Source organism: Puma concolor, chromosome A2 (genome assembly GCF_028749965.1).
Source record: "Puma concolor isolate L17-30 chromosome A2, mPumCon1.1.hap2, whole genome shotgun sequence".
Classification (NCBI taxonomy): Eukaryota; Metazoa; Chordata; class Mammalia; order Carnivora; family Felidae; genus Puma; species Puma concolor.
The window spans coordinates 164934079-166021361 of record NC_141668.1 but is presented as its reverse complement, the minus strand read 5'-3'; the positions used below and the strand labels follow the sequence as shown (position 1 = coordinate 166021361).

The following is a 1087283-nucleotide window of genomic DNA, read 5'->3' as shown; positions in this document are numbered from 1 at the left end:
GACATCTATAGCATGGCAGCCTTGGGGTAGTTGGACTTATTACATGATGCCCCAAGCCTCTGAAAGTGAATCTTCCAGCAAACAAGGGAGAAGCTTGCATGGTTTTTAATGACATAGCATTGGAAGTCATAGTATTGCTTTTGATATACCTATTGGTTGAAGAAGTCCAACCACACTCAGATTCAAGGTGACCTCTTCTCTTGATTGTCTAAGTATTCTCTTGGTTAAAGTATTTTCAGTTATGTTTTAAAACTTCACTGGTGGGGCACCTGGTTGGCTCAGTCAGTTGAGCGTCTGACTTCTGCTCAGGTCATGATCTCACAGTTTGTGGGTTCAAGCCCCGCATCGGGCTCTGTGCTGACAGCTCAGAGCCTGGAGCCTGCTTCAAGTTCTGTGTCTCCCGCTCTGTCTGCTCCTTCCCCATTCATGCTCTATCTCTCTCTGTCTCTCAAAAATAAATAAAAGTTAAAAAAAAAAAAACTTCACTGGCTAAGTAAACAAACTTAGCTAACCTACAGATGTGTGAATGAGCCCTGCTATGCTCAGCAGAACTTTCCATCTGAGCCTGACCCAAATTTCTGAACCACACAATGTGAAACAAATAGTTTTTATTTTGAACTATTGATTTGGGGGGTGGTTTGTTAGGCAGCAATAGCTAACTGACACATCTTGGCAGGTATATCACACTCATCAAGCCTAATATCAGCTGATCACTTCCTGGAGCCCTACAAGGTGATGCAGGTGAGCAGACCCATGGCTTCTGTAGGCCAGTGGCTCCTCCCTGTCTGTGTTCACCCTACAGTCTGCCACCCCTGGTTTAACTGCTATAAAAGTTCCATCCATCCCACTGTTCTTTGATTCATTTCAATATCCTTTGAACAGAACCCCTGAACATAATAAACGACACGTTGAACTGAACAATCCCTAACTATTCTACTCTTGATCCATACAGCTTACTCCATTCAGTATTTCGTTTTACAAATATTAAAGGAGCATCTACAACAGGCCATTCACCCTTCAAAATACTGGAGAAGTGATAGTTAACATGAAAAAAGTGTTGCTTCTGTAATAGAATTTGTATTCTGATGGGGTATGGTAAGCAATTTCTAAAATTGTTCCCAGAGGTCTCCACCTCCTGGTATTCATGGCCTTGTGTAATCTTCTTCCAAGGAGTGATTTGCTTCTCACTGATATAATACCTCATCATTGAAAGAAATGTCATTTTTGTGACTAGGTTACAAAAGATTCTGACTTCTATCTCTCTGGCACATTTTCTCCCTTGTTGGCTTTCATGAAGCAAGTTGCCATGTTGGAACAATTCATGTGGCAAAAAAAAAAAAAAAACCTGAAGGCATCCTTTGGCCAACAGTCAGCTAGGAGCTGAGGCCCTTAGTGCAACAAGAACTGAATGCAACCAAAAACCATGTGAGTGAGCTTGGAAATAAATCATTCCCCAGGTGAGCCTTCTGATCAGATCCTAATCTTGGCCATTCCCTTGATCTCAGCCTCATGAAACACCCCAGGCAAAGGATCCACAAAGTCATGTCTAGATTCCCGACCCACAAAAACCTGGGATGATAAATGTGTGTTGTTTTAATCCATTTGGTTTGTAGCAATCTCTTTTACAGTAATGGACAATGTGAGGGGAGTTGGGATAAATAAATGAACAATTCAGAAATAAATCACAGAGTGATACAAGCTATCCAAAGGATACAAGAATGGGGTGCCTGGGTGGCCCAGTCAGGTGAACATCTGGCTCTTGGTTTCAGTTCAGGTCATGATCTCGTGTTTCGTGAGTCCGAGCCCTGCCTTGGGCTCTGCACTGACAGAGCCTGCTTGGGACTCTCTCTCTCTCTCCCTCTCTTTTTGCCCCTCCTGCTCTCTCTCTCTCTCTCTCTCTCTCTCTCAAAATAAATCAATAAACTTAAAAACAAAACAAAGGACCCAAGAAGTGGGGAAACCTGAACAGACTAAACATCACAGGAAACATTGGAAAGGAAGGTAATTGAAGATTTCATATGTGAAATAGCACTGGGCCAAGGTGGTTCTATAGCCTCACCCTGGTCTCCCTATACCCTAGCTTGACCATTTGATTCCTATGACCAGTTTGCACTTTCATTCTCAACCTGTTGGATCTTGGAGAGTTTCTCCTTCAGTAATGGCCTTGGTGCCTCCCTGTGACTTTGCTGTTTCTGTAGACCCAGGCTGACTTCAGTCTAGAGAAACTGGAGTTTCTGGAAACCGGACCAGTTTCTGGCTGCCTTTTGTCCTCAACCTCCCAACAGCAGAAGGGGATTTGGAGAGCAAAGACTCATGAATGCCAGGCGCATTTCAAGGTCAGGCAGAAGAAGAGGAGCCTGTGAAGGGGATGGAGGAGGGGCTGGAGAGATTGAGGAGACCCCAGAGAGGACGTGACCAGGGAGGGAAGTCCTGGGAGAGTGGAGTTTCAAGCAGGAAGGAAGAAGCTCTTCTTAGGGGGTGGGACCACGACAACAATGGGTCTGTTGGTTTTCCCAAGGCAAAAGTAGATACTGTCATTGGTCGTGTTCACGGAGTGGGGGGAGGCAGCAGTGAGGAAAACCCTTTTCCAAGAAGTTTGGTGACACCTAGAGGACTAAAGGTGATGAGAGAAGCCAGGCCTATGTTCCTGCAAGTCTCTCTGTTCCAAGACGTGAGGCACAGATCATCCGCATCCCCAGGAATGGAGTTTTCAAGACAGAAGCAAGAGTGGACCCAGGCGTTGGCTTCCCTGCAGGGCAGAGCTCTGCGGTGGGGCCACGCCCTTCTTCCTGGTGCTGTCACGGGCAGCAGTGCCCAGGAAGGACTAACGCTCATGGAAAATGAGCAGACCCAGAGGACTGTGACGTCACTATCAAGAACTTGCAAACATAGGAGACGCGGAGGAAGCAGGGGTCCCAGCCAGTGCGAAGGCAAGGAGGCAGGAACGCGTGGCATGCCTTCTGTAAACCAGCGCTGAAGCCGCCTTGGGCGCTGGGTGGCACTGTCCAGCCTGGTGAGACACCCAGCGGGCTGCCCATTTCTTGATTCCTGACCACAGCCCTCGGTGGTCTCCTTCTGGTCTGTGGCTGTTAGCTGAGGTTCGCGGAATTCTCCTGCTGGCAAGTTCCTGCCAGCCCCAGCCTGGCCAACATTTCAAAGAAGGAGAGAATGACATCTCTAAAAGCACAGGTGTCACTTGTCTGAGCCATGAGAGGTAAGTGGGCTCTGGCCTGGGGTAGATCTTCGGGGGAAGATTTTGTATCAAGTCAAAGCTTACAGAGTGTGTCAGAGTCCGTGCAGCCCAGTTAGTTTGGGAATGGGCTGCAAGTAGGTAAGGAAGGAAGACTTCCTGGAAGAGGTGGAATTGAAAGGTGATGAGATTCGTTAGTGGAAGAGCGGTGAGAATGTGGGTGGGGATGTAGGACTGAGCAGCCACGTGAGGTGTTGAAGTTGAACTGGGCAGGGGAGAGAGCCAATGTTTGCTCATTCAGTTTGACATTTACAGAACACCTCTTCTGAGCCAGCTTCTCCACAGGGAACTCGGTCTGCAGGGGGGAGGCAGATCTGAAAGACAGATCCAGGAAGAGCCTGGAGGACGCACCTGCCCCAGCCTGGTGGGCATCTAAGATGGCTTCTCCGATAGAAGAAGAAATATAGTTAGTCTTTGTGTTTGGCTCCTGGCAGAAAACTCCTAAGACCTTTGTAATTCTCTGAGTGATAAAAGGATCATGTGTTATTTATAAGGCGCCCCTTTGCATCATACCTGAGTTTATGTTAACGAGATGACTCAGCAGAGGGCCTGGATGGGCCTGGTCCCCATGAAGGTCAAGGGATTTGAAGGTTGGAGCTTCTCGGGGCTGGAGGTTGAGCTCTACAACAATCCTTGAACAACAAGACTTGGTTAGCTTCCTGGTTAGTGAGGTGTCCGCATGTGGGAGGCTGTGCAGCTCAGTTCCATGGGGACCCTCTGGACTCATTCTGGGCACCCCTTCATTTGCCTGCTCATCTGTGTCCTCTATAACATGCTTTATAATAAACCAGGAAGTATATGCAAGTTTCCCCCTAAGTTTTATGAGTCGTTCTGGCAAGTTATTTGAAGAGTCCTGAGGAGGGGGGTCATAGGAACCCCTGATTTATAGCCACTGGCTCAGAGGTATGGGTGGCCTGGGCTTACAATTGGTGTCTGAAGTTGGGGACAGTCCGGTGGCACTGAGCCCTTAACCCGTGGGATCTGTTAAAAACAAGGCAACAGGCCCCACACATGCCAAACCCCACGGCATGGGACGGAAGCTTAACTTAATCACTGTTTTGCTCTCTCAGAAGTGGAAAACTTTTTAATGTTAATTTTATTTTTGAGAGAGACAGAGAGAGAGAGAGAGAGAGAGAGACATCCACCAGGGGAGGGGCGGAGAGAGAGAGAGAGAGATTGAGAGCGAGAAGCCCAAGAAAGCTGCACACTGACAGCAGTGAGTCCGAAGCGGTACTCAAACTTACGACCCGTGAGACCATGACCTGAGCGGAAGTCAGACGCCCAACTAACTGAGCCACCCAGGCGCCCCATCTCAGAAGTGGAATCTTAACCAGCCAGTCCGGAATCACCTGATCAGCACTAGTTAGGTGACCTGCTTCATGGACCCCTGCTGTCCCCTACACGGCAAGGAAACTTGCAGCAACCAACCTACTTTTTTGTTGTTGTTGTTTTAAGTGGATTTATTTATTTTGAGAGAGAGAGAGAGTGTGCGAGGGAGGGGCAGAGAGAGAGGGAGAGAGAAGCTCAAGCGGGCTCTGGACTGTCAATACCCAGCACCCAATGCGGGGCTCGAACCCATGAGCTGTGAGATCATGCCCTGAGCTGAAATCAAGAGTCGGATGCTTAACCGACTGAGCCACCCAGCTGCCCCTAGTCAACCTGCTTTTTGGCCTGGCACAATTTCCTTGTTCTTTCCCTTTTCTGCCTATAAAGTCTCTTGCCCTTTAAGCTCCTCAAAACTCCTTTCTATCCGCCATATTAGATGCTGCTCAATTCATGAATAATTGGATAAAGGCAATAAGGTCTTCAGTTGAATTTTTTTTTTTTTTTAATCAGATCTGATGCTACCTCAAGGTTGATAATGTCATCACGGAGTGAAATTTGTGGGACGTCCAGTTGGTGTCGGCTGAGACTTAGAACAGTTTGGTGACGCTGGAGCACACGCAGAACTTCCAGAAAGAAGGCGGTTGTGCTTTGGGGGAAAGGCTACACTCTGAAGGGCGAACTGCTTGCGCAGAGACGGAATGGGGAGGCAGGAGGAGGAGTGTCGTCGGGGCGACTGGCACATGCAAAGATCAGGAAGTGAGGCAGAATGTGACTTCCCAGGGGAACTGAAAGTCTTTCAGCAGGACTCCAAGTCCCAGGAGGGAAAACTGGATGGCTAGTCTGGGATCCATCACGAGGTGTTCAGCCGCAGACAGAAGGGTTTATCACAAAGGTGGTAGGACTTGGCCCGCCCAAGAGAGTATCTTGTCTGGCGTTCGGACGAGGGGTTGATGTCACGGCTCCGCTCGTGTGTCTGCAGATGGGAAGTCAGCGACTCCTCTGAAAGTCCAGCTGGGCACCAAGAGGATGCTAACCGAGGCAGACTTGGACCCCAGCCCTGCCTCTCCTGCTGTGCAGCCACGGGCAGGTCTCCTCCACTCTCTGAGCCTCCGGCCGTCCCCATGTGTGAAATGTACAAGCGATAATAATTCATTTAGGCAGACCTTTAACAGCCACGGATGGAATGAGAGTTCTTGACCCTGGGGACAGAGTAGTGAAGAAAACAGACTCAGTCTCCTCCCCCTGAACAGCCAGCCCCCCGCTGTTGTTATAAATCCTTTGGCGAAAGACAGCCCCCTCTCCGTTCGCTGACATATTGTCAGCGGGGCCTCCACGTCATAGCGGCAGAGCTGAGCGGTTGTGGCAGAGACCGTATGCCTTGCAAAGCCAGCAAGTATTTACGAGGTGCCCCCTTGGTCTAGAAAGTTCCGTTCTGGGGGAGACAGGTAGTTGACAGATACACAAGTTTGGAGCCTGAATCTGCCGCCTCCCTTCCTCCTGCCTTCCTCCTTCCCTCAGACTTCCTGAGTCTGAGAGCGCTATCAAATCCCCCCTCCTGCTTTTTTCAGCTGGTCGGAGTTTGGGGCACAGAGCCGAATGAAGAGGAGGTCTGTCCCGCAGTTCCAGCATTCATGGTCAGGTGACACAGTCCTCTTTTCACTCCCAGGTAAAGTGGGAACAACAGTGGCTGCGTAATGGGAATTGACGGAGATCACGTCCAAAAAAGCATTTAGCACTAAGTGCCCAAGGAATGCTGGTAGGATTTTCACTTCTGGTTGCAATGCAGAAGGACCAGGGCCGCCTGGGTGGCTCCGTCAGTTGAGCGTCCGACTTCGGCTCAGGTCATGATCTCGCGGTTTGGGAGTTCGAGCCCCGCGTGGGGCTCTGTGCTGACAGCTCGGAGCCCAGAGCCTGCTTTGGATTCTGTGTCTCCCTCTCTCTCTGCCCACCCCCCACTTGTGCTCTCTCTCTCTCCCAAAAATAAATAAAAACACTAAAATAATAAAATTTTTTTAAAAATTTAAAAAATGTAGAACAACCCAGAAGACCCTCACTATCATGGCGACAACTAGAAAAACCCATTCTTTCCGATGGAGCTAGTTCAGAGTGGTGGATGAAAGGGAGTTTTGATGAGCTGGTTTTCAGAGATAAAATGAGCCCTTTGTAGGTGAGTCAAGAGCAGTGGCATCTTCTATACCCAGGGGCAGGCGGACGCCAGTTCTGGGTATGGGAAGGCTTGCAGAGATAAGGACATGTTTCAGGGACAGAGGAAATCAGCCAGTTACTGGAAGACGAGAGTTAATGTTTCAAGTGGCGGCCACTAGAGTGTTGGAGTCCAAACCTGGTGAGGGGGACATCCACATGGAGGGTTGTACTGGTATGGGGGGGTCAGAACCCAGGCGGGGTAAGGGCAACACGGTGGTCAGTCTGCCTGGTGGGAGGAGTCAATGTCCAAGCAAAGTAAGGAAGACATCCATACAGGTAGAGGAATGGTGTCAGAAAGGGAGACTGATTATATAGCGGGGCATTCATTCATTCAGGATAATGGGAATCAGGTTTCCCAATATCAGATATCAGCACCCGATATCAGGGTGCTGCCAAGTTGAACAGAAAGAAAACTAGAATGAACCCTATTGTACTTAATTGGAGGTGTTGGTATAAAATCATGGCTTTCAAAATATTTAGAGAAGTGCGTGCGTGCGTGCGTGTGTGTGTTCCCATTTTTCTACTGAGAGGTCTTGGGACCAGTGATACTTCAAAGAAATGAGCACACTTAACACCCAGGTCCTGGTTTCTGAAATGCCATTCTCCGCTTAAAAGCAACCCAGCCTCTTTGGGAAATGGCTGACTCCAGAGTTGGGACAGGGAAAGCCTGGAACATCCAGTTAGAATAGAAAGGAAGTGTTGGAGTAGGTTACCAGGAGGACCGCTGGTTGACCTGTGAGCTGGACCTGGGCACTCAGAGGCTCCTCTCCCATTCCTAAATCCTTGGAATGTGGGTTCCACTTGCCTTTCCTATTCCCAGAGGCTGCCCCAAGGACATAGCCTTGAGATAGCGATGTGGTGCTGAGATATACCATCTGGATGGTATATATGAATGTCCCCTTAAAAAAATTTTTTTTAATGTTTATTTATTTTTGACAGAGAGAGAGAGAGACAGAGCATGAGCAGGGGAAGGACAGAGAGAGAGGGAGACACAGAATCCGAAGCAGGCTCTGGGCTCTGAGCTGTCAGCACAGAGCCCGACGTGGGGCTCGAACTCACAGACTGCGAGATCATGACCTGAGCCGAAGTCGGACGCTCAACCGACTGAGCCACCCAGGAGCCCCGAATGGGTCCCATTAAGGTCTCTACATAAATTTTTAAGATTCTGGTGGGCAGGTGTGGAGATCTACTCATCTTGCAGACACCCAAGACAAGCCTCGAATGTCATTCCTTTGCTTATTAAAACTGCCACCTACCGATCTGGAGTGGCCTTCTTCTTTCTTCCTGCCCTATATGTATGGGGACTAGTTTCAGATTTCACCCAGGGAAAGTCCTGAGGTTGCAGACCAACAGGAAGGAAAACTGATTGGCAAAAAAACGGATAAGCAGATGTCAAGAGGACACAGAAGCCGGTTTGAAAGGCTTCCACTGGCCAAATCAAAGACAATTTAAGCATCAAAAATATGGGAGGAAGAAGCAACATCAGCAAAAATGCCACAGTAAGTTTTGTCCTTCTAGGAAAGTGATGGAATAAACTGCAAAATTTGTCAGAACCAGCATTTTTAGAACTCTGGAAATCAACCAAAATCTCACAATAATTCAGGGAGCATGTAGTCAAGAAAAAGAGCTGAATCTCAGTAAAGAACAGTGAGCTCAGGAGAATCTTAACTTACTCTGGTTCGATTCCCCACCCTCCAACTCAGAAGTAGCCCTGAAAAGTAACAGTCTGGATAGCTGGTTCTGGAGGGAGAAGAACACAGCTGGAGCTCTTAAAAATCCTCACTGCTGAGCTGGAGTCATCATTTGATCTGTCTGATTTCCCTGGAAGCCCACACTTGAAAGGGTAGTCTTCAACTGACCCTGCTTGAACTTGCCCAGTGCTAAAAGCCTCTCTCCAGGGGACACTCCTCAAATGTTTTAACAGGACAGCTGCCTGAGGCAATGAGGCAAATACCAGCCTAATCAAAAGTCTCAAAAGGAAAAGTTAAGGAATGAGAGATGTCCTTGGGGCTTTGAAAAGTTCTGATATATTCTTGGGATCTGAAAGGTCACCTGTACGCACAGGGGTTTGTGCACACCCAGGAAAGATCTGAGAAAGCCCTAAGCTCTCAGTTCTGGCTGGCTTTAAGGCTCTGGGAAAGCAGGAAGTGAAGGCTAAGGCAGAGCTTCAAACTTTCTGGCTGTGTGTTGAAGGTGTGTCTGAACACACAAAGTCCCTCAGCAGAGACTGGGAGACTTTTAGAGGCATTCAAGGAAATCTCTGTCCAGCCATCAGCTAACTTCTAAGCTGAGTAGAGATTTTAGTGGGCTTACATGACAGAGACTTTACAGAATTAGTTCAGAAAAGTCATTAAATAAGCAAAAAAACAACAAACAACAGTGACAGCAAACCTTTAGGAGGAGGAAAACTCTGATTTCCATAGCTGCCGTATTATTTAAAGTGTCCATTTTTCGGGGCGCCTGGGTGGCGCAGTCGGTTGAGCGTCCGACTTCAGCCAGGTCACGATCTCACGGTCCGTGAGTTCGAGCCCCGCATCGGGCTCTGGGCTGATGGCTCAGAGCCTGGAGCCTGTTTCCGATTCTGTGTCTCCCTCTCTCTCTGCCCCTCCCCCGTTCATGCTCTGTCTCTCTCTGTCCCAAAAATAAAATAAACGTTGAAAAAAAAAAATTAAAAAAAAAAATAAATAAATAAAGTGTCCATTTTTCAACAAAAAGATTATGGGACATACGACGAAACAATGAAATATTACCCATACATGGGCAGGGAGGCGGGGGTGGGGCAGAAAAAGTGACTAAAAACTGTTTCTGAGAGAGCACAGATGTTGGAATTACTAGGCAATGATTCTAAATCAGTGATTTTAACTAAATTGGTATTGATCCTACCTAGATTGTGATAAATTAATATGTTAATAGTAATCCCCAGGGCAACCAAAAAATAATTCAAAAATATATAGTAAATGAAACTAATAACCAAGAAAGACCTAAGACATATAAAAAACAAATAGCAAAATGGGAGATGTAACTCCTAAATTACCAGTAATTACATTAAATATAAATGAACTAAACTCTCCAATTAAAATGTAGAGATTGACAAAAAATTAAAAATAGAACTACCCTACAACCCAGCAATTGCACTACTAGGTATTTATCCAAGGGATACAGGTGTGCTGTTTCAAAGGGGCACATGCACCCGAATATTTATAGCAGTACTATCAACAATAACCAAAGTATGGAAAGAGCCCAATGTCCACTGATGGACGAGTCGATAAAGAAGATGTGGTGTGTATATATAGATAATGGAGTATTACTCGGCAATCAAAAAGAACGAAATCTTGCCATTTGCAACAATGTGGATGGAACTAGAGGGTATTATGCTAAGTGAAATTAGTCAGAGAGAGACAAATATCATATGACTTCACTCATATGAGGAATTTAAAATACAAAACAGATGAACATAGGGAAGGGAAACAAAATAATATAAAAACAAGGAGAAGGACAAAACATAAGAGACCCTTAAATATAGAGAACAAACTGAGTGTTGCTGGAGGGGTTGTGGGAATGAAGATGGGCTAAATGGATAAGGGGCATTAAGGAAGACACTTGTTTGGATGAGCACTGAGTGTTTACATAGGGGATGAGTCACTGGAATCTACTCCTGAAATCATTATTGCACTATATACTAACTTAGATGTAAATTAAAAATAAATAAATAAATAAAATGTAGAGATTGACAGAATGGCCTAAAAAAGATGATCCAATTGTATGCTGTCTACAAGAGACTTTGCTTATTTTTAATGTTTGTTTATTTTTGAGAGGAAGAGAGAGAGGGGGAGAGGGAGAGGGAGAGAGAGAGAGAGAGACAAGATCTGAAGCGGGCTTCTTGCTGACAACATCGAGCTTGACTTGGGGCTCTAACTCATGAACATGGAGTTCATGACCAGAGGGGAAGTCAGACGCTTAATTAAAACTAACTGAGCCACCCAGGCACCCCCAAGAGAGTCACTTTAGATTAAAAAAAGAGAGAGAGAGAGAGAGAGAGAGAGTAATGTATAACCAATTGAATCAGGTTGGAAACCAGGAGTCCATACATATGCAAAAGGAGAGTTTGATATACACGTTTCAGAGTGACTCTGCAAAATGCTTCATAATCAAAAAGAGGAAAAGAGTAATTACTTAATAGTTGGTTAATCAAGGGAACGTTAAGTAGTGGTTAAGCAGGGACCCAGAGGCCCACCGGCCAGGGTCCTATTCTGAGTACCGCCACTTACAAGCTGTGTGACCTCAGGCAGTTCCTTTCCCTCTCTGTTTCTCAGTTTCCTCATCTGTAAAGCAATAGAAAAACCGTGTCTTCCTCATAGGGCAAATGTGAGATCTCTCAGGGCGCGCCCCCACCCCCCAGCCAAAGACCACCAGGAACTCACTCGCGGTGGAACAGATCCAGATTTATTGCTTGTTCCACAAGGGGGAACACACACCCTGGGGAACTGCCAGGCACGTGCCAAACGCTATTGCTACTGAGCACCTATTATTAGAATAGGCGATGTATATACCCAGCACTAGCACCCCGTGGTAAACCTCACAGAAACAGTTCGAGGCAGGGCGCTTGTCCCGCTTCCCACCTGAGGAAACTGAGACTCCGACCAGGCCGGGCCAGCGCTCGCAGGACTGGATAGGGTTGGAACAGCGCCTTGTGACCCCGGGGTTGACCGTGCGGCTCCTGCCCCCACCCTCCGTGCCTTCTCTCCTACTTGTGTCAGCACTTCATTCCTCCACCCTCTTTTCCGAGAGGAAGCAGTGGAGGTTTTGTGTTCTTCTTCCTGAATCGGGGAGGAATGTTCCTAAGGAGGGGCTGCTGGGGCAGCACGTGGGGTTATAAAAACCACCGCGTGGAGGGGAGCCGGAGAGAAGAGGAGGATGGCGGAGATGTGTGACCCCAAGGAGCCGGATGACCCCGGTGAGGCTGAGCCCCCACCCTGGGGTGACGGCAGGGAGGGCCGGGCTCCCTCCAGGCTCCTGGGGGAGTCAGGTCTGGCCTCCGGCTTGCAGTCCTGACGGCGGGGCTCGGGCAGGCGCGGCTTCAAAGCTCGGCTAAGTGTGTTCTGTCCCGTTCAGAGGTGGAGGTGTTTGGGGACCAGAGACTGGCTAAGAAATACACCGGCCTGCTCAGGAGCTCACGGAGCCTGCCAGGTACCGAGGTGGGCGTGTCCAGAGCGGGCATCTGGGCAAGGGGCAGCCGAGAGGCCCCCGCTCCAGCATGGGGGGTGGGGGGTGGGGCAGTGTCCGTCCCTGCGGACCTCAGCTCTGCCCGTCTGCTGGTCCTTCAGGGTGTCTGACCCAGGCCCACCTGCCTCTGCTGCTGCTTCTCGTCTCTCTGGGCTTCTTCATGCTCCTGGTGACCACTCTGGTTCAAGGTGAGTCGGAGGCTGGGGGCTCGGAGTCTTGGGTCGCTTTAGGTTGTCCCTCTGGGAAGGTCTCGGTGCTATTCCGCATCGCCTTCTGTGTGGCTGGGGGCTGGTTACTACCCCTCTCTGAGCTTGTTTCTTCATCTGTGAAATGTAGCTCGTCTTCCTCCACACGGGACCTAGGCTCCCAGAGACCTTGAAACCAGATTTGACACCAGGTCAGGCCTGAAGCTGGTGCTGATGAAAGGGCAATTCTCGGGGCTCCTGGGTGGTTCAGTTGGTTGAGCGTCCTACTTCGGCTCAGGTCATGATCTCATGGTTCATGAGTTTGAGGCCCACATTGGGCTCCCTGCTGTCGGCACAGAGCCTGCTTTGGATCCTCCGCCCCCCTCTCTTTCTATCCCTCCCCCACTTGCTGTTTCTCTCTCTCTCGCTCAAAAATAAATAAACATTAAAAAAAAAATTGGGGCGCCTGGGTGGCTCAGTCGGTTAAGCATCTGACTTCAGCCGGGGTCATAATCTCTTGGTTGGTGGGTTCGAGCCCCGCGTCGGGCTCTGTACTGACAGCTCAGAGCCTGGAGCCTGCTTCGGATTCTGTGTCTCCCTCTCTCTGCCCCTCCCCTGCTCACACTCTGTCTCTATCTTCCTCTCTCAAAAATAAATATTTAAATTTTTTTTTAAATAAAAAATAAATAAAGGGGAATCCTCTGGTCTGTTGCAGTCTCCAGGATCCACCAATCCCTGCAGAGAGACACAGGGGACCATCGGGAGAGGAACCATCAGGAGAGCCCCGGCCTCGGTGAAGGGCTAGATGCTGGGTTTGGGGCAGGAGAGGGCTCAGAGGCTGTGTGACTTTGGATGAGCCACCGCATACCCCTCTCCCCAGGGGTGAAGGAGGGAGGGTAGAGGTGGGGGAGGAGACTGGATCCCCGGGTGAGACCCTGGGGACGATGTCAGGCAAGTCATTTTCAGAGCCTCAGTTTTGTTGTGTGCACAATGGACTCTTGGGGTCCATTGTGAAATCCACTGATAATGTTGTCACGGGGCCCTCTCCACACCAAGCACACCCTAGGTGCTTAATAATTGAAGTCCTCTTTTCCCAGGGGATGTTTCTCAGGCCCAGAAACAATCATCCCTGGAGGAGATACTCCAGCAGCTGACCTGGATGAATGCCACCCTGGGTAAGCATCAGACGCCAAGGTCGGGAGGGAGTTTGGGGCTCCCAGGTGGGGCTGGAGCCCACCTTCTATGGCTCCTGGCTTCTCCAGGCTGGGGTCCGTGACACGGATTTCCTGGGGACTGAGCCGACAGCTGAACACAGGGGCCCGGCCCTAGGTTCCCAAGATCTGATGCACCTGCTGGGGGCCTGTCTGTCCCAACCCCACTCTCCTCCCCAGCTGGCCTGTGCCGCCACTGCCCCTGGAAATGGGAACTTTTCCAGGGAAGCTGCTACTTCTTCTCCCTGACCCAGAACACCTGGAAAGAGTCCATCGCCGCGTGTCAGAACATGAGGGCCCAGCTGGTGGTCATCAACAGCACTGAGGAGCAGGTGAGCTGAGCAGAGCGCCCGACTGGGGCGGGACCTCGGGAAGGCCGGCGAAAAGCCTTCTGTCCCTCTTCTGCCCTCCCCGAGATGGAGGCCTGGGGCGGGGAGATGGCAGGAAAGGCTTCCTGGAAGAGGTGGCCTTGGGAAGGTCATGTGAGAGAATAACATGCCCAAGAGGAACCCATGTGTGAACAGAAAGGGAACTCAGAGCCCTCTCGAGACTGCAGAATCTCTCCCCAGACATGAAGCCGAGGCTCAAGTAAACGCGTTTCCACATGTGTACGCACATTATCACAGCCACGACACGCGCGCGTGTGAACACATACAACTTGAGTGAGGGCTATCGGCTGGACCACAGGTCTTCCGTTGGGGGGTGGGGGGCAGAGGACCATGGGAATGTGGGCAGACATGGGGAAGGGTGATGTCTCACTGCCCGTCCTCCCCCGCCCCAGAAATTTCTGAAGTCTTGGAATACAAAAAATAGCCAGCGCACATGGATCGGCCTCAGTGACCACCACAATGAGGGTTCTTGGAGATGGGTGGACGACACTCCCCTCCAACTCAGGTGATCTCCCGGAGACAATGGCCTGGGAAGGGTGGGCACTGAAACCCAAACCCGGATGCTCAGACTCTGGAATTGGAAAGCATCATCTGATGGGCTTGCTTGGTGGAGATGCAGAGTCCTGACTCCATCCCAGGGTGGGGGGAGTCTGATTCTATAAATCTAGGTGTGGGCCCAGGAATCTGCATTTGTACTTTGCAAGCGCTGATTCCAGTGGGAGTGGTGTTTGAACCCTCGTTTTGAAAACGCTGCCTCTGAATCCTCGCCACTCTCTGACTGCTACTGGGACTTTTGCCACCAAAGGCCGGGGACCAGCTCTTCCAAGGGTGGGCTGGGGAGTGGGCTCTGGGTGGAGCAGGGGGGCCGATGGCTTTGATGGTGTTCACAGCTTCTGGAAAGAAGGGGAACCCAACAACCACGGGGATGAGGACTGTGTGGAATTGTACAGTGACGGCTGGAATGACAACAGATGTAGTACAGAAAACTTCTGGATCTGTAAGAAGCCCTCGTCCCCCTGCCCGGGCCTCTGAGGGCCAGTGCTCCCCATGCCCCACCCCGTCTCCAGAGATCAGGCAACGAGCTCATGCATGCATGCTGCTCGTGTCTCTCGGGCTGCATTCTTTCTGCTTCTCCTGCTGGTGGACTCCCATCCTTCTCCTGCATGGAGGCCTTTAAGGTCCTGAGAGAGATTCCGAGACCCCCTGCTCCTCTAAGATCTGTCCCTTCGTAGGCTGTAGACGTCTCCCTTCTTCTGTTGATGGTCTCAGCCCCTCTCCAACACCCCCCATGACATCCCCTTAATAAAGTCACACACTGCATTATGTGTTCCCTTGAACTTCTGTCTATTTTTTCGGCCACTGTTTCACTTACTATAGTGTTAAATTATATTTGATATAAACTAGGGTATTGTTTTCTTTCACTCGGTTTCTCTCTACTACTGTGTATTTTATTTCTCAGATACAGTTTTGGATTAATTTGTAATTTGGGTTGGGAATATACACATATACATATAAGTATGTACGTGTCTATGTGTCTGGCTATCTATCTATTTATCTATCTATCATCTATCTATCATTTATCTATCTATTATCTATCTATCTATCTATCATCTATCTATCTATCACCTATCAACCAATGTATCTATCTATCCATCTATCATCTATCAATCAGTGTATCTATCATCTATCTATTATCAATCTATTTTCTATCTATCCATCTATCTATCATCTATCCACCTATTATCTATCTATCATCTATCAATGTATCTATCTATCATCTATCTATCTATCTATCTATCCATCTATCTATCATCTATCCATCTATCTATCCATCTATTATCTATCTATCATCTATCAATGTATCTATCTATCTATCTATCTATCTATCTATCTATCATCTATCTATCTATGTGTTCATTCATTCCTCAACACATCATGTCTTTATACGGCACTTTTAAATGTCCTTCAGTAAAGTTTTGTGACTTTCTTCATAAAAACTTTATTACTAAATGTGTGTGTTAGTGTCCTATTGATGCTGTAACAAATTACCACAAACTTTGTGGCTTAAAACAGCGCAAAGGTACCTCTTACAGCTCCAGACGTTCAGTGTCTTAATTGTCTTCGTGTCCTTAACCTTTTTGATAAGTACTAGTCAATTATTCCTTTTTTTTAAAGTTTATTTTGGGGGCGACTGGGTGGCGCAGTCGGTTAAGCGTCCGACTTCAGCCAGGTCACGATCTCGCGGTCCGTGAGTTCGAGCCCCGCGTCAGGCTCTGGGCTGATGGCTCAGAGCCTGGAGCCTGTTTCTGATTCTGTGTCTCCCTCTCTCTCTGCCCCTCCCCCGTTCATGCTCTGTCTCTCTCTGTCCCAAAAATAAATAAATGTTGAAAAAAATTAAAAAAAATAAATAAAATAAAGTTTATTTTGATTTTCTTTTGAAGGTGGGGGGAAGGGACAGAGAGAGAGGGAGAGAGAGAATCCCAAGCAGGCCCCACACTGTCAGTGCGGAGCCTAACACAGGGCTCGAACTCACAAACCGTGAGATCAAGAGTTAGACACTTAACCAACTGAGCCACCCATGTGCCCCTATTTTTAATTTCTTTAACTTTATTTTTTAATTTTTAATTTTTTAAATGGCATCTGTGCCCTTTATTTCTTTTTCTTAATTTTTTTAATGTTTATTTATTTTTGAGAGAGAGAGAGAGAGAAACAATAAGTGAGGGAGGGACAGAGAGAGAGGGAGACACAGAACCCAAAGCAGGCTCCAGGCTCTGAACTGTCAGCACAGAGCCTGACGTGAGGCTCGAACTCACAAACTATTAGATCATGACCTAAACTGAAGTTGGATGCTCAACCGATTGAGCCACCCAGGTGCCCCGTATTATTTATTTTTTTATAATAGCTATCTCAGTGGATGTGAAGTGCTATCTCATTATGGTTTAGGTATGCTTTTGGTTTGGGGTGTCCAGTGCTCTAGGTCTCCTCAGGAGGCAGAGCTAGGAAATACATGCATGTGTACTAACTGAAACACATACACATAGACTTCTATATTTATTTCTGTATCTATTTGTCTGTGTACATATATTAAAAACTATGAGTTCAGGGATGCTTGGTTGACTCAGTAGAGCATGCGACTCTTGATCTTGGGGTTGTGAGTTCGAGCCCCTGTTGGGTGTAGAGATTACTTAAAAAAAAAAAAGCACAAATTCATACCGATACTCTACTTCCTGTCCAACACTGCAGAGTTCATTCTGGCCTTTCCCCTGTGCTTACTTGTAAATTTTTGTAAAAATTTTTAATGTTTTTATTTATTTTTGGCAGAGAGAGAGCGCATGTGTGCGTGAGCATGGTGGGGGAGGGGCAGAGAGCGAGAGGGAGACACAGAATCTGAAGCAGGCTGCAGGCTCTGAGCTGTCAGCACAGAGCCTGATGTGGGGCTGAAACCCATGAACCTTGAGATCATGACCTGAGCCAAAGTCGGACACTTACCCAACTGAACCACCCAGTCGTCCCTCCCCTGTCCTTATTTGTAACATCTTTCAGCAACAGTGAGAGACCTGGCTCTCATTATTCACAATATATTTGCTAATCATTTGCTCAATCCTAGAATACACAGGAAGTAGTTTCAGAATTTATAATTCATATCTCTGTGAGAAACAATTATCCTGTTGTTGAAGTATATCCTTTCATGGATTCTTCAGCAAAGACTAATGGGTACAGAATTCCTTAACATCTTGTGTGTAATTGAAGGACAGCTGGGCTGGGTATCAAATCTTAGGTTTGTGCTTTTGTTCATTGAGTTTTTGTTTTGTTTTTTAATTTTTTTTTAACGTTTATTTATTTTTTTGGGACAGAGAGAGACAAAGCATGAACGGGGGAGGGGCAGAGAGAGAGGGAGACACAGAATCAGAAACAGGCTCCAGGCTCTGAGCCATCAGCCCAGAGCCCGATGCGGGGCTCGAACTCACAGACCGCGAGATCGTGACCTGGCTGAAGTCGGACGCTTAACCGACTGCGCCACCCAGGCGCCCCTGTTTTGTTTTTTAAAGTTTGGGTTTTTTAAAAAAGAGAAATGGGGAAGGGGCAGAGAAAGAAGGAGAGAGAGAATCTTAAGGGCCCCGATGCAGGGCTTGATCTCACAGATGGTGAGATCATGACCTGAGCTGAAATCAACAGTTGGTTGCTTAACCACCTGAACCCCCCAGGTGCCCAGTTTTGCTGTGTTTTTTAAAATTTCTTTTCAACGTTTATTTATTTTTGGGACAGAGAGAGACAGAGCATGAACGGGGGAGGGGCAGAGAGAGAGGGAGACACAGAATCGGAAACAGGCTCCAGGCTCTGAGCCATCAGCCCAGAGCCTGACGCAGGGCTCGAACTCACGGACCGCAAGATCGTGACCTGGCTGAAGCCGGACGCTTAACTGACTGCGCCACCCAGGCGCCCCTTGCTGTGTTTTTTAAATGACACTCATTGTTGTCTTGTTTTGAATGTTAGTTTTGAGAAGTCTTAAATCAGTAGAATTCTTTTGACTTGGTAAATTGTTTGATCTGGAGGACTTGAAGATTTAATCTTTGAAATTGAATAATTAAAAAATATGTTTCAGAGTCGGCCATTCTGGGTTAATTTTCCTAAGTACCTGCTGAGCCTTTTCAATGTGTAAATTCAGGTGATTTTCTATTTCTGAAAAAAATTTTTTGAGTATGGTTTAAATATTTAGCTCTGTTTTATTTTGTCTTTCTTCTCCAGGGACTCCAAAAATACACACATTATTCTTTCAGTCTGGACTTCCATTTTAATCCATTTCTCTCTGACCCTGTTTGACTTCTTTCTCAAGTCATTATTATTTTTTGTTGTTGTTTTCCTGTCTTTTTTCTACTACGCTTTATCAAATTTTCATTGGAGTCTATTCTCTCTTGAGTACCTTATAATTTATTCTACAGGTCTGAGATAATTTTGCCTTTTCTTCTATTTATTTCCTTCATTTATCCCTGTCCGTGTCAGTATTTTAGTTTTTGAATTTTTGATGTAAGGAGATTTTTTTTTTCATATGGGCAAATGCCCGTTTGACTACACAGTATTGAATTCTGTTTGGAGCACTGACTTACAATTTACTTCTACATCTTGACTCCTTTCTGGGAGTCGTTTTTCCTTTGTTGATTTGTGTGGATTTTCATTTCCTGAATTTTTGCAATTACTCTCTGTGGACTTAACTATGTTCCTTTTGTTCGGGTTTTTGTTACTGGGAACAGTCCATGAGCTATGAGGCTTGATGGCGCCCTCTTCTGTCAACACAGCAAAGGGACTTACTTTAGTATTTTTTGTTCTGCTTTGTTGGTGGCAGGAATAGGTTGAGAGACCTCCAATTCATAGTTTTCTTTCGTCTTGAAGGGCCCTACATTTTCCCCTTCCATTCCTCTTCACCACCAGATTGCCAACCAGCTCCTCTCTCTTCCTTTTTCCCCTTTCTTTCTCCGGAAGCTATGCGTATTGAAGACTGTCCCTTATATTCATTCCTTTTCTAGAATTTGCACTCTCTCTGATCTGCTCAGGCATCACTGCAGTATTTTCAGACGTAGGGTGAGCTTAGTCTATCCAGAGCTAGTTCTAGATCAACCTCAGATTGTTTTGCTAGTTTCCCTTTTTTGTATCCACTGTAGGTTTCCTCCATTGCCTTTGATTCAAGCATGGAGCACAAGGGTGGGGCCCTCATATTTCAATTCCATGATTCTTCACTTTTCCTCATGATGCTTTTACATTCTGTCATTCTTTGTGTTCAAGCTATACCATACCTTGCTTCCCCCTCTTGTTTTCTGTTGCTTTGGGAAGAAATATTTGGGAAACAGATAGATCTCCCCATGGTGGGACCCTCTTGAGATTCTTCATAACTGTTCCGATACTAATGGATAATGTTGTCAACACCAAAAGACATGAGTGGCATTGGTATTGTTTTTCTAGGCTGACAGGGGACTCCCAATTGAGTTGACCTTATTTGCCAGACTGAAGATTGACCACGGCCAAACCACAGCCAAGATGGTGGTCTTCAGTGGAGGGTGGGATGCAGACAACAGAGGTTATGGCATCAGTAAACAGAACTGCTATCACTAGATATATAGGGTACTAAGGAAAGGTCAAGTGAAAGCTAACAGTTCAGCACTATTCACAATAGGCAAAAGGAGGAAACAGCCCAAATGCCCATCAACCGATGAACGGGTAAACAAACTCTAGTATATTCATACAAGGGGATATTATTCAGTCATAAAAAGGAACTAAGTACTGACACCTGCTACAACATAGATGAACTTTGAAAACATTATGCTCAGTGGGAGAAACCAGACACAAAATGTCACATATATGGAATTCCAAAGTAGGCAAATCTTCGTAAAGGCAGAAAGCAGATTCGTGGTTGCCAGGGACTGGGGGAGGGGAGGGGGGAGTAAGTGCTAATTGGTCCAGGATTTCCTCTTTTGGGTGATGAAAAGTTCTGGAACCAGAGAGTGGGGATGGTTGCGCAACATTGTGAATGTGCTCAATGCCTCAGAATTGTACACTTTAAAGTGGTAAAAATGGTCAATTTTACGTTATGTGTATTTTACCCCAATGAAAAGGAAGTTAATGTTTCACTAAATATTCTGTTCTGTCCATTTGAATCTATGAGGGGATTGGATCTGTCACTCAGCATCCCCCAAATGACAGGTTCCTGGCAAATGTGGAAAAGCTGGGAGGTGGTTCTCTTGTCCACCTTCATGGCCACTTGGGCGATCTTGTGGCCAGTGCCATTGCTTCTTGGTTATAGGCCTATGAGACTCTTCTCAAGTTATCAACTATGAATATCATCTACTGGCTTGTTATGTGGAAACATCTCTTCTCTTGACTTCATCCTTTCTTGTCAAAATCAGATGGAAATTTCTAGACTCCCTTTTTTTTGTAGCTGTTTAACTTTATTATTTTTTATTTTTATTTTATTTTATTTTTAATTTTTTTTTTAATTTACATCCAAGTTAGTTAGCGTATAGTGCAACAATGATTTCAGGAGTAGCTTCCTTAATGCCCTTGACCCGTTTAGCCCATGCCCCCTCTGTTTGTTCTCCATATTTAAGAGTCTCTTATGGTTTGTCCCCCTCCCTGTTTTTATATTATTTTTGCTTCCCTTCCCATATGTTCATCTGTTTTGTATCTGACATTCCTCATATGAGTGAAGTCATATGATGTTTGTCTTTCTCTGAGTAACTAATTTTGTTTAGCATAATACCCTCCAGTTCCATCCACGTAGTCGCAAATGGCAATCAGCTTATGTTCTCCTGGTTCATGAGTTCGAGCCCCACGTTGGGCTCTGTGCTGACAGCTCAGAACCTGGAGCCTGCTTCAGATTCTGTGTCTCCCTCTCTCTCTGCCCTTCCCCTGCTCACACTCTGTATCCCTCTCTCTCTTAAAAATAAATAAACATTTTTGAAAAATTAAAAAAGAAGAGGGAGAGACACCAGAGCCCCCTCTCTCCTCCATGAGAGGTACAGTGAGAAGGCAGCCATCTTCCAGCGAGGAAGAGAGCCCTCACCAGGAACCATATCTACAGGCACCTTGACCTTGGACTTCCCGGCTTCCAGACCCCTGTTGCTTATAAGCCACACAGACTATGGTATTTTTAAAATAGCAGCCTGAGCCGAATAAGACACATGCCTCTCACCCCATTCCTAAAAGCACGGATTTAACATGATCTCCCTGTTCAGGGCCCAGGACCGGCTTTGTCCTTTTCAGCTGTAAGGGTGTGCATGGGTTAGGATGTGTGCAGTTGTTAGCAAGAGGCAACAACACAGACAGGTATAAACAAATGAACAAATGACTAACTGGCTCAGGTAACTGAAAGTCCGGTTTCGGAGCGAGCCCAAAGATGCTGCTGAGGACCCCATGCCTGCCCATCTCTACTTCCTATGGTCTCCGTCCCAAGTTGTGGGCTGAACGTGTGGTCAATTGTGATGACAGGCTTGGAGGAAAGGGCCAGGAGAAAACAAGGCTTGCATCGGAAGTGAAATCTAGTTATCACAAAAGACTCCCCACCACCCCGATTTTCCTGGGCCTCACCCCAGACTCACTGAATTGGACTCTCTTGGGTGTGGGTTAAGAATCTGCATTTTTTGGGGCGCCTGGGTGGCGCAGTCGGTTAAGCATCCGACTTCAGCCAGGTCACGATCTTGTGGTCCGTGAGTTCGAGCCCCACGTCAGGCTCTGGGCTGATGGCTCAGAGCCTGGAGCCTGTTTCCGATTCTGTGTCTCCCTCTCTCTCTGCCCCTCCCCCGTTCATGCTCTGTCTCTCTCTGTCCCAAAAATAAATAAACGTTAAAAAAAAAATTTTTTTTTTTAAAAGAATCTGCATTTTTTTTTAAGTTTATTTTGAGAGGTGGGGGAGGGGCAGAGAGAGAGGGAGAGAGAGAGAATCCCAAGCAGGCTCCACACATTGAACGCAGAGCCAGACGAGGGGCTCAATCCCATGAACCACGAAATCATGACCTCAGCAGAAATCAAGAGTCAGCCGCTGAACAGACTGAGCCACCCGGCCACCCCAAGGATCTGCATTTTAATAAGTGCCCCCAGGGAAATGAAACCCACAATGGGATCTCCCTTTACACCCACTAGAACAGCTAGAATAAAAAAGATAATCGCAAATGTTGTCAGGGATGTGCAGAAACTGGAAACTTAGAAGACATTCATAAGAGAGCAAGGGCGCCTGGGGGGCTCAGTCGGTTGAGCGGCTGACTTCGGCTCAGGTGGGTTTGAGCCCCGCGTCTGACTTTGTGCTGACAGCTCAGAGCCTGGAGCCTGCTTCGGATTCTGTGTCTTGCTCTCTCTCTCTCTGCCCCTCCCTGCTTGTGCACTCTCTCTCTCTGTCTCTAAATAAATAAATGTTAAAATTTTTAAAAAAAGAGAGAACAGATCTTCAAAATTCTCATCATGAGGGGAAAAAATGTATAACTGTTAACTATGGAACTAGATTTATTGTGGAGATCACTTTGCAATATATACATCTATTGAATCATTATGCTGCATTCTTGAAACTAATACAATGTTATGTGTCAATTATATTATATATATATTACTATATATATATAATTATATTATATGTGGTGAGTGTCTCGCATATTTTGCAATACGATCGCCTATCAAATGCCTGGCAATGCCAGCCCTACCCAGAGGCCACGGTGAGGCTCCTGACTGTCCAGCCAGTAGCCTTTGAGGATGAGGACACTGACCCCCAGAGAGAGCTGCTGCTGGAGGGCCAGGGGGCAAGGATTCTAAAAGCAGCCTCCCCGTCACCCTGCCTCTGTCCTCCCTCCCCCTTCCCTGCACCAGAGGTGAGAGGGACTGTGGGAGAGGCCACCAGACAGCTGACCAGGGAAACCCAGAGGAGGGAGATGAGTCCTGGCTTGCAGCCCCACCTCCGTCCTGGGCCTGGACCCGAACCCCTCAGGCTATGGCGGTTTGCTCTAATCTGTAACCTGCAGGTGACATTATCTACCCCAACATGGGAAGATTAAATCAACTCGTATATGAAGTAGCTAGAAGAATGCCCAAGGATAGCAGCTATTAAATAAACAAGCAGTTGTGACTCAGCCCGGACTCCCGAAGTCAGTCCCAAAATTGCCATCAATGAGGCCATCAGGAAGCCAAGAGGGCACAGTGGAAGTCAGAGGGAGGTGATGGTTCCAGGGCGAGGGGGGCACGGTCCGAGCTGCCCTCAGTGAAGGAGGCATCACAAGTTAGCCCTACTTTCCACGTTGTCGGATCTCATCCAAAGCATCCCATGGCCTGGCCGTGGCACAGGTGGCCCAGTCCTCCTGGCTGTTGCCCCCAGACCACCCTGCACCACCTCTTGGAATTCCTGGAAGGCCCAGCCCGTCTCATTCCGCATCAGAAGCTCTGCCCTCTCCCTCTGGCCTCTTACAGTGATGTGTCACAGCCCGGTGCCCCGTTCCTTTTCCTGAGCGAAAGTAGGTTTTGGAGGTGAGCACCACGGGGCGAGAAAGAAAAGCCGTGGGTCCCCAGGAGTCCCGGACAAGGCGTTTGGGGACGGTAGGTGGACATGCGCCACTCTAGGGATGGCTCGGCAGCCGGGCACCCTGGGCGAGGCCAGGTTGGGACTCGGATCTTGGGGAGGGCGGCAGGGGCTGGCCCTCTCTGGTCTCGGCTTGGGCAGACTCTGATAGCCTCTCTGCCCATTCAGAGGAGGAAGGGCTGATGACCAGCGGGACCACTTGTCCCCAAAGACTTTGGATTCCGACAATCCGTGGTTTCCAGAACTTCACAGGTACAACAGGGTTAGGGCACGGAGCGCAGGTGACCAACACTGCCAGGCTCTTGGGCCCCGGGAGGTGGGGGCTGGGGGACAGGCTTCCCTGGGGCAGGCGGAGGCAGGAACACAGGTATGCTGGAAGCACCCATCCTCCGCTCCCTCAGGGTGTCTGTTCTTCCCTCTCCTGCTCTTTACTGGGCTGCTGTGGCTGTCCTTGTCCAAGGTCAGCTATAGGCCCCCAGGGCCACGGGCTTCCAAGCCTGGTCTTTGGTGGCAGACATTGCCTGGGCAGGGAGGGGGGCACTTCCCAGAGAGAGATGGGGCTGTTTTCCTGGTCAGCTGCCCTGGTGGCCCACCCAGAGCCTCTCCCCACTCTGGTGCAGGGGCGGGGAGGGAAGGGGTGGAGGAGGCTCCACCCCCGCCCTCCTCGTGCATCTTCAGACGGGATGAACCAAGATCTAGACTGAGAAACAAGCTCCCTGAGGGCCCAGTGTGGGGCGTGCACACAGCAGGCACTACAGTAAGCCGGTCTCTTGTTCTGAGCTCCCTGCTTGTCCCAGTCTGGAAGAGATGGGGGTCGGGACTCCAGAGTTCTCCTGGGCTGGGGGGGCGGGCCGGAAGCAGGGAGGGAAATGGGCCGTTCGGGGTGTAGAATCCAGGACAGACCCCCAACCCTCGAGGGACTGAAGAGTGGGCAGACACAGGGATAGGGGTGTCCTGAGTCCCAGCCCTGTCCCGCCTGCCCCAACAGCCTGCCTGTGCCAGTCCAGCCCCGGGAGTGGACATTCTTCCAGGGAAACGATTATTTCTCCAGTTCCCATCACAACGGACACAATTCTGTCACTGCCTGCCGGGGGCGGGGGAGTTGCCTGGGTGGCTCAGTCGGCTAAGCATCTTGATTTAGGCTCAGGTCAGGATCTCACCGTTTGTGGGTTTGAGCCCTGTGTCGGGCCCTGTGCTGACAGAGCGGAGCCGACTTGGGATCCTCTCTCCCTCTCTTGCTCTCTCTCTGCCCCTCCCCCCCCTTGTGCATGCACTCTCTCTCTCAAAATAAATAAACATTAAAAAAAAAAAAAATGCCGAGGAGCAGGTCTGCCTGTCCAGGGAGCCACCGTGACCCTGGGGCATGCACCTGGCCACAGGATTTTCTGGAAGACAGGCTGTTTGCTCCACTTGGAAAGGTGAGGGAGAGAAGGAAACGAACCAGGCACCCTGCAAGGAGGTGCAACACTTGTGTTTGGGGAACGCCTAAACCGGAAACAAGCCCCAGGCGAACGAACGTTTAACGACCTGCGCTCTGCAGGGGGGACGGGGTGGGGTGGTGAGGGGGGAAGCGAGTCCTGATGCGAAGCGTCCGCCAGTCTCCCTCGTGTACATCCTGCCGCTGTGGCTGATTCCAAGCTGTTAACATGATGCCCCTCCACGCGGAGCTGAACAGAGACCGGCTCTCAGGGACTGGCTCGTTTGCTTCCAGCACGCGAACCCGAGTCGTGAGTAAATTCGCGAGTAGTCCGTCCTTGGCGCCTGGGAGACGCTTGCGCGCGCCTGGTGACCCAGTGTGTGTGATGGGAGAGCTGCTCAGGCCAGAGGGTCAGACTGAAAGAACTTCCTGCCAAGTGCCTAGGGAGACGCTGAGCCCAAGAAGTGGGGGGTCAGAGCCCCCTCCGGACTCCTCTCCAGACACCAGAACTTTCTGCCGCTGCAGACGTTTCAAGAGTAACCGCTTCACCTGCCGAGGGCTCTCAGACGTGGAACAGAAGCCACTGGATGGACAAATCACCCCGTGCTGCCCCAGGCGAGTCTCGGGAGAAGGAAACGCTCTAGTGGGGGTGCGGGTGCGAAACCCTGACATGAGCTTTCCCCGGGGATCCTCCCCGGGCTCCCTGACCCGTAGGCCTAAGAATCTGGGATTTCTACTGAGTCGAGGAAGGTGGTGCTCACATACTCTGGCTCAGATAGGTTGCCGGGTGCCCCAAATTCTACCATCAGAGCTCCAGTCAGGATGAGCTTGCAATCCAGGTGAATGCTTGAAAAAAACTTTTTTAAGTTTATTTGTTTACTTAGAGCAAGCTGGGTAAGGGCAGAGAGAGAGAGAGAGAGAGAGAGAGAGAGAATCCCAAGCAGGCCCCGCACTGTCAGCGCAGAGCCCGATGTGAGGCTCGAACCCACGAACCGTGAGATCGTGACCTGAGCCTAAATCAAGAGTCATACGCTTAACTGACTGAGCCACCCAGGTGCCCCTGAGTGCTGTAAAATATAGCGTATTGGGGCACCTGGGTGGCCCTGTCGGCTAAGCATCCACCTTCGGCTCAGGTCACGATCTCACGGTTTGTGAGTTCAAGCCCCGCGTCAGGGTCTGTGCTGACAGCTCAGAGCCTGGAGCCTGCTTCGGATTCTGTGTCTCCCTCTCTCTCTGCCCCTCCCCCCACTTGTGCTCTGTCTCTCAAAAATAAATAAATGTAAAAAAAAAAAATTTAAAAAACACACAGGTTCACACATGTAAAAATTTTTTTTTTAAGTTTTTATTTATTTTTGAGAGAGAGAGAGAGAGAGAGCTAACAAGGGAGGGGGAGAGAGAGAATCCCAAGCAGAGTCCAGAGTCAGCCCAGAGCCTAATATGGGGCTTAAACCCATGAACCATGAGATCGTGACCTGAGTTGAAATCAAGTTGGACACTTAACCAACTGAGCCACCTGGGCACTCCTGTTTACACATTTTTTAAGAGTGCTTCCTGTGGGAGGAGGGAATTAATTCTCTTCCCCTTGGAGTGGGGCCAGCTTAGGGACTCACCTCATAGGAATAAAGCGGTGTTTATCAACCTTCTTTTAAATTTTGCACACCCCCCCCCCACCACCACCAAATAGCCTTTTAAATATTTTCCCTCCTTGCCCCCTTATATCCGATATTAAGAAGTAAGGGGTGCCTGGGTGGCTCAGTTAAGCGATCAACTTTGCCTCAGGTCATGATCTTGCGGCCCCGTGAGTTCGAGCCCAGCGTCGGGCTCTGTGCTGACAGCTCAGAGCCTGGAATCTGCTTCGGATTGTGCGTCTCCCTGTCTCTCTGCCCCTCCCCCGCTCGTGCTCTGTCTCTCTCACTCTCAAAAATAAAATAAACACACACACAATTTTTTTTTTTTAATAAGGTCATGAGGACGGACCCTAACCCAGTATGACTGGGGTCCTTATCAGAGGAGGTTAGGACACAGACGCGCACAGAGGGATGATCGTGTGAGGACACAGGGAGGAGACGGCGTCTATGCCCCCACAAGAGACGCCTCGGAAGGAACCAGACCAACTTGCCCACGGCTGGATCTCAGACTTCCAGCCTCCAGAGCCGTGAGACAACACATGTCCGGTGTGTTAGCCGCCCTGCGTGTGGTCCTTTGTCGCGGCAGTCCTAGGAGGCTAACGTGGGGTCTGGACTCAATGCCACGTGGGGTCCTGGATTCAATCCTGGAACGGGAAAAGGACACCCGTGGAAAAACGTGAAACACAGACGAAGCCTTTTGTTTCGCTAATGGTATTGCACCAATGTTCCTTTCCTCTTTTTGACAAGTGGCAGTAATTTAAGATGTTAACAGGAGAGGAAGCTGAGTTAAGTGTATACGGAACTTCCTGCACTATCTTTGCAATTAATCTGTAAATCCAAATGGTTGCACAACAGTGTGAATGTGATTGATGCTGCTGAGCTGTGTGCTTAAATATAATTAAGACGAAAAATTCTATGTTGTATGTGTGTCTTTTACCACAATAAAACAACTCTGTCAAAAATCTACTTAGGATGTTTAGGGACGCCCGGGTGGCTCAGTCAGTTGAGCATCCGACTTCGGCTCAGGTCATGGTCTCGAGGTTCATGAGTTCGAGCCCCCCGTCAGGCTCTGTGCTGACAGCTCGGAGCCTGGAGCCTGCTTTGGATTCTGTGTCTCCCTCTCTCTCTGCCCCTCCCCGACGCGTGCTCTGTCTCGTCTCTCTCTCCCAGAAAAAGAGAGAAATATTAAAAAATGTTTTTAAAAATCTACTTGGGATTTTTATTGGGATGTTACTGGATTTATAAATTAATTTGGGAAGAATTAATATTCAAGAGTTTTTCTTATCTTGGGAAAAGGATGTTTTCCCTTCCTCATTCTTTTCCAAAGGCTCATTGCTCAGGCCTAAGAAGGCCACGCCCTTTATAGATCGATCTTGCTTCACCTATAATGAATCCAGATATTACATCCCTAGGACCTTTGAGAAAAGTAAGCAGGGCTGCAAAATACTGTCAACTTTTCAATATGTATAGGTCTTACTTATTTTTATTTTCCTATTGCATTGGCACCTTTATTTTGTTCTTGATTGTTATCAGAAATGGTCCTCAGAATTCACAATTAAGGAAGACACTTCTTTCTTTTTAATTTTTTTTAACGTTTATTTATTTTTGAGACAGAGAGAGACAGAGCATGAACAGGGGAGGGGCAGAGAGAGAGGGAGACACAGAATCGGAAGCAGGCTCCAGGCTCTGAGCTGTCAGCCCAGAGCCCGACGCGGGGCTCGAACTCACGGACCGCGAGATCGTGACCTGAGCCGAAGTCCAACGCTTCACCGACTGAGCCACCCAGGTGCCCCAAGGAAGACACTTCTGAGGCGCCTGGGGGGCTCAGTCAGTGAAGCGTCCAACTTCGGCTCGGGTCACGATCTCATGGTCCGTGAGTTCGAGCCCCGCGTCGGGCTCCATGCTGACAGCTCAGAGCCTGGAGCCTGCTTCGGATTCTGGGTCTCCCTCTCTCCGAAAATAAATAATAAACATTAAAAAAATTTTTTTAAAAAGGAAGACACTGCTGTGGGTTCCTGGAAATTGCTGCTTATCAAATTATGGAAGTTTTATCCTGTCCTTTGTTTACTAAGCACAAATGCTTAGCTTTTTTTTTTTTTTCTTTTTAATGAAGAGTGTTGAAAAGATATATCTTGTAGTGTGGAGGAGGTAAAAGGTAAATTGTGGAAGGGTACAAAACAAGGGCACCACTTACAGAAAGCTTCTGGATGTGTAAAACCACCCAATATATTGTCTAAATGTGCAGTTGAAGTGGGTGTTAACATAGTAAACACCAAGTTTGAGATGGCAGTCGCCCCGGGGGAGAAAAGAGAGAAGGTGCACAGGACTGCCGGTTACCATTTATTTACTATCTGCCCCCACCGCCCCGCTCCCACTGAAAAGTTTTTCCGGGCCTTTTGGATCGAAGCAGGAATTGACGTGTCGGGCAGGGTGGTCCCATCATCCTTCTGCTGGGACCAACGCCATGACCTCCTCTTTGATCGTTCCATGTCTGGCCCTCACACAGAGCGTCCGGACTTTCTCATCCGATGCCGAAGCCCGACCTACTCAGCACCACACAGGCCATACATACCGGTGCTTGGGTCCCCACATCGACACGCTCCTGGATCCCCACACCAAAGTTTCTCGTGCCGGAGAAGTTAGTATTTCTTAACTCATGCTCCCACATCTTTAGAACTTTCTCGGGGATTTCTTCAGCCTTGACCCCACGGACTGTGCAGTGCACGGCCATCTTTTTGTTTCATTTCTCCTGCTGCCAAAGGCTCTGACGGCATATCCAGCTCTGGAGAGCACGGGGGTCTGGCCTGTGCACTGCTCCAGCACCCTGGCCACCCCGGTCCGTCTGTCTCCCCTCTCCCCAACCCCCCCCCGACCCCCCGACCACAGAGGTTGAGGCAAGAACTTGCAGATGAGAAGTTCGCACGTGGGATTCTCCTTTTCACCTTGATCCGCTACGGCGGAGATCAGGAAGAGAGAGCACAATTTATTTCCTTTTAAGAGGATCCGAAATATGTGACCAAGTCAAAACCTGGTGAAGCCGAGTGGAGATCGCGTGGGTTTTTGTGTTTCTACTTTTTCTCTGCATACCTTTGTGTGTGTTCACGTTTTCTCATAATAAAAAGGCAAAGCCAAGACTGACAGCCACAGCCAATGCTTAACACAGCCTTTGCACTCAGCCAGGTTCCCTGGGGAGTGGCGAGCCTCCCTTCTCCGGAGAAAATGGAAGCCACAGAGTGGTCTTAGCCTTGGAGCTGAACCCTGGGACTTCTGCCTTCTTCCCACTTTATTTTTTACGTATTTCTTTTTTTAAGTTTATGTATTCCGAGAGTGTGTGTGTGTGCTCACGTGCGCATGTGAGTGGGGGAGGGGAGAAGCAGGAGAGGGAGAGAATCCCAAGCAGGCTCCACGCTGTCAGCATAGAGCCTGGAACAGGGCTTGATCCCATGAACTGCGAGATCATGACCTGAGCCGAAGTCGGATGCTCAACCGACTGAGCACCCCCTCCCCAGGTGCCCCTGCTTAGTCCAAACCCCTGGTCCCTGCTATTTGAGTCCTTGTGTGGTCCAGCCCCAGACTACTGCCCCTGAGTTAGTCTCAGCCTTTCCAAGAGTCCCACTCCCAAACTCTGCACGTGCTAATATCACAGCAGGGACGCTCCTTCATCCACACATCCCCTCCAGAATAATTCTGGCTCCTCCAGACGTCACCACCTCCTCCAGGAAGCCCTCCCAGATCCTCTAGGCTGAGTCCGATGCCTCCAGTGGTCCTCACGTTCCCTGTGCTTCTGAGACTCATGACATTGTTTTCAAATCCCTGGTCACATGTTCTGCCTCCCCACCCCAACCCAGTGGGTCTCCCTTCCCTCTTCTGGGTCCAGGGCTCTTTTGGGTCTGGGTGGTTAAAGGTCTGTGGCCAGCTTCATGCCAGGAACCTCCCTTTCCTTTTAATTCCCCTTTCAGTGAATTTTGGGCATGGGACAGGGGTGGGTCGCCTTCTGGTTGCCTCGCTGGACTGGACAGCTTCCCCTGGCTCTCCAAGGCAGCTTCAGCCACAGCCACATACAAAAGAGACCCAACTTCCTGCCTCTTGTGCCTTGGCCGTGCCCTCTGCATGACAGACCCTTCCTTTTTCTCTCGCCAGTGGACGTGTCCTCGATGCCCACTTCCAGAAGGCCACCTCTGCTCCTCCAAAGAGCATTCACTGTTTCTCCCTCCGTAAGGGCTGATGAATCAATCCTATCTACCCCCTTTCCCAAGAACCTTATTCGGATGAGGTTGTGCAATCCTTTGCGGCTTTTTTTTTTTTTTTTCCCTGTTTCCTCCCACTGAGCCCACGCCCCTCCTGAGTACTGCTGTCCTGGAGAGCCCCAGAAGGAGGGTGTGCCCTCCCAGAAAGTTCTGCCCCACAGTGAAATCCTGCTGCTAAGTCAGCTGTCGGTGCCTGTTGACGCGGGCCCCGTTTCTGATGAGAAAGGAAGCACGAGCCTTGCATCTCGGAAGAAGGGGACTTCTGAGAAAAGCAGCAAGACCCTCCCGTTTTTTGGGAAAAGACTTCCTCGGTCCTGAACTGTCCTCTGAGCATTGCTGACTTCTGACACCTGACTTCTTCTCCGCTCTGTGTCATGGGCATCTACTCCGAGCTCTGTGATGGTGTGTGACACACGTACTTAAGCATCCGTACGTGGTGTCGTTGTGTGTGACTCACATCGATGTCACAGGACGGCGAGTCTCACGTGCTGCCTGGCGAGACCCTGGGTTACTGATATCCAGAGACTAGGTCTTCTCGTTCGTTTGCTTCAGAGTAGATAGCCACCAAGTCTGACTTAGTGACAAGCACTCAGAGACACCATAAGGAAGATGGAAACACTAGCCATCACCCAGGAGATGATATTCGCATCTCTTATCCGTGATACATACACACCTTCTGTGAACGAAACTTTTTTTTAATGTTTACTTTTGAGAGAGAGGGTGAGTAGGGGGCGGGGCAGAGAGCAGGAGACACAGAACTGGAAGCAGGTCCAGGCTCTGAGCTGGCAGCACAGAGCCCGACGCGGGGCTCGAACTCGCAAACCCGCAGGATCATGACCTGAGCCGAAGTCAGACACTTAACTGACTGAGCCACCCAGGCACCGCCCCCCCCCCCCCCCCCCCGAACTTCTATAAATGAATAAGAAAAAAACAAACCGCTTCCTGGAAACAATGGAGGAAGGATACAAACAATTTACAGGAAAGCGAAACAGAAGAATGTATCAACATCCAGTGGATACTCAAAATCTCGGGAGTTGGGAAACCATCTGAAGCCACAGTGAAATTCAATGAGAAGCAGTAAAAGTAGCTCAAAGTTTAAAGACTTTCTTGAACTAAGGAGCAGAGGGGAGAGAAGGAAGAGGGAGATAGAGAACAAGAGACTGAACATGAAGGAGTTAAGGATTTCACTTGATAAATCAGTTTTTTTTTTAAGTTTATTTTTTGAGAGAGAGAGAGCAGGGGAGGGGCAGAGAGAGAGGGAGAGAGAGAGAGAATCCCAAGCAGTCTCCAGCTCTCAGCACGGAGCCTGATGTGGGGCTTGAACTCACAAACCGTGAGATCGTGACCTGAGCTGAAATCAAGAGCCGGACACTTAACCAACTGAGCCAGCCAGGCGCCCTGATAAATTAGGTTTTTTAAAAAAAATTTTTTTTAAGTTTATTTATTTTTGAGACAGAGAGAGACAGAGCATGAACGGGGGAGGGTCAGAGAGAGAGGGAGACACAGAATCCGAAGCAGGCTCCAGGCTCTGAGCCATCAGCCCAGAGCCTGACGCGGGGCTCGAACTCACGGATCGTGAGATCGTGACCTGAGCTGAAGTCGGACGCTCAACCGACTGAGCCACCCAGGCGCCCCAGTTTTTAAAAACAAACACGAGACAGGGGCGCCTGGCTGGCTCAGTTGGTGGAGCATGTGACTGACAGACTCTTGATCTCAGGGTCATAGGTTCAAGCCCCACACTGGGTGTACAGATTACTTAAAAATAGTATCTTCTATTGGGGTGCCTGGGTGGCTCAATTGGTTAAGCGTCCGACTTCGGCTCAGGTCATGGTCTCGTGGTTCGTGGGTTCGAGCGCCGCGTCGGGCTCTGTGCTGATGGCCTGGAGCCTGCTTCCGATTCTGGGTCTCCCTCACTCTCTGCCCCTCCCCCGCTCGTGCTCTGTCTCTCGTTCTCAAAAATAAATAAAACATAAAAAAGAAAAAAAATTTTTTTAAAAAGAAACGCTTCCTACCTGGATTTCCCCCCAAAGTTTTGCTTTTCAAATATGTAGGTTTAGAGCCATCTGGGCTGGGATTGGCTGCCTTATTCACCATTCCACGGCCAGGACCTTCAACAGGGCATGATACACACTAGCAGTCAAATCTGTTGAATGAATTAACGAGGGGCTGCTGTGTGTGACCTACGAGGACGAGTACCAGGGATGGGGGTGGGGGTAGCAGGCCACTTGCTGATAGAAGGACTGGAATCTTCTTCCTGCAAAGAAACACAGCATTGGCCTGCGGGTATCTGGGCCCAGAAAGGCTGTCTGTATCACTCACTGATCAGACCACGGGAACCAGGCTTCAGTAGCACCACCGTATGTCTTGGAGAGAAACTGTGCAGGAGGGGACAGATAAGCCAATTTCCATTTGAGGGGAAGGGCCATTCTGTTCCCTCTCCTTGGACATTTGGTTTTTCGGGCCCCTACAAATTCTCGGACAACTCAAGAGACAAGAGAGAAAATCTGAGCTGCCTGCTAATAAGTAAGGGAGAAAGCCACTAATTAGAAAAAGAAATGAATTTATGGGACATTTTATTCTAGTAATGTAGTAACTGGAATTCTCGGTTTAATGTCTGACTTCTATGACAGCTAAAATTTTGGCTTCGTATTCTTGACTGTACTCCCAGCTCCCGGGCCCTAGGAGTCGTTAAATGGGTGTGTGTTATGTAAACAAGAGTTAAGTCTGTGGGTTTTTCCTTGCTCACCGCACCCTAGCACGTTCCTGTCGCCACGGGGCTCCCTCTGGCTGGCGTGTGTTTCTTCCAGTATGTTCAGGGCCATTCCCTTACTTCATTTAGATCTCTGCTTCGATGTTTCCCCTTCTTTCCTGGCTTTATTGAAATACGGTTCACATGCCACACAATTCTCCCTTACCATTCAGTGGTTTTTATTATATTCACACGATTCTGTATCCGTCACTACAACCAAAGTAAGAACATTTCATAATCCCCAGGTCCCATGTACCCGTGGGCACCTGGTAGGCTCACTCTTGATTTCAGCTCAGGTCATGGTCCCCAGGTCATGGGATCGAACCCTGACTGCATCAGGCTCTGTGCGGAGCCTGGAGCTTGCTTAAGATTCTCTCTCCCTCTCCCTCTGCCCCTCTCCCCCACTCACACACTCTCTCTAAAATTAAAAAAAAAAAAAATGAATGAATCTATAAAGAATTCATGTACCCTTTAACCATCACTTTTTCTTTTTAAGGTTTTTTAACGTTTATTTATATATTTTTTTGAGAGACAGAGACAGAGCATGGGGGGGCGGGGGGGGCAGAGAGAGAGAGGGAGACACAGACTCTGAAACAGGCTCCAGACTCCGAGCTGTCCGCACAGAGCCTTGACGCCGGGCTGGAGCCACCCAGCGCCCCAACCATCACCTTCTAGTTTCCCCCATCACTCCCAGCCCTAGGCAACCACCAGTTAAGTTTCTGTTTCTATAGGTTTCCCTATTCTGGACACGTCATAAAAATGGAGTCACACAATCTGTGGCCTTTTGTGTCTGGCTTCTTTCATTTTGCATGTTTTCGAGGTTCATCCACTTTATAGCACCTATCGGCGCTTGGTTCCTTTCTAGGGCTGAATAGTCCCCATCGAATGGATACAGCGCACTGTATTTGTCCATTCACCAGTTGATGGACATTCGGCTCAGTTCCGCTTTTTGGTTATTCGGAACCATGCCGCTGTGAACATGCATCCTCAAGGTTTTGTGCGGACGTGTTTTCAATTCTCTTGGGTAGATACCTAGGAGTGGAATTGCTGGGTCCCCGGCGCATATTTGTCCATATGTTTACGGTCTTTCCTTTCCCAAGATTGTGATCTCCACAAAAACCGATATTGTTGCCCATTTTGGACCCTGCTGAATCTCCAGCGCCTAGAAAGGCGTCTGACAGAGAGCAGCTCGCGAGGCACGTGAGCAGGCGTCCCAGAGGCCGCAGGAAGCTGGACGTGGCCACTTCCGTAAACGCACCCCCAGAAATCCACAAGATCCCGGGTTCCGTGAGGAAGCGGTTGGAGCAGGGAAGCCCTGGCACTGGGGGAAGCTGCGGGGCAGAAGCCAGATGGCCGCCCCGGGGCCTGAGCGGGGGCCGAGGTTCTGGAGAGTCATGCTTCCGAGAATGCTGATGCTGGAAGTAAAAAAGCGCTGCCTGTCCCGTGTCTGGAAATGTCCTCTGACACACCCGCCGCCTTCCCGGGACGCCTACGGAGAGGGGCGTCCCTCCCCGCTCACCCCAGACCCCATCGTAACCGCAGCGTCCGCTCGGGGGCCCAAGGGTGCACCCGTCGAGGTCCGTGGCTGCTCCAGTGAGCGGCTGCGGGGCAACCCCCCACCCCCAAATCGGTGGCTCCCAACAACAGCCCTCTGCGAGTGTTCACAATTCCGCGGCGTGGCTGGCGCGGCTCTGTTCCTGGCCTCGCCCGGAATGAGCGGGTTCGTTGGATTCGGAGGACAGAAGAGCTGGAAGGGCCAAGCGGCTGCTGGCCGCTCCTCGCCGCCCCTCAGCCTCCAGGGGCCGAGCCAGGCCCCCTGACGTGGCAGCCGGCGGCGTGAAGGCGGCAAGGCGGAAGCCGCAAGGCATGCTGGGGCCCATCCTGGCCAGTCACGTGCCGCCGCCGCCACCCACCGATTGGTTAAAGAGAGTCACGGGGATGACGCCTGTTCCCGAGGGGCGGAGAATAGACGCCGCCTCCGGTTGGGAGGAGTCACGGTCGCACAAAGGCAGGTGTGCCCAGGTGGGGGGAATTAGTGGCCAGGATTTTTCAAGTAGAGGCCATCTCGTGTTATCGTCGTCTTGCTGGTCATACTTTTCGCTCACCAGCCACCCCCCACCCCCCCAGGGAAACGAGCCACAAATCAACAATTCTTAAATCTTTTCTGGCCGACGCTCTCCCCGAACGTGGATAATTCCATTCACTCGGGGTCCCGCTTGACCTTGGATGGCAACGACGGCGAGCCGATGATAATGGCACCGGCCAGAACAGCTACCTCTGACGCGTCCCCGCCAGGCTGAGTGAGTTACTCCGCGGATCTCAGGACGCAGACCAGGAGTCTTGGGGTCACCCCAGAAGCAGAGTTTAAGAACGTGAAAATGTGTCCTTTCCCTGGGCGGTGATTCTAGAGGCCCCGGGAGGAAAGTAGGGAAATGGGACTGGGATGGGAAAGAGTCGGTGCTGGGTACTGGGGTGGGCGCTGGGGCTGAATCCCACTGGGCATCGCTGGAAGGCAGTTTGGAAGAAGTGGCTCAGAGCTCTCCTCCCAGCCTGCCCTCCACTTGGGTGAGGGGGAAAAAACTCTTCAGGCGAAGAATTCCAGGAGATTACAGCGAGTGAGGTCAAAGCCAAGGGGATGTGGATAGCGTGCTGACAGCCCTTTACTACTTCCGTTTTACCGAGGAGGAATTTGAGGCTTACAATGTCGCCGCCAAGAATCAACCCCAGGTTCCTCTCTCTCCGGAGCCCTGCTCTCTATCGCTCTGCTATACTGTTTTAGACCTCGGGTTGCCTCTAGTTTAACAACGTTTCAAGCTAATACACTCCCCCAATTTTTTTTTCAATTGTAAGACCTTGCACCTGACTCAAAATTAACTCCCAACTGTCTCAAAGACCCAAACGCAAAACCTAACACGGTTAGGAAAAAGCATGGGAGAAGTGTTTGGATTAGGCAAAGATTCCCTAGCTAGAACACCAAAAGCAAGATTCATAAAAGAAAAATGGGTAAGTTGGATTTTGTCAGCATTTAAAACTTTGCTCTTTGAAAGCTGCTGTTAAGGGAATGAAGAGAAAAGCCACAGACTAGGAGAAAAGGTTGGAAAACCTCATATCTGATAAAAGATTTGTTACCAGCATATTCTAACGAACTCTCAAAACAATAAAATAAGCAACCCATTTTTTTTTTTTTTAATTAACGATCATTTCTTTTTTAGAGACAGAGACGGAGCACGAGTAGGGAGGGAGCAGAGAGAGAGAGAGGGAGATGAAGAATCTGAAACAGGCTCCAGGCTCTGAACTGTCAGCACAGAGCCTGACGGGAGCCCGGTGCCCGATGCCCGATGTGGGGCTCGAACTCAGACCGAACGCGCAGACCGTGAGATCATAACCTGAGCCGAAGTCAGAGGCTTAACCGACCGAGCCACCCAGGGGTCCCGGCAACCCAGTTTTAAAAAACACTCCTCACTGAGGTATTTTTATACATGTACAATGAGTGAGCATTAAGGTAGTTATCTTGGATAATCCATTCAAGGAAGCTCACTTAATCCAACTTAGTGAAGCCTGTATCCTTCACTTCATAGTGACGGAGACACTGGCGGGCACATATTGAGCCGTATTTTTGGAGCAGACTGTGCCAGTCTGAGCAGACACAGCAAGAACGAGAACCCTGGCCCAGCTTCTTCGGCTCCAGTAAAGCTGCCGGTGACCATCTTGCTCTCTCAGACGCAACGAGGCAATCCGTTTCTTTCAATGGGCAAAAGATCTGAAGAGACAGGTCACCAAAGGAAATATTCAGGTGGCAAAGGAACACGTGAAAGGATGCCCCACGTCATTATTCATCAAGGGAACGCAAATGAAAATCACACCGCGCACATGACAGAATGGCCCAAATGAAAAAGGCTAACCATGCCATGTCCTGGCAAGAACGCGGAGGAAACGAAACTCTCATTCATTGCCGGTCGGGTTGACACCCGGCACAGCCACTTCGGAAAATCGTCTTGGCAGTTTCTTAAAAACTGAGACGCACACCTCCCATGTAACGCAACCATCCACTCCTGGGTATATACCCAGGAGAAAGGAGAGCGTCCGTGCACGAAAATACTTGCTCCCAGAAGTTCACGGCAGTTTTATTCGTGATCGCCACAACCGGAAACAGCCCAAATGCCCACCAGCAGGTGAGCGTATAATTGAGCTGGCATATTCAGGCAACAAAAGTCTACTCAGCAGTAAGAAGGAAGGAGGTATTAATGCAGCCACATGGATGAATCAAAATAATTATGCTGAGCAAACGAAACCAGTCTCGAGAGGCTGTATGCTGCCATTTCTACAAAATTCCAGAGAAATGCAAGCGAATCTAAAGACAAAAAGCAGATCGGTGGTTGCTGGGGGATGTTGGGGGTGGGGCGGCTGACCAGGGGGTGCAAAGAAACATGGGTGGTGATGGGTGCTTTCACGCTCCAGATTGTGATGGTTTCGTGGGTTTACTCAAAACCCATCAAATTGTACACTTTAAAGGTGGACAGCTTATTGTATGTCAGTGATACCTCAACAAAACTTTGTTTTCAGGCACTTGAGAAAGTTAATCAAAATATTTCAAGTTAAAAATAATCACAACATTTGGGGCGCCTGGGTGGCTCAGCCGGTTAAGCATCTGACTTTGGCTCAGCTCATGAGCTCGTGATGTGTGACTTTGGGCTTGGGATTCTCTCTCTTGCCCTCTCTCTGCCCCTTGCCCATCTGTCTCCTACATGGCCACAGAAACGTAACGAATTGGGTTGACAAAAGCTTTATCACCTGTTGATGGTAACGATGAAGAAATGGGGTACCAAGAGAGTAAGTGCTTTGCCTGAGGTTATCTGGCTCATAGGTGAGATTTTATATCTTACTCTGTACGAGGCCCATTTTCTCCCACTGAAATGATTTCCTCTCGGCTCAGGATTCTTATTTAGAGAGACCAAGCACCAATGACAGACCCCAGGTACCCACCGAAGCCCTCGTCTCACCCTTCACTCAGCCAGATTCTCCATGGTCTCAAAGTTACTGCTTCGGGAAACATGCTAAAAGCACCCCCAAACAGTGAGGACAGCCGTTCATTTAAGGTAAGTCTGCTTTCGAGAAAGCCCTGCCTGGCCACGAAGCTGTCCACTTTGACCCAGTGGTAGAAAATTGCTACCATATTTATGGAAAGTTCAATGGGGACTTGGTCTACACGTCTGTTGGAGAGATTCCGCTCCAAGAATTTGCTGCACATTTCCAGATGTCTGACCCTACTTTTCCTGCTGCATTTATCAAGAGCCCGGCACCTCTGGCTGAATTTTGTGCACCAGACTCTCTTAGATTCCTGTTCCCTTCCTGATTCTCAGTTTTCCTTTGCCTTCTCAAAAAAAAAAAAAAAAAAAAAAAAAATCCTCTGTCTTTTCATCGTTTTTTGTTTAAGTTTATTTACTTTGACAGAGACAGAGACAGTGCGAGCAGGGGAGGGGCAGAGAGAGAGAACCCCAGGCTGGCTCTGTGCTGCCAGTCCGAGCCACCTGTGGGGCTTGAACCCACAAAACTGTGAGATGAGCCGAAACCAAGGGTCTGACGCTCAACCGACTGCGCCACCCAGGCGCCCCTACAATTTTTAAATAACATGCGGATAATGTTTGTTATTTCTGAGGGTTGTTGAGAGGATTTGGGAAGGTGGAGTGTGTTTCTGCATCTACCAGGGGGGCTGGAATGAGGGAAGTACTCGATAAAAAAGATAACATTTGTCCCCCTCAGTGAAGGGCACTTACTGCCCCAGCCCTGGCACCCCGCCCCCCCTCCCCGGCACCCCAAGCCTTTTATCCTGCTTGACTTAATCTTCTTTTTTTCATGGCACTAAGAGCTTGTTTATATATGACATTAGGGTTCTCACCCTCAGCATTATGGACATTGGGAGTCGATGGTTTTTGGTGGGGGGCGGGGGGCGGGGGGGGTGTCCTGTGGGTGTCCTCCACCCTCCACCTACTGTGATAGTCACAAATGTCTCCAGACATGGCCGCGGGTCTCCTGGGAAGCATAATCGCCCCCGGTCAAGAACCACGAGGCTACACAACTTAACTTTTTCGTTATGTTCATTATTTCGTTGTCTGTCCCTCTCTACCCCCACCTGGAATGTTTGCTCTGAGAAGGAAGGAATTTGCTTGTTTGGGTGGGGCACTGATGTGTGCCCGGTTCCTAGATTGATGCCTGGCCCAAGGTAGGTGCCCAATATTTATTGAAAGAATGAACATTTGGTGGGCTTTGTGCTCAGGGGTGGACATGCATAAGCTCACGTCTTTATCTTGGCATCCCTCGGGGGGAGGCCATGTCACTCTCCCTCACTGTCCCCCTTTGCACAGAGGAGAGAAGCTGAGGCTTCCAGAAACTGCACACATACATCCCCACTCACCCAATGCAGAAGCTTAGCTGGCCACCACCCAACAGATGTCTGTGTTCTCCCTTCTGGCCAAGAACGATTGAGTCAAGGTCAAATCGGGGGTCAAATCCAGCCTCCAGGCACCTGCAGGGGAGTTGAGGAAGGAAGCTGAGCTGGCCTGGAGGGCCAGGCCTGAGGAGACTTTCTCAGGGCCACAACTTGGCTGGGTTCAACCTGCTCCTCTTGGGAAGGGGTCTGGCCCCCACACCTATAAGAGATGGGGGTGAGCTCCAAAATGAAGCCCCCGGTATCCTTAGGGAGATGTTGCTGCAGCTACCGGGCCAGGGAGGCTGGAACTGCGTGCGTGCGCACACACGCACACACACACACACACACACACACACACACACACACCACTCCCCACCCCTCTCCACTCCCTCTGGCCCTTCTGCCCCCTCACCTCTAACTCCACTACCCCTCAACACACACGCAAACTTCACACTTATCCCTAAACCAGCCTGGAACAGAGAGGGCCCTGCACTGTGATTGGTCCGTGAGTCCCTGGTACCAGGAACGGAGAGGAAGGAGATGGAAAGGAAGGAAAAGAGTAGGCGGGGCCAGCAGGGGGCTCTACATTTATATCTATGCCCAGGGCCGGGCGCCTGCTCACCATGGACACTGCCGGGTACAGCAAGTGGGACAGCAGGCTCGAGGAAGTCCCTGGAGGTATGAGCAAAAAGACAGCCTCCCCGGCCCCCTGGGGTCTCTCAGGCCAGAGGTTTGGGGTTTGATGGGAGCAGGGAGGGGAACAGCCAAGAGCGGGTCCGTGCAGTGGGTGCAGAAGAGACACCACAGGCGCCAGAACCAGCTGCGCCTGGGTTCAGATTCTAACTCTGCCACTTAGAAGCTGTGTGACCATGAGCAAGTTGCTTCGTCTCTCGGAATCTCGGTTCCCTGGGAGGAACCCAAGCACCCAGGGCTCTGTCCTCGGGGGGGGGCCAGAGATCCAGGGCAGTCCTGGTGCAGGAGGGACCCACGGAGTCCATCTGTGTTATCCCAGGGCACTGGGGACGCTGGGGACGGAGACTCCTCTTCCTGGCCCTGGTGCTGGTGGCAGCCTTAGCCCTGTGGGCCCTCATTTTGAGCATCCTATTTTCTAAGGGTGAGTGACCGTGTAATGAGGCCCCCCGGGGGGGACATAGACCTTCCCTCTGTCTCAGGACGCCCCCAGCTGGGTCCCGGACCCCTGTCCGGGTCGGGGGTGTGAACACGTGTGAACAGAGTTTGTGCATGTCTTTGGGCTGTGTGCACCCACCTGTGTATGCATATGCGTGCATGTCTCTCCTCGGCGTGCGTGTGTGTGTGTGTGTGTGTGTGCACATCACGTGCGCTGTGCGCCTGCCCGTCCCTTCTGTGCGTCCGGAGACGGGAGCTCCTGCACCCCCTGGGCAAGGGGAGAGTTCCGGAGGCCCCGCCCCGCCTGCAGGAGCCTCTCTCCACAGCCTCCACAGAGCGAGGGGCGCTGTTCGGCCACCAGGACCTGCTGAGGACAAACGGTGCGTGCAGAACGGTGACTCGGTGACTCTTAGCGCCTCCCCCCCCCCCCCAGATGTGAGGGCCAGGAGTGTCTAGGACCCTGGAGACAGGGTAGTGGGTGGGTGAGGACCCCTTCGGTCCCAGGGGTTGGCCCCGGAGTGGGGGAGGGTGTCCTGTTTGAGTCCCCGCAGATGACCTGGAGTGTGTGGGGGGCGTGCGGGGGTCATTCCAGCCTCGAAGCAGAAGGCGGCGCTGGGTGTTTTGAACGCGGAGGTCCGAGCCTGCAACAGCTGCTGTAAGACGTGTGTGCTGGGGGCGGGGCTTGGGCCGAGATTGGAGGCAGCGAGCCGGGATGGTCTGTGGCAGGTGGGGGCGGGGCAGGTTGGTCACCGACGTCCCGCGCCTATCCTCCCCCCCCCCCCCCCCCCCCCCCCGTCCTTCCCAGGCTCGGGGACACAGACGCTGCTAGAGAAGGCACGCGCGGAGCTGGGGGAGGCGCAGGCGAAGCTGATCGAGCAGGAGAGTGCCCTCAAAGAACTGAGCGATCGCGGTGAGAGCTGGACATTGCCTCGACCCCTGATCCCTCACCCGGGCTGTCACTCAACCCTTGACTCACATACTAACACCTATCCTGAAGAGGGTTACCGCGACCCTATCCTGTGATCCTGACCTCTGACCGCTGGACTCTGATCTCGACTCCAACTCCTAACCCCAAGCGCAACTTGGCCCCAACCAGCTGTAACAGTCCTTGACGGTGATGTCATTCTTGACCATGACCATGACCCCGGACGTGGATGCTGACTTTTACCTAATCATGACCCTACTCCCGACCCTGACCTGAGCCATAATCTGGACTCCCTTGACCTCGCAGTGACCCAGAGCTTGGCTGAAGCGAGCAGGGACCGCGAGGACATCCGCAGTGAGCTCCTCAGGGCTCTGGAGGCCGCCCGGCTGGGGAACAGTGAGCAAGACAGAGGGGAGAGAGGAGGGGACAAGTGGACCCTACGTGTGGGCCTCGGGATGCGCCCCGTCCTGCCCTTTGACCTTGGCCTGTTCTCTGTGGCTCCGCCCCTAGACCTCGGGGGTCCACCTCCCCCCAATTTTTTCTGTCTGCTCTACCCCGGGGGCAATTCACCTCTTTGACCTTCGCCATCCCACAGGCTCCTGTGAGGAGTGCCCCGCATCGTGGCTGCCCTTCCAGGGCTCCTGCTACCTTTTCTCCATCCTGCGGGCCACGTGGGAGGAGTCGCAGCGCAACTGCGCGGGCTCCGGCGGACATCTGGTGATAGTGGGGGACCTGGAGGAGCAGGTGGGCAGTCCCCCCCCCCCCAGGTCCCAGGAGGGAGGCGGAATTCACCTGAGGGGGCGGGGCCTGGGAGGGGCGGGGCGGGGGCGAGGCGGACCCCGCGGGCTCAGTGTCCTTCCCCGCGCAGGGCTTCCTGAGTCGGAACACGCGCGGCCGCGGTTACTGGCTGGGCCTGAGGGCCGTGCGCCGCGCGCGCCAGATCCAGGGCTACCAGTGGGTAGACGGAGTCCCGCTCAGCTTCAGGTGAGGGAAGGGACTTGGGGAGAGGGACGGGTCAGACCCCAGGGGCAGTGCTGTGGCCAGACCTGTGGGGATGGGCAGGCTGGACCCCAGGACCTGGCGGAGGGTTTAAATTCCTGGAGTTTAGAAAGCTGTCTCCCAGGTGCACGCTCAAGTTAGACCCTCGGAGTGTCTAGGTTGGACCCAAGCAATAAACAGGATAGATCCTCAGGGCTGGACGCCAGGCCCGTCCTCAGACTCCCAGAAACAGCCCCCCGACAAACCTCCGCAGCCACTGGAACCTGGGGGAGCCCAATGACTCTATGGGGCGCGAGGACTGCGTGATGATGCTACGCACTGGGATGTGGAACGATGCACCGTGCGACAACGAGAGGGACAACTGGATTTGTGAGAAGAGGCGCAGCTGTTGACCCCGCCCCGCGCCCCGCCCACCGCCCGGCGGGCGGTCCCCTGAGCGGTTCACCTTCCCGGCGCCGCCCACCGCCATCGATTTCTTCATTTTCCCTCATCCACGGCTACCGAGAGCCATCCCGCCCAGTCCTGTCAAGTACAGGCCCTGGGACCTCTGCTCCAGCCTCACCGCCGGCCCTCAGCTGGTCATAACCGAGCCTCCACCCGACCCAAACCGCGGGCGGCCCACTGTCCCCACCTCCCTCCCCGGCCAAAACCGGGCAACTTGGGACGAGCTGTTTGGTGTTCTTGCATTTTTCCCCCCAGACTGGGAAGCCTTACAGACAGGGGTTTTGTGAGCTGTCTTCACAGCCCTTAGGAAGCATCAATAAATGCTTGAGAAATGAATCTTGGTTCATGGCTTTGGTGAGCTGTTCAACGTTTAATCTCAGAGACCCTGATATTTATCCCTGTGAGTGACCCTGACCTCTGTCAGTGACCTCCCGGTCCTATGGTGCCCCAAAACTCAGGGCGTAACGTGTACTGGGCCAGGACGGCTGTAGGGCACCGGGGACACTGGAATGACTCAGACCGAGCGCTCTGATCTAGGGCACTGGAACAATGCTATGATCAGTGACTCCAAGGAGTGGACAAGGCCCTGAGGCAGGTGGGAGAGGGGCTGCCCGGGCCTGAAGAGCAAGTCCTTTCTGGCTTGGGCACCTAGGTTTGGTGACCACTGTCTGGAGCGATCAGGAAATACATTGCAGAGAACATGGCCTTTCGAGCAACAACGGGAGGACCTGGGAAGGAAGGTCTTTGCAAGCAGGGGGTGTTAAGTATGGCTGAACCCATTCTGGGGGGTGCAGGGTGCACCGAGCCTGGCTTTCGCAGCTGGGGACTTTTGATCTGAATTCACCCTGCACTCCCAAAGTTTCCTGCTCCTGTCCTGGAGACATGGGGGCTCTCCCAGAATTTCCAGTGGAGATAGGTCCAACTGAGGGGAAGGACAGGCTAGTGGCCTTTAGTCCCGGGCAGCTTGGGAGCTCCCAGACCCCCTGGCCAGGGGAGACCTCGCTGAGAACCCCGACACTTCTCTGGGTGCTCTCCTCTACTGGGTGCTCTGCTCGCCCAGAGCGAGGCACTAACCAGGCTCAGGAGCCACCTCTGTCCCCAACAGATAACCTACCTAGGGGACTGCTGGCCAGACTGATGAATTTCCAGGCAGTCAGCTTGGAGGGATATGAGTGTTGTGGCGCTGCTGTAACTAATGACCGCCAGCTTGATGGCTTACTAACAACACCCATCCTCTTCCGGTTCTGGAAATCTGAAGTCCAAAGTTAGTTTTCCTGGACCAAGATCAAGGTGTCACCAGAGCCAGGCTCCCTCTGGAAACTCCAGGGGAGAATCAGCCTCCTTGCCTTTTCTAGTGTCTAGACCTGCACCCCTCACACTCCCTGGCTCCTGGCCCCTTCTTCTGTTTCCAAAATCGGTGGGGTAGTATCTTGCTTCACTGACCACAGTGCCGTCCAAGTCAAATCTCCCTCTGCCTCCCTTCTTACAAAACAGCTTGTGATTGCTGTTTAGGGCCCACCCAGATAATCCAGGAGGATCCCCTGGGATATTGTAAAACTAATCACCCTGACTTAGCTCAGATGCCACCCACAGGTGAAAGGTACAGTTCCTTTTTCTTTCTAAACATTTATTTATTTATTTTTGAGAGAGAGAGAGAGACAGAGAGAGAGAGAGAGAGAATCCCAAGCAGGTAAACACTGTCAGTGCAGAGCCCGACGCGGGGCTTGAACTCACAAAACCGTGAGATCGTGACCTGAGCTGAAATCAAGAGTCGGACGCTCAACCAACTGAGCCACCCAGGCGCCCCCCCCCCCGTCTTTTAAAAATTTTATTTAAGTGATCTCTACACCCAACATGGGGCTCGAACTCATGACCCCGCGATCAAGAGTCGTATGCTCTTCTGACTGAACCAGCAAAGCTGCCCTCACTGCAGACACCAGCTGCAAGTTTGGGGTTGCCTAGGCCACCTGCTCTTTGAACTAACTGATTCTGACTGACTGGTAGAAATTCAGAGGATCTCACAATCCCCCCTCTCCCCGGTTCCATAATTCGCTAGAATGACTCATAGAACTCAGGAGAGTTTGCTACAGTTCTTACAGTTTTATTATAAAGGACACATCCAGACTGGCCCAATGAAGAGACCCATGTGGCGACGGCCAGGAGGGTCCCAAACACAGAGCTTTTGTGTTCAGTCCCCAGGGACTCAGGTCATGTCACTTTCCCGGCACAGTGATGTTTCCACCAACCAGGAGGCTCCTCTGAGAGTTGGTGTCCAGAATTTTTATTGGGACTTCATTTTGAAGGCGTGGTTGATGGAATCACAGGCCACACGATCCCGTCTCTGGAGCTCAGGCGGTCACAGCTGGTCTCTCTGGCATGACCAGCCCCGCCCTGAGCTATCCCCTCCGTATAACTCAGGTGTGGCCCAAGGGGCCCCCACAAATGACAAAGACACTCCTATCACTCGAGAAATCCCAAGGGTGCAGATGATCCCTTCCAGGAACAAGGGACAAAGACCTGCCAAATTCTGAAATATCTACATCTTCCCACCTCTAAATTCTTAGTCACATCTGCAAAATCTCTGTTGCCATGTAAGATGACGGTCAAGGTTCCAGGGATCATGACGTGGATATCTTTAGGGACCACTGTGCAGCCTCGCACCAGACGTGACCAGCTGACAAACAGACTCGCAGGTAGGGCAGCAGCCAGAACACCTGCCTGGTGGCCCAAGTGCTTGGTGAGTGGGGTCAGTGATGGTCTGGAGGACAGATACCCCGCAGCACAGACGGGCAAAGAGGCCCAGGTGTCTCTCCCGGGAATGGAGCTGAATGGGCACCGTGGTTGAGGCAGAAGGGGGTGGCCCCAGAGTTAAGCAGGAGCTGCCCTGGGATCTTTTATTTATTTTTTTAATGTTTGTTTATTTTTGACAGAGAGAGAGAAAGTGGCAGGGAGAGAGAGAGGGAGACACAGAATCTGAAGCAGGCTCCCGGCTCTGAGCTGTCAGCCCAGTTCAAGCTGACACGGGGCTTGAACACACAAACTTCGAGATCGTGACCTGAGCCAAAGTTGGATGCTCAACCGCCTGAGCCACCCAGGCGCCCCTGCCCTGGAATCTTTTAGAGACCCGGCTCCGGCTAGAGCAAGCCCCTCAGCTCAGACATTGGGGTCTGGGGCCTGAGGGCGCCCTGGGTAGGAGCCCAGACAAGGTAACTGGCCTAGAGCCCCCCCTCATGCCCTCTGCCATCTGCCCTGCCCCCTCCCAGTCAGCTCGCAGGCACTGCCTCCCCGCTGCCTGGCTCAAACCTGTCAGCATCCAGTTGGCACACGAAGACCCTGCATGAAAGGGTCAGGGTCAAGTTCCCCAACTTTGGCTTCTTGGTCCCAGGCCGTCCCTCCTCCAAGATTCGACCTCCCTGGGAAGCAAGGCGTCCCTGGAGCCTAACCTAATCCCAGAACAGACCTCGGCCTTTGGTTGGCTTTTGTTTTCCTGGAGAATCAGTCTTGCCGGAAAGACTAAATTCTAAAGCTGATACAGGCGGGGACCTGAATACTGAGAAGCCCTGTGATGTCTCCCCCGCCGAGAGGCTGGCTGGGCCAGGCCAGCAGTCTTAATGATGGACCTCCTTTCCTGGAGACCCCAGAGGCTCTGAGAGCCCCCGTAAGATCCGAAATACACCTGTAATGTGCCTGGGACATAACAGTAATTGCTCAGAACACCTGATAGGCCCGTAGCGGACAGAACAACAGTCCCCCAAAGATGTCCGTGTCCTAATGCCCTGAACCTATGAATATGCCGCCTTATATGGCCACAGGGACTAGGCACGTGTGATTGAATTAAGGGTTTTGCGGTGAGGACATCATCCCGGGTTGTCCAGGTGAGCCCACTGTAATCACAAGGGTCCTCGAAAGTGAAAGGAGGAGGCAGGAGAGCATCGGGGAGGGAGACGTGGCTACGAAATTTTTAATTTAATTTAATTTAATTTTTTTTTCAACGTTTATTTTTGGGACAGAGAGAGACAGAGCATGAACGGGGGAGGAGCAGAGAGAGAGGGAGACACAGAATCGGAAACAGGCTCCAGGCTCTGAGCCATCAGCCCAGAGCCCGACGCGGGGCTCGAACTCCCGGACCGCGAGATCGTGACCCGGCTGAAGTCGGACGCTTAACCGACTGCGCCACCCAGGCGCCCCTAATTTAATTTTTTAAATCCTTATTTTTTTTAATGTTTTTATTTATTTTTGAGACAGAGAGAGACAGAACGTGAGCAGGGGAGGGGCAGAGAGAGAGGGAGACACAGAATCTGAAGCGGGCTCCAGGCTCTGAGCTGACAGCACAGAGCCCGATGTGGGGCTCGAACTCCCAGACAGTGAGATTATGACCTGAGCCGAAGTCGGACGCTTAACGACTGAGCCACCCAGGCGCCCCCAATTTTTTTTTTTAATTTTAAAAATAACGTCTTAACCTCCCACCCACCCCCGAAAGGATAAAAAACCAATTTCCCCCCAGAGCCTCAAGACCAATGCCACTCTGCTGACACCTTGACTTCGGGCCAGTGAGACTGATGTCAGACATCTGCTTTCCAGAACCGTGAGATAATGAGTCTGTGTTGTTTTAAGCCACTAAGTTTGAGGTAATTTATCACCACAGCCACTGGGGACTAAATAGGAGTTTCCCTGAAGGTCACCCATAACTCAGCGGTAACCAGCCCTCTGGGATAATCCTGCAACATACCTTAACATGTCTGTGGGTGCCTATACCCCGCCATAGAAGCATCTTGACTTCACAGAAGCCACTGGAAACACCAGTAACAAACTTTGAACACCCATAACATGGCAGTCACCACTTGAGATCTAACCGTCACCTCCCGTCAGCTGACAATACACATATACCTCCTACTTTGACTAAGGTGGCCACATGTCTCTATTTGTCTCGCGTGGTCCTCGTTTGCACTTGCTCCCCATATAACTATTTTTTTAAAAATAATTTTAGAGGCGACTGGGCGGCTCCGTCGGTTGAGCGACCGACTCTTGATTTTGGATCAGGTCACGATCTCATGGTCACGGGATCGAGCCCCGCCTTGGGCTCCTGCTGAGCGTGGAGTCTGCTTAAGATTCTCTCTCTCCCTCTGCCCCTTTCCCCCACTCCTGGTCTCTCTCTTTCTCTCTAAAAAACAAATTTTTGTAAATTATTTTAAAAATCGACTTTGTTGACGTGCAACTGATACACAATAGAATGTACCAACTTATCACACCCATTCGGACAAGGTCTGTCAAAAAACAGCAACGACAAAACGGCAGGTGCCGGCCAGGATGTGGAGAAACTGGAACCCTCATGTATGGCTGGTGGGAAAGTAAAATGGGGCAGCCACTGTGGAAAACAGTATGCGGACCCCCCCCAAATTAGGAACAGATTACCATTGATCCAGCAATCCCATTCCAACCCAAGCGTCCGCTGCCCGATGAACAGATACACAAAATGCAGTCCATCTATACAATGGAATATGATTCAGCCTTAAAGGAAAGACATTCTGGGGCACCTGGGTGACTCAGTCGGTTAAGCGTCTGCCTCTCGATCTGGGCTCAGGTCATAATCTCACGGTTCATGCGATCGGGCCCCATGTCGGGCTCTATGCTGACGGCGTAGAGCCTGCTTGGGATTCTCTCTCTCTTTTCTCTGCCCCTCCTTCCGTTGGGTCTCTCTCTCTCCTGTCACTCTCTCTCTCTCAAAAAATAAACTTTTTTTTTTTTGAGAGAGAGTGTGCAAATGAGCAAGGGACAGAGGGAGAGAGAGAGAGAGAAGGGGGGCTCACCCGCCGTGGGGCTCAAACTCATGAACCGTAAGATCATGACCTGAGCCAAAGTCAGAGGCTTAATGCCTGAGCCACTCAGGTGCCCCCCAAATAAATATAAACTTAAAAAAAAAGGACATTCTGACACCTGCTACAACACGGATGAAACTTGAGGACACTATGGTCAGTGAAATAAAACCGGTCACAAAAGGACGGATCGTGTACTATTTCACTTACGTGAGGTATCTAGAGTAGTCCAACTTGTAGGAACCGAAAGTCGAATGGTGATGGCCAGTCCCTGGGAGGGAGGGAGAAACTGACAGCCGTTGTTTCATGAGTATAGAGTTTCAGTTTTGCAAAACGAAAAACTTCTAGAGATTGGTTGCCCAACAATGTGAATATACTTAACACTACTGTTAAGTGTATGCACTATACCACACGCTTAAAAATAGCTAAGACACGGGGCGCCTGGGTGGCTCAATGGGTTATGCCTCTGACTCCTGCTTTGGGCTCAGGTCAGGATCTCACAGTTTGTGAGATCGAGCCCCACGCTGGGCTCTGTGTTGACAGCATGGAGCCTGCTTGGGATTCTCTCTCTCCCTCCCTCTCTCTCTCTCAAAATAAATAAACATCTGTTGAAATAGCTAAGATGTGTATTTTGTTATGTGCATTTATGCCACGATCACAATTTTAAAAAGGCAACGCACCCACTTCAAGCTTACAATTCAACAAGGTTCCAGACGGAACATTTCCAACCTCCCCTCACATTCCTTCCTGACCCCCTGCCCCAGGCCACTGCCGCTCTGCCGTCCATCGTGACTCGCTACGCTTGCTTTTTCTGGATGTCGTCTGAATTGAGCCCCACGGTATGGACCCTCTTGTGCCCGGCTTCTCTCTCCAGGCGTGACGTTTTTGAGATTCACCCACGCTCTTGTGTGTATCCAGTCTGTTCCTTTTCGTCTCTGTCTCGTCTGCCATCGCGTGGCTGGACCACAACGTGCGCATCCGTTCACCTGTTGACAGGTGTTTGTGCGGCTGCGATGTTAATTAGTATGAATTAAGCTGCCGCGAACACTCCTGCACAGATCTCTCTACGGATTTCCATGGTCGCTTCTCTCGGGGGAATCTCTAGGCGTGGGTCGGATGGTAGGTGAACGTGACTTCCGGTCTCCCAAAGGGGTTGTGCCATCTTGGGTCCCCACGCTCAGCAATGTCTCGAAGCTCCGGCGGCTCGGGGAGGGTATTTCTGACCCAGGAAAGCCTTCAGCAGTTCTAAATCCAGGTGGAAGAGTTTATCTAGAGAGGCGCAGGAAGGGAGGAAATGCTGCTGGAGGTTGAGGCAGATAAAGGGGGAAAGCAGGAAGCTGGTGGTAACATGTGCCTGATAATCCGTGTTCTCGTGGGAAGATAAGCCTGGGGACCAGGAAGCAGGAGGTGGGGGGGGGGAGGTCTCTGCTATTTGGTATTACAGCCCCTGAACCAAGACCAAGGAGGAGGTTGGTGAGCAAAGCTGGAGAGAAAGAGTCAGATCAACTCTCTTGTGAGCAAGGAGCAATTTCATTCATTCATTCATTCATTCATTCACTCAGTGCAATTATTTCCCTACCCATAAACACTTCTCAGCATTTATGATATGCCAGGCACAGGGATTCCAATGGAGAACAAGAGGTCAGGGTCTCTGGCCACAGAGGAATCCGAAAAAACAGAGCGGAAGCAGCCATTTGTGAAATATTATAGACTTTACGAGCCCATTTATATGAAATTATCGAAACAGGCAAAACTACTCTGGGGTAAAGGAGACGTGAGAACTGTAGTTATGTGGGAGCAGAGGCAGGGGTTGCTTAGGGAGAGCCATGAAAGAACTTTCCGAAGGAATGGATACGTCTTAACAGGGATTTGGGTTCCACAGGCGAATGCATTGGTCAAAGGTCGAAGAAAACGCACTCAGGATTTGCACGTTTTATTGTTTTACTCAAAAGGAAAAAAAGTCAGAATGGCAAATATTGGACTCTAGTTGGTGTTTTGTGGGCTAGAGTTTTAGGGGGAAATGAGCTGATGTCTGCAACTTACTTTGAAAAATGCAGAAAAATTTAAGATGGGGATTGAGGGGCGGAGGGATGCATTGATGTGTAATATACCAATTTTGCAGTCTAGGGGTGGGTTTCTCATTCTTAAACTCATTTTTTCTGTATGCTTGAAAATTGTCATAATGAGGGGCGCCTGGGTGGCTCAGTCGGTTGGGTGGCCGACTTCGGCTCAGGTCATGATCTCTCGGTCCGTGAGTTCGAGCCCCGCATCGGGCTCTGTGCTGACAGCTCAGAGCCTGGAGCCTGTTTCAGATTCTGTGTCTCCCTCTCTCTGACCCTCCCCTGTTCATGCTCTGTCTCTCACTGTCTCAAAAATAAATAAAACGTTAAAAAAATTAAAAAAAAAAAAAGAAAATTGTCATAACGCAATGTTGGGGTTCAGGTTGTGGTTGGTGCCTTTCTGGGGCTCCCAGTCTGGTGGGCAGAGGGGCAGGTGATGAGGAGGGATAGAACATGGTATGCTCCCATGATAAGGTTGCAGGTGGAAGGTTCTGGAAAAGCAACCCCCCATACCCTGCACTTCTAGTCTGAGGGGGGAAGGCAGGGGAGGGAAATGAGGGTCTGTCTCCGAGGGGCCAAGGGGTCTTGTGCTGGGAAGCAGGGAGGAGGGGCAGGGAGGGTACCCCCGGTGCCCTCTGACCCATTCCCAGTGGGTGTCCCCACCAACAGCCCCCTGAGTGACACACGACCACACTTTCTGGGGCTGAGTCAGCAAGTCAGTGGTGACCCTGAAGCCCAGCCAGGTTTCCTGGACAGACCGGCCCCACCCATCACCCCACTTTCCCAGGAAGTGACCTTGTGACAGAATAGACTGTTCTTTCCAAACTCCGACTGCCCTCCCCCCATCCTAGGAAACCCCCTGAGATCCCAAGGCCTCTTACCAGGTTGGCTGAGGTGTCTGGGGAGTCCCCCAAGGTAGGGCAGGACACACTCTCCTCAAGCCCTTGCTAGCCCCTTCCCCATCTGCCTCAAACCCCCACCCCCATCCCATCCCTGGCTCCAGACACAGATGGCTCCGGTGGGTTAGTCTGGCAGATGTCGACAGAAAGCCCAGAGTCCGAACCAAAACCTGTGCTTGCCACTTACACACTGGGTGAGGCTGGGCACGTGACTTTCCTCCTCTGTGCCTCTGGTTTTGCATCCACCAAATGGGATGACAAGAGCAACAGCATTTTCGAGTATTGCGATCAGCTGAATAATGGTTCCCAAAAGGTGTCCCTGTCCCAGTCCCCGGAACCTGTGATGATGTAGCCTTACATGGTGAAAGGGACTTTACAGACGGGATTCGTTAAATCAAGGATCTGGAGGTGGAGGCCGTCCCGGGTTATCCGGGTGGCCCCAATGTCAGCATCACGAGTCCTTATAAGAGGGAGGCAATCAGGGGGCGCCTGGGTGGCTCAGTGGGTTAAGCATCTGGCTCTTGATTTCGGTTCAGGTCATGATCTCACTGTTCGTGAGTTTGAGCCCCGCGTCGGGCTCTGTGCTGAGGGTGCAGAGCCTGCTTGGGATCCTCTCTCTCTCTCTCTCTGCCTCTTTCCTGCTCTCTCTCTCTCTCTCAAAATAAATAAATAAGTTAAAAACCGAAGAGGGAGGCAGGAAGATCAGAGTCTGAGAAGGAGATGTGACAACAGCAGCAGAGTCGGAGAGAGATCAGAAGTTCTCCGCTGCCGACTTCAAAGCTGGAGGAAGGGGCCACAAGCCAAGAGGTGTGGGCCCCTGTAGAAGCGGAAAGAACACCAAGGAAACCGATTCTCCCCTTGACTTTCCAGGAGCACAGCCCTGTGGACGCCTTGATTTTAGCCCAGTGAGGCCTGTGCTGGGACTTCTGACCTCCAGCTCTGTGAGATAATAAACTTACGTTGTTTAAAGCCGCCAAGTCAGCGGCCAGTACTTCCTTAGCGCAGTCCTAGGACGCTCACACGGCTGTGACGCCTCGTGGCGCAGCTACGGCGTGCCGTGTGCCGTGTGCCGAGACCTGGGCTGGGGACGCGGTGACAGTCCTGCCCCTCCCACTCCCGGAGCGCACCTTCCAGCGGGTACCGGTAACAAGCAAACCACACGCGTCCACACACAGGAGGTAGGTCATAGAGACCGTCCCAGGGGTGACTGTCACCTCCCTCAGAGAGCAGACACCTGGAGGACGAAGAAGGGCCACGGAGAGGCCTCGAACCCCAGAGAAGCCTGTGGGTGTGGCTGCAGCAAAGGGGCAACCGTGCAGGAGAAGGCGCCAGCCACACAGGGCCCGGCTGGCTGCGGGGGGCCAGGGCTTCCTTGGAGGGGCCTTCGCGGGGCGGAGTGTAGGGGTTACTCACGGGAGAGACTCCAGCGCTCCCCAGGGGCTTGTCTCCGTTCGGCACCCGTGGAAAGCTTCAGGAGCACGAGGCCCTAGGTAGGAGGATTGTGCTTATTCTCACTTTACAGATGGGGAAACTGAGGCCCGAGAGGATACAGTCAGCCCGCAGGGAAAGGGGGTGGAGCTGGAACGCCACCCGCCCTCTCCGCTGCCCACCCAGTGGGGGGTCGCCCAGTGGGGGGCAGTGACCAGATGTGTCCAGCAGGGGGCACACGCCTCCTGTGCTGGCCCAGCTGGAGAACCTTCGCGCAAAAGGGCCCCACGGAGTAGAAAAAGCACGCGATCTAGACCAAAGTCTTACGGGGCTGGGGGCCTGGGTCTTTGAGGGGCCGGGGACCTGGGGCCTGGATTTCTGAATCCCTGAGGGGCTGGGAGCCATCCTTCAGCCTGGTCCCCACACGGTACCCTGTCCCCTCAAAGAACCGTGGACATTGTTAGAAAGAAATCCCCGAATCTCCCAGTGTGGGCCTGGAATGTTCTCAGGATTCCTGGGATGAGCTGGCTCAGCCCCCCAGTCACTGGGGATGTGCTGGGATCTGGGGGGTGGTGTGGAGGTGTGGGCAGTGGGCCCCGGAAGGCCTTCTGAAGAAAGGATGTGGACAAGCCGACTTCTGGACCCCCTCATCCTGAGCCTCCCTCCAACCTCTCCCTCCATCCCAGCAACACACAGGAACAAAACCAGCTGGGCTCCAGACCCCCAGACTCCAGGAAGATGAAAATGCAAAGCCAGCCTCCTCCTGTCCCACACTGGCCTTCCCTCTTCCTGTTGACAAGGTCACTGCAGGGGTGGGGGTCGGGGAGGGGAGCAAGGAGGGGTGTGAGTGAGTGGGGGGGTGTGTGGTTGGGAGCTGGGGCTAGCCCTCTGGCCCCTCAGCTCCCAGTTCTGGGGAAGGTGCCCATTTAATGTAGGAGCTCAGGGCTGGGGAGAGAGGAGTGCAGAGGGCTGTTGGTGGGGGTGGGGGGGGTGGGCCTCTGAGCCTGTGAGTGAGTGAGGAGTGCGTTCAGGACCAAATGAAGGTCAGGGGAGGGGGCTGGGCAGAAGATGGAGAGTAGGAAATCAGCAGGGGTTGGGGGTGATTGAAGCCGAGGGGGGGTCATGGAGAGGCAGAGAGAAGTCCCTGAGGGGAAACTGAGGCGTGCATGGGGGCGGGGCAAACGGGAGGGTTGTTAGTGGAAGAGAGCTACTTTTTCCCCATCAGCCTCTCCTCTGGGACAGCAAAGGGGACCCTCGTGCGTGTCTGTGTGACCGTGTATGTCTGTGTCTGTCTGCACGTGTCCGTGGGCCTGGAATGTTCTCCGCGTGTCTGTGTGTTTCGTTTCTTTGTATGTTTCCGTGCGTTTATGGGCGGGGGGGGGGGGGGTTGTGTTGGTACGTGAGATTGTGTTACTTGTGTCTCTGTGCACACGGGGTGTGTCTATCTTGTGTGTGTGGGGTGGCCACATTTGGACCTGTGTGTGTGTCCCTACCCCCGCGCCTACCTGTGTGTATCCCTCCTGTGATTCGTCGTGCGTGTGTGTGTCTGCGGTTAAGCCTCGTAGGGACCGTCGGTCTCTCTGTACCTGCGTGCCTCTGCCAATGACGGTGTCACGTCACCCGTGTGTGTGCGTGCCTCTGTGTGCCTGCGTGTTGGGGGCCCCCACCTGTACCCCTCACTCGGCTCTCACGTGAGCCCGACCCCGGCCCTGCAGAATTTCCACTTTCCCAGAGCACTGGGGTCCTTCCTGCAGGAGGTGATAAGGCTTCTGTGCCTGTCAGGGAGGCGCTGGCCAGGACCCAAAGCCCGGTGCCCTCCTCCTTCGGGGAAACTGAGACCCAAAGAGGGCAGAGGCTGTGGAAGCCACGTGGCCAAGCTGGGGGAGGCCGCAGGGCAAGCCCCTCTCTGGGACCTGGGGCCTCTGGGAAAAGAATGAATGGATTTCCCCTGTCTGGGAGGGGGCGGGGCACCACTCAAGGCTTTGAGGTTGCAAAGCCCCGGGAGAGTTCCTCCGGCAGCCAGCGTGAAACAGAAGGAAAATCCAACCTTCCCGAGGGGTCTGCTCAGACCTCACTTCACGTCCCTCAGGTTCAGAACCCTCCAGTCTAAACTAGCCCTTCTCCCCCACCCCCACCCCCACCCCCAGGACCCTAACCCTGCTTTTCCAGCACCTAAGACTGTCCTGCGGATTTGTGAATTTTAAACTTTGTTTTTATGCTGCATTGTGGATGAACCGTGAGGGTGTCATGCTAAGTGAAAGGAACTAAACACCAAAGCACAGACCCTGTAGGATCCCAGTTAGATGCCGTCCCTAGAGGAGTCCCCTCCCCAGAGACAGGAAGTAGATGGAGGGAGCCAGGGGCTGGGCGAGGGCAGGGGGAGTTGGTGTTTGGGGGGGGGGGAACGGAGTCTCAGTTTGGCAAGATGGAAAGTTCTAGAGACTGAGGGTGGGGATGGTGGCGTGGTGTGAGTGTGCTTAACGCCACTGCAAATGATTCAAATAGTAAATTTTGTGTTCTGTATATTTTATCACGATGAAAAACCGAAACCTCCCTCGCAAGAACTGGGCCTTTGTTCTCCGAACCTGGCACCCAGTAGGTGCCCAAATAATGGTCGTTGAGTAAATGAAAGAGGAGAGGTCATCTGTCCCCAGCAGATGGAGGGACAGACAGAGACACAGAGAAAGCGTGTTCAAGCCCGAAGCCAGCACCTTCTCTTTGTCTGTCAATCATGCTTCAAAGCAGTGGTTCTCAACTGGGGGTGATTCTGGCCCTCAGGAGGCATTCGGCGATGTCTGGAGACATTTTTGGCGGTCGTGACTAGGTAGAAGGGGGGACTACTACTGGGAGCCAGAGGCTAGAGGCCAGGGATGTTGCCAAAGACCCTGCAATCTACAGGACAGTCCCCCACCCCAACAACAAGGAATCATCCGGCCCCAGTGCCAACAGAACTGAGAATGAGAAACCCGGTTTTAAAGCCACCTCCTCCTGCAAGCCCTTTGGGATTTGACACACCCACTTCCCTCCCGCCCCACACACCCCCTCCTTCCTTTCTCCCTTTTGCAACACCAGGAGGGACCGATCAGGTGGGGAGAGCCGGGGGCTGGGCCACCAGGGTGGGGTTGGGGTCAGCGTGGATGTTCCTTCATCACATTGGAATTGAACGCGGGGCCCTGTTCTAGGTGCTGAGGTTCTAAATTTAGAGGTTGAGGCTCCTCTCCGCACAGAGCACAGGTGAGAGGGTTGGGCATCCGAACACCCTTGGGGGTGAGTTGGGGTTGAATAGCGTCGGGCCGGGGCCAGGGTGGGGACCCGCCCGGGGATCGTTTGTGGTTGTTGCAGGACTCCTGACTCGTTCCTCCTGCGTCCAGATCCAGGTCTGTGCCGAGCGGGGGCCGGGGCGGGGGGGCTGGGGGGGGGGGTTGCTGCCCCGGGCTCAAGGATCCCAAACGTGAAAGAAGAACTGACACCCTCGATGGGGGCCCACATCCGCACGGTTTCCTGTTTTTCCCTTGAAGTGAACAGAGCCCTGGGTCGATACCACAGAAGGGAAGAGGGAGGGGTCAGTCGCGTGACAGGGTTTACTGCAGCCCCGAGTAGGGGGGTTGAGATGTCACCCCCAAAGCATCCTCTTGTCTAAGTTCAGTCTTGGCAGGGACCCAGCTTCACAGGAGCCGTGGAACCTTCCGGAAGGACACGGTGGAGACGGTGGGCACCAGTGTGGACGGTGGCTGGGCACCTGGGCTGCAGAGCTCTCAGAGGCTCAGGAACACCAAACCGCATCCCCACCCCATCCTCGATTCGACACCTCCTACCCCGTCCTGTGTCTTCACTGCCACCCAGCGAGGCTTCTTCCCAAACTTTCTCCTCTTCCTTCCTGGGTCCTCAGCACTAGGACAGCCCCGCTGTCTACCAGAGGCTGCGACTGAGACCCAGTCAATTGTTACAGCATCTTCCGGGTGCCACCCCCCCCCCCCCATCCTCACCCATCACCAAAGCCCGTCTCTTCTCAAACCCGTCCGGTCATTCCCACAGCCACTGCCCCAGACACCTCCTCTGGTGCCTGGACCTGGTGACAGCTCCCCAGTGTCCCCACCCCCACCTGGCCCCATGATGACACTCAGGGTCCCCCCCCCCGCCGCCAGGGCTCCTGCTGCCTTCTGTCCACCCAGCAGCCCCAGTGACCTCTCTCTGATGCCCACCTGACCACTCTCTTCCCTACAATGACCATCCTCTGTCCCTTGGCAAAACACGCCGTGGGTTCAAGTCCCCGCAAGTAGCCCAGATCGAGTTGAGAGGGACAGTTGGGGCCCTGAATGAACAGCCTCAACCCAACAGTCATTCAGGCAGTACACATGTACTGAGGGCCACCCCTCCATGCTGGAAACACAGTGTGACACATTAGGCAGCTTCGTGCCTGCTGTCCTGGAGTGCAAAGTCCAGGGGACATGTCGGGCCAGGCCCCTCCCCATCTGGTGGTTGGCCCAGATCGGTCCCGGTGGGAAAGTGGGACACAGGGGCCCAAATGGGCATCTTCCAGAGTGAGAGGCAGCGCATCAAGCCTGGAGGATGGAGGCAGCCCTTCCCGGCGTGGGGATTGGCCTGGGGTGTCCCCCAATCAAGAATGGGAAGAGGGTTAAGGATCAGAGGACACAGTTTAGGGAGGAAGGGCAGGGTGTGAGGTGTGAAGAAGTCCCCATAAGGGGCGCCCGAGTGGCTCAGTCGGTCAGGCGTCCGACTTTGGCTCAGGTCATGATCCCACGGTTCGTGGGTTCGAGCCCCACGTCGGGCTCTGTGCTGACAGCTCGGAGCCTGGAGCCTGCTTCCGATTCTGTGTCTCCCTCTCTCTCTGCTCCTCCCCCACTCCTGCTGTCTCTCTCTGTCTCTCAAAAATAAAATAAAAATATAAAAAAAAAAAAAGAAGTCCCCATAAATCCAAGGCTAGGGGCACGGGGGTTAGGGCTGCTGACTTGGGGCCTGTGCTGCCTGGGTTCAAATCCCGGCATTGCCATTTATGAGCTGTGCAACTTTGGACAAGTTACCTAACCTCTCTGCGCTCCACATTCTTCACCAAGAAGGCAGCATGAGGAACAAAAGCATCTACCTCATAACGTGCGAACGTTAAATGTTTCGATGCACCTGGGACACCGGGAACTGTCCCCCCCCCCCCAACTCCCTGGCACACAGTGGTATTAAATTCAACCCTGTAACAAAATTGTTACTATTTGACCAGAATGTTATCTCATGGATCTTTCTGTTTCTTCCCTACCTCCGGGCTCCCTCCTTGCTCATCCCTCTCTCTTTCTCTCTCCTTCCCTTCCCTCTTCCCTGCCACGGTGGTATAATGACTTAGCCACATTAGTTCAGTCCTCGCTCTCCCACTTACTTCCTCCAGCACTCTGGGAATGTGGCTTAGCCTCTCTGGACCTCAGTTTTGCTCACCTGCGTAATGGAGATAATAATAGGACGGACTTTACCCGGTTGTGGGGAGCATCAGGGGAGGCCATGCGTGTAATATGGGTAACCAGGTGGCAAGCCCATAATTAGGCCTGTGAAAATAGAAGCCGTGGGTGGGCCTGCTTTCAGAAGAAAACTGTCTCCCCAGGCCAAGGTCCTCACCACCGCCCGCGGCCCCGCCGGCCCCTCCAACCCGCCCCAGCGGACCAGGACAGCGACGCCGTTCGCGGCGCATGTGAGTGCGAGATACGTGCGAGTGGGTGGGCGTGCGACTGCGTGTCTGCGTGTGAATGTGGGAGCACACGCGTGTGACCCTCTGTGTGCGTGTGCGTGTGTGTTGGGACGTGGGACGTTGAAGGTTCCTTGGAAGGAGCGGCCTCGGGGCTGGGTCTCAAGGGACAGAAGGGCGGTGGGCAGCGGGCAGCGTGGACAGAATCGGCAGGCGCGCGGGGTCCTGGGTCGGGGCAGTTGAAGCCAGCGCCTGGTGTGACCGAGCAGAACAGATGAGCTTGGTGGGTGCACCGGGGGCTGATCGTGCGGACCCCGGAGGGCCGCGGAAAGCCGTCCGCAGGGCTGGGAGCTCCTAAGTCAGAAAGACGGCCCGGCATCAGGACCCTGCCCCCTGGCACTCACTGGCAGACACCCATCAGGAGGCCGTGTCCCCAGGTGGTTGAGCGAATAAGCTCTGATGTCACCTGTCCTGGGTTCAAGTCCCCGTTCTACCATCGTGTGGCATGGACAAATTACTTACCTCCTCGGGGCCTCAGTTTCCCCAGCTCCCCACCAGCAGGTTAACCGAGCGCCTGCTGCGTGCCACGCCCATCGTGCTTCATCCAGTGGGCTTGGCACGGTCACCCCTCGTTGACAGATGAGCAAACTTAAGTCGCTCGTCCTGGGAGAAGCCGGGACTCAGCCCCCAGTCTGTCCAGCTTGGGCTCAGGCACGTTTGGCTGCAGGATGGCCACGCCTCTGGCCTCTTCCATGATGGCAGAAGGTCCAGTGGGAGCTGCCGTTAATCAGAGCCTGGTCACTCCCCACACCCACCTCCCCGGGGCTCAGAGAGGGGAAGCATATTGCCCATAGTCCTACGGCAAGAGAGGCAGCCTGTAACCAAACCCGCCCTCTCTGGCACAAAATAGGTGCTCGAAAGACTTTGGGGCGCCTGGGTGGCTCCCTCGGTTAAGCCTCTGACTCCTGATTTCGGCTCAGGTCATGATCTCACGGTTCATGGGCTCGAGCCCCGCGTCAGGCTCTGCGCTGGCAGTGTGGAGCCTGCTGGGGATTCTCTCTCTCCCTCTCTCCCTCTCTGTCTCTGCCCCTCCCTGCTCACTCCCTCTCTCAAAATAAACAAATAAACTTAAAAAAAATTTTTTTTAAAAAGTCAAGATACTTTAAAGATGCCTTGGGCACATTGCAGAAGAGGAAGCTGAGGTCTGGTGACGGAGTTTCTGCACCGCCCAGCAAGGCCTGACACACAGCAGGTGCCTGATAAGTGTTTAGGATCTGAAGACCCACTGTGCGCGCACGGCATCTTGCCGAGACACTCACCTACGTTGTCATCTCATTTGATCCTACCTCGACCTCGTGAGTTGGGTACGAGCCTCCCTCCCATTCTATAGAGGGGACCCTGACGCTCGGGAAGGTTGAGTCCCAAGCCACGTTGGCAACCGGCTGTGACAGCAGCAAGCTGATGATATTTGTGGGGCGATGGACCAGCCCTTGATCGAAGCACCTGACACATCCGTGAAGGGCACGTCACCACCCTGTGGTGCGGGTGTTATTGGCGTTTTATGGATGAGGCGGTTGGTTTTGAGGTTCGGTCACTCGCTGCATTTATGAGGCACCTGCCGTGTACCCGGCCCGCGTCGGCTCTGGGGCGCCCACCTCTGGTCTCAGGCCTGTGTCTCCCAGTGAAATGCCGCGCTGACTCCTGGTCACGGACGAAACGAAATCAGCCAATGGTCACCGAGCTCCTCGAGTCCCAGACGCTGTCCTGCGCCCGTAACCAGAGCCTGACGTCTAACCTTAATGCTCCTCAGAACCCGGATCCCGGCCAGAGCCGCGACGACACCCGCTAAGTGGGCTGCCTTGGGAGGTGGTGAGCAGCCTGTCACTGGGAGAATCCAAGCAGGGCGGCCATGGAGGAACATGTCTACTCAGGTGAGAGGGCTCTCTGGAGCTGACCCTGGCAAAACCGAGCACCTGGCCTCCTCCCTTCCACCCAGGAGAGGAGAGGGGTTCCTGGGTCTCTCTCTGGGAAGAAGGCCCAGCAAGGGGTGAGGGGGAGGTGAGCCCCGACTGGCCTTCTGGGCACAGAGCCAAGCAGGAGGGGGAAGCCGCAGGCCCCTCCCTGCCCTGACTCAACGCCCTCCAACAAAAAAAATCGGCTCCAGCTCGGGTGCTGGGAGCCCGATAGATTTGGAAGTAGAACGGGGATTCAGAGCAAGTAGAATCCAGCACGATGAATCCTCACGGCCAGGGCGAGGGCAGGGGGCCCGGACCCACGGTGGGGAGTCAAGGTAGAGTCCTGGGGGCCCCAGGGATTGTGGTGAGGCTCCGGGGGGGTCTGACATCCGGGGGGAAAGGCTGGGGAAGGGCTTGGATATGGAGGAAGAACACAGACCCAGCGTCCTGGGTTTAGAGAAGGGGTGCGGGGTGGAGGACAGCCACAGGGTGAGGGCAGGAGGTCCAAGGGGAAGGAGGACCCAGCTTCCCGGGCATGAGGCTGGAGCTCGAGCGGTGGTGCGTGAGGGGGTAAGGGAAGAGGGTCACAGCGAGAGCTGGGTGGCAGTCGGCCACCTGATGGGGGACCACGGAGGGAGGGTCTCAGCTCCCGGCCCCCCACCCCGGGCTGCCTTTCTGGACGGCGTCCTGGCCCCAAGTCAGGCTTGCTGACCACCGGGGTGTGGGCAGAAGGGCTGGACGGGCGGAGGGACAGATTCAGAGATGCACAGACGCAGAAGTGGATGGAGTCGGGGCGGGGGTGGGGCACCGGTGGGGCACGAAGGCGGCATGTGGGGAAGGTGTGCGGAGCAGGCTGGGGGTCCACTGAGACCCACGGCTTTAGTGTGGACTCTGGACAGGCTCCCAGGACTTAGGGGCTGTGGGTGACGGGGGGACAGGCAGAGCCAAGCCCCGTCTCACGCTGCACCCCTTGGCGCTCCCCCCTCAACGCCCGGCAGAGTTCCCAAACCTTCCCGGAAGGCGGCGGTGGTGCTGTCGGCAAGGGACCCAGATGGCACTGTTGGGGCTGGTGACCGTCATGCTGTGGGCCGGGCTGCTGACCCTGCTTCTCTTCTGGCGTGAGGACACCCCCAGCCCCATGCGGCCCCTCTCTTGTGCTCTCTCCCAGAACCCCACTTTCAGATGCTGGGACGTCACGCCCCTCCGAGTCCAATTTCCCCATCGTGCCTCCCACCTTGTCCCCAGCGGTCCCCTCCCGAGGCCCTCTGCCCCCCCACCCACCCGAGAGCTCCCCACCCCGTCCAGCGTCTCTGTCTCCCATCCTTTCTGTGCGTCCCGAGTGGTATATACCCAAGGCCTCCCTCCCCAGCTGACAGGTGGGGGGGGTGTGGTCGGGGGCTCCTGAAAACCCGTCTTCGCCCCTCCTCTTCTCCCCTCCCCAGACTGGGACGCTGTACAGAATCTGAAACAGCTGGAAGAAACCGCTGCCCAGAACGGTAGGGGGGAGGGGTGGGGGGGAGAGGAGGCAGGGAGGGGGGCTCTCGTCCTGCTTCGGCCACTGGCCACTGTGGGACATGGGAGAAGGACTGGGCTCCAGCATCCCCTGCCGGGAAGTGGGGGTCAGCCTGCATTGCCCCCTCCCCTTGGGGTGAAAACCCGGAGCCTCTGGGAGAGACGGGGGGCTCTACGAGGTGTCTGATGGGCTGTTAAGTAATGGCTCCAGGCCTCGGTTTCCTCACCTGTAAAGTGGGCATCATTTCAGGGTATCGAGGCAGAAACGAGCTGAGACTTGGTGAAGCATTTAGACCTGCCTCCAGTGAGCTTTCAGGAAACGCCGGCTGCTTTTACGTTGCGTTCTGGGTGGGGGGGAGGGTGCACGTGTTCATCCTATTCTTGCCTGCGTCTTCCTCGGTACCTTGTCCCCAAAATGAAAATGTGAGGGGACCCTGCACTCGGGGCCAGGGAGGGGAAGGATTTGAGGACGCGCCTTCCTGGTTCCTGAGGACACATCGTCTTTCCTGCGGTCCCAGTCTCTCAGGTTGCCAAGGACTTGGAAAGACACAGGGGGGACGAGATGGCCCAGAAATCCCGGGGTGAGTGATGTCAGCTCAGGTCGAGGAGGAGGAGTGGGGTGGGGGTGGGGGAGCCTGGATTAACACGTGGACAGAGTGCTCTAGGCCACCCGTGAATGGCAAAGTGAGCAGGGGACCCGGAAGACAGAGGCGAGAAGGACAAAGGGGCCAGCGGGGGAGCTGAGGGGGGGGGGCAGGGGCGGCCCCGAGGACCTGCTTACCACTGAGCCCCCTCCCCTGCACCCAGCTGCCCAGGTGTCACAGAACATGGAGGAAATCCAAGCTGAACAGAAAAGAATGAAAGCTCAGGGTGAGAGGCTGGTGGGGACGGGGGTCCTAGAGCTGGGAGGGACCGTGAGGCTGGGGGCCGGGCTTGGGGACTCCCAGCCCTGACCCCAGCCCGGCCCCGTCAGACTCTGAGCTCTCCCGGAACCTGGATGGACTTCGTTCGGACCTGAGCAACCTCAAGTCCCAGAGTGAGCCTTGGGAGGGGACAGGGTAGAGGGTAGAGGTGGAGGGGGGGCGGGGGGCGCGCTCCAAGCTCGTCTCTGACCACCGTCCCCCACCCAATCACCCAAGGCTTGAACGAGAGGCGCACAGCCTTGCACTCGTTGGAAAGGCTCCAGCAGGAGGTGGTAAAGCTGTGGATTGAGCTCCACGTGTCCAACGGTGAGTGTGCTTGTGAGTCTGGGCCTGTGGTGTGCCGGGGCGTGCGAGCGACGGGACGGGTGTGGGGGGGTGTGTGCTAGAGGGCTGCACGTGACAGCGTGGACGGGTGTGGGCTTACGTGTGCGGCAGGGTCCATGGAGGACACGCGGCAGTTTCTCTCTGAGTCCAGCTGCCTCTCTCCACGGAACTGGAGCGGGGAGGGGGGGGCGGGGGGGGGGAGCTCGCACGCTTTTTTCCCTCCTTCAGGTCGAAGCTTCCCTGTGTGTCACCATCTCTGGGTTCGCTTTGCTTCTCCTTCCTCTGCCCCTCGTGGCTCAGAAGAGGGTCATCAGTAGGACGCCCTCAGCCACAGCCCTCCCAGAAGATTGTGTGACCAGCCACGGGGCTCAAGGGGGCGGGTCCCCTCTGCAGAGACAGGGCAATGCTGGTGGTGACGAGGCTTGGGGTGAGGGGTGGCCCCGGCAGGCTTCAGGAAGAGCAGAAGTCCCGTCAGCGTGCCTTCAACCTGGGACAGGAACCCGGGCGCTCCCCACCCCCACCCTTGGTTTTTGACTTTCCACCCCTGGGAAGCCCCTGCTGCCCTAGTTGGCGAAGAGAAGAGGAAGGTTCTGTGCTTGGTGTGGGGTGCAGCCCCCCGGGACATGCCGTGGCTGTGGGAATCCCAGACAGAAACCCGGCAGTGGTCCCTCTGCGGAGGGCTCTGGGCCACGTTCATGTGGATGGATGACCTCCCAGTTCCTACCCGGTCCCTGGGGTGACCTGGGGGCTGAGGCCAGCTCCAGGGCTGTCTCTTGATGGGGACACAGGCAGGGTACCTCCCTCCAGGTTTTCTTCAAGTGCCCAGGGATACCCCCTTCCGGTTTTAATGTTCCCCACCCCCCTGCACCAGTGGCCACATACTGGTTACTGGCCCATGTGTGAGAAACACATCCAGCTTTGATCCCCCAGAGGTTGGGGACCCCAGGTCTCTTTTAAAAATTCCTCCCAAGCTCTGGAGCCCTCTCTGCACATCATTCCAAGAAAAGCTGTTTTCAATCAAGAGTGAGTCAAGCCAGTAACAGTGGGTTTAACCCCCCATCTGGGAGTCCTGGGTGGGAGGTGTGGTGACAGTGCCTAAGAGTTTCTCCGGGATGTGGACAAGAGGAGACAGAGACCAAGGCGGCCCCAGGTCAAGGCCATGCGGACCCAGCCCTCCCTAAGCTCTCCTGCTCGGTCCCTCCAACTAGACAGAAATCGTTGCATTCTCCCCAAATCTGGTCAACAAGGCTGGTTTTGAGGGTGCCGGTAGCAATGGCCACCAGGGTTGTCACTGGAGCTGTTGGTGGGGACAATACAAGGGGACCATGATGCTGGCAACCGTGGCCTCGGCAGGTCGGCCCTGGTGATTAAGCCGTGGCTGGTGTGAAGACGGTGTTGGCCGTGCTGGTGGCACTGGAGAGAGGTTGCTGGCCATCCTGGGTCCCCCCGGTGATGGCGGTGGGACTGAAGGTGCCGCTGAGAGCGGTGGGGTTGGTGGCCATGGTGTTGGAGGTTGACACGCTTCTGACCGTGAACGTGTTTGTGGTGATGCCGTTGGTGGTCGAGGGGCGACGGGCCACAGTGCTGGTGACGTGGTGATGCCGCGGGTCTCTTTGTGGGGCTGATGCTGGCAGAGGCCAAAGAGCTGCTGGCCAAGAGGTGTCTACGATGACGGCGTCGGTGACAGGCATTCTTGGGGGGGAGGGCGGGGAGGGGCGATATTTGTGGCAATGGTGCGGGCAGCCGAGGTGCTCCCGCTGGGCGGCTGGTCTGGCCGGGAAGAGGGGCAACCTGCAAGTTGGTCTGCTTTCAGCCCGGACCCCAAGAGTGACCCCAGGAGAGACGCTGCCACCCACCCTGCCTATTGTCCCCACGGTGCCAGCCACGGCGCCGGCCACAACATCCGCCACCGTGCCGGCCACAGCGCCCGCCACGGCGCCGGCCACAGCGCCGGCCACAACGTCCACCATGGCGCCGGCCACAGCGCCCGCCACGGCGCCGGCCACAGAGCCCGCCACGGCGCCAGCCACAACGTCCGCCACCGCGCTGGCCACAGCGCCGGCCACGGCGCCGGCCACGTCCGCCACGGCGCCGGCCACAGAGCCCGCCACGGCGCCCGCCACGGCGCCCACCACGGCCACACCCCTGAGCCTCTCCTCCGCCCCAGGCTCCACGTGTAACACGTGCCCCGAGAACTGGGTCAACTTCCAGAGGAAGTGCTACTACTTCGGCGAGGGCGCCAAGAAGTGGATCCAGGCCCGGTTTGCCTGCAGCAAACTGCAAGGGCGGCTGGTCAGCATCCACAGCCAAGAGGAGCAGGTGGGCGGGGCTCTGCGGAGGGCGTGGCCAGCAGGGGGCGGGGATCCCACCGCGACCTCTTGTGCGGCGGGGGTGGGGACCCCAGGCACAACCCCGCAGCCCCTGCAGCCCCGTCCTGCCCCCCAGGACTTCCTGGCCAAACGCGCCAACAGGAAGGGCACCTGGATTGGCCTTCGGGACCTGGACATAGAGGGGGAGTTTATCTGGATGGATGAGAACCCCCTGAACTACAGGTGAGGCCCAGACTCCGACGGGGGCGGGCGGGGGGGTGCCTGTCCGCAGTGGTCGGGTTGAGGGGAGGGGATGTGGGCAGCCGGTGTCCTTGGGCTTGCGGGGCTTGGGGAGTGGGGATCCAGGGATGGGGGGAGGGGCCCAGACCCCGAGGGATGCGTCTAGGCCGAAGGCAGTAGGGCTCCTGCCCCCGAGCCCATCCTCTGACCTGAAGTCTTCTGCTCCAGCAACTGGCGGCCGGGGGAACCCAACAACCAGGGCCAGGGCGAGGACTGTGTGATGATGCAGGGCTCCGGGCAGTGGAACGATGCCTTCTGTGGCAGCCGGCTGGACGGCTGGGTGTGTGACCGGCTGGCCACATGCTGACTGCCCCTCCCCCGCCACCTCGGCCCCCTCCCTGGGGTTCCCTGGGAGGTCCTTGGAGACGCAGACCCTCATGGCCCCCTGCCCACCTGCCAGGTGCACCCCTGCGTTGCTCCCCCAGCTCAGACACAGGAGCAGCCGGGCCCACGGCGGGGCCCGCAGCCGCGGCCTGGATGCCTGTTTTGTGGCTAAGACCCCAGCGTCCCTTTCTCCTGCCCAAGAGGAAGAAGGGCTGTTGACCCCTCCCCGGCTCCTGCCAATGCCCCTGAGGGCCTGTCCCTTACTCCTCAGCCCAGCAGGCTGTCACCATGTCCCTGCCTTCCAGGGCTCAGAGTGCCCACCTCGAGAACTTTCCAGAGAGCCTCAGACCCCTGTGAGCTTCCTCTGTCGGGCCGCCCCGCAGTCTGCTGGAGTCAGGACCACACCCCCGCCCCACCCCTGGCCTCCCCAGATGCAGTCCCCGTGTCTTAGCACCCCAGGGAGAGGTCCCCGGCTCAGACAGCCAGCCCCCTTGCCCCCAGCCCATGTCAATAAAATGGGGGCGAAGATGGCCCCATCTCAGAAGCCTCCGGGCGTGGGAGCCGGGAGTTCCAGAACCTGGTGCCTGAGTCCGTCTGAGTATCCAGAACAGCTGAAGCAGCAATTGTATCTCTCCACCGTTTCCCCTCTACTTTATTACAAGAAGCATGTACTAGGCAGGGCTGGAGACAAAGACTCTGGGATCCAATGGAGCAGAGAACACCCTAGACGCCTAAAAGTACCGCAGGGCAGGGCAGTGGGCTGGTCCCCCCCCACCCCCCCACCCCCCCCACCCCCGCCTAGGCTGCTGGCAGGAGGGCACAAGCTCACACATGGGAAGTGCTGAATGGACCTGGTATACAGAAGGCACTCAGTAAATGCTAGCAGGCCCAGGGTGGCCTGGCCACCCAGGTCCAAAGGTGCTGGTGTGACTCTGACACAGGTTTTGAAAGAAACAGGTGGCACCAGCCCTGCACCAGAGGCTGAGGAGGGAGGCGGGCCAGGATCGCAGGACACCCCTCGTTAAACTCCTCGCCTACCCACCCCACCCCCAGCTCCCGGCGTAGGAAGAAAGAACCAGGGGTGCCTGGGTGGCTCACTTGGTGAAGGGTCTGGCTTTGGCTCAGCTCATGACCTCACAGTTCGCAGGTTCAAGCCCCGCATCGGTTTGTGCTGAGGGCGGAGCCTGGAGCCTGCTTCCCATTCTGTCTCTGCCTCTCTCTCTCTGCCCCTCCCCTGCTTGCACTCTCTCTCTTTCTAAAAATAAATCAACATTAAAAAAAGAAAAGGAAGAACCAGATGGCTCACGTGATTCTCAGGCTTCCTGGAGGGGACTCCGTGGGGGGAGGACCACACTGGACCACCTTGGACCTGGGAGTCAGGGGCCCGGGCCTAGGGGGCTGGGGAGAGCCCTACAGTGGCACCCAGGAGACCTGGGGCCGGGAAAGGGCAGGGATAGAGCTCGTCCTAGGTCACCTGTTACCAAGCCATTGTCCCTCCCACCCCCCCCACCCCCACCAATTTCTGCCTCCTCCAGACCCCTCCCAGCCCCCAGGCCAGAGCACAACTACCTACCTGAGCTCCGCAAAGGGGACTCCCAGCCCCACTCTGCAGGTCACCCAGGCCCATGTTGGGATGACAGTCATCACCGGTTTCCCTCACTGAACCCTCCAAATCCTCAGGGAAAGCCATGTGCAGAATCTGTCCACTCCTCACCCCTCCAGCAACCGCCTCGGTATAGCCCCTGCCCTAGCTTGCCTCAATCTCTTCTTCACTGTCCCAGACCTTCCAGAAGTTTCCTTCTGGCTCAGAGGAAAAAAACCCCACAATCTTACAGGGTGCTTTGCAATTGCAGAATCCCTGCAGCATGCCTTGTCTCCCCAGCTTCACCTCCTCTCTGCCCTCCCCCAACCCCAGCACCTACACCAGCCTCCTCACTGGCCCTTACACATATAGGCTTGCTCTTTGCCTCAGGGCCTTTGCACATGCCCCCTCCCCTGCTAGCTCTTCAGTGAGGGCTATCCTGGGCTCCCCGTCCTTCCTGTTTAAAATGACACCCCTGACTCCGGCTCCCTTTTACCTTTGGTCTACTTTCTCACCACAGAACGTTTCCCCTTCCAACCAAACTTGTCACTCACGGATCTGTGTGTGCTCGCCGCCCCCCCCCCCCCACCACGCCCAGGGCTAGCATGTGAGCTTCAGGAGGGCAGGTGCATTGGTCTTGCTCTCAGCTGTGACCTCAGCAGCTGACACAGAGTAGGTGTTCAATAAATAGCTGTTGGATAATCAATGTGTGTCCATGGGCGAATGACCTCTTCTCACAGAACCCACTTTGTGCTCTGTTCAACGAGGGGGAGCCTCATGTCTGACTGGCTCACCGAGGGCTGGTGCTGGGTTCCTCCTCCTCACCCCCCACCCCCGGGCCCCCGCCAACCTGTCTGGGGGCTTCAGGACTTCAGCAGGGACTTTATTTGCAGCTCACAAACCCCCGCCCCGCATCCCGCCCTCGGGGACCAGCCCATCTCTCCCCCCCCCCCCCCCCCCCCGCCCTTTCTCTCTGGCAAACTTCACTGCCAGGCCTCTGGATGCAGCAGGCTGGGCCATCCCTGCCTCCCGCAACCTGCCCCTCACCCAGCAGGCCCTGCAGGCCAAGCTCGCCAGGGTCCCCGGGGGACCTGAGGCTGCTAAGCCCAAAGCCTCCCCCAGCTCCCCCTGAAAATCCAGCTTCCCAGGCACCAGGTGCCCTGCCCACTCCACCCAGACGGGCGGCACCCGCCACTGTGCTGACTCCTGGACTCCAGACCTCCGATCCTCCTTGGCTTCCTAGACATTGACCCCTCGCCCCCGATTCAGACTGCCACTGTGACCCCCCCTTCCCCAGGCAACAGCTATTTCCTGACCATGGCCATCCCTGTGCTATACACGGGAGGCACCCCCAAGTTCCATTTATGGACCACGTATCTTCGAGATGTGCCGACACCCCCCCCCATCACCCTGGTTGGAATTCCCGAAACTGCCCCCTGACCAAACCCGGCACCTCGGCCCCACCCCCATGCCCGCCTCCACCATGCACCCCAAAAACGCAATGGAAAAGCTGCATCCGTCCCGCCCTTAAACCCTCCATCAACAGTGAGGGGACCCAGCCCAGGGCACCGCCAAGTTCTCCTTCACATCAGGCTCATTGAAATCCAGGGGAAGGGGGGAGGGGGAGGGAGGAAGAGACATTTGAAAAGTTTCCCCCCAGAAGTCTGGCAGGATGGACCCTGGGGAGGAGGAGCTCTCAGGAACCCCGCGAGGGTGGTGGGCAGAAGGGAAAGGCGGGGTTGCCTCAGGCGTCAGATTTTACTTTTTAAACAAGGCACACACGGGGCACCTGGCTAGCTCAGTAGGTACGGCACGCAACTCTTGATTCTGATCAGGGTTGTGAGCTCGAGCCCCGTGTTGGGTGTTGACGTTACTTAAAAGTAAAATCGTAAAAAAACACAACAAGGATATGTTCACGTATCATCGACATCAACTTCAAAATACGGTAGGCGCCCCGAGATTTCGGAAGTGAGCCCATCCATTTCCCCAGGTCTCCAGTGGGGGGAATTCTTTTTTTTTTTTTTTTTTTTTTTAATTTTTTTTTCAACGTTTATTTATTTTTGGGACAGAGAGTCCAGGGGGGTAATTCTTAAAATGCGGCCCCCCAGAGCATCAGCCAGTTCCTGGGAACTTCCAGAAATGCAAATCCTCAGCCCACTCAGATCTGCAGAATCGGAAACTCTGGGGGTGGGGCCCGGCCACCCCAGTTGGAACATACTCTGTGCCCTAGAGCACCGCTTCTCAAAATAGGGTACACAGGAATCCGCTGGGGATCTTGCCGAATGACGCGCTGTTAGTGGGCCTTGGGGGGGCCCGAGAGTCCGCATTTCTGACAACCTCCCAGGAGATACGGAGGCTGCCTGTCGTGAACCACACTTTGAGAGGCAAGGCTCTAAAGCAGGGGTCAGCAAAGGATCCCCCTCCGTCTGTTTTCTAGACACACAGCCACACCCAATCCTTGGCATGCTGCTGTCTACACCGCGGAGCAGAGTGGCTGGACAGACACTTCTAGGCATAAACTCCTATCTGGTCCTTTACAGAAGTAGTGTGCCCGCCTGATGGAGCCTCTCTCCGCCTGATCCCTCACCCCCCACCTCTCCGGCCTGGCCTCCAATCGTGATTCCGGAGAGGGTCAGCATCCTCCTGCCTCCAGCCACGCCAGCAGCTCCTTCCGCAGTCTTCTCTCCACACTGCCCCCCCCCCCGCCTTCCCCCCCCCCCCCCGGCCCCGTCTGGAAGCCCACCCCCACCGCAGCCCCACGGCATCCCAAACAGGCTCGGGTCCCGGCCTCCCTCACCAGCCTGAGGCAGGGACCTGGGTCGAGGCGTTGAGCGGATCTCTGAGGCCCCCCCACAAGACACAAGACACACTTGGGAAGGGGGCTCTCTGCATCTTTATCTCCCGCGGGGTCAGCGGCCCTCCAGCGCCCGGTCTCGGGCTATGACGGCCTCCTCAAACTTGATCATGAGCGTGGTGCCCTTGTGCCAGTGCGCCGTGACCTTAGCAGGAAAGCCGCTGTGCGTGAGCACCGCCTCCACGATGCCCGCCGTGAAGCTGGCGCAGTTGAGCGTGCTGTTCTCCTTGGGCACGGAGATGTAGGTGTTGATGAGCGGCTCCCGCTCTATGATGTAGAAGGTTCGCGCGTCGTCGTTGGCCTGCTCCAGCTTGTCGGCCTCCTTGCCGAAGAGCGCCTTCCACACGGCGCCCTTGACGAAGAGCAGGGCGCCCAGCACCTTGGTCTCGCGCCGGGCACCCTTTTCGCGGGCCACCAGGGCGTCCAGAACGCGCGCGCCCACCTGGCGGCCCAGCGCGGCCAGGCGCGCCTGCAGCTCGGCCACGGAGAAGACGCGGCTCTGGCAGTGCTGTACCAGCTCGGAGAAGAGCAGCGCGAAGGCGCTCAGGCTCACCTCGGTGCGCGGCCGCACCAGCGCGCGCTCCAGCAGCGCCGACTTTCCGCGCGTGAAGCGCGCCTCCATCCTGCCGCCGCCCTGCTGGGACACAAGGAAACGCGTGTGGGGCGGGGAGGGGAGTGCGGAGAACGCGCTACCGGGTCTGCGTGCTCCACTGCTGACCTCCCGTGTAGTAAAAGAAGAGGGGGAAAGAAAGGGGGGGCGTCCGCCTGCGCGTAAAGCACGCCCCCTCCATGAAGCCTAAGCCCGTGAAGGAAGACGGGGAAAGAGGCAGGTTTGCACCTTTGGGGTAAGGGGGAAGGTGGGAAGACACAAGAGGGGGAGGGGGAGGGGAAGGCGGCGCTGGAAACCACTCTTAAGTTCCAGGCGATTGCTCCTACGTGGAAAGGACCTCTGTGCCCTACCCCCTCTGCAACCTGTGGGAGCACCTAGAGAACTAGTGTATGGGGGGGGGGGGACAAGGATGGGGGGCCGTGAGAAGACCCGGGTACTGTCCCCTGCAAGCGCTCCAGCAAAAACAGCGCTGACTTCTGCAGATGAAGAGAACATCCCCGCCTCTCCCCTGCGGAAAGCCAGAGAAACGGGAGAAGGCAGTAGGGTGCGTCAAGACCCATGGCGGGAGTGAGGGGGGGAGGGGGGGCTGCGGTTTGGGGGACGAACAGAGGAGATGCGAGGGGCAAGCTAGGAGGAAACGGCTCTGGCAGCGCCCATGTGTCAGGCACGAAGCACGCCTCCTTGAGACGTGGGCGGGCCTGCGTTTGTAAGGAAGACTGCAGGGGGGGCGCAGAGAAGGCGTTGGGAACCCCTCCATCTCCGCGCCCTCCAGAAATGTAGCTGGACAGTGGAGGACAAGGTGGAGGAGGCCGAGGCCGACTGTGAGACCCGAAGTTTGGGGGGCCCAGGAGGGGGCGCTGTGATCCTCCCATCCTAGCGCCCCAAGCCAGTGGTCAGTGGGGGAAGAGACCCGGAAAAGGCTGTTGGAGAAAACCCAGAGGGGGCGCTAAGATCTCCGCGGAGCGGATCTACGGTGGGGGTGTGGGGGACAGGAGCTGCTGGGGGGGATCCCAAGGGCGCGGAGACACCCTCCCTCCCCGTCCCCCGTCCTCGCCCATTCAAGTGTGAAGCCTCTGCCAAGGGTGGGGTCGAGAGGAGGAGCGCAGAACCCCCTTCCCACTACCAGGGAAGGAGCCAGAGGCCGGCGGGGTCTGGGGAGGGTGGGCCTGCCCCAACGAAGTCTGCGTGGCGGCGGGGGGGGGGGGGGGGGTGGGAAGGCTGGCGGGGGAGGGGGTCCAGGGGCTCCAAGACGCCCCCCAGGTGCGCAGCCGACTACAGGAGGGCCCAGAGCGTGAGACGGGGGGGTGGGGTGGGGGGGGGGGTGGGCGTTGAGACCCCTCCACCGGGCTGTGATGGGGGCCAGTAAGCTAAGACCCGGAGAGGCAGGGGCCCCAAGCCCCCCACGCCGGCGTGAACCGGGCAGAGGGCCGGGGAAGGAGCCCACCCTCCTCAAGGACCCCCCCCCCTTGCGTGGGCCGAAGCGGACGGACCGGGGATCGCGGGCGCCGAGACCTTAGCCCGGGATCCCCAGGCCCACCGGGCGCGGGAGGGTCCGAGAACGGGCGAGGCCAGACGCGGGTAGGGGTCGCGGGCGGGCGGGGTCTCACCAGGGTACTGAGGCCTTCGGTTCGGCCGAGCAGCTTTACGGCGCCGTAAAAGGGCTTAAGTGCGCAGGCGCTGCGGCCGACAGGCTCGTGGGCGGGGCGCGCGCGCTCACGGAGATTCCAGAGAGCGGCCGCCTGGGGGCGCGCGTGTCCGGGGCACCCGACGGAGGGGTGTGGCCCTGAGGCCAAGGGCCGGGCTGGCGTGGGGTGCCAAGCGCTCAGGCAAACTGCACGGATGGCTACCGGCTCAAGGGCACACAGTTGACAATGGGCCCATGTCTCGGTCTCAGGGGCACATGTGAGCCCTTGGGCATACGTCTATTTGGCCTGGGAGCACACCTATGCCTTGGGGACACAGTCTCTGGTCTTAGGGACACGTGTATATCCTTGGGCACATGTTCTCTCAGGGACACACGTCTGCCCGTGTGCACATGTCCATTTGTCTTAGGGACAAACGTTTGCCTGTGGACACATGTTCTCTTAGAGGACATACGTCTACGAGCCAGGGGCACTTAGGGGCATGCGCACTCACGAATACATGCTCAGTGGGCATATACACTCAGGAATAGTTACACCCGTGGGGACATGCTTAAGGGTTCAGATGTATCTGTGGGTCCCCCTACACTTAGGGAGACATTGTTAATTTTTTTTTAATGTTTATTTTTGAGAGAGAGAGAGAGAGAGAGAGAGAGAGAGAGAGAGAATGCAAGTGGGGGAGGGGCAGAGAGAGAGGGAGACACAGAATCCGAAGCAGGTTCCAGGCTCCGAGCTGTCAGCACAGAGCCGGACGCGGGGCTCGAACCCACGAACTGGGAAATCATGACCTGAGCCGAAGTCGGATGCTTAACCGACTGAGCCACCCAGGCGCCCCACTTAGGGAAACAGTGTATATCTCCGGCCACAAACCCTACTGGGCACACAGTCTCAGGCACAGAGACTGTTCCTCGCTGGGTACAAGTTCATGGGCACAAAAGGACCCATTCAGGGCATTCATGCTCACACACGCTTGTGCCCCCAGGGATCCTGGTTATCACGTGCGCGTGCTTGCTGTGTGACTTTCCTCATCCCTTAATACTTGCAGACCCTCCGCCACCGGGTCCCCACCCCCACCCCCAGATGCTCCCAGGAACAGATCTGAAAGCCACATTCTTTCCCATTGGCCTTTATCGTCACAAATCACAAAACGTGAGTGCAGAAACAAGGGAACGCACAAATATACCCGCTCTGCACACCCTCGGTGACATAATCAGTCACACACTGACACCCGCCTGTTCACACAACACAGGTAGTGACGGGGTACACACTCAACACCCGCAGTTACAGTGATGTAGCGGGTGCTCCACACACACACACGCACGCGCACACGCACACACACAGCTCCATGACATTCACACACAACATACCACAGGACATTCACACGTGTTCACAGTGCAACACGTGTTACCAACACCCGCGCCCAGGCTGACACACTTCTGCGGTCCTTGCTGACACAGCCGCCCACTGTGTCATGTGTTATCGCTCCCATGATGCCATGAGGCACGCATGCGGCCGTCTTCATGGGGAAGTGCAGCCCCGTCCTCCAAGCTGCAGCCCGGGTGTCAATGTCTTCTCATTTATTGAGCTGTGGGCTCTGAGCAGGATGAAGACCCAAGGTCAGGCAGATCCCTTCCCCCGCCCCCCCCCCCCCCCCCAGAGAGAAACCAGGGCCAGAGATGTGGCTCCCTCCTCATCCACCTCCCTAGCCCAACTTACGTGGCTGCGGCTTCTTCTCTAGTATCTTGGAGATTTCATGTAATTTAGTCTTGATCTGGCTTAAGTCTGGGGGCAGGGGGACAGGAGAAAGCTGGTCTGGGCCTCAGACAAGGCCCTCACCTTTATTGGAAGCCTCTTCCCTGCCCACCCCGCCCCCGCCCCCGCCTGGGTGTTGCAGAGCCCATGTACTTGGCCTTCCCTTTTTAAATATCCCCGCCCAGAGGGTGACATCCATCCATCACCCCCTAAACCCTGAGCACTGGGAGGGCAGACCCCTGCTGTCGCCTCCCCCAATCCCCCAGCGCCCAGCATGAGACCAAGCCCGCCCAGTAAGGGTCTGCAAGGGCACCTGTTGACAGCATCTTCACTTTCTCATTCCCCATGTGGACATTTCTCTTGATCATGTCAATGTCCTGCCTGGCCTCCGTGATGAGCTGCTGGATGCTGCTCCAGCCCTGTTTCTGCTCCTCCTGACACTGTTGTCCCGAGATGGAGACTGAGGCAAGAAACAGACACGTGTGAATCACCGCTGCCCACCCTGACCCCATGGGCCTCCCCCAGGTCCCACCCTTACCATTCTGGAGCTCCCTTTTCACGACCAGCAGCTCCTGGGACACCTCAGAATCTGTTCAGGAGGAGGGGCGGGGGAGGCAGGAACACCCTTGAAGCGCCCCCAGTTGGGCTGTCCTGGGAACAAGGGTGGGGGAAGGGAGAGCAACGAGGGAGAAGGGAGACACGGTGGGAACACGGGGCCTCCCCCACCTCCCGAGGCCCCCCTTTACGCCGCCCCAGCCCCCTCCCCACCCACCAAAGAACGACAAAAAGGAAAGTGAAACCGAAGACCCTACTCACTCTTCACCAGGACCAAGGCCAAGAGAACGATGCAGAACAGGGCAAGGAGGATGTACAGGCTCAGGGTGGCTCTGTGCAGCCAACGAGGGACCTGGGCAGAGTCTGGGGCCGGCCTCGACCAGGCTGGGACTGGAGCAGAGGCAGGACAGGTGACCTCCAGGGCCCAACACTGCCGCTTAGACCGTCGGCACTGACTCTACACTGAGCTCCGACTCAGAGCTGTCTCACCTGCTCCCACTCCTGCTGATACAGCCACTGCGACCACCAGCATGCACCCCGCCCACAGCCACCAGTAGTTGTCCATAACGCTGTCACCATCAGGTCTCCCCCTTGCCATCCCCTTCACCAGCACTCACAACATCAGCAGCAGCTGTCACTGAAGCCCATCCACCTCAGTGCCTGTCGTTATCAGCACTGTCCCCAGCAACAAGTCTCATCAGCTCTTGTCTAGGTGGCTCCTTCCTGATCCACTGCACGATCACCTCACCAACATTACCCACACTGTCACCAACACTCGCAACACCAGCACCACTCGCATCATCATCACCACCTGCGGAGCTACCCCTGCGACTGTGACTCACAAGCCCTGAGGCCACCACGCCCCACACCATTGCCCCAGGCCTCCTCACAGTGCCCTTGTTCCCGTGATGTCCTACCAGGGGCCCCTCCCGAGGCTGTGGGGTGCGGGCTGGCAGGTGGCTGCTTGCCTCGATTCTTGGGTGGTGAATGGCTGCCCCTTGGTTGCTCCTGGTTTCTGAAGGTCAAGGTGATATTCTCATAGTCAGGGTCTGCACCTGTGGGTGGGTCAGTGAGAATGCAAACCTGCCTGGGGCTCTGGGGCTGGGGTGGGGGTCGGAGGGGGGCTCAGAGATCTTGGCTCAACCAAACCCCTGCAGATAACAGATTTCTGGGGATAAAAGAGAAGGAATGGGGAAACAAGATCTGCTTCTTGGTTAGGTGGAGAGGGCGTGTGTGAGTGTTTGGGGGGTACACGTACACACGTGCCTTTTGGGGTAGGGGAGGGAGCCCTGTGACCCAGCTTTCAGCCCCTTACCTCTCCCATCCCCACCTCTCCCTCCTGCCGTCTCCCCTCCCCACCTTGAGGTACCGAACCTTCCTTATGGTCTGGGGCCCTCTGTTTCTTGTCTTTGAAGGCTGTTGCTTGCATCTTGACCTCCTGATTCAAGCAGATTTCCTCAGACCCCATGGTTCCCAGTCTGCCAATTTGCCCACACACACCCCACCCACCGGAAGGCGTCGCGGCAGATGAGGAAATCTCTGGGTTGAGGGTGGGGGGAGGAGAGGTCAGCCTCCTCTTTTCAGTGATCTGGGACCCTCTGACCCTGGGGCATCCTCTCCTCCCCTCCCAGATCCAGAGGGTCTTAGGAGTCCAGAGGTCTCACGGAGGGTCAAGCAGAGAAGCCCATGGCCCCAGAGACAGGACAGAACGGTCAGGAACCCGTGGCAGTCATCCTGTTGCAATATACAAATGTATCATCAGGCTTACACAATGTGACATGTCAATTATGCTCAATGTAAATAAATTCAAAAGAATTTAAAGGATGATCAGGAACTTTACAGGAAGCTGTGTGTGTGTCTCCCCAAATGAACTTTGTCCCCTGCCCCTCTCAGGAGAAAACCTGGGGCACCTGGGATCCCCACCTTTTAGGTTTGAGGCAGCCGGGCTTGGAAGCAGGATTCCTGAGCCTGCCACGTCTTTCTCCCCCCGGCCCCAGTCCCACCCCTCAGCTCCACCCCAAGAATTCTGCTTCTTTAAGGCCCATGGGAGGAAAGGAACGGAATTAAGGCAAGAGGACCAATTACTGGAGCCCCACCCACATCTGGGACTGAAGCCAGACCCACGCCTTGACCTAACCCTGGATGTGGTGTCCCCTGTCCCCGGGTCCCCAGACAGAGACTAACTGGAAACACTCACTCTCATCCACACATCTGCTCATCTACCCACACTCACACACACTCCCAAATACCCTTACGCATCTGCTCACGTATTCACATGGCTTGCTCATTGGCATGCCTCTACATGTGCTTGCCCTAGAGAAATATCCATATTCATGCATTCACAGGGTGGCACTCTGTCTAGATGTCTTAGAGCTCTCTTTGTCTGTGACCTTGAAGACTGGAGATAAAAATGAGACAATGTGTACAGGGAATTTTCTCTTTAACTTTAGAACAGTGCCTTCTGGTAGAAATGTAATGTAAACCACATCTCCAGTTTAAAATTTTCTGGGGGCGCCTGGGTGGCTCAGTCGGTTAAGCGTCCGACTTCAACTCAGGTCACGATCTCGCGGTCCGTGAGTTCGAGCCCCGCGTCGGGCTCTGGGCTGATGGCTCAGAGCCTGGAGCCTGTTTCCGATTCTGTGTCTCCCTCTCTCTCTGCCCCTCCCCCGTTCATGCTCTGTCTCTCTCTGTCCCAAAAATAAATAAACGTTAAAAAAAATTAAAAAAAAATCATCTTAAAATTTTCTAGCAGCCGCATTAAAAAGATAACAAAAAGACAGACAGTTAATTTTAATAATGTATTGTACTTAGCATAGTACAATTATCACTTCAGCATGTAGACGAGACTAAAAAATTATTGAGATGTTTTTGGTTTTTAGACCTTTCGGTTTTGGCTCTGAGACCTTTTTTTGGTACTAAATCCTTGAAAACAAATGTGTCTTGTGTTTACACTTAAGGCACATTTCAAGTATTTGATGGCTGCCCTACTGGACAGCGCTGGTCTAGACTATTGATGAAGTTTTGGGGTGATGGGTCCAGAGCCGACGGCCAAGAAAGAATTCTTTTTTTTTTTTTTTTAATTTTTTTTTCAACGTTTATTTATTTTTGGGACAGAGAGAGACAGAGCATGAACGGGGGAGGGGCAGAGAGAGAGGGAGACACAGAATCAGAAACAGGCTCCGGGCTCTGAGCTGTCAGCACAGAGCCCGACGCGGGGCTGGAACTCACAGACCGCGAGATCGTGACCTGGCTGAAGTCGGACGCTTAACCGACTGCGCCACCCAGGCGCCCCAATAAAGAATTCTTAAAGATGTCTTGGTGCAAAAAAAAAGTGATTTTATTAAAGCATGGGGACAGGACGCCTGCGCAAAAAGAGCTGCGCTGGGGTTGTGACAGGTAACTCAAATATGCCCTCATTTGGGAGGGGATCAGTGATGGAGTAAGTCTCTAAGGAATTTTGGAAGCAAGGGTTCCGGGACCTTGTGGGGGTTGGCTGTTGCTAGGGAAACACCATTTGTTACTGTTTGATAAAACCTCAGTCACGAAACCCTTCAGATGTATATGGGGGAGGGGCCAGAAGCTGGGAGGCTGGTTGCCAGCATATATCTTGGGGAAGTTGAGATAAAGGAAGTTGATTTACAGGATCCTTGAGGTAGGGATCGTGTTAAGCTAAGGTTTTTTTTGCCCCCAGGAAAGTGTCATCCTTGAGGCAGCTGAGCTCCTAGAGGGAGGTCCCTCTGCTGGTTTCAAGGACATATCAACGGGCTGTAGGCAGTAAGCGGATTTGATTTTTCATTTGCCTTAGTTTCCCACATCACCACGGCAAGCACTTAAACCCCTTTCCTTTGTTCTTGGGTAGCTGGGAGTGTCCAAGGAATATCACACAGATCCCACCCGGGTGAGAGGAGGGGGTGGGGGCGTGCTACAGCTTGTGCTCAGCCTGCCTCCTGCTCCCTCATCAGCTATCCTAGTTTCCTCCCTTTGGAACAATAAGTAAAAGAGAATTTAAAAGACTTTTATGTGTGAGAAGTATGTTTTAGCTCTTAAATGTGTGATTAAACTGTTCTCTAAACTATTGCCAACCTTGTCTGCTCAGAGATTGGTTTAGTAGTGATTAGATGGCAGGGGCGCCCGGGTGCCTCAGTCGGTTGGGCCGGCCAACTTCAGCTCAGGTCATGATCTCATGGTTCGTGGGTTCGAGCCCCGCGTCGGGTTCTGTGCTGAGAGCTCGGAGCCTGGAGCCTGCTTCGGAATCTGCGACTCCCCCTCTCTCTCTGTCCCCTTCCCAGCTCATGCTCTGTCTCTCAAAAAATAAATAGACGTTAAAAAAAAAAATTAAAAAAAATAGTGATTAGATGACAGCTCCTCCCTCTGACCTTAGAAAGAAGTCAGCAACTGAGGAATTCAACTCCCTTTCCTGATGTAACAGCCGCGGAGGAGCCGGACCAATGGGCAGCTGGCTCTGCTGTGATGGACAGGTGCAGGGGGTGGGGCCGAAGCACCGCACATTACGGAAGCTCAGTTGAAGCCAAGACCAGACTCCAGCCCTCTGGCAAAATGGTAGCTGTGAGACTGGAGGCCCACAGGCAGTCATGAGAGGGCTCTGTGAGGTTCCCTGACCAGCCCCTGCCATGGAGTAATAGTCTCAGTTTTCTCTTAAGAAAGAATATGCGTCTCAAGTCCAACCGACCGTAAACCAGAGGTTGGTTTAGACTGGGCACATGATCCAGGCCCAGCCAATCAGAGTCTAAGATTTGACACAGGGGTGGGCAAATGAGCCAGAGTCAGCCAATGAAGCTCAGGCCCGGGACTTTTGTTGCATTTACCAGGAAAAAAAGGCATTTCGTCTTTTTTTCTCTCCACTGGGACTCTCAGACACTGGGAAGATGTAAGCCTGGAGCTGTGATGGGGAAGGGCCTGCTGAGAGAGAAGCCAGCACTGAGGAAAGCAGACCGGAAAGGCAGTCGGGTCCTGGAGGCATCATCTGATACCTGGATCCAGCCATACCTGAATCCATTGTTTTACCCTGAGCCTCTCAGTTACATAACCCAGAAATTTCCTTTTACTTTTGCTCACACTAGTTTGAAGTGGCATTTGTGGCACTTGCAACTAGACCAATCTTGGCTGCCTCAGGGGGCTGGGCAGTTGGCAAATGAGGAAATGGAGGCTTAAGAAAGGAGCTTGCCTGTCCAAGTGTGCACTGTGGGACAGAGAATGACTGTGTTGGAAGTGAAGTCTCTGAAGAGTACCTTCTTGGGGTCCAGATACAGGGGGGCAATTGAGTGGGACTTGGAGGTAAAGACGCATTCTGATCAGAATCTGGGGACAAAGGAGGGCACCCCCCTCCACATGAGTGAGGGGGCAGGACAGGCCAGGTACTAGACTCAACTTCTCTCCTCCTCAACACACTTCTGACTCAGTGGTCCCACCTCAACCCCATGGCCGCTGTGGGGTTAGGAGGGAGGACCTAGGAGAGGAACCTCTGGATTGGGGTCTGGGTGGGCTCCAGGGGCAACAGGAGTGTTGTGATGTCAGCTTACGGCCACCAGGAGCAGACAGGAGGCTGTGGCATCGTAGGAGGTGGGTGGCCGTGGAAGGAGAGTCCAAAACATCTTGAAAACCAGGATCCCACCCCATTGCCCGTTCCCAAGTCCCTGGAGCGTGCTGCTGGGGACTGTGACGTTTGAGGCTGGGGTCCCTTTCAAGACCGGGCACCAAGTGTTCTGAAGTCTGAGTCTTTGTCTGTCAAGGGACTGGGTTTTAAGATAATTTAAAACTATCTTAACTAATAGGATTATTATTTGATAATAATAACAATAATAATAATAATAAATTAGGATTAGGAGTCCCAGGGAACTGGACTCTGAATCACCAGATTTGTGCCCCCAGGAAGCTGTGCAGGGGTCACACGTGACTCATCTTCTGGGTCAGAATTCAGACTGAGATCGCGGTCATTCCAGGCTGGGATGGGGACTCTGTCCAGGGCTTAAATATGTCTATGTGTCTATGGCTCCTCTTTCCACGGGCACACCTTTGTGATTCAGGGGTGCCTCCTTGTGCCTACGTGTGTGTGTGTGTGTGTGTGTGTGTGTGTAGGCATGGTGTATCCCTGTGTGACCATAGTAACTGGGTTGTGTACTGTGTGCACATGGCCGTGTGTAACTGTGTCTGGACATGGAGGGTGTGCACCTGCGTGGGGTATCCACGTGCGTATGTGGTTATTTATTTAACAGACATTTCCTGAGTGTCTACTATGTGACATGCTCTCTTTGAAGCGCCAGGGATACACCAAAGAGCGGACAAGTACCCTGCACTCTGTTTTCATATTCAAGTGTCCGTGAGGGTGTATATACCGCGGGTTGTTAACGAACTCCTCGAAACTGCGCCTGCAAGTGTGAAAACGTGAACTCGCGGTTCGTGGCCTCAGGTAAGCGTTCTCAGCCGGCTCCGGTGGGGATTCCTCCCTGTCCACGGCCTGGCTTTGCCTGTGCCTTGAGGGACCCTCAATGAGGTTGGGGAGTGACGGATGGCGGCTCAGGACTCTGGGCTGAGAGGTGATTCAGGGGTCCACCTTGACCCTGGGGCTACTGGGGGCTTGGGGGGCCTGGAGTGTATGAGGGATGGCGGGGCGGGGGTCCCCGTGCCGTCCAGACCTAGACCCCTGATGAAGCCTCGTTGTGGGGGCTGGGGCAGGATGAACCAGCGCCTTCCTGGAAGGCCAGAAACCCGAGGGTGATCGTCAAAGTGGCCTCAAAGGTAACACCCACTTCCCCTCCTGAAGGAGGCCATGCTCCTTGGGTGTGAGTGTCCTTATAGAGGAAGTTGAGGCCCTCTTCTCCGAGGCAGAGGTGGGGGCAAACATGGCAAGAGGGGGATGGCCAGAAGAAAGCCACGGGCGCCGCCCCCCGGCCACCGCCTCCCTCCAGCGTCTACGTGCCCCGCTCTTTTCGGAGACGCCAGCTCTCTCCCCCAAACCTCAGCAAGACAGCGCGGCGCCCAGCCCCTCGCCGTCGTCTTCTCTGGGTTTATTTCCAGCCCCGCCCCTCCGAGGCCTGGCCTCGCCCCATCTGAAGCCCGTCCCCGCCCCTCTGAGGCCTGGCCACGCCCCCCAGCCCGAGCCGTCCTCGGGCGACCTCAGGCGGGGGCCTGCACGCGACAGCAGCGAGCCCCGGTCCAGTCCATGCCCGCGCACTGGCAGTGGCAGGTGGTCTCGGCGCGCACGTCCCACGAGCCGCAGGCGGAGCCACAAGTGCAGGCGGTGACGGCGAAGCCTGCGGGCGACAGGGGAGGGAGCTTGGCCCCGAGCCGGAGGCTACGGGCCTGGGGGTCGGAGGGGGCTGGAGGCTCCAACACCTGGGAATGGGGGCCGCAGTGCTTGCGGCAGGGAGGCCGGCGGCTGGGGGGCCTGGACTCTCCAGTGTCCTAAGGAAATGCGGTCCCGGAGCGGGGGCGCGGGGAGGGCTGGGGCTGCAGACCAGGACTCCAGGGAAGTGGACTCAAGCAACCGAGGCTGGGGGCGCCTGGGGGGGCTCAGCTGGTTAAACCTCGGACTCAGCTCAGGATCCCAGGGTTGTGGGATCGAGCTTCGCGTTGGGCTCCTGCTGAGCCTGGAGCCTGCTTGGGATCCTCTGTCTCCCTCTCTCTCTGCCCCTCCCTTCCTCTGTCTCTCTCAAAATAAAGAAATCTTTAAAGGGAAAGAAATAGAGGCTGGTCTTAGAGGGAGGGGGTACGGGGTACTGGGAATATAACTGAGAGCCTGGACAAAGGACTTCTGTACTCACCTAAGGGGCAGGTGGCCAAGTCACCCCTGGAGGTGACCGTTCGGCAGCTCAGGCCGATGGTCCTTATTGTCTCAAGGACTGTGGGAGAAGAAGGGACCGAATGAGACCAAGCTGCCCCTCCCCCACTCTCATGCTGCCGGGGTGGTTTGGAGACCCGCCCAGGGGGTCTGGAAAGCGCTTTGGAGGAAGGCCCAGGTGGTCGGGGGCCCTGGTGGAGGGGGCCCTGGTGGAGAGCGAGAGCCGTGGGCGGGCAGCTCACCGCCTCCCAGGCTCCCATGAGTGTTGTAGAGGAAGGAGGATTTGGGGCTTCTGCTGAAGGCCGAGCTGCATGGGGGCTGCGGTTGGGTCGGGTCTGGGGGTGAGGTTTGGTTCTAGTTGGGGCTGGCTTCATGGTGGCTCTATGTCAGGAGTTAGAGGGGTTTCTGAGGCCCCTGCTGAGGGTCCTCACTTGAGCGGGTGCTGTCCTGGATCTTCTCATTGATGGCTTCCTCCACTGGACACAGAGACCTGCCACACACCAGCAGCCCCAGGACAGGGAGGAGGAGGAGGGGAAGAGCCTTCATTCCTCAGGCACTGCAAGAAGGAACCAAGATGTCCACAGCTGGGTCCGGGGAGGATGGGGCCTACAGAGCAGGAGGGATATGGAACCCTGGGTCCCTGTGGGGGACGCGGCTGGAGTCCCCGCTTTGCCATGGCCCCCTCGGGCTGGGGCTCTGGGCTGAGCCAGGGCTGGGCTCTGGGCAGCGGTCACTTACCCTCTGGATGGACTCAGCAGGCCAAATCTCGGGCACTGATTTCGTGCCCCTGCCACATGTCCCTCTTTAAAGCTTCTGAATGTGGAGCTTCCTGTCTTGGCAAAGTTTCTTGGCCCCCTGACCCTCCCATCCCACATCCGGGGCCAAGAGGAAGCCCCCAGGCCAGACTCCAGGGGCCTAGGGGTGGGAAGCCCTGCCCCCCTCTCCCCCGCCACGGTTTCCCCATTCAAGAGCCCCCCCCCCCCCCTTGTCACATCCGGGCTGGGGCTGGTCCAGGAGGTAGTGCCTGGGGCATAATTCCAGAAGCCCTGGTTCCAGACGCTGGGAGTTTGCATGCAGGGGTGGGGAGTGCAGGCGTGTCCAAAATAACCTCCCGGTGTGTGAACTGCATAGGAGGTTCATACCCGGATGCCCATCAACAATGGAATGGATACATTCATGGTTTATTTTCCTTCAGTGGAACCATCCGCAACAGATGGTGACAAACGACAGCCCATGGGACAAATCTGGCCCACTGTCTATTTCTGTGCAGCCCAGGAGTTAAGCATGGTTTTACGTTTTTGGGTTTTTTGCATTTTTTTTTTTTAATTATTATTTTTTCAGGGCGAGAGAGACAGAGCGTGAGCGTAGGAGCAAAGAGAGAGAGAGAGAGAGAGACGCAGAATTCGAAGCAGGTTCCAGGCTCTGAGCTGTCAGCACAGAGCCCGACTGGGCGCTCGAACTCACGAACCGTGAGATTATAACCTGAGCTGAAGTCGGACGCTTAACTGATCGGGCCACCCAGGCGCCCCAGAACCTCATTCCTTTTTATGGCTAATATTCCTCTGTATGGACAGGCCACCTTGTGTTTATCCATTCTTCTGTTAGTTGTCGTGTGCATTGTTTCCACCTACTGAGTGTCGGGAATGATGCCTCTGTAATCATTGGTGTATAAACGTCTCTGAATGCCTGCTTTCAGGTTTCTTGGGTATGTACCCCGGAGTGGGATTGCTGGATCATATGGCAATTCTATGTTTAACTCTTTGGGGAGCTGCCAAAGAGTTTTTACATTTTTAAATCGTTGGGGGAAAAAAATGTAATCCTTAGTGACATATGAAACGTATATGAAATTCAAATCCCAGTGCCCATAAATAAAGCATTCTTGGAATGTGGCCATGGCCACTATTTTATAGGTTATCTGAGGCTGCTTTTCCTGGGTCAGTGGCAGAGTTGAGAGGTTGTGACAGAGACTGACTATATGGCCTACAGAGGTGAACCTGGCTATATCGGGCCCTTTACAGGAAAAAAAAGAAAAGAAAAAAATTGCCCACCCCGGTCGATAGAAATGAGTATGAATGAGAGATCACACTGTATCGTTTGCAGCTATATGCAACAGTCTGGAAGATTCTCACCATTATAATTGGGAGCAAAAGAATCTAGGCCAGGGGCGCCTGGGTGGCTCAGCTGGTTAAGCATTCGACTTCGGCTCAGGTCGTGATCTCACAGCCCATGGGTTCGAGCCTTGCTCTGTGCTGACAGCTCAGAGCCTGGAGCCTGTTTCAGATTCTGTGTCTCCCTCTGTCTCTGCCCCTCCCCCGCTCATGTTCTGTCTCTCAAAAATAAACATTAAAAAAAAAGTAAAAAGTAAAAACAATCCAGACCCAAAAAAAGAATATACCACCCAAATTCATATACTAAAAAGGACCAAAAATGGGTGCCTGGGTGGCTTAGTTGGTTGAGTGTCCAACTCTTGGTTTTGGCTCAGGTCAAAATTTCACGGTTCGTGGGTGTAAGCCCCGCGTGGGGCTCTGTGCTAACAGCACGGAGCCTGCTTGGGATTCTCTGTCTCCCTCTCTCTTTGTCCCTCCCCTGTTCACACGATCTCTCTGAAAAATAAATTTGAGGGGTGCCTGGGTGGCTCAGCCAGTTGAGCGAACGACTTCGGCTCAGGTCATGATCTCATTGTTCATGAGTTCGAGCCCCGCGCCGGGCTCTGTGCTGACAGCTCGGAGCCTGGAGCCTGCTTCAGATCCTGTGCCTCCCTCTGTCTCTGCCCCTCCCCCACTCATGTTCTGTCTCTGTCTCAGAAATAAATAAGCATTAAAAAAATTAAAAAAATAAATTTGAAAAATATACATTAAAAAAAACAAAAGGACCAAAAAAAGAAGAAAGGGAAAAAAAAGCACAACGAATCTATGCTGTTGGAGGATGGAAGTTTTCTGGGGAGTCTGATGAGAAAAGGGCAGATGGAGGGTTTCTGGGAACGGAGTGAAAAATTTGAGCTTACGCTCAGATCCGCACCCGTGTCTTTATGTCGTATTTTGGTGAAAGTGATAGGTGTGTGTGAAATCCCTGTGTAAAAACAGCCGTGTACACAAGCCATAGTATAGGCAATGCTTATTGAGCACCTACTATGTGCCAGATGTGACGCTATGCACGTGCGTGTGGCGGGGAGCAAGGGGACACCCCTCCCCCCCCACCCCGCCATGCACTTTGCCCTGTCGGAAGAAGACAGACACCAAGAAAGTGCTCAGTCAGCCTCAACCCCCACCAGTCACTTGTACCCTGAAGGACAGGAACCCGGTTCTGGGAGAACTTCTGACATTAGCATGTCCCACCCAAGGGACGCCTGGGTGGCTCAGCTGGTTGAGCATCTGACTCTTGATTTCGGCTCAGGTCACGATGCCACGGTTCACGGGTTCGAGCCCCGCATCGGACTCGGCGCTGACAATGCAGGACTCGCTCTCTCTCCCTCCCTCTGCCCCTCCTCTCCCCCTTTCAAAATAAATAAACTTAAAAAAAAAAAAAAAGAAGAAGAACATGGCCCCCAGTGGAAGAATCCAGGGAGGGTTTGTGGAGGAAGAGATGGCTAAGAAGAAATCAGAGGATGAGACAAGTTAAGCAAAAGAACCAGTGAGGGAAGGCTCTCCTGGGGAAGGACAGGGTGCACCAGCTTTGAGGAACTGAAAGAAAACTAGGGGGGCAGGAAGACAGAGAGCTTGGCTGGGATGAGCAATGTCACAGGCTCCCTTCCTTGAAGGGACAGACACAGCTTGGGCACAAGGGTGACTCAGGAGGCAGCAAAAGTCATCGTTTGAGAGTTCTGGTTCTTCAAACCCTTCGGTCTCAGAACTTTTCAGGTAAAAGCTTTTGAGGGGCACAGAAGTAGGCAGCTCTGACTTCAGGTTGGGTGAAAAGCAGGGGGAATATGAGGAACCCCTAGGATTCCTCGGGATCTTAATTTGAAAACCCTTAGTTAAGTAACAGGAAAGGGCCACAGGCCTTTTCATTGTCTTTAAAGAAAAATAAAATATTTTCGGGACGCTTGGCTGGCTCAGTGGGAAGAGCATTCGACTTTTGATCTCTGGGCTGTGAGTTCCAGCCCCAGGTGGGGTGTAGAGATTACTAAAAAAAAGGCAAAGTTAAAAAAGAAAAGAAAAAAAAAGGGGCACCTGGGTGACTCGGTGGACTGAGCATCTGACTCTTGGTTTAGGCTCAGGTCGTGATCTCAAGGTTCACGGGATGAGTCCCTCACCAGACTCTATGCTAATAGCACGGAGCCTGCTTGGGATTCACTCTCTCCCTCTGCCCCTCCCCCACTTGTGCGCATTCTCTCTCTCTCTCTCTCTCCCTCTCTCTCCCTCTCAAAATAAATAAATATTAAAAAAGAAAGAAAGAAAGAAAATAGAAGTGCCTGGGTGACTCAGTCGGTTAAGTGTCTGACTTCAGCTCAGGTCATGATCTCTGGGTCTGTGAGTTTGAGCCCCACGTCAGGCTCGCGTCGGGCTCTGGGCTGACAGCTCAGAGCCTGGAGCCTGCTTCAGATTCTGTGTCTCCCTCTCTCTCTGCCCCCCTCCCCCGCCCACACACAAACACACTGTCTCTCTGCCTCTCAAAAATAAACGTTAAAAAAAATCTCAAAAAAAGAGAAAATGTTTTCATTATCCCTGACTTCTTTTTTTTAAGTTTATCTATTTATTTTGATAGGGAGCGACAGAGAGAACTCAAGAGGGGGAGGGGCAGAGAGAGAGGAGGAGAGAGCCCAAATCAAGAGTCAGACACTTAAGCGACCAAGCCACCCCTTTTTACCCACCCCCCAGATTTCTATCAATGAAACTGAGTTCTAGTGGCCTCGATTTTGCATCAAATGCTATCAAATAAAATTCCAGAGCCAGGCCTTTAAAATGTATAGTATGGGGGGCGCCTGGGTGGCGCAGTCGGTTAAGCGTCTGGCTTCAGCCAGGTCACGATCTCGCGGTCCGTGAGTTCGAGCCCCGCGTCAGGCTCTGGGCTGATGGCTCAGAGCCTGGAGCCTGTTTCCGATTCTATGTCTCCCTCTCTCTGCCCCTCCCTTGTTCATGCTCTGTCTCTCTCTGTCCCAAAAATAAATAAACGTTGAAAAAAAAAATTAAAGAAAAAATAAATACATAAAATAAAATAAAATGTATAGTATGGCAATCACACACTTTATTGAGGTATGATTTTCTTTAAATAAACCACATCTATCTTAAGCATTCAGTTGGATGCATTTTGACAAACACATATACCTGCAGGCAGCACGAATGTTTTGTTTTTCCCAAGCATTGTCTCTTTGAAAAATAAGGTGTAATTTACATAAAGTAAAATTCATCCTTTTTACTGAGGTCTATGAGTTTCCACAAACGCATAGAGCTGTGTGATTATCAATACCAAATGCTTTTTTCTTTTAATGTTTATTTATTGTTGAGAGAGAGAGAGAGAGAGAGACAGAGCGTGAGCAGGGGAGGGGCAGAGAGAGGGAGACACAGAATCCGAAGCAGGCTCCGGGCTCCGAGCCGTCAGCCCAGGGCCCGATGCGGGGCTTGAACTCACAAGCCATGAGATCATGACCCGAGCTGAAGTCAAACGCTTAACCGACTAAGCCACCCAGGCGCCCCCAGCACCAAAGTCTTCTAACTTAAATGATGGTTGGAAAAAAAGGAGTTTCCCAACAATCTGAAGGAAACCTGTGTCCTGAAGTCTACTGCAGACAGAGAGGACTTTTGTGCCCCGTACAACTGGTTTTCCTGGGTGGGGCAGCAGATCCTGGAAATATTCACAACTGTTAGCGGCTTGTGCTCGCCTCGGTTACTGTACATGTGCCCTTGAAGGATTGATTGCTTTGCAGGCACGGAGCCTGGGGAACTGACCTCTAGAAGCAACATGAGCTTCCGGTTGGTTGCTCGCCTCCCTGGGCAACAGACAGCTTGCTGTTCTGGTGACAGAGCTGAGCTGACAGGTGGCTGAGCCAAATCAGGAAAGAATCATTGACACTTGCTTCCTGTCCCGCATGAATGACAGGAAAGTAAAAGCCTCGGAAGGCTGCCCGATTTCTTTAAGCGAGAGCTGGCGAGCCTGGCTTCATTTATAAACACTTCTGACCTGGTGGGGGAGGGGTGGGGGGGGCGGGAGACTGCAGGGCAGAAGGGGGAGTCTAAGCAGCGGCCAGCAAACAGCACAGCCAGCAAACAGCACAGGTTTGGAGACGATAAGCTGTGGGCTCTGGCAGGAGCTGACCGGGCCAGGCTGTCCCCTGGGGCAAGGAACAGAGTCTGGAGGCCGGGTGGTAAAGATCCTGGAGCTTTCCAGTGTTAACTCCCTGAGATTTTCCTTTGCAGAGACCTACTCCCGCCTCCCAGCGTCCCTGGCTCGGTTCCTTGGGCCTGTTGCCTCCTTCCGGAATATTTTCCATCGTGGAGGCTCCTCAGGGAGCTCTGAGGTGATCCCATCTACTGTTTGTGGAGAAATTTACACATGTGACCAGCATCCTGTCAGGCAGATGAGGTTATTATCTCGACAAAAGGGGTTGTTGAGGCTCAGAGAGGCTAAGTGATTTGCCTGAGGTCACACAGCAAGTTGTCCCCGCTTTCCTTAAAAAATAAAAAGAAGGGTAAGGGCCCCTGGGCGGCTCAGTCGGTTAAGTGTCTGACTCTTGATTTTGGCTCAGGTCATGATCTCAGGGTCGTGAGATCGAGCCCCGTGTCAGGCTGTGTGCTGAGTGTGGAGCCTGCTTAAGATTCTCTCTCTCCCTCCCACTCCCCCTCTTGCTCGAGCTCTCTCTCTCTCTGTAAAATTTTTTAAAAATAATAACAATTAAAAAAAGAGAATATTCCTACAGCTTTTCTTTTTCTGTTAAAGAAATGACAGAAGGGGCGCCTGGGTGGCTCAGTTGGTTGAGTGTCCGACTTCTGCTTAGGTCATGATCTCACAGCTTGTGAGTTCGAGCCCTACATCTGGCTCTGAGCTGTCAGCACAGCTGAGCCTGCTTTGGATTCTGTTTCTCCCTGTCTTTCTGCCCCTCCCCTGCTCACGCTCTGTCTCTCTCTCTTTCAAAAATAAATAAATGTTAAAAAAATTTAAAAAAAGAAATGACAAATAAAACATCCGTATTTAAAAAGGAATTCAAAGGGGCACCTGGGTGGCTCAGTCGGTTAAGCGTCCAACTTCCGCTCAGGTCATGATCTCGCACTCTGTGAGTTCGAGCCCCTCGTCGGGCTCTGTGCTGACAGCTCAGAGCCCAGAGCCTGCTTCGGATTCTGTGTCTCCCTCTCTCTCTGCCCCACCCCCACTCATGCTCTGTCTCTCCCTGTCTCAAAAATAAAAATTAAAAATTTTTTGGAATTAAAATATTAAAAAAAATAAAAGGAATTCCAAGAATACAGAAGTTTATAAAATAAATGTCCCCCATATTCCTACTCATGCAGAGTAATCAAAAAATGGGGGCGATTACAGAGCAACCTGCACCCCCCCCTTCAGCTGAGGAATATGAATATAAGGGGATAGAGGGGAGGTCTCATCTGGCCGGAGCCTCCACACCCCGCCTCCACCACGGCCCCCCGCGCTCCCTACGACCGCCTTCTCAGTTCTCCAAGCAGCCATGTGAAGTTTTGCAAAACGGGAAAACTCACCTGGGTGAAGTTGATCACTTTCAAAGGGGAGATTTCAGGCTCAGATTTGCCCAATGCCAAAGTCTTCCCTTTTAACTAAGGCATGTTCCCACCCAAACCATGGGGAGTGGGGTACATGGACCAGGGAGGGGGTGCGTGGAGAGCAAAGTCAGGGGGCTAGAAAGAGTTTTGTAGAAACTGCCTCCATCCAGCCTGGCTTTTTTAGATTTCACATACTAATTTTTTTAAATTGTTTTAATATTTATTTATTTTTGAGAGAGAGAGAGACAGAGACAGAGACAGAGCAGGGGACGGGCAGGGAGAGAGGGAGACACAGAATCCGAAGCGGGCTCCAGGCTCTGAGCTGTCAGCACAGAACCTGACATGGGGCTGGAACTCACAGACCGTGAGATCATGACCTGAGCCAAAGTTGGATGCTTAACCAACTGAGCACCCCGGGCGCCCTTCAATCTTTTTTTTTTTTTTTTTTTTTTTTTTTTAGTGCTTATTTATTTTTGACAGAGAGACAGAGACTGAGAGAGAGTGGGGGAGTGGCAGAAAGAGGGAGACAGAGGATCTGAAGCGGGCTCAGTGCTGACAGCTGAGAGCCCAGGGCAGGACTCGAACTCGCAAACCTGTGAGATCATGCCCTGAGCCGCAAACCTGTGACTCGTGGCCTGAGTCAGATGCTTAACCGACTGAGCCACCCACGTGTCCCCCATAAAACAATCTTAAAAAAAAAAAAAAAAAAAAAAAACCTCATAGAAAAAAGAACAGATAGGTGGTTGTCAAGGCGGTTCGGGGGGAAGGGTGAAGGTGAAGGTTGTCAAAAGGTCCAAACTTCCATCTAGAAGATGAATAAATTCTGGGGACTACAGTTAACATTACTGTATTGTATATGTATTCTTTTAAGTTTGTTTATTTTTTCCGAGGGGGGAGGGGTGGAGAGAGGGAGAGAGAGAATCCCAAGCAGGCTCAGTGCTGCAAACTGCCTTATAAGAGAATAGATTGTAAAAGTTCTCACCACACACGCGCACACACGCACACACACATTCACACACGGTAACTATGTGTGGGGTTGGATGTGTTAAGTAACCTATTACAGAAATCATTTTGCAATACATCCATATATCAGATCACTACCTTGTACACCTTACATTTATACAGTGTTATATGTCAATTACATTTCAGTAAAGTTGGAGGGAGAGAGAGTCCACACATGAGGGAAACCATACAGTGTTGTCTTGTTCCTTCTGACTCGCTAAGCGGGGCTTCACATGGATCTGCAGAACCATCCAGAATGGGGCACCACACAGAGTGACGGCTTCGTACGTGTTGCCTTTCCTTACCATTATTCCATTATTTTCCCAGAATATCCCCAGCCGCCGACAGGGATTGAGGCTGTGAGTGGTCTCAAAAAGCACTGTGGTCACTAGAGGCAGGGGGTGGGGGGTGGGGCAGAGCCCCAGCCAGGACCTCCCCGTCCTGTCCTGTCCCCACTGGCACCCCAGCCCTGATGACTCTCTGTCCGTCTCTGGCCCCCGCTGGAGCAGAAACTTCCCACTCACAAGACAATTTCTTCACTCTCGATGCCTTTTCACAATATTCTTGGCAGCTGTTGGTTAACTTGCGTTTTAAGATTTTGAGTAACTTTAGAACAACAGAAAAGGGAAGCTCGCCTCGCCTCCTCGCTGTCTGGGCTCCCGTGGAACAGATATTCTCCTTTGACGTGCCTCCCTGCCTGGAGGTTTCCTTGGCTCACTGAGTCACACTCACTTCCCGTTCCTGCGCTGGGGCCACGGAGCCCCTTCCTACCAAGGAAGGTGAAGGCGTGGGGCATTCCTTCCTCTGCCCCTTCCTCTGCGGGGGTCCTGCCTGTCCCCAAGTGGCCACCACCCCTCCTGCCCAGCTGGCAGCTCCAGCGAGCCCTGGAGCCTCATGTTTGCTGTAAATTGAGCAAGTTCGAGACCACAAACCTTTCCCTTCCTTGTATGACTTGGATGAGGTATTATTCTAGAACAGGCCCCCGGGCACGGCAAGGGTGGAGAACTCCCACTCGGTGCATTCCTGATGCTGAGAACCTTAGTCCTCACTTCGTCTGGGGCGGGCCCTCGGACCCTCCAAAGCGCTGATGTTAGCCTGAGAAATCCTTTTTTGCTCCCTTTGTGGGGCCCTCCTTCTTAGCCTGCCCAGGGCTGGTCCCCATTAGAGTGTTAAATAATAATAATATTGTATCAATAATGTATTATTATGATGATCATCATTAAGGCAGCCAGAGTTTCCTGGATTCTTCCTAGTTGCTTACAATGTGACCGTCCATCACCCTGAGGTCTGTCTCCACCCCAGACCTCCCTGATAAACTCAGATCCTGCTGCCTCCCGGGGATCCTGGGGAGAATACCGAAGACAATGTATCAGGTTGTTACTTTCTGTGGCTTTCTATGTCCAACTAGTTGCGGAGGGAAAGGTCATTTGAGAAGGATCCCAGCTAATTCCAGTGGAAGGATTAATAAGGTTGGAAATAAGCCTCAAGAGGTCATGGGTCCAGGCGTTGAGACTTCATAGCAGCTAACACCTTTATGGGGAGAACTGGTGGGGACAAGGGGGCATTTGCCCCACTCCCCCCAACCCACAGATCAATTGAAGCATCATGACATCATGGATCCCCTGAGAAGGTACAAGTATGCAGCTCCACCAGGGAGAGACGATTCTCACCTACAGCTTAAGCTGATCTAGGCTATCGTGCTAACCACCTGTTGACCGAGGAAACCGCACGGTGGGGATGGTGGGGACAGACGCTAAGGAACAAGTTGCATAGGGTCACGAAGAAGCTGCCAGCCAAATCCAGAATGGGGGCCATTCCCCAGGACAGGAAGACAACCCCAAAATGTCCTAGTTGGGATAAATGTCCTGAGGAGATAAGGCACCGTGACATTTGAGCTAAAACGAGAAGGAGGGAGGGATATGGAGATTGGGGGAAAGAGTATTGTAGGCAAAGAGAACAGCAGGTGCAAAGGCCCTGTGGCTGGAACAGCGTGGTGTGTTTGAGAGACAGCAGCACGTCCAGCCTTGCTGTGGCTGAGGGAGCCAGTGGAGTCACGGAGGGACCTTGTTAAAGCAGAGAGAGGGAGGTTGGATAGTATTCCCATAGGAAGGTTTTGAGAAGTCTGAGCAATGCCTGCAGAGGGCTTGGCATGATGCCTGCGACACGGTCAGGGCCTGACATTGCTGGCTGCTGTGGCCCAGAGGGGTCTGTGAATATTTGTTTGAATCAAAATGTCCTTAAGTGGGAGACGTTACAACATCTCGCAGGTACAGATAAGGGGCAGAGGCCGGTGTAAGCAACAGTTTTGTTGCTGCGGGGAAGCACGGAGTCACCGTTGGCTTACTTCTTGTCGTTTCCTGCCAGGGCCACCCAAACCCCAGGCGCAGACTGGAAAGTGCGAAGAAACCGAAAAATTGGGCCACAGCGCCCCCTGGTGCTCGCAGCGCTCACCTGCTTAAGCGACTTCCCCCCGGAAAACGAGTTTAAATATTAAACTGTGAAACTATCTCCCTCCCACTCCGGCTCGGCCAGTTAAAAGGCTTCCCTGCCGAGGCCTGGCGGGGAGCCGCGTCTCCAGGGCGGGCGTCTCACCGCCACCCCGCACCCCACGCCCTCGACGGACCCTGTGCATCTTCCCGCCCTGGTGGGAGTTTCGTGTAAACCCTAGAAGTAGAATTGTGGGGTCAGAGTGTTCAGCGCTTCTCCAAGGCCCCACCTGCAAAACTGCGTGTGCGATTTTTTTCTGGGGGAAAAAATGTCCTTATTTCCCCGAATTCTCAAAAGGATAGGGGGACTTAAATCAGGGCCACGTCCTCCAGGGCTGGTGAGGAAGCGTCCTGTGCGTTCTGCCTCTGCCCATGCTTCCCGGTCCCAGTCTTGGACGGGCCACATCCCGAGGTGATAGAATGGGAATAAGCAACGCTCCACTGGGGGGGCGCTGTACCCACCCACCCAGACGCCCTCCCCTGGCACCCCTCCCAGCGGAACCTCTTCACCAGCATTAGATGCGTTCCCCACCTGTCCTGGCTCACATCCCTTCTGTAGTTTCCCACTGCACCAGCAGAGGCCAAATCCTCACCCTGGGCCCCCAGAGGCCCCGTGTGGCTCTCAGATTTTATTACCCCTTAATATCTCTTTTGCTCCGTCTCAATCTCTTGCCTTTGTGTCCAGGTGCCCTCCCTCCCTCCCTTCCCCGACTCCTTTTTTTTTTTTATGTTTACTTTTGAGAGTGTGAGTAGGGGAGGGGCAAGGGGGGGGGTGCTGGACAGAGGATCCGAAGCGGGCTCCGCACTGACAGCAGAGAGCCCGATGCGGGGCTCAAACCCACGACCCACGAGATCACAACCTGAGCCGAAGTCAGACGCTGAACTGACTGAGCCACCCAGGTGCTCCTGACTCCTCCTTCCATTCTCAATTCAGACTTCCCCTTCCTCCAGGAAGCCCTTCTTGACTGCCCCCAGACTGGGTGGATTAGGGTATCCTCTGGGCTCCCACAGCCCCCTCTGCTTGCTGTCCACCTGGCTCTGCATCTGTGCCCCAGAGAGAACGGTCACCACGTGTCCTATTCACGCTGTGAGACCCGTTTCTCCTTTCGGCTGAGTGTTACGGGCTGAATTGTATCCGCCCAAACTTCATGTTGAAGTCCTAACCCCCAGAACCTCAGAACGTGACTGCATTTGGAGACAGAGTCTTTTATGGGATAATTAGGTTAAAATGAGGTCATTAGGGTGGGCCTTAATCCAATATGACTGGTGTCCTTATAAGAGATTAGGACACAGACAAGCAGGTGAATAACCATGTGAGGACACAGGGAGAAGATGGCATCTAGGTATCTATTTGTCAAGGTGAGAGGCCTCAGCCGACACCTTGACTTCGGACTTCCAGCGTCCAGAACCGCGAGAGAATACATTTCTGGTGTTTAAGTCACCCAGAATGTGGTACTTGGGTATGGTGGCCCTGTCACACTCGTGTACCCTCTGAACACCCCGGGCGGGGGGAGGACGATGAGCAGAGTTCTAACTCCGGGGTGGGAAGCGGGCACGGTTTGCCGTGTGCCTGTCCTCCCACCGAAGACGACTCTGATCCCAGGAGCTGGAGAAGCCCCCAAGCCTTGTACGGCTCCAGGTCTCAGGAAGACAGTTCCCGGGGGGCGGGGGGTGGGGGGGCAGGATGCAGGGTCCGTTCTGCTTAATAACACTAAGAGTCCCATCAGAGCCGCCAAGATAACTCTAGTGACAGTGGAGGAACAGCAGCTGTCACACTGTTTTGCTATCAGCTTTCTGGCACCGTCCCTTATCTCCTCTGCAAAGCTGCTGCCGTCACTGGGCCCGATTTTTGGATGCACGGAGAAGCCAGCAGGTCGGCCAAGGAGCCAGTGTTCAAACCGAGCCCAATCCTTAACCTTGGCCCCGGCTTAAGATGCCATCTGGCGGGATGAGTCCTGGGTCCTGAGACACAGGTCAGGGAGGCGGGCCCATGGGAGGCTGGCCCAATACGGCTCCCTCGGAAAGAAGGCGAGGTGGGCACTGGCTGGCAGAGAGAAGGGAGGATTTTATTTCTCTGGAAGGGGAGGGGGAGGGGGAGCGGGTCAGGGCAGGGCAATGTCCTCCAGCTTCTGGTCCAGCGTCTTGAGGTCATCCAGGAAGCGGGTTGGAGTGAGGATGTGTGAGGAGCCTGGACAGTAAGGGAGGGTTGGGGTGGGGGGGAGGCACTGTCTCAGGACCCCCAGCTGAGGTCCTTGGGAAAGCAGCCTCTGATTCTGAGGACACAGGGGTCCTTAGAAACACAGGGGTCTGGCCTGCAGGTGACCCCCTCCCTGGGAGGCCCAGCCCCGGCGCCAGCCCCCGGGAAGCTCAGGATACAGGCAGGTTGAAGCCCCGCGTGGGCTCCAGGCTTTGGGGACCCAGCTGGGAGTCCAGCTGTCAGCCCCCCACCTTCCTCCAAGGCACCCAGGAGTCCAGCCCCAGCACCCAGGGACCCCAGTCCCGGCTGCTCACCAATGAGCACCTCCCACTTGCCATCGGTGGCCCTGGTCACCTCATAGGCGGCCCTCATCTCTGACATGGCCACGCCGCCCATGACATAGATGATGAGCCGGGGCCCCGCCCGTGCCTCCAAACCGGCCTTGTTCTTGTGCCAGTGGCCGAAGCGGGCACTGTGCAGGGGGAGGAGGGCAGAGGTCAGTCTCCGGGCAGGAGACTCTCCGCCCGCCCTCACAACCCTCAGCTAACATGGGCGGGGGTGGGGGGGTGTCCCCTGGGGCCCTCACCTGACTGCAGCCTGGGAGCTGGAGGTGGGGGCGGGGTCGGACACAAAGGGCCACAGCTTCCTGTCCAGCCGGTCCTCCACGGCATCCTGGGGGCCACAGAGGGAGCCTCAGGTGATGGGGCCTGGGGTCTGGAGCCCCCCCCCCCCCGCCCCGGGTTTGTTCAGGGGCCAAGATCCTGGCAGACAGGAGCCCCCATCTGTATCTCTAGCCTTTGGGGACCCACAAGTCTGTATCTGCAGTTCCTTGGGGACCCAGGAGTCCGGGCTCCAGAGTCCATAGGGATGGGAGGGGGAGGCCTGCTGGGCCCCTGAGTGGGGAGAGGTACCAGGTTCCAGAGGAAGAGCAGGCAGGAGGCAGGCCCCTTGGCCTGGTCCCTTTTGTTGTTGCTGTTTTGCGCCCCCAGGATGGGCAGGGCCAGGTGGTGGGGAGGGTTAAGGGGGAGCAAGGGGACTTTTGGTGGGGACAGCAGGGGAAGAGAATAGAGGGGGACGCAGGAAGGAGCCAGCGGTTGGACAGGAAATGGGGCTCCCCCACGAGGTGCCCATCTGGTCCCAATTACTTGGATGTCAGCTTGGGACACTCCCCTGGCAGAGCAGATCGGATGCCAGAGGGATGCCCATAATGAGGGATATTCCCTTAAGCCCTGAGGCTTAGCACCATGGCATGAAGAGGACTGAGCCCCCACCTAGTCAAGGGCAGGACTTGGCGGGGGTGGGGGGGCACAGGGGGAGGTCAGGCCCCACCAGTGGTACCTCCATCACGTCCTTGATGACTGGGGTCCAGCGGGATAACTGATAGGTGGGCTCCAGGCGCTCCCTCCGTTCTAGCCGACTTGAGGTCCCAGAGCCCTACAGGTGGTGGTGGGATGGAGGGGGGAGTGGTGGGACAGTGGGAGGATGGGGGAGAAGGAGGCGGGTCACAGATGGGGCTGGGGCTCGTCTGGCTTGGGGGAAGGGCTGGAGAAAAAGATGGAGAAATGGAACAGAGGAGCAGAGAGACAGGGAAGAAAGAGAGAGAAGGAGAGAGAAAGGGGCAGGGAGAGGGAGAAAGAGGGAAGAAAAAGGGAGGGAGGGAGAGGAGAGAAAATGAGAGAGAGAAAGAAGTACGGATGAAATGAGACCAAGCGATGGGGCAGAGAGAAAGACAAGGAGAGGAGGTGGGGATGAGAAAACAGGGGCCCAGGGCGACAGACAGGGGCTGGGAGGGGGATGAGGGACAGGCGAGGGGGACACGAGAGCCTCCCCGGCAGTGGAGGCAGGGTCAGGGAGGTGGGGACACATAGGGCCAGAGGGAGACAGGAGCGGCCGGGCAGGCAGCTGGGCGCAGGAGGCTGCTGAGTGTGTGTTTTGGGTGGGAGGTCGTCCAAGACCTCCAAGAGACCGGGGTCGACCGTGTGCCCTGATCCCAACGCTTGAGACCCTGCTGTCTGCCCACCGGGGCCTCAGGCCACACACCCCACCCCACACCGTCACCGGGGCCAAGGTTCTGACTACACCTCGCTGCCCTGCTTATCATGCGACCCAAGACCGATGACGGCTGTGGGGCCCGCCGGTCCCAGACCTGATCCTGCACAGACCTCTCTGTCCTCCAAGAGCCACACCAAACCCTGTGCCCTGGCCCCGATGGTGTGCCCTCCACCCCCCGGGACCCAGGTTCTGACTCTCACGGGCACCCCCCCCCCCCATACCCACATTTGCCTCCTGCCCAGTCTCTGACCCACAGCCTGCTCCCGGCATACCCCGGGGTTGGTGACCGTGCCCCCCAGCAGCTCTAGGTTCCGGATGAGGCTGCTGTGTGCCTGCACGTTGGCATGCTGGATCAGCTTGGCCAGATTCTCCTCACTCACACCTGGAGGAAGAGGACGGGGGAGGGAGGGGCTCCTGTAGATGGGATTCTCACGAGGGGGGCCGGCTTGGGGAGGGCGGGGGGGACAGAAGGTGGCCATGGGGCTCCTGGGTGGTGGCGGAAGGAGGTCCCCAGACTGTGATGGGGGCATCCTGCATTTGGGGTGGGGTGGGGGGGGGTGGGGGGAGGTGGTCCTCAGGACCGAGGGAGCCACTGGGGCAGGTGCTAGGAGGATCCCAGAATTCTGGATGGAGATCCCAGAGAGGACAGATGGGGGAACCTCTGGATTTAGTTGAGGGGGCTAAGTTCGGAGGAGTCATAGATGTGGGGGTCCCTGTGTCAGTGGAGCCCTCGTGTCAATCAAAGTTCCCCTAGGTTCACGGAGGGGGGTTCCCAGGGTCGAGAGGGGTATCGGCGGGGTCCAGTGTGCTTGGGGAGTGGAGGTGGCCCAAGGTCAAGGAAATTATGGGGTAGAGACAATCCCAGGATCATTACAGACCCCAGTGGACGGGGGTGTCCGGGGGCCCTCCCCCAGCCCACCGTTCCGCAGAAGGATGTAGAGCAACAGGGCCCGGATCTTGTCATAGGCTGGCACCGCCGCGTCCAGCAGCACGGGCACGATCAGCTTCATGGCGTCCTTGATCTTCTCACCCTCTGCATCTGAGCCCATGGCCAAGTCCTGCGGGCCGGGGGCGGGGCCAGGGCTGGGACACCCACAGGGTTCTCGGCAGCACCCTGGGGACCCGCTTCATCCTACTACCGGGTCTCCGAAGATTTCATCCCTGTCCATCAACAAGTCCCGCCCCTCACAAGGCCCTACCTCTCCACAGGCCCCAACCCCGGGTCCTACCTCTCTATGCACCTGCCCACAGGGTCACACCCATGTGCCCGGCCGGCCTCTGCACGGGATCCACCCCTCTCGCAGGCCACAACCCTACAAGGCTCCTCCCCTGCAGACCCGGCCCCCTCACGACAGGCCCGCCTTCCCTAGGCCCCGCCCCCTGCCCCAGGCCCACGCCCACCTGCTCCACAGCGCACAGCTTCTCCACCGAACCCTTGAAGTGCTTCATGCAGTCGTCGGCCAAATGCAGGTGGGTAGAATACTGCGGGGTGGAGGGTGGGGATGTGGGAGTTGGGGGTAACAGGCACTGAGACCCAGCCAGGAGTCTGGCGGCAGAGGGGGAGGGGCCAGGTTCTCCCGCCCCCGCGCTCACCTTGTTCAGCTCCTTCTGGTATTGAGGCATCTTTTTCAGGATGTGGGACAGGTCTTTGATGTTGGCCTGGGGACAGGGAGGCCGTGAGGCCCCGCCCTGCCCACCCCAGATCCCACTCCAGACCCCGCAAACAGATTGGGGCCCCGCCCTTCTCTGTGGGGGCAGGGCACTGTCCTGCCCATCCCGACGCAGGCCTGCCCCTACCTTGTCGGTGGTCAGCCTCTTGCTCTCACAGAACGTCTTCAGGAGCTCCGTGACCCTCCTGGCGGTGACAGCGGGCAGGGATGAGGTTGAGGGCTGGCGCCAAGGCTGTGGTTTGACGGCAGTTGGGGGGGGGGGTCACACAGCCCGGGGGGATGGGAGCCAAGGGACACGCGTCCCTGTACCAGGCCATGTGCCAGCCCACGTTGAGGAGCCCGGTTGAGAGCAGTGGGCTCACCCAGAGCCAAAGGCTACGCACCTGGCCCACGACGGGGAGGAGGGGATGGGAGTGGGGACATGGGAGGGGAGCACAGGACAGAGCGGCCCGCACCCTCGGCGCCCGCTGCGTGCACGCACTTGGACACGTCGGCGATGTGCATGTGCCGAAGCTCTACCCACAGGTCATCGTCCTCGTCCAGCAGGACGGCTTTCTCGCAGGCCTCACTCAGCCCTGTGGTCTCGTACCTGCGGGACACAGAGGGTCAGGGCGGCTCGCTGAGGGCCAGGGACCCAGGTGGTGATGGGCGGACGGTGTTTCTGGGGTCCGCCCACCTGTACGTGTCCTGTTGGATGTCCAGCAGGTCATAGGCCATGGCCTGGAACGTCAGCTCATGCAGCAGAGGGGACACAGGGTCCGCCGCCCGGTCCACGATTAGTAGCTGTGAGCGGGTTTTTTCAGGGCCCTGGGAAGGGGGTTTGGCAGGGATGAGGACACTGACCCCATCGCCCTTGGCTGGGGCTTCACCCCCACCTCCCCAGCACGCCCCCTCACCTCGCCCAGACTGGGAGTGTCCGCCTTGAAGGCATTCAGCTTGGCCAGGACGGCGTGGGCCAGCTGAGCTGTGTCCTCTGGGCCCCTGGGGGTGGGGTGGGCAGACAAGGGGGCTTAGGCTTGGGGAGGGCAGGGCACATGCTGGAGGTCAAGGATGGGCTTAGGGATGGAGGTCGGGTGAGGGTGAGGACCAGAACGGGGGTCAAAAGTGAGGTTCAAGGCTGCACGTGGGATGGGGTCAGGGCCGGGGGTGGCCTCGGGCTGGGGTCCCCACTTGCGGTAGCGGATGGCCGGGTACTCCTGCAGCGTGGCGCACAGTGTGGCGATCTGCTGGGCCAGGGCCTCGATCTGCCGCGCCCGCTCCCCCGCGCGGAAGGGGCAGTAGAGGTTGTAGGTGCTGTGGGGGGCGTCCAGGGAGAACACCTGCGAGGGCACAGGTGCCAGGGCCGCCGCTGTGGGCACACACCTGGCCAGTTCGCAGCCTCCAGCACCCGCCGCCCCCTGCGGCTTCCCTGCTTTCCCTGCTCTGCTCTGCCCTGGTGGGGGTGCGGGGGGCGGGGGACAGGCCTGGGGCAGCTTCCAACCAACAGGAGGCGGAGATATACCCAGCCCCCTCCCCCATGGGCAGCACCCCTCGGAGGTGTGCTCTATGCTGCCCCTTGGGACAGAACTCCAGGCGCCCATGGTGGTAGGAACTCAGTTGCTTTCCTTTGTGACCTGATGTCCCCTTTCCTTGTTTCAGTGTCCGTTTCTGAGGGAACCCAGGACATTTGATCAAGGACTACCCCCCTCCCCACACCCCCAGCCCCGGACTAGCTTGGGCTGTACCTGGGCCTCGTAGGGGAGGAAGGCCAGGTCGATCTCCTTCAGTGTCTTCACCACCTTTGCTAGGCGGGAGCGGCCCAGCTCACTGAACAGGGGCTCCGGGCAGGCTGGGGTGAGCGAGCAGGGGCATCAGGCCAGAGCGGCCTCTACGCCCCGACACCCCCCCCCCCCGGCCCCCAGCCCGCGGCACTCACTGTCAGTGAAGAAGACGTGTGCTGCTTTGTAGGTGAAGGTCGGGGTCCCCCGGAAGTCTGCTATCAGGGCCTGCACTGACTGGGGAAGGCGGGACATTGTCCAAGCCTGGCCCTGCCCCCCCTCCGGACCCCTGCCCCGGCCCCCCAGCCAATGCCTGTCCCCCAACACATGCGCACACACGCACAGAGGCATGTGTACACACACACACACACACTAGCTCGCATAGGCACCTTCTCTGTGGGGCTGAGCAAATAAATGGCCTCCAAACTGGGGACAGGTTCTCGCCGTTTGTTAATGTCTTCGACAACTAGTAGAACAGAGAAAGGGACATTGGCATTGGGGCCAGGGTTCACGGAGCATCTCGGACTCGGGAGAGTTGGACACATGGGCAAGAGGGCTGGATGCTAGGGCAGGGGATGCTGTACTCCCTCCCTAAAGGGGAGGTACCTGCCCGTGGGTCACACAGCTAAGAGTTACTGGGCAGGGTTCTGCACGTCTCAGTTCACGGCCAGGCTCCCAGGGATCCCCCACAGAAAGTTACACGCTCCGAGAGGCTCACACTGAGTTCACCCTGGGGTCCTACACGGGGTTCCACACACAGGGGGTGCAGAGTCAGGGAGGCTGACCCCTTAGGGGTCGCAGCTGAGGAGTCCTGCACGGGAGGTCCGCCTGCCACAGGCTCCCACACAGAGGAGGGGGAAGGGCTGTCTATGCAGGGTGCTGTGCACTTGGGAGTTCTGAACAATTTTCGGGGATCCAATACTTTAGGTCCCATCTGGGCATCATGGGGTGGGGGTGTCCACTCACTAGTAATGCCCTCAGCCAGGATGTCTGACATCTTGCAGCAAGAGGACAGGATACGCATGCTCGGGTGGTCCATGATGAGTACCTGTCCGGACGGATGGACAGACGGACTGATGGACAGAGGAGCGGGCAGGAGAGGCTGCGGTGGGGCTGGGGTAGTGTGAGCAGGGCCGGCGGCTGCACGAGCTGGCTGGATGGGAGGACCCAGGACCCCCCACCCACCCCCACCCTGTCCCAGACCCTCCCCCCACCCCCACCCCAGGGACCAGCAGCCTCCTCCCGCAGTTCTTGTGGGTCCCACAGTCAGGGCCCCCCACAGGGGCCTGGACAAGGCATTCTGCCAACCCCATACCTTCCACTCGCCATCCTTTTTGACACTCCGGATGACTCCGCTCAGAATTTCTGCAGGGGAAGTAGGGTGGGCTCAGAATGCTGGGTTCTCTGGCCCCGACAAGCCCCCGAGCCTTCTGGGCGTCGGGGCTGGGCCTCCACCTCCACTCCTGTTTACTTCTGTCCTCAGTCTTGTGAGGTCACCCCTGGTGTCATCCCCGGTTTACAGGCAGGGAAACACGTTGAGAGAACAAGTGACTAGTCTAAGCACCCGCAGCCCCAAGTGGCTAAGTGGCCACTCGATAAATACACGTCAGATGAACAAATAACTGAGAAGCCAGCGCTCACATACGGTCCACCTCCCTCCAGAGCTGGGATCTCGCCTCCCCATCGACAACCTCGGGTTCTCTGGGTGGGGACGTTGCAGCCAGACCCCCGCCCCACCTCCATCGGTTTCCCTGAAGAACCCCTGGCTCCCTGCTCTGAGACAGGCCTAGCTGTGGTCACCCCATTGCCCGACCTCCAGCCTCAGTTCCCTCATCTGTAAAATGGAACCAGTGGTTTCCCCTCTCCGCATTAACCCCTGTGCGGAAGGCTCCGATTGTTGCTTGGGGTGCTGGGGTTTGAGCCATAGTCGGCCCTGCCTAGCGGGGGGAGGAGGGAGAAGGGACAGGGCGGCCCCGCCTGCCCACAGGGTCATGTCCACTGTTATCAGGACCGACAGGGCGGAAGGAGCAGGAAGGAGGTGCTGAGGCCGGAACTACCCGAGGTGGGGGAGGGGACGACCTCCACCCCTCTCCCAAGATCTCAGACCCACGCGGCCCAGTCGCCCGAGTCCCCACGCCGCATGAGGATCGTGGGGGACCCGGCGTCCCTCACCCCTGGGCCTGGGCATAGGCCTGACCACGTCCCCTGAGCTCTCACACCACCTGGGGTCGTCGACCAGCGCACTCAGCCCGGCCCCAGTCCAAGAGTCCAGCCCCCCGGACTTTGCCAGGCTCAGAGACGCGGCAGTCTGGGCGTCCAGTTGTGCCCTCTCCCTGCCGGCACCCTAGGGGGTCCAGGAGTGCGAGCCCTGGTGCCTGTCTACGGCCACGCCTAGCCCGGTCCCCTTGAGCCCCCGGAGTCCAGCCTCCCAACTTTGTTCCGCTCCGGCACCGGAGAGCGGGGACGCCCCGCAGGACCAAGGTCCCGCCCGCCCCCTCGAGGATCAGGTGCTCGACGCCCAGCCCGGCCGCCAGGTCCCCGCCGCCCGAGTCCCAGGGTTCGTGCGCCCCTGGCCCCCGCTCCCCGGGAGACGCACTCACTTTCCCCCACCACCGCCTTCAGCCCCGAGGGCGCCATCTTCCCCCAGGGGCGCCACGGCCGCTTCCGGGTCTGTCCCAAGGTGGGGGCGTGGCCCCGCGCGTCACCCACGTGGACCCCGCCCTGCTGGGCCGGCCCCGCCCCCCCCTCGGTCCTCGGGGAGGAAGGTGTGTACCTCGCCTAGCCAGCAGGTGTGTCCCCCGCAGACGCGTGTGAAGTCCCTCGAGGGGCACACCCCGACGACGCGCACCGACGTGAGCTCAGACGCACCTTCCCTGCTCGTGTGCGGCGAGAGCGCGGGATCGCCGGGGAGCAACGCTTTAATCCTCCCCAGACACAGCCACCACCCTGCCAGAAGTTTCTCCGTGGTTGACGGATGCTGTGTGCCCAGCCGGCGCCGCGGGGGCCATACGCCTGTGACCCACTTGCCTTCCGTCCCCCAGAGTGCAGCAGCCGGCTGGACAGCATTTGATAAACTCAGGAGGAGGCGTGGAGGGAGGCTTGAGGCTAAGCCAGCACCTACTGTGTGCCAAGGGCCCGTGCCAGAGTCTCACCCAGTCCCCTCAGAAACCCTGACCGGGGGGGGGGGGGGGGGGGGGAGTGCGGTATAGACGGCGAAGCCGCGGCTCAGCAGGGCCCTTGTCCAAGGCCACGTGACGAACAGGCCCGCTGGGATCTGAACCCCAGGACTCTGTCCCGGGAGGACTGCCTGTCACATAGCCTGGCCCTCACCAGGGGCACACACACCCTCATAGGCCGCTCATCGCATTCATCGGCTGATGACTTCGTGGGTTTGGAGGCACGCTCAACCCCTTGCACGCTGACACACACACGCGATTCACATGTGACCTGAAATTTCGCGGCCTGCTCCTGCTGTGCGCCAGCGAAGGGCGGCCACCTTGTCACACAGAGGGCACAGGCAGCAGCACCCGTGCAAAAGAGGTCCCAGACGTCAAGCGTGATGCACGTGTGTGAACGCAGAGTCCAGAACTGGGTCCTTCATTTGGCCGTGTTTCTCGAGGCTTGGTCTGGCACCTGGCCCTTTGCCACTTACACGGGAAAGGTGGCAGTGAATGACTCTCGGGTCTGCCAGGTGGCGCTTAAAGTTGAATGGAAGGTGGAGAGAAAATAACTCTCTCCACCAGAGGGGTACCCTGACAGGGTGGCCTTTAGATTTAACCTGAACGACATCACGAAGCAGCTCTGCAGCGGTCCAGGCAGAGAGAAGCAGGGGGTGTGTCTCGAGGGGCAGAGGGAGGGAGGTGAGCTTGGAGGGACTGCAGAGGGCTCGACTTGTCACTTGTCGTGGGACAAGATAGGACTAAGCCTGTCCGATTTGCCTGGGATTGAGAGGTTCCCCGGACACAGGACTTCCAGCCCTAAAACTGGGACGGTCTCCGGCAAACCGGGATGGCTGGTTACTCTACGTGGGGCTTTGGGGCTTTCTTTCATTTTTTCCTCCCTCTGTTCCTCCCTTCCCTGTTCTCTTTTTCTTTCTTTCAAAGCTTTATTGAGCGATCATTCACCTACCACACACATCAGTCACTGAGACTGGACAATTCAATGCCTTGTAGCAGACGCAGAGATGCGCACCCACCCCCGATTTTAGAACATTCCATTACTCGGAGGTGTTTGAGTTGTCTCCTGAGGACAATGGAGGCCAAGGTTGAGTTCTGAGCAGGGGAAGGAAGGGGTCCCTGCAGCTCCGGAGGGGAAGGATGGATTGCAGGGGCAAAGGGAGTTGTTGGGAGACCGGGAGACCCCCCACCCCAGCCTCTCAGCCTGTCCCCTGGGGGTGAAAGTCTGTAGGGCCTACCACCTCCTACTATACACTGTGAGAGTGACCAGGGTGCCCGGCTGTTTATGGGCTGCATGGTATCCTGTCCACCCTCCGCCACCAAAAAAAGGTTGAAGCCCTAACCTCTAGTTCCTCAGATTGTGACCTTATTTGGAAATGGAGTCGTTGCGCATGCAATTAGTTAAGAGGAGGTCACACTGCAGTAGGGGTGGGCCTTTATGCAATGTGACTGGTGTCCTGTCTTATGACGGCCTTGTGCAGACAAGGACAGAGGAATGTCGTGTGATGACAGAGGCAGACTTTGAAGTCCTGCAGCTCCCAGCCCGGGAACACCAAGGGCTGCCTGCGACCACCAGAACCCGGGGAGAGGAAAGGAAGGACACACACACACACACACACACACACACACACACACACACACGTTCCAGAGCATGGTGCTGCCACACCTCAACTTCAGGCTGTACGACAATGTCTGTTGCTCTCGGCCACCCAGTTTGTGACTTTGTCAAGGCGGCTCCAGAAGACCAGTACATCCGCGGAGGAGCAGGGCATCCTGTTGGCATCGAGGACTTGGGGCTGTGGAGGGGGTGTAGACGTGGGCCCTAGGTGGGGAGGGGGGGCTGCCTGGGGAGGAGGACCAAGCTTCGCGCTTAGGGAGGTGTGGGGACGGTGTGGCCCATTTATTCCAAGAAGAAATCTTAACTGGTTTCCAGAAAGGCATCTTGGGGAGGAGATGGGGTGCCAGTGACACCCTCCCAGTGGCATCCTCTCCCAGGGCACTGAAAGAAAGCCATAGCTGCTTGGGGGAGGGGGCAGGGACTTTCCTCCTTTCCTCCGGTCCCCAGGCACTGAGATGACAGATCACAGGAGACAGCTCAACCTGACACTGGCGACAGGACAGGAAATCCCAGACCTTCTTGTCTCAGGGCCTGTGGTGGGCAGCCGGACCCAGGGCCAGTGACCAGGAGGCGTGGCCTGGAGACACAGAAGGAGCCAGTCTGCCTGGCGGCACCTCAGTGGTCCTGGGGTCCAGCTTCTTCCCCCGGCACCTGCAGATGACAACCGCCCCTCCAGCAGGCTGATGCCATCCTGCACTGCTTCCCACTGGGGGGCTCCACATCCTGCCCGAGCCGCCCTGGTGGCCCGTGCTCTCCCGATGGGGCCAGCCAGTCCCCGCTCCCCACCATGGGGACGCTGCTCTGGCTTGCTGTTGAGCCCCACCTGAGAGGCCCTGCGGCCCAGTGAATCCTGCTGGGCGAGGTCCAAACCCGGGTCCCCCTGCCTCCTACCCCCACAGCAGCACCGGCATCCTTTTGCAAAAACAATGATCTGGATCATCTTTATGGGGCTTAAGCCTGGGTGGGAGCAGATGGGGCGTGAGCTGGGGATTTGGGGCTGGGTATCCGCTCTCCCCACGTCACAATCTTTTAAAAAGCCTTCTCCGGCACAGGGCCGGGTTAGAGGCCAGCAGAGAGGGAGACCCAGGGGAGGGGAGCGGGGACCATGATGGACCAGGAGGAGAAGGTGGACGGGAGCTCAGGCCCCTGCGTCAAGGTAAGCACACCCCCACACACCCCCAACTCAAGGGCCTGTGAATGACAAGACTAATTAGTTTGTAGGGCACCTAATTAGCAGGCAGGTCTCCTGGGACCCCTGACCCAGTTGCCACGGCCCAAGGAAGTGCTGGTGGGCACGAGGGTCCACGTGCCTAGTCCAGCCCCAGGGCAGGGGTCGGGGCTCTCAGTGCCGACCCCTGTGAGGTGGGAGATGCAGATTTGGGGGCAGCCCCTCATATGTTTCCCTGGCCCGCATCCCAGCCCCCAGGCTCCCCTGCCGTCAGGCCCCAATTTAGGACGTCAGGATGCTGGCACCCGCAGCCTCTCCCTTGAGGCGGCACCACGTGAAGTGGCCCCGCTGGCCGGGCCCCTGGGGCGGGGGCCGGGCTCGGGAAGGAGGCTCAGGTCTCATTCTGAGCAGCTCTGCAGAGCAGCACGTCGGCGGGACCATGGTGAGAGCCCGGGAGGGGAGGGGAGGGGTTCCCAGCTGAGAGGCCGGCTGGACTGAGCGTGTCTGTCCCCCAGGCTGGCTCTCCAGACCAGGAGGGCTTCTTCAACCTGCTGACCCACGTGCAGGGCGACCGGATGGAGGAGCAGCGGTGCTCACTGCAGGCGGGGCCGGGCCCGGCCTCCGAGAGCCGTGAGAGCGGGCAGGGGGTGCATGGGAGCGGTGTGATGTCTGGGGGGGCACGAACAGGGCAGGCCGTAGGGGTACGGGGAAGTGGCCGTCTGGGGGGCCCGTGGGCAAGAATCTGCGACAGCACCTGGGAACCCAGGGCAAGGGACGGGGCGGGGAGGGGGGGGGAGAGACGAGCGTGTTTCCTAGAGAGCACGAGTGGGGGTGAAGAGGCAGGTTGGGGGCTTCAGCTGGGCCGCATGCCCTGCAGTCTGTGCATACGTTCATCCCCACATGCCTCTGCTTAACACAGAGAGTGGCCCTGCACCCGAGATGGACAGTCTCATGGACATGCTGGCCAGTACCCAGGGCCGCCGTATGGATGACCAGCGTGTGACAGTCAGCACCCTGCCTGGCTTCCAGCCCATAGGCCCCAAGGTAGGTGACCTCCTGCTGGGGCTGAGCCGAGACCCTGCCTCCCACCCCCAGCCAGGAGGAAATGGGGCCTCACCCTCACCTACCCATGACTTGCCCCCTAGGGATGAGTGCCTGGTAAGACTGCCACCCTATGTCCCTGCCAGTCACAGGACCCTGGTCAATCCAATACCCAGCTTCAGGTGGGATGACAGAGGCTCTCCCCGATGGGGCTGGGTGGGGCCCAAGGTCAGGCCGGGGGCACGTTAATGTCAGAGCCATGGCTGGAACTCGCGACTCCTGCCTCCATGTCTCAGGGTGTCTGAGAGGACAATGAACAGCCCCCCTCCCTGGGGAAGTTCCCTCCAAGGAAGAGGGCACAGGCGCTCATACCAAGGACACACGCATCCATACACTCCTGTGTGTCTATGACACACAAAATCACAGCAGCCTGGGTTCTGATCAAAACCCCAAATACCACCCTAAGTGTTGAGTAACTAAGGTGCCTAGAGGCTGGGAGATGGGGGTGCCTGGTGGTTCAGTCGTTTAAGTCCTCGACTCACTATTTTTTTAAATGTTTATTTATTTTGGAGAGAGACAGAACACGAGCGAGGGAGGGGCAGAGAGAGAGAGGGAGACACAGAATCCCAAGCAGGCTCCAGACTCTGAGCTGTTGGCACAGAGCCTGGTGTGGGGCTGTGACTCACGAACTGTGAGATGATGACCCGAGCCAAGGTCAGATGCTTAGCCGGTCATTTCCCTCTCTCTTGGGATCCCCCCTTTTCAGAGCCTCCATAAGCCCCCGACTCTTGATTTCAGCTCAGGTCATGATCTCACAGTGATGAGATCGAGCCCGTTGGGCTCTGCGCTGGGCATGGGAGCCTGCTTAAGATTCTCCCTCTCCCTCTGCCCCCCTTCGCTGGCATGCACACATGTACACTTTTTTTTAAAGTTAAAAAAAGGGGCGCCTAGGCAGCTCAGTCGGTTAGGCGTCTGACTCTTGATTTTGGCTCCGGTCATCATCTTGCAGTTCATGGGTTCGTGCCCCGAATCGGCCTCTGCGCAGACAGTGTGGAACCTGCTTTAGGATTCTCTCTCTCCCTGACCCCTCTTCTCTGCCCTCCCCAACTTGCACTGTCTGTCTTTCCTGTAAAATAAGTAAGTAAACTTGAAAAGTTCCTCCCTCTCACTGACCCCTCTTCATCTGCAGGACGGAATGCAGAAACGAGCCGGGACGCTCAGCCCCCAACCCCTCCTCACCCCTCAAGATCCGAGTGCTCTCAGCTTCCGTCGGAACAGCAGCCCCCAGCCCCAGACCCAAGCCCCCTGAGGGCCTGACACGTCCTGGGCCCTACTTGGCCCCTAAAAGCAGACAATAAAACACTTCCACGAGAAACAAGGAACCGCGTGTGTGTTATTTCGTGGGTGGAGGGGCTAGGACTCAGGAGCTCTGCTGGGCGGCATGAAGGAGTTTCTCCTCCCGCTGCTTCCGTATCCTCTCTTTGAATTCTTCTAGCTCTCGGCGCTGGGGGTGGAACGGGAAGGAAGGGGGAAGAGGGCACACACCTCAGGGGCCTGGACCCCGATCCCACCACCCGGCCTGCCCCCTACTCCCCTAGGCCACAGCTTCAGAGTTCATCATCTACACTGGAAGCCCTGTGCCAACTACAACCAGGGTCTAAGTGGGATCGGTTTCATCCAGGAAGAGGGCACTAAGGAAACCATATGCCCCTCTGCTCTCAATTCTCCTTCTTCATGACTGGGGGTAAAATTTTCACTCAAACCCATTATGGTCACAGGGACCCAGGCACCCCCATCCCTTCAGGAGGCAGAAGAGTATGTTACTTACCTGGTCCTCCTTCTCAGGTGGCCACAGCTCCCTCTGTGGGGACAAAGTAACAGCTGGAAGCAGGAGCCAGGAGCTTCCGGAGACCCCCCACCCAGGGCAGGGTCGGTTCGTAGAAGGCAAACATTGCTCCCCAGCAGGTTGGTGCCCCACGCTCTCCCCCACCCCCTGGAATGAGCCCGTGAATATTCTCGTCTATGCCCACCTTGCGCTGTATGACATAATCCTCAAACCACTCGGCCTGATTGGCAATCCAGAACATAGCCACAGGGAAGGTGAGGTAGAGTGTCATCTAGAAGGGCAGGGGGTAAATGAACAGAGCCAGGGATTAAACCCCTTCCGCAGTGTGCACAGGCTGCTCAGAGCCTGGAGGACCATCCTCCCGCAGAGCCAGGGACCTCCTCGGGACCCCCAAGGACCCCTGAACTCCCACCAAGGGTACAGAAGCCTCACACCTAAAAGCCTAGGCCCCTAATAATAATAATAATAATAATAGTAATAATTTAAGAGACCTCAAAGCCCCCTCCGAGTCTGGGTTAGGGTTAGGGTTAGACTCCTTCTCAGAGAAAGACACATACACGCACACGCACCCGACTCAGAATACAAAAGTTCGTACTACAATCAAAAGCATCTGCCCGAGGCCTCATTACCCAGCCGTTCGTCGGATCTCTGAAACACCTCCAAACCCAGGAGGCCTCACTATTTACATTTAGTCTATTTCTCTAAACATAGGCGTCTCCCTATCAGAAACACACATGCCACCCAGAGCCCCACGAGCTCCCCAAGCGTCTGGAGTCTTCCTTCTTGGAACCTCTTCCTCAGATCACTCCTCTCAGAGGTCCTTCCTCCCACCAACCCTCCCAGAGCCCCCTAACCCGGCGCCCCCTCCTCTAGGCTTCCGACCCTAAAGACCCCTCTCAAAACTCAGAAGCTGTCTTCTCAGATTTCCCTCTCTCTTGGAATCCCCGCTTTTCAGAGCCTCCTCGTCAGATCCGGGAAGAACCCAGCCGCCCATCTGCTCCGAAGATCACTGACCCGAAACACCTCCAGCTTCACCCCCATCTCGCTTCTCCTAGGCTACAAAGCCGCTTCCGCCCAAGGTCAACCCTCCAGCAAGACAGCAGCTCACTGGGCGTTCGCGGGCTCCACTACTGAAGCTGATTGGTCGAGGAGCTTTCAAGATGACGTCATCTTCGGGAGCCTCTTCTCTGCTTCCGGTCCCTGGAGCCGTCCACGCGAAAGTCAACAAACGTCGTCCGCTCGGTCGGAAAAGGTTCAACCAATAGGAAATAGGTCTGGCCCTGGGGGGCGGGCCTTCAGCGGGAGACGTCATTATAACGCGACTTCTGCCCGTGTCTGGATAGCCAGGAAAATGGTGGTGATGGCGCGTCTTTCGCGGCCGGAGCGGCCGGACCTTGTTTTCGTGAGTCCGCGGCGGGGCCGGGGGTGGCCCGCGTGGGAGAACCTGGGCTTGGATACTTCAGGGGTTCGGGGCCTGGTCGCCTGGGGTGTCTGGGCCAAAGCTCTGTCCGCTCGAGGGCAGGACCTACGGACCAGGGTGTCCAGGAGCAAAAGTGGAGTCCAAGTGGTCTGAGTTAAGAGTTGCAGTCGAGGTTCAGGGCCTGGCGTCCGGACCTTTGGTGGAAATAGGAGCGCGCGGGAGGGTGGGGGAGGGGAATCGCATAGCGAAATCTTGTAGAAGTCCGGAGTCTGGAATTAAGGCATAGTGATCAGGCCGGGGTTCTGGTTTCTGTGGTAAAGCCTTGGTGCTCTGAGTAACGGCCTAGGTCAAGTCCTGAGCGTTGTAGTTTGTGGAACGAAGGTTTGCTGTCTGGATTAGGAGAACTGTGGAGTCAACTGTGGTCAGGCAGTGGCCATTGGGATTCTGAAGAGTCCCAAGACTTGGTATCTGGAGCACAGACATACGACCTTTCATTGCACTTTATAGCTACTGTGGGGTTTTTTCTTCTTTTCTTTCTTTCTTAAACACAAATTGAAGGTTTGTGGCAACACTACATGAAGTAAGTGTGTTGGCACCATTTTCCGGCAGCATTTGCTCACTTCATGTCTCTGTGTCACGTTTTGGTAATCTCACAGTATTTCATACTTTTTCATGACTTTTGGGGCGTCAAGAGCCACACCCATGTAAAACTGGGAAGTTAATAATTGTTGTGTGTTTTGGGATGGCTTCATAGGCTATTCCTTGGGCCGCCCTCCTCCCTCAGACATAACCACTTTGAAATTACTAAGCTTACAGTGGCCTCTAAGTGTTTAAGTGAATGGAAGAGTCACCCGTCTCACCTGAAATCAGAAGCTAGAAATGATTAAGCTTAATGAGGAAGGCACGTTGCAAGCTGAGAGGGGCTGAAAGCTACTAGGCCTTTGGCACCAGTAGCCAAATTGTGAATGCGAACGAAAAGTTCTTGGAGAAGATTAGAAGTGACGGACACGTGAATGATAAAAAAAAAAAAAAAAAGCGCGAAACAGCCCTTTGCTGTTACAAAGAAAGTTTCAGTGGTCTGGATAGAAGATCACACCAGCCACAGCATCCCCTTAAGCCAAAGTCTCATTCAGCCAAAGCCTAACCCTTCGGTTCTGCGAAGGCTGAGAGAAGTAAGGAAGCTGAAGAACACAACTTGGAAGCTAACAGAGGTTGGCTCTTGAGGTGTTTGGAAAGAAGCCGTCTCCATCACAAAGTGCAAATGAAGGAGCGAGTGCTGATGTAGCCATCTGTGGCAAGTCGATCGCAAGATCTCATTAAGATAGTTAATGAAGTGACTGCACAGACCGAACAGACTTTTAACAGAAATGGGAAAGCCTTCTGTTGGGAGAAGAGACCTGCCAGGACTTTCATTGCTGGAGAGGAGGAGTCACTGCCTGGCTTCAGCGTTTCAAAGCACAGGCTGACTCTGTTGTCCGGCTAATGCAGCTGGTGGCTCGAAGTGGAAGCCATTGCTCCTTTAGCATTCTGAAAAGCCTAGGGCCCTTAAGAATTAAGTTAAATCAGGGGCGCCTGGGTGGCTCAGTTGGTTAGGCGACCAACTTCGGCTCAGGTCATGATCTCACAGTTCATGAGTTCGAGCCCTGCATCGGGCTCTGTGCTGACAGCTCAGAGCCTGGAGCCTGCTTCGGATTCTGTGTCTCCCCCTCTCTCTGCCCCTCCCCTGCTCATGCTCTGTGTCTCTCTGTCTCTCAATAATAAATAAACGTTAAAAATTTTAAAAAGAAAAGAATTAAGCTAAATCCGTTTCGTGTTATGTAAGTGGAACAACAAAGCTTGGATGATGGTATGTCTGTTTAGAACACTATTTACTAGATATTTTAAATCCAGTGTTGAGACCTATTGCTCATAAAAAAGATTTCTTTCAAAATGTTGCTGCTCCATGACGATGCACCTGGTCACCCAAGAGCTCTGATGGAGATGTACAATGAGATTAATGTTGTTTTCACGCCTGCTAACATAACATCCTTTCTGTAGCCCATGTATCAGAGGGTAATTTCAATTTTTTAAAAACAATTTTTGCCTAATGTTTATGTATTTTTGAGAGGGAGACCGCATGAGCAGGGGAGGGGCAGAGAGAGAGGGAAACACAGAATCCGAAGCAGGCTCCAGGCTCTTGAGCTGTCAGCACAGAGCCCGACGCAGGGCTCGAACCCATGAGCTGTAAGATCATTACCCGGGTTGAAATCAGACGCTTAACCCACTGAGTCATCCAGGTGCCCCTACCGTTTCAAGTCTTATTATTTAAGAAATACGTTTTGGGGCGCCTGGGTGGCTCAGTCGGTTAAGCATCCGACTTCAGCTCAGGTCATGATCTCACAGCTTGTGAGTTCAAGCCCCACGTTGGGCTCTGTGCTGACAGCTCAGAGCCTGGGGTCTGCTTCGGATTCTGTGTCTCCCCCTCTCTCTGCCCCTCCCCTGCTCATGCTCTGTGTCTCTCTGTCTCTCAATAATAAATTTTTTAAAAACGTAAAAAAAAATGTTTCATTAAAAAAATTTTTTTTAACGTTTATTTATTTTTGAGAGACACACAGACAGAATGTGAGTGGGTTAGGGGCAGAGAGAGAGGGAGACACAGAATCCGAAGCAGGCTCCAGGCTCTGAGCTGTCAGCACAGAGCCTGACATGGGGCTTGAACTCACAAGCTGTGAGATCATGACCTGAGCTGAAGTTGGACGCTCAACCGACTGAGCCACCCAGGCACTCCAAGAAATACGTTTCATAAGGTTACAGTTCTAGATAGTAATTACTCTGATAGATCTGGGAAAAGCAAATTAAAAACCTCCTGGAAAAGATTCACCACTCTAAATGCCGTTAAGAACATTCTGATTCATGAGAAGAGGTAAGGATAACAGCATTAACAAGATCTTGGAAGAAGTTGATTCCAACTCTCCTGTATGACTTTGAGGGGTTCAAGACTTCACTGGAGGAAGTAACGACAGATGTGGCGGAAACATGGAAACAGCAAGAGAACCAGAATTAGAAGTGGAATCTGAAAATAGGACCAAATTGCTGCAATCTCATTATAAAATGAGGATGAGGAGTTGCTTTTTTTTTTTCTTAATGTTTATTTATTTTTGAGAGACAGAGAAAAACAGTGTGTGAGCAGGGGAGGGGCAGAGAGAGAGGGAGACGCAGAATCCGAAACAGGCTCCAGGCTCTGAGCTGTCAGCACAGAGCCCAACGTGGGGCTTGAACTCACAGACTGCGAGATCGTGACCTGAGCCGAAGTCAGACGCCCAACGGACTGAGCCACCCAGGCATCCCAGCCAGGAGTTGCTTCTTATGGATGAGCAAAAAAAAAAAGGGGGTTTCTCAAGATGGAATCTACTGGTTATGATGCTGTGAAGATTGTTGAAATGGCAACAGAGCTTCTAGAATGTGACATAAACGATTTTGTTCTTGTTAGTACAGTATTTATCTTTCCTCTGTCAAACCCTGAGCCAACCACTTTCCCCAGGCTGCCTGGGGAAGTATAGGAAAAGGAACGCACAGGGCAGACGAAACACAGGAGAAAAACTTATGGGAGGTGGAGATGGCTCCTTCACATGGCGATGAGGATACAAAAGGCCGCCATCAGGCAGAAGAGCCTTGTGGCTTCTGGGAGGGCAAAGCCCAGAATGGTGGAGGAGAAGAGCTGTTGCTTCAGAGAGGGCTTCCTGGCATAACTAGTGATGAGGCTCCCAGACACAGTCCCAATTCCAGCCCCAGAGCCAGCCACCCCAACTGTGGCAGCCCTAGTCCCAATGAACTTGGCTGCTGTGTCGATGTCCCTTGAAGCAACACTGGTTTGGAAACTGCGGCTAGGAATAAGTGAGGTCAGGGGACGTGGGGCTGCCCAGCTGCTGAGGCTCTCATCTGTCAGTGTCTCTGGGGGTTTTAATGCCACTGCAGACAGTGATCGGCTCAACAGCTGACAGGTGCTCCTGACCAAGGAGGGGGCGGAGACGAACTTTGCACAGGCGGACATTTTCAGAGGATGAGGGGCTGTGGCCAGAGAGCTGCTCCCAGTGCGGAGAAGACACAGAGGGAATATGACATACACTTAGTTGACAAAGCAGCAGCAGGGTTGGAGAGGATTCCAATTTGGAAAGAAGGCCTGCTGTGGGTAAAATGCTGTCAAACTGATGGGGCACCTGGGTGGTTCCGTTGGGCGCCCAACGTTGGCTCAGGTCGTGATCTTGCAGTTCAGTTCTGAGTTCGAGCCCCGTGTTCGAGCCCCTGTGCTGACAGCCCGGAGCCTGGAGCCTGCTTCGGATTCTGTGTCTCCCTCTCCCTCTGCCCCTCCACCGCTTGTGCTCTGTCTCTCTCACTCTCAGAAATAAAAAAAATTTTTTTCAAGTGCTGTCAAAAACCGAGTCACATACTACAGAGAAGTTGTTCGTGTCGGCAGGATTCAGTTGATGTGGCAGGCTTTATTTTGTTTTATTTTAAGAAATTGCCACAGCCACCCCAACCTTCAGCAGCCACCACCCTGATCAGTCAGCAGCCATCACCCTCCACCCTCCACCAGCAAAAAAGATTACAACTCATTGAAACCTCAAGTAGTGGTTAGCACTTTTTTTGCAAGGAAGTATCTTTTAATCGAGTTATAACACTTTTTAGACATAATGCCAATGCAAATTTAATAGACTGCAGTGTAAACATAACTTTTATGTGTGTCGGGAAACCAGAAAATTCATTTGACTTGCTGTATTGTGATGTGTATCGTGGTGGCCTGGGGCTGAACCAGCAGTATGTGTGAGGTGTGTCTGTAGAGGCCTAGCATCTTCACAGGTGTTTGGTGTTTCGTATTGGGGAGGCTTGGGGTTTGGTCCATACGTCTCCTTCTGATGTAAAGGTCTAGCTTCTGTCGACTTGGAAAATAAAACTGCCAGTGATTTTATCAGCAGAGTGGGTTTATTTAGGAACGACAGAGGAATTTTAATTCAGGATATGCAAGCTATGGCAAAACCGAAGGCAAGTCGGAGAGCAAAGGAGAGGAGCATCACTTTATTTTATTTTAAAACTTGTTTGTTTGTTTTGAGAGAGCACGTGCACGTGCCGAAGGGGCAAAGTGAGGAAAAGAATCCCAAGCAGGCTCTTTGCTGTCAGCACGGAGCCTGATGCAGCATTCCAGCTTACACACCGTGAGATCATGACCTGAGCCGAAGTTGGACGCTTAACGGAGCCACCTGGGTGCCCAAGTAACGTCACTTTATAGAGAAAAAGGAGTAAACTAGGAGGGGCCGGTTTGAAGGAAAATCTGTTAGGTGAAAGTGATAGTTCAGGGTGGTGATGGCTTCTCATTGGCTGGGCTGTGGCGGTTTCTCATTGGCTGGGCTGTTGCTGGGCAAGGAGAAAATCTTGCTGGGGTAGTAAAGTAAGCTTCTTTCTGTTGGGAACGCAAGGTGCCCTTCTTCCTGCGGGGGGGGGGGGGGGGTCTGCAATTGACAAAGAGATGGTAGGCATCGGAGTGCCCCCTTCAGGGCTTCCTGACTTCATGTCAAATAAGGTTTCCGTGTTCACTTTCCGAGTTCTGGGACAGCTGAGTAGTTCTGGATAGCGGGAGCCTGAGATGCTGAAGGCCTGGTGTTTAGGAAGAGGCGTGTTGTGCGGAGTTAAAGCTTGGCGTCCAGGTCCAGAGAGACCTGGCAGTGGACGGGCAGTCTGAGAAATCTGGTGACCTGGGCCAGAGGGTAGGTGGCTTGACTGGGAGGGCCAAAAGAGTGGTGTCTGGATGACAGTCTCAAGTCTGGCCCGGAACCCTGTGGTTGAGGAGTCTGATGACCCGGGTCAGACTGTGGGCAGTAAGATTTCGAGGAGTGAAATCCAAACCTGAGTCCTGGTATGTGGGTGTCTGGTGCCCTGGCTCTGAGCTCAGGTCTCTCTTTTCCCATTCCCTGGCTCCCGCAGGAGGAAGAGGACCTCCCCTACGAGGAGGAAATCATGCGGAACCAGTTCTCCGTCAAATGCTGGCTCCGCTACATTGAGTTCAAGCAGGGTGCCCCGAAGCCGAGGCTCAATCAGCTGTACGAGCGGGCCCTGAAGCTGCTGCCCTGCAGGTGGGAACGGTCCCAGCCGCCCTGCCCGGCCCCCCACCCCACCCCACCTAATCTAGCCGTAACGGAACTGGCCAGTAGGTCCCAGGTGATGGCTGTCGTTCGGGCACTAAGTGTACGTCCCCTGACGGCTCAGCACACCTTCCCTGGTGTCCTGGCCCGTGCCCCCCAATGCTGAGACTTGCCGTCCTTCCCCAGGCCCCTTTGCCCTGCAGTCACTTCCCGGCGCAGGGCAGAGGGTTCCAGGGGTATGTGAGGCTGACCGGTCGTTGTCTGCCCCTCCCGCGTTCCCCAGCTACAAACTCTGGTACCGATACCTGAAGGCGCGCCGGGCACAGGTGAAGCATCGCTGCGTGACCGACCCGGCCTACGAAGATGTCAACAACTGCCACGAGAGGGCCTTTGTGTTCATGCACAAGGTGGGAGTGGGGGGGGGGGGGGGGCGGGGCAGAGGCCGGGCGAGCGCTGAGGGGGAGGTGCAAGTGGACGGGGACCGGGGGATTGGAGTCCTGTTGCCTCGGTGTGTCCGAGATTGAGCTGGATTAGCCCTAGAGGACGGGGTCCCGGGTCTTGCTGCATTTTTGGCCACAGGACACGTGCCGTCTCTGTGGTCGAGCCGTGGCGCCAGCGGTTCAGACCCTGCCCGTCCCCCACGCCTCCAGATGCCACGGCTGTGGCTGGACTATTGCCAGTTCCTCATGGACCAGGGCCGAATCACACACACCCGCCGCACTTTCGACCGCGCTCTCCGGGCACTGCCCATCACGCAGCACTCTCGCATCTGGCCCCTGTACCTGCGCTTCCTGCGCTCACACCCACTACCTGAGACGGCCGTGCGGGGCTACCGGCGCTTCCTCAAGGTACGCCTGTGGGGGTGGGGCGGGACCGAGCGGCGAGAGGCCGCTTCACGAGGTTCCCAGCGCCGGCTTACTGGGACACTGGCCCCTCGAGGGGCGTCACCCGACAGACGGGAGGCGGGGAAGGCTCTTGTTGGCGATTTGTTTTCCCTCCAAATAATTTGCCAGCACCTGCTGCATGTCTCGCATTGAGACAAGTGCTGGGACAGCGTGTGACAAAGACAGTCCCTGCCTGCATGGAGCTTTTGATCTAACTGGATAGACAGGTGCCCACGAGCTGACCACGTCTCCTGGTCACATCTTTAAAAATTTTTTTTTTCACGTTTATTTCTGAGACAATGCAAGAGACAGAGCACAAACAGCAGAGGGGCAGACAGAGGGGGACACGGGATCCAAAGCGGGCTCCGGGCTCCGAGCTGTGAGCCCAGAGCCCGACATGAGGCTCGAACTCACGAACTGAACCGTGAGATCATGACCTGAGTGGAAGTCGGATGCTCAACTGACTGAGCCACCCAAGCATCCCCCTCTTCTGCTTCTTTATTATTTTTAATTTTTTTTAAATGTTTTTATTTTTGAGACAGAGACACAGCATGAGCAGGGGTGGGGCAGAGAGAGGGGGAGCCACAGAATCCGAAGCAGGCTCCAGGCTCTGTGCTAACAGCTCAGACGTGGGGCTCGAACTCACAGACTCTGAGCCGAAGTCGGACGCTCAACCGACTGAGCCACTCAGGCGCCCCTCCTGGTCACATCTTTTAAACCAGTAAAACCACAACCGTGGGAGGGCAGGGAGTGGGAGACAAACGGCTGTGGGAATGTTTCCAGGCGGAAACAGCATGGGGGGGGTGCCGCCCCCTCGCGCTTCTAACAGCTGTCGTACGTTGTGAAACTCGGCACCGCGCTGTCTGGCTGGGGGACTTGGGGTAAAGGCCGGGCCCGGACCGTGCCGGCTGTGCCTTTGTTGTCTAAGCCAGACCGGTCAGGGCTGGGGCTGCACCAGAGGGGCCCAGACCGGATTGGCGGGGCCTCGGCTGGACCGCCGGTCAAGGCTGCCCCCGTGGGGCTGAGGCCGGACTGGTAGGGTCCGGGTGGGACACGTGTGGCTAAGGCTGGGTCGGCAGGGCTGGCGCCGGGTCAGGGCAGCGGTGCGTGGCTGACCCGGAGCTGCCGAGTGGTAGCTGGGGGGACGGCGGGGTGGCTCTGCGGCCCCGCTGACTGCTGGTGGGGCCGCCCGCTGCCCAGCTGAGCCCCGAGAGTGCAGAGGAGTACATCGAGTACCTCAAGTCCAGTGACCGGCTGGATGAAGCCGCGCAGCGCCTGGCCACCGTGGTGAACGACGAGCGCTTTGTGTCCAAGGCTGGCAAGTCCAACTACCAGGTGGGCTTGTGGGGGGATGGGGTTGGGCAGGAAGGCTTGCCCCCCCCCCCCCCCCCCCCCCCCGTGGGGCACAGGGCTGAGACGACTCCTCCTGGGTCCGCAGCTGTGGCACGAGCTCTGTGACCTCATCTCCCAGAACCCAGACAAGGTGCAGTCACTCAATGTGGACGCCATCATCCGCGGGGGCCTCACCCGCTTCACCGACCAGCTGGGCAAGCTCTGGTGCTCGCTGGCTGACTACTACATCCGCAGCGGCCACTTCGAGAAGGTGCGCAGGCACGGGAGGCGACGAGGGGAGAGTGGGCGGGTGCCACGCAGGTGCCGGACACAGCGGTCACTCCCGAGGTGTCAGTGTTCTCGTCCACGTTAGCTTGCTTGTCGTCAGGCAGTGGAATAGGGGGGTGCGTGGGGCGGACGGATCCCCAGAGTTGCTGGCTGGAGTCGTCGGGGCCTCGTGGAAGAGGAGGCGAGAGGAGCTGGAGCAGAGAAGGGGCCGCTGACGGGCTAGGGGAGGGAGCGCCCTGCGGGCTGAGGGGTCGGCCGTGCCCTGCTGAGGGGCGCCGCCAGCCAGGCGTGAGCAGGACGGAGGCAGGACCGGCTGCATGCTTCACAGAAACCCTTCAGGCCACCACAGGCTGAGGCTGGCGGCAGGGGACTGGTCAGGAGGCGGGCGGAGCCAGCGGCCGGGGTGGGGCGGACAGTGGAGCATGACTGGCCAGGAACAGGGGTAGAGGGATGGGGCCCAAGCTTAGGGGCGGGAGTGACCGGGAGAACATGAGCTTCAGAAGTGGGGTGGGGCCCTCCATGGCCAAGTCCGGGGTCCCCGCAGCGGGGACCTGTGGGGGCGTCGGGGTCGGTCACCTCTCGAGTCTTAACCGGGCGTCGGCCACCTCACACGTGTCTCCCTTGAGCTTCGTAGTCACTCTGCACGGGGACCGTCACCATTTACTGGGGAGGGCAGGGGGCGGCTGTGGCTCTGCTGGGTGTCGGTGCTCCGGGCAGTGCGGCCAGGTCCCCTGCGTCCACGCGGGCAGGCCCTCGCGTCCCCCCAGCCAGCACTTTCCTTTTACCCCGCCCGTGCCCACAGGCTCGAGACGTGTACGAGGAGGCCATCCGGACTGTGATGACCGTGCGCGACTTCACCCAGGTGTTCGACAGCTACGCGCAGTTTGAGGAGAGCATGATCGCAGCCAAGATGGAGACGGCCTCAGAACTGGGGCGGGAGGAGGAAGGTGAGGCAGGCCTGGGCCGGTGAGGGGAGAGGGCTGGGCCGGCAGGCAGGGCTCTGAGAGCCCCAAGGGACAGCAACGGGGGAGGTGCGTCTGCACGACAGAGGGAGGCCGGCGTGGGTGGAACTTTGGTGAGTAGCCGGGACTAGCGCTGCATCCCTGGCCGGAGTGGCCAGTGGAGTGAGTCTGCCAGGCCCCGGACAGTCGGGGCCCTGGTGGTGCAGAGGTGGGGGCGGGGCCGCTGTGCTGAGGCCCCGCCCCCATCTCGAGCGCAGATGACGTGGACCTGGAGCTGCGCCTGGCCCGCTTCGAGCAGCTCATTGGCCGGCGGCCCCTGCTCCTCAACAGCGTCTTGCTGCGCCAGAACCCACACCATGTGCACGAGTGGCACAAGCGCGTGGCCCTGCACCAGGGCCGCCCCCGGGAGGTGTGTGACGCCCCGCCCCACCCCAGCCCCCTTCCCCTGCCTGCTGGGCCCCGACCGTCCAGCCTGACTCCATCCTTCCCACCCAGATCATCAACACGTACACGGAGGCCGTGCAGACGGTGGACCCTTTCAAGGCCACAGGCAAGCCCCACACACTGTGGGTCGCGTTTGCCAAGTTTTACGAGGACAATGGGCAGCTGGACGATGTGAGTGCCCTGCGTGTGTGGGTTTGCGCGTGTGTGAGTAGAGGCGTGTGCTCGGCCAGAGGACCCAGGAGGCACAGACACGTGCACTCTCGCGGGGGCGGGCAGGGGCCAGAGAGGCAGGGTCCCAACCTGCCCTCTCCCACCCCTGCAGGCCCGCATCATCCTGGAGAAGGCCACCAAGGTGAGCTTCAAGCAGGTGGACGACCTGGCCAGCGTGTGGTGTGAGTGTGGCGAGCTGGAGCTCCGGCACGAGAACTACGACCAGGCTTTGCGGCTGTTGCGGGTAAACGCGAGCCCATGTTAGGGCGGGGGCGTGGTGTGCTGTGTGGCCGTGTCCGGCTGTCCCCAAGCCCCCGCCCTGCTGCCTGCTCCCTCCAGAAGGCCACCGCGCTGCCTGCCCGCCGAGCCGAGTACTTCGACGGCTCGGAGCCCGTGCAGAACCGCGTGTACAAGTCCCTGAAGGTGTGGTCGATGCTCGCCGACCTGGAGGAGAGCCTGGGCACCTTCCAGGTGAGTCGGGGGGCCGAGGGCCCGTGGCGGCGTGGAGCCGGGGGCAGGGCCACAGTCTCTGCCCCGGACGTGCCCTGACCTGCTGCTGCCCCGCAGTCCACCAAGGCCGTCTACGACCGCATCCTGGATCTGCGTATCGCCACGCCCCAGATTGTCATCAACTACGCCATGTTCTTGGAGGAGCACAAGTACTTCGAGGAGAGCTTCAAGGTGAGGGGGGCTGATCTGGAGGTCCCGGACAGCGGGGTCTCCTGTCCCGGGGCCCCGGCCGCTGTGTCCGTGTGCTCCGGTGGCCCTAACAAGGTGTCGCAGAGCAGGGAACTCAGACAGCAGAGACATACCGTCCTCGTCCTGGGGGCTGGAAATCTCAGACTGTGGTGCTGGCGGGGCTGGTCTCTCCCAAGGCCTCTGTCCTTGGCTAGCGGGCGGCTGTCTTCCCACCGGTGTGTGTATGTGTCTTAATCCCACAGGGACTCCAGTCATCTCGGGTTAGGGCCCACTCTAACGACTCCCCTTCATTTCCCCTTTAAAGGCCTGGTTTCTAAGTCCAGTTACATTCTGAGGTCCTGGGGTTGTGGCTTCAACAGGAATTTGGGGGACACAGTTCACCTCTTAACAGGCACCGAGTCTTGTTTCTGGGCGGCGGGTGTGTGCGGGCTGTCCCTCCTCTGCTTGTGTGACAGCTTGTAGGTACGTGAGGTCCTGCACGTGCACGTGTTGGGAGGCCCTGCCTCTCTGTTGGGAGGTTTCGGTTCTAGGCGGAGACCGCACGTATCCAGATGACATACACGTGTGCCACCCGCCCCCCCCCCCCCCCCCCCGGCCTGAGTGACACCGGCCCTGTCCCTGGCCCGGGCATGGGAACCTCTTCCCAAGGCCGTGGGCTCCAGTGTCCACAGAACTGAGGACCCCCCCGACTCCCCCGCCCATAAGGTTACCTACCGGTGACTTGGTAGGTCCTAGTCCTGGTCCGTTGAGGGAGACGCACAGGCCCCCTTGACGGCGCCGTGATCGTGGGGCAGGGTGGACGGGGAAGGGGCCGCCGTGACCAGCCCGAGGGAGACGTGGGGACTCTCCTGGCAGGCTGGACGCCACGTGTTCTTGCCCTGGGTTCCCACACACGACACCCTCTCCCGGGGCAGGCGTACGAGCGTGGCATCTCGCTGTTCAAGTGGCCCAACGTGTCTGACATCTGGAGCACCTACCTGACCAAATTCATTGCCCGCTACGGGGGCCGCAAGCTGGAGCGGGCGCGGGACCTCTTCGAACAGGCGCTGGATGGCTGCCCTCCCAAATACGCGAAGAGTGAGGCGGGCGGGCGGGCCGGGCCGGGCGGGGGAGGGCTTGTCTGGGGCCGGGCACCAGCCTCTGACCGTGCCCCCCCCCGCCTCGTGTCTCAGCGCTGTACCTGCTGTACGCCCAGCTGGAGGAAGAGTGGGGCCTGGCCCGGCACGCCATGGCAGTGTACGAGCGCGCCACCCGGGCCGTGGAGCCCGCCCAGCAGTACGACATGTTCAACATCTACATCAAGCGTGCGGCCGAGATCTACGGGGTCACCCACACCCGCGGCATCTACCAGAAGGCCATCGAGGTGCCCTGTGGGGCGGGGCGGGGAACGGGGGTGGCCAGAGGCTCTGAGCGTGCCCCCACACGTGGGACCTCCGGGAGCCTTCCGGAGGGCCCGGGGTGCAGGGAGCCCGCTCACGCCCTGCCCCCTCCTCGCCACCGCCACCCAGGTCCTGTCGGACGAACACGCCCGGGAGATGTGCCTGCGGTTCGCGGACATGGAGTGCAAGCTCGGCGAGATCGACCGGGCGCGGGCCATCTACAGCTTCTGCTCCCAGATCTGTGACCCCCGGGTAGGGCGTGGGCCCGGGCGGGCGGGTGGGCAGTGACGGAGGCTGCAGCCGAGCCAGCCGCTCACGCCATGCGCCCCACCCCGCACAGACCACCGGGGCTTTCTGGCAGACGTGGAAGGACTTCGAGGTCCGGCACGGCAACGAGGACACCATCCGGGAGATGCTGCGGATCCGCCGCAGCGTGCAGGCCACGTACAACACGCAGGTCAACTTCATGGCCTCGCAGATGCTCAAGGTGTCGGGCAGCGCCACGGGCACCGGTGAGCAGCTGTGGGCACCCGCAGTAAGGGCCCGGCCCCTGCTCTCTGCCCGCCCTTGACCTCCTGGTCTGAGAGCGTTGAGCGTCCACCTCCCCACCTCCCCACCCCCCCACCTCCCTACCCCCCCACCTCCCTACCCCCTGCCGAACCTGGGAACTCCTTGAGGGCTGGGTCCTCGGACGGATGGGGGTGGGGTGCCCGGTAAGGAGCAGAGCGGCCTGTGGGCTGTGGCAGGGGCCAGCGCGGGTGTGGCCTGGGCAGACTGGTGTGTGACCCCCACGCTCCCCCGCCAGTGTCCGACCTCGCCCCCGGGCAGAGCGGCATGGACGACATGAAGCTGCTGGAGCAGCGGGCAGAGCAGCTGGCGGCCGAGGCCGAGCGGGACCAGCCGCCGCGGGCCCAGAGCAAGATCCTGTTTGTGAGGTGCGGGGGCAGGGGTGGCGGGGAGGCTGAGCGGCACGCGTCCCCCTCCCTCCCCCCTGCCTGCCCCCTCCCTCCCTCCCTCCCCGCCTGCCCTGTCCCTCCTTCCCTCCCTCACCCCTGCCCATCCCCTCCCTCACCCCTGCCCACCCCCAGGAGCGATGCATCCCGGGAGGAGCTGGCCGAGCTGGCCCAGCAAGCCAACCCGGAGGAGATAGAGCTAGGGGGGGACGAGGACGAGGACGAGATGGATCTGGAACCCAACGGTAGGGGGCCAGCCAGGTGGGCAGGACGTTTTGGCGGAGGCATGGGTGGGGGTGGGGGGGGGTTGGGGGTGGGGGGGGTTGGGGGTGGGGGGGGCCCCCCCCTCCCGGAATGACCGTGGGGCCCCCCCCTCCCGGAATGACCGTGGCCTCTCTCCTTTCCCAGAGGTGCGGCTGGAGCAGCAGAGTGTGCCGGCTGCCGTGTTCGGGAGCCTGAAGGAGGACTGACCCCAGCCCTGCATCCCTCATCCCTCCTCCCCCATTCCTCCTGCCCCAATAGAATCTATGTTTGTACACACGGTCTGAGCCTCTTTCCTGCCCACCCTTCCTGCTGCCCAGGTGCCTATGGGGACTGCCAGCTGGGTAGTGCCCTGGCCTTGGGCCCGGCACCCCCCCCCCCGCCCCCAGATTGGCTGATGCGGGAGGTGGGGCAGCTGGGCTTCCAGCCAGGGCACATGCCCCACCCTCCCCCTGCAGAGCCAGTTCTCAGAGGCCCGTCTCTGCCGCCTGAGGCCTCCTTGAGGGCCTTCCCAGCCCATTCCCACATTAGGTAGAGATACACAGCCTGCCTTCTCCAGATTCATTCTGGGCCAGGGCGCTGACCTCCCCTCAGAAGACTGGTCTGAGAGCCTGTCAAGGTACTTCTCACTCTGGATGGCAGCCAGGAGCCAGACCTCAGCCCTGGGTCAGGGCGTGGTCCTTAGGCCTAAGCTCTGGGAAGCCATTAGTGGGCTCTGGACTATTAAGGGATTTTAAGCATCAAGAGACATAATCAGATTTGTGCTCTGAACAGGCCATGTGGGCTGTGGGGGATTGGTTGGTGGTGGGAGGTGATGGGGGGGGGGAGGCCCGGGTTGGTGGCCTGGACTGGGGGCCAGTTATGGGGATGGAGAGAGGCTAGCGAGACAGAAGCGGCCATTAGGTGAACTGTGCAGTGTCGGGTGGGGTTGGGGAAGCCGGTCCTGTGTCTGGGCCACGGAGAGCAGCAGCTCAGGCAGGCTCGAGTTACGGCCTAGGGCCTACATCTGAGCCATCCCCAGCGATGCCAAGGGCACACCTGGACCCTTGGGTGTGGGGCTCGTAGGAGAGAAACATGGGAATCCTTTCCAGAGGCCGAAATGGGGGCAGGCGGCTGGAGGAGAGAAGGTCAAGCTTAGCAGCTGGCCGCAGACCAAGTGCCAGGAGGGGCCAGTAACATCCGCACGGAGGAGGGAAGTGCAGTGAGCGGCGGGTGGGGAGGCCACGGGGAGAGGCTGGTCGAGAGGCAGCCAAGGAGCAGCCACGTGGGGCCTTGGCATGAGCCGCATCAGGGCTCTTGAGGCGGCAGGACATGGCGGGCGAGGCTGGAAAACCCCCTCAGAGAGGTCACTGGACGCCCCAGCCAGCCTCAGGGAGATGCCAGCACTCGAGCTCTTTCTAAATTATTTTATTCAAGAAGGTGGGGAGGACAGACAGGGGACTGAGCTGAGCCCTGAGTCCCTGAACCTCCCAGCTCAGCCCCCACAGCAGGACAGGACAGAAGTTAGGGGGTAGGGACTCCAGCCCTACCCAGACAAGGTTGGGGACAGACGAGACCCAGGAATGCCAACTGATTGTCCTCCAGGCTGTCCTCTGCCCTGGGAACCACCGGGACGAGGCTACTTGGGGGTGCTGCTGCCCTTCTTGGGGGTGGTGGGCTTCTTGCTCTGCCAGAGGTGGCCCTGGATGGTGAAGGCGTCTACACTCATGGACATGGTCTTGGCAGGGATCTGGGTAAAGCGCTTGCGGTCCGAGTTGTACTTGTAGATGCCCTCGACCATGGCGGGCGTGACTGTGCGGGGGCCGTAGCCGGCCAGCCTCGTCAGCTCCTCTGTCTCCCCGGACAGCGTGTAGAGGGCCCGGAACTGGCAGCTCGAGTCGCGGAAGAGGATCAGGAAGTGATTGGCCTTGCTCTTCTCAATTTCCTGGTCGGGTGGTGGAAGCGGTTCACCGGGGGTGGGGGGGTGGGGGGGTGGGCAGCAGGGCCCTGGCCCCAGCCCTCCCGCCCCCACTGCCAGCCCCAGGCTCACCTCCAGAATGCGGTTCTTCTGCGGTTCGTTCACCTTGCCCGCGAGGCAGCAGTGCGACAGGGCGTTGTGGATGATGAACTTGTTGGACTTGGCGCTGGGCTCCTTGTACAGCCGCGGACCTGGGGTGGGCAGGGTGGTCAGTGGGGGTGACGGGGCAGGCAGGGCCTGGCGGGGTGCTCGCGATCCCCAGCCCCACTTACCTGTGTACTCGGGCACCGACGCCGGGGACGAGGCGTTGCTACCGTTCTCCCAGTCGCGTTCCCGGCTACCAGGCAGGCGGCTTGGGGACATGAGGCCGGATGGGGATGGAGCCCTGTGGGGGGACAGGAAGGGATGGGGATGCACTCGGTAGTGGGTGAAGCCTTCCCATGCACAGAGGGACCGGGGAAGGGCCGAGCCCAGAACATGGCACAACAGGAGGCAGGCAGGTGCACCTGCCGGAGCCCTGCTCAAGTGCAGAGGACAGAGCCCCACTCGGCCTCGAATGTGTCCTCTAATCCCTTCGGCGGAAGAGAACACACAGACTCGGGGCACCTGAGACGCGGGCACCTGCCCACCCCGGCCAAACTCACCGAGACGTCGGCCTCTTCACGCCAAGATTATTGGGGGCCTCGTTGGCCACGGTTGACAGTGACAGGGTGGACTGAGAGTAGACTTTGCTGAGCCGGGAGCCTGGGAGAAGATGGCACGGAGTCATCCCCACCCAAAGCCCCTGGTGTCCCCAAATGCGGGGGGGGAGGACCTTACCTAGTAGGCTGTGGAGGGCACGTGGGGTCAGCCCTTCCCAAGACCCTCACCCTGTGCCTTCCAACTGAGACCTCCCCCTACCCACGGGGGCAGGAGCTGTGCCCAGCAGGCTGTGGGGAAACCCCCACTAGAAAGCTGTTGCCCCTGAACGTACCCGAGGGGGCCTCATCCACGAAACCCCGGAGACAACTCTGGGCCAGCTCTGCCCAACACGCCTTACCCCCACTGTAGCCCCCACATCCCTCTGGAAGTCTAAAGGGCATGGGCAAGGCCCCCGTCACCCCACGCACAGTCTTCCCCTCTCCCACATACTCAGGGGTGGGGGGGGGGCGCGGTCTCCACAGCCCTGGAAAAGGGCACTGAGCAGGCACCATCCCTGCGCCCCACCCCTCCCTACGGGCTCCTTACCCAGCAGGCCACGGGCAGGGCTTCGTGCCAAGGCCGAGTCGTCACAGCAACCGGAGCGCGGCCGGGGGCCCCTCCGCCCACCCCGGCCCGGCCCCCCGGTCCCCGCAGCCCGTGGCCGTAGCACTTTGTCAAGGTCGTCCATCAGCTTCAGCTGGGCCCGGCGTTCATACTCGAGCCGGGTGAACTCCCCCCTCCTGGGGCCCACCTCCTCCTCGACGGGGGCCCTGGCGGCAGGGGCCGGGGTCGCTGCAGGGGCTGGGGGGGCTGGGGGGCCCGGGGCCGCCTCCTCCTGGGCCAGCCTGCAGACCGAGAGTTATCAAGCGGTCAGACAGGCCGCGGGTTCGCGGGGGGCCGGGGGCCCGGGCAGCACTCCGCTCACCGGGCAGCCTCTTCCCTCCGCTGCTCCTTCTCGGCCTCCTGCCACTGCTTCCGCCGCCGAGCCTCCTCCGCCCGCCGCTGCTGCCGTTCCAGCAGGCTGGCCCGCTTTTGGGCCATCTCGTCCTCGGGCTTGTCTTCATCCTGGGGGCAGGCTCGGAGTCCGGCTGGCCGTCCCTCCCCTGGTACGTCCATCAACCCAGCCTGGCAACCACTCACCCACCCTTCCGATTTTGTAATTGGGCTGAGGGCGTCCCCTTGGCTCCTGCTTCGTGCAGAGTTCTACGTGCGGCACACGGACCAGAGTGGACCCGGGTGCTGTTCACACAGAGCACTTAACCCAGGGTGGGAGACGACCTGATACATCAGAAGCAGCTACCAGTCTGGGGCACCTGGGAGGCTCAGTGGGTTAAGCATCTGATTCTTGGTTCTGGCTCAGGTCATGATCTCACAGTTCATGAGTTTGAGCCCCCCATCAGGCTTTGCACTGACAGTGGGGAGCCTGCTTGGGATTCTCTCTCTCTCTCTCTCTGCCCCTCCCTCACTCTCCCTTCTCTCTCTCAAAATAAATAAAAAATATTAAGACAAAACAGCTACCAGTCTACAGGGCGGGATCTATCCCAGCCTGGGGGCACTAAGCAAGGCTTCTAGGAGAAGGTGACCAGGGAGAGAGAATGACAAGAAGGCGAGAGGTAAAGAGAGTATCCCAGGCAAGAGGGAACAGCAAATGCAAAAGCCCTGAGGCTAGAACAAGCCTAGCAGTCCTGGAATGGGGAGGCGGTGTGGCTGGGATGGGGGGGGGCGTGGCCTGGGAGGGTCAGAGGTGGGCAGAGCCTAAGGCCACGGAAGGACTTTTATTCTAAGAGCAAGAAGAGCTACCGAAGGGTTTAAACGGGATTGACAAGGTCCAGTTCATAGTAAAAAAAAAAAAATCTCTCTGGCTGCTCAGTTGAAGATGGCCAGGGATGGAGGGGTGGGGTGGACAGCAGAGGCCGTTCAAGATGCAGGTGCAGGTGTCCAGGTGAGAGCACCAGGCCAGGCTGGGGGTGCCGTGAGGATGGGGAACAGGGACCAGACATGGGAGAGCGGGGAGGGGAACCGGCAGGGCCGAGGTGGGCAGAGCATGAAGGAGAGCATGAGACAGAAGGAAGTGGAAGACCCCAGCCCTGCTTATCCGCCCGCCCCTGTCGTCTGTCACCCACCCGTCTGTCCACCCACGCCCACCCCGTCCATCTGTCTATCCACCCACCCACCCATCTGTCCATCTGGCCACGCCTACCTTGTCCTTGCCCACTCCCACCTGGCTCTCCGCCTCCACGCCTGTGCCCACCCACCCCGCCCCTTCCCCAACCTGCTTCGGCGACTCACCTTGTAGAAGAATCCCAGCCCGGGCCGGGGCTCTCCCTCCGAAGACGCCTCCTCCTCTAAGGAATCCTCAGCACCAGGGGGGCTCCCATCTCCCTCGTCCTCGGCCGTGGGCTCTTCCAGGCTGCCCAGTGGGATCTCGATGAGGCCAGGCCGGGCCGCGGGCTCCTCTGGAGGCGACCCCTCCGCCAGGAGGATAGAGGAACGGGTCTGCACGGGCACCTGGCTTGGCGAGAACTTGCGCAGGTGGGGGAGGCTGTCTACATCGTGGGGAGGCGTGAGCACTCTCGTCAGGGGAGCCAGCCGCAGCTCCGCCGGCCGTGCGTGTTTCGGGCTTCGGGGTGTCGGGCTGGGGCCGGGCCCGGGGCTGCGCCGGGCAGCCGGGGCGCGCCGAGCAGGGCTGGGAGATGCGGCTTTGGGACCCACCGTGGGACCAGGGATGACCCACGCGGCGGGCGGCGGGGCAGGCCCAGGGGCCTCGGGCGGAGCCAGGAGCCGCTGCTGCTGGTCCGTGAGCCTCTGCATGTCCCGCTGCAGCGAGCTCAGCGCGGCGCTTAACTTGCTGACCGCCCGGTTATAGTCCCCCAGCCCCTCGGGGGGCACTGGGCCCAGTTCGGGTGAGAAGGTCACTGCCTTGGGCCGTGGGGATGGCTCGCCCTGGCCCTCACCCGCCGGCCGCTCCCCACCGGGGACTGGGCCTGGCTCCGCCTCTGCCTCCGCTTCCCCTCCGGCCTCCCGAGGCTGCACCTGCAGGAAAGCGCTCTTGCCCAGTCGCTGGCGGTGCTTGGCAAAGATGGCCTCGATCCGTCGCTTCTGAGCCTCTATGGCCCGCCGTTTCTCCTCCAGCCGGGCTCCCAGCTCGCTCATCTCGGAGCTCAGGGCCTCTGGTGCCGCGGGGGTGGCCGTCGGGGACCCTGCCTCGGCCTCAGCCCTCACCAGCTGCTTCTTGCGTTCAGCAAAGCTGGTCATCTTCACTTCGGAGTTGTTGGCCGCTGGGGACGAAGCCGCCGCCTTCGGGGAGCCCTCGGATAGGGCCGACGGTTTCGACATCTCCGCCACCGTGCAGGGAGATGGTTTCAAGGGGGCCTCGGGGTGGGGCATGTAGGCGGGTGCTTTGGAGGCCCCCTCGAGTGGGTAGGAGGAAGCCAGCGGCAGTTTGGAGGGCCCCTCGGGGGAGTGGAGGTAGAAGCTGCCGTCGGCAGCCCCGTCTGGGAGCAGCCGGGGCTCGGCACTGTGGATGATCTGCAGGGCCTCCTCGATGGTAGGCAGGTCGCCAGGCTCCGGGGCTGGCTGCACGGGGGTCCGGGCTGGCACAGGGCGCGGGGGGCCCAGGCTGTCTGAGCTGACCGAGCGGAGTAGGACGGGGTCTCCCATGACGACATCCACGTCGCTGTCCAGGCCAAAGGGGGTGCTGAACGACACTGCCTGGGAGAGGGGACGGCTGGGCGGCAGGAGGGAGGGGTCAGCCCCTGGGACAAGCCCCGGCCCCACCCCTGCCCAGCCTGCTCCACCGGCCAGGCCCCTGAGACGCACTCACCTGAGCTGACGGTTCCAGGCCTTGCCGAGGGCCTCCATGTGGGACATGGACGGGGAGGACTTCAGTGAGCCTGGGGAGGGGTGGTAAGCGGTCATTCAGTGGCCACTACGGCGCTGGGCACCCTGGGTGGGGTCCGCCGGGGTGTGTCACTGATGGGCATTATGTGGACAGATAGCTGGGGGCCACTGTGGGGGTGAGTGTCACCACCGGGTCATTCAGGCGCCTGAGGGACCCAGTGGAAGGATCAGGAGGAGAGACAAAGTCAGCCGGGGGTAGTGGCTGCGTAGGGGTCTCCAGTGACAAGCTGTACCCCTGCCCTCACCTGTGGATCCACGGAGTGGGGACTGGGAGCCGCCGGGTGACAGGAGTGGGTGGCGGAAATTGAAGACAGGAGAACTGCGAAGAGATGCACGTCAGCCAAGGGCCCCTCCCTGCCCCGCCCCTGCTCACCTCTCCCAGGAGCCGAGAACAGAGAGCATCCCCTAGCCCTGTCACAGGGCCACGGCCACGGAGACTCACCCAGTGGGGAAACCATACCTGCAGCCACTGCTGTTCTGGGCGGAAGAGGCCTCTGTGGCCCGGGGGGAGGCCGCTGCAGCAGAGAGAGGAGGGTCAGGCAGGGCCTGGCCTCCCTACCCCGCCCCACACCCCGGGCCAGGCCTCACCATGACCATCAGGAAGGTCCTTAGCCTGCACGAAATCAGGTTTCAGCACCTCAAAGCACATGAACATCTCGGCGAGCAGCACCACCAGGTTGATCTGGAGGCAGAAGGCGGGGTCAGCCACTGGGACCCACGGCCCCGGACGCCAGCCTCGGCCCACGAGGCCTCGAGACGGCCTTACCTTGAGGGGCGGTGGGACATACAGCAGGTCCTCGAGGGACAGTGGGCAGCCACGAGGAAGGCGGGAGGCACAGAAATCCTGCACCAGCTGGAGGTTGTAGAGGCTGTCCGCCACAGACATGGGGTCCTTGAGGCACACCTCTGTGGGGACAGGATACCTGGGTCCCCAGCTCTATGCGGAGGAGGACGGGGCCCTGGGGAAGCGAGGGCCCAGCAGGCGACACGCACAGAGGCTCTCCTACGGGCCGGGCCTCAGGCCAGGTGCCCTTTACAAAGCGGATACTACAACGGGCTGTTCCTCCGGTCTCTGCAACTATTCCCAGCTGCCGGGAGAACTCGTCCCCCAGGAACTCAAGTCAGAAAGCTTCTCCTAACTACCTCGCCCTCCCTCAGAGCACCTAACGTCCAGAATGTTTTTCTGGATGAAGTTATTGTCTTTCTCTCCCACCCAGGATGTGAGCTGCCTGAGGTCAGGAGCATGTCCGTATTGTGCACCCTGGGTCTCCGGCACCTAAAACAGGATCTGGCACACAGCTTGCGTTCTATAAATATCTGCTGCAGGCGTGAATTCTAGGAAGCACAGAGAAGTTTAGACACTTGCGCAAGGTCACACAGCTAACGAGGGGAAGAAATGTTCAAACGCAGGCCCGCCAGTTCTGAAAGCTGCACTCCTAATCACCGCAGCACTCTGGGGCAGATGCCTGGGTGTCGAGCTCCCACGGACAGGTGCGGCCCAGGCCCACTCACTCACCCTCGAGTCGCAAGAGCTGGGGACAATAGCAGTGGATCGTGGCGGCCAGCGCGGCCCCACTCGCCAGATCCTGGAGGGTGGTCACGGTTGGAAAGCAGGGGGCACGTCGGGCCACAGCTCGGTCCTTGCGGTATCGGATCTGTGGGTGGGAGCCGGGTTAGGTCAGAGGTCAGGCCGGCCCCCGGGGCAGCGGTCATGCAGGCTGGGTGGGGAGGCCTGGGGTTTCCGCCGTGAGGGGGCGTGAAGCTGGGGGTCCCGGAGCCAGAGTGGGGCCAGCCTGGAGCAGGGGAAGGGCAGCAGCAAGAGGCAAAGGAACTGTCTGCGAGCAGCCAGGCCAGCAGCGAGGGCTGGGGCAGGACTCCTGGGACCCCGGGGCGGGGGATACATTACCATGGGGGGTTTGCTCCCCGACTCCTTCAAACAGAAGGCAATTGCGTGCTGGGGGGAGAGGAGCAGCCGTCAGCGGGGCGGGAGGGGCGCTGACTTGCTGGGCCCCCAAGCACACCTCTAGGGGAGGGGAGAGAGAGCCCTGACTCCTGTCACGAGCCCTGGCCGTCCAGCTCCCTGACTGCGCTCTGGCCGGCTTTGGGGACCCCAGCTCCTCCCAGCCTGGAGGGACCCCACACAGCCAGCCTCCCATGCAGGGAATCATCCCCCCCCCCCAAAAGACCCAGGCCCCAGCTCGGGGAGGGGTTGCGGAGGAAGCGGGGAGGCAGAAGGAGAGGAGCCCCCAACCCAGGCCACAGAGTGGAAGGAGGGAGGCTCCAGAGTGAGCAGAGGCGGGACTCGGTCCACCCGAAGCCCCCACTGGCAGTGGCCACTCGCCCCTTGTGTTTCAGGGATGGACGCCCCCTCCCACCCAAGCCAGGCTTGTCTGCAGGGAAACTGGAGTCTTAGGAAGGTTCTTCTACCTTCTTCTGGGTCTGGGGGCCTTCCTCTTGGCTAAGGGGTCAGGATCCACGTGCCTGATGGGCTAGGGACCCCCTCCAGGGGTGCCGGAAGTCTCCCGCCTCAGCAAAGATGAACGAGCCCAGAAGCTCTGCCCTCTTGATTACTGGGAGGAGAGGCTCATTCCCTCCCATCCCCCCCACCCCCACCCCTGCCTCCCCGGTCAGGTAACTGGGGAGTGATCTGCCTTCTCAGTTAACACGCTTCTCTTCTCTTGGTCTACGGAGAGGTTCCCTCTGTCCCCCAGGGCCGGGGTCCCATATCCTCTGCTCACAGCTGGGAGGAGGCAGGAGAGGGAGCGGACAGGCAGGCAGAACAGACAAGACAGACCAAGCGACAAGCGAGGCAGGCAGACGGGGCGGAGGAACAGCCCCACTTACAGGAACCAGCTTCCAGTACCAGCGTGTGGGGCACTGATGCCAGAGAGGCAGAGGGGAGAGCAGCGGAAGAGGCACAGGGGAGACGGCAGAAGAGAGAGAGAGTCACCTCCAGCCCCCCCCCCCCCAGTGCAGCCCTTCCCCTCCCACCCAGCCCTCCCTCCGACCGTCCTCGTGTCCGTCCATTCGTCCGTCGCCCTAGTCTCACCGAGGGCTGTGCGGGGGCCACCCCATCTGCAGGGGCCGCGGGAGAGGCTCTCTGGGCAGCTTCCTGCTCAGTCTTCTCCTGCAACCGCCGGATGGTCTGGGGAGTAGGGAGAGGTCAGCACTGTGCTCCCTGGGCAATGCCGGCCCCCAGCCCATGCCTGCCTGACCCCACCTACCGTGTCCACCCAGAAAAGGAGCTTGTGCTCCAAGCTGGCCAGGGCCAAGGGACCGGGCAGTGTCTTTGTCCACTCGAAGGCGAAGGCAACCATGAGGGCGTCAATGACAGCTAGGTGGGCTCCCTGTGCAGGGAAGGGCTCAAGGGTGAGACCACAGCGAGGGGTGGGGGTTCCCCTGGCCGCCTCTGAGGGAGAACCAGAGGAAGAACCTCGAGGTGTGTGGGGAGGGGCGTGAAGTAGGAGGGGCTTTGGGGATGAGCCAGGGTTAGTGGGTGGGGCTTCGGGGAAGGAGCCAGGGCAGGGGTCCGGGAAGAACCACTCCTGGTGGGCCCTGTCCTCAAGCGCCTCCTCAAGGACCAGGGTGGTGTCTCTGGGGAGGAGCCAGGCCTCGTGGGAGGAGCCTGGGGGAGGAGCCGCGTCTGGTGGGCGGGGCCTGACGGACCGGGGCGGGGCCTACCATGAGGATAGGCTGGTGCCTCAAGTCGGCCTCCTGCACGGGACGCTCGGGCAGCGCGGGCACCGTGCCCCTCCGCGCCAGCAGGGCCAGGAGCGCGGAGGGACTGGGGGGGGTCTCGAGCTGCGGCAGCACCTGGCGCCAGGCCCGGCAGTAGAGCTCGGCCGAGAGCAGCAGCCGTGTCACCGGGGGCTTCACGTGCTCCTGTGCGTACTGGTCGGTGTAGAAGGGCTCCCACAGCTCCGAGGGCACATGCTCTGCGGGGCGAGGGGGGTGACGGCGGGTCAGGGCCCAGGCATGCATCGGAGGACGGCACGGGACGGGGAGGCTAGGGGACCCGGGCGCGGGTGTGCGGGAGTTCGCCACAGGAAGGGGCTCCAGGCAGAGGGGCAAAGGCCAGGAGGTGGGACAGGCAGTGCCTGGGGGGTGGGGGAAGGGCAGTTCTGGAAGGGGAGAGGCCACCCGCGCCTTGTTGGGAGGGCGGTGGTCTTGCAGGCCCTCCAAGGAGAACAACAACGACGACAAGACAAGATCACTTAATCCATCTAACTCCCCGGGTGCCCTGCAGGCCTAGGAAGCAGCAGCCAGGGCACAAGTGGTAACTCCAGAAACTGAGGCACAGAGAACGAAAGCAACCTGCCTAAGGCCACACAGCTGGCCAGTGCCGGCACTGGGATTCAAACTCAGGCCTTTAGCAGCAAACCACCCCCCCCCCCAACCACACCCTCTGTCAGCTTGGAAGCAGGGGTGGGATGAACTGTGGAGTCGGGGGTCTGGCAGGCGGGCCAGGGAACCGGAAAGCTGGCCAGACTGCAGACCTTCTGAGGGGGGTGAACGGTCAGAACCTGGCGACTGAAGGGAGGAGGCGGGGGAGGGACAAGGAGGCGTCCAGGGGCCCATCAGGTGTGAGTGGGAAGGTGGAGGTACAGGCGGTGAGGCAGCAAAAGCGGAGCGTGAGGGGCCGGGGCTCTGGAGAGAGGTGAGATCACCTTGCAGAGGCGGCCACAAACCCCCTGAAGACGTTGAATGCGACGGGCAGGGCAGGGAGAGGCTTGAGGAAGCCCCATGTTGGGGGGGTGGGGGGGGGGGCACGGAACCCCAAGCAGGATCCATGGGTGGGGAACAGAAAGACCAGAGTAAGTCACCAGGACGATTCTCTGGGAGGGTCCAGGAGGAGGTGACTGAGGCCAGCCTAGGGGACCTGCCCTCGTGGGGGTCTTTCAGGGAGGCCCTAACTCTTACTCCAACCAGAACAGCTGTTTTGTCTACTGGGGTTCTATGTGTCTGAAATAACGGGAGGGGGCAGATTTCTACCGCTTAAAAGCATCGGCACGCAACACACCAGGCCTTTCTCACGCGCCTGTCTTCACAGCCAGGCTCCCCGGAGACCCCCTGCCCTCGCCTGTAAGGACCCAGGCTTCCTTGCCTTCACTCCACCCCGCCCCCTGAAGTCACACTTGACCTTCCCACGTAATGCTCCACCCCTGTGGATAGCTGTGTGCACTCTCCGGACAGACTTCTCCTTCCAACCTGCCCTCCCAGCTCCCAGCCTCCCCAAGGCCAGCAGCGGCCCTCCAACGCACGGTTGTGGGCTGTATCTCGCCTGGGCGCTCTGCCCAGCACCTCCTTGTTCCGGAAACCTTCCTCCCCCGGCATCTCCCCGCTTTCCATCTTTTTCTCTGTCCCGCCACTCAAGCCAGGCCTCTTCCCCTCGTGCCCCTTCAACGCCAGGTTCCTGACAGCTCGGTCGGAACAGCCCTGTAAGTGGACACGTGCACCCCCACCCCTGCCTGCCAGCCCGCCCGCCCAGTGATAGCTTCCGTGGCCATCTGAGCACTGCCACCTGCCGCAGCCCAGGCCGTGTGTCCCACTGCCCTCTGGGCATCTCCCATGATGCTCGGTACCTTGCTCCAAACCTGCTCCTTCTCTATCTACCCAACCCACACCCTGTTCCCCGTCTCCCCAGCCCCTGCTCATTTCCTGCTCCCACTGGCAAAATTAAACAAGTTTCTTTCCTGCAGGACTTGTCAGGGCCTTCAAGATGAAAACACGTGAGCTAGGGCTACCCAACAGCTCATGTTTATCAAGCGCTTCCTCTATACCTCTATACCGCACCACGGCCGGCACTTGGGGGTGGATAATTCTTTGTGTCTCACAGGGGGCGGGGTAGGCTGTCCGGTGCTTCAGGATGGTCAGCAGAGTCCCTGGTCTCTAGTTACAGAACGCCAGTAACACCCTCCTTCCCAAGCAGTGACAACCAAAAAGGTCTCTAGACACTATCAAAGGTCTCCTGGAAGGCAAAACCACCCCCGGGGTTCAGAGCCACCGCTCTCTACTAAAAATGTTTATTGATCATTTACCATCGGATAGTGCTGGCCGACAGAAATACAATTTGACCCGCATATGTAGTTTCAAATTATTTTCTAATGTTTATTCATTTTTAAGAGAGAGAGAGAGAAACAGAGCACGAGCAGGGGAGGGGCGGAGAGAGAGGGAGACACAGAATCCGAAGCAGGCTCCGGGCTCCGAGCTGTCAGCAACTCAAACTCATGCTCAAACTCATGAGCCACGAGATCATGACCGGAGCCCAAGTCAGACGCTCAACCGACGGAGCCACCCAGGCGCCCCAACCCACACATGTAGTTTTAAACTTTCTAGGAGCCACATTAAAAAGGTAGAAACGGGGGGCACCTGGGTGGCTCCGTCGATGAAGCGATCGACTTTGGCTCAGGTCATCATGATCTCACAGTTCGTGGATAAGAGCCCTGCATCGGGCTCCGTGCTAACAGTGCACGGCCTGCTTGGGATTCTCTCCCTCTCCCTCTGCCCCTCCCCAACTCGCGCTTTCTCTCTCTCAAAAATAAATAAATAAACTAAAAAAAAAAAAGAAATGGAGAATTACCTTAGTATATATTTAACACAATATATATCTGATACTATCATTTCAACAATCGACAGAGAAACATTAGTGAGGTATTTCACTTTTTTTTTTTTTTTTTGTATCAAGTCTTCAGAAGCCACTGTGTGTTTTTTACATTCATAGCACATCACGATGCACACCGGCCACCAGACCGGACCACGCAGCTCTACAGCGCCTCTGACATACACGGCCACCTCGTACGCGTTCGCTCGTGTAATCCTCACGACGCTTATTCTTCACCCCACTGTACAGATGAGAAGACCAAGGCCCAGAGAGCTAACTCGCCCAGGATCACACCGCTAATAAACATCCGAGCTGACGTGAACCCAGTTGCCCTACGGGTCAGAGTGACGTTCAGGCGTAAGGGACTTAGGTGGTGTCTCCCAAACTGGGTAGAGATGGCACCCTTTCTTATCTCTGAGCTTCGGTCCCACAGAGGCCACCTGCCGGCACTCGTGCCCAGCCTCCTTGCACCTGTGCCCCCAGGCTGCCAGAACCACCTCCCCCCACCCACCCACCATTCCCCAGGGGGCAACTGCATAGCTGATCTCATTTTGCCAGTCCCCAAACCCGGTCCGTGGCTCCCCAGCGCCCTCACATCCCCCCACCTCCCGACCACAGTTCAAGAGGCCCCCTGTCCCGCCAGCCTCTCTCATCTCCCCCTTCCCTGGGCCCCCACCCCACCACTGGGCCCCACACATTTTTCTCTGAGAACTCCCTGACGGGCCAACCCCCAGGCCTTTTCACACGTGGCCTCCCCCTGGCAAACTCCTATGCGTCCCTCAAGGTTCAAACTTTCCCTTCCCTCCCCTCCCCTCCTCGGCAGAGTTCGGGGCTTTCCTCCCCCAGCCCCGCTGCACGCCTCTACAACACAGACCTTATCACCCTAAGCAGCCGAGATCTGGTTTCGTGTCCCATCCCCCATTTTCCCAACTCCACCCCCATCGCTCTGTCCCGGCACCAGCCTGGCACCCAACAGGCATCGGTAAAAAGTCCCAGAGTTCGTGAACCAAGCAGAGCTCTGTGGCCCACTTCCCCCTCTGGGCCAGGCGTCCCACCTTCCTCAGCACCGTCTGTTTAGAAAAGGTGGGTACGAGGCCGACTGAACGTGACCCTCACCCTGACCCTCACCCTCGGGGAGGAGATCGCACAGTGCAGGGAGCTGGGTCAGGGAGAACAGGACTGGGTGAGTCGGGGCATCTCCTCAGGAGACCTCCCTTTCCTTTCTATGAAATGGGACGGCATTTTCTGCTCCATGATAATATTAATGTTATTAATAACAGTGCCACAACGGGTCACAGCAGCAGTGACAGCGAGTAGCTGTTTACCGGGCACTGTGCACCAGAACCAATCTGAGGTCCGCTGTCCAGCAACCTTGTGAGGAAGGTGCCGGGATCCCAGCCGCCCGAGCACTGCCCTGGCACTTAGTGGGTGCCCCACAGACATTTGCCAAACGGATAAATGAGTGAACATAAATGCCTTCTTACACACAGGGGAAACAGACGCTCAGAGGATTGACATAATTTCTCCATAACCCGGTGGAGCTGGGACTTAAGCCCACCTCTGATTCCCAAAGTCGAGCCTTCTAACCAAGGCCACATAACCCGGGACGGGAGAGGCTGGGGCAGACCCAGATCTCTGCCTACCAGCCCCCTTTCTTCCTCAAGCAGATCCTCAGGGAAAGGCAGGCCCCAGAGTGGACCCTGCATGGGAGGGTGTTGGGAGAAAGACACAGGCTTGGGCGGACCCAGGAGATGGGCAGCTGTCCCCGAGCCCCACACCCAGAACAGGTTGATCTGGGAAGGCCACTGAAGGGGTGGGGGGATGGGCTGTGCTCAGCAGGTGCCAAGACCAGTGGCCAGGCGGGTGGGAGAGCAGGCGTCCCCCTTAGGACGCCTGGGAAGGCCCAGACCTTAATTAACCCCGCCTGCCCCACAGCAGGCCCTGGCTCCCAGCTCTGGCCTGGGTGATGGGGTTGCCCTAAGGCCCTGACTTTGCCCACACGCGCCCTTGAATCCCGGGGACCCACCCGCACCCTCCCCCTTGGGTTGGCCTGACTTCCCCACACACGTGGGCCTAGGGGAGGGCTGGAGGCTCTGCCCCGGGTGGGAGAAGGCCTTACACCTGCGCCCCCACCCCCGCCGATCTCGGACAAGCCAATTCCCTTCTGGGCTCCCAGGCAAAATGGGGTAATAAGTCACAGCTGCCAGCCGCTGGCCGGGGCCATGGAGGCGAAAGAAGAGGCTCCCAGAGCTGCCCTCGCCGCCCGCAGCGCAGGGAGGGCTGACGCGGGGTGTGGGTTCGGCTGCGGGTCGGTGGGGGGGGGGGGGGGTCCTCGGGGGCGCGTGATGTGAATGTGTAAAGGGGGGGGTACGGCGTGCAAGGCCCGCCCGGGAGACCCCGCCCCGCTCACCTGGGCTCCCGGACGCCGGGGTCCCGGCGCGGATCTGGGCCGCCGCCGGCCCCACCCCCACCGCGCTCCCGCAGCCGGGCGGGCAAAGTCCACCGCCCGGGCCGAGCAGGAAGCCCGGAGGCCCGGCGCGGCGGGGCCCGAGCCCGGGCCCCCCCCCTCCACACCCGGCGGCCGGCGCTATTGTTCCCACGGCCCCGGCCTCCGCGGCCCGGCGCCCCGCCCCCCGCACCTGCCGCCCCTGCCGCCCCCGGCCCGGTACCTGCGCCCCCGAACGCGGCCCGCAGCACCCACGCCAGGCTGGCCGCCGCCTTGGCCCGCGAGAAATCGTACTGGTCCAGCGACTTGATCTCGGGCACCAGGAAGGTCCTCCTCAGCGGCCCGGGCCCGGGGGGCGCCGCCTCCACCATGGCGGCGCCGGGGCTGCGGGAGCCGGCTCCGCGCTCGCTCGGGCTGGGCTGCGCCGCGCTCGCACCCGGGCCGGGCCCGCCGCCGCCGCCGCCGCCGCCGAGCCAGGTGCGGCCGCTCGCGCTCGCGACGCAGCGTCGGCCCCGCCCCGGGGCGGAGCCCAGGTGCGCCCCGCCCCCGGCCCAGACCCCGACCCGGTCCTCCCCGCCCCCCTCCGGCTTCGCCTGGCCGCCTGCAGCGGGTGGGGCGGGCCCGGACTGCGGTGTTGGCGGGAGGCTGCGGAGGAGTGCGTGTGCGTGTGCGTGTGCGCGCGTGCGCTGGGGAGGACGAGGGACCCTCTGTTTGCGGATGTGTGTGCTGGCCCGAGCGTGTACGCTTGGATGTGAACATGAGCGTCCGTGCGTGGCTGCACCTGTGTCCGATGGCGAGTTGGGAGCGTAGAGAGCGTGTGTGTTTGTAGCCGTGTGTGCGTCTCCGAACGCATTCGGGTGGTGAACGCGCGAATTTTAGGGTGTCTGCGTGTGCTCTCTGGGTGGGCGTGTGACAGCACCTGTGTGTGTGTGTATGCGTGTGCGTCCGTGTTTTTCATGTGTGTGCAAGGATCGTATGGTGTAGGTGTCGGTGTCCAGAGGATATAGTGGTGGCGAGTGTGCGTGTGCATTTGGGTTTTGTCAGTGGATTTGTGAGTGTACGTGTTTGTGAGCATCTAAGGATGTTTTGTATAAGGATGTGATCGGTGTCCATGAAGGAGCACGCGAGAGAAATTGTTTGAGAGCAGGTGTATTTATGCAGGAGTGTGTTTACTTATATCTATGGATGGGGCTAATGGCAGTTACTGGGGACACTTGCAAATGTCTGAGCCCTTTTTGTGGATATTTGTTTAATATTTGCTTGTGTCAGGGCGCCTGGGTGGCTCAGTTGGTTAAGCTCTGACTTCGGCTCAGGTCACGATCTCATGGTTCGTGAGTTCAAGCCCCGCGTCGGGCTCTGTGCTGACAGCTCGGAGCCTGGAGCCTGCTTGGGATTCTGTGTCTCCTTCTCTCTCTGCCCCTCCCCTGCTCGTGCTCGCTCTCTCTCTCTCTCTCAAAAATAAATAAATATTTAACAATTTTTTTAATTGCTGTGTATCCCATTGTGTTTTTGTGTCAACACATCTGCCACGTGCCTCTCAGCTGTGTCTAATTGTGAACGTAGAATCGTGTGTTAAGTCTTTGCAGACCTGTATATCCGCGGTGTGCATAACCGGGTGTGATCACATGTGTATAGTAAGTGCACATACGTATCTGGGTTTGTATGTTATCTTTTCACAGGAGTGTTGACATGTATGACTTTCTGCGTGTTTTTGTGTGAAGCTGGTGTTTACATTTGAAGTTTGGGACGTTTGCACGGATCTGTGTGGAAGCATGAGTGTGTCAGAGTGTCCATGGGTATCTCTTGTCTGAATGCAAATTGAGTATCTGAGCTTCCCTCTTTGCGTGCAGGTACATGTGCGCCTGGTGGCAAATCGAAGACTGTAGTGTGTGTGTAGCTATGCACACGCAATAAGTTAGGTTTTTCACATTTTTTAAAATTTATTATTGAGAGAGCATGAGCATGGGAGGGGCAGAGAGAGGGAGAGACACAGAATCCGAAGCGGGCTCCAGGCTCCGAGCCGTCAGCACAGAGCCCGACGCGGGGCTCGAACCCACGAACTGCGAGATCATGACCTGAGCTGAAGTCAGACGCTCAACCGACTGAGCCACCCAGGCGCCCCAAGAAGTTGGGTTTTGAATGGCTCTGTGAGTGTGTAAGGGTATGTGTGTGTACCTAGATGCAACTGAGTGCCATATGTAAGTGAGGCTGGGTGGGTGAATCCCATGTAAGGGAATGTAAATGTGAGTTTCTGCATTCACAACTATAGAGGGAGTTTCATTCAACACACACACCTATACACACACACACAGCAATCGGGGGGCTCTTGACTCTGTAAAAAGCACAATAGCGAGTCAGTTTCCTGAGACAGCCCCCCTCTCAGGCTCAGATGGTCCCCAAAGCCTATTCTTTGTAGAAATTCCTGGGGCCCCTTAACATACATTGCACAGGTGTGTTTGAGGCATGGGTCTCATGGTCCAGAGCATGTGACTGGAGAGGGGGTGGGTGTGCCCAAGGGAGGGGAGCTGGGGCGTCGGCCCTCCTGTCTGGATGTGCCCGTGCAGGAGTGGGTGTGGGTGCACAAAGGGGCCAGTGTGCGTGTGTTTTCGTGCAGGTGTTGATATGCACGATGCACGTGTCTCGGCTCCTGTCCCAGGCCCCCTGAATGACCTGGACATGTCCTTTCCCCACCGGGCCTTGGTCTCCCCATTGGTGGGTGGCACTGCCGGGGGCTCCGGGGCTCCTGGCATCGGGAGGTGCCCGGGAAGGGAAGGGCACACCGTCACGGGGTGCCACTCCCATGAGCATGGCACGTCCCGCTGGCTCACACGCGTGTTTGCTTTTCTGGGAAGGTTCTCATGACCTCTGTGGACCCCAAGGACAAACATGAGCTGGGACACACTCCTGGGGATGCTCTGTAAACACACATGCACAAGGTTCCCGCCCCGGGAGGGAACCCGCAGGCCCTCGCCTGTCCTGGACTGGAGGGCCTGGGGGAGTCTGCTGGTGTCAGAGTAGGAACTGGGCACGGTGCCCCCCCCCTCGGGCGCCAGGGGCCTCCTCAGGCCCAGCCCCCACACTGGGCCAACTGGAACTCCTGGCTGGGCTAGACTGCCCCACCCACACACAGCCGGCTGGAACCGAGGTCCCACCTGCCCCTGAGGGCCAGTTCCTGGGGCCCACGCAGCTCCAGACACACTGGCTCCCCTGTGAGCAGGTGGCCTCCTCCCCTTAGACCCCCCTCCGGCCCTCCCCAAGCCCTTGCCTACCACCTCCTCCCTCACCTGGGGCTTCCTTTGGTTCTCACACCTCCTAACTCATCAGACAGGCTCTGGTTATGAAGCTGGAGGTGGGGATGACTTAGAAGGTTCATAGGTCGGAATTCAGGACTAGGTTTTGGGGAAGTGTATGAAGCCCCCAAAACTCATCCGCAAAATTCTGGGTATGTGTGCACTTTGGGGATCGTATCAACAGGTAACAGTTTTTCAGGCTATTTTATACCCAGCACGATCTCATTTAATTCTTACAACATCCCGAGCGTAATGAGTATTAGACCCATTTTGCCGACAGAAAAATTGAGGCCGAGGGCCCCAAAATGACACAGCTACGAGAATGAAGGAGGCTTTGAGCCCAAGGCACCTGGATTCACCCACTGAACCACCATGCTGCCTTTCCGTTCTGAGGCTGGGCTACCTTCCCTAATCGTTCGTCACCCTCAGATGGGGTTGGATGAAGCCCGAGGCTGGGGGGCCTCCGAGCAGAGGAAGGTTGGGGTCTCCCCTCACTACCTCTCATCCACGGTGAACTATAGTGATGGGGATTCAAGTCTGGCCACTGATTTTGTCTACCCGCCCACACAGTGTCCCATGGCCGCCTTTCTGAAGTTTGGCCTCAGTAGAGGGAGATTCTTCTCGGACTCCCCCTATCCAGGGATCTCAGGGAGATAATTCTGAAGTCTTTTGAAATAACATCAAAAAACAAACAAACAAAAACAAAAAAAACCAGGGTCGCCTGGGGGGCTCAGTCGGTTGAGTCTGACTTCAGCTCAGGTCATGATCTCACGGCTGATGAGTTCGAGCCCCGCGTCGGGCTCTGTACTGACAGCTCAGAGCCTGGAGCCTGTTTCAGATTCTGTGTCTCCCTCTCTCTGAGCCCCTCCCCCACTCACACTCTGTCTCTCTCTCTCTCAAAAATAAAGATTAAAAAAAATTTTTTTTTTTAAATTCAGGGGCACCTGGGTGGCTCAGTCAGTTGAGCGACTGACTCTTAATTTCGGCTCAGGTCATGATCTTGAGGTTCATTAGATTGAGAGTCACGTCAAGCTCTGTGCTAACAGTGTAGCCTGCTTGGAATTCTCTTTCTCCCTCTCTCTCTGCACCTTCCCAACTCATGTTCTCTCTCCTCTCTCTCTCGAAATAAATAAATAAACATTTTATTTTATTATTTTCTAAGTTTATTTTTAAGAGAGAGAGAGGGGCAGAATGCAAGCAGGGGAGGGGGCAGAGAGAGAGGGAGACACAGAATCCGAAACAGGCTCCAGGCTCTGAGCTGTCAGCACAGAGCCCGACGCGGGGCTCAAACTCACAAACTGAGATCATGACCTGAACCGAAGTCGACTGAGCCACCCAGGCTCCCCCTGACACATGCATTTAGAAGCAATTGTTAGTACGCCAAAGAGATGACTTCAGCAGGGGAAAAAATATTGGGACGATAATAAAACAAAGCAAGAGTGTGAGTGCTGAAGGCAGCTGGGGTGAGGGCTGCTTCAGCTTGGGAGGGGGAGGCGACTCTGTGGGTGGGACAGATGGACAGAGACAGGAAGGATGAAAAGGAATAGTTGTGGTGGGTGGGCGGCTTAGTCTGTTAAGCATCCGATCCGGGTTCTAGCCTCGCATCAGGCTCTCTGCCGTCAGTGCAGAGCCTGCTTTGGATTCTCTGTCTCCCTTTTTCTCTGCTCCTCCCCCACCCTCAAAAATAAATAAACAGTAAAAAAAAAAAAAAAAAAAAAAAAAGGAACAGTTGTAGGAAAAGCATTCCAGGCTCGGAGAAATGCAAGAGCCCTGGGGCAGGTGCAAGCCTGGCCTCCTCAGGGAAGGTCACCGCAGGGGACGTGCAGAGAAAGCTTCTTTGAAGTGCTTCTCAAATTCTCTCCAGTGAGGAACGAGTCGCCTCCCCCCCATCCATAAAATGCAATGAAAATTAATTTCTAGAAAAATGACGTTGAAAAACACATGCATGGTGCCAGAAAGCAAGGAACGACCTGCAAGGATTGGGTATGTCAGAGGCCTTAGGAGCCCCACTGAAAGAAAGAGCCCCTAGTGGCCACAGCTGGAGCGATCTGAGTAACAAAATTAATGTAACATTGGCTTATAACCCCAAGCATAAAGTAAATTATCCATGAGGTCGCACCGATGCAAAGAAATGATCAAATACGTTAACGGTTGAGGGACAAGAGGCAAACTTGATGTGCAGAATTCCAAATCGTTCATGAACATGCTGCGACCCCCAAAAGAGGTCCAGCTGCACAGCGTGATGTCTTTCCAAGAAGGATGTTGTAGAAAGAGAGGAGAAAAGAGTAAGTTTTCAGTGGAGAAGCCTCGTGACAAACACCCACGTCACCTGCTGGCTGGGTGATCAAGGCCACCATCAACAGTCATAATTAGGCGGACAGTACGTCCTCCCGTGATAAAATGCAATGAAAATGGCACTTTGCCTCTGTGATCTTCCCTCTCCGAACCCATAACCCTAGCCTAACCGTGAGGAAAAGATCGGAAAAATTCCAACAGAGAGGCACCCTTTGGGATCCTTGACCAATACCCCTCAAGATTGTCAAGGTCGTCAAAGACGAGGAGAGCTCAAGAGACCATCCCGGCCAGGAAGAGCCGAAGGAAGCGAGCCAACTCAATCTCGTGTGGGATCCTGGACCCCCCAAAAAGGACATTCTGGTAAAGCTGGAGACATCTGGATAAAGCATGTGCTTCAGTTGATACTAATGTATCAAAATTCGTTCACTAATTGTAACAAATGTCGCATACTAGTCTAAGATGTTACTAAAAAGGGAAACCGTGTGTGTGCGCGCGCGTGCGCGCTCACGTGCGCTGGGAGAAGGGCGTCTATGGAAACTGTGCTATTTTCTTAATTTTGCTTAAACCTGTTCTAAAGCCTGATTTTAAAACATTTAAAAGACAGGCAAAGCATGAGCCCAATGGTCAAAATCACTCTATCAAGTTACTATAAAGCTTCTCTACACTTACTGTTTTCTATACTTTCTCATCTGGACGGTGGTCAGCAGCTCGGGACCGGCCCTGGTCTGTGGCAGGTTTTGAGTGGTTCTAGACAAGGGTTCCTCACCCTCACCGCTGTTGACCTTTGGGGACAGATTATTCTTGGGGGGGGGGGGTGCCTGTGTATTGCAGGGTGTTCAGCAGCATCCCTGACCTCTACACAACTGGATGTCACTTGCAGCCCCCTCCGACCGTGACAAGCAACAATGTCTCCAGACACTGCCCCAGCAGGTCAAATCACTTTCCCATCGAAAACCACGCACGTGCACGCACGTACGCAGGCAACCAAGTCAAACCAGGAAACGTGGTCCAGGAAGCCCCGTGCGTGTTTGGGAGTTCCAGGTCTGCCATGAAGGGCCTGGTATCTCCAAAACAACCCTGCTGATGCCGGCTGGTTTGTGGCAGCTTCGTTCGGAAGGCCCATCCTAGGGTGTGGCTCTGGGCCCGGAGAGAACGGAGAGATTCAGAATGTGTTTGGGAGAGAGAGGTGACGGGACTTGCCGATCGATGGGGGCGGGAAGCGAAGAGGGGAAGGGAGGGGCTTGGGGTAGATGCACAGATTGCTGCCGCCTTTCGCAACTGGGTAGATGGCGGTGTCATGTGCTGAGATGGGAACGTGAGATGAGGGGCCAGGCTGGGCGAGGGAGGGGAGGGTGAGGAGTTTCGCCTTGGACAGGTGGAGTTTCAGGTCCCGGAGGGCCATGGAGGAGAGCGGAAGTTCACGGGCTGGTACACATCGTGATGAGGGACGCCCCACGGGCCTAATCCCATGCACAGTGCTCCCCGAGGGGCGAGGCCAGAAGAGCAGAGCCCCCTTCTCCCTCCTCCCCTGCAACCATCACGTTGGCTGCTTTTCTGACGTGGCCCCTCGGGGAACACTGTGCATTTGATTAGGCACATGGGGCATCACTCATCATGATGTGTACAGGTTCACGAACTTCTGCGCTCCTTCCCCGCCCCTCTCCTCTCACACAAAAACGCAGTGGGACTTGGGAGGCTCCGAGGTGTCCCGCAGCGGGTACATAGATACATAAACTGCGCTCGAGTGGGACACTGGAATATCATTCAGCTCTTGAAAAGACTGCGCTTTCACACCACAAAAAGCCATGGGAGAGTCTTAAATGCTTGGTTCTAAGTGAAAGAAGCCGATCTGAGAAGGCTCCAGAGGGTCTGATCCCAACTCTAGGGCATTCTGGGAAAGGTGAAACCGTGGAGACAGGAAAAGGATCAGTGATTGCCAAGGGGTTGGTGGGGGCGGGAGGGATGAAAAGGCGCAGCACAGAGGAGTTTCGGGGCAATGAAAATACTCCCTAGGAGACTATAATTGTGATCACCTGTCATTACACATCTGTCAAAACCCACAGAATGTATGACACCAAGAGGGATCCCTGACATAAACTATGGATGCTGGGTGATGACGGTACCTCAGTGCAGGTTCATGTCGATAGTGGGAGAGGCTGTGCTTCTGTGATGGCAGGGGGTCTCTGGGAACTCTATATTTTCTGCTCAATTTTGCCATGAACTTCAAGCTGTTTTTTTTTTTTTTACATGATTTTAATTTTTATTTCTTTATTCATTTATTCATTTATGTTTATTTCTTTAGCTAGGGAGAGACAGAGACAGCATGAGTGGGGGAGGGGCAGAGAGCGAGGGAGAGAGAGAGAGAGTCCTGAGCAGGCTCCACACTGTCAGTGCAAGGAGCCTGATGCGGGGTCAACCTCACAAGCCATGAGATCGTGACCTGAGCCAAAATCAAGAGTCGATCGCTTAATCGAGGGAGCCACCCAGGTGCCCCCCTCCCCCCAAAACTGTTTTTTAAAATCGTCTATAATACATACACACACACACACACACACACACACACACACACACACACAGTCTGTATTGATGTAGGTCAAGGGAGACAGATTATCTCTAGAATGCCTTCTATGTTTTGCACATCGTTGGTGGGAAGAAATTTTCTGTCCGCTTCGTCTCTGTTCTTCCTCCCTCTGGTAGGAGACGGTCTTTGGGCAGAGTGAGGCCATCACTTTGCACGTATAGAGCATGAAGACCTATGTGATTGCAGGGGATGGAGGGTAGAGGGAGAAGTGGCTCTGGGAGAAGGGGGGCTCTGGCCGTTTCTCTGACATTGGTGAAGCCTGTGAGGACTCAACCCCGATGAAGCTTGCGTAGCACCCCCTAACTCGTTGCTGCGCCCCACCGGCCCTTGCCAACCCTGAGGGCACAGCAAAAGGACACACTGGGAAAAAAACAAGTCACATATAAACTTTGGGTCCCATGATGCCGCCGTCTGCCAAGACCCTTTGGCTCGGGAGCTCTCAAGAGTCATCGTGGCCAGGACCTGGGATGTCCGCGTGGAAGGCAGAAATTGAACCCCCGTGGAAAACAAGACCCAGGCTGAGGACAGAATCTGGGAGAGGAAAAACAGAGGGTGGGGGTTTCTGGAAGGTGGGAGTGCTCCCCGGTGTTTGGGGCCTGCTGGAGAGTTCACAGTAGATACAGGAACAGAGAGTCCGGCAACGGCCTTGAGGAAGGCAGATTCAAGGGTATGTGTGTGGGAGGTACAAGGGAGGGAGTCAAAGAAGATGAGAGGCAGTGGAAACTTCGTCTAAAATCTTCCCTCTGCAACCCCTCTGCGTCTCCAACCACCCTCCAACTGCTCCCCAAAGCTATTCTTCCCCACGACCCCATCCTTCCACCTCCGGGAGGCCTCCCTTTGTGTGCCTTTGCCACAGCCTAGCTTTCTCTGCAAGTCAATCCCTGCTGTGGAATTGCAGGGTATTGGAGAGGAAAGGAACCGTAACCATCGACTAGTCCAAACCTTCCCCCCCAAGCTAAAACAAGCTCCCTCTACAGCATCTCTGTCCCCTGTTGTGCAGCCTATCTTTGATTCTTTCTGTGGGAAGGGAGCTCACTACTGAGAAAAACAGCTCCTTCCGGCACTAGAGGCTCCAGATCTATTCTTCCGGGAGAATCGTGCACGCAGTAGGTCCTCAGCTCCTGTTTGTGGAGTCTGTGTCACTGTCCCCCCGACTCATTTCTTAACCTCCCTAGCAAATTACATATCCCAGACACGAAGCTAATTGCCAATGTGCGGGGTAACTTGCAGATGATAGGTTTCCATTTCAAATACATGGATTAATACAGCCACCTACTATGTGCCAGGAGCTGGGGACTCATCCTGGATGAAGACAGACGCCGTCTCTGTCCTCATGGAGCTTATGTTCCTGTGGGAACACAAGACACAGAACAGCCAAAGACACAACTATTTAATTACAGTTGTGGTGAGCGCTCTGGGAGAGAGAGATGTAGCCTGGATTATAGACAGGGAGACCATATGACAAGGCGGTCTTAATGAATGTTCAACACTCTTGTTGAACGTGCGGGCATGAAACTGGCCGCACGAAGTTGCCAAGCAAGTCATGAGAACAAATCTGTTCCTTAGGGGCAGAAACCTTCTGCAAGGAGGTTTGTCTATGGCAGACTGTTGAAGTTATGGCTCCCAATTTGTTCACATCTGCTTGTCTCCACCCATTCAGAGGATCCCCATCCACACTGAGTCAGGTCTTAGCCCTGTGACTTATTTTGGCCAATGGGACGATAGGATAGGTGACAGAAGCAGAGGCTTGAAAAGTACTTACATAGTGGAATAAAAGACGGGAGATTGCTATAGGTCCTCGGACATTTACAAGGATAGTGAGGGAAGTTTATGAACAATTTTATGTCAACAAATCAGAGAACTTACATGGCATAGACAAATTCCCGGAAATGTAGATGCTTACTTAGGAAGAAATGGATGACCTAAATAGTCCTCTGTTTAAAAATGGAATTCGGGGGGCGCCTGGGTGGCGCAGTCGGTTAAGCGTCCGACTTCAGCCAGGTCACGATCTCGCGGTCCGTGAGTTTGAGCCCCGCGTCGGGCTCTGGGCTGATGGCTCAGAGCCTGGAGCCTGTTTCCGATTCTGTGTCTCCCTCTCTCTCTGCCCCTCCCCTGTTCATGCTCTGTCTCTCTCTGTCCCAAAAATAAATAAACGTTGAAAAAAAAATTAAAATAAAAATGGAATTCGGAGGGCACCTGGGCGGCTCACTTGGTTAAGTGTCCAACTCTTGGTTCCCGCTCAGCTCGTGATCTCATGGTTCTTGAGTTCCAGCCCTGCTTGGGGCTCTGCGCTGACAGTGCAGAGCTTGGGATTCTCTATCTCCCTCTCTCTCTGCTCCTTCCCCATAAAAATAAATACATAAAAATTAAAAAATAATAAAGATGGGGGGCGCCTGGGTGGCTCAGTTGGTTGAGCATCTGACTTTGGCTCAGGTCATGATCTTACAGTTTGTGGGTTCGAGCTCTGTGTCGGGCTCTGTGCTGACGGCTCAGAGCCTGGAGCCTGCTTCGGATTCTGTGTCTCCCTCTCTCTTTGCCCCTCCCCTGCTCATGTTCTGTCTCTCTCTGTCTCTCAAAAATAAATAAAAATGTCAAAAAAATTTTTTAAATAAAAAAATAATAAAGATGGTCAGAAGAGTGATTTTTAAGTAAATAAATAAATAAATAAATAAATAAATAAAATTTATGATTAAAAACCTTCCTACAAAGAAGGGGTGCCTGGGTGGCTCAGTCAGTTAAGCATTTGGCTCTTGATTTCGGCTCAGGTCACGATCTCATGGTTTGTGAGATCAAGCCCTACATCGGGCTCCTCACTGAGAGTGCAGAGCCTGGTTGGAATTCTCTCCCTCTCTCTGCCCCTCCCCTGCTCACGTTCTCTTTGTCTGTCTGTCTCTCTCTCTCAAAATAAACTTTAAAAAAAAAACAGCCTTCCCACAAAGAAAACTCCATGCCCAGATGTCTTCATTGGTGAATCCTACAAAAATATAAAAAAGACATAATACTGATTCTACACAAATTCTTCCAGAAAATAGGAAGGTGCATTTCCCAATTCATTCTAGAAGGGTAGTATTATCTTGGCACCATAACCAGATAAGGATATTACAAGAAAAGAAAGCAACAAAATGGGGTGCCTAGTGGCTCAGTCAGTTAAGTATCTGACTCCTGACCTCAACTCAGGTCTTGATCTCAGCGTAGTGAGCCCAAGCCCTTCATTGGGCTCCACATTGGGTGGGGAGCCTACTTAGAAAAAAGAAAGAAAGAAAGAAAGAAAACAAAAGAAAACCACAAACCAATATCTTTCATGACTATTGACACAAACAATCCTTAACAAAATATTAGCAAATAGAGTCCAGCAACTTATAAAAAGGAAAACACATCATGATCACATGGTGGCTTATTTAAGGCATGGAAGGTTGATTCAACATTTGAAAATAAAATCAATCTGATTTGCCATACCAAGAGATCAGAAAAGAAAAAATCAGATGAGAATCATCATCTTAACAGATGTAGAAAACTTATTTGACAAAAATCAAAACAGATTCCTGCTATTGAAAATGCCTCTCATCAAACCAGGAATAAAAGGAGATTTTCTCTATGGGCTAAAAAGCACCTATGAAAACTTGTAGCCAAAACAATATATTTAATAGTGAATGCTGGGGTATTTTGCCCCAAGACTGGAAACAAGGCAAAGGTGTCATCTCTTATGGCTACTATTCAACATTGTGTTGGAGGTCATAGCCAGTGTAATAAGACAAGAAAAGAAATAACAAAGCACAGATTGGGAAGAAAAGTTAAATGTGATAATCTACATAAACAGGAAGAAAGAAAACAAGTAAAATACAATAATCTACATAGAAAATCATAAAGAATGGACAAAATCATAAAGAATAGACCTACTGTGAGTTTAGCAAAGTTATAGGATACAAGGTCAATATAAAAAAATGAATTCCATCTCTACAAACTAAAATAGATAATACGATCAAAATTTGAAAAATCAGTACTATTTTCAATAGCATCAAAAACATGAAATACTTAGTGGCATCTGGGTAGCTCAGTCAGTGAAGCATCTGACTTCAGCTTAGGTCATGATCTCACAGTTTGTGAGTTTGAGTCCCCCATTGGGCTCTGTGCTTACAGCTTGGAGCCTGCTTCAGATTCTGTGTCTCCCTCTCTCTCTCTGCCCCTCCTCTGCTCATGCTCTGTCTCTCTCTCTCTCTCTCTCAAAAATAAACATTAAAAAATTTTTTAAATATGAAATACTTAGGGATAAATTTAACATAGACCTTTATGTTGAAAACTAGAAAGCATTATTCAGAGAAATCAAAGAAAGCCAAAATAAACATAGAAATACACTACATTCATGGATTAGAAAATTCAGTGCTGGTAATATGTTATTTCTTCCTAAAAATAATCCATAGTTTCAATGCAATCCCAATCAAAATTTCAGTAAGGTTTTGTTTTTGTTTTTGTTTTTTGTAGAGGTCACTGAGCTCATTCTAAAATTACAGAATTGTGAAAGACCTAGAACAGCCTAAGCAATTTGAAAAAGAATGAGGGGGCGCCTAGGTTAAGCATCAGACTGTTGACATCAGCTCAGGTCATGCTCTCATGTTTGTGGGTTCAAGCCCCACTAGGGCTCTGCATTGACAGTCAGAGCCTGCTTAGGATTCTCTCTTCCTCTCTCTCTCTCTCTGCCCCTCCCCTGCTCTCTCTCTCTCTTTCAAAATAAATAAATGAATAAATAAATAAATAAATAAATAAATAAACAAACTTTTAAAAAAGAAAAAAAAAAGAAAAAGAATGAAATTGTAGGACTTAAGTTACCTGGTATCAAGATATAAAGTTACAGGTATAAGGTAAACATATATATCAATGGAATAAAGAGCCCATAAAATATAGACCCACACATATATAATCAATTGATTTTGATAAAGCTGTCAAGGTAACTCAATGAGAAAAGGATAGTCTTTTTGACAAATGGTATGGAAACAACGATGCATCTATATGTAAATATATATAAATAAATAAACCTAGATCCTTACTTCACACCATATATAAAAAGTAACTCAAAATAAGGGCGCCTGGGACTCTCAGTTAGTTAAGCATCTGACTTTGGCTCAGGTCATGATCTCGTGGTCCATGAGTTCGAGCCCCTCATCAGACTCTGTGCTGACAGCTCAGAGCCTGGAGCCTGCTTCAGATTCTGTGTCTCCCTCTCTCTCTCTCTGCCCCTCACCTGCTCATGCTCTTTCTCTCTCTTAAAAATAAATATTAAAAATTAAAAATAATTTATTATTAAATATTACTAAAATATTTATTAAAATAATAAATGAAAATGAAAATATTTGCAATGTAACTGACAATGGGTGTAACATCTTTAGTATATAGGAAATATCTAAAACAGGGGTGGTAAAGTATGACTCAATGCTTTTTTTTGCATGGCTTGCAAGCTAAGAATGGTTTTGACATTTTAAAATCATTTTTATTTTTTTAATTATTTTTTATGTTTATTTTTGAGAGAGGGAGAGAGTGCGCATGCGAGCAGTGGAGTGGCAGAGAGAGAGGGGGACAGAGGATCTGAAGCAGGCTCCGTGTTGACAGCAGAGAGCCCCACGTGGGGCTGGAACTCACGAACCACGAGATCATGACCTGGGCTGAAGTCGGATGCTTCACCGACTGAGCCACCGAGGCGCCCCCCGACATTTTAACATAATTTTTAAAATCCGGGGTGCCTGGGTGGCTCAGTCCATTAAGCGACCGACTCTTGATTTTGACTCAGGTCATGATCTCACGGGTTGTGAGACCGAGCCCCACACTGGGCTCTGTGCTGACAGTGTGGAGCCTGCTTGGGATTCTCTCTCCTCTCCTTCTGCCCACCCCCCCCATTCACACTGTCTCTCTCTCTCTCTCTCTCTCAAAATCAGTAAATTTTAATTGATTTTTAAAAATCAAAAGAAGACTATTTGATAATTCCTGAAAATTATATGCAATTCAAAATTCCATGTGTCCATAAATAAAGTTCTACTGGAGCACAGCCATGCCCACTGACTTACATGTTGTCTGACTGCTTTTGAGTTACGAGAGCAGAACGGAGCAATGAAGACTGGCCCTTTATAGAAAAGTTAAGGGGTGCCTGGCTGACTCAGTCAGGGGAAGGGGGGGGAGGGAGCGTGCGACTCTTAATCTCGGGGATGTGAGTTCGAGCCGGATGTTGAGTGTAGAGGCTACTTAAATCTCAAAACAAAACAGTGCAAGCAGCAGAGGGGCAGACAGAGAGAGACACAGAATATGAAGCGGGCTCCAGGCTCTGAGCTGTCAGCCCAGAGCCCAACATGGGGCTCGAACTCACAAACCATGAGATCATGACCTGAGCCAAAGTCGGACACTTAACCAACTGAGCCACTCAGGCGCCCCTGGGCTTCTTATTTAAAAAGTCAGACCAGGGGCGCCTGGGTGGTGCAGTCGGTTAAGCGTCCGACTTCAGCCAGGTCACTATCTCGCGGTTTGTGAGTTCGAGCCCCGCATTGGGCTCTGGGCTAATGGCTCAGAGCCTGGAGCCTGTTTCCGATTCTGTGTCTCCCTCTCTCTCTGCCCCTCCCCCGTTCATGCTCTGTCTCTCTCTGTTCCAAATATAAATAAAAAAACGTTGAAAAAAAATATTTTAAGTCAGACCATTGGAACACCTGGGTGGCTCAGTCGGTTGAGCGTCTGACTTTTGATTTTGGCTCATCTCGAGGTTAGTGGGTTTGAGCCCCATGTCAGGCTCCACCCTGACAGCACAGAACCTGCTTGGGATTCTGTCTGTCTGTCTCTCTCTGCTCCTCCCCCACCCCTGCTCTCTCTCTCTCTCAAGAATAAATAAATAAATTTTTAAAAAATCAGACCATCCACCAAGTCACCCCATCATCCTGTGCCTCAGTTTACTAATAAAGCAAAGAGCAAAGTAGGATTGTTGTACACAATAAATTAAAAAATACGTGTGAAACCCTTAGAATGGAACCTGGCACAATAATACCACTACATGAATGTGAGCTAGTCTCTTTTCAATTGCATCTATAGATATTCTAAAATTGCAATCCTGCCTGGTGTTTTCAAGTGTTCTAGGAGGCAAGACTTTGCACCCATTCCCAGGGATGTATATTACTTTCTCCAGGGCAACTTGTCAAAATGCATCAAGAAGTATAACAAAACCAATATTTTGGATCAAGTATTTCCACATCTGAGATGTTTTTCTAAGAACACAAGCAGAGAAACAATAAATATGTGCTCGTTCATTCATTTCTTCACTGATGAATTGGGAGAGACATAAAGAGTTCATCACGGAGGCACAGAGATGAACAAACATGAATATTCATCCCAATTTCCTGTAAAAGTGTGAAAAGTTGCAACCAACCTAAACGCCCAGCAGGAAAGACCAGGTTAAATAACTATGCAGCCATGGAGGGGGACAGGGGAGAGGGGGAGGGGTCCTGCTATAGAAGAATATTTAACAGGATATTTTCTGGGGCTTTAAAAAGTAACAAAACAACACAATCTCACTGTAAAAGGCTCAAATAACAGAAAAGAAATCCACCCTCCCCCCCCCCTTAAACTCTCACCCCACCTCTTCTTCCTAAGAAGGAGCCACTGTCAACTGTTTGGAAGAGATTTTCAGGGTGTTTAATGCGTGGACACACTTGTATACATTCATGTTCTCCAACATCAATGCAATCATACTATAGTTAATGTTACGTGGCTTTTTCTTTTCCCATGGAGCAGGTACACAGGGATTTTTCCATGTCGGTGAATATAGGTCTGTCTCATTCTTTTTAATGGCTGCAGAACGTTCCCACAGCATGCCGTGCCCTAATTTGCCTAACTATGCCCCTATTGTCAGTCTTGGAGACGGTCTGCCACGTTTCACTTTTACAGGCAATGGCATCATTGCAAGCTGGGCTGTGATGAGCACACATATCATTAGGCACATGTGTTTATGGGCTCCCTTGTTGGGTGGAGAGTGGCCAGGTCAAAGGTTATGTGCTTTCATATTTTGATGAACACATAGTACCTTTATTTTTATGCTTCATTTGTTTTTTAAATTTATTTTAAACACACCAGCAATCATTTTATGATGAGAAAAAGCGCCCCCTCCCCAGGAAACGTTTACCACGAAGGCCAAAAAAGCAAGGATTTAGCCAACTGTTGCACCCCCAACCTCCCCCAGCCGGCAGAAGAAAGCCCCGCCCCTGAAGTCTTCACTCCAGGGGCACGACACCCAAATATCACAGCGAGATTGCCCCCTGGTGGCAGAGAAATAAGAAGCTGATCCAGGACAGTTCAGAGTGCGTGTGTATGCGTCCCCTCTTGTGCGGAGCTGTATTTCATTTTATTCTAATCATAAAGCAACCCTCTGAGTCAGGGACTAAAACTAGGTAAAAGACACAGGTGAGAAATCTGAGTTACCTGGCTGGCAAGGGGCAGACGCTCCCTCAACTCTGAGAAAATCCAGGTCCCTGTTTCCACTCCCTTGAGTCTGTGGATCTAATTCACACACTGTGCAAGTCACCCGGTGAAAGTGAACAATTCAGTGGACTTTAGTGTATTCATAGAGGTCTGCAACCATCACCACTATCAGCGTGAAAACATTTCCAACACAGGACGTGGAGAAGAGGGAATCCTCGTGCACTTTGGTGGAAACGTACAGTGATGCAGCCACTATGGAAAACAGTATGGAGTTGCCTCAAACAATTAAAAATAAAACTACCCTATGACCCAGGAACTCCACTTCTAGGGACCTACCCAAAGAACATGAAATCACTATCTCAAAGAGATATCTGCACCCCCCCCCCATGTTCACTGAAGCATTATTCGCAATGTCCAAGGTATGGAAACAACCCAAGTGTCCATGGATGGATGAATGGATAAAGAAGATATAGTGTATATATACAACGGAATATTATATATCCTTTACTTTTTAATGTTTATTTTTGAGAGAGAGAGAGAGAAGCAGAGAGAGGGGGAGACACAGAATCGGAAGCAGGCTCCAGGCTCCAAGCTGTCAGCTCAGACGCGGGGCTCAAGCTCAAACTCACAAACTGCGAGATCATGACCTGAACCGAAGTGATATGCTTAACCCACTGAGCCACCTTATTTGTCCTTTAAGAAGAAAGAAATCCTGTCATTTGTAACAACATGAATGAAATGGCAGGGCATTATTCTAAGCAAAATAAGCCAGAGAAAGACAAATACTGCAAGGCATCACTTACATGTGGAATCTGGGGTGGGGGAGGGGGAAGTTGACTTCATAGAAACAGAGAAGAGAAAAGTGGTTGCCAGGGGCTGGGAGATGGGGGAAATAGGGAAACGTTGGTAAAAGGGCACAAGTTTTCAGTTCTAAGATGAATAAGGTCTGAGGAGCTGATATATAATACGGAGACTATAGTTAATAACACTGTATTTTGCAACTGAAATTTGCCAAGAGTAGAACTTAAATGTACTCACCAGAGAGGGGGATGGTAAATATGTGAGGTGATGGATATATTCATTAACTCAGTGGGGGATCCATTCACAATGTATGGGTATATCAAATTATCACATTATACATTCTTTCTTTTTTTAACGTTTATTTATTTTTGAGAGAGAGAGTGTGTGTGTGTGCACGCGCAGGTGCGCATGGGTGCGAGTCGGGGAGGGGCAGAGAGAGAAGCGAGGACAGAGGATCTGAAGTGGGCTCTGTGCTGACAGCAGTGAGCCCATTGTGGGGTTCGAACTCGCTAAATGTGGATCATGATCTGAGCCCAAGTTGGATGCTCAACTGACTGAGCCACCCAGGTGCCCCTACATTCTTTCATTTGGCATAAAGTTTCCAGGTTTCATCCACATTGTATCATGTGTCTGTACTTCACTTCTTTTTTGTGGCCAAATAATATTCCATTGTGTGGGTATAACAGGTTGTTCATTTGTTCATCAGTGGGTGGGTATCTGATTGGCTATTATGAATAATGCTCATATGAACCTCTGTGGACAAGATTTTGGTGGACATCTGTTTTTATTTTGGGGGAGGGAGAGATCCTAGGAGATCGTTCTATACAGGAGAGACCCTTTAACTCAGCTTTCCAGATGTCCTGGGGTTCTGACCTCTATGTGGCCATTTTCAGAGAGCTGGCCAGAAACATGTAAAGCAAACCCTCTTGTTAGCTTGGCTCCATCGGTCTCCTCTGCTCCCACTCCACTGGGTCAGCTTCTGAGCTGCAGGTAAACCTCCTGATCCAGAACCCAGGCCCTCATTGGAACCCCAAGATTTCTTAGCATTAGCTGAGCCTTAATCTCTAGAACCAGGGAGAAGTAGCCTGGACAGCCCAAGAAGCTCCATTGGAAGCCCCACTAACTCTTAAGTGATGAATGATTTCTCCAAAGATTTCCAATGCTCTCTCTTTTTGGCGCACAGCAGAGCTGTTCTTTCCTGCCCCCTCATGGTTGAGTAAGGCCATGTGACTTGTTCTGAGCAATGAGTAGTGAGTGGAAATGTATCATTTCCCAGCCAGAGTATCTAATTGCCATGCAAGACCACCCCCCCCCCACCCCGCCCCAGAGATTTCCTTCCTCCGCTACAGTGATCTGAAACATTCCAGATAGTGGCTGTTTCATCACGTGGGGTGAGGAGTGAGGCACATGGGAAAGAATCCGTAGATGATCTGTAATAGATACATTTTGAGAGCAAAAAATTAATCTTGTATGGTTTTAGGCTCCCAAGACCTTGGGGTCATTTTTTACAGCAGCATATTCTAATTTATCCTGGCAGAGACACCATCCCATCCACATCATGGTACCTGGGTCCAGCCGAGGGCTTTATATTAGTTTGGTAGGGCTTCCATAACGAAGGATCACAGAGCCGGTGGCTTAAACAACAGAAATTTATTGTCTCCCAGTTCTGGAGGCTAGAAGTCGGAGATCCAAGTTAACAGGGTTCGTTCCTCTGAGGGCTGTGAGGGAGCATCTGTCTGATGCCGCTTTCCTAGCTTCTGGTGAACTGAGGCATTCCTTGGCTTTGTAGTTGATGTTCTCCCTGTGTCTTCACATTGTCTTCCCTCTATGTATCTGTCCTAGTGTCCAAATGTCCCCGTTTTATAAGGACACTAGTCATGAATGATTAATTTTGGCTTATTATCTCTTTAAAACTCTTATCTCCAAATAGAGTCTCACTCTGTTGTCCTGAGGGTTAGGATTTCAACATATACATTTGGGAGGGGGGCACAATTCAGCCCATAGCAGGCTCCATTCCAACTTCAAGGTGCCAGCAGTCCCATCCTGCCCAGGATCGGTGAGAAAAAGTAGGAAAGATTGATGCCAGTCTAAGTTGGTGAGGCTTGGGGCATCTTAGGCTCTAGTGATCAGGGAGTTCCTTCTAGGTCCATGGAAGACTTCTTCCCTGAGGATTCAGTGCTGCCCCCAGGATTGCAGCCTTAAATGGAAATCTCAACAAGTCCACCTCCAGAGGAAATAACATTGGGTGGTGAGTAAGTTTATGAATATGAATCCTGGCTACATCTATTAACAACTGTGTAACTTAACCCCCTCAGAAGCTTGTTTTCTCTCCTATAAAATGGGATGATAATAATACGTCCTCCATAGAGCTACTGTAGGAATTCAGAGAGAACATGCATGCATCAGTGCAAGGCCTGATATATAGCAATTTTCCCATAAGCTCATTGTTATTGTTATTGCTGCTGATGGTGTTAATTTGTGCTTAAAGGAAAGGGGAAACTATGTGGTCTCAGGGTGGGGTGCCAAGACTCCCAATAGAGTGGGAGACACCTCAAGCATCTTTGATTTATCTCCAGAACTTGGGTTCATTCAACAAGCACTTATTGAGCAGCTACTATGAGCCAGGAGCTCTTTTATGCAAAGTTTCCCCAGTGATGGAACTTCTATTCAAGCGTGTCTCATTCAGAAAGATATACACAACTAAATAAACAAATAAAACAACTGTGGATAGAGATTGTGATTTTGGGGCGCCTGGGTGGCTCAGTTGGTTGAGCGTCCAACTTTGGCTCAGGTCATGATCTCGCAGTTCGTGGGTTCAGGCCCTGCGTCGGGCTCTGTGCTGACAGCTCAGAGCCTGGAGCCTGCTTTGGATTCTGTGTCTCCCTCTCTCTCTGCCCCTTCCCCGCTCATGCTCTGTCTCTCTCTGTCTCTCAAAAATGAATAAACATTAAAAAAATAAATAAATAAAAGCAAGGAAACGGGGCAGGCGGGGGTGGGAAAGCTACTTTAGACAGTAGCTTCAGACAGTCTGAAGGAGTGATATTTGAGAACAGACTTATTCAGCTACACAAAGAGTGAAAAGCAGAGGGCTTGAAGGTGGGAGAGTTTGAGAAAAAGAAAGAATGCTGGTGTAATTGGAACAGCATGGGTGAGGGTGGAGGGGAAGGCCATTAGGATGGAGATTTTGACAAGGGGCAAACTTGGACTGAATCTTCAGCTTAATGTGCCTCTTAAAACCTAGAGATTTGCTGAGGGCAGCGATGTCACGGTCTTGGATGGGAAGGTAGAGACAGGGGGACTTATCAGCACCTGGGACAGCTCTCTCTCTCTCTCTCTCTCTCTCTCTCTCTCTCTCTCGCTGTCCATGGTGCTGACACCCTGAGACCAGGTTCCCAATGGGGTACAGGAGATGAAGTTCCCTACCTTCAAGGCTCTGGTGTGCCAGATACAAATAGTCAGAATGTCAAAAATGACTAATTATTGAGGGTCTTCTATCAGCTCAGCCCGTGTGCTTGGGCAAAATAACGCCCGCCTCCTCCAAATATGCCTACACCCTAGTCCCCAGAACCTGTGAATGTCCCCCTACCTGACAGAAAGGACTCTGCAGAAGTGATTACACTGAGGATCTTGAGATGATCCTGGATTACCCACGTGGGCCTAATGCCGTCACAAGCGTCTCTACAGGAGGGAGGCAGGAGGGTCAGAGTCAGGGAAGGAGATGGAGACTGGAAGCAGAGGTCAGAGTGATGCAACGCAAGAAAGATGCAGCCAGCCACCTCTGGCTTCCAATGCGGCCACAAGCCAAGGGATGCAGGTGCCCCCAGAAGATGGAAAGGCAAGAAAACAGATTCTCCTCTAGGGCCTCCAGAAGGAATGCAGCCCCACAGACACCTTGATTTTAGCTCAGAGAGACCCATTTTGAACTTCTGAACTCCAGAACTGTAAAATAATAAACGTGTGTGGCTTTCAGCACCAAGTTTGTGATGATTAATTTCAGAAGCAGTAGGAAAATCATGTGAGCCAAAGCCCAGGAAAGACAGCTCTCTCCTCCACATAATCCAGGAATTGGCACAACAGAGAATTCGACTCCCTGACTGAAGGTTTGTGTCCCCTGCTCCAATTTGTATGTAGAAGTGGTGACCTCCAATGTAATGGCATCAGATGGGGCCTCGGGGAGGTCACGAGGGTGCAGTCCTCACGAGTGGGATTGGCGAGTGCCCTTATAAGAGAAACCCCAGAGAGATCTCTCACCCTCTCTCTGACAAACGAGGGTACGACAGGGGGTTGGCAGCCTGCCCAGAAAAGTCCTTCCCCAGGACCCAGCTATGTTGGCACCTTAATCTTTGACTTCAAAGACCCCAGAACTGAGAAATAAAGGTCTGTGTTGAAGGCCCCCAGCCTGTGGTACTTTGTTAAGGTGGCCGCAGCAAAGCAATATACCTGGGGACGGTGGGGAGCTCCGGCCCAACTCCAGCTCGCACTGGGTCCGCCTGGAAGAGGAGTGCTCTCCAAGCCCACAGAGTCACTGTTAGGGGGCTCAGCCCACCCCAGCTGCCCCTGGGCCACTTCAAGGCAAGGAGGGGAGCTTCAGGTAAGTATCTAGAAGACAGTGCATACGTGAGCCCCAGGGCTGTTCTCGCTCGGCACAGCCTCTCTCTGGACAACGTCATCGATCCCCATGTCATCAATCTCCACCACTGCCCTGGTGCTTCTGACTGGTCCCAGCACAAATCTCTCTTAAGTCCCCAACCCAAATGTCCAGAGCCCCCACCATCTCCCTTCGGACGGCCCCTCAAGCTCCTCACACTGAACGTGGTCAGAACAGAGCCCAGAATGACCCCCTACTCCTGTTCCTTTCTCCACATCCCATCTTGACAAAGAGGCCCTTCCCTGGTCACCTGTGCCACGGTGCCCTCGTCCTCCTTGGCGTCCCCTGCACCCTGCCCCCCGGTGTGCATCAAAGTCTGGATTCTGGCAAATTTTCTTGTGAATGTCTCGGACATTGTCCCTCCTTCCCCTCCCTGGGTCCGCTGCCCCAGTCATCTCTCCTCGGTCCCTTGTGAGCCATCCCCTTCTGGAAACACAGATCTGACTATTCCCCACTCAAAAACCTCCCAAGGCCAGTGTGTTGCTGGTGGGAAGGTCGAGTGGTATAGCCACCATGAGGAAGAGTGTGGCAGTTCCTCAAAAAGTTAAACCGAGCATGACCGTATGACGCGGCAATGCCACTTCTGGGTCCACACTCAGCGGAAGTGAAAGCAGAGATATGTGTACACCCGTGTTCACGGCACCGTTGCTCACAACGCCCCCAAGGTGGAAGGAGCCAGGAGCATCCACTGACAGGTAAACAAATGAACAAGACGTGATCCATCCGTACAACGGAATATCATTCAGTCTTCAAAAGGAAGGACGTTCTGATGCCTGCTACACGGATGACACTTGAGGGCGTCATACTTAACGAAATAAGTCAGTCACACCGAAGGACAAATACTATCTGATTTCATTTATATGAGGTCCCTGGAGGAGTCAAACCCATAGAGACAGAAAGTAGCTGGTGGGTGCTGGGGCTGGGCAAGGGGGAGTTAGTGCTTAATTGGGGTGGAGTTTCAGTTTCGGGTGAGAAAGTTCTCGAGGGGGACGGTGGGGATGGCTGCACAACGGTGCCACCGAATTTTGCACTTAACGGCATGTGGTAAAGGCAGTGACTGGGAGCCCCCAAAAGGCCTTCAGCACACAGTAGGGGCGCCGGCTGGGAGCCTCGAGGGGCCCGGGCTCAGGCCCAGGCTAGAGCCCAGGAGCGACAGCTGTAGTGACAGTAGCAGTGGCATCTGATGGGGCACTTACTACCAGCGTCACTTCACAGGTGGAGCAGGTGAGGCTCAGCCACAAGCCTGAGGCCACCAGTAAGAAGCCAGCCTGGGGCCTCACACCAAGCAGTTCGGCTCCACAGTCTAGACACACCAAGACGGTGACTGAGAACCCCTGGGGACAGGTCTCTGCGCGCCGTCGGGACTGGCTCATTCTGTGCAGCCTCAGCTGAACACACAGTAGGGTCATGCCTGGGAGTCTCTGAAAGTTTGTGAGCTCCGTGCACGCGTGTGCGCCCACGTGTGCCTGCGTATTTGCACAGGGCATCCTTTGGGAGCCAGGCTCTGTTGCGCACACAGTAGGCACACGTAGCACACAAAGCACGTGTACACAGTAGGACCAGCCAAGGGCAGGGTGAAAATAAGGGGTGCCAGGGTGGGCACCCAAGAACACCTGTGATCCCTGGGGGTTGCCTGTGGTATTCGGAGGTCCTGTGAATTCTGAGAGCCCTCGGGGAAGCTGGGCCTGAGGCTGGGCAAGGGGGCAGCAGGGGCGGGGGCTGTGACAAGCTCAAGGCTGTCTCGGCCCCAGCTCCAGCCATCTCAGTCGTGGAAGGTGGGGCAAGGTGCCCCCTGCACCCAAAGATGACATGAGGCCACTTCCAAGAGGGGAGGGTTTATTGGGAGTAACTGATCCAGGGTCCTCAGTGCGGTGCTGTCCCTCCCCTCGGGGGCAGGGCAGTCCAGTGTGTGCGCCCTGGGCGCTGGGATCAAGGGGGACCCAGGAGGGTCGCAGGCATAGCAGCAGGCAGAGAGGGAATGAGCCACCCCCACAGGGCTCGCCCCCAGCCCAGCCCCAGGGGACCCTCTCGAGGTCCTCAGGCATCCACAGCCGAGCTGGGAGGGTCCGGGGGCGGGCAGCGCCGGTGCCGGAGAATTGACTTCTCCTCCTCCTGAGGGGACAGGAGTGTCACACACACGTATCAACACGTATCACAGAGCCCGGGATGCTGGTGCACGCCGCTCGGCATGCATCAGCCGTGTCACCCCACCTTGGGGAGGGCCTGGGCCACTTGCTCTCACCATCTCAGAGGCGGTACTGGGGCTGGCGCCCTCAGGAGAGCCCCCTTCGTCCCGCGAGCAGTCAGGCCCTGCATCTTCCTCATACTCTGTCAGGCAATCCGACTCCTCTCCTGGAATCAGGGAGCAAGGTGAGGTGTGGGGCCAGGGGCCCACCAATCCCAGGCCCAGCCCCACCCTCCTAGGAGTGACCTGGGCCCCTCACCATCAGCACAGCCGTCGGAAACGTAGCTCGTGGGGGGCTCAATCCGGGACACGATCTCTGCCAAGTCGGTGAAGCCAGAGCTGGGGAAGGCCAACACCTGTGGAGTGCAGGTTTAAGTGAAGGTCTCGGGGACTCTGTGGGATCCTGGAGCATCAGGGCCTGTGGTGTTTTGGGGGCCCGAAGATCCTAGGGGGAGTTCTCTGGTCTGAGGGTCTCAGCTAAATCCAAGGAGGTCTGTGGTCACCTGAGACGGGTTGGGGTAATCTAGTTTTAAGAGTGGCCCCACTGGGGTAGGTCACGGGCTTACATCTGCACGGCGGCTCTCATTGAGGTCAGCAGACCGCCGGTCCGTGAGCATCTTCTCAATGATGTCGCCCCTGCTCCAGCCCCCAAACACAGCCTTCCCGTACTGGTAGCCCACATCCTGCAGGAGGCAAGAAGGCTGAGGCCATGCCCGCAAACCCCACTCCCCTAACGGTCTTCTCTGCCTCCCCTTCTCTCCTCAGCTCTGTTCTGTTGACCTTTCCTTGGCCTCTCAACAGCCTGATGCTCTGGGGGAGCTGGCATTTGAGACTAAACCTATTTCAGAGCCAGCCATAGGTCGCACACTTGTCCCCACGCTTCTCATCCTGTGCCCGTCAGACATTACCAATCATCTCATCCTGTGCCTGTCAGACATTACCAATCAATCTATGTTCTTTCCCACTCAGCCCTGTGCAGTGTGCCAAGTACCGAATGGCCTGAGATGATGTTGTGTAAGCTTATTTCAAGGTCTGCAAAAATGCAATACGTCTGTAGATATCACCATCTCCCGTGCCCGTGACAGACGTCACCAATCCATCACGGCACGCTTTCCTAGTGAGCCCATAAAGGGGGTCAGACTTTTTTACTCAGGGCTCTGGTCAGCGGCTCCCAGTCAATTTCAGCTAGCATGGGCTAGGACATATTTTTCAGGTCAGTGGCAGGTGACATATGCACTACTCCACACCTCTCCCATGCTTGTGGCAAACGTTACAAACTGACCAATGTTCTCATTCCCACCGATGCAGAAAATGGCTTTAGAAATCGCTAGACAGTGCTTCAGGCAGTGCAGCTGGCACATAACGGGAATCTTAGTTCTTACACAGCACATGCACAGCCACATTCCCTTGCCACACGCACTGCAGACATCACAAATCAATTACCGTTCTGTTCCTCACAGATCCCATCTGGGAACGGAGCCCTAGAATCCTTCCCCTCATGTTGCTCTGGGCTCTAAGTAGTAAAGCTCTGTCAGCCCACCATACAGGCACCATGTCGCTCCCACCCGCTCACATAGATCTGGTCGAACTTCCCGAAGTCCATGGTCTTGAAGCAGTCGATGGGCGGGCGCAGGTACTCGCAGTAGGAGCTGGACTTAACAACCTCCAGCTGCCGCACGCAGGACACGTAGGCCAGGCGAGACTGGATCTCAGCCATGTCTGGAACCTTGATCTTGTCTGTCCAGGGGTTTAGCCGCTTCCACAGCAGCCACCAGCCAGACAGGCTGTCCCCGTAGGTACTGAGGTCCGTCTCATCCTGGCTCCCCACATCGATGGCGATGACCGTCTTGGCACCCATGCTGCGGGCGATGTCCGCTGTGGGGCCGGGGGCGGTCAGCAGGTGGCTCCCCGCCAGAGCCCAGGGCAGGGAAGCTCAACCCAGTCCCACAAACACCATCATGCAAAAGGTCACACACGAAAACCATGCAAACAACAAGCCAGTATGCAAAGGGCATGGGCATTGATGCCCGTGACATTGAGGACGTAGGGTCAGACGGTGGAGCTTTTAGGTCTGGGGAAGTGGGGCCAGAGGGGTGGAGAAGATGGAGGTACAGACAACGTTGCTGGGGAAGAAACACAAAGTCAGACACGTTGGGGGGGGGGGGCAGAGGTGTGGAGGGAGTGATAAGGAGAGACAGGGTGGTGAGGACACCAGGAAATGGAGAGGCAGGAAGATAGAGTCACAGAGGCTGGAAGACCAAGGGGCAAGAAAACAGACACAGAGACACGTGGACGTCAAACCACAAGGGAGAGACATGCAGAGATGCAGAGACAGCAACAGAGATTTTCTGGGCAGAGATATCAGAGATTCGGAGGGAGAGAGGATCTGGGGGGAGATCTGGGGCTGAGACGGGGACAGAGAACAATGAACAGGAACAAGGAGGTTCAGAGAAACAGGACAGAGGGGTGAAGGGCAGGTGATGGCCCGGTGAGGAGGCCGGTGTGTCTGTGGGTCTGTGTTTCCACGTCCGTGTGTCCCACTGAGCGTCCCCGAGTGGGTCTGGGAGGGCCTGGGGGGATGGGGACAGGGTCCTGCAGCCAGGAAAGAGACCTGAGTCTCCGTCAGACTTTGCCTGAGTCCCTCACGAGCTTGTTTGTGTGTCTCAGAACATGTGCCCACGTCCGTGCGCCTGCACGAGCCTGCACACACCTGCCACCTGTGTGTGTCTCCTGTGTGTGTGTGTGTGTTTGTGTGTGTGTGAGCACGCACACCTCGGCGTGTGTCGACGTCTCTGTGCACCCACCTGGATGGCCCTCGCAAGTCTCCTAGCGCCTGTGCACCTACGGATCTGTGCACACCTGCTCACATGCGTGTGGCTGTTAGGCTGTGCGTCTGTGCAGAGCACCGATGGCGGGGGTTTGCCAACGTTTCCCGTAAGGGGCCACAGAGAAAACAACTCTGGCTCTGCAGCCACGTGGTCTCCGTCACAACCACGCACGACTCTGCCACGGCGGCACTGGAGCGGCCACGAGACGGAGCGTGAACGACTGGGCGTGGCTGTGTGATTTCATTTGCGAAATCAGGCCGGGGGCCGGATTCACTGTCGTCTGCTGACCCCTCCCCCCCCCAGCCTGCGGGGCCTGGGAGCGTGCGTGTACCTAGCCCACGCGTCTGTCTGTTCGTATGCGCTCGCTTCGGGGTATGTGAGACGTCGAACTGCACAGCCGGCGGCCTGCCATCGGCGCGGGTGAGGTCAGCAGGTGAGCGCGAGAGCTTCACTTGGTCGCACGGGTGCCCGCCATCTGTGCGTGTGCGCTCGTGTGTGTCTGCGGCAGCGTGGAGGGACAGGCGTGCGAGGGCGTGGCCTCCCGGGCGCCTGTCTGTGTGCCTGCACATGGGCTCACCTGCTCACGCGTGTGCTGCGCGCGCTTCTGTGTGGGAGCGAGGGGGCAGCCACTTGCCTGGCAGGTTGTTGATGTAGCCGCCGTCCATGAGGAGGTGCCCGTCCTTCGGGTCGCACAGCGGGGGCAGGTAGCCCGACAGCGTCATGCTGGCGCGTACGTATCGCCACAGGGAGCCTGCCCAGCGGGACACACAGACACAGACACGCACAGACACGCTCAGACACGCTCGGAGGCCCGGCCAGCCCGGTGGGCTCGCTGACCTGGCACGTTGTTGACGTAGCACCCATCCACCAGCAGGTGCCCGTCCTTGGGGTCGCAGAGTGGGGGCAGGTAGGGACAGTAGGAGGCGCTGGCCCGGACGTAACGCCACACGCAGCCTGCGGGGACGGCGGTGAGGGGGTGAAGGGCCTGACTAGCCTTCCAGCCCCCCACCCCTGAGGACAGACATACCTGGGGCCTCCGGGGCATTAGTGGGTGGTGGTTAGTGCTCGGCCTTCAGGCCGGGGCGGACGGTCACTCATGTTAACAATGTCCCAGATGCTCAGCTGCCCTCCCTGCACCCCCTCCCGACACGGCCACAGAGGTTGTTGTGGGGCCGGCTGGGGGCACCCACCATCTTTGTGGACGCGCATGGCTGAGGCGGTGATGTCCGTGGTCACGTTGAAGTACGGCAGCCACAGGTCCTGTGGGGACAGGGACCAGGGTGGCAGAGGGGTGGGGGCTCCCGCAGGGAGCAGCAGGGGCAGGGCAGGCAAGGGAGGAGGGCACACCTCGATCTGCTTGTCCTGGAAGACGCGGTGAATGCCGCGGTTGAAGGCCGACCCGGTGAACATGGAGGTGACGGGGTACGTGAGGTCCAGCACCGGCTCCACCACCGAAGTCATGTTCTAGGGGCAAGGAGGCCAGCGGGGGTCAAACGGGAGTCGCGCGGGGTCACTAACAAGGGGGTCACAGAGGGCCCTGATTGGCTCCAGCTGGGGGCCAGGTCACTAACCAGGAGGTCACAAGGTCCTGGAGCAATCCGCTATTGGGGTCCAAGTGGGGTTCACAAATTAAGTCAGGAAAAGGGCAGAAAGGGCTCAGGAACCCTTTGGGGTCAGGTTTCAGGGTGCTCCTCCTGCGGTGGGTGGGGGTGGGCCTGTCGGGCCTGTCCCCCACCCCCCTCCCCTCCTTCCTCCCCCCTCCCCTCCCCCAACACACACCTTGGCCCACTCCCGGGCCCGCTGCTTAGTGCGGCTGGCGCTTCGCTCCTCAGCGTACAGGGCACCGATGAAGGAGCCGATGGACGTGCCGCCCACCAGGTCGACGGGGACCCCTGCCTCCTCCAATGCCTTCAGCACGCCGATGTGTGAGCAGCCCCTGCAAAGGGGAGAAAACCCAGGGACTCCCTGGAGATCTCCCACCCCCGCCCCCCCAACCAAGGACTCCCCTTCTCCCATCTCCCCAGGCAACCAGCAAGCGCCAGCCCCATCCCTATGGGAGGGCTCCCAGGGAACAAACCCCACCCCCCCAGGCACCGCAACCCCAACCTTCACAGGACAAGCCCCACCCCTCACCTGGCGCCGCCCCCGCCCAGCACCAGGGCGATGGTGTTGCCTGTGAGCACCCGCGCCAGGCGGGAAAAGTCGCTGTGCCGGTCCGCGCGCCTCGAGAAAACCTTCTCATAGAGCTCGTGCTGGGATGCAGGGGGCGGGGGGCGCGGGGGAGAGAGAGGCGACGCATGAGGATGGGGTGTAGGAGGCGGTACCTGGGCCTCCGCGGCACCGCTCCGCCCCCACAGCCCCTAGGCCCCGCCCCTAGGGTGCTCCACCCCCCCCCCCCCCCCGCCCCCTCCCGCCTCCCGCGGGGCCCCTCTCCAAGTGCAGCCCTCACCAACTTGGCTGGGCTGCGGCGAGAGAAGAGGCGGCGTGGACAGCGCAGATGCAAGTGCCCCGAGCACCAGCTCCGCATGTTGAGCCACTCGACGGTGCGCGTGGGGCCCGCGCCCTCCTCCCGGTGCAGCAGCACCAGCTGCTTGAGGGCGCGCACCGCGGTGTTCTCCAGCATCTGCTCCAGCTGTGGGGTAGCGGAGGATGGAAGTCACTGATCGTGGGTCATTTCCTCCCCGCCCCCCCCCCCTCCCCCGGCTGAGCTTGGGTCCCCGCTCGCCTAGGCCCACGGTGAGGGTGTGCGGGGCCCGGCGCAGGCACGGGAGGGCGGGGTCACTGTGTGCGGTCTCCGGACCTGGCCAAGAGTGGGCTCCTGGTCACCCAGGCCCACGATGAGGATGCAGTCGGCCTGGCGTAGGCAGCGCACAGTCCAGGGTGTCAGCGACGCGTCAGTCTGGTACAGCACTATGCGGTGGGCATCCTCCTGCTGGGCCAGCCACCCTGACAGCCGGAACTCTTGGATGCTGGGACAGGGGTTGGGGGTGAGCCATCCTGGGGGCTGATCAGGGGTCCCACACCTCCCGGAAACCATGCAGCTCCATTCCGGGTTGGAGGGTTGGAGGGGATCTTAGACCCCTGCATCCGCGCCCTCCAGGGGCGATTCAATCCACGGGCTCCCATTGACCGGAGGATAGGGCGCATGCTCCTTGGTTCACAGCCCAGAACTCAACCAGAATTGAAAGAATTCTGGGCTTCAAGTCCATCCCCACGTCCTCAAACCCCAAACACATACCTATCCAGGGCAGAAGCCCCTAGGCGGGCCCGGATGATGTCACTGTTGAGGAGAAGGGTTGGACCTGGGGATGGGTGAGGATGAAGTTAGGAATCCAGGCCAAGAGAGAGGGGTGCAGGGTTGCGGGGAGTGGTGGGGGGGCAGGGAGGCTCTCCTATAAGAGAATACCGCCCCCCCCCCACTCCCGGGTCCACCCCGCCCTCACTGGCCAATGCTCCGCCCATGTGCGCCCCGCCCCACCCAATGGCCTCTAGCCACGCCCCTTTCCCCGACTGACCAATCGCTTGCAGAGCATGCTGCAGCTCCAGGGTGAAGGCCACCATGGGCACCTCGGCGCACACTGGCAGGACCGCCACGGTTGCCAAGTTGCTGGCTGGGTTGGTAAGTTCCGAGTGAGGGGGGACGCCGAGTCCCGAGCCTGCTGAGTCCCGAGTAAAGATTTGTTGTGCAATCGTGTCCGGAGGGTAGACCTGTCTCCTCCTCCTCCTCAGAAATCCCGGCCCCTCATCCCCTAGCTGAGGCCTGGTGAAGCCACAGCAAAGGTAACGGCTTCGGTGCTGGTCCCTCAGCCTCACCCCGTCCCCCGTCTTGATAAGACCTACCCGTGTGAACTTCGATTTGGGGCCTAATCTCCTCAACAGGATCCATCACATAACTCTACATTATGTGTCTGCATGGACGGATCCGTGCCCCCACCCCATTCTGGCCTTGGTGCCTCTGTCCACTGAAGGGACTTAAACGCAAAACTAGGCAGAAACATCCACTTGCTTCTCAGTTTCTCCACTAACCTCCTACACCAAGCCACGAAACCCTCTCTCTTGCCTGGACTTCTCACTGCCTCTTCCCCTCCAGATGCTTCCCCAGTCTGAATAAGCTTAAATGCCTCTCCCAGGCTCCAGGCCCCGGCCTCCATTTCTCCCACTCGCTCCCTTTCATCCGTGAAGCGGTCCAAAGCCCCCAAATCCTGTGTGGGTCTTCCTAGTTCCCCTCCAGGCCCTATCTTATTTGTCAAGTCTCAGCTCATTGTCCTCAGAAAGGCCGCCCTCCCTCCGCTAGTCACATTCCATCAAGACGTTTTGTTTTCTTCACTGTATGTATCAGCTTGTGACATCAGGCCTTTTCTTTGTGTTTTTCAAATACCTCGCTTGTGGGGCGCCTGGGTGGCTCAGTCAGTTAAGCCTCAGCTGTGGCTCAGGTCATGATCTCCCGGTTGGTGAGTTTGAGCCCCGCATCGGGCTCTGTGCTGACAGCTCAGAGCCTGGAGCCTGCCTTGGACTCTGTCTCTCTCTCTTTCTGTCCCTACCCTGCTCAAACTCTGTCTCTCTCTAAATTAATTAACTAATTAATTAAATAAACATTAAAATACCCCGCTTGTCGAGCTGTAAGCCCTTTTAGAAGCTTTGTCTGCCTATGCACTCTCCCCACTCCCGTGCCCAGCACAGTGCCTAGGACGTTAGGTGCTCCCTGGAAAACTTTTCTGTATTTCATCAACAGAGAGACTCTCAGGGGTCTGAAATCTTGACGTTTCTGCCCCCTGCGATTGCCCCAGAATTGTGACAAGGGTGGACGGATGGCCTGATGGAAATGAATGGGCATTTGTATACATGGGCCAAGACAGGGGAAAAAATGTCAGGAAAGACCCTGGGCATGGGGGCGGTTCTTAGCCAAGGGTCACCACTGCCCATCCCCCATCCAGGCATCAAGGCCGCAGGGGCCTAAGAAGACCCTGGGGATAAAGAAGGGCAGGCGTAGAGGTTGCTGGGCTGATCCAGGGTCGGCTTGCCCTCACAGAGAATCTCAGCCCCATACTCCCACATGCCTGTTAACCGACTCCATTCCCCGAAGGACCCTAACTCAAGGAACCACACCTCCCAGCAAACGCTGGAACAGAGAACCACACCTTCCAGCTTGCCCGTCACTTCAGAAGCCACTCCCCAACAAGACCCTTGACCCCACCCCCCACCCCGACGGACTTCATTTCCCAGCATACTCCTTTAAGGACTCCCTCTACAGTGGGCTCAAGATGTGGTCCCTAGCCCGCCCCGTAGGCCCGGACACCCACAACCCAGCTTGCCACTAAAGACTCTGCCCTTCAGCACTGCCGACACTTTAGATTCCATTAAAAGCATGGCCGGGGGTCTAGGTCTCCGTTTCCGGCCTGCCCAGGAACCCGAACTCCATCCCCCTCCCCGCCCCCACAGCAGGCACCGGAAATCCATCAGATTCCCCCCCTCCCCGCTTCAAGCCCCACCCGGAGCGTGGTTTCTACGCCTGACTCCCTCTCCCAGCATGCCCAGGGCTTAGGGCTCCCTCTCCCGGCGTGTTCTAGGCTTACGACTACATCCCCCAGCATTCCCGGGGCTGCCGGCTCTCACCTGGGAAGGGTCCTTGCAGCTGCTGCAAATTCCCCAAAATTTTCTGGCTTAGCAGGTGGATGAGGCGGGTTACGACCTGGGCGTGGGAAAGCGGCGTTCCAGTGAGACGAGAGGGGCAACTTTTCCCTCCTCCTACTCGGTTGCCTGCGTACCCCTTACCCGGGCCCGACCCCAAAGAGCCCTGCTCTTACTGGGGGGGTTTCCACCTCCTCCCTAGGGCTCTATCCCCCCCCCCCCAATTAGGCCCTGCTCCCTCGGGCCCTCCCCTCCATTAAGGAGGCCAGCCCGCACAGCACCCAGCAGCACCTGCGGGTAACGACGTTTGATGTGGCCCAGGGTGCCCTCGGGGAGTTTGGCCAGCTCCGTGTCGCGCACCGCGTGCACCGTCGTGGCACGAGGCTGTCGTGTCAGCGCCTCCACCTGGGGGACCGCGTGCGTGACCAGGGCTGCTTGAGCCGGGAGGTCCCGGGTAGGAAAGGGGAAGCCGACCGTGGGTGCAGAGAGGAGGCGGTCCGGCCCTACCCCAACGGTCCCCCGATATGGGATGGAAGATCAGGCCCCACGACTCATTAGAACGTTGGGGAGAGGGACCCATGCGGCAGGGGTCGGCCGGGGGTGGGGGGGGGTTGTCTCCTCTTCTGATAGAAGTCTGGGGAGGAGACCCATGAAGACTCCCCACCCCGAGAAGTCGCCCCCTCCTCCCGCCCACGGAAGGGAGCCGCCATCACCGTCCCATCAGACTACCTGGGACGCCGTGTTTGCTGGGAGGAGCGGGGGGGGGGGGGGGGGGGGGTGGGGGGGGTGCTTACCACGCCAATGAGGTCGCCGCGGCCATACTCGCCCACCAGCTCCTTCTTGCCGCTGCCGCGCTGGATGACGCTGCGCAGCCGCCCATTGAGCACGATGTAGGTGCAGTCGGAGCGGTCGCCCTGCCTGGGGTGGGGAGCGGGTGAGACGGGGTGGGGGCTGCCACGGGGTGGGGGCTGCGTCCTGGGCAAGGCCTGAGCTGCACCTGTACAAAGCGCGTCCCGCCTCCACCGCCGTCCAGTCGATGGCAAAGTCCATCTGGCGCACGAAGGGCGACATCCTCGCGGCCACCGTGTGCGCGGCGCTCAGCACCACACTGGGCTGTGCGCGCATGATCCTACAGGGGACAGTGGGCAGTGCGTGAGCTGGGGGAGGGGAGCTGGAAGGGAATGTCCTTGGGAAGTGGAGAGGGCCCGTGATGGCCTGGTGGTGGGAGCAGAAGGGCTCAAAGCTGTCCGGGGAAAGGCGCCGGGCATGGGGGCGGGGGGGGGGGGGGGGGGGGGGGGGGGGGGCTCTGCCCCAGCACAATGGGGTCAAGTCGGGCCCTCCAAGTGCCACACCCACCCCAACACTGGGGGGGCCTCCCGCCATACTCATAGAAGTCAGACTTAGAGATCCTCAGGAAGGTGCAGTCTCGCTGGGCTCTCAGTGTGAAGATAAGGGGCTCCCCGGTGAGCACTGCCAGCTGACCCACCAGCTCTCCGGGTTGTGCCACGAACAGGCACACGTCCTCCGCCTTGTCGATCATGCGCTGATACACGTGCAGGCAGCCCCACAGCACAAAGTGCAGGCTCACGTCCTGGGGGCAGAGGCAGAGATGGGCACAGGGGCAACACTCCCACCCTCAACTCAGCTCAGTGCACCCCGAGGAAAAGTTAAGGAAGGAAAAGTTAAAGGAGGGAGGAAACGCTCTGCAGCGCTCTGAGCTGCACAACATATCTAATTTCCATTGGGCACCCACGGTAGCCATTAGTAACGGATTAACAAAATCTGAGACCAGATTAAGGCCCATAAAGTCTTTTTTGAAGATTTTTTGAAAAAAAGTTTACTTATTTTGAGAGCGAGAGCATGCACAGTCAGGGAAGAGGCAGAGAGAGTGGGAGAGAGAATCCCAAGCAGGTTCCTTGCTGTCAGCACGGAGCTCAATACCCACAGACCATGAGACCATGAGATCATGACCTGAGCTGAAATCAAGAGTCAGGCTCTTAACTGACTGAGCCACCCAGGCACCCATGAGATTTTTTTTTTTTTTAAGTAATCTCTATGCCCAACACGGGGTTCAACTCATGATCCTGAGATCAAGAGTCCCATGCTCAACCGACTGAGCCAGCCAGGTGCCCCAAGCTCCATAAATTCTCTCCAACATAGCCGGCAAGAGGCTGCAAGGGCTACGGAGGGGTGCGGCATGGCTGAGCTTAAACCCTCTGAGTTTACGCAGGGCAACTAGTTAGCCCATGGAAGAATAAATTTGGACCCTTACCTCACACCATATAGAAATGGATTAAAAAAGACATGGAGGTAAAAGGTAAAACTGTAAAACTCATAGAAGCAAATATAGGGCTCAGTCTTTGTGACTCTGAATTTGGTGAGGAATCCTTAGATATGACATCAAAAATACGAGCAACAACACAAACTTGATAAGTCGGACTTAATCAAAATGAAAAACTCTGAGTTTCAAAGGACACTGATTCAAGAAACTGAAAGGACAACCCAGAGACTGGGAGAAAATACTTGCAAATCCCATATCTGCTAAGGGTCTTGTATCTGGAATACATAAAGAATTCTTACAACTCAATAACAAAAAGACAAATGACTCAATTTTAAAAAATGGTCAAAGTCTCAGAATAGACACTTCCCCAAAGAAGGTAGACAAATGGCCAATAAGCACATGAGAAGATGATCAAAATCATCGATCACTAGGGAAATTCAAATCAAAACCATGAGGGGCACCTGGGTGGCTCAGTTGGTTGACTGTCTGATTCTTGATTCCAGCTCAGGTCATGATCCTGGAGTCGTGGGATCAGGTCCCGCATTGGGCTCTGATCTAAGCATGGAGCCTGCTTGAGACGCTCTCTCCCTCTGCCCATCTCCCAGTCGTTCGTGCATGCGCTCTCTCTCAACACAAAAAACACAACCACGAGACGCTACTGCACGCACTGGGATGACTAGAATCAAAATGTGTTAGAGAGGATGCAGAGAAACTACAACTGTCACCCACTGCTGGTGGGAAGGTAAAAACAGAGCAGCCGCTTTGGAAAACAGTCTGGCAAAAGTTAAAAGCAGTCTACGGGGCACCTGGGGTGGCTCAGTGGGTTAAGCGTCCGACTCTTGATTTCGGCTCAGGTCACGATCTCACAGTTCGTGAGTTTGAGCACCGTGTGGGGCTCTGAGCTGACAGCCTGCCCAGGGTTCTCTCTCTCTCTGCCCCCACCCTGCTTGTGTGCTCTCAAAATAAATAAATAAATTTTAAAAAGAAAGTCATTAAAAAATTTGATAGTGTTGATGGTTGCACAACTCTGTGAATGTCCTAAAAACCACAGACTTCTCTTTAAATGCATGAATTGCATAGTATGTGAATTACATGTCAAAAAAACTATCCCCAAATATATATATACTTTGCTCCCAGTTCCCTTGTTCCACTGCATCTCTGTTGACCTCTTTTTGTCTCCTAGAGGTCAAATATCCTATTTCCACCACAGGACATTTGCACAAGCTTTCCCTCTGCCTAGAAAGCTCTTTTCTGCCCCTTGCCCATAATTAATTCCTCCCCCTCCTTCCTCCTTAGCTGGAGGTTGCTTCCTCAGAGGTGCTACCCTGCCTAAGCCAGATTTTGTAAAGGCAAAAACATCTTTTATGTGTATGCACTAAGCACACGATTTTACAAGAACTGGTGTAATTCTTTTGAACGCAAGGTCTGTCAGAACTGTGGGTTTTCCCAAGGGCAGGGGCCTTACTGGTATCTCCTGCCTCTGCAGTCCCAGGACACACACACACCTGATGGAACCCTCTAAGAGAATTTCCAGATTCGGTTTGGGATATAATGGGGGTTGCTAAATTAATCTGCCATTTTGTCATCAGATTGGGAAGCAAGTCTCTTCACTGCAGGACTTCTCAGAGCCTTGAATATGCTAATAGAGCTTCCACAAAGGGATTAAATAGCCAACATTCCAGAAACCTGTTTGAGCACAGATCCCTTGTTTGTAAGTAATACAGGTGTTCCAAGAAGCACACTTTGGGCAATACCTGTGTAAAGCAGAGTTTCATAACCTCGGGACTGGATAAATCTGCTGGGGGGTGGGGGGGTACTGTCCTGTGCATTCTTGCATGTCTGGCCTTCACCCACTAGATGCCAGTAGCACCCTCCCAAGTCCATAAAAAATGTCGCAACACTGGCAAATGTCCCCTGGGGGGTAAAAATGCCCCCATTTGCAAACCAGTGGTATGAATTTCTGGAGGGAGAGAGACACAGCAGATTCACATCCCTGACAAAGTTCTGAAGAGCCCCCCCCCCCGCCACCAGGAGCCTCGCATGGTTGTAGACCAGTCTGGTCCATTAGCAGGCCAGCTGGGACTGGGTTGAGCTCCCTCGTCTCGCAGATAAGCAGTGCCCAGGGGCCCCCCACAAGAGCTGCGGTGTGACCACACTTCCTCAGCCCCAGATTGCGAAAGCCGCACCCAATTTCCTCTGTAGAAAGGAGTCCAACCTTGCAATGAGCAGCTTGAGGCATCTGCTCAACCAACAGGTCAAGTGATAGAACAGTATCTCAGCCGGTAGCAGGTGGGCCACCCCCAAATCCACACCCCCCTCCCCAAGCCTGGGGCCCCCCTGGCCCTCCCCTGAAGTGGGGTTGCAGTCTCAGTGCCTGAGTCCTGTCACACCCCCACCCCCCCCAATCTCCCCATGAGCTGCTCCGCCCCCTCCCCTGGGCCTGTCACCCTTGAACACCTCAGGTTCAGAACTATTCTTTACCCCTCATGACAATTCTAGCAGGTAATTACCATTATCACCCCATCCTGTGGATGAGGAAGCGGAGAACTTTTCCGATGACATGCCCAAAGTCACAGAGGGAGTCAGGGCAGAGTCTGATTGCAACTCTGGCCCCCTCAGTCCAGAACCCTCCTCCTCCTCCTCCTCCTCCTGGCTTCTGGACTGTGAAATCATGACTAGGCCTCAGTTTCCCCACGTGCACACCAGAGGGACTCCTGCGATACGCTTTCCTACACTTGCTGGGTGCTACCAGGAAGCACTGAAATCCAGCTCCAGGGGCTGGTTCACAGCCTCTGGGTCCAGATTCTGATCCACACACACTTATCGCATACCCACCCCAGCAGGGGCCCAGGACGAGAGGCACACAGGATGTGAGCATATACTGCGGAACGGAAAGGTCAGAAAATACAAGTCACAGGAGAGGCCGGGGCAGGTAAGAGAGATCTAGGGGTCGGGGGACCTATGATAAAAGGTTCAAGGGTTGGAGAAGAAAGGTCGATAGGTCCAGAGGACATAGGGATCAGGGTCATAGCACCTAAGATCAGCGGCGGAAATCACATACTCGGGGATCTTCATACAGGGTCAAAGGGCAAGGATCAAGGGTCAGAAAGAGGTCTGGGGTCAGAGCTGCATTAGAGACCAGGAGTTAGCCTCACCTGGTCCCCCTGGCGGGCGATGACGGTGCCAGCTTTGGCATGATGGAGCAGGACCCGGCTGTTGAGGAGGGAGGGGTCCTGGAGGGAAAGCGGGGTTGAGATGGGCCTGTCCGCCCCCCCCCCCCACCCCGACCCTCCACCTCACGTGCCCCAGGACCCCATGGCCGCCCACCTCGATCCGCATCAGTTTGGCCAGCTCCCGCTTCGCCGCCTCAAAGATGCTGCTTGTCTGGCGTCCCTGGTAGGGCCCGAAGGGGCAACCCCCCGTGGCCAACTCCTCCTCACAGAAGCTGTGCTCACAGGCACCCGCTGGCTGCTCCCGGGGCTCCTGAGTGGGGGTCTGCATGGGACAGGGCCTGTGACCTCCGTGCTCCCACCTGACCTCCTCCCGAGGACGCCACTGTGCACCAGGCTGGGGTCCCGGGAGGGCGCTGGGGCGAGGTGGGGGAGAGGGCAAGGCCTCACCCGAGCGGGAGCCGCCTGGGGCCCCCCTGAAGCCTCTTCCTGCAGGGACACGGAGATCCGGCCACGCTCATACGCCATGTCAAAGTCCGAGCGGGGGCCACCCTGCAAGCCTGCCGTGAGCAGGAGGCATTTTACAAAAACAACAAAGACGCGAGTGACCACACTTGACTTATGTGCCGAATCCCGTCTCTGTGCAGACAGGACTACTCCGTGACCACTCCCTGCCGCAGAATCCTTCTTAACCACCTCAGTGATTACCCGCCAAAAAGCCACGCGAGTGCTGCCAGTATTCCCACTTCACAGATGGGGAAAATCAAGACCGGGACCCCTACATTCAACCCAGAAGCCTGATGGCCTCCCCCGCTCCCCTCCGGCGCCCCAAACCTGAGATGTCCACTGGCAGGGAGATGCAGCGACTCAGCAGCGGGGCGGAGGGGGCCTCCAGGGAGGTGGGCTTCACCGGATCCCCTGCGAGAGACACGTGTTCAGGCTCCGGCCCCTCAGAGCCACCACGCCTGAAGCTAGGATGATGCGGCAGGGAACTAGGAAAGCGATTCTGATGGCTCCCTGAGGCTAGGGATCCCTAGGGGACCGGACAGGAGTCAGACCTGGGTATCCAGCTAAGGGGTCCCCGGGAGAGGGCTGGGGTCCTCTGGGATACCTGCAGGTCCAGGCAGCGGGGCCCCGGTGGGGTCAGGTGGCCGGCCGGGAGTCTCCCTTGGCTCCTCAGTGGCGGAGGCGCTGACCACCCGCTTGGAGCCACGCACGGGGCTGGTGCGGGCTGGGAGGCCAGGGCTGGGGAAGAGGCGCAGGGGCTGGATCTCCTGGGGACAGAGAGCACCCTGGTGGTACCACCTGGGAGGCACGCGTCCCACCCCCAGCCCCGTGTTCCCTGTGCTCCCGGCACAACTCACGTGGCTGAAGAGCTCATTGGTCAGACCCAGGTAGTTGTGGAGCGCCAGGAAGGTAACCCGCTGCAGCCTCACCATGATAATCTGCAGGGGCGTGGTCAGAGGGGGCGGGGCCGGGGAGAAAACTGGAGGTGAGACACTGCGGGACAAGAGCTGGATAACAGGAAGGCTGGGAGGAAGCATTACGGGGCTGGAGTGGAGGGAAGGTTCAGGTCGGCTCAGCAGTGAGGGGCTGACCCGGGGCAGAGGGCCAGCCAGGGAGAAACCCACAATCAGGGGGCAGAAGATGGGGGGGAGCAGGTGTGGAGACAGCTGGAGGGAGGGGACAGGGCCCCCCTGGAGCTCTGCCTGCTCAGGGCCCATAGCACAGCTTGAGCCCCTGTTGGCTGCCGAGTCCCAGCCCACAGGTGCCCGTGGCGGTCGGGTAGGTGGAGGGAGGCAGAGGGCCCGCTGACCTGCACCACCCGCACCAAGCTCTCGGGGTACTTGGTGAACACGGCAGAGAAGGCCTCCACTGGCAGCCGCAGCACCGTGGAGTCTCGGGCCGCCCGGGCGGACACAGTGCGCTGGGGGTGCTGGTGGCCCTGGGGGCGCGGGGGAACGAGGAGACTCAAGATCAGGGGCTGAGCCCCCTTCCCGCTCCCCCAGTCCTTCCCAACGCCAGTGCCTTGAGAACACTGGCAGCAGCCGCGGGAACTATCAGAGATTGGCGTCCCTGAGACGACCCTCTCCAAACCAGCCCTCCGACTTTGTCCTCACAGCCAGCCTCCTCGCCCCCGAAGATCGACCACTCACGGTGATGACGTCCAGGATGCTCAGGAGGCTGTTGACACTGTCCCCAGGGACCACTTCCTTCACCACACACTCCTTCCCGTCCTGAGACACCGAGAGGGGAGTGGGGGGCTGACCACGCTGTCCCCACCCTGCCAACAGGCATTCCACCTCCTGACCACACCCCTGGCTCTCGACCTCACCACCCAGTGATCACTGACATCCCGATCCCGGCACCCACCAAATCTTTGACCAGCATCCATTTCCTAGGCATCACTAACTGTGACTGCTGACGATGTAGACCACCCCGACAGCTTTGGGCATTCATTCCCAACTCCTGCCCGCACATCTCAGAAGACTACCACCCTGCTGACTGACAGCAATGCCCATCCCGATAACCAGTGCCCATTCCCCCTGCCCATCTCCCTCTGGTGCCCCCTTGGGTGGTCCACTCACAGGCCCTGGCAGACAGAGCTCCAGCAGCCCATCCTGCACCACATAGATACTGGCATCCGGCTGGCCTGGCCGGAAGACGTAGTCACCCTGGCTGAGCCGCTGGAAGACCATGTGTCGGCAGAGCTCCAGGAAGAGCGGCTTCTCGAAGTGGCCCAGCACCCTGTTGGATGGGGGATGGAGGAGGAGAAGGAGGAATGCAGGAGGTCAGGTGAGCCCCCAGCTCTGCAGCCCCCCGCCTGCACCCCAACACTGACCGGACATTCTTGAGCATGTAGAGCACCTCGGAGGGCAGGTGGGAGTTAGCCAGGTCACCCTCCGTCAAGTCAGCTTCAAGCACCGCGGGCGGGGGCTCCTTCCGTTGCAGTGTCGGGGCCTCTTTTTGGATGCGCAGGATCCTGGTGGGAAGAGAAGGGTGCAGGGGGCGGGTAGGGAGAGGGCTCGGGCAGACCTGAGACTCCACACAGCCTTTCCCCCAAATCACAAAAGACAGGGATCAGCAAACTCTGGCCTCCTACCCACTTGTGTAAATAAAGTTTTATCGGCACACACGCAATTCACTTTCATTTACGTTCGTTTACATATTACCTGCGGCTACTTCCGCTCAACAGCTAAGTTGAGTAATTGTAAGGATCGAATGACCTGTAAGGCCTAAAATGTTTACTGATCTGATCCCTCACAAAATGAATTTGCTGATTACTCCTTCACTAATTGTAAGCTTCTGAGATGGAACCTGTAGTTAGGCAGATCCCTGACGTAAGATACGGGCTGCCCCCAAAAATAGCATCTCTGTTCACCATGGGACCCTGAGACCATCTTTCTCAGCACAGACTAGACCCTGACAAAATCTCTCTAATGCAAATAGATCTCTGGGGTGGCTTCCATCATATGAGGAGACCCCTGGTACAACTATTTTGTTTTTTTTTTTTAATTTTTCTTTTAACGTTTATTTATTTTTGAGACAGAGAGACACAGAACATGAACGGGGGAGGGTCAGAGAGAGAGGGAGACACAGAATCCGAAACAGGCTCCAGGCTCTGAGCGGTCAGCACAGAGCCCGACGCGGGGCTCGAACCCACGGACCGCGAGATCATGACCTGAGCCGAAGGCGGACGCTTAACCGACTGAGCCACCCAGTCACCCCCCGGTACAACTGTTTTGATCTTTGCAAAGATCCCTGAGCTAGCCCTTATGCCCAGATATCAAGAACCCTGAGATGACACCTTTGATGGTCACGACTCCTGAAATAGCTCTCATCATGTGTGGAGAGTACAGATATAGCTCCTCTGCTAACCATAGACCTGGGAGAACCCTTCCTGGCAAGGCACAGTTACTACTGAGATGATCCCTCCCCTGGTCACAAGACTCCTGACATAGACCCTTTAGTATGACCAGACCCCCGAATTAAACTCCATGATACAGAGAAATCCAGACATGGCTCCTTTTCTGATCAGAGAGATCTTGGGCTAGCCCGTACCCAGTTCACAGAGAGCTGAGATAGCCCTCTGAAGGTCATGACATCAGTGTAGCTCCTTAAGGGTATGCACACACTGAGACCACCCCCGCGACATAAACACACACGAGATATAAACCCTCAACTGACCACAGAGAATCTAAAGCTACCCGCTGCTTCTCAAGCCCTAAAAAGCTGTGTGATCACACAACTGTTGATCATGAACAGCCCTGGGATGATGCCCTCAAAACAGACCTTCAGGTATATTCCATGATGTCAGGAGACCGACCTCAGAGCCAGCTTCCAACTTAGAAAGATCCCTGGGAGGGCCTTTCTCACAGACTCTGAGATAGCCCTTTGCTGATGACATGGGCCCCTGACATGCCCTCCTATGCTTCTTAAAGCAAGAAGATTCTTGAAATAACTCCTGGCGGTACAGAAATGCTTAAGACAGCCTCCTTAGTGTGGGAAGAACTCTAAGGCAGGCAACATAGAAAGATGCTTTTTGACGGAGAGAAATTGCAGAGATACCCCCAGAACGCAAAAGCTAGAGACAGCCCCTCCAGCAGGTCACAGAAACACCTGAGTGAACCCCAATGAATCACTTCTTGGGTGGGGAGACCCATGAACTAGCCCACACGGCAAACCAGGAGGCAGACCCCTACGTGTATTATAAAGTGTCTGAGATATGGGCTGGAGGTTACGGGCTCACGGACACCCCTGTGGTAGGGGAACATAGCTGAGAGAGCCCTCAGGGCACAGAGACACCACAGACAGCCTGTCTGGTGTGGGAGAGCTCTGAGATAGCCCCTCTGAGTCCGTGGGGTTCAAAGAACCCTTAGATAGGCCCTTTGCTGTGGGCTGATTACTCAAAAGGTCCCTGAGATGGTCCCCCAGCGCCAGGTACACCCAGTACAGCCTTACTTCTTGGCAATGTTGAGCATCTTAAGTTTCTTCTTCATGCGTGGCCGGGAAGTGGTGGAGACGGAAGCATCCACCAGGGAGGAAGTGGATTGTGATACCTAGGAGAATTAAGGATGGGGGATGGGTGAACTGCCAGTTCAGACCTAAGGGGAGAAGGGACCAGATCCAGAGACGCTTACTCAAGGAGGGCGGGCTTACTAAGCGGTGCAAGAGGGAAAGGGTAGAACCTCTGTGTGGTCGGCAAGGACCCCAGGAGGTCCTAGACTCACCTTCCGCATAATCTTCCGACCATAGAAAAGCACTTTGTCCCTCTTCCGGAATCGATACCTGGGACCATCCGGGGCTGGAGTCTCTGGGGATAAGTGGGGAGAGAAGCACTCTGAGCTCCGCGCAGACTCCACGCGACCAGAAATGAGGACCCTGCCTGGAGACTCCCGTAAGTCCCATCTCTACTGCCTCAGGACCCCGGACATTTCAGCTCCCTACGCCGCAGCCTCCCCGGAGGGGCCCTCCGGGTCCTCACTCTGCACTCGCAGTCTCCGCACCAGCAGGAGGATGAATACGGCAGTGACCAGCACCGCGACTCCAGCCCCAATCATCACGCCCAGCACCTGCGGGATGAAGGGCACTGGCTGCGCATCGCATATCCGGCCTGCCGAGCCCTCCACGGAGGCCGGGACGCCCCCGTCCCCATCCCACTCCGCCAAGTCCCCGGCCCCCGAGGAGGTCACAGACGGCCCGTGACTCGACGCCCCCATCTGCAGAATGGGCCGGCGCTGCTTCCTCCCCGGGGGCGCAACTCTTTTCCGGCGGCTCCGCGGCCCGCGGTGCACGCCGGGAAACGTAGTTCCGCCAGAACAGGCGTAACCAAGGTCTCACGGGACCGCGATGAGCGCTGAGCATTTCGGGAACTGTAGTTCCCGCAGCGCCACACCTCCCCAACCCTTACCATTCCGGTTTGCAGCGGAGCCTCCATCAGTTGCTTCAGACTGGGAGGCAGGTCTGGTAGCCCTGAGTCCTAGGGAATACGAAGTAGAAGGAACCGGTGCAAGTCGTCGCTCTGGGCCCCCCTCTCCCCTGCCGCAAGCCCTGCTCCTTACCATGAGCCTTGCCCCTTTCGTACGGGCCACCTGGATGGCGTTGCTGGCCAGAGGACAGCTGGAGGGGCACTGAAGAGCAGAGAAGTGGTGCAGGTGGACCTCGAGTCCCGGGCTAGGGAGTGGGGGGGGGGGGGGGTCCCTGGTTCCCCGCCTGGCTCCCGTCACCCATACGCTGGGCCGGCAGACGCCCCAGCGGTAGAGCCCCACCCTGGGGCTAAAGGGCAGCCTGCCAGACACCCAGTCAGCAGCCACTGCACGGGCGCCCAAGAGGACCGACTTCCTCCCGCAAGTGGCCCCTTCCTGGCTTCTTCCCTGCGGGATTGATCAATTCTGACCCAGCAGACGCTAGGCCGCACCCCCCTGCGAAGGCTGGATGGACCTTCCCACGGAAACTGGGGTCTTCAAGCCATGGGGGTCGAGGAGACGACTGGCTTCTGACCTAAACCTGCCCCTCCGGAAACCCACAGGCCGGGGCGCTGGGAGTGCTGCCGGCAAACTACCACACAAGGGGTCCTGGGGTGATGTCGAGGTCTCGGAAGGATCCCGAGATGCTCGGAGTGGGGCGGGGTCACAAGGTGTTCCTGGCTGATGTTAGAGCTTTACTGTCACGCACTAATAAAGTTATGGGGTCTCTGACAGTGTGGAGCATCACTGGAACTTTGGGAACAATGCTGGCACCATTACTGACACGAAACCAGGGATGCTGGAATTACCGGGGGTCACTGTAAAGTTGCCGAGATTCCCAAGAATACAGGACTGTTACTGGGGAAACTGGGAGCTGGATGGGCACGTCCCAGCGGTCGTTTGAGCTAGAGAACCGGCCTCGGGATGAACGCTGGAATATTACTGGGGCTTTTCTGAGGGAATGAGAATGTTTCTGGCACGGCTGGAGTACTAACGGAAACTTGGGGGAGTCACTGGGCCCTTTAGAGACTACATGGAAAATTTACGGAGAACTAGGGCCCTTTCACCCTAGCGCACACCCAGCTACCCGCGTGGAAACACCTGCCGGGAACTGGGGGAGGAGGGGGATGGGAACATAAGAGAGCCTGGGACTACCAGAAATCGGAGGAGAGATCTTAGGAAAATCAAGGTCTCGCTAACGATCCCGGAAGGGACGAGTCTGCGGGGGCGACGAAAACCCGGACTCACCCAGGGGGCCGCAGCCAGGCTCCACTCTGCGCCAACACCGGTAGCTTTCCGCCCGGCGCCGCAGGCGCGGCCCCTTTAAATCATTCACCACAGGGCGCCCCGCAGCCCCGCCCCCCACCAAGGGTCCACTGTCTGGCGCAGCCCGTTACGCTGTTTGGCGACGCCTTAAAGGGACCGAGACCTGTGGGCGCAGGGAATGCCCCTCCCACTAGAACCGAGAACAAGTTTATTTTCCCGTTTATTTAACACCTACCCACCCCTGTCCCACCCGTGTCCGACCCGACTGGCACAGGTCCTCAGGGCACGGCAGGGAACCGGTCCTTTAAAAGCAAACCCTAAAAATAAATAAGCGTGAGTCTCCGCAGTCGGAGGGCTAATGTCCAATAGCAGCAGCGGGTCCGAATCAATTCACCAGCAGCGAATGCTCCTCCGAGGCGTCCCTGGAAGAGAAGCCGTATCAGCCGGCCAGCGGGGCAGAAGGCAGCAGTTCCCTCGGGCCCACGCCCTCTCCGCAGCCCCAATACCCAACTCGAACCTGCCGCAGCAGCAGAGGAGGCTGCAGGCCGAGCCGCTCCCTCGACGGAACTTGCCGGAGGTGGGGCTGTCCTGGCACTGCGCGATGTAGGCCTGGAGCTCGCTCTCCTCCGCGCCAGCACCTCCGGGGTGCTGCGGGGAAACGCGGGGTGGCCCCTTTGATGTCTGGCCTCCCCACCACCACCTCGCCAGCCAGCCAACTGGATCTCCTCCTGGTTCCTTCCACCAGCCAAGCTTCCCCACCTCCCCCCACCCCCACGCACTCTCACTCTATACTCAGTGTCCCCTGCACCTGTCCTTCCTCATGGTGTGCTTCCCCCGGAGACCTTCCCTGGCCTCCCGAATATGTGGCCCCGCATCTCAGTCAGTTGGTGCCCTCTGCTGTGCTCCAGCACCCAGAACCACACGTGACACAATCTGGGTGCTTGACACGCAACTACTGAGTTGGGTGCACACAGCGGGATCAAGGTCTGGGCTTGTACGTCCCAAGCTGATACACACGTGTGACGTTGAGGCACCAGAGCAAGCTCCACAGGGGCTCCTCGGGCCTGGGTGACAGAGTGTGTCTGTGGGATGGTTTATCCATGTTTGCGGGGGGGGGGGGGGGGGGGGTGCACATCTGCTTTCAGCAGAGCCTTCACCCCCTCCCAACCTGGTAGAGGAATCAGCATCTCTTCCCCAAGTCCTTTCTGGCTACTGGGCCTTTGCTCTGGCTGTTCCTTCTCCCAGGTTCTCTCTCTCTTCAACTCTCATCTCGTCAATCCAGAAGTTTCTGAGATGATGGCAAGGTTTGCTATCTGTGCCGACCAACCTGGTCGTCACCAGCCATACTGGCTTTTGGGCACTTGATACTCGAAAGATGTGAGTGAGGAACTGAGTGTGGAATTCACTTTGATTCAAGTCAAAATTTAAGTAGTCACAGGTGGCTAAGATTAGTATTAGCACATTCTAGAAACTTTCCCAAACTCACCCCAGTACCAGTCTAGACCAGGGGACCCTCTGTAGCCTTCGTTCCTTTCACTAGCTGTTCACCACCCTGCCCACTGGTCCAGACTAATCTGTATACACTGCGTTTCCTAGATACCCACTCAGCGCAGGGTCTGGCCCACCTGCCACCCCCACATTCTACTCCGACCCCTTTCCTCTGACCCCCGCAACCTGCAGGACCGCCACTCCCTGGACTTAAAGAGCTCCCGCCCAGACCACCCTACAGAAGAATTAGGAGCGGGGCCTTCCGGAATCCCTCAGTCCTGGGTTGAGCCTGGCCGCTTAGCAGCTGACCTCAGGCAAGTCACTAAAACTCTACAGCCTGGTCTCTCGCTTGGTAAAACCAGACTCAGGAAACCTTACCTGGCCAGAACCCCACGCGGATGAAACCAAGACTGGCGGCTGCGATCGGCACCACCACCCCAGTCACCTCTCTCTGGCTTCTCAGAGTCTCCCACCTTCTCCCCCTGGACCCTTCCCTCCTGACCCTGCCTCATGTGCCCTGAGACCCTACTAAGGGGACCTGGAGCCCCAGGTACACGGCTGCGAGTATGTGAGGGCTGGCCCCACTGGAGGCAGGCTGGGGGGAGGGCGTGGGGGCCGGCGCTGACCTTGATGGTGTCGTAGGCACCAGTGATGAGCGCGATGAAAAGGCTCAGCACCATGTAGATGAAGAGGCTGATGAAGGAGTAGAGGTAGAGCTGGGAGAACAGCCAGACGAGGCTGCTGCGGCCCTGCTGGGCCTGCATCGCGGCGAACGTCACGAACATGTCGTCCCCGTTGATGAGCGAGAACAGGCACTCGGACACCATGGACAGCGAGCGAAACTGCCAGCAGGGCGGTGGGGTCGTGCCGTCAGAGGCAGCCACAGGCGGGGCCGGGGGCAGGGTGGGGTCACCGGGGGTCAGAGGGAATAATGGGCAGAACTCCCGGGAAGGTACCAGGGGCCAAGGTGGGTGATTCCGTGCCCCCACATCAACAACCGATAAGCCAGGGGTCAGAGGGTTTAGGAAGTGGGCTTAGAGAGGGGAGACAGGAACCCCTGGACTGTGGATCCTGAGCAGCACGCCCCGGACAGCCCCTACCTTCACGTGGTAGGGCCCCAACACGATCCAGCCACAGAAGCAATAGCCCAAGTAGATGACAGCCACACAGCAGCAGAAACGCATGACGCTGGGCAGGGCCACCCGCAGCGTGGCAATGAGAATCTGTGGCAGGCAGATGGCGGGCGGGGGGGGGGGGGGGCACAATGAGGGTGTGGGAACCCAGGTGGGACTTGCGAATGGCGGTGAAGCGGGCAGGGCCTGGCTGAAGTCACGCCAGAGCCGCCACAGAAGCCGGGAGTTGAGAAGTTGGGGTTGAGAAGGGGCAGGGTGGGGACGAGGGGGCCTGAGGCTATCCCACGACCAGACTCAGCTGGGTGCGTGCAAAGCAGCGGGCTCACGTGGCTGTGGTTCAGGTGTAGTGACACGGATGTCTGGGGCGGGCAGTATGGGGAAGAGGCTCCTGACAGGCCACCTAGAGAGGCCGCTGACTGCCATACGTGTATGAATTTATCTGGGGGAGGGAAGTGAGATCTGGGGAGCATATGGCTGCCGTCTAGAGGGTAAAGCCTGCACACACGCGGCTTACGTTGTACTTATGGAAGAAAGTCAGATAGCGGATGACGCCGACCCAGACGAGCAAGGTGGAGGTGCCCAGGAGGATGCTGCAGACATCGTAGCTCGCCAGGTTCTAGGGACAAGAGCAGCGTCAACCCCATCTGGCCTGGCCCTTCTGGCGGGGGGGGGAGGGGGGGCCCAGGCAGGATGGGGGGGAATGCGTATTAGGGGAGCAGCGCCTGGAAGGGGACAACAGGGCCCCAGGCAGGACCTACCTTGGCTTCGATGCCAATCTTCATGATGGTACCCGAGATAGTGAGCACATCGCTGGTGACCAGCAGGATGTACCAGCCGTTGACAAATTCCAGCCGCTCCCACAGGCTGATGACCCGTCCCCGCTGCCGCCACATGAACCCAACAAACTCCTGCAGGAGGTAGGAGGCGTGAGAGCCTGTGCAGGCAAGGGACCCGCTCTCCCCTGGCCCTTATGGCCCCAGAGCTGGGCAAGGCCGGCTTGGGCACACGTGCAGGCCACTGGAGGCAGCTCTCACGTTCTGCAGCAGAAAGCCACGGAGCAGTGAGCGGGCACACAGCAAGAAGGAGAAGGAGCAGGTGAGGATCACGACCACGTCAAACAGGAGCCGGAAGCTGTTGTCTCCTGTGAGGAGATGACTTGGGTAGAGCCAGGATTGGCTCAGGGCCTTGGGGGACTAGGGACGGGGCTAGGCCAGGCCTAGGAGGCTGCAGGACTGGTTGTGGCTCCTCAGTGGGCTCACGGGTGACCTGGGCGAGTCAGGAACTGGGTCCGTGCTGGCCTGGGACTTGGCGGGCTCCCCGGGCAGGTCAGGACCCCCGGTCCTAGCTGGTGTGGGGTTTGGGGGCTCACCGTGCCTGAAGACGCTGGGGTGCTTACACTCCTGGATGTGGGCCTGGGTCTCCAGGCTGATGGGGATACGGCCGCTGTGCGCCTTATTGTCAAAAGTGATCTGTAGCAACACGGCAAGGCAGGAGGAGCCAGACTGGACCTTGGCACACCCAGGCTCCCAGATCCACACGATGGACGGTCTGTCCAGCCCCATCCCCCTTCTCACCCCCACGCTGCCCTTGGCCAAGGGCCCCAGCCCCGGAGCTCAGAAGCCCTGCAGGCAATCCCTATTACTGGCAGGCCCTACACCCTCGTCCCGGACCCTGGGGCTTACCAGGACACTGAAGGTGTAGCAGTCTGGAATTTCGTTGTTGATCAGGCTCTGGAGGTTGATGGTCTTCAGCTGGAAGTGGATGGTGACGTTGATCAGCCTGGGGGGTGGTGGGGAGGCCTGGGTGAGGGGGAGGGGCTCTGCATCTCCCGCCTGCCACCGCCCGGCCCCCACCAGTGCTCCTGCCCCAACGCCGACTCTGCAGCTTGCAGAGGAAGTGCTCGCACACGGGCATCAGCGTGGCCTTCCTCTGTCCCCGCCTGTGAGGGGGCGGCCAAGGATGCCTGGCATCCTGCCTCCCCCCACCCTCGGCCCAGCCCTGGAGGCCCCCTCCATCAGGCAGTACTTGTGGAATTTGAGCGTGAGGTTCTTGTAACTGGCGCTGCCGTCCGAGAGGGAGAGATCATCACTGGGGGGCACAAGAGGTCTCTCAGGGGGGTCCACCCGGATGCAGTCTGAGGACAGGGAGTCAGGGAAGGGACACTGGGGGCGGGAGAGGCACAGGCAGGTCTCCCCAGAGTCCCCGACAGCCCCCTTCCCTCCTTCACTTCCCACTATGAGCTTAGCGGTTGTCATTGGTTCCCCCACTGTCTCCCCAGGACAGAGCCCAGTGTGTCTCATTCCGGACACAGGCCCTAGGGCCTGGCCCTCAGTGAGCCCCCAGACGTTTAGTGGATCAATGATATTAAGACACCACGCGTGCGTTTTCGGGCGGACCAAACATTCCCCCGAGGACACCCCGAGCGTCGAGTCACGATCGATCGGGACAACCCTATCTCCTAGAAGGCTGGGAGGCAGAACCGGAATGTGACTCCCAGCGGCCGCGCTACCCCTCCTGCTGTGTCTGCCCCGCCCCGCCTGCTCACCAGTGACAACCAGCGGATCAATGTCAAAGGTGTCGTTGGCCGGGTCCACGTGGCCGCGGTGGTAGTAGTGCTGGCAGAGGGCCAGGGCCGAGCCATTGGCCCAGGGGCCACCTCCGCCCCGCACGTAGGCATACCGGCCCAGCGACACATCGGGGAGCATCAGGTACTGCGGGCAGGGGAGGGGAGAAGCCGTCAGCCCTGCCTGCTGTCCCCTGCCTGCCCGCTCGCCTGCCGCCCCCCCCCGGGGGGCCCCGCACCTGGTCCACGGTGTGGAAGATGGCCTGGTAGAGCTGCTCCCGCGTGTAGGCTGCGAAGGTATCATCCGCCCCATCAGAGTAGCCCAGGAGGAAGAGGTGCCGGAAGGCAATGGTGTTCTCCTCCCGGAAGGTCACTGCCAGCTGGTTGCTGAGCCCGAACAGGATGAGCTGGTGGAGGGAGCGGGCATCGACAAAACTGGGATGGGGCCTCCCCCAGGGCACGAGTGGAGGAAGGCCCACCAGAAATCCCCGGTGAGCAGCACACAGCAGGTGTTCGTGCATCTCATGCCCGAGATCAACGTTCATTAAATGTTTAGCAGGTGCCGGGTTCTGTGCTGAGCCCAAATCTACAGGGTAAGTACCACCAATGGGCCCTTGTACCGAAAAGAAATCAGAAGTGTGGTAATACGCCCCGAATCACAGCACCAGACCCAGAGCTCCTTAGGGCAGGGGCTCGGTCTGATTCGTCTTGGGGTCCCCAAAGCCCACCATGGGGCCTGGGATGGCAGCAGTATCTGCTAAGCCACCGGGTCCGTTCTCTTTGAGGCACCAGGCTGCCTGGGTTCAAGTGCCAGCTCCCCATGCTTGGTTGCTCTGTGATTTTGGACAAATCCCTTCACCTCTCTGGGCCCTGGCTGCCTCATCTGTAAAAGGGTGGCAATAAGAGTTGCCAGGACCTCCGAGGGCATTTGTGAGCTGACCAGGAGCGTTCCCACACAGACCTGGGAGAGCTTTGTGACTGATCACTGCCATTGTCACTGTCCTTACGTTGCTGCAGCATCAGGACTAGGCTCTGGCTCCAGGAGTCTCCTTCAAGAACGGCGGCGGCCACAGCTGGGTTCTGCTGGGGCCCCTGCACGACTCACCTGCACAGTGACCACCAAGATCTTCACGACTTGCAGCATCAGCTTGAAGGGCTTGCGACCCTTGGCCCGGAATTTGTCACAGGGACTCATGAAAAAGTACTTGAGGCGGCGACGCAGGTCCTCCTCTTCCGGAGGGACCGGGGAAGCCCCCGCCCGGGTGCCATACCCAGGACTGGGTGTCAGGAGGCGCTCCGTCTCTGAGGGAAAGGGAGAGGGCAGTGGGGACCACCTGGCAACAGGGGAGACGGGTCCCCCGCTCCAGCCAAGAAAATAACTCCCATCGAAGAAATCCCAGAAACTGCAACGTTTTACGGATACACACAGCAATAGTGCTCAGAGGCTACCAATTCCGATTTGGGGCTCAAAAGGGCCTGAGCTGATGCGTGACCCTGTTGCTCACTGGCTGGGGCAGGGCACCCGGCCTGAGCCTCAGCTTCCTCCTCTGCAAAATGGGGCAGTAATCTCTCTCACCGGGAAGCTGAAGGTCTGATGCTCACAAAGCATCGACCACAGGGGCTGGTGCGTGGTAAGAGTGTCCGAATATACGATCCTCATTCCAGTTGTCGGTTTGTGGGGAAAGTACGAATGGCTTCCACTGGCTTCTCACAGGGCACTCAAGCCTCCAGGGCTTATATCAACTCCAGCCCCCAGGTGGGAGCATGGAGCTCAGCTACATTCCAGTTTTTTCTTTCTTTTTTTTTTTTTTAAAGAGAAGACGAGCAAGCATGAGTCGGGGAGGGACAGAGGGAGACAGAGAATCTTCAGTATTGAACGATACTCAGTGCAACGTTCAATCCCATGATCCTCGGATCACAACCTGAGCCGAAATGAAGAGCTGGAAACTCAACTGACTGAGCCACCCAGGCACCCCTTCCCGTTTTTTCTGGTCAAACACCCAAAGAAGGGCCCTTCTGCTCATCGCTCATGGTGACCTGGCCCACCCAGCTGACACTCTCACAAGCCACAGGCCTGAAGAAGGAGAGATCGACAATAACAGAGCACATTTGCTCAAGACTCACTGTACCCCAGTGGGTGTCGTGATGCCATTTGAACGTCAGTTCCTGAGCTAATATAGCATCTTCGTTAAGGGTCCCAACTTCTGGAAATCACACAGCCCTAGAAACAAATCCCAGACCTGCCACTTCCCAGTTGGGGGATCCTGGACTTCTTTTAAAACCTCCGTGTCCTCATTTGAAAAGTGGAAATTAAAAAAAAAAAAAAAAAAAGTCTACCCTGAGGCTGAAATTCTGGAAGGTGTTCTGAGAATGAAGACAGACAAGACAAAAGCCTCGGTTCAGCTCTAGAATCTTAGTAATTCTTCAGCAAACAGGGACTATTCTAAGCATTACTCGTTCCCTTCACTCCTGATCAGCCCAAGAGGCAAGTCCAAGGTTTCATCACCTGCTGGGGTCACAGCTGGTCACAGCAGCCCAGGACCATCCCTGACAGCCCCCCCACCCCACACACACACACCCCTACTGGGAGAACCCTGCTTCTTTCCAGGACCTGGCTGGCTGACTGCCTGGCACAGCCACCAGGATGAATGTGGCACCGTCAGAACCTGTCGTGCAGGGAGGGCCAGCTCCTGGCTGGTCCCCTTGGAGCTGGGATGCTGTTGTGGAGTTGTTTACAAGACAGCTGGATGGGAAGCCAGAGGGCAGGCCCGCCTCCCTAGCTGGGATCACAGTTAACCCACCCCAGATCCCACCAGCAGGGACAGCTGAAAGACCAACACAAAGGGTCCTCCTCCAGCCCCACCCCCCGCATTAAGAATCAGAGACTGAAAATACTGGAGGCTGGGCAGCCACCTCCTGAGTTCAAGGAAGCTGAGCTTCCATGGGTTTGGACTTATAAAATCGAGTTAAGTGCCAAGGTCAAGGAGGCAATCCCCCCGCCAGCTCACTGTCTGAGTTTAGAGAAGCTGAGCGTTGCCTCCTGGATTGGGGAAGGGAATCCTGGGAGTTTCACGTGAGGGTTGGAGAAGCTGGTGCCCGCTGAGAGTTCCAGCAAAGCTGAGCAAAGCAGAACGCAAACCCTGGAAACCTCCCCGGCGCGAGCTGGCGAGGCTGGCGGCCCACCCGCTGCCTGAGTTTAGGGACTCTGAGCACAACGTGGGTCCAGGAAGAGCACTCAGCAGTCCCGCCACTCCGAGGTCGGAGGAGCTGGTGCCCACCTGTGGCCCAGGTTCTAGGAGCCATCTGTCCTTATCTCCACTCCCGGGAAGCTGAGAGGTCAGCACCGGAGTTTAGGCAAGGGAAACCGGGAGCTCAGCCGCCCCAGGTCGGGGAAGCTGGCCGCCCGCCCGCCGCCCGCGTTCGGAGGCCCGCGGGGCCGCGCGCCCTCACCTGAGCCGCGCCGGCCCACGGGGGCTGCCATGCCGGGACGGGGAGCGCCGGACGCCGGCGGGCGCGGCGGGGCAGCCGGGGTCCGAGCGCCCGCCGCTGCCACTGCGGCCTCGCTCCCTCGCGGTGCAGCTTCAAACCCTCTCGCATCAGCTGACTCGAGCCGCGCTCACGTGATCGGAGCGGCGCCGCGCCCCCCCCCCCGCCACTGGAAGCACGTGACCGGATCCTGTCCCACCCCCTGCGCCACGACAATCCCTGCGGCCGCAGCACGCATGCGTTGTCCTCGGCTGGCGACTTGCGGGGCGGAGGGCGGTCTTGGGGCCCTAACGCCGACGGTCCCTGAAGGTGCTGGGGGATGGGCTGGCTGTGAGAATGCCAAAGTAGGGCTGGTTCCGTCCTGGCTCCTTGCCACGCCTCCGTCCGGTGCCGGATTCTTGAGTTCCACGTTCAAGGCTTGACCCCTTACCCTCCCCAGAGTCCGAGGATGATCGTCCGTCCTGTCTCATGGCTGCTTCTCTGGCCTGGCAGAAACCTCATGCTTACTCGCGTCTCTTTCGGCTTCCGCTCCTCTCATCTGAACTGTCGGCAAATCTATGTCATTTCCTAATTGTGTCCTAAATAGGACCACTTATCCCCACTCCTATGGCCGTCAGCCGAGAGTCCCTCAACATTCCTGTCCTGGACCACTGCAGCCACCTCCTTCCTGACCTGAGGCTCCCACTCCTGCCCCCTGCACTATACTGTCCAGGCAGCAGCAGGAAAGCATTTTGGAAGAGTAACTCCTGTTGAGTCTTCTGCCACACCTGTCGACGTCTTCCCGTTGGTCAAGGATAACAAGCAAACTCCCACCTCAGTCTGCCGGGGCCCTCTGCTCTGGCCCCAATCTCCCCTAGCTCATCACTCAACAGCCCTGGGGCCTTTGCACACTCTTTGAAGCACGCTGGTTAAGAACTCAGGCTCTGGCAGACAGACAGTTTGGATTAAATCTAGGCCCTGCCAACTGCCACTTACTTCTACATCCGCCAAAGAGTCCCTTAAACTCCACGTGTCTGGTTGCTCGTTTGCAAAATGGGGATATTTAGTCATAGTTACCTGTCTTGTGAAGCTGTGGAATTAAAAGAGAAAATGCGACAGCATAAACTGCAAGGGTACAGAGCAAGGCTGGGCAACCAGCACTGACAATTAAATTAGTGGGTTATTGGGATTCTAGAATCCCTCCTCAGGAGAGCAGTCCCCCCAGTAACTGCTTTTCAAAGCTTTCTGAAATTGGCATCTGTGAGTTCTGTGAAGGCCAAGGCCGTGCTTATCTTGGTCTCTGTTGAGGCTGCAGGAAGCAACAGATTTTGGCTGAACACATAAATGAGCGCCTCTTCTGTCCAGTGCTGTACCTAGAACATGGGCTGTGAAGGGCGTGGGGTAGGCTGTGCGAACACAGAACACATGGGATAGGGCTGCCGGCCAGGTCTCCTATCAGCCTCCATTATCAGCCTTCTAGACTGTCAACATGCCAGAAATTCCACCACTCAGAGAAAAGCCAGAGGGAAGGGATCCTGTTCAGACCACCCGCCAAGGAAGTCTGCCCTTGACTAGGGTGGCCAGGGTGCTCTTGGGGGGCAGAGTGGTAACTACGGTGGGCCAGTGTGAGACCTTGTGGGGGAACGGGGAAGCCTGGAGGATTAGGGGCAGGGAGCCAGGACATTGGGGTTCCAGCTATGGCTGGCACGGGCCACACCCTCCCCCATCTCCCGAGGAAAGGGCTGTGCCTTAGTGGAAAAAGAGAGACAGGCAAACCACAACACAGAGCCAGGAGGCAGTGCGAGGATTTTACTAAACTGCACGACACACAACTTCCCCAGGCCCCCGGGAGCGTCGGCGCCCACTTCAGCCGTCGGGCCCCAGCAGCGCCCCTTGCTCCGGCACCCACTCAGGACTCTCGCCAGTAGGGAGGGCTGGGCTGACAGTGTCATGGGTGGGGGAGCAGGGTTCGGGATGAGACTCGGGGTTGGAGTCGGAGCTGGGGCCAGATCCGTGGTCAGGGCTGGCCACAAGGTCGGGGTCTGCGTCGTGACCAGGCTTAGGGTCAGAAGCTTTGATAGAATCAGGGGTGGGGGTAGATTCGGAGCCAGAGACAGCTTTGGGGCTGGGATCAGGGAGGGAGCCCGGCTCGGAGCCAGGGTCAGAGCCAAGGCCAGAGCTGGGGCCAGGGCTGAGGCCCAGGCCGGAGCCGAGAACAGACACAGCATCAGGCCCCAGGAGGGAGACCTGCCCGGGCCGCAGCATCGAAGCAGGACTGAGGCCCAGGCCTGCGGCGGCCGCCGCGGCAGCGGCAGCCGCCGCCGCGGCGCCCTCGTGCACGCGCTTGTGCTTGGTGAGGCTGGAAGCCTGGCCGAAGGCCTTGCCGCAGAGCTGGCAGCGGTAGGGGCGCTCTCCGGAATGCACGTGCAGGTGCTGCAGCAGCGCGGAGCTCTGCCCGAAGGCCTTGGAGCAGTGGGGGCAGGCGTAGGGCCGCTCGCCCGTGTGGATGCGCAGGTGGTGCTGCAGGTTGGAGCTCTGGCCGAACGCCTTGCCGCAGTGGGGACAGCGGTACGGGCGCTCCGCCGTGTGCGTGCGCTGGTGCTGCAGCAGCGCCGAGCTCTGGCCGAAGGCTTTGCCGCACTGCGGGCACGGGTACGGCCGCTCGCCCGTGTGCGTGCGCAGGTGCTTCAGCAGCGCGGAGCCCTGCCCGAAGCCCTTGGCGCACACGGGGCACTTGTGCGGCCGCGGGCCGCCGTGCGTGCGCAGGTGCTGCGCCAGCAGCGAGCCGTGCCCGAAGGCCTTGCCGCACACGGGGCAGTGGTGCGGCTTCTCGCCGCTGTGGCTGCTGCGGTGCTTCAGCAGCGTGGAGCGCCAGCCGAAGGCCTTGCCGCAGGCGGCGCACTGGTAGGGCCGCGCGCCCGTGTGGATGCCCCGGTGCTGGGCCAGCGTGGCGCCGTGGCTGAACGACTTGCCGCAGTCGGGGCAGCGGTAGGGCTTCTCGCCGCTGTGGGTGCGGCGGTGCTGGCTCAGCCCCGAGCTGCGGCGGAAGGCTCGCCCGCAATCGGGGCAGGAGAAGGGCCGAGGAGGGCTGGCAGGCGCAGGAAGCACCGCGGGGCTGGCGGCCAGGACCTCGGGAGTGGCAGTGAGGCTAGATGAGAGGGGGTCCAGGTCTGGGGCTTCGGTGGGGCTGAGGGTGTCGCTGTTGGGGTCAAGAACCAGGGGGACAGGGCCGATGACGTCTGGATCCAGGTCGAAACTTGAGGACATGGGGTCGAGATCTTGGGGATCCGAGTCACGGGTCCCCGAGACGGAGCTCGGAGCTTCAGCATCGGGGTCCAGATCCTCAGAGACGGGCTCCAGATCTTCATAGCTGGGGTCCACATCTTCGGAGACAGTGTTGAGGTCTTCTGGGTCGGGCTCTGGGTCCAGCTCTTCAGGGTTGGGGTCCAGGTCCTCGGAGTCAGAGTCAAGCTCGTCATAAGCGGGCCTTGGGCCTTTGTGGCCTGGGTTTCTGACCAGGACTGAGCGCCGCATCCCTGGTGTGGAAATGCTGGCTGCTTCTAGGGCCGGATCTGCAGGGGTGAGGACAGAGGGTGGGTGGAGGTAGGTGCTGGAGAACAGGGGGTCTCTCTTGGAGTCTGGGCAGGGAAGTGAGAGGGGGCCGTGCCCCACAACCCATCGCTGCACACACACATGGATCCTTCTCTTGTCTCAGACTGCGGGGAGACTTGTGGCAAGCCCCAGACAGGGCAGGGAGAAGAGGGACCCTGGTGGGACATGGGGGTGGGGCGGGGCTTCCCTTCTCAGCACCACACCTGGATGGAAGTCATGGGACCCAGCACTAGAGGTCTCCAGTACCCAGTTCCAGGGCTCTGCCCCTCTCTGCATCTTGGGCTCCTCCTCCCGTGGGAAGCTTGGGTCCTGTGGAGGAGAGAGAATCCAGGCTTCCTACCCCCTTGGCTGGGGTCCCCTCACGGGAAAGAGGGATAAGTCCCTGGGTTCCTGTGCTTGCTCGTAGTACACGGCCTGAATCCCAGTTCCATCACTGGGGAGGGCATATTTGGGGTTTCCCCTGAAACCTCGGGCTTGCCTCGTAGAGAGGAGCATTGTGAGCTCTGAAGCTTGGATGTGGGGGGTGAGTGGGGGGCAAAAAGCATCTGGTACTCATCTTGGGTCACTGGGGGAGGGCAGGGGCACCTCTGGCTTGCTTGCTGGGGAAGAGACGACCCGAGTGCCAGACCTCACAGTTCCGGGGTGGGAGTAACGGTCAAGACCCTTGTGTACCCGAATGCCAAGTTCCTAAAGCTAGAGAGGGTGGGGGAAATGCTGTAGGACCCAGTGGGACGCAGGGAGACCCATGGACCCCATAGCCAGGAGAGCAGGGACAGGTGTTGGTATACCTGTCTGCCCAACTGGATAGAAATCCTGAATTCTAACCCCTAGCGGGGGGGGGGGGGGGGGGGGAGGCGCAAAAATAATACCTGGGGCTCCTCTTAGGTTACTGGGGGGGGGGGGGCGGTCTTGGGTCATCTCCTAGAAAAGGGGAATTCCTGAGTAACTGAGCCAATGGCTGAGATATGGCGACGGGTGTCAGGACCCTTTTATCCTCTCCTGGAGAAAAGATCCTGAATTCCATCCAGCCCCATGCCTGGTGGTTGGGAACAAGGTCTAGAAACAACAGCTGGGACCCCTTCTGGGGAGCACAGGGAGCTCAGGATTACCTGATGGGGAGGCGGTCTGGAGCTACGCACTCCATGGGCGGGGGTTGGGGAGCAAACGACAAATAGATCTGATCCTGGAGGGAGAGGACATCCTAGCCACAACCCCACAGCTGGAAGTGGCTAAGCAAGAGGGTGGAGTTCTTAGATCACCTCCTGAACCCAGACACCACATTTGGGGGGGGGGGGACAATGCCTGGGTCCCCTTCTGGGTTCCTGGGGGGCAGGGGGACCTTTAGATTGCCTCCTGAGGAAGGGCCCTCCCAAATTCCCATCTCTTAGCTGGAAGGGGGGGGGGGCAGGTGGACCCCTGGATGACCTCCTGCGAAGGGGCTTCCAGAACTCTGGCCCCCAAGACTGGAGAGTAGGGGGAACAATAACGGGGCTCCAGAGGGTCAGAGGGAACCCCTGGATCCCTCTTGAGGAAGGGCCTCCTGAACTCCCGACCTCAGGCCGGAGGGTGGGGAGAACAATACTTAGACGTCCTCCACGGTTCCTGGGATGGAGGGGGTCTGGATCGCCTCCAGGGGAAGGGGCGTCCTGAGCTCCCGACCCCACAGCTGAGGGTGCCCCCCCCCCCCATACCTCCCGATTTCAGGCGCCCACCTCCGGCTGGGCCCTCCCCCGGGGACGCGGCGTCCGAAAGGGCGCGCTAGGCCCGCGGGCCGCGGGGACCCCCTCCCCTCACGCCCGCGACCCCGCTCTCCCGGGCGGGGCGGGCGGCGCGCGCGAGCGGAGGTTGGGGGGGAGGCGGACAGAGGTCGCCCCGGGCCGCGCCCCGCGCCCGCCCCCCGCCCCGGCCGCGACCCCGGCCCCCGCCCGCCCGGCCCGCTCGCGGGGACACTCACCCGGCGCCCCTCGCCCCTGCCCGGCCCGCCGCGCCCCCGGGGCCCGCAGGAAGCCCCCCGCCCGCCAGCCCCGCCGGCGGCCCCCTCGGCCCAGCGGCCCCGCCAGGCGCTCCCGGGGAGCGAGAGGGGCCGGCCGAGGGCCGCAGCGGGAGCTGCTGGGACTTGTAGTTCGCCCGCGCCCGCCGCGGCCGTCGCCATCGCTGCCCCCGCCCCCCGGGCCAGCCTTTGTCCCGGCCCGGCCGCCCCGGCCGCGCGGCCGCGCCTTTGTCTGCGCCGCGCCCTCCCGCGCTGCCCTCGCCCCGGCCCGGCCCGGCCCCGCGCCTCAGCCTCTCGGGGTCCCTCTCTGCCCTCGCCTGCCTCGGCCCCCGTGTCTGTCTCTCGCCTGTCTCTCTTTCCATCCCTGTTCCCCTCTCCGCGCCTAGCTCTGTTCCTTTCTGTGTCTCTGTCCCTCTCCTCCTGCGTCTCTCTGTTTCAATCTCTTTGCCTCCGTTCCTGCCACTTTTTTCTGCCTCTGCCCCTCCGTCTCTCTTTCTGTCCTCCTCTGTCTCTGTCTCTGCCTCCTGCCCATGTGTCTGACTCTATCTTTGTCCAAGAGGCACCAAACCTTGTTTCCCTGGCCGACTGGCACTGCACAGAAACACAGCCAAGGCTCGGAGAAGCCCTGCAATTTACAAAGTTGTTAATCTTTGCCCAGCCCAGCGTCTCCCTTTAAGGTTCTTCCAGGAAAAGGGCTGGGAACGCTGTCCCTGAGTGTTTTCCTCCTACCCGGCTGATGGGTCACTCACTGCTGTCACTGGTGTGGACTCCCTGTGTCTGATGCCCACTGGAGCGACGATGATCTCTGGAGAAGCCTAGGCCAGAGCCGGGAAGGACTCTGGGCAGACTTTACCTGGAGACACAGATCCCCGCGAAGAGGGAGTGAAAAACAGCCCCGGCAGCTGGCAGCTGGGCCGTGATGTTCTTCACTGAACATAAACAACAGTCACAGAATATAAACAATGATCACACAAGGCCGCTCTGTGACCATGTCTGAACCAAGCCAGAGACAAGGACACGCTGCAACCACAAAAATGAATACACACCCTCCTCTCCCGACCAGCGCAAGTGACTGCTGCTTCTTACCAACGATAGCCCCGCGTCCATTCTTCCACTGCTGAGATAAAAATCATCAAAATACCCAGGCACCAATCCGCTCCCTGCTAGCACCAACTTAGACTTGGCCTCTACCGTCTTCAGCTGTCTTTAAAACTACCCAGCACATGCCTGCATCCCATAAGATGCCCTCCTGTCCCACAACACCCTCTTACGGAGGCACCCCATGGTTCCTATTATGTGATCTTTCCCGCTGGAGCAAGCTAAAAAAAAAAATTTTTTTTTTTTTTTTTTTATGACAGGTGTATTTCTGATGGTCGTTGGCCGGTTAATTTTGGCACCACCTACCCTTGAAGACAACCTCAAGTACATCAGGCCTCCAGGAGTCTTCTCTCTCCTGTCGTGAACCTTCTAGATCTGTGCTGACCTTATGGTCTGAAACTTGCTCTCCACGTTTCTGCGGGAAAGCCCACAAGAAGATCTGAGAGGTTTGAGACTGAAATTGGATTATGTCACTGGTTCCTCACCCCGTCGCCTCCCGGAAGATCCCATAACAAATAATACTTGTTTTTTTTTGTTTTTGTTTTTATTTATTTTTGAGACAGAGAGAGACAGAGCATGAACAGGGGAGGGGCAGAGAGAGAGGGAGACACAGAATCGGAAGCAGGCTCCAGGCTCTGAGCCATCAGCCCAGAGCCCGACGCGGGGCTCGAACTCACAGACTGCGAGATCGTGACCTGAGCTGAAGTCGGACGCTCAACCGACTGAGCCACCCAGGCGCCCCAACAAATAATACTTGTAATGACAGCTGTTGTTTCTGTCTGCTAAGTACCTCAGTCAGAACCTTGCTTTCTCTTTGTGGATCCTTCCCCACTACTCCAACTAACACAGCCCCCCCCCGCCCCCCCCAGTAATTTTCGATCTAAGCTTACCAATCAGACAACTCCATCCCCTGGCCACAATAAGTAGGTCTGAGGACATGACATTGGAAGGTCTCATTCTTTCTCTGGGATCGTCAGCTGTATGTAGGACCTCATCTTACCCACAGCCACCTTGTGCAGTTGTCTGGAAGAACAGTCTGCAGACTGAAACCAGTCTACACCAGGATGTACAGGTGAAAGTCGGAGAGACAGTTCTGTCAATATTGGTTGAGCTCCTGGATAGAGCCATACCTGAAGCCAGATGCCCTGATCCTTTCCATTACCACGAGCCAACAAATTTCCCAGACAGTTGGGATAGTTTTGTCCCTTGAATCCCTATTCTGTCCCTTGAATCCATGATAGTCTTAACTTATTTAGAATTAGTACCTGGAAAGGGAAGGATATTGAGGGAAATGACTTCAAACGTGGGATTGGCTGAGCAACGTTGAGGTAGAGGGCCGGGGCCACCGTGTACACATACGTATTCACTTTAAAGTGAAGGGCACTCCCTAGATTTATACAGTGCACAATCTGCCCTGAGAAGGGCCTTCCTCGAGAAACAAGAAATCTCTGTTATGTGGAAGAAAAATAGCTTCTTAAAACCCTGCCTATTTTATCTCAGGACTCTAAACACGCGTCTCTTGAGACTGTGGTTTGAGGGTCTTTGGAGAAAAACATGGAGGATGTTGAAATACGTGAGAGCCTTCATAAGGTCTTCAGAAAGGTCTCCTTCGACAGACGCAAGCTGCCTCTGTGGACTTCTTGAAGGAGAGACTAGCGTCTGCTTGATTTTGTGATTGCCAGAGCTGAATTCTCTGCCCCAAACTAGAAGAGGAAGTTAGTAATGAGGTGGGAGATAAGATTGGGACTCTCGGAGAACCAGGGCGCATTAGATGCCTCAGGCTACTCTCTAACACCGAACACTCCCAGTCTATAAACGTACAATTATTCTCCGTTGGGAGGAGCCTATTAGCTGACTTTCCACCCTCCGGATTGTAACCTGGAGCAAAATAGATGCTAAGGGGATGGCAGGCACAGGTCTGTTGCTAGGAAACAAGGTCCAGAAAGGTTGGTCTCTGGGCTCAAAGATCCTGGTGAGCTTTGGGGAACCAAATCACCCAGGGGGTGGGCTAGTGGACCGGCCATCCAATCATAGCATTCTATCCCTCTGGGCACAGTGATTGGCTCACGGCTAGGCATGTGACTCAAATGCGCCAATCAGCGTGTCCCTTAAGTTCCACGAAGAGAAGTTGGGGGCAAGACCCCTCCCTCTTTCTTTGAGGCTTTAATCAAAAGGATTTGGATCATAGCATCTTTTTATAGCGTCCTTGGAACCCAATGGTTCCAAGCCACCACTTGCAGGGATACAGGACTGAGAACTGGCGAGGGAGAACAGTCCTGATAGTCACGTGAGACCTAATTCCGCATTTTATTTCTAAGTTGTGAAAAACAAAATTCAACCAAAGAAATTTGAAGATCTAATTGGTTTTATTAAATGACTCATGAATGGGGCAGCATCCCTTGTAACGCGTAGGGGGCATTATGAGGAATTGTGCAAAATAGAAGGTATTTCTAGGAAGGAGGGCAGGGCAAGAGAGTTATAAGCAAAAGAAAAAGTGTTGTCCCAGGCAAAGTCACTTTCCCTTAGGGGAAGGCAGTGGATCTTATTGGGTAGATTACCTCATTACCTTCCGTTGGGGGATGGGGAAGGCCTCTGTGACAGATGACCTTATTGGTACATATCAGAAAATTACTGATAGGGGGCGCCTGGGTGGCTCAGTCGGTTAAGCGTCCAACTTCAGCTCAAGTCATGATCTCATGGTTGCTGAGTTCGAGCCCCGCGTCAGGCTCTGTGCTGACAGTTCAGAGCCTGGAACCTGCTTCGGATTCTCTCTCTCTCTCTCTCTCTCTCTCTCTCTCTCTCTCTCTCCCTCTCTCTCTCTCTCTCTCTCTCTCTCTGCCCCTCCCCTGCTCACACGCTATCTCTCAAAAATAGATATTTAAAAAATTTATAAAAAAAGAAAATTACTGATCGATAGATTAAAATTTACATTTCTGGAGGAGGTTGAAACTGCAATTAGGTTAGGTATTAAGCCCCGGTTTGGTGCTTTAGCCTGGCCCCAGTAACACTGTTTGGAGCCTGTGGCTTTCTTTTTAACAACCTCAGTAAAATCCCTTTCTTCTTCAACTGGAGCAAGCTGGGTTTCTGTCACTTGCAACAAAAATGACCTAAGACGTTAAAAAAATATGGGCACCTGTGCAGCTGCAACCTAGTCTAAGAATGGTACGTGCACATTTCGTGTCAACCTTGTACCCATTCTAGGAAGGAAGAATTAAGTGCCATCCCATTTTACAAATGAAGTGAGGTTCAGAGCACACCATCACTTGCCCAAGGACAGACAGGCAGGTAAGTGGCAGGTCTGAATTCTGCTGCTCGGTGATGAAATGTTTTTCTTTAAAAATTAATGTTCTCAAAAAAAAATTAATCTGTTCTCCCAGGTGCAATCCTATGTTATTCATATTATTTTATCAGCCTTTTGGGTTTCTGTAGTTAATATGAAATGCCTTTTTTGTTGGTGGGAAGGGGTGAGTGGAATACAGGAAGGGTAGCCATAAATCCATAAAATACATCCCAAATCATGATGAAGTATCTTTCTTCATGCACTGAAAATATTTCTAGTGGAGTTCTCATTCTTTCCCAGCAACCCATCCCAGGGCTAGTCAATTCCATTGTTAGAAAATGCTTCGATTTGTGCAGAAATCTGCCTCCTTGTAACTCCTACCCATTATGTTTCATCTGGTGTCTGGGATGTTGCTTCAAACCACTCCTAGAACCAGGAGGGAGCACAGATAATCCTGCAACCAGAGCTACATGGAAAGGAATACCAAAGTAAGCTTTCTCAGCTTCCTGGCAGGCAAGGCAAAAAGGAATAGCCTTTTTGTTAAGAGTAGTCAAAAAAAAAAAAAAAAAAAAAGAGTAGTCTTGTCAACAAACAGACCAGCTTCATCAGGAGAGCCTGATTTTGTCCTGGGGATCTTTGTAGGCTGGGTTTATTGCAGTGGTTGTCAACCAAGACAACTCTTCCCCACAGGGGACATTTGGCAATGCCCGGAGATATTTTTGGTTGTCACAACTGGCTGGGGTAGAGGGAGAATGCTGCTGGCCCTTAGCGGGTAGAGGTCAAGGATGATGCTAAACATCCTATGATGCACAAGAGGGCCTCTAACAATAAAAAATGATCCCATCCAAAATGTCAATAGTACTGGGCTTGAGAAATCCTGGTTCATCAGGAGGTAATTCACAAATGTGTCATGTACATCTTTAGTGAAAGCAAGAAGAGGTGTTTTGCAGCTAGCAGCTCCTTGCATGGCTAATATGAGTGCAGCCAAAAGGGCCATCTTATTCTGTAGGGCCCAAAGCTGGACTCCTGCCCTTCCTGTGTAAATGACAACCTGGCCTCACAGGATTGCTGCCCATGGGGAGAGGGCTCCTGGTTGGGCTTGAGGTTGGCTCTCAGTGGCTCGTTGGATGGGAGGCCTTGGTCTTTGAAGGTCTGACTACGGAGTCAGGGAGCCATGTTCATTCCCCAAAACCAGAATGTCGGCAGCCCACTGAGGCAGGCCCTGGGCATGGCCACCAACGCCCATTTTTTTTCCAGACAGAGCAATCTCACCACACCTGAGACCTTCAAGATGGGGGCGCTGTCCAAGGTACCATTTGTTGACCTGCTTGTCAAGCCCTGTCAAGGACTGGCTTCAGGGCTCCACCCCAGCCTCCTCCTTTCCACCCTCTTCATTTTGTCCCTGGCTGGACATCTACCCCCTTGAACTTGATCATATCCTGATGGTTTTCGTTCGTTTGTCCCCAGACCCAGCTCTGACCTGGGGGCCAATTGCCCAGCCAGCCAGGGCATTGTGGGTGAACCACAATGGAGAAAATCGCTGGGCCACTCTCAGCTTCTCCACCCCTTCATTGTCCCTCCTCTGGGCCCCACCCAGCCTCTCAACGATTGAAAGCTCCTTCCCTTACCCTCATCTTCCTCTTTCCTCGTCACCTTCATGCTCAGAAGGGAAGTGCTCTCCCTCCTTGACCCTCAGCCACACGCATGGACACGTGTGCACATTTCTCATTTATAACATTCTAACGAGAGGACTGCCCTGCATCTCCGCATTACAGATGAGCAAACAGATGAGGCTCACAGGGATGAAGTGACCTGCCCAAGACTACTATCCAGGACAGAAGAGTTAAGATTTGGAGCCTGTCCATTCAGCCCTGGGAGCCTAGGTTCTCAACACTTCACCTCAGTGCCCGGTTCAACATTGACTCCACTCTCTCCACATCATTCAGATTTGGTGGTGCACCTGACACCTTACACTGAGTCCAACTGCCAAGCCCTTGTACGAGCTAGAGTGGCCTCCCTGCCCAGAGTGGGGTGACCTTCAGGGCCCATGGAAGTGTGTGTTAAGGTTTTTGGGTTTTTTTTTTTTTTTTTTGATGGAGTCACTCTCTCCTGTACAGTCTCCATCCCACCAAGCATCATCTTTCATGGCTGACTGATGAGGAGGGGTGAGATGTTGCCAAGGCAGTGTTTATTGCTGGCTAGGGCATGGATAAGTAGGGGGCTGGGGGATCTGAGAGTCTACCTTCCCAGCCCCACAGACCCACTGGCGGGGGGAGCCCAGAGGCACATGGCTGTCCTGGAGGTTGGCCGATCTCAGCACCGCTGGGCCCTGGAACTTGAAGGCAAACTCATCCTCGTATTGGGTTGAGAAGAAGCGCTGTCCACCCAGCGGGGGCTCAATGTGGTTATACTTGCACTGTGGAGTCAGGGCAGGAGCCTGGCAGGACAGCCTGAAGGGTGGTTGACCTACCTGGCCCACCCCGTGGTCCCCATATGACCCTGGGAGCAGCAAAGGCTGATGATTGGGCTCTGAGGAGGTAGGCAAAAGGTGTCCCAGTTTGGGCTGCCCCAGGAGCTGGATGGGAAGCTGGAGAGAAACCGGGGGACCCCTGGAATGACCCCAGGGCTGTGGTGACCTTAGGCAACTCTGAGCTACCCCTCAGCTGAGGGTATACCTGTGGCTGGTGATATAAAGATGTCCTTGAGCTGACCCTGAAATGACCCTGGAGATGAGCTAGGGATGACCTTGAGGCTGGAGTGACATTAAGATGACCCTGTGCCTGGGGTCACCGTAGAGTGACCCTGAACGAACTTGACACTAATTCTGGGCCTGAGGTCACGGCGTTATCATCCTGGGACAAAACTACACTGCTTTGGGGGGTTACCGGTCAGGGAGATACCCCTCCCCCCTCCCTCACCCGCTGTAGCATCTCGTCAGTCACGGAGGCGGGAGCTGTTCTATGCGGCTTCAGCATCTTCTGATTCATGGTTAAAAAATCTGTTTCTGTAGATTTGGGTGGCGGTAGTTGAGCTGAGGGGCTGAGGGAGGAGGGGCAGGGCCCTGGGGCAGGAACGGGTGAGATTAAGCACGGAGTAGGAGTTCAGGCGAAGCCTGAGCCCAAGGTGAAGTTAGAGCGAAGGAAGGACTAGGAGGCGGGGAGAAGGGAGGAGCCAGGGGCGGGGCAAACACAGAGTTGTTGCGGGGGAGGGGGGGCAGGAAGGGTAGTCTAGTTGGTCGGGGGCGGAGCCAGAGTCCGACTGAAGAGCAGGGGTCAGGGTTCAGGTGAGGGCAGATATGGGGAGGGGCGGGACTATGGTCATGCAGGGGGCGGTGCCATGGCGGAGGTGGGGTGGGGGGAGGGGGCAGAATCAGATCCTCGACGGGGGGGGGGGGGGCAGAGTTGGGATCTTGGTTCAAGAGGTGGAGTCTAGCTCCTCAGAAGGCGGAGCTAGAGTGGGGCGGTGGGCGGGGCGAGAACGGCGGGGGCGGGGTTAGAGCTCACCGCCGGTGCCCTGGGGCAGGTTGCTAGGCAGCAAGTGGAGAGTGGGCGCTCTCTGCGGCTTCTGGATGGTGCCCGGGGAGCAGTAGTCTGTGCCAGTGGAGGTCTGGAAGAACTGTCCGAGCAGCGAGGACTCCCCTAGGCCCACGTGACTCTGCAGTTTCTCGTGAGGCACGTGGCAGCTGGGTGGCTTGTTCACGGGCAGTGGCTGTAGGACCACATGGCATCTGGGAAGCTCCCAAATGTGCGGGGTGTCCCAGAACTCGGGCGGGAGAGAAGAGGTGAGCGCTATACGACCTTGGACGGCTCACACCCTCCTTGGGCCCCACGTGCTGGTGCTGGGAGTTGGCATTGTATCTCATTTTGCAGACAGAGCCACTGAGGCTGGGAGTGGTTAACTGACTTAACCTTAGATCCCGCAGATAGATCCAGGAGATCCGCCCCCACCACACACACACACACACACACACACACACACACACACACACACGTCGAGCTCACTCTCACCTCAAGGCCTCTGCACTTGCTATCCGTACTGTCTAGGGAACCCTTGTCCCTGATGAGCCTTCTCCCCCTTCCTGCTGACCTGGCCGTGGAAGAAGTGCACGGAGGTGGTGAGGCTGCCCGGGCCGGGGCCCCGATTTCCTTCCAGGATGTGTGATGCCGGAGTCTGGTCGTGGTGAAGAACAAAACGTTCTGCCAGCGACAGAATAGGTGCTGAGCCAACCTGGGAGGCTGCTGCGGAAGCAGGGGGCAGGGTGGGCAGCAGACTCCCACCTGGCTCTCGGGGGTAGAAGTGTTCAGCCTCGGTGGTCCTGTCACGGAAGAGCCCATCTCCAGGACGAATATTCACATAGTGGATGTGGGCCGAGGCCTGGGCCTTGTCATACCTGCAGGTAAGGGAGGATCCGCTCTATGATCAGATAGATCTGATCTGGGCCCTGGCAACTCCCAGGAAACGGGAGAGGGGCAGGCTTCCCAAAGGCCAGGCTGTGGGGTGCTACTGGTGGGAGATCTGGGCAATAGTGGGCCTTGCTTGGAGGTGAGGGGCACCCACAGTACTGGCTCGAGAGCCTCAGGTGGTACACTCCACCTGTCGCTGAGAGGCCTTTGCTCCACCCTGGTGGAAGGCCACAGTACCTGTCTGGGGGCAGACCCTGGGGCCCGTAGGCTTGTTTCTGCTCGGAGCACACGGGCCCATAGCCAATCTTGGAGTCTCCCAGCTCCACACTGGAGGAGGCCTGTGGGTGGACACGGGTGGGAAGAGGGCAGCACCACCCAGCCCCCATCACTGCCCTCCCCAGCAGCACCAGCCCCACCTCGATTTACCCTCTTACACATCGAGGCAGGTGGGCCTGGCAGGGCCTGAAACTGTCTCTGGTAGGAGGTCCCATCGTCCTGTCTCCTGTGGTCCCACTGGAGTGCGTTGCTGCCCCCTGAGGAGGAGCAAGAGGAGAGAGAGAACAACATTGGTTCCACGCAGCCTCAGGCCCACTGGGGTTCGATTCCTCGCCTGGAAAGGGGAGGTGGGCAGTCCTGACTAGCCCCCCCCGAGGGCTGTTGTGGAAAAACAGCCAAGATAATACAAATAATGGTAACAAGAATAGCTACCAACATACCTGACCAGAGCCAGGAATCTAGGCTAAGTGCTTCAAACCTCATTTGAGAGTTAGTAATATTCTCCCCACTCTACAGCCTTCCGGGGGCTCAGAGAAATCAAGTCACTTGCCAGAAGTCACGAAATTCAAAACCAGAACTGAGTCAAATCCAGATCTGACAAGCCCTGACTCCAGCTTGGAGGGACTCTTGCCTAGTGATGTCCACTGGCAGGTCCCCGAGTCACAGAATTGGAAAATCACACAAATGACAGCTGGTCTTTTTTGAGCGCTCACTCTACGCCAGGTGCCTCATGCACTCCGGGCTCTTCTGCTTCACCAGCTCCTATGAAGTGGGGTGCTGTTGTTGCACCCGTTTTGCAGAGGAGGAAAATCGAGACTTGGAGATGTCGACTTGCTCAGACTCACATAACTACTATGGTGGCGGGCCTGGGACGTGTGTGTGTCGGGGGGGGGGGCACTTAGCAGATTTGTCCAAACCACCATTCATGCTTCTGCCCAGGGCACAGCCCCTCGAAAAAATTCAGGAGCTATGCCATTCAGTGAATGTAGAAACTGAGGCTCAGGGAAGTTCTAGGTTTTCTCAGGCTCGGCACTATTGACATTTGGGGCCCCGTAATTCTTTACTAGGGCCAGCTGTCCCGTGCACGGTAGGATATATTCAGCAGCATCCCTGGCCTCCATGCATTCCCTGCTAGGACTACCCCCTTCCGCGGGTCGTGACAACCAAAACGATCTCCAGACTTTGCCAAATGTCCCCTGGGAGAGGGCGCGGAATCCCCGCGGGCCTGGAGAACCTAGGGGTTGGCAAATCGCGCGTGGGGCGCGTGGGCGCGCTCACCGAAGTGGCTGCAGGGCGCGCGGGGCCGCGGGCACGCGTCGTGGGGCGGGAAAAGCGCCCGGTAGGTGGTGGGCGGGATGCGCAGCTTGGCTCGGTCGCCGGGAGGCACCGAGTCGCGGTCGAAGATGAGGCGCGCGCCGCGGATCTGCTCTCTGGCGCGCGCCGGCAGCTCCGGCCAGCCAAAGTCCGCGCGCGCGGTGGAGAGGCCGGTACGGGAGCGCGCGGGCGCGTACACGCGCAAGTTGGTGGCCGGCGTGGCGAGGGTGCGCTCCCGCGTCCCCGACGGCGCGGACGGCTGCGGCTCCAGGGGCGCGAACGCGCGGTGCGCCTCCGACTGGAGCTCCGCGCCTGCGGCGCGCATGTCCTGTCGGAAGAAGGACCTGACGGGCGGCTCCTGGCACGACAGCGCGCGGGTGACGCCCGGGTAGGCCGGGAAGTCCCGGTGCGACGTGGGTTGCATGGCGTCCACGTGCAGCCGCGGATCCGGCCCTAGTGCAAAGTGCGAGGCCTTGAGGAAGTCCAGCCGGGACATCGGGCGTGGCAGGAGGGCGACCGCGGCCATCGCCATCGGGGGGCAAGGCGCCACCTGTGAGAGGGCGGAGATAATGAGACTGAGCAAGTGCCCGCCTGAGGACAATGCTGCTTTTACTCCTTCCTGTGCGCCAGGCACTGGGCATTGGGGGGGGGGGGGGGGTGCTGAGGACTTCCTAAAAAAACAGGCTCAGGGGCGCCTGGGTGGCTCAGTGTGTTGGGCATCCGACTTCGGCTCAGGTCATGATCTTGCCGTTGGTGGGTTCGAGCCATGCGTCCGGCTCTGTGCTGACAGCTTGGAGCCTGGAGCCTGCTTCGGATTCTGTGTCTCCCTCTCTCTCTGCCCCTCCCCTGCTCATACTCTGTCTCTGTCTCTCTCTCTCTCTCTGAATAAAAATTAAACAAACAAAACAGGCCTAGCCCCTGTGCCTGCCCCCAGGGAAAGCAGAGAGCATAGAGATAAAAGCATTCATTGGGCACTTACCGTGTGCCAGGCCCTGTTCTAGGTCCTTGGCAGGGGGAACATCAGGTCACAAAACAGACCAAGAGCCAGTGCTCTTGTGGAGGTGACAATGGGGGTGACAGACAATGCTGAATAAATATAACACTACAAATTGCGGCGGTGTAGTAGAAGGAGCTGAGCGCTGCGCCTAAAAACATCACACAGCATAGGAGGGTGGTGGTGAGGGGACGAGGGTTGCAGTTTTAAATGGGATGGTGTCACTGAGATGACAGTTGAGAAAAGACCTGGAAAATGTGGGAGAGGAGCATATGGGGACGGGGGCGGGGGGGGGGGGGGAGTAACATTCCAGGCGGAAGGAACAGCAGGTGCCAAGGCCAGTGCAGGGCGGGCCACAAGGAGGACTAGAATCAAGCACTGCAGTCTAGTCTCTTTGATACGGGAGCCCCTTCTCCTCACCCTCAGGTAGTGGTCAAGGCCAGGGCCCTCCCCTCCGTATGTGGGATCTTCCATCTCTGCTCAGTCCTGGCCACAGTCTCTACCACCCCCACCCCCACCCCCACCGTGGGTCTTCCTGCCCTCTGCAATTGTCCTGGGTGCTGATTGTTCTCCCGGATCTCTTCCTATCCTGAAACTCTCAGAGGCATAGACGTCTCTCTCCACTTCTCTGACCTCCAGCTCCAGGCTCCCGGCCCCCCATTTAGCCGACCGGGACATTCTTGCCTTTGCTCTGAGCAGGGGAGTCTCCCCGACCCTGCTCCCAGCCCCTCTGAGAGCAGTCCCAGTGGGGGGGGGGGGTACCGCAGGCTCACCCCCTGCCCAGACCGAGTCAGCTCAAAACTGGTCATGTCGACCTCTTTAGGAAACAGGGCCCATGGGGCGCCTGGCCGGCTCAGTCGGTTAAGCAACCGACTTCGGCTCAGGTCATGATCTCACGGGCTCGGGGCTGACAGCTCAGAGCCCGGAGCCCGCTTCGGATTCTGTGTCTCCCTCTCTCTCTGCCCCTCCTCTGCTCACGCTCTGTCTCTCCCTCTCTCAAAAATAAACATTAAAAACAACAATAAAAAATATTTAGAAAACAGGGGCCAAGCATTTTAACCAAACCACAGATGTTCAGAGTCTCCGTTTGCTTCTTTGATCATTTTGGCACCTGAAATAGTTGAGAGCTGAGAAGTCTCCAATAGTCTACGGAGAATCTAACAATTGAAATCAAGGTCACCTCGGAACAAGCAGTCAGGTTCCTGTGAGCTTCAGTTTCCACATCAGGGATGAGCATGTGGGATGTACCTCAAAGGGTGGCATGAGGACTAATGAGTCTTAGGAAATGCCCTTGGCCACCGGCCTGACCCTCTGGACTCCCTGTGTCCCCGGTCTCCCAGAAGATGCTCATATGTTCCTTCCGAGGCTGTGTCCCCGCGTGGTCCAGTTCTGCCCATTGTGACCAAAGAGCTTCCCTCACCCAGCGTTGTCACAATGGTCCCCAGCCACTCTGAGGGCAGCTGGGAAGAAGGGCGGGAGTGAGGCCAGAGGATCCTGCCTCCGGAGAGCTCAAGAGAGCTAGGCAAGTGACTTGACTTCTCAAAGCCTCAGTTTTGTCATCTGGAAAATGGGGCTTCAGAAAGCAGCAGTGAGGATGGGAGGCAGTATGTTCATTATTATCATTTTCCAGAATTTTCCTGCTTGTCTGCTTCTCAGCACTCCCCACGCAGGACGAGCCAACGTCTTCGGTCGTTGAGTCACTGCACTGCTGAAAGTCACTCCAGGGCTCGCAGACCTCCGAGGTGCCCTTAGGGACACCAGCGCCCCCCCAGCCCAAAGACCGTCAGGAACACACCCGAGGCTGACCAAATCCAAGCTTGTTACTTGTGATGGTGAGCGAGAGCACACCCTCCGGGGAGCTGCGGGATGAGCTGAGACGGGCTTGTCTTCACCTGGGCTTGTGTCCCTGCTTCTGGGAGGTTCGAGGCAATGGGGGTTCGCGTTGCAGGTTTTTACTGCTGGGAGGTTTGGCTTTCTTTGTTGAGATGACCTGACAAATGAAAATAACATACAAAACAGTAGGAAAGAGGGAAATGGGGAGTCAGGGTCTCACGGGGACAGAGGTTCGGTTTGGGCAGCTGAAAAGTTCTGAAAGAGGACAGTGAGGATGGTCTCATGACAGTGTGAATGTGCTTAATGCCACTGCGCAGAACATCTAAAAATGGTTAAGATGCTCGATTTTATGTCATGTGTATTTTACCACAATGAATAACATTTAAAAATTAAAAAAAATTTTTTTTTAATTTTTTTTAATTTTTTAAAATTTTTTTTAACGTTTTTATTTATTTTTGAGACAGAGAGAGACAGAGCATGAACAGGGGAGGGTCAGAGAGAGGGAGACACGGAATCTGAAACAGGCTCCAGGCTCTGAGCTGTCAGCACGGAGCCCGACGCGGGGCTCGAACTCACGGACCGCGAGATCGTGACCTGAGCCGAAGTCGGCCGCTTAACCGACTGAGCCACCCAGGCGCCCCTTAAAAAAATTTTTTTAATGTTTATTTTGAGAGAGAGAGAGGCAGAGTGCGAGTCGGGGAGGGGCAGAGAGAGGGAGACACAGCATCCGAAGCAGGCTCCAGGCTCCGAGCTGTCAGCACAGAGACTGACGCGAGGCTCGAACCCACCAACTGTGAGATCATGACCTGAGCTGAAGTCGGACGCTCAACCGACTGAGCCACCCAGATGCCCCTCAATATAAAACATTTTTTAAATGGAAAAACAATTTCTTAAAAAAACAAACGAACAAAGCAGATGAAGGGGCGCCTGGGTGTTTCAGTCCGTTGAGCATCTGACTTTGGATTTCAGCTCAGGGCATGATCTCACAGCTGGTGAGTTCGAGCCCTGCATCGGCTCTGCCCTGACAGGGCGGAGCCTGCTTGAAATTCTGTCTCCCTCTCTCTCAGCCCCTCTCCCTCCGCCTGCTCTTTATCTCTCTCAAAAAATAAATTAAAAATGAAATAAATGTATAAATATTTTTATATAAATATGTAAATTTACACAAACATGTAAATTTATATACATATAAATAAATATATGTAAACATAAATATGTTTATATAAATAAATAAAGTTCATGACCCCGAATCAGCTACTAAATAGGCTCTTTCTTTCCTCCTTCCTTCTTTCTCTTTCTCCCTCTCCCCCCACCTCTCTTCTTGAGATATAGTTGACATATAACATTGCCTATGTTTGAGACACAACATATTGATTTGATACATTTATATTGCAATATGATTGTCAATGTAACATTAGGTAATACCTCCCCAGGACTTATTCCCTGAGTGGGTTTCTTCTCACTAAATTGAAGCAAATTGTTGCATTGTCCTCTGGGGTGAGGCCCCATCACCGGCTCCCCCCCCCCCCCCCAGGGTAGGGCGTTGGGCACCCGCCAGGCACCCGCCAGGCTGATGCAAATACAGTTTCCGCCTCGTCCTTCTGTCTGCTGGGAAAAGGAGGAGGTGGATCCTGGATGCTGTCAGAAAGCAGAGGGGGGAGAGAGAATTCTGTTGTTGAGGATCTTAGTTTTTCCGCAGAAAGTCTCGGGAAAGAACGGCAGTGCTCAGACTCTCCAGGAAGAGCGAACGCCTGGTTGTTGCTGTGGTTTGGACAGTGCTCATGTTTTGCCTGCCTTCAGCTTGTTTTGTCTCGTCCCACCACGGTCACGGAGTGGCCTTGTCCAACGCCCGCGTTCTGTGAAATTATTTATGTCTCGCAGGAGCGCACCAGGGCCTAGCTGGGGCTGCCGGGCCAGCTCCTAGCGACCACAAGGCCAGCTGTGAATGCCAGTCTAGCTCCCTTCCCTCTCTCAAAGGTCAAGCTCGGCCCTAACTGATGGCGGAGGACGCTGGGAGGGTTGGCCAGGGCCCGAAAGACTCTCTGCTGTGTGCTTGGGGCCTGGCACGGGGCCGGCCACCCAGCAGGCACTCGGAGAAACGCACTGTGCTGTCACGAAGCAGTCAGGGACAGCCTGCGCTCAGGAGAAGGGACGTAACCACTCATTCAGCAGCAGGCTCTAGAGCCCAAGATCCTCGTCCCTCTGCAGGCTTTGGGCTTGGCTTGGCCTTTGTCTGCAGCAGGAACAGTGTCCCGAGTTTTAAGCAAGGAGGGCTGTGGTCAGATGTGGGGGTTAAAGAGTGTCCTGAGATGTTGTCGGGGAAGGCAGAGCGGGGGAGGCGGGGCTTGGGGTCCAGAGAGAAGGAGGGCTGCCTGCGGAGGGGGCCGTGGGCCGGGAGGAAGTGGTACTTTGGCGACTGTTGGGACGTGGGAGGGATGTGTGGGGGGAGAAAGAGGAGACAGTGATGACCGGTCTGTGACGGGGTGGCTCAGTGGCTGGCGGGGGAGCCCTGAGATGGGGACACGTAGAGCAAGACGTTAGGGGATGATGCTACCGTCGGTCTGGGACTTGCTGAGCGTGGGGATGGTGGTTGTGGGATGAGCAGGGACACTGTCCACGGGGCAGGTGGGAACAGGATCAGGTCAGCATTAAAGAGGCACGAGGAGGGGGGCGCCTGGGTGGCTCAGTCGGTTAAGCATCTGACTTCGGCTCAGGTCACCATCTCACGGTTTGTGAGTTCAAGCCCCACGTCGGGCTCTGTGCTGATGGCTCAGAGCCTGGGGCCTTCTTCGAATTCTCCGTCTCCTCCTCTCTCTGCCCCTCCCCCACTTGTGCTCTGTCTCTCAAAAAATTAATTAAAAAAATTATTTTTAAAAATAAAAAAAAATGGGGCACCTGGGTGGCGCAGTCGGTTGAGCCTCCGACTTCAGCCAGGTCACGATCTCGCGGTCCGTGAGTTCGAGCCCCGCGTCAGGCTCTGGGCTGATGGCTCAGAGCCTGGAGCCTGTTTCGGATTCTGTGTCTCCCTCTCTCTCTGCCCCTCCCCCGTTCATGCTCTGTCTCTCTCTGTCCCAAAAATAAATAAACGTTGAAAAAAAATTAAAAAAAAAAAATAAATAAAAATAACGAGTCACGAGGGAGAGGTGGCCAGGGAACTCGTGGGAGTGGACAAGGTTTCCCGGGATAGCGTGGATGGAGCACACACACAGAGCTTTGGGCAGGGAGCTGAGCGCTGCAAGCTATGGCACTTATTCAGAACCTATTTTGTGCCAGGCTGTGGGGACGTAGCTGTGACCAAGAGAGATCAAATTTCTCACATTCTTTCGAGGCACAAATAACTAGACAGCCAGACAAAGACACAATATAGTTATGTTAGACAGTACTACAAGCTAAGGAGAAAAATAAGGCATCAGGACATGTGGGTGGGAAGTGCCCAGGACGGTGTGAGGGGAGGTCCCATGAGAAGACAGATGATGTTCTAGTAAACATGAGGAAGAGGTGAGGGAGGGATCCATGTGGGAATCTGGAGGGAGAACATTCCAGGCAGAGGGCACACCAATGCAAAGGCCCTGGGGCAGGAGTGCACTGTAGCTTCAAGGACCAGGAGGAAGGCAAAACCGCCAAAATGTGGAAATAACCCAAGTGTCTGTCGATGGCTGAACAGACACGCAAAATGTGGTCAGTCCATACAGTGGAATAGTACTCAGCCACGGAAGGAATGAGGTATCGATATAAGCTACAATTTGGATGAACCTCGAAAACATTATGCTAAGTGAACGAAGCCAGATATGTGACCAGATATGGTCACAAATCGCATTATTCCCTTTACATGAAATATCCAGAATAGGTAAACCCACAGAGACAAAGCAGAGGGTGGTTGTTAGGGGCCGGGGTAGGGAGGAGCAGACGAACCGCTTGCCAGCATTACAGGGTCTCCTCTGGGGGTGATGAAATTATTTTAAAGCTAGAAAGGGGTGATGTTTGTACAACATGGGAGTGTCCTAAATGCCACTTAAAATGGTGAATCTTTTTAAAAAAATTTTTTTTCATGTTTATTTACTTTGAGAGAAAGAGAGAGGGAGAGAGAGAGAGAAAGAGCTTGAGAGGCGTAGGGACAAAGAGAGGAGAGAGTCCCAAGCAGGCTCCACACTGTCATCACAGAGCCCAACAAGGGGCTCGATCTCAGGAACCCATGAGATCATGACCTGAGCCGAAATCAAGAGTCAGAGGCTTAACCGACTGAGCCACCCAGGCGCCCCTTAAAATGGTGAATCTGAGATGAATTTTACCTCAATTAAAGCCTGGGTGGCTCAGTCGGTTAAGCCTCCCACTCTTGACTTCGGCTCAGGTCGTGATCTCACCATCAATCGAATCCTGTGTCAGGCTCTGAGCTGGGCATGAAGCCTGCTTGGGACTCTCTCCCTCTCTCTCTCTCTGCCTCTGCCCCTCTTCCCCACTCACTCTCTCGTTCGAAAAACAAAAAAAGGAAATGAATCATGTTAACTTTTTGAAAAATGTCACCTTTTTGATGAGATTATACATGCATGTCGCACAAAATTCAAAAGCTACACAATTACAGATGACTGTTAACTAAACTCACTGTAATCATTTCACTGTATCCGTGGCTCAGGCCTTTAGGCCCTACACCTCCAACTCCTACAGTGCCGTCGACCAAACTGGGGGGCGGAAGGAAAGCTACAAACTGGTACAATGTGAATAATTTAATACATTCTTCCCGGTCACGCAGTTAATTACGCCCCTTGGAGCAACTCCAGTCACCAGACTATCGCCTTGTCTAGAACGGTTGCAGTTTCCTTGACTTTCTAGCAATGCCTTCTCTGATATTACACCAGCTGCACACGGTCGCTATAGACCAGCAGACAACAGGCGAAAGGGTGAAGCACAGAAATTATAAAGAAAAACCCCTTCTTGAACCAGGGCAACTTGGACATTATTTTTGTGGGCAGCTGGTTAGCTCGGAAAAGACCAGCCGTCGCGGGGCAGAAGGCAGCGGGTTCCGAGCCATCCGGGGGCACACGCGGCCGTCACTCAGCTGCCAGCTCCGACGCTCCCCGATGCAGACAAAGGGCCGGACCGGGGACAAAGGGTCGCGGCCGCGCCTGCGCACAGCGTCCCCCCCGGGGGCGTGGCCTCGCGCCTCGCCCCCGCCCCCTGGCGCTGCGCGCTCACGTCACGGTGGCGTCACGGCGGAGTTGCCATGGCGGCGCTGAGCGGCCTGGCGTCGGCGCTGGAGTCTTACAGGGGCCGCGACCGCCTGGTGAGGCTGGGGCGGAGCGCGCTCGGAGGTCTCGGGCCAGGGCCCGGGCTCAGAGACGGGAAACTGAGGCCGGAGAGGGGCGGGGTCGCTCAGGGATCCTCCGTCGCAGAGGCCCTCCCCGGGCTGGGTTCCGACCCTGTCCCCTAGCGGCGATCGTTAGGTTGTTCCTGCTAACCCGTCATGGCTGGATTATTTTCAGTACCAACCAAATCCGCACGTTTGGACGTTTGGGGTCCGACCAGACCACTGAAGATGGTCACTGGGTTGTCCCAGTCATAGGACTTAGGATTTAGGACCAGATCCCCTATAACTGGGCACTGAGGTTGTTCCAGCCAATTCAACCTGGCTGGACATTTACAAGGCAACCAAGTCCATGTTTGAACATTTAGGGTCTGACTAGGCCGCTGCAGTTGGTCCATGGGTTGTCCCTAACAATCTTCTACGGGGATTTAGGAGTTTCGTAGGGCTTTCCCTGTGTTTGGATGTTTAGGTTCCTACCACATACCCTCTGGTTGGGCATTTAGGGTCCATCCAGGCCCTTGAGGGCAGAGTCTCTGCGTGTTCCTATAGAAGCTTCCTTCTTTTATAGGCAGGAATTTAGGTTGTACCAGGAAACGTACCAGTGGTTGGGCAGTTGGGTTCCAACTAAATCCCTTATGATCGGGCATTCAGGTTTTAATCAATTCCCAAGCTGGACATTTTACACTGCAGAGTTTTGCTGTTAAAAGGGACTGAAAAGAAATCAGTAACAATAATATATAAAACAACAGGAAAAAGCAATTTCTGAAAACCAGATGAAACACAGGTAGAAGGTATAAAGCCGACCCAGTTCTCAATGGCCCCAGTCAGCCACTGAGTTCCTTTGATCACTGAAGTAATTCAAGCATATGACCCTTTTGCTCACTGGGCTGAGGCCGGATCACTTCTCCCCTCCCCACTTCTCCCCTCCCCAGCCCGGCTACAGACTTTGGTCCAGCTGGGTGGATGCAGATATACACGTCCGCCTCGTCCTCCAGCTTGCTGGGAAATGGTTTCATTTTCTTGTTCCCATCACATCTGTCTCCAAAGGGAGGGTGACACGAGCCAGCACTCCCTTCGAGTGTCCACAGTGACTTTTGGACAAGGATGCCATGTTTCTCCATTTGGCCCACGTGCAAGATGGGCCAGCAAATGTTCAGCTCTTATTGGAAGTTTGTTGATCTAGTCTACCGACCACCCCCCCCCCCCAGCTTTGTCCCGTGGGACCCACGGCCACGGGGGCTGATCCAGCCTAGTCTGGGACCGCGGCCGTGCTGACTGCTTCTGGTGTCCTGCAGATCCGAACGCTGGGGTACTGTTGCCAACTGGTTGGTGGGGTCCTGGTGGAGCAGTGTCCGGCCAGGTCAGAAGTGGGGACGCGCCTGCTGACACTGTCCTCCCAACTCAGCCACTGTAGGACTGTCCTGCGACTCTTTGACGACATGGCCATGTTTATCTACACGAAGCAGTATGGCCTGGGGGCAGAGGTAAAGGGGCCGTAGAGAGGGAGGCACAGACTCTGGGCAAAAACTGGTGTTTTCTGGACTTGTCTGAAGGCTGTTGTGTGGGCAGTTTATTGGTTTGTTTTGTTTTTTAAAGTTTATTTATTTTGAGAGAGAGAGGGAGAGTGGGCAGGGGAGGGGCAGAGAGAGAGAGGGAGAGAGAACCCCAAGCAGGCTCCACACTGTCAGCACAGAGCCCGATGGTGGACTTGAACTCATGAACCTCGAGATCGTGACCTGAGCTGAAACCAAGGATCAGATGCTCAACCGACTGAGCCACCCAGGAGGCCCCGGCAGTTTAATGTTTTTTTTAAAAAAAACTTTTGCTTTTTTTTTTTGAGATAATCATATGTTCTCGTTTTAATTTAAATTAAAAAATAAGTGGGGTGCCTGGGTGGCTCAGTCGGTTAAGCGTCCGACTCTTGATTTTGGCTCAGGTCATGAGCTCATGGTTCGTGGGATCGAGCCCTGCGTCGGGCTCTGTGCTCTCTCTCAAAATAAATAAATAAATCTAAAAAAATAGCCTCTACATTCATACATTCCAAAAGGCTATATGGGCTGTATGTAGACTAAAAAGTCTCCCTCCTTCCTGATCCCCCTTCCCCAGTTTTCTTCCTCAGAGGCAGCTGTTGTCGGCTTTCTGTGATTGCTTCACGAGACCTGTACAAGCACAGGCAAATACACATTGTTTATATAATGAGCCGTGTGCCATTTTCACCGTCCCGCCACTTGCTTTTTTCGCTTAAACAGCACAACTTGGAGGGCACTCCACATAGGTCCAAACAGAGCTCCCTCCTTCGTTGTGGCCACCTAGCACTTGCTATGCAGCTGGCTGGTCCCCTGTTGAGGGACATGGAGGTTTGGCTGTTATAAGGGGACTGCAGCGTTCTGCGGGAAGGCGCGTAATGTAGAGCAGTGTTCCCTTGCCTGGGGCCATCTTGTTCCCCCAGGGGACGTTTCCCCAGGGGATGGGCTCAGAAGCTGCCTGGGGCCATCCTGGCCAAGTCATGCCCCTCCCTGGGTGTCCCGCCCAACCCCTCTCCTGTCCCCTCTCTGAGCCACTCCATGTTCGCTCCCACCCTCGCTCCACCCCAGTGCCCATGGCCCAGTCACCCCAACTTCAGGTGCTTTCCTGGACCGTCCCCCTGTTTTGGACGCCCATCTCCTATCTTCTTCTTTGATTAGGGCGTGCTTCCCATGTGCCCCCTGAGGACCCCTCCCCCCACATCTCTGCGTCCCTAGACCAGGGGCCCTGTGCACCTTGTCTCTCCCTTGGCCAGAACAGGAACTCCTTTGTTGGGTCCAGTGTTTCTGTGTCTGTGCCCCCTGCCCAGTGAGCATCTCCTCCCCGCTGTAGGGCCTTGACCTTGCTGCTTCTCTGGAGACACCGTGGACTGAGCACACTGGGGAGGGGCGAGGAGGGGCGGGGAGGGCTCTGTTCTCATGGAGGAGTGGAATGTGCCAGCACACCAGAAGGTCCAGGCAGGATAGGGGAGCTGGCGTGGGGTTCAAACCCAGAGGGAGGCAGGGTCACAGCTGGCTAGTGGGAAGGAAGCGGGCATTGGTGGGGCTCATGAGGGGGATCCTGGGAAGATGGAGAGGAGGGAGCGCGTATGGCAGGCAGCTTGGAGGCCCCCAGGGGCCCGGATCCTGGGGCGTGGGGCCCAGGCCCCTGCAGCCTCGGCTGGATACAGGCGGTGGCTCAGAACTCAGGCTTGAAGGGCTTGGGTTCTGCTATCTGAAGGCCTGAGGCCTGTCCTTGTAGGAGAAGGGGCACGCGGCAGCTCACCCCAGGCACCCCCAGTTTGCCTGTTTGTGGGGATGTGCCCCCTCTCTGGTCTGGGGAGGCGACCCGAGCCTTGCAGCCTCGTGCCCACTTACTGTCAGCACCGAGTGCGGAAGCCTGGTGGTACCGTAGCACCCTGCCTGTGGGGTCACGGTTCCCTCATGGGAGTCATCTGCGAACTTGAAAGAGATTTCTGGGGGTGCCTGTGTGGGTGAGGCCGTGGATCGTCCGACTTTGGCTCAGGCCGTGATCCCGCTGGATTTGAGCCCCGAGTAGGGCTTTCTGCTGTCAGCTCGGAGCCCGCTTCGGATCCCCTGTCGCCCTCTCTCTGTCCCTCCCTGGCTCACGTTCTCTCTCAAAAATAAATATATATGTATATAAAAAACATTCCTGGTGCCAGTGCCCACCCCAGACCTAGTGAGGCAGAAACCCTGGGGATAGGGTCTTTTTTAAAATTTATTGTTTATTATTGTTTAGTGTTTTACTTTTATTTTTGAGAGACAAAGAGAGACCAAGCATGAGCAGGGGAGGGCCAGAGAGAGAGGGAGACACAGAATCCGAAGCAGGCTGTGCTGACAGCTCAGAGCCCAGTGTGGGGCTCAAACTCACGAACCGTGAGATCACGACCTGAGCTGAAGTCAGAAGCTTAACTGACCGAGCCACGCAGGCACCCCTAGAGGTGGGGGTTTTGAAGCTCCCCGGGGACTCCCGACACCTTCTGTTCCACTGGGCGATGACCACACTGTTGGGAAGCAGAAATCCGGCCTTTCTCCTGCAGTGGCCCAGCCATGGGCCAGCCTGCTGGGCCTGGACATTGCCCTGTGACTGCCACCTGGCCTGGTCTGGGTCCCTAAAGTGGACCTGGGTAGGTCTGACTCCAGGCCCATCCCCCGCTCTCTCCTGGTCCTGCAGGAGGAAGACCTCTTTGTCCGCGGCGTATCCGTCCTGGGCAACCTGGCGGATCAGCTCTACTACCCCTGTGAGCACATCGCCTGGGCTGCCGATGCCAAGATCCTCCGTGTGGACTCTGCCCGGTGGTGGACACTGAGCACGGCCTTCTGGGGCCTCTCCCTGCTGCTGGGCATCGCCAGGCAAGTGGTGTTAGCACGCGCCGGCAGGCTGTATGGGTGCCCCGAGACCTGGGCCGATGGGCAGACAGGCTGGGGGTGCGAGGGTCTTGGCCTCTTCCCACAGTCCTCCTCTTGTTGACCCCTCCCTGGACCCATCCAACGGCCGCCCTAACAGATGCCCACAAAGCCGGTGGCTTCAAACGTCACACGCTGACTGTCTCGCCGTGCTGGAGGGCGGACGTACAGTAGGGACTCCCCAGGCTAGAAATCGGGAGGCTGCAGGGGACAATTTGTTCCTGCCTTTTCCGGCTTCTAGAGGCCACTGCCCTGCTCGGCTCGTGGCCCCTCCTTCCATCTCAGAGCCTGTCCCTCCAGCCTGTGTCCCTTGTCACATCTTCTCTAACTCCAACTCCGTGCGTCCTTCTTCTGGGTGTCATCCCAGGGCCACCTCGGTCACCTCCCATTTCAAGACCCTTAACTCGGTCACGTCTGCAGAGTCTTTTTTTTTTTTAGCATGTAAGGGAGCACACTCACAGGTCCTGGGGACTAGGATGTGGACATCTTTGGCACGTGCGTGATTGTTCCCGCCGGAGCCAGGAAGAATAAGTCCAGGCCTGGACCCGGTCTCTCCGTGTGCGTGGTCATCGGCGCACATCCCCGGACAAAACAGCCAGGGGTTTCCTGACTGGTTGTGTGCTTCTGAAACCCGTATCGTTTCTAGAACTGTGAAAGAATGGTTTCCTCCCAAACATTTTCCTCTCTACAGAGAGTTTGCTGAGTGGGTTTGTTGAGAGTCCCCTGCCCAGAAAACACAGGCAGAGCGTCCCCCCCCCCCCCCCCCCGCCCCATACTGGCGTTTCCCGGCAGATGGGAATGCCCCTCTGGTGGCACATCCCCCTCTCTGTTGATGCAGGTCATTGTGGATGGTCCTGAAACTGAGACAGAGGCTGAGGGACCCCGCGGTGGCCTTTACCAGGTATGACATCCAGGGACATCCGGGGTTTGGTCGGGAGAAGGCTGACTTCGTCCTGCACTCTGGGGACCCGGGTGGGAGCCAGGAAGCTGCTTCCACCAGTTATGAGCCTCGTCCTCTGCAGGCCTGGGCTGGGGTGGCCGCGTGTGCTAGATCATGGGGCCTACGGCAGCTCCAGGGACTGGCACAGGTGGGGAAACTGAGGCCTGCTTGAGGCCCTGTAGACAGGAAGTGGCTGAGCCTTCATGGCGGCGCCCCCAGCAGGGAGGCTGATCTGGGACAGTCGTTTCTTGAGGACTGTGCTCACCGTCCATGTTTCATCCGGGCTGGGAGGGAATGTGGGGCAAAGCCGCACCCCGGCAGGCCCAGAAGCTGGGCCCCCACCAGTCCCCCCACCCGTCTCCAGTGGCCAGACGACCGAGGTGTGGGTTTGAGACTTTTCCTGCCAGTCTGTGCCCTTTTCGTGCCATGAGCTCCCTGTTGGGGGGTGTGACAGGGACCCAGTCCCACATTTCCCTCCCTCTGCTGTCACCTCTTCCGGCCTATTTGGGGGAGCGAAGGCACTCGTGGTTCGTCCACAGCACCTTCTCTCTGCTCCCACAGCCGGCTGCCGCGGAGCAAGAGGAGGGCCTTGGAGGCCCAGGTTCAGTCGGAGGTGCTGACTCTCTTGAGCAACCTGGCCGATCTGGCCAACGCCGTGCACTGGCTGCCTCCGGGCGTCCTGTGGGCCGGCCGCTTCCCCCCGTGGCTGGTGGGCCTCCTGGGCACCGTCTCCTCCCTCCTCAGTGTGTACCAGGCCGTCCGGGCCGGTGACTGGACCGAGGCCACCGCCCCCTGACGTGGCCCGGAAGGTGTGGATGCAGCCGGAACCCCACCGGAGGGCCCCCTCCCACAAGGCAGAAATCACCGGGGCTGGGGCTGGGTCTTTAATTGAGCGAGTCAATGCCAGGTGTAGGGAGGTACGGCCCAGAGAACGCTCGAGCAGCCTTGGGGACAAGGCCAGGGTGGGGCAGGATGTAGGCAGGGGTGAGGTCCCCCGAGTGCTGAGGGCTAGGGCCTTCCGGGCTCAGTGGGGGAGGCTGCTCTCAGGTCCAGAGTAGGGGTCTCCAGGCCTCACGTGCAGAGGAACCTCAGCAGACCCTCGCACGGCCTGTGTCCTGCGTTCCAATCAAGGCGAGCAGGAGAGCCCAGGCGGCGTGTGCCAGGCGGGCCTTCGGACAACGGAAACGAGGATCAATTAAAGGGTGTGCTGGTGCCAGGTCCACGTGTGAGCTCATTCCTGTCTCGCTGGCTCCTGCCCCTCCCGCCCGCAGGCCCCCTGGCTCACACAGGCCCCTGGGCCTTATTTTCCGAGCTGTGTAAGTGCTGCATGGATGTGGTGGGTGCCTGGAAACCACACCTCCCCAGCCCGCCTCCTGGAACGTGCTTGGCTCAGCGGGTCCTCTCGGACTCTGTGAGCACAGCCCACCCGGCCCGGAGCAGCCCTTGGCCGAGGCGGGCGGCTCTCCCGCCCGTCTCAGGCACAGGGGCCACACGGACGCCGCCTCCCACCCCCACGCCTGGGTCTTGTCCTCCTGGGTATCACTGGGGTGCTTGTGGCGGCTGAAGCATCTCACACTCCGACACGGCCAGGACCCAGGGCCGGTCTGAGCATGTCGTGGGCGCCAAGCTGGGGCTGGGCCACGCAGGCTCCTGTCTCCCTCCTCGTGGGGATCAGGGTGCGATGGGATGCATTTACTGTTCAGGCTGACGTTTGAGAGCCACCGCCCCCGTGTGGCCTCAGGCAGGCACCTGCAGGTGGTGGCCAGCCCACACCTGCCCCTCCCCGTGACAGGAGTCCTGGTGGGAAGGCAGAGGGGATCATGCTGTCCCTCTGGAAAGATCTAACAAAAATGGCAGTTTGCAGCCCCTGGGGCTTCATGGGACACCCATCGCATCTTGTTTCCCAAGGAAGTGACGTGGTGGGAAGAGCTGGGGTGGAGGCCACTTTGGGTGGACACGGGGCGCAGGAGAGACCCCCCTTGGAGCACCCTGCCCCACCTGTCTGTCCCTGGGGTTCACAGGTGGGGGGTGGGCCAGGCTCTGGGCCCTTAGCAGAGGCCCCCTTCCCAGCACTCGGGGCCACCAGGGAGATTGGGGGGGGGGTGGTCACAGCAGCACCCACTCACCTGCCTGGAGACTCAGTTAATACAAGGCACCCAGGGCAGGATGTCTGTGGGCAAACCACATGAGCACCTGGATGCTAACGTGTCAGGTCACGGGTGCCCCAACAGGCTGGTGTCCCTGTGGGCCCGGGCTGTGTGGGAACACTGCTGGGTGGTCAAGGAGAAGCCCCACCTGCAGTGTGGCCACACCCCCTGCTCAGCCTCTTCAGGTCTTCATTCCCAGGAGCTGGGCCTCAATGGGTTCTCTCGGGACCCAGGGAGTACACATGGCAGCAAACTGGGGAGCAGGGAGGCTGGTGGGCCTGGAGGATGGCCCAGAGGCCAGCCATGGCTCCTTGTCAAGAAGGCTGACGCCCCAAGACCACGGGGATAGGTCTGAACGGAAGGGGGCCGCGCTGGAGCGGGGAGGACTGGCGGTGCTCCCACACCTCAGTCCCCTGCGGAGGGCTGCTTCTCCCCGGGCCACGGCCGCCCTGGCCTCGCCACCACCCCCAGTGTGATCATCATCCGGAGCATCCTCAGAGGGGACCAGGGCGGGCTTGTGGGCTGGGCTCCTCTGTGCGGGGCCACCTTGCTTGCCCAGGAGGAGCCTCAGCATCCCTGAAGCCACCACCCCAGCTGCGGGGCAGGGGAGTGTCCTGCACTCTTCCACAGGCCTGACCCCTGCGTGCAGCAGGTGGGAACATCAGTTCGGGGGGCTCCTACGGCATCCCGGTCACGCAGGTCCTGTGGAGGGGAGTCTGCGGGGCCCTGAGCGTGGCGTCCAGGCCTCCCCCAGGTCCTACTGCAGCAGGGGGTGTGGCGGGGGGGCCCCGCCTGGGGAGGGGAGCCACGGGAGTCTCCCCGTAATCCACCATCACAGCACCGGCGTTGGGCAGACGATCCTCAAACAAAACTCCAAACCCTCAATACGAACACTCCGTCCACTCACCTCCGACGCTTTTATTGCTGGAATCAGGTCTTAAGTTCTAAGACGGTTCTGAAAGATCCCGCGGTGAGGAAACGCAATCATCGTAAAAGCAATTGTCGGGTGGACTAAGATTATGGTCACGATTAACAAAGACGCGCACAGATTCCACAGAAATAGTATCTGTTCAGCCACCGACCACACAAGGAGAACTGGGCTCTACCCAGGGGTGACCTCCTGCTGGCCAGACATGTACCGCCACTGCCCCGCTGCGTGGCACGACCGAGAAATGCTCTCGGCCCCGTGGCGGGGAGCCCCGACTGCTGCCACGTGGCTGAGCGGAAACTCCTCACCGCGAGGGGCACCTGGCGGTCACATCGCCCAGCACAAGGGCCCAGGAATGTTCTCTTTACGACAGGACAGGGACCTAAAGTCAACTTTTCTAAAGTGCTCCGATACGTCTCGGTACGACACGAACACTGATTAGAGACGTGGCACAGGTCGGCTCCGCTGTGTCACAGGACCGAGGGAGACCGCTTTTCCTTGCTCCTCGAGGAGGAGGACACAGTCGAGAGGAGGGAGCAGGCGGGGTTTCTCGGAGAGGCCCGGGAACGTCACACCATTTCCTGTGCTTGGGAGAGGTTCACGACCGCTGCTTTCGGTTCCTCCGTCAGGAATGCCTGTGTCGCTCCACCCTGCAGCGCCCCCGCTCCTTGGTCAGCAAGGGACCCAAGTCCTCCCACCAATGCCTTGGAAGGGACTGGGCTCTGTGGCGGGGCCAGGGGTGCAAAGGCTGCGGGATCCCCACTCGCCCACCTGGCACCCAGAGTTCCTCCAGAGCCGAAGTGTGGCTCTGACCCGTTTGCCACCCCTGACCGTTCCTGGACATCTAACACCCCCCCCCCACCCCCTGCCGTCCACAGCTGTGCAGCTGGACTGTGGGGTGGGGGGGAGCTGCCCTCCAGGGAAAGTGGACAGTAAGCTAGCATGGCTCACTGGGCATGAGGCACCCACGGCCATCTGGCCACCTAAGGTCTCCTGGCCACACGTGACCCCTCTAGCATCTCACCCTTGTCTGCCAGGGCAGGGCAGTCCCACCACTCCATTCCCTAAACCAGCACCTGCCCCTCAGTGAGGGACGCCTGTCCCGGGGGCTTCCTCCCTGTGGCCCCAGGAACACCAGCCCATCTCATGGGGGCTGGGGACCCTCTGCTAGGAGCGGGACCCTCAGGAGTGCACGAGTCCTGCCTGAAGCTCTCGATTTGCCTTCTCCGGACAGGCTGAATGCCCAGAGAACAGCTGGTGCCCTTGAGTCCCACCGAATCATGCCAACTGGGTGAGGTTCCTCTGGGAAGCACAAAGTTGAGCAACAGCAGCTTTTAAAAACCTCTGTCAAATTAAAATGAGTTATGGCCCGCCCCTTCCAGAACCTATAGAACCTGTCTACGGTGCCACGGGCCATCCCCTTCATACGCCCTGCCCTGTGGCCCTCTGTCCCCAGGTGGGCTGTGTGCCACCCCTGGTCTGAGCTCACGCCCTCGGCCTTGAGGTTCACCGTGAACACATGTAGGTTTCTGCTTTGGAAGCTGATTCTGCCGACACCACCCACCCCTCCTGGTGCCCTAATGACACGTTCCAGCGTCTCCCGGGGGCTGCGGAGCCTGGCCCAGGGCCAGCACCTCCTCCTTAGACTGGGGTCTGGCCTGTCACCAGGCTTCTTGCGTTGGGCAGTCCCTGGGAACGATGGCGTGGAGTTACTCTCTCCCTACTCACATGGGGTGCTACAACTGAAACAGCTCCTTAGGTCAGCTCTGGCTCACCCTTCGATTACAAACTTTCCTTTCTGTATCAAAAAAAGAAGTTTAGAAAGTTACCCAGGCACCATTGTTAATCCTACAGAAAGAGCCTCGAGACGACAGGCCCGCCCCGGCCCAGACCCCAGCCCCAGCCATGCGGTCGCTGGTGTTGGTCTGCTAGGGAAGGGGGGAGGGACAACTGGGCTGCTCCCCGGAGAGCAGGAGAGGGAGGGGTCTGCACCTGGAGCCACAGCCCCTCTAGAAGAAGATGACGTCTTCCTTGCCGGCCTCTTCCTTGTCCAATGGCGTGGTGGGCAGTGGCAAGAAGGATGGGGGCACGGGTGCGCCCCCGGGCTTGGAGCCCTCAGGGGGCACGTCGGCTGGGGCTGAGCCGCAGGGGTCTGGAAGAGAGGGCGGGTGGTGGGTGTCGGCAGCTGCCGGGCATCACAGCAGCCCCGCTGTCCCGGGGGGCCGGGCTCACCTGGGAGAGGCGTGGAGCCGTGGCTGCCTGGCAGGACGGGGCTCAGCGAGCGGCGGTTCCGAGAGGCGCCCTCGTCCTTGCCCATGAACTTGCCGAGAAGCAGCTGCTGCTTCAGGTCGAAGGAGGCTGAGGGCAGAAGGGCACGGCCCGGGGTGTCTGGCCTCGCTCCAGGCACACAAGCAGCCCCCCTCCAACCCCTCCTTGGCTCTTCCCCCAGACGGCCGAGGGAGGACGCCGGCACCCATGACCAAGGATGGCCCCAGGGACAGCGAGGCCAGACTACAGTGCGCCGCTGGAGAGAGACCCCGTGACCCCTGAGTCCCAGCAGTCCTGGGACACAGGCCCTGCTCCTCAGGGAACACCCCAGGGCTGGCTCCCCTCAGCCAGAGCCTGCATGCTGACAGCACCCAAGGGAGCCCCCCCGGGCTTTCCCTACCGGGGACCACTCGCTGCAGAGTGCTCTGTGCGAGGACCTCAGCGTCCCCTCTGTGGACCGAGGACCCCGTAGAGATGTGGGTGCTAGTGTCGGCACTGGCTGGGGGCTCGGTGGGAGTGTTAGCACTGCTTGCCTCGATGTCCCTCAGTGACCCAGGCTCTCTGACCTCTCCTCCTTGGTCACCCCTTTGCAGGGCCCCACTTTCTGAACTGCCAAGAGGTTCCCTCATCCCCAGTCCCAGTGTGAGGGCCGGGGTAGGAAAAGGACATGGGGTTTGATGTTTTAATTTTGCTTCTTGGGCTGGAAGACCACATGGGGACACGTCGTCTCGGTAGCCTGGTGTCACCAGCTGTGCCTTCCAGTTTCCTCCTGGTGCCCCTTCCAGGGAACAGCCCTGGGGTCCCATTTTGGTTTGCTCCCAAGAAGCCGCTTTGGTCTCACAAACAGTGGTGAGTGGACCGGGTGGGCACCTGAGATCACCCGTCACCTAGAGCCCGCCAGGACTCCGCGGCCTCAGCTCCGCCCCCCGACTCCGGGCTCACCCGAGCTGTCCCAGCGCTGGGAGCCCCTGCTCTTGCCGCCCTTGTCCTTGCCGCCCTTGGTGGAGGCGGCCAGCTTGGTGGGGATTTGCTGCTGCACGGCCGCCTGCCTCTGGATCTGGTTGGTGGCGCTGAGCAGCTGGATGGGCACGTCGCTCTTGGCCGGCCGACCCTCCGCCGGGGTGCTGTCCCGGCGAGCCACCTCGGGGCGCTCTGGGAACTCGGGGCCCGAGCTGGACAGCAGCAGGCTCGCCCGGGGTCCTGGCGCTTTGGCGAGGCCGGTGGGCCCTTCCAGCCCTTCCCCGTTGAAGCTGGGAGCGTGGCTTGGGGGCTGGGCCTGAAAGAGGGACAGACGCCACATCCCAGAGCTGTCCCTCCTGCTGGAGATCACGTCCCACCCCCCAACCCCCCCACCCCCCCACAGCCGCTGTCCCCAGATCTGCAGTGTCCAGGGCCGGTCTCGCCCACTTGCCCCACCCAACCTCCTCTGGGTCCCGGGGTCACCTAAGCGCGCGCGGCTGGGAGGTTCTGTTTGGGGGCGGGGCCGGCGCCGGCCCCCCGGGTCGCCACTTACTGCTGCAGGCACGCGCACCCAAGGTTACACTTAGTCGCGTCCGCGCGCGCGCGCGCGCGCACGGCACTTATGCTGACACGCGCCGGGGCTCACGCGCCCGCACCCGGAGCGCCGCCCCACCCCGCCCCGCCCCTCACCTCGGCCAGCGTGTCCGGCGGCAGCGCCCCGGGCGCCGTGTTCTGCTTCTTGAGGCGCCGCTGCTGCTCCAGCTGCTCGCGCTCCCGCTCCACGGCGCGCTGCGCCTCCCGCAGCCGCTCCAGGTCGTGCTGGTAGGCGCGCCGCTGCCGCTCCAGCTGCTCGCGCTCCTGGCCCAGCCGCTCCTGCAGCTGCAGCGACTCTTCCTCGCGCTGCCGCAGCCGCGCCGAAGCCACGTCGAGCTCCTGCCGCTGGCGCTCCCGCTCGCGCTCCCAGCGCTGCTGCTCCAGCCGCAGCCGGCCCTGCTGCTTCTGCACGCCCGCCAGCTCCTCCCGCTGCTTCTCGAAGTTGCGCTGGCGCTCCTGCTCCAGCAGCAGGTTCCCGCGCGTGGACTGCAGCCGCAGCTGCTTCTCGCGCTCCTGGAGGGCGGCCCTCTGCATCTCCACGTAGCTGTCCTGCTGGGCGATGACGGCCTGCGGGGGGCGAGGCGGGGCGTGGGGGGAGGCCCCGATGTTAGGAGGCGGCTGGCCCTTCCCCAGACCCTAGCCTCCGGCAGGAAAAGGGCCCGGGCGCAGCCCCTGTACCTGGAGGCTTAGCAGCAGCTGGGACAGCGTCTGGATCCGCTGCACGAGCTGTGGAGAGGGAGAGAGACACGGGCTCCCTGCACGAAGCTGCGCGGGGCGTGCATGCCGACCCCCGGGGAGATGGACGAGCCCCGAGCCTACCTCCAGCTCCAGGACGGCGGGCAGACGGGGGCCAGACTCCGCACCTGGCACCGTGACCTGTGGAGGCAACAGCGTCAGACTTGAAGAGCTAAGGACCTGCTGATTAGTGACCAACAGGTCCTTCTCCTCCCAGCCCCGCCTGGCCCTGTGACTCGCGTTGAGTCTTGGCATCTGGAAAACAACCGCCCAGGGCAGCCTTCCTGGAGGCGGGAAGGCGGCTGTCGTGGGCTCACCCTGCGGAGGCTTGGGTCACACAGCAGGTGGCCGAGGGAGCCTCAGCCGCAGCCCTGCTCGGGCCCCAGTGTGCCCCAGCCTCCGGGCACCAGGACACTTGTACAGACCCAATGCTGGCGGGCCCCGCAGGGTCTCTCCTCTGCTGAGGCGGCTACAGCTACTGCCCTGGGCCTGTCCCCTCTCTCATCCCATTCCCGGCCATCGTGGGCCACTCCCAGGGACAGCGTGTTGCCGCTAGATGGAAAAACTAGACCACGCAAGCACAGGCTGTTCACACTTGGCAACGGTAACGAAAAGGGCTTGGGCGGCCCTGGACCTGGCTACGGGAGCGACATACCACAGGTGGTGGCTCCTCAGAGGCCCCGGGGGTGTCGCCGGGCCTGGAGTCTGGGCTGCTCACCGGGCCTTGCCAGTCTCGGGGGCCAGGGTCGTTGCTGCAGACCTTCTTAAAACTGCCGTCTGAAAACCCCAATCCAGGTGCGTGAGGGGGCTGGAGGTCCCCCAGGAGTCCGGACGGGGCCCCACAACCCCAGAACCCAGGTAGGAAATTGTGGCCAGGCCGCTACCCTTGGGCTTGTGCCAAAATGGCAGCATCAGAGACACACGCCAGCAGGAAAGGGAGGGGCTGGTCTGTGTGCCGCTGTCGGAGCATGACCGACAACACCCTGAAGGTTCCAGAACCTCACCACAGAGGGTTTATAATCGTTGAGGGGAAGCAGCAGCAGAGACACCCAGCAATAAATGCCTCGGCTTTGCAAAGGGAACGTTCTAAGCTGTCCCGAGAAGCCCCACTCACTCTTGCCGGGGCTGCTCACGGTGTCGCAGCCCCCGAGGGTGTCTGCCCTGCGGGGCAGGCCCGCGGAGCCTCCCCCATCTTCTGCCTGACCGTTGGCGCTGGCCAGCTGCCTGCAGAGCAGGTTCTGGATGTCCTCAACTGTGGAAGGAGATGGGAGGAAGCGAGTTGCCCTGTGGAACCACGCGGGGCACAGGGATCGGGGCCTAGAAGCTTGCAGGGCCTGGGTCACAGTCTTCTAATTTCTGTTGTGGGACTTCAGCCCCCCGCTCTATGCATTCCCCTAACTTCAGGTACTGCAGCCAGGACAGGCCAATGCATGTCTGCAGGTCAGGCTGGACCTCGGGGCAGCCTGTGGGAGGGGCCGGGGAAGAACTCGGGTGTGCGCTTGTGTGTCAGGGGTGCACACAGAAGGTCGGAGGCCATGGGAGGGTGGCCTCTGGGGGCAGGTCTGGTCACACAAAGTGCTTTAGGACAAACAGGCTTTGGCCAGTGAGGCGGTGGGGAGAACATTCCAGGCCCAGGCACAGGATATGAGAGGGTCCTCAGGGGGCCAAGAACAATGGCCCCCGAAGAAATGTGAGGAAGCAGAAGGTCAGTGTGGCCGGAGGACACGAGGCGGAGCAGAAGTGGAGTCCACAAGGGACCCCCCCGGTCTCTGTTCCCTTCACTCTGAAGGAAAGGTCTGGAGGGCAGCTGTCTCTCTCGTTTGTCACTGAGAGCGCAGTTGCCAGCTGTCCGTCTGGACCCAGTGAGCACTGGCCGGCTGGCCTGACCCAGGCTGGGCCTCATGCGGAGCTGGCCCAGCAGCTGTGTGGGGGCCGCCGGGGGCTCCAGCAAGGACCCTGACAGCTCCACGAGGCGGGCCTGGCAGCAGAGTGCTCACGGAGGGCAGGAGACTGGCCAGCGCCCCCCTGTGGTCGCTGTGTTCAGAAGCCTCCTCCCCCCAGAGGTGGGGTTCCAGGCCCAGGGGCAGGAGCCCTCTGAAATGACCCACCAAATGTGGATATGTGCATGATCTCTGGGGAGATCACTGGTGCCCCACTTCTCAGAGAGGAGGGCCTCTTGAGGGTGGGGAACCCATCTCGGTCGACTTCAGATCCTAGGGGACTGGCGTGGTGCCTCATGTAGCAGGTGCTTGGGAGAAGGTGCTGAGTCTGCCGGGTGTCAGCGCTGCTCCTGGGAGAATGCCCGCCCCAGCCAGACAGAAGTGCGTCCCAGACAGGGTGGCAAGTTGGCCACACTGGGTCACGTGCCGTCCTGGGGTCCCCCCGAGAACCACCCCCCACCCCAGGTGGAACTGTGGCGGCAGCAGCAGCCGGGTGCCCAGTGAGGGCCCCCAGGCTCGGCTCCTTACTCTCACTCATGGCCGACTTGAGAATCAGCTCCCCCTGCACGGTCTCGGAGGGGTCCCCTCCTCGGAAGAGGAGCCGTGACGGAGTGACGTCTTCCAGCCCGCTCGTCTCGGCCATCTCCAGGTAGATCTGCTGCTTCTCGCTGAGGCTCTGCGCAATCTGCTGGTCTTTCAGGTTCAGTCGCTCTGCAAAGGGATGGGGGGCGGGGGGGTGGGCGGGCAGCGGTAGGCCTTCCAGGATCATTTCTCCCAGGAGTGGGCTCTGGGAGGCCCCTGCAAGGGGTGGGGGGGCTGGACTCTGGGGACCCCGGCTGACCCGCGGCCCACCCTTCCAACAGCCCACAGGGAAGGTGAGGGCACAGGCCTGCCTTCTGATTGTTCGCCCCAGCTATGAAAAACTAAACACCATGGGGTACACGCGAGGACTTTCACGGGCCGATTTATTAGTTTGGGCCAAAGTGAGAATGTTCAAAGACTTAGTTTTCCTATCCTGAGCGTGTTCTGTCAGGCATTTAGGCCAAACTCCTTGCAGGTCTGTGGGCTTTATGCCTCTTTTGTAGTTGCGGCCACGGCAAAGCTCTCACTGGTGACTGCTAGAATACACGTGTCACGTTCAGCTGCATCTCACAGCCTCCCGTGGTTTTCTGGTTGATTCTATTAGATTTTCTAGGCAAATAATCATGTCACACGTGAAACACAATTCTGTCCCTTCCCTTCCAGTCATGATCTGACTTCTGCTCCTCCCCTTATCACCCAGGCCGGAGCTCGCAGGATAAAGGTAATAATGGGGACAGGGGCTGGCCCAGCCTTGCTTCTGATTTTGAGGAGCGTCCCTGAGGTCCCAGTGTTAAAGATGAGATCAGCTTTTGATCCAAGATGGGAACGAATATCTCCATAAAGAAAGCACCTATTTCTAACGCAATCTTGTCACGAACGTGTAAGGAACAGATATCGTTGTAGGACTGTGGCATCCACAGAGGTGTGTCCACGGACATGTGCCTAGCACAGGGTGTGTGTTACATAACCATCCCGCAGAAATAAAGAGTCTGAATGAATACGGCATTAGCGTTGTGCTCTCGGGGTCAGTGGGATTTTCCACCCCTTTCTTCTGGACATTTTTATTAATCAGTGCCCTTGAACGTATGCCTCTCCCTACAAAAAGAAATAAAATATAAACTGCCTAATTTTACGTGCTTACTGTCTAAATGCTACCTAATTTAAAAATAAGTGACTCAGTGAGAGGAAGGAGAGAAGCCGACTGAGACCACAAAGTACTGGGAACCGTTGTTGGCAGTGATCTCACTTCAGTCCCACAGGAGTCTGTTAAAGCCGGGAGAAGAATGGATAAGCACATAGGTGCATCTGTACAATGCAACAGTATTCAGCCTTAGGAAGGAAGGAAACACACACCCTACAACATGGCTGAACCCTGAAGCATCATGGTCCGTGGAATCAGCCAGACACAAGAGGGGAGAGATCGCAGGACTCTCTATACACAAGATCCCCAAGACAGGCCAATTCATAGAAACAGAGAGCAGAGCAGAGGTTACCAGGGGCTAAGGGAAGAAGGAGCAGGGAGTGACAGCTAATGGGCGCGGGGTTTTTTTGTGGAGAGCTGAAAATGGTCTGAAATTGTGGTGACAGTTGCACAATCTTGTGATATACACCCGAAGCCACTGCATGGTATGCTTTAAGTGGGTGAACTGTGTAGTGTGTGAATTATGTCTCAATAAAGTAGCTGGAAAAAAAATTAAAACAGGGCGGGGAGAGCCGAGGTCCCCAACCACAAAGCCAGGGCTGGTCTCGGTCTGCCAGGCTCCAGAAGGAGGCTGTGGGGTCCCGTGCTATTCCAAGTCCCCTTGGGGCTTTTGTGTACGTGACCTGGGACACCCACAGCGAGCTCCTTCCTGGACAGGGACGGAGGGAGAGGGCAGTGTGTGTGGCGAAGCGCGAGTGTCTCGAGGTGGCTCAGGGGCCCCGAGCGCCACCCTCTCCCTTTCTCATACCCCCTCCTGCCGATCGCCAGCTCATGACAAAACCTCACTACAAAGGCCCCACAGAGCTGTAGGACACGAGACAGCCCACGGGAGTCACTCCGTGGCCAATCCCAGTGGGAAGGAACAGAGATGCCGCTCATGATCCCTGGCCCACTGCCTCAAGACGGTGCTGTGGAGCCTTCTGACCACACGAGGGACACATCGTGGGAGTCAGAGGTCCAGACTGACTCCCCTTACCTTGGAAGTCCCTCAGCCTCAGGGCGCGGGCCTCGACCACCTTCCTCTCCTCTTCGGCCTCGCTGAAGGGCCCCTCCTCCTCGTCGGGACAGCTGCAGGGAGAATGGGCAGATGGGCGAGAACGCCTCACGGGCAGGCTGGCCTCAGTGACGGGCCCTGAGAGCTCTGTCTGCAGAACCGGCTGCTGAGAACGTCTCGTTCTGTGGGTGACTTAGCTTGCTAACGGTGTGGGAGAAAAATGAGGGAGAACAGAACGGCAGCCACCGGCATTCATCCCGTCTCTCAGGGTCCACACGTAACCAGCCATGGGTTTACGTGCCTGGTCACGACCCAGGAGAGGAGGAGACTGAGGACAGCTCACTTCCGGGGGACCTGCAGAACTGGCATTGGGTATGGGGGCAGCTCTGGGCAGGCTAAGGGTCCGGGAAGCTACCAGGTGTAAAGAGAGGGAGCAGCAGGCTGGCTGGGTCCTGAGGGGTCCCCTGGCCTGAGGAAGAAGGACAGGACACCACAACCTGCTCCAACAGGCCCGGCCCCCTGTCGCATCCCACCAACACCCACAGTTAGAACCGCCTGGGCCCGCACCCCCCGGCCAGCAACGTCGCGGCCCCTTTAGCAACCGACGGGTTAGGCTGTTGTCGGAAGGTGCCAGAATGGTGCCACGTGTCCCTTTTAGACGAGGGGGATGGACAAAGCACCGAGGCGGAATGAGGGAGAGGAAAGGCAGAGGGGTCTCCGGCCGACCTGTGACCTCTAGTGCTCTCTCAGGCCCTTCAAGGCCACAGCTGACTGGGTGGCTGTCAAAGCCCAAGGCTACACGGCTGGGGGGTCGGGTCGGGAGGGGGCGCACACACGGGCCCTTCTCACTTCTCAACGGCCCTTCTGATGTGAGCCATCCAGGTGTTCCTCTCCTCTTTGGAGCTGGTGTAGATCTCGTACATCTCCGGGCCTCGCAGGGAGACGCTGATCAGGAACATGGCTTTCTCCTCGTTGGCCACTTCCCTCACGATGAGCTTTTGTAATGAGATGACCGGGCGCTTGGAGTCCTGTGTGGGTGCAATGCGGTGGTGAGGGGGTAGCTTCACCCTGCCGTATCTGAATGGCTGTCACGCGCCTGTCTGAGGGGGAGGGGACAGGAGGCTGCAGGTGCCCCATCTATTTTCAAACAATGGAAAGCAGAGATATTTTGCCACGTGGGGAAAAAAGACACGACTGCAACGATCTCCTCGTATACTCTGTTTATCGTGCTTAAACACGTGTTTTATAACCAGTGATGCATGCCACTGGACAAAACCCAAGAGATACAAGGGTAGGTAGTGTATGATCACAAATGAATCTTCCTCCTGACTCTGTGCCCCAAACAGCCATAGCCAGGCAGTATTCCTCTCTGTGATCCTACGAGAGACGATGCTCTGACACAGCCCGGTAAAATGCACGTTAACTGGCAGTGATGGGCTGAACTGTGCCCCCCAAATCCTGATGTTAAAGCCCTAACCCTCCTGGCGCCTCAGAATGTGATTCTGTAGAGGTGGGGCCTTTACAGAGGTGCTTAAGGTAAGATGAAGTCATTAAGGGAGGGGGTCCCATCCAGTAGGTCTGGGGTCCTACTAAGAGGGGACGGTGCACAAAGTCACACGGAGGGGACGCCATGTGAAGATACGGGGAGAGGATGGCAAGCCAATGAGAGAGGCCCCAGGGGAAACCAGCCCTATGCAGGCCAGGCTTGGCTCCCGTGACAAGGGTGTCCCGGGATCAGAGCGCCGTGGGGCCAAGATGCTCACAGCTCCCAGGGAGCAGCTGCCTGAGCTGGGGTCTTTGGTAGGGAAGGAAGGAGGGGATCTCCTGGCAAGGATGCGGGAGCCCCCGAACCCCCAAGCCCCTGAGAGAGGAAGAGTCACGGAGACGAGGAGGCTAAGACCAGACAGGATGTCAGCCCAAGGCCCTGAGGCCTCCTCAGGCAATCAGACAGGACCCTGGGTCTCGGAAAATTCTACTCCTGCCCTGTTGGAACCTCCTGGCCCCTGGGAGGACGTGGGACAGCGGGTGAACTTTCGGATGTGTCTTCCCGGCCGCCCTCCGACTCAGCTTCACAGCCACCCCCTAACGTCCCAGAGGGCAGGACCTAACATCTGATGAGATGGGATACATACCACGGAGGCAAAGACGTATTTTTGATCCTTTTCTTGTAGCAGCAAAAGCACATCAGTCAGAAGGACAACGAGAACATCTAATGAGAAAGCACAGAAGGAAATGTCTCACAGGGTCGCAGGGCCACATGGGTCCTGCCAGGCAGACCCACGCGTCCAGGGAAGGCTCTAGCCCCAGGGCACAGGGGCTGGTCGCTCAGCCTGGCGCCATGATGCTTCTGCAGGAGCCTGAGGGTTTCCGTCCACCTCACGGCTCTCCATCACCTCCTGGGTTCCAACATTTGGCACAGATCAGTGGCTGGAGGTTGCTGAACCTGCCATTCAGTCCCTGTTGTGATGGCACCTGCAGGCCTGGCCTCTGAGATTCTCTGGCTGATTCCTCAAACATGAATTGTGTCCCCCCCCACCCCCTCCTGCTCCCAGGTCAGCGGGGACTTGAGCCAGGGACGTCGTGGCCTGCCCTCGGGCCCCCTGTCCCTGCGGGGACATCTGACAGCAGAGCCCTGGCACGTCTTGCACGGAGTGTCCAGCCAGAGCCCGTGTGTCTCAGAAAGCAGGAGCAGTGCCCTCTCCAGACACCCAGACCAGACGCCTCTCCCCACGAGTCCTCTCGCCTGCGGCCCGTGGGCTCCTCCTCGCAAGCATTTACTGCACTTCTCACTACTTCTGGCTTCCTTCCTTCTTTCTTCCTTTCTGCTCACTGGCTAGAGCCCCCGAGGGCACAGCCCTCCCACCACCCACCACCCACCTGGGTGTCGTGCACCCAGGAGGCGCTAAATTGCCTGCTGGATGCTCGCCCGTGCAAGCTACAAACAAGCACATCTGATCCCTGGCCACCTCAGGCACTCCCCGCCAACGATCTTGAAAAAAATGCTGGTGTCAACGGACAGGTTAGGAGGTTTCCAGAAGCTCGTGGTTTGGCCCGGGGAAACGCAGGCTGGAGGCCAGCGTGCTCTCTGGTCTGCAAGTGCACTGTGGGTTTTGGAGGCGGGGCCCACAGTACCCCCCGGGCAGTGAGCGGGAGGCTCGGGGACGCGGGGGGCCCTTCCGCGGCTGCCCCCCGGCGGCGGGGGCCCAGCCTTACCTTTCAGGCGCCCCGACGTGGTCTTCCAGCACAGCGTGCCCTCCAGATGCAGCTGCCGCTGTAACATGTCCTCCTTGCGGAAGGTCAGGCCGTTCTTGAGCTTGCTGGAGGACTTCAGGTCCACCCTCCCCGCGATCTCCCGGAGGCGCTGGCCTCTCTCGAAGTCGCTGACCTTGGCGTCCACTTGCGAGATGATGTCTCTGATGAGCTTCAGGGCCTGGCTCAGGTCTCTGTGGTCCTCGCTGCCGGCTGCCACACACCGCAGGGTTAGCGCCTTCCTGTGTCCCCGTTCACAAACACGACAGAGGTGGACGTGCTATGGGCTCTACGAGATGCGCTCCCTGAAGCCACTGCTCAGAGGACCCTCAAGAATCACCTCCCAACCCGCGCCTGGATGTAAATGCTTCTCCAGATAAAGGCGGCGGCATCTGGTTCCCGCTGAGACACAGCCTCCACTGAACGTGGAAGCCGACACGTGACTGAGAGACAGAAGCGGCCCTGCCTAGCCCTGCTGCCTGCCCCTCCTCAGTGAACGCCCCCCGCCCCCAACCCCGTGCCCACCAGCTCTGCGCAGAAGACTCCCTCCACCACCCACCATCACCCAGAGTTGGGTGATCCAAGAATCTGCTCATTCTCGCAGGGCCCGAGTCTCCTGGGGGTGGGGCTCGTGTGGTCAGGCCCTGGCCTCTGAGAACCCCGGGCTGGCCCGTGGGCCCTTTCTCCTCCGCCCGCCCAGGTTCCAGGCACGTGACACGAAGGCCATCTCTGTGCCTGTCGGGACCAACATTCATCTACTCCCTGGATGACGACCCAGGGCCTTCTGTGGCCCGGCCTGTGCCAGGGGCTGCGGGGTGACAGCAGGCAAGTAAGACCGGCACCCCATCTTTCTTGAGTCGGAAACCCCACAACCCAGCACGGTGGATTCGGCATGGTGGCAGCTCGGCTAATGACTGCTGAGCCGCCATCGCGGCTCCAGAGTCTCTCCTCCAGAGAACCAGGGAGGGAGCACAGAGGGGGCGCTTCTGCAACCCACCGCTAAAACGGGGCAGGAAGACCGAGATCGCTCCTCCAAGCGGCCGTGGGCGAGGCCGTGAGGAGAGCTACTGTACCTTCTGTGTTCTGAATAATGCGCTCCACCAGCACCGGGTACTTGGTTATGCGCTGCGTGACCAGGAGGATACATTCCTGCACACCAAGCCGCCGCACGATGGAAAAGTTGCCGATTTTCTAGGCAATGGGAAACAAAATGCCCCGCTGGCACCCTGGCTCCTGCCAAATCAGCTGGGGGCACCTTCCTTTTTCAGGTCGCCAAGGCCTTTTGTCTCTGTTGCTTCACTGAGTACTTGAAAGGGGGGCTCATCTGCTGTGCGCAGAAAGCAAAGGCAGTGTCCCCTCTTGTAAAGGAGGGCCTCTGTAAAACCCAGGAAGAAGAAACCAGAACCAGGGCGCCTGGGTGGCTCCGTGCATTGAGCATCCAACTCTTGATTTTGCCTCAGGTCATAATCTCAAGGTTCCTGAGTTCGAGCCCTGCGTTGAGCTCTGAAAGCACAGAGCCTACTTGGGACTCTTTCTCTCCCTCTCTCTCTCTGTCCCCCAAATAAATAAACTTTAAAAAAAAAAAAAAAAAAGAGGGCACTTGGGTGGCTCCGTCGGTTAAAGCGTCTGACTTTGGCTCAGGTCATGATCTCGTGGTTCGGGAGTCTGAGCCCCGCCTCGGGTTCTCTGCTGTCAGCACAGAGCCTGGAGCCTGCTTCGGATCCGCTGTGCCCCTCTCTCCCCCTGCCTCTCCCCCCCCCCCCCCCGCTTGTGCTCTCTCTCTCTCAAAAATACAGGGGGCGGTAGGGAATCACCCAGAGAGCTGTATTATCACACATGCCCACATACACATGCATGCATATACACACGAGGACCCCGACTGACGGCTGCCAGAACCATCTGGAACTACCCTGAGCCTGTGCCTCTGAGGCAGCCCCCTGCTGGCACCCGACGCACACCTCTGGCTAAGAACCCAAGAAGCAGTCACCGGAAGCCAGCTCCTGGCAGGGCGGAGCACGGTTTCTGGTGCCCTCCAGAGCATACCACACATTCTGCTTCTCTGCTCCCTCGGCACTCAAGCACTCCAGGAATGCAGCCGTTGTGGAGCCACTTTTGAGGAGGACCAGAGGAGGACTCTGGGGTTTGTGAAGTTCCAGGGACAACCTCAAACGGACCCTCTGCCTTTCCCGTCTACATCCACTGTAACTGCAATGGGGCGGAGTTTAAAAACCTGTCATTCTTTTTTTTTTTAAGTTTATTTATTTTGAGAGAGAGAGAGCATGCGAAGGAGGGGCAGAGAGACAGGGAGAGAGAATCAGAGGGAGAGAAAATCCGAATTAGGCTCCACACTGCCAGCTTAGAGCCTGACTCGGGGCTCGAACTCATGAGTCGTGAGCTTGTGACGCGAGCAGAACTCAAGAAACGGATGCTTAACGACTGAGCCACCCAGGTGCCCCCAAAACCTGTCATTCTTAACTCTAGACCACTAGTTATTGGCTATCACTTCCAACTAAAGTCCTCGGGGACCAAGCTGCAGAAGGCATGCGACAGCCAAGTGACCTTAACCCAGGTGCACTTGCAAGGATGCGGGAGACAGGGGCTTGCCCCTCCCCGGGGACTCAGGTTGGATGTTGCATTTTTGGTTCTGGGCTGTGAGCACCTGCACGTGACTAGGCAGAAGGCAGGTGTGGGTCATTTCCCAGGCCTCAAGGGACAAATGGGGACCAGAGAGGGAAGGAGGCGAGGTGGGGGGGGGGGGGGGGCAAAGGCATGGAGTAAGTTATGAAGGCGGAACGGGTGGCTCCAGAGGGGTGGTTCCCAGGACGAGGGAATGACACCTGTGTCCCCTCAGCAGTCTGAGGAGTGGTGGTCAGCAGGTTCCACGCCGTGGCCTGCTGGTGTGGCCAGGAACAAAGCCCTGGGTGTGCTTTGCTTTGTTTTACATTTCGCAATTCTCCAGATTTCACTGACGTGCTCTGAACAGGTTTGTGGTTAAAATGAAAGAAAAAGAAAAACTTGGGGTGCCTGGGTGGCTCAGTGGGTTAAGCGTCCGACTCTTGGTTTTGGCTCAGGTCATGATCTCACGGTTTCGTGAGTTCGAGCCCCACATCAGGCTCCAAGCTGACAGTGCAGAGCCTGCTTGGGATTCTCTGTCGCCCCCTCTCTCTGCCCCTCCCCCACTTGCACTGTCTCTGTCTCTTTCAAAATAAATAAATAAACTTGAAAACCCCTGGTTTATAACAGGTACCTTATAACCTTAAGCTCTTCAAAGATTACAGTCCTGTGGAAAACATTCTAGAGCAAAGAGGATGCATTTTTTAATTAAAAAAAAAAAAAAAAAATTTTTTTTTTTTTTTTTTTTTACCTTGATCAAGCTTTGAAATTTCTTGTTTTGCTGCAGCAGCAACTTATAATGACTGACCGCCTCGTTGTGGCCACTACAAAAGACACCATATTTTTCTTTCATTCTGTCCCCATTTTCGCCTGAAAACTGCAGAAAGACAACGGAGAGGTTACTGAGAGGGAGCGTGCAAACCACCAGGGCGTGTTCTCGTCTGGCTCAGTTGATTCCATGGAAATGTGCCTCGAATTGACTTGGGATTCCCCTTTCTTGTCTAACATACACACAGGCAGAGAAACGCTTCAGTACGGGGGCCTCGATACAAGGTGCAGTGAGGCAAAAGGAGAAAACCTTCTAATGGGCTTTACTACGTCACAGTGCTGTAACATTTCCTGAAATCCAAGAAGGGAGCATCAATTTGAGCCGCAGCACGTTAGAGAGATTTCAAAGCAAAAGGGGTATTCTTCTAATTAGCTCTTGATTCGCGGACTCTGGATGCTTCGAGCACCCCGAGGGCGGATGGGGGCTGACGGGTCCCCTCTGTCAATCCTGGCCGAGGCTCACAAGTCGACTCGGGAGTCAGGTTAGGCTTGGGGCCCTTTACCACAGATACGCTTCTAACAGCCGGAGACACGGAGGTCAAAACCGGAAAACAAGACACAACACAACACAACCCAGCCAGCGAACCAGACAAAAGCCCCGCCTGCAAGGGCGGACGTGTTCGCACAAGCGCGCTTGGCACGCAGGCGCCTGCTTCTAACCACGAGCTGCACGCACTCCTGTGACGGCCCAGGGCCGCGGCCTCTCAGTCACCAGAGACTGGCCCGGCCCAGCCCGGCCCAGCCCAGCTGTGCCCACCTGCTGCACCAGGAGGTCCCCGATTTTCTGGATGACGTAGTTCCGGTCACTGCCCTCCTCCAGGGACTCCCGGCGGCGCTCCTTCAGCCGAGACAGGAAGTGGCTGTGCAAGTCCAGCAGGTCGTCCACACCCGGGAAGAGGCGGCTGACGGCCTGGCTGCTGAACTGTAGCTCCTCCTGCAGGGCCCTGGAGTAGACCTTCAGCATGATCTTGAGCGTCCGTACGTGGTGCACCTCCGTCTGCACCAGCTCTGCGGGGACACGGACCAGGGGACTCACCCGTGCCGGGGAGGGCGCCCACGATGGCATCATGCGTGCCGCCTGCCCACCGCGTGCTCGGCTGGCCGCTTCCAGCTCGGCACCGGGGCCCTGGCCCTGGGGGTCTCCCCGCCTGGGGGCAGGCCCCCCCTCCCCCCGCCCCGGGGCCCAGCGCTGTGGAGGTCCTAATTTAAGGGAGCAGCCAGGGCTGGGGTGATATCAGGAAAGAGAGGACCCGGGATGTGTGCTGGGACCTCAAACTCACAGGAGAGATTTCATGCCCGAAGACATTTCAAGGCTGTTTTAGGCAGGAAGATTGTTCTTTGTTTTTTTTTTTTTTTTAATTTGATTTTTAATGTTTATTTTTGAGAGAGAGAGAGTGTGAGTGAGCGAGTGAGCGGGGGAGGGGCAGAGAGAGGGAGACAATCCAAAGCGGGCTCCAGGCTCGAAGCTGTCAGTGCAGAGCCCGACTCGGAGCTCGAACCCACGAACTGTGAGATCATGACCTGAGCCGAAGTCGGACACTTAACCAACTTGAGCCACCCAGGCGCCCTATCAGGAAGACTGTTCCGATGAACACTATTCCTTCGGATGTGAAACTCACACGTCTGTGCACGTCACTGACCAGACCCAGACTACAACTGACAAGAAAGCAGAGCTCAGGTGAGGAATTTAATTCTCTGTGAAAAGGCAAAGAAAAATCAGGTTCTGTGTTGGAGTTTACCTGTTGTTTAAATCACGGCCTTGAGGCTGTTAGGAGACCAAAGGTCAACACAGCCCGGCCCAGAGCTGCCGGCCATGGGGGCTGGACGCAGACTGTGTTTGCCCAGAGGGTGAGACAATGTGGCAAAGGGCTGCCTGGATGGAAGCATCCAGACTGGTCCTCTCTGCACCTCCCTGCAGGATCTCTGCCCTGCTCTGGAGTCCTGAGGCAAAGCATCTATCAGGGTCCCCTCCTGCCCACACCCCAACCCCCTCCGGCCTGGGCAGAAAGCTCAGTGTGTGACACGGAAGTGTGGATACCACCACCAGCCGGACACCAGCGAACGATGAAGACCCGTGTGTGCCAGAATCTCCTCACAGAACCCCGATGAGGGGCAGAAAATGCCTCCTCGGACGACATAACGGTGTCAGTCCTGGTGAATGATTCCCATGGAGGGAGAATCGTAAGAACAAGCGAGGGCTTTGGGGAGAGAAGGGCCTCAGATTCCAGTGTGGCTGTCTTGGGCTTTTGTCATCCTGCTTATAGGAGGTCCAGAGGCCCAGAGGGACCTACGTAGGGCACCCGATGCGGCACCTGGCCTGGGGACGGGCTCTTGTCTGAGAGCCATGCTTTGCACAGTGACCTGTAACCTCCCATCTCAGGACAGCGGCTGTCCACAGCCAGGTCCTCCAATGGCCAGCGGGAAGGGGTGTCCCAACCGGGAGCCAGTGCTACGTCACATGTCTCCCAAACCCCTGGGGGGGGGGGGGCGTTGTCTGTGGTCACCAGGGATGGCTGGGACAGGCCTGGGGGAGTCTTCTCTCTCAGGGTCACCAGCAGGGTCAGGATGAGTCAGGACTGGGCACTCGGCCACGCTCGTCCTCAGGGATGCGTTCCCACAAAGCCCTCCCTGGCCACCTGTTCCCTGACTGGGAGAGCTGGGCTGCCCTGGGGGAGCAGACGGAGCCCAGACTCCCAGGCGCAATCAATCAAAACAAAGATGGAAAAGGAGGAAGTAGAAGGTCAGCGTGACGGCGCAGAACTTCTCACCATAGAGCACATCCTGCCTCTTTACCACCTCTCTCTTTTGTTTCTTTGCATACGCGGCATCCACAGAGAGGCTCCAGGACTCGGCCTCGAACTCGCGGGCATCCGACTCGATCTCACTCCTCAGTGAGGCCGTGCAAGGGTCTGAGGGAAGAAAAAGCGGCCACTGTTCCACTGGCTCTGGGCCGCCCCAGGCCGTGTCCCGTGGACAGAAGGATAGGGGTCCCGGCACTCTCCCAGCGTGGCACCTGGGAAAGAAGCCAGAGGGCCGTACCTTCTACAAAAATGGGCTCGGCATTCGAAGATGTAAGCGAAAAAGAGTCATCAGCTGCCTGCTTAAATTTTAAAAATACGGAGTCGGCTTCATCCATCTCTCCTGTGACTGGTCTAAATAAAAATCATAAAAACCATTATTCAAAAAATCTGAATTAAACACACATACACACCCTTTCTAGGAAGGCAAATCTATTTGAGAACTTTCCAGATTTCTATATGCACTTAAACTTTGTCACAGATCTTTTTGTTTTTAAAAGAATTGATTTTACTTTTTTTTGAAGTTTACTGAGAGAGGGAGAGAGAGAAGGAGGGAGGGAGGGAGAGTGAGTGAGCAGGGGAGGGGCAGAGAGAAAAGGAGAGAGAGGATCCCACGCAGACTTTACATTCTCAGCGCGGAGCCTGACATGGGGCTTGAACCCACGAACCGAAGACCATGACCCGAGCCGAAACCAAGAGTCTGACGCTTAACCGGGACGGAGTCACCCAAGCGCCCCACAGATTGTTTGTAAAAATCGTAACATTAGGACGCCCCCCCATCATAACTGACTTCAATTCAATGTCCAGGTATGTTCTCAGGGTGAGTTGAATTGTACGCTTCCTTTAATGGCCACCGGAGCCCACGGAGCCCCTGCAATTCTTTCGAGTGACAGTTAGGTGGACACAGCCACGCTCACAGGTGAGGGTGGAGAACCTTCTTAACCGAAAAAGATAATCAGCCCCCTTCCCCGCCAACCCGTGCAAGGACCACCGTGATGACATCTGTTAGCATTAGGTTTTCAACCGAAACACCGCTGAACGGAGAAATATGGGAACCACCCTGAGTCCACGGAGGACAGGGTTAAGGCGTAAGTAACGGGATGCCACCTCCACGGCAACCTCAGTGGGACTTCTACCATCATCTCAGGCTCGGACAGAAACCCCGCCCAAGGGCCCTTCAAGGGTATGAACCCAGCTGGCTGCAAGCGGCCAAGTACAAGTGTGAATAGGAATTTCACCGTGTGGCTGGGGGCCTACGATCAGATTCACACGGACCTGAGGGTCTCCTTTCCGAGAGGCCATCTGCGGGGTCCCAGGGGAATGTCCCATCCCGCTCCCTCCCTTCACCTGTAGCTGCCCCTGGCGCAGAGACAGGACCCGACTTACCCGAGCTGCGTCCCCGTTCCCGCCGGGCTGGGTGCTGGCTGTGGCCCCCCCTTCTGTGAGACCGTCATGCCGACATTCCTGGACAGGGCCGGGCTGCCATCGGACAAGAGGGTGGCCCTCGGGTGCTCCTTTAAGGACGCTGCGACAGAGGCAAACACAGAGTTGGTGCTGAGAAAGTGGGCAGGGTAGCGGAGCTGGCCCGTCCGGAAGCCCCGTTCCGACTGCGGCCGCAGCACAGACAGGATCTTGGAGGTCAGCAGCTCGTTATCCAGAAAGACGTTCTCGCTCCATTTCCGAGGAAAAGAGCTGTAGAAAGACAGCTCGGGGCGGCCACGGAGCGCGCCGTCTCGGTCACTGCTTTTGGAATGCGTGTTCCCCATGTTCACGGTCCGGGCTCCAGGGCCCGGTGCGGTGCAAGGCCGGGCTGCGTCGCTTTTATGCCTCCGTGTGATCCTTCTAGAAATGTAAAGCTGCGTCTTCTCCTACTGTATTGGCTGAGACAGCGGGTCTGGAGGGCAGGAAATTGGTCCCCACTGTGACCATTTACTGTGGAAATCGCACAATATCTTCTCCTTTGGTAAAATCACAACAAAAAAACCCCGACACCCCTTCCATCTTGGCAGGAGGTGAAAGGCGGAGAGTAGTTTATATTCACTGTAAATAATCTAAAATCACCAAGAGCTCTGCGCTTGGCGTGGCTCGTGCCGACATCACACACACACACACACACACACACACACACACACACACACACACACGGCTGTAATTAACCCGAGATCGGATGTCAGGATGACTCCGAGACCCAGAGACTGCAGGGCACGATGTGTGGCCACACGCGCCCCTGACCGTAAAAGCACTCTGATAGAATTTGAGCAGCAGAGCGGACGGACGAGAGGTGCCAATCCTATTTTACGCAACGACTGCAAACCAACCTGACACACGACAGGGGCTCCAAAGGGTTCTTCACACTCATCTGCTCGTTAAAGTAGGAAACGAGATGATAGGATGTGTGTAATTCTCTGGTCACCTTTCCCACTGATGGAAAGATGAAATTCAGAAGGCCAAACTCTCACCCTCTTCTATTTGACAAATCAAGTTGAGCTGAGATGGGCTGCTTGGCTAATTCATTCTCAGGGTGAAAACCACACTGAAAGCTCTATTCCAGGCGAGGACAAAGAGCAACGTTAGGAAGAAATCTGGAGGTGACTGTGGGTGCCTGGGTGGCTCAGTCAGTTGAGTATTTGACTTTGGCTCAAGCCATGATCTCACAGTTCATGAGTTCAAGCCCTGTGTCGGGCTTTCTGCTGTCAGCACAGAGCCCACTTTGGATCCTGTCCCCCTCTCTCTCTGTTCCTCCCAGTTTGCTCACGCACTCTCTCTCAAAAAAAAAAAAAAAAAAAAAATTTAAAAAAGGAAGAAATCTGTCCACTAGCCTTTCTGACCTGGCTCCTCGGTCCCCCCGGGCACCCAAGCTTCATTTTTTGTTTTTGTTTTTTTTAAGTTTATTTTGTTTATTTTTGAGACAGAGAGAGAGAGAGAGAGAGAGCGAGCAGGGGAAGGGCAGAGACGGAGAGAGAGAATCCCAAGCAGGCTCCACACTGTCAGCATGGAGCCCAATGTGGGGCCCGAATTCAGGAACCATGAGATCATGACCTGAGCCAAAACTGAGAGTTGGACGCTTAAACCCACTGAGCCACCCAGGTGCCCCCACCCCCAAGCTTCGTTTTTTGTCACACAGGGAAGTAGTGGGGACCGTGGTTCTCTGCCGCATGCAGACCATGACCTTTGGGGTGGCTAAGGGACCAGCACTAGAGGAAAATGTACTTAAGAGCTTTTCTGCACAGTGGGATTCTGCATTCTGAAAGTTTTAACTTAGGTGGAAATTCAAGGTGGTTGGAAACATGCAGTTAGTTGGGTACATGTCGGAGAGAAAACTGGTCCAGGAGCAATGAACAGAGCTTATCAGCTGAGACTTAAGCACTAGGTGGCGTGATGCCATATTCCACGCGGAACACGTATCCGTAGCCGTTCATTCTGTAACACAGCTCTGTATGGTGAGGGTGACATTTGCCCAGTGACCCCAAACACCCCAGCGTCATGATACTAAGTGGCTTACCACTGCTATTATCATAGAGACAAAGGTGATGAGGCTCTCTCTCATATATGAACACCCATTCACCAAGGTGAAAGTCATAAATTGAGGCCTCCGTGGTCCAGGGCAGGCATTTCCTGCCATTTCGACACCACTGTAAACCCCACCTAGGCAATTATGATTCAAATATACAAATATGGGACCAACCCTGAAATGCGTCCTTTGCCTGGCTGACCGATTGTTCCTGTGACCCAACATCTCACCTGAAGTGAGATACATTCTGCTTTAAAAATATTTTTAATGTTTATTTCTGAGAGAGAGAGAGGGAGACACAGAATCTGAGGCAGATTCCAGGCTCTGAGCTGTCAGCACAGAGCCCAGTGCAGGGCTCGAACTTGTGAACTGCCGAGATCATGACCTGAGCCGAAGTTGGATGCTTAACCGACTGGGCCACCCAGGTGTCCCACATTCTGCTTTAACCAAAGAGTCTGCAGGAGAAAAAGTCACCATAAACATCTTCTGAGCATCACTAGTCCCCAAGAAGTTTAATAAATGATGGACACACTAAATCTACAGTAACTTAAATCTTCCCTTGATAATTGAGAAGATACTTTGAGGTATTCACGGCTAAGGGTCGTGACTAGGGACACCAGGTACTCAAAGGGGTACAAGGGACAGAACTTCAGCTGAAAGAACAGTAAGCTGGTCTCTCTCACATATGATACAATTTACTTATTTATTCTGATCGCTGTTTCCCGAGTAGAATGGAGGGCAGTGCCTCCCGCAAAACGGGTCAAGAAATCATTGTTTTATGGAATATTTTTCAGCCACAAAAAGGAAGGAAATCCTGATGGTTGCTACAGTACGGACAAACCTTGAGGACATCATGCTAAGCAAAATAAGCCATACACAAAAGGATGAATACTGCCCGAATCCGCTCACAGGACGTCCCTAGAGGAGTCCCGTCCAGAGACAGAGAGTAGATGGTGGGAGCCAGGGGCTGGGAGTGCGTGTTTCATGGGGACAGAATCTCAGTTTGGGGAGATGAGAAAGTTCTGGAGACAGAGGTGGGGGTGGTTGCACAACAGTGCGAATGTAGCTAATGTTACTGGAATGTACTCTTAAAAATGGCTAAAATGGGGGTGCCTGGGTGGCTAAATTGGTTAAGCGTCTGACTCTGGCTCAGGTCATGATCTCGCAGCCTGTGAGTTTGAGCCCCGCGTCAGACTCTGTGCTGACAGCTCAGAGCTTGGAGCCCGCTTCGGATTCTGTGTCTCCCTCTCCCTCTCTGCTCTTCCCTCACTCATGCTGTCTCTCTCTCAAAAATAAACATTAAAAAATTAAAAAAAAATTTTTTTAAACGGTTAAAATGGTCAATATTATGTTTATTTATTTATTTATTTATTTATTTTTTTTTTTAAGGAGTCACTGTTTCCTTGAGATGGAACACTTCTGCCCTTTGACAGTGGAGTTGGGTTACTCAGATCTCTACATACAAAGGATAAAATGTCCTAGAACTATTCACTCCCTTTCCCTCACCAAAGAGTGCAGGTGACAACTGGCAAAACCCAAACAGGGTCTGTCCCCGAGTTAACAATACTGTACAGATGCCAGTGATCTGGTTTTGACCACGGGCTGAGGTCATGTCAGATTACCATCCCTGGGGGATGCTTGGTGAAGGACACCTGAGACTCTGTACTAGTTTTGCAACTTCCTGTGAATTTTAAGCTATTTCAAGACAAAAAGTTTCAGCGGCCTCTCATTATTCCCCATAGTGATGTTCCATAAAGTTGCAGTGAACCCTGCTTTAGCCAATACCGAATCGCCGCTCCTGAGGAAGCTACAAGGCTAGGTTCCCGGGAACTTCTGCCCATGCCCGTCATCAGCCCATCAATTCGCAACCTTGCTTTATGTGTGTTTCTCTTGAAAGACACCTTATATCATACATGCTGTTGATTTATTAGCATTGAACTCATGGTCAGTAGGACTACAACTCATGGCTGAAGGGAGCAGAGTGTACCTAACACACGTAATTCCTCCTCCGAAAGACGCATCACAGCCTTTTTGCACTCAGTAATGCCCGACAGCACCCCAGCACGATGCCCAGGGGCCATTTTATGTGTGTATGTATGTGTGTATTTACAGCTTATTTTTATTTGAGAGAGAGAGACAGAGAGCAAGCAGGGGAGGGATAGAGAGAGGGAGACGGAATCCCAAGCAGGCTCTGCACTGCCAGCACAGAGCCCCATGCGGGGCTCAAACTCACAGACCACAAGATCATGACCTGAGCCGAAGTCACGAGTGGGACCCTTAACCGACAGAGCCACCCAGGCGCCCCTTACTCCGTATTTCTGATGATCTGACAGGTGGCACCTTGCCGACCCAGGAAAGCCTGCCCCTGCTACGGCTGGTGGGTCGCTAGAGACAGGAAAGGACTCGCTTGCAAGAGCACCTTTCACATGCACACCCAGCAACCCAGAGCCCACGTTCCAGCCTCCTCGTCCGTCGGGCTTTCACACTCGGGGCCACCGTCCCCCTGCCCCGATTACCCCAGGGCCCGGGGCCGGACAACCAGGGCCAGCGCCTGCCTCCCAGAGCCCGCTGGGGTTTTCAATCCAGCCAGTCTTAAGCCTGTTCACCCCGCCCCGACCATTCCTCCCCACGGAAACCACAGGGAAGGCTCTTGCCCACATCTTCCACTCATGCCCGCCCTCTGGCTCCTGACTGACCCTGGGGCATCCGGCAGCCCCCTGCGGCCCTGTGTGACGTGCCCCGCCTCCTGCTCCTAGGGGCCGTGAGTACAAACTTCTCTCATGGCAGTCATTTCCAGGTCTGCTGTCTTCCCATACCTGCTTCAGACAAATCCTACAGACCCTGAAAACACCAGCCACCCAGGGGCCCGGGGGCGTGCCTGCCAGGGCCGGGGCCTCCAACATTCTCAAACACACGCAAAACTGCGGGGCTGCTGGTGGGAACGCAAGGCGGTGGAGCGCTTTGGAAAACTGGTGCTTCTTCAAATGGTTAAACGTGGAGGTGCCATTGCCTCCAGGGACTCCGCTCCAGGTACATGCCCGAGAGAGGCGACAACGGGTACCCGCACAAACACTTGTACATAAATGTTCACGCAGCACTATTCGCAACAGCCAGGAGCGGAATCGGCCCCAGAGGTCCGTCGACTGATGGCTGGAAAAACACAACAGGGTCCATTCGCACGATGGGCTACTACTCGGCCCTACGAGGAACCAGGCCCTGCTTCAGGCTGGATCCTGGATGAACCTGGAAAATATGCTGAGTGAAAGAGGTCAGACCCAAGTGACCACATATTGCAGGCGTCCGTCTCCAGGAAAATGGGCAGAAGAGGCAAGGCCATGGAGACAGAAAGACTGACGGCCGTGTGGGACTGGGGGAGAAGAGAGGGCGACAGTTAAGGGGTATACGGTTTCTCTGCGGGGTTCTAGCGCTGACGGTGGTGACTGGGACCCCACTTACGTGGGGGAGCTGTATGGTACGTGAGTTATAGCTCAGTAAGGGTTTCATTTTTCATTTTTAAAGTGTATTTATTTAGAGAGAGAAAGAGAACGAGTGGGAGAGGGGCGGAGGGAGAGGGAGACAGAGAATCCCAAGCAGGCTCCGAGCTGTCGGCGCAGAGCCCCATGTGGGGCTCGAACCCATGAACCGTGAGATCACGACACGAGCTGAAACCCAGAGTCGGACGCCCTTCCGTAAAGCTTTGAACCAACCAATAAACTTGGTGAGGTACAGCCATCTTTCTGCAGGAGCAGAACAGACGGTGTGGGTCAGTCACTCTGCCCTTGGCAGAGAGAGGCAGGAATGTGTGTTCGTCCTGCCCTCGTGTCTTCCTAAACCAGACAGCCGTGGCGGGACGGAGGGGGCGGCGGTGCGGTGCTGGGATCGGGGCCACGGAGCAGAGGTGAGCACCCGGCCGCCTAGCGCTGTCTGCACACCGCCACGACCGCTGCTTCGGGGCCTAATTAGCACCGTCTGCCCACTGCTGTGAGGGGCCATCGATCGGCGTGAACCGGGCCCGCTGCAGAGACGGTACCACAGAGCCGTTTGTGCGCGGGGACCTGGGGAAGAGGCAGGGGCAAAGACAGGAGGCCAACAGGGAAAATGTGAAAAGTTCTTTGCCCAGAGCAAAAAAATACACGCTGTTCTCAGCAACAAATTGCAGCCTGTTCTCATGATGATTGTTTTTTAAACGTTTATTTATTTTTGAGAGAGAGCGAGCGAGCAGACGAGGGGCAGAGAGAGAGAGGGAGACAGAAGATCCAAGGCAGGCTCCGTGCTGACAGCAGAGAGCCCAATGTGGGGCTCGAACTCGTGAACCGTGAGATCATGACCTGAGCCGAAATCAAGACTTGGACACTTAACCGACTAAGCCACCTAGGCGCCCCATGATGATTATTTTTTAAAACCTGTTTTGTCTTGGTGGCTTGAAGAGCGGTCTCTGTGAGCAAATCAGATGACTAAGTGGTGTGACAGATATCACGACCCTACTTACTTACACACCTCGGAGATACTGTGCGTTCGGTTCCAGACCCACCACAATAAAGCGGGTCAAATGAGTGTTCCCAGCGCATATAAAAGCTATGTTCACACTATGCTGTAGACTATTAACTGTGCAACTGCATTATGTCTAAAAATTCAGTACCCATCCCTTAATTTAAAAACTTTTTTTTAGTTGGGGAATTGGAGTAACTTGACAGATGAACACAGGGGAAGGGAAGGAAAAATTAGATAAAAACAGAAAGGGAAGCAAGCAAACCATAAGAGACTCTTTCTTTCTTTTTTTTTTAAATACTAAAGGTACTTCTTTTTAAACTTTTTTTTTTTTAAGTTTATTTATTATTGAGAGAGAGAGAAAGAGAGAGCACAAGCTGGGGAGAGGCAGAGAGGGAGGGAGACACAGAATCGGAAGCAGGGTCCAGGCTCTGAACTGTTGGCACAGAGCCCGAAGCGGGGCTTGAACTCACGAACCATGAGATCATGACCTGAGCCGAAGTCAGACGCTTAACTGACTGAGCCACCCAGGTGCCCCCATAAGAGACTCTTTCTTAAATACAGAGAACAAACTGGGGGTTGCTGGAGGGGGGGCTGGGGGCTGGGTTAAGTGGGTGGGGGGCATTAAGGAGGCCCTTGTTGGGATGAGCACTGGGTGCCCATATGTAAGCGATGAATCACTGGGTTCTACTCCTGAAGCCAAGGCTACACTGCATGTTAACTAACCTGAATATAAATAAAATAAAAAGGAAAAAAAAAACCCTTTTTTAAAAAGTTTACTTATTTTGAGAGAGAGAGTGAGTGAGTGAGCGAGTGAGCAGGGGAGGGGCAGAGAGAGAGGGAGAGGGAATCCTAAGCAGGCTCTGCTAACAGCATGAAGCCCGACGTGGGGCTTGATCCCACGACCCTGGGATCATGACCTGAGCCGAAATCAAGAGTCGGACACTCAACCAGCTCGAGCCACCCAGCACGAATTTTATGTTCTCAATAGCAGATCCCTCCAGCTGCTCAAAGGCAACCGGAAACAGCTTGGGAAGGCAGATGGGCCCTGGCACAGAAGTCCCCCCAGTTTTCTGGAAAGGGTCGCATAAAGGGACCAGCCAAGTGACATCATTAGGCGGGAACAGCCGCCCCCTGTTGCACAGCGGTTTCAAAAGCTTGGCTTCAAAATGACTGTCACTTTTCTCATCTTTACTGAGGTCCTGCGTCCCGTCCCTGTCCCTGCCCCCACTCTTTGTTTCAGTGCAGACTTTCCCTGCAGGCTGAGATTGGCGTCTGTCTCTGGAGAGTTCTAGCAAGCACACGCTTTGGGCGAGTGTTCGAGAGACAATTAAGAAAATCTGAGACAAGATGAAGTTTTCAGTTCACAGTTCCTGGCTCTTTGGCCACCTGAGAATAGACTAAATCAAACTAAATCGATGCCAAGACAGCTCATTGATTTCTCTGCCCTGCTTCATTTCGATGTTACACAAGTAAGACAGTATAAAGAATAAGCCTATAGAAGAAAAAAAAAGCAAAACACAACAGAAAACCTTAACCCCGTGCCTCAGGGGCAAAGGGGGAAAAAACAAGCATTTTGGGGCTTAGGAGTAAGTGTGAGCCAGAAAGACTCTTCCTGAACCGGATTATTACCCAATAAAAATAATTCACAACCCTCTACTCCCAAATTACGTCAAACCTAGCAAACACTATTAAAACAAATTGTGGGTATCTTCTCGACTACGTGTGTAGAAAACTTAGAAATCACGAAAAGGCATAAAAGTAGAAATAATCCATAATGCCACCACCCACAGTGAGTTGCTCCTGGATAGAAAATGGTTGAGAAATAATGTTTAAAGTGAGTAAGATCATGGGGCGCCTGGGTGGCTGAGTCGGTTAAGCGTTCTACTCTTGATTTTGGCTCCAGTCATGATCCCAGGGTTCTGGGATCCAGACCCAAGTTGGGCTCCACACTGAGCGTGGAGAGAAGATTCTCTCTCTCCGTCTGTCTGTCTGTCTGTCTCTCTCTGCCCCTTGCCCTGTTCATGTTCTCTCTCTCTAAAAAAAAAAAAAAAAAAAAAAAAAAAGCAACTGATCCTAAGATCCATGTTAAAAAAAAAATCCCTTCCACAAAGCAAAAGAATGTTAATATCAAATATATGCTTTTAGCATGAATACCATACAGGACGTGCAGGTTATGATACTACAAAATATTCTGTATTACTGTCGATCATTCAGGAAGTTAAAAACAGGACAATAATGCCTATGTGTGCCTGGAGAATAAAAATGAACCTTGACCTGAACTTTCACACCCAAGAACTCCAAGTGGACCAGACTGAAACGGAAAATGTCACACTATAAAACATTTCACAGGTAACAAGGGATACAATCTTCAGGAACTAGGGCTTGGTTCATGAAGAGTTCTTTGATAAGACACCAAAAGTCTGATCCACAAAAGACAGGGGAAAAAAAAAATCTCTAAACTGACCTCAGCCTAATTGGAAACTTTGGCTCCTTAAGCTAGAGAATGCGAGAAAATACCCGCAAGCCACCAGCTCACGGAGCATTAGCATGCAGAATATATAACGAGCTGTCAAAACTCCACAGTAAAAACACAAACAACCCATTTCGAAAATTAGCAAATGAGCTGAAGATGCACGTCATCGAAGAAAATATACAGATGGTAAAAAAGCACATGAAAAAGTGCTCCTCCTCACAAGCCACGAGAGAGATGCAGGTCCTGGGGGAGGGCGCTCTCTCCAGCTGGCAGTCAGCCAGCCCAGGTCTCCCGTGTGTGTTCCAGGGGTGGGGACAGGGTGAGCAAGCTCTCTGGGCCTCCTCTTACAAGGACTTAACCTCGTCCTGGGGGCCCCACCCTCGTGACCCCATCTGAACCGAATTACCTCCCAAAGGCTCCACCTCCAGATCCCATCACTATGGGGGCGAGGGCTTCAGCGTGAGAATTTGAGGGGGGACACAATTCAGCAGCTCAGAGCACCCAACAACGAATAAAACCATGTTTCCTAAGAACGCATTTAGATATAGAACTCTTGGGGCGCCTGGGTGGCTCAGTCAGTAAAGCGTCTGACTTTGGCTCAGGCTGTGATCTCACAGCTCCTGGGTTCGAGCCCCGCGTCGGGCTCTGGGCTGACAGCTTGGAGCCTGGAGCCTGCTTCGGGTTCTGTCTCCCTCTCTCTCTGTCCCTCCCCTGCTCATGCACTGTCTCTCTCTGTCTTTTTCTGTCTCTGTCTCTCTCAAAGATAAATAAACATAAAAATCAATCAATACATATAGAACTCCTACTGCTCCCCGGATGCCTCAGCAGGAAGAACAAGCACCTGCCTCTTCCTTCCCCTCACCTCTCGGAGGGAAGGCCAGAGGGCATGGCCTCCCAGACAGGATCACTGGAGAAGGTGCCGGACACCATGGAACCAAGACCTCAGAAAGCAGTTCTGATGGCCAAGCAGAAGGTCGGCTTCAAAACACTCAGAGAGGGTTACTGCGGAAAAGAGACACGGCCAGAGGGCCTCACGGCAAATTACCTTAATCTGGGGAGACAAACGTGACTGTGACGGGTTCTTGGGTTCTAAAACTCGAAGAGAAAACATGAGAAGATAAAGTCAGTGATCCACAGGATGTGGGGCCACCCTACAGAGAGCTGGGCCCAGCCGGCAAGGCCTCCTGGGTGGGAACCTGGGGACTTTGTGCAGCGGCCCCTCCAGGGGGCCACCGTGTAAAACAAAGCGGCAAACGCGGGGACCCAGGGAGTGACCCTGGTCGAGAGAGTTACCAGATGGCCTGGGCTCGGCTCAGTAGGCTCGCAACCAAGGACCTTGGTCTGGGCTGTCACCTTCTGTCCCCTCCTGCTGGTGCAAGACACCTGTGGCCAAGAACCCTTGGGCCCACCTGGCCTCTCACAGCAGTGTTGCTCTTTGCCAGCCTGGGGGTCTCTCCCGGACCCGAGGGGGCTGGGACTGTAGGCGCTCCGTTTTCCTTCTCTTCTTTATTAATTACTATCATTATTTTGTACTGTGGTAAAACGTACAGAACACTTATCCTCTTGACCATCTGTAAGCGTACGATCCAGCAGCACTAAACACACTCACAATGTGTGTAACCACCGGCACTGTCTCTAGCCAAGACTTGTCCCCAACAAAAACCTTGTGCCTGCTAAACAAGAACGCCCCTCCCCCAGCCCCGCACCCACCACCCTGCTCCCTTCTCTCTACGGGTCTGTCCTCACACACGTGGAATCGCACAGCGTTCATCTTTCCGCATCTGGCTTATTTCACTTAGCACGACGTTTTCAAGGTTCATCCATGTTATGGACTGAATGTTTTGTGTTTGTGTCCCTCCAAAGTGTGTCTGTTGGAGCCCTAACCGCAGCGTGGCTGTGTCTGGAGACGGCGTCTCCAAGAAAGTAATCACAGTTAAGGGGGGACATAAGGGTGAGGCCCCCGTTTGGTAGCATCAGTGTCCTCATAGAAGAGACACAGAGAGCCAGATGCCTCCCTCCTTCCATCCCCTCTCTTGGCATAAAGACAGCGCTCACCAGAAACCAAATTTGCTGGCACCCTGACCTTGAACCACCAGCCTCCAGGATTGTGCGAAATGAGTTTCCGTTATGTAAGCACCCCACCTTTCACGGGGAAGGGTCAGAGATGTGTGCGTAGAAGGGCAGGAAGGAAGGTGAAAGGAGGGAGAGAAGGACGCGTAGCTAACCTCGGCTGCTCAGTGCTCAGCCCATGCCAGCCGCTCAACGCCACACCGCGCAAGTTAAAGCAGCCGGATCAGAAGTTCATCTCATCTCAGACATGAAGACAGTTCGCGGTGAGACTGTGTGTGCCTGTGTGTGGCAACTCTGGGGAGCGGGGGAGGACAGAAGCGACGACGGTGGCAGGAGGGCAGAGCGACCGTGGATGGCAAAAGAGGAAATTGATCTTAAAAACTCAATGTTCAACTGTGGCCCAAAAAAAAAAAGAAAAAAGAAAAAAGAAAAAGGCCTGTGAGCCGTGAATCTGAGAAACAGGCCAGGAATCCGGGCCGCCCAAGCGTGGAGCAGACAGAGGTGTTCGCAGCCATCACAGTGAGTGGGTGGCCTGTCCGGGCAGGTGCTGGCCATGGTAGGGGCACGGGGCATACACCAGCTCCTGGGGTACCGGCAAGGTGCCGGCTGGATCCCACTGGACGCCCGTGTAAATCTGAGGGACAAGGAAGAACCGGATGAGGACAGGCTGGGCGACTTTGAAACTTACTGAGCACGCACACCCGGGCTTGGTAACGGCCCCACCTCAGGTTGAAAGAGGATGGCCAGCGGGGCGCCCGCTGGCTCCGTCCTCCGTCTTGCCTGAGATGGGAACGCAGTCGGCTTGCTTACCAAAGTCGCCCGGAGTAGACGGGTTGCTGCAAGTTACGTGTGGAAACAAAGGCACGGAGAGGAGTTAACGCAAAACTAACTGGACAGAAGCTACAGTAAAGGAAACATCAAGAGACTCTGCAAAGGCGGTTAGGGTGGGGGGCGGGGGGGGGGCAGCAGCAGGCTCAGAAAATCAGCAGTGTGGTGCTCACAGGGCTGGGTCATCTTAGGCCGCGTCAACATCAGTGTCATGACAAGAGTCATGAGGGCCGAGCCACTGGCCAGCCACGCCTGCCTGGGGGTTCATCTCAGGCCCAGGCCGAGCTCAGTGCGTGGGTGGCTCGTGGTGACGCCGGCCAGGAGGGCATCCGGAAAGCCGTATTCTGACAAGTCCCGCGGAGGGCCAGAGGCAGGAGGGCCAAGGAGCCCGTCCGGGCCAAGCGCTGGCCAGGAGGGGCACGCCCGGAGGCTGACTGAACAACCGAGATCCCAGCTGCGACCTGGGAGGAAGAGCGTCAGAATGGGGACACTGGCCAGAGAAGACGACCCAAGGATGGTGCTCTGGAAGGGCTGGCCTACTGGCAGGCCTGGAAGCAAGCAGGCTCTCCCTGGAGGCTCACAGCACAAGGGGTGGGGTTACTGCAGGGGAGGAATTTCTAGCTTTAAGTACGAATGAAAGAGCAACCACCCAGTATTTCACAAACCAGAGAAAACCGCTACTCCTGTTTGAGCACATTCCATCCCATTCTTATTCCTATTAGTTCCGTTTAATGGGACCCTTGCTAATAATCAAGCATTCACAGCCTACGGAAGGGTCCACCTAACACATGGGTGCAGACACAATTTTGCATCTTGCCTTTCTGCCCAAGGTCATGCCATGAACGTTTCACTCTACTGCGAAGTACATTTCAGAAGCCGCTTACGATTCCTTCCAAGCTTCCTCCATCGGCACGTTTCCTGGGTTGCTTCCAAGGTCTCACCGAGTTCATAACTAAAACTGACGGACACATGCATGAAATACTTCGTCTGCACTGGATACGTTCTTGGGCTAAATTCGTACTAGTAGCTGGGTCCCCTGCCCCATGTTTCCTCAGTCTCATTACCCCTGCCACTGCACAGGGGGTCAGTGTTCCCCACCAGCCGGAAGCTTCCCGAGAGCAGGCCAGTCAGTGTCTGCCTGGCCAAGCACCGTATCTCCAGCTTACTGGAGAGCGCACCGGATTGCGCTCTGCAAGTGGGGCCGAGGGTCCCGATCCTCAGATCCTTCAGCATGTGTTTGACGGATTCCAACGGAGCACTCCTGGTGCACAGGTCACCCCCCGCCCCACCGCCCCACCAGGGAACTTGACCGGGACGCTCACTTCCCAGGAGAGGCGCCCTCCCTGCTCTGTATGTGATTCTCTCCATTTTCACTGACGCCCCTGCCCACGCTCGTCTGGAACCTCCTTCATCTTCATAACACCTTCCCTCTATGCACCAGCTCCTGAGTGGGGGGGTCTCTGCAGTACAGCCTTCTCCTGCACCCCCCAAGTCCAACGGGTCCCTGGTCCTGCCTTCTATGTAACGGGCCTCATGCCTGTTCCCTGACCAGTAGGCCCAAGCTGCAGCCCCTCTGGGTGTCCATTCCCTCGCTGTCCGCCCTGCTGCGTGTCTCACCACACACTGGTTAGCATCTCCACGGCCCTGGCTGGGACCCGCTGGCCTGCTCCTGCACCCCAGCCACACTGACACGTGGCACTGGAAAGCCTCAGAGCCCTGGGTGGCTTGGCCCAGGCACCCCTTAGCCTGGCCGGCTTGGGGGCCCAGCCAGAGTCCCTCTGGGTCACCCTCCCTGTTTCCCAGCTCCCCCAACAGCCTAGGCCCTCCCGTGCCCTTCCTCTACCCCTGTGCACACTGCTGGTTATGCCTTTTAACACACTGCCTCATGCCTCACTGAACCTTGACCTCTTGGAGGGCAAGGGTCAGGTGTCACTTGTCTCTGGATGCCAGCACTGCTTTGATCTATGTGTTGGGACAGGCCGCTCCCAGCACAGGTACGCAGACCTCATCGCTGCCGGAAGGACGCAGGTGGGGAGGGCAGTGGGTGGACAGAGGAGAGGCAGGGGGAGGGCACCCCAAGGCGAGGCCTGCTATCTCACGGTGAGGGCGGCCTGCCGCCTTCGGGATATTACCTCTGGTGGGATTTTTAAAAAAGCTCCACATAACAGGCTGCGTGGTGCCTGGATTCTGCTGGAAGGGGTGGGAAGGACACGGTCAGGAAGGGAGTGACTGTCCCCACGGTGCTCATATCTTAACGGGCTCCTCTGCCTCCGGGACTTCATGTGCTGCTTCACCCTCAGAGATGCCTCGGCAGATCGAGCTCCCGCCCCGACAGCACGGGCCTCTGCCCCCCACACTCTGCAGTGGACCTTTCCCTGCCCACTCTTCTCCTTGGGTCTCCATGGGACTCTGGCTCCCTGGCGGACTTCACAAGGACAGTCTTCCGCCTCCTCCCGGTACCCAGAGCGTCCTCATCCTCGGGTGCTGCACAGGCGAGCCTGGCCCTGACCCCAGCACGTGGGCTTTCCTGTCGGGTTTTCGTGTCGTGTGTCTGCAGGAAGGCCAGGAAGAATATTATTTGCCTGGAGGCGGGGTTACGGTTACAGGCCTCGTGGCCGCCAGCCTGTCAAGGGATCAACGAGGGCAGGGTGGTTGGTGTTCTCATCCCCAATCCCCCAAGAGCAGGACCCGATCTCCCTCGGCCTCCTCCAGCCCCGGATTTCTCTGAGTTGCGTTCCTCTGAGACGCAGAAGGCTCTTCAGGACCTTTCAACACCGCTAGGTGACCCATGATCAAAGTGTTTTGCCAGCACACTAAAGAAAATCTCAGGGTCCATGGTAAAGAAACCCCACAAGTCTAAGCTGCTTCTCCTTCTGGAATGTCTAAGAGTCAGGGATGCTTCATGGTATGTCGCTTACCAGAAATATTAACGCGAGGCCTCTATCCCAGCAGAAGTGGCCTGTTCTGCTCTAATGCTCCCTCAGTCTAGCATCATTTCTGCGACAGGTGCAGGAGAGTGTCACTCTGATTTTGCATAAGAGGGAAAATGAGGCTGAGACGGGAAAGGCAGGCAGAGAGCTAGGTTTTAGGATCCAAACAGCCAGATGTGAATTAAGTACCCGTTATCCGGCCTGGGGGTGAATTCTTGTTCTTAATAAACTTAATTTCAAAGGGCTTTTTTTTTTGGGGGCGGGGAACCGCCAGCTCATTTATTCTATTGGTAAGTAAAGCATTTCTGCAAAGTAATGTCTAATACTGAGATGGCATTTCTCTAAATGGTTCTTGTTTAATAAAGATAAGAACTAAGGCAGGTGAGTCATCTTAGGGGAAGGAAAAAAAGCGAACAAAGGAGAACATGCTGGGGCGTACATCCAGCCGGCTGCATGTTAAGGTCTGGAGGCACAGAATGCCGTAGGAACTCTTCACCTGCAAAGATTCCTGGCTGATGAGAAACAGTCCTCACGAAACACTGATAAGGGCACATGAGAAAAGTGTCACCTACGTCACTGTTACCTGAAGGTGATCCCTCTTAATGAACAGTATAAGAGTGAACTTGAATGTTAAAAAAAAAAAAAAAAAAGAGAGAGAAATTAAAACGGAAACGAATCAATATTCTCTCCACCACTCACCAATGTCTCCGCACCCTGGCCTGTATCACGTGGGCATTCACGTTCATTAACCACAGCAATCAGACACACGTGTCACTTTCTCACGTTGCTCTGGTTCTCCTAAGTTCTGCTTTTCCGACTTTGCTGTGGTCAGACCTTTGGCCCATCCCAATTTTGGACGCGTGTCTCAAAGAGACAGCAAAGAGTTCTCAAAGAGGCAAAGGTTAGATACGTTTTGCGATGCTAGATTGGTATCACTAAACTGCTTTTCCAAAGGACTGCACCACTGAGGACAACCTCGCGGGACATCATGGACAGAGACAGAAAATCCTGGAAGGCGACGAGACAGAAGGATGGCTTACTGTAGTTGTGTGGGTGTTTCCCTCGTTTCTCTAGCTTCCAAATTTGCTGCAATGCTCGCGTGACTTTTATCATAATAATAAAGAAAAGTCAGCATTAGGAGGAAGCTGGGTGCAGGGTGTATATAGGAACGCTCTGTACACTCTCTTTAAAACTCTTCCATAAATCTAAACTTATTTCAAAAGGCAAGTTTGAGAAAAAGCTCAAAGCAGATGGTGACAATTTCTGACGCCTGCTTCTATTAGGTTATGTAAGATCCACGACTTTAGTTTCTTTCCCCAAGTGTGGGCTTGCAGAATTAGGGACATTCTGGGACATGACTGTTCTCTTCCAAAACATCAGTTCTGGAGTCAGGAAGAATGGGGGTTTGAATCTGGACTCTGTCACCTGCTCTTACTGCTGCTGCGATCTTGGCTAATTACTTAGCGCCCTTGAGGGTGCTCGATCATCTGTGCAGAACGGTAAATGGCGCCGACCTCACAGGGCTCTGGGGAGGACTCGGTGAGGAAACGAATCTGAAGAGTGTAGCTGGCAAGGAGGCCAGCTGGTGGCTGCCTCATGCCTGTCCCTAATGTCCAAGCACCTAATTAAAGAAAGACTGACAGCATCTTCCTGAACACAGACAACGCTGTGGGACAGGGCTCGATACCAGAATGCACGAGATCTTAACACACCGGCAACTGGGGAAACTGGGGCTTGGCTCCTCTCACAGAGCCCTGCGCTGTCCAGGCAGTCCACACCCCACAAAGTAATAATAGTAAAAAGTTTGCAGATCTGTTTAAAAAGCAAAAAACACAGCTTTCCACGGGAATAATGGTGTCTGAGTGAGACAGATCCCCAGCCCCAAGGAGCCCAGGTGATCAAGGAGGTGACATGTTAGCAAATAATTATGGGATGTCTAGTGCTGGGAGCTGGGAGTGTCCCAGAGAGGAAGATGAGTCATTCTTCCCGGTGGGGGCGGGGAGGGGAGGAAGATTATGGGGTCATCTGCCCTGGGTTTCGAAGGATGAGTAGGAGGTCGTTAGGAGAAAAGAAGGGAAGGGGAAGGCCACTGCAGGAGAGGCGGTGGGCGTCTGTGCAGGGTGGGCAGGCAGGGGGCATGAGAGCGTGTGGTGCTTCCTGTGTCCCTCCAGGGCCCCGTGACTTCCTGATGGGGAATCACAGGGGATTTCAAAGACATGCAGGATGAGACGTGCGTTCCTAGAGAGGATGGCGGGCGACCAGAGGAAGCAGAGGGATGGAACCAGTTCAGCGGTCTGCGTGCCAGTGACGATGTCCTTACAGCAGGCAGAGGGTGGGAGGCAGGCCAGGGCAAGGGGTGGCTGTAGGAGCCTGGGAAGACAGAGACACCTGGTTTGGGCCACTGGGTGGTGCCCTCATGGGCTGGGACTGGAAGAAGCCAGGGAGCAGGTGCAGCGGAGAGGAAGGCGGGAGCTGTCAATGCCCCCAGGACACTAGGTCACGAGTCCTGAAGGCAGCTGAAAATCCAGGGTGACAGTCAAACCTGGGAATATGGACTCGGGGGCAATCCATGTGTAGAAATAGCCAGAACGTTCAAGGGGGAAACAAGATGAGAGTAGCTGAAGACAGAGATCCTGAAGAACGATATTCAGTAAAAACCACGTTTTGCTACGAGCGGTCTGCTCTTCGTCCCGGGTGAACAGGTACACTCTTAAGCAAGTTGCATTTAACGGGTCCACCCTAACAACAGAAGCCTCTTCTCCATCCAGGTACACAACTCAGGACGAGGCAAATGAGGCAGACGGGACGCTCTGCGGCCATCTGCCTGCAAATGTCTGCTTAACTAGAGCCATTTCTAGTTGTCTCCGGAGGGTTTTTTTTTTTTTTTTTTTTAACATTTATTTATTTTTGAGAGACAGAGACAGAGCATGAGCAGGGGAGGGGCAGAGAGAGAGGGAGACACAGAATCCGCAGCAGGCTTTGGGCTCTGAGCTGTCAGCACAGAGCCCGAGGCGGGGCTTGAACTCACTGGGAGACCATGACCTGAGCAGAAGTCGGATGCTCAACCAACTGAGCCACCCAAGCGCCCCTCGGAGCTTTTACAGATGCATTCTTTAACAACAAAGTGCTATTTAAACTCTTGAACCACCAGTGCAAAAGAGTTATTAGTGTTCCTAAAACTTACAAGCAAGTCCTTTAAAAACAAGCAAACCAAAATGCCATCTGATGAGAAGGTGATCGTTCTAACAACCGCCACCCTCCAGCCCAAATGAGGGGAAACCCATCAAACCAATCACAGAATCTAGGCTTCGGGTTTTCTTTGGATTTTAAAGTAATCTTTATACCCAACGTGGGGCTTGAACCTCAGTCCTGAGATCAAGAGTTGCACGCTCTATGGACTGAGCCAGTCACATCCCTCTCCAGGCCTGGTTTGAAGCAAGAAAGATGACAGGGATTTCTATTCTCAAAGGAAAGGCTGTCGGGCACCAAAAGATTAACAAATAAAAGTACATTTATTGGGGCGCCTGGCTGGCTCAGTAGGGGGACTCCTGATTTCATGGTCGTGAGTTTGAGCCCCATGTTGGGTGGAGAGATAACTTTAAAAAAATCTCAAGGGGCGCCTGGGTGGCTCAGTCGGTTAAGCGTTAAGTGTCCAACTTCAGCTCAGGTCATGATCTCGCGGTCTGTGAGTTCGAGCCCCGCGTCGGGCTCTGGGCTGATGGCTCAGAGCCTGGAGCCTGCTTCTGATTCTGTGTCTCCCTCTCTCTGCCCCTCCCCCATTCATGCTCTGTCTCTCTCTGTCTCAAAAATAAATAAACGTTAAAAAAAAATTTTTAAAAATCTCAAAAGAAACCCACATTTATCTACTTTAAGTTAAATAAAGTATTTAAGGCTTATAACTTAAAAATTGCTGGCCTTTTTCGGTCAGGTGACTATCTCGGAGCGTGCACAGACTGCAGCCGGGGCCTGGGGCTGGCTGGGCTCACTCCTGCAGACAGCCACCTGCCTTAGAGCACGCGTGGTCCAAAAACCGCTGACTCGGTAAAGCCACCTGGGCAGGCTCCAGGTTGAAAAGCCTGTACCCAGAGAAGAGGGCGCTGCCCAGACTGCCCGTGTGCCTCGTTCACACATGACTAGAACCTGTCCCTGAGCTGGCTGGTCCAGAGCCTGTGGAACAGCACTCCTCCGGGAGGCCCTGTGCACAAGGGCTCCTCAGAATGAGTTCTCAAGTGAAAAGGGGCTCGGGGGAGGGTGGATCGGAGAAGTCCTGGGGCACGAGTCCTGGGGCGTGCTCCCAAGACAGGCTGGGGACGGGCCGTTCCTTTACTAGGGATGGGGCTCCACGGGCTGCCATTGAGGGGGGGCAGGGACAAGTGAGGGTTGGAGGGAGGACACACGGGCAGTGCAGAAGTGACGGGAATTGGGCTGAGCCCAAGCTGAGGGGTCTCTCTATCACCAGTGCTGGGAAAGGCCCCCAGACATAGGTATTTGGGGAAGCGCAAAAGACCCACACCCCACGATCTCCACTTCCTCTCCTTCCCATGTCCTGGGAGCCACAAGGATCAGATCACCTCAGTCCTAACATCGTTAGGGTCTCGCGCGTTACGGACAACCGACACTCTGGATTTGTGGCAGGTACATCTAGAAAGGCTGTCGACACTGAGTTAGAATTCTTGGGAGTTCTGATTTTATTTTCATCAGCGCATCAATACAGAACCCTGTTTTCTGTGTGTTTCAGTCGGAAGACACCTTATTTAACAAACGCTGCTGCACCATAGACATCGTCTGGATGAAGTCTGCCTGATACGCGTAATTTCTCCTGTAAGGCTCAGCACGGCCTTCCTGTGCTCAGGAACTCTACACAGCACTTTGACACAATGCTTGGGGGCCATTTCAACAGAAAGCACAAAAATGCACTTAAACGTGGCACTGAATACACTGTAAAGAGGACACCTGTTTATAGAATGAGCTCAAACAAGAAGGCGGCGTGGGAATACGCACTTTGTTTTGCCACTCCCCGTGCTGTCTAACGTCCAAGAAAGCACTCTGAGTATCGACTTGGGGGTTACGGGTGAATTTCAGTCAGTGGGTGACTTTGTAACTATGGAATCCACCAACAGTGAACTGTGCTGTTTCCTTAGATAGGAAACACCACGCACCAGGGGAGCTCTATTTGTTGTTTACTGTTGGCACAAGGCCCGGGACAGGGTGGATGCTCAGTAAATATTTGCTGAAGGAAGGGGCAGAGGGAGACATGGTCTGGGGTGGGTCAGAGGAGAGATGAGACATGGAACAGGCAGAGAGGCAGGTGGAGGGGACGGCTCGTGTGTGAGGGTTCCATTCCAGGCCTTTGGGATCCTTGGGGTTTACACTTTATCTTGGAAACTAAAGCCACCGGCAGCTTTATGCACAGAGTCTTCCATCACATTTGCCTCCGGAAGCAGTGGCTATGGTGGGGGATGCAGGTGGATGCAGGGAGACGGGTGAGAAGGGTGTCGGGACTGGACACGGGAGACCCAGGAAGGGCAGAGATGGGGGCCGGGAGCGGGGAGAGGTGATGGGTTTGCCTTCTGTGGGGAGTCACCCAAGCTGCCCCTGAGGGCTCAAGGTGATGGCAGGTGGCAGCTGACGCAGGAGGCTGGCGCTCAGGACAGAGGTCTGAACAAGGAAGGGAAATCTGCGTGAGACCTGAAGGCAGGCTAAGGGAGAGTGCTTCGCAGAGCTCCTTGGATAAGACACGGAATTAACTGTCTTAGGGCCCTGGCTTTGACTGACTTGGTACCAGAAGGGCCTAACTTAATTACATTAGTTTCCTTTGGGGGGTGGGGAGAAGAGGGTAGGACTGCGGTATCACAAACGCTGGCCCAAACGATTACTATCCACTGAAATCCCTGAGCTGTCCACCTAGGCTGTCATTCAGCCCTAATTCCCCACCTGTTTCTGTTTCCGTAGTTGCTTATTTAGACTGGTGGTGCTCAACTGGGGCGGGGGGGGGGGGGGGGGGGTGGAGGTTGTTTCCCAGGGGACATTGGGCATTGTCTGCAAATATTTTCGATGGTCGCGACGGCGGGGGTGCTCCTCGCATCGAGTCCCCCAAGCACAGGATGGCCTCACCACAGAGAATCACCGGGCCCCAAACATCCACAGCGCCGAGGCCGGAAGCGATGTTAGAGGCAGGCACAGGAACTGAAACGTTCTTCGCGCTCATGTTTTACCTCGTTTCCGTCACTGAGATCTCTGGGTCCTGACTCCATGACACTGTGACGACGGCTCCCCCTACCCCCCCGCCCTCCAGCTGTCACCTCCAGCTTTGATAACTAAACCTTACACATCTTTATCTTTCTAAATGACACAGTAAATGACAGGGCAGAGCGGAGGATGGAACCCAGGAGTGGCCTCCCTCTAGGCTGACCGCGGTGCTCTAATTAACACCCTTTGGGAACTTTCATCTCGCTAGTTATGAGCCTGGCTGCAGGACGGCTAGCTCAGAATTACCCTGACCGCCCCCCCCCACCCCCGAGCACTTCTCATCCTGCCCCAAGAACATCGTGGGGGACCCGCTTAGATGCCTCCTGCTTCCACACCTTCCCCCTCGTCTCCCTGCTCAACCGGGCTACCTATCTGTCATCAGAAGAGGGAAGGAGGTTGATGGGGCCCGACCTCCTCCTGATTCACGCTGCCTCTTTAATCAACCCAGCCTTTAGACGGGGAGTCGGCTGGTCTGCGGCTGGCAGGCCCTGCGGTGCCAGTGTTCCCGCCTCCTTCCCAGATGCCAGCCCTCTGGTGGCGGGCCCCAGGATGTCAAAGGTGGTTAGGTAACTGAAGCTGGCTTTTCAGTTTGTGCAAGGCTCCACGGTGTCAGACGCAATTGAGCGCAGAGGACCCTCAAGACTCAACGAGGAAGGAAACACCCCAATTCAAAAGTCGGCAAAGGACTTGAACAGACATTTCTCCAAAGACAATGCGGATGGTCGACAGTCACCCGAGAAGATGTGCAACGGCACTCATCCTCGGGGACATGCAAACCAGAACCACGACGGGCAGCCACTTCAGAAGCAACAGGACGATTTAATTTTTTAAAATAGGAAACAACAAGGGGCGCCTGGGTGGCGCAGTCGGTTAAGCGTCCGACTTCAGCCAGGTCACGATCTCGCGGTCCGTGAGTTCGAGCCCCGCGTCAGGCTCTGGGCTGATGGCTCAGAGCCTGGAGCCTGTTTCCGATTCTGTGTCTCCCTCTCTCTCTGCCCCTCCCCCGTTCATGCTCTGTCTCTCTCTGTCCCAAAAATAAATAAACGTTGAAAAAAAAAATTTTAAATAGGAAACAACAAGGGACACCTGGGTGGCTCAGTTGGTTAAGTGTCTGACTCTTGATTTCTGCTCAGGTCATGATCTCACGGTTCCTGAGATCGAGCCTTGCGTCGGGCTCTGCGCTGACAGCGTGGAGCCTGCTTGGGATTCTGTCTCCCTCCCTCTCTCCCTCCACCCTGTCACTGAATAAACAAATGAATAAGGTTTAACCAATAAAAAGTAAAATAAAAAGGAAGGCTGTGCCGACAACTGCTAAATCGTGGGTGAACCTTGAGGGCATTATGCTCAGTGAGATAAACCCGGCTCGAGGAGACACATTGTGTCTGACTCCACCTCTGTGAGGTCCCTAGAGAAATCCATCCCTAGAGACAGAAAGTAGATGGTGGGAGCCAGGGGCTGGGAGTGTGTGTGGGGGGGTCAGTGTTTAACAGGGACACAGTTCCAGTTCAGGAAGATGAACAGGTTCTGGAGACGGATGGTAGCACGACGTGAATGTATTGAACTGGACACTGAAAATGGTTAAAGTGTTTTGTTGTTGTTTGTTTTTTAAAGGCACAACTAGGGCTGCACAAGACTTGACTTTCAGAGCGGCTGCTACTCAATCCTCCTGGATGTAGATTTTCTCCCTGGAACCTGGCATTCCCCAAGACAGAAGATAAACCCAAAGCAGCACTTAGGAACTTCTGTCCTCTTTCACTACTGTCCTCTTTTCACTACGGGCTCTCGGGCCGACAGGACCTACTAGCTTCATCAGGAGACTGGCTCCAGTAGGCAGGCGACTCCGCAGCGCTCCCCGGGGGGTCTGGGAGGGGCCCGCCTCTGCCTCTGAGCGCCCGCTCCTCAAAACGCCCTTCGCAATTAACGAGGATGGTTAATGAAAATGCGGGAACAAAAAACCCTCTCCACCGGGTGTTCTGACTCATTCTGATGAACAAGTTTAGCCAGTACACAGGGGCCAGCTGCGTGCAGGTGGGTCTGGAACATTTCACCACGAGAGAACTAGGAAGGATCACTCCTTAAGGGTGACTTGGACATGAGCGGTGTGGGGTTGAGGAGGGGCCAATCTGGTCAGACGGACAGAGGGGTCAGGGCTGGAAGGTGACTGCTTAAAGAGAGAACTAGATCTGACAAAGAGTGTGCGAAACCAAGGATGTGGGGAGGATGCCCTGCGTGACTCCCAGCTCCCCTTTGCTCGGTGGAACTTCGGCATCATCCACGGGTGACTGTTCAGACCCTGAAAAGCCATGTGCCACGTGAGTGTTTCTTGTGACCTGGGTCCAAGGCCAGGTGCTGAACTGTAGGGGCCCCAGCAAAACAATGGCTCCCACTCCCCCAGGCCTGGCCAGGAAGGGCAGCCTGGTTTCCTCTTTGGCGTTTTAAACAATCACGTTAATTCAACGGACTGTACAGAAGTCAACATGACGTGGGCTGCAAAACATTTCAATGAAAACAAAGGATTTTGAAAAGATTAATTCAGGTGTTGCCACTGCACCTCTGAAATCTTCCAGAAGATTTCTGGATAACTAACATTATTATTAGCTATTTAAAAACAAAACAAAACAAAACACTTTTATTCAGGGGATGAAGAACAAATGTTAGCAGAGGTGGCTATAAGGAGGGCAGAGGAAATCAAACACTGGACCGGGCCCAGTGGGTTTCTCTTTCACCAGATAAAAAGCATTCTGTTAAAGGCGGAAGGCAGGAAAGAAAAACATGCAAATACCATGCCAGAAAAAACCTGTTTGCTTTCAGCGACTTGGGGAATTATTCAAGGGCACTGCATCTCTGTAAAAAGGACAACAGAAATGGTGTCAGGGGTGTTGAAGGAGTTCCCAGTGCAAACTTGCAGCTGAGAAGATGCCCTGTCCCCTTCACCTGTGTCCCTCACCAAATGTACAAAATCAGAGTCGCAACCCTAGAACCAGAATGGTAAAAGTCACGAGTCTTCTGCAGTAGTGGGCAAACTCCAGCCTGAGGGCCAGCCACCTATGTTTGTGAATAAAGTTTTATTGGAACGCAGCCATGCCCATCTTGTCTCCCTGTTGCCTGGGGCTGCTCTCGGGAGAGCAGCCGAGACAGAGGCTGTGCGGTCGAAAATATTTACTATTGGGCTCTTTAGAGTTAAAGTCTGCTGATCCCCGGTCTACCTTATCTGCTTGGATTGTTCTGGAAGGGAAGGCCTATTCCAACAACCCAGCAGGGCTCACTCATGTGGCATAAGAAGCACCCATTTTTAATCCCTGACACACAGAAGGGAACGGAATAAAGGAAGCACTGAAGCAGATTAACTGCGTGAAGTCATTACTGAATTCCAGAGCCCCGAAGCAGCCTATGCTGGTAGCAAACAGGTACGAGGTTGGTTTCTGAGCATCTCAAGATCTCCACGCTGCTAAGAGCGCCGGCTAGAACTATTAACGTTAAGTCAGCAACCTGCTGGTGTATCAGGAAAATTCCAAAACCTTGCAAAGACCTTCATTAGTATTCCTTTTAGTACTGCAACGGTGTGAGCTTGCATATATTTCAATGTATTTCATGTCTCAAGGTCGGGAAGAAAGCAATCGCACATACTTATGTCAGCCAGGTGCAGGGCCAGGCAGAGGGAACTGTTTTTTCCTCTCCAAATTGACAAGGCTTTTGTATTCGATGCAGGTGGTTTTCGAACGCATGGGGAAAGACGGGGGTATATGGAGACAGGCACACAAGCAAACAGCGGACATACTGTAGTCTCAGGCACCTGTTTATGCCGTATAGCAAATGATATTCGCAGGAGACTCAGATTTGGAAGCTTTTCAAGCAACAAACTAGCTCCCCTTAAGACCTCCTGTTTCCTCTCTTCACTTACTGGGTTCCCAAGAGTGGGCGGAAGTTCAACGCTTACTTGTCACTTTACCTGAAGTTACTGTGTTGTAAAGAATCTAAGAAATGAGTACCTGTGGCTCTCATTTGCGAGTCACTAGAAATAGGAGGCCCTGTGGGGGGGGTGAATATGGTCCCCTCAAGATGCATGGCCACCCAGAACCTCACAGAACGTGCTCTCCCTTGGAAAGAGGGTCTTTGCAAATGTAATTAGCTTAAGGACCTCGAGGTGGCATCAGCTCGGATTAAGGGCGGACCCTACATCCAAAGACTGGAGTCTGTACGAGGCAAAGAGGGAGATTTGGATGCAGAGGGAGACACAGACACAGAAACACACACAGAGGTGAAGGCCAAGTGAATATAAAGGCAGAGACTGGTGTGATGCAGCCGTGAGCCAAGGAAGTCTCGCCTGGGCAGCCTTCTAGGACCCTTCCCTAGAGCCTTCAGAGGGAGTGCAGCCTTGCAGACACCTTGACCTCAGAGTTTTAGCCCCCAGAACTGTGACAGAATACATTTGTTATTTTAAGCCAGTCAGGTTGTAGCAATCTGTCACAGTGGTCCTAAGAAACTAGTACAGTTCTTAAAAGTCACAGCCATTAATTGTGTCGCCAAGTGCTACACCCTTTGCTCAACATTTTCCTACTTACTGTATGTGTTGGGATCTGAAGGCAGCGTTCTGACACTGAGGATCACGACCCCTTAGCGAGCTGGGGAAACAGCTTCCCGCAAAATACAACGGGGGGGGGGCGCCTGGGGGGCTCAGTCAGTTGAGCGTCCGGCTTCAGCTCAGGTCATGATCTCATGGTCCATGAGTTCAAGCCCTGCGCTGGGCTCTGTGCTGACAGCTCAGAGCCTACAGCCTGCTTGGGGTTCTGTGTCTCCCTCCCCTGTTCTTTCCCTCTCAAAAATAAATAAACTTTAAAAAAATTTAAAAAGAAATAAAAACAAAAAAACATAAAACAACAGAATATGCCAGTTTATCATGACTAACAAAGATGAGTATTTAGTAAAACTTTGGATCCCGTCGCACATGCGCATGTGTGTGTGTGTGCGCGCTTGCTTACACATGCTTACGAGGTTACAACGTAAAACGTTAGTTTTCATTGTGGTCGTGGTCAAAACCAAACACACTATAGAGTCCCAGAAGCCCCTGTCTTTGGGCCCATCTACATGGTGAACCTTCTAGACCAATGGAAAGCTACCTATTTTGGCAAATCTTCAAGGACAAAGTTACTCGGTGTTTGGTTAGTTTTACCATCTAGAAGGCTGTCAGATTTCACTTTACCTCTTGTCTCTGCTTATTTTGACTGTAGATCAGTTGTTCGATTGACTTAAGTATTTATGGGACAGTGTAAGGAGGATCCAGATGGGGAGGCAGTGGCCAAGAAGCCCCCAGAGCATGGAGCCAACCACATCACCAGAGACAGGGCAGAAAACACTCCCATCAGGTCAACAGATTAAAACAGGCCAGTGTCCCTGGGGCAGCCTGTGCACACAGTGGCGTGGCCCATATCACCCTTCTTCTAATGTTCATGTTGCCACAGATTAAAAAACAGATTCAGGCTACAACAGAGATGAACCTTAAAAACATTTATATATGAGGGGCGCCTGGGTGGCTCAGTCGGTTGGGCGTTGGGACTTCGGCTCAGGGCATGATCTCGCAGTCTGTGGGTTCGAGCCCCACATCGCGCTCTGGGCTGAGAGCTCAGAGCCTGGAGGCTGCTTTGGATTCTGTGTCTCCCTGCTTCTCTCTCAAAAATAAATAAACATTAAAGAACTCCCCCCCCCCCCGAAAAAAAAAACCACATTTATATACGAAACGCCCAGAACAGGCAAATCTAGAGACAGGAAGTAGAGTCGAGGTCGCCAGAGGCTTGGGAAAAGGAAATGCGGAGTGACAGCTAATAGGCACTTGATTTCCTTTTGGGGTGATGAGAATGTTTGGGGTGCTGAGTGGTGATGGTTGCACAATTCTGTAAATATACTGAAAACCACTGAATCATCCACATTAAAGGGATGTATGTTATGGTATGTGAATTATAATATCCCTGTTTTCAAAAGCAGCCAGCAGAACGGACGACTCTGTGAACAGCAGGGAGGTCCCAGCAAGCAGGGGACCAGAGGGCCTTCCCTGGGATCAGACCTTTGGGAACATTCTAGAAGAGGGAGGTTTTAGCTTCCTGCTAATAAGCCGGGTGGAGCTAAGGACACTAGTGAAAGCACTAACTTACAAGATATGACTTACAGTTAACCCTCAAACTTCCAGAGCCGGCCGCGGTGGCTGCCCTCCACTTTTAAAAATTGTTTTTGTTTATTTATGTGTATTTTCTGCACTCTGTTAATGAAGTACATATATTTCTAAGATTAAGAAGGAGGAGGAGGGGGAGGAGGAAAGAGCTAAGTTGTGTTCACTCTTGCCACCCCGGAAGCTGGTACCGAATGAACGGACGAACACACACAGACACTGCGGAGCCCCTCACGACAGTTCCAACCCTACAGACTAAGGAGGCTGTTAAGCTTCTAGTTCTACAGACAGGGAGCTGAGGATCAGAGTGTTCACGGAGCATCTCTGATGCCTCGGAAGCCGACGTGAGCCCTCTGCTGCCACCCTCCCGCTCTGGGCGCTCACGTGCGTACATGTGAAGTGGAAACCAGAGTGGCCTGAGGGAGGCCTGCAGAACGCTGAGTAAAGCCCGGAGCACCAGAAACTTCCACAGTAGAAGGAAGTGCTGGAAAGGGCTGGGGGCGGGTCCCGAGTCAAATGAGAAGCTTGGGCTCTCAAGCAACGGAGATGGACACTGGGCGTAGGGGTCCCCCACGGCTGCTGTAGCAAAGGACCAGGAACCCTGGCCTGGCCGAGATCAGCACAAACTATTCCCCGAGGGCGCTGGAGGACAGAAGGCGGAGGGCGGCCGCCGCCTTCTGGAGGCTCCCAGGGGAGAACCCGTTCCCGGCTTCCAGTGGCACCTGCGCGACCCGGCTTCCCGCCCCTCCTCCATCTTCCGGGGCAGCAGCAAGTCCCTTCCAACCTCCCTCTGACCCCTGCTTCCACCGTCACACCTCCTTCTCTCACCCCGACCCTCCTGGGTAACCCGGGCTCATCCATGTCCAGATCCTCAGTCACACCTGCAAAGTTCCTTTTGCCACAGAGGGTCACATATTTGCCATCTCGGGGGTGACCCGGGGGCCCTCGTCCTGCCTACCGCACCTAGGACGTTTTCGGGACATCGGCGTGGGGGGAGAGGTGGGCTATAAATCACCTAACAGAGGAGAGACGCAGGCGGCCCTCCGGTCCCCCAGGCCACAACTCTCCACGCAGAACGTACCGCGGGGAGGCTGAGGGCGGCTGATTCCTGCTCGGAGAGGACAGAAAAGCCCCAGAATTCCCAGGGCTTCCACCTCTGGTCCCACGAGCACACTAACCAGACCACGGCTCTCCCGTCACACTTGATCTCTGATGGGTTTCGCATCACTCAGCTGCCAGGCTGTCTGCCTCTCTCCCTCTTACCTCCAACCTCGAGGAGGGAGTGAGTACTGCCCCGCCCCGCCCCCACTCCGTCTCACAGCAGTGCAGCCTCAGGGCCCCTGATGCTCATCAAGGCCTACTTTTCTTACCGTCCTTAGACCCTGGAAGCCTTGGGATGGGGTGGATGTGTGGGGGGGGGGGGGGGGGGGGAAGAGGCTCTGATAGGAAGGCAGGGCACACGGCTTACCCCTCTCCAGCACAAGATAAACTTGAGAGAGGGCCAGACTGGTCATACCAACAGCACCTACAAGCCTCGGGTGCCCCGGCTGCGTCAGAAGAGTTCCCCTAACTGACGACCTCAGGGCCCGCTGCCCGCCTGGTCACCTACATCACACTCTCTCCCACACCGCCACATGAGCCCTGACACACCCACCTTTGAGCAGATCCAAGTCTGACCTCTTCCCCACTGTCCCTGTTTAGGCCAAGGTCATTTCCCAACGTGCCTCCCTGTCTCCAGCCTTGGACTCTTCCAAGCTAGCCTCCACCCACTGACAAGCAAGGGCCATAAAGTCCTCCAGGGTAACACCCCAGCCTGTAAAATGCCCATCTCAGCGCTTCCTGGCTAGCACGTCTTTCCCGACTCTGCCTTTCACACATGCCATCCCCCTCCGTCACTGCTGCTGAGTCTCGGCCTAACCCCTGCCCCTCAGGAGAGAGAGGACTTTCCTGCCCGTTCTGACCCCACGTCTCTGCCTCAACCCTCGTCACAACGGATGGCACACGGGACTCAGTGACAGGGAGCGGTCTGGAATCAACTTTAGGAAAGCAAGAATCTATCCGCGTCAACAATCCAACCCAAGCTATTTGTGTTGGAGCGATGTTCCCTTTTTCTTTAGGGTTTTCTGATCCTGCCCCGTTGCATTTCTAGCCACCTAGTCTCAAACCACTCCTTACAATTCTGTCCCGTGACCATTTCCACTGTCCTTCTAGTTCTCATCCCGTGGCTTTTCCTTTTTCTCTTATGCCACAGCTTTACTGAGATGGAATTCATGTACCACACAACTCACCCTTTTAGAGGGTAAGGCTGGATGGCTGTTAGTATATTCAGTATTGTGTATCTATCACCACGGTTTTAGAACATTCTCATCATCCCCGAAAGAAACCCTGCGCCCCTTGGCTGTCACTCCCGGTGCTCCTCTTTCCGGCCCCCCCCCCACCGCAACCACTGCTCTATGTTTGGTCTCTACAGATTTGCCCATTCTGGATAGTTCACATAAATGGAACCAGAAGGCACGCAGCCTTTGGGGACTGGCTTCTTTCCCTCAGCATGCCGTTTTCAAGGCTCATCCGTGTTGTCTCCTGTAGCCGAATGTCATTCTTTTGTTGTGGGTGAAAAATATTCCACTGAATGGACGGGTCACATTTCACGTTTCCGTTCATGGGACGGCCATTTGGGTTGGCTGTTGTGAATAACGTTCCTGTGAGTGTGCCCGTTCTGTGCGGGCCTATATAGTCACCTCCCTTAGGCACAGATTCCCTAGGGGTGGAATTTGGAGATCATACGGTAACTGTGTGACTTTTGGAGGAACTGCTATATGGTTTTTCCATAGTGGCTACCCCATTCTACAGCCCCGTCAACAGTACATAGGAGGGTCTCAATTTTTCCACCTCCCCATCTCTCTTTCATTTCTCTGATGAGAAGCCTCCAAATGGCCACTGCAAAAGATCGCAAGGACCGTCACTGACCATATCCTGGGGTCATGAGCGCCACAGAGCTGACTCCCTCACTGCTTCATAACCCACCGGTCCACCACTGTTTTTTTGCTCTACAATATGTCCGGTCAGTTACTATCCATTTCAGTCTTGTGTGGGGACCGGTGAGCACACTGGCCCCTGCTGCGGACAACTTCACGATTTATTATTCTTTCTAAATTCGCTTGTGCTCTGCAAGGTCATCTCGGCAAACTAAGAGTTATCCATAAACAGTGCCTACTTGTCCTTATGCACAGGAACATGCTGGATTCCAGCCAAGTAATTTGATGTGGTCCTTCCTTCCCTCTGTCCCATGTGGCAATGGAGTCATGGAGCCCCTGCGTAGGCCACCTCTTTCTTTTGCCTTTCTCTCCTCCTGAAACTCACCCACAAGAATAACCAGATGATAAAACGGTCTGAATTAGATAGTGGTGACAGTTGCACAATTCTGGGAAAGTACTAAGAATCACTGAAGGGGGCACCTGGGTGGGTGGCTCGGTCAGTTAAGCACCCGACTCTGGATTTCTGCTCAGGTCATGATCTCAAGGTTCACAATTTTGAGCCCCACAATGGGCTCCACGCTGATGGTGCAGAGCTTGCTTGGGATTCTCTCTCTCTCTGCCCCTCACCCATGCACTCTCTCTTTCTCTCTCAAAATAAACTTAAAAAAAAAAAAAACAAACCACTAAATAATTTACCACACTTAAAAGGGTGAATTTTATGGTAGGTGAATTCTATCTCAATAAAGCTGTTACATAAAGAAAAAGGGGGCACCTGGGTGGCTCAGTCAGTTAAGCATCTGACTTTGGCTCAATTCATGATCTCGAGGTTGTGTGAGTTCAAGCCCCACATCTGGCTCTGTGCTGACAACTCAGAGCCTGGAGCCTGCATCAGAGTTTGTGTCTCCCTCTCTCTGCCCCTCCCCTGCTCGTGTTATCTCTCTCTCTCAAAAAATAAATAAACATTAAAAAATTTAAAAAAAAAGAGTGATAGGAGTTTAAAATGTAACCACACAGGATATGTTAAATCTTTAGAATATTGGTTTCAAGATATGATGTAAATCAGCTGGTGTGTTTGCTACTTTGAACATAACCAACTGCGACTTTATACTCAGTTGAAAACTAAGCAAAAGCAGAGAAGCAAGCGGGCTGAGTTTTACACTCACGGGCAATTTTAACAACAAACACGAAGCACAGCAGCAGGGGTCCCTCCACTGAGGACATTACTTTAATCACTTTGCTCCCTCCCCCCAACAGTCACATTCCTCCTCCAGAAAATTCCTACGGGCAGCTGCAGAGCTGTGACCGGAACTGTTCTGCACCTGGAGAAAGGGTTTTCAAAACACGGCAGGCAGCTCTCCACCGCTTTCAGGGGAGAAGTAAAACCCAACTAATAAATAACAAAGAAACAAACTATTTGGACTTCATAAAGGTCTCTGAGTTTTAAATTACTTGAGAGAGCCGAGATGAAAACGTTTTCAAAGTCTTGAAGAAATGGAAACGGGACTTAGGATGAATGAGGAAGAAAGAAGGAGACCTTGACACAAGGATCAGAAATATGCTAAACATGTGGTAGGTAAACACCCAGGGAGGCACAGCTGGTGACCACAGCCCTAGTCCCAGGGGCTGGTGACAAGGGTAATGGCCCTGCGGCCAGCGGTAATTGCTACTGTGTGACAAGAATGAAAATTATAACACAGTTTACACCAGAAACAATGTACATGCCACTTCAGCCTTCAAAGTGAGGGCATTGTAAAGTCAATTTAGGGAAAAAAGAGAGAGAGAGAGAGAGAGAAAGAAAAGAATCAAAGAATCGCTTTTTCCATTTCTCTGTGCATGCCATTTAAAAATGAAATAAGCTATTCAAACCCCCAAATTATGTTTACAAGAACTGCATTTATTATGCCTTCTGGCACTATGCTCCTATTCCCTTTAGAACAACCTTTTTCTCAAAAGGGCTTGACCCAGAGAATAGCCAACTACTGATAAAGTGTACACTTTGACCCAGTCCAAACAACAACTGAGATGCTCGCGTTTTCCAGGCTCTTTATTATTGTCAACCTCAAAATACAAGTCTGGGGGCATGCACATATACACGGCATAAATAACATTTACTGAGTATTCACCGTAAGCCAGGCACTCTGCTATGCACTTTACCCGTACTGTCTGGTCGAATCGCTAACCAATACTTTTTCCCATTTTAAAGATGGGGAGACTGAGGCTTAGTAACGTTACAGGGCTAAAACGTGACGGCCCTGGGACCACAGCCCAGATCTGACTTGACACTCAAGCCCGCGCTCTTGGCACTTCTCCACACAATTTCAGGGTTAACCATTCACCCAGCCAGATATGCAATGTATCACCTGTAAAATCATCTCCAAATCGCCCGAGGCCATGGGGCTGTTTATGAGGTCCTGAACTGTCTCTTGTCGACAAGAAAAAGGCCCTTTAAGGCTTTTGGCTGGATGGAGTTCCACTCTCCCCAAATGAGGCGAAGGGGGTAGAGCTGTGTCCTTCACTTCCAGGTAAAACTAATACAGAACCCCCCCCCCCCCCCCCCCCCGCCCACCAAGAAAACTTTTTACGCTCAGCGCCAGCCATCTCTTCTAAGGCTTCCATCCCAACAGAGCAACAGGTAAAAAAGATCGGGGGACGGTAACGACCACAGACCATGCAAAGATCAAGGGCCTTTCGTCCATCCCTGCAAAGAAAGCAGCACCGCAACATCTAAAAGTCTTCCATAAGGAACTGGAGGATGATCCAAAGCACACACTCTTGGTATAGTTTTGTTGCCCAGACGCTCTCTAGCTCGGAGGGCGTCCGCTCCACGGAGGGAGTTCTGCACAGAGGCCTGAAGCACCACAGAGCTGGTCACTGTTTATGCTTATCACTATATCCCCGGTCCCGCCCCGGGCGCTCCAGAACCTGGACCCCGGAGACCTGAGCTGGGGGGAGGCTGCACCGCCCGAGGGCTGGAGCTCGGATGGCGCCGGCGGGCACCGTCTGCACCTCTGCCTTAGCCAGCTGGAGCTCACATACACTGAAGGGGCAGCCTGAACGGCAGGACCCGCCCTCCAGTTTGGAAGACTCCAGGGGGGCCCAACCCGAGGCTGAAGCAGCCCCGGGGGTCCGGCGCCCCAGGCCACCCCCGGGGCTCGACGGCGCGTTCCCGGGGCCCGAGGCCTCCCTCCCGAGCTCCGTTCTCCTCGGGCCCGGCCCGCTGCCCTCACCTGGCCCGGTCCCCGCAGGCCGTTCGCCGCCGCCTCCGCCGCCGCCGCTGCCGCCCGGCCTCCTAGGATCCACCGCAGCCCGCCGCACGGGGCCGGAAGTGGGAAGCCGCGCGGGAGAGCTGCGCACGCGCGTGCACGCCCCGGGGGGCGGGTCAGAGGGCGTGGGCCCGGAAGGGGGCGTGGCTCGCGCGGACTTTGCTTCAGGCTGAGGCTGGAGCTGCGGAGAGGGTCCTCCGCTGGCACCCCGGGACCGAACAGGGAGGGTCCCTGCGGTGAGGGTGAGGGCGATCCTTGTGGGGACGGGTCAGCGGGGCTGGGGGGCATCTTGAGGGAATCAGGGGTGCCTGGAGCCGGGGATCGGCGGGCGCCGGGGGACGTCGCAGGGGACCGAGGCCCAGGACGAGGAGTCTAAGGACAGGGTACAAGAAATGAACCGAACAGGTCTGTCACCTGCAAAGAAGGGGCAGCGTGGATTGCAGGAAGCTAGACAAGTCTGGGAAAAAGCCATATGGCTCTCAAGTCGTTCCAGACACCCCTACATGGGTCTGTCCAGATACCTAAAACTCATACTAGACACCCAGGCAAGTGCCATCAGATACTCAAAACATGCTTTCGGGTACCCCAAATAGGTCAGACACCCTACCTAGATCTGTTAGTTAACCCCCCCCAAACGATTCAGAATCTGAAAAACATGCCAAATTACCCCAAAGTACCAGACATCTTCACCCAGGAGCCATCAGACACCCCCAGATAGAAACGTGTCAAAAACCCTACTCAGAAACTTCTAGAGGCTCCCCCCAAACACATACCAGATACCTCTAACACAGATACTGTCAGATAACCCCATACAGGTGTCCAGAGTCTAAAATACATGCCAGACTGCCCCCCCCCCCCCCCACACACACACAGGTGTTCTTAGACACCAGAAAAAAATGCCAGGTGCCTCCCCTCCCCCAGTGTCAGCACTCCCTCGGGCACCATCAGACATCCGGGCTCTGAGGCTGCCCAACCCCTTCCCAGGCCCACCCCTGGTGTGGCAGTGGGGCAGTAACCAGGAGAGGAGCCAAGCACCTCTTTCGCCCAAGGTTCAAGCTGACCAACCAAGCCGAGATCGTTCCAAGCCAAACCCACTTCAAAACACCCACAATCTGTGGTCGAGAGCCCTCAGTTCAGAAACAGGGTAGCAGAGTCCCCAAGCGACCTGCCTGCAGTTGAAGTGCATTGCATCATGGTCAAGAGAGGGAACACGTCCAGGAAATTGGAGGTTCCGGAAGCACAGGGACGTGCTTCCTCAGAGGTGAGAAGCCCTGACACAGGTGCTTTTGAGGTCTCAATGGATGTGTAAATGCTCACTCTCAGAGTTTCTATGACTTTGGGACTTTATTCCAAAGGCAATGGGGAGCCATTGACGATTTTAAGCAGGAAAAGTGGCAGGCTCCTTATTTCTATAGCTACCTTGGATATAGAAACCTTCAGGTTGATACAATTCTCCCCTAAACATAGACACCAACTTCCTCAAGAGCCTGGCAGAAAGAAGAGGTATCTCTTATCTTTCTTGTATGTATCCAACCGCTCTGCATTTATTAAGTCCTTGTCATGGGCCAGGGACTCTGCTAAGAGCTAAGGAGACGTTGGGAACATGAGTCTGTGGCAGTGTTTCTCAGTCTTGGAGCTATTGGCAACTGGGGCTGGATGGTTCTCTGTTGTCGGGGGGTGTTCTGTGTTGGAGGATGTTGACAGCACCCCTGGCCTGTATCCACTAGATGCAAGTAGCACCCCAGTTCTGACGACAAAAGAAAAAAAGGCCTCCAGATATTGCCAATGTCCTCTCGGCTAACAGCAACTGCCCTACTCAGTTGGACACGGATACAGTCGCCTAATCCACAATCCAGGCCTCCTGGGGGACGTGGCCGTGGCTTTGGGTTAAAGGGTGAGTAAGAGTTATGCGGCCGAGGGAGTTCCGGGAACAGCACTGAATGAGCAAGGTGCAGGTGGTGTATGTGGGCAAAAGTGGAGAGGTAGGCGGGGTCAGACCATGGGGAACCTCAGAGGTCAAGGCCATTAACAAGACTGTCCGGAATGGTGTTCTGTCAGTGGGGCTGGTCTCTGGGAAAGCATCTCCGCTTTACCCCTGGAGACCTGCCCTCCGTAATTACCTGGAGCGTGACTCATTCCCTGTTCTGCGGAACTTCCTGTGGGGCTGTTTCCTCTAAGGGACAGATAGTAACATCTGGCTTTGAATGCCTCCAGCGGTAGGTAGGTTTGTGGCTCGTTAAACCTGGGGGGGCGGGTACTCTCAGCCTGCTGGGAGTGAGTCACGGCCGTTGTGGCCCCACAGGCCTCCTAACACAGGCATGGGGGTATGGTTGGGGGTCTGTGGTTTCGACGCTAGCTTTAACTCGATGATAGAGGGTGATGATGATGGACGCTACGTACCCCTACGTACCAGGCACCATGCTAAGGGCACCCCACGTATTTTCCTTTACACAAACTCGAATCTTCTGTGATCTCAAAGATCTGTCCTGAAAATTATCTCCAGGAGGCAGACCTCGATTCCCGCCATCCTGAGAGTATGCTGCATTGAGTTACTTGTTGCCAAAGCACAGAGTAGGGAAAGGGAAAAGATAGTCACCTGGCAGGTGTAACCTTAACCAGGGGGTGAAGGTTAATATCCTCAGGGGTGTTATGTCGATAGCACTTATCCCCTGATAGGAGGAGGCAAGAAGGTTCCTGAGCCTATAACCCTAATTATGAGAAAGCATGGGACACACCCAGATGGGGGACATCGTACTAGAAACCCGGCTGATACTTCTCAAGACCGTGAAGGTCACGAGCAATACAGAAAGACTGAGGAAACTTCACAGACCAGAGAAACTAGGGAGACAGGATGACTAAAGATAATACAGTATTCTGAGTTGGGTCCTGAAACAGAGAGAACCTGAGTGAAAGAAGAAATCTGGTGAAATCTGAGGAAAATCTAGTTTGATGAATAATACTGCCCCCGGGAGCCCGGGTGGCTCAGTGGGTTAAGAGTCCAACTTCGGCTCAGACCATGATCTCCTGGTTCATGGGTTCAGGCCCCACATCCGGCTCTGTGCTGACAGCTCAGAGCCCAGAGCCTGCTTCTGATTCTGTCTCCCTCTCTCTCTGCCCCTCCCCCACTCATGCTCTGTCTCTCTCTCTCTGTCTCTCTCTCTCTCTCTCTCTCTTTCAAAAATAAATAAACATTTTTTTGGGCGCCTGCGTGGCGCAGTCGGTTAAGCGTCCGACTTCAACCAGGTCACGATCTTGCGGTCCGGGAGTTTGAGCCCCGCGTCAGGCTCTGGGCTGATGGCTCAGAGCCTGGAGCCTGTTTCCGATTCTGTGTCTCCCTCTCTCTCTGCCCCTCCCCCGTTCATGCTCTGTCTCTCTCTGTCCCAAAAATAAATAAACGTTGAAAAAAAAAAATAAACATTTTTAAAAAAACCTTTAAAACTTACTGCACCAATGTTGGTTCCTAAGTTATGACAAATGTACTGTGGTCACAGGTGATGCTAACATGGCAGGAACCGGGAGAAAAGTTAGAAAGCGACCCTCTCTGCTCTCTCCACTTTTCTGTGATTCTAAAATTAAAAGTCTAGGGGCACCTGGAGGGCTCAGTTGCTTGAGCGTTGGACTTAGGCTCAGGTCATGATCTAGAGGTTCGTGAGTTCGAGCCCCGCATCGGGCTCTCTGCTGTCAGTGCAGAGCCCGCTTCGGGTCCTCTGTCCCCCTCTCTGATCCTCCCCCGCTCGCACACACACTCTCTCCCTCTCAAAAATAAACGAAGATTTAAAAATTAATAGAAAATTAAACTGAAAGTCCGGGGGGGGAAGGGGGCTACTCACCCCCTCTGGAGGGGTAGGAGGAGTTAGTTTGTTGTGCCAAAATACTGCTAAGAGTTGTATATAGACTCTGCAGAGTGGGGGTGGGGTGGGATGGGCAGCGTCCCTAACCTCCACGTTGTTCAAGCGTCTGCTGTGCAATTCTGTTTGTTCGAACCATCCAGATCGTGATATTTTGTCAGGCAGCCCTAGCTAACCCACCGCCTGAGTCAGAATTTTGCCAGAGGATTTTCGCAACGGCAAAAAACCGAGGTGACCGCAGGGTCCCTGCCCCTAGGGCCCCGGTGCTCTCCAGGGAGCCTCCACTTGGCAGGGGTGAAGTGGGCTGAGGGAGTAACCAGCACAGGAGGTCACGAGAGAGAGATTTAGAGGCAGTAAAGTTGAGGGACTGGCTGCCATCCGGAGGGTTGGGCGGGGCCACCGGACTCACCAGAGCTCAGGAAGGGTTTGCCGCACAGGGGACAGCTGGAGTGGCCGATGAACGTCCCCTGGGCCAGCTGGTGCCCATGGATGCATTCCTTCCTCTCTCTAGCATCCTGACTCTTGTCCTTTGGTTGTGCTGGGCTCTTCCCCTGTGGGAGACAGAAGCGAACCTCAGAACGCCCCGCGCATTCGGATCTCCCTGGCGTCACAGGGCTCCAGGGCCAGGGGCAACCTGACAATGTGGAGAAGGTGGACGGGGTACCCACCCCCACCCCGGTCCGGCGCCCCCTGACCTTCTCCTTCTGTCTGGTGACTCTACAGCGGAGGGAGCTCAGTCTGCGTTTCACCCTGGTGCTCCTGTCACTCCGCTCAATCCTTCTGGCGCTGTCTTCGCTCCTAAGGGGTGGAAAGATGAACAGGGAGGGGCGGCAGGCCCAGGTCGCTCCTGGACCCCACGTGGAATGTGGCCCCCGCGGCCCCCTCGTCCTGTTTCGCTTCTTCTGTGGTCCCCGCACTCTCTCCTCCCTCCTCTCAATCACTTACTCACTCAACAAACACAGATGGTCACCAAGTTCCAGGAGATGGGGGTACCGGGTTCACAGAGGGGACTGCGACATGGTCTCAAGCTTGGGGTCCCTCAGCGGGCCCAGGCTGGAAATCTTGGCTCTGTCCATTTCTGCCTCCTCCCTGCTACTCACCCGCGACCCCACCTTCTGATCAGCCTACAAATCCCGCGCATTCTTCCTTTGGGCTATGTCTCAAATCCTGCTCTGCTCTTCCCCCTTACATCCCAGCCCCAGTTCACTGTCACGCCTCTCCTGGATTACCGGCACCCCCTCATTTAATGAATACAGTTGACCCTTGAACAACGCGGAGGTTGGGGCGCCAACCCCCTGCACAGTCAAAAATCCGTATGTAACTTCTGAGTCCCCCACAACTTAGCTACTGAAAACGTAAACTGTCAATCAACACATTTTTTATGTGTTCTGGGTATTAGGTACTGTGTGCTAACAATAAGGCAAGCTAGAGAAAAGAAGATGTTACTACAAAAATCACAAGGAAGAGGGGCGCCTGGGTGGCTCAGTCGGTTAAGCGTCCGACTCTTGATTTCAGTTCAAGTCATGACCTTGCGGTTCGCGGGTTCGAGCCCTGCGTGGGGCTCTGCGCGGATTCCCCATCTCCCTCTCTATCTCTGCCCTTCCCCACTCGCTTTCTCTCTCTCGAAAATAAATAAACGTTTTTCTTTAAAGAAAATCATAAGGAAGAGAAAATACATTTAGGGTCCTGTACAAGTATTTATTGAAAAAAAATCCACGGATAAGTGGACCCGCGCAGTTAAACCCGTGTTGTTCAAGGATCAACGGTATTTATTGAGTCAGCAGCAAACAAACCCAGCCCCTGCGGAATCTGTCCACTGGAGGGAGATCCACACCTCCAGTCTGCAGACCCTGCCCTCCCCCCAGCCCAGTCTGTGCTCGCCATTACCAATCACCAGAGAGCGGTGCTCCAGAGTCACAGAGGTGATCTGACCCCTGCTGACTTCCCTCACCTTCCCTCTTCCCAGCCCCACCCTGACACCGTTCCTTAGGCCTTTCCGTTCCCCGGGAAGGCACCCCTTTCTTGCCCCCGTCCTCCTCCCCATGTGTTGGTGAACCCCTACTCTCCCATCGGAAGCCAGCTCAAGCCGTCACCTCCTCCAGGAAGTCCTCCTCTGCCCTCCAAGGTGTATGAGGCGCCTCCCCAGCCCCTACCTCCATCGTTGCCCTGGCAGTTCCAGTGAGAGGATGGCGGGGGGGGGGGGAACCCCACCTCCCGCCCCCAGCTTAGGGTCCTGCACAGAGGGCCACTGGTAGACGTGCGCAAAGCCAGGGCGGGGCCCCAGCCCGAGACTCCCACTTGCAAACTTACTCAGACAGGAACTCAAACCAGGTGAGGTTTGAGTGCGCTTCTCCGGGGCTCACTGACAAGCGAGCCCTCTGTCGGGCCCTGCAGGGTCAGAGGGGACAGACGCGTGGGTCGGCAGCCCCTCCTTCCCCAGATGTCCCATCTCCTGCCTCTCTCCCCACCCCCACCTTCCGGTGCCCTGGAGCCACATCCAGGACCCCACCATCCCTCCCACTGTGGGCTCTATCCACGGTCACTGTGACTGGTTTCCCAGCGGGGGGGGGGGGGGGGGGAGGTGGTAAACACCTCTCGGCCGAACAAAATCAGCACGTCAGGAAGACTTTCTAGCAAATGGCGGTGTCTTGGGAAAGAAGCATCGTTTCTCATTTGAGTACAGGTACCTTCTGGGCTGGGTCCCCCCACCCCCCCTCATGTCCCCTGTCCTTTCCCACGTGCATTCCTCCCCCCACCTCTCCCAACCCTGTTTTCTCCCCTATCTCCCCGTCTTGTCCACACCTGTCCCCGCAGGCTTTCTCCCCATACTGTCCTTCATGTCTGGTCTGTCTTCCCAGCCCCGTTCCCTCACGCGTGTCCCCCTTCCCACTCACCCGTGGTACTGTCGAAGTTCCTGAAGCACCTTCTGGACAATCAGCCTGGGGTAGGGGGCGGGGGAAGTGTGTAAAAACAGCGCACCGTCGCCCTGGTTGTAGACACATCCCCCAAGACGCGCTGTGACTGCCCAGCCGGTCCCCAGGTCCCCATCCAGCCCCTGCCCGGGAGGCTCAGCCCCTCCCCTGATGCCATAGTGAGAACCTTTCTGAGGGGCCTGGGTCTCTCCTCTGGGAGAGGGATGGGGTGGGAGAGAAGACCGAGGTCGCGGGGGGCTTGGGAGGGACCCCCGCCTTGGCCCCTTGGCGGTCCCCTGGGGGTCCCCTCCCCACCGCGAGGCAGACACTCACACGTGATCCGGTTCCACGTGGTCCTTTTCCATGCACTCCAGCACCGGCGGCTCCAGGCCTGGAAGCGGCCCCCACCCCAGGAGGCATAGGTGTCAGGGGGCTCTGGGGCAGGCCGGCCCTGTGTGGACCCCCTCTGACCCATCCCAGCAGAACTGGAGACCGTCCAGAGGGGGCTTGCCACTCGGGGAGGGGAGGCACCAAGGGGGCAGAGATCCAGTGTTGGAAGCACACCCCTGTCCCTCCCTCCCCCCCCCCCCCCGCCCCCGCACCGTGTCTCAGGAGTGCTTACTGTATGCCAAGTGCTGTGCACAGGTATGCTCAGTGAAGCCCCAGGTAGCCCCCCGGAGATATGCTCATTGCTCCCTTCTTACAGAGAAAGCCACAAGGGCTCAGAGATTTCTAGCAAGCGGTAGATCTTGCGGTTTGTGGGTTCGAGCCCCGCGTCGGGCTCTGTGCTGCCAGCTCAGAGCCTGGAGCCCGCTTCGGTTTCTGTGTCTCCCTCTCTCTCTGCCCCTCCCCTGCTTGTGCTCTGTCTCTCTCTGTCTCTGTCTCTGTCTCTCTCCCCAAAATAAATAAACATTAAAAAAAAAGAAAATTGAAAAAAACGAAAAGTGGTACTTTTGGGTTGAGACTTCGGGTCTATCCGACAGCAGAGAGACACAGGCTCTTAGGACAGAGATTCAGAGATAATGAGGGAGACGAAGGAGGGGACAGAGGCAGAGACAGAAGAGCCCTAGGTGAGCGAGGGCATTGAGGTGGTGCGGTCCACTCTAGCTGGAGGCCCAGAAGGATGGGGCAGATGTCGGAGGCCTCTCCCCCTCTGCCCCACCCCCCACAAGGAGTAGGGCCCCAGTTCCTGCCCCTAAGCCCCCTCCACCAGCAGCCCTTTCCCAAACTCTCAGGCCCAACTGGGGTCCCATCCAGGGAGTCCCCGAGCAGAACCCCCCTACCCTTCTTGGTTTGAATGAGGGAACCCCCCCAGGCTGGGCTACCTTGAACAGCAGGAGTGGGCACCTCCAAAGCCGGAGAGATTTCCAGGGAGCTGATCTCATCAAAGGACACGGGAACCGACCGTGACCTCACTCTTTTCTCAGGGCTGTCACATTCCTGTGGGGAATAGGCATCTCGATAAGCCAGGGAGGCAGCCCGGACTGCAGGCCAGCTCCCCAGATGGAGGGTCCCTAGCCCCATCCTCCAGCCATAGGCGGGGCTTGCCTCCGCCACCGGGCACAGGGATAGATCCCCGCAGCAGCAGCCGAGGGCTGGAGCCCCGAACTCTGAGCTCCAGATGTCAGCCCATCAGGGATTTCTCCCCAGGTCATGGTCCTGGCCAAAGGTGCCGCAGCCACAGGCTACAGCCCCGAGGCTGGAGTCCCAGACCTGAGACGAGATCTACCCGGTCACCGACGGGGCTTCCTTCCAGCTGCAAAGATGCAGAGACATCCCCCCAGCCTCCCAGACCGTGGGTTAGACTTGTGACCGAGGATCCCCTACTGTGGACCCCACCCCAATGAAGAACGCTCAGGCCTGGGCTGGAATCTCAGGACTCAGTGACTCCCCGGTTATGGGCGGCCCCATGAACAACCCCGCTGTGACAGGTAAGTCCCACTAGCTGCAGGTAAGGAACCTCTTCCCTCCCACCCGCCGCGCTGGCTCCTGGGTCCCGAGCTGTGGTCCCGAGGGTGGTCATGGGTTGCACCCACCTTGCCTGGGTGCTCTGCTGGGGTCCCACCCCCAGGCAGACACTGTTGGGTCCAGGCCTGCAGATCCTCTCCCGGCAAGTTCAGAGCAAGGCTAGCCAGCGTCCGAGGGAGACAGGGCCCCTCGTTCACAGCCGCGGCCTCGAGGCTGAGCCTGGCGGAAGAAGAGAGGAAGGCAGGGCTTCAGTGTGTCTTCTCCACAGGGCTGTTTCCCCAGCTCCACATCCAGGGGCTTGGGGGGACCTGTGGGCCATCCTTCCCGGGGGGACAGGGAGGAGTGGTCAGGGCATAGGGAGGTGTTCAGTCTCCCCATATGGGAGGAGAGGTCGGGGAGCCTTGCTGGGGACTTTGCAGGTAGGTCCACACCTTTGCATGGAGGACACATCATGTTTACCCAGACCGGATGTCTGTTTGCGGTGACTTGGGAGGGGTTGAGGGAGGCAGGTGCGGGGTGGGGGGGGCAGTCAAAGCCCCCCTCCACTGTGTGGGGCTGCTGCTGTGTGTGGAGTCAAGCACACGTCTGTGTTCTAATCACGAGTGCATCCGTGGCTTGGTGCATACGTACACGACCAGTGGCACGTCACACATTTAGGCTTTTATGTAGGGGCTGGAGCGGGGCGAGCACGGACGCCTGCAGGCGAGTATGCTCGGTGCGCACTGGCCCGTGTGTGCACCTCGGGGCCGTGCGTGTTTATTCAGCGGGCACGCGGGCTCGTCCGCCCTCACAGGCTCTGTGTGCGGGACGCATGTGTGTCCGGGGAGCGGGTCTTTGGGGCTGCCTCCGACACTGCAGACACAGCCCCGCCCCCCCCTGCAGATTGCAGGGGCGAGGCCCCACCCTGTCCTGGGGGCGCGTCGCGGAAGCCTGACCTCTGCCAGCTCTCGGAGCAGCTCCGAGACCTTTCCCAGCTGCGTCTCCGAGGCCCGCCCTGGGACTCTGCCGAGCTGGAGAAGGGCGAATCTCCTCCGGCCTCTTCACTGGGGGGGCCGCTGTCCCTGGCCTCCCCAGGCTGGCTGTGGGAAAAGGCCCCAAGGCCCAGGTCCTGGAGATACTCGCTTCCCTGAAGGGCCCCCAAGTCCAAGCTGAGGTCCTCGGCGCTGTCGCTGAGCTGTCCTAGAAGGCCATCCTCCTGGAGACCCGTGTGGGAGGGGAAGAGGGCGTTGACCGCGAGTGCCAGAGGCCCCTGCCCATCACCCCCCCCCCCCCAGGTGGGGTGGAATGTCCCCCCAGGCGATCTGTCTAACCTGGGCCTTCAGGGCCTCATCCCAAAAAAGGGGCTGGAAGTCGGGACCTCTAGCCCTGACTCCACCTTGCTCGCTGGGTTTCCCTCCCATGGGCTTATAAAAGGGGGTAATAATCTCTGCTCTGCCTCCCCCCCCCCCCCCCACCACCTTGTTTAATGTCTTCGAATGCAGTTTGTAAAAGGGCAGCACACAGATAAGTCATCCTTGGCGCTAAGGGCAGAATTTCATGCAGCGCTGGGGCTCCCTGCCTTGTCCCTGGGGTGCTTGGTACATTTCCTCATAGGTCTGTTGGACCCCAAGTGTCCGTCCCAGGCGCAGGCTAGGGTGCAGCAGGTGAGGACCTTGCCTCAAGCACAAAATCAAAGCGGGGGGGGGGCCCTCAAACTCAGGAATCCAGAAAAATCAGGTTAGTATAATATATATATATATTTTTTTTAATTTTTTTTTTCAACGTTTATTTATTTTTGGGACAGAGAGAGACAGAGCATGAACGGGGGAGGGGCAGAGAGAGAGGGAGCCACAGAATCGGAAACAGGCTCCAGGCTCCGAGCCATCAGCTCAGAGCCCGACGCGGGGCTCGAACTCACGGACTGCGAGATCGTGACCTGGCTGAAGTCGGACGCTTAACTGACTGCGCCACCCAGGCGCCCCTATATTTTTAAAGTCAAGAGTCAGGGGAGCCTGGGTGGCTCAGCGTCTGACTTCGGCTCAGGTCGTGATCCCTCGGTTCGTGGGTTCGAGCCCCATGTTGGGCTCTGGGCTGACAGCTCGGAGCCTGGAGCCTGCTTGGGATTCTGTGTCTCCCTCCCTCTCTCTCTCTCTCTCTCTGCCCCTCCTCTGTTCACACTCGGTGTGTGTGTGTGTGTGTGTGTCTCTCTCAAAAAATAAATACACAATAAAAATAATAAAAATAAATAAAATGTCAAGAGTCATGCAAAGAGAGTCACGATGAACAGATGATCAAAATGTTAAATCATGACAGTACTGGACCCTGTGCTTGTACGACTCACCTCACTCCCGTCCCCTGTTTCTGGCCCTGCTCCCTCAGGGTCTGGAGTGCTCCAGCCAACACCTTCCCCTCTCTGACAGGGAGAAGCCCAGGGGGCACATTACCAAAGGCTCCGGGGCCAGCCCCCTCGGCAGCCTCAAGCTGCCACCCACCCACCCGCGAGGCAGCGGCGTGCCAGGCCCCGTGAGACGCAGAAGACACACAGAAGTGGACGACGATGTGCCAGCCTTCGGTGCTCCCCACACAGTCATCCCGAACTAAACCTGCATTGTCACTAATGCCACAGCAGCTCCACCAGGGGGCATTGTTGTCCCACTTTCCAGATCAGGAGACTGAGGCTCAGGAGGAACAAAGACTCGCCCTGGATCACACACAGCCGGACTCAAACTCAGGTCTGTTTGGATCCAAGCCCTCTGCTCTTTCTTACGCTTCTCTCTCCTTGCCCCAGTCCCTTTGCTCTTCTCTCTCTCCTTCCCAATCATTCTATCTGCCATCTTTTCCCCCAGCCAGGGAACTTGCCTTTTCCTCTCCTTGGAAAACCTGTTCTCCTAGCCCACCTACGGTTGGCCTGGCAAACTCCTATTCATCCTTCAAAAGCCAGCTTGGGCATGTCCTCAGGCTGCCTTCCTGACTCCTCAAGGCTATGTAAGATGTCTCTCCCCTGGGCTGTCAGGACCTGTGGCACAGAGACTTTCCTTGTCCAGACTTTTGTTAGGAGTGTCCTCAGACCGGGTTTGGTGGGTAGGTGGGTGGATGGGTGGGCTTCTCCCCACTGCCTCCTGCAAAGCCAATGGTGAGCATGGCCCCAGGCATCTATGTGGTCTCAGGCAGCCTGTGAGACACTGTCCCAGCTGGTTGGCCTGAAGGGGCCACGAGGGAACACGGCCCCCTTCATGGACTCTACACAAGTCCCCCAGGAGGGCACCGTCTGGCTCAGTTGGTAAAGCATGTGCCTCTTGATCTCGGGGTTGTGAGTTCAAGCCCCAGGTTGGGCGTGGAGATTACTTTAAAATAAACAAACAAACAAACAAATAAATAAAAAGATGGATGGAGATGTTAATAGATGTGCTTAAAAAGAACAGGTCCCCAAGGATAGTATTGCCACATAAAATACAAGGCACTCAGTTATATTTCAATCTCAGATAAACCCCAAGTATTTTTTGTAGGATAAGTATATTCCAAAGCATCGTAATATTTGACACTCAAATCTAACTGGGTGTCCTCTGATTTGGTTTCCTCAGTCTTGCAACCCTAACTCTGGACCATTTGGTCAGGCAGGGCCAGTCCTCTACCAGGAGAGGGAGAGCAGGGGCGCCCCTGCTATTGCCTGGTTTGGGGTATTTTCGGGGAAGCTTCCAATTCAAAATTGAAAGTACCTGGAAAGAGGAGCTTTGCAGGGTCTGGCTTTTCCCGCCGACCTCGCCTGCCTGGAGCTCTCCACGGTTTTTACCCCTTCCTCCTTCTTTTTCTTGTGGTAAGGTAGACATGACGTAAAATTTGCCATTGTCATCATTTTTAAGCGTGCAGCTCGGTGACACTAAGGTACCGGGTAGCTTCTAATCTGCTGCCTGTCTATGAATCTGCCTAGCCTGGGGACCTCAAGTAAGTGGAATCGTACAATATTTGTCCTTTCGTGTCTGGTTTATTTCACTTAGCCTAATGTTTTCAAGTGTATCCGTATTCTAGCATGTATCAGAATTTCATTCCTTTTTAAGGCTGAATAACATTCTGTTGTCTGGGGCACCTGGGTGGCTCAGTCAGTTAAACATTCAGCTCTTGGTTTCGGCTCAGGTCGTGATCTCACGGTTCGTGAGTTCGAGCCCCTGTGTCGGGCCCTGGGCCGACAGTGTGGAGCCTGCTTGGGATTCTCTCTCTCTCTCCCTCTCTCTCTGTCCCTCCCCTGCTGGGATGCACTCTCTCTATCTCTCTGTCAAAATAAATAAATGAACTTAAAAAAAAAAAAACAAAAAACCCTTCCATTGTCTGGAAGGACAGCCCTGTATGGATATCGGCAAAACCACATGTTGTGTCCCATTCATCCCGCGATGGACACCCTGTTGTCTCCACCATCTGGCTGTTGTGAGGCACGCTGCTGGGAACGCGGCCGTGCAGATCTGTTGGAGCCCCTGTCCCTGCTTTTAATTCTTTTGGGAGCAGGAGGTATCCTGGGTTTGACTTCCGGAACACCCTCCATACGGCTCGCACGGCCTCCCCTTTCCTTGAATCTTCCCTTTGGACCCGCTGATCTTTGTCCTCCCCTCCCTGGCCGCTCCTTCTCTGCCTCCACTTCCTCCCTCTGTCCTTCATACGCCAGGCTCCCTCTTCTTCTCCCGCTTCTCCCGTCTCTGGCTGCGGCTGGCCCCGGGCGCCCCTCCCCTTCCTGCGACCTCCTCGCGGGTCTCCCCTTTCCCCAAATCACTCCAGTCCCATCCCTGGTGGCTGGACAACCTCTACGGACTCCCATCTCCCCTGCCACTGCCCGAAAGGTTTCCTCGTGTCTCTGGTTTTTCTCCTTCTGTAAACAGAAGCATGTCAGGACAGCCTCTTGGCCTGGGCCGGGCCCCCTCCCCCTCCTCTGCATCTGGCCTCCCTCACCGGAGGCAGAAGTGGGATTGTGGCCAGGGCTGGGGGTGGCAGGGGTGATGGGCAGTTGGGGCACAGGCTGTCCTAGTTCCCAGCAGCAGGTACCCTGAGGGAGACGGGGGGGGGGGGGGGGAAGGGGGGGTGCCTCATCCTTTGCTTCGAAACCTCTTTCCTCCAACATTGCCTGGGTGAGAAAAGGTGGGAGCCAGCCCAACGGGGGCCTTTCCAGGCATCCGACTGAACAGTGTATGCTGGGCCTGACGCCCCAGAGAGGAGGCGATAAATCCAGGCTCTTGCTCATGGCCCCTGAGGAGCCTGGGCCTCCGGCCACCGGGGGGAGGGGGGGTGGGGGGGGGATGAGCTCCCCCAGTCAGACTCAGAGGCGAGATGTCCCCGGAATGCGGAATGCCCACTCTGCAGAAGGGCTTACAAGGTGCAGATTTGGATCGTATACGGATAAACTTCAAAATGTGAATAGTTCATTAGTAAGCCACGGCCCGCCAGAGCAACTTTAAGCGTGTTGTTTCTCCGGTTCCATTTCATCAGGTAGGAAAGGAGACGGGCATCAAACAAAGTAGGAAATAAATGGCAGGGCAGATGGCTCCTGAGGGGCAAGTTCCAGCCCCTCTCGTGGCCTCAGTTTTCTCATCTGTAAAATGGGTGTAATGCTGCCTTCTTGTAGGATTACTTGCTGTGTGGGTACGAGGTGGTGTGGACACATTGCAAACCGGATCAGTGCAAGCGATCTTATGTTAGTGGTTGTTTTCCTATTTCGGGACTCAGGGCTCTTCCTCTGGTGGAGGAAGATGGTTGTGTTAGACGCAGTCACACAGTCCGTCCCTGCCCTCCCGGAGCTAGTTGGATAGGAGGGATGGTTTAACCCAGCCATTAGAATCAAGGGTGATAGAATGTTCCAGGAAGCAGGCTGAAGAACTGAGGGAGGCCAGCTGGCTCTGTTTGGAGGGACAGGAATTCTGGATCGGAATTTTACTTAGAAAATCCCCTCGGGGTGCCCGGCTGGCTCAGCAGGTGGAGTGTGTGGGCTCCTGATCTCAGGATTGAGAGTTTGAGCCCCACATTGGGGATGGAGATTACTTGAAAGAAAGAAAGAAAGAAAGAAAGAAAGAAAGAAAGAAAGAAAGAAAATCCCCTCTACTTTCTTTTTTTTTTTTAATTTTTTAATGTTTATTCATTTTTGAGACAGAGAGAGACAGAGCATGAATGGGGGAAGGTCAGAGAGAGGGAGACACAGAATCCGAAACGGGCTCCAGGCTCTGAGCCGTCAGCACAGAGCCCGACGCGGGGCTCGAACCCACGGACCGCGAGATCGTGACCTGAGCCGAAGTCGGACGCCCAACCGACCGAGCCACCCAGGCGCCCCTCCCGTCTACTTTCAAGTACAAAACCAATGTAATCGTTTGTGTAAACAAACCTATTAAGTCTTCTGCAGACCCCTCTGCCAGGCCAGGGGATGACCAGCTCAGCTGGAGTTACTGGGCTGGACATAAGGGAGCTTTTCCATGAGCCAGGCTCGAGGTCCGCTCTAAACATTTAAAGGCTCCCAGAGACCGGAGCCAGAAGGCCCCTGCCCCGATGCCCTGGTCAAGACCACCTCAAAGTGCGTGATCAGCACTGTCGGGTCTGAGTTCACCCCAACCCATCCGTGCACCTACTAATTCTGGTCTCCCTGCCCTTTCCTCCAACAAAAGTATTGAATGCTGTCTCCAGTTGGTATCTCAAGGAGGCTTCTGAGACAGTTGTAGAAGGCTCAAGATGGAGGCGGGCCATTCAGCTGCAAGCCTGATGAGGTCTGTGTTTCCCTGACCAGAGGTGTGAACCCTCAGGGCCCAGCAGGCCCCTCCCAGGACCTCCTTGGAGCAAGCTGAGACCTTGGGAAACAGAGTTAAACGGAGTATTTTTGTACCCGATGTTTACAGATGCTGTTGGGAAGTTATCAATAAAAAGACCCTGTTACTAAAAGGGGGGGGAAAAAACCTGGGGCGCCTGGGTGGCTCAGTCGGTTGAGCGTCCGACTGTGGCTCAGGTCATGATCTCACGGTTCGTGGGTTCAGGCCCCACATCAGGCTCTGTGCTGAACACTTGCTCAGAGCCTGGAGCCTGCTTCGGATTCTGTGTCTCCCCCCTCCTCTGCTCTCGCTCTGTCTCTCAAAAAATAAATAAAAGTAAAAAAATAAAAATTAAAAAAAACTATTAAGTACAACCCAATTAGGAAAATTTAGACAATCTTTAAATTTTTTTTTTCAACGTTTTTATTTATTTATGGGACAGACAGAGACAGAGCATGAACGGGGGAGGGGCAGAGAGAGAGGGAGACACAGAATCGGAAACAGGCTCCAGGCTCCGAGCCATCAGCCCAGAGCCTGACGCGGGGCTCGAACTCGCGGACCACGAGATCGTGACCTGGCTGAAGTCGGACGCTTAACCGACTGCGCCACCCAGGCACCCCTAGACAATCTTTAGATACCTTCCAGAGCTCATCCCAAACCAAAAAAACCCTATATCCAACCACATAAAATAGTGTCCACATGACATGTAAATGATCTCTCGAACTGGTCAAGTTTCACATATTGGTCAAGTTTCATGTATTTTAAAAAGGTCTACATCTTACCAATTAGTAGACAGGAGACTTTCAAGAAGTGTCCTATTAAATGTAAAAAAGAAGGAGAAGGAGAAGAAGAAGAAGAAGAAGAAGAAGAAGAAGAAGAAGAAGAAGAAATAGAAGAAAAAGAAAGAAAGAAAGAAAGAAAGAGAAGAAAGAAAGAAAGAGAAAGGAGAGAAAGAAAGAAAGAAAGAAGGAAAGAGAAAGAAAGAAAGAGAGAAAGAAAGAAAGAAAGAAAGAAAGAAAGAAAGAAAGAAAGAAAGAAAGAAAGAAATCAGGGGGTCTTCCCGGAGGAGGTGTTAGCGAAGGAACAAATAAGAGTTGGTGAGGCAGAGGCCTCAGGTGAGGGCACTCCAGGCATCAAAAGGACAGGATGTTCGGCAGCCTGCAGGTTTGAGGGATCCCGCTGCCTTCCAACAACTGGCGTTCCTTCTGTCTGGAGGTGTGGAGGGGGCGATGGGGCCGGATCAGCAGGCCTGGTAGATCACCTAAGAACTTAATCTCTAAGTTCCAAATAGCGGTGGTAGGGAGTTCAGGCAGGGTGGGGGTGGGGGGGGCGACTGTGGTTTGTCTTCGGAAAGATCAAAGATCGTGCGCAAGATGCAGAGTCGACATGGGCCGGGAGGGGGGAGTGGGGAGGGGAAGCCTGGTGGGGTGAGTAGGACCCTGGTGGCCTCCACCGGGGCAGCGGAGAAGAAAGCAGAAACACAGACAGGGGTGCAGGTGCAGCGTTCACAGGGCTCGGGTGAGAGAGAGGAGGGAAGGGACAGGGAAGTACCTTCCACTGGCCTCCAACTCTGGTGACCAAGTGGATGACAATGACAGGGACGCGGGGGAGGGGTCCCCCCATTACCACCTCATCTGCCCAACTGCCTGCAGCTGACAGTTCCTATGGGAAGAGGTCCAGAGCCCTGAACTGCACTTGGGTCCTGCTCCTGTCTTTGTGCACACTGGATCCTTGCTGACCCTTGGGCCGATTCTTGTCTTTTTTTCTAGAGAACGAGAGAGACTGAGAGAGAGAGAGACAGAGAGAGAGAGAGAGAGAGAGAGAGAATCGCAAGCAGGCTCTGTGCCAGCAGCACTAAGCCCGATGTGGGGCTCGAACCCAGGAACCGTGAGAACATGACCTGGGCCGAAACCAACACTCAGACACTTGGGACACTTAACTGACTGAGCCACCCAGGCCCCCCCCCACTTGGGCCGATTCTTACCCTGCTGGGCCCTAGTCTCTCCTCCTACAAAATGAAAGGACGGATACACAGGACGCCTCGTGTGCTTTAACTGTGACGGACCCTCCTTTAGTGTGGGGGGTGGTGTAAAATGCCACCCAGACCCCCCTGCCGCAAAGACGTGCCAACCCAGATGCTGGGAAGGATGTCAGCAGGTGACTGTCGGCTGTCAGACCCCTTCCAGGAAGCCACACCTCTTCCTGAGCCGCCCACAGGCCACGCCTGATTGATGTGGGGACACAGCAGATGTGTGGTCTGCCCGCCTCAGCCTGACTGGGGACCACGCTGCAAGGCTGCTCTGGCCCGGAGCTCCCCGGGGAAGCTTTCTCCTCCTTTTCTCTCCATGTGTCTACCCACCCACCCTTCCTTCCTTCTTCCCGTCCGTCCGTCCGTCCGTGTATCCATCTCTCTGTCAGCCCCTCCTTCTTCCGTGCACCCATTCGTCTCCGCATCCCTCCCTCCCTCTCCTTGCCCCAGGAAGGATTCCAGCCCCCTCGTCGCTGGTCAAACGGGACGGTCGCTACCTTGCCAGGTTTTAATGAGAGTTCTCGGAAATAATGCACGCCGAGCGCCTGGTACAAAGCACGCCTAAAAGTGTATGTGCCGCCCCTGCTGTCGTCGGCTCCCGCCCGTCTCAGCCACCAGACACCTGCCTGCTCATCCTCCATGGTGGGAAAGTCTGGGCGCCCAGGCCTCCAGGGGCCGCCGCTGCTCCCGGCCGCTGCTGCTGCTGCTTCAGAGTCAAAGGGCCGGACACATGGCTTGGGCTCAGAACCTGTAGAGAAACGAGGGACGAGGTGTCAGGGCCAAGGGCGACGGGCTGAGGGGAGAGGACTCTTGAGTTCTGCAGCTGCTGCTGCTCTCCCGGGGCCTCGGTTGCCTCATCTATAAAATGGGCTGGTGGAAGGAGATGGTCTCAAAGATCTTGAAGCGAAGACGCGTGCGTGCCGTCACCTCCCCATCCTGCCTCCTGAGCCTGTGGCAGACGTTTGTATTCACACAGGAGGCTCTTTCCTGCTGACTGATCATTCAGCCCCTTGGACTCCCACCCCCCTGCCCCCTCCCCCCCCCCCCCCCGGGACCATTTCTAGCAGCTCCTTAGAGTTCCTCAGAGCGGACTCGTGAGATGAAATTGATTTGTCATACCTGCTCTGGCCAAAAGCCCTCATTCGAGAGAATGGCTCCTTAAGACCGAGCGCAAGCGCCCAATGCCCACGTCGGGAGGGTCTCTGATGGGGGGACCCCAGGCTATCCCTGCCTTTGGGTCGTATTTGAAGTTTCAGGGTTTTCTGGTTGCCATGGCAGAGAGGAGAAAACAAGGACTTTAGGGTCAACCAGACTGTGTCCTTGCCTGGACTTGCCTCTAATGGTTGCACACCTTTGGGGAAAGGACCTCTTTGAGCCTCAGTTTCCTCACCTGGGAGGTGGGCGTGACAATGCCTGCCTTTCAGAGCTGTGGGGAGGATGCAGGGGCCCTAGTGTGTGGAGCGTAGGCCTGGGGCACTTGGCCAGTCTTGGCCACCTTCCTTGCCCTCTAGGTCAGGAGGGTGCCCTGCCTTGACGTCGGGTCTTGGGCTGAGCCCCCTGCTGTGGGAAGGGGGGGTACCCACTTTTTCTCTCCCCCTGCCCTTTATAATGCAGCCAGCACAGTCCCCCTACCTATTCGAATCCCCGCGGAGGCTCCTGATCGCTTGCAGGAGGAATATTGAGACTCTTAGCCCGGCCACTGATGTCCACCAGGATATTCCTTCTGTGCCTGGTCCCCGCCCCTGCGGGACCTGCTGCTTGAGACCCTCCCCTTGCATTCCTGCTCTGAGGCTGCCTGCCTGAAGACCTCACCCTGTTCCTTCCAGAAATCTCTGTCCGCCCCCGACCTGTGGTGCCTCTCTCATGTGCGTTTCATTTCCTTGCATTGCCTCGACATCGTCCCTGCTCCAACCCCCCTCCAAAGACATCCCTGACTCTGCCAAAACCAGGGAAGAGATCAGCGCGTCCTAAGTGACAGCAATGGCGGTCTCAGGTGGGGCCGAGATGGGGTGGGGAGTGGGAGGTCAGATGCCTTTGGAAAGTGCCGAGTTAGGTCCGCAGCTTGGGTCCCCTGTGGCTGGGTGACCCCATGGACCGTCCTAGTTAATGCTGAGCCAGGATAATTACGAGCCAACATCTGCTGTCATTCTCCAAAGGGTCTAGCTAGGGTGATACGTTTGTGGCCACCTTGCCTGCGACCATTGCTGCTGGCACAGGGGAAGGCTGGTGATGTCCCTAACCCAAATAGGCACCAGTGGACGAATAGATACACAAGAGTGACGGAGGCGCACGGAGCAGTAGGATTCAGCCACTAAAGGGAAGGGAGTTTGGACACTGCTACAACGTGAGGATTGACCTTGAAGACCTTACAAGCGAAGAAGCCAGTCGACAAAGACCACATGCTACGTGAGTGCATTTATATACAATGCCTGCAGCAGGTGAAATCTGTAGAGACAGAAGGCAGATTAGTGGTTGCCTAGGGCTTTGGGGGAAATAGAGGGTTATGGGGTGATGGCTGAAAGATACGGTTTCTGTTGGGGTGATGAACGTGTTCTAAAGTTGTCGCAATGGCTGCGTAATACTGCGGATGTAGTTAAAGTTATCGAACTGAACACGTTAGATGGGTAAACCGGCTGGTGTGTGAATTACATCTCAATGAAACTGTTGCTCCCAACATTCCCGGGGCCCCTTGTAGAACTTTGATGGGGCAGGTGCTCGCGGGCTGCTGCTCCGTTTCCTTCAAGGTGAATGAGCCTTTGATGCTCCGGGCCTGCCATAGTGTGTGAGCACGTCACTGCCTCCACCACACCTGTGCTCCCGCCGCCCTCCTGGGCTGACGGAGGGCCTCTGCTCTGCTGTCCTCCTTAAGTCTCGTCTCTCCCGCCTTCCCCACCCTGAAGCCAGGGCCGCATCTATGACTCAGAGAAATGTCGGAATAAAACAAGCAGGCTGTGAGGGAGAAAAACCAGATGTGGGGCGGGGGGCGGGGGGGGGGGGTCCGGGAGGCTGATGCGAGTCTGGGAGGGAATGTGGAGCTGGCCCAAGGGTCAGTCCCACCCCCTGCTCATGCCCAGGGGGCCTCAGGAAAGACTGAAGGGTCTGCCTGCTTCACTGCGCAGGGTCCTCATGGAGGCCTGAAGCCTCGACAGCCTGTAGAGGCCAAAGGCAGAACCTCAGACGTTGGGTTCTGCAATCCACAGGCTGAAAGTGAAAGGCCAGGGATGAATGTACCTTTTCTATGGAAGCTTCTGAGCCAAGAATAGGCTGGACTTGACTTTGATGACAGACTCAACTCTGATCCTGGTATAACATGCTGAACCCCAATCTTTGTGTCACAAGCTATAAGTCCTGATGCCAAAGGTCATAGATTGAACTTTGATCCTGGTGTCATGGACTGAGCCCCCACCCAACATCATAGACCGAGTCCTGATCCTGGTGTCATAGGCTGAGCCCCATTCTGGTGTCATGGACTGAGCCCCCACCCAACATCATAGACTGAGACCTGATCCTGGTGTCATAGACTGAGCCCGATCCTGGTGTCATAGACTGAGCCCGATCCTGGTGTCATGGACTGAGCCCCCACCCAACATCATAGACTGAGACCTGATCCTGGTGTCATAGACTGAGCCCCATCCTAGTGTCATGGACTGAGCCCCCACCCAACATCATAGACTGAGACCTGATCCTGGTGTCATAGACTGAACCCCATCCTGGTGTCATGGACTGAGCCCCCACTCAACATCATAGACTGAGTCCTGATCCTGGTGTCATAGACTGAGCCCCATCTTGGTGTCATGGACTGAGCCCCCACCCAACATCATAGACTGAGCCTGATCCTGGTGTCATGGACTGAGCCCCCACCCAACATCATAGACTGAGACCTGATCCTGGTGTCATAGGCTGAGCCCCATTCTGGTGTCATGGACTGAGCCCCCACCCAACATCATAGACTGAGCCCGATCCTGGTGTCATGGACTGAGCCCCCACCCAACATCATAGACTGAGACCTGATCCTGGTGTCATAGCCTAAGCCCCATCCTGGTGTCATGGACTGAGCCCCCACTCAACATCATAGACTGAGACCTGATCCTGGTGTCATAGACTGAGCCCCATCCTGGTGTCATGGACTGAGCCCCCACTCAACATCATAGACTGAGTCCTGATCCTGGTGTCATAGACTGAGCCCCATCCTGGTGTCATGGACTGAGCCCCCACCCAACATCATAGACTGAGACCTGATCCTGGTGTCATAGACTGAGCCCCATCCTGGTGTCATGGACTGAGCCCCCACCCAACATCATAGACTGAGCCCAATCCTGGTGTCATGGACTGAGCCCCCACCCAACATCATAGACTGAGACCTGATCCTGGTGTCATAGACTGAGCCCCATCCTGGTGTCATGGACTGAGCCCCCACCCAACATCATAGACTGAGCCCGATCCTGGTGTCATGGACTGAGCCCCCACCCAACATCATAGACTGAGCCCGATCCTGGTGTCATAGACTGAGTTTCCAGCCTAGTGCCACAGCTGAATCCTGACCCTGCTTACAGACTGAGCCTTGACTCTGATGTTGCACACTGAACTCTGATTTTGATGGCAGATTCTCTTCCCCCAGACTCCAGACATTGTCTCCAGGGGCCTCTGGTCATTGGTGCCTAGTATGCCCATCCATACTCCAACCTCCAGCTGCCAAGACCAAACTCATTGTTTTCTTTCCTCCTCCTATGTCCCTGTGGCAGGGTGACCGTACTATCTTCCCGGTGACCTGGCCAGAAACCTGGAGGCCAGCCTTCCCTCCTCACTACCCCTCAGGACACCAAGCCCCGTCAATTTCATCTCCCTGACATTTCTCCACTCTAACATCTTTTCTTTTCTCTGCCATTGTTTGAATTTCAGTCCCTGTTCTCTCCCTGCCCAACCACAATTCTTGTTGGGGTTTTCTCACACAAACAATGGTCAACCGCAATTTCTACCCCCCTATTGCACTGTAATTGGTTTACCTGTTCCCTTCTCTCTTTTTTTAATGTTTATTTTTGAGAGAGAGAGAGAGAGAGAGAGAGAGAGAGAGAGAGAGAGTGAGTGGGGGAATGGCAGAGAGAGAGGGAGACACAGAATCTGAAGCAGGCTCCAGGCTCTGAGCTGTTAGCACAGAGCCCGACACGGGGCCTGAACCCACAAACCGTGAGATCATGACCTGAGCCGAAGTCAGATGGTTACTCGACTGAGCCACCCAGGTGCCCCATTTACTTGTTCCCTTCTAAGCCAGGAGTTCCATGGGCTGTATCTGGTTCAACATCTGATTTTATAAATAAAGTTTTATTAGCACAAGTCACGTCCATTTGTGTATGTATTATCTATGACTGCTTTCATGCTGTAACAGCAGAGTTCAATAGTTGCATCAGAGACCACGTGAGCTGCAAAGTCAAAAATATTTACTCTCTGGCACTTCAGAAAAAAAGCTTGCTGACCCCTGCTGTAGCCCATGAGGTTCATGAGGGCAGGTACTATATGACCTGCTTGCACATCCCCAAGCCCCAAGTGGTAAAATCTTATGTGTATTGATCAGCTCCTGTATACCTTGCCTAGTGCTAAGCCTATCAGGTACTTTGCGTTCTTCTATCCTCATAAGCCCTCGAGTGCTCCCTTTACAAAAGAGGAAACTGAGGCTTAGAGAACTTGTCCTAGGTCATACCATACGGGTAAGAGGCAGAGATGGATGTGAACCCAGGAATTTCCACCTCCAAAGCAGGGGTTTGTAACCACCAGGCTATCCTGTGGTAAGCTGATGAAAGTATGGATGAGTGAATAAATGATTGGAAGGGTGGATGGTTGGATGGATGAGTGAATACATTGTTGGATAGGTGGACGGATGGTTAGATAGTTGGCTAGCTGGCTGGATGGCTGGATGAATGGATAGTTGGTTGGCTGGATGGTTGGCTGGGTGGGTGGTTAGATGGTTATATAAATGGATTGATGGATGCTGGGACGCATGAATGAATGGATCCTTGGCTTCTTGGCTGTTTGGATGGATGGATGGGTAGATGGTTAGATGGGTGAATGGTTAGATGGTAAGATAGGTGGATGGTTATGTGGTTGGATGGATGGATGGATGGATGGTTGGTTGGATGGATGGATGGTTGGATGGATGGATGGATGGATGGATGGATGGATGGATAATAAGACGGATGGACGAATGGGTGGATGGTTAGGTGAATGCATGCATGGATAGATGCTTGGTGGCATGAATGGATAGTTGGCTAGCTGGCTGGTTGGGTGGCTGGATACATGCATGCACAAATACATGGATCCATGGCTGGGTAGTTGGGTGGCTGGCTGATTGGATGGATGAATGATTAGATGGATGGATAGATCATTGGTTAGATGAATGTATGCATGGATGGATGCATAGTTGCATGGATAGATAGTTGGCTAGCTGGCTGGTTGGATGGATGCATGGATATGTGGATGGATGGACAGTTGGGATAGATGGGGTGGCAGTGTCCAGAGACAGTGAGGCATTCGTTACATTAAGGAAATGGCATTCTGAGGGGATGAGTGGGGGAGGGGGAAGATGTAGATAGAAGGGGGGCAGGACAGAGTCAGAGAAGCCAGGCAAGAGGGAAACCCAGTTAAGGCACAGAATGTACTCATTACGGATTCGGTGAGGCAACTTCCCTGCAGGTCCTAACTACCCTTTCCCCAGCCTTGTTTCATTCCCCAAATCCAACCCTATCATTTTCCCAGGAAGTCCCATTAGGTGTCCAGATGGCCAGTTACAGAGCTTGAGAGGGGCACACAAAAAAGCCCTCTCCCTATGTATCTTCCTACTCCTCCCAGGGCTAAAGCCTGGAAGGACATTGTGAGGAAAGACTCTACTCCCCAGCACCATGCTTCTCGCTAAGGAGCCTGGATTCAGGTTCCACCATTAGCCCCTGCAGCCCCAGCCATAAAAGGGTGTAAGAGTGACTGCTGGTTTCCTCAGCTCACTCCCCCACCTGCCAGCCTGTGAATCAGTCTCAATGTGCCTGGGCAGGAAGATGGGCTGGGCGGAGAGGCCAGGAGCGGGTGGAACTTCATAAGGATCTGGGTCCCAGACAGGGCCTTCGGGGGTCCATGGTTGATGCACTTGTTCTCTGGTATTGCCATCCACTGGTGGATTTAAAAGCCCTCCCCAGACCCTCCGGCTGCCCACACTGGCAGCTTCGTTTACCAGTCAGAACACAGCACAGAGGTAGCTCTGGGACAGAACTGTTTCCAGATCCTGGCCCCTCCAGCATGCGCTTGCTATGTGACCTCGAGCAAAAGTCACTCAGCCTCTCTCAACATCACGAGGGTTCAACAACCGGCGAGCAACTTCTACCTTTCTGGCTATTCTTTTCTCGCGTCCCAATCTCCGGGCCTCCCTCTGTCTCCCCGGCCCCAGCCTCCAGGTCCTCTGATACTCCTGTCTCCTTCTTGACCCAAGCAGGGTGCCTGGTACACATTAGGCCCTCAACCAGTCTGCAGAATGAATGAGCTAATGAATCTTCTCCCTGGCTTCCCCCCTGCATGAACACTCACTGTCACCCTGGACAAGCACTTGGCTCATGCAGGTGACAGTGGAGGCTAAGCAGTGGACTGGAGTGGGCGAGGGTCGGGCAAAGGTGGGAGGCACGGGAGGAAGGACATCCAGGAGGCTCCTATCACACTGTCCCCCACACCCTGTGGCCCCTGATACTGGCTGGTTATCTTCAAGGGAAAACTCATCCTGAGATTTAAGGAGAAGCGTCTTTTTGCCAAAGCGATTCGCCCAGGCCTCGGGGGATATAATACAAGGGGCCTCTCCAGCCCCCACAGAAGTAAACTGAGGCCCCAGGACCCAGGAGGGGACCGCCACCAACCCCTTTCGTGTGTTGTGTTTGAGGGAGGGGTCTTCCAGAACCCCTCGGAGTCTCAAACCTCCTCCCTTTGGCTGCCTCCCTAGCTTCCATCCTGCCATCACCCAGGAGCAAACAGCAGCAGGAACCCCCAGCCAGTCATCAGGGTGCCCCAAGGGAGTTCTGGGGTGGATTCTCGTTCTGCAAATTTACCTCCTGACACAAGGTCCTGGCTGAGCCTGGGGAGACGGTTCCTCTGAAGTGACAAGGACCCCATAAGTCTGTGATGTTCTGTCGGGCCCCGGGGGACTAGGGATCATGGAATTTGGGGCCGGATGAGGCAGAGCCTGTGCCCCAGGCAAAGGAAAGGCTCCAGGCTGTCCAGGGAGCCCTGCTGGGGGCGGGGGGACATGCCTGCTGGCCACTGCCCGCCCCCTTACCTCTCTTGAAGGCCCACCGCTTCAGCCACCGCTTGGAGAGGGCTGGCCAGGAGTGGTTGAGCGCTGAGTTAGCCATGGGGGCCCACGCGCGCGCAAGAGTGGTGGGTGCACAGCAGGGGCTGAAGCAGGAGTTTGGCCGGGAAGCCCTGCCAGGATGGGGCTGCCAGCAAGAGGGGCGGAGACTGCCGCCAGGGGCGGCCAGATGCATCAGCTGATGGGAGCTTGGGGCCAGGGCAGGGGGGCAGGGGGGCTGGGGGGCCAGGGACTCCAGCCTGGGGGGGAAGGCCAAGCCCTGAGCACAAGCCCCCCTCACCCCTCCTCCATCTATAGGCGTCTCACCCTGGCCGGGCTAGACATTCCCAGGACGGGCGGAAGGAAACGGCACTGTGAGTGGTAGTGACATTGGGGTCCTCAGAAGACAAGTTTAGACTGGGTCCTGAGGTGAGCTTGGGTGTGTGTGAACGGCTGCGTGTGTGTGTGTGTGCGTGCACCACTGGCTGTGATTTTGACCCTGCGTTTGTGAGTCTGCACACAGAGTGTGTATTTTCACATCTGTGCATGTGTGTGTGTAAGTTTTATTTATTTAAGTCCTCTGTACATCCCCCGTGGGGCTCGAACCCACGATCCTGAGATCAAAGTCACGCACTCTTCCAGCCGAGCCAGCCAGGCGCCCCTGTGAGTGTGTGTTTGAGGGCAAATCTTGGGTATCAAGTTGCCCATGTGGGGGTGAATAGGAACATCTGGGTGGTTCTCCCCCCAGCGTTTTGTTTTTTTAACTTTATTTATTTATTTTGAGAGAAAGCACGAGAGAGTGTGAGTCGGGGGGGGGGGGGCGGAGAGAGAGAGAGAGAGAGAGAGAGAGAATCCCAAGCAGGCTCTGTGCCATCAGTGCAGAGCCCGACTCGGGGCTTGAACTCCTGAGCCATGAGATCATGACCTGAGCCGAAATCAGGAGTTGGGCACTTAAGCGACTGAGCCCCCCAGGCGCCCTTCCCCCCAGTTTTATTGAGATATAATGGACCCACGGCACCGTGTGCTTTTAAGGCACACGGGATAATGACTGGACTTTCATATACTGTGGAATGACCACAACACATTTTGCTAACTTCCATCACCTCATTTAGATGCAAAAAAAAAAAAAAAAAAAAAAAAAAAAAATCTTATTTTTCCTTGTGATGAGAACTCTTAGTTTCTACTCTCTTAGCGACTTTTCCAGCACACCACGCAGCGGCGTTAACGCTGGTCACTATGCTGTGCGCATCACATCCCCAGGACTTAACTTATCTTGTCACTGGAAGTTGGTCCCTTTTGAGCCCCTTCCTCCAATTCCTCCCTCCCCTCCCCACCCCGTGCCTCTGGAAGCCAGAAATCCAATCTCTTTTTCTATGGGTTTGGTTGCCGTTTTCAGATTCCACGTTTAAGTGAGATCACACAGCATTCGCCTTTCTCTGTCTGACTTATTCACTTAGCATGGTGTCCTCGGAGTTCATCCATGTTGTCCCAAGTGGCAGGACCTCCTTTTTTATAGCTGAATATTGTTTTTAAAAAAAACCCCTGCGATCCGGTGTGTGCGCCTGAAGGCCGGATGGTATCTGTGGGGTTGGATGTACAAGGCTCACCTGGGACCTGGGGAAATCTGCTTCTGGTACCTGGTCCCTGCCCGGGTTCCTGCGTGTCCGCGCGCGGTTGTGTACGTGTGAGTCGGGTGCGTGGGCTTTGCGTGCGAGGTCAGGTGTGCCGGCTCCGGTCGGCGCGCGTGGCCGTGCCGGTGCTGCCCCCTGGTGGTGGGGCCTCCCTACTGCACCCTCGCTCCCTGAGTCTGAAAAATCCTTTGTTCCCTGCTGACCCCCTCCCCCCCTCCCCCCCCCCCCCCCCCCCCGGCTCCCCAGATCCTTTCTGTGACCTCCCAGCCCCAAACCACTGTCACTGGTGAGAGGACCAAGGCTTTCTTCTTTCTGGAGTCCTGGCCCGCTGCCGCCCCCTCAGAGGAAAAGGCTGTCTGTCACTCCTCTCTTCAGTGACCCTCTGTCCCCTCCCTTCCCGAAGGGTTATCTGCACGCCTGCCTTTGCCTCCTGACACCCGCTTGAGCCCACAGCCCTTGTAGTCTTATTTCCACCCCCTCCAGTCTTCTAGATCTCTCTGGGGGCTAACTCCAATGGGAGAGTTTCCAGCCTCACCTTTCCTGACCCCTTCTTTCTTGAACGCCCCTCCCCCACCCCACGCCCCAAGCTTCTCCTTCCTGTTTGTCCTCCAGTTTCCCTTCTGCCTTGGCCATCTTCCTTTCTCTGTCTGGCCTTTTTTTTTTTTTTTTTTAAATTTTATTTTTAAGTTTATTTATGTATTTTGAGAGAGAGAGAGAGACTGTGCAAGTGGGGGAGAGGCAGAGAGAGAGGGGGAGAGACAGACTCCCAAGCAGGTTCCTCAGGGTCAGCGCAGAACCCGTGAACCGTGAGATCGTGACCTGCGCCAAAGTCGGACACGTAACTGACTGAGCCACCCAGGCGCCCCTCTCTGTCTGACCTTTAAACTCTGCCCTTGGCCATCACGTGCCCTCCTCCCCATCTGCACATCCCTCGGGAGGTCAGCTCTCATAGTGTGAGTAGGTGACCGCACATCTTCCGCTCACGGAAAGATACAAAAACACCCACACTTTGCACAGCAGCACCCAGCGCCCTCCAGCACACGCGGACAGTGGCGGACACACGCGCACTCAGTTATACGCAGACGGCCAGGCTCGTCCATGGAAACCCAGAGAATAGCCCGCGGAGCTGAGCTGCGGTTTGGATGCCCCGGCTCCCGCCACACACCTTTCCCTGCACGGGCTGCGGACGCCTCTCGGGGCTCCCCGACCTCCGGGGGGTGGGCAGGTGGGAGGACTTTATGTGGGTGCTGAAGCCCCGCCCCCCCTGAGGGGCCAGCCAGCCTCAGGCGGAGGCCAAGGCCGGGTTTGCCATTTCTGCTTGGCCCTCTCTCACCAGAGCCCAGCCTGCGGAGATGGCAGAGATTGGGGTCCCCCATCAGTCTCTCTCTTTTAGGCGTGACTTAGAAAGTGTCTAGACGCACACCTGTCCGGGCCCCGCTCAGGAAAACAAGGCTCTGGGTCCGGCAGGCTGAGCTCCTACTGTGCTTCCTGAGCTCCTACTGTGCGCCCGGCACCGTGCTAAGATTCACACGCAAGGCCTGGGACACCCTTTGGCCTGGTGAACAAATAGGGCCAGAGCTGCTTGGTGGTCACGCCTCGGTCCTCAGAACATCCGGCGACTGAGCCAGCGGAACACCCTGGGGAATGCGCCCCCTGAGCGTGGCATTCAAGGCTTTCCCCTTGTGCCCTCAGCCTAACTCACCAGCTCCGTCCTCCCGGGCCCCAGCTCTCCCCTCCAGGTTCACCCCCTCCCGGTTCTCCTGGGCCACCAGACCCCGCGGTGCCTGAAGACTGAAGCTGCCTGCGGGCTGGGCGGCCCGGGGCTGGGCGGAAGCAGGCCTGGGTGTGCCCTGCTCGAAACGCAGCTCTCTTTCCCCCTCGGCCCCACCCCGAGGCGGGCGGATGTGAGGCTCCCCAAGGTTGGCCTTGCTGGGAGCCAGGGGGCGCCTCCTGGGGTCAGAGCTCTGACCTGGAGGGCTTCCCGGGAGCGGCGTCCTCCTCCTCCTCTTCAGAGGACCTGGGAAGACTGGGGTGGGCCCAGCTCACAACTGCCATCGGCCTTAAGAGGCAGCGTTTGTTTTGAAAGTCAGACGCCCGAGCCTCAATCTTTGGATGCTGCTTCAGGGAGGTCCGTGGGGGCCCCCGCGATCCGGTTTAGGAAGCGAAGTCCGCCCGGGGTGGGGACTCTGCCCCAGGGAGCACCCTCATTCATCCCCTGTCTGTGTCCCTTAAGCAGGCTTTGGCTACAAGGGGGCTCTATCTTCTTGTCGGCTGCACGTGTCGTGGACCCCAGGCCACGACCTTTCGTGGGTGACCTTTCGGGGGCACAGACCTCTGCAGAACAGACAGGCGGGTCAAACGGTCATCCCCGCCCACTCAGGAAGCAGGCTGGCGGGAAGGTGGAGGGAAACAACCTGTGGTGTCTCTGCTGCCCCTCAGGACCCTGCCTCACCCCCGCCCCTGCCACTGCCACTCTGTCTCTGTTGGTCACCGGTCCCCCAGGCCCCCGTGAAGGTCACTCACCAGAGAGAGGCTTGTCCTCGCTGCCGTGGGTACTCAGCCCGGCTACCAGCTCCTGTGGCCCCCACGACCCATGGCTAAGGCTTCCCGGCGACCCAGGGGGAGCACTGGCGGGGCCCTCGGGAACCACAGGGTGACCCAACTCTGCCTCAGCTTCCTCTTTCTCAACCGCCTGCCCGCCTGCCTGGTGCCTCTGTGGACCCCAGCCTTGGGCAGAGGCAGGGGTCTGAGGACAGCCCAGGCCAGGTTCTAGAAGCAGGGAGCCTCCCCGGCCGCACAGCTGGAGCACCCTGAGAAGTGGGGTGGGGAGCGGGGCGGGGAGTCTCAGCAGCCTCGCCCCCACCCCAGCGGCTTCCTGTGGAACCAACTGCCGAAGAGGAACGGGGTGCCAGGGCCTCACCCGGGCACACGGGTGCACAGAGGTGCACAGGGCACACGGATTGTGTATGCACAGAGACACGGGTGCTCTGACCCCCAGGGATCCGCACTGGCTCGTGTGTGGGGACCCACGGGGTCACATGGGCACACGGAGCGACCTGAGTCCCCGTGGCGTTCTGGTAAATGTTTAACAACCACCTCTCCGGCAGAGAGAGGGAGAGAGAGAAGCCCTGATGCGTATGCAGCATGTGCTGACTCCTGTGGTGTAAATACCCCCCCGTAGCTGATTTCAACACCGACCTGATGCACTGAGCGTCCAGTCGAGAGGAAACACTCAGACACGGCTCCAGAGTGTCACTGGAGTGGGTACTCGGGCACGAGGTGTCCTCAGAGACACGAGCCCCCTCGCGCATGGGTGTGTAGATACCCGCAGGTCCGGGGAGACTCGGTGGGGGGTGGACAGAGAGCAGTGCACCTGCAGAGACCCCTGGGCGCACGCAGGGCTCACCCAGGCTCTTACACGCAGACACCGGGGGGTCCACGGGCACACGCACGGGTGTGACCACAACATGATGAATGGGGCCACGCGGAACCGTGTGCCGGCACGTGGGAGCGCCCACCCGGAGGCCGGAGAGGGGCCCGTGAGGAGACCGGCTCCCAGAGCCCCTTGTTATGTGTTCTGGAAGTTTGCGGGCTGCCTGTTAACTGCTGTCATCCTAAAACATTTAATTATATAAACTTGCAGATACAGAAATCATGTTAAGAATGAAAGTACTGACCACTCAAGCCCAGTACCGTACCGTGTGCCTGAGGCCACTGGACTGAGTGCTTAGAAATGGTTAAAGTGGGGGCGCCTGGGTGGCCGAAGGCGGCTGAGCGTCCGACTCTTGGTTTTGGCTCTGGTCACGATCTCACAGGTTGTGGGTTCGAGCCCCACACCCGGCTCCATGCTGACAGTTCGGAGCCTGCTTGGGATTCTCTCTCTCTCTCTCTCTCTCTCTTTCCTTGTCTCTCTGACCCTCCCCGCTCACGCACTCTTCCTCTCTCAAAATAAATACATACATAAATAATTGAAAAAAAGGTTAAAGTGCTAAATTTTACGTCATGTGGGTTTGCCATAGTAAAATGAAGACATTCAGCCCCTCCCTAATTATCTCGCTTCGTTATTCTCTCATCCGGGGCCGTCGAGGTCGTTTGTGGTGACCGAGCCTCCCTGGGGAAAATGCTGGAGAGTGGCGCGCCCTCGTGCGCGTCTTTCCAAGCCCGAGCTCGCCATGCTGGTACCTGGAACCGGGCCACGGTGACAAGCGTGGATGCTGCGGGGACCAGCAAACACAGCTTGGTGCTCTCCAGCTGCCGTCAGACCCTGTCCCGCCCACAGGCTGCACACGTGTGGCTCTGCGGGCGCTCGCACGGGGCGCAACAGGCCCGTGGACCCCTAGAAATGTGAAGCTGCCGGGACACGGCCGGAGAGGGCCACCCGTGGAGACACTGACACACCCGTTGCCAGGTGAGTCCCCCAAAGCCCAAACACACAAACCCCGGCTGGCCCAGGGCCCCGCACCCAGCACGCGACCGTCCGCAGAAACATACAAACACGAGACGCACACAGGACACGAGGAGGCAGGGAAGCACACAGAGTCACGTGCACAGCACACTCGCCATCGAGTGTGTCCTTAATGCGACACGCATTTATTGAGCGCCTACTGTGTGCTGGGTCTTTTTGTAGGCGGGGGATTATGGGGACGAAGCAGGCACAACCCTCTGGAGCCCTGGAGGCAGACTGTGAGCCAGGAAACAGACACCGCCTCCCCCCATCCCATAATTGGAGATGGCATTGATTGCCGTGAAAGGAAGCAGACATTGTGATGGGACAGAGGGTGGGTGGCGGAGGTGGCTGCAGGAGCCAGGGTGTGTCTGGAAGGCCATGGGAGCTGAGACCTGAGTGCCCAGAAGGGGCCAGGCATGTAAACGAAGATCTGGGGAAAGGACACTCCCTGAGGCAGGAGGCACAGGGGCAAGGGCTAGGAGGCAGGACTGAGTTTCCTGTGTCGTGAGTGTCTGTGTGGCCAACGTGGGGCTGGAGGGGCACAGGCTGGCAGTGCTCAGACGCCCCCAGACCGTAAGCATGATGGATGGGCATCATCGGAGGGGCAGGGAAGGAAGCTTGGGGACAAGCTGGCTCAGAGGGTGCAGGAGCCCCAGAGACCCACACAGACGCCATCACTGGGTGGTCCTAGGAGGGAAGGTGGGTCTACAGGCCTTTGCCTGGAGGGGAGGGGTCTGCTTTCTCTGTCCCTGCCTCGCTTCTTGTCTCCCTGTCGCTCCTGTCTCTTCCCCACCTCCTTGTCTCTCTGTCTCTCTTCTTGTCTCTCTGCTTCTTCTTCTGGGCTCCCCCCACCCCCGTCAGAATTTCAATTCTCTCAGGCCTCTCTCCCTCCCAGCCTCCCTGTTCTGCTCTCTCTGTGTGGTCCAATTGCTAGAGAAAGCTGTCCCCACTCTCAGTGCTCGATCCCTCGCCCCCTGCGCTGGCCACCGTCGTCACCGCCCTCCTCCCACTGCTGAGGTCCCTGGTGGCCTCCTGGACGCTGACCCCTCAGCTGTGTGTCCCTGGCTCTCCTGCCCCTCCACCACCCTGTGTCACCTCCAGGGACGTCCCCTCTGGTTGCACTACCCTTTTCTGCTGTCTCTGCTGGTAAAATATACATAAAGTAACATTTACTATGGTATCAGCACAAAAACAAGACACAGAGATCAACGGAACAGGGACAGAGAATCCAGAAACGGACCCACCAATGTATGGCCGACTCTAACCATCTCCAAGTGCACAGCTCGGTGGCATCGAGCACATTTTCATTCTTTTGCAACCACCCCCACCATCCACCTCCAGAATTTTCTCACCTTCCCAAATTGAGACTCTGTCCCCATGAAACACTAAACTCCCCACCCCCTTCCCAGCCGCTGGTGTCTCGTATTTGACTTTCTGTGTCCCTGAATTTGCCTGGGCTGGGTACCTCATGAATGGAGCGGAACGCTTCTTGTCCGTGTGTAGCTGGGTTGTTTTTTTTTTTTTCAATTTTTTTTAATGTTTATTTTTGAGAGACAGAGAGAGACAGAGTGTGATCGGGTGAGGGGCAGAGAGAGGGGGAGACACAGAATCCAAAACAGGCTCCAGGCTCCGAGCTGTCAGCACAGAGCCCGACGCGGGGCTCGAACCCACGGACTGTGAGATCATGACCTGAGCGAAGTCGGACGCTTAACCAGCTGAGCCACCCAGGTGCCCCTTTTGTAGCTGGTTTATTTCCCAGCCCTCAGGGTTCACCCACGTTGTAGCAAGTGCCAGAATGTCCTTTTTTTTTTTTTTTTTTTTAAGGCTGAATAATACTGCGTTGTGTGGCTGGACCCATATTGTTTATCCGTTCATCTGTCCGTGGACATTTAGGAGGTTTCCACCTTTTGGCCATCGTGAATAATGATGCTACGAGCATGCGTGTGCAAATATCTGTTTGGATCCCTCAAAGAGATGAATTCCCCAGTTTTAGGCGGGGGGAAATGGACCCATTCAGCTTTTAGCTTTAGGAGGTGGCTTTCTTCAGACGGTAGCTGCTATCTCTGCAATGACCACCAGAGGAGAGTGCTTCTCCAGGGCTCCTCTGGACAAGCTGGGACCACAGCGAGCCGAAAAAACCCAAACGCCAGGCTGGGAACTCAACACCCACTACCGAAGGGCGGGGCCCCAGCCTGAGCCAGTGAGGGACGTGGGTCTGGGACACAGGTGGCTGTCTCCCTTTCCTCCTCTCACTTTTGATAGAGATGTGCTTGACTGAGATAGCTTCTGTGCTGCAAGGAAAAAAAAAAATCCAGCTGGGCTAGAGAGCAGATGTAAAAAAACAAACAAAAACCTCAAAGTAATAGAAATTGTAGAAGGAACTTATAAGGCAATTTCTACAACTTTGGGTTGAAAAGCTGCTTTTAAAAAAAAATTTTTTTTAAACTAAGAAAGGGAGCTCAGAAGGCTTAAATAAAAAGACAGAAATATCTGGGGTCCCTGGGTGGCTCAATCGGTTGGTCGTCTGGCTTTGGCACAGGTCATGATCTCGCAGTCCGAGTTCGAGCCCCGCGTCGGGCTCTGTGCTGACAGCTCAGAGCCTGGAGCCTGCTTCGGATTCTGTGTCTTTCTCTCTCTCTGCTCCTCCCTTGCTAGTCCTCTGTCCCTCAAAAGCGAATAAAATCATTAAAAAAAAAAGACAGAAATATCTGATTATATATACATAAACACAAATTTAGGGGGAAATGTTATAAACAAAACCAATAAGTAAAGACCAGTAAGTTGTCTGAGAGGGGTTAGGACCTTCACATACAAAGAATTTCTACACATGGATAAGAAAAAAGACAAACAACATAAATAGAAAACTGAGGAATCACATGAACAGGTACTTCTCGGAACCAAAAGCCAAAGAACATATGAAAATATAGTTCTCAGGAACCCAGAGAGTGTGAGTTTCAGTGACAATGAGCTGTTACTTCACACCCAAGAGGGTGTCAACAAAAACAGAAGAGTGAGAATGTATGTCTGATTACTATCTTTTTGCAGATGAAATTATAGTGGAAATCAGAAAATTTGTGAAATTCTGTATATTTAATTTATTTATGACTTCCCATATTTTGTAAAATTGAAGTAAAAATTTCAAGCTGTTAACATAGGGATGCCTGGGTGGCTCAGTCAGTTAAGCGTCTGACTTTGGCTCAGGTCATGATCTCACGGTTCATGAGTTCGAGCCCCGCGTCGAGCTCTGTGCCGACAGTTCAGAGCCTGGACCCTGCTTCGGATTCTGTGTCTCCCTCTCTCCTTGCCCCTCCCCTGCTCACAATCTCTCTCTCTCTCTCTCTCTCTCAGAAATAAACATCAAAAAATAAAAATTTCAAGCTGTTGTCATAAAGCACATAAAAAAGTGATAAAAAACATAAAAAAATGATAACACTTACTGCTAGCAGAGATGCAGAGAAAAGAACACTGATGAATATTGTCATATACAGATAATCCTTGACTTACGATGGGGTTACATCCAGGGGTTACACCAACATCATAAGTTGGAAATATCATAAGTCCAAATGCATTTAATACACCTAACCTATTGAATATCACGGCTTGGCTTAGCCTACCTTGAACACACACAGAACAGTTCCATTCACCTACCCTCGGGCAAAATCATCTAACACAAACCCATTTTATAATGAGACACTGAATAGCTCATACAATTTATTCCATACTGCATTGAACCTGAAAACCAGAATGGTTGCCAGTGTATTGATTGTTTAAGCTTGTGATCTCATGGCTGACTGAGATCTGATTTAAAAATTCGAACTACGGTTTCTGCCGGACGCATATCGCTTTCACACCATATTGCAAAGTTGAAAGACTGTGAGTGGAACCTTTGTTAAGTGAGGGACTGTCTGTATTTGGAAACTCTTCCCCTAACGTGGGGAAGCCATAAACGGTCCCAGCCTTCACAGCCCCCGCTCCGTGTCTTCTTTTTTTTAAAAAAGATTTTTTAATGTTTTTATTTATTTTTGAGACGGAGAGACACAGAGCATGAGCAGGGGAGGGGCAGAGAGAGAGGGACACACAGAATCCGAAGCGGGCTCCAGGCTCTGAGCCGTCGGCACAGAGCCTGACGTGGGGCTCGAACTCACGGACCGCGAGATCGTGACCTGAGCTGGAGTCGGATACTTAACCGACTGAGCCACCCAAGGCGTCCCGGAACCATACAGATCTTTAACCTTCGAGTCTGAACTTCTTCCGCTCAGCATAATGCATTTCAGATTCACCCACGTTGCTCTGTGTCTTTCTTTGAATCACTGTGGAACGTTCCATGATAAGTTATTCCGCTACTGTTTTCCAGTCACCCACTGACGGTCATGTAAGACTGTATCTAGTTGTTGGCGATTACGAACAACACCACTGTAAACATTCGTGGGAACACAAGTTTTTATTTTTCTCGGGAAAATATCTAGAAGCGGATTACTGGGTCCTGTGGGAAGCGTTCCAAGATGGTGTTAAAGATGTACCATTTCTTGAAAAAGAAGAAAGATGAGGCAGAGGGCCGAGTGAACCGCTAGCCCGTGCACCTGCAGAGGCCACACGAGCAGAAATAAGGAAAGCCCGAGGCCCGGGACGCTGGTACAAACTGTTGGGCAGCACGCCCACTCTCTAGCACTTGACTCACAGGATCTAGAACACCCATCGCCACGTGATGGCAATGACCACCTTTGAGAGACCCACCTGGCTTGTACCAAAACAGTCCCTTTTGGTCCTTTGCCCTGGACCTGCGACTTTCGAGACTAATTCTGTTTGCGTTTGTGGCTGAATGTAACACGTGTCCGATAAACCACCTCCTCTGCTATCTTAGCTAAAGAAAAAAAAAACCCGATGCATTCCCTGTGGCAATGACAGCACTCAGGGCTGTCATTGACACATTTTAGCTATTCTATTTAGTGCAGAGGGGTAACTCATCGCGTTAGGGCCCCTTGATGACATCAGAAACCCCTGCTGATTGCCCCTGGGGCTTATGCTATCCCTGGATGGGGAAAGGCACCTGCGGTGCCCTCGATTGGAATATTCTTCTGGTCCCTTTCAACTGCATAACTGTGTGTGTGCATGTATGCGTGTGTGTCTGCGCGTGTGTGTGTGTGGGGGGGTGGGTGACTATGGGCAGAAAGCCAGGGGGAGTTTATTAATGCCTCTAATCGGTTTGTATTCTCTTTAAAAATTTTTAATGTTTATTTCTTTTTTGAGATAGAGACAGAGCATGAGCAGGGGAGGGGCAGAGAGGGAGGGAGATACAGAATCCGAAGCAGGCTCCAGGCTCCGAGCCGTCGGCACAGAGCCCGACACGGGGCTCGAACCCACGAACCGTGAGATCATGACCTGAGCCGAAGTCGGATGCTTCACCGGCTGAGCCACCCAGGGGCCCCCAATCGGTTTGTATTTTTAAAGCAAAAGAGCACCTACCCACCTTGCCAAAACAGACCTACACGCAGGGAGGAGATAGTATTTATTCTGTCAGGAGAAGGTCCTTAGCTCACCCGGAGACTCAGGATGGCCGGAGAAAACACAGACAACTGCACCTCTTATGTTTTTATTCGCTAATGGTGGGAGTCCGGCGTAGGGACACTTTGTGGCAACCCCAAGGACCCGGGACTGGTTTCCCAAGTTCAGGCAGCAACCAAAGTGCGGGAGGCCGGACCTCCTTCTCCTGCCCACTCCTTGTTGGGGACCTACCTCTTCCCCTGCTGCTGAACCCCCAGAGAACCCACAGGGGATTTCAGAGGCTTGAACAGGAAAACCACATCTTAATATAACCCAAGAAACCAACGTTCTCATAACGAGATGCCCACAGCAGCACAACCTTGTGTCTTTCCATATTTCCAATTGTCAAGATGCATCCTGAAGCAGCTCCCGGGGCTGGTTAATCATAAGGGAGGGGTCACCGCTCTCTGAGAACTTCCCAAACAGCTTATTTCTCTCATGAAACCTTCACGGCCGTCCAGGGAAATGGGTTCCATTGGTCCCATTTTGCAGCTGAGGAAGCTGTGGGCTCAGTGAGGTGAGGCTCTGTGTCATGTGGCCCTGCCCCCCTCCCCCTTTCTGCGGTGTGCAGAAGCCTTTAGAACGTCTGCCTGGTTAAGGACATGCTGAGAGGGACAGACCCTGGAAAGCCACTGCAGCCAGGTGCCGACCGTGCACCTCTGTGGCTGGCCCTGCCCGTCTCTGCTAGTGGCCGGGACTCATGTGGCTGGTGGAGTGGACAGCCCCCCCCCCCCGGCCCACCACCGCACCCAAGGGAGACACGTCAGGGGACACAGGGCCACCCCCAGCAGGTCCTTTCCCACCTTTGCATTCTTCGTGCACTCCAGCCTTCCTGGAAAACACTGAGCCACTGTTGTCCTTCACCAGCGTCTCCCCTCTCTTGGCCCCCAGTCTGGTAGCTTCTTCTTCCAGCCAAAGCTCCCTCTGGGGACTTGCCTGGCGTGGGAAAGGGGGTCATTCTCAGCTGCTGGGTGGGGGCACACAGAGGCTGGAGATGGATGGAGCCAAATGCTGCCTTCTAATGATCAGGATAATCACCAGTGAGAGGTAGTGAGCACCCCGACACCAGGGTCATCCAAGGCTCCTGTTAGGGAGAGTCAGGCTTTTTTTTCTTCTTCTTTAAAAAAATTTTTTTTTAACATTTATTTATTTTTGAGAGAGAGTGCACATGTGCGTCTGCAAGTGGGGGAGGAGCAGAGAGAGAGGGAGACCCCAGAATCTAAAGCAGGCTCCAGGCTCCGAGCTGTTGGCACAGAGCTCAATGCGGGGCTCGCGCCCATGAACCTGAGCCGAAGTCGGACACCCAACCGACTGAGCCACCCAGGTGCCCCGGGGAAGAGTCAGGCTTTTATCTTAATTAATTTATTTTAAAATTATTTTTTAAATGTTTGTTTATTTTTGAGAATGAGAGAGAGAAAGCGAGCATGAGCAGGGGAGGGGCAGAGAGAGAGGAGGACAGAGGATCTGAAGCGGGATCGGTGCCAGCAGCCCAGGGCCCGATGCGGGGCTTGAACTCACGAACCCCAAGACCATGACCCGATCCGAAGTCAGGTGCTTAACCAATTGAGCCATCCAGGCGCCCAGGCTTTTAACTTTTAGACTCTAATTCTGCCCTGGCCCCCACAGAGCTTTCTTTTTTTATTTCTTTTAATTTTTTTTAAACATTTATTTATTATTCAGAGACAGGGAGACAGAGTGTGAGCAGGGGAGGGGCTGAGAGACGGGGAGACACAGAATCCGAAGCCGGCTCCAGGCTCTGAGCTGTCAGCGCAGAGCCCGACGTGGGACTCGAACCCACCAAAGCTTGAGATCATGACCTGAGCGGAAGTCGGAGGCTTAATCGATGGAGCCACCCGGGCGCCCCAAGAAGGTTTCTTTCTCAGGCTCTGAGTCTTGTGTTGGCTGAGATCGCAGAAGAGGGGATCGGCTGTGCCCACCCCCCAGTGTGAGCCATGAAGGGCTGTCGGTAAGTAACCACCCACCCCGTCAGCCAGCCGCGGAACAGCCTAGCACAGCACGCTGCCCCCGCCCGGCACAGTCAGGCCAAACCCGCCCCCTGCACCTGACATCGCCTGACATCACCTGCTCTCTGCGGCGCATCTGTTTGGGACCGCGCACCGTGGCGGGCGTGGGAAGCCATTGCAGAGCTCGGGTCTCTTGGGAGGCAGACAAACTCGTAAGTAGGAAGCAGTGTGGCCTGTGCTCCCTGGGGGGAGCCTGGGTGACCTTGGACTTAGAGTTCAGGAGGGTTTCCAGGAAGTGAGGTTCAGCAGACGCCCGCAAGATGGGTGAGGCCGGGGCACCCAGTGGCAAGCCCTGGGCTGCAGGGGAGACCGGAAGCGATTCCACGTGTCTGGGGCAAGGACAGCCAATGGGCGGGGCGCGGGTGGGGGTGGGGAGGGGCCCTAATAAGGAAGCCCGAGATGGAGGCCGGTGCGGATTGGGTTCCAAGACCTGGGTTTAGAAAGAACTCTAGGTTTCGCTCCATGAGGAGCCATGGGAGGCTGTATGGGGGGGGGGGGGGGTGGGGTGGCAAGGACTGGGCTTTGTTTCTGGAAGATCTCTCTGGCTGGGCGGGGAGAGAATGGAAACGGGCTGCGCTCCTGGAGGTCGGAAGGCTGGTTAAGGGCCCTGCTGTTATCTGGGCCGGAGGGCGGTGGCCTAGCCCAGGCAGGGGAGGGAGAGCAGTGGGTGGCTTTGAGGGGGATTCGGAAGGAGAACGAGCTTGATTTGGGTCCACACGGGAGGCGGCGAGCGCGAGGATGCCTCCTGGCTGTCGGCCCGGTTCCCTGGTCCACAGGTGCTGGGGGAGGTGCCCTGGGGGGAGGGGGGGCTCCAGGGTCAGCACTTGGGACAAGAGGGCCTCAATGTCTGCTCACCTATGGGTGTGACGTCCCTGCCTGCTTCCCGCCATGTGCCCATTTTCATTTCGTGTGCCCGGAATTGTCCAGCGGCCTCTCGGGTTACCTGGAAGGAAGAGGGCGGGGAAGAAGTCCCCCCACCCCAGCAGCTGGCCCACAAGGCTGCCCCCGGCTGAAGCTCTTCCTTTTCCTCCGGGGGAGCCTGTGTCAGGGCGTCTGGGAACCCCGGAGGAAGGGCAGGGTGTCTCGGCCACGGGGGCCTCTCTTCCCATGCCCTCGTGGACTCAGGGGTCACGCAATCCCGGGTCCAGGTGGGGGGGGGTGGGGCTGGGTCATCCGGTCACGTGTGCCTGCGTCTGTGTGTTCCTTCATTTATTCTTAGGGCCGCAGGGTGAGAGCTTCAGTGTGAGCTGAACTTGAAGCACCCGCCCCACCTGCCTGCAGCTGGCTCCTTCTTGATCCTCTGCTCCAGCAGCACCTGCTTGGGGTGTGTGTGTGGGGGGGGGGGGGGGGGGGGGGAATCGGCCTCACCCCCGCCGCTCTGCAAACCTCCCGTTTTATTTTCTCTATTGCCCGTACTTTCTTGCTGTTGTCTGAAATCGTTTCTTGGTTCACACACTTGGAGCCTGCATTTGAAAGCAGATTTGGGGAGAGTGGGGATCTTTGTCTATTCCTTTGCTGCTAGGCACCTAGTAGGTCCTCAATAAACGTTTGTTGACAGAAGGAGAAAGCCCTGGCCCCCAGAGAGACCACAGGGGACCGAGGGACAAATAACAGGCTGATAATAACAGCAATAATGTCTAACATTTACTCAACCTTTAGGGAATATTAAGGGAACACCGACTGTGCACCTGCGCCATTTGGAACTGGGACTCCAGCAGAGGATGAAGCTCACAGACGTCCTTGTTTGGGGTGGCCTTTTCAAGTGGCAGGGGATCGAAAATACAAATAAAGACCCGAAGGAGGTAAAGGAGCGAGGTGTGGGCATATCAGGGGGAAGAGCAGTTTGGACAGATGGAACAGCAGGTGCAAAGGTCCTGGGGTAGTACCCTGCCTGGCATGTTGGAGGAGCAGGGAGGAGGCCCCTGTAGCTGGAGCAGAGTGAGTGAGGGGCAGAATGGGAGAGGGCGAGGGCAAGGAGGGGACAGGATGGGGTCCTGCACAATCTCGTGTGCCTTGAGATGAGTTGGACTTTTACCAGGAGGGAGGTGGGCGCCCGGGATGGCCGTGGGCAGGAGGGAGGGGCCTGGCTCCCCTTTGGAGGACACTGGGGGAAGGACAGATGGTAGGGATGCGGGTGGGAGCAGGGGGACCAGGGGAAGGGGCGGGAGATGAGGGGGCTGACCAGATGAGGCAGCGGGAGGAGGGAAGGCGGTTGAATTCGGGGTATATTTTGCAGACCGGGCACGTGGTGAGATTTGAGATTGGGTGGAGTGGGAGACTGGACAGACTGTGTGGCGAGAGAAAGCTTGTGGGTGAGGATGCCCCGAGGGTGTTGGAGAAGATGGAGAAGTGGAGGGGTCGCGGGGGGAGGGGAGGGGCAGGTCAGACGCTGGGTGTCACCGCCTGTGTGGGGGAGATGGCTGGAGCTGCAGTTCCAGGGAGGGACCTGGAGGTGCCCCCCGGGGAAGCATCAGCTCCCGTGAGTCCCCCTGGCTTCTTCGCATTACTTTGGGGGTAAACGCCTTGTGGGGAAAGTGTGGGGGGAAGGGAAGGGGGGGTGCAAATGTGTGTGTGCCCCTGAGCTCGAGTGCCGGTGTCTGTGGAGGGCTCACTCTGAGGCCACCTTTTCTGACTCCCTAGGCCGAGTTTGAGTCCCCACCCCCGCCCCACGCCCCCATGCTGGTGTCCCTCCCCCGCCAGCCTCTTGTTCTCCCTCAGGTCTGTGTCAGCAGCTGGCGGGGTTTGAGGAGCTGGTGTTCCCTCTGGTGTGTGGGGGGAAAGGCAGAGAGAGAGGCAGAGAGAGTAACCCCCAGACACGGGGCTCGATCTCGCGAACAGTGAGATCGTGACCTGAGCCGAAATCAAGAGCTGGACGCTTAACCTTCGGAGCCACCCAGGCGCCCCCGGGCTGGCTTTTAGTAGCTCCCGTGGGATCCCCGGAGCCGAGCACAGAGCCCCCCACGTACGCGAGGTGCTCCGTAGACATCGGCGGACACGGGGCTAAGTGTGTGCGGCGCTGGGGGCTGGGGATACAGGCGGGAGCACCCGAGGATACCGAAGACAGAAGACGCACAGCCACTGCGTGTGTGGGTCGACCACATCTCCGTGTGCGTCACACGTGTGCTCCCGCGGGCTGAGCGTGGCTGTGAGTGTACCTGCAGCTAAGTGTGCACGTCCACGTGAATCCGTGTGTGCCCTGAGCACACCTCTGCTTGCCGTCCCGCACGGGTACCCCTGTGCACACGTGGCTCTCTGGGTGTGTCTGCCCAGGGGGCACACGCGCGTGCCTGCAGGGGTGTGTTAGAGCATATCCGTGACTGCGGGATCCCGCGGGTGTCCACATGTACCCAGGCTTGTCTGTTTGTGTGTTTGCAGGGGTGTATTTGAATGCCTTCTTGCCTGTGTGCTAGAGACGTGCAAATCTGTGCTTGAACACGTGTGTGCAGGTGCCCATATGAATACATGCGTGTCCCCCACCTGCTAATGTACGTACCGCACGGGTGTGTCCAAGGGGGGAGTGCATGCATGGTGCCGAGATGCCTTCAGACCTGGCTAGGCCTGATCCCAGGATCTCCTGATGCCCAGCACTGCTCTATGTCAGACCCAGAGAACAGCTTGGCCCACGGAGACTCCCTTCTCCTCCTAGCCTTGACCCCAGCCCCTCTAGCCTCCCCCCCCCCCCACCGTAAGCCAAATGTGCCTTCAAAGAACCAGGATGCAGTGGAGGAAATTCCTTCTGGCAGCTTCTGGGCCTCTGGGCCATTCCCAGGGAGGAATCCAGAACTGTCTGGAGTGGCTCCCAGGGACAGGAGCTGGGACCACGCATGGACAGGGGCTGGGACCGCGCGTGGACAGGGGCTGGGACCGCACATGGACAGGGGCTGGGACCGCACATGCTGGGTTGTTTGGAGGCTGCTTCTGCCAGCTGGACCCAGCTCCGTGCCTCCCCTGCCAAGTCCAGACAGAACTGGATGATGAACCTGATCTATTGGCCAGCTGGTGTGTACCCAGCAGTGCGTCTGGGAGATTATGGCACCAAATTGTCAGCGTGCCTTGAGGGGCACTATCGATCGGGCCCCGTTTTCTGAGCCAGAGGGACGCAGAGGGGCAGGACGGACCCCAGGCCTGGGTGACTCTACCCCTGTGGCTCTGAAATGAGGGGCAATCCCCCCGCCCACCCCCGCCAGGGAACATCTGTCAGTGTCTGAAGATATTTTTGTTTGCCACACCAGCCAGGGGGATGCGCTTCTGTTATCCAGTGCGTGGATATCAGCACTACATCCTACAAGGCACAGAAGGCCCCCCGCCCCCCTGCAAAGGAGGCTACGACCCCAAATGTCGACAGAGACGAGGCTGAGAAACTCTTGCGAAGCTTTTTGAGAGCGTCATGGGAAGCAGATAGGATCCTGAAGCATCTGGACGTTTGGAGACATAAAACGTGTCTCAGGTGCAAAAACACCTGACAGATGCTTCAGAACATCAGAACGGATGACTAGCCGGGAGCCCATGAAAAGCTGCTCAGCGTCGTTTCTCATCAGGAAAACGCAAATCGGGACCACCGCGAGATACCCGACTGCACGCCAGCCAGAATGGCCGAAATGGAAAATTCAAACAATACCAAGTGTTGGCACAATTATGGAGCCACTGGAACTCTCTGCTATTGCCAGTGGGATGTCAGATGGTCCAGCCACGCTCTGTGAGTCAAACCAGGGGGGGAAGTCGCGTGACCAGCCCAGATTCCAGGCCGGATCTGATCGAGCAGAGGATCGCTTTCCAGGCTCAAGACCAGGGGACCTGGGGCTCATGATGCTTCCCACGGGAAGAAGGACCTAGTTCAAATGATTCAGGATTTTCTGTCCCTGGTTGGTATAAACATCCAGTATAATGTCAGTGGCTTTGGCTTCCTGGGAACCCTGCACTGAGCATAGCTACTGTGTAAAAAAAAAGGAGTCCTTGGGGCACCTGGGGGGCTTAGTCGGTTGGGCGTCCGACTTCGGCTCAGGTCATGATCTCACAGTTCGTGAGTTCGAGTCCCATGTCGGGCTCTGTGCTGACAGCTCGGAGCCTGGAGCCTGCTTCGGATTCTGTGTCTCCTTCTCTCTCTGCCCCTGCCCCTGCCCCACCTGTCTCTCTCTCAAATATAAATAAACATTAAAAAATAAAAAAAATTAAAAAAAAGGAGTCCTTGGCATCTGACAGGGGTTACTTGGTGCCGAATCTCCAGGCCTGTTCCCAGCAGGTGGGTGTGGGTGACGGCAGGGCCGTGTCTCAGGACCCAAGGAGGATGACGCACAGACAGGTCAGGGCCTTCCTGAGCGAGGCCCTGCCAAGGTTCCCACGGCCCACACTTGTACCGCGGCCAGGTCTGAAGGCCAGGGCACATCCGGAAGTTCAGCCTCCGGGGCAGCAAAGGCGCCCCAAACCCCGCTCTTTGCAGCCATCATAACAATTATTACATTTATTGAGCATGGGCCGGGCCCAGGTGCTGAGATGCTACAAATGCCGTTTTATATCCTCCTTCCAAGAAATGGGCTCCTGTCTGCAGCTCACCGCCCTCCCGCCCCACGGGCTGTCTTTCTGGTCTTCCGACAGACCGCTCCAACCTCAGGGCCTTTGCACTTGCTGTTACTTCTGCCTGGTGTCTCTTCCCTCCGAGACCTTCATGGTGAGGACCTTCTCATTCTCCAGGCCTTGGATCAAATGTTATCTCCTCTCTGAAGTGGAACCCCCTTCCCCCCCATACCCTCACTATTCCATCCCTTGGCTCCATTTTTTTTTTTTTTTATTACATTCATGACACTCTTTTGAGTTTATTCGTTGTTTCTGTTTCCCCACCTCCTCACTGGCATGGGATGTGATATTTTGCCAAACTTACAGGCAAATAATGCAGCTCATTTGAATTTATAAACTTCTGATACCCAAAAAGGTGAATTTTTCATGGGTCTCTTGGCCTTGTGTTTTTCTTATTTCCGATATTGATTTCTAGGATTCCCTTCTTCCTTCCTTCCTTCCTTCCTTCCTTCCTTCCTTCCTTCCTTCCTTCCTTCGTATGTATGTATGTATGTATGTATTTTTGAGGGAAAGAGAGAGACAGCCTGAGCAGGGGAGGGGCAGAGAGAGGGGGACACAGAATCGGAAGCAGGCTCCAGGCTCTGAGCTGTCAGCACAGAGCCCGACCTGGGGCTCAAACTCATGAACCGTGAGAGATCATGACCTGAGCCAAAGTTGGATGCTTAACCGACTGAGCTACCCAGGAGCCCCAATTTCTAAGATTTCTTACATAAAAGGTCATCTTTTGTGGGGCACCTGGGTGGCTTAGTTGGTTAAGCATCTGACTCTTGGTTTCAGCTCAGGTCATGATCTCACGGTTTGTGGGTTTGAACCCCTCTGCATTGGCAGTGAGGAGCCTGATTGGGACTCTCTCTCTTCCTCTCTCTCTCTGCCTCTCCCTCACTTGTGCTGTCTCTGTCTCTCTCAAAATAAATAAATAAATTTAAAAATTAAAAAAAATAAAAAAAGTATCCTTTTGCAAATGTGTTTCAAATATTTTTTAAAGGATTTTTTTCTTTTTTTTTTTTTCAACGTTTATTTATTTTTGGGACAGAGAGAGATAGAGCATGAACGGGGGAGGGGCAGAGAGAGAGGGAGACACAGAATCGGAAACAGGCTCCAGGCTCCGAGCCATCAGCCCAGAGCCCGACACGGAGCTCGAACTCACAGACCGCGAGATCGTGACCTGGCTGAAGTCGGACGCTTAACCGACTGCGCCACCCAGGCGCCCCTAAAGGATTTTTTTAAAAAAAGTTTTTGTTTTTTATTTTGAGAGAGAGAGAGAGAGAGCTCTTTTGACTGGGGTATGGGCAGAAAGAGAGAGTGGAGAGAGCATCCCAAGCAGGCTCCCAACTGTCAGAGCCGAGTCTGACGTGGAGCTCGATCTCACAAACCGAGATCATGACCTCAGCCGAAATCAGGAGTCAGACGCTTAACCAACTGAGCCACCCAGAGGCCCCTCAAATATTCTTTTCTAGGTTTTCTTTTCTCTTTTAAGTTAAAAACATTTTTTAAGTCCTATTTATTTAAGTAAAACCTCTACACCCAACGTGGGGCTCGAACTCATGACCCTGAGATCAAGAGTCACACGCTTCCAAACTCCACCGACTCAGCCAGCCTGGTGCTAGCCTGAGCAGGGGAGGGCAGAGAGAGAGGGAGAGACAGAGAATCCCAAGCAGGCTCTTCACTGTCAGCAGGAGCCCGATGTGCGGCTTGATCTCATGAACCATGAGATCACAGCCTGAGCCAAACACAAGAGTCGGATGCTCAACTGACTGAGCCACCCAGGCGCCCCTCTTTTAATTCTTTAAAAGTGGTTTTTTAGTCCCTACAAGTTTAATTTTTTTTATCTAGTCAAATGTACCAGTCTTTTCCTTTGTTATTTATGCCATTCGTAAATATTCATCCCATATTTTCTTCTAGTGGTGTTTTACTGCAGTGTTTTTGCATTTTACTCTTTTGTCCATCTGGAATTTATTTGGTTATGAGGGTTGATGTGCGGGTCAGACTTTTTTTTTTTCCCCCAAACGATTACTCACTTGTCCCAGGTCCGTTTCTTGAATAAGTAGCTGTTTGCATTCTGGTTTGAAGTTGCTCGTTTATAAATACCAAATAATTATCTTTATTTGGATCTGTGTAAGGATTTTCTGTTCTTTTCTAGAAACCTATCTTTTTTGTTATCTGTACCATAGTGACATCTTCATAATATTCTTCCCACCCAGGAATATCTATTTGTTTAGGGTTTTTTATCCCTTAAAAACGTAGCGATTTTGAAAAAACAAGTTTAATGATTTGTTCCCGTTAACCCCATATAAACCCATTACGTTTCCTGGTACTTACTGGTCACTTCACATTTATGTTTTTATTTTGTACCCCGTTGCCTTCCTGAATTCTTATTAACGCTAATAGTTTTTTGGCTAGATTTTCTAGGGTCGGTAAGGTTATTTCCTGTAGAGAAATAATTAATTGATTTCCTTTTCTCTTGATGCTTATTTTTCCCCCCTTATTTTTTTTTGTTCTACTGTGATGGTTAGGGCATCAGAATACTAATAATGGCAACATATTCTTTCCTTTAACTGTAACAAGAAAGCTTGTGTTTCCCTATTAAACGTGATGGAGTTGTTGAGATAAAACAATTTCGGTTTAGGAAAGTACTTTATTATTTTTTCATATTTGACAATTAATAGCAACAGCTACCATTGACTGGGTTCTTAATATGTGCTGGGTACTTTTCTAAGCATTTTTCCAGGGATTGTTTCTTTTAATTCCTAACAACAGCCCCTTCTTCAGGAAGACGCTTCAGCTCAGAAAATTCAAAGAAAATCAGCCAATGGAGGAGTCAGGATTTTATTTTATTTTTATTTTTTTAAATGTTTTTATTTTTGAGACAGAGAGAAACAGAACATGAGCGGGGAAGGGGCGGAGAGGGAGGGAGACACAGAATCTGAAGCAGGCTCCAGGCTCTGAGCTGTCAGCACAGAGCCTGACGCGGGGCTCAAACTCACAGACTACGAGATCATGACCTGAGCTGAAGTTGGACGCTTAACCAACTGAGCCACCCAGGCGCCCCAGGAGTCAGGATTTTAAACACAGGTAATAGATCTTCTGAGCCTGTGTGCTTAACTGAACTCAGGTAGGTCGCCCTCCTAGACCATTAAAACCTCTTTCTGTTACTAACTTGCTACATTTTTACATCAGGGCTGGATCAGGTTTGGGCTGTTTATAGAATGATTGGAAAGTTTTCCATCTATTTTGGAAATTTTTACCTATTTCTTGAATTTTGAAGGTGGAATAATGATATAGCCTTTGAGATTGACCATTTTTTGGAGGGGTTATTTTTGATAATATCTTTTGGTTTTTTCACCATTATTTATTGATTCATTCAGATATTCTACTCTTTCTCATTAAAAAAAATTTTTTAATTTTTTTTAACGTTTATTTATTTTTGAGACAGAGAGAGACAGAGCATGAACAGGGGAGGAGCAGAGAGAGAGGGAGACACAGAATCTGAAACAGGCTCCAGGCTCCGAGCTGTCAGCACAGAGCCCGACGCGGGGCTCGAACTCATGGACCGTGAGATCATGACCTGAGCCGAAGTCGGACGCTTAACCGACCAAGCCACCCAGGCACCCCAAAATTCTTTTTATTTTTAAGCGATCTCTAACACCCGACATGGGGCTCGAACTCACAACCATGAGATCAAGAGTTGTATGCTCTAGGGACTGAGCCATCCAGGTGCCCTGGTGTTTTAGTCCTTCTTGAGTTAATATTGGTAACGTATATATCTGTAGGGACCTCAAATTCCATGGAGATTTTCAAATTTTTCAGCATAGTGTTGTATGCCATATTCTTTTATCGTAAAAAAGCCCCAGTTTGCCTGGGTGGCTCAGTTGGTTAAGCAACCGACTTCGGCTAAGGTCATGATCTCACAGTTTGTGAGTTCGAGCCCTGTGTCGGGCTCTGTGCTGACTGCTCGGAGCCTGGAGCCTGCTTTGGATTCTGTGTCTCCCTCTCTCTTTGCTCCTCCCCCACTCACGCTCTGTCTCTCTCCCTCTCTCTGTGTCTCAAAAATAAATAAAAACATTTTTTAAAAAGCCCCAGTAGATCTAGTTTTAGAGAATAGTGCTTGTTTTCTTTCTATTTCTTGGGCAAACTGGCTATTCAGTTCCCAAATCCCTTTTGTGTGTGTGTGTGTATGTGTGTTTTCTTGTGTGTGTTCTAATTGATGAAGGTCTTTTTTTTTTTTTAATTTTTTTTTTCAACGTTTACTTATTTTTGGGACAGAGAGAGACAGAGCATGAACGGGGGAGGGGCAGAGAGAGAGGGAGACACAGAATCGGAAACGGGCTCCAGGCTCTGAGCCATCAGCCCAGAGCCTGACGCGGGGCTCGAACTCCCGGACCGCGAGATCGTGACCTGGCTGAAGTCGGACGCTCAACCGACTGCGCCACCCAGGCGCCCCTGATGAAGGTCTTTGAAACTCATTACAAATTCCTTTCTCAGCTTTTGTTGCTTTTTTACTGACCGCTTGAGTTGCATGCTTCAGAAGTTTATTTCTACAGTAGCACAGGAGAGAGAGGTGTTCATGTCATGAAATGTAGGAGGGAGAGGGGTCAGAGGAAGTAAACTTTAAGCTGTGTTTTGATGGATGGACAGAAGTTTTCTAGGTGGAGAAGTCCTTTCCAGTTGAGACAGCGGCCACAGAGGGATGAAACTCCTGGGTTTGCTAGAAACGATTATCGGCAGTAATTATTGGCACGGCGCAGTTGAACAAACGGATGAGTGACATCTGTAGCAATATATTGATCTATTGTATTTATAATGTATTATGATGTAATATATTAATACGTTTGTGGGATTGTTTGATTCAACTGTAAGCTCCAGGAGGCTTACAGAGACCACTGTTTTCTGGTGCCAATTCCAGGACCTGGCCCAAAGAGGGCGCTCCAGGGGTGCCTGGGTGGCTCGGTCGGTTAAGCGTCCGACTTCCGCTCAGGTCGTGATCTCACGGTTCGTGGGTTCGAGCCCCGCCCCGGGCTCTGAGCTGACAGCTCAGAGCCTGGAGCCTGCCTGGGATTCTGTGTCTCCCTCTGTCTCTGCCCCACCCCAGCTCGCACTCTGTCTCTGTCTCTCTGTCTCTCTCAAAAATAAATAAACATTTAAAAATTTTTTTAAAAAGAGGGGGCTCCATGAATATTTATTGAAGAAACAATAAATTCCCAAGATGCCTGCAGGGACCTGAGCCTGGTTCCAGGGACTGGGGACACAGTAGTGAATAGAGCCTTTCTGATGGGTGGTGCTGAAAGATTTCATTTGGCTGAAACATAGGGAGCCAGAGAGTGTGGTGGGAGGTCAGCAGGGGCAACTATGAGGGGCCTTGCCAGTCCACTGAGCCCTGGACACCAGGTGAACGGTGTATTGAAGATAAGAAAAGCCCCAGGGCTGCAGTGCTGAGAATGGACTCTAGGGGGCAGGAGTGGGAGCTGGGAGGTCCGGGAGGAGGCGCCGCGCGGGACACAGGTGGGAGGGGAAGGGTCTGCAGAGCCTGAATGGGACCCGGCAGGTGCGTGTGTCCTAGAACTCCTTTGGACTCAAAGGGACCGCATCGCTTTTATCTTCGGTGGCCTTGTTGAGGTGTAAGTGATCGTGGTCGGTATTTTCGTTGGGAGCATCTTTGCTGCAAAGATTTCTGCCCCTTGACTAATTGACCTCGAGGCAATTTTGCCGTAAAATCACAAACAATCGAAAGGGGACAGTGAAAAGGACGTAATGAAACATGAAAAATGAATAACAAAATTAAAAAGACTTCATTGCGAAATACAACATATTGGAATGCATTCCACACGTGCCGTGTAGATTCGTGGGCAAATAAATGAATCAGTTACTTGGGAGAGTAACTGACTTCCTTTTGTGGGCGGTACCTAAGGCCTTGTCTCTGAACTCTTTTGTTCATAACGTTGTGCACGTACTTGTGGATTCTTCTCTTCATTTGGTGTCCCGCTTTTTCTTTCTTTTCGTGAACATTCCTTCTTTCATTAAGAGAGGTGTCCTGTGCTCAGTCGCTAGAGCATCTGACTGTTGATCTCAGGATCTGGGGTTCGAGTCCCACGTGGGGTGTAGAGATTCCTTAAAAAAAAAAAAAAAAAAGAAATGTATCCGTTTCCAAATACTGTCTGCATATTTGTAACAGATTTTTATTGCCCCGTGAGAGCCTTCTCCACTGTTGTTTGTTTCTGCCATATTTCACAGGCCATCCGTTGGTAGATGTTGCAAAGCTCTGTGGGTTACAGGGGCTCAACACTGTGCCACTGTATAGACCGTTGTGAGGGCCAAGATTCATACAGTGTGAATATGAGAGTGCCGTGTCAACGGAGAAATGAAACCAAACTGTTAACCAGTTACTTTTTTAATCTTTTATGGCGAAATTGCCTTATGGCCAATTAGTTAAGTGGCGAAAGTGTTTGCAGTGAAAACGTCCGCGGCGAAGACGTTTATGGCAAAAGTACCTAGAACCAAACTGACACCCGATACGTTGCACATATTTAAAGTAAAACATCTGATGAGTTCTAACGTTTCATACACCTGTAAGACCATCATCATAATTAAGATCATGCATTATGGTCAACCCCCTAAATTTCGGGGGTGCATGGGTGGCTCAGTGGATTAACTGTCCGATTTAGGCTCAGGTCATAATCTTGCGGTTTGTAGATTCGAGCCCCTTGTTGGGCTCTGTGCTGACAGCTCAGAGCCTGGAGCCTGCTTCAGATTTTGTCTCCCTCTTTCTCTCTCTGCTCCTCCCCCACTTGTGCTCTGTCTCTGTTTCTCAAAATAATAAATAAATGGGGCGTCTCGGTGGCTCAGTTGGTTAAGTGTCCGACTTAGGCTCAGGTCATGATCTCATGAACTCACTGTTTGTGAGTTCCAGCCCCATGTCGGACTCAGTGCTGACGGCTCAGAGCCTGGAGCCTGCTTCGGATTCTGTGTCTCCCTTTCTCTCTGTTCTTCCCTTGCCTGCGCTCTCTCTCTGTCTCTCGAAAATGAATAAATGTTAAAGAAAATTAATTTCCTACTGTCCCCTGATACTGTTCCCTTCTGTCTCACCCCTGCTCCCACATCACCAATTAAAAAAAACTGATACGTTTTCTTTTCGTTTTGTTGTTGCTTGTTGGTCTGAGCATGTGATCTCCCTCGACATGATGATTTTGAGATTCATTCAGGTTGTCCTGCGCGTCCAGAGTTTGTTCTCCGTTTCACCAGCAGGCGGATATAGCATAACTTCGTTATTTGCCCTCCTGAGAATGGGCGTTGGCTTTGTTTCCATTTTCTGGAGGTTACAGAAAGAGCGGTGGACGTTCCGTTCAGATCTGCACGTGGACGTGGGCGTTCCCGTCTTCTGGGCGAATACTCAGGAATGCAAAGGCCGGCTGGTATGGGAAGTGCACCTGCGATTTCTCAGGAAACCACCAAACTGCTTCCCCAGTGTCGCTATCATTTCGCGCCCCCGTCAGCGGTGTATCGAATTCTAGTTCTTCCAGCTCCTTGATGGCACCTGGCCTGGTCATTGGTTTTAATTTGGGCCATTCTGGTGGATGAGGAGTGGCATCTCACTCGTGCTCTGTCTCTGTCTCTCGCTCAAAAATAAATAAATAAACATTATAAAAAAAATTATAAAACAAAAAAGGATCCAACTTTGGCTCAGGTCATGATCTCATGATTCATGAGTTCGAGTCTTGGTTCGGGCTCTCAGCTCTCAGCACAGAACCCGCTTTGGATCCCCCCTCTCTCTCTCTGCCCATCCCTGCTTGTGCATGCTCTCTCTCTCTCCAAAATAAATAAAAATCATTAAAAAAAAAAATAAACAGAGGGCGCCTGGGTGGCTCAGTCGGTTAAGCATCCGACTTCGGCTCAGGTTGTGATCTCGTGGTTTGTGAGTTCGAGCCCCGCGTCGGGCTCTGTGCTGACACCTCGGAGCCTGGAGCCTGCTTCGGATTCTGTGTCTCCCTCTCTCTGACCCTCCCCCGTTCATGCTCTGTCTCTCTCTGTCTCAAAAATAAATAAAAACATTAAAAAAATTTTTTTAAAGTAGCATGGTGGTATAATATTCTATATTCTATAATATTCTATGGCAGTGTTTGGCAAACTTTTTCTTAAAGGGCCAGAGAGTAAATATTTAGCTTTTGTAGATCCAATGGTCTCTGTGCCAAAAAAACTTTATTTACAAAAACCAACCCTTGTTCTACGGCGTGAAAGTTCTTTAGTACTTATTTACTTGGTCCCCTGCAGATGGACAGTGGGGCTGTTTCCTCCCCCTCTTCAAGGATTGCAGCAGCAAACATGGGCAGACATTGCTGGGACAGCAGAGACACACGATGGAAGAAGCTGTCTCCGAATCATCCTTCATCAACTCAGAGCGCCCATTTCACGGATGTGGAAACTGAGGTCCAGAGACATCAATGAGTGAGAAGGGACTGGAGCCTTGGCGTTTATCTTGACTATCCTAACTGACCGAATTCCTCACTTGGGATCATTTTATTCCTTTTTTCCCCCTGTGCCATTCAGCACGTTCCCACTTTTCAGCCGAGGAGAGAGAAGGGGGGCCAGGCAGGCTGGGTGTAGGAACCTGCTCAGAATAGAGTCGTTTAATCAGCGCCTGCTTGTTTTGGCCTCGCCTGATGGGTGGGCAGAGGATGTGACTTCAATACTGACCTTGGGCTCTCCTGGGCTGGGACTGGGCGCTGAGGTCTCAGACAGAGCGCCATTCCTTGGACCAGAGGTCAGGCCACATAGAACTGTCAGGCTGAGGCTGAGTTGTAAGGATTTTGTTGGCTGTTGATAGCCTGGTGGTGATGGTGGGAGACAATTATTTTTTAGCGGGACTGTTGCTGCGTTCCATTTTTCGATGCAATTCACAGAAGGTTCCACTTTCTTTTCTGTTGATGGTCTCAAGAAATAGTCGTCGGCTAATCTTTCCTGGACATTTGCTGTATGTTAAGTGCATAGCCTGCCTCGTCTCATTTAATCCGCATTAAATGAATCCACAGACCCAGGAGTCAGATGTGAAGTTCTTACAAGGGGCTGTGAGCATCACCTCTTACCTGTCTCAACTTAGCCGCCTCCGGCCCTGCTTCAGCCACACCAGCCTCCTGCCATTCTTCCAACAAGCCAGGCATCATCCTGCTTCAGGACCTTTGCACTGCCCCCTCTTGCTAGAATGCCCTCCCTCTAGATGCCCACATCGCTCCCTCTCTCACTCCTTTCTGATCTCTGCACTGACGTGGCCACATCACAGAGGCTCTCTGGGTCTTCTTATTTAAAAATTTTTTATGTTTATTTATTTTTTGAAAGACAGAGCGTGAGCACAGGACGGGTAGAGAGAGAGAGAGAGGGAGAGACAGACAGACAGACAGAATCCGAAGCAGGCTCCAGGCTCTGAGCTGTCAGCACACAGCCCGATGTGGGGCTCAGACTCACGAACCGTGAGATCGTGACCTGAGCCACAGTCCGACGCTCAACGAACTGAGCCATCCAGGTGCCCCTGGATCTTTCTGTTTAAAGTTTCACTCTTTAAACCACCTCCCTGGCAACATCTGTATTCCTGTTTTATTTTTCTCCATAGTGTACATCCCAGCCCAATGGACTTTGTATATGTCAATTACTCATTTTGTTTATTGGGTGTCTCCCTCCACGGCCGCGTGAGAAAAGGAAGTTTTAACCGCTCTGTTCACCTCTGGACGCCTCCCCCCCCCAACATCGGCACCCGATAGACTCAGTAATATTTGCAGAATGAAGGCACAAGGTGGGTGCTGTTTTAAAGATGTTTTTTTTTTTTTTTAATTTTTTTTTCCCAAGGTTTATTTATTTTTGGGACAGAGAGAGACAGAGCATGAACGGGGGAGGGGCAGAGAGAGAGGGAGACACAGAATCGGAAACAGGCTCCAGGCTCCAAGCCATCAGCCCAGAGCCCGACGCGGGGCTCGAACTCACGGACCGCGAGATCGTGACCTGGCTGAAGTTGGACGCTTAACCGACTGCGCCACCCAGGCGCCCCTTTAAAGATGTTTTAAACGTCTGTGGATTTCAGTGCTGCCCTTGGCCCTGCGCTGGCTCCCCCAGAGGAGAGCTGAAAGCGCCTGGAAGCCTCCCCGCCTCCTTACCCGTCACGGCCCGTAGCTAACGACCGACTGCTACAGAAGTACAGGGCTCAGCTCCCTTCCGTGGAGATAGGACAAAGTCTGAGACACAATTCACACGCTGGTGCTCCCCGCAGGATGGGAGCTCCTCTTTAATACATCCTTGCATCCAAATCCTTGGCCTGGAACCCACCCCACGGGACCCGGATCACCAGAGCCCAGTTAGTGCTGCCATGCGGTCGGTGTTTCACGAACGCAAGTGACCAAGGAGCTGCTGCTTCCAAGGCAAAGCCAGCTTCTCACTCCACACACCCTCCCCGGGGCTGCTCATCCTCTGTCGTGGCGTAGGGACTCTCCTGCCTCGCCCTCGGCTCTAATATCTAGCTGACTCCTGGATATTCCTCCTGGGTATCCTCCCCACCCCCCGACCCAGACCCAGCACATCCCCAAACTGAGCCCAACATCGTCATTCACTGGACAGGCTGCGGACGGACGGGGGGAAACACGGAAAGAATCTGAATTCTGATTCTATGGAATTTAGGAGCCCTGGAGCCACCCAGTATTCAAAACTTCCTCGTTCCAAGACACGTTATGTCCCCTTAAGCCTTTCCTTGTTTTTTTTCTTTTAATTTTTTTTTTCAACGTTTACTTATTTTTGGGACAGAGAGAGACAGAGCATGAACGGGGGAGGGGCAGAGACGGAGGGAGACACAGAATCGGAATCAGAGCCATCAGCCCAGAGCCTGACGCAGGGCTCGAACTCACGGACCGCGAGATCGTGACCTGGTTGAAGTCGGACGCTTAACCGACTGCGCCACCCAGGCGCCCCAAGCCTTTCCTTTTTAATGAAGCATAATTGTGTAAATTTAAGGTGTACAACATGTTGACCTGATCTCCAGAACTTGTTTATCCACAGAGTTGCAAGGTTGTGCCCTTCAGTGTTATCCTCCCAATTTTCCCCACCCAGCCCCTGGCAATCACCATTCTATTCTGTTTCTAACAGTTTGTTTGTTTTTTGATTCCACATCTAAGGGAGATCATACAGTACTTATCCCTTAAGATTTAAGCAACTTTTTGGGGCACCCGGGTGGCTCAATCGGTTAAGCATCCGACTCTTGGTTTCAGCTCAGGTCACGAGCTCACGGTTCGTGGGTGCGAGCCCCGCATCGGGCTCCGCACTAGCAGTGAGGAGCCTGCTTGGGATTCTCTCTCTCTCTCTCTCTCTCTCTCTCTCTCCCTCTCTCTCTGCCCCTTTCTTACTCTCTCTCTCTCTAAATAAATAGGGTTTCTATCACCTGATAGTATCTGAATTCACTCACACCTCTGCTCTTAGTTTACAATCCCAGTGGATATGCTAATGAAGGAGGTGCACAACGTCGCCGGGACGGAGGGGGAGCATTGGGGTTGCAAGAACGGCGAAGAGGGTCACCTAAACTGAGCTGTGGGTCCGGAGATGGTGGGGGAAGTATTCTCCCAAGAGGTTAGCGTTAGTAGGCAAAGGAGAGTGAGTTGGGCTGAAAAACAGAACTTTGCAGGTAGAAGAAACAGCACGTGCAGAGGCTCTGAGGCTGGAAGAGTTTGTTCTGTCCCCCCCCCACCCCCCCGCTGCAAAGTGTTGGGAACGGCCAGAGCAAAGGGGGCCTGTGCTATGGGGGGAGAGGTAAAGATGATGAGATTCTGAGATTACCAGGAGCCTTGAACGGGGTGCTCAGATTTCAGCCTGGGGGCAGCGAAGAGCCGCGGGAGGTGTCCAGCTGGGGGGGTGAGGAGGCCAGAACCCCTGCGGAGGAGGCCATGGCCTCAGCTTACTCATCTGCAGGTTGGGGATAATATCCGCCACATATGGAAATGGGCAGGAATAGATATATTAATGCCGGCAAAGGGTTTGATCCCACGCATGGCACGTAGGAAGCCTCCGGTAATTTTAATTTTCTTTTTTAACGTTTATTTATTTTTGAGACAGAGAGAGACAGAGCATGAACGGGGGAGGGTCACAGAGAGAGGGAGACACAGAATCGGAAACAGGCTCCAGGCTCCGAGCCGCCAGCACAGAGCCCGACGCGGGGCTCGAACCCACGGACCGCGAGATCATGAACTGAGCCAAAGTCGGACGCTTATCGGACCGAGCCACCCAGGCGCCCCGGCCTCCGATAATTTTAGAACGAAAGTAGCAGGAGAAGAGAAGGGGGAGAAGGACCAGGGGATGGTGGTTCGGCACCTACCCTCCACACTCGCTCACTGGCCGGCTCTGTGGGCTGCACCTCTGTGCCTCGGCTTCCCCATCTGTAAGAGAGGACCAACAGTAGGATGCTGGAACAGCATGCTGTTCGTGAGGAGTCAAGTTTCTAGCACCTGGGCACTATAAACTCCGGGAGAGTATTTGTTAGGGACCCTTCCCTCCTCGACTGTCCCCGTGTGGTCTGCCACCATACCCTTATTTACCCAGTGATGCTTTCCTCACTTGAATTACTTGCACTTACTCCCATCTTTGCCTTGCAGTAAAATATTCGTAACAGAAAAGTCACCATTCAAACCCTTGTCAACTGTGTGGTTCTGTGCACGTCTCAACTGTGCACGTTCACACGGCGGTGCAAAGGTCACCGCTATCCGTCCCCAGGACTTTCTCGTCTCCGCCAACTGAGACTCTGCCCCCACGGAACACTGGCCCTCCACCCCTTCCCCCCCCCGGCCCCTGGCTCCCACCATCTACTCTCTGTGTCTGTGGACGGGACTCCTCAGGGACCTGCTGGGAGCGGAAGCCTGTGGTATCTGTCCTTCTGTGACGGGCTTGTTTCACGGAGCCCAATGTCCTCCAGGTTCACTCTGCTGTATAAGGTGTCAGAACGAGCTTCCTTTTCAAGGCTGATTGATATTCCATTGCATGACGGGCGCCTGGGTGGCCCGGTCGGTGGAGCGTCCGACTTCGGCTCAGGTCACGATCTCACAGCTCATGAGTTCGAGCCCCGCGTCGGGCTCTTTGCTGACAGCTCGGAGCCTGGAGCCTGCTTCGGATTCTGCGTCTCCCTCCCTGCCTGACCCTTCCCTGCTTGTGCTCCCTCTCTCTCTCTCTCTCTCTCTCTCTCAAAAATAAAATAAACATTAACAAAATATTCCATTGTATGAATGGGCCACGTTTTGTTTGTCCGTTCACCTACTGACAGACATTTGACGCCTGCTATGAACATGGGTGTGCAGATAAATCCTCGATCCTTCTGGATCCCAGAAGTGGATTGCTGTGGATCCTACGTTACCTCTGTGTTTAAGTTCTGAGGAGCGTCCAGACTGTTTTCCACGGTGGCTACACCATTTGACCCACGATTCCACTCTTGCCCCGTAGTGCATTCTCCACCAACAGCCAGCCTGGTCTTAGGACAGAAACCGTCCATCCCCCAGGCACAAATACTCCAACTCACCTACTATGCTGTGGGATTAGTGGTGCCCAGCACAGGACATCGGCCTTCCTGTAGTTTATGGTTGAAATCCAGGCAGCAAATGATGTAAAGACACAACCGTAGCAAACTCAGGTGGTGATAACTACAGGGGAGAGAGAGAGAGAGAGAGAGAGGGTGGCAGAGATCCCTGGGGGTGAGGGTGTGATGCAGATTTTAAAACAGGGTGGTCAGAGAAGTTGTCGCCGAAGTGAGCGTTTGAGCAGAGGTCAGAAGGGACGGGGCCAGGTGCGTATCTGTGGGAAGAGTGTTCTAGGCAGAGGGCACAGCCCTGTGCAAAGGCCCTGGGGCAGCGCTGGGTCTGGTGTGTTGGAGGAACAGGGAGGAAGGTGTGTGTGTGTGTGTGTGCGTGCGTGCGTGTGTGTGTGTGTGTGTGTGTGTTTGGAACGGAGTGAGCCAGAGGACTCAGACCCCTTCCCCCCCACTCCCAAGGTGGGAGCCCTGGGGGACCTGACTTGGGTGCTCACCGGCGCCCTCTGGTGGCGTCTTCAGGGAGGGCAACCCGTGGGGTTCAAGAAGGGGGATGGAGGGTGCAGGGGGAAAGGGGGGCCGTGTGGGTACCAGGGTGGACTGTGCTAGTCCCGCTGAGCAATGACAGAGTGAACTAGGATGGGGACCGAGGACTTGGGGAGAAGTGTTCAGATGCCGGATGGACGCTGCACGGAGAACTGAGAGCATCTTCTCGGGCCTGGCGGTGAGTGGCAGGGGGCTCCCCGGATTATTTGGGCCTGTGCAATGCGAAAGGAGAAGCCTCCACTGGTCCAGAAGGCAAAGACGACGCCGGGTCAGACGGAGCGCGGCACACGGGGCTCTTCCGCGACTCTCCCGGCGTGTAGTATTTTCATTCCTATCAGATCCTGCTGTTTGATTTTGTTCACAGCGCTCATTGTTACCTGCAATTATCTTTATCGTAACTCCCGCCCTCCCGGCCCAACCGCCGCCCACCCCACCCCCACCCCCAGCGTGTTTATGGCTGGTTTTCTACCACTCGACTGTCACCTCTCTAAACGAGGGCAGAGATCTTGTTTGTTTTACTTAAGGCCACATCCGCCAGGCAGCAGGCAAGATAAGAGCCCGTCCAAAGACGTTCCCTTCCTCATCCCTGGAACTCTGAATATGTGAGATTGCATGGCGAGGGGCATTAAGGTCGTTAATCGGCTGACCCGGAGATGGGGAGATTATCCTGGATTATCTGTGTAATCCCAGTGTGATCACAAGTGTCCTTAAATGTGGAGGAGGGAGGCCGGAGAGAGAAAACCAGGGAGAAGGCAGCGGGAGAAGGACTTGGCTTGACGTTGCTGGGATGCATAAGGCGGCCTCTAGAAGCGGAAAGGCAAAGAAAAGGATTTTCTCCTAGAGCCTCCAGAAGGAAGAGGAACCTTGATTTTTGTTTAGCCAGACAGTTTCGGACTTACGACCCCCCAGAACCGTATGATAATAAATGTGTTGTTTTGAGCTACCAAGTTCATGGTGATTTGTCACCGTAGCAGGTAGGAGGTGGATACACTCAGCTTGGCACCTAGTAGATGCTCAATAAACATTTGTTAAATGGATGATCGGGAGGTGACTGCAGGGCTCAGAACCGGAGATAGTACAGTCAACCTTAAATTAAAGGGGTTGCCAGGCAGTCAGGAGGGGGCTGGTGATCTTGGAGTCAATGGGGGGGGACACCTTTGGGTTGGGCCAGCCCCTCAGCACTGGGCACGAGGGCAGGTGGAGTTCGAGGTCGGAGCTGCCAAAGGCCCTACATGGGAACAGTCCAGAAACAGGAAAGGGGTGGAGGTGAGGGGCACCTGGGCCTCTCAGTTGGTTGAACGTCTGACTCTTGGTTTCAGCTCAGGTCATGATGTCACTGTTCATGAGTTTGAGCCCGGAGCCCTGCATCAGGCTCTGTGCTGGACAGCTTGGAATCCTCTCTCTCTCCCTCTCTCTCTCTGCTCCTTACCTGATCTGCTCTAAATAAATAAATAAAACTCAAAAGAAAAAAAAAAAGTAACAGGAAAGGGGGTTTCTTGATCACCGCCCCGTCCCACAACTACTGTTTTCACTGCATCCCAGCGGCTAAGGTGTCTGAGGCGTGTTCTTTTGTTTCTGTCCCCCTCCCCCCAAACCTTAAAACTTGAAATAATTACATTGTAAAAAAATTTTAGGGTGGTTTGAGGTTTACAGAAAAATTGAACAGAAAATACAGGGATTTCCCATAGTATGAACATCTGCATTAGGGTGGTACATTTGTCACGGCTAATGAGCCAACATTGATGCATTATTATAAACGGAAGTCTGTAGTTTACATAAGGTTCACTGTTGGTGTTGTATCATCCTTGGGCTTTGACAATGTATACAGACGTGGATTCACTGTTACAGAATTATGCAGAATAGTTTCACTGCCCCCCAAACCCCTGGGTTCCGCCTGTTCATCCCTTGGTCCCTTCTCCAGAGCCCCTGGCAACCACTGATCTTTTTACTTTCTCCGATTTCGTCTTTTTCAGGACGTCATATAGTTGGGATTATACAGTATGTAGGCTTTTCAGAGTGTGGTTTTGTTTTACTTAGCAATATGCATTTAAGTTCCCTCCTTTTAGGTGGGTTTTGTTGCTTTAGAAAAATCATGATAAAATATCTGTAATACAAAACTTTTAACCATTTTTAAAGAGATTTGTTTGACCGTAATCTCCACACCCAACATGGAGTTCGAACCTACAACTCTGAGGTCAAGAATCCCAGGCTCCCTGGACTGAGCTGGCCAGGCACCCCGGTTTTAACCATATTTAAATGTACAGTTCAGGGGTGCCTGGGTGGCTGAGTCCGTTGAGAGTCCAACTCCTGGTTTCGGCTCAGGTCATGATCTCACGGTTTGTGAGTTCGAGCCCCACGTCAGGCTCTGCCCGGACAGCATGGAGCCTGCTTGGGGATTCTCTCTCTCTCTCCCTCTCTCTCTCTTTCTTCCACTCCCTAGCATGTGGTCACTCTCTCTCTCTCAAAAATAAATAAAAAAATAAATATTTAAACGCACAGTTCAATGGCACTAAATACATCACAATATTTTTTGTGCAAGCATCACCATTATCCATTTCCAGAACTTTCCCCCCAGCTTTACTGAAATACAATTGGCAAGCAAATTGTACACACTTAAAGTATACATACATACATTCGACATATGTAAACTTTGTGAAACGGTCGCCAGGATCTGGGTAATTAACACAGCCATCATCGGCTTACGGTTTTTTTGGTTTGTTTGTTTTGGTTTTTTTGTGTTTTTTTTTGTGTTTTTTTTTTGGAGGTGAGAATGCTTACATTCTACTCTCTTAGCGAATTCCCAGACCTTTTTTTATTATCCCAAATGGAAACTCTGTACTGTTAACCAGCTCCCCATTATCCCCCCCTTCTGCCTCCAGCCCCTGGTAACTTCTAATATACTTTCTGCCCATGAATTTGACTACTGTAGATACTTTGTACAAGCGGACTCATACAATCTTTGTCCTTTCGTGTCTGGCTTCTTTCATTCAGTATGATCTCTTTGAGGGTCATCTCTGTGTCCCTGTTGTAGCCTGAGTCAGAATTTCATTCTTTTCTAAGGCTGAATAATATCACACGTATGGATGGACCACACTGTGTCTTATCCATTTACCCATCCGTGGACACTGGATTACTTTCACCTTTTGGCTACCGTGGACAACACTGCTGTGAAGCTTGGTTAAGACCATCTGTTTGAGGGGCACCTGGGTGGCTCAGTCGGTTAAGCGTCCGGCTTCAGCTCAGGTCATGATCTCGCGGTCTGTGAGTTCCAGCCCCGTGTGGGGCTCTGTGCTGACAGCTCGGAGCCTGGAGCCTGCTTCGCATTCTGTGTCTCCCTCTCTCTCTGACCCTCCCCAGTTCACACTTTGTCTCTCTCTGTCTCAAAAATAAATAAATGTTAAAAAAAAAAAAAAAAGACCATCTGTTTGAGTTCCTGCCGTCGACTCTTTTTGGGTATGTATCTCACAGTGGAATTACTGGATCATACAGGGATCGTGTCTTTTTTGTCTCCTATATTTAAACTGGCGAATTCACTAGGTGAAAAATGGTATCTACCTAAATTATTTTCACTCATGTTTCTTTGGTTCAAAGTAACCCTGAACGCCTGGCCCGTTGGAGGTTTTATTTTCTCTTGGAAACGGTCTCTTGATACTATTTGCTTGTTATCTAGAAGGTGGAACCTCATCAACTTGAAAACACCCTTTGTATACTAGAGATATGGACCTCTTTTGTATGCTGCTTGTTGAATATATGTCCCCATTCTGTTGCTTATATTTTCATTTTTGGCATTTCTTTTTGGATATGTAGACGTTTTTATTTTCATGGAGTGAAAGCTTGACGTTGTCATTATCATGTTTTTGGTGATGTTATGCTTAATAAGTGCTTTCTGTTGGAAGATTGATGCACACCTAATTCTATATTCATCTAGGTTTTTTCTAGAAGAATAGAAAATCGTAAGTTTAGCCAATTAGATTTAGACTCTCTTTAAGATCTTGCTTTTTTTTTTTTAAGTTATTTTTTTTTAGAGAGAGAGCGTGTGTGAGTGGGGGAGAGGGACAGGGAGAGAGAGGGAATCTCAAGCCCTATTGTGGGGCTCAATCCCATGACCCTGGGATCATGCCCTGAGCCAAAATCGAGAGTCAGATGCTCATCAACTGAGCCACACAGGGGCCCCTAGATCTAGCTTTTAAATACACATTTTAAAGACTTTACAAATTTCCTTCTCAAATTACCAGATAATTATCTCAGCCCCTCTTACTAAATGACAGAATCGAGAAAATTTTTTCTTTTTTCAAGTGATTGGGAGGCACCTTTGAAATTAATTTGTTAAAAAATGGGGGTGTATTTCTAGGTCAGTTCTTCTGATATATTGATTTAACTGCCTACCTATATTTGTGCCTATGTGAATTATTTTAGCTTAAAAAATTGTTTTTAAATGTTTATTTATTTTTGAGAGAAAGAGAGACCCAGCATGAACGGGGGAGGGTCAGAGAGAGAGGGAGACACAGAATTGGAAACAGGCTCCAGGCTCTGAGCTGTCGGCACAGAGTCCGACGCGGGGCTCGAATCCCCAAACCATGAGGTCGTGACCTGAGCCGAAGCTGGACGCTTAACTGACTGAGTCCCCCAGGCGCCCCTATTTTAGCTTTTTAATATTTTAATACCTGAGAATGTTATTGCTGTCCTGATTACCTTCTTTTCCATATTTTCTTCTTGGTGCTGATTTAATTATTTTTAGATCAGTGGTTCCCAGCCAGGGTTACCTTCCAGGGAACACTTGGCAATGTCTGGAGACAATTTTGGTTGTCACAACTAGGGCAGTGTTACTGGCATAGGGACCAGGGGTGCTGCTAACATCCTACAGTAATAGGAGAGCCCCCGTGACAAAGAACGGTCTGGCTCTACATGTCCACAGCCCCAAGGATGAGAAACCTTCCTCTAGACGAACTTCAGGATAATTTCCATATATTTTTTTTAGATATAAATTTTTTAGAAGATTTTTTAAGGTTTATTTACTTTTAATTAATTAATGTGTGTATTTATGTATGTATGTATTTATTAATGTTTTTATTTTATTTTTGAGAGACAGAGAGAGACAGCATGAGTGGGGGAGGAGCAGAGAGAGAGGGAGACACAGAATCTGAAGCAGGCTCCAGGCTCCGAGCTGTCAGCACAGAGCCCAATGCCGGGCTCGAACCCGCAAACTGTGACATCATGACCTGAGCTGAAGTTGGACACCTAACCGACTAAGCCACCCAGGCGCCCCTAAGGTTTATTTATTTTTGAGAGAGAGAGAGACAGAGAGAGAGAGAGCACGAGTGAGGAGTGGTAGAGAGAGAGGGAGACAAAGAAAGCCAAGCAGGCTCTAGGCTCCTCACTGTCAGCACAGAGCCTGATGCAGGGCTTGAACTCACCAACCGTGAGATCATGACCTGAGTTGAAGTCGGATGCCTAACCGACTGAGCCACCCACGTGCCCCTTTCTTTTTTTTTTCTTTCTTACTTTTTTTTAAATAGCCTTCATGCCCAGCACGGAGCCCAATGCGGGGCTTGAATCCACCACCCTGAGATCAAGACGTGAGCTGAGAATCAAGAGCCGGATGCTTAACAGACTGAGCCACCCAGACACCCCCGGCTTTTCCATCTTCCAAGCATTTTGGTTGTTCAGTGTGGTTACTCTCTAGATTCTCTGCAACTCGCTTGGCAGAAGCCTCAATCTCCACAAAGCTGCAGTGGCGTCACAAACCAGGAGAAGCCCCTCACTCAGCGATTCCAAGGGGCTGTACCTCAGCTACACTGCAGGGGTCAGGAAAGCGTGTGTTCAAGTGTAGGTTCAAGACAGAAGCGTGGGGTGGGTCTGACGATTCAAAATCCGATGGATAATGGAATATCATTCAGCCATAAAAAGGCATGAAGTGCTAATCCCTGCTACAATATGGATACAACTTGCAAGCATTATACTAAGTAGTGAACGTAGTCAGGCACAAAAGGTCACATGTTATATGATTCCATTTATATGGAATGTCCAGAATAGGCAAATCCAGAGAGACAGAAAGTAGATTAGTGGTTGCCAGCGGCTGGGGGGAGGGGAAATGAGAAGTGTCTGCTCAATGGGTATGGGGTTTCCACTTGGGACAATGAAACAAAATTTGTAGTTAGTGTCATGGTTGCACAGCATTGTGCATATACTAAATATCCCTGAATTGTACACTGGAAAATGGTTAAAGTGGTAAATTCTATGTTATGCGCCTTTTACCACAATAAAAAAAAAAATCAAAACAATAAACCATTGTATTTGAATAGGGGTCAGAAATGGAGATTTATTTTTAAAAAATTTTTAATGTTTATTCTTTTTTTTTTTTTTTTTGAGAGACAGAGCACAAGCAGGGGAGGGGCAGAGAGAGAGGGAGACACAGAATCCGAAGCAGGCTCCAGGCTCTGAGCTGTCAGCACAGAGCCCGACGCAGGGCTCAAACTCACGAACCGTGAGACCGTGACCTGGGCCGAAGTCGTCGGACCCCCAGCCGACTGAGCCACCCAAGCGCCCCACAATTAAAACTTTCTCATTTTGTAAAAAAATTTTAAAAAACAAAATTTTTTTTAACGTTTATTTATTTTTGAGACAGAGAGAGACAGAGCATGAATGGGGGAGGATCAGAGAGAGAGGGAGACACAGAATCCAAAACAGGTTCCAGGCTCTGAGCTGTCAGCACAGAGCCCGACGCGGGGCTCGAACTCACGGACGGTGAGATCATGACCTGAGCCGAAGTCGGACGCTTAACCGACTGAGCCACCCAGGCGCCCCTGTAAAAAATTTTTTAATGTTTATTTTTGAAAGAGAGAGAGAGGCAGACAAAGCATGAGCAGGGGAGGGGCAGAGAGAGAGGGAGACACAGAATTAGAAGCAGGCTCCAGGCTCTGAGCTGTCAGCACAGAGCCCGACGTGGGGCTCAAACTCACGAACCGTGAGATCGTGACCTGAGCCGAAGTCAGACGTTCAACCGACTGAGCCACCCAGGCGCCCCCATGTCCGTTTTCTTATACCAAGGTCACACCCTGCCATTATAGCCTGCAAATTAAAAAAAAAAAGGGAAAAAATGCGTGACTATTGTAAGTTACTATAACTTATTGATGCAAAGCCTATGTGAATGGTACAAGAGATGAAAAAGAAAAGAGAAAGAACAAGAAAAATTTGAAATATTTGAACTGACTAGATATTTTGAGGAGAATGGATAGGTCTCCCTGCTTCTCGGGGAAAAATTATTTAGGTTGGTTCCAGATTTTGTTACCGTGAATAGCCTTGTGAATATATATACACATATATATTTACTCACGGGAGTCTATCTGTGCAGCATATAAATTCCTGGAAAGGAGATGAAAGGCAGAAAGGGTCAGTGCAATTTACTTGTTGAAAGTCATTGCCAAATCACGTCCCATTGATTGACCTAATTTATAACAGCGATTGTGAGAGTGTCCGCTTTCTTACAAACATTCACACTGTGTTGCCCATTTCTCTGATTGTGGCAAACTCAGTAAAAATGATGTGGCCATATCTCCAACTAGGAAGAAATCTGCACATCTTTTTATATGTTTAAACACCTTTTGTATTCCGTTTTTTTTTTTTTTTTCCTTTTCATTAGTCTGTTTCTGTGGGCTCCCCGTTCACGTCCTTTGCCATTTTAATCTTGGCAAACAAGAGTTTGGATTTTTTTTTTCTCACTGAAAAATATTAATATTATGTTTCGCATATTTTGTAATATAACGTGTGTCCTTTATCTGTCATTTAATTTTTTTCCTCACTTAATTTTTTTTTCTCACTTTTAAAAATCTGATTTTCGGCTTTATGTATGAATTTTTTTTTTTGCTCTCCCTATAATCTGAGTTTTCACGTAGCCAAGTTTGTTATTTTTGGATTTTTGACTTGGGACTTATGCCTTGCTTTAAGAAATATTCCCTACTTTGAAATTTTAAAACAGTATTTCCACATTGTAGAGTCTCATGGTTTCATTTTTGAGTGGCTGCAGAATTCATCAGATACATTTGTAGTATCATGGAGGGGCTCATGTGCCTTCTCTTCTTGGATCTATTAAAACAATGATCTCCACGACTCTAGACTCCCTAGCATTGAACCATCTTTGCACTCCTGGGCTGAGTCCCACTTGATCCTGGGGTTGGTGTTTTGTTTTGTTTTGTTTTTTTTTAATTTGCCTGGTTCTATTAGTAAATTCTCCATGCTGGGTTTTTGCAATTCTATTTACAAGTGAACTCATTCTCTAATTCTGCGCACCCCCCCCCCAAATGTAATGTATTAAAGCAGGTTTCCATGACAACACGGGAATCTGGGTTTACGCTTGGTTTCCTGCTTCAATGCAATGGAGAGCAGCTAGATGGAGGAAGAATGCACCAGACAGACCTAACAGAGGATGCTGGGCAGGTTGGTGGTGAGGTCTCCCCCGCGCCTTCTTTGATGGGCCACGAAGGGGTTCATTGCCTACATTCAAGAACGATGAACCAAGCTCACTTTCTCTCTAGATCACGCCTTCAGAGTGCAATGTGTTTAAATGTCAAACCAAAGCCAACCGAACAAAAACAAAGTGAAATGAAAAGCCCCCAAATGAGTTTTTCAAAATTTAAAACTTTTCATTTTGCCATGACGGTGGGGCTCTGTGAAAAGCTGCACGGGAGAGTGCAGGGAATCCCTTCGTGCACATTCTTCACCGGATCCACACATTGTATCCAACGTCCTCACATCTGCTTTGTTCTCTCTCTCTCTTTCTTTTTTCTAAACGATTTGAAAGTCGGTTGCAGACATTCTGCCCCTTTATCCCTATACATAACTTCATTCAGTATGTCCTTCCTAAAACCAGAGACATTCTCTCCCATCGCCTCAGCGTGACGATTAAATTAAAACCGATTCAATACTATTATATAATTGATGGCACTTTTTGAGTCTTCTCCAATTGTCCTGGTCATTGTTACATGACAAAAGAAAATCCAGAAGCAACGTTGGTCACTTAACGAGGGTGATGTCTGCCAGCTTTCTCCTCTGTGAAGCTGTTTTTTTCCTTTCCCTTATCATCCATCGACAGGTAGTATCTTGCAGAGCGATACTTGGGGACCATAGAAGCCCTCTTTGACTCCCCTAATCTCCAACCATTAATTTTAACATTCACGGATGGTTCTCACCTGAACGGATTATTTGGAGACTGCCAAATGGTGGTTTTTCTACTTCTGTTCCAATGATTTTAATAAAAGGCAGAGATTGACTTTCAACTTTTAGAAGCCTGGGGTTTTTTTTGGGGGGGGGGACTGGGGGTGTTTACAAAAGAAAACGTGCTGTCAGGAAGTGGTGATGTCTCCATTGTCTCTCAGCAAGTCACAGCTGAGATGATTCTTTCGACTTGTACCCAACACACAAGTCCTGTGTCCCGAAGGAGTTCCAGGGGACGGCGTGTCCCTTTCCACGCGTTTTCTAGGACACGCTGCCCGTCTGGAACTGCAGTGGCTTTGGGGGCTTCCGTGGAACAGAGGGAAGCCCACAGCTCTGCCCAGGTTTGCACAAGGAGGACGGGGGACCTTTCTCGAACCCACAATTCTTCATACCCTCAGGCCGTACTGCCTTCCATTCCTTCTCCTTGGGTTCACGCTTGGCCCATTGCAGACGGTGAGATATTGTGGGAAAGACAATCAGATTATGTCAGCCCTTTTGTGTAAACCGTCTAGGGGCTCCCCATTGCTTTTAGGAAAAGGTGGTTTGGGAAGGGGCTTAACCAGGTATATTAAGGCTCTTCTCCTTCTCTGTGTTCTGGCTCAGGCAGATGGGAGATGCTGGTCTCCCCACCTGGATCGCCTCCTCGAGCTTTCCTTGGCTTTCCTTGGCTTCCTTTCCTTCCTCACCTTCAGATTTCAGCTCCAACTCACTTCCTCAGAGGATCCTACCCTCCCCCCCCCCCCCTTTACGCCCCAGCATTGTCTCATCAAGGGCCCTCTCCGGTGTCCAGACTGTGAGGAACCCGAGTGTGTTTATTTTGCTCACTGTAAATCCTCATTACTTACTGCATGTTGATTCTCCCATTCAACAAATACTTATTAAGCAACAGATACATTAGGCACTGGGTGTAAAGAGTGACACGTAGTGAAGGCTGGCAGATTCCTGCTGCACGGGGAGGGGAGAAGATACACGAAAAACCCCAAGGAATTTCAGGACGCGCTGGTGCGATGTAAATGACAGAAAAGGGAACAAAGGGATGAGGCGCGGGGGCATCTGCAAAGTGTGGTCTGGGAAGGTTCCTTGGAGCACCGTGGTGGAAACAGGCACCGGAGGGACAGGCGGAAGGAACAGCCAGGGTAGGGGCCCGGAGGCAGGAGTAGGTTTGGCGTGTTCGAGGGACCGTGGGCTCAGCTCCTGGCCAACGAATATTCGTTTCATAGACAAGAAGAAGAACGAGTGCCCGCCCCCCGCCCCCCGCCCCGCTCCTGGAATCGCGCTGGGTGCTGTCTCGGGCTTTCTCTTCCCTTGCGCCTCCTCAAGTCTGACACGCAGGTATTGTTACATCCATTACGCAGCGGAGGCCAACCCGCCGAGAGTAAAGTCCCGAGTCCAAGGCCGCACAGGAAGTGAGGGGAGGGGGAGCCAGACTCCACTCGGCTCAGGCTTTCCTGTACTTAAGGCTCCTTCCCCCCCCTCAGGGAGGCGGGCGGACCACCATCGAGCCCTATTCGCGGACGGCATTTGCTGGACACGCAGACACCCCCGGACGCTGGGTCTGTGCGTTGAAAATCGGGCGTGTCCACCTGTGCTGTCACCGGGATCTGCAGGGCCCCGTTTGCTCTCTGGCGAGCTTCTGCACGTTCTCTCCAACTTCCACCACAGGCCGCACGCCTCAGGCCACCTCCCGTCACCCCTGCCACGGAGCACACCGAGCGCCCTGGGCGCGCGTGCACGCGGCTGTCCCCAGGGCCCTGGCGCTGGGCGGGGGCGCCCGCGCGCGTCTACTACGAGGCGCGCCGGCAGGACTGGGACCAGGGTGACGCGGGCGCAACATTTAAGGGAGTCCCGAAAACCCGAGCGACCAAGATAAATAGCGTTTTAATGAAATAGTAAAAAAAAAAAAAAAAAAAAAAAAAAAAAAAAATCAAAATGAGCCTCCCAAAGTCCAAGGGAACGAGATAGCCATAGAAACATTAAAAAAGGGCTCCGTGTCGCTGGGTCCGGCATGTGGGGCGCCCCCAAGCTCCCGGACGCGGGTCGCGGGGGGTCTGGGGCGCCCCCTCGGCTGGGACGCGCCGGGGGCAGTCCTGCGCGGGGGCCCGGGGCGGGGAGGCCGGCGGGCGGGGCCGGGCGGGGCGGGGCCTCCCTCTCCCGGGCCTCCCCCCTCCCCTCCCGGGCCTCTCCAGGGCGCCGAGTCCCTTCCCGGTGCCGATCCGCGCCGCCTTTTCCCGCCACCCGCACGGGGCCCAGCTGACGGGCCGCGTTGTTTACGGCCGAGCAGCCCTCGCTCCCGCCGCCCGCCCGCCACTCGCCGGTCCAGGTGCCCGCCCGCCCGTCCGCGCGTCCGTCTGTCCGCGCGTCCGTCTGTCTCGGCGTTCGCAGATCGCGGCCCAGAGCGCTCGGGGCGCAGCGAGGGGGCTCCGGACCCGGAGGTCGCGGACGGGGCCCGGACCACCGCGGTCCGGGGTCGGGGCCGCCTTCGCCGGATCGGTAGCGGCCGAGGCCCCGCGCCCCTCCTGGGGCCGTTCCGAGGGCCCTCCCGGGCGGGGGCTGCGGCGCGCGGGGCCGCCGGCGTGGAAGAGAAGGACGCGCGTCCCCCCCAGCGCCGCTCGGGCGGCCGCCTCGGAGCATGACCCCCGCGGGCCGGCGCCGCGCGCTCTGAGCCGCCGGGACCCCGCGCTCCAGCAGCCATGGGCGCCGGGGCTGGGCGGGGGGCGGCCACCGCGCCGCTGCTGGTGGCGGTGGCCGCGCTGCTGCTGGGCGCCGCGGGCCACCTGTACCCCGGAGAGGGTGAGTCTGGGGGTCCGGGAGCGGGCGGGGAGCGGCGCGGTGGGGAGGGCGCCCCTTGCCAAAATGGAGCCCACCGCGGTGGACCCAGAGCCCTCCTCGGGGTGCGCGCGTGTGTCGGGTTGGGGGGGGGGGCGCGGTGCGCGTGGCCGGGAAGGTAGCTTGGGCCCCGCGCGGGGCGGGATGCCGCTGACCTTGGCCTTTGCCCGCCTGGGCTCGCGGTTCCTCGCGCCGTGTGCGGGCCCCGGGCGGGAGGAACCTTGCCCCAGTGCCCGTCCCGCTGCGGGTGCCTTTCCCGAGCGCGCCTCGGACCCGTGTGTGGCTCTCTGCGACCTCGGCTCGCTCCGGAGACGGGACACGCGTCCTCCTGGGTCCCCTGTGAAGTGGGGTCTCCGGGTCCAGGCGGCCGAATGCCGGCGGCGCACACGGTTTGAAGCCAGAGTCAAGGGTCCCTTGGGGTCCCCGCGGATAGATGTCCTAGGCGGGGGAATTGTAGAATCCTACCCCCCTCCTTAGATCTAGGCCCGTGGCTACCCGCACTTCAGATCGATGTTTACACTTTCGGGTGCCGTTTCCAGATGTCCGGAGGCAAACTCTAGCGCCTTGGCAACCGGGCCTTTGTTGTAGCAGAAGCCCTGGCGGCTCTATCACGATTATGGTTAGTGCCACCAAATACCCCGGGCTTATCTCCCTGGACCTTCACACTGGTCCCTGGAGGTTGGTACTGTTGTTTGCCCATTGCATAGAGGAGCAAACTGAGGGTCAGGTAGGGGACAGTTCAACTTGCCCTAAAGTCAGTGCCGGAGGGAGAACTGAACCTTTCTGTTGGTGGCCTGGCTAGGCTAGGCTCTGGACTGCTGCTGGATGTTCCGTGTCTCCCCATGGCCCCCACCTCCCCCTCCAGGTCTGCCCTTCCTGAAGGAGTTTTACCTGCCAGCCCAGGGAGGTCTCTCACCTCAGGTGAGCCTCTCCCGCTGCGCCCCACCCACGGACTTCCCTCCTGGGCCTCCCCGTGCTGGTAGCAGGTGGAGTGGAGGCAAAAACCAACTCCAGCTCTTTGGGCTTGATGGCAGTCCTTTCTGGCTGTGGGGCAAGGAATGAAGAATCCTTTCAGAGAACATGGCTGGAGTTTCCCGACTGGTGCCGGAGGCCCCACTTTAAAAATATCTGTTGGGTTATGTTTTCAGAATTTTCCATAAAAGGAAATCAGTCATGATGAGGAAGGGGTCGGGGAGGGAAGGAACAGAAGCTCCTGAGTTCCCTGGAAGGGAATGAGGTCCGTGAGAAAACACACACACAGGCTCTGGGGGGGGACAACCCAGGTTTGCTGAGCACCTGTCTCAGCTATGCGGTGGCTCCGAGGCCTGGGTGCTCGGGGTACGGTGGGCTCTCAAGAAGGGTGACCATGGCTTTGGGTTCTTGTTCAGAAAATCCAAGACCAATGTTAGACCTGTTCCAGGTTTTGTGTATGTATGTGCGTATGCACCCATGTACATGTGGTTCCCTGCTCTTCTGTTCCTTGTAGCTTTGGTAATTGTGGATTTGTGCCTGGGCTTCCAGGGGCCAGTAGATGGATTTACCACTTCTTTCCACGTTTGCAGTTTCCACAAGGGCAGAGGCTTATCTTTCTTTCTTTCTTTCTTCTTTAGTGTTTATTTTTGAGAGAGAGGGGGAGAGAGAGAGAGAGAGAGAGAGAGAGTATGTGCGCATGCGTGCACAAGTTGGGGGTGGGGTGGGCAGAGAGAGAAGGGGACAGAGGATCCCAGGTGGGCGCTGTGCTGACAGCCCGACGTGGGGCTCGAACTCATGAACTGTGAGATCATGACCTAAGCCGAAGTGGGATACTTACCCCACGGAACCACCCAGGCACCCTGAGGCTTCTGTTTCTTTCGTGAGCCCAGAACAGCGCCTGGCACGTAGAAGGTGTGTGGTTGAAATATTTGTTCTTGATTCAGCTCATATTTATGTTCTCACCAGGACTCCAAGCCATGGGTCTTTTATTCTTCAGCTAATACCTAACATGTACTAATGAGGGTAAACACTTGGCAGGTGCTGTTCCATGTGCTTGGAATATATAATCTCCGTTAATCCTCACCACGGCCGATGAGGTAAGGTTTCGTATCTGTTTTTCCGCAGGTGAGGAAATTTGACCAGGACAGTAGAGGTGGGTTTAGTACCCCAGCTGGCCTGGCTTCAGAGCACTGGTTTCTTAACAAAAGGTTGTTCTCTTGGGTTTGAGCCTCCCCACCCCAGCCTGTAGTAATGGTTAACAAAATCCTATTGAATCGATGAGATGTGATGCCCCCTCAGAGGTTTGGAAATGGCAAGAAACCCTACAGGTCATTAATCTCTAATGTCAACCAGTAGGGCATTTTGGCCGGAGTGGGGTGGGGGGGGTGCATGTGATTTTTTTAATAAATGAAGGACTAGGGGGCGCCTGGGTGGCTCAGTCGGTTAAGCATCCAACTTCGGCTCAGGTCATGATCTCGCGGCTCGTGAGTTTGAGCCCCGCGTCGGGCTCTGTGCTGACAGCTCGGAGCCTGGAGCCTGCTTTGGGTTCTGTGTCTCCCTCTCTCTCTGCCCCCTCCCCTGCTCACGCTCTGTGTCTCTCAGAAATAAACAAACATTAAAAAAAAAAGTCTATTCTCAACCTTTGCCTCTCTCCTGGGGATTTGCCCATTATCTCTGCCTCACTCACTCACTCACTCACTCACTCATAGAGGTCACTGAGGTGAGCTCCTGGGGGTTCCCACTGTACCCCTCTCCATCATGGACTTCCATTTTTTTTTTTTTTTTAATGTTTATTTTTGAGAGAGAGAGAGAATGCACAAGCAGGAGTGGCGTCGGGGGCGGGGGGCAGACAGATGATCTGAAGTGGGCCCTGTGCTGATGGCAGAGAGCCTGACGGGGGGCTCGAACCCACAAACCACGAGATCATGACCTGAGCCGAAGTCGGATGCTCAACCGACTGAGCCGCCCAGGTGCCCATTGGCTTCCCTTCTTAATCTGGCTAGACTAGAGCCTCTCACCTTCAGTGCTCTTACCGTTTGGGCTGTGATGGGGCTTGGCTGTGGGGGGCTGTCCTGCGTATTGCGAGAGGCTGAGCAGGGTCCCTGGTCTCTCCACCCACAATGTGCCAGTGACACCTCCTCTCTCCCTGTCGTGATGACCGAAAGTGTCTCTGGACATTGCCAGCCTGTCCCCAGTTGAGAACAGCCACATTCAGGGAGATAACCTTTACCTTGTCTAGGACATTTACCTGCTGGGGGTCCCAGCCCTCCTCTCTGTTCCGGGAGCCCCCTCTGCCCGGGAGCCTTTCCCTTTTTGACCTACAAACCCTCCATACCCCCTTGAACCTCATTCCCCACCGCTCACCTCCAGCCTTCCCCTGCCAGGCCTCCCCTGGTGGGCCCCCGCCACCCTCTCTCTCACCTCTTGCCCGCTGCACTGCCCATGGCACCTGGCTTGTGTCTCCATCACTTTGTTTTGCCAGTGGCTCCGGTGAAGGTAATGCCTCACCTCCCAAGTGCTCTCCTTTCGCCTCACCCCAGCTGACCTCTCTGGGTCCTCCAGTGCCTCCTCCCTCCCAGGAGAAGACCATTTCCCGCCTGGCTTTTCACCTGCACCTGGCTCCCTCCATCCTCTCTGCTCCCTCTGGGGCTCAGATGTTAGTTCTTTCTTCATGGAGGGCCAATCCCCACTGCCAAGCACTCTCAGCTCAGTTTTTTTTTTTTTTTTCAACGTTTATTTATTTTTGGGACAGAGAGAGACAGAGCATGAACGGGGGAGGGGCAGAGAGAGAGGGAGACACAGAATCGGAAACAGGCTCCAGGCTCCGAGCCATCAGCCCAGAGCCTGACGCGGGGCTCAAACTCACGGACCGCGAGATCGTGACCTGGCTGAAGTCGGACGCTTAACCGACTGCGCCACCCAGGCGCCCCTCTCAGCCCAGTTTTTAATTTACAGATAGCCATAGTCCTTCTAGGACAGCGGCCAGCAAACTACAGCCTAATCCTGTCTGTCCACGCCTGGTTTTATAAATAAAGTTTTATTGGCATCATCGATGGCTGCTTTTGTGCCCTAATGGCAGAGTTGAGTAGTTGCAATCACATGGCCCAGAAAGATAGTCATACTTTGGCCCTATACAGAGAAAGATGTATTAAAGAAAGCTAGGCTCCCCGAATACATGGGTTCCACTTTCTCCACTGAGAAAGTAACAGTGATGTTCCCTACTTAGCCACGTGTATGGTCTTAGGATTTATTTCTGTGAACAGTCATCTTGGCATTGAATGAGGATCCCTTGCTGTCGGCTTTGTGTCTGGAACTCGAAAGCGATGTCTGCTGTGAGATTTTCTTTCAAGACAACGTTGTGTTAATTTCTACTGAGAATACCTATATTGGCTTATGATTTGCAGTCAGACCCTATTTATGGTTTTTTATTTAAAATAACAAGTGGGGCGCCTGGGTGACTCAGTCGCTTAAGCCTCCGACTTTGGCTCAGGTCGTGATCTCACAGTTGGTGAGTTTGGTGAGTACGGGCCCCATGTCGGGTTCTGTGCTGACAGCACGGAGCCTGGAGCCTGCTTTAGATTCTGTGTGTCCTTCTCTCTGCCCCTCCCCTGCTCATGCTCTCTCTCTCTCTCAAAAATAAAACAAACATTAAAAAAAAAAAAAAAAAGACAAGTAATACATGCTCATTGCAAAGAAATTTACAAAAACATAGAGGGGGAAGAAACAAAAGTGCCCTTCAGCACGTTGTCCCTAAAATGATTCCATTTCTATTCTGGGAGGTGATGGTGCTGTTAGTTTGTATCTTAGCGTTGTTGTTTTGTTGTTGTTGTTTTTGTGCACAATTATGTGACTTTTAACCCACGCATAGAGTTTTGTGTGGCCAACCCCTCAACTAGGATACAGAACAGTCCCATCACCCAAATTCCCTCCAGACACCCCTTTATCACTACATCATCTCCATCCCGAATCCTGCCAACACTGATCTGTTCTCCAAGTTACCATTTTCTCTTTAGATTTTAAAACGTATCTTGTAATTGAATTCATATTCTTAAGATTGACTTTTTTTTTTCCAAGTTTATTTATTGTGAGACAGCAGGAGAGGGGCAGAGAGAGGGGCAGAGAGAGGGGGACAGAGAGAGAATCCCGAGGCAGCGGGAGAGGGGCAGAGAGAGAGGGACAGAGAGAGAATCTGAGGCAAGCTCTCCCCTGTCAGTATAGAGCTTAACGCGGGGCTCGAACTCACGAACCATGAGATGATGCTCTGAGCTGAAATCGAGAGTCGGGCGCTCAACCGAATCAGCCACCCTGGTGCCCCTAACATTGGTTGGTAGTCTTAATTTGCGCGCTCATAGCTCCTCATTGGTCACGGATTCCCTATTTGGGAATTTGCCTGGTCGCTAAAATTAACTCGTAACCCTACAATCAAGACCCAGTGCACTCTTGTGGTTCCTCCTGGACCTGCACGGAGCACCCAACCATTCCAATCGCCGAACCAGCCCATTCGCAGCTGATTAGCTCTGGTATTGTGGATTCATACGATCCTCGAAGATGAAACCAAGTGTCTTTTTTTTTCTTCGCGACATATTTTAGTGCCGCACTTTCCCACATTTTTGTGGTTTTCGTTGGTGATTTTGCCGTTGAAAAGGGCCTTGCCCATAGCGTTGACGTGCTATTTCGTGTAAGTGCAAGAGTAAATGCAAGAAGGCCTGATACGCCTCATGGAGAAAATATGTGGCTATATGAGCTCAGCTCAGGCAGGCGCTATGGTGCTTCGTGCTATTGGCTGTGATTCACACAGGCAGCCGATCAACTCCGTATATTACGTAAGATGTATTTAAGGAGAAACGGATGTAAAACAAGGTTGTGTTTTGATCCGTTGACAAAAACATACGGGGCCGGAGGCTTGCAGGAGCCTGACCCTACTGTGTTTCCCCTGGGGACAATGGTGTTTGCCAATTCTGTGTTCCAGGGGACTCCGCAGGCATGCTGAGGACCACCTGTGGGTGGTTTCCTATCGCGACACTTCAGAATTTGTGCATTTGGGTTTCTCAGGGCCCATGTGGAATCTTGTGGAACGCATATGCCCCTTGGGTCCTGTTTTTTTTTTTTTTTTTTTAATCTGTGCAGAAATCCTTGGTTACATCTTGGAAAGTTCGTGAGATGGCCCCAGCCCCCCGGCCCTTGCTTCAAGGAGGGGGTGTCTTCTGTTCCGTTAAGCCTGGTGCCAGCGTGCGCTCTTGGGATTTTGTTTCTAGCACGGCAAGATTTGCTGTTCTGCGTTGCCACGTGCACACTGGATAGGAATTCCAGTCGGAGCTCGAGGCAAATGCAGGAGGATTAAAATTTGATTTCGGATCTGGGTTTTTCTTCCGATCCCGTAAGGGCACGGTGTCACATCAGGTTTGTGTTCGGGGAACAGCACGGCCTGGTAGCGGGAAGATTCTTGCTTCTCTCCTGTGCCTTTGTGGGAGACTGGAAAACGTAGGTACTTTCCAAAAACTGTCTGCTACCAGCGTGGAAAAAGGTAGTGCTCGGACACAAAGGGGTAAAGAGAGGAGGGCTGCCACTGTTTTCCTGTAGGCTTTCTGTGATTCTTGTTGCCAGTCTGTTTCCCCTGGTTCCTTGCAGACGATGGGAAGGGGGATGGGTTCTGAAATGTTCCTCTCAAATTATATGCGCTTATATTGTATCAAGGCCACCTGCTGCCTTTTTTCTTTCTTTTTTTTTTTTTACAAAGTGCCTTTTGTCTTGCCAAGACTTCTTGACTTCTTTTGGTTTTCTTTCCTGGGTCTTCTGTGGCACGATCCTTCCCATCTGGGAGGTAGAACTCCCAAGGGGCGCGGAAGCTTCCTAGGACCCTCTGAGTTGATGCACGATGCTCTCCCTGGGATTGCGAAGCTACGACTGCAAAGCTAATGCCTGGATGTCCCGGAGCTTTTGGGCGTACAGAAGGTGGTGTCAGGGTGGGCATGAACCTTTGGTCCTCTAGTCGCCTGTCCTTAAATATTGTGCTTTCCGCCTCCACCCTTTTCTCCTCTTGGTTGTCCCATCTCCTGCCGCTTATGTCACCAAACGTCACCCGCGTCTGCCCCTCTTTTCCCAAGCTCCGGACCGGTATCTGGGCACACCCCAAAGTCCTCATGGACTCAACATGCCCCACACTGTGCCTCTTGTCCTCACTACCCCAAACCGGCCCTGTCTCGGTCTCTCCACGTTCACCGGGGACTGTCCCTCACTTCTCCCTCCTCTCCTCCCCCTCCCTGGGTCCAGTTCCCCAGTGTCTCCGTGGCCTCGCCTCTGTCCTTGCACCCACTCCCACGGTAGACCCCCTTTCTTCTAGGCCAGTGTGCCCCGTTCGGTTCTTCCTCTGTTTTGCTGCCACTGGGATTTCTCTGCTTCCTACTTGGGTGCTTCTGCAGCTGCCAGCTAGATCCCTTCCCCGGGCACATGAGCCGCCGCCTCTCTGGGCTGCTGTCCCTTGGGGCTCCTCATACGCCTCAGCGTTCTTGCATGTGCTTCCTGCGCCCCAAGCACACTTCGTCCCCCCCTTCTGCCCATGGTCACCCATGCTTCTTCCTCCCAGGAGCGGGTCAGAGGCTCCATCCCTCCTTCTCCAGCTGCATCATCCACCCCTCCTCCTTCCCTTTCAGCACAGACTGGAGGTATCCGTCTGGGTGCCCACAGACACTGGTCTGCCCGTTGGAGACGCGTTCTAGCGAAGCATTGACTATACGGGTAAATGAAGTCACGCTCAAAGTGTAGGTTCCAGAAGGGCTTGGTATGTGTCTGTCCAGAGCAGGAAGCAGAGTCCTGGAGCCCCCACCTCTGCAAATTCGTGTGTTGAAGCCCTCACTCCCCAGTGTGACTGTATTTGAAGATCAAGCTTTTGGGAGGTAATTTAGGTTAAATGAGGTCATAAGAGTAGCGCCCTAACGCGATGGGATTGGTGGCCTTCTAAGGACAGGAGGAGAGAGATCTCTTTCTTTTTTTTTGCACGGATGCAGCAAGGGGAGACCACGTGAGGCAGAGAGAGAGCCTGCCAGCTAGGAAGAGGGCTCTCCCTGCAGACTGGCCATGCTGGCTACCTTGATCTTGGACTCTCAGCCTCCAGAACTGTGAGAAGCAAATTTCTGTTGTTTAAGCTGCCCAGTCCGTGGTCTTTTCGAAGGGCAGCCCTAGCTGACTGAGGTGAGAATTGGGATCTGAATTGGCTCTGAAACACAGCAGCCAGGGACACAGGCGGATAAAATGGGTGTGGGTCCGGCTTTCTTTGAAATTGCTGGGGGCGGCCCACCATGCTTGTGGGGTTCTCTCCAGCAACAGTCGATGGCCCCAAAGAAGGCATCCGACGGTGTTGGTTCTGGGGTGAAGGGCTCAGTGGGGCAGGTGGGGCAGAAGAATGGGGCCGCGTTGTGGGGGGAGCCCTGCTGGGGAGGTGGGGCCAGGGGTAGGTTGTATGTCTGTCCGACTTGAGTACCCAACCCCCGCATACCTTGCGGACCTTGTTTAAAATGCAGGTTTCTGGGGCCTGGCTCCCGGACATAATTGATTTCTTTGGTCTAGAGCCGGGCCTAGGAATCTGCATTTCCCTCCTTTAGCGATTCTCAGGCTGGCGGTCTAGATGGCACACTTTGAGAAACCCTATGTGATGGCTAAGGGCACAGGTGCAGGTGTTGTTGGCCTAGAGACCTGTGTGTGACCGGCTCAGTTATGTCCCTCTTTCCCCAAAGTTGTGTGTTGAAGCCAACTCCCAGAGGGTGACTATTTGGAGTCTTTATTTAAAAATTTTTTTTAACGTTTATTTATTTTTGAGACAGAGAGAGACAGAGCATGAACGTGGGAGGGGCAGAGAGAGAGGGAAACACAGAATCGGAGTCAGGCTCCATGCTCTGAGTCATCAGCCCAGAGCCCGACGCGGGGCTCGAACTCACGGACTGCGAGATTGTGACCTGAGCTGAAGTCGGACACTCAACCGACTGAGCCACCCAGGCGCCCCTGGAGTCTTTAAAGAAGTAATCAGAATGAGGGCATTGGGGCAGTGGGGTAAGCATTCGACTCTTTATCTCGGCTCAGGTTGTGATCTCATGGTTTGTGAGTTCGAGCCCTGAGCCTGCTTGGGATTTTCTCTCTCTTTCTCTCTCTCTCTGTCTCTGCCCCTGTCTCTGCCCCTCCCCTACCCTCTCGCTCATGCGCTCTCTCTCTGTCTCTCAAAATAAATAAACTTAAAAAAAACGTTCGTTTGAAAATAGTAATGTATTCTTAAAAAAGAAAAAGTGAGAGGGGCGCCTGGGTGGCTCAGTCGGTTGAGCAACCGACTTCGGCTCAGGTCGGTTTGTGAGTTTGAGCCCCGCGTCAGGCTCTGTACTGACAGCTCAGAGCCTGGAGCCTGCTTCTGATTCTGTGTCTCCCTCTCTCTCTGCCCCTCCCCCACTCATGCTCTATCTCTCTCTGTCTCAGAAATAAATAAACATAAAAAAAAAAAGAAAAAGAAAAAGTGAGAGCATTACAGTGGGCCCTAATCCAATATGCCTGGTGTCCCTCAAAGAAGAGGAGGCTAGGACACAGACCTGTGCACCCACAGAGGGGCAGCTGTAAGGACAGAGGGAGAAAGCAGGCATCTATGAGCCACAGAGAGGCCTCAGGAGAAGCTGACGCGGCTGACACTGAGTTTGGACTCGAAGATTGTGAGGACTTCCTGTGTGCCGTCGAAGGCCCCTGGCCTGCAGTTCTGTGTGATGACGGGCCGAGCAAACCAATGTCCTGGGTTCGAGTCCCAGCTCTGTCTCCTCTTTGCTGTGTGGCCTTGAGGCAGACACAGTCCTCTCTGAGCCTCCGCCACTTTCCTCTTCTGGAGAATCTGTCTGGGCCACACGTGCGCCGTGGTTTGTCCTCGCTCCAGCCTCGTGCACCCCCACCCCTCAGGGCACTTAGCGCCCCTGTGCTTCCAGCAATTTCCAGCAGTGTCCGACTCACATCCTGCCCACCGCGGTCCTTTCTTCCAGATGTGGCCTCCGCCGTTACCCTCCCCAGGCCTGTTTTCCAGAGCTTAATCTTCCCCGGTGGACCCGGGGTCTCAGGAATTTGCAGGTCTCCTCCGGCCTTTTGATGTCCCTGCCTTGCGAACGTCACAGGCCAGGCGTCTGCCCTTCTCCTGGGGAGGGAGGACCTGCACGTCCATCTTTCCCAGGGCTTCCTTCCACTTCTCCGTCTCCCGCCGCGCCTTGTGGGCTCTTGGTTTGTTCAGAAGATCCCCTTGGCGTGTCCTCCAAGATGGTGAGAAGTTTCCGGAAGGATTATGGTCTGGATGGCGAGTGTCCCCTTCGGGGCCTTCTCTCCCCCTCTGGGCTTCTGCGTACACGATTTTCTCCTCCATCTTCCATATGCGATGGTCCGCTGTTGTTACCCGCTTCCTCTGTCCCCGAGTCCCCGAGCACCCACCTCGGGGCCCCTGACCACTGTGGAGGTGCAGCGACCCTCCTGTCCCCAGACGGACCTTCCATCTGGGCTTGAGAACCACCTTCCTCAGGTCTCCTCTCTGGGGGCTGTTTCTTCTCTCACTGGTATTTTTTACCAGGAACTTGCAGGAAAACACTACAATGCCTGGTCCCCGCCCCCACCGCTGGTCCACCCTCAAACCTCCCTGAGTGCACGTGTGAACCTATCTGCAGCAGGGATCTCTGGGTCCAGGGACATCTGTGTTTATAAAATTGCCCCTGACCCTGGGTGGTTTCATCACTCACCCAGGCCTCTTGAAGGCCCTTAGATCTTGTCTGAGCCAGCTTCTCTGTGATGTTAATTCTGCTCCCCGTTGCTACTGCCTCACGTGCCTTCTGTGCACCTGCTTTCCCGCCCAAGGGGGCCAGGAAAAGCGAAGCCCAGAGAGGTTACATCGCTCACTCGAGGTCACCCAGCGCCCAGTCGACAAAGCTGAGATTCGCGCCCGGGGCCATCAGGATTTCTGGTCTGTGCAGCCCATTGCTTTAGCGTTTGTCTCTTTACTCTGATGGCACCTTGTCACAGCTTTGAGCCTTCAACCTTTTCTGTCTTGCTAATCCCCGTGCCCAGCACGATGCTTGGTGCCGAGGTGCCCAGCAGACGTTGGCTGAATGAGTACAGCAATTATTTCCATGTGGGCGACTTGTTGGTTCTGGAGCCTGGCGTCCTGATTCTGCCTCGCACCTGCTGTAGCCCCCCCTTCCCCCCCATTTCTCCCTCTTTGAGGAAGTCACTTGCAAGAGCCAGCCTCTTGGGCAGGCGGAGAATCTTCAGGATGCCTGATTCTGCCGTGTGCCCAAATTCTAAATTCTGCAGCTCATAAATCTAGGTATTGGTTCCGTGAGCTCGGGGCGGAGAACTAACACGGGTTCAGAGCTTTGATCACGCTGCTGCCCTCGTTCACAGAGAGGAGGAGGAGGCCCAGGATGACACGGCGGGATGTGCTGGAGTAGGAAGCCGATCTGTTGTGTTTCCAGCGTGGCCCGGAACCGGTGTGGGTGGTGGCCGGACGCCTAAACCCAAGGCTTATTGACACGGGACTCCTGAATTTCAGGGGGTTAAGACTGGTAAGGAGGCAGAGAAGAATGTGTGCCCCCAGAATAGGCCACCAGGGAGCATTTGAAGAATGTGGAGACTAAGGATCAAGTACATTCATGATCGAACGCAGAATGTGTTCAATCTCAGCATTGCGAAGCATTGCCAGAACCTTCTAGACACCTCCTTCCCTGCCCCTCCACACTTTCTCCTTGCCTCCTTTGATGGGTGAGAGGAAACCAGGGAGAAGGGACTGTCTCCCTCCCTCCCCCCTCCTTCCCTCCCTCCTTTCTTTCCTTTTCTTTCATTTTTTTCTTTTTCTTTTTTCCTCTTTTTCTTTCTTCCTTCCTTTCTTTCTTTCTTTCTTTCTTTCTTTCTTTCTTTCTTTCTTTCAAGAGCGACAGAGCGAGCGGGGAGGGGGGAGGGGCAGAGAGAGAGGGAGACAGAATCCCAAGCAGGCTCCCCAGTGTCAGTGCAGGGCCCCAGTGGGGCTCTGTCTCATGAACCATGAGATCGTGACCCAAGCCAAAATCAAGAGTCAGATGCTTAACCAACTGAGCCACCCAGGCACCCCAGAAGGGACACTTGCTAAGAGACTGCTCTCATGTTAAGTCTTCTCTCCTGGAAAATCCTCAGATCCCTCTGGCCGGGCAGGAAATTCTAGACCAGCACTGTTGAAAAGAACGTGTTGCTCTGAGGGGAATGTTCCGTGGCTGTTTAATGTGGTGGCCATTGTCCACATGGGGCTCTTGAAGTTGTGGCCGGTGTGGCTGAATCTTTATTTTTATCTTATTTCAATCCATTTTAGTTTAAAAAAAAAAAAGGTCAGTACTCGATTCTGTTGTTGGAAAACTCTTTAGTGTGTTTGAACAGGTTGGGGAAATGAACCTACGTGTTAGATGATACACTTTATGAAATCTACATGTACAGGTCGAGTATTTCTGAAAATTTAGCATCTGAACGGAGACATTGCTACATGCATTTTGGAAGCTTTCTTCCAAAAGAATCTTGTAGAGTATCTCATTAATAATTTTTTTAGTATTATGGGGCTCCCAGTTGGGTCTGTTGGAAGAACATGGGACTCTTGACCTTGGGGTCATGAGTTTGAGCCCCACATTGGGTGTAAAGACTACTTAAATAAAACTTAAAAAAATAATTTTTTTTGAATTCATTGTAAATATATATAGATGTAATCTATCTATATCTGTATATATTTATATCCAAGTTAGCATATGGTGCAACAATGATTTCAGGAGCAGATTCCTTAATGCCCTGACCCATTTAGCCCCTCCCCCCTCCCCCAGGCCCTCCCATAACCCTCAGTTTGTTCTCCATATTTATGAGTCTCTTCTGTTTTGCCCCCCTCCCTGTTTTTATATTGTTTTTGTTTCCCTTCCCTTATGTTCATCTGTTCCGTGTCTTAAAGTCCTCATATGTGTGACGTCATATGATATTTGTCTTTCTCTAATTTCGCTTAGTATAATACCCTCTAATTCCATCCATGTAGTTGCAAATGGCAAGATTTCATTCTTTTTGGTTGCCGAGTAATACTCCATTGTATGTGTGTGTGTGTGTGTGTGTGTGTGTGTGTACGCATACATACATATATATACGTATACATACATACATATGTGTATATATATGTATGTATGTATACGTGTATATATACGTATATCCCACATCTTCCTTATCCATTCATCCATCGATGGCCATTTGGGGTCTTTCCATACTTTGACTATTGTTGATGGTGCTGCTATAAACATGGGGGTGCATGTGCCCCTTCGAAACAGCACACCTGTATCCCTTGGATAAATACTTAGTAGTGTAATTGCTGAGCCATAGGGTAGTTCTATTTTTAACTTTTTGAGGAACCTCCATACTGTTTTCCAGAGTGGCTGCACCAGTTTGCATTCCCCACCCCCCCAGAATAATTTTTCTTAGTATAGCTTACACATTGAAGTGAAATTTTTAGATACATTGCATTAATTAAAATATATGTGCTTTCGTCTTCCTTTTCTTTCTTTTTTTTTTTTACCTTATTAGAGAAAATTTAAAATGCCTGAGGGCATCCTCTCCCGTTACACGTTAACTCCGGTAGTTGATAGTGACTTATTAGTCTGAGAGACAGAGGAATCTGGATCTGTCCTATTCCCAGTGGCACTTTCATACCTGGAATGGTGTTGGGCACAGACCAGGTCTTCTGTAGATATGTGCTGAAGGAGAGGACAAAGGGAATTATCTTGAACAACCTTTCTCTAGGCTGTCACTGCATGAAAACTATTTCACTGTTTCCTTATTTAAGTCACATGCACCTGCTTCCTTAGGCATGTTTTTGAAAGAACGAAGATGGTTCTTCCTCCCCCCACCCCCCGCACCCCTATCTGCAGGGGATATGTTCCAAGACCCCCAGTGGATGCATGAAACCATAATAGCACTGAGTCCTATATATGCTATGTTTATTTTCTGTACGCAAATAGCTACGTTATGTCACTAACAGGCGTGTTGTGCACGCAGCTTGGATGAAGGGATGATTCACCTACTGGGCGAGGCAGGATGGCGGGAGATTTCATCACGCTACTCAGAACGGTGGGCAATCCAAAACTTATGATTGTTTATTTCAGGAATTTTCCATTTAATATTTTCTGACCGCAGTTGACCGCGGGTAACTGAAACCGTGGATAACGGGATAATTGTATTGGCTGTTGCTGGACCCCCCCCCCACTTCCTCTGCCCCCCATTGTTCTTCTCTACCAGTGTACGGAGTGGGGATTCATCAGGTACCACTTACTGAAAACTTGAAGCATTTTTCGGTTTCCATCCAGAGGTATTAAGAGCCAGCAGAAGGCCCTGCGTTTATTTCTGGCACCATTTCTAACATCCTCGGGATATTTTCTGTCCCAACAGTAAATTGCTCTATTGTTGAGACTAATAGGCACACACACAGCCTTAATGAATTGAGTTAGATTCATTGGAGGTTTTTAAAAAGCAATTCTTTATTGTTCCCTACTGTTACAGTTGTCTAATTTTTTATTTTTTTAAATATTTATTTTGAGAGAGAGAGCTCTCGAGCGAACACATGGACGGGGGAGGGGCAAAAAGAGAGAGGGAAGAGGGAAAGAGAGAATCCCAAGCAGGCTCTGTGCTGTCACTGCAGAGCCCGAAGCAGGGCTCGATCTCACACACCATGAGATAATGAATGACCTGAGCCGAAATCAAGGGCCTGATGCTCAACTGACTGAGCCATCCAGGCGCCCCCCTATGGGTCATCAAATTTTTAAAGATTTTTTTTTTTAATGTTTATTTATTTTGAGAGAGAGAGCATAGGCAGGGGAGGGGCAGAGAGAGAGAGACACACACACAGAATCCAAAGCAGGTTCCAGGCTCCAGGCTGTCGGCACAAAGCCTGATGTGGGGCTTGAACCCACGGACCCTGAGATCATGACGTGAGCTGAAGTCGGACGCTTAACTGACTGAGCCACCCAGGCGCTCTGCTACAGTCAATTTTAGAACATTTTTCATCACTCCAAAGAGAAACTGCAGCCTGAGTAGCTGTTGCTTCTCATTGCCTCTTCCCCAGTCCCTTGGAACCACGAAACTGCTTTCTGTCTCTAAGTTTGCCCATTCTGGATATTTCATGTAAATGGAGTCGTACTACATGTCATCTGTGGTGCCTGACTTCTCTCACCCTGCCTTGCGTTTTCAGGCTGCATGGGTGATCATTAGCATTTTTTTTTCTTTTTTTAGTAATAAAGTATTTTTAATTAAGGGTTGTACTTTTTTTTAGTTATCATGCTCGTGCACACTTAATACACTATAGTGTAGTGTGGATATAACTTTGACATGCACTGGGAAACCAAGAAATTCGTTTGATGAAAACTTTTTTTTTTTAATTTTTTTTTCTTTTTTTCAACGTTTTTATTTATTTTTGGGACAGAGAGAGACAGAGCATGAACGGGGGAGGGGCAGAGAGAGAGGGAGACACAGAATCGGAAACAGGCTCCAGGCTCCGAGCCATCAGCCCAGAGCCCGACGCGGGGCTCGAACTCACGGACCGCGAGATCGTGACCTGGCTGAATTCGGACGCTTAACCGACTGCGCCACCCAGGCGCCCCTGATGAAAACGTTTTTTAAGTTTATTTATTTTGAGAGAGAGCACAAGCAGGGGAGGGGCAGAGAGGGAGACAGAGAATCCCAAGCAGGTTCCATGTTATCAGCATAGAACCCAATGCGGGGCTCCATCCCATGAACCATGAGATCATGATCTGAGCCCAAATCGAGAGTCGGATGCTTAACCAACTGAGCCACCCCGGTGCCCTCATTTGATGAATTTTATCAAGGTACTTGCTTTATTGCGGTGTTCTGGAACCGAGCCCACAGCATCTCCCAGGTATGCCTGTGGTCGCGTTTTCATTTCTCTTGGTTATCTACCTGGGAGTGGAACTGCTGGGCCATGTGGTAACTCACGGCTTAATGGTTTGAAGAATTGCCAGACCATTTTCCATGGTAGTTGCGTCATTGTGTGTTCCCACCCGTGATGTACGAGGGTTCCAGGTTCTCTGCATCCTTGTCAACACTTGTAATTGTCCATCCTTTTGATTTTAGCCATCCTAGTGGGAGTGAAGTGGATGTTGCCAGATAAAAGACAGGGCACCTGGCTAAATATGAATACTCAGTGCTTATCTGACATTTAGATTTAACTGGGCATCCTGCATTTTTATTTGCCAGATCTGGCGCGCCTGCCTGCCTGCCACTGGTCAGGTGGGGATGGGGCTTGTGGGAGGCACAGAGGCTTCGGATGTGACCACAGCTGGGAGTCTTGGGCGGGGCTTGGATGCCTCAAGTGAGTGTGCAGGGCTGGAACCCAGACCCTCGTTCTCCCCAGGCAGCCTCCCAACTTCCCAGTGAGTGGGTCAGCGTGTTTCTGTGTTTTCCCTTGCCTTAGCCTAATCCGCACAGAACGTGGCTGAGGAACATTGTAGCTTTATTTCCTCAATTGTTTGCTTTGCTGGGGTTTTTTTCCCCCCCCGTAATGTGCGCTTCTTTTGCGATTTGTTTTCAGGGTGGATTTTTAAGAGAATGTTCTAGTATTCTTTAGAATCATTTGTTTTGCCTCAGAGATATTGGGGGGAAGGTTTAGTGTCCTGGAATACAGTAAGTAGAGATTCTGTGCTAAGTATATTCCTGGTGCTGAGGGATGTGGAGTGTGCGTGCGTGTGTGTGTGTGCGTGCGTGCGTGCATGCGTGCATGTGCGTGTGTGTGTTTTGGCAAGGAGAAGCTGTCTAAAGAGTTCGATTATGATGACTGTTAACTTGGGTATAAGGGGCACAAGGAGAAGGGGAAAGAAACTTCAAAGAGGTATACGGAGGAAAGGAAATCAGAGAAGGGTGCCTGGAGGAGGTGGCGTTTGAGCTGGATCTTGAAGGATGATGGGCTAGATTTCGAAACAGGGAGCTAAGGTCGAAAGGGCTTTGGTAGCCGACAGGGCTAGGGCTCCCCTGTCCAGGACGGTAGCCGCTAGCCATATGTGTCTATTTCCATTTAAATGAACTAGAGTAAAATTAAATATTCAGTTTCTCAGTCTCGTTAGCCACAGGTGAAGCCACAAATGGCGGCTGCCTTCCACGGTGGACAGCACAGATTTAGAACATGTGTATCAGTGCAGAAAGTTCTGTTGGACAGCCGTGGACTAGGGCAAGGGTCACCAAACTGCAGCCCCGGGACAGAACTCCAGGCTACCACCTGTTCTTGTAAATAAAGTTTTATTGGAACACAGCCACGTCCACTCATTCACATTTGAGCTGCGGTGGCACAGTAGAAATGCTTCTGCACGGACCCTCTGACCACAAAGCCGAACATACTGACTGTCTGAACATTGCTAGAATATGGTTGCCCGCGCCTGGTCTAGGGACACGAAGGCACAGAGCCTAGAGGTGATGGTGATACGTTTGTGGGAGAAATCAGCAACCACAAAATAGCTGGCATTAACTGAGCACCTACTGTGTGCTGGGCACTGCTTGAGGGCTTGGATTACTTCACTCGCTGCTTCTCCTAGGTCACGTTACAAGGGGTGGGGGGCAGTGATGGGGAGGAGCCCTGCGCGCTGGGAGGGAGGAGTGCAGGGTCACGGGGAGCCAGGAAGGGTGCTGGAGCCTGGGAAGGACCACCTTCAGGAAATGGGCATGCAGGGTGTTTGTGCAGGGGAGATCACATCCAGCCCTTGCCGCACCCAGGTAGAGGTAACGAGGCTGTTTTGTGGATGTCTGCCTGGGAAGGAGAGTCCTCGAGGTAGGAGAATTGTCAAAACAAATTCAGCCCCCCTTGCCCCGTTTTGGCGTGGGCACCTTTATCCTCGCAAATCTATCTCCTGAAGGTTGCCAGTGTTGACTCACCCGGGCCGTCTCCCCTTTCCCTTGCCGCACCTGCCGTATTACTCAATCCCGTGTAATCCCAGCGTCTCCGTCGCATCTCGTTCGATGTGATGGTTTTTAAAGGCTTCTAACAAGGACTGCGAAAGGAGTTTTTTCTTTGCCTTTTGGAGGTGATCGCTTGGGCACGGACACTATGGAGAAAACCACGAATCAGGGGCTCGGTATGGAATCGGTGGGGGAGCCCAGCACAGAATGAAAACATGGGGCCCCTTTCTCGAAAACGACCGAGGGTTTAAAAATGGATAGAAGAGCATTAAGCCAAGGGCAGGGCCCTTCCGGGTGAGTCCCACGACTGAAGACGCACACCCGTGAAGCTGGCCCTGCTGCTGATTTAAAACAAAATTTTTTTTTAATGTTTATTTCTTTTTGAGAGAGAGAGAGAGACAGAGTGTGAGCTGGGGAAGGGGCAGAGAGAGAGAGGGAGGCACAGAGTCCGAAGCAGGCTCTGGGCTCCGAGCCGGCAGCACAGAGCCCGACGCCGGCTCTGAGCCAGCCCGGCGCCCCGTCTGCCGCTGACTCTTATCACCCATCCGCGACGTGCGTGCTCACCTGTCTTGCCTTGTGCTTGTTTTCGCCTCTAGTCTGCCCTGGCATGGATATCCGGAACAACCTGACGAGGCTGCACGAACTGGCCAACTGCTCGGTCATTGAAGGTCATTTGCAGATACTGCTCATGTTCAAAACGAGGCCCGAGGACTTCCGAGACCTCAGTTTCCCCAAACTCGTCATGATCACTGATTACCTGCTGCTCTTCCGGGTGTACGGGCTGGAGAGCCTGAAGGACCTCTTCCCCAACCTCACGGTCATCCGGGGCTCGCGCCTCTTCTTCAACTACGCGCTGGTCATCTTCGAGATGGTGCACCTGAAGGAGCTTGGCCTCTACAGCTTGATGAACATTACCCGGGGCTCCGTCCGCATCGAGAAGAATAATGAGCTGTGCTACCTGGCCACCATCGACTGGTCGCGCATCCTGGATTCGGTGGAGGATAATTACATTGTGTTGAACAAAGACGACAACGAGGAGTGTGGGGACATTTGTCCAGGCACTGCAAAGGGCAAGACCAACTGCCCTGCCACTGTCATCAACGGGCAGTTTGTGGAGCGTTGTTGGACACACGGCCATTGCCAGAAAGGTATGCTGGGGTACGTGGGGCTCTCAGCCATTTCTTCGCCGTGTTTGTTAGCAGCTGGAGGCGTTTGCTGGACGAGGGGGTGGCCCCTTTTTTCTGCAGAGGCTCTGATATTAAATACTTCTGGCTTTGCAGGCTGCGTGGCCTCCCGTTATAGCTACTCAGCACTGCCATCGTAGCGGGAAGGCAGCCACAGGCAACCCAGAAAGAAATGGGCACAGCTATGTTTCGATAAAACTTTATTTACAAGCCAAGCTGTGGGCCAGCGTTTGCCAATTGCTGTGCCAGACCGTCGAATGTTCCTCTTGCTTGGGGGGGGGGGGGGTAGAGGTGGGCAAGTGTGGACTTTGCTGTAGAAAAAGAAAGTTTATTTCTTGAGTGACGAAAGAAGTAAGATTGCTCAGTGTAGACATTTGGCAAAAGAAATGGGTAAAGGAAGGAAGCGAAACAACAATCCTTATCCCACATTTTGTGGAGTACTTCCTTCTCGTGGTTCTGTTGTGTGTTTATTTTATTTACCTACCTTTCCCTGTCTCTGGGCATTTAGATAATTTCCGGTTATTCTAAAGAGAAGGATGAGCATTTTCGGGTCAAAGCTTTATTGAGCATTTTGTTTCTCTAGGCTTTGCTTTTCCAGAAGTGAAATTTCTGGGCCAAAGGTTCTTGATACTGATTGCCAAATGGCTTTCCGGAAATGTTGTACTGATGGGTGCTCCTCCTAGCATTGGCTGAGAGGGAGCACCTTGGCCAGCTTTGCATGTTGTTTGAAAAATCTTTCATAATTTACCGGAGGGAGGAGCCGATGTGTTGTCATTGTTTCTATTTGCATTTCTTTGATTGCTATCGGGGTTGAACCTTCTGAAACATGTTTATTTATCATTTGGGTTTTCTCTTCCTGTTCATATCCTTTGTCCGTTTATCTTTTAGTACTTTAGTGGTTTTTGAAATACTAGTCTTCTTGCGGTTTTCAACACGAAGGCTGTTAACCCTTTGCCAACTGTGTCTTCAGACGCTTTTGTTCGGTGGTCAAGATGCTCTGGATGTTGGCTGCCAGAGAAGCTTAAAATGTTTGTGGAGTCCGGGGGCGCCCGGGTGGCTCAGTCGGTTGAGCATCCGACTTCGGCTCAGGTCACGATCTCACGGTTTGTGAGTTTGAGCCCCGCGTCGGGCTCTGTGCTGATGGCTCAGAGCCTGGAGCCTGCTTCGGATTCTGTGTCTCCCTCTCTCTCTCTCTCTGCCCCTTCCCTGCTCACAGCTTTGTCTCTGTCTCTGAAAACTGAATAAACCTTAAAAATATATATATTTTAAATGTTTGTGGAGTCCAGAGTTGGATGTTTGCATGCCTGTCCTGTTACCCTATGTTTAGAAAGTCCTTTTCCACCCGTAAAATGAATGTGGTTTTTTTCTCCCAAATTTCCTATTTTAATTTTAATTATCAATAAAAAAAGCTCATCCTGGACATTTGGAATCTGTTTGTGCGCATGATTCAAAGGGATGTTCCTCTCCCCGCAAATAACTTGTTGGGGTCTCAATGCCTTTTATTGATGAAATTTACTCCTTTGTCATTGATTTGGGGTTTCTGGCTATCGGTAAACCATTTCCTTGCGTTGGGGCCGCTACCGTTCTAATCATTGTGGTTTTATAATGTTTTGATAACCAGGAAGGCAAGTTCCAAACACACACCTGTTACTTTTTTTATTGTTTTGACTCTTTCATACTTTGTGAAATTCCCTGGGAAGAATTCGCGAATGTGAGATCGAGGTGGGAGAAAGTGAGTGGATGGTTTATGGGTGGGTCGTATCATAAAAGATAGGGCACGGGGGGGGGGGGGGGGATGGGAGGGTCTTCTTGCCTGAGCCCAAAGGCTACTTGGGTGAGTCCTGAGTAGAATCCATGGGAGCCGTGGGGAGCATAACAGAAGGTGAGAGCAGAGGCCACACCTCTTCTGAGAGGTTGGGCAGTGAAGGCAAAGAGAGCCTTGTTTGAGGATGGGCGTGGGCAGGATGATTATTATACTGTGGAGCAATCTTGGGGACGTTGGCCGGTCAGGGACAGAGAGAACGGAGCTGAATGACAAAGTTGGGGCGAAATCTCAGCGCAAGTAGAATGACTACCTGCGGGTTTGGGATTTTGTAGAACAGGGAAGCTGCTGAGGTGGGGGTGGGGAGCAGGTGGGGGGGAATAAGCTGTGGGAACGACAGTCTAGATGGATTGGGGGGCAGCTGGTATTCACGATGGTGAGGGGAGAAGAGGCTGTTTCGGGTCTATGTCCCGAGAGCATCTGGCTACGAGGGGAGCACTGTTATCCTCATTTTAGAGACCAGAGGGGTTACTTAACTTACCTAAGGCCACACAGCTCATAAGACAGCTGGAGTTTGTGCCAAGTCTGAGACACAAGAAAGGCATGTGGTATTTTTTTTTTTGTGGGGGCGGGGGGACCGTCCCCTCTGTTTAGAGCCACTTGTAGGTGGGGCACCGGAGAAATGGAACATGCTTTCGTTATTCCAATGCCGAGGTCTCCAAATTTAGGTGCCTTTTTGAAATGCTCCGGGCTCTCGGGTCTTGAGATATTATTTAAGACATTCCTCTGTGGATTTATTTCTGTACACATTTTACTCAAAATATCCAGGGTGGTATTATCTGCAGAAATGTCCCTGATGCGAGCAGTTGTTTTCTTCCCTCATCTTTTGTTTTTGAGAACAGGCTTGTTTTTCTAACGCTGGGGGTTCTGTCGTGGGGCAGGGGGTGGCTGTGCACCTGCTGCTGTGACTGACAATACCTGATTCCCGGCATCTGGCATTGATGTTCGCTGCTCCTGGTGTGTAATCGGTGCTGAGGTCCCCTAGGCAAGGCATTGTCCTGTCCTGGTAACAGGTGTTGAAATGATTGTTTTTGTTTGTTTGTTTGTTTATTTATTTTAATGTTTATTTATTTTTGAGAGAGAGACAGTGTGTGAGCAGGGAAGGGGCAGAGAGGGAGAGAGAGACAGAGACACAGAATCCGAAGCAGGCTCCCGGCTCTGAGCTGTCAGCATAGAGCCCGACACGGGGCTCGAGCCCACGAACCGCGAGATTGTGACCTGAGACGAAGTCGGATGCTTAACTGACTGAGTCACCCAGGTGCCCCTGTTTACTTAGTGTTTAAATGTTTATTTATTTTGAGCGAGAAAGAGAGAGAGCCTGAGGGGGGAAAGGGGCAGAGAGAGAGAGAGAGGGAGAGAGAATCCCAAGCAGGCTCTGTGCGGTCAGCATGGAGCTCAAGGCAGGGCTTGATCCCAAGAACCGTGAGATCGTGACCTGAGCCAAAATCAAGAGCTTTAGCTGACGGAACCACCCAGGTGCCCCGAAATGATTGCTCTTTGAACAGGTGCCCCCGTCTGCTGAGTACAACTCCACTCTGGCCTTTTTCTCCCTTCCTCAGTTTCTTTTATTGTGGTAAAATACACATAAGATAAAATTCACCATCTTAAATTTCTTTTTAAAGATTTGATATTTTTATTTGTTTGTTATCATTTTGAAGAGTAAGCTCTGTGCCAGACGTGGGGCTCAAACTCACAACCCTGAGACCAAGAGTTGCATGCTGTACCACGTCAGCCAGCCAGGCGCCTGCCATCGTAAATGTTTTTAAGTACCTAGTTCAGTGGCATCAGTCACCCTCGCACTGTTGTGCAACAACACCCCCACCATTCATCTCTAGAACTTTCCCATCTTCCCAGACTGAAACTCCGTCCCCATGGAACACTGACTGCCCCCCCCAACCCCCACCATCCCTGGCGACCACCGTCTACTCTCTGTCTCTATGCTTGGGACTCCTCTAGAGACCTCATAGAGGTGGAATCAGACAGTGTTTGGACTTTTGTCATTGGTTTATTCCATGGAGCGTAATGACTTCAAGGTTCGCCATGTTGTGGTGGGTGTCAGAACTTCCTTTTTAAGGCTGGTGGGTGGATATTCCATTGTGTGGATGGACCACATTTATGTATCCATTCATCTATGGATAGACACTTGGGGGGCTTCCACAGCAGCTAATAAGGCTGCTGTGAACGATGGTGAGCCTCTCTGGCTTTTTTGGGTGCTTATGTTACCTTGTTGCCGTGGCTCTGGAAGGCTTATCTGAAGTCGTGTGAGACTTGAACACAGAACAGACCGAAATGAACCTTTAGGGGTGCTCCCCTCTCTTCGGTGATGGACACAGGCCTGTGAATACTACCCAACAACTCTTTCAGCTCTCTAGAACCCTCTCAAATACTTCCCGGGGCCTCCAGAACCATTGTCTTTTTGTTATGTGATTATCAGGATCTGGAAGCTTCTGGGGTCTGGTCAGCATTTGGGGCGAAAGGGTGGGTTGTTCTCTGGACCCAGTTTGTATGCATTCTCTACAGTGTCCCTTCTTATACCCATTCCCCAAAGAACGATGCTTTAAGCAGAGAAAGCAAAGGAAGGTTAAAGGAAGGTCAAGGTAATTAAAAGGGGAAAAAAAAATCACTGTGGTGTGTGTGGCTTGAGATGCCACCTCTCCATCACCCTGCTCATGGATTTGGGGTCAAAGAAGAGGCCAAATGCAAGAGGCCTCAGATGGACAGAGAAGATGGAGTGTATGCAAGCTGGGTCATGGATCTCATTCATTGAGAGCCTACCATGGCCAGGCATTGGGGTCCCAGGGGCCACGGGAGGGACCAGCCCCACCTGCTTGGAGAGGACCTTCTGGTGGCAAATACTGACCTTGAGTATGTGATGAGGCAGCTCGGCCGGGAGAGTCACAGGAGAAGGATCTCTGTGGGTAGAGGCACCAGTCGGAGCCCCAAACTTGCCGTCAGGTTCGGAGTGTATCTCCCCTCCCCCAAATCGGTGTGTATCAGGACCCCAAAGGTCGGCCTCGCTGACCCTTTTCCAGGTGCTTACAAGAATTACTTGGGGTCCTGTTCACTGGTCTTGAGCCGGATCAAGCCTCTGTCTTCCGATCTGAAAGATGGGGACAGTTGCGGGACCTGCTTGTCAGAACTGTGGTTTAGGGGTAGGTGAGACGGTGCGGGGGTTGGGGAGGGTGCATTTAGCCCAGCGCCTGGCACTCTGTGTGTTCTGGAAGCTTCCTGTGAGTGCCATGGGTCTACTTCCCTTCTGGGCAGACCAGCCGCTGGGTGCATACCTGCCAAGTTTGGCTCTAATTCTGATTTGGGGCTTGGGGCGGGCGGAGGGGAGCCCACTGCATGACCTGTGGATGAGGGGTGGGTGTTGGACCCCTGGCCCCAGAGGGAAGACCACTTTGCTCACCCAGTGCCTCCAGTGCTCTGGAGACCCCCAGCTCTGGGCTTTGGGGGGCATCAGAAGCCACAGAGCTTGCTTGACCAGCTGTTGGAGCCAAACCCAGTGGCATTTTTTTTTCCCCCTGGGAGGCCACCCCAGCTGCTCCCTGCCAGTCAGAGGGGTGGGCGAGGCCGGGGTGCGCAGGGTGCCAGGAAACTGGCCACGGTGCCACATACGGGATCCGCCAGAGAGTAGGAGCAGGAGGGCGGAAAGGAGGCAGGGTTCTCCTCCCCGGGTTTGGACATACATCCTTGTTCCAGAGTCTCTGAGCATGGGGGGGGGGGGCTCTGTTTAGATCAAATATTAAATACTTACTTCTGCCTTCGACATTTCAATAATCAGAATCTTCTTGGTGGCAAATGCTTCTTTTGTGCTGGGCGCTGTTCGATGCACGTCGCTTCTGACACCGCGTCGAATCCTCCCCGCAATTCCTTCGCACAGGTGAGGCCGTGGAGGCCCCATAGAGGTTAAGCCACTTGCCCCGGATCACACGGCTAGTGAGCAGTGGAGCCGGGATCCCCCCTGGAACCCTGGGTGTTCTGGCTCAGAATTTGAGGTATTAACCTTTGTGCTTTCCTGAGCTCAACGTGGAAAGTTGGTGAAGTATTGAAAAGAAAGAAATGGAGGGGAGGGGGACACCCCCTAGAATTTGCCCCTGCCAACATCCTGGCTGCCTTTCCATATAGCTCCTTGAATTAGCCGCCTCCTCTGTCAGGCTAAGCTTGTTCTCTCTCTCTCTCTCATGTGTGTGCGATATGGGTGAGGGTAGAGGAAGGAGAGAAAGAGACTCTTACACAGGTTTCATGCCCAGAGCAGAGGAGGGTGCAGGGCTCGATCTCACAGTCCTGAGATCATGACCTGAGCCTAAATCAAGAGTCAGAAGCTTGCTTGACTGACTGAGCGATCCAGGTGCCCCAGGCTAAGACCTCTTGAAGATAGGGACTGTGGAATTTATTGGTGTGTCCCCAGCACCTGTCATGTAGATACGCAATGGTCTTTGAGCACTCATTCCTAGCTAACGTTTATTGAGCACTTACTAAGCGCTGAGCATTTGACAAGCTACCTCACGGAATCGTCACCACAGCCAGCCTATGAGAGGACACTACTCCTGTTTTACAGAAGGGGACACTGAGGCTAGAGTACTAATTAAGAAACTTACTCTAGGAGGAGACCTTTCTGGGAAGTGGTTTGACCCTCAGGCTTGTCCAGTGCGCTTGACCAGAGGTCAGCAAACTGACCCATGGGCCAAATCCAACCCATCAGTGATTTTTGTGTGGGCTGTGAGCTAAGAATGCTTTCTATATGTTAAAAAGATTGTGTGTGGGGCGCCTGGGTGGTGCAGTCGGTTGGGCGTCCGACTTCAGCCAGGTCACGATCTCGCGGTCCGTGAGTTCGAGCCCCGCGTCGGGCTCTGGGCTGATGGCTCAGAGCCTGGAGCCTGTTTCCGATTCTGTGTCTCCCTCTCTCTCTGCCCCTCCCCCGTTCATGCTCTGTCTCTCTCTGTCCCAAAAATAAATAAACGTTGAAAAAAAAATTTAAAAAAAAAAAAAAAAAAAAGATTGTGTGTGTGTGCGTGCGTGTGTGTGTGTGGAAATCTAAAGGATAATATTTTATAAGAGGTGAAAATGATATGAAATTAACATTTCAGCGTCCCCAAATAAAGTTTCATTGGAACCGGGCCGCGCTGGCTCATTTATTCATTTACATAACGCCTGTGGCCGTTTTAGTGCTATGAGTAGTTGCAACAGAGACTGTATCTCTCTTTACAGGATAAAAAAAAAAAAAAGAGATGTGCCAACCTCTGTTTTTGGCTCTGCACCTTATAAAGATGAGGGGAGCGTTGGGGGGTAGAGGCTGTTTTCATTGGAAATTGGGAACATCCTAGCATCAGGCTGACACAGTGCCCCTACCCCTTGTTGGCACTGAGGGGAGGGGGCTGTGAAGTATGGGATGCCATCCCTTCGCACCAGGAGCTCTTGGTTTGGCTGGGGAGTCAAAGGGCAGGAGTGGATTAGCCTTTCAAGGCAGCCCAGCTGGCAGAGGATGTCACAAGGCAGGTAGGTGCCCCCCCACCCCTTTCCCATTCCTCTCCAAGTGAGTCATCTGATCGGTGGTTCTGCACATGTCTGGAGCCAGAGCACCTGGAAATCACAATGTTCTCTAGATAACATCGCCGCAGAATATTGACAAATTAAATTCCTTTGTGGCTGTGTCACTATAGTCCCTGCAGGAAATAGGGAGGTCTGACATGTGCTCACGGGGATCGAATAACAATAATAACAAAAGACGATACATCGCGTAGCATGATGGGCCATTTGAAGTTTTCTTTCATGCTCCTTTGTGTTCTGGCGACGATCTTTTAAAAAGGTCTGGGAGAGGGGCGCCTGGGTGGCGCAGTCGGTTAAGCGTCCGACTTCAGCCAGGTCACGATCTCGCGGTCCGGGAGTTCGAGCCCCGCGTCGGGCTCTGGGCTGATGGCTCAGAGCCTGGAGCCTGTTTCCGATTCTGTGTCTCCCTCTCTCTCTCTGCCCGTCCCCCGTTCATGCTCTGTCTCTCTCTGTCCCAAAAATAAATAATCGTTGAAAAAAAAAATTAAAAAAAAAAAAAAAAAGTCTGGGAGAGCCGCACCAAACTGAAAAAAAATTCCACGGTCATGGTGATTTCCTGATCCCCGGGGATGCTTGGAATTTTTGAGATGAACGTCTGGTTTTGGAGCCGGTTGGATAGTGTGTGGCAGGAAAGAGCGAGTGATGCCTCCCGTCCCCAGCGTTGATGACAGGTTGCCACTGGCATTTGTGGAAGGCGGTTCCAGGTTGGAGCGGTTTGATTCAGCTGGTGAATGGTGCTTAGAAAGAGGGTAGGAAGGAAGGTGTTCCGAGTGGGCAGAACGGCAAGGGCAAAAAAGCCACAGACAGGTGCCTGTTCTGGGCCAGGCTGCCTCGTGCTGGGTAGAGCCTCGGGCCAGCACGGGTACTGGATGTCGGATGTTTTCCCCGGGGCACGAGGCAGCGGTCGTGTAGGTTACCTTGGGGCTGCATTCCGGATGGCCCGAGCCAGGCGTGTTGCTGGGACCCCAGAGCCCTTGCTGAGTCGGACAAAAAGTGGAAGGACCTCACTGTTAAGGTTGTAAGCTGGGTAGGCAGCACGTGTTTTGGAAGGCTCAAGGATGCCCTGAAGGGAAGGCGGACCGGTTGACCCCGTGGTCACCGGGCACCCTGGGGACAGTAGTAGACCCAGACTGAAGTTTGCACGAGTGCCTGGCTTCCTGGAGGGAGCTTGAGGGATTCCGATTAACCACCTTTTCGCCTGGAGAAGTAAATCGGCCCAGTCCCGTTGGCAGAAGGTGGGGTAGAGTTAAATACGCAATTATGGAAAGGTGGCTTGTCTGGTAACTGGTCGGACGAGTTTTTCTTTTGTTCCCTCCTCCTTGATGAAATTCATTGACCAGTTATTTCCCACTGTGTCACCAGACCCTTTGTCAGAGTCAAACTCTGTTCTTTGTGACTCAGCGCGTCTGAAGTGCCCCAGGGGGGTCCCAAGGACCTCAGGTCCTGTGGGCCTGGGAAGCCAGGCGCACCGTGTGGTCTCTCCAGGCACCTGTCCGGGATAGAACATTCGTTTTCACAGCGGAAGGTTTCAAAATTGTATCCCCCGCCCCTCTCCTGCTCCCCATTCTTCCCCTCTCTCCTTTCTCTCCCTTTCCCTCTCTCTCAGGCTTGGAGAGAGTCTGTGCTAGCTCAGACTTACAGATAAATAACGTTAAGTAGAGGGGCGCCTGGGTGGCGCAGTCGGTTAAGCGTCCGACTTCAGCCAGGTCACGATCTCGCGATCCGTGAGTTCGAGCCCCGCGTCGGGCTCTGGGCTGATGGCTCAGAGCCTGGAGCCTGTTTCCGATTCTGTGTCTCCCTCTCTCTCTGCCCCTCCCCCGTTCATGCTCTGTCTCTCTCTGTCCCAAAAATAAATAAACGTTGAAAAAAAAATTAAAAAAAAAAAAAAAAAAAAAGAAGCGGAAAGAGTAGGGGAGCCTGGCCGGTTCAGGGGGCGGAGCGTGTGGCTTTCGACCATGGGGCCGTGAGTCTGAGCCCCATGTTGGATGTCGAGATTACTTACAAATAAAATCTTTTTCAAAAGAGGTGGGAGGTGGGGCGCCTGGGTGGCGCAGTCGGTTAGGCGTCCGACTTCAGCCAGGTCACGATCTCGCGGTCCGTGAGTTCGAGCCCCGCGTCGGGCTCTGGGCTGATAGCTCAGAGCCTGGAGCCTGTTTCCGATTCTGTGTCTCCCTCTCTCTCTGCCCCTCGCCCGTTCATGCTCTGTCTCTCTCTGTCCCAAAAATAAATAATCGTTGAAAAAAAAAATTAAAAAAAAAAATAACGTTAAGTAGAAAAACAAAATTGCTTTCCTTTGGGGCCCATTGTCTGTCATGGGCGGGGCCCTACGGGTAGCAGCAAATTGGGCTGATTTCCCCCAATTCTAGGTTTGGGAAGTGACCCAAGATCCCCAACCCAACCTCAAGCCCCGGGACACAGAGGCAGGGTTCCAGTGGCGCTGGGGGCGGGTGGGGGGTGGGCTGGGCATCTGCTAGATAAAAGCCCCAAACCATCAAGTGCCTGGAGGGTTTTCGGTAGAGGGTCCTTTGGCCTTCTTATGAGACAAGTTTCTTTGCTTCTTGTTTTCTCCCATCGAGGGTCTTGGGTCTTTAGTGAGCCCCAGGCTTGCTGGCTGCTGTCTAGAGAGGGAGGTTGCTCGATGGGCTTTTTCTAGAGTGTTTCCAAGCGCTCGCCTATGAGAAACTGTTCTCTTTGGAAGATCTGATAAGGACAGGGTTGTTGGTGCCTACAGTGAGTCACCCTGGCACAGAGCATGTGCAGCACCAGTGTTCCTTACGGACCACCTGCAACGCTTGTCCGCGGGCAACTGGCGTTCCCGCCACAGGTGATCTCCTTGGTGTGGAGGCAAAAGGCTTTCACCTTTGCAAAAAAACTGGCGGGAGATATGCAAAGCAAGACAGGCTTGATCCGAAGCAGTCAGGATTTCTCTTCTGTAAAGAACGATGTGTTTTGGGGCGCCTGGGTGGCTCAGTCGGTTGAGGGCCCGACTTCGGCTCAGGCTGTGATCTTGGGGTTCGTGAGTCCGAGCCCCTCATCGGGCTGTTTGCTGTCATCCCAGAGCCCGCTTGGGATCCTGTGTCCCCCCCACCCCCACCCCCCCCCACCCCTCCCCTGCTTGCACACTCTCTCTCTCAAAAGTAAATAAACCTGAAAAAAATAAAAATAAATACACATAAGATTTACTAGTGACATAAGATTTATTAGTGACATTGGGTACATTCACAGTGCTGTGTCACCGTCATCACTGTATACGTTTCAACATCATGGCACGAAGGAACCGTGCCCCATAGTGGTCACTCACTGTTCCCTGCTGCCCCGACCCCCCCCACCCCGCCCCAGTCCCCAACACCCACTAGTCTGCTCTCTACCTCTGTGGGTTGACCTACTCTGGATGTTTCAATATAAATGGAATCGTTGATATATGGCTTTTTACGTCTTGGTTCTTTCACCAGACATGATTTTGTGGTTCATCTGTGTTGTAGCTTGCATCAGGACCCCATCCCTCTTTTTGCTGAATAACATTCCATTGCGTGGATATACCAGCCTTGTTTATCTGTTTACCAACAGATGAACATTTGAGCTGTTTCCGCCTTTTGGCTGTTGTGAATAGTGCAGCTACGAACATTCGAACATTCGTGCACAATCTTTTGTTTGAATAATTATTGTCAGTTCCCTTGGGGGATTGCTGGGCCATTTAGTGATTCTGTGTTTAACAGATTAAGTCAAGATTTCTTTTTGCTTTTTCTGCTTTTGGTGTTATTAAAAAAAAATAAATAAATAAACTCTTGTATTATCAAAGAACACACAGATTTGGAAAACCACACAAAACGAACGTAGCCTTTGGCTGCTCCTTGCCCTGGCCTCTTTGATTATTTTTTTCTTTTCTAAACTCTGAAAATTCTGTCATGCAGTAAAATGGTACTCTCTGGTCTCCTGTTTTTAGCATATGGTAAACAAGGCAAAGACTGAACTTCGTAAGCAAACTTCGTGTTCTTTATGGAGGCAACTTTTGCTAAGAAAATTATTTTTATAAGTGAACGAGGTCTGAGGGTTATTTGCAAAGGAGTTTTACAAGGGTAAGAAAAAAATAAACAACCAAGAAGTTGATCTTAGGGTGCGTGGTTCTGCAAAGACAGAGTGGATAAGACCTCGAGACACATGCCAGAGAGCAAACAGCAGGTGAATCTGAGAAAGGAAAGGTTTTTCAAGTGGGGATGAACTTGATAAAGAAAGAAAAAATTGAATTGGAGAATTATCTTAGAAATGCCCCTGTGGCTCAGAGAAGGGCGTAAGTCTTCACAGACTTTCTTCACAGTTTTTGAAAAGATGCCTTTGAAAGAGAGCCACAAGGCTGGGGTACTGCTTGACTTGATTCTGGGACTTCTGGCCATTGGGAGTTTATAAGCGTCTCATGTTGGGAATGGCAAGTAACAGCAGTGGGCATTGGCAGGATGAAAACTAGGAGTTAGGGACACGAGAAAGTGAGGGACACAGTGGCACATAGGCCTTGAAGTCTTGGGAGGAGGGGTGAAGCAAACTAAAATAGACCCAGGTCATAAAAGTTACACATTCTGAATCAGAGAAGTCAGAAAATGACAGTGATTCCCCCTTGACCCACAGTGCAAATGTTGGCTACACAGAAGCAAAAAAAAAAAAAAAAAAAAATTCTGTTTTTTCTCTATTTGATGAAGGAGATCTTGTAAAGGTTCTAGCCAGCCAGGGATGGTCAACTGGAATCTATTCTCAAATTTTTAAAAAATGTTTTTTCATATTTATTTTTTGAGAGAGAGAGAGAGTGCGAGTGTGAGCAGGGGAGGGGCAGAGAGAGAGGGAGACACAGAATCAGAAACAGTCTCCAGGCTCTGAGCTGTCAGCACAGAGCCCAATGCAGGCTCGAACCCATGAACCGTGAGATCATGCATGACCTGAGCTGAAGTTGGACGCTTAACCCACTGAGCCACCCAGGTGCCTCAAATGGGAATCCCTTCTTAAGGGTCTGTTCTTTCTAAACGAGTAAGGGTGAAATGGCACAGGCTATTTTATTTTAGAGGACATTAGAGTATTTATGATATACATATTATTTACTTATTTATTTTGAGAGAGACAGAGACAGTGTGAGCGGGGGAGGGATAGAGAGGGAGAGGGAGAGAGAGAATCTCAAGCATGTTCCACACTGTCAGTGCAGAGCACCTTGAACTCACGTAACCGTGAGATCGTGACCTGAGCCGAAACTGAGAGTCCGACGCTTACCGGACTGAGCCACCCAGGCGTCCTGACATTAGAGTATTTATAGAAGGCTTTCAGAGGTTTGGTGGTAACCCTGTTTCCCTCACGCTATTTTCTTACATCTTTCAGTTGCCGCTTCTCCTGGATGGGTAGGTGGGCTTCGGCAAGGGTAACGATGGTGAGGGTCCCCCCTCTGGTGGCAGTGGAGAATCAACGTGGTAAAATCCAGAGCTGGGCCATCCATAAGGTAGCCCCACTGGTCACATGTGGCTAAGTTTGAATGAGTTCAAGTTAAATAATATTAAACATTTGTCCCCTGGTTGCACTCCCCACATTCGGAGAATACAACGTAGAACATTTCCATCATTCCAGAAAGCTCTGTCGGGCAGCATTGATCTAGAGCATTTCATTGCATGGTTAAAGATAGGTCTGGGGTCAGACACACCTGGATTTGACTACTGCGTCTGTTGTGTGACCTTGGACAAGTTGGTTCTTCTGAGCCTCCGCGTCCTTATCTGAAATAAGAAAATGGTAAAGGACCCAGTCTCATCATTTGTTTCTCAACTTTTAACTGACATCCCCTCTTTTCATAAAAACAAAAATCTCATTTCTCTTTTTTGATTTTTTCCCTTTCAATATGAAATGGAACACTGAATTTTTCTTTTTTCAGCCTTTTACCTCCTTGAGAGTCTGTGGAATATAGGAAGGAGAGGCTTGGGAAAGTTGCATACAATGAAGAGGCTATTCTAGGTACCTCTGACCAAGAAGAGGAACAAGGAAGGGGTAGGTGTGGTGAGTGGGGGCACGAGAGTGTCATCAAGAAGGAGAAATGTGTCAGCTCCTTCCTGGCTTCTCTTCTCTCTCTGAGGAACAGGGAACAGAGTGCTTTTTAGTGTAAGCAGAATAGAATGGGTGGAGCAGAGAGGAAGTAGGCTCCAGATGGGGAAGGGACTGAGGCAGGGAACCTCAGTCTGATTTTGTCTTCCTGGCTCAGCGTGGAGTGCCCTAGTCAACTCGTGACTGCTGATAACAGGAATCTACTCAGACCAACCAAACTACAGTGAGGAGGGGTGGTTTATTGGGAGGACATAGGGCCTTCTCTTGGAACTTGTATCAGCTAGCTTTTGCCGTGTAACAGCCCAGCCTGAAACATAATGGCTTTCACACAGCTGTCATTTATTTTTGCTCACGATTCTGTGGGTTAGCTGGGCAGGTTTTCTGGGCTGGACCCTTCAGCTGACCACAGACACGGGCTTGGCTCTCTCCCGAATCTGGGCTCAGCTGGTGGGATGGCCCCAGTCACATGGCTGGCAGGCAGTGCTGGGCTGTCAGCTGGGATGCTTTGGTTTTCCTCCCTGTGGCCGCTCATCCTGCAGTAGGCTAGCTTCTACTTGGATCACATGATGGGCTGGAGGTTCCAAAAGTAGCCAGAGATTAATCCCTAGTGCACAAGTGTTTTCCAAGTCTCTGCTTCATGTGTGCTACTTTCCTATTGGTCAGAGCAAGTCACATGGCTAAGGCAAGCTTGAAGGAGGAGCCAGGATAGGTTCCACCTGTTGATTGGAGGACAGGAGTTTGTGGAGAGTTTTGGCATCTGGCACAGAACCCCAGGGTGGGAAATACAGTGGCATTCATGGAATAGTCTAGCCAGGACTCAGAGCAAGACTGTGTATGGTGTAACTGACAACCTAAAATGATTTTCCTGAGCCTTTATTTAATTTCCTGAATTCCAGTGACTGAATAATCAGTTCCTTTCCCCAAATGACTCTTGATAGTTTCTTTATCATTTATGAAATTCAACAAAACACCATGGCCTGCTTCTGGGATACCAATTCCGTTTCATTCATCTGTGTCTGTTCTTATACCAGTGCCCTACTGATTTAATTATCATAGATTTAGAACATGTTTTATTAATGGTAGAGCCAGCATTTCCTGTTGCACTTTTTCAAAGTGTTTATTTTTCTCGTTGAACTTAAGAATCTCTAAATCTACCTCTTCCAGCATGCGTAAAACCCATTGAGATTTTTTAAAGAAATGTTTCTTTATTTATCATGAGAGAGAGAGAGAGAGAGAGAGAGAGCGAGCATGATCAGGGGAGAGGCAGAGAGAGAGGGAGAGAGAGAATCCCAAGCAGGCTCTGCGCTGTCAGCGTGGAGCCCAACACAGGACTAGATCTCACGAACCGTGAGATCATGACCTGAGCTGAAACCAGGAGTTTAACCAACTGAGCCACCCAGGCGCTCTCCCCCCTCCCCCATTCAGATTTGGGTTAAAAATTGTATTAAATCGGGGCACCTGGGTGGTTCAGTCAGTTAAGCGTCTGACTTCAGCTGAGGTCATATCTCAGTTTGTGAGTTCAAGCCCCGCGTTGGGCTCCATGCTGACAGCTCGGGGCCTGGAGCCAGCTTCTGATTCTGTGTCTCCCTCTCTCTCTCTCTCTCTCTCTCTCTGCCTCTCCATAGCTCATGCTCTGTCTCTCTCTCTCTCTCTCAAAAATAAATAAACATTTAAAAAAATTGTATTGTCTGTAAATTAATTTGAGAAAATATACCTTAATATTTTTCCTTTCCAAGCAGGTGTGTGATCAATTTCTCCATTTATTCACATATTTTCATGTTGTTCTTTTAAAAATATTTATCCTGCACATTTCTTGCTATGATGATTCCTATATCTTAGAGTTTTTGTTGTTCATTGTTGCTGCTTTGAATGGACATATTTATCCTGAATCCCGATCCTTTAATGGAATGGATTTGTAGGTTTTCATTTTTTTTTTTTTTTTATTCATTGTGTGCAATTTTATCCTCTACACATTTTGGCCATTAAAAAAAAAATCCCATCTAAATGCTATACCTCTCACTTCACTTCTAAATCTTATTCTATTGACTTGGGCTTCAAGACTAATATTAATATTTAACAATAGTATTCTGGGACATCCATGTTTGATAGATTTCCTAAGATAAAATCATCCTTACTTTCCTGTGGTAAACCCTAGTTGGTCGTGATGACTTGATATTTTGAATTTGATTTGCTGGGTTTGCTTTGTCTTGGTTAGTTTTTATTTTTTTTATTTTTTTGGATTTCTGCCTTCTGTGTTCATGAGTGAAATTGTGCTATATTTCGGTCTGTTTTCTTTTGCAATCTTTTCATTAGGTTTTATTATATGATATCCTAGCCATGTAATACGAACTAGGCAAGTTTCCCTTTTAAATATTCTAGAATTGTGGCGTCAGGACTAACACTTGAAGAACGAATTATTTGTTGGAAAAATCATATGGTGCTATAAACTTCTGGGCGAGTAATTCTTTGATAACCTTTGAAAAATTTCATATGAGGTTGTTAGGGAATTCAGCTTAAATTTTTTTTTAACCTCTGGAAAGATCTCTTTGAGTCAGCTTTTGAAATTTGTATTTTCTTAGTAGTCATTTCATTGAGATTTTCGGATTTAATAGCATGATTTTATGCTTGCTATAATCTTGTTTATATTCTACTTACATTTATTTAGATTTACCAGCATTGTTTTTTTTTTTTTTTTTTACCCCTCTGGTGTGTAAAATGTCTAGATGACTCACCAGACACCGAAATCCTTTTTGGAGTAAACTGGGGGGAATGAATGAATGAATGAAGAATTTAATAACATTCTTCTTCTTTTTTTAATGTTTATTTTTGAGAGAGAGACAGAAACAGAGTGCGAGCAGGGGAGGGTCAGAGAGAGAGGGAGACACAGAACCTGAAGCAGGCTTCAGGCTCTGAGCTGTCAGCACGGAGCCCGACACGGGACTCGAACTCACAGACTGGGAGATAATGACCTGAGCTGAAGTCAGATGCTCAACTGACTGAGCCACCCAGGTGCGCCAGTGTCATTCTTTTAGTACAGTTAAAGGTTTTAAATTTTTTTTTCAACGTTTTATTTATTTTTGGGACAGAGAGAGACAGAGCATGAACGGGGGAGGGGCAGAGAGAGAGGGTGACACAGAATCGGAAACAGGCTCCAGGCTCCGAGCCATCAGCCCAGAGCCCGACGCGGGGCTCGAACTCACGGACCGCGAGATCGTGACCTGGCTGAAGTCAGACACTTAACCGACTGCGCCACCCAGGCGCCCCCAGTTAAAGGTTTTAAAACCATGAATTCAACCCCTGAATGCGACTTTGGCTGCCCTCCAAGGTTTTGGCTATATAACATTTTTGTTTTCTAAAGAGTCTGGGAACATGATTTTGATTTGTTATTTTTGAGAATCATTATCACAAAAGCTGCTCTTGAGGGCTGACTCTCTTTCAGTTTCTTTATATGAATGATCTGCCTTAATCTTCCTGGACAACCTAGGAATTATAATGGCACAGGAGGGAAAGTGACTTGCCCAAGGTGGCCCAGATAATAGGGTGGGGGCGGGGCTAGGACTGGCACCTAGCCCACGGTCTGTTTTGATTGGGAACCACGTGCCTTTGTGACTGCTACACTGCCTCTCCAGTTGAGTGAGTTTCAATCACTAGTTGTTAGGGTTAAAAAAAAAAAATTAACTGTTTATTTTAATAGGTTGTCTCAATGTCCAGTCGTTGGGATTAAAAATTTAACTTGTTGTGACCTGCAGGGTTTCTGCATTTTATAACTGCGGGTGGTCTCTCGGCCGCCGAGCGACTGTTCGATGGGCTTCTAGAAACGATGCTTGGATGCTGCCGCAACAGGCACATTTGGAGTCAGAGCTCACAACCTCCCGTCCCACAAGACAAGCTGCCCCCCAGGACTGACATGCACGTGGGGTGTGGACATAAAGGCTTAACTTTGCTGGCGAAATGTCTCTGTCCTACCAGAGCTAGGAGGACTTGTCATCCCTCATGTGTTCTGTTATCCCCGCTGCCCTAACTCCCGAGACAGCTGGGACTAGTTTTTCCAAAGGCACTTTCTCTCTCTCCTTCCCTCATCATGTGCTTATGGTTTTGCGATGCTGGCTTTGAGGAGCATGGGCTGGGCCAGCGCTGAACTTGACCTGTGAGCTGCCCCGCTGTTTGGCCCTCGTTTCTATTTCTGGGTCTTGCTCTCAGCCTAAGGATGCTGCAAGTCAGTGTGACTTGTTGTGACGTCATGTGGTCAAACCTTTCCTTGAAAATGGTCTGTGATTCATCTTTATTTTTATGGGGCTGTGTCATGTTAGAAGGATTACAGTAGGAGTTTTCGTTTGAAATCTAATAAAGGTTTTCATCTGCCATCTGGAGTCTGTGTTTCTTACGCTTTTTTATTGTTCGTGACTAAGAGTGGTGTTGGGGTTGGTGGGGGGGGGGGGGTAGTTTGGCCGTTGTGTTAACATCCGTCTGGAGGATTCGTCCATCATCCAAAACCTTGTTTTCTCTGTCTTGGCTGCAGGCGGAGGCTGAGAGCGGAGACCTAAAAGGTCCTCCCTTGGATTTCTTTTCTTTTCCTTTTTTATTTTTTATAATTTTTTTTCTTTTACATTTATTTATTTTTGAGAGACAGGGAGAGCTAGAGCGTGAGCAGGGGAGGGGCAGAAAGAGAGGGAGACACAGAATCGGAAGCAGGCTCCAGGCTCTGAGCTGTCAGCACAGAGCCCGACGTGGGGCTCGAACTCACGGATCGTGAGATCATGACCTGAGCTGAAGTCAGACGTTTAACCGACTGAGCTGCCCAGGCGCCCCCCCAAATTTTTAAATTAAATATTGAACACAGGGGGAAGGATGAAATGGACAAGGACTATTTGTTTTCTAAAGCAATTAACAATGAAAAAACATTTTACATTGTTACTCACATCGGTAGATATTAAAAATCACTGTTTCCCCCCCCCCCCCCCCCCCCCACACACACCTTTTCCCCAAGTTAATCAGGTCAGGCTTTTCCATTTGGGTCAGAGTGGCGTGGGAAGGTGTATCATTAGAGCCTTAACATGCATTTTCTGGATCACGAAGAAAGTTGGTCCTCTATTATGTTTCTTGCTCATGAATGCCGTCTCTCATATTTTTTCTTTTTGAAACATAATGAGTTCAGGCAGTGTCGCCTGTGTGACATCACATAGGCATTTTATTATCTCCTCCCATCGCAAGAAGGGTGAATATACGTCCATATAGGAGAAACATAAAATGTATAGGGGTCGGGACCATCCGCGGCTTCAGGCATCCTTTTGGGGTCTTGGAATGTATCTCCAGTGGATAAGAGCAGGGGGGCTTCCTTAGTTTTCGGACACAAATTGCATCCCTAGATTCTTGTCCCTTTAAAAAACATTCATTAGGTCTTTAAAAAAATGTCTATTTTTTATTTCATAAATTATCCATGCTTTATTTTAGAGAAATATAGTTAAAAAGGAAAGAACTATAGATAATCACCCTGAAATCTACCCCCACCCCCGAGCGTGGCTTCTTAATTTTGACGAGAAATCTTTCATAATTGTCTCTGCAAACATATGTATCAATTGGAATCAACATGTTGAAGAAGACGAGGTTATATGATGCCACCTGATGCCTCTGTTGCAAACTGCTTTTTTCCCCCGCCTTAAATCTATTAAAACTCTGTGTAGATATAAATCTGTATCATACTTTTAATTCCTGTATGGGCGGCATGTATGGGCGGCATTGTAAGGTTGTTTCCAGTTTACCCTCGGCATGAGATCATGCTGTGGCAACGATTTTGATATTTATTTTTGTTTATTTCTCTGATTGCTCTCAACTTTTATTTTTTCGTAGTTTTATTGAGATATAAGTTACCAACAACAGAATGCACACATTTGAAGAGAATGGTTCAAAGAGTTTTGGCAAAAATATATGCCTGGTGCTCACTAGAATAACGTTTTGGACGCTATTCTTAGAGTTTTATAGGTATTGATACATTCTATCTTCTTGACGACCTAAAGAAGTAGGGAATGTTATTCCCATTCTATAGATGGAGAAACTGAGCACCGAGAGGCTAAGTAGTTACCCGGGATCACACAGCCAGTACCTGGAATCTTCCTTCTTATCTCCATGCTCTCCTAGTTCTAATACTTCTAACACTTCTTGGGTAAGAACAGCCTTAGCTTCCCCATCTGTAAAATGGGATAGTGGTGCCTCCATAAGCGTGTTGTTAAGGTCAGTTGATAATGTGCGTGGTGCCTGGCAGTTAATTTCTAACCCCTTGGTTCCTGACTGGAAGCATCTCTGCATCTGAAAGCTCTGTGCTCCCCTCCCCTCCCCCCAAGCCCCCACTTGGTTCCAATCCCAAATACCTCCACAAGACTGTCCCCGAGCAGTTCTGTTTTTAGCATCAATTTCCCCGTAGATGTTTTCTTCCGGGGAAGTTGCCAGTGTCCCCCTATGTAGTCAGTTTGAGCTAGGGATTGGGTGGATTCTCTTCTGCGGCCCCTCCTTCAGCCCAGTTTGGGGCTGAGCATTCCACCGGCACCCCGTGAATGTTGGAATGCACTGGCACCTGGGCGGTGTCTCATTCAGGGCACTGATCCAGGTAGGTCAGACCTTGATTCTGTATGTTGATATCTGGGAAGGTAGCTTAACGGATGAACTTTGTTTCCTCCTGTTTTCTAAGACTGTTCTCTTGCGATTGCTGGGGTTTGAAGGGGCTTTGGGGGTTTGAAGGACTTGTATAGGGTTTGAAGTCAGAAAGAAAAAAAACACAGCAACAGGGTTCAAAGCCCTGACATTTACTTGATCTTTACTATGTGCTAATAAACACAGCATTCCTCATGACAGCCCTCTGGGGGACAAGATTTTAGCCTCCCCATTTTATAGAAGAGGAAACCGAGGCAGGGAGAGGGTGGCCTGAGCCCCCCCCACCCTCCCCCTCTGTGCAGTGTGGTGCGTGCTTATCATGGGCAATGCTTGGTGGCCGCCTATCCACGGTGAGTTCCAGTGACTCCCTCCGCTGGTGTCCCCATCCGAACTGCCCCTGCCCCTGGCTGAGTCCCCACCTGACCCGCAGGGCTGTCGCTGGAGTCCCTCCTTGCGGTGGGGAGCATGAAGCTGTTTCGTCAGCTCTGTGAAATCCTGTATAAATGCGAGCCGAAACCCAACAGGGCTCCTGGCCTCTCACTTTATACTGTTTTCTTTCTAACCGAACAAAGTACGGTTTGCGCAACCTCTCTCTGAGACGGAGGTGATAGCATCTGAGGGTGGGTATCAGGGCCTCTGGGTGTCTGTGGGAGTCCACGTGTGCCCTGTGGCACGTTAGGGGTGTGTGTTCTGCAAACGTGGTGGGTCGGGCAGGTCTGTGATCTGCAGGTGCCTTTGTCACACTGGTTTGGGACGTCACATGGAGGCATGGACCTATTACTCTAGGTCACCAACGCCTGGGGCTCTCCCAGGTGGATTTTCTGAATCCTCCACTGGGTGCTGCCCTCCGACACATGCCTGCCTTGCTCTCCCCATGCCCTGGGGTCCTTGTTGAGAAAATTCAAAGCTAACAGAGCCAGGAGGGAGCATCAGCATTGTCCTTGGGTGGGTGGGTGGGATTGTGGCATTCCCTGGCGTTTGACCCTAGCATTTTGGGTGAAGCAAGTCAGGATTTTCCATGTGGGCAGAGCAAATGTCTGCTGACCTTGGGTAGGTGTCTTAGTAGCTTGGGCTGCTTTAACAACGTACCATGGAGTGAGGGGATTAAACAACACACATTTGATCCCTCTGTTACAATCCGCTTTTTTTTTTTCCTTCTTAAATCTATTAAAACCCTGTGTAGATGTAGATCTGTATCATACTTTTAATTCCTGTATGGACACATTTACTTCGTACAGCTCTGGAGGCAGGTAAATCCAAGATCAAGGCATTGGCAGATTCTGTTCATGGCGAGAGCCCACTTGTTGGCTTTTAGACAAGCTGTCCTCTCGCCGTGCCTCGTATGGCCTTTCCTTGGTGTGCACTCCTGGAGAGAGATCTCATGTTTTGAGATTCATGCACGTTATTGCATTTACTGATAGCTTATCCCTTAAAAGAAAATGTTTATTTATTTATTTTGAGAGAGAGAGAGAGAGAGCACGTGTGTGCAAGTCGGGGAGGGGCAGAGAGAGAAGAAGACAGAGAGAGAGAGAATCCCAAGCAGCCTCCACACTCAGCACAGAGCCCGACGTGGGGCTTGATCCCACGAGCTGTGAGATCGTGACCTGAGCCGAAATCAAGAGTTGGACGCTTAACTGACTGAGCCCTCCCCAGGTGCCCTGACAGCTTATTAAAATTGCTGAGGAGTATTTTGTTGTGTGGGCCTACGTTATTTTATATTTGCCTGTTAAGGAACATTTGGGTTGTTTGGAATCTTTGGCTATTATGCATCAGCCTGCTATGAACATTTTTACGTGAGCCCTTGTGTGAACGGATGCTTTCATTTCTCTTGGATGCATACCTAGGAGTGGTGTGCATGCATTGACATATGTTTAACTTTAAGAAACTGTCAGCCCTTTTCCTGTTTGGACCACAGTATGATTCTACCAGCAACGTACGAGAGTTCCAGGGGCTCCGCATCCTCATCAGCACTTGGTGATGTCAGTTTTTTTAATATCAGCCATTTGAGTGCGTGTGAACTGACTTCTCCTTGTGGCTCTAATTTGCATTTATTTGTCTGATGACCAGTGATGGTGCACATCTTTTCACAGGTGTATTGGGGATCTGTATATGCTTTGTGGAATGACTGTTAAAATCCTTTGCCCTTTCCCCCCCCAACCTTCGGGGGTGGTTTGTTTCATTATTTATCCATTTTGCAATCCAGAATGATGTCAGAGGTATTGTGAATATTTTCTCCCATTCAGGGGCTTAACCCTTTTATTTTCTTAAGAGCATCTTTTTTTTTGAAAAGCAGCCAGTTTTTAACAGGGTGATGTTATTAATTCAATTAGGTCCAAGTTGGTGGCTCTGAAAATCTTCCTGAAGCCCTAACCCCAGATATATGACATTTGCAGAATTTTATTCTTTTTTTTTTTTTCTTTTAATGTTTATTTATTTTTGAGAGAGACGGAGACAGTGTGTGAGCAGGGGAGGGACAGAGAGAGGGAGACAAGGAATCTGAAGCAGGCTCCAGGCTCTGAGCTGTCAGCACAGAGCCTGATGTGAGGCCTGAACCCACGAAACCTTGAGATCCTGACCTGAGCCGAAGTCAGATGCTTAACCAACTCAACCCACCCAGGTGCCCCAGAATAGCATTTATTTTTAAGGCCAGTTTGAGGCTTACAGAAAGTAAAAAAAAATTCTCATAGCGTTCCTCACCCTCCCCAACACAGACTCCCTTATTATTAACATTTTGCATTAATGTGCTACAACAGTCCCCCCATTATCCATGGGGGTTTTGTTCCAAGACCCCCAGTGGATGCCTGAAACCGCGGATAGCACTAAACCCTGTCTATGCAATGCCTTTTCTGGTACACGAGTACCTATGGTAAAGGGTAACTTACCAATTATGCACAGTAAGAGGTTAACAACAAAATAGAGCACTTAGAACAATATAACGTAATACAAGTTATGTGAATGCCATGTCTGTCTCAAAACTCTTGTCCTGTACTTGCCCTTCTTGTGAAGACCTGAGACGATAAAATGTGTAGGAGGCTGTGACGTCACATTTGGCTGCCACAGGCCTGCCTGTGGTGGGGCAGAAGGAGGACCCTTGACTGCTTGACTGGGGGTAACGGAAACTGTGGCTGGGAGAGGGGCAGGGACTACTGCGCCTTGGTTGTAATTGATGAGCCGATATTGATCCAGCATTAACTAAAGTCCTTAGTTTACATGTGAGTTCACATGTTGTGTGGACAGTCTCTGGGTCGTGACATAGAGTTTAATGGCATGTGTTAAAGACAATGGTTTCGCAGCCTGTAGGTTCCCTGTGCTCTGCCTGTTCATCCCTCCCTCCTTCCCAGAACTTTATTCTTCAGAGAACTAGAAATTCTCAGGGTGCCTGGGTGGCTCAGTTGGTTAAGCATCTGACTTTGGCTCAGATCATGATCTCACAGTTTGTGGGTTCGAGGCCCGCGTCGGGCTCTGTGCTCACAGCTTGGAACCTGGATCCTGCTTCGGATTCTGTGTCTCCCTCTCTCTTTGCCCCTACCCCACTTGTGCTCTCTCTCTGTCTCTCAAAAATAAATAAGTGTAAAAATAAAAAAAAGAGAACTAGAAATTCTCTTCCATGTGAGTTTATGGCAAACATGTTAGGATGGTTTTCCATGTATACGTACAAGGAGTCAGAATTTAAGAAGTTAAAGGCTCTCTTTGGAGAGGGAGAAGCATAATCCTGGGCTGATGACCTTCTCAGGATCTTTCAAGGTGGGGGAAGCTTGGACGTTGAACCTTGCCTTGTTTTTTAGACTGTGGACCAGGTTTAAAGTTCGGCAGACATTAGGGCTGACTGGTCAGGAGTGATGATCTGATTCTGGTATGTTCTGTCAGGAAAATTTGTGAAAAATCTATTTCCAGAAATATTTTAAAGAAGGAGAGGAGAACTCCTCCCCCCCCCCCCCCCCCCGCCCCGGCCAAACCCTCGTTTCCATGATTTGAACAGATGAGAACATATTTTGAATCCTATCCTAAGGTCCTGGTCCTCTGAATTGCCAGTTTTCTCAGCGTCTTTCCTCCTGACGACCTTGTAGCATGGAACAGGGCCACACGGCAGTGCAGAGGACAATTGCATGGTTTACAAGTCATTGTAAAGAGAATCAGACTCAGGTCGAGTAGGGGAACATTCTGGGCTCCCTGAAAATCCCCCTACATTAACTGCCTTCTCCCCAGAGATAACTTTTTTTTTAAATGATTGCCAAGACCATATTTTTTAACTAAATGCTGATCCCTACACAGTGCTGCATACTTTTGTATAAAGCAGTAGTATTTTACTCACTGTACAGAATCCTGCAAGTGGGTTTTCTGGTGTTTTTTCTTTTTTGCATATCAGGTTCTGGGTTTCTGCGAGCATCCTCTGTTAACAGTGACTTCAGTCACATTTCAAACACAGAGTGCTGTCATATGAAAAGGGTCCACCGTGCTGGGGCCCAGGGAAATCTCAGGAAAGATATAAAGTAGGGAGCCCTGATACGTAAGGGGGCTGGTGAGGATACAAGGCTCTGTTTTGTAAAGATTATTCAGGAGTTTCCATCAGCAGGTTTGTGTCCACAGACATCAAATGACCAAAATTAAAGATTAAAAGCAAAACAACTTGGAAGTCATGTTGGAGGAAACCCTTTGTCATCGTGATTGAGGGCCCATGTGAGTTTAAATCTCAACCCCCCTGCTAACCGACAATACTCCTGGGCAGGTTGTTTATCCTTTCGGGAATTAAAAAACAACAACAACAAAAACTTTTGGGGCGCCCTGGGTGGCTCAGTCGGTTAAGCGTCTGACTTCAGCTCAGGTCATGATCTCGTGGTTCGTGAGTTAGAGCCCTGCGTCCGGCTCTGTGCTGACAGCTTGGAGCCTTGGAGCCTGCTTCAGGTTCTATCTCCTTCTCCCTCTGCGTTTCCCCTGCTCATGCTCTGTTTATCTCTCTCTCTTTCTCTTTCAAAAATGAATAAACACGAAAAAAGAAAACCCAGTTGTCTATATTTGTTTTGTTAAGAACAAAATATCACACATGCATATACTCTCTAGCTTTGGATTACTAAAGAACTTTGTTAAGAGCCAGAATAAACAGATCTTCCAACAGTTAGGAGAGAAAAAAAAAAAAAAAGATGTTTCGCTTTCCTGAAATGCTCAAAGTTGCAGGGACTCGCCATCCTTGGTTTGAAAGTGCTGGATAGTCAGGTGGCAGGTTAGTTCAGTAGGCAGCATGTGTGCGCGTGTGTGTGCGTGTGCACGCGCTCGTGTGCATATGGGCTTTCTGGATAGTGGCTCACAGTGCTTGCTTTAGGGTTTCATTGTGGAAGTTCCTTCCTTCCTTCCTTCCTTCCTTCCTTCCTTCCTTCCTTCCTTCCTCCCTCCCTCCCTCCCTCCCTCCCTCCCTCCCTCCCTTCCTTCTTAAATTTATTTTGACAAAGAGAGGGCAGAGAGGGAAGGAGACAGACAATCCCAAGCAGACCCCATGCCACCAGTGCAGAGCCAGACGCAGGGCTCGATCCCACATCCTTGAGTCATGACCAGAGCCAAAATCAAGTCGGATGCTTAACTGATGGAGCCACCCAGGTGCCTCCATTCTGGAAGTTTCTTGGAAAGCTGTCATCAAATAAGACGCATGCCAGCACATCCCTGGGCACACGAGGAGCTACTATGATCTGTAACCTGGCCCTACCGCTTACTAACTGTGGGAAGCCAGGCAAGTTGCTGGAATTCTCCAAAGTCCCTCAACTTCCTCATCTGTAAAATGGGAATAGAAACCTGTCATAAAGGTGTAAGGGTCAAATAAGAAAAGGCAGGCCTGAGAACCATTGCAGTTACACTGTTGCTCTCATTGGAGCTTTATGATAGTTATAAATGTATTCACCTTGTTGCTGTGGTGTTATTCTTTTTAGTGCATTTTTGTGATCGAGACATTTCACACGCTCTAAAATGTGCCGATCCTAAGCGGTCGGTTCAGCAATTTGGACAGAACGCACTTGTATGGCCACCACCAGAACCAGCGTGGAACCCAGTGCCGTCGTCCCCTGCAGCCATGTTGTGTCTCTTCCCAATGACTTCCTCCCGCCCCTGGGCACGATGTGTCGTTGTGATCACCACCATCATCATCATCGATCGTTGTTGTTCAGTTTATTTTTTGGAGGAGAGGAGAGTGGAGGAGGGCATGGGTAAATGGTGGTGGTGGTGGGGGCCCACCTAGGACCCTGGACTTGTCACCCTTTTCGTGCAAAAAGAACAAGGCGTAGGGGCACCTGGGTGGTTCAGTCTGTTAAGCATCTGACTTCGGCTCAGGTCATGATCTTGTGGTTCGTGAGTTCGAGCTCCGCGTCGGGCTCTGTGCTGACGGCTCAGAGCCTGGAACCTGCTTCCGATTCTGTGTCTCCCCCTCTCTCTCTCTGCCCCTCCCCTGCTCATGCTGTGTCTCTCTCTGTCTCACAAAAATAAATAAAATGTTAAAAAAAAAAAATCATCAAAAAAAAGATCAAGACCGAGCCCACGACGAGGCCTAGGAAAAGTTTTGTCAGAAAAGCTTAAGAGACGTGGGCAGGTTGCGGTAAAGAGACTCAGCCACCAGCTGTTAGGATTCGAAACCCAGGAATTCGGTGGAGGCGGGAGAAGGTTGTATGGCAGAATGCTGCGTGGCACATATACACCCCGGAGGCCCAGTGGCTTTGAACTTTCTCAAGGCAACGTGGAGCCTTTTAACCCAAACAGCGTTTGCAGAAGCAAGTGTGGGATCCGGAACGTTTTCCCCTCCTGGCTTGCTTTCCAGGTTCCTCCGCACTGTGCAGGTTGTGTGAACGCTTCCGAGTTTCTGGGATTCAGCAGGCCGGTGCGGCTCTCCACATGGCAGAGGCCGCCCAAGGTCTCGGGCAGCCAAGGGAGTGAGCGTCCCGCGTCCCGAGCCAGGCGGGGAAGCTGGAGGCTTTTAAAGGCCACAGCTCCGCTGTAGACACGTGTTCCTTTGGCGTTGGCTTTGTTGAAAACACATTCCCTAGATAGTTTCTGTTCCGCACAGACCTCTGGGGCTCTCGGGCCTGCTGGAGGGCCTTGCCGTGTGAGGAGAAACCTGATTTAGTCTCTCCTAGGGGAGGCTGTGAGCGAACATTTGTGGAAGGTGCCGTGCCTTCCTGCAAGCAAGCATTTTGCACGGCTTCTCTTCCCAGCTCTTGGGTGACTTCGCGAGGCAGATGCCCTTATCATTTCAATTTCACAGAGGAAGAAATTGAGGCTTGGACAAAAGTTGGTACCACACCCCGGGCCCCCCTGCCCCCCCCCCCCCCCAGCTCACAGCCTGACTGAGCCTGGGGCTGCGAACCTTTCCCCCCTTGTCTCTCCAGGCAGCCCTTGAGGCCTGTCCCTTGAAGTCCTCAAATGGCCCCCAAATCCCTCCACCCTGCCCAAGCTGCTTGTTAGTTGGCGTTTACTTCCAATCCACCTGCTAAGTGCCAGGTACTGTTCTAGGCTCTGAGGACGTGGCCCGTCAGCGGAGATGAGTTCTTGACCTTGTGAGGCTGCCACTCCCTCAGGGGGAGGATGGATGTCAGTAATAAGCTAGAGGTCAATGGGATACCGCCTCACATCCGGCTGCTATCAAAAACCAGGTGGCTCAGTCGGTTGAGTGTCCGACTCTTGATTTCAGCTCCGGTCACAATCCCAGGGGCTTGGGATTGAGCCCCGTGTCAGCGTGGAGCCTGCTTGGGATTCTCTCCCTCTCTCCCTCACTTGCCCTCCTTCTCTCTAAAATAATAATAATAATAATAATAATAATAATAATAATAGTAATAACAGAAGATAATCAGTGTTGGTGAGGACGTGGGGAGATCAGAACGCTTGTGCACCGTTGGTGGGAACATGACAGGGTGCAGCCAGTGTGGGGAGACAGTATGGCAGGTCCTCAAGAAAGTAAACATAGAATCACCACGTGACCCAGAAATTCCACTCCTGAGGATGCACCCCAAAGAATTGAAAGCAGAGGCTAGAAGAGATGTTCACACGCCTATGTTTACGGCAGCACTGTCCACAGGGGCCAAAAGATGAAAGCAACCCACGCGTCACAGCCATTGAATGGATACACGAAACGTGCACTATATCCATATACCAGAATATGATCCAGCCTTGAAAAGGAAGGACATTGTGGCACCTGCTACAGCATGGATGAACCTGGGGGACATTACGCTCGGTGAAATAAAGCCAGACTCAAAGGGACAAGTCCTGCACGATCTCACCCACAGGAGGTCCCTAGAGGAGCCCCGTCCACAGAGACAGAGAGTAGACGGTGGGAGCCAGGGGTGGGGCAGGGGGCGGGGAGTCCGTGCTTCATGGGGACAGAGTCTCAGTGTGGGGTGATGGAAGGTTCTGGGGACGGACGGTGGGGACGGCTGCACGACGGCGTGAGTGTGCTTGAGGTCCCCGAGCTGTACGTAAAAAAGGATTAAAATGGTAAATGTTATATATGTTTTCTCACCATCTCAAAAAGAAACAAGAGAAAGACCATAAGATTAGGCTGTGGGAAGACATAGGGATTTCATTCCAGTGTGTTGTGACGTCCTTGGCAGGCTGGGGAGTGTCTTGTCCCACTTGGAGAGCTGTGCGGCTTTTTCGTCTTTTGTTTCTTCTGCGTCTGCTTGGTGGCTGCGACGTGGCAAGCAGCAGTGGCATTCAGTGCATGAGAGCCTAGGGAATTTGGGTCTGTTGGGGGAAAAGAGGTGGGTGCTGGTAAGTGTGCTGAGGGCAAGGGGGCCCCGGCGAGACAGGGGAGTGGAGGAGAGAGGTGGTTCTTGTGTTTCGCCACTGGTGGGCTTGCTGTGGCCGAGAGGTGGCGTCTCCCACACCCCGGCACCCTACTTACCGCGGTTATGGGTTAGATTGTGTGCCCCTGCCCCCACAAAAAAAGAGATGTTGGAGTCATAACCCCCCATGACCTTGGAATGTGACCTTATTTGGAAATAGATTGTTTACAGAGGTAATCAAGTCAAAATGAGGTCATTAGGGTGGGCCCTGCTCGGGATGACTGGTGTCCTTAAAAGAAGAGGAAAGTCAGATACAGAGACTAATAGGTACAGAGGGGAGATGACGTGAAGATATACAAGGTGGGATGGGGGGGTGGAAGTCAACTGTAAATGGAGGGGACACGCCTGGAACAGACCCTTCCCTCACAGCCGTCCAAGGAGCCAGCTCTGTGGCCACCTTGATTTTGGACTTCCTGTGTGTTTCTGATGTAGCCGCACAGCTGTGGTCCTTTGTTACAGCAGCCCCAGCACAAGGTCCGTCTCTAGACAGAAGCGGGTCGAAAGCCCCAAAAGGGTTTATGTGATGGGTGGGTCTGTGGTTTATACTCCCAACCCCCTTGGGCTCCTAAATTTGGACCCGTGCCCCCACCAGCCTTCCAATTTGTGATTCCCCCACAGCCTTTATTCTGAAAAGTGTTTCTCCTGCCACGCGTAAGAAACGTCCATGTATATGTTAGCTTTTAGAATTTTTAAAAAATTTTTATTTTTTACTTTAATTAAAAAATTTTTTTAACATTTTTATTTATTTTGGGGGCAGAGAGAGAAGGAGACAGGAACCGAAGTGGGCTCTACACCGACAGCAGAGAGCCTCCTGATGTGGGGTTTGAACTCAGGAGCCATGACATCATGACCTGAGCCAAAGTTGGATGCTTAACTGACTGAGCCACCCAGGCGCCCCTGTTAGTTTTTTTGTTTGTTTGTTTTTGTTTTTTTTTTTAAGTTTTATGCCTTTCACACACATCTGGGGTTTACTACACTTTGTCGAGAGGTAAGACCATGATGTAGTCAAATTTGTCAGCATCTTGTGTTGAATGGTCCATGTCGTGGACAGGAGGTCGTATTTCCTTGGTTTGATTGATTGACTGACTGTACTTCTAAAGCAGAATCTGATGTTAGAGCCACTGACCCTAAGCCATCAGTCTTTGCATTCTTCTTGCCTTCACGTCACAGTTCAAATGATTGTAAAATTATCATTAAATATCTTCCACATGTTCCTTCCTAATTTTTGAAAGCACCCAGCTTTATCTGGTCTTCTTAGGATATAGAAAATGTAACCAAGTTCCAGGAAAGAAGAAGGAGAGGAAGAAGGGGGTGTGGGGGGGGGACCAGAAACAGACTTGGAAGCTCTGTGTGGGTTTTATTGTGGGATGGTAAGTCTGTAAGCTGATTTGGAGAGAAGTGGCATCTTGACAATATTTATTTGTACCCTTCCACTTTTCCAAGGGTTCTTTTCTATTCTTAGGAATGTTTTATTTTTCTTCAGACAGAATATGAGTCTTGTGAGCATTGTTCTTAGGTAGAATGGCTTTCTCTCTGTCTCTCCATCCAGCCATCCAACTACCTATTCACACATCCATCCATCCATCCATCCATCCATCCATCCATCCATCCATCCATTCACTCATTCATTCACCCATCCTGTCTGCCTGTCTGTCTATCTATCTATCTATCTATCTATCTATCTATCTATCTATCTATCTATCTATCATCCATCCATCCAGCTATCTATCTATCTGCCTACCTGCCTACCTGTCTGTCTCATCCATCCATCCATCCATCCATCCATCCATCCATCCACCCACCCATTCATCTATCCATCCATCCATCCATTCACCCATCCTATCTATCTATCTATCTATCTATCTATCTATCTATCTATCTATCTATCTATCTATCCATCCATCCATCCATCCATCCATCCCACTATCCCACTATCCCTCTATCTGTCTATCTATCTATCTATCTATCTATCTATCTATCTATCTGTCTATCTATCTATCATCTATGTATCTATCTATGTATCGATCTATCTACCTGCCTACCTGTCCTGTCTACCTGTCTACCTGTCTGTCTCATCTGTCCATCGATCCATCCATCCATCCATCCACCCACCCATTCATCTATCCATCCATCCACCCATCCATCTATTCATTCATTCATTCATTTATCATTCATTCATTCATTCACTCTATCTATCTATCTATCTATCTATCTATCTATCTATCTATCCATCCATCCCTCTATCTATCTATCTATCTATCTATCTATCTATCTATCTATCTACCTACCTACCTACCTACCTACCTACCTGCCTACCTGTCTACCTGTCTACCTGTCTACCTGTCTGTCTCATCTATCCATCGATCCATCCATCCATCCATCCACCCACCCATTCATCCATCCATCCATCCATCCATCCATCCATCCACCCATCCACCCATTCTTTCATCCACCCATCCACCTATGTACCTTTTCATCCACCAATTTATCTGTATGTCTGATGTGGGAGAGATTTTTAAAAAGCATTCAGTGTGGTAACTTTCCAGAATATGGGGCAGGTATTGTGTTTTCTCTGTTCACTGCTACTTTACTCGATGCACACTAATTCTAAGAGTCACGTCGTCGATTTCCTTCCATTTTCCAACTCTGTAATCATGGCACCTGCAGATAACGATTTGCTGCCCTTTACCAGTAATTATGCCAGTTCCTACTGTTAACCTTGTTACAGCAGGAACTTTCAGAACTGTGTTAAATGACAGAGTTGAACGTGGTCAGCTGGGCTCACTCCTCATTGGAGTGGAATGCTTCAATTGCTTTACTGCAGCGGATAATTATATAATTGTTAAGACTCTCGACCTTCCTGTTTTTAGCCTCACTTAGTAAATGGGGTGTGATCATGCCTCTTGACGGTCTCATATATCCAAGAGATACCACTGGCGTTTGTCCATTTCTGAGGACGGCGGATTCAATGTGTTAAGCCGTTAAGCTGCTAAAACAGCCTTTAAGCCCCCGCCCCAGTTCTCAAGCAGAGTGGAGTGTTGGTTTGTCACGTCTGGCCAAACGGCCACGTTCCTTCTGGAGCGGCTGTTCCACGGAGGGTCCTCATGCCTGTGTGGTGGGCTTTACATCTGTGAACTCTTGGACCCTGTGCCTTCATTGGGGTTAAGGTGGGTCTTGGAACCGCCCTGCACAACAGGAGCCAGAGAAGAGCTGGCTTTGTGAGCAGGACCCGTGGGCGCTTTGTGGGGCTATTTCTCGTGCCCTCAGTGAGGCCCCAGGTTTGAGATCGTCTGGAAGCCTTCTCCAGGTGATGGTCACGCCACTTCCTGTGTTGAAATAGGACCTTCCTTGGGGCGCCTGGGTGGCTCAGTCGGTTGAGCGTCCGGCTTCGGCTCAGGTCACGATCTCACGGTTTGTGAGTTTGAGCCCCATGTCGGGCTCTGTGCTGACAGCTCAGAGCCTGGAGCCTGCTTCGGATTCCGTGTCTCCCTCTCTCTGTTCCCACCCCCCTTCTCATGCTCGGTCTCTCTCTCTCTCTCTCTCTCTCTCAAAAATAAATAAACATTAAAAAAAAAAATAATTTGAAATAGGACCTTCCTGTGAAGGTCCTGTGGGTCTCAGACTACTTTATTCCAGGTATGCTAAGCAGATAATGTTAATAATTGGCGATACATGTCAAATTTTTAGGGGGGGAAAACCCCCTCAAAACCCAAACCGAAATGATCGTATGGCCGCTGCGGTCTTCACTGAGGTAGGCTGCTTTTCCAGTCCGCGACCGTGTGTGCGTGTGTGGCTCAGCGGAGACATTGTTGGGTAACCGGTAAGGGAATATGTAGTAACCCCTGGTCCTCGTGGTGAAAGCCGGGCTCGATGCTAGGAATTGTGCTGAGCCGGCTGGAATCGACACAGACCTCTTACTGTGCTTTTGAAAACACAAGTGATTTTTATTTCATTTATTTATTTTTTATGTTTATTTATTTTTATTAAAAAAAATTTTTTTAAACGTTTTATTTATTTTTGAGACAGAGAGAGACAGAGCATGAGCGGGGGAGGGTCAGAGAGAGAGGGAGACACAGAATCGAAAGCAGGCTCCAGGCTCTGAGCCATCAGCCCAGAGCCCGACGCGGGGCTCGTACTCACGGACCACGAGATCGTGACCTGAGCTGAAGTTGGACGCTTAACCGACCGAGCCACCCAGGCACCCCTATGTTTATTTATTTAATTTTGAGAGAGAGAATGCAAGAACACAAGTGGCAGAGGGGCAGAGAGAGAGACACACACAGAATCCGAAGCAGGCTCCCGGCTCTGAGCTGTCAGCGCAGAGCCCTGACACAGGGCTCGAACCCACGAACTGTGAGATCATGACCTGAGCCGACGGAGTCCCCCGGGCGTCCCTGAAAATGCAGGTGATCTTTAGGCAGAACCGCAAGTGTTGGCCGGGTGAGGAGCAGGTTATCCCACAACCACAACCCTGCTCACTCTGTCCCCAGAGCGGGCTGTGTGCATTTGTAGATTTTCTGGATCTTCTCTGTTGCTGCTTACGTCCTGGTCACCTGATCTATGACACCAAGCCTGTTGAACTTAAATGAAACATGTACATGCCGGAAAGCCCAAGCCATCCCAGTCACCTCCACGTCTACCTCTTTAGGAGTAAGAGGCACAGAACATCTGACAGCTAGTGTTGAGGGGAAGGGACTGCACGTGGCCCCGTGGCCAGCCTTCCTTGTCTCCATGGTTTCCAAGGTAAGATTTGAGCCGTTTGCCGAAGGAAATTAGCGTAATAAGTCTCCTCTGGCATATATTTCCAGTGTCCAAGTGGAACTGCCGAGACATTGCTCAAGAGTAGCACAGGGGTGGGGGTGGGGAGTGTGCGTCACGTCAGCCCGAGGGGTTTTTACCCCGTGGTTTTGCAATATGGAAACCTGGTCTGGAATGTGGGTGCGTGGAGGGAACACTGGGCTGGTTTCTAGGATTTATCTTTCCTTGGGGCATTTCAAATTTTTGTTTTAAGTTTTATTTAATATTAGTATTATTAGTATTATGGCTATTATTGTTGTTGTTATTTTTGTGTTGTAGCCAGCCACTGGAAAAGGCAAGACTTTTCCCCTGAATTCGGGTCCAAGTTAGAGACATTTTGATCTTGGCTTGGAGGCGGTTGAGAGGGGAGGGTCTTCTCGCTCCGGGTGGAGTTTCTCTGCCCTGGCCCTTTGGACGTTCAAGGCTGGACCGTTCTCTGTGGTGGCACCTGTCTCGTGCACTGTGGGGTGTTAGGCAGCATCCCTGGCCTCCCCTCTCTCTGTACCGGTAGCTCCCCCCCCCCCCCCCCGCCCAGTGTTGGGACAACTACAAACGTCTCCAGACACTGCCAGTGTCCCCTGAGGTGGGGAGGCAGAACTGTCCCCCATTTGGGAACACTCCTGGGCCAGGGTGATGGCATCTGGGGGAGAGAGGGCGCTCCACAACTGTTCTCTCCTTTTTGTGGCAGAATGGAACCTGGAGCCAGCTGCCGGCCACGTGTGTGCAGAATCAGTGGTTTGGCCATCACAGCTCTGCCGACAGAAACCACATTCCGCCCCCCAACCCCGGGGGACCAGAGAATCCGAGGAAATGTGACTACAGTCCACGGCGGGTGGGTTTATGGATCTCCCAGGTGCCGAGCTAGGAGGAGAGGACAAAGCGACGGTGGGGGGCAGATCCGTTAAACACCTGAATACTGACATCGTAGACCAGAAGAAAGCACAGGACGCCATGCCAGTTTATTTGGTTTGGGGTGCGGGCTGGGGACTCGGTGTCCCTAAGCCAATCTGGAGGAAGAGCCAGGGAAGGGAACGTTCAGCATTTTCCCCTGAGTGCTTCACACACAGTAGGACAGAATACAAAGGAATCATCTCCTACCTCTGATGGCAACTGGCCCACAGCAACACGGAGGGTCTCACTGTGGCTCGGCCGCTCGCCAGCTAGCTGTGCGACCACAGGCAGGTTGCTTCAGTTCTCTGCGCCTGGGTTTTTCTCATCCGTAAAGGTGCGGGGGGGTGGGGGGGGGGGACACAACAGTAATGCGTAAGGTTGTCGTCTTTCTGCGCAGTCCCCACGTCTCTGTGAGAAAGGCCCCCGGGTTTATTTGTGCGCAAGCCCACCTGCGACTGGTTAGCGGGGGACCGTCTCCACTCGCGGACTCCAGCTTCATGAAAACACACCCCCTGCTATATTTAGCCACATGCGTTTCCTCGGGACCACACGTCTCTCAGCTGCTTCGCCCTTTGCAGGGCACCGGCCGGGACCTCCGTCCTCCCTCCGGTGGCGACAGTGTCTTCCTTTGTGCGTTCTTGCTCCTCTGGTTGAGATGTGGCTTGGTCGCCTGGAGTGGGGCCGTCGGCAAGTCTCCTCGGCTTCACGGAGGCTCCTTGTCCCCGCGGCTGAAAACTTGGCTGCACACCCCTGGCCGACTTGACACCTTGGAGCTGCCCATGAATGGGTTTTCAGAGCCTTCTCTTGTTTGCTTCACTGCACGCCTCTCTGTGGGCTCTTGTGAAATCATCGGGGGAGGGAAAGCCAAGTGGAAAACAGCCCTTCTTGGTGTCAGGGCTTGAGGGTGATGGAGACAGACCGTGATGGAGATTTGCATTAACCGGTCTGCACATGTTACAAGATTTTATCTTTTTTTTTTTTTTTTTAATTTTTTTTTTTCAACGTTTATTTATTTTTGGGACAGAGAGAGACAGAGCATGAACGGGGGAGGGGCAGAGAGAGAGGGAGACACAGAATCGGAAACAGGCTCCAGGCTCTGAGCCATCAGCCCAGAGCCCGACGCGGGACTCGAACTCCTGGACCGCGAGATCGTGACCTGGCTGAAGTCGGACGCTTAACCGACTGCGCCACCCAGGCGCCCCAAGATTTTATCTTTTTTAAATTTTTTTACTTTTTTTTTTTTTTACTTTTTTTTTTTCAACGTTTTATTTATTTTTGGGACAGAGGGAGACAGAGCATGAACGGGGGAGGGGCAGAGAGAGAGGGAGACACAGAATCGGAAACAGGCTCCAGGCTCCGAGCCATCAGCCCAGAGCCCGACGTGGGGCTCGAACTCCCGGACCGCGAGATCGTGACCTGGCTGAAGTCGGACGCTTAACCGACTGCGCCACCCAGGCGCCCCAAGATTTTATCTTTTTTTAATTTTTTTACTTTTTAAATTGTGTGCTGGTCTGTTCTGGTGGCTCAGAGAAGGGAAATAGTGAACTCTGGGTCTAATGAAGGACAAGGACAGTTAACAGATATAGCAGATTAAGGGCTCCTGAGCACCTGGAAATGGCACAAGCCATTACTTATTAGGTGCCACCTACTAGATATGTGGCCCTTGTAACCATGAAGAGAGGTAGGATTTGAGCCTAAAGTCTGGCCCCGGAAACCCAGCCTTTTCTGCTCTACTCTGTGGTACAGAGGAAGGGGCCTTTTGGGCTGGGTTTTGAAGGTTGAATAGGAGTTTGTTGAAGAGGAACCCCGATCCTGTACTGACGTTGGCCACCTGTTCTTCCTAGAATTGGCCAGAGGCTAATATCTTGGAGGCCGCAATTAGGTTACTAGGGTGACCAACTCGTTTTGGTTTTCCCAGGACTTTCTTAGTTTTAGTAAGCCCCACTTCCTGGGAAACCCATCAGTCCCAGACAAACCAGAACCGTTGGTCACCCTAGGTTTCACCCAGCAGCAGAATTTTACACCCAAGCCTGGAGACCCACTGAATTCTCTTTAATGCACCCCCCCACCCCCCAACAAGGGTCGTCTCTCAAAATGCTCCCTTGTATCTTCATCCTGGCATTCTTTCTCTAGACCCTTCCACTTCTTGGCTTGGGTGAGAATTCAGTGAGGTAATTAATGCTTGTGATGAACGAAGCAAAGTAGCTGGCAGGTGGTAACCCCCTTGGGTTTTGCGATTTTAGCCCTCTTTCCTCTCTTTGTCTGCACAGGAGCTGGCGCCCCTGTCCCTGATGGGAGCAGGCTTCCTTGTCCCCTTCGCTGAGGGAACACGGTCACCCCAGCCTGGCCCTCCCCGAGGACGTGGCTGTTTGCCCCCAGGATCCAGGGCAGAGCCCAGTCACCATCAATTAGGGAAGCTACAGGCCTGCCGGAGTTACGGGGCAGCATGGGAGTGTTGAGTGTCAGGTCTTAGCAGAGCAAGTAGGAAACAGGTTCAGGGTTAGGATTCAGGGCCAAGGCAACTGAAGGTCATCGGAGGCCAGGCATTTGAGTTCTGGCGGTGGCCCAAAGGGTCAAGCTGGGCCAGGTGTTAGTCAAGAGTCCCTCGTCCTTCCAACTGCTGCCACCATCTTTCCGTTCCCTTGCTGCTCGCTGAGCACCGGTCACCCCTGCCCCCCCTCCCCCCTACTGCTCGTTGATTGAGAGCACCTGCTCAGACGCCCACCCGCCCTGGACTCTGATGCAGCCTTTCTTAACCGGTGTCGTGCAGAAAAGTGATGGTGATGAATATTCATCGGGCGCGAAGTCTGTGCCAAGCACAGGGCTCACTGTGTTCTCCACCACTTTCCCATAAGATGTGGCCGTGGGCTTTGGGAACCCGTTCCAGTTTTCATTCAAATTTCCAACCCAGCTGGGCCTTGCGACTTGAGCGCGTCCGGGAAGGAAGACAGGGAAGCAGAAATGGGGAATGTTATCAGGAAAGGAGGCTCAGTGTCTCTGGGGCTCACTGCCGCCCCAGAGCACTACGCGCTGAGTCTGTGGGGTCCTGACGCAGTGGAGAGGAGAAAGAGGTATCGGGTAAGCACACGTGGGTGGTGGGGGCGGCAGCTGCCTGTTCGGCCCGGATCGAGAATCTGGGAGATTATTGTGGTGGTTTCGTTGTGATTCTTTCCCCCAGATTTAGACAATGACACAGGGGACAAATACGAGCAACCATGACCTTCCCTGTGTCCTTGCTGGAAGCATCTGACACTGCAGAAGAGGGCTGGGTGTGCCTGAGGTCACTGGTGTCCATGTGAACACGCGTGGACGGGAGCCCACAGTCCTGGGTTCTAATTCTGGTTCTACTTGCTGTGTGACCTTGGGATTCACTTAACATCTCTGTTCTTCTGTAACATCGGGCAGGGCGGTGGTGGGGGGGGCAGGGAATGCTTGCATCTGCCTCTTATGGTTGTTGAGCGGATTACACGAGACAATGTCCGCAGATCCCCTAACACAGGTGCCTGATACGGAGCTGGCCTCCGTTATTTCTCCTCGGGCTCCAGTAATGGCAGGTTTTAAACCCCCACGCTTTTGCCCATCTGTAGGGAAGGACACTTTTTAACCTGGGTAAGCACCATAGCGAAGAACGAAGACCTGAAGCCAGGTTGGGGAGACCTGGCTCCGTGACCTTGAGGAGGCTTTTAACTTTTAACTTGAGTCCTGACGGCCGGTTCCCTCCGGTCGGGTGACCCAGGCGTCTTGAGGTTTCTGTTGCTTCCAACCCGTTTTGGTTTATTCACTAACCGTTCACGGAGGGCGGGCACAGGCGAATATGACCCTGCCTTCTCAGGCGCTACGGTGGACGGTGGGCGTAAATGAAAGGTCGTTGGAAGAAATGGGCTTAGGGTCAGCAGAGGGAAGGGGGTCACCTCCTGCCTCCCTCCTGGGGGGAAGCTTTCCTCTCCCACCTGGTTTGTTTCTTACACTGTATTTCCCCCTTCGAATGAGTACGTAGTTTAATTACAGACAGAAAATACCTTCATCGGCTTGACATCCTTAAAAGGAGCTGATTTGTATAATGTTTGGCCAGACTGTTAATAGCTGACCAGCCTGGGTTTTAGAAAGTTCAAGTGCCTCTGTCCTATGCATTAGCCATTAAAAACCCCACCTTCACAGGTACCTCTTCTAGAATGCCTTCTCAGACTTCCAGAATTATCTGCTCTTGGTCTCATTTTAGCTCGTATGTTTCTCTAACTGGGATTGTTAGAGATGTTTACTTTTGTGATATGATACATGAATGACAGTAGCATCTTCTGTTTATTGAGGGCCCCTGATTTTCCAGGACCCGAGTTAGTCATTTTCCGTGCATCAGCATGTTTAATTTGCTAACCAGTTGTCATGTAGGGATTGTGTTACTCATTAACCCCTGTTTACAGACGGGGAAACTGAGGCCCAAGGATGTTGGCTCACTTGCCCGGTTTCATGTAAGGGCCGAGTTGGTCGTTGACCTTGGGTCTGCCCGACCTCAGAGTCTGAGCTCTGAGCTCTAGTCTAGTTGCTGGCCATTCTGCCCTGCTCACGGGGTTGGGAAACCTGTGAGTTCCCTGCCCCCCCCCCCCCAACTCGCCGCACCATGTACCCCAGGGCTCAGCCCGAGGACAGCCAGAGGAGTGTTTGTGGTTTGGCTAGGGGTCATGTGACCAAGTGGTTCCCACCTGTCATCTTGGTGAGCATCAGCAGAAAGGCAGCATTTGCAGATTCACGTGGGGAAGTGGAAGGAATTTACTGGAAGGCAAGGGGTTGGGGCAGAAATTCAGAGTTAGGAATCCAAAATTTGAAGACCCTTACAGTGTGAACATTAAAGTCTGGACTCTGGCGCCCGGCTCCTTGGGTTCAAATCCTGGCTACACCTGCATCCACCACGCCCTTGATGTGTGACCTTGAGCAAATGACTGAACCTTCTGTTTCCTTATTTACAAGATAAGGATAATTTTATACCTGATGTGGTTAGCAGGAAGGTGCAGATCTCATTATACAATGCTGGCATGGGGCTGGCTACCGTTATTTTTATTCCTCCTTGAGGTGTTTTTTTTTTTTAAGTTTGTAAATGTTTTGTTTTTTTTTTTTTTTTGAGAGAGAGCTCATGAGCAGGGGAGGGGCAGAGAGAGAGAGGGAGACAGAGGATCTGAAGCGGGCTCTGTGCTGACAGCAGAGAGCCTGATGTGGGGCTTGAACTCACGAACTGTGAGATCGTGACCTGAGCTGAAGTTGGACGCTTAACCAACTGAACCACCCAGGTGTCTCGCTCCTTGAGTTTGTGTGTGTGTGTGTGTGTGTGTGTGTGTGTGTGTGTGGTAAAATATACATAATGTGAAATTAATCATTTTAGCTATTGTTATGTGGCCAGTTCAGTGACATTCAGCACATTCACACTGTCATGCAGCCACCTCCACCATCCATCTCCAGAACTTTCTCATCTCCCAAAACTGAGACTCTGTCCCCACGAAGCACTGACTCCCCACCCCCTGCCCCACCCCTGGCTCCCTCCTTCTCTCTGTCTGGGTAGACGGGACTCCTCTAGGGACCCCCTGTGGGTGGGATCGTGCAGGACGTGTCCTTCTGTGTCTGGCTTCTCTCACTACACACAGTGTCCTTAGGGTCCATCCGTGTGGTGGCAGGCAGGATGTCTTTCCTTTTTAGGCTGACTATATTCTATTGTATGGATGGACCACATCGTGTCTATCCTTTCGTCCATTAATGGTGCATCTTGGGTTTTAAAACCCACCTTCACGCCGACCTCTTGTACGAGGGCACCCAGGTCACGGACAGCGAATGGGTTTTCCATCACGCGTAGGTGCGGTTGAAAGCTTGCTTTTCCATGTCTGGGCCGTATGTGTCTTCAGTCAAGTCTGTCTGTGAGAAATGAGCAAATCCAACCTGTGTCACTAGATGTCTGTGGGGATGCAATGAAACTAGGCACGGGAAATTGCCCTGAACACGCCCCACAAAGAGACCCTGGAGGGCGGGCTCCGTTCCTCTCAGCCGTGGTTCTGAGTATTCAGCCTGCGGTTTGACACGTTCTGTTGTGCGTGTTTCCCTGCTGGCCCTGCGTCGATGAAGGTGTTGCTTTTCTTTGTGAGTGATGTTGGTGTGCCGGGCTGTGTGGATTATCCAACTTTAACCCTGGGCGGATCCTTCGCTTCTGAAATCGACCTCTCTGAGACACTCTTTGTCTTGAGACGTTAGGACCCCATAAAGGAGGACTGGCCCTGAGTATTCTCTGGTGAGAGAAGCAGAAGGAAGGTGGACGTTTAATACGAATTCTTTGCAGGATTCACCGAGGATGGGCTCTTACAGGGCCCTGTAGTGGTTTAGGAAATCCTCAGTATGGTTCGAAGCCTCACATTTTTATCTATCTACCCACCTATTTATTTGTTTTTAATTTTTAAAAATTATTTATTTATTTATTTTTTAATTTTTTAATGTTTTATTTTATTTTTGAGAGAGAGAGAGAGACAGAGTACAAGCAGGGGCGGGGCAGAGAGAGAGGGAGACAGAACCCACGAAGCAGGCTCCAGGCTCTGAGCTGTCAGCACAGAGCCCGATGTGGGGCTCGAACCTGTGAACCATGAGATCATGACCTGAGCTAAAGTCAGACGCTCAACTGACTGAGCCACCCAGGTGCCCCTAAAAATTATTTATTTTTGAGAGAGAGAGAGGGAGAGAGTGCATGAGTGAGTGGGGAAGGGGCAGAGAGAGGGAGACACAGAATCCGAAGCAGGCTCCAGGCTCTGAGCTGTCAGCACAGAGACCGACGCGGGGCTCGAACTCACAAGCCATGTGATTGTGACCTGAGCCAAAGTCTGATGGACGCTTAACCGACTGAGCCTCCCAGGTGCCCCCAAGCCTCACATTTTATTTTTTTTTTATTTTTTTTTTCAACGTTTATTTATTTTTTTGGGACAGAGAGAGACAGAGCATGAACGGGAGAGGGGCAGAGAGAGAGCGAGACAGAGAATCGGAAACAGGCTCCAGGCTCCGAGCCATCAGCCCAGAGCCCGACGCGGGGCTCGAACTCACGGACCGCGAGATCGTGACCTGGCTGAAGTTGGACGCTTAACCGACTGCGCCACCCAGGCGCCCCTAGCCTCACATTTTAAATGGACCTGAGAAATGACCCTCACTGCTGGCCTGGGGCTCTCCTGTGCTTCAGGGATTCACAGAGGGACCAGGGCCGGTGGGCTGGCAGAGAGTGGCACAGAAACAGATGGAAACTTCTCTCTGGCTCTGCCTGCCCGTAGGCTGGGGGCACGGTGAGGGCAGTGGTGGCAGGACCCCCAGGGCCTGGTGCATGGCAAACCCTCAGTGACACTTGGGCAGGTGGATGGTGCAGTGGTTTGTTGTGTGTGCACGTCCAGGGTGAGAGCTGAGCTCCAGACGCAAGACTTGGGTTGTGGGGCCTCTGGCATCGGCAGCGTGACTGTGGGGTGGGGTGCTGGAGCCTCTGCAGCTGGAACCCAGGGCTGGATGGACAGATAGACGACCTTTGTCATTTCGGCCCTGTTCACTCTTGTGATATCCCTGTCTTCGCCTCAGGTCGCGTTCTAAAGCGGTGGTTCTCACAGGACGGTGATTCTAGCGATATCTGGGGATGCCTGGAGGCGAGGGGGGTGCTCCTGGCATCTAGAAGGTGGAGGCCCCCGTCCTCCCTCGACAGAGAACGATCCGGCTGCAGATGTCCCCGGCGCCGAGGTTGAGAAACCAACCCTGGTCATGGTGGAAGTGGCAGTCCCAGATCAGCCCCAGATCTCCCATATCTGTGACTTGAGAAAGCGCCCCAGAGTCAACTGGGTGTGCGCCTGGCAAGGGTGGGAAGAGAAGGAGGGGCTGGTAGGTGGTCGTGTCCTGCCTCACACAAACAAACATTCCCTCCAAGGCTCTCCTTGGCAACAGATCGCTTGTTGCCTCTTGCCCAGGGTGTCTCTCATGATAAGCTTTGTGGATCGTTCCGGATCGTGTTGATGGGGACAGCTCCCTACCGGCCCCGTGGCGCTCTGTCGGTGGGAGAGGAGACAGGTGCCGAGCTCATGACTGTGCTCCTGGGTAAATGAGCTTGCGCGTGTTTCGGTTCAGAGGGTCACTGGGTTGTGTGCTTTCCTTTTGTTGTGAGTCAATTTAATTTGTTACTGCTAATAAAATCCGGAACTTACCTGGCCCTGAAGCCCCAGCTCATTGAGAAAGCTTTGGTGGCGTGTTGTTTTCAGACGCTGGCTTTGGAAAAAGTGGAGGATGGAGTAAAATCCTCTCCTGTTCCAGGACAGGAGCATCTCCCAGAAACTGAATTTACCTTATTACTGACTAAACTGGCAACTGGATTGCAAGGGGTCAGTTTTTCTAGAATTACCTCCTTCTATGTCAAGAACACTTTGACTAAGTTCTCTGGATAGGGGCCCTGGGGCACAAAATATAAGGCAACGTCAAAAAACAGTATTTTATTTATTTATTTATTTATTGAAAAATGTGTTTTAGGCAGTTTTTAAAAATTTTTTTTTCAACGTTTTTTATTTATTTTTGGGACAGAGAGAGACAGAGCATGAACGGGGGAGGGGCAGAGAGAGAAGGAGACACAGAATCAGAAACAGGCTCCAGGCTCTGAGCCATCAGCCCAGAGCCCGACGCGGGGCTCGAACTCACGGACCGCGAGATCGTGACCTGGCTGAAGTCGGACGCTTAACCGACTGCGCCACCCAGGCGCCCCTCCTACCAATTTTTAAAAAAGAGTATTTTACATGCTGTAGTCCAAACTGACTTAAAGAGGTGTACAGGGAAAAAGAAGGTCTTTCCATGTCGACCCTCTTCCCAGAAGCCATCGCTCCTGTGAGTTTCTTGTTCACCCCGGAGAGGAATTATATGCACGCACGTGTGTGGATGCCACTCACGTCTGCCTGCCCCCCTTTTTGCACAAATACGCTCTCCTCATTGCTCTGTGCCCTGACTTTCTCCTCTGATAACATTTCTTGGAAGTCATCTGCATCTTTTTCTTTTGTGGGCATGTCCTGCGCACTGTACTTGTGCAGCCTGCAATCTGTGGACGTTTCCAGCCCTTTGTTGTTACCAACAGTGAAGCACTAGGCTGTCCTCATACTTGAAATGCACAGAATTTTTCTTCAGGAGGGGCTGTCCGGGAGTGCTGGGAGCATCCTTGCCCTTGCTCATGACGTTGGGCGGGTGAAGTACTAGTCACAGATGGGGCGGAGCAGAACATTCTGTGTTTTAACCTGTGCGTTATTCACACGTTATTTTTATCCTCAGTCCCACACGGATCTCTTCTGGAGTAAAAACACAAAACTTTTACAGAGTTGATCTCAACGTCTGCATACACTTGAGAGCAGAAGCTAGAGGTTTCAAATAAATGTCTGGTTGGTTCAGGCTTTGGGGAGGGAGGTGTGAGTTCTACGTTCATTGTTCTCTGTGAGGTGGAAGAACAAAGCCTTAGTTATTGAGGTGATGCCTGGGCTCAGGTGGGTTTACCGGCACCTCCGGGTGTAGACCATTACCTTCCATGGTCCTCCTGGTCTCACCTGTCCCCGAGACTGTACGGTCAGCATTGCTGTTAGGCTCCATTCCAAGCCTCCAAGGAAGATGGGATGGCCAACAGTGGAACCATTTGAGCAGGATGCACGTTTTGTTTTTTTTTTTTCCAGTGTTTATTTTTCTTAGAGAGAGCATGAGCGGGGGTTCGGGCAGAGAGAGAGGGAGACACAGAATCGGAAGCAGCCTCCAGGCTCCGAGCTGTCAGCACAGAACCCAATGCGGGGCTCGAACTCACAGACCATGAGATCACGACCTGAGCCGAAGTTGGATGTTTAACCGACTGAGCCCCCCCAGGCTCCCCAGCAAGTTTGATGTTTGTTTCCTCACGATCTTGTTGTGAACCGAACTCAGAAAACCGCAGCTGGCAGAACGAAGCCGCTCAGGCTTACACAGATGTGTGCCTGCGTCTGCGACATCGGCCGGCTCCTCCTGGCCCCCCTGGAGGCTGTCAGCCGCCACCGAGGCTCCGACTGCATCCGATTTCAGACAGCCTCCCCTCGGCCGCTTCACAACCACGTGCACTCCACCCCTCTGCCACCTTCTTCCACACACGCGAACTTGGGACCCTTTGCAAGGGCCAGTGTCTGCTATTAAGCAGTGCTTGTGAATTTCTGAACCAATTAGCGTGTGGAAAACGGTGTGACTCTTTTCTGTTAGATTCCTATTTTGCGTTGTGTCATCAGTGATGGAAGTTTGAGCGCTGTGGCCCTAACCCTGCGTCCACACGCCCTCTCCCCTGCCCCCAAATGTGACAAGCTTTAGGAATGCGAATGTCACACTGTCTGCACGTAGAATGGACTCTACTCCATTTCCCAGAGAGTAATAGGGAGTTGAGACCTGGCATCAGCCCGTGGCCCAGTCAGTCAGTCGAGCCCTCAGTCTCGTCACCTCCCAGCTCAGGACTGGCCCAAACTCACTGTGGCCAGGCAGAGCTCCCAGCCCATGCATGTGAGGGTGTCAATGCATGAGCAGTAGCCACTGCTGGTACAGCATTTCTCTTTGCTGGGCGCTGGTGTGGGACAGTGGATAAAAGAGCCAGGGGCCTGCTGTCCTGCTGCCCGTACTCAGTGGGCCTGATGTTCAGTAAACATGTCCACAAATAGATGGACCAGATAATTTCAGGTCAGTGATACGTCCTAGGAAGGACTTATGCCAGGGTGATGACAAGACAGGCCAGGGGGAGTGGGGGCTCCATTAGGTAGAGAGGTCAGGGGGCCCCTTTGGAAGGGAGGCTGTAATGGGATGCACTGGGGAGCAAAGTGAATTCCAGGTGGATGCGACTGCATGTGCAAAGGCCCTGAGGTGGCCTGGTGTTTTTTTTTTAAGGAATAGATTTGTGTTGCCTGGTTATTCAGTGCCACAACTTGAGGCACAGAATGAACCTCAGAGCAACTTTGCAAAATGGGTGGCCACATGGTCTTCCGTTTTACAAAGGGGGAAATGGCCTCACAGGGGTCTAGATACTTGCCGAGGTGCTGTGGATCTTATTCTCTGCCCTAAGCTTCTAGCCACTGGCGTGCATGCCCTGAACAGAATGTCGTGTGAGGGGCGCCAGGGTGGCTCAGTCGGTTGAGCGTCCGACTTTGGCTCAGGTCATGATCTCGTGGTTCGTGAGTTCGAGCCCCGCGTCGGGCTCTGTGCTGACGGCTCAGAGCCTGGAGCCTGCTTTGGATTCTGTGTCCCGCTCTCTCTCTGCCCCACCCCTGCTTGTGCTCTCTCTCTTTCAAAAATGAATAAACATTAAAAATAATTACAGAAAAAGAATGCTGTGTGGGATACAAGGGCAGCAGCAGTTCACATGCCTCCGTTAGACCCCCTCACCTTGGCAGCTGCCTCCAAGGGGTCTCTGGCTCTGGCAGCCATGGCCCAGGGCTTGTCTTGGCCGCTTCCCACCTGTGTCCCCGGAGCTCTGGCTGTTGCCTTCTCACACATGTGAGAATTGTTCTCCGAAGCTAGTCAAGGTTAGGACGCTTGTGTGTGTGTGTTAGACCCCGTTTTTCTGATGCAGAGTTTCTATTTGGGTACCTGCTGTTGAGTTTTCCAAGGTGGTTTATTTTATTTTATTTTATTTTTTGGTTGCTAAGGAAAAGTGCCTTAAATTTTCTCTCTGCATCCTGTGGAACTCTGTGAATAATGGGTAGCCGGGGGCAAGGAGCTGCCAGGGAAACACAGAGGAAGGAAATTCTGGGGGGTGGGGGGAGGGTGTCTGTTTGAGAACCAAGATGCACCTTTGATCTTCAGAGTTCACGGAGGGAAACTCAGGGTGAGCTGGGGGTGAGGGCGAGGGGCGGGCCCAGGAAGGCCAAGCCCGCACATAGTTCCGACCAGTGGCCGCGCAGGGATCTGTGGCACGAGGTCAGTGACCTCTCGGAGGGGTGGTGGTCATTGCCTGAGACCAGTTCCAAGAACTGGAGGTCTGTGAGCCAAATATGAGGTGTTTTCCTGGGGGGTGCGAAGGGCAGATCTTCACCCTAAATCCCTTTCCATGTCCACACACTCTGAGCAGCTGGGGAGACCTCCCTGGCCGGACCCCAGTCTCTTTGTTCAGACTAGTTTTCTTTCTCTGCATGAGAATTTCCCTCTTTCCAACCTCTTTCTCTCAGGGTCTGTGCGCGCGCGCGAAGGGGACATACTCTTGCTTTGGGTCTTACTCGTTTGAAGTTTGAGCCCAACGTCACTCAAGGCCCAGATCCCCAACCTTCCCAGCATTCCGTAATCACAGGCCTCGGGGAGGAATGTGCCCCAGAGCCCTCCAATTATGGTTTCCTTAGGAAGCTATTAAATCTTGATTTCTGAGAGGAAAATTGGGCATTCTGTGTTTTCCCTTTCAGTCGCCAGTGTTCTGCTACCGTGGGTGAGCTCTTCTAGAAGCTTCCAAGTGGTTTCGAAGGCCGTTTAGGTACCGTCTGGAAGTGCGGTTACTTTACGGCGTAGTTGGGCTTTAGAAAGAGCACATCGTGTGTTTGATTTAGATCCCCGGACAATCATGTTAGCTGTTTCCTTTGAGTGTGGGGCTGCTGGGGACCCTGAGGGGCTGTGGATTTGGATCCAAGCAGACACCTAGGCGCGTCTGGCGAGGACCTTCCGGTGCTGGACTGTGGGGATCCTAGAAAGCAGGGACAGCCGCAGTTGTTTCTGCCTTGGGTGCCTGGCTTGGGGCTCATGTGTGTTTGCACAGTGGCCGGCTGGATTTTCAGGGTCAGACGTCAGTCCAGGGTCCCCGGTGATCCCAGCTCTCAGGCTGCCTCCCCACCCCCACCCCCCACTCGGCAGATTGAGGACTGACAAACAAAAGTGTGGATGAACACCCTCTCCCTGAGAATACTTGGGGAGGGGGCAGGATAGGAAAGTTCCATGGAGCATGCTTTAAATTTGGTCACTTAATCCATCCAATGCCTCCCTGCCAGTGGGATTCAGGAGGGCTGCTATTTTGTGCAGGAGTCAAGGCCGACAAAGGAGATAGCTGAGGTGGTTGCTGGTGCCAAGGACATGGAAGCCCTTTTCTTGGGCTCTGCAAGGGGCCGGATGCTGTGCAGAGAGCGTTTCGTGAATCTTCCCATCTGGTCCTCAAGACAGCCCAAGCTATTACTGTCCCCACCTACACATGGGGAAACCGAGACATGGAAAGCCGAGTCAGGAGACTAGGAGGTAGCAGGCATCCACTCGAGACCACTTGAGGTCTTCCTGAAGTCATAAGTCTTCGTGCTTCACACTGGGGTGATTTGAAGCCGTGGACTCCAGATGTGACGAGAAAGCCCCAGAGAGCAGATATGGACAAGACAGAACTTCTCCAAGCCTGTTCATTATGCAGGAGGGATGGGGACCCATGGCCCACTGTCCGTCTGTGTATCAGCTTGTTGCCTGGCGGCGAAGATGGAAGGAGAAGCTGTGGGGACAAAGGGTTCTGCCAGAAGGTGGCATCGGGCTCTCTGGTTGGTCAGTGCAAGAAAGAAACACTTTAGCTTTTACAGAATAACCTTCTGGGGAAATTAACAAGTCCCCGTGAAATTGCCTGGAGTATCAGAGTCATTGGTAGCTAAATGTTCTTGATTTGTAACTAAATGTTCCTGTTTTGGAGCCATCTGTCTGTCTCCCCAAGAGGGTGGATTTGTGTCTGTTCTACTCACCAGAGTTTAGGATGGTGTCTGTCACCCAATAGGGGCTCAGATCTGTGGCCTGAGGGGGTTGTGTTTTGCTACCTAGTGAATTTTTTTGATTTTTTTTTTGATGTTTATTCATTTTTGAGAGACAGAGACAGAGTGCAAGCAGGGGAGGGGCAGAGAGAGAGGGAGACACAGAATCCAAAGCAGGCTCCAGGCTCCAAGCTGTCAGCACTGAGCCTGACGCGGGGCTTGAACTCATGAACCACAAGATCATGACTTCACGGGGCTTGAACTCATGAACCACGAGATCATAACTTGAGCCGAAGTCAGACGTTTAACCAAGTGAGCCATTCAGGTGCCCCCACCTAGTGATTTTTTTTTAAGTTTATTTATGAGAGAGAGAGAGAGAGAGAGAGAGAGAGAGAGAGAGAGCGAGCGCGCGTGAGCGCCTGAGCAGGGGAGGAGCAGAGAGAGAGGGACAGAAAATCCCAAGCAGGCTCTGTGCCGTCAGCACAGAGCCCAATGTAGGTCTTGACCACACAAAGTGTCAGATCATGACCTGAACTGAAATAAAGAGTTGGATGCTTAACGGACTGAGCCACCCAGGTGCCCCACCTAGTGAGCTTTTTAATTAAGAAACCAAGAGTTCGTAGACCCTGTCTGTAAAGGTCAAAGGGGTTTCTAGGGTATCTCCATGGTGCAGAAAACAATCCGCCTGTCAATAAATACTGACCAGAGAGCGAGGGTATGGACGCTGTTGATCCTGGCGGGGAAGCAGAATTCCTCCGTGGTCATAGTCTGCGTGTACAAGAGCCCAGTAAGCTTTCTTGCCATCAAGTGAGAAGGTGACTTCGCTTGGGTGTGGAAAAACTGCCCATCTTTTCCGATGCTACCTGGCATCCAGTCTGATGGGAAAGCATTTCCGTGGCTTTATTTTCCTTCATGCGTTTTTCCCAAAGTGTGTGCCTGGAGGCAGCATAGGTTGAAGTTCCAGGAAGTTCCAGGTGTATGGGCTGTTGGCTCAGGTAGATGGAGGGCTGCAAAGTGCATCTGAAGAGCTAGTGAGGTCTGAGGATCCGGTGGCAAAGGGGCAAACTCATTCTTTTCTCTGGTTGAAATTAACATGGGCAGGAAATGGGTCCCCTCCCCTCCCCCCCAATCAGAGAACTCCATCTTTTTCAATGTCTGAGCTGTATACACTGTAGTGTCCCAAGAAAAGGACAGCCATGGGGCTTTGGGTGTGGAGGTGACATGTGGAGCTTCTGGTCCTTCCTAGACAGAAAATAAAGCAGCCAGACTGGCTTTAGGAACCAACTCAATAAAGAAATAAGCTGGAAGTTGTCTCCCTTTGGTCACAATGAAATTGAAACGAGTGTATTTTCTTTTTTTTCTTTTTTCTTTTCTTTTCTTTTCTTTTCTTTTCTTTTCTTTTCTTTTCTTTTCTTTTCTTTTCTTTTCTTTTCTTTTCTTTTCTTTTCTTTTCTTTTCTTTTCCCCTCCCCTCCCCTTCCCCTTCCCCTTCCCCTTTCCTTTCCTTTCCTTTCTTCTCCTTTCCTTTCTTTTTTCTTCTCTTCTCCTTTCCTTTTTCTTTTCCTTTCCTTTCTTTCCCTTCCCTTCCCTTTCCTTCTCTTTTAATTTTCTTTTCTTTCCCATCCCTTTTCTTTCTCTTTCTTTCTCTGTTTCTTTCTTTGTTTCTTTCTTTCTTTTTCTTGAAGTAAACTGTATTTTATTTCATGGTGTATCTGCAGAAATGTAGTACATTCTAATGTTTGCTTTTGTCCTGGAGAAGCTGAGGAGATTTTCTCCACTCCCTGTCACTGTGTCTAAACTCCACTAGCTCATGGATGTAGCAGCTCCTGGGACATCAGCTTCTGTTGACCTGTGTACATTCAAGACCACCGTGTACTTGTTGTTGAAAAGCCATCTGTCATGTGAGCAAGCATTCCTTTTTATGGTGGAGATTGTCCTCAGGGAAACCCTCCTTGCAATTCAGACCTTTGCAGTGGCAGATTTCAAACTCCCACATTCCCCATTTACACCTCCTTGTTCCCTAGGAGGCTGTGGTTTCTTTCTCTGTCTCCCCACCGCTAGAAAATGATTATACCTAATCCCAAAAATGACACCCCAAACTTGACCATGTGCGTAAATATGAACAGAGAAAAATAGGCAAAGAACTCAAGGCCAAAGGCATTATTAGGGAGTAAAGGAGATGTGTTGCACTGTGTGAAGGGATAATTCTTTTTTTTTTTTTTAATTTTTTTAACGTTTATTTATTTTTGAGACAGAGAGAGACAGAGCATGAATAGGGGAGGGTCAGAGAGAGGGAGACACAGAATCCGAAACAGGCTCCAGGCTCTGAGCTGTCAGCACAGAGCCCAACGCGGGGCTTGAACTCACGGACCGTGAGATCATGACCTGAGCCAAAGTCGGACGCTTAACCGACTGAGCCACCCAGGCGTCCCAGGGATAATTCTTAATGAGGGCCCACCAGCATAGTATCAAACTTTAGAGAGTAAATGGTAGGAAATACAAGAAGAATTGAGAAACCTTTGGGGAACTTCAAATACAGTCTTGCTCATGTAGATAAACCTCGATTAGGCAACAAGGAATTTGGATAATATGGTTAATAAGATTGTGGTAATAACAGATACAGACTGAACTTTGTACTCTGCAAATAATACACATTTTAAAGTGCTCTTGGAATATTTAGAAAAATTAATCATCTGTTAAATCTCCAAAAAAAAAAAGAGCCCCAACACAATCTAGTCCAAAAAGCAGACGTTGCACTGGCCCTAATCTCTTGCTGCAAGTGAACGTAAGTGGAAATTAATTTTTAAAAGCTTAACTGATCAAGCATGCAAGACAGACGCCTACCATGTGATAATTAAAAGCAAAACATAACTCTTTGGTGAGGGAGGATCTCAATCTATAAGTATAGACTCTTTAGAAGGCAGTGGAGTAGGGATGCATGGGTGGCTCAGTTGATTAAGTGTCCGACTTTGGCTCAGGTCCTGATCTCACGGTTCATGGTTCGAGCCCTGCATCGGGCTCTGTGCTGACAGCTTGGAGCCTGGATGATGCTTTGGATTCTGTGTCTCCCTCTCTCTGCCCCTCCCCTGCTTGTACTCTGTCTCTCTCTCTTTCAAAGATAAATAAACATTTTAAAAAATCATAGAAGGCAGTGGAGCGGATACAGAGACCAGTGCAGGGCTGTAAGTGATCATGCAGAGAAATCACAAAAATGAGACGATGAATAATAGAACAAATCTATATGGGAAGAAGGAAATAATAAATTAACAGGGACTAACTGATTTAGGAAACAAATAGAATAGACAAACCCAAGAACTGGGTCTTTCAGAGCTGCAGTGCCCAGTAAGGTAGCAACTAGACTCATGAATATTGCTTCTCAGTCACGTTAGCCAGATTTCCAGCTCTCAGTGGCTACGTGTGGCTTGTGAATTTGGACAGCACAGATACAGAACTTTTCTATCAATGTAGAAAGTTTATAGGACAGTGCTGCTTTCCAAAGAATTTATAAAGTAATGTAAGAAAAAAATTGGGGGAGGGGGAAGAGCAAATATTGTACATAAAATTAAGAATGAAAATAGAAATTTAATTTAAAACCCACTAAAAATTAGGTCTGGTAATACTTTTGGAAATATTATTGAAATAACTTTACTTAGTGTTTTAAGTGCTTATTTTATTTAGATTGATCCATACACTGTGGAAGAACCGAAGGCTGTGAATTTGCCCCAAGAGCAGCAATGCCTGCATCTCATAAGCTGTGCCATTACTATTGTTAATTTCTAAGTAGCCTGTAAAGTTTACCTTGGTCCAAGAAGCAGAAAACATGAGTAGGTAGAAACAACTTTTAAAAAGTTAACTTTTACAGTAACTGCCTAACACATGTATGTATTACATACACAAATGAAGAAAACTTTAAAAATTGTCCACAACAAACAAATAGGGGTCCTTGCACTTTGCAAGAGTGGTTTTTAGGATCAGACTGGGGTGGGCTGAGGAGGGACTTAGCAAACACAAAGACAATCAATTGAGTGCAGAAACCTTGATGTTCTAGACTCCACACCTCAAACCCAGGCCAGGCAAGTCTGAGCACCCAGCTTCCTTGTTTGTCATTTGTCTTGTGAGTCGTGTCCAGCTGCCCAAGGTGAAAACTTGGGACCCAGCTGGGAGATAAGTCCTGAAGGCTCCACCTCCCTGTTGGTTTCAGAAGCCAGCCTCTTCCTTCCTGTCTCCTCTGCCCTTGCCTTCCTCAGCTGTCCACCAGAGAGCTAGAAAATTGCCCCACACATGGATCTGATGGTGTCTTTTCTGGTTGAAGCCCTTCTTTGGCTCCTCCTGAGGTGCATAGTCCAAGCCTCTCCGCTCCCTAACCTTCCTGTCTGCCCTGACCTCCCATGCCTCTTCACCTGTACTTTGCCCTTCATCAACTCTGAACTGTTTATAGTTCCCTAAAGGCAGCTCTGATGATTCATGCATTTGCACATACTGTACCTCTCCTGATGGGATAAAGCCAGTATCCCACTTGCTTTCCCATCTCCCCCCCCCCCCCCCGCCCCCCGTGAGCTTTACTGTGCACCTACTGTGTGCATTGCTCTGGGATGCAGTAATAAGACAGGCAAGGTCCTTCCTTTCACAGGGCTCACCTGTCTCTTGTGCATGTTGGGAAAGAAGAAACCGTGTCTGCATTCATTTCTGCATACCAGTGCCTAGAAGGGGCCAGGTCTGGATGGGCCAGGGTGGGGAACAGGTGAATAAAACCCACAGTAGAACTCCGTGATGCCACACCCAGTCCCATTCTCCTTGGGAGACCCGGGTTCGAGTTTTGATCCTGCTGCCTGCTAGCTGAGTTGGCATTAGCAAAGCGCCTTTTCTGTGCCTCAAAAGGAGATGTGGGTTGAACGTTGTATTCTGCAAACGGAATACATACACATTTTAAAGTGTATTCTTGGTCCGGTGTGGTTAGAGATAACGCCCATTCATTGCCTCGGTTTACTGGAATTGGAAATACACATTGAGCACACAGGTCTGACGTCTTCAAATCTACAGGGAACATTGGCTAGAGGGTACCCCCAAGATAGCCTGTAGATTTTCTTAAAAGTGTAACTTATGAGTATGGTCCTTGGTCTTCTGGGTGAGTGGTGGGTGGAAATATCGGGGGTAGGGTCCGAGAGAGCACAGTCCCTGTTGTGTGGGCTCTGCCCTTGCCACTACCCCTGGCTCCGACTTGGGGCATTTTGCTGTGTGACCCTGGAGAACCGCTGCCCTCCTCTGGGCCCCTCCCGAGGGAGGCACGTGGCCAGGGCGCCCCTCGGCCATCCCAGGCGGTGCCACGCGGTGACCCGATCTCCTCCCGGGCACACGCCCAGCTCGCGCGCAGCCCAAGACGCGCAGTCGTGCTTGGGGCCGCCCGCACACTCGGTTTCATCCTTTCTTTAATTTCTTCCGAAGTTCCATTCTTTGCAGGCCCGCCCTGCAGGGTCTGCATCCTCGAGAGGACCCCCCCCCCCACCGCTGCCTCCCAAGACACACACCCTCCCCGGGGGCCCCCGGCGCGGACCGCCTAGCGGCGGTCACAGCCGCGAGCACCAGTCCGCAGACCGAGCCCCGCGCGCCCGGGGGCGGGGCCAGAACTCCGGCAGCACGCCCGTTTATTGGCTGAGCGCGAGGGCGGCGCTGCGGCCGCCGCCACTGCCCGGCCCGGATTCCACGGAACGGAACGCGCCTCGGGCTTTGTACAGCGCGGCTGCCGCTGGCTTGAGGGGGCGGGGCCCGCCCTTGGACCGCCTGTCCGTTAAGAACTACACACACGCAGATACCTGCAACCGACCAATCCTGAGGCTGCCTTCACGGGGAGCCACCGCCCCCCCTTCCCCAGGCCCACCCCCTTCCTGGCCTGCGTGCGACGCCGTATGTCTCCGAAGAGCCTCGCAAGTCAATAACACACGCATCTGGAAAGCGAATCGGTTCGCGCGCGCGTGGGGGCGGCATTGTTAGGGAAAGAAAAGGGAGCGTCCCTGGTTCAAGGACACGCGTCCTTGCGGCGTCGCTTCTCGTGGGTCACGGACTCGAAAGGGTGTCTGCTGACCCTCCCCGGCCCCACCCTCCACCCCCCACCCCCGCCGCCAGCTGTCAGAAGGTCGCCCCAGGCCCTCACCCCCACCATTAGATCATCCTCTGGATTTCGGCGGGAGGGATTTCCCGGGGTGGGGGTGTGCCCGCGCCCGGGGGGCTCGGGGATCCGGGCCGGGTGTGGGGGAGAAGGTCTGCGAAACCGAGTAAATGACTCTGCAGAGTTTATAAAATTCACACTTGCAAAGAGCCGCGGGGCCCTGCGGGGAATGTGTCTGCAGGCCCATGACGCAACTGTTCCGTTTGGAAATTTCTGGAAAGCAGCAATTTCGGGGATAATAAATCTTGAAAAAAATTTTTTTTAAACTACAGGCTTTGGAAAGAAATGTAACAAAATGTTATTAACATATGTCGTGCTATGGAAACATACCTTTGGCTTGCTTTTGCTTTTTACTATATAGCTTCTTAATGAAGAAAACCCAAACCGATTTGAACTTTAAAAGGCAAAAAGAAAAAGAAGGTGGCTGTATTTTTCTAAGCCTGTCGCTGCGCGCTAGTCTTTCTCACTCTTCCAGGGTTTAAATGTTACTTTGGATTTTTTTTTTTTTAACCTTTTTGTTTTGATGTAGCTTTTAAGTTTACAGATGGGATGCAAGGATTGTATTCAGATTCATTAGTTGTTACGTTCTCACCATATTTTATCTCTAAAGTATTTATGTACAAACCTTATGCACATTTTTTTCTTTTTCCTAAACCATTTGGGAGGATTGTAGGCATACTGCCCCTTTACCCTTAATTCTTAAACTTACACAGCAGCAGTACAATGATAAGAATCAGAAAATCAACACTGAGGCAGTATTTTAATCCACAGCCTCGTGTATAAACCTCGTCTCTTGTGCCAGCGTTGTCCTCCTCATCAATACTATTTTTTTCCTGGCCCGGTTTCAGATCTATGACCACACTTCTTATTTAGTCGCTTTGACTGTTGATTTTGTAATAACACAAAAACGATCTTAACCTTCTTAAAAGCTCTCAGCGATACCTGGCAGCTCTACATAGTTCTGCTGGAACTATTGAGGATAGAATTATATAATTGATCAATAACATTTATTAATTGTCTACCAGAGGCTTTTTAAAACTGTGTGTTCAAATAGATGTCAGGGTAGTACACATACATACAGTGAAAAAAAAAAATCAAATTTGCTGGTAGGTAAGGATGTTACTATCTACCCTCCAAGCTCATTTCCCTGCCTCCCAGAGGGACATATGTTGCATTTGTCCTTTTCTCTCCCCCTCCCTGTTTATTTTTAATTTAATTTAATTTTTTATTACAGAGAGAGAGAGAGTGGGAGAGGGGCAGAGGGAGAGAGAGAGAATCTTAAGCAGGTTCCACGCCCAGCACACAGCCTGACACAGGGCTCCATCCCGTGACCCTGGGATCATGACCTGAGCTGAAATCAAGAGTCAGATGCTCAACCAGCTGAGCCACCCAGGCGCCCCATTCCTTCCCACCCCCCATTTAAAGGTATAATTTATATACAGCAGAATCCACTCTTTTTTGGTATAAAGTTGTGCGGATTCTGACCACCATCACAGTCAAGATACGGAATGGTTCCTCATCTCCCCAAATTCCCCTGGGCCCCTTTCCACTGCTTCCTCGGTTTCAGCCCCTGGTGACCACTGATGTGTCCACAGTCCCTGGATATCCTGTGAAAGGAATCCATTCGTGTATAGCACCTGAGACTGGCTTCTTACCCTCAATACAGTGCATTTGGAATCCCTCCACGGTGTAGACATCAACACTTCATTCTTTGTTGATTGCTCAGTAGTGTTCATTGTGCGGAGGTATAATGTTTATCCGTTCCCCAGTCAAGGGTTATTTGGGTTGTTTCCAGTTTTGGGTGATTACCAACGCAGCCACTATAAACACCTGAATACAGGTCTTTGTGTGAACATGGGTTGTTTGTTTGTTTCTATTTCACTTGGGTAAACCCCTAGGTTGTGTGGTAAGGATAAGAGTATGTATTTATAAGAAACTACCAGACTGGGGCACCTGGGTGGCTCAGTGGGTTACGCGTCCAACTTTGGCTCATGTCGTGATCTCGTGGTTTGTGAGTTCGAGCCCTGCATTGGGCTCTCTGCTGTCAGTACAGAGCCTGCTTCCGGGCCTCTGCCCCACCCTCTCTCTTACCCTCCCCTGCTGGTTCTCTCTCTTTCTCTCTTTCTCAAAATAAGTAAACTTTAAATACATCACTCTTTAGTCTAAAACCTTAAAATTCTTTAAAAAAGAAAAGAAGAGGAGAAACTTCTAGACGGTTTAATAAACTAGCTGTCCTGTTTTGCGTCCCCGCTGTGTTTGTGCCTTTCCTTTCTCCACAAATGTGTTACGTTCTTCAGACACTGCTCTGCACCTTGCTTATGTCGCTTATTGCCATCCTGGAAGTGACTCCAACGTTGGAATGCATCGAGCTGCCTTCGCTTTTTATGGTTGCGTACTATTCCACTCCTCAGTCCACAGACGTGTATTCACGTGGGCTCTTGCTATGGACCTTCAGGTTGTTTCCAGCCCTTTACTGTTATAAACCCAACTGGTAATGTCCTGTAGGGTGTAGACTTCTTGTCCAGGTGTTTGTGTGCACACGTTCTCTCTGGTCTGTGGGGTGATTCCTAGGAGAGGAAATACTGGGTCAAATTATACTTGCCTCCTTTGCTTTGAATCTCCTCCTCCTCCTCCTCTTCTTCTATTTAATTTTTTTAAACGTTTATTTATTCATTCATTTACTTATTTATTTATTCTTTGAGAGAGAGAGAGCGAGTAAGCATGAACAGGGGAGGGGCAGAGAGAGAGGGAGACCCAGAATCCGAAGAAGGCTCCAAGCTCTGAGCTGTCAGCACAGAGCCCAGTGCAGGGCTTGAACTCACGAACCATAAGACGATGACCTGAGCCAAAGTCGGACGCTCAACCTGACTAAGCCCCCCCAGGTGCCCTTGAATCACCTCTTCTTAAGTAAGTTGACATTCTGGTTGTTCTCTCTCTCTACGGGAGGCATCATTTGGTGGGGAGCATTGCACGCTTGAGAGGGTCCGGCCAGAGGGTTCCGACATGGCTGGCTTCTCACCCTGTGGATTTGTTTTGAGGTCCATTATCAATCTTCCTGACAGGGTATAGTGGAAAAACCACCTGAGATAAAGTTTCAGGAAGGTTGTGGCTGCTTTTGCTAGGGTAACAGGAGGCCAGGGGTTTGGGGAACCTTTGGGGAGAAGTGGGAGGGCACAGGGCCAATAACCCAAGGCACCTTGTGGGGCGAAAGGGAGATGGTTGGACAAGGAACTTGTGTGTTTGCAAGACAGGACTGACTGGTGCTGGTCTCTAGGAGGTCTGGGTGGATGTTCCCTACACAGCATGCACCTGTCCTGGGAAAGTGGGCAGACCCCGGACCGCTTGGCGGTTTCTCGAAGAGGCTGCCATTGTCTTTGGCTGTCTTTGGCAGAAAGAGCCCAGGGTGGTGGCCCTCTGAGCCTGGGCAGCTGGGACGGCTGGGGCTCGGCTGGTGTCTACACCAGGTCGAAGTGCCTGGGGAGAGAAAGTCAGCCCCCTCCTCCATCTGGTCGTTTTCCATCTTGCACAACCTGTGGTTTTCATAACTCAGCCTGGGGAGGGGGGCAGGGGCCAGCCCAGTGGCATTTCTATTAAATAAGATGAAAGTACTCGGAAACAGAATGGGAGACACCCAGAGGTGGCTTATCACTATCAAAGCACAGCCTTCAAAAGTTTAACAACACAACTTTTATGTAAAAAGGAAAAAAAAAAAAGGGAAAGAACATCCAGAAACACATTTCTTGTAACCCTTTAGTGAGGGGGGCCCACAGGATGTCAATGCCAAAGCATTTGTGGTCACTGAAATAGGATTGCCTGCTTAGGTTTGGGGCCACTTAAGGTCCCCTGGGGCCACACCATTGTCATCTGTGAGAGGTCATGTCTTCTGTTGGATAAACGTCATTTACAGCGTATCCATCTATGATGTTTTATTTATTTACCTTTTACAATTTTAAAGTTTTTTTTATTTTTACAATTTTTAAATTTTTTTTATTTTTGAGAGACAGAGCGTGAGCGGGGGGGGGGGGGGGGTGGTGGTCAGAGAGAGAGGGAGACACAGAATCTGAAGCCGGCTCCGGGCTCTGAGCCATCAGCACAGAGCCCGACGCAGGGCTCGAATGCACGAACCGTGAGATCATGACCTGAGCCGAAGTCGGATGCTCAACCGACTGAGCCCCCCAGGCGCCCCTGCTGGGTATCCATCTATGAGATGACGGCTGACTCCCCAGAGCCTAGGCCCTGACAGAAATAGTGACGCAGTCATAGGTATGTGTCCCTGAGCAGAGGCCAGTAAGCCATCCAGCCCCTTGCCTGCTTCTGTAAATAAAGTTTTATTGGGCATAGCCCGGCCCGTGCTTGCGTGACTTCTCTGGGGCCGCTTTGCAGAAAAAGCTGGCCAGCTGTGCCGGAGAATGAGCTGCTTCTCAGGTGGGCTCCAGGGTGAAATTGAAAACCCCAGCCGTCCGCCTCCGGCCTTGTGCGCAAGTGTTGAGTATTTTTTCTTGGCATTGTCTAGGCCGGAAGGCTTATGTGTTTGGGAAGTTTTTGTTGGGCCTTTGCTAATGCTTCTTTTGAACTCAAGGGCTGACCCTTAGACACAGCCCCAGCCCAGGAAATAGAGCCTTTCCTGCCTGTTCTCACATATGCCTTCCCGGAGGGTGGGGTCTTTGTGGGTTTGAGATAATTATTGTCTGCCTTCTATATTGCTTCCTGCCCTTGAGTTTCAGCCCTTGGGTTCCTACAAACAGGTCGTTAGTGATGATAGCGATCATAATAATAGCACCCGTAGTAGCTAATTTGTATCAAACCGATGTGTGGATCGAAGGATTCTGGGCCTTTTCCACATCATCTTGTTTAGTTGTGAGAAATTAAGCGATTGTTGTCCCCATTTTACAGACAAGAAAACTGAGGCTGTTGCTTTAAAGACATCTTTGTGGTGTGCCTGTGGGGTGGTGGGTGCTGTGTTGCCAAAGTTGAGTGTAGGTCACTTCTTCCCTGGGCCGCATGGACCCTGTGGGTGGCCGTGGTGATTCTTTATTTCTATTTTTTAATTTAAATCCACGTTAGTTAACATATAGTGTAATAATGATTTCAGGAATAGAACCTCGTGATTCATCACTTACATATAACACCCAGTGCTCATCCGAACAAACGCCCTCCTTAATGCCCATCCCCCAGTTACCTCATCCCCCCACCCAACACCCCCTCCAGCAACCCGCAGTTTGTTCTCTGTATGTAAGAATCTCTTATGGTTTGTCTCCCTCTCTCTTTTTATCCTATTTTTGCTTCCCTTCTCTGACGTTCGTCTGTTTTTTTTTTTTTTTTAAACGTTTATTCATTTTTGAGACAGAGAGAGACAGAGCATGAATGGGGGAAGGTCAGAGAGAGAGGGAGACACAGAATCCGAAACAGGCTCAAGGCTCTGAGCTGTCAGCACAGAGCCCGATGCAGGGCTCGAACTCACGGACCGCGAGATCATGCCCTGAGCCGAAGTCGGACGCCCAACCGACTGAGCCACCCAGGCACCCCTCATCTGTTTTGTTTCTTAAGTTCCACATACGAGTGAAATTATGTTTGTCTTTCTCTGATTTATCTCGCTTAGCACATACCCTCTAGTTCCATCCACGTTGTTGCAAACGGCAAGATTTCGTTCTTTTTGATTGCCGAGTAATGCTCCGTTGTGTATATATACCACATCTTCTTTATCCATTCATCCATCGATGGCCATTTGGGCTCTTTCCATACTTTGGCTATTGTGGATAGTGCTGCTATAAACATGGGGGTGCCTGTGTCCCTTCGAAACAGCACACCTGTGTCCCTTGGATAAACGCCTAGTAGTGCAATTGCTGGGTTGTAGGGTAGTTCTATTTTTAACTTTTTGAGGAACCTCCATATTGTTTTCCAGAGTGGCTGCACCAGTTTGCATTCCCACATGGTGATTCTTTAGACCCAGGAATATCAGATTCAGAGCCTAAAGATCAAGGTTTAGCTTTGGCCCTGCTGCTTCTCAAAAGGGCCTGTCTTCTTGCCTCTGTGAAATGGAGATAATGAGGGGGGGACCTGGGTGGCTCAGTCAGTTAAGTGTCTGACTCTTGGTTTCAGCTCAGGGCATGATCTCACAGTTTGTGAGTTCGAGTCCCGCATCGGGCTCTGTGCCAATAGCACGGAGCCTGCCTGGGATTCTCTCTCTCCCTCTCTCTGCCCCTCCCCTGCTTGCTCTCTCTCTCACTTTCAAAATAAACAAAAAAACAATAAAAAAAAAAAAAAGAAATGGAGATAATAGCACTTACCCTGTGTCCCTGCTTTATTAGAATTAAGTGAGGGGCGCCTGGGTGGCTCAGTCGGTTGAGCGTCCGACTTCAGCTCAGGTCACGATCTCGCGGTCCGTGAGTTCGAGCCCCACGTCGGGCTCTGGGCTGATGGCTCAGAGCCTGGAGCCTGCTTCCGATTCTGTGTCTCCCTCTCTCTCTGCCCCTCCCCCGTTCATGCTCTGTCTCTCTCTGTCCCAAAAATAAATTAAAAAAAAAAAAAAAAGAATTAAGTGAGATTCTAATGGGTGATATGCAATCCCTAAAAAAAACCTACACAGACATTCCCCCATCGCCCCACTTTGCTCCCATTAGAGCTTCTTAGTTCTCTTTGGGTCCGTGACACAAAAAATCCGAATATGCACCCATGCATCGATGCTCCGATTTTTGCGTGTCAGTTTTCACCATTTGTGGGGCACCTGCGGGAGGGGACGGGTCTTAGATGCCCTCTTGAGCCAGCGGCTAAAAGTTGGGTGCTTGGAAGTGCTCCGAAGCTGTCGCTTTTGCCTCCGCTCTGGCTTGTCGCTGATGTGTTTCCTGAACTGCAGGTGCGAGCCTCGGTCGGAGTGAGTGTCGTGGCAGCCAGTGTGGCGGGTGGAGACGTGGCCTGTCTCTAGCCTTCCCTCTGGACTCGCAGTCAGCAAGCGGCCAGGGCCGTTTCTGAGAGCGAGAAATACTACAAGAAAACTGTCATCACATAAGGTGCTGGCACACGGCTGGGCAGGAGGGAGCGACTTCCAGCGGGAAGGTCGGAGAAGGTCTTTCAAGAGTCCTGGGGCGGGGAGGACGGGAGGGAGTCAGTCATGGGAGGATCACAGCCAGGGTGCTTCAGCCAGTCGTGACAGCAGATGCAAAGGTCCTCGGGCAGGACCGAGCAGGGGTGGCAGGGTGGATGAAGCAGGGGGTGGGGGCGTTGGGTGGGGGAAGAGAGGAGATTCAAGTGGCTGCTGTCTGGGCCCCGGGGGACGGACTCTGAGAGGCCAGTGCAGGCTAGACCTCTCAGCCTTGGTGAGGAGTTCACTTTCCTTCTCGAAGCCTGTGCGCTCCGGTGCACGACCCATTGGCTACAGTGGCTGGTAAAATTAAGAGCGAGAATGAACAATGAAAGGTTTAGCCCCCCAGTGGCACTTGGAACCCCTGTGCCTTCTTGGTGGGACAGTAAAATGGTGCAGCTGCTGTGGAAACCAGTATGGCGATTCCTCAAGAAATTACAGACAGAATTACCGTGTGATTCAGCGACTCTGCTTCTGGGTATATACATAAGAGAATTGAAGGCTGAGTCTTGAAGAGACGTTTGGGTAGCTGTGATCTTAACAGCAGTATTTACGATGCCCCACAGGTGGAAACATCCCCAGTCAGTGCCGACTGATGGATGAGGGAATCAAGAAAATGTATATACACACAACAGAATGCTTTTCACCCTTAAGAAGGAAGGAAATTCTGACAGTTGCTACAACATGGATGAGTCTTGAAGACAGTACACGCAGTGGAAGAAGCCAGTCACAAAAAGCCAGTCCTGTGATTCCACTTGCAGGATTCCTGTGCACAGAGATCAAGAGTAGATGGTGGAGCTGGGGGTGGGGAAGGAGGTGGGGAGGCAGTGTTTCATGGGACAGAGTCTCAGTTTGGGGAAGGTGAGAAAGTTCCGGAGACAGGTGGTAGGAGTGGTTGCATGACAGTGTGAATATACCTGGTGCCTCTGAGCCGTGCCCTAAAAATGGTTTTAAGATGGTCAGGGCGCCTGGGTGGCTCAGTCCGTTTAAGCATCTGACTTCGGCTCAGGTCATGATCTTCGCGGTTTGTGAGTTCGAGCCCGCATCGGGCTCTGTGCTGACAGCCTGGAGCCTGCTTCGGATTCCACGTCTCCCTCTCTGCCTCTCCCCAGCTTGCGTGCACTCTCTCTGTCTCTCTCTCTCTCTCTCTCTCTCTCTCAAAAATAAGCAAACGTGACAAAAATGGTTAAGATGGTCAGTTTTATGCTATGTGTACTTTGCCACGATTAAAAAAAAAAATCGGTTCCTCATTGCACTAACCGCACACGACCGCCACAGGGAAGAGGTAGCTACTGTGTTTGGGCAGTGCAGCCTGAGAACATTACTGTCCTCGTAGGAAGTTCCAGCCGACGGTGCTGCCCCTGTGTGAGCGCGGCTTCCGGGGCCACTTCTGTTTCCCAGGGCGGTCGTTGGGGTCCCCGCGGGGCCGTGAAGTGGCTGCAACAACAAGTCTGAGGGCTGGGGGGGAGGGGGTCAGGAACACTCCCCAGGGTCCAAACCTTGTCTCAGGCCACACGGAAGTGCGTGAGCCGAACAGGCTGTGCCGGGGGGGGGGGGGGGGGGGGGGGGGGGGGGTGGAGGGAGGAGGGGGGTGCTCTGTCCAGCCTCAGGGAAGCCGTCTGTCCGCGGACAGATCTGCCGGCAGCCTGGAAGGGAGGGACTGAAATCAAGGGGTAATTAGGAAGCGACGTGTGGCCAGACGTGGGGAGAGAAGGGATAGGTGATGATCCGCTGTGGGAAGCCAGGGCAGAGTCCAGCCTTGGTGGACAAGCTCACTTTGCGTGGGACAAGAAACTGCCCCAGCCACAAAATCTTTGCAAAGCCTCTGACCTCCCATCTGCAGGGCCTTCCCCTTTCTTCCTGTTCATTATCTCCTTCATTTGCAACCGAAAACGTCCCCCTCCCCTTACCTCCAGCCAGGAGCTCGGTACCTTCTACCTTCGCAGGTACCCATTTGTGTGTTTGGGTAACTAATCTGCCTCCGCCGTTAGACCTCGCGCTCCGGCAGGGGGTCTGCAGCCACCTTGCCCCTTGGCTGCGGTATCTAGATCGGGCGGTCAGATGGCCGTTGAAGCGATAAATGACCGCTGGCCCGTTAGCTTCACCTTCTCGTACCTTGGTTTCCCGTTTGTAACGTGGAGAAATGGACACAACGATATATTCTGGTTTACATGGCGGTTTTAAAGCCGCATGCCGGAGCCGGCTGGCCAGAACCCGATGATCACGTTTTCAGGAGATGTGTGCCCTGGTTATTGAGGAAGCGGTGATCGAAACGTGCATGATGCAGACTTAACAAATTACGTTAAAACAAAGGTAAGGATCCTCACCACTTCCTATGGTCTCACTACATTTTTCTGTTCCTTGTGCCCTTGAGGTTATTTGCTGCTGTTACTGCTCTATGGCGGATACGCTGTTTAAGGCTCTGCTACAGTGTGTATCTGTTTTTTAAGTTTCTTTATCCCGAGAGAGCGCGCCTGCGAAGGGGGAGGGGACAGAGAGAGAGAATCCCAAGCAGGCTCCGCACTGACGGTGCGGAGCCCGACGCGGGGCTGGAACTCACAAACCTGTGAGATCGTAACCCGAGCTGAGATCAGGAGTCGGATGCTTAACCGACTGAGCCACCCAGGCACCCTGATAGTTAGTACTGTCTCTTACTGGTTCCATGTGCAACAGTATCTCTCATACCTTAAAATGGAGCAAGGTGGGGGTGTTTACACCGTGGAAATTTGCAGAGGCTGCAGGTGGGAACCTCTCTGCCTTCCTCCCTGGAGTGGTCTTAAATGTTTACGAGCACGCCGCAGGTTTGGGGGACTGGTGTCGAGCAAGCACGGTAGACCTGAGACTCTCGCTGTTATTATTTTGTTTGGCTTCCCCCTCCCTCCTCCAGACTCTCTGTCTGTACACACGGCACCCGGGCGAAGCTGTTGACCAGCTGTTTTTCCTCTCCCTCCAGTTTGTCCGACCATCTGCAAGTCGCACGGCTGCACGGCCGACGGCCTCTGCTGCCACAGCGAGTGTTTGGGCAACTGCTCCGAGCCCGACGACCCCACCAAGTGCGTGGCCTGTCGCAACTTCTACCTGGACGGCAGGTGCGTGGAGACCTGCCCGCCCCCCTACTACCACTTCCAAGACTGGCGCTGCGTGAACTTCAGCTTCTGCCGGGACCTGCACAATAAATGCAAGAACTCCCGGAGACAGGGTTGCCACCAGTATGTCATTCACAACAACAGGTGCATCCCTGAGTGCCCCTCGGGGTACACGATGAATTCCAGCAAGTGAGTCCTGGGCACGGGTTCCGGGGAGGGGGCGGCGAAGAGGGGAGGCCACGTGCGGTTAGCACTGTGTGAGAAACACGAGTTCACGGGCTATGAGTGAGGAGGCGGCTGGCGACTGGTTCACATATATACATATGTACACACACACACACACACACACACACACACACACACACACACACACACATATGCTTGGATCTATGCCAGTTCTGCCTCCTGTTTTTGGTCCTGGCCTTTGGAACAGGAATCGACAATCCTTCTGTAAAGGACTGGAGAGCAAACGTTTTTCAGTGTCTTACCCACCATTAAAATTTTTTTCTAATTTTAATTTTATTTTAATTTTAAATTAAAAAAAATTTTTTTTAAGTTGGGGTGTCTGGGTGGATCAGTCAGTTAAGGGTCCGACTTCGGCTCAGGTCATGATCTCACGGTTTGTGGGTTCGAGCCCTGCGTCGGGCTCTGTGCTGACAGCTCAGAGCCTGGAGCCTGCTTTGGATTCTGTGTCTCCCTCTCTCTCTGCCCCTCCCGTGCTCAGGCTCTGTCTCTCTCTCTCTCTCTCAAAAATAAATGAACATTAAATTTTTTTTTTAAGTTTATTCATTTTGAGAGAGAGAAAGAGAGACAGAGTATGAGTGGGGGGCGGGGGCAGAGAGCGAGGGAGAGAGAGAGTCCCAAGCAGGATCCGAACTGTCAGTGCAGAGCCTGATGTGGGACTGGAACTCACGAACCATGAGATCATGACCTGAGCTGAAACGAAGAGTCAAACACTTAACTGACTGAGCCACCCAGGCACCCCCTCTTACCCACCCTGTTAACGGTTTTCTGGGCTTAGCTTTGGTAATAGAAGACATAAAGACAGAGGTCCTTGGTTTCCCCTAGAATCCTTCCCACAGACAGGACTGTCCCAAATGATGTAGCCGCCCAGATGTTACAACCAAGAACAGAGCAGAGGTTTTTATGTTTTCCCCAACTGGAGCCAGACGGCATGCTGAGATTGGCCTGGAGCACAAGGAGGAGAGAGACTCTGTTCTAGACTGTTCCCAGGGCTTTGTTACGTTTTGAAGGACAGTGCCATGAAACCATTTCCTACTGTTTGGGTGAGAAATAGGGTTTTCTCTTTTCGGAGGTGAGTCAGATTTCCTATACACATTGCAGACTTTTTGTTCATGATGTTAGATTTTTAGATGAGCTATTTCAGTGTCTCAGGGCCATAACCAAGTTTAAAAAATCTGTTTCCTGGTTTTTGTGTTGAGGTTGGGAACCCCCCCCCCCCCCCCCCCCCCCCCCCGCAAAACAACAAAAAAACAAATCAGAAACAGACGCACGTCCAGGGACCTTGAGCTGATCTGCTTACGTAAAAAATCTTCCTCTTCAGGCTTGAGAATTAGCCAAGCAAGCGTGTTCTGGTGGGAAATTTTATTTCCCCGGGTGGAGTGGGTGGGAAGGAAAACACTCTTTATTTCAGTTCTTATGAGCCTCTCTTTGAGTGTTTGTGAAACTTGCAAGTACAAAATGTTTTGTTTTACTTGTTTTTGATAGAACCTATCAAGTGGCTTTGTTGACCAAAAATAGGCTTCTATAAATCAACGTTGCACGCCAGACAGGGTTGTTTTTTTTTTTTTTTTCCTGGCCAGTTTATCAGTCAGGTTGGGAAAATGACCATAGTCCTTTTAATTCATTTCTGTTTTTTGTGTTTTTCCCATGTTTGAAATACAGCATGGATATTAACATCTTCCGGTGAGATGTTTGTTTCAGAGACATTGGCTTTAAATAAAAGGTCTTTTGTTTTTTTTTTTTCCCTGACCGTAACTGAGACCTGAGACATAGACGAGACTTCTTTGTTGTGCTTGCTGATGGCCCAGTGGCCCCCCCTAGAACCAAAGCCCCAAGGAACCGGCAGCCTGCCCTGTGATGTCTGGGTCCTTTACCGAGGGGAAGAGGGCAGAGGGGACAATGCCAATTGTGACTTGTCATAGCAATATTTTACTTCGTTGGCTTCAAAAAAAAAAATCAATAGCTTTCCATCTGAAGTTTTTATTATTATTATTTTTAACGTTTATTTACTATTGAGAGACAGAGAGACAGTGCCTGAGCATGGGAGGGGCAGAGAGAGGGGGAGACACAGAATCTGAAGCAGGTCCCAGGCCCTGAGCTGTCAGCACAGAGCCCGATGCGGGGCTCGAACTCACAGACTGCGAGATCATGACCTGAGCCAAAGTCAGACGCTCAGCTGACTGAGCCACCCAGGTGCCCCTGAAGTTTTTATTTTATGAAAGACTTTAGCTCTTTCTTTCTTTCTTTCTTTTCTTTTCTTTTCTTTTCTTTTCTTTTCTTTTCTTTTCTTTTCTTTTCTTTTCTTTTCTTTCTCTCTCTCTCTCTCTCTCTTTCTTTCTTTCTTTCATCTTTATTTTTTGAGAGAGAGACAGAGTGTGAGCAGGGGAGGGGCAGAGAGAGGGGGAGACACAGAATCAGTCTCCAGGCTCTGAACTGTCAGCACGGAGCCCGACGCGGGGCTCGAACTCACGAACTGCGAGATCACTGCCTGAGCCGAAGTCGGACGCTCAGCTGACTGAGCCACCCAGGTGCCCCTAGTGCTTTTATTTCTAATGTGGTTTGATATCAAATAAGGCCAGATATAGATTCTTCCATTCTTGTGGTTTATCTGGGAAATGGTTTTTGGTATTTTCAGAACTGAGGTCTGGGAACCTACATGATTCCTTAAAAAGCGTCACTATCTACGGTCACTTTGAAGTCCATGGTGCGAGCACCTGGGTGCTCTTTCCTGGGATGAGGAGAGTGAATATTTGGGATGAATATTAAGAGTGCAGTGGGTGTGGGGCATCCCTGTTCCCTCCCCCTAGAATACTCTGCCCCTTGATCTTTGCATGGCTCACTTCTCCTCGTCCAGGTCCCAGCCTAAAAGTCACTTCCTCTGAGAACCCTCCCCTACTTGACGGCCCTGTCTGAATTAGCATCTGACTACTCCTGGGCACATCACACAACTGTCACTCTTTTCACGGCATTTGCCACTAATTGATGTTTTAATTGCCAATATGTTCATTTTACCCCACCTGACTATAATGTTTCACAAGTGTATCGGTTGGCTCCCGCCGTGTAACAAACCGGCCAGCACTTAGTGATGTAAAACAGCACTCATTTCTGTTTTTTAATGATTTTTGTGGGTTGACTGGTGGTTTGTCTGGCCTGGGCTGAGCCAGCCATGACGGATGGTATCCGATAGCCTCTCATACCTTAGATGGGCAGTCAGGGCCTCTCTCTCCACGTGGTTTCTCAGCCAAGTAGCCAAGAAGGGCCTGGCCCCAATGTACAAGTACTTTTCAAGCCTCTGCTTGCATTACATCTGTTCCTGTCCCATTGGCCAAAGCAGGTCACAGGGCCAAGCCCAGATTCAGTGAATGGGGAAATCGACACCGTTTCTTGGTGGGACGGGCAAACAACCTGTGGCCACTTGTAATCTCCCACAGGCAAAGTAGATCATCTGTTTTGTTCACTCCTGTGCGTCTGCAGCTTAGAACAGGCCTTGGCAAGGGGCCAGATAGTAAATATTTTCAGTTCTGAGGGCCATATGGTCTCTTCGCAGCTACACAACTCAGCCCCTATAGCGTGAGAACAGCCTTAGATGATGCACAGACCCCTGGGTGAGGCTGTGCTCCAACATAATGCTATTTACCATGACAGGTGGCCTGCTGGATTTGGCCCGCGGGCCGCAGTTTGCCGCCCTCTGGCTTAGAGTATCACCTGTCACATAATAGGTGCTCTGTGAATATTTGCAGAATCAACAAAAGAGCCCAAACATTTGGTCACTATTCCATTTCTGCCCCAGCTGTTCTGATATCACCTGGGAGTCTGTGATACAATTCTGACACTGAGCACCTGGCGTGAACATTGGGCCCCGTCCTCCACGAGACTGCCCTCGCTCCAGATATCAGCCACACTTTTGGGGTACCCAGGCCACCCATAGTTCTGATCGGCTGGCTATGAACTTGGGGGTTCTCACGTAGCCTAATTCAGGTTCAATAATCTGCTGCAACAAGTCACAGTATTTAAAAAAAAAAAAAAAAAAAAAGCCATACTGTTCTGTCAGTCCTGAGCCTGTTGAGGGTAGTGCCCTTGGTTAGGAATGCCTGCAGGGCTCACCCAGGCTGTGGTGAGCTCTAGACGCGTCCCCACCAGGGCTGGGCCGGCCCTTGTGGTTCTTATTATGATCACAGGACACACTTCAGCAAAGACTCTCTGAGAACTTTTTTTTTTTTAATGTTTATTTATTTTTGGGAGAGAGAGAAAGAGAGAGTGTGTAAGCAGAGGAGGGAGAGAGAGAGAAGGAGACACAGAATCCGAAGCAGGCTCCAGGCTCTGAGCCATCAGCACAGAGCCCAGCGCCGGGCTCCAACCCACGAACCGCGAGATCACGACCTGAGCCGAAGTCGGACGCTCAACCCACTGAGCTCCTCAGGCACCCCAGGACTATCTGAGAACTTTGAGGAACAAGGGTGATGACTCACAAGTCCTGGAGGTTACATGGCACCCTTGCGGGCCACACAGTGAGATCACGGATAGAGAGTGTGGACCGGGGCTCCGCCGTTACTGGGGTCCCGGCCAGGGGGTTTGCGGGTTCACTCGTTGGTATATTTAAAGCTTACGAAGAGGAATTAGGGCAGGAAGGGAAAAGTGGGGTCCCTCGAGAGGTCAGTTATCTAGGTCGCCCAGGGCTTTCTGACAGAGGGAGCTTCATGAGTGGGGGCATCCGAGTTCCTTATCTGGCTGTGTTGTTTGGAACGTGGGCAGAGGGATGACTTTTGAAATGGATGCCTTGACGGTCACAGCTTACCGCCAGGCACTTAACGCTACTCACACTCACAAGGACAGCGTTATTACTAAAGATGCACACGTTGTCAAGGACGGTCCCAGCTCTGCCCTGTGGAATCGGGGACGCGGCCCTCCCAGCATTCGCTGTCCAGGAAACGTCACTGAGCTGCTGTCCAGAATTTTTCCTGTGGGGGGGGGGGGTGTGGGGTGTGGGTCTCATCATACAGCTGTGATCAGTTGAATCCTTGTCTGTCCGTCCATGTGATTGAACTCCCATCTTCAGTGGCTGAATGACCCACACATCTAACCCCATCCTTGGTCTTTTTGGTGACCAGCCCCCTTCCTAAAGCCACCTTGGGACCACCTCATTAGCATAACAAAGATGCCCCCACCTCTCAGGACATTCCAAGGGCGCCTGAAGCCAGGACTGGGACCGGACCGGATGTGTTCTTTGTGGCACTATCATCACAGAGGTCTCTCCGAAGAATGAATGTGCCCCGGTGTGTGACTAAGAACAATGGCAACACCGATGCTGCTAATAAAAAGTCGCCATCAGAGCAAAGACGCATGGTTCTTGTTTTCCATGTGCCAAGCACTTTAGACAGCTTCTCCTTCTGGGAGGTTCCAGTAAAACCCCCGCTGGACTGACTTGGCTGTGTGCCCACTTCTGACCCCCTCCTGGGGGATAGAAGGTAGTGCCCGGCCTGGCCTGGATCTTGCCTGGACCTAAGGGGGCTGTGCCAGCCTAGACCGACCTCAGACCCTGCAGGGGTGGGGCGCAGGGGAGGGCTGGTTCCCAAAGGACTCCCAGGGGCTGTGTATTCTATTCGATGACCTGGGCTACAGGCAACGGAGGCAAAGGCTGCCCCCATCACACACGATCCCGTGTGAGGTTGTGTTCTAGATGTGGGCTCGTCAAACCCACACAACAGGAAGCACCCCTTCTTCTTGGGGGCGGCAGGAGGGGTCCTCCTCCCACGGGCCCATCAGCTCGGAATAATTCCCATCACCATGGTAACACCCAAGTCCCCCCCTTCAGTGTGATGGGAGACAGGGAGTCCTGTCTCTGCGGGGTAGAACGTGATCCTCCATGGGGTGTGGTGTGGATCCCCACTGATTTGGGGTATGGCAGGGGCCCCATCGTTTTGGGGTAAAAATGTGAGTCTCCTGACTTCAGGGCAGTGCCATAGGACCTACCACCATGAAGCACTGACATGTACCTGCACGTTAGACTGTGATTCTTACTGTCCCCACAGGGGACCGTGTCTGGAGACATTTTTGGCTGTCATGCTGAGGGGCAGGTGCTGCTGGGGGCCAGGGATGTCGCTTAACACCCTCCAGGTGTGGGCCACCCGCACAACGGAGAATTCCCCAGCCCCAAATGTCAGCCGTGCTGTGGTTGAAGCCCCCTGCCTTAGGGTGACAGCATAGGTCCAGTCACTTGGGACCCTGTGCAGTGTGGTGTCTGCGACGCTTGTGGGGTCCTGTGTGTCCTGAGCCCCCTCTCTCCGCTCTTTCTTCAGCCTGATGTGTACTCCCTGCCTGGGCCCCTGTCCCAAGGTCTGCCACATCCTGGAAGGCGAGAAGACCATCGACTCGGTGACATCTGCCCAGGAGCTCCGAGGCTGCACCGTCGTCAACGGAAGCCTAATCATCAACATTCGAGGGGGCAGTGAGTGCTCTGGGGGTGGGGGCGGCGGCAGCCGGCGGGGACCCACCTTCCCAGACAGTCATCAGTGGAGCCACCCCGAGAAGTTGGCTTCCAGACCTGAAATTCACAGCTCAGCCCTGGCCCCACCCACCCTCCAATTCTCATTTTCCGAGTTGGAAATTTGCATTCTTAGGCAGGAATCTGCGTTTTTAGCGAGTAGGAAGTGGTCCCTGTTGCAGGTCTGGGGACCTTGTGTTCAGGAATACTGTCACAGGCAAAAAGGCACCCCCTTGTTTATTTTTTCAGGAAACATTTATTGAATACTGACAGTGAACAAAGCAAAACCCATGCATGATGGATCTTACAAATAAACACATCCACACATAATGTACACTTGGGGTGGACCCTGCTATGAAGGGAAGTAAAGCAGGGTAACGAAGGGAGCGGAGATTGGCGACTTTTTCTTACAAAGGGCCCTATAATAAATATACTCAGGTTTGCAGGCCAGATGGTCGCTGTCATAACTACTCAGCTCTGCTGTTGTGGACTTGAAAAAGGCCACAGAGAACGTGCGGACAAAGGGGCGTGGCTCTTTTCCAACTGAACTTTAATTACAAAACAGACTGAATTTGGCCCCTGGGCTGTCATTTGCCAGCCCCTGAAATAGAGAATAAAGGGGTTTGCTCTTTTTGAAGAGTTTCTGGTCTCGGGAGGCATATACTTTGAGTTGGGGATGAAGCAAACCAAGCAGGGAATAATATCCTGGGCAAAGGAGGGAGCCAGTGAAAAGGTCCTGAGGCAGGAATGTGCCTAGTTTGTGGGGAGGCCTATGTGTCTGGAGGAGGGCAAAGAAGGTAAAAGATGAGAAACAATAAAAGCACTGGTCACTTAGAGAGGGACTTGCAGACCCTGAAGTTAGAGGCTGTGGATCATATTCTAAGGATGATGCATTTTGAGCAGGTTATGTTGGAGTCGTTTGCAGCCTGTAGGTTGACTCCTCACTATGGGAAATTATGAGAAGGTAAACATATTTCTGTCGAAACTCACTGGATATTCTCTCCTTTCCTTAGACAACCTGGCAGCTGAGCTGGAGGCCAACCTCGGACTCATTGAAGAAATTTCCGGGTATCTGAAGATCCGGAGATCCTATGCTCTTGTGTCACTTTCCTTTTTCCGGAAGTTACGGCTGATTCGGGGAGAGACCTTGGAAATCGGGTACGTGGCCCGGTTCTGTGTCGGTGGCCCCAGTGCTCACCAGGAAGTTCACGAGTTAAAACAACGTAGGGGTTTTTGCCAAGACATGGAAACACCCGTGTCCACGGACGGATGAGGGGATAAAGGTGTGGCACATACATGCAACGGAATATCTCTCGGTCGTAAAAAGGAAGAGAATCCTGCCACTTGCGACAACATGGAGGGTGTTACGCTAAGTGAAATAAGTCCGAGGAAGACAGATGCTATAGGATCTCTCTTCTATAAGGAATTCCCAAAACAGAACAAAACCAAGCTTATAGAGACAGATTGGTGGACGTCAGAGACGGGGAGAAGGGGGTGAGGGGACGGGTGGTCTAAAGGTACAAACTTCCGGTTGTAACATAAATAAATCCTGGGGCTGTAATGTACTGCACGGTGACTGTAATGAACAATACCGTACTCTATATTTGAAAGTTGCTGAGAGAGAAAATCTTAAAAAAGTTCTCGTCATAAGAAACAGTTTTGTTTAGGGGCGCCTGGGTGGCGCAGTCGGTTAAGCGTCTGACTTCAGCCAGGTCACGATCTCACTGTCCGTGGGTTCGAGCCCCGCGTCGGGCTCTGGGCTGATGGCTCAGAGCCTGGAGCCTGTTTCCGATTCTGTGTCTCCCTCTCTCTCTGCCCCTCCCCCGTTCATGCTCTGTCTCTCTCTGTCCGAAAAATAAATAAACGTTGAAGAAAAAAAAAATATTTTAGGTCAGTAAAACAACAGAAAGCCAGACTAGCTGTGTTTCGTGCAGGTAGAGATGGACTGATGAGCGAGAAGTCTTGAGGAAGGCTGTCCCAACAGGAAGGTTCTGTGCATCTTTGTGCCCCTCATGGTCACAAGATGGCTGCCTCACCCCCAGCCTCATGGCTGTGGAACTGACGAGGAAAGGGGGAAGGACAAAGGCCCAGGCCAACTGACTGTCTCCTTAAAACAACCTGCCTGGAGCCTCCCACACTCTCGCCCCCAACACTGATTCCTGCTTTTGTCTCCTTGGGTCACCTGGCTACTGTCAGTTGCGAGGGAGGCTGGATAAGTGAATGCCGGGGAAAGGGGGCTGTGAATGGCTTTTTGAGAAGCCAACTCACTGAACTGTTTTTTTTTTTAATTAAAAAAAAATTTATTTTTTAATTAAAAAAAAAATTTTTTTTTTTTAATGTTTATTTATTTCTGAGACAGAGAGAGACAGAGCATGAGTGAGGGAAGGGCAGAGAGAGAGGGAGACACAGAACCAGAAGCAGGCTCCAGGCTCCGAGCCATCAGCCCAGAGCCTGACGTGGGGCTCGAACCCATGGACCGCGAGATCATGACCTGAGCTGAAGTCGGACGCTTAACCGACTGAGCCACCCAGGCGCCCCATCACTGAACTGTTTAGACTACCTTCTTGAATCACTTACCAGCTCACTCTGGTTTTTCTGCCATAAAACTGCCTTTTTGCTGAGGCTCAGACCTTTCATTTGGATTGTACCAATGACTTCCTAGCTGGGCATCCTAGCATCAGACCAGTGCTGTCCAGCAGATATATGATACAAGTCGCACGTGTGACTTTAAATGTTCTAGTAGCCACCGTGTGAAAACTTTAAGAGAGGTGAAGTGAATTTTAGTAGTGCATTTTACTTTTTTTTTTTTTAATGTTTATTTATTTTTGAGAGAGAGAGGGAGAGAGTATGTGAGTGGGCAAGGGACAGAGAGAGAGGGAGGCATGGAATCAGAAGCAGGCTTCAGGCTCTGTCAGCACAGAGCCCGACACAGGGTTTGAACCCATGAACCGTGAGATCGTGACCTGAGCTGAAGTTGGACGCCCAACTGACTGAGCCACCCAGGAGCCCCAGTAGTGTATTTTACTTAACGCATTCCATCTGAAATGTTATTTTGATGTGGACTCAATACAGGACAATGATAAACAAGATTTTTTACATCCTTTCTTTGCATGTGAAGTCTTTAAAGTCTGTGTTTTTTGCTTCCGGTACAGTCAGAATGGCCACGTTTCAGATGCTCAGTAGCCAGATGTGACTAGCGACTTCTGTCTTGACAGCACAGGTCCAGATGCTTCCCTTTTCCCATCTGTCATGTGCTGGTGGCCCACTGATCTTCTAAGGCACAGATCTAACCCAGTTAGTGAACTGTTCTAGAACCTTCCTTTGCTGAGGAAGGTTAGGTGTTCTTGGTTGTGTTCTGGAATGCCGTGTGCTAGAGGGTTGGGCCCACTGTAGTCTTGTGGCCTGTCACCTGTTGGCCAGAGAGGCTATTGTTCTCTTCCCTGGGTCCACCTCAGGTGCCGCTGTGTCTTCCTTTCTTCTCCTCTGCAAAACCGTATCTCAGCCCATCACTTACCCTCCTCCCCCACACGACTGAGCACAGACACCTTCCTGGCCACGGAGACTTCCTCACCTTCCCCTTCCTCCCACCCTTCATTTAACACTTAACGGGCACGTGCCAGGCAAGTGCTAAGGACTGGGACGTAGCACCGAACACGATCAGCTCCAGCCATGGCCCCCCAGCCTTGGCGTTGGAGGTGACAAACCCATGTATGACTGGGTTTGTGTGTGTTTCCATAGGAACTACTCTTTCTATGCCTTGGACAACCAGAACCTGAGGCAGCTATGGGACTGGAGCAAACACAACCTCACCATCACTCAGGGGAAACTCTTCTTCCACTATAATCCCAAACTCTGCTTGTCGGAAATTCACAAGATGGAGGAGGTTTCAGGAACCAAGGGGCGCCAGGAGCGGAACGACATTGCCCTGAAGACCAATGGGGACCAGGCGTCTTGTGAGTGGTGATGCCCTGGTCCTTCCAGCCCGTGGGCCAGATAGCATGGCTTCCCTCCCCCTTCAACATGGCGGTGGCCTCCAGGGGGTGTGCCACTGCCCCCCCAGTGAGCTAGAACAACTCTGTGTGTTATAGGCTTTGTGAGGACAGGTGTATCTTCTCTCTTGACTGCAGAGATACAGTGCCTGATACTGGAAGATGCCACATAGGCATTGAATGAATGAATGAATGAATTAATGAATGAATGAATGATGATACCTCCTTATATATGGCCTCGGCTCAAATGCTATAGCAGACCCTGCAGTTGTTGTAGCTGGAGAGTGTTAGGTGACTACTCTCCTCCGACAGGTTCTTTTTTTGAAGGAATGTCTGAGCATTGAAGTGCCAAGGTTTCCACTAATACCCACCTGTGCAGTTGGTTCCTTGTGGCAGAATGTGGGAATCCAGGGTGGGGTGAGGGGAGCAAGGTTGGGGTGGAGGTTACGGGAGGGCTTGCATCGCAGGCAGAGGGAATTAGTCTTTCCAAGGCACGGTCTCTCCAAGATCTGCGTGCTCTCTAAACTTATGTGGCATGTGTGCATTTGCCCTGGAGTTATGTCTTCGGACACGGAAGGCTTGCAGGTCCACATGTGTGACAGAATTGCGTCAGGACAGATGTTACTCTTGAAAATCACTTTTCCCAGTAACTATTGGCCGGTTGTCCTTAGTTTGGTGCTGATGCTGGTACTCAGTTAAGCATGTGGCCAAGTCGCTGGCTTGTGGTAGGGATGGTAGGGGTCACCTTGCACGACCAGTTCTTGCCTCTCAACACTGGGAGAAGGCACATGGGAATGAGACCCATCAAGGGAACAGCGGGTTGGCATCTCCTTCCTCAGGGAAGCTCTTGGAAATGTAGGATCGCCTGCTTCGGGCTGCAACAAGTTTTTAGTACTGATACTGCTGTTGGTTTTAAACTTTCCTAGGTGAAAACGAACTACTTAAATTTTCTTACATTCGGACATCTTACGACAAGATCTTGCTGAAATGGGAGCCGTACTGGCCGCCTGACTTCCGAGACCTCCTTGGCTTCATGCTCTTCTACAAAGAGGCGTAAGTTGAAAGGTTAAGAGGTGTGCAGCTGGTGTGTGTGTTCAGATGTGCCCCTCTGAGATTCCTCGATCTCTCTCCTCCTTCTGGAATAACCATCATAGGTTCCTTTAGACCATCTCACAAGTTGATGGCGTGTGAAGTTGCTAACATCTCCATCTGTCAAAACCAGGAATTGAAACAGGTTTCATTTGAAGGTCCAGATTGGCCAGTTTCCTACAGCAATATTCCATTTGGCCGCATAGACGTACGTCTCACCAAGATATATCCTTAACAGAATTTGCTCAGTCTACTCCATGGGTGTTTAAAAATTTATTTTTTAAATCTCTTTGGCATTTTCCCCAGCATTTAAAGAATTGTGGTAAAGCACACATAATATAAAATTGACCGCTTAATTATGTCTAAGTGTACATACAGCTCAGTGGCATTAAATCCATTCACAGTATTATGCAACTGTCTAGAAATTTCTAGAAATTTCTTGTCTTCCCAAACTGAAACTCTGTCCCCACTAAACAACACCTGGTCATTTTAAGCATAGTTGACCCTTGAACAATGCAGGGGTGAGGGGTGCTGACCTCCCTGCCACCCATGTAGTCAGAAATCCATGTGTACCTTTTGACTCCCCAAACGCTTAGCTACTAGTAAGAGCCTCCTATTGACCAGATGGTAGGCTAACCGATAACGTAAACCGTCAATTAAGACGTATTTTGTATATGTATTACAGACTGTATTCTCACGATAAAGTAAGCTAGAGAAAAGAAAATGCTATTAGGAAAATCATAAGGAAGAGAAAATGCATTTATAGTCCTGTGCTGTAAAGAATCTGCATGTAGGTGGGTCCATGCAGTTTAGCCTGTATTGTTCAAGGGTCCACTGTATACGACTGTGCTGAAAAAAAAATTTTTTTTTTTAAGATGTTATTTTCTTTTAAAGTTTACTTATTTATTTTTGAGGGAGGGAGAGAGAAAGAACATATGGGGAAGGGGCAGAGAAAGGGAGAGAAAGAGAATCCCAAGCAGGCTGCACTTTGCCCGTGTAGAGTCCTGTGTGGGACTTGAACTCACGTACCATGAGATCATGACCTGACGGCTCAGATCAGATGCTTAACCGACTGAGCCATCCAGGTGCCCCTAAAGATTTTATTTTTAAGTAATATCCATACCCAATGTGGGGTTTGAACTTATAACCCTTAGATCAAGAGTTTCTTTCTCCACTGACCGAGGGGAGCCAGCCAGGTGTGCCCCTGACTGTCCTGAAATTTTATTTTTTAATTTTTTAATTTCTCTTTTTTTTTTTTAACGTTTATTTATTTTTGAGACAGAGAGAGACAGAGCATGAATGGGGAGGGTCAGAGAGAGAGGGAGACACAGAATCCGAAACAGGCTCCAGGCTCTGAGCGGTCAGCACAGAGCCTGACGCGGGGCTCGAACCCACAGACCGCGAGATCATGACCTGAGCTGAAGTCGGCTGCTTAACCGACTGAGCCACCCAGGCGCCCCTGTCCTGAAATTTTAAAGGGAGAAAAGGAAGTGGTGATCGTATTCATATTAATCATGATTCCGTCTCTGAAGATGTATCATGTGTCAAAATGTATGCCGAGAAGTAGTCTCTCTTACAGTCTTATCAATAAGCCATCAACTGTTAATTGGAAAATGAGCTGTAAGGGAAGTAAGTGGTCCCTTCTCTTTGGGACCTGAGTCATTTTTCCTTGTGGCATAAGATTGTCGATGAACAGGACGCAACCTTATAGGACGTCACTGTTCCCGCCGCGTCTCTCCGTGCTCAGAGCGATAGTCAAGAAATGATAACCGTCTTGTCCTGCTTTGTCTTGAAAGCCCTTATCAGAATGTGACCGAGTTCGACGGGCAGGACGCGTGTGGCTCCAACAGCTGGACGGTGGTGGACATTGACCCGCCTCTGAGGTCCAATGACCCCAAGTCGCAGAACCACCCAGGGTGGCTGATGCGGGGTCTCAAGCCCTGGACCCAGTATGCCATCTTTGTCAAGACCTTGGTCACCTTTTCTGATGAGCGCCGCACGTATGGGGCCAAGAGTGACATCATCTATGTCCAGACCGATGCCACCAGTAAGTGTTTGTCATATGCGTTGGAAATCTTGCCTTTAACAGGTTGACACGGTGATGGAAGAAGTGGGCTTCTTTTTTAAAAAGTTTAATTAATTTATTTATTAGATATTCACATATTTTTGAGAGAGAGAGAGAAAGAATGAGCGGGAGAGGGGCAGAGAGAGAGAGAGAGAGAGAGAGGACAGGTGATCTGTGCTGACGGCCAAGAGTCTGATGCGGAGCTCGAACTCACCACCTGTGAGATCATGACCTGAGCTGAAACCAAGAGTCGGACACTGAACCGACTGAGCCACCCAGGCGCCCTGTGTTTATTGGCTTCTTAAAAGAGCCGGGTGCCGGGGTTTATAATTTCAAAAGACAAGATAGTAGCAACAAGTCACTTGAAGGGTGTATATATATGTATACACATTCTTCCCATTATGGAAAACTTTCAAATATTCACCAAAGTAGAAGAAAAATGAGCCCCATGAACCATTTCCCAGCTTCGACAATTACAGTGTTTTGCCATTTTTACTTCATCGCTGTGTCCCTTCCCCTTCCATTCTGGGGCGGTGGGGGGTAGGTGGGGCGGGCTGGAGTATTTCCTAGCGATTTAGTTGTATTTTCGTAAAGCCCAAGTCCTTCTCCTGTTGTGGGGGTTCTCAGCCCAGGGTGATTCGCCTCCCCCCCCCCCCCCCCCCACTGCCGCCCTGGGATGCTTGGTGATGCCTGGAGACAGTTTTGGTTGTCGTGACGGTGGACGTGGGGCTGTGGGTGGAGGCCAGCGATGCTTTCCCTACATCCTGCACAGCAACAACAGAGAATTATGTGGCCCCAAATGTCCATAGTACTGGGGGTGAGAAGCCCTGTCCCAGGGGACACAGCCCAAACTTCATGAGCCAGCCCCGGCCTTTTTGGCTGGTGCCCCTCATCTTGTGTCCTCCAATGATACCAAATGACTTAACAGTTTCTGGAAACTTCTAGCTTCCTCTGCCTTGAGTCTCCCCTGCCCTCAGCCCACCCCCCACTGAGGGATCAGCCACCTGCATTGTTGAGGGGTAGGTTTTGTGGGGCCCAAAGATAGTGCATTTTGGGGGACTCTTAGATGAGCCGCCACTCCAGTGATGAGGACGACTGGGATCCAAGTGCTGACGGTTGCCCCACGGCTGGGTTCCATTTGGGGCGCACGTTAACCAGAAAAACGTGAGTTTATTTGTCTCTTCCTGCTATCTTCCTTTTCCCCAGCGTCTTCCCAGTGCCCAGGACAGAGCTTGGAGCCCGGCTGGAGCCCCATAAATGCCTGTTGCGTAAATGAATGAATGGCAATGTGATGTGTGGTATGAGTGGACAAGTGTGCTTGCCGGGTGAACGTCGACAGGCCTCCAGCATCCTCTGAGGTTCAGTCATCACTGCGGCGAAAATCCGCGTGACTTCTCCAACACGTGTGTCCTCCTTGTGCCCGCCCGACAGCCAGTCGCCTCCTGCTCACGGTGGACCTGTCTCCTTTCTCCTTTGCAGACCCTTCCGTCCCCCTGGATCCTATCTCGGTTTCGAATTCCTCCTCTCAGATCATTCTGAAGTGGAAGCCTCCCTCGGACCCCAATGGCAACATCACGCACTACCTGGTGTTCTGGGAGAGGCAGGCGGAGGACAGCGAGCTGTATGAGTTGGATTATTGCCTCAAAGGTGAGTGCGGGCGGGGTGTGTGGGAGCGGACGATCTGCTTTGTCCCGCTTCGAGGGAAACCTCTCCCCACATCCTGGTTTTCCCAGGGTACGTGTGGGTGTGTGTGCACGCTCACACACTCCACAGCCTCTCATACAAGAACGTGCACACACGTTTCTCAACCTGATGACACCCTGGAGACTCACGTCAAAACCAGATAGCTCTTATGCCTTGCCACCATTTCCTTCTGGAATTTTCTCCTCCCCACCCCCCTTTTCCCTGTGGGGATGCGGCTGCGTTAACCCGCTGGGTTTTTGCGCTGAGCTAGGAATGGAGAGGCTCTTGACAAAGTCAGGGAAGAGTTCTAGCCCCTGAATTTAGACCCTTACGTTTTAAGGACTGGAGACAGCAAGGACTGGCAATCTGTTCCCTTCTGTGCTTTCCATTAAAAATTTATACTAGTGATGATTTCCCCCCCTCAGTCTATAATCTTGTTTACTAAATAGGCTTCATCCATTTGTAGAAAAATAGGAAATTATTTGCACTTCAAACTAGTTGGTATAAATTAGTTTAAAATTAAAAAAAATTTTTTTTAATGTTTTTACTTATTTTTGAGAGAGAGAGAGAGAGAGAGAGAGAGAAGAGACAGAGCGTGCACAGGGGAAGGGCAGAAAGAGAGGGAGACACAGAATCCTTAGCAGGATCCGGGCTCTGAGCTGTCAGCAAAGAGCCTGACACAGGGCTCGAACCCACAGACTGAGAGATCATGACCTGAGCCGAAGCCAGATGCTTAACTGACTGAACTACCCAGGCGCCCCCTTAGCATTTTACTTTTGCAAATTTTTTTTTAATGTTTATTTATTTTTGAGAGAGACAGAGACAGAATGTGAGTGGGCTGGGGGCAGAGAGGGAGGGAGACACAGAATCCGAAGCAGGATCCAGACTCTGAGCTGTCAGCACAGAGCCCGATGTGGGGCTTGAACCCATGAAGCACGAGATCATGACCTGAGCAGAAGTTGGATGCTTAACTGACTGAGCCACCCAGGCGCCCCAAATTAGCTTAGAATTTTAATTAAAATTGGATTTAAAAACAAAACAAAGCAAAAAACCCCATATATATATATATATATCTCCATCTATATCTGGAGAAATAGATGTCATTTTCCCCCATTAGTTTTTTTTTTTTTTTTTTTTTTGGTCAGTTTGTTTTTATGTTTGTCTGTATTTATTTTTCTCTAGATTGTTTTAAGTTAGTGATTTCCTCAGTGATTGACCTCGGGGGCAGAGGCTCAGGGACAGCTGGTGAGGCCTGGCCGAGGCCCTGAGCCCACGGGCTGCTCTCGGCTGGACCTCTCGCTCCGGCTGTAGGGCTTTGGGCAAGTCACTGAGCTTGCTTCTGACTGCCTCCTTTTTGGGAGAAGGGGCAGGAGGCCAGATGATCTCCGGGAGCTGTCCCAGCTCTAAGATCATGTGCTATATGTATGCCTGTGACCTCATTCCCCGCCTGAGCTGAGGGTTGCAAACGTGATTTATCTCCTTCCATGCTTTATATAACTCGAGAGCAAGCACATTCCTCGGCTTAGCTGTGAGCTCTTGGCCCTGCATTCGAGTAACCGAAACCACCAGCTTGAACCACCACCGGCAGTGGCCCCTGATACTCTCTTTGCTTTTTCTTTCTTTCTTTTTTTTTTTTTAAAGGGTAACCACTTTTATTCTGGAAGTCTAAATCTGTCATTACAATGTGGCTATTTATTTAAAAAAAAAAGTTTTTTTTTTAACGTTTATTTATTTTTGGGACAGAGAGAGACAGAGCATGAACGGGGGAGGGGCAGAGAGAGAGGGAGACACAGAATCGGAAGCAGGCTCCAGGCTCCGAGCTGTCAGCCCAGAGCCCGACGCAGGGCTCGAACTCACGGACTGCGAGATTGTGACCTGAGCCGAAGTCGGAGGCTTAACCGACTGAGCCACCCAGGCGCCCCAACAATGTGGCTATTTAAACATGGCTTGGGGGGCCTGGGTGGCTCAGCCAGTTAAGCGTGCACTTCGGCCCAGGTCGTGATCTCACGGTTCACGGGTTCAAGCCCCGTGTCGGGCTCTGTGCTGACAGCTCGGACCCCGGAGCCTGCTTTGGATTCTGTGTCTCCCTCTCTCTCTCTGCCCCTCCCCCACTCATGCTCTGTCTCTCTCTCTCTCTCTCTCTGTCTCAAAAATAAATAAACATTAAAAAAATGGCTTAATTTGTAATGATCACAAAGTTTATGTAATTCAAAATAAACTTACTGAGGAGCAGATTTTGTATGATTCCACTCACTGGAGGTCCCTAGAGGAGTCCCATCCATGGAGACAGAGAGTAGATCGTGGGCCCCAGGGGCGGGGGAGGGGACGGGGAAATCCCTGTTTCATGGGGACAGAGTTTCAGTTTGGGGAAGATGGAAGGTTCTGGCGGTGGATGGTGGGGGTGGGAGCATGACAATGTGAATGTGCTTAATGCCCCTGAGCTGTACGTTTTTAAAAATGACCAAGATGGTAAGTTTTATGTTATGTGTATTTCACCACAATTAAAAAAATACACACAATAAGTAAGCTTGCTAACTGTGACCAGTCCTGGTTTCCTATTAGTATCAGCTATGTTTTTCCCTCCCACTCGGCTTTATTGAGGTATGTTTGAGTTGTAAGATATTTAAAGGTAAAATCAGAAGGTAGTGAAAGTGTCCATTGGGATGATTTTGATACACATACATGCTGTAAAGGGATTTTTCCCAGGTAGTTAGTTAATACATCCATTACCTCCTATTTTTATCTTTTTTGTCTGTGTGTCTGAGAACATTTAAGTTCTGTTCCCCTAGCATATTTTAGTTATACACTGCAGTGTTATCGACTGCGTTTTTATTTGGGGGGGAGGGGAGGGCGCAAGTGAGCGAGGGGCGGAGAGAGAGAAGTGGGACTCGCCTGAAGTGAGGCTCGAGCCCTACCCAGCGTGGGGGTAGAACCCGCAAACCGTAAGATCATGACCTGAGCCCAAGTCAGATGCTTAACCGACTGCGCCACCCAGGCGCCCTCAACTGCATTTTAAAAAATTATGGTAGGGGCGCCTGGGTGGCGCAGTCGGTTAAGCGTCCGACTTCAGCCAGGTCACGATCTCGCGGTCCGTGAGTTCGAGCCCCGCGTCAGGCTCTGGGCTGATGGCTCGGAGCCTGGAGCCTGTTTACGATTCTGTGTCTCCCTCTCTCTCTGCCCCTCCCCCGTTCATGCTCTGTCTCTCTCTGTCCCAAAAATAAAAAATAAAAAACGTTGAAAAAAAAAAATTTAAAAAATTAATGTAAAGTATATATAACATAAAATGGACCATCTTAGCCATTTCTAACTGTCCAGGTCCGTGGCATTAAAGCCCGTTCGCACTGTTGGGTGCCCATCGTGACCATCCAGCTCTAGAACTCTCTCATCTCCCCAAACTCTGTCCCCGTGAAGCGCTGACTCCCCCAGCCCCTGGCTCCCACCATCTGCTTCCCGTCTCTGTGGACGGGACTGTCCCTAGGTGCCCCGTCACCCATACTTTTACTGCGTAGTCAGAGAAAAACCACGCGGCGCTAAGTGCCCTGCCGTGGGTGCCAGAAAGGGTAACGGGGGGTGAGGAGCTGTGTCTGACCTCATGAAAGGTCCTTTCCTCTCCAGAAAATTCTCAGCAGCCTCCCTCACTCAGGAAATCCTACCTTTCTCTTCCATTTATAATTACCAGTCCCTTTAATGGTTAACCCAGCCAGGTTAGTCCGTGTCTATTAATACACGTCCCAAGTATTTTTAAGAGTCCCTTGTAGGCTTTCACAGCTGTATAAATACTTGGGCTTCCGAGTGGATACTCAGCATTCACGGGAAGGTACTTGGAGCCCATTGTCTCCAGGACGCATTCAGGGGGAGAAGAAAAATGCTCAGGAGCTCCTGGGAGGCTGCAGGCACCAGGGCTGGCTGCAGGATAGGTGAAGCCCAGGGCCCTTCGTGGATTGTGCCTGGAGAAAGTAGCTTTTATGTGCCTGGTTGCATCAGAAGTGTGGCTGTGCCCACACGATGGATGGCAGGCACCCCTGGGACCGGACTCGGGTCAAGACACAGCCAGGGTGGCACTTAGCAACTTTGGGGGTGCCTGGGTGACTTAGTAGGTTAAGGATTCAACTTCAGTCCCAGTCGTGATCTCGCGGTCCGTGGGTTCGAGCCCTGCGTCGGGCGCGGTGCTGACAGCTCAGAGCCTGGAACCTGCTTCGGATTCTGTGTCTCCCTCTCTTTTTGCCCCTTGCCTGCTCATGCTCTCTCTCTCTCTCTCTCAAAAATAAATAAATTTCCAAAAAAATTAAAAAAAAAAGCAACTTTGTGTTTTTAGGACACTACCTTCCAGCAGTTGGTGTTCTTTTTTTCTTTCTTTCTTTCTTTCTTTCTTTCTTTCTTTCTTTCTTTCTTTCTTTCTTTCTTTCTTTTCTTTCTTTCTTTCTTTCTTTCTTTCTTTCTTTCTTTCTTTCTTTCTTTTCTGATTCCTTTTTCTGTGCTTTTTTTTTTTTAATTTTTTAAAAATGCTTTTATTTATTTTTGAGAGAGAGAAAGAAACCATGCAAGCAGGTGGGGGGGGGGGCTGTCTTTCGGCATGCCAAGGAAATTCCTACCACAGGGCCTTTGCACTTGCTTTCTGCGCCATCTGAACTGCTTGCACCAAGGTATGTGCATAGCTCACTCCTTTACGTAGTTTGGGACTGCTCAGCGGTCGCTTTCTCCGAGACCACCTCATGAAAAGCAGCACCCCCAGGCATCCTGTGTCCTTTTACCCTGCCGGCTGACTCATGGCATACGTATTTATTAGTTTATTGTGGATCCCTCCATCCACATGCACTAGATTGTAAGTTCCATGAGGCAGGGTCATGCCTAGTTACCTTACGGTCTCCAGCCCGATGGGATTACGGTGTCTCACGGTTTCTGGAACACACGGACCTGCACAGCTGCCCCGTGTGCCCAGCCCCTCTGAGAAGACCCCCCTTTGCTGTGTGTGCGCTGTGGGGTCAGGCGGGGAGAGATCTCAGGCCGCCTGCTCTGCCCGTCTCTAGGGTTGAAGCTGCCTTCCCGGACCTGGTCCCCGCCGTTCGAGTCCGAGGGCTCCCAGAAGCACAATCAGAGTGAGTACGAGGAGTCCGCTGGCGAATGCTGCTCGTGTCCCAAAACCGACTCTCAGATCCTGAAGGAGCTGGAGGAGTCCTCTTTCAGGAAGACGTTCGAGGATTACCTGCACAATGTGGTTTTCGTGCCCAGGTCAGGACTTTTCATTGGCTTGGTGTTGGGGGTCGTTCCCTGGGGAACAAGATGAAGCGGGCACCCAGAGGGTGGGCAGGTAAAGGGGGAGATTCAGGAGAAGCCTTTTCAGGAATAATCACCCCAAACGGGGAAAAGTTAAAAAAAAAACAAAAACAAAAAAACCCTCAGCATTTGCTCCCCGACGTGGCCCAAACCCTTCGTCCCACCCGTGGGCTGCCATCTGACTTCTCAAACGAGCTCCGTTAGATTATTGAGGCACACCCCTGAGGAGGGCCCCCCGGGCCCGTGCTCCTTGTTCATCTATGCAGCTGTCTCATCCTTCTGGAAATTTCTACGGCATCTTCAAAACCTGGAGGCTTCTCCTGTTTAAGGTTGGGTTTCCTTCGGTGAATGAAGGGACTTATTGACATCCCATCCGATGTGAGAGGGTTTGCAGCGAAAATGACTCGAGGCTAGTCAGCTGTCTGCAGAGACATTTAGGTACATGGCACGTTTCTTTCGAGGCCTCAGGCTTACTTGTCCGGCAAGTGCAGATAATCACGGTTCCTATTTCCTAGGACGGCGAGAGCATGTGAGTCACCCAGGCTTCTCAGCCTTGACACTCTCGGTATTTGGAGCCAGCTCCCTCCTTTGCCGTGGGGCCGTCCCGTGTGCTAGGGGATGACAAACAGTATCCCTGCCTCCACCCCCCTAACACCAGCAGTGCTGCGTGCATCACGGGTTCGTGACTCTTTGCAGTCACTTCATTTATTTTTGAGAGAGAGAGAGAGAGAGCACAAATGGGGGAGGGACAGAGAGAGAGACACACACAGAATCGGAAGCAGGTTCTAGGTTCTGAGTTGTCAGCACAGAGTCCGACGCGGGGCTTGAACCCACACACCGTGAGATCATGACCTGAGCGGAAGTCGGACGCTCAACCGACGGAGCCACCCAGGGGCCCCCAGTCGCTTCCTCTTTTTTGGATCCAAAGCCTGGGTTTCTCAGCTGGAGAGTCCTCTGCCCCAGGTTACGGCAGCCAGTGAGCGACCGTAGGCTGTGAGCCACGTCCTCCCTCACTCCCCTTACAGACCTCGGCAGATGGGGTGCCCAGAAATATCTGAGGCACAGGGCCATTTCCAAAGTGGATCGAAACCCCAAAATGCTGACACTGGGATAAAGGAAGACTCTAAAACGGCTCCTTTCAAATGGCTGCCGTCGCTCCTCACACAAATAGATGTGTCCCCAGAACCATCGAGGTGTGACATTAAAAAAAAAAAAAAAATTCTTTCTTGTGTTTTTCCTCGGTGACCCTGAGTCCAAAAGAGCGCTTCATGGCACAGCCCAGGCAATGAGGCAGCTACTCTTTTACTGGTTAAAAACAAAACGCTGCCGGGCTCGAGCCAACGGCCGGAGTCACCTGTGATGTTTAAATGTGATCAAGTTTGACATCCGAGGGGGATCCCGGCTGGCCGGGTCTCTGGCGGGTACTTTCTCTGATTCCTGCCCCCGCCCCCCTTTCTGTGTTCTCTGCACCTGCTGGAGAAGATGTGATTCGGGCGTTGGGATGGGTGGTCCATGGCGAAGGGCAGGGCGCCCTTGGTCTGCTCGGAGGAAGCGTGGCTCTCAGAGTGTCGGAAGGAAGAGGTCTCTCTGAAGGAGTTCTGTCTGTCCTCAAAGTGGTTGGTTTTGTTTTCACAGAAAATCCTTTTCAAGCCCTGGTGCTGAGGACAGTAGGTATGACTCACCTGCAGAATGTCTGCGCGGCCACTGGCAGCTTCTCGGTGCAGGGCCAGCCGGCCAGACAGGGCAGGAAGCATGCTGTGTGCCTTTGAGACTCCAGGGGCTTCTGTGGCTTGATGCATGTGACAGTCTGCTCTGCCCTTACTAGAGGCTTCATGAGTCCTTACGTCAGCTGCCTTCACCCCGAAATGGGATCTGGACATGAATGTCAGGAAAAAAAATCTTCACTAACACACTCTTACTAAAACACAGAACCAAGGGGCGCCTGGCTGGCTCAGGCCGTAGAGCATGCGACTCTTGATCTCCCGGTCGGGAGTTCAAACCCCACATTGGGCACAGAGTTTACTTAAAAAAAAAAAAAAACAACAAACACACACACACACACACACACACGCACACGAGGGAGGGGGTAATTTGTGGGTACCTCTGAGATGCCACACATCCCCCTCCATGCATCCACCTGCTAAAGGTTAATTTCTCAACATCTACGGTGTAGACAGAGCGTTTTGATCTGGGGTAACAGGTGCAGGATTGCGGGCGTGAGCAGAGGTGTGCCGTATCACAGAACCCCACTGAGGACAGGCAGAGAGATGCCAGGGCAGGGCAGGGCCTCAGGATGAGTCACGGGCTCTTTGGGGGCAGGGGGAGACCAGAGGGGAGGCTAGCAAGGCAGATCAGGGCCATGTGGAGGGATTTCATTGCCTCACAGTGGGTTCCCTTGTTTATTTTCGGGCATGGGTGCGTGGCCCTGGTCTGACCTCTAGTGGCCACTTGGAATATAATCTATAGAAAAGAAAGGCCTAGAAATTTGAGGCTTTGGTCCAGACCCAGGTTTCTCAAGCTCAGATGTACTCACATTTAGGGCCAGATCGCTGTCCATTGTGGGGCCCGCCCTGTGCATGGTGGGGTGTTGAGCGGCATCTCTGGTCTCTGGGCTCACAACGCCAGGAGCGCACTTGTCCCTGAGCAGTGACCAGGGGACCAGTGTGAGCCTGTGGGGTGTGTAGGCAGTGGACACTGAGGGCCCAGACTGCGGGTAAAGGGGAGCCACTGTGTATACATTCAGCTCATTTGATGAGAACCTTCCTTGTTTCCCATTGTTCAGACACCCATTTCTCAGTAGTTACTCACGAGGCACCAGCGTCCTGGTCAGCTGACCCGTTTGTGCCTGGATGGAAGTGTTCTCAATCTTGCTGACATGGGTCTATCTTTGGTTTTCACCCAAGAATTTCACTGGTCTTTTGACCCAACAGAAAATCATAACACGTGCGCCCCCAAGGAGGGTTCGTTTTCTGACCACGCATTTTCTGACTATGGTAAAGATTAAAAATTGACCTCAAGCATTTGAGCAGAGAACTTCCTGGTGATTGAAAGTCAATCACTTTGATACCTTTTGGGAGAAGCAGACGTGGAGAGACTTTCATTAAAGTCCATTTGGACAAGAGTGGAAATGAGAGTATCACATACCTTGAACTCGTAGAATATCGCCAACACTGGGCATCGATGCAAGTTAGTAGCCTTCAGTGATTTTGGAAGTTAAGAAACAACTTAAAAAGGTGAAAATACAAATTGTAGGGGAGGGGAAATCAAGATCGCTGAACTTGTAAATCTAAGGATGAAAATCACAAATAATTAGAAGTAAGGCAGGAGACAGAAAACTAGGGTCGAAGGAAGATTTTCATGTTGACTTTCCTGGACAGTGTTGCGTTCTTCAACTTGAAGCTTTTGGTGAAGAGGGAAGTTTTAATTTCATCTGATTCTAGAAGTGGAAAAAATTAAATATTCTAATAACCTTGGAAAATGACTAAAAATTGCAAGTCAAAACCTTAAAAAAATTATGTCACAAAAAGGCCCTAGACCCAGAGAGTTTTACAGGTGAGTTACTTGAAATTCTGAAAGAGCAGCTATTTGCTGTAATATAGAAACTTCTCAGAGCATACCAATCTATGGAACTCTTTCCAGGTGTTTTATGAAACTAACATGATACCCCTTAGCAGACACAGATGAAGATGCTACATTAACAGAAACCCCAGGACCAGCTAACGTGAGACTTTAGATCCATATGTCCTGATTGAAACAGCATGCTGACAATTTTGTTTAACTCAGAAATGTGATGATAGTTTATGATCAGGAGATAGGATAATTCATCAAGAGGTCCAAAGAGGAAAATCGTATGATAATCTCATTCAACAGTATTAATTAAAAATTCCTAACTGAGGGGCGCCTGGGTGGCTCAGTCGGTTGAGCATCCGACTTCGGCTCAGGTCATGATCTCACGGCTCGTGGGTTTGAGCCGCGCATCAGGCTCTGCGCTGACAGCTCAGAGCCTGGAGCCTGCTTCCGATTCTGTGTCTCCCTCTCTCTCTGCCCCTAACCCACTTGCATTCTGTTTCTGTCTCTCTCAAAAATAAATAAACATTAAAAAAAAATTTCTAACTGAGGGAAACAAGAAGAGGCCTCGCATAAAAGTAGGAGTGGAATGCTTCTGCTACAAGGTAAATATTATCTAGATGAAACCAACAGCCGAGGTAACATTGTACTGAAACTCTCCCAGTTATAGTTAGAAGGAAGCTCTTTGTCATCGTTACTAATTAACATTTTCCTGGGTATCCAGCCAATGCAATAAGATACAAAATAGAAATTAGAATAGTAAAGAATGGATTGTGGGAAATAAGGTCACTTGTGTGTGCGGATAGCCTAGGGCAGGGGTAGACAAGCTACGGTGTGCAGGCTGGCTGCCCGTTTTTGTCAATGAGGTTTCATTGGAATGCAGCCACACCCATCTGATTATATTTTGTCTATGGCTGCTTCCAAGCCACAATAGCTGGAAAGCCATTGAAAGTTGAGTAGAGATGTGGACCGTGTGTCCTACAAAATCCAAAATATTTACTTTCTAGCGTTTGCAGGAAGAGTTTGCTGACTCTTTTTCTAGTGTGTTCCTTGAAAACCCAAGAATATCAACTCTGACGCTCTTAGAGCAGAGTTTGGGAAAGAAAGTTACAATGTAAATAAACAAAAAGCCAGTAGGTATACTAGCAATAGTTAGACTATAAAAACAGAATATGAAAAAAAAATATGGAGTCTCTTGGTTCAAAATCTGAAACGAAACGAAACCCCAGGAAACCCTGTAACCCTCAGTATTGATGTGGTGGTCCTGAGGTGCAGTTTTGAGGGGCTGCTGGGGAGACCCCAGGTCAATACAAAGCTCCTGGAGAGCAGTTTCGCCATAGGGATGAACAGATACAGCCTAGTGATTTCTCTTCTAAGAGTCTACTTTTAGGATCTAATAAGACAATCAGACAACGATCTATTGAAGCAATATTTACAATAACAAAAACAAAAAAAAAAGAAAAGAAAAAAAAGACCTGGGACACTTACGCAGGCATGCCTCAGGGGCATTGTGGGTTTGGTTCCAGACCCCCGTGGTGAACGGATATCGCAATAAAGCAGGTCACGTGAATTTTTTGGTTTCTCCGTGCAATGTAAATGTTATGTTTATACCACACTGTAGTCTGTTGGGTATGTGCAAGGGCATTATGTCTGACAAAACGACGGACACGCCTTCATTTACAAACCTTGCTAAAAGACGCAAACCATCGTGTGGGCTTTCCGCGAGTAGTAAGCACTGATCACCGATCCCCGTAACAAATATAAGAATACTGAGAACCTTTGAAACATACCATGATGAGAATCACCCAAAGGTGACACAGAGACACAAAGTGAGGAAGCGCTGTTGGCAAAAAAATGGTGCCAGTACACCTGCCTGATACGGGGACGCCCCAACCCGTCAATCTTTAAAAGAGCCGTATCTTGTGAAACACAGTGATGCAAAAATGTAATACCATGAGGTAGGTCTGTATTAGGTAACATAGGAGGACGGTTAGTAAATTCTGGCTCATGCATCCAATTGAATATTTTCCAGTGTTCCAAGTTTTCTGCCATGAGCAGGCAGTACTTGGGTAGCAAGGAGGGGGAAACCTTCACGTTGAAAAAGAAAAAATCATAAAATTTGTGCTCAGTACTTAAGGCATTATGTTCGAAGGAAAGTATTTGAGGAATGTGTCCGATACAAGAAGCGAACAAAGGGTCATAAAGCCAGCTCGGTTTTCTTTATACCTGCACATAATATTTCCAGAAAAAAAAAAAATTGCCCACAGGAAACAGCGGACGGTGGGATGGTGAATAATTTGAATTTTCTTTATGCTTTTGTTTGGTGTGTGTTTATAAATTTTTAGGCAATTGTGTTTATTTCTTATATCCTCTTAAATGGGAAAACGTGTGTCGACTGCATTTTTTTTGTTTTGGGGGGCTTTTTTTGGAGTTCCCCTTACCAACTTGAGTGGTAAGATTTTTTTTCTTTAACCCAAGAATGAAAAATTAGTCGCTCGTATTATGCAGACGCCCTAAATGGAAAATAAGATCTAGAAGATGCATTTTTCCCGTTTACACTGCTGAAGCTGGCCGGTAGTTGGAGCTGTTGGGTCCATGCTGTGTGACAGGGTTCCCGAAAAGCTAGACTCTCACATGCTTCGGGCATCTTATACTTAACACTGAGCCTGGGTGGCTGAGCCATCTGCACAGTGAAAACCTGAAATCAAGCACATGCAAGGGGAATGTTGGTGTGGGGCTGCCGCTCGTGGTCCTGGGGCGCCCCGCTCCCCCCTCACCCCGAGGGCAGCCGCTCCAGGTTGTAACTCCTGGCAACCTGCATTTCATCTGTGTGCCTGCTCGCATCTCCGCTGCACCGCGGTCTTTGATTTTGAGCCTTTGATGCTCCAGCGTCCACGGTTTTCTTTTTTTAAACATGGGGATCGTGTGACCGCCTGTGCCCTGCTGTCATGACAGGCCGTCGCGGAAGCGCAGGGCCCTCGCCGACGCTGGGAACGTGACGGCCGCCGTGCCCACGGTGCCTGGTTTCCCCAACACTTCCAGCAGCGTGCCCACGAGCCCGGAAGAGCACAAGCCCTTCGAGAAGGTGGTGAACAAAGAGTCGCTGGTCATCTCCGGCCTGCGTCACTTCACCGGCTACCGCATCGAGCTGCAGGCTTGCAACCAAGATGCCCCCGAGGAGAGGTGCAGCGTGGCTGCCTACGTCAGCGCCAGGACCATGCCCGAAGGTGGGTGGTGGGCGCATCGTGGTGCCCGGAGCCCCAGGCTGAAGCCCTCTGCCTGCTGGAGCGGATTTGCCTTCATCGTTTCTTAGTTTACTTATTTTAAAAATTTTTTATGTGTTTACTTCTTTTTGAGAGAGAGAGAGACAGAGAAAGACAGAGTGCAAGCAGGGGAGGGTCAGACAGAGAGGAGACACAGAATCCGAAGCAGGTTCCAGGCTCCGAGGTGTCAGCACAGAGCCTGACGCGGGGCGTGAACCCACGAACTGTGAGATCATGACCTGAGCCGAAGTCTGGCGCTCAGCCGACTGAGCCACCCAGGTGCCCCTTTTATTTTTATTTTTATTTACTTATTTATAGTTTTATTTCTTTTTGAAGTGAGAGAGAGAGAGAGAGAGCGTGAGCAGGGGAGGGGCAGCGAGAGAAGGAGACACAGGATCCAAAGCAGGCTCCAGGCTCCGAGCTGTCAGCCCAGAGCCCGACATGGGGCTCGAACTCACGAACCACGAGATTGTGATCTGAGCCCAAGTCAGACGCTTAACCAGCCGAGTCACCCAGGCAGCCCTATCATTTTGTATTTGTGCCCAGCTTTGTTGAGCTACAGTTGACATACAACATTGTGTAATTTGAAGGTGTACCTGTGTGTTGATTTGATACTCGTACGTATGGCAGGACGATTACCACCAGAGGGGTAGCTGATGTCTGCATCACAATACGTGATTGCCATTTCTTCTTTCGTAGTGAGAACACTTAAGGTCTACTCTCTTAGCAGCTTCAGAGTAGGTACTAGAGTGTTGTTAACTGTAGTCACCATGCTATGCGTTACGTCTCTACCACTTAATTCATCTCCGAAGCTGGAAGTTTGTCCCTTTTGACTAATATCTTTGCATTACTCCCCAGCCCCTGGTAACCACCATTCTGGTCTCTGTTCTCTGTGAGTTCTCTTTTTTTAGATTCCGCATATGCGTGAGGTCATACAGTATTTGTGTTTCTCTGCCTGGCTTATTTCACTTAGCATAATGCCCTGAGGGTCCATTGGTATTTGCCTTTATTATTATTTTTTTTTCATGTTTATTCATTTTTGAGAGAGCATGAGTGGGGGAGGTGCGGGGGGGGGGGGAAACAGAGGATCTGAAGCGGGCTCTGCACTAACAGCAGTGAGCCTGATGTAGGGCTGGAACTCACGAAACTGAGATCATGACCTGAGCCAAAGTCGGGTGGTTGACTGACTCACCCAGGCGCCCCGGCTTTTACTATTATTTTTGATTACACGAGTCATACGTAGCCACTATGGAAACTAGCAAATGCACACAGCCATAAGGGAAATAAAGTAAAATTAAGAAATGCATATGCGTATTGTATTAATCAGGGTTCTCCAGAGAAGCAGAACCAGTGGGATATGAGATAGACGGATAGATGGATAGATAGATATGTGGACGGTCCTACAAAGTGAGTTTGAAGTGTCCCTTCTCCCACATGGCGAATGGAACATGGGAAAGTTACGCGAGTGGCTTGAGGTTGCTCAGCTGGGGGCGGTGGGGGTGGGATTTGATCCAGAGGTCAGGTGCCTGCCTCTAACCCCTGCTCCTTACAGCCAAGGCGGACGACATTGTTGGCCCTGTGACCCATGAAATCTTCGAGAACAACGTGGTTCACTTGATGTGGCAAGAGCCTAAAGAACCCAATGGATTGATCGTGCTGTATGAAGTGAGTTACCGACGGTATGGTGATGAGGTAAGACCCTTGATGCTTGGACATGTGCTTCCGAGCTGTCATTGGTACTCCCTTTGTCTTTTTTTTTAAAAGTTTATTTATTTATTTTGAGAGCGACAAAAATAGCACAAATGGGGGAAGGGGAAAGAGAGAGAGAGAATCCCAAGCAGGCTCCAAGCTGCCAGCACTCGGGCTCGAACCCACCAAGGGATCACGACATGAGCTGAAACCAATGTTTCAGCCCCCCAGGTGCCCCACCCCCTTCTTCTTAAATTTTAGCCCAAGGCTTCTCCTATTCGATGCTTTGTCGTTAGGACTCAAAGCCTTGATTTATAGCTTTCCAGGGAGGTGGGATAGAAATGCCAGTCTACAAACTCATTTATTTTCTCAGTCTCTCACATTGCTTTTTCAGCTCTGTCCTTCAGGGGGACAGGAGACCCATTTCACTTCAGACAGAGTTACCTGAGACTGGGGAGAAAACACGTCGAACCTTAATAAGTAACTTTTTTTTTTTTTTTTAATTTTTTTTTTCAACATTTATTTATTTTTGGGACAGAGAGAGACAGAGCATGAACGGGGGAGGGGCAGAGAGAGAGGGAAACACAGAATCGGAAACAGGCTCCAGGCTCCGGGCCATCAGCCCAGAGCCTGACGCGGGGCTCAAGCTCCTGGACCGCGAGATCGTGACCTGGCCGAAGTCGGACGCTTAACCGACTGCGCCACCCAGGCGCCCCAATAAGTAACTTTTTGTTTACACCCAGACACCGGGCAGGGTGATGGGTGACCGCACAAGATGTGGAATCTCAGGAGATCAAAAAAGTAGCCAAGGATTCGCTGCGTGTCTTTACACACATATTAAGCGCTTTACACACAGGCGTGTCTCATTTATCATAGTTTATCACGTCTGAGACAGGATTGGGTAACCCCATTATTTTTGTGGGCTGCTGAAAAAGAAAAAGATGCTGCCGGGTCTCATTGTAAGTTGGTGCGGCTTCTCAGACGCATCCCCATTTCAGACATGTCAAACGCATGTAATACCGTGCCTCTCAAGACCCGTGAAACAGTGGGCCGGAATTGGCCAGCCCCTGCTCTAAGCCACGCCTGTAATACCGTGGGGGTAGATCTGTGTCCCCAGAAGGGCTCGGGGGCTGCTCCTGCTGGGAGATGCCCTGGCTGGGGCTTGCCTCTGACCGGGGACAGTTCTCCCCTTTACTGTGTGTCTTCAGAGAAATCACGTCACCTCCCTGGCTTTGACTGAGCCCTTCCCCTGTCCCAGACGTTGCGCTGAGTCCTTTGCAATCATCCATTCAAACTGCACGGTGACCCGGCCAGGTGGGATCCGTTAGTGTCTCCGCTTACGGCCAGAAGCGTGGACAGCGGAGCAGCCAGTGGAGTTGGTCAGGGTCACATGTGCAGCACTTAAATCCAGACTGTTGGGCTCTGGAGTCAACCGTCTACAGTTGAGGACAACAACTTAGGTCAGAGGTCATTTTCTTTCCTTCATCTTTTTTTTTTTTTTTTAATGGAGAAATGTTAAAATTTATTATCATTTTTTAAATCTAATTTATTGTCAAATTGGCTAACATGCAGGGTGCATACCGTGTGCTCTTGGTTTCGGGAGTAGATTCCCGTGGTTCATCGCTTACGTACAACACGCAGTGCTCATCCTGACAAGTGCCCTCCTCAATGCCCACCACCCATTCCCCTCTCCCCCACCTCCCCATCAACCCTCAGTTTGTTCTTTATATTTAAAAGTCTCTTACGGGGTGCCTGGGTGGCTCAGTCGGTTGGGCGGCTGACTTCGGCTCAGGTCATGATCTCACGGTCCCTGAGTTCGGGCCCCATGTTGGGCTCTGTGCTGACGGCTCAGAGCCTGGAGCCTGTTTCAGATTCTGCGTCTCCCTCTCTCTCTGCCCCTAACCCACTCGCATTCTGTCTCTGTCTCTCAAAAATAATAAAATAGGTAAACATTATTAAAAAAAAAAAAAAGAAAAAAAAAGAAAAGAAATACCAGTTCAAGTGAAAAAAAAATAATAAAAATAAAAGTCTCTTACGGTTTGCTTCCCTCTCTGTCTGTTTGGAACTATTTTGTCCCCTCCCCCTCCCCCATGGTCTTCTGTTAAGTGTCTCAAGTTCTACATATGAGTGAAAACATACGATCTCTATCTTTTTCTAATTGACTTAATTTCACGTAGCATCACACCCTCCAATTCAATGGCCAGACAGTATTTTTAGTTTTGGGAGCCATAACGTCAGGCATGGGCATGAAGGTTGTTTTTGTTTTTGTTTTTTTTTTCTTCTTTTTTTTCCTTTTCAAAAAAATTTTTTATAATAGCTTTACTGTGTTCCAGTCACATACCATAAAATACATCCGTTTAAGAGCTACAACTCAATGGCGGGTTTTTGAAAGGATTTTTTAGGTTTTTAAGTAATCTGTACATCTACACCCAGCATGGGGCTCAGACTTACACCCCGAAATCAAGAGTCTCACACTTTGCTGACTGGGCCCACCAGGGTCCCCTACAATTCAGTGGTTTTTGGTAGTTCACAGAGTTGTACAGCCATCATCATGACCCATTTCAGAGTATTTTCATCACCCTAAAAAGACCCTCCCCCCCTCCCCCTCCCCAATCTTCCCTGCCTCCCCTCCAGCCTGTTCTCTGCTTTCTGTTTCTGTGAATTTGCCTGTTCTGGGTACTTCCTATAAATGAATCATAGCATATATGGCCTTTTGTTACTGGTTTCAGATAGATGGACCACATTTTGTTATTCACTCATCTGTAGATGGACATTTGGGTTGTTTCCACCATATGGCCATTGTGAATAATGTTGGTCAGAACACTGATGTGCAAGTTTTTGTGTGAACGTATGGTTTCAGTTCTCTTGGGTGCATATCAAGGGATGGGTTCTGTGCTAACTCTGCATTTAACTTAACATTTTTTTATGTTTATTTTTGAGAGCGAGACAGACAGAACAACAAGTGGGGAAGGGGCAGAGAGAGAGAGAGAGGGAGGGAGACACAGAATCCAAAGCAGGCTGCAGGTTCCGAGCTGTCTGCACAGAGCCCGACATGGGGCTCGAACCCACAAACCCTGAGATCGTGACCTGAGCCAGAGTCAGACGCTCAGCTGCCTGAGCCACCCAGGCGCCCCGTGTCTGCATTTAACTTTTAAAGGAAATGCCCACTCTTTCCCAAAGGGGCTGCACCATTTTCTATCCCCATCAGTAGTGTCTGAGGGTTCCAGTTTCTCCACATTGGTGGCCAACACTTGTTCTGGGCTATCTTTCGGAGAAGAGCCATGCTGGTGCGTGTGAATGGTATCTCACCGTGGCCGCGATTTGCATTTTCTTGGATGGCTCATTTGGGCCTGAGTTTTGTGTTCTTCCCCGAACCCATGGGGCTCTTCCGCTTGGGGCAGCTGCAGGCAGTTAGGGTCAGTCCTGGAACCGGGGTGGGGTTGAGGGTGGCAGACAAGAGCCCCTCAAGGGGGAGGTGCGGCTTCCCAAGGAAGTTGGGGATGTTGCTGGCAGCGAGGAAGAGAATGTGGATTCTGTGCAGTGAGCAAGATATCTGCAACGCAGTCCCTCCTTGATTTTCTTCTTGCTGCTCTGAGTCTTTTCCCATTTGCCTGGAGTTTACCTACATTCTAGGAAGCCCTTGGTCCTGGGTAAACTGAGGCAGTCGGTTACCCTGTTGGCATTGGACCTAACCCTAAATTCTCCCAGCTTCTTGTGGCTGGATCGCCTCCCCTGTTCCTGGAGCCCAGCGGTCACCAGTAGGAATCCCCACTGCGAATCCCCACCAGAGCCTCTGCCCCACATGGCCCCACACCAATCCCAGACAAATTGGCCCCATTTGCCCTTTATGGGAACAGAGAGACGGGGAAAAATAAGAGAGACTGAGAGATTACAACCATCTTTTAAAAAACCTTTTTAGGGGTGCCTGGGTGGCTCAGTGGGTTAAGCGTCTGACTTTGGCTTAGGTCGTGATCTCACAGTTTGTGGGTTTGAGCCCCGCGTTGGGCTCTGTGCTGACAGCTCAGAGCCTGGAGGCTGCTTCGGATTCTATGTCTCCCTCTCTCTGCCCCCGCCTCCCCTGCTCATACACACTCTCTCTCTCTCTCTCTCTCTCTCAAAAATAAACATTAAAAAAAATACAAAAACCTTTTCATAGACAAGATGGTGGATTATCTCCAACATTTTCCCTTATTACCTTGCATTGCTTTAATAAAGTGAGAAAATACAGGGCCCCTGGGTGGCTCAGTCGGTTAAGCGTCTGACTTCGGCTCAGGTCATGATCTCGCGGTTTGTGAGTTTGAGCCCCGCGTCGGGCTCTGTGCTGACACCTCGGAGCCTGGAGCCTCCTTCGGATTCTGTGTCTGCCTCTCTCTCTGCCCCTCCCCTGCTCATGCTCTGTCTCTCTCTCAAAAATAAATAAATGTTTTGGGGCGCCTGGGTGGCGCAGTCGGTTAAGCGCCCGACTTCAGCCAGGTCACGATCTCGCGGTCCGTGAGATCAAGCCCCGCGTCAGGCTCTGGGCTGATGGCTCAGAGCCTGGAGCCTGTTTCTGATTCTGTGTCTCCCTCTCTCTCTGCCCCTCCCCCGTTCATGCTCTGTCTCTCTCTGTCCCAAAAATAAATAAACGTTGAAAAAAATTTAAAAAAAAAATAAATGTTTTAAAAAAAATCAAGTGAGAAAATAATGTAAAACTTTTTTTTTTTTTTTTTTTTTTTTTTAAACACCATCTATACTGTTATGGTATGATTTTGCCAGTCCTGCAAAATTCTCTCCGGCATTTGGTGGGAGGTCATTTTCTTTTTTCTTTTTTGTTTTTTGGGGGATTTTTTTGTATTTGCTAGTTGAATAGCTGACATCACCCCCAGCTGCATCATTCTTGAATCTCTGTCTCCTTGGGCCTTGAATCCAAGTCATTCACCCTCTTACCGTGTCCCCTCTCCGCCCCGGGAGACCCTGGCCCCAAGGACCACCCCTGCCAGGGAGGAGCATGGATTTTTCATGGTGGCGGGCTCCTTCCTTTGCGTCAGTATCTTTCAGTTTTGAGCTTTTCTTCTTGTTCGCACAGACTTTTACGTCATTGGCTTCTTTGCTCTTTATCAGGTTTTTGTGTCCTGTCTCGCTTTTTGTTTTTGTTTCTTGGTGTCTGTGGAGACAGCTGCCTGAAGCTTCTGGTTCCTTCCAGCACACCCCTTGCAGTGCCTGGGGTCCGTGGCCGGTCGTGGAGGATGCATTTCCCCTTTGTCCCGGATAGCAGCTACCTTTGGTTTCTATATTTGCTTATTTGTCCCTTTCTACTTGGTGACTCATCCTACTTGGAAGAACCTTTGGACCAGAGCCCCCGCCCCTGCCGCCAGCCTGATCCGGCCCGATCTGTTTTCTTGCTGTTATTGTCACATGATAAGCACGGGGGTTTTTACATTTCTTTCTCTCCCCGCTAAAATTTTCCAGTCCAGCTCTCTGCATGCACTATTAACTTGGAGCTGTTTTGGAAAGTTTTTAATATTTGGCCCGATGCGTGCAGGTTTCATGGTCTCATTTTCCCAGGGAGCCTCGTACCTCTCCCAGTAAGCTCGGGGTTGATCTCTGTTTATGTGGTTATCACTGGGGTGTGTATGCTTTACTTACCTCCTCTCTGTTTTCAGAGATTTGGGTAGATCCCAACTCTTTTAGTAATGGTACAATGAATCAAATCAAATCAAATCAAAAGGCTGCACCCTGGGAAGGAAGGAGCTTTAAAATTTGTCCTTAAGACATTAAGCCCATGCATGTGTTTGGTTCTGAGACCAGGGGGTGTGGGGCAAAGCCTGAAATTCGATTTAGGTGATGTAGGTGTTTTCTTTCCTGGCCCTCTCGGACTTTCTGGAGGCCTGGTGACAACGTCCCACGGTGGTTTTGTAGAGTTTGGGAGCCGGATGGTTCTGGATTGAAGGATTGGTCCTGCCACTTACCAGCCACGAGATCCCCCCCCCTCCCCACAGCATTTTGTCTCTTCAACCAGGGGTCGGCCCACTATTTTTGTACGCCTGTTTGTACAGCCCGAGATCAAAGAATCACTTTCACGTCTTAAGATGGTTGGGGAAAACAATTCCAAACATCGAGAGAAGAGTAACGTCATGACGCGTGTCCACTTAACGTGGAGTCCGGCGTTCAGCGTCCACCAGGCTCCGTGGGCACGCAGCCACGCCTGTCTGTGGACAGACGCGAACTGATTTGGGAGCGGTCCCTGGCTGCTGAGTTGAGTGGGTCACAGTGAGTGGCCTCTTGAGGCCATACACATTGACCGTCTGGCCCTTTATAGCCGAAGTTTGCCGACCTCTGCCCCGAAGCCTCTGTTTCCTGTCTGTAACAAGAGGCTAAGCCCTGGTGGGGTAAGAAGGAAATGACACGATCCAGGTCAAATGCTTGGCTTGTGGCTCAGGAAGGGTCATCGGTAACGATAGCTTCTGTGTCTGCTTCCTTATCCCAAGAACTGGGGCGCTGAGATTCCGAGGTTCCTAATGTCGCTCACGTGTGTTGCCCAGTGATTGTTCCTTACTCACTGTGTGTCATCTCTTTTTTTCTTTAAGTTCATTTTTATTTATTTTGAGAGAAAGAGACAGAGAGAGAGAGAGAGAGCAGGGGAGGGGCCGAGAGAGAGGGAGACAGAATCCCAAGCAGGCTCCGTGCTGTCCGTGCAGAGCCCGACGCGGGGCTCGAACTCACGAACCATGAGATCCTTAACCGACTGAGCCACCCAGGCGCCCCTCCTCTGTGTCATTTCTGACATTCCTGCCAGGGGATGGACACCCCCCACACCTGCCCTCTCTCCTCCCCTGTCTTCCAGGAGCTGCACCTCTGTGTCTCCCGTAGACACTTTGCTCTGGAGCGGGGCTGCAGGCTGCGAGGGCTGCCGCCGGGGAATTACAGTGTGCGAGTTCGGGCCACCTCCCTGGCGGGCAACGGCTCCTGGACAGAAGCCACTTATTTCTATGTGACAGACTATTGTAAGTGTGCACGGCAACTCTGGCTGGGTCTGCTCTGGGGAACGTCTCAGAGGATGGTCGGGGAAGTGGCTACACCTGCCGGCCCTGGACTTGACCTCTGGGTCTGTCGGCTGCTACTGTGTGACCTGGGAAGGGTGCTTGCCCTCTCTGAGCCTGCACTTCCTCATCTGACCGTGGGATAATAAGAGGATCCCCCTGGAAACAAAAGGAGGTTTCAGTGGCATTATGAATGCCAAGTGGCTGGCACAGGGCATGTCTGATTAACACATTAGCTCCTGTTACTAGGGTCTCAGTTTTTGTTTCTAATGTTTATTTACTTTTGAGAGAGAGAGACAGAGTGTGAGCAGAGGAGGGGCAGAGAGAGAGGGAGACACAGAATCCGAAGCAGGTTCCAGGTTCCGAGCTGGCAGCATGGAGCCCGACACGGGGCTCAAACCCATGAACCATGAGATCATGACCTGAGCTGCAGTCGGATGCTTAACCGACTGAGCCACCCAGGCGCCCCTCAGTATTTGTTTCTAGATGGGCTGTGTCCTCCAAGGGAGGATGGGGGAACTCACCTACTTGGTCTCAGATGTGCTCTTGATGTGCAGGCAGTAAGTGCTGCCCCTGGGTGAGCACAGTAAGGTGGGAGGGTGGGGAAGGCTGAGCTGATCAGGGAAGGCTTCCTGGAGGTGGTGACATCTTGACCAAGACCTGGAAGAATGTACAAGTGGGAACAAAAGAGGAAGGTTATCCTGAGATGCATGGCAGGAGCCCAGACACTTGAATGAGTGAACAAACAAATAACTTGGAAGGAGGGGAGATTCTAGACCAGGAGGAGCGGGAGCTTGGGTGGGAGGAGTGAGACAAGCCTTCTGCTTGGCTGGCTGGATTCTCACACCCCAGGCATGGTGGACTTCGGAGAGTGGGAAGGCTCTGGCCGGGGTCAGGGCGGGGAGAAGCATCCTGACCCCAGCTGGGAGGGCTACACGGTGAATCTGATGCTGCCTGGTAAGAGTTCACAGAGACCCTGCCGGCTTAGGAGCAGGGTTCCCAGCAAGACTGCCCTCCCTTCCAAAGCCAGATGCAAGTTGGGGGTTCTCCAAGCCCCCCACGCTCCTGGCCAACTGGCAACAAACTCAGAGCTTCCCATGCCCCCCCCCCCCCCAGATTCAATCATCTGCTGGATCAGCTCACAGAACTCAGGCAAGTGCCATCTTACAAGGACGGTTTTCTTATAAAGGCTGTAGGTGAGGACCACGCAAATGAAGAGACACATAGGAGAGGGTCCAGGACACTGAGCTGTGTCTCCTCCCCCTGGAATCAGGACGTGTTGCATCACCCTCCTGGCATGTGGCTGTCTTCACAGCCAGGAAGCTCCTCTGAGCTAAGGTGCTGAGAGTTGCATTACGCAGGCGGTACCAATCACATCGTTGGTTGTGTGATAGAAGTCCTTCCCCGGCCCCTCCGTACTCTGGAGGTCAGGCTGGCTCAAGTCCCAGCCTTCTGATCACATGCTTGGTCTGCTGGTGACCAACCCCAGTCCTGGGTCAGCCCATCTCGTAGCATAAGCTCAGGTATGTTCCCAGGGGCTCGTCAATAACAAAGACACTTCCTGTTACCCAGGTCAGCTCAAGGATTTGGGGTCTCTCTCTTAAGAACCAGGGATGCCATGCATAAAATTCCAAGGAAAATATCAAAGTGGGAAAAACATTGGTAACATCATTGACAAAGAGTTACTATCAAATGAATATCCATATAGTATATGAGTAATACACACACACACACACAAGAATATGCAAAGAACATAAATAGCCAATTTAAAAAGAAATAGAAAAGATAGAAGATATAAGGAAAAAAGTCCAACCTCAAAACCACACCCCCCCCCAAGAGCAAATTAAAACAAAACGTAATTTTTAACTTATCAAATTGGTAAGGCTTTTTGTTTCTGGGTTGTTAAAAATACAAATATATATTTTTAAATATAAACATATTATATAAACATAAATATGTAAATATATTTTAATATGAATATATATATTTTTTAATTTCAATTTTAGTTAACATGCAGTGCGATATTGGTTTCAGGGGTAGAATTCAGTGATTCATCATTTCCATACAACACCCAGTGCTCAGCACAACAAGTACCCTCCTCTGCTTTTTAATTATAGTGCTTAGCGTTGTCTGAGAGCAGACACATAGATGTTCTTTATTAATACGTATCAAATATTTTGTTAAAGCTCTATCGGAGCCAACAGTTCTGGTTCTAGAAATTTATCCTGAGGAAATTATCAGGGATGTCCAAAAAAGATACATGCTCAAGGAAAGGTAGCCCAGCGTTACTAGAGATAGCAAAAAGTCTGGAGAGTTACATGACTAACACAGTAGATTACTTAAAAAGGATTTTTTTCTCCCTCCTTTCCTCCTAACTTCCTTTTCTCTTCCTTTCTCTCTTTTCTTTTTTCTTTCTTTCTTCCCTTCTTTTTTTCCTTCCTTCCTTCCTTCCTTCCTTCCTTCCTTCCTTCCTTCCTTCCTTCCTTCCTTCCTTTTCTTTCTTTCTTTCTTTCTTTCTTTCTTTCTTTCTTTCTTTCTTTCTTTCTTTCTTTCTTTCTTTCTTTCTTAGTTTACTTATTTTGAGAGAGAGAGATAGAGATAGAGAATGCACAAGTGGGGGAGGGGCAGAGAGAAGGAAAGACAGAATCCCAAGCAGGCTCTGCCCTATCAGCCCAGAGCCCGACACAGGGCTCGAACTCACGAACCCTAAGATCACGGCCTGAGCTGAGATCAGGAGGTGGACACTTAACTGACTGAGCCGCTCAGGCACCCTGAGTGATTTTTTATTTTATAACAAGCAAGCAAGGTGCAGATTTTAAGGAGGCGCTCACCCCCAGGGGCTGACCTTCCCCTTCTGTGACTCAGAGCAAGAGTTCTTAAATTTCCGTTTCTTCACCCTGGTTCCCGTGGCCACTGGAATCGGAGTGTGAGCCCGACCGTGGTGTCCAGGAAGCAGAGGTGGGGTTGGCGGGGTGCAGCCTGCCTCTCCCATTATGTCCTGAGACACTGTGAGTCCTGGCCACTTGGTGGCCTCCAGCTCCCCTGTTCCTAAGGAAAAAGGGACAGGAAGGAGGGACATGCAGACCTTCACCTGCATGTGACCAGTAGGTGTCCATCTCTCATGGCCCGTTCGGCCACCAGATATTCATGGAGACTTTCTGTGGCCAGGAGCTGTGGGAGGGGGGATGAGGCAGTTCGCTGCCAATTCAGGGAAGGGTACAGTACAGGAAGACAGGATGCCTCGGGGCAGCGCTGGCCGCCGAAGGCAGCGTGGAGTAGTGGTCAAGAACTCACTCAGATCGCCCGGGTTGAAATCCCTGCCCCGCCGTGGATTTGGGCTCTGGGCTCTGGGATTTGGGGCAAGACCCGCCTCCAGTCTCTGAGCCTCTTTTCCCGGTCTGTTAACTGGCCTCAGTCGCGGCACCTCCCACTTCGGCTTATGTGACAATTAAATAAAAACACTGGTGCAAAGCTCTTCAGATCGCGCCGGGTACTTTTAGTAAGTGTTCAGTATACCGCTGTGGATGTTGAGGAGCCCAGGGACCCGGTTCCCTCCCTGATTCCTTAGAACCCATTTTTCTCGGCTCGGGAGAGTCTGAATACACGGGCGTGTTTATAATTGCAGACAACTGGGCCTCACGTGCAAGTTTAACAGAACGTTTCTTCGGTCGATTTAAAAGGATAGTTTGGGCAAGACCCCCTAGCACACACAGGGCACTTCCTGGTGAAATCTTCGTCTGCCGGAGGTGCTGTTGGGATTAAGATAGGCTATTTAATTTGTGGGGCAAATTAAAATTTCATTTCTGTAAAATGAAAACGCAAGACCGTTTGCTTACAAATTATTAAGACTTTCAAGATGGCGACAGCAGAGTGTTAAGGAGCAGGGCCCTTCCAAGTGTGGGGACTTGGGTGATGGCCAGGCTTACGTGCCTGTGAAGCTGGCCCTGGGCTGGGGGGGAGGGAGAAGGCAGTGGGCAGTGGTCTGGAGGTCAGGGCCTCTGAGCCCACTGCCCAGCCCCATGGAGCCAACTGGCAATTCAAGATGACTGGAAAAGAACGGCCCAGGAGACCGGCAGAGAGGCTCGGGGACAAGAGAGGGGGCAGGTGTGTGTGGCCCGCCATTACAGGCATAGGTGTGATTTGTGATGTGAATACATTTTGGTGCGAAACATATGTTTTCTTACTCTATTTCAGTAGATGTCCCATCGAACATTGCAAAAATTATCATCGGGCCTCTCATCTTTGTCTTTCTCTTCAGTGTTGTGATTGGAAGTATTTATCTATTCCTGAGAAAGAGGTGGGTACAATGGTGTGCTGGTAAATGGTTAAAAACTAGCTCTCCAGAAAAGAAAGTGTGCCTAGATACAGAGAGAGCTGTATCTAAGTTTATTATAAGTTTTACTGTCATAGGGATGTGCATAGCATGCAATTTACAGGCAGTGATCATAACACAATATACATTGCTTGTTACCATAAATTCCCTCTAGCTGGTTGATTCTCACCGAATGTTTTGGTTGATTTTTTCCCCCTGAACCTTTGTATCTATAGCCAACCTATGGTTGCAAGTGATGAATGAGTATAGTTCCAACCTGGATGTTGGTTGATATTTTGTTTTCATTTAAGACTAAGGTAGGGGAGCCTGGGTGGCTCAGTCGGTTAGGCGGCCGACTTCGGCTCAGGTCGTGATCTTGCGGTCCCTGAGTTCGAGCCCCGCGTCGGGCTCTGTGCTGACAGCTCAGAGCCTGGAGCCTGTTTCGGATTCTGTGTCTCCCTCTCTCTGACCCTCCCCCGTTCATGCTCTGTCTCTGTCTCAAAAACAAATAAACGTTAAAAAAAAAAAAAATTAAAAAAAAAAAGAGTAAGGTAAAAATGAAATAAGGTGTATGGGTTCAATGAACAAGTGACTTCAGTCAATCAGGTAATAATTCATAAATACAGAGGAACATTTTCTTAAGTTTTTTTTTTTTCTGTTTGCAATATCATGACTGTGGAGATGACAGACTTTTTTTTTTTTTAATTTTAATTTTTAAATGTTCATTTATTTTTGAGAGAGACAGAGAGCTGGGGAGGGGCAGAGAGAGAGAGAGGGAGACACAGAATCCGAAGCAGTCTTCTGGCTCTGAGCTGTCAGCACAGAGCCTGACACGGAGCTTGAACTCACGAACCGAGAGAGGTCACGACCTGAGCTGAAGTCGGATGCTCAACCGACTGAGCCACCCAGGCGCCCCAGCGCTGACAGACTTTGAAGCTTAATCGGCATTGGTAACATTTTTGCCATCACTTTCTTAAGCCTGCACAAACAACAGAACAATAGATCAAGTCTTGGTTTGTATCATTCCTGTTTCTATCACGTAAATATTCCTACCGTGGCCAATTTCAAGCTGCAGACGGTCACGGATGATAGTAAGATAATGAGGAAATGGTGAGTTTCCTTTTGATATCGTTTTATTTCATTGTAAACCTGTGCCCTGTAACTTTAAATGATGGCTGTATTAACAACCTGCTCTCAAATTTCCTGAAAATGTAACACTTGTTTCTCGTGAGCTGGGATGAGAACAGCAAGGGGTGAGTGGCTCTTGGGTGTCCCGTGGACGCCCATGAGTTACAGCTGATGGTTCCATGTTGATGCACTTCAGTAGCCATCTGATGGGTTTCCGTTCATAACCCCAGACTGCATCCAGGATTATTACACTGATGCTGCTGGTAAGGGTTGCCGTTTGCACTGGGGAGCTCGTAACCCCCTTGCGAGTGACCCAAGGCCTCGTCAGAATACCAAGCTGGAATGTCTTCCTTTTTCCCTTCCAGGCAGCCGGATGGCCCACTGGGGCCGCTGTATGCTTCTTCAAACCCTGAGTACCTCAGTGCCAGTGATGGTGAGTACCATCCCCTGACCTCTGGGTGGCCGGAATCCTGCCTTGCAGTGCCCTTTCCCATTACTGTCCAGTGGAAGTCGGGGGTTGATACCCTGGGAGGCTGAGATGAGCCCTCTCGCTCACTGGAGACCTGTCCCTGGCTGCGGAGACCCCGTTGCTGGGAGCAGCTGGACACCTGCTGTCTGGCGCCTTTTGGATGGGCTGATCTAGCAGGGCTGGGAGGCTGAGAATCTGGTGCCCCAGCTGTGGGGTTGTGGCATCTGCGGCCTGTGCCCGAGACCGCGCCGAGGGTCAGAGCCAGAGAGCCATGTACGGACTTGCCGTCCAAACTGGCAGGTGGGAGTCAGAAGCCAGAGTGAGACATTGGGGGTCGGGGTGGGGAAGACAAGAATGAAGGATAAAACGGGGTGAACAGGAGGCTGTATGTGTGGCAGGGACACATCCGCTGTTGGTGGCACCTGAACACAGATGTGATGCTGATCTGGTAGTCACGTAGGACCGACACCTGTGTTTCCCGTGATTGTACCAAAGGGCATCGGGCAGCCCCTAGAGATGAGGCTTGCTTGTTCCATCAGAGGGGAAAGCATCTGCCGCAGGACAAGTTTCCAAAGTGCTTCATGCAGCAAAAAGCAGAAAAAGTGACTTTCAAGGCATGAGTGTTGTCGATGATCCCAAGGATACTGCCTTGGGATACAGGGGTGATGCTTTTAAGGATCCGCAGGATTTGTTTTAATCAGGTCTGATAAGACACGCACGGGGGGCGGGGGGGCAGCACCGCACAGGGGAGCTCCGGGGTCGGGCAAGAGGCAGAGGGAGCATGGAAAGAACGCGGACAAGAACCGTTATTGTGGTTTCTTGGGGAGGCGTGGCAAGGCGGGGGAAGACTGAGGATTGGCTAATTTGAATGATTTCCGTGGGTTCTGGGGTGTAGGGCCTGGCCCTGGGTGATCAGGGGAAGGGGATAGAGCCCAGAGGGTGCGGGCCTCACAGAGGGAGGGGTTATGGTTTGGGCTCTGGATTAGTTGTTTTGCATACAGAAGGTATACTCACTGGCAGGTCACTTACTGTCTCTAGGAACTGGCCGCCCTGGGGAGGGGCAGCCCCTTTAGGGCCGTCGAGAGCCTAGATGCCAAAGCGTCACGACAGAGAAACTAGTGGTCATTCCAGGTGGAACTGTGCGGCGGGAACGGGAGCGGGAGGGAACGAACGCGGGCGACGGCATTGTTACCGCACACCGGAGGTGGGGAAGCTGAACCTCGGGGCTGCCTCTCCACCCTACCGCCCTGCTTCCCTCCAGGAATGAAGTCATGGGTGTATTCAGCCTGTAACGGGTGCAGAGGACGCAGGAACCATTTCGGCTTTTCTTATGAGGTCTTTGTGCATTCATCTGCAAATCGTTGGCTGTGTAACAAACCACCCCAGCTTTAGTGACTTAAGACGACCTCCCTTTATTAGCACACAGTTTGGTGGGTCCGCCACCTGTGGTCTGATCAGCTGGGCAAATCCTTTGATCTCATCCGGGCTCATTCACATGGCTGCAGCCTGCCTGGGGATCAGCTGGTGCTGGGTGGTCCTGGATGGGTTCATTCACATGCCGGTGGTTGGCAGGCGGAGTTGTCCCCATCCCCTGGGCCCTTTGCAGAGACCACAGCCTCCGACCCAGGAGGCTCTGAGATCAGACAGAAAGGATGTGGAGGCAGGCTCGGTGCGGCACTTACCGGCTAGGACCCTGGGCTGACAGTGGCTCCTTCCCAAGCCTCTGCTGTCCCCCTCTGTGAGAGCAGGGACCCACACCTGTCCTGTCCTCGGCTCTACGCTCGGTGCCTGGCACAGGTTCTGGACCACAGAAATCACTTAACGAATGTTTGCCAGGGGTGCTCAGGTGGGAGGTTGGCTGGGGGGCCCCCAGGGGTCTGTCAAGGATGCTGTGTAGATAAGTGAGGAGTAGTGTTTCCCTGCTCTGTGTATGTGCCGGACGAGTGGGAGGTGCCTCGGGAGAAGATCACTCTCCTGCGCGAGCTGGGGCAGGGCTCCTTCGGCATGGTGTACGAGGGCAATGCCAGGGACATCGTCAAGGGCGAGGCGGAGACCCGCGTCGCGGTGAAGACGGTCAACGAGTCCGCCAGTCTGCGAGAGAGGATCGAGTTTCTCAACGAGGCCTCAGTCATGAAGGGCTTCACCTGTCATCACGTGGTGAGTCCTGCGTTTGCCCCCAGAGCAGACAGAGGCTTCCTCTGGTGCCAGCTCCCCTGTCCCTCCTCCTCCTCCTCCTGCACGGGGTGGGAGGACCCTAGGTGTGGACCCTGCCTGTCCCCCACTCTGCAGTATCCTCAAGGTGTGGGGGAGGGCCCCCCTCCTTCTCCCTCCTCTAATCTCATCCTCTCCCACCTTGCCTGGAGCCAGACTCGTCCCGTTGCTTTCCAGAATGTTGTCTCTTCCCTCTTCCTGGCTCCTTTATAACCCTTAAACACATGAGTGTTCGCCCCATCCCTGCCCACCCTTTCCCACTTACCTTCTCCTGGAGCCTGGAGCCTAGTGCTAAGGGGACCGGCTGTGTGCTAAGCCTCATTTCTCGTCTCTTTGATGCATCGGATTCCCGCCCTGATGGAGCTTCCTGTACAGCCGCGGAGGCAGACCCTAAAACCGATAAGTTCCTTAGGGAAGACATTGGGGGCTGATGCTATGGCAGAATGGAACAAGAGAGCAGAGTCAGGGGGCTGGGAATTCAGGACTGGGAAAAGGTGTATTTGCGCCAAGACTTAAGGATGGAGGGACTGAGCCATGTGGACCTGTTAGGGCACAGAGAGCCAGGCAGAGGGAACAGCAGGTGCAAAGGCTTCGAGGTGGGAACGTGCCTTATGTGCTCAGAGACACCAAGGAGATATCCAAGTGTCTGTCTCGGCTGTTGCTGTCTGTAGGCATGTCTGTCTGCTCCCCTACCCACCAGACCCTGAGTCCCGAATTCTCCCTCCTTCCTCCGACTCCCCTGTCCCAGCAAGGCATTGACCCTGGCATTTGAGCCAGACAGACCAGGGCTCACCACAGAGGGTGCTGTGTGTCACCTTGATGAGTGGACACCTTCCCCCAGACCCTCACCCTACCACGTGCTGCACTTGCTCCACAGGTCCGCCTCCTGGGGGTGGTGTCCAAAGGCCAGCCGACGCTGGTGGTGATGGAGCTGATGGTTCACGGAGACCTGAAGAGCTACCTCCGCTCTCTGCGGCCGGAGGCTGAGGTGAGCTGCCTCTGGGGACCCGGCAGGGCACCCGCTCCCGGCCGCAGGAGCCCACGTTGCTGAACACACGACCCCCTGTTTCGATTCTCAGAATAACCCTGGCCGCCCTCCCCCTACTCTGCAAGAGATGATTCAGATGGCGGCGGAGATCGCCGACGGGATGGCGTACCTGAATGCCAAGAAGTTTGTGCACCGGGATCTCGCAGCTCGAAATTGCATGGTGGCCCACGACTTCACCGTCAAAATTGGAGGTTTGTCCGGCTTTCTGCTTTGAGACACGGGGCCCAGGCCCAGTTTGATTTTTGGAAGGAGTTGTCTAGACCGAGCAGTTCAGTCTTTTCCAATAGCGCAAAGAGGGCTTGAACCTCAAGACTGTGATGGAACCGCATTTGCTCGTGAACTCGCTCATTTACGGCTCTGGATCATATTCGTGTTCCCTGTTGGCGGAAGCCACCGCACTAGGAGCCGAGAGGTGTGATGGTGGATAAGTCACCACGGGTTTTCTGCCCTCGGCATGCAGTCTTTACCCGCGCCAGTAGCCGCCAGCCACCTGTGGCCATCTATGTTGAAATTACATGGCGTAGAATTAAAAATGTATTCCTGTGGCTGCCGCTGGCCACATTTCAGGTGATCAGTAGCCCCCTTGAGCCTGGTGGCTGCGAGTATTGGGCAGTGTGAACATAGACCGTGTTCATCACCACAGAAAGTTCTACTGGATGGGGCAATTCAAGCTGAACCGTAAGAGAATGCTTATATAAACAAGATAATGAAGCCTAAAGAAATAAAGAGCTCCATGATAGTGAGGAGAGGCCTCTCTCTGTAGGGAGGCAGCGTTTCAGCCAAAACTTGCAGGATGAATTGACCTGAGTGACAGCACGCCAGGGGGAGTTATGGCAAATGTGAGGCCAGGAGGCCAGAAGGATGGCTGATGTGATAGGAATAAAAGGAATGTAGAGGGGAGTAGAGCAGCGTGAGATGTGAGGTGAGGGAGAGAGGCAGGAGCCAGACCTGGGGAGGGAGGCTAGAAGGCAAGAAGTAACACGAGTCTACTTACGATCCCCGAAGACGTTATCTTATATCAGCAAGGGAAGCCGGAAGTGATGTCATTCTGCTCATAGTCCCGAAAGACCTCGTCCCCCATTAGCCACGGAGAGCAAGGAACAGCACGATCCTCCTTATGTAGCTTTTCTTGGGCAGTGAGCTGCCAGGGTCCAGATGGAGGGAAGGTCCTGCAGGGGAGAGGTGGCCGTGGGCCTGGGGGGGGCCGGAGTGATGGAGAAGAAGAGCTTGACTAGAGGGGAATGTGGGAGGAGACTGGGCAGGTCTTAGATGTGTCTTAGATGCGGGTGTAAGGAAAGGGGGTGGGTCAAAAGAGGACCCGACCCTGGGTTTTGAGCTGGGCACTGGGTAGCGGTGGAGCCACATCTAGTGGAGAATAGAAGGTTGGCTGCAGAGACTCAAAGCTTTGGTTTGGGAAGCCTGCAAGGTCGTGGGTGGGAAGGAAGTGTTGCTAGAAACAGGATTCCCAGGCTGCGGGCCGGAACATTGCTTCCTTACCACTTGGTGCTTCCGTTTCCTTCCCTTTACGTGGCGGCCCATCCTTTCCCTCCACATCCCCCTAAGTACCCTCAGAATCCATTCTCGGTGGATTTGGCCGCCACGCAGGTGAGCCCACACCTGGGGCAGGTGAGCCCATCTGCGGGCTCTTCGAGGCGTGGGGCCCTGAGGATGGAGACACCTGGGCTGCAGGCTGAAAGTTAAGACGATGTTGAACCATTTGTTGTCAGACTTCGGAATGACCAGAGACATCTATGAAACGGATTACTACCGGAAAGGAGGCAAGGGTCTGCTCCCCGTGCGGTGGATGGCACCGGAATCCCTGAAGGACGGGGTCTTCACCACTTCTTCTGACATGTGGTGAGTCGTGCACGCACGGATCGGCAGACAGAACGCTGGGCCCGAATCCCGGGTCGTTCCCTGTGTGTGACCAGCAAGCGGGGGCCAGTTAAAGCCTGCCTTCCTCGTAGCCTCGTAATCAAGAAAACGAAGGGGATGTCATGTCTGAGGACGCTTGCACAGCTACCTGTGTTCCGACTGAGACTAATGTAGACGTTTCTGGATGCAGGATGAATTGTTGAATGAACTGGCCAACCCCATTCTAGTAGACGAAGAAGGGGTGTGTGTGTGTGTGTGTGTGTGTGTTTTAATGGCTTCTTTGTTACTACGTTCAACTGTCATTGGCAGGTCCTTTGGTGTGGTCCTTTGGGAAATCACCAGCTTGGCGGAACAACCTTACCAAGGCCTGTCTAATGAACAGGTGTTGAAATTTGTCATGGACGGAGGATATCTGGACCAACCTGACAACTGTCCGGAGAGAGTGTAAGTGTGCAGCGTCCGGGCTCTTCCTTAAAAAGGCATTAGTGCCCTTTGGTTCGCTGTCATATGTCTACACAGGTGGTTGTGTTTGCACACTGTGTCTGGGCACGGGCACTTTTTTGCACGTTGTATCTACATACGTGCTCGTGTTTGCATGTCACACCTTCACAGGTATGCTTTCTTGCGTATCATGTGTGTGGAAGGTTCTACAAGAAACCCCACCTCAGTGGTTACCACGGGAGAAGGAAACTGGGTGGCTGGGGTGGCGTATTTATGTTTAACTGTCTATTTATATACTTACCGGGTTGTCAGGAGATGAATACAATATTGCATGTCAATTACACCTCAATAGAATGGGGAAAAAAACAAATCCTAAGTATAAACATTAAAATTATTTTGGGGTCCAGGGATATGTGTTATGTATCTCCCCAATACTCCCCAGTTTTTGTTTTACATTTTTTTGCCGAAAAGAAATAGTAAATGTTTGTTAGGGGACCAAATGGACAATATACATGCACAAGCCATTTAAACACTTGCAAACTTGTCCTTCCTCACTTAGAGTCCAAGAAACATAAAGTAAAATGAAATACCGTCTTCCTAAGTTAGCAAAAAAAGGAAGGAAGAAAGGAGGAAAGAAAGAGGTTGTTTTTTTTTTTTTTAAGTTAATTTATTTATTTTGAGAGAGAGAACCAGTGGGGGGAGGGCAGAGAGAGAAGGGGACAGAGGATCCGAAGCAAGCTCTATGCTGACAGCAGAGAGCCCAGGGTGGGGCTCAAACTCACAAACTGTAAGATCATGACCCGAGCCGAAGTCGGACGCTTAACCGACTGAGGCACCCGGGTGCCCCTAAGAAAAGAGAGTTTTAATACTCAGTGCTGACAACAGTTTGGTGATAATCATTCTTACCCCCCTGTTGTTAACAGCTACTCAAAGCAATGTTTTTTAAAGTCTCAAAAAAAAATTGACATGATCTAAATACCCAACAATATGAGAATTGCCAAGTAAATTTATAAATTAAGATGATGTAGCCATTCAAATGAAATTTGCAAAATATTATTTTTCCAAAATAAAATATGTTGAGAATATTTCAACGTATTTTATGAAAATATTTTATAACTTGGTGAATAAGCCTACGTTAAATATCAAGGGTAAAAAGTATGTATTGCGCTTCTAAATGTCTTCAGATAGAAAAATGAGGTTAGATCTGAAGGGAAGTTGTATGCAAGCTGTATTTTCTCTATGTTTTGGTGTTTTATTTCTACAATGAACATCTATTAAATATAAAGTCCTTTATTAGTGTTTCTTTGGAAAAAGTTTTCCCTCCTGAAGGGGGAAAGGCTATTTTGACACTTCATCCCCCGAAGAAAATGACGTTAATTTAGAAAACCCAGTTGCAAGGGACCTCATAGGAAAAAGATAACGAAGCAGAGTTGTTCAGAAACTCTGAGCAAAGTATTTCGAGACGTTGCTTCATGAAAGTCCTTCACTAAGTCATGCCAGTAAGCAGCTGGCTGTAGTTCCAGGACCAGGGAAATCGAGTAGGCCCTAGGGTAGAGGTCCACAGACTCGCTACAAAGGGCCATATTGTAAATATTTTCAGCTTTGTGGGCTGTGTGGCCCTCTGTTGCAGCTACTCAACTCTGCGTATAGACTGAAGGCAGCCATCAACAGTACGTAAATGAACAGGTGTGGCTGTGTGCCAATAAAACTTTATTTACAAAAACACTTCAGGGGGCCACATTTATTCCGAGGGTGGAAATTTGCCAACCCCTGCCTTAGAAATTACAGTGGGGCGAGGAAGAGGAAAAATGGAAATCCCAGGCCCTCGGCACCTGCCCTGTGTGCTCTTGGCTGAGTCAGGTTGTAACCCCCCCTGCTACCGCCCTGGAGCGCGTGAGTGCTGGGCCTGCAGGATGGCTGCTTACGGCTGGTCCTCCTGATGCCCCATCAGGCCTCAAGCATCTAGATCCTGAGGGATCTCTGGCCCTAGAAAGATTGCCTACTGGCACAGGGAAGCCTTTCAAGCAGCCCCAGTAGAAATTAAAGTTTACAAAAACCAGGAATGTATAAAATTTATAAACCTTGTTCAACGTGTGGCTGTGTCAGAAGGGGCCCTTCTTGATCTGCCCTGGGAATGAGGCAGCCCCTTTGGCTGTCTTTCCAAAACCATTTTTTTTAGCATCGGTAGAAATGCTGTTTCTGTCTTGACTGTTGCCTGCGCTGGTGGCCACCGTCTGGTGCTGGTACTTGTCATCTGTGGGGGCGGCCCGCCGGGACAAGGGTGGGAGTGGGGATTGCATGGCTGGATCCCCCGGACTCCTTCCTGACGCGTCCCTCTGTCCTGCAGCACCGACCTGATGCACATGTGCTGGCAGTTCAATCCCAAGATGCGGCCCACCTTCCTGGAGATCGTTGACCTGCTCAAGGACGACCTGCACCCCAGCTTTCCGGAAGTTTCCTTCTTCCACAGCGAGGAGAACAAGGCGCCTGAGAGTGAGGAGTTGGAAATGGAGTTTGAGGACATGGAGAGTGTCCCCCTGGATCGGGCCTCACACTCACAGAGGGAAGAGGCCGGGGGCCGGGATGGAGTGTCCTCGCTGGGCCTCAAGCGGAACTACGAGGACCACATCCCTTACACCCACATGAACGGGGGCAAGAAAAACGGACGGATTCTGACCCTGCCGAGGTCGAATCCTTCCTAACGGCGCCTGTTTTGGGGGAGGGGTTCTCCAAACCCCTCTGGTTCACTTTCCTCTGGTTTGAAGGCCTCCAGAAAACTCAGGATTCTCCTATGAATCTGCCACAGTGTCACACGGAGCTCAGAGATCATTGCTATCCATTGCTGTTCATTGATGACTTAAAACACATTTGTTTGATTGCCAAGTTGACGAGCTGTCAGAGAATTTAACTGTGACTCTAGAGGAGAAGGGGTTTCCTCGGCTGCTGTCCCTACAGGCAACTGCGGTTTTAAGCCAGAATGTTACTATTTTTTTCAAGTAGATTGAAAGCAAGGACTTGTTTTTAAAAATCTTCTTCTTCTTCTTTTTTTTTTTTTTTTTTTTTCTGGTGTCTGAGCTACAGTATAAAGCATAAAACTTGTTTGTGGAACAAAAGTTTGAAAGAAAGAAAGAAAAAAAAAAACCCACCCTGTTCCAGTAGAATCTCAGACTTTACGGAGTGGGCTTCAGGAAGAGTCTTCTCATCCAGGCTGAAGGATTTTTTTTTTCTTCTTCTTCTTCTTCACAAAATCAGTTCCTCAAATTGACCAATAGCTACTGCTTTTATACTTTTGATAAGAATCTGCAGTCCCGGTGTGCGGTTCACGTGTGTCCACATGCGTGCGTGTGTGTGTGTGTGTGTGTGTGTGTGTGTGTGTCCAGGCTAGATATGGCTGGTGTGCGTGTGTGTGTGTGTGCGCACGCGCACAGAGTATTCATGCCGCGTTGACGCTTTGGGGGGTCTGCTCTTCTCGAGCTCCTGATCCCTCCCATCTCCTTCCTTCTTATTTACTGGGAGACTGTGCCCTCCACAGATTTTTCTGCCCCAAGCCTAGTCTCAGGAGTCTTTTCTCCCTTAACTTTGGTGAAAAATGTTTTCCGGGAGCCAAGGGAGTAGTTGGGAGTGATAGTGGATCTTTTCAAGACCAAACAAAGCTAGGACATAAAAAAAGAAAAAGAAAAAAAAAAAAAAAAGAACTAAGGTGATTAAGAGTTTTGAGAATATATTTGTAACATATTTAATTTTTGAAAAAATCCCCAGCATCAGCCTCATAAGTTATTAACTGTTTCCCGGGGGGGCGGGGAGGGGAGGGCTTGTGGGTTGCTTGGTTGATCTGCCTGTGTGCAGAGGGGGAGCGAGGCACCAGTGGCTGATTTGTTTGGTCTTAAAGGCATCCATTTTTCTGGGAATAAAGCCACATTAGCTGCTAACCCTTTGGGACATCATGAGGCCATGGGTGTGGGTGATTGGGTTTGGTGGATGGCTTGGTTTCTGCTTGGGTAAGCTGGTAGGCGCCTGGAGCTGAGTCCTGCCTTCAGACACACTTGTGGCTCTTGGATCTTTTGGTTCCTTGTGTGTACCTCGCACGCTTCCTCAACTGGGTGTGCACATCCTATGATTACTGTGCAAACAACAAAATCAAATCCCAAAGTGCGACAGCCCAGATGGACTTTGAGAACACTAAGCAATATGAAGCGAGATGCACCTGTCGGTCGCCTCCACCCTCAGGGCATCCAGCTGTCCTCAGAGTTGACCTCCCAGAAGCTGCTCTGCACCCAGTGACCTCAGCTGGGCCAGGTGTGGGGCCTGAGCAGAACTCTCAGGTGCTTATGATGTCGCAGTCCCCAAGAGAGTAGAGTCTGGAGGAGAAACCGCTAAGGATCGTCGCGCCACCAAGAACTTCCGAGTGGGCGTGAATTCAGTTTCTTCCCTTTGGGGAAAGAATCACAGCTGCTCAAATAAAGAACATGGTGAACTCATTACTTTGGTTCATCAAAATCGTCACCCACGGGTTATCCCTGAGAGCATTTGCTCATGAGTTTTCGATTGCTTCCTTCTCCTCTTCTCTTAAAAGTTGTGGGCTTAAGAACAGGATAGAGACAATGGCGACCTCTGAACCTTCTCAATTCTTGGTTAAGAACACAGGTAGACACAAATCCCAATTGCCTATTACTATCTTATTTATATGATTTGAGAAATCACAGCACATGAAATATTTCTGGGGAGCCTCAATGATTGGGTACAAGGAACAAGAGAACAGAAATTATTTTCGCCAAATTTATTTTGTACATATAAGAGGGTCTGTACGTAAATTAAAAATACGTAGATCTAGGTATTTTGTTCTTTTCATAGTAAATTTGTAGTGGCCGTATATGACACTAGCAACAATTTTCACATTTTTCTAATTCAGAAAGGTTTTCTTATATTAGGGGGAAATTATTTATTTTAATATATAAAAATCACTGTAAAAATCACTTTCGTAAAAAATGGAGAGCATGTAAATTTTTATCAACGAGAAATAAACAGGTGAATGTGGGGTAATGATTTTTTTTTTTTTTTCCAGCACGGTCTACCTCAGTGTATCATTAAGATGTGGTTCAATAATGGACATCTTTGAGACTTCAGAATTCTGCCTGGATCCAATCTGAATCAGGGAAAATCTGTATCAGCTGATTCCAAATGCCAGGGACCAGTAAGAATTTTGAGGGAGGGAGTTGGGATAAAGTGTGGCTTTCGTGTGAGCATAGATCCTTTTTCTGGCTGATAATAGTCTTCTCTGAGTTCAATCTTCCCCACCCCCACTTTTTTTGATCCTGCATCCATTGGCACCATGCTTCCAAACGTGAACTGAAATTTCAGGTCATCATGACGTATCCGATGTGTGGGGTGCCCAGGCCTGAGCTAGCTTCCTTTGGTGAGGAGAGAATACTCCGTCTCCTGCTGGGGCGAAGATAGGTTTTGGTGCAAAGCTAGCATCCCCGCTGCCCTACTGCATCCCCCTGCAGTGAGCACCGAGGTGCCCGGGACTCTCCATGGCTTCTTCCTACTCCTTTTAAGCTCAGATGCTTTGGGGGAGTGGAACAAATTGCACTGTGGGCACCTCACACACAAATACCCAATGCAGCGTCTCTATCCTCCAAGTGGAAAAGGGGACTGTAGAGAAATTCCAATCCCAAATCTACCAGCATGCTGAGTATATTTTTTAGCCACAGAACCTTGGACCCCTGTGTGAGAATGCTGGGCTCACCTGCACAAATGGGATAGTGCCTATTTCTTTTAGTTTGTCTCTGCCACTGCAGTGAGAAGAGAAAGCAGCCATTGGGTCATAAACCTTTTTCATCACACAGTGTTGTGTCTAACAACAACTTTGGTCCTAGAAAGTCATGATTGACCTGGCAGTGTTTTAGTGATGGGCTCTAAAAAGAGCAACAAAGCCAGCTTAGATGGGTGCTTTCTGTTGTTTGTTTTTAAAGATGTCTCATTATTATTAAAATCCTTTTCATTAATGTGGCATAATCGACAGAGTAGTTTCTTCTTCCGGGAGGAGAATAGCAAGCACATTACTTTCTCCCGGGACCAGTGATGTCAAGCACACGTCTGGAAACGTTTGTATTCTGGGAGCTGTCCTTGGTGCTTTCCTGTAATGTCAAGCTAGTAGGGAGGAATGCTGCTGGTTCTCGTGGAGAGATATTGAGCACAACAGAGAAAATGTGGGAATTGATGCAAGGGTCTGCACATACAATCCTGTGATCATTGGAGACTGCTGCCAATTGATGGACAAATCTTCCACTATCTCCCACCAGAGCAGACAATCTGCCATAAAATGTGCTGGTTGGGTTGGGAGGTGTTAATTCGTAGCTGTCGTAACAGTGGGCAGTGGGCAGGAATGCTATCAGAGCATGGCCCATGCCAGCCATCTGAGTAGCTCGTGGATGTGCTGTAGGTCCAGTGACAATCATTTTTCAACTTCATGGTGGGTGGAAATTTGGGGTTAAATGTCTTCTGGATGCCACTTGGTGAGTCCTTGACACCTCGGGCTCTTCAGAAATTACGGTTTTGTTCGATGGGGGGAACAGGGAAATGCTGATTGTGTATGAATGGTGCACATAGAATGGTGTCCCTTCAGAAAACCTTCCAGAAGGTTGTTTAGACTATTGATTTATACCAGAGGTGAGGTTGAAATGGAAAGAACAAATGCTGATTTGTTCTTTCAAACACGTGAAAGAATGTCATGGACTTTCAGGGGCTACAACTGAAGGTGAATGTTTCCTGAGGGGTCCCCCAGAAGCAGAGGGAAACGTTGACTTTGTGAGCTCACTGTCACCTCATACCAGTCAGGGTCGAGAACCAACCTCCAGCCAAAGTCTTATTCGGGTGTGGACCCTAAAAGTCCTTGTTAAAAACCAGATCACGAATCTGAGGCTCTTTGTCCCCTTTGAGAAGGAAGGAACAACATCCAAGACAAATGTGCGTCTATGTACACATTCAGGAATGGCTTGTTTAGTCTTTCTACTTTTTGTGCCTCGGGGGGTCCTGGCTCTGCGTGTCAGCCGCAGACACTTTCCATCCGCTGTCAGCTGCACAGGATCAAATGTGCCTCAGCTTATGGGGAAAACAACTCAGAAACACAAAACCCACCAAAAGCTCAATTATTATTTTTTCAATGTTTTCCTACAAGAGCCAAGTAGCGCCATGTACAGAATATGCCTTTTTCTTTGAATATTGAAATTGCTCTGCATGTAAAATATGGGATAATTACCTGTTTATATGAAAATTCTGAATAAATTATCGGAGAATATTCTTGTTTTTGTGTGGTGTTCGAGCAAGGACCCGTGAACTGTGTGGGCTCGTGGCTGTGGGGTGGGCTGTGTTAAGGGAACTCTGGAAATCACGGGTATCTGTTTTCAGAGGGAACAAACCTTCATTGTTTCTTCAGAACAATGAAGCAGGAGGTTAAATATTGTTACAATCAGGGCTGATCTGCTGGTACATACCTGTATGATTGAACTGGTGGTTTAAATATCGAACTATTTCCAAAACGGTTGGTAACTGCTATCCTAAAGATCCTCAGACCTTCCCATGATACAAGCACTAAGGGGTTCACTCCAGGGATACCAGGGGACCTCCGGGGTCTTGCTCTATTTCACCATGTATATATTGAACACTTTTAATGTCATCTGACAGGATGGAAGTGCCCCAGGATGGGTGGTCAGTGGGGGACCACAGATTGAAAGAGGATTTTGAACAGCCTTGCATGAGCTATACACGGAGCGTAATGGGTAAGGAGACAGACTCCCTGCCTTCAGCTCCGTATGTGACTTTGAGTGAGTCACATGACTTCACGTTAGTTGCTGCTTGTAACAAATATCCTAAAAACTTTGTAGCTTGAAACAGCAAACACTTACTTCTCACAGTTCTGTGTGTTGGCCAAGTGGGTCCTCTGGTCACAGCCTGACTCCATCCATCCATCCATCCATCCATCCATCCATCTGTCCATGAAGTCATCTTTCTGCCTTTCCTTCCTTCCTTCTATCCATTCAACCACCCGTTTGTACACCCATCTGTTTATCCATCCACCTGTTTGTCCATTCAGCCATCTATCTACCCATCTGTCCATCCATCTGTCCACCCATGCAAGACTTCCGGGCTTCGGTGAGAACCTAGCAAAGCTGAGGAAAAGCACATCTTTGGGTGGGCTTTCTAGGCCACAATCTTGCAACCAGAGAAGGAGCTCCAGCTGGGCTCTGGGTTGGACTGGGGATGTGAGTGGTTGAAATGCTCAGGGTTCGGGGCCAGGAAACCCTGATTCCTGCCCCAAGTGTGTGCCATATGACCAAAGATTGAGCCAGTGGCCACCAGCATAGTGAGAGGAAGGAAGCACATGAAAGCTTTGGTATCTCCAAAGTACTCCACAGAAAAGGGAAGTGATACTCTTAACAAGGCTGGCATGGTTCGCAGGTGGTCTAGACGATGTATGATGAGGTCCACGTTTTCTAGCTGTTGGTCTCTAACCTCCTTAGGTGCTCCCGACCCATCTCCTGGGGCATGGTTTCAACCCCGAAGCTGACTGTGCAGCTTGAGATTGTGCCCTCAAGGTGACTCACCCAGAGTCTTACACCCCAATCGCCCCTAGAAGCCCTTGTTGTGACCAGAACTACATTAGATCCACGGGGGTAGATGTAGTGCATGCTGTGATGAATACACTGCTGTGGTCGCTGTAGTGGGTCCATTGTAGTTGACGGGGGCATTGTCTTCTGGGGGCTCACAACTGAGCCCCTCTGCCAGCACTTTCCTAGGCTTTGGGGACCTGCTTTGCCCACAGTTAGGCTCCCTCGCTCAGGGTAGCCACATCTAACGACTGTTGTATGTGGGGACACCAAGGCCTGGCCCCTGTGCCTGGATGCATGTTATAGGTTTGATTGTGTCCCCCACGCCCCATCCAAAAAAGAGATGTTCAAATCTTAACTGCCAGTACCTCAGAATGTGACTTTATTTGGACATAGGGTCACTGTAGATGTAACTAGTTACATCTGTAACTAGTAGGGCGGGGCCCCAATCCGATATGACTGGTGTCCTTATGAAAGGTCTCCCTGGACACAGATGCACAGGGAGAACGCCATGTGACGATAAAGGCAGAAACTGGGACGACACATCTACAAGCCAGGGAACACCAGAGATTGCCAGTGAACCATCGGAACCTAGGAGACAAGCAAGGGACAGATTCTCCCTCACAACCTCAGGAGGAACCAGCCTGGCTGACATCTTGGTCTTGTACTTCCAGCCCCCCAGAACTGTGGGAGGATGCATTTCTGTGCAGCCCCCTGGTCCGTGGTACTTTGGTACAGCAGCCCTAGCGAAGTGGTACAATGTGGGACAGCTCTGAGACGCCACCACGGTTAGAGTGCTCCCCGTTGGATGGGGTAAGGTGTCAGTGGCAGCTGCATCGCAGTATAATTTTTCCCTTTGCTCAGACCCACTCCCCTCCCTTACAGATACTGATCCCAAGTTATCCCGGATAAAACTCCCCATGTGAACCTTTATCTCTGTTGCTGTGTGACAAGCTCTCCCATACAAAGTGGCTTAAAACAACAATCCGCTATTCTTTCTCGCCATTCCATGAGCCAGGCCAGCAGCGCGTGTTGAAATCCACGCCTTGGGTCAGCCGATGGCTTGCCTGGGCTGAATGATTCGAGATGGTTTCACTCATCTGTGTGATGGTGGCAGGCTAAAAGATTTCAGAGTCTTTTTCTCAAGGAACCCCCATCCGCCACAACCAGAGATGTTAGGACCTCAGGGAGACTCATTGGCAGCTTTAGAAAATGAATCAGAGAGGGACAGTGAACTCCCAAAGCTCACACAGCGATGGTTCTTTGTTCCCCTGTGCTCTGGTTGGTGGACCTACAGGTTCATCTGGCTTTCCAGCATTAAGGAGGAATAAAAGAGTTGTCCTTGTGAGGTTTCTGAGCACAGTCCCTCCATGGCTGCCCTGAAAAATACGGAACAGCAACCCACAGAGGAAGAAGGCAAAGCTCCCAGGGTTAAGGGTAGTACGGAGATGCTAACAGGTTCACAACAAGGCTTCAAAATTAGGGGTTTGTGAATTTTCCAGTTGTTAGCCAGGCCGTCTGGGACAACTCATCAGGCCTCCCTAAGCCTCAGTTTCCTCATTTTTAGAAAAAGATAATCACAGAACCTCTACTGCGGAGTCATTCTGAGATTAAATTGGGTAAGATCGAAAAGGTAGTAAGCACTGAGCCCAGCATGTGGTATAAGCTTAATACAGATTAGTAGCTTTACTTGTTTTTTTTTTTTTTTATTATTATAAATATGCATTTTCACCCCCCACCCCCACCCCCAGGGAATGCCGTGGTGCGTGGGGTCGTTTCGAGGACCTTACATGGCAGAATGCTCAGGACAGCCTTGTGTTTCACAGATGTGGCACCTGAGTTTCAGGGAGTTCGAAGGAGCATCACTGATCTTCTTTTCTGTCCTGTTGTGTCAGAGAAAACTGGTGGACACACTTTAGGGTGACCCCCCCCAATAATTCCCATTTCATGGTGTCCACCACTTTGTAGGATCCCCTCGCCCTGAGGATGGGCAGCATACGTGACTTGTTTCTAACTCGTTGACCATGGAGAAGATGATGGAATGTCAAGACCATGTTTACGGAATTTTATAGAATTTATAGTAGCAGGTTGGCGTGAGAGACTTTACCGGAGGCGTCCAAGAGCAAACCATTCTATTGTGAGCTACGAAAGGGGCCACGTGAAGGGAACTGTGGCTGCCCCTAGGGTCTGAGGGTGGCCTCCAGCCAAGGCCAGGATAAAGCTGGTGTCGTGAGTCCTGCAACCACAGGAAATTGACTTTGCCGACAAGCTGGATGAACGCAGAGGCATATCCTTCTCCAGGTGAGAACGTGGGCCGGAAGACGCCTTGACTGCAGTCCTGAGAGACTCCGAGACCCAGCTAAATGACGTCCAGACTCCCGGCGCACAGAAAGTGTGAGATAATAAATGAATGTGCTTTTAAGGTGTTAAATTTATCGCACAGCAAAAGAAAACTGATAAAATAGCATAGTGACCCGATCTGAGGTATTGGGCAGGCGAAGAGTCCTGTGTAGCACAGAGAGTGTCTTTAAGTGTTAGCTAACACGCGTCGCCGGCATTGACATCATCACGATCCTCGTGCTCCTGGTGGAAGGCAACCTTGTGGATCTATATCTGTATCTATATCATCTATATCTGTATTTATTTCTACGTATCTCCTAGTTTTTCTTTTCTTTTTGAAGCTGAGGTACATATAACATATAACATTATGTTAGTTTCAGGTATACAACCTATTCTGACATTTGTATGTATTCAAAAATCGTCTCCGAGAGGAGTGTAGTTAATTAACATCCATCACTATACACAGTTACATTTCTTCTCTTGTCATGAGAACGTTTCAGATTTACGGGCTTAGCAACTTTCAAACGCACGATGCAGTATTATTAACTACAGTCACCTTGCTGTGTGTTACGTCCCCATGACTTATTTATAACTGGAAGTTTGTACCTTTTGACCCCGTTCACCCCCTGCCTCGGACAACCATCGATATGTTTTCTGTACCTATGAACTGAGTTTTTGCTTTTGTTTTTGCTTTAGATTCCACATATAAGTAAAATCATATATTTGTCTTTTAAAAAATATTTTTATTTATTTTTAAATGGTTTATTTATTTTTGAGAGAGAGAAAGAGAGAGTGCAAGCAGGGGAGGGGCAGAGAGAGAGGAGGATCTGACGTGGGCTCTGCACTGAGAGCAGTGAGCCCAATGTGGGGCTCAAACCCACAAACTGTGAGATCATGACCTGGGCAAAGTCAGGCACTCAACTGAGCCCCAGGCGCCCTATTATTTACCTTTATCTGTCTGACTTACCTCACTTAACATAATGCCTTCAAGGTCCATCTATGTCGTTGCAAATGGAAAGATTTTACTCTTTTTATGGCTGAGTAATATTCCATTTATATCTATACCACATTTTCTTTATCCATTCACCCATCAACGGACACCTGGATTGTTTCAGTATCTTGGCTATTGTGAATAATGTTGCAGTGAACACAGGGATGGCGTGTGCCTTCTACTGTCCCCAGCCCCCCAAAGAGTGACCCACAGGTGCAGGATGCTACACGTGCAAACCCGGGATGCCCCTGCCTTGGGCCGTCCCAGCACAGATCCCTTAAATATTCAGAAACAAAGCCCTGGATAAACTTGAAAGTCTCCAACACCAACATTCTGGTGCCATCTAGTCTCATTTGTAAATGAGTCTCATTTGGCAAATTATATTTTTCTAGGAATTTGTCCTTTTTGTGTAAGTTTTCCAAATTTGGGACTGGGGTTCAAAATAATCTTTCATCATCTTTTTAATCCTTGCAGTTCTGTCTCATTTTCCATTTCTCCCTCCCTTCTTTCTTCTTTTTTTGAGGGGGCATTATTTCTTCCCTAATCAGTCATGTTAAAAGTTTGTCAATTTCTTTCTTTCTTTTTTTAATGTTTAGCTATTCATTTATTTTTGAGAGGGAGGGAGAGAGAGAGAAGGTGCGTGCATGTGCGCAGGGGTAGGGGAGGAGGAGCAAAAAGGGAGGGACGCAGAGAATCCCAAGCAGGCTCCGCACTGTCAGTTTGGAGCCCCACGTGGGGCTCGAACTCATGAACCATGAGATGGTGACCTGAGCTGAAACCAAGAGTCAGATGCTCAATGGCCTGAGCCACCCAGGTGCCCCAGCAGTTTGTCAATTTCATTATCTGTTTTTCAGAGTCAACTTTCATCATTGTTAATCCTCTATGTGGCATCTTTGTTTTAAATTTTGTTGCTTTATGCTCTTTATTATTGCTTTCATTCTACTTGCTTATTGTGTTGTTCTGTTTCTAATCTCTTAATTACATTTCCAACTATGAGAAAATAAAACTATATGGTGTGTTAGAAATGATCTGTGCTAGAAGCAAAATAGAGGACAAGTGGACAGGGAGTGTATTAGTCTGTTCGGGCCATCATAACAAAATGCCGCAGGGGTGCTGGGTGACTCAGTAGGTGAAGTGTCTGACTCTCGATTTCGGCTCAGGTCATTAGTTCATGAGTTCGAGCCCCACATCCGGCTCTTTGCTGACAGTGTGGAGTCTGCTCTTGGGAGTCTCTATGTCTCTCCCTCTATCTCTACCCCTCATGCTCTCTCTCTCTCTCAAAAAATAGATAAACTATAAACAGTGCCACAGACTTGGTGGTTTAAACAATAGAGGTTTATTTCTTACAGTTCTGGAGGCTGGGAGTCCCCGACCCAGATGCTGGCTGATTCAGATCCTGGGGAGAGCTCTCCTCCTGGCTCGCAGACAGCTACTTTCTTGCTTCAGCCTCACACAGACTTCCCTGTGCGGAGCTTGGTGACAGAGCGTGAGCCATGCCATGAGGGTACCCAGGCAGCCAGGGGAGAGGTCCACATGGAGATGACCAACTAATTAATCACCTCCCTGTTAGTGTGTTATGGGAGTGCCACTTTCCCACACCCTGACCATCACATGATGTTATTAAAAAAAGTTCTCACTCGGGCGGGGCGGGGGGGGGGGGGCGCGCCTGGATGGCTCAGTCGGTTGAGCGTCAGACCTGGGCTCAGGTCATGAGCTCGCGATTTGTGAGTTCGAGCCCGGCGTCAGGCTCTGTGCTGACAGCTCGGTGCCTGGAGCCTGCTTCGGATTCTGTGTCTCCTTTTCTCTCTGCCCCTCCCCACCTTGTGCTCTATGTCTCTCAAAAAAAAATAAATAAATGTAAAAAAAAAATTAAAAAAAGTTCTCACTCTGATGAATGAAAAAAGGAATTTTGGTATTTTACTTTGTTTTTTTCTTTTTTATGAGAACCATTTGTATTTTCTGTGAGTTGTGTGCCCATCTCTCTAATGGATATTTATATTTTCTTATTATTTGGTAGGAATTCTTTAATATTAATAAATCAGCCATCATGGTATGTTTCCAACATTTTCCTCTCTCTTTTGTCTTGGCCATGCAGCCTTTTTAAAATGAAGATACATTTATTAATTTTTAATTTGTGGCTGCTTGTTTCATTGAGGGTGTTGCTGGCCGATGTTTCTGCCAATTCTTATTTTAGGACAAGGGAAAGAGACAGTATTCTTTTTGTCACTTATGTTGGAGAACCCGGTGGGTTACCTGTTGAGATTCTAGTTATTGCTTGTCTTGGGAGGATATTGGGGTGTCACTGCTGGGGACACTCAGATCTAATTTTGGGAAGACAAGGAATGTAGGCCGGAGTCTGTGCTGAATGAGAATGGTGTGGCATTTGCTGGGTGTCCTTTCTTCTCTAGTGTGTAGGGCATTGAGGGTTGCTATTTGGAGTTTCTATCATCATTAATATTGGAAGGATATGGGAGGTCATTTGCTAAGCTCCCCTGGTCTCTGATGTTGGGTTAACTTGAGGGGTTAACCCAACACCAGAGAACTGATTCCTGTTGTTTCTCATATGGAGATCTGGGAAGGGGTCACTGGATGGAGATCCTATTGTCTCTAGTTTTGGGGTCATTGGGTAGAGCTTCACTTATCACAAGTCACTTTCTGGGACTTCCCTTCTCTGTCTTGTTGGTATAGACTGAGTGGGTCATTGGGATTGGGCTCCCCATTCTCTACTGTTGCAGGGAAGCTGAAGGAGTCCCCTCTGGGCCTGCTGTCATTTCTAGAATTGGAAGGGACTGGGGTGCTTGTTGGAGTTTCCATCATCTCTAATTTGGGGTGTTGCTTGTTCAGACCTCATCTTTTGTGTTTAGGGGTGGGTTGGGGATTACTCTTTGAGGTTCTGCTGTCTCTAGTGTTGGAGGAGGCTGGGAGTCTCTTGCTTAGGACTTCTGTCAGCTTGACTGTGGGACACAGACTGTGAGCATCACTTGCTGGGGGTCCCATAAGCTCTAGTCTTGGAGGACAGACTGAAGGATCACTTGCTGTGCCTTCTATCATCTCTAGTTTTGGGGGGCTCAGCTCAACATTTTTTAAAACCTTTTTATTTAGAAAAAAATTTAAATTTCTAAGAAAGTTACAAAACTGTATTGATTTTAAAAAATACATCAATAGTCATTTATATTTACTCACATGTATGTTTCCTATTGGTCTTCATGCATTCCTGGAGTTATGTGTCTCCATATGGAAAAATTTCCCTTCAGATTGAAGAACTCACTTTAGTGTGTCTATACTATGTCAACAGTATAGTTCTGTTGGTGATTAGTCCTTTCAGCTCTTTAAAAAACCCTGTTGGAAAACATTTCATTTCATCTCCGCTTTTGAGGAACGTTTTGTCAAGTTATACAATTTTAGGCCGAGAAGTTTTTTAAAACCTATTTGTTTTTATGATTGAAGTTTATTTTTATTATTTTAAAGTTTATTTTTATTATTATTTTGAGAGAGACAAGTGGGAGAGGGGCAGAGAGAGGGACAGAGAGAATCCCAAGCAGGTTCCTTGCCCAGCATGGAGCCCAACACAGAGATCAATCTCATGACCCTGGGATCATGACCTGAGCTGAAATCAAGAGTCAGACACTTAACCAACCGAGCCACCCAAGTGCCCCTCAACATAACCGTTTAGATGTCATTTACTGTCTTTCTGTTTCTGTAGTTTCCTTTAAAAAGTCATTATTAGACTTATTATTGCTCTCTTGAAAGTAATGTGGCCCTTTTCTTTGGTTGCTTTGAAGCGTTGCAGTTTGCTTTCAATTTTCTACAATTTGGCCATGTTTCCTTCATTTTTTAAAAACATATTTTTCATAGTTATTTTGAAATAACAGTCCTTGTCTGCTGACTCCAGTACCTGGATTGTTTCTGGATCAGCCTCTATTGATTTATATTTTCCCAATTTGTAACTTCTCCTATTTCTTTGCATGTCTAGTAATTTTTTATTGTTTGCTGGATATTGTTAATGACACTTTGTAGATGTTCTTGATTATTCTTCTGACTATTAAGTTTTGTAATGGCAGACAGTTATAGGGCTAATCACCTTGATCCCATGAAGGGTAGGTTTTAAATTTTATAAGGGCAGGTCTATTTCAATTTTGCACTTACTCCTAAGGTGTAACTCTTCCTCTTAGTGCATGATACATATCATGGTGTGGAATTTCAAGGGTATTGGTTGAAAACAGGTTTTTCCCAAGGTCACTCCACTATGGATAAGTCCAAAAAACAACCTTCAATTCTTAGAATGTGTGTCTTCTGAAACTTTTTGTGCAAACCCTCACCTTTCAGTAGCTATTCTCTGCTAATCCTCCTAGTGACTTCTGCCTAGGTGCAGGTTAGGTGTTATTCAAAGACCTGAGGGAAATGTTTAGGCAGATTTTGTGGACTTTTCTGGGACTCTTTCTTTTCCATTAAAAGAGCATTAAGGTTAGCACCTGTGTTATTTCAACATGCACCCAGCACTTATTGAGCATTTCCTTACTTTATGGCACCACAAGACATTCCATGACCATCTTGTATTTTCTCTGCCCTAGCCCTAGAATTAACCACTTTCCCAGGGAGCCCTGGTTACCACCCTTCCCCCACCCCATTTTTGAGAATGGTATTTAAAAACCAAGATCTACCATGTTGATTGATTTGTGAATATTGAACGAGTCCTCGAGCCCAGGAATAACTCCTACTTGATGATGGTGAATAATTCTTTTAATGTACTTGAATTTGATTTGCTAGTATCTTGTGGAGAATTTCTGCATCCAGGTTCATCAGGGATATTGGCCTGTAATTCTCCTTTTGAGTGAGGCCTTTGTCTAGTTTTGGAATCAAGGTAATGCTGGCTTCATAGAATGAGTTTGGAAGCTTTCCTTCCATTTCTTTCTTTTTTTTTTTTTGGGAACAGTTTGAGAGTAAAGGTATTAACTCTTTTCCATTTTTTGTCTTTTCTCCCCTCAGAGAGTCCCCCTTAAAATTTCTTGCAGGGCTCGTGTAGTGGTCATGAATTCCTTTAATTTTTGTTTGTCTGGGAAACTTTTAATCTCTCCTACTATTTCGAATGACAGCCTTGCTGGATAAAGAATTCTCGGCTCCATATTTTTCCAATTCAGCACATTGAATATATCCTGCCACTCTTTTCTGGCCTGCCAAGTTTCTGTGGACAGGGCTGCTACAAACCTGATTTGTCTTCCCTTGTAGGCTAAGGACACTTTTTCCCCCTTGCTGCTTTCATGATTCTTTCCTTGCCTGAGTATTTTGTGAATTTGACTATGATATGCCTTGCTGATGGTCGGTTTTTGTTGAATCTTATGGGAGCCCTCTGTGCTTCCTGGATTTTGATGTCTGTGTCTTTCCCCAGGTTAGGAAAGTTTTCTGCTATGATTTGCTCACATAACCCTTCTATCCCTATTTCTCTCTCTTCTTCTTCTGGGACCCCTATGATTCTGATGTTGTTCCTTTTTAATGAGTCACTGATTTCTCTGAATCTTAAATCGTGCTCTGTTGCCTTAGTTTCCCTCTTTTTTTCTGCTTCATTATTCTCCATAAGATTGTCCTCTATATCACTGATTTGTCGTTCTGCCTCATCTATCTTTGCCGCTGTGACATCCATCGGAGATTGCAGCTCAGTTATAGAATTTTTTTTATTTCATCCTGACTAGCTTTTACTTCTTTTATCTCCACAGAGAGGGATTCTAATCTATTTTCACCCCCAGCTAGTATTCTTATTATCGTGATTCTAAATTCTGGTTCAGACATCTTGCTTGTATCTGTGTTGATTAATTCCCTGTCATTTCTTCCTGTTCTTTCTTTTGGGGTGAATTCCTTCGTTTTGCCATTTTGAAGGAAGAAAAAGAATTAAGGTAAAAACAAATTAAAATTAAAAATTAAAAACAAAACACACACACACACACACACACACAAATCAAATAAATGATGCTAGATCCTAGGTGTGTTTTGGTCTGGTTGTTGAAAGGTGCTTGATAGATTAGAGAAAAAAGGGGAGAAAATAAAAAAGGAAAATGTTTGAAAATTTGAGAAAATGAATACAATAAAATAGAATGAGATGATGGAAGTAAAATAGAATTTGAAAGTTTACAAAAAAGTAAAAAATATGGTAGAAAAAATAAAGAAAATATTTTAATAAAAATTGAAAATAAAAATAAATTTTTCTCTTTCTGTATTCAAGAAAAAGAAATGAAAAGAAAAAAAGAAAATTGAATAGATGGACCAAGACTAAAATATGATTGAAATTACATCATTTTCTCCTGAAAGTCAAACTATGAAGTACTTTATAGCCTGTAAACTAAGCAGGTGGAGAGGCTTGTGGTTCCTGAAGAGTGAGGTTGACTCAGTTGGGCGGGGCTTAATGTAACGGCTCCGTTCTCCACTAGGTGGCGCTGCTTAGTTTACTGGGGTGAATTGTGGCGCTGGTAGGTGTGTATGCGCATGCGCGGGAGGGGTGAAAATGGCATCTACCCAGGCTCTAGTATCGGAATTCTGTGTCTTCCCGAGCAGCAATCGCACACCTGTCCTTTGTCTTCGGCTTCCATCCACTTCCCGCTCTTACCCTGTCCGTGAGCAAGCCATCAGGCTGCAGGCGGCACCTCCCTGCTGAGTTTTATCTCAGATGCGGCTTTGTTTCCCGACCCCTCACTTCAGAGGGGCTGCGGTTTTGTCCCGCTCACACCTTCTGGGGGAGGGTCTCACCGAGCAATGGCCGGTGCCGGCCGCACCCAAGACCATTCTCGGGACTGTGCTGCCGCCGATGCTCAAGAGACTGTGGCTGGGTGCCCACCCGCCCCAGAAAAAGTTCCCGTTTCAGGGATTATGGGAAATCGCAGCACGCGTCTGGCACCAGGCTTCCCCCTTAACGCCCTTGTTCCAGCACCAGCGAATGTGGTTGTTCTCCGGTCTGCTGGCACCTTTGCCTGTGTGGGGGCCGCACAGCCTCTACCGGCTGTCCTCCCGGCAGGGGAACCGCCTCTCCCCGTGTGGCCCGAGGCCCCCCGGACTCCACTCTGCTCCTGGGGATTCGCCCTTCCCACCAGAGCACTCCAGGTATGGAACTGGAGAGTTTCAGACTCTGCGCTCCCCCTGTTTGTAGATTCGTGTTGGCATTTAAACCCTCTCCTTTCTCCCTTTTTAGTTCAGCCCCTGGGCTGTTTCCACTTTTCCACTTTCTCTCCAGCTGCTTTGGGGGTGGGGGTGCTTTTCCCGTATTCTCCCCCCATCTCCGTCCCTTCTCCGCAAGCAAAAGCAGTTCCCTGCCCTCTGTGTCTTCTTTCTCCCCCAGTTCACCTCTCTGTGCCATGTACCTGGTGAGTTCTGTGGTTCAGGTTGTGCAGATTGTTGTGTTAATCCTCGAGTCAGTTTTCTAGATGTGCAGAATGGTTTAGTGTTGGTCTGGCTGATTTCATGGATGTGAGATGCAAAAAAAAAAAAAAAAAAAACAAAACACCAAAAAACCCAGGACTCTTGTTTGTTGGGAGATTTTGTATTACTGATTCAATTTCTTTGCTAGTTATGGGTCTCTTCAAATTTCTACATCTTCCTGTTTCAGTTTTGGTAGTTTGTGACTTTCTAGGAATTTGTCCATGTCTTCCAGGTTGCACATATGTATATGTTGGCGTCTCCTTTTTCATAATATTCTCTTAGGAATTGTTTATATTTCTATGGTATTGGTTGTGATCTCTCCTCTTTCACTCATGGTTTTATCTATTTGCTTCCTTTCTCTTTTCTTTTCGATGAGTCTAGCTAAGGGTTTATCAATTTTGTTTATTCTTTCAAAGAACCAGCTCTTAGTTTCGCTGATCTGTTCTAAAGGCAGCCTGTGGAATGGGAGAAGATATTTGTAAACAACATATCTGATAAAGGATTAGTATACAAAATCTATAAAGAACTTATCAAACTCAGCACCCAAAACCAAACAACCCAGTTAAGAAATGGGCAGAAGACACGAATAGACACTTTTCCAAAGACATCCAGATGCTAACAGACACATAAGAGATGCTCAACATCACTCATCATCAGGGAAAAACAAATCAAAACCGTGATGAGATGCCACCTCACAGCTGTCAGAATGGCTAAAATTAACAACATGAGAAACAACAGGTGTTGGCGAGAATGCAGAGAAAGGGGAACCCTCTTGCACTGCTGGTGAGATGCAAACTGGTGCAGTCACTCTGGAAAACGGTGTGGAGGTTCCTCAAAAAAAAATAAAACTAGCACTACCCTACAATCCTGCAATTTCACTATTAGGTATTTACCCAAAGGATACAAAAAATACAGATTTGAATGGGGTATATGTACCCCAGTGTTTATAGTAGCATTATCAACTATAGCCAAACTATGGAGAGAGTCAAAATGTCCATCAACTGAAGAATGGATACAGAAGGTGGTGTGTGTGTGTGTGTGTGTGTGTGTGTGTGTGTGTGTGTTTGTAGTGGAGTATTATTCAGCCATCAACTGTTTGTAATGATGTGGATAGAGCTGGAATGTGTTACGCGAAGCAAAATAAGTCAATCAGAGAATGACGAATAAATGATTTCACTCATATGTGGAATTTAAGAATCAAAATAGATGAACACATGTGAAGGGAGGGAAAAGAGAAGAAAGGGAAACAAACCATAAGACTCTTAATAATAGAGAACAAACTGAGGGTTGATGGAGGGAGGCGGGTAGGGGATGGGCTGGATGGGTGATGGGTGTTGAGGAGGGCACTTGTGATGAGCACCGAGTGTTATATGTAAGTGATGAATCACTGAATTCTACTTCTAAAACCAATATTCCACTGTATATTAACGAATTCAAATTTAAGTTAAAAGAAAGAAAACCCAAGATCTAGGTGCTGTACCTCCAATTTGAATTCATTACCACGAGGTCCATTCTAGCCTTTCTCTTTCCTTGCTTGTACTATCTTTGGCAGTGACCATGAGAAACTGGCTTTAATGATCTTTAATGACCTATAATATATATACTTAGTTGTCCAACTTTAGTATATATATAAAGCAGTCTCAGAATTGCTAACCCGTACCCTTGAGTGAAACAAATTTATTAACTCTAGTACAGAATTTGTGTACAGTTATTTTTGCTTTTAGTCTTATAGTATCAGGTCAAAATATATTTTTCCTAAGTAAGTTAGATTTCCTCTCCACACCCTTCAGTGTTGTTTGGTTATTCATTTGTAATACAGTGAGCTGCATTCATCATAGTCTGCATTCCATTTTGTGTTCCCTCTGCTACCTAGTGACTATATTTTATTCTAACCTATAATAATATTCACTCTTTGTGCTGTAACGTTCCACATGTAATGTAATGTTTTGAAAAATACAGAGATATTTGTATCCATCAACACAGTCATGCTATTGGGTAATTCCAAAATTTCCAAATTCCCTTGTGCTGTGCCTTTGTAGTAATCCTATTTCCACCTCTTACCCCTAGTAACTCCTGATTTGTTGTCCTTCCCTACAGTCATGTCTTTTCCAGAATGTCATTCAATGGAATCATACATGTGGCTTTTTGTCTTTTTCACTTAGCAAATTGAGTTTGATTAAAATTGAGGTATAATTTACATGCAATGCAATGTACAAATCTTAAGTGTACATACAGTTCAGTGCATTTTGACAAATGCATAGATCTGTGTAACTTATACTCCTGCCAAGACCTAGAATATTTTTCTCATCCTGTAAAGTTCCTGGTTGTCCTTTCCCAGTCAATCCCAGCTACTGCCTCACCTCCCCGCCTCAAACTTAGATGCAACCACTCTTCTTCCCCCCAACCCCCCTCACAGATTAGATTCTGCCTGTTCTAGAAATCTGTATAAATAGAATCATACAGTATTTACTCTTCTGTGTCCGGCTTGCTTTGCTTGGTATAATTCTCAGTTAAGTTTAATTCACAATAAAAAACGAGATACATATATAGTGTTTCCTATATACCAGGCAGTCTCTCAAGTGCTTACGTATTTTATTTTTCAACGTTTTTATTTATTTTTGGGACAGAGAGAGACAGAGCATGAACGGGGGAGGGGCAGAGAGAGAGGGAGACACAGAATGTGAAACAGGCTCCAGGCTCCGAGCCATCAGCCCAGAGCCCGACGCGGGGCTCGAACTCACGGACCGCGAGATTGTGACCTGGCTGAAGTCGGACGCTTAACCGACTGCGCCACCCAGGCGCCCCTGGGTGTGTGTCTTCTGAAGAGGTTTCCATTTTGATGATATTCCTAGGGCTTTCCCTTAGTGTGAATTGTCATGCTATTGTGATAATTGTGATTGACTGGAGATATCATGACAGGCTTCCCTTTAGCCAATGCATTCCTCCTGTTGCTCCCCAGTAGGTAATTTTTTTCTGTGAGAGTTTTACCACATAGGCTGCACTTGATAGGGCTTCTCTCCACAGTTAGTTAACATGTGGGCTATTGAATATTATTCCATGTTGATTAGATTAGAAGGAGGGCCTGCTGAAGGCTTTCCCTCACTGAGTCATGGCCAGGCTCCAAGATGGTCCCCAGTAGTTTCTGTCTCCTTTTATGCATACCTCGTGTAGTTCCCTCCCACATCGAGTCAGGATTGGTCCAGGTGACCAACACAATATAGATGAAGAGACAATATATCCTTCTGAGACTAGGTCATAAAAGACATTATGGCTTCTGCATTGGCTCTTTTGGATCACTTTATTTGGAGAGAACCTGCTGCCATATTGTAAAGACACTCATCACTGTGGAGAGGCCTACATGGCGAGGGACTGCAGGTCCCATGCCAACAACTGGCACTAGTTTGTCAGGCATGTGAATAATCAACCTTCAGAGTGGACCCTTCATTCCTAAAGACTTCAGATGATGGTAGTTCTAGTTGACATATTGATGGCAACCTCATGAGGGAGCTAGAATTAGAATTACGTAGCTAATCCATTTCTGAACTCCTGACCTACATAAATTGTGAGACAATAAAGGTTTGTTGCTTTAAAGGACTACGTTTTGCGGTTAATTTGTTATGCAAAGATAGTTTCTGCATCCAGTATGAATTGCCAAGATGTCTGAGGTTGAGAAATCAATGGATTCTTTCCCATAGTCACTGCATTCCTATCTACCTATTATGAATTCTCTTGTGCACAGAAAGGTAAGAGTTAGTGGTGAAAGATTTTCCGCAATGACTACATTTGTAGGGTTTCTCTCCAGTGTGAGTTCTCACATGTTTCTTAACAGACGAGAGATTGTTAAATGCTTTCCCACAGTCACTACACTCATAAGGTTTCTCTCCATTATGTATTCTCTTGTGCACAGTAAGAGAAAAGCTACTGCTGAAGGATTTTCCACACTGATCACACTCATAGGGTTTGTCTCCAGTATGAGTTCTCACATGCTGTGTCAGGTGTGAGCTCTTCCTAAAGGCTTTCCCACAGTCATGGCACTCATAGGGTTTCTCCCCCGTATGAATTCTGTGATGCACAGTAAGGGAGGACCTTGTGCTGAAGGCCTTCCCACACTGCTTACATTCATAATGATTCTCCCCGGTATGAACTCCCTTGTGCCTTTTGAGGATACACCTAGTGCGGAAGACATGGAAACACTGATTACATTCATAGGGTTTTTCTCCAGTGTGAATTCTCACGTGCAGCCTAAGGGATGAGGGATCATTGAAGGCTTTGCCACAGTCCGTGCACTCATAGGGCTTCTCCCCATTGTGTATCCTCTTGTGAATGGTCAGGTAGGATCTACTGCTGAAGGACTTGCCACACTGATTACAGTCATAGGGTTTTTCTCCAGTATGAATTCTCTTGTGCTGAGTGAGGTTAGATTTTGTGCTGAAGACTTTAAAGCACTGATTACATTCATTGACTTTCACTCCGAGATGATTTCTTTCCTGTTGAGAGACGAATGATAACTATAATTTGTCTTATTTTATTTTTTAAAGTTTTGTTTATTTATTTTGAGACAGAGAACAAATGGGGAAGGGGCAGAGAGGGAGCGAGAGGATCCCAAGCAGGCTCTGTGCTGTCAGCAGAGCCCGATGCAGGGCTTAAACTCATAAACTGTGAGATCATGACCTGAGCCGAAATCCAGAGTCTGATGCTTAACTGCCTGAGCCACCCAGGTGCCCCTAATTTGTAATATTTTATTTTATTTTATTTTTTTATTACTTTTAATGTTTATTTATTTTTGAGAGACAGAGTGTGAGTGAGAGAGCGGCAGAGAGAGAGAGAGGGAGACAGAGGATCTGAAGAGGGCTCTGTGCTGTCATCAGTGAGCTCGATGCGGGGCTTGATCTCACAAACCATGAGATCATGACCTGAGCTGAAGCTGGATGCTCAACCAACTGAGCCACCCAGGCACCCATAATTTGTAATGTTTTTTTTTAATGTTTATTTATTTTTTGAGAGGCAGGGAGAGAGAGACAGTGTGTGAGCAGGGGAGGGGCAGAGAGAGAGGGAGTCACAGAAACCTAAGCAGGCTCCAGGCTCTGAGTTGTCAGCACAGAGCCTGACGTGGGGCTCAAATTCACAAACTGCGAGATCACGACCTGAGCTGAAGTCAGACGCTTAACCGACTGAGCCACCCAGGCACCCCTGTAATATTTTAAATATTCAAGACTATTGTAGGAATTCTCTCTCCCAGCAATTCAGTTATATATAACATTATTATAATTGGTGTTTTTGCTACTTTGAGTATTTGTATAGGGTTCCTGCTAGTTTGAATGATTAGAAGCTAAAAAACATGGCTGTGGTGCCATAGGCCTTATCATATTCAGAGAGCATTTTTCTGATAGGCTTAATACCAGCTTATGTTTGAAGCCTCAATATCTGAGTCACATTTATGGAAACAGAGAGATGCTCAGGGAAGAAATAATTGTGGAGATAACTTATATTTTTCTCCAAATTCACAATAGTTTCATGGTATTTCTCCAGAGGCACCACTTTCTCTTTAGAGAATGACTCTCTTGGGAACTTTGTAGTTTTTCTAATTGATGGCATTTTCCTACTGTGGAAAATCAGCAATCTTACCATTTAAAAAAAAGTTATTTATGTATTTTGAGAGAGACAGTACAAGCAGGGGAGGACCATAGAGAGAAGGAGAGAGAGAAAACCCCAAGCAGGCTCCACACTGACAGAGCAGAGCCCATTGTGGGGCTCAAACTCACGACCCGGGAGATCATGACCTGAGCCTAAATCAAGCGTCGGATGCCTAACCGACTGAGCCACCCAGGCACCCCAGCAGTCTTACCATTTTTACACCTTTGTGTTGCTCTTGTCTGAAAACATGCTGCTTAGAAGTTAACCCTTTGGCTCTAAGTAGAGTCTCCAAATCTGAAACAAATTGAAAAGAAATTTCAGTCTGTGGAGAAAATAATAGATAAAATGCACATATTAGTGAAGGCAGACCCTAAGGGATTAGGGTTTTTCCAAAGGTTTGCGATGAAAGGGTCACAGGTATAAACATTGTAGGTATTAAAAAAAAAAAAAGACTCTAAGAAGGTTGAGACTGATGCTGACAAAGGAAGGAATTGTCAGGAATGTAAAGTGGGAAGGGACTGAAGAAGGATCTCACGTGACACTTACAAGTAATAAGGAAAATAGACATGCTTTTGTTCTTCCTCTGAGGCTAAGGTGTGAGGTGATGAAAAGAGAATTAAAGAGGAAGCAAAGAAGGTGCACAAGGAGGCTTATCCCAAAGGCTTTCGATCTTGTCAGAAAAAAAAAAAAAAGGGGACGATTTTCCAAAGCTCCCTGATTGGCATTTCCCAACGTAATACTCCAAATTCCCAAGCCACAGGCCAGAGATGATCCTCATGAGGACTCATAATCCAGCTGGTGCTCACCTGGAAAGCTGCCTGGGAGAATTCCAGTCTCCTTTGTCACCACTTTATCTTTTTGCTCCAATTTGGAGACCACACCAGGCTTACCAACTTGATTTCCTACACATAAAGGAAAGACACAGTATGAAGGGGGACCCTCCAGGGGAAAATGAGTCCCACCATGGAACTGAAGCCCATATTCTGAGGATAAGCAGGTGCGGCTTTAGGAACACTGGGATAATGATCCCTAAATTCTAATAAATAGAGTAACTCCTCTTTCATAGTGAAAAAACAAATTAAGCATCCTCAGTCAATATCCAGGGTGTCTGGGGGGAATAATGAGTCCCAGAGGCTAATGCCCAAGCTGAAATACAGAATTAAGAGCCCCAAAGCTTTCATGCACAGAGAATATAAAGTTAGGGCCAGGAATATATCTTTAGTTCATAGGGAAGGCATTAGACTGTAACCTCCGCAACGGTAAGGACCACTCTATCTGGTTCACCACTGTATGCCTAACTCTTAGCATAGACCTAGGAACATGAAGGTGCTTAAGGAAGACTTCTGTGAGGTGATGCCAGCAAAAATGGTGGGGTAGGGAACTCCACAAAAAGTAGCAAATAAAGGGGTAAAAACTGTTAGAATTAACTTTGATGGAACTCTGGAAAGTTATCAAAAGCTTCCAGCAATGAGGAGAATGCTTACTTAAGACAACACAGCTGAATCTGTAAGAGAGCCCTGTGGCCTTTGAGCTGACCCTCGCCCCATCTGCTTCCCCCCTCAGCAGCCACCTTAAAGACAATAAGCTGTGCTCCTAGTACTAGTGGAAGGAGGACCAGGACAAATGTTATTTTGAGAGAACTTTGGTTGTCTATTTTGACCTTCCTGGTGGCTCCCAGAAGGACTGGCTCAGAGGGCTTGCCTTTATTTTGCCTAACTCCAAACTCTCCCGGAGTTGAAGTGCTATGGGGGTGGAGGGCTGGGGCATGTGCTGAATACATTTAAATGTATTAGCTACCGCTGCCTGGGGCAAAGGAAAATTGCTGAATAAGACTAACCAGAAAGTCTCAGAGGAAAAGTAGGGAACAAGATACTTTGGGGGAAAGGGGCTTTGACATGCTCCCATGTAGTCCTAGGAATGTGGAAGGCCATGTACATACCCAGGGTTGGGTGTATGCTCAGAAAACATCTGAAAAGGTAGTAAACCTTCACCTTTGACTGGCCTTCAGGCTTTGTACAAGCAGGAAGTGAAGGCTAAGGCCAGGTTGTAACCTGATTGGTTTTTAAAGGCATGCTCCTATATACACAGAGACTGTGTGGAAAGACTGGGAATTTGGGGGTTCCAGGAATTTAAGGAAATCTCTGATAAAACACTAACTGACCATTAGCCTAACAAAATGGAGATTGCAGTGGCTACACATGGCAAATACAGACATAACAAAATTAGTTCAGAAAATGTCACCAAACAACACCAACTACAACAAGTGACAACATCAAACCATGGGGATGCGGGAATCTCTGATTTACAGAATTGCCAGGACATTCCAAACGTAGAGTTTTCAACAATTTATGAGGCATGCAAAGAAACAAAAAAGCATGGTCCATTATAGGGAAAGGAAATTAATAGAAACTGTCCCTGAGGAAGAGACTCACTGGACAAAGATTTCAACTATTTTAAGCATGCACAAAGGGCTAAAGGAAACCGTGAGAACAGGTTCTCAAGAAATAGTGAAAGAAATTGTAAAAAGGAACCAAACAGAAATTATGGAGTTGAAAGTACAATAAATTGAAATGAAATATTCACTACTGAAATTTATTGGCACATTTGATCTGGTGGGAAAAAGAATCAGTGAACTTGAAGATAGATCAATTGAGATCGCCCAATCTGAAGCCCACAGAGGAAAAAAGAAAACAAAAATAGAGCAGAGCATAAGAAACCTGTGGGACAACATCCAACTTTCAACATATGCATAATGGAGTTCTTGAAGGAGAGGACACAGAGAGAGGCAGAAACATTGTTTTAAAAAGCAAATGGCCGGGACGCCTGGGTGGCGCAGTCGGTTAAGCGTCCGACTTCAGCCAGGTCACGATCTCGCGGTCCGTGAGTTCGAGCCCCGCGTCGGGCTCTGGGCTGATGGCTCGGAGCCTGGGGCCTGTTTCCGATTCTGTGTCTCCCTCTCTCTCTGCCCCTCCCCCGTTCATGCTCTGTCTCTCTCTGTCCCAAAAATAAATAAAAAACGTTGAAAAAAAATTAAAAAAAAAAAAAAAAAAGCAAATGGCCAAAATATTCCCTGAACTGCAGAAAGTCATGAATCTACACACTGAAGAAACTTAACACCAAAGAGGATCAATTCAAAGAGACCAAACTGAGACATATTATAATCAAACTGTTGAAAGCTCAAGACTAAGAGAGTAGCCTGAAAGTAGCAAGAGAATTTTTGGTTTTTCACATACGTGGGATCATCTTTGATAAGATCAACAGCTGATTTCTTGTCAGAAATTGTAGAGGCCGTAAAGCAATAGGATGACATATTCCAAGTGCTGAAAGAAAAAACCTGTCATCATTAATTCTATACACAGCAAAACTATCCTTCAAGAATATGAAAAGACAATACACAGAAGGGGCGAAGATATTTGCAAGCCAGGTATTTGATAAGGGTCTAGCATCCAGAATATATCAGGAACTCTTAGAAGTCCACAATAAAAAGGCAAACGACCCCACCCTCCACTCTCCAGGATGGGCAAAGGACATGTATACAAATTTTTTCCAAAAAAGATATACAAATGGCTAACAAGCACATAAAAAAGATGACCTGTGTCATTATTCTTTAGGGAAATGCAAATGAAAACCAAGCATTCCCACATTACTTGTGCATCTGTACCACGGAGAAAACGTTGGAAGCTCCTCAAAAAGCTAATCATAGAATGACCATATGACCCAGAAATTCCATTTCTAGGTATGCATACAAGAGAACTGAAAATAAGCGTTCAAGCAAAAATGTACATGAATGTTCATAGCAGAGCACTCTTCAACATAGCCAAAAGGTGGCCGCAACACAAATGTCCATCGACTGATGAGTGGGGACACAAAAAGTGTCCACACACACAACGGAATGATGTTCAGCCAGAAAAAGGAATAACGTTCTGATACAAGCTACAACATGGCTGAACCCTGAAAACATTCTGCTAAGCAAAAGAAGCCAGATCCAAAAGGCTGTGGATTGTAGGATTCCATTTACATGCAATATCCACAAGAGGTAAAACCATAGAGACAGAAAGCAGATCAGTGGTAGCCAGCGGCTGGAGTAGGTGGGAAAGGGAGTGGCCACTTAAGGGTTACAGGGTTTATTTTGGTGCAATAAATGTTCTGGAGTTAGAGATGGTTGCACAACACTGTGGCATTACCAAAAATCACTGAATTGTACACAAAAAACGTTTTCTCTTCTGTGAGTGTTACATGGATCCAAAAAAACACCTGTTATGGGACTCACTAAGCATACGCGGGGATGAGGTCAGGCTTACCGAGCGAGGCCAGGTTCCTGCAGTTCTCCTGCATCACGTCTCTGTACAGTGTTCTCTGAGAAGGGTCCAGCAGGGCCCACTCCTCCTGGGTGAACTCCACGGCCACATCCTCGAAGGTCACCGAGTGCTGAACCGTCACAAACATCACGGCTTAGGCAAGGACCATCCCCGCCGAGCGGGCAGGAGAAGGGCAGAGGACGATGGGACGAGGGGCCGGGAACCCAAAGCGCAAGACGTGCGGGCCGGGTTCTGAGCTCTGCTCTCAACCGCTTCTGGGCTCAGCCTGCGGTGCCCCTCCCTGTCTACTTATGCCCGCTCCCACGGGGAACGTGCCCCTAACACAGAGGTGATTCTCTTATTCCAGTGAGACTGTGAAATCCTGCAAGCTGATCTCCCTCCATCTGCAGGGCTGAGTAGAGGCCGGGGACATGGCAGAGATCAGAGAAACACCTGGTAAATGAATGAGCGACTCCCCCACAGCTGTCACCAAGTACTTGAGTTTAGGACACAGTCAGGTCTTCCTCAGTTTCCCCTAAAAACCTCTCTGCGGAACGTGACGGAGACGGTGACCCTGGAGGAACCTCGGCAACGTAGAAAACGTCGACAAACACGACGTTGCCTGGGGTGCCCCTGACCCTCCATCAGATGCCCGGAGACCCGGGGCCCTCCGGACACCTGGTTTGGCCATGAGGCTCCAGGTCACTGGAGGAGAACAAATTCAGCTTCTGGTCAAAGGAATAATGACTTGGAGAAAAGAGTAGTGACTCACCGGTAACCAGCTGGTCAGGAAGCCCTTAGCCAACCCTTCCTCCTCCGTGCGTCCGTTCCGAGGACAGGCTGAGTACAGGGAAGGCTGAGCTGGAGAAGAAGAAAGGAGTCAGGAGAGCCCAGGACGGCTCTGTATGCCGGCACTCACCAGTCTGGGGGCTTCCCCACCCACCTGCACGTGACTACATCCCGCCACGCACACGCACGGCCACACCCATGACCACCCCACACAGTGTGGGTGGACACACACACACACGCACACACGCGCGCGCACACACACACACACACACACACACACACACACAGCTTTCACAGGACACGTGTCAGAGTGGCCCGGTCTCACCCAGGACCCAGGGCCAGGAAATAGGGCCAAGGGTCTTACTGACCTGGAGGAAGAGATTATTAGTCCCATTTCACAGATGAAGAAACTGAAGTTCAAGGGACACCACTGTTATTTTTCCAAGTTTATAGAAAGAATCCCAAATCCCAAGAACACATCGGGGACCGGTGACCCCCGGGCATCTGGCTCCACTCCGGCCTCACCGCTCGGCCCCTCCTTTCCCGCTCCGTGGTGCAGGGGCCTTTACCACCTGGACTCTGAGGGCCCCCCGACTTACCACAAGTGGGGGGCAGAACCACGGCCGCCATCCTGTGACTCAGACAGGAATTTCCCCGGACAACGGGCAGCGGAAGAACCCGGACGCTCCTCCTCTGGTCGGCACAGCGCGCTCAGGCCGGGCCCTGGGGGAAACGGGACAACAGGAAGCCTTCACAGCCTCTCTCCCACCGCGGGCTTCCACGGACCAACCCATCTTAGCCTGCCCGTTGTGTCCTCCTTCAACATGCAGGTGGGGTCCCCAGCATTGGGTCTTTACTTAGCAGGTGATGAACCAGGGCTGGCAAAGCCACAGCTCGTCCTCTTGGGTCCTAACGGTTCGACCGGGACACGCCTCCGCCGCCCCACCTAAATCCCCAGCTTCCCTGAGTCTCAGGGCACATTCTTCCCATGCAGGTGGCTGTCACAAACACATTCCCAGGTCCGACCCTTTGGTTACTGGAGATGATGACGGCTGATACTAGTCTTTGCCTCCCCCAGCCCCACCGCCCTCAGATGACGGGTGACGTCAGAGTGCGTGAGGACGACCCTCGGTGTTACGAGTTTGTCCCCTTCCACCTGGGGCGCCACCCTGACGCCATCACCTGACACTATTCTGCCACCTAAAACAATAGCTGAGAAAGGTCTCTCTGAATCCAGCCTCGCAAACGTTGTCCTTGTTCATGTTTTCTTTCCCTACATGTGTTTTGTTTTGTTGTTTTTGTTTTGTTTTTTTTAGAGAGAGAGAGAAAGAGGGCAAGTGTGAGTTGGGGGCAGGAGTGCAGATGGAGACAGAGAATCTCAAGCAGGATCCACACCCAGCCCACTGCGGGGCTGGAACCCACAAACCACGAGATCATGACCTGAGCTGAAACCAAGACTCAGGTGCTTAACTGACTGAGCCACCCAGTCACCCCTAGAAAGTTCCTTTTTATAAAAAGGGAAAGGCCAGGAAAGATACATATCCACCCCCACATCGGGCTCTATGTTGACAGCTCAGAGCCTGAAGCCTGTTTCAGATTCTGTGTCTCCCTCTCTCTGCCCCTCTCCTGCTCATGTGTGCTCTCTCTCAAAAATCAATAAATGTTAAAAAAAAATTTTTTTTTAAACACCCCACACAATTGCAATCCTCAAAACTGAAAACAAATAATGAAACAAACCTAACTGCATATCAAGTTGGAAGCACGACCATACAGAGTCTGGAAAACCATGAGTCATGCCCTTACATGACTTTAAAATGAAGTATATCGTCAATTCTGCCCGTTTCCTACTACTGATGGACATTTGAGTTGCTTCGCATCTTTTGCTGTCGGAAATAATGCTCCCATGAGTAACCGCACGTGTACATATTGTTTTGCATGTTGGGAGGTTTACATTCAGAGTGTATTTCCAGAGACATGGACAGCAATGCTTCCGAGTGTCAGTTTTTACATACTGTGAAGGAGAATACCATTAAGTAGATAAATCAATGTTGTTAGGAGTCAATATTTTTTGTATAACATATAAAAGATCAATATAAAATCAAAGAAGTTAAGGGGAAAAAAAACCACTGCAAAATTAAATTAAATTAGAAATGTCATGTTAAACTCATGATTTAAAAAACATGTATGTTTTGGGCACTGGCTGGCTCAGTTGGTGGAGTGTGCCACTCTTGATCTCCAGGTTGTAAGTTTGAGTTCCATGTTTGGTGTAAAGATTACTTAAAAATAAAATCTTAAAAACAAACAAACAAACCCCAATACACATATATTTCCTAGTTATATCCAGAGAAAGGTGCTAGAAGTAATGCTACTCCAGCAGCACTTAGCACATCCAGGGTCTAGATCTCGGTTTTTATTTATTTTTAATTTTTTAAAGTTTATGTATTTATTTATTTATTTATTTATTTATTTATTTATTTATTTTTAAAAATTTTTTAAACGTTTATTTATTTTTGAGACAGAGAGAGACAGAGCATGAACGGGGGAGGGTCAGAGAGAGGGAGACAGAATCTGAAGCAGGCTCCAGGCTCTGAGCTGTCAGCACAAAGCCCGATGCGGGGCTCGAACTCACAGACCGTGAGATCATGACCTGAGCCGAAGTCGGCTGCCTAACCGACTGAGCCACCCAGGCGCCCCAAAGTTTATTTATTTATTTATTTATTAAAAAAAATTTTTTTTTTCAACGTTTATTTATTTTTGGGACAGAGAGAGACAGAGCATGAACGGGGGAGGGGCAGGGAGAGAGGGAGACACAGAATCGGAAAGAGGCTCCAGGCTCTGAGCCATCAGCCCAGAGCCTGACGCGGGGCTCGAACTCACGAACCGCGAGATCGTGACCTGGCTGAAGTCGGACGCTTAACCGACTGCGCCACCCAGGCGCCCCGAAAGTTTATTTATTTTTGACAGAGAGACAGAGCATGAGTGGGGGAAGGGCAGAGAGAGACACACACAGAATCGGAAACAGGCTCCAGGCTCTGAGCTGTCAGCACAGAGCCCGACGGGGGCCTCAAACTCACCAACCGTGAGATCATGACCTGAGCTGAAGTCAGACGTTTAAACTGACTGAGCCGCCTAGGTGCCCCTAGATCTTGGTTTTTAATATGATTCACCATGATAAGGAGCAAAGTATGCAGTAATAATGGAAAATCTCCAGTTTATGTTAAGGGGAAAAAAAAGCAAGATAAAGAAAAATGCATATAGTACTACAATGTTTTGTGGAGGCAAAGTGGAAACAAGAATATATTTGCTTGTATTTACTTAATTAAAACCTGGAAGGATAAGAATGCATGATAAACCATGAAAAGTAATTACCAGGGCGCCTGGGGAGCTCAGTTGGTGGAGCAGCCCACTCTTGATTTTAGCTCAGGTCATGATCCCAGGGTTTTGGAACCGAGCCCCACATTGGGCTCTGCTCTGAGTGTCGAGCCTGCTTGGGATTTTTCTCCCTCCCTCCCTCTCTCCCTCTCTCTCTTACTCTAAAAAAAACAAAACAAAACAAAACTAAACTAAACTAAACTAAAAAAAAAAGTAATTACCTGTAAGTCGTTCAGGGAAGAATAGGATTTAAATTTTTTTTTTCAACGTTTATTTATTTTTGGGACAGAGAGAGACAGAGCATGAACGGGGGAGGGGCAGAGAGAGAGGGAGACACAGAATCGGAAACAGGCTCCAGGCTCTGAGCCATCAGCCCAGAGCCCGACGCGGGGCTCGAACTCCCGGACCGCGAGATCGTGACCTGGCTGAAGTCGGACGCTTAACCGACTGCGCCACCCAGGCGCCCCAAGAATAGGATTTTAGAACACGTGAGGACAAGATTTTATAATATATACTTTTTCATGTCGTCTTGGTTTTGCAAAGATGCAAAGAAAATGCAAAGAAAAATTTTAACGAGAATTTTAAACATTTGAGTATTTTATAAGAAAATCGAGTAATTTAGGGGCGCCTGGGTGGCTCGGTCGGTTGAGCTTCCGACTTGGTTTCAGGTCACGATCTCACAGTTTGTGAGTTCGAGCCCTGCGTCAGGCTCTGTGCTGACAGCTCAGAGCCTGGAGCCTGCTTTGGATTCTGTGTCTACCCGTCTCTCTGCCCCTCCCCTACTCATGCTCTGTCTCTCAATAATAAATAAACGTTAGAAATTTTTTTTAATTAAAAAAAGAAAGAAAATCAAGTAATTTAATTTTTAAGCTTCACTCTTAAAGACTCCTGGTGTTTACAGCTTGAGCACAGGAAGGGTCCTGCCCAGTGGAGGCTGCCGAGGCCTATTATTACCAGTTCCACAGGGTACTCACCTGATCACACAGAAATCCACGGATCCCTGAGGGCAGGTGAACCTTGAGGCTGGTTTCAATACAAACTTGAAATGGAGAGATGCTTTTCTTGCCTGGAAAAAAAAAAAAAAAGGCACAAAGATTGCTTTTGAGGCATTTTTATAGGAAGTAATAGTTGTTGGATAGAAAGGCCGCCCATTCACAATTCATTTTTTTTTCTTTTTTAACTGATTTAAGATGTAACGAGGGTCCCAAGGGTCCCAGCCTGTTGGCGGGGACTGAATGTGCCCGATTCCCATCCAGCCATCTGCTCCCGAATGGGAGGAAGCAGCCTTGCTCAACTCATTCCGCAGGATTAAGCTTCTGGGCCTCGTCACTTAGGGATCCCTCGGATGAGTGACTCAGCTGGCTCTGAAACAATTTCCACAGTGGATTCGGGACTTCAGGGATTTTAAGGTCCTAGATGGAGCAGGGCTGGGGCCGGTTAAGTTTCCGTAGTGGGGGGCGGTCCCGTGCATTGGAGGGCGGTGAGCAGCATCCCCCGGCCCGTACCCTCTAGATGCCCTACGTGACAATCACACAGTCCCCAGACATGGCCGGAAGTCCGGGGGTAGAGTGGTAGAGTGGCCGCAGGGGAGGTGACAGGACCGTGCTTTCGGAGTAGGGGACGGCGGTGTCCGGAGCTAGAGGCTGACCTGAGGAACAGCCTGAGGCCCCAGGGAAGGACTGGGGCTCGCGTGAGGGACAGGGGGATGTCGGCGTGACCCGGGGCTGCCCGAGGCCCAGCCCCTCCCTCCCGGATCGGACCCAAGATCTCCGCGGCGCATCGAGTCCCGCTCCTCAAGCGGGTTCCGGCGCGCACCGGCCGGGAAGACCGGACTCGCAGCCCTGGTGCCAGACCCGCGGCTGCTCCCCGGCCGCACTTCCGCTTCCGGCCTCGGGATAGCGGCGGGAGACCCGGGCGTTCGGGGTCTCGGGGCGGTGGGCTGTGGCGGCGAGGAGGGAACAGGGCCGGGATGGGCGGAGGCGGGGAGCGAGGAGCGAGGTAATGGGGAGGGCTGCGGCGGGGGCGGGGTAAGGGGGAGTGGTTAAGGGGTGAGCTGCGGTGGGGTGTGGCAAGGGGGCAGGGCGAAGGGATGCGCGGCGGTGGGGGCGTGGTTAGGGGCGTGGTTAGGGTGGGCTGTGTCAGGGAGGGGTTGGGGGCGGGGTGAAGGGGTGGTCTGAGGCGGGGACGGGGTAGGAGGTATGGTTAAGAGGTGGGGGGCGGGGTAAGAGGTGGGCTGTGGTAGGGAGGGGTTCGGGGAGGGTTTGGGGCGTGGTTAAAGGGTGGCCTGCGGCGGGGGCGGGGTGAAGGGGGGCTTCGGCGGAGACGGGGCGTGGCCTGCGGCGGGGGCGGGGTTGGGGCGGGTTGAAGGCGAGGACTTCGGCGGGGACGGAATAGGAGGTGTGGTTAAGGGGTAGGCGTTGGGGGGTGGGGTAGGCTGTGGCAGGGAGGGGTTTGGGGGCGGGGTTAAGGGGTAGGCGGTGGCGGGGATGGGACGGGTTGCAGGGGAGGACTTGGGCGGGGACGTGGCTAAGGGGGGCGGGGTTGGGGCCGGTTGAAGGGGAGGACTTCGGCGGGGATGGGGTAGGAGGCGTGGTTAAGGGTGGGGGTTAGGGGAAGGGGTGAAGGGGTGGGCAGCGGCGGGGGCGGGAGGGAGCCGGGCCTCAGGCAGAGGTGCTTTAGTTTGCTTAGTTGACAAGGAAAGATGACTTTTTTGACAAATCAAAGTCCGTGAGAGGACTATGGAAAAAGTGATTTACGAAGCATTCTCTAACTTTTGTTATTGGAGAAAAAAATCCAATGAAAATAACCAATTGAGGGAGGAATACAGTGGGTGCAGAGACAATCCTTGTATCTTAGTATGTGGTAAAGTTAGCATTTCAAATGAGCTGGAAAATGATGACTTAATAATGATTTGAGGGGAATATAGTACACATTTAAAAATTAACTGGGGGCGCCTGGGTGGCTCAGTCGTTTGAGCCTCCGACTTAGGCTCAGGTCATGATCTCCCGGTTAGTGGGTTTGAGCCCCACGTGGGGCTCTGTGCTGACAGCTCAGAGCCCAGAGGCTGCTTCAGATTCTGTGTTCTGCTCTCTCCCTGCCCCACCCCTGCTTGTGGTCTGTCTCTCTCTGTCTTTCAAAAATGAGTAAACATAAAAAATTGTTTTTAAATAAAAAGCAAAAATTAACTGAAGTATTCAGGAAAAAGTTCCAACTATATTCGAAAGGTAAAATTAAAAACTCTAAAAGTCAGAAGAAAACATGGAGGAACTTGTGTATAACCTAGGTATTTTACCTAAATATGAATCTTTATAGTAACTGTCACTTGGTGAAAAAAAAAACAGAGAAGGTACAATGGAAGATGACCTGAATATTTCTAAATTATGAAATGAGTTTTTCAGGCTAAAGAGGTGGCAGAAGACATAGAGAATGTGCTTACTGTATATGTAATAGTGGAAGAAATAGCTAGATTCAACGGCAAAAACTTTGAGGATAGCCGTTAATCCAAAGTAGGACTCCTGTTTGTGAGCTTTGATGGCTGACGGAGGTACACATAGGGACTCTTAAAAACAGAGGAGAGAACTCCTTGATAAATAGATTAAAGAGATAAAGATAATAGTTTTGTAACTTCTGAATGAAAAACCAGAGTGGTTTATTGTTTAAAGACCTAAAAATACGTTGTGGAGACTTATGAGATAAAACCTAAGAAAGCCTGTTTCTCCTAGGATCTATTTTATTCCTTAAACCTTTTGAAGAGTGCTTGGTGGATCTTAGGAGCACGATGTAGCACTTTGGGGCAAAGATGCCACCTACTAATCTAGCACTTGAAACCAAGATGGAGACCATGACCTTGCCCTTGGTGCTGTAGTAGACAGGGAGGAGGGTGGCCCAGACACTGCAGAACACTTCTCTCTTCTAGCCTTCACGTCCAACCCCAACACACACACACACACACACACACACACACACACACACACACACCAGCACTACCACCACAAATATACCTTCAGCAAAAGCATCATCAACACCAATGCCTACAACAGGGGTGCATGGATTACTCAGATGGACAACACATGTCCTGCAGTTTAGGAGAATAAAAGAAGACGACAGGCTTCCTAACAACTGTCTTTTAGGATCAGTATTTTATCTGTAGGTTTGAACTACATATTAGACTCTTTTTCTTTTTTTTTTTTTAATTTTTTTTAATGTTTTATTTATTTTTGACAGAAAGAGAGACAGAGCATGAGCAGGGGAGGGGCAGAAAGAGAGGGAGACACAGAATCCGAAGCAGGCTCCAGGCTCTGAGCTGTCAGCACAGAGCTGGACATGCGGGGCTCGAACCCATGAACCATGAGATCATGACCTGAGCCGAAGTCGGATGCTCAACCAACTGAGCCACCCAGGCGCCCCTAGACTCTTTTTCTGTTAGAGGAGAGAATAAGCTAGACTCCGGAAAAACAAGACTCTACTTGTACCCATAGTTTTAAAGCTGTTATTTGACAGAAGTCAGGACATGTGTGGTCCTTTCTTTATCTCTCCCTCATGTTTTATCAGAAATGTCAAGGTTTATGATCTAGTTATAGAAAGCGATACACAATTTTCCTCATCACAAAGATTATGTGATCATTCTACTAGAAAAGCAGATAAACAAGGAAAGAAAAAAAAAAAGAAAACGAAGTCAACTATAAGTTAGTTCATCTCTGAGAGATATTCACTATTGACATTATGGTGCATCTTCTAGCCAATTTTCCTGTCATGTGTATAAGCAGACATTATCTCACATTGATATTGCATAACAACTAAACTTAGTTTTTGCTCACAGATAGACTCTGAACTTTCCCCCATATTCATAAATATGTAATTTTTCAAAGTTTGTTTGAGATAGAGAGAGAGGGAGGGAGGGAGGGAGAATCCCAAGCAGGATCCATACTGTCAGCTCGGACAGAGCTTGATCAGGGGCTAGAATCCAGAACTATGAGATCATGACCCGAACTGAAACCAGGAATCGGATGCTTAACTGACTCAGCCACCCAGGCACCCATAAATATGTAATTTCTGATGTCTGGAATCCTTTGAGTTTATCATGGTTACTTTAACCAGCATCCTATCAATAGTTGGGGTTTTGAAAATTTTTCAGTATTATACATAGGTTGTAATGAACATCAGTGTGCTTCCATTTCTGCTCATTTGTTGGATTATTTTCTTTGGACAAGCCCCTAGGAGAGGAATTCCTTGATAGAGGGTATGCTTAGTTTAAGACTTCTGATAAATATATTTCTAAAATTGTCTTCCAAAATTACTGTTTAAATCTAGATTCCCATCAGGAATGAAAATTAGTGAACCTGTCTCCATACTTTCTTCACAAAGGGGTATTATCACTATTTTTATATTTGCAAATGGTTGAAGGTATTTCTTCAAGGATAAGTGTATTTTAATATATTCACAGGTGAGTTATATTTCCTCTCTGTCCATTCTTTGGGAGACTTTAACTCATCCTTGTTAATTTGTAAGCGTCCAAAAAAAACACATCAAGTCTATTAATCCTTGTATTTCATGTTTACCAGAAGATTTTTAGCCAAGATGCCATTTGCCTATTAATTTTGTCATGGGATTTTCTGGCAAAGGAAGTCTTTAGATTTTATGGAATCAAATTTTGCCTATATTTGCCTCAATGGCTTATGGATTTCATGTCAAATTTAGATCTTATAAAACCCACGACTATCTAAAGAATCACTTTTGGGGGGCGCCTGGGTGGCGCAGTCGGTTAAGCGTCCGACTTCAGCCAGGTCACGATCTCGCGGTCCGTGAGTTCGAGCCCCGCGTCAGGCTCTGGGCTGATGGCTCGGAGCCTGGAGCCTGTTTCCGATGCTGTGTCTCCCTCTCTCTCTGCCCCTCCCCCGTTCATGCTCTGTTTCTCTCTGTCCCAAAAATAAATAAAAAACGTTGAAAAAAAAAAAAATTTAAGAATCACTTTTGGAATACCTGGGTGGCTCAGTTGGTTGGGCATCCAACTTTGGCTCAGATCATGATTTCATCGCGAGTTCGAGTCCCGCATCGGGCTCTGTGCTGACAGCTCAGAGCCTGGAGCCTGTTTCGGGTTCTGTGTCTCCCTCTCTGTCTGCCCCTTCCCTGTTTGCGCTCTCTCTCAAAAATAAACATTAAAATAATAATAATAATAATAATAATAATAATAAAGAATCACTTTTTTTCCTCTAGAAAATTGTGAATACATTTCTTAGATTTGAGTTTTTAATTTATCTGGAGTAGAGATGTAATTTCAACAGTTAATATTCTATGACCGGAAAGTGCCATTATATAAATTATGCTAGGGAAATGATCTACACAAAAGAAGATGAACCCAGAGGGTAATTGGAATCATAAGCAAATAGCACAAAATATGTGTCAGATTACAAGTAACTTGTGAGCTGAATTAAATGAGAAACAAAGTGGTTCAGTGACAACAAAATAGCAAAGAAAAAATACTCAAGAAAGTATGAAGAAATTGAGAAAAACCCATGATGATAATCCAACCATTCAAAGTTAAGTCATTTGAGACCATTTTTGCAGTGTGCATTTATTATATTTCTAAATGCACACATATTTTCAAGTATTCATTTTTCAGTGAAAATTCATATTTTCAATATATTTTGTAGTGGATATCCACAATCACAGGATTAAGTTAGAAATTTAGGGAACTGCTGATAAAAATAGGATAGCAAATCTCCAGACCTGGAGGGTAACTAGGGGCCACCTGGAGTCATTAATTCATCAGATGAAGAAATGAGTCTTCAGAGATGAACGGTTTCAACTAATTAAGGTTACTGTGTGTTCCTTTTTCTTTCCTTCTTTCTTTTAAAAATTTTTTTAATGTTTATTTATTTTTGAGAGAGAGAGAGAGAGAGAGAGAGAGAGAGACAGAGCGTGAGCAGGGGAGGGGCAGAGAGAGAGGGAGACACAGAGTCCGGAAGCAGGCTCCAGGCTCCGAGCTGTCAGCACAGAGCCCAAGGCAGGGCAGGAACCCAAACCACAAGCCATGAGATCGTGACCTGAGCCGAATTCGGACACTCAACCGACTGAGCCACCCAGGCGCCCCTCCTTTTTCTTTCTCATGCTGAATTGGTGTATTGCTTCATATTTTTGCAAAACAATACAAATCTGTAGTATTTGTTTATAATGGCAATCTTTCTAGGTAAGCAAGGTGAGTGGTCAAATACTAGCTTGCTTATTTTATAAATCATTAAGCTTAAACATAAATATTAATTCCGTTTAGAAGTTTGAGAAGATCTACTTCTGTAAGACATTTTGTTAAATTCTCCTGAAGGGAGAGGAAGCAGTCAGCTCTTGAGTTTGAGCCCCGTGTCGGGCTCTGTGCTGACAGCTCAGAGCCTGGAGCCTGCTTCCGATTCTGTGTCTCCCTCTCTCTGCCCCTCCCCTGCTCATGCTCTGTCTCTCTCTCTTTCAAAAATAAATAAGCATTGGGGCGCCTGGGTGGCGCAGTCGGTTAGGCGTCCGACTTCAGCCAGGTCGCGATCTCGCGGGCCGTGGGTTCGGGCCCCGCGTCGGGCTCTGGGCTGATGGCTCAGAGCCTGGAGCCTGTTTCCGGTTCTGTGTCTCCCTCTCTCTCTGCCCCTCCCCCGTTCATGCTCTGTCTCTCTCTGTCCCAAAAATAAATAAACGTTGAAAAAAAAAATATAAATAAATAAATAAGCATTAAAATTTTTTTTTTAAAAAGTAAAACGTTAGACCCTTCTTTCCCCCAGCTTTGTTACAGTATAACTGACAATTAAAAATTGTATGTATTTAACTTGATGATTTGATATACATATACATTGTGATTAATCACCACAGTCAAGCTAATTTACATATTCGTCACCTCACCTGCTTCCCATCTTCGTGTGTGTGTGTGTGTGTGTGTGTGTGTGTGTGTGTTAAGAACACTAAAGATCTACCTTCTTAGCAAATTTCAATATGCAATTCAGCATCATTAACTATAGTCACAGCGCTGAACTTTAGGTCTCCAGATATGTTCATCTTGCATAACTGAAACTTGTACCCCTTGACCAACATCTCCCCCTTTGCCCTTCCTCCCACCTCCTGAAAACCACCATCATATGCTGCTGCTGTGAATTTGAATACTTTTCAGATTCCATGTGTAAGTGAGATTGTGCAGCATTTGTCTTTCTGCATCTGGTTTATTTCACTTAGATAACGTCCTTCAGATTCATCCACATTGTCTCAAATGGCAGGATTTCCTTCTTTTTTTAAGGCTGAATAATATTCCGTTTAAATATATCACACTTTCTTTATCCATTTGTCCACTGACAGAAGTTTTGGTTGTTTCCATACCTTGGCTGTTGTAAACATAATGTTAAAACGAACACAGGTATATAGATATCTCTTAGAGATCTTGATTTTATTTTCTTTGGACATATACCTAGAAATGAGATTGCTAGACATTATGGTGGTTCAATTTTTAATTTGGGGAGGAAATTCCACACAGTTTTTCTTCGTGGCTGCACCAGTGTGCATTCCCACCAACAGTGCACAAGGGTTCACGTCCCTCCACATCCTTGCCAACACTTGTTATCCCTTATCTTTTTGATGATAGCCATTCTATCAGGTGTGGGTCTCCAGCCCCTTGTGAAGCACCTTTTACACTCTTGAAAGGCACAAAAACAGGTATCAAAGCAAACCTAGAATCAGACCTTCGGACCTCTGTATCATAATGTTACAACAAGATCTTTAAAATTAAACTTCCAAATTTTGAGAACTATAGATTCATTTGCGGTTGTAAGAAATCATACAGAGAGATCTCACAGAGCCTTTACCTGGTTTCCCCAATGGCAACATCTTGCAAAACTGTAGTACAAATACCACAGCTAGAAAATTGGCATGGGCATTGTCAAGATACAGAAGAGGTTTTTTAAAAAATTTTTTAAAAATGTTTTTATTTATTTTTGAGACAGAGAGAGACAGACCATGAGCAGAGGAGGAGCAGAGAGAGAGGGAGACACAGAATCCAAAGCAGGCTCCAAGCTCTGAGCTGTCAGCACAGAGCCTGACGTGGGGCTCAAACTCACAAGCTGTGAGATCATAACCTGAGCCGAAGTCAGACGTCCAACCAACTGAGCCACCCAGGCCCCCCTTGATACAGAAGAGTTTAATCACCACAGAGATCCCTTCTTTTTCCCTTTTGTAGACACGCCCACCTCCCCTCTCTGGCCATTTTTGTCCTTTACCCCTGGAAACCACTAACTCGCTTTCCTTCTCCATAATTTTGCCATTTAAACAGTGTTATACAAATAGAACCACACAGTATGTAACCTTTTGGAATTGGCTTTTTTTCACCCCCCACTAAACATAATATTCTGGAGATTGATCTAGGTCATTGCATGCATCAACAGTTTGTTTCTTTCTATGGTTGAGTGGTGTTCAATGGTATGCACCATATTACTCTATTTAACCATTCACCCCCTGAAGTATGTTGTTTTGTTTCTTGGCTATTAAGAATAAAGATTTTCAATAAACACTTGTGTACATATTTTTGTGTGAACGTACATCTTAATTTCTTTGGGATACATGGAGATTAAATTTTTGTTGCTGTTGAAATAATTATAGACTCCAGCAGTTATGGAAAGACTAGAGAGTTCCATGTACTCATCACTCAGTAAGTCTCATTGTCCCTCTTTTTCAGGGTCAAGCAGAGGGGACAGAATGAATGCCAGATGAGTGACAGGTCACCAGCCTGTGTAACTTCTGGCATTAAAGGGGAACACTTCACATGCCTGTCGTCGTCCACTATTTTTAATATTTGTAGACGGTTGGGGAATGCATTTCTCCAGGGCTGAATAAGGCAGTCAAGTGCTTCTGGCAACTTCCTACATCCTGAATTCAATGCAACTTTTTCTTCTTTTTTAACCTTCTTACTCTTTTTTTTTTTTTTTTTAACATTTATTTTTGGGACAGAGAGAGACAGAGCATGAACAGGGGAGGGGCAGAGAGAGAGGGAGACACAGAATCGGAAACAGGCTCCAGGCTCTGAGCCGTCAGCCCAGAGCCCGACGCGGGGCTCGAACTCACGGACCGCGAGATCGTGACCTGAGCTGAAGTCGGCCGCTTAACCGACTGCGCCACCCAGGCGCCCCTTAACTTTCTTACTCTTTGACATTTTGTAGGTAATCTGTCTTATCTCTGTGGTTGCTATGGGGAAGAAATAACCACTCTGCAAATTTACCACCATATACCTGTGGGTGGATTGACTTTTATTCTACTTAGCACTCCCTGGGAGTCTTAAAACTGAGACAAACAAAGGACGGCTCCAGTTTTGGAAATGTCACTCCTGTAATTTTTTTTTTTTTTTTTTTGAATTTGGATATTCTTTCACTCATTCTCTTGTTTCCTTCTGGAACTTCCTTGAGTGGTGCCAACCACTCCGTATCTTATTTTCTTCTCTTTCTTCACTCTTCTGTGTTCATGGTACATGTCTTATACTATTTTCCAGCTTGCCATTTCTCCAATCACTGTGTTCAGTTTGGGTCCTAGTATTCTGTGTATTTAATTTATGTAATGTATTTCCATTAATATATATTTGGCTTGCATATTTTTTTAAGTTTATTTATTTTGAGAGAGAGAGAGACAGCTAGAGCACTTGAGCAGGCGAAAGGCAGAGAGAAAGGAGAGAGAGAGAGAGAGAGAGAGAGAGAGAGAGAGAGAGAGAATCCCAAGCAGGATCCACACTGTCCGTGCAGAGCCCAGTGCTGGGCTTGAGCTCCCAAAATGCGAGATTGTGACCGGAGCTGGAACCAAGAATCGGAGACTTAACTGACTGAGCCACCCAGGTGCCCCTGTTTTCATACATCTAATGTTACGGATCATACATGCACCTCTCCGCCTGGCCCACACCTCATGAGACAGGGCTTTGCAGCCGCTTCTGAGATGCCCCCTTTGCTTTTCATTTTCTTACTCCTGCAGTTTCCTCTCTTTGTGTGCAGTTTGGCTGATCCCAGCTGCATTTTGAGGATGGTAGCCAGTGTATACAAGGATGGAGATGTGGCCGTTGGTGGGTTTTTCTCCCCTTTACACATTTCTCCCATATAGTGGGAACAATGGGCCTAGCAAGTATGTCATTTTCCAGCAGTAAGTGCTTTTTATTTATTTTCCGCTTGATTATTATGATGGAAGGTACCTAGGTGGTTTGAAGATGGATGGACCGAGGCTCTACACATCACCTTCCTGTCCTTCCCCCTGCACCCCCACATCCCAGACCGTCCATATTTCCTCTCTTCCCACTGACTTTGTTTCCTTCAAAGGAGGTAAGAGAGTTTTCTGTTTTCTGTTTCTTTTTTTTTCCTCTTAGTTCTCCCTTTCCAGGGCTGGAGGCTTCGTGAGAGAGTGCTGCCCACCAACCAGTGCGCTCTACCTCCCTGCCCCCTATCCCGCCTCAGCTTCCAACACTCAAACACTCTTTTGACTTGGGGTAAAGCTCTTGTTATAGGCTGAATCGTGCCCCCTGCCCCACCAAGATATATTGCCCCAAATGCACACGAGAAGTATCTGTGGAACAGATGGATTCTTAACGGGCCCTTCCTGATGGGAAGTCAGAACTTGCCATGTAATAGAGGAAGTGAAGGGTTACCACCTTGCTCTGGACACCCCCTACTCTGTCAGTCTGTGTCAGTGCCTGGGGGGGGGGGTCCCCGTTCCTGCGTAGATGAAGGAAGGTTCTGTGTAGGGGAATGTGCTGAGGAGATCCTAGGGAGGGGAGGCCTTTGGCATGACCCTGGGCTTTGGCTGGGGTTAGAGACCCGTGGGGGTGCTGGGGCAAGCGGGAGTCACTCAACCAAGTAGCTGACACCTAGTCCCTCTCCCTCCATGGCTAGGCCTGGCTGGGGGCCTGGACACCCACCAAGAGACCAGAGGATGGGAACCCTCGTCAGTGGTGGGGCCGAGGGTAGGCGAAGGCAACGGGACAGGGCCTGTAGCTGTGAGAGGGGGTGACCTCTCCTCTGGGGCCCCTCAGCACCTAACTGCCCCTTTGGATGTCTACCTCCTCATGGGGGCCACGAAGTGAGATGATCCCGTGGGGCAGGCCTCACGGGGGTGATGAAGTTCAGGGGTGGTAAGGAATGTGTGGGAGCAGTGATGACAGTCAGATGACACTGAATCCTCGGGAGACCCAGCGAGGCAGGGGTTTGTTACACTTTCCAGATGAGGAGAGTCTCAGGGAGGCCAGGCCATGGGCACAAGCTCACGCACTAGTGAGTGCTGGAGCTGGGAGAGTTCCAGAATCAGCCTGCTAGAGTTAACCTGGTACCTCTGCTGCCCCACCTCCGGCAGATATCCGGAGCCCCCAGTCTGGGTTCTGGGGGGGACATGTTGGGGGGGAGACTGGACTGACTGGTCCCATCCTCCACCCTGCAGGTGACCTCCTGTTGGCCACCCCAGACCCTAGGGAGCCCAGGGGAAGAGCAGCAGGAGGCGAGAGTGTCTGGGGGGGGGGGCCGGGTCTGGGGAGAGAGGGCTCCTCGCTCCCAGCTGGAGGCCTCCACCAGTCCAGGGGTCTTCCTTCTTCAGCCGCTCCTGGAGCGCAGAGCCTAGAATGCCTGCACTGGGAGTGAACGGCGGGGCGGGGGGGAGGGCCTGGAGAGCTGGGTGCAGGATGGAATTGGGATGGGGAGGGCCAGGACCCGTGTACCCTGGGATTGGCCAAAAGCCGCCTGGAGGGAGAATTGTTCCTGGAGGGCAGGGGAGGGGCTTTGCGGGGAGGCTGCTAAGACTCCTGGCTTCTCCACTGGGAGCCTGGGCGGGGGGAGGGGGGGCAGGAGGCTGAGGGTTTCGGGAAAGGGCCCACGGGGGGGCACCTGAGAACAGGGCTCGTCACCCCCCCCTCCCCCGCGATGGCACAGGGTGTCATCCCCTTCTGAGTTCTGAGGGCTGGCACAACTCCTCATGACCCGTCCTGGGCGTTGGGGCAACCTGCCTATGTTGGGGTTAAGGGGAGAGTGCACGGAAGCCCGGAAGCCGGGGCTCAGGGCTGCCGGACTCGGAGCTGCAGGAGGCCGTGGCTGGGCCAGACAGCCTCTCCCTCAGGCCCTGCCGCAGGGGGAGTGAAGCCAGGCCCCTCCGAGTCGGGAAGCACACCCTTGCGGAGCAATGCCTTCCAGCCTGAGGCCTCGGTCTCCCCGGCGGAGAGGGCTGGGCTGCAATGTCCCCGCCCCTGTCTTGCTCCGCTTCTCTGGAGCCCGGCCTGTCTCTGCGCGTGCCTGCCCCCTGGTGGGCCCTGGCGGTAGCGCAACAGGAGAGGCGGTGGGGATGCGGGGGAGTGACGGGCTCGGGGACTGTTTCTGGTGGGATTTGGCTGCTGCGTTCAGAGGAGAGGAGTGAGGTCAGCAGCTGTGGCCTCACTGCAGGGACGGTGGCGGGGGGGAAAGCAGAGACCCTCCTGGGAAGGATGCTCTCTGGCCCCCTACCTTGGGTCTGCATCCTGACCTCTGCCCCTGGAATAGTTGGGGAGGCCCAGCTGTTCCGGGAGACTGCAAATCACTACCGCCTGGGGGCCTGAGAAGCGAGTGGGGGCCTGGTTCCAGGCCCTGGAGCCCCTTAGCGAAGATGAGAGGGGAGGATGAGAGGGGAGGCCTAGCGGGAGCCAGGGGGCAGGTTCCTTTCAGTGCCCTTCACCTGGTTCAGGAGCAGAGACAGCCCCTCAGAACTCCCAGGATTTCGCGGTCGGAGGCAATTCCGCGGGGAGAGCAGCGACCACTGAGGGGGGGGGGGGGGTGTCTTTTTAAAAAAATATTTATTTTTGAGAGAGAGAGAGTGTGAGTGAGCATGAGCGAGTGGGGGAGGGACAGAGAGGGGGAACAGAAGATCCGAAGCAGGCTCTGTGCTGACAGCCAGGAGCCCGAAGACATGGGGCCCGGGGCTTGAACTCATGAACCCAGAGGTCATGACCCGAGCCGAAGTCTGACGCTTAACTGACCCGACCGCCCAGGCGCCCTGAAACGCGGTTGTTTTCAAAAGTAGCACTTGCCAGGGCCATGCCCTGCACCAGGACAGGGACTGCCTTGCAACAGCTCTGGAGGCAGAGGAACTTTTTCTGCTTCTCTTGTTGACGTTGCTTTTGACCAGACGTCAGGAACGTCTACTTTTCTAGTTCAGCCTCTAGAAGCACATCAGCAATCAGTGAGGGAAATGATATAGAAAAGTCGGAATGTGCGGGTGGAAAGGATACGGCCAGAGGAAGATCATTTGCAAATGAGCTTGCAAATGAACCAAGGGCCCTCCGGACTTTCCAGCCTTGGGCCCCCTCAAGGGGCTTCTTGGTTGACTCTTTACCTAGATTTGAGTCTCCTGGGATCCCTGTCCATGACCTCTGAATTCCTTTTCCCGTTTGTTTCCTACCAGAGGGAATGATTTGTGATGTAGCTTTTAAGACCAAAGCTGGGCCTTGGTCCTTAAACATCATGGCCCCCTGTGAATTAATTAGGGCTTCTGGCATCCCTACACTTTCTTAATCAATTCCTTTTAGGGCAGAAATTCCCTAGAAGGCCCTACCTATCAGGTACATCATGGTCCCGCCTCTCTGGCTGGGGCCTGATGGATCATGGGTGAACTCCGGTTTGCAAGGATAAGGGGATCGTAATCCTTGTCAGTGAATGACCCCCATACTCCCCTTTGCTGCCAAGGGTGACTTCTGGCCCCGTGTGGTTCTGAGGTCACTGGTTTCAGCAATCACAGTTTATTTTAAATTTATTTATTTATTTTGAGAGGGAGAGAGAAAGAAGAAATGAGCGGGGGAGGGGCAGAGAGAGGGGGAGACAGAGGATCTGAAGTGGGCTCTGCTCGGACAGTAGAGAGAGAGCTCGAACCCATGAACCGCGAGATCGTGCCCTGAGCCAAAGTCTGCCACTTAACCGACCGAGCCACCCAGGTGTCCCCAGTTTATACACTCAGTCGTGTTGTTACCAATTTGTCCTAAAGGGGCAGCGGGGCCCCAGCCTCTGTAGCGTGTAGCCTCTGGGATGGCTGTGTTGCCTTCCACGGGCTTGTGCTATGGTTATGGCATGGGCGGGTGAAGCCTTCCTGTTGGGAGCTTTGAAAGGTGAGACGTGAGGGGGTAGGGTGGGGGCCCAGCAGGGGAATGTCACCAAACCGATGATCCGTGGACAAGCGTGGACACAGCCTTACCAATTAGAATCCTGAGATGCTTCCAATCTGGGCTGAAAACTACACTGCTCTGTGCCCAGCCTCACCTGAGCCCATAACCAGGAGCTAAAGGGTTACCACCTGGCAATTTAAATATCACCACTTGGAAACACCCCGCAAGAGCAAGGCCCAGATGAATTGACAGACCACTGGGTTATCTGCCGCTTCTGTGATGGCTGCAAGCTTTACCCAGAGACACAGCAAGCTGGACTGTGCCAGGAGACCTTTGGGTATAGCCAGCAGGAAAGATGAACCTGGGCTCCTGGCATCCCGGACCCTTCCTGACACGGCACAGCCATCCAGGAAAGTGATTTGCTTAAGGATAGTTGGTAAGTCTGTATTTTCCCTCCAAAGAGAAAGAGAAGGGCCAGGTCCCAGGGCTAATCTAGGGCTGGGAGGAGGGCACGGGTGTCAGAAGGGTTTTTCCTCCAGGACGGTGAGGCTTCTGAGAGCAGACCCAGCATATAAGAATAGTTTATAAGTCTTGTGTCTACCATATGGCTGGGAGGGACAGTCTGTTGCACCCTTGGAAATCCATTGGCTAATAGTGCACTGGCCGGCACCCGAAAGAGACCCATGGTTGCAGGGAGGGGGTATTATCTGTATCGTACATTCATGTAAATTAAATACATGTACACAATACACCCTCAAACTTATTCATACCAGGATAAGGGAGAAATATAACAAATGCACATTTTAGCAACTGATTACCTTGGTGGGATTGATGCCTTCTTTTGTTACCTATTTTATATTTGCTTTGTTCTCAGCTGGTTGTGGTTTGCTGCCTGATGAGGGAGCCTAGACCTCATTCCTGAAGAGTCTGGGCCATTAGTCCCACCCGGACTGGTTTCTTGTAGTTTTCCAGAGACTTAAATCACAGGGCATGGTGCTACTAAGAAAGCCTTAAGAAATTTCCTTTAGACTTAGGCTTCCTTATCTGCGCTGCAGAGCAGCAAACCACTTTCCCTTTGGGAATCAGGATCAGTCACCTCAGCCAGTACCGAAGAAAAATTCTTTCTTTGCCTGTAAATTCACAGGCAGCCTTAACGTGGGCCGGTCACCCCAGGGACCCAGGGAGTGGCGCCTTCTCACGGACTCCGCTCTGGCCTCTCAATGCAGGGAAACGCTCCCACTTCACCTCCCCTCCTGTTTGCCACTCTCCCCAGTATAATTTGTTGGAAAACTGTCCTTTTCCTCATGGAATGGTCTTGGTACCCTTGTTGGAAATTACTTGACTGTGTATATCAGGGTTTATTTCTGGGCCCTAGATTCGATTCCACTGGTCTATCTATGTGCCAGGACCCCGCTGTTTTAATAACTGTAGCTTTGTAGTAAGTTTTGAGATTAGGAAGTGTGATGCCTCCAGTTTTGGTCTTCTTTTTCAAGATTGCTGTGGCTATGCAGAATCCCTTGAGATTTGATACGAATTTTAGGATGGATTTTTCTGTTTCTGTAAAAAACACCATTGGAGTTTTGATACGGATTGCATTGAATTCATAGATCACTTTGGGTACTAGGGTGGTTTTAACAATACAGAGTCTTCCAGTCCATGACATGGAACGTTTTCCCATTTATTTATGTCTACTTCATTTTTTTTTTCCAGCAATGTTTTATAGCTTTCAGTGTTCAAGACTTTTGCTTCTTTGGCTAAGTTTATTCCTAAGAACTTTATTCTTTTTGATGCTACTGTGGATAGAATTTTTAAAATTAAAAAAAATTATTGTGTGCATAGAAACACAAATAATTTTTGTACATTGATTTTGTATCTTGCAACTTTGCTGAATTAATTTACTAGTGCACAGTGTGTGTGTGTGTGATCTTCAGGGGTTTCTACATGTGGGATCATGTCATCGGTGAACAGGAATAATTTTACTTCTTCCTTTACAGTTTATATGCTTTCGTATTTCTTTTTCTTGCCACATAATTGCTTGGTTAGGATTTACAATATCGTGTTAACTAGAAGTGGCAAAAGCAGGTATCCTTGTCTTGTTCCTGATGTTAAGGAAAACACTTTCAGACTTTTACCATTGAGTCTGATGGTAGCCTTGGGCTTTTCATATATGGCCTTTATTATGTTGAGTGTTTTTTATCATGAAAGGGTGTTGAATTTTTTAAAAATGCACTTTCTGTATCAATAGAAATGATCATGTGGGTTTTTTCCCCATCATTTTGTCAATGTTGTATATTACATCGATTGATTTTCATAAGTTGGGTCATCCTTGGATTCCAGCAATAAATCCCCCTTGGCTGTGGTGTATGATCTTTTTAATATGCTGCTGAATTTGGTTTGCTAGCGTTTTGTTGAGGATATTTCCACTACTATTCATGAGAGATATTGGTCTGCAGCTTTCTTTTCTTGTATTGTCTTTGTTTGACTCTGTGATCAGGGTGGTACTGGCCTTTGAAGAATGAGGAAGAAAGTGTTCCCTCCTCTTTAATTTTTTGGAGGCATTTGACAAGGGTTGATATTAACCATTTCTGTAAATGGTTGGTAGAATTCAACAGTGAAGTCGTGTGGTCCAAGGCTTTTCTTTTGTTGAAAAGTTTTTGATTACCAATTCAATCCTCTTGCTAGTTAAAGGTCTATCCAGATTTTTTTGGTTCATTGTGATTCGGTTTTGGTAGGCTGTGTGTCTAGGAGTTTGGACAACGTTGATGAAATGGACAATCTGGGCATAAACTGCTTATATTACTCATAATTTTTTTTTTTACTTCTGCAAAATCAGTGGTAACATCCCCACATTCATTTTTTATCTTAGTAATTTGAGTCTTCATTCCTTTTTTTTCTTAGTCAGAATAACTAAAGTCTTGTCAATTTGGTTGATTTTTCCAAGAATCAATATTGTTGACTTTCTGTTTTGCTTTCTCTTGACTATTTTATTTATCTCCATTCTAATCTACATTATTTCCTTCCATTTGATAGCTTTGGATTTAGTTTGCCTTTCTTTTCCCAATTTTTTAGGATGTAAGTTCAGGTTGTTGACAGGAGATAAATAAAATTGAGTTAATGAATATTTGTTTGAAATAAAGTGCCCTCTGTGGGTGGTACAGGTCATTATCAATGACTGTTGCTTATCTTTTATCTTGTTGCTAAAGCATCAGATGAAATGATGCTGCAAGGTTCTTTGTTGATTCAGACACCAGCTTGTTCAAACTTTACCAAATCCTTCAGAGCAGTAGTCTGACAACTACCCTGAGCTCTTTTTAGGCACAGGAATTATGGGCACCAGATTATGGAGCTCTCTGTCTCAGGATGGATTTGTCTCCCACCACCACCTTGGAAGTTATACTGGTCACATAACATGATATCGTAGATATAAACATGAGGAACAACATGTTTTTCCTAATTGTTTTTCACCTGGATGGAGGGAGTCAGGTGCACAGCCCCAGGACAAGAGTTTCTCCAGAGCTTTTCGATGAGGTGCACAGCTCCTATCTCTTTTCTCTTCTCGATGGGGTAACTCTATCCATAACAGTTTTGGGGAGAGATTACTTCACACTTGTCATTTCAGTAGATGCCCTTGCACTGGAGGGAAGGGACAGCCAGGATGCTGATCTTTGGGGTTAGAATTTCAGTCTTACTTTCTCTCATCCGCGTGAGGACCTCCCTTCTAGCTATCTCATTTCATGTTTCCTTCTCACTTTTTCCCCTCTCTATCTTTAACCACAATATGAAATGGGGTATTTTATGCAAATGATCTCATAAAGTAGAGATGAATGTAATTTATGGCAATGTAGCAAGCTCCATGACACTTGGCATGATGGCAGAATCCTATTTAACCTTGGAGAAGGTGTGGGTGATGGTAGCAGAGTGGGATATGTCTTGTGTGAGACACATATTGTACTCTTTCCGTGGAACTCTCACATTTCACACCAGAAGAGGGACATCCCTCCTTTTACATACTTTCTCAAGACATTTAATCCTTCCCAGTACGTAGAAGAGTTTTACTTCAGTAAATTTTGACTTGAAAAAAAAATTTAAGAGAGAGAGCATGAGCAGGGGAGAGGGAGGGAGGATCTTAAGCAGGCTCCATGCTCAGCATGGACACGGGGCTTGATCCCACAACCCTGGGATTGTGACCTGAGCCAAAATCAAGAGTCAGATGCTTAACCAACTGAGCCAGCAAGGTGCCTCTCGCTTGAAATTTTTTATTGTTCACTTGCTAGATCACTATGTGGAAAAGTTGGAGACTGCCCACCAAATTCTTTGTTAGAGCTTATGCCAGATATTGACATAATTACCATGTCTGACTCCAGTTATTTCATCTATGATGCCATGTGTGCCATGGCCCAAGCCCTCTGTGAAATACTTTTGGTGGAAACAGAAATGGGTTCTTTTTTCTAATTTAAATCTAAGTTAGTGAACATATAATGTAATAATTTCAGGAATAGACTTTAGTGATTTATCACTAATTCACAATTCCAGATTTCAAGTTATAGTACAAAGCAGTAGTAATCAAAACAGTAAGATACTGGATTAATAGAATAGAAAACCCGAGAATAAACTCATTATTATATCATCAATTAATATTTGACAAAGGAGGAATGAATATAAAATGAGAGTCTCTTCAGCAGATGGTGTTGGGAAAACTGGACACCTACATGCAAAATAATGAAACTGGACCACTTTCTTTCACCATATACAAAAATAAACTCAAAATGGATTAAAGACCTAAATGTGAAACCTGGAACTATAAAAATCCTTGAAGAATGCACAGGCAATAATTTCTTTGACATCAGCCATAGTGACATTTTTTTTTTTTTTTTTTAGATAGGTCTCCCCTGAGTCAAGGGAAATAAAGCCAAAAATAAACTACTGGGACTACATCAAAATAAAACTTTTCTGCACAGCAAAGGAAACAATCAACAAAACTAAAAGGCACTACTGAATGGGAGGAGATATTTGCAAATGACATATCCGATAAAGGGTTAGTATCCAAAATATATTACGAACACAACTCAATACCCCAAAACCAGATAATTCAATAAAAAATGGGCAGAAGACAAACAGCTGGCCAACAGACACACAAAAAGATGCTCAACATCACTCATCAGAGAACTACAAATCAAAACCACAATGACACATCACCTCACACCAGATGGAAGGACTAAAATAAAAACAAAAGAAGACCTGGGTGACTCAGTTGATTGAGCATCCAACTCTTGATTTCGGCTCATGTCATTATCTCATGGTTTGTGAGCTCGAGCGCTGCATTGGGCTCCATGTTGACAGTGTGGAGCCTGCTTGGGATTCTCTCTCTCCCTCTCTCTCTGCCCCACTCCCCCACTCATGCTCTCTCAAATAAATAAATAAATAAATAAATAAATAAATAAATAAATAAGCAAGCTTAAAAAAAAACAAAAACCAGTATTGGTGAGGATGTGGAGAAAAAGGAAACTTTGTGCATTGTTGATAGGAATGCGGACTGGTGCAGCCACTGTGGAAAACGGTATGGAAGTTCTTCAAAAACTTAAAAATGGAGCTACCCTATTATCTAGTAATCACACTGCTGGATATTTACCCAAACATACAAAAGCACTAATTTAAAGGGATATATGTACCCTTCGTTTATTGCAGCATTATTTACAATAGCCAAACTATGGAAGCAGCCCAAGTGTTCGATAGATAAATGGATAAAAATGTGGTATATATTTACAATGGAATATTATTCAGCCGTAAGAAGGAAAGCAGTATTTCCATTTGCAATACCACAGATAGAGCTAGAATGCATAATGCTAAGTGAAATAAGACTGAGAAAGACAAATGCCATATGATCTCACTTATATGTGTAATTTAAGACACAAAACAAATGAGCAAAAGAAAAAAAGACAAACCAAGAAACAGATTCCTACATATAGATAACAAACTGATAGTTACCAAAAAGAGGATGTGTGGGGGGGTGGGGTGGGGAAAATAGGTGATGGGGATTAGAGAGTGCACGTGTCATGATAAAAAAATTTTAGGGGCGCCTGGGTGGCGCAGTCGGTTAAGCGTCCGACTTCAGCCAGGTCACGATCTCGCGGTCCGTGAGTTCGAGCCCCGCGTCGGGCTCTGGGCTGATGGCTCAGAGCCTGGAGCCTGTTTCCGATTCTGTGTCTCCCTCTCTCTCTGCCCCTGCCCCGTTCATGCTCTGTCTCTCTCTGTCCCAAAAATAAATAAACGTTGAAAAAAAAAATTAAAAAAAAATAAAAAAAATGTTAAGGGGCGCCTGGGTGGCGCAGTCGGTTAAGCGTCCGACTTCAGCCAGGTCACGATCTCGCGGTCCGTGAGTTCGAGCCCCGCATCAGGCTCTGGGCTGATGGCTCAGAGCCTGGAGCCTGTTTCCGATTCTGTGTCTCCCTCTCTCTCTGCCCCTCACCCATTCATGCTCTGTCTCTCTCTGTCCGAAAAATAAATAAACGTTGAAAAAAAATTTTTTTTAATTTAAAAAAGAATCCTGTATAATCTCACATGTGGAATCTTTAAAAGAAACAAAACAACTTACAGAAAAAGAAATCAGACATGTGGTTGCCAGAGGATGTGCAGGGAGGGAGAATTGGAGGAAGGGAGTCAGAAGGTACAAACTTCCAGTTATAAGTCAGTACTAGAGGTGCAAAGTACAACACAAGGATTCTAGCTTACACTGCTATATTATATGTATTTTGTTTTTTAAAAAATTTTTAAAAGATGTTTATTTTTAAAAAAATTTTAATGCTTACTTTTGATAGAGACCGAGTATGAACCATAGGAGGGGCAGGGAGAGAGGAAGACACAGAATCCAAAGCAGGCTCCAAGCTGTCAGCACAGAGCCTGACACAGGGCTTGAACTCACCAACTGTGAGATCATGACCTGAGCCAAAGTTGGACGCTTAACCAACCGAGCCACCCAGGCGCCTCATGATGTTTGTTTTTGAAAGAGAGAGACAGAGCACAAATGGGGGAAGGGCAGAGAGAGGGAAGCACAGAATCCTAAGCAGGCTCCAGGCTCTGAGCTGTCAGCACAGAGCCTGACATGGGGCTTGAACTCACAAAAGATCATGAAATCATGATCTGAGCCGAAGTCAGACAGACGCTTAACTGTCTGAGCCATCCAGGCGCCCCAAGATATTTGTTAAGAGAGTAAATCCTAAGAGTTCTATTCACAAGGAAAAAAAATTTATTGTATCTATATGATATGATGGATGTTAGCTGAACTCAATGCGATAATCATTTCACAATATATGTAAATCAAACTTTCACACTGTATACTTTAAACTTCTACAGTGATGTATATCAATTATTTCTCAACAAAACTGGGGAAAACCCCCATTAAAAAATAAAATACGTAAAAATAGAATTTCCATATATGACCCAATAATTTCACTACTGGGTATTTGCCCAAAGAATACAAAGACACTAATTTGAAAAGATATATGCACCCCTATTTATAATAGCCAAATTAGGGAAGGAATCCAAGTGTCCATCAGTAAATAAATGGATAAAGAAGAATGGAAAATTCCATTGTATATATATTACACACACACACACACACACACACACACACACACACACACACACACCAGAATATGACTCAGCCATAAAAAGAATGAGCCTAGAGTCCCAGCTGATTCCTACTGCAGTCCTGCAGTCACCCACGTCCTCTTTCCTGTCAACATGACAGATGCCTCTGTGTCCTTTGCCAACAACTTCCTGGCAGGTTGAGTGGCTGAGGCCATCTCCAAGACTGTGGCGGTGCCTACTGAGCAGGTCAGGCTGCTCCTGCAGGTGCAGCATGCCGGCAAGCAAATCCTCAGATAAACAGTACAAGGGCATTATAAACTGCTGAACTGCGTGGTTCATATCTCCAACGAGCAGGCATCCCTGTCCTTCTGGCCAATGTCATTAGATACTTCCCCACCTAGGCTCTCAACTTTGTCTTCAAAGGTAAATACAAGCAGATCTTGGGTGGTGTGAACGAGAGAACCCAGTTTGGCACTACTCTGCAGGGAATCTGGCATCAGGCCGTGCCACTGGGGCCACATCCTTGTGTTTTGTGTATTCCCTTAATTTTGCCCATACCCTCCCCAGGAGGGTGACCCTTGGATATGGTGACCCCAGGATCTCTTCTTCAAAAGGCCACTACTCTCATGATCAGGATACATAGCTGACTTATCTAATGCATAGAAATAAACATAAAGAGATAGGCAAAATGAGACAGAGGAATATGTCTCAAATGAAAGAAAAAGGACAAAAGAGCTAAATGAAACAGAGATAAGCAATATGCCTGATAAGAATTCAGAATAGTGGTCATAAAGGTACTTCCCGGACTTGAGAAAAGAGTGGAGGATGTCAGTGAGGTCTTCAAAAAGAAATAAAAAATAAAAAGGAAGCAGCCACAGATTAAGAATTCAATAATTGGAAGGAATCAATAGTAGATTAGAGGAGACAGAAAAATGGATCAGTGACCTGGAAGACAGGGTAATGGGAAGTAACCAAGCTGAACAGCAAAAATAAAAATGAATAATAAAAAATGAGAATAGGTGAAGGGAACTCAGCAACATCACCAGATGTAACAGCATTCACATTATAGGATCCTAGAAGGAGAGGAGAGAGAAAAGGGGCAGAAAATGCATTTGAAGTAATAATAGTGGAAAACTTCCCTAATCTGGGGAAGGAATTGGACATCCACATCCAGGAGGCACAGAGAGCACCCAACAAAGTCAACCCAAGGAGGTCCACACCAAGACACATAGTAACTAAAATGGCAAAAAGAATAAAAAGAGAATTTTAAAAGCATCAAGAGAAAAGAAACAGTTACATACAAAGGAAAAGCCCATAAGTCTATCAGCTGATTTTTCAGCAGAAACTTTGCAGGTTAGAAGGGAGTGGCATGATATATTCAAAGTGCTAAAAGGAAAATAAAACAAAGAATACCCAGCAAGGTTATCTTTCAGAATAGAAGGAGAGATAAAGAATTTCCTAGACAAACAAAAGATAAAGGAGTTCATGACCACTAAAGCAGCTTTACAAGAAATGTTAAAGGAGGGGTACCTGGGTGGCTTAGTTGGTTAAGTGTCTGACTCTTGATTTTGGCTCAGGTCATGATCTCATGGTTCATGAGATCAAGCCCCATGCTAGGGCCCATGCTGACAGCATGGAGCTTCTTGGGATTTTCTCTCTCCGCCCCTCCCCTGCACACATGTGCATGCTCTCTTTCTCTCTCCCCCTCAAATATATAAATAAATAAGCTTAAGAAAAAAAAGAAATTATAAAGGGAATTCTTTGAGTGGAAAGACAGGCCACAATCAGGAGTTAGAAAATTAGGAAAGGAAAAAAAAAATCACTGCTAAATGCAAACATAATAAAAGTAGTAGATTAGTCAATTATAAAAGCAGTACAGAGGTTTAAGTACAAAAACAGTAAGTTCAATTATATCTATAAATATCAGTCAAATAATTCACAAAAGTGTCGTAGACTCTGGGTCTAAAGTTCTCTCTTGTCTAGCAAGAGAGCGGGATGCAGGATGACAGATGAGAGATGGCAAATGTCTGGGAAAAGACAAGAGCCCCGAATAAGGGTCCTTGCCCCGTTTTTATTAGGATCAGAAGGCTTAGGACCATGGCGATGGAAGTGCACAAAGAGACGATGAATCTATGAATGTTAACTTGTGGATGTGAGGGAAAGGGGGTCTTGAGGATATTTGTGGTTAGGGGCTTGGGTTAATACAAAACAAAATCCGGGTGCCTGGCAGTCAGGAGGAAGGTTGTTTACAGTGGACACGAGGCAGCACCTCTGTTTACCTTAGCTACCTAGGGGATGAGACAGGGGAAATAACCTCAGGGTTGACAAGGCACCTTTTCTTTTGTTAACCATCTCTGCTCTGGGCTGCTTCACCTGCAGTGCAGCAGGTCTATAGGCCAATTTACCTGTTTACCTAACTTGGTCCTTTCTTCCTGTGAAAGCAGCTTTCTGCTATAGTACTAAATTGGGGGTGCTTCCACCCTGAATATCTAATCTTGTTCATTTCATATGCCCATGTATTGGTCACCTTTGCATTGGTTCCTATTTTAGGCCTTTGCCCCTCCCTCTCTATTCCGGGGGCTCTTCACCCCCTCTCTATTTTGGGGTGCCTTTGCACCTCCCTATTCCTGGCACCTTTGTGCCTCCCTATTCTCGGGGTGCCTTTGCACCCCCTATTCTTAGGGTACCAATCTGGTTTACTCAAACTCGGGTGTGAGTATTTTGTGACTTTGCATTTCTTTATGCCTTGTTAACCCATTGGTGTAAGTACGGGGGATTCCTAAGCTTATCCACCACAGTTCCCCCTTTTTGTTTTTCTTGGTTCTTTTAGTCTTGTGTTTGAGGACCATCATGATGAGCTCCTGGTCCTTATTTTGCTTTTGGGTGGCCTGAAGAGTGATTCTGCAAAGACATAAAAGGAGACATAGTAGAAAGATTCTGCTCCCCAGAGTTATCCAGAATTTGAGATGGGTGCTAGCCATAAGTGAGAAAGGATTTAGGTTGTGCCACATTTCCCAGGAATCAGCCCATTCTTTTTAAAGCTGATCCTCTGCCTACTGTAGCTGTTGGTGCAACGTCATACCTAAATTTTTTATATTGTCAGGTTGGAAGAAAAGACAGTGCAAAGGTGTGTCTGGACAGCATCCCAAGCTTGGGAGTGATTATAAGGAATGCCAGTCCTGCAGATATGCTGATAGTTAGGGTCACAGAGCAGTTTAGAGTGGAGGAACAAGGCCTCCTATCTCTTTCCAATAAATTCTACTGCAGCATCAAGAGCTTTGAGGCAGGACAAGACTTGTTTATCAGTGGAAGTCTGGCTCATGAGTTCTTTGGTGGTGTTCACCATAAATTTATTAAGGACATGGGCTCTCTGGATAATATGATGCAGGCTGATTCCAGCTACAGTGGCAGAGGTGATAATGCCTGCTCCTTCTAGGATGCTCATGATTAACAGGCCAACAAATCTTTTCTGCCTTGCAGCAGAGTGCCAGTGTCGAATAAGCTTGGAAAGCATGCCTAGTCCTGACAGATGCATATAGGGTTCAGAGCTATTAACAGGAACCAGGCTGAGACGTGCTAAGTACTAATAAGGAGGAGATGTTTAATTGGTGATGTTATCATTACTTACACAGGACATAAACCAACCTTGGGAGGTAGAGACATTACAATTATTTCCTAGTTGTCAGATCTGTAAGGTGGAGGTAGCAAAGAGAACATAGGGAGAAGGAATGCAAATAGTGGTCCATGTGAACTGGTCATTGTACAGGGAGGTCCAAGTTAGGTTAGCACGTTGTTTTACATGAATCTCACTGTGGCCAATAGTAAGAGTGAAGAAGGGAAGACCTAGCTTCCAAAGATTAGCAAGCCAAGGTTCTTTTAATTTCCCTTTATGTGCAGAAATTATAGGACCAGACAAGCCTCCATTTTTCCAAAGAATATCCTCCCTACTAGCCTGGCCAAAGGGTATGGTCTTATTAGAATATTTTGTTTCAAGATGTCCTCTAGGACCCCTGTCAATAATAGTCCAATTGCCCTCAGTGAAGGTTATGCTCAGTTTCTCCATAACAGGTTGTCCAGGGGTAATGTTCCAGGGATGGTCTGAATATTTGAGATTAGAGCAAGCCACAACATTAGAAGTGTGAGATATGTTTGTTTTTTGAGGTATATCAAAGCTTGCAGCTTTGAAAAAGGTAAGGTTGTCTGCTGTTGTAGAGGTTTTGGGCTGTACATGGAAAAGCCAGTTGAGTTTTAGTTTCAGGCAAGCAGATAAGTTGTTGAGTTTTTTAAAAAAAATTGTTTTAATGTTTATTTTTGAGACAGAGAGAGACAGAGCATGAATGGGGGAGGGGCAGAGAGAGAGGGAGACACAGAATCGGAAGCAGGCTCCAGGCTCTGAGCCATCAGCCCAGAGCCTGACGCGGGGCTCGAACTCACGAACCGTGAGATCGTGACCTGAGCTGAAGTCGGACGCTCAACCGACTGAGCCACCCAGGCGCCCCAAGTTGTTGAGTTTAGTAACACACATAGGAGGTGCTGGAGGAAGCCACCATTGAGGCCTTGGCATAGAAAGCCAATGGTTTTGTTCCATTTGGAAGGGCGGGTTAAGATTGGCTCCTCCCATGAACTCAGTGTCATTATTGCTAATAGGAATATCCTGGTCCAGGAGTGTTAGGCTGTCAAATATAGGTGGGTTAAGGAGATGAGCCCAATATGAATATTGAGCTTGACCTGGACAAATGAGGGCAAGGAATATAACCAGGGTTACCCGCATCAAATTTCTGTTAGTGATGGAGATCATGGCCATTAGGTGTGAGTCGGGGGTGTATGCAATTCCACTGTGCTGTAAGAGGGTGCCGGCCTGGTTAGACAGGTGCTTAAGGCTTCCCCATGTTATATCAGGAGGAAGGACTTGCGTTTGTAGAGTGGCTTCAGGGTGGGGAGTCCACGAAGAGGCTTCTTCCATCTTGAAGAAGAGGGGCATGGCTCCTCGCTCAGAGTCATTCTCTGGAAGTCTTGGTTCATTGGAAGATGTCTTAGGGGTCTCCACCATGCTCTGGTACGGCTTCACCAACCGAGAGGGGATCCATAGAGGCCCGGAATCTGAAAGAACACAAGTATATCCTCTACCCCAGGTGAGAAGTCTAGTGGGCCCAGACCATGTGGGCTCCCCTTTGGGGGTTTTGTACAGCACCAGAGGGTGAGAGGGCTTATCTGGTTTTGAAGAATTCCATTCAGCTGCAGTCAGTCCTTGAGAGTCAAGATTTAAGAAATTAAGAGTAATCATAGCATGGTCAAGGAGAAGTTGAGGTTGTAATGTAGACAGCCATGGTTATGTCCCCCCCCCCTTTTTTTGTTTTTAACATGTTTTTTAATGTCCTAAGGGCTCGTTCTATAATAGCTTGGCCTTGTGGGTTGTAAGGAATACCTGTAATATGTCGGATATTCCATAAGGCACAGAAGTCACGAAATGAAGAGGAGACCTAGGCTGGGCCATTATTCATCTTAATTGTGTGGGGGAAACCCCAGGCTGCAATAGCACGCAGATGTTGAATACCACTTTGGTGTTTTCTTTTGTATGAACTGAGGCAAATATAACACTTGAGTAAGTATCTATAGACGCATGGATATATTTATGTTTACCAAATGTAGGGTAAACTGTAACATCAGTTTGCCAAATCTCATTAGGCTTGAGGCCCTGGGGTTCCTTCCTGCTGAGAAGGAAACGGGATAGTAATTGACAGTCTGATCAGGAGTGAATGATTTGTTTGGCCTCATTTACAGTGAGGTTAAATTGTTTGCTTAGAGCCAGTTTTGATGGTAAAGATTATGGGAGGCTCTGGCTTCAAAGAGGGGATAACATTCTTGGGAAACAATGTTGTCAACTAAGGCATTACCTTCAACGATGGGCCCAGGAAAGGACGTATGGGAGCCAATGTGAATGAAAAAGAGAGGGAGGTGTGACAGATTAGAGCTAACTGAATACTTAGGAGAAGTATAGCAAAGGCAGGATCTGGAGGGAGGCAAAGAATATGAAAAGGGAAATTTTCCATTAAACGCACTGCATATTGAGAATCAGAAGTAATGTTTAAAGGGTAGGGGAAAGTTTCTACCGCTAATAATATGGCTTGTAATTCTACATGCTAGATGGAGCCATATTTCTGGTATAAGAAATATGTTCCCAGTTTTCCTCAACTCTCCAAAGGCAAGAAGCCTTGTGAGTTTTTCCGGAGGCATCTGTAAAACCGTGAGGGCATTCTTAATAGGTTGTTTTGTTGGAGAAGTGGATAAAGTACACCAAAGATGGCTGATTGGACTAAAACCAACTCTGGTCTCTAGCTTAGAGATCCCCCCTCTGGTTTCTTCTTCTTTTGTTTGCTGTGCGCCCAAAAACCCCCACAGATATGGAGGCTGTCGGTTATAAATCACCCTCCCCACTGGCATTCCAGGCTCAGACCTTTGGAGAAACATTCTCCTCTGAGCCCGCCGGTATAAAATAAATCTCCAATCCATCAAGATCTCCGAGTGCTGCTTGGTTTTTCCGCCAGCGTTCCAGCCTGGTTCCGTAACAGTTTTAGCATGATTCCCTCAGGAATGATGTGAATCTCCTGGTGAGTCTTAAACCAAGAGTGAGAGGGGAACCCATAAATAGTATTGCCCACGTAGTCTGCGAGAGCCAGCTGCAGCTCTAGAGAATGAGAGATGGCCTTGTCGAAGAAAGTGCTGCCAGTTGGCAAGTGGATGTTTGCAGGATCCCAACCTAACAATTCCCAGCATCTTAGACATCCCTTTGGGATTAATTGTGCTATGTTGAATATGAAGGGGGTGAGAGTATGTTTAAGACTAATGAGGATAAAGAACCATTCTATTTTTAAAAGTTTTTTTTAGCAGTGGCTTGTCCAATTAATGTGGTAGAAAAATCCTTAGTGTTAAGAATACATAGCTGCAGTGGAAGGTTGGGATCTTGCCTATCGTAGCTACGAGAGGTGAGAAGGGACTGAATATCGTCCAGCTCCTTTGCTGCCGGGGTGAGCTGGCGTGGTGATGTTAAGTTAGGATCACCAGAAAGCAGCGCTAGGAGGTTGGTTAGGTGGGCATTGGTAATGCCTAGGAGAGGAAGAACCCAGTTAATGGTGCCCAACAGTTTTTGTACATCCTTAAGAGTATGAACATTATTAGGAATGGTCTAAAGGACGGGGGGTGGGGGGGGGGATTTGAGTATTAAACATTTGTAGCCCCACGTAAGAAAAAGGGGTCGACCTTTGTATTTTTGGGGGGGCTATTTTTAAACCCTGTCGGTTTAGTAGGGGGGGTGGATAACAAAGAGTTCATCTAGAGGTCGTTGATGCTGGGCACAAAAAAGGATATCATCCATACAGTGATAAACAAAGAAGGAAACTGCACCCTAATTGGCTCTAATGCTTCATTAACATAAAATTGGCACATAGTTGGGCTATTAAGCATCCCTTGGGGGAGGACCTTCCAATGGTAACAGGGTATTGGCCGGCAGTGATTGAGAACAGGAACCGTAAAGGCAAATTTTTCTCTATCTTGTTCAGCTAAGGGGATTGTGAAAAAGCAATCTTTCAAATCAATGATAAGAATCGGCCAATTTTGAGGCAATGTTGAGGGAGAGGGAGTTCCTGGCTGCAAGGGGCCACAAGGCTCAATTACTATTAATAGCTCTGAGATTATGAAGAAATCGCCACTTGCCAGTTTTTTTGTTTTTGTTTTGCATTTATTGTTTTTTTTTTGTTTGTTTGTTTTTTAGGAACACAAAACATAGTATTCCAAGGGCACCAAGGAGTATTCCAAGTATGCCCGCTTTTTAATTGTTCATCCACTAATTGTTGGAGATGAACCAATCGGTCCCCTTTTATTGGCCACTGCTCAACCCATACAGGTTTGTTAGTTTTCCATTTCAATGGGAGGGGCTCAGTTTGAGCAGTGGCTAGGAAAAACTTGTTTTAAGCTGAATATTCCATTGACTCAGTAAGTCTCTTCCCCACAAATTGATAGGGATATTCGTCATGTAGGGCTGTATGTAGGCTATTTGGTCATCAGGCCCTAAACATCTGCATAAGCTGAGGCTTTGTTGGGAAGGCTGGGTGCTCCCACCTCCTACCAGGGTGGCTGTAGGGGCGGTGGCCCAGTGAGAAGGTCATTGGGAGGAGGATATAATGGTTACATCAGCCCCTGTGTCAATCGACCCTGAGACAAGTTTATCTCTGACTTTTATTTGCAAGAGAGGTTTGTCTTGAGAAATGTTGGCGAGGCTGTATTGCTCTAAAGGTGAGTTTGCTCCCAAACCTGCCTTCTTTTTGAGGTTTGTCCACCGTTCTGGGGACCCAAGAAGGAAGGATAAGAAGCTGAGCCAGTTGCTACCCTTTGTTAATGGTGATTAACCTAGAGGCCTGTGCCATAATTTTAATTTCCCTTGTAAAGCCACTGTCAGTCACCCCCGGAAGAACTAGGAGTCTGGCTTTACTAGTGCTATATCCTCCAAGAAGGACACCAACGTAGCCTTTAGGAAGTGGGCCAAATATGCCAGTAGGGATGAGGTATACACGCTCAAGCTGATTAAGCCTGATGGTCTCCTGGGATTCCAAATCGAACCCTGTGCTTCCTCTGGTGGTGGCAGGTAGGGATCCCACGGATCCTGGGTAGCCCATGCCTTGGTGGGGGAGGGTGACTTTTTTTGTGAGCAGAAAGGAGCCATCCCCTCTCTTTGTTGTCCTGGGTGTGGAGGGGGGCACCCACTTGGGAGTTTCCTGAACTGAGAGGACAGCCGTCTTTATCAAATTCGGATCTACAGGCATTGCCCATTGATTTCCTTTTTTGCATCGAGGGCATAATCCCAGCAAGCGGGAGGCTTGGGGAGCTTTTACAAAGGGACAGTCCTTTTTGAAGTGTCCCACTTTTCCATGGCCAAAACAGGTTGGATCAGATTGTCTAAGGGCCAGGGCAAGTAGCTTTGTTTTGTGGGATTCAGTTCTCACATTTTGACAGGCTTTAACATATTCACTGATATTGGCTGTGGGGCTGCTTTGGGTTGAACTTAAGAACTCTTTTGCAATCGTCATTAGCATTCTCAACAGCCAGGGAGAGAAGTATTGTTTCGGTTGCTTCCATATTATCAAGCTGTCTTTGAATAGCCTCTTGGAGGCGATTGATAAAATCCATATAGTTTTCAGTGGGCCCCTTGTCGGATATTAGTAAAGGACCCTGATGATTTTCCTGAAATGGAGATTTTATGAAAACCACGTCACATGATATCAGTGCGTTGCTCGCTGACAATGATCGGGAGTGGAGCTTACTGCCTTGGTTGGACATATTGCCCTGGTCTAGATAACTGTTCAGAAGTCACTGGAATAGCAGCGTCATGTTCTGCACAGCATGAGTGACGCAAACATCATGAAATTCCCGAGCAAAGACAGCATATTGGGCCGGGGTCGCGGTGATTTTCATGCGAGAGCCCCAGTCCCAGGCACACATGGAATAAATGCCGCAAATGGTTTCCAAGATACTGATCGTAAAAGGGCTGTGGAGGCCGTATGGCCGAACTGCTTTCTGCAATTCCTTTACTATTTGGAAGGCCAGGCTTTCATGGACATACTGTCCATTTTGCCTGACAACGGGAAACAGCTGGAGCTCACCGGCCTTATGGGCTTCTTTAAGGCATTTTTGCATTGGGGTAAGGACCTTATCAGAGCCAGTTGATGAGGTTTTTTGAGGCTCCATGTTGTCCCATCCTCTTGGGGGAGGGGGAGTATCTTTTGGCTGTAAAGGTGCTACAGACACAGCCAGATTATAGGGAGACCGAGGTTTCTCCTCCTTTTTAGATAACTCCTATGTCTTCACATGCACCAAGCTCCAGGGGAGAAGGGCAGTGTGGATGGACCAGGTGAGGATTACCTGAGGGGGGACACTAGCCCCTTCAGAATGCCTGGCCTTCAATGTTTTCCCTACTCGTTCCCACATGTCAAGACCATAAGTTCCTTGTTCTGGGAACTAAGGGCAATTTTGTTGGACAGCCAGCAATAATCTAAGGAGAACCTTATAATTTAGAGTCATCCCTGCTGTCTCTCCTGGGGACTGAAGAATTCGAATAAAGTGCTTTCGTTCTGGGGCTAGAGAGTTTCCCATGATAGATCTCTCAAAAAAGTTCCATGGCAGTGGATACTAACACAGTTTTGCTTTATCGCTTACCTCATCAGGTAGAGACTGTACACAGTGCATTTTTTTTTCTTGGCGCTCCTTGATCATTCCGTGGCGTCCTGCAGTCCTTGTGTCACACCGCCTGGCCACGTCGGCTCCTCGTCCACGTTGGCCTGTAGTCCCCTTCTCCTCTGTCACGTCGGGGTCACCATCTGTCATAGACTCTGGGTCTAAAGTTCTCTCTTGTCTAGCAAGAGAACAGGATGCAGGATGACCGGGGAGAGATGGCGAATGTCCGGGAAAAGCCAAGAGCCCCGAATAAGGGTCCTTGCCCCATTTTTATTAGGATCAGAAGGCTTACAAACATGGCAATGGACGTGCACGAGGAGAGGATGAATCTGTGAACATTAACCATGAACATTAATGTGAGGGAAAGGGGGTCTTGAGGAATTTGGGGTTAGGGGTTTGGGTTAACACAAAACAAAATCTGGGTGCCTGGCAGTCAGGAGGAAGGTTGTTTACAGCGGACATGAGGCAGCACCTATGTTTACCTTAGCTAGCCTAGGGGATGAGACAGGTAGGGTGAGTAACCTCAGGGTTGACAAGGCACCTTTTCTTTTGTTAACCATCTCTGCTCTGGGCTGCTTCACCTGCAGCACAGCGGGTCTATAGACCAACTTACCTGCTTACCTAACTTGGTCCTTTCTTCCTGTGAAAGCAGCTTTCTGCTATAGTACTGAAGTGGGGGTGCTTCCACCCTGAATATCTAATCTTGTTCATTTCATATTCCTATATATTGGGCACCTTTGCATTCATTCCTATTTTAGGCCTTTGCCCCTCCCTCTCTATTCCGGGGGCTCTTCACCCCCTCTCTATTTTAGGGTACCTTTCACCTCCCCATTATGGTAACTTTGCACCTCCCTATTCTCAGGGTCCCTTTGCACCCCCCCTATTCTTAGGGTGCCAATCTGATTTACCCAAACTCGGGTGTGAGCATTTTGTGACTTTGTATTTCTTTATGCCTTGTTAACCCATTGGTGTAAACCTGGGGGATTCCTAAACTTATCCCCCACACAAAAGAATGCAAAATATGACACCATATATATAAACAGAGGCTGAGTAAAAAATTAAGTGCTTTTAGAAAGGGTTCAAACTTAACCATCAACTTAACACAGACTGTTACATACATAAGATGCTGCATACGAATCTAAGGGTAACCGTAAATCAGAACCTATAATTAAAAAAAACCACAATGGGGCGCCTGGGTGGCTCAGTCAGTTAAGTGTCCGACTTCAGCTCAGGTCACGATCTCATGGTCCGTGAGTTTGAGCCCCGCGTCAGGCTCTGTGCTGACAGCTCAGAGCCTAGAGCCTGCTTCCGATTCTGTGTCTCCCTCTCTCTCTGCCCCTCCCCGTTCATGCTCTGTCTCTCTCTGTCTCAAAAATAAATAAAAACGTTCAAAAAAATAAAAAAAATTTTTGAAAGAAAAAAAACCCACAATAAATACACAAAAATAAAGAGAAAGTAATCCAAGCATAACACTAAAGAAAGCCATCAAACTACAAGGGAAGAGAGCAAAGAAAGAATAGAGAAGAACTACATAATCTATAAAACAAATAACAAAATGACAATAAGTACATACCTATCAATAACTACTTTGAATGTAAGTGCACTAAATGCTCCAATCAAGACATAGGGTAACTCAATGAATATAAAAGCAAGACCCATCTATATGCTACCTACAAGAGATGGATACATGCAAATTGAAAGTGATGGGAATGGAAAAAAATATAAACCATGCAAATGGGAGTGAAAAGAAAGTTGGGGAAGTAATACTCCTATTGGACGAAATAGACTTTAAAAGAAAGACTCTAGCAAGAGGCACTACATAATGATAAAGGCAACCATCTAACACGAGGATAAAACAATTGTAAATATTTATGCACCCAATATGAAAGCACTTAAATATGTTATGCAACTATTAACAAACATTTAAAAAAGAAATGGACAGTAATGCCTGTCCAAGTGCACATGGAACATTCTCTGGTATAGATCACATGTTAAGCCACAAAACAAGTCTGAATAAATTTAGGAATACTGAAATCATATCATGCATATTTTCCAACCACAATGGTATAAAACTAGAAATCAATTATAAGAAAAAATCCGGGAAGAACACAAACACATGAGGCTAACTAACATGATACTGAAGAACCAATGAATGGTTCAAAGATACCAAAGAGGAAAATTTTAAAGTATCTGGAGACAAAGGAAAAAGCAGTGATCCAAAATTTTGGGGGCACAGCAAAAGCAGTTCTAAGAGGGAAGTTTACAATGACACAAATCTGCCTCAAGAAGTAAAAATCTCAACCTAACCTGATGCCTAAAGGAGCTGAAAAAGAAGAACTACGAACAAAACTAGTAAAAGGAAGGAAGTAATAACAGAGCAGAAATAAATGAAATAGCGACTTAGTCGAAAAGATCAATGAAACCAAGAGCTGGTTCTTTGAAAAGATAAACAAGGGGTGCCTGGGTGGCTCAGTCGGTTAAGCTGAGTCATGATCTCGCGGTCTGTGAGTTCGAGCCCCGCGTCGGGCTCTGTGCTGACAGCTCAGAGCCTGGAGCCTGTTTCAGATTCTGTGTCTCCCTCTCTCTCTGACCCTCCCCCATTCATGCTCTGTCTCTCTCTGTCTCAAAAATAAATAAACGTTAAAAAAAAATTAAAAAAAAAGAAAAGATAAACAAAACCTCTAGCCAAATTCAATGAGAAAAAAGAGGACTCAAAATCAGAAATGAAGGAAGAGAAATAACAATCATCACATAAGTAAGGAGTATAAGAAAATGCTATAAAAATTTGTATGTTAACAATTGGACAACCTAGAAATAGATAAATTCCTAGAAACATTCAATCTTCCAAAGTTAAATCAGGAATAAATAGAAAATTTGAAACATTAAGAGTAATAAAATTGAATTTGTAATAAAAAAACTTCCAACAAACAAAAGTCCAGGGTCAGATGGCTTCACAGGTGAATTCTACCAAACATTTAAAGGCGTTGATACCTATTCTTCTCAAACTATTCCAAAAATAGAAGAGGAAGGAAAATTTCCAACCCATTCTATGTGATCAGCATTACCCTGATACTAAAACCAGATGAAGACACTACAAAAAGGGAAAACTGCAGGCCAGGATCTCTGATGAAAATAGATGTAAAAATCCTCAGCAAAGCATTAGCAAACCAAATTCAACAACACATTAAAAAAATCATTCACTACAATCAAGTGGGATCTATGTCAGCGATGCAAGTGTGGTTCAATATTCACAAATCAATGTGATACATCACATTAACAAGAGAAAAGATAAAAACTGTATGATGTAAAAACTATAGATGAAGAAAAAGCATTTCAGAAAATACAATATCCATTCCTGATAGAAGCTCTCAACAAAGAGGGTTTAGAAAGAATATACCACAACATAGTAAAAGCCACATATGAAAAACCCACAGCTAAAATCGTACTCAATGGTGAAAAACTGAAAGCTTTTCCCCTAAGAACAGGAACAAGACAAGAAAAGTTCACTCTCACCATTTTTATTCAACACAGTATTGAAAATCCTAGCTGAAGCAGATAAGAAAAATAAAAGACATCGAAATTGGCAATGAAGAAAACTGTCAGTATTGCAGATGACATGATACTATATATAGAAAACCCTAATGTTTCTACCAGAATTAGAACTGATAAATGAATTCAGGAAAGTTGCAGAATACAAAATTATTATACAGAAATCTTTTATATTGTATACACTAACAACAAAGTCTTGGAAAAGGAAATTAAGAAAACCATCGCATTTATAATTGCACCAAAAGGAATAACATCTAGGAGTAATTTAACCAAGGAGTTGAAAGACATATATTATGAAAACTATAAGATACTGATGAAAGAAACTAAAAATGACACAAATGGAAAGGTAAATTTTGCTCATAATTTCAAAGAATTAATATTGTTAAGATGTCCCTACTACCCAAACCATCTACAAAGATAATATAATCCCTATCAAAATACCAATCGCACTTTCCACTGAACTAGAACAAATGTTAAAATTTATATGGAGGAAGATGGCCGTGTAGGAGGACTCTGGGCTCACCTTGTCCAGCTGATCACTTAGATTCCACCCACATCTGCCTAAATAACCCAGAAAACCTCCAGAAGACTAGCAGAACGGACTCTCCAGAGCCAAACATAGACAAGAGGCCCATGGAAAGAGGGTAGGAAGGGCGGAGAGGCAGTGCACGCTACACGGACTGGTGGGAGGGAGGCGGGGCCATGGAGGGGCAGCCTGCTGGGCAAGGCAGAGCCCCCGAGTCTGGCTTGCAAATGTGGAGGGGCCAGACTGCATGAGTTATGACAGCCAGCAGGACTTAACATCTGGAATGTTAAAAGTCAACAGCTCTGCTCTCAGAGAGCAGGGAGAGTGAGAGGACACCGGGAGGGAGAGTTGCTGAGCCCAGCTCGACAGAGCTCAGCTCGGCGAGGAACAAAGGCACTGGCCAGTGCCATCTCCCTCTCCCATCCCCCAGCCAAAATTCCAAAGGGAACCAGTTCCCATCACCAAACTTACTTACACTGCACAAACGCCCAAAGCTGTGCTTCTGTGGATCCATCCCTCCGACGGGTCTGCCTCCCTCCTGGTGCTGCAGGGCCCCTCTGGCAGGGGACCACCGACAGCAAAGTGAGCTAAGCCTGCCCCTCCCACCCCTGTGCACCTTGCAGATCCACCCCAGCTAATACACCAGATCCCATTGAAGCAGCACCACAAGCCTGGCAGTGTGCAAGTAGCCCAGACAGGGGCCACACCACTCCACAGTGAGTTCTGCCCCTGGGAGAGGGGAAGATAAGGTACACACCAGTTTGACTGTGGCCCCAGTGGTGGGCTGGGGGGAGACATCAGGTCTCACTGTGGCCCCGCCCACCAACACATGTTACTCCGGACAGCACAGGGGAAGTGCCCTGCAGTTTGGAGCCACTGCAGGACTACCCAAAATGATGAAACAGAAGAATTCTCAAAAGAAACTCCAGGAAGTAGTGACAGCTAATGAATTGATCAAAAATGATTTAAGCAATATAATGGAACAAGAATTTAGAATAATAGTCATAAAGTTAATCGCTGGGCTTGAAAAAAGCATAGAGGAAAGCAGAGAATCTATTGCTACAGAGATCAAGGGACTAAGAAATAGTCATGAGGAACTAAAAAATGCTATAAATGAGGTGCAAAATAAAATGGAGGTGGCCATAGCACGGATTGAAGAGGCAGAGGAGCATATAGGTGAATTAAATGATAAAATTATGGAAAAAGAGGAAACTGAGAAAAAGATAAAAAAAATCCAGGAGTATGAGGAGAGAATTAGAGAACTAAGTGATGCAATCAAACGGATCCATATCATAGGAATTCCAGAAGAAGAAGAGAGAGAGAAAGCGGCTGAAGGTGTACTTGAACAAATCATAGCTGAGAACTTCCCTGATCTGGGGAAGGAAACAGGCATTGAAATCCAAGAGGCACAGAGAACTCCCTTCAGACATAACTTGAATTGGTCTTCTGCATGACATATCATAGTGAAACTGGAAAAACACAAGGATAAAGAGAGAATTCTGAAAGCAGCTAGGGATAAACAGGCCCTAACATACAAAGGTAGACAGACACATAAAGGTAGTAGCAGACCTCTCTACTGAAACTTGGCAGGTCAGAAAGGAATGGCAGGACATCTTCAATGTGATGAACAGAAAAAATAAGCAGCCAAGAATCCTTTACCCAGCAAGCCTATCATTCAGAATAGGAGAGATACAGGTTTTCCCAAACAAACAAAAACTGAAAGACTTCATCACCACTAAACCAGCCCTACAAGAGATCCTCACGGGGACTCTGTGAGTGAAATGTTGCAAGGACCACAAAGTACCAGAGACACCACTACAAGTATGAAACCTACAGACATCACAATGACTCTAAACCCGTATCTTTCAATAACAACACAATGTAAATGGACTAAATGCTCCAACCAAAAGACATAGGGTATCAGAATGGATAAAAAACAAGACCCGTCTATTGGCTGTCTACAAGAGACTCATTTTAGACCTGAGGACACCTTCAGATTGAAAGTGAGGGGATGGAGAACTATCTATCATGCTACTGGAAGTCAAAAGAAAGCTGGAGTAGCCATACTTAGACAAACAAGACTTTAAATTAAAGGCGGTAACAAGAGATGAAGAAGGGCATTATATAATAATTACAGGGTCTATCCATCAGAAAGAGCTAACAATTATACATGTCTACATGCCAAATATGGGAGCCCCCAAATATATAAAACAATCACAAACATAAGGAACCTTATTGATAAGAATGTGGTAATTGCAGGGGACTTTAATACCCCACTTACAACAATGGATAGATCAGCCAGACACAGGATCAATAAAGAAACAAGGGCCCTGAATGAAACATTGGATCATATGGACTTGAAAGATACATTTAGAACTCTGCATCCCAAAGCAACAGAATATAATTTCTTCTCAAGTGTGCATGGAACATTCTCCAAGAAAGATCACATACTGGGTCACAAAACAGCCCTTAATAAGTATAAAAGAATTGAGATCATACCATGCACACTTGCAGATCACAATGCTATGCAACTTGAAATGAACCACAGGAAAAAGTCTGGAAACCCTCCAAAAGCATGGAGGTTAAAGAACATCCTACTAAAGAATGAATGGGTCAACCAGGCAATTAGAGAAGAAATAAAAAAAATATATGGAAACAAATGAAAATGAAAATACAACAATCCAAACGCTTTGGGATGCAGCAAAGGCAGTCCTGAGAGGAAAATACATTGTAATCCAGGCCTATCTCAAGAAACAAGAAAAATCCCAAATACAAAATCTAACAGCACACCTAAAGGAACCAGAAGCAGACCAGCAAAGACACCCCAAACCCAGCAGAGGAAGAGAAATAATAAAGAGCAGAGCAGAAATAAACAATATAGAATCCAAAAAAGCAGTAGAGCAGATCAATGAAACCAAGAGTTGGTTTTTAAAAAAAATAAACAAAATTGATAAACCTCAAGCCAGGCTTCTCAAAAAGAAAAGAGAGAGGACCCAAATAGATAAAATCACAAATGAAAATGGAATGATTACAACCAATTCCTCAGAAATACAAGCAATTATCAGGGAATACTATGAAAAATTATATGCCAACAAACTGGACAACCTGGAAGAAATGGACACATTCCTAAGCACCCACACACTCCCAAAACTCAAACAGGAAGAAATAGAAAACTTGAATAGACCCATACCCAGCGAAGAAACTGAATCAGTTATCAAAAATCTCCCAACAAATGAGAGTCCAGGACCAGATGGCTTCCCTGGGGAGTTCTACCAGACATTTAAAGCAGAGATAATACCTATCCTTCTCAAGCTGTTCCAAAAATAGAAAGGGAAGGAAAACTTCCAGACTCATTCTATGAAGCCAGCATTACTTTGATTCCCAAACCAGACAGAGACCCAGCAAAAAAAGAGAACTACAGGCCAATATCCCAGATGAATATGGATGCAAAACTTCTCAATAAGATACTAGCAAATGGAATTCAACAGCATATGAAAAGAATTATTCACCACAATCAAGTGGGATTCATTCCTGGGCTGCAGGGCTGGTTCAAGATTAGCAAATCAATCAATGTGATACATCACATTAATAAAAGAAAGGATAAGAACCATGTGATCCTGTCAATCGATGCAGAAAAAGCATTTGACAAAATTCAGCATCGTTTCTTAATAAAAACCCTCGAGAAAGTTGGGATAGAAGGAACATACTTAAATATCATAAAAGCCATTTATGAAAAGCCCACAGCTAATATCATCCTCAATGGGGAAAAACTGAGAGCTTTTTCCCTGAGATCAGGAACATGACAGGGATGTCCACTCTCACCAACATACTGTTGGAAGTTCTAGCATCAGCAATCAGACAACAAAATGAAATCAAAGACATCAAAATTGGCAATGATGAAGTCAAGTTTTCACTTTTTGCAGGTGACATGATATTATACATGGAAAACCCGATAGACTCCACCATAAGTCTGCTAGAACTGATACATGAATTCAGCAAAGTCACAAGATAGGAAATTAATGTACAGAAATCAGTTGCATTCTTATACACTAATAATGAAGCAACAGAAAGACAAATAAAGAAACTGATCCCATTCACAATTGCACCAAGGACCATAAAATACCTAGGAATAAACCTAACCGAAGATGTAAAAGATCTGTATGCTGAAAACTATAGACAGCTTATGAAGAAAATTGAAGAAGATACAAAGAAATGGAAAAACATTCCGTGCTCATGGATTGGAAGAATATTGTTAAAATGTCAATACTACCCACAGCAATCTACACATTCAATGCAATTCCAATCAAAATTGTACCAGCATTCTTCTTGAAGCTAGTACAAGCAATCCTAAAATTTGTATAGAACCACAAAAGACCCCAAATAGCCAAAGTAATATTGAAGAAGAAAACCAAAGCGGGAGGCATCACAATCCCAGACTTTAGCTTCTACTACAAAGCTGTAATCATCAAGACAGCATGGTATTGGCACAAAAACAGACACACAGACCAATGGAATAGAATAGAGACCCCAGAACTGGACCCACAAAAGTATGGCCAACTAATCTTTGACAAAGCAGGAAAGAATACCCAATGGAAAAAAGACAGTCTCTTTATCAAATGGTGCTGGGAGAACTAGACAGCAACATGCAGCAGAATGAAAATAGACCACTTTCTTACACCATTCACAAAAATAAATGCAAAATGGATGCAGGACCTGAATGTGAGACAGGAAACCATCAAAACCCTAGAGGGGAAAGCAGGAAAAACCTCTCTGACCTCAGCTGCAGCAATTTCTTACTTGACACATCTCCAAAGGCAAGGGAATTAAAAGCAAACATGAACTACTGGGACCTCATGAAGATGAAAAGCTTCTGCACAGCAAAGGAAACAATTAACAAAACTAAAAGGCAATCAACGGAATGGGAAAAGATATTTGCAAATGACAGACATATCAGACAAGGGCTAGTAACCAAAATCTATAAAGAGCTCACCAAACTCCACACCCAAAAACAAACAAACAAACAACACCAAAAACAAAAAAACCCCAAAACAATCCAGTGAAGAAATGGGCAGAAGACATGAATAGGCACTTTTCTAAAGAAGACATCCAGATGGCCAACAGGCACATGAAAAGATGCTCAACGTCGCTCCTCATCAGGGAAATACAAATCAAAACCACACCCGGATATCACCTCACGCCAGTCAGAGTGGCCAAAATGAACAAATCAGGAGACTATAGATGCTGGAGAGGATGTGGAGAAATGGGAACCCTCTTGCACTATTGGTGGGAATGCAAATTGGTGCAGCCACTCTGCAGAACAGTGTGGAGTTTCCTCAGAAAATTAAAAATAGACCTACCCTATGACCCAGCAATAGCACTGCTAGGAATTTACCCAAGGGATACAGGAGTGCTGATGCATAGGGGCACTTGTACCCCAATGTGTATAGCAGCACTCTCAACAATAGCCAAATTATGGAAAGAGCCTAAATGTCCATCAACTGATGAAAGGATAAAGAAATTGTGGTTTATATACACAATGGAGTACTGCATGGCAATGAGAAAGAACGAAATCTGGCCCTTTGTAGCAACGTGGATGGAACTGGAGAGTGTGATGCTAAGTGAAATAAGCCATACAGAGAAAGACAGATACCATATGGTTTCACTCTATGTGGATCCTGAGAAACTTAACAGAAACCCATGGGGGAGGGGAAGGAAAAAAAAAAGAGGTTAGAGTGGGAGAGAGCCAAAGCATAAGAGACTCTTAAAAACTGAGAGCAAACTGAGGGTTGATGGGGGGTGGGAGGGAGGGGAGGGTGGATGATGGGTATTGAGGAGGGCACCTTTTGGGATGAGCACTGGGTGTTGTATGGAAACCAGTTTGACAATAAACTTCATATATTGAAAAAAAAAGATGTGGTTTACATATACAATGGAATACTACTTGGCAACGAGAAAGAATGAAATCTGGCCATTTGCAGCAATGTGGATAGAACTGGAGGGTATTATGTTAAATGAAATAAGTCAGGCAGATAAAGCAGATACTGTATGGTTTCACTCTTATGTGGATCCTGAGAAACTTAACAGAAGACCATAGGGGAGGGGAAGGAAAAAAAAAAGTTAGAGAGGGAGGGAGGCAAACCATAAGAGACTCTTAAAAACTCAGAATAAACTGAGGGTTGATGGGAGGTGGGAGGGAGGGGAAAGTGGGTGATGGGCAATGAGGAGGGCACCTGTTGGGATGAGCACTGGGTGTTGTATGGAAACCAATTTGACAATAAATTATATATATATATAGGAACCTCTCCTAAGGAAAAACTCAGCAATTCAAAGAAATATTCATGCAGGAGGATTTTCATTGCGATATTATACAAAATAAGCAAATAATCAGAAACAATATCTCAATAATATAGAAATGCTTAATAAATGACTATGCATGCATAAAATTAAATGTTCTAGAAACATTAGAAAAACTAAATGATATAAAAAGGTTTACAAGATTGTATAAAGAAAATGTAAAATATAAAACTATACAAGGAACATCTGTCTACCATCTATGTATATCTAGCGTCTGTCCATCCATCCATCCATCCATCCATCCATCCATCACCTGTCTTCTGTCACCTTAGAAAAGAGAATAAAAATATGTTATTAGTGCTTAAAAAAATAGGCACTTGTGTACATTTAAATTAGGAATGATAAAAGTTTTAGATGCTACACACCAAAATATATATTAAAGTTTGGAAGGGAATAAATGGAGGAGGACTGAAAGGTGCATTCAACATTTGATCACAGGTACTTGTATCCTGGAATAGTTCATGGACTATGTATGCCCTTACACGCATGAAATCCTGTCCCCAAATGCAGCCAAAAAGAGTGTGCATACACTACAAAATGCGTATTTCAAGCGATTCACTTCTTCACACAGCTTACAGCATTTTTATTATTTTTTTTAAAATAGTTTCCCCAATTGTCTTGTTTGTTCCCTGGTTTTTACATTTTATTTGATTAAGGATCTTTGTAAAATCCACAGTTTGCAACTGATTGATCTGTATGTGAAGTCTCTTCAATCTCCGTAGCTTGTTGGGGTGGGGGTGGAGAGGGATGATGATGATGATGATGATGATGATGATGTTAATTATTTCTAGAAGGAATGGGATTGTATGTCTTGCAGAGTTTTATACAGTTTGCATTTTGTTTATTGAAATTCCACGGTTTCACTTAACATTTCAGTCTGGCATTTGTTGTTCCAAGGGGAATAATAGTTGGAAATGAAGTCTTGATCGGGTTCATGTTCTGTTTTACAGAAAGATGCATTCTAAGGTGGTTTTGTGAGCATCCATCAGCAGGCAACTGTTATCTTGGAAGAATCTATTTTTGAAGTTAACAAGCACTCTTATCTTCCATGGATCCAGTATCATTAGTAGTTGCAAATAGTGATATTCAAGTTATATTATCCTGTCATTTATTACACGGAGCTCTTATACTGTTCTTTATGCCTTCAACCTTCCATAGTAGAAACATAAATTTTAGCATAAATTTGAGTTAACATTTCAACTGTTTGAACGTATTTGTAAAAAAGCAGGTAGGATAGGAAGTTGCCTACAATTCGGAGCCACAAGCTGGCAAATTAACCGGCATCTGGGTGCCTCTCCAAAGATAAAGCCAGGAACGCCTGTAGGAGGAAATTATCGTGAGAAGTAATGAAAAAGACCAGAGAACCAGCTGCAGGATGAGAGGCTACGGAGATAGTTTTTATGAGGCGGGAATTTGCTGCAGCCTGCCAGTGGGCCGGAGCTGGAATTATGGCTGAGGAAGCAGAAAGGAAGCTGTTTAGGGACCTACCTACTCTCCCCTTGCCCACTGCGTGCTTTCCAGGGAAATTAAATTCTTGCCTCTAGCTGTGGACTTTGGTGGAGGCTGTTGTGAAAAACAGCAGTTGATGAAAGTGTTGTCTCTTGAAATTTGAAAAGAGGATAAGGCCCGGATCTCTACTTAACTCCCATCTCCCAGGGCAAAGCTGTGGCATCTGATGAGGGTGTGCACATGGGGGCACCACAGGGCCAAGATCCAGGAGCAAGAGCTGTGCTAGAAGAGAGAGGGGTGAACAATGAAGGACTGCAGTTGCCCAAGATAGGACTTTATTAAAAAAAAAAAAAAGATGTTTATTTGAGAGAGCGAGCGAGCATGAACAGGGAAGGGGCAGATACAGAATCCGAAGCAGGCTCCTGGCTCTGAGCTGTCAGCACAGAGCCGGATGTGGGGCTCGAACTCAGGAGCTGTGAGACCATGACCTGAGCAGGTCTGCCGCCCAACCGACTGAGCAACTGAGCCACCCAGGCGCCCCTCAAGATAGGACTTTAAAATGATTCTAAGCAGGGGCACCTGGATGGCCTTGAACTTTGGCTCAGGTCATGATCTCAGAGTTCGTAGGTTTGAGCCCCACCTTGGGCTCTGTGCTGAGAGCTCAGAATCTGGAGCCTGCTTTAAGATTCTGTCTCTCCCTCTCTCGCTGTCCCTCACCGGCTCGTGCTCTGTCTCTCAAAAATAAATAAATGTTAAAGAACAAAACTATTCTAAGCGTAAAACCTTGGTATGTAGCTCAGAAAATAGCTAGTCTAGGTCATTGGTGGCCACGAGAGAACAAATTTGTACCCCAGTGGACATTTGTCAATGACCGAAGACATTTGTCCTTGTCAAAGAGTTGAAGGAAGAGGACCCAATTTGTCTTTGTCTCAAAGTTAGGCGGAAGAGGACTGGTCCTGGCCTCTAGCCGGTGGAGGCCAGTATTCTCAAACATCCTACAAAGCAGTCACCCAGCCCCAAATGTCCGTAGTGCCGGGACTGAGAATACCAAGCCAAGGCCAAGGGTTAAAACACCAGCTCTGCTCAATGCAAACGTTGACGAAGCCCGCAGCAAGGGCCCTAAGAGACAGAAGCTGGGACAGGTAACGGCCACCTCGCCCAAGACGGCGTTGGTGTTGGAAGTGGACAGACGGTCAGGAGTGGGACCACAATCTGTCTCGGACCCGGGGTCTCCTCCCAGACCCCCCGGCCGGCTGGCGTGGGGCCCCTGGCACGCCGGCCGGCTTTCCCCAGGGGCTGGGTCGCGGGCGCAGGGCGGGCCAGAGGCTGCACCCCGGGGCGGCAGTCTCCGTCGTCCGCGGATCAGCGTCAGACCCCACGGGGTGATCGAGCCCGGAGGGGTCAGGCCGGGCGGGGTCCGCGCGTCCTCGTCGCGGGCGGAGAACATGCTGCGGCATCGGATCGAAGGGCAGCAGCAGAGAGAAGGGCAGCGGGAGGACGGCATCCAGGACCCCTGCGCGCGGCGCCCCAGGAAGGCCCGGGGACCGGCCTCCAGGGCTGGGACCGGCCTCCAGGGCTCCTCCCGCCCGGCACAGCCGCCCGTTCTCCGCCACCCTCGCCTCGGCCTCGCGCTCCTGTGCCGCCAGCCTCTCCCCTTTCTGCCCCACCCCCGCGACCTGTCTGTTCTTCCCCGTGAGGCCCCGGCTCGGCGCCCTCCGCCACTTCTGCTCTGCCCGGTACCCACCTCCCCCTTCGGCGGACCTCGGCTCCTTCCGCCCGCCTTCGACTCCTTTCGTATAACGCCGCCTCGCCGCCTCTCCCGCTCCTCCGTTCCGCTCCTTCCGTCGGGCTCTCGCCGCCTCGCCTCTGCATTCCGGTTTCGCGGCCACGGTTCGGCTCTTTCCGCCTCTCTCCGCCACCCTGGGCTCTGGCGGACTGTCACTGTCGGGTCGGGTTCTTGTGTCTGTAGGGAGACGTTGTTCAGATTCAAGGCCCAGTCATAGAGGTGTGGGAGCGCCACTTCCCACATCCTGGCTAGTAACATAATGAACTTGAAAAATGAAAAGAGGAATCTCCGTATTTTACTTCGTAGTTTTCTTTTGAAGGGTTGTTGGGAATCATCTCGTCTGTTGAGACTGTTCTGTGTTTTCTGTGAGCTCTGTTCCAGCATTTACCTATTTCTCCAATGGATTCTTGGTCTTTTTCTTTGGTTTGGTAAGATCTCTAATATTAATAAATTAGCTCTTGGTGATGAGTTGCCAACATTTTCCTTTCCTTTTTTTTTTTTTTTTTTTTGGCCTCAAGTTGTTGCCATGCAGATTTTTAAAAATGAAATCAAATGTATTAATTTTTGTTTCTTCTTGCTTTATGTATAGTTTAAAAAGACCATGTCTCCTTTGAGATTATATATAAAATATTTATGCCTTGGTTTCTTCTAGGACTTTAATCGCTTCCCATTTTCACATCAAATCAAATAAAATGCTCATTTCACAGACCAACTAGTGGTTCTGACATGATTTTTTATTTTATTTTTTTTAATATATGAAATTTATTGTCAAATTGGTTTCCATACAACACCCAGTGCTCATCCCAAAAGGTGCCCTCCTCAATACCCATCACCCACCCTCCCCTCCCTCCCACCCCCATCAACCCTCAGTTTGTTCTCAGTTTTTAAGAGTCTCTTATGCTTTGGCTCTCTCCCACTCTAACCTCTTTTTTTTTTTTCCTTCCCCTCCCCCATGGGTTCCTGTTAAGTTTCTCAGGATCCACATAACAGTGAAACCATATGGTATCTGTCTTTCTCTGTATGGCTTATTTCACTTAGCATCACACTCTCCAGTTCCATCCACGTTGCTACAAAGGGCCATATTTCATTCTTTCTCATTGCCATGTAGTACTCCATTGTGTATATAAACCACAATTTCTTTATCCATTCATCAGTTGATGGACATTTAGGCTCTTTCCATAATTTGGCTATTGTTGAGAGTGCTGCTATACACATTGGGGTACAAGTGCCCCTATGCATCAGCACTCCTGTATCCCTTGGGTAACTTCCTAGCAGTGCTATTGCTGGGTCATAGGGTAGGTCTATTTTTAATTTTCTGAGGAACCTCCACACTGTTCTGCAGAGTGGCTGCACCAATTTGCATTCCCACCAACAGTGCAAGAGGGTTCCCGTTTCTCCACATCCTCTCCAGCATCTATAGTCTCCTGATTTGTTCATTTTGGCCACTCTGACTGGCGTGAGGTGATATCTGGGTGTGGTTTTGATTTCTATTTCCCAGATGAGCGACGTTGAGCATCTTTTCATGTGCCTGTTGGCCATCCGGATGTCTTCTTTAGAGAAGTGTCTATTCATGTTTTCTGCCCATTTCTTCACTGGGTTATTTGTTTTTCGGGTGTGGAGTTTGGTGAGCTCTTTATAGATTTTGGATACTAGCCCTTTGTCTGATATGTCATTTGCACATATCCTTTCCCATTCTGTTGGTTGCCTTTTAGTTTTGTTGGTTGTTTCCTTTGCTGTGCAGAAGCTTATTATCTTCATAAGGTCCCAGTAGTTCATTTTTGCCTTTAATTCCCTTGCCTTTGGGGATGTGTCAAGTAAGAAATTGCAACGGCTGAGGTCAGAGAGGTCTTTTCCTGCTTTCTCCTCTAGGGTTTTGATGGTTTCCTGTCTCACATTCAGGTCCTGCATCCATTTTGCATTTATTTTTGTGAATGGTGTGAGAAAGTGGTCTAGTTTCAATCTTCTGCATGTTGCTGTCCAGTTCTCCCAGCAACATTTGTTAAAGAGACTGTCTTCTGTTGGATGTTCTTTCCTGCTTTGTCAAAGATTAGTTGGCCATACATTTGTGGGTCTAGTTCTGGGGTTTCTATTCTGTTCCATTGATCTATGTGTCTGTTTTTGTGCCAATACCGTGCTGTCTTGATGATTACAGCTTTGTAGTAGAGGCTAAAGTCTGAGATTGTGATGCCTCCTGCTTTGGTCTTCTTCAGAATTACTTTGGCTATTCGGGGCCTTTTGTGGTTCCATGTGAATTTTAGGACTGCTTGTTCTAGTTTCGAGAAGAATGCTGGTGCAATTTTGATTGGGATTGCATTGAATGTGTAGATTGCTTTGGGTAGTATTGACATTTTGACAATATTTATTCTTCCAATCCATGAGCATGGGATGTTTTTCCATTTCTTTATATCTTCTTCAATTCCCTTCATAAGCTTTCTATAGTTTGCAGCATACAGATCTTTTACATCTTCGGTTAGGTTTATTCCTAGGTATTTTATGTTTCTTGGTGCAATTGTGAATGGGATCAGTTTCTTTATTTGTCTTTCTGTTGCTTCATTATTAGTGTATAAGAATGCAACTGATTTCTGTACATTGCTTTTGTATTCTGCAACTTTGCTGAATTCGTGTATCAGTTCTAGCAGACTTTTGGTGGAGTCTATTGGATTTTCCATGTATAATATCATGTCATCTGCAAAAAGTGAAAGCTTGACTTCATCTTTGCCAATTTTGATGCCTTTGATTTCATTTTGTTGTCTGATTGCTGATGCTAGAACTTCCAACACTGTGTTAAACAACAGCGGTGAAAGTGGACATCCCTGTCGTGTTCCTGATGTCAGGGAAATCTCTCAGTTTTTCCCCATTGAGGATGATATTAGCTGTGGGCTTTTCATAAATGGCTTTTATGATATTTAAGTATGTTCCTTCTATCCTGACTTTCTCGAGGGTTTTTATTAAGAAACGATGCTGAATTTTGTCACGCCTTTTCTGCATCGATTGACAGGATCATATGGTTCTTATCTTTTCTTTTATTAATGTGATGTATCACATTGATTGATTTGCGAATGTTGAACCAGCCCTGCAGCCCAGGAATGAATCCCACTTGATCGTGGTGAATAATTCTTTTCATATGCTGTTGAATTCGATTTGCTAGTATCTTGTTGAGAAGTTTTGCATCCATATTCATCAGGGATATTGGCCTGTAGTTCTCTTTTTTTGCTGGGTCTCTGTCTGGTTTGGGAATCAAAGTAATGCTGGCTTCATAGAATGAGTCTGGAAGTTTTCCTTCCCTTTCTATTTTTTGGAACAGCTTGAGAAGGATAGGTATTATTTCTGCTTTAAACTTCTGGTAGAACTCCCCAGGGAAGCCATCTGGTCCTGGACTCTCATTTGTTGGGAGATTTTTGATAACTGCTTCAATTTCTTCGCTGGTTATGGGTCTGTTCAAGCTTTCTGTTTCCTCCTGATCGAGTTTTGGAAGTGTGTGGGTGTTTAGGAATTTGTCCATTTCTTCCAGGTTGTCCAGTTTGTTGGCATATAATTTTTCATAGTATTCCCTGATAATTGCTTGTATTTCTGAGGGATTGGTTGTAGTCATTCCATTTTCATTCATGATTTTATCTATTTGGGTCCTCTCTCTTTTCTTTTTGAGAAGCCTGGCTAGCGGTTTATCAATTTTGTTTATTTTTTCAAAAAAACAACTCTTGGTTTTGTTGATCTGCTCTACAGTTTTTTTAGATTCTATATTGTTTATTTCTGCTCTGATCTTTATTATTTCTCTTCTTCTGCTGGGTTTAGGCTGTCTTTGCTGTTCTGCTTCTATTCCCTTTAGGTGTGCTGTTAGATTTTGTATTTGGGATTTTTCTTGTTTCTTGAGATAGGCCTGAGGATTGCAATGTATTTTCCTCTCAGGACTGCCTTTGCTGCATCCCAAAGCGTTTGGATTGTTGTATTTTCATTTTTGTTTGTTTCCATATATTTTTTAATTTCTTCTCTAATTGTCTGGTTGACCCACTCATTCTTTAGTAGGGTGTTCTTTAACCCCCATGCTTTTGGAGGGTTTCCAGACTTTTCCTGTGGTTGATTTCAAGTTTCATAGCATTGTGGTCTGAAAGTATGCATGGTATGATTTCAATTCTTGTACACTTATGAAGGGCTGTTTTGTGACCCAGTATGTGATCTGTCTTGGAGAATGTTCCATGTGCACTCGAGAAGCAAGTATATTCTGTTGCTTTGGGATGCAGAGTTCTAAATATATCTGTCAAGTCCATATGATCCAATGTATCATTCAGGGCCCTTGTTTCTTTATTGACCATGTGTCTAGATGATCTATCCATTTCTGTAAGTGGAGTGTTAAAGTCCCTGGCAATCACCACATTCTTGTCAATAAGGTTGCTTATGTTTGTGAGTAATTGTTTTATATATTTGGGGGCTCCTGTATTCGGTGCATAGACATTTATAATTGTTAGCTCTTCCTGATGGATAGACCCTGTAATTATTATATAATGCCCTTCTTCATCTCTTGTTACAGCCTTTAATTTAAAGTCTAGTTTGTCTGATATAACTATGGCTACTCCAGCTTTCTTTTGACTTCCAGTAGCATGATAAATAGTTCTCCATCCCCTCACTCTCAATCTGAAGGTGTCCTCAGGTCTAAAATGAGTCTCTTGTAGACAGCAAATAGATGGGTCTTGTTTTTTTTATCCATTGTGATACCCTATGACTTTTGGTTGGTGCATTTAGTCCATTTACATTCAGTGTTATTATAGAAAGATATGGGTTTAGAGTCATTGTGATGTCTGTATGTTTTATGTTTGTAGCAATGTCTCTGGTACGTTGTCTCACAGGATCCCCCTTAGGATCTCTTGTAGGGCTGGTTTAGTGGTGACGAATTCCTTTAGTTTTTGTTTGTTTGGGAAGACCTTTATCTCTCCTTCTGTTCTAAATGACAGACTTGCTGGATAAAGGATTCTCGGCTGCATATTTTTTCTGTTCATCACATTGAAGATCTCCTGCCATTCCTTTCTGGCCTGCCAAGTTTCAGTAGAGAGATCGGTCACGAGTCTTATAGGTCTCCCTTTATATGGTAGAGCACGTTTATCCCTTGTTGCTTTCAGAATTTTCTCTTTATCCTTGTATTTTTCCAGTTTCACTATGATCTGTCGTGCAGAAGATCGATTCAAGTTATGTCTGAAGGGAGTTCTCTGTGCCTCTTGGATTTCAATGCCTTTTCCTTTCCCAGATCAGGGAAGTTCTCAGCTATTATTTCTTCAAGTACACCTTCAGCACCTTTCCCTCTCTCTTCCTCCTCTGGAATACCAATTATGCGTAGATTATTTCTCTTTAGTACATCACTTAGTTCTCTAATTTTCCCCTCATACTCCTGGATTCTTTTTATCTCTCTTTTTCTCAGCTTCCTCTTTTTCCATAATTTTATCTTCTCGTTCACCTATTCTCTCCTCTGCCTCTTCAATCCGAGACGTGGTTGTTTCCATTTTATCTTGCAGCTCGTTTATAGCATTTTTTTTGCTCCTCCTGACTATTCCTTAGTCCCTTGATCTCTGTAGCAATAGATTCTCTGCTGTCCTCTATACTGTTTTCAAGAGATTCTTTTGAGGGGAATTCTTCCGTTTGGTCATTTTGGATAGTCCCTGGAGTGGTGCGGAACTGCGGGGCACTTCCCCTATGCTGTCTTGAATAACTCACGTTGGTGGGCAGGGCCACAGTCAGGCCTGATGTCTGCCCCCAGCCCACTGCTGGGGCCACAGTCAGACTGGTGTGACTTCTTTTCCCCTCTCCTAGGGGTGGGATTCACTGTGGGGTGGCATGGCCTGTCTGGGCTACTTGCACACTGCCAGGCTTGTGGTGCTGGGGATCTGGTGTATTAGCTGGGGTGGATCAGCAAGGTGCACGGGGGCGGGAGGGGCAGGCTCAGCTTGCTTCTCCTTCGGTGATCCGCTTCGGGAGGGGCCCCTCTTCCCTGGGCCTCTCGTCTGCGCTTGGCTCTGGAGACTCTGTTCTGCTAGTCCTCTGGTGGTTTTCTGGGTTATTTAGGCAGGTGTAGTTGGAATCTAAGTGATCAGAAGGATGTGGTGAGCCCAGCGTCCTCCTACACCGCCATCTTCCCCAGGTCCCCCTGACATGATTTTTTAAAACAATCCATTTTTCCTTTAGTGACTTAGCACATCACCTGTGCCCAATTTATTATGAAAAAATTTCAAGTATGGGGATGATTTGAAAGAGTTTTACAGTGAACACTCGTGTTGTGGGCTGAATTCTGTCCCCTCACGTTCACATGTTGAAGCCCAAATCACTGGCACCTCCTCACATGACCATATTCTGAGGTTGAGCCTTTCAAGAATTAAGGTTAAATGAGGCCATTAGGGTGTCCTTATGAGGAGAGGAGATTAAAACATATGGACCAAGAGATGGCAGGAGCACACACACTCAGAGGGATGACCACCAAGCAAGAGGGTGGTCATCTGCAAGCCAAGGAGAGAAGCCTCAGAAGAAGCCAACTTTGCTGGCATCTTGAGCTTGGACTTCCAGAACTGTGGGAAAGTAAATTTCTGTTGCTTAAGTCCCCCAGTCTGTGGTGTTTTGTTTAGGCGGTCCTAATGAACTAATATCCACCCCTAGATTCTACAGCATTTTTCTATACTTGCTTTGCTACTTTCATTCCTCTATCATCCCTCAATCCACCATTAAAAAAAAAAGAAGGCGGGGGTGGGTGCCTGGGTAGCTCAGTTGGTTAAACATCTGACTTCGGCTCAGGTCATGATCTCACGGTTCGAGCCCCACATCGGGCTGTGTGCTGACAGCTTGGAGCCTGGAGCCTGCTTTGGATTCTGTGTCTCCTTCTCTCTCTGCCCCTCCCCAGATCACACTCTGTCTCTGTCTCTCTCTCTCAAAAATAAATACACATTAACAAAAATTAAAAAAAAAAAAAAACATGTTGAAGTAGGTTGCAGACAGCAGTAGACTTCATCCCCAAACATTTTAGCACACAGAGTTCAAAAATCAGGGCTGGGAGATCTTTCAACGCAGCTTGGTGAATGGCTAGCTCTTTGCCGCTGAGTTGGTTCTTCTCACGTGGATATCTCCCTGGGGTTGCTTGGGTACCTTCATGGGATGGCTGATGGCTTCCCCCATAGAGGAAGCAACCTAGGAGACTAAGGAGGGAGCTCCACTGTGTTTTAGGACATAGCCCCAGATATGACATACTGTCACTTCTGTAATGTTGTGTTGCTCACTTGGGTCACGTCTGATTCAGTGTGGGAGGAGACCGCACAGGGCATGGGTACCAAGTGCAAGGACCCTTGGTGGCCATCTTGGAGGCTAGCAGATGCACCCACCTCTCCTCTAGGCCACTTCTCTTCGTCAGCCCAGAATTTCTTTGTTCTGCTCATTTTTCTCCCGAGAGCCTGGTTTCTGGTCATTGTAGCTGTTTGGAGCCTCATGAATTCATACGTGGCATTGGACCAACTTAGAAGGTCTCCTTTCTTCCTTTACTTCTTTTACTCCTCTCCCCTCTCTATCCCTCTCAGCCTTGACCCCAGCTCCAGCCTTTCTGATTCACTAGTGCCTCTTTGCGGAGATGATCTGAGGGTCAGCTGGGAATGGGTCCGCTAGGGCAGGAAATGTTGGAGGAAGTTTTGCTTCCTGAGCTCCTGTCTCTTGGATAATGAGAGCTTGGGGTCTCTGCTGGCTTATCAGGACTACGATTGCCTTCCTTCTTCTTCTTTTTAATGTTTATTGATTATGAGAGAGAGAGAGAGAAGGGTAGAGAGGGAGTGGGAGGGAAAGAGGGAGAAAGAGAAGGGGAGAGGGGCAGAGGGAGGGGGAGGGAAAGAAGGAGGGAGGGAGAGAGAGAGAAAGGAGGGGATATGGGAGGAGGGAGGGAGAGAGAGAGAAAGGAGGGGATATGGGAGGAGGGAGGGAGGGAGGCAGAGAGGGGAGAGAGAGAGAGAGAGAGAGAGAGAGAGAGAGAGACACCTAGCAGGCTCCACACTGAGTATGAAGCTTTATGCAGGGTTCAATCGCATGACTGTGATGTCATGACCCGAGCTGAAATCAAGAGTCGGACACTTAACCAACTGAGCCACCCAGGTGCCCTGATTGTCTTCCTTGTTCTGAGACGGGTCCTCAACATTCCCTAAGACGAGGGACATTTGGTTTGATGGGGCTCTACCTATCCACTATAACTTGGGGACAGAGATCTCTGTATTGCACGAAGAGGCTGAGAAGTTACCTGCTGGGGCTCAGATGATTCTGTGCTTGGGATAAAGGAGGGTCCCCACAGGGGCAGTCATCTCATGCTGGGGGGACTTGAGGGATTTATACTGTGGGCTTCCCTCCTCATTCGGTTGAGGGTGCTGCTTGCTGACCCTTCCATCAACTTTATTTTGTGACCATGGGAATAGATGCAGTTTTCTGGGACTGCCTGACACCTATGTTGGAGAACCTGGAGTCTTGCCTGTTGAAACTGGTATTGCTTCCCTTGGGGGAGACGGGTTGCTCTTTGCTGGGGATATTCGTCTACCTGGTCTGGGGGAGTCAAGGGAGGCAAGCTGTGACTCGTGCTGAGTGAGAATGGTGGGGCATTTGCTGGGGCTCCTGTCTCCTTTCGTGTGTGGGGATTACAAGTTGCTTTTTGGGATTTCCATCATCACGAATCTTGGAGGGATAGGGGGGAATCACTTGTTGAGACTTGTATCATCAGATGAAACCCTCATGATGCTGGAGGTAACTGGGAAGTATGAGGCTGGGGCTCCTATTGTCTCTGGTGTCAGGGGACTCACTGCCTGCCTGGGGATCCCATTTTTCAAGTGTTTGGTGCGACAGGGAGGGGCCATGAAGAGGTTCCATGGTCTCTAATGTGAGGAGGGAATCAGGGGGATATTTGCATGGGATTCCATGTATCTCTAGTGATGGGGACTAGAGGAGTCTTTTTATATAGGTCATTCTTATCCAGTTTGGGGGTAGAACAAGAAGAGTCACTTTCTGGGTCTCCCCTTGCCTGTACTGTTGGTAGAGACTGGGGGGGGTGGTCAGTGGACTGGGACTCCCCACTGCCTAGTGTTGAGCAGCTGAAGGAGTCACTGCTGGGGCTGCCGTCGCTTCTAGAATTAAAGCTACTGAAGGGGGTACTTGGAGTTCCTCTCGTTCCTAGTTTTGAGGGGACTGGGGGGGGGCTTGCTTGCTCAGACCCCATCATTTGTGTTTGGGTAATGACAGTTGATATCTGAGGTCCCGTTGTCTCTAGTCCTGGGATGGAACTGGTGGTCCTCGGCTAGGGCGTCTGTCGTCTTGCCTGGGATGTCGACCGTGAGCAGCACTTGCTGGGGTTCCCATAATGTTTGGTCTTGTGGGGGCGGACTGGGAGCTCTCTTGCAGCGGCTTACATCATCTCTAGCTTTGGGCAATCAGTTCAATGTGTTTTAAAAGTATTTTATTTTGAAAAAGTTTAGGCTTACATAAAAGTTGTGAAACTATACAGGGTTGTTTTACACAGTCAACATACATTTATATTTACTTACATTTTGTCTCCTGCTGATCTTGATTCTTGGAGTTATTTGTCTTCACGTGAACTGATTTCCCTTAACCTGAAAACTCTCTTTAGTTTTTCTTGAGGTGCAGTTCTGCCGTTATTTCAGCTTTTGCTTTTTTAACCCCCCTCCCCCCCCCCCCCCCGGTTGGAACACGTCTTCCATTTTCTGCATTTTCAAAGAATATTTTTCTTAGGTCATTGAGTTTTACATTCGTGGTTAATACCCTACCCCCCCCCCCCCCCATTCAACCCTTTGGATGTTGGATGTTATTTTTTTGCTTCCATAGTTTCTTTTGAAAAATCGTCAGTCTTACTGTTGCTCCTTTGAAGGCAACATGTCCTTTCTTCAGTTGGTTTGAAGATTTGCAGCTTGTCTTTCTTTTTCTACAATTTTTTCACGTTTTCTCCATTTTTAAAAAACATATTATTCATAGTTGTTTTGAAGTCCTTGTCTGTTAACTCCAATATCTGGTCTCTGGGCCTGCTCCTATGGATTTCTATATTCTTCTTCTTTTTTTAATGTTTATTTTTGAAAGAGAGACAGAGACAGAGACAGAGTGAGAGTGGGGGAGGGGCAGAAAGAGAGAGGGAGACACAGAGTCCAGGCTCGGAGCTGTCAGCACAGAGCCCGATGCGGGGCTCAAACTCACAAACTGTGAGATCATGACCTGAGCCAAAGTCAGACGTTTAACTGAGCCACCCAGGTGCCCCTAGATTTCTATATTCTTAATTGACAACATCTTCCTGCAGACTTTGCGTGTCTATTGCTCTTGTTTGCTGGATCTTGTGAACAATATACTTGGTAGAGGTTCTTAATTATGGTACCTTCCTCTAAAGATTAGGTTTCGTTATGGCAGGCAGTTATGGTACTAATAGGCCACCTTGAGCCTCTGAAGTCTAGATTTTAGCCTCTAAAAGCACAGATCTATTTCAGTTTTGCACTGACTTCTAAGATGCAGTCCTTACTTGTAGTGCATGGTACTTACTGTCAGGGTGTGACATTTGTAGGGGCATAATTAAAAACCTTTCTTTTTTTCCCTCTTTTTCTTTCTCTTTTTTCTTTCCTTCCCTCCCTCCCTGTTTCTTTTCCTTTCTTCCTCCCTCTTTTCTCTTTTTTCTTTTCCTTTCCCTTCCCTTCCTCTCCCCTCATCTTCCCTTTCCTTCTCCTGTCTCTTTCTCTCTTTTCTTCTCTCATCATTCCACTCCAGATGGGTCCAAAAACCAACCTCCAACTACTGGCATGTATGATCTCTGAATTTTCTGCACAATCTTCAGCTTTCTCTAGCTACTCTCTTCTAAGCCTCCTACAGTCTTTCTCTGTACATGCACAGCTTAGGTGTTATTTAAGGACCTGAGGGGAATTTTTAGGAAGATTTTTGGGGCTTCTTCTTTGTCAACCTTTATGTTACATGAAAAGAAATTCAGACATTTTAGGATCAGGTTCTATATTCCCTGTGACAGCCCCCTATTTCTCCAAAGAGCGCTGTTTTTTGTTTTTTGTTTGTTTTTTGTTTTTTTTTTTTAAGAATATTACTTTAGAAATCAAGATCTCAGTGGGTGATATTCTCATTGCTACTAGGCCTCCTGAGCTGATAGGCCTTGAAAATACATGTAAGTGTACTATCCTATGCACATGCGTGTGCGCGCACACAAACACCTATCCAACCACCTATCAAAAAGCATGAATTCATACTGATACCTCCAATTCCAATCCACTCCAACGCCACAGTGTTTATTCTAGCCTTCTCTCTTTCCTTGTTTGCAACCTATCTCTTTGAGAGTAAGAAACTGGCTTTCATAATCTACCACATATTTACTTGTTCAACTCTAGTACACACATAAAGTAGTTTCACAATCGCTAATCCACACCATTGTAAGAAACCCATTTTCATCCAGAGGATTTCCAGACAGTTCTTTTCGTAGTCAGCCTTACATCTCTTGTCAAAATATACAGTTTTCCAGAGTAAATTTGGTTTTCTTCCTTGTGATTATGTTATTCATTTGTATAGTTAGGCTCCTGTATTATAGTTTATTCTATTTTGCATTCCCTCTGCTACCTGGTAGATTTTTTTAACCGACAGTAATAGTCACTCTTTATGCTGTCTAGTTCTATGGGTTTTGGCAAGCGTCTAGAGTTGTGTCCATCAACACAGCCACGAGAGAACAATTCCATCACTCCCAAATTCCTTTCAGTTGCCCCTTTGTAGTCATTCCCCCCTCTCTCTTACTCCTTGTCCCTGAAAACCACTGATTTGTTGTCCTTCCCTACAGTTTTGCCTTTTACTAAATGTCATACAATGTAATCATACAAGAAATGGCTTGTCATATCTGGCTTCTTTCACTTAGCAAAATAAATCAAGTTGAGGCAGAAGCTGCATACAGTTCAATGTACGTATCTTGAGTGTCTCATTCAATACATTTTGACAATTGCATATACTTATGTAACCTACACTCCCATTGAGATATAGAACATTATCCTCACTCCATGAAGTTCCTTCCTGTCACATCTCAGTGTGTTTATTTTTTTTTTTTTTAACGTTTATTTATTTTTGGGACAGAGAGAGACAGAGCATGAACGGGGGAGGGGCAGAGAGAGAGGGAGACACAGAATCGGAAACAGGCTCCAGGCTCTGAGCCATCAGCCCAGAGCCTGACGCGGGGCTCGAACTCAGGGACCGCGAGATCGTGACCTGGTTGAAGTCGGACGCTTAACCGACTGCGCCACCCAGGCGCCCCCACATCTCAGTGTGTTTAGATACAACCACCATTCTGATTTTTTTTCCTATCACAGATTTTTTTTTTTTTTTTTTTTTTTTTTTTTTTTTTGCTATTCTTGGAATTTAGAGTCTCATATAATATTTACTCTTTTTTTGTGTGTGGCTTATTTTGCTCAGTACATTCCTATGATGTTTCAATTAGGTTATAATAAAAGATAAAATAATGTTTCCTATATATATACACCAGAAGCCCCACAAATGCTGTACATATGTTAACTAATTGAATACTTAATACAAGTCTACAAAGTAGGCCTTCTATCATTTCTATTTGACAGATGAAGAAATAAAACTTTGGGACAAGAAGTTTGTCACTTGCTTGAGGTAACCATCTCTAAAGGAGAGAACCAAGATTGGGCAGAACAAGAGACTGAACTCTGGTAAGGTCAAAACAGAGATGACAGTTGCTCTCACGGGGAGTTCCAGGGCTGAGGTGGCCTTTCAGGGTATCACAAATCGAGGCAAAGGAATCTGGGCATTTGCACTCCCCGTAGGAACCAGTCATTGGAAGTGGGCTACCCTGGGGTGGGGGCGGACTTAGCCTTAGGTGTGGTACTTTCCTTTGGCCCAAGAGAATTCCTGAGAGCATGGTGGCACAAGCCATTAGAACACTTCCAGCAGCGGGGGCATGAGTGCCTTAAAGAGTCCTGAAAGAAGGATCTGAGAAATATACCACCGTCTCCATTATGGCGCAACACTTAGGCCACTCAGATGCACTTGCTTCTTGGAAGTGAACGCACACGGGATTCTGGTTAGTCCTCTTGCTTGGAGAAATTTACAAGAGGAAGATCGGTGAACAAATTACAGATCGCTCTCGACAGCAGCTTTTCGCGGTGCTGCAACTGATACTTAACCGCCACACTTCTACCATCCCATCCTCCATTCCCTTCACCCATAACTATGACCTCTGCTGGACTTGGAGGGCTGGTCTGGATCCTCACCCCTGAGGAGTCTGAACATCTGGCCAATAGGCCCTTCTCAGGATACAGCTGCTACATTTATTTATCAAAAACAAACAAAAACCTGGGGTAAGAGACATGCCAAAGGATTGCCTGAGTGCCAAATGTCCTCTGCCCTTACTGTGTAACAGAAGCCCCACATCAGCTGGCATAGGGTTACCTATGCAATCATAAAGCTCCATGGGACCCTTACTTTGCTGGTAAAAAGCCCTCTGGTAACTCGGGCTTTTAGGTTAATTATTTTTGTGATTTCCTCCCAAGAGTCCCCTGACCTACCTTATATGAAGAACACGTGTGAAGGCAACTGTTCTAGACTACGGGTGGGAGCATCCGTGCTTTGACAATACCCAGATGGTACAGCGGCTGCTACAATTCAGGTATGTGAACTTTCTACGCAGGTGACTGACAAAAGTAGATTCTGAGAAGCAAACGGGGTGAAAAGTTCTGAATAGCTTCCATTTGCCCCAGTGGACCCACTTTCTCTACCTTTGAGTCTAGTAACATTAATCAATATGAACTACATCAGTGGGATTCCTTGCCTTGTGGCCTTTGGTTGGGTTTGGTCAATGGGGACCCTAGGCATAAAATCAGAAGGATGAAAGAAGGGGACGTCTAGCTCTATTTCTTGCAGAACGTGGAGCTGGATACTACCCCCGACCCCCTCCCCCCAGCTCCTGGAATGCAGTTCTTTCCTCTCTTGTCTGTGGATTTCAGTAATTGTTCCCTTCTCTTATCCTTTCAGGGGTAGGGATGTTAATAGAGTCCTGGCCTTACCCGCTACTGGGTACCAACGACTTCTTGTGGTTTTCCTCCATCCTGTCCACAACTCTGTGAGTAGCCTCTTTATGGAAACTCTACTTGAAGTGTCCTAGTCTGTGTCAGTTGCTTCCTGCTGGGACTCTGACTGGCATGCCAGCTCATTCAAAGTATAAGAAAAAGTCCTAATGGGACAATAAAATCCAACAAGATCAAGATCCACCACGTCTCTGACCACATCATCCTCTAGCACACCCTCACTACACCCCCAGCTCGTTCTATGCTCATCTCGTTGGCTGCTCTGCGGCGGGACTTTGCATGCCAAGCCTGCTCTTGCCACACACATTGACTCACTGTCCCAACTTGTTAAGGTCTCTGCTCAAGTGTCCCTTGGCTAAGAGGCCTTCCCTTCCTATTTTATATACAACGGTAAGATCCCAATCCCCCCTTAACTATTTTATCATGCTTTGCTTTTCTGATCAACACTTAAAATAGCAAGTCTTATTGATTTTTCTATAATCTGTCTTCCCCCATTAGAATGTAAGTGCTTCAATAGCAAAACGTACATTTCATGCATTGCTATAAACACCAGTGTCTCAAACAGGGCCTGGCATATAGAATATACTCAGTAGATAGACTAGTGGTTAAGAGCACGGATGGGGTTCAAACCTGGGCTCTACTATTTACTAGCCAGTGAGTTCAGGCAAGTTACCAGTATATCATGTTAGTTTTCTCATCTGTAAAATGGGAATAATAATAGTACATACTTCTTAAGCTTATACTGAGTACTTAATAAGTTCATATTTTCATAAGGCATTCAGAAAAGTGCCTCAGCTATAGGAAGGGCTACATAAATGTTTAGTCATTTATTAATGTACTGAAATACTTCATTATAAAAAAAATGACCCCTACACAAAAAGGAACAATTCACAAGGAAAAAAAAAACTAATCCTGAATGTATTTAGTTATACATCCAAATATATAAAGAAAAAAATGACAGAAATGAAAAAAAAAAAAACCCGTTAATCCATATCCTTAGAAGACTTTAATAGACATCTACCACTAAATAAGTTTGAGGACAAAAACCTGAATGTACATACTATATCTGAAAACACAATTAACTTGAGTTAATGGGCACATAGTCTACATCGAAAACTTAGAGAATATACATTATTTTCAAAGAAACATGGAACACTTATCAAATGGGACCAACTAATAGGTTTCCTAGTTAGATATTGCATTCGGCTGGACATGAACAGACCACCACCTCAAAAACAAACCCCCCGAGAATAAGACTTTGGCTTCAACCAGTTAGAGGTTACTTTTAATCATGTAAGGAGTAGTCTGGGCATAAGCAGTCCAGAGCTGAGACCGCCAATCAGAGGTCCAGGGGGAGCCCATGTCACTGTCATTTTGTGCTGCACTATGGTGTCTGGCATCACGATCAAAATAGAGCACTTCCGACTCTTGGCCTTGAGTCGACTTTCAAGAGAAAGCACGGGTAAGACGAACAGGATACAGGTGGGGAACGAGCCAGATGGTGTTCTCCCCAGTGACTTCTACCTACTCCTCATGGTCAGCAGAGCCAAGCAATACCTCTCTGGGCCTCAGAGAAGCCTTATAAGTTGCGCATTTTTAATCCTCATTGACAACTTGAATGACAACGAAAACATTTTTTACGTAATGAGTGGGGGACGATGGGCATTGGGAAAGAAGCTAAACAAAATGCCATACTAGAGGAGAAAGATAAAAAACAATCAGCATCGTAAAGTCCGCTTACCTGACAAAAATGCCATTAAACTAGAAAAAGTATATAGTAAATACGGTCTAATTTCCACTAATGATAAACTAATTCACTCAGGAGATATTCAGAAATGTCTTTTTGGATATGCTATGTACTGATGTTTTTAAAGAGTAAATTAGAGTTAACATGTTACATACAAAACTATGGAACATAATTTAAGGTTTATTTTAGGTATGGCTATAGACGTGTTTATACTAAAACAAAAAGACTGAAAATTAACGAACTAGTGGCCCGATCTTAGGACGAGATAAAGGTAAACCCACACTCAAAATCAATAATTTCCATTGCCAGTTTAACTTATTTTGTGGCCCCTCAGTAAAGAGCTGAGGCATCACTTTTCTAGGGTTTCCCTACAATGTGAGTTCTCACAAACCAACAAAGAATCACTGAAAGATTTTTTCCAAATTGATACACTCACAACTTTTGCCTCCAAAGAAAACTTCCTATTTTTCCTAATGTAAGAGGTATCATCAAAGGCGTTCCCTCAGTCTTTATATTCACAAGTGTCTTTGCAGTGAATTCTCAGTTTCCTAAGGAATGTGGAAAAATGACTTTCCAGTACTGATGACATTCGAAGGGAATTTCTCTCCAGAATAAACCCTCGTGTCTCTTAAAAACTGAGAGAACATTCGAGGCTTTCCCACAGTAATTGTATTCGGAATCTCTCCCCATCTTTCGCTCAGTAATGCAAACGCTTGTGCTGAAGGGTTTCCCACATTCCTTTTAGGATTCCTCTGTAGTGATTTCTCACATGTGCTCTATGGGATGAGTGTCGCTGAAGGCTTTTGCATTCTGAGGATAGTCTTAAGGTTTTTCCCTTAGTGTGAACTGTTATGTGACTCCCTAGAGATATCACTGAAGGCTTTCCTATAGCTACTGCGCTCCTCAGGTTTCTCTCCACACATAATCTTTTGTGCACATTAGGGTGAGTTTGAGCTGAAAGCTTACCACAAAGATTGCACTCATGAGGTTTCTCTCCAGAGGGAATTGACTTAAGTTACCGAGGGCTACTTCATATACAGTAGATTGGCAGAATGAGAGTCTGCTAAAGGCTTTTCTTCACTGATTTCATGGAAACTCCTCAGATGGTTCCTTATGATCTGTCTCCTAATATATATATATATATACCCTGTGTTGTTTCTTCCCACTCTGTAAGCAATACAGTACGGAAGAAATGATAGTATGTCCTCCTGAGGATGGGTCAAAAAAGACAATGTGGCTTCTGCATTAGCTCTCCTGTAGATCAAATGCTTTGGGAGGAACCTGATGCTACATCATGAAGATACTTGGCCCTCTGGAGAGTGAAGTAATGAAGATTCTCTGCCAACAACTGGCATTAACTTGCTAGACATGTGAGTGAGCCATTCTGGAAGCAGATTCTGTATCAGTAAAGACTCCAATGATTGTGGCTCCAGCAGACATCTTGATTTCACCTCATGACAGATTCTGTGCCAGGACTACACAGCTAAGTTGCTTCCAGATTCCCGACCTACAGAAATTATAATAAATGTATGATGTTTGAAGCCACTATGTTTTGGAGGGAAAGTTGTTAGGCAGCAGCAGATAACTCACCCATCTAGTGAGTTACCGTCAGTTGTCTGAGGGTTAAGAGATCAATGAATGCTTTCCTAATTACTGTACTCATATCCACCTATTATGAATTCTCTTGTGCACAGAAAGGTAAGAGTTAGTGGTGAAAGATTTTCCACAATGATTACATTCGTAGGGTTTCTCTCCAGTGTGAGTCCTCACGTGTTTCTTAACAGCGGAGAGATTATTGAATGCTTTCCCACAGTTACTGCATTCATAGGGTTTCTCCCCAGTGTGAATTCTCTTGTGCACAGTAAGAGAAAAGCTACTGCTGAAGGATTTTCCACACTGATCACACTCATAGGGTTTTTCTCCAGTATGAGTTCTCATGTGCTGGGTCAGATAGGAGCTCTTCCTAAAGGCTTTCCCACAGTCGTGGCACTCATAAGGTTTCTCCCCCGTATGAATACTATTATGCCCGGTGAGGGAGGACCTCGTGCTGAAGGCCTTCCCACACTGATTACATTCATGGTGATTCTCTCTTGTATGAATTCTCTTATGGCTTTTGAGGTTACAACTGGTGCGGAAGACGTGGAAACACTGATTACATTCGTAGGGTTTTTCTCCAGTGTGAATTCTCACGTGCAGCCTAAGGGATGAGGGATCATTGAAGGCTTTGCCACAGTCCGTGCACTCATAGGGCTTCTCCCCATTGTGTATCCTCTTGTGAATGGTCAGGTAGGATCTACTGCTGAAGGACTTGCCACACTGATTACAGTCATAGGGTTTTTCTCCAGTATGAATTCTCTTGTGCTGAGTGAGGTTAGATTTTGTGCTGAAGACTTTAAAGCACTGATTACATTCATTGACTTTCACTCCGAGATGATTTCTTTCCTGTTAAGAGATGAATGATAACTATCATTTATAGTATTTTTAATATTTAATGAATTTTATGTCATAGGAATTCTCTTTTTCAGGAATTCCGTTACATTATTACAATTGACATTTTGGCTATTTTCAGTGCTTGTATGTGGCTTCTGCCAAGTTTGAGCTGTTAGAAGTTAAAAAAGAAGGATGCTTTGCCACAAATCCTTATCATATTCACAGAGCATCTTCTGATAAACTTAAGACCACTTTATATTTCAACGATCAATATCGTAGTCACATTTAAGGAAATATTTACAAGTGGAAACTCCCAGCGAAGAAACAAGTTTGGAGCTAACTTACGGTTTTCTCCAAATTCACAACTTTTCACAGTATCTCTCCAGAGACAAAATTTCCTCATGTGTAAATGATACTATGACTGTTTACTTTGTGACTTTTCTAACTTACTTTCCTACTGTAAAAACCCAGAAATCAGCCAGGTTAGTCTTACCGCTTTAATACCATTGGAATGTTCTTTTCTAAAAACGTGCTTCTTAGGAGTTAACCACTTGACTTTAAATACAGTCTCCAAACCTGAAACAAATTGAAAAGAAATTTAAGTTGATGGAGGAAAGGAATAGTAAAGTACATACATGAGTAAAGGCAGACTCTGAGGGATCAGGGTTTTTGAAGAAGTTTGCCATGAAAGGGATGTGAGTATGAAAACTATAGGTATTAAAGGATTCTAGAAGGATTAAGACTGATCAGAGATTTACAAAAGAAGGGATTATCAGGAATGCAAAGTAGGAAGGAATTGGATAAAGTGTTCCCATGAGATTTAAACTTAAAAAGGAAAAGAAATGTATTAGCATTGTCCGATGACAGACAGCAGCTACACTTGTGGTGAGCACAGTATAACTTATAAACTTATCAAATCACTACGTTGTGCACCTGAAACTGATGTAACACTATATGTTAAGTACACTTCAAAGGAAAAGAGATACGTCTTTTTTCCGCCCCTCTGAGTCCAAGGTAACACATGAGATGTTGAACAGAAAGGTAAAAAGAAGGAACATACACGAAGAAGCTCATACCAAATGTTCTTGACCATCTCTGCCAGAAAAAAGGACATGTTACAAACTTTCCTGATTGACGTTTCCTGAATGTACTATTCCCATGCCCCAAATCACTGGCCAGACCTATTCAAGAAAACTCCTATCCGCCTGTCCACCTGGTGCTCACCTGGACAGGTCCCTGGAAGAATTCCTCGCTCCTGTGTCATCACTTTGTCTTCTTGCTCCAGCTGGGAGGTCAGACTGCGTTTATCAACATGACACCCTATTTGTGGAGAAAAGACACATGATGTAGGGGGACTGTGCAGGTGACAAGCAACTCCATGAAACTGGAGCCAACAATTCTGAAGATGAGCCAGTATGACTTCTGCAACAGTGGAGTAACCACGCATAAATTCTAATGGGTATAGTAACTCTCCAGAAACAAAAATTCAAGCATCCTCAATGTCCAGGTGACAGGATATAAACAGTCCCAAAGTCCATGTCCAAGTTTACATAACATACTTCAAAAGCTCTAAAGCTTTTAACCACAGAGAATATAAAGTCAGGGTAAGGAACAGCTATTCAGTTCACAGGGAAGGCATCAGACAGAAAGCTCCAGGAGGGTGGGGACCACGTCTGTCTCATTCATCACTACATTCCTAAACCCAGCACAGACCCAAGAACATCGAAGTGCCTCAGAAAGACTTGTGAGAAGTGACAACAGTGAAAATTAAGGGCTGTTAAACAAAAAGTCCATAACTCCACAAAAACAGTGACTAAACTGGGGAACACCATCAGAACCAACTTTATCAGAACTTTGGAAACTTATCAAAAGTTTACAGCAACTGGAAAATGTTTAATCAAAGACAACAACCAGCTGACATTTTAACTGACCCTTGTCTAATCTATTCACTGCTTTGGCTGTGACCTTGCAGATGACAGCCCACATTCCTAGTACTGCAGGGGGGACCTATTTATTGTCAAAGATCCGTGGTTGTCTGATTTGACTTTTCTGGCTTGCCTTTATCTTTTTTTTTAAATTTTTACTTTTTTTTTTTTTTTTTTTACTTTATAAACTTTTTCTTACACTTGTTTTTTCAATATATGAAATTTATTGTCAAATTGGTTTCCATATTGCCTTTATTTATCTAATCCCACTCTCCAAGGGCTGAGCTGTCTACCCACGAGGCATGTGCGGAACACACTGAAAGGCAAATATCTCAGCCATCACCACCAGAGGCAAGTGAAATAGTAGAGGAAAACAAAAAACTAACCAAGAAGCCTGGGAGGAAAACTATGGAATAAGATGTTTGGGGAATTTTTAAAAAATTTCCCTCATATTTCTTTGAATCTAGAAAGCCAGGGTTGGGCACACGGTCAGAAAAGACCTGAAATTGCATTAAGTCCTCAATTCTGGCTGACCTTCAGGTTCTGCACAAGCAGAAAGTAAAGATTATGGAGAGTTGCCAATTGCCTGCTGATTTTGAAGGTAGGCCCTGGACACCCACACAGAACACATCTGCAGAGACTACAGGTGTTTTAGTTTTTGTTCCAGGCCCCCAAGAAAATCTCTGACCAACCACTAGCTAACCACGAAACTAACATAACAGTCTTCAGGGACCACACGTGACAAATACAGATTACAAAATTAGTATAGAGATATCACTAAACATACATTCAACAAGCAACAATAACAAATTCTGGTGGTGGAGAGAAATCGGATTCCAGAATTGCTGTGTAATAATGTTCCAAATGTCCAGTTTTAACACTAAAAGTATGAGGCAGGCAAAGAAACAAAAATGAGTAGAAACTTCCCCGAAGGAAGCCCAAACATCAGACTCACTAGTCAAAGAATTTAAATGTTTTTTATTTAGTTTTTGAGAGAGTGTAAGCAGAAAGATCCGAACTGGGCTCTGCACTGACAGGCTGACTACAATGAGCCTGATGTGGGGCTCAAACTCACGAACCAAGAGATCATGACCTGAACTGAAGTCAGACGCTCAACCAACTGGGCCACCCAGGCGCCCCTCAAAGGATTTAAGTCAACTCTTTTAAGTATGCTCAAAGACCTAAAGAAAACCGTGACAATTCTGATGAACTAGAACCCATGTTAAAGAGACAGAAATCACAAAGAGAAACTACACAGAAATTTTGGAGTTGAAAAGTACAACTGAAATGAAAAGTTCACAAGAAAAGTTCAACAGCAGATGTGAGCAGGCAGAAGAAAGAATCAATAACCATGAAGACAGGATGATTTACATTACCTCCCTGGAAGAACAGAAAGAAAAAAGAAGGAAAAAAAATAAGAACAGAGCCCAAGAGACCTGTGGGATCCCATCAAACATACCAATATACACATCATGGGAATTCATTAAGTGGAGAAGAGAATGAGGTAGAAAGAATATTGGAAGAAATAAGGGCAAAAATTTCCCAAAATTTGACAAAGACACAAATGTACACAGCCAAGAAGCTTAAGAAGCCCCAAGTATAAGGTTACACTGAGAGGCACAGAGATCACGAGCACATCTGCCCTACAAGAAATGCTAATGGGAGACTTTCAGGCTGAAATGAAAGGATAATGGATATTAATGCAAATCCACATAAAGAAATAACCTGATAATTGAAAATACACAGGCCAATAGTAATTGGCTATTTTTGGTTTATAATGCTTATCTTTTTGGTTTGAAACTCTTTCTCTTACATGATTTAAAAGATAAATGCCTACACCAGTAATTGTAAATCTATGTTAATGGGCACACAAGGTATAAAGATGTAATTTGTGGCAAAACGAAAGCAGGTGTGTGTGTGTGTGTGTGTGTGCGCAGGTACATAAGAGCAAAAATTTTATATACTAGCAAAACAAAGTTGGTATTAAATCAAAATAGGCTGCTATGAATTAAAATGTTAATTGCCGGACTTTAAGCTGTATTACAAGCTGTCATCATCAAGAAAGTATGGCACTGGGATAAGAACAGACACTCAGATCAATGGAACAGAATAGAGAACCCAGAAATGGACCCACAAACGTATGGCCAACTAATCCCTGACAAAGCAGGAAAGAATATCCAGTGGAATAAAGACAGCCTCTTCAGCAAGTGGTGCTGGGAAAACTAGACAGCGACAGGCAGAAAAATGAAACTGGACCACTTTCTTACACCATACACAAAAATAAACTCAAAATGGATGAAAGACCTAAATGGAAGACAGGAAGGCATCAAAACCTGATGAGAAAGCAGGCAAAAACCTCTTTGATCTTGGCCGCAGCGACTTCTTACTCAACACGTCTCCAGAGGCAAGGGAAACAAAAGCAAAAATGAACTACTGGGACCTCATCAAAATGAAAAGCTCCTGCACAGCGAAGGAAACAATCTGCAAAACTAAAAGGCCACCGACAGAATGGGAGAAGAGAGCTGCAAATGACAGATCCGATAAAGGGTTAGTATCCAAAACCTATAAACAACTTCTCAAACTCAACACCCAAAAAACAAATAATCCAGTGAAGAAATGGGCAAAAGACATGAAGAGACACTTTTCCAAAGAAGACATCCAGATGGCCAACCGACACCTGAAAAAATGCTCAACATGACTCATCATCAGGGAAATAGAAATCAAAACCACAATGAGATACAACCTCACACCTGTCAGAATGGCTAACATTAACAACTCAGGCAACAACAGATGTTGGCGAGGATGTGGAGAAAGAGGATCTCTTCTGCACTGCTGGTGGGAATGCAAATTGGTGCAGCCACTCTGGAAAACAGTCTGGAGGTTCCCCCCCAAATTAAAAATAGAACTACCCTATGACCCAGCAATTGACTACTAGGTTTCTATCCAAGGGATACAGGTGTGCTATTTCGAAGGGACACATGCACCCCCATGTTTATAGCAGCACCATCAACAATAGCCAAAGCATGGAAAGAGCCCAAATGTCCATCGAGGGATGAATGGATAAAGATGTGATGTATATGTATATGTATATTTCACATTATATATATACCACACACACACACACACACACACACACACACACACATATATATATATACAAAATGGAGTATTACTCGGCAATCAAAAAGAATGAAATCTTGCCATTTGCAACTACGTGGATGGAATTAGAGGGTAGTATGCTAAGAAAATTAGAGAAAGACAAATATCATATGACTTCACACATATGAGGACTTTAAGACACAGAACAGATGAACATAAGGGAAGGGAAGCAAAAATAATATAAAAACAGGAAGAGGGACAAACCATAAGAGACTCTTAGATATCGAGAACAAACTGAGGGTTACTGGAGGGGTTGTGGGAGGGGAATGGGCTAAGTGGGTAAGGGGCATTAAGGAATCTACTCCTGAAATCATTGTTGCACTATATGCTAACTTGGATCTAAATTAAAAAATTAAATTAAATAAAAATTAAAATAAAATGTTAACTGTAATCCCCAGGACAACCATTAAAACAAATAAATAAAAAGAAATGACAGGGAATCAAAATGGTCCATGAGAAAACATTTAACACACACACACACAATGAAAGAATTGAGGAACAAAAATGATAGAAAACATGTAGAAAATAACAAAATGGCATAAGTAGGTCTTTCTTTATCAATAATAACCTTAAATGTTAATGGATTAATCTGTCCAACTAAAAGGCAGATTTGGGCAGAACAGATAAAGAATATCCAATTATATGCTCTCCATAAGAGACTCAACTTACATCTAAACACACTAAGAGGGAGGCAGGGAGGGGTCAACATGGCAGAGAAGTAGGGGGACCCTTACTTCCCGCCTCTCTCAAAGAAGTGCTGAAGCCAAAGGACTCTGAACCCCAAGAGTAGGGGAGGAAAAGAGACTGAATCTACCAGGAAGAAAACGGGACTTGAGAAAGGATAGGTGGGTGATTGTGAACTGAGGGAGACAGAACAGGGTGGGTAGGCACAGAGGGGAGGCATCCCCTTCTGCGGAGAGACAAAGGGAAGAGAACGGCTAGGGAAGTGTAGGACTGTATCTGCACAGGAAAATGACCTCGTACTGGGACTCAGAGGGATCCCACCTCTAACGGCAGGACTTTCTTCGGCCTGGGGCCGGCTCCCTGTTCACGCACCTGGGGAGGAGGGGAGCCAGCCCTGGGTTCGGTGGTAGGTCAGGGGCGCAGTCCGCAGTGGGAGAAAGCGGCCACTTCCCCAGAGTGCGGTGGGACGGACCAAAGCCTGCCTGTGTCCGCCACCCCCGGGGCTCAGTGGCGAGGTCAGCGACGCAGTCTGTAGTAGGAGACGGAGGTCCTCCTTGAAGTGCGGTGGCACAGACAAAGCCAGCCGGGACCACCTATTGGGCTGCACGGAGAGGCCCTTCCCCAGTGCCAGAGCGCATGGGAACGGGACTGTGAATCTTAGCCAAGCGCAGGGTCAGGGGAGTTGGTAGAGCGAGAAGGACCGCCCCGTCTGCACCCGTGACACAGTGAGGAAGACTCAAACTGAGCCCACCGGTCGGGGTCTGTGGAGAAGAGACTGGGGGATCACCATTGCCGCCCCCCAGCACCAAGGCGGGGCCTCGGGGATCACTCCCGGGGCCCACAGTGGAGGTGGGTCCAGATTATGCCAAGCCACGCCCCTTTGCACTAGGTAACTGTGTATCCACCGAGGGGCACAGACCCTGTGGACAGCGACTCCCCACAAGTGATGCAGCATTGCCTGGATTAACTCTAGGTCAATTCTGGAGAGAGAGATATATTCTCCCTCCCACTTCTCCTTATCTCTTTCCTCCCCATAGGCTGGTTACTCTGGTTATTGGTCTGTCTAAACAGACATATTTAATCCATTGTCTTGATACATATTCTACACCTCCTTCTCCTTTACACTCCTTTCTCTCTCTCTGGAATAATCGAGCAGTATAGTTTCTCTGGGTAACTTTATCTTCGTTTCATTTTCCCCGCCTCCTTCTTTATTTTCCTTTCTCTATGGATTAAGCCTTTTAGTCTTTCTGCCTGGTCAGTGTTTATTTTTTCTTTTTCCTCCGCTCCTGTCATTTCTCTTCGTATCTGCTCTTCCGTCAGCACCGCCTCCACCCTGTTCTTTACTTGTAGTCGGTGTTTTGGGTTTTTTCTTTTGGTTTGTTTTATTTGTGTGTTTGCATGTTTTTGTCTCCTGTTTTCCTTTCCAGGGCTACTCCAAGGAACAAATCAAAGCACACCTGGTGGAGGGTCCAAAACATCACTACGGGTAGGGAAATAAAATAACCAAAGTCACAACAGAGAGCAAGTAACACTCTCCAAAAAACACCTCCTGAGGGGCCAGGCCTGGACAGTGTATGACCCCCACCACCCTCCCTTTAATATAGCGGTGCTCGCAGGTACAGAACACACAGCAAGCTTTTAAAACTCATAAGGGACAGAAAACTAGCCAAAATGATGAAACGGAAGAATTCTCCACAAAAGAAATTCCAGGAAGGAGTGACAGCTAACAAATTGATCAAAACCAACTTAAGCAATATATAACTGAGCAAGAGTTGAGAATAGTCATAAAACTAATGGCTAGGCTTGAAAAAAGCATAGAGGACAGCAGAGAATCTATTGCTAGAGAGATCAAGGGACTAAGAAATAGTCATGAGGAACAAAAAATGTTGTGAGGTGCAAAATAAAATGAAGGCAGCCAAAGCACAGACTGAAGAGGCAGAGGGGAGAACAGGTGAATTAGAAGATAACATTATGGAAAAAGAGGAAGCTGAGAAAAAGAGAGAGAAAAAAATCCATGAGTATGAGGGGAGAATTAGGGAATTAAGTGATGCAATCAAACGGAACAATATCCGTATCATAGGAATTCCAGAAGAAGAAGAGAGAGAAAGGGGCTGAAGGAGTACTTGAACAAATCATAGCTGAGAACTTCCCTGACCTGGGGAAGGAAAACGGCATTAAAATCCAAGAGACACAAGGAACTCCCTTCAGACGTAACTTGAATCGATCATCTGCACGACATACTATAGTGAGACTGGCAAAAAACAAGGATAAAGAGAGAATTCTGAAAGCAGCAAGGGATAAACGGGTCCTAACATACAAAGGTAGACAGACACATAAGGGTAGTGGCAGACCTCTCTACTGAAACTTGGCAGGCCAGAAAGGAATGGCAGGACATCTTCAATGTGATGAACAGAAAAAATAAGCAGCCAAGAATCCTTTACCCAGCAAGCCTGTCATTCAGAATAGGAGAGATACAGGTTTTCCCAAATGAACAAAAACTGAAAGACTTCATCACCACTAAACCAGCCCTACAAGAGATCCTCACGGGGACTCTGTGAGTGAAATGTTGCAAGGACCACGAAGTACCAGAGACACCACTACAAGCATGAAACCTACAGACATCACAATGACTCTAAACCCATATCTTTCTATAACAACACTGAATGTAAATGGACTAAATGCTCCAACCAAAAGTCATAGGGTATCACAATGGATAAAAACAAGACCCATCAATTTGCGGTCTACAAGAGACTCATTTTAGACCTGAGGACACCTTCAGATTGAAAGTGAGGGGGTGGAGAACTATCTATCATGCTACTGGAAGTCAAAAGAAAGCTGGAGTAGCCATACTTAGACAAACGAGACTTTAAATTAAAGGCGGTAACAAGAGATGAAGAAGGGCATTATATAATAATTACAGGGTCTATCCATCAGAAAGAGCTAACAATTACACATGTTTATACGCCAAATACGGGAGCCCCCAAATATATAAAACAATCACAAACATAAGCAACCTTATTGATAAGAATGTGGTAATTGCAGGGGACTTTAATACTCCACTTACAACAATGGATAGATCAGCTAGACACAGGATCAATAAAGAAACAAGGGCCCTGAATGAAACATTGGATCATATGGACTTGACAGATATATTTAGAACTCTGCATCCCAAAGCAACGGAATACACTTTCCTCTTGAGTGCACATGGAACATTCTCCAAGATAGATCACATACTTAGGTCACAGAACAGTCCTTAATAAGTATATAAAATTGAGATCATACCATGCACACTTGCAGATCACAATGCTATGAAACTTGAAATCAACCACAGGAAAAAGTCTGAAAAACCTCCAAAGGCATAGAGGTTAAAGAACATCCTACTAAATAATGATTGGGTCAACCAGGCAATTAGAGAAGAAATTTAAAAATATATGGAAACAAATGAAAATGAAAATACAACAATCCAAATGCTTTGGGATGCAGCAAAGGCAGTCCTGAGAGGAAAATACATTGCAATCCAGGCCTATCTCAAGAAACAAGAAAAATCCCAAATACAAAATCTAACAGCACACCTAAAGGAACCAGAAGCAGACCAGCAAAGACACCCCAAACCCAGCAGAGGAAGAGAAATAATAAAGAGCAGAGCAGAAATAAACAATATAGAATCCAAAAAAAGCAGTAGAGCAGATCAATGAAACCAAGAGTTGGTTTTTTTAAAAAATAAACAAAATCGATAAACCTCAAGCCAGGCTTCTCAAAAAGAAAAGAGAGAGGACTCAAATAGATAAAATCACAAATGAAAATGGAATGATTACAACCAATCCCTCAGAAATACAAGCAATTATCAGGGAATACTATGAAAAATTATATGCCAATAAACCGGACAACCTGGAAGAAATGGACAAATTCCTAAGCACCCACATACTCCCAAAACTCAAACAGGAAGAAATAGAAAACTTGAATAGACCCATACCCAGCGAAGAAATTGAATCAGTTATCAAAAATCTCCCACCAAATGAGAGTCCAGGGCCAGATGGCTTCCCTGGGGAATTCTACCAGGTATTTAAAGCAGAGATAATACCTATCCTTCTCAAGCTGTTCCAAGAAATAGAAAGGAAAGAAAAACTTCCAGACTCATTCTATGAAGCCAGCATTACTTTGATTTCAAACCAGAAACCCACCAAAAAAAAAAAAAAAAAAAAAAAGAACTAGAGGCCAATATCCCTGATGAATATGGATGCAAAACTTCTCAACAAGATACTAGCAAATCGAATTCAACAGCATATAAAAAGAATTATTCACCACAATCAAGTGGGATTCATTCCTGGGCTGCAGGGCTGGTTCAACATTAGCAAATCAATCAATGTGATACATCACATTAATAAAAGAAAAGAACCATGTGATCCTCTCAATCAATGCAGAAAAAGCATCGTTTCTTAATAAAAACCCTCGAGAAAGTCGGGATAGAAGGAACATACTTAAATATCATAAAAGCCACTTATGAAAAGCCCACAGCTAGTATCATCCTCAATGGGGAAAAACTGAGAGATTTCCCCCTGAGATCAGGAACACGACAGGGATATCCACTCTCACCACTGTTGTTTAAACATAGTGTTGGAAGTTCTAGCATCAGCAATCAGAAAACAAATGGAAATCAAAGGCATCAAAACTGGCAAAGATGAAGTCAAGCTTTCACTTTTTGCAGGTGACATATTATACATGGAAAACCTGACAGACTCCACCAAAAGTCTGTTAGAACTGATACATGAATTCAGCAAAGTCGCATGGTACAAAATTAGTGTACAGAAATCGGTTGCATTTTTAAATTTTTTTTCCCAACGTTTATTTATTTTTGGGACAGAGAGAGACAGAGCATGAACGGGGGAGGGGCAGAGAGAGAGGGAGACACAGAATCGGAAACAGGCTCCAGGCTCTGAGCCATCAGCCCAGAGCCTGATGCGGGGCTCGAACTCCCGGACCGCGAGATCGTGACCTGGCTGAAGTCGGACGCTTAACCGACTGCGCCACCCAGGCGCCCCCGGTTGCATTTTTATACAGCAATGATGAAGCAACAGAAAGACAAATAAAGAAACTGATCCCATTCACAATTGTACCAAGGACCATAAAATACCTAGGAATAAACCTAACCAAAGATGTAAAAGATCTGTATGCTGAAAACTATAGAAAGCTTATGAAGAAAATTGACGATGATACCAAGAAATGGAAAAACACTCCCTGCTCATTGATTGGAAGAATAAGTATTGTTAAAATGTCAATACTACCCAAAGCAATCTACACATTCAATGCAATCCCAATCAAAATTGCACCAGCATTCTTCTCAAAGCTAGAACAAGCAATCCTAAAACCTGTATGGAACTACAAAAGCCCCTGAGTAGCCAAAGTAATATTGAAGAAGAAAACCAAAGCAGGAGGCATCACAATCTCAGACTTTAGCCTCTACTACAAAGCTGTAATCATCAGGACAGTGTGGTATTGGCACAAAAACAGACACATAGACCAATGGAATAGAATAGAGACCCCAGAACTGGGCCCACAAAAGTATGGCCAACTAATCTTTGACAAAGCAGGAAAGAATACCCAATGGAAAAAAGACAGTCTCTTTATCAAATGGTGCTGGGAGAACTGGACAGCAATATGTGGAAGAATGAAACTAGACCACTTTCTCACACCATTCACAAAAATAAATGCAAAATGGATGCAGGACCTGAATGTGAGACAGGAAACCATCAAAACCCTAGAGGAGAAAGCAGGAAAAAACCTCGTTGACCTCAGCCATAGCAATTTCTTACTTGACGCATGTCCAAAGGCAAGGGAATTAAAAGCAAACATTAACTATTGGGACCTCACGAAGATGAAAAGCTTCTGCACTGCAAAAGAAACAACCAACAAAACTAAAAGGCAACCAACAGAATGGGAAAAGATATTTGCAAATGACATATCGGACAAAGGGCTAGTATCCAAAATCTATAAAGAACTCACCAAACTCCACACCCAAAAAACAAATAATCCAGTGAAGAAATGGGCAGAAGACATGAATAGACATTTCTAAAGAAGACTATCCAGATGGCCAATAGGCACGTGAAAAAATGCTCAATGTCACTCCTCATCAGGGAAATACAAATCAAAACCACACTCAGATATCACCTCACGCCAGTCAGAGTGGCCAAAATGAATAAATCAGGAGACTATAGATGCTGGAGAGGATGTGGAGAAACGGGAACCCTCTTGCACTGCTGGTGGGAATGCAAACTGGTGCAGCCGCTCTAGAAAACAGTGTGAAGGTTCCTCAAAAAATTAAAAATAGAACTACCCTATGACCCAGCAATAGCACTGCTAGGAGTTGACCCAAGGGGCACAGGAGTGCTGATGCATAGGGACACATGTACCACATGTTTATAGCAGCACTTTCAACAACAGCCAAATTATGGAAAGAGCCTAAATGTCCATCAACTGACGAATGGATAAAGAAGATGTGGTTACCATACAATGGAATACTACTTGGCAACGAGAAAGAATGAAATCTGGCCATTTGCAGCAACATGGATGGAACTGGAGGGTATTAATGCTAAGTGAAATAAGTCAGGCAGATAAACACAGATACCGTATGTTTTCACTCATATGTGGATCCTCAGAAAGTTAACAGAAAACCATGGGGGAGGGGAAGGGGAAAAAAGAGAGGGAGGGAGGAAAACCATAAGAGACTCTTAAATACTGAGAACAAACTGAGGGTTGGTGGGGGGGGGGGTGGGGGAGAGGGGAAAGTGGGTGATGGGCATTGAGGAGGGCACCTGTTGGCATGAGCACTGGGTGTTGTATGGAAACCAATTTGACAATAAGTTATACTTAATATACAAAAAAAAAAGAGGTAAGCAAAAACAAACAAACAAACAAACAAAAAAACACACTAAGGGGTTGAAAGTCAATAGATGGAAAAATAGATTCCATGCAAACAGCCGCCAAAAGAGAGTGTAGCTATGTTAATTTCAGGCAAAATAGACTTTAAGACAAAAACTGCTACAAGACACAAAGAATGATCTTATGTAGTGATTAAAAGGTCAAATTATCTAGAAGATGTAACAATTACAGATCAATTACAACAGAATTATAAATTTTTTTAAATATAATTTATTGTCAAGTTGGCTAACATACAGTATGTAAGGTGTGCTCTTGGTTTTGGGGGTAGATTGCCGTGGTTCATCGCTTCCATACAACCAAAGCGGTCGACAGATTCAGTGCAATTGTTACCAAAATTCCAACAGCTTTTATTTGCAGAAATGGACAAACTGATCCTTAAACTCACATGGATTTGCAAGGGATGCTGAACAGACAAAACAGTCTTGAGAAAGAACGAATTAGGAATTCTCACACCTCCTGACATCAAAGCTTACTTCAAAGCAATAGTAAAGAACGCACTACAGTACTTGCACAAGGAGAGATGCAGAGATCAATGGACGAGAACTGAGTGAGTGTAAACTCGTAAAGTCTGTGGTCACACAACTTTGGACAAGGCAGCAAAACAACTCACTGGGGGAAAGAACAGTCTTCTACAGCAATGATGGGCAACTGGGTAATAAAGAGAGACAAAAGAACGAAACCACATAAAAAATTATCTCCAAAAGGACCAAAGACCTAATTGAAGAGAACTAGAAAATTCTTGGAAGAAAACACAGGGGTAAATGTTCATGGCCTTGGTGGATTTGGCAAGAATTTTTGAGGTATGATCGCAAAGGACAAGCAAAAAAAGAAAAAAAAAGAGAGATAAATTGGACTTCATAAAAATTAAAACTCTTAGTTCACTTAGCATAATACTCTCTAGCTCCATCCACTTCGTTACAAGTGGCAAGATTTCATTCTTTATGGCTGAGTAATATTCCATTGTGTGTGTGTCTACATACACACACACACACACACACACACCACGTCTTTTTCATCCATTCATCTGTCCATGGACATTTGGGCTGTTTCCATAAGTCGGAATTGTAGATAGTGCTGCTATAAACGTTGGTGTGTGTGTGCTCCTTCGAAATCAGTATTTTTGTATCCTCTGGGTAAATGCTTAGTAGAGCAATTGCTGGATTATGGGGTAGTTCTATTTTTAAGGAACCTCCGAACTGTTTTCCAGGGGGGCTGTGCCACTTTGCCTTCCCACCATCAGCGCACGAGGGTCCCCTTTCTCCACATCCTCCCCAACACCTGTCGTTTCTTGTGTCGTTGGTTTCAGCCATTCTGACAGGTGTGAGGTGGTGTTTCATCATGGTTCTGACTTGTATTTCCCTGATGGTGAGTGACGTTGAGCATCTTTCCGTGGGTCTGTTGGCCATCTGGATGTCTTCTTTGGAAAAACATGATTTTACTCACACGTGGAATTTAAGAAACAAAACAAATGAGCAAAGGGAAAAAAGAGAGAAGGAGAGAAAGAGGGGAAAACCAAGAAACAGACCCTTAACCACAGAGAACAAACTCATGGTTACCAGAAGGGAGGTGAGCGCGTGTGTTGTGGGGGGGAGGGCGGTTTGGATGGCGATTAAGAGGCACACTTGTGATGAGTACCGGGTGTGGTATGGAAGTGTTGAATCAATACATTGTACACCTGAAACTAATATTACACTGTACGTTAACTAACTGGAATTCAAACACAAACTTAAAAAAAATTAAAACTGTTGTGTGTCAAAGGACACTATCAAGAAAATGAAAATACGCCACCAGCTGGGAGAAATTATTTCCAAATCATATTCTGGACAAGGGACCAGTATTCACGACATATAATGAATGTGTATAATCCAAGAACAAAGACAAGCAACCGAATTCCAAACCGGGCCAAGGACTTGAACAGACGTTCTCCACAGAAGATCCAGAACAGCCGACACATGAAAAAGTGCTCAATGTCATCAGTCATGAGGGAAACACAAATCAGGGCAACAATGAAAAGAAATACTGCCTCATAACCGTGAAGACGGCTACCATCAGAGGCACAAACGTTGGGGCAGATGGGAAATTGGAACCCTCCCACCTTGGCGCAGCTCCTGGGGAAGACAGTTCAGCAGTTCCTCAAAAAGCTAAACCTACTGATATATGACCCAGCATTCCGCTCCGACACATACCCAAGAAAGCCGAAAGCACATGTTTGCACAAACCGTGCACCAATATTCTCAGCAGCAAGGTTTGTAACAGCCAGTAAATGGAAACCACCCAAATGTGTATCAACCCATGAGTGAATTTTAAAGACGTGGCCAATCCACAAAATGGTGCAACACTGCTAGACCTTCGAACATTATTTACGCTGCCTGAAAGGAGCCAGACCAAAGAGATCACAATGCCGGTGGCAGGAAATGTTCTGAGCAGGCAAACCCAGAGAAATGGAAGGCAAATGGGTGGTTGGCAGCAGGGGGCTGTGGGGAAGGTAACGGGTCCTGGCCACTTCCCGGGGAGGGGGTGAGGGGTGATGACAATGTTCTGACATTAGATAGCGTTGATGGTTGCACAACAATACTACTATGTCAAAAGTTACTGAATTGTGCACTTAAAAACAGCTAAAACAGGGGCTCCTGGGTTGCTCAGTCGGTTAAGCATCCGACTTTGGCTCAGGTCATGATCTCACGGTTTGTGAGTTCGAGCCCCACGTCGGGCTCTGTGCTGAACAGCTCGGAGCCTGGAGCCTGCTTCGGATTCTGTGTCTCCCTTTCTCTCTGCCCCTCCCCTGCTTGTGTTCTGTCTTTCAATCTCTGTAAAATAAACACTTAAAAAAAATAGCTAAAACAGGGGCACCTGGGTAGCTCAGTAGGTTGAGTGTCCTTGGCTCAGGTCACGATCTCACAGTTCTGTGAGTTCCAGCCCCGTGTTGGGCTCTGTGCTGACAGCTCAGAACCTGGGGCCTGACACAGAGCCTGATTCTGTGTGTGTGTCTCTCTCTGCCCCTCCCCCACTCACACACTGTCTCTCCCTCTCTCTCTCAAAAATAAACAAACATTAAAGGAAATTTTAACAGTGACTTTTATGTTATGGAATGTCACCTCAATTAAAAAAAAAAAAAGGACAATAATGTGGGGAATATTGTGGGGAATAAGCTTAGGAATTCCCTGGGCTTGCACCGATGGGTTAACAAGGCAGAAACAATTAGAAAGCCATAGGATGTTCACACCCAAGTTTGGGTAAACAAGATTAGGTAAATAGGTATAGAGAGGGCGGGGCAAAGGCTCCAGGATAGACCAAAGGTGTATGAGGTAAACAAGATTATATGTTCAGGGCGGAAGCGCCCCCCAAGTTAGTACTGTAGCAGAAAGCTGCTTTCACTGGGAGGAAGAGTAAAAACAGGAAAACAGGACTTTAGACCAGTGCTGGGCCAAGTCGCCCAGAGCCGAGCTAATTAGCAAAAGAAAGGTGCCTTGGTGACCCTGAGGTAGCATGCTCTTTCTGGTCCCCCTCGGCAAGTTTAGGTAAACAGAGGTGGGGCCTCACATCTGCTGTAAACAACCTTCGGCCAGGTGCCAGGACTTTGTTTTGTATCAACCCAAACCCCTAACCCCGCATATCTTCAAGACCCCGTTTCCCTCACGCCCATGAGTTAATGTTCACAGATTCATGGTCTCCTTGTGCACGTCCATTGCCACGTTTGTAAGCCTTCTGATCCTAATAAAAATGGAGCAAGGACCCTTAATCGGGGCTCTTGGCTTCTCCTGGACATGAGCCATCTCTCTCGCATTTTTTAATCCTGTGTCCCGCTCTCTTGCTGGGCGAGAAAGAACTCTAGACCCAGAGTCTACGACAAACAAAGTCTCGTTACGGGACTAAGCATACGCGGGGATGAGGTCAGGCTTACCGAGCGAGGCCAGGTTCCTGCAGTTCTCCTGCATCACGTCTCTGTACAGTGTTCTCTGAGAAGGGTCCAGCAGGGCCCACTCCTCCTGGGTGAACTCCACGGCCACATCCTCGAAGGTCACCGAGTGCTGAACCGTCACAAACATCACGGCTTAGGCAAGGACCATCCCCGCCGAGCGGGCAGGAGAAGGGCAGAGGACGATGGGACGAGGGGCCGGGAACCCAAAGCGCAAGACGTGCGGGCCGGGTTCTGAGCTCTGCTCTCAACCGCTTCTGGGCTCAGCCTGCGGTGCCCCTCCCTGTCTACTTATGCCCGCTCCCACGGGGAACGTGCCCCTAACACAGAGGTGATTCTCTTATTCCAGTGAGACTGTGAAATCCTGCAAGCTGATCTCCCTCCATCTGCAGGGCTGAGTAGAGGCCGGGGACATGGCAGAGATCAGAGAAACACCTGGTAAATGAATGAGCGACTCCCCCACAGCTGTCACCAAGTACTTGAGTTTAGGACACAGTCAGGTCTTCCTCAGTTTCCCCTAAAAACCTCTCTGCGGAACGTGACGGAGACGGTGACCCTGGAGGAACCTCGGCAACGTAGAAAACGTCGACAAACACGACGTTGCCTGGGGGGCCCCTGACCCTCCATCAGATGCCCGGAGACCCGGGGCCCTCCGGACACCTGGTTTGGCCATGAGGCTCCGGGTCACTGGAGGAGAACAAATTCAGCTTCTGGTCAAAGGAATAATGACTTGGAGAAAAGAGTAGTGACTCACCGGTAACCAGCCGGTCAGGAAGCCCTTAGCCAACCCTTCCTCCTCCGTGCGTCCGTTCCGAGGACAGGCTGAGTACAGGGAAGGCTGAGCTGGAGAAGAAGAAAGGAGTCAGGAGAGCCCAGGACGGCTCTGTATGCTGGCACTCACCAGTCTGGGGGCTTCCCCACCCACCTGCACGTGACCACATCCCGCCACGCACACGCACAGCCACACCCATGACCACCCCACACAGTGTGGGTGGACACACACACACACACACACACACACAGCTTTCTCAGGACACCAGAGTGGCCCGTCTCACCCAGGACCCAGGGCCAGGAAATAGGGCCAAGGGTCTTACTGACCTGGAGGAAGAGATTATTAGTCCCATTTCACAGATGAAGAAACTGAAGTTCAAGGGACACCACTGTTATTTTTCCAAGTTTATAGAAAGAATCAGAGAGACGGTTCAGAGGCTCTCCCATACTCACCACACAGGTGACATCTCCACAGACACTCAAACCACCAAAATCCCAAATCCCAAGAACCACATCGGGGACGCTGACCCCCGGGCATCTGGCTCCACTCCGGCCTCACCGCTCGGCCCCTCCTTTCCCACTCCGTGGTGCAGGGGCCTTTACCGCCTGGACTCTGAGGGCCCCCCGACTTACCACAAGTGGGGGGCAGAACCACGGCCGCCATCCTGTGACTCAGACAGGAATTTCCCCGGACAACGGGCAGCGGAAGAACCCGGACGCTCCTCCTCTGGTCGGCACAGCGCGCTCAGGCCGGGCCCTGGGGGAAACGGGACAACAGGAAGCCTTCACAGCCTCTCTCCCACCACGGGCTTCCGCAGACCAACCCATCTTAGCCTGCCCGTTGTGTCCTCCTTCAACATGCAGGTGGGGTCCCCAGCATTGGGTCTTTACTTAGCAGGTGATGAACCAGGGCTGGCGAAGCCACAGCTCGTCCTCTTGGGTCCTAACGGTTCGACCGGGACACGCCTCCGCCGCCCCACCTAAATCCCCAGCTTCCCTGAGTCTCAGGGCACATTCTTCCCATGCAGGTGGCTGTCACAAACACATTCCCAGGTCCGACCCTTTGGTTACTGGAGATGATGACGGCTGATACTAGTCTTTGCCTCCCCCAGCCCCACCGCCCTCAGATGACGGGTGACGTCAGAGTGTGTGAGGACGACCCTCGGTGTTACGAGTTTGTCCCCTTCCACCTGGGGCGCCACCCTAGACCCTGTCATCACCTGACACTATTCTGCCACCTAAAACAATAGCTGAGAAAGGTCTCTCTGAATCCAGCCTCGCAAACGTTGTCCTTGTTCATGTTTTCTTTCCCTACATGTGTTCTGTTTTTTTGTTTTGTTTGTTTTTTTTTTAGAGAGAGAGAGAAAGAGGGCAAGTGTGAGTTGGGGGCGGGGGTGCAGAGGGAGACAGAGAATCTCAAGCAGGATCCACACCCAGCGCAGAGCCCAATGCGGGGCTCAGTCCCGCGAACTGTGAGATCGTGACCTGAGCCGAAATGGAGAGTTAGAGGCTCAACTGACTGAGCCACCCCGGCGCCCCTTTCACGTGTTCCTTCACCACACGGAGGACTCTCCCCCGCCCCCGCTACTTCATCAGGCATTAGGCACGTCCTGTTCTCATCTCACGCTTCCCCCTGGATTTCATCACCCCTCACCCACACATTCCTCATCCACACACCCTGCCCGCGCCCCTGCCCAGCAGAGCAGCGCCCGGCCCGGTTCCAATGACCTGCCGGCTCCATGGCAGCGTCTGGGGGACCTGCCCGCGGTGGGGCTGTCATGCCGCCACCTCTGGGGAAGCGCGGTCACCAACATGCAAACAGCCTTGACCCTGCAGGACATCCTGTAAGTCCGTGCGGCTCCCCACCATCAGGCCTCTAATCTCTTTACCCCTCGCACACCCTCCCCTCCGCCCTCCGCGGCAACCAGCTTCCTGACTGGCCCCCATGACCCAAGCCTCCTGGTGTCCACACCCGCCCGCGTCGGGCTGACCCGGGTCACAAGAGCGCCTTGGGGGCGACTTCCCAGGCTGGGTGCTCCAAGGCACTGCAGCGTTGCTTGGTCTCTCGCCCCGCTTGCTCCGGGGGAAGCCCCGTTACAAGGAACTCGGGCGGCTCCACGGAGGGACCGACTTGGAGAGGAACCGAGGCCTCCCTCCAGCAGCACCACTGACGTGCCCGCCTGGGAGCGAACCGCCTTGGCCTTGAACCCTCGGCACCAGTCCAGGCTCCAGATGGCTGCAGCCCGGCTGAGAGCCCGCTAGGAACTCAGGAAAGTCCCTGAGCCAGAACCTTCTAGCGAAGCGGTCCTGAACTCCTGAACCACAAAGACCATGAGATCTTTTACATGATCATCATCGTTTTAAGTCACTGAGGTTTGGGACAACCTGTTAGGTGGCAACAGATACACACACCCTCACTTCGCGCAGACGGCCCTGCCTCCTACTTCTCACAGTAACCCGCGTGAGAAGGAATCTCCCTTCCTCGGAAGCCGCCAGGATGGCCACGTGACCCCGGCCTCCGCCCTCCCTCCTGTTACAAGCCGGGAGCCGTCTCCCCTCCTGGGTGAGGCCGGGCCCTGCGGCTCAGATCTGCGCTCCTCCCACCTGCCTTCTTAGGGAAGGTCTCTCGTCTGCCTTCCCTTCCCGCTCCCCCCCTCCACCGGACCCCCTCCCACACCATTCAAACCCCCTGCAGTGTTTTTAGTAGTGAAATAAATCTATCGTAAGGACAGTCTTCATTCTGGTACCAGTCTCTCTCCCTGAGCCCAGGGAAAGTGTTTCACTCTGTCTCATTTTCTCACGTCCCACTGGCTCCTCAACCCAGGACACTCTGGCTTCCACCACGACCATTTCAAGGACGCCACCCCTGATAGAATCGCCATTGATCTTCTTCATAACCACAGAGATGGGAGACTGTAGCTACGATGACACCATTTTTAATCTGTCAGATCGACAAAGACCTGGTGGAGCACATCTTTTATTGGCAAGGATGTCTGGAAAGGCACTTTCATACGCGACTGGGGCACAATTCCTACGGAAGGAAAATTGTCAATTTGATGCAAAATGCAAAATCATTTACCCTTTCCCTGCCAATCACACTCCTAGGAACCGATCTCAAGGATACACAAATACTAAAAGGCAGGCTGTGATTATTCACAATGGCCTTACGTGTAATATCAAAGGACTGGAAACAATACAACTGAGCCTCAATAGGGAATTAGTGCAATAAACTATGGAATATCCACAGAATGAAGAAACATGCAGCCAAAAAAGAAAGAGATGATCCCTAGGTATTGATAGAGATTCTTATCTCCAATATTTAAAAAAAAATTTTTAAGTTTATTTATTTATTGGTGGGGGGGGGGGCGGCAGGGAGTGGTGCGGAGAGAGGGAGATAGAGAACCCCAAGCAGCAGGCTCTGTGCTGACAACATGGAGCTCGGGGCTCGATCCCATGAACCGTGACATAATACCTGAGCCAAAATCAAGAGTCAGCACTCAACCGACTGAGTTACCCAGGTGCCCCTCCAATAAATGTAAGTGGAAAAAAAAATCAATGTTCAAAGCAGTGTATATGGAATGTTTCCTTTTTATAAAAAGGGAATGAATACCTCTTTTCTCCGGAGTTAGGGAATCAAATGTCACTCCATAAAACCAGCTTCCTGAGGTCTCTCTGTGTGCCTTCCCTGTACCCAAAAGATACAAGCGATAAAGTGTCTGTATGAGCAGGGAGGGGAACCTTGGCCACTAAGGGTCTGGTTGGGCCAGGTGGAAAGAAAGAGCTGCGGGGCATTTTTGCCTCCCAGGCCTGTGTGCAGACAGATTAATGCCCGTGCCCCAAAGGTGTCCATGTTCTACTCCTCAGAATCCGTGAATATGTGAGTTTCCATAGCAAAAGGGATTGTGCAGATGTGATTAAAGTAAGGATCCTGCGATGGGGAGATTATCCAGGTGAGCCCAATGTCATCACAAGAGTCCTTACCAGAGGGAGGTAAGAAGGTCAGGTCAGAGAAGAAGGTGTTGGTGATGCAAGCAGGAGAGAGAGAGAGAGAGAGAGACAGAGAGATCTGAGGATGCTACCCACTGGCTTTAAGTGAAGGAAGGAGCCACAAGCCACGGAATGCAGGAGGCCTCTACAAGATGGAAAACACATGGACACCGATTCTCCCCTAGAACCTCCAGAAGGAATGCAGCCCTGCTGACCCATTTCGGACTTCTGACTTCCAGAATGGCAGGTGAAATCTGTGCTGCTTTAAGCCACTAAGTGCCGGTAAGTGGTGAGAGCAGCCACAGTAAACGAATACAGCCTCTCACACCAAACCTTCCCTAAGGCTTGGTGTGAGTCCAACAGACCCGGACAACTGCCGTGGACCCTCCTTACCTTCTGCAGGTGGAGGACGTCTCCTTTCTCCCCACCGGAGACCCAATCTGCAGTTAGGATGAGTTCCAGTCACTGAGCCGAGGAGTCAGAGGGCTGGGATCCAGCCACCCCCAGAGCCCCAAGCGGAAAAGCAGACTGAGAAGGTGCCTGGGGCATTTTTAGGCTCCGAGTCCCCCCATCAAGGTCTCCTGCCAGGTGAAACCTCACAAGAAGGCAGGAGGGGGTCTCTGCTCAGTTTACAGATTCAGTGACTCGTGCTCCTGGATGTATGTCAGTGCTGGATGATGGGTCACTTATCAGTGCTGCCCAACGGGACTTTCAGTGATGACATAAATGTCCTCTAATTCTGCTCCGTCCAGTTGGCAGCCACAAGCCACATGTGGCTACTGAGCACTTGAAACGTGGCCACTAGGACCGAGAAAAGGAACTCTTCCCATTGTTTTAATTAAAATAGCTCCAGGTGACTCGTGGCTACCGCCATGGACAGGGCAGCTGTGGACACACTCAGGCCCGACTGCTTTCAGGATGTGGAGGAGGGGGCCTGTGGGTGGCAAAGTGGGGGGAAAGCATGGACTCGGGTGAGGGGATGCCTGCAGGTTTGCATGGACAGGAACTAGGGGCATAGTACGTGCCCTGTCCCATCACACAAAATACAAGCATGAATGAAAGCATCGTACATTTTCTCAGTTCTGCGCTCCTGGGTCTCTTCTTCCCATTTCTTTCTTTCTCCACAACCATCATCCAGGCCTGGGGAACAATCATCTTATTCCTAAACTTCTTCTTACCACTCCCTGTCTTGCCTCTTAAGTCTTCCTTCTTTGAAAAAAAATTTTTTTTAATGTTTATTTACTTTTGAGAGAGAGAGTACTAGCAGGGTAGGCGCAGAGAGAGAGGAGAGAGAGACACAGAATCTGAAGCAGGCTCCAGGCTCTGAGCTGTCAGCACAGAGCCTGATGCAGGGCTCGAACCCACAAACCGCAAGATCATGACCTGAGCCGAAGTCAAATGCTTAACCTGAAGACTGAGCCACCCAGGTGCCCCATCAAGTCTTCCTTCTTAATCCGGAAGTCCATTTTAACCCACATGCACAGACCAGCTGTGACTCACATCCTCCCAGTGCTCACATCTCTAGTGTCTCTCCAGTGGTCCTAGAACAGAGTCTAATCTAATACCTGATCTGGTCCAGCCTACCCTGCTCTGGGCTGGCTCACCCCCTGCCCCCCAACTTTGTTGTCTCGGCCCAGCCATTCCTGTCCTCCCAGCTCGTGGAGCACACAAGGCTCTCTCCTGCCTCAGGGGTTATCTTCATGCGGTTCCCTTGGCCTGAAACGCTCTCTTGAAAACACTCCCACATGCTCGCTCCAGCTAACCCTACAGCTAGTTCAACCTGACCCCAACCTCAGCTCTCCAGGTAAATATCCGTCCTTCTCAAGAAGGCTTCCCTGTTTCCACCACTGAGCCCTCTGGGCCAAGCTCCCACATCACTCCGGTCATTAATTAAAATCACGATTCCCTATTAGAATGTAAATTCCATGGACATGGAAAAAGATTTTCTTGGTTCTCCCAGGTCTCTATGCATCTGGCCCAGGCCCTGGCTCCTGGGGATGCTGAGCCATCCTGGTTTGCCCAGAACTGTCCCGGTTTGAACACTAAATGTCCTATGTCCTGGCAATCCTCTTACTCTCCAGTACACAAGGATGGTTGGTCGCCATAAACTGTGCACTCAAAGGATACCTACTGCATGACAAATAAACATTCCCCCCCTCCAGAACATTACAGGAAAGTGAGAACAAAAAAGGGACACGCACACATACTCGTAATTAGTAAAACCTAACAATAGATTACTTAACAGAATCCTCTATGATGTGAATCGCCAGACTGTTATTTCAGAGAAGTTTGAAGAAATAAAGTTAATTCCTTGTCCACCAAAAGGCAAGGTAGAGAGGGCAATCTTTGTGGAAACTAGTGCCCTAACCTGCGACCTACAAGTTGCTGTATATCCCCCCAAATAATTGTAAATCTCATTAAGTAAATAAAGAAATGAAAATCACTTCTTCAAAATATATCTTGTTGCTGGTCAATTCAGTTTTAAATTAATTACTAACAGAAAGAAGTCCTAAGCACTCCCCCCCCCCACCATGTGCCTATATTTTCAACCTCTGTGGAGGATTTGTAGGGCTTTAGAGGTCAAACCGAATGGGTCTAAGGACTGCGGCTGAGTAGTCCTGCTTATCTTCAGTGGGATGTCTTGTAATCTTACATGTACATGTAAAAAATGTATATATTTTTCTATATAAAATCCTGAAATTTCTAGTATTATGGAATGCAAGAAAGTCTGCATTTCTCTACGGTTACACTCATTTACATATTTGTTTAATGTGTACTTATTTGCATATAAGTGCATTTACTGCCTTATTTCCACACACATAACCACACACGCCTCAATATCCTTCCTTTGAACGTAATCTATCAAACAGACAAATAATTTTTCTTAGGATACCCTCCCTCTTAGTGGCTCTTTGCGTTTACAACCTGAGCAGCATGAAAACCCACTAAGAGCTCTCCTCTGCATAGCGGAGGTTGCTGGCACCTGTTGTGACAAGGTCCTTGCGGTGCTCACCTGGTCACACAGAAACCCACGGATCAGGGAGGATGGCACACTTCAAGGCTGGTGGGATCTAGAAGCTGGTTTTAACACAGACGGGGCGGGGGGGGGGGGAGGCACGAAGACCGCTTTTGAGGCCTTTTGATAGGAAGTAATCGTTCTTGGATAGAAAGACCACCCATTCATCTTTGTTTCGTTTTCATTTACTTAAAGTGTCAACGTTGGCCGTGACTGGACTTACCTGATTTCCACGTAGCCATCTGCACCCCAAGTGGGAGAAAGCAGTGTCATGCTGGGTGTGCATGTGACTTGCTCAACTTTAAACACGGGCTTGTTACTTAAGGGCGCTGATAAGCGACTCAGCTGACTTTGATCAGGACTTCAGAGCTTTTAAGGCCCTAGAGCAGATCTCCCGACCCCGGCACTATTGATAACGCTTCGTTGTGGGGGGCTGTTCCGTGCACTGTGGGATGCTCAGCAGCATCCCTGGCCTCCCCACACCCCCATTTGTACAACCCGAACAATGCCTCCAGACATTGCTGAAAGTCCTCTGGGGGAGAGGGGGGAGGTGGAAATCACCCCTCAAAGGAGGAGGCAGCGGCGCCCGGAGTCGGGAGGAACCGCAGCCTGGGACTGACCGGAGGCAACAGCCCAAGGAGGAAACGGGGCTCCGGTTACAGACGGGGGGACGCGGGGACGCCAGAGCCCGTGACCGGGAATGCCCGCGGCCCTCGCCCCTCCCTGGGCGCCTACCGGACCCCCCGGACTGTCCGCCGCGCACCGAGTCCGGCCCGTTGCGCTGAGGCCAAACATACCACGTGAAGCAGGTCCCGCGCGAAGAAGACAGCGCACCCCACGCAGCCAGCCCCGCAGGCTCTTTCCACGGCAGCGCCCCACGCTTCCGCTTCCGGTCTCGGGCTGGCCGCCTCTCGCCCCAGTTCCGGTCTGTGTCGAGCCGCGGCGGAGAGGGGCGTTTAGGGGCTCCGGGTTGGGGCGGGCGGGGGCCACCGCCGCGCACCCCAGCCTGGGGCGAGGGTTTCTAGCTCTCTGAGGGAGGGCCCCACGGCCCTGGGCTGCGTCAGCACCAGGGACGGAGACCAGTCCTAGGGGCGGGCTGTGGGCGGTGCCAGGCAGAAGGGCCGAGTTCAGGTCCGTGGGTGGGGCTGTGGGCGGGAACGGGGTGACGGCGGGCGGGGAGGTGGGCGGAGACTAGTTCCGGGGCGTGGCTGTGGGCGGGGTTGTAGCCGAGGGAAACCAATTCCCGGGGCAGGGGTGTGGCTGGAATAGGCTCGGCGGGTGGGCGGGACAGTGGAAGGAAATCAGTTCCAGGGGCGGGGCTGGAGGCGGGGCTTCCCGTGGGTCCCTAGACCGTACTAGCAGCAGGCTGCCCAAGAAACAACTTTTCTGCAGTCCTTTCTGCAGGTTCACAAAGCCTCACATAACGCTGTAGAACGACGTGCCCATATTTAGGGCTTTTAATTTTTTGTACATGTTTGCTGTCTTTATTTAAAAATGAGACCATACGTATATTCGTTTCTCTACAACTTGCCTTAGCGCCATTTTAAGAATTTTGAGGGGACAGGGAGGGTACTAGGTCATACATTCACAAGGCAGTAAAATACCCTCACTCCCAGCACGGTCTCTCAGTCCTTTGCCCAGAGATAGACGTCCTCTTCTCTTCCATTTTTATAGATATAGTGTGTATATGCATATATGCTGGGAATGGCCAGCAAACCCTGCGCCGATGGATGCAAGATTACTCCACAGTTTGCTAAGAAAGAGGAGAAGGCATGGAGGTCAACGTTCGCAGACGAAGACCAAGATCCTGTTCGCCTCACTTGTATTCTCATTTATTGCAGAGTCAGGCCAATCACAAATCTCGGCTGGCTTGTTGTGTACAGAGGGCGTGTAACATTTCAGGCATGCTAAAAAGATGCACGACTTGAAGATGAACAATCCCAAGAGACAAATCAAATCAGAGATAAGCAGCAAGGGTTATGTGTCCTACTGTTTTGTTAAACTTTGTATACAATGTATAGATAACGGAATTCCGGAATTCCGCAAGGACTGCAAAAACACCTGGGAAGGCTGGCCCTGGCGGGTTACGCAGGCCCGGGACATTCCAAGAGACCCACGCCCCTCCCAAGCCTACGTGCAGTAGACCAGAAATCCCCGTGTTACATTTTAGCTAGCAAGCATTGTGTATAATGGTCATCCTCAGTAATAACCCCAACACGTAGGTAATATGCTCAAGCCTAATAGGGATGTCTCCAAGCAACAACAGAAATGGATAAACCGTCTCATGCATCTGGATCTACTGAAAAGAAACTTAAATTTCTGGTGGAGAGGGATAAACCAGTGATGAATTGATAGGAAAAAAAGAAAAGGAAATCACAATTTTACCATTTAAAACGTCAAAAGATTGGGATGTTTTGGTGGCTCAGGTGGTTAAGGGTCTGTCTTCAGCTCAGGTCATGATCTCACAATCTCACGGATGGTGGGTTCTAGAGTCCTGCGTTGGGCTCTGTGCTGACAGCGTAGAGCCTGGAGCCTGCTTCAGATTCTGTGTCTCCCTCTCTCTCTGCCCCTTCCCCGCTTGCACTCTGTCAAAAATGAATGAACTTAAAAAAAATTTAAGGTCAAAAGAAAAAACAAGAAATGTCTTCATATTATCCTACATGGCGTATCAATGGATAGGATTCACATGTCATAAAGTGCTAAACATTTATGTGATAAAACAACAGACGTTGAATTTTGGTTTGTATTAATTCATTAAATAATTGTATCGGACAAGGGGAATTGTGTCCTAAGATATGTAAGAGAACTACATGCTATTTTTTTCAGATAAGTAATTAGAAAAAGTCAAAAGCTGAAAAATGAAACCACTGTATAAGGAGCTCATTTAGAAATACAGAGGTACAACCAGAAAACTAAAGAAGTTGTTTCTGGGAGTCAGAAAAGAATGAGGAGGGTAGCTTTTCATTACAAGGCTTTAAGTATTATTTAAGATATAGGCGTATAGCCAGACACACACACACATGCACACAAGGCCAGAAGCCTAAATTTGTATTTCAAAGTGGTCATCAAACTGTAAGAAGAACTTATAAAAATGATTCACTTTGCAACAATAGAATGTATTTTGAAAACTTCAATCTTCAGGGTGCCTGGGTGGCTCAGTCGGTTAAGCATCCGACTTTGGCTCAGGTCATGATCTCGCGGTCCGTGAGTTCAAGCCCCGCATCAGGCTCTGTGCTGACAGCTCAGAGCCTGGAGCCTGTTTCAGTGTCTGTGTCTCCCTCTCTATCTGACCCTTCCCCATTCATGCTGTCTCTCCCTGTCTCAAAAATAAATAAACGTTAAAAAAAATTAAAAAAAAAAAAGAAAACTTCAATCTTCAAGCATTAAAAAAAAGCTATAATTATCCTTGTGGAAAAATGAAGAGAGCATTACTTTCCAATGTACCTGATAAGCATTTTAGGTACATCACTCCTGAATATTTTCACAGCAAATCTGTAAGGAAGATGCTATTATCTCTTTCACCATTTAACAAATGAGGAAATTGATGGTAGCAAATTACTGAAATTTTCATATTTCTTAGAAGTTCTCAATAGATATCGTCTTATTTTAAAATTATTTATTGAATTCTCTTTTCACTAATAAAATAATATGTGCCATTCTAACAAATAAACAATGAGCATGTAAAAAATGATTTAATAAGGGGTGCCTGGGTGACTCAGTCGGTTGAGCATCCAACTTCAGCTCAGGTCATGATCTCACCGCTCGTGAGTTAGAGCCCCGCGTCGGGCTCTGTGCTGATGGCTCAGAGCCCGGAGCCTGCTTCGGATTCTGTGTCTCCCTCTCTCTCTCTGCCCCTAACCCATTTGCATCCTGACTCTGTCTCTCTCAAAGATAAACATTAAAAAAGATTTTTAATGATTAAATAAAACTACAGTTTTCTTTGAATATAGTTAAGTAGAGCAATCACATTATTTTTCTGCTCTCTGCCTCAGACCTAGGAAGATACTTCCTATCCTAAAAGTTTACTAGAAAATGCTACTACATATTCAAGAATTAGGGAATCCCCATATCATACACGAACTTCCTGAACACACACACAGAAAGCTGTTATGGAAAAATATGTGATGAAAAAACTCTTAAATTATTAATGAACTAATATCAACACAAATCACAATTAGGCAAGATTTGTCTATAAAGTGGCAAATATTTAAACTCTAGAAATTTAGGAAAGTAATTCATTACATTAGCTGATGTATATAAGAAAAAGATTTTTTCAATCTCACTAAGTTCCAGGAAAACATTTGAGAAAACACACTGCAGCAGTTTTTGCAATAGCCAAAGTTGGAAACAACCTAATTGTAGATTGTTGGATGAAAGAATAAAGAAAATGTGGTGTGGGGCATCTGGGAGGCTCAGTCTGTTGAGCATCTGACTTCAGCTCAGGTCATGGTCCCATGGTTCCTGGGTTTGAGCCCTACATCAGGCTCTCTGCTGTCAGGGCAGAGCCCATTTCGGATCTTCTGTCCTCCTCTCTCTCTGCCCCTCTCCTGTTCGCGCTCTCTCTCTCTCTTTCTCAAAAATGAATAAACATTAGGGGAAAAAAAGGAAAGAGGAAATGTCTGAAATCAATAATCTAGGCTCCCACCTCAAGAAATTTCATTTTTAAATTTTTTTGTTTTAATTTTTTAAAATGTTTTTATTTATTTTTGAGACAGAGACAGAGTGTGAGCGGGGGAGGGGCAGAGTGAGAGGGAGGCGCAGAATCCGAAGCAGGCTCCAGGCTCTGAGCTGTCAGCACAGAGCCCGACAGGGGGCTTGGACTCACGGACTGTGAGATCATGACCTGAGCCAAAGTCGGACGCGCAACTGACTTAGCCACCCAGGCGCCCCTCAAGAAATTTTAAACAGGAAAATAAACTGAAAGCAATCAGAAATAAGGTAATAATGACAATAATAACATCTATACATTCTAAAACAAATGTCATGGATAATTTAAAAAATGATAAAATATTAAAAAGGAAATAAAATCAATGATTAAATACAAATATACTGTCTTTATCAATGGTCACAATATTGTAAAGAGCTCATTTTCACCCCAAATATTTGATTCAATGTAGTAAAGTTAGAATAGAACCATAATATAACTTTTAGATGGTGGAGATGTTCTCAAATTCACAAGGAAGCAAAATATTTCAAAGAGAAGAACTTTTCTGGGGGTGGGGGGAATGAACCACAAAGGAGGATATGGAAAAATAATACACCAAAAGATTCTCTAAAGTTTGTTGTGGGAGGAAAAACCCCATCAAATTGAAGAGGGATATGGAGGTTCCAGAAACAATCCCTTGTATATATGGAAGTTTAGTATTTGATAAAGTTAGCATTCAAGTAAATTGTAAAATGATTATTTAAAATTGTTTAAGGAGAATATATTTATGTCTTTTAAAATGTGGCTAATGTCTGAATTCAGAAAAAAGTTTTGAAGCTAAAATTTAAATTTAAAAACTTTTCTAAATAGTTTATGGATAAAGCGTGCATAACTTAGATATTTTACCCGAATATGAATGTTTATACTGTCAGTTGATGAAACAAAACATGGAAAGTATATGAAGGGTGGGCTGAAAAGTTCTTAGGAAATGAGATTTCCAGGCTAGAGGAGTGACTGAAGCAATAGAAGATATGCTTGCCATGTACTCAAAGATGGATAACATGGCTAAATTTAGTAGGAAAATCCTTGAGGATAGCCATTAATCCAAGACAGAGCACTTATCTGTGAGTCTTGATGGCCGAGGGTAATTGTAGACAGGGACTCTTAAAAGGAGAGGAGAAAATCTCTTGATAGAAGTAAAACAGTTTGTTTTCTAAGATCTGAATGAGTAAACATGTAATGTATCTGAGTGGTTTATTGTTCAAAAGCCTAAAAATGTGATAGAGATTTAGGAGATAAAACCTGAATGCCTGTTTCCACTAGGACCTATTTTAATCCTGAAAGCTTTTACTGGAAGGAGGTTTCAGTGCTCTGCGTGAACACCACCACAGGAGGAAATGGGGCCCACCAGTTCTGCTCCCAAGACCCAGCACAGAGGAGCATCTGCATAGACCTTCCAGCCAGGGAGGGAACAAGATGGCACCTTGAGGGTTGGGATGAACATGTGGGTAGAGGTGCTCCGTACGGAGAACTCACCTTTCCATCCTGCCAGCCATGACCTGGGGTATGAACCTGATGGATTGCCAGGTTTCCTATACCTAACAGCCTGCTCCTGCCCAGGAAGACACCCCCTCCCCTCATTTCCTGCCTTACCCAGAGCCTGGGGCCTGCTTCCCATTCTGTGTCTCCCTCTCTCTCTGCCCCTCCCCTGCTCACGCTCTGTCTCTCTCTCAAAAATAAATAAACTTAAGGGGCCCCTGGGTGGCGCAGTCGGTTAAGCGTCCGACTTCAGCCAGGTCACGGTCTCGCGGTCCGTGAGTTCGAGCCCCGCGTCGGGCTCTGGGCTGATGGCTCGGAGCCTGGAGCCTGTTTCCGGTTCTGTGTCTCCCTCTCTCTCTGCCCCTCCCCCGTTCATGCTCTGTCTCTCTCTGTCCCAAAAATAAATAAACGTTGAAAAAAAAATTAAAAAAAAATAAATAAACTTAAAAAAACAACAACAACGATGGGGTTCATGCTGGTAACTACTTCCTGTTGACATTACCAGGGATATATAAGATAATATTTGCAACGCCTGTGGGCGTGTGGCCCGTGTGTCTGATATATAACCTCAGAGATGAGAATTACAAGATGGGGACATGGCACAGAACACCTCTCAGTACAGGCCTGGGTTCCAGCTCTACCGTTTAATACATCTTCAACCTTGGGCAAGTGGCTTACCTTATCTGTGTCTCAGTTTCTCCATCTGTCACTGGCATAATAACACGTGTACCGACTTTGTAAGGTCATAGAGACCATTAAAGGAGTTAATGTTTGAAAAATGCTTGGAACACCTACCATATCTCAAGTGCTATATCTGTATATTATACATAACATTTATAAATTCTTCTGGCACTGACTGTAAGCTCGAGAGGGCAGGAACAAGTGCCTTGATGTATGTAGAAAGTACTCAATAACAAACGACGGGTAAATGAATGAGCAACATTTATGAATGCATTACCTATGTCACACACAGCATCCTACTGATATTCCCAAGCAAAATCACACCCTAAGATACCTGTTCTGTCCTGTGTCCTCTTCTCTGATTCTACCCAGGAATTACTGGGGCTTCTTGGACCCTGCTAACTGTGCACACTATAAGTTTTCTTCTCTGTGTCAACAAACGCGATCAGCATCAGCCTAATGAGCCCAAGTCAATCCAATCTCGTCTGTTCCCTGACTCACAAACCCAGTAGTGATTTGATATTAATGATATTCTCATTCTAGCCTCTTATTTTCAAGTATTGGCTAGAGTAATTATTATTTACATTTACTGTGTGTTTTTAAAAATGACCCTCCCTGAAAAATATTTCCAAACCTATTGAATTTACAAGAGAAGCCAAGGATGGACAAGTCACAAAAAGTCTTGACGCTAAGTCTCTGGTTTGGCTCTTCCTAATTGGTAAATTATGTAAACTTCCAACGTCTCTCTTGAGATCAAGTCCAGTTTGGACTGTGTGGGAGGGAAACCTCATGGCATTTGAGAAATAGTGGTGGTATTCTGGGGCCGATGTCTGCTTCGGAGTGTGTGTGTGTGTGTGTGTTCTGCACCTTGCTGTGGGGTCAAGGTAGACCCCTCTCCTTGGGAAAATTTTTCCCAGACATTTTGCTCTGGGCTTTATTTTTACACATGACTTAATAAGTGCTGTCAGTAGGACCACTAAGCACTCTTTACTATGGACTTGAAATTTTTATTTAGCAGCTACCTTTAAAAAGCTAAAAATAAACACATGAAACTAATCTTAATAGCATATTTTAAAACATTATCGCCAAGATATTTTCATCTGTGCATGCAATCAGTGTGCAAATTAATAGAGATAGTTGACGTATTTTTGTGTGCTATCAGAAATCCAGTTTGCACTTTCCACTCACAACACAACCTCGGTTTGTAAATTGAGTTTTATCGGATGTACCTGCTCTATATTTACATTGTAAATGACTCACAGCTGTGAAATAGGAGTCCCGTATGTAAGTTGCTGCAAACATACTTAAAAGTCTTCCACTTAAAGATCATGTCATATGAACATTGAAAAGTTCCTACTGGGCCTAGTAACAAAGGAGTCATTGTGACCTTACCAAGGCAAAACCCACAGAATGGTGAGGGCACACACAAGGGTGGGGGTAGTCTGAGAAGGTTCTTGAAGATGAGGCTCCAGAGGCACATGATGTAGAGGGCCTTTTCTCAGCAGCTCACAACAAAGGGGAAGGAATAGAAAGAGGCTTATGGAAATATCAGGCAAGTTAGGGGATCTTGAATAGGTATGAAGCAGAAAGAAAAGTAGGGAATGTTTGAAACAAGCCTTGTGAAAAAACAGGGAATAAAAATGCCAACACATGAAAATAAAGTAAAATTTCCAGACATTATGGATGCTTCGCACGGGAGGCAGGTGATTTTGGATTTATAGTGGTACCAAAATATGTGTGCTCTTCTCAGTAGTTATCATAAGACCAGCAGTATCTAGCATAGCAGATGAACAGGGTCTTTCAGATTTGAAGTTTTATAAGGCAGATACAACAAGTGTTAAAGAATTCTGGATTATTCCAAGGGAATTATTGAGATCATAGACCATGGAATCCAGGAGTGATAGGGATAGGGGAGAAAGTAAGGTGAAGATACGGTGATCTGGCATCACTTCCGATCTTGAGGGACAGGTAACTATTGTATGAGTGTTTGAGTGAAAACTGAAAATGAGGAATTTATGGTGGGTGAATATGTTTTCTGAATTATTTATTTTTGGTCATGACCATTTCAGTTGACGTAAATGTCTGGGATATAGGAGCGAGTTGCTAAGAATGGGGCAGATGATAATTTCATTATTGGTTTAAGCTCTGAAGGAGCTATGAAAACAAAGAGGTCCATGGGCGACCAAATGAATAGTCACATAACACAGAAGGATGGTGGGGCTGGAGACTTAGAGAAAGACTAAGCAACCGTGTGTCCAGAGAGGGAGGACCAGGAATTGTGTGGTTGAGAGTGACAAGCACAAGCGAGAATAAATCGTAACAGGGAGAATCTTACAAAACCGTGGAGGAGAAACGATCTGGAGTAGATACTGAGTTTTAACCTTGAACTTTCTGGTTCTGACACAAATCTATTTGATGATGTCCCAGGACACAAGTCAGACCTATCCCCAAAGGTAGAGAAGGAAGGTGGATGTACAAGATACCAAATAGAATGCTCCTAAGAAGGCAGTCCTCATTTATCATTTTAATCCAATATCATGACTTATTTTTATAGGGTAAAAGGAAAAGAAGTATGATGGTCAAGACTTCACAGAGGAAGCAACATGATTGTGGAAACCAATCCCAACCGAAGTCTCGCTTAAGTGTCTCAATCCCTTTGAGGATGTCCAGTTATGTATTTAAGACGCCAGTTACCAGAATCACAGCCCATCCTGGCAACGAGGTCAGATGCCATCACTGGGAGGGAACCTTGGACAAGCCCCAACAGGTGTGCTGGCAAAAGAGACTGCAAGGTCTCCAGGCCTGCAGCAGCACAGGGGAACCATTAAGCACTTTGGACCTTGCCAAAGCCTTGCAAAAACTCGCACCTCAGTGCACAGGTGGCTATCTGCCAGGTGTTCTTGCAGGTGGCCCGAACTCGAGCCCCATGCCCATCCTTGCCAGCTCTTCGGATTTGGCCAAGATGATTCCAGAAGCTGGTCTGGGTATCCCGCAGCTCACGTGCAAACAATTTCTGGTGACTGAGGAGGATATCAAGAAACAAGAAAAGAAAGTGAAGACGGCAAGGGAAAGGCTGGCTACAGCACTGGCTATAGACAGACTCGCTAGCGAGGCAGAAAAAGTGAGGGGCCAAGAAGGACATCTCGAAAAACACCACGAATAAAAGGAGAGCCCTGTGCAGATGGAATGCAGCACAGCACTTTATTAATGTCTCTTTGCAGTGTCCATTGTGTCTTCGTGCTCTGAGCCCCTGAAACTTAAGTATGTACCAATACTTTCCTTGTATTAAATTGTATTGTGTGACACAATGGAGACAGTGATTTTTTTTAAGCTGTGAGATTGGGTTTCTGGTGAGGGGAGAAAGGAGATCTTTCCTTTCTGTATTGTACTCTTGTCTTCCTTTACTTTCTTTACTGTGTCATTTGTTTGTATTTTCAAGTCAACCGAGTTATCAAAGTCACGGGATTATTTAGTGTTCTGGACTCACAGAGTAAAACCTGCCTAGTTAATTTTGTGTAATATTCCAACAGATTCCAACATAATATTTCATTAAAGCTGTTATATCTATGCTCTCAAAGAAGATATGTTTGTAGGTCTCTATTTTTCTGTTCTTTGTTGCATGTGAACTCAGAGGTCAACAGAAAGAAGAAATAAGAGACTTCCCATTGTTTAAATACCTGTATGTGTTGAAAATTTGATCCATGAAAATTGTGCCATTTTGGGGATCATGATGTCAAGAGGGACTGTTCTCAGCATCTTTACTCTATCAGTGAGCCACTGCTTGTGGGGATGTAATTGTCTGTTTGCCCAACTAACCTGTGGCAATATTCAAATCCCTTCCATCATTACTTCTTTTGTCTCATGGATTCATCAATTTCTGAGAATGAATTGATAGAAAATAACAGAATATTTGTAGTATTTCTATCTTCCCTAAAAAGGAGTTATTTTAAGATTGAATCTTGAGGGACCTGGGGGGGGCTCAGTCAGTTGAGCATCTGACTTCGGCCCAGGTCATGATCTTGCTGCTTGTGAGTTCGAGACCTGTGTCGGGCTCTGTGCCGACAGCTTAGAGCCTGGAGCCTGCTTCAGATTCCATGTCTCCCTCACTGTCTGCCCCTCCCCCACTCATGCTCTGTCTGTCTCTCTCTCTCTCTCAAAAATAAACATTAAAAAATTAAAAACTAACTGACTTAGATACACTGATTTTCTCTCCTTTCCTCATGACTCTTGTTACATTTTTCTGGGGTCACATTTCTGCTTCCTGATGAACATTCTCTACTGGTTCTATCACTGAAGGCCTGTGGTAGGTCAACGTTGAGTCTTTCTGTATTTCAGAAAGTGCTTTTATCTTTTTCTTTGAAAGATAGTGTGGTGACGTGTTTAATTTAGGTTCTTAGTAATTTTTTCCTTCCTCGCTGCTTAGTCTTTCCAAGCGTCCATATCATTAGCTATAAAATGGGAGTGCAGCTGTCAAGGATGGTGAGTTTAAGTGAGATCGTGCATGCAGAGCTTGCCAGTCATGTTGCTTAGTAGATATTAAGTAGTCAGTAACGATACTCTTGTTATTATTATTATAATCTCCAGAGAAGACATTCTCAGAGACTGCTTGGGACTGAGGATGTGAACCTCACACCAAGTAAGTACAAATGGTGGTATCACTGTTACTTCTCAGCCCTTGTGTCTTCAGCCGTGATCGTCTGCAAACTGTGTAGAGATTGGGCCATCTGTTCCCATGAACCCAAGGCAGGACAGTATAGCTCCCTGACCCTGGGTCACTCTAGGCTGCTTCCTGGGGAGCCCCTGCTCTATCTGGTTGGATGAAGAAAGACTGTCTGGCTTTGTCTTTAGATTTTTTTCCCCAATGAGCTTTATTTGTCTTTAGATCCAAAGCAGACCCTGTATCTCTCTCCAGTCTTGGTATTACTCTGGGGACTGAGGCTTTCTGGATACCTAGTGATCCCAGCTCTAAGTCCCAAAGTTGATCATGGAGTCATTTATGACTCGCTCGTTTCCTTCTTGGACCATTTCCCATCGTGGGGGACCCATGATGGGAGAGAAGCCCCTGAGGTAGACTGGTATGGAAGTCCTGGTGCACCCGAGCTTCAGGGAAGGAGGCCGTGTAAGGGGAACTTTGGGGGTGGGGCAAGATGGAGGAACAGAGATGGCAGTGATGGCTGGCACAGAGGCAAGGGGAGGTGTGCTCCCAGGTTTCTAGGAAGAGAAACCTCACACTGAGGTGGGATGTTGATTTTATACAATGACAATGTCTCTGAATCTTTTTTTTTTTTTTTTTTTTTTTGCCAGTTCTAGTGCCCTTGAGGGACGAAATGGCATAAAACCAAAAGACAGGGTTGCAGTTGCCCTTTGAGGACTTAGTGAAAGGGGAAACCTTTCATCTTGGTCCCCTGGGAACTAGTTAGGGGCCAAGTCAAGAAGGGCTCAGAGGCTGTGTCCGACCAATGTGGTTTATTTCTATTCCAGCCAAGCTCCCTTGGAGCCGCAGGCAGAGCTCACTGCAACTTCAGGTCTAGGTATGGCAGGTAATAGCCCAGGCTGTGTTGCTGAACCTCGTAGTCTCCCTCCTTCTTCCGCAGGCGGATGGTGACCTGCAAGGGCAAGGAGAGGGCATGAGAACGGTCTGATCTGCTACATGGGACTCCGGGGATGGAGATGGCCAAAGCCACAGAGGCTTGCCTCCTATATCTCTCTCGACATAATTTTCTCTTACTCCTTCTTTTCCTTTCCCTTGTCCCTCTTTTTTTTTAAAAAAATTTTAAGTTCATTTATTTATTTTTGAGAGAGAGAGACAGAGAGAATGAGTGGGAGGAGCAGAGAGAGAGGGAGAGAGAGAATCCCAAGTAGGCTCTCACTGTCAGTACAGAGCCCGATGTGGGGCTGGAACCCATGAAGCACGAGACCAAGACTTGAGCCGAAATCAAGAGTTGGACACTTAACCAACTGAGCCACTCAGGTGCCACTGCTTTGTCTCTCTTTTTTTTTTTAATTTTTAACATTTATTTATTTTTGAGACAGAGAGAAACAGAGCATGAACGGGGGAGGGTCAGAGAGAGAGGGAGACACAGAATCCGAAACAGGCTCCAGGCTCTGAGCGGTCAGCACAGAGCCCGACACAGGGCTCAAACTCACGGACCGCAAGATCATGACCTGAGCTGAAGTCGGAAGCTTAACCGACTGAGCCACCCAGGCGCCCCGCTTTGTCTCTCTTTCTCATCTTCTCTCTTCCCTTTAACTTTGTTTTTCTACCATTTTCTCTGATATCCCATTCATACCCTCTCCCTCCCTCTCTCCATCTCACTCATTCACCCCCTCTCCCTTCCTCTCCTTCCACACACACCCCCTCTAGCTTAATTGAGGTATAACTGATGTACAATGAACCACATACATGTAGAGCAAATGGTTTGATAAGTTTTGATTATAACTTGAACCATCACCACAATCAAGACAAGGAGTGCTCCTCATCCCCAAAACTGTCCTTGAGCCCCTCTGTAATCACTCCTTCCTCGCCATTTGCAAGCACATTCTCATTCCCAGGCAACCCCTGATCTGATTGATATCCCTATAGGTTAGCTTACATTCAACAATTTGCTTATAAACAGGATCATAAACTATGTATTCATTGTTATCTGGCTTCTTTCCCTCTACATTATTATTTTGAGATTTATGCATGTCAGTGCATGTATTTATAATTCATTCCTTTTTATTGCTGAGTAATATTCCATCAGGTGATAGATCATGGTTTGTTTGTCTATTCACCTGTTGATGGACTTCTGGGTTGTTTTCAGTTTTTGGCTAGTAAAATAAAAGTTACTATGAACATTTGTGCACATGACTTGGTATAGATTTTATTTTATTTTTATTTTATTTTATTTTATTTTATTTTATTTTATTTTATTTTATTTATTTGATTATTTTCTGCACAGTAAAGGAAATAATCAACAAAACTAAAAGGCAACCAATGGAATAGAAGAAGATATTTGCAAATGACATATTGGATAAAGGGTTAGTAACCAGAATGTATAAAGAACTTACCAACACAACACCCCAAAAAACAAATAACCCAGTGAAGAAATGGGCAAAAGACATGAACAGACACTTTTTGAAAGAAGAAATCCAGATGGCTAACAGACACATGAAAAGATGTTGAACGTTACTCATCATCAGGGAAATACAAATCAAAACCACACTGAGATACCATCTCACACCTGTCAGAGTGGCTAAAATTAACAATTCAGAAAACAACAGATGTTGGCAAGGATGTGGAGAAAGGGGAACACTTTTGCATGACTGGTGGGAATGCAAACTGGTGCAGCCACTCTGGAAAACAGTATGGAGGTTACTAAAAAAAAAAAAAAAAAAAAAAAAAAAAAAAAAAATAGAACTACCCTATAACCCAGCAATTGTACTACTAGGTAATTATCCAAAGGATATTTTATTATTTCTCTTGCATGAATTCCTAGGAGTGGAAAGGCTGGGTAGGTGTATGTGACCTTTAAAGATGCATCCAAGCTATTTCTCACTATTTGAGAGTTCCGGTTGTTCCTCATCTTCACCAACACTTATTATAGTCAGTCTTTTTAATTTTAGCCACCCTTGTGTGTCACAATACCTCATTATGACTTTCATTTACATTTCCCTAATGACTAATGTTGTTTTAAAGAAGGAAAAAGTTGGGGCGCCTGGGTGGCTCATTTGGTTAAGTGTCCAACTTTGGTTCAGGTCAGGTCCTGTGGTTCATGACTTTGAGCCCCACATCGGGCCCTGTGCTGGCAGCTCAGACTCTGGAGCCTGCTTCAGATTCTGTGTCTCCCTCTCTCTGCTCCTCTTCCACTCGTGCTCTGTCTCTCTAACTCTCTCAAGAATAAATAATAAAAAAACATTAAAAAAAAAAAGGAAAAAGCAAGCCACAAACACACTGAGAGAAAAAAAATCACAAAACATATTCCCAGCAAATGACATGTATTTATAAAATATAAAGAATTCTTACAACCCAATGATAAAAAGACAAGCAACCCTTCCTTACTTACCAGGAAACAGCAGATCAGGCATGTGATGAGTACCAGGAGTCCTGCCAAGCAAATGAGGATGATGGCCCAGAAGGGGAGGTCTGGGGAGACAAGGGCTGGTGTTAGCTTCCTCCTGTCATTTCCCAGGGCTCCTGCTGTTCCTGCATTGTTCCTAACAGTCCCTGACACGCCTTGGCCACCTTTAATCATCATCTATGACTCTGGGTACATGGGTCTCTCTGATCAGGTACAGCATCAAGGCATTCCTTCCCCAATCTGGGTTGGAGCTTCTTTGAGGCTTACCTGAATTCTCAGTCAAGACATCATTTCTGTTGGGAGAATACCCTGGAAGTGAATGAAATGGAGAATGCACGTGAGTTTGTTTTATGCCTTTTAAATAAAACTGTTCAAATGCACAGAAACATAGAATATCACAAACATACACCACCTAGGTTTAACAATGTATATTTCACCCAATTAAAACATTACTTCATCCAATGTATAAATTATCAGTGCTCACCACCCTTGCTTCACATTTTCACTGAAATGTTGAAGTAGGAATTATGATGTTGACCCATTTTTCTCTAAAAAGGCTACCGAATCCAAGGCTATTATCACACTACAGGGGTGTAATTAATTAAATCAAATTCATACCACTGGACAAGGAGGACTGAAATTGGGCTGAGCCATCTTATGATAGTTTGGGGGAGAATGGGGCATCCTAGTTGGTAAGCCCAAGGGATCTCTCTAAATTTGTAAATTCCCAAATGCTCTCTTCGTTGCCTACAAACACATTCACCCCCTTCTCCTTTACCAAGTTGCTTTATACCCACTTTCCAGGATTCACCTGCAGTGTAATTTCCTCCAGAAAGGCTTCTCTGATTACCACTCCCAAGTATGAATTATTTCACATTAAATAATTTATAATTTTCAATTGCCTATTCTTGTTATTGCCAACTGCAACATAAACCCCATGAGGGTAGGGACACATAGTACCCACTGGGCATGGGGGCAGGTTTCAGGCCCCCCTAGTATACACCCTGTCCCTAGCCAATTTCTTATAGATGTGCTGTCCAATATGGAGCAGCTACAAGTGGCTTCTTAAAAATAATTTTAATTTTTCTTTTTTTTTCTTTTTTCCAACAAACCACAAGAGACTCTTAATGAGAGAGAACAAACTGAGGGTTGAAGGAGGGAGGTGGCTGGGAGATAAGCTAGATGGGTAATAGCTATTAAGAAGGGCACTTGTAATGAGGACTGGATATTGTATGTAAGTGATGAATCACTGAATTATACTTCTGAAACCAATACTGCACTGTATGTTAACTAAAATAAAAAAATAATTTTAATTAAATAAAATTAAAAATATGGTACCTTGGTAACATTAAAACTTAGGAACTGTAAAAGCCAGTCATATTAGCCAGACTTCAAGTACTCAATGGTCACATATGTCTACTGTACTAGACAGCACACATATTTGCATAAAGTTCTGCATGGTGCTGATCTAGCGCAAAACTTGGCAAATGACACCCCGTGGGCCATGTCAGGTCCATTGCCTGTTTTTATACAGCCTGTCAGGAAGAAAAGTGGTCCATCCCCTATGTCCATCAAGGATGGCTCACACACAGCTTGGAGCCAGAGGCCCTTACTGACTGTCTCGCCAAGTGACTTCAGTACAGAGATGAGAGACAGAATTCCAGAGAAGGGAAGTGACCAGCCTGAAGTCACAGAGCTATCTCCGAGAGAGCAAGTATCTCCAATATCCCACCGGGTGTCCTTTCCTCTCCTTTGATGGTAGATAAAGCCTGGGAGACTATGCCATTTCCTGCCAGCCTAAAAAAAGTTCAATGCTGATTTAACCCCAGGTCTCCAGATTCCCAGGAAGAGCCCCATGTGTGGAAGTTGGAACCCTCCACTCCTGCCCCAATGACCAGGATGCCTTACCATCCACAAGGACACTGTTTCTGTCCAGGGTAAAATTCTGCAGCTGGGTACCATTTTGGGTCAGCCTCAAGAACTCCTCATAGATGGCAATTCTGTCCAGTCTCCGAGCCAATGGTGAAAAGTTACAGATGGAGTCCACCCCAGTGTGGTTGCTGTTGGGGACAGACCTGGAAGGGCAAAAGGGATGAACAAGGGTATCTTGAATTCTACCCTGCTTCTAGAAGGAAGTCATGTCCAAAAGGACTTTCTGCAATGATACAAACATTTGTGCCTAAATATCAAAATACAGTCATTATTAGACTCAGGTTGTTGTTGAACACTTAAAGTATGGTACTATGGGTGAGTAACTGAATATCTCATTTAATTTAATTTAATGAATTAATAAATAGTCATGGGGAGAACACATTTGAAACATTTGGACTAAGGACTTCCAAAAATGCATAAAATCATTGAGAACACTGGCAAGAATGGCCAAAATCAACCTTTTCATTAACCAAAGGTTTGCAATAATCTGAGGATCATTTAGTTGAGGGAAGAGATGGCTGAATCTTGGTAAAAGGAGCAAGCTGTATGGCATTAGAACTTGCATTATTTCCAGGCTGCTCTCACAATATCCCTAGACACTTTGAAAACCAGCAGTATGAGAACCATGGTAGCTGTGAAAACCAGCAGACAAGTAGCCATAATGTGTTTGGAATTCCCAAAAACAACCCATTCCCACTGACTTTTCAATATCTGACCTGTCTGGAGATTCCTTTTAGAAAGCCCCATTTTCAAGATTTGACTTTATTTGATTCCAAACTTTTTCGGTCAGGGAAGCCTATTCCCAGGGCACTTGCCCAAAACAATCAGTGATTATTGTTTAACATGGCAGCTGCCTGAGGAAGCAGTAACAGTTGAGGCAGGCAAGAGGTGAGCCAAAAAGTTTTTAAAAAGTAGGGAATGAGATGTCCCTGAGGGGTTTTGAAAAGCTCCAATGTGTTTGTGGGGATCTAGAAAGTCACAAGTGTGTGGGGTTGTGTGAATACCTAGGAAATATTTGAGTAGGCCTTAATCTCTCACCTCTAGCTAAAAGGCTAGCTTAATATCTTAAAAAAATTGTCAGTGGAATAGAGCATATTAATAAAGGACAAATGCCACCCAATCTCAACACATCCAAAAGGAGAATATGAGAAAATACAACATCCTTTATGATTAAAAAAAAAAAAACCCAACAAACTAGGAATAGAAAGTAAAGTTGCTCAACCTGAAAAATAGCATCTGTGAAAAACTCACAGATAAAATCATACTCAATGGTGAAAGACTGAAAGTTTTCCCCTAAGACTGGGGACAAGACAGTGTTGTCTTCCTTCATTTCATGTCCTATTTACATTTTAATAGATGTAATTCTAATAAAATAATCAGGCAAGAAAAAGAAATGATAAAAATTCAGATGGGAAGGAAAGATGTAGAATTATCTCTATTTGCAGATGACATGTTATTAAATATAGAAAATCCTAATACACACACACAGACACAGACACACATAGCTGAAAACTATTAGTTCAGCATGAATGTAGGATATAAGACCAATGTACAAAAATCATTGTATTTATATACACTAGCAATTAACATTCTTTAATAAAAAAAATTTTTTTTAATGTTTATTTATTTTTGAGAGAGAGAGACAGAGACAGAGTGAGTGGGGGAGGGCACAGAGAGAGGGAGACATAGAATCCAAAGCAGGCCCCAGGCTCCAAGCCATCAGCACAACCCATGAGCTGTGAGATCATGACCCAAGCCGAAGTCAGATGCTCAACCAACTGAGCCACTCAGGCGCCCCTAGCAATTAACATTCTTAAAAATAAAATAAAACAATTCCATTTATAACAGCATCAAAGAACAAAATACAAAACATGTAGGAATAAATTTAACAAAAACATTGTGAGATTTGTACATTGAAAACTATAAAACATGTTGAAAGAAATTTTAAAATACCTAAATACATGGAAACGCATCCCATGTTCATAGACTAGGGATTTATTATTGTTGAAATGTCAATACTCCCCAAACTGATCTACAGATAAAATGCAATCCCTATCAGAATCCCAGCTGACTCTTTTACAGAAATTAATAAGCTGATTCTAAAACCCATATGGGGTTGCAAGGGACCTCAAATAGGTAAATCAATATGGAGAAAGTACAAAGTTGGAGAACTCGATTTCCCAATTTCAAAACTTATACCAAGCTACAGTAATAAAAACAGTTGCCACTAGTATAAGGATAGACATATAGATCAGTGGGATAGAATTTAGAATCCATAAAAAACTCATGCAATCATGGACATTGATTTTCAACAAGGTTGCCAAGATAAAAGGGAAAGAATAGTCTATTTAACAAATGGTACTGATGGGGCACCTGGGTGGCTCAGTCGGTTGAGTGCCTAACTTCGGCTCAGGTCATGATCTCATGGTTCGTGAGTTCGAGCCCCAGCTTGGGCTCTGTGCTAACAGCTCAGAGCCTGGAGCCTGCTTTGGATTCTGTGTCTCCCTCTCTCTGCCCCTCCCCCACTCTCACTCTGTTTCTCTCTGTTCTCAAAAATGAATAAATGTTAAAAAAAATTTTTAACAAATGGTACTAAGACAACTAGATATCCACATACAAAAGAATGAAATTGGACCCGTACCTCACAACATATAGAAAAATTAATTCAAAATAAATCAAATGCCTAAATGTAAGAGATAATGATACAATCCTTAGAAGAAAACCTAGGTGTAAATAAATCTTTGTGAATTTGGATTAGGCAACGGTTTTTTAGATATGGGACTAAAATCACAAACAACCAAAGAAAGCATTGATAAATTGAGAGTCATCAAAATTAAGAATGATTGTGTTTCAAAGGGTAGTACTTAGAAGGTGAAAAGGCAACCTACTAAAATGGAAGAACATATTTGCAAATCATATGTCTGATAAGGGTGTAGTATCCAGAACACACAAAGAACAATTATAACTCAACAATTAGAAAGAAAATCAATGCAAAACTGGGTAAAGGACCTGAATAGACATTTCTGCAAAGAAGGTACAGAAATGATCCATAGTACATGAAAAATTGCTCCACATCACTAATCACTAGGAAAATGCAAATCAAAGCCACAGTGAGGTACCACTTCACATCCACTAGGATGATTAGAGTAAAAAAAGGATAATAACAATTGTTGGTGAAGACCTGGATAATTTGGAACCCTAATACATTGCTTGTGGGGATGGCAAATGGTAGAGCCTCTTAGGCAAACAGTTCAGTAGTTCCTCAAAAGTTAACATGAAATTAACACATGACCCTACAAGACCAGTCCTATGTATATGCCCAAAAGAACTTCAAACTCAAACTGATGCAAAGACTTACACAAGTTTTTCATTATTCGTAATAGGGTCCAGGGTCATTATTCATAATAGGCAAAGGGGGAGACAACCCAACGTCCATCAGTGAATGGATGGATAAACGAAAAGTGGCATAGCCATACAACAGAACATTGTTCAGTCACAGAGGAAGGAATAGAGTACCTATCCATGCTACAACATGGATCAACCCTGAAAACAGGATGCTCAGTGAAAGAAGTCAGTCACAAAAGACCACATAGTGTATTGATCCATTTAAATGGAATGTTCAGAATAGGCAAATCCAGAGAGACAGAAAGTAGATTATTGTTTGCTAGGGGATGGGGCTGAGGGAAGAATAGGTAGCAGCTGCTAATGGGGACAGGACTTTTTTTTTTTAAACATCCTACCATTAGAGAGTGGGATGGTTGTACCACTCTATAAATATACCACTAAATTGTATACTTCAAAAGGGTGCATTTTATTTTTTCAAAAAAAATTTTTTTTTCAACGTTTATTTATTTTTGGGACAGAGAGAGACAGAGCATGAACGGGGGAGGGGCAGAGAGAGAGGGAGACACAGAATCGGAAACAGGCTCCAGGCTCCGAGCCATCAGCCCAGGGCCTGACGCGGGGCTCGAACTCACGGACCGCGAGATTGTGACCTGGCTGAAGTCGGACGTTTAACCGACTGCGCCACCCAGGCGCCCCAAAAGGGTGCATTTTATAGGTGAATCATATCTCAAGAGATGTATAAACAATTTCGATTGCCTCATGTGATTAGTGGCTATACTACTGAGTAACACAGTTAGACTGCTGGATTCTAAGTCATCTGGTTCTATCCACCCCCATCTTCTATGGATCCTGACTCCAACGGCTGATTTCTTAAAAAAAAAAAAAGTCTTTTTAATGTTTTAATTATTTTTGAAGGAGAGAGAGACAGAGCCTGAGCAGGGGAAGAGCAGAGAGAGAGGGAGACACAGAATTCGAAGCAGGCTCCAGGCTCTGAACTGTCAGCACAGAGCCTGATATGGGGCTTGAGCTCACGAACTGTGAGGTCATGACCTGAGCTGAAGTCGAATGCTTAACTGAGCCACCCAGGTGCCCCTCCAACAGCTGATTTCTTAAGGCATTCATTGATGCTACACTCCATATTCCATGGCTCCCAGCACCAGGCACCTCCATGTCTACTGAGGTCTACACTGGCTCTCTTGAGTTTCTAAGCCAGTTGGCGTCATTGGTTTAGGAACAAGCTGGTTTTTAGGTAACAGTTTTATACTCGTAGGGCTATCTTCCATAAGAACTAGAAACTGAGACCATGACATGGGGATACTTTTACTTAAAGGACCACGGGAGTCTCCAGAGTGATTAGGTACTGAGTTGGAACTCACCTGAATGCTAAAACTTGACAGTCAGAGAAATAACTCTTCATGCTGCTGTTTCGGAAGAGCTGATTGAGCTGAAAAACAGGGTGATGTTCCCTTGATCAGAATTCCAGGCCCAGTGGCATCAGAGAATTTTTAGCCACTGAGCATACGTCCCCATCTACTTTTTATTATCTCAACAAATACTAGCCCAGGTATGTGCACCAAAGGACATCCCATTCCAGGGTGTGACTTAGCTATATGATCCTAGAGTAGCTACTGAACCTCTCTGTGCCTGTTTCTTTATTTGTAAATGGGCAAAAGAACCTGTATGGATGAATTGTCACAAAAAATCACCCTCTGACTACCCCGCGTCCATCGGTCTGTCTCTACATGGGACACAAACCCATTCTCACCGCATTCTCGATACTTCTCTTGTTCCGCTGGTGTTTGGTGGTGTTGGGCTGGGATAAGTCTTGGGAATAGAGTAGGTTGGTGACAGTGAAATTCAGCTGGAAGTGCTGAGAGGTGGGACTGCTTGTTGGTCTGTCTGTTGGTAGATGAGCTGTTGATTCCACTTCTATAATAAAAAGAAGGTATAGAAGTCCCCAACAGGTGAAGATTTAAGCAAAGAAGTCATTCCAGCTAGTCTAATTATTCTTGGCAATGTGACCTGAGTTGGATTCTGAAAGGTGGGATACATAAGATCTCCATCTACCTGGCCACTTTGAATCCATTGATCTGTCTATCCATCCAACTCTTCCTTAAGCATTATGAGAGCTCACTAGCATGTGGGGAAGATGAGACTGGGTTTCCCTGGCGCACAGATGGCAAGTGTAGGTGCCGATCACCTCAGGGGACATCTGTCATACCCCTTTGTTGACCTAGGTTCCTGATGTGTCTTGCTGCCTCTGGTCTTCTCCCCCTCCCAATCCACTCTCTACACAGAACTCAGAAGATGAGCTTTCTAAAGCAGAACTCTGTGTTGTGTTCTTCTGCAAACCATCCCAATACCCAAGAAAGTCCCTGCCTGCATCTATAGCCTTACCTATCACTTCTCTCAGGCCAAAGTGTTTGCTCTAGTGACACCAAACTCCTTACAGTCTCCCCAAATATTTTATCTTCTAGGTTATAAACACAGCTAGCTCAACTCCCCACCTCTTCCCATTGGCTAGGCTATGTTCGCCATCATATCTCAGTTTTTTAATAACTTCCTCCAGAAAACTTTCCAAGATGGGCCATGTGTCTCTCCTTGTGAGTTCCCAAAGGCTCTTTAAATTACCTGATTACAGCAGTTATCACAGTGAATCATCGGCACCTATTTACTTTCATGACATATTTGTTGAATGAATGCATGAATGAGTCCTTCAATCAACCAGTACATGACTCATAACTGGAGGGCCTAAGAAGGACACGCAGGATACTCCACACTTTGGGTTAGAAATATCTACATGTAAAAATGACTGTCCCCTTGGTGCAGTTGCTGCATGTTTTCTTTCCTCCTCCTGTTGGGATGACCTGTTGCCATGGCCCATCAACATGGGCCTCCAGAAAGACCCCCTTTCCCCTCCAGAGCCTCCATCCATTCCACTGCTACAGAGAAGCCCCATTCCTCCTCAAAGCCCCATTTCTTCAAGCCATGAAACCAACCCCACAATCTCACACCTGTCACATGCAAATCTGCCAGCTGATAGGTGGCACCAAGCCAGTGGGATGAGACATTCAGGGTCTTGTCTAGAAAGACTTGCTTCACCATACTGGGGTCCACATTGGAAGAGAACAGAGCCTTGATGGTGACCAACATGGAGTCCAACCTAGGGACAGAGACCATGGAACTTAGCCAGCACCCAACACCAGCAGTGTCTCCTGAGTTCCCGTTTTATAGAGCCAAAGACCTACAGGCAAGAAGTAAGAAATTACCTGGCTTCCTCTTCCCTCAGGCTAGAGAAGAGACCCTGACCAAAAATACAAGGTTTCTAGGAGTTGGGAATAGAACAAATAACTATAAAGTTAACGAACATCTATTGAGCACCTCTAGGAAGTGAATACACATTCCCTCACCATCACCCTGGTGGAAGGTATTATTATAATTATCCCCATCTTAAAGCCAAAGGAACTGAAGTTTGGAAACACTCAATGTTGGCACTGTGTCCCATGATTGTCCTGCTCCCCAGTGTAGATGTCTCAGTTCCTCTACCCATCCCTTGGAGACTTGGGTTAAAATCCAAGTTGGGCAATTCTTGGGCTGTTCACTTTGCTTCTCTGAGCCTCAGCTTCCCCTCTGAACAATGGAGATGGTCATTGATGGTGTGTGGCCATAGGAAATGTTATTATTGGGCTGATATTTATTGAAAGCATCCAGAAAGGAGAAGGTGGTGGTTAATGGAGTTGGTGGCCCCGGGAAGTTAATCCTTTTCCTGCCTCCCACCTCCCCAACCGAAGACCTATGAAAGGAGGTGGTAGGATTAACTGACAGGGACGTGGGAGAGCATGGGCACCATGCCAGTGACTTCCAGCTCAAGGAGTATGCCAGGATGGTAGCTCAGAGCCACAAGCTGCCAGCTCAGCCAATGCTGCCAACCTCCTCAACTTACGTCAAGTTGGTGACCAGGCAGGAGCGGAAAATGTCTTGTAGCTGGCTGCCTCTGTAGAGTTTGGTGACCTAGAATAAAGGGTAAGATGGAGATCGCCTGGGGCTGGCAGGAGCTCCTGGAGTCATGGAAGGAACACAGGCTTTGGGACAAAGGAGACGTGAGTTCAAATCCTGGCTCTGCCCCTTAACTCACTGTGTGAGCTTGGGCACACCACTCCCCTTTCTGAGCCTTAGTGTGCCCATCTGGGAAGTGGGGAAGGCAATCAGCACCACCTTTGGAAACTGAGAGAACCCAGAACACATTAGGTAAAGTGAGGAGTTGAAACACTTAATAGATGTGAGTCAGACAGAGGAATGGTGGGGGCGGGGAAGCAGGGCAAGGAGAGACAGGAAAGATGAGAGAGATGTCACCTTGTCCTGGATGTCTCTCAGCAGGGTTGTGTACTCCAAGGATGCAGGGTCTGAGTTGCTGAGGTTCCAGTTGAGGATGCGGAAATTCAGCTGATACTCATTCTGAATAGATAAATTCTGGGGTGCGTAGCCTAGAGCCAATGATAGGAAGAGAAGAGAGGTGGAGACTCTTACCCTTTCACACAGAGAGAGGCCTGATGACTGCTGTCAGAATCAGCCAAATTCAGGCCCACATGCCGGGGGGTTCCTAGTGGAAAGTCACCCCAAAGAGGGGGAAAACTGGAATTTTCCAGTGATTCTCCTGAGCTGAGCTTTTCTGCTTGTGCTTAGGCAGTTCCGGCTTCCTGGAATATTTTCAATCCTCTTTTTCTGGAAATCTCCTACTCATGTTTCAGGACCTTGATGAGATGAGACTACAGGAGAGCAGGGACCCATCTGTCTTGTTCTGGCCATGTCCCCATACCTACTACAGTGCTGGGTACATAATATCCTCTTCCAAGAAGCCCTCCTTGACTTGCTCCTCCTGTGTGCTTCCACAGCACCCTGTTAATAACAGTGTCCCTGCCTTGTTTGTGTGTCCCTAGATAACATTCATTCTCTTGATTATTAGTTTTCAGGGAGAGAACCTGCGAGTTCCATCTCTGTATCCAGCACATGGCTTGGGACAGAATAGTATTGTATATGCATCTGTTGAATGCATGAATGTGAACTACAGCGGATCCCTCAATATGGGGGCTGAGATACTCATCTCCCATTTGTTCACTCATTTACTCACTCATTGGGGATGACAATGTACCGACACATAAAGAACTGAGGGTGTATCGCCAGACTACGAGACCTTAATTTTGTAGAGTTGGATAATTAAATAATTGTGATAACGTGTGATAAGTTGGTGCCCATCTAGGGACCAGAGGCCCATGTAGAGCAGGGTTTCTCATTCTCAGAACTACTGATATTTGGAGCTATGTAACTCTTGGCAGTGAGGATCCCTGATCATTGGAGGACATTCGTAACACCCCTAGCCTCGAGCCACTAGGTGCCAGTACCACTCTCCCCCAGTTGTGGTGATCAAAATGTCTCCGGACATTGCCAAGTGTCTCCTGAGGGGCAGAATTGCCCCCAGGTGAGGACCACTGGCATGGAGGAACCTTGTATAGAAGAAATCCTGTCCCAAGAGATCTACGAGTCAGACATTTGGAGTGCAAATTAAAATTATTTATATTAATTTGGTCAAAGAATTTCACTCTTTTTACCTGAAATAACAGGAGAGACTCTCTCCATGGAGAGTTTGGGGAGGGTGTCCTTCAATCAGAGCTTGGGCTGACTTGTTAAGGAAGAAATAAAATAGAACAGAGACAAATAATGATTGCTATAAATCACTCACCATTGACGAAGAGGCTGTCCCTGACCAGGGTATAGATGCCCATCTGGGTGACACCATGGGTCAGCTGGCTTAGCTCCCAGTAAAGCTGTTCTCGGTCCAGCCTGTAGCCCATGGGGTCATGGTGATAGGTGCAGATGGCGTTAACATGAGTGGCTACCCCATCCTTCTCAGGCCTGGGGAGAGAGGGATGTGGGGACTCTTAAAGAGAGGTTCTGAAACCTCAGTATGGGGGCCAAAAGGAGGGAAGGGAAAATGGGAGGTCAGTGGGAAGACTGAAAGGATTGGTCACCAAAATGGTCACTACTGGCAAATGCTCAGGAGGAAGTCCTACCTGAGGGAGATTAATCTGCAACCTGAATAGAAGGGGCCCAGGCTGCTCTTCTGGAACAAGGATCCAAGCTGGGGAGGAAGGAGGAGGCGGATGAGCAGGAGGGGCTGGGTGGGATTTATCCCACTAGGAGCTGCTAGGAGCAGGGTCTCACCAGGTGCTGCAGGGTCCTCTTGGTGGAGTTGAATGTAGCTGAGCTGTGGCTCATGTCTGTTGAATACTGGAGGTTGGAGATGGTCAAGTTCAGTGTGAAGGTCTTCAGGTTGTGTCCCATAGCTACGAGAAGGAGGGGGAGAGATGGTGACTACTGACAGCTGGCCTGAGACCAAATCAAAATCCTGCATTCGTCCTACTCTGTCATCTTCTCTTCCAGTGTCACCACCACCCACCATGTGGTCACCCAAGCCAAAACCAGCACGTTGCTTAGCTCCCTCTCTCTCCCCTCCAAGTAACACCATTTCTACTTACAGAATGGTCCTCACACACCCTCTCTCTATCCTGTCCCAGATCAAGTCTTATCCTCTCTCACCTGGACCAACATCCCAGCAGACTTGCTGGATGCCCCATCTAAAGAATGTTCTCTGCACTGAACTCTAGCAAAAAAATTTTTTAATTTTTTAATTTTTAATTTATTTTTCTAATGTTTATTTTTTAGAGAGACAGACAGAGAGACAGATCATGAGCAGGGGAGGAGCAGAGAAAGAGAGGGAGACATAAAATCTGAAGCGGGCTCCAGGCTCTGAGCTGTCAGCACAGAGCCTGACACGGGGTCTGAACTCATGAACCACAAGATCATGACCTGAGCCAAAGTTGGATGTTTAATGGACTGAGCCATGCAGGGGTCCCAGAAATTTTTTTAAACTGGTTGTTTATTTTGAGAGAGAGAGAGAGACAGAGAGAGAGAGAGAGAGAGAGAAAGCATGGGGGAGGGGCAGAGAGAGAGGTAGAGAGAATCCTAAGCAGACTCTGTGCTATCAGCACAGAGCCTGATTAAGGGCTTGATCTCATGAACCGTGAGATCATATCCTGAGCTCAAATCAAGAGTTGGACACTTAACTGACTAGACCCTAGAAGAATTTTCTTAAGTGAAAATCTCAGTATAGTCACCACTTCCCATGGCTTCCTTTGGCCTTCAGTGTTAAGTTCAAGCTTCTTGACCTGGCACTCAATGTCCCTCCCAATCTGGTTTTTGCCAGTGTTTCAGCTTCACTTCTCCATCTATTCCAGGTTAAGGTTCATGGTTCATGCAAACTAAATCCTTCTCAATTCTCTCCATATACTATGCTGTTTCCGGCCACTGAGCCTTTGCTCATCAGATTCCCTACACCAGGAAAACTCTTCATCCCCTATTTGCCTGGATGACTCCTACTCATTCTTAAATAATCAGTTTTGGGGCGCCTGGGTGGCTCAGTCGGTTGAGCATCTGACTTCGGCTCAGGTCATGATCTTGTGGTTCATGAGTTCAAGCCCCGCGTCGTGCTCTGTCCTGACAGCTCAGAGCCTGGAGCCTGTTTCAGATTCTGTGTCTCCCTCTCTCTCTCTGACCCTCTCCCATTCATATTCTGTCTCTCTCTGTCTCAAAAAATAAATAAACATTAAAAAAAAAAAGAATCAGTTTGGGTGCAAATTTCTCCAGAAATTCCTTACCTTCCAAATTATGTTAGATCCCTCTCCCCAAAACATTTCACACTGTGTTATAATGGTCTGTTGATCTCACAATACTTGGGGCTCCATGAAGGTATGCATTAGATTGAATTGTCAGTAGAATCTTTGGATTGGCATGACTGTCCTAAACCAGAATTTTACACTCTGGCTTCTCAGCCCCTGTGTTACAACTGGCTGGTAGAGGTGGAGGGCTGTAAAGTTTCTCTTGGAAAGAAAAAGGATTCCCTAAATACCTGTGGTGGCTTCTGGTTGCACAGGTGATGATGAACTAGGCAGGAATGTGGTGGCTGCCTCAGGAGCTGTGGAAAGGGCAGTTATCAGGAGGGGACAGAGCTCCCCACAGAGTGGGAGAAACTCCCCACATTTGTCTGGACTCCAGCAGTGGTGGTCCCAAGACAAGAGTTCACAGGTGTGCCATAAATGAGAGCAAGGGAAGGAAGAATTGTGTGAGCAGAGGGGTGAGCAAGCCCATGAATGAAATGAACCCAAGAGAGTAAGGGTAGGTGAACAAGAGAGAGACTAAGCAAAGAAGGCAGATAGATGAATGGGAAGAAAGGTGGACAGATGGGATACCTGGATGGACAGAGGAAGAATGAACAAATGAGGGGTAAAAGGGAAAGCAAGAATAAACACAAGGAAGGAAAGTAAGAGAGATGGATGGAAGGACAGAAGGCAGAAAGGACAAAAAATGAACAGGCAGAGGATGGATGGATGGATGGATGGAAGGAAAGAAGAAAGGAAGGAAGGAAGGAAAGAATGGAGGAAGGGTAGAAGAATACATGAAGGATAGAATGAATGAGGGATGGGAGAAGCAGGGAAAAGGAAGAAAGGATGAATGGATGGATGAATGGATGAAAGGAAGGAAAGAATGAAAGATGTATAGATGGAAGAATGAATGAAGGACAGAACGAATAAAGGATGGATGAAGGGGGGAAGGAGAGATGGAGGATGGATGGATGAGAGAATAGAAGGAAGAAGGAAAGGAAGGATGATGGATTAATGGGTTGATGGACAAAGGGAAAGAAGGAAGGAAAGAAAGATTGAAGGAAGGAAGAAAAGAAGGAGGGAAGGAAGGCGGGAAGGAAAAGTCTAAGAGAAGGATAACTGGGAGAATGGAAGAATGGATGGGTTAAAAGATAGATGAAGGGACCATTGGCTAAGTGAATGGGAAAATTTGGCCAAGCCACTAAGTGGCCACCATAATTTGCAGCTTGATATTGAGGCCCCTTTTGTGGCCCTTGTAGATTTTGTTTCCAGGAGGCACGAACTACAAGGTCATTATCTGACCTCAACCCCCATCCCTATAGGAAATGCTTGCTCAAATTTCTTTCTCCAACCCAGATGGGTGTGGAAAGTTTAGAAAGCCAATACTGGGCAAGCTCCCTTTGTTAGTGAGGAGAAAAGCTTGGCTCAAGATGGGTACGGGGTGCAAAGATACATACTTGTGGGAGGCTCATCTGGACCATGCTCATTATAACCTGGAAACAGAAATGTCACACATAAGGGGAGAGGAAAGAACAATCCCAGACTTCCATGCCTTTGTCCATGTGGTGCTCCAGCTGGATGCCTCTCTTTCTATGTACGAGGTGACCATCTATGCATCTTCTAAGACCAGACTCCAATGTCATCTCTACCATTAGGATCTTCCGGTTAGAAACAACCCTTCCCTGTCCACCTCTCCAGCATGCCCCCATGAGACTCTCACCACATTCATGTTCACACACTCATTCCCCCATATACCCATTCATCCCACCCTCTGCCCTTCCATCCTCCCTCCGATCTATCCCTCCATCCAACAAATATTTATTGAGAACCTACTATGTACCAAGTTCCATTACATTTGGGGAACACAGCACCAAACAAAATGTCTCTGCACCTCTGGAGCTTACATTAGGACAGGTTGCACATGCCGCCTGTCTGTGTCCCTGGTGCCAGGCACAGTGCCTAGCTTCTAGCAGATGCTGGCGAATACTGACCAAGTGAGAAAGAAGAAGCACATAACTTGTGCAGTTTACAGGAGGAAACATCCTACCCTGGCCTCTGCAATGGCCAAGGCGAAGGGAAGAGATATGAACTCAGAACACCACAACCCAGACTGGCCACAAACCTACTGTGGGCATGGGCACATGCCTTTCTCTGTACCAGCTCCCTCTTTGCTAAAATGGGTGTCATAAAGGACCAGGATGTCCCCCCGCTCACCTGAGGTGGCAATGGTGACAAGAAAGTGTGAGTTGCCAAACTCCATTCCCAAGTTGGAAACAGAGAGGAGAGAAGCTGAGTTACTCCAATGAACTTCACTACAGCCATGCTCTGCCTCTTAGAACCCCAGAAAAGGCTCACCCTCTTAAACACTGTCCCTTCCTGGATGCTAGGCTGATGTCCAGTGTGTCCAAAGCTCAGTCCCCACAGATGTTCAGAGCGCCCACCTTAGTTCCGGCATTGGGGACCCACCCAGAAGAGTAGACCATCCATGGTCAAGGGTGAGAAGGTGGTAGGGGAGACAGATGTGGGATTTTCTTTCCCCATGTCTCTCCCAAAAGACTCTTCTAGGAGTTAAAGGCACTGGACGCTGACTGCTGGGGCTCATGCCCGGCTTCACCCCTCTCCAGCTACACCCACTTGGACAAATTACTTAATCTTTCAGAGCCTCCATTTCTACATCTGTAAAATAGGTGTGATCAAGGACAGCCTTGCAGAATGACTGTGGGAGGATGGGGGTCAGTGTGGAGTTGGGGTTCATGCCTGAGTCTGTCCCAAGGTTTCCGCTAGAGAACTGACCTGTGGTTAATAGAAACGTTTCCAGAGATGGGGAAGCAGAAGCAGTGAGGTGGGTGGAGAACAACTCACCATTGAGGTAGAGGCTGTCCTTGTCCAGTGAATAGGGGCCCAGCCGGGTGATGCCACGGGTCTGCCTGCTCAGTTCATGGAACACCTGTTTCGCAAGTAGACCCGGGCTGCTGGGGTGCTGCCGGTAGGTGCAGAGGATGTTCACCCTCGTCTTTGCACCATTCTTCACAGACCTGAGGAAGGAGAGGTTGATGCTTGGGGACTGTAGCCCACATGGCATCTCTCTACCCGAGGTCACTGCACACCTCATATCCTGTGTTCCAGCCTTGTTGAACCATTCACACTTTCTCCACCTGGCCACATTCTCTCACCCCAGGATCTTTGCACATGCTGTGACTTCTGTCTGGAGGTTTCTCCCTGTCTCTCCTTACCTGGGTAACTTCCAGTCATCTTTCAGGTCCCAACTTAGATACCTCCTCCTTCTCCAAAAACCCCCCCAGGCTGGGTCAGGAGAGGGTTCTGGCTGCCACAGTACCTCATGCTTCCCCCATCACAGGCCTGGTTGCCCTCAGTGTGAGCATCTATTATTTGTTCCTGTTCCCTCCAGACAGTGGCCTCCATGAGGTCAGGAAATAGGATGACAGTCTAGCTCATTGTTGTACTGAACCCGTAGTACCTCTCACATTGCCTGTTCATGTAAAAACCAGCGTCCTGATGAATGGATAAACAAAATATGACATATCCATACAGTGGAATATTATTTAGCTTTAAAAGGGAAGGAAATTCTGACACCTGTTACAACATGGATGGACCTTGAGGACTTTGTGGTCAGTGAAATAAACCACACATGAAAGGACAGATATCATATGATTCCACTTGTATGACGTACCCAGAGTAGTCAAATTCATAGAGACAGAAAGTAGAATGGTAATTGTTAACATCTGGGGGTAGAGGGAAGCTGAGAGCTGCTGTTTAACGGGTATAGAGTTTCAGTTTTACAAGTTCTGGAGATTGGTTGCACAACAATATGAATACACTTAACACTACTGAGTTGGACACTTAAAAATGGTTCAGATGGTAAATTTTATGGTATGTGTACTTTACCACAATTAAAAAAAAAAAAAAAACAATTCCTGACAAGACTCTGGAAAGTCTAATCCAAATGTCTGGAAATTCACCTCCTTTCTCTCTGCCCCTTGCTCTCTCTCTGCTCCAGCCACATTGGCCTCCTTGCTGTTCACCGAGCATGCCAAGCTCATTCCTACCTGAGGACCTTTGCCCATGCTGTTTGCTCTGCCTGGAACAGTTTTCACGGCCAAATCCTTGTTTCCAGTTGGGACCCAGCTGAGAAATCACCACCACAAAGAGCTGGAGTATCCCAGGTAAAGCTGTTTTCCCATCTCTTATGTATTATGCTCATCACCTTACTGCATTTGAAACCACTTTAGATATCTCTCCTTCTACTTATTTTCTGCTTTATCCACTAGATGAGCACAGGGGCAGTGTCTGCCCATCACTGTGGGACCCACCACTTGCCTCAGAGGAGCCACACCACCAATGGCAGTGGAATGAAAATACAGATGGAGAAGGGCTTCATAAACGCCAAGAGAACACACACTGACCCAGAAAAGTGCGAGTAATTGCCCAGTGGGTACAGAGTGATGAAGAGTTTCAGAACTAGATGGTGGGGAAGGGTGACAACATCATGCATGTAACAGATGCCACTGAAATGTATGCTCGAAAATGGTTAGAATGGCTAATTTTATGTCCATAGATATTTTATGACAATTACAACAACAACGTAATATCAGAAAATGGATGTCGAACCATAAGAGACTCTTAAATACAGAGAATAAACTGAAAGTGGATGGGGGTGGGGGAGAGGGAAAAATGGGTGATGGGCATTGAGGAGGGCACTTGATGGGATGAGCACTGGGTGTTGCATGGAAGCGATGAACCACGGGAATCTACCCCCAAAACCAAGAGCACACCTTACATACTGTATGTTAGCCAATTTGACAATAATTATATTAAAAAAAAAAAAAAAAGATGCCAAAAAGGACCCTTCAAGACAGTCCACCACAACCGGGAGTGGCCCCCACAGTCCTTGTCCTTTGGCGGTGGGCCATGGTGGCTGGGGGATTCTCACCTTAGTGAGGTGACCTTGCAGCCTGTATATCGGGTACCCAGACTGCTCTTCTGGAACAATGGGCCCAGCTGGAGAGGAAGGAGAGAGCCAGTGTGGTCAGAGGTGGCGACAGCCCCTAGAGGGGGTCATGGAGGCACAGAGGCAGAAGTCGTGCTCTCACCAGGTGCTGCATGAGGGTATCTGTGATGTTGAACTTGAGGGAGCCGGGGCGGCCCATGTCCGCTGAGTAGCGCAGGTTGTCGATGGTGAAGTTCAGTGTGAACAGCTCCTCACGGGCCTCCCCAGCTGTGATAAGTGCAGAGAGAGCCAAGGCTTGTGGGAGGTCGGGTGCCCAACATCCACCCACAGTGGGCCTTCCAAGGGCCTCTTGTCCTCCTCCCAGGAAACCCGAGGGCCACGTGTTAATGGAGACAACTCCAGCAGCAAGGAAGGACAGGCTTGATCTGGGGGCTGGAGATGGTGTTTCCACCCAGGTGCAGGAGGGGAGGGTTCTGTGGAAATGCTGGTGGCTTTGTTCTTTCCCAGAAGGAAAGGCTCCAGCTTACCATGCTGATGTGGGACCAAGGATAACCCCAGACATGTTCCTTCACTTTCTTTCTGTTCCCCCATCTCTATCTCTTTATCTCTCGGTGCCTCTGTCTCTCTTTTCCTCTCTCTCTGTCTGTCTCTCTCTGTCTCTCTATAACACCCAGGTATGCCAATCTTCTAGGCATTGTGTAAAAAAAAAAAAAAAAACAGCTAGCAGCTGTAACCAATCTCTCTGCACCTCAGTTTACTCATCTGTAAGATAATAGTGATTCCTACTTCAAAAGTTGTTATGAGGTTTGAACAAATCGAATTTTGTAAAGTGCTTAAGCACAGTGCTGGGCATAGAGTAAACACCTATTTGAGTGTTTACTATAGAAGACAAATAAGCAAATACTTCCTGATCACTCACTGCAAATGGAGTTTTTACCCAGATGAATATGAGCTGGGCACTAGACTTCTCCACACTAAACAAAGGAGAACCACAGCACAGAAATGATCTCCTGCTCAGGGTTACATGACTGGAGGGAGGGAAAGTCAGGGTTTGGACCCAGGTTCTCCGACCCCAGAGTCCTTGCTCATGAACTCCCCTGCTAATACATATGCTCTTGCCTAAACACATGCAGCTGGCCCAGTGTTCAATAGTGGGGGTGACCTGCATAGACCCCAGGAGAAGTATAATAAATAAATGTATGATGCAAGTAAGAACAGAGGCCTGGTGGTTTGACTCCAGACTAGATAAGCAGGGAGCAGCACAGGGTCAATTGTTTAGGACAAACCTCTGCAAGAAAAGCTGACCTCCCTTCTTTCCTCCTTCTCTTCTGTTCATCACTCCTTCCAAGCTTCCTTCTGTCTATCCTTCCTTCCATCCTTCCTTTCTTCTTTCCTTCCAACTTTCTATTCATCCATGCATTCATCCTTCCTTCCTTCCTTCCTTCCTTCCTTCCTTCCTTCCTTCTATCCATATTTCATTCTTCCTCCCTCTATCCATTCTTTCCTTTCATCTACCATCTGTCTATGCACCCATCCGTCTCTCCACCCATTCATCCTTCTTCCATCTCTTCATCCACCCACTCATGCATCTATCCATGCACCCATGACATCCATCCATCTATCTCTCCACTCATACATTCTCCATCATCCATTCATCCACCCATCCCTCCCTCCTTTCCTCCCTCCATCCATGCACCCATGACATCCATCCATCCATCTATGCACCCATGACATCCATCCATGAATCCATCTATCCACCTCTCCATCCATCCATCCTCCATATCCCATCTATCAATTCACCCATCCATCCATCTGTCTCTCTATCCATCCATCCTCCATCTCTCCATCCATCAACTCACTCATCCATCTGTGCACCCATGACATCCACTCATCCAGCCAGCCAGCCACCATCCTTGCATACATCATTCCTTCCTTCATCACTCCTAGTCCTTCCTTCTTCCCATTCATACCTTCTATGCATTATGCATCCTTCTGTCTTTCCTTGTATCCCCACTTTCTTCCACCTATCTACCTTTCCTTGCTTCCTTCCTCCACCCTTTTTCTTCCTTCTATCCATCCATATTTGCTTCCTTCCACATCTATTTTTTCCATCTATTTAGACATGGTTCTACCCTCCTTTTCCCCTTCCACTCATCTTTTCTTCCTTCCATCTGCTCATCCATCTTCTCTCCTTCCCTCCTTCTGTTCATCACTTCTTCCTTCCATCCATTCCTCCACCCATCCATCTTGCCTTCCCTCCATGTACATTGAATTAAGACTATAATGCTTCTGAATCTATTGCAAGGACTGGATACTGATAAACAAACCACAGCCAATTGAATGAATTTAACTTATTTTTCCTCCTATCATTTGGGGAAATATGGTTCTCATTGGACCTGAGGAGCCCAGAACCCTGCTGATGTTGGAAGGAGCAAATGAAGATACTGTGGTGTAAAAGACCAGAGATGGACCCATGAAGAGTTTGCGAGGGTTGTAAAAACACACCTCTGATGCAAGGGCATTTAACTCTTGAAAGAGCTACAAGGTCCTCATTCCAGGGTTTGCTGGGGATGCAATGGGAGTTTGGCCCATGAACTTGAACAAGACAAGTGTGCACCAAAAATCAGTGTGTCTTGGTAAAAAAATTAACTGAGAGATGAATGAGACTGTGAGTTTTTGGAGTCAAGGAACTCCTGGTTCTATTATTTATTTGCTGTGCGACTTGGCAGCCTCTCTGGGCTTGGGTTTACTCATCTGTAAATTGGAGCTAAGTCACATGCTTGTAGCAAGAATGAAAGGATAAGGTGCATGTGCTTTGGGATGAATTGTGTCTCCTCCCAACCACCGAAATTTGAGAAGCTCCAATCCCTAGGACCTCAGTACGTGATTGTATTTGGAGACAGTGTCTTTAGAGAGGTAATTAAGTTAAAAGGAGGCTGTTGGGGTGGGCCCTAATCCAATCTGGCTGCTATCTGTATAAGAAGAGGAGATTGGGACACAGAGGGACATGGGGAACGTGTGTGCAAAGGAGTGACCATGCCAAGAGGCAGTAAGAGGTCACCACCCACATGCCAAGGAGAGAGGCCCCAGAGAACCCAGCCCTGCTGGCACCCCCCAGGTTCTAGCTGCGAGAAAATACACTTCTGTGCTCTGAGCCACCCAGCCTGTGGTACTTAGCTTTGGCAGCCAGAGCTGACTAATTCAGTATGCAATTTAGCACGGTGCCTGCAAGGCAGCCAGCCTCAGTACGTGTTCACTGAAAATCCAACAACTGCACAATTCTGATGTCAAGACACTCAGAACAATGAGCAGAGAGGTGAGTAAAACGATAAGAGAAGAGAACCAGGGGGGCGCCTGTGTGGCTCGGTCGGCTAAGCATCTGGCTCTTGATTTTGGCTCAGGTCACGACTCAAGGTTGTGGGATCAAGTCTCGAGTCAGGCTGTGCACTGACGGCAAGGAGCCTGCTTGGGATTCTCTCTCCTCTCTCTCTGCCCCTCCTCTGCTTGTGCATTCTCTCTCAAAATAAATAAATATTAAGAGAAAGAAAGAAGAAAGGAAGAAAGGAAGAAAGGAAGGAAGGAAGAAAGAAAGAAAGAAAGAAAGAAAGAAAGAAAGAAAGAAAGAAAGAAAGAGTACCAGGGCAGCTTTAGGAGAATCTGAGTGAAAAACATGTGAGGGTCAGAATAGTGGGGGGACAGACTTGTGTGTAAGATGCTCTAGCCCTGGGCTGGGACTCTCCACCAGATCCCAGGGAGAGAAGGGATGAATGAGGGTCCTTTCCAGTTGTTTTCCTCATCAAGGACAGGTGGTAAAGGACAACAGCTGCTCCCCAATCCCAAAGTGGGGACGAGACCCAGGGAGCCAGGGCAAGGAATACTCACCAGTGGTAGTTGGGGCTGTGGCTCCATAGGTGTAACCTGCAGAGAGAAGGCCAGAGGAGCTGAGCGGGAGTTGGGGTGAGCATAAAGGAGTAAGGGAAAGGTAGGATTTAGGGGCCTTTGTGGGAAAAGCAGAGAGGGAGAGGCAGAAGAGGGATGCTTAGGGAGGAAGTGTCCAAATAGTGGGATCGGAGGTGGCTGGAGCCCATGGTACCATCATCGGAATGAACCCAGAGCAGAGGAGAAGGAGATGGGCCACAGCTTCCTTTAGAGAAACACAAACTCTGGCTGGGAAAGAGACCCTTGCGGGAGCACAGCCCCTCACCGTTGACACAGAGGCTGTCCCTGTCCAGAGTGAAGGGCCCCAGCCGGGTGATGCCATGGGTCTCACGGCTCAGCTCCCAGTATAGCCGCTCTCTGTCCAGCCTGGGGCCCGCAGGGTCAGAGTGGACGGTGCAGACGATGTCCACGCCAGTGGCTGCACCACCCTTCTCAAGCCTGGGGAAAGAAGGACATGGGGATGTTGAATACTGTTGGAGGGGTCCTTCTGGATGGGGACAGCCAGAAGGTAGAAGGCAGGAGGCGGAGAGCATACAAAAGGGCTGGCTCTGAAGGCCAGAGGGGCTCTCCTAAGTGTCTCTTGTTGGAGATGACTCCCTCACAACTAAGAACAGAAAACACCTTAATTGGAATTGGCAGACAAGATCTAGTGGTTCTTCCAAGAGGAAAGCTTTCATCTAAAACAGATGACCGTCTGGATTTTGTAAGTATAAGCACGATGCCTCACTTCTAGGTCTTGAGCGTTCCCACTCCGGGGGCATGAAGAAGGCATGAAAGTGTTGTGATGGGTGCTGGAGGCCAGCTGTGCCAAAGGCATGCCCAGGAACTGAGCCCTGCTGGCCAGAGCGTGAGGATCCACTGGACCCAACACATCCCTCCACCCGGGGGTCTCACCTGAGCGAGGCAAGTCTGCAGCCAGCATAGAGGGGGCCGACACTGGTCTTACTGAGCAGGAGCTTGAGCTGGTGGGGAGAGAGAGGAGGGTGAGCAGAAGGGCTGAAGGGCTAGGCGGGCGGGCATTGGTGGCGCTGATGGTGGTCATCGAGCGGCTCTCACCTGGTGCTGGAGGATCCTCTTGGTGGAGTTGAACTTCAAGGAACTGGGGTGCCCCATGTCCTCAGTGTAGTGCAGGTTGGTGATGGTGAAGTTCAGGGTGAAGGACACCAGAGCGGGGCCAGTGGCTGCAGTGAGGGAGGAAGAGAAAAATGTCCAGCTTGGACCACGGTAAGGGCTTGGAGGTTACCTGGAGGTTACCTGGAGCTCTAACGGTAGAGTACTGGCAGAGGACCTAAGTACAGCCATGGACTGCAGAAGTGGAAGGAGAGAACATTATGTAATTCTTCACTCATTTCGTTCAGTGAGCATGTACCAGGTGTCTCATGTGTGTGAGGCCCTGTGCTAGGCTCTGCGGGTCCAAGGTGGGGCATAGGCTGCTAATATTGAGGCCAGGAGAGTGGCCAGACCATCATGCTGCAGGGGAGCCCGGAGGCTGTGCATTTCCAGAGGGGTATCCAACAAATGACTGAGGACAGCTTCCAGGAGGAAGCATCACTTCAGATGTGACCAAGAGCATGAGTAAGAGTCGGCTGAGCAAGAGGAAGAGCACTCAAGTGGAAGAATCAGCCTCTGGACACAAGCCCAGCAGGAGGACAGGGCAGTTGTACTCAAGGGACTTGAATGCTTTCATTGTGGCCATGAGGAAGTATAGATGTGAGACTGGAGGGGTCCTGGGAGCCCAGAAAGGGGGGGGGCAGTGACTATGCAGCTCAGGGGTTTGGACATGTAGATAAGGTGGAGTCATTCAAAGATCATCAACAAGACAGCAATTATGTGGACAGAGGGAGGGACGCTGCAGCTGCTGTGCAGAGGACTGTAGGAGGCCAGAGAAGAGGCTACTGCATTAGTCCTGGCAAAAAAAAAAAAATGCCCATGGCCTGAATCAAGGCTGAGTGACACAGATACAGAGAAAGGACTTGCAAGATATTACAAAGGGAGAAGAGATGATTTGGTGATGGATGGATGGATGGATGGATGTGGGAGGTGAATGAGAGGGAGGGCCAAGGTTGACACCCATGTCCCTGCCTTTGGTAATAAGGAAAGGGAGTAAGTTTGGGAGGAGACTGTGACTTCAGAGTCAGAGACCAAGGGCCCCGGTGATGTCCAGGAGGTGGGTGGGTGGACCAAGCATCAGAAGCTGCTTCATGGAGTGGGCTAGACTCGAGATTTGGATTCTGAGCAGCTGGACCCACAGAAGCTAGATGCTCCCTGAAACCCATGGGAATGGATGAGTTTCCTTGGGGAAGCTGAATAAGCAATGAGAGAAGAAGTGATCTCGAATGAAGGATTTCGTAGAAATGATTTTGGTACCAGTAGGACCTTCCTACTTGAGGGCTTGAGGGTTGGAGCTAGAGAAGGACGCGGAGGTGACAGCAGCGGAGGGAGAAAACCACAAGGGATGCTATCAGAGGTGTGCTCCATCGGTGTGGGAATGGTGGTAACAGTGGTGGCTTCTGTGATAAATTGTGTCCTTGTCTCTCTGCCCATTTAGCCTGGAGTCAGGGCATCGTCCTCAGTTGTGTTGGGGGGAGGGCCGGCTCCTGTCACCTCCAGCTCGGCCCACATTTCCATACATGTCCTCTGGACTTCCCATCCAGAAGGGGGGGAACAGGAGGGAAGGCCTGGCTGACTGAGCAGCCCCCATCTTTAGGGGAAGGGTGGTGGTCACAGGCACACGAGGTCGGAAATACTCACTGTTGGGGGTGGTGGCTGAAGCCGGTTGGGTGTGACCTGCAAAGAGAAGGCAAGATGAGGAGGAGGGGAACGGAGAGGTCCTGCGTGAAGCGGCAACTTGGCTGTGAGGCAGCTGGACCATCCCAGCCATGATTCCTCACAAGGAAGACAATCCGGAAGACATCTCCGGAGAAAACCTTGCCCAAAGCACAGGAAATGCGAGCCCCAGGGGAAGTCTGAATTCATGCAGTGCCTGCTGCTGCAGAACCCACAGCGAGCAGGAGACCCACAGCCTGGCACAGCCCGCACCACAGATGGAGAGTCTGTCATCCCGGAAGCTGGGAGCAGACAGGTGCTCGGGGTGGGGACCTCATCATCCTGCAGATGCCAGGGACCGGGGGCCTGTGTCTGGGGCTCTAATGGGCATGGATCCCCATTCACCCGAGGCTGGGGTGGAGCAGGGATGCGGAGGGCAGGCGGTGGGCTCCTGGCCTCTTCTGTTCTAAGGGCAGGGACTCACGTGCTTGCAGGGACTTCTGAAGCCTCTGAATACTCACTGCTGGGGGTGGTGGCCTGCGTCTGGTGGGTGAAACCTGCACAGGTCGAGGGAGAAACGGTGAGGAGGGGGAGGAGTGAGGGAAAGGGAGGAATGGATGGAGAGGAGGATGTGGGGCCTGGAGAAGTGCAGACACGGGTGGTAGCCCCTCACCATTGATGTAGAGACTGTTGGGATCCAGGGTGTAGGGACCCAGCCTGGTGACACCATGGGTCAGCTGGCTCAGCTCCTGGTACAACCTCTCTCTGTCCAGCCCAGGGCCCATGGGGTCAGGGCGGTGGGTGCAGACGGCATCCACTCCAGTGGCTGCCCCATCCTTCTCGGGCCTGGGGAGGGCGGGTAGAGGTAACAATTGATGCAGTCCCCAGGCAGGGCTCCTGGGACCCCTGGGGCGGGCCAGGAAGGGGCCAGGGGAAGCGAGGAAGCTGGAACCCACCTCTGGCCAGCCTGGGACCATGCACACTGTCAATGGGTGGGAGGATTTTTATTAAATTGCAAGTCTGAAACCTGCAGCCTCACGGCATGGGGACGGGAGGGCTTCTACTTGAGACAGGCGGAGAGCTGGGATTGGGGATTAAAGCAAGTGGAAAAGGCATGCTTGTCTTGAGAGGAATCCTGGGGATAGAACTGAAAACCTCAAGGAAGTACCCTCTTTGGTCAAATGGAGGCAGGAGGAAATTCAGAAGGATGACCAGACTAGGGTCCCCATCCTACTGAGGGACTCTGCAGAATCTGGGAACAGTTTGGTGGTGGTGGGGGAGGGGGGGAGGGAGGCGGTTACAATCAGAAGAGGCCTTGATCCTGGAGCCAGTACCTCCTGAATTCCACCTCTGCTGAGGACAGAGAGGGCAGGAAGGAAGCAGAGGGAACTCCTAGGGTCTGAAAGCGCTTAAGGCAGCCCTGGCCAGGGATTGTAAGGTCTCACCTGAGCAAGGTCAGTCTGCAGCCTGAGTACAGGGGGCCCACACTGGTGTTCTGGAACAAGGGTCCGAGCTGTGGGTGAGGGCAAGGAAACTTAATAGATGACCTTGGGGCACCTGGGTGGCTCAGTCAGTTGAGCGTCCGACTTCGGCTCAGGTCATGATCTCACGGCTCTCGTGAGTTCCAGCCCCGCGTCAGGCTCTGTGCTGCCAGCTCAGAGCCTGGAGCCTTCTTCGAATTCTGTGTCTCCTTCTCTCTCTGCCCCTACCCCACTTGTGCTCTGTCTCTCAAAAATAGATAAATGTAAAAAAAATATTAAAAAAACATAGATGATCTGTGATGCAGGGGCACGATGGGTATCGGTGGGTGGGGCAAGAGTGAGGTGGGAGGGGCTAGCTCCCGGAGGATGGGGCAGGAGTGGGTGGGGCTGGCACCAGAATGCAGGATGGAGACTAGGTGGGCGGGGCTGGCAGGGTGAGGTGGGCGTGGCTCTCACCTGGCGCTGCAGGGACCTCTCCGTGGTGTTAAATTTCAAGGATCCAGGAGGCTGCATGTCCTCAGCGTAGGGTAGGTTGGTGATAGTGAAGTTGAGGGTGAAAGGCACAAGGGGATGTCCCGTGGCTGCAGCAGGGGAGGGAGAGGAGAGGCCAGGCTGTCAGGCCCGGGATGGATACGCGGCAGGGCCTGGGAATAGCAGCCGTCTCACTGGGGACTGTAGCAGGGGCTGAGGATCCTTGGGGACCTAATCTCAGAACCACCGGTGTGGACACGAGACCATCACATGATGCAGGCGAAGGTGGGCGTGATTTGCAGGAGACAGTTTACCACCTGACATTCTTATTTACTCAAGCCCACGTTCAGGTACTTCCTTCCGTCCGCCCGACCACCCCCACGTGGTGGCCATTTCTCTGTGTCCAGCCAACAGCACAGAGGTGACGCACAGCTGAGTCTTACTGCAATGACTTCCCAGCCTGTGTCCCTGATCTCTTTCTTCCCTCCCTGACAGCTGGAGGTGTGAGCCGGGGCCCGCCGCCTCCTTCCCTGGTGGTGGCGGGGGGAGCTCCTGAAGTCCCCTGAGTACTCACCACTGGGGGCGGTTACTGGTGTCTGGTGGGTGTAGCCTGCGGAGAGAGGGCGACAGAGAGGGGAGGTGTTGAGGTGGAGCAGGACTAAAGAAGCCCCGGGGGTTGGGGTGGGGGGGAAACGTGAGCTTGACAGCTCAGCCGAGGGCAGGTGGCCGATACTCACCACTGACACAGAGACTGTCCTGCTCCAGGGTGTAGGGGCCCAGCCAGGTGATACCACGGGTCAGCCGGCTCAGCTCCCAGTACAGCTTCTCTCTATCCAGCCCGCGGCCCGCAGGGTCGGGGCGGTAGGAGCAGATTGTGTTCACCCTGGTGGCTGCTCCAGCCTTCTCGGGCCTGGGGAGGGCAGGACACAGCGGTGCAGAAGGTTAGGGTCCATCTGCAGAGGGCCCCTGAGGGCTACCATTATGGGGGCACCAGGGGGAAAGCCAGGAAGCGGTGCGGTTCCTGTCGACAGGCCCCGAGATGCTCGTCATCCACCACTGAGGGAATTTGCTCCACATGCTGAAAATGGTTCCTTCCGGGGCCGCCTCCTGAGACCGGGCCCCTCTGTGTTTTATGATGCACCATCGCCACACTGCCGAGTCTCACTCAAAATGGGAATCTGCCTTTGTTGGGAATCTGCTGAAATCCTTCCGGCTCCCTACTGCCTGTGGATGAAGCCCCACTGTGCTGTCCCAACATGCACATCACGACATTCACGGCCACCCCGCGCCTCCCCCCTTGTGGGTGAGAATGTCTGCTCTGCATGCTGGCTACCTTAGGCTCTCAGCTGTGGCTCCCTCTCCCTCAACCACTCCTCCTGGCCCGGAGCCATGTCTCCTGGCCACCGAGTCCTCCTCTCCAGGTACGAGCTGCCACTTCAGTTCCTCCTGGACCCACTACACTTCCCATCTCTCGGCACTGCAACAGTCTCTCCGGGCCTCAGTTTCTCATCTATAAAATGGGTGTTAATCATGGTACCCAGGTATGTTTCGTGAGGATTAAGTCTGTTGATGTAAGTATAATGCTTACAACGGTATCTGGTACATCCCTAAGTGCTAGGGGAGTATCTGCCACTATTGTTTTATTCACCATTAATTATGTGTTTTTATATCATTAATCACATAATTCACATATAATAATTACATATAATTAATTTCTGTGCATATGTTTGCATATAATTAATGTGGTACCCTCTTTTTGATGGCAGAGTCAATGCTTTGGCCTCCATGGAGATTTCAGAGCTCAGCATGGAGCTTGGACACAGTACATGCTCAAGCAATGCTTGTGAATGCAAAGAAAATTTGTAGAATGCCAGGGCAGTGGTAGGAGGGCACTTCTGCTGTGGGTGCATCAGTACCCTGGGCTAGACCCCAAGAAAGAGGGCCTCATTCCATCCTGCTCTATCCTAGCACCGCAGGGAGGGAATCCTTTCTCAAATTCTATTTTTGGAGCCATGGAGATATCCTGGGGAGATGCCCACCAAGGCTGAACCCTCCAGGGGACCTCGGAATGGAGAGGGCCCCCTCATGCTCAGAAGCCCCATCACTCAGTGAAAGGCGGCTGAGTTGCACATGTCTGCACTGGAAGGGAGCAGGGAATTGAAGGCGGGGATTATAGGGAAGGGAAGGGAACCCATGGTTCTTCCCAAAGAAAAGAAGCAAAGCAAGCTTAGTGGGAACAGGTATGGACTCTGAGGAGGCTGGGCTTGAGTCCTGGCCCCACCACTTGACAGCCACTGGCTCTGAGAAGGCTCCTTAGCTTTTTTGTGCCTTGATGATTTCCCATCTATAAAATAGGGGTAATAGTAGTGACATTAAGAGAGTCCAGGGAGATGATGGACAGGAAGCATCTCGCCCAGTGACTCTAACCTGGGGCGCTCTGGATCAGGAGCCATTTGGCAATGCCTGGTGACAGATTTGATCGTCACTACTTTGGGGTGGGGATACTATAGGCATCTATCGAGTAGTCAAGATGCTGCTAACTAGCCTACAGTGCAGAGGACAGCCAGCCATGACAAGGACTCTCTGGCCCAGAATGTCAGTAGTGACCATACACCAAGAACTCCAATGTCTGACTAAGTATTTGCTGTGTGTCAGCCTTCAGAAATATTTGCATGTAGTGTGGACATGGTAGACTGGGGATCATAGCCTTTGTGAAGGATCAGGGATGGGTCCTTTATGAAGGAATTCGGTTCCAGCAACTTTCCAGCTGCTATGATTTGTCATTTTGTTCCCATTAAATATTGCATGGGAGATTTGAGACTCAGGAGGATGGAAAGGTCTGGAGCAGGACCTGGGGGCCAGCAGCCCAAGGGACAGTGGTTACCCCAGGTTGGGAGCTGGAAAGGGCTGAGGCCAAAGTGAGGAGTGAGCCCTGGAGGACTGTGGTAAGAATCTCCACTGTGCCTCACTGGGCCATCTTCTCTGGGGGTCCCACCTGAGCGAGGTCAGTCTGCAGCCAGAGTAGAGGGGGCCGACACTGGTGTTCTTGAATAAGGGTCTGAGCTGTTGAAGGAGAGGGAGGTGAGCGGAAGGTCTGAGCTTGACGAGGGCAGGGTTGGGGCAAGCTGGGTGGGGACAGCAGCCATTGGGGGACAGGGAGAGGTGGGTGGGGCACGAGGGAGGTAGGCGGGACATGGGAGAGGTAGGTGGGGCTGGGGTCAGTGGGTAGGCGGGCATCAGCAAGTGGTACAGGAATGAGGTGGGCGGGGCTCTCACCAGGCTCTGCAAGACCTTCTCTATTTCGTTGAACTTGGCTGACCCCATAAACTGCATGCTCTCTGTGTAGCGCAGGTTGGTGATGGTGAAGTTGAGGGTGAATGGAACCAGGTCAGGGCCGGAGACTGCAGTGAGGTTGGGAGAAAAGTCATGCCCTGAGCCACTGTCTAAGCTGGGTTTAGGGATGGTGGGGTAGAGTCTGGATCCACATCCCTGGTGCCCAGTATATTCACATCTAGTTCAAGAGCTCAGAACATCTTCTCCCCAAATGGGAGACTTTATTTTGTTATTCTACTAATAGTAATGATGTTAATAATCACAACAAAAATAACAGCAATCATGAGAGCTGATGTTTGGTAAGAGCTTCCTCTATGCTCAGAACTTTCCATCCAGTATCTCATGTAGTCCTCAAACAAACCCTGGAAGTGAATCCTTTTACTTAGTCCCAGTTGACAGAGGATGAAAACAAGTTTCAGAGAAGTTAAGTCACTTCCCCAAAGCCACACAGCTATTTTAGGACAGAAGCCCAAATTCTAGAGCTTGAATGACTTAAACATGAGTCCTGCCCATCTGCTGGTTGTGTGACCTCAGAAAAACACTCAGCCCCGCAAGAACCAGTCTATGCCTCTCTCAAACAGAGAAAGAGCAGCGTCCATCCGCTGGGGTCGAAGATAATACACGTAAAGCAGAGTCTGCATGATGTGACAAACGAGCTGTGAATGGTGCTGTCACTGCTTTGTAGACATTGTTGCTGTTGCTACTTACATCTGCTTTCTCTGCTTTCGTCTCTGCCCTTTGGGAATTAGTCCTGGATTTGCCCATGACTATTTCCATTCTACTCTAGCAGGAGGTAAAGCTTTGAGAGTTGTTCCAGAATGTACCACTGCATCTAATCTCACTAACCGACCCCCCATGGGTCCCCTAAGGCCAACATGGTCACAGGTTGGTCCCTGGCAGGTCACCTGAGGCAGATTGTAAAAGTGACCACAGATTCTACACCCTTGCAGTGTGGTGTGGCAGCCCCTTCTGCCAAGAGCCTATTTCTTGACTTTTGGCCGTGACTTGCTTTGGCCAATGGGATGGCCTCTCTTGCTTCTAGGAAGTCTGTGATCACCATATGAGGAAGCCACAACTAGTCTATGGGATGATGAGAGGCCACATGAAGGGAACTGAGGCACCCCAGCCATCCGTCAGTTATCTTCCAGAAGCAGAGTCACCTAGCTTACGGGCAGGTGACTACAGACACATAAGGGAGCCTGGTTCAGACCCAAGGAACTGTCCAGCTGACCTATATACTAGAGAGCAGAGCAGTATGTGATTGTTTTAATCCAGTAAATTTGAGGGTCATTTGTTATGCAGTAAAACCTAGCTGATACAACACCTTCACAGAAAGCAGAGGGGATTAAAAGGCGTCACTGCTTTAGCCTGGGATTGAAAACCCAGAGTTACAGAGCTATCCAAACCTAGGGATGGAGTTGGACTGGTCTGTTACAAAGGCATGGTCCCCAAAAATCATCCTCCCCACACTGTCCCCTTGTTGTGACCTGCCTGCACATACCTTTTGCCCTTCTCATTGCTAAGCACAGAGGCACGTGGGTGGGAAGGAAGGAGACATGGAGAAAAGGCTCTTACCTGTAGAGCTGGAGAAGGAGATTGGAGCTACTGAGGTTCCTGAGGGTGTAGAAATCACAGGAACTGAGAAGCAAACAGCATAAATAAGAAAGATGCAGCCTTATAACCTTGGAGATGCCGAAGACAGGGGCCCTTGATACCCAGCCCGAGTCACAGAAGGTAGAGGTAGGGGTATGGGGGTGACCAGGCCCCTCAAGGCTTCCTTCCTCCATGAGGCCCTGGGCTAGGGTAGAGGGAGCAGCTGTTCCCACAAGATGTGGGGGCATAGAGCCATGTAGGGTTTGAGCACTTACCACTGGGGATGGGGGTCAGTGGTGATCTGGTGTAACCTGCAGAGAGTGGATAAGAGAGAGGTGGGATGTTTGAAAAGTTTAAGCAAAGGATGAAGGGGCTGGGCCACTGCTGGAAGGACAGATTCCATCAGGAGGTCTTGTCCCTTCCAGACAGTGGGTAGTGCCTCCTATAACCTTTCTGTGACTCTCCACCTCCCTGTGTGTGATGTAGCCCTTGGTGGGGAAGGAGGATCTCACAAGGAAAAGAAGAATGAGGACAAAAGCGTCTAGAGGCAGACAGGGATGTATCCTCTGTCCAGAGCTCAGGGCACCAACAGAATAATCCATCTGGGGTACAGGAGGAGACCCCTGTCACCACCAGATGCTCACCGTTGACAAAGAGACGGTCCCTGTCCAGGATGTAGGAACCGAGCTGGGTGACACCATGGGTCTGGCGGCTCAGTTCCCAGTAGAGGCGCTCCCTGTCCAGCTGGAGACCCGAAGGGCCAGGTCGGTAGGTGCAGACAGCGTCAACTCCAGTGGCTGTTCCACCCCTTTCAGGCCTGGGGAGAGAAGGACCTGGGCATGGGTATGGGACAGAGCGGCATCCCGGGCAGGACATCATTCTGTCAGCCCGCTTGTATGTGAATGCTTGCTTCCCTGTTTTTTGTTGTCCAGACAGGAGCTGCTCCTAAGAGGAGGGGCATCTTTACACAACAAAGGACCAGAGTGGGTGTTTTAGAGTCAGATGACCATCGGTTCAAACCTTGGCTCCGTCACTTGTTGAATAATCCACATAAGTGGGTCTAACTCGGTTCTCCCATCTTTGCAGTGTGGATAATGCTCTAACCCTTTTGTTAGAATGTCATGGTGTTTGGGGGGTACCTGGGAGGCTCAGTTGGTTAAGCACTCAACTTCCGCTCAGATCATGATCTCATGGTTCATGAGTTCAAGTCCCGCATCGGGCTCTGTGCTCACAGCTTAGAGCCTGGAGCCTGCTTCAAATTCTGGGTCTCCCTCTCTCTCTGCCCCTCCACTTGGGCTCTCTCTCTCTCTCTCTCTCTCAAAAATAAATAAAAACATTTAAAAATATCATTTCAGAATGTCATGGGGTTTGGAAATGATACTAATATCTAGCTTTGGTGCCAGATACTCTTTAATTAATTGTTTAATTGTTTAACAAATATTCATAGAACCAAGCATTTACAGTCCCTAGCACTGGATAGCAGCTCTGAGCACTGGATTCTGCTCTGAGCAGTTGATCCAACCCAACTTTTGGACCTGAGCATCTGAGCATGAGATGCTGCCTAGCAAAGACCCCCTACCCACCGTCCACCTGCTTCTTGTATTCCCAGCTCCCTGGCAAAGGAAGCAGGAAAAATTAACCCTGAAGGACAGGTAGCACTGCCAGATTACTGGGGAGGGACAGAGTATCCCTTGCACCTCAACAGGATGGAAGTGACCTGGAGCCAAGCTGCTTCTAGCTCTGGTCTCCTAGAAACTTGATAAAGGTGCAATGTCACTCGTGTTTCCCAGTGATGCTGCTTATGGTGAAAATGACCCCTTGTTGACGGCCTGCATCTTTTCTGGGAGGGCCGAAAATGGACAACAATACCTGACGGGAAGCTATCGCTTTGGGCTTCCTTAGGCGTGGTAAACCTCTTAACGTGTCAGGACTGTTACAAGAGATACTGGTTACCTTTTGGGACATGGAACATGTAAGCCAGAGTGGCCCCATCTCCTATCCACTGAAGTTACGTTTCTTTGCACATTAACCGGCATCTGGATTCCAAAAGAATAGTCCTTGGACTTCTAAGAAGGTTCTTAGAAAAAAGAAACGTCCGATGCTTGCCGTGCTGGCATGCCATTTCTTGTCTGAGTGTGACCTGTTCGGATCTTGCAAGTTTGATGATTGGATTGGATTTAAGATGACCTAGAGAGAGCTGGCACCAGAGCTGGGAACTGTGTGAGACATGCAAGGTGCCTGGATGCAACATTTAAGGGAGTGCTTGCTCTCAGGGGCTGTGCAGACACAGGGTGAGCACCTGAGGGGGAGCGCCTCCTTAAATTTTGTGCCCTTGGCACCTACTTCCCTCCCCAGGCCAGGCCCTGGCCAGCCCAACCAGCCCATCCCTTACTATGCCTCCTAAGGCAAGACAAAGAAGTGGTCTCAGGGGCGCCTGGGTGGCTCAGTCCGACTTTGGCTCAGGTCATGATCTCACAGTTCATGGGTTCGAGCCCCATATGGGACTCTGTGCTGACCGATCGGAGCCTGGAGCCTGCTTTGGATACTGTGTCTCCCTCTCTCTGCCCCTAACCCACTCGCATTCTGTCCCTGTCCCTTTCAAAAATAAACATTAAAACAATGTTTTTAAAAATTAAAAAAAAAAAGAAGAGGTCTCACCTTAGTGAGGTCACTCTGCAGCCAATGTAGAGCGGACCAATGCTGCTGTTGGCAAACAAGGGCTTGAGCTGGGAAGGAGGAAGAGGGTGAATGAAAAATAGACGTAAAAGCAACCGTCATTTTAAAACACCATATTCAAAAATAAAACAGCAGCTCCCCAGTCATCTCGATACAACACTTAATTCTCAGAAGAACCCTTTGGGATCAATGCTTTTATGATCTTAGTTTTACAGAGGAGGAAATGGTACCAGAAGGCAAGATCACTACTCCGAAGGCACATCACTTCTCCATGGCAGATCCAAGTTTTGAACCTAGAAACTGTCTTCCCCTCCAGCCGTCCGTATCCTCCAGAAGTATAGGAAGGAGACTAAAAGAGGGTGGGGAGGACGTTGGAAGAGAGGGATGGGTTTCAGGGCGTTCTCACCAGGCGTTGTAGAGCTGACTCTGTGGAGTTAAACTTTGCCGAGCTCGGCTGCATGTCCTTCATGTAGTGCAGGTTGATGATGGTAAAGTTCAGGGTGAAGGGCACTGGGGCAGGACCAGCAGCTGCAGTGGGGAAGGAGGAGAAGAGGCTATGCACTGAGTCAGGTCTGGACCAGCTGTAAGGCAATGGGCCACTGGGACACACGACCCTAGCCTGCTCAGAGGACTCTATCATCTTGGAGATGCCAGGGAGAGACTACCCTCACCTGGGATGTTTTTGGGTATCGTTCTCTGTTCATCTGAGGCTGGGGATGGGGTGGGGGTAGGGAGCGGAGGCAGTGGTATGTTCTATTTCATGTGGTCCCGGCTTTGGCCACCTACGGAAACTGAAGATGGTGGTGTCTGGGCGTTTCCTAATGAGCCAGAGCTGGTGCCTGCCTGTCAGCAACTAGGGTATTTGTTCTTTCCCCTTTTATTGACCACAGTCACTTATTTGCTGCTCTGTAGACCTTTTTTTAAAAATATAATTTATTGTCAAATTGGCTTCCATACAACACCCAGTGCTCATCCCAACAAGTGCCCTCCTTGATGCCCATCACCCACTTTCCCCTCTCCCCCACCCCTCCTCAACCCTCAGTTTGTTCTCTGTATTTAAGAGTCTCTTATGGTTTGCCTCCCTCCCTCTCTGTTTGTAACTACTTTTTTTCCCCTCTTCCCTTCCCCCATTAGCTCCTAGGGTATTGCTAGGACCAAACTCAAGATTTTTCATATCCAATTGTTTTAAACATAGCCCAAACAGGCAGATTTCAGCCACTTTGAGCCTGCCTGCTTCGCGCACCCCCATGAAACCGCACCCAACAACGTAGAGCTGTAAAAAGACCAACCCTGTGGCTACAAAGGGCCTAGCCACTAGCTGCCCATCAGAGCTATCTAACCCAGAGACTCCCCACCAGGCTGGTGAGTGACGTGAGGTAGACTGAGAACGCCTTCTCTGACCACTCTCCTCCCCTGGGAGGAGAGAAGTAACCTACCTGTGGAGCTGGAGAAGTGGGCTGGCACCATCGAGGTCCCTGGGAAGTGCACAGGAGTCACAGGAGCTAAGGATGAATAGTCTGGAGTAAGAAGGGGACTCAGAGTAGGGAGTTTTTCCTGTCCAGCTAGAGCCACTGAATGTAGGAGGAACTGGGTAAGACCGTCAGGTCTCCCAGCCACTTCTCTTCCCCAGGCCCTGGGGCAGGGGATCAGTGGCTGTCCACCAGGGGTCCACAGCATGTAGTCATCAGGGCTTTGGGTACTCACCACTGGGTGTGGGGGCTGAGGTCCAGTGGGTGTAACCTGAAATGAGAAAAGGAGACAGAACTGGGATGCAAGCAGGAAAGAGAGGTCCATGATATAGCCCAAAGCCCACCAGTCCCTACCCCCAACTAAGACTTCAAGTCTATGCAGTTCAACAATTGTGATTCAGGGGTAACTTTACCTTGTTTCTAAAAGGCTGAGAAATCAGAGACCTGGTCCCCTGTCTTCATGAACTTGCAATTTATTTGGGAAGACAAATACACTAACATTTCTAGAAATGGGGTTATCAACTGTGCTTTTCAGGCTCCAGAGGGGATTTTGAGATAGACGCTGACAGGGACAGAGATGGCCAGATCTTTGAATAGCCATTGACTTCAGCCAGAGAGATATCCTCTTTTATCAGTCTGGATAAAGACTTTGTGGCCCAGACAAGTATATAAATCACAGCCCTGAAATGCAGGGCTGCAAAGAGAAAAAAAGGATTTGCAAACTGGAGGGCCTATGGGGGTCCTTGACTCATTAAGGGATATCACGCAGGTGGAGAATAACACATAGGGTGGGTTCTATGATGAACTGGAGAGTTCACATCCCTTGCGGGCGGGCGGTGGGGGGCAGATTCTTAGCTTTAACTTGTGGTTACAAAAAAGGTTGCTCACCATTGACATAGAGGCTGTTCTTGTCCAGGGTGAAGGAGCCCAGCTGGGTGACACCATGGGTCTGATGGCTCAGCTCCCAGTACAGCTTCTCCCTGTCTAGCTTAGGACCCATGGGGTCAGGATGGTGAGTACAGACAGCATCAACTCCAGTGGCTGTTCCCTTTTTCTCAGGCCTGGGCAGGGAAAGACACAGGAAAGGGGAGGTGGGGACTCCAGGTAGGAGCCCGGGAAAGCCCTACTGAAGGAGGGACAGAGAAAGCAGAAGGGCTAGTGGACAACCTGGAACAGCCTTGGTGCTGGGTGAGGGCTGGAAATGATTAGGACAACCAAGGTCCTTGAGCACAGAGGATATGCAGCATCTCCAAATACTGATGCCTTGTGCTGAGCTTTAAAACGGAGCTAGAGTATATTATTCTAAGTGAAACAAGTCAGTCAGAGAAAAACAAATATCATATGATTTCACTCATATGTGGAAGTTAAGTAACAAAATAGATGAACATAGGGGAAAGAGAGCAAAAATAAGATAAAAACAGGGAGGGAGGCAAACCATAAGAGACTTTTTAAAAAATGTTTTTATTTATTTTTGAGACACAGAAAGACAGAGCATGAGCAGGGGAGGGGCAGAGAGAGAGGGAGACAGAATCTGAAGCAGGCTCCAGGCTCTGAGCTATCAGCACAGAGCCTCACATGGGGCTTGAACTCACGGACTGTGAGATCACGACCTGAGCTGAAGTCAGCCGCTTAACCGACTGAGCCACCCAGGCACCTCCAGAGACTCTTAAATACAGAGAACAAACTGAGGGCTGCTGGAGGGAGGTGAGTGGGGGATAGGCTAAATGGGTGATGGGCATTAAGGAGGGCGCTTGTTGGGATGAGCACTGGGTGTTGTATGTAAGTGATGAATCACTGAGTTTTATTCTTGAAACAGATGCTAACAACAGATGCATGATGGAGAGGACTTAGACAAAGTAAGAAAAGGCAATATCAAATTGCTTAAACCCCAGCTCTGCTGCTCAGTTGCTGGCTGACTCTGAGTAAGTCTCTCAACCTGTCTGTAGCTCATTGTTTTTTTCATCCATCAAATGAGGTAATAGGACAGACCCTACAGCACTTAGCACTAGTAAATGCTCAGTAGAAGACAGCCATTTTTATTAGGCATTAATAGGGCCAAAGTTCTTGGTGTGAATGGACCTTGCAGTGAGAGAGACTGAGCCTTTTCAAAGAAACAGTGAGGTCAGCAGGCAGCCTTGGGTGGAGAGGGGCATGAGGCTGTGTGGTATCTGAGAGCCAGAGAAATCTCAAGGCCAGCGGAAAGGGGAAGACATAGCATTGTGGCTGGAGGACAGTGATGTCTTTGGAGCTGAGGGCATTCCATCCTCAGACAAAAGGTCAGTGATTGGGAGATCTCACACAAAGAGTAAGGTGAGCCAAGTGCACATGTGGGGGCTCCCACATGCTAGAGTTATTCTCAGTACCTAGGTCTAGGCAAGGTCACGAATAATTTACTGTGTGTTCTTTATATGTTAGTTCCTTTGCTAACTAAGCACCTTTCATTTTAATCCTCAGTATGCTCACACAAATTCTTTCCTTCAGTCAGAAGTGGAGTCTGTTTCGGGGTGCCTGGGTGGCTCAGTCAGTTAAGTGTCTGACTTCAGCTCAGGTCATGATCTTGCAGGTTGATCTTATGGAGTTCAAGCCCCGCGTTGGGCTCTGTGCTGACAGCTCAGACCCTGGAGCCTGCTGCTTCAGATTCTGTGTCTCCCTCTCTCTCTGTCCCTTCCCTGATCACACTCTATCTCTGTCTCTGTCAAAAATAAATAAACATTAAGAAAAAAAAAAGAAGCAAAAAGATTCCATCTCTTGAATCTGGGCGTGGCCATAGAACTGGAATTGGCCAATGCACGTTCACAAATGTGATACAAGCAATGGCTTGGAAGGCACGTGTGCAGTAGGGCTTGCCATTTCTTGCTGCTCTTGGAACTCTGAGCGTGTGAATGAGCCCAAGCTAGCCTTCTGGAGGATGAGACAATGTGGAGGAGAACCAAGGTATCCCAGACAGCAGCTGACTGCAGACACAGGAATGAGCCTCATCTGACATCAGCTGAGCCAACCCAGGCAGGAGAATCTTCCAGCAGAATCATGGGCTAACTTTGTTGTACAAGAAAGCAAATTGAGATACTTCAGCTGACAGGTGAGAAGGTAGAGGCACAGAGATGTTAAGTAACTTGTTCAGGTCACACAGCCTTGAAGTAGGAGAGGTAGGCCTGTCAGACTCTAAATAAAACTGCATAGGGGCACCTGGGTGGCTAAGTTGGTTAAGCATCCCGACTCTTGGTTTCGGCTCAGGTCATGATCTCATGGTTTCAGGAGTTTGAGCCTCGTGTTGAGCTCTGTGGTCATAGTGTGGAGCCCACTTGGGATTTCCTCTCTCTCTCTCTGTCTCCCCCCACCCCACCTTTTCTTCTCATGCTGTCTCTGTCTCTGCCTCTCTCAAAATAAATAAATAAACTTAAAAAAAACCCACTATATAACCACTGTACTTTACTACTCAGTGATCCCAAGTCCACCTCTGAGAGGTCAGAAAGCAGGATTTGGTCACTGCTGGGGGACAGTAGAAGTGAGCGCTGGCTAGGTGTTACAGGAAGGCCAATCATTATCAAAAATGTGACATAAGCAGGAGAGAGAATTATGCATCCCCTAGAGCAAGGTTTCTCAACCTTGGCACTGTGCACATTTCGAGTCAGATCGTTCGTGGCCCTGAGAGACCATCCTCTGCATTGTAGGATATTTAGCAGCATCCCTGGCCTCACTCACTAGATGTCAGTAGCAACTCCCACCCTTGAGTTTTGACAACAAAAAATGTCTCCAGACATTGCCAAATAACCCCTGGGAGGGAAATCATTCTTGGTTGAAAACTATGGCTCCGTTGTGATAAAGCCAGCACGACTGACCAGTTGTTTTCTTGATGAGTTCCAGAAGAAAGATCTTTCGGAAAAGTTCAACCTTGTCACCTGGGAAGGGAAGTCCAAGAGGATTCTGCATTTTCTGGTTAGGAATGCAATGTGAGACAGACCGGCAGTTGGTGGTCAGCTGTTCTGGGATGATGGTCCAGCTCGTGGTCCCTCTGCCCCTGCACATGGCCTGCATGTGAACTCTGGAGTTCTCACCTGAGCAAGGTCAATCTGCAGCCATAATAGAGGGGCCCAATGCTGCTGTTCTGGAACAAGGGTTTGAGCTGGGGATGAAAGACATGGAAGTAAGAGGATGGGCTGAGGGGCTGGGAAGGACAAAAGTAGGCACTGGAGGGCACGCGTTGGAGGGGCTCTCACCAGACGATTCAAGATCCTCTCTACAGAGTTGAATAGCTCAGATCCTGGGGGCCCCATGCCCTCTGTGTAGCGCAGGTTGGTGATGGTGAAGTTGAGGGTGAAGGGCACCAGAGACAGGCTCACACCTGCAGCCAGAAAGGGCGAGAGGGGCTCCATTATGATTCTCTGGTGGGGATGGCTGTAGGTGGCAGATCCAAGAGTGGCCACCGTATCTGTGTCACCCTTGCATCCAGCCACACTTGGCCTCCAACCTGGACGGATTATTTTAGCTGGAAAAAGAACCTCAACTCTTCAGCCCAGTGTGTCTAAAGAAAAACAGTTGGTGGACATTTGGGTAGGAGGAAAAGAAGCAAAATCACTCTGTTGCCCCCTGGGGTGGAGGTCTCCCATTGTCTTCTGACGTCACCACGAGAGAACTTGCAACCGCTGAGTGGGCCTGTCTATTCCCCCTGAGAGTGACTCCTGTCTCAGTTTCACTAAACCGTCTTTGAAGAGTGGATTTTACATGGACTGACCACATCTCCTATTTTTCCCTGAACAGTCATGTGGCTTGCATGTAAATATTAATTAGAACCCTCCCTCTCTTTGTCAAAAGTGTCCCATAAGACAAACACAAACGCAAACACAAAAACACTGTATGGTCATCCTGGGGTTAGGGTGTGAAGAATCGAATGCCAGAGGTCTGAACTGGGTGACAGTACCCTTTACAGATTTCATCTGAGGAGCACCAACTGGGGGCCAGTCTTTGTACTGGGCATTTCATTTCTGGCATCTCAGCTTACCCTGACCACAATCCTCAGAGTCAAGTATTACCAGTTCCATTTTACAGTCTGGGAAACTGAGGCTCAGAGAAAGTAAATTTTGCCCAAGTCCCACAAATGAACAGCACAGCTACAATACCTTTTTTTTTTAATTAAAAAAAATTTTTAATGTTTATTATTTTTGAGAGAGACAGAGACAGAGAGCAAACAGGGAAGGGGCAGAGAGAAGGAGACACAATATCCGAAGCAGGCTCCAGGCTCTGAGCTGTCAGCACAGAGCCCGACGCGGGGCTCGAATTCACAGACTGCGAGATCATGACCTGAGCTGTAGTCGGCTGCCTAACCGACTGAGCCACCCAGGCGCCCCTACAATACCTTTTTAACTCAAAAGTAGATATCTTTCTGTTTGTACAGCCATGCTTATAGCAGCATTATTCACAATAGGTGAATATTATTCACAGAATATTAGAATTTTATGCTGACAGCTCAGAGCCTGCAGCCTGCTTCAGATTCTGTGTCTCCTTCTCTCTCTGCTCCTCCCCCACTCACACTCTGTCTCTCTCTCTCAAAAATAAATAAAAATGTTTAAAAAAACTGAAAAAAAATGACATCTTGCCATTTGCAACAACATGGATGGAGCTAGAGTATATCATGCTAAGCAAAATAAGTCAGAGAAAGACAAATACCATATGATTTCACTCATACGTACCATTTAAGAAACAACACAAATGAGCGAAAGGGAAAAAAAGAGAGAGAGAGAGAGATAGAGAGAGAGAGAGAGAGAGAGAGAGAGACCAGGCAGGAACAGACTCTTAACTATAGAGAACAGACTGATGGCTGGCAGAGGGGAGGTGGGCGGGGAGATGGGTTAAATGGGTGATGGGGATTAGCGAGGGCATTTGCTGAGATGAGCTCCGGGTGTTGTACGAAGTGCCGAATCACTAAATTGTACACCTGAAAGTACTCCCACACTGTATGTTAACTGGAATCCAAATAAACAACAAAAAGAAAAGAAAACCTGCAGTAGACGAAGCTACAGTAATCAAGACAGTGAGGTACTGCATTAGGACGGACAGGTAGATCAATGGGATGTCATTGAAAGTCTAGAAGCAAAGCCTCACATTTATGGTGAATTGATTTTCAACCAGGGCACCTGTATAATTTAATGGAGAAAGGAAATTTTTTAAATAAATGGTACTGGCATAACTGGGGAAAAAAAGCAATCGGAGCTAAAACTTGCCCCAATTTCTTGAAAACATACATTTTCAGATTCAGGACGCTTCAAAAATCCCCAATAGTATAAACTCAAAGAAAAACCATGTTCCGATACATCATTATCAAACTTCTGGATACCAAAGATGAAGAAGAAATCTTGAATGCATCTACAGAAAAAATGACATCATCAGTCATGGAATGACTTGGTCTGTAGCACATGCCAGGCTTGTAGGAGCTAAGCCTGTTACAGAAATGGTTGAGTTGATCAGGGTGAACAGTAGGGACTGGAGAATGCACATTCTGTCTAAAGCTTGAGAAAAGTTTGCAGTGTCTCGACTCATAAAACCCAGAATTCCAGAAGACAGAATTCAAATTACAACTCACCGGCTTGTATCCCATAACTCTAGATGCACACGGCAGGATTAAAGGTCGGGGATGCCCTGTCTTGGTCATGACATAAGTGTGAAAACTACCTATAGACTCAAATTTTAAAATAAATCTTAAGGGTCGGAGTAAGACAAGTTTCCCGACATAAATCAAGCCCTTGTTTCAGGTTCCTGGAGACTCAAGAGCCCTTAGACCCACATCTGGGTCAGATGAGGAGACAGAGCAAGAATCGAGTCCAGGACTAAGATCCTGAATGATTTTCTGGACGTTCAAATAAAATCCACAAATGTGGACATACGCAAGATTGCTACATTCATTCATCCAAGCAGTCAATCAGTATAAAGTGAGTGCAGACTAGGTGCTCAGCTCCAAGGTGACAAATACATAAATACTGAATAAAGCAAATAGCAGTAGATTCCATCAGAAAATACTCATGGTTGTGGATAGTGAAAACCTGTGGTCCAGGTGTGTATTCAGATGTGCTACTTCCTATAAGAGGGTCTAGGAAGGTCTTTCAAAGAAGGTGAGATTGAGCTGGGATCTGAAAAGCAATGAGGTGCCAGGTGTAGTGGATCTCCAGGAAGAGCTGATATAAAGTCCAGAGGTTAGGACACTAGAGAACAGACAGTGTCTGATGTGGCCAAAGTTTGGAGAGTGAGGGAGGGAGTGAGTAGGACATTCTGAGGGTGGGTGGTCCACAGGAACCAGACTGTGTGGAGTTGAAGTTTTATGGGTCCCAGAGAGTAGGCTCCTACCTGTAGAGCTGAGGATGGGGGGCTGAGATGTGGAAGATTCTGGAGAGAATGTAGAAGTCACTGGAGCTGAGAAAAAAAAGAACAGGGGAAAAATTATAAAGTCCCATCCTGAATGAATGGGGGACTAAAGATATTCATTAGAATTTGGTCTTCTGTCTTGACTCAGAGCGAGACCCTGGGTGGGTTAGGGGCTCTTCTGAGTCTGTAGCTAGACGCTTAGGGCAGGAGAATTGGCAGCTTGTCTCCAGAAGAATGTGTTTTGGGGAATAAGGGTCCAGTGGGCATTGAAATTTCGGTCTTGAATACTCACTGCTGGTGGTAGGGTTCCAGTACCGGTGGTTATAACCTGCAGAAAGGAGTAAAGGACTGTTACAATGGGTAAGAGCTAAGGAAGGGGTAGACAGTAGACCCAGAGATGAACTTCATTAGCAAACTTGCTGTGATTTATAAATGAACAATAATGGCTCCTACATTTCATTCAGTGCCCTCATGTGGCTTATCCCTTGAAAATGGTGATGAACATCGTTCCCATTATTATTGCCAAAATAAAAATACAATAATAATAACTGCCCCTGTTTATTGGGAATGTACTATGCACCAGAAATAATACTAAACAGTACATTACAAGGTAATGTAATTACAAACAAGAGTGTTCCAAGGCTTATCCACAACTTTATCCTTGCTCTCTCAGCTTCTCTCCCTTCACAAAATTCTATGATAGTACGACTTTATCTTTCTAGCTTAGTTTCTGGGGGGGGGGGGGGGGGGTTGGTGGTGTTTAAGTGACAAAATTGTGGCCATTACAGAGAGCGGTCTATGGAAGCAAGATGGAGGAGACGGAAGGTACATGTGGTTTGGAATATTAGAGAAACTTTGGGAATGGGCTAGGATAATGAACGTGAGAAGAGACTTGGAGGTCAGATGGATGGCATAAAAATTGGAGTCTGAAAGGAATTGGGGAGAAGAGAATTTTTCATCAGTGTTTCTCTGGGTCATGATCATCTCCTTGGATGTTCTGTGAGGGGTGGGAGTCATTTTGGACCCAGAGGAGCCCCATGATTTACTTGGGTTATTCCTGTGAACTGTCTCATTTGACCATCAGGAAAATCCTGCATGGTATATATGTTTATTCCATTCTGTAAGTGGGACATTAAAGCCCAGACGGGTTGCATGGCTTGCCCAGCATCACATAAAACAGAGATCTGTCCCTTGCCAATCACTGTCAACCACTGTTTTAAGGAAATATCCAAGCTGATATAGAGGGGACATAACTAACCAAGCATTAGGTTAGATTGTTAGGCTAGAGATCAGTTATGCCCCTTCCTATCCTGAGATTTGAGGCTTTCTCTATCTGGATGGTCTGTGGTGTTGTCTTGTAGTTAGGAACTTGGAGTTTAGATTCAATCTCCAGTTTGTTTGAGTCTTGACCCTGTCAGGCATGATGGCTGGATTATCTTGGGGAAATGACTTCCTGTCTGAAAGCATGATGGCTGTCTCCATAAAAATGACTGTAACAACTCACAGGGTTTTGAGTAAGATCAATGTGAGATAATACCTATAAAAGACTTTATCACAATTCCTGGCACATAAGAACCTTTTGATAAGAGTTAGCCGCAATTGTACTTATTATTCTCAGCATTAGCATTGCTGTTAGGGGCATTGTTGCTAATGGTGTTGTGTAAGTAGATATTATTCATGGACTATTTGCTAAGTGTGATGTTATCTCATGAAGACTGTGTCATACTGACTGGTCTGTGGGCACTTAGTAAATTGGTCATCATTGTGAGAGAATGAAATGGGGTGAAGGCTGAAATGGTCACCTGCTGCCCATTTGGAAAATTTAACCACACAGTTCTTTATCACCCACTTCTTTTCCTAGAGTCTGCATGTTGGTCTCTTATGGGAAGCAGTGAAAATGAGGAAGAAAAAATGTTATTCCAGGAGGTGAAAAGGGAAAGGAAATCAGCTTCCCATGATGCATTAGGCATTCAAAAATGAGTCTCCAAGGAAATGCTAGGTTTGCATTGGAACCATCAATTTGTATACAGCAATTTCTCAAACTCAGCATTATTGACATTTTGGTCTAGATAATTCTTCATGGTGGAGGGCTGCTCTGTGCACTGTAGGATGTTTAGCAGCACCCTGGCCTCTACCTACTAGATGTCATTAGTACCGCTCCAGGTATGATGTGAAATATCTCCAGACATGCCAAATGTCCCATGGAGAGCAGAATCGCCCCAGTTGAGGAGCACTGGTAGAGAGAAACATGGGGGTGGGAGATCCCAACTACAGCACAGACACTCACCATTGACATAGAGACTGTCTCTGTCCAGGGTGTAGGTGCCCAGCCAGGTGACACCGCGGGTCAGCTGACTCAGCTCCTGGTACAATTCTTCTCTGTTCAGCCCAGGGCCCATGGGGTCAGGATGATAAGTGCAGATCACGTCCACTCCTGTTGCTGTTCCACCCTTCTCAGTCCTAGGGCGGTAGGGACGTAGGAATAGGGACATCCTGAGATGTGGGAGAGTTACATACTTTGTTCACCTCTTGCCTTCAGCCTGCCCCACCCCCAGCCTTGGCCTTATGACATTTCTCTTTACCGGGTCTTGTCTGGTTTCTCACACACATTCTTTTCTGGGACCTTCTCATCCAGGTATCTTCCTACTCCTTAAAGTGGTTAATCTCCAAGGCTTCATCCTCAGCCAACTTCTATTCTTTTGGACTCATTCTTCTTGAGTCATATGGTTCATACTCATTGGTTCAGCTATCAGCTTTATTCTCATGGGATCCAATCTTACTCTCTGGCCAAGACCCCTCTCCTGAGCTCTGTGCCATGTCACCAACAGCCCCAAGGATGTCCTTCAGACTTATTATATTCCATTTGTCCCAGATTAAGTTTATTAATTCCCCCTAAAGACACAGAGTCTCCTCCTTCTGCCATGTTTCCATATTGGGGCCAGAACCAAACATGTGGGAGGCATCCTGGACCTCCCCTGTCCTTGGTCCCCCCATCCAAGCAACATCTAGGTGAGCCCAACATCTCACTGATTTCCCCACCTCCTGTCCCATTATCACATCAAATTTTCCCATACCCATATCTACCTGTGTACTACTTAAAATAAATGACATTACAGCAAGGTTCTTCTTAAAACTCCATGAATCCCTGCCTGATCTGAGATATGCCAACCCTTGAAATACTTCTGCCAAAATGTCTTCTGGCAATTCTTTTGGCTAATGCTCATTCAGCTCAGGCATCACCTTCTCCAGACTGCTTCCACTCAACTCCCCCACATTCAGCTAAAATTCCATCTTCCAGGCTCCTATGGCTTCCATGTAGTGCTTTATCATTGTACTAATCCTGTTACTATTATGTTTAAGTTCATATGGCTGCCCTCCTCTCCATACTGTGGGTACCTTGAGGGAAGAGTCCATGACTCAATCTCTAGGTGCCCTTAGCACCTGTCACAGGGCATGGCCTGAGGTACCTCATTTCATTTCTGACCAGTCAGTGTGAATGCTCCATGGCTCTTCTTATCCAAGTAACTTAAGACCTTTATTGGACAGCCACCTCTTTCAGGAAGTCCTCTCCGATACACTCAGCCAGAGGGGATGCCTTCCATCTGAATTCTTGGAATTCCATTTGAAGCCATTTATGCGTCTTCTAGTTGCCATGTTTAGGTCCTCACCGCCAGGTGAACTTGCCTGTAACCGTTGTGAGGGAGGGGAGTCTCACCTGAGCAAGGTCAGTCTGCAGCCAGAGTACCGTGGGCCAATACTGGTGTTCTTGAACAAGGGACCAAGCTGGGGAGGAAGGAGAGAGAGGTGAGCATGAGGGGCTGAGGTCACTGGGTGGGGTAAGGACAAGGCAGGCCAGGGGAGGCATTGTGGGGCTCTTACCAGGCGATTCAGGGCCCTCTCAGTGGAGTTGAACTTCATGGAGCCTGGGTGCCTCATGTCTGGGGTGCAGAGCAGGTTGGTGATGGTGAAGTTGAGGGTGAATGGCACCAGGGCTGGGCCCACAACTGCAGCCGGAGGGAAGGAGAGAGAGGAGACCTATCACAGTTATAGGCCTGAGCTATACATTAGGGGGAAGGGACTAGTGCCATCTCTGTCCATAGTATCCCGTAGGTGAGGCCTGAGATATCCCATCTGGGATACCTCCCTCCTCGGCCAGCCAAGGGAGGACCTCCATGTTAGATGTGTCCTGTCAGCTCAAAAGGAAACCTCAATCTTCTCATCCCAGAGTGTCCCCAAAGGCTGACCTGTCACAGACATTTTGGTGGCAAGAGGAGGCACCAAGACCTTTTGTGCTCAGATCATGGGCCACAAATTTCTTGAGAAGTCAAGAAAGCCAAACGGTAGTAATTTCCATGAAGGAAACGATCATAGAGATAGAGATTAGATCCCACCTGTGTGTGGGATATGGGGACATGATGCTACTTTATAGGAGGAAGTCTGAGCAAAAGCCAGCTGAGCTGAATCTGGAGGACAATGGGAAATCAGGAACAGAGCTGAGTCCCCATTACATAAGAGCAAAGGCGCTGAGGATGGGAGGATGTTTGGTCCCTGAAACAGAAACAAGGCTGGTATGGCCAGAGATGGGGGAGCACAGGAGACAGGCTGGAGATCAGCCAGAATGGGAGTTGAAGTTTCATGGGACTCAGAGATCAGACTCCTACCTGTAGAGCTGGGGGTGGGGGGCAGAGATATCGACGGTCCTGGAGAAAATGTGGAGGTCACCAGAGCTGAAAGAAAACACAACATCAACATAAATCATGAATCAGTAAGAGGACAGGGCTGTTGATGGGAACTTGTGTCTCTAATTGGTGGTCTGGAGCTGCTCTGGGGCTGAGAATCTGGGAGTGGGATACGTGGGTACTCTCCCTTGGGAATGGGTGCAGGGAAGAAGTGTCCCAGGGACGCAGGGACATCTGGGCCCTTGTGACTTACTGCTGGTGGTGGGGGTCCAGTACTGATGGTTATAACCTGCAGAGAGAGCCAGAGAGGAAGAGGAAGTCAATGGGAGGAGGTGGAGAAAAGGGTGAGGGGTAGGACTTGAAACATGGACACAGACCCTTCTCCAGTGCTTTCTCTGAGACTCATCAAAGATAATGATGGCTGCTCTTTATGAGTTAACTGCCTGGTACTCCAATGCTCAGGACTGTTTCATCCTCTGTATCATTAACCACAAAGACCACAATAATCAAAATACCCCCCACCTTGTTGGGGGTTCATGAGGTGCCGGAAGCAACAGCAACCTCATCAGATGAGTCATAGGAACAACAGCTTTATGTGTTTCCAGCCTTATGTGTGTTTTCTCCACCAATTAAATATAACTTTGTCCTTGATCTCTGAGTTTTTCCTACTTCTCCGGTTTTCAGAAACAGCTTGATTTTTGACACAGTTCCTGGATTTCTGTAATGTTGAACGAGGGAGAGAGTGAGATAGACACAGACTGGGGAGTCAACCAGAAAGCATCAAGTTGGAGAATAAGAGGGAGTGGGGAAAAGAGGGTTTGAATAAGTATGGTTCTGGGTCATAGACTGGATCCTCTCTGAGGCTTGGTAAGCAATGCAAGTAAAACTTAGACTTATTTTATATCTGATGGTCTGACTAGGTTTCTTGAAATGAAACTCTTCTCTGAGACTAGACCCAGTAGAGGGAGCCCTGTGCTTTACTTACATTACTCAGGTTTTATCCCAGTTGACCTTTACAATAAGCTTAGGTGAGGGTTTTAAAAATTCCATGCTAAGAACAGACACTTCAGGGCCATAGGGGGAGCAAAAAAACAGGACCAGCACTTAAAGAAAGACCTGTAAATCACCCAAACCCACACTGTCAACTACAACTTTAAGTAACTCTCAAAGACTATTGAAATACAATACAGATTTTAATCCAGATAGAAAGAAAATGTCAAAGGCAATCCATAGGGGACATGATTGAGCTTTAGTTTAAATTGTGTTAGAGGCTCCTTGATATGCCTTCCCATCCTGAGATTTGAGGCTTGTTCTAGCTGGGTTAGTCTGCAGTGTAGCCTTGTAGTTGGGGTCCCTTCTGGGGGCCTTAGAGCCAATTTAGGGTTTGCGTCATGATGTTACCATTTATATAAGGTTTCTGATCTTGGGATAAATAGATGTCCTTCCTTGATCCTTGTTTGCTCCTCTGTAAAATGTACATAATGCCTCACAGAGTGCTGGACAGGATTAGTAAGACACAATATACACAATGTTCCAGATCACAGGCATCCCTCAATAAATATTAGCCTTTAGTGCAGGCGTTACTGTGGGTTTTGTTGCTAAGAACGTTGATGCAGAGGGATTTATTGCTAAAAACATTGCTAACAGCTTTATTGTTTGCTTCTCAGGTGGGTTGTAGTTCTGCCTGGCCCCTGGAGGATGAGTAAAGGGCCACAAGCTGTTATAACAAAGAGAAGAAAGTGGATCAGTCCCCACTTTGGGAACTCGTTGCCTGTTGGGGAGGAGTTAACGTCAGCAGCCACTGCGGGCTTGCTTTGTCCTCTTCCTTCTCTGACGTTGGGTTTCTGTGAAAGGTCACTGCAATGAGAGACTATGGAGAGAGCCTTTATTTCCAGACCTTGGAAGTTGTTCTGTGAGCATAAGGTGTTGTAAGTTTGAATCACTATACTGTACATCTGAAACGAATGTAACACTATAATGTTAACTAACTGGAAATAAAATAAAAACTTAAATTAGGAGCACCTGGGTGGCTCAGTTGGCTAAGCATCCGACTTTGGCTCAGGTCATGATCTCGTGGTTCCTGGGTTCGAGCCCCGCGTCAGGCTCTGTGCTGACAGCTCAGAGCCTGGACCCTGCTTCGGATTCTGTGTTTCCCTCTCTCTCCATCCCTCCCCTGATCATACTCGGTCTCTCCCTCTCAAAAATAAATAAACTTAAAAAAATTTTTTTAATAAAAACTTAAATTAAAAACATAAAAACAAATAATAGTAGGACTTAGAGAAGAATTAAACGAACATGGATGTTCACGCTGCTGATATTGGAGAGGCTCCGTTTATGCAACCAGAAGACTGTAGAGTGGTGACAGGTTTATCAGCATTCACAAGAAAATCTGTGACAGAAAAGGTGAGAATATCTAAAGGAGGTAGCATCCACAGACAAAAGTTCACATTAATGAAATTTTCAGAGATAAATTACCACACTGAAAGCACACAGGGCAAAATGCTGGAATCTGATGGAAACTTAGAAAGCGATATGACAGTTCACCCTGGTACAGAAAAAGATGTGCTCTGTATTATAAATGATGTGATGAGAAAAAGGCAAATGCAGGTCCTAAGAATTTTCCAAAAGAAAAAAAAAAACGTTTTGTTCTCAAAGTTTCTCATGTTAAAAAAATTTTTTTAATGTTTATTTGCTTTTGAGAGAGAGGGGGGCGGGAGGGGCAGAGAGAGAGGGAGACACAGATCCAAAGGAGGCTCCAGGCTCTGAGCTGTCAGCACAAAGCCTGACACGGGGCTCAAACTCATGAACCGTGAGATCATGACCTGAGCCGAAGTCAGATGCCCAACCGACTGAGCCACCCTGGCGCCCCAAAGTTTCTAATATTTAAAATGACAGGTTATTAAATATTAGTTTTACGGAAAAAAAAAAGAAGAAGAAGAAGAAAGGAGGAAAGGAAAGAAGGAAATAAGGAAGGGAGGGAGGGAGGGAAGAAAGCTCTGTAGGTGTTCTGAGGAAAGAGAATTCCCCCATGGAAATTCTAGGTTGGCCCAGAACTATGAACCTGGGTACTGAGAAATTGCACTGCAAGGAGACCCCATCTGGGACTCAGGAGGAGACCCCAACAGCAGTAGAGGTTCTCACCGTTGACACAGAGACTGTTCCTGTCCAGAGTGTAGGGGCCCAGCTGAGTGATGCCATGGGTCTGCTGGCTTAGCTCCTGGTAGAGCCGCTCTCTGTCCAGCCTGAAGCCGGTGGGATCTGGGCGGTAGGTACAGACTGCATCTATCCTGGTGCTTGTCCCATCCTTCTCAGCCCTGTGGAAGGAAGGGCACGGGAATAGGGACATGCAAAGACACTTGAGAGTTGGCTACTCTTGACAGCTCCTTCCTTCAATTGTACCCCTTGATGTTTATGTTAGCACTCTTCTCTGGGTTTCATCTACTTTCTCAAACACATCTTCTTCTGTCTCATATGGGGACCACCTCACCTTCTGAAATGTACTGTTCTCCAGGGCTGCTCCATACCTAGTCTTCTGCTTTTGCTCCCCAATCTTTTCTTTACTGGTTCATGCTCATTGTTTCAACTACCAGCAGCCAGTACAGTCCCTGTCCACTCAAGAAGGTAAGTACAGGTGACATCCCCTCCAGTAAGAGCTGAGTCCTGCTTGGGCCATGGGATTGGGGGTGTGGAGCTCCCAGGGAGGAAATGAGAATCCTGAACCCAGGCAGCATGACTGAAGACCTTGGAGGAGGTGAGTGAGTCACCTCTGTGTCTGGCTGTGACTCTGTCTTAACAGCCATCATGGAGCCTGAAGGGAAGACTTTGTTTCAAGTTGGTGAGCCCCAAGGCTGAGGCCAACCCCTTGGGAACACCTTTGGAGCAGACAACCAAATTTTGAGGAAAACAAAAACAGAGAAAATGACATAAGAGGTAATAAGGGGCAATGTGGTTCAAAAATACTTTTGTCCTGAATTTAAGCTGAATATATAGTGATTCATCTAGACTGGGGGCTTTACAAGAAGAGAGATCCCCTCTCTTCCTTGTCTGGGAGTTCTCGCTATTGCCCACGCTAGTCAAAGCATTCCCATTGGATGCTCATTTAGGGTAGGACAGTGGTTCTCAAAGTGTGGCTCAGGGACTCCTGGGCTTCCCAAACTCTTACAGGGAGCCCACCAAGTAAAAATATTTTCGTATTCATACCAAGACGTTATTTTCACTTTTATTCTCTTAGGAGTACACAGTGAAATTTTTTTCCCAGAGGCTATGAGATGAAATATTGTAAAAGATTAAATGCAGAAGCAGAGGAGGGCCTGGCTGGCTTTGTCAGAAGAGTATATGAGTCTTGATCTCGGGGTCATGGATTCAAGCCCTGTGTTGGGTGTACCAATTACTAAAATAAATAAATAAACTTTAAAAAATGCAGAAGCAGACAGCCTACTGTCTTTTACTAAAACAAGCATCAAAAATATCTACAAAAATGTAAACAATGGTCCTCTCCTTGTTATGCTTTTTTGGGGGGCAAGGGGAGAGGGGAAACATGGCTATTATTCATAAAAATAATGTTATTTGTGTTAACACATAATAGGTTTGTTATTTTAAATAAATGAATGTATTAATATAGTGTTTGTCTTAATTTTGGATCCAGTAAATACGGGCAGATACAACCCCCAAGCCCAAAGGCTCTTTGGAGTTCTGAGTACTTTTAAGGATGTAGGTTGTTGAGCCCAATGACCTTGAACACTGCTGTCTCGTGGTTAAAGGGAGAGACTCAAGAACTGGAGCCTCTGGGTTCAAATCCTGGCTCCTCTCAAGTACTTGACTACTCTGAGCCTCAGTGTTCTCTTCTGCAATGTGGGATAATAATCGTGTTGTAAAGATGAGATGAACGAAAACATGTACCTCACGTAGATTCTCGGTGGCATGTTGTATGGGCAATATCATCTTATTGATGCCCCCATCTCATGGGGAGATGGGGGCAGGTGTGGTGGGTGGAGCTCATTTAGGATGGCTTTAGTCTATAACACTTGGTTGTAGGAGCACAGAGAGGTTATGCAACTTGCCCAAGGTCACACAGTTAACAAGTGAGAGATCAAGGGTTCAAACCTAGAAACTTTGGATTCACTATGATATACTGTCTCTTGGCAAAGGCCCAAGGCTGTGGTTGACTGAGACGTGAAGGGCCAAGGAGGGAGAGAATCGGGGTATCTGTAGGTGCTTTGGAAGAAGACTCACCTGAACAAGGTCAGCCTGCAGCCATCATAGAGGGAACCAACACTGCTGTTTTCGAACAGAGTCCTGAGCTGGGAACAAATGAGAGAGTGATGAACCGGAGGGGCCAAGATGGCAGGGTGTGGAGGGCTTGGGATGAGATGAGCATTGGTGGGGGGCTCTCACCAGGTGCTGCAGGTGTCTCTCAGTGGCATTGAATATCTCAGAGCCCGAGTTCCCCATGTCCTCGGTGTAGTGCAGGCTGGTGATGGTGAAGTTGACAGTAAAAGGCATCAAGAAAGGGGCTGCAGCTGTGGTGGTGGAGAGAGTAAAATGAGGTCAGTCCCGAGTCAGGCCTGGGCTGGGGGTGGGAGGTGAGGCTCTGAGGACACACCTTAACTCCAGCACCTAGCCGGGGCTTGGCCTGAGCTGTCCTTTTTGAGAACACATCATGTCACCATTTAAGACCCTCCCACATTGGGTGACCAACCATCCCACTTTTTCCAGGACCATCTGGGTTCCTGGGATGCTGACTTCCAGCTGGAAAAGTGATATAGACTTGGGAAAACCAAGCTGGTCACCCTCCTGCCACTTCCCCTTGGCTCTTACCGTTTCAGCATGCGATAGCACCTGTATCTCTTTGTTGCAGGGGAATGAACAGGCCCCAGGGAGCATCCTGCTAGCAATGATTGACGGGGGTTGGCGGATACATATCCCAGCTCCCTAACCTGCTCCCCAGAGAGGAGGACTCCAAAGTTCACATTCTATGCATTCTCCTGGGGTTCCCCTCCAGCCTCCAGACCTGATAAATTTCTACCATTCGAGGCAGCTGGTGTGTGATACCTCACTGCTATTGCTCTAATGAACTAGCACACCACACGACCATACTCCAAAGAACTAGAAACGGACTCAAACAGATCTGTGCATACCCATCTGCATAGTTGCACTATCCACGGTAGCCAAAAGGTAGAAACAGCATGAGTGTCCATCAATACCTGAATGGACAGATAAAATGTGGTCCATCCATACAATGGAATGTCATCCATCCATAAACAGGAATGAGGTTCTGATGCACACTGCAACATGGATGAACCATGAAGACACTGTGCTCAGTGAAATAAGTCAGACACAAAAAATCAAATACACTGTGTGATTCCACATACATGAGATATCTAAAGTAGGCTAATTAAAGAAGACAGAAGTGGATTAGAGTTACCAGGGGCTGAGGGGAGTGGGGGAAGAAAGCTAATGCTAATGGGGACACAGATCCCATTGGGAGTGATCAAAGGTTTTGGAAAAAGGACAATATTCATATAATACTGCGAATGAAATTAATGCCACTGAATTATGCATCTAAAATGGTTAAAATAGCCAGTTCTATATTATATACACATTTTTACCACCGTAAAAAAAAAAGTCATTCTTACTTGTTTCTGAAGTCACACTCAGAGAGGTCAAGGTGGACATCCCAGCTGAGGTCTCAGGGACAAAGGGACTTGCCACAGATGTATTGAAGGTGGCTGCAGTCTCCACCATGATGGGGCCTGAGCCTGTGGCAGCTAAATTAGTGGTCTCAGGAGTTGTGGTTTTCAGGATAGCAGTTGGACTCGATCCGTCTCTGTGACTGGTTTTAGGTGGTGTTGGGGTCTCTGATGCTATCAAGGTCACAGTGTCCCCTGTCACAGTCTTGGACAATTCCAGGAGTTCAATTGAGGTCACAGGTGGTGAGGGTTCTGTGCTCCAGGAAGTTAAGGTATGAGACTCACCAGTGGTTTCAGGGGTACTGACAGGCCCAAGAACACCAGCAGTCAAAGTTGGGCCACCTGTGCTGGCCTCTGATGCAGCACTGGTGGCCAATAAGCCTGTGGTCTTCAATAACACAGGGGAAAGAGTTGACGTTGAAATAGTTGTGATATCTGTGCCAAGATGGGTGGAGAGTGAGGCTGTTTCTACAGGAACACCAGGTGAGACTGTTGGACCCAGATCAACTCTGCTGGTCTCCGTCATGGATGTGGTGAAGGATGTTGTCTCTGGCAGACCGAGGGAAACAGTCCGAACTGGAGGAGCTGTACTCATCTCCAGCTCAGGTTGGTCAGAGAGTGAGGCTATGGTCTCTGGTAAATGAGGAAAAGCAGTTGAACCAGGAAAATGTGTACTTGTCTTTGCACTGGGGTGGGTGACCAATAAGCCTGTGGTTGCTGGTTCACCAGGAGAAAGAGTCAGACTTGGAATAGTCATATTGGCATCTGTCTCAGAAGTAGGAACGTGAGAGGTCACCATATCTGGTGCACCAAGAGAGACAGTTGGAGTTGGAACCACTGAACTGGTTTCTTCCCCACGGCTGGTGGCTATTGACTGTGTGGTGTCTGGTTCACCTTTGGAAAAAACTGGAGTTGTTTTGGGGACAGTTGGGCTAGTTTCTTCAGAATGAGTGACTGATGAGACTGTTGTATTTGTCTCCTTAGGAGAAATAGTCAGAGTTGGAACAGCTGAACTGGTTTCTGTCCCAGAATGGGTGACCCATGAGGCTGTCATCTCTGCCTTTTGTGGGGAATCAGTCAGAGTTGTAAACATTGTACTGGCTTCCACCCCAGAACTGGTGACCAGTGAGGTCACCAGCTCTGGCACAGTAGAGGAAACAGGTGGAGCTGGAATGGCTGAGCTGGTCTGGATCTCAGAATAAATGATTGTTGAGGCTGTGGTCCCTGGCTCACCAGGAGAAAGACTGAGAGTGGGAATGACTGTACTGGCATCTTTCTCAGAAATAGTGACCTGTGAGGTCACCATATCTGGTACACCAGGGGGGACAGTTGGAGTTGGAACAGCTGAACTGGCTTCTGCCCCATGGCTGGTGGCCATTGTGTATGTGGTATACAATTCACTATGGGAAACATTGGGAGTTGTCCTGGAAACTGTTGGGCTGGTCTCTGCAGGATGGGTGACCAATGAGACTACTGTATCTGGCTCCCCAGGGGAAGCAGGCAGAGTTGTAACAGCTGAACTGAACTCTGTCTCAGAATGGGTGACCCATGAGCCTGTGGTCTCCATTTGACCTGGAGAAAGAGTCAGAGTTGTAAAAGTTGTACTTGTCTCTGGCCCAGAACTTGTGGCCAGTGAGATTTCTACCTCTGGTACGCCAGGGGAGATGGTCAGAGTTGGAATGGCTGAACTTGTCTGTGCCCCAGAACTGGTAGCTATTGAATGTACGGTATCTGATTCACTGTAAGAAAAATTGGGTGTTGCCTTGGGAATAGTTGAGCTGGTCTCTGCAGGATGGGTGACCAATGAGACTGCTGTATCTGGCTCCTCAGGGTAAGAAGTAGGCAGAGTTGGAATAGCTGAACTGGCTTCTTTCTCTGAAAAGGTGACCCATGAGGCTGTGGCCTCCAGTTCATGCAGAGAATCAGCCAGAGTTGAAAAAGTTGTACTCGTCTCTACCCCAGAACTGGTAACCACTAAGGTCACCAACCCTGGTATGCCTGGTGAGATAGTTGTAGCTGAAAATGAACTGACTTCTGCCCCGGGAGTGGTGGCTGTTGAGAGTGTGGTACCTGATTCACTATGGGAGAAATTTGGAGTTATTCTGGAAACAGGTGTGCTGGTCTCTGAGGAATGGGTAACCCGTAAGGCTGTCTCTGATTCATGTGGGTAATCAGTCAGAGTTGGAAAAATCGTACTGGTCTCTGCCTCAGAATTAGTGACCAGTGAGGTCCCCACTCCTGATACACCAGGGGAGACAGTCAGAGTTGGGATGGAAGAACTGGTCTGTGCTCCAGGATGATTAACCCATGAGACTGTGTTTGCTGGTTCTCCAGGAGAAAGAGTCAGAGTTGAAATAACCATACTGGCATCTGTCCCAGAGCTAGTGGCCTGTGAGGTCACCATATCTGGTACGTCAGGGGAGATAGGTGTAGTTGGAACAGCTGAACTGGCTTCTGTCTCAAGGCTGGTGGCTGTTGAGGGTTTGCTATATGATTCACTATGGGAAGCACTGGGGGTTGTCCTGGGAACCGTTGGGTTGGACACTGCAGGATGGGTGACCAAGGAGACTGTTGTGTCTGATCCATACAGGGATTCAGTCAGAGTAGAAGAGGTTGTACTGGTGTCTGTCCCAGAACTAGTGGTCTGGGAGGTCACTGTAGCTGGCACACCAGACGAGACAGTCACTGTTGGAATGGCTGAACTGGCTTCTACCCTAGGAGTGGTGGCCATTGAGAGTATGGTGTCTAATTCACTTTGGGAAAAATTTGGAGTTATTCTGGAAACAGGTGTGCTATTCTCTGTGGAATGAACCCACAAGGCTGTTGCATCTGGCTCACCAGGGGAAACAGTTGAAGTTGCAACAGTGGAAATGGCTTCTGTCCCAGGAGGGGTGACCCATGAGGCTGTTGTCTCTGGTTCATGTGGAGAATCAGTCAGAGTTGTAAAAGTTGTATTGGTCTCTGCTCCAGAACTGGTAACTGGTGAGATTCCCACCCCTGATACACCAGGGGAAATGGCTGGAGTTGGAATGGCTGAACTGGTCTGTGCCCCAGGATGGGTAACCAATGAGGCTGCTGCATTTGGCTCACCAGGGGAAGTAGTCGCAGTTTGATCAGTTGGGCTGGTCTCTGCTCCAGAATTAGTATCCATTGAGGTCACCAGCCCTGGCTCACCAGGAAGGACACTTGGAACTGGAATAGATGAACCACTCAGTGCCCCAGGTTGGGTGACCCATGAGGTGTTGGTCTCTGGTTCATCTTGGGAGTCAGTCAGAGTTGAAATAACTGTGCTCATCTCTGCCCCAGGACTAGTTACCAGTGAGGTCACCATTTCTGGTACACCAGGAAAGACAGCCAGAGTTGGAACTGCTAAACTGACTTTTTCCCCAGAACCAGTAGCTGTTGGGGGTGTGCTGTCTGATTCGCTGTGGGAAACACTCAAGGTTGCCCTGGAACCAGTCAAGCTGGTCTCTGCAGAATGAAAGGCTCGTGAGGTTGTGGTCTCTGGCTCACCAAGGGAAACAGCCAGAGTTGGAGAAGCTGGACCATTCTCTGCATCAGAACTAGGGACCAGTGAAGGTGTAGTCTGTGAGCCTCTATTGAAAACAGACGGGGTTGTCCTGGGAACTTCTGTGCTGGTCTCTGCCCCAGGTATGGTGGCCAATGAGGCGGTCATCTGTAGAACATCAGAAGAAATATCTGGGGTTGAAATGATCGTTCCTCTTGTGCTTGTGCTGGTCACCTTGCCTGATGTCCTGAGGAGAGTCCATGTTCCCGAAGCGGGGGTAGAGACAGTAGTGGTCAGAGTTGCTGTAGAGGTGGTCTTCAGAGCTGTGGTCTCTGCTCTCTCCATCCAGTCTGTTGGTAGTCCTGTGAATTGGGGGATGGACACACAGTTTGCACAAAATAATTGCCGCTTACTGGACTGGCACTAGCTACTTTTTTCTCCACATGAGGAAACGGAGAGAAATGTCTCTGCCTGGGGTATATGCTTCTGGAACGGGAGAAGGAATTGTCAGAGGCATCCCCGCACCTTCCCTTTCTCGTGTGGCACTGTAACTCCATGAATTCTTAACCACTCCTTGTTCCCAAACATTTTCTGTACTCTCCGGCCCCCGAGCCTTTTCTTAAGGCTGTTTCTCTTGTCTGCCTCATCCATCGTTCATCAGATTCCTTACGTTCTGCCCTTCTTCAAACCCTAGCGTGAACCTACCTTTACAAATCCATGTCAGAATTCATCTTTCCCTTCTCGATATTTCCTTATCCTAATGTCTGAATCGACACAGTGGCACTCCTCACGGTCGGCTTGGTAAGAGCTATTCGTAGCCAGAAGACTGCTTGGCATACAGTAGGTGCCCACAAATATTTGCTGAATAAATGAGCGAGTGAATGAACGGATACATAGATGGAGGTATGCAAAGAGAGATGTCTTCTCTGGCTTGAGAGAGATCAGGTATCATTGTGCTCAAGAGCTTGGGCTCCGTTAGAAGGTGGTCCTGCACTCAGATTCCGACTCCCCCACTAAATGGATGTGTTACCAAACCTTGCTGGACTTCCATATTCTCATCTGTAAAGTAGGTATAAGTACAGTGGCCATCTCAGAATGCTGATAAAAATTCACCCAGCACGGTGCCTGGTTCAAATACTGCTAGTACCTGCTATCACTGCTGTTAACTTCTATTACCACCTATTACCATGGTTATTATTACCATTACTTCGGCTACTATTACCTCCTATCACCGGGGTTATTACTGCTATTTTTACTACTTTTTGTGTTTCCACTACAAAATAAATGTTTGCTGAGTCGGAATTTGCCAGGAACCATGCTAGACCAAAGCTGGCCAAGGTGACTGGAATTCAGATTCTGATGACGAGTAAAGTTGCATTGGCCGAGACAGCAGCTACCGACTGGGGCCTCAAAAAATGGTCCGAGGGAAGGATGGAGGACCATTGGGAGGCTTCTCCAGAAAGACCACAAAGCCCATTGACTTGGTCCAGGAACAAAATAAAAGGGATTTGGACTCTGATGGGGAGCCATGTCCCTCTTTTACTAAGACCATCTAAAAAAAACCCCACATTTCTGGGAGTGGATATTCTAAAATGCTTTATATGTATTTGGTGTTGATGAGGAGGAGAGGGGGGGAGGGACAATTGCCAAGCACCTAGCATGCTTTATCTCTTTTATCCTCATCAGAGCACTTAATATACATTATATTGTTCTTGCAGTTTCGTAGAAGAGAAAGACAGAAACTCAGAGCTCATCATCTGCCAAGGTCACAGAGCTGCTGGCCACTGGTGTGGAAATTTGAACATCGTTCTGCCTGAGTGCTAAACCAGCACTCTCCAGCACTGAAATCTATGATTCCCTAACTGAAGTTCAAGATCCTGTGGGAGCCAGCATGAAAAGAGAAGGACGTAAGGAGAAAATGTCCATCCGGAGAGGTTAAACAAGAGTTCTCTGGTTCAGTGGTTCTCAAACCTGGGGTGATTTTGCTCCCAGGGGATACTTGGCGACGTCAGGAGACCTTTTTGGTCATCGCTACTGTGTATATGTGGAGGGTGCTACTGGCATGTGGTGAGTAGAGGCCAAGGATGCTGCTAAACATCCCACAGTGCACAGGACAGCCTGCAAGTAATTATTTGCCCGATGGGACTGAGGCTGAGAAACCCTGCTCTATTTTGAAAGCAGTCAGTGAATATGGTTAGCTATTCCTCAGAAGCTTTGCCATCTAAATACTGGTCACCACCTGAATGAAACCCAGTGATTCATTTCTTGGTGACCCAACATAGTCAATCCTGTCAACGCCCCACTTATACCCTATACAGTGACCCCGATGGGATCCTGATGCAGCCTCTGTGACTCCACACCTAAGGGCGTTCACTCAGCTTGTGTGTGTTGGGGTGCGGGGCAGGCTGGAAGTGCTGAGGGTCAAGCATCCCACAGCCAATGACAGAAGGAAGTTGGCTGACAAAAGCCCCAGCTGCTTCATTCCTCAGATTAGACAACACTGAGATGTTCTAGGCTGTCTCCCAGAGCTCCCCAGTGGGACCGACACTGTGGCCCGTAGCTGTGGCCTGATCATGAATGCACCTTGCATTGGCTTCCCTTCCTGGTCTTCTCCAGTGCTTCCTGGGACCATCCCCGACCTGTGACAAACCACTTCTCCCATATTCTTAACTCAAGTTTGCTTCTGGGGGAACCAAATCAAAGATGCCTGGTCACAGGATAAGACTAATAACCTGACTGGGGGGTAGGAGTGACTCTGTCCAAAGCCTGCATCTTGGAAAAAGACTCCAAAATGTACTGGTAAAATAGACTGGTCTCCAAAAATCTTGGGAACAGCTTAATGGGTATGGGGAGCTTTACCTTTTAACCACACAATGAAGAGGACCCCTTGCCATATACACCTGCACCTCTTAAACTCTCAGACAGAACAATAATACTGAGAAATGTTAACAGGTGCCTTTTAGAGGGAAAGATTCCACATCAATAATGGTGTAAAACCCTAGGTTGAATAAAGCCAAACGAATTTCTTTACAGTAGAATTTCTCAGAGCCTTTAATATATTTATGCATGCTATCGTTCTTTAGGAAGGAGCAATATATTCGCCAAACTTTTTTTTTTTTTTTTTTTTTTGCCACAAAATTCTTTGTCTTTTTGTTAGGGGTATCCAAGCATTACCAAGCCTTAGAAGGTTTCCTGAATATCGTGTTCTGTTGCTGTCTCCAGGATCATTTCCCACCACTCCATCCTTCTACCTCACACTTTAGCAAAGGTGAATTATTTGTTCCTCCAAGATATTTCCAGTTTTACCCCTCTCTGTGCTTTTGCATGTGGCTGGCTGTTCCCTCTATCCAGAATGTCTCCATCAACTCCCTTTGTCTTTCTGGTAAATCCCTAGTCATCCCTTCAAACCCAGTTCAAATATTATCCCCCCCATGAAGCCTTCCTTCTATAGTTCAAATACATCTTCATTGCATACATTTACATTTGCATCACAGGAATTTTGTTCCTTTGTTGTTTCCCACGGGTCTGAGAGCTCTGAGGACACCGTGCCCAAGGATTCTCATCTGCACATCCTCAGCTTATAGCACAGTCTCTAACACAGAGAGAGTGATCAATACGCATTTTCAGAATTAAGTTAAACTGGGTCATATTTGTGGGATTGGCATATCCACCCTTGAACTAAACTCACTATGCATGTTATGAGGAAAAGAAAAGTGGTAACATCCACCTGGTAACAATTAGACAAAGATCCAGCTAAGACAGGGAAGCCCATGACCACCCCACATTATTCTTTCTCTTAAGAAACATTTCATCTCTCTGGAAGAGGAAATAAGGTCACAAGTGGGATTACAGGGAAGTAAGCAAAGGTGAACCTACCTGTAGGACTGGCAGATGATGTGGGTGCCACATGTACATGGACTGGTCCTGTGACACCTCCATGGGCTGCTTCATTGGGTATCTTTGTAATACGCTCCACGACGCCATCAGTCCCTGTGGGTGAGGGTGGAGAAGAAACCTGGGTTAATTCATCTCATCCAGAGAGAGAGCACTGTTCAAATGAATCCACTTCATTGACTATACAACTCAATTCTTCTCAAGTCCAGGACTTGAGCCAGGGCTGTATGCCATGAGTGACCAGCCCTGTCCATTCGCCCATTCATCCACCCATAGATTTGTCCATCTTTCCTTCTACCATTGCTATATGTACCCATCCATCCTTCCTTCTTTCATTTATCCATTTTTCCATTCTTCCTTTGATCCTTCTATTCCCCCAACCACCCTTCTACCTTCTTACCATCCTGCTTATCCCTTGCTTCCTGAACACCCATGACTCAACTACTGAGCCATGTTTTAAGACCCGGATCAATACCTGTCAATGTACCAATCAATTTTATTGTGAATTGAGAGGTAACCAAGTCATCCTCCTATAGATGTTGTCCATCAAAGCAGGTGCTAAAGTGGTTAGCGCACCTGTCTCCCAAACAAAAGTTGGGGCCAAATTCAACTTTTCAGAGGAATGGAATCCCCAAGAGGTTCCTTTCCTCATCTTCAGATCTCTTGGAGGGGTGTACCTCTTCCTAGGCCCCAAGTCCTTCCCACATCCCATACATACTTTGTTCCATCATCTTTTATTTGCTCACCAATTTCTTCACTTTTCCCTTGTGTTTGACTCTGTCCTTAATATAAAAACATAATCATTTCAAAGGGGGATATTGAGCCTATATCTATGTGAAATTTAGCTGTTTTGCTAGTTCTATTCAACCTGTTCATACTCCCTTCATTAGAGTCCCTGAGGGCCCACACGTTGTCAAATGACTCACCTCATTTCAACTTGACTATCAAGCATCTGATGGGACTGACAATTTTCCTTCCTAAAACTCTCCCCTCCTATAGCTTCTGTGATGCCAGAATCTCTTTCTTTTTCTCCTCCCTCCTGACCACTGCTGCATAGCCTAATAATTAAAAGCATAGATTCCTAGTGCCATATAGTCTGAGTTCTTACTACTTATTAGCTTTGTGATCTTGAGCAAATCACTTAACCTTCTGTGCCTTGGTTTACTCATCTGTAAAATGAGCTTATAATCATCTTTTCTTTAAAAAAGTTGTGTTGGAATGAGGATTAAATAACTTAATTTTTTTTAATGTTTATATTTATTTGAGAGAGAGAGAGAGAGAGAAGCAGAAAGAGAAGGAGACACAGAATCTAAAGCAGGCTCCAGGCTCTGAGCTGTCAGCACAGAGCCTGACATGGGCTGGAACCCACGAACTGCAAGATCATGACCTGAGCCAAAGTTGGATGCTTAACCGACTGAACCCACCAGGTGCCTGAGGATTATGTAACTTAATAAAACAGTGCCTTGACATAGAATAAGTGCCCTAGGAAAATCTATTGTTACTGGAGTGCCTGGGTGGCTCAGTTGGTTGAGTGTCTGACTTGGGCTCAAGTCATGATCTCACAGTTCATGGGTTCAAGCCCTGCGTTGGGCTCTGTGCTGACGGCTTAGAGCCTGGAGCCTGTTTCAGATTCTCTGTCTCCCCCTCTCTCTGCCTCTCCCCTGCTTGCCCCTGCTTGTGTGTGTGTCTCTCTCTCAAAAATAAATAAGCATTAAAGAAATAAAAATCTATTGTTATTAGCATTATCGTTGTCATAATCATAGTAATGTTAAAACATCTATCATGGTACTGGAGTCATCCAATGACTTGCTTATTTATATTTGCTTCTCCAGTGCCTAGAACTGAGGATAGATCAACAAATGTTTGCTGAAAGAATTTCTGTGCAGTAATAAACTCCTAAATAACTCCTTTATACCTCTCAGGAAAAGAGTCATCTCCTATGAGCCCCTAATAATGGGAGTACAGGATCAGTAGGTCCTTACTTGTCAGCTGTGTTGAGTGTGGAGGAAGTTGAGAAGCCCTCGTCTCTGTTCCTAAGTGAATCTGCTCTGTCATTCTGGTATCCACACTGGATGAGAAAGATGTCCTGACTGGCTTGGTCCATGTCTCCAAAGTACTGGCCACAACCAAGGGTCCTTCAGCAGTGCTGCCCTCTGTCCCTGTGTTGGTGGCCACTGTGTGCGGGGTAGCCGTTGAGGAAGTGCTCCCCTGGGGGGCTGGGCTGGTTGAAACATCTGTGGTAGTGGAGGCCGAAGAGGGGAAAGGCATTGAAACTGATGAAGGTAGACTGTCTGCCACAGTGGACAGAGCATCTTTAGGGCCTGGTTGCGTCCAAAATAATGGACTGGCTGAGAAGGCGGCTGAGCTGGCACCTGGGACTCCAGATGTAGCTGCTGACGGAGAAGGTGCCAATGTGTCAGCTGAAAGGGTCTCAGCTGAAGACAGCATTACTGTGCTCAGGTGATGAGTCCTTTCTGATACAGACACAGAAAGCTTGGGTTCTGGGAAGGAGGTTACACTGGCAGGCCCTGCGAAAGAGAGAGATGCGTAAGAGAGAGAGATCCACTTGAATTCCATCACACTGCCAAGATGAAGGCTGGTCCAAAACTCATATTTTCCCAGTGACTTCAGGCTTAGAACCCTTGAAAGTATGAGTGGACAGGGGCACCTGGGTGGGTCAGTCAGTTGAGAGTCTGACTTGTGATTTCAGCCCAGGTCACGATCCCAGGGCTGTGGGATCGAGCCCCATGTCAGGCTCTGTGACAAGGGTGGAGTCTTCCTGAGATTCTCTCTCTCTTCCTCTGCCCCTAGCCCCTGATCTTGCGCATACTCTCTCTTTCTCTCTCTCCCTCTCTGTCTCCAAAATAAAACAAAACAGAAAAACATTAGCGGACAGAGGAGAGAAAGGTGTGTTTAAAGGTGACTATAAACTAGAGTCTAGGGCTATGAATGTCTCCTGCAGTCCAGGAGAGAGATGGGAAAGTGGCCCTGCCTCAACGTTCTGGGGCCAAAGAAGATCAGTATTGGAGTGGAAATATTAGTCTCTTCCATGGAACAGATAATGCCCATTGGATAAGAGGTTCTGCAAAGCTCATTAGGACAGAGAAAGGTGCCACATTGCAGAAAAGCTAGTCTACACTTTAATTACAACTATAGTTGTGAAAAGAAACTTATATTCTTTTAATTTACAGTAATGTCAAGGGTGGCCATTGTTTCAAAGGAGGTGCTCTTCCATAATGGAGATAAAATGATTAAAGATCCCAAGACTATGACTAATAAAACTCTGTCAGAGCTAGAAATGTGAGGTAAGGTGAGAGGAATAGGAAATAATTTTCTTTTTTTTTTCTTTTTTTTTTAATTTTTTTTCAACGTTTTTTATTTATTTTTGGGACAGAGAGAGACAGAGCATGAACGGGGGAGGGGCAGAGAGAGAGGGAGACACAGAATCGGAAACAGGCTGCAGGCTCCGAGCCATCAGCCCAGAGCCTGACGCGGGGCTCAAACTCACGGACCGCGAGATTGTGACCCGGCTGAAGTCGGACGCTTAACCGACTGCGCCACCCAGGCGCCCCAATAGGAAATAATTTTCCAATATCAGTTATTGTGAAAGAATCTAAAGAAAGGAAGGGGGAAGCATGGAACACTACCAAAAAAGCAAAAGCAGGGTTTATAAGAAAGAAAGAAAGAAAGAAAGAAAGAAAGAAAGAAAGAAAGGAAGAAAAGGAAAGAAAAGAGAGAAAAGGAAAGAAAAGAAAGAAAAGAAAAGAAAAGAAAAGAAAAGAAAAGAGAAAAGAAAAGAAAAGAAGAGAAAAGAAAAGAAACTCTTGCTTAATGTATCCTTGCAACAATCTGCGTGCTATGGATCCTCTCTCACCCACTAAAATGTGAGTCACTCAGCCACCAACTGTAGTTAATGTGTCCAAGGTAAGGGTATCCTATGATATAGCCATAGAGTACCTTTCTTGGTGATGATGGTGACTTTTCCAATATCAACACTAGGGGAAGAGGTAGAAAGCCCAGTGTTGAATTCCATAGGGATGTCTGGTGACATTGTGGGCAGAACAGGGCCAGGCACAGATGTCTTGCTGGGGGACATGATGTCTGTCCTGGAGGCCTCAGCACTGGTCCCAGTGAAGACCTCAGAAGGGATGCTGATGTCCTCTGGGGCTGAGCTGGTGGGCTGGGACATGATGGTTTCCCTCATTTCCAGGGCGAGAGGCGACGTTGACTGTGTGTCAGTCTCCATGGTTCCAGAGTGGCCAGGCATTGGTGTGGGAGCCATGGTGTCTCCATCAACGGAGAAGGTTTCAATTGGAGACATGTGTGGGGCTGTTGTTGAGCCAGCTGGGGCTGAGGAGTGGACTTCCCATGCAGTACTGAGGGTCCCCACGTGGGTCACTGCTGTGTTTTCAGGAGGGTGAATGGACTTGGCAGTGGTAGAGGCTTCAGACATGTCCTGTATTTCCACTGAGGTCTGACTCAGACCTGAAGGTGAACTGGTCACACTTTCTGAGCTCATACCCCATGTGCTGTGGGACCTCAGCAGGCCAGTGGTGACAGGTAAGGTGACAGAGTCAGAAGGAAAAGGACTACTGGCTGGCAATGTGTTGGACACTGAAGAAGCTGAGGTCATGGCATGGGAAGGCACCAGGGGAAATGGAGAGCTGATGTCCTGCTCAGAGGATGGGCTGGTACGTGACTCATCCTCAGAACCTCTGTCCGCACTAGTGGTCATCTCTGCTCCTGTAGAATCCTGAGTCATACCTGAGTGCATATGAGCCCCTGAGGCTGTGGCTGATGTGTTCCAAGGAAATGTGCCCTGGGATGTAGCCTCCAGGGGAACAGTTTCAGTCGCTATGGTTTTAGGTGCAGCTTCTGCCACGACGGGGGAGGTGGAGAGCTTGGTGTTGATTCTCGAGGTGAAGTCTTTTGAAATTGTGGGCCAAATAGGGACAGGGATGGATGTTCCCTTAGGCGAGATGACGGCTGTCCTGGAGGCCTCAGGACTAATACCAGTGGACACCTTGGAAGGGACAGTGCTTTCCTCCGGAGCTGAGCTGGTGTGGGGATACATGCCACTTTCCCATGGTTCCAGGGCCAGAGATGACACTGACAATGTCACAGTCTGTGTGGTTCCAGAGAAGCCAGGCATCGGCATGGAGGCTGTGGCATCCCCATGGAGGGAAGAAGTCTCAACTGGAGACGTGCCTGTGGCTGTCTCTGAGCCAGCTGGGGCAGAGGAGTGGGAATCCCCTACAGAACTGAGGGTCCCCACGTGGGTCACTGCTGTGTTTTCAGGAAGGTAAATGGCCTCTATAGTGGAAGAGGCTTCAGATGAGGTCCGGATGTCCACTAATGTGCTGCTTAGACCTGAGGGTGAACTGGTCACACCTTCCAAGCTCATGTCCCATGTACCGGGGATCATCAGCAGGTCAGGGGTGAGAGATGAGGTGACATGATCAGGTGGAGAAGGGCTAGTGGCTGGCAGTGTGGGAGACACTGCAGAAATCGAGGACATGGCAGGTAAAGGCATCAAGGAAGATGGAGAGCTGATGTCTTGCTCAGAGGAAGGGCTGGTGGGTGACGCATCCTCAGAACCTGTGTCCACGCTAGCGGTCATCTCTGAGCGTGGAGAACCCTGAGTCACAACCAAGTGTGTCTGTGCCCCTGATGCTGTGGCTGATGTGTCCCAGGCTAGTGTGCCCTGGGGTGTAGCACCCAGGGGGACAGTTTCAGTGGTCATTGTTATAGGTTCAGATTCTGCCTTGACAGGGGAGGTAGAGAGCCTGGTTTTGATTTCTGTGGGAATGTCTGGTGACACTGTGGCCTGACCAGGGCCAGGGATGGATGTCCTGCTGGGGGACATGACGGCTGTCCTGGTGGCTTCAGGACTAGTACCAGGGGACACCTCAGGAGGGACGGTGATTTCCTCTGTGGCTGAGCTGATGTGCCAGGATGTGCTGGTTTCCCGTGGTTCCAGGGCCAGGGACGACGCTGACTGTATCTCAGTCTCCGTGGTTCCAGAGAGGCCAGGCCTTTGTGTGGAAGCCAGGGTGTCCCCACTGAGGGAGGAGGTCTCAACTGGAGACATTCCTGTGGCTGGCTCTGAGCCATTTGGGGCCGAGGAGTGGGATTCCCATGTGGAACTGAGGGATCCTGTGTGAGTCATCGCTGTGTTTTTGGCATGGGAAATGGCCTCTGTAGCAGTAGAGTATTCAGATGTGTCCCGAGTCTCCACCACTGAGATGCTGGTCAGACCTGAGGGTGAACTGGTCACCCCTTCTGAGCTCATGCCCCACGTGCTGGGGGTCCTCATCAGGCCAGGGGTGAGAGGTGAGGTGACAGGAACCAGAGAAGGACCAGTGGCTGGCAGCGTGGGGGGCACTGCAGAAGTTGAGGTCATGGCATGAAAAGGCACCAGGGAAGATGGAGAATTGATGTCTTGCTCAGAGGAAGGGCTTGTGTGTGACTCATTCTCAGAAACTCTTTCCATGCTAGTGGTCACCTCTGAGCGTGGAGAACCCTGAGTTATTGCTGAGTGTATATGAGACCGCCCGGCTGAGGCTGATGTGGACCAGGCTAGTGTGCCCTGGGAGGTAGCTCCTGGGGGAACTGTTCTGGTGGCCATGATTATATGTGCAGATTCTGCCTCAATGAGGGAGGTAGAGAGCCTGGTGTTGATTCCCATGGGGATGTCAGGGGACATTGTGGGCTGAGAAGGGACAGGGATGGATGTCCTGCTGTGGGAGATGACGTCTGTCCTGGAGGCCTCAGCACTAGAACCTGTGGACACCTCAGGGGGGATGGTGATTTCCTCCGTGGCTGAGCTGGTGTGCCGAAAGGAGTCCAATTCCCACAGTTCTGGGGCCAGGGATGACGATGACACTGTTTCCTTCTCTGTGGTTCCCAAGAGGCCAGGCATTGGTGTGGAAGCCGTGGTGTCCTGACCGATGGAGGAGGTCTCGATTGGAGATGTTCCTGTGGCTGGTTCTGATGAGGCTGGGGACGAGGAGTGGGATTCCTGGGCAGAACGGAGGGTTGCCGCATGGGTGACTGCTGTGTATTCAGGAGGGTGAATGGCCTCTGTAGGGGTAGAGGCTTCAGATGTGGCCCAAGTGTCCACTAACGTGCTGGTCAGAACTGAGGGTGAACTGATCACACCTTCTGTGCTCGTGCCCCACGTGCTATGGATTGTTGGCAGGCCAGTGGTGAGAGGTGGTGAGGTGACAGGAGCAAGAGGAGAAGGCCTACTGGCTGGCAGTGTGGGGGACACTGCAGAGGCTGAGGTCATAGCATGTAAAGGCACCAGGGAAGATGGAGAGCTGATGTCCTGCTCAGAGGAAGGGCTGGTGGGTGACTCACCCTCATAATCTCTGTCCACACTAGAGGTCACCACTGAATGTGGAAAACCCTGAGTCACAGCCAAGTGTGTCGGTGCCCCTAATGTTGTGGCTGTTGTGTCCCAGGCTACTGTGTCCTGGGATGTAGCCCTTGGGGGAACGGTTTCAGTGGCCATGGTTATAGGTTCAGATTCCGCCATGACAGGGGAGGTAGAGAGCCTGGTGTTGACTTCCGTGGGGATGTCTGGTGACATTGTTGTCTGAACAGGGAAAGGGATGGATGTCCTGCTAGAAGAAATGACATCTGTCTTGAATGCCTCAGTGGTAGTCCCAGTGGACACCTCAGAGAGGATGCTGATAGCCTCTGGAGCTGAACTAGTATGCCAGGACATGACCGTTTCCCATGTTTCTGGGGCCAGAGGTGACATTGACTGTGTCTCAGTCTCTGTGGTCCCAGAGAGGCCAGGCATTGGTGTGGAAGCTGTGGCATCCCCAGGGAGGGAGGAGGTCTCAATTGGAGACATCCCTGTGCCTGGCTCTGAGCCAGCTGGGGCTGAGGAATGCAATTCCAGTGCATGACTGAGGGTCCCCACATGGGTTACTGCTGTGTTTTCGGGAAGGTGGATAGACCTTGTAGTGGTAGAGGCTTCAGGCGTGGCCCATATCTCCACTGAGGTCTGACTCAGACCTGAAGGTGAACTGATCACACCTTCCGAGCTTGTGCTCCATGTGCTGGGGATCTTTAGCAGGCCAAGGGTGAGAGGTGAGGTGACAGGAACAGGAGAAAAACTCCTAGGTGGCAGCGTGGGGGACACTCCAGAGGATGAGGTCATGGCAGGTAAAGACACTAGGGAAGATGGAGAGCTGATGTCTCTCTCAGAGGAAGGGCTTACTCGTGACTCACCCTCAGAACCTCTGTCCACACTAGAGGTCACCGCTGAATGTGGAGAACCCTGAGTCACAGCCGAGTGTGTCTGTGCCCCTAATGCTGTGGCTGAAGTGTCCCAGGCTACTGTGCCCTGGGATGTAGCCCCCAGGGGAACAGTTTCAGTGGCCAAGTTTATAGGTGCAGATTCTGCCATGATGGATGAAGTAGAGAGCCTGGTGGTGATTCCTGTAGAGAAGTGTGGTGACATCGTGGGCTGAACAAGGCCAGGGATGGATGTTTTGCTTGGGGACATGATGGGTATCCTGGGCGCATCAGCATTAGGACCAGTGGACACCTTGGAAGGGACAGTGATTTCCTCTGGTGTTGAGCTGGTGTGCTGGGCCATGATGGTTGCCCGTGGTTCTGGGGCCAGGGATGATATTGACTGTATCTCAGTCTCTGTGGTTCCCAACAGGTCAGGCATTGTTGTGGAAGCTGTGGCATCCACATCAAAGGAGGAGGTCTCAACTGGAGATGTCCCTATGGCTGTCCCTGACCCAGCTGAGGCCAAGGAGTATGATTCCCATGCAGAAGTTAGGGTCCCCACGAGGGTCACTGCTGTGTTTTCAGGAAGGCGACTGGCCTCTGTAGTGGTAGAGGCTTCAGACGTGGTCTGGATATCCACTAGTGTGCTGGTCAGAACTGAAGATGAACTGGTCACACCTTTTGAACTCATGCCCCACATGCTGTGGGTCAGCAGGCCAGGGGCGAGAGGTGAGGTGACAGGAACAGGAGAAGGATTAATGGTTGGCAGTGTGGAGGACAGTGCAGAAGACCAGGTCATGGCAGGGAAAGGCACCAGGGAAGATGGAGAGCTGATGTCCTGCTCAGAGGACAGGCTGGTGGGTGATTCATCTTCAGAACCTCTGTCCACACTAGTAGTCATCTCTGACAGGGGAGAACCCTGAGTCACAGCTGAGTGTGTCTGTGCCGCCGATGCTGTGGCTGATGTGTCCCAAGCTACTGTATCCTGGGATATAGCCCCTGGGGGAACAGTTTCAGTGGCCATGGTTATAGGTTCAGATTCCACCATGACAGGGGAGGTAGAGAGCCTTGTGTTGATTTCTGTGGGGAAGTCTGGTGACATCGTGAGTTGAACAAGGCCATGGGTGGATGTCCTGCTGGGGAACATGATGTCTGTCCTGGAGGCCTCAGCACTAGTCCCAGTGGAGACCTCGGAAGCAATGCTGATGTCCCCTGAGGCTGAGCTGGTATAGGGGGATGTGCCAGTTTCCCATGGTTCTGGAACCTTGGACGACTTTGACTGTGTCTCAGTCTCCGTGGTTCCAGAGGAGCCAGGCATTGGTGTGACAGCCATTGTGGTCCCACCAGTGGGGGAGGTCTCAATTGGAGATGTGCCAGTGGCTGTCTCTGAGACAGCTGGGGCTGAGGAGTGGGCTTCCCATGCAGTACTGAGGGTCCCCATGTGGGTCACTGTTGTGGTTTTGGGAGGATGAATGGCCTCTGTAGTGGAGGACGCTTCAGATGTGGCCTGTTTCTCCACTGAGATGCTGCTCGGTCTTGAGTTTGAACTGGTCACGCTTTCCGAGCTCATGCCCCATGTCCTCAAGAGGCTGAGGGTGAGAGGTGAGGTGACAGAAGCAGGAGGAGAAGGGCTAGTGGGTGGTAATGTGGGGGACACTGCAGAGGCCGAGGTCATGGCATGGAAAGGCTCCAGAGAAGATGGAGACCTGATGTCCTGCTCAGTGGAAGGGCTTCTGCGTGACATATCCTCAGAAACCCTGTCCACGCTAGTAGTCCCATCTGAGTGTGGAGAACTCTGAGTCACAACTGAGTGCATCTCTGCCCACGAAGCTGTGGCTGATGAGTCCCTGGCTATACTGCCTTGGGATGTAGTCGGTCGGGGAACTGTTTTGGTGGTGTTGGATATGGGTGAGGATTCTGCGATGACAGGTGAGATAGAGAGCCTGTTGTTGATACCCGTGGGGATGTCTGGTGACAATGTTGGCAGACCAGGTCCAGGGATGGATGTCCTGCTAGGGGAGATGACAGCTGTCCTAGAGGCCTCAGCACTATTACCAGTGGACAGCTCAGAAAGGACGGTGATTTCCTCTGGGGCTGAGCTGGTATGGCGGGATGTTCCAGTTTCCCGTGGTTCTGGGGCCTGGGATGACATTGACTGTGCCTTTATCTCCGTGGTTGCAGAGAGGTCAGGCATTGGAGTGGAAACCATGGTGTCCCCATCGAGGGAGGAGGTCTTGACTAGAGATGTGCCTGTGGCTGATTCTGAGCCAGCTGGGGCCGAGGAGTGGGATTCCCTTGAGGTACCGAGGGTCCCCACCTGGGACACTGCTGTGTTTTCAGAAGGGGGCATTGTATTTGTAGTGGTAGAGGCTTCAGGCATGGCCCATATCTCCACTGAGGTCTGACTCAGGCCTGAGGGTGAACTGTTCACACCTTCCGAGCTCGTACCCCATGTGATGTGGGTCCTCGGCAGGCCAGTGGTGAGAGGTGAGGTGACAGAGTCAGAAGGAAAAGGACTACTGGCTGGCAGTGTGGGGGACACTGAAGAAGTCAAGGACATAACTTGTAAAGAAGGCACCAGGGAAGATGGAGAGCTGATGTCCTGCTCAGAGGAAGGGCTGGCAGGTGACTCATCTTCAGAAACTCTGTCCCCACTAGTGGTCATCTCTGAGTGTGGAGAACCTTGAGTCACGGCTGAGTGTGTCTGTGCCCCCGATGCTGTGTCTGATGTGTCCCAGGCTAGTGTGCCTTGGGATGTAGTCCCTGGGGGACCAGTTTCAGTGGCCATGGTTATAGGTTCAGATTCTGCCTTGACAGGGGAGGTAGAGAGCCTGGTATTGATTTCTGTGAGGATGTCTGGTGACATTGTGAGCTGAACAGGGCCAGGGGTGGATGTCCTGCTAGAGAACATGACGTCTGTCCTGGAGGCCCCAGCACTAGACTCAGTGGAGACCTTGGGAGAGATGCTCATGTCCTCTGTGGCTGAGATAGTATGGGGGAATGTGCCAGTTTCCTGTGGTTCCAGGGCCATGGACGACTGTGACTGTGTCTCAGGCTCCATGGTTCCAGAGAGGCCAGGCGTTGGTGTGGAAGTTGTGGCATCCCCATCGAGGGAGGAGGTCTTGATCGGAGACATTCTTGTGGCTATCTCTGAGCCAGCTGGGGCCGAGGAGCGGGATTCCCATGTGGAACTGAGGGTCCCCTTGTGGGTCACTGCTGTGTTTTCAGAAGGGTGAATAGCTTCCGTAGTGGTAGAGACTTCAGATGGCATCCATACATCGACTGAGGTTTGACTGAGACCTGAGGGTGAACTAGTTACACCTTCTGAGCTTGTACCCCATGTGATGTGGGTCCTCGGCAGGCCAGCGGTGAGAGGTGAGGTGACAGAGTCAGAAGGAAAAGGACTACTGGCTGGGAGAGTGGAGGACACTGCAGAGGACGAGGTCATGGCATGTAAAGGCACCAAGGAAGATGGAGAGCTGACGTCCTGCTCAGAAGAAGGGCTTGAGAGTGACACACCCTCAGATCGCCTGTCCATGCTAGTGGTCACATCTGAAGGTGGAGAACCCTGAGTCACAGCCGAGAGCGTATGAGGCTCCAAGGCTGTCGCTAATGTGCCCCAGGCTAGCATGCCCTGGGATATAGCTTCCGGGGGAATGGTTTCAGTGGCCTTGGCTATAGGTGAAGATTCTGCCATGACTGGTGAGGCAGAGAGCCTGGTGTTGATTCCCATGGGGATGCCTGGTGACACTGTGGCCCGAGTAGGGACAGGGATGGAAGTTCCACTCCGGGAGATGAACACTGTCCTGGAGACCCCAGACCTAGTACCAGTGGACACTTCGGAAGGGACGGTAATTTCCTCTGTAGCTGAGGTGGTGTGCTGGGATGTGATGGTTTCCTGTGGTTGCAGGGCCAGGGAGGACTTTGTCTGTGTCTCAGTCTCCGTGGTTCCAGAGAAGCCAGGCATTGGTGTGACAGCCATTGTGGTCCCACCAGTGGGGGAGGTCTCAATCGGAGTTGTGCCAGTGGCTGTCTCTGAGACAGCTGGGGCTGAGGAGTGGGCTTCCCATGCAGTACTGAGGGTCCCCATGTGGGTCACTGCTGTGGTTTTGGGAGGGTGAATAGCTTCTGTAGTGGTAGAGACTTCAGATGGGGCCCATACATCGACTGAGGTCTGACTCAGACCTGAGGGTGAACTGTTCACACCTTCCGAGCTCGTACCCCATGTGATGTGGGTCCTCGGCAGGCCAGTGGTGAGAGGTGAGGTGACAGAGTCAGAAGGGTAAGAACTACTGTCTGGAGGTGTGGGGGACACTGCAGAAGTCAAGGACATAACTTGTAAAGATGGCACCAGGGAAGATGGAGAGCTGATGTCCTGCTCAGAGGAAGGGCTGGCGGGTGACTCATCTTCAGAACCTCTGTCCCCCCTAGTGGTCATCTCTGGGCGTGGAGAACTCTGAGTCATGGCTGAGTGTGTCTGTGCCCCTGATGCTGTGGCTGATGTATCCCAGACTAGTGTGCCTTGGGGTATAGCCTCTAAGGGAATGTTTATAGTGTCCATGGTTATAGGTTCAGATTCTGTCATGACGGGGGAAAGAGAGAGCCTGGTGTTGATTTCTGTGGGGAAGTCTGGTGACATCGTGAGCTGAACAGGGCCCGGGCTGGATGCCCTGCTAAAGAACATGATGTCTGTCCTGGTGGCCTCAGTATTAGTACCTGTGGACACCTTGGAAGGGACAGTGATTTCCTCTGTGGCTGAGCTAGTGTGCCGGAACGTGTTGGTTTCCCATGGGTCTGGGGCCAGGGACATCTTTGATGGTGTCTCAGTCTCCGTGGTTCCAGAGAGGCCCGACCCTTTTGTGGAAGCCATGGCATCCCCACCAATGGAGGAGGTCTTGACATGAGATGTGCCTGTGTCTGGCTGTAAGCCCGCTGGGGTCACGGGGTTAGATTCCCATGCAGAACTGAGGGTCCCTACGTAGGTCACTGCTGTGTTTTGAGGAAGGTGAGTGGCCTCTGTATCAGTAGAGTCTTCAGACGAGGCCTGAATCTCTACTGAGGTTTTACTCAGACCTGAGGGTAAACTGATCACACCTTCCAAGCTTGTGTTCCAAGTGCTGTGGGTCCTCAGCAGGCCATGGGTGAGAGGTGACGTGACAGGTACAAGAGAAGGAGGATTACTGGTTGGCAGTGTGGGGGACACTGTAGAGGATGAGGTCATGGAAGATAAAGGCACCAGGGAAGATGGAGAGCTGATGTCCTGCTCAGAGGAAGGGCTTGGGTGTGACACATCCTCTGAATGTCTGTCCATGCTAGTGGTCGTCTCTGAGTGTCTAGAACCCTGAGTCGCAGCCGAGTGCATCTCTGCCCTTGATGCTATGGCTGAGGTACCCAAGGCTAGCGTGCCCTCAGATGTAGTCCTAGTAGTACCATTCTGTTCACTCATGGTTAGTTTTTCACCATTTGTCACAACTTTCATTATATGGCCCCTGATGGTATCTGATGACCTCATGGACTGAGGAAGTGTTGGGGTAGATATTTTGTCATTGGTGTATTTCTCTGTTCTTCTCTCTTCATTTGTAGGAGTGTAACTTAGCGAAGGAGCTATACCTGTTTCCGTTGTAAAGAATGGTATGTATGAGGTAGTTGGTTTGATCGTGTTCATTACATTGAATTTTTGAGTTGTGTCCCCTTGAGGAGTGGAGGTAGTGGTTGTGGCTGGTGACACAGGTTTCCCAGTAGTCCAGTCATGTGTGGGCAGAGAATCAGGCAGTGAAACGGATAGGAGGATATTGGGGTCAGTCTTTGTATTTGGATGGTCAGTGAAAGCCATTGAACCAGGCAGAACTTCCATATTTCTTTTACTGGTAGTCCAACTTGTGTCTAAAATGTCAGGAAGTAAGGTGTTCATCTTCTCGATACCAGAAGTTGAAATGGGCATAGATGCAGTTGTGTCTGAAGGAGTCAATGTTCTCATATTTGTGGACCTCATATCTTCAGCTGAAGCACGAGAAGATGGACTGGCTGGGCTGGTTCCAGTAATAGTCATAATGCCATGGGGAGTAGATAAAGAGCCTGATTCTGTGCTTGATGCTAAGGATGAAGTTGTGCCCATTGCAGAAGTTGTTTTGGGAGAACCTGTGACTTTCAAAATTGAAGTTATGTCTTTCATAGCCGAGGAGCCTGATGTTGGGGCAGAAGCAGTTGTGGATGACCAGGTGGAAGGATGCTCCATGGCAGATGTGCTGGTCTCTGTAGCCAGGGTGCTGTCCATGGTGCTCTCTCTCCTCTTTGGGTTGGACATGGTAGTCAGGACTGAGTTGGTTCCCATAGTGGTGATAGTGGTGATGACACGTGGAGGGGGGGCTGTGGTCGTACTCATCATGCTCGCTTCTGCAGGAAATGAGGTCTGTGACAGTTGCTCAGTCATAGAGGCAGCCTTACTAGTCGTTACACTTGTGACGGCCACCAGCGTCTTAGACTCCATTGAAGGAAATACACCAGATGGTGAAGAGTTCATTTTTCCTCCTGAAGCATCATTGGTAGGGCTGGTGATGGCTTGGCTTTTAAAGGTCAGAGTTGCCGATGTGGTTTGTTCTCTGGAGGTGAGATGCAATGTGTCTGTGGCTTCTAGAGATGCACCATGAATCAGATCACTCCCAGTTGTCTTGTCTGACCGTGTGATAGCAGATGAATAAGCCGCACCCACAGATACACTTGTTTGTTGTTCAGCTGTTCCAGTAGCCACTGCTGAGGAGGAAAGTGTCCTCCCTGTAGAACGGACTTTGGGCAAACCAGTGACATGTGACTGGACAGCTGTGTCTGTGACAGTCCATGGAGAGGTCCCTGGTGCTTGGGTGCTGACTGTGGCCCTGGACTTCCTCTCCGGGCTAGTCATTATAGTTGAAACTGACCTTGCTCCCCTGGGGCTGGAGGTGATGATCACCAAGGTGAGAGCCCCACCCTTGCTTGTTAGTTCTGTCGGATATGATGTCACAGAAGGGACCCCAGGTGGAGATGCCATTTCAGTGGTCTCCAGTCCAGTGATGGACTCAGAATTGGGCCCCACCAAAGGGGAAGTAGCAGATATAGAGGAACCAGTTGTGTCTTTTGCCATACTGGTGAGGCTGATAGCGGCTGAGCCTTCTGACCTGTCAGAAGTCCAAGGTCCTGTTGGAGGAATGTGGGTTGTGAGGGTGGTGGTAGCTGTGTCTGGCTTCACAGGGGAGGCACTCGACATTGGGTCACTCCCAGGTATCTGCTTTGGCCATGGGCCAGATGAATAAGCCTTCCCCACAGATCCACCTGTCTGTCGTTCAACTGCCATTGCCTTTGTACTGAAGGCCGTGGAAGGAATGACCACGGTGCTGACCCACGGCATGGTTTTAAGTTCAGATTTATCTGCCACTGAGCCTGTGGCTACCTTGGAGATAACTAAACTTGTTGCAGAGTCTTGAAGACCAGTGGAAGATGTGCTCAAGGGGAAATGAGTGTCCACTGCGGTCCCCTCGGTGGAGCCAAACCGTGTGGACAAGTCCATTTCAGTTGTCTTTGAAGTCAAGCCTGAGCTGACTTGCTGAACCTTCCCTGTGGCACCTACAGAAGTTGATTCTGGGTGGAAAGAGGACATTGTTCCTCTTGACTGGCTTGTCCCTTCTGGTGTCCCAGAATAAGTACTAGCCCAGGCCTCAGCCGGATGTGTGGAGTGTGAGATGTTATTTGTAACTACTGCCATTTCTGTGGATGATTCTGCTGTCATCGTGTTTCCTGTGGGCAAGGGAAGGAGTTTGGTGCTGACACTCCCTGTGTTCGGGGACTGAAGGGTGGCCAGTCCCACTGTGGTATCCACAGGGACAGTCTCTTTTGGAGTCTTCCTAAGAGAAGTCCCCACAGTGATCCTGGTCTTGTGGCTGCTGCTGGGCTCCTTGGAGCTTGGATTTAGGATATCTTCAGATGTTCCTGGGCTTCTTGTGGGCAGGCCTGTGACTGAAACAGCTCTTCAGTTAGGAAGTTTGCAAGGAGGTAAAAATGGGGCTCTTCTGATTTTGATTCTCCTTCCTCTCTCCTTACAAATCTGCACATAATATGTTCCTCTAGATGGCAGGAATCATACTGTCCAACCCTGTGCCCAATGTTGGGTACATGAGCTTGGTCTACTGGCTCTCAGAGCTCCCTCTGGCATCTTAGGTTTTTATATCAGTGTGGCCTCCATGCAGACCTATATACCACATCTCATGTCTTAGTGGAGGGTAAAGATTCTACACAGGAATAGAGAAAAACTCTCCCAACTTTTGGTGGAGAAAAACTCTTCCTCTCCATTTTTCCACCTTGGTCCAGCCTTCTCAATCAATCTCTTTTAGTCTAATATCTGTCTTTATCCCCTAGACCTCAAAACTGTGATTCTAATGAAAATTTCTGTGGCTTGGTTTTTAACAGGTTAAGGGAAGAGGTAGATTAAGGCACCTTACTTCCTATATATTTTCTTATTCTTTCACCTCTAATTAGGTGAAATGAAGAACCTTTCCACCTTCTAGCATAGAAAGACACATCAAAGTATTGCTTTCAGGAATCAGGACAGCTGTATTCATCCACCTAGCACCTTAAATGGACACCTACTCTCACCTGCAGAACATTGTAACAGTGGACAGCATTATAATCATTTTGTAATTATGAATTGTCCCGTAGAATAAACCAATGGCATCTCAGGTCTACCTTTCCCTGTTCTTGGCAATCCCTGACCTTAGTGATGGTATCTGAATTAGGAAGGCCCTTCACAATTGGTCAGCTGTTTTGTAGAGACATTATATCTGTTCCTAAAGCTGAAATGATTGGCTCTTGAACATATAAATTACTAAGGAGAAGCAAGTCATATTAGAAGTCAATAAATCTCCACTTAAAATGTTACCAATAGCCTCTGGGTACAACAGCAGAAAGTTTTGATTATGTACCAGAACCTGGGACTGAGGAAATCAATTATTTTAGTCCAGAGACCAATCTTAAGCATAATGTACACAGAGGATCATACATACCCAGTCTGCCTGCAGTCACCAGAGACATGGGGTCACCCGTTGACCACATGGTGCCTCCATACGCCCCCTCACTCAGCTCCCCAGTGGTGGTTGTCACAGGCTCCTGAGGACCTGAAGGAAAAGAGGATTGACACGTCAGCCTAGCTTTCCTTCAAGATGGGAACACACAAGAAATGCTCTCACTAGGCACTGACTCAGCATGTCCTCATCTGTCTCTGAGAAGGCACATGGTGAGGACTGACTCTCTTGGCACCAAATCAAACTGATAAGGTGTCTTACATCATAATTATAGAAGAGTTTCCTGTTGATGGTGGGACTGCTGAATTGATTGGCCTCAAGCAAAAGCATTTGGCAGTAGTCTGTCTCTAGCACCTATGTGAATTCACCATTGGTTGATTTTTCTCTCCCATGTTTTAGACTCTCCATAAGTAAAATAAGGATTATATCATGAATTATTATATCAGATTAGCAAACATATGCAAATAATATGTCTTGGTTATGCACTTTCTTATTTCCCTTTATCATTCTTTTATAACTATCATCATGCAGACTTCACATCTGGGGAGGGTAAAGGTAGGCTCAGACTGGAAGGAACTGAATTTGGACTCAAGGATGCTAAAAGCGTCACGAGTTACATAGAGAAAGTAGAATGATCCTACTAGATATGTGTAACCAGATGGACATTCTCAGCAGGAATCCTCTCTTTACCTTTTTGAATAGTATCCACCAAATCTCAGAATGCCCAGTGCAAGAGAAGTCAGGAACTAGGTTCTTACTTGTAAATGGGATACAGGTATTAACACATGGAGCTGAGCTGGGCTGTACATCAGAGGAGCTCTCCTCAGTGGCTAGAGTCACAACTACACCATATGTGGTGGTCTTTGGTGGCCTGGCCACAGAGATCACCTTAAGGGTCCTATATTCTCCCACAGTAATGCTCAGGCACCAAGGATATTCTGGGGAGCCAGTGCCTGGGAAAACTGTGGTTTTCTGGAATTGAATGTTGGTGAATAATGTAGACAGTGTCAGTCCAGAGGCAAGTGAAGGAGAATTAGGGGTTCTGGATTTTTCTGCCTTGGAAGAAACATAAGAAGCTGAAGTTGAGCTTAGAATAAGTACCAGAGGGGACAGGGATTTGGTCTTTTCTCCAAATCCTCCAAGACCTCCAAAAAAGAAGGTCTTGTCTATGATGGAGCCTCTAGCCCTCTGCTCATAGGAGTAGTCATCTCTGAGAGTGAAAAACTGAGTCTCAGCAGAGGGGTTCCTTCCCAGGAGGCTGTGGTCGTGGTGTCCAGAGTAAGAGTGCTCTTTGCCGCAGTCCTAGACGGGCTTGTTGGTGTGTTGAAGGTCATGTGTAAAGAATCAGCCATGTGAGGCAAGACAACGGTTGATGTTGGTTCTTCTGGGGATGCCAGTGTCACCTACTGACTGAGTAAAGCCTGGGATAGGTACAGTTTACTGGGAAGCAAACTCAAGTCCCAGTGATTTCAGTAGTAGCATCCCTGAACATTTGGGAAAAGATCATGCTTTTGTGTCTGTGGCTGTGCTAGAATCCTGAGAAATACCAGTGTCCCTCAGTCCAAGAGTCTGTGAGGAACCAGATTCTTCCCCAGTCCTTGCAGTTTTAGGAAGAATGGAGGCTGAAGTATAAAGGTTGGTTGCCTCTGGAATGAAGGCTGTAACCATTGGTGGCATAACATTGTGTGATTCTGAGTGGGTAGGAACAGGAGAACATGACCAGCCTCAGAACTGGTTGCCCAGACAGAGTCTACCAGTAAAACTGTAAAAGGATGAATTCCCTCTGTGTCTGTAGTGGTCTCAGAAGCAGCCAGTGTCTCCACTGAGGTACTGATCCAACTTGGAGAACTCCTCTCAATTTCTGGGCTCACACCCACCGGCAATCTGGTTTTCACTAGACCCGGTGAGTGACCCCGTCATCTCAGTGGTGTCTCACTTCAGAAAATGGTTTACACTGTCATCTCTAGTGTAGGAGACTTCAAGTTCTGTCCCTTGGAACTTGTACTCAGAGTCAGATTTCCTTCAGGAGGGGTCACTGCTACTGGGTACTTATGCCCTGACATTGTGAATGCTGTAGGAAGAGTTGAGGGAGGGCTCTGCTTGCCTTCCATGCTGGTAAGGATTGGTGCTGGTAAGGACATGATGGCCACTCCTGTGCTGCTGACCACCCAAAGATGCTTGACCTTACCCGTCCTGGACCCTGAAGAGAAGGCTTATACTGAGATGGATGGGCTGGTTTTGGGCTCCAGAATGAGTTCCTGAGAACTTGTGTCTCTATGAGAAGTTGACCTGGTAATAGTTGCAGATGATGGATATGCACTAGTTGTCAAGATCAAGGTATATACAGGGCCAGGCAGAGAAAGGGACCATTTACATCAGGCTGTGTGCTTGGCTTCTCAGAAGAAGCAATGGAAATGTATAGAGTTGTCAGTTCAGGGCTTTCAGCAGTCTGACTCATTCCTAAAGTCTCAGCAAACATAGTGGTCATCTGCTGGCCACAAGGAGAAGCTGTGACATGATAGTGTGTAGTTGTCCCCCCAAGCCCTCCATTGCTAAAACGTGTATTCATGATTTTAGGAAGTATTAGTGATTATGGTAAGGTTTCTATGATTATTAGATTGATCTCTTTGAGTTTGCTTGGAGAGAGCATTTAACAAATCCTGTTTCTGACCAATGGGGGAGAGTCTGTCCTTCCTTTTCTATATCTACTGGTCCTTCCCCATATCTGACCCTTATTTACCAAGTGCCTGTGGTCCCTGCTTCCCACCTGATGCTCTGGATTACTGGATATTATCTCTAAAGATTTAGGGCATAATTTAATATGTATATTATCTTATTATTTCTTATTTTGGAAACTCCTATTTGGCCTTTAAAGAGAATCTAAGGGCAGGGAAGATTAGATTATAAAATGATAGGTCAGTCTCTAAACCTCTATCGCTTCTACCTGACAAGAGAGAACCATTTCCTTTTCAGGAAAACCTCCAGGACACAGAGTTGACTTGCTCATGGTATCACATCCTCCAAGATAGTGGCTTTTTCTCATGTAGGGCTCATTCCAGGAACTATCAACCACCCCTGACCAATCCTTATCATGCTAGCTCTGGACCTCTTTCGATAAGAGCCATCTACTAATGAAAACGTCCTGAACATTGAATGGTCTCTTGTGTCCTTGGAGATATTTAAGTCCCATATTGGAGAAATAGGGCCAAGAGATCTACATTTTTTAGGAGAAATCCAGGTGGTACCAACATCTCAGGCTAGTTCTAGCAGAAACACAACTTACCAGAGAATAGAAAACATGGTTCCTAGAGAGACAAAGTTTAGCAGCAGCTGTCATACCTGCAGAATCAACCACTGTCACAGGTGTTGAAGGGTCACTGTTCAGCCATGAGGAACTTTCATATGTGGGGAAGTGAGTAACGGACACCACAGTCCCATCAGTGCCTGTAGGAGAGACAGGTGGGTTGGATGGATACTGGTCAGTTTAGAGGGAAAGCACCTGAGAAAAACTAATATGTGCCCAGTTTAGAAACAAAGACATTTATTTATAAGGAAATGTTATTCAAAGGCTAGAGACAGGAGAACACAGATTTGGGGGACTGGAACACCAGCTCTGCATGAGAATTGTGCCGTGAACAAGCACGATGAAACAAGATATTAATGGGCAATAATTGAGCCTCTTCTCTCTCTAGTCCCAGAATCAACAGAATCCACATAAAGTCTGGGATCACGGACATCACGTCAAAGTGCTGGTCTAGTCCATAGAAAATGGGCTTGTCAAAGAGTGAGGCAGATGTCTGTCCAGGTGACTTTAAGTCAGATATCCTAATAGGACATAGAGGAGGGCATATGCCAGATAGTGTCAGGAAAGGCTGTCAGATTCCTGATAGGAACCTGCTTGTTTTATAACCAGTGATGACCAAGGTGATGTGATCAGTCATCTCAGGGAGACAAGACAGACACAGAAGCCACATACTTCTATTCCCACTAGTCTTTTTTTAAAAAAATTTTTTTAATGTTTATTTACTTTTGAGAAGAGAGAGACAGAGCATGAACGGGGGAGGGTCAGAGAGAGAGGGAGACACAGAATCTGAAGTAGGCTCCAGGCTCCAAGCTGTCAGCACAGAGCCTGACGCAGGGCTCAAACTCACAGACTGTGAGATCATGACCTGAGCCGAAGTCAGACGCTTAACCGACTGAGCCACCCAGGCGCCCTCCCACTAGTCTTATTGAGATGGACCATCAATCGGAGATACCTAGGGAAGCTTAGTCATGATGGGCTGATTCTTATCTGGGTGAGAACAGGTGACCTCAAGAAGAAGTTTCAAAATCTAAACATAAGAATTTAGTATTCTACCATATTATGTAGCAATTCCATTACTAGGTATTTTTCCCCAAAGAATCAAAAGGACTCAAATAGATATTTGTACGCTAATGTTCACAGCAGCCTGATTCACAATGAGCAAAACATGGAGATAGCCCAAATGTCCATCTATGTATGAATAAGCAAAAGGCGCTATGTATCTACAATGAACTATTATTCAGCCTTAAAAAGGAAAGAGGGGCGCCTGGGTGCTCAGTTGGTTAAGCGGCCAACTTCGGCTCAGGTCATGATCTCACAGTTCATGAGTTTAGGGCCCACACTGGGCTCTGGGCTGACAGTTCAGAGCCTGGAGTCTGCTTCAGATTCTGTGTCTCCTTCTCTCTCTGCCCCTCCCCTGCTCATGCTCTGTCTCTCTCTCCCTTAAAAAAAAAAAAAATAAATAAACATTAAAAAAAGGAAAGAAATTGTGATACAAGCTACAACATGGATGACCCTTGAAAACATTATGCTAAGTGAAATAAGCCAGACACAAAAGGACAAATATTACATGATTCCACTTATATAAGGTACCTAGAATAGTCAGATTCACAGAGACAGAAGTAGAATGGTGATTTCAGATGCTAGGAGAAGGGGAAAAAGAGGAGTTAGTGTTTAATGGGAATAAAGTGTCTGTTGGGGAAGATAAAGGTCTGGAGATGGATGATGGGGATGGTTACACAACAGTGTGAATGTGCTTAATGCCACTGAACTGTATATTACCTCAATTAAAAAAAAGGTTTTAAAAAATGTGAGATTCATCAGGAAGTCTACACTGCACACTATAGAAGGGCAACCCCATACTACCGGTAGAAAACCAGACCCAGGGGCTCTAGTGGCCCCCTAGCCAATTGGACATTTCCCTGAAGCCGGAATCCTGATGCAAGACAAGTCAAATATCCTGTTAAAAAAAGGCGAGGAGATTTCTTACCATCTTCAGTGACCAAACCAAGGAGAACAAAGCCATTTCCAAGAGGGCAGAAAGAGCAGGTCCTTACTCATGGATGGGGGCAAGCTATCCAGATCAGGAACAGATGGTCTGACCCAGAAGTCTCACCTCTGTCAGCTGGAGCCTCTGACGGTACAGAGACAGATGTCCAGGAGGGCTCTCCCTTGGCTTCAGAAGAGGTAAATGTTCCTGATGAGGTCCTGGCCAGGCCACTCTCCTCTCCCAGGCTGGTGTGCTCTGGCCCTGAGGAGGAAAGAGTCTTGGGAGAACTTTGGCTTGTCTGTGCCTGAAAGTCGGTAAGTGCCGATGAGGAGATCCAGCTCGAGGCCGTGGGGTCTAGGGGAGAGGCCCCGGTCACTCCTCTGGAGGATGGGTCAAAAGAATCAGCACTGTGGCTGATGCCGGAGGATGAGTAAGCAGAGGAGTCGATTTCCCTTCCGGAAGATGAGCTGGCCTGTGACATGAGTGGACTTGTCCCTGCGTCCTCCCCGGTGCCCACGGAAGATGTGGCCTCTGGGGGAGATGGGGGAGAGCTTCCACCCAGCAGTACAGAGGCCAGGGAGGGAGCTGATGCCTTCTCAGTAGTTATTTCCCTAAACTTAGGGACGGATGAGGTGGAGCCCACAGTTTCCGGCATTGTGGGGGCAGAGCCCAAGGCAGTGGTCACCTCAGGGGACACAAAGGAGACTGAAGAAGAGGGTTCTGGCCCAACTCTCTCTGTGGTCACTGATGATTCTGACCAGGGGCCACGTTGCCTTCCAGGAGTGGTGGCCTCAGACAAAGCCGGGACCCCCACAGTGCTGTGTGTTAAAGGCAGAGATGAATTCCACTGGGCAACTAAACTTGTTCTCAGATTGACTGTGGTTTTTCCACGGTCAGACGTCTGAGCGACCCCCCTGCTGGTTTCCACAGAGCTAACCATGGCAGCAAGACTCTGAACCTCTGCAGTCCGCCTTGGGGATGAGCTCGTCTCGTCTCGAGACACGGAGCCGGCTGGTCTTGTTGCCCCTGATGTGAGTCTTCTCTTGGGTGTTGAAGTGGTCAGTGCTGCTGGGGATGTGGGCTCTGTCGATGGAGAGGTAATGGGGAGGGGCCGAGATGAGCTCTGCCCGGCTTCTGTGCTGGAGAGGCCTGGAAATCTGGAAGCAGACACATCGGTGCTGTCCCTCATCCCTAAGGCTGTGATAGCTATGGTTGTAGTATCTGAGGGTGAATGAATCAACGAGGCGGACGGACTCATGCTGAGCTGGTGGGAGGCTGTGGCTGTGGGGGGAGTTAAGTCCCCACCCGTGCCCACGGTGGTTGAATCTGTATTTTGGAGAACAGTGGTGTCTACCCCTGGATCTGCAAGTTCATGGGAAGGTACAGAAGGTGTAAATGCAGCAAATGTCTTGGATGAACTTGGACTTGAAGCATCGGGAGCATTTAAGGCCCTTTCCTCTGTTGAGCTGGTACTCAGCCACGTTACCATGGGGAGAGACGTACTGAGAGCCCGGAGCCAAGAAGTGATTGTGCTCTCGTTACTGGTGCTCAGGGTCAAGGACTCACCTGAGGCGTCAGAGGTCAGTTCCAATGTGCTGCTTCCAGAGGGAGGGGAGGCAGAGGCCACGACAGACACTGGTCCTAGGGTTGACCGTGTCCCGAAGCCAGGGGATTTTTCTGCCGGATCTGTGCCCTGGGATCCAGTGAAGCGTTCAGCTGTGTCTGTGCTGGCCCCTGCCATCCTGTCTGGGCTAATGGGACTGGGTGTCCTTGGGATTTGAGGACTTCCAGCATCAGCAGCTGGGCTGGCGGACTCTGTTCTTGCATAAGTGTCTGTGGTTCTGAGCTCTTTCACCAAATGGGATGAAGAGACCTGAGCTGAACGTGTCACCATGGGATCCGGAGGGGGGACGTATGTGGTGGAGGCCCCGGTACCACTGGTGCCGATCTTTCCGGGAAGTGACATCACAGGTGGCGACCCAGAAGAGTAAGAGATTTCATCAGTCTCCATTTTTGCTATTGATACAGCCGTGGTGGCCTTCACCGAGGGTGAGACAAGGGGCGTGTAACTCTCTGGACTGGTTTGCACCTCTCTGAGGAGGACGCCGGGTGAGTCTGTTGGTTCTGGGCGGGTGCCAGAGGTAGCAACACTTTCTTCTGATGGCTCCACTGACGGGGCTGACGATGGAGTAGCCAGGGGAACAGAGACGCCCCTCCCTGTGTCCGCACTGGCTGGGGAGTTGCTAAGTGATGAGGAAGTCCTAGAAGATATGGGCATGTCCCATTTACTAGCCTCAGCTGTGCCGGCTACAGTGCTTGCGGTGACCTTCTGGGCTAAAAATGTGGTGGCCACTGGGACTGGGGCAACAGAAGCAGCAGATGAAGACGAGTTATCAGGCGAGTGAACTGCAGTTGTTTCTGGAGCCAGAGGTGGGCTGGTTTCATCCCCAGAAACTGTAAGCCCCCCAGAGGACAAATCATAGGGGGCCCCAGACAAGGGGCCAGCCAAGTGGCTTGTCCTTCGTACAGTCCTTGAGCTGGAAGCACCAGTGGACTGAGATGCACTCGTTGAGACCCAACGGCTTTCCTTGGCCAGGGAGGCATGTGTGGATGTCTCAGGTGGAGATGCGGTTCCAATGGGCGGGTGGGTTGTTCCCGACTTCCTTTCCCCACCATTTCCCTCTGTGGGCTGCATCCTGGTGGAAGGTCCGGAAGGAACGGTGGCTGGACCTCTTGGGTTGTCTGTTGAAGGCTGCCACACAGACACTCCTTCCGTGGAGCTGGTTTTTAGGGAACTGAATCCAGGAACCACGCCAGCCGCAGAAAGAAGAGGGGCAGTCGCTGACACAGTGCTTCGTGCCGGAGGCGACCTTGTTGCAAATTTGGGACTCGTCTCCGGCCAAGCATTGCTGTGAAGTACAGTGTTGGTCTGTGACATGGCAGCTGCAGGAATAAAAGCAGGGGTCCTCGTCAACCGAGAAGTTTTAGGAAGAGTGGTGTTGGCTGACTGTGCAATGGAGGTGCTGTTTGTGGTCCTGAAGGCATTCGCTATATGGGATGAGGGGTACTCACCTGAGCGTGTAGCCCAGGAGTCCACGGCTGAGAGGGTTTGTGTGGGCACAGAGGTGAAGGCCAAGGTGGTCTTGTCTCTGGAAACAGAGGTCTCAGGTGGAGACACAGATGGATTTAAAGGTTTCTTTGAATCCTCTCCAGTAGTAAATAAAAGGGTGTTGGTCTCTTCTGAGGCAGAGGAGGGGGATGGAGAAAATGAAGTCTTCATTCCAGACACACTGGTGATGCTGAGGGTTCCAGGGCCACCCGACGGTTCCGAAGCCGAAGTCCCGGCTGCGGGGAGGCTGGGCGGGTCTGGGGTCTCGGGGGAGGTGCTGAGGGGGAGCATGCTTCCTGCTGTCTCTTCCCCTGGGGGAGATGGACGGGCCAGGGTAGAGGTGGCACTTCTGACCCTCCCAGCACTTGCCGCTGGATTACTTGCCATTATGGGAAACGTGACAGCTGCATTGGGCTCCGTCCTCTCTGGGCTCCCCGGGATCCCCGTGGTCGTGGAAGAGGTAACTGTCTGCACTGAGGATGTGCTAGAGCCTGGCACTTTATCACCCAGATCTGAAGCAGGTGACAGCAGGGAAACACTGGGGGTTAGCGTGGTGTCTCCCTCAGAACCAAGCTCAGGGGAGGCAAAGTGATGTTCCATGTTGGACCGAGGCAGTCCTGGGCTCCTTTGCTCCCCGGAATCTGGAGTCTCTCTAGATGACGTCTCGGGATAAGTAGAAGAGACCGTCTTGGAGGGCAAGCGTGTGGCTCCTGGAGTACTTGGATTACCAGCCGCCCCCACCTCGGCTGGAGTGACTGGGGCACTTCTCATGGTCTGAGTCAAACCCGTGAGTGTCTCAGATGAAGCCGTATGTTCTGTGGGGAGGTGGGCTGTGGTCCAACTCCTTCTGGTGCTGCTGTTTCCCACCCCACTGGGGACAGTCAGCTGATCAGTGGCTGGGCCGCCTGTGGCTTCTGTGAAGAGTGTGTCTGTCGAGGTTTCTTGGGGTGAAGTTCCTTTGGAGGGGCTGCTCTTTGCAGTGACTTCCGGAGTGGGGGAAGGGCTGACAGAGGTTACCACAATGCTTGAGGACCCCCCAGGATCTGTTTCTGTCCAGCGTGTGCGCTGGGATTCACTTGCGTCCTGAACGGAGCCTGCCTGGGTCTGTGACGCGGCTGTTGGGGTGCTGGAGAGGGGTGCCCTGGAGGGCTCAGAGTTCCCACCGGCAGCCGTGCTTCTGAGCTTGCCCTCTGGGTCAGATGAGGACACCGGAGCCCCACCTGTCACCCTGCTGTCAGGGCTGGAGGCTGTGGTGATAGTCAGATTGTTCTCTCTTCCAGGAGCAGAGACACTGGTCGCGGTCTCAGCTGGGGAAGTAAAAGACAGGGCACTTTTGTCCACGGTGGCCACAGCTGCGGAAACCTCACGTGATAAACTGGTAACGTGCGTGTCCTGGGTGGTTTCAGCACTATTGCCTGCTGTGTTACAGGACAGGGTAGGAGCACTGGACCCAAGGAGGCCCATGGGGCCAAGCAGGGATGCGTCAGCATTTGCCTTTCAGACGCGGGTCTAAGATGTGCCCTCGGAGAGCCAAGCCGGCTGCTGGCATCCTCCACTGGGCTCCCTGCAGTTTTTTCTGGTGGGCGATGTAACTGGGATCTCTGCACTTGTGTTGGACACACTTAGGTCCAGATGACCCCTGTGCACATGGGAGGTTGGGGGAAATCGGGCAGCCTTTCTGAAAGGATGTGGCAACCACAGGAATTTCCCTAAAATAAAAATCTGACCGTATCAGTCCCCTCCTTCAAATCTTATTCGTTTGCCTGTCATGTCCTTAACGATCCACCTTGTCTCTCCCTCTGGCGCTGGTTCTCAACCAGGTCTGATGTCCCCCCCCCCCCCCCCCCCCCCCGCCCCTTCCCCGGGGAATATTCCAGAAAGGGACCACAGGTTTGGTTTGTTACGATGAGTGGTGCTCTGGTGCCACCTAGTGGACAGAGGCTAGGGATGCTAGGCTACCAGCCCCATAAGACAGGCCAGCCCCCACTGCAAAGAATACTGGACGCCAATGGTCAAGAGGCTGGGGTCCAGGGGCACCTGGGTGGCTCAATTGGTTAAGCGTCCGACACTTGATCTCAGCTCAAGTCATGATCTCACAGTTTGTGGGATTGAGTTCATGTTGGGTTCTATGCTGACAGTGTGGAGCCTGCTTGGGATTTCTCTCTCTCTCCTCTCTCTGTCCCTCTCCCCCACTCACACTCTCTTTCTCAAATAAAAAGCTAAAAAAAAAAAAAAAAAAGATTCAGTTCAACCTTGTGTTTTCTCTTTACTGAATTTTCTAAGTGTTCTACAATGAGACCACATTACTTCCACTGGAATTTTCAGGAAAGTCTGAGAAGGAGAATAAATATCACTGCTCATTTATTTTTTTCTTCTATAAGGTGACTTTTAAAAACAGTTCAACCATCTCCTCCTCTGAAAGGTCTTCTTTGAAGCTGGGATATTGTGATTTGTAATAAGAAATGTATATATTTGATCTTTGTTCTTGTTTCTGGGAAAGAGCTCCTAAAACCCTTGGAATTGCCCAAGTGAAGGGAGCTATAAAGGTGTCTTTTGTTGTGCTAATGAGGTGAGTTTGGGACCACACCTAATGATGGCGGCAGATGAGGGCTACAGAAGAGCACCAACCAGGTGATTAGGGGGTTGGAACTTTCAAAGGGTGAGGGAGAGGGTTTAGAGGTTGAGTTCAACCACCAGTGGCCAGTGATTTAATCATTTCTGTGTACAAAGCCTCCAAAGGGCAGGCTGGGAGAGCCTCTGGGTTGATGAGCACATGGGGATGGGAGAGTGGTCCCCTGCAGAAGGCATGGAAGGTCTGAGCCTTCCCCACACCTTGCCCTCTGTGTCTCTTCCATCTGGCTGTTCCTGAATTATATCCTTATATAAGAAACCAGTAACCTAGTAAGTAAATGGTTTCTCTGAGCTCTGTGAGCAGCACTAGCCAATTAATGGAACCCAAGGAGGGGGTTGTGGGAACTTCTCATTTACAGTCAGTTGGTCAGAAGTACAAGCAGCCACCTGGTCTTGCATTTGGCATCCTGAGTTGGACGGGGTCACTGGAACCTCTGATTTGTAGCAGGTTGGTCAGAAGGACAGCTAACAGCCTGGGCTTTGCAATTGGCATCTGGTGTGGGGGAGCAGGCAGGGGGGCAGTCTGATAGGACTAAGCCCTCAACCTGAAGAAACTTTTAAAAAAATTTTTTTAATGTTTTATTTTTGAGAGAGAAAGAGAGACAGAGCATGAGCAGGAGAGGGGCAGAGAGAGAGGGAGATGCAGAATCCGAAGCAGGCTCCAGGCTCCGAGCTGTCAGCACAGAGCCCGACACGGGGCTCGAACTCACGGACCGTGAGATCATGATCCGAGCCGAAGTCGGACGCTTAACCGACTGAGTCACCCAGGCGCCCCAAGATCATTTTTTCTCATAGTCCGCAGTATACACAGCTCTCTCCAATACCTGAGTGTCACCAGCTACCCCTCCACTCCCTCCTTCAATTGAGCTTTGCATTATGGTCTCTACGTGAGGCAACAGAAGGTGTAAGGATCAAAGGTACATTCATCAGCTCACTCTTTCTCCGGAGAGTTCTTTTTGAGAAGGTTCTGGTATAAAGTCCAAAAGCTGAGATTACACAGGCTTTCTGTCCTCCAATTAATTGGTAAGGAATGAAGTCTCAAAACAGAGTAAAGATCAGGACTGTGAAAGCTTGCTGGACCTAGAAGGCAAGGAACCCTTAGGACCAAGTAGGTCAGGTTACCATCTTATAAGCAATTAAAGAGATGGAGGCAGGTTGGGGGACTGGAGCACAGAGAGGTCTCAGTGGCAGGTCTCAGAAGCCAGAAACTGGTACAAATGATCCCAGAGGACTTGACAGAAGCGGATGGGACAGTATTCCCAAGGAGGCACAGCCCCCAGCTCGAGAAGCCCAGCACAGAGGACGGTAGGCACTGAGCAGTCTTCCTGCAAAAAGCATGGACTGGAAGGAGCTAGAACAGGATGTTTAGCCGCATCCCTGGCCTTTACTCACCGGATGTCAGTAGCCCCCGCCCTCTTGGTTGTCCACCCAAAAATATCTCCGGACATTGCCAATGTCCCCAGAGAGCCAACATCACACCGTGGTGAGAACCACTATTTTGGAGGCATCATCTAACTTAATCTAGATTTCACATCTACTCAATCACACATTTATCCTTACATTCTAGATGCAAGTCTGGGGGCTCCGAGAGGTTACCTCACTTGTCCAGGAAGTGGCAGAGGCAGGATTTGAACCCAGGCTGTCTGGCACCAGTGTCTGTACTGCTAACTGCCCTGCTATGTGGCATCTTTGCCATTCAAATATAGGGAAAAAATTAGACTCTGGGATGGGGAAGACCCATCACCCAGGGTCAAGGTGTGGTGGGCGGCATGAAGAACCCAGATAGAGTTCCAGCCTCAAACTCCCTCTTCTTGTCTACACTGGTTCCCACCAAGGGGACATCCCACCAGATGCCCCAGCAGCAGGGAACTTGCCTCTGTGTGTGCCAGAGCTGATGGCCAGGTCCGGGCTGAGACCCACTAGCACCCCTGCCTCCGGGACCGAGTGCGGATGTGGACAGAGAAGGTAGACTGGCAGTCAGGAGGGTCAGAGGGGGAGGGATAAGGGCCAGGCTTTCTCCCTCCTGCCTGTCCTCAGGGAAGCCAATATTCATGAGTGAGGCAGAGGAGATGTGCCAGGAACAGAGTGAGTACAGGAGAGGGGCCAGGACGGACAGTGACCAACCTGTCGGGGTTTGCCCTGGACTTTCTCAATTTTAGCGCTTAAAGATTCACATCCCAGGAACACCCTCAGTCTTGGCAAACCAGGATGGCTGGCTGGTCGCCCTCCTGGGATGTGTCCTCCTGACTCAGCATTCATGGCCCCGCAACCCTTGGCCTGTGATGCACTAAGGCCTCTGGGGACAGCTCTGAGGTCTGAGCAGGGAGCCAGAAGATGAGGCCGGTACCCAGGCTGGTACCCACATCCAGAAGCCAGATCTAAATAGTGGCAGGTGATGCAGAGTGTGGTGCTTGGAGTCAGACACCCTGGCTTCCAGGCACAGCTGTCCCCACCCCCCCAGCCACATGGGGGACCTTCTTCTGAGCTTCTGTCCCCTCATCTGTGAAATGGGGAGGGTAACCTGGACCACTGAATCTACCGTCAAGAGTGGGTGGGGCCCTGTGTAAGTAAGCCACTGTGTCTGGCCTTGACTCTCCCAGAAGGTGGGAGGGGCTCATTCACCTGCTCAGACTGGCCACCTGGGAGAAGCCCCAGGAACATCCAGTGACAAGCTGGACATGAAGAAGCCCGGGGCTGCCCCACCTGCCTGGACCCATGGGGAAACATGAACAAATCTTTCCTCTTTTCTGGGAGATGAGTCATAAGTGGTGAAAAATGAGCTGAAATTCTGGCCTGAGCGGGTTAGACTCAGGGGCCCACATCTGAGTTCCAAATACCCTCTGGCCACTGTCCAGGGACCCAGGAAAGGCATTCAGCAGAGCATGGTGAGAGCGTTGTACGTTCTATGCTGTGCTGGCCCTTGGGGAGCCCTGCTGGGAGGGGTCAGCAGAGGAGAACCGCTCATCTCCCCTGGGGGAGGTACCCATGTGCCGGGAAACTCCCAGGACACGAGTGATCTTTGTCAACCCTCTTCCCAGGCAGAGGGTGAAGTCAGGGCTTAGGAATCATCCAGACACTGAGATCTGGACCCTTGCTGTGTGGCTTTAAACAAAAGGCTTAACCTCTCTGAGCCTGTCTCCTCTTCCATCAAATGGGAGGTAGCAGTGGCCCTGTTCTCACCCACGCAGGCTCAATCGAGATAATGCAGGTAAAACCCTGGCACACAGGATGTGCACAATACAAGATGATGGTCACTAAGGTCCTGTGGGATCTTGGGGTGTCTCAGCCCCAGGGGCAAGGTGGGAGAGAGCACAGGAAGAATATGGACGGGGTCCAACGTAGAGGGAGAGGTGAGTGAGGAATGCTTTTCCTCCAGCTCTGGAATTTGTAAAAAAAAAAAAAAAAAAAAAAAAAAAAAATCACTCTGAGGAGTTGGAAACTCAGAGAGGGTAAGTGTCTGGCCCAAGAACACAAAGCCTGTCAGTGCTAGATTTAGATTTCTTTTCACCTCTGCCCAGGGATTAAGGGAGTCCTTTCCGGCATTTAAGTCAAAAGTCCTGGAGGGTGTCTGGATTGATTCCAGGGGAATCCCTGCCATGAGATGTGTCCCAGGTACTATGGAAATGACGGGGCAGTGGGGAGGGATGTCAACCCATAGTCCAGGTGACCAGTACTCCCTGGGACAGGAGCAGGAGTCTACCCAGCTCCAACAGCCCCCTGCATCAGACCCAGAGTGAACCTTGGGGACAAAAGCTGTTAAACAGCCTCTGTTTGTGGCTACGTGCTTTGGGGACAGCTCAGGGGGACACGCCCCATCGGAGGTGGTGGGATTGTCCTGTACAAACCCGCCCACCATTCAGGTCATTGTGTGGATGCCTCACAATGACGTCTAACCACAAAGCTCTTCCCTGGGGCCAGAGCCGGGCCTCAGTGACTCAGGGCTGGGGGGCTGGGGAGCCTTCCCCACCTGTTCAGGGAGCTGCAGCCTGGCCTGGGTGAGGGAAGGGCGAGCCGGCTCCCAGGCTGCCAGTGTCCAGGGTCTCATGCCCTTCTAGGATGGGGAAGGCCCTCTCGACTGCCCTTTGGCCCTGGTGGCCTCTGTTTCCCAGCTAAATGTTGAGGACGGTCCTTTCTCCTGGGACGAGTAAAGGAACAGCTACTTAGGCACCTGGCATGGGGCAGATGCCCCCTTCTACCAGCCTCTGGATGTCTTGCACACCAGAGGTTTGGCTAGAAAGCCCAGGCTGCCTGCCCAAGGAAGCGGCTGGTGTAAACCAGTCCGGGGGTCTGGACAGCCCAGGGGCCACATGTGGAGAACCTTGGAGCTTCTCTCTGTAGAGGAGAGAGTCTGGCCTCCCCCCACAGCATGCAAACACACCAAGCTGGACCCCTGCCTTTCCCCGAGGTCGGTGGGCTTCCTCGAGGCAGCAAGGGCCCAAGCTAATCCTCCAAAATGACCAACAGGCCTGCAAAGACCCCTTGGGATCGAAGAACACAGCTCCCCGAAACCTCACAGGCTGCCTTCCGGCTTCCACCCCTCCTCTGCGCATCCCCCTATCATGCAGCCCAAATATACTCACATCACACCGAACTATCCCAGACACACCTGGCAGCTTCCTGCCTCCTGGCCTTTGCACACCCAGTTCTCCCTGCCCTTCCCTCTCTCCCACTGATCGTGCCTGTAGAAATCCCTGCCGACCCCAATGCCACCCTGCAGTTTAGGGAAACTCCCTGCCCTCAGTGCTCCTGCTCAACCGTGCACCCCTAATGACTGGGCAGCCGCCCGCCTTGCCCAGCAGCCCGGAGCTTCTGGAAGCCCAAAGCTGTGACTGGGTCATCTCCCACCTGAGAGCCAGGCACGGGTGTCTACAGAACCAGCCCCCCAGCCAGTGAGGGTGTGAGCGAGCCCGTGAATGAAGGAATGGACGGCTGGCGTCCACACGGAGCCTGGCAGATACTGAATTCGTGGCACAGGGATTCGGTGAACTTGCCTGTCAGTTCGGAACACGCAGCCTCATCTGGCCAGCTGTGACTTGGGCCTTGGCCAGAAGGCAGAAGACCTCCGCCGACCGCGAGGGGCTTGGAAGCCTCAGGCACGTGTCACGTCTGCTCTGTCCTCTACTGGCCCCAGCCCAGCCCGGCTTACCTGGCCCACAGGTGAGGAGGAGGCTGACGGCCAGAGCCAGCAGGTGCCTGCGCTGGCACCCCCGGGGTGCCGGGCCCTCCCAGCCCATGCTCCTGCCTGGCCGCCCCGGGCTGTGCTCCTCACCCCCTGAACAGGTCCCGGTGACTGAGCCCAGCCCGGCCGGCCGGGCCCGGCTCCTGGGAGGGTGCTGAGGACACGCCTTGCTGAGCTGCCCGAGAGGGGCAGGGCCTGCCCTGGGGGAAGAGTGGTTTGCTGCTGGCAAAGGTCGGCTGGCATAATCTGGTGCCCGCGTAGTGACTAACACCTGCAGACCGACACCCTCTGTGAGGAGGGGCAGGAGGGGACCCCCGCCCCCCCAGCCAAGCCTGGCCCCCGAGTCTGCTGTCCATGGGTCCACGTGGCTTAAGGAGGGCAGGGACCGAGGCATGGACCTGTTGCACTCTCTGAAGCCCCGGGCGTCTACGGGACACCTTCCTGCTCAGGACCTGGTACCAGCAGACTGGAGCTGGGTGGACCCTCCCCGGGGGAGGCACGGCTGGCTCGGAGCATTTTGGAATGTGTGGGAGTGGAGAGGAGAGAGTGCGTTCCCACACGGGAACTCCCCGGCTGCCAGGGGGGCCGAGGGCTGGGCCTCTTCCATCCATACCACCCCTGCCTCCCGCTCTGCCCCATGTGGCAATCACAGGGTCTGCGGTCCCGCACCCCAGAGCCGAGCCCTGCAGCTGTCCCTGCCGGGGGCCTGAGGAGCTGGCATGGGAGGCAGGTGGGGGATTTGGAATTCTGCCTCCTCCTTGAAAAGCCCACAGCGTCCACAGGCTTCTTATCACCCCCAGGCTGAGGGCTCGGGCTGTACAACAGCCGTGCCAGAAACTGCCTCTCCCCTGCCACCTGCCCAGCACCGACGGCCAGGGCAGCCCTCCTTAGGTACCCTACTCCTTTTGTCAGTGCCCCCCCTCCCGCTCCTCTGTCTCGCACTTGGGAGACCCCACCCCTCAAGACTCTCACAGCCTGATGGGTGAATTTATCTTCTCATGGAGGGGAAGGCACATGCCGGTGCCTGGTGTGAAGGTGGTGAGCAGTGGACCCCCGACGGGGCCTCACATCTCCCCTGAATCTTTTATCCAGAGCCAAACTCCATGAACCTGTGAGCAGTGGACGCCCTACGGGGCCTCACATCTCTCCTGCATCTTGTATCCGGCACCAAATTCCATGGACCTGTGGCTGGGACAGACTCATCAGAAACCCCCAGATCCTTCCATGCTCCATGTGACTTCCTGCTAACCTTACTCTCCTGTCTTCTCATCCAGCTCCCATTCACGTACTTCTAGGACAGGTGCACCCTGAGCCCCAACTCCACTCTGGGCACGCAGCCTGGCCAAGATGGACACACACAAGTGCAGGTGATCAAGCTGGAATGGAGGTTGGCAAGAGACACCCGTCTCAGAAGGGGCAAGAAATCAGGGAAGTCTTCCTGGAGGAAGTGCCGCCTACACTACACCAAGACCTGAAGAATAAGCTGGAGTCAGCTGGGCCAGACAGGGTAGGGAGAGGGGAAGGGAGTGTTCCAGAGAAAAGACACAGTGTTAGCAAAGACTGGAGGCAGCAGGAAGGGGGAAGCAGGAAACCACCCGGGTTCTCTACTCAAGCACCTTCTTTAAGAAAACAATCATAGAGAAACAGAGGCCAAGCCAGTGGGTCCTGTTGGAAGGGGATCACTGTATAAACCCCCCCCCCACCTCAAGGAGGGGAAAACAGCACCCCAAAGCACCAGATTTGTGACAGAGCTGGGACCACACCCCAGGCCCCTGGATTCCCCCAAACTCTTCTCATTTAAGCAATTCAAATTTTCTTTCTCTAGGATGTGACAACAAGCATTCCCGAGCACCATCAAGGACCAGGAGCTCCCCTGCTCTCCGGGGCGCACACGGGGGTTAATGCGTCCAGATTTGCAGTGGGTGATGGCGTCACTGTTTACTGAACCCCCAGCTATGTGCTCGGCATGGCTTCCAGTCACCAGCAGGACACTGAGGCTGGGTTTCACCCTCACAGCCATTCTGTAAAGGGGTTGCTATTTATGGTTCCATGGCTCCATGAAAACACCAAGTCTTGGGGGTTTACCCGAAGTCAGTGAGCTATAGCACATAGCAGAGCTAGGATTTGAACTCAGCTTTGATCTAGAGCAGTGCTTCTTATCCAGGGGTGATTTTTTCCCCCAGAGGACATTTGACATTTCTGGCTGTCATGACACTAGAGAGGGGGGTACCACTAGTATCGAGCGGGGAGAGGACAGGGATGCTGGCTGATACCGTATGGTGCCCAGGACAGCCCCCTCGACAACGAAATATCTGGTCCCAAATCTCAATAGTGCCACTGATAAGAAACCCTGGTCTAGGGCTGCTCTGTCATCCAGCAGAAGCTTCTGGGATAATGTTCAGGTGCTATGCCTGTGCTGCCCAATAGGGCCACCCACGGTGAGCCACAGGGGGTTCTTGAGCACCTGAAAGGTGGCCAGTTCAAATGAGAAACTGACCTTTCATTTCATTTCATCTTAATTTAAAAGCCCAATCCTGGGGCGCCTGGGTGGCGCAGTCGGTTAAGCGTCCGACTTCAGCCAGGTCACGATCTCGCGGTCCGTGAGTTCGAGCCCCGCATCAGGCTCTGGGCTGATGGCTCGGAGCCTGGAGCCTGTTTCCGATTCTGTGTCTCCCTCTCTCTCTGCCCCTCCCCCGTTCATGCTCTGTCTCTCTCTGTCCCCAAAATAAATAAACGTTGAAAAAAAAAATTAAAAAAAAAAAAATAAAAGCCCAATCCTCAGTTCCGTTAATGGAAAATTTGTGTGTAGGCTTGGAACAGCTCAGGCTTGTGCGTGTACTTTTTTTTTTTAATTTTAAAATATTTTCACTTATTCTTGAGAGAGAGAGACAGAACATGAGCAGGGGAAGGTCAGAGAGAGAGGGAGACACAGAATCCGAAGCAGGCTCTAGGCTCCGAGCCGTCAGCACAGAGCCCGACGCAGGGCTTGAACTCACAAACCGCGAGATCATGACCTGAGCCGAAGTCGGACGCTTAACCCACGGAGCCACCCAGGTGCCCCTGAATTGCTGAATCTTAATCATCTTTACTATAAATGACTTCACCTCTCTTTTTTCTGTCTTGCCCAGCTGGGTGGTTCCTGCACCAATGACAGGGATGGGGTGAAACTTACGTGCCCCTCTCTGCCCCTGAGGTGTGTAGATATGTCAGCAGGACCGCTTGGAGATTAGGGATGGACAGGGCCGGCCTCTGGGTGCTCTCCTCTCTCGGAGTTCTGCCCACCTTTCCATGGGTGCGTGGAGAGAACGGCAGTATGAGAGACGAAGCAAAACGGCCTCCGTCTCCCGCTGTAGCTGGACTGGCCGGGGAAAGAGGGAAGGAAGCTAGTGGCAGAGACAGGGTCGTCAGTCAGAGAAGTGAGCAAAGAAACCCACAGTGTCACCACTGAACCAGAGGGAAGAGTGGGTTTCTAGGACAAGGGAGAACTTCCCCAGACAAATATCATAAAAAAGGAAGCTCAGAGGAAGGTATCAGGGACGTTTGAGAAGGGAGTTTCCGTGCAGAAGAATGCCAGATTATCCAGCTTAGAAGGCAATGACAACGATATTAATAATGTTTACTAGCCGCCTACTGTATGCCAGGCATCGGGGAACCAGGAAGAAGGGTGCCAGGAACTAAGGGTGCTAACATTAAATCACAGCATTTAACAAGTAGCATTTGTGCAATGTTTTCTCTGAGCCCTGCCTTTCATGGACCCCAATGGTTCATTTGGTTCTCATGGTGTCTCCATGAGGTGATGTGGTCATTGACCCATTGCACACAGGAAGAAACTGAGGCACAAAGACACCATATAACTCGTACAAGACCGTGCAGTGAGGCACTATACGTTTCCATTCACGACATGTTCAAGAACAGGCAAAGTTAATGGATGGGGATAGAAATCAAAATAATTTTCTGGGGATGGGAATAGTGCCTGGAAAAGGGGCACAAGGGAAACTTCTAGAGCAGCAGTTCTCAGTCGGGGCCAGTTATGCCTCCCACCCAGGGGACATTTGGCATCAAAAGTGAGAGATAATCTCAAAGAGGACACCCAAATGGCCAACAGGTACGTGAAAGGATGTTCAACATCACTAATCATCAGGGAAACGCAAATCAAAACCACAATGAGATATCTCCTCACACCTGCTAGGATGGCTGCTATCAAAAAGAAGATAACAGCTCTTGGTGAGGATGGAGAGAAAGGGGAACCCTTGTGCTCTGTTGGTGGGAACGTACTTTGGTGCAGCCATTTTGGAAAACAGTATGGCGGTCAGGACAGTAAAAAGAGGGAGGCATGCACCCCTATGTTTGTAGCAGCTGCATTGACAATAGCCAAACAACACGGTCTATCCATAGATGAATGGATAAAGAAGACGTGGGGGCGCCTGGGTGGCTCAGTAGGTTGAGCGTCCGACTTCGGCTCAGGTCATGATCTCGCGGTTGGTGAGTTCGAGCTTCGCACCGGGCTCTGTGCTGACAGATCAGAGCCTGGAGCCTGCTTCATATTCTGTGTCTCCCTCTCTCTCTGACCCTCCCCCACTCACGCTGTCTCTGTCTCTGTCTCTCTCTCTCTAAAAAATAAACATTAAAAACAATTTTTTTAAATAAAAAAAATTAACTTACAATTTCAAAACCACGATCGGCAGAGTGCGGTGCTGAATTGAGGCCTGTCTGAATACTATTTTTCTCACATGGACAGTGACAGCGCCCTGCTCACTGGGCTGGTTGCCTGCCTTCCTGTTCCCTCCAAATCCTTCTCTATAGCTCACGTGTTCAAAGCCCTCCGAGGCTCTCACACTGCAGTTGGAGCAAAGTCTGAATTTCTCACTGTGACCTCCAAGCCCTGGGGTCTGGCTCCAGCCACCTCTGGATGTTCCCCTCTCTCTGCTCCGCTCTACCACACCAGCCTCGGTGCTGGAACTTGCACACGTGATAGCTTTGCCCACCTCAGGGCCTTTGCACATGCTCTTTCTTCCCTCTGCCTGGCTTCCTACACAACTGGCTCCATCTCTTTCCTCAAGCCTCCACTCAGAGAAGTCTGCCCTCACCACCCCAAACTGCCCTGCCCTCTCCGTCGCTTACCACCTGGCCATCCTCCTTATTTACTCCTTAGCACATGCCAGCTTTCTGAGTCTCTATTTTATCATTCATGCGTTCACTTGCTCCTATTTCCCCTGGTGGGCAGGGGCTGGGTCTGCCTTGGTCATGGCTGTATCCCCATGAGTGGCACACAACAGGCCCTCAAACATTTGTTGAATTAAAAAAAGGAATTAAAGTGCTAAGATTTCCTCACTGGGGCTGAGCAGGGAATCCTGTTCCATTTAGTTCAGCTATGCGAGGTCACAACAGCCTTGGAACCAGCCTTCTGGGGGCACACTCTGTGAAACGCTGTCCCAGACCCCTCCCTTCCTACTGCGGAAACTTCTACGTAATTCTTGACTCTCTGCCAGCCACCCCACCTTAGTTCAACCCCTTGTCTTCTCTGACTTTTCGAAACAGTCTCTTTACTCATCCTATGCCCCCGTCCCTGCGTTTCCCTCCACCCAACTACACAGTGACCTTTCAAAAATGCAAACTGGCCATGCCCCGCCTCTGGTCTAAATTCTTGGGAGGCTTCTCATCGCCCTCAGGATCAAGTCCAAACTCTGCAACCTGGCTCCCGGGCCCACCTTGCTCTAAGACCTGGCCCTATTCGATTTCCCCACACACCAGCGCTTCTGCCTTGCCAAAAACCCATCCTTCCCCACCACGTCTGACATGGCTTCTCTTCATGGCTGTTCCCTCTGCCAGGATGGCCTCCCAGTCTTCACCTGACACATTCCTTCAGAGGCTTTGCTTACATGACCGTGATCCATGAAGCACCCCTGCTTCCCACAGACGGAATGCTTACTCCCCACCCCCACCACTCTGTAACTTCCTCTGGGAGAGAGACTGACCACATGATCTTCTATCTGTGTTTCTATCTCTTACAGCTCCTAGATTCATGAATACCATATAGGGTACCAGATACACGCAGGAGATTTGCAAAACAAAAACAGACAAACAAACAAAAGTTTGCTGACTGCTTCATTCATTTTTTTGACCACTCACCAGACACTAAGCACTGGGGATAAAGAGATGAATGAGACAGATGTGGCTGGAAAAGCAAATAAATTTCTACCTATCCACTGCACCTGCTCTGTGTTTTTCTTTTTAATAATTTATTGTCAAGTTGGCGAATATACAACGTACACAGTGTACTCTTGGCTTCAGGAGTAGAGTCCTGTGATTCACCACTTACATACGACACCCAGTGCTCATCCCAACAAGTGCCCCCCTCAGTGCCCATCGCTTATTTCCTCCGCCCCCACCCCCACCCTCCACTCCCATCAACCTTCAGTTTGCCCTGTGTTTTCTATACCCCTTTGGTGCTTCATCCTCCTTCTGACCTCAGTGGGTAGTTCTTTGTATATGGTTCATAGGACCCCCGTGATGGAGTCTAAGCTGATTCCATCTCAAATCTAAAACAGATCTGGGTGATTGTGGAGGACAGATAGATGGATGTGAAGTCTATTATTATCAGGGTTTCTCCACTTTGGCATTACTGACATTTGGGGATGGATAATCCTCAGCCGTGGAAGACTGTCTTATGGACTGTAGGAAATGCTACATTCCTGACCTCCCCCCACAGATGCCAGTAGCAACCCTCTCCCCTCTCCCTCCCCCCACAGTGGTGCCAAGTGAAATATCTCCAGATACTGCCAACTTTCCTGTGGGGGCAAAATCGCTCCTAATTGAGAACCACAGATTTATATCAATGCCAAAGAATCCGGCCCAAAGACAAAATCAAGAAGAGACGTAGTCACGACTTCTACAGCTCAGTGGTTAAAAGCTTACGGTTCACATAAAAATTCATTGAGTTATCCACTTAAGATTTTTGGGCTTTATTGGGTATAAATTGTACCTCCATAGAAAAGAAAAAGGGAAGGTAATATTCTATATCTTTTTAAGGTGATGCTGATGTTCTAGATCTCGAGAGCAGTTTGGGTTGCATTTGTCCAAACTTAGCACATTATCCTTGATTCTAGATAGGACTCCTGAGGCAAGGGAAATAAAAGCAAAAATAAACAATTGGGACTACAGCAAAATAAAAACTTCTGCACAGTGAAGGAAACAACCAACAATACTAAAAGACAACCACACAATGGGAAAAGATAGTTGCAAATGGCATATCCAATAAAGGATTAGTATCTAAAATACATAAAGAACTTATACAACTCAATACCCAAAAACAAATAACCCAATTAAAAAATGGGCAGAAGAGGGACGCCTGGGTGGCTCAGTCGGTTAAGCGTCTGACTTCGGCTCAGGTCAAGATCTCGTGGTTCATGAGTTTAAGCCCCGCATTGGGCTGTGTGCTGAGAGCTCAGAGCCTGGAGCCTGCTTTGGATTCTGTGTCTCCCTCTCTCTCTGCCCCTCCCCCACTCACACTCTGTCTCCCTCCCTCTCTCTCTCTCTCTCTCTCTCTCCCTAAAATAAACATTAAAAATAAATGGGCAGAAGATACAAATAGACATTTCTTTTTTTTTTTATTAAAAAAAAAATGTTTATTTACTGTTGACAGAGAGGAAGAGACAGAGCCAGAGTCAGGGAGGGGCAGAGAGAGAGGGAGACCCAGAATCCGAAGCAGACTCTAGGCCCTGAGCTGTCAGCACAGAGCCCCACGAGGGGCTCGAACTCACAGACCGCGAGATCAGGACCTGAGCCGAAGTCGGACGCTCAACCGACGGAGCCACCCAGGCGCCCCTAAATGGACATTTCTTCAAAGAAGACATCCAGATGGCCAACAAACACATGAAAAGATGCTCAACATCACTCATTATCAGGCAAATACAAACCACAACTACCATGAGATACCACCTCATACCTGTCGGAATGGCGAAAGTCAACAACACAAGAAACAACAAGTGTTAGGACGTGGAGAAAAAGAAACCCTCATGTGCTGTTGGTGGAAACGCAAACTGGTGCAGCCACTGAGGAAAACGATATGGAAGTTCCTCAAAAAATTAGAACTAGAACTACCCTAGGACCCAGCAATTACACTCCTGGGTATTTGCCCAAAGAATACAAAAATACCGGTTCAAAGGGATACATGCACTCCCAGGTTTATAGCAGCATAATTTACTGTAGCCAAGATATGGAAGTAGCCCAAGTGTCTGTCCGTTGACTGATGAACGGATAAGGAAGAGGTGAGGTGGTATATATATATACAATGGAATATTAATCAGAGCCATAAAAAGAATGAAATCTTGCCATCTGCAATGACATGGGTGGAACTAGAGAGTACTATGCTAAGTGAAATAAATCAGAGACAGACAAATGCTATATGATCTCACTCATGCGGAATGTAAGATACAAGCCAAATGAGCAAAGGGGAAAAGAGAGAGAGAGACAAAGCAAGGAACAGACTCTTAACTATGAGAACAAGCTGATGGTTCCCAGAGGGAGGTGGGGGGATGGGCGAAATAAGTGATGGGGATGAAGACGTGCACTTGTCATGATGAGCGCTGGGTGATGTGTGCAAGTGTGGAATCACTATCTTATACACCTGAGCCTAATATAACCCTGGCTGGTAACTGCACTGGAATGAAAATAAGATAAAATGAAAAACAAACAAACAAAAAAACACCTGACAGGTTTTTGCCAGGAGCCACCATGTGCCAGGTACTGGGCAGGTAGGAGTGGGTAGCAGGGACCAAGATCCACAGCCCCACTGCTAGGGGGACTTTAGAGTGACTGAAGGAGGCAGGCAAGAAGGAATAGGGTGCTTGCCACTGTGACGTCCGGTGACCTGCAAGTGGGGACTTAATCTAGCCTGCGGCTTGCTGAAACCCAGGGGTGGGGGTGGAGACCTGAAGGGTGAGTAATGGACAAAAGGAGGGCAGAGGGGCGGGTAGGCAGACAGCATGGCGTGCCAGACCAGAGGCCGGAGTGAGCTGGGACAGAAGTTCCCTTCTGGGGGAGAAAGGCCCAGGGAGAATCTGGAGAGACAGGTGGCAGGGCCCAGAAGCCATGGACCCAGGTGGACCCAGAATAATGACCTCCCCGCAATGTCTATATCCTGATTCCCAGACCCGTGAACGTGACCTTAGGTGGCAAAAGGGATTTTGCAGATGTACTTGAGTTTTAAGGAGGTAGAGATGGGGAGGTGCTCCTGGATGACCCGGTGGTCTCTGTCATCACAGAGTCCTTCTAAGAGGGAGGCAGGAGGGTCAGAGTCCAAGAAGGAGATGTGATGAGGGAAGCGGAGTCAGAGGCAGATCTGAAGCCGCTCCACTTGTTGGTTTGAAGACAGAGGGTGGACCCGTGAGCCAAGGAATGTGGACAACTTTCTAGAAGCTGGAAGAGGCAAGGAACCGATTCTGCCCATCACTAAGTTTGTGGTGACTTGGTACAGTGGCCATAGGAAACTCGTACATCATGGGCTGGTCGGGAGGGACTTCACAGCGCCAGTTGGGGACGGGGGGGGGGGGTTGCTATGTGCGTAGATGAACCAACAGATAGGCCAGCAGCCCTTGTCCCCATCGCCACCAGCACCCTTTTTGAGCATTTACCAGCAGGATCCTGTTTTATTTCTTTAAACCTCACAGCAAAAATCCCAGAGTCACGGGCTATTTTGCCCTTTTCACAGATGTGGAAACCACAGCCCAGAGCAATCATTCAACTTGCTCATTCAGTGAAACAGAGGCCAACGCGGGATTTGAACCCGGGCAGGTCCAAGCCCAGAGCCTGCACACGTGCACTCCCCGCAGTGTATTTCACTGCGTGTTTGTTAGCATAGATGAATGGGCCAAGAAAAGCACCCACAGTCCTGCAGCTGAGATGTCCTGCTGCAGCTATGTCCTGCTCCAAGGACCTTCCTCCAAGGAGGTGGCCACAGTGACACGTCTAGGAGGGAAACTTTGAGGGGACCTTGAGCCCCGATATGCAAGGGTGGGGGTAAGGGGCACAAACCTCAGGTTGAGGCCTCTCAGGTGATCACTGAGGGATTCAGTACTATACTGTTTTCTTTCAGGAAGGAACTTCCTGAGACCACTCCCAAGAGTGGTCTTCTTGATAGTGCCACGGAGACAGATTTTAATTACGTGAAAATGCCTGGGTTTTCCTTACCTATAAGGCCCCACTGCAACATTCCCCACGTGGAGACTTGCAGCCTCTCCTTGCATGCCTCCAGTGATGGTGAGCTCACTACGTTCTTCAACTCGCATGAGTAATCCCAACTCTCATGATCAATCATGACAACTTCCCTCTGTTGATAACTTCCTTCTGACTGCTAGAGCTACAAAGTCTTGTCTCTTCCAACATGCAATCTCTTGCTTTTTCTTCAACCAGAGGCAGATTGCAAAATAGTACATGTGAGCGTCTATTCAGTTCACTGCACCCAGATTAAGATCCAAATGCCACACACTGGCTGAGGAAGTTGCGGTAGGCAACTATCAAAGGTGGCCCTCAATGACCCCCCTCACGTCCTGTGGAGCCTCTTGGATGTGGGCTGCACTTAACGAGTCCGTTCTGATGAACAGGATATGGCCAGTGTGACAGTAGGCCCTTTGGTGATTCGGTTACACAAGATTATGGCTTCTCTCTTGTCATACCCTCTCTGCTGCCTTTCTTGCTTGCATGTTTGATGAAGCAAATGGCCATGTGGGAGAGGACCGTGGGGTGAGGAACTGAGGGTGGTCTCCTGCCAACAGCCAGCAAGAAACTGAGGGTCCCTAATCCAACAGCTACAAGGAACTGAATCTTGCCAACGGTGAGCTTGGAAGCAAATCTTTTCCAAGCTGAGCCTTGAGATGATACCCTGACTACAGCCTGTGGGAGCCCGATGGAGGAGCTAAGCTGCACCCAGATCCCTGACCCACAGAAACTGGGGTAACAAATGTTTCAAGCCTTTAAGTTTGGGGGTGGGGTAATTTGTCACGTACCAACAGATGCCTGATACAAACGCCCCACCCAAGCTGGCCGCTGCCTACCTTGCTGACCTCTTCTGACTCCTTGTTCGCACACCCCAGCCACTCCAGCCTTCTTAAAGCCCCCGGACATGCCGCACATATTCTCTCCCAAGAACGGCTTTCACAGAGGCTGTTCCTTCTGCCTGAAATGCCCTTCCCCCTGCAGGATCCCTCTCACCCTTTCAGTCTTAGCTCACATGTCACCTCTTAGGTGACCACCTTACCTGTACTTGCCTCCAGCCCCTTGCTCACCCGGACCTCTGTTCGCTTTTTTGTAACCTTCTAGATGTTCTGCCTCTGTGAGAGCAGAGACCTTAACTGCATTGCCTGCTGCGTACCCTTCGCACTCGGCACGAGCATGGCCACAAAGCAGGTGCTCAATAAATACTTGCCAATTGAGTGAGTGAGTGAATGAAGTTGTTGCAAAGGAGACACATCTGCTTGATGCTTTGAGTTAGAAAACAAAGTAAGAGTGGGATCTAGAGCCCCGTGCCCTCACGTCCGGCACCACAAGCCTGCCCAGCTCTTGCTGGCTGGGCGGGCGGGGGTCAGCCTGCACTTCCTCTACCCCTCGCGGAGGCTGGGGGGCACATCCCGCCTGCCAGGAGGACTCCCTCCCGCCGTCCGCTTGGTCTAGTGACCATCATGCCCTACGGTTCTTCGTGGTCTCCTGGCCACACCTGTGGGTGTCAGCGGGTTCAGGTAACACCGTGACAGGCTGCTAATCTCAAGTGACCACAGAGGCAGCTGGGCAGGACTGCCAGGAAGGGCTCGGGTGGGGCCAGACCAGGAGAACCCCAGCCAGGGTGCACTGGCTCTCTTGAAATGTATAAAGAACACAGAGATGGGGGAGAGCCCGTGTTACCTCTTTGGTAACTTAGAACATTCTGAGCCGCAAATGTATTTTGGAAGAAGCATTCCTCTGTGAACAGTCTCCGAGTAACAAATAACCCCTGGTTGCAAAAGATCCTTGCAAACAAACGGCTAGCCCAGGATCAGCCCCGTTCTGGAAGCTGCAATCATACACACGGAACACGGTGGCACTATCATTTATCATTTACTGGATCGCCAGCGTGCACTGATGGTGCTGGCTCCCACCCTTTATGACAACGCTTGTCAGTATTGGTTAATATTAACGGGAGTGCTTCTCAAACTTGAATCCACTTGGGAATCACTTCCTAAAAGGCAGAGTCTGTGGGGCACCCGGGTGGCTCAGTCGGTTAAGCGTCCGACTTCAGCTCAGGTCATGATCTCACGGTTCACGAGTTCGAGCCCCGCGTCGGGTTCTGTGCTGACAGCTCATAGCCTCGAGCCTGCTTCCGATTCTGTGTCTCCCTCTCTCTCTGCCCCTCCCCCAGCTCATACTCGGTCTCTCCCTCTCTCAAAACTAAAACAAACATTAAAAAATAAGCAAATAGGGGCGCCTGGGTGGCTCAGTCGGTTAAGCGTCCGACTTCGGCTCAGGTCACGATCTCACGGTCTGTGAGTTCGAGCCCCGCATCCGGCTCTGGGCTAATGGCTCAGAGCCTGGAGCCTGCTTCCTATTCTGTGTCTCCCTCTCTCTCTGCCCCTCCCCCGCTCATGCTCTGTCTCTCTCTGTCTCAAAAATAAATAAAAACGTTAAAAAAATTAAAAAAAAATAAGCAAATAAAAATAAATAAAAATTTTAAACAGCCTTCTAATGCGGTACCTGCTGGAGAGCAGAAGCTGGGCAGAGGTCATTCTTATCACTTAATTATAATAGTCATCACAACCGCCCAGCGAGGTAGATGGGCATTACCCAGGGACACCTCACAGGGAAGGAAACCGAAGCTCGGGGAAGACGTGCCAGGGGCACACAAGACTGTGTCAGCACGCTGTTCCTTGCATGTTCACATCCCCGGGAAGGCGTAAGAGTTGCAGAAACAGGAGGCCCTCCAGGCAGCAGACATGCGGCCTTGTGAGGAACGGATCTGGGGCCCACGTCTCAAAGTCAGCGAGACTTACTTCCCTGCAACCAGAGGAAAAGGATTTCCCAGACAGGACAGCCACCCACCTGGCTCGGGGCTGGCACAGCCCTGCGGGGAGCAAGCGCAGGTGTGGGGGCCCAGAAAGAAAGGACCTATTCTAGAACAACGCCTCCATCCCCCCCGCCGTGGCCCCTTCCTACCAGGGGACCGTCCCACCACTTTCTCCCCGGGAGATAAGCGACTCACACACAGGCTTGGGAGGTTACTGGGTTCTGCAGACACTGAGAAGCTGTAAAACCCAATTTGAAGTGGAAGCCTTTTTAAACGTTAAACTTTGGGGACGCCTGGGTGGCTCAGTTGGTTAAGCGTCCGTCTTGGGCTCAGGTCATGATCTCGTGGCTTGTGAGTTTGAGCCCCACGTCAGGCTGTGTGCTGACAGTGCAGAGGCTGCTTGGGATTCTCTCTCTCTGCTCTCTCTCTCTGTCCCTTCCCCCGCTTGCTCTCTCTCTCTCTCTCTCTCTCTCTCAAATTAAATAGACTTCAAAAAAACTAACTTTGGAAGTACAGTTCCTGGAACAAGATAATGCCCCCTCTCCGGGGTCCAGGTTCTTGAGAAAGCAGAAGGAATGGGGACAGATAATGTCCCCTGAGGGTCACATGCATCCTCCCAACACTTAGCTGTAGGGTGTGAGGTGACCCCTCATTGTGGTTGTGATTCGCATTTCCCTGTTGATGAGTTACGTCCAGCAACTTTTCACGTGCCTTGGCCATCCGTATGTGCTCTTTGGAAAAATGTCCGTTCAGCTTCTTTGCCCCCTTTTCAATCAGATCATTTGTTTTTTGGTTTTTGGTTTTTGGGGTTTTTTTTGTTTTTGTTCTTTTTTTCTGGCTAGAGTAGGACTCAAGTGACCTCACTGCAGAAGACAAACAGCCCCATGCGGCGTGATGCAGGTGCTGGCTGAGGCTGGGCCTTTACGGTTTTGCAGCACATCATGTATCAAATCAACACATGTGCACCTTAAACTTACACAATGTTATAGGTCCATTGTAGCTCTGTAAAGCCGTAAAGCCCAGGAAAGGGAAGAACCACAAACCCGAAGGCTTCCAGGGTGTGGGGAGAAAGGGGAGGTTCACGGTGACTGAGATGTAGCAAAATCACAGTCACCAACAGCCGCAGCGCCCAGGCCTTTCTCCCCCGGGTAGCGGGCCCCAGGCTGGGGCGGGTGTCATAGAGAACCCCCTTCCAGTTACTTGGGGAGCTCGGCGGGGCTGTCCCTTCTGTGGGGGGAGGGGTGCATCTGCCTTTTCCCTCCCGGCCGCTCCGAGAATTAGGTTCGGGCTTTAAAATCAGTCCAATTGGGGCTGAAACCCTGACCTCGCCTCTTGCCTAAATTCTGCAATCTTTGCCACTACAGAAGGCTCCCCCTTCCCTGATCTCCAAACACTTAAGGGCCACGGGCTCACTATATACATATATATATATATATATATATATATATATATATATATTTTAAGGTTATTTTTGAAGAGAGAGAAAGAATGTGAGTGGGGGAGGGGCAGAGAGAGGGGACAAAGGATCTGAAGTGGGCTCTTTGCTGACAGCAGAGAGCCCTATGTGGGGGGTTGAACTCACGAAGCCGTGAGATCATGACCTGAGCTGAAGTTGGACGCTTAACCAACTGAGCCACCCAGGCGCCCCGCAATATATTTCTATCGGACAGTATCATACTATAATTACTCTCATTTTACACAGAAGCAAATCAAGGCACAGAGAGGTTAAGTAACATGTCTGTTGTAACACAGCTAGTGAGTAGCTGAGTCACATTTTAATCCAGAGCACGTGGCTGCAAAGTCAGGGCACTTAGCTACTGTCCTGGCCCCAACGTCCCTCGTATATCAGTGGTGAAGTCTGTGGGAAAGGGAGTACCTGAGGGGCGGAGACCAGCCCCCACCCTCCGCCTCAAGGAAGGAACCCTTGCACCAAGATAGCAAGACTGTCTGCCCTGGACAGAGAAAGGCTGAAGTCGAACAACACGTTTGGGCTTGTCTGTCTTTTCCCCTACAGATTTCCATCCAGGGTGGATCTCGATCGTCCTCATGTTGAGCCCCATAACACACCAAGAGGGAAACATTTGTGAGCACCCGGTGGAAGAAACAGTGAGGTGTGGAACAAAACACAATTGCGTTTGCGGATGATTGGGTTTAAAGCAAACAAAGCTCTCTCTCTCTCTTTCTCTCTCTGTGTGTGTCTCTCTCTGAGTGTGGCTGGCCCTGGGGATAGAGCCAAGGTCAGCACCTAGCTTCCCAGGACACCTGTCCCAAGCAGAAGGGTCCTCAGCTGGCCAGAGTCACTGAGACTCAGGACCTTTCCTGGGACCTCAACTACCAGCCTCCCCGGAAAAAAACGGGAAGAGAAATGTCAACTGTCTTTGCCTCTAGATACCTTCTGTTTAAAGCCACACTCACCTGTCACTAAAGCAAACTGACCTGTGGTTAGAGACAATCCACACCCAGACTCACCCACTCCAAACTGGCAGTACACACCCAGGCTCGGCCACTCTCGGGTCCTCACCCCTCACTGGCATCTCCCTCAGGGACATGGGAGCTCATTCACATACCTCAACAGGATCTTCACGCAAACCCGCTGACCACCCTGCCCCACCCACCTAGAAACATACTGCCACCGCTATCTGCCTCTACAGCTACATCCTCTCCCAGGAAACACACAATCAGAAACAGACCCGCAGGACTCTTCGTAAGTATTCAGGCTACCTCACAGACCACAGTCACCCCAGGTCTGTAATACAGTAAAGACCCAGGAAAAATGCCCACCAGATGTGTGGACCTTGTGTTCCTCTATTCAGAGAAACCAACTGTAAAGTCACAGGGCACAAAATCAACATGCAGAAACCTGTTGCATTTCTACACACTAATAATGAAGCAACAGGAAGAGAAATTAAGAAAATTATCTCATTTACAGCTGCACCCAAAATAATAAGATACCTAGGAATGAACCTAACCAAGGAGGTGAAACACCTGTATTCTGAAAACTATAAAACCCTGATGAAAGAAATGCAAGACAACATGAAGAAATGGAAAAAAAAAAAACAAAAAAAAAACCATTCCATGCTCATGGATTGGAAAAGCAAATATCGTTAAAATGTCTATACTACCCAAAGCAAACAACACATTTAATGCGATCCCTATCAAAATAACACCAGCATTCTTCACAGAGCTAGAACAAACAACCCCGAAACGTATATGGAACCACAAAAGGCCCCATGTAGCCAAAGCAATCTTGCAAAACAAAGGCAAAACAGGAGGCATCACAATTCCGGACTTTAAGCTGTAATCATCAAGACAGTATGGTATTGGCACAAAAACAAACACATAGATCAGTGGAACAGAATAGAGAACCCAGAAATGGACGCACAACTATATAGTCAATTAATCTTCAACAAAGCAGGAAAGAATATCCAGTGGAAAAAAGACAATCTCTTCAACGAATGGTGTTGGGAAAACCGGACAGCAACGTGCAGAAGAATGAAACTAGACAAGTTTCTTACACCATACACAAAAATACACTCAAAATGGATGAAAGACCTAAATGTAAGACAAGAAACCATCAAAATCCTAGAAGAGAGCATAGGCAGTAATGTCTCTGACATTGGCCATAACGACATTTTTCTAGATATATCTCTGGAGGCAAGGGAAACAAAAGCAAACACGAACTATTGGGACCTCATCAAAATAAAAACTTCTGCACAGCAAAGGAAACAATCAACAAAACTAAAAGGCAGCCTATGGAATGGAAGAAGACATTTGCAAATGGCATATCTGATAAAGAGCTAGTATCCAAAATCTATAAAGAACTTATAAATCTCAACACCCCAAAAGCAAATAACCCAATTAAAAAAAATGGTCAGGAAACATAAAGAGACACTTTTCCAAAAACGACATCCAGATGGCCAACTGATACATGAAACAATGCTCAACTCACTCATCATCAGGGAAATGCAAATCAAAACTATAATGAGATGTCACCTCACACCTGTCAGAGTGGCTAAAATGAACAAATCAGGACACTATAGATGCTGGAGAGGATGTGGCGAAATGGGAACCCTCTTGCACTGTTGGTGGGAATGCAAACTGGTGCAGCCACTGTGGAAAACAACATGGAGATTCCTCAGAAAGTTAAAAATAGAACTATTCTACAATCCAGCAATTGCACTACTGGGTATTTACCCAACAAGTACAAAAACATTAATTCAAGGGGATACATGCACACGTATGTTTATAGCATCATTACTTACAATAGCAACCCAAGTGTCTATAGACTGATGAATGGATAAAGAAGATGTGGGGTGTGTGTGTGTGTGTGTGTGTGTGTGTTCTTCCATCCCTTTGTTGCAGTTGGCAAGGTTTTTTTCTTTACTCAGCCATAAAAAAGAAAGAAATCTTACCATTTGCAACAACATGGCTGGACCTACAGAGTAGTGTGCTAAGTGAAACAAGTCAGAGAAGGACAAATAGCGTATGATTTCACTCATATGTAGAATTTAAGAACCAAACAAATGATCATGGTGTGGAGAAAAGAGGCAAACCAAGAAGCCCACTCTTAATTACAGAGTAACTGATGCTTACCAGAGGGAGGTGGGTGGGGGATGGGTTAAATAGAGGATGAAGATTGGGGCACCTGGGTGGCTCAGTCAGTTAAGTGTCCAACTCTTCATTTCAGCTCAGGTCATGTCTTCGCAGTTTGTGAGTTTGAGCCCTGCATCAGGCTCTGCATTCACAGCATGGAGCCTGCTTGCGATTCTCTGTCTCCCTCTCTCTCTGCACCTCTTCTCTCTCTCTCTCTCTCTCTCTCTTTCAAAAAAAAAAAAGATAGGGGATGAGGATTAAGGAGTGCACTCGTGATGAGCACCGGGTGATGAATGGAAGTGTTGAATCACTAAATTGTGCACCTGAAACTAATATTAAAACTAGTATGTTAACTACAGGAGTCAAAATTTTAAAAAGAAACTGGGGCGGGGGGGACCTATCAGAGATGACCAGGACATTTGGGCGTGGACTGGGTATAAGAGGACATCAAGGAAGCATCGTCACTTTCGTGAAGTGTGGTCATGTCAAGAACCGCTGTGGGTGGGGCGGCTGCAAATCTCTCCTTCTGTTAACAGGTGGAGGTTATTTCGCCACCCTTTGAATCTGGGCGTGGTCCTGTGACTTTTTTTTTCAAAGTTTATTTATTTGTGTTTGAGAGTGAGAGAGAGAGCAAGTAGGGAGCTGGGCAGAGGAAGAGAGAAAGAGAATCCCAAGCAGGCTCCATGCTCGGTGGCCCAGAACCTGACGTGGGGCTCGATCCCACGATCCGCCATGCTGGGGAAAGCCACACCAAGGGGACAGCAACGCTCTCAGCCAGAAGAGAGAACCATCCTGAAGGTATGGCCCAGTCCAGCCTTTACACGACCGCAGATTCAGTCAACACAACGTGGACACATGGACTTCTCACTTTAGCCAAAGATGGTTGTCGTTTTAAGCTGCCACATTTTTTAAAAAAACATAGCAATAGATAGCAATAATAATGCCAACAAGCAAAAGTAAACAGGTTCTCCTTGTGCACTGTTGCTGGGAATGCAAACTGGTGCAGCCACGATGCAAAACAGTGTGGGGGTCCCTCAAAAAAAAAATCGGACTACCCTATGAGCCAACAATTCCATTTCTGGGTATTTATCCAAAGGACACAAAAACACTAACTCGAAAAGATATCTGCACCCCCATGTTTATTGCAGCCTTATTTACAACAGCCAAGAGACAGAAGCAATCTAAGTGTCCACTGGTGGGTAAATGGATAAGGAAGATGTGGTATATATATATATATATATATATATATATATATATATATATATACACAATGGAATATTACTCAGCCATAAAAAAGAATGGCATCTTGCCATTTGCAACAACATGGATGGATCTAGAGGGTATAATGCTAAGTGAAATAAGTCAGACAAAGAAAGAGAAATACTGTATGATCTCATTTATACGTGGAATCCAAAAACAAGAGAAAACAAGCTCATAACTACCGAAAACAGCCTGCTGGTTGCCAGAGGTAGGGGCTCAGGGGAGGGCAAAATGGGTAAAGCAGGTCAAAAGGTACAAACTTCCCCTTAACTAAATAAGTCCTGGGGACATAATTTCCAGCATGGTGACAGTTAACAGTACTGTATTGTATATTTGAAAGGTGCTGAGACTAGATCTTAAAAGTTCTCATCACAGAAAAACGTGTGACTATGTTTCATTATGGATGTTACCTAGACTTCTTGGTGATCATTTTGCAATATATACAAATATTGAGTCATTATGTTGTACATGTGAAACTAAAATCGTGGTGTATGTCAATTATATCTCAGTTTTAAAAATAAACAAGTTTTTGGGGCCCCCGGGTGGCTCCGTCAGTTAAGCATCCGACTTCAGCTCAGGTCATGATTTCATGTTTTGTGAGTTCGAGCCCCATGTTGGGCTCTGTGCTGACAGCTCGGAGCCTGGAGCCTGCTTCGGATTCCATGTCTCCCTCTCTCTGCTCCTCCCCCGCTCACGTTCTGTCTCACTCTTTCAAAAATAAATAAACATTAAAAAATTTTTTAATAAAACATAAATTCCGAGAAAAAAAATAAGAAAAAATAAACAAGTCTTCACTCTCAAATGTATGTGCAGACATTCAGTCCCCTTAATCAAAACATTTTTCCAGCAGATCCTATATACAAGCACCCACAGCTCCCTGAACATATACCCACAAACATGCAGCACCAGGAACTGATCCCCAAATTGAAAGACAGTAGCACCACTTACCAACTGACCTGCCCACAGATTTAACCACAAAGACATACAGAAGTGTACATATCGACACATACCAATTCATAGATACACCCACATACACCCTTAGCTACCCATTGATATATCTAGACCTTAGTGAAGAAACAAATATACATAAATATACACCAAGAGTGTAGACAAGCAGGGGGTGTCCTGATGCCTCTCAAGCTCTAGCCAGGGACCATTCATTCATTCATTCATTCTTTCAACCAACACACATTGAATAGCCACACACTGTGTACCAGGCCCTGTTTTAAACATTTAAACATCACTGAAGGGTGCCTGGGTGGCTCAGTCTGTTAAGCATCTGATTTTGGCTCAGGTCATGATCTCATGGTTCGTGAGTTCGAGTCTCACCTTGGGTGAGAACAAGCCCCGCTTTGGGTGAGCATGAGCCCTGCCTCAGGTGAGCCCCACTTCTCTCTCTCTCTCTCCCTCTGCCCCTCATGGAATTCTCTCTCTCTCCAGCCTCACTCACTTGCACCCTCTCTCTAAAGAAAATCAAATTAAATTGAAAAATAAACATCCTGAAGAAAACAAAGATTTCTCTCTTGGAAAATATATAGAACGTCTGGAATATCTTGTACCAGAAAATAAGGAAGATGCTCAGAGATAAATAGGGTACCACAATAGGACAAAAAAGCTCCCCCCACTGGCCAAGCCTGGGATAATTTGGGCATCTACATAAACAAATAACTCAATGAGGGAGGAGAAAACTGCCCTTATAGCAGCATGCCAGTGAATAAATGTAGAAGTAATGACAGAGCTAGTAAATCAACATTTTGCAACCATCATGGGAATAACTGATTCAGCAGGAATCACCAATGGATGCTGTGATGCTTAAGTGCACATGTCAATTTGACTGGGCTGCAGGGAGCACAAGCCTTTGGCCAAACATTATCCTGTGAGGGTGTTTTGGATGAGATTAACACTTGAAATGGTGGACTGAGGAAAGCAGATTGCTCTCCCTAATGTGGGTGTGCTGCATCCAATCAGTCAAAGGCCTGACCAGAACAAAAAGGCTGACACTCCCCCAACTAAGACAAAATTCCTCCTGCCTGGCTACCTTTGGACTGGGACATTCCTGCCTTCAGCCTCAAGCTGACACACTGGTTCTTCCTGGATCTCAAGCCTGCTGGCTTTCATGCTGGAACTATACCCCAGAGTCTCCTGGTTCTTATGGTTCTCATGCTTTCAGGCTCAGACTGCAATCTACACCACTGATTCTTCTAGGTCTCCAGCTTGCCTACTCACCCTGCAGATCTTGGGGCTGGTCAGCTTCAATAATCACGTAAGCAAATTACTTAAAATTAATTTCTCTCCCTGTCTCGATATATATGGATATGTTGATTCTGTTTTTCTGGAGAACTTTGATTAATACAGGTGCTAAAACCAGTGGGTAAAGATTTAATGAGGTACAAGACATGGTTTCGGAGAGTCTCCCCATAAATTACTCATAATTACAAAGAGGAAAATAGTAAATTGACAGTGGAGAAACTAGGCTGATATCACCTTAACCAGGAAGTCCAAATTAATATCATCAGGAATGGAATAAACCAATATCCCGTGCCTCCTGATATGATGCACTGAGGAGGACACAGCATTGCTTCTATGGTACCCACCAAAATGCATACTCTGAATCTCATCATGAAGAAACATTAGACCAACCTACATTGAGGAGCGTTCTACAAAGCAAGTGTCCTGATCTCTCAAAAATGTCAATATCATGAAAGTCAAAGGCTGAACGCTATTCTAGATTAAAGGAGAATAAATTGGCATGACAATTGAATGAAATGCATGATCTTTCACTACATCCTGAGCCAGAAAAAAAAAAAAAGCCATTATGGACATTATATCACATTTCTGTGATAAACAGAAAGGTGACACTGTGGCTGGAGCGAGCCAGGATGACAGATGAAGGGAGATGGGGCTCAGGGCAGGGTGCACATGTCTGGTGGGCCAGGGAGGGGCTTTAGCCCTAAGCTCTGCTACCGAGTCTCCACTGAGCTCCATTCTCCTGTACCAAACTATATGCTTGGCTTCTCCATTTGGAAGTCGTGAAAGAATTTCAATCTGAAATGGAACCTGAGGATAGAAAAGAGAAAATTTCATGCAAACCTAAGGACTGAGAGACTGATTTCTGTAAATGCCAACTCTATGTGTAAAGTTTTCAGAGTTGAGCCCAATCTCTCTCCCCAACTGGAAAATCCCACTACGATGGTCCCTATACCTACCTTGATAGTCCCCCACCCCTTTGAATAACGTCTTCCTTTCCATACTCTCAGGTCATTAAATGTTTGTTTGTTTGTTTGTTTTTAACACTGGCAGAATGAATGAATAAATGAGCAATGCTTCAAAACTCAGTGTGCCAGCCATTAACTTTAGCTAGGGATGCTGAGCAGACTGGAGAGGTAGACTGATGGATGGAAGGAAGAAACACAAGCTCATAGTCAGCAATGAAAGGAGGTCCAGGAGGTGTAGGAAAATCACCCGGGGGTAGGAGGGGAGGATTCTGTGCCAAATCCCAGAGCAGCGCTGCTCGCTAGGAATATAATGCGAGCCACAAATGCAAGCCGTGTAGATGATTTTTAAATTCTCTATGGTTAAAGGACAAAATATTCTGACATTTGTTGAAATGGTGAGGAAGACTTAGGTCAAGACCATTGCAGTAGAGGAATCACAGCAAGGGAGGGAGACTGACATCAACTCAGCATAGAACAGAGCAAGTGGGGATTTACAGCCAAGGGGCAGGGTGAGGGGTCTGTGCATGGAACATGACTAAAAACAGACATCAGAGCTGGGGATCCTCACTAAATTGACCCACTCTGCCACTAAAGTCAGGTCAAGGATTTGCACATTGAAGGATGAGGAAGCTGATAAGATGTGAAGGATGGGGGGATTCTCCATAAGCTGACTTAGCCGTGTTCTTGCTCAGACTGGGGTAGGCAGGCTTGATCAAGGACAGAGTGGACGTAGAAGGCCAAGGTCAAGGCCTTGATGAGAAGAGTCTGACAACAATTTGGTCAAGGAGAGAGTCTTTGTCAGTGTTAGCTACGTTTTTTAAAAAGAAAAAGATGTTAATTCTTTTTTAAAAATTTTTTGATGTTTTTTTATTTTTGAGAGAGAGAGAGAGAGAGAGAGAGAGAGTCAGAGAGAGAGGGAGACACAGAATCCGAAGCAGCTCTAGGCTCCGAGCTGTCAGCACAGAGCCCAACGGGGGGGGGGCTTGAACCAACGAACCGTGAGATCATGACCTCAGCTGAACTCTGACCCTTAGCCGACTGAGCCACCCAGGCGCCCCTAGAAGATGTTAATTCTAATGCTGTATTGTATCAGATCCAATGCTCCCCAAACATTATCATTTTGCCTTATAAACAACATTTAAAAATATATCAGTGAGAAGTTTTACATTCCTTCATTCTATTTTTTTTTTTTTTAACTAAGCCTTTGCTTTACGCTTCTGCTGCCTCTCAGTTTGGACCAGCAAGTGCAGAGCGGCCACTGGAAGCTGGAGGCTGCCAGGGCGGACCCTGCGGCTCTCGCCAGTGGACCCAAACCTCAGGGGCAGCCCAGAAAGAACACGAGGGCCATCAGGGGGGAGCGAGGGGTACCAGGTGAGCTGGCAAGAGAGGGACCGGCCCCCAGCAAGCCGAGAGCACTGGGTCACCGCCAGAAGGAAAGGGTCTTTCCACTCTGTTCTCTACTGGGTGAGAAGCAGCACTCACCCTAAGGACCAGATCTGTCCTTACCTCCTGCCAGGAGCTAGCACCTGCCGGCCGCAGACCTTCAGGCAGGAGGTGTCAGAAATCCCGTGACTCTGTGGTTCCTCTGCTTTCATTCCAGGTCTGTTCCATCACTCACCTCCCGCTTCTCTTTCCTTCCAAATCCCTGACTTGCACCGGACGTTATCTATTTGCATCTTTGTTTACTCTCTGTTCCCCTGCCCCCCACCTCCATCGCTCCAGATTCATATCTGTTTTGTTGAGCCAGAAAGAGGCTGTTAACTTGGGTGCACTTCCTACGTGCCCTGACTCAGTTTACGCATCCGGAAGATGGAAATGAGTGTGGCTCCCATACTGCTCGGGGGTAGCATTAAATGAGCTAATGTCTTCCTGACATCCTTCCATGAATGGCCCAACCCTAATTAGCGCTTGATGAAGGGCAGCTGGGGTTGTGGTTCTTAACCCGAACCCTCCCCGACCCCACACACCCTAGACGGTCCAGAATGCCCCAGCTCTTCACCCACCACACTGACCTGGCCCCAGAGCTTTCCCTCTCTCTGTCCAAAAGGCTGTCGGACCATGTGACCCAGACTTAGGCCATGTCCCATCTCCCCAGAGCAAAGCCTTTTCCCTACTTCTGTGAAAGTGATACAGAGCATGAGCTGTTCCTTTTCTGTACTGTGGGTTTTCACCCTACATCTTTCTGTAAATACTAATTCGAGGCACTGTTGATTTCCATTCTCAACCACCTGAATCCCCTGAATTGTGACGCATTTGCCCCCTTTCCCAAAAGCCAGTCTGTTAGCACACCCTTCAAGGTCTTTAACATCCACCCACAAGTGGATGGCTTCTCACCACACACCTAGTCTCCTGCAATCACCTTTCTCCCGGATGAGGCAGTAGCCTCCGACCGGCCTCCCTGCCTTCCTCCCCTTCCTCTTGCTGGTCTGTTTGTCACGCAGCAGCAGCCAGAAGGAGGTTGCTAAAAATAAGAACAGAGCACGATCAGCCAAAGCACTATGGCCCTGCATTTATGTCAGTGAAAAAGCCAAAGTCCTGATGAGGACCTGTTGATATGTCCCCCCACCCCACCTCATGTCCCTCCCCTAATCCCTTCTCTCCACTTCAGCCAGCCACTCTGATCTCTGTGCTGTTTCAAACTCACACCTGCCTCAGGGCCCTTGCACTGTCTGTCCCACTGCCTGGAACATCCTTTCACTAAATATCTATATGGTCCCACTGTCCCCTCAGTCATTCATCTGCTCAGATGTCACTTCTTCAAGGACCACCCCTACCCCCATGCCACCCCCGTCACCCACTCTCTCTCTTCTCTTCTTTCCATAGCACTTAGTACCCTCAGACATGATACATATCCTCACTTGTTTCTTGGCCCCTTCTCCTCTGGAACATCAACTCCAAGAAGGCAAGGGTGGTGTCCATTTTGCTCAACACTGCATCCCCATTGCAGTGCCTAGCACACAGTAAGTGCTCAGTAAATGTTTGTAGAATGAAAAAGGGCTTCTGTTCCAATCTTTGTCTCCTGTCCTGTCTCTCCCTTCACCCTGGATCGTCCGCCTCCCCTTAGCCATGCCCAAATGCTCTCCCCTGCTCCTCTCTCCTTCCTTGAAAACACTTCAGCCTACCGAAGAGTGGTATGGACCCCCCAGACTTAAACCCCTAAGCTCCCCTCTATTACCTAGTGGCTGCATTTCCATGGCAAGTTGTCAAATCCTTCTGAGCCTTGTTTTCAACTACAAAACTACACAAATAGAAATTCTGATCCCAGGGGCGCCTGGGTGGCTCAGTCAGTTTAACATCCAACTTTGGCTCAGGTCATGATCTCGCGGTTTTTGACTTCCAGCCCCGCGTTGGGCTCTGTGCTGACAGCTCAGAGCCTAGAGCCTGGTTCAGATTCTATGTCTCCTTCACTATCTGCCCCTCCCCTGCTCATGCTCTGTCTCTGTCTCTGTCTCTCTCTCTCTCTCTCTCTCTGTCAAAAATAAATAAACATTAAAAAAATTAAAATAGGGGCGCCTGGGTGGCGCAGTCGGTTAAGCGTCCGACTTCAGCCAGGTCACGATCTCGCGGTCCGTGAGTTCGAGCCCCGCGTCGGGCTCTGGGCTGATGGCTCAGAGCCTGGAGCCTGTTTCCGATTCTGTGTCTCCCTCTCTCTCTGCCCCTCCCCCGTTCATGCTCTGTCTCTCTCTGTCCCAAAAATAAATAAACGTTAAAAAAAAATTAAAATAAATAAAGTATTGATGATAAATACAAATATTTTTAAGACACTGTGTAGCAATACAAACACCTCCTTGGGCCTGAGTCAAGCCCTAGGTCATCATTTGGAAACCTCTGATGTATATCAATGGGTCTTGACCCCTCTGTGAGTTAAAAATCTGCTGAAGCTTTTTTTTTTTTTAAAGAAAAATACCAGCGTGGGGCGGCGTGCTGACACAGGATTGTGTTTTAAAACTTCCAGAGCATTCAGATATGCAGTCAGGCTTGAGAGCCACTGATCTAAATATCTTGGTCCATTTGCTGCCTGTCTCTGTGCCACATTTTGTGACTAAGTGGGCACTTGATGAATGGGACAGAAATGCAGGGAAACAGGTAGCTCGCTTCTCTCTCTCTCTCTCTCTCTCTTTCTGTGTCTCTGTCTCTATCTCTCCCCTTTTATACTTGTCACGCCTCCTATCTGTCACCCGAAGGGAAAGACCACAAGCCCCTATTTGTGGTCGTCCCTTCTTCATTCTCGCTGGCTCGTGAGCCCCGACACACCTAGAGGCCTGAAGGAGATAAATGACTTCTTGGCACGTCTTCCAAAGGCTTGAGCCGAGCAGTCCTGACACTCTTTAATCCTAACCAAACAGGATCGGTCACGAGGCTTGCAGAGCTGCAGGCAACCTCCTGCATAATGTCCTGCTGCCAGACCGCACAAGCAGCCCTGGGAAAAAACAATAGAACTGACACAAGTGGGGGGCCCCCTCTCCCCCCTGCAACGCTTTGCACTGTAGGGAGCCTTCTCTTCCTTCCAAAATCTATGGGGAATAAAAGGGGCTAGAACAAATAGAAGCTTTACGATGGTAATTTTCTGGCTGTGAGCCAAGGGCTGTGCTCTCTCTCTCTCTCTCTCTCTCTCTCTCTCTCTCTCTCTCAGGCAGCAGACAGCTGAGTCAGCGGGGGCTCCTTGAAGAGCAAACTTGGTTTTCAAGATTTCACCTCCTCAGAGACACACGAGATTTCCCTTCCTGACAGTGTTTCTCTCCATTTGTTTGATCTGACCTTTGAACTCTGAAGTGGGGAGGTTGGGAGCTAGGGGTATGAGAAGCCCAGCCCAGCGCAGCCCCCCCACCCCCATCCCCTCTCCACCCAAGGCTCCCTGATAGAAACCACGTCAGGAGTGTGGAAAGGGCTTAGTACCGTCCTTCGCTCAGAAACCTGCCCACCACCTGTCCACCCATCCAATAAAAGTGCCCCAAGTGTCTAATGTGCGCTAAATTCTATGCTAGAAGCTAAAGATGACAGGAGTCCCCCCTTATCCGGTGGGGGGGGTGAAGGGGGGTGGGGGGGGTGGGAAAGACATGTCCCCAAACCCCCAGCGGATGCCTGACATCAAAATCACAGATAGAACCGAACCCTATACGTGTTGTGTGCTTTCCTGGACGCACCCACCGATGATAAAGTTTGATTTATCAATGAGGCCCGGGAAGAGATTAACAACAACATTAATAAAACAGAGCAATTCTAATATACTGTAATGAAAGTTATGGGAATATGGTCTCTTTCTCAAAGTATCTCATTGTGCTATATTCACCCTTCTTCCTGTGATGATGGGAGATGATAAAATGCATACTGATGAGATGCAGAGGTGGGGGGCGGGCGGGGGCAGGGGGCAGGCCACAACAGACACTGGCCTCCCGACCATTCCTCAGAAGGGGGATCATCTGCTTCCCCACCACTGTTGCCCAGCAGGAACTCGGGAAGCAGAACCGCGGATAAGGGGGAAGCTCCTGTAGACGAATATTATTACTATCATAACAACAAAAACAGCAAACCCCTTTGTGGTCCCTATTCTGTGTCACCTACATGTCCTAGCAGTTGTTTATTTAATCCTTCTTGAAGCTCTTTGGTTTTCCCCATTGGTGGAGGCTCAGGGAGGCCTCAAGTCATGTAGCAGAGCTAGGATCTGAACCTCAGCTGTGTGGCCTCAGACCAGCACTCTTTACCACCCTGCAGCTCACCACTGTCACTGAAGGTAGAGTCTAGTGCAGGAAACAGAATCATTAAGCAAACAAGGTAATTTCAGATATTTAAATGCCCTCAAGGGGCGCCTGGGTGGCGCAGTCGGTTAAGCGTCCGACTTCAGCCAGGTCACGATCTCACGGTCCGTGAGTTCGAGCCCCGCGTCGGGCTCTGGGCTGATGGCTCAGAGCCTGGAGCCTGTTTCCGATTCTGTGTCTCCCTCTCTCTCTGCCCCTCCCCCGTTCATGCTCTGTCTCTCTCTGTCCCAAAAATAAATAAACGTTGAAAAAAAAATTAAAAAAAAAAAATGCCCTCAAGACTCTAAAACAGGGTATTTTCCTGTATTATTTTTCTGATAATCTACACCAGCCTCGGGGAGAACGACAGAGAGCACTCAGGCAGAATGGGCAGCAAGTGCAAAGGCCCCGTGGCCCAAACCTCTCCAGATGTAGCTGCAGGAAGGAGCTGAGGGGCAGAAGAGCAGAATGGACCCGACTATAGGACACACATGGTGAGAAGTTAGCATTTTATCTGGAGGACAGGAGCCTGGGGGCATAACCTTGAGAGTGGGACGTGGTCTACAAGCATCCCAGGTGCCTTTCAGGCTCCAGTTGCCCTCACCCCAGGCCCTTTTCACTCTTGTTCCTGTAAGACCTAATTCCTGTGAATTCTTTTGCCGTCCCCTGGATGACAAAAACAAGGCAAAGCGCCCCTCTCTCTGCTTCTGTGTTACATTCCTTTGACATTATATCCTGGATTGATCTGTGTCAGGGCAAATAAAAATTAAAAATAAGAGGCTTGGAGCAGTTAGGTGGTTCAGTCTGTTAAGCATCCAACTTTGGCTCAGGTCATGATCTCACGGTCCGTGAGTTTGAGCCCTGCATTGGACACTGTGCTGACAGCTCAGAGCCTGGAGCCTGCTTCTAGTTCTGTGTCTCCTTCTCTCTCTGCCCCTCCCCTGCTCACTCTCTGTTTCTCTCTCTCAAAAATAAACAAAGCATTAAAAAAAAAAAAAAAAAAGCGGCTTAAGGGGCACCTGGGTGGCTCAGTCAGTTAAGTGTCTGACTTCAGTTCAGGTCATGATCTCACGGTCCGTGAGTTTGAGCCCTGCGTCAGGCTCTGTGTTGACAGCTCAGAGCCTGGAGCCTGTTTCAGATTCTGTGTTTCCCTCCCTCTCTCTCTCTGACCCTCCCATACTCTCGCTCTGTCTCTTTCTCTCAAAAATAAACAAACATTAGGGGCACCTGGGTGGCTCAGTCGGTTGGGTGCCTGACTTCAGCTCAGGTCATGATCTCGCAGTTCACAGGTTCAAGCCCCGCGTGGGGCTCTGTGCTGACAGCTCGGAGCCTGAAGCCTGCTTCGGATTCTGTGTCTCCCTTTCTCTCTACCCCTTCCCCGCTTATGCTCTCTCTCTTTCTCTCTCTCTCTCAAAAATAAATAAAAACATTTAAAAATTTTAAAAATAATAAACATTAAGAAATTTAAAAAATAAATAAATAAGAGGCTTAAATCTCCCTGTCTCCCAGTCTTTGTGGGAGGGTAGGAGACTAACTTCAGTGGGTACCCTGCTCCAAATTTCAAAATCACGTCCTGTCATTAAGATAGAAGTTTGGCCTTCTTGTGGATAGAGTCAGGGAGTGTAGATGGTCACCCCAATTACCAGGGTGAATCTCAGATGACCTAAGTGTAATAAATGGTGTTTCAAGTCTTCTGGCTTGAGGATTAATTATCGTTTTTCTTGAAACCATATGGGTAATAGTTGCATGTTTTGGCTCTGTAGAAAGGTAGAGTTCCCTTCTGCCATGCATTCAATCTCTGAGCTGACTGCCTGTTAAGTGCACCACATTCTGGTTTAATGTTTATGATTTAATGGGGTTTTTAAAATTATATTTCCCCAAAATCTGCATGTCACTTCCTACTTTTTTCTAAGCTATACAGCCAGCCAGGATGGCCCAGTTTGTTATAATTTCATAGCAATGTAGTCGGCTCTGACATCAATGCTGTGTTCAAATCCTGTGCGGGTCTGGACGAGGCATTCAACTGCTCTGTGTCCGTGTTTCCCCTTTGGTAAGTCAGAGTTATGTATGATAACACCTGTTTCTGAGGGTCATTGGCAAGACTAACGGGCCAAAAGGCTTAGTTAGCACAAATCCCAGCACAAAGCAAACAGTTTTAGTTAATCATAATACCACCATGCTTTTAGGATTGCTTGTGCTTACTGGGTTAGCACCATTTCAAACTCCAGTATTAATAACAATGGAATGATGTGCACATTCTCAACAAAAGCTAACATTTAGTTTTGACCAAATATGGCAGACACCGGACTAATTCCTTTTTTTAAAAGCAATTCTATAGATGCTGGAGAGGATGTGGAGAAACGGGAACCCTCTTGCACTGTTGGTGGGAATGCAAATTGGTGCAGCCGCTCTGGAAAGCAGTGTGGAGGTTCCTCAGAAAATTAAAAATAGACCTACCCTATGACCCAGCAATAGCACTGCTAGGAATTTATCCAAGGGATACAGGAGTACTGATGCATAGGGGCACTTGTACCCCAATGTTCATAGCAGCACTCTCAACAATAGCCAAATTATGGAAAGAGCCTAAATGTCCATCAACTGATGAATGGATAAAGAAATTGTGGTTTATATACACAATGGAATACTACGTGGCAATGAGAAAGAATGAAATATGGCCTTTTGTAGCAACGTGGATGGAACTGGAGAGTGTGATGCTAAGTGAAATAAGCCATACAGAGAAAGACAGATACCATATGGTTTCACTCTTATGTGGATCCTGAGAAACTTAACAGGAACCCATGGGGGAGGGAAAGGAAAAAAAAAAAAGAGGTTAGAGTGGGAGAGAGCCAAAGCATAAGAGACTCTTAAAAACTGGAAACAAACTGAGGGTTGATGGGGGGTGGGAGGGCGGGGAGGGTGGGTGATGGGTATTGAGGAGGGCACCTTTTGGGATGAGCACTGGGTGTTGTATGGAAACCAATTTGACAATAAATTTCATATATTAAAAAAAAATAATAAAAGTAATTCTGGTAGAATACACATGACATCAAATTTGTTACCTTAACCACGTTGGAGTGTCCAGTCCAATGGTGTTAAACACATTCATATAGTTGTACAAACACCACTACCACCCACATCCCTAGAACTTTTTTGTCATTCCAAACTGAAACTCTGCCCCCATGAAGTATTGACTCCCCATCCCCCCGGCCCAGCCCCTGGCTCCCAGCATCTACTTTCTGTCTCTATGAATGTTGCCCTTGTAGGGTCTTCATGTAAGTACATTCCTTTAAAAAAATTTTTTTTAAATGTTTGTTTATTTTTGAGAGACAGAGACAGAGAGCAAGCAGGGAGGGGCAAAGAGAGAGGGAGACACAGAATCTGAAGCAGGCTCCAGGCTCTGAGCTGTCAACACAGAGCCCAACACAGGGCTTGAACCCACGAACCGTGAGATCACGACCTCAGCCATACGCTCAACCAACTGAGCCACCCAGGTGCCCCAGTACATTCCTATAGTACCTGTCCTGTTGTCTGTCTTATCTCCCTGAGCACAGTGTCTTCAAGGTCCATCCATGTTGCAGCACATGTTAGAATTTCCCTCCTTTTTTTTAAAAAAAAATTCAAGTGCAATTAACATAGTGTTATATTAGTTTCAGGTGTACAATATAGTGATTCAACACTTCTATACATTCCCGAGCGATCATCACAGTAAGTTAAGTGCACTCTGAATCCCCATCACCTATTTCACTCATCCCCCCACCACACCTCTCCTCTGGCAACCACCTGTTTTGTCTCTGTATTTAAGGGTCTGTTTTTTTTTTTTTTTTTTTTAATTTTTTTAACATTTATTCATTTTTTTTTTAATTTTTTTTTCAACGTTTATTTATTTTTGGGACAGAGAGAGACAGAGCATGAACGGGGGAGGGGCAGAGAGAGAGGGAGACACAGAATCGGAAACAGGCTCCAGGCTCTGAGCCATCAGCCCAGAGCCCGACGCGGGGCTCGAACTCACGGACCGCGAGATCGTGACCTGGCTGAAGTCGGACGCTTAACCGACTGCGCCATCCAGGCGCCCCTAACATTTATTCATTTTTGAGACGGAGGGAGACAGAGCATAAGCGGGGGAGGGGCAGAGAGAGGGAGACACAGAATCCGAAACAGGCTCCAGGCTCTGAGCTGCCAGCACAGGGCCCAACGCGGGGCTCGAACTCACGGACCGCGAGATCATGGCCTGAGCGGAAGTCGGATGCCCAACCCACGGAGCCACCCAGGCGCCCCAGGTCTGTTTTGTTGTTGTTTGTTTGTCTCTTGCTTTCTCTGTTCATTTCTGTTGTTTCTTAAATTCTACATATGAGTGAAATCATATGGTATTTGTCTTTCCCTGACTGACTTATTTCACTTAGCATGATACCCTCTAGCTCTATCCGTATCATCACACACAGCAAAGTTTCATTATTTGCATCTCGTTGTCCAGTTTTCCCAGCACCATTGGCTGAAGAGATTGTCTTTTTCCCTTTACACATTCTTGCCTCCTTTTTCATAGATCAATTGGCCATAAAAGCACAGGCTCATTTCTGGGCTCTCTGTTCTGTTCCATTGATCTCTGTGTCAATTTGTCAATTTTTATGCCAGGACCATACTGTCTTGATTACTACAGCTTTGTAATATTATAGCTTTGTAGTATTGTAGTATTTAGTTCCTAAAGGGACCAGAAAAAGAAAAACAAACAAAACCCAGAGCCAATAGAAGGAAGGAAATAATAAAGATTGGAAAAATAAATAAATGAAATAGAGACTAAAAAAACACAATAGGACACATCCGTGAAACCAGGAGCTGGTTCTTTCAAAAGATCAACAAAGTTGACAAATCTTTAGCCAGTCTCATTAAAAAAAAATTTTTGTAAATTAAAAAAAGAGAGAGAAAGAGAACTCAAAATCAAAAAGGAAAAAGGAAAAAGTAACAACTGACACCACAGAAATATAAAAGATTGTAAGAGAATTTTTTTTAATGTTTATTCTTTGAGAGAGAGAGACAGAGACAGGGCATGAGCAGGGGAGGGGCAGAGAGAGAGGGAGACACAGAATCCGAAGCAGGCTCCAGGCTCCGAGCTGTCAGCACAGAGCCCGACGCGGGGCTCGAACTCACAGACCGCGAGATCATGACCTGAGCTGAAGTCAGACGCTTAACTGACTGAGCCAATTAGGTGCCCTGAGAATATATATACCTTTTTAATGTTTATTTATTCTTTGAGAGAGGGACAGAGTATGATAGGGGGAGGGGCAGAGAGGCACACACATACAGAAACTGAGGCAGGATCCAGGCTCTGAGCTGTCAGCACAGAGTCCAACAGGGGGCTCAACCTCACTAACCACTCACTAACCACTAACCACAACCTAAGCAGAAGTCAGATGCTTAACTGACTGAGCCATCCAGGTGCCCCAAGAATATTATGAAATATTATATGCCAACAAATTGGACAGCCTGGAAGAAATGGATAAATTCCTAGAAACAGATAACCTTCCAAGATGGAATCAGGAAGAAATAGAAAATTTTCACCGACCAATTACTAACAATGAAATTGAATCAGTAATCAAAAAACTCACAACAAACAAAAGTCCAGGACCCAATGCCTTCACAGATGAATTATACCAAACATTTAAAGAAGAGTTAATACCTATTTTCTCAAACTATTCCAAAAAAATAAAACAGGAAAGCAAGCTTCCAAATTCATTCTACAAGGCCAGCATTACCCTGATACCCAAACCAGAAAAAGACATTACAAAAAAAGAGACAACTATAGGCCAATCTCTCTGATGAACATAGATGCAAACATCCTCAACAAAATATTAGCAACTTGAATCCAATGATACATGAAAAAAATGATTCACCATGATCAAGTGGGATTTATTCCAGGGATGCAAGGGTGGTTCGATATTTGCAAATCAATCAACATGACACATCACATTAACAAGAGAAAAGATAAAAGCCATATGACCATCTCGATAGATGCAGAAAAAGCATTTGACAAAGTATATCCATTTGCGACAAAACGTTCAACAAATTAGGTTTAGGGGGCACATATCTCAACACAATAAAGTCCATATATGAAAAACCTACAGCTAACATATTCAACAGTAAAAAATTGAAAAACATCATCCAGTCTCATAACTTTTATTTAACATGGTACTGGAAGTCCAAGCCACAGCAATCAGACAAGAAAAAGAAATAAAAGGTATCCAAATTGGTAAGGAAGGAATAAAACTTTCACTGTCTACAGAATCAGAACTGCAGGATCAGGGGTGTCTGGGTGGCTCAGTCAGTTAAACATCAGTCTTGATTTCGGCTTAGGTCATGATCTCACAGTTTCATGAGTTTGAGCCCCACGTTGGGCTCTGTGCTGACGTGTGGAACCTGCTTGGGATATTCTCTCTCTCTCTCTCTCTCTCTCTGTCTCTTTATCTCTCTCTCTCTCTCTCTCCCCCCCACCCCTTCTCTGATTATGCTGTCTCTGTCTCTGCCTCTCTCAAAATAAATAAATAAACTTAAAAAAATTAAAAAAGAAAGAACTGCAGGATCATATGGTAATTCTAGTTTTAATATTTTGAGGAACCACCATACCATTTTCCATAGTGGCCACGTTATTTTACATTCTCATCAGCACAAGGACTCCAGATTCTCCTTAGGAACACTTTTTTCTTTTATAGTGTATATATTTATTTTTAGAGTAGTCATCTGAATGGATGTGAAGTAGAGGGCTAATTCTTTGTAAACCATGCCACCCCTCTCTGGACCTACTGTCCCAGAAACCGTGTTTTCATAAGCCCTCTAGGGTGGGGCGCCTGGGTGGCTCAGTAGGTTTGAGTGTCTGACTTTGGCTCAGGTCACGATCACACAGTTCATGAGTTCGAGCCCTGCATCGGGCTCTGTGCTGACAGCTCAGAGCCTGAAGCCTGCTTCGGATTCTGTGTCTCCCTCTCTCTGTCCCTCCCCCGTTCACACTCTGTCTTTCTCTCTCTCTCAAAAGTAAAATAAACATTAAAAAAACAAAAAGCACTCTGGTGGCTCTCATGCCCTCCAGTCTGAGAACCACTGGAGTAAAGAGGGTCCTTCTCTCCCTCACTTCATCTCTCTCTCTGCAAATGTGGGTCCTGGGGGTGGTGGGTGGGCAGACTCCTTTGACTTAAATCTCACCCCCCAGGACTGGGACCCCTAGCACCTGCCTCTGGCTGGGCCAGTGAAAGAGGCTGTCTGCCAGCCAAGCCTTCTTCTAGGGCTCACCAGAAACCCCTCCTCCTTGGGGAAGGCTCCCCACCCACCCCACACTCAGCATACCTCTGCTCCTCCCCTGTTCACACTCTGTCTCTCTGTCTCCATCTCTGTCTCTGTCTCTCTCCCAAAAATAAATAAACATTAAAAAAAATTTAAAAAGTAAAAAGCTGAAGGCAGAGGTTGGAGGGAGACTTCCAGAAACCAGAGAATGCCGAAGATTGCCTGCCAACGACCCAAAGCTAGAAGCCCTAGAACAGCTTCTCCCTCTGAGGCCCTTAAGAAGGAATCAGCTTTGGGGCGCCTGGGTGGCGCAGTCGGTTGACGTCCGACTTCAGCCAGGTCACGATCTCGCGGTCCATGAGTTCGAGCCCCGCGTCGGGCTCTGGGCTGATGGCTCAGAGCCTGGAGCCTGTTTCCGATTCTGTGTCTCCCTCTCTCTCTGCCCCTCCCCCGTTCATGCTCTGTCTCTCTCTGTCCCAAAAATAAATACACGTCGAAAAAAAAAAAAAAAGAAGGAACCAGCTTTGCCAACACCTTGATCTCAGGCTTCTGGCCTCCAGAACTATGAGACAGTAAGTTTCTGTGGTTTCAACTGCCTAAACTGTGGCACTTTGCTATGACGGCCCCAGAAAACTCTGACAACTTCCAAAACGCTTATCTTTCCGACCGCCCTTGTTGTGAGGGTCATGGGCTGGCTGTGTCCTCAGAGCCTGCAAAGGTGCACAGCAGGGACTCAGCAGGCAAATGTCCATCGAGTAACTGGGTGACCTGGCCCCGCCTCTCCTGCTGTGTGGTCCTGGGCAAATTCTGACCTCCCTAAACCTCAGTTTTCTCCTCAGTAGAATGGGGTCATCAGATAAACCGAATCTCTAAGCTCCATGTGTGATCATAAATCCTACGGGCGTTTCTCCTCAAGCCTCAAGCCCCAAGCCCCCTCTCCACCCATGCATGCCCTTTCCCCTTCACAATAGTACTGCTTCTACTCACTGACCTTTCACTATGCCAGATATTGTCTCCATGACCCCATTGAGTCCTCCTAACATGCCCTACAAACTGTGCTGTTCTCACCATCATGTCTGTTTGACAGATGGAAAAACTGAGTCCCAGATGGGCTAAGTCAAGTGGCTTCAGGAATCACAGCCAGTGAATGGTGAAGGTGGGTTCAATGCCCAACCCAAGCCTTCGGTCACCATGCTTCCCACCTCCAGCCAGACTAAACTAGGTTACGAGATGAATATTTATGAAGGGCCTACTATGTGCAGGCAACATTCCAGGCACTGGGGGCAAATCAGTGAACACAACAGTGTCACTGCCCTCATGGGGCTCACAGGCTAGAGGGAGAGATAGACAAACAAGTAAATAAGTAATGGTGGAATACAATGACAGGTACAGAGCAGGAGAGTAAGGGGAGAAAGGGAGGGAGAGTGGTCTCTTGGTGAGGTGTTTGGAAACATGAGAGAGGAAGAGGTTGGGCAGAGACCAGACAGCAAAGGGAGACCAGAGCCGCTGACACTCAGGGCCGCCTGAGAATGAGCCCCAGGCCCTTCTGCACCCATGTCCCCTCTTTCCCAGAGGATCAGGATCAGGAGAGGCCCTTACCTGTGGGCAGCAGGGATCTGAGTGCCAGCAGTACCAGGAGCCAATGCTGGCCTCCAGGGGGGCCCTGCCATGGGCCAGCCATTCAAGGCATCAGGAAAGCGTGGGGGCCACTCCTTGTCCTTGGTGCAGCCTCCAAGCCAAGCCCACTGACATGACCAGTACCCCTACTCCGGGGCCCAGCGGCCAGGTGGCTGAGCTCCCGCAGGTATCATATGCCCAGCTGGCCTAATCCCTCTGAGTCTGGGTGGGGCTGGGAAGGGCCCCTTCGTCTGTTCCCAGGCCCCGATTGGCTCCCTGGGCCCTTGGTTCAGCCTGTGTGGTTTCCAGGAAGACAGGGACCCATGGGCAAGGGAGGCAGGGGGAGGTCACAGGCCCGCCTTGGGGGTCAGAAAAGGCTGCCCCAGGCAGTGACTCCCTGGTGCAGTCCCCATACCCAATGTCATGACTTTCAGGGGCCACAGGAACTTCTGCCTTTCAGCCTCCTCCTCCAATAACAAAATATTTTTTTTAATTATATCTTTCAACTGCTTTGGTATAAAGGTAAATGTCATTCGCAGTATCTTTTTCTCCCTTCTGATTTTTTTTATGTTTATTTATTTTTGACACAGAGAGAGAGAGACAGAGCATGAGCAGGGGAGGGGCAGAGAGAGGGAGACACAGAATCTGAAACAGGCTCCAGGCTCCGAGCTGTCAGCACAGAGCCTGACGCGGGGCTCGAACTCACGGACCGCGAGATCATGACCTGAGCCGAAGTCAGATGCTCAACTGACTGAGCCACCCAGGCGCCCCTCCCTTCTGATTTTACAAGATGAAAACATTTTTTGTGAGCCATTGAAGGTATCGTGGGTCCCAGGCACTGTGGGTTCCAGCCCTAAAGAATGAGTCAGCTCTCATGAGCGATCCTATTAAATCTAGCATTTTCCCAACCTGTGTAACTGAAGACCCCATTTTAAGAACAGAGAGGTTGAGTTACTTGCCAAAGTCACACAGCTGCTTTGAACGCAGGCTGGTGGGTGCCAGAGAATGTGCACTTCATCGCAGTCCTGTGTCCTCCTTTCCTGCCAGAACAGAATAGAAGGTGTAGAGGGCCTGCGTTATCTCAGGCAGCTCGATCTTTTGTAAACCTCAGCCTCCCCACCAATAAAATGGGGATACTAGCAGGTACCCCCCTCCTAGGGCTGCCGTGAAGCTCTGTCTGAAACGTGCAGACTAACTCGTGCTGCTAAGCCAGCCAGCGAGGGTCAGGGCTAGAATGGGCACAGGGATCAGAGAGTCTCCTGACAGCTGGGCTCTGCAGAATTCTCACCTGGAGCCTGATCAGGAAGGGCCAGTACACCGGGCAGAAGACTTGTATTTTGTTCCAAAGGCTCTGGACAGGTGCTGAGGACTTTTGAACAGAGCAGTAGCAGGGTGAGGTTAGAAAAAGCCCCTTATGGTCTTATGAAGGAAGGTTTGGAAAAGGAAATCCAGTGAGGGGCTGCTGGAGTTAAGTCCGGGAAGTGTCATTTGAATCACAGTGCGGGGGACAGAGGGCAGGGAACAGAGCTAGGTGGGTGAGACAGAGAGGGCCTGGCGGGGTGGGGGGATGGGGGGGTGATGGATGAGGTGGGCAGAGGGGAGGAGGAGGAGTTCAGGATGGGGGTTCTGTTGGGCCAATGGCTGGTGGTATCTCCCTCTTGGGGGAGGAGACAGTGATTCATCGAAGCACGAGGGCTGCAGAGGGGAACTTTAGATAGGGTGATCTGGGATGGCAGCTGAGGATATGATACATACAGAGAAAGATGCAAACGCATAAAATGCCTGGGGGAGAGCATTGCTGGGAGCAGTAAGTGCAAAGGCCCTGGGGTGGGAATGTGCCTGAGGCCAGTGTGGCTGCAGAACATGGAGTCAGAGGGAGATACACACGCCGTGGTGGCATGGGAGCAAGATCTAAGGGGGACGGGGCTCTGCCACATTGCTCATCTCAGCACCTAGCAATATACAATGTGGTTGCTGAGTGAGTAAATACATGGAGGGATGGATGGAAATATTCAGTGAAAATGGAGTTGACATGGGGGGCGAGGGGGGTGGTCAGGGAGGACCACCCAGAGGAGGCACTTGATTCCTTTGGATTACAAATTGCCTACCAGGTTCCTTTTTTCAAATGCAGCCCCCTGGGGTTCGGGGCAACTAGTATCCCTCAACATGGGTAAGTTTTGTAGCCAAACCAGACCCAGACCCAGAGCCCAGAAGATCTTGGCTCCTGGGTCCTCCAGTTCCCTCTCCCCACCTGGGGAATGCAGGAACCCTGCCCAGAAGTGGCTTTAGTAACTGAGCTGCCCCATTGTCCTTAAGCTCCTTTGTCTCCTCCCATGTGACCAGGGAAATGCCGAGGAGGGCAGGGGAGGGGGTCTGACCCTGCTCAGCTCCTCAAGATATAAATGGATCCGGGTCTGGGTCCAGCAGAACCGGGACCCCAGGGTCAGGCTAAGAGAGAACGGATTCTCCAGGTTTGGGTCTGTGTCCCCAGATGCTGATATGTTTGCCACACACACACCGGCCCCCAGGTAAGCCCAGTGGTTAAGAGTGAAGGTTCTGGAGGTAATGCCAGAGTTCAAATCCTGACTTGGCTCCTTGATACCTGTGTGACCTTGGGTGAGTTACTCAACTTCTCTGAGCCTGCCAATAAGGATGAGAAAGATAGCGCCTCATAGGGAAGCTATGTAAAACAGTTAGGACTGGCCTGTACATAGCAGGCCTGTTCTGTGAGTGTGTTTCAGTAAATATAAGCAGGAGTAAGTGAGAAACCTTGAACTCTGCCCTTCCTGCCCTTATTCCTAGGAATATAATTTGATTCTTATCGCACCAAGGGAAGGCAGGGCTTAGTGCGAGCTCATTTTGCACATAAGGAAACTGATGCTCAGAGCTCATAGGCACAAGGCCAGTGAATGCTGGTGCCTCAGAGGGCCAGGCCGGGTGCCCAGAGAATTTGGTATATGACGCTCACTCTGGAGAGCTGCTCTAGTGACAGCAAAGTGGGGTGCAGTGTCCAGGGCCATGCTCAGGGCTGTGGACTAGGGCAGGAAGGCCTGGGTTCCAATCCTGCTGTGTGACTTTGGGCAAGTCACTTAACCCCTCTGAGCCTCAATTTCCCATCTGCAAAGTAAAGATCATTCCTACCACACAAGTCAAGAGTTTGATGAACTAAGGTGCCCTATTTAGCCTAGAACAATGGATCTCAATGGTGTGAGTTTGTGTGTGTGAGTTTGTGTGTGTGTGCACATGCATGTGCAATTTTGGGTAATTTCTGGAAACATCTGGCAATGTCTGGAGACACTTCTGGTTGTCACAACTGGAGGAGGTGTTACTGGCATCTCATGGGTACGGTAGCCATACCTTGAAAAATAAAAAGAAGCAGATAAAATTAATTTTAAGTCCTTGAGTTTTATTGGCAACTCATGGGTATGGTAGCCATACCTTGAAAAATAAAAAGAAGCCGATAAAATTAATTTTATCTTTAAGTCCTTGAGTTTCATTGAACTCGATGAAAAATATTACTGTTTCAACTATAACCAACATAAATTATTGAGATATTTTACTTTTTTTCACACTCAGTTCTTCAAAATCCAGTGGTATTTTACATGTATAGGACACCCCAATTCCCATGCTAAGTTTTCATCAAAATTACTTGATCTGTATTTAAGCTTCATGAAATTTACAGCTAAAAAAGCAGATGCCGATACCCAATTTGTTTCCAAATGTACTTTGAGGTTTTCCAATCACTGAATTGAGAGTCTCGGTTTTCAAATTTAAGTTAAAATTAAACAAAATTATAAGTTCAGTTCTGCAGCCTAGTAGTCGCATTTCAAGGGTGCAGAGGCCGCACGCAGCTAGTCAGCAGAGCTATGATCCACCCGGTGGAAGATTCTGGAAGCAGCAAATATGAAGACAGGTAGATTGTGGTGGGCTAACCAGAATAATTTCCAGGGTGCATTGTTAAAGAAACAACAAATGCTTAAAAATAAAAAAATAATAATAAAAATAGAACTAAAAGGGGGAGAGGAAACCCACATGTTTGATAAGAATCCACTGGAACAAGGGGCACCTGGGTGGCTCAGTCGGTTAAGCGTCCGACTTCGGCTCAGGTCATGATCTCATGGTCTGTGGGTTCGAGCCCCACATTGGGCTCTGGGCTGACAGTTCAGAGCCTGGAGCCTGTTTCAGATTCTGTGTCTCCCTCTCTCTGACCATCCCCCGTTCATGCTCTGTCTCTCAAAAATAAATAAACGTTGGGGCGCCTGGGTGGCGCAGTCGGTTAGGCGTCCGACTTCAGCCAGGTCACGATCTCGCGGTCCGTGAGTTCGAGCCCCGCGTCAGGCTCTGGGCTGATGGCTCGGAGCCTGGAGCCTGTTTCCGATTCTGTGTCTCCCTCTCTTTCTGCCCCTCCCCCGTTCATGCTCTGTCTCTCTCTGTCCCAAAAATAAATAAACGTTGAAAAAGAAAAAAAAAAATTAAAAAAAAATAAATAAACGTTAAAATTTTGTTTAAAATTTATTTAAATTCAAGTTAGTTAACATACAGTGATTCATCGCTTACATAGGACACCCAGGGCTCATCCCAACAAGCGCCCTCCTAATGCCCATCACCCATTTAGCCCATCCTCCCACCCACCTCCCCTCCAGCAACCCTCAGTTTGTTCTCTAACCCTCTCCTGATAGTTGAAACCCATTCATGGACTTTGAGGAAACCTCAGCCCCTTCCCTGACCCCAAGGTAGCAAGTGAAAGCCTGTCAACGGTGAATACTGACTGTTCTTTAGGTCTGTGGGGCACTGGGGACAGAAACCAGCAGGACAGACTGTGGGATCCCTCCCTCAATGACGTCAGGCCTACCAGGGAGATCTGATCTCATTCAACTTGTTCAACAAATCCGGTGTTAATGACACCTGAGACCTGCATTCTGCTGGGGAGGGGGTTTCCATAGGGAAGGAGGCCTTTACAGCTCAGGCTTTGAAGAGGGTGGGGGCGGGGGAGTGGTGAGCTGTTTCCAACTCCCTGCGGGGAGCTCGGGTCGGGGAGGGGGCGGGGTACCAGATTCACTTTCTAAAGCACAGGTCTTCCAGCTTTCACTCCGCCCCCACCCAGCTGGCTCTGACCCCAGGTTGGAACCTCCACTGACCCATTATTTAACTGTGTTAACATGGTCCAATCTCTATACGCAGTGATTCCTAGAACAGGCCAGCCTGCTGTCACCTCAGGGCCTTTGAGCTGGCTGTCCCTGTGCCCATCCAAATGGGCCCACCCTTCACCTTTGCAATGAGTAATTGAATGCCACCTTCTTTTTTTAAATTTTTTTTTTTTCAACGTTTATTTATTTTTGGGACAGAGAGAGACAGAGCATGAACGGGGGAGGGGCAGAGAGAGAGGGAGACACAGAATCGGAAACAGGCTCCAGGCTCTGAGCCATCAGCCCAGAGCCTGACGCGGGGCTCGAACTCACGGACCGCGAGATCGTGACCTGGCTGAAGTCGGACGCTCAACCGACTGCGCCACCCAGGCGCCCCGAATGAATGCCACCTTCTCAGTGAGGCCTTCCCTAACTACTTAAACTAGAGTCCTGTGGGGGCACCTGGGTGGTTCAGTCGGTTTAGCTTCTGTCAGACTTCAGCTCAGGTCGTGACCTCATGCTTTGGTTCATGAGTTTGAGTCCTGCAGCAGGTTCTGTGCTCACAGCTCAGAACCTGGAGACTGCTCCTGATTCTGTGTCTCCCTCTCTGTGTCCCTCCCCCACTCACACTCCCTCTCTCTTCCCAAAATAAATAAACATTAAAAAAAGTTTTTTGGGGGGCACCTGGGTGGCTCAGTGTTTGAGCATCAGACTTTGGCTCAGGTCACAATCTCATGGTCCGTGAGTTCGAGCCCCGCGTTGGGCCCTGTGCTGACAGCTCAGAGCCTGGAGCCTGCTTCAGATTCTGTGTCTCCTTCTCTCTCTGCCCCTCCCCTGCTTACTCTCTGTCTCTCTCTCTCTCTCTCAAAAATAAATGAACATTAAAAAAAGTTTTTTTAAAGAAAAAAATGTTTTGTAACTCTGTGAGCTGACAGATGTTAACTAGACTGACTGTAGCGATCATTTTGCAATATCTACAAATATCGTAACGTGTGGTACACCTGAAGCTGATATAATGTTGTAAGTCAATTATATCTCAATAGAAAAAATAATGAAAAACCCTCCAATCCTGTCTGTGTGAAACTCGTACACGAAAGCGGGTAGCAGCATTATTCATAACAGCCAAAAAGTAGAAACAACTGATGAATGCATAAACAAAATGTGGTGTCTCTGCCCATACATCCAATAGGAGGGAATATTACTTGGCCACCTAAAGGAATGAAGTATTGATCTATGCTCCGACACTGATGAGCCTTGAAAACTACGCTCGGTGACAGGAGTCAGTCACATAGACCACACACTCTACATTCCGGTATGCAAAATGTCCAGAATCAGCAAAGCTGTTGAGACAAAAAATAGATTAGTGGTTGTTTAGGGCTGCGGGTTAAGGAGTAGGGGTGAAATGGGGTATGAGGACTGCGATTAAGTATGATGGTTCTTTTGGGGTGATGAAAATGTTAAAAAAAATGTTTAATGTTTATATATCTTTGAGAGAGAGAGCGGGGGAGGGGCGGGGGGGGGACAGAAGATGGAAAGTGAGCTGAGCTGTCAGCACAGAGCCTGACGCGGAGCTGGAAATCACGAACCGCGAGATCATGACCTGAGCTGGAGTCAGACGCTTAACCGACCAAGCCACCCAGGCGCCCCCCCACCCACCTTTTTAAAAAAAAATTTTTTTTAATGTTTTAAAATTGATTGTGAACCTTGAAAACCACTGAATTACATACTTTGTTTTTTTTCATTTTCACCATTGAAATGGGTAAATGTATGATATATGAATTATATCTCAATAAAGCTGTTAAAAAGAAAACTATAATATACCCCTCCACCCTTACCCATATTCTGCTCTTCAAATAAATGTGATCTCCCATCTTCCTTGATGTGCTTATTAATTCTATTCATGGACTCTGACACTAGAATGCCAGCTCCTGAAGGGCAGAGATTGGCAGGCCACCAATGAATCCCTTGTATCCCCAGGCCTGAGACTTGCTAGGGACATCACAGGCACCCAAGGGATATCTGCGAAGGGAATGTTGAGCGTCCTAAACTTCCAACTGTTCTGTCAATATTGTCTCTCTGCCTACCCCTTGGCCTTCTTCTCTAATCCCGCCTTGATCCTGCCCCTCAGGTGAAGTAGACCTACATCCCACCTGTCCCAAGTCTGCCTTTGAACTTGGGACTCCATACACACATGCTGTGTTTCTTGTTTTATTTTTGATCACAGTTGCGGTACCTTTCTCTCTCTCTCCCCCCACCACCTCTGTCTTTCTCTCCCTGCCTCAGAAAGAACAAAGGCCTGTGGACCTTCCCCCTCCCTTTTGGGCCCCAGACAGCCTCACTCCTGGGTGGGGTGGGAAAAGGGAGCAAAGATTCAGTGAGTCCTGGGGGTGGGATGGATGGGGAATTTGAAACAACTAAGGCCACTCTCCTAATGCGCCCTGACTTGGGATGCCTTCAGGAAGCCGCGGGTTTGTGGCTTCCCTGTGGTGACGGGGCTGAGGTGGGGTCAGGAACCAGGATTAGCAGGAGGTCTGTGCCTGGTACAGAGAGGCTCCCTGTAAAATTCAGTTCTTGCCCAGGTGGGAGGATGAGGCATCCCAGCTGGGTGTCTCTGCTGCCCCCGTGTGGCTTACATTGGAACTGCATGATTTCAGTGTCCAGACGGGGGCAACACCCACCTTTGAGAAGTTCATCAACATCCCATGAACTGGACTGTGGGCAGATGGCCTGGAAAGGCAGCAGCTGGGAGGACGTTGGTGTGTCAGGCAGCCTCTAAGATGGCTAGGGTCCCAAAGACTCCTGCCCCGTGGATTCACGCCTGTGTAATACCCTCTCCTCAAATGTGGGCTGGACGCGCAACTTACTTCCAACACATGCAATACAGCAAAAATGAGAAGAAGTCATTCTGCATTAGGTTATGGAGACTGTGACTTCCATCTTGTTCGCATTATACTCGTTCTTACTCATCCTCCCTCATCCTTGCTCCCTCCACCCCTCCCTCTCTCCTTCCCTATTGCTTCTCCCTGCTGCTCCCTCCCTCTTTCTTCCACTCTTTCTCTGTCTCTCCCTCCTTCCCTCTCCCCTTCCCTCGGGTTCTCTCTCCTTCTCTGTCTCTCTGCCTGTCTCTCTCTCGCTCTCAGTCTCTTTCTGTCTCCCTTTCAGTCTCTCCCTCTCTGTTTCTCTCTCTCTCTCTCTCTCACTCCACTATGGAGAGATCCAAATGTCCAGGAACTGCTGTCTTTGATCAGTGAGGAACGGAGATCCGCTCAGAGTGACAGTGGAACCAGATCCCCTGATCCAGTCAAGACAGGACAGGACCACAGTCCCCACTGACATTGTGGCTACTGCCCTATCAGAGACCCTGAGCCAAGTCACTGAGCTAAGCCATTCCCAATTTCCTGACCCACAGAAATCACAGGATAATAACTGTTGGTTGTTTGAAGCCAAGTTATATGATACTGGTAGGATTTTGTTCCTGAAAATCTAATTTGTTTAGACAAATCTAGATACATTTTTAAAACATAAACGTCTCCTTAAAACTAAATACCAACTTGTTCCTGACTTTGTGTGTCCAGTTCCCCTCTTCTGACACACTATTCCCACCTTCTTTATAGGAATACATTCTTCTTGGCCTGATTCAGGTCTAAGCTCAGAAGTCATCTTCACAGAGACAGAATGCCCTCAGAAATGCCCACATTAAAATACCCCCCTCATCTGTCTCTGTCACATACCCTCCATTATACCTCTGAAGTCCTTCTCACCATTGGTAATTATCTGGCACATTGATTATTTCTTTATTGTTTTCTCTGCTGAAATGGGAATGGTTGCTTTGTTTTCTAGTGTTTAATTTTATTTAAAAAATCATTTCGGTAAAATTAACTTTTGTTCTGGTGCACGGTTCTTGGAATTTCATCCCATGTATAGATTTGTGGGGTCTGGGGAAATAGAACACTATTTAAAGTTTTTCATACCTTCAAAGCCATTGCTCTGATATCAGGATACAGAACAGTTCCACTCCTTAAAAATCTCCTTTGTACTAAACCTTGCAGTCATAGGAAATGGCTTTTTTTTTTCTGTCTTGCTTACTGCTCTATTGCCAGTGCTTAGAATAACAGCTGGTACAAAGGCCACTTGGTAAATATTTGTTGAATGAATTAATTAAACACATGTTGATGCCAGGAAATGTTGGAAGTTGATATTGTCAGGACTACCAGGATAAATCTCTCCTGGAGGTGAGGCCTTAACTTTTTAACATAAAACAAGACAGAGGTAGTTTGGCTGACAGAACCTTAAGACGTTTTTATTGGCACCAGGCATTCCCCTTTGCATCCGTTCTCCCAACCATCACTGTAACCACTTGCATGCATATGACAGGAGGAGGGAGGGGATCTACAAGGAGAGAGAGCTGTGGTTCAGCCATCACCTAGTTTTTGGTTATTCCAGAAAATCCCTGACCAGAATGATGGGTTGCCCAATGCAAACTCCAATATCCTTAAGTTCTGAGTTTTCTTCACCACAGTATTCCCAGAAAGCATCATCTTTCCAGCCTACAACAGGGCCAGGTCTGGTGGTCTGTTTGTTCAACAGAGAAAGTCTAATGTAATTCTCTTGGAAGGAAAGTAACAAAAGCAAACTAGATGTGTGATTATTCAAAGTCATTCCACTTAAGATAATGTCAGCTCTTTAGCACCACTTGAAAAGTGTTGGCCCCATTCACTGCTCAGTCAGCCCAGAAATAGAGCCCAAAGTCACTGTTCGTTCCATTTTTGTTGTAATCTCCATATAAAGACTAGAACTACTTCACAATAGACGTAAATGAGACATATTGCTTTCATAGGGGCTATAGAATGGGGAAATGAGATAGTGCAAAGGAGCATGATAAAGAGATACAAGGAAAACTTGAAACCTAGCTCTCACTTCTGTTGTAAACAGTGTTACCACTCATATGCATTCCGCAGGCATATATGGTGATGGAGATATGCCTTAGCTTCCTTCTGGCTTAGACATTCATGATTCAATTGATTGGCATTTTTCTCTTTGAAAGACTTATACCATTCCTCATCTCCTTCATGTGTGGCCTGAATTTTTTCCCTTGTGACTTGTACAACTTTTATCTAGCTCATGCCATCTTTTTCCTCCAGAAGACAGAATAGGAGTGAAGGGCGGGGGGGGGGGGGGCATGATTCATTCACATGCTCCCTGACTTTGGTCCCTGGAAGTCAATTAACTGCCTGGTTCTCTGGAAAAAGCAAAACTCTTGAGTTGGTCCCAAAGTCCTCGATCGGGCATGACCCAAGTCATTCACCATAACTGGTTTTTCACTTCAAAAATGTATCTTTCTCTCTCTTTCTCTTGCTGTCTGATCTTTTCACATACTGGGGGTTTTTTTCCTTTTTCTGATACTCTTTCTCCTCATATTTGCCTGGAAAACATCATCTTATCCTTTGAGGTGCAGGATCATCTCTTCTAGGAAACCTTCCCTGATTCCCCCTTCCAGACTCTGTTGGGTTTTCCTACTCTGTCCTATCCTTGCCCTCGTGTGCATATTTCATTCTATTATAGTTAGTGCCCAGTATCTTCTCCCACACACAACTATAAACTCCACCACTCCATGGCCAGCACCTACATCAAGTCCAGAATACATACTTAAATATCTGTGGAGAGCTAACTTGATTTTGAATCAGGACAAATCCAATCTGGTAGGGCTAGACTGATCTTCCTGGGAAGGCAACATCAGACATATCCAAAAGGACTCTTACTGGTCCCAGTAATTGAGAACATAGTAATAGGGCCATCTTGAGATTTCCTTTTAAAGTTCTGCAATTCAAAATCCAAAGTGGCTGTTCTCCCAAACTGTGCAATTCCATACTTGTGCCCAAGACCCTAGATGTTGAGATCCTACTTCCTGGAAGTTTCCAGGTGTCCTTGTGGTCAGGAAGATGAAGTGATCTTTCTGTTGACAAGCTTCCTCAGGGCCCCCTTCAGATCTCTGTTCCTCAAGCTATAGATAAAGGGGTTCAGCATGGGGGTGACTGTAGTGTACATCACAGCAGAGGCTTTCTCCTTCACAGCTGTGCGGACAGAGGAGGGACACAGATAGACCCCGATGGTGGTCCCATAGAAGAGAGCAACCACAGAGAGGTGGGAGCTGCAGGTGGAAAAGGCTTTCTTCCTGCCTCCTGCAGAAGGGACTTTCATGATGGCCACAATGATGCGAGCATAGGAGGCCAGGATGCAGATAAAAGGTGTGGCTATCACCAGCCCAGCCACAATGAGCACAAAGATCTTGTTCACAGACGTGTCAGTGCAAGAAAGCCTGAGAAGGGGAGTGAGGTCACAGAAGTAGTGAGGTAGCTCATTGTTCCCACAGAAAACCAGACGAGCCATCAGGAGGATATGGGTGAGGGAGATGAAGCAGGAAAACACCCATGGGCCACCTGCCAGCAGGCCACAGAGGCGTGGGCTCATGATGGCGGTATAGTGTAAGGGGTGACATATAGCCACAAACCTGTCATAAGCCATCACGGCAATCAGGACACTGTCAACGATGCCAAAGAAATGGAAAAAGTACATCTGGGTCAGGCAGCAGGCATAGGAGATTGACTTGCTCCTGATTTGGATGTTCACCAGCATCTTGGGGACTGTGTTGGTGGCCAGGCAGAAATCAACCAAAGACAGGTTAGCTAAGAAGAAGTACATGGGGGTGTGGAGGTGGGAGTCTGAGCTGATGGCCAGGATGATGAGCAGGTTCCCCAGTACTGTGACCACATACATGCAGAGGAACAGAGAGAAGAGGAGGGTCTCCTGCTCTGGAGTTTCTGAAAGCCCCAGGAGGATGAATTCTAATGCGCTGGTTTGGTTCCTTGGTTCCATGGGTATCATTTCTCTGGAGGTGTTGAAAGGGGAAGTTACATGCATACTACAGAAATGATTCTGGAAGATCACGTGAGATTACAACCAATTTCCCAGCCAGACTACATATAGCATGTTACATCTTGAACCGTTGATGAAGAGTTTACGGCAACTCATATGTCAAGGTTTGGTAGTAGGACCCTCCCATGGATATTCCCATTTCAGAGAAAGATTAAGAGTATACCATACATGAAAACTTACTGAAAAAACTACTAAGGGATTTACTTCAGGATAAAACAAATTGAATTAAAAATAAGCAATATCCAGGAAGCAATGAACAGCCAAGCAATTTGTTTATATGCAGAAAAAATAAAATGTTGAATTTTAAGATAATAATAAGGGATGCCTGGGTGGCTCAGTCAGTTAAGTGTCCAACCTCAGCTCAGGTCATGATCTCGTGGTTTGTGGGTTTGAGCCCCGTGTCAGGCTCTGTGCTGACAGCTCAGAACCTGGAGCCTGTTTCAGATTGTGTGTGTGTGTGTGTGTGTGTGTGTGTGTGTGTGTGTCTGCCCCTCTCCTGCTTGTGCTCTGTCTCTCTCTCTCTCAAAAATAAATAAATAAACTTAAAAATATATAAAATCATAATAAGAGGAAGGAGGAGGAGGAGGAGGAGGAGAAGAGAAGAAAAAAGGAAGAAGAAAATGTATGAAAAAGATGGAGTAAGATATTAGGTAACGATTATATATACTCAAGAGGAAGAATTAAGTTGAAAGGTCCTTGTATTGAGTTGCAGGAAAAGAGAAATATTGAGTATTTTGGACTTTCTACATGATTTAAGTTTAGTTGTAACCACTAAAATAATGGATACAGAATTTATAATTTGTAAGTTATAGTAGGGACACAACAGAATTGAAGAGATTTTGATCAAACTACTTTAAGTCAGGAAAGGAAATATAAGGAAGTAAAAAAAATCACAAAATATATAAGTAATTACAAGTGTTAAATGGCTGTGTGTGTGTGTGTGTGTGTGCATAAAAACTGAGTGCTTTTTAAAAAAAGATTCAAGTCAGTTAACATACAGTATAGTGTTGATTTCAGGAGTAGAACCTAGTGATTCATCACTTATGTATAACAGCCAGTGCTCATCCCAACAAGTACCTTCCTTAATGCCCATCACCCACTTAGCCCATCCCCCTCAAACTCCCCTTCAGCAACCCTCAGTTCATTCTCTATATTCAAGAAGCTCCTATGGTTTGCCTCCCTCTGTTTTTATCTTTGTTTATTTTTCATTCCCTTCCCCTATGTTCATCTGGTTTTTTTTAAACTCACATACATCATATGATATTTGTCTTTCTCTGACTGACTTATTTCACTTAGCATAATACATTCAAGTTCCAGCCACATTGTTGCAAATGACAAGATTTCATTCTTTTTGATCACCGAGTAATAGTCCATTGTATATGTATGCCACTGTGTATATATATCTTCTTTATCCATTCATCAGTCAATGCACAAATGTTTAAATGGCTTTAACTAATCTTTAAAAACAGAAAATCTCAAATTGGACAAAGGAACAAAATTCTATTATCTCATGTGTACAAGAGATGTACCTAAACTGTAATGACACAGAAAGGTTGGCTATAAAGGAATAATACAAGTATATGAAAAAATACTAACCCAAATGAAGATGAGTAGTTTACTGATAAGATGTACTTAAGGCAAAGACATTAAAAGGGATAAAGAAAGTCATTATATAATAATAAAAGGAACAATTCACCAGAAAAGGAAAAAAAAAACCCAAACAACTCCTAATATACACTTAATAGCATAGACTTACAATATATAAAGAAAAAAGCTAACAGAAATGTAAGGAAAAAATGATAAATCATATCATATTAAGATATTTTGTCATATCTTTTTTAGTAATTGATAGACTAGGGGGGTAAAATTTTGGTAAGGGTATAGAAAATTTGAACAATGCAATTAACCAGCTTGATTTGAGCACTACATTAAATTATTAGAGAATCCACATTTTCAAGGACATATATCTGTAAAAACTAGGCCATAAAGCAAATCTTAATAGCAGAGAATACATATCAAACAGAGCCTGTTCAATTATCATAATGTAATAAAGTTAGAAATCACTAATAAAAGATAATCAACTTCTTCCTACATGTTTGGAAATATTAAAAGCACATTTTAAAATAATGTATGCATCAAAGAAGACATCACCATTGAAACCAGTAATATTTATAGTTTTTTAAAAACCTAACTATCTATATCCATATAAATATAGATACACACAATGGAATATTACACAGCCTTTTAAAAGGATGAGATCTTGCCATTTGCAACAATATGGGCGGACCTAGGGTGTATCATGCTAAGTGAAATAAGTCAAACAAAGACAAATGCCATATGATTTCACTCATGTGTGAAATCTTAAAAAAGACAAATGAACAGGGGCGCCTGGGTGGTTCAGTCAGTTGAGTGTCCGACTTTGGCTCGGGTCATGATCTCACAGTTCGTGGGTTCAAACCCCACGTCGGGCTCTGTGCTGACAGCTCAGACCCTTGGAGCCTGCTTTGGATTCTGTGTCTCCTTCTAGCTCTCTGCCCCTCTCACACTCTGTCTCTCTCTCTCTCTCAAAAATAAATAAATGTAATTTTTAAAAATTAAAAAAAAGACAAATGAACAACCAAAAAGCAAAATCAGAACTCTAAACACAGAGAACAAACTGATGGTTGCCAGAGGGAAGGGTGGGGGGAATCAGCAAAATGGGTGAATGGGAGCAGGAGATACTAGCTTCCAGTTATGGAATGAATTAAGTCACAGGAATAAAAGGCACAGCATAGGGAATACAGTCAATGATGTAACAGCATCGTATGGTGACAGATGGTGGCTACACCTGTGGTGAGAATAACATAATGTCTAGAGAAGTTGAATCCCTATGTTGTGTACCTGACACTAACATAACACTGTGTATCAACTATACTAAAAAAACCTACCTCATCAAAGGAGATGCAGCTAAACCAGTACGTAGAGGTAAATTCATGTTCTTAAAAGCATAATGTAGAAAAGAAAGCTTGAAACTTTAAAACTATTGAAAGTCATAAGAGAAGACTTACACACCTGGACAGATTACATGATCATATGTGCTCAGTTCATAATCCTGTATCCCTTTAATGACCATTTTCTGGGTGATGTCAGAATGGTTTTCTATCCCCCACAAAGAACACCAAGTCTGACGATTACCCATCAACGAGAGTATGTGTGTACAAGTTCGGGGTCCAGTGGCAAAGTTCCAGCACACAACTGGAGCAAAATCAACCTGAGGTTTGGCACTTTGAAGGGGGTAAGAAGGACAGCTTCACTTCAGCAACATCACACATCCCTCAAGGCAGCACAGCTCAGTGCCAAGGAAATACCCTCAGCCCTTGATTTTTCCCACGGGGGAAAGTGAGAGTGTGTGAGTGAATGCCTGAGTACCCCCAGCTGTACAGGATTCTGACAAAGAGACCCACCTTTTTCTCACCCCATACAGAACACTGAGGTGAGCTTCATGACTGAGGGAAGGGAGAGGCTGGGAGCAGAGCAGGGAGGGCTTGGAATGCATTGAAGGGACACAGATCCTGCTAATGATTCCACAGATTCCATCAGGAAGCCAGCTCACACACCACTGGGAATGCCTGTCACCTGTGAACCCTCCCAACTCTCCAGCAGGTACTCCCAGTGCTATGTGTGCCTCACCCAGGAACACCAACCAACCATGGCTGGCTCCCTGTGCATGTATGCCTCCAAGGGCAGCAAGTGTGGGCATTTGCAGAGGGCTAGTGGGCAAGTGTAGAAAACCAGTCCAACTCTGAGGAACTGAGAGAAAGCACACAAACTTGGGCATTTCAGGGCACCGCTCTAAGGAAAATAAAATGAAGGCTGTCAGCCCCTGGCCTGGCTTTTCAGAATCAAGAGAAGGCAAACAATCTTAAGAATGTCCCCTCCACCCAGTGTAGGAAACAAGAAGTGTGAAGCAGGTGTATTTATTGAAAGGGTCTAAGAATCCATTGAAGAGCCTAAGAATCCCTGGGAGGGTTAAAAGAGAGATTTTTCTCCCAAAGCCAGTCTTTAGAGATTGGAGGAGGTAACTGCTTCTTCAGATGTGAAAAGCATCAATGCATGATTTCAGGGAACATTAAAAATCAACAAAACATGACACAACCAAAGGTACACAATAATTGTCTAGTAAGTGACCCCAAAGAAATGTAGATCTATGATCTACCTGATAAAGAATTAAAAATAGATGTCTTAAGGAAGCTCAATGAGCTATAGAAAGATAATTCAATAAAATCAGGGAAAAAATCATGCATATGATCTTATATATAGAAATTCCTAAAAAACCACACACACACACACACACACACACACACACACACACACACACACAAACACACACACATTGTTGGAACTAATAAATGAGTCAGTAAAGTTGCAGGATATGAAATAAATACACAAAAATTAGTTGCATTTCTATACACTAACAATGAACTATCTGAAAAAGAAATAATTAAAACAATCCCATTTACAATAGCATCCAAAACAAGTAAAACACTTAGGAATAAATTTAACCAAAAAGGTGGAAGATCTATATACCAAAAACTATAAAGCACTGATGAAAGAAATTGGAGAAGACACAAATACATGGAAAGATATCCTGTGTTCACCAATTGTAATAATTAATATTGTGAAATTGTTCATTCTACTCAAAGTGAGCTACAGATTCAATACAATCACTATCAAAATTCCAGTGGCATTTTTCACAGAAATAAAGGACACAATCCTAAACTTTGTATGCAACCACAAAAGACCCCCCCCCACGCAAAAAAACAAAGCAATCCTGAGAAAGAACAAAGCTGGAGGCATCACATTTCCTGACTTCAACTATATTACAAAGCTCTAGTAATCAAAACAGTATGGTACCAGCATAAAAACAGACATAGAGATCAGTGGAATAGAATAAAGAGCCAGAAATGAATCCATGCACAGACAGTGAACTGATCTTTTACAAGGGTGCCTAGAACACACAATGGAGAAAGGATGGTCTCTTCAATAAATGGTGTTGTGGGAACTGAATATTCACATGCAAAAGAATGAACACAGACTCCTATCTTACACCACTCACAAAAAATAACTCAAAATGCACTAAAAACATAAATATAAGATCTGAATCCATAAAACTCCTAGAAGAGAACCACGGGGGAAAGCTCCTTCATATTGGTTTTAGCAATGTTTTTTTTAAAATAAATGACACCAAAAGCACAGGAAACAAAGGCAAAAATCAACAGGCAAGACTATAGCAAAAGGAAACAATCAACCAAAGGAAAAGCCAACCTATGGAATGGGGGAAAATATCTGCAAACCATATATTTGATGGAGGATATATCCAAAATATGTAAGGAACTTACACCACTCAATAGCAAAAATACAAATAATCTGATTAAAATGGGCAAAGAAGCTGAATAGACATTTCCCTAAAGAAGAGATACAAATGTCCAACAGGTACATGAAAAGGTGTTCAATATCAGGGAAACACAAATAAAAATCACAATGAGATATCACCTCACACCTTTTAGATGGCTTTTACCAAAAAGACAATATATAATAACTGTTGGCAATGATATGGAGTAAAGGGAATCCTTGTACACTTTTTGTAGAAGGGTACATTGGTGTGGCCACTTTGGAAAAGAGTGTGGAGGTTCCTCAAAACATTAAGATAGAAGGGCACCTGGGTGGCTTAGTTGGTTGACTTTGGCTCAGATTATGATCTCATGGTTCATGAGTTTGAGCCCTGCTTTGGGCTTGCTGCTGTCAGTGCAGAGCCCGCTTTGGATCCTCTGTCCCCCTCTGTCTTTCTCCTCCCCCACTTGCACTCTGTCTCTCAAAAATAAATAAAACATCAAAAAACTTAAGACAGAACTATCATGTGATCCAACAATCCCTCTTCTGGGTATGTATCTGAAGGAAACCAAATCAGTATCTCAAATGGATATCTGCTCTCCCAAGTTCATCGTAGCATTATTCACAATAGCCAAGATGTGGAAACAACCTAAGTGTCCATCAATGGGGACTGAATAGAGAAGCTGTAGGATATATATAAAATTCAGCCACAAGAACAAAGGAAATCTTGTCATTTGTGACAACATGGATGAACCCAGAGGACTTTATGCTAGGTGGAAATATTCCGGCCCGAGACAGACAAATATTGTATGATCTCACTTATATGGGGAATTTTTTAAAAAGTCAAACTCGGGGCGCCTGGGTGGCGCAGTCGGTTAAGCGTCCGGCTTCAGCCAGGTCACGATCTCGCGGTCCGTGAGTTTGAGCCCCGCGTCGGGCTCTGGGCTGATGGCTCGGAGCCTGGAGCCTGTTTCCGATTCTGTGTCTCCCTCTCTCTCTGCCCCTCCCCCGTTCATGCTCTGTCTCTCTCTGTCCCCAAAAAAATAAATAAAAACATTGAAAAAAAAAAATTAAAAAAAAAAAAAAAGTCAAACTCATAGAAACAGCCGGTAGAGTGGTGGTTAGTTCCCAGGGGCTTGGGGAACTGGGGAGCTACTGGTCAAATGGTATAAGCTTACAGGCAGAAGATGAGTAAGATTTGGGTATCTAATGTGCACCAATACTATATTATATACTTGAAATTTGCTGAGGGGGTAGATCTTAAGTGTTCTCACTTTGGCTCTTTTCCTTAACAGTTTTGGTCCCACGATCCTTTGGAGATTCTGCTAAACTATAGGCCTTCCCCCACCCCCCACCCCCGAAAATATATACCTTGACACATACTATTTCAGGGTTTTCATAAAACGTCCTCAGCTCCAAGTTAGGATCCAAGTTTTCAAAACTTTCTTTGTAGAGGGTCTGCTAGTTTTCAGACGTGATTCTCAGACTTACAACTCCAGGCTTCCAACACCCAGACCTGAGTTGCTGCCTGCCAACTCATCTGGAAAATTTGCACGAATGTAGAGTGGAATGATGGGAAGCATGCAGATAATTGGATCCAGATGGACTAGAATTAAAACCCTGGCTTCTAAACCAAGTGACTAGTAACTTCTCTAAACTTCTTTTTCTGTATCTTTATACACTTGGGAGAAATAATATCCACCTCTGAGTTTTCTTAGAAGCTGAAGCGAGGTAGCCCATGAAAAGTGACCAAAGCAGCGCTCAGCATCACAGTATGGTCTCAGTCAACATCAGGCAGCGTCACCTGATATGTAAAGGAAGGACTTTGAAAAAAGAAACACCTAGATGGTTCCTGGGCTCACCACCTGGTAGCTAAGTGACCTTGAGTGAATTGCCTAACCACTAAAACCTCACTGTCTTTGTCAAAAAGGAATGATGGTAATGGTCGAGGATTAAATGAGACATGCACATAAAATTATCTACAGTGTCTGACACAGAATAGAATGGTTATAATAAGCAGTGATAGCCCTTTCTTTTCCATCCTGCATGGCAAGTTCATTAGATAAAAAAAATAAAGTCTATTTTCTGCTAGAGCCTCTCTTTCTGTGAATGAAATCACCGTCCTTCTAGACAACTGTGACCGAAACTGACTCTTCCTCCCTCATTGCTTCCACTGCCAAAGCCAATTCATCAATGAGCCACCACATCTTCCAGAAGTTGAATGTTCCATTCTTCTAGTCGTTTTCCATCTACCTCCTCCTCCCGCCATTACTTGAGAGTAAATCAAGGCTTCCATTAGTTCTGGGTTGCCTTAATCCAAGTTCTGGTTCTTAGTTAGTCCTTATGCATCCATTCTCCATCTTCCAAACCGTCCTGAAGTCACTGCCAGATAAATTCTCATGAAGTATACCTCTGACCATATCACTTTTATTCACTTTCCCATTCATTCACTCATTTATTCTACCAATTCCATCAACAATTATTGATTGGGCTGAGTGGTGGGACAAAGACGTGAAAAGACACAGACCTTGCCCTCCTAAGACATGAGAGCAGAGACTGTATGTCTGTTCATTTTTGCACCCAGCATCTTATCCGAGATATAGGAGGCATAAACACAATTGCTCAATATGTGCATGATTAAATAATAATTTTCTTTTATTTTGAGTGCCTCCAATAATGCCAGACCCTGCCCTTAAGTTCTTTGCCAATTTGCTACTCACAACAACCCACTGAGGCGGGTTCTGTTTCACATATAAGGAAATGGAGACACAAGGAGATTAAGAAAATCAAATGGTGTCTCAAAGACAGCAGGTTGCAGAGCTAAACCAAGCAGTCTGAATCTAGGGCCTATACTCTTGATCTCTGTATTTCAAGAATCTGAAGTGAATGGATAAATTCACAGTTTAATAAAGGAAACAGACTCGAGAGGCATTTACCAAATTATGTGGAAATGGACATAATAGAAAATTGCCCTGAGAATTATAAAAGTACTCAGGAAATGCAGCTGAATCAGGCAGTGATCCCTGGAAATTCTGGCATCTACACAAAAGACTACGAACCACTGTTGTCCACTGAACAAAATCCAAATGTTTACCTTCACATGAAAGAAATCTGATTCTCTGGCAAACCTGTATGTCTTGCTGTATTTACTACTGCCCTCCTAAAATTATGTTTTATACCAGATTGGAGGGGGGAGGGTAACCAATATGCAAATCCCCCTCACCACCCCTCCTTCCCCGTCATTTCCTGTCTCTGTGTTTCCTCAGATTTCATATTACCTAATGAATCCCTAGTATGTGCCAAGCACTATAGTAGACATACTACATATATGACATGTTGTCCTAACAACAAACTGTGAGGAAGGGATTATGCTCCCCTTTTTACAAATGAGATGATTGAGGCCCAGCATGGAGAATTCTGTGAGGCTCCCACAGTTATTAAATGAGCTTGGTTCCAGTGCATGTCCACCTGAGTCCAAAACTCACAGCCCTTCTACTGAGCCACGCTGCCCTTCTGCATTCTCTCTTTCTGGCTTTCCCTGGCCCCCGTACCATCCTCCACCAAATCCTCACTCACTTATTCTGCCACTTGCTGTTTTTCCACAACTCTTGGGAAAAGTTTAAGTCTCTGGAACTGGAAGTCTCACATGCTCCCTAATCATCTTAATGAAGTTCCACTCAAGAAAGCACACAACTCGTATCCCACATGGAGCCCCAGAGCTTGGTGTCCAGGGTTTCTCAGTTGGGAAAGATGAGGGATTTCCAATGACTTCAGAAGCTCAGCGATGGAAATAACTCAAACTTACGCCAACAGAGCCTGGTGGAAACACTTTCTTCTTTGAGATACTCAACTGGGCTCGGGAAAGCAGGTCCACATACTAAGATTATGCTTCATGCTTGTTGCAGGAGAAGGGAGACTTCTTATACTTAAAGTCTCCAGTTCAAAGAATTGTCTGCCTAAAGAAACAGTTATCATTGAGCTATTGAATTTGAAAACCTCAAGAGTTTCAATGACTATTTTTTTTTAATTAACCCAAACAACATGAATTAAAGTTTCAATTTAGTTTTCTTTTTTTTTTTTAATTTTTTTTCAACGTTTTTATTTATTTTTGGGACAGAGAGAGACAGAGCATGAATGGGGGAGGGGCAGAGAGAGGGAGACACAGAATCGGAAACAGGCTCCAGGCTCCGAGCCATCAGCCCAGAGCCTGACGCGGGGCTCGAACTCACGGACCGTGAGATCATGACCTGAGCTGAGGTCGGACGCTTAACCGACTGTGCCACCCAGGCGCCCCTCAATTTAGTTTTCAATAGGGGTTTAATGCCTTTTTGAATTACTGGTTTAACCTAAATTTTGAAAAAAATGTGATGTATTAATATGCATACTATAAAAAAGTTTGAAATATTATATTTCTTAAATATGGGGAGAACATTAATCACATTTAACAAACATTTTTTCATTCAAACCTGTATATTAAAATAAGTGAAATGATTAATTTGAATCACAGTCAAGTTCATGATTCACATTTTGGGATAGATTCTTTTCTTTTTTAAAATTTTTTTTTTCAACGTTTTTATTTATTTTTGGGACAGAGAGAGACAGAGCATGAACGGGGGAGGGGCAGAGAGAGAGGGAGACACAGAATCGGAAACAGGCTCCAGGCTCTGAGCCATCAGCCCAGAGCCCGACACGGGGCTCGAACTCACGGACCGCGAGATCGTGACCTGGCTGAAGTCGGACGCTTAACCGACTGCGCCACCCAGGCGCCCCTAGATTCTTTTCTTAATGCAGTACCTAACTTTTGATAACCTTTCAAAATTAATATTTGATCATATAAGTTATGTCAAATACAGATGATCCTTTAAAGGTCACACTGTCCATCTAAGTAGCAACAGTTCCAAAGTATTTTTGGGAAGTTTGATAACTTTTATATCTGAAGTGTGCTTAACCAGAAAAGTGAAAATGTTAACGGACAAAAAGGTATTTTTAAAACTTCAAAGTGATAAATGATTTTTAATAAAATTAACCTCAAACTAATAAACTTAAAATCTGTAAGCAAATCAAAATAAAGTATTAGTTTAACAGCAAAAACTAGATATTTATTTGTTAGAAGCTGCCTCTCTTCATTGGGGATTTTTAATTATAAAATTTCCAGCAGATGTGAGCTTTAAAGGCCCTTAATACTTGAAATTGTTAGATGCTTGATGAGTAAATTACACTTGCCTCTAGAATTATAAAAATCTGAGCTTTATAAAATGCATCTATTCCTGAAGGTAATTTCTCTGATGATCAAACTGTAAAATTTCATACAGTACTAATATCTCACTGGAGTGTATATAAGTTTCTGAGTAATATTTTTAAATAAAATTTATAGATTCATTAAAAAAAGATAATGCTACAAATCATGGGCTTTGGAAAGGGCTTGCTTAGCATCACAGCCAGACTACATTGAGCAGATGCATGGGTGGCCACTGGATTCAGGCTTCTGACCCAGGTGCTATCTAGAGCCCGGTAGAATCACTCACTCTCTGAGGACACAGTGTCTGTCCTCTCTTTCTACTGTGTACATTCTCTCCAAGGGCTCTCAAGCTCTTGCTCGCTCTTGCGTGCGCTCTCTCTGTCTCTCTCTCTCGCTCTCTGTCACTCTCTCCTCTTACCCTCCAAGACCACTTACTGGACTATCTTTTCTCTTCTTGACATGATCACTGAGGCATGAGTCAAACTTGGCTCAGTTTCCTCCCTGGTGACAGTCAATAGAGATCCTGGTTCTGTTGCCCAAAGAGGACCAGATCCCGGAGACAAAGAGGATGCCTCACAGAGGCACAGGTAGGTATCCACCTGGCCCAAAGAAGACAAGCTAGGGTGGGGATGAATTGTAAGAACAGAGGGAATATTTACAATTTCTGGGCCAATGAGAAGTCAATTCCCAAGGCTCCTTGTTAGACAAATTGTCCAATTTCACATCTGTTCCCTGAATACCTCAGTTTCCTGTGGGGGCTGGGATATGGAAGTAGGACGCCTGTATTGACTATTTCAGGTCTTTAGGAGGCAACTGGGTGCAAGTTGTAGGTTTCCCAATGGCTCTTCACCCCTCTCCTTGGGGTCTCTCCAAGGTCAAGGGCTTCCCCTAGAGGAGGTGTCCACTCTTCTTTGAAGCCAGTGTTCCTCATCAGCTCAAGAACCAAGAAACATCTCCGCACATTCACCCAGTGATGTCACACCAAGAAACAAAGACTACCTCCAGCCCCACTTACCCCCAAGAGGGCAGCTGTCTGTAAAGACACCGTGGCTGCCTTCCAGTTCTGCTAAGGGGGCAAGTGGAATCTCACCTGATGGACACACGCCAAGAGAGAGGCTGGCTGCATGGGTCTGCAGCCAGATCCTTGCTCTGAATATTGGTCCCAGGGTGGCATCTGTGGGAGTCTCTACCTTTGCGTATTTAGGAATTCAGTTTTAGGAGGTCACTGCCAGAAATCTCAGGTCATATGTCCGCTCAATAAACACCCACTGAACCAACTGATACATTAAGTACCAGTTTTTAAAAACCTTAAGTTATGGAAATCAGCCAACCATAGGCAAAAGTAGAGAACGTAATACTAGGCTGAGTCATATGAAATTGCCAACATTCTACCATTTTTGACCAAGAAGATGGGCAATTTTTCTCATGGATCAGCTTAATGTGATGAAACCATGTGTATTTGTCACTCAGTTTTAATGATTATTGATTCAGAGTCTTGTTCACCTGTATTCTACTTTGAGCTCTTAACCAGAATTATATCAGAGCAAATTCTATATATCATATGATTTCAGTATGTCTCTTTAAAAAAACCCTTATTTATTTAAAAATTTTTTAATATTTATTTTTGAGAGAGAGAGAGCACGCGCATGCAGGGGAGTGGCAAAGAGAGAGGGAGACACAGAATCTGAAGCAGGCTCCAGGCTCTGAGCTGTCAGCACAGAGCCCGATGCGGGGCTCGAACTCACAGACCATGAGATCACGACCTGAGCTGAAGTCAGAAGCTTAACCAACTGAGTCACACAGGCACCCCCCAAAAACCTTCTTTTTAAAATCTTTTATTTTTAACCTTTTTTAATGTTTATTTATTTTTGAGAGAGAGAGAGAGAGAGAGAGAGAGAGAGAGAGAGAGAGACAGTGCGAGCGTAGGAAGGCAGAGAGAGAGGGAGACACAGAATCTGAAGCAGGCTGCAGCCTCTGAGTTGTCAGCACGGATCCCGATGTGGGGCTCGAACCCACAAACCATGAGATCATGACCTGAGCTGAAGTCGGACGCCCAACCAACTGAGCCACCCAGGCGCTCCAAAAAACCTTCTTTTTAAAAGAATAAACACAATACCGTTATTTTACTTTAAAATATTAATAATATATATCCTCAAATATTCAAATTACCCAAATTGCCTCATAGCTTTTTATCATGTTTTTCACATTAGAATCCCAAAATACCCATATGTTCCAATTAATTAATTGCTGTCTAGGGACGCCTGATGGCTCAGTCGGTTAAGCGTTTGACTCAGGGCTCAGGTCATGATCTCCTTTCATGAGTTCGAGCCCTGCATCAGGCTCTGTGCTGACAGCTCGGAGCCTGGAGCCTGCTTCAGATTCTGTGTCTCCCTCTCTCTCTGCCCCTCCCTTGCCCACATTCTGTCTCCCTCTGTGTCTCAGAAATAAATAAAACATTAAAAAAATTTAAAAATTATATATATTAATATATATAATATATATTTAATATATATTAAATTATATATATTAAATTAAAAATTACATAAACTATATATAAATTATATAATTTATGTTTAGATGTATACACTTGAATCAAAATCAGGCTTGATATTGGGGAAGAAGGATACTCCACAGGTGGTTGCTACACTTTCTTCAGAAGGCATATATTTTTTTCCAACTTTATTAAGATATAATTGACAAATGAAATTGTTTTGTGATATAGTTCAAGCATATAAAGTCATGGTTTTATATACACATACATTGTGAAAGGATCTCCACAATCAAATTAATTAACATATCCATCACCTCACAGGTTTACTTTTTTTTTTAGTGAGAACACTTCAATTCTACTACCTTAGCAAATTTCAATGGTGTGGTACAGTATTATTAACTACAGTCACCATGGTATACATTATATCTCCAGATGTTATTCATCTTATAACTGAAAATTTGTTATCTTTTTACCAACCTGATCCCAATTTCCCCCCACCCCCTGGCCACTGGAGACTACTATTCTACTCTCTGTTTCTATGAATTCAAATTTTAGAAAATTTCACATACAAACGATACCATGCAATGTTTGTCTTTCTCTGACTGGCTCATTTCACTCAGCATAATTCCTTCCATTCATTCATATTTTTGCAAACAATACGAATTGTTGCAGGATTTCCTTCATTTTTTTTGTTTTTTTTTTTGCTGTTTTTTTAAAAAAGTAATGTATTGTGAAGTTAGCTAACATACACTGTATACGGTATAGTTTTGGCTTCAGGAATAGATTCGCATGATTCATCACTTACATGTAACACGCAATGCTCATCCTAACAAGTGCCCTCTTTAATGCCAATCACCCATTTTCCCTGCCCCCCAGCCCCCCACCAGTCTGTTCTCTGTGTTTAAGAGTCTCTTATGGGTTTGCCTCCCTCTCTGTTTGTAACTCACTTTTCCTTCCCTTCCCCCACGGTCTTCTGTGAAGTTTCTCAAATTCCACATATGAGTGAAAACATATGATATCTGTCTTTTTCTGACTTAGTTCACTTAGTATAAGGATTTCCTTCATTTTTAAGGCTGAATAATATTCCATTGAACATATACACACCATATTTTCCTCATTCATTCGTCAATGGGCAACTTAGGTTGTTTCCTTATCTTGACTAGTGTGAATAATGCTGCAGTGAACATGGTCATAGAGGTATTTCCTCCAGTTGATTTCATTTCCTTTGGACATATACCCAGAAGTGAGATGGCTGGATCATACCATAGTTCCATTTTTTTATTTCTTGAAGCTTTGCACTGTTTTTCATAGTGGCCGCACCAGTTTATATCCCTACAAACAGTGTAATGCTGGACGAGGCACATATTTTCCATTGTCTCTCTTTTTGTGAAATCTGCAGTCATTGAGATTCATTGTCTAAACACAATATTTGATGAAAGATTGCAAATGAATGTCTACCAGGCATTCATTTATGAGCTGGAATACTACAAAAATAAATTTCCCCTCCTTAAGTCTCTGGTCAGTCTGAGGTACTATTTGTAGAGGAGTGTTGGTAAAAAAAAAAAAAAAATGCTTGAATCTTAATATTATTTCCATCTATTTATTGATTTTCAAAATAAGTTCTTGGCTCTCTAACATTTTCCACAGGTGACAATGAGTGTGGGGTTTTTTTTCCAATCATTATTTGAATCCCTGTATTTTTAACATTTTTTTTTAACACCAAAATTTATTCTCTCATAGTTTCGGAGGCCAGAAGTCCAAAATCAAGGTTTGGGCAGGCTTAGCTCCCTCTGGAAACCGAGAAAGAATCCATTTTCTGCTTCTATCCTAGCTTCGTCTGGCAGCTGGAGACCCTTGGCATTCTTTGGCGTGGGACTGTATAAACCCAAGATGTGCATTCGTCCTCACATGACCTTCTGCTCTGTGTGCCTCAAAGCTATCCCTTCCTTATATAAGGATGCCAGTTTTTGGATTTAGTGCCAATCCTAAAATGGTTTCATCTTAAAATCCTTACCTTTATTTCACCTGAAAAAAAGTCTTAATCTTCATAAGGTCACAGTCTGAGGTTCTGGGTGGACATGAATTTCGGGGAAGGGAGGTGGACAGTATTCCACTCACTAAAGTCACCTTATAAATTGCCTCTAAAATATGATTTCGCTTCCCCTGTTCTTTTTTTCCCTGATGCTATTGCCATTAGACGTGGTTGATAAGAGTCAACTTTCAAAATAGCCTTTATTTTTCTTGAACATCCTTTAAAATGTATTTTTTAAATGCATCCATGCTTCTTTTGTTTACCAAAGCAAGAATGTTAATTGAAGGAAACTTGGAAAACACGGGAAGGCACGAAAGAGAAAGTAAAATCACTCGTATTCTCTCTCTCTCTTTACTACTTTAACCATTTTTAACCTTTTTAGTGTTTATTTATTTTTGAGGGGGGGGGCAGAGAGAGAAGGAGATGCAGAATCTAAAGCAGGCTTCAGGCTCCGAGCTATCAGCACAGAGCCTGATGTGGGGCTCGAACTCATGAACTGTGAGATCAGGACCTGAGCCGAAGTTGGATACTTAACTGACTGAGCCACCCAGGTGCCTGTCCACTTTAACCATTTTTAACTGTACAGTTCAGTGGCATTAAGCACATTCACATTTGTGAATCCCTACCATCCATCTGCAGAACTTTTCATCTTCCCAAGCTAAAACCCTATCTCCTTAAAGGCTAACTCCCCATCCCCTCTCCCTCCAGCCACTGGGAGTACCATTTCGTTGTCTCTATGAATCTGACTCCTCTTTGCACCTCATATAAATGGAATCACACAGTATTTGGATTTTTGTGTATGGCTTATTTCACTTGGCATAATGTCTTCAAGATTCATCCATGTTGTAGCAGCAATGGACACTTGGGTTGCTTCCACACATGTATTTATGGTGAATAATGCTGCTATGAACATAGATGTATTTGAGTCTTTGCTTTCAATTTCTGGGGGCATATACCCAAAAGTGGAATGTTGGATCATATGATAATTCTAGGTTTCATTTTTTGAGGAAATGCCTTACTATCTTCCATAACATCTACACCATTTTATATTTCTAACCAGCAAAGTTTCCACTTTATCCATATACTTGCCAAAACTTTTTTTTCTATTTGTTTTGTTTGTTTTTATAATAGTCATCCAAATAAGTGTGAAGTGGTATCTCACTGGGGTTGATTTGCACTTTCCTAATGAATAATGATACTGAATAGTTTTTCATGTGCTTATTGGCCATTTGTATGTCGTCTTTAGAAAAATGTCTATTTAAACCCTTTCCCATTTTTTTTAACATTTATTTATTATTGAGAGACAGAGAAACACAGAGAGTGAGCAGGGAAGGGGCAGAGAGAGGGGGAGACACAGAATCCGAAGCAGGCTCCAGGCTCTGAGCCGTCAGCACAGAACCCGATGCAGGGCTCTAACTCACAAACTGTGAGATCATGACCGGAGCTGAAGTTGGATGCTTAACTGACTGGGCCACCCAGATGCCCAACCCTTTCCCATTTTTAATTGCATTATTTGGTTCTGTTGTTGTTGATGACGTGGAGTTCTTTATATATCTTAGATACTAATCCCTTATCAGATACATGGTTTGCAAACATTTTTGTCATTCCATGAGTTGCCTTTTCATTCTGTTGATAGTGTCATTTGATGTGCAGAAGTTTTTAAAAAATTTTTTCTATATAAAAATTTTATATTTATTGCATGTAATCAAACCCATAATTTAACCACTGGCAACCACATTTACATATGGGGACACACATGTACATGATTTCAGTAAAAGAGTAGAACACAGCAATGCTTCATGGGGTGATTTCACACTGTGTCTAAAGTGTCTAACCCCGAATCAGGTCTCCCACAATCCCTTTCTGAGTTAGAGTTGATCTAAGAGACATTACCATAAGGTTTGGAAGTTTCAGGTGGAGCAGGAGACCACAGTGACCCCAGATCTACCAGTGGGCACAAGGCAGCAGCTCCCACTAGCTTTCCCTTGTGGTACCTTTGGGGCATACAGACCACTCAGAAAGCTCCAAAAGTTTTTAAATTTTGATGAAGGACAATTTATCTGGATTTTCTCTTGTTGTCTGTGACTTTGATGCCATAATTAAGAAATCATTGCAAAATCCAATGTCCTAAGGTTTCCCTTCTATGTTTTCTTCCAAAATATTCTATAGCTATAGCTCTTAGGTTTGAGCCTTTGATCCATTTTAAGTTAATTTTTGTATATGGTGGAAGGTAGGGGCCCAACATTTGGGGTCAGTTTTTTTGCATGTGGATTCTGGTTTCCCAACACCATTTGTTGAAAAGATAGTCCTTTACCCCACTGAACTGTCTTGCCACCTTCATCAAAAATCATTTGACCATATATGCAAGGGTTTATTTCTGGGCCCTCTATTCTATTCCATTAATTTCTGTGTCTGTATTTATGCTAGCACCATACTATTTTGATTACTGTGCTTTGTAGTAAGTTTTAGGGCCATGAAGTGTGAGGCCTCTGAGTGTGTTCCTATGTTTCAAGAGTAATTTGGCTATTTAGAGTCTTTGAAATCCATATGAACTTTATGGTAGATTTTTCTATTTCTGCATAAAATGTTGCTGAAATTTGCATAGGCATTTTATGGCACAGTGAATCTGTCACTTGCTTTAGGTAGTACTGACATCTTAACAATATTAAGTCTTCCAATCTGTGAACACAGAAGCTTTTCTTATTTATCTGTGTCTTCTTCAGTTTCTTTCAACAATGTTTTGTAGTGTTCAGTATACAAATATTTTGCCCCTTGGTTAAGTTTATTCCTAAGCATTACATTTTTGATGCTATTGTAAGTGGGATTATTTTCTTGATTTCCTTTGCATATGGTTCATTGTTGGTGTGTAGATACACACTGATTTATGTGTGCTGATTTTATATCCTTTGTACAACTTTGTATAGCTTTGCTGAATTTATTAGCTCTAGTGTGTTTAGCTTTACTGAATTCATTAGCTTGTGTGTGTGTGTGTGTGTGTGTGTGTGTGTGTGTGTGACATCTTTGGGGTTTTCTACATATAAGATCAAACCATCTGTGAACAGAAATCATTTTACTTTTTCCTTTCCATTTTGGATGTCTTTTATTTATTTTTCCTGCCTAATTGCTCTGGCTAAGACTTCTCATATTACGTTGAAAAGAAGTGATAAGATCAGGCATTCTTGTTTTATTCCTGATCTTAGAAGAAAAGCTTTTAGTCTTTCACCATTGAGTATGGTGTCAGCTATATTTGTTGGTTTTTTTCTTTTCTTTTATTTTATTTTTTAAAAAAAATTTTTTTTCAACGTTTTTTTATTTATTTTTGGGACAGAGAGAGACAGAGCATGAACGGGGGAGGGGCAGAGAGAGAGGGAGACACAGAATCAGAAACAGGCTCCAGGCTCCGAGCCATCAGCCCAGAGCCTGACGCGGGGCTCGAACTCACGGACCGCGAGATCGTGACCTGGCTGAAGTCGGACGCTTAACCGACTGCGCCACCCAGGCGCCCCTCTTTTATTTTTTTTTTTAATGTCTGACCTTTATTGTATTGAGGTAGTTTCCTTCCATTCTTAGTTTCTTGGGTATTTATAGCACAAAAGGCTGTTAAATTTCATCAAGTGATTTCTCTTCAACAATTGAAATAATCATGTTTTCTCCCCCTTCACTCTATTGGTGTGCTATATACATTGACTGATTTTTCTTGTGTTGGACTATTCTTGCATTCCAGGAATCAATCTCACTTGGTCATGATGTACAATTCTGTCACTATGTTGGGGTTTGTTAGTATTTTGTTGAGGATTTTTGCATTAGTATTCATAAAGGATATTGGTCTGTAATTTTATTTTCTTACAGTGTCTTTGCCTGGCTTCGATACCAGGGCAATGCTGGCCTCACAGAATGAGGTTGGAAGTGTTCTCCTCTTTCTGGAAGAGTTTGAGTAGTACTGGTGCAAATTCTTCTTTAAAAGTTTGGACAACTGAAGCCATCTGGTCCCAAGCTTTTCTTTCTAGGGAGATTTTGGATTACCAATTCAATCTTCTTATTAAGTTTTTTTTCTTCCAAGATTTTATTAAAACTCAAGTTAATTAATGTATAGTGTAGTATTTGTTTCAGGAGCAGAACTGAGTGATTCATCACTTACATATAACACCCAGTGCTCATCACAAGTGTCCTCCTTAATGCCATCACCCATTTAGCCCACCTCCCAACTCCCCTCCAGCATTTGTTGTTTGTTCTTTATATTTAAGAATCTCTTGGCTGGGAGGGAAGATGGCGGCGTAGGAGGACGCTGGGTTCACCGCGCGTCCTGCTCATCACTTTGATTCCACCTACACCTGCCTAAATAACCCAGAAAACCGCCAGAGGATTAGCAGAACGGAGTCGCCGGAGCCAAGCGCAGATGAGAGGCCCACGGAAGAGGGTAGGAAGGGCGGCGAGGCGGTGCGCGCTCCACGGACTGGACTGGCGGGAGGGAGCCGGGGCAGAGGGGCGGCTCGCCGGCCAAGCAGAGCCCCCGAGTCTGGCTTGCAAAAGCGGAGGGGCCTGACAGACTGTGTTCCGACAGCAAGCGCGACTTAGTGTCTGGGAGGTCATAAGTTAACAGCTCTGCTTGGAAAGCGGGAAGGCTGGAGGACAAAGGGAAGGAGAGCTGCTGAGCCCCCTGACGACAGAGCTCAGTTTGGTGGGGAACAAAGGCGCTCGCCAGCGCCATCGCCCCCGCCCATCCCCCAGCCAAAATCCCAAAGAGAACCAGTTCCTGCCAGGGAACTTGCTAGCTCCGCGCAAACACCCAACTGTGTGCTTCTGCGGAGCCAAACCTCCGGCAGCGGATCTGACTCCCTCCTGCTGCCACAGGGCCCCTCCTGAAGTGGATCACCTAAGGAGAAGCGAGCTAAGCCTGCCCCTCCTGCCCCTGTACACCTTGCCTACCCACCCCAGCTAATACGCCAGATCCCCAGCATCACAAGCCTGGCAGTGTGCAAGTAGCCCAGACAGGCCACCCCACCCCACAGTGAATCCCGCCCCTAGGAGAGGGGAAGAGAAGGCACACACCAGTCTGACTGTGGCCCCAGCGGTGGGCTGGGGGCAGACATCAGGTCGGACTGTGGCCCCGCCCACCAACTCCAGTTATACACCACAGCACAGGGGAAGTGCCCTGCAGGTCCTCACCACGCCAGGGACTATCCAAAATGACCAAGCGGAAGAATTCCCCTCAGAAGAATCTCCAGGAAATAACGACAGCTAATGAGCTGATCAAAAAGGATTTAAATAATATAATAGAAAGTGAATTTAGAATAATAGTCATAAAATTAATCGCTGGGCTTGAAAACAGTATAGAGGACAGCAGAGAATCTCTTGCTACAGAGATCAAGGGACTAAGGAACAGTCACGAGGAGCTGAAAAACGCTTTAAATGAAATGCAAAACAAAATGGAAACCACCACGGCTCGGGTTGAAGAGGCAGAGGAGAGAATAGGTGAACTAGAAGATAAAGTTATGGAAAAAGAGGAAGCTGAGAGAAAGAGAGATAAAAAAATCCAGGAGTATGAGGGGAAAATTAGAGAACTAAGTGATACACTAAAAAGAAATAATATACACATAATTGGTATCCCAGAGGAGGAAGAGAGAGGGAAAGGTGCTGAAGGGGTACTTGAAGAAATAATAGCCGAGAACTTCCCTGAACTGGGGAAGGAAAAAGGCATTGAAATCCAAGAGGCACAGAGAACTCCCTTCAGACGTAACTTGAATCGATCTTCTGCACGACATATCATAGTGAAACTGGCAAAATACAAGGATAAAGAGAAAATTCTGAAATCAGCAAGGGGTAAACGTGCCCTCACATATAAAGGGAGACCTATAAGACTCGTGACTGATCTCTCTTTTGAAACTTGGCAGGCCAGAAAGAATTGGCACGAGATTTTCAGTGTGCTAGACAGATAAAATATGCAGCCGAGAATCCTTTATCCAGCAAGTCTGTCATTTAGAATAGAAGGAGAGATAAAGGTCTTCCCAAACAAACAAAAACTGAAGGAATTTGTCACCACTAAACAAGCCCTACAAGAGATCCTAAGGGGGACCCTGTGAGACAAAGTACCAGAGACATCACTACAAGCATAAAACATACAGACATCACAATGACTCTAAACCCGTATCTTTCTATAATAACACTGAATGTAAATGGATTAAATGCACCAACCAAAAGACATAGGGTATCAGAATGGATAAAAAAACAAGACCCATCTATTTGCTGTCTACAAGAGACTCATTTTAGACCTGAGGACACCTTTAGATTGAGAGTGAGGGGATGGAGAACTATTTATCATGCTACTGGAAGCCAAAAGAAAGCTGGAGTAGCCATACTTATATCAGACAAACTAGACTTTAAATTAAAGGCTGTAACAAGAGATGAAGAAGGACATTATATAATAGTTACAGGGTCTATCCATCAGGAAGAGCTAACAATTATAAATGTCTATGTGCCGAATACTGGAGCCCCCAAATATATAAAACAACTACTCATAAACATAAGCAACCTTATTGACAAGAATGTGGTGATTGCAGGGGACTTTAACACCCCACTTACAGAAATGGATAGATCATCTAGACACACGGTCAATAAAGAAACAAGGGCCCTGAATGAGACATTGGATCAGATGGACTTGACAGATATATTTAGAACTCTGCATCCCAAAGCAACAGAATATACTTTCTTCTCGAGTGCACATGGAACATTCTCCAAGATAGATCATATACTGGGTCACAAAACAGCCCTTCATAAGTTTACCAGAATTGAAATTATACCATGCATACTTTCAGACCACAATGCTATGAAGCTTGAAATCAACCACAGAAAAAAGTCTGGAAAACCTCCAAAAGCATGGAGGTTAAAGAACACCCTACTAACGAATGAGTGGGTCAACCAGGCAATTAGAGAAGAAATTTAAAAATATATGGAAACAAACGAAAATGAAAATACAACAATCCAAACGCTTTGGGACGCAGCGAAGGCAGTCCTGAGAGGAAAATACATTGCAATCCAGGCCTATCTCAAGAAACAAGAAAAATCCCAAATACAAAATCTAACAGCACACCTAAAGGAAATAGAAGCAGAACAGCAAAGGCAGCCTAAACCCAGCAGAAGAAGAGAAATAATAAAGATCAGAGCAGAAATAAACAATATAGAATCTAAAAAAACTGTAGAGCAGATCAACGAAACCAAGAGTTGGTTTTTTGAAAAAATAAACAAAATTGACAAACCTCTAGCCAGGCTTCTCAAAAAGAAAAGGGAGATGACCCAAATACATAAAATCATGAATGAAAATGGAATTATTACAACCAATCCCTCAGAGATACAAACAATTATCGGGGAATACTATGAAAAATTATATGCCAACAAATTGGACAACCTGGAAGAAATGGACAAATTCCTGAACACCCACACTCTTCCAAAACTCAATCAGGAGGAAATAGAAAGCTTTAACAGACCCATAACCAGCGAAGAAATTGAATCGGTTATCAAAAATCTCCCAACAAATAAGAGTCCAGGACCAGATGGCTTCCCAGGGGAGTTCTACCAGACGTTTAAAGCAGAGATAATACCTATCCTTCTCAAGCTATTCCAAGAAATAGAAAGGGAAGGAAAGCTTCCAGACTCATTCTATGAAGCCAGTATTACTTTGATTCCTAAACCAGACAGAGACCCAGTAAAAAAAGAGAACTACCGGCCAATATCCCTGATGAATATGGATGCAAAAATTCTCAATAAGATACTAGCAAATCGAATTCAACGACATATAAAAAGAATTATTCACCATGATCAAGTGGGATTCATTCCTGGGATGCAGGGCTGGTTCAACATTCGCAAATCAATCAACGTGATACATCACATTAACAAAAAAAAAAAGAGAAGAACCATATGATCCTGTCAATCGATGCAGAAAAGGCCTTTGACAAAATCCAGCACCCTTTCTTAATAAAAACCCTTGAGAAAGTCGGGATAGAAGGAACATACTTAAAGATCATAAAAGCCATTTATGAAAAGCCCATAGCTAACATCATCCTCAACGGGGAAAAACTGAGAGCTTTTTCCCTGAGATCAGGAACACGACAGAGATGCCCACTCTCACCGCTGTTGTTTAACATAGTGCTGGAAGTTCTAGCATCAGCAATCAGACAGCAAAAGGAAATCAAAGGCATCAAAATTGGCAAAGATGAAGTCAAGCTTTCGCTTTTTGCAGATGACATGATATTATACATGGAAAATCCGATAGACTCCACCAAAAGTCTGCTAGAATTGATACATGAATTCAACAAAGTTGCAGGATACAAAATCAATGTACAGAAATCAGTTGCATTCTTATACACTAACAATGAAGCAACAGAAAGACAAATAAAGAAACGGATCCCATTCACAATTGCACCAAGAAGCATAAAATACCTAGGAATAAATCTAACCAAAGATGTAAAGGATCTGTATGCTGAAAACTATAGAAAGCTTATGAAGGTAATTGAAGAAGATTTAAAGAAATGGAAAGACATTCCCTGCTCATGGATTGGAAAAATAAATATTGTCAAAATGTCAATACTACCCAAAGCTATCTACACATTCAATGCAATCCCAATCAAAATTGCACCAGCATTCTTCTCGAAACTAGAACAAGCAATCCTAAAATTCATATGGAACCACAAAAGGCCCCGAATAGCCAAAGTAATTTTGAAGAAGAAGACCAAAGCAGGAGGCATCACAATCCCAGACTTTAGCCTCTACTACAAAGCTGTCATCATCAAGACAGCAAGGTATTGGCACAAAAACAGACACATAGACCAATGGAATAGAATAGAAACCCCAGAACTAGACCCACAAACGTATGGCCAACTCATCTTTGACAAAGCAGGAAAGAACATCCAATGGAAAAAAGACAGTCTCTTTAACAAATGGTGCTGGGAGAACTGGACAGCAACATGCAGAAGGTTGAAACTAGACCACTTTCTCACACCATTCACAAAAATAAACTCAAAATGGATAAAGGACCTGAATGTGAGACAGGAAACCATCAAAACCCTAGAGGAGAAAGCAGGAAAAGACCTCTCTGACCTCAGCCGTAGCAATCTCTTACTCGACACATCCCCAAAGGCAAGGGAATTAAAAGCAAAAGTGAATTACTGGGACCTTATGAAGATAAAAAGCTTCTGCACAGCAAAGGAAACAACCAACAAAACTAAAAGGCAACCAACGGAATGGGAAAAGATATTTGCAAATGACATATCGGACAAAGGGCTAGTATCCAAAATCTATAAAGAGTTCACCAAACTCCACACCCGAAAAACAAATAACCCAGTGAAGAAATAGGCAGAAAACATGAATAGACACTTCTCTAAAGAAGACATCCGGATGGCCAACAGGCACATGAAAAGATGTTCAGCGTCGCTCCTCATCAGGGAAATACAAATCAAAACCACACTCAGATATCACCTCACACCAGTCAGAGTGGCCAAAATGAACAAATCAGGAGACTATAGATGCTGGAGAGGATGTGGAGAAACGGGAACCCTCTTGCACTGTTGGTGGGAATGCAAATTGGTGCAGCCGCTCTGGAAAGCAGTGTGGAGGTTCCTCAGAAAATTAAAAATAGACCTACCCTATGACCCAGCAATAGCACTGCTAGGAATTTATCCAAGGGATACAGGAGTACTGATGCATAGGGGCACTTGTACCCCAATGTTCATAGCAGCACTCTCAACAATAGCCAAATTATGGAAAGAGCCTAAATGTCCATCAACTGATGAATGGATAAAGAAATTGTGGTTTATATACACAATGGAATACTACGTGGCAATGAGAAAAAATGAAATATGGCCTTTTGTAGCAACGTGGATGGAACTGGAGAGTGTGATGCTAAGTGAAATAAGCCATACAGAGAAAGACAGATACCATATGGTTTCACTCTTATGTGGATCCTGAGAAACTTAACAGGAACCCATGGGGGAGGGGGAGGAAAAAAAAAATAAAAAGAGGTTAGAGTGGGAGAGAGCCAAAGCATAAGAGACTGTTAAAAACTGAGAACAAACTGAGGGTTGATGGGGGGTGGGAGGGAGGAGAGGGTGGGTGATGGGTATTGAAGAGGGCACCTTTTGGGATGAGCACTGGGTGTTGTATGGAAACCAATTTGACAATAAATTTCATATATTAAAAAAAAAAAAGAATCTCTTATGGGCTGCCTCCCTCTCTGTTTTTATCTTATTTTATTTTTCCTCCCCTTACCCTATGTTCAACAGTTTTGTTTCTTAAATTCCACATATAAGTGAAATCTGACTTTCTCTGACTGACTTATTTCACTTACCATAGTACATTCTAGTTCCATCCATGTCTTTGCAAATGCCAAGATTTCTTTCTTTTGATAGCTGAGTAGTGTTCCATCTTATATATATCCCCTCCATACCTTCTTTATCTATTCACCAGTCAATGGACATTTTGGCTCTTTCCATAATTTGGCTATTATTGATAGTGCTACTATAAACATTGGGGTACATGTGCCCCTTCAAATCAGTATTTTAGAAGAACAAATATTGTCAAAATGTCTACGCTACCCAAAGCAATCTACACATTCAATGCAATCCCTATCAAAGTAACAGCAGCATTTTTCACAGAGCTAGAACAAATAATTCTAAAATTTGTATGAAACAAGAAGAGACCCTGAATAGCCAAAGTAATGTTGAAAAAGAAAACCATGAATGGCCAAAGTAATGTTGAAAAAGAAAAACAAAGTGTAATGTATCATAATTCTGGACTTCAAGCTGTATTGCAAAGCTGTAATCATCAAGACAGTATGGTACTGGCACAAAAAAAAAAAAACCCACATAGATCAATAGAACAGAATAGAGAACCCAGAAATGGGGTCCAGAAATGGACCCACAACTATATGGTCAACTAATCTTCAACAAAGCATGAAAGAAAATCCAATGGAAAAGAGACAGCTTCTTCAACAAATGGTGATGGGGAAACTGGACAGCGACATGCAGAAGAATGAAACTATACCACCTTCTTACACCATATACAAAAATTCAAAATGGATGAAAGACCTAATGTAAGAAAAGAAACCATCAAAACCCTAGAGGAAAAAACAGGCAGCAGCCTCTTTGACCTCAGCTGAAGCAACTTCTTACTAGACATGTCTCTGGAAGCAAGGGAAACAAAAGGAAAAATGAACTACTGGGACTTCATCAAGATAGAAAACTTCTGCACAGCAAAGGAAACAATCAACAAAACTAAAAGGCAACCAATGGAATGGTAGAAGATATTTGCAAATGACATATCAGATGAAGGGCTAGTATCCAAAATCTATAAAGAACTTATCAAACTCAACACTCAAAATAAGTAATCCAGTGAAGGAATGGGCAGAAGACATGAACAGACATTTCTCCAAAGACACATAAACCGCTAACAGACACATGAAAAGTGTTTAACATCACTTATCATTAGGAAAATACAAATCAAAACCACAATGAGATATCGCTTCACACCTGTCAGAATGACTAAAATTAGCAACACAGGAAACAAAAGATGTTGGTGAGGGTGCAGAGAAAAGGGAACCCTCTTACACTGTTGACAGGAATGCAAACTGGTGCAGCCACTCTGGAAAACAGTGTGGAGGCTCCTCAGAAACTTAGAGATAGAGCTACCCTATGACCGGGCAATTGCACTACTAGATATTTGCCCAGAGGATGCAATCTCCTTTAAAAAAAAAATGTGGGGGGTGCCTGAGTGGCTCAGTCAGTTGATGTCCAACTCTTGATTTCAGCTCAGGTCATGATCTCACGGTTTGTGAGTTCAAACCCCACATTGGGCTCTGTGCTGACAGCATGAAGCCTGCTTGGGATTTTTTCTCCCTCTATCTCTCTGCCCCTCCCCCTGCTCTCTCTCAAAAATAAATAATAAAAATAAAATAAAAAATAAAAAATAAATTTTTAATGTTTATTTTTGAGAGAGAGAGAGAGAGAGAAGAACACAAGTGGGGGAGGGGCAGAGAGAAAGATGGAAACAAGAATCTGAAGCAGCCTCCTGGCTCCGAGCTGTCAGCACAGAGCTTGACATGGGGCTTAAACCCATGAACCGCAGGATCATGATCTGAGCCGAGGTCAGATGCTTAAGGGACTGAGTCACCCAGAAGCCCCTAAAAATTTTTTTTAAATTTATTTAAATCCAAGTTAGTTAACATATAGTGTAGTATTGGTTTCAGGAGTAAAATTTAGTGATTCATCACTTACATATAAACATCCACTGCTCATCCCAACAAGTGTCCTCCTTAATGCTCCCACCCATTAGCCCATCCCCCCAACAACTCTCCTCCAGCAACCCTCAGTTTGTTCTCTGTATTTAAGACTCTCTTATGGCTTGGTGCCCTCGCTATTTTTGTCTTATTTTTCCTTCCCTCCTCCTAATTTCTTAAATTCCACATATGAGTGAAATCATATGATATCTGTCATTTTCTGACTGACCTATTTCACTTAGCATAATACCCTCTAGTTTCATCCACACTGTTGCAATGGCAAGATTTCATTCTTTTTGATCACTGAGTAATATTCCATCCTGTATATGTATATACACATACACACACATACGCACATACATACATACATACATGCACACATACCACATCTTTATCCATTTATCAGCTGATGGACATTTGGGCTCTTTCCATAATTTGACTATTGTTGATAGTGCTGCTATAAACATTGGGGTATGTGTGCCCCTTTGAATCAGCATTTTTTAATGTCTCAACATAAAACAATGGAAGACAGTTTAGCTAACAAAACCTTAAGAGATTTTTATTGACTAATGAATCTTTCATTCCATAGAAGGGGAGGGGGTCAAATCAGTGCTTTAGCTCAAGCCATATCTTTCTGTATCAGAGAGAAATATTCACAAATATTCTGAGTCCCAGGTTGTAAAGGTCTTCCAAGTTTGCAAATTCCAGCTCTCTCCCAGCCAACACTGTGATTACTTCCATGCATGTGGCAAGAGAATGGAAGGGAACTTAGGAAGGAAGAGGCTGTGGATCAACTTTCACCTGTGTTTTTAGTTATCCAAAACATTCCATGACCAGATGCATGGGTACTCCATTGCAAACTCCAAAATTTTCAAATTCTGTATTTTATCCATTAGGGCATTCCCCCACTAAATGGATTTTTCTACCTGTGCTCTCACTAATAGTTGCCATAACAGTACCAGGTCTGGTATCTGTTTGTTCAACTGAGAAATTCTAATTTAATTTTCATGGAAGGAAGTGCCAAAGGCAAATTGGATGTGTGATCAATCGAAGCCATTTGGCTTAAGATGATGTCAGCTTCTTAGCACCATTTGAAAATTTCTGGCCCCTGAAAAGGCACCACTCATTTCACTGAAGTTGTAAATCTCCATATGAGTATTAGCACTACTACCCAATAATTAAAAAAAAAATGAAATGTATTACCTTCATAGGGGCTTTGGAATGACTAAAGGAAACAAAGAAAAGAAACATAGTACGGTGTATGGCACAAGATAAACTCATAATGAATAGCTCTCACTTCTGTTGTAAGCAGTGTTACTACTCCTATGCATTCCACAGGCATATATGATGATGGAGATATGCCTTAGCTTCCTTTTGGCTTAGACATTCATGATTCAATTGATTGGCATTTTTCTCTTTGAAAGACTTATACTATTCCTCATCCCCTTAATGCGTGGCCTGAATTTTTTCCCTTGTGACTTGTGCAACTTTTATCTAGGTCATGCCATCTTGTTTCTCCAGAAGATAGAATAGGAGTGAAGTCGGGGGGGGGGGTGGGTGGGCATGATTCATTCACATGCTCCCTGACTTTGGTCCCTGGAAGTCATTTACTGCCTGGTTCTCTGGAAAAAGCAAAACTCCTGAATTGGTCCCAAAGTCCTTGATCTGGCATGACCCAAGTCATTCACCATAACTGGATATTTCACTTTCACTTTCTCTTGCTCTCTTGTCTTTTCACATACTGTTTTTTTTCCCTGATACTCTTTCTCCTCACATTTGCCTGAAAAACATCATCTTATCCTTTGAGGTGAAGGATCATCTCTTTTAGGAAACCTTCCCTGATCCCCCCTTCCAGACTCTGTTGGGTGTTCCTACTCTGTCCTATCCTTGCCCTCGTGTGCGTATTTCGTTCTATTATAGTTAATGTCCAGTGTCATCTCCCACATGCAGCTATAAACTCCACACTATAGGAATCTTGTGTCTCCTCACCACTCCCTGGCTAGCACCTATATCAAGTTGAGAATATGAACTCAATAAATATTTGTGGAAAGCTAACTGGGTTTTGAATCAGGACAAATCCAATCTGGTAGGGCTAGACTGATCTTGACACATCCTTACTTGTCCCAGTAATTGAGAACATAGAGTAATAGGGCCATCTTGAGATTTACTTTTAAAGTTCTGCAATTCAAAATCCAAAGTGGCTGTTCTCCCAAACTGTGCAATTCCATACTTGTGCCCAAGACCCTAGATGTTGAGATCCTACTTCCTGGAAGTTTCCAGGTGTCCTTGTGGCCAGGAAGATGAAGTGATCTTTCTGTTGGCAAGCTTCCTCAGGGCCCCCTTCAGATCTCTGTTCCTCAAGCTATAGATAAACGGGTTCAGCATGGGGGTGACTGTAGTGTACATCACAGCAGAGGCTTTCTCCTTCACAGCTGTGCGGACAGAGGAGGGACACAGATAGACCCCGATGGTGGTCCCATAAAGGAGAGCAACCACAGAGAGGTGGGAGCTGCAGGTGGAAAAGGCTTTCTTCCTGCCCCCTGCAGAAGGGACTTTCATGATGGCCACAATGATGCGAGCATAGGAGGCCAGGATGCAGATAAAAGGTGTGGCTATCACCAGCCCAGCCACAATGAGCACAAAGATCTTGTTCACAGACGTGTCAGTGCAAGAAAGCCTGAGAAGGGGAGTGAGGTCACAGAAGTAGTGAGGTAGCTCATTGTTCCCACAGAAAACCAGACGAGCCATCAGGAGGATATGAGTGAGGGAGATGAAGCAGGAAAACACCCATGGGCTACCGGCCAGCAGACCACAGAGGCGTGGGCTCATAATGGTGGTATAGTGTAAGGGGTGACATATAGCCACAAACCTGTCATAAGCCATCACAGCAATCAGGACACTGTCAACAATGCCAAAGAAATGGAAAAAGTACATCTGGGTCAGGCAGCAGGCATAGGAGATTGACTTGCTCCTGATTTGGATGTTCACCAGCATCTTGGGGACTGTGTTGGTGGCCAGACCAAAATCAACCAAAGACAGGTTAGCTAAGAAGAAGTACATGGGGGTGTGGAGGTGGGAGTCTGAGCTGATGGCCAGGATGATTGAAAGGTTTCCCATGGCCATGACCACATACATGCAGAGGAACAGAGAGAAGAGGAGGGTCTCCTGCTCTGGAGTTTCTGAAAGCCCCAGGAGGACGAATTCTAATGCGCTGGTTCGGTTCCTTGGTTCCATGGGTATTATTCCTCTGAAAGTATTGAAAGGGGGCAGTTACATGAATGCCATGGAGATGAGTCCAGAAGTTTAGATGAGCTTATAACCAATTGCTTATCTGTGTTATTTACAATACTAGCTTATATATATTTTGCACCTTGAACAATTGATACATTGCAACAACACAGGTTTGAAGACTCAGTTCAAAGGACCTTGACTGGAGTATTGCCACTTCAGATACAGATTGGGAGAGGACAGCATGCATGGGTTTTTGCTGAAAGAATTACTCAAGAATATGCATCAGGCTAAAATAAATGGAATCCACAGAGTAAGTGATGTCCAAGAAGCAATGGTTTACTAAGAAATTGGTATATGTGTAGGAAAAGTTTAAACAAAACACTGAGTCTGTAAAGTAATAATTGTAAAATGTGCATAATCAAGGTGAATTAAAATATCAAGCAACAATAACAGAGCATATAATAGAGGTAATTAGAATGAAAAATTACAATGTTCTTGTATTGCTTTGCAGGAGAATAGAAATATCGAGTATTTTGGACCTTCTTTGTCAAACACATATGATAAAAGATTTTGTGAAACCACTAAAATAAAGAACCTAGAGTATGTAACTTCTAACTTGGTATGATGGATACATTGGAAATAAAGAGATTTTCATCATACCACCTGGAACAGGAAAGGTGTTTTGAAGTTTATTTATATTGTCTCACAAGAGTAGATACTTAAACTTTAATAAATTTTGTTAAAATGTCAGTAGTCTAAAATTGATCATTGTGATCTTACACCATGGAAATCACCAAATGCTATCAGAGTGTGACAGTTGGCCCATTATAAAGTCGGAAGGAACTCATCCCACAAGACTGCCCTCATTCTGACACTAACTGCATGTTTAGGGGCTCCCTAACAACCCACAATCTCATAATTCACTAGAAAGACACACAGCTGTTATATTCATGGTTGCCATTATTATCCTCCCAGTTAGAGTTTATTACAGCTGCCAATCGTATTCTAATAACTTTGTGTGGTGACAGATGGTAACTGTACTATTGTGGTAAGCACTGAATAATGTATAGAATTGTTGAATCACTATGTTGTACACTTGAAATCAATGTGCCATGGCATGTCAACTATCCTTCAACTAAAAAGTAGTTTGTTACAGCTAAAGGGTGCAGATTAAAACCAACCAATAAAAGCAGCACACAGGGCAGAGCCCAGTAAAATACCAAATATTGAGCCTCCGTTGTCAACTATCACCAGAGTCAAGACGGCATCGCTTTTAATACACACAGAATATTGCCAACCAGGGAAGCTCTCCTTAACTTTAGTGTTCGGAATTTTTATGGAGACTCCATCACGTGGGAACAAATAACTGTCCTCATCCCTCATATCAGTCTCTAAGCTCCAGTCTTCTGAAGATTGGCTGATACCATGTGACCCAAGTCCCCTCCTGAAATCGTGTTATTACTACCTATTGTGGCCATTTCCTCCCTAAGACTATCTGGTAGGGCCAATCCCCACCTCAAATCACAACAAATGTGACTCAAGATCTCCAGACAAACCAAGACTCTCTTACAAGGCATGATATTCAAAGGGCTTAGAGAATACATCCCAGAAATTTTTTGAGCAGGGATAAATTCTTTTTTTTTTTTTTTTAATTTTTTTTAATGTTTATTTTTGAGAGAGACAGCATGCAAGCGGGGGAGGGGCAGAGAGAGAGAGAAGGAGACAAAGAATCCGAAGTAGGCTCTGAGCTCTGAGCTTTTAGCACAGAGCCCGATGCGGGGCTTGAACTCAAGAACTGTGAAATCATAACCTGAGCCAAAGTCGGGTGCTTAACTGAGTGAGCCACCCAGGTGCCCCTCTCCATTCATTTGTGTATTTGTTGTTTTTTTTTTAATTTTTTTAAACATTTATTCATTGTTGAGTGTGAGCAAGGGAGGGGCAGAGAGAAAGGGAGACACAGAATCTGAAGCAGGCTCCAGGCTTTGAGCTGTCAGCACAGAGCCCATGCAGGGCTCAAACCCACGAACCTGTGAGATCATGACCTGAGCCAAAATCGGACGCTTAACCAACTGAGCCCGAGCAGGGATAAATTCTTATCACACAGGCAAACACTGCTGTCCTTGGCTAAGGCTGTCTTATAGCAAAATGATGATATGCCTAACATTTCTTGCTATCAGTATGGATAGGGATAAATTTGAAGAAATAACTAATCCACCCTATAAAGCCATTACATCCATTGTTGTATTTTTGTCGCTTGATCTACCTCTATTTATACATTATGATAAGCTTGTGAATTATTTAGCATAGAAAGTAATTGATGATTACTAAAATCGGCTCTTCCTCAGACCATTTTCCATTAGTATTCATAATGAGGGGGATTTTAACTCAATTTCCCAGTACGTGAAGCCATCAATATCAGTATTATATTCTTACTAACAGTGTTAATATTATAATATATTGCAGGGGGGCGCCTGGGTGGCGCAGTCGGTTGGGCGTCCGACTTCAGCCAGGTCACGATCTCGCGGTCCGTGAGTTTGAGCCCCGCGTCAGGCTCTGGGCTGATGGCTCGGAGCCTGGAGCCTGTTTCCGATTCTGTGTCTCCCTCTCTCTCTGCCCCTCCCCCGTTCATGCTCTGTCTCTCTCTGTCCCAAAAATAAATAAAAAAAAAAAAAATTGAAAAAAAAAAATTAAAAAAAAAAAATATATATTGCAGGATATTAGAAGATACAAACTGAAAAATACAAGTCAAAGACACTGGGAACATTACCAGAGTTGCACTCAGTCACTAACAATGAGTCCAGTCCATTCTCATATCGTATAACCAAAATGTCACCCAGAGCAATGCCATTCAGACTTGCAGCCTTCCATCTGACTTGGTCAGGTTCCAAAAGGAGGGGTGACCTCAGCATCTTCTATAACTGAGCTAAGAAACAATATCATCCTTTGCTCAGAGTCTGCGTCAAGGCACCAGTAGAATATTGGGTTTCCCTAACTGCCTAGTCTATGTATCCCTCTACCCTCAATAACTGTTCCTCCTTTTTCCCATTTATCACTTCCTTTCACCCAACCTTGCACACCTTTGTTCTGTCAGTCTGCTGGTCCACATGGTGGGCAGAAATATTCGACCTACTGCTTCCCCCTCAGTCTGCCCCCACTTGTATGGAATGAAGTTATACAGGTATAGAGCTAGTGGCTGTCTCGACTACCCCAATTTTCCTAGATGGGGTGAAGGCAAAAATCTAAGTTGTCAGGCTCTTGGGAATTCTGACATAAAGATTTAAAAGTAAAGTTAGAGTTCCTTGATGAGGGATTCTCCTCATACCCAGCATGCACAGAGTAGCACCAGTCCTGGGACCATTGCATCAAGCAGGAAAAATAAAGTTGATGTAAGGAAGATGCATAGCCACAACACCATCCTGCCCCGAACTTACTGACCCAGATCCCCTAGATAAGTGCAGGGGTTTATCTGGTGAAGGTATTCCTGGGCACCCTCAGGTTCAGTGTGGTATCACTCTTGTAAAGGTATGTAAGCCAACACATCATGCCTTTATATCTCTCCTGTTTTAGACAACGCTGTTTCAAATGTTCATTGCAATGCTCCACCAAACTACTACTCTGAGGATGAAAGTATGCTCCTTGATCGGATGTGACTAAGTGGTCCACAGTGATAGTGTCTTCTGATTCAGCCCTTTCATAGTATCTTGAGCATTTTTATCTGCCACTGGGTATGAAAAGCCCAGTGCAGAGTAAGTGTCCTATCAACAGCCATCTGGAGCCTCAGTCACTAAATCCGTCTGATTCGCCAGCTGTGTATGCAGACTTTCCTTTGTCCTATATTCAAACTTGGACCAGAGTCAGGATCTGCCCCAATATTGTCCTTCAACTACATTTTAGCTATTACAGGTAATAGTAACTAAGTGATTGCCTGGAAACTGGCTAATTTCTTGTTAGCTTATATTTCCTAATGCATTCAGTGAGCCAATCCTCAGGATTTAGATCCATCTTTTTTAAATTCTATGGATAACTTTTACCTCTAATAACTGATTATAGCACAGCTTCGGTTCCACACACAGGGTGACCCTGAGGCCATCCAAGAGTCAAAGTGGAAGGATGAATGTTTTTCAGTGAGTTTGGGTCATTCTAGTGAATTCTGCTCTGACACTGACTGTGGGGAGTTGGCACACTACAAAATTAAAGAGAACACAGTCCACAAGATCATTCCCATGTCTGACACCAATTGCAAGTTTCAAGGGGGTCCCCAAGCCCCCTGTGGTTCATTAATTTGCTAGAAAGACTCATAGATCTCACTGAAAGCTTTTATAGTTGTGGTCACAGTCATTACAGCTAAAGGATATTTATTTTTGTCTTTGCGTGAGAGAGAGACAGAGCATGAGCAGGGAAGGGGCAGAGAGAGAGAGAGAGAGAGAGAGAGAGAGAGAGAGAGACGCAGAATCCAAAGCAGGCTCCAGGCTCTGAGCTGTCAGCACAGAGCCTGATGCCAGACCCACAACTGTGAGATCATGACCTGAGTCGAAGTCGGATACTTAACCGACTGAGCCACCCAAACGCCCCACAGCTAAAGGATATTTTTAAATCATCCCAGGTTGACTAAAATCAGCCAAGAAGCACAAGGGACCAAAATGGCAACACAGAAGACCCAGCCTTTCTGCCCCTCTGCAAAGATCAACAATTAGCCAGCTATTGAATAAAAACAAGCTCTGGGAGAACTCTAGAATCCACTCAAGGAGTTTTCACAACACAGTGGAACACAAAACCGGAGATCAATCGCAGGAGAGAAGAAGAAAGACAGCATCTTTTTGCCTGCACTATCCTTTCCCCCAAGTTAGCAGTGGTAAGCATCAAGAGGGACATTCCCAGCTGGAGAGAGATCCCCTTACCAGTAAAGAAGGAGTCGGGCGAGCAGCCAGCTTCTCCAGCCTTCTGGAGCACCGCGTAAAGGACTTGCTTTGGTTTTTCCCTCCCCAAACCCTACAAAGCTGAAATGTATAGAGACAGCTGAAAACAAGGAAGAAAAGCAGCCCCACAGTATAAGTGACTACAATTCCCAGTGATCTGCTCTGCAGATTAAACTCAGCAGATTTTACCCCCGAAGAAGGAATCAATGGTAAATAAGCACAGCTGCCAGGACTACCCGAAGTTTTCACCAGCTTTCACCCCACAGGGATTTCCATTCATGGAAGCCAGCTGCCTGGGTCCCTCCCTGCCCGGGCAAGAGCCCAGGAACCTCACCTGCAGTCAGCTCAGGCCTCTGCAGCTGCACAAGTGCAAGATGCCAGACTAGACTCTCCTGCTGACCCTCACAACCATGTGCGTGCTTCGGACTAGCCACGCCAGCTGTGTACCTACAAGCTCTTGGCCTGCTACCCATTACTGGCCTCCGTGTATGCAGCCATGGGAAAGCACGCCAATAGCCAGGGCCTCCACAAGCTGCCAGTGAGTCCATAGCTGGCCTCAGCCCTTGCTGCTACCCTGCCCCCCCACACACTACATGTGTGTCTGCAACCAGCCCCTGCCATATATAGGCACCTGCCCCTGGTCCCCATAGCCAAGTGCATGCACCTCACTGGCTCCAGCCACCCCTGATGCCTGCTGAGTTCCCTAGCTAAAGGATCTGAAGGCACTGCTGAGGACCCCAAGAGCCCTTGCAGCCACTGTGGACCTCCCTGCAGCACTCACCAAGGACCAGCCACCACATAGGTGTCAATGCTGTGGGTCCCAGCAGTCTGGGCTGAAAAGACAACACCACCTCCCTGTCCAAGCCACCACAAGCCCCTGCACTTAGCGCCCCACACGGCTAGACCCCGGGTCACCACATGCTCCAGCATACCCCCGCCCACAAGTGAAACTGTTCTCTTACTGAAGTCAGTCCATGAAGTCTGGAAGAAGTGTTTATTTCTTCAAAGGTTCAGACACCCATGCAAATCTATACTTCTCACTTTATTTACTACTGCCCTCCTAAAATTATGTTTTACAGCAGATTTGGGGGACAGTAGGTCAATCCCTTTATTAAAATCCCATCCTTCCCTGCTATTTCTGTCTCCATGCTTCTTCACATTTCAAATCATTTAATAAGTTCCTAATATGTGCCAAGCACTAGGATAGATACTTACATATATGACATATCATCCTAGTGACAAACCATGGGGAAGGGGTTATGATCCATTTTTACAGGTGTGATCATTGAGGCCCAAAGAGGAGAAAGGAGGTGTAGCTCCCACAGCTCCTAAAGGTGAGCTTTGCTCTGCTGTATGTCTTCCTGAGTCCAAAGCTCACAGCCTTTCCACTGAGGCACACTGTCCTTTTATATTCTCTCTTCCTGGAGTTCCCTGGCCCCCTGACCACCCTCCACCAGATTTCACTGCTACAGAGCCCCCATGTCAAAGGTAGTTTCTTACTCTGTGTTTTGACATCAGATCAGAGGCTATGCCACTCTGTGGCACTGACAACATCCTACCTCATGGTATCATAATTTGGCTAAAAGACTCGGGTATTTTTTTTTAACACCAAAAGGAGCTAGTGAGTACCCTATAGATTAAGTTACTAACTGAATCAATGTGCTCATCTCACATTTTTCTGTCCTGCACACCTAGGCTATCACCCACTTACTCTGTCCCTCCTTGTCTGTCCAAAGCTCTTGGGAAAACTTTAAGTCTCAGGAACTGGGAGACTCATGTGCTCCCTTCATCTTCTTGGTTAGGCTCTACTCAAGTAGGCCTAAATCCTACCCTAGATGAATCCCCGGACTTGTTTCTAGGGCCTCTCAGCCTGAAAACATCAAGAAATCCAAGGGTCTCAAGGACTCAGTGGTGGGAATAATACAAATGTCTTAGAGGGAATGCCTCTGTTCTTCAAGGTGCTCAAGTGGGCTTGGAAAATCAGGTTCAGATACTAGGAACTGTGTTATAAATCACTGGTTTTGGAAAGAGATTGGTGGCATCATAGCTGCTTGAGGTTGAGCTAGGTAGATAGGTGTGATTATTGAATTCTGGGCTGGGAAATGAGTGAACTCAGCCACGTAAAATCTCCCAGTGTTTCTAGAAACACAAAGGCTGCCACCTACTCACTTTGCCAACATTCATCAAGGTTCTCTCTCTTGCTCTCTCTCCTTGTCCTCCAAGCCCACTTACTGGGATATCTTTCCTCTTCTTGACATTATCACTGAGGCAAACTTGGCTCAGTTTCCTCCCTGGTGACGGTCAATAGAGATCCTGGTTCTGTTGCCCAAAGAGGACCAGATCCCGGAGACAAAGAGGATGCCTCACAGAGGCACAGGTAGGTATCCACCTGGCCCAAAGAAGACAAGCTAGGGTGGGGATGAATTGTAAGAACAGAGGGAATATTTACAATTTCTGGGCCAAAGAGAAGTCAATTCCCAAGGCTCCTTGTTAGACAAATTGTCCAATTTCACGTCTGTTCCCTGAATACCTCAGTTTCCTGTGGGGGCTGGGATATGGAAGTAGGACGCCTGTATTGACTATTTCAGGTCTTTAGGAGGCAACTGGGTGCAAGTTGTAGGTTTCCCAATGGCTCTTCACCCTCTCCTTGGGGTCTCTCCAAGGTCAAGGGCTTCCCCTAGAGGAGGTGTCCACTCTTCTTTGAAGCCAGTGTTCCTCATCAGCTCAAGAACCAAGAAACATCTCTGCACATTCACCCAGTGATGTCACACCAAGAAACAAAGACTACCTCCAGCCCCACTTACCCCCAAGAGGGCAGCTGTCTGTAAAGACACCGTGGCTGCCTTCCAGTTCTGCTAAGGGGGCAAGTGGAATCTCACCTGATGGACACACGCCAAGAGAGAGGCTGGCTGCATGGGTCTGCAGCCAGATCCTTGCTCTGAATATTGGTCCCAGGGTGGCATCTGTGGGAGTCTCTACCTTTGCGTATTTAGGAATTCAGTTTTAGGAGGTCACTGCCAGAAATCTCAGGTCATATGTCCGCTCAATAAACACCCACCGAACCGATTGATACATTAAGTGCCAGTTTTTAAAAACCTTTAATTATGGAAATCAGCCAACCATAGACAAAAGTAGAGAACGTAATACTAGGCTGAGTCATATGAAATTGCCAACATTCCACTATTTTTGACCAACAAAACTGGCTTTTTTACATGCTTGCTACTGGAATTCTCAAGCAGGCAGTCTTACCTGGGTTGCCAGATGGCAGGGGTCCAGTGCTTGGATACATGGGGACCAACCTAGATTCACAGACTTGGGCTTAGGACCTGAGTCCATATGACTGGGCTCGGATCCTGGGTTCATGGAGACCAAACAGGCATCAGAGACTACTGAAGTGGCTTTGGTGTTTGGGTTTGTGGTACCTGGTCTGGGAGTCCAGGGGCCAACCTGGCACCAGGGAAGACCAGAGTTTGAGTCCATGGGAGCCAATCTGGAGCCTAAGGCCACAAGGATCAGCCAGGTGCTAGGGCCAGTTGGGAGTCTGGGGCTGATCTGGTCCTGGGGCAAGGTTGGAAGCTGAGTCTGTGGGTACCTACCTGGAGTCTGGGGCCACAGAGGCCAGTCCACTGCCATAGTGTGTCAGGTCCATGGGAGCTGGTCTGGATTCTAGGTCCACAGGGGCAGGCCTGGTGTTGGGGCAAGCCAGGGACCTGGGGTCACACGATTCAGCTTGGCCATGGAGTGAGCCAGGAATCTGGGTCTATAATAGCTGACCTGGCACTAGTCTGGCCAGGAGCTTCAGTGCCTGGGAACCTGCCTAGAGCCTCGGTCTGCCAGAGTGCTAGGGTGCTCCAGGAATCTCGGCTTATGGAAACTGGTTCAGATTCTAGGTCCACAGGGGCTTACCTGGCACTGAGGTGGGCCAGGAGCCTGGATCCGTGAGAGTTACCCTGGTGCTGGTGTACATGGTGAAAGAGGGTGCTCACTTCTCTCTCCCTGCACCCCAGGAAGGTGTCTCTATCCATCTGTGCTGCCTGGTCTTGGGAGAGGGTTGCTGAGGCAATGTGAAACTGATTTTCCCCATCTGCTTCAATGCATCTTCTCTTATTTCTGTGCTGTAATCCCTCACCTGAATCTTAGATCTCCTGAAGGTATTTTCCTGTGTGCTTCATCATTTTGAAGGATGTTTCTGGGAACAGATGATCACCAGTGACCCTTACGCTGCATCTTGCTGACATCATTCTTCCCCCATGTGGACTTTTAAAGTGTGATGTAACCATGAATCTTGAAGCTGTTGTCAACTGTTGACTCTTCAAAACACCACCTGAAAATGCTGTAAAACAAGCTGCTGAGCTTATTAGATCTACCACAGCAAAGGAAAACACCACCTTGAGAGGATCTCAATACTGTCGAAGAGGGGTAAATCAAGGAAGGATCTTTGTAGGGTCTTAGGCTGGGTGGGTGATTTCAAGTTGGGGTCTTGTAAGGCAAGGGACTGGTTAGGATAGGGCAGTTTATAACACAGTAGTTTTGCATGACGGTCACAACACAGAGTGGAAGTGAATCTTAACGAGCCTAGTATTAGTCTTGATAAGTAAGTTATTTCAGTTGGTTTGTAGTCTTAACTTCAAGGGACTAAGTCATTTTTTGCATGCCTGCAGTATGCTGTTTCCAGTCCTGTGTATTCTAACTGGATGTTACAGAAATCTGCTCTCAGATTTACCATCTGGTAATCACATTTGTAAACGAGGGGGTTCAACTCCCTTGCTGGGCATTTCTGTTTGACTTTTTTCCTTTGGGTCTGATTATAATATGACCACTCCTAAAGACTAGACCAGTAGAGAATTTTTTTTTAATGTCTTCTGATATTTTTTAAATGATGTGATGTCAAATTTTTCTCCTTGACATTAGCTCACAAGTGGCCTCTGGTTGTGGTCTTTCTCTGTCCTCTTTCTTTCTTGGCCAGCTGTTCATGATGATCTTGGAGGGCAGGAGAGGACAGGTCCCTTCAGCTCTCAGCCACACAAATTAAAATGAGCCTTGATGTGAAACTCAGTGGGGAGGCTGTCTCCCACTACAGCTTATGGTTAGCCTGTGATCCTGTCGATTTGAGTCTTATTGCAAAATCTGTGAGAGAGATTCTCAACTTAGGCTGTGGTTTGGGATCCTTGGAGAATTTTAAAAATCTGACCTCTAGAGATTTTTAACATAATTGCTCTAGTAGGAGTCTCATGCACTGGAATTTTCAAAAGCACTATGAGAGGTTGGAAAGTACAGCCAGGCCTGAGAGCTACAGCCTGGAGCAATTGAGACAGAAAAGACATGCATGTATGCATGTGGATTAATGTAAAAAGGGGTGTCCTAGAGTGATTTCCTTTTTTGTGAATGCAGACTGGCACACATGGAGCCTGGAAATGGATAGATTATTCATACTTTCAGCTATGGCTATGTCCTCTTTGAATGAACTAAGACTTTGATCAGACAAAGGCTTCCGATCTGATTCAGCGTGAATGCATTAAGCCTTGTCTCTTCTGTGTTTCCAAAAGGGAACTCAGGTTAAATCCCAGTAAGGCATATAGTTCTAGTTAATAGTATTGCTCTAAGGTCTGTTTCCTTGTTTGGGTAATTTACGAAGATTATGAAAGATTATGTCACCATCAAGGGAAGCTCTGGGAAATGTACACTGAAATGCTCTTGGTGCTGTTTTTGCAACTTTTATGTGAGTCGAAAAATAGTTCAAAATAAAAAGTGACAAAAAAGCATTAGCAGGATGGGAACTCTGCCTCTCATGAGATTAAAAAATCAAACAAAATTTTTGGTTTTATGGGAATTTACTATGGTTGACTGACTTGGTGTTTCTTATTGGCATTCAGAAAGGGGAAGTCGATTTGATCCTTCTTGCCCAGGGCTTTGATCTTATCTATCTATCTATAGAGGGGGAGAGAGAGAGAGAGAGAGAGAGAGAGAGAGAGAGAGAGAGAAAGAGAGAGAGAGAGAGAGAGAGAGAGAGAAATGGATATAGATAGATACAGATATAGGTATAATTTTCTTTTCCTTAGAAGAAAATGGTATCCCATTAGACACACAATTATGAGTCAGATTTTACTGTGGAGAATTGTGTACAAATACACAGAAGGAGTTTGTCTGTTCTGTGCTGGGACAACACCTACTATGTGACTACAGGTGCACGAAGGCATGTGGAATGAGATGAGTAAGGGTGGGCACCCTCTGACGGTAAACTCTGGAACATGATCAGTACATGGGTGACTCTTGCCTATTTACAAGGGGGAACCCCGGTCCCTGAGAGCCCCAGTTGATAAGAATTCTACACCTGGAATAGGAGTTTACCTGAGTGTCAGCCTTGGGTAGACATTATGACCTCAGTGGAGTGCCATATTGAAATTGTCAGCTAGGCCTCAGTAATGATGTTTCTATTATTTAAATATGAATGTCATTCCTGAATGTATATCTCCCTAGTGAATTAAGGTAGAAAGAAGCAAAGATAGTGGTTTTGAATCAGGATGATTTTGTGCTCCAGCAGATATCTGGCAATGTTTTGGTTGTCACAATTGAGAACAGTGCTCCTGCCATCTGGCAAGTAGAAGCCAGGGATGCTACTTAGCACCTGTTAACACACAAGGACAGCCCAGTAGTGTATGTACATATAATGGATTATTACTACATCATAAAAAGGAATGGGGTTCTGGCACATGATACAATGTGGATGAACCCTGAAACTTGAAATCAACCAAAGAAAAAATTTGGAAAGATAACATGCTTAGAGACTAAAGAACATTCTACTAAAGAATGAATGGGCTAACCAAGAAATTAAAGAACAAATTTAAAAATATGTGGAAGCCAATGAAAATGATAACACCACAGCCCAAAACCCTGGGGTGCAGCAAAGGTGGTCAAGAGAATAAAATAAAGAACCCAGAAATGGACCCACAAACATATGGCCAACTAATCTTTGACAAAACAGGAAAGAATATCCAATGGAATAAAGACAGTCTCTTCAGCAAATGGTGCTGGGAAAACTGGACAGCGACATGCAGAAGAATGAACCTGGGCCACTTTCTTACACCATACACAAAAATAAACTCAAAATGGATGAAAGACCTAAGACAGGAAGCCATCAAAATCCTCGAGGAGAAAGCAGGCAAAAACATCTTTGACCTTGGCCAAGGCAACTTCTTATTCAACATGTCTCCAGAGGCAAGGGAAACAAAAGTAAAAATGAACTATGAGGACCTCATCAAAATAAAAACTTCTGCACAGTGAAGGAAACAATCAGCAAAACTAAAAGGCAACTGATGGAATGGGAGAAGATATTTGCAAATGACATATCAGATAAAGGGTTATTATCCAAAATCTACAGAGAACTTCTCAAACTCCACACCTAAAAAAATGAGTAATTCAGTGAAGAAATGGGCAAAAGACATGAAGAGACACTTCTCCAAAGAAGACATCGAGATGGCCAACTGACACATGAAAAAATACTCAACATGACTCATCATCAGGGAAATAGAAATCAAAACCACAATGAGATACCACCTCAAACCTGTCAGAATGGCTAAATTAACAACTCAGGAAACAACAGATGCTGGCGAGGATGCGGACAGAAAGGATTTCTTTTGCACTGGTGGTGGGAATGCAAACTGGTGCAACCACTCTGGAAAACAGTATGGGGTCTCCTCAAAAAATTAAAAATAGAACTACCCCACAACCGAGCCATTGCACTACTAGGTATTTATCCAAGGGATACAGGTATGTTGTTTCAAAGGGGCACATGCACCCCAATGTTTATAGCAGCACTATCAACAATAACCAAAGAATGGAAAGAGTCCAAATATCCATCGATGGATGAATGGATAAATAAGATGTGGTATACACACACACACACACACACACACACACACACACACACAATGAAGTAGTACTCAGCAATCAAAAAGAATGATATCTTGCCAGTTCCAACTACGTGGATGGAACTAGAGTGTATTATGCTAAGTGAAATTACAGTTAGAGAAAGACAAATATCATATGACTTCACTCATGAAGACTTTAAGATACAACACAGATAAACATAAGGGAAAGGAAGCAAAAATAATATAAAAACAGGGAGGGGGACAAAACATAAAAGACTCTTAAATATAGAGAAGAAACAGAGGGTTGCTGCAGGAGTTGTGGGAGGGGGGAATGGTCTAACTGGGTAAGGGGCATTAAGGAATCTGCTCCGGAAATCATGGTTGCACCATATGCTAACTAACTTGGATGTAAATTAAACAATAAATAAGTTTAGAAAAAATAAAATGAAATGGGTTACAGGAAAAAAAAAACAATAAAAAAAGCTTGCTCCTTTCAAAAAAAAAAGAAAGAAAAAAGAAGAAAATACATTAGCCACAAGCATTTCTGACACTTGCAACGGCATGACTCACGACATAAACGTCTGATCAACACGATGCTCTGGGAAGAACCTTCATCAGTTTTGGTCAATGGCGTTGACACAGAGGTGACTGAGGGCCATGAAGCTCTGTGGGTTGGTGATGTTGGCAACATTTGCAATGGATTCTGCTACAGATTGCAGGAAGGATTTGAAGGGCGGAAGTTAATTTGTCAAATCCTTCCTGTCAAATAGCATTAATTCAACAGAACTTGACCGAGCAATGTGTTTAAAATATTAATTTTGCATTAAGGGTACAGAATTCTGTACTTCTTTATTTTCTTTTAGACATGTGAAATTCACTAATTGAAGTATGTAATTATTAACAAGGAGCACCATTTTCACCTATTAAATTAGGACTAAAATCTCACTCATTCTACCTAGAGTATGAATGAAACAACATATTATTGCTTTGCCAGTGACCTTGAGATTTCTAATAACTCTATTATAAAAGAAAAAAAAGGATGAAATCTCACCATTTGCTATGACATGGTGGAGCTGGAAAGTATAATGTTAAGTGAGAAAAGTCAGTCAGAGAAAGACAAATACCATATGATTTCACCCATATGTGGAATTTAAGAAACAAAACAAATGAGCAAAGGGACTAAAAAAGAGAGAGAGGCAAACCAAGAAACAGACTCTTAACTATAGAGAACAAACTGAGGGTTACCGGAGGGAGGTGGGGGGAGGGATGGGTTAAATAGGTGATGGGCATTAAAGAGGGCACTTGTGATGAGCTTTTTATTTTCTTTAAAAAAAATTTTTTTAATGTTTATTTATTTCTGAGAGACAGAGAGAGAGAGAGCACGAGCAGGTGAGGAGCAGAGAGAGAGGGGACACAGAATCCAAAGCAGGCTCCAGGCTCCGAGCGGTCAGCACAGAGCCTGACGTGGGGCTTGAACTTATGGACCATGAGATCATGACCCGAGCTGAAGTAGGATGCTCAACTGATTGAGCCACCCAGGTGTCCCTTGATGAGCTTTTTCTTAGGTGCGCAGCTGGGATTCAAAACTTGAAGTCTTTTTTTCTTTTAACGTTTATTTATTTTTGAGAGAAAGAGACAGAGCATGAGGGGGAGAGGGATGGAGAGAGAGACACACACAGAATCCGAAGCAGGCTCCAGGCTCTGAGCTGTCAGCACAGAGCCTGACGCGGGGCTCGAACCCACAAACCGTGAGATCATGACCTGAGCTGAAGTCAAATGCTCAACCAACTGAGCCACCCAGGCACCCCCAAAACTTGAAGTCTTAAAGGACCCGACACCACCCGGACCCACCCCCTCCTCTGGAGTAGAGCATCTCCACGCTGTGTCTGAAGTCCTTTATTCCTGAAAAACAGTCCCATGCCTGCTCAGTGTGCAGAATCTATGGTGTAGCACGGCTAAAAGCAGCAAAGGTTATATTTTCTCTGGGTGTGCCTCTGTCCCCTGCTGATGAAAACACTTTTGTTGGCACCTGCAGGGTCTTTTGTCCTTGGGGAGGCAACATACCCTCTTCCAAAAGCACTCCAGGAAGGGGAATGTTCTCTCTCAATGTGCCCCAGAGATCCCTACATTATGCACTCTGGGACCAGCTCTCTCCTCCCCAGGAGGGCGTGCCACAGCTCTCCTCATGATAAAGTTGAGCACTTCCAAAACAGTGTTTGAACTCGAAACACTATTTGCCAAAACAAAAAACAAACAAACCCCTCAACACTCAGTACTTCTCTCTCCCCCCAGTCCGTGGTCCAGAGAGGTTTTCCTCTGGTGCGACCCTGATGCCATACTCTCTTAACCCTTCTCTCTTTCTTTCCATTTTGTCTCTCCACGAAAAGGACTCTGTCCCCTTCCTAGCACTGCCATTTTTCTCTCCCCCAATTCACATCCGCTCACCTTGCACCTGTTACACTGTCTCCCTCCAGCTGTGGAGATCCTTCTGCCAGTCTGCAGATCAATTTTCTGGGTGCCCCAAATGATCTGACTCAATACAGCTGTGTTTGAGACTAGGAAAGCCCAGGGTTCCCCTAGTTCTCTGCCATCTTAACTCCTCTCCTAAATAAAAACTTAAAAAAAATTTTTTTAATTTTTTAAAACATTTATTCATTTTTGAGAGAGACAGAGCATAAGCAGGGGACAGGCAGAGAGAGAGAGGGAGACACAGAATTGGAAGCAGGCTCCAGGCTCTGAGCTGTCAGCACAGAGCGCGACGCAGGGCTCGAACCCACGAACCGTGAGATCATGACCTGAGCCAAAGTTGACACTTAACCGACTGAGACACCAGGTGACCCCAAAAATGTTTATTTATTTTGAGAAAGAGAGAGAGAGAGAGAGAGAGAGAGAGAGAGGGAGAGAATGTGAGTGGGGTGGGGGCAAAGAGAGAGGGAGAAAGAGAATCCCAAACAGGATCTGCACTGTCAGCACAGAATCCCATGCAGGGCCCAATCTCACAAACTGTGAGGTCATTACCTGAGCCAAAGTCAAGAGTAGGACACTTAACCAACTGAACCATACAGGTGCCCCAATAAAAACTTTTTTAATGATTTATTTACTTATTCATTTAAATGTTTATTTATTTATTTATTTATTTATTTATTTATTTATTTAGAGAGAACTAAATTTGGGGAGGGACAGAGAAAGAGGGGGACAGAGGATCTGAAGCAGGCTCTGTGCTGACAGCAGAGAGCCCGACGTGGGGCTCGAACTCATGAACTGCTAGATCATGACCTGAGCTGAAGTCGGATGCCTAACTAACTGAGCCACCCAGGTGCCCCCAAAACCTTTTTTTAAATTTTTTTTAATGTTTATTTATTTTTGAGACAGAGAGAGACAGAGCATGAACGGGGGAGGGTCAGAGAAAGAGGGAGACACAGAATCCGAAACAGGCTCCAGGCTCTGAGCACAGGCTCTGAGCCTCAGCACAGAGCCCGACGCGAGGCTCGAACCCACAGACCATGAGATCATGACCTGAGCAGAAGTCGGACGCTCAACCGACTGAGCTACCCAGGCGCTCCCCACCCCCGCTGCAAAACTTTTTAAAAGAGTAGCAGAGTGAAAAATAAATAAATGTCATAGTTTCAACTCATGATCCATGAATGTGAAGGAAAATGTACACTGAAACCATAGTGATGAAATTGGAAATGGTGTTTATGAAATTCTCAGGTTTTGTCTATATTGATCATAGTCAGAATTGTTAGAGAATACAGGTCAAAATGTGTAGTATGAAATATACAGAATGAAAATGAATGCTCAGGAAACATTCCATGACTCTTAGACAAAATCATCACTGCTCGTTTGCATTTTTACATGGCTTAGCTGTATTTATAAATATATATTTTATACCCACATATAAAACTATGTTTTCACACTTAGAATCTGTCTTTCTGATGTCACTAATTAGATAGAGATGCCTTTGCCTATTTCTAAAACCTGAAGATTGGAGTCCAATTAGAGAAGGGCGTGTGTCTACACATGAATGTATGTGAAATGGGGGTGAACATTGAGCAGGTGGAGAGAACAGCATGATGTGTACCTGGCCCCATGTGATCAGGGATTAGACATCATGAATTACTTTCCTCTCCTGTGTTGGTCTTTAAGGATTTGCACAGCCTGGTGAGAATAATGATACTAAAAATATTTGTCTAATGAGGAGCTTTGGATATTGATTCCCCAGGGATATAGAGAGAGACTGTGGAGTCAGTCTGTGACAACATCATTCAACAGCCCTAGCCTAGTCAAGAAGAAGCACACCCGAGGCTCCATCCAGTGATGATCTTTCTTGACCACAAGCCCATTGCCTCACTTGGTGTCTCTGCCTTTCCAGAAGACAGATCTTCTGGTCTTCAATATTCAGGTGATATGTCAGATATCGTTCCACACTGATGTCATCCAGGTAACTTGAAGCCCCTTAGTTAGTGCTTCTGTACGGAAGGCAGGTATTTTACTACAGATTCATCCAGGGGAAGCAATGAGGGCTGTGCATGCATGAAATGACGGGAACCGAGTGTTAGTGTCCGATGGCACTCCAGCCTTCTTGCTGGCAAGTTCTCATCTATGTTTGCAGCGATACTCACCCTGTTCTCAGTCTGCTGGTCTCCTAATCTCCCTAGAAAATGGCAGCATCCGTTATTCTCCTGAGCAGAAATCTGTCCCTTCTCAAACAAGATGACTGCTATGAAGCTTTCTGGAATTTACTTGAATTTTTGTGGTAGTCATGAGGAAGGGTTTTGGTCAGCTTTTCCTTTTATTTGCATTCCTGGTTCTCGATACACCATTCCACAGAAGAGTCTTATTATCCCCGTAGCTTGCTTGAGGACGGTGGGGAGAAAGTGGAGACAGAGAGGTCTAGCTGGCTGCTTTCTTAATATACCTCTTTCACTTTATAAAATTACCAATTATTTTAAAGAAGAACAACAGAGATAGTACAATACATTTTAAAACACCCTCCAATGCACTCCAGAATCAACAAATGTTGACATTTTGCTATACAAAGTTCATGTCTTTTTAATGACATAATATGCTTACAGAAGCCATTTCTTTTGTATTCTCAATTCTTGTTACTCCCGTCTCAGAGACAACATCATCTTGAATATGATGGACATGGCTTTATATGGTACATGTCTTCATAAACATATACAGGATAAAAGGCATTAACCATATTACCTATCAGTTAGGGAATGGAGAAATAAATCATAACATAACAATACAGTGGATTACTCTCTGGCAATTAAAATTAATAAAGTGGGGCGCCTGGGTGGCGCAGTCGGTTGAGCGTCCGACTTCAGCCAGGTCACGATCTCGCGTTCCGTGAGTTCGAGCCCCGCGTCGGGCTCTGGGCTGATGGCTCAGAGCCTGGAGCCTGTTTCCAATTCTGTGTCTCCCTCTCTCTCTGCCCCTCCCCCGTTCATGCTCTGTCTCTCTCTGTCCCAAAAATAAATAAACGTTGAAAAAAAAAATTTAAAAAAATAAAAAAATAAAATTAATAAAGTGAGGTTAAATATGTTAATAATAAAGAAGATAAATTACATAAGAATGCCAAATGTAAATGACATGTACTATATGGTTTTGTTTATGTAAACTTTCAAAATTGAAAATAATGTAGTTGTTTATGTTACCATGTTAACAATAATACAAATTATAGTAAAAAAATGCCAGGGAATAATGTATATGAAGTTCATGTAGTGACTCCCCTGGGGAAAGAAAAGAATCAAGACTGTTCAACTACATGATGTGGGGGCTTCACATATTTATAATATTGTAATGTTTATTGCAATAAAAACACTTAGATTGAAGATGGTGATGTGTATGAATTTTATACTGTTGATTGGTGGGTACCATCCTTCATTTATCTCTGTGGGTCTTTTTTTCACTTGAATAATCCATAATAAAAACAAAAACCATTAAGTTTATGTTTATTATGGATTATTCCTTACGACAGTACAAAATAAATTTTTTCTAATGATGTATACTTTGTCACTTGAAAATGTTTCTCTTATAGGTTTTCATTATTTATACTAATTTGTATATCGAATACATTTTATCATGTTATTTTAATTGCTATATATTTCATCATATGTTCACCTGAAATAAATATTGATATGGTTGATGATTCCTTCATTCTTTTTCTACACGATAAATGTTCCCAGCTCATAATCTTTTCCCTGAATTTGCAGTTATGATGCTAGGGTTCTTCCTTTCTGTTGTCTTTCCTCAACTGGCCCCACCCTACTGCTTCCTTGTGAGGACTGAAATATACAAGGTGCCGTTGTTCGTGGAAGAAAAAACACACACGCACAATAGGAAATATTAGCATGAGGGTCCCCTACACTGAGTACTGTGTCAGATGTGTCTCTATTCATTTCCATCACTGCAACTTCCCCATGAGGTTTTGTGATCGTTCCCATCATACAAATGAGGACACTAGACTTTTCATACAGGTGAACAATTCTCCCTACCCCCAATCAAGTACTGATCGGAATTAAATTCAGTGTTTAAGTCTAAGTAATGCACCAAATGATAAAGGTTGTCATGGCTACTTCCATCTTGACCACTGCTTTACAGAAGCAATTTTGTTAAGGATGCCCAATTATCTTGTAAGTACCATATAAGTCTGTCTTAGCTTATAATTCTCTGTCTTCCAAGGACCAATAATTGTTGCTATTTTCACCTATTTGTTTTTAATTTTTTAAGCTTTATTTATTTTTGAGAGAGAGAGAGAGCAGGAGTGGGGGAGGAGCAGAGAGAGAGAGGGAGACACAGAATCCGAAGCAAGCTCCAGGCTCTGAGCTGTCAGCACAGAGCCCAACGCTGGGCTCGAACCCACAAACTGCGAGATGACCTGAGTCAAAGTCGGAAGCCTAACCAACTGAGCCACCCAGGTGCCCCTATTTTCACCCATTTTTTAAAATTTTTTTTAACATTTATTTATTTTTGAGACAGAGAGAGACACAGCATGAATGGGGGAGGGCCAGAGAGAGAGGGAGACACAGAATCGGAAGCAGGCTCCAGGCTCTGAGCCGTCAGCCCAGAGCCCGACGCGGGGCTCGAACTCAGGGATCGCGAGATCGTGACCTGAGCTGAAGTCGGACGCTTAACTGACTGAGCCACCCAGGCGCCCCTCACCCATTTTTTAGAAGCCTATGCTTTTTCTCTCATTTAGCTGTTGTTTGTTTGTTTGTTTGTTTGTTTGTTTGTTTGTTAATGATATGCGTGCCCCCATCACCTAGGGAAAAAGTCTCCTTAGGATAAGGTAGAAAATGCACTGATATTTGCCCAGTTCTCCTAGAATTAATTGCTAGTGCAGGTGAGTAGTGTTTTCATGGGGATTATCAGCTTCAAGTTTACAGGCAACATTTTCTTTTTTCTTTTTTTTTATTTTTTAAATGTTTATTTATTTTTGAGAGAGACAGAAAGACAGAGACAGAGTGTGAGCAGGAGTAGGGGCAGAAAGAGAGAGGGACACAGAATCTGAAGCAGGCTCCAGGCTCTGAGCTGTCAGCACAGAGCCCAACGCAGGGCTCGAACTCGCGGACCGCGAGATCATGACCTGAGCTGAAGTCAGACGCTTAACCGACTGAGCCGCCCAGACACCCATATAGGCAACATTTTCTAATCTTTGCTGAGGTACAGAGCAGATACTGGGATGGATGTCGTGCACCTACTATACCATACTTCATGAGTAGGGGTGGACATGTGCTGTGGACAAGGGAAAAAAACTGGGGCATTGTTCAAGATGACTACATTAAGATTTTAAAGGAAGTTTCATGAAATCTGGGTGTTGGTTTAGGAATGCTAATTCTGTATTATCCAGAGGCATTACCAATAATTGGTCTAGACAGTCAGCTGAGCTGTCAAACCACTTAACATCTTATCTTTTCCAGGCACTGTGTACTTCACCCCACCTAAGTTTTCCTATAGATAAATGGAGTGATGGTACGATGTAACTGATCTGTAATTTGACAAACCCTTCAGTTGATTCTGAGGCATTCCAAGGTTTGGACACCAAACTCTTAACAGAGATTGGATAACTTTATTCTCGTCTTTCTGTTTGTTTGAGATGAGGAATATTTCTGAAGGAAGTGCCATAGTTTATTCTTTGTTTCAGTCTTAGCACTAGGCACAATGTGTGAAAAAGAGTTGGTGATCAATAAAAATCAAAGCAAAACTTTGAGTGGAGCAAAGAAAAGTAAGAGACGATGATGAAGGGAGAAATTAGCAGAGGGAACTATTTGAATATTGTCTTGGGTTCACCATATACGTAAAGATTTATTTCTTTTTGTTTAAGCATTGGCTCTCCAACTTCAGTGTATATCAAATTTATCTGGAGGGTTTGTTAAAACTTAGATTGCTGGTCCTTACTTCAGAGTTTATCAGCAGTGTATCTGGAGTGATACCAAGAATTTGCATTTCTAACTATTTCCCAGATGATGCTACTGTTGCTCATCCAGGGACTATTCACTTTATTTTATTTTTAACCCATCTTTTCCATTTCCATTAGATTCTTCAAAATGGAACCCAGAAATCACACAGGTGTTTCAGAATTTCTTCTCCTGGGGTTGACAGATGATCCAGAACTGCAGCCTTTCCTATTCTGCCTGTTCTTGTCTATGTACCTGGTCACTATCCTGGGAAATCTGCTCATCATCCTGGCCATCAGCTCTGACTCACACCTCCACACCCCCATGTACTTCTTCCTCTCCAACCTATCTTTTACTGACATCTGTTTAAGCACAACCACGATCCCAAAGATGTTGGTGAACATCCAGGCACAGAATCAGAGCATCACGTATAGAGGCTGTCTCACCCAGGTTGGATTTGTCCTGGCTTTTGGTGGTTTTGAAAATTTTCTCCTTGCAGCAATGGCCTATGATCGCTATGTGGCCATTTGTCACCCCTTGAGGTACACCGTTATCATGAACCCCCAACTCTGTGTTCTGCTGATTCTACTCTCACTGTTCTTTAGCGTTGTGGTTGCCTTGCTCCATAGTCTGATGGTACTACGGTTATCCTTCTGCAAGGACTTGGAAATCCCTCACTTCTTCTGTGAACTTGCTCAGGTCATCAAACTCGCATGTTCTGATACCCTCATCAATAACATCCTGATATATTTTGTAGCTAGCCTATTTGGTGGTATTCCTCTCTCCGGAATCATTTTCTCTTATACTCAAATTGTTTCCTCCGTTTTGAGAGTGCCATCAGCAGGGGGAAAGCTCAAAGCTTTTTCCACCTGTGGGTCTCACTTGTCAGTTGTTTCTTTGTTCTATGGAACAGTTGTTGGAGTGTACATTAGTTCTGTAGTTACTGACTCTTCCAAGAAGACTGCAGTAGCTTCAGTGATGTATGTTGTGGTTCCTCAAATGATGAACCCCTTTATCTATAGCCTGAGGAACAGAGACATGAAGGGAGCCTTGAGAAAACTCATCAATGGGATGCCTTCTTTGCTGTGATTGTGCCATATGTTTTGGACTTGGGTTTCTAGAAGGAGGCAAAGGGATAGGAATCCTGGATGAGCCATAATTCTTGATTCTTCCATCAGCGAATTCTTCGGCCAGGCAACAGATTGCTCAAGCTAATTTTAACTTGTGGTTGAAACATACTTTGCTTTTTTTGATTAGTCTTATGATGTTTGACACATGATTTCAATTCTCTAAATTCAGCTTCTTTGCTTGGGTTTTATGCAGAAGCAGAGCCTGAGGCAAGGGTTCTAGTTATAATGGTTTTTTGGGTTTGGTTTCTTTTGTTTTGTTTTGTTTTTTTGTTTTGTTTTGTTTTGGATCACTGTCAGAAAGAATACTGAAGAAAGTATATAGGACAGGGAAACTATTGAAGCAAGACTGTGGTCATATCTAGAGACTAGCTTCCACCTGATTTCAGTGTAGGGCCATGGCAATTGCACTTAGGAGTTATACCTATAATACAGTAGGGGAATTGACCTTTTATACACCTATTTAGTAATTAATTTGTTGACTGTAAACTGTATGTTTGTGAGGAAATTCATCACCTACCATATTTCATTGTATTATCTATGAAAATTATGTGATTACATTATCTCAGTGGTTTGAGATGATTGTGAGATATTCAAACTTTATCAGTGATGAAATCTTCAGTTGCAATAAGAAAAAGAATCCCTAACTCTAATATTACCAACAATATAGAGAGCTATCTTTCATTACAGGCACTTAGAGGCAGGGAATGTACAGGAACAGGGTAGTAGAGATTCATTCAGTCCTCCATGGGTTCTATTGACCTAGGATTGGTTCTCCTCAGGGTCATGAAGTAGTGGCACCAGATGGAGATGTCATATTTGGGCATGATTCTCAGAGAAAGAACTCTGACTGTCCTTTCTTGAGTCAGATGATTATAGAATTTTCCACAGAGTCAACTAGAACCACAACTGCAACAGGTTGTATGGTGGTCCTCAAAAGAATTTGTCCATGTCTTAGTCCTCTAATGTATTAACATTTTGTGATAAAAGAGTGAATTGTAGTTATATGGAGTCTTTGTATATTAGCTTATTCCCCTATTTTCTGGGTAGCCCTAAATAGAATCACATGTGTCCTTATAAAATAAACAGAAATGGAAATGACCCAGAAAAAAAGAGGAGGCAATGCAACCATGGTGACAGAAATTGGATTTATGCAGCCAGTATTTAATTTCCAGTATTTGGTCATTTTCTCCCAGCTTTACTGAGATATAATTATATATAACATTGTGTAAAAATAAGGTATAAAATGTGCAGATTTTATACCATTGCATGGGTAAAACCTCCATCCTGGCACTTAATTACCATTTCTCTAGTGGTGAGAATATTTAAGATTCTACTCTCTTATCAATATTTAAGTATATAATATACTGCTATTAGCTATAATTATCATGATCTATACTAGATCCCCAGAATCTGTTAATTTTATAACTGAAGTTTTATATCCTTTGACCAACGTCTATTTTCCCCACTTTCCAGCCCCTGGTGGCTCTGTTTCTGTGAGTTTAACTCTTTTAGATTTTCCACATATAACATCATACAGTATTTGTCTTTCTCTGTTTGACTCATTTTATTCAGCATAATGTCCTCAAGGTTCACCCAAGTTGTCACAAAAGACAGGATTTCCTACTTTTTCATGGCTGAATAATATTTTACTGTATATATACTATGTTTTCTTTACCCATTCATCTGCTGACACTTAGGTTGTTTTCATAACTTGGCCATTGTGAATAATGCTGCAGTGAACATGCTAGAGCAGATATCACTACAAGATCCTGATTTTAATTCCTTTGGATCTATACCAAGAAGTGGAATTGCTGGATCATATGGTAGCTTTATTTTTAATTTTTCGAGGAACCTCCATGCTGTTTTCCATTGTAGCTGTAGCAATTTGCATCCCACCAACAGTGCACAAGGGTTCCCTTTTCTCCACACCTTTGCCAACATGTTATCTCTTCTCTTATTTTTTTTTTAAGAAATTACTTATTTTAAGTTCACCCATTTATTTTGAGAGAGAGAGTGAAAAAGAGAGAGAGAGAGAGAGAGAGAGAGAGAGAGAGCACATGTGCAAACAGAGGAGGGGCAGAGTGAAAGGGAAAGAGAGAGAATCCTAAGCAGTCCTTGCACGTCAGTGGGGAACCCCAGGCATAGCTTGAACTCATGAACCATGAGATCCTGACCTGAGCTGAAATCAAGAGCCAGATGTTTAACCAACTGAGCCATGCAGGTGCCCCAAGGGATGACATTCAAATGCCACCTTGTCTCATGTTGGTTTTAAATACTAGAGCAAGAACTCTATTGATTTAAAAATGAAGTTATATAGAAAAGTTAACATGTGATAAAAATAAATTGATAAGTGCATGAATATATTAAATTCATTAAATAATGGAAAGTTTGTAATTAAGTATTAACATGAAGCAGCATCTTTACCTATTAAATTATGGCTGAAATCACACTCATTTCATGGAGAATATAGATGAACCAGCATACTATTGCCTTCTCCATGACATTGTAATTTCCCATAATTCTATTTTTTAAAAAGTGTCATAATTTCAACCCATGATCCACTGATGTGAAAAAAATGTACACTGAAACCATCGTGATGAAATTGAAAATGTTGTTTATGAAATTCTAAAGTCTTGTCTATATTGATCACAGTCAGAATTGTTTACAGATTATAGACTAAAATCTGCCGTATGAAATATACAGAATGAAAATTAATCTTCAAGAAACATTCAATGACTCTTGGAAAAAATCATCACTGTTTGCATTTTTATGTAGCTTATCTGTATTTATAAATATATATTTTTATACCCACATATATAAACTGTGTTTTCACACTTAGAGTTAGAATCTGGTTTCCTGATATCACTAATTAGATAGAGATGCCCTTGCTTATATCTAAAGACAGGAATCCAAGGGCGCCTGGGTGGCTCAGTTGGTTGAGCATCCGACTTCAGCTCAGGTCATCATCTCATGGCTCCTGAGTTCGAGCCCCGCATCATGCTCTGTGCTGACAGCTCAGAGCTTGGATCCTGCTTCAGATTCTGTCTCCATCTTTCTCTCTGCCCCTACCCCGCGTGTGCTCTCTCTCTCATATAAAATAAACATAAAAAAATTTAAAGACAGGAATCCAATTAGAGAAGGATGGTGTGTCCACACATGCAAAGTATGTGAAATGGGGGTGAACATGAACAGATGGAGAGAACTGCATGGCGTGTGTGTGTGTGTGTGTGTGTGTGTGTGTGTGACCTCACAGGGTCAGGGATCAACTATCCTGAATTCTTTTCTTCTACAGTTTTAGTCTTTAAGGATCTACACTGTCCTGGGATCCAAATAACAATAAAAGTGTTTGTCTAATGAGGAGCTTTGGATATTGAACCCTCAGGGATGCAGAGACTGCAAATAGTCTATGACCAACTCACTCAACAGCCCTGCCCAGTCAGGAAGCAACACGTGAGGCACCTCCCAGCAATGATCCCACTTGCCTAGAAATGCGGGGCTTCACTCGATCGCTCTGCCTTTATCAGAGACAGACCTTCTGTTTCCATCATTCAAATCCAGAGAAGATGTCAAATGTCATCCAGCAATGATGTCAGCCAGGTAACAGAGAGTCCCTTAGACAATGCTTTGGACATGAGGGAAGGTGTTTACTAGAGTTGTAACCCTGCATAGCCATGAGGAGAGTCCATGCCTAAGATGACTAGTACTAAATACCCAATGGGACTCCTGCTTGAATATCATCATCTTGACATGTTATTTTGTACCTCCTCAACAATGCTAATGAGGCTCTTATTCTGCTAGCTTTCTATTCTGTCTATTTAATGGCAGGAACCATTTTGCTCCTGAGCTTCAATCCTCCCCTTCACAAACATGATGACTATTATGAAATTCTCTGACACTTACTTGTATCCTTTGGTGGTGGAAGGGAGAGATACCAGCTTCATTTTAACTCCCATACATTATACAGAAGAATCTTGGTGTTATATTTGTAGCCTGGTTGTGAAGACCTAGAAAAAAGAAGTGTAGACTCAGACAGACAGAGCAGGCTATCTCCTTCATCTGCGCATTCCTTTTTATAAAAATACCATATATTTTAAATTATAAGAATGGCATAGATATTATAACAATAAATTTACTATGCTACCATTAACCCATTTCCAGAATTAACACACGTTGGCATTCTACTATATCATCTCATGTCTATTTTTTTAATTAACAAAATAATGTAAATGCAGAAGGCATTCTTTTCTTGTACCTCCCCTTATTTCCCCCTCACAGAGGAAACACCAGTGTAATGGTGTCCCCCAAGCAAGCTTTCATGTTGTATGTGTGTATATGTACATGATATGTGTGTATATATTTATGGTATTTTATATGAATAATTTTATCTCTTGTTGGTTTTCATTTCTTATATTGATTCACAGATCCAATTTCTTTTAATATTTAATTTATTTTAATTGCTTTATGTCCATGCCAAATAAACATTGATATATTGATATTCCCCCCTTTCCCCTGTAATATGATCAAGATTCTCAAAGGGAGTTTCAGCATGTAAACCCATTCCTGAAATTTGCAATTATCACACTAAGGATGTTTTCTTACTTATCTTTTTCCTCAACTTGCCCCAACCCATCCTAGGAGTGAAACATGCCAGATGCTATTGTTTATGACAGAAAAAAAAATCACAATAGGGAATGTCACTATGAGAGTCTCATTAGCTAAACACTGCGCAGACTGATTTAAGCCTATTCATTTTTTATCATCACGACTCCATAAAGTATTCTGATAGTTCCTAATATACACACAAGAATACCGAGATTCTAATACAGTTAAAACCTTTTCCCTATTCACAAAGCAAGTACTGGAGCCTGGATTCAGTTCAGAGTGTGTGGATCTAAGTATTATACCAAGTGATTGATCCTCTGATGGCCACTGTGTCCCACAAGAAAAGACAATCACTATTGCACAGGGACAAGCCTCTTAGGATGCCTGGTGCCAGTGTCATCTTATGAGTCTGTCTTCCAAAGACAAATTGCTATTATTTTTATATGTCTATGCATTTCATCCTTTCTCCCATTTAGCTTGGGCTATTTGTTGTTGTTGTTGTTGTTGTTGTTTGTGATCATATGTCACCTACTGTCTTAGGGGAAGAAGATCCCTAAAGATGAGACTGATTTTGTAATTTTATTCTTATATTTCTGATTGTTTGAAGGTGTGGAATAATTCTAAAGGAATAAAGCCATGTCTTCTCTATTTCATTCTTGACACAATGTGTTAGACACTCATTGCTCATTAGAATTTTGGCTGATTAACTGAATGGAGGGAAGAAGATGAGGGAAAGAAGAAGGATGCAGGGAGAAATACACAGAGGGAAAGATTCAAATATCCATTTAGGTTAACAATATAGATAAACATTTTTCTAGAACAGCAGTTCTCAGACTTTATCATATGTCAGAATCATTGGAGACCTTGTTAAAGTAGACTGCTGATCACCCACCCTGGAGCTTTTCCTCAATAAGTCTGGAGTCCAAAAATTGCAATTTCCAACAAATTCTGCTGCTGTTGGTCCAGTGACCATACATTTTATTCTCTTGTCACCCAATATTTTATATCAACAACATGGAACCCAGAAACCAAACGGATGTATCAGAGTTTCTTCTTCTTGGATTGACCGAGGATCCAGAACTGCAGCCCATACTCTTCTGCCTATTCCTGCTCATGTACCTGGTCACCATCTTGGGAAACCTGGTCGTTATCCTGGCTGTCATCTCTGACTCCCACCTCCACACCCCCATGTACTTGTTCCTCTCCAACCTGTCCTTTACTGACATCTGTTTAAGCACAACCATGATCCCAAAGATGCTGGTGAACATCCAGGCACAGAATCGGCACATAAGTTACACAGGCTGCATCACCCAGATCTGCTTTGTCTTGGTTTTTCTTGGTTTTGAAAATTTTCTCCTTGCAGCAATGGCCTATGACCGCTATGTTGCCATTTGTCACCCACTGAGATACACGGTCATCATGAACCCCTGCCTCTGTGGATTGTTAATTCTACTCCCCTTGTATGTTAGCATCATGGATGCCCTCCTCCACAGTATGATGGTGTTGCAATTGTCCTTCTGCATTGACTTGGAAATCCCCCACTTTTTCTGTGAACTTGCACAGGTCATCAAGCTTGCATGTTCTGATTCCTTCATCAATACCCTCTTGGCTAATTTTATGGCTAGTACACTGAGTGGTATTTCTCTCTTTGGGATCATTTTCTCTTATACTAAAATTCTATCTTCACTTTTAAGAATGCCATCAGCTGGCAGAAATTATAAAGCCTTTTCCACCTGTGGGTCTCATCTCTTAGTTGTTTCCTTGTTCTATGGGACAGGATTAGGGGTGTACATTAGTTCTGCAGTTACTGACTCTTCCAGAAAGACTTCAGTAGCTTCAGTGATGTACACTGTGGTTCCTCAATTGATGAACCCCTTTATTTATAGCCTGCGTAACAGGGATATGAAGGAAGCCTTGAGAAGAATCGTCAGGTAGGATAACTTTTATTTAATGATTCTGTCATTATATTTGAGTCAGATTTTTAGAATGAGTCAAAGTAAAAAGTATTCTGGTGTTTCAGATCTATCACCAAGATCATCTAAAATGACTAGATAACATGATGGCCACATCAACTTGGGCTTCATATCTGATTTTGTGATGTTTGACAAGTGATTTCAAGTGTCTAAATTCAGTTCTTTGGGTCATGTTCCATAGAGGGAGAACCTGAATCCTGGGATCTTGTTATAGTGATTTTGGGGGACAGCATGTTCAGAATAAGGTGGGAGAAGATGGATAGGGCAGGCAAAAGGTATATGCAACGTCATGGTTACAGGTACAGACTAGCTTCCACCTTATCCCACAGCTAGGACCGTGAGAATCTCCCCCCAGACAGGCATACACCATGAGGCAAGAAAGCTGGCCTTTCTTACTCCCACACAGTAATCACTGAGAGTTGTCTCTATCAAACTCTATCTCTCTGGAGCAACATAAGAATCCACCAAACTCAGTTTTATCATCTGCAGCATCAGTGAAATCTGATTATCTCAGTGGTTTTAGGCAGTTGTGAGATATGTGAACTTGAAACTGAAAGTCTTTGGTTCTTATAATAAAAAGAACAATTTCTTTAATATTCTCAAACAAGAAAGTTAGCTATCTTTTTTCTTCTTTTAAAAAATTTTTTAATATTTATTTTTGAGAGCAAGAGACAGAGTATAATTGGGGGAGGGGCAGAGAGAGAGGGAGACACAGAATCCTAAGCCAGCTCCAGTCTCTGAGCTATTAGTGCAGAGCCCAATGTGGGGCTCAAACTCACAAACTGTGTGATCATGACCTGAGCCGAAGTCGGACGCTTAACTGACTGAGCCACCCAGGCACCCCTCTTCTTCTTCTTTTTTTTTTAAGTTTACTGTTTATTTTGAGAGAGGGAGAGAACATGAGCATGAAGGGAAGGGCAGAAAGAGAGGGAGAGAGAATCCCAAGCAGGCTCCACGCTGTCAGCACAGAGCCCCATTTGGGACTTGATCTCACAAATCATGAGATTATGACCTGAACCAAGATCAAGAACCAGAGTATTAACCAAGTGAGCCACTGAGGTTCTCCAGGAGCTATTTTTTTGTACAGGGACTTCAGAGATAGGGAATGTACATGGATGGGAGAGTAGGAATTTATTTAGCTTTAGATGAAGTGGCTTCATTCAAGATCAGATGGTGGCAGCAGACACAGGTGTCATATTCAGCTTGATGCCCAGGGACAGAAAACTGTCTTTCCCTGAGCCATTTGATAATTGGTCTTTCCATGGCATCATTCAAAAGATATCCCCTTAAGTCTCATCGCTGAGAAGAGAATCATATGCTCCTTCTTAATCTAATTACTGGTGTGGGAGAAATGATTAAAATCAAAGCCTTAGACTGACTGAGGTTAATTCTTGTTGGGCAATCAACTGTCATAACTATTACAAGCACCTAATACGATGCCTGACATACTGGGGAACTCAACAGCATCTAACTGGTATCATAGTTTTTCATATCTATAGTCATAAGTTTAATAATCCTTTTGAACTCACACCTTTTTGCCACCTGTTTCTACATTTATATTTGTTTATCTTTACTGCAGCTTTTCTGGTCTGAGCAATATAATCATCAGTTATTGAGTAGGTAGGATAATGGGTGTTCATCTTTTTTTCTGACACTCTATTTGCTTCGATTCCTTCTCATTTATTTATTTTTTAAAAAGCCTGCTTATTTTGAGAGAGAGGGAGGGGAAGGGGCAGAGAAGGAGAGAGAGAATCCCAAGCAGGCTCTGCACTGTCAGTGTAGAACTCAACACGACGCTCCATCTCACGAACCTTGAGATCATAACCGGAGCCGAAATCAAGAGTCAGACGCTTAACCCACTGAGCCACCCAGGTGCCCCTCTTTGATGTATTGAGAATGTACCTTAGGGGCGCCTGGGTGGCGCAGTCGGTGAAGCGTCCAACTCGATTTCAGCTCAGGTCATGATCTCATGGCTTGTGGGTCCGAGCCCCACATCGAGCTCTACACTGGCAGCACGAGCCTACTTGGGATTCTCTCTCTCTCCCTCTCTCTGCCCCGCTTCTGCTCCCCTGCTCGCGCGCTCTCTCAAAATAAACTTTAAAAAACATACAAATAATAAAAAAATAACATATCCAACTCCAGTCATTATAAGAGAATGCAAATTAATACTAAATTGGGATTCCATTTCATCTACAATTAAACCAACAAAATTACAAAAGTCTGATGAACTCTTAATGAAGAAAAGTATCGTCGAGCCAGCGAAAGCATAAACTGGTATAACCACTATGAGGGAACAATCGGTGAATATTTGTTTAAAATACAAATACAGGGGCGCCTGGGTGGCGCAGTCGGTTAAGCGTCCGACTTCAGCCAGGTCACGATCGCGCGGTCCGTGAGTTCGAGCCCCGCGTCAGGCTCTGGGCTGATGGCTCAGAGCCTGGAGCCTGTTTCCGATTCTTTGTCTCCCTCTCTCTCTGCCCCTCCCCCGTTCATGCTCTGTCTCTCTCTGTCCCAAAAATAAATAAACGTTGAAAAAAAAAATTAAAAAAAAAAAAAGAATGTACCTTAAAAAAATAAAAGAATTATCTGTGTTTTAATTTATTTCTTTAGTTACCTCTCCATGCAGTATTTCTCACTCATCTCAGGAAGGGTCCACACAGAGATATATGACTGAGTAAAATTGATGGAATGACTGAAGTCTTAAAGAGTTGGCTGCTAAATTAGGGCTTTTATGCAAAACATTATCATGTGTTATTATGAAGAAAACAGTGTTTCTGCAGAGAAGACGTTGAGTGTAAAATAAGACAGGAGAAAAGAAGTTGGTAGCATTAGGGGCCATCACTTTTTCCACAAGTACAAAAATGTGGAGCCATCAGACAGAAGTATCTTTATGGATGTGTGTATTAGGGGAGAAGGACAGAGGTCTCCCAGGATAACCAAAGGAGTGCCATTCCTTGAGGAGGTATTGTGTCAGCCCCACAGCTGGGGGACAGCTCCCTGCCTGCTGCCCTGGTGAGTCTTCTAATGCAGAACTCTCTCCATTGACACCCACAGAACACCTGCACAGATGGATGGCCTAAGGCACTTGTCCACACTGCAGATTTCTGATCTGCCTCTGAGAACTACTGACTTTGTATCACTGGAGAGACATCGAAAGGATGAGTTTGTAAATAAGTGCTTTGTAAATTTCTGATACACTCCAAAGTCTGAGAAACATGACATAAATATTAAAAGAACATGGAAGAATATATTTGTATTTCAGAATATGAAAGACCTTACTTCAATTTTACTCGTTAAAACATCGTAGATGAAGTGGCATATAAAATACATCTATAGTTCTTAAATGGTAATATGATGAAAACATAATACCCATTACCAGGTTTAAGCATAGAATATACTTGAAGAGGGGCGCCTGGGTGGCTCAGTTGGTTAAGCATCTGACTTTGGCTCAGGTCATGATCTCGCGGTCCGTGAGTTCGAGCCCCGCGTCAGGCTCTGTGCTGACAGCTCAGAGCCTGGAGCCTGCCTCAGATTCTGTGTTTCCCTCTCTCTCTGACCCTCCCCCATTCATGCTCTGTCTCTCTGTCTCAAAAATAAATAAACGTTAAAAAAATGTTTTTAAAAAGAAAAAGAATATACTCGAAGAGTTTCCAAGTCACATCACCTTTCCCATCCCAGAGGTAACCACTATTCTGAATTCTATATGCACCATTTCTTTAATGTTTTAGTCCATTGAATTCTATGAAATTGCCTGTATTTTGTCATGTTTCCTCTACACACAGACATATTCATAGGATTCAACTGCGTCTTTCTATCACCCTGTATATATCCCTATACCATTTGTTAACTATATTCTACAAATAAATTTGCCTCTTTTTGAACTTATTAAAAGTTTAGTCTTTAAGTTTGAATTCTGTGTCTTATTTTTTGCATCATTTTGCCATTGGGTTTCAAACCTTTTGTGGGGTATAGCACTAATTTATTCACTTTCTATATCATATAATTTGACATTGTGAAGGATGATATCACAAAATAGTAGTCCATTCCTACATGGATGGAACATTTGGTAGCTTGTTTTCCACTATTATGAATACCACAGTTTGAATAATCTCATATGTATCTCCTGGCAAAAACGAGGGAAAGTTTTATACTAGGAACCAAGTTATTGGATATAAGGGCCTATTTTCCTTTGGGTGGTTCAAACAAGTTTTTCAAAGTGGTTGAGTCAATTTTAATTCTCATATGATGTTTCTTGAGATCCACATCACTTCCCAACACGACTCTAACAATCTAGTGGTTGTAAAACATTATCTCAATAATTTAGATTTCTCTTGTTCTGAGAGAGAGTATCTTGTCACTTATTATGGGCCATTTATTTTTCCTCTTCTGTGAAATATCTATTTATAGTATTTCTATTGAGCTACCTATTTTTTCTTATTAGTTCATAGGAGTTTTTATTTAATTGAGATGGTAAATTGTTCTTAGTTACATACATTGAAAATTTCTTTCAAAAACTTTGTACTTTATTTTGTAAATAAGTTGCAATGTGTTTTGGATGAACATAAATGCTTAGTTTTACTACTGTTGAATTTGTCAATGTTTTCTTGAGTGGTTTGTTCTCAATAGTCTTGTTTCTATAACCCATACTTACCTCAAAATAAAGGATTTATAGCTTTGGCTTGTACATTTGAGGCATGAATCCACCTGGAGTTTGACCTTAACTATGATGTGACATTGGTAGCTAAATTCATTTTATGTCCCTTACCTTTTAATTAGTTCATTCATTCACTGTAATCCCACTTCTTCAATAAAAAAAAAGTTGCCTGTTCATATCTGGGCTCTTGCTTCTGATCACTTGTCTCTGTCAATGTCTTAATAATTGTCTCATAACATGGGGTGCCTGAGTGGCTGAGTCAGTTAATGTCCGACTCTTGATCTCAGCTCAGGTCTTGATCTAGGTTGTGAGTTCCAGCCTCACTTTGGGCTTTGTGTTGGGCATGAAGCCTACTTTAAAAAAAATTGTGTCCTAACAGCTAAAATAAAATTTCTTGTCCCCAACAAATAAACAGTCCCCAAATCTTATGATTACATCCTCAGAGCCATATGGCATCACAGATTGACTGCTACTCTGATAATTCGTAATTTAGTGCAACAATATGGATAGCCAAGAACCATAATTTTAACCCATGGTCCTTGATGTGAAAAAAAAAAGTGTATTTAAGCCATTAATATTGAATTGGGAAAAGTTGGTAATGAAATTTTATAAAGAGAACAAATGTCTGTTACACTTGAGTACATAGACTATATCAGCAACTGCTAAATATAATATACACAGGTGAAATCAGCATTCAATGAGCCATACATAACATTAGCCCTTAGTGTTTCCATTTTTAGGGCATATTTCCTACATTATCACATGTATTAATCCAGGTAATATTTATCTATCCATGGAAGGAAATTATATGTTTTTAGCTCAAATGTAGTATGTGTAAGTCTTCTTGAGGTTATTTTTTTTTTTTTAATTTTTTTAACGTTTTTTTTAAATTTTTGAGACAGAGAGAGACAGAGCGTGAATGGGGGAGGGGCAGAGAGAGAGGGAGACACAGAATCGGAAGCAGGCTCCAGGCTCTAAGCCATCAGCCCAGAGCCCGAAGCGGGGCTCGAACTCACGGAGTGTGAGATCGTGACCTGAGCTGAAGTCGGCCGCTTAACCGACTGAGCCACCCAGGCGCCCCATGAGGTTGTTATTAAAACAGGGTTGAGCTGTTGTTTAACATAGTGCTGGAAGTTCTAGCATCAGCAATCAGACAACAAAAGGAAATCAAAGGCATCAAAATTGGCAAAGATGAAGTCAAGCTTTCGCTCTTTGCAGATGACATGATATTATACATGGAAAATCCGATAGACTCCACCAAAAGTCTGCTAGAACTGATACATGAATTCAGCAAAGTTGCAGGATACAAAATCAATGTACAGAAATCAGTTGCATTCTTATACACTAACAATGAAGCATCAGAAAGACAAATAAAGAAACTGATCCCATTCACAATTGCACCAAGAAGCATAAAATACCTAGGAATAAATCTAACCAAAGATGTAAAGGATCTGTATGCTGAAAACTATAGAAAGCTTATGAAGGTAATTGAAGAAGATTTAAAGAAATGGAAAGACATTCCCTGCTCATGGATTGGAAGAATAAATATTATCAAAATGTCAATACTACCCAAAGCTATCTACACATTCAATGCAATCCCAATCAAAATTGCACCAGCATTCTTCTCGAAACTAGAACAAGCAATCCTAAAATTCATATGGAACCACAAAAGGCCCCGAATAGCCAAAGTAATTTTGAAGAAGAAGACCAAAGCAGGAGGCATCACAATCCCAGACTTTAGCCTCTACTACAAAGCTGTCATCATCAAGACAGCATGGTATTGGCAGAAAAACAGACACATAGACCAATGGAATAGAATAGAAACGCCAGAACTAGACCCACAAACGTATGGCCAACTCATCTTTGACAAAGCAGGAAAGAACATCCAATGGAAAAAAGACAGTCTCTTTAACAAATGGTGCTGGGAGAACTGGACAGCAACATGCAGAAGGTTGAAACTAGACCACTTTCTCACACCATTCACAAAAATAAACTCCAAATGGATAAAGGACCTGAATGTGAGACAGGAAACCATCAAAACCCTAGAGGAGAAAGCAGGAAAAGACCTCTCTGACCTCAGCCGTAGCAATCTCTTACTCGACACATCCCCAAAGGCAAGGGAATTAAAAGCAAAAGTGAATTACTGGGACCTTATGAAGATAAAAAGCTTCTGCACAGCAAAGGAAACAACCAACAAAACTAAAAGGCAACCAACGGAATGGGAAAAGATATTTGCAAATGACATATCGGACAAAGGTCTAGTATCCAAAATCTATAAAGAGCTCACCAAACTCCACACCCGAAAAGCAAATAACCCAGTGAAGAAATGGGCAGAAAACATGAATAGACACTTCTCTAAAGAAGACATCCGGATGGCCAACAGGCACATGAAAAGATGTTCAGCGTCGCTCCTTATCAGGGAAATACAAATCAAAACCACACTCAGGTATCACCTCACGCCAGTCAGAGTGGCCAAAATGAACAAATCAGGAGACTATAGATGCTGGAGAGGATGTGGAGAAACGGGAACCCTCTTGCACTGTTGGTGGGAATGCAAATTGGTGCAGCCGCTCTGGAAAGCAGTGTGGAGGTTCCTCAGAAAATTAAAAATAGACCTACCCTATGACCCAGCAATAGCACTGCTAGGAATTTATCCAAGGGACACAGGAGTACTGATGCATAGGGGCACTTGTACCCCAATGTTCATAGCAGCACTCTCAACAATAGCCAAATTATGGAAAGAGCCTAAATGTCCATCAACTGATGAATGGATAAAGAAATTGTGGTTTATATACACAATGGAGTACTACGTGGCAATGAGAAAAAATGAAATATGGCCTTTTGTAGCAACGTGGATGGAACTGGAGAGTGTGATGCTAAGTGAAATAAGCCATACAGAGAAAGACAGATACCATATGGTTTCACTCTTATGTGGATCCTGAGAAACTTAAGAGAAACCCATGGGGGAGGGGAACAACAACAAAAAAAAGAGGTTAGAGTGGGAGAGAGCCAAAGCATAAGAGACTGTTGAGAACTGAGAACAAACTAAGGGTTGATGGGGGGTGGGAGAGAGGAGAGGGTGGGTGATGGGTACTGAGGAGGGCACCTTTTGGGATGAGCACTGGGTGTTGTATGGAAACCAATTTGACAATAAATTTCATATATAAAAAAAAAAAAAAAAAAAACAGGGTTGAATTTAAATATACCTTTAGGGGTTCCTGGGTGGCTCAGTCAGTTAAGCATCTGATCTTTGTTTCAGTTCAGGTCATGATCTCATGGTTTGTGAGACAGAGCCCTGTGTCAGGCTGTCCCCAGCATAGAGCCTGCTTGGGATTCTCTCTCCCTCTCTTTCTGCCCCTCCCCCACCTTTCAAAGTAAATAAATAAACATGAAAAAAACAAATAAACAGACCTTTAAAAAAGACTAGAATCTAATAACAGAAGGAAGATGTGTTTGGGTGTGTAGGTGACTTGAAATGGATGTGAGCCAAGAACTGTGGAGGAAGAAGATAGCATATGTTTGACCACTCAGAGTGAGAGCATCAGACAAAACAGAGTTCATCTCTGAGCCTCAATCCTCCAGGATTTGTGCTGCCCTGTGATCACATGAGAGTAAAAGAGTTTGGCTAATGAGGAGCTTTGGATATTGAAACCCCAAAGGAGAAAGAGACTGCAAATAGTCTGCCTGTGACCACCCCACTCAACAGCCACACCCACCTGGGGCTAGTCTCAGGGTCCATTATTTCTGCACGGGAGTCCAGTGCTTCACTATCTTTCTGTGCTCAATGAGAACAGGGCTTTCATTTTTCTTCTTCACACCCAAGGAAGAACTGAATGTTATTCCTTACTGTTGACACCCAGGTAATCTCAAGTCCCCTACTTTATGTTTTACAATAAGGACAGTTCTTTGTTTACAGGTCCATTTGGCGATTTTGAGATGAGAACACACAGAAGATGAGGGGAATTGGGCCACCTCTGAGGTGCCTCCCTAATGGTCCATCAATCTTCTCCTCCACCTGTTTGATTGCACCTTTGCACCAATGCTTGACCATCTCTCATCCTGCTAATCACCTACTCCGATCCTAAAGTCCTGGTACTTTTTCCATTCTCAAGAGCAATCTACTTTTGCTCAATTTTGAATACAATTCTAGAATTCTCTAACATTTTTAAAAATTTCTTCGGCATAGTACAGAGATGTATGGCCAGCCTCTCCTTTCCTTTCCACTCCTGGCTCATGATACTCCTTTCTAGAAGAGATCTTTGGTTTTGACACTGTTTCCTGGTTGTAAGTATTCTGAGAAAGAGGAGGTAGAGAATGAGGCAGATCCCAAAACTACACCACAGCCTACCTGTTTCTTTTTAGTAATCTATGAAATATTTAAAAGACAACAGAGCATAGAATAATAAAACAAATAAGCATGTACCCATGCTTCAAGATTTAGTAAGACTTGATTACTTTGCCACCAGAGTTCTTTTAAGTTTTTATTTAAATTCCAGTTAGTTAACATACAGTGTAATATTCATTTCAGGTGTACAATTTAGTGATTCAACACTTTCATACCACACCTGGTGCTCATCACAAGAACACTCTTTTATCCCCACCCCCTATTTCACTCACCACCACCCCCACCTCCCCTCTTGTAACCATCAGTTTGTTCACCATAGTTAAGAGTCTGTTTCTTATTCTCTCTCTTTCTCTTATTTTTTTTCCTTTGCCCATTTGTTTTGTTTCTTAAATTCCACATGAATAAAATCATATGGCATTTGTCTTTTTCTGACTGACTTATTTCACTTAGCATAATACCCTCTAGCTCCATCCATGTTGTTGCAAGTGGCAAACTTCATTCTTTTGTTATGTCTGAGTAAAATATTCCATTGTATGCATATACACCACCTCTTCTTTCTCCATTCATCAATTGATGGATATTTGAGCTGCTTCCATATTTTGGCTATTGTAGATAATGCTGCTATAAACAAAGGGAGTTCCTTTGAATTAGTGTTATTGTATTCCTTGGGTAAATACCCAGTAGCTCCATTGCTGTATCATACGGTAGTTCTATTTTAAATTTTGAGGAACATCCATACTATTTTTCACACAGAGTTCTTTTCTTGAATAACAAAATAACATGGAACAAACTAGTGTTTATCAGAGGGATGTGGCAGGGGGTTGGGGGCACTGTGTGAAATAGGTGAGGAAGATTAAGAGTACATTTATCGTGATGAGCACGGAGTAATGTGTAGAATTGCTGAATCACTAAATTGTACACCTGAAACTAATACAACACTATATGTTAACTATACTGGAATAAAAACAAAAAAAAAAACTTTAAAAGGTAACAAAATAACATAAATAAAGACAGCATACCCTTTCTGTTCCCCTCCATTCCCAGAGGCAACCACAGTCTTGAATTTGGTTGTTCTCCACATGTTATTTAAATTGTTTACACATTGTGTGTGTGTGTGGGGGGGGGGGGTGTATAAAAGGCAACAATAAAATGCTTCTCAGCTGGAAAAAAGTTAAATTGTGATGTAATAAGACATTAGAATAAAGTAAGATAGTTAAAGTTAATAAACCAGAGAAAAAAGTACCAAGACCTTAAATGTATTATTTTTAAAAGCAAACTGTAGTGGTGCCGGGTGGCTCAGTCGGTTGAGCATCTGACTCTTGGTTTTGGCTGAGGTTGTGATTTCAGGGTCACGGAACTGAGCCCTGCATCAGTCTCTGTGCTGAGCAGGGAGACTTCTTAGGGGTTCTTTCTCTCTCTCTCTCTCTCTCTCCCTCTCCCTCTCTGCCTCTCTCTCCCACTCATGCACATGTGCTCTCTCGCTCTAAAATAAAATTTTAAAAACTTCCTAAAAAATAAACAAAAATCAAACGCAATATGTCAGGTTTAAAATGCAAAACAAAAGCTTATGTATTTTTATTCAAATATTAAAACCACAAGGGAATAATGAATTCTAAGTTCAATATGGTGATGCCCTTGGGCAAGAAAGTTATTGAGGACATGGGAAAATAAATATGTATTAATTTAATTCTTAAAAATATTTACTAAAATATGGCAATACATTTTATTTTTTATTTTTTATTTTTTTTTTAATTTTTTTTTCAATGTTTTTATTTATTTTTGGGACAGAGAGAGACAGAACATGAACGGGGGAGGGGCAGAGAGAGAGGGAGACACAGAATCGGAAACAGGCTCCAGGCTCTGAGCCATCAGCCCAGAGCCCGACGCGGGGCTTGAACTCACGGACCGCGAGATCGTGACCTGGCTGAAGTCGGACGCTTAACCGACTGCGCCACCCAGGCGCCCCATGGCAATACATTTTAATTTAGTGGCCCTTAGTGGTGGATACCCAGGACTTTGTTTTCTCTATACTTTTTGTATACTTGAAATGTTTTATAATAAGAAATTAAAGTTTTAAGATCAGTGTTATTTAAAACACTTAAATTGTATCATGATATAGGTCTTGTTAGGAAAATTACTTTCTCTTTGGAGTTTTTATTATTTGTGTTGATACATCTGGGTCTAATTTATTCATTTTATTTGCTATACATTTTATCATGTCTATGAGAAATGAGCATTAGCCATTGATGTCCATTCAGATTGTTCACCTCTGTTTCCCTACGTAAGCAATTACTCCACAAAGAGATTCAACACATCCATTTTTCCCTGAACTTTATGGTTGTCATGCTAAAGATATCCTTTGTTTCTCCTCTCTTCCTACACTTTGTCCCACCTATCACTTCCCTTTTATAATGAATCATGCCAAGTGGTACACTTGTGTCTGTGACAGAACCAAATCACAATAGGAAGTATTAAAAGTGTCTCATATATCAAACACTGTGCTTGGTGATTTGGTCTACTCATTACTAATTCTTGCAACATTCCCATAAGGTTTTACAGTGTCTCACATTATCCAAATGAGACCAAGTCTTCTCACACAGTTGAAAAAACAAAATGCCCTTCTTTACAAAGCAAGTACTGGAGACAGAATTAAACTTAGATGTGTCCGAATTGAAATACTGATGGATGCTCTCGGTTGCTTGTTTTTATGACTCCATGCTAAGGGCTCATATTTTCTCATTGGTGAGACAGAGATTACCTAGGACCATCCAGTTCTAAACATTAGTATGTTAATGGACTGTTCACAGAAGAAAACTTTTTAGAGTTTTTCTAAAACTTTGGTTCATAAGAGTATCTAGCAGATCCATTGATGCACCCAGGACATAGCCAATTATGTCTTGTCTGTTTGAGGTAGTCCAATAACATCATTCTCAGGAACTCACTGTAATACAGGAAATAGGAGTGTCATTGAGTTCTTCCTGATACATAAACTAAGGATTCCTTTGGAAATGACTGGCCAAGGCTGCCTGACCCAGACCTTTATGGGGCCTAAAAGGCATAGAAAGAGGATGATCTAAATTTGTATCATTGATTTTCAACATTTCTTTCCTTAAAATTATCTGTTTCGGGGCGCCTGGGTGGCGCAGTCGGTTAAGCGTCCGACTTCAGCCAGGTCACGATCTCGCGGTCCGTGAGTTCGAGCCCCGCGTCAGGCTCTGGGCTGATGGCTCAGAGCCTGGAGCCTGTTTCCGATTCTGTGTCTCCCTCTCTCTCTGCCCCTCCCCCGTTCATGCTCTGTCTCTCTCTGTCCCAAAAATAAATAAACGTTGAAAAAAAAATTAAAAAAAAATTATCTGTTTTACAATAGAGACAGAGTTGTCATTTTTCAAAAAGCAACAGACAATCAATTAAACTGCTGAGTAGGAAGGGATTAATTTTTTCTATAAACTACCATAAAAAGAGGGAATGTTTTCATTCTTATGTGGATCCTGAGAAACTTAACAGAAGACCATGGGGGAGGGGAAGAAAAAAAAAAAGAGGTTAGAGAGGGAGGGAGCCAAAACATAAGAGACTCTTAAAACTGAGAACAGACTTAGTGTTGATGGGGGGTGGGAGGGAGAGGAGGGTGGGTGATGGGCATTGAGGAGGGCACCTGTTGGGATGCACACTGGGTGTTGTATGGAAACCAATTTGACAATAAATTTCATATTTAAACAAAAAAAAAGAGGGAAATGCGGGGTGCCTGGGTGGTCCATAAACTACCATAAAAAGAGGAAAACTAAAGAAGGCACTGATCTCAAGAAGGTACCTTGGAAAGGAAAACAGTCAAAGTTGATTTAGAAGAAATTTCTTATTAATGAAGATAATAATCACACTTGTTATTCTAAAATTTGAATTTGTTTATAGTCTTTTCCCATTGTTTTGCATGTAAAAATGTGACTGGCAATTAAGGAGTGTACATGTATTTATTTCATATGCTGTTGCTCTGTGTGTGTGTGTGTGTGTGTGTGTGTGTGTGCGTCCCTGTCCCTGGTAGGGGAAGGTAAGTCATTCCTAAAACTAAGCTCCCATTTATATTGATTAAACTTTTTAAGTCCCACCAGCAAGGGGTTTGAGGTATCCAGATATACCTTTCTTGATTTCCTTTTTCCCTCTTAGGGCTAACTTGACAATCTGCTTCCTCTTCTCACTACTGCAGCAACACTCCTGTCAAACATCCTGAACATTAGTGCCCGTAGATTTTACCTTTCTCATCCCAGGATTCTGCTTTTAACATACTAACAAATTGTTGTTTTTGCTTTTTTTCTCTCTCTCTTTCAAGGCCCCCGTGCATTTCCTCCTTCATCCAATTCCTCAGTTTGGGGGAAAAAAACAGAGATGTGTTATGTATCACCTTATAAGAATGGTTTTTTTTTTTTTTTAACATTTTTAACGTTTGTTTGTTTGTTTGTTTGTTTGTTTGTTTTGAGAGACAGAAAGCACACAGGCAATGCAGGGGAGGCTCTGAGAGAGAGGGAAAGAGAATTCCAAGCAGGCTCTGCATTGTCAGAGCAGAGCCTGACTTGGAGCTCGATCCTGAAAACCATGAGATCATGACCTGAGCTGAGATCAAGAGTTGGATATTTGGAGCGCCTGGGCAGCTCAGTTGGTTAGACGTCTGAGTCTCGATTTCAGCTCAGGTCACGATCTCACAGTTTGTGAATTTGAGCCCCGCGTTGGGCTCTGCACTGACAGCAAGGAGCCTGCTTGGGATTCTCTTTCTCTCCTCTCTCTCTCTGTCCCTCCGCTGCTCTCGCTCTCTCTTGCTCTCTCAAAATAAATAAACTTAAAAAAAAAAAAGAGTCAGACACTTAACTGAATGAGCCACCCAGGCACCCTACGAGTGTTTAAATACTCTAATGTTAGGAGAAAAGTGAATCCTATTAAAATAATAACCATAACAGCTTAAAGCACCAGGAAAGCACTTGCAGTCTTATGCCAGTGGAAACTTCCAAAAGGCAAGCGATGAAGTCTGATCAATGCTTTAGGACACCTAAATCTGCACTAGTCAGAGATTGCATCATATGGTGTTATGAGTTCAGCTCCAAAGTCTGGAAGCCTGAGTTCAATTCGATTCATGTCAGGATTTTCTAAAATAAGGCATCACTGGGGTGCCTGGGTGGTTCAGTCAGTTGACCATCTGACTTCAGCTGAGGTCATGATCTCACATTTTGTGAGTTCAAGCCCCACAGCAGGTTCTCTGCTGTCAGCACAGAGCCTGCTTCAGATCCTCTGTCCTCCTGTCTCTTTGCTCCTTCCCCACTCGTTCTCTCTAAATAAACAAACTTTAAAATAAAGCATCCTTGTTATGTGTCCTCTCTGTTATGTGTTGTCTCACCTGTATTTTTACCATCAGACTTATCAAGAACATGGAACCAGAAAACCAAACAAGTGTAACAGAATTCCTCCTCCTGGGTCTCTCAGAAAATCCAGAATGGCAGCCTCTTCTCTTTGGGCTATTCCTGGCCATGTATCTGACCACTGTGCTTGGGAACCTACTCATCATCCTGACTATCAGCTCTGACTCCCATCTCCATACACCCATGTACTTCTTCCTCTCCCACCTGGCCTTCACTGACATCTGTTTCAGCACCACCACCATCCCCAAGATGCTTGTGAACATCCAAAGACAGAGCAAATCTATCAGTTACACAGGCTGCCTCACCCAGGTCTGCTTCGTCCTGTTTTTTGCAGGCTTGGAAAACTTTCTCCTTGCAGCAATGGCTTATGACCGGTATGTGGCCATCTGCCATCCACTGAGGTACACGGTCATTATGAAACCCCACATCTGTGGCCTGCTGATTCTACTCTCCCTGAGCATCAGCATTGCAGACGCCCTACTCCACAGTCTGATGGTGCTGCGACTCTCCTTCTGCGCAGACCTGGGAATTGCTCATTTCTTCTGTGAACTTGCTCAGGTCATCAAGCTCGCCTGTTCTGATACCCTCATCAATAACATCCTGGTGTATTTAGTGACTAGCATTTTGGGTGGTATTCCTTTCCTTGGGATTATTTTCTCTTATACTCAAATTGTCTCTTCCATTCTGAGAATGCCATCAGCTGGGGGGAAACATAAAGCCTTTTCCACCTGCGGGTCTCATCTCTCCGTGGTTTCCTTGTTCTATGGGACAGCTTTTGGGGTGTACATTAGTTCTGCAGTTACTCATTCTTCCAAGGATACTGCAGTAGCCTCCGTGATGTATACCGTGGTCCCTCAAATGTTGAACCCTTTTATCTATAGCCTGAGGAACAAGGACATGAAGGGAGCCTTGAGGAAACTGATCTGAGAAACATCTTTTTTATTATTGTGTTACCACCTGTCTTGGTCTTGGGCTTCTAGGGTGAGCCAAAGTGCAGGAATATTGGGAGAGTCAGATTGTCTGACCCTTCCTTCATTAAGTTCTTAAGTTTCAGTGGTTAAATACCATAAGAGTAGCTCAAGTTAGTTTGAAAAACAACTTTTGTTTTCTTTAACTTTGGTATCTTTGAAAATTTATGTGGACACTCTGAGCTTGATTTTTTTTTTTTTTGGAACCATCAAAGCAGATGGTAATAATTCCATTACATTCCATTGTATATCAAATCATTATGTGCACCTTAAACATATAATTTTAAAAGGAGGTAGAGAGAAAAGCATAGATTTCTTAGTCTCTCAGTGTGAGATAATCAGCCTATGTGAATTTAGGAAAGAGAAGGAATTTGGCAAATTAAGGTCTCCTTTCCTTTACCAATTATCCTGATAATCTTATATAACAAGAACTCCAATGGTGCCAGCTTCCTGCTAACCAATTTGTTTAAATATTCTGAGTCCTACAAGCTAAAGGCTTTTGTTGAATGACACCATCCTTTCCCTGCAAAAGCACATTGTCATAAGTAAATTGTCCAATGCTTCTGTCCTCAATAAATCTTCACATATGTGCAGGTTTCATTGGTTCTGCTTTTCAGTCTGTGCCAGAACCACACCATTTTAGTTACTGTATCTCCATAATTAATCTTGATAGACGTGAAAGCAATCACTCTGTTCTTCTCTCTCATCAAGTCAAATATTCTTTCTCCACTGCTCTTTCATATAAATTTTAAAATCAGTCCCTCAATGCAAACTGGTGCAGCCACTCTGGAAAACAGTGTGGAGGTTCCTCAGAAAATTAAAAATAGACCTACCCTATGACCCAGCAATAGCACTGCTAGGAATTTACCCAAGGGATACAGGAGTACTGATGCATACGGGCACTTGTACCCCAATGTTTATAGCAGCACTCTCAACAATAGCCAAATTATGGAAAGAGCCTAAATGTCCATCAACTGATGAATGGATAAAGAAATTGTGGTTTATATACACAATGGAGTACTACATGGCAATGAGAAAGAACGAAATATGGCCCTTTGTAGCAACGTGGATGGAAATGGAGAGTGTGATGCTAAGTGAAATAAGCCATACAGAGAAAGACAGATACCATATGGTTTCACTCTTATGTAGATCCTGAGAAACTTAACAGAAACCCATGGGGGAGGGAAAGAAAAAAAAAAAAGAGGTTAGAGTGGGAGAGAGCCAAAGCATAAGAGACTCTTAAGAACTGAGAACAAACTGAGGGTTGATGGGGGGTGGGAGGGAGGGGAGGGTGGGTGATGGGTATTGAGGAGGGCACCTTTTGGGATGAGCACTCGGTGTTGTATGGAAACCAATTTGACAATAAATTTCATATATTGAAAAAAAATAAAAAATAAAAGTATAAAGTATAATTAGAAAAAAAATCAGTCCCTCAAATACAGTAACATCTCAGAATTTCCATTTAACCTATAAAGGTATTTAAGGCAAATTGACATTTCTTTTACGTTTATTTATTTTGAGAGAGACAGAGCGAACAAGGGAGGGGTAGAGAGAGAGGGAGAGAGAGAAAATCCCAAGCAGGCTCTGCATTATGAGTGCAGAGTCCAAAGCAGGGCTCAAACTCATGAACCATAAGATCATGACCTGAGCCAAAACCAAGAGCCAGCCACCTAATCCACGGAGCCATCCTGGTGCCCTACACATTGACATTTCTATGCTATTGTATATATCTATCTGAAAATAGAGTGTTCTTTCTATTTATTTGGGTCTTCTTTATGACTATTTTTAATTTTTTTGAAGACCTGCTATACTGTTTTCCATAGCAGCTGTACCAGTTTATATTCCCATAAATAGTGTAAAATGGTTGCCTTTTCTCCATGTACTGCTGGTATTTATTGTCTAGTCTTTTTTAGTCATAGCCATCTTAACAGGTATAAAGTGATATCTCATTGAGGTTTGTATTTGCATTTCCCTATGTTTAGTGATGTTGGGAACCTTTTTATGTACATTTTGGCAATTTCTATGTCTTTTTTAAAAAAAAGCTGTAAGTGTTGAATCACTAAATTATACACCTGAAACTAATATTACACTGTATGCTAACGAACTGGAATTTAAATAAAAAATAGGGGCGCCTGGGTGGCTGAGTTGGTTAAGCATCCGACTTCAGCTCAGGTCACGATCTCATGGTTTGTGAGTTCGAGCCCCGTGTCAGGCTCTGTGCTGACAGCTCAGAGCCTGGAGCCTGCTTTGGATTCTGTGTCTCCCTGTCTCTCTCTCTCTGTCCCTCCCCCATTTGTGCTCTCTCGCTCTCTTTCAAAAGTAAATAAACATTAAAATTAATTAATTAATTAATTAAAAAGCTGTCTATTTGGGTCCTTTGCCTATTTTATTTTATTTTATTTTATTTTTTATTTTTTATTTTTTTTTGCATTATTCTCATTCTATCTTTATTTTTTTATATATATATGAAATTTATTGTCAAATTGGTTTCCATACAACACCCAGTGCTCATCCCAAAAGGTGCCCTCCTCAGTACCCATCACCCACCCTCTCCTCCCTCCCACCCCCCATCAACCCTTAGTTTGTTCTCAGTTCTCAACAGTCTCTTATGCTTTGGCTCTCTCCCACTCTAACCTCTTTTTTTTTTTTTTCCCCCTCCCCCATGGGTTTCTCTTAAGTTTCTCAGGATCCACATAAGAGTGAAACCATATGGTATCTGTCTTTCTCTGAATCCTTTGCCTATTTTAAATCAGATTATCTGTATTTTTGCCATTCAGTTGTATGAGTTCCTTATATAGTGGGGATACCAACCCCTTATTGGATATGAGCTTTGCAGATTTTCTTGGATTCCACAAGTTGCCTTTTCATTTTGTTGATTGTTTCCTTTCCTGTGTAGAGTCTTTTAAGTCTGATATAGTCTGACATGTTTGTTTTTGCTTTGTTGCCTTTGCTTTTGGTGTCAAGTCCAAAAAATCATCATCAAGACCAACATCAGTGAGATTATCCTCCACATTTTCTCCTAAGAGCTTTACAGTTTCAGATCTTCCGTGTAAGTTTTTGATCCATTCTGAATTGACTTTTGTGAGTGGTGTAAGATTGGGACCCAGTTTCATTCTTTAATCCTCATTACCCAGAAGAGTTAGTATCCACTCACCTGTTTACATAAATCAGCAGAACTGCTTGGCTCCAGCCCACCTACCAATTATGGTTTTTTTGTTTATTTGTGGTACGTGGGAAACTTTATCATTTTTTGACCTCAGCTAAGTCTTTGTATTTCCCTATTATTCATGTGTTTCAAGTTCATTAGTGTTAATATGGGGAAGAGTGATATTACAAGGCCATCTTGTCATAACTTTATTTTTGAAAATTATATTTTAAAATATAAAGAAAATTCCTTTAGAGGGTGTTAAAATGTGAAATAAATTGGTGAATACATGAAAATACTGAAGTCCTTAAAGAAAAATATTTTTGAGTATTAACATGGAATATCATCTATACCTATTAAATCACAGATGAAATCTCTGGGTAATGGACAAATTGTACATTACCGCCTTTCAGTGACGTTGTACTTTACCACAACACAATTAAAAATGAAGAACCAGATGCCCCTGGGTGGCTCAGTCCGTTAAGCATCCAACTTTGGCTCAGGTCATGATCTCACAGTTTGTGGGTTCGACCCCCACATTGGGCTCTGTGCTGACAGCTCAGAGCCTGGAGCCTGCTTCGAATTCTGTGTCTCCCTCTCTCTCTCTGCCCCTCCCCTGCTCATGCTCTGTCTCTCTCTGTCTCTCAAAAATAAACAAACTTAAAAAAAATGAAGAACCATAATTCAATCCAAAATCTCCCAGTGTGAAGAATAATATACATTGAACCCATTTGTGGAATTGGAACCAGTGATTATGAAAGTTTAAAAGGAGAGGATGAAGCCTATCTACATTGATCGCAGCTACAAGGATCACAAAGGATAGATGAGAAGCTGCCATGTAAAATACGGAGAAAAGGAAAAAAGGTACAGGAAACATTCAGTGACTCTAGAGGTGAAATATGCCTAGGAGTTTGAATTTTACAATATCTTAACTATAATCACAAATATGGTATTTATACCCAGTACATAAACATTATTTGCACACTTAAAATTGGCATCAGGTTTCAATACATCATTAATCACATAGTGATGCCTCTCTTTGTAACTGTAAAAAAAGAAACCTAGAATTCATTAGAAAAGGATTCTGTGTATATGTGCACAAGGTATTTCAAATGAGGGTGAGCATGAGCAGGTAGAGAAAATAGAGGGCATACACCCGGCCTAATAGGGTCAAGGATTAGCCATCATGCATTCCTCTATTCTATGGTCTTGGTCTTTAAGGATTTTCACAGCCCAGGGATCAGAATGACATTAAAGTATTGTCTAATGAGGAGCTTTGGATATTGATCCCCAGAGATACAACACTGTAAAGTGCCAGCCTGTGACAGCTTCTTTCAACAGCCCTTGCCTAGTCAGGAAGAAGCACACCTGAGGTTCCATCCAGAAATGATCTTTCTTGACCACAAGCCCATTGCCTTACTTGGTCTCTCTGCCTTTCCAGAAGATAGATCTTCAATATTTGTATCTCAGTGACATGTCATACATCATTCCACATTGATGCCAGCCAGGTAAATGAAAGTCCCTTAGTTAATGCTTCTGTAAGGAGGACAGGTATTTTACTAGATTCATCCAGAAGAAGCAATGAGGGGTGTGCATGCATGGAATGATGGGAACCTAGTGTCCAATGGCACTCCAGCTTGACTTCCTGTTGACTAGTTCCCATCTATCTTTGTACCGATCACTCACCCAATTCTCAATCTGCTGGTCTCCAAAACTCTCTTAAAAATGACAGAACAATAAAAAATAACTGAACCTGTTTCCCTCTTGAGTAGAAATCTCCCCCCCCTTTTTTTAATGTAAAAGGACATTTGACATGTGAAGCAAATCATGATATAGTTTCAAGTGGATAAAGTAAATTACAAAGCAGCATGTGTAGGGGTGCCTGGGTAGCTCAGTCGGTTAAGCGTCCTACTTCAGCTCAAGTCATGATCTCGCAATTTGTGAGCTTGAGCCCCGCGTCAAGCTCTGTGCTGACAACTCAGAGCCTGGAGCCTGCTTCGGATTCTGTGTCTCCCCTTCTCTCTACCCCTTCCTTGCTCATGCTCTGTGTCTCTCTGTCTCTCAGTAATAAGTAAATGTTAAAAAAAATTAAAAAAAAAACAAAGCAGCATGTGTAATATTAATGTAAAGAAAAGTCACCTGTAGGTATAAGCTTACAAGTAACTTTTGTTGTCCTTTTGTGGTTTCTTTTTTTTTTTCAATTTCTTTTTTTTTTTTTTAATTTTTATTAGATTTCTTGTTAACATATACTGTAATATTGGTTTTGGGAGTAGAATTTAGTGATTCATCACTTACACATAACACACAGTGTTCATCACAGCAAATGCCCTCCTTAATATCCATCACCTATTTATCCCATTTCCTCCCCCCCACCTCCCCTCCAGCAACCCTCTGTTCTCAGCATGTGCCCCTTCAAATGAATATTTTTGTATCTTTTGGGTAAATACCTAGTAGTGCAATTAGTGTGTTATAGGGTAGGTCTGTTTTTAACTTTCTGAGGAACCTCTATACTGTTTTCCACAATGGCTGTACCAGTTTGCATTCCCACCAGCAATGTAAGAAGTTCCTCTTTCTCTACATCCCCACCAACACTTGTTTCCTGTGTTGTTGATTTTAGCCATTCTGACATGTATGAGGTGGTATCTCATTGTGGTTTTGATTTGTATTTACCTGATGAGCATCTTTTCATGTTTCTCTTAGCCATCTGGATGTCTTCTTTGGGAAAATGTCTGTTCATGTCTTCTGCCCATTTCTTCACTGGATTATTTGTTTTTTGAGTTTAAGGTTGGTAAGTTCTTTTATAGATTTTGGATACTAACATTTTATCAGATGTGTCATTTGCAAATACCTTCTTCCATTCCATTGGCTACCTTTTAGTTTTGTTGATTGTTTCCTTTGCTGTGCAAGAAGCCTTTTATCTTGATAAAGTCCCAATAGTTCATTTTTGCTTTTGTTTCCCTTGCCTGCAGAGACAAGTCTAGTACGAAGTTGCCACCAAGGTCAAAGAGGTTGCTGCCTATGTTCTTCTCTAGGATTTTGATGGTTTAGAAATCTGCTCTTTTTAACACAAGATGACTATTATAAACTCTCTGACATCTACTTGAATTCTTGTGGTGGTTGTAGGGAACGGGTTTGGTCAGCTTTTCCTTTTATTTGCCTTCTTGGTTCTTGATATACCATTGCATAGAAGGGTGTATTATCCCTGTAGCTTCCTTGAGGACACAAAGGAGAGACAAGATACAAAGATATAGCTGGCTACCTTCCTAGTACACATATTTCTCTGTAAAATTACCAATCATTTTATATAACTATAGCAGAGATATACAATAAAAAACATATGATCACCCTTCAACTCATTCCAGAATTAGTAAACATCTAAATGTTGACTTTCTGCTGTATTGGCTTCAGGTCATTTTTATAAAGTTATACACACACACACACACACACACACACACGCAAAAAGAAAGCACCTCTTTCTATACACCTCCTTTTCATTTTTTTTTAATGTTTATTTTTGAGAGAGAGAGACCTAGTGTGAGTGGGGGAGGGGCACAGAGAAAGGGAGACACAGAACCAAAACAGGCTCCAGGCTCTGAGCTGTCAGCACAGAGCCCGATGTGGGTCTCGAACTTGGGAACCACAAGATCATGACCTAGGTTGACAGACGCTCAACCGACTGAGCCACCCAGGCGTCCCTACCCAGTTCTTCTTTGTTCCCCTTCTCAGAGACAATACAATCTTGAATATGATGTCATCCCCCCATGCATGGCTTTATATTGCACATGTTTTCATAAACACGTATAGGATAAAAGGCATTAACATCATATCTATCTGATAGGGAATGGAGAAATAAATAGTAATAAATATACCAACATAATCAGAAAATAAATTCCATAAGAATGCTCATTTTACATGGTATGGGCTGTATGGTTCCATTTATATGAAGCTTTTAAAATGCAAGAGAATAGGGGCGCCTGGGTGGCGCAGTCGGTTGAGCGTCCGACTTCAGCCAGGTCACGATCTTGCGGTCCGGGAGTTCGAGCCCCGCGTCGGGCTCTGGGCTGATGGCTCAGAGCCTGGAGCCTGTTTCCAATTCTGTGTCTCCCTCTCTCTCTGCCCCTCCCCCGTTCATGCTCTGTCTCTCTCTGTCCCAAAAATAAATAAATGTTGAAAAAAAAATTTAAAAAAAAAAATTAAAAAAAAAAATAAAATGCAAGAGAATATAATTTTCATAAAATGATAATACCAATCATAGTAAAAATCACAGGGGAATAATGTATATAAAGTGAGTGTAGTGGTTCCCCTGGGGAAGGAAAAGAATCAAGATTTGATGGTGCAGATTTATGATGTGGGGTTTCACCTATATCTATATTATGTTACAATAAAAACACCTAGAATGAGGACAGTAAAGTGTCTAAATTTAATGATGTCAACCAGTGGGAAACCTGGACCTTTGTTGTTATCTCTGCTATTTTTTGCTTGGGTTTATTTTGATTATGGATTACTACCTGAGAGATTTCAATATATATTTCATGTTTTCTCATGCTATAGACTTTCTGTCATATAAATTTTTATAGGTTTTTTTTTTATATTTTTTGCTTTAATTTTATTATTATTTTTTAAATTTACATCCAAATTAGTTAGCATATAGTGCAACAATGATTTCAGGAGCAGATTCCTTAATGCCCCTTACCCATTTAGCCCATCCCCCCTCCCACAACTCCTCCAGTAACCCTCAGTTTGTTCTCCATATTTATGAGCTCTTCTGTTTTGTCCCCCTCCCTGCTTTTATATTATTTTTGTTTCCCTTCCCTTATGTTCATCTATTTTGTCTCTTAAAGTCCTCATATGAGTGAAGTCATATGATTTTTGTCTTTCTCTAATTTCACTTAGCATAATATATAGGTTTTTATTTTTTCTCAACTTATAAATATGATTCATTTTACTATTTAATTCATGTTAATTACTATATATTTCATCATCTGTCCATGCTAAATGAATATTGATATCATTCGTGTTCATTTCATACCTTTTCCACACAATGAAGGTTCCCAGCTAGAGGTTCAGCTCATAAATGCTTCCCTGAAATTTGCAGTTATCATGCTAGGGATGTACTCTTTTTTTATTGTCTTTCCTCTGTTGCCCACCCCACTGCTTCCTTCTGAGAACCGAAATATTCCAGGTGCCGTTGTTCATGGACCAAACACCACACACGCAATAGGAAATGTTATTAGGAGGGTCCCATATACTCAGTGCTGTACTGGCTGCTTGTTTTCTATGCATTGCTCATCACTGCAGCATCCCCATAAGACTTTGACAATTTCCACTCTACATCAGGGACACCAAGGCATCTCATACCATTGAACAATTTTCCCTATTCACAAAGCAAGTGGTGGTTTGGATTAAATTCAGAATGCTTGAGTCTAAGTAACACACCAAATGATAAAGGCTGTCATGACCACTTCTGTCTCCCCCAGGCAAAGGAGAACGACTGCTTTACAGAAACATTTCTGTTAGGGCACTTGATTAGCTTACGAGTATCTTATAAATCTGTACTCTCTTGAAAGTCTTTGTCTTCCAAGGGTCAATAACTGCTGTGATTTCCCTCTATTTCCTTAAGAGTCTATGCATTTTATTTTTTCTCTCATTTAGCTGTTCTTTAAAAAATGATACCCTACCTATCACCTTGGTCGGAAAAGTCCCCTTAGGATGGAGAACATCATTGACATAGTTGTCTAGTTTCTCTTAGAATGAATCACTAACACAGGTGACTAACATGTCCATGGAGGAGTCCTATGAGTTTCAGGTTTATAAGCAACATTTTAAAATCTATGCTTAGGTGCAGAGGATATACTTGAATGGATGTCATGACCTACTGTACTTTTTCACACTGCTACTCTATTTCATGGGTACAGGTGGACATGCCTTGTAGCTGAGGGAAAAGATTTGAGGCATTTTTCAGGATGAAAATATTAAAATTTTAAAAGGAAATTATGAAACATGAGAGATGGTTTAAGAATGCTAATGCTGTATCATCCAGAGGCATTAACAACGATTGGTCAAGACACTCAACTCATCCCATATGAGGAATTTAAGAAACAAAACAAATGAGCATAGGGCAAAAAAGAGAGATATGGGCTAACCAAGACTCAGACTCTTAACTATGGAGAACAAACTAATGGTTACCAGAGGGGAGGAGGTGGGGGGATGGGTCAAATAGGTTATGGAGATCAAGGAAGGCACTTGTGTTGAGCACCTGGTATTATGAGGAGATGTTGAATCACTGTATCGTGCACCTGAAACTAATAGTGCACTGTATTTAAAATGCAATAAAATATTGCTGATTCAAATAAAAGATTTGCTGATTCAAAAGGGCACATGCAGCCCAATGTTTATAGCAGCACTATCAACAATAGCCAAAGTATAGAAAGACTCCAACTGTTCATGAATAATGAATAATTAAAGAAGATGTGATACACACACACACACACACACACACACACACACACAATGGAATATTACTTGGCAATCAAAAAAATCAAATCTTTCCATTTGCAACAACATGGATGGAACTAGAGTGTATTATGCTAAGTGAAATAAGTCAGTCAGAGAAAGAAAAATATCATGATTTCACTCATATGTGGAATTTGAGAAACACAACAGATAGAGGGGAAGGGAATGAAAAATAAGACATAAACAGAGAGGGAGGCAAACCATAAGAAACTCTTAAATATAAAGAACAAATTGAGGGTGCTGGAGGAGAGATGGGTGGGGAGATTGAGCTAAATGGATGATGGGCATTAAGGAGGGCACTTGTTGGGATGAGCACAGGGTGTTATATGTAAGTGATTAATCACTGAATTCTACTTCTGAAACCATTATTATACTGTATGTTAACTAACTTGGATTTAAATTTTTAAAAACTGCACTGTATTTAACTAACTGGAGTTTAAATAAATTAAAAAAAAAAAAAAAGACCGTCAAATCAGCAGTCAGACAACCTGAACTCAGATCTAGTCTTTTCCACACACTGTGTACTTCACATCCGTGATATAATCTCGTCTCACCTGAGTGTTCCCAGGGGAGAATGGAGCAATAATATGATTTAAGTCATCAGTAATTTGACAAACCTTCAGATGATTCTGAGCATGTCAAAGTTTGGGAAGCATACTCTGCAGGAGAGATTGGATAACTTTATTCTCATCTATTTGTTCAAAGGCAAGAAATCCTTCTGAAGGAAGCACCATTCTTATTCATTTTAGACTCAGCACTTAGCACAGTGTGTGAAACAGAGCTGGTGATATAAGGGCCAATAGCGGGAAAAGAGGGAAGAAGATGATAGAGGGAAAAATTAGCAGAGGGAAAGATTGAAATGTTCACATTGGTTCTAAATAGGTTTTTTTTTTCATTTTCATTTTTTAGAAGGCACTGGCTCTCAAACTTTGGCATATGTCAAATTCATCCGGAGAGCTTGCCAAAACATCAGTCGCTGGTCCTCACCTCAGAGTTTATCACTAGCATGTCTGGAGTGATACCAGCATTTGTATTTCTAACAAGGTCCCCATTGATGCTGCTGCCACTCAGTTGGGGACCATTCATCTTATTTTATTTTCACTCCATCTTTTCCATCAGATTCATTAACAACATGGAACCCAGAAACAAAACAGGAGTTTCCGAATTCCTTCTCTTGGGATTGACGGAGGATCCAGAACTGCAGCCCCTAGTCTTTAGTCTGTTCCTGTCCATGTACCTGGTCACCATCCTGGGAAACCTGCTCATCATCCTGGCCATCAGCTCGGACTCCCACCTCCACACGCCCATGTACTTCTTCCTCTCCAACCTGTCCTTTACTGACATCTGTTTAAGTACAGCCACGATCCCAAAGATGCTGGTGAACATCCAGGCACAGAATCAGAGCATCACTTATGCAGGCTGCCTCACACAGATCTGCTTTGTCTTGGTTTTTGTTGGTTTGGAAAATTTTCTTCTTGCAGCAATGGCCTATGACCGCTATGTAGCCATCTGCCATCCCCTGAGGTACACCGTTATCATGAACCTCCGACTCTGTGGTGTGCTGATGGTGCTCTCACTGTTCATTAGTAGTGCCAATGCCCTGCTCCATAGTCTGATGGTGCTACGGTTTTCCTTCTGCAAGGACTTGGACATCCCACAATTCTTCTGTGAGCTTGGTCAGGTGGTCAAGCTTGCTTGTTCTGACACCCTCATCAATAATATCCTGGTATATTTTATGGCTAGCTTACTTGGGGGTGTTCCTTTCTCTGGAATCATTTTCTCTTATACTCAAATTTTCTCCTCTGTTTTGAGAATGCCATCAGCAGGCAGGAAGTATAAAGCTTTTTCCACCTGTGGGTCTCACCTGTCAGTTGTGTTCTTGTTCTATGGGACAAGTATTGGAGTGTACATTAATTCTGCAGTTACTGACTCTTCCAGGAAGACTAACATGGCTTCAGTGATGTATATTGTCATTCCTCAAATGATGAACCCCTTTATCTACAGTCTGAGGAACAGTGACATGCAGGGTGTCTTGAAGAAACTTGTCAGTAGGATACCTTCTCTTCTGTGATTGTGCCATCCACTTTGGGCTGGGTGTTTAGAATAAATCAAAGTTAGAGGAGTCATATGAGGACTCGGATGCTAGAGTCTTCTTTCATCAAAAGCCTCTAACATGACTAGATAACATAACAGCCAAGTACATTTTGACTTGGGATTGAAACCTGACTTTTACGTTTATTTAGCTTTGTTATGTTTGACCAATTATTGCAATTCCTCAATTTTTTTCTCAGTTCCATAGAAGCAGAATCTGAGGCAGAAGTTAAAGTGTTATAATGTTTATATGGATGATTCTCAGAAAAAGGAAAGCATATTCTGTAGAATATGGATAGCTCAGAGACAGGATAGAAGTGCAGCTGTGGTCGGATCGAGACACTGGCTTCCATCTATCCCACAATAGACCATGTCAGTGGAAACCCAAAGTCAGGCCTACAGTGAGGCAAGGGAGTTCACCTTTTACACCCCAATTTAGTAATCATAGAGACCATTCGCTGGTAAACTGTATTCTTTTGAGGCAATCTTAGCATTCACTATACACAGTTTTATTATCTATAAAATTGGTATGATGATATCATCTCAGCCTGAAATAATTATGAGCTATTTGTACTTCATCAGTGAGGAAGTCTTCGGTTCTAATAAGAAAAAATTCCTATCTCTACTATGGTCAAACGATAAACAGTTGTTTGTCATTACTAGGACTTTAGAAATAGGGAATGTACAGGAACAGGGGAGTAGGCCTCGCTCTGTTTCTCCATTTGGTGGCTTTGTCCTAGGACTGGTTCTCTTCAAGTCACAAGATAGTGGCAGCAAATATGGATGCCATACTTGTAACTGATTTCCAGAGACAGAAAATTGTCCTTCCCAGGGTCAGATGATAATAGGCCTTTTGATGGAGTCAACCAAAAGACATCTGGTGGAGGTTAAATGGTGGCCCTCAGTCCAATATGGCTAATATCCCAATCCCCTTAATTTGTGATTAGTAACTCATATATAATGGGGGCGCCTGGGTGGCTCAGTTGGTTAAGTGTCCAACTTCGGCTCAGGTCATGATCTCGCAGTTCATGGGTTCAAACCCCATGTCGGGCTCTGTGCTGACAGCTCAGAGCCTGGAGCCTGCTTCAGATTCTGGGTCTTCCTCTCTCTCTGCCCCTCCCCTGCTCATGCTCGCTCTCTCTCTCTCTCTCTCTCTCTCAAAAATAAATAAACATTTAAAAAAAAAGTAAAGTAACTTGTATATAATGAAAGGATGAACATACTTATTTGGAAAAAGGGCCTTTGCAAGAGATGTACTTATACTGCATTAAATGGGTAGGTCCTAACCATAAATGATATGTTTCCTTATAAAATAGATAGGAGTGAAGGATACACAGAAAGGAAGAGGCAATGTGACTGTGGAGACAGATATTACAGATATTATATTATTGATGCAGCCAGTATTTTTTTAATTTATTTCTTTTGAGAGAGAGAGAGAGAGAGAAAGCACACAAGAGTGTGACCAGGGGAGGGACAGAAGAGGACTTGACAGGGGCTCGAAACTATAAACTGTGAGATCATGACCTGAGCTGAAACCAAGACTTGGACGCTCAACCGACTGAGCCACCCAGGCACCCCTCATGCAGCCAGTATTTGATTTCCAGTATTTGATCATTCTTGTCCCACAAAACTGTCATTTTTATAGGACCCTAATGTGTCTTTGTCACTCCTTAACATTGCCCAATTCTATGAATTAAATAAATTTGACCTTATATTGACCTTATTAGAAGTTTAAACTTAATGAATTCTCACCAACATCAGCAATATGGCAGAATACGAGGTTCCTACACTGACCATACTGGTACACACAGATTAATTTCCTTTGAGAGAAACTCAGAAACTGGCTGGGTGGCTTGTACATATTAGGGGACTGAGAAAGGACCTACATAGAAACAGGTAAGAAAAGCTGAGGTATGCTCACACCATCGACCCCACCCCCTGGGACAGCACCTTACAACCAGGAGAGAATCCCAGACTCAGCTTATCCCTGAGGAGTGAAGGGTTAGGACCACACACATAGGGCACCAACTTTTATGGTAAAACTTAGGGACTGGCTCCCAAATCATCTAGCTCTGAGAGCAACGTGGCTTGGCATTACAAGTCCCCAGATACCACAGGAAACCAATGGGCAGTTTTTACACAGGTACATGAGTATTTCTTGTGGTTATACCCCTGGGCTCACCAAAGAGGGAGGATGCGAAAACACAAGGCTCCCACTTTTCTCCTGTAATGTGTTGATTGCATGCTTCCCCAACTGTTGCCCAAGTTATGGGCTCTAATAAGCCTGTATCTGTAACCTGATTGGGCTCCTCTGGAAGCCTGAAATGGTTTCTGTACACTTCTTTTTTTTTTTAATGTTTTATTTATTTTTGAGAGAGAGAGAGACAGAGCACAGGTGGGGGAGGGACAGAGAGAGAGGAAGACACAGAATCCAAAGCAGGCTCCAGGTTCTGAGCTGTCAGCACAGAGCCCAACACAGAGCTCAGACTCATGAACTGTGAGATCATGACCTGAGCTGAAGTCAGACACTGAGCCGACTGAGCCACCCAGGTGCCCTGGTTTCTGTACAATTCTGATGGAGGCATCAGATGTCCTGATTTCAACCTATTCTACAAACTTACAGTGATCAAAGCTGTGTGATGCTCACATTAAATCAGACACATAGACCAATGGAACAGAACTGAGAGCCCAGAATAAACCCTCACATATACAATCAACTTGTATTTGACAAAGGAGTCAAGGATACTCAAAAGAGAAAGGATAATCTCTTTAGTAAGCAGTGTTGGAAAAACTATATATCCTCATGCATAAGAATGAGATTGAACCCCTATCTTACATCACTCACAAAAATTAACTCAAAATGGATTAATACTTAAACATAAGCCCTTAAAACCATACAACTCCTAGAAGAAAACATAGGGGAAAATCTCCTTGACATTAGTCTGGGCAACAGTTATGACAGCAAAAACATAAGCAACAATTGCAAAAATAAATGTGTGTCTACATCAAACTAAAAAGCATCTGCACAGGAAAATGAAAGGCCTACCTATGGAATGAAATACTTATAAATCATCTATCTGATGAGGTTAATAGCCAAAATATATTTTAAAAAACATATAACTCCATAGAAAAAAATAAACACTGTGATTTAAAAATGGGCAGAGAAGGGGCGCCTGCATGGCTCAGTCGGTTGAGCATCCGACTCTTGATTTCGGTTCAGGTCATGATCTCACCGTTCATGGCATCAAGCCCTGAGTTGGGCTCTGCACTGACAGTGTGGAGCCTCCTTGGGATATTCTCTCTCTCTCTCTCTCTCTCGCTGTCTCGCTCTCTCGCTCTCCCTCCCTCCCTCTCCCTCTCCCTCTGCCCCTTCCCTGCTTGTTCTCTCTCTCTCTCAAAACAAACATTTATATAAAAATAAAAATTTAGCAGAGGAACTAAATAGATATTTTCTAAGGAAGACATACAGTTCTAGCAAATTTTTGGTGGAGTGTTTTAGGTCTTCTATGTATAGTATCACATCATCTGCAAATAGTGAGAGTTTACTTCTTCCTTGCTGATTTGGATGCTCTTGGCTTCGTTTTCTTGTCTGATTGCTGAGGCCAGAACTTTCAGTACTGTTAAATAACAGTGGTGACAGTGGAAATTCCTGTCTTGTTCCTGACCATAGAGAACAAGCTCTCAGTTTTTCCCCACTTAGGATATTAGCTGTAGGTTTTTTGTTTTTTTTTATAATTTCTTTTTTTTTTTTTCAACGTTTATTTATTTTTGGGACAGAGAGACAGAGCATGAACAGGGGAGGGGCACAGAGAGAGGGAGACACAGAATCGGAAACAGGCTCCAGGCTCTGAGCCATCAGCCCAGAGCCTGACGCGGGGCTCGAACTCCCGGACCGCGAGATCGTGACCTGGCTGAAGTCGGACACTTAACCGACTGCGCCACCCAGGCACCCCTAGCTGTAGGTTTTTACATACAAATGCCCAACATGTTCATGAAAAGATGCTCAGCATCACCAGTCATCACAAAATGCAAATCAAAACCACAATAAGGGATCACTTCACACCTGTTAGAATGGCTATCACCAAAAAGACAAGAGATAACAAGTGTTGGCAAGGATATGGAGAAAAGGGAAGTCAGGCCCACTATTGGTGGGAATGTAAATTGGTGTAGTCATTATGGGAAACAGTATGATGTTGCTCAAAAATATAAAAATAGAACTACCATATGATCCATCAACCCCACACTCTCATGTTCATTGCAGCATTGTTTACAAATAGCCAAGACATGGAAACAACCTAAGTGTCCAACAGCATTAGATGGATAAAGAAATGTGATTGCCATATGAATGCATACACACACGGGTGTGCATACAAACTATGGAATATTATTCATCCATAAAAAAGAGGGAAATCCTGCCATTCAAGACATATGGATGGACCTAGAGGGCATTATGTGCAGTGAAATAAGTAAAACAGACAAAGGCAATACCATATGATCTCACTTATATGTTGAGTTCAAAATGAAACGAAACAAAACAAAAACCTGAGCCTCAAAATACAGATTGGTAGTCGCCAGAGGTAGGGACGGGTGGGGAGTGGGGTAGGTGAAATGGGCGCAGGTGGTCAAAAGGTACAAAACTCCAATTATACATCACGGGGATGTAATGCAATAAATCGTAGTGTATATTTTAAAGTTGCTAAGAACGTGGATGGAACTGGAGAGTGAGATGCTAAGTGAAATAAGCCATACAGAGAAAGACAGATACCATATGGTTTCACTCTTATGTGGATCCTGAGAAACTTAACAGGAACCCATGGGGGAGGGGAAGGAAAAAAAAAAAAAAAGAGGTTAGAGTGGGAGAGAGCCAAAGCATAGGAGACTGTTGAGAACTGAGAACAAACTAAGGGTTGATGGGGGGTGGGAGGGAAGAGAGGGTGGGTGATGGGTATTGAGGAGGGCACCTTTTGGGATGAGCACTGGGTGTTGTATGGAAACCAATTTGACAATAAATTTCATATATAAATAAAAAAAAAATAAAGTTGCTAAGAGAGGAAATCTTAAAATTTTCATCACAAGAAAGAAATATTTGTAACTATTTATCATGACCACTACTAACTAATTGTGGTGATCATTTCAAAATATATATACAAATATTGAATCATTGTGTTGTACACCTGAAACTAATATAATGTTTTATGCCAATTTTACCTCAATCAAAAAATTAAAGACGGAGGTGACTGGGTGGTTCCATCAGTTGAGTGTCCAACTCTTGATTTCAGCTCAGGTCATGACCCCAGGGCAGTGGGACCAAGCCCTGTGTTAGGCTCCACACTGAGCCTGGAGCCTGCTTAGGATTCTTTCTCTCCTCTGCCCCTCCCCAGCTCACACTCTCTCTTTTTCTGTCAAAAAATAAAAATAAATTTAACAAAAAAAGAAAGAAAAACCATAAATATCCAGCCAGGGGGAAAAAAAAGTAAAATAAAATAAAATGGTTTAAAGCTTAAAAAAAAGAACTTCTGCAAAAAAGAAAAGCCATAAACAGATTTTTTTAAATTTTTTTTTAATGTTCACTTATTATTGAAAGAGAGAGAGCGTAAGCAGGGTAGGAGCAAAGGGTGAGGGAGGCACAGAATCTGAAGTAGGCTCCAGGCTCTGAGCTGTCAGCACAGAGCCCGACATGGGGCTCGAACTCACAAACCGCGAGATCATGACCTGAGCTGCAGTTGGACGCCCAACCAACTGAGCCACCCAGGTGCCCCATAAACAGATATTTAACAGAGAGTAAAAATAAATGGTTCATAAATATATGAAATAATATTCAACCTCATTGATAGGGGAAATGCCAAATAATAAAAGAATTTTATGCCTGCTAGATTATCAGTATAAATGAAAACATGCAGGTGATGATATGCATCACCAGGAAATTTTGGTGAGCTTGTTAAGTGATTCAATCACTTAGGAAAAGTCTTTAGAAATATCCAGGGGTGCCTGGGTGGTGCGGTTGGTTAAAAATCTGACTCTTGATTTCAGCTCAGGTCATGATCTCATGGTTCATGGGATCAAGCCCTGTGTTGGGCTCTGCACTGACCATATGGAGCCTGCTTGGGATTCTCTCTCTCTCCCTCTCTCTCTGCCCTTCCCCCCCCAAAAAAAAATAAACTTAAAAAAAAGAAATATCTAAAGGAGAAGAAGTATATTCATATACATAATAATCTATTCCAAATATAAAACATTCTTTTCTCCTCCATTAAATGTTTATGATAATATTCAGGGGCACCTGTGTGGTTTAATCAGTTAAACGTCTGACTTCAGCTCAAGTCAGGTCATGATCTCATGGTTTGTGAGTTCCAGCCTGTGTTGGGCTCTGTGCTGACAGGTCAGAGCCTGGAGCCTGCTTTGGATTCTGTGTCTCCCTTCCTTGGCCTCTCCCCTGCTCATGCTATGTCTCGCTGTCTCTGTCTCTCAAAAATAAACATTTAAAATTGAAAAAAAGTTTATGATACTATTCAAACTGATTTGAAAAGCAATTTTCTTTATAGATGAAGACAATACCAACCAAAACATCTTTCAACCTCACAAGAATACCTATCTTGTCACAGACACTTAATAACAGAGATGAAAATAAATTACTGCTAAAATCACTTTGAAAACACAAAGATAGAAAAGGAATCAAGACACAAAATGTGTACATTAAAATTTAACTTTTAACTTGTTCAAAAAGAAGAAAATTGACAAAATGGATAGGGATACATGTGGGTGATAATAACATTGAATCCCATTTTTACAGGGCAAATGTGATCAAATATTGACAACTTCATAGGATTCAACCTCATAGAAGAACATCAAACAAAACAATAAATACAAAATGTAATACAGTGCTTGTCACTGGGGAGAGAGAGGGTAATGTGGCTGGGACACCGTCAAGTGGATTCTTTGTGGCACTATTTCTTCACCTGGGTGAGAGGTATATGTCTTTCACTAGGCTGCTATTTTTTTTAATTATAGGTACATTTTATATACTATTTTGTATATATTTTAACAAGAAAACTTTAGGAAACATGCTCATATTCCAGATTCTAAATGCATTCTTCCATAGATCCCTTCAATCTGTTACAACCATCTGGACCACAAGGGGAGCCAGACCTAAGAGGAAGCCACCATGTGGAGCAATGAATGAAGACTTATTGTCCAGTTCCTGCATGTTGCTACTTCTGAAGTCCTTACAACGAAACATCGCTTTTGTACAGCTTTATGGAGATATAATTAACAAAACTGGGTAAATTTAAGGTGTACAAGGTGGTGACTTGATACACATATACACTGAGTACTCATTACCACAAGACAGTTAATTAACATATCCTTCACCTCAAAAAACTTCATGTTTTGAGCATATTAGAATCAGGGGATCTTTTTCTTATTACAATCAAAGACTTCCTCACTAATAAAGTTTAATTATCCCCTATCATGTCAAACCACTAAGATAACCTAATAATGCCAATGTATATTTAATGGAACTGAGCATAGTGGAAGCTGATGTTGTGACCTCCACAGATACAGTTTCCAGTGACTGGACTGGGTGATCACTGAACTGGGGTAAAAATCTCCACATGTGGCCTCCAAGGAGTTCCAACACTGAAGTTCAATTCTCACAGTATGATTCTGGAATTGGGTAGAATCACCACATCCTCATTTAGATTCTTGCCCTGCCTTATCCACCTTATTCCACTTCTCTTCTGAAAACAAACCTCACAAAATCACTACCACAAGAACCCCTGACTCAGGTTCTTCTTTTGGGGAATCTAACTCAGAAACTGAGATTAGAGATTTGAAATCACTTGCCAAACACAACAGAGCTGGATAAAGTGCAAATTCATTCTTCTAATGCACATGGCCATTATGATACCTTGTGTTTCTAGAAGAAGTTGATGATGCAAAATTCAGACATTCTGTCTCACCCTATATTTTGGTCGCTTTGACTCATTCCAGAAATCCCAGTCCAATGCCAATGACACGGTCACAGAGGAGAAGGTGTCCTACTTACGAGTTTTCTCAAGGCTCCCTTCATATCCCTGTTCCTCAGGCTGTAGATGAAAGGGTTCATCATTTGAGGGACAACAGTATACATCACTGAAAGCACCGCAGTGTTTCTGGAAGAGTTAGTAAAAGCAGAACTAATGTACACCCCCAAACCTGTCCCATAGAACAAAGACACAACTGACAGGTGAGACCCACATGTAGAAAACGCTTTATACTTTCTGCCCACGGATGGCATCCTCAAAACAGAGGACACTATCTGAGTGTAAGAGAAAATGATTCCACACACAGGGATACCACCGAATAGGCTAGTTGCAAAATATATCAGGATGTTATTGATGAGGGTGTCAGAACAGGCGAGCTTGATGACCTGAACAACTTCACAGAAGAAGAGAGGGATTTCGACATCTGTGCAGAAGGTCAGCTGCAACACCATCAGACTGTGCATCAGGGCATCCACAGTGCTAATGCACAAGGAGACTAGAATCAGCAGGCCACAGAAGTGGGAGTTCATGATGACTGTGTACCTCAGTGGGTGACAAATGGCCACATAGCGATCATAGGCCATTGCCGCAAGAAGAAAACTTTCCAAACCACCAAAAGCCAGGACAAAGTAGATCTGGGTGAGGCATCCTGCATAAGTGATGCTCTGACTCTGTGCCTGGATGTTCACCAGCATCTTTGGGATCGTGGTTGTGCTTAAACAGATGTCAGTAAAGGACAGGTTGGAGAGGAAGAAATACATGGGGGTGTGGAGGTGGGAATCCGAGCTGACGGCCAGGACGATGAGCAGGTTTCCTAGGATGGTGACCAGGTATATGGACAGAAACAGAATAAAGAGAAAGGGCTTCAGTTCTGGATCCTCTGTCACTTGCATAAGAAGGAATTCGGAAACTGCTGTTTTGTTGCTGGGTCCCATGTTGTCGATGAATCTGATGGAGAAGGTGGAGTGACAACACAATCACATGTGTGTTTTCTAGACCAGCAGGAGGAGCATCACCAGTGACAGACACTGTCTTAGGATGGGACAGAGACTAACAGAGAGGATTAAGAAGAAGGTGCCGTCTGTATGCATGTGATTCTGTTCCTTTAACAAAACCTGAAGCTGATACACCAGAGTGTCATCCATTGTTAATTCCCACAAGGATTAAGAGGAGGCCAACTCAAATATTGCACTAAATATACCATTTTGATTATTTGAAACATTTGGTAATTTTATAAAGAGAAACAGACTGGGGTCACAGTTAAAGACTGTCTGGATCCCCAGAGACCTCGGAGGCAGGCAACTGAGATAACGTAATTTTGTCAAGGACCAGGAATGGGAAGATAAAGTGACCTTTACCAAACTTCCTGCCTCCCACCACCACCAATTGCAAATACTTTTATAACAGCCATCCTGTTAGAGAAAAAAGCATATTCCTACTCAGTACGAAAATGTTCCTGGCCGTAGTAAACATTCATATGATATTAGTAAATCGGCGGTCCTTGAATATTGGTGCAAAGCACAAGGAAGATGACAGACAGGCAGGAAAACCATGGGTGGCTTTGATGCATGTGTTCTCCACAGCTTCCTCCAGATGAAACTATAGTAAAACACCTGCCCTCATTACCAAACATTGATGAAGGGTCATTAGATTACCTGGTGGGTATTGTACTGGAATGATATGACATCTCCTCTGAATGTGCCATATGGAAGGTATACTCAGGAAGGGCAGAGGGACTGAGTGACCCTCAGGCTCCAGAGAAACAAGGATCATCTATGAGATAAGGCTCAGATGTGCTACTTCTTTTCTGAAGAACTGTTGAAGCAGGTGGTCCCAGGGTGATTGCAGTCTCTGTATCCCTAGAGATGCAATTTCCAAAGCTTCTCATTAGCCAAGTAATTTTGCTGTCACTGTGATCCAGGGCAGTACAAATCCTTCAAGGCCAAGACTCCAGAGATAGGAATCCAGGATGACTGACTTTTTTTTTTTTTAATCTGAGGCTAGATATATACCATTCACTATACAATATATAAACATAAATGGGGGAAAAAATCCTAAAATATATATCGAACCACAAAAGACCCCAAATAATCAAAGCAATCTTGAGCAAGAAAAGCAAAGCTGAAGCCATTACACTTCCTTATATCAAGCTATATTTCAAAGCTATAGTAATCAAAACAGTAGAATACTGGCATAAAAACAGACAGAGAGGCCAATGGAACAGAACAGAGAGCCCATAAATAAACTCACACATATGTAGTCAGCTAATCTTTGACAAGGGTTCCAAGAATATTCAATAGGGAAAGGGTAGTCTCTTCAAGAAATGGTGTTAAGAATACTGGATATCCAAATGCACAGGAATGAAATTGGATGCATATCTTAACCCTACCAAAAAAAATTATGAATGTAATCATATGGTATTTGTCTTTCTGGGTCTGACTTATTTCACTTAGCATAATACCCTCTAGGTCCACCCATGTTGTCTCAAATGGCACAATCTCATATTTTTTATGGCTGCCTAATATTCCATTGTAAGTGTATATCACATCTTCCTTACCTTTTTTCCTCTATTTATGAGAGAAGGGAGTGGGAGATACAAGCATCCAGTTATGGAATGAATAAGTCATGGGAATAAAGGCACAGAATAAGGAATAGAGTCAATGTTATTTTGATAGCAAGGTGTCAGGATAACTGGTGGCTACACTTGTGGTGAACATGACATGACTTATCAACTTGTTGAATCATTATGTTGTATGCCTGAAACTAACCTAGCATTGTGTATCAACTATACTCCAATTTAAAAAAAGTAAACTAAAGAGATACATATTTTTTAAAAAATCAACTGGACGGGGCACCTGGGTGGCTCAGTAGGTTAAGCGTCCAACTTCGGCTCAGGTCATGATCTCTACCGTTCATGAGTTTGAGCCCCACGTCAGGCTCTGTGATGACAGCTTGGAGCCTGAAGCTTGCCTCAGATTCTGTGTCTCCCTCTCTCTTTCTACCCCTTGCCCACTCACACTCTGTCTGTCTGTCTGTCTGTCTGTCTCTCTCTCTCTTTCTCTCTCTCTCTCTCAAAAATAAACACTAAAAAATTTTTTTCATTAAAAAAAATAAACTTGAATGGACTATAAAGACTTAGAGGACCTAAAACTGTAAAACTTCTAGGATAAAACATAAGGATAAAGCCCCTTGGCATGGCCTTGGCAATGGGTTTGTGGGCACCAAAAGCACAAGCAACATAAGTAAAAATAAACAACTAGGACACATCATACTAAACAGCGTGCACAGCAAAAGGAAAGAAAGAACAAAATGAACAAACAACCCACAAAATCAGACAAATATTTGCAAATCATACATTTGCTAAGGAGCTACTAACCAAACTAATAGCAAAAAACAGCAATCCCATTTAAAAGTGATCAAAAGACCTAAAAAGACATTTCTGCCCCAAAGACATACAAATGGCCAACAAGTATAAGAAAAGATTCTCAAAATCACTCATCATTAGAGAAATGCAAATCAAAACTACAACGTGAAATCACCTTACACATGATAGGATAGCTACAGAAAGAAAGAAAGAAAGAAAGAAAGAAAGAAAGAAAGAAAGAAAGAAAGAAAGAACAAGGAAGGAAGGAAGGAAGGGCAAGGAAGGAAGGAGACTTTGGGGAAATGATGGATATGTTTATGGTCTTGATGGTGGTGATGGTTTCATGAGTGTACACTTATCCCAAACTCATTGAGTTGTATATGTTAGTATGTATAGCTTTTTTACATGTCAATCATCTCTAAAATAAAGCACTTTTAGAAATTAATTAGTCGATTATGTCATGGTTACACTATAAAAAACCCATCCATGCAAGTTCAATCCTCCTTCTTTTTTTCTTTAAGATTTTATTTTTAAGTAATCTCTACAACCCAACGTGGGGCTTGAACTCACAACCTCAAGAGTCACATCCTCTACCAACTGAGCCAGCCAGGCACTCCTCCTTTTTCTTTCTGATTGAGCCCCACTAAAGCTTGGGTCAGGCAGCTTTGGGCACAGCCTCCTGAATGTATTCAGAAGATATGCACCAGCATCAACTCTAGGACACTCCTATTTCCTGGATTAAGATGAGATATTTTTACGATATTGATGGTAGACTCTTCCAAACAGGGAAGACTTAACTGGCTCAGTCCTGGGTGCATCCATATATTGTCTATAATTCTTATGAGGCAATGATTTAGAAAAATTCTCTAATGATGCTTTCAGGGTAAATAACTCATCAGGGGTTGCCTGGATGGCTCAATCGGTAGAGCATCCAACTCTTGATTTCTAGGTTGTGAGTTCCAGCCCCATACTGGGTGTGCAGATTACTTTTTAAAAAAGGTTCATCAGGGGTGCATGGGTGGCTCAGTCAGTGAAGCAACTGACTCTTGGTTTCAGCTCAAGTCAGGATCTCAGGGCTTCGTGGGTTCAAGCCCCACATGGGGCTCTGTGCTGACAGTGCAGAGCCTGCTTTGGATTCTCTCTCTCCCTCTTTCCCTGCCCCTCCCCCACTCAGACTGTCTCTCTCAAAATAAATAAACTGAAAAAACCTTTTTTAATATTTTTATTTATTTTTAAGAGAGACAGACAGAAAGAGTGGGGGAGGGGCAAACAGAAGGGGAGACACAGAATCTGAAGCAGGCTCCAGGCTCTGAACTGTCAGCACAGAGCCGGACGTGGGGCTTGAACTTGTGAACCACTGTAGTTTATAGGATTTATCCCGGTCCATCTCCTGTGTCAGAATCCTCATAGACAGGCACCAGCGTCAAGACCAATGGTCATCCCTACAAAGGGATATAAAAAAAAAAAAAAGACATGGAAGGAAAAACATATGCTGACCATCCACTTCAATTCTGTGTCCGAAATTAAGACACATTTTAGAGAATTCTAGAACTTTCCACAAAATTGTGCCAGGGAAATTTTCTCCTGGGGATGGAAAAAAGCCCCTAGGGTTCAGAGTAGAAAATGAGCAGATCTATTAGGTATTGTTGCAAAAGAACATATTTATGTCAGATGATGAATAATTAGTCACTTCACAGGTGAATATGATCAGGGCATCTTCAGCATATTCCCATCCACAGCCCCGAAGGACTAGTAGACAAACACCTCTCCCTAGGTGAAAACCGTAGACTAGGGAACTTCAGAGTACCTAGCTGCCAGGCCTAAGGAATGGCATTCAGCATTGCTTTCCCTTTGATACTAAAGGAGATCATTGGAAGCCCTGTTTTCAGGGAGAATGAAAACACAGAATGAACTAGACTGTTGTGCAAAAGTGATGGTCCCTGAGTAAAGGCTCACGTGTGCCACCTAGTGACCTGAGCAGAGTGGCCACAGGCAGACAATTTGCAGTCTCTGTGGCCCTTCAGGGTTCAATATCCAAAGTTCCTCCTTAATCAAATTCTTTTGCTATTCTGCTGATCCTAGGGTAGCAAAAATCCTTAAGGAACAAGGCTCAGAGAAGGAACAACTTACAACTGACTAATTCCCTCATCCCGGGAGGCCAAATGTTTGTGATTCTTGTCTGTCCACCTATTTCTTTTCACATCCATTTCAAGATTCTTTTATACATGGATGCAGTTCCTTTCTGTAATTGGATTCTAGCCTTGTTTTCTAAGGTACATTCAAAGGCACCCTTTATGGCAACAATCTAAGAGGGACAGACAGGACATTTAAACTCAAAAATATGGTTTATTATATGGAGATGAATAGATAAGATGGATGGATGGATGGATGGATGGATGGATGGATAGATAGATAACCTATAAAATGCAAGAGATAATATGCATGATAATACAGCATATATACCCTAAAAAGCAAATTCTAAAGACTAACTACATGTATGACTCATTTAGTCTGTTTCTACATGTTATATTCAGTAGTTTCTAATGTATTCCCTATAATCAAAATGAACTATGCATGGAAAAGTAACCTCAGCAAAATGGCAGATTAGGCAGCCCAAAGGTCTTGTCCTCTCACAGAAACACTGGAAAAAAAAAATAAGCAGAATTGGCACAACTTTGACAAAGCTCTTGAAAATAGTCAAAATTTATAGCAACCAGGTCACCTGCATAGCCCAGTCAGTTAAATGTCCAACTCTTGATTTTGGCTCAGGTCATGATCTGACAGTCATGAGATGAAGCCCCATACTGGGCTCTGTGTTGGACATGATGCCTGCTTAAGATTCTCTCTCCCTCTCTCTGTCCATTCTCTGCTAGGACTCTCTCTAAAAAAAAAAAAAAAAAAAAAAAATTATGGCAACCAAGTGAGTGCTCAATGAAGAAAAAAGCAATTTCTAACTGGGAGAAAAGTGTTGTGTCATTTTTACCTGTCCTTGCCCCTCCCCTTCCCCAGCATGACAAGAGTCAGTTCAGAAAAGGCCCCAGCCTGTGTTCTCAGTACGAGACCTGGGTCCAGGCATTGTGAAGAGGCAGAGTAGACCTTTTTTCAAACCATTCGGTATGTCTGTTGTAACTGGTCTGGGAGCTACCTGAAGGACTGACACAAGGAATGACCTCAGGCTGCAAAAATAGTAGGCATGGTTCAAAAACACCACCAAACATATTGAGGAGGGCACCTTTTGGGATGAGCACTGGGTGTTGTATGGAAACCAATTTGACAATAAATTTCATATATTGAAAAAAAATAAAAAAATAAAATAAAATTCTTTGAGCTTAAAAAAACAAAAACAAAAACACAAAAAACACCACCAAACTAGCGGCCTGTACACACCTATGGTAAAAAATTAAAGTCAAAACATAATGTAGTTCTGCTAAGCCCAAGAGCAAAACAGGAGAATTTTTCTTTAGGAAACTAGAATGTTTAAAAGCAACAAAGTAGGGGCACCTGGATGGCTCAGTTGGATAAGTGTCTGACTCTTGATTTCAGCTCAGGTCATGATCTCATGGTTCGTGAGTTCAAACCCTGTGTCAGGCTCTGTGCTGACAGTGTAGGGCCTGCTTAGGCCCTCTCTCTCTGCCCCAACCCTGCTTGCACTCTCTCTGTCTCTCTCAAAAATAAATAAACATTTTTTTTTAATGCAAACAAGTATATGGAAGAATTTAGAAAGCCACATGCATGCCATGGCAAGACATATACTCTGAAAGAGAAAAAGATCCTAAACTTTCACATTGACCTCTACATTCAGTGCAAACCTGGTTAAGTGTTGAAAGAGTACTGCAGCACAGATCCAATCTACAAAGACCGAGAGAGCTGTTTGTTTGTATCACTCCTGGCATTTAAGGAAATCTGTCAAAGCACTAGCTGAACAAAAGAAGGAATATAGATTTCAATGACCACATACAGTAAGAATTACACTCTTTGCGGGCCACCTGGTTGGCTCAATCGATTAAGCATCCATCTTCGGCTTAGGTCATGATCTCGTGGTTCACAAGTTCCAGCCCCACAGCAGTGTAGTGTGCTGACAGCTTGGAGGCTGGAGCTTGCTTCAGATTCTGTGTTTCCCACTCTCTCGGCCCCTCCCCCACTCATGCGCACTCTGGCGCGCTCTCTCTCTCTCTGTCTCTGTCTCTCTCTCAAAAATAAATAAACTAAAAAAAAAATATTTAGGGGCGCCTGGGTAGCTCAGTCCATTAAGCATCTATCTTCAGCTCAGGTCATGATCTCACCATTCCTGAGTTCAAGCCCCACACCAGGCTCAGGCTCTGTACTGATAGCTCAGAGCCTGGAGCCTGTTTCAGATTCTGTGTCTCCCTCTTTTTCTCTGCCCCTCCCCGTCTTGTGCGCGTGCACTCTCTCTCTCTCTCTTTCTCTCTCTCTCTCCTCTCTCAAAAAGGAACATTAAATTTTTTTAATCTTTTAATTAAAAAAAATAATTAAAGTCTTTGCAAATACACTCTGGGAAAGTCCCTATAAAGACTACTGCCACTTTCAACATTTTTTTAAAGAGCAAATAGTAGGATTTCCTCATTTTTATGGCTGAGTAATATTCCAGAGTGTGTGTGTGTGTGTGTGTGTGTGTCATATATATGTATCTTATAACTTCTTAATCCATTCATCCATTAATGGACACACATGGATGGACCTTGAAGGTATTAAGCTAAATGAAATAAGTCAGACAGAGAAAGCCAAATACGGTATGATCTCGCTTATATGTAGAATCTAAAAACTTAAACAAAACACCAAACTCATTGAAAAAGAAATCATATTTGTGGTCACCAGAGGTGAGAGGTGGGGGTGGAGGAAAATTGGAGCAAGGCAGTCAAAAACTACAAACTTCTGGTTATAAGATAAATAGGTGTGAAAAATGTAATGCACAACATGATGACTATAGTTAACACTGCTATATGATATATAGGAAAGTTGTTAAGAGAGTAGATCCTTAGAAGTATCATCCCAAGGAGAAAATATTTTTCTTTCCTTTTTATTATGTCTGTATAAGATGATGGATGTTAACTAAACCTACTGTGCTAATCATTTCACAATATACATAAAGCACTCCATCCTGCTGTATACCTTAAACTTATACAGTGATGTATGTCAATTAGTTCTCAATAAAACTGTGAAAAAGAGGAGATTCAGATAGCCGGAGCTATTATTATACTATTGACTCTGAAAAGCAGAAAGAAAAAAGAATGAAGAAAAGTGAGCAGATCCTAAGGGACCTATAGGACATCATCAAGTGAAAAAACATATGCATTATGGGAGTCCCAGAAGGAGAAGAGAAAGTGAAAAGACTATTTGAAGATAAAATGAATAAAAACTTCCCAAACATGATGAAATAAATGAACCCACAAATCTAGGAGACCCAGTGAGCTCCGAGGAGGATCATTCAAAGATACTAACACCAAGACTCATTATCATCAAACTGACAAAGCCAAAGGGAAAAAGAGAATCTTGAAAGGAGCTCATCACGTACAAGAACTTACGAGAAAATCAACTCTGCACATACAACAGAGCCTCAGTAAGATGAACAGCCAATTTATCATCAGAACAATGGAGGCCAGATGGCATTGGGATGATGTATTTAAAGTGCTGAAAAAAACTGTCAACCAACAACTTCATATCTAACAAAATTTTTCTTCCAAAAATGAGGGAGAAGTAAAACATTCCCAGAATAATGAAGCTGAAAGAGTTCATTACCCCTAAGCCTGCTCTATGAAAATATCTAACAGATTCTTTCAGGTTAAAATGAAAAGACACTACACAGTAATTCAATGCTGTATGAAAAAAATAAAGATTTTTGATAAAGATAAATGCATGGACAAATAAAAAACAGTACTGTATTTTTGGTTAATAATTCCAGTTTTTATTTCCCATTGGTTGTAAAAAAAAAAAGTAAAACATTTTAAATCTATACTATTGGCAACAATGGATAAATATTTAATTTGTGACACAAAGAAGAAAGGACCAAGCAATATAAGAGCAGAGGTTTTGAGCAGAGGTTTTGCATGCTATTGAAATAAAACTGGCATGAATTCAAACTATATTTTTATAAATTTAGCATATAAAATGTAATGCCCATGATAACCAAAAGACAATTATTTGAATACATTCCAAAAAGACAACGAGAATGGATCCCAAAATATTTCTACAATAAATCAACAAGGAAGAAAGGAGGGCAATCATGGAAGAAATAGAGAACATAAAAAGGTATCAGACATAAATAAAATAAAATTTTTCAAGGAAAAATTAAGTATCTCCTTATCAATAAGTATGTTAAAAGTAAGTAATTAAACTCTCCAATCAAAAGGTAGAGATTGGGAGAAAGATAAAGGAAACAAGATGTGAATGGGGCATCTGGGTAGCTCAGGTGGTTAGCATTAGACTCTTGGTTTCTGCTCAGGTCATGATCTCATGCTTTGTGAGTTCCAGCCCCACGTCGAGCTCTGAACTGACAGTACAGAGCCTCTTTGGGATTCTCTCTCTTCCCCTCTCTCTGGCCCTCCCCCGATTCTTTCTGTCTCTCTCTCAAAATAAAGAAATAAACATAAAAATTTTTAAAAAAAGGAAACATGATGTGAATATAGGTTGTTTATGACACTCACTATGGATCCACAAACAGTAATAGGTTTTAAATGAGAAAATAGAAAAATAGACTCCAGCCAATTCATTGCCAAAAAAGAACTAATATCAGAGAAGAAAAATAGACTTTAAGTCAAAAATATTAAAATTAACAAAGAAAATAAGATGGAAAATAAATAGATACACAGAGACAGGGATTAAAAGGTCTATAATCAAGATGATATAACAATTATAAACATACATACACTAAACAACAGGGCCTCAAAATACATGAATCAAACATGACAGATGTGAGGTAAGAAATACACATTTCCACAATAATACTTAGAGACTTCAATACATCACTTTCCACAAAGGTTAGTGCCCTTGGATAGATCAACGAGAGAACTTGAAAAACAGTATAAACAAACAAAACCAATATATGTAAACATTCCATCCAACCACAGTACAAGACCCATTCTTCTCCAGGATAGATCATATCAAGGCCACAAAGCAAGTTTCAATAAATTTAAAATATTGAAATCGTACAGTGTCTTTTCTGACCATCACAGTGTGAAGCTAGAAATAAGTAAGAAGGACAAATGGCAACTAACAAGTGTATGGAAATTAAACAACACACTCCTGAAAAAACAATGGTATCTTACCCATGAGTTTTCTCAAGGCTCCCTTCATATCCCTGTTCCTCAGGCTGTAGATGAAAGGGTTCATCATTTGAGGGACAACAGTGTACATCATTGAAAGCACCGCAGTGTTTCTGGAAGAGTTAGTAAAAGCAGAACTAATGTACACCCCCAAACCTGTCCCATAGAACAAAGACACAACTGACAGGTGAGACCCACACGTAGAAAACGCTTTATACTTTCTGCCCACGGATGGCATCCTCAAAACAGAGGACACTATCTGAGTGTAAGAGAAAATGATTCCACACACAGGGATACCACCGAATAGGCTAGCTGCAAAATATATCAGGATGTTATTGACGAGGGTGTCAGAACAGGCGAGCTTGATGACCTGAACAACTTCACAGAAGAAGAGAGGGATTTCGACGTCTGTGCAGAAGGTCAGCTGCAACACCATCAGACTGTGCATCAGGGCATCCACAGTGTTAATGCACAAGGAGACTAGAATCAGCAGGCCACAGAAGCGGGAATTCATGGTGACTGTGTACCTCAGTGGGTGACAAATGGCCACATAGCGATCATAGGCCATTGCCGCAAGAAGAAAACTTTCCAAACTAGCAAAAACTAGAACAAAATAGATCTGGGTGAGGCAGCCTGCATAAGTGATGCTCTGACTCTGTGACTGGATGTTCACCAGCATCTTTGGGATCGTGGTTGTGCTTAAACAGATGTCAGTAAAGGACAGGTTGGAGAGGAAGAAGTACATGGGGGTGTGGAGGTGGGAGTCCGAGCTGACGGCCAGGATGATGAGCAGGTTTCCCAGGATGGTGACCAGGTATATGGACAGAAACAGAATAAAGAGAAAGGGCTTCAGTTCTGGATCCTCTGTCACTTGCATAAGAAGGAATTCGGAAACTGCTGTTTTGTTGCTGGGTCCCATGTTGTCGATGAATCTGATAGAGAAGGTGGAGTGACAACACAATCACATGTGTGTTTTCTAGACCAGCAGGAGGAGCATGACCAGTGACAGACACTGTCTTAGGATGGGACAGAGACTAACAGAGAGGATTAAGAAGAAGGTGCCGTCTGTATGCATGTGATTCTGTTCCTTTAACAAAACCTGAAGCTGATACACCAGAGTGTCATCCATTGTTAATTCCCACAAGGATCAAGAGGAGGCCAATTCAAATATTGCACTAAATATACCATTTTGATTATTTGAAACATTTGGTAATTTTATGAAGAGAAACAGACTGGGGAGGCAGCTGAAGATTCTGTCTGGATCCCCAGAGACCTCGGAGGCAGGCAACTCAGATAATATACAATTATGTCGAGAACCAGGAATAGGAAGATTAGGTAAACTTTACCAAATTTCCTGTCCTCTCACTGCCACAAAATTGTAAGTAAATGCCACAGACTTGTTTAACAGTCATCCTGTTTTGTTTTGTTTTTTTTAAAAAGCAGATTTCTACTTAGGAAGAAATGGTCCTGGCCATACTAGAGAGTGGATACAACATTAATTGATGGAGACACCTGAGTATTGGTGCAAAGTACAAGGAAACATATGAAGAATATCATAGGCAGAAGGACCTTGGATAAGTTGGTTCTAATCATCTAATACATGTACTCTCTTCATGGCTTCCCTTGGATGAACCTGTAGTAAAACATCTGCCTTCATTTCCAAACATTGATGTAGGTTACCTGGCTGGTATCACAGTGTAATAATGATTGACATTACCCTCGAATGCACCATCTGGGAGATTTGTATTCAGAAAGGGCAGAGGGACTGAATGAGACCTAAGCTCCTGAGCAAGATGCATCATCTATGGGAGGAGGTTCAGATATGCCACTACTTTTCATAGGAAGGATTGCTGAAATAAGTGGTCACATGCACAGTGCAGTCTCTGTATCCCTAGAGATTCAACTTCCAAAGCTCCTCATTAGTCAAACAATTTTATTGTCACTGAGATCCCAGGGCAGTGCAAATCCTTCAAGACCAAAACTCTGGAAAGAAGGACTTCCCTGACCCTGTGTGTCCAGGTGCACACCATGTAATTTTCCTCACCTATGTCTGCTCATCTCCATTTCAAATGCTTGGTAAATGACACACCATCCTTCTCTAATTGGATAAGAGTCTTCTTGTCTTAGTTGTGGACAAAGACATTGCTCTCTAATCAATGACATCAAGAATTTTGGTACCTATTTGGGATGTAAGAATACAGTGTGCAAGTTCATATATCTATTATATATATTTTAATATATCTTAAATATTATATATTTTATGCTATATTATATGTATATATTTAAATAAGATTTTTAGATTTAAATTCAAGTTATTTAACATACAGTGTTACGATGGCTTCAGGAGTAGAACCCAGTGATTCATCTCGTACATAAGACACCCAGTGCTCATCCCAACAAGTGCCCTCCTTACTGCCCATCACCCATTTAACCCATCCCCCCACCCAACTCTTCTCCAGAAACCCTCAGTTTGTTCTCTGTATTTAAGAGTCTCTTACGGTTTTTCTCCCTCTGTGTTTTTATCTTATTTTTCCTTCTCTTCTCGTATGTTTATCTGTTGTGTTTCTCAAACTCCATATATGAGTGAAATCATATGATATATGTCTTTCTCTGACGGACTTATTTCACTTAGCGTAGTACCCTCTAGTTCCAACCATGTTGTTTCAAATGGCAAGATTTCATTCTTTTTCATCATTGAGTAGTATTCCATTGTGTATATATACCACATCTTCTTTATCTACTCCCCAAGTATGTTAACTAACTTTAATATAAATTTAAAAAAATAAAAATAAAACAAATATAGCAACAAAAAAAGGAATGCAGTTCTGAAACATGCTAAAACATGGACAAACCTTGAACACATCATGCTAAGTGAAATAAGCCAGATGCAAAAGTACATGTATTTTATGATGTGTCTTATATGAAATATCTAGAGTAGGAGAAATCATAAGAGACAGAAAGTAGACTAGAGGTTGTCAAGGGCTGGTTGTGTGACATTAGAATGAGTTATTGCTAAATGGCTACAGATTTTCTGTTTGATTCTGAAAAGCTGTGAAAATAGACGCAATGGTTGCCCAATATCGTGAATGTAATTTTGCCATTAAATTGCATACTTAAAAATCATGAAAGTTGTGTATGGTGTACAAAGTGGTCCAGTTTCATTCTTTTGCATGTGGCTGCCCAGTTTTCCCAAGACCATTTGTTGAAGAGACTCTTTTTTTCCCATTTTTTTTTTTAGTTTTTATTTAAATTTCAGTTAGTTAACATATAGTACTATATTAGATTCAGGTTCACAATACAGTGATTCAATAATTCCATGTATCACCTGGTGCTCATCATGGTCCTCATCACCTGTTTAACCCAGCCCCACCCACCCACCACCTCTCAGGTAACTACCAGTTTCCTCTCTATAGTTAAAAGTCTGTTTCTTCAAAACAGATGAACAAAGGGGAAGGGAAGCAAAAATAAGATAAAAACAGACAAACCATAAAAGACTCTAAAATACAGAGAACAAATTGAAGGTTTGTTCTTTGTAAATGGGCAATGGGCATTAAGGAGGGCACTTGCTGGGATGAGCACTGGGTGTTATATGTAAGTGACGAATCATTAAATTCTATTCCTGAAATCATTATTACACTATATGTTAACTAACTGGGATTTAAATTTTTTTTTTAATTTTTTTTTTAACGTTTATTTTTTTGGGACAGAGAGAGACAGAGCATGAACGGGGGAGGGGCAGAGAGAGAGGGAGACACAGAATCAGAAACAGGCTCCAGGCTCTGAGCCATCAGCCCAGAGCCCGACGCGGGGCTCAAACTCACGGACCGCGAGATCGTGACCTGGCTGAAGTCGGACGCTTAACCGACTGCGCCACCCAGGCGCCCCTGGGATTTAAATTTTTAAAAGAAGAAAAGTAAAACAGAATAAATGAGTTTGTTTTTCGTTTGGCCTCTCTCCTTTTTCCCTTTGCTCATTTGTTTTATTTTTTTTTAATGTTTTTATTTTTGAGACAGAGAGAGACAGAGCACAAGTGGAGGGAGGGTCAGAGAGAGAGGGAGACACAGAACCCGAAGCAGGCTCCAGACTCCGAACTGACAGCACAGAGCCTGATGTGGGGCTCGAACTCACAGACTGCGAGATCATGACCTGAGCTGAAGTCAGACACTCAACTGACTGAGCCACCCAGGTGCCCCATCATTTGTTTTATTTCTTAAACCACATGAGTGAAATTATATGGTATTCTTCTCTGACTGACTTATTTCCCTTAGTATAATGTTCTCTAGCTCCATCCCTATTGTTGCAAATGGCAATGCTTCATTCCTTTTTATGACTGAGTAATATTTCATTGTATTCTTTATCCACTCATCAATCAATGCACGCTTGGGCTGTTTCCATAATTTGGCTATTGTAGATAATGCTGCTATAAACATTGGGTTGCATGAATCCCTTTGGTTTAGTATTTTTTGTATTTTTTGTTAGTAGTACAATTGCTGAATTATATGGTAGTTCTATTTTTAACTTTTTGAGAACCTCCACACTGTTCTCCACAGTAGCTGCAAAAGTTTGCATTCCCACCAACAGTGCAAGAGGGTTCCTCTTTCGCCACATCCTCACCAACACCTGTTTCTTGTGCTGCTGATTTTAGCTATTGTGACAGGTGTGAGGTGACATCTCATTGTTGTTTTGACTTGTATTTCCCTGAAGGTCAGTGATATTGAGCATCTTTTCATGTGTCTATTGGCCATCTGGATGTCTTCTTTGGAAAAATGTCTATTCATGTCTTCCGCTCATTTTTGTTTGGATTATTTAGTTCTTGGGTGTTGAGTTTTATAAGTTCTTTATATATTTTGGATACTAACCTTTTATCAGATGTGTCATTTGCAAATCTCTTCTCCCATTCCATAGGATGCCTTTTAGTTCTGTTGTTTTCTCTGCTATGAAGAACCTTTTTTATTTTGATGAAGTCTCAATAGTTTGTTTGTGCTTTTGTCTCCCATGCCTCAGGAGACATACCTAGAAAGAAGTTGCTACAGCCATTGTCAACGACGTTACTGCTTGTGTTTTCCTCCAGGACTTTTATGGGTTTAGGTCTCACATTTAGTTCTTCAATCCAGTTTGAGTTTATTTTTGTGTGTGATGGAAGTCCTAACCACAGCAATCAGAAACAAAAAGAAATAAAAGGTATCCAAGTCAGCAAGGAGGAAATAACTTTCACTATCTGCAGATGACACGATACTCTAAATAGAAAACCCAAAAGACTCCAACAAAAAAGTGCTAGAACTTATAAACAAATTCAGTAAAGCACACAAAAACAATGTACAGAAATCAGTTGCATTTATATGAAGCAATAATGAAGCAGCATAAAAAGAAAATAAGGATCCTATTTACAATTTTGTTTTGCACTAAAAACAAGATACCTAGGAATAAACCTAGCCAAAATGGTGAAAGACCTAGACTTTTATAACTATAATATACTGATGAAAGAAATTGAAGACACAAAGAAATGGAAAGACATTCCATGCTCGTGGATTAGAACAAATATTGTTAAAATGTCTATACTACCCAAAGCAATCTATTCATTTAATGCAATCCTTATCAATATATCAACAGCATTTTTTCACAGAAGTAGAACAAACAATCCTAAAATTTGTATGGAGCCATAAAAGATCCCATATAGCCAAAGGAATTCTGAAAATAAGTTAAAAACAGAGAGGGAGGCAAATCATAAGAGACTCTTAAATACAGCGAACAAACTGAAGGTTACTGTAGGAGTGGTGGGTAGGGCAATGGATTAGATGGGTGATTGGCATTAAGGAGGGCACTTGTGGGATGAGCACTGAATGTTATATGTGAGCGATGAATCACTAAACTCTACTCCTGAAACCAATATGACGCTATATTTTAACTAACTTGGATTTAATTAAAAATTTTTTTATTTTATTTTTTATTTTTTAAAATTTACATCCAGGGGCGCCTGGGTGGGCAGTCGGTTAAGCGTCCGACTTCAGCCAGGTCACGATCTCGCGCTCCGTGAGTTCGAGCCCCGCGTCGGGCTCTGGGCTGATGGCTCAGAGCCTGGAGCCTGTTTCCGATTCTGTGTCTCCCTCTCTCTCTGCCCCTCCCCCATTCATGCTCTGTCTCTCTTTGTCCCAAAAATAAATAAACGTTGATAAAATTTACATCCAAATTAGTCAGCATAGAGTGAAACAATGATTTCAGGAGTAGATTCCTTAGTGCCCCTTACCCATTTAGCCCATCCCCCCTCCCACAACCCCTCCAGTAACCCTCAGTTTGTTCTCCATATTTATTATTATTTTTTTTATTTATATATGAAATTTATTGTCAAATTGGTTTCCATACAACACCCAGTGCTCATCCCAAAAGGTGCCCTCCTCAATACCCATCACCCACCCTCTCCTCCCTCCCACCCCCCATCAACCCTTAGTTTGTTCTCAGTTCTCAACAGTCTCTTATGCTTTGGCTCTCTCCCACTCTAACCTCCTTTTTTTTTTTTTTCCTTCCCCTCCCCCATGGGTTCCTGTTAAGTTTCTCAGGATCCACATAAGAGTGAAACCATATGGTATCTGTCTTTCTCTGTATGGCTTATTTCACTTAGCATCACACTCATTTTTATATTATTTTTGTTTCCCTTCCCTTATGTTCACCTGTTTTGTCTCTTAAAGTCCTCATATGAGTGAAGTCATATGATTTTTGTCTTTCTCTGACTAATTTCGCTTACCATAATACCCTCCAGTACCATCCATGTAGTTGCAAATGGCAAGATTTCATTCTTTTTGATTGTAAAATGAAAAACAAGAAAGAAAAGCAACACCAGTGGCATCACATTTCCAAACTTCAAGTTACATTACAAAGCTGTAGTAATCAAAACAGTACAGTACTAGCACAAAAACAGATACAAAGATCAATGGAAAAGAATACAAAACCCAGAAATGAATCCACAACAATATGGTGAATTAATATTTCACAAAGCAGGAAAGAATATCCAATGGAAAAAACAAATGGTGTTGGGAAAACTGGATGGCAACGTGCAAAAAAATGAAACTAGACCACTTCCTTATACCATAAAGAAAAATAAATTCAAAATTATTAAAGACCTGAATACGAGACCTGAAACCATAAAAATTCTAGAGGAAAACACAGGCAGCAACCTCTTTGACACTGGCTGTAGCAACTTCTTTCTAGATATGTCTCCTTGGACAAGGGAAACAGAAGCAAAAATAAACTATTGGGACTTTGTCAAAATAAAAAGCTTCTGCACAGTGGAGGAAACAATCAATTAAACTAAAAGGGAACCTATGGAACGGGGGAAGATATTTACAAAGGACATATCTGATAAAGAGATAGTATGCAAAATATGTAAAGAATTTATAAAACTCCACCCCCCCAAAATAATCCAATTTAAAAATATGCTAGGTGAAATAAGTTAGTCAGAGAAAGACAAATATCATGATTTCACTTGTATGTGGAATTTAAGAAACATAACAGATGAACATAGGGGAAAGGAAAGAAAACTAAGATAAAAACAGAGAGGGAGACAAACCATAAGAGAAGTTAAATACAGAGAACAAACTGAAGGTTGCTGAAGGGGAGCTGGGTGGGAGGATGGGCTGAATGGGTGATGGGCATTAAGGAGGGCACCTGTTAGGATGAGTCCTGGGTGACACATGTAAGTGATGAATCACTAGGTTCTACTCCTAAAACCAATACTATGCTGTATGTTAACTTGAATTTAAATAAATTTAAAAAAAAGTTTAATGTGCAGAAGATGAATAGACATTTTTCCAAAGAAGTAATCCAGATGGCTAACAGACATATGAAAAATTTCTTAATATCATTCATCATCAGGGAAATACAAATATCTTTAATATTTTGGCATTTTACAATCAGCATTACTTTGTCTTAGTAGAAACAATGGCTTCCTCACTGATCAGGATCAAAGGTGTAACCAAAATCTCGAACCACTGAGATAATCACATAATAACAGTTTTGTAGACAATAAAACTGAGTATAGTGAATGTTGATGTTACCCTGCACTGACACAGTTTACCAGTGAAAGGTATGAGGAATTACTGGAGTATGAAAGAACAGCTCCTCCCATGTCTCACAATTGGTTTGTCTCTGGAGTATAATCCACATGGCCCTAACCATGAGATTAGGCAGAATCAAATCTCTGCTATAAAACACAAGCTTGCTTGATCCTTTTCCTGACCTATCCAACTTCTCCCACTTCTCTTTTTTTTTTAATTTTTTTTCAACGTTTATTTATTTTGGGGACAGAGAGAGACAGAGCATGAACGGGCGAGGGGCAGAGAGAGAGGGAGACACAGAATCGGAAACAGGCTCCAGGCTCCGAGCCATCAGCCCAGAGCCTGACGCGGGCTCGAACTCACGGACCGCGAGATCGTGACCCCGCTGAAGTCGGACGCTTAACCGACTGCGCCACCCAGGCGCCCCGAAAGTTTATTTATTTTTGACAGAGAGACAGAGCATGAGTGGGGGAAGGGCAGAGAGAGACACACACAGAATCGGAAACAGGCTCCAGGCTCTGAGCTGTCAGCACAGAGCCCGACGGGGGCCTCAAACTCACCAACCGTGAGATCATGACCTGAGCTGAAGTCAGACGTTTAAACTGACTGAGCCGCCTAGGTGCCCCTAGATCTTGGTTTTTAATATGATTCACCATGATAAGGAGCAAAGTATGCAGTAATAATGGAAAATCTCCAGTTTATGTTAAGGGGGAAAAAAAGCAAGATAAAGAAAAATGCATATAGTACTACAATGTTTTGTGGAGGCAAAGTGGAAACAAGAATATATTTGCTTGTATTTACTTAATTAAAACCTGGAAGGATAAGAATGCATGATAAACCATGAAAAGTAATTACCAGGGCGCCTGGGGAGCTCAGTTGGTTGAGCAGCCCACTCTTGATTTTAGCTCAGGTCATGATCCCAGGGTTTTGGAACCGAGCCCCACATCGGGCTCTGCTCTGAGTGTCGAGCCTGCTTGGGATTTTTCTCCCTCCCTCCCTCTCTCCCTCTCTCCCTTACTCTAAAAAAAAACAAAACAAAACAAAACAAAACTAAACTAAAAAAAAAAGTAATTACCTGTAAGTCGTTCAGGGAAGAATAGGATTTAATTTTTTTTTTTCAACGTTTATTTATTTTTGGGACAGAGAGAGACAGAGCATGAACGGGGGAGGGGCAGAGAGAGAGGGAGACACAGAATCGGAAACAGGCTCCAGGCTCTGAGCCATCAGCCCAGAGCCCGACGCGGGGCTCGAACTCACGGACCGCGAGATCGTGACCTGGCTGAAGTCGGACGCTTAACCGACTGCGCCACCCAGGCGCCCCAACCCCACTTCTCTTTTAACATTTCAGTATAACCCTTGCCTTGGGACAGCTTGTGAGGAATCTACCAAAAACACCAAGTTTAGGAATGAAAACTTATTTTTGAAATACAACAGAGCTATACAAAGAACAAATCAAATTTCAACCCAAAATTACAATCAAGTTGCCCATGATGTTACCTAGTCAATTCAGAAGAAGTTGGTGATGCAAGAATCAGGCATTCTGGCTCAGCCAATATTTCTGTCACTTTGATTCATTCTAGAAACCCCAGTCCACACAGATAACACAGTCACAGAAGAGAAGTTCTACTTATCAGTTTCCTCAAGGCTCCCTTCATGTCCCTATTCCTCAGGCTGTAGATGAAAGGGTTCATCATTTGAGGGACAACAGTGTACATCATTGAAAGCACTGCAGTGTTTCTGGAAGAGTTAGTAAAAGCAGAACTAATGTACACCCCCAAACCTGTCCCATAGAACAAAGACACAACTGACAGGTGAGACCCACACGTAGAAAACGCTTTATACTTTCTGCCCACGGATGGCATCCTCAAAACAGAGGACACTATCTGAGTGTAAGAGAAAATGATTCCACATAAAGGAATACCACCAAATACGCTAGTTGCAAAATATATCAGGATGTTATTGATGAGGGTGTCAGAACAGGCGAGCTTGATCACCTGAACAACCTCACAGAAGAAGAGAGGGATTTCGACGTCTGTGCAGAAGGTCAGCTGCAACACCATCAGACTGTGCACCAGGGCATCCACGATGATAATGAACAGGGGGAGTAGAATCAGCAGACTACAGAGGCAGGGCTTCATGATGACTGTGTACCTTAGTGGATGACAAATGGCCACATAGCGGTCATAGGCCATTACTGCAAGGAGACTACTTTCTAAACTTGCAAAAACTAGAACAAAGTAGATCTGGGTGAGGCATCCTGCATAAGTGATGCTCTGACTCTGTGCCTGGATGTTCACCAGCATCTTTGGGATCGTGGTTGTGCTTAAACAGATGTCAGTAAAGGACAGGTTGGAGAGGAAGAAGTACATGGGCGTGTGGAGGTGGGAGTCCGAGGTGACAGCCAGGATGATGAGCAGGTTTCCCAGGATGGTGACCAGGTACATGGACAGGAACAGGCTGAATAGGAGGGACTGCAGTTCTGGATCCTCTGTCACTTTCATGAGAAGGAAATCTGAAACATGTGTGTCATTTCTAGATTCCATATTGGTGATTAATCTGATGGAAAAGAGATTTAATCAAATGTGTGTTTCCGAGACTGGCAGGAGGAGCATCACTGGAGGCAAAAACCATCTTGGGATGGGATGGAGACTTATAGAGAGGAGTAAGATACGGGTGCCTTCTGTATGTGGATTATTCTGTTTCTTTAAAAATGAAAAAGAGGGGCGCCTGGGTGGCGCAGTCGGTTAAGCGTCCGACTTCAGCCAGGTCACGATCTCGGGGTCCGTGAGTTCGAGCCCCGCGTCAGGCTCTGGGCTGATGGCTCAGAGCCTGGAGCCTGTTTCCGATTCTGTGTCTCCCTCTCTCTCTGCCCCTCCCCCGTTCATGCTCTGTCTCTCTCTGTCCCAAAAATAAATAAAAACGTGGAAAAAAAAATTTTTAAAAATAAAAAAAAAATAAAAATGAAAAAGAGGGGCGCCTGGGTGGCTCAGTCGGTTGGACGTCCGACTTCCGCTCAGGTCATGATCTCGCGGTCTGTGAGTTCGAGCCCCGCATCGGGCTCTGTGCTGCCAGCTCAGAGCCTGGAGCCTGTTTCGGATTCTGGTCTCCCTCTCTCTCTGACCTTCCCCCGTTCATGCTCTGTCTCTCTCTGTCTCAAAAATGAATAAATGTTAAAAAAAAAAATTTAAAAAAAAAAATGAAAAAGACTGAAGCTGATAGAGTAGAGCATCAACAATTGTTAAATCTGGAAAGGGTGACTAGGTAGTCATTTTTTACAACTACATTGTTTATGATGCTCTGTTTATTAAAACATTTGGTGATTTTATAAAAAGAAACAAACTGGTGAGGCAGCTTAAGAGTCTGTCTGGATCCCCAGAGATGTCATAGGCAGGCAACTGAGATAATACATACATATGTCAAGGTGAACTTTTCCAAACTTCCTGCCCTCTTACCACTTCTAAACTGCAAGTAAATGTCAGAAAATTTTATAACAGTCATCATGTTTTTTGAAAGACAGATTTCTGTTCAGGAAGAAATGGTCCTGGCCACACTCGAGAGTGAGTATGATATTAGTAAATGGAGCATTAATAAAAAGCATGAGGAAACACGTGAAGAAGACAACGGACAAACGGGAGGACCCTGGGTGAGTTGGTTTCAATCATGTGGTGTGTGTGCTCTCTTCACAGCTTCCCCTGGATGAACCTGTAGTCAAACACCTGCCCTCATTTCTAAACATTGAGTAAGGGGTGTTAGGTTACCTGGTTGGCATCATAGTGGAAGGATGACTGCCATCTCTGATGTACCATATGGAAGATCTGCCCTCAGGAAGGGCAGAGGGATTGAGGGAGACCCAAGCTCCTAACAAGACAGATCATCTATGGGAGGAGACTCAGCTATGCTACTACTTTTCACGGGAGGAATTGTTGAACGAGGTGGGCACAGGCAGATTGCAGTCTCTGTATCCCTGGAGGTTTAATTTCCAAAGCTCCTCATTAACCAAGAAATTTTATTGTCACAGAGATCCCAGGGCAGTGTAAATCCTTAAAGACCAAGACTCTAGAACGGTGGAATTACAGACGGTGCCTTCTTGACCCCATAAGACCAGGCGTACACCATGTCCATCTGGGTCTGTTCATCTCCATTTCAATCCTTTGCAAATATAGGTACACCATCCTTCACTAATTGAAATGCAGTCTGCTTTTTTTTTTTTTTTTAGCTATTAATGAAGGGATCTCTATCCAAAGAATGACATCAGTAAGTCTGATACCAATTTTAGTTGTGAAAGTATAGTTCGTATATATTGATATAAATAATACATTGAAAACCAAAAACAGTAAGATACCTAAGAATGATGCTAACCAAAGAGGTTAAAGATCTGTACTCTGAAAACTATAGAATACTTATGAAAGAAATTAAAGAGGGGTGCCTGAGTGGCTTGGTCGGTTAAGTGTCCGACTTTGGCTCAGGTCATGATCTCATGGTTCGTGGGTTCGAACCCCACATCAGGCTCTGTGCTGACAGCTCAAAGTCTGGAGCCTGCTTCAGATTCATTCATTCATTCATTCATTCTCTCTCTCTCTCTCTCTCTCTCTCTCTCTCAAAAATAAATAAACATTAAAAAACAATAACTATAGGGGCGCCTGGGTGGCTTGGTCGGTTAAGCATCCGACTTCAGCTCAGGTCATGATCTCGCGGTCTGTGAGTTCAAGCCCCACGTTGGGCTCTGTGCTGACAGCTCGGAGCCTGGAGGCTGCTTTGGATTCTGTGTCTCCCTCTCTCTCTGCCCCTCCCCTGCTCATGCTCTGTCTCTCTCTGTCTCAAAAATAAATTTAAAAAACATTAAAAAAAAACACAATAACTATAACAAAATGAAGCAAATTGCTAAAGCCAGCGGTAAAAATATGTGAGAAGACAAGACTTAAGAATATATAGGCTATATTAAGCCATGTAAAATATGGAACACAATGATAACAGTTAAATCTTGTGGAGTACTTGCTACACGTCATGTGTTGTCCTAAGTGTTTACAATGCTTTTGAGGGTAGACTCATCAGCAGGAGTTACATTTCATACAATCAGTAATTATTTTTGCCACACCAAGGTTACATTAAGTGGATGGCATACAATCCTATTCTCAGGGAATAGATTAAAGGGGATATATTCAGGATGATTCCAGGCAATGTCAAGTAACACTAGAGCCAGAGTTCGACAGATGTCTGTCTTCGGGCATCGTATCTGGATAAGATGCCTGTATCTGTTGCAGCCATCAGTGTCCGGGATGGAAACAAGCCTTAGACACAATCACCACATGGAAAAATGAATAATTTTTCCTCTATATTCCCTACCTCTTAAGTAGTTATCAAGAATATATAACATTTCTGGGGCGCCTGGGTGGCTCAGTCAGTTGAGCATCCGATTTCGGCTCAGGTCATGATCTCACAGCTTGTGAGTTGAAGCCCTGCATTGGGCTCTGTGCTGACAGCTCAGAGCCTGAAGCCTGCTTTGGATTCTGTGTCTCTGACACAGAGTGTAACCCACTCGCATTCTGTCTCTGTCTCTCTCAAAAATAAATAAACATTAAAAAAAAATTTTAAGAACATATAACGTTCCAGGGGCGCCTGGGTGGCTCAGTCAGTTAAGTGTCCAACTTCGGCTCAGGTCATGATCTCACCATTTGTGGGTTCGAGCCCTGTGTCGGGCCCTGTGCTGACAGCTCAGAGCCTAGAGCCTGCTTCGGATTCTGTGTCTCCCTCTCTCTGCCCCTCCCCCACTTATGCTCAGTCTCTCTCTCTCAAAAATAAACATTAAAAAAAAATAATATAACATTCCTTGGCTAAAATCAATAACACAAGAAACCATAGGCATTGACACGGATGTGGAGAAAAAGAAACCGTCATGCACTGTTGGTGGGAATGCAAACTGGTACAGCCACTGTGGATAACAGTATGAAGGTTCCTCAAAAAGTTAAGAATAGAACTACCCCATGATCCAGTAATTGTGCTACGGGATATTTACCGAAAAAATACAAAAACACTAATTTAAAGAGATACATGCATGCACCCTGATGTTTATTGCAGCATTATTTGCAATAGCCAAATTATGGAAACAGCCTAAGTGTCCATTGATAGACTAATGGATAAAGACATGGTATATTATATATATTATATTATATTTTTTATATCATATCATATCATATCATATCATATATTCAAGGGCTCCATGAATGGCAAGATTCACAATTTCGACTTTGGCTCAGGTCATGATCTTGCAGTTCATGGGTTCGAGCTCCACATTAGGCTCTGTGCTTACAGCTCAGAGCCTGGAGCCTGGAGCCTGCTTCAGAGGAATGAAATCTTGCCATTCAGAGCACTTGAATATTATGCTAAGTGACATAACTCAGTCAGAGAAAGATAAATATGATTTCACTCATATGTGAAATTGAAGAAACAAAACAAGCAAAGGGAAAAAAAGAGAGAGAGGCAAACTAAGAAATAGATTAACTATAGAGAACAAACTGATGATTACCAGAGGGGAGGTGGGGGGGCGAGGATGGGTGAAATGAGTGATGGGGTTAAGAGGACACTTCTCGGGGCGCCTGGGTGGCGCAGTCGGTTAAGCGTCCGACTTCAGCCAGGTCACGATCTCGCGCTCCGTGAGTTCGAGCCCCGCGTCAGGCTCTGGGCTGATGGCTCGGAGCCTGGAGCCTGTTTCCGATTCTGTGTCTCCCTCTCTCTCTGCCCCTCCCCCGTTCATGCTCTGTCTCTCTCTGTCCCCAAAATAAATAAACGTTGAAAAAAAAATTTAAAAAAAAAAAAAAAGAGGACACTTCTCATGATGAGCACCAGGTAATGTATGGAAGTGTTGAATCACTATATTATACACCTGAAACTAATATAACCCTATATGTTAACTAACTGGAATTAAAATAAAAACTTAAAAATATATATATAACATTCTTTATTGCTTGTGTCTTTTAGAGGCACAGTTACTTTCTTTTAGCAGGAACAAAGGGTTTTGTTTTGTTTACTAATTAAGATAAATCATTTCACTATCATCTCAAGCCACTGAGATAATCAGATAATAGCAATTTTACAGATGATGAAATTGAGTGTAGTAACAGATGCTGATAGTGTCTTTGCACAGATACAGTTTACCAGTGATCACTCAGGCAATTGCCAAATTAGGTATAAAAGATCAGCTCCTCCTGTGTTTCACAGCAGGCTTACTTTCGAGGCGCAGTTCAAAAAGCATAATAATCTATGGAATTGGCAGAATTTTGTCTCTATGACAACAGACTTATTTGGATCCTCTCCATGATCCATCCAACTTCTTTTCTTTGAGTGTTCAAACAAAATCACTAAATGCCCTACCTTGGGTTCAGCTTTATGGACCTGACCAAAGAAACTGAGTTTGACAATGGAACTCATTCTTGAAACATCACAGAATTGTACAAAGAACAAATAAAGTTTCAACCCAAAGTTAAGATGAAACTACCCATCGTGTTCTATAGTCATTTTAGAAGAACTTGGGGATGCAAGAATCAGGCATTCTGGCTCACCCAATATTTCTGTCACCTTGACTCATTCTAGAAACCCCAGTCCACGCAGATAACACAGTCACAGAAGAGAAGTTCTACTTATCAGTTTCCTCAAGGCTCCCTTCACGCCCTGTTCCTCAGGTTGTAGATGAAAGGGTTCATCATTTGAGGGACAACAGTGTACATCATTGAAAGCATTGCAGCATTTCTGGAAGAGTCAGCAAGGGCAGAACTAATGTAGACTCCAAAACCTGTCCCATAGAACAAAGACAACTGAGAGGTGAGACCCACACGTACTTTATACTTTCCACCTGCTGGTGGCATCCTCAAAACAGAGGACACTATCTGAGTATAAGAGAAAATGATTCCACACAGAAGGATACCCCCAAATATACTAGTTGCAAAATATATCAGGATGTTATTGATGAGGGTGTCAGAACAGGCGAGCTTGATGACCTGAACAACTTCACAGAAGAAGAGAGGGATATCAAGGTCTGCACAGAAGGTCAGCTGCACCACCCCCAGACTGTGCGCCAGGGCATCCACGATGCTAATAAACAGGGAAAGAAGAATGAAAAGGCCACAGAGATGGGAGTTCATAATGACATTGTACCTCAGTGGATGACAAATGGCCACATAGCGATCATAGGCCATTACTGAAAGAATACAACTGTCCAAACTTGCAAAAACCAAGACAAAGCAGATTTGGGTGAGGCAGCCTGTGTAACTGATGGATTTGCTCTGTGTCTCGATGTTCACAAGCATCTTTGGGATGGTAGTGGAGGTGAGACAGATGTCAACAAAAGACAGGTTGGAGAGGAAGAAGTACATGGGGGTGTGGAGGTGGGAGTCCAAGCTAACAGCCAAGATGATGAGCAGATTTCCCAAGATGGTGACCAGATACATGGACAGGAACAGGCTGAAGATGAGGGACTGCAGTTCTGGATTCTCTGTCACTTCCATGAGAAGAAATTCTAGAATGCTTGTTTCATTTCTGAGTTCCATATTGTTGATGAATCTGATGGAAATGATGTGGTAACAAGGCAATGAAATGTTGATTCCTGGGCAAGCAGGAGTATCACCAAATGCAAGCACCATGTTGGGAAAGGAAAGACTTAAACGGAGAGAGATACCCTCTTTATGCATATTATTTTGTTATTTTGAAGAAAGATTTAAAGTTAGTAAAGCAACGAGTCAACATTTGTTAATTCTGGAAAGAGTTGAGGAATTGTCATTTTTAAAATTACACTACTCATCCTGTTTTGATCATTTGAAACATTTGGGGGCACCTGGGTGGCTCAGTCGGTTAAGCATCTGACTTTGGCTCAGGTCGTGATCTCACAATTCATGAGTTCAAGCTCCACGTTGGGCTCTGTGCCGACAACTCAGAGCCTGAAGCCTGCTTTGGTTTCTGTGTCTCCTTCTCTCTCTGACCCTTCCTGGCTCATGCTCTTTCTCTGTCTCTCTTTTTCTTTCTTTTTTTTTTTTTTTTTTCAACGTTTATTTATTTTTGGGACAGAGAGAGACAGAGCATGAACGGGGGAGGGGCAGAGAGAGAGGGAGACACAGAATCGGAAACAGGCTCCAGGCTCCGAGCCATCAGCCCATAGCCTGACGCGAGGCTCGAACTCACGGACCGCGAGATCGTGACCTGGCTGAAGTCGGACGCTTAACCGACTGAGCCACCCAGGCGCCCCTCTCTGTCTCTCAAAAATGAATAAATGTTAAAAAAAATAAATAAAAGTAAAATAAAATACAAAACCATTTGATAGCTTTATTACAAGAAACAGGTAATCAGACTGCTAAGTCTATCTGGATCTCCAGCTCCTTCCACAGAGACCTCACAGCCTGGCAAAGAGAATAAGGAATTAAAAGAGGGAAAATGCCCAAGCTACCTCTTGGTAACAATCACCGTATTTGCAAATGAGCATGTTCTTACTGAGAAGGAAAATAGTATTTCCTTATAGAGAGAAAATAGGGGACTGGCAGAATGATAACTATTTGGGGATTGGAGGAAAGATACAAGGGAACATGTCAACAAGATAGAAGACAGGAAGGAGGCAAACAGATATCTTGATTTTAATCCTTTTATGTATGTACTCTTCTCAAAGTTTCTGCTGGATAAACGTAGTAAAATACATGCCCTCATCTCCAAACGCTATGGGACATCGGTTTACCTAGGTGACATCACTGTGGAATAATGCAGGTCGACTCTGCTAGGTGTTGAATGATAGAGACCAGAGCTCTATCCATAGGAAGAGGAAAGGGACCAATCGAAGCACCAGGCCCCTGGGCAAACGGGATCATTGCTGGGATGAGACACAGGTATGCTGTGTCTTTACTGGGGCAGGGCTGTTGAGTGAGGATGTAACAATTTATAGTCTCTGTGCCTCTGGAGGATCAATACCCAAAGCTCTTCATTAGCCAAACAATTATATTGTCATTCTGATCCCAAGGCAGTGCAAATTCTCTTAAGACTAAAACAACAGAAATGAGGAATTCCAGATGGTTGATCTTATGAGTCTAGGTGTTCACCACTCATTTCTCTGTTTCTGCTCACATCTATATCACAGAGCTTGCAAATGTGGACCTGCCCTCCTTGGCTGAGTTCCAGTGTTCCTTTTTTTAAAGATAGAACCAATGGGGGCACCTGGGTGGCTCAGTTGGTTAAGGGTCCACTTTGGCTCAGGTCATGATCTCACAGTTTGTGAGTTCAAGCCCCGCATGGGGCTCTCTGCTGACAGCTTGGAGTCTGGAGCCTGTTTCAGATTCTCTGTCTCCCTCTCTCCCTGTCCCTCCCCTGCTCACAATCTGTCTCTGTCTCTCAAAAATGAAAAAACATTAAAAAAAATTTTAAGATGGAACCAATGGCATCTGTATGTAATCAATGATATCAGGAAGCCTGAGAATTGTAGGTGTGAACCATATATACATAATTCAGCCATAAGAAGGAATGAAATCCTGACAGGTGCTACAATACGGATGAACCCTGAAAACATTAGTGAAATGAGCCAGATAAAAAAGGACAAATATTGTATAATTTTAGTTTAAGGTACCTTGAATAGGCAAATTCATAAAGACAGAAAGTAGAATGTGGTTACCAGGGGAGGGAAGAAAAGGATTGATTTTTTATTGTGCTGGAATATATTAATAGGTGTGTCTGTGCTATTAAAATCATATTGATATTGGCAGGGTGAGCAAGATCTCATCAGGAAATATTTCGGGGAAGTTTATTTTCCCTGCTTTTTTATTCTTGTGATATTGAAAGAACATTTCTGAATTTTCATTTAATGAGTCACTTGTTTTAGTGGCTCATTTGTAAAGTGCTTGAATTTCTTTTTAAACATTTTTTTTAACGTTTATTTATTTTTGAGAGACAGAGACAGAGCGTGAGTCGGGGAGGGGCAGAGAGAGAGGGAGACACAGAATCTGAAGCAGGCTTTGGGCTCTGAGCTGTCAGCACAGGGCCCGACGCAGGGCTCGAACCCATGAACCGCGAGATCATGACCTGAGCCGAAGTAGGATGCTTAACCAACTGAGCCTCCCAGGTGCCCCAAAGTGCTTGAATTTCTTAGTCTTTACCTTTTGGATTGTGCTCATTCTTTTAAGAAATGCTTCATTTCTCTGTGGTAATAAAAATATTTTCTTATATCATCTTCTGAAATATTTAATCCCTCTGATTCTTGTGTTTAACGCTTTGGTACATTGGAATGGATTTTTTTGGGGGGAGGAGTAGTAGTATAATATGTATAGCATAAAATTTACTATTTCAGCCATTTTAAGTGTGCAATTCCATGGCATTAAGAATATTCACAATGTTGGGGCGCCTGGGTGGCGCAGTCGGTTAAGCGTCCGACTTCAGCCAGGTCACGATCTCGCGGTCCGTGAGTTCGAGCCCCGCGTCAGGCTCTGGGCTGATGCCTCAGAGCCTGGAGCCTGTTTCTGATTCTGTGTCTCCCTCTCTCTCTGCCCCTCCCCCGTTCATGCTCTGCCTCTCTCTGTCCCAAAAATAAATAAACGTTGAAAAAAAAAAATTAAAAAAAAAAAGAATATTCACAATGTTGTATGACTATTACCACTATCCATCTCCTGAACATTTTTATCATCCCAAGCAGAAATTCTGTACCAATTAAATGATAGCTTTTTCTCAAAAGAGCTTTCAGAAGGAACCTAACACTTTGACTTTAGCTCATGTAGCTGGTTTCAGACAGCAACAGAATTCATTCGTGTTGTTTTAAGCGGCTAAGCTTGTGGTAAGGTGTTACAATGGCAATAGGAAACCAATACAGGACACTTATCTCAATGTGGGCTCATGATAAAAACAATGCCTTCTGGATGTCTCCTTGGAACGATTATGTTTGTGTTGAAAAGAAACCCACGGAGAGGCTGTTGGTTTTCGTTTCTGGGTCTGAAAGGTCTCTGCACTGTTGCAGGCATCAGGGACCACCAGGAAGACGACTGCAGGCAAAAGCCAACCCATGGCAGAGTGAAATGCAGCCCTGTGGTTCTCTGCCTGGACCTACAATATCCCTGAAGTTTTATCTATTTATTTATTTTTATATTTGAGGAGGGGGAGGGAGAGAGAGAGAGAGAGCGAGCGAGCAGGGCAGGGGCAGACAAACGGAGACAGAATCTGAAGCAGGCTTTAAGTTCCGAGCTGTTAGCACAGAGCCCGACCAGGGACTCCAACTCAATGGGGCTCAAACTCACAAGCAGGAAGATCATGACCTGAGCTGAAGTCAGACACCTAACAGACTGAGCCACCCAGGTGCCCCATCCCTGAAGTTTTTGTAAGGAAAGATAATTGTTTTTATCATCTGACCCTATTGGAGTTGAGAATTTTGCTTTATTATAGTTGAAGGCATGCATCCTCACTGATTGAGTCGAAGTATCTCACACCCCCTCCAAATATAAACTAATATAATCATGCCAATTTTATGGACGAGGAAACTGAGTTTAGAGAGTTAAAATAAATTGTCAAAAGTCACATGGCTGTTTCAGCAGAGGTAGGATTCAAACCCCGCTGGTCTGATTCCAAAATTCTTACCCTCACCACTTGACCTCTGGTTTCATATATTCAATGTTGGTCAGGCTTTCTGGGTCGCACATTATTTCTCTCTGTCAAATTGCAGCAGTGTGTGTAAGCCCAAAGCAGCTGACACATTAATGGGAAGCTGATATTCTAGAGATGAGCTTCCTCAAAGCCCCCATCATGTCCTTGTTCCTCAGACTATAGATGAAAGGGTTCATCATGGGGGTGACCACGGTATACATCACTGATACTATTGCACTCTTCCGGGAGTAGTGAGTAGCTGCAGAACTCAGGTATACCCCAAAACCTGTCCCATAGAACAAGGAAACAACTATTAAGTGTGACCCACAGATGGAAAATGCCTTATACTTTCCACCAGCTGATGGGATTTTCAGAACAGAGGAGACAATTCGAGTGTAAGAGATAATTATCCCAGAGAGAGGTACAACACCCAACAGGCTGGTCACTAAGTACACAAGGATGTTATTGATGAGGATATCAGAACAGGCAAGCTTGAGGACATGAGCTAATTCACAGAAAAAGTGGGGAATTTCCAGGTCTGTGCAAAAGGACAGCCTCAGTGCCATCAAAGTGTGGAGAAGGGCATCCAGAACACTAATGAGGAAAGACAGCAGAACCAACAGCCTACAGAGCTTGGGGTTCATGATGGCCTTGTACCTCAATGGGTGACAGATGGCCACAAATCGATCAAAGGCCATCATTACCAGAATTCCATTTTCTAATCCAGCAAAAGTCAGGACGAAGCAGATTTGGGTGAGGCAGCCTGGGTAACTGATGGATTTGCTCTGTGTCTCAATGTTCACAAGCATCTTTGGGATGGTAGTGGAGGTGAGACAGATGTCAACAAAAGACAGGTTGGAGAGGAAGAAGTACATGGGGGTGTGGAGGTGGGAGCCATACACAATGGCCAGGATGATGAGTAGGTTCCCGAACACAGAGACCAGGTACATAGACAGGAACAGACAGAATAGCAGGAGCTGCAGTTGTGGATCCTCTGACAGTCCCAGGAGGAGGAATTCTGTAGTAGCTGAGAAGTTTCCTGATTTCACGTTCCTGAGGGGTTTGACAGAAAAGACGGAGGTGACAAGAAAACAAAACTTAAGAGAAACTTTCTTAAATACATCTATCTGTTTCTCCTGCGTGCCTCTCTCCCATCTCTTTTCCTCTCCCTTTCTTGCTTTGCATTTCCCTCAACACTTACACACACACACACACACACACACACACACACACACACACACACCATCCTGTCCCAAGTTCTTATATTCTATCAATTCTTTGTCGAGTAGAGGTACTTAACGAGTAGAAAAGGTACTTAACGTTAGAAAAAATTAGAATAAAATCATTGAGGTTGTACTCTGGAATACAGTTTGAGAAAATACAGCCCTATGGACAAGATATAGTAAATAAAGGTTTATTGGAACATAACCTTCATTTATACCTCATCCATGTAGCTTGTATGCTACCTCTGAGTTGAGTACTTGTGACAGAGGCTTACAAATCTAAAATATTTACCATCTGGCTCTTTCCTGAAAAAGTCTGCCTACCTCTAGTCTAGAAGCCTAATTAGATTTAGGCTCAATTTTTTTTGAGGGAGGGGTGCAAACATTTTAAAGTATGTCTTTACATATATACTGTCTTGCTTCTTTTTTTATTTTTTTATTTTTATTTTTTTTTAATTTTTTTTTCAACGTTTATTTATTTTGGGGACAGAGAGAGACAGAGCATGAACGGGGGAGGGGCAGAGAGAGAGGGAGACACAGAATCGGAAACAGGCTCCAGGCTCTGAGCCATCAGCCCAGAGCCCGACGTGGGGCTCGAACTCACGGACCGCGAAATCGTGACCTGGCTGAAGTCGGACGCTTAACCGACTGCGCCACCCAGGCGCCCCAGTCTTGCTTCTTGAAATAACTATTGTCTGGATCCACTAATCCGCTGGGAGTTACAGAAAGCTGACATTCTAGTTCTGTCTTCATTTATTGGCTAAAATACTTCCGTAAAGAGTAACGCTCCCTAATTAAATAGGTGGTCCCCTGAGGGTTGTGTTCTTAGAAGGCAGGATACATCTTGAGTCCTGCATTCATCACTTGTTCAAACAATAAACTGTTTTTCAGCATTATCCAAAAATGAACATTGCATATCACGTACCATCTTCGGCCAGTCAACACTCCTCAACTTGCCTCCTGAGTCCTTTTGTTTTTAATTTTTTTTTTCAACGTTTATTTATTTTTGGGACAGAGAGAGACAGAGCATGAACGGGGGAGGGGAAGAGAGAGAGGGAGACACAGAATCGGAAACAGGCTCCAGGCTCCGAGCCATCAGCCCAGAGCCTGACGCGGGGCTCGAACTCACGGACCGCGAGATCGTGACCTGGCTGAAGTCGGACGCTTAACCGACTGCGCCACCGAGGCGCCCCTTTTTTTTTTTTAATTTTTTTTTTTTTCAATCCTGAGTCCTTTTGAAATGAACCTCACAGATTCAGGTCTCCCTTAATGGGTTAGGCGTGAAAGTTGCTCTATACTCATCAATGCCTTGATCTTCAGTTTCCCATGCCTGTGTGCTCCCTCGTAGGGTGTATTGACTAACATCAAAACAGAGCACATCTGCAGGGCCTGAAATCAAGTTTAGAAAATGCTGCCAGATCAAAGGGAGGCTTGTGTGAATCTGTCACGAATTAGACAGATGCGCATATGTCATTGATTTTAACAGACACTGGGCACAGGGGTCCCGTGCCACACTCACTCAGGGAACCAGGCTGCTGGGGGCCCACAGTCTTGCAGTTGTCTCATTTGGAATATGTGACCTTGCTACTCATGGTAGTGGTGGGTTTAAAATGTTTCACAAATTCCTTGATTCTTAGCCTACAGGAGACAGAAAAATAAGTATGCTGGGAAAATACGTCGCTGCAATTTTCTCAAATGTTCCTCTCTGAAGCTAGAGTGAAGCTTTTTTTTTTTTTAACGTTTATTTATTTTTGAGACAGAGAGAGACAGAGCATGAACAGGGGAGGGTCAGAGAGAGGGAGACACAGAATCTGAAACAGGCTTCAGGCTCTGAGCTGTCAGCACAGAGCCCGACGCGGGGCTTGAACTCACGGACCGCGAGATCAAGACCTGAGCCGAAGTCGGCCGCTTAACCAACTGAGCCACCCAGGCGCCCCCCCCCTTTTTTTTTTAAACAGAATAGTGGGAGAGAGAATGATAATATAAGGGGTCTTATGCAAATAAATAAAATTGTTAAATGTGCATCCTCATAGTCCTAAAGAGAAAGTATCTCTTAATTAGCTAACCCTGCCTGATATGGAGGCCTCTGAACATTCGAGCCCCCAGAAAGGCTGGTGAAGAAAAAGAAGGAAATAGAAGCAAATACACCTGGATAATTACACTTTCAGGGTAATGTTGGGATTTAAAATAATAAATGCAAAATGTTTCACATGGTACATGTAAAAGATAACATTTGAGTGTGTTTTATCTAATTATCTTTATATTCAGGAGAAAAAAATGACAATTATAGAAGCTTCTTACCTCTTCCGCACTGGTAATTTCTAAAATAAACACAAATTAAAGGGGCGCCTGGGTGGCGCAGTCGGTTAAGCGTCCGACTTCAGCCAGGTCACGATCTCGCAGTCTGTGAGTTCGAGCCCCGCGTCAGGCTCTGGGCTGATGGCTCGGAGCCTGGAGCCTGTTTCCGATTCTGTGTCTCCCCCTCTCTCTGCCCCTCCCCCGTTCATGCTCTGTCTCTCTCTGTCCCAAAAATAAATAAATGTTGAAAAAAAAAATTAAAAAATAAAATAAAATAAAATAAAATAAACACACATGGGCAGCTCTTTCTGCCCACAGGTCCTGTCTCCATGCTTTAATAAAATCACCTTTTGGGGCACCTGGGTAGCTCAGCCAGTGTTAAGCATCCGACTTCAGTTCAGGTCATGATATTATGGTTCATGAGTTCAAGCCCACCTCGGGCTCTCTGCTGTCAGCACAGAGCCTGAAGCCTGCTTCAGATCCTCTGTCTCCCTCCCACTCTGCCCCTCCCATGCTCACACTTTCTCTCTCAAAAATAAATAAACATTAAAAGAATTTTTTAATCACCTTTTTGCACCAAAAAAATAATAAATAGGGGCGCCTGGGTGGCGCAGTCGGTTAAGCGTCCGACTTCAGCCAGGTCACGATCTCGCGGTCCGTGAGTTCGAGCCCCGCGTCGGGCTCTGGGCTGATGGCTCAGAGCCTGGAGCCTGTTTCCGATTCTGTGTCTCCCTCTCTCTGCCCCTCCCCCGTTCATGCTCTGTCTCTCTCTGTCCCAAAAATAAATAAACGTTGAAAAAAAAAATTTAAAAAAAAATAATAAATAAAAATAAAAGAGAGCATGAAAGGTTTTTTTGCATCTTGTGTTCATGAAACACAGCCAGATCAACACTGAACCATCCTGCACACCTAGAAAACTGATTTGAGGATTAACACAACAATCTGCACAACCTGAACCACAGAACTCCGCAGGTACACCACGTGGAGAAGTGAACTGGGGGAGAGAGAAGCCGCAGAGGGCAGGGAGTTGTTTTGGCGTGTGCAGAGAGGACAGAGATGGGGGGAGAGTATGGGAAAAGCACCCCCCTCCCCAAAGCAGCTGGAGAGAAAGTGGAAAAGTGGAAACAGCCGCAGGGGCTGAACTAAAAAGGGAGAAAGGAGAGGGTTTAAATGCCAACACGAATCTACAAACAGGGGGAGCACAGAGTCTGAAACTCTCCAGTTCCATACCTGGGGTGCTCTGGTGGGAAGGGCGAATCCCCAGGAGCAGAGTGGAGTCCGGGGGGCTTCGGGCCACACGGGGAGAGGCGGTTCCCCTGCCGGGAGGACAGCCGGTAGAGGCTGTGCGGCCCCCACACAGGCAAAGGTGCCAGCAGACCGGAGAACAACCACATTCGCTGGTGCTGGAACAAGGGCGTTAAGGGGAAACCTGGTGCCAGACGCGTGTCGCGATTTTCCATAATCCCTGAAACGCTGCTGCTACAGATCATGGGAGCTTTTTCCGGGGCGGGGTGGCGCCCAGCCGTGGTCTCTGGGTCGGAGGTGGCACAGTCCCGAGAATGGTCCTGGGTGCGGCCGGCACCGGCCATTGCTCGGTGAGACCCTCCCCCAGAAGGTGTGAGCGGGACAAAACCGCAGCCCCTCTGAAGTGAGGGGTTGGGAAACAAAGCCGCATCTGAGATAAAACTCAGCAGGGAGGTGCCGCCTGCAGCCTGATGGCTTGCTCACGGACAGGGTAAGAGCGGGGAGTGGATGGAAGCGGAAGACAAAGGACAGGTGCGCGATTGCTGCTCCCGGAGACACGGAATTCCAATACTAGAGCCTGGGTAGCTGCCTGTCGCCATTTCACCCTTCCCGCGCATGCGCGCACACACCTACCAGCGCCACAATTCGCCCCAGTAAACTAAGCAGCGCCACGTAGTGGAGAACGGAGCCGTTACACCAAGCCCCGCCCAACAGGGCCAACCTCACTCTTCAGGAACCACAAGTCTCTCCACCTGCTTAGTTTACGGACTATAAAATGCTTCATAGTGACTTTTAGGAGAAAACGATGTAATTTCAATCATATTTTAGTCTTGGTCTATCTATTCAATTTTCTTTTTTTCTTTTCATTTCTTTTTCTTGAATACAGAAAGAGAAAAAATTTATTTTTATTTTCAATTTTTATTAAAATATTTTCTTTATTTTTCTACCATATTTTTTACTTTTTTGTAAATTTTCAAATTCTATTTTACTTCCATCATTTCATTTTATTCTATTCTATTGTATTCATTTTCTCAAATTTTCAAATGTTTTCCTTTTTTTTCTTGTTTTTTTTTTTTTTTTTTTTTCTGTTTTTCCCCCTTTTTTCTCTAATCTGTCAAACTCCTTCCAATAACCAGACCAAAACCACCCAGGATCTAGTAACATTTATTTGATTTTTTTCTGTGTGTGTGTTTTTAATTTTTTAATTTTAGTTTTTTACCTTATTAGTTCCTTTTCTCCTTCAAAATGACAAAATGAAGGAATTCACCCCAAAAGAAAGAGCAGGAAGAAATTACAGATAGGGAATTAATCAACATAGATACAAGCAAGATGTCTGAACCAGAATTTAGAATCACAATAATAAGAATACTAGCTGGAGTCGAAAACAGATTAGAATCCTTTTCTGCAGAGATAAAAGAAGTAAAAGCTAGTCAGGATGAAATAAAAAATGCTATAACTGAGCTGCAACTCCAATGGATGCCACAGTGGCAAGGATGGATAAGGCAGAGCAGCAAACCAGCAATATAGAAGACAAACTTATGGAGAATAATGAAGCAGAAAAAAAGAGGGAGACTAAGGCAAAAGAGCACGATTTAAGAATCAGAGAAATCAGTCACTCATTAAAAATGATGATGAACAACATCAGAATTGTAGGGGTCCCAGAAGATGAAGAGAAGGAAAAAGGGGTAGAAGGGTTATGTGAGTAAATCATACAGAAAACTTTCCTAACCTGGGGAAAGACATAGACATCAAAATCCAGGAAGCACAGAGGACTCCCATAAGATTCAACAAAAACTGACCATCAGCAAGGCATATCATAGTCAAATTCACAAAATAAGCAAGGAAAGAATCATGAAAGCAGCAAGGGGGGGAAAGTCCTTAACCTACAGGGTAAGACAAATCAGGTTTGCAGCAGCCCTGTCCACAGAAACTTGGCAGGCCAGAAAGGGGTGGCAGGATATATTCAGTGTGCTGAATTGGAAAAATATGGAGCCGAGAATTCTTTATCCAGCAAGGTTGTCATTCAAAATAGAAGGAGAGATAAAAAGTTGTGCAGACAAACAAAAATTAAAGGAGTTCGTGACCACTAAACCAGCCCTGCAAGAAATTTTAAGAGGGACTCTCTGAGGGGAGAAAAGATGAAACAAACCAAAGAAAAAAAAAAAAGACCAAGAACAGCAAAGACTAGAAAGGACCAGAGAACACCACCAGAAATTCCAACTCTACAAGCAACATAATGACAATAAACTCATATCTTTCAGTACTCACTCTTACCATCAATGGACTAAATGATCCAATCAAAAGACGTAGAGTAACAGAATGGATAAGAAAACAAGATCCGTCTATATACTGTTTACAAGAGACCCACTTTAGACCTAAAGACACCTTCAGATTGAAAGTAAGGGGATGGAGAACCATTTATCATGCTAATGGTAGACAAAAGAAAGCCAAAGTAGCCATACTTATATCAGACAATCTGGACTTTAAAATAAAGACTGTAACAAGAGATGAGGAAGGACATTATATCATAATTAAGGGGTCTATCCACCAAGAAGACCTAATGATTGTAAACATTTATGCTCCAAATATGAAGCACCCAAATATATAAATAAATGCATCACAAACATAAAGAAACTCATTGATAATAATACCATAATAGTGGGAGACTTCAACACCCCACTTACAACAATGGACAGATCATCTAAACAGAAAATCAACAAGGAAACAATGGCTTTGAATGACACACTGGACCAAAAGGACTTAACAGATATATTCAGAACATTTCATACTAAAGCAGCAGAATATACATTCTTCTGCAGTGCACATGGAGCATTCTCCAGAATAGATCACATACCAGGACACAAATCAGCCCTACACAAGTATAAAAAGATCAAGATTATACCATGCATATTTTCAGACCACGACGCTATGAAACTCGAAATCAACCACAAGAAAAAATTTGGAAAGGTAACAAATGCTTGGAGACTCAAGAACATTCTACTAAAGAATGAATAGGCTAACCAAGAACTTAAAGAGGAAAATAAAAAGTACATGGAGGCCAATGAAAATGATAACATCACAGTCCAAAACCTCTAGAATGCAGCAAAGGCAGTCATAAGAGGGAAGTATATAGCAATCCAGGCCTTCCTAAGAGGGAAGAAAGGTCTCAGATACACAACCTAAACTTACACCTAAAGAGCTGGAAAAAGAACAACAAATAAACCCCCAAACCAGCAGAAGACAGGAAATAATAAAGATTAGAGCAGAAATCAATGCTATCAAAACCAAAAAAAGTAGAACAGACCAATGAAACCAAACGTTTGTTCTTTGAAAGAATTAACAAAATTGATAAACCCCTAGCCAGTTTGTTCAAAAGAAAAAGGAAAGTCCCCAAATAAATAAAATCAAGAATGAAAGAGGAGAGATCACAACCAACACTGCAGAAATACAAACAGTAATAAGAGAATATTATGACCCATTATATGCCATTAAAATGGGCCATCTGGAAGAAATGGACAAATTCCTAGAAACATATAAACTACCAAAACTGAAATAGGAAGAAATAGAAAATTTGAACAGACCCATAACCAGTAACGAAATCTAATTAGTAATCAAAAATCTCTCCCCAAAACAGAGTCCAGGACCAGATGGCTTTCCAGGGGAATTCTACCAAACGTTTAAGGAAGAGTTCACACCTATTCTCTTGAAGCTGTTCCAAAAAATAGAAATGGAAGGAAAACTTCCAACTCTTTCTATGAAGCCAGCATTACCTTGATTCCAAAACCAAAGACCCCACTAAAAGAACTATAGAGCAATTTCACTGATGAACATGGACGCAAAACTCCTCAACAAGATATTAGCCAACCAGATTCAACAATATATTAAAAAAAAAAATTATTCACCACGACCAAGTGGGATTTACACCCTGGGATGCAGGGCTGGTTCAATATCCACAAAACAATCAATGTGATTCATCAAATCAATAAAAGAAAGGACAAGAACCACATGATCCTCTCAATAGATGCAGAGAAAGAATTTGACAAAATATAGCATCTTTTCTTGATAAAAAAACCTTAAGAAAGTAGGGATAGAAGGATCATACCTCAAGATTATAAAACCATAAATGAAAGACCCAACGCTAATATCATCCTCAATGGGGAAAAACTGAGAGCTTCCCCCCTAAGGTCAGGAACAAGACAGGGATGTCCCTCTCACCACTGTTATTCAACATTATATTGGAATTCTTAGCCTCAGTAATCAGACAACACAAGGAAATAAAAGGCATCCAAATCAGCCAGGAGGAGGTCAAACTTTCACCTTTCGCAGATGACGTGATACTCTATATGGAAAACCCAAAAGATTCCACCAAAAATCTGCTAGAACTGATCCATGAATTCAGCAAAGTTGCAGGATATAAAATCAATGCACAGAAATCAGTTGCATTCCTATACACCAACAATGAAGCAACAGAAAGAGAAATCAAGGAATCGATCCCATTTACCATTGCACCAAAAACCATAAAATACATAGGAATAAGTCTAACCAAAGAGGTGAAAAATCTATACACTTAAACTATAGAAACCTTATGACAAATTGAAGAAGACACAAAAAAAGGAAAAATATTCCATGCTCCTGGATAGGAAGAACAAATATTGTTAAAACGTTGATACTACCGAAAGCAATCTACATATTCAATGCAATACGTATCAAAATTACACCAGCATTCTTCACAGAGCTAGAAGAAACAATCCTAAAATTTGTATGGAACCACAAATGACCCCGAATAGCCAAAGCAATCTTGAAAAAGAAAACCAAAGCAGGAGGCAACACAATCCCAGACTTCAAGCTATACTACAAAGCTGTATTCATCAAGACAGTATGGTACTGGCACAAGAACAGACCCTCAGATCAATGGAACAGAATAGAGAACCCTGAAATGGACCCATAAATGTATGGCCAACTAATCTTTGACAAAGCAGGAAAGAATACCCAATGGAAAAAAGACAGTCTCTTCAGCAAGTGGTGCTGGGAAAACTGGACAGCAACATGCAGAAAAATGAACTTGGACCACTTTCTTGCACCATACACAAAAATAAACTCAAAATGGATGAAAGACCTAAACATAAGACAGGAAGCCATCAAATTCTCAAGGAGAAAGCCGGTAAAAACCTTTCTGACCTTGGCCACAGCAATCTTACTTAACACATCTCCAGAGGCAAGGGAAACAAAAGTAAAAATGAACTATGAGGACCTCATCAAAATAAAAAGCTTCTGCACAGTGAAGGAAATCATGAACAAAACTAAAAGGCAACCAATGGAATGGAAGAAGATATTTGCAAATGACATATCGGATAAAGGGTTAGTATCCAAAATCTATAAAGAACTTACCAACACAACACCCCAAAAAACAAATGACCCAGTGAAGAAATGGGCAAAAGACATGAACAGACATTTTTTGAAAGAAGACATCCAGATGGCTAACAGACACATGAAAAGATGTTCAACGTCACTCATCATCAGGGAAATACAAATCAAAACCACAAATGAGATACCACCTCATACCTGTCAGAATGGCTAACATTAACAACTCAGGCAACAACAGAGGTTGGTGAGGATGCGGAGAAAGAGGGTATTTTTTGCACTACTGGTGGGAATGCAAACTGGTGCAGCCACACTGGAAAACTGTATGGAGGTTCCTCAAAAAATTAAAAATAGAACTACACTTTGATCCAGCTATTGCACTACTAGCTATTTATCCAAGGGATACAGATATACTGTTTTGAAGGGGCACATGCACCCCCCATGTTTATAGCAGTGCTATCAACAATAGCCAAAGTATGGAAAGAGCCCAAATGTCCATCCATGGATGAATGGATAAAGAAGATGTACAAATATGTACAATGGAGTATTACTCAACCATCAAAAAGAATGAAATCTTGACATTTGTAACTACGTGGATGGAACTAGAGGGTATTATGCTAAGTGAAATTAGTCAGTCAGAGGAAGACAAAAGTCATATGACTTCACTCATATGAGGACTTTAAAAGACAAAACAGGGGCGCCTGGGTGGCTCAGTCAGTTGGGCGTCCGACTTTGGCTCAGGTCATGATCTCGCGGTCCGTGAGTTCGAGCCCCGCGTCGGGCTCTAGGCTGACCGCTCAGAGCCTGGAGCCTGTTTCGGATTCTGTGTCTCCCTCTCTCTCTGACCCTCCCCTGCTCATCCTCTGTCTCTGTCTCAAAAATAAATAAATATTTAAAAAAAATTTTTAATAAAAAAATAAAAGACAAAACAGATGAACATAAGGAAAGGGAAGCAAAAATAATTTAAAAACAGGGAGAGGGCCAAAACATAAGAGACTCTTAAATATAGAGAACAAACAGAGGGTTGCTGGAGGGTTGTGGGAGGGGGGATTGGCTAAATGGGTAAGGGGCATTAAGGAATCTACTCCTGAAATCATTGTACTATATGCTAACTTGGATGTAAATTTAAAAAATAAATTAAATTAAAAATTTTTAAAAATAAATAGCAAAAAATAAAGATAAAATATACATACGTGATCTTTTCTGCTTAACACTCTTTGAACACATAATGAGTAAAAAGAAAGGGAATAATTAATTCCAAAATTTTTCAATTGTCCATGGAAGTCATTATAGTGAAGCTCTGTGCTTAGATTCATAGATAAATCCATTTCCCCTTTTATTTACTTCCTTAATGCATATCCCATCAGTGTCTTTCTCTCCCATAATTTTTCCTTTCTTACTGCAGTTTCTGGAAATGGAAATTAACCCTGTTTATCCAGTAACAAAGATCCCTCCTATTTTTGCCTTAATCCAGGTTTTTCATTTATATCATAGATAATATAAAAATGTTATCTTTAAAGTTCTCATCACAAGAAAAAAAATGTGTAACCATGTGTGAGGATGGATGTTATTGGAACTTATTTTGGTAATCATTTTTGCAATATTTACATATGTCAAGCCATTATATTGTATTCCTAGAACTATTACAATGTTATATCTCAGTTATATCTCAATTAAAATAAAGAAAAATTTAAGAGTAAGCCATAGATCAGACACCCCCCCCCCCGCCCTTCCTATTATTCCTTGTTTGGTCACCTTAGTGCCTGCTCCAGGGGAGGAGTCCCATGTGGACCAACACAGGAGCAGCTCCAAGCCTCTCCTGTCTCATCTGCCTTATCCAGATTCCTGAGAAATTGAATCCTGATGCCCACAAAAGAGGCAATAAAAGATTGTCATGGGCTGACAGTGTCTAAGCATCTGCCTACCATTCTTATGAAGTAACGAGCTGAAAGAATTTCTGTAACCATACCTCAAATATACTATAGAATCACAAGATGTGTACAGTTGAATGGTACAGTGAGTCCATGTAAACTGAGCCCTTTGTTTAACAAGTTGAGGTCCTGAGCAAAGAAAGACAAGGGATCATAAAACAAACAACCATCAACCATGTTAGGAATAAGACTTGAACCCAGACACTCCTTGGCTTAATCATGAATCCCCCAATTGTAACATGGATCTGTGACATGGGAAAGCCCCTGGACCTCTCTGAGCAGATTCAATTTTCTCATGTTTATAATGGCAACTGCTTAAAAAAAAATACATAAAGGTTATTCATTGTGCGGATGAAAAATGAATAGATGAAAAGCACCGAGCAGTATGGGGCCTTGCAACGACTTTTCCTATCACTTTTGGTTTTAGCTATGGACAAGTCCTGATGTCTAGAAGGGAAGCTGAGAGTAAGCCAGAGAGACAAGGAAGGACACCTCAAGAATATAACCTCAAGGCTGGTAGTAGGATTTGCTCAAATCCCCACTGAGAGCCTTCAGTATAATGAAATAGAGGAAAGAAATCATCTACATAAACATCTTTTAAAAAAATTTTTAATGTTGGGGCGCCTGGGTGGCACAGTCGGTTAAGCGTCCGACTTCAGCCAGGTCACGATCTCGCGGTCCGTGAGTTCGAGCCCCGCGTCGGGCTCTGGGCTGATGGCTCAGAGCCTGGAGCCTGTTTCCGATTCTGTGTTTCCCTCTCTCTCTGCCCCTCCCCCGTTCATGCTCTGTCTCTCTCTGTCCCAAAAATAAATAAACGTTGAAAAAAAAAATTAAAAAAAAAAATTTTTAATGTTTATTTACTTTTGAGAGAGAGAGAGTCAGAGTGCAAGTGGGGGAGGTGCAGAGAGAGGGAGACATAGAATCGGAAGCAGGCTCCAGGTTCTGAACTGTCAGCACAGAGCCTGACACGGGGCTCAAACCCGTGAACCATGAGATCATGACCTGAGCTGAAGTCGGACACTTAACTCACTGAGCCACCCAGGCACCCCATAAATAAACATCTTTATAGGAATACATACTTAAGTTATGGCAAAGTCACGGTACACATTGTTATTTTAATATTATTTTATAGTATATCATCCTTAATTTTTTAAATGTTCATTATTTTAAATATGCAAAATCAAAATATTTACATTAGTGCTAGCTGTATAAAATTAAATAAACATTTATTAAAGGAGGGCACCTGGGTGGCTCAGTCGGTTGAGTGTCCAACTCTCGATTTCAACTCAGGTCACGATCCCAGGGTCATGGTGACAGCCTGCTTGGGTTTCTCTCTCTCTCTCTCTCTGCCCCTCTGCAGCTTGCACAGACATACATGCTTGTTCTCTCAAAGTAAGTATTTTAAAAAATAAAATATATGATTTCACTCATGTGGAATTTAAGAAACACAACACAGATGAACATAGAAGAAGGGAAGAAAAATAAGATAAAGAGGGAGGCAAACCCTAAGAGACTCTCATATACAGAGAACAAACTTGAGGGTTGCTGAAGGGGTGGGGGGGGGGGATGTGTGAAATGGGTGATGGGCATTAAGGAGGGCACTTTTGGGGATGAGCACTGGGTGTTATATGTAGGGGATGAATCCATGGATTCTACTCCTAAAACCAAGACTACACTGTATGTTAGCTAACTTAAATTTAAATTTTTAAAAATGGTTTTAAATCATTAAAGGAGAATAGTCTATATGATAGCTATAGCAGGATGAAATTTATATAAATATAAATAAACCAGTTTTTCATGTTTTATGTTCTATTTAAGTATCCAAATAAGGACAAAGTGACAATGAAGGGCTCAAGCCCACCAGCCAGCATGATCAAATTCAAAATTGTGCCACACCTGCTGTAGTTTTCTCTTTGCTTTAAGTTTTAAAGTTCATTTATTTTGAGAGGGAGAGAGAGCATGTGCATGAGCAGGGGAGGGGCAGAGAGAGAAGAGAGAATCCCAAGCAGGCTCCACACTGTTAGCACGGATCCCACGAACCATGAGATCATGACCTGATCAGAAATCAAGAGTCAGATGCTTAATTGAGCCGCAAAGGCACCCCCAGTGTTCTTTATTAATAAAACAATGCAGATCTCCATGAAGCCCCCGCATATTCCTACACAATCTCAATACTGACCTCCCTTCCCCACAGTTAAACAGGATCCTGAAGTCTTGCCTGTATCATTCCCCTGGAATATCTCATATGAGTAATGATGTATCCACAAGCATCGTATGCTTATGTTACTCTATATATTACATGCTCCTATCTGCTAGACATAGTATCAACTATTCAATTTAACAACTATTTTGGCTTAATCATGGTCTTTTCTATATTTATCAAAACTGACACAAGCAGATTTGGTTTATCAAACTTAACATACATTCTCACATCAATGGGCATTTGGGTTTATTACAATTTTTTCCTATAGTAGAGATTAATGAGACACGTTCACACGTACTGATAGTGTTAAACTACGCATAGCAAATATCCACCAAATTCCCTAGTGGCAACCTCTGGGACGGGAGGAGGGAAATAAATAATAGAGAGGATTTGTCCATAATGATACAGTTATCCCTGTCTGAGGGCAAAGAAAGGTCTTTCTGTGTGGGACTTGGATCTAAAACTCAGTTTAAAATATAATAATAGGACCTCATGTGTATGTATAATACTTTACTATTATATGGTAATATAATAGTATATTATATCGCCAGTCGTTGTATGGCTGTTTATATTAATGCTCACTGTGCTGTTCTGAAGATTTAAAATATTCCATATTTTTTGCAGGGATTTTCAAAGACTGGAAAGGTAGACTAATGTGTCTCAACCTCCTCTCCCAAGGTCCTCACAGTTAAGAGGTAGGGACAAGACTTGAGTTCTTCTCTAAGGATAAAATCTGAAACCAGATATGGGAAAATTGAGAAGCCAAACTCACCCATCCCAGTCTTACAGCCAAAAAAAAAAAAAAAAAAAGAAAGAAAGAAAGAAAGAAAGAAAGAAAGAAAAAGAAAAAATGATGGAAACCAGAGAATTGTACAGTCATCTGTCCAATTTTTGAAGGGGCGAATTCATGCTCAGGTGGTAAAAGACAGAGTCCCTGGAATTTAAAAGGCAAAGTAGGAGCCAGAAATGAAAGCTAATTGCAAATTCAATGTAACCTAATCTTACTTAATCCTTAATCCTTCTCTGACTTCTCAGATGTCCTCCAGATGGACTGATTTTAAGTAACTGTTCAATTTCGCACAGAATTTATTAGAACACATCAGATTACCTTGAAGTCATCAATGGGTAATTCACCCTTCCTCTAGATACTGAAGGATAGAGATGGGAAATCTGTCCCCAGGAAGGGCAGGTGGGCCAAGTCAATTGGGCTCCTGGGCACGAGGGAGCATCTCAGAAGGAGACCCAGGTGTGCTGTTTCCTGACCTGAGCAGGTCTTTGAAGGCAATGGTCACAGGTAGACTCTACACTTTCTGTGGCCCTGGGGGCTCAATTTCCAAAGCTCCTCATTAGCCAAATGTGTACTGTCATTTCTTCCACAAGACAATTCAAATCCCTATGGAGCACAGCTCATAGAAAGAAATCCTGGGGGCACCTGGGTGGCTCAGTTAAGTGTCTGACTTCAGCTCAGGTCATGATCTCATGGCTTGTGAGTTCAAGCCCCACGTTGGGCTATGTGCTGACAGTTAGAGCCTGGAGCCTGTTTCAGGTTCTGTGTCTCCCTCTCTCTCTGCCCCTCACCCACTCACACTGTCTCTCAAAAATAAACATTAAAAAAAAAAACACATTTAAAAAAATAAAGAACTCCTGGGTGACTGATTTCCTGACCCTGAGAGGGCAAACATACATCATTCTTTTCCCACGTTTCCTCTCACCTCCAGGCAGAAAACTTAATTCTTGGATTTCTTGGGTCTGACCTTAAGAGAGCTGATGAGTTTTTCATTAAACCAATTCCCGGCTTTCTCCAAGTCAGATATTATCACTGGAAGAATCAGAGTGGTGTGTAAGGCCCCACAAGGACAGAGACTGGGGATACAGAGCATATCTCACCGGATCATCTCGTCATTCTAAGAATTTTTTTGTTTTTAACTGAAGTTCCTTTGTGAATGAGGTTAGTTCTATTATAGTAAAGAGTTCAGAGAAACCAATTTTCTAGTTACTTGGGCAGGACTTTTGGAGGTTGCCTAAAAAACAGACATCAAAGCCAACAATCATAGGGCACCTGGGTGGCTCAGTTGGTTGGGCATGTGACTCTTGATTTCAGCTTAGATCATGATCCCACGGTAGTGGAATCTATTCCTACATCGGGCTCTGCTGCTGAGCGTGGACAGTGCTCAAGATTCTCTTTCTCTGCCCCTCTCTCCTGCTTGCGCTCACTCTCTAAAACAAAACAAACCACCACCACCCCCCAAAAAAACTACAAATTAATTGCATTAACATTGGGAAAAAGGAATATACAGGAACTCTGTACAGTCTTTTCAACTTTTCTAGGAAGTGCAAAACTAGTTCAAAATTTTTAAAAAGTTAAAAATCAAAATATGGTCCTATCTATGGCATACACATCAAAATAACCAAAATGAAAAAGACAACATAAAATACTAGGAAGATTACAGACATACATACTGTCACAACTACTTTGTAAAACTATCTGGTAGTATTGAATAAATGTGATTGTGTGTATTCCCTATGACCCACAAACTGCACTCCTAAAATATTAGCCCAACAAAAACAGGTACAACTGTGAACTAAAACATGTGCAAGAATGTTCATAGCAGGTAAAATATCCCAGCTATAAACAACCCAAACATCCAGAACAGTTGAATGAATAAATTGTGTGTATTCGTACAATGGAAAAGCTATGTATCGATGAGAATAAAATTCTGCTAAATGAAGAATATAGATGCATCTCATAAAGACAACATTGAGCAGAAGCCAGGCACAAATGATAACGTATCAGGTACAAATAGTGCAAATAACTCCATAAACATACTAAAAACCACTGAATTTTATACTTCAAATGGGTGAAATTTACAACATGTAAAGTATATCTCAATGAAGCTCTTAAAATGCATGATTCCAGGGGCACCTGGGCGGCTCAGTTGGTTAAGCGTCCAACTTCAGCTCAGGTCATGATCTCGCGGTTCGTGAGTTGGAGCCCCATGTCGGGCTCTGGGCTGACAGCTCAGAGCCTGGAGCCTGCTTCGGATTCTGTGTCTCCCTCTCTCTCTGCCCCTCCCCTGCTCAAGCCCTGTCTCGCTCTGTCTCTCAAAAATAAATGTGAAAAAAAATTTTTTTAATAAAATAAAATCTTTCTTAAAAAATGCATGATTCCATAGAGTACATATATTCTGGTGGCAGGAATTAGAGTGATTAGTGAGTGGAAGGAAGCAGTGAAGGAGGATTCTAGTGCTGATAATGTTCTAATTCTTGCCCAGTGTGTGTAGTAGTTAATAGAGATGTACTCTACCTTGTCAGATATTCATTGGGTTGTAAATTTTTTAACACTTACCTTAAGTAGAAACAGTGTGCTGTGAAAAGTATAGAATTTCAAAGATTCAACCATTCACAATTTTGGTGGGAAGATTCATTTCAGACCTTGTGTCAGGAAATGGTAGGTTAAGAGACATGATCTGGATGAACTACAAATGCAACTTAAAGTCTTTATCAAATAGATAAAGATAATAATAGATAAACACACCTATATCCCTATTATTAACCCTATAATAATTCAATTTTTAAATTATATATATAAAAAGTTTTTTAAACCTGACGTGGGTTATATTGGTTAGTGACAGCAGTCATTTGTAAATAAAACAACCTTCCTCCCAAGACACACATGAACAGACACTGTAAACATGGTGGCTTAAAACATTAGGCATTTATTTTTCTCAAGTAACAAGCCTTGGAGATACTAAAATTTTTTCCTTTCAGTTGTCAAGCGGTCACCTATCTATGGGATGAATAAAGGATTGATCACAATCATTACGTAACTTAGATTTCTCCCACAGATTATTCAGAGGCTTTGTCCCATTCTTTACATCCAGTTTTTCTCTGCCTTTGCTTGTATGCCATAAAGATCGAGAGTTCAAGAACTATTCCAAAGGGACATTGCTAGGAGTTTTGTCCAGCATGAGTGCTCTCATGATGCCTCCGAAGGGATATGAGCTTACTGAAAGCACGACCACAGACATTGCACTGATAGGGTTTTTCGCCAGTATGCACTCTCTTGTGCACGGTAAGATTACCCCTTACATTGAAGGTTTTCCCACACTGATCACACTTGTAGGGTTTCTCCCCAGTGTGGGTTCTCATGTGTATTGTAAGGGATGCATTCCTCCTAAAAGCTTTTCCACACTCACTACAGTTGAAGGGTTTCTTCTCCCTGGTGTGCTTTTTCATATGTCTCCTATGAGATAAGACACCACTGAAGGCTTTCCCACATTCCTTACACTCATATTGTTTCGTCCTCATGTGAATTTTCTTGTGCAAAACGAGGAAATAATTCACTCTGAAGGTTTTCCCACACTGATGGCATGCAAAGGGTTTCTCTCCAGTGTGAATTCTCATGTGCTCTTTCAGGCACGAGTGGTCCCTGAAGGATTTCCCACAGTCCTTGCATATACACGGTTTCTCTCCAGCATGCATCTTCTTGTGCACTATGAGATTACAGCTCATTCTAAAAGTTTTCCCACACTGACCACACTTGTAAGGTCTCTCTCCAGTATGTATCCTCAGGTGTGTCTTCAGGTATGACTCACTACTTAGTGCTTTTCCACAGAGGTTACACTCAACGGATTTCTCTCCAGTATGGATTCTCTTATGTCTTTTAAGGTACGGGAGAATACTGAAGGTTTTCCCACAATCATTGCAGCCATAGGGCTTCTCTCCAGTATGTAATATCTTGTGTGTGTTAAGCCTAGACCTTCTACTGAATGTTTTGTTGCACTGATCACACTTGTAGGGTTTGTCCTTCGAATGAATCTCTTCATGTTGTCTAAGAAGTGAACTATCTCTGAAGGTTTTTCTACAGTCACGGCATCCATAGGGCTTCTCCCCAGAGTGAATTCTCTTGTGCCGATTAAGATAAGAGCTTGAACTGTAGACTTTCCCACACTGGTTACATTTAAAAGGTTTTTCTCCACTGTGGGTTCTTATGTGCAATGTAATAGATGAGCGGCTCTGTAATACTTTACTACACTGCCTACCTTGAACAGAGTTGTCTCTAATGTGAGTTTTTTCATGCTTCTTAAGGTAGAAGGTTGAATTTAAGACTTTGCCAGAGTCACTGAATTCATAGGATTTCTCTCTTGTATGTTCTCTCTCATGTGCACCTAAGAAAGAACTCCTGATAAAGGTATTTTTATCTTTTTTACATTCATAGAATTTCTCCCCAGAATGAACACTGTCATGTGGGTTAAGGTGAGAACAACCTCTGAAGGGTTTCCCAGGGTGAAGGCGTTGATGGGGTTTCTCTCTGGGATGAATTCTCTGATTCTGAGCAATGCTAGATTTCATGCACAAGGCAATTTTATTCCGTTCAATGGGTCTGCCTCCATGAGTTTGTTCCTATTGGTTAAAATGAGTTATGATCACAAGATTTATCACATCAATCGTATTGATTTGAGAATCCCCCCAACATAAATTCTGACATACACTTAGAATAAGAGTTTACTTAGTATTTTCTTAGAGAATATACACAGCTCCTGTCTGAGTTTATCAGCATGAATAAGAGGAATGTTACACCAGATGGCTCCCAACAGGGTCTCTTTAGTGTTTAACATGTAATTGCTTTGGAGTGAATTATGTCTTAAATATTTAATGTCTAACTTCCATTATGAATGTATTTACTTTGGGGATTCTCTGAAACCATTTTTAGAGCTAGGATGTGAGTTTCCTTCCAACTCATGATTTATAGAATTTTCCGTTTTCTATTGTTAAAACAAGAACCTCAAATTACCCTTTAGTTCATGAGTTCCTTTTCCATTACATGGAATTCTGGACTTCTAATAGAGAGCAAGAAATTCTCATATGACTCTTACCTTCTTGCCATGTAGTGCTTCTTTCTCCAAAACATCTTGTTTATGTTGTGATTGTGTGGTTTTAGGGAGAACTATCCCATCTGAACAAATTGGGGGGAAAGTAAGTTTTGGGAAAGAAGAAGTGGTGACAATATGTTGGCAAAAGCAGGTAAACCCCAAGTCCAATCTAAGACAAGTAAGAAACAACCTAGAATATAAAATGATGGGATGGGGGCGCCTGGGTGGCTCAGTCAGTTGAGCTTCCAACTTCAGCTCAGGTCATGATCTCACGGTCTGTGAGTTTGAGCCCCACGTCAAGCTCTGTGCTGACAGCTCAGAGCCTGGAGCCTGATTCAGATTCTGTGTCTCCCTCTCTCTCTCTGCCCCTCCCCGCTTGTGCTCTGTCTCTGTCTCTCAAAAATAAATAAATCCCATCAAAATAAAAATAGAAAATCCCATTTCTATTTAATTTATATAATTTTTTCCCATTGCATATGAGTAAGGGCCTGGCAGGAAGAAGTTAACCTGAAAAATACTTTCAGTATAAAGTAGTGCCTGAAAACAGAGGACCAGCGGGGTGCCTGGGTGGCTCAGTCGGTTAAGCAGCTTTGGCTCAGGTCATGATCTCGAGGTCCGTGAGTTCAAGCCCCGTGTTGGGCTCTGTGCTGACAGCTCAGAGCCCGGAGCCTGATTCAGATTCTGTGTCTCCCTCTCTCTCTGACCCTCCCCCGTTCATGCTCTGTCTCTCTCTGTCTCAAAAATAAAATAAAACATTAAAAAAAATTTTAAATGATGGGATGTTTAGGACACGACTAAGACCAGTGTGGACTTCTCTTCAAATAGACCCTAACCTTAGGAAGACAATGTGCAAGAAAAATACATTCTTGATCAAAGGAATGATATTTACATGCCTTAGTGTTTTATATAATTTACTGAGGAACGTTCTACCATGATTGAAAATTATGTTAACAGGCAAAGACCAAGGCTATATATGCAAAATGGGAAGAATTAGACAGTGATTCTAAATGTAAATATTAAAAGGCAAGACAGGTCTTTCTTTCAAAACATAAGAAAGTATGACAGGTTAAAAGCCAAATACTAGAGAACGTTGAAGTTACACAAATAAGCCCACACCAAATGGTCTCTGCTTTCTCCTCAAATTTAAAGGGTATTTGGCTTAAGTTTCCTGTTTGACTTTTCATAACATACCTCCCTCTCAGCCCCACCAGATCTGGTACAAAACATTCATATATGTCCACTGCTCACTTGAACAAGTATCTTGGTGATTTCTTGTCTCTGATTTCATTTCATCTTCCTGCTGCATCTGGGTGATCAAAGCAGGTCTGCTGAGCTGCTTTTCTATAATGGGGAACAATGCACATGAGAGACCCATGCGGTATACAACAAAAACCACCACAAAACTGTGGTAACAACAAAAACCACCACAAAACTGTGGTAACAACTTCATCTTTGAGGTTCTGAAGATAGGTAAGTGTGACTTCAGAATACACACACACACACACACACACACACACACACAAACACACAAAACTATTAGGTTACAAGATAAAAAATCACATACAATGTATCAATTTTATTTCTATATACCAGCAATGAATATCATGGAAATGAAATTAAGAAAACAATTCCATTGATAATAGCATCAGAAAGAAAATGTTTAAGGATAAATTTCACAGAAGACTTAGGCATTGAGAATTACAATACATTGTTAACAGAACCTACAGATCTCTATAGGTAGAAAATATAAAAATGACCAATCAGAGATGAAGAACCCAATAATTTAAATTAAAAGTACACTAGAGGGGTGGCGCCTGGGTGGCTCAGTCGGTTGAGCATCTGACTTTGGCTCAGGTCATGATCTCACGATTCATGGGTTCAAGCCCTGCATCGGGCTCTGTGCTGATAGCTCAGCAAACACTTAAAGCACTACCAAACATTTAGGGGCGCCGGGGTGGCTCAGTCGGTTGGGCGTCCGACTTCAACTCAGGTCACGATCTCGCGGTCTGTGAGTTTGAGCCCTGCGTCGGGCTCTGGGCTGACGGCTCAGAGCCTGGAGCTGCTTTGGATTCTGTGTCTCCCTCTCTCTCTGACCCTCCCCCGTTCATGCTCTGTCTCTCTCTGTCTCAAAAATAAATAAATGTTAAAAAAAAAAAAAGCACTACCAAACATTTAAAGAGTGATTATCTATTCTTCTGAAACTATTAAAAAAAAAATTGAAGAGGAAGGAAATTTTCCAAATTCAAAATTCCAAATTCATTCGATTCCAAAACCAGATAGACACTACAGTAGTGCCTGGCTGGCTCAGTTGGTAGAGCATGTGACTCTTGACCACATTGGGCAAGGAGCCTACTTAAACAAACAAACAAACAAACAAACATTTCAATAGATATTTTTTCCCCAAAGACATACAGATGGCCAACAGGCACATGAAAAGATGCTTAACTTCACTAATCATCAAGAAAATGCAATTCAGAACCACAATGAGCTATCACCTCACATCTGTCAGAATGTGAGGAAAAAGAGGGTTGCACTGTTGGTGGGACTGTAAACTGGTGCAGCCACTGTGGAAAACAGTATGGGGTTTCCTCAAAACATTAAAAATAGAATTACCGTATGATCCAATAATTCCACTACTAGGTATTTACTCAAAGAAAATGAAAACACTAATTCAAGAAGATATCTGCATCTCTATGTTTTTTGCAGCCTTATTTACAATGGCAAAAATACGGAAGCAACCCATGTGTCCATTGACTAAATAAATGGATAATAAGTAAGATGTGGTATATATATACAATGGAATATTAACCATAAAAAAGCATGAAATCTTGCCACTTGCAACAACATGGGTAGATCTAGATAGTATAATGCTAAGTGAAGTAAGCCAGAGGAAGACAAATACCATATGATTTCACCCATGTGTAGAATAAGAAACAAAACAAAGAAAAAAAGACAAACCAAAACCAAAACAAATTCTTAACTACAGAGAACAGATGGTTACCAGAGGGGAGATGGGTGGATGAATGAAATAGTAAAGGAGATTAAGCATATGTGCACTTATCTTAATGAGCACTGTATGTATGAAACTGTGGAATCATTCTATTGTGCACCCGAGACTAATATAATATACGTTAATTATACTTCAATTTTAAATATAATTAATTAAAATTTATAAAGACCTCTACGAATGAGAGAACATCCCATGGTCATGGACTGGAATAATTAATAATGCTAAATTAACAACTCTCCAGATTGATCTACAGATTCAATGTGGCTTCCCACATTGGAATCCCACCTGGATTTTCTGTGGAAATTGACAAGCTTACTCTAAAATTCATATGAAAATGCAAGGGATCCAGAATAGTCAAAACAATCTTAACAAAGACAAAGTTGGAGAACATACATTTCCCAATTCAAATCTTACTTCAAAGCTATGACAGCAACCAACAGCATGGAACTGGCATAAGATAGAAATATAAACCATTGGAGAGGCACCTGGGTAGTTTAGTTGGTTAAGCATCCAACTTCGGCTCAGGTCATGATCTCACAATTCGTGAGTTCGAGTCCCACATCAGGCTCTGCACTGGTGGTGCAGGCAGCCTGCTTGGGATTCTCTCTCTCCCTTTCTCTCCCTCTGCCCCTTCTCCATTTGTGCTCTCTCTCTCAAAATAAATAAACCAACTTTTAAAAAATATATAAACCATTGGAATAGAATTGAGAGTCCAGAAAATAAGTTGGACTTTATTAAAATTAAACCTTTATGCCACAAATGATACCACCAAAAAAGTGAAAAGGCAACACGCAGAATGTAAGAAAATGTTTGCAAAATTATATATCTGATAAGGGATCAGTATCCTGAATACATAAAGAACATTCACAACTCAACAGAAAAAAAATGGCAATCTAATTCTTAAATGGGCAAAGGATTTAAAAGGATATTTCTCCAAAAAAGATATATAAATGCCCAATAAGCACATGAAAAGTTGCCTAATATATCATCAGTCATTAAGTAAATGCAAACCAAAAGCACAATGAGATACCATTCTAAAAACATCAAGATAGCTATAAACAAAAAGACAGGCAGAAATAAGTGTTGGCAAGAATGTAGAGGTTTTGGAACATTTATACATTGCTGGAGAGAATGTAAAATAATACAGCCAACTTGGAAAACTGGCAGTTCTTCAAAATGTTAAGCAGAGTTACCAAATGACCCAGCAATTCCACTCCCAGGCACATACCCAAGACAAATGAAAACATATGTCCACAGAAAAACTTGTATTACATGAATGTTTGTAGCAGCACTATTCATAGTAGCAAGTGCCAAAAATCTAAATGTCCATCAACTGGTGAATGGACAAACAAAATGTGTTATGTTTACACAACAGAATATTATTCAGCAATAAGTAAGAGGTAGCGATATATGCTATAACATGGATGAACTTAGATATGATGCTATGGGAAAGAAGCACATCACAAAAGACCACATGTGATATGACTCCATTAATATGAAATATTCAGAATAGACAAATCTCTAAGTTATTGCAAGGATCTGGAAACTGAGGAGGAATGAAATGCCCTGTAGGCAAGGCAATGGAAATATTCTGGGATTAGACAGCGGTGATGGTGGTATAACTGCATGTGCTAAAAACACAAAACAGACACACATACGCAACACATTGCTTTGTATTCTCTAAATGGCTAAGCTAGGGTAGGTAAATGATATCTTAATGCAAGCTATTTTTCTTAAATGTAAAAATCTACAAAAACCTACAAGAAGGGTGCCTGGGTGGCTGACTCAGTTGGGCATCCGACTTTGGCTCAGGTCATGATCTCATGGCCTGTGAGTTCAAGCCCAGCATCGGGCTCTGAGCTGACAGCTCGGAGCCTAGAGCCCGCTTTTGATTCTGTGTCTCCCTCTCTTTCTGCTCTCCACGCTCTGTTTCTCCCTCACTGAAAAATAAATAAGCATTTAAAAAAAAATAAAAAGCCAACTTTAAACAAAACAAAACCTACAAGAAACCTATAGCCTATACCACAAGGTAACTGGGACTTACGTATGCCAGAAATCCATGCTCAAACTCAATAAATAAAGGAAGGAATTGTGTCAGCCTTACCCAGCGATGCCAAGTTTCTGTAGTTCTCCAGCATCACATCTCTGTACAGTTTTCTCTGACGTGGATTCAACAACACCCATTCCTCCTCGGTGAAGTCCATGGCCACATCCTCAAAGGTTATTGAGTTCTAAAATAATTAACATATTTTGTCTCAACCAGCAATCAACCCCACCAGCATTTTTGGGAAGAGGGTCATGGTGACCTCACTGAGAATGAAAGACCTCTTTCATAGTAATTTCAAAATCCTAGGACTCAGTCCTCTTCCCTCTCACTTCTTTTAAAAAATTGTTTTTAATGTTTATTTACTTTTGAGAGAGAGAGAGAGAGAGAGAGAGCATAGCAGTGGAGGGGCAGAGAGAGAGGGAGACACAGAATCCAAAACAGCCTCCAGGCTCCGAGCTGTCAGCACAGAGCCCGACACAAGGCTCGAACTCACGAACTGCGAGACCATGACCTGAGCCGAAGTCAGATGCTTAACGGACTGAGCCACCCACACACCACCCCCCCCCACACACACACTTCTTAAGGATCTTGTTCGGTCTCAAGAATTTAAAGCATCTCTAACACATAATGAGATGTATCTCTCCACTTCTAGGCTAAAAGTTTTTATAGTCTGACTCTTATTTTAAGGATTTTTTAAAGTTTACTTGAGAGAGAAAGCACAAGCGGGGAAGGGGCAAAGCAAGGGAGAGAGAATCCCAAGCAGGCTCCCCTCTGTCAGCGTATAGCCCGACACAGGGCTTGATCTCACAAACCATGAGATCATGACCTGAGCCGAAATCAAGAGTTGCACACTTAACTGACTGAACCACCCAGGCTTCCCTACAGTCTTACCCTTTCTATCTCCAGGATCCACCACAGGCTTGAACACACTGCAGGTAAAACACTTGCTAAATGAATACATTTTTCCATACAGAATGACCATACATTTTATATCCTTTTACTTCCCCTAACATCATTAAGCAGCAAAGATGACTGAAAAAAAAATTTGTAAATAGTAGAGGAGCGGAAGAACTCTGTTGGAAGTCCCTGAGCCGCCATCAGGTCTCAAGATCATGGATGGGCTGTAAGGCTCCTACGAAAATTCAAAGGGAAACCTCACTGACGTGGTGTTGGGAAGCCGGCAGGGGGAGCTCTCGCCCCCTACCACTAGTGGGCATTGCAGACCCAACGGGAAGAGTCAGATCTTGTAAATCCTTCCTTTACTACCCCAGCAGGAGGAAAAAAGATTTTCTCCTCCTTAAGCAACAGCCCAGGGAATGAGACTGCCTCAACTTAGCCAATGGAAAGCCACTATACATTGAACTCCCAATTTATTCAATAGATAGTTTGCTTATAGGAGCCTTCCAACTCCCTCCATTCCTCTATGAAAGAGGTTCTCCTTCTCTGTTCTCCAGACTTGCCTATAGTTTTGCTATAGCTTTCTTGTCCCAAACTGCAATGCTCTGCTATTCCTGAATAAACCCATTTCTGCTGGTAAAATCACTGACAAGTTTTATTTTTAAGGCTAACACTCCACAGTGTCGGCAGGAAACACATTCACTCCAGGAAAGAATTGTATTGTAGGAGAGAGAAAAAGATTCCTGACTCACCTGTAACACAGAGTGGATGTTTTCCACCTCTGTGACCCTCGCATGGGCATGAGCAGGGTCTAGAACAGGCAGAGATAAAAGACAAGGTGACATGGGAGTCTAGGCACATCCAATATTGTTGACACTCACGAGCCTAGAAATTGCCCCACATCAGTTGAGTCACCCCACACACACACACATTCACACACACAACACACACAAAGCATATTATCCAGAGCAACCTGCCCTGTCCCCCAGAGCCAAAAACTAGGGTGCCTTAATACCCATGAGGAATGGATTTAGTCTCAATTTTCCTAGGCACAGAAACTGAAACTCAGAAAGATGGAGTTATCTTTCCCAACTTTACAGAACAAAAGGATGGGATAATGAAGTGCCACCCTTAAATATTCTTCCATCTCCCCAAGATTTACATTGTCTTTCCTCCAAAATCCCAAAGGGCACTGAATCATACATGAGCAAATTATGAGGCTCCAAGACTTTGTAGAGTTTCTCACACCACCTCCTCGCATTTCAGCCTTGCCTTCCCAGTTCTCCTCTGTGGCTACTCAGCTCCCTGCTTCTGTACCCACCTGGGGTGGAGAGACCACGTAATTCTAGTGAAGAGCATCTATCCTAGGAACTTACCAAATCCAGAAGACAGATGTGTGGCTGCCATTTTGCAAGTCTTTGAATAAACATGACCAGGATGCTCTTTTTCTTGCATCTATGGTCCACTGCAGTCAGGGCTCTGAAATAAAGAAACATTAACAAACATTAACAAAACTGTAAACTTGCAATTTGATCCTGGGTCTTTGTTTTCCTTGCCTTGGACAACCTCAAAACAATATGGTAGGGGTTCTTGATCTTCCTCATCCCTAAGGCAAATCTACCCTATTATCAAACCACATTACCCATCATTTGTCAAAAATCCCATCTCCGTTGAGCAACTATACTGGTTTGTCATCTGCAATGGCACCAACACATAGACCTGACTCATTAAAGTCATCGGCACCTGCCTCCTACTCTTTGACTCTCTGCCTTGATTCAAGAGGATTCTATGTTCTTGGGCATAAATTAGCAAACATCCATGGCTTCGGCATATCAGTTACAAACCTTGAATTTATCGTCACTAAGACTCTTAACCTCTCCAGAGCAAAAAGTCGGGCATCCCTGAACTCTCTGAACATAGTAGCTATATTTCTACCCTGTTCACTTTTTAATCTGTATTGCACCTGCTCTTTTACCTCAGAGAGGCATCCAAGCTGTCCATCCTCCAATTACATTGCTATTTATAACCCCCATTTCCTTGACACTACATATAAAACACCATGGCCCATCATTTCAATAATATATTTCCCAAAACCTCCAGTTCCTTTCTCTGTCCTGCTGTAACCCCTGCTCTGGATAATTCCAGCCATCTGTCTATCCTACCTGGATGATTCCCACCTAACCAGTTGTATGGGAAGCCCTAAAAATTTGAGGCCTTGTCTACTCTAAACAGGCCTTCAACACTAAAGGAAAAGCTCCACTGGCAATTTAACCCTCTAGTTATCCAAAACTCTTTTCACAATTTGTCCGGGATTTTGAATTTCACATGGTCTCCACTTTCCTTCTTCCACAACAAATGATCTGATATCTTACTTCACAGAGGAATAGTGACAACGATGAGAAGGATCGTTCCTCTCTTTGCCACGAATTCAAAAGTAGTCCGACACCATCATGACTTCACTTTCCAGACAAGATGTCTTCCTTAAAAAAAAAAAAGGAAAGACTTTAGGGGCGCCGGGGTGGCTCAGTCAGTTTAGTGTCCCACTTTAGCTCAGGTCGTGATCTCATGGTTTGTGAGTTCGAGTCCCACATGGAGCTCTAGGCTGAGAGCTCAGTGGCTGGAACCTGCTTTCGATTCTGTGTCTCTTTCTCTCTCTGCCACTCCTCCTCTTGTGCTCTGCCTCTCTCTCTCAAAAATAAACACTAAAAAAAAAACATTATGGGGCGCCTGGGTGACTCAGTCGGTTAAGCGGCCGACTTCGGCTCAGGTCATGATCTCGCGGTCCGTGAGTTCAAGCCCCGCATGGGGCTCTGTGCTGACAGCTCAGAGCCTGGAGCCTGTTTCAGATTCTGTGTCTCTCTCTCTCTGACCCTCCCCCGTTCATGCTCTGTCTCTGTCTCAAAAATGGATAAACGTTAAAAAAACATTTATTAAAAAAAAAAACATTTTAGGGGCGTCTGGGTGGCTCAGTCGGTTAAGCAGCCGACTTTGGCTCAGGTCATGGTCTCACAGTTCGTGAGTTCGAGCCTCGCGTCGGGCTCTGAGCTGACAGCTCAGAGCCTGGAGCCTGCTTCACATTCTGGGTCTTGCTCTGCCCCTTCCTTGCTTATGCTCTGTCTCTCTCTGTCTCAAAAATAAATAAACATTAAAAAATAATAATAATAAGTAAATAAATGAACATTTTATTTTTAAGTAATCTCTATATCCAACATGGAGCTCAAACTCATAATCCTGAGATCAAGAGTCGCATGCTCTTCTGACTGAGCCAGCCAGGCACCTCTCTTCCTTCTTACCAAAAGCCAATATCTCTTACCTTTCTATGCCAGGGTTTCTCATCCTTGGCACTACTGGCATTTGGGACTGGATACTTTGTTATGGGGGCGCCCATATGCTTAGCAGCATCTCTAGACTCTACCCAGTACATGTCAGTAGTATCCCCTCCAGTTGCAAAATTAAACTTGTCTCCAGATATTGCCAAATGTACTCGAGGGTGCAAGATTGCCCTCATTAAGAATCATTGGTCTTACCCCTTCATATCTTCTCTCAGAAAGCTTACTCTATTGATTATTCCTTGGTTCTTCTTTTCCAACACCACTGTAAGCAGAAAGAGTTAGGGGTCCCCAGGAAAAAGTGAGACATAGCTTTTTTGACATAAGAAGCCATTTTAGGCCCCAGGCCACCTTGCGATCTGTGCCTGACCAGCACTACTTGCCCAAACCACATTCTTGAGTTATCTTTGCAGGATTTAAACTCCTTTGATCACTCAGACAACAAACTGGAGCCTAAGAACTGATGATGTTGACCTTCGCCGGCCTTGTGAATTCCGTCAACTAAGACATGGACTCTATCACCTTCAGGTGACTTTCGCCCCAATTCCACGCACAATTCCCCACTGCACAGGCCCCTTCATGAATGTGTATGTGCGCTTAGCTTAAACTTCCAGTTTTGTTGTTGGCGGAGACACTGCTTTGGGAAATGGCCCATGTTCTCCTTTATTCGTTGTAAGTAAAACCCTTCCTTTTCCTATTCTTTGGCTTACTTGTGTCCTTTGACTCAATACCCACCACAAGGTGAACCCGGTTTTGGGTAACGCCGTCAACTTCTGTTTCAGGGTACTTATACCTTTAATATTTAAACATAATTAACTCCCATCTTGAAACAAATTTATGCCTCATGTCCCACTTAGCCCTCTGGTTACCGCTCACTCTTCTTCACCACCAAACTTCTTGGAAGGGTAATCTACCCTCATGCTCTCCCCATTTCCTCACCTCCCTTAATATGCTCCAACCTGGTTCCCACCACCACCTTCACCACCACCAGTCCACTGACACTATTCTGCCAAGATGGCCAAGGGTTGAAGAGAATTAATGAGAACTAATCCAGTGAATGGATTTCTGTTTTTGACTAAGTTGGTCCGTTGGAAAAACTCTATCACTGCTCTCCTCTGTAAGTTATTTTCTTCCCTGGGCTTTTGTGACCACAACCTCCCAGTGGTCATCTTACTGCCCTGGCTACTCTCTTTCAGCCTCTTGTCCCACTGCTGCCTGTCCTTCAGGATCAGTCCTGGCCTCCGTTTCTTGCTTTATTCTGTGCCTTCTGTATCTGCCCATCCATCCCCTTGAACTTAAGTTCCATCTCTAAGTTGATAACATGCAAATGTCCAGTTTGGGATCTCAAATTTACGCTTAAGACCCCATATCCTGCTGCTTTTCAACTACAGTCATCTAAAATTTTCATAGACTCCTCTGATGAAACGTAAAATCTGAACTTACTATCTGTTTCAGAAAGCTGTTTTGGGGCGCCTGGGTGACTCAGTCAGTTAAGCATCCGACTCTTGATTTTGGCTCAGGTCATGATCTCGAGGTTTGTGAGTTCAAGCCCCACACTGGGCTCCTCACTGACCATGTGGTGCCTGCTTGGAATTCTCTCTTTCTCCCTCCCTCTCTGCCCCTCCCCCACTTGTGTTCTCTCTCTCAAATAAATAAACTTTAAAAAAAGAAAGTTTTATTTCAAACATTTGCACTCTCAGTAAGGCATGAGTTCCCTGGCTACTCAGAGTAGGCAGAAAGGATTATTGGCATCACATCCTTCCCCCATCCCACAGCTGTAGTTAACCGAAACAACATAAACCATTTGACAAGCACTTCTGGTCTCCCATGGGCTGGAATCAATTAAAACCTAACAGCACCCTCCATTCCTCTCCCTCAGCCCACAACAGCAGTTGAAAATTTAAAATATAGGCACACTCTGGGGCGCTCGGGTGGTCAGTCGGTTGGGCGTTCGACTTCGTCTCAGGTTATGATCTCACGGTTTGTGGGTTTGAGCCCTGCATCAGGCTGTGTGCTGATGGCTCAGAGCCTGGAGCCTGCTTTGGATTCTGTGTGTCTCTCTCTGCCCCTCCTCCACTCACACTCTCTCTCTCTCTCTCCTTTGGAAATAAACATTTAAAAAAAATGTAAAACAGGGGCGCCTGGGTGGCGCAGTCGGTTAAGCGTCCGACTTCAGCCAGGTCACGATCTCGCGGTCCGTGAGTTCGAGCCCCGTGTCGGGCTCTGGGCTGATGGCTCAGAGCCTGAAGCCTGTTTCCGATTCTGTGTCTCCCTCTCTGTCTGCCCCTCCCCCGTTCATGCTCTGTCTCTCTCTGTCCCAAAAATAAATAAACGTTGAAAAAAAAATTTTTTTTTAAAAAAAAGTAAAACAAAACTAAAATAAAATAAAATAAAAAATATAGTCACACTCTCTCCCCCACCCCCAAAGACAGCAACAAATCCCTTGAAACTAAAACTACTCTGGAAAGGGGAAATTGGCCAAAACCCACACTAATCCAAACCACACCCCCTCCCCCTCCCCTCTCAACCCCCAAATCCTATCAATCATATAATGGCTCTTTCTCTAGAGAAAAATCTCCCCAACTACATGTATAATTCTTTTCTGTTGTTTTTCGGTCTCTTTAATGTCATTTTTTCAGAATCACCTTTGTGAGCCCCCCATGTAAAGCTAGTCTCCTCTTACCAAGAGCTGCTATTCTACTAAGAGTAGCCTTCTTCACAATTGATAATTACATATTTAGTTCTTTGCTTACTTACATTCTTTCTCTTCCACTAGGCTCTAATGTTCAAAAATACAAGAGTGGCCTTTTCTTATTTAAACACTATACCTAGTCACTGGCACATCACTAGCCACATCAAGTGCCCAGAATCCTGGGTAAAGAAATGAGTCTCCAAAGAATCCATTCCACCATCTGTCCCCATCCCTCATTCTACTTTGAAACCAAGCATCTAGATCGCTGTCATTCATTCCTAAATGCTTAGGACTAATCCTTAATCCCATCTCCATCCCCTCAAGCTTGTTCTTCCTGCCCTCCATCCTCACTTCCTCCAAGAGCTAGCTCTTCTTTTTTTTTTTAATTTTTTTTTTCAACGTTTATTTATTTTTGGGACAGAGAGAGACAGAGCATGAGCAGGGAAGGGGCAGAGAGAGAGGGAGACACAGAATCAGAAACAGGCTCCAGGCTCTGAGCCATCAGCCCAGAGCCTGACGCGGGGCTCGAACTCACGGACCGCGAGATCGTGACCTGGCTGAAGTCGGACGCTTAACCGACTGCGCCACCCAGGCGCCCCAAGAGCTAGCTCTTCTAAACACAAATCTGTGGAAGTGATGAATCACTCAATTCTACTCCTGAAACTAGTATTACACTATGTTAACTAACTACAATTTAAATGAAAAAAATTTGAAGAAAAACATAAAAAAAGATCATCTAATCATGGGCCACCCCTACTCACAATGGCTTCCTACCACCCTTAGAATTAAATCCCTATCTTGCTTTCAAGGTTCCATATCTAGCTCACCTTCCTCCTCTCTTGCTTTGTTTTCAGCCCTGTCCTGTCTTGCTCAGTTCCCTGAGCACTCCAGGCTCCTAGCTGCTCCAGGGATTTTGCACAAGCTGTCTTGCTACAATGCTTTTCCCATTCCCAGCCCCACGAGGGCCCCAGCCCGCTCCCTAGCTGTCCTGTAGTCATTTCTAAGATGGCGGCTTTAAGGTCTTTTCTTTCCAAGAAGAACCCTTCAAGCAAGTCCTCCCCTGAAAGCCTTTCATTTACAATAATTCACAATCAACCCTCATTTATCACACTTAATAGCTGGACTATAAACTCCAGGGGACCTGACACTTAGTAATTTTTTTTTGTCATTAAATCTGTGGGACTGAGCTATCAGTATTAACAAGGTCAGTGTAGGCAAGTAATAACTGTTTGTGGACCACTCACGGGCAACAAAAACTCACTCCAGTAACTTTTTAGTGTGAACATACTAAAAGATAAAAAATGCTAAAATATATGCAACAAGAAAAGATATATTGAGTTTTTGAAATAAGATGAATTCTATCTAGGTAAACAGCTTCAAATTCTGTAAGAGTACTCTTTTTATAACCAAATCCCTTCCATTTAAAACCAAAGCTAATACCTAATTTTCCTGTTATGTTTTATCTGGGAAATAAATTTTATTTCATTAACACTGGGCAAAACTCATCTCATGTAGTCAATTCAGTTCTGATTTCAGATAACATCTTAGTGAAGTTACATTATTTTTTTTACAATCTCTTGATTTTCAAGCATTGGGAATTGTAATTTTAGTTGAGGTCCCTTGAAAAGGACAAAGCTGACCTTGATAATAGAACTCATGATTAAAAGGTAATATACTGCCCATCCTGATATCCTGTGGATAAAACCTACCCAACATAAATAATTGGAAAATTCCATCTCACAAGATACCCCAACCTCAAAGTTCACCCTGATGCCCTCAGTCAAGAGCAAACGTTCTGCAAATTAAAAATTCCCTTACAGGGGCGCCTGGGTGGCGCAGTCGGTTAAGCGTCCGACTTCAGCCAGGTCACGATCTTGCGGTCCGTGAGTTCGAGCCCCGCGTCGGGCTCTGGGCTGATGGCTCAGAGCCTGGAGCCTGTTTCCGATTCTGTGTCTCCCTCTCTCTCTGCCCCTCCCCCGTTCGTGCTCTGTCTCTCTCTGTCCCAAAAATAAATAAACGTTGAAAAAAAAAAAAATTTAAAAAAAAAAAAAATTCCCTTACAAAGTGAAGGGTAGTGGGGAACCCCTGCCGCAAGTTCCATTACTCACCAAGACACAGAAATCCATAGGTCATCAAGGTAAGGGCTTGAGCCAGGCTGATGTTCACGTACTTCTAGGCTACGGCGTGCTTTCTGGCTGAAGAAACTCCCAAGGTCACTGACTTTTATCTGGTAATGCAACTGAAAGGGCTAAAAGATTAAAAGACACGCCCTATTCTCCTTGACTACACTTTCACAGGGCACTTTATTGGTGCCTTTATTGATAAAACAAAGAATACGCCCTGATTAACCTAATTCCTGCTTACTTGGTACTTCCTAAATATCCAGAAAGATACAATGACTCAGAAATTTCAATAGAGTGATTCGCTACCTGTGAGAGTCTAAGTCGTTGCACCTCTTTGCAGGGTATTTTATCAAGCGCTCATTCACTGAATAAATATTTATTGAGTGCCTACTGTATACCATACACTATTCTAAATGTCAGGAATGTGGAAGAAACAACTAATAATTATACAGAAAAATCAAGTAAGAAAGCTGCACAGAGGACAAGAGAAGTAAATCGTAAAGGGATAGTGAGTGATTGATGCTGGTGAGCACAGGAACTTTTTTTTTTCCTGCCTAACTAGCGATTGCAGGCTTTTTTTTTTTTTAATTGACCTGTAGTTGAGACAACACGGGCACCCTTTGAGGAGCTAAGGTTCCAGCTGAGACCTTGCTGAAACTGATCAAACTCTGAGCTTGACATAATTTAGGATAAATCGACTGAGAAGGCTGGACCTTAAATTTTATGAGAACTTCCCCCCTATAACTTGTTTGCTCCAAGTCAGGCCCAGATTCCCCACCCTTCCCCGACAATGCCTGAACATTCCAGCCTCGTCTTTCCTGTTAGTGCCATATTTAACATATTTAACGCAGTCTGCTGAGTTTCAAGACACACCCTGTCCCTTTCCCAAGCCACCGGCCTCTGCATATGAAAGCTTTGTTCACCCACCCCTCCCCTGTTCTGCATATTCTTTGCAGATCTTCACGTTGCAAGAGTCTCCCTTAAGAAAATCTTTCCTTACTAACTTTGAAGTGCCCCTTAAAAAAATTTTTACCAGGGCGCCTGGGTGGCTCAGTTGGTTAAGCCTCCGACTCTTGGTTTCAGCACAGGGCATGAATTCAACAGTTCAGAAGCTCAAGCCCTTTGCACTGATCATGCAGAGCCTACTTAGGATTCTCTCTTCCTCTCTCTCTGCCTTTCCCTCACTCTCTCTCTCTCTCAAAATAAAGAAATAAACTTAAAAAAAAAAAGGATTGTGATGAGTTAAACTTATGCCAATTAATAATTGCTTAATTGGGGCACCTGGTGGGGCATCTGGGTAGCTCAGTCAGTTAAGCGACCAACTTCGGCTCAGGTCATGATCTCACGGTTTGCGGGTTCAAGCCTCGCGTCGGGCTCTGTGCCGACAGCTCAGACTGGAGCCTGCTTCAGATTCTGTGTTTCCCTCTCTCTCTGCCCCTCCCCCCCTCAAAAATAAAAAAAAAAATTTAAATTAAAAAAAAAGAGTTGATTGGCAACAACCATGAAGACAATCAGAAATGGCTGAGTTTTGGCAAACTGCCTCCTGAAAAGCGAGTGGTACGTGGTGAATGGTGACGGTGTCTGCTGTGGGCATCTTCATCAGACCTGGACTGTGAGCTTGAACTCTGGGGCAGAAGAGGCAGGAGAGGGAAAGGACAAATGCCTTTTGTCCCAGCCAGGTAATTAGCAAGCCAGTAGTTTCCTCCCTTCAAGGCAAGTAGGAATTGGATTGGAATGAAGATCGGCTAATGATCTTTGGAGACAAAACCTCTAGGGGCAGAAAAAACTGTAAATAGACTGCCTCTCCCCTATCCACACAATCTCACACCTACCAGACCAGGAAGGAAGACACCGTGTCACTTCTTAGAAAATGTGTCTTGTCCAGAAACTCTACACATAACTGTCTCCTTGAAATTCTCAAAAGTCAATTTGTCTTCCACATCCACATCTTCCATCAACACCTGTGGTCTTCTGTGGGGTCATCCTGGAGATACAGAAATCGCTTGTAAGTTCTGGAGAAAAGGGACAATTTACTATTATTATTATTATTATTATTCCCATGTAGAGTTAGTCCTAGGTTAATTAAGTAGGAAGTCTAGAGTAGTGGTTCTCAAAATGTTGTCTCCAGCCCAGCAGCCAGAGCTGGGTTCATGTGTGTACAACCTGGGCAGTCACAGAGAACCCCACTCTTGCTTTAATGCTTTGCTGTCACCTTCTGAAATTTATGAGCTAAGGGTCCCCCATTTTCATTTTGCCTTGGGACCTGAAAATGATGCAGCCATTTTTCCCTGAAGTATCATCACCTGGAGAGTTCTTTGAAATACACTCTTTTTTAAAAGCGCTTTTTTAAAAATGTTTATTTATTTTTGAGATTGAGAGCATGAGCAGGGGAAGGGCAGAGAGAGGAAAAGAGGATCCGAAGTGGACTCCATGCTGATAGCCCTGAGCCTGATACAGGGATCGAACTCATGAACAGCGAGATCATGACCTGAGCTGAAATTGGGACGTTCAACTAACTGAACCTAGGTGTCCCTAAAATGCACTTTCTCAGTACTCACTTAGACATGCTGAAACTCTGGGGTGGCATCCAGCAACCAGTGTTTTAAGAAACCCTTCAGTTGAGTCTGATCCACAGTCAAGATTGAGAATAGTTGTCTAAAGGAACTCCGGATTTTTATTAACTACTTGGCATATTCCCAAGTCCCCTGGCACTGGATTCACAATTGCCACTGACTCTGTGGACACCTTTTCCTCACCCAAAGTTTGCAGCGACTGATGCCCTTACTTAAAGGAATTGAAACTTTCTAAAGTTCTCTAAGGATTCCAGGCTGCTCCAATGCACCACTTTATTTCCCAGGTATGATAGAAGGGAAACTGTCTGCTCTAGGGTCACATTGTTAATGCTAAATCCAATCCTTTGAAGGAGGCACTGAGATTTAAGGAAAGGAGACCAGTCTCCCCAGTCAACTTGCCCCTAAATGTAACCAAGGGTCCTAGTAGAATTTTCAAGTTGGTCTTCCTTACAACTCACCGATGTTGCTCTATGGCTATTCTCTCTCTCCTTCCCACTTCCTCATTCTTCCTGTCCTTTCCCCCTACACCCTCCAACACATGCCACTCAAAAGGAAGAATCGTGTCAGGATCTTCTCAAATTCCGGTGATGCTGATATCAATAATATGAACAGTGAGTACACGCTCTGCTGTGCGCTTTATTTTTCCTTTTCATATGCATTCCTGGAATGTAGATATTACATTCTCATTTCCATTACCCAGATAACAAACAAAAGCTCAAGCGTGTTCATGGATTTCCTTCATTGGCTTTATACAGGATTTGAATCCAGCTGGGCTCATTCTACACCATACTTTAGAAACTTCTACAACAATGGTTTTCAAAGTGTGGTCCCCTCCACACAGCTATATCAGCATCACCTGGGGACATATTAGAAATGCAAATACTGGACCTACTCAACGGGAAATTCTTGGGTAGAACACAGACATCTGTGGGGTTTTTTTAAAGATGAAACATTCAGTTGTTGACATACAATATTATATTGGTTTCAGGTGTACGACAAAGTGATTTGCCAATTATATACATTAAAAAATGCTCACCGTGGGGACGCCAGGGTGTCTCAGTTGGTTAAGCATCCGACTTCAGCTCAGGTCATGATCTCACAGCTTGTGGGTTCGAGCCCCATGTCGGGCTCTGTGCTGACAGCTCAGAGCCTCGATCCTGCTTCGAATTCTGTGTCTCCCTCTCTCTCTGCTCCTCCCCCACTCATACTCTGTCTCTCTCTCAAAAATAAACATTAAAAAACAAAAAAATAATAATAAAAAATGCTCACCATGACAAGTGTAGTTACCATCTTTCACCATACAAAGTTATTACAATATTATTGACTATGTTCCCTTTGCTGTACTTTTCGTCCTTATGATTTATTTCTTGTATAACTGGACGTTTGTACTTCTTACTCCCCTTCACTTATTTCATCCGTCTGCTTCTTGAGTTCTGTTCCCTAAGAACCACCCATGAAGTGTGAAAAATGAGGGGCAATTGATTTCTCAAACCACCATGAAGGACAGGAGCATAAAAAAAGCAAATCAGCAAGTTTCTTCAACATTTTTTATTTATTAATTAATTTTTAAATCATAATGAAATATACATAACATAAAATGTACCATTTTAACCATTTTCCAGTGTCCAGTTTGGTAGTACTAAGTACATCCACACTGTCAGGCGGTGTGGTGGGGATCCACCATCCATATCCAGAAATTCAGGTCATGATCTCGCGATCTGTGAGTTCCAGCCCCACGTCAGGCTCTGTGCTGACAGCTCAGAGCCTGGAGCCTGCTTCCGAGTCTGTGTCTTCCTCTCTCTCTGCCTCTTCCCTGCTTGCTCTCAGTCTCTCTCTCTCCCTCTCAGAAATAATAAACAATAAAAAAAATTTTTTAATTAAAACATTTAAGAAAAAATTCCAAATGTATAACCTCCATTCATATTTCTGCAATAGTGACTATTGAAAAAGCTAACAGCCTGTGTATCAGGAAATCAAGGGAGAGGGAACATCCTAAACCAAGCTGAATATTTTCTCTTTCATAAAGACTACCACACTGTTTCTTGGTCTTTTGGCTAAGATCAAGTATAAAGGCTAGTACAACAACTATACTGTTATTATTAAAAATAGTAACAGCAGTAAGTACAGCCAATATTTCTAGAGTATGTCTGTAGCACTGAGACCTTTTCTTTTCTTTTTAAAGTGTATTTATTTTTGAGAGGGAGAGAGAGAGAGGGAGGGGCAGAGAAAGGGGGGAACAGAGGATATGAAGCAGGGTCAGTGCTGACAGCAGAGAGCCCCACACGGGGCTCAGACTCACAAACCATGAGATCATGACCTGAGTTGAAGTTGGATGCTCAACTGACTGTGCCACCCAGGTGCCCCTTCTATCTTGTTTACTGCATAGAGCATCCTATTCATTTGAAGGACATAAATGTCCCTTGACCTTTGCTCTACTTCTCCCTTTCATGACTAGACTAATGTCCTCCTACCCTTGCTCCATTAACCATCCTGTGGATTGCAATTCTGTCAAGTGGCCTTGATGTTAGCATTGGCTGGTTCAACAGTTCTCTCCCCCCACTTAGGCCAGTGTGAGGGCAGAGGAAAAAATGCTCAGTCACCTCCTTTGTTCTCTCAAGACTCCATGCATTCCACCCTCCCTCCACTTCCATTATGAATATGTATCCTTCCAAATTCACATCCTGAGATGGTTTGGTTTTGATTAAAGCAGAAAATGATACATTTTTATCAATAATGTATTTGCATACCAGCTCCTAGAATTATTCACTCTTCTTTTTTTTTTTTTCCTTCAGATAGAGAGGACTCAAGAATTCAGGGGAGGGGCAGAGAAAGAAGGAGAGAGAATTCCAAGCAGGCTTCACACTGTCAGTGCTGAGCCTGATGCAGGGCTCCATCCCATGAACGGTGAGATCATGACCTGAGCCAAAATCAAGTCAGACACTTAACCGACTGAGTCACCCAGGCTCCCCTGGAATGTTATTTTTATGAGGTGGCAATTGCTGAGACTACATCATTCCATATGTAATTATTACAGGGGCCAGATCATGGAGGAACTTGAATGCCACTGAGGACTAGGGTGTTTAATGGGTAGAGAGCCATTGAAGTATCCCACAAGGATGTGCTGGCCCTTTGCTGGCACCTATGGGAAGACTGCTCTGTAAAGATGCACAAAATCAAATGCATTCAAGGGTACTTGGAAGGTGGGGGATCATTACAAAACCACTGCCATTTGGACATATCCTAGAAGGTGGCTACCAAGAAAAAATTAGTCAAAAGAAATATGCTACAGGGGCACTTGGCTGGCTCACTTGGTGGAGCATGTAACTCTTGATCTTGGGGCTGTGAGTTTGAGCCCCACACTGGGTTTAGAGATTACTTAAAAAATAAAATCTTAAAAATAAAAAAAAATATGCTATAAAAATAACTCTGAGTTTCTAGACATGGCCCATATACCCAGCTCTAAGCTTTCTAGAAGCCAGAAGGGAAAGGGAAGGGAAGGGAAGGGAAGGGAAGGGAAGGGAAGGGAAGGGATGTGATTATGAGAGAAAATAACCAGTTGTTCATAAAAAGCATTAGGTATTCTTGTTTTAAAAAAAATTTTTTTAATGTTTTATTTATTTGTGAGAGAGAGACAGACAGACAGACAGAGTATGAGCGGGGGAGGGGCAGAGAGAGAGGGAGACACAGAATCCGAAACAGGCTCCAAGCTGTCAGCACAGAGCCCGACGTGGGGCTCGAACTCATGGACTGCGAGATCATAACCTGAGCCAAAGTTGGATGCTCAACCAACTGAGCCACCCAGGTGCCCCAGGTATTCTTGTTTTAAAGAACAGATAGGAATTTCCCCTATGGGTATGACATTTCTTAAGCAGACACAATAAGACTCATTCAACCTTTTCTTATAATGTCTCTCATCCATTGTAGGCTGATGACAAATGACAAGTCACAAGTCCAGCAAAAGAAATTCCTTCGAAAAAGATAGGTCCCAATAGAATGATTTGACATTGGGGCACCTGCGTGGCTTGGTTGGTTAAGCATCTGACTCTTGATTTCAGCTCAGGTCACGATCTCACAGTTTGTGGCTTCAAGCCCCATGTCAGGCTCTGCGTTGGCAGTTTGGAGCCTGCTTGGGATTCTCGCTCTCTCACTCTGTCTCTGACCCTCCCCTTTTCTCTCTCTCTCAAAATAAATAAACTTAAAACAATTTTTTTTTAATTTTTTTTTCAACGTTTATTTATTTTTGGGATAGAGAGAGACAGAGCATGAACGGGGGAGGGGCAGAGAGAGAGGGAGACACAGAATTGGAAACAGGCTCCAGGCTCTGAGCCATCAGCCCAGAGCCTGACGCGGGGCTCGAACTCACGGACCGCGAGATCGTGACCTGGCTGAAGTCGGACGCTTAACCGACTGCGCCACCCAGGCGCCCCTTAAAACAATTTTTAAAGAATGACTTGATGTGATTGTAAAATATAGAACATTTAAAGGAATGGGTTAATAGTGTTTCTTCTCACACAAAGGCAATAGAGAATGTCAGATTATAATTTCCAGGATTACCTGAGATTTCCAATTATGAACAGAGTCAAGCAGTATAGGGTTGACTACACAGTTAAGATTTTCTGAGAAAATAAAGTCATCTAACCAGGTCTGATACTGTTTGAAGAAACTACAGAATCTAATCCTAGATTTTACTTAAAAAAAAAAAAAAATTCTTTTAAATGTTATTTATATTTGAGAAAGAGAAAGAGAGAGAGACAGAGACAGAGACAGAGACAGAGTGTGAGTTGGGGAGGGGCAGAGAGACACAGAGACAGAATCTGAAGCAGTGTCCAGACTCTGAGCTGTCAGCCTAGAGCCTGGGGCTTGAACTCAGGAGAATGAGATCATGACCTGAGTGGAAGTCAGACATTTAACTGACTGAGCCACCCAGGCGCCCCTTCATTTTTAATGTTAGCATTAGGAAAATGGATGATACATAGAAGTCACTCAATATTTACTTGGTGAAGGAAAAAAGGCGTAGACGAACCTGATGGGAAGAATTGTTTAAATATTACTAGAATTTAAAGCATAAATAAAAGATGTCTCTCAAGCAAGTGACGTCTGTGTGTCTGTTTCATCGTAACTAACTCCTGTCTCTAACTCAGCAGGCACCTCAACAACATGGAATCAGAAAACCAGACAGAAGTGTCAGAATTCCTGCTCCTGGGTCTCTCGGAGGATCCAAAACTGCAGCCCCTACTGTTTGGGCTGTTCCTGTCCATGTACCTGGTCAGCGTGCTCGGGAACCTGCTCATTATCCTGGCCGTCAGCTCTGACTCCCACCTCCACACCCCCATGTACTTCTTCCTCTCCAACCTGTCCTTTGTCGACATCTCCTTCACCTCCACTATAGTCCCCAAAATGCTGGTGAACATCCAAACACAGAGCAAATCTATCACTTATGGAGGCTGTCTCATTCAAGTATACTTTTTCATGGTTTTTATACGTATGGACAATTTACTCCTAACTACGATGGCTTATGACCGCTATGTGGCCATCTGCCACCCTCTGTATTACAGGGTCATCATGAACCCTCGCCTCTGTGGCCTGCTGATTCTTCTCTCCTTGTTCATTAGCATTATGAATGCCCTGCTCCACAGTCTGATGCTGGTGCACCTGTCCTTCTGCACAGACTTGAAAATCCCCCATTTCTTCTGTGAGCTTGCTCAAATCCTTGAACTTGCCTGTTCTGATACCCTTATTAATAACGTCCTGGTGTATTTAGTGACTAGCCTGTTGGGTGTTGGTCCTCTCTCAGGGATAATTTTCTCTTACACCCGAATTGTCTCCTCCATCTTGAGAATCCCATCAACTGGTGGAAAGTTCAAAGCTTTTTCCACCTGTGGGTCTCACCTGTCTGTTGTTTGCTTATTCTATGGGACTTGTGTTGGAGTCTACCTTAGTTCTGCATCTTCTCTCTCTCCCAGGAAGAGGGCAGTGGCCTCAGTGATGTACACGGTAGTCACTCCCATGATGAACCCCTTTATCTACAGCCTGAGGAACAGGGACATCAAGGGAGCCTTGAGGAAACTCATCTCTGGAATGTCTTCGTTTTCATGATTCTGTCATCTGACTTGTGTGTAGACTTCTAGAATGAGTGAGAGGAAATGAAGTACTGGGTGTGCTAGAAATCCCGACTCCTCCCTAATTCAATTCTAGCCAAGTGGTTAATCCTGGCTCTCAAGTCAAGTCAAATAGCTTTATATTAAGGTCTACTGTCCTGTGTTTTAGCACCTGTCATTTATTAACTAAACTCTGAGTTCAATTCACCTATAAAATGAGAAGAGTAATTAATATTACATACCTGATTATTAACTCAATGCTATCTTAGGCTTGAAGCTAAATTTCTGTACCAAGCTAGCTCAATGGAGGGAACAATCTTTTTAAGGAGAAGTACTTTCTGGGCTCTGTTCTGTGTGCTCTCTGAGAGTGCCGGGGGAGAATATCTGTATAAATAGAAGGCTAACTTTTGTCTCTATGGAAAAATATTTGGTCTTTGTCTCTGGTTCCTGGCACAGAACTCCTTGGAATCTCCTAAGTGATAAGAGTGTCCTTGGTATGCTAATGAGATGACTCTTGGCTAAGTGGCTCCTTCATAGCTTCCGGGCAGGTTGCCAGTAAGACAGAGCAGTGATTAGAAGGAAATTTCAGCCCCAAACCCCAACCTCCAGGTGTTGGAGGCTGACCCAATCACCAATGACCAATGATTCAAGCAATCAAACCTATGTAATGAAACCATGATTTAAAAAAAAAGACAGGGTTCTGAGTTGGTGAATAAGAACACATCAAAAGTTCCAGGAGGGCGAAACACCCCAAACTCCACAAGGACACCAGCTCCTGTGTTCAGGACACTTCTAGACGCTGCCCTAGGTATCTCTTCATCTAGGTGTTCGTTACCATCCTTTAATATTCTTTGTTAAAAAGCAGTAATCTAATAAGTAACCTGTTTTCCTGAATTCTGTGAGCTGCTCTAGCAAATTCATTGAACCAGAGGAAGGGACTAAGGGAACCTCTGACTTATAGCAGGTCAGCCGGAAGCATAGGTGACAATCTGGACTGCAATTGGTATCTGAAGTGGGATGGGGTGGTTTGCGAGACTGAACCCTTAACCTGTGGGATCTGACAATAACTCCAGATAGATAGTGTCAGAACTAACTTGAATTACAGGACACCAAGCTGGTAGCTAGAAAATGTGAGAATCATTTAGTCTGGGGGAAACACACACACACACACACACACACACACACACACACACACAGACTTAGAGGCCAGAAGTATCCGAAGTAGTTTTGAGTGTTGTGTGAGGTTAAAGGAGAATGCACAGGGGGAGGTGAGATTTTCTTTAGACCGACAAAGCCTACAATATTAACTGTATGGCCTATTACAGAAAATTTTGCTTCCTGCCCTTTTCTGGATCTCAGCTAAAATCTGAAGCCCTTTCTTCTGAATTTTTATAACTAAAATTTGACAAACACCATATAAAAATCCTACAGGTTTGAGCTGCTGTTTTGAATACAAGTTAACAAATGAATAATGATCAGTAACTCCAAGGGGAAATCAAGATGCACTTCAAAATCCTCAGAGCCCATTTGATTTCTGCATCTCAGAAGAAGTTTAGGTTTTCAGACATGGTTGCCCAGCGTGTGAAGCCCTGGTTCTCAAAGCAGAGACAGGTAGCAATTTTTGTACTCAACCCCCTGCTCTTCGCCTGAGCACTAACCAGGTTTGGAGCCCGATGTACCTGTGTTGTGGGAGTGTCCCGCCCATTGGTGGATGTTTAGCTTGGTTCCACCACTAGATGCCAGTAGCACCCAACCCAAACTGCTATGACATCCAATCCTTCATTGAGATCCACTGCTCAAAAAAAAAAAAAAAAAGAAAGAAAGAAAGAGTAAAAGAAAAGAAAAGAAAAAGAAAAAGAAAAAGAGAAAGAAAAAGAAAAAAGAGAAAGAGAAAGAAAAAGAAAAAGTAAAAAGAAAAAGAAAAAAATAATTGAAGACAGGTAAGATGTCTTAGAATAAACTAGTCATTTATATCTGTGGTTAAATACCAACATCAACGTGTAAAGGAGAATGAAATATTCAACTTTACCTGTGTTGCCACAAAACCAGGACTAGTAATCCCCCCACCTCCTACCCTTTTGAGTTCCAGAAACTACTTACTGCAAACACCCTCCTTTCCCCATTGTGACTAAGATAAGACTTACTGGTGACCCCACTGTTTATCTAGGACAAGACCAGACACACACCCAGCAAATTCCCATTTTCACCCCAAGATATCTAACTTTCTATGCATGGTCTCCACTGTGTATCTACAGCTTTTTATTTCTCCCTTCACCTGTGTCTCTCTCTGGAAATCTCTTAAAAAGCAGGAGACTCCACAAATTTCATGAGTATTGCCACAGCAAATGAAGTGGGTGCCATACCACTTCATTTCCCAAAACTTGCACCTGTGCTTCATCTAATGCTGCCATGAATGATAATTTGAGTAATCGTGATATCACTCTCTGCAGTGTGTCATCCATGCCCCGTTCCCCCTCACAAAGAGGTCATCAATGAGCTCCTCAAATATGTAACCAACCCAACCTCAGAGTCCTATATGAGAGCCTCTTTCTTGAGGTCATTTTGGTACCCTTTGTTCATTCAGATGACACACTGAATTTAGAATAACTTGAATAGAACTCAAGAAGGCAATATTTACAAAGGTATGGGTGGGGTTTAGGGAAATCAAAGGAGTAGTGTATGAAGAGAAGGCTGCATTACAGGAGTAGAGATCAGAGGTGTGCAGCCAGCCCTTAGTGACCTACAGGAGGGGAGATGGGGCATACATACCCAAACCTCACTCTTCTTTCCTCTGATAGCTTGCTAGTGCTTCCCATTGGCCCAACCCAATAGGAAGCCAGAGGGCAAAGAAATCTCTTGATGCAGTCTAAATAGATCAACCTTCCTGGGCAACAGGCCAGGGTAGAGTATGGGTTAGAGTAGCAAATAGAAAATACCCAACATCAGTAAGAAGCCATCAGAGAGACTTAAGCAGAGGACTAATATGTTCCAATTTAGGCTTCGAAAGGATTGCTCTGGTGGCTGGGTTCAATGTGGATAAGGGCAGAGGCAGGGAGACCAGACAGAAGACATTACAACAGTTTGGTAGAGTTGAAAGAGGTGTGGACCAAAAGGATAGCAGTGTAGATGGTGAGAACTGGGCTGGTTCTGGATATATACTTAAAGTACACCATTGATATTTGCTGAGGTATGGGGTGTAAGAGAAGGAAAGGAGTCAAGAAGGACTCAAAAGTTTTTTGACTTGAATTGTTTGTTAAGAGTTGCCACTTTTTTTTCTGATGTTTATTTATTTTTGAGACAGAGAGATACAGAGCATGAATGGGGGAGGGTCAGAGAGAGAGGGAGACACAGAATCTGAAACAGGCTTCAGGCTCTGAGCTGTCAGCACAGAGCCCAACGCAGGGCTCAAACTCACAGACCGCAAGATCATGATCTGAGCCAAAGTCAGATGTTTAACCAACTGAGCCACCCAGGCCCCCCAAGAGTTGCCACTTTCTGATGTGAAGAAACCACAGAGGCTAGGGACTGAGGTTGAGTTAGGTTATAAAGTGAACAATAATATACATTGAGTGAATCACAATATACGTATAACTGGATGAGTTTTCACAAACTAGTCACACTCATGTTGTCAGTATCCATTCAGATCAAGAAATAGAACTCAACCAGTATCCAGGAAGCCCTCTGTTTCCCTGGCAATCAATGTCTCCCTGCCCCCTGGGTAATGACCCTCTGATGTCTAACAGTACAGATTACTTTGCCTGTTTTGAACTTTGTGTATCAGTGGAGTACATTATGTCCTCATTTGTGTCTGGCTTTCTTTTTTTTCTTTTTTAAGTTTATTTATTTATTTTGAGAGAAGGAGTACACGCAAGGAAGGGCAGAGACAGTGGGAGAGAGAGAGAATCTCAAGCAGTCTCCACACTGTTGGCAGAGTCTGACACGGGGCTTGATCCCATGAACCACAAGATTATGACCTGAGCTGAAATCAAGAGTCAGAGGGACATTCAACAGACTGAGCCACCCAGGCGTAAGGTGTCCGGCTTTCTTACTTAACTCGTTATGTTTGTGATATTCATCTAGAATGTTACATATGGTGGCAGTTTGTTCATTCTTGGTTTGTGAATATGGTTACAGTTTATTTATTCATTCTACTGTTAACTGGCACTTGTATAGTTTCCAATTTTTGGTTACTAATAACAATGCTGCGTGAATATTTCTGCACTTGTCTTTTGCTGAGGAGTGGAATTTCTGGGTTATAGGATATGCTTATGTGCAGCTGTAGTAGATTCCACCAGTTTTCCAGTGTGAATATGCCAAATTGCCCTCCCTGCAGCAACATGAGTTCTGCTTCTTCTCTAGCATCACTAACACTTAATATTTTCAGTCTTCTTATAGCCATTCTGTTGAGCGAGTTAGTGGTATCTCATTGTGGTAATCTAATTAGTATTTCCCTAACAAAGTCAAGAACCTTTTCCTATGTTTATTGGCCATTTGGACATCCTGTTTTGTGATGTGTCCAGATTTATTTATTTATTTATTTTTTGTCTATTGTTAAGTCGAGTTGCCTTTTTCTTGTTAATTTGTAAAAGTTCTTTATATAGCCTGAGTATGAATTCTTTTGTAGATATATGTTTTTCGTCCACTTCATGGGTTGTTTTTTTTAACTATCGGTGATGTCTTTTGATGAGCAGTTCTTAATTCTTTTTAATCAGTTCTTAATTTTAATGTGTTCCAGTTTATCAAATCTTTCTTTCCTTTGCCTCCTATTTAAGAAATATCTCTCAGGGTGCCTGAGTGGCTCGGGTAAGCGAGCCGTGATCTCACGGTGGGTGAGTTCGAGTCCCGCATGGGGCTCTGTTCTGACAGCCTGTTTGGAGATTCTCTGTCTCCCTCTCTCTGCCCCTTCCACACTCTCTGAAAAAATAAATAAATTAATTTAAAAAAAGAAATATCTGCCTATTCCAAGCGATGAAGTCATATTTTTCTTCATATTTTTTGTTTTGCCTCTCAATGATTTTGATTTTTGTGTACAGTGTGAGAATGGACCCATCTTTACTGAAAATTTGGTCCTGGTCCCGCTGCAGTCATTAGTATCATACACCAGGTGGCGCTGTTCTCTTGCATTGGTCAGGTTTTTACTCCTGCATCAAACCCAAAGGAGTTTGGGGGTTTAACTCCACTTACATAAAGTTCAAAAAACAGGCAAAACTCTTCCACGACGTGTAGGAGAGGGTGAAAAAATCTTCCCTTCTACCTTTCTAGGTTCTTGGATGGAGCTCTGTAGCAAAAGGCAGATTAACAAGAGAAAACATGTAAACGTATTTGATTTTCTACCTGACACTGGAGACTTCATAAGGCAATGAAAGCACAAAGAAGTTAAGGTAGGCATTTTTATGCAAAGTTTGATGAAGAGTAGAATGTCGTGGGAAAATGTGATAGGACAAATGGATATAGGTTTCAGGGTAGTACACTGAGGCAAATTTAGTGATCCTGTTCATTCGGACTCCTCTCTGCATCACTTCATCTTCAGAGATAAAGATACTCCTTCCCTCTGGTACAGAAAGGACATCTATCACTTGAACATCTTACGATCTGATTCAGGGGAAGGTCAGAGAGTCCTTCCTGAGCCAGCTGTTTCTCAAATTCTTTTACCTTAACATATTCAGTATGGTAAGGTGCCGTATTTTAGGGCAGTTGTATACTGAGTCCTATCAGATATCACAAGAATTCATAATAGGGCTTTTCTTGGAAGATAAGGGGCTGTAGTGACAAGAACCATGAAAGAGGTTCTGGGTTTCTGGTAATTTTCTTTTTAAAAACCCTGGGTAGCAATTGCATAGGCACGTGCCCTTGGTAGATTTTATGATTTCTGCATAGGTGTGTTCACTTTTAAAATTTATTTACAGGGGTGCCTGGGTGGCTCAGCCCATTAAGCACCTGACTCTTGATTTCAGCTCAGGCCATGATCCCAGGGTCCTGGCTGTATGCTGAGTGTGGAGCCTGCTTAAGATTCTCTCTCTCCCTCTCCCCCTCCCCTGCTCATGCATGCATGCTCTCAATAAATAAATAAATAAATAAATAAATAAATAAATAAATTTTAGTCACAGACTTTCTGAATGTTTGCTATACTTCAACAAATAATTTTAAAAATAAATAAAAGTCCACTTTAAGTATGTCTTTCCAGCTTCACTAGGCAGTCTGAATAACTAAAAGCCATTTACACAGGCAGGGCAGGGGGAGTGTTCACCAGGATTAACTCATCAATTGTGAAAATTAATAAAAGGAAACTTCATTTAGAATGGAATCTGGAAGGTGGGGAGTCAATGGGGTGCTCTCAGCCCTATCCCTCGTTGTCAGTTGCAGACTAAACAAGAAGAGAGGCACCTAGCAAGTTCATATCACTTTACTATCCCAGCAAGAAGATAAAAGGTTTTCTCCTGTCCCGTTAACAGCCCAGCCAATGAGACACTATCACCACTCAGTCAATGAAAATGCACTATACTTCAAAATACCAGTTTACGCTCATGGATTTTTTATGACAGCCTTCCCAACTTCCTGCTTTCCTTTATCAAAGAGCATTCGCTCCTTTGTTCTGTGGACTCCTTAGCTTATTTGTCCAGGATTGCAATTCTCTGCTATTCCCAAATAAGTATCCCCTCCTTTTTTGCTGCTAAAATAACTGACAGTTTCATTTTTTAAGGTTAACATATTTTTTTAAATTTTATCTTTTATTTTTTAAAATTTACATCCGAATTAGTTAGCATATAGTGAAACAACGATTTCAGGAGTAGATTCCTTAATGCCCCTTACCCATTTAGCCCATCCCCCCTCCCACCACCCCAAGGTTAACATATTTAAGTTTATTTATTTCAAGAGAGAGAGGGAGAGAGAGACTTCAAAGCAGGCTCCAGTGCTGCCAGCACAGAGCCCGATGTGGGGCTCAAACTCAGGAACCGTGGGATCATGACCTGAGCCAAAATCAAGAGTCAGTCACTCAACCAACTGAACCACCCCTGCACTCCAGATTAACATATTTTATCTCCCTACAATAGTCCTATCTTTCTATAGAAACACAATGTGCGTGAAGTTTTTCCAACCTTCGGGTGCTGTTTTCCTTAACAATACTTCCCACTGTTTGAGAAATATTGCAGAAACCTCCTACTCTTAATTTTGAAGAGTTAGGTGAGTGGTATTTTCCCCTTTCATTCATTCCATCAATTAATTCTTGTGAGTTTACTGGGATTCAGCACTGATTAGACAAATTGATCCTGATCCAGCATTGTTTACTGATTTTAAATACCCTCTTTCTGTTTTTATGACTCCAGGTCCTGCCTGAATCCTAACTGAATCTTTTTCCTTTTTTCCTCTTCTGTGCTGGCTCCAGATATCTAAGATGTGACCCTTTACCCTCTCTGGAATCTCTCTGGAGTTTCCCCAGTCTTGACCCCAAGGATCCTCTGCCCCAGGTCTTACCATCTTTGCTTGCCTCTCTGCAAAGTGGGCTTGTCTTGTCTTGTGCCCTTCTTGACCCTATACAACAATAATCAGATTACTTACTTTTCCCATTTGAGTCTCACAATTTAGAAGCCAGCTCATTTACACAGAAGGGACAGACTATAGGCAACATACTGCAGTTGCCTGCCTTAGTGGAGTTGGGATTAGAACTCATGCTAAGAGGCAGGCATGGACTGCTTGCACTCCTCCTGGGCTCACCTTGCCTCGATAAACACCCTCACTGGCAGCTGGGTCTCCTAACTTTCTAGTTCAGGTATTATAAAAGAGGAACACAAAATGCTAATCTGGACTTTTCTAAGTCCCGACACTACCTCTCTTGACTCTGGAACAAGGAAAACTTTCCTTTTTTTTTTTTTTTTTTGGCAAAGTGATCAGGCTCTGGGGTGACGGTCAAGGTAGAATGGAACATTCCCTGGTGGACAGGACAAATCAAAAGGTTGAGGGTTTTGTCAAGGTTTACAGTGGACAAGTGGGAAGATGGGGTTGCTATTATTTGAGGTTGAGAGGGTGAAGTCAGGAGTTTGATTTGTGGCATTTTAAAATATCTAAGTGGAGAGTGCAAGTCTCATACCATCTGGAATCCAGGGTAGGGTGGGGGGCTGTGGGTGGAAGTTTGAGCCTTGAGTGTATAAATAGTTCTAACACGGTGAGATTCGCTGCTACCACCAAGAGAATGATTATAAGACGAAAAGAAACCCGAGAACTGGGTTCTGGGACACTGGAACAATTGGAAGTTGGGAAATGTGGATCGTTAGACTCCAGTTGGGCACAACCGCCATAACCGTCTAAACTCGAGAACTACATCTCCCAGAATCCTCTTTGCTCCAGGCTTCCGAGTTAGAAGCCGCCTTTGAAGTCCCGCGAGAGTTAGAAGGCGGAAGTGAAGCGGAAGCCATTGCTCTTGGGAGGCGATTGCGGCTATACACATGGGCAGAGGAGGCGTCCATCGCGGCTTTCTCCCGGTTGTTGGGGACTCTCCACTTCCCCGCTACAGACCGCACCTGCTGTATGAACTTGACGTCCTTTCAGCGGCAGCTTCCGTGACCTCCATTCCACCCAATTCTAACGTCAGCCTTGTAAGCCCCAATTTCCTCACTTAACCCTTTAACCTCGGTCTTCCCGAGGACACGAAAGGCCCGTTAAGGCAGGGAGGAGTAATTGGGGACAGAGACCTGGGACCGGAAAGCCAGGCAGCCCGGTGAGGAGTGTGCTTTAGACTCTGTGATCAACGACATGAAATGCTGGCACGCGAGGACTGAAATTTAGGACCGCTGTGTTTAGGACAAGGGGAGGCACTGATGATCTGGTTTTAAAAAAAAGACCCCTTGGGGTGGAGAGGGAGAAGCCCCGCCCAAGTGAATTCAGGACTTTATGGTGGGGTCTGTCCGGAACGGGAGACCGGGAGGGTAATACCTTCCTTTTCTTTTGTGGTCCATTTTGTCCAATATTAATAGAGGCACACCGGCTTCCTATTAACATTTGTATTGAATGTTAAATCTTATATTTAAAACTTTTCCGTGAACTTCCCTGTTATTTTAGTTGACTGGTGTAAACAGCCTATAACTGGATTTAAAAGTTGACTTCAAAAAAAAAGTTCACTTCAACGTTCTGTTATTTAACCTGAGAGTCCATTAACATTTATTGTGATTACTATTTTGCATTGATTTTTACTATCTTATTGTGGTTGCTATTTATCCTTTTCCTTTCAAATATTTTTTAATTGGAATATAAAACATGCAAAAAAAGTATGAAAACACTCTTTGCAAAAAAAAAAAAAGAAAACACACACTCTTAAAAGGACAGTGGTAAATCGAATCTACAAACCAGACCAAGAAGGAGATTATGAAACATCGAACCTGTGTGGTCATTCCTGCATCCCCCTCATTCCCCATAAATTCCTTTAAGGATTTTACTGTTTATATGTTTTTCCAAAAATGCATTTCCTAATTTGGTAATTATTTGTGAATGGACTCACTCAAGTGCTTTCAGAGACATTCTTTTTTCCATTAATGCAAGTACACTTTTTAAAAAAAAAATTTTTAATGTTTATTTTTGAGAAAGACTGTGTGAGCGGGGGAGGGGCAAAGAGAAGGAGACAGAATCGGAAGCAGGCTCCTGGCTCCAAGCTGATTCGGGGCCGGGGCTGGAACTCACAAACCGTGAGATCATGACCTGAATGGAAGTCTACCGCTTAACCGACTGAGCTACCCAGGCGCCTCTGCAAGTACACTTTTTAATTTAGAGATTTTTAAGTACCTTGTAGATGAAGTGCATACACTTACCCATTCTTTTTCAGACACTTCGTGGCCTAAATTTTAGGGTCAGTTTAGAGTTCCCCGTACTTGCGTTTTCTTTTTCCTTTTTTTTTTTTTTTTTTAAGTTTATTTGTTTTGAGAGAAAGAGTGAGAGCATGGGAGGGGCAGAGAGGGAGAGAGAGAATCCCAAGCAGGCTCTGCGCTGTCAGCACGAGCTTGAGGCGGGACTGGACCTCATGAACCCCTGAGATCATGACCTGAGCTGAAACCAAGAGTGACACTTAACCAACTGAGCCCCCCGGGCACCCATGGAGTTTTTATTTTCAAGTTGTGTTGAATATGTATGTGAGTTTTTATAATATTGGCATTATTTCATTGAATCTTACAATTAATCTTATTATATCTATTTATTGATATAGAATGTTTGCTTGTATATTCTACAATGCTTTTCAATGAAGTTTTAAAGGATTTAAGGAGTTGGGGCAGTTGGGTGGCTCAGCTGGTTGAGTGTCCAACTTCAGCTCAGGTCATGATCTTGTGGTTCATGAGTTCAAGCCCCACATCCAACTCTGTGCTGACGGCTCAGAGCCTGGACCCTGCTTTGGACTCTGTGTCTTCCTCTCTCTCTGCCCCTCCCCTGCTCCCACTCTGTCTCTATCAGAAATGAATAAATGTTAAAATTTTAATAAATAAAGGATTTAAGGAGTGTGTGTGTGAGAGAGAGAGGGAGAGTTTTGTTGTTAGATTTATTTATAGGATCTTTGTTTTTAGTGCTTAGGAATGTTTTTTTCCCAAGGGCTTGGTGTATTGAATTTGGGTTGGTTTTTGTGTAGTGTTTTGAATGTTCTTCATAGACAGTTTTATCCTCTGTAGAATAAATAGTAACTACTTTTATTTTCTGTTTGCATCATTCATTTTTTATTATTTACTTTGCTGGACTCGCTGGAGACTTCTGGTACCATTGAATGGAGTTTGGGTAGCAAACTCTAGGTAGTCCCATTTTTTCCCCCCAACCTTGGAAGGTAATTGACTTTTTATGTTGGTCGAAGCTTTTTTTTTTTTTTTTAAGATAGTAAAGGAAGCTCCCTTCTTTTCCTAGTTTAAGAGTTTTTCCTCATGAAAGGTTTAGGCTTTTAACAAGTGAATTTTTTTTTTCTGGAATCTGCTTTGATTATCTGTTTATCTGTATATTTCTAGTACCTTAAACAGTGCCTGGCTTGTGGTACTACTGTTGTGTATTGAATGCATGAGTGAATAGTGTGATTTTCTTACTTGTCTGGTAATGTGGCAAATTAAATCAATTGGTTTTCTAATGATTCATGACATTTGCGTTGGTAAATAACTTACTTGTAAAGGTAGGCACTACTGTATCATTTTTGGCTTCCATTTGCTAGTGTGTTTGGAGATTTGGATCCATGTTTGAGTAAAATTGGCTTGTAATTTTCCTTTTCTGTTTCAGGTTTATGCCAGTCTCATAAAATGGGGTGGGAATATTCCCTTTTTTCTAAACTCTGGAATATTTTGCCTAAGAATAGAATCACTTGTTCTGCAAAAGGGAGCTGCACCAGGAAAAAACCATTTAGGTCTGGGGTTTTCTTTGTGGAAATTTTTTGAGCAGTTGTTTCTTTGTTTCAGTTCCTTTAAAGGTCATAGGGCATCCAAGTTCTTTATTTCTTTATGGTAAGTAAAATTTCTTTAGGGATTTGCTCATTCCTTCTAAGGTTTAAATTGTATACCCAAAGTCGTTAATGTTTTTATTATATTTTTAATGTTTGTTACATCTGTAACATAATCTGGTTTTTCATTCATAGATTTTCCTTTTTTAAAAATAAAACAAGTCCTGCCAGAATTTTGTGAGTTTTGTTTTTCTTAGAGAACTTTTGCCTTGATTGAACGACTTCATCATATGTATGTCTTTCATCTCATAACTTTCTGCTCTTTATAATTTTCTTCCTTTTGCTTTTTTGCAGTATTTCTTTCCAGTTTCTAACATTGGATACCTGTCGCGTTCCAAAGAATTTCAGTGTATTTTATTATATTTCAGTTATAAATATTATGTATTATGACTTCTTTGACATGTGAATTATTTAGAATTTTTTTCTTTTTTAATACTCATTCCTGTGACATTTTTCTCGTTACCCTTTGGACACTGTTTGCTAACTTCATTGCATTGTTTTCAGAGATAGATGCCATTTTCTGAGATACGTTGTACCTGTGTGGTTGGAGTTTATAGTAGCTAGGGTATACTGTTTCGTCTTGTTCAGTATGCATATAGTTACTGAATCATCTGCTTGAACCGTGTTAGTGAGACCTCTGGTGGTGGCTTTGTCCATGCTCCTTAGACTTCAGTCTTTTTTTATTTTTTATTTTTATTTTTTGAGTAGGCTCCATGCCCAGCATGAAGCCCGGTGCGGGACTTGAATTCACCACCCTGAGATCAAGACCTGAGCGCTGAGATCAAGAGTTGGACGCTTAATCAATTGAGCCACCCAGGCATCCCTCTACCTTTGTGTGTGTGTGTGTGTGTGTGTGTGTGTGTGTGTGTGTGTGTGTATTTGAGGCTGTTAAAACACATATATGTGCACATATGTATATATACATATATATAGGGTTTTTTTCTTGAATTGTACTTCTTTTCGTTATGTAATACCTCAGTTTTCTCTGAACCTTTTTGCCTTAGTTCTTTCTGTTGGATACTAATGTATTTAAACCAGATTTAAAAGAAAAGTGTGTGTCTTGTATATCTTTTTATTTCCATTCTTGCTATATCTTTATGTTTTAGATGTCTGTTGTAAACAGCATATAGCTTGATTATTTGTTTAAATTTTTTTTGATGTTTGTTTATTTTTGAGAGAGAGAGAGAGAGAGAGACAAGAGTGTGAGCAGGGGAGGGGCAGAGAGAGAGGGAGACACAGAATCCAAAGCAGACTCCAGGCTCTGAGCTCTCAGCACAGAGTCTGACGCGGGGCTCAAACTCATGAACCGCAAGGTCATAAGCTGAGCCGAAGTTGGACACTTAATGGACTGAGCCACCCAGGCGCCCCTAACTGGGTTGTTTTTAACCTGTTTTGAGAATATCTATATTTTAGTTGAAGTATTTAGTCTATTAAATCTTGTGTGTTAACATATTTGCCTGTTGAATTTGTCCTTTTTCTATTTTTCCTTTCCTCTAGCTTCCTTTGATTTGAATGTTTTTTCATTTCACTTTTTTTCCTCCGTACATTTTGATTTTATATCCATATTTATTTACCCTGAAGAGGTTAGCCTTAGAAGAGAGAGCAGACATCTCCTTGTTTGTAACAGGAGAGGAGGAGAGTATCACAGATCGGTTTTGGGAGGAATTTTGTTAGAACTTTATAGAAACCAGAAAGTTAGAAACACTCCTGTTAACTTTTTAAAAGTAAAGTATAATTTACCGTGAAGACGGTACACAGATACTACATCACTTTGATGCATTTTTTGACACTTGTGTACATCGTGTAACCACTAGCTAAAAATAAATGTGAAGAATATTTCAGTTGCCCCAGAAAGTTCCTCTTGCTTCTTCAGTTTCTCCATCTCCTGCTCTTCCACCGAGGCAGCCGTTTTTTTTTACTTCTATCGACTGAAATAAACAAGTTTTGCTAACAACCTAAATAAGTCCACCTACTCGTGGATGTCCCATGACTGGAATCGTAGAGCATTTTTTGTGTATAGTTTGTATTGGTCAACGTCGTGGAGTTTCCACCGTGTTGTGTGTGTCACCAGTTAGTGTTTGTTCAGTAATACTCCATTGCACATACCACAGTGTGTTTATCCGTTCTGTTGTTGATGGATATTTAGATTGTTTACAGTTTGGGGCTATTATGAAATCAGATTGCTGTGAACATTTTGTATGAGTCTTTGTAACGTGTTTTAAAATTTTTCTCTTGGGTAAATATCTATGAGTGGAATGGCTGAGTCAAATGGTAAAGAAACTGGCAAAATGTTGTCCAAAGTAGTTGAACCAGTTCAACCTCAGCCACGCATCCTGGCCAACGTTTGATGTTGGCAGTCTTTTTTATTTTGGCCACTCTAGAGGGTTAAAATGCTGGATCTTTTGTTTGCATTCATCTGGTAACCAATGACGTTGAATACCTTTTGACAAGTTTATTACATTTGTCATTACGTTTTGTGCTGTAGCTTTTTTTTGTTGAATTGGTTTTTTAATTTTGTTTTATAGGAGTTCTTTATGTAATCTGAATATACAAGCTCTTTGTTAAGTGTATGTACTACAAATATATTTAAAAAAAATTTTTTTTTTTCAACGTTTATTTATTTTTGGGACAGAGAGAGACAGAGCATGAACAGGGGAGGGGCAGAGAGAGAGGGAGACACAGAATCGGAAACAGGCTCCAGGCTCCGAGCCAACAAATATATTTTTTAAGTGTATCTTGTGAGAGAGAGAGAGAGAGAGAGAGAGAGGGAGAGAGTGCATGCATGCACACACACGAGCAGCGGTGAGGGGCAGAGAGAGAGGGAGACTGAGAATCCCAAGCAGGCTCTGTGCACTGTCAGCACGGAGCCCAATGCAGGGGCTTGATCCCATGATCCACAAGATCATGATCTGAACTGGAATCAAGAGCCAGACACCCCATACTACAAATATTTTTTCCCAATCTGTGGCTTGACTGTTCATTTTGTTTAAAGTTTATAGCAGCTTTATACATAATTGCGCAACTGGTTTTTTTGGAATTGAGGTATAATTGACAAAACGTTAGTTTTAGGTGTACAGTGTAATGATTTGATATTTGTGTGTATTGTGAATTGAACACCACAATGAGTCTCTAGTTAACATCATTGCCATACAGAGTTACATTTTTTTTTTCTTGTGATGAAAACTTTCCAGATCTACTCTCTCAGCTACTTTCTTTTTTTTCCGTCGAAGTATAACAAACACAACGTTACAGTCGTTTGGGTACAAAAACCTATTCTGTGCTCACAAGTGTAGCTACCACCTGTGACCGTACAGTGTGTTACAATATCTTTGACTATATTCCTTGTTGGTACCCTTCTCTAGCGACTTTTAAATATACTACAGTATTAATAACTAGTCACCATGCTGTGCATTGTATCTCCATGATTTACTCATTTTATAACTGGAACTTTGTACCTTTTGATGCTTTTCACCCATTTCACCCACCCTCTGATTCAGGCAGTCTGTTCTTTGTATCCATGACCTATTTTGATTTGTTTTTTGAGACTCCACATAGAAGTAAAAATAGATATTTAGATCTTTCTGTCTGATTTATTTCACTTTGCGCAATGCCCTCAAGGTGAATCCGTGCTAGCAGATGGCTAGAGTTCATTTTTTTTTAAAGTTTATTTACTTATTTTGAGAGAGAGAGAGAGAGAGAGAGAGAGAGAATCCCAAACAGGCTCTGCGCTGTCAGTGCAGAGCCCAATGCGGGGCTCTGTCTCATGAACCATGAGATCATGACCTGAGCTGAAATCAATATTTGGATGTTTAACCCACTGAACCATCTGGGCACCCCACTTGTAAGATTCTTTTATGTGTTTCAGATATTAACTCTCTATCAGATATATGATTTGCAAATATTTTTTTGTTAGGTTGCCTTTTAAATTTTTTTTTTTTAAATTTTTTTTTTCAACGTTTATTTATTTTGGGGACAGAGAGAAACAGAGCATGAACGGGGGAGGGGCAGAGAGAGAGGGAGACACAGAATCTGAAACAGGCTCCAGGCTCTGAGCCATCAGCCCAGAGCCCAACGCGGGGCTCGAACTCACGAAGTGCGAGATCGTGACCTGGCTGAAGTCGGACGCTTAACCGACTGCGCCACCCAGGCGCCCCTAAATTTTTTTTTTTTTTAATGTTTATTCATTTTTGAGAGAGAGAGACAGGGCACTAGCAGGGGAGGGGCAGAGAGAGGGGGAGACACAGAATCCAAAGCAGGCCCCAGGCTCTGAGCTGTCAGCACAGAGCCTGACATGGGGCTTGAACTCACAAACCATAAGGTCTTGACCTGAAGTCAGACACTTAACCGACTGAGCCACCCGCACCACGCCTTTTCATTTTGTTGATGGTTTCCTTTATTGTACAGAAGATTTTTAGTTTGGTGCAGGCCCACTTATTTTTGCTTTTGTTTTCTTTGTTTTCCGTGTCAAATCAGAATTGCCAAGACCAGTGTCAGGGAGCTTACTGCCTATGTTTTGTTTTAGCTTTGTGGTTTTGGGTCTTACATTCATGTCTTTAATCATTTTGAGTTCATTTTTGTGTATGATGTAACATAGTGGTCCAGTTTCATTCTTTTGCATGTGGCCATCCAGTTGTCCCAACATTATTTATTAAAGAGACTGTCCTTTCCTTGTATATCCTTGGTTCCTTGTCATAAAGTTAATTGACTGTGTATGTATGCCTTTATTTCTGGGATCTCATTTCTGTTTCATTGATCTTTGTGTGTTTTATGCTAGACTATTAATTTTCTTCATGATTTTGTTTGAAAATTTGTATTTTTGGTAAAGGCCAACTTAATGATTTATTAATATTCTGTGTCTAGACTAAAATACTGTTGTGTAACTTAGGTTGTTAAAATATTTTCTATGGTTTTTATGTTGTGGTTTCTGTTTCATCTCAGAAAGGTTTTTAATTCAAGTTGTTGCTTATGCAGTGATAAAAGATAATGTAAAGTTCCTGTTACCCATTGAGTTCTTTCAGTGGCATTTTTTTTTTTTTTTAAGTAATGTCTACACCCATTGTGGAGCTCAAACTCAGGACCCTGAGATCAAGAGCTACATGGTCTCCCAACTGGAACCAGCCAGGTGCCCTTGGTACCATTTGTTTGTTTGTTTAATGTTTGTTTATTTTATTTTATTTATTTATTTTTTTAATGTTTTTATTTATTTTTGAAGGATAGAGAGACCGAGCGTGAGCAGGGGAGGAGCAGAGAGAGAGGGAGACATAGAATTTAAAGCAGACTCCAGGCTCTGAGCTGTCAGCCCAGAGCCCGACGCGGGGCTTGAACTCACGAACTGGGAGATCATGACCTGAGCCGAAGTCGGACGCTTAGCTGACTGAGCCACCCAGGCGCCCCTAATGTTTGTTTGTTTTTGAGAGAGAGCACACATGTGAGCTGAGGAGGGGTAGAATGAGAGGGGACAGAGGATCTGAAGCAGGCTCTATCCAGTCTCTGAGCTGTCAGGACAGAGCCTGATGCAGGGCTCAAACTCATGAATCATGAGATCATGACCTGAGCCGAAGTGGGATGCTTAATCACTCAGTACCATTTGTTAAAAAGACTGCTTTCCCTACTGAATTTATTTGTTCTTTTAATGAAAATCGTTTGTACACATGTAGGTTTGTTTCTAACTCTGTTCTGTTCTAATGACCTGTTTGTCTGTTACTTATTCCATCCATTACTGTGATAAAGTTAGTACAAATCCTCTACGTTTGTGTTTCTTTCTTAACACTGTTCCTGCTCCTCTAGATCTTTTGCATTTTGGTTCACATTTTAGATTTGGTCTGTAAACTCATTTTTTTTTTTTTTATTTGGGATTACTGTGAAATGAAAATAAGATTACTTGTTGAAAGCGTAATGATGAGACAGTTTTTGATTTGGGAAAAACTGGCAAGATTTGTACATGGTTTTTAGGCAACTGGAAGGTCAGGTTGCCTGGTAGGCTTTTCTTGAATATAAATACTCCTTTTGCAGCTGAGTTTGGGAGGTCACCAGTTGTGTGCAGACTGGTCTTGCCAATTACCTTCAGAGAGGAGGTGAATGGTTGGAATGAATCATCCAAGGTTGGTCCTTTGGCTGGTAGGAATTATATGGGCAGAGAGTCATAGAAGTGACGGATATTGATGATGACTTCCCACTGGGTAGGCGGGGTGGTGAGAGGAGGAATTTGCTGTTAGAGAGCAAGATGGAAGCAGCATGGGTGGCCTGGAATCCTCTCTCAAGTGAGAGAGGTCGTGTGAGAAGAGTGTCGGAGAAGAGGTTTTTGTGCAGAGAGATTTTGGAATCCTTGCCTGCGAGGTGAAGGTGATTCCAGTGATGACACGGCCTGGGCTGTGGCCAGGGTGTGTGTGTGGGTGTGGACTGAGTGGCCAAAAGGCACTGGAGGTTGGAACGCGTGGCTGTAGGTGGACGGACCCCGCGGCTACTAGAACCATCCTAAACCATGGTAAGCCTTGAAGTTGAAAGGAAGACAAGTCTGGAGCCCAAGTGTTTAACAAGTAAAGGAGTCTGGTGGAGTTGTGCTTGGCAACAGATCACACGGGAGAGTGGATCTGAATCTTATTAGGCACATCAGGGACCTTCTCCACATTGGCCCAGAGGACTCACCTGAGTAAGATAAAGGCCCAAGATCAGACAGAACTTGCTGCTCCAAAGAAGAGATGGTGGAAAAGCAAAGTCAGAATTGTCCTGTGAGCGGAGAGGTAGGAAGTCTTTGTCCTACTGGTCTTTTTCTTATTTACTACAGATGCCTGCTCGAAGAGTCCCGTGACAGCGAGAGGGAAGCCTCCTGCTGCCAGTGCCCTATTCTGGCAGATTGACTGTCGTTCTCACAGGATGGCAGCTCCTGGTCTGTCTCCCACGTGTGGTAAGTTCCTGGGGTGATAATGAGTGCCCTCAGAAGTCATGCGTAAGTGGCCCCTGGACTTCCCGGAGATCAGGGGTGTGCATGGCTAGGGGGAGGTCTGCCAGGAAGGGTGGAGGAACTGACAAGCAGTGGGGGCAGAGTCCTGGGAGCCCCCCATGTGACTGTGTCTGACTTGTGAGTTTGGGTGAAGTAGGGATTGTGTGTGGTTGGTGTGTAAGGAAAGACAGGTCGTGGGTAACCCTGTTACCTATTTATTATTACTGTTATCGTTATTATTAAATATTTTATCTGTAAGTAATCTCTACTCCCAGCATGAAGCTCAGACTCATAGCCCTGATATCAAGAGTTGTGTGCTCCACTGACTGAGCCTACCAGACACCCATGTTTTGTTTTGTTTTTTTAGTTATATTTGTTATTTATCCCGTATTATTGTGAAAAATCTGAGCCAAGTAAACGCTCTACCTGCTAGAGCTTTAATTTCTTCATTCATTGGTTGAGAGCATGTATTGCTTTTTTATGGGTATGTCAGCCTGCCATCCTTTCCCCTGTCCCTGAGTGGGGCAGGGCTCCTCTGGCCTGTTACAAGACATGGTGTGTGTGAGACAGACGAGGATAGGCACTGCACACCTAGCACACTTACAGTTGCATGGGCAGCTTCCTGATCTGTGAGTGTCGGGCAGGCTTTAATCCTCATGGATCCGCTCCTCTCTAGCTGCGTCCATCCAGGACCCTGCCTATATCAAGGAGTCAGAGATTCATCCCTCCAGAGACCATTCCTATCCCCAGGATGTGGACCTGTTTGCTTGCAGTGGCCTGGAGCCTCCTGTGCCAACCAGTGTGGGTTCTCAGGTAGAAGATCTCTGGGCCTCTGGTGGGGTGGGAGAGGCACTTCCCTAGGATGCCCCCAGTGCCACCTGTTAGAGTTCTTTTAGAGCCTCACCCAGGCTGATCACTGCCTGATCAGGGCACAGGAGAAAAAGCCAGAGACAGGTGCAAGGCCGTCCTGGTATCGGGGACGTAAGGGGAAATGACTAACGTAGCAGGTGTTTCTCTCATAATACAACTCAGAATGCTCAGGCCAGGCTAGAAGTGGAGAGATTTGGTCCCAGGTCAGCAGTGTTGCATGTGATGTGACGAGATCACCTCCTAGTGAAGAGTCCCCAGAGCCCCATCTGGAAGTCCTGTGTTCAGAGTCTCTCATGCCCAGCCTCAGTCCATCTCTGTGGACACAGACGGGATGGTTTCTTACTGACCCCAAATATGTGTGGTGATTCAGGAGTCAGTGACTTTCCAGGACGTTGCTGTGGACTTTACTGAAAAGGAATGGCCCTTGCTGGATTCTTCACAGAGAAAACTGTATAAAGATGTGATGTTGGAGAACTATAGCAACCTTGCTTCAGTGGGTAAGGCTGGACTCATTTCTCTGTTCGTGTGACAGATGTTTTTGTTTTAAGTACTTGCTGTGACCCAGGGACTGTGGGGATTTGGAACACAACGTGAAAAAGCCGTCCTCATACTCCCCCGCCCCCCATGGTGACCCCCAACGGTTGCCGAGACCTGCCCATTGCATTGACCTTGGAGGTCATCGAGTGTGTCTGAGCCTGGGCATAGGTTTCTGAGTTGAGCAGTCTTCGTTCTTTTGAAGGGCAAAGCGTGTCGGTGTTTGTGGCTTTGTGTTTTATGAAAGCCTTTCACTGTGTTTCTTAGAAATTGGGCACCACCATTTCGCTGCTCCTAAGTCAGACTTGTCCACCTTCAGAGCACTGAAGATCAAAACATTGACCCCAGCCTAACGGAAGGGGTTGTCCTCTGCACGATCCTCCCCCAACATGTGTCTTTCCCCGTGAGTAGGGTATCAGGTGGGCAAACCCAGCCTTATCTCCCACTTGGAACAAGAAGAGGAGCTGAGGACAGAGGAGAGGGGACGTCACCGAGCCACATCTCCCGGTAAGCACCAGGCAGACATGGGTGCTTCTGGGCACCTGCTCTACTCAGTGATGCCGGGCAGGGAGGTCCATGAGGAAATGTCAGCCAGGGAAATCTGAGAATGCCCCTTCTCCATTTTCGCACAAGTCCTTTGGTCTCACTGTCCTCTCCTATGTATGTATGTCTGTGTTTCTTCCTTTTCTCTTCCTTTTATCTATGTGCTGACTGACTTATTCACTTATTGGTTTACTTACTTTCCACTGAGATACTGTGTTAGTTTCAGGTGTACGACATAGTGACTCAATTTTTGTATGTATTGCAAAGTGATCACCACAGTGAATCTGATTAACATCCGTCACCACACGGGTACAAAACAATCTTTTTCTTGTGATAAGAACTTTTAAGATTTACTGTCTTAACAACTTTTTTGTTAAATTTATTTTGAGAGAACGAGTTGGGGAGGGGTGGAGAGAGCGTGAGGGAGAGAATCCCAAGCCGACTCTGTACCCTCAGTGCAGAGCCCGACGTGGGACTCGATTCCATGAACCGTGAGACCATGACCTGAGCCGAAATCAAGAGTCAGACATTTAACCAGCTAAGCCACCCCACTCCCCTCTTAGCAATTTTCAGTATAATACAGACATATTAATTATAGTCACCGTGCTGTACCCTACAGCCCAGGACTTACTTGTTTCCCAACTGGAAGTTTGTACCTTTTGACCCCCTTCACACCTATTTTGCCCACCCGCCACCTCTGACAACCATCACAGTCTGTTCTCTGTATCCACGAGCTCAGTTCTTTTGTTTTGTTTTGGGGGGTGGTGGTTGTTTTGTTTTTGTTTTGTTTTTTTTTTTTTTAGATTCTACACAGAAGTGAGATCATGCAGTCTGTCTGTCTCTGTCTTATCTTAGCATTATGCCCTCAAGACCCATCTGTGTGGTTGAGTGGGAAGATTTCCTTCTTTTTATTTTTTTACGGCTGAATAATAATCTATTGTGTGTATATGCCACATTTTCTTTATTCATCTGTCAAAAGACACTTAGATTGATTCCATACCTCGGCTATTGTAAATAATGCTGCTGTGAACGTGGGGGTGTGGATATCTTTTCAAGGTAGTGTTTTTGCTTTCTTTGGGTAAATCCCCAGGAGCAGAATTGCTGGGCTTCGTGTGTAAATTTGACCTGTCCACGTGAGCTTTGTCCCATTCTTTCATACTCTGCACCCCTGGTTGTACCCTTCTGTTGTTATCCGTGTTACTCTTTGAAGAGTTATTCCTTAGTGAATCTAGTTAAGTGTCTCCTCCGCCATCACCAGGTATCTCACAGAGCCACATTGCACAGGCATTTTTTATCCCCATGTGTGTTCTTCCTTTCAACATTGCTTTTCCTTCTTTAAGGTTAGTTTTGCAAAGAAATCCCCCTGTTTTCATCAGCTGTCATCTCACTGTTTCCTTTCTCCAGCCAACATTTCTTTCCTCAGGTTAATATTTTTCCAATTTGTTGCAGATTGGGAGACTCCATCTAAAAGCAAATGGTCCATTCTCATGGAAGACATTTTTGGCAAGGAAACACCCCGTGGTGTGACAGTGGTAAGGTTTCCTTGGGATGATCCCTGGTTTTCTGGACGGGAGAAGGCTGGGGCAGCCTGTTAGAAAAGCAGCTCAGGAACCAGCGAGTGGTATTCCCTGAGAGGCACCTGTTTCAGACACTGTTTCCCACAGCTTTGGGGGAAAACCCTAAACCTAGCCTCAGATAATGAGCGTTGGGGTTCAATTCAGGTTTAAGCAGTAAACAGTAAAAGCTTTGTGAACGTTACTCATGTGGAGCCTCAGGGCGTAGCCTCCACCGTTTCATTTGCTAGACCCCAAGTGGGACGTGAACAGTACTGTTGCATTCCAGTCACAGCGTCATTGGTCATAGGGCCTGTTTCTACTCCTGTGAGTGTACATGGGGAGGACTGGATGGCTCTTAGGGGCGTGGGGAGCTGTGGGAAACGCCCTAGTCACTCCTCTCTCAATCAGCAGGAAAGAACACGTCTTGGGGAGAAACCCGCCGAGTACACTCACCTGTTTGAAGTCTTCAGCATGGGCACCCACCTTACCCAGCAAATGGGAAGGCACCCTGGCAAGAGGCCCTATCACCGGCGGGACTGTGGGGCGGCCTTTAAGAACAGGTCACCTCTAACCCAACACGTGAGCATTTACAATGGGAGAAAAATGCACGAATGCCACCAGTGCCAAAAAGCCTTCACGACGAGTGCTTCCCTCACGCGGCACAGGAGGATCCACACTGGGGAGAAGCCCTACGAGTGCAGCGCCTGCGGGAAAGCCTTCAATGACCCCTCTGCCCTTCGGAGTCATGCACGAACTCACCTCACGGAGAAGCCCTTTGACTGCAGTCAGTGTGGAAACGCCTTCCGAACCCTCTCCTCCCTGAAGATACACATGAGAGTTCACACCGGAGAGAGACCTTACAAGTGTGATGAGTGTGGGAAGGCGTACGGCAGGAGCTGCCACCTCATTGCACACAAACGGACACACACTGGAGAGCGACCGTATGAATGTCATGACTGTGGGAAAGCCTTCCAGCATCCCTCACACCTCAAAGAGCACGTCCGAAATCACACTGGAGAGAAACCCTACGAATGCACACAGTGTGGGAAAGCCTTCCGATGGAAGTCGAACTTCAACTTGCACAAGAAGAACCACATGGTAGAGAAAACGTATGAGTGTAAAGAATGTGGGAAATCCTTCGGCGATCTCTTGTCACGGAGGAAGCACATGAGAATTCATATTGTGAAGAAACCCATCGAATGTAGACAGTGTGGGAAGGCGTTCAGAAACCAGTCCATCCTGAAGACGCACATGAATTCCCACACCGGAGAGAAGCCGTATGGGTGTGATCTGTGTGGGAAAGCCTTCAGTGCGAGCTCAAACCTGACCACACACAGGAAAATACACACTCAGGAGAGACGCTATGAATGTGCCGTGTGCGGGAAAGTGTTTGGGGATTACTTGTCCCGGAGGAGGCACATGAGTACTCATCTCGTAAAGAAACGTGTTGAGTGCAGGCAGTGTGGGAAAGCCTTCAGAAACCAGTCCACCCTCAAGACACACATGAGAAGTCACACAGGAGAGAAGCCGTACGAGTGCGATCACTGTGGGAAAGCCTTCAGTATAGGCTCAAACCTGAATGTGCACAGGAGGATACACACCGGGGAGAAGCCCTACGAGTGCCTGGCCTGCGGGAAGGCCTTCAGCGACCACTCATCGCTTCGCAGTCATGTGAAAACTCACCGGGGAGAGAAGCTCTTCGTGTCTTCTGTGTGGAAAAGGCTCCAGTGATGCGTCTGCCTTCAGGGAAACACGAGAGCTCAGACGGGGCCCAGTTGGTGTCATGGCTGGGAAAGACTTGTTTTTCCTCATCACTGTGGGCATTCGCGAGAACTCGTGCTAGGGGGCAAAACTATACCCGTGGTATGCAGGAGTCAGGTGCGCATTCAGCTCTTAAAAAATGAGAACTTAGGGAGAGAGACCGTAGCTTGGTATTTAATGTCAGAATGACCTTAGCACCACCAGCACCTTCTGGGCATACGAGCGAGAGCACCAGGGACTTAATGGTCTCACACCGTATTCTTGATGAACAAAATCATACTAAAGAGAAAAACCTATAAAATAGGAATGTGGGAAAGTCTATAAGAGAGGTCAGCAAACTGGCCGACTGTCTATTTTTGTATGGCTTGCAAACTAAGAATAGTTGATTACATTTTTAAAGAAGAAAAACATGTGGCAAACACCACATGTGACTCACAGAGCCTAAAACACCTACTTTCTGGCCCTTTACAGAAAAACCCAGCCAGCCCTTGGTCTACAGGAACAGTTCTAACCTGGTGGTGATTTTGCTTATCTGGAGACATTTTTGATTGTGAAAACTGGGCGGGGGGTGGGGTGCTACTGGCACATAATGCCCGGGAGCCCCTGCAGGAGAGAATTATGTGGCCCCAAATGTCAGTATTGCTGAGGTTGAGAAACCATGGCCTACAACAATCGCTCAGTTTTTATGAGATGTACTCACACTAGGAGACATTTCTGTTTAAAACTTCAAAAAGCCTAGCCAATGGAATTCTTTCAGGAAACATGAGAACCCACACCGCGGACGGCCCGCGTGTGGCGATGATTTTAGCCGCAGCCCCCTCACTTGTGCTCATGAGAATTCATACCCTGATGGAATTTTCTAGTGAATCATGAAATTGCATTTGTCAGTCTTTCATCACGAAAACAGACCCTCACTCATTAATTTGTAGTCTTTATTCTTAAGATCATGCTCCTCTAACACTTGGGCTTCATTACAGGTTTGTATATAGTATTATTATAATTCCATCCTTGATATGTGTTCATTTCCTTTTGGATAACTCCCTTGACCAGTGGACTGTTTGGCATTGTGTTAAATGCTATGTAACATGTGGGTGTTTTTAGTACCTGTTTGTTACGAGTGTCTAAGTCAGATGCGTTGCTATCAGGGCATGATGTCTTCATCAGATGGATCCTCTGGAATGTTCTGGGCCTCCTGTCCCTGCAGGAGTGACATACACTTCTCGTTGCTCTCCCGGTGTCTCATCTTTCACATCAAGAAAATCCAAGTTTTGTCAGATTACTAAGATACTCTAGTTTTAGAAGTCTCTTAACGAGTTTTCCACAACTATTACAGTCTTTATGTCACAGCCTGGCCATTGACTGATAAGCAGATGTCACTGTATGGGCTGTTGACAAGAGAGCTCTTGAAAAGGGATTTTTCTTACCTGCATTCTTCTACAGATTTTGTTTTTGCTCTTTTCCCTACTTCTCACCTTGCAAGGAGACCAAGTACCTAGTGTTCAAAGATATGTCTTGTGACCATGAGGCTGCAAGCCACAGGCTAAAGAGGATCCTGCAGAAAAGGCACAATGATCCTGGCCCCTCCAGTCACTTCTTTGTCTACACTAGCCGTGGATATATTATTTCCAGACTTCCTATTACATGAGAAAAATATAAATAAAACTGGTTATTGGCTTAAGCTGCTTTGGATATTTCATTGTTTATGAATTTAATAATTTTTTATTGGTGGGGGAGGGTTCTGTTAATCCCAAGTGGATGCGACCTGTAATACGTGCATCGAGTCATTGGTAAGGTTTTATAGCTGCTGTGTGTGGATATAATCTGCTTATACTTTTAATTGTTGAATATGAGTTTGATTTTTGTTTTTTTTTTTTACATCTTTAATCCATGTTTTAAAATTGTGTTTCAAGTCTCCGATACGCTTAAGTATTTATTTTCTTGACTTGAAGTGTCTCAGTCTTTACAGAAGCCCCAAGAAGCAGATACCATCACGATCTCCCTTTTGCATAAGGAGAATCTAAGGCAAGCAAGATTAGGTTGCTTGTCTGAGTTCAACCCACAAACAGGTAGTAGTGCTTCTGTGTCGGGCCCTGTTCTGTCTGTGCCCCACATCTGTAGCAGCCAATTGGGATTTTTGCCTTCATGGTGCTTTCTTTCTGCTTAGGGTAAGGCACCCCATAAACAAATGAGTCTGTAAATACATTGTATACTGCAAGGTGGTTAATGCAGTGGAGGAGAAGCTAAGCATGGTGATGATGAGACAGAATGTGGGGGTTCAGAGCTGTTGGGTGGGTGGGGAAAGCCTTCACCTTAGGGGGCATTTGAGCAGAGATGTAAACTGACAGCACCATGTTGTAATCTGGGGTGGAGCACCCTTGGCAGTTCAAAGGCCATGAAAAAAAAAAAAAAAAAAAACAACTGCTTGGGACACATGCAGTAGCACAGGGGCCAGTGGAGCAAGCCTGGGAGTCCCAAGACGATGAGGCTAGAGCTGGGTCAGGGTGCCGGTCACGGGGGCACCCTGTGGATTTCCTGGAAGGACTTTGCCTTGTATTCTCCCGTGTCGTGGGAAGTCAGTGGAGGGTTTTGAACAGAGGGGTTGGCAACTAATTTCTGAATCGCTGGCTTCTGGGTTGACAGGTTAAGAAAGGACAAGGGCACAAACAGGGCCATTAGAAAGCTCTTGCAGAATTCAGGGTAGATTCAGTGGTGGCCAGCTGAGTAGTAGCGGGGGAGGCTCGAGGATCCCATTGATGAACGTAGTGGCGATTTTCATTTCCAGACAGTGGCCTTTTGTATCCCCCTGCAGCGTACCTTTTCTGTTGCTGGTATACAGTTTGCAATTCCCATTCTTCCGAGTTGTGAACAATGCTGCTTTAAGAAGTTGGGTCCGCGCTTTCTGGAGCGTCGGTGGGTTATTCCAGGAGCGTGAATTGCTGGGTTGTGAGGTCTGTGCGTGTTCAGCTTACCGGTATGAACACCAAAGTCATTTCTGCGGTGGTTGTGTAAGGACTGGGATGTGTGCATGTGGTAACACTTGAAACGGTCTACTGAAGCGCACAGAAGTTCTTAATCCACACATGTACAGCTGCGTTATTACACCGAGCAAATCCATGTAATCACCAGACAAGAAAAAACACTACCAGGGTAGCTGATACCCTTTCTTGCCTATGCAGGTGGCAAACCCGTCCCTACTCTCCACAGGTAACCGGTGTTCTGACTGACGGCGTGGCTTGGGTTCTTTGTTTTCAAACTCTGTACAAATGGAACCGAACAGGGTGTGTTCTTTTGTGTCTGTCTGATTTTGCCCAGTATTTCTGTTAAATTGACCCTTATTATTTAGAGTATCTCTAAGTACGTTTTTGTGTGTGTTCTGTTTGCATATTCCACAGTTATTTAAGTACTTTGTGTCGGTTTACATTTCACGTTTCAGTTTGGGGCTCTTGTGAATAATGCTGCTATGGACACACTTTAACGTTTCTGATGGTGCACAGGTGCGTGTATTTCTCTTGGGTCTGTGCCCTGGACTGAAATTTATGGGTCGAGTGGGGTGCATATGTTTATTCTTTGTACATGATGCGAATTTTCCAAAGTGGTTGTGCAACTTTGTTTTGCAACAAGCTATTTTATGACATTGGATACGATGCTAAAGTTGCCTGCCTTTTTCTTCCTGGGATTTATATTTTCCACGTATATATTCCACAAAACTCTGGATGAGTTTTGTACGTACCTTCTCCCACTCCGGTGCATGTCTCCAGTGTTCTAATAGGTATATTTTCATGAGATGAGTTAATTTTAATGTCCTTGAATCTTTATGGACAGCACTCTTCTGTTCCCGTGTAAGAAATATTTGCCTACCCGGAAGGCAGGATGACATTCTATAATTTCTTCTGCAAGTTGTTTTTTCCTTTAATATATATACCTTTAGATCTACAGTCATGTGAGATTGATTTTTGTGTGTGTTGTGTGAGGTAAGATTAAGTTTTATTTTTTCCATATTAACCCAGCATTATTTACATAAAAAGTATATCTTGGGGCACCTGGGTGGCTTAGTTAGTTAAGCATCTGACTCTTGATTTTAGCTCAAGTCATGATCTCATGGTTGGTGAGTTTGAGCTTTGTATCAGTCTGCTGAGTGTGGAGCCTGCTTGGGATTCTCTCTCTGTCTTTTCCCTGCTCATGCTCGCTCACTCGCTCTCTCTCTGTCTCCCCCCCCCCCCCTTCCCCTGCTCGTGCACTCTCTCACAATAAGTGAATAAGATGCCTGAGTGACCAGTCAGTTAAGCAGTGGACTTTTGATTTCAGCGCAGGTAATGATCTTGAAATTCATGGGATTGAGCCCCACATCAGGTTCCTTGCTGACACTGTGCAAAGTCGGCTTCTGATTCTCTCTCCCTTTATCTCTGCCCTTCCCCCCTCATGCTTGCCCTCTCTCAAATAAGTAAACATTTAAAAAAAAAGTATGTGTTTGCCCTAGGAATTTGAGATGTTACCTTTGTTGTGTGTGTGTACACACACGCACACACACACACATATATATGTGTATATATATATATATATATATATATATATATATATATATTTTTGGAGGGGTAGAGGAAGAGGGAATCTTTTTTTTTCTAAGGATCTTTTTTTCATGTTTGTTTTTGAGGGAGAGACAGTGCAAGTGGAGGAGGGCAGATAGAGAATCCAAAGCAGGCTCTGTACTGTCAGCACAAAGCCTGACATGGGACTTGAACCCCGGAACCATGAGACCATGACCTGGGCTGAAGTTGGATACTCAACTGACTGAGCCACCCACGTGCCTGGGGAGAGAGAGCGAATCTTAAGCAGGCTTCATGCCCAGCATGGAGCCCAATGCAGGGCTTGATATCATGACTGTGAGATCAAGACCTGAGCCGACATCAAGAGTTGGACACAACCAACTGAACTACCTGGGCATCCCACCTTTGTCATATCTTGAATTCCAGATGTCTAATTCTGGACTTTATTCTGCTGATTTAGTTGTTCATGTACCATGCCACAGTATTTAAATTATAAGAAGTTTTATAATAAGTCTTAATGTCTGGAATGTCTAGTTCCCCCTCACGGTTTTTCTTTTTCAGTGTTTTCCTACATTTTCTTGCTTGTTTGGGTTTTTTTTAAGATTTTTTTTTTTAAGTAATCTCTATACCCAACTAGGGTCTCGAACTTACAATCTCGAAATCAGGAGTCATATGCTCTACTGACTGAGCCAGCTGGGCACCCCTGTTTGCTTTTTATATGCACTTTCCTATTATTTTGTCCAACTCCATAAAATTAGCTTTTGGGTATTTTTATTGTCATTGCCTTGAGTTTATAAGTTAACTTGAGGAGAACTGACATTTCTATAATGTAAAGTCATTCAAGAACAGAGAATGACTTTCCATTTGTTCAGGTCTATTTTCGTGTTTAATGTTTAAAAGTTTTAAACATTAAATAATGTTTAAAAGTTTTCCATGTACAAGTTTTCTGCTTGTTAAGTTTTGTCTAAGTATTTAGTCATTTATTATAAATGAGACTTTTCCCTACCATTACGTTTTCTGTTCACAGTTTCTGTACATGAAAGCTGCTAATTTTGTAACTTGTTACTTCACTGAATTATTTCTTGAGTTAGCTTTATTCTTTTCTGGGGTTTTCCAGGTATACTGCCATATTACCTGCAAATTGAGATATCTTATTTACCAGTTCTTAGGCCTCTGATTGTTTTTGCTTGTCTAATTGCATTGGCTAATAACCTCTAATACAATGATATATCGTGGGCATCCTGGCTCTGTTCTAGAAGAGATGCCCCTCTTGTTTTCCCATTAATTAAGATAATGTCTTTTAGAACTAAGGTATTATATTTATTTTATCATACTGAGAAGGTATCCTATATTCTTGAATGTTTTATCATGAATGGGTGTTAACATTTGCTAGTTTTTTTGAACATCTATGAAGAGGGTCATGATTCTTCTGATTTATTAATAAATTATATGATATTAATAAATATCTCAATATTCAACAAATCTTGCATTCCTGGAGTGAATTTCACTTGGTCATGGTGTATTTTCTTAATGTGGTGCTGGATCCTTTTTGCTAGTATTTTGTTTAGAATTTTTTTAGTGCTATTCATGTGTGATAATTGGTCTGTAGTGGTTTTTTGTGTTTGTTTGTTTTGTACTGTGTATGATTAGGTGTTGGTATTATACTTGCTTCATAAAGAATTGGGAATTTTTCCTTCTCAGTGCACCAGAATAATTTATATGGCATTAGGACTGTGTGGTTAGAAAAGATTTGGTAGAATTCCTTGTAAAACCATCTGAGTCAAGTTCTTATTAGTGGCGTATTTCTTTAGGAATTGTCTTTCTTTCATAGAAATTGGTCTTTCTGTAGCTTTCTAACATGAATGGAATCAGAGTTGGTAATCTGTATGTTCCTAGGAAATTGTCCATTTCATTAGCATGGAGATCAGCAAGTAGTCTTATGATTTTTAAAATGTTTTTTGATTCCGTGGTCATCAACTCTTTTTATATATTTGCTTTCTCTTTTCTTGGATCAAGTGAGCTACTGGTTTGTTTTGTTTGTTTGTTTGTTTAAAAATGGAATTTTGACTAATTAGAGCTGCTATTTTTGTAATTTCCGCATTATTCTGCTTTTCTCTCCACTCTTGCCTTATGCTTTGTTTTGGCTTATTTTTCTTTTTCCAGTTTTTTTTTTTCTTAAGTGGCAATTAATTTATTCTTACTCTTTTATTGACAAATATTTTGTCCAGTGGGTTTTCCTCTGATTACTGCTTTAAAGTACATTTCATAGATTCTAAAATGTATTTTTGGTCATCATTATTTCTTTGACGTTTTGTCATTTCAGTCTGGATTTCCCCTTTCATTCAGGAGTTGGAAAGAGGTTTTTAAATTTCCAGGTACAAGAATCATTTTCATTTTTGTTCGTAAATTCTAGGTTTATTGCATGCTGAATTTCTACAACTTGAATATAACAGGCCTAGATGTAGATTGGGGGTGGGGCATTAATCCTGCTTGATGGATGATATCTTAGTTTTCTGGATCTGTGGTTTGGTGTCTGTCATTAATTTTGGAAAATTCTCATCTGTTATTTAAAATATTCTGGGTTTTCATTCTCTCATTCTCCCCCACTCCCCCACCTTGGTATTCCATAACACATATGTTACGCCTTTTGTAAATTGTCCCACAGTTCTTGGGTATTATGTTTGTCTTCATTCTTTTCTTTTCCTCTTTGCATTTCAGTTTTAGAAGTTTCTATTGAGGTATCTTCAAGTTCACAGAGTCTTTTTTTTCAGCCAGATCCAGTCTCCTGCACCCATCAAGGACAGTCTTCGTTTCTGTTGCCATGCTTTTGATTTCTGGCATTTCCTTTTGATTCTTAGAGTTTTCATTTCTCAGCTTACCCATTTCTTCTTGCACATTTGCTTTTTCCATTAGAACACTTAGCGCATTGGGCGCCTGGGTGGCTCAGTCAGTTAAGTATCTGACTCTTGGTCTTGGCTCAGGTCTTGATCTCACGGTTGTGAGTTAGAGCCCTGGGTTGGGCTCCATGCTGGGCATGAAGCCTCCTTATAAAAAAGAAAGGAGAGGGGAGGGGAGGGGAGGGGAGGGGGGAAGGAAAGAGAAACAAAGAACACTTAGAATATTAGCCATAGTTATTTTAGATTTCTGGTCTGACAATTCCAAAATCTCTGGCATAAATGAGTCAGGTTCTGATGCTTGCTTTCTCGTTTATAGACTGTTTCTACTTGCCTTTTAACATGGCTTGCATTTTTTTTTTTTTTTTAAGTTTGACAGGATGTGTTAATTGAAGGGATCAGTAGTAAGAGACCCTCAGTGTGTTTTCATTTCTCTGGCTAGAGGTTAGCCTGTGGTTAGTGGTTCCTGTAGGTATTGTGTCAGAGGCCAGAGTTTCCTTTGGTGTCCTTATTTTTGTCTCCCCTACTTCTTTGGGTTCTTCTAGAGAATCCTTAAATAGGGGCTGAGACTAGTAAGTCTTCTAACTGTAGTCTCCGTACAGGAGCCCAAGAAAATTCTATCTTTCTTCAGTTTAGGCAACATGAGTTCCTTTATGTTTGTCTTCAGCCCATTGCTTCTTTTCTGAATTCAGGATAAAATGTGATTTTTTTTTTTTTAAACCTACCCAATTACTCTTTGAGAATCTCAGTAAATAAATAGGCTGCTTTAAAAAAAAAAATTGTTTGGGGAGCCTGGGTGGCACAGTCGGTTAAGCGTCCGACTTCAGCCAGGTCACGATCTCGCGGTCCATGAGTTCGAGCCCCGCGTCAGGCTCTGGGCTGATGGCTCGGAGCCTGGAGCCTGTTTCCGATTCTGTGTCTCCCTCTCTCTCTGCCCCTCCCCCGTTCATGCTCTGTTTCTCTCTGTCCCAAAAATAAATAAAAAACGTTGAAAAAAAAATAAAAAAATAATAAAAAAAATTGTTTTATTTTATTTTTGAGGCAGAGAGAGAGACAGAATGTGAGTGGCGGAGGGGCAGAGAGGGGGCCATAGAATCTGAAGCAGGCACCAGCCCCATATGAGGCTTGAACTCACGAACCATGAGATCATGACCTAAGCCAAAGTCGGTTGCTTAACCAGCTGAGCCACCCAGGCGCCCCAAATAAGTATGCTTCTTAAAGGCAAGTTGGAACCATGTATCTCTGACAATTGTTTTGACTTATATTTGTCATCACTTTCTTGTTTTTTTTAATTTTTTTCATGTTTTATTTTTGAGAGAGAGAGTCGAGAGGGGGAGGGGCGGAGAGAGAGGGAGACACAGAATCCAAAGCAGGCTCCAGGCTCTGAGCTGTCGCACAGAGCCTGATGTGGGGGGGCTTGACCTCATGAACCACAAGGTCATGACCTGAGCCATAGTTGGATGCTTAACCGACTGAGCCACCCAAGTGCCCCTGTCATGATTTTCTAAAAACTAGTTTCATTACCTCATTCGAGAAGACAGCAGATGGGAATACTTTACATAGATTAACTGCCGTCGTCCCCACACCACTGTAAGCTTGTCATTCACCTAGAGAAGACACCAGTGAGGGGAGTCTGTTTACCTGCTAGAAACACCGTTGTTCAAGTGCTTACACGCTAGTGGGTCAGTTTGGCTGGTGGTGCCTGACAAGAGGGCTGTGTGGTCACGGGTTTCTGTCTCTGTTTGCCTTCCTGCATCCTTCCTGTGCACCTGCAGGGCTTCCATGCAGGTCATTGAGTGGTGGTGGCACTCGCACACCCGTGAGCCAAGGAGCCCAGTGTGCCGCAGGCCTCGGTGAAAGTTTTCCTAGGCTCATTAGTGAAGAGCAATCGCATGCTGGCTTTTGCCAAGTTTGGGTGAGAAAAATGCGTGTACCCTAGAGGCCAGGCCCAGGAGGAGGAGAGCACTTTCCCTGCATTTATTGCAATGGGACCGTTTCTTTAATTGGGAGCCTTGGGAACCCAGTGCAGCTACTCTCTGTGCAGTCCCTCCATCACATCAATTACAAGAGCAGAAGCAAACCGAATTCCCACCTACACCCAGGTGGCCCGGAACTCTTGAGTCTCGTTGGATTTCCCTGCCATTCTCAGGTTACACAATCTCTCTGGAGGGGCCTTGTAATCCCACTCCTACCTGGTCTTCAGGTCTCATGGTAGCTTTCCGTTGTTGGGGCCTTTCCGGCAGGAACCAGCTCTATTTTATGTAATGTTTGGGTAACTACAATCACTCAGGTTACCCTCTAGGGAGCCAATGAGTATCAGTTAAGTGCCTTACGCTGAATTAGACTTTGAGAGGAGAGACCATAAGACATAGTACTGCCTTTAAGGGACTAAAGGGCTAGAAAGAGAGGCATGTAAACAAACAAGATCGCTAGTGTGGCCAATTAGTCCATTCAGGAGGTTCCGAGGAGGCGATATTGACAATCCGAGAAAGCCACAGAGAGATAATGGGTGCTAAGTGTAGAAATGTAGACAGCTTTTATGTATAGTGTTCCAGATCATGAGTGAGTTAAGCATGCCAATCCTGAGTGCAAAGGCACAGAAAGAAAATCACATTCTCTGACAGGTAACCGAATCTTTCAAGTAGTAGATAAAGAAGGAGGGGTGACATGGGATAGATTATATAATACACAGTATCTGCATCAACATTTTATGTGTCAGTCTCAAGTATTAATTGGAAGTTGATGGAAATTCACTGACGTTTGATGAGATTTGCAGTTTAGTAGAATGTAACGAAGGGGGCTATTTATATTTGCTGCATAATAAACTACCCAAAACACAGTGGTTTGAAACCACCACCGTTTGGCTTATTGTTGGTTGACAGTCTGGGCTATGCTTGGCCAGGCTCCCTCGTGTCTACCCGGGGCTGCCAGTAGGCTGGCCCAGTACCTTCACTCAAGACGTCAGCCTCCAACAGTCCAGACAAGACCAGTACCTGCACCGGCAGAGCATGTTCTTCAAGTCCATGTTGATGTCGCCTTTATCGGCACCCAGTTGACCAGTGCAATCACATGGCTGAGCCCAGAGTGGAAGGGTAATCAGAGTCACATAGAAGGGTGTGGGTACAGGAAAGGGAAGAAATGGTGGCCATTTCTGGAATCACCATAGGGCCACTGTTTCTATTGGAAGACTCCAAATGGGAGAAAATAGTTTTAGATCGATAGAATTGAAAGATAGTAACTGCACATGCTTAAACAATTTGGTAGGTTTGGGCCAATGTGTCCACCAGTGAAATCATTACCACATTCAAGACAGTGAACTCCCAAAAGATTCCTTTGTGAACCCTCCAGGGCCTTTCCCAGGCAATTACTGGTAGGCTTTTTGTCAGTACAGGTCAGTTTGCATTTTCTGGAGCTTTCTGTAAATGAAATGGTACCATACATACTCTTCTGTCTGGCTTCTTCCAGCAAAGTTATTTTGAGTTTCTTCTGTTTTGTCACGTTAAAGTCAGAGTTTTTGCATTGTGGAAAAGACAGGCTTTTAAAATTAAATTTTCCTTTATACTAGTGAGGCCTTCCAGCCTCTGGCTAAGCATTTTGAGTGGTGATGCATCACACTTCTCTGAGTGGTTTATTCCAACTTTGTTTTCCTTTTGTGAATCAAAACCTAACTTCCAATCATTTGTTGTCCAACTGGTATCTCACCAACAACATTGAAAGGCATCATACCTGCAAGATAGGGTGCCAGTGTGAGCCATGCCTCTGGAGAGTAGCTCAGGGTGGAGGTTCTCATGCCCTCTGGTGGAAGATGCAGAGATCTGAGCAGGCAACTTGTTTGGAGTACCTTATGTGTGGAAACAGCACATGGCATGCAGACATGGAAATGAGTGTGCAGGAATGGAAAAAAAAACTCGGTTTCCCAGTGAGATGCTGATCACAGGAGACCAAAGCACATTCTTGTATGAGATTGAAATTTTTTGTAAAGCTGCTAAGACCTTGGTAATAAGTAGCTCCTATCTGAAGGGCCTCAAAAACCATAAATCTGGCTAATTCCCTGGCTCCTGTGTACTGCTGGGACAGAGTAAACTCTACAAGCTCTAGTCACTGGCTCCATGCTTCTGTACCTTCAGTCTTGATGTAGGCAGGTGAAAGCACTTTCCAGCCAGGTTCTACCTGAGGCCTACCATTCACTTGTGTTTTTAGAGACATTAGAGCCTTTATCATAGCTCTCTTTTTTGGGCATTGGAAATTATAAGAGTTGTCTATGGATAGCAACCTATCTGGTTGGTTGATAGAAGTCCCTTTTCAGTGGAGAAGAATGACTCAGTTGGATGACCGTGGCCTTTGATCCTATGTGTTTTTTTTTTTCCCCTGGGTGCATCTCCAGTGGTTTGCAATGGGCTTTACGCTGAAGTTAGGCAATAGTCCTTGATGGAGTTGGGTTTGGCCAGTAGATGGGACGAGAGGGTGGGGGTCCACATCCACGAGACAAGGCCATAGAGACTCAGCCAACTTTGTACAAAAGAATCTCTTAGTCCTTCAGCTGGTGGGATAAATTGCACCTTATAGGCCTGCCTCAGACCTAAGGAGGACAGAGCTCCTCCAAGAAGGGAGGTCAGTAGGAGGAGAGATACATACCATTTCCTAAAGCAGTCCACTTGGACACAATGCTAGGAATGTCTCACCTCAGATCAGCAGAGGACATTTTCAGATAGTAGTTATAGGTCAGTGATTTCTGTGCTGCTGTTAGCCATTTTGCAAAGTGGAGAAAATAGGAGCATCTGCCTCCTTAAGGTGGTTGTGAAAATGAACTGAGTTAATACATCTATGTGCTTGGAGGAATGGCCTGGCATACTGTAAACACAAAACAGTCAACTTAGCAAGTATCTATTAGGATGTTCCACATAGTAGGCACTGGAAATAAAAGCAGATAATAAGAACAGCCAACATTCTTCTGGAGTTTTGAGATCATTAAAGTATCTGTTTTTCAGCAAATGTGCATTGGTGCTTCCGTTCCTGACTTGTGGCCTCTTCCACGCAAAGACCCTTGGCTGGAGGCCAGTATCTTGGGTCCATTCCATTCTGGGCCTTAGGAAAACTAGGGTTGTGGCCCCTCACTTCATATTTCCTGCATTTTCCTTTCCTTGAGTCCTTTGTGTCATGGCAGACCAGGTGGTTCTCATCCAGGAGTGATTTTGCTCCTAGAGGACATCTGGCAATGTCTGGAGTCATTTTTTATTTTTATGACCAGGGTGAAGGAGGACACCACTAGTACCTAGTATGCAGAGGCCACAGGTGCAGCTAAACATCCTATAATGCATAGGACAGAAATACCAGCAAGAATTATCTGGTCCTAAATGTCAACAGTACCCAGGTTGAAAAACCCAGTGATAGAAAAATAATTTCTATACTAGGCACTAAGGGGAAGGTGGAGGGCAATCAGATACTGTTCAAGTCTCATTAGGATGGTCCTATCATCTTGGCTTCATCTAATTCTGCCCAGGTCTCCAGGGAAGAAGTTTCATGGAGTAGTTGGACGCTAGGACCTTACTGCACTGAATACAAAGTGATTTTATTTTTGAGGGGCACTTTGTGTCACACCCTCAGACACTTGCTGGGGAAGAATGCAGCTAGGCAGAGCCTTCCAGGGTGCAGGATCCTACCTACCAGTAGAAGGGGCACAAGATGGGGACACATAAATGCTGTGTTCATACATATAATACCCACTACTTTATGAGAATCTCTATATAAGACACTTAACACTAGCTGTCTATAATCACCCCAACAGTTATTTACAAATGAAGAATGTGAGGCTGCTTAGAGACAGAGTAAATATCCTAGTAAATGGTAAAGTTAGGATTCAAACATTGGAATCTGCCTAAGTCCAAATGTAGTGATAATCAAGAGGGTACAGTAGTCCTCAAGTTAACCTAAAATATATTTTTTTTTTGCTTTCAGTTCAAGAGAATCTATCCATTCTACCCAATCCAGCTCAACCGGTATAAAGGATGCTTTGTCCTCTTGGTTCCCTGTTGTGGGGGGTCTCTGGGGCCATTTCCTGGTCTGTACAGATCTGACCTCCAGCATGTGGTGTTCCTAGGGCTGTTCAGAGGGCTAAGCTTTGAACAGAGCGCCTCTCCTATGTGGCTTCCTTGATGCCCTGAGTCAGCTCTGGAGATGCACTCAGCTCCATCTAGACTCATATCCTGTTCAGCCCTCTCTGGTCAGGTTTTCCAACTCTGTTCTGCTGGTAATGAATCCCTCCTCTGTGCCATCCTCCTCACTCCATGGCAGTGCAAGTTACTGTAGTTAATAGGGTCAAAGGAATGGCTGGCTGTTCACAGTCTCTGCACCTTTTCTGGGCCAACACAGATGCTGGTGGCCCTCATGGATCATGGTGGCTAACACTGAGTCCTTATGCCAGACACTGCTCTGAGCACTCTTAGGTGTAACATTTAATCCCCACCAGAACTCTTCAGGAAATGTATTGTCATCATTATTACAGATGAGGGCATAGAGACACAGAGAAGTAACTTGTGTAAGAGCATGCCATTTAGTGAATAATGGCAGATTTGAACCCAGAGCCCTCTTAGCCACTGTGCTCTGCTGTGCCTCAAAATATGGCAAGTGCTATGAAAACTGAACTGGGTAGGATGTCAAGGTAGGTCTCTGAAGAGCTGTGAGTTTTGATTTGAAGCCTGACTATGAGAGGGAGCCAGGTGTGTGAAGATTTGGCAAAGTGTGCACCAGGCAAGGAAGACCGCAAGTAGACCGGGGCTTTCTTTCACTTAAAATAGACACTAGGGGCGCCTGGGTGGCGCAGTCGGTTAAGCGTCCGACTTCAGCCAGGTCACGATCTCGCGGTCCGTGAGTTCGAGCCCCGCGTCAGGCTCTGGGCTGATGGCTCAGAGCCTGGAGCCTGTTTCCGATTCTGTGTCTCCCTCTCTCTCTGCCCCTCCCCCGTTCATGCTCTGTCTCTCTCTGTCCCAAAAATAAATAAATGTTGAAAAAAAAATTAAAAAATAAAAATAAAATAGACACTACAATGAGTTTCTTGAAGAAGATTCTTATTAACATCCTCCGTATAGGTCAACGGGCACCACCCAAGCAAGATTCAGTAAGTAAAATTTAATGGGGTGAGGGAGATCCATATGATAGATAGTGGTTTCCACAGTGAGACCAGGGAAGCCATGGTCCAGCATTCATGGTGCTAGAAGCTAGAACATAACTGAGAAGGGCAAACATGAGTCAGTAATGTGAAACACTTGTCATTCCTGTCCCCCATCTTCCCAGTGCACTCCTTGCCTTCTCCCTTGATGCTTACAGGAGTCTGTGTCCTTGAAATAGTGTGCTTTCATGAGAAGTGTAGTTATTGGTTGACCATTCTTTTTCTTGGATGTATGACAAGACTTTTGGTGTGCTACTTCACGTCTGTGTCCAGGAGTGTTTTTCTTCTAGTAAACCATTCATAGTATTTATGTCCTTTCTTCAGATTACATATTCAAGGACACCAGTTATCAGCACTGTTGATCTCTGTTGTCCGTCTTTAACTTTGGTTATCACTGGAAGTAAGCTCCTCTCCTGAAAAGTCTCCTCAGAGCCCCTTTCATGTCCCTGTTCCTCAGGCTGTAGATGAAGGGGTTCAGTGTGGGGGTGACCACTGTGTACATCACTGAGGCTATTGAACCCTTTCTGGACGGATGGGCTGTTCCGGAAGTGAGGTAGACCCCAAGGCCTGCACCATAGAACAAGGAGACCACCAAGAGGTGGGACCCACAGGTGGAAAAGGCTTTGTACTTCCCCACAGCAGAAGAAATGCCCATTATGCAGGAGATAATTCTAGAATAAGAGAAAAGGATCCCAGTCAGGGGAATAACACCCAACAGGCCAGTTACAAAATACAGTAGGATGTCATTGACAAGGGTGTCAGAACAGGCAAGCTTGAGGATCTGAGCAAGTTCACAGAAGAAGTGGGGGATTTCTGTCTCTTTGCAGAAGGCCACCCTCAAAACCATCAGACTTTGCAACAAAGAATATGTCAGGCAGATTAACCAAGAAAGCAGAAGCAGGAGACCACAGAGGCTAGGGTTCATGATGACCATGTAGTGCAGGGGGTGACAGACGGCCACAAACCGATCATAGGCCATCACGGTCAGTAGCAAATTATCTAATCCAGCAAAAATCATGAAAAAACACATTTGGGTAAGGCAGCCTTCATACGTGATGGCGTTGCTCCGTGTCTGGATGTTCACTAACATCTTGAGGACAGTGGTGGAGGTGAAACAGATATCAGTGAGGGACAGGTTGGCGAGGAAGAAGTACATGGGGGTGTGGAGGTGGGGGTCAGAGCTGATGGCCAGAATGATGAGCAGGTTCCCTAAAACACAGACCAGGTACATATAGAGAAACAGCCCAAAAAGGAGGGGCTGCAGGTTTATGTCTTCTGAAAGCCCCAGAAGGATGAATTTTGAAATAGCTGTTTGGTTCCCTGCTTCCATATGATTTATGGAAATTGCCTGGGAAGAGGCAAAATAATGTCAAGACAGTGACAAAACAAGATTGCGCCATACGCAATAAACTTGTTCATTCATGAAGTCTTATCTTACCTAAGAGTCGTGATTTCTTTCGTTGAACAAAGTCTCCTCAGTAAATACCCTCCCTTCCCTGCTTCTACCACTGCTACTGGGACCATCTCTTTATTTATTTATTTTTTAGTTATTTTTAAGTAATCTCTACACCCAATGTGGGGCTCGAACTCACGACCCTGAGATCAAGGTGCCCCCAGGATCACATCATTAAAATGAATGTCCCACACCATGCAGGGTGGGGGGGCGGGTCTCCTCTGCATCATCCCCAACTCGGTTGTTCTACCTCTGTTGTGTAGTTCCTGTGAAAGGACCATCAGCCTCATGAGCATCTCCTTTCTGCCCTGTTAGCTGTGGTGTCAAGTCCAGGGAAACGGAGAGAAGAGGGAAATCATGAGGAATTGCAGAATTTAATGATATTTTTTGCTCTCATGCCATTTACCAGTATCTGGGAACGGAACATTCTCATCTGAAGTCTGACTCAGAGAAGGATGCTGTGCAAAGACTTTTATAGATAATTCTTCAACAATTATAGTCATGTCTCCATTGCTGTCCCAACCTGTCCCTCTGTCACCATGATAATGATCAAGTTACCATAATATGCTTCAGTCCCAAGGACTAAATCAGACCATACATTCTAATTATACCCTGCATGTTTGTATTGTAGTCCTTTCTATTTCTTTAGGTTAGGACGACTCTGCATCTTCTATTTCATTTTTATTTCATACTCCAAGCACTTAGCACAGTATCTGCTGCTCTGTCTCTATTGGTCGGATGAGTGACAGAAGAAATTTGCAGGGTACTACAAATTTGGTAAGGTATAATTTCCCTACCATAAAATCCTTTAACCAAGAACCATCTATCTTGAAGGCTTTTCAACTGAACATAAAGAGAATGAGAGCCCTTTTTTTTTTGCACTCTGTTAAAAAAAAAAAAGAAGAAGAAGTAAGCCTGGTTTCTGTTTGCATATTAGGTCTCTGCAACAGGAGGTAATTTCTAAACTCAGGGGCAGCTGTCTTCAATTTTATATACATTTAAGAAAAAGCATGCAAAGTTCCTAAACAGAAGAACAATGAAATTACAAAGAATTGGATCAATTGTTTAAAGTACATACAGGGGCACCTGGGTGGCTCAGTCAGTTAAGCATCCGGCTCTTGACTTTGGCACAGTTCACAATGTCACGTCGGGCTCTGTGCTGACAGTGCGTAGCCTGCTTGGGATTCTCTCTCTCCTTTCTCTGCCCCTCTCTCTTTACCCCCCCCCCCCCAACTCCCTCTCTCTCAAAATAAATAAACTTTAAAAAAAACTTTTAGAACATAAAGTACATGCAATAATTATGTGTTTATCAATAATACCAAACAACATTTAAAGGCAAATTAGGGGCGCCTGGGTGGCTCAGTCGGTTGAGCGTCTGACTTCGGCTCAGGTCATGATCTCGTGGTCTGTGAGTTCAAGCCCCATGTCGGGCTCTGTGCTGACAGCTCAGAGCCTGGAGCCTGCTTTGGATTCTGTGTCTCCCTCTCTCTCTGCCCCTCCCTTGCTCATGCTCTGTCTCTCTCTCTGTCAAAAATAACCATTAAAAAATTTTTTTAAGAAAAGGCAAATTAAAGTCTGAAAGGAGGGAAATTTATAATTTATAAGGAACCATAAAAGTGCAGTTTAATACATTAGCTTTTATTTTTATTTTTCCACTTTAGAGACAGTGTGTATGAGCAGGGAAGGGACAGAGGGAGAGAGAGGGAACCTTAAGTAAGCTCCACACTCAATGTGTAGCCCAGTGTGGGGAGGGGGTGCTCAATCCCACAGACCATGAGATCATGACCTGAGCAGAAATCAAGAATCAGGCACTCAACCAACTAAGTCACCCAGATGCCCCTAATATATTAGCTTTTAAAAGCAGTAAGAAAATAGTAAGAAAAAAACAAATAGGTCAAATTGGCCAAAAAAGACTTAAGTATGAAACTGTTGAAAACATTGCTGTTTATGGTACTTTTAGAATCACTGTAGAGTATCCTGTTCAATCATACTATTTAAAATATTGGCATTGGAGTATTTCTGTTGGAGTGCAATATTTTCAGGGCATTGCTGTTACTGTTAGGCTCTATTTTACTGTTAAGAGTATAATGTTTATAGTGGTGGACACTTTTGAAACTAAAAGGGTGGTTGAGGGAGCCTGGGTGTCTCAGTCCATTAAACGTCCGACTTCAGCTCAGGTCGTCTCATGGTTTGTGAGTTCGAGCCCCACGTCGGGCTCTGTGCTGACAGCTCAGAGCCTGGAGCCTCCTTTGGATTCTGTGTCTCCCTCTCTCTCTCTGCCCCTCCCCTGCTCATGCTCTGTCTCTCTTTGTTTCTCAATAATAAATGTCATATATATATATATATATATATATATATATATATATGTTGTTGAAAAACCTTGACTAACATGACATAGTGTCATGTCATTATAGTGTTAAGTAGAAAGAATGGAACAGGAAGAATAGAAAGCCATTCATGTAGAACAATGGCAGTCTGGATATGACCTGGGATGGGAAAGAAATTCACCAGACTGTCCACATTGCTCATATCTGAGAGGTACCTATTTTCTTTCTTTTTTTTTCTTTTTCTATATTAATTTTCCACAATGAGCATCATTGTTTGTGACCATAAAAAAATTTTTTTAAATATTTATTCATCTCTGAGAGAGAGACAGAACATGAGCGGGAGGGGAGCAGAGAGCAGGAGAAGCAGAATCCGAAGCAGGCTCCAGGCTCTGAGCTATCAGCACAAAGCCCGACACAGGGCTTGAACTCATGAACCACAAGATCATGACCTGAGCTGAAGTTAGACACTTAACCGACTGAGCCTACCCAGGCACCCCTATTAAAAAAACTTTATGGAGAAATATGTTCACATATTTGAACAGATTTCAGGATGGCCCCTCCTCCCTGTGTCCCTGGGTAAGTCAGGAACACAGAAATCCCTGAATAAAAGATAACTTAGCATGAGCCATTATGCCAGGTCTAGAGGGGGAATGGCATTTGGAAGAGGGAAGAAAAGGGAATGCAGGAGTAAAAGAAACGGAATTTAGAGATGAAACAAAAGGAAGAAGCTGTATAATAAGTCAGGATTCTCCAGGAAAATAGAACCAATGGACCTGCGAGCTGGAGACCCAGGAGAGCCAAGCTGTGGTTACGGTTCGAGTCTGAAGACCTGAGAACCAGGACAGCTGATGCAGCTCCAGTCTGTAGCCTGGCAGGCTTGAGTTCTGGGAAGAGCTGACGTTTCAATTCCAGTCTGGAAGCAGGGGGAAGGGCCCCAGCCTGAAGGCAGTCAGGCAGAAAGAATGATGTCTTACTCAGCCTTTTTGTTTATTCAGGCCTTCAACTGATCTAATGAGGCCCACCCCCATCAGAGAGGGCAATCTGCTTCACTCAGTCCAAATGTTAGTATCCTCCAGAAACACCGTCACAGACACATCCAGAAATGACCAAGTATTTACCATCACAGAAGCATATAGATTATTACCAGTGATTCAGTTAAAAGGTAGCAGCCTGCACTAAAAGGCTCTCCACCTGGCTGCAACATTAACGAGTCTGATTGTGAATTGGGAGTAACGTTCACTGCCTGCAGGCCTCTGATGGGAGGCAGACAAGCTGATGACCCCAGCAAAGAATGGGGGAGATACTTGCTTTGATTCTGAGTATGTTGTCAGTGGTGGTGTGTGTGTGGCACACAGAATGAAAGATCTGATTTAGAGCAGATTTTTCAGATATGAGAGGAGCGTAGTCAGCCTAGATGACAAAGGTTGATTTGATTGCTTCGGGACTCCAATGGATCACAGGAAGACAGATAAAAGGAACCGTCAACGAGAGCATGGAGGCCCACCATGCATAGGACATGGGGAGTCAGGAATGGGTGAGGACGGCTGTGCTGTAAGACTTGTACATGAAAGTTGGTATTTAGGGAGACTCTGTCTTTGATATCAAGATGGCAGCAAGAACTTTCACTGGACGCCTTCACTCGCCAATGGGGCTTTAGTTCAGGTCCTCATAGCTTCTCATTTGGGCTTCACATACATTGGCACCCTGCTAGCCCGTTATGCAGGGGAGTCAGGATGGCTCCAACCGCATCATTGTTCACATCTTTAAAAGTCATTCAGTGGCCCAGTAGTCCTCCAGGGGAAGGTTCCAAACCCCACTGCCCTCCATGGTTTGGCCCCTGTGTTCTTGCTCTGGCTTCCTCACCCGTTCCACCAACCCCCTCCTGTCTTCTGATCCATCCTTTTTGTATTGAGGAGGAAATTACCCAAAGCTTTTAAATTACTCAAAAGGATAGCTGTGTTTCCTTTGAACACTACATGAAGTATTGCCTAAGAGGTCAACTTAATTGTCCCATCTTCTGGGGGAATATTCCTTTTTTGGCTTGAGACCTAGACTCTGTGACATCAGTGCTAACACTGATTAATAAAGTACATGTGATTTTTGTTCACCAGAGATGCAAATGTTTCCATTCAGCTAGGAAGATCACCCCAAAGTTTATTGTTCATTGCCCTGTGGGATATCTCCATCTGATAGAGAAGATAACCCCAAAAGCTATGGTTTTATTTTCCTGTATTTTTGCTTCCAACTTGGAAAATTAATGTCATTATTCCTTCCCTATCTATATAAATCCCTGTTCCCCAAATGCTCAGCAAACTAGCTTTACTCTCCTGGCTCCCTCATTAATAATTAAGTCTTTGACATATACTCACTATATATTTGTATGAGAGTCACATTTTTATCTATCGGAAAACAATGCTTTGCCATTAGATACTCCACGTTTCTTACAACGCTGGGTACATCCAGAGCAGTTTAGTAGCTCTGGACCTTTGCTTTTACCTCCCACTGGAGTCCCCTTTCTCCCTATTCACCTGGGAAAGTCCTATCCCTCCTTCCACTCTCTGTCCTGAAGTCTTCATTGACAGCCCCCCAAGCAGTGCTGACCACTCTCTCTTTGCACTTCCTCTGCACCTTGGAGAAACTGGACCACACATGGGGCAAGCTGTCACATTGCATGCCTGGGTTTGTTCCCAAGGCTCTCATCCTCCCAGAGGAGTGACACATTTTAGTTAACTCCTTCTGTTCAGTACCTAGCTCAGTGTTAGGCACAAGGGAGATGCTCTGCAGATGTGGGAAGTTCCCTCTAGAAAACAAAAGGGAGGGATGTTCAAGTGGGTGAAGAGGGAGTGTGGAGGGGGAGACCCAGAAACAAGAGGCAGTGAAAGGAGAGCAGAGCTAGAGATGAGGTAAGAACATACAGTGCAGTGTGGCTTGGAGACACCTGTCTAGAGCCAGGGACGTCTACTCAATTTGGGTGGGCATTTCCTCCCTCTGCATCTCTATGTATGTGCCAAGAAAGCATGCAGGCAAAAAGCTTTGCCTGACCCCTTCTTACCTCTTCACCACAGCAGTTTCTGAGCCAGTGCTAGGGCATCACAATGGAGTTGCTAAAGGTTTGGGCTCTATTATATTAGCTTCTCCCAATGGAAGACAAATACAGACAGAGAAGCAGGGACAAAGAGCTGAGCATGGGGACTCAGAGCCACAATGATACCTGGCGTGGCCCAAGGGCCTTTCCTTCTGGTATGGGAGTGGTAAGTCTGAGGTGAAATCATTTGGGACTGAATTCCCTCACTTCTCATTAAATAAATGGCTGTTTTGATTGTCTGTTTCTGGAGACTCCCCACCCCCTCTCAAGGGTCAGAGAGGTGATCTTTTCTGCTGTGTCTACCCACGGGGAGCAGAGTTGGAGCCACATGGAGGATCCATGCCACCCCACCTAGCATACACGTCCTTCAGCCACAGTCCTCAGTCCCCACTGGGTCTTTCTCTTCCTAAGGGAACATCTCACTCCATCTCTGGTTCTGTACAAATCTAAGGATCAAGAAACATCTTTGGTCAAGTCTTGCTTGTCCAGAGCAAGGTTCTCCAAGGTTCCCAGGGATGCCTACAGACTACTTTCTGGAACAAAAATCAAAGCAGTGGAGAGAAGGGGGAGAGAGGGTGAGAGGGGGACCAGCTTTCCAAAGGCCACCAGAGTGACAGCGCAATGATCTTGACCACACTCAGACCTAAACGGGCACATGACCCCCATTGTGTCTTGAGAGAGCGAGCCTGAGGTCAGGAGTGTCTGGATGACTGGTGTGTCAGGACCTTCACAGAACCCTGTGACCTACTTTGCAGTCAGCCTAGCAGATGCCCTCTTGTTCGCTTGGAATTCAGCATAAAAATATTTTTTGAGCACCTTCAATAGATATTGATCATATATATGATGGAGCAGTAAACAAGACAAGATAAGGACTCTGTCCTTATGGAATTGCCTTCTAGTTGTAGATGGCGTTATGCATGGAGACAAAGGATAAACAAATTAACTGCTTTTTTTTTTTTTTTTTGAGAGACAGAGAGTAAGCAGGGGAGGGGCAAAGAGAGAGAGGGGGAGAGAGAGAAAATCGAAAGCAGGCTCCATGCTGTCACTGTAGAGCTTGACACGGAGCTTGAACCCATGCACCTTGAGATCATGATCTGAGCCAAAACCAAGAATCAGACAACCGACTGAGCCATCCAGGGGCCCCACAAATTAACAGTTTAATAGATAATGACTCATCTGATTAAAATAAAACAGGGTTATGTGCTGGAGGATGCCTGGGGGCTTCTCAGAGGAGGTGACATTTGGAGCTAAGATTCAAATGATGAGAAGTGCCAACCATGCAAAAGATTCGGGGTAGAAAAGCATATCTGGCACTCGTGGGAGAGGAAAGAACATGTGCAAAGATCCTGAGGCATGAACTCATTTGCCATAATTGAGTCACAGGTCTGTGTTGTGAAAGAATAGTGACCAATGTGGAAAATGGTGTGAGATTGTGTGGTCAAAAATCAAGGCCCGTGTCAGGAGTTAGGGTTTTAACATAAAAGAAATGGGAAAGCACTGGAAGGCTTTATAGCCAACACGATGTGATGTGATGCTCTTTTTTGCTTTTTAAGTTTTCTCTGGCTGCTATGTAGAAAATTCAGGATTTCAGGATATCAAGTCATTCCATGCTCCAGTGTCCTTAGATAGAAGATTGGGATTGTATTCATCAAAAACTTGCCAATCGAATAAAAATTCATATTCTTTACTAAAAAACAGTGACCAGGGGTGCCGGGGTGGTTCAGTTGGCTAAGCGACCAACTTTTTTTTTTTAAATGTTTATTTATTTTTGAGAAAGAGAGAGAGAGGGAGAGAGAGAGAGAAAGAGACAGTGGGGGAGGGGCAGAGAGAGAGGGAGACACAGAATCTGAAGCAGGCTCCAGGCTCCGAGCTGTCAGCACAGAGCCCAACACGGGGCTCGAACTTGTGAACCGTGAGATCATGACCTGAGCCGAAGTTGGACACTTAACTGACTGAGCCAACCAGGTGCCCTGCAACCAACTTTTGATTTCAGCTCAGGTCACGATCTCAAGGGCATGGGATCAAGCCCCAGTCAGACTTCATGCTGGGCGTGGAGGTTACTTGGGATTCTTGATCCTTCTGTCCCTCCCCTGTTCGTTCTCTCTCTCTTTCTCTTTTTTTTTTTTTTTTAATTTTTTTTTCAACGTTTATTTATTTTTGGGACAGAGAGTGACAGAGCATGAACGGGGGAGGGGCAGAGAGAGAGGGAGACACAGAATCGGAAACAGGCTCCAGGCTCTGAGCCATCAGCCCAGAGCCCGACGCGGGGCTCGAACTCCCGGACCGCGAGATCGTGACCTGGCTGAAGTCGGACGCTTAACCGACTGCGCCACCCAGGCGCCCCTCTCTCTCTTTCTCTTAAAAAAAAAACAAAACACAGTGACCAAATATTTATTAAATTTCAAACATCCTTTAGTACCACACGCTTCCTAGACATAGATGGGTGCTATATTCTCCTTTCCCAAAAAGGAACATGAGCAGAGAGAGGTTGAGAGATTTACACACACTGCATATAGGGGGTGAAAGATTCAGACTCAAACGTTCATCTCCTCATTCCCATCCCAGGGCTCTGTCCTGCCCCACCAGAGCTAAATGAGTGATCTGTTCAAACTTGCTTCATCCCAGATGGGCAAACAGAGGCAGAACCAATGATTCCTTCTCTCTGGAGTCAGTGAGCTCACCTGCGATTTATGGACATGAGCCAGTCCATAACACAGGGGCCAGTATGGCACTAACATTTCAGATTATAGGATTTTCTACAAGTAGTATAGTGCCTTTACAGCCCAGTAAGCATTCTGAGATATGGAAATTTTCATGTGGGGCTATCATGGGATCATCCTTTTAAATGTTTTTTCCAGTATGATCTCATTTATATAAAGGCCCAAAATGGACAAATCAAATTTCGGTGATGGAGGTCAGAATAGCAGTGATCTTTAGGGAGCAATGTAAGATACTTCTGGGGTGCTGGTTATGTTCTATAGCTTAATCTGGTTGGTGGTTACACAAGTATGTCCACTTCATAACATTTTATTGAGCTGAATATACATATGATTTGTTTACTTTTTCTGTTATATTTCAATTAAAACACTTACTTTAAAAATTGCCAGGGGCGCCTGGCTGGCTCATCGGTTAAGTGTCTGACTTCGGCTCAGGTCATGATCTCACACTCTGTGAGTTCGAGCCCCGCGTCGGGCTCTGTGCTGACAGCTCGGAGCCTGGAGCCTGCTTCAGATTCTGTGTCTCCCTCTATCTCTGCCGCTCCCCTGCTCATGCTCTGTCTCTCTCTGTCTCAAAAATAAATAAAAACATAAAAAAAATTTTTTTAATTGCCAGGATGCATCCTTAGTTCAAACCTCTCCTTGTAAGCAACAGAATCATTCTTCCTACACAGACTTTAAGGATAATTTTGATTGCATACCTCAATAATAATAAGATGTGGTTGATAGCAACTATTTTTTAATTTAAATTTTAATTAACATACAATGCAATATTGGTTTCAGGAGTATGATTCAGTGATCCATCACTTACATCACCCAGTCCTCATCACAAGTGCCCTCCTTAGTACCCATCACCCATCTAGCCCATCCCCCACCTCCCTCCATCACCCATAGTTTGTTCTCTATCGTTAAGAATCTCTTATGGTTTGTTTCCCTCTCTTCTCTTCCTCCCCCACTTCCCATATGCTCATCTGTTTTGTTTCTGAAATTCCACATCTGAGTGAAATCATATGGTATTTGTCTTTCTCTAATGACTTATTCCACTTAGCATAATACATTCTAGCTCCATCCACATCATTGCACATGGCAATATTTCATTCTTTTTGATGGCTGAGTCATATTCCATTATATATACCACATCTTTTTAAAATTTTATTTTGTTATTTTTTTTATTTTTGAGAGAGAGACAGACAAAGCATGATTGGGGGGTGCATAGAGAGAGAGGGAGACACAGAATCTGAAGCAGGTTCCAGGCTCTGAGCTGTCAGCACAGAGCCCAATGCAGGGCTCGAATCCATGAGCCATGAGATAATGACCTGAGCTGAAGTGAGACACTCAACCAACTGAGCTACTCAAGTGCCCCATAAATTTTATTTTGCTTTAATTCAAGTTAGTTAACATACAGTGTAGTATTGGTTTCAGGAGTAGAACCTAGTGATTCATCACTTACATGTGTCACCCAGGACTCATCCCAACAAATGCCCTCCTTAATGCCCATCACCCATTCAGCCCATCCCATCCCCACCCCACCTTCCCTCCAGCAACCTTCAGTATGTTCTCTGTATTTAAGAACCTCTTGGGGCACCTGGGTGGCTCAGTTGGTTAAGCATCCGACTTTGGCTCAGGTCACGATCTTGCAGTCCGTGAGTTTGAGCCCCGTGTCGGGCTCTGTGCTGACTGCTCAGCGCCTGGAGCCTGTTTCAGATTCTGTGTCTCCCTCTCTCTCTGACCCTCCCCCATTCATGCTCTGTCTCTCTCTGTCTCAAAAATAAATAAACATTAAAAAAAATAAAAAAATAGAATCTCTTATGGTTTGCCTTCCTCTCTGTTTTTATCTTATTTTTCCTTCCCTTTGCTTATGTTCATGTATTTTGTTTCTTAAATTCCACATATGAGTGAAATCATATGGTATTTTTCTTTCTCTGACTGACTCATTTCAGGTAGCATAATACACTCTGGCTCCATCCATGTGGTTGTAAATGGCAATATTTCATTCTTTTCATGGATAAATAATATTCCATTGTATATGTATATCACATCTTCTTTATTGGTTCATTAGTCGATGGACATTTGGGTTCTTTCCATGATACGGCTATTGTTGATAATGCTGCTATAAACATTCGGGTGCATGTACACCTTCGAATCTGTATTTTTTGTATCCTTTGGGTAAATACCTAGTAGTGCAATTGATGGATTGAAGGGTAGTTCTATTTTCAGTTTCTTGAGGAACCTCCATACTGTTCTCCAGAGTGGCTGCACCAGTGGATAGCAACTGATTTTGTAACAGGACAACACATGTAGACAATTAATAATAAAAATGAACAGGGGCACCTGGGTGGCTCAGTCAGTTAAGTGTCTGGCTCGTTTTCGGCTCAGGTCATGATCTCACTGTTCATGAGATCAAGCCTCCCTGTGGTAAGAGTGCAGAGCCTGCTTGGGATTCTCTCTCCCTCTCTCTCTCTATCCTTCCCCTGCTCATTCATGCTCTCACTCTTTCTCTCTCAAAATAAATAAACATTTTAAAAAGTAGTAAAAATGAACATGCGTCAATTTTAGAAGCCAGACAACTGTTCTCCACTAACATAACACACAGATATTCACACCTGTACAGTATGGAGCAAAAACACTGATTTCCATTGGATTGCCATAATAAGAAACTGACAAAATGATCTCTCTCCCTCAGGTAATGCCATATGTCAGTTAAAGTGTTTGAAGTAGATGAATGGAGTTTACAAAGACACGTAAAACACAGGGTTGTGGTAAATGAGTAAGATTACGGGGAAATATGTGTAATATACTATTTAGGTGAACATTAGGTGCTTTTTAGGTAAGATTTTGTGAAACCTGTTTATGGATACATAAATAAATGCTGACATTATGGAGACATTGACAGGAAAATACACCCACCAAACTCTTGGCATGGTAGCTATTGGGAGTAAGATCCACAGAGGAATAGTATCATGCAAGAATACCAAGAAAATTCAAATTTTACTGGTAATAATTTAAATTTGTTTTATGTTTATTTATTTTTGGCAGAGAGAGAGAGAGAGCATGATCAGGGGAGGGGCAGAGAGAGAGGGAGACACAGAATCCGAAGCAGGCTCCAGGCTCTGAGCTGTCAGCACGGAGCCCGACACGGGGCTCGAACCCACGAACCGTGAGATCATGACCTGAGTCGAAGTCGGACGCTCAACCTGGGCTCCACCCAGGAGCCCTTTAATGGTAATAATTTAAATCTTTATGAGTCCTGAAGCTAATAATCCTGAGTGCTAATACTTTTAATATAGGTAGTAGATATTAATGAGAGTCATAATAGGTAATATTAATGAAAAATTTCTGAGTGCCAAGCACTAACTCAGGCAGTTTCTCAAATTTGGATGTTAGGACCTTCAAACACCTCATATGTAGAAATTCTGATTAAATTGGTTCTAGGCTGAAGCTGGTGGCAGTAAATGTATTTTTTAATTTTTTTTCTAATGTTTATTTTTGAGAGAGAGACAGAGAGAGACAGAGTGTGAGCCACGAAGGGGCACAGAGAGAGAGGGAGACACAGAATCTGAAGCAGGCTCCAGGCTCTGGGCTGTCAGCACAGAGCCCGACGTGGGGCTCGAACCCACAAACTGTGAGGTCATGACCTGAGCCGAAGTCTGGCGCTCAACCGACTGAGCCAGCCAGGCGCCCTGCCAGTGGCAGTATATTATACAATATCCACAGGTAGGGTGCCTTGATGGCTCAGTCGGTTGAGCATCTGACTCTTGATTTTGGCTCAGGTCGTGATCTCTCAGTCGTGAGACGGAGCCCCCAGTCAGGCTCTGCACTGAGCATGGAGCCTGAGATCAAGAGTTGCATGCTTTACTGGGACCAGGTACCAGTCAGGCACCCCTACAGTGACTTTTTAGATACAACACCAAAGATACAATTCATCAAAGAAATAATTGATAAGTTGAATTTTATTGAGATTTAAAACTTCTGCCCTGAGAAAGAGAATCCTGAGAGAATCAGAAAATAAGCTGCAGACTGGGGAGGGGGAAATTGCAAAAAACACAACTGACAAAGGACTGCCATCCAAAATATGCAAGGAACTCTTAAAACTCAACAATAAGAGAACAATCTGGTTTAAAATTTGGCCAAAGACCTGAACAGAAATCTCACCAAAGAAGATATGAGCATATGAAAAGATGCTCCACATGATGTGTCATCAAGAAAATGCAAATTAAAATGACAGTGACATATAACTGCATACCTGTTAGAATGGTGAAAATCCAGAACACTGACCACACCAAATGCTGACAAGGATATGGAACAAGGGACCTCTCATTCATTGCTGGTGGGGATGCAAAAATGGTACAGCCACTTTGGAAGAGAGTTTGGTGGTTTCTTACGAAACTAAACGTATTCTTACATGATCCAGCAGTTACACTCCTTGGAATTTACCCAAAGGACTGGAAAACTTATATGCACACAAAAGCCTGCACATGGATGTTTGTGGTTTCTTTATTCATAATTGCCAAAAGTTGGAAGCAACCAAGATGTCCTTCAATGGGTGAATGGATAAATAACGTGTGGTGCGTCCAGACAGTGGATTATCATTCAGCACTAAAAAGAAATCAACTATCAAGCCATGAAAAGATGTGGAGGAACTTGGGGGGTGGGGGAGAGAGGAAAGTGGGTGATGGGCATTGAGGAGGGCACCTGTTGGGATGAGCACTGGGTGTTGTATGGAAAACAATTTGACAATTAAATTATATTTAATATAAAAAAATAAATAAACTACAATAAAAGAAAAGTGTTTCAGCGTTCACCTGCAGGTCATGAAAAATATGGTGGGAATCTTTAGCATCATCATAAACTGCATATTGTTACCAGACTAAAAAGTACAAAAAGATGTCCATATTGGGAAAAAGATATAATAAAGGTGCTTGGGTTAGAAAAAGCACACACTCCTCAGGTTCGTAACACTATCCCTTCAGGGAATGCAAAACTGAAAGTGGTTAAACATTTGATAAGAATCAAGCCCCTGAGGTTGCCACAAGGACCTCCAGCAGAGAAGAACATGTATGGCATGTGCCTCAAGAGCACTGGGGAATTAGTAATGGGGTGGCATCTAAACCCTATAGATCAGGAAGCAGTTAAGTCCTATTGCCAGAGAAATTTCATTTTTAAAAACGTAAATCATTTTTATTTAAATACAGTGTGAGGGGTGCCCGGGTGGCTCAGTCGGTTAAGTGTGCGACTTCAGCTCAGGTCATGATCTCACATTTCATGGGTTCAGTCTCTCTCTCTCTGCCTCTCTCTCTGCCCCTCCCCTGCTCTCTCTCCCTCTCTCTCTCTCTCTCTCTCTCTCTCAGAAAAATAAACATTAAAAAATTTTTAAGTGGTTAACATGGCAGATTTTATGTGCATTTTACCACAACTTAAAAAAATCCATTGTTTATACACAAACCTTTATTTCCTTGTTGATATTACATTTCAACTTTCATAACTGAGTGTATTGTCCTGTATGTTGCAGACCATCTCATTACTACAACAGATTCGTTCAGTTTGAGTGATTTTCTTAATGCACCAATGTCACATGGTAATGTCTTCGTAAGAATTAAAGCACAAGTTACAGGGATACCATGTAGATTGTAATTGGGAATTAAATTGAAATATTTCCTTTCCCTTACAGTACAATTCTTTTTTCTAGTTTAGAAAGTAAGTATGAACGCGTTTTGAATTCCAAATGAAGTATGGTGCAGAGCTGAGTGGAGACGCAGGAAGGTATACAATGCGCACAATGTAAAGAAACAGAGACTGAAGAACGTGTGTCCGCATGGATGACAGTTACAATTTGCTGCGATGGAGCAAAATGAAAAAAGATGTGTTTTGTAAAAACTTTTCAGAAACAATACGGTGGACAAAGTTAAGAGACGTTCTTAGGAAATAATTAATGAATGTGATGAGTTTCCTGTCAAAGGTCAAAACGTTGATTAATTTTGTCACCTGAAATCAGGTGACCAATGTCTAGCAGAAGTTCTTTTTTTAACTTGTTTTGTTGGTATTGTGGTAAAATATAATATATACATATATTATATATGTGACATAAAAGATACCATTTTAACCACTTTTAGGGCAGCTCAGTGACGTTAAGTACATTGACATTGTTGTGCAACCATCCCCCCCATCCACCTCCAGAACTTTCTCATCTTCTCCAACCAAAACTCAGGTCCATTAAACACTAACCCCCCCCCCCAACCCCTGTCCCAACCCTGGCTCCCACCATCTGCTTTCTGTCTCTCTGAATATGACTACCCTGGGGACTTCGTGTAAGCTGAAGGATACAATATCTGTCCTTTCTTGAGTGGTCTGTTTCACTCAGCACAATGTCTTCAAGGTTCATCCATGTTGTTGTATGTGTCAGGACTTCCTTCCTGTTTTAGGCTGAGGAATATTCCTTGTATGTATACACATTCATCAGTCTATGGACCCTTGGGTGGCTTTCACCTCTTGGCTATGCAAATAGTGCTGCCATGAACACGGGTGTACAACCAACAGAAGTTTTAAAGCCATTCCCCGCCCCTCCCCCCCATCTGAGCTTGTAGCTTTGGTCAGCTATATATATAGCTCAGAATCTTACACACAAAATAAGGAGAAAGACTTTTAGACAGATAAAACAGAAAAAACATATTTTTTCAGTTATCAAAGTTTTGTTAGGAAATTATCAGGAAAAGACAAAAAGGATATTTTTACTGTGAAAGGTTCAACTAAGGCACTAAACAATTGCCCACAGACTAAAGACCTTTCTTAGAGTATCAGAGAAAATTTGTTCAAAATCTGAAAAACTGCAAATATCTCTCTTTAACTGAGACTTGCAGTAGAAGAGACCCTGTCCAATTAATGTTTTGATACACTTTGTCTCAAAGAATTTCTAAATTTATTAAGGAATGTGTTCAATTCATAGCTTAAAAATATGAATTCCTTGGGGCGCCTGGGTGGCGCAGTCGGTTAAGCGTCCGACTTCAGCCAGGTCACGATCTCGCGGTCCGTGAGTTCGAGCCCCGCGTCAGGCTCTGGGCTGATGGCTCAGAGCTGATGGCTCAGAGCCTGGAGCCTGTTTCCGATTCTGTGTCTTCCTCTCTCTCTGCCCCTCCCCCGTTCATGCTCTGTCTCTCTCTGTCCCAAAAATAAATAAACGTTGAAAAAAAAAATGAAAAAAAAAATTAAAAAAAAAATATGAATTCCTGGGGCGCCTGGGTGGCTCAGTTGGTTGAGCATCCGACTTCAGCTCAGGTCACTATCTCACGGTCCGTGAGTTCGAGTCCCGCGTTGGGCTCTGGGCTGATGGCTCAGAGCTTGGAGCCTGCTTCCGATTCTGTGTCTCCCTCTCTCTCTGCCCCTCCCCCATTCATGCTCTGTCTCTCTCTGTCTCAAAAATAAATAAATGTTAAAAAAATATATATGAATTCCTGGCATAGGTTTTTTTGAATCTTGCCATAGTGAAGTTACTGCTCTCTAAGACTATTTACTAAAAGGGATGAAGATATTTCCTATATGGTATTTGAAGTCTTGTACTTATGGTTCCAACAGCTGTTGGATTATACCACTGAGATTACACGTTTGTTAAATTTTATATATATATATATATATATATATATATATATATACACACACATATATACATATATATACATATTATATATATGGTAGCATATATATATATACATATATATATGGTAGCAAGTTATGATTTTAATACTTGGGGACAGGCAATTGCTTTTGCTTACTAAAGTTGTGTTAATAACACATCGGACTTTGATTTCACCACTCCAGTTTTAATTTACCGAACTAATTAAAAGTGATACATCTCACTTGCAATTACAATTCCTGACGGAGCATTCTGCACTCAAGAGGTCAGTTTTCTCACTGCCCTAGCCCCAGTACAAGCAGACTCATCTCCACCACCCCACCAAATCACTTTCTATTGTATTTCCATGTCAATAAGTCCAAAGGACACTGTGCAGCCTTTATTACTCGACCTAGTATCATCATTTTACACGGTTCGCCCTCCCTCTCTTGAACCAGGACTGTGTTTATCTACACAGCATGTTCAACACCGTGTAGCCTACACAGTCACAACGTGGTCACAAGGGATTCACTGAGACAGATGCATCTCTCTTTTCTTCTGTGTTACTTTGAGACCTTAAGTGCTGTGGCTATGGGGGAATGGGTCTTTGCAGCAGGGACACATTCCTGAGGGGGAACGCTTTGCCTCAAATCCAAAGCCATAGTGATGAAACATCCTCCAAGAAAGAGGAGGCCCATGGAGGCAGAGAGATCCATCTGGCTCCAAAACTGCCTTCCTGGAAACAGAATTAGCACACATGGTTCCATTGTGCCATTTTCTCCCTACCCCAAGGGAGCGGAATGAGTGGAAGAACAGAACATCAGAGGAACAATTTATTTAATGAGGAGTGATGAGAAATCATCCCCCAGGGACTTGAGAAACCATAAATACTTCCCTAGCACCCTCACCCACAGTGCAGTGACGCCTGACCAGGAGGAGACCACACCTTGCCTCTCTCACAGACATGATTTGGTGACAGGTTCCATCTCCCCGTCATTCTCTGGTAGAGTCTATCTTCAGCATCCAACAGAGGAGAAAGACGTTGCACAAGTATTCCTTTATGCAATGCCAGCCAATTGAGTCACACTGTCCTAGTGAGTACTAGGTATGAAAGGAGGATAAAAATGGGATAGGGGAAGGAGGTAACAGGGTTGATGATGACTCATGGCCCTTTTTATTTTTAACTTCTGGAATTTATCTCTCTGGTTATTTATGTCTTTTTAGATTCCATTGCTGCTTTTTCTGTCACCTCCAGCTCTAAGGTGCCCTCATTCTAGAAACTAGTGATTTTCTCAGTGTCACTGGCGTTGACACTCCCTCAAATGGACTCTTAACAGTTTCTAACGCACCTGCTTGCACCTCCCTTGTTCTCCTCTAGTGCAGTAGTTCTCAAAGTGGGATTCCTGGAGCAGCAGTGGTATCTTCTGGGAGCTTGTTAGAAATACATATTCCCAGGCCCTGCCCAAGACCTGCTGACAGAAACTCTGGGGGGAGACCCAGAAATCTGCTTTAGTAAGTCCTCCAGGTGATTCTAATGCATGCAGTAATTGGAGAATCTCCGCTCCAGCAAGGTATCTCCTTCTCCACCCCACTGCCATCATGGGGTTTCTCCCAGGTTGTATACACTCTGTGATACATGGAGTAGGTATTGAATGCCCACTCTGGGCCAGGTGTTATCTGTGTCGTCATTGTGACTGTGAATAGATGTCTCTTATTTTTCTTAATGATGGTTTAGAGGTACATAAGAAGCTAATGACACTGATTAATTCTAATTGTGTTTAAGTTGACTTTCTTTGGTGTTCTAAGCAGACAATCACATCGGCAGCTGATAGTAACCAGATTTGCTTTTGATTTCCTAATATTATATTTTATTCACTCTTCTGTCTTATGGCATTTCTTTTGAATTATTGAATTATTGAATAATTATTGAATTATTGAATTATTTCTTTTGAACATTTAAACAATGTTAAATCATTATAACAGGAGGCATAATTTCATTTTCCCCTTTTTTTTGTTTCCTTGTTTGGGGTTTAATAATGGATCTTGGATTAACACTTGCTTTAACAGTTATTCCTGGGGTTCCTGGGTGGCTCTTGATTTCGGCTCAGGTCATGATCTCATGGTTTGTGAGATGGAGCCCTGTTGCTGTACTGACAGCAAGGAGCCTGCTTGGAAGTCTCTTGGGATTCTCTCTCTCTCTCTCCCTCTCTCTCTCTCTCTCTCTCTCTCTCAAAATAAATTTAAAAAAAAATTAACATAGCTATTCTTTATCACCTTTCGGCAGTATCCTTCTATGCCATGTGACTAAAATTTTACTTTGTTCCCTTCCCATCAGTAATGGTTAGATTTTATTAAATGTATTTTGATTTGTTTTGAAGCTGTAATTATTTTCTGAGTTATCTAATTCATGCTTCATCTTACTCCTTTTTCAGTTTGTTGCTTCTATAGTCAGTGTGAGATTAGCCTATAGATTTCTTGTTTGTATTACATATGACCATTTTTTGTTTCAACTTTTATCCTACCTCCATACTCTTTGAGTACAAAGCACTGGGGATATGAGGAAAAGCAAATTTTAATTTTTTTTAACGTTTTATTTATTTTTGAGACAGAGAGAGACAGAGCATGAATGGGGGAGGGTCAGAGAGAGGGAGACACAGAATCCGAAACAGGCTCCAGGCGCTGAGCTGTCAGCACAGAGCCCAACGCGGAGCTCGAACTCACAGACCGCGAGACCATGACCTGAGCCGAAGTCGGCCGCTTAACCAACTGAGCCACCCAGGCACCCCGAAAAGCAAATTTTATAACATGTGATCTGAACTTGTGTGATTTAAAATTTGGTGGTGAGAGGGACAGATATTAATCAAATAGTTCCATAAGTAAATGCAAATATATATAGCTATGATCTGTGCAGTGAAGCAAAATGCAGGACGCTATAAAGGCGTGGATTAGGGGACTATGCCTGGTGGTCAGGGAGGGTTCAGGGAAGGCTCCTCTGAGGAAGAGATGGTTCATCCGAGAAATAAGGATAGGAATGATCACGGGAAGACAAAGGCCCCAGCAGAGAGGGCAGTACTTACACAGGCTTACATGTACTTACATGGCTGGGGGAAGAATCACAGCATTTTTAGAATTCCCAAGAAGGCAAAAGTGTTGGTTCTTCAGGAGTGAAAGGCCAGTGTGGTGCTTAATAAAACTGGGAATTCGGAAGGAACCAGCATATGCAGGCATGCCTGGAAAAGAAAGAAAATCTCAGACCAGCCTCCCTTGTGGGCACAGAGGCAGACATCCTCAGATGAAAGCACCTTCCAGAGAAGATTTGTGTTTACTTCCGCCTGAGACCCAGAATACAATTCACTCAGGACCACTTCAGACGGATCCCTCTGACTGAAGTTTCTAGGGGAGGGTGAAGTGTAGTGTTAGAAGTCTGACTCTTTCCTGACAGCACCTTATGGATGGATTCTCTTCCTTTTTTTTTCCCACTCAGCATTGTGTGAAAATGCTACTTTTTAACTTTTAATTGTGACCTCCTTACAGATTTAAAGATTTAATTGTGACCTCCTACAGAAAAGTCGACAGAACAATATGAATAGCTCCTATGTATATCCTTTACCAGATCCCCCCAAAGTTAAATTTTGCTATCTTTACTTTTTTCTTTGTCCATTTTTCTCTCTGCCTTTGTCTTCGTGTGTGCGTGTGTCTTCAGAGCCATTTGTGAGAAAGGTGCACTACAAATGTGGTACCTCTTTACCACTAGCTCTTTGGTTATTTCCTAAAATCAAAGATATTTTCTTCACATAGCCACGGCACAATGATCAAAATCAAGATAGTTGCATTAATCTAATGCTACTCTCAAATTTACGGAATGTTGACAGTTACAACTTTTGATGGTTATCCTAAGAATGTCATCTGTAGCAAAAGAAAATCCAAGATCATGCATTTCATTCGGTTGTCATGTCACTCCCTTTCTTTTTAAGTTTATTTATTTATTTTGATAGAGGAGAGGGACAGAGAGAGAGGAAGAGAGAGAGAATCCCAAGCAGGCCCCACACTGGAGCCCAACTTGGGGTTTGAATTCACAAACCATGAGATCATGAGCTGAGCAGAAATCAAGAGTCAGATGCTTAACCTACTGAGCTGTTGACATGTCTCTTAAACTTCCTTTAATTGGGAACTGTTCCTAGACTCTCTTTGTATTTGATGACACTGGCATTTTTGAAGGGCACAGGTCAGAAACTGTGTAGAATGTCTCTCAATTTGGGTTTGTCTGATGCTTCCTAGTCTTTAGATTGAAGTCCTGCATCTTTGGGAGGAATCCCACAGAAGTAACGTTGGGTCCTTTCCGGTACCTCCTACCAGGAGGTATGTGATGTTGCTGTGTCCTACTTTGAAGCTCCATGACCATATGACAGGACTATTATAAAATGGATGCTTATGGGGCGCCTGGCTGGCTCAGCTGGCAGAGCACATGAGTCTTGATCTCAAGGTTGCAAATTCGAGCCTCATGTTAGGTATAGAGATTACTTAAAAAGTAATAAAATATTTAAAAAGAAATCTTTTTTTTTTTATTTATATATGAAATTTATTGTCAAATTGGTTTCCATACAACACCCAGTGCTCATCCCAAAAGGTGCCCTCCTCAATACCCATCACCCACCCTCTCCTCCCTCCTGCCCCCCATCAACCCTCAGTTTGCTCTCAGTTCTCAACAGTCTCTTATGCTTTGGCTCTCAAGAAATCATTTTTAAAAATAAAATAGACTGGATGTTTGAGGAGCCTGGGTGGCTCAGTCGGTTGAGTGTCTGACTTCAGCTCAGGTCATGATCTCACGGCTGCTGAGTTGGAGCCTCATGTTGGGCTCTGTGCTGACAGCTCAGAGCCTGGAGCCTGCTTCAGATTCTGTGTCTCCCTCTCTCTCTGCCACTCCTCCACTCACGTTCTGTCTCTCTCTGTCTCTCAAAAATAGATAAACATTTAAAAAATTAAAAAAAAAAGAATGGATGCTCAAGATAGGTGATTGGGAATTCTAGACCCTATTCTGTAGGATTCCATTTTGGTTGTGTTATAAAATGGATTTTTAAAGGGTTTTTTTTAAGGTTTTTATTTAAATTCCAGTTAGTTAACATACAGTGTAATATTAGTTTCAGTTAAAGAATTTACTAATTTAACACTTACCTACAATACCTGGTGCTCATCACAGGTGGGTGCCTTAATCCCCATCATCACCCATTCCCGCCCCTCACCTCCCTTCTGGCAACCCTCAGTTTGTTCCCTATAGTTAAGAGTCTGTTTCTTGGTTTGTCTCTCTCTCTCTTTTTTTTCCCTTTGCTCGTTTGTTTTGTTTCTTAAATTCCACATATGAGTGAAATCATATGGTATTTGTCTTTCTCTGACTGACTTATGTCGCTTAAGAAGGGTGGTTGCCATAAGAAACTCCATGTTTTTGGGTTTCACTTATAAGTGAATGGAGACCCATTTAGACAGAATGACTGACTTCATAAATGACTTGAGTGAAAGCCATGGTCAACATTTTTATTACATGGAGGGTGCTGGTTTGCTACTAATCAACTTTGCTCTTGTGTCTTCCTTCATAGATATATCAGGTACATGGAAGCAGGAAACCAAACAGGAATTTTAGAGTTCATCCTCCTTGGGTTCTCTGAGGATCCAGAACTGCAGCCCTTCATATCTGGGCTGTTCCTGTCCATGTTCCTGATCACTGTGCTCGGGAACCTGCTCATCATCCTGGCCATCTGCTCTGACCCCCACCTCCACACACCCATGTACTTCTTCCTCTCCAACTTGTCCTTGGTCGACATCAGTTTCAGCTCCACCATCGTGCCCAGGATGCTGGTGAGCATCCACACAGAGAACAAAGCCATCTCTTATATGGACTGCCTCACTCAGGTCTATTTTTCCATGTTTTTTCCTATCCTGGACACTCTCCTCCTGACCGTGATGGCCTATGACCGGTTTGTGGCCATCTGCCACCCCCTGCACTACATGGTCATCATGAACCCACCCCTCTGTGGCCTGCTGGTTTTTGTTACCTGGTTTATTGGTGTCATGACCTCCCTTCTTCATATCTTTCTGATGATGCATCTGAGATTCTGTGGAGATCTCAAAATTCCACATTTCTTCTGTGAACTGACACAGATTCTCAAGTTGGCCTGCTCTGACACCTTCCTGAACCGCACATTGATATACTTTATGACTGGTGTGCTAGGTGTTTTTCCCCTTGTCGGGATCCTTTTCTCCTACTCACGAATTGCTTCATCCATAAGGAAGATGTCTTCAGCTGGGGGAAGGCAAAAAGCATTTTCCACCTGTGGGTCTCACCTCTCAGTGGTTTCTTTATTTTATGGGACAGGTGTTGGAGTTTACTTCACTTCTGCAGTGACTCACTCCCCCAAGAAAGTCTCAGTGGCCTCGGTGATGTACACCGTGGTCACTCCTATGCTGAACCCCTTCATCTACAGCCTGAGGAACAAGGATGTGAAGGGGGCGCTGGGAAGGCTTTTCAGTAGAGTGGCTTCTTGTCTGTGACGGATCTGCTGGCCCCAAGACTACGAAATTTTATGGATCCTAAGAGCAAAAACTTTGATTCTGGAGTTTACTCTTGAATCTTACACACCTTTCACCCAATTCTGAAGGATCAATGACTTCTCTCTCCTAGTTTTTACAAATTTTTAAACAACCAATTTTCTCATAATTTATGTGATGATATTTCTGCCCCATCTGTTGTCCCAAAGTTATGTCCTCCACTTTCTTTCTTACTTCCTCACTGGTGAGTTCTAACCTGGATTTGGAGTGTTAACTTCAGCCTTGTTGTCGGAAATGTTGATGGAGAGTGCAGTTGTTCATATTAACTTATTTCTATGTGTTTTATTGTGGGTTTGTGTTGTTCATGTGCATGTATTACCAACAGTGTTCTGGAGTTTTTTTAAACTGGATAAAATCTGATTTTAAAACATAATAAAATAAAGTCAATGTTTTAGTGCTTATTATATGGTAAACCTATGTTAGCTGCTCTCTATTTTCTTGAGTATCTTCCTCAATGGAAATGATTACTGTCTCCATTAAAAAAATTTTTTTAATGTTTATTTTTGAGAGAGACGAAGACAGAATGCGAGTAGGTCAGGGGCAGAGAGAGAGGGAGACACAGAGTCTGAAGCAGGCTCCAGGCTCTGAGCTGTCAGCACTGAACCCAGCCTGGGACTCAAACTCATGAATGGCGAGATCCGGACCTGAGCTGAAGTCGGATGCTCAACCGACTGAAGCCACCCAGGCACTCCACTGTCTCCAGTTTAGAGGTAAGGAAATTTGAGACTCTAAAGAGCCCAAAGCAACAGAGGGACCAAGTGGCAAAACCAGGATTCAAATCCAGAACTCGGACCCTGAAACCATATTCTTACCTAACAGGCTGCACAGCTTTTCACATGGATTTCAATGTGTACATCTGAATGGTGGATTTTATTGCTTGGTGGACAATATTTCTGGTTATTCTCTCCTTTTGGATATCTAAGAGAATAGCATTTTCTTTCTCCCTTGAAATTAAAGCTGGCAATATGTTTTCACGTGTCTAATAAAATGTGAGTGGAAGTGTGATGTGTCCCTTCTCCGTTAAAACAAAGTAAGAGCTGGCACATTATTCTTTGTACTCCCTCTTCCCTTGATATGGCTGTTGTGGAGTGAAGTGATCATCCAAAGAGTCTAGAAAGCTGGCCAATAGGCAGAGGACTCCCCTGGATTGTTGCCCAAGTTGGTAGATACTTTTCATGAACAGGAAATAAGCTTTTGTTTGATTAAATCAGTAACATTTTAGTTCTATTACATACTGTTGCTGTGTCAACATCAGCATAGCCTAACTTACTCTGATTGTTATGTATCCCAAGGCTGGAAATCCAAATTTGAGAGTTTACCTACTCTGATGATTTTTACTGTTATGCTAAGAGTAAGTCTGAGATCTCCTTTTTCATTCCTTTGCAATCTTTCCACTTTCTTTTGAGAGCTTTTCAACGTTTATTTTTTTTGGGACAGAGAGAGACAGAGCATGAACGGGGGAGGGGCAGAGAGAGAGGGAGACACAGAATCGGAAACAGGCTCCAGGCTCCGAGCCATCAGCCCAGAGCCTGACGCGGGGCTCGAACTCACGGACCGCGAGATCGTGACCTGGCTGAAGTCGGACGCTTAACCGACTGCGCCACCCAGGCGCCCCTCTTTTGAGAGCTTTAATTCAATTTTACATTAATGCTTATACGCACACACACATGTATATACACATACAGAAACATATGTTAATCTATACATGGCCTGCATCCTTGAAAGAGGAGAATTCATTTATTATTGTGCCAGAAATGCTCTTTCAATGGGAGGTAAGTTCCTCTGAAGTAGAAATCCTGTATATCTTAAAATAAGACTAGCACTGTCCACTTGTAGGACTGTGGAGGTATCACATTGTCTAACTGGACCACTTAAGAATATTGAGTCTAGTTCCCAAAGTGGTAATTTGAGGGGCACCTAAATGGCTCAGTTGGTTGAGCGACCGACTTCGACTCAGGTCATGATCTTGCAGTCGTTGAGTTCAAGCCCCACATTGGGCTCTCTGCTGTCAGCACAGAACCCTCTTTGGATCCTCTGCCCCACCCCCCCACCCCCTCCTCCCACACTTGTGTGCACTCTCTCTTTCTCTCTCTCTCTCAGATGAATACACATTTAAAAATGGTAATTGGAATAGGGTTTTTAACATAAAATTCCATTCTGTTAGTGTCATAATTCATAATCTCCTTCCAGTTTGATATGTGATATCTCTGATATGGCATGATACGGGTTGTGATTTTGCATCATGTTAAAATTTTTGTCTATGTAGTGTAACAAATATATTTTTCAACAGTTCTTTATAATAGTTCAAATATGTATTTTCTTTTTAAAAATGTTTGTTTTGTGAGAAAGAGAGTACGAACAGAGGAGGGACACAGAGAGAGAGAGGGAGAGAGAGAATCCCAAGCTGTCTCCATGCTGTCAGCATGGAGCCCAACAGGGGGCTCAATCCCATGAACCTCGTGATCATGATCTGAACTGAAATCAAGAGTCAGATGCTCAACTGACCGAACCACCCAGGCACCCCTCAAATATATATTTTCATTTTAAAAATTTAAAATTTACTCCACCTATGATGTATTTCTGTTCAGTAGGATATAGAGATCTCTTCTTTCCCTATGAAAAACAAATTTGTTCCAACAGTTTATATTCCTTTCCCACTGACTTCTAAAGGCACTTTCTAAAATTCTCAAGCCACAGTTTCCCCCCTATTCTGAGGTCAAGTATCTGGTCTAATCCCAGCCATGCCATCTACACCAGATTGGTCAGCTTCTCTGTACTTCTGTCAGTCATCTCTAAAATAACAATAACAGATGTCAGGGGTGCTGTACATATTAAATGAGCTAATAATTATAAAGACTATGGTGTTTACTGTTGGCTTTGTTAGTAAGCTTTATTGATACTGTTACGTGTTTTTATATTCATACCGATAGGCCACGTCTTTGACTTAGGGAGCCACCAGACACTTAGCAGGCCTTTTACAATTGCTATATAAGTATTCTGATTGGCAAGGAACATGTAGCTCAGACTCCAATGGGATATTTTTTAGAAGGAATCCTGAACTATGAGATCTTACCTAAGAAGAGAAGAGTTTCCACTGTGAAGAAAAACATGATCACCTTCAAATTCTCCACATTGGAATAGAATTGTCAAGCACATTTTCCATTATATTATCATTCTCTCTCCCAACTAGCTAAACTGTTTAGAAATAAAGTAATAAGGGGAGCCTGGCTGGCTCAGTTGCTGGAGTGTGAGACTCTTGGTCTTGGAGTTATGTGTTCCTGCCCCACATTGGATCTAGAGATAGTTTAAAACTAAAATCTTGGGGCGCCTGGGTGGCGCAGTTGGTTAAGCGTCCGACTTCAGCCAGGTCACGATCTCGCGGTCCGGGAGTTCGAGCCCCACGTCGGGCTCTGGGCTAATGGCTCAGAGCCTGGAGCCTGTTTCCGATTCTGTGTCTCCCTCTCTCTCTGCCCCTCGCCCGTTCATGCTCTGTCTCTCTTTGTCCCAAAAATAAATAAACGTTGAAAAAAAATTAAAATAAAATAAAATAAAATAAAATCTTGAAAGAGAGAGAGAAAGAAAGAAAGAAAGAAAGAAAGAAAGAAAGAAAGAGAGGGGGAGGGAGGGAGGGAGGGAGGAAGGAAGGAAGGAAGGAAGGAAGGAAGGAAGGAAGGAAGGAAGGAAGGAAAAAGAAAAAGAGAAGAAAAAAAAGAAAAGGAACATTTGTTTAATTAGGAGTTTTAAGATTTCAACCTTGGATGTCCCTGAGAGGGTAAATGTTGTTTGTCTGCCCCTTTGCTTTCCACTCACTGACCAGGACAATAAGAATAATATTGTTGTCCTGCTGACCCCAGGTTGGCTTGGATTCCATAATAAACCCTATTTTTGGAGTGTACCATCCATCAGTACAACCATGTTCTTCTTTCCCACTATAGTCTGGGTGATCCATTTGGACTTAGTAAATGCTTTTGGAAAGAGGAGTGTCTAACATGTGCATAGAGAGTTTTTGCTAGCAGTAACTCCAGGAACAAGGACAGTAATGGCCAAGAGAGCCTAGTTAAAAATCCCTAGAGATTTTAGATTTGTGGCTTTGAAGGGTACTTCAGACTCTGGAGTGGATGAAATAATGATGATTATGAGAGCAAACATGCTTATTGTATTTATAAATTTAATGGTTTCTGTATCTCATCAACTCTATCCCCTCAGATTATTAACCAGAATCTGACGTTCATTTCCAAATTTCCAGGAGAGAAACTATTTAGCCAGGTTGGAACAGACACCACTCTCTGATCCAATTAGCCATTGGATCACAGGGCCACAGAGCAAAGTGGCCCACCAACACCCACATATCGGCTACAATATGAAAGAAATGTGGGGGAAAGCAGAATTATCCAAGAGGCAAATTTCAGCCCAAAAGAAGGAAGGATGTTCAAACCACTGATGTTCTATATTTCAAATGGACTGATTCTGAATTGGACATCCCAGAGGGTGATGGTCCATTGAGATAGATCTGAAGGCATGGCTACTTTGTGATAAAGATCATAAGGAGGAATAGATTACCCCCCGTAATAACTGTACAAGAAAATGGCATCTGTAATCCTTTTTTTTGATGGATGAATATCAGATTGCTAGTGAAAATGTATAATTTTGTTTTTCTTTGGGTATTCATATCATAAAAATATTTTTATATCTGAGGGCTCCTATTCAGAAAAGCAGCTGTTGTTGTTGTTAAGTAGGCTCCATGCCCAACGTGGGGCTTGAATGATGACCAGAGACCAAGAGTTGCATGCTCTACCAACTGAGTCAGCCAGACACCCTTCCTTTTTTTTTTCATTTTTGTTGACTTTTTAATTCATTTTTGAGAGACAGAGACAGAGCACAAGGGTGGGTGGAGCAGAGAGAGAGACACAGAATATGAAGCAGGCTCCAGGCTCTGAGCTGTCAGTACAGATTCCAACGTGGGGCTCGAACCCACGAACCATGAGATCATGACCTGAGCCAAAGTCGGACGCTTAACCAATGGAGCCACCCAGGAGCCCCCCCTATTTGTTTGTTTTAATTAGCATTGGTTTGCCTGTTTCCTGGCAGAATTATCAGCTATATGGATGCAGGAAACCAAACAGGTGTCTCAGAATTCTCTCCTTGGGACTCTACTCTTTGGGCTGTTCTTGTCCATATACCTGGTCACCATGCTTGGGAACCTACTTATCATTCTGGCCATCAGCTCTGATTAGGACCTCCACATGCCCATGTAGTTCATTCTCTTCCACTTGTCTTTTTCGATACTTGTTTCAATTCCACCATGGTTCCAGTAATGCTGGTGAACATCCATACAGAGAACAAAGCCATCACCCATGCAGGTTGCATCACTCAGATGTATTTCTTGTACAGTGTTTGGGTATTTGGACTTTTTCCTCCAGGCCATAATGGCCTAGTACCAGTTTGTGGCCATCTGCCACCTCCTTCACAACACAGTCATCATTTGTATGATCTGTAGTTAGCCAATTTTTGTCTGACTATATATGACAAAACTGTACCAAATGGTAGGCATTCAAATATTTGTCAAATGAATTAAACCAAATTTGAGCACCTTTAAATTTTTTTTTTTATTTTAGAGAGTGCAAGTGGGGAAGGGGACAGAGTGAGAGAGAGAGAGAGAGAGAGTGCACAAGAGAGAGAATCTTAAGCAGACTCTATGCTCAGCGTGGAGCCCAATGCAGGGCTCAGTCCCAGGATCCTGGGATCATGACCTGAGCTGTCAAGAGACAGATGCACAATTGACCTAGCTACCTAGACGTCCCTGAACCACCTTTTTTGAAATAAATGTGGAATAATAGGTTTTAACCATAGACTCATAGAGGTAGAAAAGAACTTTGTGTCATTCATTTCACTTCATATTTTTTTAAATTTTCTTAATTTTTTAAAGTTTATGTCTTTATTTTGAGAGAGAGCGAGCAAATAGGGTAGGGACACAGAGAGAGGCAGGAAGGAGAGAGAGAATCCCAAGTAGGCTGGGCATTGTCAGTGCAGAGCCTGACACAGGCTCAAACTCATCAACTGTGAGATCATGAGCTGGGATGAAATTAAGAGTCGGGCGTTTTTTTTGTTTTATGTTTTTTGAGAGAGAGAGAGAGAGAGAGAGAGAGAGAGAGAGTGTGAGCAGGGGAGGGACAGAGAGAGAGAAGGAGACACAGAATCCGAAGCAGGCTCCAGGCTGTGAGCTGTCAGCACAGAGCCCGATGCGGGGCTTGAACTCACAAGCTGTGAGATCATGACCTAAGCCAAAGTCAGCTGCTTAACTGACTGAGCCACCCAGGTGTTTTTTTAAAACACCCCCCCCACTATGTTTTTTTAAATGAGAGGATGGATTTCCTTGAACAAGGGTGAATTCCCAGTAATGGATCCATTGATGCCAAGGACTGTTTGGGGAAGATCAGAGTTCTCTCTGGCAACAAATGTGTCATTAGTCTTTTTTTTTTTTTAATTTTTTTTAACGTTTATTTATTTTTGAGACAGAGAGACAGAGCATGAACGGGGGAGGGGCAGAGAGAGAGGGAGACACAGAATCCGAAGCAGGCTCCAGGCTCTGAGCCATCAGCCCAGAACCCGACGCAAGGCTCGAACTCACGGACCGCGAGATGGTGACCCAAGCTGAAGTTGGATGCTTAACCGACTGAGCCACCCAGGCGCCCCAGTCTTTTTTTTTTTTTTAATTTAAATATTTTTTAATTTTTTTAACCTTTTCTGTATAATTAATATACAGTGCTATGTTAATCTCGGGTGTACAATAGAATGATTCGACAATTCTTTACATTACTCAGTGTTCATTGTGACATGTGTACTCCTAATCCCCTTCACCTATTTCCCCCATCCCCCCACCACCTTCCCTCTGGCAACCACCAGTTTGTTCTCTATAGTTAGGAGTCTGGCTTTTTGTTTGTCTCTTTTTTTCTTTGTTTTGTTTCTCAAATTCCACATAGGAGTGAAATCACACGGTATTTGTCTTTTCTGATTGACGTATTTTATTTATTTCATGTCTAGATCCATCCATGTTGTTGTAAATGGCATGATTTTATTCTTTTTTATGGTGTAGTAATAGAATTACCATATGATTCACTAATTCTGCAACTGCGTATTTACCCAAAGAATACAAAAACACTAATTCAAAGAGATATGTGCCACCATGTGTATTGCAGATTTATTTACAATAGCCAAGACGGAAGTAACCCAAGTGTCCATCAATAGATGAATGGATAAAGATGTATATACATATATATATACATATATATATATATACATATATATACACACATACACACGCAATGGAATATTAGTCATAAAAAAGAATGAAATCATGCCATTAATCTTTGTAGTAGCCCTTCACATCCTTATTGGAAGCTCATTTCTTCTTTAATACTTGCTATGGATTGAATGTCTGTCCCCCCAAAATTCCTATGTTGAAACCCTACCCCCCAGTGTGATGGTATTAGGAGGTGGAGCCTTGGAAGGTCATTAGGATTAGAAGAGGTCATAGAGATAAAATCTTCACGAATGCAACTAATATCTCTATCAGAGTTGCAAGAGGATTTGCTTCTTCTCTCTGCCTTATGTGGATACAATGAGAAGTCAGCTATGTGCAACCCAGAAAAGGGGTCTCGCCAGAACCTGATTGTGTTGGCTCCCTTCTCTCAGAGACTTCTAACCTCCAGAATTGTGAGAAATATTTTTGCTGTTGTTTTTTAAAGCCACGCAGTTTATGATATTTTATTATAGCAGCCCAAACTGACTATGACATCACTGTTCAAGTAGATGAAAGAATTTGTATAATCCATCTGTTTTTTAATGTTTATTTATTTTTGAGAGAGAGAGAGAGAACACAAGCAGAGGAGGGGTAGAAAGAGGGAGGGAAACAGAGAATCTGAAGCAAGCTCCAGGCTCTGAGCTGTCAGCATGGAGCCTGATGCAAGGCTTGAACTTATGAACCATGAGATCACGACCTGAGCAAAAGTTGGATGCTCAACAATCTGAGCCACCCAGGTGCCCCTAATCCATCTAGTTTTAGATACAATTTCCCACATGACCAATATTCTCTCTATATACTTCAATTTGTCAACTTTCCTGTTGTCAAAATCTACTCCAGATTTTCTCTATAATAATTTTTTGATATGAATAATTTGAGCCTTATCATCCTGCTTTAAAATAATTGTTTGGGGCACCTGGGTGGCTCAGTTGGTTAAGCATGCAACTCTTGGTTTGGCTCAGGTCATGATCTCATGGTTTTCTTGGTTTGAGCACTGCATTGGACTCTGCACTGGTAGTGCAGAGCCTGCTTGGGATTCTCTCTCTCTCCCTCTCTCTCTCTGAGCCTCCCCCAATCACATTGTCTCTGTTTCTTTCCAAAGGAGTAAATAAACTTTAAAAAAAAAGTAAAATAAAATAATTATTTGTCTAATGAGTATGTTCAGGGTTCAAAAATTCAAAAATTTTGAAAGTTTATTTTTAAAAAGTTTTGAAAAGGTAGACCATGTAAAACACCTATCTCATGGCTATTAAGGAAGGAAGGAGGGATAGAGGGAGGGAGGAAGGGAGGGAGAAAGGGAGAGGAAGAAGAAGGGAGGGAAGAAGGGAGGGAGGGAGGGAGGGGAAGAAGGAGTGAGGGAGGAAGCAAAGAAGGGAGGAAGGAAGGGAGAGGGGAGGAACGGAGGAAGGGAGGAAGGAAGAGAGGAAGGGAGGGAAAAAACATTGACTTTGTTGTTGGAAAGATTCAGTTTCACGTCCCTCGCAGATAATTTCCACTTGGCAGTGGCATGGGTTGATCTTGTGTTCTGTCTTAGTGGCAATAGTTGGGGAGAGAACTGGGTTACAGAGGAGTAGGTCCAAGATATAATATTATGCTTAGCTCAGCCCCAGTGTGAGCTCCCACTTCCTAAGGACAATTCTTCCCAACTACTGACCCTCATGCCTCACAAATAAATTCTCATGGACACTACACGTTGTTGCAGGTCACTATCCAAATGGTGATAAGGTGGACGGTAAGCCTGTGTTGGGTCACCCACTACTCCCTTCAGAATGAAGGGTTCCTCTCCAGGTTCAGGGAGTGCAGCCATCTGACAGCAGCCCTCAGCCTTCAGCCCTCTTAGAGAATTGCTCTCAGCTGAAGGAAGCGGCTGCAATTCCCCAAGTTCCCACCACAAAGGTCTCTTGCTGTGGGAGCATAACTGCCTGACAGCCATCTGTAGCCACCACTGTCTTTGCTCTGAGGATACTGTTGGGCTGCTCCCATCCACTGACTGAGCACAGTAGGGTACCAGTGCATGCCCATTGCCATGCTCACACAATGACATTGGTGACCAGGTTCAATCAACCCTGCCAAGATAGTGACTCCTTCTCCTGGCATGAGAGACCTCAAATGCCAGGTAGTCAGATAGCTTCAGGTCCAATGGGACTCCTGCCATGTCTCTGGAAGTGCTACCCTTTTAGGTGTCAAGACCTTTAAACTTGCTGATGGCAGAGTTGAGGAGGCCTGAAGCAAATACTGCTCAAGTGGCTCACTGGGAGTGACATTACACAGGGCTGCTTCTACTAACAAGACTGATTTCTGAACCCATGTATCCCACGTATTGGAGATATAGAGCACATCATGATTGTCATTGATTTAGAGTGTATATGCATCCTGTGAAGTGTGTAGTCAGGACGTGTTGTGGATTCAAATACCTGCACTGAATATGACCGGTCTCTTTCAAGTTAAAACTGTTGCATATTTTCCATTAAGCAAAAATTTTGTCAAGTAACCATACTCCATAATTTCTTTATGCAATATTTTACCTCTATCTCACCTTCCCTGACAAACTTAATAGGTGATTTATACTGGCATCTCTATTTCCTCAATACTCCTCAAGCTTCTCTACATGGATGGTTTGTGCCCCTATCCCTCACTTCAGAGGTAAAAAATGGAGCCCTATCTAACATCAACAAAAGCTTCCATGTCACTAGCAAACGTCAAGGGATATTTTCACTCTTCATTTCCTTAGTCCTTTGAACAGTCAAAAGCGTTAATCACTCTGCTTTTCTTCAGAAAGAACCTGTTTGTCCCCATGACACTGTCAGCCACAAGTGATCTTTGAAATCTCTAAAGAGTCTTCAAGGGATGAACATCACAGGATGTTCATTCCTGGTTTTGGTTCTTGCAGGAATGAAATGTTCCTTAGGGGATACATTGTCATTTCAGTCAAACCAAACACAAGAGAATTTCTCCTTGGAGAAAATGCCTTCAGCTTTGCCCATTGTTGCCTACATAAACACAACATTGTCTGATTTTTTTCCATTCTTTTATTTTTGTATCCCAAGGGAACTGAATTGTTTGGAGAGAGGAAAGTCAGTAGAACAATTTATTTAATGAGCAGCTCTAAGAACTCCATCTTTGAGATGATAATAACATATTCCTGCTGTCCCTGTCCTATAATTCTCTGATACCAGCCTAGGGGAAAACCCAAATGAGCTACTTCTGGACACACTGCAGAGAAGAGAAAGCTTCAGTGATAACCATCACAGAGGGTAGGATCATTGCTCTCCAGTAAGGGCTGGAGGAGTATGAAGAAAAGGGACGAGAAAGTGGATGCTGGCTTTACCTCTAGAATAATGAGACTGGAGCAGCCCCATATTTAATTAGTCAACAAAGCTGAAGTCATTGTAGTTTGAAGGTGCTTTACTTGCTACTTAAATCAGTCCTTTCCAGCTCTTGCTAAGTCTCCTTACCTCTCTCAGAATCTAGAGATTCTTCCAGTAAGAGTTATTTTCTAGTGAGTTTCCTCCTTTTCTCTATTCTTTCCCATAAATAGTAGGCTCCTGTTTGATTTCCTGCCCCATCATTTATTTCTCAACTACTCACTGAAGATCTATTAAGCCCAAGATATTGCCTATTTTGTTTCCCATGTGATTGGATTTTTTGATAATATTCTGTTTTTGCTGGCAGATTCGACTTACTTAGAGCACTTAATAGTCAGTATTGTTGTGTTTACTTTCAGTGTCCACAGTGTATCTACAAGTAACATCATTGTTTCTGACATTTGGTTCTCAGGCTAATTTCCTTTTTTCATCAATCTTTTTAAATGTTCATGAGAATGTGGACTGCCTTAGCCTTTTCATGAATTTAACACAAATGTTTTAGTGTTTGAATGGAGGGACCCTGTTGGCTACAGTTTTAAACAGCTGTCCTCCATTGGGTTAAGAAATTGTTCTTAGATTCCTCCTTTGGTGAGAGGCTGTGTCCTGGCTGCCAACCATGAAAATAGCTGCTACATTTCCTCAAATTTATTTTCTATGGCGATTATGGTTATAATTCCTCTTAATTTCCCTGTATTTGTGATGAATTGTATTTTCAAACATCCTAGCGTTAAACCATCTTTCCATTCCTAGAATAGGTATGACTTGCTCATGGTGTGTTACCCTTTTAAATAGATACGAATGCACTGTATTTACTCTGCTATTCTATTGTGTATCTACATTCAGGTATATTATGAATTTGCACTATTCATTATATTATTATATTATTTTTCTGCATTATTGTTGATGCTTTTGGTCTCAATCTTTATTACACATCTAACATTTGCATGTATTGAACACCTGCCATATGCAGACACATTGTAAATCCCTGCAAAGACAAGTGAGCAGAAACAGTCTTAATTTCTGACCCGCTAAAAAAATATATAAAATTATTAACATGATGGCCACAATAAGGAATCGTACAGGATGCTTTCTCCACATGTGCTCCTCACACACTCTGTCCCTCCTGACCCTCACTGTCTGCCCTCCATCTTACTGACTTCTCAAATCCTTTCCATTACCAACCTCACCCAACCACGGAGAAAGTGCAAATTCTATTCTTTCCACCCCAAATTTGTGGCCTTACCTAATTTCCCTTTTAACATTTACCCATCTTTCCTCTTGCAGCTCAGATATTCATATTTCAGAGAAGTCTTTCCTACCCATCTCCTGGGGTAAATTGGTCCCCAGTAATTCTGTTTTCCTTTTAACTAAAATTTTTTAATTAAAAAATTTTTAATGTTGATTTAATTTCTTGAAAGAGACAGAGACAGAGCACGAGCGGGGGAAAGACAGAGAGGGAGGGAGACACAGAATCCGAAGAAGGCTCTAGGCTCTGAGCTGTCAGCACAGACAGCTGATGTACTCACGAACCTGGAAATCCTGACCTGAGGCAAAGTCAGATTCTCAACTGACTGAGCCACCCAGACATCCCTTTTTCCTTTTCATTAATTAACATTCTATAGACACTAATAATATTGAAATTTTTTCTATCACAGAGGAAATAAACATATATTCTCAATTTTTAGGATGCTTCAATTTATAGAAGCTTTGAATATTTTTCTTTTCTTTTTTTTTTTTGCTTTGAATATTTTTCAATCAATCAATAAATCAATCATTTTTGGCAATTAACTCCTCTGATCTTAATACAACACATCTCACTTGTGAGCATGTACACAGGAGCACACACACTCACACATGCTTTGTATTTCATTTTAGTGGTTTTGTGATTTCCCCCCCCCTTATTTATGTAGTCCATATGCTTTGCCTCCCTTGTGGTGGAATCCACCTGACAGGTGATATCTGAAAGAGGGAGGTATAGACTCTTCATTAACTAGAAGTGCTACATGGTGGTCAGCAGAACTACCAGACCTGATGTGCTTATCATGATCAGAATTCTGGGGGACCTTGGTGGCTCAGTCAGTTAAGCTATCCGACTCTTGATTTCAGCTCAGGTCATGATCTCATGGCTCATGAGTGCCAGTCCCCAACAGACTGCACTGACCATGCAAAACCTGCTTGGGATTCTCCCTCTCCCTTTCCCAGGCATGTGCTCTCTCTCTCTTAAAATAAGTAAATAAACTTAAAAAATTTTTTTTTAATGATTAGAATTCCATCTTTGATGGCTGCCCAGTCTGAGTAGAATATTGATAAATGATAACCATAAATGACAAAGTTCTTGTGATACTAAGAACAGAAGCTCATATTTGTCAAGTGTCCACTGTATGTCACAAAAACCACAATAGAAACATAACATGCATTATCTTGTTTAATTCACTGACCAGGCTTGTAAAGCAGGGAAATTTACTACTCTCATTGTAAACTGAGGTATCTGTAGTCTCATGATTTTAATTAACTCTGTCAAGGTCACACAGAAAGTAGACTGGTGCACCAAAGTTTTATTCTAGAAGGTCTGACTCAAGATTCCTTTTTTTAAATCATAGGTCTATAATGATTTTTATGACAGTTATATATCAATAAACAATTGTCATAAAAGGAATAGATTAATAAAAAATAGTTATCATTTTTGACATCATTTTGACTTTTGGTGCACAAAAGCATTTTGAATCATCATAAAGAAAGTAATAGCAGTAACCACATTTTTAGGGAAAAAAAAAAGACAGAGTTAACTGTGACAATAACAGGACACATCAGATCACAAAGTCAAGGGTGTTTGAGTTGAAAACCTATCTTAATCACTATTTTAGGGTTTTTAGAATAAGGGCAGTTATGGAGGTTATCAAAGAGAAGACCTTATTTGTCTTCAATGATTTTGGAAGATCATATCAAGGAAGAAATTGGTTTATATCCATAGATTTGAATAGAATTAGAACCAGTGAGTAGGAGATACAATGAGAAAGATTTCTGATAAGTTAAAGATAGTCTGAGTGATTGCATACATTTAAATGGATTTGGGCTATGACTTCAATGAGTGAATCATTAGATTTGGAAGGACTGATTGAGAGTGAAGGATATCCGTGTAGAATGGATGCAAAAAGGATATCCATGCAAAAAAGTGATGACTAGGAGGTGTCAGTTGACTCTTCACTGAAGGCTGCTTTTGCCTCCTTCTCCAGCAAACACACCAGATACATGGAAGCAGAAAACCAGACAGAAGTATCAGTATTCCTCCTCCAGGGTCTCTCAGATGATCCAGAACTGCAGCCTCTCCTCTTTGGCATGTTCCTATCCATGTATCTGGTCACTGTGCTTGGAAACCTGCTCATCATCCTGGCTGTCAGCTCTGACTCTCACCTCCACACCCCCATGTACTTCTTCCTCTCCAACCTGTCCTTTGTTGACATTTGTTTCATCTCCACCACTGTCCCAAAGATGCTGGTGAACATCCAGGAATGCAGCAAAGGCATTTCCTATATAGAATGCCTCATTCAAGTGTATTTTTTTATGATTTTTGCTGGAATGGACGATTTCCTCCTGACTGTGATGGCCTATGACCGGTTTGTGGCCATCTGCCACCCCCTACACTACACAGTCATCATGAACCCACGACTCTGTGTCCTCCTGGTTCTGAGTTGTTGGCTCACCCTTTTCTGGGTCTCCTTGATTCATATTCTACTGGTGAGGCGGCTAACCTTCTGTACAGGCACTGAAATTCCACATTTCTTCTGTGAACTGGCTCAGATTCTTAAAGCAGCCTGCTCTGACACCCTCATCAGTAACATCTGCTTGTATGTTGCCACTGCACTGCTGTGTGTGTTTCCTCTCACTGGGATCCTCTTCTCATACTCTCAGATTGTCTCCTCCTTAATGAGGATGTCGTCCAGTGAGGGCAAGTATAAAGCATTTTCCACTTGTGGGTCTCACCTCTCTGTGGTCTGTCTGTTCTATGGGACAAGCCTGGGGGTCTACCTCACTTCTGCTGTGACCCATACTTCCCACAGAAGTTCAATTGCCTCAGTGATGTACACTGTGGTGACCCCCATGTTGAACCCCTTCATCTACAGCTTGAGGAACAAGGATGTGAAGGGGGCCCTGCAAAGATTCCTCAGCAGAGCAACCTCATGGCCATGATGGGCCACTAGCTTTGAAGCCACGTGGACATTGTAGGTCCCAAAAGCAAATGTGAGATTAAATCTGTCTCTTTTTCTCCTCTAATGAACATGTTTGATTTATTCTATTCCCAAAGCACCCATGACTTCCCTTCTGTTTGTTTTTGTATTAGTCTCTCCTCAACAACTCCTCCATAAAACCTTTTGGACTTTGCTTCTCCATATGCTGTCGATAAATTTCCATGTTTGATCAGCTTTCTTGCAGCCATTCTTAAGATTTCTAACTTCAGGCTTGAAGGACTTGTCATATCAAACGTTGCTGTGTTTGCTGCAAGAATAATGCTCTAAAATGTTGATGTTCTTCACCTCAATTTTTTTTTAATGGTGAAAAAACTTATATTTAGCCAGCTGGACTTAGTTTATTTTTTTAATTTTTTTAATGTTTATTTATTTTTGAGAGACAGAGCACAAGCGGGGGAGGGGCAGAGAGAGAGGAAGACAGAATCTGACGCAGGCTCCAGGCACTGAGCTGACAGTACAGAGCCCAATGTGGGGTTTTAACCCATGAACCATGAGCTTATGACCTGAGCTGAAGTCATCCGCTCAACCGAGCCACCCAGGTGTCCCAGCTGGACTTAGTTTAGAAAATCCCAATTTGTTGGCAACTGCAAGGTGTCATAGTCAGGAACCAGTTGAACATATGCTTTCTTTTCTCCATTTGGCCTGATCAGAGTGTTGGCCCTGGCCACATCAATGTCATAGAGCTTCTTCACAGCCTGTTTGTTCTGGTGCTTGTTGGCCTTGACATCCACAATGACCACAAGTGTGTTGTTGTCTTCTATTTTCTTCATGGCTGACTCAGTAGTCAGGGAAACTTGATGATGGCATAGTGTCCGCTTGTGTCTCTTAGGGGCTCTCTTCCAGGGATATTTGGGCTGCCTTAGGAGATGCAGTGTCTTGGGCGGTCAGAAAGTAAGTGACATGTGGATTTTTTTTTTTTTTTTTTTTATGACTATGGACGCCTTTCATCACTGTTTTCTTGGCTTTCAAAACCTTTGCTTTGGCTTCGGCTCTGGGAACAGCAGGGGCTTCCTTCTTTGCCTTTGGCATCATCTTCATGAAAGGCTCTTCACCTTTTGTTTGTTTGCTTGTTTTCCCCACAAGAAATGGAATGAAATCCTATGTGGTCATTCAAAAGTGCTTACCTTCTCAAAACTGTGCCTTTTCCTTCGCATGTATGACTTTATGTCATCTTGAAAACGTGTGTGGAGGGGCGCCTGGGTGGCTCAGTCGGTTGAGCGTCTGACTTCAGCTCAGGTCACGATCTCACAGTCCATGGGTTCGAGCCCCGCGTCGGGCTCTCGGCTGATGGCTCAGAGCCTGGAGCACACTTCCGATTCTGTGTCTCCCTCTCTCTCTGCCCCTCCCCCGTTCATGCTCTGTCTCTCTCTGTCTCAAAAATAAATAAACGTTAAAAAAAAGTTAAAAAAAAAAAAAGAAAACGTGTGTGGAGACATTTCCTCTCATTCACCCCACTTTTCAAAAGAGGAGAATAAGATGGAATTGGGTAGGACCTGGCTAACTGACATGGAGTTTCCATCCTACTTTGTATAAGAATAGTGATGTGATTTTCAACTTCAAAATCAGAATCTAGATTTCTATGATCATGTTCATAGTAATATCCTGCCTTGGAAAACTCTGAGATGTTGCTTCATTCTTTGTGATCTTTCCATCTTTCCTCCTTTTCTTCCTTTCCTTCTTTCATTTGACTTTTATTTCCCATATATGCAATTTTAAGATATACCCTCTAAATAAATAAATAAATAAATAAATAAATAAATAAATAAATAAATAAGATATACCCTCTAAGATCCTAAAACATACAATAGTGAAGACAATAGAATAAAAGTTATTTTCTAGTGTGGTTTCTGGGACTCTCTGGGGGTGCCATCAGGAATGGTAATTACACACGTGGAACGTGTTCAGAACATAACTCACTTTGGGGGAATAACGTGGATAGAAACACTCACTTTCACTGAGTGTCAGTGAAAGATGGACTAGTAGACGCTATCAACATTTCTCCCACATTTCTCTCCCATTTCTTCCCTGGGACCCCTCACCATGTCCACTGCATGACTGCCAAATGACAGCCCTAGCCAGAACCAACTTTCCCCACTAGGCCGTGGTGGAAGTGACAGAGAATTATGCCCACACAAAGACAGCCCTTCATGGAGACCTATAGGGTATGGCATGTCTTTCACACACTAGACTGGATAATTCTGAGGTTTGTGTTTTGTACCACTTTCCGGAATTGCCCCACAGGATGAAATTCTGCTCCTTCCCTGTGGTAGCAGACTGAACATAAACTTAATTCTAATGTATTTTCTTCTTTTTAAAAAAATTTTTTTATTACGTTTCTTTATTTTTGAGAGGCAGAGAGAGACAGAGCATGAGCGGGGGAGGGGCAGAGAGAGAGGGAGACACAGAATCTGAAGCAGACTCCAGGCTCTGAGCTGTCAGCCCAGAGCCCAGCACGGGGCTCGAACCCACAAACCATGAGATGATGACCTGAGCCGAAGTCGGACACTCAACCAACTGAGTCACCCAGGCGCCCCTAATGTATTTTCTTCCATGTATCACTTCTCCTCTCACCCATGTTCCATGTTCCTTGTTCTTTCCAATAAAGTGCTTGCACATAAACCCTTGGCTAAGCATCTGCTTCTCTGAGAATCCAAGCTAAGACAGGTGGTAAAGCTATAATGTACAACACCATATCCTGAAAGGAGTTCAAACTTCTGGAGGGAAAAAAAAAAGGAAACTAATCATTGGGAACATAGGACTGCAAAATTACTCTGAAATTATAATCTGTTAGAGAGGAAAGGCTTATTTGATGTAACTCCAATTCACTTTGATTCCATTAAGTTGACACCAATGTGAATTTATTGGCTGCTGTGTCCAAATTGAGGAGGGGTCCAAAAGGTTGCAATACACAGTGGTGAGCATAATGTGGTGTGTCATAGATCGTTTTGAAAACAAAGGTAAAAGTTTTTTTTTATTTATTTTTTTTTTTGGGACAGAGATAGACAGAGCATGAACGGGGGAGGGGCAGAGAGAGAGGGAGACACAGAATCGGAAACAGGCTCCAGGCTCTGAGCCATCAGCCCAGAGCCTGATGCGGGGCTCGAACTCACGGACCGCGAGATCGTGACCTGGCTGAAGTCGGACGCTCAACCGACTGCGCCACCCAGGCGCCCCCAAAGGTAAAAGTTTTGAAGCCATCCTGAATAATTCCAAGAAAACTCTTTCAATTTTTTTAAAATAATTTTTGAGGCATGATTTACATATACAAAATTTACCCAATGATAATGTAAATTCAATGATTTTAGTAAATTTGTAGAATTATGTGATTATTACTGCAATCCACTTTTAGAATATTTCCGTTACCTCATAACATTCCCTTGTGCCCATTTGCAGTTACTATTGACTCCCACCTCAATCTTAGGAAATCACTTATGACTGTCTCTATTAATTTGCTTTACTAGATATCTTATATAGATGCAATCATACAATGTGTAGTCTTTTGTATTGGTCTTCTACTCAGCGTATGTTTTTTCAGAGTCATCCATGTGGAACTATGTATCAACGTTTTGTTTCTTTTAATTGCAGAACAGTATTCAAATGTGTGGATGTACTAATTTTTTAATCTACTTGTCCGTTGGCACACATTTGGACATTTCCAGTTTCGTGTCATTATAAATAATGCTGCTGTGGGTACTTGAGCACATGTGTTTGTGTCAACGTGTGTTTTTATTTCTCTTGGGTAGATACCTAGGGTTGGACATGCTGGGTCATATGGTAAGTTTATCTTTAAGCTTTTAAGCAACTGCCAAACTGTTTTCCCAAGTGACTGCCCAATGTACATTCCCACCAGGAATGCATGAAGGTCCAGTTTTTCCACAATTTGCAACACTTTGTATTCAGGGAAAACTTCTATAGGAAAATATATGCTTACATGATGAATAACAAGTAGAAATTTAACTGGATAATAGGATTGGGTGACATTTAACAGACATGCAAGAATGAAGTATTTTAGGAATATATATAGAATTTAATGGCTGAGTTATTGGGAATAAGCCTGGGGGTGCCTGGGTGGCTTACTCAGTTAAGCATCTGACTCTTGATTTCAGCTCAGATCATGACCTCAGTGTCATCATCTCAGGTGTTGGAATCAAACCCCTGGTAGGTCTAGACCCTACTTAAGATTCTCTCTCTTTCCACCAAAAACAATAAAATACCTAGGAATAAATCTAACCAAAGAGGTGAAAAATCTCTACACTGAAAACTATAGAAAGCTTATGAAAGAAATTGAAGAAGACACACACACACACACACACACACAAAAAAAAAAAAAAAAAAAAAAGGAAAACTATTCCATGCTCCTGGATAGGAAAACAAATATTGTTAAAATGTTGATACTACTCAAAGCAATCTACATATTCAATGCAATACGCATCAAAATAACACCAGCATTCTTCACAGAGCTAGAACAAACAATCCTAAAATTTGTAGGGAACCACAAAAGACCCCAAATAGCCAAAGCAATCCTGAAAAAGAAAACCAAAGCTGGAGGCATCACAATCCCAGACTTCAGGATGTATTACAAAGCTGTAATCATCAAGACAGTATGGTACTGGCACAAGAAGAGACCCTCAGATCAATGGAACAGAATAGAGAAATGGACCCTCAAATGTATGGGTAACTAATCTTTGACAAAGCAGGAAAGAATATCCAATGGAATAAAGACAGTCTCTTCAGCAAGTGGCACTGGGAAAACTGGACAGCAACATGCAGAAAAATGAACTTGGACCACTTTCTTGCACCATACACAAAAATAAACTCAAAATGGATGAAAGACCTAAATCTAAGACAGGAAGCCATCAAAATCCTAGAGGAGAAAGCAGGTAAAAACCTCTTTGACCTTGGCCGCAGCAACTTCTTAATATGTCTCCAGAGGCAAAGGAAACAAAAGCAAAAATGAACTATTGGGACCTCATCAAGATAAAAAGCTTCTGCACAGTGAAGGAAACAATCAGCAAAACTAAAAGGCAACCGATGGAATGGGAGAAGATATTTGCAAACGACATATCAGATAAAGAGTTAGAGCCAAAATCTATAAAGAACTTATCAAACTCAACACCCAAAAAACAACTAATCCAGTGAATAAATGGGCAAAAGACATGAACAGACACTTTTTGAAAGAAGACATCCAGATGGCTAACAGACACATGAAAAGATGTTCAACATCACTCATCATCAGGTAAATACAAATCAAAACCACAAATGAGATATCACCTCATAACTGTCAGAATGGCTTACATTAACAACTCAGGCAACAACAGAGGTTGGCGAGGATGCGGAGAAAGAGGGTATTTTTTGCACTACTGGTGGGAATGCAAACTGGTACAGCCACTCTGGAAAACAGTGTGGAGGTTCGTCAAAAAAATTAAAAATAGAACTACCCTACGACCCAGCAATTGCACTATTTATCCAACGGATACAGTAGTGCTGTTTTGAAGGGGCACATGCAACCCAATGTTTATACCAGCACTATCAACAATAACCAAAGTATGGAAAGAGCCCAATGTCCATCGATGGATGAATGGATAAGATGTGTATATATATATACAATGGAGTATTACTCGGCAATCAAAAAGAATGAAATCTTGCCATTTGCAACTCCATGGATGGAACTAGAGGGTATTATGCTAAGTGAAATTAGTCAGAGAAAGACAAATATATGACTTCACTCATATGAGGGCTTTAAGATACAAAACAGATGAACATAAGGGAAGGGAAGCAAAAGTAATATAAAAACAGGGAAGGGGACAAAACATAAGTGCTCTTAAATATGGAGAACACACAGAGGGTTGCTGGAGAGGTTGTGGGAGGGGGGATTGGCTAAATGGGTAAGGGGCATTAAGGAATCTACTCTTGAAATTGTTGTACTATATACTAACTTGGATGTAAATTTTTAAAAAATTATCTTACAAACATAAGAAAAAAAAGATTCCCTCTCTTTCACTCTACCACTTATGTTGTCTCTCTCCAAAAATAAATAAGTAAATATTTTTTTAAAAAGAAAAAAGAAGGGGCGCCTGGGTGGCGCAGTCGGTTAAGCGTCCGACTTCAGCCAGGTCACGATCTCGCGGTCCATGAGTTCGAGCCCCGCGTCGGGCTCTGGGCTGATGGCTCAGAGCCTGGAGCCTGTTTCCGATTCTGTGTCTCCCTCTCTCTCTGCCCCTCGCCCGTTCATGCTGTCTCTCTCTGTCCCAAAAATAAATAAAGTTGAAAAAAAATAAAATAAAAAGAAAAAAGAAAGTAATAAGCCTGTAAATGTAGATGGAAGACAGACCATTGAGAGTCAAACTTGACATAGTAAGGATTTTGTAATCATTTGAGAACCAAAACATGCTGTATTCAAAGGTATCATATGAGGACCTTAGGATTACTCTGAGTGGGAGAATTGGAGCCACAGGGATCAGTTAGGAGACAGTTGAAATGGTCAAGGAGAGAGATAATGGGTACCTGACCTAGCCAGTGGCAATAAGATAGGCAAATTTTGGAAGAGAGGTATATTAATTTCCTATTGAATCTGTTTTGCGTTGCCATAAGTCTAGTAGTTTCAAATGACACAATTTATTATTTTACATTCTGGAGGTCAAAAGTCTAAAATGTATCAGCAGGATTGCTTTCCTTTTGGAGGTGCCTGAGAAAGTCCTTTTCCTTGCCTGTCTAAATTCTAGAGCCCCCCTGCCTTCGTTGGCTCATGGATCCTACTTCCAGTTTCAAAACACAAAGTACGACATCTTGAAATCTCCCTCTAGCCCTCCTGCTTGCTCTTCCTAGGACCTTGAGGATTACATCGTGCCGACCCAGATAATTCGGAGTACATTTCCTATCTCAAGATCCTTAACTAAATGACACTCCCAAAGTGCCTTTTGCCATCTAAAGTAGCACATTCACAGCTTCTGCAGAATAGTACATGGACATCTTTGAGAGGCTATTATTCAACTTACCACAGGAGATGTGTGTGAGTTACAATTTGCCGATGACTGCTTGATAAGGCCTTGAGCTGGAAGGTGGAGGGTCTGTCACAGCACTCCTTGCTGATTTTCAGTGGATATTATCACCTCATGATCCTGTCTCATGTAAAGATAAGGCTGCACTAGACAGGTGTGCTTGGGCCACAAGTTACAGAAGAGAATTCTCTGATTCATCTGAACATAGCTGAGAGGCGGGTCAGCTGGGCACTGGCACAACTAAACACTGGGGCTCAAACACCATGAGGATTTCCTTTCAGACTATCGGCTTTATTTTCTCAAACTGGCTACTTTCAAGTGGAAACAGACATGGAGATCAGCAGTTCTCACCTCTCACACCTCATAGCTGCATTTTTCAGAACTGGAATTACTTTGGTTACTCAGATGACAGAAAGAAAGAAAGAAAGAAAGAAAGAAAGAAAGAAAGAAAGAAAGAAAGAAAGAAAGAAAGAAAGAAAGAAAGAAAGAAAGAAAGAAAGAAAGAAAGAAAGAAAGAAAGAAAGAAAGAAAGAAAGGAAGGAAGGAAGGAAGGAAGGAAGGAAGGAAGGAAGGAAGGAAGGAAGGAAGGAAGGAAGGAAGGAAGGAAGGAAGGAAGGAAGAAAAGAAAAGAAAAAAAGAAAGAAAGAAAGAAAATCCCAGGAAATAATTCTAATCCGCACAAATATGTTCTCTTTCCACCTTGGGCCAATCAACTGGGGTCAGGAAACAATGTTACTAGGAGCCCCTTTAGAACATTTATTTGTTTACTGATTTTTTACTGTGTCAGTCATATTTTAGGCTCAACTACCACAAGGATAAACAGGTACAGGTGTATGGGGAGAACGTGTTGTCACAATAAAAAACGTGTTCTTAATAAACCTCAATGAGTACGTTACATTGTGAAGAAGGTGAATGCACGTCTTGTGGAAACATGCCCCGAACAGATGGAAAGTTTAATACAAAGCCCTTAAGGTAGGAGGTTGCCCGGGGAGGACACGGCTGGAGGAGTGATGGAGCCATAGTGCAAGAGAAGGACAGGTATCCAGGGCTGATTAGCTGAGGCTTTCCCTGCCTTTCAAGGACTTTCCCCTTTATTTGTTCTGAGTGATGTTGTTACAGGAGGGTGGGAGAGGCTCTGGTCCTTGTCTCACAGAGTCGAAGAATGAATCTGTGGACAACAGAGCAAAGTGATAGAATTTACTGAAAGTGTGGGGTCCCAATTGGGTTGCCACTGAGGATTTCTGTCCCTGGCTTTTTATTGGGACCTTATCAGAAAGTTTGTGAGAATCCACGCATGCCGCCTAGCCTGGGCAGTTCTGGAACAAGTTTACCTTATCCTCTTTCTTCCCCCTGAACTTCACTGCCACTGCTGCTTCTTCAGCCTCCCATTTGTAGCTGCATCCTGCCTCCCTGACGGTCCCTTATCTCTCCATGCCTATCGTAACCCTTTCCCTATTCGATGTGAGGAGTCATAGCAGGGTTTGGGGCAGACAAAGGACACTATATGACATGATTTCACAGATCATTCCAGCTGCCTGGTTGAGAGTGGATTGCAGGGTGTGAGAAAGTCTGCTTGGAGATGACTGCAGTAAACCAGGTGAAATATGTATAGTTAGCTAGGAGCAGAGAGGTGACAGTGTGTTGAGAAGTGCTCCCTGGAACTATGATTAGAAGGAAGAGCCAAGATGACTTGTTGTCAGTCAGGATACGGGGATGAGATAAAGAGGAGCCAAGATGGGTTTCAGGGTTTGGGGCCTGAACAATGAAAGAACAGAAGTGTATCCATCGAGACAGGGAGAGCTGTGGACGGAGCATATTTGGAAGAAAAGTGGACATCAGAAGTTCAAGTTTTGAAAGTTGAGAATTTCAAAATGGAGACGTTGCAAATGGATACATTGTATATGATTCTACTCATATGAGGTACCAAGAGGAGTCAAACTCACAGAGACAGAAAGTAAAATGGTGGTTTCCAGGGGTTGGAAGAAGGGAGGAGATAGAGGGTTAGTGTTAACAGGGACAGAGTTTCAATTTGGGAGGATGAAAACATTCTGGAGAGATATGGATGCCAAGTGCACAGAATGTACACTTGAAGATAATCAAAATGGTACATCTTATGTCATTTAAATCTAACCACAATGCAAAACGTCAAGCAGCCTAAGACAAAAATGAAAAATCGAGATTTGTTTTACATAACATTTCAATATCATTAAATAATAAAGAGAATGGTTGAGATTTTTTAGATAAGAATTTTAATATTACTTCTCAACACTTGTCTAGACCAGGGTTTCTCAGTCTCCACAATATTGACATTTTTGGCCTGATTATTTGCCACAGGGGACTGTTCTGTATATCACATGATGTTTAACAGCATCCCTGGCCTTCAGCCACGAGATGCCAGCACTGTGTTGGGATAACCAGAAATTGTTCCAGAAGGGTCAAAATCAGCCCCATGGAGAACACTGGAGCAAAACCATTCCCTGAGTGCAGAAGTTTATTCTGTTAGCTTTCAAAGAGATGGGATAAGAGAAAAGCAACATTTTAGGGAGGAGAAAATATCTTGGGAAGATGTTGAAGGGCCTGCAGAGCACCCCATAGGCACTATTATCTTGGAGGTGAAATGTACTGGTCTGGCGATCATGGGTCTGCAGGGATGGTGGTACAGACCAACTACTTGTAAGGGAAGAATGAGAAGATTCTGCTGTGAATGTCAGGAGTTAGACAAGCTGTTGCCTGGCTGAATCCTGCCCATAACCCTTAGTTCTCGGGTACACCGTCTCCACCAGATATATGTTCTCATGGACACTCTGCCATCCACCACATTCACCACTAGTGTTACTAAATAATTATTTGTATGATTATTTTATGAATGGCTGCCTCTTAAAAACGTCCACCTGAACTTTGAATCCCCTCCCCTTCTAAATTTTGGGGGGAGGTTACACTTCATTTATCTTTTTTATCCTGTGTATTCCAATGTCCGGGTGCAATGTTGGAATTTCCAATAGAAATAAAATAGAATTCTGCAGAAAAGAAATAAAACTCAAGACACCTGGGTGGCTCAGTCACTTAAGGCTCTTGATTTCTGCTCAGGTCATGATCTTGTGGTTCATGGGTTCGAGTCCCACGTTGGGCTTTATGCTGACAGTGTACATCCCACTTGGGATTCTGTCTCTCCCCCTCTGTCTCTGTTCCTCCCCCATTCGTGCTCTCTCTCTCTCTCTTTCAAAATAAATAAATACATTTAAAAAATAGTAAATTCTTAAGATCCATCAATTCCAGGTATATGCCCCCTAAAATTTAAGGCAGAAACTCAAATAGATTCTTGCTGAAGTTCATCCCAGCATTAATCACAATAGCCGAAGGATGAAAACAGATGAATAGATAAACAAAATTGGATATATACATACAATGAAATATTATTCAGCCTTAAGGAATGAAATTCTGATACATGGTGCAACATGGTTGAATCTTGAAAACATGCTAAGTGAGATAAGTCAGACACAAAAGGATAAGCACTTTATGAGTCCACTTATATGAGGTACCTAGAAAGGGCAAAGTCATAGAGACAGAAAGTAGAATAGGGGTTTTCAATGGTTGGGAGAGGGGGAATGTGGAATTTGTTTAATGGGGACAGTGTGCTCTTGGAAATGATGGTAAAGTTCTGGAAATGGATAGTGGTGATGGTTGTACAACATTGTGAATGTTCTTAATGCTACAGACTTGCACACTTAAAAATTCTTAAAATGGAAAATGTTATTATATACATATTGTGGAGATATACATATTGTAGAGATACATATCTCTACCTATATATTTGTATCTATCTCTACAATAAAATATAAATAAAAATAAAGTAAAGTAAAATTGTTGTAAATTTTTTTCAAAGTACATTCTCAGCCTCTTCCCCTGGAGATATTGACTATGTATGTGTGGAATAGGGTGGAAAGTTATACATTAACAAGAGCCCAAGGTGATACTTTTGATAAAGCTTACATTTTGAAACTACCCTAGGGCAACTATTCTCAAAATAGTGTCCTAGAGACCAGCAAAATTTAGAGGTTGTGAAAAATCCAAATTATCAGGCCCAAAACCAGACACATTGAGACAGAAACTTGGAGGTGGAACTCAGAAATCTATTTAAATAAAAGGGGCACCTGGGTGGCACAGTCAGTTAAGAGTCTCTCGATCTCAGCTCAGGTCATGATCTTGCAGTTCGTGAGTTCAAGCCCCACAATGGGCTCTGTGCTAATAGTGTAGAGCCTACTTGGGATCCTGTCTCTCCTTCTCTCTGCCCCTCCTCTGCTTGTTCTCTCTCTGTGTGTCTCTCAGAATAAATAAATAAACTTAAAAAATAAAATAAATTAAAAATAAATCCAGTTAAACAAATATTCAAGGTCATCCTGGCACAGGCGAGAAGTTTGAGAACCATTACCCAAGTGACTCCTGGGATCCTTCATTACTCAGCCATCTGCCTGATGTGAATACTACAAGTCAGTTGTCTTCAGGAGGAGATCTAAGAAACACTGGAAAAATTCTTCCCAGAGAAAAGGGACCCAGAAGAGAGGTGTCACAGTTGGCCCCACTGTTACTCTCCTAGGGATAAGGAATTGGCAGGTCAGAGACCCTTTCCTGTGTGGTCCCTGCCTATCAGGAGTCAAATTGATCAGGGAATGGAAAATCCATTGATCAATTTGCCTAACAAGCTTCACAGGGGATTCAGTCCCCAGGGCCACCAAACCTGTAACATATCAACTTATAGTCCCCAAGGCCCATGTATCACTCCCAAGATACCCATGCCTTTGCCAGGAAAAATCAGACACACCCTGCATTACATGCCTGGCTCTGTATCCCTTCTCTTTGGGGAAACAAATCTTTCTTCATTGCCCACCCTCCATGAGAGAACAAGATGCAGGGGAGTCGGTCCCAGTGCTGAGTCCACATTGCCAAGCATGCAAAGCCCAGTAAGTGTTGTGGGAAGTAGAGAAAAGAGGTGGTTGGGTAGAAAGGGCATTGACTACTATTAAGCATGTGCCAGGGACACCCCATGGTATCCATGCAGGAGGAGCTCTAGGGGCCAATTTTTTGGGAGGGTGAATGGCTACCCTACCATTGTTAGTGAGCTTTTACTTTGCTTGCATGCTATTTGGGTGGATGGTTTATGGAGATTATAGGGTTGAGGAGGAAGAGTTAAGCAGCCAGTCTGCTCTTGGATACCACAGCACTATCCAGGACCACACCGTGTAATGGCACAGTTACCAGTCGGAAGTGCACAAATGGATGCCCCCAGGTACTGATAGATTATTAGGTCTTTGACTATGCAATATGGATCTTCTCTTATTCTTTAGTCCTATCGCCTGGCCCAAAAACTCCAGAGACTTCACCTTCACTCAGACCAGATAAATCCTTTCTGAATCCTTCTTTACCACCTTCATTTGCTGGGGAACATACCCTGTTTCTCCGCAAGGACCTGTCCCTCCTCTTCCTTCTTCACCTTCATCTGTGGTCCTCATAGAGATATTCAAGAGTGAAGAGTCTGTGTTCCCTGGTATCTAGGGCTGCAGTGTATAAAGACGTGGGCAGGATGGATGTGGGAGGAAGAGCAAAGCACACAGGAAGGTCCAATGTCCAGTCCCCTCTTGACACCCTCCCCTTCAGCTCTGGAAACATTCTGGAAGACACTGATTTCACATATCCCTTCCTCATAGTTTCACTTGATTCCTCTTGGGTGTCAAGTCTCACCCTTATCTAGAAACACGGAATCATTAGTAAGACATGGGAACAATTTATTCACCTCTTCATCTTTGTTCCTCTTCCCTAAAATTGGTGACGTGGTCCCTTCAACTTTAATGATGTGAGTATTCCCAACCCCATTCCCTTTGACCCTAGTTTGCCTGCCTTAAATCTATCTTTCACTCCAGGCACCAGGGAAAATCGTGATATGGATCATGTTACTCCTTTAGTCACAGTCCTTACATAGCCCCTATCCTTTTATCCATTGTTTTTTTTCAAGGTTCCCAGAGATGTGGCCCCCGCTCATCTCATCAACCTCATTCTTCACCATTTCCATGTCCCATTTTGTGTTGCAACAAATTGCTAAGAGCACACTGTTCCATGCAGCTTTTTGCTTATGGGCTTTTTTTCCTTGCTGCCTTCTCTGCCGGAAAAGCCCATGCTCAATCATCAACCTAGACAACTCCTTGCCCACGGATCTGTTCCTCCAGGAATCCTTCCTTGACTGCATCACTTCAGGCTGTATTTGTGGTTCCTTTCTCTACTTCACTCTGAAGACTGCATTTACCTTAGCTTTTAAGTCACTGTATTACGATGACTGGTTTCTCTATCCACCACTACCCCTGAAAGGCAGACTCCCTCAAGACAAGACCACACCATTAATCTTTGTACCCCCAACAGCTAACACTTAGCCTGTCCCAAAGTAATCCTTCTTGCAGAATGGCTTCCAGGACTTTTTCAGTGACTAACAGCCTAGTTCCATTCTTCTCTACATCCTGCCTGGCTCAACAAAATTGCCCACTAACACTAGATCCTAGAAACAGAATAGAAACAGAAGACCAACATGTATTTGGTGCATGAATAAAGGGGAAAGTATAAATGACAAATGGTTGTATCTTTCACCTCTAATTTCTAAGCTCTCGTCCTAAGATAAAATGTTTCTTCCTTTCTTTCTTTCTTTTTGCTGATCATAAATCTTTATTTTTTTAATATGAAATTTATTGTCAAATTGGTTTACATAAAACACCCAGTGCTCATCCCAACAGGTGCCCTCCTCAATGCCCATCACCCACCCTTCCCTCCCTCCCACCCCCCATCAACCTTCAGTTTATTCTCAGTTTTGAAGAGTCTCTTATGGTTTGGATCCCTCCCTCTCTAACTTTTTTTTCCTTCCCCTCCCCTATGGTCTTCTGTTAAGTTTCTTAGGATCCACATAAGAGTGAAACCATATGGTATCTTTCTCCGTATGACTTATTTCACTTAGCATAACACTCTCCATTTCCATCCATCCTTTTGTTGCTACAAAAGGCCAGATTTCATTCTTTCTCATTGCCAAGTAGTATTCCATTGTGACTATAAACCCCAATTTCTTTATCCATTCATCAGTTGATGGACATTTAGGCTCTTTCCATCGTTTGGCTATTGTTGAAAGTGCTGCTATAAACAGTGGGGTACAAGTGCCCCTATGCATCAGCACTCCTATATCCCTTGGGTAAATTCCTAGCAGTGCTATTTCTGGGTAATAGGGTAGATCTATTTTTAAATTTTTGAGGAACCTCCACACTGTTTTCCAGAGTGGCTGCACCAGTTTGCATTCCCACCAACATTACAAGAGGGTTCCCGTTTCTCCACATCCTCTCCAGCATCTATAGTCTCCTGATTTGTTCATTTTAGCCACTCTGACTGGCATGAGACAATATCTCAGTGTGGTTTTGATTTGTATTTTCCTGATGAGGACTGACGTTGAGCATCTTTTCATGTGCCTGTTGGCCATCTGGATGTCTTCTTTAGAGAAGTGCCTATTGACGTCTTCTGTCCATTTCTTCACTGGATTATTTGTTTTTTGGGTGTGGAGTTTGGTGAGTTCTTTATAGATTTTGGATACTAGCCCTTTGTCTGATATGTCATTTGCAAATATCTTTTCCCATTCCGTTGGTTGCCTTTTAGTTTTGTTGATTGTTTCCTTTGTAGTGCAGAAGCTTTTTATCTTGATGAGGTCCCAATAGTTCATTTTTGCTTTTAATTCCCTTGCCTTTGGAGATGTGTCAAGTAAGAAATTGCTGCAGCTGAGGCCAGAGTGGTTTCTTCCTGCTTTCTCCTCTTGGGTTATGATGGTTTCCTGTCTCACATTCAGGTCCTTTACCCATTTTGAGTTTATTTTTGTGAATGGTGTAAGAAAGTGGTCTAGTTTCATTCTTCTGTATGTTGCTGTCCAGTTCTCCCAGCACCATTTGTTAAAGAGGCTGTCTTTTTTCTACTGGATAGTCTTTCCTGCTTTGTCAAAGATTAGTTGGCCATACTTTGTGGGTCCAATTCTGGAGTCTCTGTTCTATTCCACTGGTCTATGTGTCTGTTTTTGTGCCATAAGATAAAATGTTTCTAATCTATAAAAAACTCTTTCTTAGGATGAATGTGATAATTCATCATTTCATGACCCGCTTGAATCATAATCCAGTCCTTCTAAGAAATGGCTTTACTGAATTCTAATGCAGTTGATGATGTTGACACACAGCACCCAGGGAATATCCAGAATTGTGGGCATTTCCTGTGTACTCTGATATTCTGCTCAAAACAGATCAGAATGCAAGGGAGCAAGCTACATCTATTAAAAGTCAAGGAAAATTTTTACAAACTATCATGCTTTAAAGATGAGTCGTGACCTTCTGTTTCGAATACCTCTCACCTGACCAGAAGCCACCAGAGGTGATTACAAACTGCCCACCTACCAAGGGTCAGAACAAAGACGTTCATTCATACTTAAACAATTTGCCTACAACGTGACCATCTTTATCATTCCAGAGACACTCTTTGCTTTGGGGTTTTTGTGTTTGGTTTTTATTTTAGGTAAAATTGGTATGTAATATTATATTAGCTTAAGGTATATGACATAATGATTCATCACATTGCACATATAATATTTGACATATTACCACAATAGGTCTAGTTAACATCTGCCACCACACATAGTTACAAAAATTTTTTTCTGGTGATGAGAAATTATTTGATCTATTTTCTTCTTTTTTAAATATTTTTTATTTATTTTTGAGAAACAGTGCACTAGTGAGGGAGGAGCAGAGAGAGAGGGAGACAGAGGATCTGAAGCAGGCTCCAGGCTCCGAGCTGTCAGTACAGAGCCAGATACAGGACTGGAACTCATAAACTGCGAGATCATGACCTGAGCTGAAGTCAGACACTTATCCGACTGAGCCACCCAGGTGCCCCTATAAGGTCTATTTTCTTAGCAACTCTCAAATATACCATATAATATTATTAACTGTATTCATACTGCACATTATACCTCATGGTTTATTTGTTTTATAACTGGAAGTTAGTACCTTTTGACCACCTTCACCTATTTCAGCCACCCCTTCCCTGCTACTTTGGTTTTTATACCTAAGAGGACTGACAGGGATGACAGTCAATGGTGGCCTTTTCCCTTTGTAGTTAGGGGCATTACAGAATAATAGTTGTGCAAAAATACTTCACGAGACAAAATACAACACTGAAGATCATTTTATGATTTTATGCTGTTCAGCATCCTGGGTTATAGGACCCCTTCCTCTGTATCTGGGAACAGGACCTCAGGACCTGAAACAAAGAGAGTAGGAGAGTAGGTGGGCTCCTCTTCTTCCCAGCCTCATTGAATCATCTCCTGAATATGAGTGCCACATCTGACTCTCATTTTTTTGGGCTCATATGTCAACATCCTGGAGCAGTTTCTATGCTTCCTTGGGTATTTCATGAGCACCATAGAGGATATGACTAAAATTCTATTTGTGACCTTTGTAGTATCTAATGGTACTGAAATAGTGCAAATGTTAATATGCATTTTTTGCTCGAACGTATACCATCTGGATGAAGAGCATTTTGTCAAGCAACAAATGTCCAGGAAGCATCTGGCCCTGTTCCTGCAGGATGTTGATGGCCCCTGGTACACTAAGCATTAAGAATCTGTTCATGTGATTTATCATTTTGTGAAAACATTTTCTTTTTCTTCCTTTTTTTTCTTCTTGAGGAGTAAACCTACATTCTACTCATCCTGCAATAGTCTGTCCAGACACGTGAGATACCCTCAAATTTTCTCACCTCTGAGACATAGTTATCTGACCCTTTTTTGAGTCCCACACAAGGCAGATAATCCACATTAAGTTACTGCGGTTCACCAGACCTCATGTTGCTCATTTGTGTTAGAATGAGTTTGGATAATGTTATGGCTAATGTCCAAAGTTGTTCTTAACTTTTTTAGATTTGGTGATTCTAAATAAAGAGGATAAATGAGGGCCCCAAAGGCCAATGGACAGGGATTGATCAACATTATTAAATGTTGCACATAAAACAGAATATAGGATGTCTAAATTCTGTAATGTTAAGGCTTTTATGCCCAATGCTTCATTTCAAGAAATAAAAAAGGAGACTCTAGAGTTTGTCTAGTGTCTATTTCATGTGCATTCCCTTCTTCAATCATCTAGCTGATGTGTTGACAATATGGAACCAAGAAATCAAACGAGTGTTTCAGAATTTTTACTCCTGGGATTTTCCCAAGACTCAGAGCATCAACCCATTCTATTTGGGCTATTCCTGTCCATGTACCTGGTCACCGTGCTTGGGAATCTGCTCATCATCCTGGCTGTCAGCTCTGACTCTCACCTCCACACCCCCATGTACTTCTTCCTCTCCAACTTGTCCTTTGCTGACATCTGCTTCACCTCTACCGCCATCCCTAAGATGCTGGTGAACATCCAAACACAGAGCAAATCCATCACCTATGCAGGCTGCATCGCCCAGATGTTTCTTTTCATGGTTTTTGGAGGTGTGGACACTTTTCTCCTCACTGTGATGGCCTATGACCGGTTTGTAGCCATCTGTCACCCCTTGCACTACACAGTCATCATGAACCCATGGCTCTGTGGCCTCCTGGTTCTTGTGTCCTGGTTCATCAGCTTGTCATACTCCTTGATCCAGAGTCTCTTAATGTTGCGGCTGTCCTTCTGCACCAACTGGGTAATTCCACACTTTTACTGTGAACTTGCTCAGGCCCTCATGCTTGCCTGCTCAGACACATTGGTCAATCACATCCTGCAATACATGGTGACTGGCCTTCTTGGCATTGTTCCCTTCTCAGGGATCCTTTTCTCCTATAGCCGAATTGCCTCCTCAATCCTGAGAATCCCATCAGCTAATGGGAAGTATAAGACATTTTCCACCTGTGCATCTCACTTGTCTGTGGTTTCTTTGTTCTATGGGACAGGGTTTGGTGTGTATCTCAGTTCTGATGCATCTTCCTGGAGGGGCATGATTGCCTCATTGATGTACACCGTGGTCACCCCAATGCTGAATCCCTTCATCTACAGCCTACGGAACAGGGACATCAAGAGGGCTTTACAAAAAGTTCTCAGGATAACACTCTATGTTCAGTGATAGGAACACTAGTCCTGGGTTTTTGAGCTGACAGTGGTAGCAGCAGGTGGCTGCTAAAGAAATCCTACCTCCTAATCACACTGAGTTGTGCTTCTCACCCGTCCTCCATAAGTAAGTGATGTTGCCCAGAGCTGCCTTGCGAGTACTTTTTCTAGGTACTTTAACCTCTTATGTTCACTCCTCTGTTATCCTCAGTTCTACCCTCTGCGTCCCCTCCTTTCACTTTCCTATTACTGCACCTCACCTTGGATTTCCAGTCCTGTGGCCACTTATGCTACTACCAGTTCAGAACAGTTGCATGAGGATTATGAAAAGTATTATTTTATTTTATTTTATCAATAACCATTGTTAGTTCTTATTAACTAAGCGCCTTTAGTGTGCTAGGCTGCAAGAGATGTCTGGAAAACAGCACTGAAGGAAAAAAAAAAACACAGAAAAAAATCTTTGCCCTAATAGAGCATAAATCCAGGATCTCAGAGTTTCTTTTTTTTTTTTTTTTTAACATTTATTTATTTTTGAGACAGAGAGAGACAGAGCATGAACGGGGGGAGGGCCAGAGAGAGAGGGAGACACAGAATCTGAAGCAGGCTCCAGGCTCTGAGCTGTCAGCACAGAGCCCGATGCGGGGCTCGAACTCACGGACCGTGAGATCCTGACCTGAGCGAAGTCGGACGCTCAACCGACTGAGCCACCCAGGCGCCCCTCAGAGTTTCTGATCACATTATGTGTCCAAACAGAACATTCACTGATGGATTAATTATTTGGCTATTAGCAAGGTTGAACGTTTCTCCAAATGTTTATTGAGTGCACTTCCAAAATAAGCTATAAAAATATATCACTAAATGTAGAAAAAGTTCCGGGTCCAGAGTATCAGAATTGACCAGGCTCTGATACATCATTTGGTTTAGTTGCCTTGTTGTGCAGGTGAATCTACCAAGGGCTCAACACAGGAGAACACACAGTGATAAAATCTGTGTGAAAGGAAACATGTCTTTAAGTATGGTGTCAGTTACTGGATTATAATTCAGGAGAGTAAGGACAGAATCACAGAATCACTGCTCTCTAGGTATGTGATTCTGGGCAGCTTCAGCTGAGGTAGAGTATGTTAGGACCAGTGGATCTTCTGATAAATGTTTGTTTTCATATCTTCTTCACCATAAAGCAATTGGATAATGTGTTAAGTCTTTGGATGGTGGTGTTTGCCAAGGCACTGCAACAGGAAAGGCAAACATAAACACAAAAATATCCGTCCTGATAAAGATGAGTTGCTGACCACTCCAGGATGGAAGGAGTCTGACAGAATCTACTTTCCATCAAGTGGAGTCTTCAAGGGATAGTACCATTTTGAAAAATTATTTATGGGGGCGCCTGGGTGACTCAGTCGGTTAGGCGGCCGACTTCGGCTCAGGTCACGATCTCGCGGTCCGTGAGTTCGAGCCCCGCGTCGGGCTCTGGGCTGACACCTCAGAGCCTGGAGCCTGCTTCGGATTCTGTGTCTCCTTCTCTCTCTGCCCCTCCCCTGCTCATGCTCTGTCTCTGTCTCAAAAATAAATAAAAATATTTTTTTAAAAAATGATTTATGGATTTCCAAAAGAGGGACCCACCTCCCTCTTAATTTCTTTTAGCCTTTGTGTCTAAAAACAGATTTCATCTAGAAACTGGGGAAAGAATCAGGATATTCGATTGTGGAAGCCGACATCTGATAATTGCAGACTTGCTTTTTATATTTTGGGTTATCTAAGTCAACTGATACTGTTGATGTCTGCTCATCTATGATCTGTTACCACCACCACAGGTCTCTGTGGCTCATGGATCCCAGTCACCATTCTGGATTTGTTGCTCAATCACCCATGGTTAAGGCTACTGCAATTTAAGTTTAGAACTCAAGATATTTGTGAATGTAGTTTAGAACTTCTGTCCAGGTATGGAGGTTAGCTAACTGAACCATATTAAAACACTCAAGAATTACAAATTTGGAACAAGAGTAGAAATTTTGGATATCAATTGATTAAGACTGCCTTAACATTCCCTGCAGCTTGACTAAACTTAAAACATGTTTCTTCCTGACTGCAAGGGCCTGACCTCCCCTTTGTCATCAATTTGACAACCCAGGATGTCTTCCTTAAAGACTTGGGAGCCATCCCTTTGAAATATAATCGTCAATAATGTTAGCACCTTTATCTCCCAACCTCTTTGCATAGGAGGGTAGGCACTTAAGTTCAATAAGCAGCAACTAGCAAACACAGATAGACTAGCCACATCAACCAACCTCCCCCCAATATCTTCCACCCCTTTTCCATAAGCTCACCCCAGCTTTTAAAATCCTCCTGTCTTAGATACCATATGGTTTCAGTCTTATGTGGATCCTGAGAAACTTAACAGAAACCCATGGAGGAGGGGAAGAAAAAAAAAAAAAGAGGTTAGAGTGGGAGAGAGCCAAAGCATAAGAGACTGTTAAAAACTGAGAACAAACTGAGGGTTGATGGGGGGTGGGAGGGAGGGGAGGGTGGGTGATGGGTATTGAGGAGGGCACCTTTTGGGATGAGCACTGGGTGTTGTATGGAAACCAATTTGACAATAAATTTCATATCTTAAAAAATAAATAAATAAATAAATAAATAAATAAATAAATAAATAAAAATAAAAAATAAAATCCTCCTGTCTTTTGTTCTGTGGAGTTGAGTTCAATCTCTATCCCTTACTGTAATAGTCTTGAATAAGGTCTTCTTTACCTGTTTGACTATGTCCAATGCAATTTTACTTGGACACACAATGAACAACTTTCTCTAGAAAGTCTCTAGAAATTCCTAACAAATTTCTATCAAAGTACTCTTTTGATGAAATTGCCCAGTGTCTTGCCTGTTTAAGCAAATAATATTGCATCTCACAAAGGACTTCAGACTGGAAGAGGAGCAAAACCCACTTTCTTGATGCATCAGTTTCATTTGGAACAAAATATCTGAGGTAGCCTGGTACAAAGACTGTCCATGACACTCAAAACATGTGAACTCACTCAGAAGGTAATGGTAGTAAAAGATGAATAGAGACTAACCTGATGGAGAGAACATCAGGAGAATTTAGATGGGTGTAAGAGAAGGCATCTTTTTTTTTAAGTTTATATTACTTACTTTGAGTGAGAGAGAGAGAGAGAGAGTGAGAGCAAGCATGGGAGGTGCAGAGAGGGAGAGAGAGAATCCCAAGCGGGCTCCTCACCGTCAGCATGGAGCCTGATGTGGGGCTCCAACCCAAGAACTGTGAGAAAATGACTTAAGCCGATCAAGAATTCTTCACTTAACTGACTGAGCCATCCAGGTACCCCAGAGAGAGAAATCATCTTTAAGCTTTGATATTTAAGTGGAAAATTGAGTAAGAAAGGGGAAGAAAATTTTAGGCAGAGAGAATTAAGTGTAATGGTCTAAAGACTGAAAGAATATAGTCTGTTTAAAGAAAAATAAGAGGGGTGCCTGGGTGGCTTAGTCAGTTGAGAGCCCAACTTTGACTCTAGTCATAATCTCACGGTTTGTGGCTTTGAGCCCCGTGTTGGGCTCTGTGCTGATGATTCAGAGCGTGCTTCAGATTCTGTGTCTCCCTCTCTCTCTGCTCCTCCCCTGCTCCTGCTCTGTCTTGTATGTTTAAAAAAATAAATAAATAAATAAACATTAAAACATTTTTTTAATTAAAAAAAGAAATATAAGATATCCAATATGTCTGGGAATGCAAGCTGGTGCAGCCGCTCTGGAAAACAGTATGGAGGTTACTCAAAACATTAAAAATAGAAATACCCTATGACCCAGAAATTGCACTACTAGGCATTTATCCAAGGGATACAAGTGTGCTGTTTTGAAGGGACACGTGCACCCCGATGTTTATAGCAGCACTATCAACAATAGCCAAAGTATGGAAAGAGCCTAAATGCCCATTGATGAATGAATGGATAAAGAAGATTTGGCATATACACACACACACACACACACACACACACACACACACACACACACACACAATGGAGTATTACTCGGCAATCAAAAAGAATGAAATCTTGCCATTTGCAACTACATGGATGGAACTGGAGGGTATTATGCTAAGTGAAATTAGTCAGTCAGAGAAAGACAAATATCATACGACTTCACTCCTATGAGGACTTTAAGAGACAAAACAGGTGAACATAAAGGAAGGGAAACAAAAATAGTATAAACAAGGGGAGGGGGATAAAACATAAAAGACTCATAAATATGGAGAACAAACAGAGGGTTACTGGAGGGGGTATGGGAGAGGGTGTGGGCTAAATGGGTCAGGGGCACTAAGGAATCTACTCCTGAAATCACTGTTGCACTATATGCTAACTAATCTGGATGTAAATTTAAAAAAATAAAATAAAGTAAAAAAGATATCCAATATGTCTAGGCAAATGGTTCTCACACTTAGTGTGCAATAGAATCACCTGGTGGGCTTGTTAAAATACAGATGGCTGGGTTCCAGCTGTAGAGGTTCTGATTTAGCAGGTCTGGAGAGGGTATGAAAGTTGGCATTTGTAGTTTCCCAGGTGAAGCTGGTGGTGCTGGTCCAGGGACCAATGAAGGACTTGGAAAGGGATAGGAGAGACTAACTGAAGGGTGTTATAGACCATGGCAAGGGGTTTGAATTGTACTCAAAGAGTAACAGAAAGTGACTAGAAGGTTTTAAGCAGAGAAGTCACAAGTTTTGACTACACCTAAAAAATCAATCTGGCTGCCATGTCCACAGGGAGAAAGTGACTATTGCGCACCCAATTAGGGCACTCTTATAAGAGCAATAATACAATGTGACCACGAATTGTTTTGGAAGAATGGGAAAAGCAAATCATATCACTAAAACAGTGCTATACAGATCATTTAATTGCTTTGATATGAAGACAAATAAAACAAAGACCTAAAATGACAAAATTTGGGGGGGTCTGAGTGACTTGAAAGGGAGGAGTAGGTCTCTCACTTGAAAATCTGAACAGCTATATTGTATGTGCTAGATGCGAGATGCTAGTGAATTTTGGCAGTGGAAACAAGAAGAGACTTACTAGTATGTCTGCCAACATGCAGTTAAAGCAACTTCCACTAATGGACCAGTGTTGGAATGTTTCTTAATTCATCAGAAAACTCCTCTTCCGAGAAGGGCAGGAATAGCCTCAGTGTTGAACACTGAGGTCATCCCCATGAGCAATGCTTTCAAAATCCAATGAACAGAGGAATCTGTGGGGCCATGGTAAAACTTGTCACAAAATAAGGGGATGGGTAGGGGGGAAGTGTTTACGGTTGGACCACTGACTCCAGAAATTTGAGGATTACAATAGCAGCAGCAGCAGCCAAAATTGTCATTTTTAATGCATATTTTATTTACACCAAGGGTTTAATGTTTTAAAATAAACTTTTTAAAAGTGTAACACACATGGGGATATGTGCGTTACCTTATTATCTCAAACTCTACACTCCTTTTTCTATCAAATATCTCTGCGTTTGGGTTTCCAGAGTCATTAAAAATTTCAATGGTGACCTCCCTGCTGCCCCCAGGGAGCATTGAATGAATGAATGCCCCCATTCTTCATCTTTTGCCCTTGAATTTTCCTTTTCATGAGCCCAGCGTTAGGTTTGTAATTCAAAGAATATTTCAACTACTTCAGAACTGCCTTTAAAATTTTTTCAAGGAGCACCTGGGTGGCTCAGTCGGTTAAGCAACCAACTCTTGATCTCGGCTCAGGTCATGATCTCACAGTTTGTGAGTTCATGTGAGCCCAGTGTCGAGCTCTATCTTGGGCTCCCAGCTGACCATGCAGAGCCCACTTGGGATTTCTCCCTCCCCCTCTCTCTCTGCACCTTCCCCCTCTCAAAATAGGTAAATAAACTTTAAAAAAATAAAATAAAATGTTCTCAAATACATTTTATTAGTAACAAGGTGTCCCATATTGAGTTCCTTCTGAAGCCGACTCTGAGACAATGATTAGCACACAGGATGTTTACCAAGCAATGTTCCTAGAATCAACACCTGTGGAAGGGCATATGTGTAGTAAAGAATTTGGCCTCACCTAAAGAGAGATGGCCTTTGTCCCAGCTCCTGGGAGGTAACCTTTAAATGCTTGAAAATTCCCTAATGATAGAAGTGATTGGTTATTCGTGAAAGACCCCAGGTTATTCATGAAGGACCACACCTGATAGTTTATGCTAATGAAATGACTTAGGATGGGAACTGGCCTTGCCAAAAAGACCAGCCATGTGATTAAAGGGTTGGAGTGTTGGGCAAAGGGATATCAGGCCAATATAAGGAGGGAGGTTGGAAATTGGGTTCAACCTGATAGGCCATAATTCAACTACTCATGTCTATATAATGAAGCCTCAATAAAAATTCTGGACAATGGAGCTCAGGTGAGCTACCTGATTGGAAATGGTCTTTGAGGGGCGCCTGGGTGGCGCAGTCGGTTAAGCGTCCGACTTCAGCCAGGTCACGATCTCGCGGTCCGTGAGTTCGAGCCCCGCGTCGGGCTCTGGGCTGATGGCTCAGAGCCTGGAGCCTGTTTCTGATTCTGTGTCTCCCTCTCTCTCTGCCCCTCCCCCGTTCATGCTCTGTCTCTCTCTCCCAAAAATAAATAAACGTTGAAAAAAAAAATTAAAAAAAAAAAAAAGGAAATGGTCTTTGAGTATTGTCACACATATTGTCACCAGGAGGAGGTAATGGGTCTGGACTCCAAGGGAAGAGAACAACAAGAAGCTTCGCATATGGGAACCTCCATATGCCCTTCTTTGGCTGACTCTAACTTGTGTCTCTTTCCTATAAGCAAACTGTAATCATAAGCACACTGCTTCTTGAGCTCTGTGAGTCATTCTGGTGCATCTGAGGCAGTCCTCTCGGTTTGAATCATTCTAGCAAAGTATCGAATGTGAAAAAGTTCCCAAATTTGTATCCAACTGGTCTGATGTGAGAGTGGACCTAGGGGCTCCTGGACTTGCATCTGGTGTCAGAGGTGAGGACAATCTTGTGGTTTGGCAAATTCTTTGCAGCAAGGAAGGAAACTGGAAAAAGTCGAGCCAAGATGAAGCCCATCAAAGATCTCCAACAACCAGCAGGAAGTTCTGGAGCTAAGATGATCTCTTAGAGTTGCCTGGAATTAGGGCAAAGGGACCAAATGTTTGCACCCCCACACCTAATCAGTCATCGGATGTGGGATGCCCCAAGAAGGAGGCATGAGCTTGCTGAAGTAGGTCCCTATAGAGGTTGATTGCTGAGGGCTGAGTAACACCCAACATTTGAAGCAACATGTCCCTTATTCCTGACACAAGATCTTTTGTTTTAATTGTGGTAAAAGAACATAAAATTTACCATCTTAAGCAGTTTTCAGTACAGTAGCATGAAGTACATTCACACTGTTGTGCAGTCATCACCACCATCCAACTCTAGAACTTTGCTATCTTCCCAAACTGAAATTCTGAACCTACTAAACACTACCTCCCTGTCTCTCGCTCCTCCAGACCCCAGCTCCCACCATTCTACTTTCTGTCTCTATGGATTCAACTACTTCATGCACCTTATATAAATGGAAGTATATGATATTTGCCCCTTTGCGTCAGGTTATGTAATATGACTGGGGAGAAGTTAGATGGAATGGGAAGGAGAATTATCAGGAAAATTGGGAACCACCTCTGTTCTGGTAGTTCCTCTCCCATCTATTCCTTGGGAACCATACATCCCAATGTTCCTAGAGAAGTCCCAGGAAACTTGATAACTGTTGACTCAAACTCAGTATTAATAGCGTCCCATTTCAATTTCAAAAAGAAATTAGTCATCCTACTCGCTCAAAAATCTGACCAAGAGCATTAAGGTGCCAAAATGTATCAGACGTCTTGGTCCTTAAGGTAGGGTTTAGAACCTCCCATCAAATTGGTGGGTGGATGGGGCGGGGGGAAGGAATCTCAGGAAAAGTATAGAAACAATAAATAACAAGAGAGAGTTATGATTATTTTGCATTGATAGAAACAAGACTGCTCATGACCAAGAGTCCTGGGTAATGCAAAAGGAAAGTGAGAGGGATATATGGATATATACATAATCCTGCAGAGGTTATAATTTAAATGGGGAGCCCAAAATAATCTCCCAATTCCATTAAAGCTATGCTAAGAGGAAAAATTGTGTAAGCAAAAACCAGAGATCCATATAGGTACCTATACCATGTGACTGCACATCCAGAATGTCTTGTGCATGTTTGATTTGCTGCATTTTGCAGTGCAATGAACCGAAAAGGATAAGACACATGCTGAGATTAGTCTGTCCTGCTAATAATCCCCCACAGTGCTCTCTTGATATCCTTGTTTCTCAGGCTGTAGATGAAGGGGTTCAGCATTGGGGTGACCACAGTGTACATCACCGAGGCCACTGCACCCTTCCTAGGGTAGGGGGAGACAGATGAACTGAGGTATACCCCAAGACCTGTTCCGTAAAACAAGCAAACAACTGATAGGTGAGAGCCACAGGTAGAAAAGGCTTTGTACTTCCCGCCTGTTGATGGGATTCTCATAATGGAGGAAACAATTCGAGTATAAGAGCAAAGGATCCCTGAGAGTGGAATGCCACCAAAAATGGCCCCCATGAAATACATTAGTATGGTATTGATGGAGGTATCAGAACAGGCAAGGTGGAGAAGCTGAGGTGCATCACAAAAGAAATGATGAATTTCCACACTTGTGCAGAAGGTAAGTTGTGACACCATCAAACAGTGAATCTGAGAGTCCAAAAGGCTGCTGAAAAATGACACAAGGACCAAAAAGCCACAGAGGCATGGGTTCATGATGACTGGGTAGTGCAGGGGGTGACAAATGGCCACAAACCGGTCATATGCCATCACAGCCAGGAGTAGATTGTCCAAACATCCAAATAGGAAAAAAAAGGACACCTGAGTTAGGCAGTCTGCATAGGTGATAGATCTACTGTGTGTCTGAATGTTCAACAGCATCTTGGGGATCGTAGTGGTGCTGAAACCAATGTCAGCCAAGGACAGGTTGGAAAGGAAGAAGTACATGGGTGTGTAGAGGTGGGGGTCAGAGCTGACAGCCAGGATGATGAGCAGGTTCCCCAGCACAGTGACCAGGTACATGGACAGGAACAGCCCAAAGAGAAGGGGCTGTAGTTCCAGGTCATCTGAGAGTCCCATGAGGAAGAATTCTGAGACACCAGTTAGATTCTGTGGTTCCATGAAGATGGGACACCTCTTGAAAAAGAAGAGAGTGTTGAATAAACAAAACAAGTGTAGAGACATCCAGCTAAGTGTGAATATTTTGATGCAAGCAATTCACAAGTAAAGCATTCACACTTGAGGATCCTACCTCCTGTTACCTTCAGCAACATTTCTCAATTGTAAACTCTTCTTAGAACTCTTTCCTGATTGGTGTCTTGGCAATTTACCTGTTTCTACATATACCCATCATGAAGACATTGAGCCAAAGAATGTTAGATAAGCATCTAAATATATAAACATAGAAATATTTAGGGGCGCCTGGGTGGCTCAGTTGGTTAAGCATCTGACTCATGAGTTCAGCTCAGGTTATGATCTCATGGTTTGTGGGTTCAAGCCCCTCATCAGGCTCTGTACTGACAGCATAGAGCCTGCTTGGGCTTCTCTCTCTCTCTCTCTCTCACTCTGCCCCTCCCTTGCTTGTACTTTCTTTCTCTCTCTCAAACAAATAAACTTTAAAAAGAGAAATATTTAGTTATACTTGCTTTGGAACTCATATTTGTGGCCAGGAAAAGTTGAGTTTTCTTGCTATCCCTGCATGATCCCATTGCCCTCTTCACTTCAGCTGCCCAAAGGCAAACACTGTCACGAATGTGGCAGTATATTTTCCTTTCAGTGTTTCCATAATATTAGTACTGATGTATTCATGAACAGTTTTCTTAAAAACTTACTTAATGCTGGGGCGCCTGGGTGGCTCAGTCGATCGAGTGTCTGACTTCGGCTCAGGTCATGATCTCATGGTTTGTGAGTTCGAGCCCCGCGTCAGGCTCTGTGCGGACAGCTCAGAGCCCGGAGCCTGCTTCAGATTTTGTGTCTCCCTCTCTCTCTACCGCTCCCCGACCTGTGCTCTATCTCTCCCTCTCAAAAACAAAGTTTAAAAGAAACCTTACTTGATACTATAATAATGCTCACATTGCTTTCTTCATTCTCACTTACCACAATAATGTGTTTTAAGTGTCTCTGTGAAGTACACATATCTATTTCAAGCACTTCAAATGATGCTTAGTATTACCTGATGGATGACTTTATTTTATTTTTCCATTTCTTATTATAATATTCCTAATAAAATTCTTCTGCACACTTCCATATTATACAAGAATTTCTATACCATATAAGCAGAAAGGTGAAGAATTGTAAAAATCAATACATGTACAATTGTACTATTAATTATCTATATTTATTTTCCTAATAGAAAAGGTAGACAAAAGCAACTTCATGCTTTTATTGTCAAGGTATAGAATTGGAAAGATGCCTGAAGTCTGTGTTGCCATGCTCTTTCATAGTAGATCCACATGAAAATTCTATTTTTGTCTAGGGAATAATATTTCCAAATCACAGATCTCCAAAATAGGCTGCCAAATGCATTACTCCTCATAAAAAAAAAATCCTATGATCTATAATATTCATACAGTAAAGGCCCCCGTAAACCATTTGGCCCATTTCCCTGATTCACACACGAAGTCACAGAATCTCAAGAGAAGGAATTGGTCGTCCTCTTTCTGTTTTCTCATCTGGGACAAAAGCATGTGTGAAATTGAAGAAATCATTCCACACTGGTGGAGTGCACAGAGTCTTGGGATGGGAATCAGGACTTTGAGTCTGACATCTGTCACATACTAAATCTGGAGTATTTGCAAGCTCTCAACCTCTCCGTGCCGGTATCCCTCTAGGTATCACCTAGAAATGGGGAGAACAGTACCCATGTGGCACCTAACAGAGGTTGGTACTGGAAGGAAGAGAAGCACGCAGAGAGAGCATTGAAGCCATATTGTCTATGCTCTGTTTCTGAGAACCAATGTAGGGTCTATTCAATATTGAACAGAGATCACTGTTGTCCTTGTCACCTACTCTGTGCCAAGCAAAGTATAGACTCTGGGAAATCAGAAATGAATGTGATTCAGTTGTTTCCCTCCAAACACTCAGTACCTACCTGCATAAGAACAACAACAACAACAAAAAATGTTCTCTCAGGATCTCAGGAAACCCAAAACTTCCAATCACAGGATATTTAATTGGATAGATGGTGCTTAGCCTTGAGAATGACAGTAAAAACAATATTAATAATACCTAAAATTTACCTTGCCCTTACTATATGCATTCATCACATATTTAGTCACATGTACAGTGCTCATGTTAATTCTTACTCAGTGCAGTTGTATAAACCAGATCAAAGATATTAAGAGCTTGCCCAGTCCCATACAGATAAGAAAGTAGGGCAGATAAGATTCAAAATTCAATGGTGGGTCCCTGTTTCTGTGAACTTCAGAGAGTTTAAGGAGAAGTCCAGAGGTCTTTTCCAAAATCGCTAAGATATACCTTTGAACTGTTTCTTTCTGTTTTGTTGTTGTTGTTTGTTTGTTTGTTTGTTTGTTTGTTTGTTGGAGAGAGAGAGAAGCATGCAGGGGAGAGGGACAGAAAAATGGAGAGAGAGAATCCAAAGCAGGCTGCATGCCCAGTGTTGAGCCCAATGTGGGGCTCAATCCCACTATTCTGGGATCATGACCTGAGCGAAAATCAAGAGTCAGAAAATCAAGAAGTCAACCGACTTAGCCACTCAGGCACCCCTGAACTCTTTATTTCTTAAGAATGGGATCTCACATACTGACTCTATCCCCTTAGAGATCAAGAGGGCCTAAATTACAAAAATGGAGGAGAAAGTGGAGTGTGAAGCAAAATCCAGGAGAAGGGGCAAGAGAGAGCTTCTCTGAACTGTCATGAGTTCTTTTTTTTTTTTTTTTAATGTTTATGTATTTTTCAGAGCGGAAGACAGAGTGCGAGTGGGGAAAAAATATAGAGACAGAGACAAAGAATTCAAAGCAGGCTCCAGGCTCTGAGCTGTTAGCCCAGAGCCCAATGCGGGGCTCAAACTCATGAGTTCTGAGATCATGACCTGAGCCAGAGTCTGACGCTTCGCTGACTGAGAAATCCAGTCTCGGTGCCCCATGAGCGGACTGTTTATATGATCTCTACCTTCATCTCAACTATCTTTTCTATAGTTGACGCAGCTGGTGGCACCACTGCTCTCTGGTGTCTTCTACCATGAACCCCCAAAGGAAAGAGCACAGAGAGCAGGAGTCTCTTCCTGGAGTAACGGGAAAAAGACAGGCAGGTTGGATAAGTAGGAGTGAATACAGTCTAGGTGCCCTGTGAACAGAGTCTCACTGTCTGCATCTAAACCTGACTTCATCCCTATCTATTCCAGGACCTGGTAAAACTTAAAAACTTTATGCATAGCAAAGAAACAATCTTTCCAAAGAAGACATACAGACACGTGAGAAGATGCTCAACATCACTCATCATCAGGGAAATACAAATCAAAACCACCATGAGATACCATTCAACACCTGTCAGAATGGCTAAAACTAGCAACACAGGAAACACCAGGTGTTGGAAAGGATGTGGAGAAAGGGGAACACTCTTCACTGCTGGTGTAGCCATTCTGGAAAATACTATGGGGTACCTCAAAAAATTAAATATAGAACTACCCTATGATCCAGCAACTGCATTACTAGATATTTACCCAAAGAATATAAAAATACTAATTCAGAGGGATACATGCACTCTGATAGCTATGGCATTATTGTCTACAATAATAGTTATAGAAACAGCCCAAGTGTCCATCAATTGATGAATGGATAAAAAAGTCGTGATATATATATATATATATATATATATATATATATATATATATATATTCTCAGCCATAAAAAAGAATGAAATCTTGCCATTTGCAACAACATGGATGGAGCTAGAGAGTATTATGCTAAGTGACATAAGTCAGTGAGAGAAAGACAAATACAATAAGCTTTCACTCCTGTGTGGAATTCAAGAAACAAAACAAACAAGGAAAGGGGAAAGAAGAGAGAGAGGCAAGCCAAGAAACAGACTCTTAACTATAGAGAAAAAACTAGAAGGGAGGTGGTTGGGGGGATGAGTGAAATGGGTCTTGGGCATTAAGGAGAGCACTTGTCATGATGAGCATTAGGTGACATATGAAATTGTGGAATCATTATACAGTACACCTAAAACTAATATTATGTTAACTATGATCACTAACTGGAATTTAAATTAAGTCTTAAAAATAAAAGTGGGTTGGACACAAAAAATAAATAAAATCAGGAAGTGAAAGAAAATGCTGTGCTCCTCTCCTTATCTCTGAAATGATGATAATGCATGTTGTTGTCTGTTGGGAGTGGTAATGCAGATAAAAGGTAGCGAGCTACATAGAAAACTTAACTCAGTGCCTGAAACTCAGAGTCCCAAGGTAAAAGTTTGTAACATTCTGGTTACTGTCATCATTGCCATCATCACCATCATCATCACCTTCATGATCATTTGCAGGACTTGTGGGCAGTTAAGAAGGACCAATTTCCTGCTCTGATGGGGAAGATGCCCACGGGAGACAGAAATAACATGGGGGCAAAAATAGAAATCTAAATAAGAGTTCTTGGATCCGCACCAAAACCAATAACAATAGGTCTTTATAGGGCTGTGAGTTGAATCTTTCCATTTTGGTCCCCTCATGTCTGGCTATTCCAACTGCTCTAGTTGTCTTGATGAGGAGGAAACAATGCTCTTCCAGCCCCTTCTGCCTTCAGTCTCTCCCACTGCACTTACTCCTCCTGGACTGTGCTGTGTCTCTGCTGGAGCAGGTCTGAGGAATGCAGATCCCACTGCCACTCCCCTACCTGGAACTGGATGAGGACAGAGGCTTTGTTTCCAGGACTGGCAGGAACACAGATGTAGCTATGGGTCTTCTGGAGCAGACAACTCTGGGAGGAGGAGAGACATGTATGGAGCCCACTTAACTGGAACTGGCCACTAAAGGGCTGGAAAGCACGGGCTGATTGTTTACAGCTGTTTGACCTTGAGGGCTCAAAGCACATGGCACATAATTAGCCAAATTGGTCCATGTTCTCTCAATCTCTAAGGACATTCTATTACTAATGGAAGAGGAAAAGGAAAAAAGTGAATGTACTGAGGTTGCAGGGGGTTGGGGACGGGGTGTCAAGACCCTTCCTCTTCTCAGGAAGAAGCTGACCTCTACTCCTCACTTCTGACTTCCAAGTTACATATCTAACCATAAAATTCAGACACATTTTTTTCCAACCAGAGAAAGCACCTTTTGACTTTTATATCTGTGAAGCCATTGACTTAATCATAGTTTAGAGATAATTAGGTCTTCTATACCAAGAATCTGATAGTATTTCTATTTCTCAATGAAAATTTATGTCTCTAAGGAGAACTTTCTATTTTTCTTTCTATAGACCTGGTTTGGGGTTTGGAATTTTATACATTGGAGATGTCTGGTTTTTGCTGTTTTGAATGACTGTCCAGGTTCTAAATTTACCATCTAGCCATATAGATTGCTACATTAGACAACTGTTTATTTTTACATATTTATCTGGTGACTTGATAGTTTGCTTAAATACTTCAGGGGCTCTGAGAGATCTCTACATTCAAAATGTGGGCCAGGGATGTAGTCCTCTCAAGGCTTGACTGGAAGATGAGCTCAGAGATTGATTTCTCATTTACTGATACAAAGAAAACGTCAATAATTACCAAATTAATTGGATATGAAAGAAAGTGTGCTAATCATGTTTGTGTGTGCATAAATGGCAGAGGAAAATTTTAGAGTGTCCAAAGGACCAAATGACAGGAATATAGAGAAGGGTTGGAGAAGGAAGTATGCATACTGAGATGTTTTATAATGCTTGAACAAGAGGAAAAATTAGTATTAAACTGTAGTCACTTTGTAGCAGGAAGAGCTAATCCAATGCTAGGTTCATTGCCAGTGAAGCTGGTAGGCCATTGGCTTAGTGTAGAGGCAGAGCAAATGAAAGCAGTTATCAGAAAGCTTTTCAGAAAGCCCCCAAATTTCTACCTCAGAAACTATCTGTACCACCTGTAAAGGAAAGATTGATATGAACATGGGTTCCTGGGAGTGTAGCAGAAGAGAGAAGAACCCGAAGACAGATTGGTCATGATAGAAGAGAAGGAAGCATGGTGACAAAATGGAATCCTAGTAAGGTGGTTACTAGTGAAAGGGAAGATCTGCCCTTTGCTGAGGACACGGTCCTTTGCTATCCTTGAGTAATGACAATGAAGATACAGTTACATTTATCCACAAAGACTTAGGTGATTTACAACCTACAGGCACAATCAAAACCACTGGAAATATCACCACTACTTGAAACCTCAGTTGTATACCCTTGACCAAGACACATCATTACACTCACCTTTTCATCTTCACCCACTTACATTCTTCCCATCGCATTTCACAATGTAGCTTTTATTCCCCACATTACGATTTACCAGACTTCCATCAAGAAAATCCTGCACTAGTTATTGTAATGAAGGTAATCTAATGTAGTTATGATTAAATACTTATTGAACAGTGAAAGACACAAAAGGAAAAATATGGCAACAGAGCAGTAGCCACAGGATGTAGTGATAACAGCATGGGCTAGGAAGTATGGGGAAAAGATTGGGGATTAGTGCATGTGACATTGATCACCATTACTGGAAGAACTTAAAGAAAGGACACATGGAAAATTAGAGCAGTGGTTGAAAGGTGCCTAGCCCCTACCACAGCATCACAACTTAACGTAGAGAAGGGTAAGTCTGGAGCAGAGAACAAGAGCATAATATTCAGCTATTCAGCACAGTTAACCAGCTGTAGAGTATGGAGGAAGAAGACATGTAAAAAAATATTACCAGGCATATGAAGGAAAAAAGCATATTGGTTATGGCTATGGAAAACTCATGTCTCCTCTATTGGATATGAGCTATGGAAAGGTCATATCTCCTCCTTTACAAGCTCTGATCACTTGGAGATGTCCAGGATCTGGCCATGAACAGTGAAGGACCCAACACATGTAAATCATCTTTGAATGAAAGGTCGGACAAAATCCCATAGGCCTCCAAATTAGCTGCACATTAGCCCCATCTTGGGAGCTGTTAAAAAAGAAAAAGAAAAAAACTGTTCACATTCTTTTCACTCTCCAGTCCAATTAAATCTTAATCTATAATGGTGGGACTCAGGCATGAGGATATTTTTAAAGATTTTTTTACAGTTTATTTATTTATTTTTGAGAGAGAGAGAGAGAGAGAATCCCAAGCAGACTCTTTTCTGTCAGCATAGAGCCCAGTGCAAGGCTCAATCTCATGAAACCTGAGAACATTACCTGAGCCAAAATCACAAGTTGGACTCAACAGACTGAGCCACCTAAGGGCCCCAAGATTTTAGTTTTAGGCAATCTCTACACCCAATGTGAGAGATGACAAACTTACAACCTCAAGATCAAGAGTTGCTCACTCTTCTGATTGAGTCAACCAGGCACTCCATAGTATGATGATTTTAAAAGGCTTATCAGATACTCCAAATAGGAAGCCAAGATTATGGACCAGTGACATACATTCTCTCACATAACCTGGATAAATAGATTTGACCAAAGCCAAACTTTTACGGGAAAATAGACATGATGGTGAAAATGGCTGAGAATTGTGTATCTATTTGAAAAGGGAGCTGTGAATTTCTACAGGAAGCTTGGGTCATAGGTGACAAATCAGAAGATTCCATAGGTATAAAGAGATTCAATTGTGCAGTGATATTGAGATACATAGCATCCTGGAGTACTATCATAATTCCATCAAAAGCGTGCCAAGATAAGCAATATTTAGAAATGACAAATCAAGAGAAATGGACCACGACCTACAAAAAATGTGGCCAAAGAGGCACGCTTGCCAATTCCATATGTTTGGTTTGGCAATCATTTCTGATCAATAGGCACACACACACAAAAAAGCCCAAGTATTAAGACTAGGCTGTTCTGTTAAGGAGCCTCTGCAAGGCCCTCTTGATGTCCCTGTTCCTCAGGCTGTAGATGAAGGGATTCAGCATGGGAGCAACCACAGCATACATCATGGAGGCCACTGCATCCTTCCTGGGAGAATGTGAGACAGTCGATCCCAGGTACACCCCAAGACCTGTTCCATAAAATAAGCAAACAACTGACAGGTGAGAGCCACAGGTGGAGAAGGCTTTGTACTTCCCACCTGTTGATGGGACTCTCAGAACGGAGGAAAGAATTTGTGTATAAGAGAAAAGGATCCCTAAGACTGGAATACCACCAAAGATGGCACCAATAAAATACATGAATATTTTATTGGTGGAAGTATCATTACAGGAAAGCTTGAGGAGTTGAGGAGGGTCACAGAAGAAATGGGGAATTTCCACGTTTGTGCAGAAGGTAAGTTGTGACACAATGAGGCATTGAAGCTGAGAGTCCAGAAGGCTGATCAAAAAAGACACCAGAATCAGCAGGCGACAGAGGCGGGGGTTCACGATGACTGGGTAGTACAGAGGATAGCAAATAGCTACAAATCGATCATAGGCCATCACGGTTAAGAGTACACTGTCCAAACAGCCAAAAAGATAAAAAAAAGACAACTGAATCAGGCAGCCCGCATGGGAGATCACTCGGTTATGAGTCTGAATGTCCAAAATCACCTTCGGGACTGTGGTAGATGTGAAACCGATGTCAGCCACGGACAGGATGGAAAGGAAGACGTACATGGGAGTGTGGAGGTGGGAGTCAGAGCTGACAGCCAGGATGATCAGCAGATTCCCTAGGATGGTGACCAGATACATGGACAGGAACAGGCTGAAGGTTAGAGGCTGCCGGTCTGGATCATCTGAGAACCCCAGGAGGAGGAACTCCAACACATCTGTTAGATTATCTGGTTCCACAGAGCAGAGACAGCTTTTGGAAAATAAATGAGAGTTTACATAACAGAAACAAGTATACAGGAATCCATCAGTGTGGCTATACTTTGGATGCATGCAATTCACAAATACAGTATTCACACTTGAGGGAAATGTAGCAACATTTCTCAGTTGTGACAACATATTCTTCCTACAACTCTTTTCTCATTGTCTTTTGCTCCATTCACCTGTTTCTATGTGCACCCACTTTGGAAAGATGGAGCTAAGGAAATTAGAGATGCAAGGATACTTACAGATTTAAAATTCCATAAACACACTAACATATCAGTTCCCTCCTTGAAGGAAACAAAAGGAATAAGAAATGTCATTCTCCCTTAAAAGATTGTTCTAATCTAAGGGCACTAATTAGCAGTCAAAAGTACTTTATTTCATCTAAATGCAGAGAAATTACAAACACCCTAAAAAACTATGTAATAAAGTGTCTGACTCCATTTTTTGTGGTGATATTTGACTGCAAACGGTGGTTAAGGCTCTCTTTACCCCATCTGCCCAACACCTGGGCTAGCTGATAAAAAAAAACTGGGTCCTTGGGGCGCCTGGGTGGCTCAGTCGGTTAAGCGTCCGACTTCGGCTCAGGTCATGATCTCACAGTCCGTGAGTTCGAGCCCCTTGTTGGGCTCTGTGCTGACAGTGCAGAGCCTGGAGTCTGTTTCGGATTCTGTGTCTCCCTCTCTCTCTCTGACCCTTCCCCACTCATGCTCTGTCTGTCTCAAAAATAAATAAACATTAAAAAAATTAAAAAAAAAAACCCGGGTCCTCCAGTTATAAGTAACTTCTGAGGATGTGATGTACAGCATGGTAACTATGGTTAATAATACAGTGTTTCATATTTGAAAGCTGTTAAGAGTAGATCTTAAAAGTTCTCATTACCAGAAAAAAATTTTGCAGGGCCCCTGGGTGGCTCAGTTGGCTGAGCACCCAACCCTTAATTTCGGCTCAGGTCATGATCCCAGAGTCGTGGGATCAAGCTCTGTGCTGAGTTAGAGCCTGTTTAAGATCCTTTCTCTCCCTCTGCCCCTCCCCTGCCTGCCTGCTCTCTCTCTCAAAAAAAATTGGAACTATGTATGGTGATGGAGGTTAACTAGACCATGGTGATCATTTTGTAATATGTATAAATTTTGAAACATTATGTTGTATACTTGACCCTAATATAATGTTATATGTCAATTTATCTCAAAAAACAAATAACAAAAAAAGCAAGCCAGGCAGCCTGGGTTCTCCCTCCTTTGGAGACAGTGAAACATTCAAACCTCACAAGCACATAGGCAGGAATTCTCTCTCTCTGAACTCACACCATAGCCACAACACAAAATCGAAGCCAATCACTTTCCTTGAACTTTTGTACCATTTCATTTTTTTTTTAATTTACATCCAAATTAGTTAGCATATAGTGCAACAGTGATTTCAGGAGTAGATTCCTTAGTGTCCCTGACCCATTTAGCCCATTCCCCCTCCCACCACCCCTCTAGTAACCCTCAGTTTGTTCTCCATATTTATGAGTCTCTTCTGTTTTGTCCCCCTCCCTGTTTTTAGATTATTTTTGTTTCCCTTCCCTTATGTCCATCTGTTTTGTCTCTTAAAGTCCTTATATGAGTAAAGTCATATGATTTTTGTCTTTCTCTGACTGACTAATTTCACTTAGCATAATACCCTCCAGTTCCATCCACGTAGTTGCAAATGGCAAGATTTCATTCTTTTTGATTGCCGAGTAATACTCCACTGTATATATATATATATATATATATATATATATATATATATATATATACACACACACACACACCATCTTGTGCCATTGCAGACCAGTTTAGAAAGAGAAAGCCTGCTATGCTTTCCCTAAAGGGAGATCTTTATGAAGAATTAAACGTTTTATAACCTCTTGTATGTGTGGCATTATCAGCCTCAACATCCAAGCCAAATTTTGAATAGGAGTCAATCCTATTTCTGCAGTGTCCTATTGATACAGTGACTAGGGCATGAGGCAGTGACCACCACCAGATGAGGTCTTTCTTCTCTTGGTCTGGCTTGCTCACTGGCTCTGCTGCCTCATGGCAAGCATGCACTCTGGACTGTGCTGCACTGTGATGCATTTCTTGAGCCCTTCCAATCCTTTCTTACAGATCCAAATGACCTCATTTAGAAGTGTCAATAATCACTTGGTTGTTAGAGACAAGAGTATGGGATGGGGTCTTTTTCTTTTAACATTTATCTTTGTGAGGGGAGCTAGCACAAGTGGGGGAGGGGTAGAGAGAGGGGGACAGAGGATCTGAAGCATGCTCTGTGCTGACAGGCTGACAGCAGCAAACCTGATGTGGGGCTCGAACTCACCAAGCACAAAATCATGACCTGAGCCTAAGTTGGATGGACGCTCAACCGACTGAATCACCCAGGTGCCCCAGGATTGGGTCTTTTCTTAATGCGGCCCTGGGTCTTGTGTCTTGGCCCAGACCTATCCATGTCTTAGAATGAAGCTGTGGCTGACACTAGGGTTGAGGAAAGGCTCTTACCCTGACTGTTGTGTGTTTCAAACCAGCATTGGCCTCTATGGGTGCTCAAGGGAAAGAGTACACCCTGTGCATGATCTAGGTCCATTGGGTGGTTGCACATGGAAGTGTCATTGGAGAGATAGAAAGGGAAAGAGAGACAGAGGGAGGGAAATAAAGGAAGAAGGGGAGAGGGGAGGGGAAGGAAGAAGAAGGAGAAGAAAAGCAGTCATCGTGCGTCATATGAGGTCTGCATTCTTAAAAACAGGCTGGGACCTTTCAATACCTCTGCTGTTCCTGTTGCCCATGCCTTTGTCACAACAAAGATCCAGACCCTCAGGGTTATAGGGAGAAACATCCATAGCATCCCGGTAGCACAGTAAAGAGGTTAGTGTAGACCTGGCTTAGGCATGGGATATATAAACCCTATAAAACAATCATCATCATGGAAGAGGCCCCTCATCATGAAGATCCTGGCTTGAGGCTCTCTGGAGAAAGAAATTTACAAATATGAGCAGGATGGAGAGGACCTCCTTTGAAATATATACAGTGTTTAAAAATAAAGAAAAAAAAAGAAGAGAAAGAAAGAAACTTGCATATGGGGAAGGAGACAAAAAATAGAACAGGTATACAATTTGATCCAACTAGAAATCTGAAATGTACTAAAATACTTTATAGAACAAAAAATAAAAAGGTGCTGATTGGCTTTGCATCTCTTCACACAGGTTCTGAATTAACTTTAATATCTGCTGAAATGCACCAGTTGGCAAACTTCATGTTCTCAATCAATACAGGGGTTCAGGTTACAGTCATTTCTTGGGATCCCATTAAATTTAAACAACGTGCCCTCTAGAATCTTAGGGAGGAGGTTCTTGAACATAAGAACAGTGAACAAACATGTATGCTTCACCTTCACCATTAAAACTATTGCCTTGCCCTCAAAGATCCCACAATGGGCATGAACACTCTGACCCTATGAGTAGTAAACTACAATTGAATTAAGTCTTTGGCACTGTATAGGAAAAACCCACGCACTTTTTCACCTCCTCCAATTCTCCATTATTTTACACAGAATACTTTCCCCCCACACTAAGCAATTCTCTACAAGAGCTGAATGTCCTACCGTTTAACTCAGTTCTGACACTATCTGCCTGGAGTGTCAGATCCCAGAGGATAAGGGCTCAGTCTCACAAGACTGCTCCCACCCCACTTTAGATGCCAGCCGCGAGTAGTATGTCCCTCATGTTCTGGCCAATTTCTGTCTGATTTGGCTACAAACGAGGGGTTCCCATGGCCCCTTCCTCAGGGTTTGGTTAATTTGATTTGTCACTCTGGAAGAGTGCTTGGAGGAAACCACTGAATCTCATTCATTTGTCATACAGGACATCCCTGGAAGAAAAGAAAACTTAGACAGGAAAGCCTCTAGTGTATGGAAGCCATATTGATTACATTGTCTTCCTGTGAACTAACAAAGGGTAATCAATATTATATATATTATATGTATATATAATATACATAATACATATACATACACATACACTGTGCTAACCAGGGTGTAGGTGCTGAGGAATGAATGAGGCTCAGTTGTTTCCTGCTGACATTCTGCCTGGAGTGACCTAGAAAGAAAAAGGAAAGGCAGGTTGAGATGTTGGTTGGTTTTCGTTTGTTTGTTTGTTTGTTTGTTTGTTTGTTTGTTTTAATATTTTACTTCACCAACTATGTCAAAAAATATAATTTCACCAATAAACAACATTGAGATATTTTACATTCTTTTTTGAACATCTTCAAAATCTGGTATCTTGTATGGGCAGATCACGTCAATTTGGACCACTCACATTTCAAGGGCTCACAAGCCACATGAAACTAAATTGTACGGAAAGACATTGCCCACACCCTGTGCCTTGTGAATAGAGTCTTGATATTCAGATCCAAACCTGACTTCACCCCTTTTGACCCCATGACTTGGTGAAAATAAATAAGAATGCTGTGCTCTTTTCCTCAATTGTGCACCTGTGTTTTGGGAAGGATTATGTACATGAAAATAAAAAGCTGCATAGCACAAAGTTCAGAGCCTGGCACATAGAGACTCTCAATAAAGTGTTGTAGAATGGCTACTCTCCTCATCACCATCATGATTACCATCATCACATTCATGATCCTTTTGGAGTGCTTAGGGAACAATTTGGAGACATCCATTTCTTGCTCTCATGTGAGTGTGGCATATGGAAGCTAGAAATGGTGTTGGAGGAGAGCAGAATTCTGAATGAGATTCTGAAATTCCCAACAGGAAAAAGAACATCAACTTCATAGGCCTCTGAGCTGAAACTTTGCATATGGCTGTCCTCCCATCTGGCCAGCCCCAGCTTGTCTTGCTGAGGAGGAAACAGTTCCCAACAGTCCCTCTTCCATCCACCATCTTCCTGGACACTCACTGGTCTGTGCTATACCTCTGCCGGGTCATGACATAGGAGTTTGGATCCATCCTCCCCTCCTGCCTGGTAAGTGATGATGGCTGAGGTTTTGTGCTCAGGACTGGCAGGAAGACAGCCTCAGGCATGAATCTTGTTCTGCAGATGATGACTCTTGGAGGAGAAGACACAGTATGAATCCTAACGGAATTGCCATCCAGAAAGGCTGGAGGCACTGGCTAATTATTTACTCCTGTATGACCTTGAGAGCTCAATGCACAGAGCTCATAATTAGAAAAATTGGTCCATGCTATCCCACTCTCTGAGGACTTCCTAATAACAGAAGAATAAAATGAGAAAAGTGACTGTAGTTAGAAGGGTCTAGGCCCTTCTTCCTCTCTGGAGAAAGCTCATCTGTCTGTACACTTTCCTTCTGACTTCTAATTTCAAGGATCTTAATATAAAATACAGACTCTTTTTTTTTTTCAATTTAATGTATGGCTTTTTGACTTTGACATCTACAAATCGATTATGTCAGTCATGTAAATTAGGGAGAATTTGGTTTTCTACAACAAGAATCAGAGGCTATTTCCATCTTCTAAGTTAAAATTTATGTTCCTAAGAGGAACTTCCTTTTTCCTGTTTTTAGGGGGTTTTGTTCCCTTATTTAAATGACAGCCCAAGTTCTAATTTTTCTGTTTCTTTGATGTATGTTGGCACATTAAGTACTATTAGTTTTTATATGTTTATTTATAACTTGCTACTTCTCTTAAATAAACAAGAGTATCTAACAAGACTGCAATGAGTGTGCCAGCTGGAGTTACAGTCCCCTCAACGTTTGACTGGGAGAAGACCTATTTCCAAGCGCACTCACATAGCTGTTGGAAGGATGGACTTCCTGTGGGCTGTTGGCCAGAGGTATTCTTCAGTTCTCTGCCACATGGGTCTTTCATGGGGAAGCAACATAGCAGCTGGCTTCCATCAGGATAAGCAGGCCGGTGACAAGGAAACTACAGACAGGAAGTTGAAAGCCAGAGTCTTTTTGAACCCCAATCTCAGAAGTGACATCCCATCAGTGTTGCCATGTTGTGTTGGTTGGAAGCAAGTCACTAGGCCCAGGACACACTTAAGGGGATAAGTCTCCACTTTGGTATAAATCCAGGATGTGGAGATCTTTGGGAACATATGAGAATCTACCCACCATGCAGGTCTCACCCTTTTTCAGGACATTGGTCTTAAACACCACAAGACTCTGAAGATGTCTCTCTGCTTCCCAACACAGCCCACAACCCATAACACCAAAAGACTCTCAACAAAATTCCTCTGCAAAAGATCTGACATGTGAGGAGAAATGGCCACTGATTTGGTATTTCTGCAGACCCTACCATGTTGCTTCAGGACATGAAGCTAATATAGTTTCTCTTCTACCACCAGGGTAGAAGATCCAAGGTAGATGTCTACCTCCATTGACATCACACCAAGCTGAGCCGTTCTGTGCTCAGATTTAACAAACGCCCCCAGTAGTTTCTGATTTCTGCACATTGAGAAGAATTCATTTGCCCTCGAATGTATTTTCTTTACATTACTTTGTGTTCACAAATCCTAACATTTAAATAAATGGCCTGTTGAGGGGCACCTGGGTGGCTCAGTCGGTTAAGCGTCGGACTTCAGCTCAGGTCATGACCTCGAAGTTTGTGAGTTCAAGCCCCGCGTCAGGCTCTGTGCTGACAGCTCAGAGCCTGGAGCCTGCTTCAGATTCTGTGTCTCCTTCTCTCTCTGCCCCTTCCCCACTTGTGCTCTCTCTCTGTCTCTCAAAAATAAGTAAATATAAAAAAAAAATTTTTAATAAATAGCCTTTTGGTTTTTTTCTGGGTGACAAAATAAATTGTGTGAAAATATTGGTCCCTCACAACCTGCCACAGCCTATCATGTGGTTCTCCTGGTTCAGAGGACTCTGGATGAGTAACTCAGAGAATGGCTTATCATTAACTGATGCAAAGAAAAATCAATTAATCCAAGATGGTGAAGAAGCAACCCTGGCTTCTGCCACACTCAACCGAGAGATCAATAATTAACCATCCATGAGCAAAAACAGCTCTGGAAGAGCTCAGGACTCTACTTAAGAAACTTCAGCAAACAGTGACTAACCACACAAAAGGGAATAACCTGAGAATAAGGTTAACACAAGAATAACTACACAAAAGGGAAGAAAGAATAGCTTCATTTTGCCTGCATCATTCCATCCCTCAGCTAGCACTGCTCAGCACCAAGAGGGTATTTATCAGCTAGAAGAGCTCCTCTCAAAAGGAAAGGGAGAGTAGGGTGAGTGACCAGTTTGCCCAGAGGTTCAGGGCTCTGCACAAAGGACCTGCTTCTGGTATACCCCACCCAGAGAATGGCAAAGCTTGCACATATAGATGCAGCTAGAAACAAGGAAGAAGTGTAAGCACTACCAATATCAACCACAAGCAGGTATGGTAATGACATAAAAATAGACACAGAAACCAATAGTACAGACTCAACAGCCCAGAAATAAACCCCTGCATATATAGTCAACTAATTTTTTTTTTAATTTTTTTTAACATTTGTTTATTTTTGGGACAGAGAGAGACAGAGCATGAACGGGGGAGGGGCAGAAAGAGAGGGAGACACAGAATCGGAAGTAGGCTCCAGGCTCTGAGCCATCAGCCCAGAGCCTGACGCGGGGCTCGAACTCACGGACCGCGAGATGGTGACCTGAGCTGAAGTCGGACGCTTAACCGACTGAGCCACCCAGGCGCCCCTATAGTCAACCAATATTTAACAAGAGAACCAAGAACACTCAATGGGGAGAGGATATTCTTTTCAAAAAATAGTGTTGGGAAGGGGCATCTGGGTGGCTTAGTTGATTCACTCTTGATTTCAGCTCATGTTTTGCAAGATGGAGCCCCGTGTTGGGATCTGCACTGAAAGCATAGAGCCTGCTTGGGATTCTCTCTGCCTCTCTCTCTGCCCCTACCCAACTCACACTCTGTCTCCAAAAAAAAAAAAAAAAGTTTGGAAAACTAAATTACTACATGCAGAGGAATAAAATTGGACCCTTATCTTACACTACTCACAAAAACAAACTTGAAATGGGTTAAAGATTTTAACAGAGGACCTGAAAACATAAAACTCCTAGAAGAAAACATAGGGGAAAAAACTCCTTCACATTGGTCTGGCAGCAATTTCCTAAACAGGACACCAAAAGCACAAGCAACAAAAGCAAAAATAAATAAGTGGGACTACATCAAAGTAAAAAGCTTCTGCACAGCAAAAGAAACAACAAATGCAAAAGCAACCACGGAATGGGAAAATGAGAGGACATATTTGGAAATCATATATCTGATAAAGAGTTAATATCCAAAATATATAAAGAACTCACACAACTCAAGGACTAATAATAATAATAATAATAATAATAAATAATAATAATAATAATAAATGGGCAGAAGAATCAAGCAAGCAGTTTTCTAAAAGTAGACTAACAAATAACCAATGGGTGCATGAAAGTGCTTGACATACTCATCATTAGGGAAATGCAAATTGAAACCACAATGAGATATCAACTCAGACCTGTTAAAATTACTGTCTTCACACATAGACCAATGGAATAGAAAAGAAACCCCAGAACTAGACCCACAAACGTACGGCCAACTCATCTTTGACAAAGCAGGAAAGAACATCCAATGGAAAAAAGACAGTCTCTTTAACAAATGGTGCTGGGAGAACTGGACAGCAACATGCAGAAGGTTGAAACTAGACCACTTTCTCACACCATTCACAAAAATAAACTCAAAATGGATAAAGGACCTGAATGTGAGACAGGAAACCATCAAAACCCTAGAGGAGAAAGCAGGAAAAGACCTCTCTGACCTCAGCCACAGCAATCTCTTACTCGACACATCCCCAAAGGCAAGGGAATTAAAAGCAAAAATGAATTACTGGGACCTTATAAAGATAAAAAGCTTCTGCACAGCAAAGGAAACAACCAACAAAACTAAAAGGCAACCAACAGAATGGGAAAAGATATTTGCAAATGACATATCGGACAAAGGGCTAGTATCCAAAATCTATAAAGAGCTCACCAAACTCCACACCCGAAAAACAAATAACCCAGTGAAGAAATGGGCAGAAAACATGAATAGACACTTCTCTAAAGAAGACATCCGGATGGCCAACAGGCACATGAAAAGATGCTCAACGTCGCTCCTTATCAGGGAAACACAAATCAAAACCACACTCAGATATCACCTCACGCCAGTCAGAGTGGCCAAAATGAACAAATCAGGATGCTGGAGAGGATGTGGAGAAATGGGAACCCTCTTGCACTGTTGGTGGGAATGCAAATTGGTGCAGCCACTCTGGAAGGCAGTGTGGAGGTTCCTCAGAAAATTAAAAATAGACCTACCCTATGACCCAGCAATAGCACTGCTAGGAATTTACCCAAGGGACACAGGAGTACTGATGCATAGGGGCACTTGGACCCCAATGTGTATAGCAGCACTCTCAACAATAGCCAAATTATGGAAAGAGCCTAAATGTCCATCAACTGATGAATGGATAAAGAAATTGTGGTTTATATACACAATGGAGTACTACATGGCAATGAGAAAGAACGAAATATGGCCCTTTGTAGCAACGTGGATGGAACTGGAGAGTGTGATGCTAAGTGAAATAAGCCATACAGAGAAAGACAGATACCATATGTTTTCACTCTTATGTGGATCCTGAGAAACTTAACAGAAACCCATGGAGGAGGGGAAGGAAAAAAAAAAAAAAGAGGTTAGAGTGGGAGAGAGCCAAAGCATAAGAGACTCTTAAAAACTGAGAACAAACTGAGGGTTGATGGGGGGTGGGAGGGAGGGGAGTGTGGGTGATGGGTATTGAGGAGGGCACTTTTTGGGATGAGCACTGGGTGTTGTATGGAAACCAATTTGACAATAAATTTCATATATTGAAAAAAAAATACTGTCTTCAAAGACACTATAACAAATATTGGCAAAAGTAGAGAAAAGCGAACCCATGTGCACTTTTGTGGGAATGTTCATCAGTACAAACACGATGGAAACGGCATGTGGGTGTCTCAAAGTATTGAAAATAGAACTAGCATATGATCCAGCAACCCCACGTCCAGGTATATATTCAAAAGAAATTAAAACAGGATCTCGAAGAGATATCTGTGCTCCCATGTTCATTGCAGCACTATTCACATTAGCCAAAATACAAAAATAATCTAAATGTCCTTCAACAGACAAACAGATAAAGAAGATGCAATATGTATCCATACACACAAAAGAGAATATCAGTCAGCAAAAAGAAAGAAGTAAATTTGGGGTGCCTGGGCGGCTCAGTGCGTTAAGTATCCAACTCCTGATCTTGGCTCAGGTCATGATCTCATGGTTCGAGTGTTCAAGCCCTGCGTTGGGCTCTGCAATGACAGCATGGAGCCTGCTTGGGATTCTCTCTCTCTCTTCCTCTTTCTCTGCCCCTTCCCTGCTCACTTGCTCTCTCTCTTTCTCTCTCAAAAATAAATAAACATTTTTTAAAAAGAAAGAAACAGGGGCGCCTGGGTGGCGCAGTCGGTTAAGCGTCCGACTTCGGCTCAGGTCGCGATCTCGCAGTCCGTGAGTTCGAGCCCCGCGTCGGGCTCTGGGCTGATGGCTCGGAGCCTGGAGCCTGTTTCCGATTCTGTGTCTCCCTCTCTCTCTGCCCCTCGCCCATTCATGCTCTGTCTCTCTCTGTCCCAAAAATAAATAAACGTTGAAAAAAAAAAAATTAAAAAAAAAAAAAAAACCATACACAGGGGCGCCTGGGTGGCGCAGTCGGTTGAGCGTCCAACTTCAGCCAGGTCACGATCTCGCGGTCCGTGAGTTCGAGCCCCGCGTCGGGCTCTGGGCTGATGGCTCGGAGCCTGGAGCCTGTTTCCGATTCTGTGTCTCCCTCTCTCTCTGCCCCTCCCCCGTTCATGCTCTGTCTCTCTCTGTCCCAAAAATAAATAAATGTTGAAAAAAAAAAATTTTTTTTTAATAAAAAAATAAAAAAATAAAAAAAATAAATAAAAAGAAAGAAACAAGCAAATTCTGCCATTTGCAACATAGATGGACCTTGAGGGCATGATGCTAAGTGAAATAAGTCAGAGAAAGACGAATACTGCACACTATCTCTTATATGTGGAATCTAAAACAACCAAACTCAAACAAACAAAAAGTAAAAAACTGGTTACCAGGGGATAGAGGGTAGGGAAAATAGGGATATGCTGGTCAAAGGGCACAAACTTTCAGCTGTCAGATAAATAAATTCTGAGGATCTAATGTACAGCATGATGACTGTACTATATCATATACTTGAAAGTTGCTGAGAGAGTAGATCTTAAATGTTCTCACCACAAAAAAGAAATGGTACTTATGTGAAATATGGAATTGTTAACTAACTCTGTGGTTGTAAATCACTTTGCAATATATCAGTGTATCAAATCAATACACTGTACATTTTAAACTTACACAATGTTGTATGTCAATTATATCTCAATAGAGTTGAAAAAAGAAATATATCAACCTTAGGATATAATGATGATAATGATATCTATATTTATTTAGTTCTCACCATGAGCATATTGTCTTTTTATTTTTACTTTTTTTAAAATTATTTTGTTAATGTTTATTTATTTTTGAGAGAGACAAATGTATGAGTTGGGGAGGAACAGAGAGAAAGGGAGACACAGAATGCGAAGCAAGCTCCAGGCTCTGAGCTGTCAGCACAGAGCCCGATGTGGGGCTTGAACTCATAGACTGCGAGATCATGACCTGAGCCGAAGTGGGACACTTAACCGACTGAGCCACCCAGGTGCCCCCCCTTTTGCTTTCCTGCTGTCTTTTTAATCCTAGAGTGCTTTCAGCTAAATATTACTTAAAATGAAGGATCAGAGGCCATGAAAGTTATAAAAATATATCCCAGTGCACTCAGCTAATGAGTCAGCTGATGGTGAAGCCAGAGCTGATGTTACAAGTCAAATTTTGGCCTACAAAGCCTGTATGTTGGAACTATACACTGGCCTGTCAATATACTACAACAATTTGCCCTATCGATCCCTTACTATATCCTAAATTGTGTTCTATCATTATATTTGATGATATCTTCTCAATCAGCCTCTCATTTAGATGCTCTTATTATCATAACTCTACGGATAAGAAATTAAATAGAAATATGTTATGTATCATACTCAAAGTCACACTGTTTGCAACATCAAGTTACTTATAAATTACTGGAATGTTTATTTAAATTAAGTTCCTTAATGTTATAATAAGGATTACCATATACCATCTGACTGGTCCATGGCACAATTATATATAATTATTTCATGGCCTCAGAGGATAAACACTGTTGCACTTAATTTGCTGCTGAGGATTCTGAAGCTCAGAAAAGAACTTTGACTTACTAATTTGCAAATTTTTGAGCCAATACCAGGCCATGGAATATTTTCCTATCCCACATTTTTTTCTATTATCTGTGTTTCCTATTCTTTTTTGGGTGTTTTTTTTTTGTTTTTTTTTTTTTGATGTTTATTTATTTTTGAGAGAGATACAGAGTGTGAGCGTGGGAGGGGGAGGGGCAGAGAGAGAGGCAGATACAGAATCCAAAGCAGGCCCCAGGCTCCAGGCTATCAGCACAGAGCCTGATGCAGGGCTCAAACTCATGAACAAGATCTTGACCTGAGCCAAAGTCAGACACTCAGCTGACTGAAACACCCAGTCTCCTTCTGTGTTTCCTATTCTAATCAAGTGTTGTCACACCACATTTACATGGCTGTATGAATCTTCCAGTCTTTTCCCATGCTTAGCACTCTTCTAAATCTAAACCTAAAAACAAACAAACAAAACCAAAGTGCTACCACTGGGTAGAGTGTACCATCTGACAAAAAAGGCAGCATCACTTTCCCCCTTACCAAGGTTCTTTGGCCATCACTTAGGTCTGCATAAATGGACAGGCAAATATAGAAATGTGGTAATTTTTCTTGGATGGTAACTTCCTGCTAACTGTTTTGGCTTCATCATCTGTCAATTTCATGCCTTTCTCCAATATCAAGTTCCTTATCCATGTAGTTGGTAGATGATTTACCATAGAGGTAAAAGACAGGGTAAATTAAAGTAACTTTAGCACAGGTTTTCAGAGAACCAAGATTACTACCAATAAACTACATATGACATTTCTAAGGAAAGATGGATACCAAATGGAGCCCAAAGACTGATTTATCAATGACAGAAGACAAGACGGTAAGGCAACAAAGTGAAGTCTTAAACAGGCTGTTTGTTACTGGACAAAGAAAAGAGCTCACCTTTGCTGACAACATAAACCTTTGCTGCTGAGAATTTTTTAAAAAGGAGGACAAAGTACAATTTATTTATGATGAAACTTGTGACTTTATAATCCTCAGACACCATTAGAGCCACTCATCTACTGGAAATATGATTCCAGGACTTAGATCTCAGTTGTACATTCCTAAATCTATATTTAAAACCACCTTTATTTTATGAGCTCATTATGCAATATTCCAACTGCACACAACTTATTACACACCTTTCTCCTCATGTTATAATTTAACTTTCAGGGTTCGGTCAAGAAAAAAAAAATCAATGGATTATTTTAATAAAGAGAATTAAGTGTAGGTAGTTGAGTAAACAGCTACTTCAGGACAAAGCAAAAGATGGGAAAATGTGGTGACAGATGGAAGCCAATAAATACCAAGGGCTTAGGGTTTTTAGAGGTAGGAGTGAACTTTACTTAATTTTAGAGTGTAATATAATTTGCTGACCATTATTAAAAATATGTAACAACTCATTTTTCATTTTTTTAATGTTTGTTTATTTTTGAGAGAGATAGAGACAGAGCATGAGTGGGGAGAGGGGGAGAGAGAGAGGGATACACAGAATCCAAAGCAGTCTCCAGACTGAGCTGTCAGCATAGAGCCCAATGCAGGGCTTGAACTCATGAACTGTGAGATCATGACCTGAGCCGAAGTTGGGACACTCAACCGAGTCACCCAGGCGCCCCCAAATTATGCAACAACTCTTAACTGTAGAGAACAGACTGAGGGTTGCTGGAGGGGTGGTGGGTGGGGGGATGGGCTAGATGGATGATGGGTACTAAGGAGGGCACTTGTGATGAATCACCGAATTCTACACCTGAAACTAATATTGCACTATACATTAACTAACTGGAATTTAAGTAAAATTTTGGAGAAAGAAAAAAATATATATATGGAAAACAAAGCAGGGATTTCAAGAGACCCACTCTAGCATTACAAGGTAAGTATAGAAGGATGAGTTTGGAGCAGAAAGAGTTAACAACCAGCACAAAGGAAAAGCTTATAGTGTTGAAGGACAATATATTTGAAGAAATCCATTGCTTCGAGCTACAGTACGTTTTTTATAACAGCCTTTTGAGCTTGATCTCTTTAGCAACTCACAGCTAAACCATCTTGGGGGCTTTTTTAAAAATCCTCATACCTAGACACACACCTGTCCAACTAAATCAGAATCTCTGGTGATGAGACTCAGTCATCATTAGTTAATAAAACTTCTCAGCATATTCTATAAAATCCATGATTGCCTGGGTGGCTCAGTCGGTTAAGTGTCCAACTTCAGCTCAGATCATGATCTCACCATTCATGAGTTTGACCCCACATTGGGCTCCGCACTGACAGTGCAGAGGCTGCTTGGGATTCTATCTTCCTCTGTCTGTTCCTCCTCCACTTGTGTGCTCGTGTTCTCTCTCTCTGTCAAAATAAATAAACTTAAAAAAAAAATCCAAGATTGAGGACCAGTAATGGCATATTTAGACATTACCCGGATAAATAGCTTTGACAGATGCAAAATTTGTATGGAAAATAAACAGAAACCATGGGAAAGGATATAAATTTTAAGTATATAAAAGGAAGAATGTACCCTGGATACCAGGGTCATTGAGGAGAACTTCTCATGCATTCATTATGATGTACAAAGTGTCCCAGAATACTCCTCCAATCCAATTAAAAACAAATTTTAAAAAATAGTATTCATGTATGAAACATGAAGAGGAATGAAAGCCATGAGACTTAAAAAATAATGGGGCCCAGAAAGCAGTATTTGCTGATCTACATGTTTGGTTTGGCTGATTTTTTAAAAAAAAAAATTTTTTTTTCAACGTTTATTTATTTTTGGGACAGAGAGAGACAGAGCATGAATGGGGGAGGGGCAGAGAGAGAGGGAGACACAGAATCGGAAACAGGCTCCAGGCTCTGGGCCATCAGCTCAGAGCCTGACGCGGGGCTCGAACTCACAGACCGCAAGATCGTGACCTGGCTGAAGTCGGAGGCTTAACCGACTGCGCCACCCAGGCGCCCCTGGTTTGGCTGATTTTTTCAACACACACTTCAAAAAGGAATGCACACATACTGATTAACCTATTCTTCTGAGTGACCTCCATAGGGCACTCTTGATGTCCCTGTTCCTCAAGCTGTAAATGAAGGGGTTCAGCATGGGGGTGACTACGGTGTACACAACTGAGGCCACCATATCCTTCCTGGGAGAAGGCAACAGTGCTGATCCAAGGTATACTCCAATAGCCGTTCCATAAAATAAGCAAACAACTGACAGGTGAGAGCCACAGGTGGAGAAGGCTTTGTACTTCCCACCTGTTGACGGGATTCTCAGAATGGAAGAAACAATTTTATAGTAAGAGAAAAAGATCCCTGAGATAGGGAGAAAGCCAGAGATGACACCAACAAAATACATGACTACGTTATTGGTGAGAGTGTCAGAGCAGGCAAGGTTGAGGAGTTGAGAAGGGTCACAGAAGAAATTAGAAATTTCCACATCCTTGAAACAGGTAAGTTGCAACACGATTAAATTGTGCAACTGGGAGTCCAAAAGGCTAACACAAAAGGACACCAAAACTAAGAAGCCACAGAGATGTGGGTTCATGATGACTGAGTAGTGTAGAGGATGACAGATGGCCACAAATCGGTCATATGCCATTGCAGTCAGAAACATACCATCCATACATCCAAAAAGGATCAAAAAAGACATCTGAGTCAGGCAGCCCACATAGGAGATGACTCTGCTCTGAGTTTGGATGTCCATAATCATCTTAGGGACAGTGGTGGAGATGAATCCGATGTCAGCCAAGGACAGGTTGGAGAGGAAGAAGTACATGGGGGTGTGGAGGTGAGCATCAGAACTGACAACCAGGATGATGAGCAGGTTTCCAAGCACACTGACCAGGTACATGGACAGGAAAAGCCCAAAGAGGAGGGGCTGCAGTCCTGGATTATCTGAGAGTCCCGTGAGGAAGAATTCTGAGACACTTGTTAGATTTTGTTCTATGTAGCTTTGACACCTTTAGAAAACAAAAAGAGGGTTGGAGAAAGGAAACAAGTAAATGGGCATCCAGCACTGTGTCCATGTTGTATATTCAAGCAATTCACAAGTAAAATATTCATACTTGTAGACATGCACCCTAGTGCCTTTAGAAATATTTTTCAATGACACATCCCATTTCTTAGAACTCTTTCCTCATTGGTTTCACATTATTCACCTCTCTATATATACATTTACTTTAGAGAAATTCAACTGAAGAGTGTCAGAGGAGCAAGAACATAAGAGGTAATAAACCATGATCACAGTAAACAAGCCTACTTCTTTAAGAGAAACCACAGAATAAGACAAAAATCACTCTAATTTAAAGAAATGGAGATGCAGTTAAATATATCTTTCTTTACTCAAATGCAATGCTAGATATTCTCTTCATTTAGAGTATTCATAAACACCCCATGAAAGGCAGGACTGTGTGATTTGGATTCTGTATTAAAGTTCAATATTCATAATCAGAAAATATTTTGTTAGTTATATTCATGAGCTTTATCATTTTTTTATTTTCTTTCTTCTCTCCTTCTGGAGGTAAGCAATGATTTGATGTTGGTTGTCTTTTAAAAGTCATTTAATATGTAATTTCTATCCTTGGCTTTGGTGGACTTCAAATTTTGAAAAACACAGTTAAGTATGTATAATCATCCAACATTGATGACTATGAAGATAGTTTCTTCTTTGTTTCTGTGAACAATGGAAAGGTTTAGCCTACATTTAACAGAGATTTTTAAATTTTTGATGGCTCCCCTGTGCCAAAAAGGTATAGACTCCGGGGATTCAGAAATAAATGAGATTTGGTTGTTTCTCTCCACATGTGAAAGATATACTTGTGTAAACAAAAGTAAAATGTACTGTTAGAACTGTAGGGAAATCATAACCTCAGGTCATCAGATATTTAAGTCCAATGACATGATAGTTAACCTTATCATTATTAGTAATAAAAATTCTAAAATTTAATTTGCCCTTACTTTATGCACTCATCACATACTTATTGCATAGAGGGCATCCTTTGTTTGTTTAATCCTTTTTCAGTTGAGTTGTACCAATTAGGGATCAACTTAGACAACAATTCTAAGTCTCAGAGATACCAAGAACTTGACCTATAACACACTAATAATAAGTGGAGCAGACAGGATTCAAAATTAAATTGTTATTCTCTGAGTCCCATGAACTTCCTTGTCTCTATAATTTCTGAAAGTTTTCAACCGAGGTACAGAGATTTTAACTATAGGTACATCTGAGACATATTTTTTAACTGTTTTCAGTTTCCTAAGTAGAAATAGACCCAAGACTCTGACTTTGTCTCCTTTTGTGATTGAGTAGGCTTATTATAAGAATGGTAGAGGAAGTGGACAGTTGAAGGGAAATCCAGGAACAGGGGCAGACAGAGAGAGAGAGAGAGAGAGAGAGAGAGAGAGATCTCCCCTGAAGAACTGTGTGCCAACTCTCTAAGATCATTGCCTGTGATCTCAGCCATTCTTCCCATAGTTGATGCAGGAAGTTGACTGCTCTCCAACTGGGGTCTACCAGAAACCCCTAAAGGGAAGAGCAAGAAGTCTCTGCCAGGACTGACAAGGAAGTGAAATGACCATTTTGGGTTGTCGGGGGGGAATACTGGTCTGATGTTCAGATTCAAACATGGCATCAACCCTTTCTGACTTATGACCTGGTACAAGTTACATAAAATTCTGTTCTCCTTTCTCCTTATATAAAATAATAATAATGTGTGCATTTATCATTTGGGACAACTTATGCAGGTGAAATCAAACAAGATACATAAAATACATATCTCAGAGCCTGGCACTTAGGAAGCCCCCAGTAAAAGCACACTATGTTGTGGTTAATGGTTAATGTCATCTTCCTCCTTGTAATCATCATAATCTCCTTCATGATCATTTTGGAGTAGCTTAGGAAAAGGCTGGGGAGATCCATCTGCGGCTATATGGCGGGGCAGATGTCAACAAGAGCCAGAACCAGTAAGAGTGGAAGCAGAACTGTTTTTTAATTTTTTTTTAATGTTTATTTATTTTTGAAAGAGAGAGACAGAGTGCAAGTGGGGGAGGGGCAGAGACAGAGGGAGACACAGAATCTGAAGCAGGGTCCAGGCTCAGAGCGGTCAGCACAGAGCCCGACTTGGGGCTTGAACCAAGAACTGCAAGATCATGACCTGAGCTGAAGCCGGACGCTTAACCGACAGACTCACCCAGGTGCCCCAGAAGAACTCTTAATGAGAATTCTCACACCTCCACCAGAACCAAGAAAATAAATTTCACAGGGCTCTCATCTGAAGGTTTATATACTGATGCCCTCCCATCCGTCTATCCCAAGCGTCATCATGTTTGTGTTGTTGAGGAAAAAATGTTCCTGATGGTCCCTCCTCCAATCACTGTCCCCTTCAGCACTTACTGGGCGGGAATGCATCTCTGCTGGAGCATGATGGAGGAGTACAGGTCTCCTGTCGGGTGTATGATGAAGGTTCACAGTCCCTCCTCAGGACAGGCAGGAAGACAGACTTGGCTGGGACCTTCTTATGCAGATGCCCACAAGGGGAGGAGACACAGGTATGGAGCCACTGTATTAGAACTGTCGAACTAAACAGCTGGAGGCACCTGCCAATTATTCACAACTGTATGACTTTGGAGGCTCAATACACAAAGCTTATAATAAGCCAATTGGTCCATGTTGTCCCGATCTCTAAGGACTTGCTAATGTTAATAGAAGAGAAAGGGGAACAGAGGAGTATCTTTAGAAGGGTCTAGGTCCTTCCTCTCCTCTGGAAGAAGTTCAGCTCTACTCCTTGCTTCTTACTTCCAGGTTGTAGGATCTTAACATAAAATTCAGACTTTATTTTCAATTGAATCACTCAATATGAGATTTTGATATCTGTAATCCATTATATATGAATCATGAAATCTAGGCAGAATTAGGTCTTCTATACAGAGAATGTGATACTATTTCCATTTTCTCAGTCAATAGCTGCCTTTCTCTTTTATTTTTCTATTTACTTTTATTTTTGAGGTAGAGAGACAGAGTGTGAGCAGGGGAGGAGCAGTCAGGGAGACACAGAATCTGAAGCAGGCTTCAGGTTCTGAGCTGTCAGCGCAGAGCCTGGTGGGGGGCTTGAACCCACAACAGTGAGATCATGACCTGAACTGAAGTCAGATGCTTAACTGGCTGAGCCACCCAGGTGCCCCAGTTAATAGTTGTCTCTAAAGATAACTTCTTATTTTCATTTTTTAGCTCTTACTTGGGTCAGCATTTTTTTTAAGTTTTTTTTTTTTTTTTTTTGAGAGAAAAAGAGAGAGAGAAAGCACATGTGGGGGGAGGGGCAGAGAGAAGGAGAGGCAGAATCTCAAGCAGGCTTCACACCATGAGCACAGAGCCTGATGTGGGGTTTGAACTCACAAACTGTGAGATCATGATCTGAGCCAAGATCAAGAGTGGGTCACTTAACCGACTGAGCCACCCAGGTGCCTGCCCCAGGTTGGCGTTTTATATGTTGGAGATTCACAGGGTTATTTTTATTTTTTGGCTAATTTGAATGAGACTTTAGTTCTCTTTTTTTCTCTCTCTCTCTAATTGAGTTACACTGATATATTAGAAAACCATTGATTCTTACATATTTATTTGGTAACTGATATTTTACTTCAATACTTTAGAGAGCCTCTCATAATGTTATAATCAAGGTGTTGGCCAAGGCTGTTATCATCTCAAGTCTTGACAGGCAGAAACCCATTTACAAGCTCATTCATGGGCCATTGGTAGGATTCACATGTTTGCAGGCTGTTGGCCAAAGAATTCCCTAAGTTCCTTCACACTCAGGCCTCTTGATGGGGCAGTTCGTAACGTGGCAATTGGGTTCCATCAAGATGATCAACTGAAAGAGTAAGAGAGAGGCGGTAGGAAGAATTCTTTTTTTTTCACCCTATTCCCAAAAGTGACTTCCCAACATTTCTTCCACTTTCTCATTGTTGGAAGTGAGTCGCTATGTCTATTTCACACTCAGGGGGAGGGAAATACACAAGAACCAGAAAACCAGGAGTTGGGGATCATTGGAAACATCTCAAGTACTGCTTATCACACAAGTCTCATCCTCCATAAGAACTTTGTGCTCCAAGCACTTCAAGACTCAGGTCATTTCTGTTTGCTTTCCAGTATAGTCCCGAATTTGTCACACAACAAAAATTCCTAGGAGACACACTGGCAAATGGGTAGAACGTGTTCTCCATTGGGCACTTCTGCAGACCCCACTTTACTGCTTCTGGTCATGCCATCTCAAGTAGACTCCTTGGTTTCTGTTGCACCATGAGAGCCCCTCCACCAACTTTAAGCCAACTTGCAGCTATTCCATGGCCAAATTTAACAAATATCCCCAGCGGTTCTGATTTCTGCCAACTAGAGAGGAATCAACTCACTCTAGAATCTATTTTCTTTAGATTTCTGTGTTCTCAGCTTTTATTTTTTTTTTTAATTTTTTTTTCAACGTTTATTTATTTTTTTGGGGACAGAGAGAGACAGAGCATGAACGGGGGAGGGGCAGAGAGAGAGGGAGACACAGAATCGGAAACAGGCTCCAGGCTCTGAGCCATCAGCCCAGAGCCTGATGCAGGGTTCGAACTCACGGACCGCGAGATCGTGACCTGGCTGAAGTCGGACGCTTAACCGACTGCGCCACCCAGGCGCCCCTGTTCTCAGCTTTTAAAGACATAAATAAACTGTGGTTTTGGTTTATCTGTTGTTTTTTTTTCTAGTGGATAAAGTGAGATGTATGTGGATAGTGGGATGTAACCTTCTAAATTCCCTCTAAGCATCCTTCCTGACTCAGAGATCTCTCTGCTGAGGAATATGGAGATTAGTTTGTCATTAAGTGATATGAAGAAAACTTTAGGGTATACCCAATCAAATTGGATACTGGAAAGAATGCTATTTACCTGCGTGTGGATAAATGACAGAAGGTATTTTTAGGGGAGAGCACATGACAGATAAGTAGAGGTAGATATGAGAGGGAGAGGTGGGGTGTTAAGGCATTTAGAATAGTTAGCCCATAGAAAAACTGTGTTATTAAACTGAAGTTATTTCAGAGTAGGGTGTATAAAGACATTAGTAGGGGGGAAGGATACTAGGGTCATGATAAAGATGAATTTATAGGACACAGAATAGGAAAACCAAAGGCATTTATGTTTGTGTAGTAAAATGTGATATGTGCTTTCTTCTTTTCCAGTTTCCAATTCCCGCTGCCATGATGAGTAGTGGCCAAATGGCAAGTAGGTAGAAGAAATGTATTGGAGAAGGAGAAGGTGAGTATTGGGGCCTTTTAATATTTGGGCAGTAGCAAAAATATTATTAAACTGAAGTCAGCATAGTGGGTAGAGGAGATGAGATATTAGTGTCACTGCCAAAGATGAGTATAGAGGACATGATATATCCAACAAAGGGGTCAATTTCCAAAATATGTAAAGAAATTATACAACTTAACACCCAAAAAATTTTTTTCAATTAAAAATGGGCATTTTTCCAAAGAAGACATAAGATGACCAACAAACACATGAAAGTATGCTGACCATCAATAATCATCAGGGAAATGCAAATTACTTGATACCTGTCAGAAGGGCTAAAATCAAAAACATAAGAAGTAACAAGTATTATTGAGGACGTGGAGAAAAAGGAAACCTCCTGCACTGTTTGTGGGAATGCAAATTGGAGCACTCACTGTGGAAAACCGTATTCTAAAAATAGCATTGCCATACGATCCAGCAATTCCACTACTGGGTATTTACCCAAAGAAAATGAAAACACTAATTTGAAAAGATATTTGCATTCCCAAATACATATCAAAACCACAATGAGATATCTCACACCTTTCAGAATTGCTAAAATTAACGACGCAGGAAACTACAGATGTTGGTGAGGATGTGGAGAAAGGGGAACACTTTTCCACCGTTGGTGGGAATGCAAACTGGTTCAGCCACTCTAGAAAACAGTATGGAGGTTCCTCAAAAAATCAAAATAGAACTACCCTACGACCCAGCAATTGCATGACTAGGTATTTATCCATAGGATACAAAAATGCTGATTTGAAGGGGCACATGCATCCCAGTGTGTAGCAGTGCTATCAACAATAGCCAAATTATGGAAAAACCCCAAATATCCATAGACTGATGAATGGATAAAGAAGATGTGGTATGTATAAACAATGGAATATTACTTGGCAATCAATAAGAATGAAATCTTGCCATTTGCAACAACGTGGATGGAAATAGAGCAAAATAGGTCAGTCAGAGAGAGACAAATATCATATGATTTCACTCATGTGTGGAATTTAAGAAACAAAGGAGATGAACAGAGGGGAAGGGAAGGAAAAATAAAATAAGATAAAAACAGAGAGGGAGACAACCCATAAGAGATTCTTAAGTGCAGAGAACAAACTGAGACTTGCTGGAGGGGAAGTGGGTAGGGGGAGGGGCTAGATGGGTGATGGGTATTAAGGAGGGCACTTGTTGGGATGGACACTGGGTGTTATATGTAAGTGATGAATCACTAAATTCTACTCCTAAAACCAATACTACACTCTATGTTAACTAACTTGAATTTAAATTAATTAATTAGTTAATTTTAAAAAAGATATTTGCACCCCTCTGTTTGTTGCAGTATTATTTATAATAGCCAAGGTACAGAAGCAACTCAAATGTCCACCAACAGATGAATGGATAAAGAAGATCTGGTATATTTATATACAATGGAATATTATTCAGCCATAAAAAATGCAGTGTAATCTTGCCATTCCCAACAACATGGATGGACCTACGGGGTTTAATGTTAAGTGAAATAAGTCAAAACAAATACCATATGAATTTACCCATATGTGGAATTTAAGAAACAAAACAAATGAACAAACAAAAACATGAACAAGAAAACAGACTTTTAAATACAGAGAACAAACTGGTGATTGCCAGAGGAGAGGTGGGTGAGAGGATGGGTGAAATAGATAAAGGGGATTAAGAGTACACTTATCACAATGAGCACTGAGTAATATATGAATTGTTGAATAATTATAATGTACACCTGAAACTAATATAACACTGTATGTTAATTATACTTGAATATAAATGAAAGAAAGAAAGGATAAATGGGATAAGTGAATGAATGAATGAATGTCAAGTTTGACAACCAGTGACATGAATCCTCCCACATAACCTGATTGGAAAAATGAGAAATCTGTATGGAAAATACACAAGAACTGCGGGGGAAATGTGATTTAAATGTATAAAAAGAGAACCTCTCATCTTTCTGGGATGCTTGGATCACCAATGCTAAAGCACAGAATCTCCACAGATATAATAGGATTCAGTCATGCAATGATTATGATATACAAAGGACCCCAGAATATTTTCTCTGTCCCATTGAAGACATATGAAAAAAAGCAATATGGAAATGTTCAGCAAGGAGAGGGGTGAAAGCCATGACAGCTAAACAAAATGATATGGTGAGAGAGGTAGGATTTGCAAGTCTAGGTTAGTTTTGCTGCATTTTCCTACCTACACTCCAAATGGACAGCACAGTATTGAGATTAGATTGTTTTGCTGAGGAGCCTCTGCATGGCCCTTTGGATGTCCCTGTTCCTCAGGCTGTAGATGAAAGGGTTCAACATGGGAGTGACCACAGTATACACCACCGAGGCCACTGCACCCTTCCTGGGGGAAGTTGACACAGCTGAACTGAGATACACCCCGAGTCCTGTTCCATAAAATAAGCAAACAACTGACAGGTGAGAGCCACAGGTGGAGAAGGCTTTGTACTTCCCACCTGTTGATGGGATTCTCAGAATGGAAGAAACAATTTTATAGTAAGAGAAAAAGATCCCTGAGATAGGGAGAAAGCCAGAGATGACACCAACAAAATACATGACTATGTTATTGGTGAGAGTGTCAGAGCAGGCAAGGTTGAGGAGTTGCGAAGGATCACAGAAGAAATGAGAAATTTCCACATCCTTGAAGTAGGTAAGTTGTAACACGATCGAATTGTGCATCTGGGAGACCAAAACACTGATGAAAAGTGATGCTAAAACCAACAAGCCACAGAGGCGAGGGTTCATGATGACCAAGTAGCGCAGGGGGTGACAGATTGCCACAAACCGGTCATATGCCATCGCAGCCAGGAGGAGACTCTCCAAACATCCAAAAAGCATAAAAAAAGACATCTGAGTCAGGCAGCCCACATACGAGATGACTCTGCTCTGAGTTTGGATGTCCACAATCATCTTGGGGATGGTAGTAGAGGTGAAACCGATGTCAGCCAATGACAGGTTGGAGAGGAAAAAGTACATGGGGGCGTGGAGGTGGGGCTCAGAGCTGACGGCCAGGATGATGAGCAGGTTCCCAAGCACGCTGACCAGGTACATAGACAGGAACAGCCCAAAGAGGAGGGGATGCAGTTCTAGATCATCTGAGAGTCCCGTGAGGAAGAATTCTGAAACCCTTGTTAGATTTTGTGGTTCTATGTACCTTGGACACCTTTTGAAAAAGAAAAGAAGGTTGGGGAAAGTAAACAAGTCAATGGACATTCAGCACTGTGTCCATATTGTGTATTCAAGCAGTTCACAAGGAAAATATTCACACTTAGGATCATACAGTCCAGTACCTTCAACAATATTTCTGTGCCTAAAATTCAATTGTCTTAGAACTGTTTCCTCACTCGTTTCTCTGTTATTCTCTCTTTCTCTCTCTTTTTTAAATTTTAGACAGAGTCCACAGGAGTGGAGGGGGGGCAGAGGGAGTGGGATTGAGAATCCAGGGTTCCATCTCATGACCCTGGGACCATAATCTGAGCAGAAATCAAGTCAGCCACTCAAACAACTGAGCCTTCCAGGTACCCTCTTCCTATACACACTTTAAAGATACTCAGCTGAAGAATGTTAGAGGAGCAAGAACATTTAGAGATAAATGATAAATCCATGATCACCATAAAATACTCTTTTAAAGAAATATATTGAATAAGAAACATTCTTCTCCCTTTAAGGAAAAAATTATTCTAATTAAAGGGCACTTAGAAGCATCCTATTTTATTCAAATAAGTGCAAGAAATTCTCTTTAGGATATTGATAAACTGTGTAATTGCTAGAATTACACTCTGACATTCTAAATTAAAGTCAAATATTTACAATCAGAAAGTTTTTCAAAGTGTATTAATTTTCTTCATGGGTTTCATCACTGTCTGGTTTTCTGACTTTTCTCCTCAGTGGAAATATGTGTTCACTCAAATATGTGGGTTGTCTCCTTAAAGTCTTTTCAAATATAGGGGTGCCTGTTGGCTCAGTCGGTTAAACGTCCAATTCCTGATTTCGGTCATGATCTCATGGTTCATGGGTTCAAGCCCTGTGTTGTACTCTATGCTGACAGCACAAAGCCTGCTTAAAATTCTCTCTCTCTCTCTCTCTCTCTCTCTCTCAAAATAAATAAATTTGAACATCTTTTCAAATATAACTCTTAACTGTAGACTTCAAATTTTGATAAACATATTTTAGATAAATGCATAAAATCATGCATCATCAGTGACCCCATAGATGGATTCATGTACAATGCAGCTCTCAATCATTAAACTATAAATAACTTTTAAAAAATACTGTCATCCTATCTCATTTTATGCAGGATTATATATAAACATTACACAATCTCAGGGAAATTGACACTGGTGTTTGACACTGCTCTTTGGGGTGCTTTTTGTTTGTTTGTTTTTGTTTTGTTTTTTTGGTCTGCATTTTGTAGTGCTTTGGTATTAGTACAAGTGCTTACAGGTATTTCTAATCCTAAACATTTAGAAGGGCTGCTTCTTTTTATATTTTTAAAATATTTTTTACTTTTTTGTGAATTTTTTGTTCCATTTTACTTTCATCATTTCATTTTATTCTATTTTATTGTATTCATTTTTTAAATTTTCAAAAATTTTCCTTTTTTTCCCTTTATTTTCTTTCCCTTCTTCCTCTATTCTATCAAGCCTCTTTCAACAACCAGACCAAAACAACCTAGGACCTAGCATCCTTTATTTGATTTTTTTGTGTTGTTTTTAATTTAAAATTTTTATTTTATTAATTCTTTTTCTTCTTCCAAAATGACAAAACAAAGGAATTCACCCCAAAAGAAAGGATAGGAAGAAATGACAGCTGGGGACTTAATCGATATATATACAAGCAAGATGTCTGAACAAGAATTTAGAATCACGATAATAAGGACACTAGCTGGGGGTGAAAACAGATTAGAATCCCTTCCTGCAGAGATAAAAGAAATAAAAGCCAGTCAGGATGAAATAAAAATACCATAACTGAGCTGCAGTTTCCAATGGATGCCATGGCAGCAAGGATGCATGAAGTAGAACAGTGAATCAGTGATATAGAGGACAAACTTATCAATAATTATGAAGCAGGAAAAAAGAGGGTAACTAAGGCAAAAGAGCATAATATAAGAATTAGAGAACTCAGCGACTCATTAAAAAGGAATAACATCAGAATCATAGGGGTCCCAGAAGATGAAGAGACAGTAAAAGGGGTAGAAAATTCATGTGAGCAAATCATAGCAGAAAACTTTCCTAACCTGGGGAAGACACAGACATCAAAATCCAGGACACGCAGAGAACTCCCATTAGATTCAACAAGAACTGACCATCAACAAAGCACATCATAGTCAAATTCACAAAGTACACAGACAAGGAAAGAACCAAGAAAGCAGCAAGGGGGGAAAAAAAAGTCCTTAACCTACAAGGGAAGACAGATGAGGTTCATAGCAGACCTATCCACAGAAACTTGGCAGACCAGAAAGGAGTGGCAGGATATATTCAATGTCCTGAGTCAGAAAAATATGCAGCCAAGAATTCTTCATCCAGCAAGACTGTAATTTAAAATAGGAGAGATAAAAAGTTTCCCAGACAAACAAAAACTAAAGGAGTTCGTGACCACTAAACCAGCACTGCAAGAAATTTTAAGGGGGACTCTCTGAGGCAAGAAAAGATGAAAGACAACAAAAAAGACCAAAAGCAACAAAGACTAGAAAGGAGCAGAGAACACCACCAGAAACTCCCAACTCTACAGGCAACACAATGGCAATAAATTCATATCTTTCAGTACTTACTCTAAATGTCAATGAACTAAATACTCCAATAAAAGACGTAGAGTAACCGAATGGATAAGAAAACAAGATCCATCTATATGCTGTTTACAAGACACCCATTTTAGACCTAAAGACACCTTCAGATTGAAAGTAAAGGGATGGAGAACCATCTATCGTGCTAATGGTCGCCAAAAGGAAGCTGGTAGCCATACTTAGACAATCTAGATTTTAAAATAAAGACCGTAACAAGAGATGAAGAAGGACATTATATCATAATTAAGGGGACTATCCACCAAGATGACCAAACAGTTGTAAACACCTATGACCCCAATGTGAAGCGCCCAAATATATAAATCAATTAATCATGGACACACAGAAACTCATTGATAATACCACAATAGTAGGGGGCTTCAACACCTCACTTACAGCAATGGACAGATATCTAAACAGAAAATGAACATGGAAACAATGGCTTTGAATGACACACTGGACCAGATGGACTTAACAGATATATTCAGAACATTTCATCCTAAAGCAGGGGAATATACATCCTTCTGCAGTGCACATGGAACATTCTCCAGAATAGATTACATACTGGGACACAAATCAGCCCTCAACAAGTACACAAGGGTCGAGATCACACTGCATATTTTCAGACCACCAAACTATAAAACTCAAAATCCACCACAAGAAAATATTTGAAAAGACAACAAACACTTGTAGACTAAAGAACATCCTAGTAAAGAATGAATGGGCTAACCAAGAAATTAAAAGGTAGATGGAAGCCAATGAAAATGATAACACCACAGCCTAAAACCTCTGGGATGCAGCAAAGGCAGTCATAAGAGGGAAGTATATAGCAATACAGGCTTTCCTAAAGAAAGAAGAAAGGTCTCAGATATACAACCTAACCTCACACCTTAAAGAGCTGGAAGAAGAACAGCAAATAAAACTCAAAACCAGCAGAAGACAGGAAATAATAAAGATTAGAGCAGAAATCAATGCTATTGAAACCAAAAAACCAGTACAACAGATCAACAAAACCAGAAGCTGGTTCTTTGAAAGAATTCACAAAATTGATAACCTTCTAGCAAGTTTGATCAAAAAGAAAAAGGAAAGGACCCAAATAAATAAAATCAAGAATGAAAGAGGAGAGATCACAGCCAACACAGAAGAAATAAAAACAATAATAAGAGAATATTGTGAGTAATTATACGCCAATAAAAAGGGCAATCTGGAAGAAATGGAAAAATTCTTAGAAACATATAAACTACCACAACTGAAACAGGAAGAAATAGAAAATTTTAACAGACCATAACCAGTAAAAACCATCAAATTAGTAATCAAATATCTCCCCAAAAACAAAAGTCCAAGGCCAGATGGCTTTCCAGGGTAATTCTACCAAACATTTAGAGTTAACACTTACTATTTTGAAGCTGTTCCAAAAAATAGAAATCAAAGGGAATCTTCCAAACTCATTCTATGAAGCCAGCATTACCTTGACTCCAAAACCAGACAAAGACCCCCTATAAAAAGGAGAACTACAGATCCATTTCCTGATGAACATCCTCAACAAGATACTAGCCAACTGGATCCAACAATATATTCAAAGAATTTTTCACCAACCAAGTGGGATTTATACCTGGGTTGCAGGACTGGTTCAATATCTGCAAAACAATCAATGTGATGCATCACATCAGTAAAAGAAAGGACAAGAACCACGTAATCCTCTCAATAGATGCAGAGAAAGCATTTGACCAAATACAGCATTCTTTCTTGATAAAAACCCTCAAGAAAGTAGGGATAGAAGGATCATACCTCGAGATCATAAAAGCCATATATGAGAGAACAACTGCTAATATCATCCTCAATGGGGAAAAACTGAGAGCTTTCCCCCTAAGGTCAGGAACAAGACAGGGATGTCCACTCTCGCCACTGTTATTCAACATAGTATTGGAAGTCTTAGCCTCAGCAACAGACAACACAAAGAAATAAAAGGCATCCAAATTGGCCAGGAGGAGGTCAAACTTTCACTCTTTACAGATGACATGATACTCTACATGGAAAACCCAAAAAATTCCACAAAAAAAACTGCTATAATTGGTCCATGAATTTGCAAAGTCTCAGGATATAAAATCAACGCACAGAAATTGGTTGCATTCCTATACACCAATAATGAAGCAACAGAAAGAGAAATCAAGGAATCGATCTCATTTAGAATTGCACCAAAAACCATAAAATACCTTGGAATACACCTAACCAAAGAGGTGAAAAACCTATACACTGAAAACTATAGAAAGTTTATGAAAGAAATTGAAGAAGACACCAAAAAATGGAAAAATATTCCATGCTCATGGGTTGGAAGAACAAATATTGTTAAAATGTCGATACTACACAAAGCAATCTACATAGTCAATGTAATCCCTATCAAAATAATACCAGCATTCTTCACAGAGCTAGAAGAAACAATCCTAAAATTTGTAGGGAACCACAAAAGACCCTGAATAGCCAAATAAATCCTGAAAAAGAAAACCAAACCTGGAGACATCACAATCCTGGACTTCAAGCTGTATTACAAAGCTGCAATCATCAAGACAGTATGGTACTGGCACAAGAACAGACCCTCAGATCAATGGAACAGAATAGAGAACCCAGAAACGGACCCACAAACATATGGCCAACTATCTTTGACAAAGCAGGAAAGAATACCCAATGGGATAAAGACAGTCTCTTCAGCAAGTGGTGCTGGAAAAACTGGACAGCAACATGCAGAAAAATGAACTTGGACCACTTTCTTACACCAGACACAAAAAGAAACTCAAAATGGACGAAAGACCTAAACGTAAGACAGGAAACCATCAAAATCCTAGAGAACACAGGCAAAAACCTCTTTGATCTTGGCTGCAGCAACTTCTTACTCAACACGTCTCCAGAGGCAAGGGAAACAAAAGCAAAAATGAACCATTGGGACCTCATCAAGATAAAAAGCTTCTGCACGGCAAAGGAAACAATCGGCAAAACTAAAAGGCAACTGACAGAATGGAAGAAGATATTTGCAAATGACATAACACATATAGGGTTAGTATACAAAATCTACAAAGGGCTTCTCAAACTCAACACCCAAAAACAACTAATCCAGTGAAGAAATGGCCAAGAGACATGAATAGACACTTTTCCAAAGACATCCAGATGACTGACAGACACATGAAAAAATGCTCAACATCACTCATCATCAGGGAAATACAAATCAAAACCACAATGAGATACCACCTCACACCTGTCAGAATGGCTAACATTAACAACTCAGGCAACAACAGATGTTGGTGAGGATGCAGAGAAAGAGGATCTCTTTTGCACTGCTGGTGGGAATGCAAACTGATGCAGCCACTCTGGAAAACAGTATGGAGATTCCTCAAAAAATTAAAAATAGAATTACCCTATGACCCAGCAATTGTACTACTAGGTGTATATCCGAGGGATACAGGTGTGCTGTTTCAAAGGGGCACATGCACCCCAATGTTTATAGCAGCACTACTGACAACAGCCAAAGTATGGAAAGAGACCAAATGCCCATTGATGGATGAATGGATAAAGAAGATGTGGTGTGTGTATATATATACACACATACACACACACACACAATGGAATATTACTTGGCAACCAAAAAGAATGAAATCTTGCCATTTGCAACTATGTGGATGGAACTAGAGGTTGTTATGCTAAGCAAACTAACTCAGTCAGAGAAAGACAAATATCATATACTTCACTCGTAAGTGAAATTTAAGATACAAAACAGATGGACATAAGAGAAGGGAAGCAAAAATAATGTAAAAACAGGGAGGGGGACAAACCATAAGAGACTCTTAAATACAGAGAACAAACTGAGGGTTGTTGGATGGGCTGTGGGGGGGCAGGGATGGGCTAAATGGGTAAGGGGTATTAAGGAAGACACGTGTTGGGATGAGCACTGGATGTTATACATAGGGGATGAATCACTGGAATCTACTCCTGAAACAATTATTGCACTACATGCTAACTTGGATGTAAATTAGAAATAAATAAATAAATAAATAAATAAATAAATAAATAAATAAATATAAGTAAATGAATAAGTAAATAAATTCCGGCGGAATCTAATTGCCCTGCACACCTGCCCCCAAAGCAACCACTGTCATCAATTAGGTGAGTATATTTTCTGTCGGTGTTTCCATAATGTTAGTACTTATTTACATATTTACAAACTTTTCTTGAAAATTTACCTAAACAATATATTACTACATACACTGCATCTAAAGTGTTCTTGTTTACTACATTGTGTTTAAATCTAGATATAATACTTTAAGTGATACATAGTACTATCCGAGGAATCAACTTCATTTTATTTGTCAATTCCTTATTTCAATAACTCTATGAAAATCCTTTTTGCATATCATGCAGGTGAGAATTTCTATATGACATGTGCATGGAAAACAGTTGTTTGTAAAAATCAGTGCAAGTCCAATTTCACTATTTATTGCCTACATTTGTTTTCCCAGTAGAAAAATTAGTTGGTACAACTATATGCTATTATTAAGGTATAGAATCAGGAGCACCTGGGTAGCTCAGTTGGTTAAGCGTCCGATTTTGACTCAGGTCATGATCTCGTGGTTTGTGAGTTCGAGCCCTGCGGTGGCTCTGTGCTGACATCTCGGACCCTGGAGCCTGCTTTGGATTCTGTGTCTCCTCCTCTCTGTGCCCCTCCCATGCGCATGCTCTGTATCTCTCTGTCTCTCAATAATAAATAAACGTTAAAAAAAATTTTTTTAAGGTATAGAATCAGAAATATTTCTCAAGTATCTAATAATAGTCATTCTGTGATAGCTCCATTTAAATATTCACATTTTATGTAGGGAATATATTTCCATATCTCAGATTTTCAAACTTGGCTGTAAAGTGCATTACTATTCATAGGACATCCTATAATCCACTATATTAGTGCTGTAAGTACTCCCCAAAACCACAGTAACCTAATTCACAGAAATATGTGTAAATCCCTCAACCTCTCTGTGTTGGACTCCCTTCTCTGGAAATGGAGAGGATAAGAGCCATCTCGAGAGACGTGTGGCACTTAAAGGAAGAGGAACTTAATAAATAGTTGGTCACTTTGTACCCAGAATTTGAATCATTATTGTAATAGTGGGTTTCTTGATGAAATGCAATCCTATGCACATTTGAATCACCTTTTACTTGATTATGTGGAGAAAATCTGAAGGCTCTCTTCTCAAGGTGCTAGGAATCTTTTTTTTTTTTTTTCAACGTTTATTTATTTTTGGGACAGAGAGAGACAGAGCATGAACGGGGGAGGGGCAGAGAGAGAGGGAGACACAGAATCGGAAACAGGCTCCAGGCTCCGAGCCATCAGCCCTGAGCCCGACGCGGGGCTTGAACTCACGGACCGCGAGATCGTGACCTGAGCTGAAGTTAGACGCTTAACCGACTGCGCCACCCAGGCGCCCCAGGTGCTAGGAATCTTAAAATGTGTCTAAGCTGACACAGTAAAATTTATCTTCCCTTCTCATTCTGCCTTTTCTTTTTGATACTTATGAAAATCACTGTAATGATTTCTTAGTAACTGAATGTTGTAGATGCTATTAAATAGAAAATAATAGATCCTATTGAAAGTTTATGACATAGATACAAACAAGTGGTATTTTTTCTTATCCCTTGTCCTATGGGATGTCCCCAGGATGGATGAAGGGTCAAGCAGGAAAGCAGCAGTTTGTGCAAGCCATACTGACTATGCTTCATTCCTGTGACTCAAAGAAGGGTCTATTCAATATTTAACATATTTGAGGGTTTCGTTGTTGTTGCCTACTCTGGGACAAAGATAATATAAGTTCTGGAGAATCAGAAATGAATGTGACTCAGTTATTCCCTTCCAAGTACTGAATACTTGTACAGGGACAAAAATTGAAATTTTTATTAGTATCCATTGAAAATCAATCAGATCACAGGATATTTGGGCTGAATGGTATAATAAAGCTTGGTATTAACAATATTAATCAACATTATCAATAATAATATCTAAATCTTTTGCCCTTACTATATGGATCCATCACATATTTAACGACATTGTTAGTATTCATTATCTATTTAGTCCTTACTCGGTGGAGTAGTATCAACCAGGAATCTATTCAGATGACAATTTTGAGGCTCAGAGATACTAAGGACTTGCTCCAGGTCACTAGATAATAAGTAGAGAACATAGGACTTAAAATTATATTATGAATGGGGCACCTGGGTGGCTCAGTTGGTTCAGTGTCTGACTTCAGCTCAGGTCATGATCTCGAGGTTCGTGAGTTCAAGTCCCACATTGAGCTTTCTGCTGTCAATGCAGAGCTTGATTTGGATCTTCTGTCTCCCTATCTCTCTGCCCCTTCCCTGGTTCTTCTCTCTCTCTCTCTCAAAAATAAATAAACATTAAAAAAAAAAAGAAATGCAGATTTCCAGCAATCTTTGTTTTAAAAAAATTATATTATGGTTCTGAGGCACATACATTTTACTTCTTCACTCTGTTAAAACTCAGAAACTTTAAAGCAGGGATCCACAGGTCTTCACAATAACACATCTATTGTACATCTTTTAATAATTTCTGGCTTCCTGATTGTGGATAGAAACTGAGACATTGACGTTATGTCTCCCTTTGAAATGGAGAAGGGCTAAATTATAAGCATGGAGTAGGAGGGACACCTGGGTGGCCCAGTCAGTTAAGAGTCTGACTTTTGATTTTGGCTCAGGTCATGATCTCATGGTCATAGGATCGAGTCCTATGGCCGAGTCAACTCTGGGCACGGAGTCTGCTTAAGATTCTTTCTGCCCCTCTTCCCCACTTGCAATCTTGAAAGAAAGAAAGAAAGAAAGAAAGAAAGAAAGAAAGAAAGAAAGAAAGAAAGAAAGAAAGAAAGAAAGAAAGAAAGAAAGAAAGGAAGGAAGGAAGGAAGGAAGGAAGGAAGGAAGGAAGGAAGGAAGGAAGGAAGGAAAGAAAAGAAGAAAGAAAGAAAGAAAGAAAAGAAAGAAAGAAAAAAGAAAGAAAAAGAAGAAAGAAAGAAAAGAAAAAAGAAAGAAAAGAAAGAAGAAAAAAAGAAAAGAAGGAAAGAAAAGAAAAGAAGAAAGAAAGAAAAGAAAGAGAAAAGAAAGGAAGAAAGAAAACAAAGAAGAAAAAAGAAAGAAAGAAAAGAAAGAAAGAAGAAAGAAAGAAAAGAAAAGAAAAGAAGAAAGAAATTAAGAGAGAGAGAATGGAGGAGGAAGTGGACAACTGAGGCAAAGTCCAGGAGCCAGGGCCAGAGAAAGACCTACCCTAAGCTGTACTGTCATGAGCCGGCTCTTTCTGTGATCTGGGCCAGCGATCTCAGATGCCCTCCCTATAGATGATACACCAACGGCTCACCACTGTGGTTTACCAGTTACCTCCAAATAGAAGAGCACAGTGAGCAGAGAGTATATGGGTGGAATGACCAGAGAAGTGAAGTGGTTGGTTGCATTGGCAAGGAGAGAATACTGGCCAGGGGCACTGTGTCTGGAGACAGACCGTTTGATTCAAACCTGGCTTCATCCCATTCTATCCCATGACCTGGTACAAGTTACATTAAAAGGCTATAATCCTCTCCTCTTTAAAAGAACAATAACGTGTACACATATTTTAGGGGTGACTACGTAGGTGAAAAGAAACAGGCTACATAAAGCACTTTATTTCAGAGCCTGGTACTTGTGAATCCTTAAAAAGGCTTCATGATATCAAGTACATAGTCATCTGTCATCATTCCCCTGCTCATCTTCCACTTTCATGATCATTTTGGAATGTTTAAGAGACAGTTTAGAGGGACTTGTTTCCTGCTCTGGTTAGAAAGGTTCTTACAGGAGGGGCATCTGGGTGGCTCATTCAGTTGGGCTTCTGACTTTGGCTCAGGTCATGATCTTGCAGTTTGTGAGTTTGAGCCCTACGTCGGACTCTGGGCTGACCGCTCAGAGCCTGGAACCTGCTTTGGATTCTTTGTCTTCCTCTCTCCCTCTGCCCCTCCCCCGCTCGTGCTCTGTCTCTCAAAAATAAACGTTAAAAAAAATTTTTTTTTAAAGAAGTATTTAGAAAGGTTCTTACAGGAGCTAGAACCAGTGTGGGAGGAAAGCAGAACTTTGAGAATTTTCAGATTCCCACCAGAACCAAGAACATAAACCTCACAGCCTCTGAGCTGAAACTACATATGGTCCCCTTCCATCTGGCTTCTCCAACTATCCTGCTTATCCTGATGATGAAGAAACAACGCTCCCCAAGCCATTCCTGTATCCAATATCCCCAGCATCACTCACGGCACTGTGCTGCCTCTGTGTTGGGGAATAACAAAGGAATGACGATCCATCACCCTTCTTGTGCCTGGTGAGTGATGAAGGCTCAGGCTCTGTTCTCAGGACCTGCAGGAAGACAGAGTCAGGTATGGACCCCTTGATGCATATAATGATTCTGGGAAGAGAGGACACACATACAGATCCAACTGTGCTGGGACGGGCCAACTGAAAGTCTGCAGAGCACAGGCCAATTATTTATAGTTGTGTGGGCCTGAAAGCTCAATGTACAGAGCTCCTAATTAGCCAAATTGGTCTGTGTTCTCCCAATCTCTGAAGACTTGTTAATATTAATGGACCAGGAACATAGGGAAAGGAAATGTCTTTTGTCGGCTCTGAGGCCTTCCACTTCTCAGGGGGAATAGCACCTGTACGCTTCTGATTTTCAGGTTTCATATACCAATAAAAAACCGAGACTTAATTTTTAAATTAATATACATAAATGTGAGTTTATCATTCATCAAATGCATTCAAATGACTGAGCAATTTAGGGAGAATTAGGACTTCTATATCAGGAATCTGGTAGTACTTCCATTTTCTCAGTTAATATTTGTGGCTCTAAGAACACTTAACATGAGATCTACCCTTTTAACAAACTTTGAAGTGTTCGTATATTATTGTCGACTTTAGGTACAATGTTGTACATCTCTAGAGCTTATTCATCTTGCTTGACTGAAACTTTATGCCCTTTGATTGCCCATTTCCCCCTCCTGCCACAACTCTACTCTGACTCTATGAATTTTACTATTTTAGATACATAAACGGAATCATGCAGTATTTATCTTTCTGTGATTGGCTTATTTCATTTAGCATAATCTCCTTAAGGCTCACCATGTTGTTTCAAATGACAGAATGTCCTTCTTTCTTCAGGCTGAATAGTATATATATGTATATATACTAGATAGATAGATAGATAGATAGATAGATAGATAGATCACAGTTTTTTTTATCCATTCATCTGTCAGTGGACATTTAGGTTGTTCCCAGATCTTGGCTATTTTGAATTTTTTTTTTTCAACGTTTATTTATTTTTGGGACAGAGAGAGACAGAGCATGAACGGGGCAGGGGCAGGGGCAGAGAGAGAGGGAGACACAGAATCGGAAACAGGCTCCAGGCTCTGAGCCATCAGCCCAGAGCCCAACGCGGGACTCACGGACCGCGAGATCGTGACCTGGCTAAAGTCGGACGCTTAACCGACTGCGCCACCCAGGCGCCCCGGCTATTTTGAGTAGTACTACAGGGAACATAGATCTCTCTTTGGGATCTTGATTTCAATTCTTTTGGAGATACTCACACACACACACACACACACACACACACACACACACACACACACACACCAACAGGACAGGTGTGAAGTGACATCTCGTTGTGGTTTTGATTTGCATTTCTTTGATGAATAGTGAGTGATATTGAGCACCTTTTCATATACTTTTTAGCTATTTATATATCTCCTTTGGAGAAATGTCTATTTAAGTCCTTAACCCATTTTTTTTAAACAAATTAGTTGTTGTTGTTGTTGTTGTTGTTGTGTTGTTTACCATTGAATTGTAGGAGTTCTTGCATATTTTGGAGATTAACCAGTGATCAGTCATAGGGTTTGCAAATGTTTTCTCCCATTCCATAGGTTACCTTTTCACTGATGAGGAATCTGAAGTACACTGATTTGCCACAGGTTTCAAATTGTTGTTGAGAGGAGATAGAATTGTGTCTTTGAATCCCATACCCTTTCTATTATCTGTGGTGCCTCTCTCATATCAAGGATATTAGCACCACTCTTAGATAGCTACTGTGGACCTACCTGACACATTTCCCTATCCAGGCTTTCACCTCCATGCCTAGTGTTAATCAATTAGCACTCATTCTAAATTTTGAATTTGAAGAAGAAAAAGAAAGCATCACCTGTGGGGAGAATGTTAAATGAGATATCAACATCAGTATTACTGTATTAGTCAGTGTTCTCTGGAGAAAGAGACCCAACAGGATATGTATATATTTATATATAAAGAGAGACTTAAGAAGTTGGTTCACATGATTGTGGAGGCTTCGTAAGCTCCAATTATGCAGGGTAGGCTAGCAGGCAGGAAACACAGGAAGAACTGCAATTCAAGTCCAAAGACAGTTTGCTGGCAGGATTCTCACTCCCTCGGGAAGGTCAGTCTTTGTTCTATTAAGGCCTTCAACTGAGTGGATAAAGCCCGCCTATATTATAGAGGGTAATCTGCTTTACTCAAAGTCCACTGATCTAAATGTTAATCTCACCCAAAAAATACTTTCATAGAGACATCCAGAATAATGTTTGACCAAATATCTGGGCACTATGGCCCAGCCAAGTTGACACATAAAATTAACCATCACAATTATCTTGGCAAATTCCAAGCATTTTTGCCCATTATTTAGGTTTTCAGAAATAGAGACACACCCTATTCATTGTTCCAGAGTAGATCAGACCCAAAGTATTTTATCTCAGTTCATGAAAACCAAGGAATCAAAACCGTAATTTAGTCATTTTTAATAGGATGTATTTCTTCTCCCTGGCTAGTATGGCTTTCT

At 48.1% G+C, this 1087283-nt stretch overlaps 43 protein-coding genes, 6 long non-coding RNA genes and 3 pseudogenes across 99 annotated transcripts; 20 read left to right on the top strand and 32 right to left on the bottom strand.

The window, feature by feature from the left end:
- The first annotated feature begins 11581 nt into the window (after positions 1-11581).
- Positions 11582-15126, top strand: LOC112852678 (CD209 antigen-like protein C). Its single transcript, XM_025916208.2, has 8 exons — positions 11582-11735; positions 11894-11968; positions 12106-12192; positions 12905-12982; positions 13287-13364; positions 13581-13732; positions 14182-14294; positions 14680-15126. The coding sequence occupies exons 1-8, from the start codon at positions 11696-11698 to the stop codon at positions 14819-14821; spliced, it is 765 nt and encodes a 254-aa protein (XP_025771993.2). The 5' UTR covers positions 11582-11695; the 3' UTR covers positions 14822-15126.
- Positions 15127-25357: 10231 nt separating this feature from the next.
- Positions 25358-27845, top strand: LOC147583808 (uncharacterized). Its single transcript, XR_015243441.1, has 2 exons — positions 25358-26090; positions 27214-27845. It is a non-coding gene; the product is annotated as an uncharacterized LOC147583808 (long non-coding RNA).
- Positions 27846-40860: 13015 nt separating this feature from the next.
- On the top strand, positions 40861-44134 carry CLEC4G (C-type lectin domain family 4 member G). 2 transcript variants are annotated; one of them, XM_086699202.1, is made up of 9 exons: positions 40861-40980; positions 41315-41416; positions 41757-41810; positions 42023-42085; positions 42236-42340; positions 42662-42751; positions 42951-43099; positions 43224-43339; positions 43479-43599. In XM_086699202.1, exons 1-9 carry the CDS (start codon positions 40899-40901, stop codon positions 43510-43512), a joined length of 795 nt encoding a protein of 264 aa, XP_086555328.1. In that variant the 5' UTR covers positions 40861-40898; the 3' UTR covers positions 43513-43599. The 2 variants fall into 2 exon arrangements, with proteins under 2 accessions (XP_086555328.1, XP_086555327.1); XM_086699201.1 differs by lacking the exon at positions 43479-43599 and adding an exon at positions 43608-44134 and having other exon boundaries at positions 40862-40980.
- A 9429-nt stretch (positions 44135-53563) lies between these two features.
- Positions 53564-67912, top strand: FCER2 (Fc epsilon receptor II). Of its 4 annotated transcripts, none has more exons than XM_086699198.1 (14): positions 53564-53748; positions 54685-54798; positions 57181-57232; positions 59604-59690; positions 61495-61615; positions 62638-62757; positions 63082-63135; positions 63670-63732; positions 63959-64021; positions 64125-64187; positions 64291-64380; positions 66212-66717; positions 66844-66950; positions 67176-67912. In XM_086699198.1, the coding sequence occupies exons 5-14, from the start codon at positions 61594-61596 to the stop codon at positions 67312-67314; spliced, it is 1227 nt and encodes a 408-aa protein (XP_086555324.1). In that variant the 5' UTR covers positions 53564-53748; positions 54685-54798; positions 57181-57232; positions 59604-59690; positions 61495-61593; the 3' UTR covers positions 67315-67912. The 4 variants fall into 4 exon arrangements, with proteins under 4 accessions (XP_086555324.1, XP_086555326.1, XP_086555322.1 ...); XM_086699200.1 differs by having other exon boundaries at positions 53568-53748; positions 66566-66717; XM_086699196.1 differs by lacking the exons at positions 53564-53748; positions 54685-54798; positions 57181-57232; positions 59604-59690; positions 61495-61615 and adding an exon at positions 61647-61974.
- A 3876-nt stretch (positions 67913-71788) lies between these two features.
- TRAPPC5 (trafficking protein particle complex subunit 5) lies at positions 71789-74079 on the bottom strand. Its single transcript, XM_086699195.1, has 2 exons — positions 73985-74079; positions 71789-72401 (listed from the first exon to the last, which is right to left on the bottom strand). The coding sequence occupies exon 2, from the start codon at positions 72387-72389 to the stop codon at positions 71823-71825; it is 567 nt and encodes a 188-aa protein (XP_086555321.1). The 5' UTR covers positions 72390-72401; positions 73985-74079; the 3' UTR covers positions 71789-71822.
- A 1048-nt stretch (positions 74080-75127) lies between these two features.
- MCEMP1 (mast cell expressed membrane protein 1) lies at positions 75128-77931 on the bottom strand. 2 transcript variants are annotated; one of them, XM_086699194.1, is made up of 7 exons: positions 77684-77931; positions 77242-77379; positions 76586-76714; positions 76308-76358; positions 76083-76229; positions 75734-75799; positions 75128-75611 (listed from the first exon to the last, which is right to left on the bottom strand). In XM_086699194.1, exons 1-7 carry the CDS (start codon positions 77790-77792, stop codon positions 75595-75597), a joined length of 657 nt encoding a protein of 218 aa, XP_086555320.1. In that variant the 5' UTR covers positions 77793-77931; the 3' UTR covers positions 75128-75594. The 2 variants fall into 2 exon arrangements, with proteins under 2 accessions (XP_086555320.1, XP_086555319.1); XM_086699193.1 differs by having other exon boundaries at positions 77699-77896.
- A 5454-nt stretch (positions 77932-83385) lies between these two features.
- Positions 83386-85060, bottom strand: RETN (resistin). Of its 2 annotated transcripts, none has more exons than XM_086699191.1 (4): positions 84861-85060; positions 84554-84728; positions 84106-84183; positions 83386-83595 (listed from the first exon to the last, which is right to left on the bottom strand). In XM_086699191.1, the coding sequence occupies exons 2-4, from the start codon at positions 84666-84668 to the stop codon at positions 83459-83461; spliced, it is 330 nt and encodes a 109-aa protein (XP_086555317.1). In that variant the 5' UTR covers positions 84669-84728; positions 84861-85060; the 3' UTR covers positions 83386-83458. The 2 variants fall into 2 exon arrangements, with proteins under 2 accessions (XP_086555317.1, XP_086555318.1); XM_086699192.1 differs by having other exon boundaries at positions 84554-84678.
- Positions 85061-97319: 12259 nt separating this feature from the next.
- Positions 97320-105647, bottom strand: STXBP2 (syntaxin binding protein 2). Of its 3 annotated transcripts, none has more exons than XM_086699181.1 (19): positions 105551-105647; positions 104266-104315; positions 103917-103998; positions 103340-103416; positions 103109-103187; positions 102918-103021; positions 102364-102512; positions 102090-102174; positions 101870-102000; positions 101675-101782; positions 101321-101378; positions 101117-101182; positions 100925-101005; positions 100443-100581; positions 99796-99905; positions 98810-98905; positions 98058-98143; positions 97786-97943; positions 97320-97462 (listed from the first exon to the last, which is right to left on the bottom strand). In XM_086699181.1, the coding sequence occupies exons 1-19, from the start codon at positions 105585-105587 to the stop codon at positions 97377-97379; spliced, it is 1782 nt and encodes a 593-aa protein (XP_086555307.1). In that variant the 5' UTR covers positions 105588-105647; the 3' UTR covers positions 97320-97376. The 3 variants fall into 3 exon arrangements, with proteins under 3 accessions (XP_086555307.1, XP_086555308.1, XP_086555309.1); XM_086699182.1 differs by having other exon boundaries at positions 103917-104023; positions 105551-105644; XM_086699183.1 differs by lacking the exons at positions 97320-97462; positions 97786-97943; positions 98058-98143 and having other exon boundaries at positions 98899-99013.
- A 1934-nt stretch (positions 105648-107581) lies between these two features.
- Positions 107582-111335, top strand: PCP2 (Purkinje cell protein 2). 6 transcript variants are annotated; one of them, XM_086699184.1, is made up of 6 exons: positions 107582-107873; positions 108797-108900; positions 109332-109354; positions 109428-109542; positions 109832-109956; positions 111143-111335. In XM_086699184.1, the coding sequence occupies exons 1-6, from the start codon at positions 107632-107634 to the stop codon at positions 111260-111262; spliced, it is 729 nt and encodes a 242-aa protein (XP_086555310.1). In that variant the 5' UTR covers positions 107582-107631; the 3' UTR covers positions 111263-111335. The 6 variants fall into 6 exon arrangements, with proteins under 6 accessions (XP_086555310.1, XP_086555312.1, XP_086555315.1 ...); XM_086699186.1 differs by lacking the exon at positions 109332-109354 and having other exon boundaries at positions 107590-107873; XM_086699189.1 differs by lacking the exon at positions 109332-109354 and having other exon boundaries at positions 107591-107873; positions 109479-109542.
- Positions 111327-112947, bottom strand: PET100 (PET100 cytochrome c oxidase chaperone). The gene is made up of 4 exons (XM_025916157.2): positions 112814-112947; positions 111984-112070; positions 111782-111814; positions 111327-111457 (listed from the first exon to the last, which is right to left on the bottom strand). The coding sequence occupies exons 1-4, from the start codon at positions 112838-112840 to the stop codon at positions 111374-111376; spliced, it is 231 nt and encodes a 76-aa protein (XP_025771942.1). The 5' UTR covers positions 112841-112947; the 3' UTR covers positions 111327-111373.
- A 132-nt stretch (positions 112948-113079) lies between these two features.
- On the top strand, positions 113080-127019 carry XAB2 (XPA binding protein 2). Its single transcript, XM_086699180.1, has 19 exons — positions 113080-113201; positions 119175-119323; positions 119616-119739; positions 119983-120180; positions 121417-121551; positions 121655-121819; positions 122639-122783; positions 123056-123207; positions 123294-123413; positions 123565-123696; positions 123792-123923; positions 124020-124133; positions 125066-125228; positions 125324-125514; positions 125660-125782; positions 125871-126042; positions 126336-126465; positions 126619-126728; positions 126892-127019. The coding sequence occupies exons 1-19, from the start codon at positions 113151-113153 to the stop codon at positions 126951-126953; spliced, it is 2568 nt and encodes an 855-aa protein (XP_086555306.1). The 5' UTR covers positions 113080-113150; the 3' UTR covers positions 126954-127019.
- On the bottom strand, positions 116824-117304 carry LOC112852589 (ATP synthase F(0) complex subunit C2, mitochondrial pseudogene; annotated as a pseudogene).
- A 1117-nt stretch (positions 127020-128136) lies between the features above and the next one.
- On the bottom strand, positions 128137-142792 carry CAMSAP3 (calmodulin regulated spectrin associated protein family member 3). 5 transcript variants are annotated; one of them, XM_086699178.1, is made up of 19 exons: positions 142553-142792; positions 136964-137217; positions 136507-136629; positions 136332-136427; positions 136127-136159; positions 135189-135236; positions 134799-134937; positions 134049-134188; positions 133871-133964; positions 133743-133797; positions 133528-133601; positions 133206-133275; positions 131672-133058; positions 130308-130447; positions 129929-130227; positions 129346-129445; positions 128974-129086; positions 128774-128892; positions 128137-128668 (listed from the first exon to the last, which is right to left on the bottom strand). In XM_086699178.1, the coding sequence occupies exons 1-19, from the start codon at positions 142698-142700 to the stop codon at positions 128363-128365; spliced, it is 3738 nt and encodes a 1245-aa protein (XP_086555304.1). In that variant the 5' UTR covers positions 142701-142792; the 3' UTR covers positions 128137-128362. The 5 variants fall into 5 exon arrangements, with proteins under 5 accessions (XP_086555304.1, XP_086555300.1, XP_086555301.1 ...); XM_086699174.1 differs by having other exon boundaries at positions 131672-133109; positions 142553-142791; XM_086699175.1 differs by lacking the exon at positions 136127-136159 and having other exon boundaries at positions 131672-133109; positions 142553-142791.
- Positions 142793-150480: 7688 nt separating this feature from the next.
- On the bottom strand, positions 150481-152082 carry LOC147583804 (uncharacterized). Its single transcript, XR_015243437.1, has 2 exons — positions 151772-152082; positions 150481-151140 (listed from the first exon to the last, which is right to left on the bottom strand). It is a non-coding gene; the product is annotated as an uncharacterized LOC147583804 (long non-coding RNA).
- Positions 152083-166205: 14123 nt separating this feature from the next.
- On the bottom strand, positions 166206-187836 carry PNPLA6 (patatin like domain 6, lysophospholipase). 7 transcript variants are annotated; one of them, XM_086699165.1, is made up of 35 exons: positions 187693-187836; positions 186541-186609; positions 186390-186458; positions 185964-186051; positions 185710-185792; positions 185441-185538; positions 183321-183461; positions 183067-183226; positions 182635-182715; positions 182295-182423; positions 181843-181923; positions 181590-181752; positions 181313-181396; positions 180929-181038; positions 180636-180803; positions 180464-180541; positions 176413-176618; positions 176025-176156; positions 175822-175945; positions 175319-175432; positions 175013-175088; positions 172915-173058; positions 172638-172701; positions 172200-172368; positions 171849-172031; positions 171533-171651; positions 171179-171335; positions 170747-170863; positions 170590-170659; positions 170034-170150; positions 168145-168446; positions 167138-167254; positions 166831-166927; positions 166629-166738; positions 166206-166498 (listed from the first exon to the last, which is right to left on the bottom strand). In XM_086699165.1, exons 2-35 carry the CDS (start codon positions 186541-186543, stop codon positions 166424-166426), a joined length of 4029 nt encoding a protein of 1342 aa, XP_086555291.1. In that variant the 5' UTR covers positions 186544-186609; positions 187693-187836; the 3' UTR covers positions 166206-166423. The 7 variants fall into 7 exon arrangements, with proteins under 7 accessions (XP_086555291.1, XP_086555292.1, XP_086555295.1 ...); XM_086699166.1 differs by having other exon boundaries at positions 172915-173055; XM_086699169.1 differs by lacking the exon at positions 187693-187836 and having other exon boundaries at positions 186541-186819.
- A 129-nt stretch (positions 187837-187965) lies between these two features.
- On the bottom strand, positions 187966-196504 carry MCOLN1 (mucolipin TRP cation channel 1). Of its 4 annotated transcripts, XM_086699172.1 has the most exons (14): positions 196345-196504; positions 194000-194196; positions 193134-193301; positions 192877-193042; positions 192357-192465; positions 192014-192110; positions 191701-191800; positions 191366-191472; positions 191090-191239; positions 190846-190947; positions 190299-190421; positions 189825-190040; positions 188228-188358; positions 187966-188132 (listed from the first exon to the last, which is right to left on the bottom strand). In XM_086699172.1, exons 1-14 carry the CDS (start codon positions 196373-196375, stop codon positions 188096-188098), a joined length of 1734 nt encoding a protein of 577 aa, XP_086555298.1. In that variant the 5' UTR covers positions 196376-196504; the 3' UTR covers positions 187966-188095. The 4 variants fall into 4 exon arrangements, with proteins under 4 accessions (XP_086555298.1, XP_086555296.1, XP_086555297.1 ...); XM_086699170.1 differs by lacking the exons at positions 187966-188132; positions 188228-188358 and having other exon boundaries at positions 189117-190040; XM_086699171.1 differs by lacking the exons at positions 187966-188132; positions 188228-188358; positions 196345-196504 and adding an exon at positions 196173-196309 and having other exon boundaries at positions 189117-190040.
- A 1644-nt stretch (positions 196505-198148) lies between these two features.
- Positions 198149-202138, bottom strand: ZNF358 (zinc finger protein 358). Of its 4 annotated transcripts, XM_086681317.1 has the most exons (4): positions 201926-202138; positions 201081-201200; positions 200175-200280; positions 198149-199931 (listed from the first exon to the last, which is right to left on the bottom strand). In XM_086681317.1, exons 1-4 carry the CDS (start codon positions 202121-202123, stop codon positions 198226-198228), a joined length of 2130 nt encoding a protein of 709 aa, XP_086537443.1. In that variant the 5' UTR covers positions 202124-202138; the 3' UTR covers positions 198149-198225. The 4 variants fall into 4 exon arrangements, with proteins under 4 accessions (XP_086537443.1, XP_086537445.1, XP_086537449.1 ...); XM_086681319.1 differs by lacking the exon at positions 201081-201200; XM_086681323.1 differs by lacking the exons at positions 200175-200280; positions 201081-201200 and having other exon boundaries at positions 201926-202045.
- A 6372-nt stretch (positions 202139-208510) lies between these two features.
- SAXO5 (stabilizer of axonemal microtubules 5) lies at positions 208511-214840 on the bottom strand. Its single transcript, XM_086681330.1, has 9 exons — positions 214575-214840; positions 212297-212882; positions 211169-211275; positions 210980-211080; positions 210617-210729; positions 210426-210535; positions 209843-210047; positions 209258-209343; positions 208511-208755 (listed from the first exon to the last, which is right to left on the bottom strand). Exons 1-9 carry the CDS (start codon positions 214587-214589, stop codon positions 208528-208530), a joined length of 1551 nt encoding a protein of 516 aa, XP_086537456.1. The 5' UTR covers positions 214590-214840; the 3' UTR covers positions 208511-208527.
- Positions 214841-220326: 5486 nt separating this feature from the next.
- On the top strand, positions 220327-227043 carry PEX11G (peroxisomal biogenesis factor 11 gamma). 3 transcript variants are annotated; one of them, XM_086681531.1, is made up of 6 exons: positions 220361-220434; positions 221388-221477; positions 221751-221939; positions 224653-224831; positions 225724-225786; positions 226387-227043. In XM_086681531.1, exons 1-6 carry the CDS (start codon positions 220375-220377, stop codon positions 226619-226621), a joined length of 816 nt encoding a protein of 271 aa, XP_086537657.1. In that variant the 5' UTR covers positions 220361-220374; the 3' UTR covers positions 226622-227043. The 3 variants fall into 3 exon arrangements, with proteins under 3 accessions (XP_025771925.1, XP_086537647.1, XP_086537657.1); XM_025916140.2 differs by lacking the exon at positions 221388-221477 and having other exon boundaries at positions 220327-220434; XM_086681521.1 differs by lacking the exon at positions 221388-221477 and having other exon boundaries at positions 220350-220434; positions 221861-221939.
- A 1832-nt stretch (positions 227044-228875) lies between these two features.
- ARHGEF18 (Rho/Rac guanine nucleotide exchange factor 18) lies at positions 228876-312998 on the bottom strand. Of its 5 annotated transcripts, none has more exons than XM_086681299.1 (29): positions 312981-312998; positions 300745-300866; positions 292276-292535; positions 291409-291559; positions 290698-290812; positions 289706-289763; positions 289355-289399; positions 288771-288848; positions 287156-287258; positions 286870-287011; positions 249049-249187; positions 247904-248016; positions 247633-247773; positions 245622-245872; positions 244788-244913; positions 242497-242614; positions 241388-241636; positions 240307-240383; positions 239024-239202; positions 238157-238248; positions 235926-236108; positions 234572-234709; positions 234113-234234; positions 233542-233598; positions 233401-233448; positions 232819-233289; positions 232111-232444; positions 231133-231258; positions 228876-231052 (listed from the first exon to the last, which is right to left on the bottom strand). In XM_086681299.1, the coding sequence occupies exons 2-29, from the start codon at positions 300757-300759 to the stop codon at positions 230910-230912; spliced, it is 4074 nt and encodes a 1357-aa protein (XP_086537425.1). In that variant the 5' UTR covers positions 300760-300866; positions 312981-312998; the 3' UTR covers positions 228876-230909. The 5 variants fall into 5 exon arrangements, with proteins under 5 accessions (XP_086537425.1, XP_086537426.1, XP_086537427.1 ...); XM_086681300.1 differs by lacking the exon at positions 312981-312998 and adding an exon at positions 312584-312715; XM_086681301.1 differs by lacking the exon at positions 312981-312998 and adding an exon at positions 311763-311882.
- Positions 265953-282570, bottom strand: LOC147583803 (uncharacterized). The gene is made up of 2 exons (XR_015242242.1): positions 271301-282570; positions 265953-271067 (listed from the first exon to the last, which is right to left on the bottom strand). It is a non-coding gene; the product is annotated as an uncharacterized LOC147583803 (long non-coding RNA).
- A 5642-nt stretch (positions 312999-318640) lies between the features above and the next one.
- Positions 318641-323200, bottom strand: LOC147583802 (uncharacterized). Of its 3 annotated transcripts, none has more exons than XR_015242234.1 (3): positions 322131-322243; positions 320852-321132; positions 318641-319087 (listed from the first exon to the last, which is right to left on the bottom strand). It is a non-coding gene; the product is annotated as an uncharacterized LOC147583802 (long non-coding RNA). The 3 variants fall into 3 exon arrangements; XR_015242236.1 differs by lacking the exon at positions 318641-319087 and adding an exon at positions 322928-323200 and having other exon boundaries at positions 320082-321132; positions 322131-322254; XR_015242237.1 differs by lacking the exon at positions 318641-319087 and adding an exon at positions 320082-320549.
- On the top strand, positions 322128-336664 carry LOC147583801 (uncharacterized). The gene is made up of 2 exons (XR_015242239.1): positions 322128-322228; positions 335906-336664. It is a non-coding gene; the product is annotated as an uncharacterized LOC147583801 (long non-coding RNA).
- A 16504-nt stretch (positions 336665-353168) lies between these two features.
- Positions 353169-492612, top strand: INSR (insulin receptor). Of its 5 annotated transcripts, none has more exons than XM_086681314.1 (22): positions 353169-353717; positions 372266-372817; positions 437337-437472; positions 444009-444157; positions 445207-445351; positions 447932-448146; positions 449109-449235; positions 451068-451318; positions 452816-452983; positions 458047-458248; positions 459929-459964; positions 464816-465087; positions 466676-466815; positions 473636-473795; positions 478026-478128; positions 479637-479704; positions 481653-481897; positions 482829-482939; positions 483031-483190; positions 484727-484856; positions 485184-485318; positions 487663-492612. In XM_086681314.1, the coding sequence occupies exons 1-22, from the start codon at positions 353618-353620 to the stop codon at positions 488015-488017; spliced, it is 3960 nt and encodes a 1319-aa protein (XP_086537440.1). In that variant the 5' UTR covers positions 353169-353617; the 3' UTR covers positions 488018-492612. The 5 variants fall into 5 exon arrangements, with proteins under 5 accessions (XP_086537440.1, XP_086537432.1, XP_086537431.1 ...); XM_086681306.1 differs by having other exon boundaries at positions 437337-437658; positions 478029-478128; XM_086681305.1 differs by having other exon boundaries at positions 437337-437658.
- Positions 492613-507932: 15320 nt separating this feature from the next.
- LOC147583800 (uncharacterized) lies at positions 507933-520762 on the bottom strand. Of its 5 annotated transcripts, none has more exons than XM_086681336.1 (9): positions 520252-520762; positions 519721-519812; positions 515974-516097; positions 515358-515446; positions 514589-514715; positions 513521-513607; positions 511094-511189; positions 510499-510581; positions 507933-509140 (listed from the first exon to the last, which is right to left on the bottom strand). In XM_086681336.1, exons 3-9 carry the CDS (start codon positions 516002-516004, stop codon positions 508364-508366), a joined length of 1290 nt encoding a protein of 429 aa, XP_086537462.1. In that variant the 5' UTR covers positions 516005-516097; positions 519721-519812; positions 520252-520762; the 3' UTR covers positions 507933-508363. The 5 variants fall into 5 exon arrangements, with proteins under 5 accessions (XP_086537462.1, XP_086537472.1, XP_086537495.1 ...); XM_086681346.1 differs by having other exon boundaries at positions 520395-520762; XM_086681369.1 differs by having other exon boundaries at positions 515358-515804; positions 520252-520761.
- An 8950-nt stretch (positions 520763-529712) lies between these two features.
- LOC147583799 (uncharacterized) lies at positions 529713-580005 on the top strand. The gene is made up of 4 exons (XR_015242241.1): positions 529713-529802; positions 529925-530055; positions 578854-578969; positions 579335-580005. It is a non-coding gene; the product is annotated as an uncharacterized LOC147583799 (long non-coding RNA).
- Positions 580006-580370: 365 nt separating this feature from the next.
- LOC147583798 (uncharacterized) lies at positions 580371-609091 on the bottom strand. The gene is made up of 7 exons (XM_086681380.1): positions 608756-609091; positions 601589-601712; positions 600939-601027; positions 600170-600296; positions 584789-584884; positions 584058-584140; positions 580371-583576 (listed from the first exon to the last, which is right to left on the bottom strand). Exons 2-7 carry the CDS (start codon positions 601617-601619, stop codon positions 582794-582796), a joined length of 1209 nt encoding a protein of 402 aa, XP_086537506.1. The 5' UTR covers positions 601620-601712; positions 608756-609091; the 3' UTR covers positions 580371-582793.
- A 7162-nt stretch (positions 609092-616253) lies between these two features.
- On the top strand, positions 616254-618131 carry MBD3L1 (methyl-CpG binding domain protein 3 like 1). The gene is made up of 2 exons (XM_025916597.2): positions 616254-616791; positions 617378-618131. Exon 2 carries the CDS (start codon positions 617396-617398, stop codon positions 617984-617986), a length of 591 nt encoding a protein of 196 aa, XP_025772382.1. The 5' UTR covers positions 616254-616791; positions 617378-617395; the 3' UTR covers positions 617987-618131.
- A 2143-nt stretch (positions 618132-620274) lies between these two features.
- On the bottom strand, positions 620275-718648 carry MUC16 (mucin 16, cell surface associated). Of its 4 annotated transcripts, XM_086681292.1 has the most exons (57): positions 718173-718646; positions 707413-711702; positions 705335-705439; positions 701978-702088; positions 686678-687223; positions 684678-684791; positions 677240-681163; positions 675999-676123; positions 675837-675904; positions 673746-673918; positions 670858-670893; positions 670587-670652; positions 669805-669929; positions 669641-669708; positions 668213-668385; positions 666218-666253; positions 665908-665973; positions 662790-662914; positions 662628-662695; positions 659461-659633; positions 658808-658843; positions 658540-658605; positions 657510-657631; positions 657086-657153; positions 655072-655244; positions 654703-654738; positions 654410-654472; positions 652778-652902; positions 652497-652564; positions 650239-650411; positions 650076-650111; positions 649487-649611; positions 648995-649062; positions 648223-648395; positions 648071-648106; positions 647535-647570; positions 645840-645964; positions 645678-645745; positions 645049-645221; positions 644727-644762; positions 640987-641111; positions 640827-640894; positions 638738-638910; positions 637333-637368; positions 636124-636189; positions 634380-634501; positions 634229-634296; positions 633898-634070; positions 632514-632644; positions 632104-632171; positions 631175-631323; positions 629926-630089; positions 629537-629604; positions 624792-624958; positions 623151-623192; positions 622869-622948; positions 620275-620429 (listed from the first exon to the last, which is right to left on the bottom strand). In XM_086681292.1, the coding sequence occupies exons 1-57, from the start codon at positions 718597-718599 to the stop codon at positions 620334-620336; spliced, it is 14421 nt and encodes a 4806-aa protein (XP_086537418.1). In that variant the 5' UTR covers positions 718600-718646; the 3' UTR covers positions 620275-620333. The 4 variants fall into 4 exon arrangements, with proteins under 4 accessions (XP_086537418.1, XP_086537419.1, XP_086537421.1 ...); XM_086681293.1 differs by lacking the exon at positions 636124-636189 and having other exon boundaries at positions 718173-718647; XM_086681295.1 differs by lacking the exons at positions 701978-702088; positions 705335-705439; positions 707413-711702; positions 718173-718646 and adding an exon at positions 688653-692326.
- LOC147583797 (mucin-16-like) lies at positions 692684-697446 on the bottom strand. Its single transcript, XM_086680689.1, has 2 exons — positions 693207-697446; positions 692684-692775 (listed from the first exon to the last, which is right to left on the bottom strand). Exons 1-2 carry the CDS (start codon positions 697411-697413, stop codon positions 692684-692686), a joined length of 4299 nt encoding a protein of 1432 aa, XP_086536815.1. The 5' UTR covers positions 697414-697446.
- A 47330-nt stretch (positions 718649-765978) lies between the features above and the next one.
- On the bottom strand, positions 765979-766920 carry LOC147583796 (olfactory receptor 1M1). Its single transcript, XM_086681408.1, has one exon. The coding sequence runs from the start codon at positions 766918-766920 to the stop codon at positions 765979-765981; it is 942 nt and encodes a 313-aa protein (XP_086537534.1).
- Positions 766921-796633: 29713 nt separating this feature from the next.
- On the bottom strand, positions 796634-797608 carry LOC147583795 (olfactory receptor 1M1-like). Its single transcript, XM_086682917.1, has one exon. The coding sequence runs from the start codon at positions 797606-797608 to the stop codon at positions 796634-796636; it is 975 nt and encodes a 324-aa protein (XP_086539043.1).
- Positions 797609-818944: 21336 nt separating this feature from the next.
- On the top strand, positions 818945-819883 carry LOC112852561 (olfactory receptor 7G2-like). The gene has a single exon (XM_025916075.1). It carries the CDS (start codon positions 818945-818947, stop codon positions 819881-819883), a length of 939 nt encoding a protein of 312 aa, XP_025771860.1.
- A 5657-nt stretch (positions 819884-825540) lies between these two features.
- Positions 825541-826461, top strand: LOC112852642 (olfactory receptor 7G2-like). Its single transcript, XM_025916164.2, has one exon. The coding sequence runs from the start codon at positions 825541-825543 to the stop codon at positions 826459-826461; it is 921 nt and encodes a 306-aa protein (XP_025771949.1).
- Positions 826462-840906: 14445 nt separating this feature from the next.
- On the top strand, positions 840907-841824 carry LOC112852543 (olfactory receptor 7G2-like). Its single transcript, XM_025916052.2, has one exon. The coding sequence runs from the start codon at positions 840907-840909 to the stop codon at positions 841822-841824; it is 918 nt and encodes a 305-aa protein (XP_025771837.1).
- Positions 841825-852634: 10810 nt separating this feature from the next.
- On the top strand, positions 852635-853594 carry LOC112852597 (olfactory receptor 7G2-like). The gene has a single exon (XM_025916115.1). The coding sequence runs from the start codon at positions 852656-852658 to the stop codon at positions 853592-853594; it is 939 nt and encodes a 312-aa protein (XP_025771900.1). The 5' UTR covers positions 852635-852655.
- Positions 853595-861628: 8034 nt separating this feature from the next.
- Positions 861629-862567, bottom strand: LOC147583794 (olfactory receptor 7G1-like). The gene has a single exon (XM_086681457.1). It carries the CDS (start codon positions 862565-862567, stop codon positions 861629-861631), a length of 939 nt encoding a protein of 312 aa, XP_086537583.1.
- Positions 862568-872241: 9674 nt separating this feature from the next.
- On the bottom strand, positions 872242-873195 carry LOC112852524 (olfactory receptor 7G1-like). The gene has a single exon (XM_025916022.2). The coding sequence runs from the start codon at positions 873193-873195 to the stop codon at positions 872242-872244; it is 954 nt and encodes a 317-aa protein (XP_025771807.2).
- An 8736-nt stretch (positions 873196-881931) lies between these two features.
- LOC112852595 (olfactory receptor 7G1-like) lies at positions 881932-882888 on the bottom strand. The gene has a single exon (XM_025916111.1). The coding sequence runs from the start codon at positions 882865-882867 to the stop codon at positions 881932-881934; it is 936 nt and encodes a 311-aa protein (XP_025771896.1). The 5' UTR covers positions 882868-882888.
- A 4601-nt stretch (positions 882889-887489) lies between these two features.
- On the bottom strand, positions 887490-888864 carry LOC112852626 (olfactory receptor 7G1-like; annotated as a pseudogene).
- A 4158-nt stretch (positions 888865-893022) lies between these two features.
- On the bottom strand, positions 893023-893877 carry LOC112852244 (olfactory receptor 7G3-like). The gene has a single exon (XM_086681655.1). The coding sequence runs from the start codon at positions 893860-893862 to the stop codon at positions 893023-893025; it is 840 nt and encodes a 279-aa protein (XP_086537781.1). The 5' UTR covers positions 893863-893877.
- A 17244-nt stretch (positions 893878-911121) lies between these two features.
- On the bottom strand, positions 911122-920407 carry LOC112852245 (uncharacterized). Its single transcript, XM_086682908.1, has 6 exons — positions 920377-920407; positions 919753-919811; positions 918156-918287; positions 914295-914382; positions 913050-913129; positions 911122-912576 (listed from the first exon to the last, which is right to left on the bottom strand). The coding sequence occupies exons 1-6, from the start codon at positions 920405-920407 to the stop codon at positions 911122-911124; spliced, it is 1845 nt and encodes a 614-aa protein (XP_086539034.1).
- A 12069-nt stretch (positions 920408-932476) lies between these two features.
- On the top strand, positions 932477-935813 carry LOC112853048 (olfactory receptor 7G3-like). The gene is made up of 2 exons (XM_025916611.2): positions 932477-932507; positions 934858-935813. Exon 2 carries the CDS (start codon positions 934875-934877, stop codon positions 935811-935813), a length of 939 nt encoding a protein of 312 aa, XP_025772396.1. The 5' UTR covers positions 932477-932507; positions 934858-934874.
- Positions 935814-944211: 8398 nt separating this feature from the next.
- ZNF317 (zinc finger protein 317) lies at positions 944212-961143 on the top strand. Of its 3 annotated transcripts, none has more exons than XM_086681325.1 (7): positions 944212-944406; positions 954046-954165; positions 954878-955014; positions 955442-955568; positions 956017-956112; positions 957598-957680; positions 958116-961143. In XM_086681325.1, the coding sequence occupies exons 2-7, from the start codon at positions 954135-954137 to the stop codon at positions 959433-959435; spliced, it is 1794 nt and encodes a 597-aa protein (XP_086537451.1). In that variant the 5' UTR covers positions 944212-944406; positions 954046-954134; the 3' UTR covers positions 959436-961143. The 3 variants fall into 3 exon arrangements, with proteins under 3 accessions (XP_086537451.1, XP_025771980.1, XP_086537452.1); XM_025916195.2 differs by having other exon boundaries at positions 958113-961143; XM_086681326.1 differs by lacking the exons at positions 944212-944406; positions 954046-954165 and having other exon boundaries at positions 954882-955568; positions 958113-961143.
- A 13316-nt stretch (positions 961144-974459) lies between these two features.
- Positions 974460-975469, bottom strand: LOC112852668 (olfactory receptor 7D4-like). Its single transcript, XM_025916197.2, has one exon. The coding sequence runs from the start codon at positions 975396-975398 to the stop codon at positions 974460-974462; it is 939 nt and encodes a 312-aa protein (XP_025771982.2). The 5' UTR covers positions 975399-975469.
- A 21385-nt stretch (positions 975470-996854) lies between these two features.
- Positions 996855-998097, top strand: LOC112852671 (olfactory receptor 7D2). The gene has a single exon (XM_025916200.2). The coding sequence runs from the start codon at positions 996858-996860 to the stop codon at positions 997794-997796; it is 939 nt and encodes a 312-aa protein (XP_025771985.1). The 5' UTR covers positions 996855-996857; the 3' UTR covers positions 997797-998097.
- A 13643-nt stretch (positions 998098-1011740) lies between these two features.
- On the top strand, positions 1011741-1012706 carry LOC112852670 (olfactory receptor 7D4-like). Its single transcript, XM_025916199.2, has one exon. The coding sequence runs from the start codon at positions 1011768-1011770 to the stop codon at positions 1012704-1012706; it is 939 nt and encodes a 312-aa protein (XP_025771984.1). The 5' UTR covers positions 1011741-1011767.
- Positions 1012707-1029975: 17269 nt separating this feature from the next.
- LOC112852247 (olfactory receptor 7C1-like) lies at positions 1029976-1030908 on the top strand. The gene has a single exon (XM_025915738.2). The coding sequence runs from the start codon at positions 1029976-1029978 to the stop codon at positions 1030906-1030908; it is 933 nt and encodes a 310-aa protein (XP_025771523.2).
- Positions 1030909-1039186: 8278 nt separating this feature from the next.
- LOC112852248 (olfactory receptor 7E24-like) lies at positions 1039187-1040179 on the bottom strand. The gene has a single exon (XM_025915739.2). The coding sequence runs from the start codon at positions 1040177-1040179 to the stop codon at positions 1039187-1039189; it is 993 nt and encodes a 330-aa protein (XP_025771524.2).
- A 7798-nt stretch (positions 1040180-1047977) lies between these two features.
- LOC112852673 (olfactory receptor 7E178-like) lies at positions 1047978-1048808 on the bottom strand. Its single transcript, XM_025916201.2, has one exon. It carries the CDS (start codon positions 1048806-1048808, stop codon positions 1047978-1047980), a length of 831 nt encoding a protein of 276 aa, XP_025771986.2.
- A 15480-nt stretch (positions 1048809-1064288) lies between these two features.
- LOC112852249 (putative gustatory receptor PTE01 pseudogene) lies at positions 1064289-1065278 on the bottom strand (annotated as a pseudogene).
- Positions 1065279-1072824: 7546 nt separating this feature from the next.
- Positions 1072825-1073817, bottom strand: LOC112852669 (putative gustatory receptor PTE01). The gene has a single exon (XM_025916198.2). It carries the CDS (start codon positions 1073815-1073817, stop codon positions 1072825-1072827), a length of 993 nt encoding a protein of 330 aa, XP_025771983.2.
- Between the last annotated feature and the right edge of the window lie 13466 nt (positions 1073818-1087283).

What these genes read in the sequence shown, in the direction of transcription:
- LOC112852678 (XM_025916208.2), top strand. Translation starts at nt 11,696, where the DNA reads ATGGCGGAGATGTGTGACCCCAAGGAGCCGGATGACCCCG. An exon ending in CAAGGAGCCGGATGACCCCG is followed by an intron (nt 11,736 to 11,893) that starts GTGAGGCTGAGC and finishes TGTCCCGTTCAG; the next exon opens with AGGTGGAGGTGTTTGGGGAC. An exon ending in GGTGACCACTCTGGTTCAAG is followed by an intron (nt 12,193 to 12,904) that starts GTGAGTCGGAGG and finishes GGTCTGTTGCAG; the next exon opens with TCTCCAGGATCCACCAATCC.
- CLEC4G (XM_086699201.1), top strand. Translation starts at nt 40,899, where the DNA reads ATGCCCAGGGCCGGGCGCCTGCTCACCATGGACACTGCCGGGTACAGC. An exon ending in GGACCTGCTGAGGACAAACG is followed by an intron (nt 41,811 to 42,022) that starts GTGCGTGCAGAA and finishes GGGTCATTCCAG; the next exon opens with CCTCGAAGCAGAAGGCGGCG. An exon ending in GGAGTCCCGCTCAGCTTCAG is followed by an intron (nt 43,340 to 43,607) that starts GTGAGGGAAGGG and finishes AAACCTCCGCAG; the next exon opens with CCACTGGAACCTGGGGGAGC.
- FCER2 (XM_086699196.1), top strand. Translation starts at nt 61,917, where the DNA reads ATGAATCCTCACGGCCAGGGCGAGGGCAGGGGGCCCGGACCCACGGTG. An exon ending in GAGCAACCTCAAGTCCCAGA is followed by an intron (nt 64,188 to 64,290) that starts GTGAGCCTTGGG and finishes CAATCACCCAAG; the next exon opens with GCTTGAACGAGAGGCGCACA. An exon ending in TGAGCTCCACGTGTCCAACG is followed by an intron (nt 64,381 to 66,211) that starts GTGAGTGTGCTT and finishes GTCTGCTTTCAG; the next exon opens with CCCGGACCCCAAGAGTGACC.
- TRAPPC5 (XM_086699195.1), bottom strand. Translation starts at nt 72,389, where the DNA reads ATGGAGGCGCGCTTCACGCGCGGAAAGTCGGCGCTGCTGGAGCGCGCG.
- MCEMP1 (XM_086699194.1), bottom strand. Translation starts at nt 77,792, where the DNA reads ATGGGGTCTGAGGAAATCTGCTTGAATCAGGAGGTCAAGATGCAAGCA. An exon ending in GGAAGGTTCGGTACCTCAAG is followed by an intron (nt 77,380 to 77,683) that starts GTGGGGAGGGGA and finishes ACCCACCCACAG; the next exon opens with GTGCAGACCCTGACTATGAG. An exon ending in GAAAAGGGAGCTCCAGAATG is followed by an intron (nt 76,230 to 76,307) that starts GTAAGGGTGGGA and finishes TTCTTGCCTCAG; the next exon opens with TCTCCATCTCGGGACAACAG.
- RETN (XM_086699191.1), bottom strand. Translation starts at nt 84,668, where the DNA reads ATGAAGGCTCTTCCCCTCCTCCTCCTCCCTGTCCTGGGGCTGCTGGTG. An exon ending in CCAGGACAGCACCCGCTCAA is followed by an intron (nt 84,184 to 84,553) that starts GTGAGGACCCTC and finishes CTTCTCCCACAG; the next exon opens with TCCTTGAGACAATAAGGACC. An exon ending in CTTGGCCACCTGCCCCTTAG is followed by an intron (nt 83,596 to 84,105) that starts GTGAGTACAGAA and finishes TGTCGCCCGCAG; the next exon opens with GCTTCGCCGTCACCGCCTGC.
- STXBP2 (XM_086699181.1), bottom strand. Translation starts at nt 105,587, where the DNA reads ATGGCGCCCTCGGGGCTGAAGGCGGTGGTGGGGGAAA. An exon ending in CCTGGCTGAGGGCATTACTA is followed by an intron (nt 103,417 to 103,916) that starts GTGAGTGGACAC and finishes CTGTTCTACTAG; the next exon opens with TTGTCGAAGACATTAACAAA. An exon ending in CACATCGCCGACGTGTCCAA is followed by an intron (nt 101,379 to 101,674) that starts GTGCGTGCACGC and finishes TGTCACCGCCAG; the next exon opens with GAGGGTCACGGAGCTCCTGA.
- PCP2 (XM_086699184.1), top strand. Translation starts at nt 107,632, where the DNA reads ATGACAGAGGCAGACTTTGAAGTCCTGCAGCTCCCAGCCCGGGAACAC. An exon ending in AAGGCGGCTCCAGAAGACCA is followed by an intron (nt 107,874 to 108,796) that starts GTACATCCGCGG and finishes TCTCCGGCACAG; the next exon opens with GGCCGGGTTAGAGGCCAGCA. An exon ending in AGCACGTCGGCGGGACCATG is followed by an intron (nt 109,355 to 109,427) that starts GTGAGAGCCCGG and finishes TCTGTCCCCCAG; the next exon opens with GCTGGCTCTCCAGACCAGGA.
- PET100 (XM_025916157.2), bottom strand. Translation starts at nt 112,840, where the DNA reads ATGGGGGTGAAGCTGGAGGTGTTTCGG. An exon ending in TGAAGCTGGAGGTGTTTCGG is followed by an intron (nt 112,071 to 112,813) that starts GTCAGTGATCTT and finishes CTGCCCTTCTAG; the next exon opens with ATGACACTCTACCTCACCTT. An exon ending in ATTATGTCATACAGCGCAAG is followed by an intron (nt 111,815 to 111,983) that starts GTGGGCATAGAC and finishes TTGTCCCCACAG; the next exon opens with AGGGAGCTGTGGCCACCTGA.
- XAB2 (XM_086699180.1), top strand. Translation starts at nt 113,151, where the DNA reads ATGGTGGTGATGGCGCGTCTTTCGCGGCCGGAGCGGCCGGACCTTGTT. An exon ending in CTGAAGCTGCTGCCCTGCAG is followed by an intron (nt 119,324 to 119,615) that starts GTGGGAACGGTC and finishes CGCGTTCCCCAG; the next exon opens with CTACAAACTCTGGTACCGAT. An exon ending in GGGCAGCGCCACGGGCACCG is followed by an intron (nt 126,043 to 126,335) that starts GTGAGCAGCTGT and finishes CTCCCCCGCCAG; the next exon opens with TGTCCGACCTCGCCCCCGGG.
- CAMSAP3 (XM_086699174.1), bottom strand. Translation starts at nt 142,700, where the DNA reads ATGGTGGAGGCGGCGCCCCCCGGGCCCGGGCCGCTGAGGAGGACCTTC. An exon ending in GGACCTTCCTGATGGTCATG is followed by an intron (nt 133,798 to 133,870) that starts GTGAGGCCTGGC and finishes TCTCTGCTGCAG; the next exon opens with CGGCCTCCCCCCGGGCCACA. An exon ending in CCCACTCCGTGGATCCACAG is followed by an intron (nt 133,276 to 133,527) that starts GTGAGGGCAGGG and finishes ACCCCTCCCCAG; the next exon opens with GCTCACTGAAGTCCTCCCCG.
- PNPLA6 (XM_086699163.1), bottom strand. Translation starts at nt 186,198, where the DNA reads ATGGGGGCGTCGAGTCACGGGCCGTCTGTGACCTCCTCGGGGGCCGGG. An exon ending in GCGGAGACTGCGAGTGCAGA is followed by an intron (nt 185,793 to 185,963) that starts GTGAGGACCCGG and finishes ACTTATCCCCAG; the next exon opens with AGACTCCAGCCCCGGATGGT. An exon ending in CCAGTACCGCCTCTGAGATG is followed by an intron (nt 166,499 to 166,628) that starts GTGAGAGCAAGT and finishes CTGTCCCCTCAG; the next exon opens with GAGGAGGAGAAGTCAATTCT.
- MCOLN1 (XM_086699170.1), bottom strand. Translation starts at nt 196,375, where the DNA reads ATGGCAGCCCCCGTGGGCCGGCGCGGCTCAG. An exon ending in CGTGGGCCGGCGCGGCTCAG is followed by an intron (nt 194,197 to 196,344) that starts GTGAGGGCGCGC and finishes CCTTTCCCTCAG; the next exon opens with AGACGGAGCGCCTCCTGACA. An exon ending in AGATTGGCATCGAAGCCAAG is followed by an intron (nt 190,948 to 191,089) that starts GTAGGTCCTGCC and finishes TCTTGTCCCTAG; the next exon opens with AACCTGGCGAGCTACGATGT.
- ZNF358 (XM_086681317.1), bottom strand. Translation starts at nt 202,123, where the DNA reads ATGGCGACGGCCGCGGCGGGCGCGGGCGAACTACAAGTCCCAGCAGCT. An exon ending in CCAGACCGCCTCCCCATCAG is followed by an intron (nt 200,281 to 201,080) that starts GTAATCCTGAGC and finishes TCTCCTCCACAG; the next exon opens with GACCCAAGCTTCCCACGGGA. An exon ending in GTCCCATGACTTCCATCCAG is followed by an intron (nt 199,932 to 200,174) that starts GTGTGGTGCTGA and finishes TCACCCCTGCAG; the next exon opens with ATCCGGCCCTAGAAGCAGCC.
- SAXO5 (XM_086681330.1), bottom strand. An exon ending in CCTGCCCCAGGGCACCGGCG is followed by an intron (nt 209,344 to 209,842) that starts GTGAGCTCTAAC and finishes CCAAATCTACAG; the next exon opens with AAACAGATTTTTTAACCATG. An exon ending in CTGACGAGATGCTACAGCGG is followed by an intron (nt 208,756 to 209,257) that starts GTGAGGGAGGGG and finishes CTGACTCCACAG; the next exon opens with TGCAAGTATAACCACATTGA.
- PEX11G (XM_086681531.1), top strand. Translation starts at nt 220,375, where the DNA reads ATGGCGGCGCTGAGCGGCCTGGCGTCGGCGCTGGAGTCTTACAGGGGC. An exon ending in AGTATGGCCTGGGGGCAGAG is followed by an intron (nt 221,940 to 224,652) that starts GTAAAGGGGCCG and finishes CTGGTCCTGCAG; the next exon opens with GAGGAAGACCTCTTTGTCCG. An exon ending in CTGCTGCTGGGCATCGCCAG is followed by an intron (nt 224,832 to 225,723) that starts GCAAGTGGTGTT and finishes CTGTTGATGCAG; the next exon opens with GTCATTGTGGATGGTCCTGA.
- ARHGEF18 (XM_086681304.1), bottom strand. Translation starts at nt 308,625, where the DNA reads ATGCATCTGGCCGCCCCTGGCGGCAGTCTCCGCCCCTCTTGCTGGCAG. An exon ending in GCCCACTCCTGCTGTTCAAG is followed by an intron (nt 289,764 to 290,697) that starts GTAGCCCAGCCT and finishes GGCCGCTTCCAG; the next exon opens with GCCTGGAGCCGCCGGTGCTG. An exon ending in CGAGCCCATTTTTGTAGAAG is followed by an intron (nt 247,774 to 247,903) that starts GTACGGCCCTCT and finishes TTCTTCCCTCAG; the next exon opens with ACCCTTGCACGGCCTCACTG.
- INSR (XM_086681305.1), top strand. Translation starts at nt 353,618, where the DNA reads ATGGGCGCCGGGGCTGGGCGGGGGGCGGCCACCGCGCCGCTGCTGGTG. An exon ending in ACCGACGGTATGGTGATGAG is followed by an intron (nt 466,816 to 473,635) that starts GTAAGACCCTTG and finishes CCTGTCTTCCAG; the next exon opens with GAGCTGCACCTCTGTGTCTC. An exon ending in GACAACTGTCCGGAGAGAGT is followed by an intron (nt 485,319 to 487,662) that starts GTAAGTGTGCAG and finishes TCTGTCCTGCAG; the next exon opens with CACCGACCTGATGCACATGT.
- LOC147583800 (XM_086681336.1), bottom strand. Translation starts at nt 516,004, where the DNA reads ATGGCGGCCGTGGTTCTGCCCCCCACTTGTG. An exon ending in TCTCCCAGGCAGCTTTCCAG is followed by an intron (nt 510,582 to 511,093) that starts GTGAGCACCAGC and finishes AATTTGTTTCAG; the next exon opens with ATTTGGAGACTCTACTTAGA. An exon ending in AACACAAAGGTGTAAAAATG is followed by an intron (nt 509,141 to 510,498) that starts GTAAGACTGCTG and finishes GTCTCTCAACAG; the next exon opens with GAAAGAAATCATCTCGGAGT.
- LOC147583798 (XM_086681380.1), bottom strand. Translation starts at nt 601,619, where the DNA reads ATGGCGGCCGTGGTTCTGCCCCCCACTTGTG. An exon ending in GGTTCTGCCCCCCACTTGTG is followed by an intron (nt 601,028 to 601,588) that starts GTAAGTCGGGGG and finishes CTTCTTCTCCAG; the next exon opens with CTCAGCCTTCCCTGTACTCA. An exon ending in TCCTGACCGGCTGGTTACCG is followed by an intron (nt 600,297 to 600,938) that starts GTGAGTCACTAC and finishes GTGACGGTTCAG; the next exon opens with CACTCGGTGACCTTCGAGGA.
- MBD3L1 (XM_025916597.2), top strand. Translation starts at nt 617,396, where the DNA reads ATGATGGTCAAGACTTCACAGAGGAAGCAACATGATTGTGGAAACCAA.
- LOC147583797 (XM_086680689.1), bottom strand. Translation starts at nt 697,413, where the DNA reads ATGACTCAGAGTTCTCCACGCCCAGAGATGACCACTAGGGGGGACAGA. An exon ending in GATACCCATCATGTCCCCAA is followed by an intron (nt 692,776 to 693,206) that starts GCAAAACATCCA and finishes GGCCTGCTAAAG; the next exon opens with ATCCCCAGCACATGGAGCAC.
- MUC16 (XM_086681292.1), bottom strand. Translation starts at nt 718,599, where the DNA reads ATGCCTCGGTCCCTGCCCTCCTTAAGCCACGTGGACCCATGGACAGCA. An exon ending in GAGTGTGACTTCAGAAACAA is followed by an intron (nt 676,124 to 677,239) that starts GTAAGAATGACT and finishes CCACCACCACAG; the next exon opens with CTGCAGCCCCTTTCTTGATG. An exon ending in AGAGACACCTGCAGCACCTG is followed by an intron (nt 675,905 to 675,998) that starts GTGAGAGCCCCC and finishes ATTTGTTCCCAG; the next exon opens with CTCAGGACTCTGTTCGAAAA.
- LOC147583796 (XM_086681408.1), bottom strand. Translation starts at nt 766,920, where the DNA reads ATGGAACCAAGGAACCAAACCAGCGCATTAGAATTCATCCTCCTGGGG.
- LOC147583795 (XM_086682917.1), bottom strand. Translation starts at nt 797,608, where the DNA reads ATGGAACCAAGGAACCGAACCAGCGCATTAGAATTCGTCCTCCTGGGG.
- LOC112852561 (XM_025916075.1), top strand. Translation starts at nt 818,945, where the DNA reads ATGGAACCCAGAAATCACACAGGTGTTTCAGAATTTCTTCTCCTGGGG.
- LOC112852642 (XM_025916164.2), top strand. Translation starts at nt 825,541, where the DNA reads ATGGAACCCAGAAACCAAACGGATGTATCAGAGTTTCTTCTTCTTGGA.
- LOC112852543 (XM_025916052.2), top strand. Translation starts at nt 840,907, where the DNA reads ATGGAACCAGAAAACCAAACAAGTGTAACAGAATTCCTCCTCCTGGGT.
- LOC112852597 (XM_025916115.1), top strand. Translation starts at nt 852,656, where the DNA reads ATGGAACCCAGAAACAAAACAGGAGTTTCCGAATTCCTTCTCTTGGGA.
- LOC147583794 (XM_086681457.1), bottom strand. Translation starts at nt 862,567, where the DNA reads ATGGGACCCAGCAACAAAACAGCAGTTTCCGAATTCCTTCTTATGCAA.
- LOC112852524 (XM_025916022.2), bottom strand. Translation starts at nt 873,195, where the DNA reads ATGGGACCCAGCAACAAAACAGCAGTTTCCGAATTCCTTCTTATGCAA.
- LOC112852595 (XM_025916111.1), bottom strand. Translation starts at nt 882,867, where the DNA reads ATGGAATCTAGAAATGACACACATGTTTCAGATTTCCTTCTCATGAAA.
- LOC112852244 (XM_086681655.1), bottom strand. Translation starts at nt 893,862, where the DNA reads ATGTACCTGGTCTCTGTGTTCGGGAACCTACTCATCATCCTGGCCATT.
- LOC112852245 (XM_086682908.1), bottom strand. Translation starts at nt 920,407, where the DNA reads ATGGCAGCCACACATCTGTCTTCTGGATTTG. An exon ending in ACATCTGTCTTCTGGATTTG is followed by an intron (nt 919,812 to 920,376) that starts GTAAGTTCCTAG and finishes TGCCTGTTCTAG; the next exon opens with ACCCTGCTCATGCCCATGCG. An exon ending in ACTTGGCATCGCTGGGTAAG is followed by an intron (nt 914,383 to 918,155) that starts GCTGACACAATT and finishes ATTATAGAAAAG; the next exon opens with CAGCTCAGCAGACCTGCTTT.
- LOC112853048 (XM_025916611.2), top strand. Translation starts at nt 934,875, where the DNA reads ATGGAATCAGAAAACCAGACAGAAGTGTCAGAATTCCTGCTCCTGGGT.
- ZNF317 (XM_025916195.2), top strand. Translation starts at nt 954,135, where the DNA reads ATGGCAGCTCCTGGTCTGTCTCCCACGTGTG. An exon ending in TGGTCTGTCTCCCACGTGTG is followed by an intron (nt 954,166 to 954,877) that starts GTAAGTTCCTGG and finishes GCTCCTCTCTAG; the next exon opens with CTGCGTCCATCCAGGACCCT. An exon ending in TAGCAACCTTGCTTCAGTGG is followed by an intron (nt 955,569 to 956,016) that starts GTAAGGCTGGAC and finishes CCCCGTGAGTAG; the next exon opens with GGTATCAGGTGGGCAAACCC.
- LOC112852668 (XM_025916197.2), bottom strand. Translation starts at nt 975,398, where the DNA reads ATGGAAGCAGGGAACCAAACAGCTATTTCAAAATTCATCCTTCTGGGG.
- LOC112852671 (XM_025916200.2), top strand. Translation starts at nt 996,858, where the DNA reads ATGGAAGCAGGAAACCAAACAGGAATTTTAGAGTTCATCCTCCTTGGG.
- LOC112852670 (XM_025916199.2), top strand. Translation starts at nt 1,011,768, where the DNA reads ATGGAAGCAGAAAACCAGACAGAAGTATCAGTATTCCTCCTCCAGGGT.
- LOC112852247 (XM_025915738.2), top strand. Translation starts at nt 1,029,976, where the DNA reads ATGGAACCAAGAAATCAAACGAGTGTTTCAGAATTTTTACTCCTGGGA.
- LOC112852248 (XM_025915739.2), bottom strand. Translation starts at nt 1,040,179, where the DNA reads ATGTCTCTACACTTGTTTTGTTTATTCAACACTCTCTTCTTTTTCAAG.
- LOC112852673 (XM_025916201.2), bottom strand. Translation starts at nt 1,048,808, where the DNA reads ATGTATCTGGTCACCATCCTAGGGAATCTGCTGATCATCCTGGCTGTC.
- LOC112852669 (XM_025916198.2), bottom strand. Translation starts at nt 1,073,817, where the DNA reads ATGTCCATTGACTTGTTTACTTTCCCCAACCTTCTTTTCTTTTTCAAA.